Source organism: Aythya ferina, assembly GCF_964211825.1.
Source record: "Aythya ferina genome assembly, chromosome: 1".
Lineage (NCBI taxonomy): Eukaryota > Metazoa > Chordata > Aves > Anseriformes > Anatidae > Aythya > Aythya ferina.
The window spans coordinates 24,163,620-25,136,681 of record NC_140296.1 but is presented as its reverse complement, the minus strand read 5'-3'; the positions used below and the strand labels follow the sequence as shown (position 1 = coordinate 25,136,681).

Below are 973,062 nucleotides of genomic sequence, written 5' to 3'. Positions count from 1 at the left end.
TAAACTGGGTACTGGTGCATGGGGTAGGGAAGTGGCCAGCACAAACCTCACCATGTGCTCCAACAAGAGCTGCTTCCCTAATCCCAGGGATGGTAGAAATGGGGAAACTGCTGAGAACAGCAAGGAATAGACATGGCCCAAGCTTGAGAGTGAGGGAGGGAGCATTTGGAGGAGCAAAATGAACTGGGAAAAGTTTCCTGCAAGCAAAAACCCATGGAGTTGGCTGAAGCCGAGGCTGAAAGAAGGGGTCTATCTTGCAAGAGCACAGTGACCTGGGGGAAGTGTGTTAATAAATACATTTTATTTCTATTATCTTTGGATAACCATGATGAGTTTAAAACAAATTGGCTGGCTGAGCTTATGTTCAAACACAGCCTGTCTGGGTGGTTTGATGGCTCTTTTGGGGGCTGTCTCAGGGCCATCACAATGTTCACTGCAACAAGCAAATGAAAAAAAAGAAGAAATCTTATGGTGCATTTTGTGACCTGAACAGGCATCCATTTCTTCCTGTTTCAGTGAAGCAGACTTGTTTCAGCAAATACAGTGCCAGCAGGAGGGGAAATACCAGCCAATCTGAGACCAGAAGGTGGTGCCCCTGAAGCCTTGGCCATGGGGACAAACTAATGCTTCCATGGTCATTTGGAGGCACACAAGGCCAGGATAGCACAGACACAGATTTAGGCACCTGTTAATGGGCTGCACTGAGACAGTTACACGGAGGGAGACCTCACTCCTCTTGAAAAGTTTGTTTGTTTTCAAGGCCTGGTGCCCTTTTCCCTCTCCTCCACTCCAGAGACTGGCTGCTGCTGCTGACTTGAGGGAGAGGAGGAGAAGAGCACTGCTTTGCTCTTTTGTTTCTGAAATATGAAGGAAATCAGACAAATGCAAAGTTTTAAAGGTCCATTCAACCTGAATACTTTTGGATAGAGTCAGCCTCATGCATGCAGGCTCCTATGCCAAGAGCAGAAATTTGAAGCACTTTTCCAGAAAGCATTAGCTTTCCAGAAAGCATTTTCTCCAGATAGCCAGGATAGCTAATGAGGTAAAAGGTAACAGAGACAAATAATACAGGGAAAAAGTGAAAGAAAATAAGAACAGGGAGACAAACCAGCCACCAATTTCAATGTGAAGGCACAAAGGTGACAAGTTCCGGGCTCCCTGCTGTGCTGCGCTCCCTTACCTCGCTGCTTTGCCAGGACACCAGGGCTGTGCACACATCTCCCCAGTGGCCAGGAGTTACACAGAGCTTGTGGAAACCTGGACTAAGTCACACAAATGAATGGGATATCCAGTATCCTGGTTGCTACTTCAATATAATTTAGCGGGAGCAAAAAGACACCTCTCCCAAGGCTTCCATTTCTTGCAGAGGTCAGGGGCTCCTGGTGAGAATTGAACTGACTTTCCCCTCCACAAGCCCAAAACAATGGCATTTAAACAGAAATCAAACCTCAGACTTACTTTGTTATGTCACTGAAGTCAAAACGTGTAAGAAAAATCACCCAAAGGACTTCCATTCAGTCTCGTGTGTGCTGCCTTTCATGTGCGTCTTAAATTACACTCAAATGAGGCTCCTGTGCCCACAGAGCTGTCAACATACCACTGCTTGACTGCATCTGTTGGGAAAAATCCATTAGTTTGGGTGCCAGAATGCCATTAGTTAAAATCTTATCTCTCTTTCTCTCTCTTTGTCCCACTGTCATCAGCTCACTCTTCACCCACTCCTCCCTTAACTTCTGAATCTGTTGGCTGGTTTCAACCAATTTGGAGAGAAGTGGCAGAATTCTCAAAAATAATTCAGTACCTACAAGCGTTATGACAATCAGCAGCTCAGTAGCTGAAAGAAGCACAAATTAGCTGAGCTCATGCCAGAGAAAGGTCAATGGGAGCCATTTCCTGCCCAAATGAGAAGCCTGGTGGTCACATCTGGCCACCTTTCTGGAAGCAGTGCTGGCCTGGGGTGGGTGAAGACACAGGTGGAAAACTGGCTTGATGCTGATTTGGGCAGCAATGAGCAGTACACTGTACTTTCAGGAGGCAGAACTTGCAGCATCTTTGCTATCACATTTTCACACCTGCAGATGGAGGACTTGATTTCAATGTCCTGAAATATAGCTGAATGGCAAGAAAGCCCTGAGAGGACAGAATAGCTCCTTCATCTTCTTCCTCCTTTCCTTCTACTTCTGCTTCATTCCTTATTTTGAAGGGATGCTTTTTATACAAGAGAGAAGTGGCCTTTTGCCTTCCTTTTTTTTTTTTTTCTTTCTTTCTTTTTTTTTTTTTTTTTTTCCCCATGCATTGAATTTAAAGATGAAAATGGCTGCTTCTAGTCTTCCCATCCTAGGTTTAGTTGTATTATTGCGATCTTTCAAAAAGTGCTGTTCTGAAGTTCAGTGACAGGGATTGTAGCTTTCACTGCTACCTCTTCAATACTGAAGTCCTGTGAATATTTTTGGAAAAAACAAAACAAAACAAAACACAATCCCATCCCACTCCCTCCCCCCCCACCCCCCCCACCGCCCCAATATATGTATATATATATATTTTTATATATATTTTTTTTCTTGTTTAATAATTCTAACTTTCTTCTCAGAATAAAAAATAATTTTCCAGCTAGCTAATGACTTTCCTTAGAAGTCATTATTAGGCCTGTACCAAGAAAAGAAAAAGATGATGGAAAAAATAACCAATGACTGAATATTTTGCACATCTTTAGCATTATTCTTTTTAAAAAATTTACACAGGCTATCTATGCAAGTGACATTGCTTTGTGAGCCTATGTGAACAGTTCCTTGGCTAATGCTCATCAATCTGAGGAGTGAAACCAGGCAACACACAGTGAAACACTGCCCCTGTGCTTGTCCCCATGCCATATGGCAGCAGAAGCTGGCATTATCCTTTGGTGCTTGGACCAGGAATCTCTTTTGCCCCAGCCCACTGCTGTTATAGATATAACACTTCACTCTTGACCAGTAATGATGTGCATGTGTCAGATAATAATGCTGTAACCTGCAGTAACCTTGTAGACCTGGAACACAGCACAAACACTGCAAAGACAGAGACATTGCAACATCTGAATAAAAAAAAAAAAAAATTAAGTTTGATGTGGTCTAATTTACTGGAAACAAATAAAAGGAATTCCTTTCTGTTTTTTATAGGAGAAATTTGGCTGGAAAGTATCACAATTCTGCCTAGTCTGAGCCCCTTGCTGGCTTTTTCAGGGTGAATCCACCCCATATAGAAATGTTATAAGTCTCCTGATGATCATCAGTTCCAGTGTTAAATTATTTGATAACTGTTTCTTGAACTATTTCCTTTGGAAGCCTGATCTTTAACCCAATAACCTTCTGAGTTGGATTATTTTTTTCCCATCATCCAGTTTGAAACTTTTTCCTTAAATTCAAGTTCATAACTGTTTCCCTTGTCTCTTTGCTTTTCCTGCTGAGCCCTCAGGTTTATTATAGGCTGAGTCATTTCTACTTGAAGTTTCTTTCCATTCTTTACTTTGTTTTGCTAACTTAATCAGCATGTTTCTTTTTTTGCTCAGGTACAAGAATAACCCTTCTATCTTCATCATTCTTTTGCCCACTTCATCATCTATCTAACTTGCCCTGTGATGCAATTCTTTTCTGGTGGCCTCAGTTAGTTTTATATGGAAATACAAAAGCATGTTCTTGAATATTAATGACTGTGGCTTTTTTTTTTTTTTATATTGTTTTGTAATGTATAGTTTTTATCTCCAGGATGACATGATGCCAATATCTACGTCTCCAATATTTTTCCTGCCAGTAGGTTACCATCCATGCCAATTTGACATTAGTTAATGCTACTTTGATGACTTTTAGTTTGAAAGGGGCTTTTTGTTTGTTAGTTAGTTTGTATCGCATTGCGTTATACTGAAATTATGTGGAGTTTTTCCTTCTGTTCCTCTCCTTTCTTTGTTTTTGGTTACCCTTTTGATCAGCTGGTGAAAAATTATATAACAATTGTTCCCCTAACTAAGCACATTCTCTGTTTTGAAGGCTGATCCAACAGGTACAGAACACAGACTGGGGACCATTTGACTCTGCTTAGAGCTGCATAATTTGCCGTGTCTTTTACATCTGTGTCCCTTTATTTTTACCTTCTCTGAAATGTGAATTGGTCTGCATGCCTTATCTGAAGCAGTGAAAAAAATCTATTTTGGTCCTTAATCCACTCTAAGCAAAGGATTTCTTTCCCACAGTAATGTTCTTTAACACAAATAGACCTGCAATCCCTGTCTTGTGATCTCCTGGTCTGCAAAAGGGCAGAGCACACCCTTCAACCTCATAATTAAATGACAATGTCAACAAAATACAGTTTTATTACAAATGGAACAAAAAAGACTAACGTAGTCCAACCTTTCTGCGTAAAATTAAACAAATAGCCAGTAGACCCAATTCTTCCTACCATTAAATCCATGAGCACATATAAAGGTCAGAATATGGAGATTCATGTCCCGGTTTTCATTTTTCTTTCTCAGATCCATGTGCAGCATGTTCCTCATCTTTCCCTGCAGAGGGTTAGGATCAGTCACCCCAAATCCATTGCTGCCACACTGTGATTGATTGCTGTCTTGTTTGGGTGCAGTCAAAAGATGAGTAATGAATTATACACTGCCAGAGTGTATAATAAGCTTGCATGATTAAATACAAAATGATGGAGAACAGAGGGTTCAATGAAAAATGTGTTCCTCGCTCAGCCAAACCAACAAGGTGTCAAAGGGAGGGGGCAAGAGGTTCAGACCTCATTTAGTCTTTACCAACCAGTTAAGAACAGCAGACTCCTATTGCAATGGTCCTTACAATATTAGTAAACAATTAATAAAAATACTGATATGCTATAATTGATCCAATATATTATGAGTAAAAAAGAGTAGCAAACTATTATGTTGCTGTGGTTGGGAAGCAACCTTTATTTTGTTTGTCTCCTACTGATACTATCTCCTACTTCAGGCAGAAAAAGATTTAGAGGTGAAAGATGAAGCCAGTCTTTACCCTTCAATAGGTTCAAAGGAACTGTTGACTATAAAAACGGAGCTATCCATTCAAAAATGAGGCATGGGTAAAGGCAGAAATTCTATCATCTCATCTGGAGGTAAACAGCAAATCCACTGAATAAGGGGATGAGGGAACTTTATCGTGTTACCTTAGTATAAACAGATTAAGCATATTTTTGCTTTAATTTTTCTGCTTACACCTACTACAAGCATTTGTGACTGTGTTGGCTCTTTTGAATATTATGAATAAATGCATGATTAAGTGTTTGCTTAGCCTGATCCATGCAATGTGCTGCTGGCTCACCCCAGGGCTGCAGGCCACCAGCTAGCAGCCAGGCTCTCCTCTCCGAGCCAAGACACAGAGCAGCAACAAACCCAGGCCCTGAGCACACGATTCATCCTTCTTGCATGTTCTCCACTGCCTCCAAAGCATCCAGCAGGTCAGGACCATTTGAATTGCATGAGCCATGTGGGGAGCAAACAATGGGGTCAGGAAAGGCAGAGAAATTTCCCAGTTCACTGTCACTGCAGTGGAAAAAATTGTTTATCCATTGTAACAGCAAACTTATAAAATGGCTCAAAGCACGACCATGCTTTGCCGTTGGATGTGTCAGACGCTCAGAAAGCCATCAGTATCCTGGGCTGCATCAAAAGCAGTGTGGCCAGCAGGTCAAGAGAGGTGATAATCCCCCTCTGCTCTGCTCTCATAAGACCCCACCTGGAGCACTGTGTTCAGCACTGGGGCCCCAGCACAAGGACAGGGACTTGTTGGAGTGAATCCAGAGGAGGGCCATGATGATGATCAGAGGGTTGGAGCACCTCTCCTGTGGAGACAGGCTGATGGAGTTGGTATTGTTCAGCCTGGAGAAGAGAAGGCCCCAGGGAGGCCTTATAGTGGCCTTCCACGACCTGAAGGGGGCCTATGGGGAAAAAGTGAAGGGACTTTTTGTCAGGGAGTATGTCTCATTAAGGGGGACTTATCAGAGTCCAGCTGTTTCAGATCCCCGCTAAGGGTTTTCACTGAGACAGTCTCAGAAAGTTGAAAGCATTTGCAGTCCAACATTTGCCTGTTTCAGAGTCCTGCCAAGGATTTTCACTGAGACAGATTCACAAAGTTGAATGTATTTAATGAGACGACAGATATAACAGATTCAGGATTGCCACTGATAAGTACACTTACTGCCATAGCACTAACATATGATAATAGTGCTAGCAAAATGCTGTCGCAGATATTCCTCACCAAAGGGTGAAGGCACAGAGCTTACCAAGAAGGCTTCCCTACCCTGGAGGAGAAAAGGGCACAGCCTCTTCTAGGTTTCAGTTTCTTCTTTCTGCCACCAACTCTTCTTTTTTCCTCATTCTAGCTTCATCTTCTTCACTTTTTTTTCTTTCTTATTCTCCAATAAGTTTACACTAACTCCTAACACAACACTCTTTTAATCTGTTCCCTCCCTGGGGTGATATTTATCATGATTTGGGTGAAGTGTGGCGTACTATAGTTATATATGTTTAGTGTTCTTTAAGTGATTAGTGTTCTTTAAGTTCTTTAAGTGATCTTTAAGATCATTATCATACTCAGGAGTATGAACTTGAATATTCATTTTACAGATAATGAAGCAAAAGGTTTCTCTCAGGCATCATGGCCCTCAAGATTCTGTTCTGCCACCAAAACAGTGCCGTCCCACCAACACAAGACTCCCTCCTTCAGCAGCCTCTCATCCCAGGTTTGCTGACCTTCATCACACAAGGTTTGTATAAGAGATAAACAAGAATAAGCTACTTGATTCCCATTTGCCCTAGGCTGATGCTTATCCAAACAAGTCTGACAGTTCTCCACAGAGTGTAGTGGTAGAACACAGGGTAACAGCTTTAGACTAAAAGAGGGTAGGTTTAGATTAGATATAAGGAAGAAATACTTCACTCAGAGGGTGCTGAGGCCCTGGCACAGGTTTCCCAGAGAGGATTTGGATGCCCCATCCCTGGAAGTGTTCAAGGCCAGGCTAGATGAGGCTTTGAGCAACCTGGTCTGGCAGGAGGTGTCCCTGCCCATGGTAGGGAGTTGGGATGAGGTGATCTTCCAACCCAAACCATTCTGTGATTCTATGTGTAGGATGCCTGGCCAAGGGAGGAAAAAAGACCCACAGGAGGCAGGGAATGAGGAATAAATGCATTGTCAAAGTCAAACAAAGCACCACCTATAAGACCCATTCAGATGCAGACATCTGTAAGGATAACATTAATGGGGAATAGCCCCTTCCTATTTTTCTGCTTTGGTCCTGCTATACCATTTATCTCCTGAACACCACCATGTTACCCTTAGGCTTTCCCAGTGGCAGGATTCCTCCACATTTCTTGCTGTCAAGAGCTGAGGACTCAGTACACTGTCAGATGGAGCCTCTTCAAGCTGCCAATAACTAAAAGCTTTATTTCACGATTACAGTATTTTTGCAGCTTCAGATGTGATATGTTGTACGTACGAGTAACTAGCATCATTCAGTGATTGACACTGATTATTTATAAACTGAGATATTAACAAAGATGTCCTAAGCACTCAGTCAGAGAGTATTTTGAAAACATGGTGTTAGAAATTCATGTATCTCAACCAAAGGTCTCCAGAAAAAATGACATTTTCCAAAGACGTTGATACTCATTTGCTCAGATACTTGAACTGTGTCTCCAATCTCAGTTTTCCCTGTGATGGGGCATTTTAAGAGACCTACATAAATGATGAAATGAAAACCAAAAGCCTAGCGAATGTGCCTCAATTCTGCAATTTCATTTGAGAGCTCCAGCAAGTAGGGGAGCACTGCAGGGACCTGCTGGCTGTCTCAGCCCAGGATGCATGTTGCAATGAAATGAGGCAAGGAACTAATTGTGGGCACCCAAGTATATCTGGTCCCTTAAATAAAATCAAACAGGGTCCTTCCAGGAAACAAAGAAACAAACAAGCAAGCAAGCAAGCAAACTAAAAAAACACTTTAAGGCTATAGGAACAGACATGGTGCACATTGTAGAGGAGTGCAATGGATGGGGAATGGGAAAAAAAAAGCAGATGGGACAATTCCTTTTCCAGCTGTCCCTGAAACAAGGCACGAAAAACAAAAGAAGAAGCAAAAGAGCTGTTTTGCGATCAGGGGGCAATACAATATCCGGAAGATGATCAAGACAATGAGAAAAACATGCAGCAATGCCATGACCCTGCTGCTCACAGGTGTGACAGGCATAGGCACATTCTGGTTACAAAGGGCAAAGGAGGTCTTGGATCTGGTCCTGAACCCTTCCTGCCAGCAATTCTCTCTGGGCAAAGGTAGGAACCAAAATCTGTACTCTGAATGGAAATGTGTGCTGAATAAGCATTCTGTAATTTAATGCAATAACTTCACGCCTGTGAATTGCCTAACAACATTTTTGGCTTCTTAATCACATTGATTGAATTAATAAAGATCGAGTCTTTCCCATACAAATACTGCAGTTTTTCTGCCTCTCACAGCAGTGTTACTGAAATGTGGAATTCTTTCCTATATCTTTACTGCCATTTCAAGTATTTTTTAATCTCTCTTTTTTTTTTTTTTTTTTTTTTTTTTTTTTTTGGGGTGTACGTATTTGTGTGTTCTGTTTCTAACATTTTAGATCCTGGCCTTACGGAGACAAATAATACTAGGTCCTCTTCTTCCAGTCCATTACTTGGCATTTTTTCCCCCCATAAAAACAGGGAAAGAAACCTTCACTTTAATAGAGAGCACTTCAAAGGGCTTTAGTCCATCTTACCTAAGGTATACTTCTGTGTGGATAATATATTTTCTTGCCACAGGCATTCAAGGGACAACAAAATGGGTATTTTACTGCTCACGTCTTGAACTGAGCCGAATGCCTGTTTGTGGAGGTCGCTGTGTTCTCAGCTCCTGCCTGGAAATGGCTTTTTCAGAAACTTCCTGTTTAGCTTCCTATTAAAAACTTTTCACTTGAAAACTCTTGTGCAGCAAACTTTAGGGAGAAATGGAGGAAATAACTTTAAGCCACTGCCTTAAACAACTTCTATGGTGCTTCGTCCTTTGCTATGTTGTATATTAAACTGTAATTGCAGAGACTGGCTGGATCCAGAAATGGTAATTATGGCTTTGGTAAGCAGTAATTAGGACCTTTAAGGATTGTTTTTGGGTAGGGAATGCCTCATCTATGTAGATGCACCTAAGTCACTAGTGTTTGTTGGGGCTGTTTGCAGAAGCAGCCAGGTTATTGAGTACTGTGAAGAGCTTATTTACCTTACAAGTTGATGTTGATGGCAAATTGTGGCCAGTCATCAGTTAGCCAAAGATGCTTTGTCAGATCTTTCTGCTAGTAAGTGCCTCTGAGAGATCAAAAAAACTTTCAAATACTGATGCACCAGGCTTTGTTCATATCTGGACTAGGGTAAGTTCAAGTAATGAAACTCCAACTGATTGGGTCAGGCAAACAGAAATAGCAATTCTGTGCAGATAAATCCCCCTTTTCCCTGGGCTCCTTTCTTCAGGACTCATTTTTAGTCATCCCAGGGACTTTCTTTTCCTGTGGTGGAGTTGTGAACAAGAATGGGAAAGTCCCATTGACTGTCTGCCATACCAGGTAGCAGCATCTTTGCAATGTAACTGTAACTCATTACAGAAAGGTAAACAAAATGTATTTTCTGGTTATCTGTTTCAAACTTATTTTTGATAATATCTACTGAGCATTGACAGTAGAGCAGACACTCTCATTTAGGTCTGACACAAATGAGATGTCTAAACTGAAGAGGGTTAGTACTTTCTGAAGAGGTGAATACTTTCAGGGAAAGGAAATTCCTCTGGACCTAAAGAATATAAAACTGGTAGGGGAGCATTCATTTTAGCTGTTGTATAGACTTGTGACAATAATTGGATTATGGACTGATCTAAATGCTAAAGCTGAGCTAGAAAATTACTTTTTTCAGTTACTGAAATAATAGTTTTAAACTTCAGTTGTGTATTTCCTCATGACTGAGACACAAGCTGAAATACACCTGGTTTAGTGCAAGGCTGAGGTTTCACATGAAGTTCTTCAGGTGATTTTTTTTTCTTTCTCGTAAAGTTTTTTTTTTTTTTTTTTTTTTTTTTTTTTCAGAATGGGTTTCCATTGTTTCTCTGAACAAAATGGGGAATTTTTTATAGTTCTTAAGATTCATAGAGATTTGGGAAAATGTAGATAATTTTTCTTAGGTTTGGATTTCTTAACCTTTATTCCTTAAAATCTAAAACAAAATACAAACAAACAAAAAAACCAACAACAAACACAACAAAAACAAAGCAAAACAAAACAAGATAAAACAAATTCCATAAGAAAAAGTAAGTTTCAGCAGTTTCTGGTGAACATAGGCTGACTTTTGTGAGTCAGCCATGGCTGATTATTGTTTCGTGTGGAAATTGGGCAAAACTCTGTTTTTCATGATGTCATGCTTCACACCTAGATTAACCACAACAGTTTTAGCTGCATTTAATTTAGTTTCTGGTTTGTTCAGTTCTGAAGCACTATAAAAACAAAACACTATAAGGGGCATGACCCCTGAAGAAAGAAAAACACAACAGGGCCTTGCACTAATAGCTGTAAAATACTACTGCTGAGTTCAATGTTGCTCTAACAAATTCCCTAAACTTTTCCAGTCCTTATCGATTAGAAAGTAGAGGAAAACTCTACTTTCTATATTGCACCTGCTACTACTGCTCTGCATGCTGCATATATATATATATGTATACATATACACGTGTGTGCATATTTATGCTGTGTGTATGTATTATATATATGTATAATGTGTTTGTCTTTTTACCTGAATAAATTGAGAAATTTCTTTGAATTTCTTAAAGCTTACTGATTAGCTTTAAAAATTCTTGTTAGTGGCCAGGAGAGGTACCCAATCAATGCAACACAGATTTTGGGAGCACAGTCATCTGCTTACCCTTTCCAGCCACTATCTGGGCGACTTAGGGACCAGTGATACATACAAACACAGAAAAAAAAGAGCTGAGTAACATGTTCCAGCTTTTCAAGCTCTCTGATGGCTTCCTCTAAGCCACATGTCATTTTGTCATGATTCTGTGTTGGCTGACTTTTTCTGTAAACCTGCTCCCTTGGCACTAGCTGAATTCATTCACAGAGGAGATTTTCAGTGGATACATACCAAAAAAAAAAAAAAAAAAAAAAAAGTCTGTAGTTTTACCCAGCATATATTAAAATGTAAATTAAATAGTGACATTTTCTGCTGATGATATACATGTGTCCTCCACTAAGACCGTGAAGGCTACTAGAAGGTAGAACTGAACAGAGAGTAGAATCATACAATAAAATATGATGTTCCAAATGTGGGCTACATTAACTAAAAAAATAATGCTGGTGGGGTGGGCTTCCTTCTCCCAGCTATTTCACAGGCTCCAAACCTGAGGAATCCTCCCAAATTAATCTGAAATGGGAAGCTTTTCTAGTACTGTAAAGTAGTGCACAGAAGCACCAGCCACAAATCAGGAAATCACTGCAGTAAATGTTATGAAAGAGAATAAAAAGCTCATGACTGAGTTCTGAAAAAGCCAGAGGTAACTGTAAAATGAACATTTTACTGTAGATTTATTAGAAGCCTTGGAGCAGGAGGTAGTAGTTATGAAGGAGAGACTTCAACCTATCATGCGACAATTTGCTCATTATTTCTTTTTCTCAAATACAGCTACTGCCATACCATTCCTTTCCTGTGCCATCCTCCTGCTATATTTGTCAAGATAGGATTCTAGGTTTAAAAGATCTGAATTTATATCTCTTAGTAGTTTTATTTTTGTCCCATATTGCTGATAGAGTGCTTTTAATGTGCAATGAGAAAATTTAACTTATATTAATAATTGATTTCATATATATGCTGAGAAATGAAATAAGGCTGAAAATGAGAGAAAAGCAGAAAGTCTCACTACATCAGTGTACAAGGGGTGGAAAGTTATAGCAGTTCCTACTTGCACGCAGAGGAGATAGAAATCAGTAGGTTGCTGGAAAATAAAAAAGGTCATTTATAAGTAAGGGCTGGGAAAATGGTTTGGGAAAGGAAAAAATTAGCAACAGTGTGTTTGCATATGTACATGCCAAGGCTCTGTATGTATCTTGTTTTGATGAGTGGATGAAACTCTAATTTTGCAACTTGTTTTTATTTCCAAATTTTCTGAAGACGTCCTCTTTTGATAATAATGGAGGTTGCATCATTAGTTGTGTTACAGTATTTGATTTTCCTTATTTTTGCTACTTGCTTTTGCAAGCTTAGTGAAATTATTTTAATACAGCTTTTCCTTAGTTTTATCTATGTTTAAATCTTTATAAAGCCACAATAAACACATGGTGTTATGGTACCCAGTACATCTCTGTTTTCCATTTCAGTTAGTAAGTTAAACATCAGTTCCTGTCTCTTCTATCTAATATCAGAAGAGGCAATAATGTTGTAGGAAACTTGGAGATCAGATGAAGAATTCCCTTTTGCCAAAACACCTGGCTTTGATGGATTCCCAGCAGGCTTATGTAAAGATTTTTCACAGTTGCTTTTCCATCTGATAGGGAATAAGTTCAGTAACTCTAGAGAACGTGGCTGTTTGCCATGCAAGAATTTAGCATTTGAGCTAAATCTAATAAATGCCCAGAATGTGATGCTTACTTCCTGATTTCACTGAGTAATGTAGATGTAAAGATTTTTATCAACTATACTGGCCACTAGTCTTCAAGACACTATCAGAAAATCAATTCACCAAGACGAGACTGGTTATGTTCACCCCAGACATGTGTTCTGTAATGTCAGACACTTAATTAATATACCCCAGGTCTCCTGTAGATTTAATCTTCTCTCCGTCTGTGCCTCATCTCCACTGATGCTGAAGAAATATTTGACAGTGAATTTCTATTTATAACTTTATCCTCCTTTTCAGTTCCAGAGCCACATTTTGATACCTGCAGGGTTTGTAATCTTCTGAGTCTGTAAGCAGAAATCAAGAGAATGTATCCAAGACAGGTCTGGCTGTAGAAAATTGCATTACATAATCTGTTACATAATCTCTCCCCTGTTCTTTTCCTGTAAAATTTGTCTCAACTATTAAAACAACTAACACTAAAATGAGGGTTGTAGCTTCTTCACGTACTTAAAAATGCATATATATATATATATAAATGTTATCTGTTGCTTGTCCCAAAAGGCTGAGAAAGACATACTTTTTAAAAAGTTAATTACTTCTCAGACAGTAGAGGGTGGAGAAGCTGACTCACCCCACAGATCATTTTTTCTATGTTTAAAATGTCATAAAGTCATTTATGCACAGCCCCCAAGAGTATCTAGGCTTTAAATGAAGTTTTAATTAGTCATACACCTTCCTGAATTCTCAATTAACTCAGGATAGACACCTGGGTACTATTATGGGAGCCTAATTATGACTTCTACCCAATGAGCAAAAACAATAAAGAAAATAACCTCAGCCATATTTTAGAAAAGGGATGATAATAATTCTGGAGATATTATAAAGCAATCTACATAAATCAGTATTTATTTCAGAACAGAAGTAGCAGTATATAATATATTTAGTTCAGGTTATCTCAACAGGAAGGGGTTTAGCCATGCAGGTATTTAGAGAAATGCAAATGATTAATTCTTACGCTGAGCATCTTACTATGTATTAGAAGAGAGAGAAAAAAGTTATCATAAAAATCTACTAAGCAATAACTGATAAACATAAAGTGTACAGGCTAAATGATTTTTTATGCATTCTCAGAATACAGAAAAAAAAGGTAGTGTGCAAGGAAATTGAAAGGCAACATATTTCAAAAAGACATAACAAAGTATTTCTTCTTACTATACAATCTGCAGCTATTCTACAAGGCAACAAATACCTGGAAAACCTGCAAAAACTTTGTAGCCATAAGCATTTCTAAAATAGAGTAGGAAGCTTGTAAAGAAATATCTGAAATTTTCTAGGGAGATTTTATATCCAGGGAGTAATTTTAGTAAGATTTTGAAGGTACATATTCCTGCATATTTCAAAGCATAAACCAGTTTTAAATGGTGGCTGGCAGAAATAAATGTCACCAGAACACCAGTAAGCTAGGCCATGACTGGTCAGCAGTTAACTTCCTGCATCTTTCTTGACTAGTATGACCCACCAGGGATGCAATCCATAGAATAATCTCCTTAAAATCTTCTAAGCACTATCTGTCTTGAAAAAACAATGGAAACTTGGTGACTCAAGTCACCAAGTAAAATGGGGGTCACACATTACTGTGTTGTAGATTTTACTAGGATTCATCAAGAAGCAATGATATAAAATACAAATGCTGCACTTACTGAAGAAGGATTTACTATAAAGAATGTTCGAAACTGTAGAACAGGCATCCTACAAGTATTAGCTGGTGTTATCAAGAGCATGTTCATTATATATTATCTTTGTGCATTTCCGTATTTCCAGACCTCACAAAAGTACCCTGAGATTGATTTTTTGCCTGTTGTCTCCAGATGTTGATGACAGTTCAGCGTTACCTAGCTTTGCATTATTTTGTTCAGAGGATGCCCTCCTACCTCTTCTGCACTGTTTATTCAATCCTACTTTCATGTAGCTAAAAAGGAAAGATTGCAAACTGATTAAGCCACTTGGCACATCATAATTAGAGAACAGGATTCACTGCTGTTGGATCTGCTGTAGCTGCAGAACAGAAGTACAGAATACAGCTGCCTATTAATTGCAAATCTTTACAGGACGTGCTCTACACCTGTTCTCTGTAGTGTTCACTAGCTTCCAAACTGTTTATAATAGTAGTATAAGGAATTGTATTTGATGCTGTAAACCCCTTGGAAACCAACAATTCTGGTTGTTCTGGGGATTGCTTTTTCTACCTGTCTGATTTCAGTATAGTTGCAACTCATTTTGCATGGGAAATGACTGTTGGTGCATAAGAGTTTCTTAGGAGGATTCTTTGATCTCAGACTTTTATGCCATCTTTTAATCTCATTGTGTCTTAGTTTGTTTTCTTTGTTGACTTGACAGCAGAATTTGCATGCTTCTCCATATTTTTTTTCCCAAGTCAGTGAGGTTAAAATAATGTTACTAATTCTGGTTGAACAAGCAGCACCCATACATGACATTCAAACCCAAACTATTGTCTTAGCCAAATACATTCCTTTGTGAGATGCTTACTAAACTGTCAGTTGTAGTGATGCATAATTAGTGCATCACCTTGTTGGCCTTTGCAGAATGGCAGATTGGAGCATTTTACTGAGAGTATAAGTAACTGATTATTTGATAACTCATTTTGGAGACTGTGAAAAAGGAAGACATTCATCATGTAATTGCAGGAGTTAATTGAGGTGAGGAATGTAGAAGGCTAGACTTGCTGCTAATCAATTGAAATTCTTTCAGGGAAACATGATGGTTGTGGACATAAAGGAAAATAAGAACATAAAGGGAAAAAAAGAAACACATATGGCATGTTCATATATATGTATATATATACACACATCGTTTTTATGAAGAATAAAAATATTTTCAAGACAAGAAACTTGCAAGTACCTGTTAGTGTTTAGAGAGCTACATGAGTGACTCCACACTATTAGGCAATGAGGAGTCAACTGGGAAGGAGACTTAGCTAAGAGTGAAGTCAAACAAATTTCCTGCATCTGTGTTTTCCATGGAAGGTGCTATTCAGAGGGCATTTCCTATGGGAAATCAGACGGCCTTAAGAGAGAATGCAGTCTCTCAGGAGGAAGTTATGAAGCAACTTGAGAAAGACAAATGCAGTGAATTAGCAGGAGCAGATGGTATTAATCTGTGGAGTCTGAAAGAAATAAATTGTGAAATAGCAAAGAAATAGCAGGACTGATGAGGTCCTTCCACGTACAGTGATTGTTACTGGGGGCTTCAAAACCATCTGATTCAATCCCTTTGATATTTTTTTTTTATTATTATTATTATTATTTTTCCAGCAAAGGAGGGTTTAAGCTGGGATTTACACTCTGGGTGGGGTTCCTCATGGTCTCTGGATTGGGAGGATCATCAGGGTTCATAAATGATGAACCCCATAAAGGATGTGAAGAAGGTTAATTCAGTTCTCTTAGACCAGTGTGGTTGATCAGGGGAAAACCTTTAGTGCTTAAACTGTCTGTAGACAGACAAAGGAAATGGGGAAAACCTGATTCCCAAATTAAGTCATGGGAAAAGATTTGCAGTGAACGGCTGCTTGTTAGTGTCAAGATGTCAGTAGTGAACAGGGAGTTGAATAAAACTGCAGAAGATATGCAATTGTGGGAACTAAAAATTAGAAAGAAATGGGAAATACTCTAAATTGATTTGCATATGTATATTTGGGCCGAGAAACAAGATATCAGATAAGGTAAAATCAAATAAATAAGGGGTAAGTAGTAGATCCAGTATAAATAATATTTCTCCTTATACAGTTGGTGCATTCATAATAAGCTTTGTGGAGGAAAAATGGAAAATGCCAGAAGAAGTTGAACAATATATCTGTAGATAAGAAACTTAAATTTAGCAAATATTTGTGTGGAAAACATAATCTCAACATCACACAGTACTATGCAGCAATGAGAGTGAGAATTAGAAAGGTGAAGGTTGTATTCTTACGGCTATTCATATAGACATTTTCTGCGAGCAGGAAAGCCAAAAGCGTGAGAAGTTTCAAAAATTGTTTTCACTGGATCATAACCGTGGTGACATAGTGATAAACAGTGTATTTATAAGTTAAATCTATGTGAGTGTTTCCTCTAAATGTTCAGTTGTGATATTAAAAGGAATGTTCCTTGTATAACTGCCATTTTACAGTGTGTTACCTCAGATTATACATTTTTCATGGGATGGAATACTGAAAATAGGAAATGGGATTAGGTATCTGAAAGACTCTAGGAAATTGTGAGATTTTGTTTTCAGCTTTAAAAACAGGAATTAAGAAGAGAAAGTGATGTGGCTACTGAGACAAAAAAGCAGCAGATCTGGGGGTGAGAGGAGAAAAATTCATGAGGTCTATGTTCTTGTGAAGGTGGTTTCCTAATACGTATTTGATTGGTGTTCCAGTAGTAGATGGAGGAGGTGCTAGAGCAATGTGCTTAACGGAGGGTCTACAGACATACCAAGTCATCTCCCAAAGAAGAAGTTTTGGAAGTCAGCCTGCTAGCTAAGAAGAATTGTATGTGGCAAAACATGGTTAAAGGGAGAAGACAGTTTGACTCTACTGATGTGGACTAGAATTAATGCATAGGTTTAATGTGCTGAAGAATGACAGGAAAAGCAAAAAGAATATAGGTGATAAAGGGAGAAGGGAAAGTGGCCACAGCAGAAAAAAAAATAAAATAAAATAAAATAATGTACATCCACTGAGGCACTGAGGTTGGAGTATAAAGAAGAAAAGAGAAAAATTGTGGCACAGAGAGATGATAAGACAGAATAATCCGTGGACAGACAGAAAACCATTAGAGACGAACATGAAATTTGCTTGAACACAAAGAATAGAAGTTTTTATGAACCAAATGATAACTTATTAATGTGAGATGCTAGGCCTGTACTAAATAGATGCAGTGAATGAAAAGCTGTGCTTTGGACACGCCGAAGCCTGAAAAGGATTCTGGAAGAAAATCTACTTGTAAACCTTCAAATGAGGACAAATGTCAATTCCAAATTCTCACTGAAATACAGGAAAAATAATTACCAGGGTTGACAAATATACTCAAAGAAATGGAAACTCCATTGATTCTAAGAATCCTCCTGTTCCATAGAGGGTGAAAGTCTAACAAAACTATGAAGGCGATAACCAGCTTTGAATTTTTAGAGAAGTATTGTGGTATTGACTACAGTCATAAATGGAATAGATTTTGCATTTCTGTGGACTACTCTTAAACAACTGGATTTCAGCCCTTTGGGACTTCGGTTAACATGACTAGCAAAGTGATCTTTAACCTCAGAAAACAGAAAGGAAACTCAGCAGACACTTTTATAGTCTCCATGCTTAGGTTCAATATATACAAATATGACAATACAGCAAATTGAAAAAAAATATAGGGAAGTCCTGCCCTCACAGGTGCAAGCAGATTATAGAGGGATAAGAGAAACATGTTAGAATAGCTACATAGCCTAGGTCAGCTGTTGAAGAGTGCATACAGTTCAAAGAGACAGATGTAAAAGTAAAGTTAGAAGGGTAGATTGTATATGATGATATAGTAAATTATGAGAATATAAGAAATGATAGTATGAGCAAAGTTTGAGTCAAAGTCATGCAAGTCAAAAATACCATCAAAAATGAGTATTTGTTGGTGTACCACTAAGACTCCTCCACTCATTCTGCACATCTGGTTCCAAAATCTTCAATGTTTTTGTTTAAAGCTGACAAAAATGGTGTATGAGCTTTCTGATTTCCTTGGCTTGTCTTCCCATTTCCCCTTTCTCCTAGAATCCTTTTCCCCTGGTTTTACCAGGAATTTTCTTGATAGTTCTTCTTTTGACACCGTTGTGTCAAAATGTGTGTGCTTCTGGACATAATGGTCTTGGTCTCTCAGCGTAGTTCCTCGGTTGTATGCTTGCAAGGACCGTTTATTATGTTACTTGATTTCTGAGCTTTTCAGAGCAATCTTAGTACATCACCCAGCACAGCAGGATCCCACCTCATTACATTTAGGTATGAGGATTTCTGAGTTGTTCAGAAATTTTTGTAACCTATATAAGGTCATATATGAAATCCTAAACTAGGAATTTTTGGTCTCCTTTCTTGTGTGCAGTCCAACAATATACCACCAACCTGAGAGGAAAAGTCAAATAAAATGATGATAGGTAATTCCTTGTGGCTTCAGAGATGATGTGCAACCAACAATGTGAACAGCTTAATTATGAGAGTTCCAGAAACCTCTATCCTTTGTCCCAAAGCTAGAGATGGTGAAACGTTTGAAATGCTGCATCCTGTTCCTTTTAATAAGACTTTCTAAATCATTTTGGGTCATGTCCATGCTATAAAAGAGGCTTTCCTTCTTGAAATTCTACAACTGTTCACATACTTGGTCTGACTGATTTATCTACTTTGTTCTAGTATAGCTTAATTTTCCAAATAAAAAACTATAAACCTGCATTTGTGTGATGTCAGCATCTTCTGCAATAGATTAGTAAAATGCATCTGATTGGGTTTTGCTATAAATTTTTGCTTGATTAGTGGATTTAAAGCATCCTTTGACCCAACAGCTGTGAGGGCAGAGAAAGGAGGAAATAGAGCCATACTTCTGCTGTTCCAAGGGGACCGCAGAGATAGCTTGCTGAGTCAACCAGCAGGATGCTCAGTACTTTAGCTAATCCAACCTGCTTATGGTCCCATCCTCAAAATGCACTAGTTTCTCCAGATACATGCTGTATCTACAGGAAGAGGGAGGCCTAGCCATCTATATGAGAAATCTGCAATCAGGGAATTTATTCTGCTGTGAAAGCCCAGCTGCTCTTGCTTTCTGTGCTTGCTCTCTATCTGTCAGGGAGTGCCAGCTCAACAGGGCATGGATCATCTCTTACCACCTTGCATTGCAGTGATGCTTGGTTAACTACAAACTATTTCCAGTTTATTCAAGTAAATTTGTGAGTGCATTTTGTGGCAAGTGGCTGAAATTGCTTTGGAGTGGTAAGATTTTAATCTGACCTATAGCATCTGAAACATGTAGATTTTTAGGTTAATTTGCGTGTCTGGCTACCTTAGCCAGACATTTTAATCAACTTCTAACACAGACGCTAGGCTGAGCTGTCCTTTGCCTGGTTATCGTCAAGACGTTAACATAAAATGCAGGGGTCTGTTAGGGATGTGAAATGCATCTCCTTCTGCAGTGAATGGCAGCGTTTCCAGAAGGGACATTTTTTATGTGGAAGTTAAGACTGCCTCGCCTACACCCAGCTCAGACAGAAATAATCAGTTTAATGTGAGTATATACTGTCATGTGGTCAAGCTTTAGGTGAGAGCAGATTTACACAGAGAAATCAAAAGGAAATGGCAGGAGTCGTCGCTTGCTGGATTCTGTGACAATAAGTGGTGACACAATGGAGAGCTGCCGGCTCTAATCTCTGTTTTTCTCTCCATTCTCAGAAAATGTTCTTTCATGTTAGACAATACTTGTTTCCAAGGTACCCTTCTGCATCAGTTAAATACTGAGATATATTTATTTCATTTTTAACAGCGGACATATGTAAACAAAAGATCCATTCTTAATGAGTTCATTGGAAAAATAGAGTTATAGTTAGAATTATAGAATTTTAACTAATTTCTTGGAAAATCTTAGTTAATATCAAGATTCAGAAAGCCACATCTTATACACTGGTTGTAAGAAAACAAAGTGTTTGGGTGGTGAAAGTGGACAGACATCTCAGATCTACAAATACTTTGAGATATGTATGGAGAATACTTTGAGATATGTATGAAGAATGGGGAAGTGCGCTTTGGATATATCAAAAGAAACCTTAAGAGGAAAAGAACAGAGCAGAAAACTGTGGTTGCTGAGAAAATTTTTGACAGGGTATTTGGCTGAGAAACAATCTCCCAGGGGAAAGGTCCTCTGAACAAACAAAACCAGGCCAGACAAAGGGCTATAAAAAGTTCAGAATTATGTGCTGAGATATAATGGCTGTAATTGCGCTGGTTTTCTTGTTTGTTTTTCTTTCTTGCTGCTCTTGGAGAGGGTTTTCCTGGGGAGTGTGAGCTGATTCTGGTAGGGGCAAGGACCCAACATTGTCATCTGCATGTCAGTAGCAGTGCTGCTCACTCAGCAGCACAGAAGGCAGTGAGAGGATGGGTGTCCCGTGGGAGGACGGCAGCGTTTTTTTCCCGCAGCCTGACTGGGCTCAGCAGTCCTGGCTGTGAGCAAAGAAGCCAGAGGGGAAAAAAGATCATCAAGGAGGGAGCTGTGGGAGTGTAGATATTCACAGGACCCTACGCTAGCAGCAGAGATATGTCCTGGGATCCCACAGTCAGCTTTTTTAATGCTTCTCGGCTGGCTTTTTTTTTTTTAGTGTCTGTCAAGCAGCATCTGGGATGCCTCCATCCTGATTCTGCAGCACCCGGGGGTGTTCTGGCAGCCACAGCAGTGACTGCAGCAAAGGCAGGCTGCTCAGGAGCCCTGCTTTCCTGGGATGGTGCTTGGCTGTCAAACCCTATCACAGTGCGCCACTGTCCCCGCACAGGATAGCTGGCATCCACTCCTCAATGGGCATCTTGGTCCTTGCTCATCTCAAACAGCTCTTTCAAACAGGAAAATAGTATTGCAATATGATGGGTTTGTTTTGTTTTGTTTTTAAATTACTGGAGAATAATTGTGTGTGTGTGCAGACCTATGAGACATGTCTTTCTGCAGAGGGGTCTGTGCATGGGGCTAATGCAGACAAGGGGCCGTCATCTGCTGCAATACGTTGTGCACAGTAGGAATGGCAATAGGTCATGTCTTCTGCAAATAACTGTAGAGAAGGAGATCTAATTTATGCACTCGGGTACTCCCATATGATACTGCTCAGAGTGGTATCTGAGCAAGTTTCAGATGTCTTCAGCTTCTGGAACTGAGACATTTGCAAATAAAGCAAGACAAGTGGAACTTGGGGTGGGTTTGCTAGGGTAGACTTTCCAAAATTAGATTCTTCCCCCTGCCTCACATTTCACCCCACCCCCATGCATTTTTGTAGGGTTTTCACTCTGAATCCAAACGTGCACCAGAGAAAAGAAGCAGTGAGATCTGGGGTCAAAGGGTGAACTCTGTTGCAACATCTGTTCTTGCTTACGCAGGGAAGTTACTTGGGTGTAAGGAAGAAAAATCAAAAGAAGTACTTAGAAAATGAACGTGAAATGCTGGAGAAAATCATTTCTTGTTCCTGTCAGCTTTCCCCTCCCCCATGGTCCTGCCATTTTGGCAATCCTCAGTTACATTTTTGACTGAAGAGTAAGAAGTGGATCTGAAGAGACTGTGACCAAATGGAAATTGGCAAATGAAGGATAAAAGGGTTTTAGCAAAAGAAGATGAGTTCCCATTTTTAATAGGAAAAGCCAACCTTCCCTTTTCAGAGGATTTTGCTTGCCCATCCAGCTGAAGACACGGCATATGGTTTTTATAACGAACTGCAGCTTTATTAATACAGAGAGCAAAATAAATGGGGCAGATTCATTTTTGCAGTTCCAGGTGGAATTAGGCCCAGTGTCCTGCTCTTTGATTTTCATGGCCAGCTCTGTGCCTGGCTGCCCAGCCCTCTGCCCAGGCACAAGATGGTCACAGTGCCATTGATCCCAGCACAGCTGGTTTGCCCACTGACTACTGAATTTCAGAGTCTGTTTTAGCCCCAAACATTGCATTCTGGAGCAAAGGCAGAGCCGGTCAAAACAAACAAACAAAGAAACCAAAATAAACAAACAGAAAACCATGACCTTGTATCTGGGAAAGCTAAGATTAATGAAGAGAGCAAGTCAGCACAGTAGCCAGTGATTAGATGGCAAAACAGAGAGTTATCTGAAATGCAGCTGCCAGGGAAACATCCAGCAAATAACTGTCTGACATGGCAGTCATTGTCAGGTGTTTTGACATCAAACACTTGCCTGTCAAAGGGACAGTTAAAGGGCAGGACGTAGCTTCTCGGTCCTTGCTACTAGGAAGAGATAAAAAATAAGATGGATTTACCATGCTTTCAGATATCAAAAACCTGTGATCTCCTCCCAGAATTGGATGGTTTTACCTCCCAAAATTCATGGTGCATCTGCACTTTCCATCAGAGATTCATGTTTTGCCATTGACTTCATCAGGACAAGGCCAGTCTGTTTAAGGAATGGTTTTCCTTACCAAGCTTTTATTTTACCTTTCAAGTGCAAGATCTTCACATGTGTACATGCAAGGGCTTTATCCCAAGTACTTGGTGTTTTAATTCAGACTGCCTGGCTCAGCTTAGTCTATGAGCTATGCCAGAATGAGCAGAAAATTTCTCTTTTGCTAAATCAACCACTGTCTGCACTAATCCTGTGATTGTTATTATCATCTTTTTTTTTTTTTTTTTTTTTTTTTTTTTTACAACTGAAGGTTTTATTTCATTAAAAAAAATTCCAATGAGTCTGACTTATGTTACCCCAAACACAGTTTTATAGGAAAGGAGGACTTAGGATAAGTCCCTTGTAGATGATTTGTTAACTGTTTGACGGCATTATACTCTTTGAGCCAGTTTGTAGGATCAGAGCCAGTCCACAGTGTCTGGGTTGTCTATCCTTGGATTTTGCTTTGTTTCTCTCTTGAGCCTGTAGCAGTAGTGCTGAGGTGTTGCCCTTGCTTGGTGCTTAACCTGTAGTTTAATGTGTCTTTCAGACTGGAAAGGGCTTTTGTCTCCTTATGCCCACTTGTTTTCTTCAAGGTTTTGAACTGGTCTAGTGAAAGTTATTACATGTCTCCCCAACAGTACATGATAACGTACAAGTGACTTAATGACATCCTTTAGTTGTCTCTGCACAGCAGAGTGCCACACATGATGTACACATTTATATAGCAGCTCCTTTCTGTCTTTCCCCACATCCTTAAGAGAAGTGAAACCATGTCTTTTAGAAAAACGTTCCATTAGGCTGGGAACCAAAGGATTGTAGGCTGATGTTGCCTACCAGTTGCCACAATTAATTATCTGCTGTTCATAGCATTTATTTTGCTCTAGTGTCTCTGTTCCCCCACTTGCAAGCATCTTTTACCCATTTTGCAAGATAATTTATGCACAGGTTTTTTAAAATAATGTCTGGCAAAGGTGGGAATAAAAAATCTAGGTTTTAGCATGGCCGTATCCACTGTTCAGGCATTTACTACAGTATTCCCCAGCCAACTTGCTGCCTGCCCTGTCTGAACACTGGCTGTGCCAGTCTTTGCAATCTTAGGACTTGGTTTTTCCGTATGCAAACATTATGCTAAAAACATCCGGCCAGCAAAGCCAGAAACAGCAGTGGGCTGATTTCCTCGGTTCTGCCTCACAAAAATCTGCATAGTCCATTAACAACATACGTGCCATGTTTCCATTTAGTAAGTTCCAAATAACATCTGCTCCGTTAGCTGCTCAGGAAGAGATCAGTAGCATGAGCTTAATTCAAATAACACCAATGATGTGTGGGGAGAAATGGAAAGAGCACCAGTTATGCATATCGTCACATAACTGAAAACTGCCCTTGTAAAACAGAAACAAATCCCCTCTCATATGGCATTTTCTGTGAAGTTTCATGGCCGCATGGCTCTGCTGAGCAGCTGCCTGGGAAGCTGGAGCCTATGAGGTTTGGAGGGAGGTGGCCTGAGTCACTTGTACTGAGAGGCCCAGGTTATAACCGGGGATGTTTCCATACAAAGAGATGCAGACTTAGGTGGGTTCGCAGGCTGGGATTCAGTGCTACGATACCATGGGCTAAGCGTTTCACAAATACAATTGCTTTCTCGTCCAGATGCCCTTGAGTGAAAGCAAGGTTGGATATGAAAATCTCTTCACCATAGGGTTGTTCTTACATCTACAAAAGACCAGACTAAAGCTCGTGGGTGTAATTTCCCTGTTGCAATATATTTTTAATAATTATGACCCAATAGACATGACTAAAAGTTACCTAGACATACACATATGTGTAAATGCACATTAATGCAGACAAAAAACACTTCCCTAATGCTGGATTGTCATAACAAGAACAGGAACTGACACTAGGGAATCCTGTCTGTTTTTAAGGCTGTAGGTGAGAAGGTGGCTTGTACTGCTGCCCTCATGATGCTGTCTGCAAGCACACATCTCAGCCACCGACTTGTGGTTTTAGATGCTAAAATGCATAAGCCATAAACACACAGCTTTGTGTGTGCTAAGGTGGGGAACTCAATGTTTTAAAGATCCTCTTCCTTCCACCTCCTGGATGTCTTAATCACAGGTTTCAGGGAGGGGTGTAGAACATTCTGCATTGGGCCGTTGTCTCAGTGACCATTATAACTGTTTTTTCCTTTTATGATTATATATATATTTTTGTGTGTGCGTATCTTGAGGAACTGTCTTTCTCTGGATCACTGTTCTGGTTTAATCTCCTTGTGCCTGCACTTCAAGGTCAGTTCCATTCCATAGTGGATCACCATAAACCTGGTATTTTTAATGTATTGGAAAAAGTAGGAAAGAAAAGCATTAGAGAGGCATTAGAGAGATTTAGTGATTTCTTTTTTCCTTTGGGATAAGAGTAGGGTGGCAGGGAAGAACAGGCAATGATCCTGCTCTTTGCTGATCTGTTCATCTCTGTGTCTATTGCTTTTTTTCAATCTCTTGTGTGAAGAAAATTTGTGGTTTGAGGGGAGTGAATTAATATATCCATGGTTCACTGCTGTTCTTCAAATGATTTCTGTAAATTAGATTAAGTGATGCTGCTATTCTTTCCTAGTAACTCTCCCTTTTCAAGTCCCCTGATACATGTGTTTATCCAGCTTGCACGAAGGCAGAAGTATATGACAAGGAAAAATGTATAATTGTCAGTGTTTTATTCAACTAACACAGGCTTACAAAAGGGAGAGATGGATATTTGGAATAAGGGGCTGATATCTGAAATCTTTTCACTTACAAGGCTTCTTTAATGTAAAACAGAGACACTAAGCTTAAGTTTCACTCTAGTAACTTAACTGTTTATATCTCTGTTTATAAAACCAGCCCCAAAGTATATTAACTTTACATTGTGATAAAGCTAACTATTTCTAGCTGGAATATTTATCTTCTTGTAATGACATGGTGGCAATCTTCTAATACCTTTTTTCTTTTCTTTTTTTTTTTTTTTTTTTTTTAATCTTGTTTTTGCTCATTTTGAAGTGAATATTATCCTGGCTTCATACTAATGTGTTTTTTATTTCTCAGTTCACAAAAAAATCTTGGGATCAGATTGTAAAATGGGAAGACCAATGAAACTTCAACGTGCTTTTCTGTAAAAGTGGCTAAATATTAATTTTGCTACTGGTGTGTGCATTCGGTTGTTTAACATGGCTGTTCAATGGTAAGTATGTGTGGACACACCAGTTGAGGGATGTGAATTTCTTGGGTCTTAAGGTTTTTTTTTTTCCTAAGAAAAGGTACTGAAAAAGTGTCCCACTTTGGTGCTAAATACAGCTTCTTGCTGAGGGAGCTTTTTAAAAAAAAAGGTTTCAAGTGCTATAAATAACAGCTTCAAACAGATGAACACTGGTTTGCTTTTAGTAAAGTCTTTGTTCAGCACAGTAATATTTCCTATGCAGAAAGTTTCCCAGCCACTTTTAATACAGTGATGCCCCCATGTCGTGTGACCTTTCATTGTGACCAACCATCAAAAGTAAACTGATAACGTGAAATGAAAGCATAAGATAGTTGGCAGGTGTTTGAACCTGAGACAAGGGCCAGAACAGGGTGTGATAGGTAAAACTGTGACTTTTGTATAGAAGCAGGAGAAAAATGAGTAATCCATGCATCACACCTTGCAGTAGCCACACAGTGAGATAAATGCACAGCCTGTGCTGTGACTGGCTGCCTCCAAGCTGGTGCTGGAGCTGGCCTGAGGCTGAAGGCTGGCGCTGCTGCGTTGACGGCTGAGTGAGCTCCAGTTCAACATCAAGTGACAACTTCACGGATAACAGCACTGAGAAATGCACAGAGAAGACTATTTTAATGCAGTTCTCATGGGCACAGTCAGGCCTAAAGTACTGCTGCCACAAGAAATAACAGCTGGGTGGCTCCCCGAAGCAGCTGTGGGTGCTGCAGGTAGAAGCCAAGAACCTCTTCAGGTGCAGTCTGAGCCCCATGAGAACCACACAAGGACAGGTACTGACACGGGACTTGCATATTCATTCATAAGCATGTGCCTGAAGTTCATGTGACCTGTCACTTGCTCAAGCTGTAGTTCTGACATCATTTCCCTTAATCCCCTTTGTCATACTCACTGAGTTTCCCAGTGGGTCTCCTGGGCACAGATTTTGCTAAAGTACATTTCTTTTGTCTTTACAGTGCTGTTGCTGTAAGTCAGCATTTTATTCATTTTATTTCTGTAAAAACAATTTAGTTCCATTTTCTTCTGTGTGTAAGAAAACAGTTCCCACTCCCCTCTAAAATTAAAGTTAGTTCCAGGAATTTTAGTTTACTTTAGTGCTCAGTGGCTGCTACTAACTTTAGTTCTTTTTATTATTAAAAAAATAACTCAAGATATTTTGTAAAGCTTCTAATCGAATGTTAATGTTTTTAAAATCCTAGAAACCAGGATCTGAAAGGAAGTCAAGGAACCAAGCTCTCTGGAGCTGTCTCACAGGGTCAAATATAATGAACCTCTATATGTCTCCAGTTTCAAGGCTCAAGCAGCATCTGGGTGCTCAAGGATTTGTTCCTTTTGCTGGGGTGGCCACCAGAAGTTTTCTTTCTTTCTTTCTTTCTTTCTTTCTTTCTTTCTTTCTTTCTTTCTTTCTTTCTTTCTTTCCTTCCTTCCTTCCTTCCTTCCTTCCTTCCTTCCTTCCTTCCTTCCTTCCTTCCTTCCTTCCTTCCTTCCTTCCTTCCTTCCTTCCTTCCTTCCTTCCTTCCTTCTTTTCTTTTTTTTTTTTTTTAATGATTTTTATTATTATTTTATCTATAGACAGTTCCTTGAAACACGAATTGTTCCAACTCAGACCCAAGGGATAGGCACCTGCTGACATCCCCTTGCAGTAGTTGCTAGCAGATGCTGGTCATGGTTATAATGTTGGCTGACTTACTGGGTATAATTTATTCTAATTCTGCCAAAGTCTTGCTGATGTTGTGTGCTACGGCTCTCACAGTATTTTTGGACCCTGTGATTTGAACTCTTGAATTTCAAATACTACTGATTATTAAGTCTAGGGGGACTGATGCCATGCATCCCAGGGTCCTGAGGGAACTGGCTGATGTAATTCTCAAGCCCCTCTCCATAATATTTGAAAAGTCCTGGCAGTCAGGTGGAGTCACCAGTGACTGAAAAAAGGGAAACACCACTCCAATTTTTAAAAAGGGTAGAAAGGAGGACCCAGGGAACTACAGATCAGTAACCCCCACCTCTTCACATGGAAAGTCATGGAACAGATCTTCCTGGAAACAGTGTCAAGGCACATGCAAGATAAGGAGGTGATCTGCAACACCCAGCATAGCTTCACCAGGGGCAAATCATTCTTGACCAGTCTGGTGGCCTTCTGTGGTGGAGTGACTGCATCAGTTGGCAAGAGAAGAGTGATTGATGTCATTTACCTGGACTTCTGTAAGGTCTTTGACACGGTTCCACATGACTTCCTGATGTCCAAATTGGAGAGAGATGGATTTGAAGGGTGGGCCATTCAGTGGATAAGGAATTGTTAAGAAATAGTTTTTATTCCTATCAACTATCCTTGCTTGTGCAGGGTAGCACATCACTGGAACCACCTCAATAGTATATAATGAACAATTTTGTCCTCTGAATGTTAGGTCTTTGACAGCTTACAGGTAAAGAGGAGGACTTTGTTCTGGAGTGATGCTCTTCCCACAGTGAGAGGCGTAGTTTGGCTCTTCATCTCATCACAGGAAAGAGAGATATATGCGAGGTAGGAAGGAGAAGAAGATGCACTAACTGTGCCTGATTAGTTTAGCACCAGAGATAGATGTGGTCCTTCAGGAGGAAGGAGATGAACTTTAAATTCCTCTTGTTCCTTGCTGATTTTTGATTTAGTGAGTGGAAGTCCAGGAGTTGGGTTCGATGTTCCTTGTGGGTCCCTTCCAACTCAGTATATTCTCTGACTGTATAATTCCACTATGTTGTTTTTTTCATGCCAATCCATTTGCACTATGGCAATATCCCTACCCTTGCCCGGTTCAGTCTGTGCTATGATCCCACCTTCTGAGAAAGCTGACTGTCAGGAACATGCACTGATTCTGCTTTGGTAAAACAGGCTGGATGGTATTCCTCTTGCGTAACTTCTGATGTCTGCAATACAGACTTCATTTTTCTCTACTGACAAAATGGATGCTAAAATGCTTAAATTCAGGTGAATCCCACATGGCCAGTCTTGTTTGCATAATAAGTGTGCTGGGATAGGGATCTTCTAGATGTATATGGGCTGTTATAACATGTGGAGAGAGAGACACTGGATGTTTCATGTTGCATTCAAATATACCAGGGAATTTCCTGATTAACAAATATCAGCAAGTCCCAGAATATGGTAAAGATTAAAAGCTTTTGTACAAACACAGTTCTTCAATGGTGTATATGCATAATGATGGTCTGAAGATCAGTCCTTCAGACACATAACTCTCTACCTGGGAAGAGCTACATTTTCTTAAAGTTAAAGCTAACATCTCAGTGGGAGACAGTGATTTATACAAATCTGATTACTTGTAGATTTAACACAAACCACCTGTTCTAAATATGTTTTATTCTTGAAGACTAACAAATAATAAAGTCAAAACAGAATTCCAGGTTATGCTTACTGTTGCTAGAAAGGAAGAAATGTCCTTTAGGAAAGCACAATTCTGGTTTGATACTGTGCTTGAATATTTCATGGGATGCTGGGTCACAACATAGGGAAAATGGTGATAAAGAGTCCTGATATTTAGATGAAATCTAGAAAATGTGCTAGGCTGAAATTTAGTGTATCGATGTAACACAGCATGTTCCTGAAAGATGGTGCATGGAGAATCAATGAACCAGTACTTGTAGCTCACTACTTTATCTAGTCTAGAAGAGCTCTTGGAAAACCACTATGAAAAAGAACAAACAGAGCTGCCAGAATCATTGCTTCCGGTGGTCCTGGTAAAGCTGCTCTCTGGTAGAGCTCCAAACTGGAAACTAGAAGTCTGTGCAAAATAACACCAAAGCTTGACTGAAAACACTGATTGTTCACTTGATAACACACACATTTGTAACGAACAGGGATATTTATAAGGCAAACTTTCTTCTCTCTCTCTCTCTTTTTTTTTTTTTTTTTTTTTTTTTCCTCCTTGTCTAGTGTTCTCTTTTGGAGTTTGTAAGCTCACAGAGTGGATCTCCCATGGAGTCAATAAGAGGCTTCCACAGCATTCCTGTTGCAAAATGTAGCTACCTCTCACTCTTGAAGTAGAAGTGAAGTAGAAACTTCACTTTTGCAGATCAGAAGCTGTGAAATATTTGCATTGAGAACTGTGCCACTGATCATCTAACTAGGCATTGTGATGATCTGAGGGTGTGAAGCCCCAAATGATAAAGCAGTAACACTGAAAACATCCTGTACTTCTGCTATAGGTAATGGGAAGGATCCCCATTTGCTTATTCAACAAGTTTCTCAGTGCAGAAGAAAATATTTTAGCAGTACTTTAACTGTATGTGTTGGAAATGGTTCACATATATCACTTCTGTCATGTAGTGATTAGATCTGTGGTTAGGTCTATGACTAAATATTAAGATATAATGAACAACGTTATATGGAAACTATGTTTGACCCATTAAATAAAACCAAGATCTAGATCTCGCAGTGTAAGTCCACTCTCTGTGTTTGCCTTGAGCAAACAGGCAGGAAAGGGAAAACATTTATGTGGAATATGGATGAATATAATTCAGGAAAGTTTACTGTAAATACTGTAGAAAAGTGTTGGTGAAAACAGATTAAATTCCTATTAGAGACAAGTCCAAAATGCTGTATCACTAAAACATAAAATACAGAGAAGGAAAAAAAAATAGATTGGTTTAATAGTCTTGTGTATACGTTAAAGAAGTGTGTCTTTCTTTTGTTATAGTATCTTCAAAAATTTCCAGAGCAGATAGAGAAGCTGTTTTCACAGTCTTCTTTCAGGGATTTTCTTTGTAAATTAACCTACACAGCTCCTTTCCAACAGCAGAGTACGTAAGTTATTTTTTAAGATGAGACAGACATCTGTTTTTTATTTTTGTTTTTGTTTTTGTTTTTCAGGTTCCACCATGCCATTGTGCTGGATTGTTTATACATTTCATTTTATGTATACATATTTTTATGTATATATTGTATTTCCTATTAGCAAGGAGAAAAAATCCAATTATAAGAAAATTATACTTTTTTATTATTTACCATTTAACAAAAAAAAGTATAAAATCCCTTTTGCCTACACAATTGCCTTTGATTTTCAGTTTCGTGGAAACAATTTAATTCATTGCAGTACCTTAATTATTTCACGTACACAATGGAATAGGCTTAATATGTGCTTTGGTAGGGAAACGATAGAATTAAGTAGAATTGCTAGGTTCTTTATTTGAAGACTTACAGATGCTGCTTGCTTCATGGGATTGGAGATATTTTAAATTCTTAAAAGAAATAAAATGTTTTTGACTGGAGTACCTTCTTACAGAAGCATTGTAGATGCATTTTGGTAGTGATTCAATTTTGGTGCATCTACTCCATCTTTGATTGCCATCAAGCCACGCAAATCTATCCAGCTGATGCAATAGCATGAGATACAGGATAGGATACTTCCTGAGAACACAGTGCTGGTTAGTGAGATGTGTGCTTTGTATCTCGGGCCATTGGTGGGAGTCAGCCAGCCACAGCTGAGCACAGCATTTGCTACATGAAAGCAAAATGTGGTTGCATCAAATCTTGTTTGTAATGCTATTTTCTTAATCTTGAATACAATACTCTCTCCTCTACATACTTCTTTTTCTTCTTTGCTTCCTCTCTCTGTGTTTCTCTACATGTAATTTTAAAGTGAAAACATATGACTTACAGCCTAACTCTATCCATTTACTCAGCTGCACCTATTTATTCAATTTAAATTGGAAGGAGAGTTTACCAACTTTCAAAAATAAATCCAGGGCCAGTACGCAGTATTGTATAAACAAAGGTCTAATTTCATTTCTGCTTCTTGAAAAAAAAAAAAAAAAAAAAAAAATGAAGTGTGTGTGGGGAAATTTTACGAATGACCTTTCTACATGAAAAAAAAGAAAAAAAAGAAAGAAAAAAAAAAAAAAAAAAAAAAAAGAAAAGAATAGGGAACATGCTGGTTCTTTACTTGGATTCTTCCTCTTCTAAGGCCACAACAAAATTAACAAGCCCTGAAACAAAACTGAGAGTTTAAATTAATGGCTTCTGGCAAACTGTCAACTGATATTAACTTTATCATTCAGCACAATGTCAGTTTTAAGAGCTTCAGGATAGGACATTTGAATGTTAGAATCCTGATTATCAGATTAAATGAATTCCACTTTATCTTTCAGCCCAGTACTGTGGACCAGGACACCTGACTTACTAATCTTCTCTGACTTTTGAGTAAGTATCACTGACTGCAGCTTGGACTCAGATTGTCATACAGCAGATGAAGACAGCATGGCAGATAGCTTAGCTGCTGTTTTCTAGCAACTATTTTGTTATTTTGGCTGGCCATTTTAGATCTCATTAATGCTAATACTGGAATAGGCTCATGACACACAATCTTAATCTATGTTTCATGTGGCCTGAATTTTCTTGGAAGCAGAGGTTGTTAAATATTTATGTTATGTTAGCACTTAGTGTCACTGAGCTCCATGGGCCCGTCTTGCTAAGTTCTGTAAAAATATTTAGTTCATACAATCCTTCTCCTTCATCAGTGGCAGAAAGCTGTAGGATCTCTCACTCATGCCCATGACTTGGTCATTAGTATATGCTTATTCCCATTATAAAATCTACAAATTTAAAAAAATTGTCTGCAAATACAAGCAAGTTTTGTTTATGCTCTTGTTAAGCAGTCATTGTTTCATAGGTAACATTGTAATGAGTTTTACACTTCTCCCAGGGAATTATTTTTGTTTAAACAAAAATAGCCATTTTCAAATTTGAGATCTTTTAGGATTTCAGATGTGCCAAGAATTCAGATGTATAGTTAAATATGAGACTTTCATTCTGGCATATGAATTACAGAGTGTACAAAAGCAAAAGACCATTTTCACAGTCAATTTTAGTTTGTGCTTGGAACAGGAACGTTGCTAATGTTAGAAATAATAACACATGGAAACGGTTAAAACTATTCAGAGGTCCAAACACCTTTGTTTGCAAAACACCATTCTCAAATTTCCTTTCTTTCTGTAGACAGGAAGGTTCCCAACAGCTTCATTTCTGTAAGGAATTATTGTATCACTGAGGCAGGTATCATATTTTGGCAGGATGATTTGGAGAGGAAATTCATCTTGAGATGATTCTTGGGATGGGCTTCCTCATGCCAGCTTATTATGTCTCAATTTGAACTAGTCATCCTGAACTCTAGAGACAAAAGAGAGAAACAAGCATTTTAAAACAGGAGAACTCCATTTTAAGTGTTTATTTTAGCATGAGGGGAATTCTACTCTGGAAACTCCTATTTATCTTATTTGTTGGTAAAGAGAACCAAGGACAACTACCACAGCTGTGGATGCCCACAGCACATACCATTTGTGTGAACAGTCGCACCTGAACAGCATGTTTTATTTCTTGTCCCCTTGCTTGTTCCCAAGGACAGATAGGTCCTAGTCTATTCTTCCCATTCATCTCTTCCTCCTTGATTGATTTATTGCTGAGAGCAACAGAAGCTTGAAGTTCAGTAGATATTTCCCACTATTCAGATTTTTCTCACATGCCCAGTAGATGGTATCTCTATTTTCATATGTGAAAAATTTCTTGTTTTGCTATTTGCTATAGAGCTTCACTTTCAGGAATGTGTCCCTGAAATGCTGTTCCTTTCTAAGTTTGTTTTTTTCCCTCCTTTTCCAGAGAGGGCAGTATGTGCTGGTGAGGCCGTGACAGCTGATTAACTTCTGTTATCAGGATGCTTTCTTTATTCCTGGTAAGTCTCTTGCAGACATGAGGTTCCAGCTTATCACATCACTTTGAAGGGAGTCACATTGTGCTCTTTTGACCTTTTGACCATTCTTCATTAGAAATTCATTGTTATGCTTCCCTCAAGAAATGTATAGATCTCCTAAAGCATGTTTCAACACTGTAAAACACTAAAATATATTTTAAACCCTTTTTGCTCCTTCAGAAAATATCGCAAGACTGTGATTTTGCAGTGTCTCCCACCTAAGGATGTGAGAGCCCTTCCAGACATGAATACACAGGGGAAAAGCAAATGTCATACTCACAAGATGAGCAATGATAGAAATTTTTCAGGAATTGCCAAAGCTCAAATAGCAGTACCATGGTGGTATACAGTACCTTCTTCATGATACTCTTTTTGATATCTACTCTTCACCTTAACCACAGCAGCTCATAGGAGCACATTTCTCTCTCCTTTCTGAGAATTGATTTATCACCATAAAGATGGTTTATTATACACCCTCATGCTGTAAATCTTTTCTGCTCTAATGGCTGATAGAAGTCTGGCACCGCGGTGAGTTCCTGCTCATTTACTCCCTGGATATCAGGTATGCTGCTGATGTGAGAATGAGCTTCCTGGGAAGTCTCTCTTACCATAGAAATGTGAGAATCAAAGAATTCGATTCTGCTGGGATTTTTCCCATTAATCAGGGTTCTGAATGTTTTCACAACCCTTTGTTTCCTGCATCTTAATTTTTACTGAACCAAGTATTGCAGGGAAGCATTTTTTAAATCAAAAATCAGAAAACAAAGGACCAAGCAATTACTGTGAACTACTGCCACAGCGAGACTCACTGTTCAACACAGTAATGCAAAGTTGGTGTACTTTAAAAATGTGTGCAGCTTCAGTTTTATTAATTACAATCTGTCTCAATGAAGGTAGTAATCAGCACTACATATATCTGTGAGAGAAGGAGGAGGGCTGGGAACGCAAGGGATCCCACGTGTCCTTTGAAATGATTTCTATAGGCTCATGAATTTATTTAGGGCTTTGAAAGGGGAATTTCAATCACTACAGGAATTGCTTGCCAGTACAAGCAAGGCTAAATTCATAAGCAGTTGGGTGTTGTAGAGTGCTTTACAGTCCTTACACTGAAGGTGCCCCTGTTGTGCAGAGTATTGCCAGCACAGAGAAGTAGCATAGTAATGTGAAGGATGACTCTTGGAGGCAATGTCTAAATGGCAGTCATAAATGTAACCATGCCTATGCTAGCTGCAGGTAGGCTGCTTTGGGTGAGGCTCGTCCCATGCCCACCACAGTCTGAGAAGCTGAGTGAGCACAAATAATACTTGATTACCTCAACTTGATAAAGATCCAACACATCTAATTACAGGATGTTGCCAGCAGAGTAACGAGTTAATGTGAACGTGCCACCCTGGGGTCAGTTTTCTCTTCTCTCTCCTTAACAAACAAACAAACAAACAAACAATTTAAAAAAATGAAAAAAAAAATCCATGATTCAAAATATTTATCTTGTGTTTAGAAACATCTTTAGGAAAAAACCCTATTACCTGCATTTCTCCCACAGCAGCTGCATTCACTGGGAACAAGGAAACTGGCAATGAACTCAGAAGGTGCACGGGAGGCAACCCAATTCCCACCACAGCTGCAAAGGGACTTTGGAAAAATTCCTGCAAGACACATTGCAATGGACTTAATCATTCAGAAGGAAGATGTACATCTCCTGAACCACAAGCAGAGTTGCTGCTCTCCTGGAGGTCTGCATAACTTGGTAAGGGTTATGGTGGGAAGAGTGGATTGTCATTTTGCTGCTATAGTAGAGTTGGCCCCTCTGACACACCTTCAATTCACAAGGGGAAGAAGGCATTTCCCTTCCTCTGAGAGATGTTTTACATGTGCTGGGTCTCCAAGAGGGGATCTTTTTTTCTGAACTCTTATCTCAAATAGCCTTCTATTCCCTGTTTCATCTGAGCTCAGTGTGGTATCCACTTTGCTCCAGCCTCAGCCCGGAAGTCGTGAACATCTTGATCACATTATGTTGCCCTGTAAAATAAGGGAACGAAAAGGGTTGGGGGATAGCAGCCCTGGATTGCAAAGTGGTTAGAAGGAAAATATGAAGGACACAGGCTCTCAAGTGGAAAACTGCAGTCTTGGTAAAGGTCCAAGTGCTTCTGGGGCAGTGGGGTTTGTGGCTAATTTTCTCAAAATTAAGTCTGCAAGAGAAACTGGTGAAACCTTTTGTGGAAATCCCAGATCTTCACACGGCGTCTGTTCTCTGTGACCTCTCTGCACACACCATTTGTTTCTGGATGTCAGTTTGAAAAATGTGAGTAGCTATGTTTGGATGTCTCTCTAGAGCTCTTTAGTCAGGTATATACACCTTGTGGGTAGGATATAGGCAGTCTGAGACTCCTCTTCTCCTTCCTCTAATGCTCCCCTTCCCTTTTGTGTCTGGCATAGCTATCTGGTATGCTTCCCAGCCTCAGACCCTGCTGTCAAATATTAGCCTCCAATTTTAGGTTGGAGGAAACCTGTAAAATTTTAGTTAGGAACATCCCTTCAGGGTCATGTTGTAGTTGAAGCTTCAGTATTCACTGAAGATGCTTTGAAACAGCTGTTTTCCTTTAGACAGCACAGCAGGCAACAGAGAGGTAGGGGAAGCAGGGATTCATCTACCTCTCTGCTCCTGACTGTTTACCGAGGCTTTGGTCCATTTCCATTCAGGATTACTGATCTGGTCTAGTTATTTCATTGCAGGTAGCTCCAGTGGAAAGCTCCCTTCTGAGTCCAGGAGCTGTTTATTAAGCCCCTTCAATTTTGACAGGTTTCTCAGGAACCCCTTTGCTATGGAATCAAGTCACCTAAGGTTGAGAAGGGGTTTCAGTTTCTCTACATTAACCATTGTTTTTAAAGTGTTTTATCAGCATCTCCAGCTCTTTCTTCCCCCTTCTTTGATTTTCATGCACTAAGAAACGAAACTTCTGAGTCATTTGAGTTGAGTCTAATAACCTAGAAGGCAACTGCATCATGGAGTATCCACTCTGTGATTGCTAAAAACCTTCTGATTCCCAATCTAATTTATATTTACATAATGTTTGTCTTTTTTTCCCCTCTTGGAATAACTCATTATTTAAAAGAAATCTTTTGTTTTTGCCCTCCCGTTCTACTTAGCCTATGAGACCTGGTGACTGTTTTCTGCACCTGCCACAGTTTTAATTCATTTCTCCTAGTAATGGTTGACCAGAAATCTGTACCATACTTCTGACAAAATCTCATTGCACTACCTTTTCTAATGGCAGTAAAAGTGCCTCAGTCTCTTGAAACCAACTCATATAGGTGCATTCAAGAGTGTATTTGCCTCTTTTACTGGTTGCCCTGGTTCTGGCTGAGATAAGGTTAATTTTCTTCAGACTGGTATGGTGCCTTGTTTTGGATTTAGGAGAAAAATGATGTTTGCTTGGGTTTCACAACAAGGACACACACTGCTTATGAACAATGACATGATGTGGGTAGAGTAGATATATAGCACTGGTGTCCTGCATTAGGCTGAGATTTAATTTTCTTCCTGGTAGATGGTCTTATGCTGTGTTTTAGATTGAGGATTATAATAATGCAGATAACACTGATGTTTTAGTTGTTGCAGAGCAATGCTTACACTAAGTCAAGGATGTAGACTCTTGTGTTGCCCTGACAATGAGGAGTCTGAGTATGTACAAGGATCTGGGAGGGGACACAGCCAGGACAGGAGACCTGGACTGGCCAGAGGGTTATTCCATAACTTGCAGCATTGTGTTGAACAATAAAACTTGGGAGATGGGCAGCAGGGTTGCTGCTGCTTGGGGATAGGCTTATCATTGGCCAGAAGGTGGTGAGCAATTGCATTGTGCATCACTTGTTTTGTATGTTCTTTTATTATTATTATTATTATTATTATCATTATCATTATTATCCCTTCATTTTCTATCCTATTAAACCATCTTTATCTCAACCCTCAGGTTTTACCTTTTTCCAATTCTGTCCACCACCCCAATGGGGAAAAGAGAGCAAGCAGCTGTGTGGTGCTTAGCTGCTTGTGGGGTTAAACCACAACAGGGTTACCTCACATCGCATGATAACAGAAGATGATGACAGCTGGGACTTGTCAGCAGCAGAAGGCAGTGTGCCTTGGATGTCTTACCTGAAATGCCCCATCCTGTACATGTACGCTGAACAGGCATGCAAGACAAGGCAGCACATCAAGCTACAGCTGGATGTTTAGGGCATTCAGCTTGTTTTACATCCTTCTCACTTCCTCTGTCCCAGCTGTCAGGTAGTCCCACCTGTCCCAATATCAGGATAACAGATTCAGAAAAAAGGGTTGGCACAGCCCCCCAGAATTGGGTGATCAAGGCACTCTCCTACACACTGGTAGATACAGAATAAAATTCCTTCAGGCAGAGAGGAAAAACTCAAAATCCTTATTTCCTACCTTTGGGTAAGTTGTCTAACCCAGTTGACCAAAGTTCTGTGGTCTTATATGATGATGTCCTGAGAGTGAGAGGTGGGTGAAAGAGTGCATGTGAATTTGCCTGATCCACTGCTCCTCACTACTGAGATAGACTTTTTTCCTGTCTGGTTTGAGCATCAAATAGGATTTAAAATTGAAATAAGTGTTAAGAAGCTCAGCAGTGCTTGGACAAAGACTCTTCGAGCACTTCAGCAGTGGAAACCTGGATACTAAAAGAGCTCTGATATCTACAGGTTTGAGAAAGGCAGTGGTAAGGGTGCATGACGGTAAATACTTACAGCTTGCCTGAAGTATAACAGAAGCACTGAAGAGTGGATTCACAGTCTAGTCAAATTGCTTTTGTGTGTCTTTGAAGTATGGCTTACCACATAATACCTTTCAGCAGACCTCTCTGACATGAAAGCCTGCTTCTTCCTGCTGGAGTCAGTGGAGCTCCAGTGCCTGCAGGAAGAACAGCAGTGTGCTGTATCTACCCAGTTGTGAGCAACAGCTTTAGTGTTCTACATAACTGTCAACATAATATATAAATATATATATATCTTAAGAAAGCAAAAGATGTTTACATATTTAAGGTTTTTCAAGCATATGAAATAACAACTTTCAGAAATCTAAAGCTCACTAACTTTTAGAGAACTGATGTTACTCACAATTTAAAAAAAAATAAATGTAAATTATGTTCAAATTTTAAATGTAGTTTGCTACTGGACACACCATGGATTACTAATTTCCCCTGAAGTTAATTTTTATTTCAGGAACCTTAGGGTAAGAACATGAAAGCATGAACAGCCACAATAGAGATAATTTTCTGAAGAAAGCAGTGTGACTCTCGTGAAGTTATGGACATTCATTTGCAGGAGCCTTATTACCTGATGTAAGCCATTGTTATCCTACTTCCTTCAAAGGTGCATTAGTAGCTTACTTCATTTTCACCATCAGCTCAGAAATGCTCGTTGTTCACCACCACTGCTGGAAATACACACACTTCCCAATGTCCAGACTTTTTATGTACAAAGGTACGTATGTAATGAAAACTAGAAGTTTAAAGAACAATTATCAACAAGAGAAATTACAAATTTGGCTATTTTGAGTGTTCTATCCAAATGCTTATTCAACAATGTTTTTGTTCTTCCCCTCAAGTCTCCCTCCCCTTACACATGTATGTTGTGTGTGCCCTGCCCAATAGCATTGAAAACTGCAAACTCTTGACAGTTTGAGGGCTGACAGAGGGGGCATCTGTTGTATGTCGCAGCTTTTTTTTGATGCCTGGTGATAATGTTGATACAGATACTTTGATCTTTAAGCAGTTTGACTTCATGGAAGGGATTCTGACTGTGTGGATGTCTAAATAAGTTCCCTCAGCTCATAAATCTAAATAATTCTCAAACTCTCCTACTGGTTTTATGATCTCCTAAATTATACAGTCTCAAGTATTTTTCAACTGTTCCACATTTCTAGCCAAGTCTTTGGAGATGGTGAAAACTGAGCCTTTAGTGTCCTGTTTCTATTGCAGGAAGGGCACAAGCAGCTTTTGTAGGTCTGGGCAGATGAAGATGGTTTCCACCTGCTTTGTTCTTGGGCAGATGTTTGTCAGGTTTAGAATCCATTCTTCTTTTATGCTTTTATTAAAAACCTCTCCTCCACACAGGTAGAAGGGAAGGTAGGAAAATGAAGCCTACTTGTGCTCTTGTTGATATCTTTTCAAGGTTGATTTGAATAAGGGACAGACTTTGTTGTTGTTGTTATCACTGGAATGCAATAAAAAAAAATCATTCTGAACACTTTTTATGAAGGGTGAACTCTTTCCATGCATATGCATGCATAGGAATATGTGAGCAGTTCTGTTCTGGGAGTCAGACCCTGCTTGGTCTTCCTCAACATGGTCTTGACATTTAAAAATCATTTTGAATACAGGCTCCCTCACATCCTAGATCAACACCTTGCAGACACAATTCTGGGCAGCCTTTCTCTGGAGAAATTTCAGGTTGAAAAGACATTTCTCCCAGACATCTCAGAATAAATTCTACTTTACAAGTAGTTTTCTGATCAAGCAGAGGAGGACCTTAACATTCAACTCTCCTCCTCTTCTGAACTCCCCTGAGTACTGAGTCCTTCTGGTCATTTTCAGATCAAATATGGGTTTTAAGTGATTTTTCTCTGTAGAGTGGTTCCAAGTAGGGCTATTTTATTCTATTGTATATCAGCAGGTTAAAATTGCCTAGGCATCTGTCAAAGCACAGTAGCTATCACCATTTTCCTCTTATCTAAGTCCTGCGTGGCCTGCAATGGCACTTTGCAGCCAGAGGGAAACAAAGGCCCATTGCTTTCAGCATGCACTCCTGATCAGGATATATATTGATAGTTTGTGCTAGGAAGAAGGGTTTATGAGTGCCTCTGGCAACTGGTGGTGTGAACTGTGCACATATAAATTCTAAGTTGGCAATATGAAACAAAAAATATTCCCTGGCTGTAGCCTGAGGTAACAGGGAGTGGGAAAAGCCAAGCTGCACTACTAATCCATAACCACAGAAATGACCTCCATTCCAAAGCAAACACTACATAAAATTTTAAAAGCTGGCCGGCCCAATATACGTAATAAAATGTCAGTAGTATAATTCAAACCAACCTTAGAGATTGTGATATATTGCATTTGGTCAGTTTATGTATTCTGTGTCTGCATTAGCTAAGAAGATCATCAAGCATTCAGGAATTCAGCACTGCTTTATTGATAATGTTTGCTAATTACCAGGTAACGCTAACATAGTAACACAAATATACTAATTTTACAGGACCTAATTTCATTTAAAACAACACAAAAATGTGAATTTCAATATAGTTATTGTGAATTTTACAGTGTAATAGCTGAGAGAAGAATCTGACTTTAGAGATTTGGCAGCAGTTACATTTGAGTAGTGATAAACCTATTATATGCTCAGTAGATATCCCCCCATCTGTTGACAAAATAAAATTATAGAAAATGTTGGACTGAAATCAGATGTTTTAATAACCAGGTTTTGTTTCCCTACCCAACAATAAAATAAATTCAGTATAGCAAATAAAATATAAAATGCACAACAGTTTACACAAGACAATTTTTACCGTGTCATGGGAGATTTTAAAATTTTCTGTATGGAGTTTCTCCAGGTATTTCAGGCAGGTGTCTGTACTATTTGTAAGGCCCTCTCTCTACAATGAATTTCATTTTGTGGGAACCTACTTAACTCACTCTGCTTAGTTAAATTATTTAACAAATTAATTCTGCTTTGTCTCTAACTGCTTTCTGCATCTGTGCTACATAGCTAAGAAACAGAAAATGGGATACTGTTGGAGGTATATGTTTCATTAGCCAATTGAGTTTAAAAAGCAGATACAGAATATAGAAAAAAAAATCTTATTTTCTAACCCTGCATTATGCCATGATATTGCAGAGTTTATTTTTATTGGTCAATATGTTTCCTGTCTTCAAAGCAAAGACCTATTGCTGTGGATGAAAATGTATGCCCCAGTCTGTTAATAAAGACATACTATTAAGTAAAAGTTTGGAAATGTCACCAATTACACAGTCTACGGACATATCTCTGGGTCTAAGCACGCTCCTCAAACACTGCTAAACACCTGGGATTTTTTTGAGGCTGTTAGTAGTATCTGGAAGACATTTCCTCACCTGATCCCCTGATTTTGCATCTTTTATGGGACTGTGCCTTGCTTTTCTTTTGTTAACTTCAAGCAGGGTTTTGGTGCATTTTGGCACTTATTCCTCTAGCCACCAAATTGTAGTTTAGATTTCCTGTATGCTGCGTGAGGGATTCCTTGTTGCAAGTAGGTAACATGAACTCACACTTAATTCAAATCAGGAGGCAATAAAATGCAAATCCATTTACTCATTTACAACATACTAACAGAAATCACGGTTGCAGGTGCTTGGAAAGAAACAGTGGAGAAAGAAAACCATGCTCAAACTACTGCTATAATGATCCAGCCAGAAAAGCCCCTCTCCTTGCACTTGGCTGACTTATAGTAGATGTTTTTCTGACCTATTTTGTTGTACACAGCCTGCCCTCAGATTGCCAGGGGTGACCTGTTCTCAGCACAGCATGTCAGGTTTTATAGCTCATCACCTGCCTCGGGTCCTTTGTCTTCCTCCTCTCTTCCATCTCTCACCTCTCTACACATTACCTACCACTACTTTTTTCCAGGAATACCTACAACATGGTGCAAAGGGGGTGGGGTGGGATAGGGTGGTGGGCAGACAGTGCAACTAAGCTTTAATTCATCCAGAAAACTGATCCAGCCAAAAATGAAGTCAGTGGGGAACATACAGGGGAAGAAGGTATCTCTCTGATCCTGATCTGCCTCCTGACCCATTTTCCTGGCAGATGGGAGAAGAAGCCATTGCAGTGTGGTGGGGAGGGAGAACAGGGGACTAGACCAAATGGCAAAGAGGGCTCAGCACTGGTTTGAAATGCCTTAACCACAGCCAGTTTTGTATAGATGTGAGGTTTTTAAATCTGAGCCAATCACCCCAGTGTCTGTTCCCAGTAGAGAGGAATAAGTAGGTATTACTTATTTCTCTTTCATTGTTTTCTTTCATTAGGTATCTTAGATAACCTAAGACAAATACCTAAATAGTTCAAATTACTTGCTCTCTACAAATGCCATATATATGTTTGTATGTTTATATGTTTCTACCGACAAAGAACAGGTATCCTGGAGTGACTGGTACATATTTGGATATCTGATCTTAGACAGCTGAAGTGCTGGGTGAAATAAATCCTGGGTTTAGCGAGTGCATTTCTGTGCTAGGCATTTCTGTCCGCCCACTGGACTTGAAACCCATCTGGATGTTGATAAATACCTAAATGACACAAAAGTACAGGCTCCTTATGGTGACTAGCCTCAGTGGGAATCAGTTTATTTGGGGACACACTAGATTAGCATTAGTAAACTTTGAGTCTCAGGTTTTCAGGAAATGTTTTTACAGAATGTTGCCCTTTAAATGTTAATAAATAAAATGTTTTAATTCAGGGGTCACACCAAGCTTTTGTAACAATTTCAGACTACAGCCTATCTCTGTTCTTCCATGGAAGAAAGAGAGAAAACTATGATAAATTAAGAGTCAAGTGTGATATACAAATAAATGTTGCCAAGAAGTGTGTTTCTCTGCATGTAACCAGACCTGTAAGCGAGTGTATCACTTTGACCCAGATTTAGAAGATTTAGAAGAGGTAAAGTCAATTCAAAATGTAAAAATGTATTCCTTCTGTACCTAAATACCTGTCAGTCTTTTTTTTTTTTTTTTTTTTTTTTTTTTTTGACGAGACGTTATAATTTTTGATATGTTTGAAACAACTCTATAATTTCAAAAAAAAAAATTCTTACGATAAACTTGTAGACAAATGTAGTTTTCAATTGTAAATATCACTGAGCATAAGTGTCTTGTGCAATAAGTGTCTTGAGTTCCTTTAGCCTCTGCATTCTCCATTACACATTGATTGTTAGTGGACTGGATAGATAAGGAAAAGCAAACTTGTTAGCAAAATCAAGAAACACATCTAGTCTTTCCTTAATTCGGGCATGGACTTTCTGAGAAGCATTTAGCCTAACAATACCAAGTGTCACTTGCTACTTATCAGCTGGAACTGGTGCGAAGGTGGGCTTTCCAACTCTGCTTCACGGTTACAGTGGCTGGTTTCTGAAGATAGAGAGTTCACTCAGGTGATTCACTCAGGGTGTTATGACAGCTGTATTCCTATTTTCTTCCCTGATTTCACAGCAGTCTCCCTAGATAAGGCTTTGAAAGACAGAGCTAATAGGGTGCTTGTCAGCAGCATAGCTTTCCTTGTTAAGAAGCTGGGGGCACTCGTGTTACTCAGACGATGATGGTGTTGCTCCCTATTTCTTTTATCCAGATATCCCTACTTCAGGGAACAACATGTTGAACAACAATGTTTTGTATGATTTCTGCTGGGCAGCTGGGTTCCACTTCTTTGAAAAGAGAATGATATAGTGCTTTTAGCAAAACATTGGAAAGCTGTTCCAGGGTGTGAGTTGTTCCTTTGTAGGAAAATGGGGTTTCTTTTAAAAAGTTCAAAACTTTGATAGATAGTACCAATCTTCCCCCCTCCCCCCCCCCTTTTTTTTTCTTTTCTTTTCTTTTTTTTTTTTTTTTTTCTTTTTTTTCTGTCTGTTATGAACTAGTGGTGTTCAGCCCAGGTCCTTCCTGTTAGCGTAACCCATTTTGGAAAACAGAACTTTGTAATATATCTGCCTGCTGCCTGACTAGCGTGTTGATAAATCACCATCAAATATTAATTAAAAAAACTGTACAAAAAGGTGCATGCAAATTTTGCAGTATTTGATCTCACCTGCACTTCCATGATATGACAAGTAAGATTGCATAGGTTTTTCTCCAGGCAACTGCCAATCATGATGCTAGATAGACTATGTAATTTTATAACATTTGGGTGATCTTGCCTCAAAAAGATGTCATATGATTGTACCATTTAAACAGATATATCATAACAAATTTTATACTAGATGCACCTCAGCAGCTGTAGCTGTGTGATTATTAAAAACAGAGGTGATCTGAAGTAGTTTAGGTATTATATGTGGGTTGCCATGTATAGACTTTTTTTCTTTTTTCAAATATAACAATGTTTTAGTTGTTTTTACATTTGTTTTCAAAGTTTGGGTTATGCGTCATAGATACAATTAGTTATAATCTCTCCAGTAATAACTATTTTAACCAGTAATAATAATACCGTATACCATAACTTCTTTGTTTCTTGCTGCATTATATAATATGTAAATAAGATTGCACAAAAATACGTAAATAGAAAGAAAGGTAAAATTTAAAAAGAACTTGAGATTAAAAATTGCTTTCCTGAAAACGTGGTTTTGAGCTAAAATCAGCTATTGGATTTGCTAGAACCCTGCTGGGAAATAAAGAAAAGCAAGGAACCCAGGTTTGACATACTTTACACGTTTAGTTGGAGTTTACACATACAGAATTAAACCTACGAGGTAGAAGAATTTTAGATAAAAGAATTCTAGACAGCATAAAAATGGGCATATGTAAAAAAAATATTGGTTCTAATGAACTCTCTATTTCTGCTGCTGTCAATCGAATCCTTATTTACCTGTTGTCTGTACCCAAGGGGTGGATATTTCTATGAAATCACTGTTAGGTTCATGGAGTCTACTCCGAAGTGGCTTTACATATAAAAATATTATTTTACATTGAAAAATATTTTTTCATGCTTAGAAAAGATCCACTTTTTACAGAAGATAATGTTTACCACATTTATTGCCACATCGTGTTTATTTCATTATTTAACAGATTGTATTAGATGTATTTCAAACTCTACCTTTTATATAAGGTCTGTTCCCTGAAAACTTAAAAAGACATTTACACCAATACCAGAGTGAAAACAAGCAGTTTTTCTTCGGAATGCATGGGGATTGTATCCATTTGCTTATTAGTAACTGCTGACAATCTTGTTTTAATCTGGACAATCCCAGCACATATACAGATCTCCAGCTAGTACATAACACTGCTTGCACTTAGTACATTCATTAAACTGGAAGGTACCTTCAACTTTGGAGTAACAAGTCAACTCTCAAAAAAGTTGCTGCACATTTACTTGCTGGAGCATTTAGGAGAGTGCCTTATATAAATTCATTGTTCTTTCTCCAGTCATTTATTTTCTGGTCGACCCCTAAATATGTTCCAATAAGTCCCTTATTATATGACCCAGCTAGCCCTTAAACCCATAAAAACTGCTTTGTATTATTTATTGTCATGCATGGCTGAAAGGCCAGATGCCTTCCCCAGGCCTGCACTGGGAAGTGCATAGTGCTATAGTCCAACAAGAAAGCAGGCCAGTTCCAAATGAAGAACTAGGTGTACTCTAAGTGTTGTTCCATGCCTGCCCTGGCAGCCCCAGAAGTGTGCAATGCACACAGAACCTGCTTTTTCATAGGAAATTTCTGTGTTATATGCTCAAAATAGCTGTGCTCTTCCTACCGTGAGTGGGCACATGGCTCCCTCAGGGTGGGGTTTGAAGCTCCCTTTCTTCTATTCTCTCATGATGTTGGCTTGAAACAGCTATGGGATTAACAACCAGATGGAAATGAAGGAGCAGAGGCTGTCAATAAAATACTTTGATTTAGCTTGGGTGCTCAGGCTCCAAATCTTCATGCTGGTGCTGCACCTTGGTGGGGACCAGCTGGTGCCTCTCACGCCTCATCAACATAATCGCATAATAAGCCTGGGCAGCGCCATCCGCCCAGCCCCGCTGCTGCACAGGGATTACGCCCCTATCACCGCCAGCCTAATCCGCGGCCCAGGGCAGTGCAGGTGTCACAGAGCATTTGGCCCTGCAGCACTGCCCTTGCTGGCCCATTGGAAGATGCTTCAGTCCGAGGCAGAGTCTGAGAGTGAGTCAGGAGGAAGGGGGGGGAGTTCCTCATGTTGGCCCAGACGCTGAGCATGTTTGTAACACAAACCTGAAATCAGTCCTTCTCATATGTTCATCAATGTTTTCTGCTCTCCCAGACTATATGATATAAAATTTCTGTCTCCCGTCCTCCAATATTTGGATACTCTTGATTTTAGTTTAATCAAAAAGCTTTTTGCTCTACAAGTAATCCCTTCCTCATATTTACAGACTGGGAGATGAATAGATTGAGAGTAGCCCTGGGGAGAAGGACTTGGGGTACAGGTGGATGAAAAATTGGACTCGAGCCAGCATTGTGAGCTAGAAACCCAGAAAGCCAACAAATATGAAGAAAGCATATTGGTGTGGACACTACACGTAGTGACCAGTCTTTCAGTGAAAATCTCAAATTAAATAATAGAGGCTACTTAATCATAGAATCACAGACTGGCTTGGGTTGGAAAAGACCTTCAAGATTGTCTAGTTCCAACCCTGAACCCTGAACAGCCCCACCTTTCCCAGTCTTTATTCATAGGAGAGGTGCTACAGCCCTCTAATCTACTCTGTAGACCACCTCTGGACTCATTCTAACAGCTCCACATCATTCTTGTGGTGGGGGCCCCAGACCTGGATGCAGCACTCCAGGTGGGGCCTCACAAGGGCAGAGCAGAGGAGCAAAATCCCCTCCCTCCACCTGCTGGCCACTCCCCTGTTGATACAGCCCAGGATACGGTCAGCCTTCTGGGCTGCAAGCACACACTGCTGGCTCATATCAGATTTTTGTCCTCCAGAACCCCCATGTCGTTCTCTGCAGGGCTGCTATCAGTGAGTTCTCCTGACTCATGTCTTGGATTGCTCAGGCCTAGAAGCAGCACCTTGTACTTGGACTTGAACTTCATTAGGTTCATGTGGGCCCATTTCTCCAGATTGTCCCAGTCTCTTTGGGTGACATCCCTTCCTTCTGTTGTATCATCTGCACCATTCAGCTTGGTGTCATCTTTAAACTCACTGAGGATGCACTTGATCCCATTGTTTATGTTTTTGATAAAGATATTATAAACAGTACTGATTCCAAGAGAGACTCTTGAGGGACATCGCTTGTTACCAGCCTCCACCTGGACATAGAGCCACTGACCACAACCCTCTGGGTGCAGCCTTTGAGCCAATTCCTTATCCACTGAATGGTTCACCCTTCAATCCCATGTCTCTCCAATGTGGAGATCAGAGAACTCTATCAAAGGCCATGTCATAATTTCTATATGCTTGACGTAAAAAGTTCTGCTAACATAAGATGCCCCGATACATTTTCTGTAACTTACCTCCAAGACTTTAGAAGGTCTGGATGAGGTGTCTTTTGTATTATTGATTGATTTTTGATTATTGATTGATTTGTTTGTTTGTTTGTTTGGGGGAAAGGTGGAGGGAGAAGGAGGAAATGGGATAGAGAACAGATGAAAATGCAAAAAGCTTTGCCAATATATTAAAAGGAAAAATGAACTATAATAAAATAATAGAATATAATAAATAAGGAATTTACAAATGAATGAAAATACTGAGCTTATTTTCTATTCACAATAATTTGTGAAAATAGGCAGACTTGACATGCTTTTGATGAGCTTACAAATGTGCTGAAAGGAATATTTATTTTTATTTTTTTTTGTGAAAGGCCTATGAAAAATATTGCAGAATATTTTGATCAAGAAATTACGATCATATTCATATCATAGTATCTAAAAATGGATACATTTCCAGCATCCAAAATGTAACTATTTCTTCTGGTATCTTAATGAAACTGGAAAGGTTCCTATGCACATCCCTAGTCTATTCAAGGATGGTTAGTGGAAACCCCATATTCTTTCTGTGTTTTCATCTTATGAAAAATGAACTTGGGCTTGGATTTCCAGTTTCTACCTACAACCAAGTCCTGTCATATCCCCAGACTTAAATATCCACTGTTCCCTTTTTCTTCCTTGGTACAACCTAACATTATGATGTAATGGTTTCTTTCTTTTATGTGTTTTTGTTTGTTTGTTTGTTTGTTTGTTTTCTGGTAAGTTCCCTAAGTATCAAAAAGGCTGATCTAAAATTGAGCTGCCCTGCACACACGTATGAAGGCACTCATGTGCTGTGAGTGCACCTGGAAGGTGCAGAGGCTTCTTCCTTCCGTAAGGCACACACATGGTGGGTGACAAAGGGGATCACAGAAATCCTGAAAACAGGGAGGGATTTGGGAGAGAGGGATTAAGCATTAGATTGAAAAGTCTCTGTAGGCAGATCATCTTGAGGAATGAAGACAAGCAAACTTTTTTTTTTTTCTTTCTTTCAAGTTTTTGTCCTTATGTACATTTGTAACCTGTACTTTCACCCTTCCTTCAATTAACGGATTGCACTTTGCAGGAAAACATAACCCTTGGGCTCTGTAGTGGTGTATGTGTTGCCTCATCACATCTGACAGACGTGGAAATCAGACTGACATGGAAATCAGAAGGTATTCCTGACTAGTGTATTGGCCAGATCATCCATCAAAGGAGAAAGATCAGCACCCCTTGTGATGCTAATCTCAGCCTGAATGGAATGATGTGTACGTGAGTACACTATCTGTAGCCAGCTCCTGCACAGGATCCATGTTCAGCCTTGCACGCACTCAGAACCACATGCATACCCTCTCAGTGTGACTTAGCACTGCTAGGCAGGGCCTCGCAGAGGCTTGTGCCCTAACTTTGTAAGTCTCTCAGTGGTAAGAAGTTATCTTGTAGGAGATAAGCCTGCTAGCCAGACACCTACTATAGCACTTATGAATGCCAGGTGGGAAGGATTCAGCTGGGATTTAAAACTCCAGACATAAAAAAATTGGATTGATGTTTATTACTCTTGATAGTATGCCTAGAGATATGTCCCTATGACCTAATCAACAACTTGTATTCTTATATCTTTTTCCTGAAAGGGGTAGCAATAGGCCAAAAATCTTTCAAAACAAGACCAAAAAAACAAACAAACAAACAACAACAACCAGCAAAAACAACAAAAAACACCAAAGCCAAGCCAAATCAAAGCAACAAGAAAAACGACAACACCCTCCATCCCCACCCTCCAAAACAAACAAACAAAAACCTTTGGAGCTATTAGATTGCAAAAAATAATAATAATAATAAAAAAAATAAAAATAAAAATGAAGGAAACACCACTTATTAATGTGTTTATGGTTGGATGTGTGTTATCAGTCCTCTCATGGTAGTGATCTGAGCAAGTCATGGAAGTTAATGTCTTTCAAGTTAAGAGATATGAAATAATGTTTGTATCGAATCAAAAGGATTATGGCTGTTCACAGCTCCAAGCCTCAAAATCCAAACAAGTTTGCTTTCATCCTGAATACATCTGTTTTACTTTCTGATCCACTTCCTCCTGAGTATAGCTGGGATCATATCTGCTTACCAAGTCTGATAAACTCCTGCCTGAGCAGATGCTTTGACAGGGATTCCTACAGAGAAATACAAAAGGGAAATCAGTTTGTATCAGACATTCAATGGTCATGGCAAGTGCTGGTAAAAACTCGCTTGTCTGAGGGGCTGACTGCCACACAGGTAGGAGTCATGACAGGGATTCTCCAAAGAATCACAAAGGTGATGAGATGTAGAGCAGCAGCAAAGCTGTCTTCCGTACTTTCAAGGCCTCTGCCTAGATGCTAGAACACGAGGTGCCAGTTCAACTATAGGTAAATGCAGATGCTTCTGGTGTCCGAAATAAGTAGGAACAAAGAATATTGTTGAGGGAAATTCAAATATTGATGAAGAAGGTATGACTAGAATAAAGGTTTGTGCCAAACCTGTTAAGGAGTCCAACCTGGTGTACACAGTGGTCTGCATCCCAAGAAGTTACTGATCCCCAAATCCCACCTGTCACAATGTGTGGTATGGCTGATAAGCTGATGAGCTTGGAGCCCGAGGGAAAATTTTAGTAACAACTGTGCTAACAACTTGATCAATGAGAGTTGTAGGTTTGGGTACTGCATGGTACTTATCTGCATGGTGTAACTGACATGCATTTAACCTATCACTCTCTAAACAACACCCTGCAGTGTGCATGGGGTAGGATGGGTTAAAGGCTGCTCCCAGGGAGTCTGGTGGCATGTCTAAAGCCTATGTCATGCCACTTGCCTTCAGGTCAGAGAAGGGCCCTGACCTGTGTTATTTGCTAGGAGAATAATGCTCCCACATGACCTTTGGTTCTGCTTGAACAGGCAGTTGAAAAATAGGAGGTATAGTGAATCCCTTTTCATTTCAGGTTTTTACTACCTGCAACTCACACTGGGACAGCAAGGAACTTGGAAAATAGATTTGTATGAGCTTTCTGGAGCCTCACAAGTGTACTTTATGCTGAGTCTGCTTCTCCCTGGAAGTTAGGGATAATGAGGGAGTGTGATAGGTACCAGTGAGGTTCTTCCATGGTTGCAGGAGACAGAAAACCCAATCTACAGACAAGGTATCTTCATGGCAAGTTCCATAAAGGGGGACAGAAGAGTTACTGGAGGAAAAGAAGCAGGAATGGACATTGCAAGAGAGAAGCTGGGGACAATCTGTCCAGGCCAGCCTCTTTGGGAGAAACAACCCTGGTATTTTGTGACTGAAGAGGAAAGCTATCCCTCCCTCTCTGACTTTCCTCCAAACCCCTGGCCCCTGCCTGGAGTCCTGCTGTCTTCCTCCTGAAACAGTGTCTTTTTGCTGAAACAGGTTCTTTTTGTATTAGTGCTATTAATTGAAAAGATGTGCATGCAGGGACACTGGCTACCAGTCACTATTTTATTTCCTGTTAGCTCTGCACAAAGTAATGTATCTGAACAGCCATGGGCACTGGATTTATACGCATAGCTGTACAGCTGGATTGAAAGACCACTTTCAATTGTTCCGCTGCCTTTTCCAGGAATTGCTAGTTCTGCTATGCAGTGAGGGAGACTATGTGCATCATTCTTAATGGCTTAAATTTGCACAAATATGACACCAGGATTAGGTTTGCCAAAGGGCTTGTTCATTGCAGCATTCTGCCAGGACTGAATCTCTTCAAAGCATAAGCAGACATGAAACTTTAAAGTCAAATCCAATGGTGCTGCTAGCTTTTAGCTGTTTGTAGTCTTCTGGCACCAGAGAAGATTTTCTTTCCTGTCTAGTTTTGTATATAAAGGCTTATTCTCTCCTTCATGTTAGGAACCATAGGCTGAAGATATCTTGGTATTGTGGCATTCTTAAGACACACAGAGCCCTTATGCCAGGCTTTTAACGAACAACAACAACAAAAATTTACTCCAGGCTCTGAATTTTATGCATAGGTACCCGTGTTAGTTATCTAAGTCCTTATTTGAGCTAGTGGGGTGGAACAGAGAGAGGATGTACTTCTGGCTAACGATGCAGAGCCGCTGTGCTGGTTAGGCCTGATGTCATCACAGAGAGATCCAGATACCAAGTCAGCTGTCTGGCAGATTTTCATCTAAGTAAATCCCTCTGTAAACTAATTATATGACCACAGCTTATAAAGTTTACAAGAAAGCTATCTCCAGACTTGTTTTCTTGTCAGTTGCAGATCTTGAAACTTAACTGTGGTTGTTGAAAAACTAATCATGAGGGATAGAAAATCTATAAACTGTACTGTACTGCGTAGATGTAATAAATTTACAATCCTTTTTTCCTTATGTAAATAAAACATTCTCTTTTAATGTGCTCATTTTTAGTGTTTGTAAGTAACAGGACGGAAAAAAAAAAAAAAAAAGAGTCCACAATTAAACCGCTGCAAAATATGAGCATAAGCTCCTGCTAGACATCTCCAAATAAAATATTTATAGGTACTAGATGTCTTGTATCAGGAGGTGGTTCTCTTGCTGTTATCAGAAGTCAGCCCTTCGCTCCCTGTGTCTGCTCCAAATGCTTTTATCCCTGGCAGCACGAGGCTTGCTTCAAACACCCTGCTTGCTTGTCAGCAGGGTTGATACACTATATTATAACAAGCATTCACCACATCAGTTGTTCCCAGGCAGTGTTTTTAGCTTTACAAGCACAGCCTGTGAGATTCTCTATCAACATAATCATTATTTATCTGAAGCTCTTCCAGTAAATTGAGCCTAAGTAGTCTTTCCTTGGGGTAAAATTAAGCAGCCTTTCTTTTATCATTGCTCATGTAGAGAAAACAGTACTCTCCTCAACAGTGGTAAAATCTGGACAAGGAAAAAGCCTTACAGCTGCTGTATCATGCTCCTGGTACAACACTGGCTTATAGTCCCATTCTTAGCCTACGACAGACTGGCAGAAGCACAGCCAATAATTGTACGTTATTTACAGTGCAGATATATTTTAGTTACACAACTGTATGTTTAATAACGTGTCTGCATTAGCTGAAAGATTGGCCCCATTTTGCCATTTTCATCAGAGCTGCTTCATGTTCCACAGAGTCTCTCAGAGACTCCCTGGAATCAGTAACTCCCATTTCTATACAGGAAAAAGATGAGTCACTCTAGCTTTACTATGTGAATGAGATGGGACAGTTGATAACTTTGGAAAAGTCTTGCGACATAAATTGGAGATCTGCACATAATAGGGACCTTGAGCCTGCATTAAGGGGCCTCGAGTTCTGGTTTTAGCTGGAATAGAGTTAATTTCCTTCATAGGGGCTGGTATGTGCTGTGGTTTGGATTTAGGATGAGAATAATGCTGATAACACACCAGTGTTTATAGTTATTGCAGAGCAGGGCTCACACAGAGTCAATGACTGATTTGCTTCTTGCGCTGCCCTGCAGAGGGCACAGGACAGGGTTGGTCAATGGGCAGAGGCCAATGGGATGGAGTTCAACATGACTAAGTGCCGGATCCTGCACTTTGGCCACAACACCACCATGAAATGCTACAGGCTTGGGGGAGAGCGGCTTGAAAGATGTGCAGAGGAAAAGATCTGGGGGTGTTCGTCGATGCTCGCCTGAACATGAGCTGACAGTGTGCCCAGGTGGCCAAGAAGGCCAACGGCATCCTGGCTTGTGTCAGGAATAGTGTAGCCAGCAGGAGGGGGAGGTAATTGTCCCCTGTACTCATAATTGGTGAGGCTGCACCTTGAGTGCTATGTTCAGCTTTGGGCTCCTCAATACAAGAAGGACATCAAGGCCCTGGATCATGTCCAGAGAAAGGCCACAAAGCTGGTGAAGGGCCTGGAACACAAGAGGAGAAGCTGAGGGCACTGGGGTTGTCTAGTCTGGAGAAGAGGAGGCTCAGGGGAGACCTTATTGCTCTCTGCAACTACCTGAAAGGAAGGTGTGGGGACCTGGGGGTTGGCCCCTTCTCAGAGGTAACCAGTGATAGGACTAGAGGGAATGGCCTCAAGTTGGGCCAGGGAAGGTTCAGGTTGGAAATTAGGAGACATTTCTTCTCAAAAAGATCAGTCAGGCATTGGAACGGGTTGCCCAGGAAGGTGATGGAGTCACTGTCCCTGGGGGTGTTTAAGGAAAGGTTGAACCTGGTGCTTAGGGACATGGTTTAGTGGAGTGATATTAGTAGTAGGGTTATGGTTGGACTGGATGATCTCGATGGTCTCTTCCAACCTTAATAATTCTATGATTTGACATTATATAGCTATCTATCTACAGTTACTTACTATAACTTTGTAGGGACCTCAGCATTTTAAGAAGGTGATTTGTCCCACCTGTTTTGTTCTGCTGTGCAGGAGTGTAGATACCTAATTTTCAATGCCTAAAACAAGAAGAAATTAGTTCTGTCTTATCAGATATTGAGAGATACCCAAAATGGCTATCAACAGATTTTTGCTTTCTGTGAGGTGTATTATAAAAGTTTGTTGCCTGTTCACAAGGATTCTTCTGCTGATCAAAGTATCTTCAGTAGTTTCTCTTCATGTACTGGCAATCAAATGAGTTGCAAAACACACTCTGTAACCTCTCTTTTATTTCTTGACACCCCAGGAAATACAACCACCCAGCATACATAATTTTTGGCATATACATTGTCTGTAAGAGAGGATTTCTTAAAATAATTGCTTGCTCCTAATGATAATGTGAACTATTTGATGAAAAATTCATTGAAATGAAAAACTATCACTGAATTCTTTGCATATTTTATTTTTCTTTTTGATTTCCAACTCACACACATCTGGCATATTTTACATCTTTGCAATAAAACATGGTTACAATAGCTTAAGGAATTTATATATCCAAAATATTTCACCATGATCTCAAGATGAAATGAACTTGTCTTCCAGATGTTCAATAGTCTCCCAATTCTAAGCTACGAACTCAAGATATTGCTTACAGACTGGTGATGAATAACTTAATCATTACACTGATCCCCATGATTTCCGAATCTTATAAATACAAACAACAATGAAGAGGGAAATTCAGTGCTAAACTTACTAATACAAGGTGGAGAACAAATAAGTAATCACATCAATAAATAATGATATGTTTCTGGTGCAAAGTGCCAATACAAAGAATCCATTATCTTTTTAAATAAATGACTGCAAATGAGTGTAAATTCTGAGAAAATTACATTCCTGTTACATGCCTCATAGCCCTACCGACACAATATGTACATCTATGACAATACAGTCACCAAATATACAAAGAAGAAACATGAATTAAAGTGTATATACCCCTGGGTGTGTAATTTGATCAGTACAATGTGCAGAAAATTATTCCGATAATTATCATTACAGTATTGTAAAACATGAAGTGCCTTAGTCTGAGTGGCTTCAGGTGAGATTTTCAGAAGAACCCAAAAGAATAACTTCAGTCACCTCCACAATGAAGCTAAGGCTGTTGAATAAACCAAGCTGCTCAGAGGAAAAATAAGGGAAAAAAATTATTCGAGGCTCTCTGGCCCAATGGTTTGTATGCCAAATGCTAATAATCCAGAAGTATAGCACTTTGTCTGTATTGGGAATAATTAAGCATTACAAAGCATTAAACTGAACTTACACTCTTTGCTCCCTTTCTATCTAGTCTTTGAATTTTAAAGGGAGGAATTTAATTTCTATTGTATAAAGTATAAATATGGCAAATGATGGCTTTTTATCCAAATGCTTTATGAGCAGAACTCCACTTAAAAGGGGTAAAGTTAGATTCAAAAAGTGAAAAACATGTGTTGGTGAAAATGTCAAAATTACTGTTTGCACCCAAATTCAACCCTTTAACACAAGCTGTACCCTTAGGCAGATTTCCAGTTTGATTTGTGTGAATGCACCTGTTCCTTCAAGACATCAGGTTTAAAGTACATGCAAGTTGTAACTCCACAATAAAATTAAGAAACAGTTTTGTTCTTTATACAAGGTTTTACTTTTACAAAAGTATCCCTTTAAAGTTAAGATGTGCATCTGATGTACAAAGTATCAAACGTATTTTTTTTTTTTTTTTAATCTCAGCTTGAAAAGAGGCTGGAAATGGGATGCATGTTAGGTTCATAGCCTAAACATTGAAACAACTGGACACAAGGTTCCTCAGAATTTGCAAAAGTCTCTTGTGGCGCATCCTACTACCTTTTCTCAATAAACAAAGATATATGAAATAATTACCAAAACATCTCCTAATTCATATAATTTACATGATACAAGCTTGCTTTTCAGCAGCTGGTGTTCAGTTGTGAAAAAACACACAAAGTAAAATGGTTGCTGACTACAATGTACAGCTATTGCTGGGTGTAATGGAATGTACAACGGAGGTCAATGCAGACGTGGTTTTCCACCAGAGACTACACCTTTCATTGCAGCACTTGTGCTCTCAGCTTTACCTGGGCTTTCAGTTCTTCATTCTGCTTCAGTATCTGTTCTGATGTTCATAATGCCACCGGTTAAAATCTATATTAAAAGCTACGATGCTGCCAGAAGCCATGCCAGTAATCAGAGTTCTGAAAAAGATAGGAAAGACGTTTGTGTTAATCCTCTTTTACCTAATCATGGCTTGCATAAACAGTAAAAAAGCGACAAGAACAAGTCTCTTTTGCAATACTGTATGAAAGTTAAACTCATGGGTGTGCTCAGTTTGCCATAGAGACACTAAATTTAAATACCTATATATGAAACCAATTCCCGTATTCTCATTATGGTCAACCATAATGAACACAGCTCCTTCCATTCACCTTTGCAGAGATAAAAGTACAGGACCATTTGATATGTTCTTTGTCTTGCATTGTCTCTAGCTGCCTCCCTTGGAAGGGTGTGGGTTGGTCTTCACTAGGTCATATATGCCACCCCTTATGTGTACCTCAGACCTCCGAAGTATCTCAAACAGAAAGTACTAAGTGGCTATGGGGAGGCTACCGAATTAGGGCCCTAATCAATACCCTCAAAATAGCCTGAGACCTACTCTCCACAGGTCACTGAGCATGTACTAAGGTGTACTAAGTTGTCCTTTTGACTTCACAGTCTGTAGTGAGTAAATCTCCTCTGGTTATTATGGGAGCTTATTATCATTGCTTTCTGTAAGCTGATCACACCCTGGTACTCCTAAAAAGCTTCATATGGAAATTTACCCCTATATTTATGTTCTGGTGGCAATGGTTGAGGTGATTTTCCAGTTATCATCAACACTCCAATTCTGGTAGCTGAATTCTAAAATTGGATTAGATATCTATCTCCACTTCTATCACACCATACAAAATCCATTCTCTGCTTAATTAAGCGACCAAAGCTAAGCAGGTACTTAAGGCACTTCACACAGCTGGGGCTTCCCAACCTAATATTACAATCAGGGATAGAGAAAATGGGCTACCAGAAAATTTTCACAGTGTAAATAAATATCTTAGAACACAGCACAGTACTGTATGAAAACTGGCAAATACTGCATAAACTGGCAAAGCTCCAGAAGCAAATAGGCCTTTTCCAGTAATTTAGTTTTGATTAAACTGTTTGAGACAAAAATATTTTTTCTCATTATTTACTCAGATATGAATAAATTAGGTGCATATTTAATTTATAGGTGCTTTTATTGCTTTAAAAAATGGATACACAGATAGGAATGCTGAAAAGTGTAAGAAAAAACTTTAGCGAATGTTGTAAGATTTTTCTAACATCCCGTGAGTTCTTTGCAGCATTTTGTATATTAATAAGAAATACAAGACTCATGCTTGATGTAAACAGTGAATGCACTCATAGTCCTGCATAAATGCAACATATAGGTTTATATAATAATCACATTACAATAGTAGTCCAAGTGTTGGGGTCACATATATTTACATTTACACTGTGCATTCTAGTGCCACAGCAATCACTGTACATATCTAGGTCTGTACCCTGCATCTCCATTGCTCAGAGAAAGTCAAAAGGAAAGGACTGTACCCATTCTGGTGGATAGATCCACTGATAATACTGCACGTTATAGTTTAGGTACAAACCCCAAGAGGCTCTCAAGCTCTACATTGCTGAAAATCAGAAGTAAGACATAAATTTTGTATCTTTTTTTTTTTTTTTTTTAAAAAAAAAAAAAGTATTTATTAATAGGTACTACTGCAGTCTGATCCAGTCTGGCTGCTTGCATGCTCTTAAGTTAATGTAATTTTACTAGTACTTTTGGTAGCTGATTCTCTGGCTTACTAACTTTAGTGATATAAGACCTCACCTTAAAGTTAAGCACCTGCATTGTGAGACTCAAGGATCAGACATCATGCTGATTAAAACAAATCAACCAGATCATGACCTAGGTAGTGGTTCTTTTTTGCTATTTACATACAAATATTAATGACAAACTCACCTCTGATCATGAGACAGATCCATCGCTCTTATACCAGCATCACAGCCAGGGTAGATATAGAGCTGCTTGAAGTCACAGGCCTGCCATACTTCTACCACACCATTGTCTCCTCCTGTCACCAGGTTCTGCCCATCACTGCTCAGGAGAATGGCCTTCAGAAGAATAAGACAAAACCCATGTATGCAGTCAGCTTTTATGGAAAACGATCAATGCCATTAATATATTATCAACTTATGGGAATTTTTTGTCCTCTGTTCACTTTAAAGTTGAAGAGAAAGACTTCCACTCTTCTTTCTCTCAAATAAAAGCAATAAACCTACAAGTTTTGGATCACTAAATTTTAAATAAAAAACTATGTGGTTTTAAATATGATATATAACCACAAAACTCTTCGAGTGTATACACCAAGACTTAAATTGAGGACATAACATTTCTCTGTCCTACAAAACTCAGTGCCATCACTAACACCTAAAGCACAGCAGCAATCTGCAATCCTAATGCTGCTTCAAGTGCTCTTGACAGAGCAGAGCCCTGAAGGCATGAATTCCTGTCTTGGCTAATAAACGAAGAATGGACTAATTCCAGAGTATTTTGTTTTAAAGGTATATTTCCCACTGAAATTTGATTTCAAACAAAAGTTCCATGTATTGTGTGGGACCATAAACAATTTGTTCTTATTTATCTGAAAAAGCTCAAGTGCAATTTTGCATTTGGAGATGGAGATGAGAGGATTTGTGTTTGAATATAACTTAACTAGGAGGTGGCAACTTAACATGTATGATTTCCTTTAAAATACACTGCAGATAAATTCAATTTGTTTTAATAAATAAAGGCAAGGCACAACAAATACTTGTTTGCATTTAGATTTACCCTGGTTGAATCATTGATCTCCATCTGAGCTAAGAGTTTGCCATTAATGCTGAAATTGCTGAACCGTCCTCGTTCATAGTAGATGATGCAGTGACCTTCACTGGATACTGAAATTAAGCGAGGATACAAGCAGTTTTCTGTTCCTTCCAGGGCTCTCAGCAAATCTCCAGTAATTGTGTGTACCAGACAAGGACCTTCTGCATATGAAAACATAATATATCATGCTTTTGCTGTTTATACAAACTACATACTCTGTGCACAGAGGCAACACATAATACACATTTATATTAGTCCTGCATAGATATGAGAAGATGCAATTCTAGCCTAAATAATTTAAAATAGACAACAGAAAAGACAATGCAAGAGCTAGCGGATGAAAAAATAGATAAAAAATGCCTAATAGTGTTCATTATTTCCTTAAACTGGTAGTAGTTATCATTGATCTACCTCTAAAATATATTTTCCTTTTTCCAAGCATTCAGAGGCCTTGCTCTTAGTGCTTTCCTCCAAGAACGTGAACTCTCCTTAGCCTGCCCATTCACATTAAACAGATGGGGCCCTATCAGTGACTAGGAGCAACTCCCAGAGGGCATGTAATCATATCACTGCAAATTTCTCCTATAGTCAATGGCAGTTCCTATAGGTCCTCTCCCCCAGTGAATGTATTACATGCATAGATTTCAGTCCTGAATTGCTTTAACAATGAGTGTCATCTGACAGCCAACAGAGTAACTATGATATTGGGACTGTAAGACCATGCTATAACTGCATTTACTCCAGAGAGATTTTAATATGAGATTTTAATGTCTGATTATTATTACTATTATTATTACTGATGAAGGAAAAACACAGCTATGAGATCTATGAGGTATGTTTTAAGATGCAACACTATGATATCTCCATTTCAAGATCTATGGGAATGTTGTTTTGAAAATGAGATCTGTAATCCTACTGAGAAAAATAGTCTGTTCTGTGGTAAATGTAATAAGTCATGGTAAATACTAAATATTTTCTTTTACGAATCACAAGATACTCCTGGACAGCATAATGATCTCTTCCTTGTACAATTGGTTTATGACCCTGAAAATAAATTCATACTGGCAGACTCAGCCACCTCATGTTAAGCCATTGTAACTTCTCTGAAGATCACACTGCAGCTGGGTTTGGCCAGGTAGAACAAATCACAGCATCACTGAACTTGTCTATGAGCTCTCCAGTGCACATTCTTATTTGTATTTTCAACAAGCTTTATTTAGAGAGACTCCAAGTCTGACTGGGTTTTCAGGATAAAAATGCAATGGAATTGATTTATTTTATCATAGCATTGAAAATACTGAAATGCCAGTGATGCCTCTACTTTTAAAATAATTACCATGTTAGAGTTTCAAAAATAAAAAAGTAATAACTTCATGTTTAAGTGCACTGACAAAGCTGCCACTACCTTGGCTCAGCTGATTGGTCATAGGCACTAAAAGGCACTAAAAGGCATCTTCAGATTTAGGATTCTGGGATAAAGACGGAATCTATTGAGCGACCACTCTTTTTATTGGGTAAGAACATGCAAACTTTGACCTGAGTCACAGGATTTTCTGAGAGGAGTTCCATTTGTGTGGTCTCCCTGCCTCAGTGCAGGTTGTCTGGAGAGCTGTAGGTGTGATGGAGGTGCAACAGGGAGGGAAAAAAGGCTTTATGTATATGTATAGGCTTTTTTATATATATGTAAAGGATTTTATGTATATGGGATAGAGTTTGTAAAGGAGGGACATGAGAAGAGTAACTCAGGGGACAGGATCTGACAGGGTAGGTCTCCATCTCCTTGGATCCATTACAAATACATTCTGGATTTGACATAAAAATCTTTGGTCCCCTTGCAGCCTTTACCTTTAAAATATGTTACTTAATGAAGCAGAAGATAACTGAGTACACATCCAGCTATTTTGATAAGAGGAAATTTACAAGATAGTTGAAAAGGGTACTTTGGCAGTAAAATCATATAAGGCTGCCTAAGAAGATAAAGAAATAGCAGTGCTGCAAAATGAAACTCAGTTCATATTCACCATGCATTTTATTTATGTGTCCTGACTTTGCCTACCACTGCTATGTAGTAAGTCATTATCAAAGTTAATGACCCATTTGCATTTCCTGTTAAAAATGTCTTTACTAAAAGTTTTATACTCAGCTTTGAAAATAAAAGGGGAGTTCTGAGTCAGTATAAAAGATGATAACCTAGGAGCTTAGCTGTGAGCAAAAGGGGGCAGGACAAATATCATGTCCTTCTTACTCTCAGAAGCAGCAACCTTTCTAAAAAGGAATGCAAGGACATTCAAAGGGATTTATGGAGCTTCTCTCCTATGAAGAGAGTCTGAGAGAATTGGGGTTGTTCAGCCTGGAGAAGAGAAAGCACCGGGGAGACCTTAGAGCAGCCTTCCAGTACCTAAGGAAGGCCTACAGGAAAGCTGGTGAGGAACTCTTTGTCAGGGGGAGTAGTGATAGAACAAGTGGGAGTAGCTTTAAAATAAAAGAGGGTAGGTTTGGATTAGACATTAGGAAGAAATTTTTAAAAAAGAGGGTGGTGAGGCCCTGGAACAGGTTACCCACAGAAGCTGTGGATGCCCAATCCCTGGAGGTGTTCAAGGCCAGGCTGGATGGGGCTTTAGGCAAGCTGGTCTGGTGGGACATGTCCCTGCCCATGACAGGGAACTAGATGATCTTTAAGGTCCTTCCAACCTAAATTTTTCTATGATTCTATGATTCTATAAATAAAATATAAAATAGATATCACTGTCAACTGAGAAAGCAAATGGCTGGATAAGGATATAGGAGTGGAGTGGAAATGAAGTAGGAGGAGATACAAGGAAGACAACTTTAAGGAATGGTAAGGTTAGTGTTAAAAAAAAAAGGGGGGAAATAAGAAAGGAGAAGAGATAACAGCTCAAAGGACAGTAAGAACTATACGCTAGAGAAGAGGGAGCCAAAGAAGAAAGAATAACAGCAAAAGACATGAAGTTTGCCAAATTAAGAAAATAACCTAAACGAGAAAGAGAAGTGGGGGAAGAAAAGTGAATGTGGAATTAAAGGGAAAAGAAGAAGTTGGGCAGAACAAGTGAGAAATAGAATAAGGAAAGATTAAGAAAACACTCATTTATGTGAGTGCTTTATTTACATGGATGATCAGAGTTCTAGAGAAGACTGCTGCAGGTTTGTAAAGGTAATTTGAAAATTTATATTAGTAACTATTGGATACTCTGGATTCTATAAATAAATAACGAGCAGCATGTGAACAGATGGCTCAAAAATTTTAATGGATGTAGTGTAATAACAAACCTGTAAACTCCTGATTATTTGGAAACCTATCCACTAAAAAAAATATGCTGTGTGAAATGCTGGTCTATGGATTCCAAAACAAGGAAATCGTCTCTGCTTCCCTTGCCAAGGAGACTCAAGTCAGTCACACAAACTGCCTTTTAATTAAAGATCAGGTTGGAGAATTTGGAGGTGGCCCTACCCTAAATCCAGGTCTCTATCACGAATTTTCTTCAAAATAAGATAGTTAGTTACCAATTATTATATAATTCTTCCAAATCTGTGGATAGTAGTAGTGGTGCTTGGAAAGAGCAATCAACTTAATTTGTGTCTAAGCATTTGAAGTCCAGATAGATAGTAATAATGCTCAGAAGAAGCAGCTGCAGATTCCCCCAGAATTACAGAACATCTTGGTAGAAGAGACTTCGGAAAATTAAAGTATATCTTGCTTGAAGGAAGACCAAAAAGTACCATTAAGAAAGGCTCTAAAAATATTATGTCTTAAATCATAAAAGTATTTCTGACCTTTAGCACCACTGATGACAAGTCCCAGCTCTGCACAGACTGACACACAGACAACTTCATGATCATGACCAGTCAGAACAGCCCGAGGAGCTGGATAATCACCTGTTAAAAAAAATAAAATAAAATAAAAAGGAAACAAATACCAGACTTTTTTTTTTTTTTTTTTTTTTGGACAACAAAAGAACTGAGAACTGTGCTCTGATTTGCATTAAATCAGTAAGCATCAAAGGAAAGTACAGTCTGTTTAAATATCTCATACCTAGGTTTTTGAACAAAATACTTTCAGACATTGTAAAGTTTCACATATGCAGCTTCTCAATCCATTAAGTTATACACTAACATAAAGCAAACTCCTTTGTTTAGAAATGATGGACTCCATGATGTTTGCAATACATGAGTGATAAAAATACATGGCTGTTTTATGATCTAAAAATATTGAAAATTTAAATTTCACATAAGGAAAACAACCAGTGGTGGTGTTAAACACATCTGTAATGTAAATATCTGATATTGAACATATATGTCTGTAGCCTTCTTCTAGGAACCTAAAGAGTAGGATAAGTTGAGGATTTTCTTATGTTAATGTTTGTAATTTCTTTCATGAAGCTGTAGGGGGGAAGAGAGGAGGAGCAGCACTGTACTAGAAAGATACAGCTGTTGCATAGACATTATTGATTCAGAATCACATTGAATGATTATAGATAAAAAAAATATAATTAAAGATGGTTATAGATATACATCATTTCATACATATCACTGTAGGTGTGTATGCCATTTTTATCAAATTTAATTTTACTAAAGAGTAGAGTAGACTATTCTCAAAACATTTATTTTATATATACAGGAGAAAAAAATATTTTGTTGTGGCTAACAGGTAGCCATTTATGGAGCATTTCTGTTTGTTTGTTTTTTTCCAATAATAACAGATGCTGACATCTTAACAGTGAAACTCCTGTATGCAGTAAGGAAGTCCTCAGTATTTGATATCACTTTGCCAGGCAAAGAAAAGCTATGTAGTAACAGAAAATTTGTGACCTGCTAGACAACAGAGATTTCATATGGTTATATTTTCTTTGTACACAGGAAATACAGAAAATTGGAAAATACCAAAAGACTGGCACTCTGCCAGTATAGTTCAGAAATGATCTGAGAAACTACAGATGAATTACCATAACATTAACCCTCCAAATAATAATAATAATAATAATAATAATAATAATAGTCTAGAGTTTAGTCAACAAAGAATTGAACACCAAAATCTCATTAATGCCAGTCTCCATGCTGTACTGCAATGGGAGTCTTGTCAAGCAAGCTTCTTATCTGCTTTGGACAGGACGACAGGTATAGTTGATAAAGACGGCTATTTTAGAATGGCTTCCATGCATTTTTTTCCTAAGACATTTGACTTAGTAGTACAAGATTTTGATTTAAACTTGTTTTATATGGAACTGCCTGATGACAGCAGGGATGTTACAGCAGTGAGTTCACTGACAGATCTGAGTATTTTTTGTCCATAAGAGGGTACCCACTAGGAGCTAGGTATTAGGATACTGGATATTGAGGTATTGCCCTGGGGAGCAGGAATTAATTCTTGGCCAAATACTAGGCCGTAACTTTATCCACAGAATAATATAAAATCTTTTCTGGTAAGACATAATAACATACAGCTGATACAAAGATTCATGGGCAACTGCATAATGAAAAGAGAAAGCTATTATTATAGCATTTTCTGCATTGTCTTGTTAAATAATAACATGGCCAAATGCATTTTAATTATTTTATTTATTTTGAATGCAGTTAGGTGGAAGGTTGCCACTGCTGACAAACACAAGCTCTGCTCACTTGAGACATTATTTTGGTTTGGAAAGCACTGAGACAGAGACGGATTTATGAAGTCAGAACGCAGAACTGCCTCAACATTAGCTTTCAATGCAATGCCCTAAAATAGCTAATATGAATCAGGAATTATCTTACTACTTTAGACTGGAAAGAAAATTGTACCCACATTTTCAGAAATGAGCTCCAATAAAGGTCACACAACTGATATAGAGAGTAGGATAGGAGGTTGCACAGAGTTTAAAGTGTTTTCTCTCTTCACTGCACAGGCAGCAGAGCAGTGACTTGGCTGCTATAGCCAGGGAGTTAAAGGCGTAAAAGATGTCCAATAGCTCAGAAATTTATCTTACAGTTAATAGCACAACAGGGTCCAGTGGGTGAATGGCTGCACATATTTCAACCCTGCTATAAAATGCAGTTTCCTACCTGCAAAAACAGTTAAACACTAAAACAAATTAACAAGGGAGCTACTGGAGTATCTAAACGATAGTGCAAGGGTTTCTGAAAGATATACTTTAGGAATGGGTCTTGAGTAGAATTTTGTGGGTCAAAGAATTTAGTCTTTTTTATTGCAGATACTCACACTATATAAACCTGTTAATAAATTAATGAAACAGCTAGCTGGCTATGTGACTTGGAAGGATATTCCAGAACTTTCCTACTGTGAAGGACAGAAATATTCCGATTGTCAGTGTGAATCTATTCTTGCATACCTTATATCTCTTTGTTCTTATGTCAGCACTGTCCTTTAGCTTCAGGTCTTCCCTCTCGCTTATGTTTTCTCCACTCATTCTTATAGAAGAAACCAGCCCTCCTAGCCCTTCCTTTTGACTTTATTAAAAAAAAAAACAAACTCTTATAAACTTCTTTGAAGTGACAGGCTTGTTTCTTTTTAGTCTTTGCAGTTACCCACTTATGCTCCTGTAGCACTCTGAGTTTTTTCTTAACATGTGGGTAGCCAGAATTGTATATAATAGTTCTTGAAATTTTACAATGAATCTACAGTATTTCTTGACTAAGAAATAGTCAACACTAAACACTTCTGTTATCAAAATTTGAATTAATAGTCCTATGTGTTTTACAACCGCTTTCTGAAGCAATTGAGAACTACCAAACATAGATTTACAGACTTCATTTTTGTATCCAATAATACAGGATAGGTCAATCTACTTGGTCTTATCATTGCTTTGTACAGACACATCAACAATTTTCCTATCTCTAATGAAAATAGGTACCTTGGTAAATCCTAGTTTCTCAATCTTCAATTTACCTCAAAAGAAAAAAATCTTTCTGATCTGGAAATTGAAGATGTAAATTGATCAAAACTTTACTGGTATTGAAGGATGGATTTTGGAAGAAACAGAGAAAGACATTAGGTATATATGATCAAAGACAGCTATATTTTGAGGCTTAGATTCCTACAATTTCTGAATCAGTGCTGCTATTCAGAATCCTCTGTCTCCTTCTAAGGTATTCTTTTCTCCAATGGCCTAATAGAAAAGTGTATATATATATATATACATGTATACATATACACATACATATGCACACATACACACACACACATATATATGTCTAAAGCTATCTTTAGAATTTTCCCATTCTCTTCTTTTTTCTTCTGTATGTCTTCCAGGAAACGAAAGGAATTATGCTCAAGTTTTCCTTGGCCTTATTTCTGATTACAGAAATGCACACATCGGTCTGCCAGTAAGAGTGAATGAAATTAGTTGATTGTTAGAGACTTTTAAGCAGAAAAGGAAATACTACTTTCAGAGGAACATTTTCCTCACCCTTTCCTCAGAAAATACTATAAAATCATGGAATTGTAGAATGGCAGAATCTGAAAAATTAGCATGTTAATAGACATTTTACCTTACAAACAGAAATACTTACAAGAAAAAACTGCCCTTATCTAAAGTTGTGGTTTTCAGTAAGTACAAATTAATAATAGCGTAAAATCATTATTTTTTAATAGTCAGACACTAATTGAAAATAGGATTTTTTCCTTTAGAACTCAAAGAAAAAGATATTCAATGATGCTTTCTATAGGAAAAGCTGTGGTGTGGGGGATAGAACCTCAATCACATTGCATTTTATTGCTAAGGACAGAAGATGTGAACTCCAGGAATCATTCAAAATCTAGCAAAATATTCTGTCACTGTCACATCATATCTGATAGATGCAGCCAGAGGTCAGAGGATGTAGCTCTGAGGGAACTGCAGGTGAAAACATCCTACCTATGAACTGAAATACCATCACTGTAAATCCCCTGTAATTTCCCCAAAGGAGCAGCTCTGAACCAAATTACTAGATGGCAGAAGGAAAAAACATATCTGTGATGTATTTCTAAACAAGAAAATTCTTCTACAAAGTCCAAAATAAAATACTTTTAAGTCTTTCCTTCTCTCTGAAAAACATGTTTAATACCATTGTAAAGTATTACAATGTAACAGCCCTTTCACGAGGTAAGGAAAGGAAAAGGGAAAAGGGAAAAGGGAAAAGGGAAAAGGGAAAAGGAAAAGCAATGGACAGTGTCATCATTTTTTTATCATATTATACATTTCCAGGAATTATGTACTGTTTGCAATGGGAACACATAAGAGCGGCTTCTACTTAAAGAAATATGAGACCACAACGTAAATTCCAGCTTCCATTTGATCTCTGATTTCATGGAAGAAAGTACAAGGTTATAACTGAATTATTTGCTGAAAATAAAATCCTTATGATACAAGGAGGGTATACTCTTCAGAAAACACAATCTTAGAAAATACTATGACTTTCATGGAAGTGTGTAATAATCTAGTACTTGAATTTTTACTGTCATAAAAAACAGGCACGGGATTTGGTGAAAAGAAAGCTACATCCAATAAATAAGACTTCAAAATAGGAAATAGTCAACAAAAATGTCCACAAAGCAAGGGAGTGATGTTTTTAAAGAAAGTTTGCTGAGAGAAAAATATTCATATATTCAAAATATTCTTACCTCCGGCAGCGTTGGTTTATTTGCTGAGGAATGTCAGTAGCATTTTATATATTTACAAACAATTGACCAAGGTGAGTGGACTTTTAAGTATCTTGCAGCTATCCTGACCCCAAATGGGGAGTGGTACAGTGGATGAGAGAAGAGTAAGGTTTTGCAAGTTCCCAATTTCTTCCACTAAATTGGTTCAAGATTTTTGGCAAGTCACTGATCTGCCCTGTGCTATACTGCTCCCATGGGGTATGTAGCAAAACATGGGCACAGACACCTGTTGATAAAATGCTAACTATAACTGCATTACTTCAGATGTATTATTGGCTTATTTGCCTTTGCGTAGCAGTCTTAGGAGAGATGTCTTTGGCTAGCAGAGTAGAGACAGTGCCAGTAAAAATTATGCACTACTTTTCAAAGAGCTTCTACTCTGGCAAAATCGTGCCAAGATACTGTATTTTTAAAATTCACACGTAAATTGCACAGACAAGCGTTGTAATAACTCTTTAAACACGTAAAGCAGATTGTATGTGTGCTAATATGCTTGAGCAGGACCTTTAGACAGCTATCCAGCCCACTTGGTACAAAAGACCAATGGCTATTGATGCCTATTGATGGCTATTTTTAAACTGCTGCCCTGTCAAGGTTAAACTAGTCGATGCTACAGGGTATATATGTGGAGGGATATAAAATAATACATTGAATATTCAGAGTTTGAAATAAATACTCTTTCAAGATACAAGATCACAAAATCTTCAGCATCCACAATTTTAAATTGTTATAACTGTATTATGTCTAAAATGAACAAAAAACAGTATTCTTTGTGATAGATTAAAAAACAAAAACAAAAACAAAAACAAACCACACAAGCTAACTTGACAAAGATCCTTAATTGGAACACTTACCCTCCCTTGCAGATATACACAAATACATTTCCTGGGAGAGGATGGATAGTTAGCACCTCTGAGGACTATGTTATAATTCTGTGCAAACCAAGCTTTGGGTTGAGAGTATTTTACTATGGTTAGCACAGCTCCAGATAGAAAAAGGAGGGTTAACTCTCACACCTCTTGCGACCATCTTCTTAGAAGCTACAATAGGTAATGAGAAATGTCAAGTCCCAAGATCAATAAAATTTCAGGCTCTAGGGACACAACAGGAATAGCATTGATCCTTTTAAAGAACACCAGTCAGAGGGTGAATGTAATATATTGCACAGAGAGGCTCAAGAGGATAAGCGGCCAAGTCCAACATACTTACCTGACAAAAAATTCAATCAACTTTTAGCACAAGCTGCCTACCCTCCTTCTTTTCTTTCATGCAGAAGTCTGATTCCAATTAAAGTGTGCAAATTAATTTTTATCACTTCCAAATTAGTTTCTGAATTTGTGTCTGTTTCAGATGAAAGCATCTGTCCCTCACTTTTCTGCAATTCTGTCATCTACTTTGGTATCTGTTCAAAGACTCTGAGATAATTCTCATTTTTAATGTCACTTGTTTCAAAGAGACATTCAATAAAGCAATCATAAAGTATAAAAATAAAACAACTATAACGATACATGTTGAACTCCAGGGCATATCATGTATTCTCTTTGCTCCTTTTTATGATGACTAATACAGTCGCTATGTGAGAAGAAATTTGTATACAAATTAGCATTCAGCGAAAACAAATCCCTACATATCACAAGAGAAAAAAAAAATCAAAACACAAATCATCAAACTACATACCAATAATTTTTCTATTCAATCTCTTAGAACTGCAAAGATTTACATTTGCCAGATCACTTAAAAGAATTAAAATAAGTAAACGATGTCCTTTGTATGTGCCGTGTCTTCCTAAGAGAAAGCAGATTCCTTTCACTCTTCTCTCAACTGCAGCAGATGTATATTATCAACAACTTAATAAGGTGCAGATTCAGATTACCTATTTCAGATGGCCAGTTTTGGCTTAGAGAGTTGTTATCTGACCCTGGCAGGATGACTAAGCTTCATTCAATTCAGTGTTTGTCCTGGTGGTGGTACTTACCTAAGCAACACTGAAGAAGTAAGAGGAGGCTTAAACATATGTAAAAACATAAAAAACTGCATTCAGCTCCCCCTCATTCTAAGGGAATTCATGCCATATCTTTCTGGGAGCATCTCCAGGCACCAGCCTCTAGTCTATGATAGAAAATGACATTTTCTATCACTGCTATTGGTGCTTAGCTATTATATAGCCATGAAGCCAATTTTGGTTGGACCAGAGAAAGGACAAGGAAGATTCACCCTACACAGTTATTGAAGGTATGCAGTTTTGGTTCATGATTTCTTGATTTATCTATATTTTCATCCAAATTTTATGTCATAGAACATCCATAAACATAAGTAGATTAAAAAAATTTGCTTTATATCAAAGCTGAAGGTTCACTGGGGCCCCCTCCCACATTAATTTATAGCCTGATAGTCAGCATATGCTTGTGAATATGGGAATGTGGTTTGAATTCCCCCAGTCTCTGGAGGCTAAGAACTTAGTCTCTCACTTCCTGGACAAACATTCTAACCATAAGGTTATTATGCAGACTATTTTTGAAAGCTAATTCATGGAAAACATTGTATTTAAAATCTGCCAAAATTTCACCCTTCTCACAGTCTGTAAAATAAGTGTGACAAGTGTAAACTGAACCAGAAACTCCTTTCTGATATATAGTGTAGGAGAATAAAAGTGATAACTTAATAAAAGCATTGATTAGAAAAAAAAAATCTATTAAAATTATAAGGAAGCCCACCATGCTCTCATAGGCAAGTTTCCAACAACTGAGCTGGAGCAGCCACTTGCAAGGGTCTCATCCAAACAATAGTTTTTCTCTATTCTCCTCTTTAAATCATAGCTGGTTCTGTATTCCCCACAGGCACAGCTTGGGTCACCCTCTGAACACAAGCCAGCACAGGTTGTTCCCCAGAGAGCTCTATGTGAGTCCAGCAGGTTGGGTTCTTGACGTATGTGTTGTTTAGTACAGAATGAATCAAACTCATGGATTATGGAGTATGGAATTTTAGCAGAATTGTCAAGGAGTTTATTCTGACTATTTTTTGCCCCAGGGTGTTCCACAATAAATGATTGTGATAGCTATATTTTCTACTGAACTAGTACATATATTTTCCATACGAATGTTAAACTATATAAACCACTTAGGACTGGGGGATTGCTTCTCCCCCACCAATCCCCCAGCATTTTCTGAAACAACTAAAGTTCCTTTTAGTAATTGGATGCATTGGAACTGAAATCGATAATTAACTGTCTTTCAGCTTAAAAGATCATTATAGAGTCAAGCACCTAACCCAGATAATTACTATACCTGACATTTTTCTTTGAATTCTCCACCTTCTACAGCCTGTGACATAAAATACCTTATCTGTGTCTCCAGATGTCAGCTTTTATGAAACTAATCCTTCCTTCCCCCCTCCCCCCCCCCCCCGAAAATATCATCTACATCTTTCTGGAAATTCATCCTAAAGATGTAAACTAATTGGATTTGACCTACAGTGAACATCTTACTTTCATTTTTCCTACAAGATAAGTCCTAATCTTCTACCAGTAAATACTGAAGAAGAATAGATTAGGAAATGTTTCTTTATAAAACTACTGCTGTGGCTTGACCTATGAAAAACTTTGAACCTGTCTTTGAAAGGATTGTTGAGAATGCTTCACTCCTAAAAATTAATATAATAGAATCATATAATGGTTTGGGTTGGAAGGGACTTTTAAAGGTCATCTAGGCCTCACCCCCTGCCATGGGTAGGAATATCTTTCACTAGGTGAGGCTTTATATGGGTAATCAGTCATACAACAAGCTGTCGTTTCTGCTCATGGTATGGAAGAGAGCTTGGTAGTCTTCAGCAGAAAGATTTAGCAACTGTAAAAGTTTTAAAAGGCAGAAGGCCCTTCATGCATATAATCACTACTGTGATCTTACTAATGTATGCTCATGAAAAGTCAAAATGTCTATTGATAAGGAAATGTTTACAACACATGAAGTTCTGGTTATACTACAGTACTAGTACATATCCATGTTAATTTTAATCCTATGAGTGTAGATAGCAATAACAGTGTTGAAAACCCTATTCTTCAGCATGAGTCTAACATGTTTTCAACACTAGTAGTAAGTAATCTAATTGATATATTTGGAAGTTATCACAACAAACTTGGCTGTTAAATATTCATGAGTGCTGATACCTGCGCTTGTGAGATTACATTTCCCTGGACATGACTACCTGCAGCGTAGGCTCCCATGAATCTGGGTATAAGTCCTTTTCTTCAGAAAAAGTATATTACCCATAGAGACATAGTGATAGGGAGCAAAACATACAGTTGGCTTTGTTTTCACTAACTTCTGTCAGCTGACTGATTATTCTTTCTTCTCATAAAATTACAAGTACTCTAAATCACTTCCAAAGCTACTCCGTTAAGACATTAAACTTGAGATTCCAGAATGTACCACCTTCTCATATTCAGGTATGTTCACCATGACAAAAAGGTATCTGAAATAAAATAATATGCAAAAAAAAAAAAGTGGAGAGATTTGTATCATCTAGTAGGGAGATGCTAATGGCAAGGCTGTCTCAGCCCCACATAAAGGAGGCAAAGAAGAAGTCTTGTATATTTTCTTCAATGAGAGGAGAAAGCTTTTTTTTTTTTCTTCTGACTCTTACTACAGAAATTACTAATACTTGATATGATTCACACAGGCATTCAAATAAGCAAAATGACATCAAGCTAAACAGAATGCATTGAAATGAAATTCCTTTTCAGACTGAATTTCTCTCTGTCTGAGAATTAAATGCTAAATAAGCCATGGAACGAGCATATGTTAAATAAATTTTTTATGGCAACAAAAATTTTTGTATTTTTTGCCTCCATTTTCTTGCTGTTATAAAAGCAAAAAAAAGTCAAGTGAGAAAGCAAGGCTTTTATTTGTCTCTCTTTTGTTCTGGTTACAGATAAATGGGAGAAAATGAAAAGATAAGAAATAAAAATGATGCCGCCAAATTAACAAAATAATTATTTTATCACAAATAAATAAAAACTTTCCATGAAATATTCAGGTGAAGAAAGACTTTCCCTTAGATGTCTGTAACTGACAGGTCTAAAACTGCCTCTAGTCAGTACTTGAACCAGAGATCAAAAATGATGGTGATGGATTCTTCTATGCTTATCAAAGAGGCAATATCATTGTGCTGAAAATAATCTTTAGAATTCAGAAACTCTGATTTAAATGAAAATTGTGGATGAATTTGGTGTTGTACATAACAGGACAACAGGTGCTTTTGTCTTTAACTGTGGTTACATTTCTGGCTTGGATGAAGGCTCTGTGTAAATTAGTAGTGCACTTCTATAAGTGGCCTTCTAAATATGCATCTCTAAGTATCCTGTATGACTTAATATCATTATTATTGTGTTCCATTCATTCTGCAAAGCACTATTAGTCCCCTGAAAATGAAATGCAAACTCTTTCCAACATTTAATTGCTTTTCTATTTTTATTCAATCACATTGCTTCTTCAAAGGTTTGCTTACTATAGAAATACCTTTCTCAAAAAGCCTCATTTAATTCCAAGGTATGTGAGACATTCCTTTTTTGAAAAGGCAAACAGCTGATATAGCATGCTGTAGTACAAAAGGAATGCATTAAAATGCCAAAGAAGTATTTCTGGGGAAAGAAAAATCAAAATATAGTGATATACTTTCTGTCACTTAAAGGCCATAACCATCTTGTTCTAGTTCATGATGAAATGATGCTATAAGTGATGAGCAATTATGAATTTAACAATTACTCTTATATTATTATCTGTCACCACACACAAACTGTTTAAACATTTGTTTTGGCTAGTACTCTATGAATTGCTTAGCATGTGGCACTCTTATTCCAATTTTCAACCTGTAAGTGAAGTAGTTGATTTGTTTGGTTGTATCTTTTGAACTTAACAGAAGGAATTCTAAAAATGAATAGGCATGGCAGAGGAGCTCTCAAGAAGGAGTTTTTTGCAGGATATACTTACTGCTATTTGGATTGTCACCTATAATATGATGTCGGCCACTCCAGTACCAAAGCAGCAAGGTAGCATCACGAGACCCAGACACGATGTAGCAATCACCACCAATATAGGACTCTGATCTGGCAAGGCAAGTAACGACATCCCAGTGGCCGAACACAATCTGAGTTAATTTTCCTGGTGAGAATGCAAAGTGATAAAAATTCAGGTTTTCTAAACATTTGCATTTTTGCACAACTCATTTATTAATAAAAATTCAGTTCAAATTTAATTTTTGCCTCATATCTCTTAGAGTTCACTACATGTTACAACAAGATTAAAAAATCAAAAAAAATATTTTTAAAACAAGAAAACTTTTTTTTTTTTTTTCTCTTTTTCAATTCTTTTTGAGGTCTGTGCCCTGTGTCAATCCACTATCTAAGCATTATCTCTGAAAATCAAGTCAGTGCTGCAGTCACTGAATATTAAGTGGAGTTACTGCTCCATCAGTATTTAAGCAATTGCATTAGCATATTATTGTAAGCTTCATGAATCAATAAGACAGTATATGAACTTTTCCGTCATTATCTCTTTCTTTCCAATATTGAAACCAGTTTTTAGCAATATATTGAATATTAGGCTAGGCTATCAGACAACAAAACAAAATATCAGCTCCCAGTGAAGGCTATGCAAATTCCTTTCTTAGGGAATAAAATAAATAGAGATAAAGCCAATGCAGCCAAATATTGTAACTAAAGTTTCAGTTGATCCTTTTGATATAATCAGTGCATTTGAATATAACCAGGGTTTGAAAAGTTTCTACTAAGAAAACTGCATGCCTCTCTGTTCCCTATTAAATCTTTTCTCTTAAAAGGAACAATAGCATCCTAAAGCTATTATGTTCAGATAATAATGAAGGATTAACAAACTGCCCTTCATCATTTATTGAGGAGTAAGAACAGGTATTAGATATGGTAGTATTTTGACAACCCTCCACTTTGTGACCTAAGAAGAAACAGGTGGTTGTATTTAGGGTCACCTGTTTCTGTAGAATAAACTCGAAAACTCTTGTCCCAGAAACCACAGATAAGAATGTAGCGATTATCTGCTGTGACCACGAAGCAATGTGCATTGATCTGGATGCTCTGATCCACCAGGTCTGTGATCTGCCGTTTGTTCACACCAGAGTTATTGGCTGTAACGAAATGCAAAACACATTTTACAAGCAAGCCATTTGAACACCTTCCTGTCATCCACTTACAGGAGAAAATGAATACATTTAACTTTCAATGAACTGTGAATTTGTTGTGGAGTAAGCATTTTGAATATGAACATTTAGAGCTGTCTATATGGATGTCAGAAATACAAAATTACTGTGAGATTCTTGGTTTCCTTTTGAATAAGACAAAGAATTTTACAGGTGATGACAATTTCTTATAAACTGCCTGATTCACTGCATAATATGTGGCAATATTTTAAGTGCTCTGATGAAGAACCCTTCAAAAACAAATTGAACTACAGGAAAGTGATGAAAGTCCATTTAAATTACCAAGTCAATGCAAAAAATACAGCAGATTCAATTCTTGTCAGTTGGTACCTTGTCTACAGAAAATACCCCAGCTTGTGTTGTGTGATACTTACATCCCCTATATCTGCAGACACTTAACCAGATCAAAGACAAAGATAAGGATTCAGCCAATGAAGCTGTTTAAATACAATGTGCGTTTTTATCAGTCTTCTTGTCTACTCATCAAACAGGGAGCCAGGCCATGGACAGTAGTGTTAAAATAGGTAATGCCACTTGGAAATTAACACAGACAAAGGGAAAATGAATGGTTCCTACAGAATCCAACCACCCTGTATGTCAAGTGGATCTGTTAGGAGTGACTGGGAGTAATCGGCTAAAGTACTCTTTGCTTTTCATGATACTTTTACTGTATTTCCAATTCCTGCCTGTAGTATGTTCCTTCTCACTGGATCTTAGCTTTATAAAACTTCGGTATATAATCTAAGTTAATTACCTACAGTCCTTCTATACTCACTGTAGAGAGAGAGAGAATTTCACATGTCAAGTCATTTAATGCTGTAATAGCTGTCCCAGTACTAGACAACTCCAGAGGAAAGTTTCTCTTCCTACAGTAACTATGGAGGGGAATCTTGACAACCAACTTCAGTTAATTGAAGTTAGCTGAGATAAAACTCACTCTGAGAGACATGTTTTCTCCTACCATAGGAACATGGTACTTCATGCATATAATACTCTGAAATTTCTTTTATCCTTGCTTTTTGGTTATGATACATAAATTGCTCACAATTGCATGAAATAACAGACTCAACAGCCAAACAGACAACCCCCAACCTCCCCCCCCCCCCCCCCCAGCTATTTTAAATTTGCTTATAGAAGTTACTGACATATTTATGTACATTCGAAGAGCACAAATGTAAATTAACAGACCCTCTGTGGCCATCCACTGAAAGATAACAAATTACTCAGATTTCCAGAACAGGTAGGTGCAATGGTTGTTCCCTAGCTTTTGAGAGGAAAATCTGAAGAGAAAACCATTGTCATTATATATGAGCAAATGAAGCATACAGAAGGAGAAATTTAAATCTCCTGAGCTACTTGTTTGTATATAAATCTTTCAACCCCAGATACTGACAGGTGGAAAAAGGAACTTTTCATCTGGAGATGTTTAAATATATATTTTTCTTTCTCACTGATGCTTCAGAATTGGCTCTAAGAGCCTTCTCTATCCACAATTTCTGTCTCAAAAGATATGCCTATTAAAAAAAAAAAAAAAAAAAAGACAAAGCAAACAGTTGCAATTAAAGAGAAATATTGCCAGTTATAAGGCCAGTAATTTCTCTTAATAGCACTCTAATAATTTTGGCTGTTTCTTATTTCTAAAAGTATTTAATTTTCTCAAATATTTTTAGATTTAACAAATACAATCATACAAAAATTTAAAATCTGATCTTTTTCTTTATTAATTTAGTAATCACTATTAAAAAAAAAAAATCCCAATAATGAATGGAAATAAATAAGTCTACATCTGCACTGATATATGTAGTTGTTGTAAAAATGACAATCTGTGAACTCCACCAGACCCTCATATTTTATTTTATTAATGTGACCTGATAAGAGAACAGAATTATAAATATGGGCTGAAAATGTATTTGACTTAATTGGTAGTTTCATAAATACCAATTGCTGGTGATGTTAATAATAAATAGCACTCATGTAATTCATTCAGCATCAATAGTTCATGCTTTTAGTTTTCTGAGACTGACAAGAATAAATATTTTCCTATCTTCTGTGTTAAATGAAGCATAATATACAAATATAGCTTAATCAATAATTCTTGAAAATACCATTTTTGAATATATTGCTACATTTTCGTCTTGACATACCGATCAATGGATCCATTTCAATTGGAAGATGGTGGGCTTGATCCAAAGAATATCCTGGGGCTCCCCGAAGGCCTAAACATGAAAGGAAGATAAAGCACATAGGAATCTTGTTGCCTGATTTTTTTTTTGGTATGATTTTTCTAGGTTTAAAACTGCATTGTGGGATTATATGTCCAAATAAGTATGTAGCTTCTTGCTATTTCTTGTTCTACGAATCTTTTAAGTTCCCTTCCTCTATGCTACAGAAATATGGATTTGTTTTTGGTGATGTAATAGAAATTTTAGGTTTATGGATGCTAATTTCATTGTCGTTTCTTCAGACACTAATATTCATGAAATAACTAATTTAAAATAGTCCAAGATCATTTTGTTACATTGGAACACTGGGTAAGATCTAATAATAGCACAGAAAAGAAAAATAGCCAGTTTAAATTGTTATGAGTTTCTTACATAGCGAAATCTATGTGACAAAAACTTGGACTTTTTCATAGGTTTATCTTTTTTTTTTTTTTTTCTGGGAAATTGTAAACAGTACAATTTGCTGTAATTATTCTTACTAGTTCTATCCTGAGCAGTCCTCAAGCTTTTCATAAATGCATCAGGGGCTACATATTTAGCATTATGTGCTCTCAAGAAAAGAGGGCATTGATCTGGCTCTTCTGAAGACTTTCGCCATTGTATGAGTCACAAAGGTCAAATATTTTTGTCAAGAACTGCCATGTTGCACAAGAATATCCTTCATAAGTAGAGATGCAGAGTTCTGGAGAATATATTCCAAGTACAAACTGATGATTGAAATTGTAATGTTCTTGGTCCTAGTGCTGTTTAGTTCATATTTCTAGCTCTACTGCTTTCAGTAGATCAAAGACAATGATCTCTGATGAGTTTGAAGATGAGGTGAAATGCTGTCTCTCTGGATTCCCATTTAGAAAGAATTGCAGCGTGAGGGCACTTAAGTGGATAAACCCTAATATAGGTTTGAAAAATATATGGTTTCCTGATTCTGGGTGAACAAAGGTGTCCATGAGCAAAACTTTTACTAGTTGCAAAATGTGTTATATTACATATCAGGAACTCTCCACCAACAACATCTGTATTCAGTAATAATTTTTATTTTCTACTATTGCAATAGATCACTGAAGAAGGCAGGAAAAATTGCCAGATCTGAAAAATACCACTTCTCGAACTCCCTCTTCTCCTTCCCTCATTTCTCTCTTCCTTTAAAACCTAACCAGCCTGGAACAGATCTTTACTGGTATTTGCTTAGACTCATCAAATTCTACTGCGGCATGGGCCTGTAAATGCCTTTGTTTGTAGACAAACTCTTAAGAATAAAACTCTACATAATACATCTTACTGTAACAGTGGCTTGTGTATAGATTTCTGTAGGTTAACCTTTATGCTAGTTGTGACTTATTAAAATAATATTATGGTAATACTAGAAAACTGATACCCTATCCTGGAACAGTCTCTTGCAAAATAAAAGATTTTGCCAAGTGAGATGTAAAGTTAAGAACATCACAAGAATGAATTTTGATTTTCCAAACAACTTTGCTTTCCTGTCTCTTCTTATTACAATATATTCAGAAAGTATTCCTCTCTTTTAAATTTATACCAGAATTTTTCATTTTTTCAGTGTGAAATTTAGTTCATGACATGAATTCTGCATTTTTTCAATATGATTTATGTTTTCCAAATTATATCTGAAAAACTGAAACCCAAGTCACATGCATTGCAAAGGCCAATACAACTTCTACTAAAGTAGATGACTTCCCTAAATAACGGTTGCTAAGAAAACTCTTGAAAGTCAGAGTACTACAGTATCAGTGACCTTGACTCCCTCACAGTAAAGTATGGGTAGGAATTTATGCATTCCCTCACACAATAGTCTGAGAAAGTGGATTGGAAAGCATTAAATGAGCCTCCTCAAATGGAGGAGATGTTAGTGATGGTGCATACAGCATACTTTGGCAGCGTCCCTGAAAAAAAAGGGGGGAACTAATTAACGATTAAACAAACAATGTTAGTCAAAAGAGTATTAAAATGCTAGTGGACAGCTTCTGTACCTCTGAAACAGTTTTGACTTTGAGATCTGTTGAGGACAGCTATGTTAAAATTTGTTCTTTTTTTTTTTTATTTTTATTTTTTTATTTTTTTTTTTAAAGAAATGGGTAAAACGTGAAGTTGCACCTGGTGGAGTTATCAAAAATTCATGGATTTATGAAAGGCAATCAGATTCTGTTCTGTTTCTGTTGTATTCTCTAAACCCCCATGCAAACTTTGTTGGAAAAAAATAGAAACATTCTGAATACATTTTATTTTAATTAAAATTTTAATATTCATGCTAAAAATATGTAAAAAGTCAGAATAAAATTCATGTTAAAAGTTATATTACTACTCAAGAATTTAGAGTGTTAGTAACTTGCTTGGATAGTTCCCCTAATGCATCCCTGTAAAGAATTCCCATTCATTCCTCTAATTATGACTTGTAATATCACCAGTCCTTGCCCAGTATTGTACAAAAAAAAGTGGGATCTATTTCACCTGGCTTCAATTATTTACTGAGATGCTTACATTTAAGGCAGTGATATCCCTAGATAATGTCACAATCATTTATTTCTACTGGAAATAGATAAATCTTACAATTTCCTCTCCATGGTGACTTCTGTCCAGGGGTTCTGCTGTGCTGGAAGAGAGGCAGATTTTTTTTTTTCTCTATCCTGACAAAGCTCCTGAAGCAGCTCCTGAGACACATTCTTATATATGAGGCAGCTTCTTGTTTTTCTCAGGCGGTAAGAAGCATTCAAAAGTATCCATGTGCTGCAGCATAAGGGCCATCAGAGCAGAAAGCTACCTTAGAAAATGAAACTGGTTCGTTCCTGTGTAGGCAGCAGCTCATGGCCCTACCCTAGCAATGCCTGGGACAACCTCAGCACTTGCATCTCTAGATGAGGAGACAGGACAGTCCTATGGGCAAATGGAGGGCTGAGCAGAGGGACTGGAAAGGAAATTTGGGATAACCCCAGTGAACAGACTTTTGAGAGGGAAAGAAGAAACTTCTCTTCAGAATAGTTTGGTGTCTGACCACTTAGGCTTGCTTTGGGTTCCACATTACCTAACAGTGACCCAGGGAAAGCCCTGAAATGTATTTCCAGCAACAGACAGTGATGTACACTCTGTAGCATGCCAGTATGGATTCCTGAAACCTGGGACATATTAATATAGACTGTGTCAAGAACAGCACCACTCTCCTGAAAAACATTATATCAAAGGCTGATCCTGATGTAACCACAAATTGATTAGCTGCCATGGTGATGTGCTGCTGTTAGGGAGAGTGTTTCTAGGAATGACACCAGAGAAAACAGAAGCTTTGATTATTTGACAGAAACCAGAATAAACAGTAAGTTTTCTATGTATTTGTGAACAGGCAAGTGAGTGAGATTAACCCACATCTAGCTGACCTCCACTCAAAATTAAAAGCTGCAGCAGTAAGATCTTTCATTTTGAATGAAAGGCACCTGTGAGAACCTACCTACTGTGTTGTGCCACCGGTTGACTGCAAACAGCCTGCTGCAGGTGACAGTCACCACGGCAGGAATGGTCAGGTGGGGCAGTGTGTTGGCTGCCACATGTGTGACGGGGGAATTTGATGGAAACTTCAGCACCATTATGACATCCTGCTGCATCTGATCTTTAAACATGAGGGGGCTCTGTGGAAGGAAACACTGTTGAGTAGAAAGGAGAAGAGAGCAGAAGAAAACAGAAGGGATAACACAATTAGTGAGGAGGTCTGAGGGAAAACAAGGTTAAAAAAATGAGTAGGCAAGCATGTGCACATACAGGGAAAACAACGCTACCTGCGCATCTACACTAGTGATGGAGGAGAGCAAGATCAGAAGCTAATATTGGATCATTACATGAGGACAAGTAAAGAATAGGGATGGTAAGGGTCCACCAGGTTATCATTACAGGACACAAAATGACTGTTAGCATTAATTAATGTACAATCGAATATAAAATGAAACAACAGTTAGTATCCATATAACAGAGATATGAGTCAAATAAAAGAGTCAGTTCATCTATTGGTAAATCATAAGTGTAAATGCTATAAACTACAGTGGTTGAAAAAAAGAAATTTTAAGAGGGACTCAAATTTTCAGATTTAGATTTTTTTTTCAGATATTTAACTTTTTCTTAATGAATTCTCAATATGAAATACACCATTTCCAAACATAAGCAGACACTTTAATTCTGTGAAAAGCATAGGGAGTCTTTAAGCAATTATAAATCAATTTGATGATTCTACAGAAGACGTGTTCTTTTCACAGACAGTAGCACTGTTATCATAAGTGAGATTATACAAAGTATTGTTTTTAATGTTAGTGTTTTTCAACCATTGTTATAACAAATAGAATTATTTTTATAAGTTCAAATAGTACTTTCTTTTTGTTTGTCACTTTAAATTGTTATTCAATATAATGCACTTTTAACATCTACATATTGTAATAATATAGCTAACATTTCCAGATCAATTCCCACTATGATAGTCTGCAAACAGAGAGAGTGATTTCCCTGTAGATTGATGAAACAATTGAAATTACTGTATGTATTACTCTTCATTTACAAAGCTTAAAATAAAATATCTAGCTTTAAGCATTTAATCAAAGGCACTGAGGGGCAAAGATATGTCTCTTTCAGTCTGGCTATTTTGTATAGTTATTCACATGAAGCACATGCGAATGTGTTGGGAATTAATTTTGAAGTTCAAATTGAAATTAGAAATATACATTGTATTCTTCCAAGGGCAGGAGGATTCCAGCACAATCTGAACTCCATTACTTCATTTCTGTCGAGCAAGTATTGTTCATAAGTCACTCCCTAACAATATCTCCTTTAAAACAAAACAAAACAAAACATGCTCACTGTAAGAAAAGCCTGCAGTCATTCCCATTACTTATAGAAATAAGAATGTAAATATGTATTTATGAAATGTATGTTTATGAAGATAGGGCCTTTTAACACTGTATTAAACAGGAAAGTCAGTACTAAAGGAAGCTAAAGCTCCTCAAATTCTACCTTGCTCTGCAAGAGCATTGTGAGCTATTTCCGCCACAAGAAGCAAGTACAGCTGTATGGGCAATGGAGGGCATTAAAGTGTTGCTTAAACAGGTATTTGAAGACCTATAAAGAATCCTTGCGTTCAAAGTGAATGAATTCCCAGCTAGCAGCTATGTCTCACCAGGTGCATGGCAGAGCTCCGAGGTGGATGGGGCTCAATGAGCAACTGCGATGGCGTCTGTCCAAAGTTCTGGATCTGCGCCTCCATGGCCTGCAGGGAAGGGAGAGGGACTGTCATGAGCAATATGCATCAAGGAGAGAGGTCAACTCACTCTGTGACAGTGCAGGCATATCCCAAGTCAGCCATGAAAAAAGTCCAGAAAATTCACCCGGTGCTCTCCTCCCAGGCTGCAGACTCAGCCAAGTGTTAGTATTTTGTAGACAAGCTCTGCTTCTGCTTTCAAGCATGCTTCAGTTACCCAACTAACCAGTCTCATTTCCAGTAACTGGCATTATATGTGAAAATGTTAACCTGTGAGGACATGCAGTTCAGGTCTTGAGAGCGCTTTTTTTTTTTTTTTTTTTTTTTCACTAAAAAGAACACATATACCTTAATAAAGTCCTTTGTAAGGAGGAAAGTATGAGGATCTCTAATAAAATAAGCCTCTGGAATCTTAAATGGGGGGAAAAAAAAGCAAACTGAGAAGAAAAATTCATGTGTAAAATACAATAATAGCAAAATAATCACTATTTCAATAACAACATTAGCAAGTTAAAACAACAACAACAACAAAAATACCAGAAACAAATCTTGCCTGGCACATTGAGGCTACTGTAAAAATCTTTCCAAGTTGCATTCATTCATCAAGTATTTATTTTGTGCTTAATTTTGTTGTAACTTTTTTATGGGCTTTCAGGCTTCACAGTTTTGAAGTGAAAACAGTAATTCCAATTTATTCTTTGAGGCTTCAAGCTACTTTCAGAATAAATATAGAGTAACTCATTAAGGAGTAGAGTACAGTCCAACTGTGAGGTTTCCACTACAGAAACAGTTCATTCAAACACAGATATATTTGAGATACATTCTTAAAAACTCTGGCAAAAGATTGCTGCTTGTAAAAGCAATACTGCTTAAGAACACTTACTTTTCAAACAGGTACTATTTCATTTGATTTTGTGAATTCAAGAATAAAACATTCATAGAAAACAAAACTGGTGGATTTTGAAGTACACTATGCATTATGTACCTACATATACACTGTGCCCTGCACATCGACCCTTAAGATTTTTCTAGTGAGCTTTATGAATTTTTCATTTGCTACGGTACAGGAAATATGAAAAAAAAATAATAATAAAAACACGACTTAGTAAATTATGTTATTTCTTTCAGACATGAAATGGTAAGAAACACAATAAATACTTCATTATGCTGGAGAATCCTTTCAATCTACTTATTTTGTAATTCCTACAAACCAAATTGTGCTTTCCTGCACTCCACAGCATAGAAGCCAGAACAGATGTTAGGGAGAGATTTCCTGACAGGTCACTAGTGTTTACCATTTCTGATGACCTAGATTGACAGGTATAATGGAATACAGTTAAGAAATGTTTGACAAAAAAAGAAACTTATTTCAAAGTCCAGTAGGGAAGGACTTCCATGGTTTGTAGCCTAGCACATTTGATGATGTAACTATCCTGGTATTGAACATTTTTTGCTTGTTGACTAATTCAGGGCAGGCTTTAGTCTATAAGGCACAGAGGAACTGGTGAGCATTTCAGTTTTTCATTAACATCATTTACTGATGAATTTAAATCACAGTGATTTCATACAAAATCAATGTATTTGTGTGGGCATATGTGTGTATGTTTGTACACACCTATACTGCAGCAGCATATGAACAGTCCCTGTTTACATGCTATGTAGAAACCTTCACTCATGCTGACACTTTTTTTACAGGAAAAAAAAATGCAGCTCAAATTACAGTAGTATTTTCTATTACGTTCAGTACTCTGTAACTGATTTTCTTAGTCATAAGTTTTCTTATAAGTGAATTATAGTTGCTTGTGAATTTCAATTTCAAAATGATGATGACTAATATCAACAATATTAGGCATTGCTTAATACATGTCTACACACAGATCTGCCAATAGTATTTTGAGAAAAGTATTTTTTTTTTTTCCCCAAATAATTATCAAGGTTATTCCTTTAATTTTTAAAAGAATTCTGTGTTGAAATAAGAGTGTGAATTATATTTGGCAGCAATACCAAACAAAACCCAGATCTTCCCCTATCACCCTTTAAATGATCCCATAAATGATACTTCTGTCCTCTTACAGGCACACTGAAATGAATTATTAATTTTATTCTTTTTTTTTTTTTTTTTTTTTTTAAATGCAGCCTAATTCTAATTTACACATTTACTTTCATGTTGTCCAGTCTTGGCAAATTCTAATTGTTAGGCTATAAATTCTGCACACGTTAACTTCTCTGGCTTTGCCTTCCATTCCAGGTAGATTTATGATAGTAACAAGGGAAGAGAAAGATGAGCAGAATACAATAATAAACTGGCATGAATTTTTCAGGTGGACACTTCAAACATAGCTGTCAAAAACAACTGTTATTTTACAGCTGAAGATGTCCTGGCACATATTCACGTATGTACTTTACATGCCTACTCTTTAAAACATTTAAGTTAATTCCAACTCCTGTAGTCAGAACAAATGAAGAATTAAGACCTTGATATTCAGGGAATATTGAATTATTTTGCTGGCTTGCACTTATGAGGACAACCCCCTCTCTCTTACCCTATGATCAGTAAAGTTATCTTTTTCTTGCAAAAATACCATTTGTAAAACTGACAACTCTTGGAAGTTTTAAAGAAAGTGAACAATGTTTCTTTAAAAATATCCGTAATGTTCAACTACTACACTGAGAGTACAGACTGCATAAGCCCACAGCTGCACACAGCTACAACTGTTATTGCTCTCTAGATTTCAAAACACTTAAAAAGGACAGAAAAACCTTGTCAAAACTTACAAAGAAGATAAACATAAGCATACAGAGATAAAGTGACTGGCCCAAGGGTATTTCTAATGCTCTGTCCTATCAGATCACTTGACATGAAATGAAAAGCAGGTACAGAACAGATCTGTGAATAATAATGTAATGCATTGATTTGTTTACAAGAGGACTCTAGCTGTATGTGAAATTAATCTTAAAACCGGTAAGTGTACACCACAGTTTTTCTTGAACTGTAAATCATCAAACTACAGATTTATTTGTCTTAAACATTTTAGCCTAATTAATCAATTTCTTCTCTCCCATTTTCTCTTGAGTATCATGTGCAAAGTGCTACACCACTCCCTGAAACACACATTCTAGTCAATTTAATGCACATTTTAATAAAATGAAGTTTATTCTCATTTCACCTTCAAATGTCCTTCATGTACAAACATAATAAGCTTGGAATTCAGTGGCTGCCAGATTTAACACTTTTGGAACAGCAAAATGGCAATTATATTAGTTTTCACTTTCTTAATAAGGTGTTTCAGGAAAGCTATTTAGTGAGCTGATTTGAGATTCCCTACTGTTTTTAATACACGTAAAATGAGATTTGTACTCCAGACACTTCAGGGAGTATCTGTTTGGATATGATCATGTATTGCAGAAAGATAAAATGGGCCTCAGACTATTACTTAATAATCATAGTCCAAACAAGGAAAGAAAAACATCTGCAAACTAGATGGGAATTCAAAGTTTAAAGTGAGTACATCTCATACATCCTAATTTATGCAATCAAGGAAAATACATTTCATAGGATTTACTATTGGACATGTAATATGTAGAGACTCATATTCTATGTTTACATACAATTTTGAACTAGACATCAATTCAAAAAAAATAAAATAAAATCCAGTTTTATGAATGATACTACTCATACTAATCTTAGTTTCAATGAATAATATCGTAAATGTGTTTGCCTCAAAGTAAATTATTGTGTTCCATTTTTTTATGTTTAAAGGCAGATTGCACATTCACAAATATACTGGAATGCTCCTCTGTAGCCTGGAGGATCAGTCCCTAGTGTCAGTTTCCCAAGGAATTAAGAGATAGATATGTCTTCTTTGTTTATAAAGTCTACTGAATTGTGGTGCTTTTATTTGTTTATTTAATTATTTAAATTTTTTCCTTCTATTTAATAATGCAGGTTGAAAGAAACACAAATCAAGTGTGCCATTAAATAATGCAAACAATAAATTTCTTTAGGTTTAAGAGAATTATTTCTTAGTGGTCAAAGGCAATGTCTCCAACAACAAGCAGCACAAAAACTCAGTAGTAAGAATCCTATACTGAAACCATGCCCACTGCAGGGTTTTCCCACCAGGCTGGTTCCAGTGGGGGCTGTGGACCCCCAGTGGTGACTGAGTTTGGTCAGTGGGAGCCCTGGAGCACACCGCCCCTTTAGCCTAGAAACCAGTTCACATACTCTAAATGAAAATGTGAGAATGTGAGTTTGTTTTTAACATATTTCTTCCTAAAGGTTATTTAGAAATGCCAGTAAAACAACAAAGGACCGTATTAATGGTTCATCTTATTTATGAACTCTGCTTTGCTATGAGAGGTTCATGGTGACCGCACAAGGACCATAAAAAAAGGAGCACTTTGATTTATTTAAGAACAGATGAGAAGAAAGAAACTCCAACAAGCAGACTGCACTGCAGATAGTAAGACAATGCTTTTATTCCTATGTGAGCGGGCTTTGTTTTGTTCATCTTCATTGATTAGTACCATAAGTCAAACTTTAAAAAATATATACTGTTTCTCTATATTTTTATTCCCTTTTTACATATTAATTCTTTTATTGTTTATTTCCATAACCCTGGTATGTTTCACTCCTCAAACATACAACAGTCAGGTTTTTCTGCAAATCATTTTCACCTGTGCATGGAGACTGAGCCCAACAAAGAACCAAAATCTATATTCCTTCATTTGAGATATGCACCACAGCCATATTCGTCCAAATATGTCTTTCCTGAAAGTTTGTTTCATTTCTGCATCCAAGCAAACACAAGCTTTCCTGACAGCCTCTTCTGCCCATGGAGCCAGTGCACTCAGCAGCCCCAAGCATTGTCTTCTTCCCAACAAACATGATTGACAGCTCTTTGGTGGGTAGCATAAGCACCTAGCAAATGTTATTGTTTTATACTAGCAGTGTTAGATACTGCTTATTTATTTGCATTTACAGCTGTTAAATGACATCAATATCTTCAGGACTTTGGGTAAGTTAGGTTAAGAGTATTGATTTCCATTTTATTACGGTATGCTTGAAGGAAAGAAGTGCTGTAGTTTAAAGACAAGCAGTGACTCAACTAGTCTGGAGGCTTTGATACAGTTAGTTATTTAATCAGGATACTCAAGGGACTGAAAGATGGCCACAGAAATGGATTTTCTCTGCAGGTCACTACTTTATTAATTTAACAATGGAGAGGAGCAACCTTAAGCTCCTTCCCCACACAGGAGGTATCTCACTGGATCCTGTGTACAATTAAATGGCTTCCCATCAGAAGACCAGTAACTTGGAGCTGACTTTAATCCCTTCCCAGAGTCAGCACAACCCCTATCTTTTTTTCTCATTCCTCTGCGAAGAGGATGCAGTAATACGAAAAGAAGGAAAATGTTAAAGTTAAGATCTCCCATCCTCTTAATAGGCATGAGTCCCATCTGTGACTTTATTTGTTTCTGGGAGCACTGACTTTTCATACCTACCTTATTAAACTACTGACTGTGATACTTCTTCCCTCTTTTACTTTCACAGTTCTCCAGTTCTTGTCCCCGGCAGTCTGCTATGCCTTACATGATACAAAAACCTTTCAACACTCTGCCAGCATAAGCAGGCATTTAGTTAAAGACATTGGAAACAGGAAAACAAAAATCACTAAACCTCACAAACGGAAACAAAGAAGGTAAAGTAAAAATAGCATAAAGATGGCTATGTCACAGCCATGGCAGGTTTAGGTGAGAGTGTCCCTTATTCTTTCAGGCATGCTCTCCTGTGCAAGCCAGTGTTTCTGAGGCTCTTTCATATCTGAATGCAAAACCTCCCTTTCCTCTACAGCAGTTGCCCATTCCCTTAAAAGCCATGGAAAACTTCCTTACACTGAAAAGTCCTAGCTATAGAAGAAGGAAAAAGCAACTTTCTGTAGTTTTTCACTCTCCCCTGTATCTTGTATCCTTCTAACTCTGCCTGGAACAATGGAGTTTACCACTGCTATAATGAAATTCTCTCATTAAATTACACTAAAAACTACAGCAAACTCTATTATGCTCTGAAGCCAACAGCTTTAACTCCCAATTCCTCTGACAAGGTCTATGTTCTTATAGGGGCTCCTCAGGCCACACTGCTCACTTTCTTTTTATGGTTGCAATAATTTTTCAAACTGCGGGTTTTGCTCCCAGCTGATGGCAATTTTGCTGCCTTTTCTTCCCTGCTGTTTGACTGCACACAAGACAGACAGGGAGATCCCTTTGGCTCTGCTGTGCAAAACTCTGATCATCAGCTGCAAATGAAAAAAGTCATACATTTTTTATAATTTTGTTTACAATTTAATTCAAAACTATTTTAATTTCTTTCTCTTTTAAATAATGATTTTTCTTATTATTCTAATTCTATATCATTATTTCTAATATTCTATATTCTATATTCTAATTCTATGTCATTATTTTCTTCAGTTGAGCTATTGTATTTCTTATGGCCATGTTAGTAATCATTCCTGTCCCATTCAGACTGGTAACATTTACTGAAACTCTTGTGTGTTCATTGATGTCATGCCAAATGAAATCATTGCTCTGTCATCATTCTCCCGAGTCTGTATTAAGTTTATAAAAGAGAATGTTGCTTTCTTTGATCATTAAGTTGCTGAGTACAATGCATTAGAAAAGATTTTACTGCTAAGTTACTTTTGCGAGAGACGTAACACCATGATAAAATAATTCATTAAACATGTAATCATGTCAAAAACAGTTAGTTTTGAAACCTGGTCAGTCAGGATTTTTTATTTTTATATGACTGATAATTGTCCTGAAATTGTCCTATTATTACCTAATGTTTAACTTCAGAAACAAGCACTCCTCTTGATCTGACAAACAATGTTATCTTTTCTGAAGACATTCCCTCATTTCATTTAAAACAAGAATATTTGTAGGTTTTGGATGATAAATATTTAAGGGGACTGAAATAATTTCTTATCACTCAAACTGTACCTATGTGATGAAACGCTTCCATATCTTCTTTTTGTTATTCAAGCATCAACACTTATGGTTACATTCAAAAGGCTGCATGGACAAAAGCTCTATGTGATTTGTTGGGTGAGAGGCCAATCTAGATGATGTTTCCCATCTGGTGTTTAAGTCTATGGAACCAGCTCCTCTTTGACATCTTGATTCTGCAATGCAAATTACTAAAATGTACACCTGCAACATAGAATTTCCCTGTTGATATTACTCCTTTGTATTACTCATTTATGTGATGGTAATCAAAGCATCACAACACACAGAATTGCAGATGTGTCCTATCTAGCAAAACAAACCAAACCAGTTCTGTTGCTCAATGTGCCTCCTGTTGTATAAATCCTGTTACTAATAGAGAGCCTGCACTCAGTTCTTTGCAAGGTCTTATTTAGAACATCATCTTTTATTATGGCCAAAGTGTTTCTTTCTTTCTGAGTTTGATTCAAATTCCAAGAAATTGTTACTTCCAAAGCCCCTCTTGAAGCTATCCTTGTCTTCTTCTCCCTTATGACATCCTTTAACTAATTTCTTTTTCATATGAAATACAACTGAGGATACTAAAATTTTAATTTATGTTTTTAGATCTTTGGGATGGAAACATTTTTTTATTTCTTTTTTTTAGACAGAGTAAACTTATGACATCAACAGTCTTTTCTGAAAAGGCTCCTAGAAACCCAAACACATTGCCTCCACTAATGAAACGTTACTTCAAGGCTTGTATAACATGGAAATAAATAGTTTACATTTCTTTGAGTAAGAAAGAAAAAATCATCTGAATTTTTAAATGTAGCTTTTTTTTTTTTTTTTTTTTTTTTTTTTTTCTTTGTCTGGAAGCACTACAAATTTTCAAAGTCTAAAAAAGAGGAAGGAAAGGAATAAAATAATTATATGAAAACTGTCATTAGCATCCCATAGTTGGCAGTCACTAAAATTTACAGGCATCCTAAAAAAAATTACTGCTGCTGTCTGGGATGCTAAAATTGTTTCCACATGTGAAAAACAATGAGTAACAGCCAGAAAGCCTGAAGTTTCAGTTATGATAGGCTAAAAATTGTCAGTAGTATTTTTCAAAACACCATCCACTGAATTTAGAAATCTGCTCAACTTTACAAGACTTAAATTATACAAGTACTTAATATAAAACCCTCTTTTTGTTGTTTAGAAATGCCTAACTATATAATATAATATCCCAGTGAATTCACTGTTGAAAATAAGAAGTTACAAATGTCAGGACTAAAAAAATCTCATAAATCTCATAAATGCTGCAAACATCATTTCTCTGCATTAACAACCATATGATGAGTTCTGCTTCTATAAGGCTCCCAATATCACCTACCTAGCCTTTTCCCTTCCTCCTTCCCCATGCCAACAGCTCAAAATGTCCTGACTGTCCCATTCCTCTCTTTTGTTCACACATTCCCACTGTCTTGGTCTTTCTCAGCGTCTTTCTCTTCCTCTCCATAAGAAGACAGGGTTGTGTAATGCCCATCGTCTCAAGCAATTCCATTTCTTTCATTTGTATTTCTTTTAGTTCTACAGACATGAAAAGAAGCTGCTCACCCTGTCTTGGTCAGTTAAATGCTAGAGCACACACACAGCTTTATTCTGAGGGGAAAGAAAATAAAGATTTTTTTTTGTTTTCTTTTTATATAGGATCAATTAAAAAAAATCAGACTCAAGCATCACTGAAAAATCACCAATTATATTAATCAGAATCCTTATTCTGCAGCCCTGTCTGGGAAGTAGAAGTGGTCTACCTGACCTCCACTCACAGCTCTCAACAGGCCAATGCATCAAGTGAAAAAAGCAGTGGTATTTCTGAGGAAACTGGGAGAGTGAATATATCTGAAGGACCTTTGACTTTCAAGTGGCTCTTGACTTCAGCTAGCCAGGAAAGGTCAGAGGAGCAGAAAGAGCCTGGATTTGCTGGCACCTGTGCAGCTGCTGAAATGAAAGAAAGAATTAGCTGGGACAAGAATAAAACCCCAAGTACCGTAGACTATTTAAGTGCTTTAGGGAGTAATTGGGAGTGGAGCCAAGGAAGTAGCATTGGGCTACTTCCCGTGGTTTTCAGGGAGACTGATGTCATCTGAACAGTGCTCTGCCTCTTATGTATTTGCAAAATTTTACTGTATGCCATTAGAAGGGAGAATTTGTTTGGGACCACATCAGGTTTAATACTATTTATTAGCTGTCCTTGCCTTTGGCTTTGTTTAAGACACACTATATGTTTTTAATTGTCATTTTAGGAGCACAGAGGCCCTTAAGCATAGGTATCCTATCCATAAAAATGCAACAGTAATATCAGCAGGAGGTTTCATTAAAACTTTGAAATTTCATCCACTCTTTTCTCATTACTTTTTTTTCTTGGTGGCTAGGAGCTTTAACAGTGCATGCTTACAGCTGGTTTTAACTACACTTTTTATTTTAAAAGCTGAACTGTGAGCTTTAAAAAATCACAGTTAAAATCTTTAAAATCAACAATAAATGTGTATAAAGTTTCTGCATAACAAGTTTATTTGGAGAGGGAGTGATTTTTTAAAAAACAAATATTCTTAAATTTCTCTACCTCTTACTTTATTTTTCTGTCTATTAACTGAATTTATATCTGCTTTATGACAAATGTCTCAGGTTATTTGCTGAATCTTCTTCCACTTCAGTTACATTTCCCTCCTTATTGTGGTCCTCTTTGTACCTTAGGAAAGGCTCACACATTTGTTCAATTTTTGTAAAACTACTACATGCTTTTTTTATGTGTGTGAAATGCTGACAAAATTGGAAATGTAAGAGAGAAGAAAAAATAAAAAAGGAATGTGAATATTTAGGCCAAGAATTAATTTTTGGGACTTGGTCTAAATTACATGCAACTAGCTTTGGTTGTAGAAAGTGCAGTAAGCTATGGCTCTGGGTAGTAATCTATAAATGGAAGCTACTTAGCACATCTACTGAACACATTTGTTCACTGAATGACTTTAGTCTATGAAAGTCAGCAGAGACCAAATATCCAATATTCCAGAACAATGAAGAGCATCAAACAGCTAAACTGTGTGACTTGAAAAATGTATCCATTATTAAAATGAATTCCTATATAAACAATTACTTGTCAAAAATTGAAAACTGAATTAAAACAAACAACACAAAAAGATGAAATGACTTGAGCTGGAAGTTAATGCAATCATAAGAGGTGCAGACTGATGCAGAATTACTAACAAAGGACTTGGGTTCTTGTTATGCTCATGCAGAACACAACAAATCAAAATCTTCAGTAGCAGAACACAACAAATCAAAATACACAGATGGAAAAGTTTCAGTTATTCTATATGACATTCTTCCTAACAAAGATTTGACAACTGCTTGCCCATTCTTGTTTGAAATAACTCAAGGAGGCCTCAATGAGGCTTCTACAATTGCTCTTATGAGATTTGTACAGAACTATAGCCTACAGACTTTAGAAAACTTCTCTGCCATTAAGCTTAACTTTTTCTTTATGAACTTGGTCATGTAACATTAACTTGGTCATGTTAATTGATATCAGACCAAGTAATGTCCCTATCTGAGCTAGCACGAGCAACCTTCCGTGTTCCTGCCTTTCTGCTACATTTCTCCTTTCACTCCATTATTTCCTGCCAAGCCCTGGAAACACTGATCATAAATCACTCTTCTCTGTCCTCTCATCACTAGAATGCTCTTCTCTGAACTCTTTCAAATCCTTCTGGTAAGCTGGCATATAGAATAACACACCATATTCAAGAAGAAGTTCAACCAAGACCAAGGGGGTCTATTAGTGACCGTTCATATCCCACGGCAATGTGGCTAGTAGTTGACAAGAATTCAGATAATCATAAGTAGGTAATCTTTTGAACTACTGAGACATCAAAGTCTTTTGATGTAGAAGTAAATAAATGAAGGTACAGGATCAAGTCTGGAGAATATGGTTGTAGTGGAAAATAAATGCTATTAATAGCTAAACTAATGAGTAATCTCTACCACCAGAAAAAAAATACAAAAAAATAAAAAACAATTTACACACGTTCCAGAAAACCATTACACAGAACACACACAACATATTTATTTCTACTTATTAACAATTAAAATCATCCCCTGTATAAAAACACAAAATAAAAACAGGAAAACAGAGAAGCAAACAACAGAACAGGCCTCCTGAAAACTTGCAGTAATAAAACAGGAAAGGGTACTTAATCATTAAGGAATGCATTTTAGTATTTGTTTTTTCCTTCTCATTTGTTATTTTTATAAAACATGATCACTGAAGACTTTTGTAATGGTTGGAAGTAAGGCAAAGTACCTCATATATATATTTTATTCATGTTTCATAAATGTAAAACTATACAAAAAAAAAAAAGCAAAACTCATACGTACAATATTTACTTGTTAATGAATTAAAATGCATCAGATTAAGAATGTGGTAATTCAACATTAGTGTTTTTATTTATTTTATCTCAGATTTATGAAAAAAACTTCAATGAAGATAATATTTTTTACCTTATGAATTATTACTGTAGGTATGGAACTGAAAAAAGCTAGCTTCTCTCTCTGTTTTCAGCTTCACCTTTCACAAATCTTCTGCCTAGTTCCCACCCTAGGAAGGTGCTTTGAGATTTGAAAAGCACATACCCTTTACCAAAAATGTGGTGGTTTTGATATCTCCAAACATCTGCCAGCCATCAGTTTATCCACTGCAGGACACAAGAACTATCTCAGAGAACAGGTAAACCTTCAAAACTAAAAGCTGAAATGGGACTGATGGAGAAGATGGTAAAAGTACAAACTGAAAGTTCTCATGTACTGTATTCATGAAGCGTCAGTGTGTATTAGAATTTCAGTTTTGGAAGTAGCTTTTACTGTTACATTTAAAATAAATGTTCTCAGTTATTTTCAGGGTTTAGCTTATAAAGAAATAATTCTGTTTGGAGTATTTCCAAGCACACATTCTTCAAAACTTCACTTTGTTCTTGACATAAATTGAAAACAATAATAAAGATATACTGTACCCAGACTTGAAAATGGCATTAAAGAGACACATTATCAATATGTTTAAAACATTTAGGAAGCTCAGCTTTGCATGTTTTTAGTGAATGACTAGATACTTAGACTGAGTATTATCTGTTCCAATAAACTGATGTGTGTGAAATGCTTTGAATAATAGTAAATTTATGCTGAGGTAATGACACCGTACTATAACTGAAATCTGTGCTAATAGGCAAAAAGAAGCCCCTTCCAGCTATTTCTGTTACAATCATCAGCAGCAATTCTCTTGTTCCATCTCTCTTGCTCTCTGCCTGTCTCACATAAAATATTACTTTAAGTGTATGTTAAAATGATTGTTGCTAATTTTAAAAATCAGTACTTGGTACCTGTCATCCATATGGAGAAAAACAAAAGAACCAGACAATAAAGAAGAAATTTTCATATACAAGAGCTGCATTTTTCATATTTCTGCAATAAAATAGAGTGGTTATGGCTAATATATGGTTTTTATATGGGCAAAACACTAAACTCAGTCTAGGTAAGACTACAGAATGTTCTGACAAAAATGTATAGAAATATATAATGTATATGAGAACTGGTCAGCTACTCAAAGTAGATTGAGACATCTTCTGATAGCTACAAGCTATTAAGTCACCCTGATACTTTTTTTGATTAATTAATGATCTGTTATTTATTAAACTGGTTGGATGAAGTCTTGTCAGCTACATAAGTTATCTGCAGTTCTTCAGTTTGAATGCTTGCTATATGACTACTAATATATGTTATGTGGAGATGCTTAGCTCTGGATGCTGAGCTTTTTAATCACCAGTACAGTGACCAGTAGACAAATCTCATACCTTATTACAAGCCACTGTGGACCAGAAAACACCTGTACACCATAATTTGTTTTACTTCTAGAGACTGTGCAATTTCTTGACTATTAAAAGATTCTGAATTACTCTAAATATATAACAGCACGGTCCAGAAATAGTAATGAACTCAGATAGAACAGATTCACTAAAATAAACTACAGCTATCATGATCTGTTAATTATTTTTAACTGTTGTGGAAGGACACTTTTCATCTGGAATTCTATGGATCACATTCTGATTTCTGACTCCTTATTACTAACAGTTGTGTTACTTGGGATAGGTGCACCCCAAAAGTTTTTCCGTAGCAAAACTGGATGTATAATTAGAATCTTTCATCTATTCTGCAGCATACAACTGCTGAATGCCCTTTCCCTTGAATGAAAAACAAGTAAACAAAGCACACATTAATTTCAAAATAAAAGCCTACACATCAGGCAGTGACTATGTGGTAAGTGATCCGATGCAATTTACACTTACTGAGTATTCTGATTTAAGGTGTCTCTTGCTGCATTCAGAACCTTCTACAGGAATTTTACCTATAGAAATAAATATCTTACCCTCAAAACATTCCAGTATTTCTTGATCTACAGACAGTGAGCAGAACAAAGTAACAGCAAGTAAAGACTTCTCCTTTTGCATTTACAAAAGAGGATACTGAGTGCTGAAACTCACTGGGAAGACATAAAAATGTCTATAAGCAGACACTCCAGAGTGAAATGTAAAAACATATTTAGTTTTCTGTTGACGGTCTCTTCACTCATACAGAACAGACTCACAGGCAAACAAAAATATTATCAGCTAATGAAAGTGCTTTTTTATACCCCAAAACTGGGTATAAATTCAGGAAAAAAAAAATGTTTTGTGTCCCTGGAAAAGGCAATATTTGTGAGTGCAGGTATGCAAATATGCATTTCTCAGTGAAGAATGGAGCTCCTCACATACAAGAAAATAATTTTCACTTTGATAAGGGTTTTTTACTTGAATGAGTGGTTCTGCTGTACAGATTCCTTCAATTCACTTAGAAAGAAGTGGATATTGATACTGCTTGCAGTTTCCTACTTATTTCACAGCTATCCATATTCATGTCTAACCAGTGCTGCTCCTAGAGAGGAAGCTAAGACCATTCCTTGTATGGAGGCAATTAAGCACAACTGAACATGTAAGTGGCCGGTGCTGTGGGTACAATTCAATCAAGCAGATCCATAGGGGTGGTTTTGATATTCCTGTCACATCAAAGAAACAGTACTAGGCAGAGAAAGATCTAACAAGTTACAAATGAAATAAGAATAAATAAGAATAAGTCTGAGTGAAAGCAAAAATAAGCACATGGTCAAAAGGCCTGGTGTTACCTTGGAAGTGTTATATAGTGCTATTAGAGTGGCGTGTTAATTTTTTCCTCATAAATTTCCCAGGTTCAGCCACCAGGGAAAGGCTAACATTCCCCCTCCCTTTGTTAAAGATATATCTATCTTGCTGAGTCTTGACAGCCCTATCATGTCAGCCCTCTGTAGTAGCAAAGAGTGTTTCAGCAAGGAAGAGGAAAAAAGGAAGGAAAAAAAAAAAAAAAAAAGAAGTGAAAACTGATGTGATCTATTCTGCTTCCTGTGGGCATATTTCACTATAGCAGATCCAGAGGGATGCTTTGTTATTCCTGTCAGATCAAAGAAAGAGATAACAGAAGAAAATATAATACGAAAAATAAAACCCAGAAATGAGGGTACTGAAAAGCACCGCAAGACTAACACATCATTATGACTTTTCAATTTATTTAAATATGCTAAATATCAAGTCACCACCAAAGAAATAAATATTGCATAGGCCATATGCTCTGTTAGCTGGCAGCAAAACTGTCCTCCTAGGATTAGTTTACAGGCTCAGCAACTGGCTGTCAAACTCTAGCAATTTTAATAATTTTTCAATTTGCTGTGTGAGTTGCAAGCACGCTCAGGTATTTTGACAGGTGGCTGTTCAGAACAAATATCTGAGCCCAGTCACTTCTCACTGCCTTCCTTTCCTACATGCTTACAATCCCTGTTGGACTAGGGGAATGTAAACTTCTGCTGAAGGTGCAGCATGCTTGCAGGATAGTTACCATGCTGTACAGCTTAGCTGTATTTGCAGCTCACATTGAACATAAGGAAGACAAGAAGTTAGCCTAAAGCATAGAGCAAACCAATAGCTGTGTAATATAATGTTTCACTTGACTTTTTGGAACATTTCTAATCCCAAACAAGATGAATGTCTTAAAAATAAATAAATAAATAAACAAACAAAAGAAAAGAAAACAAAACAAACAAAAAAACCTGAAATATTACTTTTGCATGAGGCAATACTTAAGATTCTATGATTCTGTATACTTTTGGTATTATATAGGCTTAATCCAATATACCCTATCTGAACATTCCCAATACGTTACTTTAAGTTTGTTTTATAAGGTGTGTTAAAAATAATTTTAGCTCTTCTGTTGCAATTCCTAATGACCAGTATGACTATACTGTTTGTTTTCAGCCACAGCACTTTGTGTCATGCAGATACAAATTCCTAACTTGAAAAAAAAAAAAAAAAAGACAACTTTTGATTTTATATTGTTCAGATTTCCAGGCATTCAGATGCTTGGTTTATGCAAAAATATTGCATAAACATTGTTCTAGGCATTTCAACTTAGATAAACAGAAATTGGGAAAAAATGAGGCTCCTGAAATCTGTAGAAATTCTGGAGAAAAACAGAAGAGGAATTATATTTTCCTAAAGAAATAAATCAATAATGCGATCAATATTATTATTAAATAATAATAATCAATAAATTGCAGATATTATTCTTTATGCATTAACATTCTGAAGTCAGCATCAACACTCTGAAGTCAGCAGAATCTGTTCGGTGCAATGGACTTGGATTATGATGTAAACTAACACTAAAGACAATTCCAAATAACATCTAACGTCCAATATAACTACTGTTTACATATTAAAAAGAGATACAGGCTTTGTACCAGGGATGTTCTGTCATGTTTCTCCACAGGAGTAGACTGTCATGGTAAAGTTCATTATCAATTACTGCTTTACAAGTACAAGATGAGTTAAGCTGTCATAATTTTCTCAGCCAGAGATCCTGTGCTGTCAAAGAATGTCAATTTTTAATCTGACAAAAGGAAGAAAATTATCTGTTATTCTGACCTCTAATTTCTTGACATTTTAATGCTGTAATTGCTGTGGTTAGTGCTGCAACCATGATTTCACCTGTCAACTAAGAATGAATCAATATCCTTAAGCTGTTCTTCAAGTTTTAGCTTTCACCTCACTGCTTTTACGTTAATAAATAAATAAATAAATAAATAAACAAACAGTTGCAATTAAAAAAAAATAAAAAGAAATAATAATAATAATAAAAAAAATCAATTTTGGGCCTAAGGAATACTTATTTTGCTACACATTTTTTCTCTTCTTTATTACAATATGAAAACAATTTTGCATTATGTAGATTAAGAGAGGCTACTAGAACTGACAGACCCAGAGAATTTCCCAATTTCTAATCATTAAAGATCTAAACAACAAAATTCAGGTTTATATGTTCTGTGGAGCATTTAAATTAAGGCTTTAATTTTGCTGTTGTTTTACCATTTTACTGTTTCTTTTTTTGTTGTTGTTTTTGTTTTGTGCTACCAGAAAATGACAAAGGTTTTTGAAAAATCAAAATCAGTGTGTTAAATGAAATCAGTTTATTTTACCCATCAAGTGCATATCTTAAGTTCCCAAAGAGTTATTACAGGGACAGATGTATGGGATTTCATAGACTTCTGTAATCTAAAATTAAACGCAATCCCACCGTTCTTGTTTCATCCATTCTGAATTTGCAAAATAGAAAACAAAGACAGCAAGCCAGAGACTCTCTTAAACTATATAGGTCAAAAGGTAAAACAGCACAGGATGGGCATTTGTGCAGTGTTAAAAATTAGAGTTCTTTCAAGGCTCCTGCACATGAGGGATAAAGATGTGGGTAATGGAAGAGATGAGCTGTATCATCATTAAATATATTTTCACTCCAGTCAGATGGCTACTGAAATTACACCTTTATCATTCTTAACAGAAAGCTAAGAGCAATAACCACTAAGCACCTCAGTGGCTCAGTGAGGTGCTCAAGAAAAGGGTCAAGCAAAAAGGCCAAGGTATAGCATGAATAGGTCACCAGGTTCTACCTTTTAAAATGATGTCCTTCAATCAGCTAAAAACCTGGATTTCAGGTTTTATTTGGAGCCTCATTTCACTGAACAGGTTCTGCTGGGACTCAGTTGCATATAAAATTAGTTATGGCCCCAGATTGAAGAGGATACTGCCATATCTGTGGCCATAGGCAGCTACCAATAAACATGTATTTATTTGCTTATTTCAGTGTAATTTATTGAGAACATTCACCATCTTCAGGGTAACAAAACAAGGAAGTGTTCCAGTTTATTTAGAAAATAAATATCAAGAGAACTTGAAGGCTGAGATATGATTTTTCCTGGATAACTGCAAAACTCAATTTTTAAGTTAATGCTTCCAAGACACCAGACAGCACCACCTACCACCATAAAATATTAAACATTTTTTTTCATTAGTTGTATAGAATCTAGTGTTTCTATCTTTACATTTCTGTGTTTCTAAGTGGTCTTCATAAGCTTTAAAAGATCCTTTTTGCTTTTAATTTATTTTCTGGAATATCTACTAGAAGCAAGAATAAGAAAAAACGTGTCAATGAAAAAATATACCAGACGATATACACTTGATCTACTAGATCATCTAGAAGTCAAATGCTTTATTACTGGATGGAGAATTTTTTTTTTTTACTTTCATAAACAGAGCCCAAAGAAACAGAAAAAGGCTCTAAATCTGTCTGTATTTACATGTGTGTTATAACTTCTAATTAAAAACAAATAAAAACACTTAACCTGTTTCCACCAAACCACAAACCCCCACTGTCAGAGCTCTGTTGTAAGAGAAAATAGAGAAAATATACTATTTTTACATATGTGCATAAAACTTTATATATATGCATAAAACTAAAATTCAGAGAATTCAATTTTTTTTCTAGATATTTTATCTTCTCATTCCTAGCAATGCATTTTATTTACTAATCTTACTTGTGTCAAAGATAAAGTTGTGCTTTCAGAAGTTTACTTGGCATAAATAAAGCCTAAGAAGAGGTTTATATGCTAGTGACTGACAGGGCATGGGTTAGATGTACAAGTGAGTGCACAAAAACACATCCTCCATGAATTTCTTGAAATTTCTGATGACAAGTTATGCATGTAAGTAGAGCCACAGGAGAGCTGAAGAGTTTCATCATGTCATAAGATGTTAAATAAGGTGCACAGGCAGACAGATAGACCTCAATCCTACAAGCTGCCCTGTGGGAGCAGACCTTTAAAGTCAAGACATAGGAGTCTGCCCATGCAAATCAAAACCTTAAGCCATGCAAATCCCTTGTATTCATGCTGCTTGACACCTGTTTTATACTTAAAAAAAAAAAAAAAAAAACATTGCTCCTTTGTATCTATAGTTTTGGACCTTTTTGACTCTTCTCATGATCAGATTTAAATGCAGAAAAAAAATTGTAGATGTTAACACTAAATATTTGAGGCAGCAGGATTAATACATTTGTAAAACTGAGCAAATACTGTTTATAAAATATAAACTTTGCAGTGCATGGGATGAAAATACAGCTATAGCAGCCTAGGGGTCTGAATGAGTTTTTTAGTTCTACTCTTCTAAAAGCATCACAGGTAGAAAGAAAGCGACATGACAAAACCCAATATGAAGTCGAATGTAAATGCTTCCTAGAATGTATTTCTTTCAGAAATCCATAGATTTCTGTCTCCAAGATGTAAAAACAAACAAACAAACAAGCAAACAATAATGCTTTGCCTGGCAATGTATAAATTATTACTGTTTTACATACAGCAGATGGTAGCTATCTGGGGGAATGGAAGATTGTGTGTACAGCTTCATCACAGCAGTACTCATCTAGCAGCTGTTGCTTCTTCACACTTTCCACCTCATTTCAATTGTTTTATCCACGAATGGATGATATTTGAGAAATAATCATTCAAATTAATAGTCTTACTAAAAAAAATACAGTCACTGGAGGGAAACCTATATCAAGGTAACTAGAAAAATTTTCTTAAGATTTTAAGATAAATTTGAAACGCACACTCTATTTACGCACGTGCATATATTACACACATATAAACAAACATAAATGTTTGTATGTACAACAAATAGCAAACACTTTCTATTTTGCCAACATTTTGATTATGCTTTACATGATTAACAGAAGAGTAATCTGAATCATTTCCATCGCCCATCTAGCAAACATTTTCTTATTCACATATAAACTCTCTCCTATATTATCTGACTGAAAAGGTGAGATTTTTTCCTATGACTGTGATGTAGTTTTTCTGTTTAGTTTCTTGGCTCTATTAAGTGAGCTTAATAAAAATAAATTATAAAATGTAGCAGAATATAAATTACGGAAAATATATTACATTATAATTTTCCATATCATAACTGACCATAAAATATATTAGTAATTCCAAGCAAACAAAATACTTTGGGACATCTGTTTTATTGCTAGCTTATTAATACTTGCTTCAGAAGTCACCTAGGCCCCAAGTTCTGAATCACACACCACAATTTTCTGCAGCAGTGAAAGACGGAAAAAGTACCATTTCTTGTTAGATGACAGCAGTTTTTAGAATGAAATGGCATAAGAACCTACCTCCCTGAGGACAGGATCAGTGATACTGTCCAGGTTCACAGAGCCTTCATATGTTAGGTAGTGGAAAACATTGAGTGCACGCACTGCTTCTGGTCCTCGTTGCTTGTAGCCAAATATAAGGTCAATCCACTGATGAAGTTGACATGACACAAACTCACTTTCCAGAGCCTGTAAGTGAAATTTAGAGTTAGGAGGTAAATTCCATCCTGCAATTTCATGCTTAAGTTATGCCTTACCATCTCTTGTTAACTGAAGAAACATAATAGGTATCATTACGTTTCCTGTTCAGGCTTATTTGGTATATTTGAAATCCTTCAAATATTAAAAACCAGAATTATATCATGAGAGAAAAGCTAAAAAGATATTCTTCTTTCATTCAGCTTTATATCAAGCTAATTTTCTTCCCAGCTACTGGCTTTCTCCTAGCTGCAAGGGTTTTAATTATTAATTTTTGGGCTTGTCAAATAAGTTAGCTAATTTGTCAAGAGAAACTGATGAAAGTGGGAAAACAATTTCATAAACGCAATCTTCCAATCTTCTCATTTTCCAACTAGTTCTAATTATCTTTATATCTAAAATGGAAATTTGGGGATTAAAAAGCTGTATCGGCAAAATGAGATTCTGAACTCTGTGTGTGAATTATGACTAATTTCTCAAAGGAGAGGAGAATTTTTCACACTCATTTCTGATATGAAGTTGTCTCACTGGGGAAAAGACAGGCCACAACTAACTAGTTTAAAAATGGCTTCAAGGATTGCCACTCTGTTGCTCAGCATATGGAAAGAGACTAATATTAGACAGAGGAAACTGATGACAGCCTTACTGTTGAGTCTGATCCAATCAATATACCTTTATCAGACATTATTGGAATCGTTTACAGATACCACTGCCTGAACTGGAACTTTCAAGTCTGAATGCATTATGCAGTTTCTCCTTACACCTCTACCAGACTAGCTGACTGAGAATTTATTTAATATGCCCTGCTGGTACACTCATTCCTTCATTCCCAACACTACCTTCAGAGAAGGTAACAACTGGTAGTAAATAACAACTGGTAGTAAAAAGATTTTTTCTCCATTAAAAAAGTTTTTTATATGTGTTTTTGTCCAAAATACATCACAGTCCTGCCTTTGTACTCTATTGTTCCCTTTGATCAGAGCAGGTGAGGTTCGGTTCCTAGCTCTGGAAACTAACTTTAATTATACAGTTAGAAGAAAATGAAGTACAGAATCACAGACTGGTAGAGGTTGGCAGGCTCCTCTGGAGGCCCCTGGTGGAGGCCGCTAGAGGACCCAGCACAGCAGTGCTGCCTGGTGCTCAGAGGGAGCCTCCTGGGTGCCCGGCTTTCCCCATTGCCTCCTGTCCTGGCACTGGGCACCACTGAAGAGGGTCTATCTCTGATTTAAAAATAAACAAATAAATAAATACTAGCTTTAATACAATGTGTTACGTAAACATACATATCAAGCTTACTGTTAATCAATACATGACAGGTAGAGCTGGCAGCAACCCTCTATGTTACATTATCTGATACTTCTAATTCTCAGATTGTGACTTTTGGTGTTTTTTTTTTTTTTTTTTTTTTTTAGTTGTTGTTGTTTTTTGCTTTGTCTTGAGTTGTTCCTAGCACAGTGCCATTACTCAGTGGAAACACTTTCCAGCTAGGACAAATTCTCATGTCTGCCCCAGGAAAGTTTAAATTTCATAGAGAGATAAGCTTTGTAAAAATGTATTTTCATTGTACTAATTTACATTAAAAGGAAGCAACTTTAATAAGTAATAATCACCAGACACTAGAGTACCATGTCACACACTGCCCACCAGCAGCAGCCCCCTGCCCACCACTCCACAGGCAGGAACAGCGGCCAGCAGAGAAAACCAGCCATGTCTGCCTCCTCAGATCACCATGCAATCATTCCTCAGACATTTCCTCTAATGTTCCACGTGGAAGAAGAACTCTCTATGGTGTGGTGGAAATCTGGACTCTTTTCTGTCAAAATCAGTGAATGTTATTTCTGAGGAAAATCGATGGGAAGGCTGGGGCTTAATAGCTGACATGGAACTCAGTTTTCAAGGGCTGACGTTCAGGATTGTATAAGAAGCTACAAACAAATGTTGCAGAGAAATGTATAAAATGTGTTGTTCCCTTTTCAAAATCAGAGGCTATCACATGCAAATTGTGACTCATATTATTTAAGTAGTGTTAATGCTATTTAACACTAAATATTATTAGACTAATAGTATTTAGTTTCAAAGTGTGTCACCCCATAAATAATTAGAAATGTCAGATCCATGATTATATTTTATTGCATGCATGCAACATGATATAGTTAGTTACTGCACGATCTCATATAATATTTTTCATAGGACTTTTACCTCATTTAGTATGCAGGATGATAGCATGCAACATATAAAATTACATATGCAATGGCAATCATAAATAAAGCATTTCCTAACTTTTAAATGCTCAATTTTTAATGTTACTTTGTACGTAAGAAAATTTAAAACAAAATTTAAAGCCTGCTGTATCCATCCATTCCAGCATCCATTTCTGACCAACTTACAATAAGCAGCTCAACTGTTCTCTTTCTCCTCCAAACTTTGCATATTTATAATGTTCGTTTCCAGCAATATCTATTATTTATTTATTAAAAAGAACTTCATGGAAAGGAAATGTTAGGTGTTTGCTTTGGTCAAAAATAACATCTTTATTTCTAGAGTATGCAGAACATTTTAGGAAACTGGCAAAACTTTCAGATAAAAGTAGACTATTTAAAGGTTGGACAGTAAATTTGAAAAAAAAAAATGCTTGGGTCAAATCAGCATATTTCACCCATTATATTTTCTAACATCCTCTCCCACATAGTAGGTAGGAGAATGGAATGCCTAAGTTATGTTTCCCGGAGGCAGTTTCAGATTGCATGACCAGCCCCTACTTAGCAGCTTGTCATTGCCAAGAAGGTCTCAGTGACCCTGGCAGGTCTGAAGAACTTCTATTTCACATGGATGAACTACTCTTTAATAACTTACTACATAAATGAGGTACTTTTCCATTGCAGCGTGTCCTGTCTTCTGATTTAAGCAGATTTATTGTACTATGTTTAGAGGTCTAATGCTTTAAGGGTTTGTATGCTGAAATGCAACACAGGATTTGGGGAAATTTGTAAGGGGTGAAGCCCAAAGGGGAGGCTGTGAGGATGTTTGGTCTGGCAAGGGGAATACTTGCCAGGCCCCGTGGTGGAGGACTACTGTAATGGGGATTTTGGCAGAGACGGGCTGCTGCCCCTCCACATAGGTCCCTCCTGAAAATTTATGAGTGTGTCACTGTCAACAGTATATGGTTTGGTTTCTCATGAATATTCAGTGCTCAGTGGGGAATAGGGTGAGAGAATTTTTGTGTAAATATAATTTGTAGGTACAATAGCAACAACATGCAGAAAAAAAAATCTTTAAGATAAGCTGTTGATGGCCCTACAGAAGATGGTATTCAAGAAGATTGTGGCTTTAACATATACTGGGGATATTAATTTTGTGAGCATATTTTCAATCTGAAATATGACTAAACAAACAATCAAAAAAAAATATTACTTATATAATTATATATGTCCTGGTGAATATGAGTCATCACTGTGCCCTTGCTGCTGAGAAGGCTAATGATATTCTTGGCTACATTAGGAAAAGTATAACCAGTAAGTCAAGATGGATCCTTCCCCTCCGCTCTGTGTTGGTAAGGCTGCACCTGTAGTGCTTTGTCTAGCTCTGGGCTCCCACATGCAAAAGAGACCTAAACACACTGGAATGAGTCCAACCCCTGAAGGGAAGGTGCAGAAAGGCCGGAGCCAGGCTCTGCTCAGTGGTGCCCAGTGCCAGGACAGGAGGCCATGGGCACAGCCGGGCACCCAGGAGGCTCCCTCTGAGCACCAGGCAGCACTGCTGTGCTGGGCGGGTGACGGAGCCCTGGCTCAGGCTGCCCAGAGAGGCTGTGGGGTCTCCTCCTTGGGGATATTCATAAGCTGCCTGGACGTGTCCTGGGCAGCCTGCTCTGGGTGTCCCTGCTTGGGCAGGGGTGGCACCAGGGGCCTTCAGAGGAGCCTTCCAATCTCAGCTACGCTGTGATGATTTTAGTTAGTCCTGTGTGGAGCCAGGAGTTGTGCTTGATGGTCCTCATATAGCCCTTCCAACTCAGGATATTATATGATTCTGTGATTCAATGTGATTCTATATAGTACAGAATAGTATTTTCTATGATATATATGTATATTAATGATATCACATATATTAATAATGATATAGTATTATTTATGTCCTTTAAAAAGATTCTCACTGAATCTCATAGAAATAAGCTGATATCCAGTTTTTTGTTTTCTGTTATAATTAACAATAGAAAAATGTAGAGAGATAAATATTTTGAAATAAAGGTACTGTGTTTCTTATGTGTTTGCATGCAAGTGTATGCACACATGTTCCACAAGCTGAAAATCTGACCTGTAACTGTTGTAAAATATAAATATAAATTAGTGAGTTGATGCTTATGTATAAGCTAAAAAAAAAAAACAAATATTAGCCAAGTTACTGCTTAGTGAGATCAGGTTCTATAACTATTTTCAATTTCAATTCTGGGCAAATTTCATAAATCACTCCTCAGTAACATTAAACCAGGAACATCTGAACATCTACACTTTCCACTAGATGTCTGGCTTAAAAAACCTAGGCAATTGTACTTACACTAAATTACTCTCCCTTAAATTCGGAGCTTTGTGCAGTAAGAAGGTAGCACAGTTTCCCCTTCTATCATCCTAATTTGGAGTTATAGTGACGTTTTATAGAGATTCCAGTAGGAGGCACTGTTTTTTATTTTTATGCAAACCATGTGTTGTGTAAAGTATCTGGAGTTCTACATTTATTATATATAAATTTATATTTATAGAATATACTATTCCAACACCTTTCTATCACATGGGCGTTTTGCATTTAGCCAGGTATTTTTTTGTCCTGAGAAAAGCATTGAATGTACAGGTTCTCTCAGCCTAGTATTTCTTTACTCATGTAGCATTTCTTGTACTGATTATAAGAGTAAACCCTTTCTCAACTGATCATAAGAGTAAAAAGGAAATACTGATATCTGGAATTAGTTCTTTTTGTTTAAGCAAAGTACTCTTTTAATAAAAGTGAGACGGAAGAGCATTGTATATATTTGGGTTATTAAGGGATGTTTGCACAGAAACCGATCCTTTACATGTGCAGCTTTGACATTTAAATAAATTCTTCAGTGATATAGAAAGTTTCAAAAAAAAAAAAAAAAAAAATCCCAATGATTTCCCAGTTTGGTTGAAACCCCTGTGAGCTGAATGAGTTTAATTGTATTAAGGACAAACCTTGGCTATACACACAAAAAAATCAAACAAGCTACTAGTGATGAAATAATACAAAATCTTATCTACTGCTTATCTGCTAAGAAAGGAATGTCAGCTGCTGCTGAATGGTGAGCAGAAAAGATAAATCTTCCAGATCCTCACAGAACAGAGATTTCATAATAGAGGTATCTAATGACTATTCAAGAAGCTTTTTAATTATGAAATACTATGCATGCTTCTGAATAGCCAGGGAACTGTACAAAAATGTAATTGGCAGCAGAAGAGTGTAAATAAATCATTTCAAAGACAGAAAGAAAATTCAATCATAGTAACAGTTATGTAATAGGAACAAAATATGTATAACAAAAACAGGACACCATTTAGGCTTTCAAAAAAATAATTTATGTGAATGCATTTTACTCAACACTGTAATTTGTAATTTAATATGTGCCTAAGCCATAATGAAAATATCATTATAATTAACTTTGAATTACACAATATTGCATCTTTTGTTTCCAAACTAAAGAACGGTTATTATAAAAGCTCTGCTTCAGTGTTTCACAGTGGTGTTCCCCGCCTTGATTTAACATGCTTGACTTACTGACTGAATATGCTCTATTTCTGGCTCTCAGGACTGCTCCAAGTCTGTGGGGACTGAGAAGCTGAGCAGGACTACAGATGCACATCTGTGGAAGGTTTTATGTGTGCTTTTTTTTTTTTTTCCTTTTTTTTTTTTTTTTTTTCCTGGTAAACTGGGAGATTATGATTGATGAGCCCAGCATTAGGGTAATGTTATCAGGGACACTTTCTGCCTCTGTCCTTTGTGCCATCACTGAGGTCAGACCATAATCATGTTAGCATTGAACATAGTGCTTTATTAATGTTTCATGAGTAAGTCTGTAGTAATCAGTCTAGCGTTGTATGGATAAATAAAACTGCTACAACAATCTCTGATGTATACACTGAGTGCTTTAGGATCTGCTGCATTAGGTCTTAAACATAATGGGACTGACTGTCTTTTCCAGTGTTTATAACAAGTCTAATTTTCCAAAGCTTAAAGTCATCTCCTTTGATGGAAATCAATTTCCACTTCAATTTCTGTGTTTAGTTAGAAATGTATAACACCTGACTGAAAAATTGAATAAAACACCCCAAATCTACCTTCCATATATTAATCTGAACAGAATTTTAGTAAAGCTTGTTAATCAATTTGTTAATGTATGCCCTTTCACGTCACTGTCTCTGTGGTGTTTGCTAGGCTGTTCTCTGCTTGCTTTGGTATGCCTTAAGATGAAATGCTGAAATTATCACTGTTACTAAAAGAAAATGAGCAAGTAGGCCTTATAAAAAGATTTGTATTTATTCCCACATAAAATTACACTTTATATACACTGTCAGCAAGCAAAAATATGTATGAACAGATTAAAATATTGTCAGCTAAGGAGAAAGGAGTTCCCACTCTATGTGACACAGTACTACATAGGATCCTTTCCAGTGAAATGAAACGACTACTACTGACTTCATTGGACAAGGGATCAGGGTAACACTTACTTAAAATATTCTTCAATTTTCTGTGGCTTTCCTGTAAACCTCCACTCTACTCACTTTGCAAAGCTGCTGTAGAAATTCCAGACTTGCACAAGCTTGCTGTGTTTTACACGTCAGCACCACACCCGGGCTAGCTTTTTTTTTTTTTGAGATAGATTCTTGTGTAACAGCCAGAGCTTGGCCTGAGGATGACCTAACTGAATAATACATCTGCTGACCAGCTCAAAACAAGGACTCTGATGTTACGTAGGGAATGTCAAAATTTCCATTTTTTATATATTTGTTCCCTACTTTGACCTGTCTGGTTTTAGTGACCAAGATATGGTCTGTTTGCCCTATGCATTAAAACCCTATGTGAGGAAGTGTTTTTTTTTTTTTTTTTTTTTTTTTTTCTGAAAAATTATTACATGTTTTTCAAAATGTTATTGTGTGTCTTCTTTCTACACATATTTTCTGCATTTTCCATGAAGGGGATTATCCTACTTTATCTGCTTGCTACTTTGTAATAAGCTTTACAAAGAACTATGCATATATAAGGCTATTTTAACATCCTGAAGTTATTCACATCGTTTCTATCCTCTGAACTGCTTCCAAATGCAAATACTTCTTTTGTCATCTAGTCACCCAGAAGTGAATCCAATATTCCAGGTGCAGTCTCAGAAGGCCCATAGGCAGGTACAACTGTATACATCTGCTGTGATGCAACAATTCTCTGTAGATGGCATACAAATACATTGGATCCTACCTGGTGTTGTATAGAATTACAGTGATATCTAACCTAATTGCTGTTCATTAACACCCTTCCCTTGCTGCTGCTCTCTTTTGGTACTATTTTTGTTTCCAGACTTCTGCTTTTTATTGAATATCTTTAATTCTTTCCTCCCAAGGTGATTTCCCATGTATTTTCTGCATCTAATTCAAATAAATCCATGCCTCTTTCTCGTGTTCTCTAAGCAATTTCCAACTTTATTGTCATTTGTAAACTTCATCAAGCTGTTCACTTCAAGACAGTATGTATCTGTGTAGAACTGAACTTCAACTACTGATCACGCTCTTGGTAAAGTAGATGCTGGGATGAAGAAAGGCCACACAGAAAATGCCTCCAGGTGAAACTGTGTAATAATGGCATGATACTCACATCTGTGGGGACAGGGGTGGAAGGTTGTGGTACATAAATGAGATCATTTCTGATTTTAGAAATTGGAAAATTACTCAATTAGTTGAAGCCTGTAATTTAAATGCTACAATCTTAACACCAGCTCATCTGACTCATGGCAGTCTGAGTGTACTTATACACATATGTAATCAGTTATTAGTTCTATTACAGCTTAATATTTAAGAAGTATTTCCAGCTTTTAACTACCAGCCCTTATTGAAGTTATAGTCACGAAGGGGCATAAATACTGTACTTTAAATTCACACAAGCATCTGTTTTCTTCAGCAACCATAAATATCCCAGAACAAAAGTTTTCTATAGAGAACTCCTATGTTATTTTGTAAAAAGTAGAAATTGCACAACAGAAATCAAACATACTAAAACTAAAGATTTTCTTCAAGTGATCTCTTATCACATAGCACCTTTTATCCTTCCACCTCTGTGGGAAGATGGAGAAGCACAATCTAGGATATGAAAAGGAACATTCTTTATAAAATTTCCCCAGCGGAATTAATCAGTATGCATCTCTCATTTTATTTCCCCAAAGATGGCAGTTTGTTTATCCTCTGCCACTATGGTATCAAGCTTCTGTTCTTACAGACGTCAAAACTAAACCTCTGGTCAACTTCAGCGTAATTACTCCTGGGTCCGGCTCAGGTTTCACCACAACCACAACCCAGAAAAAGGGCTCTGTGAAGTGAAATGGGCACCCTGTAGGTGCTCACCTGTAACTGCGTGTACAACACGAGAACGGAAATAAAGGGTAGTGATCCTTTTAGTCCACACTATTTTTTTTTTTTTTTCTTTTCTGGTAAAACTGCACTTGAATTTATTACCACTAGATGTGACAATTACTTGCTTTTGAAAACTTGTTACAATATATGCATCTATAAGAGAAAGCAGCCAAGAAAAAAAAGGAAAATGTTGTTCAGCTTCTTCCTTCCAACGATGGACTACTCCCTGGAACACATTTCTCGTGCTTTGTTTAGTGCTTTTCATAAGCCTGAAGTGACGAGGTTGCCATCACTTCCTTAGGAGACTGCTGTACATATGTCAGATCATTTACTGTTCAAAACAGACACTTCTAAATCACACACATCTAGGAATAAGTTTGTTTTTATAACATTCCTCTATTCTTTTGAACTTTAGATGTCTATTTTTCCACCAACCCCTAAAGAACAATTTTCTTTAAATACACATTTCTTGAAATTAAATTGCCAAAGTGATCATAAGAAAAACAACATTGCTAGACATCCAGTGTTACCACAAAAGCACTGTAGGGAATAATGCACAAGCTGAATGGCTCTGCAACTGTATGGAAACCCATAGCTTCAAAGACTGTTAAAGTAGCATAAATAAGACACATTTTAAGGAAGATCCATTTCAAAAATACAATCATAAATTGAACTATTACTGGCCTAGGCATTAGAATATACCTTGCTTTTCCTAAAAATGACTATAAACATACTTACATATTAATTCTATCATTAATGGATATCATTATCTGTAAAGCAAAGGCAAAAAACCAAAACCATCCAACCAAACAAAACACACACACACACACACACACAAAACCCAACTACCAATACAGATAAATGTTTTTTCACGCTAAAGTTCTTCAGACATCGTAATGATTTACATCAGAGCATTTCTTTTGCAAAATTTCTTCAGAGACTGCAGTTGTCGGCTAATGTTTATATCTCTACACTTCCAGTTCATCTCTGATGAATGGGAAGTACATAGCTTCCAATGAGAAAGAAACATAATATTTCTTGCAATGCATCATCATTTATAACAACTTTAGAAGGCAGTGAAGAGAAACAGACTTAAATTTTTTCAGGCTGTCCCGCAGCATCCAACTCACACCCACCTGATGTCTTCTCATGAGAGAGTAAAAACACAATTTTATTGTAAAATAAAGGGTTCTGTCAAGTAAGATAGACTGTAAATTTTCCTTCACTTTCTATTTTATTTATTTACACCTAGCTCTAAAGATATGAAAAAGCAGCTTGTTAAAACACACAAGTCCTAACTCAGGCTAAATTAAAGTGCTGCTTACCATCCTGTTGATGCGTACAAAGTCTTCAGGCTTCTTGGCCCAAGGGGGGAGCTCAACATCATTCACAACAACTTCATCTTCTCTGATTCCTAGATTATAGCCATTGCTGTTGACAAACATCTCTGGCAAGTAGTAAAACTCTGGAATTAACTCCTAGGAAGGAGAACACAAAATGAGACCTTACATTTGTAGAGAGATTTTTAGAGGGCAGCACCCTAATGGTGCTGCTGGAATCATGTTCTATAGTAGTATTCATGAAAGCACTCCTATTTTGCATATGTTTCTGTGCATATATTTAAGAATTTTTACAATCTGTTTTCTTGTACTTCATAAATTTTTCATAAAGAAATATTATTTGTTTTTCCCATACCTGTTGTCATAAAAAGCAAAAGTTTGGCAAAGCAAAGCAAATCAGTGAAGGAGACCTCTTCAGAATAATACATTCAAGAAAATGTATGGTGATCCTATACAGTACTATAAATGAATGGGATGTTTTAATCAGCATTTAACTATACTATTTATAAAGGGGGAAAAGGTTGCTGATATAACACTATATCGATTTTATTTATATACTTTAATGCTTAAGAAGAGGTGGCAATTGATTACCTATATAAGGTAATTAATTCAGGGTAAATGAACATTTTTACTGTAATAAAGATTCAAAAATACATGGAGAGAAAAATATCACTACAGTGGATGTTCTTAAAGCATAAATACATGACATTAAAACTGTGAAAATTCAATGACTGAGTAGCTTAAATAATCTGTGGTGTATTAATGTACTATAGATAAGTTAGAGTGGGATGTTTTTCCCAATTTCCAGATAGCTAAATAGAAATGCATTTTGACATAATAAACATCTCCATATGTTGCTATTATTTTAGCAGAAAGCATTGAACTGAAAAAAAAAAAAAAAAAAAAAAAGCTTTGAACTCCACTATCTCTTTTCTAATATCCAGGCATGGATTAAGTTCTCTAAATTCCATTGTTAAAAGCACTATAGCATTCAGATGTGTAACATGATCAAAACTGATGACACAGCACCAGAAAACTGAACCTCTTTGTGATCCTTTCAAGGCTGCAGACATCCAGAGTGTAAAAAAAATCACTGCAGACACTAATTTATCTAATTAAATCTGATCTGCAGCTCCATAGAGAATAGGAGAGTTGAAGCATAGATGGTACTTTCAAGTTTATTCATTAAAACCATATATTTATATGAATATTTATGTTATAATTTAAGTATTTGGGGGGAGTCAATTTACTTGTCTTCTTCACATCATTTTAATATACTACAAATAGTCTGAATTCAGATTAGACTAAAATGCATTGCCAATCAATATCTAACCCCTAGCCAAATGCAACAAGTTTGAGTTTGAATGGCTCATTACAAAATACAATTTCAAAAAACCATAAATGTTTAAAAATATTTGATGTGGTAAACTAAAAGAGCAACCAGAGCAAAGCAAAACAGAAAACAATCCTGAATATCCTATAAGGTTAAAAGAAAATAGATGATTTTACTGACAATCTTAATTTTGATTGTATACCTCTAATGGTTTTCAGGGTTCTAAAAGCAAACTTTTCCCCTAAGCATGATTCACTAACTCTCAGGTTCCCTGAGAGCTCAAAGAAGAAGGAATAGTCCTCAAAGTTGGAGAACACTAGACACAAATCTTTCTAGAGCTTTCTACTACGAATTTTGGACTAAGAGCTGGCCACAAAGCAACATGAGCTACAAATCACTAAATGACAGCCTCAAAGACAGGTCAAATTCCAGAATGCTGAAATATTACTTATTCAAAGCTATATTAAAATTATTATTCAAATGAAACAGAATTAAGTGGTGAAAAAAAGTATAACTTTAAAATAAAGCGCATTTCTGTTTTGGATATAAGGCTTGAAACACCACTGTTTTTTAACTTTTTTTTTTTTTTTTTTTTTTTTAAATACAGTATGGTGATGTGCTAGCTAACCCATAATCTCAAACAGCAAGTATGTTTATGATTCCTTCAAAGATATGTAAACTCAACTTTTCTTTTTCAGTTTTACAGATCCTAGGATCTAACTGAATTTTTACATCTAACGTACCCAAAAGATTTACTCAGAGTGACCCAGAGACACATCTAGTGTTTAACTGAATTCTCCTAACCTTCTGACTTCAGTGGTATCTTGAAACAAAGAGATCTAAGTCACTGAATATTTTTTATGGTATTTCCATTTAGAAATTTTATCTTTGTTGCTATTTGCTTTCAGTGTAATTTAATGTTCCCTTGTCTGGTATAGCAGCAAACATAAATAGAAACAGAATAAATAGAAAGCATGTGATTAACTTTCTTCATAAGATTTATTGCATTGTATATGTTTAGCCTGACCTGTCTTATTCCTGTGTTCTGGAAACTAACCAGTGCCAGACTTCTAAACCCTCCTGAAATAGCACTCTCTAGAACCCTAATCACTTCGGTTACACATCTCCTGCTTTTTTTTTTTTTTATTTTTTTTATTTTTATTTTTATTAGAGTAACTAATCTAAATATAGCATTGCAAAAAAAATTAAATAAAGCCACTGTTATAGCCTCAGCATTCTCTTCAATGTTATTTTTAGTGCAGCCTACAATTATGTTTGCTTATTTGAACACTACTTAGCATTAATTGAACCTTTACTGCAGATGCAAACAATGTCGCATGTGACCTTTCCCAGTTACATATTTCCCATATTTTGCATTAACCACTCAGTTTTCTTTGATATCGTCTGGTATGCCTCTTAAATTTTGTTGTCTTCACTACTGACTACATAACCACACCACTTAAAAATATTTCAGCTAAATCCATCCCCTTCTCATTTCCAGATACTGAGTACTATATACTATTTACTATTTACTATATATACTTTATACTATATACTATTAATACTATATACTATTTATACTATAAAAAGGGCCCACTGGAAAAAAAAAAAAAAAAAAAAAAGGCATTCCATAACCTGACAATCTTTGCAAAATAGCTTCAAAATATGTCTTCAGCTACTTGGAAGCACAGAAAATACAGCTAACCTAGAGAAGTGTGATATAAAGATCATTTGCTTTCATGCATCTATTCTGCGTGTTTTGAAACTTTATTAATTTCAAAAATGAAAAAAAAAAATCTCTTCTACCTGCTGCTGACAGCAGGGGATGAGTGAGGATGGAAAGGCAAATATTCCCTTTCTCAGAGCCCCTGAGCATGCTTAGCTGGGGGAGCACAGACTGGGGACAGCAGAGAGAGGAAGGGTAAGCAAGGACAGAGCTGGGAGGCTGCTGGGAAAGGCAGGGAGCAGACAGGAGGGAACCTCTGTGGAGACAGAAAGATGACAACCAGGGCCCAGGGAGAATTGTGTTAACCAAAAAGCCACTGAAAGCTGGAAGAATGAAGGAAAGGATAACACCAGCAAAGGCAAGGCTTTTTTGCAAAACCTATTTACATTTTTCTCATCCAGAGCCTGAGTTTTCTTTGTTTCACAAGTGGGGTTGTTTCAGTTCATATTTTAATAATGCACATGGGTAGATACAGGCAGCTCTTTGGGTGTTTTTCCTGTTCAGGACAGGGAGGAAATATCTCAAATACGGTTAATGTTGAAATGTGACCTACTCCATTCCTCACATTAAACAGATATTTGTCCACCCTATTGTTCCAGAATCTGACTGACAGCAAGCCCATAGTCCTTCCTTTAGTTGACTCTATCATTCTCCATTTGAGCAAGTTTTACCTAATGCCTGGCCTGAATCTTTCTTTACATGATCTAAGCTTATTTTCCCTTGTCCTAGACACCAATCCGTAGTGAATACAGAGAATCAATTACTCTTTCCTCTTTACACAGCTTATTACATTTGGAAAGCATTTTCATGTCACCTTTACACATTTTCAGTTTCTAAAAATCAAAATAAGTGACAATGATTTTACCTTCTGTATTGTTACATGGTTTAAGATTTTGTTACAGGTCTGTAAGATATTCTTTGCTTCTCCCCAAACTAGTCATTAGAAGTCATTATCAAATTACTCCTAAACAGTGCATAACATCATTTATTCCTCTATATACTTTGGCCTTATTATATTTTGTCAAGTGCTCATCAAATAGAAGTCAATCTCAGTGGCCTTTAGATTAAGATGGCATACTTCCTTGACAAGATCTGCTATTTTTTTAATTCCTTTTTATACAGAGCAGAATTTACCATATAATATATTTTCTTACACCATTTCCATCCATTAGAAGGGTCATTTTTAAACTCACCCTTAAGGTGTGTTTTGGGAGACTCAGAAATTAGCAAGGGAAAATGCATCTCAGTGATAGTAGGTACACAAGAGGATGGGACACAGAGGACTTTCTGTCTCCCATCCTGCTCTCCACTTGACTCGGCTTGTTTGATAAATGGATCTTTAAAACTCTAATTTCACCTGGAGTGGTAAAAGGTCAGTGTAAACCCAGGCCTGTGCAAAGGCATGTTTGTTTGAAACTACTATGATTTTGAGAAAGTTGTGTTTTTTTTTTTTTCTTCTGTAAAGTTTCTACATCAAGCTACAAATTTTCATAAAAGACAAATCTCAAAATACTGTCTTCCTAAACTGCAAACATTGAGTGAGTCAGCCAGTGTAAAATAAAACATGAAAGAAAACATCAAGAATAAAATGTAAAAAAACTTCCCCAGAAGTTACCTCAGTTTGTGGGCATAAAATGAGGGAATGAACGGAACTAAGACACAGGATCAATATTGGGAAAAAAATATATTTTAAAAACATTCATAGACCAATTGAGCAATTTACATGCATGCTGTTATTGTGTGCCATTCAGCTGATATACAATTTTGCGTTAACCGATACAGTTCAGTAAATTTCTTTACTTTATTTATTTATTATTTTTTTTAATTGTCAAAACATATCAAAGGATCTAAATAAATCTTTCAGACTACATGACCTGTCATGGGTAATTTCTTACCACAATAAATATCTAGAGTTCAAAGAGTTAATAAAAATAGGGATTCTAGTGATCTAAATCCATTTGCAGTAATTTCTGTCTAGTTGTCCTTGACATTTCACAAGCTGGTAACCTCCTCTGCTCCCCTTTCATTCACACTTCTAATAAGACAGGTTAGCTTTCTATCATTTAATAGTCACCACCTTTCAAGCTGCCTGAGATGCTTGGCTCTTCTCAGATGAAGAACAATGCAGTAAAGCTACCGAGGGGTGTAAAAAAAGGTAAAATGAATATTATAACAGACATTTCTTGTCTGTAAATGCGATCTCTAGTTTATTTTAATAGCTATACTAAAACCCCAAGGTATAGTTAACAGTATTATATGCCTTGTGTCTTCATATAAGAAAACATCCCCAAATGCATGTTCTAATTTACAAGCTTGTGACAAATCCAGGCTGCTGAGAAATTAAACTTTAAAAATATGTCTTGGAGTGATAGAGGACCACTATTAACACTATCATAATTGTATACCATTTGAATCACATCTGACGTTTCTGTTTAATATGTTTTGCTAAGGGTATACCATTTTATGGCCTCCCAATGAAATCAAATCCAACCCAGACGTTTTCACTTTTCTAATATAATTCACTTCAAGGTTTTAAAGCTGCCATTTCTTTTTCTTTCTTTCTTTTCTTCCCAAAAGGTTGATCCCCTGGCATCCATTAATTCCGCAAGAGCCCAGTACTGGGTCAATGAGTCAGTCATGAGTACCTCCATTAACTGCATTAATTTACACTAAGGCACCTTAATGACATTTTGTCAGAGCTACCTTCTAAACACACTATTCAAAAAGTAATATAACAAGTTTGAGAGGAATTAGGAAAGATTAGTGCCTGAACTGGGAGTTCTGTGGAAATCAGTGTTACCAAAAACTGAAGAGGTAGGGGGGAAAAGGAAAAAATGTGAAAGCTGACTGGCCAAGTTATGGTCATTTCTGGGTGACTTGTTTCCTCAAAGGTCACTCCACTAACATTCATTCCTAGTCCAGCTTGTGCTGATTATCTGGAGAGAAGGTCGATGTTGATAAAGGGAGACAATAAAATAAACTGTTATCCAGGTTGTCCCCTGGGTGTTACCACTCTCACGTAGCACACACTGTATTAATTCTGTTCACTATAGGTGAACAGGTCTCTTTGAAAATGAACCAAACCAGCCCAAATGTAGCTAACAAAATTGCCTAAGTAGATCTTAAATCATCCACTGATCAATAACATATCACATGCTACATTTTTCAAAGGTGGCATACCTTTTGTCACAATTCAAGATGTATCAGTAAGTGCAAATTATGGGTTGTTTTTAGACTGATCAAACTACTGCCACAGCCCTGTTTTTCTTATCTCAATGTAAAATAATTTTGTTCCACAGGAGACTCCACATATGCAAAGGGAGAGAAAGAAGTAGGGAGGAGGGAAAGAGAGAGAGAATATGAGAGGACACATGCATATGGAAAAAGGGGACTGACCCACACAACTGCAGCTTCCCAAACAGTTATACATTCATTTGCAAATGTCAAGTATTTATTTTTTAAAATTTAATGCAGCATTCTTTAAGTGTGCTTTGGAAGTTTTCTTTAAAATATCCTGATTTTGCAGAAGAACACTGCTGTGGGAAGTGTCTGCAATGCTTAAAACCTCAATTTACTAGTTAAAATTGACCCACTTCAGAAGTGACTTCAGCACTTCTTAGTCCTCTTTCTTAAATAATAACCCACAGGGAAAAAAATAAACAAATAAATAACACAGATTTCACTTTTCTTAAAAAAAAAATAATTTTAAAACATTTTTAATAGACATGCTAATAAAGAATTAAGGCTAGTCATTGAATATGGCACTTGAAAGTAAAAACAGGCCATTTTACAACATGGCTTTGAAAAATGTCAGATTAATTCATTACACACACTGTTTTAAATTATTTCATAACCTGTGCCACAGTAATTAATGAGATTAGCAAGATCAGAGATTAAATGTGCTTAAAGCAGCTCAGATGAATTTAAAATATACGACAAGGAATACATGAATAATGAACATTTGCTGTTCTTAACACTTTTGAAAGTTTGCTACTTTGATGCACTGTCCATATTCCACATGCCTCATATATGTAAAGCCTAACAAAATCTCTAGGGTGGGAAAACCATTTCCAGCATGTATATCACATGGGATCCACCTCATGTGCCACTGCCAAAGATCTACACATACAGTTTTGTGTGCAGCCAGTAAGAAGCTACACAAATATGAGGAACACTTGGACAGATAGCATGCTTTAAGATTTTATACTCACATGTAAGCTCTACACATCTTTTCTTTAGCACAGCATTGACTTGCAGGACTACTATATAAATATTAGATGCTATCAGTCAGCTGAAAATGAATGTTTGGTTGCTTCATGCTTACAGAGCTGAAGTTCTTTAATTGTGCAAGACAGAGGTTGCTGTGCTTAGAAGAGAGCAAAAATGGGTAGGAATTTTGAGGGGGTTTCTTGGTGGCTCCTCAAACCTTTTCCTGTGTCTGAAAACCGATAAAAATGCATAAGAAGCCTGACAGGCATTTCAAGTAGGAGTACAACTGATCTGAAAAAAATGGGGTATTTGTAATATTAATAATAGTTCAGTTTCCTGTCCTTTTTCAGAATGAACTCTGAGGCCTCAGGGAAAAGTTGGCCCTGATGTCATGGCATTGAGAAACGCAGTTCATTAAGATCTTAAGCAACAAACAACAGCAACAATTAGCTGCTATACTCATTCTTGATTTATAGCTAAGAAACACAGGCTCTACAAATGGAAAGGGCCTACAGGGTCAACTAGCGCATCCTCTTGCCAATTCATGATTGTCCCTGATGTTTTTCCACTGTTTTACCAGTCTACACTTCTAAGAATCTTGAGAAATAAGGATTTTATCACTTTGCTTTGTGAGGATATTCAAATTTCAAGAATACTCTCTTTCTCTTTAACTTTTCATGCTCTGTTGGTAAAGTAAACATTTTTCGGGTTTCCTTTAAGGTTTACCTCTTTGTTCCCTGGCAAACAATTTTCTCCCTTTCATACAGTCCCATGTTTCATAGCATTTATGTTACCATGACTTCACTCTTAGACATTAATTGTCCCACACATACGGGCTTTTTTTCCTGTATCCAACTCCTTAAATATATTTGTACTGCTCTTATGGCTCCCTCCGGTTTCAGTATATACTTTCACTAGCTGTTCTCCAGCAGAGCAAGAACTCAGGATTTGCTTTATACAGCACGCATACATATTAAAAATCAAACAAGGAAAAAAGAAAAACTTGTGTTCTCCAAGAACATGAGAGCTATGAAACAAATGAAAGACTAAGCAAACTCCTTCAGCTGGAATTTAGATGCCATGATATATTTCAGTTGCCATAATGCTAAGCATGTAGCTTTGGTCTCATTGTAAGCTTTCCACTGCCCTGCTGATTTTCAAGGTTCCTTCTTAAAACTGAACACAAAACAGAAATGAATTTATATATACTACTTAGGCTACTGAAGTGTACTAAAGACTTATTCCAGTAGTGAATTTGTATCAATACATAATAAATTAATTTGATGATGTGATGTATTGAATGCTGTTACTAAATACACCTACAAATCTCTTTTCCTTTCTACCTTTATTTATTTATTTATTTTATTCAAACAGCTTATGAACTTTTTCTATTTGCTTTAGCAGCCCTTAAATTATTTAGTTTATTTTCAAATCTGCTTTTGTCTATTTTTATCTTAAGCTAAACCAACTCATAATAAATAAACTCAAGGTTAATTTCTAAACTCTACTGCCCTGTATCTTCATTAATTAACAAAACCATATTTTAAACAGCATCTTTAATCCCTGAAGTATCCCTGAACAGACAGGCCAGGGATTATCTGGAGAAAACATTTATTAGCTAACATACCTCATCTGTGCCTCCCATATTAGATTTTCTGTAATGACTTAGTTCCAAGTAGTATTTCTTTTTCTAATGGCATAACAGAAATGTATATATATAACTAAATCTGACTCTGGGGCTCAACAGAAGAATCCCAAATGTATGCTAGAATAAATTATTTTACAATCTTGTCCCCGATGAGACTCTGACCCTTAATTGTTACTAATTTATCCAAGCTTTCCACAGCTCCACTCTTTATGTTTAATGACATCAAAGTACATAGCTATACCATATCTTCACTTTTTTTGCCATCCTTTTCTGAAGGCAAGTACCTGTGTTTGAGTACTTTTAAATATTGTTTTATCTGAATAACTTTTTTTTTTCTTCTAATAAAAATACATTTTTTTTTTTAACTACAACAAAATTCCTCCATAATTCCTGCATCTTTGCAATATCTGGCAGCAGTAGTTTAAATTACCCCACGTGGTTCACAAGGCTCCTGGTGTTTTCATAAAACATTTCAGTTCCTTGTTTTACTGATAACTCATTTGGTTGCTAGTTTAGGAACAATCATTTCACTAATTATACACCCTACTTGAATATAAACTCTCCGTCTGTCCATAGATATTCCTTTATCTTTTGCTATGCCTTCATGTATTTAACTGCCCTCCTCCTGTGTACTAAAACCAGGAAAGAAGATTACAGTCACTTCCAACTGTCTTCCCTTATTCCTCAGTTTAAGGCTCTTATCTGTTATTTCAACCCCACTTCTAGGAGGCCATTCCAGTGGAGTACTAAGAAAACCAGGTTTTATTGTAAATGAAAAATAAGAATGTCATAAATGTGAATTCAAAGAAATTGCTGCATGTCAAATTAGTAGATAGTAATTTGAACTCCTTCCAACAAGTTTTGAAAATATATTTTTTTCATTCTTCCTTTTTTTTTTAAAAAAAAAAAAAACACACACACACACAAAAAAAAAAAACAAAAAAACAAAAAAAACTATTTGTCAAAAAGGTAATACCAGTAATAATACTTAAAATATTATTGACTTTAAGAGGAGCATAAATAAGTATGAAATGGGTTTTAAGAGAGCTAGGTTAATTTCTTTTCTTTAAAAAGCATTTTCTACCATCTATTAAGACAACAGTATAATTTACAATTCATTGTTCTAACTAGAAACTGAACAAGAATAACATGGTTTGTCCACATACACTTCTGAGACTGCTAAAATATTTATGCAAACATCTCTGGATCAAAACTAAATCAACAAACTTACTTCTTCTTTTGTCAAGTTAAATAAAAAATATAATGGTAATATGACCCTGCATTTCATTATGCATTTCCTAGTATGAGTGGCAGTACTGAAATAGAAGAGATATTTTTATTTTATTTATTTTATTTATTTTATTTTATTTTACTACTTTTTTTTAAGGTAATATATAAGTTAGAGAAAGCAATTATGGGTATACTTCAGTTTTTGCCCACCTTATTATGAGAAAATGAGAATCAAAAATGGATAACAAAATTCAAAATATTATAAGATTTTGGTTTCTTTCTGATAAGGTTCCATGTACACAAACAATAGCCCTCTGTATTTAACAATAGGTAAGGAATAACAACAGTAAAATCACCCTGCTCTCCGGCTGTTTCTGTATATCATGTAGAAGTTGTTTTAATCTAATGTGTATTGTTGCATAATACCCCCAGGCACAGTCAAGTAAAAGCTAAAGCTGTACAGAAAAGCCAACATTTTAAATGGGTCTTGTCATTAATGCTTTATTAATTGCCCCAGGCAATGCAAACCCAGAGCTAGGCAAGCTATAACAATATGACACTTTAAGGTCAAATCCAATTCCTGCTGTGTTTTATGGAGTGGGCCAAATATCGAGTTAACAGCAGGAAAGAACAATTTATTGGGCTTTTCTCCATCTCCTGATTATGTGATCTAAATTAGATCAGTTCAGTTGTTTTTCTATAAAAACAAAACACCTTTTGTCCACTCAACTTCAAAGAATCTTTGATTGTTTCTATTAGAACAATAATCTTTGGTAACATCTACTTTTTATTTAAACTAAATCTAGTATACTGAACGTAAAGATATGACATACAAAATATTCTTTGTGTCTACAAGAAACAAAATACCATAAATGAAAATACATATTAGTTCATTTAATGTGTATGTTACCTTCACATCTGAGGTATCTCTTTGGCTGTTTCTCCAAGACCTGGCTACTGAAGAGAAGGTTCGATCTGGGTGGTCAAATTTGCCATCATTTGCATTTAGAAAGAATGTTGTAAAGGGCTCCTGTAGTCAATGAAATGAAGACAGATTAAGAAAACAGCAGAAGGAATCATGACACAGGTTTCTAATGAAATCCAAATGACTTTTTCAGATCAAAATAATTCGTAAAGGAAGAATTAAAGAAAAATATGGCACTTCGTATTTATATCTATGCATGATAATCTGTACTGAATATCTTAGTACATTTATTGGTGCTAACATATTTTGCACACATAGATCCTGAGCTCTAGTAGGAAAGGCTATTTTATATATTCACTCTGCCATAAATTTAATTATCTATCAGTGGTAGACCTATGGATTTAAGTTCTAGTTCATGCTGGTTGCCTACTTCACTGCAACCATTGTGAACACTCTATGTGTTACTTATGTTTTGTTTACCTTTTGTAAGACAGTATGTCAAAATAAAATCTTAAAAAATCCCCTGCTTGGATTTTCCTTTTGTTTTCATTTAATTTAAAAGACCTCAGAAAGTTCAATTTTTCCTCCTGGTGGGCAGAATGGCTGTACTTAACATTTTGAGGCAGTTACAACTTTATCATTATTTAAGGGCAGCCAAATGTCAGCTACGATGTTTTCCCTGCTCAAAATATTCTTCATCTATGTGCCAGGTTTTAAGAAAAGTATACAGAGTATATACAGTGCCTACAGAGGCACTCAGAGCTGAACTATTTAGAATTTTTATTTTTGCTAATTCTATCTGAAACCACACTCCCAATACTTACTAATGGAAGCAGCTATTAAGTTTTGGGTAGGAAGAGCTCAAGTCTTTGACAGTCTGGAGAAGCCATTTTTATGTCACTGCTTTCCCCATAAGGGAAGGGTTTGACAGTGGACCAAATCCTTAATTTGACCTGATTACTGAGATTATTGCCAACAACCTGGTTTTCCAGAACCACACCACTAGCTCTCTGATTCAATTAATATTTGGCAATATGTCCACATGGATGGAAACCATTTCTTCCTTTTCTCCAAAGTACTGTGGTGAGTGTTTGAAAAAGTTTTATTCCTTCCTTTAAATTCATGCCCAAATTTATTTCCGTGTATGTCTGCTTATTTGGAAACTTCATTAATCTTCAAAGCAGTTCCTAATCACCAGATCATAATTCATATTATAGCATTACATAGCTACTATTTGAGTTTTATTACATTTTTTGTTTCTGAAACTTTTGAATATGGCAGGGGATTCTTGAAGAATTTTTGAGGAAATTATGTCACATTATACACATTGTATTTAAATTATCCAGGATTATAGAGGACTAAAGTAGTTCAGTTTCACTAGCATTTAACAGCTAAGAGATACATAAGGAAAGCATGGATGCAAAGGTATTGAAAGAATTCCAAATGAGGAGGAAGATGGAAGGTGAGGGAATTCCGATTTCCAGAGATCATTTTTTTCTCAAATTTTTCATCCTTATGTCTTCCCAACTACTCTTTTCTATCATATGCAACAGTCAACACAAGCTACTTCCTTTCAAAAAGAAATATTCCAAATTTCCCTCTCTAAAGGAGAAGGAATTAGATGTCTCTGTTATTGTTATCACAGTATGTTGGTACTTTAGAAGTAGCTTAAAGCAATTGTTTATATTTGAACAAAGATTTTTTTTTTCAAGGACCAGTATCTTAACTTTCAGAGTACATGCAATCATTTTCATTATAACAATGCCAGTCACTCTATTACTTTCTAATTGATTTCTGATTTTTTTCATATTTATTTTTTTTTCTATTAAAACATTGGGAATTTATTTTTAAAAGATAATTTCAAAACAATAGTCATAAATCTTAGAAATTTATTTTTGATACTACATTAATTCCAACCAGAGAATGCCATTCTGTGCTAATTAATTAATTAAAAATAAATAAATTACATGAAAAACATCACAATATCATTTATTGTTAGAGTACCCTAACTCGCATTGCACAACAGCTTTGTTTGCATTTATTATTATTGAAATGGGGAGTGCACAGCAAATGACAAAGAGGCTTATAAATTGAACAAAATATTAGAAGTTATCAGTAGCTCAACATGGAGAGGAGCATAAAAGTATCACAATGAACAGAAATACTGAAAGAATATAAATTGTTTTATATTATATATATTTATATATGAACAGTTGGAGCTGATCAAATTCAAGAAGAGAAGGCCCCAGGGTGACCTCATTGTGACCTTTCAGTACTTAAAGGGGACTTACAAAAAAAAGATGGAGAGCGACTCTTTTATCAATCAGATAATGAAAGAACAAGGGGGAATGGTTTTAAACTTAAAGAGGAGAGATTTAGATTAGAGATTAGGAGGAAATTCTTCACTCAGAGGGTGGGTGGTGAGGCACAGGAACAAGTTGCCCAGAGAGGTTGTGGATGCCCCATTCCTGGAGGTGACCAGGTTAGATGAGGCCCTGAGCAACTATGGGTTGCACATAGGTAGGGTGGCATCCCTACCTATGGCGGGGTGGTTGGATCTAGATGATCTTTAACGTCCCTTCTAACCTGAGCCATTCTATGATTCTGTGATATTTTACAGTGCTTCCAACAGGGAACTCCATGTAAAATACAAATGAAAAAAGGGTATTATTTAGATTCAGAGATAGCAAACTGAAAAAATATACACAGAGTTATAATTATATCTAATTCACCCTAAAATTCTGCTATTATTATAATCTTAACATTATATTTACATTAAATTCTGTTAACAATAGAATTATTTTCATCTTAATTACATTCGCCTCCCTTCCCCATGACAATTTCTGTGTATATTCACAATAGCAATCTTTGCAAATTATGCCATTTTTTCTAGCTTATTGATACAGAAAAAATGTATAAGTTCTTTATCTGAGCGCAAACAATTCTGTTTCCTACCAGCCCCTGCTTACCACTTTTATTCTTTGTAAAATGTATAAGTTGTTGTGAATGCTATTGTGGTACTGTCTGTGGGTCACTGCTGAGGTTCTGAAATCAGAAGCAGCTGATGGATTAAAAAAAGCAGAAACCAGAAAAATGATGTAATTACAATAAATTATGTAAAAATATTAATCCAAAATTCCATGGCAACATTATTTTAAGTATCTGAGACAAATATACAAAAGCAATAAAATTCATAATCAAGGATTAAACCTTTAATAGTTGAGCACTACAGGGTGCCCTATTATGCTATCCTACTATGACCTGTTGTGCCTATCTTTTTGGATGTTTAATCCTTTGCAGAAATTCACAGCTTTCACTTGCTTTATCTCAGACCTCTCACATAATTTGAAAGTATTTTTTTCTCTAGGAAGTCAAGTGCTTATATCATATAAATATATTTAATATCTCATTCAATAGACTCATTTAAGTAGTGTTATTCTATGATACCGATTACTGTCATTTAATGTAAAGGTTTTGTTGCTATGAAAACTATAAAGCTGCACAATGTTTTCATTATAACCCCATCTCACTCATTCCTCATATTCTGAATAAAATTCACGCCTTCTTCACTGCCAACGAGAAGAGAAATTCGTGGGATACTTGATTACAATGAATACAAGCTTGAGCTGTGGGAACGAGTAATTTTTCCATTCAACAGCACTTCTCTTCCTCCATCTACCCTCTCACAACACATAGTCCCATTGGAATCACTTATGGTGGGAGGAGGGGAGAGGAAAGGAAGGGATGTGTCATTCTGAGACATCTTATGTTAAACAAAAATGCCTTTTCAACCCTTTGTCAGAGTAAAAAAAAAGAGGTTATTTGTTTTTTTTTTCAGAGTAATGTACACTTTTTATCTGATATATCTATGACTGTCCTGCTCAGGCTTACAGAATAGATTCATGTTTACTACAATCTATTTAAAAGAGGACCTAAAATCCTCCCCACCTTTGCTTAGGGCTTAATCATACATGTCTCACAACAAATCCAGGACCTCTTCTAACTTATACAGGTACTTAGTCATTCTAACAGAAACCAGAAGTCCTCTACAAACTTCCTGATCACCCCATCCAAAAAGATGTAACTAATTCATACAAACACAGTTTCTTCAATAGCAACCACCCAATTGCACCATAACTCTAGCCTATTTCACTTCAAAAAACTTCAAAACAATACCAATACTCAATTCCCATGTGACTCAAGACAGAATTCCTTTTTCTGTCTACTTTTCTGTTTTGTTCTGTCTGCTTTTCAGGTAGAAAGCTACAAGGGTATATGGCATTCTGTTGTAAAATTCTTTGTTTTAACTATTCTGCCTTCTTGCAACTTAAATACTCACTGGTCCAGATGGAAAATAAATGGAAAAAAAAAAAAAAAAAAAAAAAACACCAACAAAAAACACTCTCAAATCAGGTGGTAAGGTAACTTAACCATGAATATGGTTATGAATAGTTCGATATAATAAGATATATATATATAAAAGAAATATACATAGAAATAATAGAACTTCATTTGTACAAAATATAACAGTACCTACAGAACAGAGCATCCCTTTCCAGATTACTTTTCATTCTGTTTGCTGGAGAAAACCTGTGGATGATGTTGGCTCAGATTTCCCAATGAATAAGTAGAACCTTTTGGTTTATTTGACTCAGCTTCTTGGATTTATATCTAAACGTGTTATGTGCAAAAGACTTTGATTTCAGTAACACCTCAAAGGATGGGAAAGCAATATTCTATAAATCAATGTTCTGTGTTAGTTTTTATCACCTTTATTAACCTGACGGAACAATGCCGTAGACAGTAGACTTTCACATTCAATATCTCTTTCTGTAAAGTAGGCATCTAGCTAATAATCTACTAATCAATTTAGAAGGAACGCTAACCACTCTTTAGAAGCAGTTGATTTTAGATACAAACCTATTGTTTGGAGATCATTTGGGATTCATTTGTAATACTAGCATCAAATATTTCTAGGCAGTGACTCAGTTTTTATGAAGCTAGCTAGAGGGTTGTTTCATGACTTTTCAAAATTCTGTAATGATGTAGTGTTCTTAAATGCACAAACCGTTAGTTCAAATCAACACGTACAGGTTAATGATAAATTATAATTTTTGTTCACATATGAATGTGCGCATATGTACAGAAGAAGAGTGCATGCATAGTCTTGCTTCAGGAGAATTTCAGGCTCAGCTGTAAAACCCTCAAGAGGGATTGTAACCAATCTGGAAAGGCCCAGTGGGGCTGAGACATTTACGGTCCTAAAACTGCCTTCATTTTTCTCTTAGAGCTGTTGCAGAAGAGAATAGAGCACATCTAGACTGGTACAAATGGGTCACAGAAAATACAAACAGAAGCTTTGCAGATGCAATAGCATCTCAGTATCTCATAACTACTTCAGTTAAGGATTACAGCCTATTCTATCATATATAATGAAAAGTGGAAGAAGAACACATTAGTAACAAATTGATTATGTTTGCTGTAATTATAAGTAGTCTCAACATATTATGAGCTGAGCCAATGGGATATTTTTGAAAATGTAATGAAATAGGTCAATTCTAAAGATGGACATTTTATGGACAATCTTAGTACACAAACTAATTCAATTTTCAGTGAAAATTCTACTTGACGTGAAAAACAGATTAATGACAAATGGCAGGCAGAGATTGATGATATCAGAATAATAACACAGAACAGAACTGACGCTAAGGTATAAAGTGCCTTTTATAAAAGTAGGCTGGTATATTAGATAAAGGAAAGAAACAGAGGGACATATACAGAGGGACAGTAGGTCCCAGATTATCACAGAATCGACTCAGAAATATGATATGTTTTGAAGCAATGTTTTGAAAAGAACTGACAGGAACCAGATTACATCTGTCAAAGGCAAAAAAGCAAGATTCAAATATTTTATTTTTTAAATTTTGTGGCAACTCTCTCTATATTCAGATACTTCTATATTCATATACTTCAGAGAGGCTGAAACTACCTTTCTTACTGCTACAATTACCTCTTCCAATATAAAGGTCTAAGCATATAGTTTCTCCCCCTTAGATCTCCATTACTCTATACTTCTTTGTTCTACTTCTGTCTAGACTCATTCTCAGTGTATTTTTTTTTTTAATGTATAGCTTTTTTGTTTGTTTTCTTTCATTTTCTTTCATTTTCTCTCTTTCTCTCTATCTTTCATTTTCTTTCTCTCTTTCTTTCCTTTTATTCCTTGGGTTACTCAGTCTTCTCCCAACATTTTACTTCCCACTCTTGTCTTTCACTCTCATTTTGTTGTCCCTTTCTGGCAAAAGCTCTCTTGTAACACATTTCTTCCCACAAATCTTTTCCAACATCCTAAAATACTGAAAGTAATTTTCTGTCTGGATCTCTGCATCTCTCATTGGCACCTTCCTTTTCCTGGACTAGATTATAATTTATTTAATAATAATAATAATAATAATAAAGTCTTATATGGTCATCTTCACTAACTCATAGCAAAACATGACTGAAAAAATGTCATGAGCAAGAAATCCTTCTTAAACTTCCAGAAATCTGACTTAGCTTTATCTATCAACTTCACTTGCATAACCTTCTCCCTTAGGGTTTTTTTTATCTTCTATTTTGTAGCCAAAAATCTTCTATAAGGATCATGATGATTTCATAATCTCCATATCTATGATCTTTCACTGTCTCCTTAGAGACTTATTTTCAAATCTTTATTTTGTTTTTCCGCATGCAGTCCTCTCCAGTCTTCTCAAGCATTTCCTTTACACCTTTTTATGAGCTTCAAAGTTTTCCCACCCTTTCACTTCTGTTGTCTCCTCCCAGTAGGGATTGCTTTTCTTTGATGGTCACTTGTATTTAATTAAACCTCAAATATCTATCTAGATGTGCTCTTGTGTATTTTATGTATGCTCCTTAGATGTTTTCACCTTCTTGGCACTATCCCACTTCCCTGGAAAGCACTATTTTTGCTTTTGTTTTCTGCTTTATGCTCTCACAATATACTGTTTGCTCCAACAAACATAATTTGTCAGATCTATACTGCGAGGGCATCAAGGCAGAGACCTTATTCTCTCACTCCTTTAGTGCAGGAAAGAAAGACAGTTAGAACACCTACAGTACTACATAAACAACAGCAGTAAAAATGACACAGCATTAGCCTAATACAGGAAATGAATACTCCTTGGTGTGCTATAAGTTCAGCCAGCAAGCAGACTTTTAGACCTAAGAATTTGGTGGTTAGCAAGAGGGGATCTTTTGTTGAATACCAGCCAAAATTAATAGATAAACATGCAAATAAAACCACTATTTTTAATACACTTTAAGGGAACAAAGAAGCACATGTGAACCATAAAATGTACTCACAGTACATGAATAATTTAGCAGTCTTTAAAAGGAGTACAGTGATCACCCTGTATAGGAGTGTAATCAACATTTAGTTTCCCACGGGTTTAAGAACTATATCCTGAACTCATAGACACATGAATTCTTCCTTTCCCTTCTTACCAGGACATGTCTAGGGAAGCTGAGATGAGTGATAATGCAGATCTCTAGTTTTATGCAGCTCTGTTTTGGTTGGTTGTGTGTGAAAGGTGCTTACAATGCACCTTATATGACAGATTTTTATTGACAGAGTGGAGTTCAAGTTCAGTAATTACACAGTGACTCAATTCTTCTTGAATTCAGGGTTCTTTATGAAACCTTAAGTCTCTCATCAACACTCCCTTTTCTGTAATTCATTGTGTTAACACATCAAACAAATCCAGATTCATTCTATCTTTTTTCCTCCTTCTCTAGGACTAATTCTGAGAGTAGGATTTAAGCACGAGATTTCTGTAACTGAAACAGCAGTTTGAAATTAGAATCTATATTTTTACAGTTCTGAAAATTTTAAGCTATTAATTCATTATGAATCATAGTTCATTTGCATAAAATATTACAGCATACAATTTTAATATAAAGCTGTTACTATAATTTCCCTCTCAACCTGACACAATTTAATGTGTTTTTTATGAAAGATTTTTCCTTAATCTTGTCTCTAGCTGAAAATAATAAATTAATATATGAATAATATCAATTTTGCATATTGTCTAGAGATTTTTTAGATGGATTTAATTTTGGATGGATTCCTTCATCACATGGTTTACATGTCCTTACACCACCACAATTAAATATATTTCAGACTGTGTAGGTAAGAAGGACTTCCTGATCACTGCAAATGAGTATACACAGTATACACAGAGAATTTGTGAGATCTTTAAGTTAATGAAGAACACAGAGATTTTGATAGGAAGGTACTTTCATTAATAAAATCAAAATAGTGGTAAATGACGGAAGAGATGCTGTAGGTAAAGATGCTAATGAAAAGCAGGATCTAGAAATACTTACAATACGAACAAGCCAAGCCAATGTAGAAGTAGATGTAGAATAGTGGGTGTTGTAATGGTAAGGTGGAGTCTGATCATCTTCCCATGTCTCATAACGTTCTGCATAGAAGACCGCTCTCTTTGGATTCAAAGCACCAATAGGCTGCAAAGGGATGAGAGGTCAAATATCAGCTGAAGGGCTGCATGCCATAGGTTAATTCTAAATTAAGATTCACTAAATATGAGATTCTGCAACCAAACTCGTTCCATGTTGGAGTAATCCTTTCAGACTGCTGTAACTTTAGAATTTTATTTCAAAAGCTTTTTGTACTAAAAGTCTTATGACTTCCCTTATTTTAATTGACAAATATAAGTGATCCACATCTGCAAACTTTCAAGACCTTCTTAAAGTATGAGTAGTTTCCCAATTAATTCAGTAACATTGTTCTGAAAATAAACGTCTAAAACTGCATTTAAAATGCATTGAGGCCAAACTAATATTTCTGTTGCTGTCATTCACTGTAATCACACAGCTAATGAAAACTGACTTTTGCTCACACAGGATACTTTGTAATGCACAGTTCATGATGAAAAGATTTCACGCGGAACTGCTGATGGTGTCTGGTGATCCTAAGCAGAAATACTTAAAAACTATGCATAACCCTGAAAGACTGGATCTACTTTCTGACTGAACAAAACCAGGTTTTACTAAGAGAAACAAACAAGCTTTTTCTAAAAACAATACCATTTGGAAATTATTCACAAATTCTAAGACCATTTGAAGAATACTTAAGAGGAAATCTATATAAATAAGAAATATGAAAAATAAGAAAAATGAAAAGAAATAAAGTTAGACATTAATAGTAACTGTTGGTTTTGAAATGTGTACTTAGGTGATTATGCTTTTCTATGATTTTTTAACTCACTTTATCTCATTTTTTTTTTATAATCTATTTGTTACTGTGTGATACAAAACGCATTGGAATATGGAAAATAAAATATGAAGTAAACAAAATGATGAAAGATATACATGCAAAGTGATCTTAAAACTGTTTTGCCGGATGAGATAGTAGTAGTGTGTTTCTCTATTACTTATCTACAAAGAATCTTTAGAGTTTAGTTTTTGTAGCAAAATCAACCAAACACAAAAAGGAGAATACATTTCCAGACCAAAGAATTTACTACAATTTTAAATGATTACTTGATTTGAATTTCTCAAAAATTCAGAGTAAGATTTTTTTTTTATTTTTTTTTTTTACTATAAATTAATATTATTAATGGAATTACAACTTGAAAATAAACATACACTCAAGATCTTTGACCCCTTTCCAAACACTGACAGGTAATCTTGCATTTCATTCCAGAGTACAATTTTTCTACTGAGTAGAAATCCAAGAAATTAAATACCAAAATAAGGTTAAATCTGTGTGTTTCACTGCACTATGTATGTAACTGAACACTTCCAAAGCTACAGATATTTTATTCCTTCCATGCTGTTACATTTTTTGAGATGTCTGTTAAAAAGGCTGACATAGAACTTGTTGTTTTCCAATTTCCGATATTATAGCTTGTTTTTACGTAGCAGTGTTTGATGAAGTGTTACATTTATAAACACTATGATTTCATTATTTTTCACATGAAACACTCTGGATGCTTAATACTTTGCTGTGTTGTGGAGATGTTAATAGCTTTCGCATACGTGTAAAATGTATGAGTAATCCCTATGGATCAGTGTTATCTGATGTAGATTGCACTGCAAGACCTCACAAAACATTCTTGAAAGGGAAGTAGGAGCCATTCCCTAACACTTTCCAGGCTTGTTTCCCAACTACTGGAAAAAAAAAAGAATAAAATAAATATTTGCATTTTTGTTAGTTTCATTACACATCCTGTCACTTTGAGGAAACATGTAGGCATTATTACAGCATGTAAGTTGCCAATACATAAAAATCATTGCTCAACTACTTTCTTGAAAGAGTAACTTAGCAAAAGACATTATTCTCCTATTCCACTGACAAACTGTGCAGATACATCTGCACTTCACTAAATTATGCCAGGGTTCTGTGTTGCTCTGTGGACTGTATGGGACCTGCCAATACCACCCTCATCAAGACAGTCTGTATCCATGTCTCTAACAGAACAAATTCCAGTCCCCAGCTGAACATTTCCAAAGCTAAGGCAGTAATTCACACTATAGTGTGTTTACAGGAAATGTTCACCCCCTCTGAGAAGGATATACAAATTGGCAACTGAGTCAGTGAGATAGTACTTTGTAATGGAAAAACACCCTGAGAATATATCTTCCCTCTACTGTGAAGGTGCATCTTACCCCATGCTACAGTGAATTCTGAGGCTATGAGATACAGAGGAATGATCTGTCATAATGTTATTGTACATATGTGCTTGAAAGCAGAGTAAAGAATGATATGGTGATTACAGCAAGATTGAAAATCAAAAATGCAGGCATTTCAGTATATATTTGAAGCCAATCAGATGCCTTTCATCAAATAAGTTACATGGTTTTGTTCTTCACTGTAAAATTACAATGGTGAGAATGGTTGTGAAATATAACTAATCCTCAATATCAGTTACAAGACGTTTTGTATACCAGCAAAATACTGTTTTTAATGGTGATTTAACCCATAGGTTTAAACAACATTATTAAATGTGCATATATCGATGGATAGCTGTATTCAAGGAAAAGGTACTTTCTTTCAAAAGCTTGACAATTATTTCCTAAAGTCATAAAATAGTTATAATGAAATGGTTATGTAAAGACACCATCATATTTTCAAGGTTCTTCAGAGAGAAGTGTTATTTCAATTTAGAAGATAAAAGATATGTCATACATTGCCAATTTTATATAAAAGATGCATGCACAAGTAGCCAAAATAATCTACTTTTGGAAGACATATGTTCATTTTATTAAATGATAAACCTAAACAGCTGTATTCTGAAGATTACCTTCATCCTCATCAAAATTCTTTTCAGAGTCAGAATACTTTTTTTTCTTTCAATTATTTTAGGATTCATTTGAAGGAAAATGATGAAATGCACAAAATATCTGCTATTTACATGAAACATCATGTGAGTCATCTGTCTTCTTGCATAGTGTGAAAATTTTCATGTGAAAAGTTTTAGGGATAATATTTTCTGGGAATTATCATTCCCTGGCCCAGAGAGAAAAGAATGAAAGAACAAAAGAATGAACAAACGAACGAAAGAAAGAAGGAAAGAAAGAAGCAGGGAAGGTGGATCCTGTCTCCAGCTACAAAGTCCCACCTTGACTTCTCTGTAGAGATACTTGGTTGGATGAAGTAGTGATCTGGATAGTAACCTGGGATTCAAGAGATACAGCTTCATTTCTGACATTCCACAAATATTTCCAGTGTTCCTGGGTAAACTGCTTAGGTATGACTACAGTTTGTAATACAAAGGTGTGCTAAAAGTCCCTGAGCTCGCTCTAGAATGGTTGGCATAGAAGCTTATGCACAGGTGACAAATGTCAGTAGTGCAGCTGTAGTACTGCCTAGGGAGCAGAGCTGGGAGTTGCACCGTGCTCATGCAACTTTCCAGCTTCTAGTTCAGAATTACACCAGTTCTCTTTGGCCTGCTGCAAATAAATACACGAAACATCTGATCTTCCTCTTCTCCTTTTCTTGCAGGTGTAGATTTCCTCTATAAGGCACTTAACACATTAATAGAATCAACTTAATCTCTCCTGGTGTATGAAATCATACACATTGAAAAAGCTAACTGAAAATGCTTAGGTAACTTATTTTCTTTTGTTGCATAATTAAAAATCTTGCTGATTAACCTCAATTTGTGTGCACCAAATGAACAGACATTTACTGCAAGAGGAAAAGTAAATAAATAAAATATCAAGTATGGGGTAAATGCAAAGAAGTCTGCCACTAGTTTCCTTAGTGGTTTTTCTTTTTCCCTAACATCCATGTAGCAAAATATTTTTGCCCAAAGCAACTGGTAACAGTTCATTCTTCAGCAAAAGACTAACTAACAAACTAAAAAACTAACCCATTTTTACTCTGATAAATCACGTGTGATGCTAGATTATAAATTCTACAATAAAGGTAGTCTCTCACATTTTCTTTTTGTATGGATGAGACATTTCTGATTTTACTTTTTTTAAAAGGGTGTGGGGAGTTTTGGTCACTTTTCCATAGATGTATAGTGCCATTCTCAGCCCAGAAAGTCAACTAATACAGTTTTAACCTGATACTATAGTTATAAAATACAGATAAATTCTAGATATGGAACTATACATGCATCTTCATGTAATGGATGCAAATACTTTTATTTAAATTTCATTAAGGTCTCTTGCTGTGCAAACTAGATAAAATCTCTTGCACAAAAAATACAAAGGCAAAGGTGAATCCATGTATTGTTTCTCAGTCCTGTACCTTAACCATAAGACTAATATGGAAATTGAATTTGAGTCAAACAAATTGTTTTGACCCTTAAATAAAAAGTTATTTCTATAAAATTTTATAAAAAGCTTTTGCCAAATACATCATTTGCTTTTTTATTTAAAACAAAACAAAGCAAAAGTGTTTAAGGACTCTTACCAAATAATATAACTTTTCATAACAAGCTTTCATAATATATTCTTTGCTCCAATCATGCAAAACATCTCCCTCTATGACAATTTCTATTCAGCCACTTTACGTCTGGTGTACTAAAAGCTGCTGTTTGAGTTTATTTTATGCTTCTTTTTCCATTTAAAAATAAAGTAAGTATTTACTTTAACATTAAAAACACACTGCTATTCATGTCACTCTTTTTTATCTGGCTAATCTCTTCAGACATCTGGCCTTTGAACCAGTGTATTGTCAATACATCTAGTGTTTATATCCAGTGGACATGTTATGCTAGCTCATGTAATATTTACTGTTTTGCCAGCTATCTTCATAGAACTACATTTTCTCATGAGAGCAGAACTGAATGCAGCATCCTATTTATCTGGCCACTGAAATATGTTGCTTATCTTGACTCTAATTCAGGCAGCAGCTACCTTATCTGTTTATCTCTTTTTCTAATGCACTGCACAAAATTGTAGCTGGATACAAAAGGAATCTTGAGCATGCATTTATTTGTCTTTGGCTGAACACAGACAGCTTTTCTTGACTACTTGCTTTTTTTAAAAAACAAAAACAACAACAGCAAACAGCAACCTTTAAGTAGGGCATCTCAGCATGGTACTTTAAAATGTAAGTTAAATTCTAAATTTATCCACATTTTTAAACAGCTTTTCTTTGGCATATCAACCTCAAAATTATTAATTGGCATGAGGGTTCTGGTAGATTCAAAGTATGAGTTTCACTCAGTAAATAAACTTTTTATTTAATAAAATAATATGCTTAATTGTGTGGCTTGCTTAAACTAAATGAGAAACAAACTAATTTTCCTTCTGATAGTAGAGTTGCATGCGATAAAGAGAGAAGTTTCAGTTGCAGTTTTCATTTTTCCAGTGAGAGTGGTTCTTGATACTCATAAACTCCATTCCATGGTATATGCATTTTTGGAAGTATTAAGTGTGGTTTGCCTTGAAATATTCACACCTCGATGCATTCATTTGCATTATTACATTTAGAAGCCTTCGGGCTTTATCACTTCCTTTTCTTGAAATGGCACAGTAATAAGGAAAAGTGGTTATGCTTATCACCACACGTCAGTCAAACACCTTCTATATTAACAAAATATAATTTTTTCCACTCAATGAATGGGTGTGTGATGTCTCATACACATGTCAATATTAGTATTATTTTGCCTGGTGAAGAAATAATTTTATTTAATCAGATGTATGACTAGAAGTGAATGAGGAAAACGTCCCATTTACACTTTAATGAGCAGGAACAATGCAGCATGTCAAACCCATGCATTCACTATAATTTAGGAGTAAAAGTCATACAATTTTGCACAAACTATAACACATCTTAAGTGCTTTGCCTGAAAGCAATACCCCCAAAACCTCTGGGTACAGGAGGGACTGCATACACATTTTGTGTACTAATGTTTACTACCATAGGCATTTTTCCAAAGGAAATTTCAATAAAGAAGAAAATAAGCAGATCACTTGGTGGTTTGATAGTGAAAAGATAATCTATGTATCTATGACAGCCTCTTTCATTAGCTTTTCATCCTGTCAAACAATAAATATAACCTTTAACCTTGTATAAGGAATGAATAAAACTTGAGCCTACACTGTCTAACCAAATAAAAGGTCCAATATATCCTACAGCTACATCATCTTCAAAGCCTGGTCCAATATATCCTACAGCTACATCACCTTCAAATCCCATGTGCCCTGTTTTTAAATCTCAAATTATATGTAAAAAGGAAAACAAAACAAAACACTTGAAACACTTGGAAATTTCCAAACACTTCAAAGAAAAAGGTGTGTAAGTATTTTTAGACTAATATTTTTAGACTAATATTTTTAGACTAATTGTTTGGAGAGAACAAGAAACATTTGGATGCAAAGGTATCACCATAATGAGTGCTAAATAAAACTAGAATAAAATGGAATACTTGGAGAGGACAAGTTACATGTTCAAGACTGCTTTGCAGAAATGTAAATATTTAAGTATGAGTTAAATGCAAAAGGCATATGTTTTACTGTCACTGACATTGTCAACAAACTAAACACATCTAATTTCATTTCCACAAAACATATGAATTACATTTATAAAGTATATTAACTTAGCAGCTGTGAAAATGCATAGGTGATGTATAATATTTTATACAGAAAGCCTAGGAATCAAAGATTAAAAAATTTCAAAAGAAGTGTAGTCAGTTATCATAAATGACACCGAAGCTTTGTGGGAACTTTGTGTGATAATACACGGATGATTTCAAAAGAAGATAGATATAGTACTTATATTTATAACTGTAAAAGATGTTTTAAACCAACAAAACAACATATGATAGGTGGCATCACTTTTAATTTCAATTTCACTGTTTCTGTGGACTTTTACAACCCATATAGTTGTAAAAAATACCGTTAGAATTCTAAATGTCTTCAAAAGGTCGTTTGAGGCATATTGATTGCTAAATATTAAGGACAGAGGCTTTTTGAAACCCAAGAAGGGCAAACTTACAGGACGACAGAAGGTCAGGAACTGACAAAGGAGATTTTATCTATCAGCAGCTTAGCTTGAGGTTCTGAGTTGCCATCAAATCTGCAGAAATGCATTCCAGGGTAAACTATGACAGAAGAAAGTAGCTCCTCATGGAAAAGATACTGTGTGCACCTGACCCAGAGGTCTGACTGAAGCCTGGTGGTACACCTAGCTTCAATAACGTGAATAATAAATCACCAGTTATTAAGCAGTAGGCTGCTCAGAATTCACCTCCCAAACAAGGAAAGAAGGGGCTTAATTACAGGTTCTGGACAAGAATGAAAATGGAAACAGAATTGCCAAGGAAATATTTCAGGTAAGGTCTGATTTTGAAGATTGTAACCTACTAATAATGCATAAACTGAAACAGGATATAAGTAACGCATAACAGCCGAAGTGCACAGAAGTATGGTATTTCATACTAACTGGCCACTGCATTTTACAGAAAATCATTAATCTAAATTTCCTTTTAAAACCATTGTGAAATGAAACCTAAGGAGCTGCTATCAGACCTTATTGTAATAAACACTTGAAAAATTTGACAACTACACCCCTTTTATCTTGAAGGATCCCCAAAAACTTCACAGATTGCACATGTGCTTTCTCACACATACATGGAATAAATGCAGCCCAGATCTTGGCTGAAAGGGGAGACTATTCTGTTTAACTACTTCTGTGTAGTTTTTTTTCAGAGTAGCCAAAACCTAGCTTTTCCAGAGGAAACCACTGGTAATTTTCTAATAAGAGGATATAGTTATCAAATTGGGTAAGAAAAAGTCCTTGGGCAAAATACTGCTGTGCATGGATTCTTGAAGAAACAAATAACCAAGGGCTTGATTTTACATTTGTTTTCAAAGGAGAGCACTTCTAGGATTGTGGTGATACTTAATAAACCGTACAAGCACTAATTCCATAATGAGTCTTTACTGACTCGTGAGGAAAACCTATCTACTCAGCTATCACACTACTTCCTGTTGCAATTATATACTTTAATAGGCTGCCATAAAAATTTGGATTCAACCAAAACTAAGTAGCTAATGAAAGACTCATGAGACACAGTCTAATCTTGTAGCACTTCACCACACACGCTGCTATTCATGCTAGAAAGAAGTGAATTTGAGATATTTTGAAAAGTGTAAGGGTCTCAATGAAAGCTTTATCCATAAACAATTTAAAAAGCTTATTATAATGTTCACTAGTGAACAAGCCAGTGCAAGTCTATTACTGATCTTTATTTAACCCACATTAGTGGATTTTCTTTTATTGTTTCTGGTACAGTTTATGGTGATGTTATATAAGTAAGAAACACATTTGTGAAGCAAACATATAATACTGTGAAAGGTCAGTAGTTCTGCACAATACAAGTAGTGTCTCTACCAATTTTTCTACAATTGAGGCCTATAGTTAATGTAGTTTGATTTCTGTTTCTTTAAAAAAATCTTTATTTACCTAAGAAAAAAAAGGGGGGGGGGGGGGAACTTAGGTGTCTATCTGCTATTATTCAATCAAGTACTATTCAAATTATTTTGGAAGTCTCACAAAAGCAGGCTTCCAGGAACAGTTACAGGTACAGGGTCAATAGGTACTGCATGTAGAGGTCTTGCAAGTACAGCCATTCCAACAGGGATTCAAGACACTGAGATGCCGAGGGTGGGCTCTCTCTGCCCAAGATGTTAATTTGCAGGAAAAGGAGGAAAGAAAAGCATACGTAAAAGCAGAAGCACCAGGAACCCTCATCCCTAACAGCAGCAGGTAAACCAGGGGCTCCAGCATAGGCCTTGAGAGTCATTTTATTCTCTCCAGCCTCATTCATAAAGCCAACAAGTGACAGCCTTATGGAGTTTTGAGCTTCACTCAAAATGCATGAGCATTTTGAAAAGGAAGACTCTTCCCACAACTCAGATTCAAACCATTTCTTGTCTTTCTTCCAGATGACCAAAACTAGAACCCCCTAGATGCTTCTGCCACCCTTGGCTAGGACACATTTTTTCTTCAATATATTGGCACAAAGATCTGGGTAGACTACAGTCTGGTGATATTAGAGAAACAAAAAACAGGAAATGTATTATTATTATAAAAAACTAACTGTCCAAGTTTGATTGGAGGACCACATAATAATAGGAACCAGATACTCCATATTCTAAAATAAAAAAATACTTCTTTACTTAACAATTGTTAAACCAACAAGCACTGCTACTGCAGTCTAGGCCTTGCAAAAGAAGTGAAAAATTAGCCTGAATTTTTAATTTCTAAAGGATCAGCTTTCATGAAGTAAGGGAGACAGTAAGATCAAGTGGTCTCATTATGAAAGGGAAGCCAAAAGGCACCGAACAGTTGCAAGTTTGGAACTAGTTCTGTCAGCATCATATAAATACGTAATGTAGAGATTTGTTATAAAATTATTATAAAATAGAAGTCTAATTCATACTTTTCTGACTTTAAGATAAAGATTTACTTATTAACCAGACTGTAAGTTATAAAGCAAAAATTCTTGCTAAAAAGGCTGGCTATGTGTCTGTAACAGTATTGAACAATACCTTTGAAAGATCCCTGAAGTTGCCTGGAAGGGTCAGGTCTAACTCTTCAGATTCATAGTTTGTTAACACCCATGGAAATACAGGGTATTGGTTCAAATCATTGTACGTTCGTCCTATTAAGAAAGAAAATGTTTTAAGAATTAGGAAATAGTGTCAATTTCTCCGGCTGAAAAGCAATCTAGGAGTTACATTTATTGTATTACATGCTCCTAATTCATCCCACTAGACAGAATCAGATATAAATATTCCAGAGCTTAGCAGTTGTTTAGGTGCACTTATTTTGAAACGGAAGTCAACACAGAAATCAGTGTACTATCAGCACAGTGTATTTCAAAATCGATATAAAACACCTTATGCCATTAAGCACTTTCCTTTTTATTTCCATGGAGCTGTTTTCTAGCACAAATGCTGAAATCTAAAACTCCAATATAACTCCAATGAGTGTTATTTTTCTATAAGCTATATGCAATGTGATTGGCTGCAAATGACAGTCCAACAGCAAGGGTGTCTATTTGAGGTTTGAAAATGGAGATCTGACCTGAAGCATATTAATCCATTATTCCCCACAACACTTCTCCACTGAAGAAAGGGTGAGATCTCAGAATTAGAGGTGGAAGAAGACATGCTTACTGTAACAGTATTTCCTAGCCACTTTGAAAATTAAAAAACATTGTACCACTCATAAAAGATGACTGCCCCAGCCTACTCTCTAGAAATGTAATGAAAGAAACATTGCTATGATCCCAGCAGTAGTTCAAATATGCAAAAGCCATCTTTAGATACTGTTTCAAAAGAACAATTTGAGACTGAAGTGAACTGAAAATTATGAGTTCATCACCAGGAAAAGTGAGTTTTGGAAAGGCTGTTACTTTGGTGTCAACTGGTATTTAGTGGTGTCTAACATTTCAGTGATAAGACAAATGAAGTTGCTTATATGGAACAGAATATGGAACAGAAGCATCCACCATATTGATTTACTGGCAACCACACAATATGCAACATGAGTCTTAAAAAACAAAATCACATAATAAATATATGTGTGTGTATTTATATAATATAATTAGCAGACTGAAATAACCCAGGTTAACAATTCCCAGTCCTGCAGCAGATTTACGGCCCTGTCTTGCTAACTGCTTCCTTCCAGATTCTGGACAGATTCCTGGGGTACAAAACCTGGCACAGAAAAACACAGGCTTCCTTGTTCTGAGCAGCATTTGCAATTCTCCACAAAAATCAGCTCCGCTTTAATGAAATATGAAACTTTCACTGCTCTACAAGCACCTTATTTTTCAATGGAAGTTGATGAACAAGAAGTATGTTTTTATTTTGTGTATAGTCTCACTGAAAAAGGGAAAGGTGCACATTGTTATTATTATGTGCTTTTTGTTTGTTTGTTTTTTAACTTTTGGAACCCTGCAACTTTGTTAAATATATATATATGTATAAACAGCACTGTGTACACCATACAAATAAACATGGATAGGAACAAAGGCAATTCTTTAATCTTAACAGTGAATGAATGCAAAACCATTCTTGGACTCAATGAGTAGTTATCAGACAATTAGATCAAGAAATAAAGCAAAATTTATCAGCATGAGAGAGGAAAAGTACTCTCTGGCAGAATATTAATGATTTTGTTTAAATTTTGGTGGACTCCTAAATCTTTAAGGAAGGTAAGTCTGTCACGTTTTATGTCTCTCATATCAGAATATTGTTTGCTGCTTTAGCAAGGGATTAACTACATATGATTTCTAAATTTTCTTCAGGTTGTCAAATTTAATGTTTTTTAAAATGTGACCTTAATACAAGTATTCCTTTATATAATAAATGACTTTCTCACCATCACAATCATCAACTAATAGTTTGTAAAAATCTCCACAACAGAAAATATACCAAAAAAGATAGAAGTGAAATTTCAGAGGCAGAAATTTTCCTTTTGATTTCTCCCAAACTCTTCTGTTCCTGTTCTATAAATGAGATTAATGTATTCTTCTCCTCTTCTAAAATTTCATCCAAAAAGAAGAAAGAAATAACTTACATAATATTTTAGAAGTCAGAAAATAATTTTAACTACTGCAAAAATTTCTTTCTAATATATCTCAGTGACACGTTTACCTCATATATTTGTATTATTGTTATACGTTTGCTGTTTATGTAGACTGCAGGCCAAAGTAACTTTGAGATTCAGGAAAAGAATGACTGAGGTGAGCAGAGTCTAATACAAAATCTAAGCAAATGTTATGATTCTTCAGAATCAAAATATTTTATGGAAAGGGTACCTAAAAATATATTTAGAAAACACTTTGTGAAACATTTGTAAAAGTAAGAACATCCTTCTTCAAAATTCTCAAAAGGAAATTTAGATTTATCCAAAATTACTTTTAATTTCAAAACTGAGACTTTACATATTCAGATTTTATTTCATTTCAATATTTATTTCATTATTTTGTTTTCAATTTCAGTATTCTATCAATGAGATTTTGACTTTTTGTTCCAATTCCACATGTGAAAATCACAAATACGTAAACAGCACAAGAAAAAAAGCAATCCCAAGCCTAGCTGCTGTACGTGAGTTCTTTGCTGTGTGCTTTTGAAAGTTTACTTATATTATGGACAATTGAAAAAATTATCGTGTGGAATTAGCTCTGTGTTATCAGTAACACTTCTTTTTTTTTTTTTTTTTTTTTTTTTTTTAACTCCACAATGAGAAATAATTTGAAGCAGATGATCTCACAGTTTAGACAGAATAAGCTACATACTATGGAGCCCTTGTGATTATGTATTTGATAAATATAACCATAGTCTTATGCCTAAATAAACAAAATATTTACTACTGTCCTACTTCAATATTTATAAAACATATTTTCTTATGAAGAGATTAACTATTAATAATAACCATTAAGTTGTTTAGTAAAAATTTCATTATTTATTTTTCTTAATTAAACATTTTTCTTTTTAATATCAACAAATAAAAATGACTCAGAAAGATGAACACTAGTTTAAATTGTAAAAGGAGAGCAAACACTCATGATGAAATTGGACCACACATCTATGCTTATCTGAGCAGAAGACAGTGATCTAGGGCTGTAATGGGATTACAAATCCCTAATTCTAAACATGCATAAATATTAGTGGTTTAACTTTATTAGGAATGTTTTCTTCATCAGTTCTGACTTTATAATGGCTATTTTCAGAGTAAAAAGTCAGCAGACTAATATATTTAGCCATCTCTTCAATTGTCTGGTGCTTCCAGAAAAAATCATTTGTTTCTTTCTTTAGCTAAATAAATAAATAAATTTAAAACACAAACCTGTACTGCTATCAGCAGTCACTATACCTTTTCAGAAGCTTCAGATTTTTTTCCCAAGTAGGCTTATAGGGATTAATATTAAAGGCTGAATATTAAATATTGCAAGCCTCTGACACTAATCTACTTGAACAATAAAACTGAGGCATAGTAAATGAGATCTCAGAAATAGTGGATATGTTCTTCATTAAAAAAAAAAAAAAAAACTTTTTAATTAAACCATCCAATTTAATGTTTTTATATGGCACTTTAGTTTTGAAGGTAAAGTGAGCTAGAGACAGCTGACAAAGAAATTATAACTGCAATTCCTTGGTGAAAATGTTAATGACAGCAAAATATTGTTTAATTAGATGATTGCAGCATCTGGATTAACACTCTTTAAGAGCAATGTTCCTGTGCTTGTCTGCTTCTTCACACTTTACAGACATTTTGTCATCTCTAGGTCATTAGGAAAGAATTTTTAATGATTTTTCTAGAAGCAAGTAGTTCGAGTTACATCTAATTAGATGACAATAATAAGCCCAACACATGCAGTAGCTAAATATATACATAATTAACCAGCTAGGGCTTGTACATCACAGAGTAAAAAAGTGGAAAATGCTAAACAGGCAAAAATAAAAAAAGAGGGAGGGGGAAGAAGTTCATCTGAATTTATTACCTGACTCAAGATGTCATTTTGTTTTTCCACAAACCTTTAAAAATAATCCCTTTCCACTAGAAGAAATTACTTACAAATACTATGGATATAATTATTCTCCAGTTCTATTAAGAGCTGTGGCAGGTAGGATTTAAAAGAACTAAAATACCAATATACAAATGTAAACACATATTAAATATACTACAATTTGAAAAGAAAAAAAAAATAGCAGAAGTCAGTTACATACACTACTTGTCTCCACTCTTATTGATTTCGTTTGCTACAGTGGTATTATTTTTAAGGACTTATCAATAATTTTGAAAGTGAGAATAATAAAAATTACTGGGGCCTTATATCACCCAAAGCATTCAGCTGACACACATTGTTCACATGTAATATGGCATTTTTCTATGTGCCTGAAGAAAGAGCAATTAGTATAATCATAGCTGCTCCCAGCCCTTCAAAACTAAAGAATCCCTGGGAAGGGAATAGGTAGGAGGGGGAAGGTGGCCAGGAAGGCCTATGTCTACACAGCCAGGATAAAAAACAGGGGCACAGAGAGCATAACACTGAGAATGATGGATAAATAGCAGAGTGCAGTGTTTACTTTTTTGAGGGGAGGGAAAAAAACAGAGTTGTAAACATGATGAAATACGCTCAAGTCAGTAAAGAGGGCAAGAAAGAAGTGAAGACAGAAGTGAAAGAAGTGAAACATAATAGGGAGTTGAGAAAATAGGTGGCTAGAGGGCCAGTGAAACAGGTTGAAAGAAGACAATAGTTTTGAAAACATGGAATCATAGAATCATTTAGGATGGAAAAGTCCTCTAAGATCATCTACTCCAACCTATAATAATCACGATTGACTTTTGATTGTTTTAAAAACAGTTAGAGGCTAATGAAGTACCATCGTAAGAAGAAAGGAAAATACAAGAAATTAGCAAAAAGTGTACTAAATACCTTTGTTAGTGAACCTCTACTTATATGGAAGAGAAGAAAAATGATAAAGGGACCTATTTGTCACTTAGCAGCAAATAATCCACATTTCTCAAGTGGCAAACATCCACTTTCCTTAAGTGACTAGGTTATGGTTCAGATATGCTGAATATACCAAAAGAAACCTAAATGATAACATGATTAAGAAAAATTGGTACACATATTTCTCAATAGCTAAAATCAATGATATTGTTAAACATGAATATTTTGTTTAAACAAAGAGTCCAAAACTAGGCCATCACTGTCTACACAATTATCAGTAAAGAAGTTGTAACTTTTCACAGAATCACAGAATTTCTAGGTTGGAAGAGACCTCAAGATAATCGAGTCCAGCCTCTGACCTAAAAGACCTAAAAGATTTTGAAGAAATCTTTAGTATGGGATCTCACTACAAATGAGTATAATTAAAAGTGTACTTGGAAATTGGATTTCCAAAACAAGAAAGAAACAATACATTATCTCTTTTCTTGGAAAAGGATGTCATATTCAATATCTCATGTTTGTGTATGAAATATAAAATATTGTATTTTCTTCTGGTTGCCAAAGGTGGTGTCTAGTTCACACACAGAAATTTGCTTCTGTGTAACACAGATGTATCTGGACAGTTAACAGTTCCAATGTTTCTAATACAAGGATAATTAAAATGACTTTTGATTTTCTTTTTTCCTTTTTGCTTTTGTCAGAACTTCAAAAATTGTAGGTTGTATTCCAAACTGGAATAAGAAGTTTACTGACATGTGTAGAATTGCAGACAGAATTAATTCTCTTATGTTGTTTTCAGAAAGTTTTTGTCTGCGTGTGTGTAGCTGGCAGGAGGGCCAGCTACCAACGGTAAGTTTTGTTCTGACTTTCAAACAAAACCTCAGGAGATTCTATGCATCAGATGTTATAATGCTAGCAACTGATAACTATTTTTCTATGTTCATAGTCTCAAACCTTGAAAAAAAAAAAAAAAAAAAAAAAAAGAAAAAGCTGAAATTAAAAGCACATAATATATCATTGCAATTACGCTTTCTTTCAAGCTCTTTGCATTGAAGACCACTCTAACATACACACTAGTCATAGCTGATATTAGCATATTAGTCATAGCTGATGTTATTGATTGCTATTTAACAAATTTTGTCCACTTCTAAAAATTTTTAAATCAGCATATTAACTCTCTTTTAGAATGCACAAAGTTAATCCATGTGAGCTCAAAATGTCATCAAAAAGAACAATTTTGCAAAATAAGTCAGTCAATTAAAAATGGGGTTAAAGATCTGGGACGACTTTCTTCTAGAGATTCTTTTACCTCTTTCAGAAAATACAGTCTTCACCAAAATTTAAAATTGAGTTTGATCTTGTCTTGCTGAAAGACTTGATAGAGATGGTAAATAATGTTGTTGAAATGAGCAAGTGAGTTTATACAAAGAACAATGAGATTACATGACCAAAAAAGATTTACAATAATAGAATGATACCAAAAAATCTGCCACAAAGTAGAGAGACATCGTGAGACACTACTAAGATACTGATAAAGCTGCTGTAAGCTTTTCCAAATACAATACAAATTCAAAGACAAAAAGAGGAAAATGAGTTGGTAATCCTCCAAACCTTGGGAACCTGGAATGCAAATGGAAGGCTATCCTTTTGTAAAGCAGGTGAATTTAAGTGAACACTAGATGACATTAAGAGAAACTTGCCTATGTTAGCATCTAGGTGTTTGGCTATAAAGCCTGTCTAGCAGCTCTATATCAAGGAACAGGTCAAAAAAATATTTTTCTTGAGACTTCTGGGATACTCTGATGGGATTGATACTTTGGTGCAAAGTTTCACTGCAATTCGTAATTGAATTTAGACATAAGGATGCCTTCCAGGTTTGGATATATTAGTGATATACCTAAAAATAAATGACCTTCAAGTTTTTAAACTGATTAAAAATGAAAACTAATTTATCAAAAATTGGCTCAGCTCTTGTCTACTCTCATTAAAGAGTTTAGACATACTGCTTACAGAAGAAATTAATACATAAAAAGGAAATTACAAGTGAAGGACATTTTGTCAATAATGTATTGGAAAAGGGCTGAGAGGACTTAGACTAACTACCCAGCTCTTCAGTAAGCCCTCCAAATTTAGGCAGGGAAGCCTGTGAGGCTCTGCCTGAATTTCCTCATAACCAGAAGGGCAGCGGATGCGTGAGAGACATGGAGCAGCTGGATGCAGGCCAGTGTCCAGAAGCAGAATAGCAGCATTCTTGTGGCCCTGTGCCAGAGGTAATAAACGCTCAGCAGGACTCCTTCCTTAGGCAGAGATCTGCGTGACTGTAGCTATAATGCTCGGAAGCCAAGCTGGTGTGCCTGCATGCTACTGCACCATACATACTTTCCAGCCCAGGTCTCTGGTAGCTTCAGGGACTGGACTCTTGCTTTGTGCTCCACTGCCCAATGTAAACATGCCCTCAGATTTCTACCCATTCAGTGGCAGCACTTCTGTATCCCACTGAGATAATCTGATGACACATTTATTAATATCTGTGAGACTGGATGCAGGGAAGATGACTACCACACAAGCACAGAGGCAAAAGTGTGAAGGTTCATAGAAAGCATCTTTGACAGATTCAGCTACTGAATTCTGCCACTGCCCTGCTGGGAAGAGTGCAGTGACTCACACTGGTCAGACTAATGGTCATTTTGGTGCTACATCTGGGTTTTGCACTTGCATTTGTCTTATATCTGGCCTGAAGATAACCTCAAGCACAAAAGTCAGGGCCAAGTAAAGATACAAAGTTTTTGGTTTTGGAGTACAAAGTGGTGTCTGGTGGAATTTAATTTGGGTTTTAAATCAAAGCTCACTAGAGTGAAATGTCTGGCGAAGCCTCTCTGTAGGCAGGTTCACAAGCAGTATACATGCTAGAGACAGGAATCATGATAGTAGACAACATCCTAGAAATCTTAGTATATAGCATAGAAAATTTCTGCTTTTTACAATTAAAATTACCGCAGGAGTTAATACATAGAAAAGGGAAAGGTGAAAAGGAAAATCCATTGTAAATATTTAATTAATTACAATTGCCAGGAAAACTCTTCTTTTGCGAATAGTGAATGGATGTCTGTGGCAGTTATTTCTCATTTTAAATACCTAATCTGATATTATATTTCAGTTCAAAGAACTAAATGAGAAAAGATGCTGTAATCTAATCATACCACAATCCAGGTGACATCTGTACTAGGCAGAATACTGTTGTTATTCTGCTGTCTAGTTGCTGTTGCTGAGAATGATGAAGTAGCAAAATTACATTTTCCCATTATTATTTCCAGACACTCTCTGGCAATGGTTTGTTGACTCTAATAAAGCTTCAGACAAAGCTGTCAGCAAAGGAAATGGCAGAAGGAGAGCAAGGAACAGCCTCCACAGCAATACATGAATCTAAAGTCTCAGTGATAGGTTGTGCATTTTCTGATAAAATTTAATGCGTGTGTTTCAGAATCTATCATAAAGCTGCAGCTGAATTCCAGAGGGATAAATGTATTCTATCAAGTCACAGTGCTTAAGACTTTGACAAACATAAACATATTATGAAGGATTAAAGAGTCAGAAGCCTTACCTGCTATAGTATTGAGGAACATCAAATATTCAAAGTTAGAGATCTCTCGTCTCTGCCAGCGCTGAGTCATGTTGGATGATTTATAAAGCTGTCGGGGAGTGGCCAGTGAGATTCTCCTAGGAAATATATTTAAAGAATGATTATTTTAAGAGCCTCATTAAATGTTAAGACGTAGGGCAACATTATTAGTGTGATTAATTTCAGATTCTCTCAGAGTTTTTTTTTTTTTTTTATCTCATTTAATGAAGTCAAGAAGATACTATTAACCGTGTTTGAGAAATTACTAAAATTAAGATCTCTATTTTATTTTACCAGTCCTACAGCATTGTAATAATTCAGAAGAATATATTTTGTGTTTTATTTTGTTCTGAATCTGGTTAAAAGACTGGAAATAAAAGGAACTGCAGACCTCCTGGTGCCTGTGTTGTCCAGCAGGAATAAAAGAGGAGTACCATTTCCCTGTTTCAAAAGGACATGTTTAGATAAGTTCATTAAGATGAGTGATAGGTATTAAAGTGCCATATATTTCCAGTGCAAGGGTTGAAGATACTTACTCCACGTGGTATTCCTCCTCCATGGCCAGCTACCCATGATCCACTCCTATACCCCAGTAATCTACAAGATTTCTATTTATAGCCTGATTTCTGAAAGAAACCAGTTTTATTCAGTTATCTGCTCACATGTCCATCTGCTTATCTCTCCAGAATAACTGATAATTTCTCCAGAATTGTATTTAATTTAAATTTGGAAAGGGAATACAAGTTTAAGATATTTCCACAAATTTTCTAAAAATTACATGATTGTACAAGGGAGAAAGAATATAACTACTGTGCCAAGGAATAGAAAAGCAGAAAACTGCAGCTCTTCCAGATATAATTTGACAACAGTGTTATAACCAAATACCATGCACGACATTACCCATTATATATGCTGTCCCTCGTTAGTAAAATACAGGAAACTGGATTCAGTCACTAATGCACTAAAGAAAGAAATCTGCAACAAGCAGAAATAGCCTAACTGCTCACAACTTGTTTCTAAAGAAAATTGTATTTGTTGAAAAGAGACAATGAAAATATTTGGAAAGAGGAAAAACTCATCTCCTCAGATACCTTTTTTTTTTTACAGAAACATACAATTTTAAACTGATCAAAATAGAAAAATGTTTATACTTGTTAAAAAAAAAGATTTCTGAAGTTTAGCCTATTCATTAATTTTATCTATCTATATTATATATATATACACACACACCATATATATATACACATATATACATATACATACATATATATATGCGTGTGTATATATATATATATATATATATCTTACCATGAGTAACTGGGTACACCTAATGCTTTCACCCCATGCTGGTGATACCAGCTTTCAGATGCCCACTAGACATACTAAGCATACTATTTCAAGACTGAATGCTGAGTATTTTCCTAAAAAAAAAGTCATATACAAGGTGTCAAACCAGGCATTGATTACAAAAACGTGGACCACCTACTTATATATATGCATACATGCATTATACCCTACTTCCAGATAAAAGTTATTGGAACGACTAGTTATCACAATCATATGTCTGAATTGTCAATGTCAATGTCAGTGACTGCTATGCTTACTCTTACAAATTGGGCATACAAAAATGACCATGTGAGTCTATCTACACTTCTTTTTTTTTTTTTTTTCTTCTTTATATTTACCCTAAACTGCAGTGCATAAGGTCTTGCCACCTATTTTACAGCAGATTTTAAGATGTCAGCAGTACATAAACTTTACTAGTACACAGGAGACAGTAATTTTTAAAAAACAAAACAAAACAAAACATTGTTTCTATTATGCTTCTTGTGAACAATTTCTGTTAACAAATATCTGAATGCAGGCATACATTATATTGCATTTTATAGAATTACGATTAGTTTTACAGTGGAAGCCTCAAAGTTGTATTTTTCCCAGTAAACTATGACTAATGCTACACACATATTAATAAATGCAGAAAATAAAAATACTAAAGAGATAATTAAATTTATAAAGCATTTCTGTCATAGACTTTTTGTTCCTCTCATAACAAAACAAACGTACACATCAGTACAACTTAGTAGATGCTTTTAGACTTCACCCAAGAGACTGAAAAAAATCTATGAACTGTCAAATGACTTTGCATTTGAAAGCCTGATTTAATTGAATTCTACATAAAATCAAAATATACTAAAAAGGTTCCTCATTTGTTTTTTACCTAAGGTATTTGAAAAACTTGAAACTATTTCAGAAGAGACTAGAAAAAAATATGCACAATAAATTGGTTCCACAACCTGCTTGTTTCAGTTGACAAAGGCAGACCCACTGTTTTATGTTTTGCTAAATCCACCCAACTTTGATAGAACCATTTCTCTGTTTCAATATGCCCTCAGAAATATGAAGATGCACAAATGTGTGTGCTTCCTTTGCTTCTTGGGAACTGTGAAGTACTTACTCTAAATGGAAACTGCAGAATTTTCCAAGTTTTATATGCCTTAAATATTTTTACTAAATGCTTAATGAAATTTTGAGGGAAGGCTTGTTCTACACATGGAGCATGACCCACCCCCTTTCACAATCACTTTTAACTTATCTACAACTTCATACAAAGAATCTTATCAAAAATATAGCATCTGCATGATGTTTTGTGTTATGTTGCTCCTATACTGAAAAAATAAAAGGCTTGGGAAAAATCACAGGCTTCTGGTAAGACATTCGTCTGTATTTGCGTTCAATCAAAACTCTGGAAGGGGTTTTATGTTTTAGTGACAGTGATGAAATGATGTCAATAGCTACAACATCAGCCAAATTACATGTTTTCCTTCATCATTTGTATTTCTCAGCTTTAATAACTAAAGCTATTGTTTACCTAACACATTAACAGCCCACCAAAATTCAGACTCAGGTGCTAGCGCTTGTTTAATGGTGAAGTATGATAATGTAACTGTATCTTTTACCAATTATTTGATCCCTGTATGCTTCCAAAATCACAAGCAGCTCACACTTGTTTTCTAGGCTGTGACATTACCCTCTATAAAATTGCGTCAGTAAATTACACCTGAGTCATTAAAACCCTACAAAGTGGTCTGATAATAGTGTTGTAAAACTGAAGATATTACTTTACCTAAAGAAATAAATAAAAGTCAAATAAATACTGTCTGCCCAATTGATATGACAACATCAAAAACTACAATCAATGCAACATATTTAGGAACAATGAAATTGAATATATGGAGGATAGATAAATTTGATCACCAAACAAGACCAAACACTTCAACATGTGACTGATTTTAAGGATATAATTACTTTATAACTCTAAGTATAGTCTTGAATGCTTTGTTGAATAAAAGCATTAGAGAGACAAAAATAGGGAAAGCCAGCAGATGCAAACTGGAGAATTACTCAAAACAGCTGCTCTCTAACAGTCTTGAGAAGATACCAGTTTGCCTACTTTCATTCCTCTGTATTAAAAGATTTCTCTTGTATTCCCCTATATTAGAAGATCACAAATATTTTTTTCCTTCCATCTTTGTTAATCACACGATTTCTCCATAAAAATAGAAATGCACTTAAAGTCCATGTACTTAATTAAAACCCTTTAACTCTTTCAGATTATTTCCATCTTGAATTGCATTTCTTTATGACAATGTAATTAAATTTGGATAAAAATATTATCAAATTAAAACTAAGGAATTAACCAAAACTACTAGAAAGATTTGTTTTAGATAAAATATTTTAAAGTTAAAATTTTTCAAGTTAATCTAAAAAATTGGGCATAACATATGATAACAATTTACTCAGTGTAGCAGCTCCCTGTGTAGATGCTGGCTACTCAGCATCATATCTGTTTATGATACAAATAAACATAACTTTAAAAAAATCTTGCTAACATTCTGGAGCCAACTTATTCATGGGAAGGGAAACTATATTCTAACATCAACAAAATATTAACTACAGAGCAGTTATTGAGCCACATTTTTCCTCAATTACTCCACTGCAATACTACTGAAGGGTATGTAGACAGAAATAAAAGAAAAACCATGATTAAAGGGTCTTTATGGTGCATAAATCACAGAGCAATTACACAAAAACAAGAAAGTAGAACAGCTTCACTACCATATGCCAGATTTATTCTGAAGGCTAACAAGCCCGTTTTTGATTCTAATTGAACCTTAATCAAAAAATATGGAAATAATTGCATATAATATTGAAGATGAAACTTTTCTCAATAATTATATATCAACAAACTTTTTCAGACAATTATTCAGTGAATAATGCACAAAGCATATGAATTTCAAAAGTTAAAAAATGTCACTATAAATATGAAATTCTGATTGAGAAATTTGCATATTGTTTGTTCTGGAACATGTGGCTTTTATTTATTTTTATTTATTTCAGAAAAGAATGCTATTATTTCCCATTTACAGACAACAATTCCTGTAATCTGAGTTTTTGGAAGAGCAATGCGAATATTAACAAGATGCACCTTCCAAAGAGATGCCTTAACTTCCTTGATCTCAGCGAAAACTTAAGAACCTTGGCAGTTTGCCTAAAGATTTCAGCACATTCAGGAGATCAAGCCTTAGGCATCATGAGTCTCTTAAGCTCATGACAAGGAATGATGTTCAGCTGGGAAAGAAATAGTTCTCCAATCCTACAGACGCTTTGACATTACAGAGTATTTCCACATTCTGCACTGGGAGACAATATGAATTTTTAGTTTGTAGAAAATGACTTAAAGAAAGAGAAAGACACATCCCAGACAACACACTGATGATTAAGTCATCGGCTTCTGGCCAAATCAAGCCAAACAGAGATCTGAACCCAAGGCACCATATTATGTGAATTTCTTGTCTGTCCTCTCTCTTATATTTATTTTTCTTTGATTTTGAATAGAAATTCAAACTGAATCTAAAAAAAAAAAAAAAAATGGAAACATCACTTCTGGTGATTCACTCTCAAGAACAGTTTTACTGTCTAAACAGACATTACTAAACAAATAAATAAAAATAAGGCAGCAGGAAATTTCACCCCACCTCAGTCAAGTACACATAAATACCATTTTCTCCATCAGTGAAATACGAATACTTTTATAGCACAGGATCTGACAATTACCAGCCTCATCTCTGACCATAGGTTGATTTGATATTGATGAGAGAATAAATAATGACTGTAGTTGTCCATAGTATGTGAAAACCTCTAGAACTGAATCTTGGTTGGTCTTTCTAAAAATATAGATCATCCATAATTTTGGAAACAGAGGAATAATCATTCTAATGAATGGAAGTAATTTGGAAAGTGCAAAGTAGGTTTTGATGAGCATTACTGATAAGCAATGAAGTAAAATGCATATACATTCATATAAATGGCCAGTGAGAAGTTATGTAAACAAAAATATTTTTTATTTAGTAAACACAAAGCCTGGTCAAGTTTACTTCCATATCTTGCATTCCAGCCACAGCAAGGATGATCATTATTGCATACAGTTATAAAACCTGACTGAAAACTAGACTTTGAAGGTTTGGTCCACTTGGAAGGTGCTTATTTCCTTTAAAGATCACAAAATATAATTTAGAATATTTTTACTTCTATTCTACAATAACAGGCCATACATTAAGTAAAGGGTATTATTTCTCAAACTACCCTAACAAAATGGAAAACCTAGAGTTTCTTGACAGGAATAATGTTTTAGTATTGACCCATATAATAATATAATGTATATAGTATAATAATCATAGAATTTACAAGTTATTTTAATAAAATTACCTGGCTTGTGGCAAACCATAGCTGGTTCCTACTCCAACACGTGGTAAGCTGTACACGACTTTTTTCACTGTTGCTTGGTCAGGAAAATTAAACATAACAGAAGCTAGATGAAAAAGAGAGAATACAGAGTAGTAAACCATCTTCAGAATTCTTTATCGTCACCACCAGGTATTAAAACACTTTTTGGATTTTATTTGGGAAGAGAAGTCAGTCCCACTTTTATCCTCTTGGGTGTTCAAGTTAGAACAGATACTCCAGGCATACACCATACCTATAGCATTAGCTGGTTAACATCTTTTACTAATTCTCCATGGTTTGCATAAGGCCTGATTGAGGTATACCTCAGAGGAACTATAGCTTATCTATAACTTAGCCCATATAATCTCTTATCAGGCTGGGAAGCCATTCAATAGTTTGCATAGTATTTGGTGCATTAAAACACATAGAACCAGAAATAGTTTAATTCCCTCTCCAGTTGATGTAAAAGCTTACATCAAAGTTCTTCAGGGCAAAAGACTACTGACTCACCTCACCAACCACTCAACTCTAATTTTAAGTAGCATATTTTCATACACAAAACTGAGTGGATACATTTACTGATCTGGTCCTTTTTATTTTAATTCAGTTTTAATTAGAAAAGGAAATTTCGTTCCCAGGACACTAGCAGAACATTGTAATTTGGATATTTTTTTTTCTTTTACTCAATGGCATCTGTTAGAAAACATTATAATATACTAGCTGTACTAAATTTCAACAAAGAAAGCCATTACATGTGTAAATTCTAATGGACATATCTGGGAGACTCCACTTATAGGAAAAAATGAATTAATGCCACTTATCACCAGCTGTGAACCAAGAGCTGAGAAAGTGAGATCTCTGGTGGGCAAGAAACACTACATTTCATGTAAACTGGCATAAATGAAGAACAAACCTGTAATGAACCTATGTAACATCCACATAGGTATGTATGATTAAGAAAGCCTCACTAACACCAGGAAATCCCATGTGGCAACAAAACCACAAAAGAGTAGTGCCAATTCATGAGCTCATGGACTATACCTTCAGGTAAGCATACAGGACAGTTATGGTATTTATCTCCTATACATGGGAAACTATCCCCTTTATTTCTATCCATCTTCTGTAAGCTGCCCAGCTGACACCTATTTCTCCTCTCTGACAATTTAAGAGACCTTATAGTCCTAACTTGGTTTCTCTGAGTTGTGCCTAAGATGAAAGTCTGGAGGAGGTACTGTAAATACCCTTCACAGTAGTCTGGGCTCTGAGTAAGGAACTCATATCATTTGAAATATATGCATTTATGTAAGCTACATTTTTTTTAATGGATTTTTATGCTAATTAATAATAGTGGAAATTTAAAATTGAATATCAAAATTTAATTCCTAATTTAAAAAACATAATTGCTAATTAAATAAGCAGTTAAAAATTAACCATTTACTCAAATGCGTTTTTTTGTTGTTGGTGGTGGTTTTTTTGTTTGTTTGTTTTTTTTTTTTGAAAAACTTCTGTGCTTGTAGATGTTACACTAAAACATTTATTAAAAAAATTAGGAAAGGGGGCAGATAGGAAAAGCAAAGGAAAATGTTTAATATCCTATTAAACATTTGAAGAATTTATCCATCACAATGATCTGCCTTTATAAATACATCTTACTGCTGCACAGAAAACAGTGAGATTGATTTATGTGATTGATTATAACATGATATACACAATTGAACAAAAACATAATAACCACTTTACCAAAGGATGTACAGAGTTTAAATTCTGAGATTAATGCTATGCAAAATACCAACTGGAACTTTCTTATGCAACAAAATAAAGACATACTTCTGTTTGCCATAAACACTTCCAAAGCTGTGTTTTGGAGAAGATAACGTCTTGAAAAAACAGCCCGAATCTCGCTGAACATCCATTTTCCATGAAGGCCTTCTGTATAGGCAAGGACCTTTAAAGAAATTAAAGGGTGACAGTTATTGGCAGAAGTTTTTCATGACAATAAACACAGTTAAGTTGTGCCCATCAGCAAAGTACAAGTAAGTTAACTGTATTTCTTTATAACTTAAAAACCATAAGGTAAAATATGAACTTGAAAGGTCTTAAAAATGCAATGAGGCATAGCTGTTAGAAAAATATCAGGAAGAGCAATAACCTGATACTCCTAAGATGTATTCCTCCTGAGTCACATTAACTTTTTTCCTCAAAAAAACACCAAACTTTACTAGCAAGCACAGGATAATGGACACAGTTGCAATTATGCTTAGCTGTCTTTTCTTCTAACAGTGCACATGATAGAGTTGTCAGTTATATACTGGGTAACAAACTTACTTCTAAGGTTAGCTTGTGCTAAGTACAACCAAAACAATATATCCTGCTACTGATATCCATTCCAGACTCATAAGTTAGAACTCTCTATATTCCATTAATAAATACAGAAAATAGCTAGAACAATATGTCAAAGAAGTAATGTTTCTAAAACTAAGTACATTTGATATCCCAAGCCATGAAGAAAACTAAACAATTTTGTATTTTTGCATTTTAACTAAATGTGAAAGTATTTTAAAACAAAATAATTAAAAATCAGCATTGCTTTTGCAGTTTGTCAGTTTCTTAACTGAATGTACTGATCCAGTATTAGATATTAAAACATTCAAATTATTTTTCACTCCTTCTTCGCTGTTCTGGATGTCCAGGAAAACAGACAAAAATACACAATTTAATTAGGTATCACCTTTATTAACCTCATCTATGACTCATCATTACAGCAGCAGTATCTGGTGTAAAACAAATCTTCCCCCATCATCTAGAAGGCTGCATTTAGCCCTCCACTTCTGCTCAGGTGGGCTTTGCAGACACCTGAGATCCTGACACACTTCTTCCTATGAGTACTAATTTTTGGAGGGGGGCCCCCCCAGCACTCCACCCAATTGCATTTCCCAGGTTCTGTAGACTGTGCATTCCCCTAGGTTGCAGTTAAGAGTAAAATTCCTGGTAAAATAAAGAAATACAGTGGACACTGTCACTAAAGGGAAAGGCAACAGGAAGGTTTGACTGGATTTAATTTCTCTGTTCTCCATTATGTGTACAGAAACTTTTAGCATACCAGCTTGCAGTGCTTTAGTCATTCATTTGAGGCCTTTACTTTCTGTAACCATGACCTCCCCCCAGCTTCTGAACAGGGAGATGTTAGGGAGACCATATGTTGCTGCAGTCACTTATCTTTCGTGCTTTCATGAGGCCATAGAATTTGTATTCCATCAGTTTTTCACTGATGTATCTTCAAGTTGGTAACATCTTCATAAATGAAAAAGCTAATTTAAGTTTGTACATATTACATTAAAAGAGATCCATGGATATTTATCAAAATTTTGTCCTCCACAGCTTTTTTCTCAAAACCATGATGAGTCTATTTCAGAGATGATAGTAACAATGGCAACAAACCAAATGTGCTTTGGCACACTGAAAAGTATTCAAATGTTTGTTCTGTCTTAGACAGAAGCTAGTGAGAGGAACATGGTGAGCCCCCTGTACTGTCTACATAAGAAGACTTGGAGCTATATTGTGTGAGCTCTTCCATTCACCTCAGCTCTCCAAACTAACTAAACAAAGCCTTGAAAGGAAGGAGCTTGATTTCTTTGGAGGTCCTGAGATGCATGTAAGAGACTATATGCTCCCTCCATGCAGTCATGGGCTAGCTGTTGTATTACTACATCATATGCTAAATTCTTGCAATGGGAAATTAACCTTCATGTTAAAACTCTGAACATCATTTTCACTTTAAACTTTATTGAGTTCAGCTTCTAGCCACTGGATTTCATGACACCTTTGTCTATGAGATTAGAGAGAACCCTAAAATTATATATCTTTTCCTTGTGTAGGTGATTACAGACTGATCTCTAGTTACTGTTTAGCTTTCTCTTTGACAAGCTAAATAAACCAAAATTTCTTTCAGTCTTTCACTGAGATCAGATATGGGATACAGCTGCAACTGTGTATGTGAAATTCAGATGATTAAGTACAAGTATAAAGAGAGTACATCCTTCTTCGTATGTATTCTGCTGATGATACATAATTTTTGTTAGTACAATCTCTCTTAAGATACTAATAGGAAATAGGGAGGAAAACACTTAAGTTTCAAAAGACTAAGTGATGAGAACAGTCTCTCATAGAGGAGTCTGAAATGTACATAACTGTAACCAGATCTATAGCAGCAGCAGATTTGCCAAAGAATTATCTCCTTGACAAGACAACCTGTTTGAGGAATACACTTTTTATTTCAAAATTGTTCCTAGTTATCCTACTATTTTCTAAGGAAAAAAACAAACAAACAAACAAACAAACAAACAAAAAAAAACATTTAATACTGACTACTTCCTTTATATTAACATTCTACACCATTCACAATAATACATTTACAATGTCTTGATATGAACCAGAGCTAAGTTATTATAGATCAACACTATCAACATGTTATATGCTGATCATACACTGATTGCCTTTCTGTTCTTTCTCTTCTGTACAAGTATAAAACAACCATAACTTCATAGATGTACATTTACACACACACACAACCCATCCCTGCCCCCATCCCCTCAAATGAATGACTTAAGATAGCATTCCAGTTGAGCCTAAAGCAGTAGAAAGGGTAGGAAATCAGAGGAAAGGAGGGAGGCTATAATTCAATTATTGTCCTCAATTACACTCTTCTTAACTGTCTCTTAGTCCTACAAATATAAGATTATCATATTGATAACAAATCATTTACTTTATTTCAGTAATTTTGTTGTATTTTCCTGTCAAAGATACACTACCATTTTTGTCATCTTCCAAAACATTAATCTAACCCTGCATTCACATGATGCATTAATCCTTCTGTTATTAGGTATTAGGACCTAAAGTTTTTTGAAACTGTCTGCAGGATTCTTTCCTGTTATTATAAAAACAAAGATTTCTTCACTCAGAGGGTGGGGAGGCACTGGAACAGGTTGCCCAGAGAGATTGTAGATGCCTGGAGGTGTTTATGACCAGGCTGGATGAGGCCCTTAGCAACCTGATCTAGTGGGTAGTGGGTGGCATCCCTGCCTATGGCAGGAGCTTGATGATCTTTGAGGTCCCTTCCAACTTAGGCCATTCTATGATTCTGTGATAAAGTTATTACCCTCTTTTGAATTTGAATCCTTTAAAGGGAATTGTACTCTCTCTCTCTTTTTTTTTTTTCTTTTTTTTTTTTTTTTTTTTCAGGATTATTTAGGACATAATTTTGCTTTCTCATATCATACATATGAGGGCCTGGCTATTTTATATTTCTTACAAACCACATATACTGTGTATTTCATTATTGAGAAAGAAATTGAAATATCCACTTTGTTTACCAAAGGCATAGAAATTATTACCCAGCTATCTGAAGCCACAATTTTTGTGTGCTCTATCCAATATTTCGATGTTGTTTATATTTGAAGGCAGTGCTCTTTGTTTTGATAGTTTTATGATTTTGTCTCCTAAAAAACAGATGTGAAGATTTTTTGTCCTATCATGCATTAATGTCTCAAACTTTATGATTAAGCACAGAATTGTAGATAGGTACCTCTTCTTAATGAAATGAAAAACAACCAACCACATCTACACTGGAATTGAGCAAATTTTCATTTATAATATAAGATGTAATTACTTGGTTTAAAGCTTATTTCTCCTTTTAAAAACCTCTAATTTACGCAGAAATATTAGTATATTTTAAAGATAATAAAAAGTCCACTGGCCAGACAATAGATTGAGAATAAAATATTGCTAGGATGCACTCCAGTTAAAATAAAACTGTGACTCTAACAGCACAAGTTAACACTGTTAACTAACAGCTGAATTTTGAAGTATTACACTAACCAGAACATGAGAAATACCAGTTTCCATTCTGCTAGTATCAGCTGATAGATCATTCCCACAGGAAAACACTTTCATATTGAGGTGTATTAGGTGTATTTTTGCAGCTTTATGCTGTATTTGGTATCTCACAGCACCAGTCACAGCAACACAGTTCTGGCCCTTTTCTTTTGATTACCATTTTTGGAGTTGAAATAATCACAAAATCATGTATTCAAAGTTGCTTACTTCATAGTAAGAAAGTTCACTTCCCTGGCCTTTTGTAAAGAATTGTTGCTTATTGCTCAATATTTCTTTCCTTTTTTTTTTTTTTTAAATAGCCCTATTGGGTGTTGGGTGATTCATTAATGCCTCTGCCTGTTAATTTAAGTTACTGTTTTCAATGGGAATTGATCATTTATCTTTTAGAGCCAAGTTTCTGGTTCAGGGTATTTTAATTATAACCCAATTCCTCAATGAAAGTGCACATTGTCCTCAGCTGATACTTGTAACATTTGCCAACCTTTGCATTGACGAAAGAGCTCTGGCATGCCCTTAGTTTAGATATCAAAATCAGATCTATCTGTTACCTGGCAACACTGGGTATTGTCTTTGCCATGTGGTATTTATTTCATTTTCTTTTTCCTCTGGAGATGCAAAAAAAAAATAAAAAATAAAGAATTTACCCTTTTCCCTCCTTGTAAGTTTACCCCTCCTATTTCTTCAACTTTAATCTTTAAATTTCAACAAATATTAGCTCTGCATTTGCAAAGATTTTCCTTGACTGAGCAAGGGATGCTAAGTGGGATACTGTTGCATCCTGGTAGCCCAACCCAATGCAACCTTTCATGTTTTTATTTGATTCAAAGGCCTGCGGACATATGCTTTAAAGCACTTCATTCACAATCTGCCCCCTGATAAGTCCAGTAACCCAATAATTTATTCATTTCTCTCTCTTTTCCAGTATATAAATGTTTTAAGTTAGGTGTTCAGAGCTGTAGTTTTCAGCTAACTCAGCACATCTTCCTCAACACTGGCAATTATAGCTACAACTAATTCATTTATGCAGACTATGCTGTACCTCGTTTGTTTGTTTGTTAACAAAGCTTGAGAAGTTGGTTTTCTTCCAATACAAAATAAGCTCTTGTCATCCCCATATGTACTGGATTTATAGTTTGAAAAGAGTTTTTGTTAGTATTTCATTCTTCACTCATCATCAACAACTCTTGGAAGAGAGATTACCTGCAGAAGCCAACTATGACTATCTATCTCATGTGTCCCAAACTTGAGCAGAAACCAAAAAGAAATCCTAGTTCATTTCAATTGCACATCATTCCCCACACCTATGCTATCAAAAAGACCTAAAGCAAAGCATCCCATTTTTTCCCTTAAAAAAAAGACTGAGGAAAAGGAAATGGGGATGGGGATGGAAGAATGGAAGGGCTGAGATTGTTTGGAAGAAGGGAGAAAGGAATATACTTAATTTTTCTGCCTTGGTTTTCCAGGATGAGGGAAAAACAAATTATTGCAAAAAATTCAGGGAAAACAAACAAACAAACAAACAAACAAAAACACTTTCATGGTTCCCCTATTATAGTTCTGTACAAAAGTGTAGGGACAATCACATTTTCATCTTCTCTTGATTTCTGGAAAAAGGAAAAACTGTCTTTCATACTATCTTACCATCAATTTTGAAGAGGAAGAGAAATAAAGTCCACTGGCTTTTTCATTATATATATATGCTAAGACTACACTAGATGGAAACAGACTCTTTTCAGTGGTGCCCAGTGACAGAACTAGAGGCAACTGGCACAGACTGAAGCACAGGAAGTTCCATTTGAATATGAGAGGGCACTTTACTGTGAGGGTGACAGAGCACTGGGACAGGTTGCCCAGAGTGGTTGTGTAGTCTCTTCTGGAGATATTCAAAACCCACTTGGATGCCATCCTGCACAATGTGCTCTAGGTGTTCCTGCTTGGCAAGGGGTTGGACCAGATGATCTCCAAAGGCCTTTCCAACCTCAGTGATTCTGTGATAAGGGTATCTTACTGTGTTAGCAAGAAGCCCATATACTTACTTTACTATAATATGGTCTCCCAGGTCTTTCTCACTGCCTTCCCCATTCCTGTCCCTAGGCTTCCAGGTAATGAGCTTGGATATGGTTTCTCATGACAGACTTTCTGTGAATTCAGTTACCATGAAGGGAAGAGGTAGCTCTCTGTAATCTGCCTTGTCAAATGAATATTTAATTTTCCCTAAAGTTGAGAAAGTGTTTTTGTTTGTCTGTTTTTACAATGAAATTCTATTGTTAACTAAAAAAAAAAAAAAAAAAAGTTTTTTTTTTTTAGTCTGACACTACCCTACCCTACCGTAAGAACAACAAAATATAGTTGTAATAGCCATGAACTGTCAAAAAGGTTTCTGATTATGTCTTTTTCCTCCCTATCATCTGGTGGAAACTATATTTTCTACTTTCTGTATAAAGTGAGCTATCAGGTCTTTAGTACTTAAGAAAAAATGCTAAAATACAAATTTATATATGGATAGGCAGGAAAGAAGAAAAAAGATGCAAAAGAAAGGAAGAAAAAACAACTATAATTGTAGGAGAATCTGCTACCCTTCATTCTATTTATTTTTCAGGCATAAAGCAGTTAAGTTCATAATAACCATATCATAACAGCCTGATAATCATAAACTTAATGGATCTTATCTAGCACATTCCCCAAATCCATGTGTTACTGGATGTGTCCCATTTTACAACCTCAGCACTTAAAAAGTAGATATGTGCCAGTAAAATGTGGAGTAATTCACAAAACAAACCACAGTGAATAGATATTTCATCATAGACCTGTCTAGAGCTACCTGCAAAAACACGCTTATGCACCTGATTCAGTTACATGAGGCATTCATAAAACAGGTTAGCATTATTGTGTGCTTCTAGAAGTTACAAACAAAAGAAAACAATTACTGAAAATCATACTCTCCTCTACTGTTAGGCATTTGGATTGCCCTCTTTCAAGTGCTTGCTGCTTCAAAGAAACTGCAAAATTCTGAATGGCAGACTGCACGATTGCTTGTTGTATTCTAAACACAGACTGAAATGAGAGACACTAATGGCATGGAACCAGTCTCATAGAGTTTATGAAATACTATACTGAGTAAGCAGCATACCATTTAAAAATACTTAGTGAAGTACTGAATAAGATCAAACTTAAGATTTTGCAGGAAAGATATGCATACAGTGTAACAAGGGGTATGACCTGTCCAGACGTGTAAATGTATAAAGAAAAAAAATACATCTATTAAGCAATTTGAAAAACAGGTAAGTTCAAATGATGATGCAGCATGCAGTTGTTTTTGTGAAATGGGAAACTGAAAATGTAAATAAATGGAAAATGAATTTAATACCCTGATGTATTTAATATCCTAATGTTTCACTGACTTTTAAATGTTTTTTCATATACCCTTGTAGCCTCTGTAAGATCATCCTGTCTAGTCACATTAGAGTAAACACTTCTGCACCAATGTGCCATACTTCCATTTTTTCTTAGCATGCTCCTTAGCCTAGTAATACTTTCTCAATTTCTCCTTATATTTATCTCTCTACCCCCCCTTCTAATGGCATACTTATGTGCAAAATATTTCTTTATTTGTAACCCTTGAAAGCTTTACTCCAAACAGTTCTTGTGATACTATGTTCTGCAGGATGAGCTGAGCACTTATGTGCCATTATAATTTCTCAGTCCACATCAATTTTAAAAATCTTTTTCAGACTTTTTTTTTTTAAATAAATATTGGCACTCTTGCTTCATTTTTCTCTTCCTCTTCAGGGATCTAAAAAATGCAGATATTATTTTTGTGGTTTTGGGCTTTACTTCCTTGCCAATTTTTCTCGGATTATACTTCTACTTCCAATGTTTTTCTAAGCTTTCAAGAGGCCCCTTTTCTTGAAAGATGAGGTTCTGTTCACCCCAACTTTTTATATATTTGATTTCTATGGTCAGCATACTGCTTTAGTATCCATTAAAACAATGTCCACTCAGCTGACAGTAACTGATGCTCTTATTCCCACATTCATTTTCAATCATCTGAAAAATTATTTGAAGTTAGCCCATTTTCAAGCCATTTTCCTCTTTTCAGTGGTAAGATTTTTTTACATGTTTTTATTTTGTGTTCTAGGAAACTAATGGAAAAGATATGGGGATTGCTTGAGAAGCAGCAGCAGTAAGGTCAATGGAGTAAAAAATCCCCTGCCCTTAGGTATGGAAATACTGTTGCTAAATGTTAACATTCTGATCGAAATAATCCAAAGAGAATATTTTAAGTATTCTAAATGCATTATTTCTAACTGTTCTGCTTCTGCGAAACACAAATGCATGGTTTTAAATATAAGAGTAATTGCTACTGACATGGGAAGATATTACCTTTGTCAACACAGCATTCTGAAATAAAAATTTTTATCATTCATTTTATGGGCATTACATGTCTGTGTACTTTTGCATGGTTTCCTTTCTTCACTATGTAGACTGTCAATTTAGAAAACTCCTGGGATGCTGGCTATGGACTGCAATTCTTCAGAAGAATATCATCAAGAAGATATAGCAGATTTAGACTTTACTACCTTAGAAAAGGTAGATGGAGGCATTTGTAAGCTCTATTTTCAAACTAAATTCCAACAATTACTGTTTTTAGCAGAAGTTGCAGTTGATTTAAGAATTCTAAAAGCAGGAATAAAACCAACCATGCTAGCTGGGCCAACAACATACATGAAGAAGCAGAGGATAAATATATTCTCATGGAATAGAAAGACGTATTGGAGCACAGCCCAACTCAAAAGACAAAGGTTGTGGAAAAAAATATAGGGGCAAAATACAAAGTAGAGAAGCACAATTAATTCTCATTATTAATGGGACTGAAGCAGATTGTGCCTCTCACCTCACAAGCTTTAAAATGATTTTGTGTTGACTTTGGCAACAATGGGAAATTAGACTTAACTCTAGTGAGAAAACTTAAGAGAACTGCTGTTTCCATTTGGAGTCTATATACAGTGCTTTGAGATTAATCCACACAGGCTGGTGGTGATCTCAGTATTTACACTTAAACTGCTCTGAGCAGTTCTGCCTCAGCATCATATACTCTGAAATACTTTTTTTTTTTTTTTTTTTTCCAAGTAGAACTGTGCAAATTACATTTTTGGTTGAGTGGACAAGCCAAAAAATAACACATAAAATTGATATGATCTGAGCAAAAACACCGAACTTTTTTTCAAGATTATAAATGAAAAGCTTGTTTTTCTGTCAAATGGTTCATTTTGGACCTCCTTAGCAAAAGTAAACAATAGAAAGAAAGCACTTGTCCTTTTCACAGATCCAGGGAGAAAGCAATGTTGATAAAATGCCTATAACTGGTAACAGAAGTTGTACATTTATTCACTGAAAAGTCACTTGACAGAAAAATTCAGATTTATTTAACTTGAAATATTGGTGGATTTGACAGCATTTTTCACAGTATCAGCTGAAGAAATTTGCAGGACTAGATTTAAACACCAGTGTGAAAACAAAAAAGTCCTCTGTTGCTTAAAGTGAAAAGTTGGGATAGGTGTTCAAATTCAGCTTCCTTCTATCTTAAAGGCATTTGAACCCAAATCACACCCTTCCTGAACAGTGCTGCCTGCTCGAGCTCACTGCTGTGCTGGATATGAGCATCTCACAGCTGGAAGAGTGGTCCAGGATGATCATCATACAAGTGAGCAGGGAGGAAGTCAGCTGCCTCAGCTGTTACTGCTCCAAGGAAAGGCAGCAGCAAGCAGCTCCTGGCAAGCTCCTACACACATATCACTGATCAGAGAAGCTCCCTGATTCCTGCCACATTCCTGCAGGGACTGCGATGCAAGCATTGCTTGTTGGTCATAACTTGCCAACATACTAGCAACCTGCTCCAGAGTGCCTGCAGAAGCTATTCAGCAGCTACTTCTTGCCTTTGTGCAAGGCATTGGTGGTCCTGGTGTACTATTTTTAGGCTGTAAGATGCTCCACTGTGACCAGACTGGCTTTTGGCTGCCACTGGCACTTGTAGGCACTGTGGAGTAGATAGTGCTGCTCTGAGTTTGGCAAAATCCATCCAAGAAGCAGTCATTGACTACTTGGGGCAGCAACAGCTTCTGCTGCCCACTGAGTTCTCAAAGAAATTGGAACTGCTGCCTCATGGAAGAAAATTTGTACCTTTCCTCTGTACAGGCAAACTCATGCAGTGGTCAGCATATTCCCATCGACACAGTACAGCACTGTCTCATACCACCAATCACTCAGATGATGCTAATTTCATCTGCATTATCCAACAGATTTCTGTCATTTCCCTACCGTGCTAGCTTGAACTTGGCTTCTTCCAGGGCCTACCTAGAAGCAGTAGGAGTTGGCAGGGAGAAAACATTTTTGGATGGTTGGAGGAGGCACTGAAACAGTTTGAGGCATGCTAGCATGAGACAGGAGTCCTTATTTATTGATGTGGGACTACAGACTAGAAAAAGTGTTGAGAAGGTAAAATGATCACCCCATATTCAGTTATTTTAGTATATATTCATTCACTGTGGAATGCTCCTTTATGACTTACACTCCCCTTCCCCAAAATCAAATGGGCAAATACACAAAACTGAACCACAAAATCAGCCAAGCTCTTTTGTAGCTGTGTTTCAAGTGAAAAATATTTTCTTTTCCCCATAAAGGCCAGACTGGATGGGGCCTTGGCATCCCTGCCTATTGCAGGGGGGTTGGAGTTAGGTGATCGTTAAGGTCCCTTCCAACCCAAGCTGTTCTATGGTATGATTAAGGAAAAAAAAACAACAGTCAGTGATGCCCAGGCCACCAACCTGGGAGCCTACATTCAGACAGTTTAACCAGACAGCCTGAAGTCTATTCCCACCAACTGGCCTGGGGCTATGTGAGTTGCCTCATGGGAAACACTAGATACAGGTCATGATGTTGAGGTGGTTTGAATCCAGGACTCATTCTCTGTAGTTGATGTTCGACTTTCTAAGTAACAATTAGAGAAGTGAATAAAAATGCAAAGAGAAAACTCCATTCCCTTCAAAAATAGACAAGAAATGAAACAAGTCTCCCCAGTTTCTGTGTGAGTTGAGTTATTGGTAAGAACCTCACATTCTTTAACATTCTAAAATTGTTCCTTCTGGTGCTAACTCCATCCTTGTGTATTAGTTTTTTGCCTTGCACTGAAGGTGAGTCAATCATTTAAGATTCAGAAAAACAAGCAAACAAAACAAAACAAACAAACAAAAACAACAGGAATAGTTTGAGGAATAAAGAACGCATGGTATCCAAAAACATGTAATATGTTCTTTCCCAAGAATAAAGACATCATAAAATCCTCAGGGTCTTTTTTCACAGAACTTGCATACCGATATATTTATTCTAATAATAAAGTCTAAAGACAACAATGTATCATGATGCAATTACTTAATATTACAAATACTGAAGGCGCAAAAAGAAAAAGGTCTTAAGAAAATTGTAAAAAATGAGTTTTGTGAAACGTTACCCATTTATTACAAAATGATAGGTAGAAATAAAAATGAATGTCACTCTTTTTACAGATATAATCTCAATCTCATAGAGAAGATACAAGCATCTTGGACTTCAACAGTTTAACATTTGATTTATTCAATGCAGAACCTGTAAGAGCTAAAAACTATAAAGGTAATTAGAAGGTAGCATATTTTTCTACTATGGAGCTTATTAAAGTTTTTGTTCCTAATATCATAGAATCATAGCATATCCCAAGTTGGAAGAGACCCACAATATCTCTCCTTATATAAAATCATAAACCATATAATACTTTATTGTGAACTTCATATACAAAACTTGATTGGTTACTCCTGACATTTGGGGATAAAATTGGATTAATTTCTACTTCTAAAATTTTAGCTATCTCAAAAAAAAAAATGATTTTTATAAGCAAAAAGTAGTATATGGATTTATAAAATAACATACATCTACAACATCCTTATCACCCCCAAACTTTCAGTATTATAGTTTGTATCAGATTGACATAATCCTCAAGAAATTCAAAATTCAGTAGCTATTAACAGCTAGCTATATAGATAGATATAGATATATCTATATATCTATACCTATGTCTATATCTATCTATCTATAGATATCTAGATAGCTCTTCACAGCCATCAGCTGTGATCCAGGCTCCAAACCTGCCTTGCCCTCTCCTATCAGCCACTAGACTGGTGGAAGTCAGTTTGCTTGATGTCTTTAGGGTTGCTCTACACTGTCAGCCTCCAATGGCCCCGAAGAACTATTACACTTTAGGTAAACTATGATGAATGCATATCAAAATATCTTCATCTTCCTAATATATTGCCATTCCAACTGGTTTACCCATTTAAGATGAATATAAGATGAGTTTCTTTTGCATTGCTGGAGAAGGCAAGGAATTATAACATTGGAAAAAAATATTGATCCACTACTCCTATAGCAATCAAAATTCTAATATACTTTTTGTAATTATATACAGAACATTATCTTATGTTACTAAGTCTGTGCAAGGAAAGTGGAGCAATACTTCTTTTGTGTATATTAACTTGGAGTGCTGGTAAACAGCCTGCTGTAGCTAAATAATCATTGAATTAGTTTGTATTTACAGTTATTTTGCTTTAATATTAAAGAAAAAGTACATAGGCATTCTATACTTGCTTAAAGGAACAATCTTTGTATCAAATACAGTAATTACGCACTGAAAAATAAATCAGCACAAAGTATAAAAACTGCAGAAATTAACATGTATCAAATGTAAACTGCATATGGAAACCCCATGAATAATTTTTATATTAATTTCAGTAACTGGAGCCACATTTATACAATATTTTCTATATATACATTCTTTCATATTGTTATCAATCATCTTGTTTAATTTGAATCTTGTAAAAGTCAAAATGATAGATATGTACAACTTTTTTGGGGTGTTTAATCCTGTACAAACCCAAACCAAACCAAACAAACAAACAAAAAAAAAAAACAAAAAAAAAAAACTAGGAGAAATATTAAGAGTCTATTTATCAATCTAGCAAAGATGAACTATGGGGCACACAGTCTTCTGATGTCTGTAATAGCAAAAGGAAGAAGTGTTATAGCAGATTTAATATACAGTTCCTTCCTCTTTGGATTTCTAGCCAACTGGAATGCAAACCCGTGTGTCATAAATTTAGGCATACTAACAGGCTTTCCTGTGGTGAACTCTAGGTTCCCAGTATGAGATTACTGCAACACCTGTCAGCATGTAGAGATACTTTGTGCAAATGCTCCTATGTTTTTGTCCACTATAAGCTGCACCACCACAGTAGACATTTGGATTTTATGGATATAGTATACAGCTATGAAAAATTGTGCCAATCCTAGCCTAGGAGGCTTCCCTCATAGTGCCTCAGTAAATGTATTCTTACTTTTACTTTAATAAGAAAATTATTAATAATATGGAATTTATCTCAAGGCTTATGAAGAGATTTGATATTTCCACATTTTTAATACATTACAATAGTCCACTATTCAAATTCTTGTACTAATCTAGATCCTTTATTATTTTTTATTTTTTTTTTTTAATGTGGGTAACAGGCTAATTGCTTTAGTAGACAATAAACCCTATTAACTTGTACAGACAGATTACTGACTGTACCATGATCGGTTACATTTCTACTGCCATTAAGTCCAGATTTGATGCATACCACGTTCCTTCTAAAGAATACAAGCATCCTGTGTAATAGTCTGATAGACTCAATTTTATGAGATGCATTTTTTCTTTGCAGCTGAGAATCCTAACTCCTAGTCTCCAGCAGAAGCTGAGCATACAACAGGCAAGCTCAGCAGCTTGCAAATTTGCTTTTCTTTCACTGAAATCCAAGAAAGTGAAATCCAAAAGGAAATAAAAAGGGTAAATTAAAAGCAAGAATAATTAACCTTGGCTCTCTTACATATAATGATGTCCTATGTATGCTAAAGTACTGGTAAACATACAGTGATCCTCAGTTTTGCATTATTATTACAAAGTTCTTTCAGTTTAGGAGTTTATTCTACATAAACATGTATTTGTAACAGTGAAAGAACATGTTACAAAAGGATAATATAGTTTAATTACATGAGGCAATCAGAGATTTGAACTCAACAGTTCGAGTTTACAGTCACCTTCTGATTTCATCACTGAAAAAAAAATAGATGACTGCTAATTGTTATTGTAATTGTTATATGTCTTTTTGGTTCTTATGCTCAAAAGCAACAATAACAAAAAAAAACAAAAACAAAAACAGGGGGCACATAGCTATTGAAAGAGCATAGTTTTACTAGTAAAAGAGTTTACCATGAAATACATGCTTTTCTACATTTATATTAAAAGGAATTCATGATGAAACCAAACTAAAATAAGTCCCCACTCAACTTTTAGCACAAGGATGGGTTACTTTTGGAGCAGTCTTTGAGAGAAAATCCAACATATGCCATTTGACTATTGCAAACTAATCCTCACTCTGCTTCTATTTCTTTCCATGAACTGCAATGCAAGGTCCAATAGACAGCCTCAGATGAGTCTCAGGTCCAGTACATGCTTTTCAAAGTTAATCAAGGGAATATAAAAATGTGTATAAAAAGATGAAAGTGTCTTTGCTTTATACGTATTGCAGAAAAAGAAGCAAAAAGCTGGAAGAAAAAAAAAAAAAAAGTAAGATGTTTCATAGGGGAAGGTTAAGTCTGATGCTAATGCTTATTTAAAATGGTGACAGTCTGGAGTAGTGAAGCCTTGCTGGGCTGCTTTAATTTCTCCCTGGAATAGCTCTCTCCCAACCTTCGGCAGCACATCAAAGTCTCTGGAGCTCAATTAAAATTGGATTATATTGAAATGCTTTATCTATGAAACTGTGTGCTCACTAACACTTTTCTCTCCGTAATACTCCAGATGACAGTTGCCCATCCCAATTTAAACAGTTGTCATAGAGACCATGAACTAAAGCAGCAGTAACTAACAATACAAAGGAAAGGTAAGTGGTAGGATTTCTGTGAATGAAGGGCTTGGTTTTCAGCTGCAATGCTCACCCTGGAAGCAGCTATATGCAGACAACTTTAAAAGCTGTAATGGTCACTGCAGTTCTAAGCAGAGGGGCACAGGAAGCAAAATAGTATATTGTTGCCAAATAGCAATATTTTATTTATTTATTTATTTATTTATTTCCTCCAGTAACTAGAGAAATGCTTGACACACCATCATGTTTTAGCTACCTAAAATATCTGGACTCAAGTGAGAAAAATAACAGATAGAACTGTGGAGTCAAACTACAGTCACCAGTCTGAAAACTATAGCAGTCAATAGGTTCTTACTAAATGGAATAGTAAAAAATAACGTATTAAGTTTTTGTTTGTTTGTTTCTACTCAAAAATCTTTTATAAGAGATTCTTTAATCACAGATGACATGAAAAATGTTTTTCATGTTTTGTCTTTATGATAAAAATCTAAAGTGAATGTCTCACACAAATCTGTAAGAAATACAGTGTTTGAATCTATTTAGTTCACATTGTACCACTCAATATGCCTCGTGCTTTCAAATTGCTTTCTTACTAGTTTAAGCTGTTTTAAAATCTATAATCACATACATTTTTGATATACTGCATCAAAGTCGGACAATACCACCAGAAAACTCTGGCAGCTTCCAAAAACACAAAATAATATAAACAGCTTAAATTTCTGGCACCACCAGACAGCAATGTATTTAACAGTGTAGATTGCTGGTAATGATACTATTTTCTCATGTAGATGGCATGTTTCTGGCGCTATAAAACTCTTAACCTTTCTTGTAATTGGCTTATTGAGAGTCCCAAGGTTGTTTTTTGTGCCATTGGGCTGATCACCATGGAAATGAACACTTATTGCTGTTTTACTGTAGTGTTCTCTTTTTCCTGCAAGCCCTCAGTAAGCATGCTCCCAGCTCTCCTGGGAAGCTGGTGTTAGGATTTTGAAGCAGCAACAAGGCAGAGTGCAAGGAGTGCAGGCCAAAGGGGAAGAAAACAAAAACGTGTCAGAAAATCTAAAAACCGCACAGATCAGAATTTGTCAAAACAAGGCCTTGGTTTAAACCAACAAGCAGGGCCCCTACAGCTTGGGCCTTGACAAAGTGTGGCCTTCTTTACTTTATTATTATTGTTATTTTTTTATTTTTAGCCCAGCTGTAGAAAACACCATCTAATGAACCTGTCTGGGGCTGCTGTCCCCATCCTGTCAGGCACGTCAGGAAATGACAAGCACTGGGGACAGGCCGCCGCCAGTCGCAGACAGGCCTGCCAGCTGGAGAGTTCAGCCCCAATCTAATCACACCACCAGAAAATAACTTTCACGCTTTCAGCCTGACAGGATGGGCTCAAGGAAAAAAAAATAGGATGGAAACAATGCTTGTTGTTTAGAATTTATACCTTTTGGAAAAATAAAAGAAAAACATTTTTAAAAGCTACTATCACTTCTTGCTGGTTTCCATTAATGTGCAGCGTTTCCTTTGACAAAAAGAAGCACCAATAATCCCATTCATGCCAGGAATTACAGAAGAAGTGAAAAAAAAAAAAAAAAAGCCAGTATTTCTTATATTTGATATGCTTTTAATGCATATATTGCTATGTATACACACTCTTTATTTATATATAGATAGATATTAAAATATTTGTACCCATTGGCAGAGATAAACTTACAAAAATGTATGACTCATGCTGTCTCTTTTTCATCATTTCAAAGAAGCTAGGCTCATTGAGTATTATGTCTCTTCATACCCATCGCTCTCGGGCTTGTATTATCATTTGGTCAAAGACTGCCAGAGTGACAATGGTGGGGCTGTTCATGCTGCTTAAATAAAACAAAATATTCATACCTAAGAATAACCGTGTGTGCAAAAAAAATGCAAAAAAAAAAAAAAAAAAAAAAATTAAAAAATAAAAAATAAAAAGAATAACCGTGTGTGCAAAAAAATGCAAAAAAAAAAAAAAAAAAAAAAAAAAAAAACTATTGATGCCCTTGTCCTCAACATAGGTGTTTTTTTTTTTATTTATTTATTTAAATGCAAACAATAAACAAATATTAACGAAAACTTTCAACATATATCTTCAAAGGTACCACACAGAAAAACAATTGTTACCAGTAGACACCCTGTCTTTCTTATTCAAAAACTGCCAACACAAATCCCCACTCGATAAATATAATAATCAAAAATTGCTAACATACATCTCTGTTCCAGAAATCTAATAATCAGTAAATCCACAGAAAGAGAGGCTTAAAATTATTATATATAAAAAAAATAGTTCCCCCCAAAAATATTAAACCATATTACTAGGTCTAGAAACAAACAAAATTACTTAAAAATACATGTTCAGTTAAAAGAAAAATGTACAATTTTAATTAAGTGTATCCTATCTACTCCTAAATGTAAATCAAATTATATTTAGCATCTAGCGTATGTATTTTAATATGTACATCTTAGTAAATATTTTGCATTATTCGAAAGCTAACTGCATGGAAAATGACTGGTTCATGAAGAACTTAGATTACTATTTTAGGAAGAAATTATGAATGAGTGTAGGTCCTTCTAATCCCTATAAAATAATAAAAAAATGAGGATTTGTTATTGCATCCTGCCATTCATTCACTCTCTGCTGACATTCTAGATGTCAGAAAGTCTGTTTAAAAGCTTGCTATCTCTATTCATCTTTGTTTCTGGCATGAAATAGAGACTATAATAATCTTGTCAAGCCCACATTTAGACACTAATTCATGACCCTCTGCTGCAATTTAGAGAAAATTCATACATAACTCTTTTAAAACAAACTATGACCCCAGCCGGAAGGGTAACATCTAGATACAGCTGCCAAATATAGGCTGACTAAAGCCACAGCCACCCTGATGTTTCTGTATGGATGAGATGGTCCAAACAAGTAAAACACTTTTTTTTTTTTTTAACCTGACGAATAAATAGATGTTTTTTTTTCTACTTTGAGGTATTAGGCATTTGATTAAGTATTGTCTTACTTTCCTGGGAATAGAGAAGGATTTTTTTCTCTCACAATTTATATGTCACAGCTGGAATTGTGAAAAGAAGGGAAGGGAAGGGAAGGGAAGGGAAGGGAAGGGAAGGGAAGGGAAGGGAAGGGAAGGGAAGGGAAGGGAAGGGAAGGGAAGGGAAGGGAAGGGAAGGGAAGGGAAGGGAAGGGAAGGGAAGGGAAGGGAAGGGAAGGGAAGGGAAGGGAAGGGAAGGGAAGGGAAGGGAAGGGAAGGGAAGGGAAGGGAAGGGAAGGGAAGGGAAGGGAAGGGAAGGGAAGGGAAGGGAAGGGAAGGGAAGACTGGATGAAGCACCCACTGCCAATGCCAGTGAGAACTGTTGACCCTTAAGCTTCCAGCCAAGTCTATAACACATGCTGAGGGACCCAACCTGTAAAGCTCTTGCAGGAGGATACACAGTGAAGCTTACCATTGCTCAAAAACTATGCAGACTTGAGAGGACAAACTGTAATACAGATGGATTTCTGTGCACATACAATTGGAAACATCTTCTATGAGTGCTCTACATACAGTTGCATTTCTGAGAGGAACATAGACACAAACATACATATAATTCAACCTAACACCTTTGAAATCTAAAAGACGGGATGATGGAAGCAAGCGTTGCCACAAAACCTGATAGCATTTTGATACATAAGCTATCTACATTGCAAAAGTCCTTTAGAGGACAGAAAATAAAATACTAGAAGCCCTCATTTTTGTCCTTTTTTAAAATGAATTTTATTTTCATTAATTTGAAAAAGAGAACAAAGAAAGTTGCTTATTATTAGAGGAATTATAGGATTTCCTCTATATTATATAGGAACAGCCACACATAGACCAAGGAAATACAGACAGCTTCTGTTGATTTGAGATGGTGAAATATCATTTAACATCACAAAACAGTTAGGTCATGAAGTAGTATGGAACAGCACAACTATCTGAAATGTCAGGAATTTCTAGTAGACAGAATGTGACTATTAAAACTGCAATTTTTCTGAGCATCAGAATTAGTACCTTTGTTAATAATTAAAGGCACCGTGAAAATTTAAGTGCTTTCAACCGAAGAGAAAGTTGTTCTATTCAAAAACAAGGGTAATATGAAATAAAAACCAACCAATCAGCAAACAAATGAACAACAACAAAAGAAAACCACTGTTCTGAAACAGCATTTCTGTAAAGAATTTTTCTCTTGGATGGTATCTTTTTCAAAGCCATCATGTACTATTTTATCATTAGCTTATGCACTGCTGCTTTATGGTAGTATTATTTAATTTATTTCATTCATGTAGAAGCAGAGAGCTCTGGCCTCTTGACCCCAATTTTCACTTAAAGAAACAAATTTCTTTTTTGCAAACTAACTCAATTTTTCTCCTGTCAACCTTTAGCCTCACTTTAAAATATTAACCTTTTTCCTATCATGATCAGCACCCAACTTTCTTCTATCCAAATTTAATGTTAATCACCATAGATGATAATGTTATATTCACTTTTAGTTACCTCTGTTGAATACATAAAAGTAATTTATATCTATGCATCTTCTTGGAATATACAAACACTTGAGCATTTTGTACATGTGGAAAGCACAATATCTCCTTTAAATACCTGTATTTCTTTTCTATGAGATTTTTTTTTTTTTTTGCATTTTTTCAGTTTTGTACTCTAAAATGTTAACTGAAAGATGTGTTTCTCCTTTGAAAGAAGAACAGGCAAACCGAGACAAGGATGAGGATACACTTCCAAAACAGACAGAATTACCACAATCACTTACTTGCCTTTTCTGCCAAAAAGCATTAACCAAAATGAAGTTATAGCAGAATTAGGGAGAGGAAGACTGAACTGGAGGGAATTATTTCCTACATTTATTTTGATGTTCTCCCACTAAATTCAGTGAATGAACTATATCAGTATTGTTGACAGATGAATCCATTTTCTATAAATTACTATAAATAATTTAAAACTTTAACAGCACAGAAAACAAATAAGAATTTTTCATATCATCAGTCTTGACATAGCATCTAGATAAGCTACATTAGCTGTAATAAATATTAATACTGATTTTGGACTTGTTTGCAAAAATGTTGAGTGCTCACAGCAGCTGTTACATTAAGAAGTCTGAAGGAGAAGCTGGAAGTGCTTCAGAAAGCCCAAATACCCAATATCAGGAACCTACAGAGAGACCTTACTTACTTGGCCCGTGGAAGAGTGTGTTGGTCTTGTTTAAGGAACTGTTGAGAATAGGTGTTTACCTATTTGCTTCTGGGGATGACTAGATATGCACATTTCTCCTCCCTAGTGTTGACCGTTTATCCTTAAGAGTCAGTAGTATCATACATTTAAGAGACTGCAAAGCATAAACAGAATTATGGTGTAATTATGTGATAAATACCTCCATGAATGAAAACAGAGACATACTCTGTGGATGCAGCAGTCATCCAGTGCAACTGTACAATATCAAAATAAGTCTTCTGTATGATTACATTGTTGTATGTTTATCACAAAAAATAGGATAGTCAAAACTGTATTTTTTAAGAAACCTAGTGAGAGCATTGTTCTTGGAGGAGTTTTTTCAAAAAAAAAACAATTGGTTGCTGTTGGAACTTCTTTCTCTACCAGCAGGAAAATTTTAGGTATTTTTAATGTTTATGAAAAAATAGAATTTTTTAATGATGGAAAATGTCAACTAGTTCTATGAAAATCTGAAAACTTAAAATACTTTTTTCCATTTTGTAGTGGAATATATCAACAAATTTTTCAAAGTTATTATTACAACCTTAGAATACAGGAAGTTTCAGTCTGGTCCTACTAGGATCTGTGTTTAGGAGACTGAGAAAAATACCCATTTATTATCATATTTTACAAGCTTACATGAAATAACATAAGAGAGCAACATTTTCCTATGTCAGTACAGAAAAATTAAATAGATCCCAACTGAAGAGTAAAGAACTCAAGATACCATTTACAGGAAAACAACACTTCCAATGAAGAAACCAAGCTTATGGGTAATTTCTATCTGAGATGTGTTGGGTTCTGATGAAAACAAGCTCCATTGTCCACTAGAGGGCATGAAGGTGGGAAGTGAAAATATTGAATTAAAACATCCCATACTTCAACAAATACTTCCAGAAAAAAATATCATAATATGAACACCAATAAGTTAACTATTACCTGCATTCATCAGCAGTCTGAATTTCTCTCTGAGATAAATGACCCTGCTGAGATGAGCAAATCTGAGGATTTTCATGGACATTAAATTGCAAACGTTCAACGAGACTTGCATATCTCTTTGATTTTAGTAAGACTGGTCCTTACCCAAAACCCACTGAAATCATTCTAGGTCTTTCTATTGATTTCAGTACTTTTCGATCAAAAGGAAATTGGCGAAACATCAGTGCTTGTCATTAAAAAGTGTGGTGTGCAGCACTAGGCACAATGAAAGAGAGACACAAAGAAAGGTGAACATATCACCCTACTCAAACAAGTAGATTGTAAAACAAAGAGGGGAGGAGCATTGGGCAGACAAAATATAACTATAATTTCCCGATCTTTTGGTATATCATTGCATTTTGTAACTACACGCTGAAAGTTGTCAAAGCCATACAATAAAGGCATTACTATGTCTTGTCAGGATGTCCCTCAAGTTTCCTGGGCAAAAATTACTCTTAATTTTAGTATGAATACACATCAGACTAGATATGTCTCCAAAACTTGCTATAAAGCTAGTTGTGAACAGTCAGTGTTTTCCACCCTGTCTAGTTCAGGTAATGTCTGAACAATTTGGGTGTAAAAGAATTAGATTTATTTTATAACTATGAGTCATGCGAACTCAGATGAGAATCTCATTGTCAAGCTGGATTCTTTCCTGTTTGCACATAATAACCAGTGTAGCCCCCTCCCATCTCTTGACCCAGCTCTTGACCCACTTCTGTCCTTTAGTACTCTTTCTTCTGTTTGTCTTGCTATTAGATGTGAGGCAGCAGAAAACACCCCTCTCCCCCAGTGTCAAAGTTTCAGACTCTGCCAGTGAGCAATCTTGTGCCACCAAACTTAGGAATTCCTTCTGAAATCCTGCATATGCCCTTTACTCTATTTGTGCAACTCAGTTTAAAGAAAACACAACTTAATCAATTAGAAAAGAGTTTTCAATAATAAAAGAAAGAAATCAAGGCACATTACACTTTTTCTTTTTTCTTATCAAACTGCAGGTTTTCATTTGTCTCCCTTAAAGCTCCTAAACAAATAAAAAAACCAAACAAATAAACAAAAAAACACTCATTTTCCCTACACAGGGCAGCTGAGAAATTAATTTATTTTCCTTTCTTTTGGTGTCAAAACTTTGAAATAGTTTTTATTGGTTAAAAGAAAAATGACAAAAAAAAAAACCTCCTCCCTCCCCCAATACTTCACCAAAACCACCCCTTATATAAATAAACATAGCAAAGAAAATCAAGAAATCTGACTACTTTTTTAAAAGCTATGAAGGCTTAACATCTAGAATCCATCCTCTGAATATAAATAGTTACATGTTAATTATCATGATTCCTGACTTTCCTTTTGATATTAAAATGCATACAGATTAGAACATCTTTATCAGCTGAAAACATTTTACATGTATTAAATAATTATTAATTAAATATTAATTAAATATTAAATAAATATTAAGTATATATACATATTATATACTAAGCTTTTTTTTTTTATATACTAAGCTTTTTTAAAGTATGTGAAATATTTTTAAAACCTATTTCTGCAGTAAAATCAGCTGCTTCTTGGAGAAAGTACAGAAAATGAGACTGGTAATTGAAATTATTGACCCAGTGATAGATCTCTGAGCAAAATTTGACTTCAGCTGGAATTATTCTGGAGTTAAAACTGCAGGATTGGCCAATTACCAAATCATTTCCTGTTTTTTCATCTTGTATATTAAACAGCAGTAAAATCTTATACCTTGACATAATTTTATGGTGTCACTAATGTTACAGGACACTCCAGTTTGCCTTTGTGTTTGAAGGAAGCACTTCTACTGACATCCATTATGTACAGTCTGCTTACATTTGCAACTGTGCAATGCAAACAATGCATGTAGAATGACCTGTTCACTTCCACATCATCGGCAGATAAAGCTGCCTAGTTTGGAAGCACAATTAAAAGCAGTAGCTGCAACAAAAAAAGAACATCCTACCAGTTTACTCTTATGACCACGGGAAGACTAAAGGAGTAATAGCCATTGTGTGTTTATGGAAACGGGGAGGTGACAAAAAAGTGCCCTGTCAGTTTTCTGTTCTGTCTTGCCAGCTGCATTAAAATGCAGCCCTGAGCAATTTTTTTTTTTTTTTTTTTTTTTTGTCTGGAATTTCAGGAGCAGAGAGTACAAAAGAGCTGATGAGCAATGAATGCTTCACCCTTCCTCAATTAATCTTGTCTCTCTACCTTTGCTTTTGCTTTCCCTCTACATGAAGGTAATAATGACACCCTCATCCATTATCCTTTTATCCCTGTTATTCTCGTGAAATTGCTTAATAATATGTTACAGATTCGTCTTCACTCACATAATTCTTCCTGTCATTTGCAGTATATCATCCTGCAAACATACAGCCCACTTTCACTGGCCGTTCTTTGAAGATTATTGTCAGTGACATCTTCAGGATGCGTTTGGAATCTGGAGCATCATTTCCGTTGCGATGGGGAATTACACTGACTTATCTGTCATTGCCAAAAGCACAACAAGCAATTCAGTGTTAATGCAAAGGTAACACAGGTTTTTATCATGCCGCCAGAACAAGAGCTCTTGTAAATTTATGCTAATATGGCCCTTTTATAGTTTAATAACCTCCTCCCTGGCTGGAAAAAGGGGCACATGCACACTCACAAGCTCACACATGCACACACCCACACTCGCACACCCTGGTAGTTTAATAATCTGTGTCACAGTGTGGTAGGTAATTTGTAGCTGATCCTCTTGTAATTATTTATTTTAAATCTTTTTATGAATGCTAATCTTATATAGTACAGCGGATCTCCAGTGTTAGATACCTAGAAATTGTAAGAAGCAACAGAATTGCTTCTATTTCTAATGGTACAACCATTAGAAATAACAACCACAACCAGTTCCCAGGACATGAATTCCCTATTTCTCAACAAAATAATTACTTTTTTTTTTTTTTTTTTTTTTTTTTTTTTCATTTCTGGATGGCTATGGCTGCTGATTCAGTTTGCTTTCCTCATCAGGAGATCAGCAGCTCTACAAACGAGCCATTTTCCCTGATCCAGGGTGGCATTCCAGAGGGACCTTGGCGATCCGGCATGCATGCCAAATCTGACAACACATGACAAGCCGGTCGGCGTGCAGTAATTTGACTAATTATACCGGATTAGAGCATATTAATGCAAGCTGTTTTCTCCAGAGTTAATGACCTGCTGACTGGGTTCTGTAAGGCCCCACTAGGTCTACAGACAGCTAAAAAACAAAACCCTGCTTTCTAAGCCCTCGTCATTTCACATCAGCAAATGAGTATATCAAACTACTGAGCAGCAAAATTCAAGCGACATTTTCTGTGCTACAAACCCATGCAGCTTTCCCTAACTTTCCACCTCAAGGGTTTCTTTGATATAAAATTAAAATCCACTTTTTTTTTTTTTTTTTAATTTTCTTCCTACAAAGCACAGAATCCAAAAAAGGGAAGAGATTTCTTTCTAGATTTTTCCCTGGACTTTTATTAATGAGCACAGGGGAGAAAAAAAAATAATAATTTACAGTCACTCTAATGCTGCCATGTGAATCCATCATTGTGTTAAGAGTCTCTATTCTACCTTAGATAAATCAGTATTATCAACAACTTTATAAAGTGATGCTTTCAAATTGAATGTAGTGTTTTCTTTTGAGGAGATTGTACCACTTGTGATAATTTATTTTTTTTTTTGCCTTTTTTTTTTTTTTTTCCCTACCCTTTTTCCAATTGCATAACTTTTTCATAAACGGATTGGTTATTGTTTTGAAATATTTTAAGTGAATAAAAAATAGTCAGACTTGACTATTGGATTTTTAAAAATTTCATTTAAAATTTTGTCTTGTTTAAAACGTACGTGGTTAAGAACACAATCATTTTGACAAATATAAAACTATTGGGTTGAAATTAATACTTTTTCCCCCAAGAACTATGCATAACCTTTAGCAATGGGATGAAGGCTTTGCATGTAGCTGTATATATATACAATGTAGTTTCTCATATTCTGAAATATAAAACCAGGTTTTTCCTTTAATGATTTTAATGCATACGTTACTGAATTATCTTACTATTTTAGCACTTAAATTGTCCATTAAGATTCATAAAATAAATTCACATGTGGAACTTTCCACATGCACAGACTTATGTCTTCTTATTTAGAGCCTAGAATATTGCAATATGCCACTGAACAGCAAAACTATTCCCATTTAGCATAGGAAAACAATTATTTTTTTCCTTCTTTTTCTAATGTCATTTATTTTAATGCATGTATGCACTACTTGCTGCAATAACTAGAAATATAAAATCAAATTCCTAGTACGTTCTTCTTGAAATATACGCAAAGGCAGGCAACTAAATCGCAGCTCAGATGCACTGAGCATATATTTACAATGTAAATGTATCTCTGATGCAAAATATAATCAATAAATTTATTGCAGGGAAAAGGTTAGAGTTTCTATTAGTACTATATCTATTTAATCCATTATAATTCCGCATGTAAATCTCATATCCCATAAAGGACTAATTACTACAGCCAGTATGTAAGTTCTACACAGAGAACCAAGCCCACATGTGTATCTAGTGTAACGCAAATGGAGTTTAAATTTGCTTTACCATAAATGAGATCAGAAACATACTCAACTAGCCCATAAGGTCTTGGAGGCAAATTAAACTTGGTGCAACCCACTATCAGATTAGTTATGCTTTGCATTTTGTAAGCCAGGAGAAAATTGGGCTATTTGTGACATGTGCTTGCAAAAATTATTCTTTGCTTTCTCTGAGTAAAAAAAGAGGGCTTGAGGAATGTTAGTATTGCTGTAAAAAGTCCTGGAAGACTACTTCACTCAGGAAATTGGTAATGGGCTAGAGAACTTGACTCTAATTTACTAGACTATATACAACAATTGAACCAAATCCTGGTCTTTCCTTAATTACCCTAAGACCTCTCCTTTGCCGTTACTCAGAAGAGACTGAAAATTATAACCCTCAGACTGCTGTTTGGTAATTGATGGAAAAGATGTCCAAGGAATGGTGAAATGTGGTTATCAAGTGTTCACAACAAAAAGGCATCACCACACTGGCATTCCTGTTGGCACTCTCAGCAGAGGACTGTAGGAGTGAATGGGTCTGAAGTCTACAAAGCTGTCACCCCTAAGGGGGATACTTCAGGTCATGGGTGAAACATATCAGGAGGGCAGTGTGGGAAAGCCAGAACTGTTGTTGCTCATGCATAAATAAAGGACTTTGGTCTTCAGGGCTGTCAATCCAGCATCTTTCAAGAGAACTAAATTCGTTATACAAAAAAAAGTGTAGATATCCTTCTAAAAGAAATAAAGCAGACACCTGATCCTCCTATAGATAACTATGTAATTGATTTTATACTACAGTTGCTTTGACAGTAAAATTAGGTTTTGTAAATGGTTTTGTACGTTAAAAATAAGAAAACAAAACACAAAAGAAATAAGATATACGGTAACATTGTTACAAAAAAAAAAAAAAAATCCAAATAACTTCGTCTTTGAATATAGATCAAACTTATGTTTTACACCAACACATACACAGAACAACATATACATTTTAAAATGAGGAAAACATCTATGTAGTGCTAAATATTAGCAAAATTTTACACACTGACATGGATGATCTCAAAGTTCAGATTAGTGGCCTTAGAAGTGTCACTACTTTTAAGAATTTGTGCAGTACAGATTTACTGTAATTGAGAAGAATTATTTATTTTCTGACATAATGTAAGTTCTGGATCTGTTTTATCTAAAATTCCGACCTTCGTAGCTGACAGAAATTTTGGGGTTTTACTTGAGCAGCCTGATTACCATTCACACCTTCAGATCTCTGTGACACCAGCACAAAATTGTGACTGGATGATCTCCCAGAAACTTACACAGATACATAAATCATGCTGTTGTCTCTTCTGCTATGGCTATATGAATCCTGGTAGAGAGGGCAGTATGTTTGTGACACTGCTCTGATAACTTCCACACAGCTCAAAGGTTGTATCTAATTTACATTAAAATGTCCATATGTATATTTACAAAAAGTCCTACTGAAATTCAGAAATTGAATATTTTTCCTATCAATGTATATCATAGATAAATATTAAATAAATGTTGGTAAAGGTCACCAAAAGCTTATTAGCAATAAAGCCACTTTTTCTTCAACCTGTAAATTATGGTACTGCAACTGTAAAATCCATTATTTTTTCTTGCAGACCACCTATACTCCACAGTCTATAAATTGAAAAAACCTTACAATAACCGGGACTTTTACTCTTGAAGGTATTCACCCTCTTCATTTTGAAGAAATAATAATGCACTTTTCAGTCCATCAATCACAAAACATCAGACTATAAACTATTTTGTTACAGTAGTTGTTTCATAACAAGTGCAGCTCTTCATTTCAGTTTGTTACAATTGTGTAAAGGGCATCTCTCTCCAAGCTGCAGGATCCTGAAGTTATCAAATGAAATGCCTTTCTTAAGGTAGCCAGGTTAAAAGAACATAAAGTGGTGTGTGTAGAATATATACACTTAACGTTCAGTCGGGATGACAGTATGTTACAAGTCAGTGATGGAAGTTTTCTTTAATATAAAAATGTCTGTTGAAGCTCTATTTTACTTGGGCATGGCAAACAGTATCAGAAATAATTACTTCTATAGTTAAGTTACTGGGTTCTCTTTGAACTAAAGAAATAGAGTAATAAAGAAACAAAATACGTGACATTCTGAATCTCATATAATTGTGATCCTCATGGATATGTAGAGCTCAGAACAGCCTGAACATGTTCAAACAGGCTTATATCATACAATTTACATTCACTTCACTCATTTGTGATACTAGTTTATGCAAAAGCCTTAAAATTGGGTTAACTAGGAAAAAACCACAGTCATACACAAAAGCAATATTTTTTTCCTATTATAACTCTGTTGTTTCAGTGTTGGCAGTAGTATTTTGGGGGAAAAAATGCTACAGGAGACATCCATTATGATAAAAATGGATAGTAAAGATTTTTATTTCACAAGTCACTGCATGCTGCAATCCAAATAGAAAATACATTCTTATTTTGATAAAGAAATTGACAGAACAAGTTTTAAATTATTTCTTGTTACTTCCATCAGACACTTCATATTAATATTTCACTGAGAGCTGAGCATTTTAAAAATGCAATTATTTATGGGTGTCCAAAGCCCTAAAGCCAGCTATTCCTGTCTAAATGTAAACAAAGATCTGATTGACTACAAACACAGACTACATTAAACTCAATCACCATTTATTATGCACAGTTTACTCTTGAAGCTATATTCCCATCAAATGAAATTCAAAAGACAGGTCAAAACTTTTTTTTTTTTTTTTTTTAAATTATGCTTAAAGTGGCATTTCCTAAAATTTAAATTCAATGAACATTAATATATGTGGACTTTTTGATCTGGCTTAAGTATTATCTAATAATGATGGTACTAAATAAAAATCACTAGAAAGCTATAGCATCTGCAAGACAACAAAAAAGGCTTACAGCAGAGACTCCATGCAACATTTAGCTGGTATTTTCCACACACACTGATCCAGTGAAAAAGGGTAAGCTGTAAAAATGTGCTTCTGAGAGTTTCAAACCATATTGTACAGAAGTCACATCAAATTAATACTGAGGACCATTTAGAGCTTTTATTCTGAAAAGCTTTTGAAAAGGGATTAAACTATGAAAACTCGCATGATACTAAAGTACCTATTAATGGGTTTAGGGGGGGAGGAACAATGAAAGTGTTATTTTTAGATAAATCGTTACTTTGTATGTAGCAGCACAAAGCATTTGCTAAGGAGACACTGCAACAGTTCTCTAGCAATATCTCACACATCTAAACACTGATTAGCAGAAGAATTTTTCATGTCATTAAGAACAATCTTACACAGAAAAGAGGGTCTTATGGTTTTCTCTTTAATTTTCAACAATTTCTATAAATAATTCATTAGAAAAAATGTGCTCATGGTCAAAAATTGCATAAATAAAACAGGAGCCATTTTTAGAAGACTGTTATTGTAGAAAATACTAGTGAATGTTTGTAGTCTTCCATAGACACATCAGATTTCCAAAAGCCTGCTAAACAAACTACTTGAATAAAAAAATTTCACACTGTACAACACACTTAACATGCAGAAAAAATATGTTTTCAAAAAATAACAGGAAACAGTATTGAGAGCAGTATTGAGAACAAGGAACTGGGGTAGTTGTCATCTCATCAAAAATAATGAATGCTCAAGAGATTTCTAACTTCATCTCTTCCCAGTCATTTGTCCAATAACAATAGGCTACCAGGAGAGAAAAGAGGAGGCATAGAGCACGGTCTTCTTGCTCAGCTATAGCTAGCACCTGTAACCTCCAAACAACTATGTACCAGCTGAAATCGACATGACGACAGCCCCAAAAGACAACTGGAAATGTTGTTCCTAGCCTGCTGTGCCTCCATTCAACTATGGGATGCACCACATGGTGGATGACAGCTTTGTGTCTGCCCCATCTTGCAGCCTCCCCTCCTCCCTCGACACACAGTCATGCACACACAAAACAGTCTTATGGCTAATGATGCAAACATGAAGTGTAAAGTCTCCTTAATTTGACCCTTGTTAAACTCCTAATTGGATTGAGGCGGTCTCAGAGTGGAAAGCAACCCTGGATTATTCAAGAAAGCTTTTACAAAATGAAGACCAAATTACAAAAGGCTTCCACTCTGACTGCAGGACACCACAAAGAACAGGCAATGAATTGCAGCTGTCACTTAAGTTAAAAATCTAATCAATTGCCTTTTTTTAAACAGGTAACTTTTCGAACAGTTTCTTCATTGTGATACTCTTCAGAGTGCGCTTGACCCAAATTTAATAAGCTGCTATTAAAGCAGAAGAGCAGCTGTAGAGCAAACACTGTAGAATGATACTGTGCATTCAGGGTCTTAATGATTTTAAAATGACTACAACCATCGCTTCATTCAAGAGGAACAAAGCTCAGGGCTCTTTGCTCAACAATGTCTTAACACAAACTGTCTGAACAGACAGCATTCATTTGTCCTTCATGAACCCAAAAGGTCAGCTGCATTGCTGAGAACATCTCAACAGTTTAATTGTGTTTCTCCTGTAGGAAGACTGAGAGGAGAAACTTGGGGATTCCTTGTGTATGAAAACTATCCTTTTTTTTTTTTTTTTTTTTTCTCCCAAGAAAATATACAGCTTAAGTACAGAGACAAGGGGTGCATGATATGCAGACAGGTGTAAAACATGAAGTAATTATAGAAGCTCAAATTAGTTCCTAGGCCTGAGGCAAAAAAGAGAACAGTGCCTTGACAAAAGGGAATAGCAAATAAGGATAGCAAACAAAAAATGGCTTGAATGTGTAAATTAGCAAGAAAAATGAGACAGAAAAGCAGCTTTACTCTACTATTATTCACCACATGAGAACAGAGCAGCTGAACATGATCAAGAGGGCTTTGGAGGAGAGAGGCAGGCATCAACACCGAAACGAAGCCAAAGAGTGGCAGCTCCGCACTTTCTAGTCAGTCACTCATTATGTGGTGAAGTGCTCTTGAGAAGTGCCTCTTATACTTGACCTATCATATTACTTCTTCTGTAAACACATAATCCCTGCTTGTTAGGTGGTGTCAACACTAGCATTCATTCACTGTGGTAGTCCTTTTGTGTATAGACACTTTAGAAGTGCTGCCAAAACCAAAGAATTGACACCATAATACAACAATTTGAATTTCAACCAGGTAAACAGATCCTATGCGTTCCTGTAAAATGTAGTGTGCAGAGCATTACATCCAGTTTTCCTTAAGTGAGACAAAGCTGCTTCTTTTATAACAAAACTATTTTATTGAGAGACTTTTTAGCCAGTATAGCGAGCATCTAACAATTAACATCAATAAATGAACAGGTTTAATAACAGGAATTATGTCCACTGCAATTTCTTTGCTTCATGGATATAGAGTTTACATGTTTTTTTACTACAAGCCAGCTAAGTAGAACAACATGAACAAAACAAATTGTGCTTGTGCAAAACTGCCTCCTAAGTGCAACATGTTATTGCTATGAAGATCATAAATAAGCCATAAAATTGGTCAGCTTTTATGCCAGAATTTCATCCAGTCCCACAGATATTTTATAATTCAGTCTTTGTGTTGACTCACACCTGATTGTTGTAATTAGATATGCACAGCTTCAATTCAATGATTATACTGTTTCTGTTAAAGACACAAATTCAATCTTAAAAACACGTTTGTTTTTTTTTTTCCTTTTTTTTTCCTTTTCCTTTTCCTTTTCCTTTTTAATCAGTTCAGAAGTATAAATAATTGATTCTTTGTTTTTAAGCTAACAGAGATATTCCAGGCAGAATATCATCTGAACATTTATGAAATGCTCTGCACACTTTTGCAGGCTATGACTGAAAAGATGAATCATTTTTCATCCAGCACTAGACAAATATGATGAGCTTTCTGATGTATCATGGAATCTGAATGAAAAATCAAAACTAGAATGGTAGCATTTGGTTAAAATGTCACATTTTACAAATGTGACCTCAAAGGTATCCAAAAAAAGACTCAGGTATGTAGCACCCCACCTCTCTATACCGACGAGCTATCTTAGCACTTAGCACTAAACGTCAAAAGGAGCTAGAGGTAACATTACAGGCCTAATATTGCAACAAGGTAGTGTGATGCATTAGTGCAGCCATACTTAAAAAATAACATATGATCGTGTTACACTGATGTCATCATCCTCTTGCTCCCCATTGCCAAGATTTTTTTTGGGCTTTCTTGGAAGGGAAATTGAGCCTACATTCTTATTCACAAGTGAATTTTGCAGATGATTTTTTTGTGTTCAAGCACTGAACTGTGCATTTCTGGGAAACCTTGACAACAACGCTACTGTTGGGTTCAGTTAGCCTACTTAGCAGGCAAAGACAAGCAGTTTGCCTACTATTTAGTCTTCAACTCATCCAATTGGGAGCAAGGATGGTGGAATGTTCTATTCTGTAGAACATTCTATCTGTACTAGCCATCGCATCTCATTCAAACACCTTTGATCAAATTCTCAGCAGCCTCACCCAGCCTGAACACACAAATGAAAATCTAATCCTCACACCTCTAACCTTTGCCTTTCAGCTGTTGCTTCTCTAACCCTTCAAATCAACTTATTTTATACGTTCCTAAAAATAAAATAAATAAATAAATAAATAAATAAATAAATAATATGTTGACAAGCTTCCTACATAATAGAACAGCACACATTTTTTATGACCATCTTTTTATCTTTTCCTCTATTCTATTTTTTTTTTTCATAATTTCTTGCTTTTCCCAAAATTAGACTGTAAAATGATGTCAGAATCACATAATTTTTATTTCTCTAAGGCAACATGGAAATGTATCTCACTGTATAAATATTAAACAAGATCAGTAACAAATAATGTAGGCTTGTGAATGAAGGCCTTGTAAGCCCCATGTTTGGTAACATTAACTTGAGAACACAGAGTACCATGCAATACAAGCAAATTCAGCAGTTTGTGCATCCAAAAAGACCTCATTTTGTCATTAGAAATTAATTTAGAAGGTAAGAAAATATTGGCCAAGGTGTCAATATAATTAACTATTCTTTTAAAGACTTGGCACAAACTTCATTATACTTGCTCCCTCTCAATTCCTGGATTCTCTCTGTTTTCTCACTATTCTCAAGCATATCCTGTTTCCCATCATAATAAAGCTTTCCCTTACTGTATAGATTGCATAAGCTTCTGGACAGGTTAACCTCTAGGTCAGTGAAGGATGCTGAAAAGGCTGGTTTTTTTTCACTGCCTGGGGCTCTGGAGAGCTGCTCTTGGAGAGCTACCTTATTTGCTTTCACAAAGCAATGACTTCTGCCCACAAAAGCAGCAGTTACAGTCAGGCTGGCTCAGTTCAAGTACAGTCAAGAGTAAGCCCGGAAAATGTTGACACTTGTAACCATGATTCACAACCTGAGTCATGACGTGGGACAACTGTGCTTAGATGCACTGGTAGAGATTCATGGAAGTGGGATTTCCTGTTTAGTACGGTATTTATCTTTATATGAAGTAAGCCCTACTTGCTTACACTTTAATTCAAATTTCTTTAAGCAAAGATCTTCCTGTCCTCTGGTTTTCTTCTTTGATTATATACATTGTTTTTTAATTCCCCTCCCTTCAATGAAATAAATTTTACCAGAAGTTTTCAATGTAATTATTCCTGGAAAATTCTAATGGTTTTCATTTCAAATTCATTCTCTTTGATATTTTTGCCCTAATCCCCATTCTATCCAGTGATTTATTTATTTTTTTTCTCACACAAACACAATGCGTTTTGGTTATCTTCTTGTTTATGCTATATTTCTCCTATTCCACAAAGCTATATAAAATCCAATTTTTATATCAATTTAAGTTTAATTGAATCAGTATCTTTTTGCCTTCACAACTGATCATCACGATACTACAGGGTCAGTATGAGGTTGGAGTTCAAATTCCTTATGCATTTGCTAAACCCAAACATACCAATTGTTGCTTCTTAAGCAGTCCAACGTGTCCACTCTATGACTGATTTGCACATATGGAATATGGCAAAAGGTCTTCAGTCAACACTTTTTTAGAACTTCTAGTAAACAGAGAGTCCAACTGGGCAGCCTGCCCCCTGAATCTGGTAGACCACCAGGAAAAATGGAAGGGCATGACAACAAAAAGGAAAGTCTACCAGTAACACCAGTGAGCTCAACAAAGAATTTATTGCCCGACAAGCAACTCAACTTCTTGGTTTCAATTTCTGCTAAAAGATTATCAGTGCAGTACTCTTGAGTGGCTGACTAAAATGAGAAATGAGTTCATGCAACTAAAGTTTGGTCAGCGCAAAAGAATGACATATAAGTTTCACTGATGTAATTAGCATCATCATTTTTAGATTGTGCTTGATTTGGACCATTAATCTTAAATATTTTATGAAATGTTTAAAAGTGATATATAACAGATGTACTCTGACTAACCATGAGCAGATTACCCACAAAACAACTACACCTGACAACTGCAATATTTTAACAGCACAAAAACACATTTCCAGCTAACCATTCTTTAAATGTGTAACAATCTTTCTTCAAAGAAAACAACTGTTCATTCTTAGGCATTTTTTATTTTAACAGCCATTGTAATTTGTCATGCTCCTTTAACACAGAACAAGCAAACCACCACCACCACGAACAAAACAGAAAACCTTACAAAATGTGCAAAATTCTGGGTTTCATCTGTGAAATTAATTCTATCTAGGGATTTCAATGATAAGTATGTCTCTTGTAACACAGCCTACTTTACTCCATGCAACTGTTATGGAAGGTATGTAAGTAGGTAATATATGTGTTAAAAGTTATCAAAAGTTAAAACTTATCACAACTGTATTGCCAGTGAACCTCAAACCAGGTCAGATTTCATACTGCCATAAATCATCACGTACAAATTGTCCTCAAAGCACACATTTATGGCAGGAATCAGGAACAAAGCATAAAGCTAAACATCCCCCTCACCACAGTTTGAGAACAAATTCTGTTTATTTAAAACAACTAAAGCATAACTGCTACATTATGATACAATTGTTCTCAGCCAAACAGTCAGTTTTCAAAGTGTATGTTTCTCTATACACATTGTGTACAAACAGCTTTTCTCCAATACTCTCACCCTCTGATAGTTATCATCTTGGGTTTATAGCACTGCCCTACAAGTTCCTTCTAGGAACTCTACAAGTTCCTTTGTGCTATGCACAAATTCAGGAGTAGGAATGAAGTCACCGGCAAACCTTCTGTCCACTTTTATCTTCATGAGACAAAAACTGAGTAGAATTTGTGTTTTGTTTTCATTTCTTTCCCAGTGAAAATACTGATTTTGAAAAATGGTATTGATCCTGCAAACTTTACTGTGGGGATAGGTTAGGCTAGAGGCAAACTTAAGGTCTGCTGGTGACCGCTTCCTCTGGCTTAACACACTAACTCAGGAATGACATCTTTTATGATTTACTTCTGTGAACTACAGATATCTTCTCACCCATCACGTTGTGATTGTTGTCCTGCACAAACCTCAGGTGGTTTTCACAAAAGCAGATGAAAACAAACTATTTTTCTACTCATGCAGCCAGTAAGAAGGATGTGAACTGTATTTTCTAAGCAGTTGTTTTCCATCCTTATACAATGCTTTTTATAAAATGTGTGCCAAACATCTTACTCCTCCCATTCAGAGGTATAATTTTGTTTGTTTGTTTGTTTGTTTGTTTGTTTGTTTTTCTTTCTTTTTTTTTTTTTTTTTTTTTTTCTACAAAGGTAAATTTTGTGTAAGCACTGAAAAAAAATGAAAAAGTCCTTCTAGTCTGGATGCAGTTAGAAGACAAAGATGAGAGAACCAGATGTAACTGAAGACAGATGTAATTGAAGACTATTATTACTGAACACCAATGTTGAGATAATTGTAAAAACAACAATTCTGCTTAGATATCTGTGATTCCAGCAGGTGAAGTGACAAACTGTGCAGCTCTAATGCACCCCACTGCCTCGTGACTTCAAGCTATGTTAGCATCTTGGAAAAAAAGATTTTAAAACCTGTCCTGGCAAACAAATGCATGAGCACTTCTTGAAGACAGGAAAAGTCCCACTAATGTCAGTGGATTTACTTGCCTGAGAGACTAACTCAAGAAAAATTACAGTGAGAATGTACATCTAATGTTAAATAAAGATTGATACTCAAGCTTCAGTACTGATTTTTTTTCATTGCTTTCTACCTGCAAAGTTACAAGGTATATTCGTCCCAACTTTTAAATCTATCTTCCCACAAAATATCACTTGCTATCAGAACTTAACTTGCAGAATTAAAATCTGCAAGCAATTTTTGCTGAAAGGTATAAAGGGAACCTAACCTTAACTGTTGAGGTTAGCAACAGAAAAGCAAATGTGAGCAAGCTGTACATCTAAGCAGCTTACTGCAAGGCTGGGAAGAGTTAATAACTAAACAAGGACCATACTAAAGTCAATATCCCTAAAGTTGCAGATCCAATTTTTAATTTCTATTCCTATGTTTTTAAACAGATGTACTCAGCTAATATCTTTGTAATTGGTCTGTGGTACACTGAATAGCAAATTATTTCAGTTTTCTCAGATTGACTCAATACCACATGCTCCCATACATGTCCAAAGTGGAATGCACAATATAACCATTTTACAGAAGTCTCAGGAATCAGACAGCAGCAGAATAAATCACTCTGTGAACAAGCTGTGTACCAGGCTTCATTAGTTATAATTACCCCCAAAATATGCTCAGCAGAATGCACCCATGTCATCTGGGAGTGACACACAATAGAGTGGGCAACTTATAAACTCCTCCAAGCACAGAAAGAGTCCATAAAACAACTGGCTTGTGCATTTGGATTCATGTGATAACACCTCCTATTGCATAAGCCACCAGATGACACAGATGGGGCAAATCCAAACAAGGAACATTTCTTTTGTATAGGCATTGGACTTCATTTGATGCCTATTCAACTAACAAGCTAGGAAACCTGACTATGAAACACTAGATCTTTGTCCTTTTTATTTCCCAGATTGTGCTACACTTGCTCGAAATAATGAAACATACAGTTTCAAATACTTCAAACATAATGTCCTAAGAAAAACAAAACAAAACAGGAATGTTAAATTTAACATACTTATGCATAGGCAGAAACAAATACTTATCCCCAAACTTTAAAGGAAACATTTCTAACTTATGTTAAACAGCATCTCCAGTTCATACATCATATTATGAAAAGAAGTAAATACTGACAGAAATTCTTTGAGAACACATATCAGTAATCAGATTTTTTTTTTCTGTAGAAAAGAATATTAATTAATCCTATATTCACATATTAGATCACCTTTCTTTTAATAATTATTACAGAACCAACCACATTACAGTTAATGCAACATAGATCTCAACTTCATTATTTATTTTTTTTTTCTGCCTCCTGTACTTTCTGCCAATCATAACAACTATTTTCTCTCTGGGACATTCCAGTCTCATACCAAATGCACCCCCTCCTATCCTTATTATTTACTTTCTTGTATCCATAATTCATTCAATTTCCGGTCTTCTTATTAAATGCTTTTTCACCTTATTTCTGTAATGTTTTATTATTGTCCACTGCTACAAAGATTTGATCATGTGAAAATCTTGAAGGTAAATACTTGTTTACTGAAACTAACTTATGCTTTACTCAGAGGGAAGGTGATATTCATATGCAGTTAACCATACAGACTGATTTAATAGCAAATATAACATGAACATGCAAGTTAAACTTGCTCATATATGTCAGTAAGTTAATACAAACATGGAAATTTGTGTGCTGTAGAGGTTAACATGTAAGCCAGTTCATACACACACACATTGACATGAATTCTCATATATTTATTTGCTTGTATATTCAAACAGGTAAGCACATACAAATATACCCACATAAAAATACAGATACACACTCAAAGAACTCCCTACACCTTTAGGTGGTGTACACAGAGTTAAAGCTCTGTTACTTTTCTACGTGCTATCAAGGAACCATGTAAGGTCCCCATGCCTGTTAGCTTCTTCCAAGACAGCCCAGAACATAAGTCCCAAACTCTGATTTAAATTAGTAACTTAACTACATGACACTGAGTGACATTGAGTTTTGTGAAACTGCTCATATCTATAAGGTAAATAATTGGTTATTTTTATACACTGGCCTCTAGCTGTGTCCACAGATTTAGAACATGAAATGTCACATATAGAACTGAGCATAGCCCTGATAGGTAAGTTCAATTAAGGTCTCTTATAAACAGCATCAGGTAACCTGTGATCAGTCACATCTGTGCATCAGAAACACTGCATGGATGCAAGCAAGGACAGAATTTGGCCCAGTTTGGCCCCATTTCCGTGTAGTGCTACCAAGAAGTCAGTTTTTAGTATTCACACAGTCAACACTGGCCAAGTCCATATAGTGTTCACAGGCAGAATGGCAGCAATTTCCTATTTTTAACATATCAGAGAACCACACACAATTGGTGAATTTGAGCTGCTAGGGTATTATTTGAAGTTACTGCCTTCTCCTCTTTTTTTTTTTTTTTTTTTTTTTTTTTTTTTTTAAGAAATAGATATTGAAACTATCCCAGCTAATAATTTCATTCTGACACTTGAGTTTAAAAGGTTAAGTTACTATCTGAAGAAAGGTAATCTGGCTGCCTTTCATAGCAGCCTGCAAGCTCTGCAATCTGCATAGAGAGGGGCATTTGTCATCATTAGCTGAGCAGTGACAGCTGGCACCTAGGGTGTCCCAGATTCAAGAAGTGGCAAAGGCGCTCTTTTACCTTAAGTTGTCATTAAGTATAGCATGCTTCATAAGGAGAAATATTTTCTTTTTGTTATACAGCATGAAATAACAGCAGTGAATGCATCTGTGTTTACTTCAGCATGGAGAATAAGCTGATATACAATTAGCAGGTGTCTTTAGACAAAAAGACACTAGGTTTATATTACAAACAAATATCCAATTTATGAAACTTGAAAATAATGGTGATTATCTCAATATTAGCACAGTATATTTTCTTCAAAGATATTGCAGACTGCTTGACTCATAAACTTTATGGACATGAAAAATTGTGATTAAAACACACTTTTTAACGAGAGGTATGGTACTGTCACTTCAAGCCAGGAAGGCCTAATTACTTAAAACAGACAGGTTATTAGCTACAGGGAAAGAAAAAAAAAAAAAAAAAAAAAAAAAAAAAAAAAAAAAAAGTACTACATTGGAATACAAGTTAATGCAGTACATTACCACTTTGAAAGAATACCTGAGGAGCACTATTTTAAAAGCAGCATTAGAAACTTAAAGCATATTCTTATTCTTATTCATTTAACAGTTTCCCACAATATTTTTTTCAAAACAGTTCCATGAGGTTTTACAAACGTATAAATATTTAAGAATGTATTTAATGAACGCAATGTGTAAAAGCCTATGAAAGAAGTTGGTTTCATACCAGCATCAATTATTCAATTTATGAAAGACAGAAGAAATGGTATATAAACATTAGAAAACCCTGATTTAGTTATTTTTATAGGAACAAAATACAAAGCTAAAAACTAATATGGCTTGACATTAAAAAAAAAAGAATTTAAAAAATAAGAAAAAAAATCTCACTTCTCCACAGTCTCTCAAATTTGGAAACATAATCCATAATGCTAGATTTTGCATTATTATGTAAACTAGTTTTTCACAAATAAAACTAATTTTTTTGTTAATGTAAAATCTATGCAAATACATGCAGTCATTTATCAGGAAAGCTGACAAGCATTCCATATTGGAGAGGGAAAATGAAACTGCCTCAAGAATAGAGGCAATTAATTATTTCTGTATTTTCTCTTCCTCTGTCTTGAGGCACAAAAGTTATCCATCCAGTTAAAACAGCAAATGAAATAAAGAGATTTTTTTTTATTTAAACACATATGGCTTTTGCCTGCAATACTGATCACCACAAGGTCTACAGATGCCCGTGGCTAAATTGTACACTGGCAGATGCACACAGGGGAAAACTGTGTTAATGCAGCGTGGTGAACAAAACAAATGAAGAACTGAATTTCGGGGGGGGGGGGGGGGGGGGAGAAGGGACTTCTTTCACCCCATAGAAATATGCAGTTTGCCTATCAAGAATGGATTAAGTTAGTAATAAATCTAACCTGGAAAGTTTTTTCCTCATTTACTACATTAGAAAAAAAAAAAAAAAAGCTAAATAGAATGTGTAGAAGAAATCATCAACAAAGGTCCACACAATTTTGTAAGGTACAGATTATAAATAATGGGTTTGCCATGATAAATGGTTATATTATTTTATCTTTACAATTAAGGACTGATAATACATAATGAATGTACTGACTGAATACGAATGAAAAAACTGTTGTCCAACATACTTGCCGTCATTTTTTTTTACTTCTTCAAGAACCAATCTGTTGAAGTATAGCTGAAAACTGCAAGCGTTATGGCGCAACCTAGCATATGCAACATACCCCTGTGTACCTCAGAGTGCTAGTAAGAGTTCTGCATATGCTAGCGGTTTCCTTTTATAAGCTTATTTTCAAAATTGAAGTTAAATGTAGCCATTTTGTACCCAGAAATACTTTGCAGAAGAAAACAATTAAAACAAAATAATGGAAATGGTAAAACATTCACTGAAATAAGACAGAATCATTTAGGTTGCAGTAACTTCTCTCTTAACAGGCCTGTACACGTGGCATAACTTTAAAATTACCACAGTAATGGCCAAACAAGAAGTAGGAAGGAAAATATTTACAATCTATTTTTGACAAAGACACATCATGCAACAGAAGTAAATTCACCTCATTAAAACCAGTACTTCCAGGAAAATAAATAAAAAAATAAATAAATAAATAAATAATAAAGTCCTGGAAGTTTCCTTTAGTATTATTAAATAATTATTCCAAATCACTTGAAACTGTAAATAAAGACGGTTTAAAAAAAATGTTAAATAATAAAGATATCTTCTTTACCTCCTCCAAAACTAAGGAGACTTCATTAACATTGTTAACATTATCACTACCCTACCAGATACACCACATTTTTTTTTCATCTTTTCAATGGTACTAGTGTATTATAAACTATAACGTCCTCAAATAGCAAAATCTATTTCTACTATTAAGAGAAATTGACAGAAATACTGCTGTAAGATAAACACAGATATTTACATAAGCAGCTAGTATTTCTCTATCAATAAATATATTGGAAATTTATGAAATTACAAGACTACATGTATGTGACACTTCTTTAGTTGTTCCCATTTCAATGATACTGTCATTGTGCCACAAAGCACCCACGTCTGTATACTTTATCCTAGAGCTATGCTGAAAAAATGATAGAGAAAAGTAGGAAGAACGGTAGGTGACCTAGGTTAAATTTTTATACCCACATAAGAGGATAACCAGAATAAGAGACATGAATCACCCTCAGACAAAAAGTTTACACTCTGGAATGACAATATTTCACCAGTTAAGAAAAAGTGTTTAGAGAGGTGGTGGGAACATCGACACATTTTAAAGGCCGGAAGATTTTAGGATCAAGCTTTTCCTGAAGAGATCTCTCCCTTTCTTCCTGAAATAATAAGTTGGTTGACATGTTTATATTACAGTTACAACTAACATATTTTAGGAACAATGAATAAGTGTTTTTTAGCAAGTGGGTTGCTTATATTTAAGACTGTTAAAAGATCCTGCACCTTTTGGGAGTTCTAGAAATAGTCCTGAATATATGAAAGTAAGTACATGAAAAGTACAGTTTTGAGATTTTGCAATCATAGTCTTTCACTCATTTCTATCAATAAACTTATCCTCCTTGTAAAAGCTTTAGAGCAGATTAGGCAAAGTATTTTTGTGAGAGCATCCTGTTAAATACAAAAAAACAAAACAGCACTGTCCTTTCTCAGGAAGTTAAATCAACACTATCATCACTAAAATACAATGAAATTAAGTGGGAAGTCCTGCTTGACAAGAGAGTAGATGCTCAGGCCCAAAATATATTTTCCTTATTATACTTACCAACATATGCATTTGATATTTTAAATATTGTGAAGGCACGCCATGTTTGTACTAGTAATAAATTATAACCTCCAAGCGTTATCCTGCTTCGGCCCCAATCCTGCAAATAACAGCTCGTGGACTTAACCAACTGTTAGCCTAAAGAAGCCACTGACCTCATCAGAACCAGCCAACTGTTTAGCTAACCATGTGTGTATTGGCAGGATCAGGGCCTTCATAAGGTTCAATGAAATGTATTAATCACTCATGACCAACTCACTCAACTCCTCCCTTCACCCTTATTTTGAAAGAAAATATCTGAAAGCTGTACACTACATTAAAAAATAGAAGTCTGCATTAAAATATGCAAGGCATGTCTTTTTATAGCTAAGTTGAGATAAAGTGAGTTACATAGGTGATTTACCATACCCATGCTATTGTTAGGGAAGAGAACACATTTAGTTTTGACTACGAGGGGCTAAATGTATATTATATGTAGTATGAAAACCAGCAATAAACACATAGCATGACAAAATGGATATGAAAAATGGTGCTTGGTAATTGCTGTATGTAGGTTAGCACTCAAAGATGTTAAGCAACATGTTTTCTGCTGATTTCAGCAGCTCTAGCAACTACCTACAAGAGTGCGTAGTTCAGTTTGCCGGTCGATATGAAACCAGCTTACATAAAAACACCAGTCGTAGAAGTATATCTGTTCAAGACATACCACCCCTACATTTCAGCTGGATTAATAAGATGTTGGGTTACTCAAAAACACACACAAACAAGCTGAGTGATGTCATAATTTATATAATGATACATTTCAAATACTACCACACTTTAGTTTCAACTTGCACGCGTTTTCTATGCTCTAGTCCTTCTTCAGACAATGTATTGCAGGGATAGAAGTTACCAAGGGGAAAGGTTAGCTTAGAGATGAAGACTTAGGAAGCTGATCATCCAATGCATACAGCTTTATTTTCAAGGTCAATGTTGAATATTTTCAGTCATTTAATCATATACAGCATGAAACAGTAATGAGAGTTCTGCAGTGTTGGATGACCCGCTACAGATGTAGTAGATTAAAAGGCGCTAATCCCCACTGATTCCATACTCCTCTCAGTTCAGCAGAAAAGAGCATTCTCAAAGCAAGAGATCTCTTTTTTTTTTTTTTTTAAAAAAAAAAAAGGCAATGTTGGACTCCCTAAATGAAATGCTGTACTTTAAGGAATGTCTGGCTTTGGAGAAGCTGATGTAGAAGTGAACCAAATGAATAATTCAATGCATTTCTTCCTGCCTGGATGTTTCTGTGGTTCTAGCTAAAATCGTAATTTGCAGTTGTGCAAGCTCTATGTTTACTTTTGAGATGTAACATTTTAAAGACAACAAATCAATTACTGGTTTTTCCTTTAACAGATTGCAGATTAAAAGAATTTAAAGCATTAACAGTTCAGCCGTGTGACCTAGAATGACAAAGTCCAAAACTAATGCAAACTCCTTTCGTCTTTTTATTTTTAATGGGAAGAGAATACATACACATGCTAAGTTTAACACTAACGAATGCTATTCGTGTACTGCAAAAAGGAGCTATATCACATTTTCTTAAAAAAAAAGTAAAAAACATCTGCAGAAAACTACAGATAACTGAAGGAAAATATTTGCGTGCATAATTCTACATAAATTTATATCCCAGAATCTAAGTCCTGAAGCATATAACATCATTTAAAAAAAAAAAAAAAAAAAAAGTGTTTGCAAACACGCTAGCAACTTACTTTTAAGCTTACCACTTCATTGTTCCTAAGTTTGAAAGTGTAGTCAAAAAGTAAAATGCAAATAGGAATGCAAACACTTGCAAGTACCGTCAACCTCTATCACAAAAAATGATGCTGCGTATTTTATATAAAGTGACATTTAAAGCAAACTCTCCACAAATATCTGTCTTTAGTTTTCCTACTTGAAAAAAAAAAAAAAAAAAAAAAAAAGTAAATTTATTGGTGCTGGCAGGATGATATGGATGAAATAACCAGAATGAATTGAGGGGGGGAAGGGGAGAACGAGGATCCAAGAAATCAGATACATTCAATGAGCCTTCAAACTCACTTCAGCAGTAGGGATAAATAATTTAATCAACTCAGCTTCATTTTTTCCTAGTTCCCTAGTGCAATAGACAGATATTAAAAAATAAAACTTTAAAATTCATGAGCACAGTTGTTTGTGGAAGAACTATCACTACATAATAAGAAATATAAAGTGATATCAATGTAAGCACTTCGGGTGCATATGCATCAGCATGTGCATTTTCACTCATACTTTTCACCATATGAAAACAAATTATTGGTGAAATTTATAAAAGCGACTATATATATATATATTTTTTGGTGGCATAGGTGAGTACCTGCAGTCATACATTTTCAACACTATTTGGCTTTCTGGCTAATAAGAACACTGCATGACAAGGCAATGTAGTTAGAAAGATTTGAAATAACAAGTAGAGTTCAAGAAATGTAGCTATAGTACTCTAATTAGGGGAAAATATCTAGAAAACAGTAATTTGGTAAAAGTCACCAATATCATACAGTACTATTATAATGACAAACTCTCAATCATCATTTTAATGAGGTGATTTTAATCTCAATTTACCAGAACAACTCAATCCATATAAAAATAAAACTCAGTGGTGAAAAGGTGTTCCTTCCTTTTATAATTTATTAAGAACACGTTAATAAACACAAAGAAAAACTAACTGTGCTAAGTGGTCAGAAGTCACGAAAATATTCATGTTTTATATTTCGTAAAGTCAGATATATCTTCATTTTCGGAATCCAAAGCAAACCGCCGACTTCGTGTCATTTGAAACGATCAGGTCACCTTAACAGTTACATTTCAGTAGTTGACTGGTGTCAGCCGTGCCTAAATCCACATATTTTCAAGCTATCAAATGTTTATTTTTCTGTGTGTGAAATTAAATGATGTAGTGAAATTGATCGTAACCTTTAGTGGTAAACATAACCCAGCCAAGGCTAAGTCTGATAGGCACAACAGTTCCCACAACCGTCGAGATACAATACATATAACCTGCGTTATTTGACATGGGGGGTTAATCCTAACGTTATATAGAGACGGCTGTGATTTGGCAGAGAAGACGTAAATTTAATTTCGATTAATTTTGCTACATTACGAAAATTCAGCTTCCTGACGGTTAAAAGGGGTGAGATATCTCCTCTTGCCTTTAGAAACTGCATTTCCTGAGCGAAAACCCACCGGGTGAAAACAAACAAAACCTTGCCCGAAATATTTCCATCGTCAACGTGCAGCTGAAGGCTCCACTCGCACTTCGGAGTTTGGGACTGCGTGTCATCCCACAGGAAACGGCTGCTCCCCTTGGCGGAGATAGGGGGAGCGAGCCAAACCCCTTTTGTCCGCCCGCCTCAACTTTCGTTTTTTACGCGGCGGCGGTACGCGACCTCGCAGGGAAAGGAGCTCAGCCTGATTTACACCGCCAAAAAGCCGCCCCCCCGGCCAGAAAGAGACGGAGGGTTCGCGCCGGGGGGTCCCCCTGCCCCAAAACCCTCCCGCTTTGCCCCTTCCCATTCCTCCTCCGCTCCCCTCCGTACCCCCTACACGGCCAGCCCCTCCGCGGGCAGGGCGCGCCCGGCACCGCCGCGGCCCCAGGGGGCGGGCAGGGAGAGGGGATCGGCCCCGGACCGACCCCAGTCCCAGCCCCGGGTGTAGTGGGGCGGGATCCTTCCCCTCCCCGCCCGCCGCCGGGGTGTCCCGGCCTCCCCTTGAAGCTGGAGGGGACCTCACGGGTGCCTGCGCGGCACGGGGGAGGAGCCGCCCCCCGGAGTCCCTAGGGAATGTATAGGGGGGTCTCGGACCCCGGGAAGGAGCCGGGGCCGTGGGGAGCCACTCGTGTCCCGCTCGGCAGCCGCCCCTACTCGCCGCGAAAGCTCCCCGCAAAAATCTGGGGGAAAACCTGCCCCTGTTAGCCCAAAACAGACGGGGAGCGGCCGCCCCGCCGCCGGCGGGCCGAGGAGAGGGAAGGCTTCTCCGGGACGAGCTGTCACCTGCAGATTTTCTGCTAGGAGCCCCGAGCCGGTCCTAGCCTTGTTTATACTAATGGGCAGAAAAATGATTCCCGCATCGGCTTCCTTCTAGGAAGCGGCAAGGGGATCGCCCACAGAAACGCCAAGAGCGAGGGAGGCGAGCGCAAAGTCAGAAATTCTTCGCTGTATGCAAGAAAGTTGGTCGCCTTAATGCGGTGAACAAATGTTGTAAGATATTCCTTGCATTATGACCTCTCCTTAGCAACACATACGTCTGTGACAGTCACTTTACGAATTAATAATTGGGCAGCAGCTTAAAGATTCCTTAAAGACAAGCGACGAAAAGCTTGGGTGTATTTTTTTTTCTTTATATATATATACATACATGTATATATATATATATATATATAATTTAGGGTTTTCTTAGAGTGAAGCTCGGTAAATGCTGGAAAGCAGAAGAGTTTGCCACGCGGGCTTATTTGCAAATAAAGGTTCCGGTTACTACCACTTAAGGTACCGAAGGAGAAATTTGCTAATTACGCATCACGCGCATGAAACCCAAGGTGTCAGATGAGCAGCATGCCAGCACGTTTGCAGTCGCTAGCATCCCTCCCGTGAGCGCATTTACTAAACGCAGCTTGCTAGCAGAGCCCGCTGTAACAATGAGCCGTCCAGGTTTGAAATTAATAGGTGCTCCTGGTGCCACCACGTCTCCAACAGCAGCCGCAACTCAGCCTTCGCCACACGTCGGAGCGCTACGCGGAGCACGGGAACGAAGCTAGGAGCTGGCGGAGGAGATTTACCCTTCGGATCTGCTACTTGGTTTCTGGAGGGAGCGTGAAAAAGACCTGACAGCCCCGTTTAGCGATCGATTCTCCCCTCCAGAAGGTAGGAAGACAAAAAGCAAGGCGAGACACAATGCACAAACGCCTGAAACCTCCACATCGCTTCGACCCCGCCAGAAGGTCCGCCGAAAACGCCCCCAAATCGCGAACTTTGGCGGCACACTTTTATTCCGAAGGGCACTACACTGCCGTGCATCTGCCGCCTTGCTCCCCGGCCGCTTCGGGAGAGCCAAAACTTCCCGCTGGCAGTCACGGACCGCTCTCGGGAGGCGAGGAGGGCGGCTCTAAATGAACTTACGGGCGGGCTCCGACCGGGACCGGGAGGCCCTGGCTCTCCGGCCGCCCCCCGGGGCGCAGCCACCCGCACCTGCGGGCGCGACGCCGCCGTCGGGGGACCCGCTGGGAACGGAGCCGCGCAGGGTCCTTTGGAAACGTCCCTGCCCTTGGGGTTACACCCGGAGAAGAGCGGTGTCCCTCGATTTCCCGGCGATTTTCTGCCGGGAACCGGCTACCTTTGTATATGTGCGTGTGCGTATACATATCTATCTCCTAGAGAGGGATTAATTAGCCGGGTTTGAGCTGAAAGAGGCTGCAGTGACGAGCCCAGTGGCGATTGGCCGCCCGCCTGCCTGGCCCTGCCTTTATAATTTCCACACGAGTGCATCTGGGCTCTTATACAAACCAACAGCCAGCTTCTTCTGACATATACACACACACACACGCGGCACTTTTTCCACCATCTGATTAACCGCCCTGCACACACACAGTGATTACTACGGGAAAACATAAATAAATACGAAGAGGTTTTATTATTTTGACTACTGGAAGCCTCGCTGTGTCTCAGTGCAACTTTTGTTTTTATTGCTGCCGGAGAAGGTGCAGCTCTCGATGCTTGCCTCTCACTCACGGACCCTTTAAAAAAAGGGGGAGGAAAAATATCGCCCCCTCCAGTCCCCCGCCCGCCCCCCCCGCCACACACACTTCGAGACGGCTGATCTAAAAAAGCAGGAAGAGAGCATCTGAGGAGCAGCAGCCACAGCGCATTTTGAAAAACATTTGTTACGTTTCAGAGTGCAGCAGCCTGTTTCTCCTCTGAAGTTGGCTCCAGCCTTAGCAGCCGCATTGGATCCCACAGCCTACTGCGAGACTCCGGTGTACAATCCGGATCTCTGCCCCAACATGATCGCGGCCCAGGCCAAGCTGGTGTACCATCTGAATAAATACTACAACGAGAAATGCCAAGCCAGGAAAGCTGCCATCGCCAAGACGATCCGCGAAGTCTGCAAAGTGGTGTCGGACGTGCTGAAGGAGGTGGAGGTGCAGGAGCCTCGCTTCATCAGCTCCCTGAATGAGATGGACAATCGCTACGAGGGCTTGGAAGTCATCTCCCCCACGGAGTTCGAAGTCGTGCTCTATCTGAACCAGATGGGGGTCTTCAACTTCGTGGACGACGGCTCCTTGCCGGGCTGCGCTGTGTTAAAGTTGAGCGACGGGCGCAAGAGGAGCATGTCCCTCTGGGTGGAGTTCATCACGGCGTCTGGCTACCTCTCCGCTCGCAAAATCCGCTCCAGATTTCAGACTCTGGTGGCTCAAGCCGTGGATAAGTGCAGTTACAGAGACGTGGTAAAGATGGTGGCGGACACCAGCGAGGTGAAGCTGCGGATCAGGGATAGGTACGTGGTGCAGATCACGCCGGCGTTCAAGTGCACGGGGATCTGGCCGCGGAGCGCTGCCCACTGGCCGCTTCCCCACATCCCCTGGCCGGGACCCAACCGGGTGGCGGAGGTCAAGGCCGAAGGGTTCAACCTCTTGTCCAAGGAGTGCCACTCGCTGGCCGGCAAGCAGAGCTCGGCCGAGAGCGATGCCTGGGTGCTGCAGTTCGCCGAAGCCGAGAACAGACTGCAGATGGGCGGCTGCAGGAAGAAATGCCTCTCCATCCTCAAAACCTTGCGGGACCGCCACCTGGAGCTGCCGGGCCAGCCCCTGAATAATTATCACATGAAGACTCTGGTTTCATACGAATGCGAAAAGCACCCCCGAGAGTCGGACTGGGACGAGTCGTGCTTGGGCGATCGGCTCAACGGGATTTTACTGCAGCTCATCTCCTGCCTCCAGTGCAGGCGGTGCCCGCATTACTTCTTGCCCAATTTAGACCTCTTTCAGGGCAAACCTCACTCAGCCCTGGAAAACGCGGCCAAACAGACGTGGCGACTGGCTAGGGAGATACTGACCAACCCGAAAAGTTTGGAGAAACTTTAGGGGGTAACTGTAGAGCGGGCCTGTCCGACAAAGCGTCTGAGATCCTGATGAAGTTTAAGCTTCCTGTTCGAAAAGTCAGATGTTTCCACTTGACAGTGCAACTCATATTCTCTTTTAAAAAGGAATATAGCTTAGGCTCTTCACCGAGAAACGCAAATAAAAACAGCAAGTATCATGCCTCTTATCTGCACCACAGTTTTGCAGTTTCCCGCGGGGGGGGAAAAAAATAGAAAAGAAAAAAAAAAAAAAAAGGGGGGAAAAAAAAGCGTCTTACCCGGAAAGCAAAATTGGCTGTAATTTAACTTGATTGTGACCACTCTGCCTAGGAATGGTACCAACGGATTATAACAAACCCCGTATTTTTCTGTAATCCCTCTGTGAGTAAAAGCTATTTGGATATGCCACCTGAACAAACCCCAATGTACCTTTTAATTTGTATCAAATATTGTGATCTCACATTGTCTTTGAAATTGTGGATGTTGGTGTTTTGTGATTTGGTGAACAGAAGTTAAATTGCCATTTTGGATACTTCAAGGACATTTTCTGCTAAAGAGAAGATACCATTTAAAAAGGTAGATTTTATCATGGTACTTTTGTTAATTGTCTTTTGAAGTGTCTGAACTTAACAAGTTTACATTTTTTCGTTTCATATATATTGCTTGTTCTATTTCTAACATTCCATAAATATACTTGAAATGTTATTTAAATATATTCAAAAGAAATTTGGATTCTGCTTATATAATAACGCTTGAATATTGGAATTATATATTTGAAAATGCACTTGAAATACACTGGATAATTACCTTTTGTGATTTAGATTTTAATTTCTGTTGCTGATTTATTTAATTACAAGCTAATAAATGAAGTAAAATGCCAATGGGTAAGCGTTTCAATACAGAATCAAGTTTTCTACTTGAACGATCAGAGATCAGCTGTGTTCTGTGCATTTTGACTTTCTGGTGATAGTTGCTAAAATCCTGGAAAACTTAAGGGCAGCAGCCGCCTGATTTTGCGTTTTGGCTAGTTTTGGAGGACGAGGAAATATCGGCGGTTTAAACACACTAGAATTTAGCTCCAGCTGACCGTCAGCAAACCGTCAGGCACCGATGTAGTTATTCACTCAGTAACACTGTTCCAGCCGCCCAAAAACAAATTATTTCCTAAAGGTTTCCTCTGCGGAGCCGATGCGTTTCTGCCCGGGGTCGAACAATGCTGAGGAAGCGCCGCCCGCCCCCGAAGCAGGCAGGGCACGGAGCGAGCAGCAAGCCTGGTAAATCCAGCGGCTCGGCTCAAGGAGGGACGCAGGAGGTAAAATGTCTAGGTGAAAGGGTCAAGCCAGCACCAATAAAGAGAACAACGTTATTGCTTCTGCCCCACGAGTCCGCTATGAATGTGATAAGATTGCTCACAGAAATGGAGCCCCTGCGTTCGCAGGGCATCCAGAGGGAAAAAACATGTGGGTTCCTCCAAACTGCGAGCGGTCAGGAATTGCCTCTTCCTACTCCTAAAGTCTGCGTTTCTTTAAAGCTGCTCTGAGACCAAAACGCAAAATCACAGCGAGCATTCTGCCGAGTACCCTAACAGTCAACAAGTGCTGAAAGAGGCCGAGCGCCTGTGTAACACCCATTGGCAGCTATTTGCAGCGGGTACCCTTTAAAGAACCCGTTATTCCCAGCGATTAGGGAAGAATCTTTTTTTTTTTTTTCCCCCCCCAGCACTGTGAAAAAAGTCCCGAGTTTCAGACATTATTCACCAAACAGAAATCACCTTACTACAAACCATACTTATGTCCAGACAAGTTCGCTAGCATTTTTTTATTGGAAATGACTTACGATATTTCTGGAGAAAGAAAAAGAAAAACAAAACCCAAAAACAAAACCAAAGGGTTTTTGTCAAAGCTCTCCCCTATTCTCTCTCCAGAGAAGCTTCTAACATTTTCCAGCTCGATAATGAGAAACAAAGCAACAACCGTAAGAGGGAACAGAGGTGCAGGAGAGGGGAGCAGCCGGTCACAGCCGTCCCTTGCCCGTGCCCCCTCCTGCCCCCGGCTCGGCTGCAGCCCGGCGGGAGCCACGCGAAGGTTTCCGCGGCTGGGCTGGGGAGGGGGCGCGGCGGGGGTGGAGGGGGGCACTGGGGAATTGGGAGTAGTAAGTGACTCGAGAAAAAAAACAAAACACAGCTTTCCCAGGAATCAAGTCTTGGGTACATGCCCATCCCCCTCCTCCCCCCCCCCCTTTTTTTTTTTTACTCCAGAAAATAAGCAGTAGCTTGCATTTCAGCGGGGAGCGTGTTTACTAAAATGCACCGTATTTTCTGACATGGTACCTAACATTCTTGAAATGAGGAGATTCTCTGATAGCCTCAGAAGGGGTAGAGCCCTTCGCTGTGTCTTAGGAAGGCTGCAGTCTGGGACTGCTCTTACCTCCAGGGATTTCAGAGCAATTGGCTTAGCTACTAAATCTGCCCACGTTCATACAAAGGCACTGAGCGAAGGCTGTTGAAAAACGCGCACGCCGCCGTAATAGAGGATTTACCATCATTAATACCCGGCGCAATTTTTTTTTTTTTTTTTTTTTTTTTTTTTTTTTTACTAAAACGCAGCGAGAGCCGGCAGCAGGGCGCCCACTCCGGAGGGAGGGGACGACCCCGGCCCACGCATGTCCGCGACCGGGGCCACCACCGCCCCCCGCAAAACTCACCTTGGGGTCGATCTTCTTGAAGGCCGGGTCGTCCTCGTCCACCTCGAAGTAAATCTCCGTGGTAGTGATGGAGAGAGTGCCCTTGGCCACCACCACGGGGGCGACGAGCTGTGCCGGCGTGCTGAGCACCACGGGGCCTGCAAGACAAGGGCAGCGCCGTCAGGTTGGGGGCCCCCGGCCGGCCCATCCCCGGTGGCCCGTCCCCTTCCCTCCGCCAGGCGATGCCCCCTCGTAAACCCCGCTTTGGAAACCGCCGCCGTTGCCCCTTTCCTGCCCGCGGCCAGCGTGCTTTGAACTTCGCGGTCAGGCCAGGAAAAAAAAAAAAAAAAAAAAAAAGGAAGAAAAAAAAATAAATAAGAGTTAGTGAGCTGCGGGGCGCGAGATAAATCAGTGAGCAGCGGCACGCAGAGGGGTCAGAGGGAGCGGGGGCTGCCTCCTCCGAGTAGGTCCCCCCTGTCTCTGTGCCCTTTTACTCCTCGTTAACACCCCCGCTGTTTATGGGCGACAGCAGCGGCCGTGTCGGAGCCGGGGGGGGCGGCACAGCCGGGCAGGCGGCGGGCGACCGAGCAGCGCTGGCCCCTCGCCCCCTCCGGGCCGAGCCCACGAAGGGTTCTCGGGAGCCCGGCGGCCACCGCACGCAGGGGACGGCTGCCCTCGTTAAGGGTATTTATGGGCAGAGAGTTTTGAGTTCAATTTGCTGCCGCTTGAGCCTTTCGAAAGGAGGGTAACGACGTTTCGCCCAAGGACGCTCCTTAACGAGGCGCTCGCACGGGCACTGGGAAGATGGATGAGGGGAACCTAATGCAGAAGGCAGCCTTCTCCATTCGCATTGTTAGGGTTTAGCTCAAGGAAGAACTTCTACTTTAATGCCAAAGACAGCAGAGGATCACTTTTTCTCCATCTTATCTTCGAGACGAACACAGCCTGATGCTAAAGCTGCCAGCGTCGGTGTTTAGGACGCTCGCTCTAATTAAAAGAAAAGATTAAACATAAAACACTCTTCCAGGTTAAACCGCTGAATGGCGTAGGGTAATCTGTGTACCCACGGCCAAACACACGCATCCACATGCTACGCGCCCCAGCACTGAGAAACTCAGCGCAGCATCCGAGCGCCGCACCTCCTGGGAACCGGCAAAGGCATCACCTCGCGAGGGACAGAAAGCTTGCGCTGGGTTCCTGCACTTCAAAAGAAGCTCACTACGGAAGACCTCAAGAGGATGGCAGCGAGAACCCGCGTGTGCCTGCGGCTGGGGTCCCCAGGTACCAGCACCCCCCGGCTGGCAGGCACGGATGCGACCTTTCCTCCTCCTCCTCCCCCGGCACCGCACAGGCACTTTGCTACCAGTTCTTGCAGGCGACACTTCAAATTACTCACTTAGCCCAAATTAGTCCTGTATCAGTGCATCTAACTGTCATGTTGTTAATGTTTTACTTTACTGTAACACCCAATTTGAGGCTGTATTGCACAATGTTTTGTCATTTTTTTCGCTGCAAAATAAATAAAGAGGAAGGCACGGATTAGTGTGTGTACAAGGGGAAGCTAAAACGCAGTTTCAGTGACAGCTTTCAGCAGCCCAGCGTGGCAGGCTGCATAATATTGATACAAACTCTATTTTCTTTCATTTTATTGTTTTCCATCTCCTAATAAACCACGGTAGCCTCTTGACCCTAGTCAGCTGATCTGAATCACATGCGCCGGGGCTGCTTTGCCGCTCTCCCCGTCTAGCCTCCATCTTCTCTCCCTCCCTTCGCCGTGAGAAACCAGCCCAGCCGAGCCGAGCCGAGCCGGGAAAACCCGGGCTGCTGGCTGCGAAGAAGGGCAGGGCGATCGATCCGAAACGCCGCTTTTAAAGGCTCATCAATCTTAATCTAGGTTGCTCGAGTAATTACGCCCGATTCCCTTGTACGATTACAAGTGGATTTGGGTTTCAATTCCCCAGGCCCCCTTTTCTTTGTGTTTACAGAAGGGGGGGGGGGGGGGGGGGGGGGAGGTAGAGGCCTCGCAGACCGCCACCGCCCGCCCGCAAGCAGCGCTCGTCCTCCTCCGTGGAGGCCCAGCCTTGCCCCGCACCCGTCTGCAGCCTCCACCCGGGCATCGAGGAGGCTTCCGAGGGTGCGTCCTGGAGGAAGGCCATCAATTTGATCCAATTAGCTCTTCCCCTCGGTGCTGCGTGGGTAAAATAAAAAGGAAGGCACCGCTATTCGATGGTCAAAAGGCTGGGCCCTGTAGTCTGACATCCAGGGGAGGACAATACGAGCACCCGGCACAGAGGAGAGGGGGAATTCGCTCTTTTGCCTGTTACTGCATGAAGGGGGAAAGCTGGGGTGTCTGGTTCCCCCTCCTCCTCCCGAGAGAAGGCTCTCTGCTCCCAGGCCGCTCCTTTGGCATCCGCCCTGCGCTCCGCTCAAATGCTCCCCCCAGATTTGTTGCGGTGTAAACACGTCGGAGGTATTAGGACGCGGCGAGGAATAAGGGTTATCTTACTTTCCAGATAAGAAAACGTTTGCTTGTGCCTGGGTTTCCTCTTTTCGGGAGGAAAAAAAAAAAAAAAAAAAAAAAAAGGAGGAGGGGGAGAGAAAGCCTTTTTTAAACAGTCAAATTATGGGATTCGGGGGGAGGGGAGAGTTCAAATTAAATTAAAAAAGTCTTTGCAGGTACACATATATATATATTCTCCTGGAAACACAACACGAACAAAATATTCGGTATTAGCAGCGTGTCATTTTTACACTTGTCCTTTGGAAATCTCCAATTACAACTTCCAATTCCATAGCATGTTTAAGGAGCAGCGAGTCTTTTTGTTGTAGCCTTCAGGGAGCAAACCAGCCACTGAGAGAATACGAAATTAATCCACTACAGCTATAGAGACGGAGGATTATGTTTTAATCCCCTTTGGGATAGTCTCTGGATTTTAAGGATCCGATATTAAAATGTTTACATAGAGCGTAATCAAAATACTGCAGCTTTTCCATATGGCACCGAGCTACGGGGGGAAGCTTCGGCTCCCTTCCCAAAACCCAATTGCTAATCTAATTGAAACAAAAGCCGGGCACACCTGAGCCGAGAGCCCGGGGCCGGGCTCGTTCCCACGCGGGGCTGGAAGGAGACGAGCCCCGGGCACCGGCGCGGCGCCGTCTCCGCCGCCGAGCCGCGGCCGTGCGGGGGCACCGGGGACTCGACCTAGCACTGCGGAGGGCAGCAGGAGGGATGAGGGGCGGTGGGGGCTCGGCCGGGGCCGTGCCGAACCGAGCCAAGCCGGGCTGGGCTGGGTCGGGCACGGCAGGCAGCCCCGGCCAGGGAAGGAGCCGCCGGCACCGCTGGGGACGCTTCGGCGCCGGAAAAAAAAAAAAAAAAGCGAAGGCGCGGCTTGTCCCCGTTCACCAGGAGGTTTGGGGGTTGTGGGAAGGACGCTTGGCTAAAGGGCTCGTCAGCTGTTTGGACTCCGACCAGGAGCATCTCTTTCTAGGAACTGCTTCGTTGCCTCTTCCCAATCGCTCCGGAACGGTCCGGGCAGCGGAGCGGCAGCGACCTGACAATGAAGTTGTGGCCTTGAAAGCAGAGCAGAAGTCACTCCGGATCCACGCGTCCTGTGATCTGCTCAAGTGTAGGATTTTCCACCCTGTCTGATCCCTGTGGTCGGCACATGTGATTTACATTTCTAAAATAAACGCTACTGCACGTATACATTTAAAAATAATATTTCCCTTCCGAAAGTAAATGACTGTGGGATTAGCAGGTCCCAGTGAATAAAAGCAGAATGTAACCTCTCCTCCCCTCCGTTATTTTTTGTTAAACGGAGACCTCAGTTCTTGAGTTTAACTGTTGCATTTTGCATTTCTGTTCTTGTATTTTTGAAGTTGGCACAGAAAGTCAACGCAAGTGAAAAGTTACATCAGGTGAGAGTTTGATACCTACTAAACCGACAGCAACACAATTCCACCTCTAAAAGAAAGCCCCCAAAGAGTCATATTATGAATTGTTAATTCAAACATTTTCGTTTTCATGAACTGTCATTTTTACCTATAAGAGCTAGAGACATGTTGCACTTAAGAGACTGAGAATTACACTGGAGATATATTTGCTAAGATGGTCGGGCATAATTATTCCTAAACAGGATAAAATATATGCTCTTATATGCAGATTTATGAAATCAAACATTTTTACCTGCCACAGACTTCATTAGTCTTGTCTAACTTTAAAAATAATATTTTGGTGATTATTAACAGATGAAAAAATACTAGGTGCGCTAAATACCTTGAAAGTATTTCCAACCATCTAGACCAGTTACATTTTACAATCTACTGATGATTATTCTGACAAAAAGTGGTGAATATTACCATAACTAATTTTGAGATGACTCTGTTTTGAAAGAAAAACATATCAATTTCTTTGCCATAAAGCATTTAAAATGGAAAATATAAAACAGACTAGTTAAAACTAATTAGTAGGCAAAATAGTTTGCATAAACTACAATTGATACATTCATAAGTAAACAAAAATTTAAATATCAAGAATAATTATTACAATCACTCACATTGTGCCTGAAATATGACAACTGAAATTCCCTCAGCGTGTCAACTCTAAAGCCAAGTGTATTTGGCAGTAGCCTGCTTTTAAAATGACTACAAATCCCTATACTTGAAACAATTTACATGTAACACAAAAGGTTCATGCACATAAAGAACTTCAGGCTTATGTTCATACATTACATAGTATACAAGCAGAAACAGGTATAGGCACTATAAGGCTTTGGGAAAAGCTCTGTAGTCAGAAAAGCAAAAAATATTTCAACAAATTAATATTATTAATATAATGCATGCACTGCTACATAAATAATCAATAAACAACTTAAGATTCCTAAACAATTCACAGAATCCAGCCTCTTTTTTTTCCTATTGTCATCAAAAATCTGATACAATGCACCCTTTAAAAAGACTTCTGCAGTAAATATATTGAACTTACATGACTGTCCCCAATTTGTTCTCCACTATAGCAGATACAGGGAGTAACTCCTTCATTCAAGCCAAGGCTTTTATAAGAATGCATTTATACATCTCCCTTTACATATCACTTTTAACGGTTTCAATAAAGAGAACAATTTGCACAACTTTTTTGATTGCAAAAAACAGAATCTAAGTCTAAATGTGACTGTTATAGTCTTGTTTTTCTCCTCCTGCATTGAATAACAACCCCAGTTCCTTTCCTGTTTTCAGAGTTCCCCAAGCTTACTTTGTTGCCTTTTTACTTTTCCACAATCATATGTTTCACATTGTGAGGGAGGGATTGATTTTTATTGTTTGTTTGAATGTCATTGCCAGTGTGCATAGGCCCTGATATCCAAATTTTTCCCCACTTTTCCCCCCCCTTTCCTCCATAAAGCATGTAACACTACTACTACTAACATCAAAGATCAACTTCAATCGTCTTCTTCAACAACAATAGCTAAACAATTACAACAACTCAGTTCTCTTAAGTGGTGCCATAACAGCAAACAAATGTGTTTGATTAAAAAGAAAATGTAAATTAATTTTTATGTAATACAACTGTGAATAAAACAGTAAGAAGCTATTGAAATATACAGTTTTGATGAGATTGTCCATATATTTAAAGATAGTGTTGCTTAAGAAAGAGAGAAGTAATTTTCTCTCAAGCATATAGACACTTTCTATTAAATTAAGTTACATATGTATCTCCATAGGTAAATTATTATTTGAATTCCATGCCTTCCTGCTTACACAACAAGAAAAATAAAAAAATGGTAATTCTTCCTGAGGAAAGTATGTTTCACTATTCCTCTTTATATAGTTCAAAATGTGATAGAAATCAACCACTTAACTGAATGGTTACAGTAGTTGCAGAGACGAACTCAATATTGTACCAAAGTTCATCTTTCTAGGTGTCTTCTCACTTAAGGTCCAATGCAAGAATTGCCTGTGTGTCTAAGAGCCTAAAGAAACTTAGTAAATCAAATTTTGCCTCCCTATGCAGGTAAAAGCTCGCTTGTTTTATGGCATCCATGAAAATCTCATAACTGTGCTAAAACTCAGAGTAGCTTACATGGGGTTAGTGTTGTTCCAGGATGTGTTCAAGTGCCAGCCTGCCAGATGATCAAGTATTAATAATAATCATGACTTCTCTTAATGATTTTACAGCTGGTCAGAAACTTGAACGTTTGAGATATGGACCTTACTACTGCATTGCATACTTCTGCCACTTCAAAATTAGATTCATACAGTGTTCTCTGCCTGAAGCTATACCTTGGAAGCACTGAGTAATTTAAGCTATTTTAGAAACTAAGATCTTGATTGTTTAGCAGTGCATCCAGATGTGAGTAAACTACACTAATGCAATATGACCTGTGACAGCTTCCTCATTTTCAGGTAAAACTTAAAGTACTTTTTTTCAGCCTAGAAAGCCTTGAGTTGTGCTGAACATGCCCATATAGATGACAGTTTTTCTCTGTGAGAGAGCCACTGTAGCTGACTATTTAATCAAAAAGTAACAGAAAAAAACCACACACCTCAGAAAAGTATATTTAATATTAGAAGAAGAAACATGAAAGCAGAGATAGCATCCTACTATCGCAATATACCACTGAAACAGGAACTCACTGTAATAAGTCAGGAACATGAAGGATCAAATCCCAGTCCCGAGTCTGAGCGAACCAGACTTGACAGGTATCTTATACAGTCCAGCCCATGTACCCTGCCATGCCAATAGAGCTCAATTGATTAGAAATGAAATGAAAGATGTGAGCCCTCAGCTCTCATTTCTTCCAGTCTCCATTCTCAAAAAGCTCTTCCGGATAAACTGAAAGACTTGTATTTCTTCAGACTTTAGTAGTGAAGGGAAGTATTACATTCAGATAGCTTTTGATATTTTGAAGTTCACTTATTTTGTTAGCTATTCAAATATGTGTGGGAAAAAAAAAAAACAAAACCAAAACCAAAAACAAAAGACTGTTGAATTAGCATCTAACTTGCTAGGTATATTTGGAAGAATCATCTAAGATGAAATAGCTCTGACTTCATGATTTTCAGAAAACACAAGTATATCTAAACAACACCAGAACTAGTAAAGAACGTTTTCAAGTGCAACTGTGTCTACTGGTTGATTGTATGTTTTGCTTTCCTACAGTTTGGTAATTTCTAAAGACTCTCCTGCAAAGATTCTCTGGTACCTAATAAAAGGTACCAGCCTTTTCTTAACAGCCTGATTTCACTGCAGATGATGATGACGATGATGATGATTTCTGAAATCCCCACTCCTGCATACAAATTTTGCTCAAAATGGCTGCCAGGTTCAGAAGTTACAAAGACAGGCTGACAAAGTATGGTCACATAAATACTGTTTCTTCAGAAAGCCACACTAAAAGGACTCGTGAACAGGCTACCTGAGTGGGCTGTTCAAATGCACTGGATAGGGTTGTCTCTTGTACAATTTTTTAGCACAAGCACAATATCTGCTTGACTGCTATTCTAGCTTGGTTCTGTAACACTAGTGCCAAAAACAAAATGGAAAATTCCCTGCCCATAGGTCAAAACTTTTAGTTTAACATAGGTACCATTAATGCCATTCTGGATACATTCCTAACACTAGCCTGTGTAAGCTGGTCCCTGTCGGGTCCTAGGAAGGTTTTGGAGAACAGGGATTTTCATGTAGAAATCAATTACATAGTGAAGATGAAACAAGATGCATAACAGTGGACTCTGTCTCCTTATGTCTAGGCCTGTATTTCTGCAGTTTCTCTCTTACACATCAGGTATATTAGCCTTCTATAAATACAGAACAACAGAGCTTGAATTAATTTTAAAGACTGTAAAGCAAGAAAGTCAGCTGCCATTTAAAAGTCAAGGATGCTGAGGCTTAGAATGGGTAATAGTAAGGTACAAAGGAAAGAGCTCTTCAAATGTGTCCTGAGGAGCATTATCATCTGTGACTGACAAGCACCTTATAAAATATTAAGCTATTTTGGATAGTAATGTGGAAAAAATGATTAGAATAAACACTGAGATGTCTAAAAATAGGATGTTTTAGAAACCGTGGGGCATTTTTTTATTTTTGTTTTCAATGTGAAGCCAACTACATATCAAAAGTATAACTGTTTTCAGTTTATGCCTGAATCTATACTCTAAATTAAACTCATACAAATATGTTTTTCTTTTATATACTTAGACTTGAGGATCAAAATCTGAATATATAATAAGCAGAAACTATGGAAATCTGGCTGAATGAAATTTCCATGTTTGGAAGTACAAGGGTTGTGTGGTTAAATATCTACCATAAAAAGGGAAAAGGAATCACTCTTCTCCCACATTTCTGTCCCTTCCCCAAGTCAGCAACCCCTCCAATGAGATTCCTATCTTGAATGCTAATTTGCAAGAAAAATGGACTTTGGGAAGAGAGAACTACTTAAGAGTGCACACTGAATTCTGTGAATAGTTTCCATTTAAAAGCTTGAAAAAATAGGAGAAATATTAAGACTTCTTTGGGGGGATATTTGAATGGAACTTTGACATTTTGTTATTTAAAATGCATTTGAGTGCACATATACAAAACATAAAAAAAGCAAAAACTCATTCAGGTACCTCAGCCACCTCCATACAAACAGGAAAAGAATAAGTGAGAGGAGGGAGGAAAAAAATGGGGGTGGAGGGTGGGGAGTGGAGAAAGAGAATAAATACTACCTCTGATTTTGGAAGCCCCAGAGGTGCAAGCTGTTGGAGGATAAGGGAGATTAGGAAGCATCACTACAGCCATGTTACAATCTTCCCTGAGCTTCCTCTGTGGTTGCTTATTTCTGCCCCCAGGGATCCTTGCAGACTGACAGCACTGTGTTGGTGTATGGATGATGACTGCTGTAGTAGAAGGACAGCACGTAATGGGTGGCAGGGCTCTCAGAACCTTGCTGGAGAGGACTCATAAGGGAGGCTGGAGAAGGACTGGAGAGGAAAGATGAGAGCACTCTTGGAACCACTCTCATGTTTTTGCCCTCCAGGAGCTCCAGGGATGAATCCTCTCCTTTTCTCCATGTGCTCCTGGGCTGTTTGTGCTTGCTGACGGAGACACTAATGGGCTTTTTGATTCTTTCTTTCCTATTACTCTCTATAAAGTTAAATTGAGAGCATAACCTATTACTCTGACAGCAGATGATGCAACAAAACTTCTTCTGGTCGGCGGCCCAAGCAAATGATACCTTTTTCCTGCAAAATCTAATATTTTCAATTTTTGCCTTCTCAGTAGAGACCCTAGTCATTGTTCTTTTATTTAATTAAGAAGGTCCACCATTCATCTAGCTACACTAATAAAACAGATACAAATGATCCTACATGCTTTAGAATCATTTTAAGATGGTAACAGAAGAAAAACAATGAAAATGTACCTCTATATCACTCCTTAAGAATTTACCAATTCTTATATTATGTAAAATGATACAAACTATTTTGTTTATTGGAGATAGTCTACAATGGTCAGCTGTCAGCTCCTGTAAAGAAAATTCAGCCTCTGATTTTGGACACAAGTAATTTTACTATAGCTAAATAAATATATGTATATTTAAAGATGAGTTATATATATATATATATATATATATATATATATATATATATATATATTGGTTTTCTATCCCAAATACTTATTTTGTGAGCCTTTTGTGGCCTTGGATACAGTTCCTTGGTGTATTAGTGTTTTTATTACTGCTTCTGACCATGTGCAAGTCTTCAAAATAATTTCAGAAATGTAAATGAGTCCTTTGTTAGAACCTGAAATAGAAAATTTCCCCAAGGGCTAGATGATAGTTTTTTTTTTTTTTTTTTTTTTAAGGTACTGCCATACAATTTTAACTGTAGCTTTATGTAGTAGAACTTTTGGGCATTATTCCAATTTCCTATAAAGACAGCGTCAAGTATTTTTTCAATTGGAAATTTTGCAAAATTGTGATGGTTTCTGTTAGTTTGTCTGAAATGAGACAAAAGGCTTATTTTGCATAGGCTACAAAACAGATGTTGATAATGTTTTGTTACCACCAGTCTTGTCTGGACTTCAAACAGATGACCTGGAAGTGAAAGGTCTTATATCTCATTAATAATAATACAAGCTGTCAAATCCTCATGACCCAGCACAGGGCAGTAAGTCAATACACTCGGCGCACTACTGAAAAGTATGGATAGAGAGCATACCATATTTAATCTTTAAGTTAATGTGGACTAGCCAGCTATGCTGACTTGGATGGAAGATCAGCTCTTTATGAGAAGTAGTAATGCTGCTTTCTAGAAATATTCCTACACTGGAATATATGATTGCTAAAAGTTAAGGCTGGGCTGCTGCTTCTCACAAGTGTTCCTGGCACATTCGCATTGTGGGGGAGTTCCCTCCATCTAGAGACCTCTGTCCAAGAAGAAAGGAAGATTCTGTATTGAAGGTTAAGGTACATTAAGACTAAGATGCATTAAAGACAGTTAGTGGCTTTCCTTGGGCTTTTTTTGGGTGAGTTGCTCAATCTCCTAGTACTAGAGACAATAGTAAGTATTTATTCTTGCAATGCTGTTATGAGACTGTAATTCACCATGGCTTATGAGGAAGTCAGATTCTGAGTTGATTGAGCCTATGTAAGTAACCAGACAGATGCTTGCCAAAGCCTTTTGTCTTCCTAAAATAGCCCAAAGCCTCACATACTTCTATCTTTATTTCCTTTCTTCTTTACTAGAAACTACTTTTTTGAGAGTTGCAAAAGAATTTATCAGGGATACTTTGCTCGGCTGGGCCTATTTGCTAGTACCACCAGTCATATGACAAAATAGATTAAGCTAAATTCTGTTCTCAGATGTGCACAGTTCTCAGCAAGCCAACTGCAACTCCGTGACAAAGAAAACATTTCTAAAATGTAAAATTCATAAAACCTAAATGATTCAATATTTATCTGCTATGATCTATCTTAGTGCCAGATCTGTGAGATCTGTGCACTTTTTTAAAATGAAATTTGGTGAAAGAATTTTAATTATCTATTAAAGCATATTTCCTTTTGAGAAAGCTAGCTTCTGATATTAGAACACATCCATATATTTTTTTAACTAAAAAAAAAATAATCTATTACGCAGAAGACAAACTGTTAGCAAATTTGCATTCTCAAGCTCTTATGACAAAAGGTAAGTATGTGAGAGCCCTACTGCAGTGTTAGAAAATTGAAGAGAAAAAGAGAAGGAGAAGAGTTAGTAATATCAAGTTACTACACTGAATTTGATTATATTACCCACAGATTCACAATATATTAGAAAAGTGTTAAAATAGACTATGCTATCTCAATCATTAGTTCTAACAGAGATGTGACTTGCCTCTTGAAGTGAACAGTCTGGGAAGTAAAGGAGCTAAAACTGAAACAGAAAAATGTAAAATGTTTTAATATGTATGTGCTAAAATGAGAACATCTTTTGATAACTTATACTGTAAGACAGATAAAATACTGCTTTAGTTAAAAATCTTGATGCAAACTTAGAATTCATAATTCTAAGAATGTAATAACATGGAATCTGATTTTTATATTTTATTAAAATGCTACTTAATATAATGAAATCTGACCGACTGCCATTGCAACATATGGAATACTAAGATTATATAATAAAAATATTCAGACTATAATTATCTAAAAAATTCACCATCCCATATGTAATTTATCAAAGTGAACTTTACATTGATTTGTGCCACATGGTTGATGAAAAACTATAAAGAGTCTCTGGAACAAAAGGTATGTACAGATAACTTTGTAAGAACAGTCTCAATCTGTTTCAGACGTTCCTTTTTTAGCCTTACTTCACATATCAAAATATTGTAATATTTATATTCTCCTCATTAAAAGTTTTCTAGAACCTTAAAAGCTGCCTTTTTAAAAGCTGCCTTAGTTTCATGGAATAAACAATGTTAAATTGTTTTAGTTAAATGTGGACAATCTTAAATCAATTTAAACCTGGTTTATAATGATTTTGTTTAATTCCTATGCCTTACTGAGGCATTCCAAATCACTGTAAACCAAGTTTAAATTGATTTAAGCTTTAAAGTTAAATTGAGAGCATAACTGAATATAGAAATTCCTATGTGTCATTCCAATCTGAACAGTAACTAGATATAAATGATGTTGTGATATACCATAACTTGATATGTCTCAAAGATTTCCAGATTACATACACCGAATCAACATAACTCTTCAGAATTAAGTAAGAGTGGACAGTATGGTTTTATTGGGCTCTCTTCAGAGCCATCAGATGTTATTCTAAATTTCTTAGGCATAAAATCCACCTTCCTTGCCTACTGATTTTCTTGATTTCAGTTCCTGGTCTCAAGTTTCAGAGTCACATTGTAAACAGTGAAAACCATAGAAAACATTGACATCATTCTATACAAAATCATGCAGCAATATAGACAGAAGGTATGGAGGGATTTAGTTTTTCTCACCGATTGGTTGGTAAAATTTACAGGAAACACATATGATACTGGGTTGGATCATTAACTTTCAGAATTATTTCCACTTCTAATATGAGCAAGAGTTGAGTAGCAAAGGTTGCAATTAATCTGATAGAAAAAATGAGGTTGTAGAAGGTGGGTTCTTTTTGAGACGTTCACAGGTTTTGGTACACATACAGCACCAATATCCTGTCACCTCACCAGACTTGGAAGCACCTTGTTTCTCTTCTTAGTGTTGATTGGAAACACAAACACTGACACTGTTAGGACAGACTGTCAATATTTGAAAAGTTGACTTGTTTCAAATTCTATCATTTCTGTTTTGCTAATACCTACATTACCCCACTGTTTGTACTGTAAAAGAAAAGGACTAGAATTACTGTTCTATGTTCTAAAGGAGCAGGGGATGTTTTCTACATAGGGATCTCTGGTAAGATATACACTTTTTTTTTTTTTTTTTTTTTTTTTTTTTTCCTTTAGATGGATGCAACTATAAGGATTATATCACATCAGTCTATTTGAATGAAATGGCAGTTTTGAGGCCTGACTGTGAGGTTTTCCAGACTGGGCAAGAATTTTTCCTGACCTCTTTGCAGTTCTAATACATACTGCAATGTAGTTGCTTGTTGCAGCCTTTAAGCTATAGCAACAGTATATATTTTTGGCTGGAAGCATTGCTCTTATATATGAGAACTTAGCCAAAACCATACTGAGTTTTCCCTTCTAAAAGAGAAAGGGATATTGATCAAATTACCCCCACTAATGGTCCTGTTTGCCTTACTGTTTTATTGACTTAAAACAAGTGTTTCAGCAATGGTTAGCTGCAGATTGAGAAAGCACATTGATGTATTAACTATGATAATATACTGAAGGTTGCTCCCAGATAAAAGTATCTATGTCTGCCCTCCACTCTAGTTTCAAAGCATGAGACTAAATTCCACTTAGTTTTTATTTTTTATTTTTTAATATCCATTTATGATCTTATCTTTGTTTCAGATTTCCACTAGGGCATCAGAAGAAAATGCAGGAGCAAAGATAGCTATTGTAGAAATTCAATTATACTGAAAAAAATCCTCAGACATCAAAAAACTTCCCCTTAATCGAGTAATTTAATAAAGGTATTCCTAAGTAAGTTAACCTAAAAAATCCATACTGCATTTCACAGTTCTCACATTTTTATCTCATGTGAGAGGAGATTGCATTTTCAACTTTCAGCATGCCTTTCTTTCCAGATTGCTTCCCCAGGAAACATAATATTTTTTCAAGACGGAGCTCTAACAGAACCTGCTGGAACATGGATAAAACTGAGACCTCACTGCAGACCTTCACACAGGGAGAAAGGACTAGAAAGGATCTCTCATGAATGTTTCTACAGGGGATTAATTCCCAACTCTAATTGTACCTAATGAAGTCCGTGCCTTGCTTACAGTTTCATTTGTTCTTAGTCCCTATTTACAGCAGGTAATATTCCCTTTCAGGGCTGATACCTCAGGTTCCCCTTCACACACCGATGAATGAGAGCACTGGGTGCCAGTAGGAGTGTAGAAGTTTCTCAACAAGTTGCGTGGCACTTGGGATCAGGTCATGAAAGATCACAGCCACACTGACTCACAAAACATTGAGTTTTAGAATTAACCCTCATTTCTATTTCAACCAAAAAAGAACTGCTCCACAGTGGTTTTATAGAATTTTCAATAACATGTCACGTGCAATCATAAGAGCACTTGAGGTACTGTTACTTTTCACACCTCTGGTGAAAGATTGTATAATGGGCACATACTCTGTAATCAGTTCCCCTAGTTCATGGACGCAGAACATCCATATTACATCTAGAAAATAAAGATGCTGTTCTCCGTGTAATTGCATACTTAGCCATCAATATTAAGACAATAACTGCAAAGGTTCAGAATTAACAAGTTAAAAACAGACTTTTATCTTAGTTGTAATGAAAAATCATAATTACCTGCAAGGTTGTCAATCTCTTTCTCCTGGAGCAGACTGACAGCATCATCGTCTCCTTCCAGCATAAGCTCTGTTTCTGCATTCTGATTTACCACAGCTTGACTTCGGAAAGTTTTCTTGGACTTCACTACATCTTCTTCAGTGCCTAAAAAAAAGTTATGTGTTGTAAACTTAGCTGAACAGTATTTTAGTGAAAATACTATAAATACTATAAATAGTGAAAAATACAGAATAAAACATCTGTATTGAAAAAGGTCTTTATCAAGGTCTACAAAATACACAGCCTTAGTCTGTCTTTCAAAATATATCTTGAGTAAAATACAAACTCTGTTTCACAAAGACCCTCCTGCTGTTAATAATTATTTTTTGCTCTATGTTCTATGTTTTTCCATTAGTTTTCAACATGCAAGAAATTCAGCAGGAGTGTCTCTTGGGTTCTTGGTATTCTGACTCTGACTGATGTCTCAGAGCTCAAACCACCTACTCTAAGTAAAGGAGATGGTTTTGGGAATTCAAAATCTGCCATGATTTTGGTTTGGGAGATAGGAGGGACAGAAAGGTGAAGTAGGAGACTGGTAATCTCAATAAAGAGTAAGAAGAAGGTAGGCACAGTGTTTCTTTGTTGGTAGAAAGTTTTATTCTCGTTTTGATTGTTTGCCATAATGCCTGAGCTTGATGAGTGCTACTATGGCAGATGTAAAGTGATGAGGTAAAGTGTATTAAAACTCATGGCCTCATATTCATACAGGACAATTAACTGGAATATAGTAAACAGGCTAGTGAAGATACATGCATGGAATTGAATTGATGTGTCAGGCAGTTCTGTTATTAAAAACAGTGGGGAAGGTGTTATGTTTTTATTTCCCACTCATATTTATATGAGTCTTTTAATTACTTCATGCACAGAAGAATCACAGCTTATAAATAAAAATTCTGGAGACATATTTTACCTTTAGTGTGTTTACTCTGTTTGAAGATAACTGTTAACATGCCACTTGATATCAGACTCTACCACAAACTGAGACCTCACATTTTAAAGTCTAAAAATAACCTTCTCTATATTATTGTTATTATCCAAATTGCTATTTCTGGTGCTACAGAACATGGTTAAGACAAACAAACAAAAAAAAAAAGCAGTTTTTCATTAAGCTCAAAATTAAGGACAGCATCTCTAGTCTTCCCAATTGTTGCTATCTCCATGAGGACAATGCTGTTACTGATAGTGATAAAGGCACTACTGATGTTGACATATATGCTGATATGCCAATATATTTGCTGTGTTCATTTACTAAGCTGTGATCTTTACCTCTCTTGCATAATGAGTGAAAATATAGTGCTAAATACTAACACTATTTAGTGCAACTAACTGTAACTATTCACTCAAATTAGTTATATTTTTTTTTCCCTAATTCACAAAAAAAAGAGTAAGAATTGTAGGAATTTTGGAAAACATAATGGAGTAATGTGCTGTAACAGACCTTTGGTTATATTACATCAGAACTGTCTTGAGTATTTAACTACTATTGGAATTTTGTTTGCTTGTGCTTACTACAAGGGAGTTCAGCATTTGACACAGGTAATAGCTCCTAGTGTGAAGCATTTGACAATGAAGGAGACCGGATCTGAGCTGAACTAACACAGTGGAGGAAGAAAGCAGGAAAATATGTTTGTCTTCCTTTTTGGTAGTTTTAGTGAGTGTTATGGAAGTTTCTGAGCTTTATAAGATGTAATAATATTCAAATAAATTACTTCAAAAGTACTAATCTGGAATAATAATAGTTTCAACCATTTATGTAGTAACTGATTAGATTAGTGACGATCCTTTCAAATTATTTATGCACAAAGAGATGCAATCACAAGAAAAAAGTTCACATTATTACTAAGATGCATCAGCAGAAGAACCTGAAATTTAGTGCATTTTAAATCCCTTGTGATGAGGGTTCCAGTTACCAGATTACAGAAATATTGCTATACACCAGTGTAAGAAATGTGGTAGAGGAGAAGGCACTAAATTAGTTTGGCAAATTTGGAGCTGAGCAACAAGACAAATGCTTCTAAAAGCCATTCTGGTTTATAATATTAAACATACATTTATCTAAAAGAAATATAGTAAATAGTGCTTCTTTCTTGTGATGGAAAAGGCTCTGGTTTGGCTGTTGTTTAAATTTATCACTTTGTTGAGTGCACCTCAGTTTTGCTGTACTGTACTAAACATTTATCTAAATGAAAGTGTACGAGACCCAGAGTTGCCCTTCAATCACTATATCCTTTATGAATTAGAGTTCCATTTATCAAAATTACAGCAAGAAGAGTAAGGTCTCACAGGGCTGTCTCATTACAAGGCTTGTAAACACTGTCCTTACAAAGAAATGGTTTAACACCTAACAAATCAAAAACTGATTGGGAATAGAATTTATTTGAGATCATCTATCTTCAGAAGACGTGCTGTACTGAGTGCACTTCTTGGCCTTTCTACCCATTCATCAAGAAATTAACAAGCGAATACCACAGACCACCAGATCTCCTTGGATCCTGAAATGTGAAATATGTTCAAAACAGATCTGTCACAGATGTTCTATTTTTAAATTTCAAGATGACTTCAAAAAGGTTATAAAATAAGAGGAGCTCTCAAAATAAGAGTAAAAAGAAAAACAACTTGTCTCTTTAAAAACAGACAACAAACTGAATAAAAAATTATATGACATAAAACTATGTCTAGTATTGTTAACAATGATATAAAAAGGAGTGATGAATAAATTAATATTTGATATTTCAGCATGTTTGTAAAAAATAAAAACTCAAATTATTTTTTAAAGTCATGGCAAAATTACTATGAAATGGAATTCATTTCCAGATACTTCATTTCAAACTGCTCTCAAGACACACCAAGTTTCTTTTTTAAAATATAATACAGAATTGTATTAATGTCAGTTCTTAAGTCTAATTAGAAAATGTTTCAAATGCTTTTAAATAAGAGAAAGAAAAAAGAAATTAAATATAATTTGACGAAAGAAACATTTTAACATCAGGGTGTTCAGAACTGGAACTGGCAGATGCTATCAGTGCTCAAAGAAGCAAGATCCTTATTAAAGGATGTTTTTCCAGACTGGAACTTAGAAAGAAACCATGAAATAAGAAGGTAAATATTTCTTAAAACAGCAGTTTGCAAAGAACTTAAAGGAATAAGCCAGCTCTCACTGAAGTCCCGCTGAAGTTAGTGCCCTAATGTCTTGAAACTTGAAGGTTCTGTCATAAATGTATTTCAAGAAAACGTATGTATAAGACTAAATAAGATTAAAAAATATATATATATTTTTTAATCCATCATTTGTTACACCTGTTATCATCTTGATCATTGCATGGTAAAAACTGGCTTTAGGATAACTGAAAAGAGCTAATCTTTAACAGAAAACAAAGAAAGCAACTAGCACTCATCTGCAAAACCCTGACTTCAATGAAGAGGTATGTATTTTATATGTGAGCTGCATGGTAAACCTGTATAGCATTGAGAAAAAATTACGAATTTCAGGTATTTAATTTTCCTTAAAAAGTAACAGAAACTATTAATCTGACCAAAAAAAAGCCCGCAAAGAACAAAAAAAACAACTAACAAACCCAATAACAACAATAAAGAAAATAAAAAATTAATAATTTTCCAAGAACAGGAGGATCTCAAGTTATTTAGTAGCTACAGCTTCTAGAATCATCTAATATATGCAATATTTAAATAAATATTTTGTTGTTTTTATTGTAATATTTGAATTTTTGTTTCTCAGTTTTCAATGAAATCAATAAATGCTGCAGGTCACAACAGGTTCTGAGGTCACAGTCTGAATTTCAAAGATACTGTTAGTGTCTAAACCCATAAACGGTATCCCTAAATATATTTAAAATAAGCAGTACAAAAATAGCGTATTGTTGATTACGCTTCTATTATGTAAGTTGATTTTGTTAGACTTTACACTGATTACCACGATTTTGTTGAATATTGAAAAGGAGTTTTTGCTTCCATCTTCACTGCTGTGCATTTATTATTCAAAAGTTTTTTTTTTTTTCTTTTTTTTTTTTTTTTCCTCTGTACTTAGCATACTTATAGTGAGGTAATAACATGGTTAATTTTAAGAAAAGTTTGCTTGGTAATACTGTAACCAACAAAAGAAGACTACTGCTTCTTATAAAGTTGTTTCCATAGTTTACTTCAACGAATTACCGATAAGGCAATTTATGCAGTGAGCGCTCTTTGATCTTTGAAGAGAGATGGCAGAATGGAAAGTTAACCTCATTTTAATGTTACCTAAATATACTGACAGGAAATTCTAATGTTTCCAAACATCTGGAAATCTGCTCCATGGGATGGTGTTCTTCTTTTCTGTAAGAAAGCTTTTTCATATATTGTCTTTTACAGTTTTATGTGGCTTCTAAAGGAGCATTTTGACATAAGTAAAGTCTGTTCTCTTTACAGTAAAATGCTGCATTTAATTAAAAACCCTCTTTTATAGAATCTAAAGTACAGTTTTTGTGAAGCTTAGCTTTCCTCAGAAACTTTCAAGGATAAAATTGCTTTTTCTTCTCTTACAGGTCACATATATGCACTGCTCTGTAGAATTATTATTATTATTTTTTCCTGAGTTATAATAACCTGAGGTATATTTTAACATGCTGTTGAATAAAGGAATTCAGAATTAGTTCCTCACAGGAAACTACCTCACAGGTGATGATGTAAATCATGAAATTATATCACAGGTAAAATTTATCAACAGACTTTGAATGTACTGTTTTGTTTATTATACAAACTCTAACTTTCACAGGAACAGTCAAGCTTAAATTAAAATGCAACACTATTAACTACCCCCTCTTTTCTTTTTTTTTCTTTTTTTCATTTGATATGATTAATACTTGAAAATACTTATAAAACATTTCAGGAGATAATCTTCCTGTTTTATATATTATAACAGTTTAAAATCCTGCTTTCATTGCTAATCTTTACTAACTTGATTAGGCACCGGGACCCTCACAGCGGTCACATTTATGGAGAGCAGCTGCTTGGCAGTCTGTAGACTGACCTCTACAAAACCCAGCAAGATTAAATAATCGACATGGTAACCACTCCCCCTGGCCCAATATCTTTCTGCATGGCTTCAGAGCCAGCCCTTCCAGGGCTCAGTTCACTCCATGGGAAGAGGGGACCAGGTATCTCTGTGTCTGCTCAAGAGCCTTGGAGGAGCAGAACATTGCTGGCATATTGTGATGAACTGTCCCCACCTGTGTCTGTTGGGGCTGTGATTTAAATTGCAATGTGTTTCTGAAACTGGCAGCTTTGACTGGCATATAATTTAGTTTCCCTGGAGAATCAGAGAAGTGACTCTTATTAAAGGAGGGCTGGTTTTAATAGATTTAATAAAAGCCAGAGGGACCTAAATCATATTTTCCTTATCAAAGATCATTGAAGAAATGAGGGGAAAAACTGGAAAAATTGTGTAGAAATTAAAAATTGCATGTATTTATTTTGGAAATTACTTTTTACCTAAAAGCAAAACCAAAACATATTTTTATTTTCTGTAATAGATAAATACTTAGATAATAAGTAATAATAAGAAGATCATAATAATAAGTAATAGATAAAAAGAAAATTAATCTGAGACTTTCCAAACATTTTCCTCTATGTCTAATTTTTATACCTGCTATCTGACCACATTTTCTCTAGGTGAGTCATTTATAAATACTTTATTGTTGTATACATTATACTCTCATAACTTCTCAGGTGTTTTGCATTGTAACAGTGAGACTGACAATGATGAGGAGACTGAGAATAAAAGCAAGGACAAAATTAATGTGTTTCTCAAGAGACTTTTTTTTTTTTTTTAAATAAATAGTTGTGGTTAAATTGTTGTGTATCAGTATAAAAGGTCCTATATAGAAAAAAGGATGAAATTACTATGCTGGACACTTTTATTTATTTATTTATTTATTTATTTTTTTCTCCCTTTAGTTTACAGATAGGAAAACTAAGATTCTGAGTGATATTAAATTATTTTTTAGAAGTCATAAGTATTATACTTATTTGAGATTTCAGATGTTCTGAGCTTGTGAGAAGGAACCTGCACTGATTCAGTACAGGTCATAACGAGCCAGAGGGTGACAGGATATGGCCAGTCTAGCAGATGTTATAAGGCATTTTCACACATCTGAAGGTCAGTCTTCAGTCTGACTGCAACTAGAAGTCCTTCTAACTGGAACTTAAACCAGCCAAATGTTTATATTTGGATTAAGATGTAGTTTGCCACTGTAACTTGTACACACAAGAATGGATTCATATTTCATGACTGATGACCTTTACAAATCCCTGTCAGTTTGAAATGTAGCCTCTCAGTGGATACTATAGTTTGATAAATTGCAGAAAGAAACTGAATTTCCTGATGTGCTGTGGATCACTTAAACAGGCAAAGATGATACACAAGAAAAATAATTAAGAGCAATAAAATATTCCTATTTCCTACCATTTTACTAAAGTACAGTAATAGCCAACACGAAAATAACTACATCACACCAACAGTTATTGTTCAGTGGAAAGGACATCAAGGACACTTGCAAGTAAGAGAATTGGATCAATATTAACGCGATTTTCATTTCATGCTTCCCCAACTCCAGTAAGCTGACAATATACTCTGATTATGTGAACTGCCTCTGAGTAACATAGAAAAGGTTATTAGAGCAAGAGGTGGAAATGGAATGCACTTTTTATATTGACAGGTCTGCTAATAGAGTGTACTGATTTTCAAAGCCATGCAATGCATTTTTACAATTTAGTTTTGACAGCAAAAAGGAATTTCATTTATCATTAATTCAAAATATTCACATGTAAGCAAAGGTTTCTTAAGACAGGCCACTGAAGAGGGTAATCAAACTGTTTCAATAGAAAAAATGTAATTAGTAAGGTAAGAAGCAAAAGGGGATTGAATTTAAATATGTATGAAATGATAACCAAAAAAAATGAATTCTGTTAAATGATATATTCAATGCTTTTAAAATAGAATCTGATAAAAACTTTTAAAAGATAACACATACATGAAAAACAAGGAATCTCTCAACATTCATGTCTGGATTTTGTCTTGAAAGTTTTTGATTAGTTTCAAGTTTGAAATACTTAAAACAAGCACACATTCTACAGGAAAAGCCATGTTCTGACTCTATCTGCTTGCAGAGCTCAAAGACAGGATCAAAGTTGTCAGGTTTCTACAAAGGCACACCCTGTACTGAGGAACCGTGCCTACATACGCTAGGCTTAATTTAGCTTCCAGCTCACAAATATTCTAATTGAGAAAGCTAACAATGAGAAAGCCTTGGGGAGAAATGAAACACTCTTTAGAAACACAGATGCTTGGTGCATGCTAGCAGCCCAATGGTAATGCACTGGCATGTGAGAAACCTGATCTTAGCTCCTGTACTGGGGTATTCTACACCAACCTTTCTAAACTTTACCTAATAATTAGAGCCTCCAATCCACGAGACAGGTTCAAACCTCAGGATTTTTAAAACAAAAGATTTATCTGTAGTTTTATGGACTGACTTCTAACTTTCGAATTCTTCCTCTCTGTGGCCAAATTGTGGTAAATCATATCTTTGCTAGAAGGCACTATTCTCCCTCACCACTTAAAGTTTTGCTACCAGATCCTGAGTGGATAGCTAAAAAAAATTAATTCTCTATAACAGAAAATGAAGGTGTAGTAAGTACATTTAAAATGATTTTATAGTAACTATACAAATTCCCATAGTAAAATAACTGTTTTAATTTCTATTGAGACTACTTATTTAGAGAAGAAAGACTCAAAAGCCTTGAGATACCTATTTGCCAAAATGTCTGAAATGATCTTTGTTTTCTGGAATGTTAATCATTTCAAATGAAATTCTGCTCTTTTGAGACATACAGAAGGAAGATCTTACGTAGTCTTTACACAGGCAAAATCTCCTATACATGACATGATGTCTTCTATAACTCTTTTGTAAAAGGATAGCCCCCATTTTACATAAATCATAAATTTGTAAATATAATAATCTTATCAGAATATCTAGATTTACTTTTAATTACACTGTCTTTTACTGTGCAATCCCAACTAGTTCAGTGTACTGCTCTGATTCTTTTTTTTCTGTGCAAATTTCATTTCATCCTCACATGGATCACCACATCTTTGGAACTGGCATGCATCATTTTCACTTCAGCAACAACAGTAACTGGTGGGAGGAACTGTTTCTATTTCTGTGTAGATCAATGCCTATAGCAACATCAGACAAAGGGCAGCACCCACAGGATATTCACATTTGTGAGACAGCAGTGTGGCCCTAACATTGGGATATTTGTGTTTAACTCTTAGCTCTGCTAAAGAGCTATAATCTAGTTGCAAAAGACAGTGATCCTATTTGTTGTGAAAACTTATGAAAAAATGAGCTTCTAGTTCCTGAACCTAAAATGCAAAATTAAAATCAAAATTTTTCTATTTGATTGATTGGGGGCAGAATTTTACACTTTTTTTTTTTTTTTTTTTTTTTTTTTTTTTTTTTTTTAATAGCTGCAGCTATAAAAGCTCTTTGTTTCATACTGTCTAGCAGATAAAAAGTGACATAGTAGCGATACAGAAGATAAAGCAGAGTCTGAGAGTCTATGACTACAACAGCTCAAAGAGACTTTCTACAAGATTTCCATTACTTTGTCTCTGAAATAGGTGAATGGTAATTACTGTCCCAGGTAGAAAGCTTGTGTGTATATTAAGGAAAGTTAACTCACAGAAATCTTAGCAGCAATAGTAAAGGAAAAAGGAGAACAGTATTTTATTTTATCTACCATTAAGCTTCAGTGTGGTGGTAGTGATGTCTTTCATTCTGCTTTGCAAAGGTTGCCAGAGAGCAAAAAAAATTCCATGCTACTTCAGGGATATTTGAAAAAATGCTATGCTTATGTTAAATTTACAAGCATTGGCAATATTTTCTATCCAGAGTGGAGCTGAGATGCTATTTGACAACATGATTCACTTTTTTGAAGACACGGGAGTGAGTGATTTGTGTTATATGGCAAAACAGATACAAATGAAACCCTCTTCGGGCATTATGCATAGTCCTTTCAGCTACAAAAGTTTGCGTATTGTAGATGATATTTATGTTCATACACAAAGATATAGGGAGATATACATTTAAGGCATACAAAGATAAGAAAAATCATGTCATGATGTAGCATACATGCTATGAAAAACAAAATTAATTATGTAACTGGAAACGTATAATATGCTGGCTGATGGAATTCTTAACAAGTTGGTTTTCTTGATATGATGTTTACTGGTATATCTGAGAACTTCTCACAATGTATTTGGCTTTTAATACAGTGCTTTCATTAGGTGTTTCTGCACCCCTGTCTGTACCTTGCACAGAGTTCTGTTAACTCTGTGAAAGACCAGGAATCACCTATACTGAAGAGATTCTCACAATCTACCTCTGTCATCTTAACACATCTTCACCTTGCGAGAGGCCTTTGCCTAAAAGCCTGTCATGTCTTCTACTGGCATGAGTAGAAGAGTGGGAGAGAAGGGGTTCTAACTGTGATCTTCTGACTCTAGGCTGCAATAGTTGCAGCACTGAGGAAATAATGGCCCCTGATTCCAGCCAAGTACTTGGCTTCCTTTCCTAGACACCTTTCTTCAGTGTTGTTAGAAAACACCTTCCTCAGTAGAAGCAATAGAATTTCATTTTGCATTTTTAGACACATTTGGTAAAGTTTGGGCTTCTTTACTCCAGTAAACAATGTTATTAAACACATTTTTCATTTAATAATTCTATATATTTCCACTTAGTCTCCACATAATGGAGAACAGACTCCTGCAGTCAAGAAGAGATGAAAGATAAGAAGAGTGGAGAAAATTTAAAAATGGAATGTGTTGTTGTGTTCAACTAAAGTTGAAGGAGTGCTGTTACTCCTTAATATGGAGTCTTCAAGCACAGAAGATTGGAGGTAAGAAAAGCACATGGTAAAATCTGAGTCTGAAGAGTTACATTCACCCAGCCATGAAAGATGTCCTGAAGGACAATTAGACATTTCATTGACAGAATGTTCTTCCAAAAAGTTTCTGTGAGATGCTCTGAATATACATGGGTCAGTAACTTCCATTTCTTTGTCAATTAGCAATAGAACTGAATCAAAAGAACAAATAAATTCTTTACAACGGTTTGAAAACATTTCACATCATAGTAATTTACTGGTTTTGGTAAGTAGATTACTTTCATTCTGCAAGAGCAGATTGCTAAAGTTTGTTCTTTTCACATGTAAATATAACATTGGAAAGGAAAAAAGTGCAGCTAGACTTCTAAAACTGGCAATGGTTGCAATTTGGTAGTCTTGGGAATGTTTTTGCCAGGCAATTTGATTACGTTAAGAATCAAATTTGAATCATAAGCTTTCAGAGGCAATCTGAAGTGAGAAAAATAAGTAGTTATGTTAACTGCTGGTAAAAAAACTTTGTTGTAAAATTAACTCAGACCTATAGTAGCAGTTAAAATCCAGGTCATGCCAGATAGACTGAAAACATCAGAGGAAGGCATTTGAAATCCAACACAGAGATTTGGAGGGAGGAAAGTTTTCACATCCTATTTGGATCTGCTAAAAGCTCAAAATAAAGAAAGATTCTGACATTAAAGATTTGAGGAAATTAGAAAAGAAAAAAAAAAAGTCTTTTATTTCATGAATCTGTACTTAAAACTTATTATCAAGCTGCTATGAAAATTCCTATGCTAGAGATGGCAGATAACAGAAAGCAGAAATACAGAGATTATGAATCTGTTAGGCAAGCAGTCACAGCTAATTTCCATTATCCAGTCAGACAGTAGAAGCCCAGACACAGAAAACCAATAGTGTTCAGTACTCTACCTAAGTAAATTCCACTAGTGATCACACCTTGAGGTAGATCACCATAATAGTAGATATATTTAATGAGAATATATTAATGTCCTTCGAGGGGACTAAGAAATACTAGAAAGACCACCAAGATAAATCTAGTATTTCAGATTTAGTTATTATCACAGTTAGTAATCTCTTATACTACTCTCTAATGAAAGTCCTTAATCCTGGCTTATTTAAACAAATTTTATTTTCATCTGTATCTGAAAACTACCATGTAAAACCTTAGCAAAATACATTTTTATTTTGTGTGTGTGTGTGTGTGTGTTTGTAATGTTTTCCCTAAAATCCAGTGAGGATGAAATAATTGGAAGTTTATTTGGTAAAGCAGTGTATGGCACTGTTGGGCTACAGTTATAAATCTGTAGTGGCAAATCTTAAATTATTATGCTTTCAATAAATACACAGGTTTTTGTGATTTCTTCAGGCACACAATTTGGATGTAAACTCATTTAGAATACATTAGAGATTTCACAATCAGATGTGGAAGTTAGTACATGTACTGAAAGGAAGTTGTGTTATAAGAATTTTATTTTAGGTGAAAGAAAATCAATAATATTTTTGATGTCAACATTCAATATATTTTTCTTTTATTAATATTAAATCATATATCTAACATTGGGCATCTCTTCTTATAAGGGGCACTTGGCTGGTAATTAGTCTAATGGAGACAAAGAGAGTCAAACAAAGAAAAGAGGAAGAAAATGGTGCTCCAAATGAAGTGGAATTGCTTACACATTTGTCTCATGTCTGCATGATTACTTTTAAAGAATCGAGGTGATTTACTTGATGACATGTAGAAGCATTGTTATGGATTAACTTAATGAATGCATACATATTCTTAAGATGTTTACTACTGAACATCATGTAACATATGTGTTTTCTGCCCATAAAGAAGAAACTTAAAACTACTCACAGTTACTTCTTAGCTTGTAAACTTACAGGCTAAAATTAAGCGGGCATGTAGTGGATGAATGAAGGTGGTTTATTTGAATGAAGGTGGTCTGTTTTCTTTATTTTTTGTTTAACATTCATACATATGACATTACTTAAATAAATAATAGTTTTGCAAGTTATCTGAGATAAGGGTCATCACCTGCATTTCCTCAGAACAATGTATTTTATGACATTGTGTGTGTGACTAATTTTCAGGAGGACAGTGCAGGATAGAGCACTAAAGAAGTCAAAAAAAAAACAACACAAAAACAACACAACAATAATACCCCTCCACCCCCTTAAACTCTCCTACCAAACTATCAAAAACATTTTAGTGGCTCAAGTGGCACAATAAACTCAGTTTCAGTAATAGTATACTGTCCATGAGAAAACTGATATTAGAAGTATTTTATGACCTGGATGATGGGGCAGAGGGCACCCTAAGGAAATTTGCATATGACAAACTAGGGGGAGTGGCTGACACACCAGAGAGTCATGCTGCCACCCAGAGGGACTTTGGCAGGCTGGAGAGGTGGGCTGACAGGAACCTTCCGCAGCTGAGCAAGGATAAGTGCAGAGTCCTGCATCTGAGAAGGAACACCTCCATTCACCAGTACTGCTGGATGGCACCCGGCTGGAAGGCAGTTTTGCAGAAAAGGACCCGAGAGTCCTGGTGAACAGGTGAAAGTAACTTGATATTGAGAATTACCTATTTTTGATGAAATGTTTCTGCTTTTTTTTTTTTTTTTTGAGTCTATGAGAAGTTGCATGAGATTAGTCCTGAACATTGAGATATAAGCTCTTGAGGCTGGAAGGCTTCTCTGAAGACTGTCTAGTCCAACTCCCTTTCTGAATCAGGGTCAGCCACAGAAGGCTGCCCAGGACCATTGTCAGTTGGGTTTTCAGTTTTTCCAACAATGGAGATTCCACAGCTTCTCTAGACAACCTGTTCCATTGTTTTACTACCATGAGGATAAATAAAATGTTTTTACTGAGTATCACTAAGAAGAATCTTCTTTACTCTCTCCCAACAGGTTATACACAACTACAAGACTTCCCCCATCCTGAGCCTTGTCTCTTCCAGATGAAGCAAAGAATATTTAAAGAATATCTGAATCAGATTAGGAATCAATGTAAATGTAAAAAACAAACAAACAAAAACTACAAAAAGATCTTCAATTTCAACTATGGCCCTTACAGTAAAGTTGTTCATATAGACATATTATGGAAAACAATATTAATAGACAAAACTGAAAGCATATTTTGGTGTTTCATATCTTACATAGTACACGTAGAATGCTTTCACTAGATATGCCTAGATAACATTTTTTATGCATCTAGTGGTCCTGCTAGCAAAATTCTGGTAGGTGATGATTCTGTATCAGCTATCTTCAAATTGCTTCCAGTTTTGCATTAGTTGTTGGAAAAATCCTGCTCTCTTTAAAATAGGACTGAAATCTGCATTTCTGAGACAGACCCTAAGGACTGTTCTGGAACTATGGTAGATATGGTATTTTGAATAAATACAGACCAGAGATGGGTCAAAGGTAATAAAGTTAGAGGGCCTTGTGAAGTTGAGAAAAAGTAAATACTCTTAGATATATATATATACTCTGCAACTTTGACTGGCACTCTTGAACTTATTGAAAAATGTGGTGGAGTTTTAATTAAGAAGTCCCAGAAAGAAAAACTAGTCTTCAAGTGGGCATTCAGACTTCCTAGAATTAAGCATTTGATTTCATAGCAAAGCTTCTGAACAGAGATGAAGAAATTGAGCACACACAGTTCATAGGACATTTTTATTTCTTAAAATGTCTTATCCCTTATCAAATGTCATGATAAGTTTGTTTATAAAACACTAACAGCTTTCTGGAACAATATCTGGTGCATGCTAAATGAAACCAACTTCTTACCAGTTTCTCTGGAATGTCTTCCCTCTATCTTGTTCTAACACTAACTGCAGAAATGATGAGCTCAGCAGTTCTGATGGACAGGAGGAGCTGCTCTGGACTTTTCAGCATTGAGAGGTCACTTTGGAGTTACAGTCCTTGGAAGTTCAGCTTGGTACATTTTTCTTTAATACTGAAGATCCTCACAAATTTAATACTGATATAGGGCCCAATGTGAGACAGCCAAAATCCCTGTTCTGAAGACAGACCCTGGTTTGAGCACGGGTTTACACGGATTTCAGACTCAGTTTCATAGTAGGGAATCCACACACCTTTTAAGGTTGCACTTGCTTGAAGCTAAACATTCTATGTATGTAAGTCCTTCAGCAGCCTGATGGAATCCTGCCTACAGTTCTTTGAAAGTCTATCAAACTCCAGGTTATTTTATGAAAGTAAATTTCAGATTTGAACATTTCAGACTTCAGAAATTGATGCTCTCTAACTCAGTTTATATAATCAAATCCTATTTCTAATGATAAGCATATACAATATTTGCTGAAACTTACAGCAGTGAAGACAACTCCCAGGAGTCAGATATAGTCTACTTCAGTTAAAACTGCTCTTAAAAGAAGGTTTTTAATTAGATGTCCATATATATAAAAAAGCATGAGAAACTTAAAATATGCAAGTTCAAATGCAATTGCCATATTGCACTTATAAGACAGATCTGTAACTTTGTTTTAAAACCTGAATGAATTACACATTAGATTACAAAGGTGTTTAGTTGTTTGTTTGTTTGTTTGTTTTGCATTCTAAGCATTCAGGATTTGTCATGATAATCAGATTAACAGGCCAAATATTGTTGAGCAAAGACATTAGAAATACTTGACCAGCTTACATACAAATGTTTAGAACATAACCACTGAGCTATTCAAGTCCATTACCTCCACTGCAGACTAGAAAATGTGGCTTTTCTTGGATCACGTCTACATGCAAATGGTTTGTGGAACACTATCTTTAAGTGCTGAAGGACCAAAGCTTAATAAATTCACTATTTTGCTAAGTTGACCTCTGTGGAGTAGTATTCTGTTTCACTGTACAGGGTGGTACAGTAGTGTCTCGTCTATACTAATCTCCAATGACTGTAAACTGTTAAGGTGATTAACTAGAAGAGACAGTTCTTTCACCACATGTGCAGAATCACTGTGAATTGGGTCATGGTTGTATATTTTCTGCATTTATAGGTAGCAAAATTTGGGGAAGAGAATAGAGTCTAAAATGTCTTGCACATTCTTTTGTTCCTCCCCTCTTTTTAATCTACAGTTTAATCAACCACATTGAAGCTCCATCTAAACTTAAAATAAGAACTGTTCTAAATCCATTGAAATGTCAATAAAATTAAAACTCTACATAAACTTTTCAGTAGTTCAAAATCCCAGTTTATGCCTTTCACCTTAATACTTAGTAAATAGGATCCCATTAGCTTCACAAAAGGGGAAAAATGAATCCATGGATCTATTGAAGTAAAAATTTAACTAAAACAAAAGGGTACAGCAGATAAAATTCTGAAATAATTAGGCTTGAATTTTACATACAGATATGAAATGGATGTAAAACCCAGTGTTAATGTCAAATAGCTAGAAATGGAAGAGAGTAATCCAAAGGGAAAAATTTTCCACTTCATCTCCTGTAAATGCTGCTATGACTCTGTTCTGACAGTCTCAAAGGACAACTAAGTGTATAGCTATAGGAATATGTTATAATTTTTCAATTTTGAAATCTTTTTACTTGCCATATACTTTGAACACACGTATATATCTATACATACACACATACATGCATATTTGTATTTTATCAAAAACAGACATCTGAGCATGCATACAATGGCTGAGTAACAGCCTGTAGTTAAAAAGTTTTACCCATTTGTCTTGTAGCAGAATTTTTGAGAGAATACTACTTACATATAGCAGATAACAGCTAATGCTTCCTATATTAAGATGGCCCTTATCAGACAAAATTAACACTTTATTTTTTTAGCCCTTCAAGGCATTTGTTTTTATTTCTTTATGTTATATTAACATCTGTTGTAATTTTTTTTTCTAAAACAAACATATAGATCACAGACATAGTTTTCATTTCCAAGAATTTTCCATTCCTTGATGACTGCAAGTATTACATAATTACAGTATCCAGACATCCAACATCATCTCTGATTTAGTACTAGAGTAGCTGTAGAGCACTTTTTTTATTTATCAAGGTCATCTTGATGGCTGTGCAAGCTTAGATAAATCAGGTGTTAAGCAGGCACATCTCCAAGGAATCTGGAAATTCTCTCATCTGCAATCCTCAGCACATCTTATTATTTACTGCCAAATAAAAGACTGATTAATTTTGTCATTTTTGCTTGGTGATTTTTGCTCATCTGAAACTGCCTGCCCTCCTCTGCAATGCCTGATCAGACCTATTTAAGCTGATGCCTTTGATCGTAGATACAGAGGAGCTTGCTGACTTAGGCTTTGACTAAACATTCCTCCACTGCAGTATTTATGCACAAAATCCTAAATGATAACTGACAGTCAACATAGATAACAAATATTTATATTTCCACTATTTTACTGATGCTCAGTATACAATTTCTTGTGCTAGAGGTATCAGTCAAGATGAAAAATTTATATTAATATAACAAAAGCCCAACAAATTTTGCTTTGATTAATAGCTTTTTTATTTCTCACAAAGTATCTGAGGTCAAGAAAAAATGTGTTACTGGAAAACTAAGCACAAATATATTTTTAAATTGTTTTAAATTCTTTCTGTACTATGATATCATGCTTAGTGTTGGAAGCTAGGAGCATTTTACTATCAAAGTGTTCCAAACAAAATTAACAAAACAAAGCTAATAAAAAAATACAATGAAAGTTAAGCCCTATGGAAAAAAAATAATAAAAAAAAAAATCTGCCTCCAGCTCTTTCTTAATCACATTCCAACACCAGAGGCTAAAGGTACATCAAACTGCACCAAATCCTTTTCACATGACAACCTCATAAATTATTCAACTCATTAGTAACACCAAGAGGCATAAAAATAACATCAGTGTTAAGGATGTTTTCTTACAGAGAAAGGTCAGCTAAAAGTTTCAATGTTAAAATCCAAAGGCTTAGCCTCTGAAAAGTAAGTACATGTAGCTAGAATCCATGAACTATAACATTAATGCATGCTGCTTAAAAATTCCATACATTAATTTTAGTAAATACATGAAAAAGTTATATTCAGAATTATTTAATTCTGCAAACAGGACAACTTTTTTTTTCTCTCTCTCTCTTTTTTTTTTTTTTTTTTTTTTTTTTTTTTTTTTTTTATGTAACCAGGATGCATACCACCTCTAAAAATACTTGAGAGTTAATTTTCCCGTATGTTGAATACACTAACAGGTGAGTACTATGAAACTATATAGAAACAACACAGTATGAAACTCTTACTACTTCAGCTTTTCTATTTCTTTTGGTTGTAGCTTTATCTTGCAGGCTAGCTCTGCTACCAGGCAGCTGTCACCTCCACTGATATACCAGACCATAAAAACTACACTAAGAGGTAATCTTTGCAACATTCTAAAATAAAACCATTTAAGTTCAACTTGTATTATAGTTCTTATAAAGCAAAACAAAACAAAAAAACATACTTCCACCATCTTCTGAGCTCAATCTTATCCCAAAGATAAAACATTCGTACTATAAAATGCAAGAAACAAGGACATCAAAATAAACGGAAAGCTGGATAGTATCAAAGCTTAAAACTTCATTCTAGTTTATAAATCAGATTTCTTCTTGTTTTAATGCTAGTTTAATATCTAAAATTAAGATTATTAATCAATTTTAAAAGTAAATATTTTAAAAGTTTTTATGCCTAAATAAAGCAGAAAGCCCTCAGTCTTAATGATTATTTTTCTTACAAAGGAAATATATTTCAAAGGAAATAGTTTTCTTACAAAGGCAACATAGCAATTAGCACAATTCTGCATCTGCCTCTGATAAGATCTCCGTTTTGATGTTTTGGAATACTGTGGTTGAAATAACCCTCTGTCAAATATATACTACTGGAGTGACGTCTTAACCCAACTGGTGAACAGTTAATGACCTGAAGTTCTGCACATGATAGCCTTTGCATTTAAATAAGTATTAAATTACACTACCTAGTATAATCAGATATGCAGACACTCATTTATATGTCTAACCTTGTTTGAATCCCAGCTATTTGCTTCAACAACCAGCAAAGCTGGTGAAATACATAGGTTACGCAGAGCTACCTTTATATCTGTCACATTCAGAACTCCTGGCAACATTAGCCCTTGACTACAAGGGCTACAATCAACTGAAACGTTTAACATGCATTGGACAAACTACTTCCATTTCCTCAGTTTTTAATAAGTGATGCAAAATTTCATTGATAAATGCTACAGAATCCCAGGATATTTTTTTTTTCCAGTACTGCAGATTTAAAAAACAAACAAAAAAAAAAAAAGGAAAGAAAAAATATTCTGGAGATTCTTTACAAATTCTTTACAAATCTCCATCTTTGATATGCTAGAGAGCTACACCAGTTTAAATGTGAGAAGTAAATTTGCTTTAGACATTTGGAGTACTCAGGTTCAGTCTGCTGTACAGAAGTCACTAAACACATGAAATTTTCAGATGATATAAGGGAATTTACAAGCATGTTCCTCCCTCCTCTTTTATACCTCAGCTACCTCTCCATGAAAATCAATCATCATCTAATCCTTAAATTCAAAGACTGAATCTCCTGTGTGGTCTATTCAATCCTAAGCATCCTCAAAATGCATTCTTTAAGCAAGTTGTTAGGTGTTTCATGGTTTGCAGAAAACAAAACAAAACAAAAATTTTGGCTAAGAATATGCTAAGATAAAAACATCTGATATGTTTTTTTAAAACAGTTAATATTTTATTCATTAGAGCTCTCCAATGGAACTATTATAACACATTAGTTTGGTGGCTTAACAGTTTTGTTCTGTCACTTGGGAGAGACAAGTTTGGTTACTTTTACCAGTGTCTCAAAATTAACATCTGGGAATGCCAGAGATGTAAATCCCCTGGTGATTAGAAAACATAACAGCCCCCAAGCTCACAACTGTTGGTTCATTAAAGTATAAGAACTGAAAGAATTCATTTTCTAAGAAAATGTTCTAGGAATTCTCAGCACTATCCTTAAAAAAAGGAGGGATGCTATTCTCAGGGATTCATGGACATGAAGAAAAATTCATAACATTTTTTTTAAGTAGGAGTTTGTACTGACCATATTCCACTGCAGCTTTCAGAAGAGCATCAGAATGAGTAGACCCAAAAGCATTGCGAACAAATCGCCTCCGCCGGCGCAAATCGTCTTCCCAGTAATCCAAACGCCAGAAGTCATGCAGTTGGCTATGAAATAAAGAACACACACATCAGCACCTACCACAGCCTGAACTGTATTTACATACATTATACTATAATTTCACTACTGCTTTTCTATTTCTGGAATACAATCTTGTAAAAACACATATTACTAAAACTTCCAATATTCTAACATTTCTTTACATGCATTTATACATTATAAACCTCAGCACTGCCTGTCTCAAAATGTTCTGCCTGCTGCTAAAAACATTAATCACACTGAGCCCATTAACAAATGCAGCATCAAATTACAAGTATTAATGGCACAGCTTGCTTTCTTTTACAGTGTTTTTAACAAGGCTTGTAAATCATAGAATGGACCTCAGTGCAAATAGTTTGCAATTTAATGACTATGGTCCCTTAGCAGACTGAACTTAGAAGTATAAAATATTGCCCACTTGAATTTTGTGGAACTATGATTAAACTAATGTGCTGAAATATTCATTGAAATAATTCCCTACTGCCCCTAGCAACCTGAGAAAATTGCAATTTTATTCATTATTAATAACACTGAATTAGAGCAGCAAAAAAAATCCACCATGTGGTAATTGTCTTGGTAAATTATTACTCCAGCACTAACAGAGTACTAGGATGATTTTATAGCTTCCAGCTAATACAAGTCATTAACAACCATGACCATCTTTGCATTACATTGCTTTTTTACATTCAAAAGCAATATTAAAGCACTGTAGAATGATATAAACCGATGTTAATCTATGTTCAACTCAAAACATATATATGTAATCATCTGGTATTTAACTTCACTTCTACAGAAATGACCAACTCCGTATCAGAAAACTTCTTGACATTATCAACACAAACATCTCCCATGTCAACATTATAAGTATGCAGTTCTGAAGGACACAGAACAAGGGGCATGGATGTAGCAGAATACCTCCTAGTCACATTTTCAGAAGTAGCACACATTTTTAGTTTATTATTTTTACTCAATGTATTTTTTGTACTCTGAACAACAGTTTCACTATATGCTTCTCGTGTCTGCTTGAAGGTCCTACTCTTGATGTTGCTTTGAGGATCAGGCATTATTTTATGTAGCTACAGTCACTGAGAAGGCATCTTCAGAAGTTCAACAGGAGCTGCTTACTCATTGAGAGCAATTCAGACTATCTTGCATAAAGGTGAGGCAGTAGTGACTCAGCTCCCACAGTGGGATGGTGCAATATTAATGGCCTGGCTTGCATGCGATGAGACATAAATACCTCGCTATCCTGAGTACCACATTTTTCTTGCTAAGTAATAGACTACGTTTTTTTTTTTTTTTTTTTTTTTTTTTTTTTTTTTTGTACTGATACAGTTTTTGCTCACAGATGTCTTGTTAGCCTGAAGTATCAGTCCATCATTTACCCTCCTACACTGAGTACTGAATAATTTTATTATGACTGCTAAGTACACTTGATCACTATGTGTTATAAATGCAAAAATGTGCAGACAGCTGACCCATGGCTTAAAGACAGAGTTTAAAATCTCCTGGTAGAGTTCAAGACTCTGTTTTAAACTCATGATATGAAAGATAAAAATAAAGGCTTTTTATCATAGTCATTGTTTTTAAAAGGTGAGAACTTTCCCTTTTTACATCCATCTAAGAGTAATCAATAATGAAACAGGAGTAAAGACATTAATGAAAGTTATTTTAAAAAAGCAAGAGTTCTGTGAATCTGTATTTTTCATCACTAAAATTAAGTTGATAAAATGACACAATTATGTAAGAGTTAAAAACCTTTTATTAAATTAAAAATATTCAAAGACTAAGAATATTAATTTTTTAATTTGTTCTGTGTTTAATCTGGTAATACATTTATTTCATTAATCAGCCTGAAGGATACTGTATATTCTCAGCTGCAAGTAAAAGGTTGGAGTAGATGATTTAAAGATTGGATTAGATGATCTTGGATGTCTTTTCCAACCTGATTCTGTGACTCTAAAACAGATTTTAAAGTCACTACTTCAATGAAGTCATAAGTAAATAAATGAAAAAATTGTCAGAGGAGAAAGTCTATTTTGGGGATCCCAAAAGGTTATAACTTAACCAGGGCTTGACATCTGAAATACTGAACTAATCTGAAATAATGGTGCAAAATAAAAATTCGGAGATAATAGTACACATAACGTATTCCTAATCACAAATGACATGGCTGTTTAAAACACAGCTGAAGTTTCTTCCTAGACTGTTCTACCCAAACATACCCCACAATGTTATTAACCTAAAACTGCAGCTTGCAGTCTCTGCCAGCTTGCAGCCAGATGCAGTGGGAGATAAATATACAGAGCAGCACCTCAGGGCATCAGGTAGTAGCAGGCCAGAAGCACATTTTTGTTAGTAGGCATAGTGTCAGACCTTTATGCAAAATTATGTATAATCGAACCAAGATTCTGACATAATTTCTTCTAAGAGTATTTCATTCTACAAATGAAAAAATGGAAAGCTTCTGCATGGGGAAGACTGTATGAAGATGATGCATGAGAAGAGTAACAAGATGAGAAAGTTGTCACAGTTTTGTTATTTATTAAGAGGCAGAGGTTTTGACAAGCTTCCATCTCCCTACTTGGTTGTCTTCTTTCAGGGAAACGATGCCTTTTGTTCTCTCTAGTTCAAAGTCCATGCATTTTGGAGTTTGTAGGATTTACTGATTTAATCAAGTTCGAAATCAGTTTTCAAATATAAAAGCTTAAGAGTGACGCTTGAGTACACAGAACATCTAGGAAAGAGAAGTTATATGAATGGCACGAAGTCAATGAACATAGCTGCTGCATATATGAACCAGCTCTAATCAGTAATAACAGAACCTGAGATACTTTAATCTGAATCCTTCTAAAGACTTTTCCTTTCTCAGAGAAAACACCCACAGGGAGTGGCAGAACTGTTGAAATTGTCTAGGGTAGACACAGGATTTGCCACCAGATGTTTTGCTGCAATAATCTTTCTGAACAATATAATGCAAGCCAACAAAGGTCTGCTCAACAGAGTTAGGTAAGCAGTGATGAAGGCACATATAGTATCTTAGGGGACTACTAAAAGCAGCAAAATAGTGGTTTTTTTTTGTTGTTGTTTGGTTGGTTGGTTGTTTTTCAACTTCTTTGAGAAAAACAACAACAACAAAACAACAGCAAAAAAGACTGGATAAATCCTGGAACAACAGCAGATTCTGAGTAACTCATATATACAGCTTGGAATTAAACACTACAAAGTTATCAGGCTGCCAAGTACTGCCATTAAGGCAGAGATGTCTTGGGCTCATGGAATAAAGCACTGGACTGAATTATAGTATTGCAGTATAAACTGTGTTGAAGACTATACCTGGACCCTAAACAAAAGGTTTCTGGATCTTAACCAGTTACTTTCAGATTTACTATTGACTTATTTATTGAGCAGCATATTTAATAAAGTGATTAAATTTTCTCCTTATGCTATTGCTATTGCTTGCAAGAAATCAGAGGCTTGAAAACTTTGAATGTTTGATTTTCATCACTTATATTATAGAAAGACTTACGTTGGGATTTTCTTAAAAATATATTGTTACATCTTTCCTTGGATTAGATTAAATATACTATGAAGGAGAAGACTGTGGCACAAATTTTAGCCTAAAGCTAAGAAAGCTGCCTGCTTTAAAAGCCCGGAGATAAGGACTGAATCAATTCAGTCCTCAATTCAGACTCAATCAAGTTGTCTAACTCCTTAATGACAGTACTTTACAAATACTTATATTCTAATCCTGTGTATATTATTCAGGCTTTACTTACTTACTTACTTAATTAATTAATTTCAGGAATCTAGATAAATGCTAGGCAGTTTTAAGTCCTGTCTGAAAATCAAGGTGAAATACACTTTCTAGGTACTAGATACAAGTCAATCAGAAAAGGGCATGTCTGCAAATTGTCCCCCATGCTACAACCTATTTTTCCTAGAATTGCTGTTATTACATCAAGTTAGTTTAGTAATTTATTTCTGCAACAAGTACAATACTTGAAGAAGCTTTTATTTTCTTAATGATGTGTAGCAAACACTATTTCCATAGCCAATCAGATTACGTTCAGTTTCTCGTTTGCTTGTATTTTACAGCATTGAAGTGACATTTTGAGTCAGGCTTGTTTTAATGAAAAAGTGTGTATTAGGCATATCATAATGATTTTTAAATTATTTTTATTTTATTTTATTTTATTTTATTTTATTTTATTTTATTTTATTTTATTTTATTTTATTTTATTTTATTTATTTTATTTTATTTTATTTTATTTTATTATTATTTTTAACCTGAGGTTCATAGCGTTATTTGTGAGCTACTTCTAAATACTTCCAACAACAAGTATACCTGTGTTCCTTTAACTGAAATTGCTTAAAATGTACTCTAAAACACATGACCCAAAGAGGTCTATTTCATGAGCTTAACTGTAAAGATACTTTCCTTACAAACTATAGTATAACCTAATATAAACCTTTATCATCCTTATCATCACTTTCATCACAAGAACTGGTATGAACCTACTGATATTACAATGTTACTAATAATGAAGTGGAGTGCACAGTGAAAACTTAATCCAAAATTTCAGATGTATGGTATTTTATACAATACATACACATTATAATGAAATAAACCCTGTGTCCTGGTTTCAGTTAGAACAGAATTAATTTTCTTCCTGGTAGCTGGTGGAATGCTGTGTTTTGGCTTAGGATGAGAAGAGTGCTGATAACACCCCGATGTTTTAATTGTTGCAGAGCAGTGCTTATACCAAGCCAAGGACACCTCAGCCTTTTGCTCTGTCCTGCCAACAGGCAGGCTGGGGGTGCAGTAAGAGCTGGGAGGGGACAGACCCAGGACAGGTGACCCAAACTAGCCAAAGGGGTATTCCATACCATCTGACGTCATGCTAAAAAATATATAGGGGTGGCTAGCCGAGGGAGGGGGCCGGACTGCTCGGGGTTAAGCTGGGCATCGGTCAGCGGGTGGTGAGCAATTGCATTGTGCATCACTTGTTTGTACATATTATTATTAGTAGTACTATTATCATCATTGTATTATTATTATTATTATTATTATTATTATTATTATTATTATTATTATTATTATTATTTTCCTGTCTTATTAAACTGTCTTTATCTCAACTCACGGGCTTCACTTTCCATTTCTCTCCCCCGTCCCAGAGAGGGAGGGGGAAGGGTGAGCGAATGGCTGCGTGGTGTTTAGCTGCCGGCCGGGTTACACCACGACACCCTGTTTTAACACAGTTATTGAAGGATTACAAATTCTTTTTCACTGCCACTATCATCATCTGTGCCTGCTTAGCAGCTCACTGTATATATTCTCCTCCTTTAAACAGCATTTGAACTTGTGAAAGGTCAGCATGAGATGGAAAGGCAAAGTAGTCTTCTGCTACACCAGATAGCAAACATGGATTTTAGTAAATAGGATCAAACAGCTTTAAAGTCTTCACAGAATCAAAGAATAATAGAATGGTTTAGGTTGGAAGGGACCTTAAAGACCACCTAGATCCAACCTCCTGCCATAGGCCTTAGGCAGGGACAACTCCCACTAGACCAGGTTGCCCAAAGCCCCATCCAACATGACCTTGAATGCTTCCAGAGATGAGGCATCCACAGCGTCTCAGGGCAACCTGTTCCTGTACCTCATCACCCTTAGAAGAAAGAATTTCTTCCAAATATCTAACCTAAATCTACCCTCTTTTACTTAAAAGCTATTACACCTTGTCCGATAACGACATTACCTGATAAAGAATCCCTCCCCAGGCTGCCTTTAGTTACCAGAAGGCTGCTATAACGTCTCCCCAGAGCCTTCTCAAGACAGAACAACCTCAACTCCCTCAGCCTGTCTTCCTAAGAGGGGTGCCCCAGCCCTCTGATCATTTCTGTGGCCCTCCTCTGGACTTGTTCTAGTACATTCATGTACTTCTTGTGCTGGGGGCCCCAGAGCTGAATGCAGTTCTCCAGGTAGGGTCTCACAAGAGCAGAGTAGAGGGGGACAATCACCTCCCTCAGCCTGCTGTCCATGCTGCTTTTGATGCAGCCCAGGGTACAGTCGGCTTTCTGGGCTGCAAGCACACATTGTCAGCTCATGTTGAGCTTCTCATCAGCAAGCAACACCAAGTCCTCTTCAGAGCTGCTCTCAATCCACTCATCGCTCAGCCCGTATTTATGCTTGGGATTGCCTTGACCCAACTGCAGGACCTTACACTTGTCCTTGTTGAACTTCATGAGGTTTGCGCATTCCTACCTGTCAAGCTTGTCAAGATACCTTTTGGTGGCATCTCTTCCCTCCAGTGTTTTGACCTATCCACACAGCTTGGTGCCACCTGTAAACTTACTAAGGTTGTACTCGATCCCACTATCCATGTCCCCAGCAAAGATGTTAAAAAGACCTGCACTTCTAAAAGCATGTTGCTCTAGAAGTCAGAATCACCCAGAATTCTGTATAATACACTGCTACAATAACACACACACCTTCCATATATTTTGGGACAAATATTATTAAGACAGACTAAAGTATTTCCGATAGCCCAACATGTATTCTTTTTAGAAATTGTGGAGCTCTCTGCCACAATTCAAAGAAGTACCAAGCTAGCCTACACAGCAAAGTCCTTCCTGTCTTTCCCAATGTCTTAGTAGCTCAGACTTGTTAAAGAAAACTTTTTCAAAGATTTTCTGTTAAATCCCTCGGCCACAGCTCTGAAGAAGTGTATAGGAAGGACATTTTTTTTTTTTTCTATTACTTACAAATCTTAGCTTTTCCAAACAGCAAATCTTTGGGCATCCAGCATCTGTGACTGCAGCTTCATGGCTATCCCTGCACGTGTTGCATGGGAGCCTTCACTTTCATACTGCATGCTACAGATGCATTTTTCTCTATGTCACCTACAGCTACAGCAACTAGAGGCAAACACAAACTGTGGATAGCAGCAGAACACATGTCCATAAAAGATCCTCAGACTGCAGCCCAAATGATGGGCTGCCAGATGGAAGAGATTAAGTTTGAATATGCTAATGAAGAGGAACAAGCCTGAAGGCATGGGGGAAGGGGAAAAAGTTGTTTGGAAAAAGAGGTGGGTCACAGAACTGGAGGGATGCCAGAGAATCCATAGTCTTTGTAATAGTGGGAAACTGCATATAAAAGAAGGAATTGATGATCTATTATTGTAAGAATTAGCTTTATTCTATTTTCTGTAATATATTTTAAAGAGAAAACCCCATTCTTTTCAGAGTCTGGAATTATGACTATGTTTTGACAAAAGAGGAAGAAATGTACATTGGAAACACATATAAAAAAATCCCTAATATTTAGTATGTAAAAAAAAATTGAAATACAAAAATAAAATAAAATAAAAACAACAAAACAAAACAAAAGCACCACCACCAAACAAACAAACAAACAATGAAAAAACAACAAATTATTACTTATGGAATATGTATTAGTTAAAAAGTATAAGCTAAAATATAAATCTGTCTGCCAGAAGATCTAAATCATAAAAGACTTCTGTAACAACAATAGAGGAAATACTGCGTATTAACAGATACAATAATTGTATTAGGGTGAAGTTTTTCTGACTGTGCTTGAAAACAGAAGCAGTGCCTGCTGGTTGTAGCAAGTGTGAGGCAGGTATTAAAAAATCCCATCCCATGAGTAAAAGAAAATTAAGCCTTGATGTACCTGATTGGAAACAAACATCAGAAGTTTTAATTAACATAACTCCTCTACACATGCAAAAAAGCCTTTTTTCTTGTTGTTGTTGTTAAAAAAAAAATCACAAAGTTTTAAAGTTTTATTACTTTTTTTTTTTTTTTTCAAATAACATACTAGACTCCCAGAAAAAAAAAAAAATGTTAAAAAAGGATAATACTAATAAGCCTAAAAACTGGAAATACCACCATGGGGAATAAAGATGCCTATAAACCTGAGAGACATCTAATGCAATGAAAATCGTAAGGACGGTAAAAATATTGTAAATAAACATTAAAAAAATCTTTAGGCATTTTAATAAACAACAACATTTGTTTTCCTAAGTACACATGAAAAAGGATTATCATTGTTACATATCAGGAGAACACTTCGCAGAGTTTCATAGCAGAAGGGAAAAATGTCTTTGAACAAGACGTTACCATCTAAATAGAAAAATGCTAAATATTCAGGGAAATGTGGCTAGTATTTAATCTTTTAGTAGTTTTTTTTTTATGGATATTAGGCTGAGTAACTCATTTTTTGTGTGAGAAGTTTCATACTGTAACTTTGTGAAAGAATTTGGTTGAATGTGTCCTAGGAAAGTCACATGGATGATACACATTGGAAGCAGGGCTTCAAGGCTTAGGATATGAGTCCAGTGTGATGAAGCTACATTCACAAACCAGTGAGGTGACATAGCAGCAGAAATATAGGGTATGAAGAACATATAGAGCAAGTGAAGAGCACTGGTAATAAATACTGAGGTATGGTGATGAAGATGAAGAGATGAAGGTGTGTCAGTGGGCAAATAAGGCATGCCTATAGGATTGCTTACAGATAGCATTTCTTGGGGGATAGCCACTGTCTTTTACTCTTTTTTTTTTTTTTTTTTTTTTTTTTTTTTTTTTTTTTTTTCCCTCAATCATTGCAGCAAACTAGCTGCAATGGAAGGAGGGAGGAAGTAACAGAGCTGGCTGCTAATTTGAAAGCAGGTGGTGTCCTAGTTACTGACAGATAGAGGAAGTAGTGTGGAGAGCCCAGGAGCCCAGCAGTCCAGCTAGATGACTTAAATCCCTGCAGCATGGCTAGAAGGCATGCCAGGGAAACCTTATGCAGAAGTGTCATGAGACATGAGAGTTGTACCTTGTCTGTAGGGCTGCCAAAAAGTGAAAAATGAAAACAAGAAGAGAGGTGAGACAGGAACAACTGCTGAAATGTGAGCAGAAATGTAGACAGTCAGAGTCAGAACACTACAAATAAGAAAGGAAATTGACTTGGTAGGAAAGTCTAGAATTAGGCAGCAAGGAATTTCAAAAAGAAAAGTAATAGGATCTAACCAATAGGTAATTTTCATTGAAGTAATCTTACTGGAGTAAAACAGCACAGGAACAGAACAGATGTAAAGGTTTCTTCCAGACTATTTTCTGTGATACCGTGAAATGGGAAACTATAAAGGCAACAGATAGGGAGACAAAGAAATTGAGAAGTGTAGATGAAAGGTTTGAAATGTAATTATTGATTGGTGAGGAAAAAACAACAAGTTGAAAAAAAATGGATGAGTAGTAAGAAATATAAGAAATAGAGAATATAAGGAATATAAGGAATATAAGGAATAGAGATGTGAGAAGAAAACCAATGACTATAGAAACTAGAAGAGAAATAACTGTGAAAGTGGATGAGATGAGAGAAGTACTTGCAAATAATAAAAACAACTACCATTTACAGGTGCAAGAAATGGAGTTAAAAAAAAAATCTGAAGGATTTTGATGTTAATACCAGTGGTTACCCAATCTTAAGAGTACATACTATTATAAAGATAACTTACAGTAAATTTTCCTTTCTTGCTGTCTGCCATTACACCCTGGTTGTTGCTTCTAACATTATTAACTGCTGAGCTACTCAGTTCCTTTTTAACAGTAAATCTTGCTATGCATTATCAAGGATGTTCGATGTGAAGAAGATTGTAAGGGCAATTGAGATTGTGAAAAATGAAAAAAAAATAATTATTTGAATTACTCTTCTACCACCTTGGCTGGGATTGCTGTAAGGGTGCTCTTCATCTGTAAATCCTGTATGCACGAAGATAGCGTCATAATGACTAGCATCACCAACTAATGGGCTACAGCTTTCCTAAATGTTAATGATAGATAAAATAGCTGTTTACTCTCTTGGATGGATTCATAATGAAGATATTAGACTACAAAGAACAAAACCTCTATTTCTTTATTTTCTTTCAGCCCTTTGAGAATATCAGTGTCTAAACTTTTCAAATTAATTATTGAAAGGTATATTTAGTTTGTCTAAAGTTAATTTCATCCGTTATCATTTCACTGATCCATGTAACTTTGTTGGGTCTCACCTAAATTTTTCTCAATATGCTTAATCTAAAACTGACTGGAGTCAACACAAACACCCTCATCAACATCAATAGGCTTCAAATCAATTGTTTTCAGATTCATTCATTTTAAAGAAGCTCTGTGATTTATAGATTTTGGTACATACTCTTTCTTCACCTCTTTATTAATTTCTAATAAGTACATTAAATAAATTGTATTGCAGCACCTCATCTGTTGAAAATGGCAACTCTGCTTTTCTTTATACAGACTTTAATAGCTAAAAACTTGAACATAAATGAAGTCAACAGAAAACCTTTAATTGATACTAGTGGTCCAGGATTTTTATGTTTTTGTTCTATTAACATTGAGCAATTACAAAAGAGAGTATCCCAGAAGTAAGTGAAAGGTAATTTAAGAAATTTTATTGAGTCCTACTTTTTCCCCCATCCCACCCTCCAAACCAAACAACAACCTAGTAAAACTACGAAACACAAATACCGATCTCTGTGAAAGTCTGCAGGTTATGAATTGCATTTGTCCTTCAGAACTGAACATCTTCAAAATTTCTTTCCTATCTGTTAAAAACTTCTACCATTCTCTAGTCTCCAAAGGGAAACCTGGGGGTCTGCTAGGATGTAATCGGCTGGTAAATTGTGCCGCATGTATTAACAGTTGTGTTAAAATTAATACTTTTTTCCCTTTTACTTTTAAATTTAAAGTTTGTAAAGTAATCTCAGAACTCCAAAGATCAACCCTAATCCCCCAGACTTAAACTTCACAGATTTCTGTAGTTCATTGGCTTTAATAAAAGTATCTCAAATTCACAAATTGCAAATTATTATAGATTATCTAACATATTATTGAAAACACAATATTTATCTAGAGACGTAAATTTTAGATGTAGATTTATCTAGAGATGTAAATTTTGATATATCTCATTTAGCACTTCAAAATAATGAGGCTTAATTTTTTAATCAAGTGTAAAAACAGAAACTATTTCTAACTACTGCTATTTCCTGACTTTTCTCCCCTCTCACTAAACAATAGTTTCTAATCCACTACTAAATCTGTTCATTAAATCTGTTAATTACAGTCATCTGAATTATTAATTTGAGGAAGTCTGTCAAAAGTCTTTTACAAATCAAAATACTTTTAAATCAGCTGTAGATTCCTCTCCAATATTATTTTGTTGACATACTTTGTAAATTCCCCTAAACTAGAAAGCCACATTTTTGTTACATAGACACAATGGTTTTCCTTACCATTTTGTAGTCATCTAGTATAATTTCAGAGCTACAATTTAAATTACTATTTAATTTACCAATATTGAAAAATGTCACACTGTTTTGAAGATCTGAAGATGCAGGTACCAACTCATTTCATAGCATGCCAGATGATTTTAGTGAGTCATTCCACTTTTTGTTAGCTTAACTTTCTTTGGAGCTCATAGAAAGCCATTTGGTTCTAACAATGTAGAACTCTAATTTAATTATCAAATTGGTCTTCTTCTTCTTCTTCTTCATATCTCTCCCTTTACAGAGATTCCCTCTTATTACCAGATTAATGTTTATTGATGGTGGGCAATTCCTAGCAAATACTGTAATAAATTGTTCCAAAGGAGTTCTGCAGAACTTTAGTAGTGCCAAAAACTCAATGCTCCATTTTCCCCAGTAAGAGCTAAGAGCTAAGGTTTGTTTCAGAAACCTTACATTTCTAACTTTCACATAATTTCTTGTTGATTGTTTAGTTTGGGGCACTGTTTCTTGTAATTAGTTTGTGTTTGCCAATATCTAAACTTGTATTTTACCTTCAGAAGTAAAGATCTAAAATTGTCTTTTAGCTTGCATATTCTGCTAATCAGATTACTAGTGTGTAGATGGAGAGATACATGCACATTCTGATGAGATTCTAGATAGTTACTATCTCATAGTTGAAACTGATTTTTCCTCCCTTCACATGTATCGGAACTTACTGTAATGTTTTCATACTTGTAAATCCTGAATAAATTCTTGCAGCATTATGCAAAAGCTATAGTTGACTTGAAAGAGTTTTTGGATCATATGGTAAAAAAACTACCTTGTTCTGTTTGATTCAATGGTCTTCCACCTTCTTCATTTATATCAGCCATAACTCCTGCTCCTGGTTTCAAATTACTAGTACAATATCATTATTAAATATTTAAAGTTATATATAACTTTGAAACAAGTGTGAAATAGAGCACAGACAAGCCAAAAGTGAGTAACAGAAAATACTGCAGGTAATCATCACAAAAGGATCAGAGGAGTCACCTTTGAAAAGCAAAATAAATTGCCATCACAGCTTCTCTCCTATGATCATGTTACTAATGTTCTTACATTAATAATGAAGGACAAAGCTGAGATGAACAGATAATTGGCTACTCATAAGAAAACTCTCCAACTCCTGCAACTTAATTTGGATGAAAAAAATAAGAACACTCAAGTTCAAAAGAAGAAAATTATAAAGGGGAAGCTGAAAATAAAAATCTCTCCAGATGTAAAAATCTTCAGTTAGAAATGAAGTCAGAAAGGAAAGTTGTGTAGGTAGGTGCAAAAGGGAAGATGTGGTAATAGAGATGTTTTTAGCTACAATAGTACCCAAAACACAAAGTTCTAAGGCAGTTAATTTCTAGAGGATATGTTATAGCCAGATAACTTGTCTCTGATCAACAGGAAAGTTTATATAAAATGCAGACAATTTGTAAAGGGCTCGGGAATATTGGCTATATTGCAAAGAGTCTGAATGATGGAAGGAACAAACTGATCATGAACATAGAATAAGAAGGGCTAAAAATTAGCTTGATTGTCTAGATTTGTTTATTTATTTTTTAATACCTTTTTTTTTTTTTTTTTTTTTTTTTTTAAATAACCTTTATTCCCCAGATTGAATTTTTCTTTCCGGAATGCCTGCTTTATTGTTGAGCAATATTAAATTTGTACCAAGAGGCAGTGATTTCAGGAAAAGAAGGTTAAACATAAAGCTATATAGAAAAAAAAAATAAAAAAGGAGACAAAAATATATGTGCCAAATATGGCTTAGAAAATTAGCAATGGAAATGACAATAACTTAAATGTCTATGAGGTAAAACTAAAGGTATTTTTTAAATTATTAAATAGGTTTAGCATGAATTATAAATTTAAAGGAATGCAAGGTAGCTTTGGCAAATCTATCAAAATCCTTATGCACATTAGTAGGACACTACATGTAGTAGAGCTAGATGAAAGAATTCAGTTTTCCTCAATTTCAGTTTTATGTTCAGTTACTTTTAAGTTAATCCATTGACACTGAATGAACAACTGAGGCAACTTAAAAAGAGGATACATAAATTCTCAGTGTTTGACTTGCCAGAATCACCATAGTGGGTTTGGTTTGTTTGTTTTTGGTTTTGTTTTTTTAATAACAAAAAATCATTTATAAAAGAATGCAATTGCACTGAATTCTAGGAATAATAAATTGTATCCCCTGAAACACTAAAATGCAAGAAACGTTAAGGTTACTGAAAATAATGCACATAATAACATTACTTTTTAAGAAAAAAAAATAGTTGGAACAACATTCTGTGGTTTAACTCAGATCTCTATTTCAGAATTTTTCTTCTATTTCAGACTGTCATCACTCCAAAGAACAAATAAAACGAAGTTTCAAATAAATGATAATTTGAGTCAAATTCACTTTTGGAAGATGTTTAGAAGCAATATAGAGTATTTTAGGACATTTTTATTTTAAGTGTACTTCTAGTGTCATGTCATCTCAGCGCAGTATCATACTTAGTAAGATTTCATAAATATCATAATGCCACTTTACAACTAGTTAATATGAATGTTGAAATGAGGTTGCCTTTCTCTTTCTTAAGTTATTGCAAAAATACAGACAGAATAGTTTAGACTTAGAAGCATAATTGGAGATGTCAAAGATAAAGTACAATGTATGTACCTACTAAGTTCACGTCAAGTGTATGGCTTTTCTTATTCATACGGTAGAAATATCTCAAAGATTTACTGACACAAAAATCAAACAAAAAGTATCTTTCAAATGAACTTCCAATTTAAATTATATATAAAAAAGCATCTATTTTATATTTTGGCTGTTATGTCTGTTATAATGTCACACTGAAAATATAATTATGCACTCCTAATGTGAAGAAATCAAACATGACAACAAAAATTAAATTTCAAAATGAAAAATTGTGAAGGTTTTTATTCATTTAAAAAAATAAAAGTAAAAATGGAAGATATTTTCATATTAATTTACTCCTTTTTTTTTTTTTTTTTTAACCAAAAGATTTAACTAAATTACTGTTTTCTGATTTAAAAAAGTTTCAAAACTAAATTTTTATTCAACTCATATTCTGTTTTGTACAAGTATACCACCTGCTGGCAGCAATATTATTTAGCTTCTGAAATATCTTGTATATAAAACAACAGACAAATAAAAGTGGCTGCCCTCTGAACACAGTAAATGAATCCTCAGAAATAGGAAAACTTGGTAAAATTGTCTTGAAAATACTTTGCTATTTTACTACTATAATTCCATAACAAACATCACGGGATATATCTTAATTTTAATAAAGTAAAAAGCTGATTCAATAAACTAAATAGAAAATGTTTGATGGCAACTACTGATTTTGCCATAAAGTTGCTGTTTTTGAACTATGTTAACTTTAATAAAGTTATGATACTACCTAAAATATAAAATTAAATTTTGCATTTTTTTTTTTTAATCAAGTATTTGATGCTGTTCATACTTTTGGCTTCAAACATTAAATATTCTTCCAGCATCAATTCTGCAGAGAGCATTTGTCTGATACTACACGTCATTACTTCTGTTCAGTTTTTCAGCCAAGAATATGAAAGTACATTTTCAGTCAGAAGCATGGTGACTCAATTCCATCTCATGAAGGCGAAGAGTTGGTTGCAGAAACACCACATAAACTGGTGTTATGACCAATGGAAAGTAAAGAACACTCTCTGGTAGTGTTCTACTCTACTTTGCCTCTAATGTAGTGTCTTATTCTCTGACTCCTTGCACAGAAATTCCTCCCTCCAAACAAATAAACAAAACAAAACAAAAAACACACAAACCAAACCAATAATAACTCCATAAAAAGCCAAACCTTGCTTGTCTAATTGTTTTTTAGTGGTGTTTGCTTTCAGGATTAGTACTGAAAAGGCAAGACAAAAGAAGAATCTCATAAAGACACCCTCCTTCTTTTGCACTCTGCATGAGTGCTGTCTTCTCTGTTTATGCAAGTGATAGGATATTTTGCTTCTGAGTGAAATTAACCCTACCAGACTCTTTATAGAGGTTTTTCCTAATTTTCCTTAAAGAAAATAAAAAATAAATCCATTCTCCTTTTGAATTCTGAATGGCAATAATATTTCATTACATTGTGTTAAAAAACCAAACAGGTAACATAAGCAAAGCTGGAGGTTATCACTGGGGTCCCTCCTTGATATAAAAGTACTATACTGTCCACATCAACACATCACAGATGTTCTGAGATTTTGCAAATGTTCTGATAAAACAGATACCTTTTACAAGAACATTTTTTTCTGCCGCTGCTGTATTTCTAGAGATTTTTACCTATCATATTAAAAATAATATATAATAAATTTTGAGTTTCTAAAAAAAAAAAAAAAAAAAAGCTAGATTTTTGTGACTTATGTTCAATTCTGGAAGAGTTAAACAGAGTTAAACACTAGATAAAAGTTGCTTCAGCTAAGGTTACTGTGATTGAACAACTGAAAAAATATTCCCAAGCTTTCAAAGTGGGCATCCTTTGGTGTCATTGGTTTATTTAAAGGTCAAACACTAAAGCCTCCAATTTATAAGTAGTGATAACTGACTGCAGATGAGGATGCTGCCCCAAGTGTCTACTCTATTCCAAATGTACACTGAGATACCTGAATTTCATGTGGAAGAAACACTGAAGAAGCTACTGAGTACAGTAGCTGATTACCTATAAGTTACAGCCCAGTTTCAAAAGCAAACAAGTAATGACTTGTTCAAAAATCTAGTTGAAAGCTGTGCTTTCAACATACACAGAAGGATTGGGGTAGACAGCTAGGACTGATTATCTCATCAGTCAGTCCTGTTCATGAATCACAGCTTAAAGTCAATAGCATCCAGGAACAGAAATTTTGTCCCTCAAAATCTTTAATCAGAAGGAAAAAAACCTGTTGTATCTAGATATTTGTAAAATGTTATTCTAAAACTAGGGCACACAGCTTTAAGTGTGGTTTTTTTTTTTTTCTTTTTTTTTTTTTTTAATTTTCTTATAAACACACTATTTCTTAAAAACCCATAATGAATTACTGTTTTAAACCTCTATAAATTACTCAAGCTGCAACTGTTTTAAAAATGCTAACTTATAAAAGTGGCAATGAGATGAAGTAATTAGCTTCCTTGAAACTTGTCAACCAACAGCAACAGTAATCAAAGCCTAATAAGTAAATAATGAAGTTTTACCTAAGCAATTTCTGTCATAAACAGCAGAGCTGTTTATTAAATTTTTACAAAATGCTGTTTCAAGCTTGGCAATCAGAAATCTTTGAAATCAAAATTTATAAAAGTCTGAAATTTTACCCTTCTGGTGAGTATTTTTTACTTTTATTTTTATTTTTATTTTTTCCTCCTAAGTATCATATGGAAGTACAGAATAAATTAAGACAAAGCACACAGATCTACCTTTAAATGTATTATTGTTCTTAATAATTGAAACAAAAACCTTGTTGGCCCAAATAGTGGAAAATCCTGACTGGTGCATAAAAAGTATTACTCTCCACACATGCAACTTGTGTTGATGAAGTAAACATTTGCCAAGTAGCATAGCTATAGAATTTTGACAGAGGCTATGTTTACTACATTATCAAATAAATGCTGAAGTAATCTTAATTTTAAATTTAATTTTATTCTTGTTGTTTGGAATATTTGTAAAAACTAAGAAACTAGCTTGGCAAGCAAATCAAAACTGTTCTATTTATACTTTATTTCTGATAATCAAAATGTTCTTTAGAAGTATAGAAATAGTCTTCTATAAAACATCCCAAAATATACCAACATGACCTAATAATTTATTTTTGGCTCTGCAAAACTCATGGGAGGAGAAGCAGACATGACATTAAAAAAAAAAAAAAAAAAAAAGACAGCATAGAAAGAAACCTTAATTCTCTTTCTCTTGAAAAAATCCCTATTTTTGTGGGTTTTGAGAAACAAGCACTGAAGATTTTAAGGAATCTTTGCATACAAAGCATTTGACTATGCATAGATATAACTTCTAATAGTTTTCTGAACCTAGATATAATTTTAAATAGTTTTCTTCCTTTTAACCACTTAATCTGTTAAGTAATTTTGGAACAGATGATTTAGAAATAAATGATTTTTCCCTTGGCTGTAATACAAATATGTAACTTATGGGCCATATGTATTATTCTGCAATTTCCATATATTTTCCATATATTTTCATTGTTCAGTTGATAATGTATGGTATGACTTCCTATGAGTATGCTTTAGAATTAAAATATAGAATATATATTTGGCTATATTTGGCTGTATGTTCTTAAATATATACTATAGTTAAAGAAGTGTCAGTAGCAGTATATATATATATCATAAATAATATGATTTATGAATAATACATGTAATAATACATATATAATAACTTTCTCATCAAAAGGAATTACAATCCTCAAATTTTCTAATTCAGCTGATTTTGTCCTGTACACGTTCACTGGGCAAGAGTTGATATATTTATTTAAGCTATTCTTGCCATAGTTTGCATAGAAGATCAGAAGTGAGAACAGCATGTCAAATCCATCTATTATACCAGAAGGGAAAGCTGACTGACTGGATCAGTATTGAGGCAGACACTTAATGGAGGAAGGAATCGTGCATCTGGAAACAAAAGGATGTGCTCTCCATTCAAAACATGGGTAGCCAAATTTCTGGATCCAAGAAACCAAAAAATCAAAACTCTTCACAACTGTGATATGCAAACAACAAGATGAGAAGAGACAAAATTATAGCAGTTCAAAAGTAGGAAGAAGAGAGACAAGAAAGAACTGGACTCAGTCTTTCAAGGCAACTTGGTGATGGCATTTTTTTGCTTACTTTCTCCAAGCTATGCATCTGCCTCACCCAGAATATTGTTTTCCAAACTTTGTGGGACATGAACCCTGGGAAGGAGCTACTCTTAAAGTGCTGAAAAGTCATAAATGGTTTAAGAGCATGTGTGCATGAAGGAGTTTTTTTACCCCATTTCTAATGACCAACTTGAGGCAATAAATGGTCTGTTCTCTTTCATTACTTTCATTCTTTCAGGACTTCTTGCTTCATTTAGCTGCTCCAGATTTCCTCTGTGTAGCTCAACAGAAATTATGTTTGAAGATGCTGTGAAGTTGACACCTTTGGAAACTTCTTTTCCTAAAGGGATCACAGTTTGGTCCTTTTAGGACCTACCTATGACCTGGTAGAATTTGTTTTCCTTCCTTGCAATCTGGGAGGCACAGTTCAAGAAGTTAATACTAGCAACTGACAGCTGCAATTTACTGGAAGATTAAGGTTGTCAAATTATGCCAATTGATTGCTGAGTTGAGTTTCTTTTATCTAACTTAAGATGTCAACATTATTGACATTTAACTAATCAACCCAGGCCCATTTCATAGGCAATGGAAAGAACTAGTTGCAACTTGGGATAAGCTGGGTGATAGGAATCCTGCTGCTCTTGTCTCAAATAACAAAGGTCTCAACATTAGAGAAAGTAAAATCCTGGGCTTCTCACAAAAGAATCTGGCATCTAAGACTTGTGTTGAATTGTCAAGGGAAGGATTGGGTCTGAAAATTCACATGACTGAGTGAAATCTAAGAGCAAGGATAGAGAATATGAGAATTATAGACTGTATGAATCCAGTTAAATGAGAGAATTGGAGAAAGTGGTCGATTGACTTGTCTTAATCTTGTATTCCTACAAGTTACTTGGAGGTGTCTTTTCATCACCTGATTGACATGCTACAGGGAATCCTGAAACATACAACAGACAAAAGCTCACAGAAGTCATCTCCTGTGTACAAATTAAAATAATTTTAAAGATCCTCTTTGAAGAACTCTTACAGAAAGGGGTTATGTTTTTATTCCTGTAAAATATCAGTGAAGAAGCAGAGGGTCAGTATTAAAAGTCCCCAAATTAGACTTTAATTGCCTTACTAGAGAATAAATTCTTTGAGTTGATAGAAAATAAGGAACACAAAATTATATAAATTCAAGAAATAAAAGCTGATAGTTTTTAAAAGTCAGACTATGTTAATAAAACAATTCAGAAAGCCTAAATACTTAAAAACAGTATTACGCATAATAATATGTTTAAAAATCAACATTATTTTGGACAGTCTGAATCTGTGATGGAATATATACATATTTTTAAAGAAAAAAAAAATCATTGAGGATTAATTCTAAAAAGGAGTTAAACAAATATAAACCTATGAGTGATTCCATTCAATTCAACAACATATTTAAAACTAGACATGATTCAGGACATATTTTAGGAGCTTAATTCCATTAAAATTTGAGAAAATGCCTTAATTTACGGGTGGAATATCAATGTATTTTCTACACTGCAGATTGAACACTGCTAGGCATATATATATAGAAATTGTTTTTTATTACATAAAAATAAGACTTCAGTTGATTTTTTAAAAATATTTTTCCTACTTTCTAAATCATTTTTTTTGTTTTGTTTTTAAGAAGCAAACAATGCAACCAAAAAGCCAAACTAATAAAAAAATTCTGGTATATCTACTGAGAAGTGAATTGAATTAACAAAAGTATGAAAAGCTAAAGCACTCAAATATTATTCAGTCTTTTATACAGAACTTGTTAGTGATGTGGGTCCAAACTGCACGTGCAAACAAAGGCACAATATAAAATGGAACTAACATTGTTTTAATGGCTATCTTCTCCCACAGATTAGAAATACTAATTTATGGGCCAAGAAGCAAGCTGCTGTTTAACACCTTTGCTGATATGTGTGAATATCTGTGCAGCCTTCAGCATTGCTAACACGGTACAAAAGAAACAGTAAAATCCTCTAAAAAGCAGTGGCCTTATCACATGCAATACATCTGTACGGTGTTCAGGCTAAATGTACAACTATGGCTGTAAAGCTCTGACTGGTACTTCTTCCAACTCTGAAAGGCCTTCATCATTCAAAGAAACACAAGGTTCAGTGTTACTCTCAGTAATATACCTTTCTGAGACACTAATTTGCTAGAGTTTTATCAATCTCCAGTTAATAGTCACAAATGCATACTCAGTCATTTCTTCCCTTAGGGCCTGCTCTGACATCATGAAAATGACTCATGGCACAGGACAGTCAGCTTTTAGACTAGAAACGTTCACAATAAAGACTGAAAATTCAGAGAGTAGAAGAAAAATACAGCGTATATTATGAAAAAGTGTTGGATGAAATGGTAATAGATTGCTTTTTAAATAATACTTGGTGTTTTCACTGCAAATGTTTATAAACACTCCTTAATGAATATCTCCAAAAATACTTTTTTTTTTTTTTTTTTTTTAACAGATCTTTGAATTTTAGCAAGAAGAATGCAGTAACGTTTGAGCATTGCCTGATATTAAATGTTTTTCTGGCTTAAGCGAGATTTAAGGTCTTGAAAAAAGTCTGTGTTCCACTTCTGTTCCATAGGAGAATGCTAGTAGAATGCTAGTAGTAGATCCAGCACCAGGACTATATGGAAATTTTAGAAAAATGAAGAGGAATACCTTATTGCAGTCTCTCCCAACACTCAGTTTTTGCCAAGAACCATTCACTGTTCAGGGTGTATGCACTAGTGGAAGAATCATGGTCACATTCACAAATTTTCAAGCTGTTAGATTTGGAAGCAAAATATTTTTTCTTTGTACATTTCATGTGAAAATAAATAAATAAATAAATAACATTATTCAGCACAGTAAAATATGCATTTAATTTAATTTAATCAAAATCCAAAGGCACCAGAATATGATTCACTACATAGAATTACGCCTGCAGTCTTCCTGAGACACATACCACGCTCTGAAAGCCTGCCACAGTAAATCAAAATGATTTTTTTTCAGGCTTTGACAAGGAAGTGTTCATTTCACAAATACACATACCAATAATAATTTGTGCTGAGACTTTTACAGCTGATTCTATCTGGAGTTAAATGCAATCATAGGAGAAAAGCTATGGCTAACACAATATGTTTCCTCCATGAATCAATGAAGTTTTGTGGAATAGAATGCTGTCAGCCTTTACTGATGACGTTTTCTCATTTTACACTAGTAAAACATTAACTGAAATGTGAAATGAAAAGTCTATATCTATATGGCACAGGCCCAGACTCATCTCTGACCACATTTCTCCGATTTATAATATAAGTGTTTACTATTTCTCCCCTTTTCAAAATACTGAGTCAGTGTAAATGCATGGATTTGGTTGAGGAATCTTTAGTCATTCCTGGTTAGCTTCCTAATGGCAATAAAGCTACAACCTGGCACACAGCAGATGGGTGAGAGTAGGTGAGGAGTGAGAGGGAAGCAGTACATGTGTATGTCATTCTCTTTCCGGCTATTAAGTAAAATAGCTCCAGCTGGATGGATTAACAAAGTCCTACTCCAGAATAAGCTACAGCCTGCTAGGGGAGCCTCCAGGAAGGTGGAGAAGTCCATTTTCCACCTCCCCAGCTAAAGAATTGAACCATAGCTCAGAGGGGTATGATAGTGATCATGTGCAATAGTGATCATGATAGCGATGATATAAGGAATGGTATCAAGATGGTGAATATGGACTCACTATTTCTCATAAGAAAGGACCTCAGGAGAATTTGAAGTTATCACACAACACGTACAAAATAAATGAAGTAGTATGAATAGTGTGAAGTAGTGAAATAGTCTGATATCAGAAGATATCAGAACATGAGTTCTCAAAGGGATTAGACATTTCCTTTCAGAGGGAAAACAAACAAACAAACAAACCACCAAAAGTTATTAAATGCATGGATATCACCTCTGGCTCAGGAAGTCCCTGAGCTACAAATTGCTGAAAGCTGAGAGGACATGCTGAGGGACTATCGTCATAATCTTACGTAGGGAAATACTTGTCTTCCCTAGGCCTCCACCACCGGCAACCGACTGGTATGAGAGCAGCAGACTTGTAATGTGATACTTCTTGTTTGCCCTAAAATTTTCCACTGTTATTTTGGGGCTAATTCCTTGGTGCCATCAAAATAGTCCCATGTCAATTAAGTTTCAGCCCAGTTGATGTTCTTCCTCAGGTTAACAGTGGTACTAGGCAATTCGTGCCCTCACTCAGCTCACTAATATAAGAAAGCATTTTCTCAGCAAGAGGACTTTGGCTCTTCAAAAGACATTCTTATATATACAACGAAATTAATTTCTCTTGAAATATAACCTAATTTCTAGTATATTAAAAAAAGAGTTTATAAGCTTTTATTTTTTAAAAATGTCATCTAGTACTTATATTCACTGCTATGTCAAAAATGATATTCTGAAACATTTGATACAGATGTTTGATTTATAAGGCCAACCTCCTTTCAGTGGTTTGTGGGGACAGGACAAGGGGCAATGGACAAAAAATGGAACACAGGAAGTTCTGCACCAACATGCAAAAGAACTTCTTCATGGTAAGGGTGACAGAGCACTGGGACAGGCTGCCCATGGAGGTTGTGGAGTCTCCTTCTCTGGAGATATTCAATGCCTGTCTGGATGCCTACCCCCAGGTAGGGCTCTAGGGAACCTGCACTAGGGAACCTGCTTTGGCAGGGGGGTTGGACCTGATGATCTCTTGAGGTTCCTTCCAACCCCTACAGTTCTTTGACATTTATTCTTTTGGAGTAGATTCAGTAAATATAACTGTAAACTCTTAAATAGGGAAAGATTAATATAAACAGGAAATAAATGAACTAAGCTTCCTCAATATTATGGTATTTTGCTACAACAGAAGAAAAATCACCCTAGTTACAAATCAACCAGTGAAATATAGACATTCCAGTTTCTTCTCTATGTTGTTTTTAATCAACAATACTTTTTGTTGCTGTTTTCCAGAATGGGAATATTTATAAAATCACAAAGCAGCTATATAAGACAGTTAACATTTTATAAAATATATAGTTTAAGACCACTTATTGAAGGAATATTTTTTACTGCTAAATTGCATAGCTGGATTGCTAGAAAAATGATATAAACAAAAACTCTCTTCAAAACTAAAAAAAAAAAAAAAAGTGAATTACTTTTTTAGTATGTAACTAAAAATTGTGAAACAAAAACAAATGTGAAGTTAAACAAAAGAAAAAAATCACTATTCTCAGGGCAGCAGTTGATCCATTTAAAAACCACCACTTTATCTGTTCTCTTTTCCTTTGCAAAATCCAATAAACTGCCATTATATTCCTTTTAAATGGTTCCATTACAAGGATTCTATAACAACAGACTAATCTCTTGATAATTATAATAAATGCCTGTAATCAAAGCAGGAACCGTTTAAAATAAGGAGAAAGGCTGTTTTCCATCAAACTCATTGTAGTTCTGTGACCTTTGGAGCATTAAGCTACATCATACACTGCCACCTATAACTGGAACAGAGCTTTCCTACCAATCTTGCTCAAATAAAAATAAAAAGGATGAGAGATCAATGGAAATGTGGATAGACACATGGTAAGAGTTCTTACTTTCCAGCTCTGAGCCTTGTAGAACATAAAAACCTCAGTTCACAAGATTCCAAAGGCTCAAAATGAGCAGAGTTCCACCAGCAGCTCTGACAGAGTTTGGTACCAAGTGCTTCCCTTTAGGAGGGAAGGAGGAATGAGCAGACTGGTATTTTAAGTAGTATTGTGATGGCTCTGTGAGCTGTATATCACTGCTAATGCTTAAGAAAGTATTACTTTTCGAAAAGACAGCACATTTTATCACAAAATTTGATATTGTATTCACATGAACAAACAATGATTTCCAGAGATCATTTAAGAAACTGAAGGCTGATAAAATTACGGGAAATGACTATATATGATCAGAATGACTTTCATCTGCATTTTGTTAGACCCAGCATTGATTTCACTTTTCAGCTGTGAACAGCAAGAGGCCAGCTGTGGCCAAGGGAGAGAGCAAGCAATGAACCAGGGTCACAATAGAGGCTGAGTTGTCAGAAAATTTAACACTTTTAATGACTAAATCTCAGCGAAAAATCTTCAAGTTACAACCATTTGAAAACTATATCCAGCGGGTCCCACAAACTGTCAGAGAATAGAAGATTTAATTTATGACAAAGTAAAACCTTTGAACTCTAGTTATGTGAATAAACAGTATTATAAGGGGAAAACAAACAAAGCAAGGAAAATATAAAATACACTGCCTTCAAGGCAGGAAAAACTACATTTTACTTTGTATTCCCAGATGTGTTAAAGGGAAATTTATGACAGCATACTGAAAAGCAAGATTCCCATTGTGAAACCCTTCACATTTATTTAACTAAGCACAATCATTGAAAATGACCTTTATCCAAACCCTTCACAGCTGTCTGAAAATGATCTAAAACTATTGCCAGATTTTCTTTAACTAACATTACTTAACAAAAAGTCATTACCCCAGGGCCATATTACCCTACTGGCAAGTAAACACAAATCCATTTTCAACAACATGCTACGAAGTTTTAATGAAATATTGATAACAAATTGAAAACTCCCCATTAAAAGGGTGCCAAATAATACAAATTATCATAGTTTTATGTTCTGGCAATAAATACATTACCTTATTTCTGATAACATGCTTGTCACCTATCAGAATGAGAACGTGAAAATGACTAATACTTGAAAAAGAATTCTTAAATTTAAAACTGCTATTAAATGAGATGCCACAATTATAATAAATGAAGCTGGTTTAGCAGCACATTGTGAAAAGATATCCTTATCTGTTCTCAAAAAACAGCACATCCAGAATGTACATGACTCTATAAAATTAAAGGGGTACTGACAATAAATTCATACAATAGTTTTCATTGCAGTCCTCTATCAATTTACTAGTGCATTAGTGATGTCTGATTCCAAGACTTAAAAAGTAGGGTGTCAAAACAACGAAGACCTTAATCTTTCCCATTTTCCTACATAAACATTAAACTAAAAGGTTGTCACAAGAGCTGGACCTCCAGCAGGTTTGGGTGAACTGAGGAGAATTAGGAAAAAATCATACTTGTGGATTCACAGCAGAAGAGTTCAGTTTTTAAAATACTAGTATAGAGTTATAATTAAGTTGGGCACATACTGTGGGGAGTGGGGAAAGGACTTTATTAAGGGGATGATTAGTTCAGTAAATCATGGCTTTCAGATAAAGATGATTATGGTAGTTCCTGGGTGCGAGAGAAAGAAGGGTACAGGAGGTTCATTTCACCACAAAGTAATTATGCTGACCCAGAGCGTTACCATTTATCATGGCTGAAAGATGACACTCACCGTTAGCCAAGGGAAACTGCTACTCAGATGCTTACATCTAGATCAATACACACCACATTTTTCTGCAGCCAAAAGTAATTATACAACAGCAAACTTCACAATCAATATCCACTCAAGCTAACTTATATTCTGCTGTACAGACATGAAGGTATGGCACTGTCAACTGTCATTGAAAACTACTGCATTTGACTCAGATTAAGGGTTTTCTCCTATTATTATAAAGGATTTTGTTATCTATTTTCTGAGTAACAGCAAATGTGTCCTCTTTTCTCTATTATTAAAAACGACGAAAAACCACTCAGGTTTTCAGCATACACTGTAAACTGCTTCTGAAACTGATGTACTTGCTATCATTTCATAAAATCTCAGTGCAACAAATGAACAAAAAAAAAGCAGTCAATTAAAGAAAAATCAATATTCCTAGCTACCGAAAGTTAAATAGCATCTTGAGCATTAATTTCTAAGAGCTGCATTTCAAGACCTGACCTTTTTGAACTCCAGAGATCAGAAAACAGAGAAACATACTTACCTGAAATGTTAAATCAACATAATTTTCAGTACTAAGCATATATTCATGTTTGTTTGCACAGAGGTGCACACATACGATTACCAGCAAGCCAGCTAGTAGATAAAATTAAGCTTCAATAGTTTATGTTTTGTTTCAAAATGCATCTAAATGTCACTTTTGACAACTGCTTTCAAAAAGGCAGAGCTTAGTCTTATAAACCAATCTAACACATCAAGAAAGGTTAGAGGGCATAAAAGAATCACTGCTTCAGTTAAAAAAAAAGAAAATTGACATCCAATTTTCAAGCTGATTTATCAGTGGAAAGCTAAAATTGATAGTTTGCCATTACTGGGTAGCAGGCTGTCTAAGAAAGCTGTTACAAAGCCTTTCATTTTGATTTAGCCACATGGATCAATACAAACCTATACTGTTTCAATTTTACAAATATTGATTTTCTGATATAACCTCTGTGGGAGAACATTAATCACCTGCCATACTAAAAAATATAGAAATTTATTTTGTAAACTTTGATTCTCAAGAAAATATAGTGTTCTACTGAGTGAAGTGAAATCTATTTTACCACAGAGCAGCTAATCACTGTTAAAATTATCTTTTGCGTAATATTTTTTTTTTTTGCCTTTTAATTTCAGAGTCAGAGATATAGTGTTAATCCTTTAAATGGTAGAAATAAACAACTTATTTTTTTGATTGTGCATCTTGTGATTCTTTTCATTGATTTTTTTTTTTTTTTTTTTTTTTTTAAGAACAGAAGGACAAACCAGAACTTCAAGTTAAAATACTAAGGAACAATTAATATTGAATTCTTACACTAAGTTACTCCCCAAATCTAGAATCATTTAATGCTTCAGGGATAACTGTTATTTCCTCCCGCCACCCTTCCCCCAGATAACAAAGGAAAAGCAAATTCTAACACTAGAAACATTTTGTTTTATGAAACAAAAATCTGTATCTTACATTTACATAGGCAACATTATATTGACACACTGGGGTTTATCCACCTTAGGCTTTTCTAAATTTTTTTTTTTTTTTTTCGATATCTAAGAGCTCCACTGATCCTCAGCAATAGAAACAGACATTTTATATGTTATTTTGCTCAAATGTAATTGTTGACTTTTATGACGGTCCCTTCAGAACAATAAAACTGAATTTTAAAAAAAAGTCCAATTTCATAAGATAATTTTCAATTTTACAGCTTTTCTTGTTCTAAATATTCTGAAAGCACCAATGTTGGTTGAAATTTAAAGGCAATTATTTTATCTCATCCTAGTATCTTTTTGCATTGAAAAATTCTTAAGAGTTACTTACAGGCTTGTTTCTATAACTCAGCTTTTTTTTTTTTTTTTTTTTTTTTTTTTAAATTTTCTTCCCTGTTTCACAAAAGCCCCTGTATGAGATGCTTAAACAGGACCACAAACATTTCTGAGTGCCACATTGGCCACATTGCTATCCAACATGGATATCAAAATACTGAACAGTTTTAGGAAGAAATACTCTTTGGATTAAAGTGTAAAAGAATAAATAAGAAAAACGATAATCCTATGTCCATAGGTCATTGTCCAGAGCTGTGAAAAAGCTGTTTTCATTTTCAATTTCAATTTAGTAAGTGTACTAAATTTTCAATTTAGTAAGTGCACATTCGAAACACTTCTGAGTCAGAGTGCCATCCTAATCAGCGATTACTAATCAGGACTGTGAAAACATCTTATATTAGACTAAGGTAGTCATTAAGTAAGCAAAATACCTGAAATAAAAGCAATATTATCAAAATTGAAAGGATATAATATTTATAATTTTAATTGTATTATCATGAAACCAAGGTAGACTCAGGACTCAATACGAAAAGTCTATTTACAGAATATGAAATTAGTTAGATACTAAATTCATCTTCCTATGTGTACTTGAGATCAAATAATACCAACATCAAAAAATCTGAATTTGAAAAAGACAAATTGTAAAATTCAGTAAAACAGTAAAATTCTGCAAGAGAAAAGACTGGGAGGTAGGAGGAAAAAAACACGGAAAAGAAATTAAACAAAAAAAATCTGAATATACAAATAAGGACTTGCCACTCTAATGAGGTGCAATTTCAATCTATTCCAAAATGGACTAAAACAGTTGTTATGTGCAATGGCAATGACAACATACAGACAGAATGGACTCTATATTAGCCACCACACAAATTCATACTGTTATTATTGAGATGTTGCTTGATTTTAACCATGAAAAGCATGAACACAATGAGTCTGAGGCATAGCAAAAACTCATTGAAAAGCTCCACTACTAAACCATGTTTAAAATTAAAACAAAACAGCACTAAATATTTAAAACCTTTCTCTTAAAAAATAATAATAAAAAAAAAAAAGTTAAGCACTATTTTTTTTGTCCTATCAACTGATCTCAGGTCACTCTGTTAGCAAAGTACTGTAAGTCATGTGTTACAGGTGGAAAAAAACAAAGAGAAAAAGGTAAAGACTGAAATGATATATTCAGTGTTGAGATGTCATCTCACTGGCAACGCTAAGATGATAACTTCCTTTTTTAGGGCATAAAGTGAGTGCCTTCATATCACAATAAAGAAGCCTGTTTTTCCATATGAATTGTAGTGCAAATTCTGGAGTACAGAGTGCATGGAACAATTGGTTTGCCTTGGCTGGAAATGCCATGAATTGCTACTATGGTTTGTTAATGGCACTTGTTAAATCCACTATTTCCATAAATCTGTATACTTTCAACAAAGATTAAAAAAAAAATAATAATAATAAAAAAAAAAATTGAAAACCTGTTATTCTGATTGTATATTATTCACTAAAACAAAACAAAACACACAACATTTTGAAAACATTATTACATAATAAATAATATACAGTGCAAAAGAACAGAAAATAATTTCTAAAAAAAAAATAATAATCCTCTACCCATTTTTTTTTAGTTCACTTTTGTTATAAAAAACATAGGTTTTTCATAGTCTCTCATTTGTATTCTTGGATTATTTTTGTTTAAGGAAGAAAGAAAAACCCAGAAGAAAAAAATCTTGTTGACACTTGGGCTGCCATCACATAATCACAGTTGCAAATAAATAAAAAAACAGCATTTTTAGCGAATATATTTAAAGACTCTTTCTTCTATTGAGGCTTTTCTACATTTAACTATATTCAGAACAAGAAGAGAATGACCTTCTAAAAAATAATGATGGTGATTATCCACATAATGGTTGTAACATGCAAATATACAGCAGTCATGTAAAGGAACAAAAATCAGACAGCAACTTCACAGTGCTTAAGGGCTTCATATTTTACAGCACCAGCATTAATGGAAAAGTTAATGTAGCATTGAATAACAGTGAGTTGCTCAGCTGCTGCTACTGCTGCAGAACATTTAGATCATGGAAATAACACATCATTTTTTCACTCCTATTGCTTTCTTGACCCTCCCCCCTCCAAAAAAAAATAATAAATAATAATCTCTCCCAGAATTATGTACATAATATTTCCACGTTGCTCATTTGCTTAAGAAGTATGCCCAAGCATATAACTTGTAAGACCAAACATTCAAAGGAAAAAAAAACAACAACAAAACAAAACAAAACAAAACCAAAAAACCACAAAATTCAAGGTAATTAAGTAACAGTGTTGAAGAATATCATGAACACTGTATTCTGTGACTTAGTTCATAATATGGTACAAATGCATGAGCACAACCATTTAACCGAGTACAAAAAAATGGCACAGCATTTTTTAGTACTTAATTCCTAATCTCAATACATGAAACATCCAAGTAATTTATGTATATTAAACTCCCTTATTTTACATTTACTCAATAGGAGAAACTATTTTTCAGCAACTGTACATGGCCACAACAGTGTAAGGAATATCTGAAATTGTGAAAAAGCAATCGTTCTGAATGAATGATTTAGTAAATATGAAGGTGATTGTTCTCATCTCTAGGGATTGTCCCTATCCCTAAATCATAGGTTATTAAATCTACTGGTAAAAGTATACATGATACTTCTTTCTGATACAGGTTAATTTTTTTCTTATGTTACATTTTTTTTTCTAAGTATTTCAAGATAAAAGGGAACTCAGCACAGAATGTCCTTTAGAAACTTTTCACTGACCAAAGTCTACAGGGAGTTTTAAGAAGGTGGGCAACACCTAGTTACTGTAATTGGAGTCACATAATTGTCTCTGAATTGAATTGAATTACACTTGTGCTTAGGAAGAAATCTGGGGAAAGGGAGATAGACCCCACAACTATAACTCCTGCAAACCAAGTTCTGCCTTTGTCAGTACTGGTTTGTTTAGGAAAGAAAAAGTAATTTATTATGTAAATATTTGGTAAATGCTGGAATACCAGTAATCTTTCCTTCCTTCATAAATTCAGGCAATGACCCTAAGAATTTTGCTCCTTTTTGATGCAAACTGTAAAATGTGAAGATACATGAGTTTAGAATTTCCGCTAAGGATAGTATTCCTTCCTGAAAGTCCTGAAAATTATTCCATCTTAAAACGGTCTTCAGACTTTTTCTGTACTAATGTTTGACTAGCAACAGTTTTTGAGTTTGCTGCTCATTGCCTTTTTGCCATTAGAGGCAGAATGAAGTTAAAAGTAGTGAGTGTGACTAAAAAAAAAAAAAAAAATTCACCCCCCTCTTTTCTATGCTAAAAATAGGTGCTACTAATTTGAAATCCAGGCAGTCCAAAAAGCAACACAAATGCATGGACTGATACATTATAGTTTTACTGTTGATGCCAGACACAAGAATAAAAACTGGGGAATAACGACTACTACTTCCAGATCTTTGCAGAAGGTTTTACCAAATTATTCTTCAGTCATTAAATCTACCATTATTTCTTAGTCAAATAGTATTTGACAGACAGTATGAAAATCTTCCTCCCCTTAATTCACCTGCTCTAGCTGTCCAAGTGACTGCAAATAACCAATCAGTTACTTGTATGACAATTAGGTCACTCACTGCCCCCTTTTCCTTCTCTAATGTCTGAACCATTAGCTATGAATCTCTAATAGGATTGAAAACATACCAGTAGAAGGTATGGATCTTGTCTTTACTAGTGGTAATACTGACTGGTGTGGGAGAAAAAGCAAACAAACAAAAAACTTCTGAGTATTAGAGCCAATGGTGAACTTAAGGAATAAGTAGCCAGAAAAAACAAACAATTATTGAAAGCTACCTAAAATCCTCATGGAGATTAATGCAGAACTAGGTTAAGAGCCCTCAAATTAATTAATATGCCTTTAAACACACAATAACACATTCTAGAGTTCTGCTTACTTGGAAACAGAATAACAAAGACCTAATACAGAATCTGTGATGAACATTACTCCTGTACAACTGCACTTTTACAGCTAAATTTTTAGGATCCCTCAGTATACTACTTGTGACTTAACATCTTATAAATGTTTTGGAAAACATGAATGACAAAAGGAATCTGAAGGTCTTCTCTAGTACAGGCATACCCATTGTAGTCTTTTCATTTCTACAGCATACATCTTTGCAGTTATCTTTCATAAGAAATGTATGTCTTTTAGAAAACCATAGCATTACAACTTTACCGTGGGTGTTGTGAAAAATCAAATTTAACAAAAGAAGGAGACAAAGAAATGTATTTTGTTAGTCCTAATACCGGAGGACAAGAATTTAGATTTTTATTTTTATTTTGGTATTATTGTACAAAAATTATTTTTTTTAATTACTTTTAAAGAAGTGGAATTCTCTAAATAAATACTGCATGAAAAGAGCCACTCTCATAATTTGTCACTGTGTTACTGAAATAAAGACGCTATTCTAGTACTTTTAGAATAGGACATTCCTAAGTAAAGGTCTCTGCCATATATTAATAAAAGTAAGGTAGTGTCCAGCAGAATCTTTTGAACTTCCTTGCACAGTAGCCAATAATGCCCTTTCATAGCTCAGCTACAGAACAATTCATCAAATGATTCAGATACTCAGGGAATGTATTAGAAAAGCAAACAAAAAACCAAACCAAAACAAACAAAAAAAAAAACATAAAACAAACAAACAAACAAAACAAAACAAACCAAAAAAAAAAAAAAAACACACACAAACCAAAACAACAAATGACCTGAAGCTTACGCAACACACACCTTAGAAAACTGATGTACCTGGACTTTCTGAATGCACCTGCATTCAGAAACATCTGCCTCTTTCCAGGGAAGTGGATATCTTCATCAGCAAACAAGAGTAACATAAATTGTATCATTAGTTCAAAAAACAAAAATGTGGAAAACTGAGGACGAGTATATCTGATATGCTATGAAGACAGATATCATATCTTGCTCCTGGCTATTCTTTTCTTACAGGTATCAGTCAATTCATGTGCCTAGATCCTTAGTTCGACAGTTCAGCATGAAACTCTACCACTGAAAATACTGTCCAAAGGTCACCAAATATATTTCCTCAATTATCAAGCTGTCATCAACTTTTAAAAAAAATATATTCCTGAAAATATGAAAGGGTGGGGTACTGTTAAATGTAAACGACTGCGTGTCTGAAAATAATGCATTCTTGGATAATGAAAACTGGAAGCTTAAATGTCTATACATTAAACAATTAAAAAAAATAAAACGAAAAAGTCTTTCAAAATACTAAAAAAAACAAACACTCACCATGAGGCATATATATCACACTTTACTTTCCCCCATGTTTTCACATAGCAGAAGGTACATTATGCATAAATATTAAGGCTCTCTTATGGCAAAGGATCCCAAAGGCTTTAGTAGTATTTCTAAACTGGGCCTAAGAGACATCACATTTAGCTTTCTCTTTATTTAAGGTTTTATTGCTTCCTACCATTAGTGCAAACATAACTTCTAGTAAATCATCAAAATAAATTTCTTACACATTAATCTTTCCTAGTTTCTGATTGTAACGAACAAAACCAAAAAGCATTCCCACCCAATAAATATAATTTGCTATCAGGAGTAAAGATAAAAGAAACAAAAGTAACCTGAAAAATAAGTATACTTATGTACACCAGAAAAAAAAAAAAAAAAAAAAAAAAAGTACTCAGTAACTGAGTTGGTACAGAAATTTAAAGAAATAACTTTGTTTTGATTTTAGTCTGCTAACACCGTATATATAGAATAGTTTTTAAAACAATGGTTAGCATTTTCAAATTGAAGAGCAGAATTGCATATCGCTTATGCATCTTTTTGTGGATTTTCCAATAATCTAGACAATTTGAAATTTTGCTACATTATTTTGTTTTAAAATGGTTCAGTGATATTGAATGTTTAAGAAAAAAATATGGCATAAGGCAGTATATTCCTGAAGCTGAAACAATCGTTAGACTCTGATGTTCATCTGTTTTATTGAACTACCCGCAGGGAGCTTTATGGGCATACTATCATGTCAAGGTCACAGGATTAAGTGAGCAGTGATGACAGTAAACAAGCCTTTTCTGTATATTCTAAAGGGTCTTACTGAGTTACTTAAAATGCCATAAACATAAATAGTCTCCTATCTCTACAGTACATCCATGACAAATGACTTCAAAATACAACACTCTTGAGCAAGGGACCTTTACAACCTAACCAACAGCCTATATTATTGACAAAAGATATCAATATACTGGGGACTACAAATATTGGAAAAACCATGCAATCTGTCATTGTCTAGTATTTTGCATCTGTAAGTGTATGAGAAATATTTCCATATAATTCAAATCTCTATGTGAACATATATTGCTACTGAAAGAATGGGCTTTTTGGGTTACTACACAGTATTTTCAATACAGTCTTGAATGATTTAATCACTCTGTAGAAGTATACAGTGCATTACTGTATCTATTTTATCAATAAGGAAAGCAGTATAATTAAGTACAACAATTACCTTCATGTCATGTAAAGTCTATGACAAATGTGGGGTTTCTGAATCAGTCAAAATAAACCTGTGTAAGTTTACAATCTTTACTTTTGTTTGAAACACACACACACACACACACAAAATAATAAAAATAAAAACAGGAAAACTGAAACCAAACAAAACAAAACACAGGAGTGGTCTCAGAATCACAGAATTGTCTAGGTTGGAAGAGACCTCACGATCATCGAGTCCAACCTCTGACCTAACACTAACAAGTCCTCCACTGAACCATATCGCTAAGTTCAACATCTAACTGTCTTTTAAAGACCTTCAGGGATGGTGACTCCACCACTTCCCTGAGCAGCGCATTCCAATGCCTCACAAGCCTCTCAGTAAAGAAATTCTTCCTAATATCCAACCTAAAACACCCCTGGTGCAACTTTAGCCCATTCCCCGTCATCCTGTCACCAGGTACATGGGAGAATAGACCAACCCCCACCTCGCTACAGCCTCCTTTAATGTACTTATAAAGAGCGATAAGGTCACCCTTGAGCCTCCTTTTCTCCAGGCTGAACAAACCCAGCTCCCTCAGCCGCTCCTCCTAAGACTTGTTCTCTAGACCCCTCACCAGCTTTGTCGCCCTTCTCTGGACTCGCTCAAGCACCTCAATGTTCTTCTTGTAGCGAGGGGCCCTCACATTTCTCTTGAAAGAGAAATGTCTGCTGAGAATATGCTTCAGAAAGCAGAAGAGTGAGTTGTGTAAAGATGATCTTCATAATTTAATACCTGTTAACATATAGGCTGTGCTGACAACATGCATACAGAAACACCAAATCCATAGAACTCTCCTGGTAAGCTATATCAAGGTAAAAAAGAAAGGAGAATTCTCTGTGTGCTGGCTTCTGTGTCCAACAACCCATGCTTTTCCTGTACAGAGACCCTCTGTCACATGAAAAAAGGGCCTCTTGTGAAGTACCTGCGAGCAGCTGTTGCTCACTCACTTGCCTCCTGTCTAGTCAGTAGTAATAGTGCAGGAAATGATGCCAAGCTCATTAAGACATAAATATAGACAGAGAAAGAAGAGATACAGTGACATAGGCACAAGTCATTAATCTTACAGGACAGAAGAAAGTTGCAGATGATGAAGACAGAACAGACACTGCTGAGGAGATCTTCGATTCCTCAAACACAGGACTATGATTCAAAACAAAACCTGCTAGGCAGAGACAAAACATGTTTTCTTTATCATCAGATAGCCTGTATGATATTGACACACCAGGTTAGGGAAATTACAAACTAGTTTGAAGGAGAATAATTTTGTACCACAAAGAAGCAAAAAAAGTTACTAAACCAAACCAACCAACCAACCAACACAAAAAATAAAACCACCCAACCAACAAACAAAACCACAAACACCTCAAAGTCTGTTTTTATTTTATTTATTTATTTCTTTTTCTGGAGGATGAGGGGCTGCTACAGGATAACTGAGGAGACAAGAGAAATGGATTATGTGTCTTAGCTGATTATAGCTTGCAATGATGAAAATGGGAATTACAGGAATGAAGAAGTGTCTTCTTGTCCACAACACAAAAGTTAGGCTGGCATTACAGAAACTTGTCAAAACAAATCAGGGTTCGTTTCCAAGGAAAAACAAGAAAAGTACTTTTTGTTTAGCACGTAATAATTTACTTCTTCTGAAGTTTAGAAACAGGCATGAAACAAACTCTTTGAAAGTCTGAATAGTGTTAAAAAGAAAAAAAAATAGTACTGAATGCTGAGAGAGAGAATATAAAGGAAAAATCTTTACCACCATCTCTGAAAGAGGGTAGAGATGAGAGATATTTGATTCTAATTTTCTTAATCAACTGAAAAAAGACATTAAACTTGTTGTCAGAGGACTCATTTATTAAAATGACAGGTCTTATAAAAAAAAATATAAAAATATTTTTATGCTAGAATGGGAAGTAGATAAATTAAGTAAGGTATTCTAAGTTTGATCCTGACTACCATTTTTTTTTTAAATAATAATGAATCTAATTTGCAGTAAAAAAATGTATCCTATAATACACATGCAAGTTCAACTGTAAGGCTAGAAAGAACCACATTTCCTAAGGTTCCTGCTGAATTCCACTTTCTTCCCCCCACCCCCCAAAAAATAGGGGATACAAAACATGTGATAGGGATGTTCTAAATTATGCCTGCCTCAGAGCTTCAAACTGATTTAATCTTGAGTTCCTCTACAGTGACTAACCTGAATGTCTCAAATTATTTTACAAGCATATGGTTGGACGTAAATACATTTCAAATATATATATATATATATATAAAAGTACAAGACAGTAAGATTTTGAGAGGAGAGCAACCAAAATAGCTCAACTAGGCTTTCTTTTGGTCAAACTTAGCATTTCTGATGATTCCAACAAAAACTGGAAATTTTCCAAAGATTCCAACAGTCCGTCAAAACACTGTAAATGCTTCTCTTAGAAAAACAAAACAAAAACAAACAAACAAAAAACAACAACAAAAATCAGTTCAGCATTTACCTTCTGTAATGTACTTGAAGCACCACATGGGAAAGAATCCTCACATGTAATGGTACTACAGCAGCTTACCACAACTTAAAAATAGAATGTTTCTCACCCATTTTACATCATAAAATAAAGAACCAGTCAAAGAATTTTCATTTCTGAAAAAAAAGCCTTCTTAGAAATGTAAAACTTATTTTTTCAGAATCTTCTAATCCATGGCCTTTGTTCTTTTTTATTCTTTGGTTTCAATTTTCAAATGAAATGGATGGGAGATTCTCTGCTATGTTGATCTGATTGGCATTGGAGAAAAAGTGAGAATCATGTGAGGGAAATGTTATCTGCCTAATGAGAAATTCTTCCCTCATGGTTTCTATTGAGTTTCAATCTCTGTCTAAATTGGAGGTGGGAAAAGAAGGAGCACAGATGCTAGAAATGCTGTCCAAAACCAGCAACTGTTAGTTCAGTCTTCTGATACTCACTGCAGAGGTTGCTTTCCCTGAAGGAACTGGGAGGAAAAATTGAAGAAAGGCAGTTGGACTTTGAAGTCCTACTGAGAAAAGGAAATTTCAAAATTGAGACTGACTGAAATTGAGATTCCTCAGGAAATCCCGAGTTGAAAGAGTCTGAGGGAGTATTAGACAGGCATATATGTCCATCATTAGATGGACATATCATTGACTGAAAACTGACTGGGTGGCCAGGCCCAAAGAATCTTTGTGAATGGAGTTAAATCCGGATGAATGACGGTTACCAGTGGTGTTCTCCAGGGCTCCAGTACTGGGGCCAGTTCACTTCAACATCTTTATCAATATCTTTATCTTTTTATCTTTATGTGGATGTGGAGATCAAGTGTACTGTTAGTAAGTTTGCAGATGACAGCAAATTAGGCATGAGTGTTGATCTGCTCAGGGGTAAGAGGGCTCTGAAGAGTGATCTGGATAGGCCGGACTCATGGGCTGAGGCCAGCTTTATGAAGTTCAACAAGGCCAAGTGCTGGGTCCCGCGCTTGGGGCACAACAACTCTATGCAATGCTACAGGCTGGGGGAAGAGTGTATGGAAAGCTGCCTGGCAGCTAGGGATGCAGGAGGTATTGGTTGATAGCTGGCTGAACATGAACCAGCAGTCTGCTCAGGTGGCCAGGAGGGCCAACACTACCCTGGCTTGTAAGAGAAACAGGGCGTCCAGCAGGACTACGGAAGTGATTGTCTCCCTTTACTTGGCTCTGGTGAGGTCTCACCTCAAGTATTGTGTTCAGTTTTGGGCCCCTCACTACAAGAAGGACATGGAGGTGCTGGAGTGTGTCCAGAGAAGGGCAATGAAGCTGTTGAAGGATCTAGAGAATAAGTCCAGAGGAGAGGCTGAGGGAACTGGGGCTGTTTAGTCTAGAGACAAGAAGACTCAGGGGAAACCTTATTTTACTTTACAATTACCTCAAATGAGGTTGTTGTGTGGTGGGGATTGGGCTCTTCTCCCAAGTACCAAGTGATGATGTGAGGGGAAATGGCCTCAATTTGCTCCAGAGGAGGTTTAGGTTCGATATTAGGAGAAATTTCTTGACTGGAATTGCATTGGAATAGGCTGTCCAGGGAAGTGGTTGAATCACTATCCCTGAAAGTCTTCAAGGAGCATGTAGATTTAGAACTTAGTAGCATGGTTTAATGGTGAACTTGTCAGTACTAGGTTAAAGGTTGGACTAGATGATCTTAGATGTCTTTTCCAACCTGAATGATTCTATGATCGTGTCTACTTCACCTATTCTTGCTCTTTCTTAAGCATTCACTTATAGATGAAGATAGGTTACTGAGCTAGATGGACCACTGGTCTGAACCCATTCTTGTGACCGGTATACTGGAAGCTGAACTGCTGTATGTGCATATTCTATCTCTATGGCTAGACCTAAGAAGAAGCACAAGGCCCTCTCAGACTCTTAAGGTTGGTCTCTCTTAACATACATACAATTTTAAATCCTCTTGTTACTGCTATAATAAAAACATACATAGTAAATTGACACTACGTCATGTGAATTTGTATTCTGATTGTTGTTCCAGTTAAAGACTATACTGAAATCTAAAGATCTGTTGTGTGTAAAGCTTGCAGAAAAATAACATGGACAAAACTTCCCTCTTTGTGTTTGCTGTGAAGCTAAAGGGGGGAAAAAATGTAGGCAGAAACCAACCAACCAAACAAACAAAAACTTCTCCTAAAATTGGAAAAACACAGAGTAAATAAGGAAAAAATAAATCTCTTCTTGCAAAAGTAATAAAGTTAAACGAATATCTTTGTACTTTAATATTAAGTACAATGTATTGTACTTACTAGAGATAAATAATTTTATACTGCTTCATAAATAAATTCACATTGGAAAAAATTATTTTCTTCAGAGGTTGCTCCCACCTGTGGGAGAAAATCTACAGCAAAAAGCACCACAGTTCAAAACAACTTAGTATCCTTGCACAAATTCAGAACTGAATAAATGTCACTTAAGCAAACTGAACTCACTTGTGTGACCCATCTCTGGCTATGCAATGCTTGTTTCTTGGCAAGTTGCAAATAGCATCCTACATCTAACTTATTCTTAGGAAGTGATACAGAATTTTTCTGTCCCTATTGTGCTCTTCAAAGGGTACAGATTATTAGCAAGAATTCCTTTGGACAGTCTCTGCCTTCCACCACAGTGGTAAGCAATCAGGGAGGGAGAAACTAGCAGGGTACACAAAGGGTAGTGGATGCAATATAATGGGTGCAGAGCAGCAGGAACAGCAGAAAGATAAGAAGAACATCAAAGTAGTAAAATACTACAAAAAAGTGTTCCGATTAGAAAAATAATCTCAATCACTTTTATGTCCAAATCCTGCTACAGAAGGGTGATTAATACTGGACCAAGGATGTAAATAATGAAGACACATCTGGTGATCTCAACGTACCTCAAAAGTAGTGCAGCTAAGTAAAAACAACAGAAGACAGAAAAGCATTTTCTTAATGTTTTATCATGATGAAACTGTTTTAGAACTGAATATTTGGAACTTGCAACCAAAATATCTAATGAATCAGCTGAAAAGTATGCAGATTCCATGAAATCAATCTGGAAGCAACGTTTTGTAAACAAAACCATGTTCCACCAATTCCAAAAACAAATTCTTAATTCTTACAGGCTATGTGGAAAAATGCATCACTTTAACAGACCCTCAAACAACAGGTATATTAAACACTCTGCTAGACTCAGTAGACTGGATCTGGTCCTACATCTTTGCCACTACTCTAAGGCTTCCTTTGTAATTTATGTCTAGCAGTTAAAATGAGCTAGCAATGAATGAATAGCTAAACCAGATGAAGATGATTTGCAGTGGGGGACAGGATGGGTTCTGTGTCTCTCTCAACTTCCTAAGGCAGCAGCTAGTATGATGACAGAGACAGAGCATGCCAAGGTTGGCTGTAAGGGAAACTCCTGCTTACTCAGTTCATGTGTTCTCATCCTTCTTGCTGTAAAATGGAAACATTTGGTTTAGAACCAGTGTCTTTCCAGAATCAACATGTTTAACTGCCAAGCCCTATAGGCTCAGAAAAGGGGAGTTCTCCTCTTTCAGTAATCTCCCTGCCCCACCCCTCCCCCCCACCCCCCACCCCCCGCAGAACCCAATCTCTGTAGAAGCACATGCTGTAGTGAGAGGCAAAACTAGCTGTCTGGCAAGAAACTTTATTTCCAGCCTGTCTCCCCAGACAAATTTGGTCTTCACCACAGAATGAATTTGACAGCTCTGCCCTCCACCATGAATGATTAATTTGTTATGGGTGTCTAGTTTAACCAAAGATGGATTTGAACAGAAAAAGCCCTTGTATACTTGCTATTTGGTAATGCTGCTTTAATGTAGGAACCTCCTTCATCAAATCACTGAAAGCAAGAGAACCAAGTCTCACTTTTAAATGTCATTTTTTCTCATTATAGTAATCCTCCCATGTATATCAAAACTGATAATGTGAAAATATCAATGACAAATATTTTGTATTTGATTTAGAACAGAACCTGGAGCTCAGACCTTTCCTGTATTGCCCTTGGTTGCCTTAGACTTATAGAAACTGTAAGTATAACTATATGTGAAGTATTCTTGAATAAAAATTTTTACAAAGTTGTGGTATCTGATTAAACCAAGCAGCTTAAATAACAGAACCCTCCAAACAAGCACAGTGACAGATTACAGCCCAAAAAATAGGCATACATGTGGCTGAGAAGCAATTTGATTCATGTTCCCAGACAGGTTTCAGTAAACTTTTTTTTTTTAAATATCATATACATATATATTAAAAGAAAGATGTGTATGGGGAGTGAAGCAGATGGGAAGGAAGAGAAGCACCATATGAAACTGATAGAGAAGACAGAAGGAAGCATATGTTGTGACATGAAGGCTATAACCCTGAAAAAATCTAAGGGTAAATGCTGGCTGAAAGTTGCTTTGAACGATAAGCTATGAAACACCCTGTTTGATTCTTCCCAAGATGAAGGAAATAGGATGGTGCATATTCACTGTGTGTAAGTGGCAATGCATCAAAGAAATAGCCAACTCATCAATTTCTCATCTGAATGGAAAAAACATGCAGATATACAAATTTGGTATAACGTTAAATATAAGAAAGAATAAAAGAAACTCTATGTTTAGTGTAAGTTATCTAATCTGATGATATCTAAACTGAAGATATCTAAAATGGTTGCCCAAATGAGAAAAACAGAATTAGTTTGGTTTAAGGGCACAAACAGGATTTATAACAAAATAAATGGACATATTATAAAAACCATTACTCTTTATCTGAGATATGTAGGAGAAAATAAGATGATTCAATAATTTCATTTAGGAAAATTAGGGGAGTTGATGCTAACACCTGCAAAAAATGGAGCAAAATATTTTTTTTTCTTCTTTAAGAAATGAAGAGAAAATATTTGTTAAAAAGATAACAAATTTGGAAAAAAGATTTTCTGAAAACAGTGTTATATTTTGTTATATTTGAAACAGTGTAATATTTTATATCATAAGAGTCTTTGCTAAAGGACTTAAAACTCTTCCTTACCTTAAAACACAACTCTTCCTTACCTTGAAACACACACACAAAGAAAAAAAAAACACATGTGTATATATGTGTATACATATATATATATATACACTATGTGGTGCAATTATCAGGATATCAGTGGCAGCAGATGGTGTACATCATAGAGAACTGAAGCTCTTAAAAATCACACTCATCCTCCAAAAGTAGATTCTAACCTATCTTACCCATTTTGGATATCAAAAGGCATTGTTATTCCTAAACATTTATCATGCAGAACTGGGTACCTATTTCTTCACCTTCCCCTCTAAGAAATCCTTATAAGGATTTCTTAGAATCAAGGAGTGTTTGGGTTGGAAGGGACCTTAAAGACCACGTAGTTCCAACCTCCTGCCATGGGTAGGGACAACTCCCACTAGACCAGGTTGCTCAAAGCCCCATCCAACCTGACCTTGAATGCTTCCAGAGATGAGGTATCCACAACATCTCAGGGCAACCTGTTCCAGTACCTCATCACCCTTAGAAGAAAGAATTTCTTCCAAATATCTAACCTAAATCTACCCTCTTTTACTTAAAAGCTATTACACCTTGTCCGATAACGACATTACCTGATAAAGAATCCCTCCCCAGGCTGCCTTTAGTTACCAGAAGGCTGCTATAACGTCTCCCCAGAGCCTTCTCAAGACAGAACAACCTCAACTCCCTCAGCCTGTCTTCCTAAGAGGGGTGCCCCAGCCCTCTGATCATTTCTGTGGCCCTCCTCTGGACTTGTTCTAGTACATTCATGTACTTCTTGAGCTGGTGGCCATATAGCTGAGGGCTGTAGAATGCAGTACTCCAGGTGGGGTCTCACGAGAGCAGCGTAGATGGGCCTTTGGCCTGCTGTCCATGCTGCTTTTGATGTAGCCCAGGATATGGTTGGCTTTCTGGGCTGCAAGCACACATTTCCAACTCACGTCAAGCTTCTCATCAAGCAACAACCCCAGGTCCTTCTCTTCAGAGCTGCTCTTAATCCACTCATCGCTCAGACTGTATTTGTGTTTGGGATTGCCTTGACCCATCTGCAGGACCTTACACCTGACCTTGTTGAACTTCATGAGGTTTGTGCATCCCCACCTCTCAAACCTGTCAAGGCTTGGATGCCATCCCTTACTCCAGTGTGTCATTTTTTTTTAGTTTGCAGTTTCCAATAATGTTCTCATATTCAAGAGCTGAACAGGGAATTGGTGATGCGCTTTCAAAACTCTACAAATTCTTCCTGACAGAAGTGATGTGGTCACTACAGAGGTCTAGATGTCTGGAATGCCAAACTATTTTTTTTTTTATTAGCTCTCTTCCAGTTAGACTGTATCTTCTGGGGCATAGGAAAGCATGAAGAGACTGCCAACACTGTAATTTTCCATCAAGAATAAAAATCATTACTTTAAATATGTTTTGTCAGCATGTTGACAGCCAAGACAACAGGAATGTAAAATTTTAGATTACATCTTAATTTCCATTATATAAAAAGTACTGGAGAAACCACTTAATTAACAACAGGTTTTGATTTCTGTGCCTAAATAGCTTCCCTAGCCTTCTCTTTTCTACACTTGAAGCCTTTTAAATCTGCTCACCGAGAACCAGTGACCTTGGTTCTTAACAAGGTGTAGATGCTTTCCAACTGGTCATCTTCCCATAACTGCTGGTGTCATAGGCCTCTCCCTTTACAGTCCATTAGGTCTCATAACAGAAAGTGTGCTTGTGTGATGGATCACCCAGTTGCCATGACATGTGTGGTAGGACCTAAAGTGCAAGAACGTGTTCTGTTCAGCTCTTGTGAATGGTGAACCCCACCTGGAGACCTTGTACTGTCAACTTGCTCACTTCTATAGGTTAAAAATTAGCCACAAGTAGCCTGTATCTAAAAACCAACTAGGCCAACAGCTGCATTATATGTGGCCAAAATGTGAAAGCAGCAGTGCAAGAAAATGAGAAGCAAGCACACAGGGGAAGTGGCATGATAGGAATAAAACAGGAGTTTATTTTTCTTGATATAAGAAATATGATAGGTTTGTCAAAGGTGTCTAGCTGCTTCATTGACTATCAAAAACTATCATGGACTAAAAAGCGAAAATAAGCTGCAGCAGTGGTCTGTTGACGCTTAGTATGCCTTCAACAATGCAAAAAAGGAAAGTTGTCTGACCCAGAGGAGATAGTTTCCTGTAAGAGTTAGTGACCAGTGGCATGGAGAGGAACTGACCAAAGCCTGCAAAGTGTCTGCAACCAAACTTGAAGCACAACTTTTTAAAAAATTCAAAGACATTAAAAGGACTGAAAATTGCACTTATTTTCATCAGGTTCAAATCTACAGATACACTGCTTTAAGTTTCAACTAGAGATAACATGGTTGTTGAATCTTAATGTCATTGTTTAAATTATTTTTTAACGTATTTAAATATTAATTAATTAATTGTCTGTGATGTTAGACTATAGAATTTCAAGGCTGAATTCCGCCTTAAAAAAATAAAAATAAAATACATCTCCTTGGTCATCCAGGAAATTGTGTTTTCGTTGGAAGATATGAGGATGATGAATATGAAAAACTACATTTTAATTTACACTGTAAACTTCAAGATCCAACTAAACAGCATGACAAAAAGAATGAACAGTACACATGGTATTTATAAAATGTTATTACTGATGTGTCAAGTCTATTATTCAACATCTTTTCTAATAAGCTGAATCTACATTCAGATAGTTTTTCCTGAAAGAAAAATATTTATGTATGGATGTTATTTATTTATTTATTTATTTATTTATTTAAATCAGCATATCAGTCTTAACTAGATTTTTACTGAAAAGGCTTCTCAGCTTAAATGGAACTTTTTGTTCTGCTCTGCCTAACTTAGAGCAGACAAACAGGATTTAAGAAGGAAATTAAACTATAAAAAATTATATTTGGGAGTAAAACTTCCTGAATCTCTACTGTTTGAGCTGTTCCAGTTTGAATAAATAATCGATTTATTAACTGGCTAGAATGCACAAACAAGAAAGAGACTTGCCAGTCTCTAGGTTTGCAGACAGGGCACTCACATGACAGACCCAGGTTCAAGACCTTGCTCTGCATGAAGGAAAAGAGCAATTTGAGCTCAGTTCTTCCACATGAAGGTCAGCACCTTAGCCACTGGCTATTTTTGTGATTCAGAAGAGCAAGGCTTTGTGTTTTTTTAGTATGACAAACTTTCATTTAATCTCTATGTCGAATAGAATAAATTTTTAAAAACAGTATTCAACACAGATCTGATTAAAATCTCAAATATTTTATCATTTACATATCATAAGAATTTTATATTTTGGATCATGTAGTGTTTGTTTGTTTTGTTTTATTTGTTTGGTTTTACAGGAGCACCTGCAAAATTGAGTGCACTTTGGTTGCATTCAGCTTTAGATGATAAATTCAAGCAGACATATGGGTTTTGCTTTAAGTGTATAGACTTTTTGCATGGCTGGTATTGACTACTGTTTTATAGTAGGGCAGTTTTACCACTGGACCTTCCTGCTTCATCAGTTGCACAAAAAAGCTATAAACAGAAGAAAGTATTAGACAGCAACCTGTGTGACTCAGTTCTGCTGGTTGTTCTAATACTGACTATAATGCTAGACATGTCATTTTGACTCTCTGATCTTTTGTTCAGGCTTCCTTTGTTGACATCTGTATGGCAAGCTCTCTTTCTCTTAGTATCTCATTCACTCAGAGCATTTCACTCAGAGAGGCTATGATACTGTTAGGAGCCTCAAAAGCTAATGATACACCAACAGCATCAGTATTATATCTGCTTTATGATTGACAAATACCCATTACAATTTATTTAAAATATGGCAAAATATTATGTTTGCAATCTATCAAGGAATTTTATCTTTGAATCTTTAGCAAAGAGGACTTCTCAAAAAACAGTTGAAGAAAAGACTAACAACAGAGAAAGAATATATTTAGGCAATTCTAACTCCTGCTACATTCATTTTTCAGTTATACAGTAACTGTTGCTCTTAGACTTTGAAATTAAAATTTAAACCACACTTTTTATGTTTGCAGCTTACCTGTGAGAAACAGCTCCCCAGGCACCATGCTTATTTGTTAGTATGTTGAGTATCTTCTGTTTTAGCTGATTGGCTGTAACGTGGTCTCGATGCTTAGCAGCACTGATAAGATGATCACACATCTTCTCCTCCTCTCTTCTGTCAGCAGCATATTGAGCACACTGTGACTAGGAATGAAAGTACATCTACTTGACAAAAGATAGGCTATTTAGGAGTCACCTTAAAATGGTTATGTACTAAAACTCTTTAAATATATCAAGAACCAACAAGCTCATTAAGATATGTTTAAGAGGAACAGGACACACCATTCAATTTAAATGGTTCTACTACTATATTTAATTCACAAGAAAGATGTCAGAACATTTAGAATTTAAAGGGCAATCAAGGGCAAAAACATCTGAATTACAACTAAAAACATACATACTCCATGTGTGTGTATGTGACCATGGGTATGCCTTAAGAGCTGGTTTTGCAAAATTTTCATGTATTCTCAAGCATAAAATACAGGTATAACATATGTATATACAGTATATTCTACTTCAAACCAGTCTTGCAGAAATATATGTATATATATACATGTATGCTGGGCTTGATTCTTAAACTTCAATAAAATCTACAATTCAAATTAAAGAAATAAAAAAAATAACTATTATTATGGGTGCTTAAGGGAAACTGACTATCAAATTAAGAAGTATATTTTCGGTCTTATATCATAAAATTAAAAAATTCTTAACATACATACAACTTTTAAAATAACTGAATGGATAAAAAAGTCACCATCTTTGCAACTAAGATCTAAAGTTTTTATAATGTTTCCTTTAACAGGTAATTAATTCTAAAATAAATGCTGTAATTATTCATGCAAATTTGTTTCTAAAATAGTCAAAACTGAGTAGTGCGTTTTAGTTTTGATAAATCCTTTCTTTACATATAATAAGAACAATGTAAATTTTCCATTTCTTTTCTCAAAACCATGTTAAGATTAAATCCAATTTCTCCTCCCAGTAAAGATTCTTTCAAAATGTCTAAATAAAGCAAATGTAGCTACGGTAATTAAAAGGAGTCAATTACATCATTTTCTAGGCGTAAATTACAAAAGCTGGTTTATTCTCAAAAAAGAGCTAATTTGAAAATTACCTATTTTAAAGACCTACATTTTTGCATGCACAGATTATTGTGCACCATTTTAGAATGTTCAACCAATACTCACTGTTGTAACACTTAGTGTTGAATAGACCACTATATTCTAATATTCTAAAAGGCAATTACAGTTTAGCATACCTCATGGTAGATTGTACTTATTCTTCATATTTCTGTACACTACCCTTTTGCTAGTGATTGCATTAGTATTTGGTAAGACTTTAACAGTGGTCTTTCCACTAGGCTATAGTCATTTTTTCAAGTAATCTATCTGGAAAAGAACAATCATTACACTAATTCATAAAGGGTTAATTCATTTTTCAATTTATCTTCTTGTACAGGGAAGCACCAATTAGTACAATGATCTGCCTTAGTAATGAGGTTAATATTTCACCAGCTCATTGGACAGTAAAATTAAATTTTCATTTTTCTTCCTGAACAATTACAAAGGTTAACAAAATGGAAGTTAACTGCAAAGCAACCATTCTAGGAGGATTTTCTCTTGCCCTGACTGCAGCTGTAGTCACAGAATAAAATTTACATGCTGGTCCAAGGCCTCCCCATTACGCAGGCAAAACTCAGTGCAGCTTGGGCCAAATAATTTCATCCATAATTATGCAATTAAAGTTTAAAAGGTAAAAATAAAATAGCCACTCACTTTCCTTGCTGAGAGCAATGATTAACATGTACTAAACCCCGGAATATATACCAATACAGCTTATTAAAACAAAATGACAGATTTACAATTATGCAAGAGAAAACTACCAGAAATCTCTTTGTCCTTACTACTTTCAAGTAGGATGAATAATAAAATGCTTGGTTATATACCTACCATTATTAAAGGTAATATATAAAACTTTCTTTCAGACTTTAACTGCCACTTTATTTAAGTACATCTGAGGTTCATATTTAACACAGACTACATATCATAATTTTCTTTTATGACTTTCAGATTTTATCTTATTCATCTGAAACATGTAGCTGAGGTTTTTCATGTGACAAATATAATGAAAAATTTCATATATGAAAAATGTGTTGGTTTCTTCACCAGACAATAAGACTGACTTAAGGCTATTCCTTAGGGAATTTAGTTAATATTCTAAATCCTATTTGCTAACAGAAGCTGGAAGTTAATTGAATATTCTCATTTTGTCTAGAGTTCTGACAGACCTTATACCTCTATGTATTCTTCAAAGAACAGATAACTCAATCTTCTATTGTCATCTTAGGTTACTGCGTGATGCTGTGATAAATATCAAATATTATTTATTGTTGAGGCAATATGAAACTTCACTCTGACACACACTTAATTGTAAATGTGATTTTATCTAAGTTTGAAATATTCAGTATATTCTTGGTAATAAAGTTGTTGCAATCCCATATGACAAGTGTCTGCTGTCTGCTCTGACAAAATGAAGTAAAGGTTATGTGTACTCGAAATGACAACAGATATCTCTGTCTCACACTTTTCAGCTAGGTCAAGGAGCACAAGAACTAGTACATCAAAGTGTACATTTAAAAGAGCTGTTTCAATGAGATAAAAACCTCATCAAAGCTAAGATTACTGGATTTCTATCCACCAGGTGCTTGTTGACATTTTCTGACAGATGAATAAATTGATACAGCTATTTCTTATCATTAATACTAAGTCAGTCTATCTCAATCTTAGGTCACTCGAGAATTAAAACACATGAAAAGTGTGCTTGTACATACATATTTATATACAAATGTATGCAAACACAGGCAAGTTTGGAAATAATAAAAACAAGTGATGTTGAAATGTTTATAAAGGCAGTTTAAAAATGCAAAATTATATTTGGTAAAGTCATGTCAAAAATATGAATTTTAACTGCATTTGACCACTTTTGCATGATTTTTTCTTTTTTTTTGGATAGGAACAAAATTAATCCCAAAGGAATCATCAAAAACATTTCACTGAACTTGAAAAAATGTTTTTGAAATAGCTTTTTTGTACATTTACATCATTTTCAAGTAATTTGCTTTTAATTACAACACTTATTGATGAAAAAAGCAATTAAAATTTGACTCCTTTTAAGGGGCAAAAATTATAGATTTATGGGATCCAGCTGCTATGTTACTTCTTCCAATACTTAAAAAGAACAGGCAATGTAAACATGTTGTCAGTAGTTAATGATTAATTAGTTAATGATCAGTTAATGACTAGTAGCTAACATATGTATTATCATGTTTCAATATATAATTTATAGAAAGTAAATTCTCTAAGGATATCCAAAAAGCAAAAGTATCCTAACAAAAATGTCATAAAATACAAATTCTAACAAAACATTTATTGTTCTTAATTTTTTGAAATGCCTTATATATATTAGCTATTTTTCTTTCTCACTGAACTTACTGTTGATAAAATCCAACAGAAATAATTAGTAATGTGACGCATTACTATTTGCAATAAATCAGAAAACTTCTTTGTGAAACTAAAGGGTCTGCCATACCAGTTTAGCAGACATTCTGATTAAGGGATTTCTTCAAGCTGTAAATGTTTTCATGAATTTCAGCGAGGAGATGAGAAATTAAACCAGTTCCTTGTGTTTGAGGCTTTTAAAGCTAAGGCTTTTAAAAACTAATTTTGAAATGTCTTCAATATAAATTTCTTTCTTGGAAGAAAATCTTTATTGCATGGAATTACAGTGTAGGTGACAACTGAGTGAAAACAGAAAAGCAAAAATGCATCAACTTTTAGGCTTACCTCAAACTCAGCATGCTTGTGGACATCTTCAGCTCTTTGTCGGTTCAAAATAAATTCTGCTTCATTTGCAACACGCACTATATGGTCTTTCATTGCATGACATAATAATCTAAAATAATAAGAATCAAAATCAACCTTTGCATTTGATGTGCTTATATAAGTTATTTAATACTTAAAATGAAAAAAGTCATGAAATTAGTGCAATGTAATTGCTAAAATGGTTGACATGAAAAAATTACCTTTATCCAAAATTTTGTTATTTGCACAAAGAAATTATGTCACATGGAAAAAGCTTGCTATTTCTTATGGAAGGGAAAATATGGAAGTATATTTCTAGTATGTTTTTAACAGAAGTCTTAATATGAATATTGCAGCATCATTTAAAAAACCTAGACAACTATTTAAACTCTCAGTGATACCATTATTTATTTATATATTACCATTTATACCATTTACTTTACGATTTATTTATATATTACCATAAATACCATTATTTATTTATTTATATAAATATATATTTATATTTATTTAATATAAATATTCCCTTTCCAAGTCTTGAAAAATCATGACATTGAGATTTAAGATTCTATTAAGATTGCTAAATAATATAAATATCTCCCATGTGTTTTTAAAACAATGAAGTAAAAAATGTGTCATGTTTCCAAGGTTTTTACAGCATTAGGAGTAGGCAAATTTTACTTAAAAAAAAGAAAAAAAAGAAAGAAAAAAAAAAGAGAGATTAAGATTAAATTGAGACTGATACATACCATTATACATATAGTAAAATTACAACATAAACAACACTGCATTATTAATAATGTTGATGTCTTACTGGACAGGAAGAATGGAACCAACTGGCTTCTTGTCCCTACTGTCCATACCTAAGATTGCTCACTCTATTCAACATTGCTTTGTTCTTCTTATGAGCAGGGAGGAAATATCTTTCAGGATGCAAAGATCTGACAGGACTGTCTGTTTAGGATCAGGAAGAACTGTTTCTCTTTGTGCCAAATGGGCATGTTGTCTAGGATTTTCCTTTCTGCAGCATCACAGAAGCACTCAAATTCAGATATTCCAATATTAAGAACATGAAGTTACCAGTCAATCCCACCATAAATTTGGGTGCTTGGGAGCACCACAAATCAGAGTCATAATTATTAGAAATGGAATCCATAATTACTGCATGTTATACCCTAAGGTGGAAGACTTGAACTCTATTTTTGCTTCCTTTGTTGTGATTTGCCATTTGTGAAGGAAGAAAATCACTTTCCTTGAATGTTTAATATGGACATGTGGCATGGCAAAACATGAATATTGGGACCTCTGTTTAGAGATAAGGACAAACAAACTTGGATCAAGATTTCACAACAGATGCTCATGCTTTTATTATTTTTTTTTTTTTTATATTTCTTGCTATTCTTCAAATTAAAAAGTTTTTGAGAAAGCATAGCCTGAAAGACTGAAGTTGCTTCCATTGTCCTCTTCAAAATTTAGCTATATTTTAAAATCTACCCTATTGAAAGATATGCTTTAGTATTTTATTAATATAAAGTATTCAGATAAATGTATTAGGTGTGAGTATTCATGACTTTAGCAAGATTCTCGGATATGAGAAAATACTAGAACTGAGTGTTTACCATCTCCAATCAAATTTTATATCACAATTCTTCTTGAACTTTTCCTTATGACCAGGGATCAGCTAGCTAGCATTTCAAAACTGAACACATAGATTTCAAGTGTCTACTAGCTACACATCCCTCCTGAAGGAATAAATCAGTCAGTTATTCAAGCACTGTGCAAATTCAGTATCTCTGAGTCAGTTTTGGTCCAGGCAGGATTTCCATTTCAGGGTGGCTTCAGGTGACATCAATAGGTTTCTCCCTTCTACCAGGAATTTTGTGAGAAAATATAGACACTAGCTCAGATCTACTGGGTTTATTATTTGGGACATCTGGACATGGCTTTTATGCCTCAAAAAATAATCTAAGATGCTTCTGTTCATGAACTGGTCTCCAAAAGGGCAATGATAAATATGTACTACCTTCATCTTAGTCGTCTTTATCTATCATAAGAAGTGTTCACACTCTTGGAGTGCCCATTTACACATTAAAACACCTACTGGGGGCTTCAAATAGACTTTCAGAGAATGTTCATTTCCACAAGTTATAAACCAATCTCTTGCCAATATTCATGGAAAAAATAGATATGTACAAACAAAAATCTGTCAACACTAGTATCTGTCCGCTTTACAGAAAAATTAAAACATTTATAGACGTGCAGAGATGATTCAAATCAGATGGCTGAAACTGCTGGTAACCCAAGTTCTATCTCCAACCCCTCTAATGGACCATTCTGCTCCACAATCTGAGAACTCTGATCCTTTAGGGAATAACTTTAGAGTTGCCGCAGCTTTTGGACACCACAAATTTACCCAGATTTCAGGTAAACTGGAAATGCTGCAAATCTTCAGGGTCCACAGTTCTAAAGTAAAGGAAATGAAAAATAAAAGGGAACCAATGAGTATGCCTGAGCACACAGGGTCCTGATTGCCTGCAGCATTCAAAGTACTAGCTTTCCCCCAACTCATTTTGGGCATGGTTCAAGGTACTGTGCACTGAGGATGCATAGATAAGAACAAATCAACTTCTTTCCAGGAAGGTTGTGCAGGTGTTTTCGTCCCATACCCCAGCACACATAGAACATACCATCATTCTAGAAGGTAGCCCTTATATTATTCAAAAAAAAAATCTTAACTAAATGAAGTGAAATGGGAACTATACAGGCTCCAGGGAAGACCTAGACTGAGTGGTCTGTAGGACAGATGCATGTAGTCTGCTCTCAGGTGCTAACCTTAAGTTGTATTAACATAGGCTAGTCCAGGCTATTTGGCTGTATTTAAAACTATAGACATACCTTCTCTCTTCCTTATTGTTTGTTGACAAAATTCTTATCTATGGAATCTCTCAGTATTATTTAAACTGTTTCTTGCCTGCTATTTCATGTACTCACATGCCTACTACTGAGGGCAATCTCTTCAAGTAAAAGAAAAAAAAATGTTTGTATGGTGGTCAGCACACTGTGATTATGGTAAAAGTGAGGCCATGGCCTATCAATACTGTACAAGCATTAAACAATATTGTACCGATCAGTGCTAATAAGAGACATATAGGGATTCACTTATATGCAGACATTGGAGATAGAACTTCAAAGACTAGGTAAATGATGCTTTTGCATCTGGAAGACTAATAAGAACTATAGTAGTCTTAAAAACCTTTACCAGAAAAACAGACTCAAAAAAGAGAAAAGTTAAAATCTAGGCCATTGACAATAAATTTTGCATGTCATGATGTTTTGATTTGTAAGTGCAAGAATGTAGGGCAGAAAACAGAAGCATAACGCATTAAGACATTTAAATATTTCATCTTACTTTTGAAAGGAAAGGCAGCTACTGTAAGGTCAGGGAAGTGATGCCTCACAGAGGCTTTTGCAAAGGAGCTTGCTTATTTGTTTGCTGTATTTGTTCAAGGAAACTTGTTACCATCTCAAATTGAAAAACACTACTTAAAAAACACTTTTTTTGCTACCGATTTTTACTTCTAACAGGAAGTTATTCTGTATTTTCAAGCTGCTTTTCACAGAATCATGGAATCACAGAATAGTTTAGGTATCCAGGGACCTCTGGAGGTCAACTGGTCCAACCCACTTGCTCAGGTAGGGATACATAGGTTGTTCAGGACCATGTCCAGGTGGTGTTTGAAGGTCTGCAAAGAGAGAGACTCCACAGCCTCTCTGGGCAACTTGTGCCAGAGCAATGTCACCTGCACAGCACAGAAGCACTTCCTGATATTCAGAGGGAACCTTCTGTGTGCTAGTTTGTGCCTATTGCCTCTTGTCCTGGCACTGGGTACCAGCAAAAAGAGGCTGGCTCCATCCTCTTTGCCTAAATCCCCTTCAGGGATTTATAGACATTGATAAGATCCTTCCTGAGTCCCCTCTTCTCCAGGCTGAACAGTCACAGCTCTCCCAGCCTCTCCTTACAGGAGAAGTGCTCCAGTGCCTTCATTATCTTGGTGGCCTTATACTGGACTCCCTCCAGGATGTCCAGGCCTCTCTTATACTGGGAGACCTAGAGAGGGACACAGCACTCTAATGTGACCTTATCAGTGCTGAGTAGAGTGGAAGGATTACCCCTCTCTACCTGCTGGCAATACTTTGCCTAATGTACCAAAAATACCATTAGGCTTCTTAGCAGCAAGGGCATATTTTTGGTTCGTGTTCAGCTTGGTGTCCACCAGGAATGCCAAGTCCTTTTCTGCAGAACTGCCTTCCAGCTGGGTGACACCCATACTGACACCTGGAGTTGTTTCTCCCCAGGGCCAGCACTTTGCACTTCTTCTCCTTGTTGAACTTCATGAAATTTTTGTCAGCCCACCTCTCCAGACTGTCAAGGTCACTCTGGATGGCTGACTGATGGCTCACTTCTAGTGAGTAAGCTTCTCCACTCATTTTTGTGTCATCCCTGCATTTCCTGAGGGTGAACTCTACTCCATCATCCAGATTGTTAACAAAGATATTAAACAGGATTGGACTCAGTATTGAGCCCTGGGGTACTTCTCTTGATATGGGCATCCAAGTAGAGTTCACACTACAGACCACTACCATTTTTGTCCAGCTATTCAGCCATTTTTTGATCTGCAAATCCAGCTCATACTTCAACAGCTTCTCTATAACAATCTTATGGGGTACACTGTCAAAGGCCTTACTGAAGTCCAGGAATACAATATCCACTGTTCTTGTCTCATCCATCAGGCTGTTCATTTTATTATAGAAGCTTATCGTTAGTCAAGCATGAATTCTCCTTAGTGAATCCACGCTGACTACTCCTGATGATCTTCTTCTCTTTCATGTGTCTGGAAATAGTTTCCAGAATTAGCTGCTAAATCACCTTCCCAGGGACTGCGGTGAGGCTGACCGACCTGTAGTTTCCCATGTCCTCTTTCTTGCCCTTCCTGAAGGAGTGATGTTTGCTTTCCTGTAATCTTCAGGTTCATCTCCTAGTTGTTTCCCAGTTGCCTGGGTAAATCCTATTAACTCAATCACATGCATGGCACAAGATTAAAATAAAAGAAATCTCAGACTTTTCTGGCATGAGAACAAGTGCTTATGACTATCTTGTGGATCATCATTTACAAAAAAAAAATAAAAAAATTCAGAAAGGATCCCAAACTAGGAAAAATCTCACACTTGATAGTATCAGAGACTGCTGATGAAACAAATATATATATATATATATATACATATATATATATAAATAAAAGAGAGGGACAAAGACCAGAAAATTTACTCCTTCACTACAAAATGCAGTTACATCATAAAAATTCCTTCATAAACTATCTTTATGAAATGTGTTTTCATGAAATCTAGCTCATAAATCTTTTATTTGTGAAAATGTGATCAAGGTTCTTGCTTCCAGCACAGCTTTGGAAACTCCTCTGAAGGTTAAAATTCTTTACTTTCCAGTCCAAACGTATTCTTCAGTAGTCTTTATTGTTCCATTTTTATGCAAATGTTTGCATTAGTTTTAATTCTTGTTCTTTCTTATGACCTTCTGATATTCCATCCGTCCCTACTTTACTAGGCTAAATAATGCAGCTCTCTTTAACTTTTCTTTTATGCCAGAATATTTACTAAAAGATTGTCTTTTGGGGTTTACTCATCCCAGAGACTGATTTCACCTTTCCTAACTGTGCATAGCCCAGACTGGCAGCATTACTATAGACAAATTCTCAGCATTATTTACATAGTAACAGTAATGTTGCAGTATCTCAATGGTAGTACCTTTTCTGATGCAAATCTAGAAGAGTATTTTCCTTTTGTTTATCCCTATATTCTACAATTTTCTACAAGAAAATTTCTGTGATAGACTGGTCTTTTACCTTCTCAGACATTTCCAAAAGATAAACCAATTCTCTAGCATATATGTCTCTAGCAAAAATGTCATGTTTCATACTGTTACATTATATAATATGTAAATACCTTATAATAATGCTGTTCTAAAATATCATTATTAATACAGGTCTGAATATTGATATTGATATATATCAATATATATCAATATTTCAGTCATCTGCCCAACTATGTTTCCCATTCACAGATTTTTATGGAGCACTCCTTTTTTTTTTTTTTATAATATAAAATTATATTCTCTGCATCTTTCCCAAACCATCCTTCTACACTGGAGTGACCAATCCACCTAATGAGGAGCTTGAGGCACAAAAAAATGCATATGTACTTGCTAAATAGAGAGGAAAATCTTAAATTTGAGAGCAATACCACTTTTATTCTTCTTTGGAAATAAAGCATATTCTTTAATGACACTTCCTTATCACTGATGATTGAACATTTCTTGTGACTGAATCATACCCACTGTTCTTGTTTACCCTTGTAAATCTTCATCCTATACAAGTTTTTTTGAGAGTGGCTAATAGATGGACATTAGTCCATGTTGATGTTGAGATAGAGATGAATTTGGCCCTTTAGTCTTGCTTATTAATGCCCATACAAGTTGTCCTCCCACAGGGCTAAGGAGTTGTCTGAGAAGTGTCACCACAGGCTTGCTGTACTTTTTCCTAGTCATTTGTGATTGACCAAACCAGAATTAGTCTAGAAAAGGTTTTGGCTTTATCCATTTATTCAGTTCTACCACTGAAACTCCTATCAGAATTGAAGCCAAATGTGTTGCCCTTTCCTTCCTCAGATGAGCTGATCTCACTTAGGAACTGATAATCAGCAAAACTTTTATCATTTGAGCAGCAATTCTTACAGGATAAGGTAAAGATGAAACAGTAACTTGGTAACTTATGGTTTCTTTATCAAGACAAACTTGATTTCTATTAATGCCAACAAATTTTTGAACCACAGTTAAAGCTGCCTTATTAGGAAATGGGTTTGATTTGTTTTTAGACTGAATCAAATGATTTCCAGTAAAAAATCCACCAACAAAGTAGTCTGAGGTCATTTATGACTTAAATCCTGGTACTCTTCTATAGGGAAGTGAGTTTTCTGTACAGATGGGAGTGAAATTTCTAGCTGAACATATGGAAAATGGAAATAAAAACTAGAATTTAGATATGCCAGTGCTGAAAAATAAGCATGATGGGGCTGCAGTATGTGTAAGAATGCAAGTACCGAGCAGGCTTTCCCTCACCTAACAATGGAAGAGTCTCAGATTTATGGCAGAGAGCACACCGAGTGAGGGAACATCTCAGGACATGTTGATTCATAAACATGAGTTTTTTGCAAATGTTGTTTAGGAATATGCAAGAAGGTATTTTAAATCCATGTAGTTTGCTCTCCGTGATTGTGTCCTCAGTAAGGTCACTTTAAAAGTCTAGAGCACTTAGCAAAGTGCAAACTTAGTTTAAAGCAAATTGCGAAAAAGTATGTATAAACAATTAGATGGCCAGTGTTTCAGACACTTTAAACACTTTTAAAAAGGCTGGACTGGGGAGTTCTACATTCTAAGTCACTCAGGTAAATAATAAGAGCCTGGGACAATATCTTTTGAATTTTTGGAAACAGAGACAATGCTAAGACTATACCCAACTGTCCAAACCGTCCCAAACTGTCTTGGAAACATGCAGGAACTGTAATGTGCTTGCAAACAGATTTAAATTTCAATTGGGATATGTTATGACAAACAGAGCTATTTTTACACCCATCAAAAATACAGGATGAAAACTTGTATTTCATTATTCTATGCTGACTCTTATCTTGCAGTCAGTTATTTCTAGTAATAATCTCACACACAGAGAAAGAGGGCTCTTAACTGTTATACTGCTAGATAAAACAATTGTGCTTATGTTATCCAATCTTTCTTTCATTTGAGATAAACTAAAAAAGCTGATCAGTCCCAAGCAGTAACTTTCAAAACAGATTACAAAATGAACATTTGTTATAATTTAGCTAAGGTCTTGCTTCCTCTACTCATTCCTGAAGTTCTGCCAACTCACATGTCCAGGGAAACAGATGTTTCTCTGACTTACTTTCATCAGATGCCCACAGCTTAATTTTTCCAAGAAGCAGCCTGGAAATATGCCACTTTTCACCAAACACAGTTGTTTTGACAATTATTACTCTTAATGGAATTCATAAGAAATGAAACCTATCATTGAACTTGGTACCTATAATAGGATTCATATACTAGCCTGACTTGAACAGTTTGAAGTTCTACAAGATGAGGTGCTGCTGTAAATACTTTGAAAGTAAATTCCCATAAACATTAGAAGGTAATGTCTGGCACAGAGGCCCGATTCTTGCAAAAGGGGAATGATGAAGAATTTACTAGAGAAAAATTTGAAAGTACAATATGCAAAGACCAGCTACTGCTCTACAACATGAACACAGTGGCAAGATAAACTTTATGGAGAGTAACCATTAATGTTTCAGGAATTCCACAGAACCAGTAAGAGTCATTGTCACTGAGTTAACTAAAAAGAATCTAATCTGCTCCTGTTAAAGATTTTCTATTTTGCGTAAGAATTTTTTAAATCAAGATGAAACTGTCTCTTTAAAATAGAGGTCATTTAGTAAACATCCCAAAACAACAGATACCACTGAAATGGCCAGCATCTCAGAATCAGCCTCAGCTTTGAGATATGACCTGACCAAGGAAGAATAGAAGGTTAGAAGTTGCTTCAAAAACTGAAAAAGGTCTAAGAACTCCACTGAACCTACTATACTGAACATCTGAGTGAATAAATGGTATTCATAACAGTGTATGTTTTGTCCAACACATACTGGCTACTAGTCTGGAGGCAGGGCAAGGACATCTGTAGTAAAGAATGTGAAATTATATAAAAAGTGAATCTAACAGGGAGCTCAAGCTCATGCCTCAGCTGGAGCAGAAATACAAACATTCAGGGCTTAATTTTATGTAAGTGTCTAAGACAGGAATCTTCTACTGATGGAAGAAAACATTTACGATGAATTTCCATAAAACAGCCGTTCAAAATTAGTAAAGGATTCCTCCAATCAGAAGTTACTTTTGGTGAGGCTAACAGTACAGCAACAGAATTTGGCTAAATCTGTCAAAGAGAAAATGATCAAACACCTTTTTTCATATTTACATAGCGTACCTCAGTGCTATTTTCTGCCTGGATTTGTATACATTCGATTTTGCATAACTTTGCAAACTGTTCTGTTAGCCCTCAGTTACATAGCACCCATGATGCCTGAAGACCATGTTATCTTGCATTTCTAGATGATTCAGATGAGCTCCCTGTTCTGACCTCAAGGTTTCCATGATTAAGACCACTGTCAAGACAGAAGCCAGGAACACCATCTTTTCTCCCTGTGTGCTTGGACTCAAATACTAAATGAGCTTTTCAAGGTGTATATAAGTAACCAGTTGCAAATGCAAGTCATAAGTCAAATGATTGATGTGGTGCAAATTGCACCACAGGTGTACCTTTGAACACTGGGCTTGAGCTTTTAAGAGTTGCAGACAGTGAGCTCAATTACCACAAACCAAACTTAACAGAACTGTCAAACTGCAATAAAAGATGTCCAAAAGAAAGTTTTCTGCAGTTGAGGTGTGACATGGAAAGAATGCAGCATAAGTCTTTGTTAGTCTTTTTTTTCAGGATTTAATCAGTAATTCATCTAAATTTAAATAAAACAAATTTCCAATCTTTTCAGATATTCTGCCACTCTTTCCAGGAAATTGGTGAAAACTCTTAATGCTACAGGGTTTAAAAGAAAAAGACTTCCTGTGAATTTTAAGTATGTCTTGAGGTCTAGGTAGGTCAGTATATAAAAGCGTGTATTTTCATGGAAACAGGCAGAAATCAGACTTAGGTAGAGATGAAATTACAGAAATAAAGCTTATAATTTTTAATCTGAGAAGAAATAGAGTCTCGTGTTTGCTCAAATTTCTGTTATGATTAGACAACTACTGCTATTAAAAAAGAGGAAATTCTGAGAAGAAAAAGAAAAAAAGGAAAGGAAATGATTTTAGATGAAAGCACAAGGTCATCCCTTAATAGATTAATGTTGTGAAAATATGTAAGTGAAGAAAATGTAAGTGGAATGAGGATAGAAATCCATATCTGGAAGACTAATTGGTAATGATCTGTAGCGTCTATCTCTGAGACAGGCTAGACCCCTGAGATACTCCATTTGCCAAAGGCATAAAGGTAATGTACAACCAATTAACCACAACCCTTGGAACCCAATCCCATAGCCAGTTTTCTACATTTTTAGTTGTCCACCCATACAGTCTGTAGCATTCTAACTCTGATACCTGAGTACTGTGGGAGACAGTATGGAAGCCTAGCTAATGACAAGATAAATGATGTCCACTGCTCTCTGCATGTTCACAGATCTAGTTGTTTTATCATAGAAGACAAACAGGTTGGTCAGGAATGGTTTAGGCTTGGTAAATCCAAGTTGACTTTTCTCAATCATTTTCTCCTTCATGTGGTCAGAAATGTTCCAAAAGGACATGCTTCATGATTTTCCGAGGGATAGAAGAGAATCTGACCAGCTTACAGTTCTCTGTCTTTTTTGGACTATTTTGAAGATGGTTGCAACATTCACATTTCTCGAGGCATCACTGATCTTCCCCAATTTCCTTGACCTTTCAGAGATAATAGGGAGATCCCTTGCAAGAATTCTCTTTACCATTGGACAACTTCTCTAAAGGAATCCTTGACTTAGTCCTCATGCACTACTTGTAGTTCTCCTTGAACCATTTCACTAAACACAGAGGCTTGGTGAAGATTAAGGCAAGTAAGGCATTGAGCACCTCAGCCTTATCTGTCACTAAATCATCCACTCCATTCAACAACAGACCATGTTTTCCTTGGTCAGCCTTTTACTACTAATGAAGTGGCAGAATCACTTACTGCCCTTAATACCTCTTAGATGTCTCATTTTCAGTTGAGCCTTGACCTTCCTGTCATCATTCCTTACATGTCCCAGAAATGTTTCTAAATTCCTCCTTTCAAGCCTGTCCCTACTTCCACTTCCTGAATAATTTTGACAGGTATGCTCTTTGCTGGATTAAAAACTGTCTGGATGGCTGGGCCCAGAGCATGGTGGTGAATGGAGTTAAATTCAGCTGTCGACTGGTCACAAGTGATGTTCCCCAGGGGTCAGTGTTGAGGCCCATCCTCTTTAATATCTTTATGGATGATTTGTATGAGGGAATTGAGTGCACCCTTGTTTGCAGACAAAGCCAGGTTGGGGGGTAGTTTCCATCTGCTGGAGGGTAGGAAGGCCCTGCAGAGGGACCTGGACAGGTTGGATCGATGGGCAGAGGCCAATGGGATGAGGTTCAACATGGCTAAGTGCTGGGTGCCACACTCTGGTCACAACAACCCTATGCAATGCTACAGACTTGGAGAAGAGTGGCTAGAAAGCTGTGCAGAAGAAAAGGATCTGAGGGTGTTGGACAATGCTCATCTGAACATGAGCCAGCAGCATTCCCCAGGTGGCCAAGAAGGCCAACTACATCCTGAATATCAGGAATAGTGTAACCAGCAGGACCAGGAAGGTGATCATCCCCTTGTACTCAGCACTGGTGAGGTCACACCTCAAATATTGTGTTCAGTTTTGGGCCCCTAACTACAAGAAAGACAATTTGACCCTGGACTACGTCCATAGAGGGGCTACAAAGCTGGTGAGGGGTATGGAACACAAGTCCTATGAGGAGTGGCTGAGGGAACTGGGACTGTTGAATCTGGAGAAGAGGAGGCTCAGGGGAGACCTTATTGCTCTCTATAACTACCTGAAAGCTGGGTGTCAGCCTCTTCTTGCAGGTAATTAATGATAGGGCAAGAGGGAATGGCCTCAAGTTGCACCAGGGGAGGTTCACGTTGGAAATTAGGGGAAATTTCCTCTCAGAAATAGTGGTTAGGTATTGGAACGGCTTGCTCAGGAAGGTGGTGGCATCACTGTCCCTGGGGTGTTTTTACTCTGCTACTCTCCATCCTCATTTTCCTCAGTGTTTCAAACTCTGCTATTTCACTGTCAATATAGCCCAAGCTGACATTAATTACATCCAAACACAATTCCTGGTTGTTAGTGAATAGCAGATCCAGCTGTGTGTCACTTTTAGTTGGTTCGTCTTGTATGAGGAAGTTATACCCAACATCCTCCAGAAATCTTCTTGACTCTGTGCATCCCACTTGTTATACTTTCAGCAGAACTATGTAAGCTTAAAGACCTACACAACAACTAGGGTTTGTGATTCAGGTACTTCCTGAATTATTTAAAGATGCTTCATCATTTCCCTTGTACTGAATGGGTGACCTGTAACAACCTCACACCATGATGTCACCTTTACTAGCCTCTTCTCTCATCCTGTCCTGCAAGTTATCGGTCGGACTGTCCTCTGTCCCACTGAAAAGCTCCATACATTTTACCTGACACTACACAGAAGGAAACACTCTTTCCTTGCTTTCTGTCTGTCCTTCCTGAGGAACCCATATCTGTCCATCACAGCACTTCTGTAATGTTATCCCAGGTTATCCCACCAAATCTCATTCATCCTAGTGATGCCATGGTTTTGTTATTGCATACTTTTTGTTATTGCATTACTCCATATTGCATATGGAGTAATTCCTCCTTCTTGTTTCCTAGGCTGTATGCATTTGTATACATATTTGAGGTGTTTCCTATTTTATCTCTTGTTCTTGTCCCCCTGTATCCTTTTTCTTTTGACCTTGTCCATTACCAGTCCACTTAAACATGGGTTATAATGTCCCTCCTATATCATTCCTCGTTAAACAAACTCTTTCTAAGTCCCCTAATACAGCTGACATTGCAGATTCATCTAGCTCATAATTTAAGAAACCTACTTTTGTGTATACCCTAATGTAAATCTAAAATCCTAATTAAACTGCTATCAGCGAAGCTCTTGACGTGTGATACCCTCCACATCACATATTCATAGCATGAGACTGATTAAAACGAAGCATAAAGTTAAAGATGATGTCTCTAAATCTTTCACTTATGTTACAGACTGTACTATTCTACACTCTGAAATTAAATATCTTTGCAGGTATTTTTTTTGAAAGCATTAATTTAAATCTATAGTCAGATACTTTTGCTATACTAACAACTGTTAACTTGACAGACAGTCAAGAACAAATTCAGAATTAATCTAGAAAGCTCTATCAGAGTGTTTATATTCTCAATTCTAAAAATATTTTTGCATTCAGACGTTCCCGGTAAAACATGATCTAAAACAAATAAAACCAGAAACGAACACAATAAATTTAAATTAAAAACACAAGTTATTAAAGTGGCAGGAAAATAGATGTTAATTTTTATTATTATTTTTACTATAGCTACATTGAAATATTATGTTTCAGAACATTTCTAATAAAGACAAAGACCAGAAAGGCATTTGAATGATTTACTGCACAAACTAAAGTTAGGTACTCAGAAAATCACCTTGTAATACCATGCATATATTTGAACAGATAGACATCTAACTGAGGATATTAAAAATTATGATCCCCTGCATTACACTTCTTTTTTTTTTTTTTTTTTTTTTTTTTTTTTTCCCCCCTTCACCCTCAAATGAAAAAGCTTGCTCAAAACTGTTGATTTATTACCCAGGTCTCTCAAAATCTAACCCAGAAAGTCCTTCAAAGTATTCTTAGTCTTGGTTTTGCTTTTAATAATTTAAAATTCAATCATTATTGCAAAGTAATTATATGCAATTTTACATCCCATTAACCCTGCTTTGTTTTAATTATAAAGATCCTTTGTTAGATTCTTTTAAATGATCCAGTTTATAATTTCAGGTTATCCTAGGGAGCACTTTAATTCAGCTGCACATTCATCAACTGTTTATATCCTGTTAATTGTTGACAACTGCACAATTGCATTCCCTAGCTATGATTGATGAATTGCATTCACAAGTTTAGCTATTAAGTAGAATAAATATTTATAACAATTTTCAGTTAAAAGACTGTTATCTTTATCCCCAAAAGGATAAATTAAAAATGGATGGGCTGATTGCAAAGAAGAGCGTTCTAGTAATGTGCACACACTTGTTCTAAGACATGTTTATGACAAAAGTATATAGAGGAGCATGTGTCTAAGGGCAGTTTGATTAGACATTCCTTTGACTGTATTTAAGTAGCAGTTCTTCAATATTATTTTATTTTGAAAAGGGTCCACTGATACCTTAATACCTAATTGCTAAAAATATGCAGATATGAGATTTGTTCAGAAGGAACATTTTATCAATAGTGAGCATGCAATAATGTTTGACCTCACTAGTCAGGCTGAGAAATAAAAAGGATCAAAATGGCATTCTACAATATTATCAAAAAAAAAAAAAAAAAAAAAAAAAAACACAAAAAACCATAAATTTAATATATTTGTTTGGTCTATTATGTATAATATTTACTGCATAAGGTGCAGTATGTAACTCACTCAGGTGAGCCCTTTACAGTGTAAACTCAAATAGCTGCTTCATAGCAATAAAAAATTTCCAATGAACAGAATATACTTCTAACTGTTATAATTGTACTGTAACTTCAGTATCTGCATGGAATCTAAGAAAATTTATACCAACCAAAAACTGGGTATAAAGGCACATGTTCCTGATTTCCAGATTGTAATGTTCCTATCTATTCTCTAATGCTTTCTACTTTTCCTCTGAAATGAATGCATGGCTTAGCCACTGAAATATCAGCTAGACAAAAAGTATCCTATAATACAGAGATTTGATACTTTACTACTGGCAATTATGCACTATCTTTGGGGAAAACATAAACAACAAAACACACGTAAATCTCTTCAACTGGCATATTGCTATATAATTTTTTTCAAATGCAGTTATCAAAACATCTAGATTTAAGTAGATTTAATTTACTGGCCAATAGAAATGACACACATTACACAAGTGGCTGCATTTGTCTTTGGCATGCCATTACCAGCTAGGCCATAGAGTCCCCATTTCCCCATTGGTGCCCAGCTGACTGACTGGAAGTATTGACAAACATCGCACAGTGTAGAAGATATAAACAGATACAGCATTAAAATTACTCGAGGATTGATAATAAACTATCTTAACAACTTGCAAAAGCAAGGCAGCTCTTCTAAACATGGTGTCTTATGTGCTTTCCAGGACTAAAATTGGACCCAAAATTTTAGATAAAATCCTTGTGAACTGACAGTATAAAGATGTGCATCTGTACAATAAATGCTGTGCTTCTAAAACAGATGGAGCAGCAGATGGGTTTACAGATCGGGCTTCCTGGACTGTCTGGGTAAAGCAACCTTGCTGCTCAGGAAAATGGTGGTTCAATTCTCAAACAAACCCAAACATCTATATGGGGTCTCTATTTCCTTCTGCCAATGGAAAAAGAAATAGAATTTATATATTTCTAAATTAAATATTTGCAATGTAAAGTATCTATACAATAAATCTGTTAATTATAATGGCCTTTTCACAATCTTTTTGGAACAGATGGTGAGGAAGTATTATCACCCAATGGAATAAATGCAAAATTACTACTTTTTCAAAAGCTTTAAAATTAATTACCTTCCTTCATTGATGAGCTCAATAAATGCAAGTCCTGCATTCTTCTGAATAGAATTTTGCCATTCCTAAGAAGATAAAATATAACATGATCAAAACCCAAGGACTTTAAACCACATTTCTGAAACTGACCCTGATGACTTCCTAAGAAGCTTGAATTTTGTAATTTTGTCTGAACTTCTTAATCTAATGCTGCTCTTATTTTTCTTTTTTCTTCTCTCTTTTTTTTTTTTTTTTTCCCTCCCTTACAAAGGATGACCTGATCATGTAAAACATGTAATTTATTCTAATTTTCAAATAAAGTTTAGCTGGTCATATTTTCTGTATTATGCTTAAGCAATATTTAGTTTCCCTGTCTTGAAAATACACACACATAAAATAAACAAATCTTTTTTCTTCCATTCATACAGTTGCCCAATGAACATATTAGATGCAACAAAGCATGGCAGCATCATCTTTTTCACTTTACTTCACTGTTACACCTTTTACATTTCATGTAATGCAGGGAATAATCTATATACCATCCACCCACCCTTGAGTTCAGTCTCTGCTTTTTTTCCCCCGTTATGTCTGTAAACAAGATAAGTAGGTAATAATAATCTGAAACTTAAATTTTATTTATTTATTTACTTTTAACATGGTTTCACAAGATAAACTTTTGAAACCAATTTAAACCATTTAATAGAATACTAAAGGATAATAATTTTTACCTCATATACCACTTGACTAAAGACAAAATTCTTAATGCAACATAAACAGATTTATGTCATAAAACACACTGCCTCTGTCCCCTCAACTGTCTGTCTTTTGGTTCTTGAACTAAAAATAAAATAAAATCAAGCTATCTCTTTATAAAGTAAAGATAACTTTCTTTTAGAATAATTCCTTAGAACTTTTATTTAAACATTTCCTTTTCATTATGTAGAAAAAAATATCAAAATACATCAGCTGGATTATAGTTCAGAGAGAAATCATCTAGTCTAAGACTTATTATAAACAGTAACAGGTAGAGAGAGTTAGAGTTGCAGAGCTATTCTGCTTTACATTCCCTTTTTCCAGGAATAAAAACATCAGGCAGAATTTCCCAAGTCTTGCCTCCTGACATGGGCAGGAAAAACAGTTTTGCACAGAATGAGGAAATTTTCTCAAATAACTGTTGGGAAAATGAGCCACTAATCATGCTTTTTACCATGAAAATTCATATATTTGACCAACTTAAGCATTTTAAAAACAAAACAAATCATAACAAACAATTCTTCTGCTCCTGATAGGTTCTGTAAGAAGAAAGTTGCTAAAATACCTGATGTATATACCCAAGTATATCCATTACTGAGCAAGTAAGTTTCAGTTAGGGAATACAGAGTATCAACATTCAAGCCACTAGTTTGTGGGCTGGAAAACCATTGTAAAAGATCCTTTGTTCAGTGGAGTTCATTTTGTTCTTTTCCAAAACCAGTGACTGAAGCAAGTCTAGTGATCTAGTTTTTGAAAGAAATTAAGTCCTTAGTATAGCACAAAGTCTATCTGAGAAACTAATAGGGAAAGGATTCAATTGCTTCAAAATACCTAGTGGTATTTTAAGTACTTTTGTTTATCCTGTCTACCTGTGTCCACAAAAAGTTAAGACATATTTGCAAGTCTTTTGTCAGATATTCCTGCTCAATGTCTTAACACTGCACAAAATTTAAGCTACCTAACTTGATCATTGGTGAGATATCTCAAGGTACTTAAAATGCCAGTAGATCTAGCAAACAAATCTCTCTGTATGTCTTCATAGATAGAAAATCTCATTGGTTCATGATGAAAGTGTATGAAGCCTACCCGCGTATTTATAAAAAAATAATGGAAATGTAACAATGCAGAAACACAAAGAAACAAGGATTTGTAGTTCATGCATTGCTTCACGGTAAATTTACTATATATTCCAAGCCTCCATTAATCCACCAATAACAAATAGCAAAAATAAAAGACATTTTAAGAAGTGAAATTAAGACTTAGAACTATTTGCTCAAAGAATGTGAAAAGGTTTTGTTGTATTATCTTAGTTTCCACAGAAAATCTTTCTCACCCTCGAGATGCAAGAAGCAGAAAGACATGCATACACCAAATATAATGAATGCAGTGACCACTGGACAATTTATGCTACAGGCAAATAGAAGCATAGCATTTGTTAATTTGTTAATAACCACTTGGTTATTAACAATGTAGTGCTTAAATAACTACATCTCAGGTGTAGTTCATATCACGAAACTTCTGGGCCTTCAAATGAGAGCTGGAAGACTTTTCTGTGCATCACAACTGCTGATACTAACAACATGATGAAGACTGCCAAAATGTTTTACCAGAGAATTTCTTCTATACAAGAAGAATGTGTTTCCCTTTCCATTGGAAAAAGGGTCTTGCTTCACAGGGCAGTGCAGATGACTGAAGCACCTCCCCTATGAAGAAAGGCTCAGACACCTGGGGTTGCTGAGCCTAAAGAAGAACTAGCTCTGGGGTGACCTCACTGTGGCTTTTCAGTACTTAAAGGGGACTTATAAAAAAAGATGGAGAGTGAATTTTTGCTCAATCAGATAATGACAGGACAAGGAGGAGTGGTTTTAAACTAGAATAAGTGAGATTTAAATTAGAGGTTAAGAGGTAATTCTTCACTCAGAGAGTGGTGAGACACTGCAACAGGTTGCCTAGAGAGGTTGTGGATGCCCTATCCCTGGAGGTGTTCAAGACCAGGCAGGATGAGGCCCTAAGCAACCTGCCAGGGTGGCATCCCTGCCTATGACAGGGGAGTTGAAACTAGATTTTTAAGGTCCCTTTCAACCCAAGCTATTCTATGACTAAAATACTGCCAGCACTGTACCACTACCCAAACAAGGTATTCCTCTTGATCATGGGCATTGTATAGAAGACTCAGGGATAGATGCATGTTTAGAGACTAATAGACTCAGTATTATAGAATGACAGCACTTCTTCATAATAAAAACAGAAAGAGGATATTGAATTTTTTTTCTTTTTTTAACATTATTGCTGTTGAAAAAAAAAAAATCAAAAATTGAAAAATTGTCTTCATTCACAATAACTAAACAATGTAACTTATGACATTCAATTAAATTACTGTCCAATCTCTCTGCATTCTAAATGTTTTATATTTATATTTTATATTTAGAAAACAAACAAGCAAAAAAAACCACCTGAGATGATGGTAAAAGGTGAAAATTTCTAGATAAGGAACCATATCACAGTATAGATACAACATGAAATTCAGGCCTTTTTTTTTTCTTTCAAAATAAGATGTATATTTTCTTATTTTCTGATATAGTTACTTTTTTTTTTCTGAGTACATTTTCCTCCAACCTGCTCCTTCTACAGATCTCTAGTACACAGTTCTACAATCTCCTACAATCTCTAGTACAACAAACAATAATAATAAAAAATATAAAAGGATAACAACAAGAAAATTGAATTTCTGAAATTTTTGTCCAATTAAAAATTGAAAAAAAAATATATTTTTTTTCAGTTTCTATTCTTCATTCTTTTATTCTTTATATTCTTTCCAAATCAGCCTCTGCTTACTTTTCTGATTTTTATTCATGACAAGTAGACAATTTATTTTACAAAAAACTCTTGTGATATTTAAAATTGATAAATTAAATAATCAAATAATTATTAATTACATTAATTATATATTACTATAAAATATGACATTTTTTCATAATATAACATACTTATAATACATTATTATATATATTAAATATATAAATATATTATAATATTATAATATCTATATTATAAATATATACATAAATTATAATTTATATATATTTATAATATATTATTTATAATACATCATTTAAATATTCATAATATACTATCTATACTATATTAATAATATATCATATGTTAAATTTCTATACATTATTTTATTAATTACGTATTAAGATTATGTATTAATTATGTATTAAAATTACACATCAATGATATTAATGCATATTACATATTAATAATATTAATGCATATTACATATGTAATATTAATGCTACATAACAATTAATTATATATTAATAAATTAAATAATAAATATGATGTACTCAACCTTGATAAAAAAGAATAGTGATTTTCAGAGTTTTCATAATCTATGTGACAATTCTGACCATTTCCAATTTCTCTAAGGAAGTGTAACATTCCTTCAGAATTGTCTCAACAAATTGCACTTACTGACTAGACAGATACCCTGTCTAATAATCATTCAACAACTCCTTACACTACAGGAGCCACAATCTCAATTTCAGTTTCTCTGAACTTCTCTCTTCTCTACGTACTGAATTAATCAGGAGTTGTTTGTTCCTTTTTTTTTTTTCCTTTTTTTTTTTTTCTTTTTTTTGTCATATTGAATATTTATTTAATTTTCTAGTCTAAGATATTAATAACCCACTTGATATCTCAGTTCTTCAATTACTGTATTTTAATCATTACTTCTTGACAGATGCAATTTTGTTATATCGGTTCTCTTTCTGGATGCTTTCATATGTCTGGACAAAAGTCTTGCATGGAGCTGTACAAGTGCTACCTTTTATAAGGATATGGAACTGAAAAGTTTATAAAAATGTGTTTGCAATTCACAACATGCATGTAATTTACCTTGGGTTTGAACTCCATGTTTTGATGTTTCCTACTAAAATCACTGATAACTTGCTTTACGTCATTTAAGTAGAAATATTCAAAGGAAACATTATAAGATTGAGGGAAAGGTTTATTTATTACAGAAAAACATGCCCATTAAAAGTAGGTATGAGAAAAAAATGGTTTAAAGATATAGCCGCATACATTTTTGAGCACATTGTGTAGTTTTTAAGATCATAGGATCCTTCCTTCCACTCCTAAAAGAATCGAGCTACAGAGATCAGAGGCCAAAATGTAAGAGGCCTTCCATTACTGTTTGGAATGAGAATCAGATCTAAGAATTTTATTGCTTTTATTCTTCTCCCATACTAACATATATACTGTTAATAGATTATAAATAAAATGTATTTTGGTCTACTCTTTCAAGTAAATTTGGAAATAATTTTAGAATTTTATGACAGGTCATCATTTTCAAAAGTGACTATTTCCCACAAAAAAAAGATGCTGCATAATGGCAGACAACATTCTTCTTGAAGGCAAATCTGAAAGTATTGGAATCCATTAGGCTTCTTGCCAAATCTCAGAAAAGAAAATGAATGTGAAGCTTTCACAACACAATTTATGTGAATATGACTTTAACAATGCAACAAAGGTAATAGAAAGTTTTAGATTTCACTTTCACAAGACTCTTTTTCCTTTTATATTCTTGACTGAGAATAATGTTAATCTATGTAAACCTTTTTTTTTTTTTTTTCCTTGGAAGCACACAGACCCATTGCCCTTCAGATCACCTGTGGTAATTGCCCAATTTATCTTGAAAATGAAGTCAAACATTCCCAGAGGAACATTTCATTGGTATCTTAGAAGAAAAGAGGAAAAAAAAAAAAGTCCCCAACTGTAAAAACAGTTACATTATCCAAACAGCACTAGAGAAATGGCCAAATTTATTCAGATGTTAAAGTAGTAATCTTAATTGCCTTGTAGAAATCATCACATACCTCTAAAACAGATAGAAGATATATACATGAAGATGCACACATCTCCAGAATTTCTAGAGTTTATTCCATGACTGGAAAAATATTTTTTTTGAGACATTTTAAAATTATTATTAGCAACTTGTGTTGCTATTGATAATCATGTTAAAAGCTAGTCCAGTTACTATTCTTTTATGCTGAAGGTAACTAATTTGAAGTTTTGCAAAACAGCAGTAAAGAGAAGACTTTCTAAAACTGCTTCTTACTTTCTCTCCATCATACTTAAAATGAAAGCCAACTATGTATCAATAATGATGGTCTCCAATAATGAGGTCTTGCAACCACTCTCAGTCCTTAAAGAAATACCAGATGGCTCTTTCTGACTCTCTAGGTGTTTTCTTCTATCTACCCAAGATCCTTCTCAATTGTAGATGAGTTAATAGAAAAGTCAGGGGAAGACACCTTAACATACAGGGATATGAGGAAAGTAATTCATACAGTTTTCTGATCCATCCTGTTTTGCCATGAATCTAGAAAAAGCTCAAATCAGCATCTTACTCATGTCTAATAAATGTATACTTCTTGCTTTTTTTTTTTTTTTTTCCCCTGACAAAAAATATTCTGATATGAACAGGAGAGAGAAATCACCAGAATTTTCATGATGAGTCAGGTGTAAATGAGATATGGAAGAGATCCTGCTTGTTACTGATGAAAAAACACTGAATTAGCTTTCTGAGTGTACAGGTACCTGGAAAGACACCTCACAGAATAATCAAGAAAATAAGATTTCCCCACTACTTGGGAAGAATACATTGATGATTTCCATTTGGAAGTTAGATTATCAGAAGCAGATGGCCAAGAGATGAAGACTGAGATTAGGTTGAAAGACATTCCCCACATGGACAAGGAATTAATGGGAGTAAATTCTCTGACACTCCTTTAGCTTACAAAGACAACACAAAAGGATAAACTTTTGGACAACTTCCAGAATTCTACAAAGCAAGTGAGAAACTCCAAGAGAAAAAAAAATAAATAAATCACTTAACTTGTGGAACTTGTGTATAGAGATATACATAGACATCCTTCCCTTCAGCAAATTTTAATTCAGACTTTTGCAATGATATGATATGCAGCATCTGTCTCCTAGTTGCATGGGTACAAATACAGAAACAATGAATATTCTAACAGGATGAATGAGTAAACATGGCCAGAGGTGGAACAGTCAATTTGTTTCATGGTTAGGAAAAAAAAAAGTTAGAAAAATATACCTCTGTAGGAATTCTCATAATCAGCCTTATTCAAATTGTGTTGCATATATCCTAAGTAAATTAAGTTCTAAGTTCATCATTCTTTAGATTTAAGAGAAGCAATCATTATTTAACTTCTCGTCAGCCTTCCTACTAATGCTGGTGTGAAAAACATGAATAGCAAACACTTGGGCTACTGTCAAAGGTACTCTTAAAGAGATATCAAAAATTAAGAAGCATGAGATATGTAGAGATACCTTAGAAAGGAACAAATGAGGAATAATAGGCATAAATAATCTACTATTGGCAAGAAGATTAAATAGATACAGAATTAAATAAATAAAATTATAATGAAAATTAAAATGTTTGTAATAATATATAAAGTGTAAAAAACAGACATTCGGACATTCAAATATTGTAGTACAGAAAGAAAGGTTAACTGTCTTGAGATGGACACATGATAAGATACCTGTTGGAGTGGTATTGATAAGAAGGAACTATACCTCAGAGCCGTAGAATTCCTACTTTTCTAGAAAGAGTTGAATAGAATATGTGTAGTATCAGGAAGCATGAGTTGTGCTTCTTTTAGATGAATCCCACACTTCAAGGCTTCTTCTGGTCAGCTATAGGGACCAGGAAAGGATTTCTGGTTTTGATCAACTTCTGAGTTTCTGTGTTGAGCAGCTGCCATTCTCTGAAGCCTAGGACATATACCATCCCTTGAGACAGGAGGCACGTTTGGATCTCCTAGGGCATTTAATACTAAATCTCTCTGGAAGCTGGTTTATAGATCTTGCCTTTTTTTTTTTTTTTTTTTTTTTTTTTTTTTTTTTTTTTTAAATGTATATAATAGTATAAAACCACCATGTTTTACATGTATCAAATCTCTGGAGACCATTTTATGGACTGTGCTACATGGGAGAAGATCCTTCACAGATTTTTTTTTTTTTTAAAGTATGTACTGACTGTCTTCCTGTGATATGGAGAGACAGACTGGAATCTATCCAAGCAGCTTCTGACTTTCCAGGTTAATAGACTAGACAATGTAGACAAACACAACTCATTTATGAGGCTCACACTGTTAAACAAAGTTTGAAAGGCTTAGCTGAAGCCCAGTTTATCCATCAATTATGTACCAGGGTTTGTGAAATTGATATACTCTTGATATAGTTTGCTTTCTTTAAGACACTTTCAGCTGTGTATTTTTTCATAAAAGCAAACTGTTTACAGAATTTACCTACAGCTTACCTACAGAAGAACCATGTGTTATCAATTATTTGAGAATCTCATAAAAGGTTTTAATTAAAAGCATTTATTGGTTATGTATATCTTTTCCCTCCCCACTCCCAGATTTTCTAGTAAAATCCAGTTTACAATGGATAGCATCTACAAGAAAAAAAAAATCCTCAACATAGGGATTTAGAAGCAGATTATTTCCATTCTGGCTTTGATATTTCCTTTGGAAGCTCCTGAGTTATTATCTTGATCAAATTTCTAACATAGGGGGAGGGGAAATCAATAGAATGAATGATGTTTTGAAAACTACTAAATCCTGAAATTAGTCAGATATTCTACACATATTCTAGATCTGCAAGTGACAGCATTTTTTCCTAGAGAACCATTTATACTATAACACTATGTTTTTAAAATGGTAAAGTTGAAAGGTGTCTTAAATACTAAGAATATTTTCTGTTTTAGAAGATGAATTTCCCCTATTAATAGATAAGATACAGAAAAATACAAGTGGCATGAGATAAGACTCCTTTGGGATAACACCATTCAGTTTCTGCAGAAGCTGCATCACCAAACAGAAATACTTCCAAGAGATCTGGAAGTAATTAGGATCTATTGTAGCATTTGGGATAAAATAAAATAAAATAAAAAATAAAATAAAATCAATGAAATCTAAATCTGATGCAACACAGAACTACACTGAAAAAAATAAAAAGAATATATATATTTAATTATATGGTTTATTGAAGAAATCTGCCACTCCAATAACAACACAGCAGTGACATACTCAACTAGGCTGAGGGAACAAAGGCTAGCTAATCAAGCACAGATCTTGTCAAACATACCACATCTTCATTCATTTTATTTTAAAATAGACAAAATTTTAATGAATATGCCTATTTTAATGAAAAGTGAAAATAACGACATGTTTATTATCAATCATTGCTGCTCCACCCAACCCCCCCCCCCCCCAACAATATTTCAAGTATTTGAATGTATGTGTTTGGATTATATAAGAAATAAAGAAAATGAAACCTTCAAAGTAACCTAAATTTTAGTATAGAAGTAGGTGACACTAGGAAAAAACAAAACAAAACAAATAAAAAAAAACAATATGGGTGCAGGGAAGCAAGCTATAGTAAGCACTTTTTATTCCTCACTAAACCCCAAAATAACGCACCATCCCTACAGGAGTTCCTTTAAAATTTAAAATGTATTTTTCACAGAAACTCTAAATTCCTTTGGGGGGAAAGACTTGATTGCATATCCCTCAGAGTCTAAAAGGCTGCCCATATGAACTGAATTATCCATGACATGTACCTTCAGACATTTGTAATGTGATATTTCATGTAAATTTAGACCATACCTTGGACGTGAGCCGCTGGCAATGTTGATTTTATTCAGGAGCTCAGATAAGAAAAAAAACTCTGACATCCTTGCTAATCTGTAGTCGTTAACATGGAATTTCCAACATAAAGAGCATAAAAGCATCTAATTTGCTGTAGCAAATGAAAGGAAAACAAACTTTGTATTTCCCTTTCCTTTTCCATGTCTAAAGTTACTCTGTTCTGTGCAAACAAAATTGCACTTTTCAAAGGTTTTTGATATTATCATCTATCTTTTGAATGACACATTTCAAACTTCTCCAAATAATCTGTTGAATGTTATTCAATTTGAATATGAAAGATTTACCTATGATAGGAAGAAAACTCTTAGTTACATTGGCAATATTTAAAAAAAAAAAAATACCAAAAAAAAACAGAACTTTATTCAATTTCTCATATGGAAAAGCTCAGGTAGCGCTACCTGTTTTTATATAGAGATGATTAGATGATTTAATCTCATTTTGTTGCGGACAACATTTCCTAGGTTCCTAATTCCAAATTCTGTTAGCTAGAGGCTGGATTACATTATATGTTTTATCTGCCATTCTCTTCTAGTCATGATCTTAATTATGTCCTATTAGTATTTTAAAATGTTTACCACGTGTTTTCTTTCAACAAATAATTTTAAATAAATTAAATACAAAATTCTACCAAAAAGTTTTCATGTAGATGAGCAGAACCACAGATTGTTTAGTACACGAATGAGATGCTCTATGCAGATACCACGTTCTGTGCAGATGCAATGCTTTAGGTGAGCCACTACACCACTACAGCCCCCTGTTGACAAATGCCTATAGAAACATTTAGCATCACTCCCAACAATCTTGGAGCATTGGAATAATTGTAATGAATAGGCATAGAAATAAGAAGAATAGGCACAAGAAATAAGCATAGGCATAGAAAATTGTCTTCATATACAAGACAAGGAAGCAACCCTAAAATATCAGCTAGGGTATGAGAATTAAAAGCTGTTATTTACCCAAGTAATCAGATAGAAAATAGCTCTCAATCAAACATAGAAAATCAATAAATATTCAAAATTACAAAATGATTAGACTCTTAATATTGTATAAGGTATACAATTAGGCTTATTTTTAACATAGTCAAATATTTTGAAATAATAAATAATTTGTATAATAGTCACAAAAACAACAAATTGATTTAGGTGCATTTGTTACATAGCTTTACAAAGATGTCTAAAAAAAAGCATTGCAGAAAGAGCTTAAATTTCTCTCTCTTCCTTTCAATCAATATTTGAGGCAAAGTTTCATCTCCAGGGCCCTTAATGGCAGGAATTCCTGGAGCCAGCAAATGAGTAATGTTAAACCTCTGATTAGATGATGAGGCCATCAAAGACACTAGACCCTAATGCTACATTCTACTTTATTATTGAGAACTGCAGTAAAACCAAATGCTAGGGAAGAAAGGATTGTAAGTTATTCCTTTCCTCAAGTAAAGGTTTCAAAAGCTGTTAAAAAGAAAAAAAAAAAAAAAAAAAAAAAAAGAGGTTGCACGACATGACATGAGGCTCAAAAGCTTTAATGGATCTTTTGGAATTTTCCTGGAAGTCAGGATTTCACCATTAGGTAACAAATTTTTCAAGTATAGTATCCTGCTGGAGAGGGTTTGAACTTCAAACCCTACTGAGGATTCCTGCCAGGGATGTATTTTTATTTCACTTTTTCCTAACAAATATCCATCCTGGCTAAGAGGAAAAAAAAAAATAAAGAAGAAGAAAGAAAAAAAAGGAAAACAAGATTTAATGATTTCCTTATGACACAAGCTTGAAGAAATGCAACCTATGGACTAGCAAACAGCAGGTAAGTTGCAACGCCTCCCCCCGAATCAGTTGTAAATGTTAATTATTTTCATCAAAAGAAGATCTTAATTTCAATTACTCCTAGAAACCTTTTTGGTTTTTGTACATTTTTGGTGCATGTTCTCAAAGTGCAGCTGTGAATGCTCAATGAAAACTACAAATAAATGTTTTTGTTTTGTTTTGTAATAATGTTAAAGGTTACCCTAGGCATTTTGCATAACAATTTGCAATGTGTTTAACTGGTATCTTAAATCTGTGGGGAATTTGATAAAAGGTACACTGTTAATAAGTCTTTAGAACTAAAAAAATTGTGAAGATATTGGGACCTGTATTTGCCTTGTCTTACACAAAATGAGAAGAATTCTAAAATGTTTGCTTATTACTGGCAGTTTAAAGTAAAAGGCTTTATATAAGAAATTAGCCAATAACACTCTGTAGAAAAAAATAAAATCAAAATTGAGAAGTAAACAATCCAAAAACCATGAGGAATTATTTTAGTTTTAAATATTTTACTTGTGAGAGCAATTCAAAATGTTAATTGATTCAGATTTCTGAGAAACCAGTTACTACGATGACAAAAAGAAATAATAATAACCACAGCATTTTTTTTTAAACAGAAACATTCTGCTTCTGGCAGGTCTAGAGGAATACTTCAGTCATGTTCCTCTGCTTTTTATGTACTGATAGCTATATAAAATATGCAGTATTTTATGCCACATATACCGAAAGCCACTGTGAAGTATGGTTTAATGAAATTACTAATTCAAGGACAGATTTTAACATAAAATTAGGAAAAAAGTATTATATTCATGTACTGTAAATAAGAACTGTCTTGAAAGAGAATTAATATGCAGGAAAAGTTCATAATATACATCCATACACTTTTAAAAGCCAAATACAAGTATACTTTGCAAACCCTTTGAATATAGAGACAGTATGCAAAATTTGTGTGTGTGTATATATATATATAAATCTACAAACTTTATGCTACCAGAAGAGATTAATTTTTATTTTCCTGTACTGAAATGGAAGAATGAAACAAGCAGCAATACAGAATTCCTGGGCTGGCAGTAATCCAGCACTGAGATAACTACTACAATTAAAACCAGAGAATGTCTTACCTGTGAACAAAGTAGCATAACAAGTTCAACCACTGAAGTACTCGACTTCATACAAACCAGACCTGCAATAGATAGTCAAAAGTGAATTTAAAATATTGCTGATATTTAGTAATTGTAGCTAAATATTTTTAGAAAATCCTTAAAATCTCTGTATTGTATTTTTTAAAATCACTTAAATCCACTGAAACATATTTCAGGCACAAACATCTGATAACTTCAGATTCAAACATATTTAAATGTTCAGAAACTATCAAAACATCACCTAGAAAAACATACACTTGAATCAGAATATATATATATATACATGTATATATATATATATATATAATTACTTCTTTTTGTCATTTAGCTCAGTTCATTATTTAGCAAAACAAATAAATAAAATCTACCTACCTACCTATATCATCCAAAACAATTCAATATATGATAAGTATAATAAAACAATCTTTAAAAATTAAATCTTGTGAGTGTTTAACCTGACCAGATATTAACTGGGAGATTATAAGGCCTCTGCACAGAAATTGTTTTAATTCTCATCTGGCAGCTGTTTTACCTGTAATTGAAAGTTTGAGGAGTAATGAAAGGTGCACACATGTGAAATCTAATTCTTATCATTTAGAATCCATACTTTGTAGTTTGTTTTTCTTGAAAATCCTGAATTATGCAGCGTAATTATTGTTCACAGTTTTGTACTTAATTTGAGTAATCATTATGTAATCACATTACCACTATTTGCAATACTTTTTTTTTTTTTTTTTTTTTTTTTTTTTTGCAACATTGGAATACTGATTAACTTTCAGAGAAAAGGATACCACGTCTAGGTATTTAAAAGATACATTGTGAAAAGATGAAGAGGAATTTACGCTTCTACTTTTAACTTTGGTAGCCTCTGGGTTCAAAAATCACGTGAGGAACATATTGATATAACGGTTTAGGGCACAGAAACACTTTGTTCTTCTCATAAAAATGATAAATACACAAGTAATAAGGTTTACAACTAAGGACCAAACAGGAAGCTGAAAAGCAAGCTGATGTGCTTTAAGTAGGTTTCAACAAACAGCGATTAGAGACAAAAGCACTCCTACACAATAGTGTGGATATTTATTGCGGGTAATGGATAAATACCCTTTTGTGCCCATTTTGCTAACAATCCCATCCTCATTGTACAGTAACGCAGAACACGCTGTAAGAAGCCACTAGGATTCCATTCTATCAGATATACGAGCAGACAGTTAACTAATGAAATAAGAGGCAGATGTGAAAAGCTCATTTAGGAAGACAATTGCTGTAATTGATCAGCTATTCTCATGCTCAAGTGCTAGAGGATCAGAAAGATTAATGGGATACTTATCACCTGCAGGCTACCTCCACTGTTTGAAAGCTGACAAAGAAAATCCAAACAGAAGAGCAAACTCCATAGTTAAGCCAATGCAGGTAGCACAGATACATTAAATGTTTTACCAGAGAATATTCACTGTTTTATTGTGAATCCATCTCATATTCTATAACACTAACAAACACCTTTCCTGTCACATAATTAACCTCATATGTATGAGAACACGATCTAGACAGAATAATGCTCTTCTTCCATGCTACGTAATTCCCATGCTACAGAATTCCCATGCTACAGTCTTCTAAATGTTTATCTATCTTTACCTTCTGATTTCATATCAAAAGAGCTTATGCTTATGACTCTAACATAAGCATGATACACACTTATGAAAAATAAACCAATCAAATTACATAATAAAGGTTATATAGCCACAGCAATTTTGTTGCATCTTGACCAGATCTCCTTAAATAAAAAATTCGATGTAAAACCTACACTTATAAATACATATAATGAATACTTCCTGGATTAATTAATTAAATTAGAAGTTTTTATCTTTCAAAGACAGTTGGTAATACTTGTACCACCAGGTTCAAACAAAATAAAATAAAATAATAATAATAAATTTTGGAGCATAGAACAAAACAAGTATGCCTAAAATGGTAGAAAAACAGGACAAATACTTGTTATTATCATCCAAATAACAATGATGATCTAGCATTTATGCTGTATAATTCATAAAACAGGACTCTCTGTTTGAAGGCAATGAGAATTGCTTTAACTCAAAGTCTTCTATTTAACACTAACAAGAATGTTAATACTAAACTTTTTAAAAAGCCTAATAATTATATGGGCTTGATAAATAAATAAAATAAATAAAGTGTTTGTCTGATCTTAAAATCAATGACTTTTCTCTGTTTGTCTGAACATCAGTTGATAATTTTTGTATACCAGAGCTAATCAATTGTGATCTTGGATGTAGTCTTCTAGCATCAGAGCAAGGACTGAATTGATTTTGGTAAAATTCAGAAGAGGAGGATACAGAACTGACATCTGGTTAGCACATCAGCAAATCCATTAGCTGTAACCAGCTCTGTATTTGCCTGCTGATGAAATAAACCACTGATAACAGACATTAACACCTCTCTTAACAATTTCATTTGAAATTAGATGTTTGTGTGAAGATTTTCAAGTAAAAAACAAACAAACAACTAACTTAGAAATTGTAGCACTTTTCACCTGTGAAAGTAGAGAAGGAAATAGGAAAGCCTTACAAAACAGGTTCATGGTGGATGGATGGTTCAAGATGGATGCCTTTACAGAGAGCTCTGCCTAAAGCAGAAGGAGCAGCTTGAAGTGTGCAATTCTCTAGTTAGAAATAAGGAAAGATAGGAAAAGTCGTAACAGAAAAGGTGGAATCTCAATGAGATTCCATCTCAATGAGTAGGAAAAAGGGTAGAAGCAGAATCCTTTTATTCATCTTTTTTCTCTAAGCTTTTATACTGTATATTACTTGAAGCAAAATAGATTGTGGAAATGTGAAAAAGAGCAGGGGCACCATTTCACATCATAAGTCTCTTTCTTATCAGCTTCCTACTCACACTTCAGTAGAGTAGATGTTCAAAACATCTACTCAATGTTCAAATAGCAGATATTCAAAATAGTCGATGTTTAATAGTAGATGTTCAAAACATCTACTCAAAACATACGAGGAAAACTGTGTGCCCTCCCTTGTATGCTCCACTTTCTCATTCCTAGCTGCCAAGGGCTCTATTTTGTGTCCTTGTGCTTCTTCCCATCTTTGATTATTACTGATTAAGCAGGAAAGGTTTGAAATACTTTTTACTTTTTTTTTTTTTTTTTTTTTTTTTCCTCCTCTGTTACACAAAGCACAATTAATGTTCACCTGTCAAAGGTGTTGTAGAGTCAGTAGTAGAGGATGATAAAAACAGGACAGATCCATTCATCACTATTTGGAAGAACTGACAATGCAATCTCTGGTTTATGAAAATCCCACATAATCGAAAGCGTAGGAGTAAGTTAAAGAGGAACTACCATACCTCTTCTATTGAACTAACACACATACATGGGACAAAAGGTCGTTTTAATAATCTTTTGTTTTTAAGTTTGTGCAATCCTCTGTTCTAGGAAGTCCGGCTTGTATTGAGTGCCTCACTGCTTTAGGCTTGGTAAAGACACTAAAATAATTTATTTCTTCAGACAGTAGATATTCTGACAGACAAAAAACAAAGGAGAATGAAAATGTTCTACTCTCATTGTGCAGGCAGAAAGGCAGAAACTGGTTGAGGTATCTTCACAGAATCAAAAATAGAATCATGAGAAACAAAAAATATGGCAAGCTTTGAAAAATAATGGCTTCTTTGATTGAGGAAAGCATACAAATCTATTTTCTGTTTTCTCCCCTAGTGTCCCCCATTTAACTCCAATGTGAAGTATTTGTAATTCAAACTAAAACTGTTGCCTGCATTCTTCAACTGCATATAAGTTCTTCCTATACCATCTGTATCAAATGCCATTAAGGAAGTTAATGTAATTACCAAAATACAAGTGGATATTTCCTGCATACAGCAAGGTTAAAAAGGTCATTGTTTAACTGAATGGAGTACTTGCTCTTTATATTTGCTGTTCTTAGTACTTTTCTTCATGGTCTATTCTCAGCCCATTAAATATAGCCATCAAAATTCAGCAATTTGATGGCAACAATGACCACATATATGGATGCAAAAATTGGGAGAATCAAGTGCATGACCTTAGCTAATCTGGAATAAATGATGTATGCCTGGCAATTATCTTGAAATGCTCTGGTTTACATGACTTCTTTTTCAGTGTTCTTCTGGTGCCCCAAAGATATGCTAATTATTTCTCTTCACTATGACTTATTAATGTCTAAAAAAGATTAATTTCAACATTACTATTTTAGTCATGCCTATGGCATTAATGAAATCATGGGTTCAAAACCTTGAAGTCACCATGCTGAACAAGTCAGTATGAATTTCTATTTTGAATAAATATAATGTAAGCTGATAAAATAATTTATTTAAAAAATCCTTATGAAATAAGATCACGTTTTTGAACTAATTTTTGTTATTATTAATACAATGTGTGTATGAGTCTAACTGAACACCACCACAATTTCATCTGGTCTTTATCAAAGTTTGCCTGCATTTTCTCTCAATGATTTTATTTTGCCAACTTAAACCCTTATTGGAACTGGATGCAATTGTAATATTAGGAAAAACAAAAAGTTAAATGTTTAAACTCTTCTATTGAACTTAGAAAAAAGATGCGATTAACCAAACTTTAGAGCCTGCAGAAGCTGCAGAAGTCTTTCACTCACTTATAGCTGTGACTTAACTGAAAAGTCTCAGGTATGGTTACAAAAAAGCCTGCAAAAGTTTACTCTGTTAAGCCTAGTTCACAGAGAAAAGTTGGCCTCACAGAGAAAACATTATACCATGTCATCAAAACTACAGGAGCTTGGTATAGAAAATAAAGCTTATGATAAAATAAAGACATTCTATTGTATGCATTATTTTATTAGCATATGAAGTGTGCATAAAATGAACTTAGAAATGAGCATACCGTCCTAAAATTAAACAAAAAGATTCAGTACCGGAATTATGAACCTGTATACAAGCATCCTGGCTTGTATAAGAAGCAGTGTGGCAAGCAGGTCTAGGGAAGTGATTGTCCCCCTGTACCCAGCTCTAGTGAGGCTGCACCTCAAGTACTGTGTTCAGTTTTGGGCCCCTCGCTACAAGAAGGACATCGAAGTGCTCGAGCGAGTCCAGAGAAGGGTGGCAAAGCTGGTGAGGGGTCTGGAGAACAAGTCCTACGAGGAGCGGCTGAAGGAGCTGGGTTTGTTCAGCCTGGAGAAAAGGAGGCTCAAGGGTGACCTTATCGCTCTTTATAAGTACATTTAAGGAGGCTGTAGCGAGGTGGGGGTTGGTCTATTCTCCCATGTGCCTGGTGACAGGATGACGGGGAATGGACTAAAGTTGCACCAGGGGTGTTTTAGGTTGGATATCAGGAAGAAGTTCTTGACTGAGAGGGTTGTGAGGCATTGGAATGGGCTGCTCAGGGAAGTGGTGGAGTCACCATCCCTGGAGGTCTTTAAAAGACGTTTAGATGTAGAGCTTAGCGATATGGTTTAGTGGAGGACTTGTTAGTGTTAGGTGAGAGGTTGGACTCTATGATCTTGAGGTCTCTTCCAACCTAGACAATTCTGTGATTCTATGGAATTCTATTTTTTACTTATATTTTCATAAGGTCAACTATTTCATACTTCCTACTGATAAAGTTTTTCATGTACCTTAAACAAAAATGTACATTGTTCATAGTGTTCATTAGTAATTAGTACTGGTAATTAGTACTGTATCTGTTCCCATAATCCTCACTGTTTTATGTGCCAAGACACAGAATAGGAATTTTCCCCAGTTAATTGATGAATTTACATGTCTTCATTTTTATAAGACTATTACCTTTTACTCCTTTCAAAATTTGTTAGCAATGGTGCAAAAAACTCTGATGACAGTTCATGCTGGTGACAGACAATAAAGCATATCTTGGCTTTGACAACACTGAGAAAAAAAGAGATTGATATTTTGGTTGTAAATCCAAGTTTGTTTTTGCAAGATCTCTTTATCCTGCCACCAAAATCTTTACAAATATTTTCTTGAAATATTTTGCTAAATCCAAACTGGAATCAGAGAAATAAGCTTAGTATTTCTTTTTTTGACCATTAATTAAAATTATTTGGATATTTTAAATCTCCATTATTCTTTCTCTGCCATACGTTGTCACTCAGATTCATGGTTTTAGTCAACTATCAAGTTGCTGGCAAGTGCATTAAAGATCTGAAAAGCATAGGGGGAAAAATATAAAGATAACTGAAAAGTTTGTGAGCTTGTGAAAATATTAACTGAAATGAAAGATTTTCTTCCTCCAAGCAAAGTGATTATTAGAAAATAGAGGTGCCAACCCTTGCCTAGGAAAAAATAGAGGCATCAAAACTGCACCAAACAGTGAGAGACATCCAATTTGCCAGAAGAAAAAGAACTAATTTAGTAGCTACAGGTGATGAATGGGCACAGTTTTTGTTTTGTTTTGTTTTTCAGTTTTAAATGACTTACAGTGCAAAGGACTGCAGAGTGGTCAAACTTTGATGGACTATTCTTCTCAAGGAAGGAGAAAACAAGAGTATGAATGTAGGAATACAGTAATTAGTCCTCCAAAGCAGAATATAATGTTTTGCAAGATTACACTCAAAATTGTTTTTTATATAATCATAGATATCATACTTTGTAGATGTTTAAATTACACTAATAATCTTAGCTTATGAAAATAAAAAGTTGGCAAATATTCAGGAATTGCAGAAAGTCTGCAGATGGAAATCACAGCCACGTTGCATAATAATTATAGCTCCACTTTTACTAAATAAAAGAAAATATTACTCCAAAGAAAATATACTCACTAAAGCAACAAAGTTAGGCTAATGGATTTAACTATTCCCTTCAGTAGCCTTGACTGGCAGAATACATTATCACCAACTTTAGGGACAACAAAGGATGACTGCAGTAGTACTCTGGCCTATCCTTTGTGTGGGTTGCCTTTACAGACCAAAAGATGACACAGAAAAACACGATGAATGTGCATTTGACTCGGTGCTTTTATAGTTGATCAAGAGTGTTATATTTCCTACATTTGTTTTTGTACATAGAACAATAAACATAGAACAATATGTGTAATATTCTTTTTATTTGTTACCCCAAAGTCTAGGAGAGGTATCATCCAAGTTATCAGATAAAATACTTTTGAAATACTATCAGAAGTCTCTGGAATTCATAGCTTAAGATAAATACCTCAAATTAATACTGATAGGTCAATCTAAACAATAGATTTTTATCTGTTGAAACCCAAATCAAAATTTTAGTCCTTTTAGTCAAATTTGTGAAATAAATCAGATTTAATGGTTGGATAAAATGTAAAATTTTAACAACGTTATATAATAGTTTCTGGAATTGTATTCCTGAAGGAAGAAAACCTACATTTCTTCATGACTGCAGTTACTAAAAGGAATCTAAATGGGGACTATAAAATATCCCGACAGAATCACAGAGTGGCAAAAACTCTTGAGAGCACATCTAAAGAAAGAGGATTTATTGCAATGCATATGATTGACATTTTAAAATTACACACTTTTGTACTCTGATCCCATATGATATTGACAAAACTGATTCTGGTGCCACATTACTCTGAAGACTCTAGCCTTATAATGATATACAGATTTTTTTTCAAATTTCCATTAGTGTTAATGGGATGTACAAATAAATTCTTATTCATCAAATGAGATCATTTAATCTATACAATAAAATCTACCACTACTATCCAGTTTAATATCTCAGTGAAAATTTTCAAAACTGATCAATTTTTTTTTCATTAAGAAACTGTGGTAATTTCTTTGTTGCCCAATGGTCCATTTAGAATGACTCGATACATGCATTTGTGTTTCTGTGTCCTCTTAAAAACAGTATCACTTTGAATGGGTCTCTTTTAAAGTATCTATTCTGATGTAGTGAACAAATACACTTTTTTAATTGCTATACTATAACTGATTTTAAATTTATATAAATCTCTAATGTATCAATTAAGAAATTGCTCTATTGAGCAAAATGACACAAAATTATTCTCTTAATATAAAAAAACAAACAAACAAACACAAATGTTAATTATAAGAAACCAATTCCCTGATAAATTTAAGTGCAACATTTTATTTTAATTTTGCATAATATGAAAATGACCATATACTAGAATATAATTTAGAAAACCAATATGTTTCATTGTCCAAAGTCCTATTCTAGACAGTGGGTCAAAACAGCAAAACCACTGATCACATTTCACTGCATCTGATCAAATTAAAACACCTCTAACCTTGGAAGTCTCTATAAAATTGAACTATTGCTTCTCTGTTGAAGCAATATTTCAGTTTCAGGTAAATACTTCAGTTTCAGGTAAATACTTCAGTTTCAGGTAAATGAGTAACATTTTTTTGTTGTTGTTGGAAGCCTGGAAGAACTTAAAAATAAACTGCATTCAGAAAGAGGTACTGGAAAATCCAAACCTCTTATTTATCTAGGAGGAACCTCAATGGAGACCATTCCAATTATTATTATTATTACTATTATTATTTTGAAGCATCTAACAGCCCCATAGGCAAATGAAAATATGATCCTGAAGGTCTTTTGATCCTCCTCTCTATCCAATGATTTTGTTGTTGACTGCACCTGTGGCTAAATTTCTGCCACAGCTGGATATTTAATTTCAATAGACGGAATAAGAAAAAAAGAATAGAAAATGTCATTTAAAAATTAATTAAAAACATAAAAAGTTAAAAAATTTTCCAAGTTCTGTCATGTGAAAGTCTCTCAAGACTTACTTGATCATGTTACTATTTTTAGGAATAAGTGTGAACAAAACCTACTAAATTAAAACAACTGATAGTGAAGAAGTTGCCATATTTTCAACACATCTGGGAAAAAACAAACCAACCAACCAAAAAAAAAAAAAAAAAAACCAACCAAAAAGCTATTCTATGTTGTACTTGTCTCTCACCATTTTCTTTTTTTTTTTAAATGAAGAAACTTCTACCCCTCTTTTCTCTCTCTCTCTCTCTCTCTCTTTTTTTTTTTTTCTTTTTTCTTTTCTTCATTCTGTCACCTCCTCTCAAATCCGAGTTACAGGAAACACATTTCAAAAACATTACCTCAACAGTGAATTACCTTCAAAGAAGTTTACAATCAGAAATCTGGACTTGAATTCCATTCACTAACATAATCAAATATGTATACATTATAGCTTCACTAGACCTGTGATGTTTTCTCTTCATCTCACGAACCTTTTTGAGTTCTTTCGGAAGCTGTCAAAAGTGACATCTTGAACAAGGTGTAACATAAGTATGATTCAAAATTACGGTTTCTAAAATACCATGCTTTCCTTGAAAACCCAACAAAAGAATATACTTCAAATGCATTGAATGTTATATTTTCCTTAGCTTAAAAGTTTTTTTTTTGTTGTTGTTGTTGTTTTTTTTTCCTTTGGAAATTTATCAGCTTTTTCCTTAGCTTCAGCCTGTAACTTATTCCTACTTATTGCTATATTTTCCCTACGAAATTGTTTTCTTGTTTCTTCTCTTTTATTAAAGACGGGAATTGCTTCCTTGCTCTGCCCCAACCCCCTTCTCCCCCTCCCTCCCAGTTCTTTACCCTCTATTTCTTTCTGTTACGTTACTTCCTATTAAAGGTAGAATATTGTCATCATGTCATCATAGCTTTGTACAACTGAAATGGGCTGCACAGCAGTAAAACTCTTTATTGGTCCTCCTTACTTCTTGTATTTCTTCTGTTTGGCAACCTTGTGGCCATACACAGGCCAGAAGAGCACATCAGCAAGTGAACCACTGCAACTACAGGAATTACAACATAAATGCCCAGAACTCATGCAGCTTCATAAATTTCTAAGGCCAAAAAGATTTTAATCTGGTCTGATCTCCTGAGTAGCATAAGGCACTGAATCCCAACAGATACATTTTATATCTTGCTGGGTGAGGCAGTATTTTGTTTAAATGGTCATTGCTACCCAAGAATTTGATAACGATGGGACATGGGTGGAGGGGCAGGGGAAAAAAAGCTTCATTTCCACAAAGGACTTTGCTGACCTTGGCTGGCAGCCATCAGATCTTGCTCCTATTCTGAAGCCCGACTGACAAATGGTAATCATTCTAAAACAGCGTCTCTCAAAACACAGAACCATACTGCAGCTACAGATGTCTTGAAATAACTTGCATTTCTTGTGTTTCAGTTTCCTTTATTTGCTTGACAGTAACATTGTTACAGGCTCTCCCTAGGCCTGCTTTGACATCACTTTGCCATCTTAATTTGACATATCATAACTGTCTCTACTGTCTGACAAGTTCTTTCAGCATGAGGGTCTCCCATTGCAAGAAAATCTCCACAGACAACCATCACTATTAGTATAAAAGGATTTGATCATAAAATTCCACACACCAACAGCCAACAGACAAAAAAAAGACATGATATAAGACAATGTATAAGTTCAGCAGTTTTTGGTTTTGTTTTTCTGTGGCAGTAAATGTTGACATAAAGCTAGACTGAACATAGTAAAGACATCTTCATTTTAACTCTCTTAGTCCTTGCAAAACATAATTCCATTTCTTTAGGGAGTTCGTTAACATCTAGATAAATAAAGCTGGATGATTAATTAATGCATATGCTATTGTAATGCCTTTTTCTATCAAAAAATGAATCTTGGAAGTATACCTACTTTTAAAGTTCTTCAAATGCAGGGGTTTCTCAAGTTAATTCAAGAGTTTTGGCAGAATATTATTTGTTTGTGCCTTGAAGGTACAGAAAGAAGCACATCCATATCCAATAGGATGAACCACAGAATCATCAGATCAAGTAAGGGAGTTTTGTTAAACTTGGTTACTGATAAAAATGTTTCAGTCTGGGTCATAAGAGCAGGTGATAAGTAGACAGAAAGTGAAGGAATATAGAATGAGAAACTGTGACCAGCCCTAACAAGATTAGATTGTAAAGAAACGGGATGTAGAGATCAGGCTACAGGGAAAACACTTATTAAACTGTACCTCATGAGAAATACATCTTTCAGGGCAAAATCGGATACAGAGATGTTATTTGCACCCTATAGTTTATCAGTTAGGTAGTTCTCTGGAAAATATTGCTGGGATAATAAAGTAGATTGATTCCATTTTTAAGCCTGTAGAGGACAAAGGGTGGGGCAAATACCAGCCTAACTGTTTCAAGTCCAAAATCAGTCAGAGTCCCCTGCTGAGTTCTGAATGATGAATTAAGTGGAATAAGAACCGGAGAACCTCTGCCTGTAGGGAGCTTCAGTCACAGCATGAACATCCTGTAGATACTGAATACCTTTTTGGCATACCACCTCGTTTTTCTTTGGACCTGGACAGTGGAGGAGAAAACAATAAGGAAAAAGAAGGTGGCTGTTCTTAAAAAAATTGTACTTAGTCCACTGTTACCATGCACTACTGTTGTATACCTGATATGATGAGTCCACCTACAGGTGATGTTACAGTAGTGCTTAAACATGTTAAGAACTTTCTCAAGAATCATTAAAATTAATTAAAAACTATTTATATGAAATAAAATTAAATAGATCTCTTGTAGATCTCTTGAGATATATATATATTTTTTTTTTTTTCCTAGTAGGAGACAAACTTTAAAAAAGAAAAAAAAAAGGAAAATTATATTCCATTAAAGTGGAAAGTTAGGACAAGAAGGAAGAAAAAGGGACATCTGACCTTGATTGTAGAAATATATATGAGGAATATGAAGTCTGAGGACCACAAACAGCTTCTAGTCTTAGGTTCCACTGGCACCATATATACAGGCTCCAGTATTCTGTGCTTTTCTTCATATGCTTTCAAAGAACAGCATTTGGTATGGTTGGTTTTCTAATCATGTTATTTTTATAGTAGCACTTTCAATAGTAATTTAATAATTTCCAACATCTAGTGGCTTCTGTGTTTACAAGGACAACTTTCTGAACTTTTCAGCAAATCTTAATTTACTTAACTACCAGCATTTGTTTTCCTGAGGGCATCTATTTAATTATTTATTTAGTTATAATTCTGTATTTTGTTTAATATATGTAGTTGATTCTAAAATCTAAAATTTTAAAATCTATTCTAATTCTAAAATCTAAATTTTACAATTACAGATTCACAGAATTGTCTAGGTTGGAAGAGACCTCAAGATCATAGAGTCCAACCTCTCACCTAACACTAACAAGTCCTCCACTAAACCATATCGCTAAGCTCTACATCTAAACGTCTTTTAAAGACCTCCAGGGATGGTGACTCCACCACTTCCCTGAGCAGCCCATTCCAATGCCTCACAACCCTCTCAGTCAAGAACTTCTTCCTGATATCCAACCTAAAACACCCCTGGTGCAACTTTAGTCCATTCCCCGTCATCCTGTCACCAGGCACATGGGAGAATAGACCAACCCCCACCTCGCTACAGCCTCCTTAAATGTACTTATAAAGAGCGATAAGGTCACCCTTGAGCCTCCTTTTCTCCAGGCTGAACAAACCCAGCTCCTTCAGCCGCTCCTCATAGGACTTGTTCTCCTGACCCCTCACCAGCTTTGCCACCCTTCTCTGGACTCGCTCGAGCACCTCGATGTCCTTCTTGTAGCGAGGGGGCGCAAAACTGAACACAGTACTTGAGGTGCAGCCTCACTAGAGCTGGGTACAGGAGGACAATCACTTCCTTAGACCTGCTTGCCACACTGCTTCTTATACAAGCCAGGATGCTGTTGGCCTTGGCCACCTGAGCACACTGCTGGCTCATATTCAGCCTACTATCCACCAATACTTCCAGGTCATTGTCTGTCTGGCGGCTGTTCAACCACTCTTCTCCCAGCCTGTAGCTCTGCTTGGGGTTATTGCGCCCCAGGTGCAGGACCCAGCACTTGGCCTTGTTGAACTTCATACAGTTGACCTCAGCCCATTGGTCCAGCCTATCCAGATCCTCCTGCAGAGCCTTCCTACCCTCGAGCAGATCAACACACATACCTAACTTGGTGTCATCTGCGAACTTACTGAGGGTGCACTCAGTCCCCTCATCCAGATCATCGATAAAGATATTAAAGAGGACTGGCTCCAGTTTCGAGCCCTGGCGAACACTACTAGTGACTGTGAATAATGTGATTAATAACATTTTTCTTTTTTTTTTTTTTTTTTTCTCCATTGATAAAGTAATATAACCTAGGGAAATTCTACCTAATGGAGTCTACACACATTTTGGATTTTAAAGATGCCCTGATCATTAATTAATGTAACAATGATAATATAATCAAGGGCATATAATCAAGGTGCCAACAACTATTTCTACCCTTAAGTTACACTGGTACCACACAAGCCAAAGACAAAGGAGAGGGCATAAGCAGTTAACCTCTGTTACATACATGTAGTCTAATACATCTTAGTAAGTGTCCAATTCATTAGACCGTGGCTCATATATGTAATTAATTATTGGCAGGTTTATGTTCAAGAAAGTGACAGATGCTATGCATTTTCTAGTTGCTATCTGGATCTCTCATCTATAATGTTTCCTGCCATGTTAAACATCTGTTCAGAGCACACTTCTGAACAGCACAGGAACTTCAGTAATTCAAGAGTTAAATCTCCAAATCAGATCAATGTGCATCCTCTTCACTTTCTGGTATTTATAATGATGTCCTTTTAAAAGCATCAAAAAGGAATATTATGTGAGAGAAAAATGTTCTGTAATTGGTGTGGGGGCCTTTACAGTTTGAAAATTTCACTGTGGATAAATAATGAAGACTTCTGCTGTGCTACTTGCTCTTTAATTTTTCCTCTGAAAACAAAATTGGGGAACTTACATTACAATACTAATGTATTCTGAAAAACAATGTGAAAGATGTAAAACTTTGAAACTTGACTCAGCTGGCATGCACATGAAAAATTAGGTAGATTTGAAAATCTACTCAACCTTTCATCATTTTGTTGTTCCTACCATAAAGACTTCTAGAAAACTGGTATTATTTTTTGTCTCCATGAATATTGGACTCAGCAATATTCTTTAGACAAAAACACCTTCAGGCCCAGAGCATTTGGACAAGTAAGAATAATATGTGGAACCTTCCAGTAAGACACTAAGATAGAGATAGAGAATCACAGATAGAGAATTTATTACAATAAATACATCAAATTCCAACAGCCTATAAATAGGAGTTTGAACTTCTTTATTATTTTCCTGTTTATGAAGAGATTACAACATGTACCGGTAGGATTTCAACCACCAGTAATAGTTTTAATCATATGCATTGGAGGATTTCAAGGGTTTTCAAGAGGGGGCTACTTTTCAGTTTTTCCATTTATTCCCTACACAATGATGGTATACCCCAAATGATACCACATAGCAGATATTGAAGTTGATGAAGAAATAGTAATGTAATTACTGTCTCAGCCAAGACATTGTAGGGTATCTTTTCTTTAACCAGACATCTATTTTCATGAAAATTGGAGATACCTTTTAAGCATCTTCTGTTAAACTGGTTGAAGCTGGCTAACACAATCAAAAATTATCAAAGGAATTAAAGGCTGATCCTTGAGTGGATCCAGTGAGATCATATAAGTCTTAGAACCACAAAAAACACATGGCTATGCATTCATACACTGAAATATGAGGACCAAACTATAGCTGTCACGAGCCTTATATGTGGGTTGTCTGACTAAACAGGCTTCTTCAGGCAGAGAAAGTAGAAATTGTCTCATAGACTATACTAAAATGAGCTTCAACGTGATAATTAAAGAATTTCACTGAAAAATAAAATTTAGTTATATATATATGTATATAAATCAGGAGAGAGTCTTATTTCATGGTGGCTTGACCATCTTCAATGCCTAAAAGGCATGATATATTCTCAACTGTATCTGGCCAACTGTGGAACAAGAAGAAAAACGCCTTTTCTTACAGATCGCTCAGATCGCTGCTGGTAGCTAGCTTACATTGAAGACTATCTATCTATGACCATGCAAACAAACACAGTGATGGCAACATTAGAGAAAATTAAGGTCAATACAGACTACCATTATGTGAAGGGTACAGCACAGAGGAAATGGGGATTCATGGGTTCTGAGGCAACAATAAAACACCAAAACCATTCAGCAGATACATCATATTTTTTGTCTTCAGAAGCTGCACTGAAGATTTATATTTAGAATGAAAATTTAAACCACTTAAAGACTATAAGTAACATTGATCTCAATACTTGATGATAAGTTCTAGTAAAGTTCTCCACCTTATTTACCCTCATTATGTGTTCTGTTAGTAGAAAGACTGAGATATCTGGTAGTATCTAACTTTTGCACACATGGCATGAGGATCTCTCTTATCTTTGGTACACTGGATAAATCCAGATGCTTATGTTGTAGTTCATTGAGTTTATCAATCACTCTTGTACCATGATCTTTTTTTCCCTCTGCAGTATGTGCATACCTTTCCTGAAATACTCACTACAGAAACGAATGGTAGCAGTTTTACTGAAGTTGTGCACAGAAATGAATCTACTCTTTCTAAGCTTTGCTGCCTCAGCATGAAGCTAAAAGAGCTCAGAGTATGCTAATTAATATAACAACACCTACTTTCTTTGTGTGGTTTCTTCCCTCACCTCCTAGATATATCTGTCTAGGTATAGCTTGCTCTTTGTTCCTAGCTATCCAACTTAGCATTTGGCTGTGTGGAAATATGCCTATTTCTTGAGTTGCAGTTATTCCACAAAATGATTCAACATTTCTCTTCAGCAAAATGCCTTTCTTCTGATTTTTTTTTATTTCATTGTCTAATCAGTTAGCTTTGCCAGAAATAGTTCCACGGTGTAGTTAAGACTATTATTAAAAGTATCAAAAAGTGGATCAAAAAGTGGCTCACAGAAATTTCAACATTATTAATAGTTTCAGTTTTACTTAGAAGCAGTTAATCCTATTTAAAGCAAATTTTAAAATCATAACACTATGTTTGTATTCTCTTTCTCACTTGTTAATATTTATCTATTTATTTATTTTCTTCAGAATGTCAGTTAGTTTCTTTGCTACAGACTGGGAAGCAAATACAAGAAGTCAGATTAGTTGAAAGAAAACACACATATAAACACAAACAAAAATATTTGGGATGTGGCAGAGTGAAATGAAAGAGTGAGAGAACAGAACAGAATGAACAGGAAAGGAAATTTGTGCAAGTGCATGCCATGACTCCACTTTCTAGCATCTGTGCTCTTGAGCACAACAATAATAAAAAGGTGCTGAAAAATTTTTGAAGAGAAAGCCAAGGGCCACATTAAGCACCAAATAGGACTTCTTATTTTTTTTTTTTTTTCCCTCCAGAAACTATAAAGGACTTCCAGATTACTACAGTATTTCAGGAAAATTATTATCCTGTTTCTCCTAATATAAAACTCAGTATTGTTCAAGGAAATCAGAAAGAAGTTGTGATAGTATTCTTAGATGCCACAGTGATGCAGCCCTTGTGGTCTTTGGGAGCTTTTAAAGTAGTGCCATTGAGCACTCAAGTTCTCTCTCTCTATCCAAAGGAATGTTTTGGGCAATTTTTCAATTGTTTCAAGAAGTCTCCTGTCAAATACCATACAAAGCTAGTATGGCATTACTATTATTATTACATACATCACCATTTCTATTGAATATTTTCATAGGGCCATGTGGTGAGTTAATGAGGAGAAACTCCTATTAGCATTTAAACGTTTTTTGTTTTATATGATTTGAATTGTGTATGTATCAAAAACATATCAAATGTATGTCAAAGAATTTGTAAGAGATCTTTTGGAGAAGGGGTATCTGGCTGGCATTCTACCTAAGTAATCCCACAGGAAAATGAAATAATAATAATAAAAAAAAAAAATAAAAAAAAATGGTAATGTTTGTTTGGTATCTCACCAAAGAGAAGAGAAAGGATCATTTGTGACTATGTTTCAATCTTATTCTTGTTGTTTAGGATACTCCAAGTACAGCTGCACTGAAAACGTTTCTACTTATTTGTACTCAACAGAGAGAGGATATAACTTTTCTTTCGAATATGTATCATATTACAGTTGCCTGTAACATTTTCACCTAAAAGCTAGAATGTTGTAATGCACTTTGCATGGAAGGTATTTGCAGACCATATGGAAACTAGAGTTAGTGAAAACATATCTGTGCAAGTGTTAAATGGAACTCCACAATGAGTATGGCTAAGTTTAAATATATGACCTACACATATTGCATGTTTGTTTCCAATTAGATTCTATACTGACAATTTTAACCTTTGCAACTTCTGTTCTCTGAGGCATTGAAGAACCTCAGGTGATGAAGCGCAGTAATACTGGGCCGTTTTTGGCATATTTTGTTTAAAGCTATTTGCAATCAACTGCAGTCATTTTTAACTTATCAGTAAGGACACCTTCCACTTACATAATATTCTGGAAAGTGGATGAAACATTTGAAGAACAGTGAAGTGTATGATGCCTTTGAAAAAAAGAACTGGTTTGGGGAGAAAGGGTTTGGGGAGATGAGACCTATTTCAGTAAGTAAATGGGTGAAGAGTTTTACCTATAGCAATGCAGTGTCAGATTACTACTTGATAGGGTTCCCCTTCTATCAGGGGGTCCTTTTGAAAAACAGCACCTTCAGATTTGATTAAATGAAGTTTATTTGTTCTTTTTTAATTCCTGTAAATAAAACCTTTACATACAAAGCAACAGATTAAACTATTTCATATAAAACTGTCAAGCTAATTGGTACTTGCCCATAAAAAATCAAGTTTAAATTATCTAAGCTCAAAATAAATTCTACTTACTCAAATATCTTGAATTACTCTACTAATAATCTCTGTTTTGCAGAGTCATTATACAGAGAGCACTTTCAGGGGATAAGACTTTACCAATAACTTTAGTTATTGGTAAACAATGACAGGAAATTTGCAAGTAATTCAGGTAAAGGATTAGGAGAGAATTTAGAATTCTCTTTTAAAGGGAACTCAGCTAGGTAATACCAGTTTAGTTGAAATCAAGTCTGCAATGAAGAAAACTAAGATGAGAAGTACACAGTGACTGTAAAAGTTACTCTGTGAGTTCCTTGTTAAGAAGAAAAAAGTCCTACTGCTTTAGAAAGAGTGAACAGAAATACGAGTCCTGAGGCATATAGTGCACGAATCTAACCTCTGATTGGATTTTTCTCTTTATAGATTGCTATTTCAACATTTTGGGAAGAAAGAACCTATTTATTTATTTATTTATTTATTAAAAATTAAAAATGAGAGCAATTGAAGAAAAAGGTAAATACAACACTAAGGAAAGAGTGATAGAAAAAAACAGTAATTTGGAACTCAGTGTTTGGTTCATAAACGGTTATTCCTGAGAATGAATTGTATGGCTGAATCATAGAAGAGACAAAATTTGGAAAGGCAGTCAAAGTGGATATTGGAATAATGCTACAGCCAACAAGACCAGATCTCTGTCTGGACAGAAATGACATAGACTCATACTGCCATGTACTGTGGGGTTCCTGTGGCCTGTAGCTTTTCAGTCTTGTCATATGCTGAAAAACGTTGGACCCCTGTCCACACTACAAATTGGACCAAAAGATGAAGTCAGAACAGCACTGGAGAAGAAACTTTTAATCTATAAAAGAGCTGAGGTGAAACTAAGACAATTGTATTTGTATTCTATAAAAACTATAATGCAATTAAAGAATTATCAAACAGAAAAAAATAATACTGCTGCAAATTTTAAAATCAACTTTACTGAAATGAAGACTTAATGAAACACATCAAATATTTTACAGTCATCTTGATGTTCTCACTGAATAGCTCAGCTTCAGGTGTCATTAAGTGAGAACAGCAACTTACACATAGCTATGAAATAAACAGTATTTAAAAAAAAAAAAAGTAAGTTTCTGAGAATTACTAAGCTACTTTGCCACTCCTTGTATTAAAAAAAATATATATATATATCAAAAAAGGAAAACGCTATTTAAAAGATTTGAGTCACAAGGTCAAATATTTCTAGAATTAAGAAGAAAAGAAGGCCAACATGGGGTATAATAACTAAGAGCATAGGAAAAGACTCTACCTCTACACAAGTATTTAGAGAAAATGTATATACAGCAGAAGGAAGAAAAACTGTTTTTCTTTCTTTTGTTTTTCCTGCAGACATCTTCATACAGTATGAGTTTTGCATTAATGACCCTTCTACCTCTCGGTAACCAATATTGACAGTTAATTGACAATAAGAAATGGAAGAAAAAATTTCCTTGACTGAATATGTTCCTCTGGATATATGAAATAAGAAAAGTGCATGCTCATGTCATTCCCCCATCACTATTTTAGCTGTGCTAGTAGTGATTCATTACTTTCTACATAACTTCAGGATTACTTAATGGCTCACTTAAGAGTTTTCATTACTTTCTCAAATTTTATAACTACTTAGTGGTAAAGACAATGCATAAAAAAATCATTGAAAATGTTCAAAGATACTTCTCTTAAAATAAATGCACACATACATACATAAATGCTTTTTATTCTCCTCTAGGGACAGCTCTTTATCTGCCCATGTGAATCCAATTGACCCACCTGAGGAAACAATTTCCCTACCAAATCTAGACACACATATCAATAATATTGGACCACATTCTTCACTTTATTTTCTTCCATAAGAATTGATTGTACTTTTTTCGACAGTTTCTCAAAGTCAGTATGAAAGACACATTATTATTCTGAGGAGCAAAAAGCAAATTACAGAGAGATTTTTGCATTCCAATGTGACAGGATATCTCAGGGTGACATTTTTAATTACTCTATATAAAGTTAAATGAGAGTAAGTGAAATCACAAGACATTAACAATTGATTCATTTATTTATCAAAAATAGTTGAAAAGAAACAGTATTCATATCAAACTACTAATAACTAAAATAATATAATCTTAGAAACAGTACCTTCAATCAACAGCTCTTGTCCATGACTGCCCAACAATGTACGAGATAGGAAAGGGGCAAAATCAACAAAAATTTCTCTCAGGAGAGGGGCCACCTTTTCTAAGGCTCTTTCAAGCTTTGCCGTGATACTGTGGAAAAACAGAGACCATGATTGGAAGAAGACTTAAAACTTGAAATTAAATGATGTCAAACCACACCTATTTTTAAAAGTTTCTGTAAGATTCTTTAGAGAAGAAAATGACCATAATTTAAATTATTTACATGTGTTTAAATGGTTTTATGTAAATGAAAATGCCATTCCAGATTCAGCAGTGTGGCAGCCTTTTAAATTCTACAGCATTGAGAGAGTTCCAAAACAAGCAAACTTTTTTTTTTCTTTTTCTCATTTTTAAACATGGAAGAAGAATGTCAGATATTTCACCTATCTCACCTTATATGTTATATATATTTGAAAACTTGAAGAGAGCAGTTTTTATTCACATAATGCAATCACAAATAACTTGATTTTTTCTTCAAGCTTTCACATAACAATATCTGTCATTGAAATGGTAGACTAAGAAATGTTCTAGACAAGGTAGACAAGGAAGTGCTCTAGAAAAGGAATCAAGAAAAATCAATGTTCTTTTCTTCAACTTTGGGGGAAAATGATCACAGGTAAATCACTTTGCTACTGTATTTCTACTTTTCTGCCTGCTGAGACTTTTTGAGGCATGGAGTATTCCTAAATTTCTACTTGTACAATGGGAAGGTGTGTTGTGACTGCTTCTGAAATAACATACCTTTTTCCAAGTATACAAAGCTAGCAATAGGACTGCTGAGGTTTGTGTACTATCTGAGGAACTCTATCTCCTTAGATTCCTTCTTTATTCTGTCCCTTTTAAAAGCTGTCAGAGCACAACACCTGTGCCCTTTGAAACTCTTGTGCCAAGATTAAACACTTTCCACATAACCTCAAAGAAATGATGTATTACTGAAAAACAAATTATATTACATACATATTCTGGTCTACCAATATATATACATATTTATTAAGTTTGTTTCTTTTTTTTTTTTTTTTTTTTTTTTTTCTTTCTGTCATTTCCTTTCTTTCTTTTACTTTTTTCTTTCTTTCATTCATTTTTCCCCGGACAGTTTGTAGCAGAACATTTTCTTTGTGCTGAAACTACAACAACAAAATATTATTGGCATTTAAAAGCACAGTATAGGAAGAAGTTACATTTATTGACAGAACCTTAGAGAATGAACACTAACAAATTTTCATAGGTATCTACTACATATAAATGTTAAATAAATGTGGACCTTTTGATTCAGGTCATATAAAGATTCCTACAATTAAAAACAAATATCACATTATAAACACATTGGAAGTTTTCCTTCAATAGGTTAAAGTGAATTCTTATAGCTTATTTTCTTTCAAGTTGCTGCTTCCCTATTTCAAATTAAGATATTGATTTTTTAATATTCTAAATCAGAGTTTCATTGTTTTAAATGATTAGACGGAGTGAATTTCATCGTGCTAGAGCTTCTATTGACTGTACTTGAAACACTGATGACTAGCTTTGAGTTTTTCATTTGCAATATAGAGCAAAGCAAGCTTTTGCTGCTAGAGAAAAAACTACTAGATATATCTAGACTAGACTTCTCTAAACCATGTTTTAAATTAGGCTTTCACCGTAAATTTACGTAAAGGTTCTAAGTTCACGTAACTGAAAACTTCATGTACAATTTAAAAAAAAAAAAAAAGGAAGTTAAAAAGTTTTAAAATGAAAACAAAAATTTTTCAAAAATTTTTATCCAAAATTTTATTTAAAGATCCAATCACATGGGAGGTATGGTTGTGCTGTTAATCAACACTTTGGATTAAACATTCTATGATTAATACCTCAAGGTATTTGAGCATCTTGCTATCAAATGGATAGTGATTGATCTTGTACATTATGGATCTATTCAGAGGGAATTTGGGATAGTATTCTGTAAAAGTTTAAGATCAAAGTTTAGCACTCTTTAAAAATTAATATTAAATGATGGAAATTAATATTTAAATAGAGAAAAAAATAGAAAAAAAAAATCTTTTGCCTTTTTATAAAACCAAGGTGCATTTATGTGTTGAAAACTGACTGAAGCTCTGCTCCTTCAGTTTCAAAAAGAAGAAACAGAATTAAGAAAAAAGCATAAACAGAGACCCCAAAAAGATTCAGGGAAGCAGGTGGCTCATCTACTGAATTTATGGTCCAACCACATGCACAGAGAGAAGCTAAAGAGGACAGACAGACTGATCTGATACTACAGCTGCTTCTCACATCTATTATACCTTATAATGCATCCTGCAATCATTAGGGAACTCCCTATGGAGATTCATGTAACTAGTTTTCATGACTGAGCTAAGAGTTTTTAAGGATATTTTGTGATCAATAAACAAAATATTTTTTCCTCTCCAGTTGTACATATTCTTAAATGCAAATACATTTTTAATAGCATCCAAATTCAAGACTATTTACTTTGAAAAAAAATATTAAGAAAATAAATAATATATATTATATATAATTATATATGATGTCCATATACACAAAGGTGATAAACTGGGACAGGGGAGACAGCAAGAGCACAAAGGTGATAAACTGGGACAAAGAATACTTAAGGAGCATAGTAGCAGCATCAGATTAAAAAAATACTTTTTAAACTGCAGAGGAAAAAAGCAAATAACCCGGTGAATAGTTCTTAGTAGTTCTTAGCTAGTGCTTGAGTTGCTCACAGAGAAGGAATGTAAGCAATTTACTTCAATCTAGTGAGAGAATTAGGTATGCAATTTGTTTACTTCAGCCTGTGAAAATAAAGGTTTACATAAAACCTACCAAGAATGACAAGAACAACTTTTATTAAATGTACTGTTATGTACAGTATCAATCGCAGGGAACCCAAGTTCCCTTTTTTTTTTTTTTTTTGATAGCTAAAGATTCTCATAAGATTTGAAATGAAACACAATAAAATATCATAGAATGTATGATATTAAAAATGTATCTTTTAGAGTAAAAAGAAACAGAAGGCAGAAGTGAAATACTTTAAATGACAATTGAAAATATTTAGAAAGAGTAAATACTTTGTATGTTCATGATAAAGTTTAGTTTGTACAATGTTTTGCAATTTCTGTAATATTATGTGATATCAAACAGAAAAAGCAACATGAGCCTTGTATATATATAATCACCACAGCAGAGATGTAACAAGATTCTGAGATAGGGGCACACACTGTCGCAGTCCCAAGTATGCTACCTTTGCAACCTCAGGCTGGACCAAACCTCCACCTACGAATCAAGACTATTAAATGCCTAAGAGTCCAAGATCATCCTCCTGCTCACTCTCTTCTGCTTGGTCTACAGCAATAAGGAGTTATTTTTTTCCTGTGCAGTTACTATAAGGGAAGGCTTAGACAAGTTAGCTGTCACTTCTTGCTTTCGGTCCCCACAAACAGCTCTGATTTTTACAAGCACAATAATTTTAAAATGAGAAAAACAAAAATGGTCTATTACCAAAATAAAGTTTTAGTAGAAAAGGAAAGTGAAGAAAGGAAAAAAAGCCCCAAAGACTCAGGCTGATTAATTTATCTACATTTTTGATGTAGTGCTCCATATACATTTTTTCATTGACTAATTACATATAGTACTTGGAGTACAACTACTTTTGAGTTCAAATTCAGAATTCAAAATATGAAGGCCTGATTTTGCAACTGAAGTTGTTCTTTGACTCCTGGACAAAAACTTTCAAAATGCTTTTGAAAAAATATACGAACGTTACATTAGTAAAATTGTTTAATAATAAATTTATTAAAGATTCAAGTTAATTTTAACATACTTCAATATCTGAATTTTATAAAAGACTTTGTCCTCAGAAATATACTGTCCTAACATATGAGACAAAAATAGTTTTATGCACTGGAGTGCACTAAGGAATTAAATTCTCCTATAGGACAAGACCTGGCAACTTTTAAGCTCATGAACAATTCATGGTTGCTGTTTTCATTCTAATCTTAAAACCACATCTTGAATTAGCTAGCCAACTAAGGGACAATTGTCAGCTCTTTACTATATCCAGTTGCAGCTTTTTAGGGCAAATAGGTGTGCACATTGAAAAAGTTGAAAATCTGTCTATGGCACAAATGAATACCTTTACTAAATAAATTATCATACAAAGATACGCAATAGGAATTTTAGAGGGTGATTTTAGGGGACTATTCCATAACATGTTCGTCTTATCTAGATCTAGTCCACCATTTAGTTAGCTGCACAAATGCATGTTCATTTTCACCCTCTCTAGTTTAAATAGGGCTTTTGTTTGCTCAGAAGAATTTATGTCTCTCCACTTACTAATGCCCTATTACCAAGTTGTGCTTGCATTATGATTTTTACTTTCATTACTGAGTGTTGTAAAAAGCTGGTAAACTAAAAAATAACTTTTAACAAAGTTTTAGTGACCAGCATAGTCCTAAGAAATTAGGCTTTTCAGTGAAGTGTTATTTTAGTTTCTACATTCTTAGTACTAAAGAAGTTTATAAATACATATTGAATTATACAACTAACTACAGCAAGGCGTAATGAAGAAGCTAAAATACATATTCCTTTTTATAGTGTTTTGTATGTATGAGGTTGTTATGGGAAAAGAAATGATAATTAATATTAAAAGATAGAAATTGTGTACCTCATATTTTCAGCTGAATCCTCTGGCATTGGAGCAACAGTTTGGACAGCTGGGAGATTTTTGCTGGTAGCACCATTCACAAAGCTGGATGACGAAGAGGAAGAAGAAGATCCTGAGTCTACTGCACCTGTCCCCCAAAAAATACAGGTCTTAATTCAATCTGAAAAAATATAACTTTTAGAAACTTTTAATATAGTCCTTGTCTTATTCATTTACTTTTAAGTAAGGAAATAATGTTACTTAATCTAAAACAATTAAAAACATTCAATTTGAATACCATATAAATTAATATCTTATTTTGCTGGTATAAAAATAACAAACTAAATAGCTACTGAAAGTCAGGCAAAATAAATCCTTACCTCATTTTCATTATTCTCAAATTATATTCCAAAGATGAAAACATTTTTACATCATCTTGTAAATCAAGAATTTTCTAAAATAGAGGTATATTTAAGATGAGCTTGAGAAGAATAGGAGTTAAACCGTGTGTTTTTTTTTTTCTATACATACATATGTCTTGGCTGCCCAGTTGCAACTACAGGCAAATAGATTTTATTTTTTTTAAATAGAAATTTAAAAAAGTGACTGAGAAAATATAAATTTTTTATTCCTTCAGCAAGTAATGGGAGAAACTAGTGTCTGAAGAATATTAATACTCTAACAAGACTCTAATTTTAGTTTTTCAGTTTCCTTCCTCAAGTCAAGGGGAATTTTAAGACCTGAAGAGTAAGGAGGGCAGTGGGGGTATCATTTCAATGGGTTGTGAACAGCTGCCCAGAGAAAAGATGCAAACAGAGTGTACATTTATATTTTATGTGATGTGGGTCAGAGCTAAGGGCTAAACTTAGACTATAAATGCCAATCTATCATGTTTGCTGAAACGGCACTGTGAGTTCAGACTCTCTGAAGCAAAACAGAAAAGGCATACAGTGGCTGTGAGCAGTAGTGAAAGCATCGTGATAAATGCTGTCAGTGTTCTGCTGCACGGTCACCATGTAACACATCACAGCAACAGAGGTATCAACTAACTGTTGTAGAGTTGGAGAGACTGCAATGTTACCAGAGATGAGGGTGTCAAGCAAAAGGTTTAGCCAAGTTAGCAACAACAGGTGGAAGACCCCAGAAAATGAAGTTAAGGGATCAACTACATTATTCTACCAATTTCATTTAAATCCTAACTAGTAACTTCCCATTGCTGGTCAGTGTTAGTAACTGATATATAGGCATATTAATATATATATATTTTAATTTCCTACAAATAACAAATAAAATATTTGCAGAGCCTGTATGATTTCTTAACTGCTTCAGCAGCCATCTGAAAATAAAGTAGAGATAAAAGGCTGGTACTGGGCAAATATTTTCTGGCAGCAGGTACAATTGTTATTATTATTATTATTATTGTTATTAGCCTTTAAGTATTTAGTGTGTTTTTTTTTTTTGTTGTTTTTTGTTTTTTTTTTGAAGTGAATTAAGGTAAAAATTGGATTTTTGACTGTCCCATTAAAACAAAAAAAAACAAAAAAACATTCAAAACAATACCAAAATGAAGTAGGTTTTGCTGGGCTACTATAGTGGTTGGTTCAGGATTTAGAGTAGGAGCTGATTTACGCTAATTACTACAATTTTAGTACAGTGTGAGTGAGATGTGGGTTATATATTCTTAGGTAACACACATTGCTTTTCCCCTTTTCCTTATGGCTTTTGTTTAAAAACATAGTTGCTAAGTTATTTAACCAGTGAGGATCCCAGAAGATAAGGTTAAACAGAGTAAGAACTACAGATTTAACACAGAGATGAGAATCAGGATAGGAATTACAGAAATCAACTCTAAAAACTACAGAAACAGACTCTTACAGTAATGAAGGAAGAAAACCTGTCTCCCAAAAGAAATATTCAAAGCACTAAAAGGGCATCAGTAACATACATTTCATTGCATTGTGACAGTGACATCGACTATGACAGTGATGGCAGATGAAATGTAAACACCGACTCCAATCTATGAATAACTTAAAGAAACAAATAAACAAACAAACAAACCCCCCACACCACCTTCTTCAGAATTCCAGCACTGAATATACCTCAAAGATAAAATTGCATTGGCACGCTGTGACATACTGTAAAAACAGCTGTAAATAGGTTTGGGGGGACATCTAGTGTTTCTAATAAAATTGTATACTGTTCTTTTCTTATCATAGTAAAAATCTCTGTAGTTTAGTGAAGTTTTCTTTACTTACCCTAAAATCATTAATAACAGATAATTTCACAAACTCTACAACCTGAAAGCATTGGGATACTTGACACATACACCTCAAAAACTGACATATACAATCACTGTTTTAACTACTGTAGGCATAGCTAAATTAAAAGTTGCAAAACAAGCATTTTAATTTAATATATATATGTTTTCAATGTTATGCTAATTCTTGCTGCCATTAATGCATTTACTGTTTCTAAAATGTTGATATTAAATTTGTTGGAAAGGAATCATTTTGAAAACTCTTTCTTGATAGAATTAATCAATAAAATTCATTCAGATGAATTCAGGCATAAAAGGCTTTACCAAGTAAGATCACAAGAAGCTCAGTACACATTTAGTTCTGACTAATTAAATCTGACACTTGAAGTTTCATATAATTAATACTTTCCATAAATCAAGCTAGGAGACAAATACAAAATGTAAAACATAACAAAACAAACAAACAAACAAACAAACACAACAAACAAACAAAACCCAGAAAAAGCTATAAAATCTACAAAAATGTGAACATACCATGGTACCCGCAATACTGTCCTCTACTAAGAGTGGTATAAGGGAGACGACTGATTTTTAAATGCTATTACTTACAAAGAAGAGCTACTACATTCCAGCCAAAATACGCCAGATCTTTAATCAGTGAGGAGTCTGAAAAGCTCACACTACTCAATATCATTTGGAAAACAAGGTTTCCAATGTAGGTTATTTTTTGCATGATACAAGAGTACCTAAAAGGAAATCCATTCAAGATTAACAGAATTGGCTACACAAAATAAAACCATTCATAGAAGCAAAAACATATTCAGAGCATTCTTCCCTCCCATCTGCCTCAGGATAATTAAGTTAGAGGGTTTTTTTTTTGTCTGTTTTGTTTTTTATCATTAGAAAAATCAAAGTTCTATTACCAGGTATTAAAGGTAATCTGCAAAAAGAAAGAAAAAAATAATGAGTGTGTCTTCATATTATTCCATGAAGTAGAAGGATGCCAAAAGCTTCCCCCTCCATTTTCTGCAACCCCAGGGAGATTTTAATTTTCTCAACCCTTGACTGCAGTTGTGATATCCTTGAAGAGAGCTCTTCTCTCAAGTGCTTTTGCTTAGTTTAGAAAGAAAACAGACCATAGCCAGACATTTCAAAGGAGTTTAAATAAACATTGGTTGCTCTCACAGTAAGGATTCATTTCTGATAGGAAACCACAGTCTCCATAATCAACAGATTCTTTCATGATAGACAATCCCACTTTTAATAGTTGAAAAAACTCTTATCCTCCTTCTATAGGTCACAATAAAGAACTACTGATAAGACTTGACTAGAGTTAAATTAGGTAAATTCTTACCAAAAAAACCTTCCAAAAACCATAAAATACTTGTATTGATAAATAATGATTAACAAAACTATTTACCTTCACAACCTATGATATATGCATAAATATCCTGTAGTCTTTATTTTTTTTGGTGTGCAGGGTGGTATTAATTGGTATATATCGTACAAACATCCTCTGCTACAGAGCACTGGAGAAGATAGCTCATTTTTATTCTGACCTATGACTATAAAACAATATTTATTCACTCATTTAAAGGTTGTGCAAGTCCAACATGTACTATCAAAGATTGTAAACATACACCAAGTGAGAATACTGTCTCTAACAAAGGACAAGATTTAGTCATTCCAGTTTTTTTTGAACAGTACAAAAACAGTAACCGAAAAGATGGTTCAAAACAAAACAAAACAAAACATCACTAAAAATAGCAAAACAAAACACCACTAAAAATAACAAAAACAAACAAAGAAAAAAAAAAAGGAAAAATGAGTGTCACAAAAATATTTAAGGACGATACCTGTTGTATTAATCATACTTTTTGGTGTAGCTCCTGTTGCAGCAAATATATTAGGTGTACTACCCGGTGGCAGCCCACTCCCCGCTGTGGCAGTTCCAACTGTGGTCACGGCCAGACTACCTGGTGGGGGCTTCTTCACTGGTACGACTACGCTCCTGTAGGAAAAGAAATGGCAGATTACTAAAACTGCAGCAGAGTTAGCAACAGTTTTTGCTTATTACAGGATTACACTCTGTTATAATGCTATTGATAAAGAACACATAATAAAGGCAATTTCCTTAATCTTTTTGAAATAGGTTGACTATGTGAACTATATATGAAACCATATATATATATTATATACGGTTTCATAGTTAACCTATAGTCAAACCATACATATATATACATGTATATATATAGGGTATATATATATATACCCTATAGTATATAGTTTCATATAAACCCTATAGTTTCACATATATGAAACCATACTCCTATTCTTTGTCAGTCTGAGAAACTCAATTTCTCTTTCAGTGCCCCTAAAACTGAAACATCACATCACTTCATTGATATGTTGTTGACACCACTATGTGTGCCTGTGTTCTAGATTTGCAAAGAAAATATCAAGCATTCAAAACTAAGCCAGTAAAGATTTACATGCACAATTTTGGTATTATGCCCTTTAAAAAATAATGTTTAAGTGTAGTCTTGAGAATTTGTAAATACATTGCACATGCTAAAATGGAAGAAGGAAAAGATTGTATAGACATTTAATTAACACTTTGTCAACACTGGACAGCTGTCATAGTGCAGACAGGTAAATTTAAACTTTTCTATTTATTTTTTTAATGTCTTTATTTTAAAAAACGATTCCAATAAAAGTCTATGCCAATAGTAAAACTGAGTGAAAAACCAACCTGAAACAAATGATATTTGTAAATGTTAAGACAATGTATTATCATCATCATACACATTTTCTACTTGAGCAGATACATTTTCCTTTATAACTAAAAATAATTATTGTAATGAAATAAAGTAGGGAGAAAATGCAACTATTTAGGGTAATAAGGCCACATTTTGCTCTAGAAGTTCCTTTGGTAATTATTTTGTTACACTTTCATGTAAACATGATGGCACGTAATGGATCAAAATGTGAAGAGTTTTGGTTTTGTCTCTTGTAAATGTAGTTAACATATGTCTAAGTCCTCAGTTTCTCTGGATTTTCATTCAAAGCCTGGTGATGGAAATTTTATTTGTGAAGCCTTTGTGAAAATAACATACAGCTTATTTTTTATGATCTTTTATCTGATGACAGTGTACTACAGGTTCCTCAAGCATAATAATAATAATAATAATAATAATAATAATTTACTCTTTTTAAAGGGGATCACAGTCCCAGTTAATATTTCTGCATTCTCAACAACGGCGTTACCACTACCCTAAAGCATGTATTTCAGAAAGGTAATTCTAGGCACATTGATGTTTTTCTGTCTCTTTCCATTCACATTAGGAGAAGATGAGTTTGCACAATGCAGTAACTATTGATTAAGATACACGACCCTAAAATAATTGCTCTCATTTGTAGTTAATAATATCTTTCAGTCCTTGGTGATATAAAGTGTTTACATAGCAGCTGCTACAGGTGAATAAAACTTGAGTCTACACCGGTAGATTAATCTGCACCATAAAAGTATGAAAATTCCTAAAATTAGCTCGTATCCACACAAAAGATCTCCAGCTCAATTAATGTTTCAATCAAATACTTGAGTTCTGGAATACTTGAGTTAAGGAATATTGAGTAGCTACTGACAAGAGCAGAGTCCTTACAATGTCATAAAAACACAAGAAGAAATCTTCTTTAGAAGACTGTTTTCTTAAGAGCGTAGTTTAAGTCTGAAAATTAATTCCATTTGGAAGAAAGGACAATCCTCCCCATATTCCACAAGTACTAATGCTCTACATCTGGTTGATGTTCTTTTTTAGGTGTGAATCAAGACATGAAGACAGGTAAGGTGTTATTAAATTAAAAATAGTCACAAGAAACATCTCTACTATAAGAGGATGCAAAATCATTGAGACATTATCATCCTAGCTTGAAAGAAAATGCCGTTTTCTGACATATCATCCATGGTAATCTTGTCAAAATGTCTCATTCTTCTGATAAAATAATATACAATAAGTGAATATAGAGAATGACATCCAGATGAAGAAGACTAAGAAACTCTATGAACAACACAATAGACTGGACAAAAATGTGCAAAACAAAGTAGTAGCAGAACAAGAAAAGTGTAAGACTGACAGCTTTAAAATTAAAAAATACACACACCATCTTTTAGCCAATCAAACCACTCCAATGGCACAAACAGTGAAAACAACAACCAAGCCAAACCAAAACAGATTTATGAAAGATGCATAGTTATCTACCTAAAGATAATATGAATGAAAGAAATAATTTAATGTGATAGATGCCTGATATGTGTCTCTGCCAAGCATTCAGATATTCTTTTCATGAAGTAACAAAAATCTACAATCTAGAAGAAAAGGTCATACATAATTCTGTCATTTCTTTTTAGGCCATGTTTTATACAACATATTTCAGGATTCCCAAATGTTCCAAACTGGTGCACATTTTCCTGAATCACATCATCATGGTCCCAAATGTTCCTCAGTGATTTAGTCAACAAAGGCTGTAGCAACTGATTCTAAGTTCATCAGGTATTTTACAATTCTAAACATAAATGTGACTACTAATCATTATTCTACTGCTCTGAGTGTCCTTTTTAAATTCTAAACCTAAGCCTGAAGTAATTGTAATTCACATTGTGTTTAGCATGCATGTTCTACCTGCATACCACTCACGCATTGCTGGTTCATTAAATAACCTCAGCAAAGGGCTACAGAATTCATCTGCAGTTTAGCAATTCACATTAGATTTTTAGATAGAAAATAACACCATTAATATGTTGAAATGCAAAAAGAGAAAACTGAAATTAAAAAAATACATTCTCAAGTTAGCTTTCCTTAAAATTTTAGCTACTCAATGCTGGTGACAGACAAGTCAATTTGTACAGTAGTATATTTTCTCTCTCAGTCTAATCCACATTTTAAATCTCTTCTCTTCCTTAAAATCCAAAGGCCCTAAAGCTTAATAATTCCGGTCAATCAAAAGGTTAGATATAAGCCTCCAGTACTGGATGTCTAGTACTGCCTATCTGAGTAGTAGCAACTAAATTAAAATCTCTGTACACTCTTCTGGGATACATGAAACTGAATAAGGCTGAATTAATATTTTTGCCCCTATTTTCCTTCCCCAGCAGTAGAAAGCAGAAGAATTTCTCTCAGGCTGAGAATTGGGATTGTCAGGTTGAGAAAGTTGAATTCAGCCAGAAGAGAAGTGGGCTTACAGGGTCCTACAAGAAAGATGGAAAGGGACTCCTTAAAGGGAGCATAGTAAGTGTAATGATGGTTTTAAACTAAAAAAGGATAGATTTAGATTAGACATTAGGAAGAATTTTTTTTTACTGTAAGGCTGATGAGGCACTGGAACAGGCCGCCCAGAGAAGATGTGGCTGCCCCATCCCTAGAAGTGTTCAAGGCCAGGTTGGATGGGGCTTTGAGCAACGTGGTCTGGTGAGAGGTGTCCCTGCTCATGGCAGCATGTTGGAACTACGTGGTCTTTAAGGTCTCTTGCAACCCAAACAATTCTATGATTCTGTGAATTTTCAAGAAGCACGTACCTCAGTAAATATTTTTCACAAGAGTATTCTGTGTCAAACATCAACTTCTGCCAGATGGTTCAGAAGAAATCGCAGTAGAAAATGGGGGACAATTTGCCTGCTATATTGCATCTTAACTTGTTTCTGTTGTTAGATTAACTCAGTTTTGAAAAGAAAGTTTAGCATTTCTTCTCTGAAAGTTTTGTGTATTCTCTATACCTATATATGTTTGATCCATTATGAAACATGCATATTTATTACTCACTATTCTTCCCAGATCATGGTTAAAATCTTTTAAAGTGTTTGTTAGCAAGTATTAATTTTTTGAATCCTATTTAAGACAGCCTTCTATTAGGTTTACTGCATTAAGATAAGATTCATCTGAAATCAAGGAGTAAAGATGTAACTCTGGAAGTCTCACAGAAATATATAATCTTTGAGGTTCATGCAAATGAAATGTTAGCACTGAATGTCCACTTATTGGTTCTTTAAGTCATTTGATAGCATATATTCATCAAAACATCAAAATTTTAAAGTATATAATGTGTTCCTAATCTACTAAACAATTCTGATTATGATTATTATTTCTAAATAAAGGAAGTGAATTGTCTTACGTATGGTTTTAGGACAAGGACATGAAGGTCTTTGATTTCACACTTAGATCAAGTGGGAGAGTGAGTTCCATTCTCCCACTGGAGAGGTTTTATTTCCAGTGCAATTTGCAGAATCTCCCTGGCATTCATGATGAATTAGCTGAAGCATCTAAAATGATCTAAAAATTGTCAAGAGACAAGAAAATACTGCAAGAGATAAAAAACTTACTATTAAGAAAGACAAATGGTCATGACTGAATAGAGAAATTGGAAATACCAGAAATCTAATGAGTTTGAAGAATTTGAATAGAATATAAGCTAAAATGTCATGTATTAAGTGCAAGAAACATCACTGAATAAAGAAAAATCATAAAGGAATGAATAGTATGAGATGTAGACTGGGAATGGAGAAGGAAACTAATCTATCTGTGATGTTAAAAAAAATAAAAATCAAAAGCTAAAAAGTAGCAGTTCTGTAAAAGTGAATAAAGCTTTAATATTTTTATTTTTTTTTTACAGAGGCTTATTGTGATGAAAAAAAATTAAGACAAAAACCCAATATAGTTTTCAGCTATCATCTGATGAATCATACTGAAGAGTAAAGAGATACTAGTTTCTCCTCATAAAACATATATTTCGTTTATAAGATATAACTATTTCAGTGCACTGAATATGAAAAGATGAACATCACATAGGTCGTAAGAGTTTTGAGAGAGCTGTGTATAGATTGCTAAATAACAAACAAGAGGAACATGATAACAGCTTGATGAAAAGAAAAAAGAAAAAAAAAAAGAGGTTAATATACCTAATTTTGGTTGACTTGACCTATCAATAAATTTAGTATAAATTTGTTCTAAATGAAGAGCTGAGGGGGAGATGCTCTTCCACATTTTCCTCTGTTTTGTTAGAAAATCAGTGACTAAGACACCATCCAGGAAGACAGGCAATGCAACTTCATCTCCCTCTTCTGTCTAATGGGATCTGAAACCATACATTTCATTCTTCGGAGCATATTTTAACTACTACATTAGGAAATATATTCTAGAGAGAGGAGCTCTCAAGTCTTTCCTTTTACTCCAATATCCACTGCATAAAAATCATGAAAACTACTGAGAGTGGACTAGAACCCCAGCTGAAGCCCTGAATCTTCACATTGCTTATTAGTTTTTCATTGTTTACAAAAAACTTGTGTGATACCCAAAGTAGTGTGGAACGCAATGTCTAAGGCAGCACCTGTCCCCACCTGATTCATAGGAAAGGCATTTTGATTTATCCAATTATTTTTCTTTATGAACTTTAAAAAGTAATCTTTTTTTTTTTTTTTTTTTTTTTTTTTTTTACTGGGAGAAGACTAAAACATATTTAGTCATAGCTCATTTTATTGTATTAAATTTTCAAGAAAACCAAATCTAGTTTTTGGCAAATCTGTTTTACATTTTTTGGAGACGTAGTGTAACAGGAATGTAGTGTACTGATTTAGATATTTTACGTAAAAGACTAAGGTAGACCAGTGTACAGCAGTGATCTCCCAAAGATGTGCAATAATACAACAGATACAAGTGAACTTCTCCATCTGAGCCTTCAGAGTATCTTTTCTCACAGTTCTTGTTCTTTTCCCTTCCTGTAATCAGTTTTATGTATACATATAATATATATATATATTCATTCTACTAAAACACATAGAGATAATGACAATTACTTTCAAACATAGTCCATGTATACAAAATATAGCTACGCATCTAAATGTATTTTAAAAATACCTCCTTTCTCCATACTGACAGGACACATACCATCCCTGACTGGATTCCACAAAATGTCCATCTTCTCTAGCATACAAATATCTTTAAGATTGGCCCCCAAGGACCTTCCATGGGAAAACAAAAACCAACCAATCAAACAACAACAAAAAAAAGCCTAAAATTCTTCAAAAGTATGTCTTCAAAATATTTTAACTTATGTTTGTAGAGACTTTGTTGAACTATGATAACCCATAATGTTCCAATTTATGAAATGATAATGCATTAAAAGTGAGTAACATATTTAACTTAGGAAAAATAATTGATCTAATTTCCAGGAACTCAAGATTTTCTGCTTATGAAAAAATGCCTCCTATTGAAATAATTCTGATACATGTAGAAAAAAAATAATTATATAAATATATAAAAATCTAATTTAGAAAAAAAAAAAATCAAACAAACATATACAAAACCAAGAGCGCTCTCAATTTCAAAAATAGCCTCACTCCAAAATCTCTCTACTAGAAAAACAGTAGAATGGAACAAATGTAAACCTTAGAGTGTAGTACTGGGTAGAAACACAAATAAATTCACAAATGTTAACTGTCTAGGTTGTCTAGAGGGACAAATGCAAACTGCCTAAAACCCAAGGAAAGCCTCAGACCCTAAAATCAATAACAGATACTGACTTTTGTCAGACAGAAGATGAGAATGCAAAAGAAATTGTTGGTGAGTTATGCTCCATTAGTTGCAAACCTAGGTGAAATAACCCTTTAGTGTTTGCTTCTAAAAATGTCATCCTGGATGCCATTTTCAAGGAATTTAGTCTGATGTTAAAAGACATGTCATAACTTTGAGAATCCAGACTCCTGTGTCCCAGAAATCTGTTTATATAGCTCATAATGTAATTACAGCTACCTTAAGACAGATGAGGCAGAAGGCAGCAATATATTGAAAACTAATTGAAAAATGCAGTTGTCCAGAAGCACTTGTGGGGAAGAGGTCTCTGAAAAGCTGCTCAAAGCTTCAGAGTTTGAAGTGAAATTTTTGATGTTGTCACTCTCAATCTATTGAATAGCTGACAGACAATCAAACCCGTCTGGCTGGCTGGCAGCTCATTTTGCTGGCAGGTGGCAAACAATTAGACACACCAATTTGTGCCTCCTGATGACATTAAAGCATGAAACTAAGTTGTATGCAGGGCCTAGTGATTTGTGTGAAAGCATTTCAAAAATAATACTCTTTGCCGTGGCAACTCATTTCAGACTGCCACCTCCCATTATGGCTTTGAGCAGTGAAGACGACAGACTTGAGTTACGTGTGGTGCAAGGCCGCTTCTGTTCAATCCGTCATCAGCGCCCCCCGAGACCTCAATCCCCTCCTTTCATCAATATCACCTCATCATTTACATTCGATAGTGCTTGAACCACTGCATACATTAACTGCACAGAAGTCCGGTTTGATAAAATATGTTGGGCACATTTTCTGCTTTTATATTTCATTTATAACTGCATGAATTCTAAGAATGCACTGCAGCATATTAGGCAACGACTTTTATGAACATATTAGCAATGTACAATTAAAAGAATGTGTGGAATAAACACATGATATTTAATGATAAATAGAATTCCTGACTTCAATTCTATTTATTGTAGTTTGCTTCATATGCCATTTACCTGCATATAAAATGAGAGATTATAGCTAATGAAATGACTGTAAAACAACAAAGATACTCTTATTTTTCTAGTAATTATTTATTAATATACCTTCTTTTATAACACACTCAGCCATCCAAATAGAAAAATAAAATTAAAAATAAAAACCACTATAGCCTCACAAGGACTAAAATTATCTTCTGATTGAAATGAAAAATACATTTCTCTAATCTTGATTTGCTTATAAATACAGAATCACTGTGTATATTTTATAAAAGTTAACAAAATATGAGCTGAAACAAATAAATCTAGCAAAAAAAATACACTCTGTTGTTTATGGTTTTCCCTAGACAGAATAAACATGACCAACAGCCACATTGTTTAGTGAAGTAACAAAAGCTGTATAAACTACAGCAACATAAGAACGTACAAAAATATGGTTCACTAGCATAGTGTTGGCTTCCAAAAAATATGTAATATATATTATTTGATTTTTAGTTTATATCATTAAACACAAGTATATTTGCATGAGTAAGCATTGACAGACAACCAAGCTGTAACTTTTTTTTCATTTTTCCAATGATAATTAGGATACTAGAGGCAACAGAAAAAGTTAATAAATCATCACAGGCTAAAATCCATGATTCTTCCTCAATTCACATTTTAATTAATTCTAAGTGATAGATTTCAATATACTATGTAAGTTGTTATTCCTCCCCCCTCCAAAAAAAAAAGTTTCATGGTAAGGATCTCAATCTGCACTTTGAAGAAGAAAAGCAATGAATCCATCCACCTTTTAACTCCAAAGAGTACCACAATGGTCAAGAAAATACTTTAAAAACATGAGTGGAATGCACAGATAAGTATCTGAACAATGGTAGTATTCAGTGATACAGTTAGGAGGTACAACCAGCCATTTGAGGTCCTTTGGGTGAAGAACACTAACGTACTTAGGACAATGCTAACTGTTCAATAACACCCATTTAATTGACAATAAGAATATAACACTTTCTGATCTGGTGGGACCTGCCTGAACTTGCCAATTTTCCCTTCACAGTTGTTGGTTATAATAAAAAGTGTGCTCTACCTCACAGAACAAAATCTGATAGCAGAATGATCTATCAAAGAGAAAAAATATCCTAATGAAGTAGATCCAATAGGTGTTCTTTTGCTTAAACACCAACCATTACCTCTATTTTTTGGAAAAAAAATAATACCAATTTGATATGGTACAGCATATACTACCAAGATACAAACATAGTTATACACTTTGCACATGGAAGAATGAAATCACAACTCGGTCAGCAGGGTAAGAGAGCAGATAAAATAAATAAACAAATAAACAAACAAATAAACAAACAAATAAATATAAAACCAAATAAGCAAATAAAGAAACCCCAAACACTCTAGGCCCTAAGTTAACCTATTAAGTATGGAATGCCTATAAAAAAAATGTAAACTCTAGGTGTGCAGCAGCTCTCAAATTATTCCATAATTCTATATTAACAGCTACCATTCAAAATGTATGAGCAGTCACCTTGTTTCAAGAAGAATCTAAGGTGGGTGCTCACACAAAATAGAAGTTGTGGTCAACCTAATGCAGCCCTGTAGTGTTTTTTTAATGCTTTTTTATAAAGACATACTTCAAAAATACATAATAAGACTCATCTCTCCAATCATTTTAATGTTAAGTTCACATTGAAATCAGTCTAAAATCAACCCACGCAGACAGATGAACCAAAAATATTCTCTTAATGAAGCACTTGCTAAAATAAGCTTTCTCTAAAATGGCTATAAGACCCAAAATAATATTAGGAAAGGGAAAATATTCTTAGAAATTAGAAAGGGAAATATTATTTGCTACTAAAGCACATTTCATTTTTCTTATCTCATTCCAATCTTCTCTTTTACAACAGATGCTGATTGTTTATTGAATTATTTCAGAAAAGCAGCCTTAGTACTAATCTATGCATACAGACAAAAGCCATCAGCTTTTCTATGCAATTCATGATGAAAAAGCACTTCATTTTTATTCTAAACTTTTCATCTATTTTCTTGCACTTTACTGATTACATTATATTGGAAACATTGATTGCACATTGTTTTTTCTTAAAACTTTAATTAAGACATTTCTGACATTTTTGGAGGTTTTCTGTAAATTCAGATTTTTTTTTTTCTTTCTTATAAATCATAATGTAGTTGTTTTCTTGTTTTATTTTTTACTTTCAGAATTTTAGTTCTTGTAGATGTAGATACAACTAAATTATGAACTATTTTTTTTTTTTTTTACAACTGCTTAAAGATTTGAAACAAAAGTTAGCATATCTTTGAGTTAAAACTCAATTCCTCACATTTACTATATATATATATATATATATGTATTTATCAGTTTCATGAATAAACTACAGGGATCTTGTCATACTGGAAAATTTAATCACATCCATACACATGAGAGTTAGCTCTTTACACATTGCAGGTTGGGCCTGCAATAAAACAGGTTTCCCTTCTCCCCAAAGGATGTTGACAGTTGCACATTTTATCACAATTTCTATGTTTAGTGTAACTAAGATAGGCTGGACATTTAATGGAAATTATTTTCATTAGAGGCTTGGAAACTATAGCCCAACAAGAGAAACAAAGGATTCCTTGGGTAAATCTTCAACAGTTCATTTTTAAACACTGACATTTAAGCATATTTGCTTTTTAAAGACCTAAAAGAAAACTGTTTTCCACTATAACTATACATTCCGCCTGCCATATTTGCAGCGTTTCAGTACTAGGAAACAAGTGCAGTGATGGATCCAATTAAAATTTAAGCCTTTGAAAGAATATTCAGCTGAATTTCTACACAGCCAATCTGTTCTGTATCAGCAGATTCTCCTCCCCCTCACTAAAATGTTGTTTTAAAGGACAAAAAAAAAAAAAAAAAAATGGCTGCAAATATATTTATTTAAAATAGGCTTGTTTCCCAAGTACATCACAGAGTTTTATTCACTACTGACGGAGCAAACCAAGGTGAATCACTTTTATATGTGTGGTCTGCTTCAGTAAAACAGTAAAGTAGAGCTAATGAAGCTGTTTTTTTTTTTTTTTTTAGGACAGCCTAATATATAACAATAGAAGAATAACAACACTAAAAAAAGATAATAATAATAATAATAATAATAATAATAATAACACTTTCAAACTTCTGAATTAAATCAATATAAAACAATGAATCCAGCCATATACCTGTCAAATGAGTGAAACTGCATGGGAAGAATAGCCTGAGCTTCTCTCTTCAGAGCAGGATCAGGGTAAGGGATTGGATCCGGACCACATTCTGCTATTTCAACAGGGGCTGCCACGAGACTTTTCAGTATTTCCTTGACATTGATGCCTTTACTTTGGCTGATACTGGATATTGATGATGAGGGTTTCAAGATTTCACTGGGGCTTTCGGTTAAGCTCTCCTGAGATTTCTTCACTTCCGAAGACAAAGTAGACAACAGCTCGCTCATAGCATCAGGGCCTGTGCTGGTCTCCAAGTCTGTCCCATTCAAAATATTGGGCATCTGTTCTTCTCCAATTCCTGAATCCGTATGAGGAATAGAGCTTTCCAGATGAATATCTTCAACTGGTGTTGGTGTTTCTTTATCTTTGATATTTTCTGGAAATACAGTTGGTGTCTCTGTAGTGAAATAGAGATTTGGAACAATATGATATATTTTGATTCTTTTTTTTCCACAAATATAATCAGTAGATTTTGTAAGACAGAAACACAAGTTTTAGAAAGACCACAAGTCTTAGTAGTTTACAGTAAAAACGCATTCTACATACAAAACATTTTGGTTACAATAGCTGTTTGGCATATATAAAGGCTTGTAAGAGGGAGCCCAAAGCTGAATTATGCAAGCTCAGTGACATTTAGAAATTACAGCCTGCTACTCACACAGTAATCAAATAGAAGAATAATGCCAGCAACAACATTAAAAATCATAATGTATATAGACTGCATATCAAGATAATCTGTAAGACTATTGGAAAATAAAAAAACAACCACTTATGCTTTAGGATTACTGTAAACTTAAGGATTTTTATTGCTGTCAGCAAATATTAAGTTTGCATTCAAAAGAAGTGCAACACCTTTTATTTTCTTCATCCTTTTGTTTAAAATGTACATTATACACATTTTACACACAATTATATTCAATTATATTGAATACAAATTTATTTATACACAAATAAAAAGGTGTTATTTATTCTTTAAATAATTCTTCATTCACAAAAGGTAAAATTCAGTAATTCTTTCTGGCAAACATTCAGAACAAAATAAACACAGCTTCATAGAGATGGGAAAGTGAAATCTGTTGAGTTTGGAGCATTTCCAGATTGAAACAGGCTCTACAACATATTGGAACCGAGGAAGTGTACCTCTATTAATTATTGCAGTGAACACACAACACTTTCTGTTAATAAGAATTCTGATAAGAACAATTTGGTATGTTTAGTTGAAAGTTAGCTAAAGTTGTGAATAAACTGCATCTTCATCTTCATCTTTTTGGTAACATTTTTAGAGCAATAGATTGTGGCTTGCACTCAAAATGATTTTTAGATTTATTTTCATACTACCTTAGTTACATTTGGTCATTTGCATTGCTATAGAATTTAGCCGTCCTGTGTATGAAATAGATAGCTTATAGAAAGCTTAATTCTATATCAGAACCATCCAAAAAAAATAAAAATAACGATAGCTTATAGAAAGCTATCTAAGTCTTGATTATTTTGGAAAAAATTTTAGAACATAGATAAAGCTTTGCCTATCTAGCTATTTCAAACAAAAATATCCTTCAACAATATGACGTGAATAACAAGTACATATACTTTATTACTAATTTTGTAATATAATCAGCTGTAAAATATCTATGTATTTACCACAGAGGCATAAGTGTGTGTATGCACATACACAGAAAAAAAATATCCATGTAAGATTTATTTGAAATATGCTAGTGTAAAGCTAATCATATATGCAAGCGTTGACAAACTTATAGATAGAACAGAAGAGGTTTTTAAAAATACAAAGCTGAATGACCCATTATACTGAATAGTATTTTCTTTTTTTTAACAGCCATAAATGTTGAAACCACTTCCTCCTTCTCTTTCTCTTAATTGCCTTAAACACTTCTTACCAAATGGACATGAGCCCTGTTTTGTGAAGCAGGAAGTAGAAACCAGATTTATGAGCTGCATACGATGCACTTAGCATCTGCTGGTTCAGGAAGTAAAAAAATCCGTATCTACTTAGTACTGCCTATATTTGGCGCAGAGGGACATCTGATCCACAGAATAAGCCTAATGAATTTTCTGCTTGTTTGTCTTTAACTTTATCCATCCAAAGACAACAGCAAATTAAAGAGCAGGACTGGACAAGCAGTCAAGCAGATTGCTGCCATGTTTAAACAGGATTTGCATTTCTGTGCTGAACACCTGGGGAGGCAGCAATATCAAATGTATAGAGGCTAGAACAGAAATTCACAGACAACAAATGTTCAGTGATAGTTGCAGGAACTATGACTAGAAGTTGTGACTACTTTATGATTATTCAAACTAAGATTTGAATAGCTTGAAGAGACAAGTGGTAATTTAAATCTTATTTGCTAATAAACTATGTAAAAATTACATCTTTAGGGAACTAAATATTGTGATCCTTGCTTCTTGAGAAAGACTCAAATTATAAAACCACAAAAGCAAATATTCTTTCAGTTATTACCATTGCAGTTATTTAAAACCTAAAAAACAACATGCAAGGAAGGAAAAAAGGAATAGCCATCAAAGAAAGCTGTATTATAAGTGCAGTAGTGGACAGCAAGTGAGAACTGCCGAAAGTAAAATGAAGGTGCTTATTGAAATCTATGCTAAATAAAGTAATATGAGGTTCCACTATGATACAAATGAGGAAGACAGTAGATTACATGGTGAAAGTAGGGTACACTTAGATTCAATTTTCATTAAGGTCAACAATGTTGAACACAAAGCTATAGGCAGTAAAACTAATGCAAATGTGGTTCTGGAAATTTCTTGTGATTTTGCAGGGACAGAGTTAATTTATTTTGTAGAGGCTCAGATGATGCTGTCTTTTGGATTTTTGATGAAAATAGTGGAGATAACACATTGATTTTTTTTGTTGCTGAGTAGTGCTCACACAGAGCCAAGGACTCTTTCTGCTCCTTCTGCTGACCTGCCAGTGGGAGGGGATACAAGCAAGACAGCTGACCCAGACTGACCTAAAAGGATTTTCCACACCATATGATGTCATGCTCTGAAATAAAAGTTTGTGTAAAGAAGGAAGAAGGGCAATATGTTCAGAGTGATGGCATTTGTCTTCCCAAGAAACCACTACGTGTGATGAACCCCGCTTTCCTGGATGCGGTCTGCCTGCTGATGGGAAATAGAAAATGAATTCCTTGTTTTGCTTTGCTTGCATGCATGGCTTTTGCTTTACCTAGTAAACTGTCCCTATCTCAACTTTTTACCTTTCCGATTCTCTCCCCTATCCCACCTGGGGAGAGTGAGCAAACAGCTGGGTGGCACTTATCTGCCTGCCAAGGCTAAACCACAACAAAATTCAAATGCTCTAACTAAACCAGAATGATTTAAGTGTATTGAAATGACTGGAATTGACCGACTCCAAGCCAATTTTGAAAGAAGCAATCTATGAAATTATTGGTCTAATAGAAAGTATTTTTCCCAGATGTAAGTGGAGACATATGACTGGAGAATATAAAATGTAGGTTTTTATTTTAAGAAAGGGAAAAAGAAAGATCTGGACAACAACAAGACTTCAACAGTAAGCAAGATTTCAGGATTTATTTTGGAGTAAAGAATAGTAATGGTGTGGAATGAGACAGATTATAAAATGGCTTTGCTGAAAGACTAAACTAAGAGCTTTCTTAAAATTTATTGGTCAAAGAAAATATGGCCCAAATGGTCAATTTTGGCAAACCTTAGGTGTCACAAGTGATTTTACTTTAGTGTAGAGAAACTGGAAATTAATAGAGGGTGAAAAAAGAAACTGGGTAAGAAGGAGCCATCAAGTAGTTTCAAAAGAAAAAGTATCAGAGGGAAACTACCATGGAAGTTATCTTGTTTAAAACCTTAATCACAATTTCAGGTATGCTCTAGTGCAACTTACTGATGACAAAGTTGTAAGGTAAAACTGATGAACAGAAGGATTTAAGGTAGAACTGCAAATTAAATTAAATAGTTCAAAGCTATGCATTCAGTGACTAACACAGAGGTTAGTTCCTGTAACAACTGGAATTCAGCAACTGGAAATGACCAAAAAGAAGGACCTGGACACGTCAATCCCTGGATAGCCAGTGACCAATACATTGATGTCATGGAAAAGGCAAACATGATTCCAAACTTTAATGAATAATAATAATAAAAATAATAATAATAAACAAAAACATCAACAACAAAAAAAGAAGTCCTGAAACAGTTCAGTATTAAAGTCATTAGAAAAGGCTTCGGTAGTTTCACTGTGGAATACTGTATTTGAGGTATTTGAGCTGTATTTGAGGGAGATGAAATGCCACCATATAGACACACTCTCACATAAAAAAGTGATGTATTTTTACAGAAAAGAAAAGAAAAGAAAAGAGAAGAGAAGAGAAGAGAAGAGAAGAGAAGAGAAGAGAAGAGAAGAGAAGAGAAGAGAAGAGAAGAGAAGAGAAGAGAAGAGAAGAGAAGAGAAGAGAAGAGAAGAGAAGAGAAGAGAAGAGAAGAGAAGAGAAGAGAAGAGAAGAGAAGAGAAGAGAAGAGAAGAGAAGAGAAGAGAAGAGAAGAGAAGAGAAGAGAAGAGAAGAGAAGAGAAGAGAAGAGAAGAGAAGAGAAGAGAAGAGAAGAGAAGAGAAAAAAGAAAAGAAAAGAAAAGAAAAGAAAAGAAAAGAAAAGAAAAGAAAAGAAAAGAAAAGAAAAGAAAAGAAAAGAAAAGAAAAGAAAAGAAAAGAAAAGAAAAGAAAAGAAAAGAAAAGAAAAGAAGAGAAAAGAAAAGGAGTTTGGATGATACAGTCTGGCCAAATTATTATTGAGAGGGTATACAACAGCTATTATACATATATATTTTAGGATACAAAATCCAGAAAAAGGATTTAAGTTAAATGGAAGAGTCGTCATGAGATAAACTGAATGCAAATCCACTATGAATAAATTTTGTTTGAGAAGTGACAGCCATCAATATGGAATTAAGGTTACAGAATATCCTTCCAGTCAGCGTAGCAACTTCAAAACACAGAACAAATTTCCGTATGTTATAAATAGGAGTGAACTTAATTACTCAGCAGGTTTCTTACTCTCATTTGGGAACAAAGGATTACAAAAGACCCAAGAGAATTGCACCATCTGAAGTCAAAAGTGGAAGGAAAATTAAATTTGTGGATATAGAATTTAGACATGACATTCCATACAATGCGTAACAGCTAATTAAAATGATTTAAGAACACAAATATCATGAGACGAGACATCTTCTACATGAAGATAAGTGTAATGATACTTTATTTCCACAGAAACCAGATTTGTATTTGCACTTTTCTTGTGTCTCCAGTGTGTATATTCACACTGCAGTGAATATTAATGTATATACTGCACTATGTATATAAAGCTTAGTCTGATGTATCACCACAAATGGTAATCCTCTAAAAACCGCTGATATCCAATGTATTAACTCTTATTTTTCAAAACATCAGGCAAGCCAAATGAACAAAAATCAAATTTATTTTTTGTAAATCAAACCAAAATAAATTCAGAACAGATAAACTGATTAGTAATTGTCCTTCAAATAAGAACACTAGTGAGTAAGTTTTTGTGAAATTCAGGAAAAAAAATGTCTGAAAAGACATATTATAAAAACCTTCTGCATCAGCATTATTATTGGTACTATTATAGGTAAATTCTAAGCTCCTGAGCCTGAGTTACAGAAACCAACCAATTTTAGTTGCAACACTGCATATCCACAAGTTTTCTTCTTCATTTGTTCTGTGTCAAAGCACTTCTGTAACCTACAAACTTCAGGAATAAAGAATCAGTACTGAACACTGCTTCACATTGTTATTCTGTAAAAATCTTAAACCTGTAACGTATGCTTTCATAAAAAATTCTAAATACTCAAACAACCTAGCAAAACAATAGTTTTAAACATGAACAGAAGCAAAAATATAGCTGATTACATCTGTCTATGTTATAACATTCTGACAGTAATCTTGTAAATTTTCAGCAAACCTCATCAGTTTTCCACAGCACTAGGCCATGTCAGTAGACAAAGCACAAACATTACTAGATCTAGTGATCTTAACCCTGTCAGAAACAGGCAGTTGGAAGCCAGATGCCTCTTCTTTACTGTTTTTCATTGTAACTAATGAGTTCATCTACGACATTATGGGAAAAATATGGGCTTAAGGTAACTAAATGACATGTATATCTGGTAACCTTACCCATCACACTCCATGCCTAAAATATCTTGTTTGCTTGTGATTTATGAAGTGTATTGTAATTGTTTTAACCTTTTGATTTACCTAAATAGTTCTTGTACTGTTTCCAAATATCTAAAAAAATACAACCCCCCACCATGTTTATTATGTAAATAATGAGACACTTCATGTTTATAACAAACAAGATTTTGCTGTTATAAAAAACTGGCATCACAAAATATTCTGTTTTTAATCTTGATTACTTTTTAAAAATTGAGTGAGAAATTGTGTATATATACCTATGGTCTTTTTTTTTTTTTTTTTTCATTTGATTAAAAAAACACACCTAGACAAAAATTAGCTGAAAATTTTCAAAAGAAAAAAAATGAAAATCATTATTTTTAACCACTTACAATGTGTCTGAATATATTAGTTTCCACCTCATGATGAAATCTATTTGAAAGGTGCATTAACCTAATCATTGTCATTTTTTTGCAATATAGCAAGATTTGGTAATGGAAGCTTCGGGATCAATATTGGTATAAGAGTTGCTGTCACTTTTCAGTCTTCACATGCACTAGAAAATGTATGTGTTGTTCTCTGTACAGATATTCTGAGATATCTGTATTCTAAGATATCTGTATCTAATTAAAACCTTATTAGCTGTATTTTACAGACCCCTCCATAGTATTCTACATTTTTAAAGAGAGCATACATCCCAGGCTGGAGAAGCTTTCAAGCCAACAAGTCAGTGATATTACAGTTTCCCCCACAGGTGGGAACTCTTCAATGGCTAAGCTCTAGGCTATAAAGAGATGGTGAACGAGTTCTTCCTAGCCATATTGATCTACTAGTTTTCACTTATGAAAAGCAGCACAGTTATATAAAAATTAAAAAAATAAATAAGAGGATGGAATTAAAGAGTAATAAGGGTCTGATTTAAAATTACACTGAATGGAATAACCAAAATGGAATTGCAATTGAAATGTACTCAGAGGCTGAGGCACAACAGTAAAGATCACACTAAAATAACATTAGCATGCCAAGCTGCTCAATATCTGCTCAGTAACTTTGGTCCTATTGGCATTTCTATTTCTATGTGGAAGTTATCACAGAATACAGAAAAAGTTTCCTGTCCTTCTGGTCCTGGCCTAACCACATAATGTGCACTCCTAGACAGTATTATATATATAATATATATAATATATAATGTATATAGCAGCATAGACAGTATTATTCTTCATGTAACAACTACACATTCATGGGCAAATTTGGCCATGTCCCACTAATGTACTTCATGGAATTCTGTTATTTCTGATGCAAGGTTATCTGATTAACAGCGACTTGTATTTTGCAGCATTCATTAGCAGAACAAAAAGGCTCTGAAATGGGAGAGAAATGGAGAAGTGACAGGGTGGGGGATTCAAGGTTGGTAAATGACGAGGAGCCTGTATGGCAGAGAACAGAGTTGTCATCAGCCAGCATCTCAAATGGACACTTGTAAGTCCATGTCTTCTCTTTTTGTTCACTGGAAACTAACTCTGTTTGCTTAAATTCCTCAGAAGCCTTTATTTCCACTCCACCCTCCACCCCCCCAGTCAATTCTGGACTCAGGCAGGCACATAGAGCAGCTCCTTCTACCTTGATCAAAGAAAGAGTATTAAAAGAGTCACTTAAGACTCATAACTCATGATCTGTTTAGGCAATGTCTTTAATCAAAGTCTTGATTCTGTCTTACTATCACTTTTCTTACTAAGCAAACCTCCTTCACTCAGTGCTCAATAAACACGTGTACATCAATCTGACCAATCACCTGGTTACCAAACAAAATTTAAATGATCCTAAAACTATTCAGGACAAAGTTAACTAAGGCAATTAGATAAAAAACTCATAAGAAAAAAATAACTAGAAAATTAAAAGCTGTAATAAAGACATATCCATTTTAGAATAAATAGTTTGCATTTGAAAGAAAAAAACAAATGTAAATCAGGAACAGTATGATAGTATATTTTAATTTTTGTAGGTGAATTTCCCTAGTTTTTGTCAGATTCTATTTTATTTTTGTCTTGTGTAAACTCAAAAAACACACAGATAACAAAAGACTATCTGCGAATAAATTATGGGAAAAAAGGATCACAGGAACAGAAACTAAGTGAAGAAGGCAGAATGGTGGACAGAAAGAATAAAGTTGTGATTCTCATTCTGTTGGACATTACAGGTTTCTACCCTCCCTTCTTACAATTTTAAAAGAAAAAACAGATGAGCCAGTAGTTATCTATGATAATATCTATATTTCTGACTCACCACGGGAAAGCTGATAATTTTGTTTTAGACATTTATTATAAAACTAATAACAACAACAAAAATTCTGTCACATAGGTTACAAAATCCAGTCACAAAAAAAGTGAAGAATAAAATATTCCATAGACATGATAAAACTTATACTAAAAGCATTAAATTAAGAAATATAGAAAAACTTAGGAAAAAAATAACTTTTAAAACATCTGTAAATTGTACAAACAAATCGAAGTGTCAATGTTATTTGACCAAAACAAAAATAAATTACAAATGCTTCATGGGTATATAATGATTGATTAATTAGTAATGAACTATATATCTTCTGATCCCTTAAGTAGTGGGTGAATGGTAATAAATATTTGATCAAGATGTATTTCTTATTATGCCAAGATCTTAAAATATACTTCCTCTCAGAGGCAGTGGTGGCATAGGTGGCATATATTTTATATAATCAGGAAAGCAATATAATAATCTGGAGCAGCATGCAGAAAATCAATTTTATCATTCACATGATTATCATTCTTTTCACTTATAAGATTTAACACAACTTCTTGAAAGTATATGGACAACTATATTCTGAGGAAGATGAAGCCACAGATTTTATCAGGGCTTTGTGGAGGCAAAGGGTATTTGGAAAGGCAATATAAATTAGTCCCTTAGCCCAGTTTGTGTAGTTAGACTGCTGTCCTTCTGCAAAAGAGGTATTTTAAAAATAGGCTGAAAATCTATGCTACTACACTAGGAATACAAATAATGGTATAGCAATGGACAATACTCAGAGATCAGAAAAATGATGCTTTACTTGCCTCAGAAGAAAAAGCAATTTCTGCAACTTCTTAATATATTTACTTCTATCAAGAAAAAAATCAATAGCTTTCAGTTCTTCTACAGCACATACCTTTAAAAATCTGTTCATTTACAGTGTTTGGGAAAAATATAGACAGCGATATCAAAGGAGATGAAAATACAATCCATTTTTGATAAAGTGCTGTGATAAGTTACACATCAATGTTCTCCACACAATATGATATAAGGCAATTTGAACTGTTGCAACACTTTCATTTCGAAAACGCTCCTGAATAATGCTAAGTAGTAATGTCATTCTTTTTGACTGAAAATATCTTTCCATTATTTGTGTAGTATTGATTGTGTGTTTAGGAATGTATAGGCTCCCAGTTAATGTGCAAAAAAAGATCATTCACACCTTTCCACTTCTGGAGATATGAGGTGGAGATGGAAGTACCGTTGAAACAATATAATAACCCCTCAGTGTAAGCAAGTATAGCTTTAATAATGACCAGAATTGAGAAAACTCACCCTGCTGTTCCTGGCCACCATAACCAAAACTACTACAAATTCATAGACATTCCTTTAAGAGGTTACTTGGTTTTATATAAGGCTGTTTAGCTGCTTTTAACAGAGGACACAATGCTCATCTACTATTTCATAGGCTTATTCCACCAATACGATATTTCTGCTCTCAAAATTTACACTGATTACCCTCTATCTGGTAAGAGAAAGGGCTACTCCCAGTGTTTCAGTCTTGACTTCCACACCTTCCAGACATAACAGAGATATTTTCATAACAAATGTGGGAAAAATCAGATAAACTAATCAAGAACAAAACAATGTCTTCTAAGATATTAAAGTTGCTACTATTCCAGAAATACAGATTTTAGCATTTTACACTAAATTCACTACATGTGAAAGAGCAGAATTTGGTAGCTCTTGCTGACTAAAGGGGCAGAGGTAAAGACTGCTAAGGATGTCTCAACCACTACAATGTTATCTTAAAATGGCTCCAGGAACTGGCAAGTTCCACTGTGCCATTAAGTCAGAAGTCAGAGTCTTGATAACACTCCTACAGAGACCTGAACCTCCTCTGACATTAAAGTTAATTTAGAGTACTTGCTTGTAAAGTAAAACAGAAGGAGCTTGTCTGCCTTCCACAGGAAGTAGCTTTGCATACTGGGACTACCTTCAACCTACTGAATTTGAAAGGAAACTTTTCAAGGAACTTGAAATCATTCCTCAGCAGTAGCAAGAGTAAAGATTAAGCTCTAACACTGTTTCTCGAGCAAATACAACACATGAAATTATCACCAAAGATGAAAGCCAAAAATTTTTGAAAGTGACTTTGTTACAGCATCGGACTTCAATGAATAGTCTCCTTCAAGGATCATAAGCACTTACCAGGCAAAAAAAGGAGACTGGAATACCTAAAAACAAATAAATGTTTTACCCCATTTAATGTGTATTTTATAGCTTTTGCAATAGTGCAGGTTTATAATAAAGTGAGCAGAGCAATTTCTTGAAACTTGGACAACCTGAGTAAATGCTTCTACAAGAAATGTAGCATGTTCAGCTTTCCCTAGTGGAGTAACTTTAGTAACAAATGCTGATCAACTGAGCAAAAGCACCAGTCAACTCTTTTAAGTCCTCCCATGCAAGAAACTTAATTAAAAAAAAAACAAAACAAAACAAAACAAAAAAACAGAGCTTCTGTACTTAATATACTACTCAAGTGCACAGGCACGAACAGATTCTTTTCAGATATAAATAAAGGGGTTACAGAATTCACTGGCTACACCACCCCAGTAGAGAAAATTTGTAAAACGTTATTGCAACAGTTAGATCACAGTTGCCTTGCTATATGTGGGATCTCAGTTATGTAACTGACCACCATCTTTGTGGTCTGCTGGCTAAGTGTGGCAGATTTCCATTAGCTATTTTTCCCCTCAAAACACCAATACATGAAGAAGCTTCACATGATAAAATAGGTACTATATTTGTTGTTCAACAGATGCAGTTTCTACAGTCAGACAAGGTCTCCCAGACTTTCAACCAGAGAAACAACCACAGAAAATTCACTTAGGACTGCTTGAGGGGAAACAAAAATAATAACAATGGAAAAAGAGAAACATTTTCCAGAAAGTACAAATTATAGGTACAATACCCACAGCCACTTGACATACTGAGAATGATAAAGTAAGTTTTCTTTCATCTTTGAATAGTCAGGTAAAATAACTTTCCCTTTCTGGCAAATATATTATAATGCTATATCGATTTATTTTTTTTTTCTAACTCCATATTTTAATTATGGAGCTTATCTTCATCCCAGTCAATTGAAGAAATCCCATGAACCAAAAAGTCTTTAGGCCAAGAAACATTTTAGGTCACTCTTGCATTTCAATAATTCTCAATCCAAAGACTCCATTTTGAAACCTTTACAATTTCAGAAAAACAGATCTATCTGACATTTCAAAAGCCTTTATTCTAATTCTTTGGTATTGTGAATAGAAAGAAGTCTGACAACATTTACTTTTGTTGGACTGTGTTGCTCAGACACTCTTCAGATGCAAAAGAATATTAATCTACTTTTTTTTTTTTTTTTTTTTTTTTTTTTTTTTATCTGTGACTGTGATAATTACTGTAGAATAGATGCTTGAATTGTACTCCACATTCAGGATTGTCTAACCAGATTCACCTGACTTCACAATATTGGAAGCTGGAAGCTGTAGAGCACAAAGGAAGAAAGGTTTGCCAATAAGTCAACTTCTGTCTTTCAGGAGACATTCTGTTGCCCAAGATTTGTCTTAACTGTTTCTGAACTTCAAGGAGTAGTAAACAAGCATTGTATCTTTGAAAAGATGAGCAAGACTAAGTTTTCTCCAGAGTATCCTTACAAGCATTTGTTTTTGACTGAAATTTTGCCAAACTGTCAGCATTTGAATCAGATGAGGTCTTCACTTATGTGATTGGCATCCAGCCATGAATAACATGAGGTATGAAGATGTTGCATAGAATAAATAAGCCAACAGTAGTGTATGTGTATATTGTATGTCTTTTTCTTTGTTGATGTACCCAAAGGAATTTCTCAGTATCTGACACTTGAAGCAGCAAGTGGAATAAGCCTTGATGTAGCAGACTTACAAGCTGGTTCATAAAACTTTCTGAGCTATGCCATGATATCTTTATGGAGATTAATACCACATGTTAAGGTGCTTTTTAAAGCTCTGGAGCTGAATTTAATTCTATTTAAGATTTTTGATATCATAGAAAACTATCATATTGTCTCCCCTTCTAAAACTCTGAAGTTATGAAGTTAAATAATACGATCTAAGGAGGGTTGCTTTCATGTCTTTATGCATACATGATCTGTATATGATCTAAATAGAAAAGAGTGAGATTTCTTTTGATTTTACAAGTTCTGCTTTGTCAGACTAAGCGCAAATTATTTTAGAAATACTGTAGAGAGTAAAAGAGTAAATCAGTAAATCTACAGATAGAGACACCTTTATCCTTCCCATGGTGAGCTTAGAAAGAAAGAAAACAAAACAAAACAAAACAAAACAAAACAAAAACCAGCAGAATAAATAAATACACATTGTTATTGCTAAATACCATTAAATACACCATTTAATACAAGGACACAATGGTATAATGGACACCATTGGTTTACCTTTTTCTTCCTCTTCCTTTGTGTGTTCTTTCTCCTTTAAACACCATAAGATAACATATAGCTTGTGAACAATACTTGGTTCACAGCAAAAAAGCAAACAAACAAACAAAAAAAAAACAACACCAAAACATTTAAACTTTATTTTAGTGACTACAAGCAATTATAAGTAAAGTTATAATATATTTTCCTGTGAAGCACATTTTAAACTATTTTATTTAAATACTAAATTTTATTAATATCATCAATAAATTGGGAAAAGGTCAACATATTTAAATGATGAGAACTGGAAAATTTCATATCAAGGTCAATGATGTTTAGAATTCCTAGAAACTGCACTTGACACCAACTGTAGTTACTCGTAAGAAGCATGCAACAATCACATACTGTAATACACCTGAGATAAGTAGGATCTTACACATCCTTAAATATATTGTAATAAAAGAGCATGCCATATACAAAGTAAAAAAATGAAGCATCACTAAGAAGAAATCTCCCACAGAGATCTGTTCCAAGGAACTCCTGTACCATTCCAACAATAGTGCAATGATGACACAATTTGCTGTATTGAATTGGACTGACAAATAACACACCCTTTACATCCAAATATAGAGGCTTTATTTCCATGTAACAAATGAATTTTTGTCCATTTTATAGTAAATAGGATTGTGCTTTAAAAATTTATATTGACTTTTAAATGTTAAATTTAATCATGCTATAATATGTTAAAATATCTTAAAATATAAAATATTATTAATGTGTTATATGTTTGCTGCCAAAATGTGGAAGCATGTCTAAATGAAACTGATTGGCTAAGTCACCGGAATGAAAAATTCCTGAAATGACAAAACAGGTTTTGACTTTAAGCCTCTCTGACAGTGTTGGCATTTTTTTTTTAGTTCCTGCTCATGTCCTTCAAAACTGAGGAACTGACTCCAGAATTTAAAAAGCAGAAATGCTCTTCTCTAATAATACGCAGATTAGAGATGTAGATGCAGTTAGGTATAAGAGAAAATATCAAGAAATAAATTTAAATAGTTACAGATAAAATTTCCTGTGTTGAATAATTTGTTTATAAAGCCAATTTCTTCATTACAGTTTCTTATGTATCTCACTTTACTATTTTTTTTTTTTTACTATTACTATTCCTGTAGCTCTACTGAACTATTAAAAGAACAAATCAAAATAAAACTATAATATACTTGAATTTGAGGTAAAGCAAATACTATGGACAATAGTATAAAGGACATATCTCTTAAGAAATATTTATCTGAAATATTTTGGTGATTTTATACAGCTGTCTCCATTTTTAAAAGACTTATTTTTAGTCTTTTTTTTTTTTCTGGTTTTGTTTTATTTTATTTTTTATTTATTTATTATTTTTATTTAGTATGGATAAGAAGAAAAAATATTTGTTTTTCCACTCCTTTTTACATCCATTATTTCAAATGTCAAGCAATATACAAATAGCAACATCATCTCACGTATTTTGCATAATTTCTTTTATTGTATTAAATTAAAAAATATTTTTAAATAAATGTAAGTTTTGAGGCAGTCTAACCATTTCCATTTTTTCAAGCAAAAGGTGTTGAGAAAGAAAATATCTGTGCCTGCTACACAAAAATGTGCTTTAAAGGCAAAAGGAGATGAGAAAGGAAGATCTAATTGTTCCAGGTTTTTATTGTCTATGTAACACTGTAGTACTCTTCTGAACTAAGAGTAAATGATCCTTCCCCCCACCCTGCTTTTCTTTTAAAATCAATGATAGACTGAACACAGCAGTGTAACAACAAAGAATATTATATCAGCAAATTCAATGATTGAAAATGTATTTTTAAATTTTATTTCTTTTCGTCATATGGCAGACAACAGACTTTTTAATTAAAATCATAAACCCTTGATTGTTAGTTGTTAGAATTTAAAACACTTTATAATATACTTACATGCACACATGGAAATTTAAGAAATGTAAGATAAACGGAGTGATTTTTTAAGTTAATCTAATAAAAATTTTAACATAATTTTCCCAGAACAGGATTTGATAAATATAACATAAGTTACATTATTAGCAAAGAAAGAAGTTAACTATTTATATTGTTTATATACAGAAAGCAGTTTTTAATCTCTTCATCTTTCTATAAATCAAACTTTTTACTCACTGAGATTTTGCAAAATTATACCAATAACATTTTCATTATGTTGTTTTTTAACCTATAATTCTATATTCACATTATAGTACATGCAAATAAATGGGGAAATGTACATGCAAATTTGGCTAAAATTACAACTGGGTAACCCTTTTTTTCAAATAATGGCATCTAAAAAACATTTTCTCTATATTATAATATAACTATTAAAACAAACAAACAAACAAACAAACAAAAGCAGGCCCAAAACATGTAATAGTTGCTCTGGTCACAAAAGTGTTCTCATTCAAGAAAAGCACAGCACAGCACATTAACTAACATGCATAAAATAATTAACAGTACAAACAATATCAAAGGTTTACATACCATCAAGAAAGCAAGAACAAAAAAAAAAAGCAAGAAAGGAAGGAAAAATAACAGGAAAATATACGGGGAAAGGGAACACTACAAAAATACTACATATGTTATGTGGTATGCAATATTTTTTTAAAAATAGGCCTGACTTTATGGGCCTAATATTGTAGTAGAATAACCACAAACCAAAAGCATTTAGAATTTTCTACATCCATTCCCTCCTCCTCACTAATCTTTTATAAAATTTATTTCATAGTAAGTAAAGTTAAGAAGTGATAGTAAAATTGGGAAAGAGATTTCCTAGAGAAATGTAGGCAGGAAGTTAAAGTTTTAAAGGTGTCATCAGGTCTGATCTCCATGTAACCTGAGGCGTATACTTATTTATCAACAATTACATCACAGTTAGTTCTTGTATTACATTACATTAAATAAGAACACCCAAACAGGTTAGGAGATGATGTTAATATTACCTTTGTAAAATGAGTGGGCAAAGCTCTGCTCAGGAATTAACTTGGCAAGGAATCCATGGTTCAAACTTGGGTGAGGGATAGATGGTATGACCACAACTGTGGAGAAAATCATGGAATCAAATGTGAGCCAGCTAATATTCATGTGTGGCCTGGTCCACTGTGGATCCATGACAGAAGTCCTATCTCATTGAAACATGCAAATATGGTATTATCAACATAAAGTGCATTTCTAAAGGAAGAAAACAAGTTCTGTATCAAGAGATAGGAAACAGCACACCTATTTGGGCACTTCAAGAGCAACAACCATGTGGGGAAAAAAGACACACATATATATATGCACACACATGTACACAGAAGATAATCATGAGTGAAATAGTTCACTGAAACTAGCAGCTTTTTAGTGCAGGACAATAACATATAACCAGAAAGGCACAAAAAATATGATTTCTCATAATTGACCATGTTCATGTATTATATTTGAAATGGGAAGCCCCTAAGCACATAAACTTCAGAAGTGATATATAAATGATAAATTAAAGCATAATGATGAATTAGAAGATAATGACTAAATGCAAATGTGACACAAATTGGAACATACATTCTATGAAGAATGAAAATCAGAAACTCCGTAAATGAAGTAATTAAAATTCAATACAAGACAAAAAACATACATGAAGAGCTTCATGGACAAGTTCAGTTACTGTTTTCAGCTCTTTTAACACAGAAGGTACAGTTGTAAACAATCCAGTGGGACTTGAAAAACCTACTGAATTGACAGTATAAAGAATTTGAAACAAAGTGGGGTAAAGTTTGGATTCTTAATTTCTGATGGGCTCTGACAGCTAACAGACTCCCTCCCTCTCAGGCTGAAGAACACATGCCAGTGAAAAATACTACTACTATTAAAAAAAAAATAAATCACAAGCAGTTCAAAGAAGGCAAGAGAAATGCTTCCTTTTTCTTATAATCTTTCCTTAGGCTTTCAAATGTAGGCACCAACACAGCAGGACTCCAAAAAGGAGTCCTCCACCACCACCTTTTCACAAACCTCCTAATTTAAACTAAAAGAGTTTACATGGGCGAAGAGCTGTGTTTGCTGTTTATGTTTCATTGTATAAAGATATCTGCTCTTACTAACAAATAATAGCCTAAGAAAGTTGTGGTGATCAACTGTCTTGTACTTTACAGCTTTAGCACCATCAGACACACTGTTTCTTTTCAATTATATTCAAATGAAATAAACAAAAGCATAAAAAGCAATACAAAAATGAAAATTAGTTATACCCTATAAGCAAATGCACAAAATAAGTGAAATCTGCCAATGTACATTAAAATTATTTTAGAGAAAGAAAGTACCATGTAATTTCCTATTAGCATTTTAAACTGCTCAAGTACTTTGAACTCAGATAATTACAGTTCTAACAAATCTACACATGAAAATGAAAAATAACATTTAAAGAAAACAAATGTACCTGTACTTGTTGGTGAATTTATTTCTTGTCTGATATTTCTACCTGCCTGGCTCCCAGATCTTGCAGTTTCTCGTTGTGGTTCTAGAATATCACGGTATTTGGAGACCATCAGAACTGAAATAAAGTAGACTACTGCCAAAGCTAAGAACTGAGCCTGTTTGCTGTCGTCCTGTGTTAAAGAGAAAGGAACAAACCTATATTACTGGACATTTCAATGGAATTTTCACTCAAGATCATCTCAAAGTTTTATAAATAATGCCCAACTGAAATGTTACATCTGTTAACATAGTAGCAAAGGGATTAACTAGAAGATTTAATGGATTTTCACTGAAGTAGTATGTACACAACATTTATTAAGTACCTAATCATAAAGGTAATTTGGAAACCACAAATCTCCAAGCCTGTGAAGTCAATGGCCATTTCAGAGTAGAGGCTTCAACTAGAGTTTCAACTTGTCTCAATTCCACAGGTACCCATTTTCTATCACAAATCCAGGGCTTGCTTTCCATATTTTTCTGTGTGTTTAATTTGGTTGCATGTCACTGCAACACTTAAAATAACTGTAAATCCTCTTACTAGTTCTTTCACAGAAATTTCAGAATCTGCTTCCACTACTCTCTTCTCTTATACGTAAGGAAAGAGTAGGTGAGAGAAGATCATCACCCAGTTTCAACCTTGGCCTTTAAAGATGATTAGATCAGAACACTCTAACAGATAAATGCTTTTGTTTCTCATTGTACTTTCTTCATTAAAACTATTCCTACATTCAGTTTTTACTTCAATCCACTCAAACCTGAGCTGCAGAAGTTTAAACTTAAAATATATATTTGCATATATATAATAATAATTCCTATTGCAGTGCTTTCAAAAATGATATTGTAGAATAGTTTTATTGTAAAACCAGTTGCAGAAATGTGAAAAACATATATATGTATTTACATATATATGACATATATTTAGAAGAAGTAAAAATTGACTTTTTTTTTTTCTAATCAATTTGCTGCAGCTCTGCAATAAATATAATAAGTCTTCCACCTACAATGGTTGGACAAGTAACTGACACTTTTATTAATACAGTTTTATTTCAGGACATAACTGATTTATTCTGGTTGTGAGTATTTGGCTAATATATGATCAAGTCTGACTGTAAAACAAAATTATGTACTGATCTCAAATGGTTTATCAATATGATCAAGCACAAATTCAGGCTGGATAAAGAATAGACTAAAAGCAGCCCTGAGGAAAAGGACCTGGGGGTGTTGGTTGTCGAAAAGCTCAACATGAGCTGGCAATGTGTGCTTGCAGCCCAGAAAGCCAACCATATCCTGGGCTGCATCTAAAGTAGTGTGGCCAGCATGGTGAGGGAGGTGGGTCTTCTCCTTTCTGCTCCAGTGATACCTCACCTGGAGCACTGCATTCAGCTCTGGGGTCCCCAGCACAAGAAGGACAGGGTCCTGTTAGAGTGAGTCCAGAGGAGGGCCATGAGGTTGATCAGAAGGCTGGAGCACCTCTCCTATAGAGACAGGTTGAGGGAGTTGGGGTTTTTCAACCTGGAGAAGAGAAGGCTCCAGGGAGACCTTACCACAGCCTTCCAGTACCTACAGGGGGGCCTACAAGAAAACTGGGGAGAGACTCTTTGTCAGGCGGTATAGGACAAGGGGGGAATGGCTTTAAATTAAAAGAGAGGAGGTTCATATTAGACATTATGAAGAAATTCTTTCTTCTGAGGGTGATGAGGCATTGGAACAGGTGGCCCAGGGAAGCTGTGAATGCCCCATCCCTGGAGGTGTTCAAGGCCAGGTTCAAGGCTCAGGGCTTTGAGCAACCTGGTGTAGTGGAAGGTGTTCCTACCTATGGCAGGAATTAGGTGATCTTTAAGGTCCCTTCAAGGTCCCTTCCAACCTAAAACATTCTATGATTCTGTGATTTTACAGTGCAGGAAGTGGCTGGCAGTTACAAAGCCATGAGCAGATGGTTTGCTGATAAGTGTGACACATGAAGGGTATTTTAAATTCTAGAACAACCAAAAATTCTTTGAAAATGGAAGTGATGATTTTGTAGAATTACAGCACATATTACTCACCACATCACGAAAAACAACTGCTCGTAGACGATTAATATCAACATCCTGAAGAAGCCGATCAGGGTCTTTTATAGGAGAGAGATTGCCAGGGACATTTTCAAGGGGAGTCTACAAATAAAACACTTATGAGAATTTTTTTCCCCCAAATATCTTGGGAAATTTAAAGCATTTGTGTTAGAACCTTAATTTGATACATTTTTAGATATCACTGTTAATCTTAGATGCTCTTCTACTAACAATGTACTTTCATTATACAATGTACTTTCATTATATTAACAATGTACTTTTCACTCAGACAAGGCTTCTACAAAAAACAGTCTGAATTATTGTCCTAAATATTTAGATATAAGTTGTTACATCATCCCACTACATCAGAACAACTGTATCTTTTTGCAGAGTTAAATAATTGTATGCACACAAAAGATGATTTCTGATTATAGTTGTTCCATAGCAGTACAATAAATTGTCTAATACGGTACATTTAAAAACCATGAGCAGAAATATTTTCAAAAATCATTTTCTTTTCATTTTACTGAGAATTATTACAGACTATTTACAGTATAATTCCTATTATTACAAATTATTACAAAGGCATAGAGTACTATGCTTTGTTTAAAAAATGACAATGTATTGCATATTATGCCTAAACACCTAAAAGCATTGTTATACTTATTTGCTTTGCACCGAATGTGATAAAGTGGAAAATATAATGCCTTTTGTGAGATTTAATAAAATAATAGTGTGAATGAAGCTGAGTTTGTAAATGCTATCTGGAAAAGGCATTAGAGAACAAAAAACACTAAAGTTCCTAATGAAAATATAGTATCAAAAAAACATGAATCTGTTATGTTAGCTAAAATGCTATATTTTAGTTATGTCACAGGCTACACTAAATTCTTCAGGATTTTAGTTTTTTAGACTCAAAGCTGTTATCAAGTTCAGAAAAGTAGGTTTCATTCAGTCAGAAAGAAAATACTGATCTCTATTGTACATGCAATGGTATATTGAAGTTACTGGGACTCAGATGTTCCACTGACAGATGTAATTACAGGACTTCATCCAAACTGAAGATGCCTTGAGAAATTAAAAAAGCTATGCAGGTATAAAACAAACAAACAAATAAACAAACAAACAAAACTATACAGATGTGAAGAAGGGAACTTCAAAACAAAGCAGGAGTCGTAAAGCTCTTTAAGACTGCTCCAGTGTACGTTAAGTTTTTGCATAAGCTTTTGCCAAATACTTGAGAAGGCAGATACAATTGCTTTCTGATCATAGAAGCAGTGGTACAGTCTTGTCAGTGCTGTTGGTAACTGAAGACTGGATTACCTTGGTTGCTGCTGCTGCAGTTACGCCCTGGAGAGCATCCTGAGCTTTACTGCTGATTAATGAAGTCTTGTTCACTCTCTCTCTCTGCCTTTGCCGACACTCTAAACAGTTTCTCACAGCCACACAACAAACTAAAAAAGTCATGAAAATTAAACAAGTTAGAGTTATTTTCTCATAATTATTTTTAGAGTATCAGTTAGCAGTCTGTATATATCAATAACCATGTCTAAATAATAACAGCAATAGTTATCGCATTAGACTCCATTAGTACTAGGAAAGCACTAATGGTGACTTATTTCTTTTAGCTGAACAACCTAATGTTTTCTATAACTATCTCACTATATTAAAATTTGAAGCTCTCATATGTTATTGATCAGTTATCAGCACTTTAAATCTGAGTGCAGTTATGCACAGCTGCAACAGAGGAAAATAGTAGGAGCTAATTGAGAATTCGATGAAAATTGATTAGTGATAATAAACCACAAGCATTATACCAGTAGCAGTATAATAATCAATGATCTAATGAGTGGTATGAATAATAACTGGACAAAAATCAGAGTCTAAAAATTATTCAGCATTTGAAAGATGTTGTGGGATACAACATTAAAGAAATGGCATCATGCTGGATGACAGATGTTCACCAGGACAAAGTCATATAGGTTGGAAAGAATAATTCAAACTATTCAGAAATTTTTAAATTGCCTAATCAATTGTAAGAAGATACAGGAAATGGTAAATAGTGAAGAAAGGCACTAGACTGTTGCAATATTTATATTAAGATCTGCAGTCTGTACACACATCCCAAGCTTTTAATCTTACATGGACTGAAAACAGTCTTTCAAATCTACAGAGACTTGGATAAGGAAACTTGCAGTAGGCATGCAGCAAAACAGCTTCTAGGAAAAACACTTTTCCTCTGTTCATTTACTTTTATTTAATATTTTTACTCAAAAATGTATACAACTTTTACAAAGGAATTAACAATTTCAGACATGCCATTTTATTATTTTTTGTGTTTTTATTGAATCAACCTTTAAACAGCATCAAATCAGCAATAGCATACTATTATTTCATCACATCACAGTCAGTACAAGGACCTTTCCTACATGTGTCACTATTTTATCTAGCTTGAGCTCACTGATCTGTAAGTAATTATTTAATACGTGCTGTCTGCAGACTTACCAAGCCTCAGGCACTGTCGCATTAGACCTCCAGAAGACATGTTTTTTTCAGCTTCAATCTCACTAAAATTTAGAGAACTGGCAAATACTAGTACATCAACCATTGCCATCAGACGGCTGAGAAAAGTTACTGCTGTCTCTGCTGACATTCCTTGTGTCACTTCAATATTTTCCAATTCAGTCTTTAAAAGGAGATAATTGAATTAAACAGCTTGAACACAACTGAAATATAATGACAGCAGCATATACACACACGAATCTAAATTGTTACACTTAATGATAAATACATTGAAAAGTTATTAAAAAAAATCTCATATTATTACCACTAATATAAATTGTGATCCAAATTCAAAGTAAGACAGCATGAAGAGTGAGAAAATTATTTATGTTCACATGTTCTAATAGATGATAAAAAGTCTAATATAAATGGGAAATCTATCAGCAACTACATAAAGACAAAGTGTGCTCAGATAGTAAAACAATGTAAAGTATGTAAGGGTAGAACATAATCTTACATTCTTCCATAGGCTAACAATATTGACAGGTAACGTATTAATTAAAGTCCGTATATCTTTTACATTCCTTTAGATAAACAAGTAAGAGTGGGAAAAACTGGACAGTATTGCCCTGCTTCCGTGAATTGATTCTCCCTGGGAATTCTTACTATTATATTGGTAGCACTGTACAAATTCTCCTGTAAATCAGAATAGAGTATGTTTACTCTCTCACTACAGCAACAAGGAGGAAGTAAAAATGTGACAAGTTATATGACATGCAACTTACATTTCTCAGAGAATGACCATTTCTTTTCTAATGTAGTGCTGTACTGTAATGTAGTGCTTAATGGGAATCTAAAGAAGAACGCTGAATGAGCTCGTTATTTCTGAAATCTAAAAATCTTTTCTCCAAGGTGTCTAGAATCATGTTTTCAAAAGCATTTGGGTGTCTAACAGTGCAGATGAGTGAGCAAACATTGTTTAATTAACAAAAAGTCTACCTAAACACCTAAACATTACTTCTACCTCTGGAACTAGGCAAAATTGAAAATTGGATTGAAATTTGATTGAAAATTGGCTTGACTGTCCACATTTATATGCTTAAACAATAAATTAAAAATTGTCTACAGGTGGCTGATTCTTATTGATCGTCAATAAGATTTCAGAGCACATGGCTTCTTAGAACACAGAGTTCAGTCACTTTTAATAAACATTACTTTTGCCACATGTGCTGCTTTTTATTCACTTGCTTAGGATTATCTATGAAAAATGTACAACATTTTTTGTACTGTTTTGGACATTTCTGAAACTAAAAAAAAAAAAAAAAAAAAAAAAATTAAAATCCTTTATTTCTGTATTTCTAAAAAAATGAGTATCCTTCCTGAAGAGTTACTTTTTAGAATAGCTTAGATTATAACATATGACGAATGCAAACTGTGCCAAACAGTATTATGCACAAAACTGTTTTTAAACATGTAGGATATAATGTGGCATGTGTCATCACAATGATAGATAACACTTCATTTAATTTTTCTTAAGGACTTAACATGTCAGTTACCGGAGTGATTTGGGAAGGGCTGTCATCTGTCTGATCTGTCCAATGAAATCAGACAAATGGTAAAATGATAACTGTTTCTGGCCTCTATTCTTTAGTCAGGTCTTCCCTTCTTAGTGTGTGCTGTGTTCCTACATTCTGGAAAATTAGTTTGTTTTTTGTAAGAGACTGGAACATCTTTTTTTTAAAAGCACTCACCCAATGAAAATAGATCTTAAAAAATCTATAGCCATAACAGTCTTCTAGAAAATATCATATGTGGTTACAGAAACTTGAACTTTGAACTCATGCTTCAAATAACATCAGGTTTGCTAGCAGCATACTGACTGCCTGCTGTTGATTTTTCTCAAACTTTAATAGTATTGCATCAATCATGGTCTTTAAACCTTCTCAGTATATCTCTTGCTTTATGCTGCAAGTTACGTAATTAATTCATTTTATAAAATATACATTTTAGTGTATTTTACCAAGATTTTTGAAAAATTTGAATTGAAAAAATCTTTTTAAAAAATCTCCCTAAAATATATAATTGTTTATATATATACATATATATATATACACACACCTACATACACATATATATATAAGTATGTAGGTGTGTGTATATATATATTTATATATATATAAAGGACTTAGTTTAAAACTAAACTAAAATTAAAGGACTGAGGTCTTACTTTATACAAAACTAAAGGACTGGAGGACTTTTTAAAGCAAAACGTGTTATCAGTATTCCTTATTAAAACAGCACATCAATATTCTAATAACATTTAAAATAAGTTCCACTTGATCAAGCTGTCTTCAATATTTTAGATTGGTGTAGCTTAAAAAGCCTTAAAAAAGGGAATTTATCACCACCTCATGTCTACTGTGCATACAATTACAAGTTCAGAGCCTAAAGATTTTTTTTTCTACGGAGAACCACATTTATAATTTAGCTCATGGACCTGCCTACATTTGTCTTCTAGCTAACAGTAAGCATCATATTTGACAATGCATTAAGTTACTGAAGGGAAACACGTTAGGAGAAGTTAATACAGCCACTGTATTCCTAATCTTATCCTACTATTTGATATAGGAAAATAATAATAAAAAAGTCAAAATACTAAATGATCAAAAACAAGAAATTTTTGAAAATGCAAAAACTGAAACTTACAGCAGCAATACTAACCTTAGAACCCTGGACATGCAACAGACAAAACAGACAACAGATCACAACAATAAAAGAAAAAGAAAATAATTTAAGTTAACTAAAAATACAATGTAAAATTTAAACAAATTAGTATCTTGGAATTATACATTTGTTTAATTTATAATTAGAACAGCATAGCATTTCAGCTCAGCATGAACATTTGAAAATGAAGATGTCTAGAGATAGCTACTTACAAGGAAAGAAGCACTGTAAATCTTGTATTATTACAGAGTTCATGTAAACACCGATTTTTCCAAACCAATGCACATATTTTATATAGTACATAGAGCAATTTTCTGAAGCAATGTAAACCAAAGTAATGTTTTCACTGATTATATAGAAATAAAATGAGCATTTTACAACAAACCATTCAACTGAAATGCAATAAAGTAGTTAATCTTTGTATGAGGAGGCAAGTAGGCTTAAAATGCTTTGACAAAATAAATATAAATCACAAAAAGTAAACTGTTTCTTCATGCATAATGCTCCTTCCTTTGAAGCAACACAAGATAGTCCATTATATACATTATATATTATATTATATATACATTTGGGTGTATTTGGGGATATATACATTTGGGTGTATTTTTCTTTAACTTAAACCAGTATCATGCTGTATATGCTTTTCAGCCACAGAAAAAAAATAAAGATTTACCAAGCTCCAGGGACAGAGTTAGTCTTCAAATTCCTATATGTACAATTAAGTTACTGCATTATTTTTTTTATGTTTCAGTTTGGGTTAGAAGCACTTTCTTATCAATATGGGCTAGGAAATCATCCTTTAATGTTCACTAGTTATATTTAAAAAAATAAGCTTTTTGTTTGTTTGTTTGTTTGTTTGTTTTGTTTTTAGGGAATTTTTTTTGTCATTAAGTAGTGGAAAAATCTAATCTGGCAGAAGGTAGAACAAGCTGAAACAAACTAATTTCTTTCCTCTTGGAACGGAAAATATCACACTCAACCTCTTAAATATACCTTCCTCTTCTGTAGCTGGATGCACCTCAAGAATTAACCTGTTGCTATTTTCTCTAGATTGCTTGATCACAATTTTTGGATCAATACACCAGTGTTGATTCTCAGAAATGTTACAGACCACACTGCAGTATGGTATACATGAGTCATGCACATCATAATGCTAACACTATACAGAGAACACACAGAAAAATATATAATCTCAGTTTTTAATCCACAGACCCAATAATGTTGTCTTTAAATATTTGAGTTTTGTAGACAGCTGTCCATATAACACCAGCAGTCCTTAGAACACAATTGAGAGCTGAAGTTTTAAATTAATTAAGAGTGCCTTAAAATTCTAGAGTTTGTAAAAGTGGAAAAGTAATTTCAAGGGGTCTGGAAATTTATCTCAATGGTCACAATCATTTCAACTCCTCAAACGCATTTCTTTTGCCTTACTTAATGTCCTTGAGTCCTTGTCACAGCTACTATCCCTGTGGTAAGCAATGATGACTTCAAATTCCTAGATTGTACACAAAATATTTTATCCTGCAATGAGCTGCTATTAAGAGAAAGCATCTTCTGCAAACCTTCTTTCTTATAGCTCCCAAATATGCATATACTTGCACACCATTTTAAGATGATTTCCCTATAGGTGTTATTAAAAATAAACCTCAAAGACCACCCTCACAAACAAGGAACAAAGAAACAGGAAATCAGTATTATATTCCATCATCTCTCTAAAATATTGGTGGTTTAACTCCCAATCTAATAGTCAAGAATCAACAGTGGAACACACTCCATTTTATACTTTAAAGCAATGGAATTGCTTTGGATTGTATATTTTATTAATATTTGCCTTCATTTCACTTTAGTTCACACATACAATTCCTGTCCCTTTAAAAACACCATCATTTGAAGCCAATCCTTGCACAGGGGTGGTGGTAATTGAAAGTAAGGGAAATACTGAAATGTGGGATTACATTACAGTGGGATTAGTTTACACGTGGGAATAGATTACAGTGAATTGCAACACACTTTCCATGCAAATGTATAAACTTCTCTCTTCTCGAGTCAGTCACAGATTTGCGTCTCTCTGTTTTCACATCTGCCTATATATATGAAAACTTTTTTTTTTCCTATTCATATTTAATGGTCCTTATTCATATCACTATTCAGATTATCCTCATCTGGACAGAAAAAAAAAAAAAAAAAGCAAGGCAAAAGATAGATTTTAATTTCAAGCATTCAACAATAAAGAAATCTCTGGATTAAGATTGCCTGTTCTACAGCAGACAAGGAATCATAAAGCAATCTTCCACCCAAGCTAGCAGCATTGCCATTTCAGTACAAATCCTAACTATGTAAAGAAAAAGTTTTCTGTAGTGGAAAATTCCACAAATAATCATTTTAAAGAAACTGTGACAGTACTCATTTTGCAGCAAGGGAAGGAACACAACACAGAAGCTGTTACACAAAGCCAAAATAAATAAATAATTAAATAAATCCTCCAATATCCTGACAGTAAACTTCTAAACTTAGCTCTTGGTTATTTTTTGTTTATAACCTTAATTAATTTAAGCATCCAATATACAGTGTCTATTCTACTGATATAAAGGTGAAATGCCTTAAAAATAATAAAGAGGCAGTGAGATATATGAAATAACAACTAACTCTATACCAGATTGTTGAGAAGAGAGGTGTTCAGTGCAGTTAAAAACTAAGCAGCCCAGTATAAGGCCTCAGTTGTGCTCAGATTGACATATGGAAGTCAAAGAACTTATATGGAGCTGAAATGGGAGTATTATTACATGTGATCTTGTAAAGGCACTATGCATTTCTGTCTGTCATTTTCTCTGTTAGAAAATAAGTAAGCTATCTCATAAAAAGAGGTGGGATTCAGCTCCAGGTTAACCTTCATCACAATCAGTGGAGCTTACAGAGATATGGTTGACTTCAGGGATAGCTGAATAATTTGCTTCTCTTGAGTAGATCCCCATTGGTTAGATATCTAGTTCACATGCAAATATTTCAAGCAGATACCTAAATTTACCCTAATCCCTTCTTGAATTTCATCATGTTTTATCATCCTCTCGTAAGGGCAAGGAAGAAAGACATGAAGTAAAATGAGCTCGTCCTTGTTGATAAACTGAATATAGGTATTCCACAGGATCTACAAATGGGAGAGTTTTTTTACAACCTAGTTCAAACAGGAAAGCTCCACAGAATTGAGATATGGAGGATGAGAGGCTTCCAAAGACAGACAGACTAAACAAGATGAAGGCTCTGTGGATTCAAACAGACACACCAGGATATATGACTCAAGCCTACAAAGTCATAAATGATACAGAGATGAATAAAGAAGTGATTAAGCACTCCTTTCATAGCAGAAATTGTAAAGCATATAGTGTCTTTATACTTTTTAAACAGGCTTAAAAAACAAAGACAAGAAGTGCTTCAAAGGTTATATAATTACTTTGTCAGATTTGATGCCATAGGATATTACAGAAGCTAAAAGAGTAAGTAGCTTCAAAACAGATTAGATAAACTCTAGAAGGATAAATTCCTCAGTTGTTATTAAATATGACAGTCTGGATACCCTCTCTTGCTGTTAAAATCCTAAATGCTGAAATAGAGTATTAGAGCAATCAATACACTTGCTCAGACTTTTGTAGTTTTTCTGTATGCTGCAGTCATTATTGGAGGCAGAATACTATACCAATCAGGCCCCTGGACTGCCCCATGTAGCATGAACCCTTTGTTTCATAATAGCACTGCGATACAGCTTGACTGGACTTCTAATAACATGCCCAGTTTAAATTACAGAATCACAGAACCACTGAGGTTGGAAGACGCCTCTGGAGATCATGTGGTCCAACCCCTGCTTAAGCAGGGACATCCAGAGCAGGTTGTTCAGGACTATGTCCAGGTGGCTTTTGAAGATCTCCAAGAAGCGAGACTCCACCACCTCTCCAAGCAACTTGTGCCAGTGCTTGGTCACCCACACAGTAAAGAAGTGCTTCACCCACACAGTAAAGAAGTTCAGACAGAACCTCTTATGCATCAGTTAGTTACTTCAATTATTGTTTGTTTGTTTTTCCTCACAAGATATACAGTCTGGATTTTGTCATGTAGCTCATGAATCAAATACATGTATTTTCCACAATGGTCTAAGATAATTTTGTTGCCTTACCATTAACGGTAATAATTTTTAAATATGCAAACATATAATGAGTAATTAAAAACTGACCTCCCAGATGTGTGAAGATATGTTTATTCTGAAGTGGTTTCTTTAATAATATAAAGTTTTGCTCAAGTAAAAATCTCAAGTCGCTTGCATGTGGCAAATCTTGGGATAGAGTCATGTAATGCACAAATATTCTCTATTATTTCAGCATCACAGTTCTTGCATATGGCCCAAGAACTGGGACTGTAAACGCCTGAATAGTAACATTTTGAGTCGTTTGCAGTTCTGGGCTCCTCCATAGAGGCATGGACATACAGCAGAGAACCCAATAAAGTGCCATGAAGATAATGAAGGCAATGGAGCATCACTCCTATAAGGAAAGGCTGAGAGAGTTGGGACTGTTCAGCTTGAAGAAAGACTCGGGGCTGATCTCATCAATGTCTACTGTAAGTACAGAGAGTGCAATGAGGACAGAGCCAGACTCTTCATTGGCACGCATTGCCAGGACAGGAGGCAAGAGGCACAAACTGACAGACAGGAAGTTCCCTCTGAACATCAGGAAGCACCTCTGTACTGTGCAAGTGAGGGAGCACAGGTTGCTCAGGGAGTATGTGGGGTCTTGGAGAAATTCAAAAGCATCTGTACAGGGTCCTGGACAATCTGCTTTAGGTGTCCCTGCTTGAGCAGATGACCTCCAGATGACCTCCAGAGTTCAACCTTTGACCAGAGGTCAGCTTCCAACCTCAGACATTTTGTCCTTTTTAGAATAGGTGAGGGAGAAAGAGGATAGGCTCGTTCATCTGTTGATGGTTACTCAGGCAGAAAGTGTCACTATTAAGCCTGTTGTAAGTATTTTTATTCTGTGGAGAGGTTATATAAATCTTCTAGTTTCATACTTCTCTCTTCCAATTAGCAGCTCATGGGAGGAGGAGAGTGAGGCAGAGTCTCAGTAAATGACTGTAAGCACTAAACTACCTTGCCCTTTCAGGTCTGAGAAGAAATACATTCCTAACTATCACATCAGCCACTTTCTCCACAGCAATTCTAGGATGCAAAAGTTTTAGAGGTCTGAGAAGCAGTATGAAACTTTAAATTCATCATATGATGGATATTCAGAACAGGTCCAACAGGGTATCCAATCCCTTTATAACTGTCATCCAGAACAATATTAAAGGAGAATATTTTCTCAAAGGAAGAGGAAGGATGTGCTGGCCTATTTGTGTCTCTTACGGTGATGAATAAATCCTCATCTCTCCTCTGTTCTGCTCTGCTCTCCTCAGAGTATGATTAATTCAGTTTAAAAACAGTTATTGATCTTTAAGTGAATGAGTATATTTCATAACTTAATTTTATCATCCTAAACAGATGGTATATTTGAGCACTTAAGTAATACACGGAGTCCCCATGTAGTCGAGAAATGTATATATAATAAATACATTTGAAAATGTAGTCTTCTGTAATAATGTATGAAAATCACTACTATTGCTGCAAGGTAGTATGAACACACAGTATTTTAACAAGTGGATATATAATTTATAAAAGTGTATCAAATATATATACACACACACAGACACATTATTCAGAATAAATAAAGGAAATAGTGAATTGAAAAATTGTTATCCTGTAGGAGGGAGGAGGGATTCACAGTGTCATAAACCAGGACAAAAAAAGCTAAAAACAAGAATACTGTTCAATGGAATGAAAGTTTCATTCACACTGTGCCTATTTTGTATTTTTTGTATAAAAGACAAAAAAAGAAAACATCTTCATTTTCAAATGATGCCTAAATGATGTCTTTCTAAAAATATCTCCCGAGGTCCTTTTATCTAAAGTACAACCTTCATCTCAAGATGGGTTCTTGCACACTCTCGTACATTCCTTAAAATGTAACAAGCAAAACCTTTTATTCAGCAATTTTAGTGTCATTCTTGTGACTACAAACTCAAATCTTTTCTGTGAGTCCTGTGTTTCTGCTAATAGCAAATAATTTCCTAGTTAACAGAGAAAATAGTGCAGAAATAGCATTAATTGTCTGTCTGAAAAACATATTTTAGCCCATTACCAGTCAATACTTTCATATCTTTCAAATAAAATAGTGCAAAACAGTCTTTTGTTAACTACCTAGAAGTAATAGGAGAGGCAAAGTAATTTCAGTTGGTAAATGGTAAGAAATTGAGCTTATATTGCAAAGTTACATTTGCAGTGCTTAGTACTTAATAACCACTTTAGAGGAACTTCTGTGCTTCATTTTCTCCCCTTTCAAAGACCAATACTAGCTACAAATGCTTACGGGATGTTCAAAATAAAATTTTTAGTTTGAAAGAGATAGTTACAGATATTACATGCACAAACAAGGCATTACATTAAAATACGGTATTACTTACTCTTGACAATAATGTAACATACACAAAGTATTTCTCCCTTCTTTCATGAAGCATTCTGTTAGGCTACTCAACATATCTGAGCTATTAGGCTAATCTACCTGCTTCTCACCTAAGAACTTACAACTTATTAAGAACATAAGAGTAGATAAAAATATCAATAAGAACAGATTAAAAAAATAAAGGAAAGGTAACAAGATCAGTACCTATTGAAGGAAGAAGTAAACAGAGTGTAGCGAGGGGATGACTTTATCATTTGGCATTCAAACAGATGGTGGCCAAGCAACACATGTTTATGAATATCAATGAGTGCCCATCGTAAGGCATGGAATTTTCTGATAGTAGCCATAATTCATAAACACGGTAATAATGGTCTTCTCTTTCAAATGAAACATTAAATACAGATGAAATATTACTATTCTTACTTCTACTTACTTACTACTTCATTAATAAATTTAACATTTAAAATGAAAATTACTATAAAAGAAATAAAGTCAGCTGCAAACAGTAGTTTGTATTATTAACAATTTTTAATATGACCACTAGGTGGAAATATTGTACTTACAGTTGGGGATGTGGCTGCTGACAGCAATGGTAAAATTCCTCCACAAGCAATAATAATGTTGTCTACCATCTGGGAAATGAGGTGTATTGTGTTGTGTACAAAAATAATATTTTCATTGCTATTGACAAAGTCCATCACAGACTTTGTGGAGTGACTGCAAGAACAGGAAAGAAAGGATGGATTAAAAACATACAGTTACAGTGAAAGTTTAGGTAAATTTATTCTTGTCAAACAGACATGAATGTCGCTGTGATATAAAGTAGATCCTTGTCTACATAACTTTGCATGTAAATTGTCTAAAAATATAAACAGACTAATCTGATGTACAAATTGACTGCTAATTTCACGCCAGAGAAAAATAGTTTCAGACCAGTTTCTGATATACAGTTGAGAACAATGGCTCAAAACCTGTTATTCCCATCACTCAGTCCTTCTCTTCAGAGGCAGTTCTACTGAAATATTGTTTCTTATTATTCAGGTGATTAACAGAGTCCACCATACAGTACCAGTGTCATGTGAGGTAGCCCTGATAAAACCTAATGAACTTAGGTGCATTTTGTCTTGATTTTTTTCAGTTGTCATTCCTGCAGGCTAATCTGTTAGAGTGGCATTCATCAAAGAAACCTTCTGATGGTGTTTTAAAGTAGAAACTTGATGATCTGGTGATACTTTGACCTAATATTAACTTTATTAACTAATATTAGCTTTAGCATTAGCCAAAGTTTTGGAGCTACATATACTAATAATGTTACCTGAAATCTCAGCAACTCCAAACTGGTAAGAAATTGTCCCATGTCACTCCCCCAAAATACAAAAAGCTATGTGAACATATTGAGGAATACTTGGCCTATTATTATGTTCCTTTTTCCAAAAAAACCTTGTTGCCAGCCAGCCAACAAAAATTAGTCTTCAACTGAAAATATGCAAGCCAAAATTTTAATTTCCAAGTGTCACATAAGCATAAAAGACAAAAGAAAATATTTCTCCAAAAAATATATATATATATATTTAAATTGCCTATTTCCTAGTGACTATCACATAAAAGTTTCCCAAACCGGAAACTAAATGTAATATAAATTAGTTATTTGATACAACTAAGGTAAAGTTTTCTGAAAATGAGTTATTGTGTACTAGAAATGAGATTAGACAGTGTCTATTATAAAGGTACTGATAACAAGGAGCTACTGAGTATCTCTGTTAGAGTGTAAAAAGCTAGGAGATCATATTGCTGTCATTAGAAGTAATCTAACCACCAAGATTAACTAAAACCAGAAGCTGGCATGCAAAATACAATCAGCAACTAGAAAAGGTGATTTCTTAGAAAAAATTATGACAGATTTTTTTGTTTGTTTGTTTGATTTTTTTTTTTTTTATATATATATATATATTATATCTACAGTTCACAGGTAGAGAAGCTCTCTTTTAATTAGAAAAATTGAAAAAAAAAAAGGCAATTAACAGAAGTCTTCCTCAAGTGTGAAACACGAGCACAGATTGTAACACTAAACATAAGCTGAGACAGCAGCTCAGTTTGGTCAGGTATGTATGAATTATACAATCTCTAGAAAAGACAGAAGGGGCGAAAAGAAAAGATACAAGATACGGTAGGGCACTTCAGCTTACACCAACTCTCTCTCTTCCCATTATCTCAGTAACAACACATCTAATATTTCCTTGTTGACAGAAATGTAAAACAAGATTTAAATAAGAAGTAATCATCTACCTTCTCCAAACATGTACATCTGTTTCTAGTGCAAAAAGCAAGTCTGTCAGGAGCCGCTGGTGCATGGGAGACCATTTAAACTCTGGAATACGAAACATAGTTGTGCGTGGACCTGGACTAAACTGTCGTCGCTGCTCTTCTGTCATTGGCATTCCTCGAAATCCCAAGTCAACACGTAAATCCCGATCTTGCTGGGTGACAGATCGACCCTGTACTGCCTACATTAACGAGAAGTTCAAAAATCATGTTAAGTTTCTACAATGTGTTTTTGAATGGTTCAAAGACTTTCAGAAAGGATGGGCCAGAGCCCATCTAGGATGGTCTCAAGCACAAAGGATAGAATGGACTCAAGCACAAACAACTGGAGATACAGATATTCCAGTGCAGGCACTATCATTCAATAAAGTTGATACTCCAAATCAATCAGCATGGAGGTACTATGGCTTGCCTTCCTTTCGCTGACATTTTACATTTGGGTTATTCACTTGAAATATTACAGAAAAGACTAAACGCAGCATGTACAAGGTCAGCAGTGACAAGATTTTGTTTATAGGAAACAACTATTCTTTTGCGTAGATAGCACAATTTTCTTTGACTAAATAAACTGACAAACTACACAGTGATGGCTTCAAGATATCAGTGTGCTTGCACTGTATAGTTCATCATCTTCTAAAACCAATTTATTAATTTGGTATTTTTAGCAGGATCATTAAAGGATCAAATCTACTCCCAAACCTAATGTTGTTACACTTTGTTAATTGGTTAACAGTTTTATGGATTCTTAAGATATTCCTTAGATTCTCCCATCAGGTAGAAGATGGGAATTTTATACCCTTTTAATATCTACATAGTCATGACTGTTTCCTCTTGGTGATTAATGACAAAAGCAAAAGATACACAAAGAGATTATGATGGAGAAAACTGTGAAGGAAAAAGTAGTAAAGAACAATCATTTAGACCAAATTAAAGGCCAATATTCATAACAATGACATTATTTATATTGTACAACATCTCTGAAAGGAAGAAATACAAAGTATTTAGACTACAAAAATAGAAAATGTACTTGTTTTGCTCACATACTCATTTCCTGATCTCTATAAACTGCTTTTAAATTTTGCTTAAAAGCAAAAAGACGTTTATGAAATATTTGTATTAACAACATAAAAACGGAAATGGCCCTGGAAATGGCACTGGAGTTAAATTGGAAAGCTTCTTAGATCTTTAGTCTGATTTTGATCTGATCTATACCCAGATTTCTGAGAGCAGAGCAGATTTCTTTCATTCAGTTTGACAATACTGTTGCTGTGGCTTCCAATTCCCATCTATTCCTCAGAATATTAATTTATTAATATTAATATAGACATTAATAAAGTTATATTTAAATAATAATTATTTTTCCCAGGAATTAATTGCGATTTCAACCTTTTAAATTATTTTTCTGCAGTGTGCTTTCAGTTCTATTTTTATTCTTTCGTAGTTAAGATCACAGAAAAAATAATATTTCCTTTGGTGTATTCTTTGGCATTTGCTTTTACTATTGACAAAGGCATTAAATCTTTGAAATATAGAGGAGATCCCATCTCTACTTTGTTGGGCATTTTGTTGCCTCCTTTCAGTCTGTTTGAGCTTACTCAAATAGTAGTAAGACATGCTTACTGCTTACTGTTAATGTAGAGAACTGATTGCAGATCTGTTTTTAGAAAAACATGTTATCATTTCCATTTGCATACCACTTGCTCCCTCTTTGGTACAACTATATGCTGTTGTCAAGTCACTTATGGTATCATAACTGCACCAGAACAGGATAGCTTATTATTTAGATAATAGTTCTGTAATTGCAACAATAGGCTTTGATGTGCATTGCACAAACCACCATGAAACCCAAATATCTACTTGGGTGGCCAATCTTCAAACCTAACATAATGTAACGTAATGTAACGTAACCCAACCTAACCTAACCAAAAATGTTTTCAGTGATCTCAAAGCTAGTGGAATCAAATCTAATGCGGCAGTGCCTACACATGCTGCAATCTAAACTCAAGCCCCCAGCCTCATTGTAAACATACTAATTATATTACTGCTTTTCACTCATGAAAATGACAATCCTTGGCGAGAATCACAGAATCATTTGAGTTGGAAGGGACCTTAGAGATTACTAGTTCCAACACAGTTCCAATATTTAATATACATTTCCATCTATTTTTATTACTGTTAACTTCATTTAAAAATAAATGATATAACTACGGAGACCTTACAGTTCACTGGGCATTTCCAAACACATAAAGAAGTGACAACAATTTTGGTGGTTACACAGTTTATAATTGTTTTCAAGAAAATAGTTTAAAAGAGACATTATGGCTACTAACTCATATTATTTTTTCAAGGATAATAGCGGGAAAGAACTGTAATTTAAGTAACATATGGAGAATCAAGGGAGATAAATACATACAACTTCTAGAGTTGGACTTTGGAAGAGTATACAGTTTGTAAATAATTTGCAGATCCAAACGATCTGCTAGGAACTTTCTGGGAAGCTAAGAGTAAAGCATTTGAAAACATTTTGGTTTTGTTATCCTGTAATGATTTAATAAAAGTTAATTAGGAATTAATGAAGAATTATTATGTTTATAAATCAACTACTGCACATAAAATTCATCAAGAAAAGAGGTTAAAGGACAGAAATGTCATAAAGTCACACCAACACTAGCAAGTATGAAGTCAGATTATTTTTTTTTTCATTAAAGGCATCTTACTAATTCATTGTGTTTATGTTTGCATATCTGTATATAGAAATCAAATATTTTCTCTTGCTTTTTACTCTTTAAACAAAACCCACATCCCACGTCTCAAAATAAATATCGTCGGCTCCTTTTTCTTGCTCTCCTGCATTCCGTCCCATTTGTCAGTTTGAATGGTAATAACAGTTTTAATTTTAAGACTTAAAATATGGTACTTCTGATCAAGAATCTCCAGGGCTCATTCTTTATTACATAGAATCCTTTCAAATATAATTATCCCTATACAACCGTTTATACTCTGTCCCTGATGTTATGAGGCCTTTCATAGTTTTGAAAAAATGCAACAGGAGAACCGCAAATTTTTCTTATAATACCTATCTAGGGAATGCAAAGTTTTGAGTTTCATCTGCTCTTCTATTCAAAAGAGAGGTTCTTGTCATAGAGACTGAGAAGAGAGAGATTTCAGTACCTTCTGGTATGAATAATCAGTGAGTAAGTTTTTGTGTAGCTCTAAAACTTTTTGACAATGTGGCACACATAACACAGCATCAAACAGAGCAACTCCTGTAAGCACTGGCTCTTCTTCCATAATCTCAGGTAGCCTACTTGACTTTAAAATCCTAGAAGATAAATACTGGTGTACATCCTGGACATTATAGTAAGATAGTAAAATCTTTAAGTTAGTCATTTTTTCCCCCAATAACATCCTCAAAAGCAATCTTTGATTACATGCTATTGGCCATGAACAATGCTAGTGAGTAAATTAATTCTATGCTCTAGAAGTTCAAAGTGATCCTATATTTCATTGTGCATACAGAGCATGCACAGGATACAAAAGCACAAATTCAGAGTAGACTTCTATCTTGAACTTCCCATTTTAAGAATGCTTCTTGGACTTCCCATTTTAAGAATGCTGTGGCTTTTACAAAAACACTAGTTAGAATTTTTCAGAGAGATACCTAGACAAGAAAGAATCCCTGAGAAGAATGTAGATACCTCATTTCAATAATGATCTCTGGTCTGGAAATCAAGTCACAGTTTTTCTTCTATTATCCCTAAACTATTCCTTTTCTTTCTAAACAACTTTTATGTGTATCTCATAGTAAAATAGAGATATTTCATTTCTAATCTTAGAAGACGTGCTAACAATAGGCTTAAAACAGAATTCTAAGAGCACTGCTTAACCTATCTACAGGAAATATGGGAAACGGATAAGAGATTCTCATAGCTAAGGTTTTTAAAATTAAAGCATAGAACCATAGAATGGCTTGGGTTGGAAGGGATCTTAAAGATCATCTAATTCCAATCACCTGCCCTTGCTAGGGACACCTTCCACTAGACCAGGTTGCTCAAAGCCCCATCCAACCTGACCTTTAACGCTTTCAGGGATGGGGCATCCAAATCTTCTCTGGGCAGCCTGTTCCAGTGCCTTACCACTCTCTAAGTAAAGAATTTATTCTTTATATCTAATCTAAATCTACTGTCTTACTTTAAAGTCATTATTCTTTGTCTACTATACTTTCTGATAAAGAGTCCCTCCCCAGCTTTCCTGTAGGCCCCCTTAAGGTACTGAAAGACTGCTATAAGGTCTCCCTGGAGCTTTCTCTTCTCCAGGTTGAGCATCCACAATTGCAAGAGATATTTTCTATGCAGACATAAAAGTTAAGTTAAGGAGTTCTCAAAGTAAGTAGGCTTGGAAGATGGAAACTTTTCACATTACTAAGGAAATATAGTTCAAAAATCACTCAGACCACAAACTATTAATGTATTCAGAAAAAAAGAACAGTGATTACATCAGACTAGTGATTACATCATATAGCTACAGCACTTGAAACTTACCTGGGTTGTGGTAGTTGTCTGGATCTTCCGTATCTCTTTTCCTGCTTCCTTACCATCATCAGATCTTTCCGTATCCGATATTATACTTCCTGCATCAACATTAGGTACAGTTTTGCTACCAGAAGACTCTGTCTCAAGAGTTGTGGCAGTCATTTCAGCATATTCTAATCCTTTAGATGATGAAGCCAACTCTCTCTCAGAAATGCTACTCATTCCATCTGAAGTTGTATGAATCTTAAACTCCTTGTCCTCTATTATACTTGAAGCGCATGTTATATCTACACTACCTGCCATATGTGCAAGCAATCCCAAATCATCATTTACGCCAAGATGCATCTGAGTGTCTTGCACATTTGGAATAGAAATATGGTTACTTGAAAGTTCAGGTAGAAGTTTTTCCTCTTGGCTGGGTATTTTATCAAAGAGAAATGAGGTACTGTTAGTAGAAGGTTCATCTTTCTCATCAGCCAGAGTTATTAATGGACCATTATCTTTTTCCTCATTCTTCTTAATAATACCTACACTTCCATGAACATTGTTTTGGAGCTTCTCAACAGCAGCACTGTATACATTATCTAGAAGAGATTCAACTTCTACAAGTGCACCATTTTCTCCAGTTACCAGTGTCTCCGGGGATAAATCCATATCATCAAGTTTTACTTCTGTAGCTTCTACCTTTTCAGCTTTTATATCAACTAAAAGGTCATGAACTTCCACATGTACTCCTCCTCCTGGTCTCTCGGCATTTCCAAGCACATCATCAGACACCTTTGTAGCCATGAGCAAGTCCCTTGTATCTGTACTGACAGGATAATCCGTTTCACTTTCCGGACTTTGGCTTTGTGAAAGGTCTTCTATCTCTCGGATTTCCATTCCACCTTTTGCTCCTGTTGTCTGAGATGAAAGACCTGAGATTGTGCTCACATTACCCTTTTTCCCCTTTTTTATGTTTTCTTCCTCTTGCCTTTGATACTCTTCATACATTTTAGCTAGGTACTCCTTGTGAGCCTCATATGTGACCTTAAAAAAAAAAAATTATGTCTGTGAATACATGAACCTGCACAAAATCTAATGAGAATCTTAACAGCTTATTACATACAACTCACAAACTGTTCCACGTAAGAGGACCTGCAATTTTTGACAAAAAATCCCACCTTGACGTGTATAGACACAGCCACCAGATGGCACTAAATCACTTTAAATATTATTTTACCATATTACTAGTCCCTTCGGGAGAGTTATCAGGATTTAAAAAACAAAACCAAAAACAACAACAGAATATTCACGGGTCATTTCTTACCTTGGAATGAGCTATAGAGAGAGTATCGACCCACACTCTCCAGCCTCCCCATTCATATTTTATTGCATGATACAAGAGAATACGGAAAATGTTGTAAACCATCTCTGTGATCTTCTGCTCTTCAGAGTTCTTAGGGTTAATGTATCCCAGAGAAAACATCCAGTCCTGCCACACTGAACACTGAAGTAAACATCTAAAGTGAAATAATTAGGTCAAAATATATCCAAAGCAAGCTTACTTATTTTAACATTACAAAAGTTAAAATAGGAGGAAAATAACATGGTGCATCTACTTTAAAATCAATCTAACTGTAGGAATAAACCTTAAAAGTACTTTAGGATCATAAAAGTTTGAAATATATTCTTAACAGAAGAACCAATTACTAGTTACTGAATTGAGAAAAGAAACCACAAACCTATTAAATTTATTTTTATACATTTAATTTAATCTACAATATAAAACTCTACACACAGTACAACAGATTGCTATTATCCACAAGTCAAGGATGAGAAAATACTATTTGTAGTGACATACCTTCTGTTTTCACGGCTATTACTAAAGAGTTTTATCATATCAGACAAGAACAAACGTCGAACTTCCATCAGCTCTGCACTTGGTGTGGAGTTTTTTAACAGCGTTGCCACCACCTTAAGAATCACTTTGAAAGAATAAATTAGTTACAATAACACATTTTAACAGCATTTGGTATAAAGTTGCTGACAGCAACCAATATGCTGACAGCAACCAAGTAACTGAAACTCAAGTGCACTTGAGATATGCTAATAAAACATTCTTGCCTTTTGAAAGAACCGTATTCTTTCAAAAACAAATAAAAATCTAAGCAATATATATATTGTACAAACATAATATATAGTACTTACTTGGATTTTGTATTTTCACTGTAGAATCTGGCTCTGGATGTGGTTTATGAACAACTTGAGTGCACACTTGTTCTGTCAAAATCTAAACCACAGAATATTAAGTTCCTGTTATGATTTTTAATTAAAAGGTACAGCATTTCTTTGTTCGTGTTTTAAATGTTACGAATACCATTTATCATGGCCACACTGTAACTTCATATAAAACATTTTGGTAAAATTTTATTCTTCAAGAATAGAATAAAGCAATTCCTCCATGTAAGGAGTAAGACTTTCATGGATGTACTGTGGTTGGCTAATGTTTTAGTTAGCTCAATAAACATGCAATGTTTTTAAGAGATGAGTCTATGTAAGCCATAAACTAGGAGAAACCTAGGTGTTAAGCTTGCTGTTTGCTTGATAAGGTATTGCTCACAGAAGCAATCTGATAACAATGGGAAGAGAATTACCAAAAATCCTATTCCCATGTTCATACTTATTTATCTTAATCTCTTTAAAGTTTCTGACTTCTCACATTGAAGAGTTTAACACCTAGTCACCAGAAATGAAAAGGGAATTATTTTGTTTGAAAAAATAGTGAATTCCTAATGAAGTAATTCCTGTCAGCAGAAAACCTACTGTCAGATAGTATTTACTGTTGTTTACACCATGGATATTTGTATATTACAGTAAGTAAAATCACCATGTTTGTCTCAGTTCAAAGATATAGCAGCTGTCTACAACATCTCCTAGGTCTATGAACTTCAAGACAAGTGTTGAATAAATATATCAGCTATATTTAAGAGAAGCACCAGTAAAATGCTTCAGTTTCTATATTAAACTCAATTATGGCTAAATATATAAAAACTAAACAACGATTCTGTAATTTTTCTAAACCAGCATTAAAAGTGAAATTCGTTGATTAAAATTTGCTATGAAACAGAAATAGCTTCCCTGTAAATTTCATCTGCAGAAACTGACCTAAGGCTATTTAACCACAAGGCTGGTGAAATCAGTAACTTATTCAGGTTTAAGATCCATTAAGGAATAATGGTGGGACATGTTAAAAAAGTAATACTGGAGTACTTCATTAAAAAATTGAGTTTAGGTTTATTGAGATATTGTGTATTTTGTATGCAAAAAAAAAAAAAACAAACAACAACCAACCAACCAAAGACACATATGATATAGTATAAACTCACTTTAGGATAGAATAAAGCTTGTGGTTTGATATTGTATAAACTTACTTTAGGATAGAATAGAACTTGTGATTAAAAGTTAGCAAGGACAAAGTAAACAACATCTTGTTATCTGTAGACCTTCTGTTACGTTTAAGCATTTTGTTATTTGAAAACACCCCATTATCCGTTAACACTCAGTCAGGCTAAGACTTGAGATAACTTGAGTCAACTGTCTGTTATGTCTTGTTAACTGAGACATCCTGTTATCCGCCGACCCCCCAGTTAAACCGAAAGACAACTCAGCATTTTTACAGCCTGGAAAACAACTGATTAAGAAAGTGCATTACGAGGAAGACCTACGGCCTTCCTCCCAAAGACCACTGCCCACATCCTGGAGACCCTGGCCCACAATTCTTGGAAGGCTTTGCGCAAGCGCAAGGACTGATAAGCTGATTAGCATACGAAGCGAGGGTAGGCGGGGTTAGGTAATGAATATGTATAGGTGCTGATTGAATATTCATTGTTTCGCTGTATAAATACGAGATAGTTTGTCACTTCAAACATGCACGATAGGCGGAAGGATCCCCCGTGCATCCAGCGCTGCAATAAAGAATATACCACTTAAGGAAATTCGGCTTTGATCTTTAAATCAATTTGGCGACCCAGATGGGACAACCTCTCTGCCGGTCCGCAGGACCCGCTGGGGACAGGACTTCCTAGGGTACCCCCGGGATTTCCCGGAGGGACTCCTCGACTCACCGGATCACTGCGGAGGCAGACAAGGACCCCATCATTGTAAGTGAGTATATTCTTTATTCTGGTTTGGTTTTCTGGTAGACCGGTCGTCTGGAACTGTCCAATAAGTCGGAAGGTGATCTTCTGCAGGACAGTGTTTGGTATATACTTTGTGGATAATACCACAAGTATATCTGGGGACCTTGATGTCCATCTGGATCTGGAACTGTCTGTAAGTCGGAAGGTGATCTTCTGCAAGGCAGTATTTGGTATATACTTTGTGGTAAGAACCATAAGTATATTTGGGGACCTTAAGGAAAGAGCTCGCTTTAAGGTCCATCTGGAATTGTGTTGCCTATTTTGGTTTTCTGACTCATGGATTGTGTTATTTAACTCTGGTTATTGTTACTGCGATTTTGGCTATTTTCTTGGTGATAATAAGTTTTGTGACGTTGTTATAAGAAAGATATCGTTACAGTGTTACATATTTCGGTTTTCTGACCTATGGCATGTGGAATTTGACTCTGATTATTGTTATTGTGACTTTGGCAATATCTCCTGGTAATAATAGTAGTTTTGTGACATTGCTATTGAAAGATACCTGCGTGCCCACATTTTTGTAAGTGATACATATATTCTGAAATTGTGAATTAGAAAATGGGGGGGCGAGAAAGCAGTGAAATTCCTAAGAAAAGTGCATTGGGCTGTATTTTAAGTCATTGGAAAGATATAGGAGGGGTCCCGGGTGGAGGTGAAAATAAGAAAACTCTGGTAAAATATTGTAATCAGTGGTGGCCTCTTTACAAATTAGAAGAAGGAGAAAAATGGCCCAGAAATGGGACTTTGAATTATAACACTCTATTGCAATTAATGTTATTTTTAAGGAGGGAAGGAAAGTGGGATGAAGTCTCATATGCGGATATGTTTTTTACTCTGAGAAACCACACAGAATGGCAGAAGGAGTGTGGCATTAATCTGGCTCCACAAGACCCTTTAATCTTATCAATTGAAAAGGATATGAGGAGGAATGGAGCGGGGAAGATAAGGAGGTGTTGTTCGGCATGTAGCATTGGGCAGAGATGTTTAAAATTAAATGAGCCAGAGGAAAGGATGGAAGATTATGTTTTGCCACCTATGACTGGTGATGTACATACTGGAATAGAAGTTGAAAAAGTAGAAAATGACATAGAATCTAAGGGGTTTACTCCGATAACTGCTCGTACACGGAGTAAATTAGGACCGATAATCCAAGCCCCTCTGCGGCAGGCTATGGGAGCTAACGGACCTGCTAGAATTAAAGTACCCTTCACAACTAATGAACTAGACTCTTGGAAAGAGGCAGTGACAGGGTATCGAGATGATCCAGAGGCGGTGGCTAAAAGGTTTGAATTGATTGTGAAAAACTTAGACCCGGATTGGAGGGATATAGAGATAATGTTGGCTGCATTATCAGAAACTGAAAAACAGTTAATAGTTAAAGCTGCTAGAACGCTGGTACAAAGCCAGGTAGCCTCAGGAATTCTGCCCGGCACAGTGGAAGTACATGTGCCTAGGGCGGATCCTAATTGGGATTATAATGATGAGAATGATTATAGGATGCTAAAACGATATCAAGAATGGATTAGGATTGCTTTAGAAAATGCGATACCAAAGTCTGTGAATTGGTCAAGACTATATACAATAAAACAGGGAATCTCAGAAACCCCGTCAGAATTTCTTGAAAGGCTGAGGGCGGCAATGCAGAAGTTTACCACTATAGACCCTTCCTCAGAGGAGGGTAGACTTCAGTTAGTATCTCTATTTTTAGGTCAATCAGCAGAAGATATTAGAAGAAAGCTTCAGAAAATGAAGGAACCAGATGTAAGGGATTTAGAAAGATTAATAGAAGAAGCCTGGAGGGTGTTTAGAAATCGCGAGGGGAATGAAAGACAAAAGTTAGGTGAAACAATTGCAGCTGCCACTGTGGCAGCCCTGCGAAAACAGGAAGAGCCTCTTCGAGGCAGGGGAAGGGGGGGAAGGATGATGCGATCCTCTTTGCGGGCTGAGCAGTGTGCCTATTGTAAAGGGGTAGGACATTGGAAAAATGAATGCCCGAAGCGGCAAGAGGGAAACAAGCTAGTAATGATTACGAATCAATGAGGGGGACCGGGGGACTCTACCCTAGCAGATCCACTGGTTAAACTTAAGCTAGGGAAATTGGAACAGGAGATGGAATTTTTAATAGACACGGGAGCTTCTTACTCAGTGCTGAACCAGAAACTAATACCAGAAGATAAAGACTTTGTGACTGTGATGGGAGCCACTGGCCAACAGGAAAAAGCCTTTTTCTTAAAACCATTGAAATATAAATTGGGAAAACAAATGGGAATACATAGATTTTTATACCTGCCTGGATCTCCAAAATCTCTATTAGGTCGAGATTTGTTAGAACAATTAGAAGCAGAAATTATCTTTGAAAAGGGGAAAATGGAATTAAGGATAGGAGAAGAACAACTAATAAATGTGTTAAGCTTGGCACTAATACAAACAGACCCTAAAAGTGAAATACCCTTGCAGATCATAAATCAAGTATATCCAGGAGTTTGGGCCACTGAAGTTCCTGGAAGAGCTAAAAATGTGACCCCAATAATTATTAAATTAAAGCCAGGAGAGAAACCTGTTAAGGTTAAGCAATATCCTTTAAGGATAGAAGATAGGAAAGGAATTAAAGAGATAATTGATAGATTTATACAGTATGGATTATTGATTGAATGCGAATCAGAATACAATACACCCATATTGCCAATTAAAAAGGCAGATGGAAAAAGATATAGGCTAGTTCAGGATCTGAGGGCCATAAATAAGATCACTGAGGATATACATCCAGTAGTGGCAAACCCTTATACTTTGCTGACTAAATTAAGGAATAGTCAAGTCTGGTTTACCGTACTGGATTTAAAAGATGCCTTCTTCTGCCTACCTTTAGCCACTGAAAGCCAAAACCTATTTGCCTTTGAATGGGAAAACCCTGACTCAGGCAGAAAGACACAGTTAACGTGGACAGTGCTACCACAAGGATTCAAGAATAGCCCCACTATTTTTGGAAACCAATTAGCAAAGGAACTTGAAACTTGGATACCTCCGGACACTGAAGGGGCTTTGTTACAATATGTAGATGATCTCTTAATAGCTACCGAGACTAAAGAGAGTTGTATTCAATGGACTATAAGTCTCCTTAATTTTCTGGGTTTAAATGGATATCGAGTCTCTCAACAGAAAGTCCAGCTGGTTCAACAACACGTGACCTACTTGGGATTTGGAATTTCGGGAGGTCAGCGAGAACTAGGAACTGAACGTAAGGAAGTCATTTGCCGGACTCCAGAACCCCAAACGGTAAAGGAGCTACGAACCTTTCTAGGAATGACAGGTTGGTGTCGCCTTTGGATTTATAATTATGGACTAATGGTAAAGCCTCTATATGAATTGATAAAGATTAACCAGTCAAAGTTAGTCTGGACTGGAGAAGCACGAAACGCCTTTAAACAACTTAAACGAGAATTGATGCAAGCTCCGGCTTTGGGATTACCGGATCTCTCGAAACCCTTTTGGTTGTTTTCTCATGAGAGACAAGGGATAGCTTTGGGAGTACTAGCACAAAGACTGGGTCCCTATAAACGAGCAGTAGCTTACTTCTCTAAACAATTAGATGAAGTAAGTAAAGGATGGCCCGGATGCCTTCGAGCTGTTGCAGCTGTTGTTATCAATATACAAGAAGCTCGGAAGTTTACAATGGGACAGAAAATGACAGTGTTAGTCTCCCATACGGTCTCAACAGTTTTGGAACAAAAAGGAAATCATTGGCTTTCACCACAAAGATTTTTAAAATATCAAGCAATATTAGTAGAACAAGATGATGTGGAAATTGTGGTCACTAACATCGTAAATCCAGCTTCTTTCCTTAGCGGAACTCTGGATGAACCTATAACTCATGATTGTATAGAAACAATGGAGACTGTGTATTCTAGTCGACCCGATCTTAAGGAAGAACCTTTAGAAGATGCTGATGAATCTTGGTATACTGATGGGAGCAGCTTTGTAAAACAAGGACAACGTAAGGCAGGATATGCTGTTACAACTGCTCAACAGGTAATCGAGTCTAAACCATTACCCCCTGGGACATCCGCCCAGAAAGCAGAGATAATTGCTCTTACACGAGCACTGGAACTGGCAGCAGGAAGGAAAATAAATATTTGGACAGACTCTAAATATGCATTCGGCGTGGTACATGCTCATGGAGCAATTTGGAAAGAACGTGGATTGTTGACTGCCCAGGGAAAACAGATAAAACATGCTGAAGAGATTTTAAGATTGTTAGAGGCAGTAAAACAACCAGAAAAGGTAGCTATCATGCATTGTCGGGGACACCAAAAGGGGAATGCTGATTTTGAAATTGGAAATCGATTGGCAGATCAGGAGGCTAAACGGGCAGCTGAAATAATTGAGGTGAAGGCATTGTCTTTGATACCAGACGGTAAAATCCAAACTATGTACAGGAACCAAAAACCAAATTATACAAAAGAAGACTTAAAATTAATTGAAGATTTGAAAGGTAAAAAGAAACCAGATGGATGGGTATATTTAAAAGATAACCGCGTGATAATACCCTCTAATTTGATATGGCCCATAGTTCTTACAGAACATAATAAAACACACTGGGGAGCTGACACATTGCATAAGAGCATGAGTCAGACATTAGTGGGACGAAATTTATACACAACAATAAAACAAGTAACTCAACAATGTAGCATCTGTTTACGTAACAACCCCAATACTAAGAATAGAATAAAATTTGGAATAATTGGTAAAGGAAATTATCCAGGACAACAGTGGCAAATTGATTTTTCAGAACTCCCTAGAAAAGGGGGGTATCGTTATTTACTGGTTTTGACTGACACGTTTTCTGGATGGCCTGAAGCTTTTCCCTGTCGAACAAATAAAGCAAGAGAAGTGGTTAAAGTCTTGTTAAATGAAATAATACCCCGCTACGGGATTCCAGTAGCAATGTCTTCTGATAGAGGTTCACATTTTTGTGCACAAGTGGTGCAACAGATAAGTAAGATCTTAAAGATAGATTGGCAACTGCATACTCCTTATAGACCACAGGCAAGTGGACAGGTAGAAAAAATGAACCATTTAATTAAACAACAAATAGCTAAAATTGGACAAGAGGCTAATTTGTCATGGCCTCAATCCCTCCCTTTAGCATTACTCAGAATTAGAGTCAAACCTAGAGTAAAAGAGAATTTGAGCCCCTTTGAAATTTTGTATGGAAGGCCATATCAATTTCTGTTTAGCGGAGAGGATCTAACGCAGCTGGGATCAGAATATTTATATACTTATATAACTGCACTTCAAAAACAATTAAATAAAGTACATAAATTTGTTTTAGGGACCAGGGCTAGAGGGTTGGATCAACCAATCCACCCCTTTAAGCCTGGGGACTATATATATATAAAGACTTTTTCAGGACAACCCCTAGAGGAAAAATGGAATGGACCGTATCAAGTGTTGCTGACAACTCACACTGCTATCAAGATTAGAGAACAAGCTGCTTGGATCCACTATTCCCGAGTGAAGAAGGCTCCAGGAGCTCCTTGGAAAGTAACACCAGGTGACGACGAACTGAAACTAAAGCTTACTCGAACAAAATGAGGACATTAAGGTTGGGAGTATTTGGTAATATGGTTGGCAGAAGATTTGTTCATAGAATTGTTTTGTTTTTATGGCTTATAATTGTAATTGTGATTCAAGAAGATGCCTCTGTGATAATAGAGAATGGTGGGTGGCCTTGGACTGAAGCCGTAACAACAGAGGATAAGAATCTTAATGGAAAGTTATCAGTCATGGTCGTCTGGCGAACAAATGGTAACTATTTATATAAACCATCAGAATGGCGAAAATTAGGGGAAGGGTGGACACACCAAAGAACCATAGGGGATGAAATTAAAATAGGGTGTCAAATGTTTAATGGAACGACTGACGAGAAAGCAACGGGGATTTTAGTTAAACCAATTTCCAAAAATGAACAACAGGAGGGTTGTATTCGCCCAGGTAAATTGGATTGCTGGTATAATTTTATATTAACAGAGGATGTAGAAATTAGCTGTTTTTGGAATAATAATAATGGCCGACAGTCCAAAGTCAATAATGATGAGGGCCTCATGTTAAATTTTATAATATATGCGACACTTCCTACCACAGTGAGACCCTCTACAACCCATGCCCCACCTCTAATCAAACTGGAACCCAAAATTTATGAAACAGGCCCGTATGTAGTAAGGAACACGGGCCAACAGCAATTGTTATTTAATCCAGAATGGTCACTCAAGCGTGTTGAATTGCTAATACAAATCAACATCTCAGCAGTTCAACCAGCCTGTTCTCCTTTCTTAAGGACATCATTTGAAGACTGGACAATATGGTCACAGAAGCAAGTACATTTCAGGGGCAGGACACGGAGAGACTTAACTGGAATGCTAGGAACAGGGTTAGGAATTTTAAATGGCATTGATTCAGAAATATTAATGAATAAGCTAGCCACAGCAACAAGTGATTTGACAAAATTAAAACAACCCTTACAATCATCCTTATTGGCATTGGGAACTAGCCAATGGCAAGTTTCAAAGGTGTTACCGAAATGGGAAAATGCAGAAGACCAAGATCACAAACTAATAATAGATGCACTTAGTGTGATTCAAGATAATGTATCCTTAGCTCTTAGTTGTATGCAAGCACAGTTATGGTTGCAGGCAACGGCTGCCTTGATTATTAGGGAAGGAAGTGAAGGCATTTTTCCAGCTGAAATCCGAAAAGCAGTTTGGGACAATGCCAATGATTTTGAGAAGAAGTTCCAGTCTTGGTGGACCCTGGTGAATTTTACTTATGATCCCGTTGTTAACATGGCTACTGCCTTCATGCTTACTATACGTAATGCTACAGTTCATGTTATTCACCCAATCCTTGCACTAGGATTAAACCATGAGAAGACAGTGCTTTATCCTTCAGAGCATAGAACATGGGCACGGATGGAGAATGGGAAATGGCAGTCTGTAAATCTAGAATCATGTGTTACACGGGAACAACAAGGATTTATTTGTGAAAGTAATACAATTGATGCTCAGGATGTATGTTTTGACACGGAGCAAGGTATCTGCCACTTTGAAATTCATCCAAATACTAGTCTAAAGACTGTGCTTGTATATGTTGGTCAAGGGTGCGTGTGTTTAAGAACTGCTTGTGATTTTGTAGAAATAGACAAGGAGAATATAACTCTCCATAACAGAAATCATTCTAATTTTTGTATTTGTAACTTTGTTAGAATCGTCGGGTGTGATTTTCTATATTTGGCACCAGTGGTATCCCACCAGCTGATCAAGTCTAACAACACAATGTATCATAAGTTACTACCTACACCTATTGGGATGAACCTCACACTAGTGAAGCAACTAGTTAGACACCAAGACCTGATTAGAATTTTAAAAGGTATTCAGGAAAGTGGAGAGAAGACTCTAATTACTGTCCATCATGATACAAAGGAAATAAGCAGAGTTTTGCAAAGGGTAAAACGGGACACAAGTCACAACTGGTGGGATACACTTTTTGGATGGTCGCCAACTGTAACTGGAATTTTGAACACATTGAGTCACCCAATTATTGTTTTATTGATATTAGTTGGTATAAGTTTAATATTGTCTTTTGTGTTACTTGTTTGGAATTGGAAATTGTTACGACGAATGTCCATGTTAACCTCCTTGACAAATGTGCATGGTAAGGTATTGAGGGGTACATATCATAAAGACTGGGAAGAAAATTTTCGTATTAAGTAAAAGAATTTACTAGATTTTCCAGAAAAGGGGGGAATGATATAGTATAAACTCACTTTAGGATAGAATAAAGCTTGTGGTTTGATATTGTATAAACTTACTTTAGGATAGAATAGAACTTGTGATTAAAAGTTAGCAAGGACAAAGTAAACAACATCTTGTTATCTGTAGACCTTCTGTTACGTTTAAGCATTTTGTTATTTGAAAACACCCCATTATCCGTTAACACTCAGTCAGGCTAAGACTTGAGATAACTTGAGTCAACTGTCTGTTATGTCTTGTTAACTGAGACATCCTGTTATCCGCCGACCCCCCAGTTAAACCGAAAGACAACTCAGCATTTTTACAGCCTGGAAAACAACTGATTAAGAAAGTGCATTACGAGGAAGACCTACGGCCTTCCTCCCAAAGACCACTGCCCACATCCTGGAGACCCTGGCCCACAATTCTTGGAAGGCTTTGCGCAAGCGCAAGGACTGATAAGCTGATTAGCATACGAAGCGAGGGTAGGCGGGGTTAGGTAATGAATATGTATAGGTGCTGATTGAATATTCATTGTTTCGCTGTATAAATACGAGATAGTTTGTCACTTCAAACATGCACGATAGGCGGAAGGATCCCCCGTGCATCCAGCGCTGCAATAAAGAATATACCACTTAAGGAAATTCGGCTTTGATCTTTAAATCACATAAGACAAGAACATTTTCCAAGAACTGAAATAAGAGCAGGTATATTGTCTCTGCTATACCAGTAACTGGTCTAACAGTTATCAGAAAAAGAGACTTAAGGAATATATGACTGTGAGGGGACTCTATGGGATGCGGTACAGCCGGGGGATGTCTGTATGTGGGTTGAGGAGACAAAAATCTCCCAAACTAAATACAGATACCCAGATACACATAAAAACACAAATAATGTAATGAGCCAAATGAAATATGTTCTTTAAAGGTGTATCTCCTCTTCAAATAGAACTAGAGCTGAGATATGTTTTCTAGAACCACGTATCTAGTTATTCCACTCAGTCTAGGATACTGTCATCAGATTCAATTGCTCTTTCTACCTGCTTGTGAATCATGGAATGATTTGGGTTAGAAGGGACTATAAATATCACTGAATTCCAATCCCTGCCTGCCACAGAAAGGACACATTCCACTAAACCAGGATGCTCAACACCCCATCCAACCTGGCCTTGAACACTTCCAAGGATGGGGCATCCACAGTTTCTCTGGGCAAAATATTCCAGTGCCTCACCACTCCCTGAGTAAAGAATTTCTTCTTAATGCCTAATCTAAATTTATCCTCTTTTAAGTTTAAAGACATTACCCCTTGTCCTATCACCACATTCACTGATAAAGTGTCTCCAGCTTTCCTGTAGACCCCCTTTTGGTACTGGAGGGCCACTGTAAGATCTCCCTGGAGGGAGAACTCCTTCTGCAGGCTAAACAACCCCAAATCTCAGCCTCTCTTTATAAGAGCCTTCTGTTGGGGGCCCCCGAGCTGAACACAGTGGGGTCTCATGAGAGCCGAGTAGAATGGGGAAAATTACCACGCTCGACCTGCTGGCCATGCCTTTTTTTGACACAGTCCCGGATATTAGGGTACTAGGTCTTCCAAGTGTAGATTGCCAGCTCATGTTGAGCTTCTCTTCAATCAACATCCCCAAGAACCAAGAACATCCTCAGGGATGTTCTCAATCCATTCTCCATCCACCCTCTATTTGTGCTCAGGATTGCCCCAACCCAGCTGCAGCACCTTGCACTTGGCCTTGCTGAACTTCATGAGGTTCACACAGTCCCACTTCTCAAGCCTGTACAGGTCCCTCAGAATGGCATCCTTTCCCTCCAGCTTATCAATCACACCACACAGCTTGGCGTCTTCAGCAAACTTGCTGAGGGTGCACTTGATCCCACTGTCCCTGCCACCAACAATGATGTTAAACAACACCTGTCCCAGCACTGACCCCTAAGGAACACCACTTGCCACTGATCTCCACCTGAATATCAAGCCAGTGACTGCAATGCTTTGAGTGCAACCACCCAGCCAATTCCTGACCCATCACATGGTCCATCTATCAAATCCATGTCTCTCCAATTTAGAGACAAGGATATCACGAGGGACAGTGTCAAATGCTTTGCACAAGTCCATGTAGATGATGTCAGTTGCTCTTTCCCTATCCACCAATGCTGTATCCCCATTGTAGAAGACCACCAGATTTGTCAGGCATGATTTGCTTTATAATGAAGCCATGTGGGCTGTCACCAAAAATGTCCTTATTTTTCATGTGGGTTTGGACCAACTTCATGTTTATAATATATAAACTAAATTGTGCATCATCAAAAATTACTTTTCTGCAAGAGGCTGCTAGACATTTAAATGTTTCTAGGTCACATTTAGTTTCCTCAAAGAGTATCTGTTACATCAAAGTGACTGTGTTAAGTTATCATCATATCAACATGGCTAGTTAAAAAAAGAAAAAACAGCACTTTTCTAAATTTTATTAACTTGAAAAGAATTTCACCAAAAGGGGGGAAAAAAAAAAAAGTAAAAATGGTAAAAATGCATCTCTTTAGTTCTAGCACTCTAGCACTCTCTAGTCCAAACAATTTAGGAGTATGGGCCTGCAGGCCTGCAGTAACCTTATTGTTATTATTATTTTTGAAAGTGATGAACAACTTAAATAGCAGGATCTTTTCCACCACCCATTGTGATGCTGTAAATAAAAAGTTTTATTAAGAATATACAAAAATATCCAAAGCATGGGAGTATAAATTCTGAGCCAGAGTCCTTCCTTAAAATAAAAAAAAAAAATTAAAAAATCTCAAAAGTCTTGCAAATCAGGATATTGCAAACCCCAGAGTGTACAAAAACGCTATGTATACAAAAATGTAATTAAGCCATACATTTTACAGTAGAGATTACAATCTGTATGTTTAATAATTTTTACCTCATAAAGCGTGTTATATGTTGTAACTGTCACTGTATTTGTATGCAGCATCAACCTTTCTCCAAGAAGAGTGAAAAGACTGTGAGTATGCATGATTTCAACCTTTCGCCTGAAAGAGAAAACAAAAGTTCTATGAAAATGCCAAGCATGCTGAAAATTTTCAAGTAAATGCAAAAACACTAAAGTCAAATATTTTGATGTTGTACTAAAAGTTCTAAAACCTGTTCTTCTGCATATATTATGAATTAAACATCATTTAAGGTATTTCCTGATTTGAATGTTATTGTAGTAGTATATGAAGATTCACAGTAAGCAATACTATATTTGGGATTTATTTTTTTATTTTAAATAAAATAAAATGGCACATAATTCTCTCATTCACTATGATCCTGAAAGCTATGAAATTCAAATTGATTGAGGGGAATTTTACAGTCAGGAACAAGAAATACTATAATCTTAAAAAGCAGAGAAGAAAGCAGCTCACATCAGTGAATTGTATATATCCTCAAACACTCTTCATTTTTAATTGGATATAGAATTAAAAATCGAGTACTTATTGTATATTGCATCATTACATTTATCTACTGCTGTAATAAATACAAAATAAAGCATAATATTCAGAATAATTAACAATCTATATGAAAGCAGCAGGACAATATGAAATAATACTTAGTAAAGTTTCCTAGTTAAGCTAAGAAGTACCCTTTTCATGATTGCTGATGATAACACAGGCTTAAATCACACAGATTCATTCTAGAATTTTTGAAATGAATACATTATATTTAAATCTTCAAATAACCGCAAAAGAGTGCAGCAACATGTTAAAACAGTGTCTAGTCTTTGTCACACTGAAAGGAGTTCATAACTTACGAGAAAAACTATGTGTATTCAACCTTGCAAGCTATGATGTGATGAATGGAAGGGAAAAATAATTGGAATACCTATGCTGGTTACACTTAAACCAAATTTTGCTTTGTAGTTACCTGATCTGACTTACATAATGTATGAATTCTTGTAAATAATAATAATAAAAAATCTTTATTGTAAAGACACTCCAAAACTGGTAAGACTAATTATTAAGGAAAAAAATGTTAAGAAACACCAAAAATAGCACATGTTAATGTATTTTGTAGCTCTATTTTGCTGTATTTGAGATTAGATATAATTACAAGTAGAAAATTATAAACATACAAGCCTATACAGTCCTGTTTTAAGAGGATTTAAATGTGCGGATAAAAAGTAAAAATCTGGCTGTAACTGCCTTGAAGCAGCAAGGACGTAGAAAATGAAATGAATATTATTCTGCCTACTGTTAAGGTTAGGCAAAGTGGTCTGTCATCACAGATCACAAACAAAAATTAAGTACAAAATTCAGAGTTTCATCTTGTCCAAGTAGCTAATCATCTCAACTCTTTGGTTAATCTGCAAAGAAAATCTACTGAATGGTAACTGTGTATTATTTTGATTCCTTTTTTTTTTTTTTTTTTTAATTTATTCATTGGTTATTAATATTGTATTGGTTCTGATTTCATAAATTATAACATCTCTTTATGCAATTCTACTTTAGTGCATTAAAGTAGAATGCCAAAAGAATGCCTGTTTGCTGTGATATAAAACAGAATTTTATAAGTTGTTTATAAAATGTACGTGGTTTACAATTTTGCAATTTCTTAGAATTTTCTGTATTTGACTACAATTTTATATAGCTATGCATATGCACACATATATGTGCACAAATAGGCACACCTCACAAGCATTAGTTATAAGATATGAAAATGGGAGACATTTTCAGTTGCTGAAATCTACCTAAAATGTGAACGTTCACAGATACCTAGGACTCTGCAGATTTTTATTTATTTATTTTTTTATTCAAAGTAATCTAATATTCAAAGATACCTTGAAAGATGCACAATATTCAAGTGGATTTGAATGACTTCAATTACGTGACAAAATAAGATTTTTTTTTTAATTGTCATGTTAAGTAAGCACTTTCACTGAAGAATGGAAACTCCACAGATACATACATAATTACAAAGAGATGCTCAGGATCAGGAACAGAAATCTCAGCTTCTGAAAAATCTCAGTTTTTCTTTTCTGTAATGTTCTGCTCAGTATTTGCTATTCAGTTTACTGCATATGCAATAAATGATTTGAACAAATGTACTTATTTGGACACAGGCCTCTGTGCAAGTTAAACCTTTATCTGGTGTGTCTTAATTCAACTCCTATGAATTTGAACCATTTTTAGTAAGCAATGTTTGAAAAGCCCTTTGAGATTCTTGAATGGACTATGAATTTGCTTTATCAATTCCCAGAATGCTCTTTGGTTTGCTGGATCCCATGAGAAAATCCCATTTGGGAGTATGTTCTCAGCTGCCTCTCAATTACACTGTCATACTTTATTGATCTTATGGAGAAAAGCATGTATAGCAATACTGCACTCTGTCTGGAGTCCTAGTTTCTTTACCTTCTGAGAAGGTTTTATGTGATGAAGTCTACAGTAAAGCACATTGCTAATTTCCATCCTGCATACTATCCCACTGGAATATCTGCATACAAGAGGAAAAGTGATCAGCAGCAGGTTACATAGCCCTGCATGATTTTCATTTTTTTCTTAACACCAAATAAGGGAAGATGAGACTAAGTACATCTATTTTGTGACACAGATCATTTTAAATATGAATATTTCTTACTTCCCTTGTTGTAGAGACATGATCTTACCTCATTTTTTTATGATCATTTACTTGCTGTTTACTTTTTATTCTGAATCATTTCCATGTGAATAACACATTATATTTAATTTTCCCCATCAGTTTGAAGGTATTTTTAAAAGTACAATCCTGACACACGTATTGCAATCACACTGAAAATTTGAGCAACAAATTTTTGATGACAACCATGTTTCCTACAACCCTTACCTGAATGTGTAAGAGAAATTTCTAAAATGTATTTTTGAAAAATGGTTTTAGATCATTTCAGTGTTTAATTTTCAACATATCGTATATTTGGTATATAAACACTATATCTTTTCAGATGTCATAATAGTAATGAGTTAACTAGAAGATCAATTTTATCCTAATGCATAAAGGTAACAGAATGTGCAAATGATTAAATGGGAAATGTAACAATTTTATTCTATGTCATTTCTGAAGACTGTCAAATTATGCAGAGTAATTATGACAAAAAGGCATAAAGAACTGTGAATTTACACTACTACAATAATTTTAAAACTACACTTACTTATGGCCCAAGTGTTTGAGAAAATATCCAAGAACCTTCAAAGCTTGCACCCATATACTCTCACTTTTGGAAGCCAATAATTTATAAATTACTCTAAAAAAAGAAAAACAAATTCACAAGGTTTTTCATTTTATTACCGAACATCACACATACAGATTGTATTTCACTAAACAGGAATATCTTATAGGGAACTTACAACACTAAAACCCAACAATCTACATAAAATGGAAGGGTATACTGAAATCACCAAGCACAGGATAAGAATTTGATTACAAGCTCTTTAGGTTAGAGGCATGGTGCGTTTTCATTCAGTTCAATGTTTCATAACAGAAAGAAAAAAACTTTCCTAATAGTCTTCCCTAACTAGAAGAAGAAAATAAAAGATAGCCTGAGAAGTTATAGCTTAAGACAAAAGGAAAAGATTGGAACACAAAGTTACACCAGGGTGGTTTCTTGAAGTACCTGGATAGTACAGAAAACAAAAATGTGGTTTGTTTGTTTGTTTTTGCTATTTTGCTATAGAACTATAGATAGAAAACTGATAGAAAATCCTAACTTTTCAACAGGTCTTCCCTATACTTTTGTTTCACCTAGCGTTGCCATTCAAATAGTTTTAAATACAAGTAGTATTATGAAGTTTTAAATATTTTATAGAACATACTGTTTGAATTTATCAGTGATAGGCATTTTTTCTTCTATTCCTCTTGTATTTTCCAAAGTACAATGCAAAATAAAAACCTATAGTAAATATTAAATTATTACCATTAAATTTATTAATCTTGGAAAAATCCTGTATTACCACGTCAGGCAAAAATCCAACCAACCAACCAAAAAAAAACACACCCTACTTTTCTGGCAATTATCAGATATTAAAAGTATGAACAAGCACATAAACATATAAGTTCCACAGACACCTTACTTTTTTTTTCAGAGAGAATTTGAGAGATTAGGACATGATTTCTCTCATTTTCCTCTTCCCCAAATTATGTAAAACATCAGAAGACAGAATATTCAATGATTCTGAGATAGATACTTGGCTTTTTGATGTATCTTGTTAATTACATATTCTATTTGAGATTGAGAAATAAGTACAGCAGTACATTTACCTTCAAATGTGATAGTGATAACCTCAAGGGGAAAATTTTAGTCTCAGAGCTATCCAAAACCAGTCTGTTTTTGAAAAAGTTATATACCAAATTAATAAAATTGTACTTTGAAAGATCAGCAGTTGTGATATTTGTGTGAAACAGAAGGCATTTGGAATACTGCAACTACTTTTAAAATATTTTCTCACTTCACTGTCTTACCGTATCCCGTTTCTCTGATCAAAAGCAGGGATCATGGATGCTGGATGTTCGGACATTAGTGCCACTAGCAGCTGCAGCACATCATGAATATTTTCATCCTGTATGACAAGACCAACGTTACTTGACAAACTAACCTCAACAGCAAGCTTCCCACAGATCTGATACAAGTGATTACAGTAAAAGACAGGTAATTACAGTAATGTACCTCATGCATTGTTAATAAGTAATTTAATATGCTCTGCAGTTCATCTTCTTTCACACCGCGATCCTAAAAAAAAAAAAAAAAAAAAAGAAAAAGAAAAAGAAAATATGAAATTTTTTTTTGAGAGAAAATTCGTTCTTTAAAGCATGGCCTAAGAAAACTTGGACTGAGTCAAATAATCCTACAAATTTACTATGTATACTTCAAAGAACTAAATTCTCATTTTCACTACATTCCTTTTCCGTACTACAGTGGAAATACAAAACAGCCTGAAGTCAGGCCTCTATTACTGCTAGAAATGATTCTCATAGTGTGGTGTTTCGATGGTATCAGCTATTACTGCCACTCTTCCAATTCCTGATGCTCAACCAAAAAAAAAAAAAAATAATAAAAAAAAATATATATATATAGCTTAGTTTGGTGAGGTTAATAAGAAATATTGTATGCATTTACTGCCTTTATGTCTGTCAGAATTATGTGCATCAATTAAAATTAACAACCAGAAACAGATATAACTCCTGATAGGTATCAATTATTTACTACTGTGAAAGAACCTATATAACAGATATTAATGGTTTCCATCTGTAATTGACTGTTTTACCTTAAGAATAAGTTGTTTCAGAAACAGAAGCATAAATGCCCTTAGTGATATGATCTCTTTCTGTGAGGGCCGAGGACCATCTGGAAGAAGCAAAACATACCACATTTAAATATAAGTTAACTCCTCTAATGAGTGCACCTTCTTCAGTTCCTACAACAGATCTCATATTATATTCATTATATAAAACTTTCAGAATAACATTTTACGACACAATGCACCTCGAATGATGTTTCATTTTTGAAGAAAAAAAAAAAATCCAGATATATTTTTCAAACAAAGACACAAGAACACAAGACACTGCCCTTCAGGGCAGTAATCAGATCTTGACTCACACAAGTGAATTAAGGTATAGGCTTTGTAGGATCATGTTCTCATACGATCCAGGAGATACAAATCTGAATATAGACAACCAGTCTCTTTATTGACTAATTCTACTCAACTGTCCCAAGGTCAGTGCACAATTCAGGATAAAAATCTAGTTCTATTGACTATATTGAATGAAATTCCACTGAAAACAGTGCAAGTAAGTAGTATAAATAAGCTTAGAAGGGTATGAATACAAAGCCAAATCTCACCTAAAATTTTTGATGATAACTTGGAATAACTAGCCCACTATGTTAATGCCATCAGAATGAAATCCAAAAAAAAACGAATTAATGAAATATTAGTGATGGCTATTACTTGCAACAGAAACAAACAATTTAATTGAAGAGAATTAAGGAGTCCAAAAAATAAAATCAATTTAAAACAGAAAAAAAAAAAAAAGTCAGCAATCCTTAATCCTTTAAAAACTTTGTTTGTAGAAACACATTATAAAACCAAATCTAAAGAAAATAGATTTTCTTTTAAGAAAAGCAAGAAGCAAAGACTTAGAATAAATATATTCATTTGAACTTTGCTATACTGTATATTCCATTCTCCCCTTTCATAAATGGCTAAGATTGAACTGGAAATTTCTTTGTTAAATTCCTACTTTTCAAACAATATGTGTCATACACAGTCATAAATTTTGCACAGTGAAAATCAGTGAATCCTGATTTACTTTTTCATTAACCATTTTATCTTTTGCTGATAAACAAATATCAAAACTTAATAACATATACATCTCAGTAGGATTTCAAATCCAGTTAAATCCAAAATTGTAATATATGCATTTATATATTAAATTTCGGGCTCCACTCCTCAAAGTGAAGTCACTGCTTTACATAGCTAATTCAGGAAAGTGCTTGTTGCAAACTTGAAGATGAGTTGTATTTGCTTAGCAAGGGAGAAGAAACAGACTAGTTAATCCTCTCAAGTTTTCTTCCCTGTTTCAGATGGAAGAGGAGTAGAGTTGAGTAAATTTCAGAAAGAAGCAAATAACTTTCAGCTTTCTCCCCATACCATCATATGTCACAACTGTAAGGGTATTGTTGTAAAAATCTCTTGCTTAGGCTTTGAAGCTATATGAACAGTTTTCTATGAATACATTCTAATGGCACCATGAAACACCCACTTCCTGTTGTAAAAACATAATTGAATGTTTTGGTACTAAATGCACTACATTAAAAACTGCATGTGCTTTTCTGGCAATGGTGTTGCTAGCCAACAGCTATTTTTTCCCTTAATTGAAATGCAAAATCTAACTCCTTTAACTGCATCACAGAAATCTGTGTCTTCACATTGCCTCTGCCTTCCTACACCTTACCAGGTTTCATAACAGAAAATATCTGAAAACCATGCCTAAAATCCGAGGTGTTTTGTCTTTCCTGAAAGACTGTAATTATGGAAACAGAAAATGGAACAATAAGGCAACAGAGAGCTCTACAAAGCCTTCTTGTAACAGAAATTTCAAAGGGTGGATTAAAAAGAGAATATCCCAAATTGGAACCTCTTCAAAGATACCTGAGTTTCATAGTTATTCACATACCCAATAGTTTCTCTGGAGATACAGAAGAACCCTTTTGAGTTCTTCAACATGCAAAAGACACAAAAGGAGTTCTTGCTTGCAGGTTATATGCCAAGCAGACTGAACAATGCTTTTTCTTTTTTTGCTTTTGTCCTCCGTTACTGTTTTTTCCTTGTATTTTAATTGTGTTTTGAAACTTCATTGCCTTAGAATCAGAAAAATAGGGAGAGTCTCTACTCAAAAGACTTCATTACTTTGAAAATTAAAAGAGGACTGGTAGAGAAAAATAACAGAGGCTAGAGAAATTGAACGCTATGTAAACCAGTTAGCTACAAGTACTGGAAGAATGGTCTGCACAGCATTTTGCTGTACTATTTTGCTGTACTTCCTAATTTCAGGATTATTTCACAGGTTTCCATTTAATGTGGTCTTCAAAAACAAGTCATTTTTTCCTGCCACCTATTTATAACTGGCAAATGAATCAAGAACAAATAATTAAACAAAACACAACAATAAAATAAGAAACTCAATTCCATAGTATTAAGTGGAAAACTTGCTTCCTTTATGTACATGTACATCTGAAATGTAAAACTATCAAGCAAAATTATATTAAAAAATGTATCAAGTATCATATATGTATCAAGTATCTATACATTTTGAAATAGTGTTTCTAATACTTGAGAAGGAAACAAAAAAACATAAATTTACCATAGTGAATTAAGAAAGAAATACTCATTTGAAATATGAAAGCAATAATGAAAAAGAAGATAGAAAACCAAATTTGAAACAAGCATTTGAGTTTTTAAGTAATTCAAAATGTTTGCATGTCCTGTTTTATAAGCTGAATTGCAGAAGAATCAGGAGGTGAACTTTCACTTTTTTTTGAGAAAAAATGTTAGTCAAATAAGAGGGTATACTAAACTCAGTCAGTACAGAAAACACACCCAACTTTGTGCTTTATTAAGACAGGAGAAAGCAATAAAACTTCAAAGCAGAAAAATGTCTGCAGGTAATAGTAAATCAAACTGCTAATATTAAAATGTGTTTCGATATTGCTGTGTAAAAAATTATAAATGTATACAAGAAGAAAGCATTACGCTATTAAAATGTCTGCATGAATAAGCTTACTTTTAATATGATAGCAAATTATCTGAAAACAGTATAACATGGTCAAATTTCTGATATTGGCATGATTTATATTAAAGTTTCTTTCAGATTTGAAAGGTCTTATTCCAAGTTAGCTTAAAGCTTCAGATGTCTCTGATAAGGAAATACTATATTTCATTCTGATGCGCTGGAAGGAAGGGATGCCGTCCTGGACAGGCTCAGGAGGTGGACCCATGTGAACAACATGCAGTTCAACAAAGCTACATTCACGGTCCTGCACTTGGTTCAGGCAATCCCAAACATGAATACAGGCTGGGTAGAGAATACATTGAGAGCAGCCTGAGAAGAACTTGAGGGTATTGGTGAATGAAAAACTCTCCATGAGCAGAAATGTGCGCTTGCAGCCCAAAAAGCCAATCTTATCCTGAGCTGCCTCAAAAGAAACATTGCCAGCAGGTTGAGGGAGGTGATTCTCCCTCTCTATACTGCTATATTTCAGGTGGTGTCCACCTGAAATACTGCATTCAGCTCTGGGGCTCCCAACATAAGAGAGACACAGACCTGTTAGAGTATGTCTGGAGGAGGGCCACAAGGATGATCAGAGGGCTGGAATATCTCTCCTATGCAGAGAGTCTGAGAGAGTTGGAGTTATTTAGCTTAGAGAAGAGAAGGCTCAGGGGAGACCTTATTCCTCTCTACAACTACCTTAAAGGAAGTGGTGGGGAGCTGGGGGTCAGCTTCTTCTCACAGATAACTAGTGACAGGACTAGAAGGAATGACCACAAGTTGCGCCAGGGGAGGTTCAGGTTGGAAATTAGGGGAAATTTCTTCTCAGAAAGAGCAATCAGGCATTGGAACAGGTTGCTCAGGGAATTGGTGGAGTCACCATTCCTGGGGGTGTTTAAGGAAAGGTTGGATGTGGTGCTTAGTGGGTAATATTGGTGGTAGGGGGATGGTTGGATCAGATGGTCCTAGAGGTCTTTTCCAACCTTAATGATTCTATGATTCTACAACCTTATAGTGGACTTCTAGGCCTTAAAACCTAAAGGAAAATTGGGGAGAGACACTTTTTCAGGGAGTGATGTGATATGACAAAGGGTAATGGCTTTAAACTAAAAGAGATTAGATTTGGATTAAATATTCAGAAGAAATTTTTAAATCAGAGGGTGGTGAGGCACAGTAACAGGTTGCTCAGAGAAGCTGTGGATGAACAATTCCTGAAAGCATTCAAGGCCAAGGTGGGTGGGGCTTTGATTCAGTGGTAAGCTTTCTAGTGGAAAGTGTCCACTAGACCACTATTCCAACCCCTTGGGTTGGAACTAGATGATCCTTAAGGTCCTTTCCATCCCAAACCATTCTGCAATTCTATGATTTTCTCATATTGTGATATTTTTCTGTTTCTCACAGTAAAACTACCACTCAGTAGGTCTCATTCTTTCATTCTGAAATATCAAATGACACTTTTGAGGCAGCAAGTCTAATGTTCACATCATTGTATTTTATAAGCCTAAATTTCTTGCTTCTACAAACTTCTCTTTACACACTGTGTTACTTTTTAATGAATGGTAAACTTGCAGACAATATGTGGCAGTAGTGGCTGCATGCTATTTAATAAAATCAACACAAAAACAACATCCTGGAACAGTTAACTTCTCTGATTTATTAGGACTGGTGAAGTTATGAATTGCTGAAAATGGAAGTGTAAAGAAAAAAACATAAGGCAGTATTATCTACAGCTTTTTCTATTTGTAGCATTCTAAGATCATGAGCCTGAATCAACCAGATTTCCACATCACATTGGCAGATTTCACTTAATGTTAAAAAAATGGATGTCTGGAGAAGAAAAGTAATGAAGTAATATAATATCCAGTCAATCAAACATTTTGAAAAGTTTTAGGGAATTTTATCAATCGATGAAAGTAATTAACGTGTGTTCAATAAAACAACATGAAATTAAGTTAATATGAAATGAAATTTAGCAACAATCATATCAGCAATTAATATGTTTCCACAGTCATTTGATTACAAGTTATCATAATTATTACCCTTGTGCTAGTTAGAAGCAGAAGCAACCTGTAACATAATAGCAAAAAAATCTTACTGTTGATTTGCTGATACAGTGCCATGTCACTGATCTTCTTCCCTGGCAAGCCAATATGTTCAACTCAATACAATGAAAGTCATTTTTAGATAGGAAATACTACACAATACAGCTGTATCAAATACATAGGACTTTCTGCAGTCTAAGCAACAGGGAGGAACAAGGAAGAAGTTGAAATTAGCCTTGAAGAAAGGTAAGTTTATCTGGAAATCTAGCTGACCAAAGGAGGAAATTCTGATCTATACATATTTTGAAAAGGTGCATGGACTCACCATATATAAAATGCCTTCCCAATTACACTGCACAGGCCTTAGTAATTGTGATTTTTGTTGTCGTACCACTACACCAAACAAACAGTAATCTGCACTATCCAATTACATTTTAGAGAGCTATCTAGTTGTATTCTTACAGAAACAAATGTGCCTAGTCTGGAATTGACACAAATGAGAAGAGAATGTACTACACCCTTAAAATACATAAGAATTAGAGAAAAGATAGGGAAGTAAAAGAGCCATACGTATGCTAATTCACAGTAACTGATTCATTTTTCATTCTTAATTTTGTGTCCTTGTGTACCCCATGCCTTCTGCTCAGATTTTGATGAATACATTATATATTTTTTGTAGCTACACAAGTGGCCTTACAGATATGAATACTCAAAAGATACAGCTCACTGCAGAGAGGCAGATCTGGGCAAGGAAAAAGCAAGCCATATCTCCCGCAGAAAGAAATGTCACACAATTTCCACAAAACAGCAAGCCTAGCCATAGGGAAGTCTGTAACATGCAATACATTTCCAAAGTGTTGTTAGGAACTAGTATCATGATGCAGAACTACAGGTACTCTTTAACTAAAATAAAAAAGAAACAAACAAACAAACAAAAAAGAATTAGAGCAAAAAGTAGACAATATAATCAAACTTGCAATCTCAAACTAATTGAGCAATTTTCCAGATCTCTATCTAGATGTAAATGTAGCTGACATCTGGAAACTTTACCTCCCAGTAGCTGGTCATTCAACAGTCACAAATAACAGTGTGTTTATAAACTCATCAGCTGGGCATCTAACTTCCTAATTCCTCTCTGAGCTCATTTCTGGTTAGCTTGCCTGGAGGTAAAACTGTGCCTAAGCAGCACTGCAGTGTAATCTTCATCAGGACGTCACAAGCACGAGGCTGGAGAGTCAGTCCTACGGCAGGATTCAGCTAACCCTACTTGTAGACATCTACAGTATACTTGGCTTCACATAAGACCTGCTTCTAACCTTCCACTGAAGTCAGTGGAGGGCTAGTCAATATAGCCAATAGAGACTAGAGAGCAAACACCTTACAAACCAAAGAGTCTGTATTGACTCAGGTCAGGATTCAGTTTCCTAAACGTACATTCCAGTGCAATTTGACACACCATAAGGTATCTAAGATATCTACACATTGCTAACAGTGAAACACAGGACACCTGCATCTTTCTGCAGCAGACCCTGAAAAGGAAGTAGGATGCCCCCCAGAGACTATAACAATGCTCGAAAGCCAAATGCAGGCAGCTGAATCCATCATATATTCCTTTGTTTATTATCGGCAGACATCTAGCTCAAATTGAAACACCTACTTTGTAGGTACTAAAGATGAATGTGGCTTAATTCCGTTTGGGCAGAGGGAATCCAGAGTCAGTATCAGTGGAAAATACTTTTTTATCATTCAAAAAAAATAAATAAATCCAAGCTAATTAAGGAACAGCTGCAGTTAATTTTCATAATCTGATATTACAAATTTTTCATTCAAATGAATAGAGAACAGAAGCGCAGTGTGCTTTTGTTAGGTATTTTTAAAGCAATTTTTAATTATTCTATGAAGAATATAGTTAGTCTGACATTATACTGTGAGATAACTTTGAATGAGGTCCCAGCTCTATTTTTTTTATTTTTTTTTGTTAATAATAAAAACGGTAGGAACAATTCTTATCCTAGATTAAGCATCCTCAGACAGCTATTCCTGTGGGCCTCAACAAGTTATAATTCCACTGCCTGTGAGTATATATAAGAATTGTTCCTTCAATTTTTATTTATTCACAAAATAATTACATAGAGCTATGAACATAGCTCCAATAATAGAAGAATTAGCCAATAACTTATCTGTATTCAGATTCTTAAATATTTGCATATTTGACAGCACTACTGCATCTCTCAGTTGTTCAATTTTTCAGCATGACAGTAATGTAGTAACAGAATAAAGATAATTAATAACATTCTAATATCAATTATTTTTTAAGAGACTTTCTGCCAAATCCTCCCTTCTTTACACAAGTAGTCTGCTAAATGTAATGACATTACAGCTGGAGTGTATAGGATTACAATGATTTGATGCTCTGGTTAATACACATCTGTTACATGCAGCATTTAGCCTTCATGTATTATCATATTTTGTTGTTGCTACTGTTTAATGTTTCCTGAGCTAGACGAAGCACCTGACTATAAACAAAGTTAAATCAATCTCTATTTTGTAAGGACAATATTATTGAACTGGAAATCTCAGTAGTAAGAACCAGAGGTTTCCACTCTGTTTTCAATGTCACTATTAACCCTACAAATCAATCATTATGATATTCAAACCCTACAAAACTTTGTTTGGTATATGAGATATACAACATTTCTTCTTTGGTACAGAAGAATCAGTGAGTTTTCTGTGTTTTTAAAGTAGCCCCACATAACACTGAAGACCAGAGTAAGAATCTGTTGGGAATACACAAATGTAAAGAATGGTGTGAGTAACTTGCTTGTCAGAGTTTTACTAAAAATACTTGTACAGTCATTGTATTGTTGAAGACTGGTACTGATTATTGTTGATTACTTACCTTGTCTATATTTTATTACTTTCCTTGTCTATAAATCCAAGGAGCTTTGACAAATTTACATCATAAACCTTGCTATACAGGAAGTGTTTATAATATATTTCTTATGCATGGTACTTACCTAACCCTTTAGGAGTAATGCCACTGCTATCAGCAGGATTAACCACCCAGTAGTAGTATTTCAGTGTGTGCATTAACTGCAGTACTGTTCCTACTCTGCGTATAGTGTTATAAATTGTAGCAGTTCCAATGAATTCAGCTGACAAGTAGGTATACAAGGACAGCTGCACCTAAGAAATGAAATAATTATTTGCATAGGTGCAAGTTAAATATTAACAGCTTTAATTTGAAGAGTTGTTAGGACTTACTTTGGATAGGATATAAAAAAATGTAAGAAAAAAAAAAAGCTTTACAGGCAGCAGAGACTGGATCTTCATCTGGAATAACCTCCAGAAACTCCTTCCAACCTAAATTGTCTATGATTATGATTAATGCAAAAATAATTGTGCTGGTTTGTATTATATTTTGTATTTTTATACTAAAAGTATATGTTTTTAGGTTTTAGGACCATGCCAGTTTTCACTTTTGTCCACATTTCTGAACTGTGATTTTTTAGGGAAATATTTTTTTTCACTATAATCAGAGATAAATGAGATTTATTTTTATATTTTTATGAAACCAAATACATAATTTAAATCAAAAGGGAAAATGTATGTGAATGTCTAATAAAAGATAGCTTACTTTTAGCTTACAAATAAAAATACATATGCTTATGCTTTATCACTAGGAAAACAACGCAACCACTTAAGAAGGGACTGGGTTTCCAGAAACAGTATTTTGATAGAATTAGCCAGAATCTTAGGCAAGGTTTTAACTACTTTTACAAATGCATAAGACTCACTGGAGATTATAGTTAAGCAGGGGATAGACTTCTTGATCTAAAAAGTTTTTGCTATTACCATGTTCATAAATTACAAATATATATATATATATGTGTATATACATATATATATATAAAAGTCCCATGGCATATAAGAACACTACTATTTCACTTCACTTTATAAGAGTCATAACATCTGTCAAGTGTACAATTACCTTTGCAGGGGTATGTATCCAGATAGCAGGATTAAAAAGGATGTGATCACATAATTGCTTCAGCAGAGGTGCTCCATGAGACAATCCATCCAAATATTTTGCAAATGATAAAAATTGTTCCAGAACTGCTCTGGTTATATGAACTCTAGATGACTGGGGAAAAATAATCATTAAAAAAAAAAGGATTTTTTTTTAACTTCTTAATTAAAATACAGCAGAAATATTAAACGATATTTTCACCAGGCTCATCTTTACTAAATATATGCAACCTCATATGTTTTTATTTCATTGGATATGAAAGGAATATACAAAAAGATACCAACAACTTATATTTCATAATAATATTTATGATCATTCTAAGGACTACATTTTATGAGTTCAAAATATTAATCAACTCAGTGTAAATCCTTTTTATTTTTTCCTTTTTTGGTTGTTTTAATACAAGCCAGTCAGCATGCTACATCATGCTACACAGTGCCTTGAGAACTTCCATCTGAAGTCCTTAGCTCTTCTTTAGTTAGTTTGTGTGTCTTACTGAAATCTGGTTTATCAACATGTAAATACATATTACTGCGAAACTTGCTTTGTTAAACATAAGTAATTAAGGATTTGGGTTCAAAGTTTCCTCAGATTTTAAGAGAGCTGTTCAACTTCATAGCATATGTTATGAAACCACTGCTAAGACCTGCTCCTAAGTAGCAACATGGCATGTGGTCTTTGACAAACTTCCTTATATACCAAGTAAACAAAAGGAACCAATAGGAAAAAAATCACTAAAAATCCTCCCATTTGCCTTCCCTACAAAATGTTCCAATTACATTTAATGCTATAAATACAGTCTGGGAACATGCAGATTTGTTATTTTTAGATGCGAAGTCCATTTGTCAGTAATACAAGTTCAGTCTGGATATTGAGTTTCCTTTGGCTTGTACATCACAAATCACAATAAACAGTCTGCAGCTAATAAGAACAAACAGGTTATTTTGATGTTCATGTCAGAAAATGAACAACAGATAATTTACAAATAATAAAATAGAGCCTGACTGGGAAACAAAAGGTTTTTTTTCCTGACGTGTGCCAACTGAACAGAAGCATATAATGAAAAAAATAAAATACATCTTTTTAAAAAACTTCAACCAAGGCAAATATAGCATTAAAAAACAAGCAAACAAACAAAAAACAAATGTACAATGTACATTTATTTGTACATATAAATGTACAATGTATTCAGTGTGTGTGAACCACAGTGCTCTATTCAAGAGCAAAGGACTCCATGTGGACTCACTGGCCTGCCTGCACATAACATACAGAACTGGAGCTAAGAGCTTTGTAAATTCATTCTGACTATATATCACAAGAAAACCTACCACAGCAAAATAAAACAAAAATGAAAATCTTACAATAATCCTTCAACAGTTTAAATCAAACTTATTTAGTATGGAAAACATAGATGCAAAGAGAATAATCTACTTTCATATAATACTTCAATGAAGGTAAACTCTTTCTCTGTAAGAATGTATTTTCCTAGGTGCAAATAACATAGGCATCAGTATAAGAGAAATTATTTATAACTCCTCTTTAAAATTCAATACATTTTTAAATGCATGATTATCATAATTTAATCATTGGAGAACACAAAACTATAAAGGTAACTCCTCAAATGATTGTTATTATACTGATCACATATAATATCAGCCACTCGAGAATGTCACAGCCATAAGATTCAACTGTAAGAGTATTACTATTTTAATAATATTAAAACAAACTACTGTCAGCTGTGCATAATTACAGTAACTGGATCTCATAAGGTTTTGGGGCCAGGGAGCAGATAACATCTGTCAGGTAAGCATCTGAACTGAAACTCAGCTTTGTGATAACTGCTCAACATGTCTAAAAACAAATAAGCAAAGGAAATGCCACTTGCAACTGTTTTTTTCATAAAGAAAATTATTTTATAGCTTTTTTCTTCAAAACCCAGATCAACTACATCAACAATTTCAGAAATAAGCCACAGAGGACTAACTTAATTTTTATTAACACACACAACAAAGAAATGTAAACCTAAATTATTGCATGTCTGTGATATGCTTGTACAAACTGGGAACGATACAGGTTGCCTAAAAGAGAGTTTAGGGGACAGAGAGTGTAGAAACACAAAAGAAAATACATTTAAAGTGATTCACAAACAGCTCTAAAGTAAAAGCATAAATTAGGTAAACAGGATCCAAAAAATTGCTTCTTTCAATATTGGAAGATAAGAGACAAATAAGATTAAAAACAAAACAAAACAAAACAAAACACACACACAAACAAAAAAACCAAACAACTCCTGTAGACAACTTAGAAGAATTACAAATAAAAATGTCTAAAACCACAGATATGTTTTATTCTACCAGCCTTTAGATTTCATCTAAATGATGAAATACAAGAATGGCAGTAGAATACTAAGAACAAAGAACAAAACAATCAAAAACATATACCTTTTCGAGGAGGTAGCCAATGACTAGAAATCCTTTTCCACCAAGCATTTGTTCTTGCATGGCTACTGAACTCTTAAGAAGCTCAACCAAGAAAGCCAATAGGGTAGCGCTGCATGTAAAGAACAAGCATTTTTCATGTTACAAATACAGAAGAATCAGTCTGTTGCATTCCCAATATTAACCAGCTATTAAATGAACAGAAACAGGCTTAAAGTGGTGAACAATTCCTTGAAAGAATCTAAATCTTACATTTCTTGTTCACAAATTTCTCCCATGGTTGTTCACATATTACAATGGTAGGAGTGGGAGTTATTATTATTATAGAAGTGGAAAAATATTTGTTTTAGCTTTCCTGATTTGATCGGAATTATCCCAAGTTTTTAAGTATCTAGTCCTGCAACTTGCAGTTCTAACCAAAGGTCTTGCAGTTGGCAGAGGCAGGAGATGAAGACTGGGATCCAGCTTATGATTCTAGAATGATGCAGGCCAAAGGCTGTGTCCAGCCATCAGACCATCCAGACTATGCTAAATAGCAAAATATGCAACCCCTAGGTATAAATCATCATTCCACACTTTCAGTTCCTATAGACACTACTACCATGGAAATGAGGACTCAAATGGCTGAACATGCATGTGGGCAGCGATGCCCAGCACAAACCACAGTGTAACAGCAAGGTGAAGAGCTTCCATCATACTTTCTCAGGACCAAACATTAAAATTGTATCTAGGCCTCACCAAATAAAGGCTGAGAATCACTTTTCATTCTTGTAGGAATGCACAAAAAGACTCAGAGCAGCAAGGAAGTCACCCAGCAGCCCATCCCAGTTTCCCAGATGTGCTCTGATGTGCTCAATATCCATGAGGTGTTAAGAAAGCACCAGATGAGAAGGTTGGAGGCAGGGGGGAGAAATTGAAAAAAGTGTTCAGTTTAGAAACTGGAGAGATATTAAAGACTTCAGGGGACAGACTCATCGTCTGGTGAAACTATGTTATGAAAACCAACAAACAGAGGGAATATATGGCAGATCAATTCACTGTCAGAGAAAGAAATCACGATTGGTTCTTGTGTAGTGAGAGGGAAACAAAAATATACTCATTTGTTGCTGAAAACCCGGAGGCAAAGGAGAAAAAAAAAAAAGTTATGACAGAAAGAAAATATTTTAAATTACTTTGAAATAGCTTAAAAAGATAGGTGATGGAATGCACTATGCTGACTTACAAATGTAAAAAAAAAAAAAAAAAAAAAAAAAGTAATTTTCCCTTTTCTAAGAATAAAATATTTATAACGATTCCTAACTCTTAAAAGAAGTATCTGCAATCATGAAGGTTCTCACACACAGGTACTGGCCAAAGGCAAGGGTGAAAACTGCAGCATTTCCAAGTATGAAAAAGTGAATTAAAGAAAATGACCAACCTACATTTTATAAATTTCAATTTTACATAGGGTATGTAGTTAGCAAGAAGTTCTATTTCTCTCCAAATACAATCTTTTACATTGAAATAAATGTTAAGATTGGTTAATCCGTGTCAGCACCAAAACACAATTAATGTGCTGAGGAGAACAAGATGTATTCTATTTGGTGAGAAAGGCTGGCACGTGAAAAGTACACAGTGTAGGCCAACTACATACTGTGAACATGAAACAATGCCTTGTCTTGTTTCATTGCTGACTGGTCACAATAATCGGTCTAAAAACACATATAGAATTCTCCACAAAGTGTCAGCAGTAAGAGAACACAGATAACATCCATTTACAACACTCAAAAGCATTTATCAAAACAGTCTGTCAAACTGTCACATCAGTTTCAAAACAGGTTATATACATCAATTTTTTCTTACCATGACAGAAAATTCCTATTGTATTTGTCATTTAAAATGAGACATTCATCACTTTTACTACATGACAAGACATAAGTAGCTCATGTAAAGCCTTGAAGATTTATACTTAGAAAATTTAGAAGTTGAACAGATCAAAGAAAACTCCAAGATCCAATAAAATTCCATACTATTCTATTTTATGAGTAACTTTTAGACTTAGAAGGACAAAAATGCATAAAATTAAGAAACAACATACGTTTGTGGGATTAAGACCAAAATTACAATAACAAATAATATTAATTTTATATTGAAAATCAAAAATTATTCTTAAAAAGGATTTTAAAGATTTTTATAGCATGTGAACACCACTAGACTTATGTTTGGAATGTAATTTCTGTGAGTGATGTTCCAGAAGCCTGTATTGCAATTTATTTGTCACTCCTATCAACTTAAATGTAAACTCATGGAGTGGAATTATACTTATCTCATACTAACACAATTTCTACACAATGGTTATAAAATCTGATAGGACAACACAAATTCTAAGACATCTTAACAAAATAGGTTTTCCATCTTTACTTCTTTTTAATTATGCAAAAAATACATCAGTTGACTGTGAAACAGTCAGTGGCCTGCTTTAACCATGCCACAGAAACAAAAAACCACAAGCTGGTTCTATACAAGGAATAGTCAATCAACATAGTTTTTAATTCAGATACAGATAGAGCCTAAATATCATTTTGAAGATTTTAGCCATTTTTATGTGGGATATGACTGAACTGATTAATCCTGCCTGTCCACATTAGCTCTGTACAGAGCTAACGTAGCTGTCACTGCAAAGTGATGCCAATGTTTCTACTTTCAGGGAAATGTATTAATTCAGACAATAACTTTGTGAATGTGCTACGCCTTTTTCTAAGGCCAAAATTGCTTTGAACACCTATGAGAAACCCGACATGCAAAGACACCACAAGCCCGCACTACAAGCAGTAACTCTACCTATATTCTTCATCATTCCACATTATCCAAGATCACCATCACAAATAATAGAATTGTAGTATATACTAACTCAAATCTTGGGATAGCACATGTGAATGCATTTTTACACCTTCAAGTGTATAGTAAGATCAAAATGGAAGGGCTTTTAAATTACAATTGCACACACAGTACCAAAGCTAGTACTACCTGAAGAATATGATCAAAGAGACAGGCAGAAAACAGATTACATGCTTAGTCTGATTTATTTTTTTTTTCCCCAGAAATATTGCTTATACTTGTTTTGGGTGAAACTTCTTTTTTTTTGGAGGAGGAAAGAGGGAGTTAAACTGTACTAAATAAAGGCTGCTGAATGAAACAATATTTTTTATGTTATGTTATCTATACTTTATACTAGAGAGCATTCAATCTGCCTGCAAAGACCCAACAGTTAATTCTCAATGCTTTCCCCGATGTCTTCAGAACTTCTCCTTCTCTACATACTCAGACTGACCTCATCCAAACACATAAGTATACGTATTTTATATATATATATATGTAGCAATAAATGCTTAATCACATAATGAATGTTTTCTCCTCAACATTGCATTCTAACAATTTAGTCTACCTGCCTAATTTAGAGGATTGTATCCAGAAGTTTTAACATATTTCTAAGGATAGTCAATTTATATCATCATCTTGGAAACTGAAAATAAATTAAGATTTTAAATATAAAAATCTTTATCAGCAGAACCAAGTTGTCAAAATTATGCCTTTTAAAAAGTTACTGTTGACACAGGGGAAATAGTATTGGTTAGAAGACTGTCTTCTAAGATGAAAAATTTTTCAAACAGAATTTAACAAACTTACCAGTAACTAAAATGCATCGGATTGGTGCAGGGCTCACATTAAACTTGCAAAATTCTGTGCATTGCCATACAAAATTTCTCTCCATTCTTGCCTATTTTCAACTCCCCTAGATACAAAGGCAAATATAAAGGATACTTCAGCCCATTCCTACATCTCCTCTATTCCATGCCCTGCCTAGAAGACATCAGTTCGTCTGCAGTGCAGCTAATATATAGACACACAATGAAAGTATGTACACACACCAACTAAATGAGGCAGAATTGTGATTTCTTCTACTATAGGAAAATTCAGGATATTTTTTTCCAGTTTTCCATTACAAAGTAAAAAAAAAAGTTTCAAACCAAAATAAAACTACAGTATTTCCAATGATTATGACACCGCTTATTCCGTAATTAGTGTGTTGTACAGACAGTAAATCACTGGGATAATGTTACATAAAAAAAAGAAAAAGAAAGAGAAGATTAATTACATTATTATAGTATAGTATGTTTCCCCTCTTCTTGTGAAGACAAAAGAGAAAATAAAATAATCAAAAAAGAACAAACCACAGAAGGACAAAATTGGTGTGCAGAGCATGCACTGTCTGACTGGAAGATGTTCTTAAGATTGCTTTCATGTTTATACACATTCATGATATTTGTCAATACCCTGCCTTACAGATCATTCTTATGTTCATTCTTAGTCATTCTTATGACACACACTGTGAGGTTACAAATACCACCTAGCTTCTTTAATTCACTCTAAACTATATATATAATAAAAATAACTATTATGTTTCAATAATTCACCATGAAGTTGACATTGAAATGTGTCAACATTACATCTGCAGTCAACAGCCATACAGTATTGCTCCTTAAATAACAAAATATATTATGGTAATTCACAAAAATAATTGATTCTGTAGGTAACAGTCCTCAAATTCCAGAATTTTGAGGTAAATAGAGTATTCTTCCTTCCTTCTTCATTAAAAATACGAATAATTAAAAACATAAATATATATTTTGTTTTCACTCTCCATTTATGTCCTTGGGAATTTTAAAGAGCTTGTGCAGATTACAAGTCACATGGTTTATGAAGTCTTTACTATGACAATAGACAAAGAATCTTCTTTGTCAACTTCTAAATTGGCTGGTGATTCCCAGAAAGAGAAAATTATTACTTTTTCATGGAGCTATTGAGCAATTTAGTTATTGAACGATTTAGCTAAACAATTCTTATGAAATAAATTTTCATGTTTTTTTTTGTTGTTGTTGTTGGTGGTGGTGGTTTTGTTTTTTCGTTTTTAATGAACAAAGCATCCTATTGGGAACATCAGCCATTGCATATATTCATAATAAGTCAGGTGGCAAATACTCTTGGAGAATAAGTGAAGTGAAATATGCTTTTTTTTTCTTTTTTTTTTTTTCTTTTTTTCTTTTTCCCCTTCAGTAAGACATTGAAGAGACCAGTTTCTCTTGTCTACTTTTCTATGAAAATTTTCTCTGAAAATTTTACCTATTTTTTAAATATCAACTTAGAGTGTGTGCTATAAAATTATTTGGATTTTGCATTACAAAAAGCAGATTTAAGTAAGCGTGTGGCTATAAATATCTAAGTATCTTAATAAATAATAGATGATTTAACTTGAAGATGCTATGTAAAAGAAGGGTGCAGGAATTTGTTGTCTGATTATCTTTCGGAAGGATCCTTCATAAACTAATTCCATCTTATTTCCAGCTTCTACAAAATAAGATAAAGAGATTATATGATTAACTCCATCATAGGCTGTTATGTGATAACTCTTGAAAACTAATCTTTGCATAAACAGAGTGTTTGGTATTAAGGAAAGTCATACACCTTTTTTTTTTATTATTATTACTATTTTTGCAGACACACAAAAATCATAAGGCACTTGCTCTGTAATTTCAACTGACATGAACATACAAAACTCAGTACTTGGCTATATTAGAGAGAAAATTATTATTACTTAAAAAGCTTTTCATCCACTGGCATCCCATGCCATCTGAATGTTAATTTTTTTCCAGAGAAAAAAGTTTTTCAGAAAAAAGTTAAGCAAGTTTGGCTGATTCATTAAGTGATACGTTACTTCATCAGAATATTTACTAGACAAGGAATGTTCCATACTATGAACTCAGAAATCCTCAGGGAGAAGCAGTATTAGTTTTTAGCAATATACTAGTAATATATTTTGATGAAAACACAAGATGATCTCCACTTCCTTACATTTTTTCCTTCAGGAAGAAAATGCAAACCACAAGGGGAAGGCATGGATTTCAGAAACTTTTTTGACTCCACTTTTAATATAAAAGGTGAAAAATTGTGTCATGTTATATTCATTGCTGTTGTGCATGTTTTAATGCAACTAATTGCTCTGTGAGATTACTGACCAAATTACATATTCTTTCATTCCTTTTTATTCAGTCACTGCTACTAAAGCCATAGTGATCACTAAAGCCATAGTGATGAACAAACAGGAGGAGTTATCCTAAAGAGATTGGAGGTAATATGAACTCAGAACAGAAGAGTTCTGACAGTTGACAGAAGAGTGCTGACAGTTGGTGGGGATGGAGAATAGATCCAGTGAGCTCACAGCTCACTCACAGCTAAACTTCTAAAGGGTTTCCTTAGATACCAGTTTAAGTACCTATTTGCTTTCTGTAAGGTTATTGGAGTGAAAGGGGAAACCACTTTCTCTTCTCTGTTCCTCTTCTTTTTCTCATATCAAATGATGAAGACAATAAGAGAAAACTGTTAATATATTTCACCCAAAGTGACACCATGAAACATGAGTCGCATGAATAGGTGAGATTTGGGAGAACCGAAGAGGATAGTCATTACACAACTTCATTTATGGACATAAAATTTTGGGATACAGACTCCAGTCATAAATCAGCCATCCTCAATAGCTTCTGGATCTTCTGAATATGTGGAGGTACCACAGTTTGGGAGTTTGTAGAGCATTTTTGACACATGGTACAATGACTGTTTTTTTGTCTGTTAGTTTATTTGCTTTCTTAATGAATGAAATAAATTAAATTCCAGCAGTCTGATTTGGGAAGTAACATTTCCTTCCATGACTTTTTGGGAAGAGTATAACTGATTTCTTTTGATCACAGCTAGATACAACAGATCTGAAATTTCAGTTGCAATATTTAGCCTTGTTCCCTTTGAAACATATAAGAAGTGGGTTATCAGAACCAAACTCTGCAAACTCCAAATTCTATATTGGAAGCAACAATGAACTGGGACCCTGATACTCCATTGGAGACATGGGTCATAAAAAGGATGACTTTCACAGGCACTCAGCCCAGCTGGGGCAAACAAGAAAATCCTTGAAACATACTTGAAGGAGAGGACAGGTTAGGCAGATAGGCTAGATAGTACCTGGCATTCCTATCTTCTGTTATGATTTTAAAGATAAATTCACTTAAACTAATGACATGATTAACTAAGAATTATTGGAAATTCAAAGATTTTCCATATTAGAATAAGAAAAAAATAACATATCATATTATATTTCCTGCCAAGCTGTGCTACATCCCAGCTATGTAAACAAGTAGGAAATTGTGCATATTTGCTACCCAAGAGACAGGATAGTTCTCTAAGTTACTCTAACAAAAAGCATATGCAGCAACACTACTAACTGAAGACAGGAACCTAAAAAATTGTCATCGGAATTAAAAAAAAAAAAAAAAAGTTAAAGAAGTTAAAGATATTGATTGATTAGAACAAATCACATAAAACATTTAAAGGAAAGGATAAGCAGGAGTTCAAATATTATTGTTGCCCCCTTCACTGATGTTTTCATTTAAAAAGAAATGAAATATTGTTCACCTACTAAGACTAAGTCTATATGCTAAGTCTAAGACTAAGTCTATAAGTCTATAATTTAGTCTATCTAAATTAAAGAGTCAAAATAATGTCTTAAAAAAATGACTGAAAAGATACTACATTTATTTTGCTACATATCTGGTGGGAGGGTGTTAACCTTTGAGAAAGTTAAGGTGGCCCTAGGCACTGCATTTATTTAGTAAGATAAACAATAAAAACCTTTTTAATTGCTCTAGTATAGTTTACGTGATCTAGCAAATCCAGTTAATAACTTCTATAATAAGTATATAAAAGAAATCTTTTGACCTTATCTTTTTAAGTAAACAGCTGTAGATCCTTCTATTTTCAAATATGGTCCCAATATGATACATTTCAAAGCAACAATATCAACTGAATTAACATTTGTGGTTTTTTTTCATTCTGTGTTGGAATTGGATCAGTACCAAAGCCATCAACACTTGATACCTTGTTGAAATCAGTCTCTATATCAGTGCTCAGCACACCCAAATGAATTCAAAACTGTACACAAGAGACCACAAGCAAACAAAGCAAATCCTCCCTATCATGTTACCAATGTAGTATAATCAAAGGTATCAAGAAAATATCCCTCAAATCCATTCTATATTGATTTTTATTAAATAAACAAGTTACTGTCTTAGACTGGTAATTTTTCTATTCTAACCAGAGTACTGAAAAACAAGATGAAAAGGGGCAAGCTTGGTATTCAAATTGATAGACCACTCTTCCAAGTAGCAGGTGCATCATTTAAAATAAGAAAACACACAAGATAAAAATAAGAAAACACAAGATATGAACTCAGTTTTGATCATTCTAATTTCAGAATGAGAGCATAAGAACCTCTAAAGTGCTTCAAAAGCAGAATTGTAGGATATTTCAATATTTGGTCTTACTGAAGATGTAGATAAGACATACAGGGATATGCGTATTGAGGAATAAAGAACATTCACAAATAATATTATCAAGCCACGAAGTTGCTGTATTCACATAGTCCTGCTATTGTCTTGCTAATGTCCACTGTCCATGTAGAATGTTATTTACAATGAATCTATTCATTTAGAAAAGATTAAAACTGTAAGTGAATCAAGGAGATTAAAGCAATGTAGTCCTTCCCAGTCCTGTTACCAAATTTCTTCTGTGAAAAATAAATAAATAAATAAATTAATTAATTAATTAAAAAGTAGAGAAACCTGTATTTCTTCCATATGTTAATAATGGACATGTAGTCCATTATTAAATGGACTGAAACATGAAGGAGAGTAGCAGGTGAGAAGGATTTAGAAAAGTAGTCTGGATTGCTCATACATTAGGGTATCAAGCTGTTGATTCTTCTCATCTCCCAGGAACACAATAAGGCAAAACCAGAGACAGCACAACTTTCCAAGGGGCAGCTTTTGAGTCCTTCCATTTGGCCACCAGAAAGAAAGAAATACTTCAACAGCTAGAGTAAGACTTTATAAACATAATGGTTTATAATAGTGTCAATAATGTCATCAAGTATCCTCTGGACTTTTTTTTTTTTTTCAAAGATGCACAATGGTTATCTACCTTTTGATGGTACCTTAGAAAAATAGATATATTGGAAGTGCTGAATGCCAACTACTTTTCAGAAAGAAGTGCTGCCTTGTAGACACTTTTCATTGGGTATAAACAAGTATCAGAACCAGTTCTGCAACTGAATTTTGGAAGTGAAAATACACCTGAAGAATGTAAATGACCAAATAGTCCAAACAACAATGGAAAAGAAGGAAAGGAAACAATGTGAACTTTCCTTAATCCACCCCACAAACTAATCTTAAACATAACCCTTTTAGGTCCCTTTCTTCTTTCCCCATAACCTCTCTCCTTTACCACAGAAATCCTTTATTCCTTCATTTGCCTACTTCCTTGTTCACCTAAACTATTATTTCTTCTCTATATCAGCATCCTGTTAAATTAAATATAAGAAAAAAATGTACATACACCAGAAAAAGCAGTAATTCAACATTTATGTCACATCTCATCAAACAGGCATTTGGTTAAAAATCTTTTGAATCTCTTTCTTGAGTTGGGATCACATTTTGTTGTGTTATGTATTTGTATAATCCGTAGAACAATGAATTACGGAGCTACGGAGCTCTTTAAAAAAAAAAAAAAACTAATTATGGAAGAAATGTTTTGATTTATTCAGAGAACTGTTTTTCCTACTTACAGTTCAACTAACTCCAGAAACAGTTCTGTATATTTTATATTGAACTTTATTAATGTTCTCACTCACTAGAAAGACCACACACTTAGGAAGAATTAGCCTTTCTCTCAATTTCTACAAGTTACATTAAATTAACACTCCATTTTTAAAGAGACTGAGTTACTGATTAATCATTTATTATAGACTCAGCTCATTAATGAATTTAATATATATTTTATTCATAAATATATGTGCACATACACACATGATTTTCCTCAAATTGGAAAAAAAAAAGTATTTTGCCTACTGTTGTGCCAGTAAAAAAAAAAAAAAAAAAAACAAAAAACAACATACAGGGAATTTTTTTCACACATTTTCAACTCCTCCTTTACCCCCACCCCCTACTTCACATCACTTCAATGAAAAGTATATAATGGAAAACAGATTAGTAAAAAATCAATATCCTACACCACCAGCTTTTCTGTCTTTTTTTTTTTTTTTCAATGAATGAAATTATTTTCATTACTGTGCTGCAGGGAATGCAGGGAAGTAGAACTACTTAATTTTAAGACTGTTGCATTAGTGTCACCATTGTACTAAAATATTCTCATGAAATATGTTTACTTTTTACACCGTATATATATATGAAAAAACATATACATAAATAAATAAAACCCAGCAGCCATCTAGCCATCTTAACTAGAAATATTTGAGTTACCAAGTGGAAAAACAAATTTGACAAAACTTCAACAAATTAATTTCTTAAATTAGACTGAGACAAGTGATCTTCCAGTAGTAATGATACCAATGTATCGCTTCCAGATAAATTTTTCAAAGTCATAGGTCATTATAGTATTATTTATTATTATTTTTCAGTTTAATAATTTATTATTGAACTATCTAATGCAATAGGAAATATCCAGAATAACTAACAGCAGAATGCATTCTGAGCAGGAAAATAAGCCACATACTTTGAATTATGTACTTATTTTCGTTATTTATTCAAATACAGGAGTCAGTTTATATTGTCCCTAAAACCTGTACAGAGAAATATGGTAACAGTTCTTAAGCAATACTTATGTCTGTTGGATGGACAGCATAGACAATTGAGGAGGTTCCTGGAATGCATTGATGATAACTTCGTTCTCCAAGTGAAAGAGAAGACAATGAGGAGAAGTACTGTGCTGGACCTCATTCTCTCTGACGAGGACAGGCTGGTGGAGATTGTAAAACTCAATGGCAGCCTTGGCTGCTGTGACCAGGAAATGGTGCAGTTTAGGATCTTGATGGCAATGAGGAGGGAGCACAGCAAGCTCGCTATCCTGGATTTTGGGAGAAGAGACTTTGGCCTCTTCAAGGGTCTGCTTGGTAGAGTACCATGAGACAAAGCCCTGGTGGGAAGAGGAGCCCAAGAAAGCTGGTTAATATTCAAGGGTCACTTCCTCCAAGCTCAGGATTGATGCCTCCCAACAAAGAGGAATTCAGGCAAAAACACCAGAAGGCCTGCATGGAGAAGAAAGAAGCTCCTGGTCAAGCTCAAGCAGAAAAAGGAAGCCTACAGAAAGTGGAAGCAAGGCTAGATAGCCTGGGAAGAATACAGAAAGATCATCTGAGCAGCTGGTGATCAGATTAGGAAAGCTAAAGCCCTATTAGAAATCAAGCTGGCCAGGGATGCCAAAGGCAACAAGAAAGGTTTCTAAAAGGTACATTAAAAAAAAAAAAAAAAAAAAAAAAGCCATCTCTGGAAGGAATTAGGAGACCTGGTTACTCAGGATATGGAGAAGGCTGAGGTACTCAATTACATTTTTTACCTCAGTCTTCACCAGCAAGAGCTCTAGTAGCCCTAGTCCCAGAAGCCCTAGTCCCAGAAGGCAATGTCATGAAGAATGAAGAACTGCCCACTGTAGGAGAAGATCAGGTTTGAGACCATCTGAGGAACCTGAAGCTACACAAGTCTGTGGGACTTGATGAGATGCACCCATGGGTCCTGAGGGAATTGGCGGATGTAGTCACTAAACCACGATCCATCGTATTTGAGAAGCTGTGGCAGTTCATTGAAGTTCCCACTGATTGGAAGAGGGGAAACATAACCTCCATTTTTAAAAAGGGAAAAAAGGAAGACCTGGGGAACTACAGGCCAGTCAGTCTCACCTGTGTGCCCAAGAAGATCTCAGAGAAGATCCTCCTGGAAACTATGCTGAGACACATGGAAAATAAGGATGTGATTGGTGACAGCCCACATGGCTTCATTACAAAGCAAATCATGCCTGACAAATCTGGTGGTCTTCTACAATGGGGATACAGCATTGGTGGATAGGGAAAGAGCAACTGACATCATCTACATGGACTTGTGCAAAGCATTTGACACTGTCCCTCGTGATATCCTTGTCTCTAAATTGGAGAGACATGGATTTGATAGATGGACCATGTGATGGGTCAGGAATTGGCTGGGTGGTTGCACTCAAAGCATTGCAGTCACTGGCTTGATATTCAGGTGGAGATCAGTGGCAAGTGGTGTTCCTTAGGGGTCAGTGCTGGGACAGGTGTTGTTTAACATCATTGTTGGTGGCAGGGACAGTGGGATCAAGTGCACCCTCAGCAAGTTTGCTGAAGACGCCAAGCTGTGTGGTGTGATTGATAAGCTGGACAGGAAGAGATGCTATTCAGAGTGACCTGTACAGGCTTGAGAGGTTGGCATGTGAAAAGATCATGAAGTTCAGCAAGGCCAAGTGCAAGGTGCTGCAGCTGGGTTGGGGCAACCCTGAGCACAAATAGAGGCTGGGAGGAGAATGGATTGAGAACATCCCTGAGAAGAAGGTTTTGGGGATGTTGGTTGATGAGAAGCTCAACATGAGCTGGCAATCTACACTTGCAGGCCAGAAAGTCAAAGCATGGCCAGTAGCTTGATGGAGGTAACCATCCCCCTCTATTCTGCCCCTGTGAGGCCCCAGTTGGAGTACTGTGTTCAGGTCTGGGGCCCCCAGCATAAGAAGGGCATAGTCATATTAAAGCAAGTCCAGAAGAGGTCCATGAGTATGTTCAGAGGTCTGGAGCACCTCTCCTACGAAGACAAGCTAAGAGAGTTGGGGTTGTTCTGCTAAACAACCCCAAGAAGAGAAAGCTCCAAGGAAACTTTTCAGTGGTCTTCCAGGGGGCCTACAAGAAGGCTGGAGAGGGACTCTTTATCAAGTACTGTGGTGATATGACAAGGGGATATTTTAGTCTTTAAACTAAAAGAGGGTAGTTTTAGATCAGTCATTAGGAAGTAATTATTTACTCAGAGGGTGGTGAGGCCCTGGAACAGGTTGCCCAGAAAAGCTGTGGATGCCCCATCCCTGGAGGTGTTCAAGGACAGGTTGGATGGGGCTTTGAGCAACGTGGTCTGCTGGGAGATGTCTCTGACCATGGCAGAGGTGGAATGGTGGAATTAGGTGACCTTTAAGGTCCCTTCCAACCCCTATCCTACCTCCAGAGAATTAGGCCACACACTTTGCTCTAACAATTCTAGACATTTTGTGTTGCATTAGAATAAGTTCACTGTCAGCATGAGATACAGCATGAGATCTTAAATGGTAAGCAAGATTCTTACAAAAATAACTACTTCTGAGCTAGCTTTACACAAGTCAGCAAGGGTACAGACAGATTTCTAAGCAGTACATTGCATGTTATGCACTGAAGCATTTACCCAACTTCCATGTGTGCTCAGTAACTGAGGGTTAGGTCTGAGTCAACAGAACAGAGGTTTAATATGCTTCTGTTTAAAAGTGTCTTTAAAGTCTCCTCCAGTTACTGTTGCAATTGTAATATGGCCAAAACATAGCTGAGCATAGATGTGTGACTTTCTGACAACATGTTAATATGGTGGAATCTTTCCCTTGCTTGGAATGTGATTAAGTATGGATTTAAATGTCACAGACTTTGAGAAGTAAACAACATTGCATTGTCAAGCAAAAGCACATTGATTTATTTCAGGAGTTGCAAAATTATCAAAAACTATCCTTAAAAAATCTAATGTGATTTAAATTCACTATTTAATCCAATCACTTATGTCCAATTTTGCCTGGAATTTCCTCAGGTTATTACAATTTGCACAACTGTACAGTAAATTATTTCTTCAAAAATAATACATATTTTTAAAGAAACAAAAGTAAAATACATCACGTAATTTACAAAAAGAAAAACAAACAAAAACTATTCCCACAGCAGAAACTGAAATATTCTTAGCTGAATTCAGTATTTATCTTGCTTGAAAGAAGCTTACCAAACTGTTGTTTCCACCTGACTGTCATGCAGCTGTCGATTGTCTAGTTGGGCAAAGAGAGGAAAAAGAACTTGAATTCCTCCAATGGAATGAATTGCACTGTGAATGGAGTGGGTTACGATAGCTTTCACATCCTAAATTAATAAAAAAATAAATAAATAAATAGAAGGAAAAAAAAATCCACTAATCTCAGTTTTAAAGGATAGTTACAAATATAACTTGGGAACACTTTACCATTGAATGGAGTACAAACTAAACGAGACATGTTTTTAACTTAATTTCATTACTCATGTTTTAGCTATACTTATTATACTTAAAGGCAAACAAATAGAAAAACTTTAGTATCATGCCAAATTCTGGCTTATGGTCTGAAGTATATATTTCTTAATGAAAAAAATAGCAAAGGACAGTTCACATGATAGGTGTTATTAAGAACTGAAATATAAAATTACAGTATCCTCATACAATAGCACAGAAATTATATTGTCATCCAAATGATGATGAGCTAACAGTTATCACAGAACATGAATTTAGTATATACATGAAGTATTCAACAGAGAAAATTCAAAGGATGCAAGTACTTTTGTTATGTTTTTCCTCTCCAGAAAACTAGCATTACGCTGGGAAAAACAGCCATAGTAGCATTGATATGGAGATGCATAGAACATAGAAAAAAAAAAAAAAGGCAAATACATGATTTAAAGGACAAAAACAATAATCTAAATGAAAGGAAAAGTTTTAATGTGTATCTAGTAGCTGTAAAATTTGCATTTGCTAATAACATTAATAATCAGAAACAACAATCGGTTAAATTATAGCTTTTGTATTCTCATTTGGTCAACTAAAAATTACAATGATTGAAAGTAAAATAAAATACACAAACCTGAAGCATAAGAGCATGTGGGGAGTGTACAAAAATTGAAGGATTTTCCTTTGGTGAGGATTCAAGGCATAGCTGGGCATCAGTAGCCTTTGCATTATAAGTAAATGCAATGCTACTTGCAAGTTTCCCATCATAGAGCACTTGTTTATGGTGCTCAGCCAGATGAATGTCACTCTCAGATTTAAATTTAAATGTGCTCTGAAAAAAAAAATACAAGAAACTTTATAAAGTAAATAGAATTTTGAATCCATTTTGCTTAAGGTAACAGTTATTTTTAAACAGCATAAATCTCAGGCTTCATTAACAATCCAGATTATATATAAACGAGATACTTAAATTAAAAATAAAACAAATTCTAAAACCCACTTTTCAAACTAAAGATTCTTAAGCTTAAAAAAGAATGAAAATCTCTGTTATCCTTAAACATACCATGAACCATATCTGATCTAAAACTATTTTTTCTGGCAACACTGACAAATCAATCAAGCACAAGAAGATAGATTTCTTCCTTTCTGCAAAGTGTTGTCAGATTTACTTGGCACACACCTACTTTTACATTTGACAGTGGCAAAGAGACAACTAGTAGTAACACACAGTACTTTGTTCATACAAGTAAATGCATTAGAAATTATCACTATTTCATAATTGTAATATGAAATTCAATTTATGTTTCTAAAATCTTTACTCATCTTAAAATGATTTATTGCTGAGGATAATTATGAATTATTTTACTTATTTTTACTGCATATAGCCATCTATATAGTTGTTTTCATCCATTTTGTCCTAACAAATTTCTCTCTTGCTCCTGCCCCCAACACAGTAAGAAAATACATCATGAAACTGTAAAAAAATGTAATCACTAGGGTTGTTGTTATCCAAGGTGGAAGAATTAAAATAGGCAATTTATAGGCTATCAGCTGCTCTTTCAAAAAATAGTACAGGTTTCTGCCAGTTATGTAAACCCATAAAACCCATGCAGCTTTTGCAGAGTTCTCGAGGCTGATGGAAATCCTGAATAAATTTTCTTGTTTATGGCCAAATGATGGGAAAGGGTGACTGCTCAAGTGACTGACAATATGAGCTCTTGTGACAAGCATCAATTTGTCATAAGAAAGATGTAGACTAAATAAACTGGGCATCTGACTGCAGCTGATTGAGAACCCTTGGAGCAGATCTGTCAGTCAGTATGTTTGGTAAGGAAACTCCCAGTGATCCTCACTTACTGCTTTGTGCATATTAAAAACCTGTTCAGCACCAAAGAGACTTCCATTTGGAAGAAACTGAACTAGAAATGTTGACTGACTGCTGACAGTCATTCAGTCCAAAGTATCAGACTTTAACCAATCTGGAGCAACAATTCCCCCCAACCCTGATACACACACTGTGGACATTCAGCCTTCAGCATCAAATGCTTTAATTTATAAACGGGTTCCCTTATCTTGCCATACTGCTCACTGAAGCAGAAATAGACAGACTAAATCTTACGCTTACAACTTGAGAGCTGGCTCTCAGTTCATACGGCTGTCTAAATCTCACTTATCAGGAAATCACTGCTACTGGTTAGAGACTTGTCCTGATGAAGGTGATGATGCATTTCTCCCCAGAGAGCATATTTAACTATACAGATATATCTTTGTACACTTATTGCAGAGACAGAAATAGTTCAGTCATTTCACTGATTTCAAAAGTTGTCTGAAAAAAGAATTACAGCCATCCAAGTTGAGTAAGAATGATCTTAAATTGGAAACGCTATTGTTCTATTCACATTATTACAGTATGATGGAAAAAGAAACTACTAATTAGACACAATACTCCTTTGTTATTAACATTAGCTTACACAAAAAAAGAATATAAATTTAGCATACTCATTCTGTACTGGGGACTTGGGAAAATGCATCCACAGGAGGACAGCAGAGGCTATCAAGTGTATAAGGTCAAGTAGAAAATGGTTAATTACTGGTCATGGAAGGAATGAAACTTTGAGATCTCATACAACCAGTGTGAGGGCATAAAGACCACAAAGAGCCTTAGTTTTAAGATGTTGAATGGCAAATACATATATTTATTCCTTTATACCTTATCATCATAAATTACCTTCTTTATCAATTATTCAATATAGGATTGATATATATATGATTTTATATGAGATCCTATGTGATACATACATGATTTACAAGAAACCCACATCTTTGATTTTCTCTGCCACAACCTCAAGTAAGCACCTTCTCTAAAACACTCACAGGAGCTCCTGAGATAATTTTTAGCCATTATTTTTTATCTGGTTATCAAAGTATAATAAACAATGTTCAGAAATACATAATACATGTGAATTTGTGTACATTTAATACCTACTTAGTGTAACCAGCGTTAGAGAATCAATATAAAGTGTTTTCCAAACTTCATAGGAAGGAGAGTGATATTTGTCTATTCTAGCTACAAACTGGATACATGGAGAACTTGTATGATGCCCTGTGATTACTATAATGAAAATAGTCTAAATTAGTTTTGACAACAAAGTATGAAGCTTTCAGTCAGAATATAATTATTTTTTTAACATGGAAAAAACTATGAATTTGGATTTTTTATATATCCCATATGTATATTTTCCACTTAGGAAGGCAAAAAATACCATGAAGAGTTGTAGGAGAGCTACTGCCATCTCATGCTGCAATTTTGTCACCTGGGACATAAAAGATGACTTTTAATCAACCTTTAAATGCCTACCCTTGAACTGAACTGATAAGCCTAAATTCATTCATTTAGCACAAACAATATCTTAGTGCATATATACTATATTCACACAGTATATTCATACAGTATACAGAATTCCATAGCAGATGCAAACAACCTACTTGCAGGAAGTTTTGGAATTTGTTGCACTTTTGCTTGCACATTCTACATAAGTGGTAGACATGGTGTCAGATTACAAGTGGTATCAGAATTTATTGCTAGACTACAAATAGTATAAGAATTTATTCAGAGATCATAAACATTTCTGCAAATTTTAAACCTACGATAACTAATAAAAATTGTCAAGATGGAAATCTAAGCTTTTGGGCAACCAGATAAGCAGCTGAAAATACCTATGTAAATAGAAGTATGGCATAAGGCTATTAAGACATAGGCTTGTACTAGAATCATAGCAGTTAAATTTAGCAATACAAAATTAAAAACTCACAATTACCATTTTTGTATTTATTAATATTAGAAAAGAAATTGCCTCAAATCACTGGAAAAAGTTAAGCATTGTTTTCTTTTGATGCAGGATTATCTTTACAATAACAGGAATTTTATTTCTGCAGCATAAATTTTAATGTCACTACACACATTCTACATCAAATTTTCCAATAAAAGCATAATAATAATAATAATCAGGAAACAACAAGAGAAGATCGTAGTCCAACTCATCTGCAGTATCCAACGCTGAATGCAACTGAAGCTAAAGCTAAAATGCTAAAGCACTTAAGGTTGTTCAGAAGTGAGAAGTAATTATAGTAGATGTTGTAACTGACTGCATGTGAACATCATAGACAAAATGAATGAATACTGCAATATTATATAGATTATATTGTAAAACAATAGCTAAACATTTTAACTAAAGTTAAAATCTCAGAGGCTTCTACAAATGAGAAATAGGCATTAATTAATGTTTAACCATTATTAGTAAAAGCTATTTTTTCAGATACTTAGAGAAAGAATGAAAACACTTTACAGAGGAAAGAGGCGTTAGCTGTGCTGGGAACACAGTCTAAACCTAAAATCATCATATACCAAGGAGAAATATCCCTGAAGTATTAAATTAATCTGATTGACATTTTACAAAAATCAGTAATAAGCTATAGGTGTGAAGAAATTTAGTTTAACAGAAGCCTAATAATCAATAAATGTAATAATGATCGTGCAGTAACTGCTAGAAATATCGTTTAGCATGAAAACACGTATGCCTTATGAAACCCTTCAACACTCAATATTATTAATAAATTCATAAAGATTTACTACATTTATTATTAAGCACTATAAGGTCACATTATTTTCTTTTGTATGACCAAAAAAAACACATTTGCAGAAATCTTTGTTTGAACAAAATACAGTATTAAGATTGAAATAAAGTACCCCTTGTTTGCACGTGTGATACACTTCTTGACTAACTGAACATTTTAGGTTTTACAGCAGGTTTTAACCATCAAACACATGCAACAGACTTCCTCTTCTCCAAGTACCTTTGACATATATTTGGCTATTCACACCACATATATACCACAAAAGATATTTTCAGTTGTCACTGTCATTTAGATGCTAGCTGTCATCAAATGACTTACAGCAAAGTCATTTTCAGCAAAGCAAATTAATAGAATATAGATTCTACATAGATAGATAATCTATATTAATAATCTATATTTATAATCTATATATAACCTATATTCTATATATAGATATATAATCTATATATAGAATATAGGTTATATATAGATTATAAATATTATTAATCTATAGATTAATAGAATCTAAATGTTGATCTGTATTTGCCCCTTTTTAAAAGTCTTTATTTTAAAAATATATGATATATACTAAGAATCTGCAAGTATTCCAGATGATACTGCAAATTTCAAAAATCAACAAAAAATTCCATACTCTTAAGCTAGGTTAGGGCCAATTTCAAGTCTTCTCTGACATTTTCAAGTCTTCTCTGCTGGGCAAACAGTTTCCACACACTTCTGCAAAACATTTACTTTGTTTTTCTTGATAAAGTAATACTATACACAGCCATTTCAAGAAATAACTAACATTGTTCATACATATCATTGATCAAAGTTTATGTGTGCACTATAAATTTGTCCATACTGTCCCCCCTAAATTTCTCTGGCAAAGCATATATGAAAAGCTCAACTTTTACTTCAGCAGAACTCTTTAAAACTGTGTATTTGAACAGAATTGGCTTATTATGCTTTGTTCAATGTTAATCTACTTTAACTCAGTTCTTAAACACAAAACAGGAGAGAGGAGGAAAGTTTTTCCCCAGCCATTTATTTAGTACTCAAACACAAAATTGCTCTAATTTGATTATGACTCAAATTTATAAAAAATCACATATAATCATGTTTCAGCTATTTTTTAAAGCAATTACTTGCATCTTTCAAAAAGCTGGTAGAAATTAAGAACAGTTAGGAAACTTGACAAAATCCTTATCTTCTGCTGAAAACAAATCACACAGCTCTATATGACCCCAAGAGAAATATCTACATTTACATATAGCTTCCAACTATATCTATCAAGTATTGTCCAGCAGTTATTTTCAGTTTTACAAAACAATGTTTTTTAAGATCCATTATTACCTTATAACCAGGTCCTAACTGATGTATTGCAAAAATCTGTGCTGGGTTGAGTGCTTCTGTGAATACATACACTGCTCCAAGCTGGCCACAGAACACTCGATTAGCATCAGCAGTCTCCGAAGAGCCAAGAAAACATTTGTCATAGCTCTATATCAGAAAGAGGCAATGATAATGAGCTTTAGTTACACAAACTATATAATGAAATACTATCATGTACAACTACTGGAGCTAAAAATAAATGGAGACCGTAATTAAAAATTTTTGTAGTGATAAATTTCATTTTGAGTATCTTAACATGTATTATTTTATGGGTTGGTATTACAGTGCTGTTATGACTGGCTATTAGAATTTCTTTTTTATTAATCATTTAACATACAACAGAGAAATTTAGAATGGCAAAATACACTATTCTTTCACTGTTGTGCTAAAATAGCTAAACACATGTGGCAGAAAAACAAATACATTTTTTTTTCTAGTTTGCAACTGGTGCACAGTTCTATGACCACATCTTACAGTGATGTGATTTGAACTTAAACTCCCCTTCTGACTTCTTCCACAATCAGAGAAGTCACTATTTTCTGTTCTTTCTTCTCACATCTACCCTTCTATATGCACAAAGACCTTCTGCAGTTCTCCATCTGTCCATTTTCTATTATTTCGTATTTGAAGTGTGGCTTTTTTTTTTTTTTTTCCTTCCCAAGTTAAATTTATTTTGCAAGAATTAGGTTAAGTTCTTCTGGTGCTTTGAAGAAAAAAGGCTTTTAGATCAAATGAAATTTAGAACTTAACCATCCAGAATAAAGATCTGAGAAATTAGGAAAAAAGATGCAGCACAAGAGGACTACATCGACAGCATAATGATCTTTGGCCAGGATCTCTTAGTTTCCTTGCCATGTGTACTTTATTTAATGAAAACAAGGAATGGGCCTCACTTTTTGAGACAAATTAAACTACTGTAATCTGCATTAGGAAGCCTGCTGGAGTTCCAGAAGCATTTGGACAGTGCTCTCAGATACATGGTTTGATTTTTGGGTGGTCCTGTGCGGAGCCAGCAGTTAGAGTCAAGGATCCCTAAAGGTCCCTTCCAACTCAGGATATTCTATGATTCTATGACATCATCAAATTTGTCTTCAATTTAGTATCTGAGCAAAAAATCTTCCACAAGACTTCATTAACCCCCTAATTCTACATCTTGAACAGCTTTATGCTTTCTCTGATGTCTTCCCATAACTGGGGGAAAATCCCTAATCTAAAATCCATAATAATCAACTCTTCCAATGTAACATTCATCTCTAAATGCTATTTGATCTCTTATAATCAACTGTTTAATGTACTGATCAGCTAGTAATTGTACACATTCAATTATTTGTGTTATGTGTTTTCATGCATTTAATTTAATCTTTTTTGTCATAATCTCTAACTATAAATAGTCCTTGGAATAAAAACATTGAGTTATGTGACACACAACTAACAATAAACTTTTTATAGCTTTTATATTTTATTAAATAGCATTAATGAAGATGGAGTTAACCGAGACATCTTCAATGTCTGCACATATGAAAACTGTAGACTGAAGTATTGGATACAAGAGGTAAATGTCACATAATGAAAAATGACACTAAAATATAAAAAAAAACTGTAATGTGAGCTCTATTGGAGGGGAATAAATCAGTTCGCAGTCTTTTCCAAGACAAAATCTATGCTTGAGAGAAAATGTAACTCAGTCAGTCCCTTAACTTTAAACTCAATAAGGCAAATCTATTAAATTAATCTGAAAAGTATATAATCCAAATGAGTTTTATCCAGTGGTAACTTTGACACAGTGAGCATCTGAAAAGTTTTATCTTTATTATATTTCGTGTTTTCTTCATCATTAGGTGTACAGTCTCATTCATTCCATCATAGAAGAAAGTGGACTCTTTTTTTTTTTTTTTAAAGCATAGATAGATTTAATTAAAATAATTTATAATCCAAAAATACTAAATCTGATACATTTCCTGTAAGAATGTACTGTTAACATAACTTGAACTCTGTTCAATTAACATTTAGTTGTATTTACAGGTATACATGCAATCTCTTCCAGGTAAAAATTACTCATTTCTGCCTGTGGTACAAGCAGACACAAGAACACTGTATTCACTTGTTCTACACAACTCTGCGTGTCTCAGTATCTTTTTATTGGTAGTCTCCATAGTCTCCCTATTGGTCATCCAAGCCAATAAAATTCAAAATACAAAATTGCAACTTTGTAGTACTTAATTTGTACTTGCTAACAACATTAATTAAATATTAAACCCTTAATAATTAAGGACATTAATTAATAATTAAGCACAGCATTTTTAATACTAGGCAACTGCCTATGAACTAATCCAAGTCAAACAATGAAAGAGGCAAAATATGCTTGCTACTGGGATATAGATGTACGAAATCAGACTTTGTTTAATGCCATAAATTTTCTTACGCTTCTCCGTGCTTCTGTTTTCCAGCTTTAACTTTTTTTTTCTCCTTAATCTCTGTTTGTCTCATTGCTTTAATATGGTAAATTCTTCATAGAAGAAATTATCTCTCACAATATTTATATATATATATGTATATATATATATGTATTGTGCTTAAATCAATGGGACTCTGACTATGGTCCAGACTATTAAGTTCTACTGCAATTAAAAAAAAGTATATACTTAAAATCTAATGTTCAATCAACAAAAATATCACAGAAATCTTGTAATCATTAACAGATGTGTCTTCTTGAATAAAACAGAATTTAACATAATACAAAAATTATTGGCAGATACAAAAATACTTTGCAGCATACATATTCATTAGGCTGAATGAATCAGTTTTTCTTAAGGGTTTTCCTTAATCTACACATCTCAAATCTGTAACTCCACCATAACTTTCTATGGAAAAAGTGAAATATGAATCCATTGTTATCACTGTCCTCTAACAATATTATATATTAAAAACATTAACTATAACTGTCTCTCTAACAAAATCTCCACAGATTTCCTTAAAACAGCTTTGCAAAATAGAGCCCCAAATCCATTATAATCTAAAGGAAAAGAAAAAAAATACACAAAGAAACCACAGCAATATTAAATTTTATGAAACACATAACTAAGGCTTTTAAAGCTTAAAAAAAAAAAAAAAAAAAAAAAAAAAAAAAAAGAAAGAAAATTTGCAAAGATCTAGAGAAAATACTGTAGTTTTCTTTCTTTTTTCATTTACTTTTCATTTACTTTTTCATTTACTTAGGTGAACAGTTTGATGTACTGTGAAGGTATAAGAAAGGAAAAAAATAAAATCTTACATCATTTGTGTTAACATGCCAGGCCATGTCACCATAGGATACCAGCTGACCATTCACGTAACATCGTATTTCACTGTTTCTCCAGCGATTATAGATGTGTACAATGCTTATCATGTACCACTGAAACGAGACGGAAAATCAGTATATAGTGGCAGTTTTTGTGCTATAATACATAAACTTAATGAAAATAAGTGAAAAAGCTCATGAAGTTATATGACCAGATGAATCCTTACAAACACATAAGATTAAAAGTCAAGTCAGTGGAACTTCCAAGTCCACTCAGTAGAACAGTGCTCAGACATAACAATGCACCTACCAACATCTTTTTATGGGATATGAGCAAAGAATGCAATAAAATTAAAACACAATAAAATTTAAAAGATTATTACATTCCCTTCCTGAAAGCGTAATCTAAAAACATATGTGCTGTACACAAAATACAACTCAGGTCTCATCAGAAATCCATTTCTATGTGCCTTAACAAATTAACATCACACATCTCTGTCTTTTAATCTATCAGAAATTATTAAATAAAAAGAAAGAAAAAAAATCACCACAGCAGATTTTACAGCCCAGTTTAGCACCTCACCTCAATTGCTTCCTATTTTATAATCAAGGGGAGAAAGCATCTGAGTAAAACACTTCCAAGTACAACTATGGTAGTCTTTCAAATAATTTGTTCAACTAGAATCATTATGTCCATGATGAATTTTAAATGTAAATTGTAAAGTTTAAGAAGAAAATCTTAATTTTCCTTTAGAACCCAACCTTCAGAATAACCTAATCCTAGGAACGGTAATTTAATATTTTGTGATCTGAAAATCAACTCATACTTAACTATAATGGGCATCTATTCTTTCAAAACACATAAAAAACAGAAGAAAATGGACATTCTGGAGAGAGTTCGACAAAGAGCCATAAACGTGATGAAGTGATCAAAGCCTCTGACACATGAAGAGAAGCTGAGATATGGGACAGTTTAACTTCAAAAAGAGAAGGCTCAGGGACATTTTATTCATGTGTATAAATACTTAATGGGCAGGAAGTAAAGAGGGAATCAGAGATTTCTCAGTAGTATCTAGTAACGGGGTAAGAGGCAACAGGAGCAAACTGAAATACTTGAAATTTCATTTAAACATAAGTAAGAAGGCTGGCAGTAAGGGTGGTTGTACAGTAGAGCAGTTTGTACAAACAGGCTGTGAAGCATCTCTTCCTTGGAGGTGCTCAAAACCTGACTGGAAACACCTAGAGCAGCCTAATCTAGTTGCCACTTCCCTGAACAGGGAAGGACTACACATAATGAACAATTACTCACTTGGTCAGAATTCAAGCCAATTTATGAGCATCTCAAAAGACTGATCATAGTGATTTTTTAAAATTTATTTTTTCAATTAACTGCTTAAACTGAATATATGGACTTTAACTTTCCCTTTTGAGTAAGGCTGCAGTTGTTTCAGTTGTAGTTATAGTAGCAGTCTTGTATATGTTATCATCTGGACTTACCAGGTACAAATGCTCATTTATTATGTTAATATATTATTATTTGAAATAGTCATTTACAATTTATTTGCTTTCTCTTTCTTGGCACATTTTAATTATTACTTTTTGACTGTTATGTTTAGCTTTTTTTTTTTTTTAAAAAAAAAAAAAAAAAACACACTTCTATGTCACTGGAGATTTATTTTAATAAGCTTGTTTTATGATTATGCCACTACTTTTCAGAATATTTAGTAAACACATCTTCATGAAAAAAGGTATATCCCTCCTCCTCCCATGGGATTCAGTCCAACTATGAAAGGGCTTCAAAAGTAGTGCTACAGTTTCAAAGCTAGAATAAAGCTGAACTAGTTATGCAGCAAAATACTCATATCTGTATGCGCTTTACTAACAAATTGCCACCCTTGGAAAATAGCACTTCAAATACTCTGAAGAGATGCAGCCCCACATGATTTACCACTTTGGCAAAAGGTTTAAGTTTAGTTTAAACCTCCATAAGCATTAATTTGTGTCATTTTGTGTGATTTTTATACTATTGTATGTAAAAAATTTCAATATCCAAAATGAACCGCATTTCTAGGCCTATGCTCCACATCCTCCTAAAAGAATACTTATGAGGCTGTCTCAGACAGCCTCATAAGTAAACAAACATAACAGAAGTCCCTAATACAGAAACTGCGTTACTTCGTTTGACTCTAGTTGCTTTCTTTTTCTAGTTGCTATGAGGTTCTCCGAAGTAGAGAACCTCATAAACAAAAGCCAAGCTAATAAACAAACTCAGATCATATTTACTGAATGATCCAATCATAAAAATCTGTGAAAACCAAAGTTCACTTAGATACCTACTATAAGACAGTCACCTACAATTCTTACATAAGGAGTGCATCAAGTTGAATACTTGTAGGCATTAAATACCATTCTCCAAGTCTTAGCTACACCTGCACAATAATTTGCTGCAGGTGCCTTTTTCTTGTTCAGCTGACTAGATTAGATGGCTAACCTTTTGGAAGAACTCACCTCCTAAGAGCTAATCAAAATAATCTAGGTAGCTTTTACAACACAATAAACACGAATAGAAAAAAATATTCCTTTCCTCCTTCACCTTCTGTTCTGCCTTGGTAAGAAAACATATTTGTTTGTTCTTCCATATGTTTGTTCTTCCATAAGAAACAAAGTAAAAGAGAGAATTTCATGTATGTAAAGTCTGAACTGTCTCACTAAATCACTGATGGTTTCAATCATTTAAATTTCCTTCCTTGTTGACTTGTTTTACAATATAAAACAGCTGTCAAGAAGTTAGAGAAGCTATCCTCTAAGTGGTTGAGGTGGTCTTTCTCTTCTACACCAACAATACTCTCATCTATAATATTGTGCCATACTATCATCATCTTTATAAAATACTGAATCAGTTATTTGTCATGAATTTTCAACTTGTTGAAAAAATACTTCACAGAATGCATTTAGTTTGGACATACAAATGTTGCGAGGACATTTGTTGTCGACGGAAGGAAGACACAGACGCTCAATATGAGTGATCAGTGAACTTCGATTTATTGGATAGCTCAGTCGTCTTTTATCTAATTCAATATAATTAGCTCATACATATTGCAAAAGCTAAGCTCATGATTGGTTAGTGCATTTCTCTATTTTATCAGCTAGTTTCTCACTCCCATCAACCGAAATAACACAGTTAGTACTTTCCCAAACCACCAACAGATATCATGTTCTTGTACCTGAAACCTCCCTGAAACCTCCCAGATTTTACGTACTTTCTCAGACTCATTTACGCACTTTCTCAGACTCATATGAGTGTCCTGGTTTCAGTTAGAACAGAATTAATTTTCTTCCTAGTAGCTGGTGGAATGCTATGTTTTGGCTTAGGATGAGAAGAGTGCTGATAACACCCCGATGTTTTAATTGTTGCAGAGCAGTGCTTATACCAAGCCAAGGACATCTCAGCCTTTTGCTCTGTCCTGCCAACAGGCAGGCTGGGGGTGCAGTAAGAGCTGGGAGGGGACAGACCCAGGACAGGTGACCCAAACTAGCCAAAGGGGTATTCCATACCATCTGACGTCATGCTAAACAATATATAGGGGTGGCTAGCCGGGGGGAGGGGGCCGGACTGCTCGGGGTTAAGCTGGGCATCGGTCAGCGGGTGGTGAGCAATCGCATTGTGCATCACTTGTTTGTACATATTATTATTACTTTCCTATTATCACCATTGTAACATTATTGTTATTATTGTTATTATTATTTTGTTATTATTATTTTCCTGTCTTATTAAACTGTCTTTATCTCAACTCACGGGCTTCACTTTCCATTTCTCTCCCCTGTCCCAGAGAGGGAGGGGGGAGGGTGAGCGAACGGCTGCGTGGTGTTTAGCTGCCAGCTGGGTTAAACCACGACAATGAGCTGCATTCGATACTTTGTTAGCTCGCGACCTCCTAGTTGCTCAACATTCACATGACCTACTTCACTTAACCATTCCTCCACATACAAATGAAGCATGTTAACGATATATTTGACAAATTTGTCTTCTGCCCTCTGATTTAATTAAGAAGTTATAATTTTCACCTGTTCTCCTAAGTACCCTGTAGTTATTTGGACAATTGAAAATATTGTAGGCAGATCCTTTATCTTTTTCTTTTCTTCCTAGTGAGAAACATGTCAAGAAACTTTTACCAATTTGTCTTGCAGACTCAAAATGAACTACTTCATATTTACTCTTGAGAAGTTAAGTGATACATTCTACTAAGCATGACTTAAAAATGCAGCCCTGATCAATTTCACTCATTAAGAATGGAACCATAGTATATGTAACATTATTTTACAAATATCAATAACCATTTTTCAACTTGAATCATTGAACTTCTTACAGCTTCTACCTTAAAAAAAAAAAAAAAAAAAAAAAAAAAAAAAAGGTAAAAACAGGTATAAAACATTTTGTATTACAACAAATTTATTGATCCTACATGCATATAAATAAATATTTTATATTCACTTCTCCATAGAAAATGTCCCCTTCACATGTACCATTCTTCTGCCTCTTTCAATTGGATACAACTCCCTGTAACTTGTAAAGTTAATGATTCTTAAACACATAGTTTAAATCACAAGCAAGTTCTTTTCAATAAAAGTAGCTATTAAACTTTTGAAGAAATAGGAGTGTTTAAACTTCATATTAGTTACACACTGAAAGCCTTACTTTCGCTTGCCACTTGAAGCATGTAAATGAGTAATTTGGAGTCAAACAGTTTTTTCTTGCATTTGTTGGAAACTGCAAAGGTAGCCCTGAAATAGACTGTGTTACAAAGATGGCAAGCAGTCTAGCACTTATATCCTTCATTACTTAAAAAACAAACAAACAAACAACTGAATACATATATGTTATATATTAAAAACTCCCTGTATAAATCCATAACTTCCTCAAAACAGTTCTCAAGACTCTCCGCTGTTAATGGATGATATTTTTGTATTAAGTATGAAGTAAAATGATGCAGATTTATTCTTTTTATTTATTTATTTATTTATTTTCTTAGGGAAATAAAGTACTTTTAGAAAATTAATATTATACTTCTTTGCAAAGATTTCTCTGTCCCTCATCAAATAACAACTAAGGACATACCCAACTAACTTGTATCCATATATTTTTTTTAATTTCTCAACACAATACCTTAGTACAGGTTTCTGATTCACTTGGTGACTCACTCTCTGAGGCAGGTTTAACAGATACAGATCTTACTAATATAAAAATTTCCCTCTCTGTATCAGAGGAAATAAAAGTAAAAACATTTTTGCTTGTTGCTTTTGAAATGAGAGAAGGCACATAATTAGAAATAAAAAAGCATGCAGCAAAATATATATTCTCAATAATCTTTGCAGTAGTCCTTAAACTGAGTTGCATTTTTTATATTTTTATTTTTATATGCATATTAGAATGCACATTTTTCCACATCTGTTTTCCAGGTCTTTAAAAATGTATTTTCACTTTTTCCACTTAAAAACTTACAGTTAACAGGAGGGTAAAAAAAATCCTACTCATTGTACAATAGTACATAAGATTATATCACTTCCTTCATGTCCAAGTAAACAGATTTATTGGGTCATACTAGATTAAGGACATACCACTGCAGCTTTGTCTTCTGAAGTCACGTGTGACCTGCCTAATTATTTTTTTCCAAGCAAAAATGAACAAAGTAATTTTTGTGGGCTGAAATTTTGTAGACCCCAGGGAGGAAAAATATTTTCCCTTTTGTAGGAAGACTATATTTCACAAAGGAACACCTCAATAAGTTCAGCAGAAAATTAATCACTGAGACCCCTGAAATTTAACTTGACTAAGCTAAGTGCAAACCATGCAACTACTTTTAGTCAGTGCTTTAGTCAATGCTTCTTTTCTGAATCTTCCACGTCACCTAACAAAAATATGTTAGATGAAAAATTCGTCCTCTTTCATTCAAAGTTTATTCAACAATAATCTCCACTTAGTGATGATGATGATTTTCCTGAGATGAGACATTCTTTGCAATGGCATTATTAAAAATTGTATATTTTATAGCTATTTACTTATATTTACAATTACTTCTGTAATAATCTGATAATGATAACCTCCAAGTTCTGTCCACATATATTCTATGATTTTTTTCCTTTTACAATGCTTTAAGAGCATTTCAGACAACATACCAGTCTGCAAGCTGGTGTGCAGCTTGTCCCGTTGTGTGTAGAATAAACTTAATAGATGATCCATTTGTTTGGAAACAAATAGCTCATTAATCTTCTGTTGCAACACTGTCCACAGATCCCATAACATGAGCAATACCATCTTTTGATAGCATTGGTGTGCATGTCAAGCTTTATTTAAAAAAAGCAAAAACCCACAGATTTTATCATTTTACTATTTTTTTTTATTTGCATGGTAACCAGCATTCCTTGCATATGCATTTTCTTTTAGTCGAAATCTCCTTCCTGTCATGCATTTTTTTTGAATCTTTAGCATAGCTACTGCTTCAGAGCACTATTTACATCTGTTGCTCCGATCTCCAAGGCAAGCTCTAAAAAACACATTGAATTTGTTTTTGCGTGTAGCGCCTCTGACAAATGAAGACGGAGAACTGGTAATGACAGATGGGGAAAAGGCAGAGGTACTTCTTTGCCTCGGTCTTCACTGGTGGTCAGGCTTCCCAGATCTCCTGTCCCCAAACCTCTAGGCAAGGGCTGGGGGAGCCCACTGTAAGTGAAGAGCAAGTTCAGGACCTCTTGATGCAACTTAACAAGTACGAGTTTATGGGCCTTGATGGCACGCATCCAAGGGTCCTGAGGGAACTGGGTGCTGCAGTCGCCAAGCCACACTCTATCATAATTGAAAAATCATGGCAGTCAGGCAAAGTCCCCAGTGACTGGAAAAAGGGAAGCATCACTCCCATTTTTAATAGGGTAGAAAGGAAGACCTGGAGAACTACAGACCAGTGAGCTCCACCTCTGTGCCTGTCAAGATCATGGAACGAATTCTCTTGGAGGCAATGTTAAAGCACATGCAGGACAAGGAGGTCATCCAGGACAGCCAGTGTGGCTTCACAGGTAAATCATACCTGACCAATCTGGTGGCCTTTTATGATGGAGTAACTGCATCAGTTGACAAGGGAAGACCAATTTATGTCATCTCCTTGGATTTCTGTAAGGCCTTTGACATGGTCCCATATGACATCCCAGTCTCTAAACTGGAAAGATACGGATTTGAAGGGTGGACCAGCTGGTGAAGAAAGTGGCTCAATGGCCATACACAGTGTCCAGGTGGAGGCTGGTGACAATCAGTGTTCCTTGGTCTGTCTTGGGACTGGTGCTTTTCAATATCTTCATCAATGACATAGATGATGGGATTGAGTGCAACCTCAGCAAGTTTGCAGATGACATCAAGCTGAGTGGTGCAGTTGATACCAAAGAAGTAAAAGATGCCATTCAAAGGGACTTGGACAAGCTAGAGAAGTGAACCTAATGAGGTTCAACAAGTCTAAGTGCTGAACCTGGGTTGGGCAAATGCCAGACATGAGCACAGACTAGGAGAACTCATTGACAGCAGTCCTGTGGAGAGGGACTTTGGAATTCTGGTGTACGAAAGGCTCAACAAGAGCCAGCAGTGCATGCTTGCAGCCCAGAAGGCCAACTGCATCCTGGGCTGCATCAACAGAGGTATGACCAGCAGCTGGTGGAGGGAGGGCATTGTCCCCATCTACTCTGTCCTCATGAGGCCCTTCCTGGAGTGCTGCATCCAGGTCTGGGGCTACCAGCACAAGAAGGAGGGGGAGCTGTTAGAGCAAGTCCAGAGGAGGGCCACAAAGATTTTCAGAGGGCTGGAACAACTCTCCTGTGAAGAAAGGCTGAGAGAGCTGGAGATGTTCAGCCTAAACAGATGGCTCTGGGGAGACCTCATCGTGGCTTTTCAATACTTAAAGGAGTCTAATAAAAAGGATGAAGAGGGACTCTTTATTCAGGTGGATAATTATAGGACAAGGGGGAATGGTCTTAAACTGAAGACAATACATTTAGACTAGACATTAGGAGGATATTCTTTGCTGTAAGGGTAGTGAGGTAGAGAAGCTGTGGATGCCTTGTCCCTGGAGGTGTTCTATGCCAGGCTGGATGGGGCCTCGGCCAACCTGATGTACTGTCATCCTTGTCTATGGCAGGGGGTTGGAGTTAGGTGATCTTTAATGTCCCTTCCAACCTGAGCCATTCTATAATTCTATGATTTTCTTTAGTTGCATACATGTATGCACACACAAGTGCCTGTACACACAATTTGTCCCAGCTCCACAACTAATCCCATAAAAAAAATTCTTTTGCCTCCTGCACTTGGATTAACTAAATTTACATCTTACATTATTATTTCTTTGTACCGAGTATTGTTCAAAAAATGGTTTACTCCTTTTGTCATATTTATCACTAGTACGAATCTAGATATAACAAGCTTTGAAAAGCTACATTACTCCTTATAGTTTGATTGATACTAGACGCAAATAGATGCTGAAATACCATCCCACAATAGATGATGACAAACTGAAAGTTAAATTCATATTGCATTCACATTGACAGGAAAATCAAGTTTTTTTGAGCTTCTTGCTCTCTCAATTTATATCCTTCTCATCCCTGTATTTTAACAAATATCAATTATCTTACCACATGACAATTTAATTTCTTTAAGGCCTTCAGAGGAGTAAAATGCTTTAAGTTCTTGGGCAATCCACATACTGGTGTATACGGTTATCAAATGGCTCACAAACCTGCTCTTATGCACAGTAAGAATCCTCCAACAGAACTTGGAGACAAAACATGTAGTGCAGTACTGTACTACTTTGTCCAAAATATGTTTATTTATTTATTTTCTAATAATTTCTTTCATTATTTTTTTCTAGCTTCTGCCTCATTTTGATAGTTTAGAAACCAGGCAGAAGTAACAAATATGTAATTCTAAGTAATGGACAAAGCCTTTTGTATCATTTTCCATCACCCACTGTTTGGCAAAATACATTACATACCATAATTAAAATTTTGGCAAATTTCATATTCAAGTTCCTATAGAACTTCACAGTGCCTACTGTATGGTCCTGACAACTAATTACTCTTTCTTATATTGATTTCTATACCTCTTCATCTGAAATTTCAATTTGAAACACTTCCTCTGACTCATTCCCATTGTCTTGTAGTAAACAATGATGCAATTAATTCATTTAGCCTTTTTGTTACAACATTGTTCTTCAAAGGCTCCTGTTATGCATTAGTCATATGACTGTCCTTATGGAGTAAAAAAAAATATATTCTTCTCATTTCACATATAATTTGCTATAACATACTTTTCTACGCATTCTTTACTTTGATGCAACTTACATCTTCTGAAAGATTTTCTTTTGTTTACAATAGTCTCTGCTTTGCTATTTATCTGTGTTCAGATACATTCTGATGAGCTTTTAAGCTTCCCATTGATTTTTTTTGGACTAAGTGTATATTTGTTCAGCCTTCTGTATATTTGTCTTTAAGAAATAGCTTCAACACTATCAAACTCTTCCATCTTTTAACTGCTTCCATCTTTTTAACTTCAAATTAGAAAAACTTTTTTCTAATGTTTTTATTTTTTTTTAAAAGCAGTGAAGTGTTTTTGTTTGTTTGTTTGTTTTGTAGTTCCTTTAAAATAAAAATATCCCACATATCTAAGTGCATTCTGCTTTTTTTTTTCTTTTTTTTTTTTTTTTTTTTGTGTGACCAAGTCAAGCGAGATGCAGCTCTTGAGTTTTCTAAAAGTTTCAAAAAGAAATAAATCCAAATGTTGCTGACATTTAGAAGTTTGAATTCTCATCTCAGTAATACGTCACCCAGTTCATATCAAAGTAAGATAAGCTTCTCTTTATGTTTCCTAGTCCATTACCTATGTTATAACCATCCTCATTATGTTATTAAATTTGAATAGCATGTTTTCTCTACTTAGTGATTTTCAGCATTCAGAAACTCATTTATTGTTACAGTGAATTTATTTACCTAAACTGGTATTATTATTAATGTCTTTAATACAGGACTTCACTCCTAACTGTAAGTGCAATTTTAAATGAGCATCCACTGACACTCGTTAAAGTTGGGGTTGGACTAGATGATCTTCAGAGGTCCCTTCCAATCTCACCCATTCTGTGATTCTTTGACTATCAAGTCAACAAATCTCATGTTTCTGTTATGTGAAAATCTTCCTTTAAGACAGCAATTACAGTTTCATTTATATATATACATGTATATTTTTAGATGTGCAGAAACGACTATATATGTATGTCTCATAGTTTCCTACTACCTGTCTCATTAACCTGGATGCTCTTTATAATGTCGTACCAATGGTTAGTTGATTTCTCATATATTCTGTATTTAAGGACATGGTTTTCAGGACTTTACTATGACACTATGATCCAAACAAACTTCTATACTCTTTCATATTTTTTTTCAAGCTTAAGCTGAAAAATTTGCCTACCTTTTTTATTGTTATTATTATTTTACATGTCAATAATACAATTTTCCTATAATTTCATCCTGAAATCTCATTCCCTATACCATTTTCTCAAAAATCCAGAAATACCATGCTTCTCTGCTGTAATAAGAAGAAGCTTCCTTAGGTAATACCCAAAGACACCTCTAGTTAGATAAGAGCCTGTCAATTTTTATACTGCTGAAATCTTTTAAGTTTAATCACCCACTTCTGAGAAAGTGATATTCTTACTTCATAGCACAGTACAATTGGAGAAAGGAGGAATTTCACACTAAGAATACAATCTTTCCAAAACGTAGAATGTAATTTTAATCTATACTACTACTAGGAAAGGTGTTCCGGATTAAAAACACCAGAAGAAAAAAAAAAAAAAAAAAAGCTGTTTGTTCTTGACTAAATTGCTTTTCTGTTCATACTTTTTCTGTCAAGAGGTCATTCTATTAATCTACACTCACATTTTATATTAGAGACATTATGACAAAGTTTCTCAAGTATTTTTTGTAAACACACAATTATAAAATGCTGTTAAAATACATTAATTAAAACCTAAAATAACTGCTTAATACCTGTCTTAAAAGATTTCATATTATACTGCCTAGGGTGTCACATGACAGTTAACAGTGGGAAGATCTCCACAATAACATAATATCTTTCTGACCTTTTGACCAGGTGGCTTGAACATAAATTCTACTGTGATTCAACAAAAATATATTTTTAAATTGATTATTCAGAAGCTTGATGAGGATGGTTTTGGCAAAAGCTATTGCTGAAATGTTTACATCTCTAAGCAGATGCTAGAAAAGAGTATGTCTTGTGACAAAATTAGCTCTTCCTGAGATACAATTTCGACAGTTCTCTGCTTTGTAAATATAAATGAATTTTTTTGAATGCATATCAACGCATTCAGTGCATATTTAGTGGAACCAAAGTAATAACTAAACAATATGAAGAAAATTAATGTACATGTTAAACAGGCTATGTTTTGACTTAGAGTATTTGACAGGTTTCCTTTCCTCCATTATTCTCTATGCACTTTCCCATACTCATAAACGCACAAGTTTTTAATAGAAAATAATATATGCTGTTGTATTGGGTTTACATGGCAAGGGTTTGGTAGTAGGGCGCTGCAGGGAACACCCCTATGAGCAGAGCCCAGCAGCTACTCAATCAACGTCACATCAGAGCCAGCTCCAGCTGGCTCCAAAAGGGACCTGCCGCTGGCCAGAGCTGAGCCAGTGTGCAATGTTGCTTGGGCCTCTGGAAGCAGATTTAAAATAGGGAACAAATCTGCTGTGCAATAGCAGCTGGGGAAGAGGAGTGCGAACCAGCCTTGCAGCCCCCAGGTGAGTGCAGCAGGAGGGCAGGAGGTGCTCCAGGCAGGCAGCAGCAGTTCCCCTGCGGCCTGTGGAGAGGTCCCTGGTGAAGCAGGCTGTCCCCCTGCAGCCCATGGGTCCCACATGGAGCAGATCTCCACGCTGCAGCCCCCCCATGGGTGGAGGAGCCCCCGGTGGAGCAGGTGGATGTGGCCTGGAGGAGGCTGCAGCCCATGGAGAGCCCCTGCAGGAGCAGGCCCTGGGCCGGAGCTGCAGCCCGTGGAGAGGAGCCCACGCAGAAGCAGGGGGCTGGGGGAGCTGCCGCCCACCCGTGGGGGACCCGTGCTGGAGCAGTTTGCTCCTGGGGGATGGACCCCGTGGGACGGAGCCATGTGGGAGCAGTTCCTGAAGAGCTGCAGCCTGTGGGCAACCCCCACAGGCTCAGTTCAGGAAGGACAGCATCCCATGGGAGTGACCGCACGTGGAGCAGGGGCAGAGAGGGACTGTGAAGGAGCGGTGGAGACAAAGCATCAGGGACTGACTGCAGCCCCCATTCCCTCGCTGTTCCCTGTGCCACTTGGAGGGAGGACATAGAAGAGGGTGAATGGGGGGAGGTGTTTTCAGTTTTCTTTTAGTTTCTCATTAGGTTTGTCTGCTAGTGGTAGTCAATAAATTATATTAATCTCCCTGGGCTGAGTCTGTTTTGCATGTGACATTAATTGGTGAGTGATCTCAACTCTTCAGCCCTTTCCATCATATTTTCTTCCCCTCTTCCTTTGAAGAGTGGGTGTGAAAGAGTGACTAGGATGGAGTTCAGCTGTCCAGAAGGGTAAAACCACCACAGGCACACAAAAATACTTGCAAATATAATGATTTATTCCAAATGCTTTCTAAAATTGGACATATGACCCAAAGTGTATGAAGCAAGATCTAGGAGAAATATAAAACTGTCATGAAAGATGTATTTGGATATACTTCAGCAGATCAGCTGATGATTTGACACTGATAATCATATAATGAGATAGACATTTACTAGTATTTCATAATTAACTATTTTAGGTAGAATAGCAAGAGTTATCATTTTCCAAGTTTGGCATGAAGGAAACTACAGTCCTTCATAGTAAAAAGAATATCTTGCTAAAATATAAAAGACTGTGCTGAAATTCAGTGTAGGAATCCTAAAGCCAAAATCAAATCAAATCAAATCAAATCAAATCTTCACAGCAAAATACATACAGGAATGTTATCAATGACAAACAAAAAATGATCGCTGTATGGGAAAGTTAATGCTGCAGCCAACTAACTGAAATCTTTGAAGCCAGCAGAATCACTGTTCTCTTAGGATTACCAGACACTACTAGACATACAGCAGAAAGAAACACTAATATGATCTAGAGAAATAATCAAGACTTACTATAAAAAATGAGAAATCCCAAAACATCACCAATATAGAAAAAGTTCAGATCCTTGTTTCTCCCAGCAACACAGATATGCAAAATTCTAACACTGACAGCAAAATTGTTCCAGGCATTGTCACCAATGTTACCAAGTACAGAATGTTCAGAAAAGGAATTACTTCTGTAACATACAGACCTTATAAAATGAAATACAACCATTTCACAAATACTTAAAATTCTTCAGCATCTGAAGCTAATTGAGCAGTATTTTTAAAAACAACTTTATAGAAAGGTAACTTCATAAATTATTATTATTTTTAAACTGATTGTAGCCTGTAACTGACATAACACTCTACATGACAGAGAAGCTAATTATAAATAAGAAATTACAAATTTTATCTACAGATGCCATATCACTAAAATGATTTTAGTACTTCTTTCCAAAAGCATTTTGTCACATTTTCAACGTTATTCTTTACTGTGAATACTATTTTGCTTACCTTGCGTGGCTGAAAGTCATACTTCACACAGTGTTGGAAACCTTTGCCTTTTGACTTCAGCGATGTAACTATTAAACAGTTGCCAACAAAATGAGCAGAATACCCAACACCTTTACTAGTGCGGAAACTGAAAAGAAAAGATTATTACAGAAATTAGAAAAATAGCATCTATCATATAATAAAAAAAGGTTCAAATACACTCTAAAGTGCCATGAGAAGAAAAGAAATTGGCTTTTGGAACAGTGAATTTAATTTCTTATTCATCCTCTCTCCCCGCCCTGTCTTGGTGGGGAGGAACAATCAGTGGTTTGCTACTAATCTTCACCATGAACTTGATTCCAGGCTATGTTCTAAAAATCAATATTTATTTATTTTTTCCTCAGTTTCCAGAAATGCAAGATGGCAAATCTCATATTTTCAGGTTTTGCCCTAATTTTTCTAATCCATCATAATTTCAAATATTATATCTGATTTAAGCTGTAAATGCAAATCCATCACAAAAACAAATGCTATGCTTAGATTTTGAAAGATGTCTTGCAGTTTCAAGGGGCTAGGAGAACAACACAATTGGTATGACATGTAAGTTTGGATTCAGGGTAATTACTATGCACAAGAATTATTTCTTTTTCAGGACTGATGATTTAGTTAGGACAATGATCTATGAAGTTGTAAACCTCTGAGTAGTAGATTTATTTTAATTAGATGATGGATTGCAATTTTTAAAAAGTAAGTTTAATAAAGGTTTTCAGCTTTCCTGGGGCAAACATCATAAAGATAGAAAAAGCTGAAAGCTAATACATTTCTTTATGTGTTTTTGAAATCAAAAATATTGTAAAGAGATATTCTGAACTTCTTAAAAGACATTTTGCAAATGTAGTTGGTGGAAATTAATGAATTAAATCAAACACGGGATTTTTAAAATGTTAATCCCACATTTACTGCTATGTCAGGTATGTTATTTATTCCCTTTTGTGTACAATAAAAAGAAGTGTATTATCATTAATACAGAGCACAATTTACAAAAATTTTAGTCTAAAAGTTACAAGTTAAGATACAAAACATAACCAATGGCTGAAATACATTGGTTCTAAATGGTGAAGTTCATCCATAAATTTGAAATGCAGTTTTTAAAGTATTAAAAAAAGAGTAATTACAAATATATGAACATTTGCATATACTCATATAGCCCAGTAATTAACACTTTCTCATTTCATTAATGCAGTCTGCTTTCAAAATAATTTCATATTATTACAATAATGATGTTTTAAATGGTTTTACTGTTGGAATATTTTCATTAAACACATTTACTTGTTTGTTTTTGTAGTGCCATTAGGAGGTGAGAATCACATGCAAAGAGTTCAAATTTCATCTTACTTAATAGCTGCTGAAACTCTACATCTTTAATCTATCCCACTATACTAATACCATCCTGATTTCAATATGCAAAAAAATGCATAATTATATACTTAATTCCATCTTCAGAAACATATAGTTAAATCTGTATATGTACATTAATGGAGAAAAAAATATTTTCCTCTTTCTTCACTGTCAAGAATATAGCTGATAAACCATAACCTGCTGAGAAAAAAAATAAGCTTTACAAGATAGGTGGTGTGACTAGATGCTGAGGTGGCCAGATCTTAGATGTTTTTTTCTGAAGTAATTTTTTTAAAGGGGTCAAAAAATGACTTTCAAATTCTCAAGTTCCAGAAAGCTGCTGTTTTATGTTAATAATTAGAAAACTTATACTAAATGGAAAAAACAGTGTTCGCTAAAGCGAACAGGAATATGAACATCTATAGACATACTCTTCTCCACACCAGCATGTCCTTGTGCAGAGGTCCTTATTTACAGTCTCGATTTAAGTCATCTTTTGAGTTGCAGCATACTATGCCTCATATCACATGCCTGGTGATCACCAGTGCAGATGAAGTCAGAGATCAGAGGCAGTCTGGGCTGCAGTGAGCAAACCCTGTTTTAGTCTATGATCTCGAGGAGCATGGGCCTGGCAAAGGGCAAAGTCAGGACCCTGAACTTCCAAAGACCAACCTTTGAGCTATTTAAAGACCTAGTGAACAAGATTCCCTGGAAGTTAGGGTCAAAAGGAGCTGTACAGATCTGGCAACTCTTTAAGGACGTTTTTCTTAGAGCACAAGAGCCCTCCATCCCCGTGTTTAGGAAATCAAACAGAGAAGGTAAGACACCAGCATGGCTGAGCAAGGACCTGCTGGTCAAACTGAGGTGTTGGAAGCAAATAGGCAGCGGCAGCAGGGATATGTGGCCTGTGAACAGTACATGGATGCCATCTAGATGTGCAGAGATGGGATCAGGAAAGCCAAGGCACAAATGAAACTGAGCTTGGCAAGGGATGCAAAGAATAACGAGAAGGGGTGCGATACTTACATTGGCTAGAAAAGAAAGGCCAAGATGAGTGTAATATTTCTGATGAGAAGGGAGAACTGGTAGCAACAGATATGGAGAAAGCAGAGGTACCTAACAAGTTCTTTGCTCAATCTTCACTGCCAGTTTGCCTTCCCACATTTCTTGAGTCCATGAACCTCTAGCTGGGGATTGGGTGAGCAAACACTGCCCCCTGCTATAAGTAAAGAGCACGTTCACAAACACCTGATGAAACAGAACAGGTACAAGTCTATGGGGCCTGATGCCATGCATCCCAGAGGAACTAAGGGAACTGGCTGATGGAATTCCCAAGCCTCTCTCCATCATATCTGAAAAGTCCTGGCAGTCAGGCGAAGTCCCCAGTGACTGGAAAAAAGGAAACATCACTCCCATTTTTAAAAAGGGTAGAAAGGAGGACCCAGGGAACTACATACCAGTGAGCCTTACCTCTCTGCCTGGGAAGATCATGGAACAGATCCTCCTGGAAGCAATGTCAAGGCATGTGCAAGATAAGGAGGTGATCCAGGACAGCCAGCATGACTTCACCAATGGCAAATCATGCCTGACCAATCTGGTGGCCTTCTATGATGGAGTAACTGTATCAGTAAACAAGGGAAGACTGACTGATGTCATCTACCTGTACTTTTGAAAGGCCTTTGACACGGTCCCACATGACATAGTGGTCTCCAAATTGTAGACTTGCATCCTGTGCTGCATCAACAGAGGCATGGCCAACAGGTCTAGGGAACTGATTGTCTCCCTCTACTCTGCCCTCGTCAGGCCCCATTTGGAGTAATGATTAAGAGAGGCTGAGGATCTGGCGATGTTCAGCCTGAAGAAGGAGGCCCGCAGGGAGACCTCATTGAGGACTTTTAATATTTAAAGGCAGCTTATAAAAAAATGCAGTGACTTTTTACTTGTGCAGATAATGATAGAAAAAGGGTGAATGTTTTTACGCTAAAAGAGGGGAGATGTAGATTAGAGGTTAAGAGAAAATTCTTCACTCTGAGGGTGGTGAGGCCCTGGAACAGGTTGCCCAGAGAACTTGTGGATGCCCCAATCCCGGTGGTGTTCAAGGTCAGGCTGGACGGGGGATAAGGCCCTTGACAACCTGATCTAGTGGGTGACTATGGCCAAGGGGTTGGAATTAGATGATCTTTAAGGTCCCTTCCAAACCAGGCCAGTCCATGATTCTGTGATATCTGGTCATCAGTGTGGTTCTGCTGGCCTGGAGCCTTGTTTTGGTTTGTTCTTTCCCTTTAGCAGAATATTAAGGTGCTACTGAAGCTTTATTTTCCCAAATTCAGACTGTGTTTTTTTGTTTTTTTTTTTTTCTTCATTCTTCTGTCTGCCTCTGCATGTGGTACAGAACTCTTGCTGCCCTCCAGCTGCCACTCTGGAAGGAGCACACTCCTCTGCCACAGTCCTTGTATAGGTTTTGACACAACCCTCCAAGCAAAAACAAGACACTATTTTAATAAGCCTAAATAAACCTAAGACATAATCTAAGAATGAACAGGAAAAAAAAAAAATGTGCTGCCCATCACAACCAACCTCAAAAGTGAAGACAATTTATAGCACTGCCATTCTCCTTTGTCTATTGAGAATTAGTTTCAACACAGATCTACTTCAAGGATTTAGCTTTCACAATGACCCCAGAGGCAGGCATATCCCACAACAAAAAGCATCAGTGAACAGTCTCAGGGGAGAATACTACCCATATATAGATATAACCTGCATTACCCATCTAAACAAATAACGTACAATACCACAGTACTAATTCTATACAATAAAATAAAGGTTAAACATGTAAAAATGCAGCCTTGACAATACAAACAATTGGATATGTTGTGGGCTAGTTTGAGATTTTGATTTACCTCCTTTGGGCTTCGTGGCATTCAAAGAACTTTTCACAGGATAGCTGCATCTCTCACAGTGCCAAATTTGTTTCTCAGCAACATATGTTATCTCTATAAGCTAAAATAGTTTTGGCTAACAGAATCAGATTTTCAAGGATAGTGAAAAAAAAATAATGCACAGATTCATTACATTCTGACATATGGTGTAGTATTATTTGATTAAAAATGTCAAATAAAATGTGTTGGTTTTTTTTAAGTTGCAAACAGCCAATAAGTGTAAATGCCATTATGTTTTTATCTGATAAAATGCCATCATTTTTTATCTCATAAAACATTATTAACATTTTGTAAAATGCATACTACAACTTTTAACAGAAACTAATAAATATTTTGTTACACATTGACAACACCCTGAAAAAAAAAAAAAAAAGAAAAAAAAAAGAAAAAGGCGTGGTGGGTTTTGAAGAAATGTCTACACCTCTTAACTTTTTCCCTTTTACCCCCCAGTTATTGGATTGATTTTGTCACCACTGTGGTCAAACTGGACTGTTCCTGAAATTTTAAATACTGAAATGTCCTTGGTTGTGTAACTTCCTGAAGCTCAGCATTTGAAGACAAGAAAGCACTGAAATAATGAAGTAATATCTCATTTCTGAGCAGGACAGCTCTCTCCATCTTGGAATAGAATGATTTTCTAAACATGAAGGCTTGCCAATACCAATCAAGATTTCACTCCCCCCTCCCCCCCATTAATTAGCATTCTCATATAACCATAGTTGAGAAACTGAGAACACAAATATGTTCTCTGTTTACCTCAATATTATAATATAAAGATTATGTTAATTTTCACATTTTCTTTCTTGCCAAAAGTAAAGTAGGGTAGGACTCTTCTCTAGGATAGTACACGTAAATTGCCTTACTACACATGTAGAACTTGCCACATACAAAAAGAAAATGCACAGAGGAGACAAGAACAATACTGTCAACCCCCACGTGGTTTAATGAGCATTACACTACTTCCCATAGCTGCTGGTATAAGATTTTACTACAGATAGTTCATAAAAACAGTTATCAGCTTCATTTCATCTCTTTTCTCAAAGCAGCTACTGGATGCTGTTACACTTCAATAGCAGGTAAGCAATCTTCCATCCACTGGTGAAACTGTTTAATGAGTCCAGTTTCTTTAGCTTATGATTTTATAAGCAATTTAAAATAGGAGCATTTAAGATAATATGTTCTCAGTCTCAGTATCCTAATTAATTCTTGCCTGAAGGAAAAAATGACTTCTTTTTCTACTAATTCTGGAGTTCCACTATATGCTTTTGCAACTGTTTAGCATTATCTCTATTATTATTAGCACCAGAGATGGAATGAAAAGTCTGGAAGGCTTTCTTTGATACTTATTGTCCCTATATCTTTAAAAACGGAATTTAGAAAATTGTTTCAGAAACTTTAGTCTTTCTTCCATTACATGGTTGTGAAAGCACTTGGATTTTTTTTAAGGACAAAACTCTAAATTTATGACAATCTAGCCTAAGTTTCACCCTCTAATTTCTTTACAGACCATAATACACAAATTGAAATAGAGCATCTCAAAATAGAATAAAAAGTGGAAAAAAAAAAAAATCTTAATATCTGTGTTGAGTCTGTCTAACTCCTGAAATTACTTGGATGCGATGTCGCCCTATCTCTGTTTTTAGCAGAAGTAAATATAGAGACTTAGAGTGTTGAGACTTCCCAACTGGGTGCTTGAAGATAGCCCTAAATTTTCACAGTTTATATCCCACTTTTAAGGGAACAATTCCAATGATTTATTGAATCCTGATTAATATTATACTGTGTATTATTATAATTGTAATAGTTATAGTGACCATAGGACTGCGTCTAGAAATTTGATTTTTTTTTTTACCCACCAGATCTCATATTTAACAATCCATAATCATGAGATTTTTGCTTACATTCTGAAAACAGAAGTCAAGATCATCCTTAATTACATTCCTCTTCCTCTCTTCCTCCTCCTCCCCCTATCCCTCCCCCCCCCCCCCCATTTTTTTTTCTTGGAAAGTTTCATTATCAAACGTGTATTCCAGAGCACAGTTCACTCCCAAGTGTTCTTTGAATTCTACCCAATTTTAACATGGTCTCCTAAAAGAAGCAGCAATTTTCAACTATAAATGGCATTCCAGCAATGCTTTTGCCAAGATTTCAGGAAGCAACCATATCACCTTCACTCTTTTCTCTGTTTGTTCCTTGAAAATATTACATTAGTTCTTACAGTCAGAACAGTGAAAAGGCAGTTTATGGTCAGTTGGTTACCTACAATAACTCCGAAGATCCTTCTGTAATTTCAACTTTCTAATACATAACAACTGATTCTGTAAGCATGGCACCCATTATTCACTGCTAGGTACATGTATATGACCTCGAATTGCTTGTATTAAAAATTCGTGCTATTGAATTCTGTTCACCTTACCATTTGAACCTGACTGCTCTTTAACGAAGTCTGTTTTTTTATTTCTATTTAGCACCCATACAAATGTCAAAGAATTTCCTTTCAGTATTGTTATCATTCATTTTGTAATTGGTAAGTTACAGTAACTGCTTTAATACACAAGTATTAAAACTCTCACTTAGCAGCTGCTCAACACCATTCTAGGAAACAACTACATGTATATGTATATAACAAATTGGCTCTCAGTTCTTGAAGCAGCATCTAGTGTTCATCTAATTACAAAACAATAGTTTTCCCTCACATCTGGGAAATGTGAAAGGACTCCTTTACCTCCCTTCTCCATTTCTAAGCATAAGGTTTCACATTATAGACAAGTTCATATAACAGCTCTCTCCCACCAGAAGGGTCTCTGGACAATTCTTTCTGTACTCACTTAGCACATGGATCATACCTAGGGTGACTTGAAGTAGTCAGCATGGATTTACAAATTGGAAACCATCCTTGAGCAAACAGATAACTTAATATGATGAGATGACTGGCTTGGTGGATGAAGCTGTGGATATTGTTTATCCTGATTTTTTGCAAAGATTTTTCAACATTCTATCATAGTGAATGTATCAGATGAAAAATGATCTGTGTAAGTAGACCGAGGCAGTCTGAAAAGTGGCTGAAATGCTGGGCTAAAAGTGATATTGTCAGTGGCATTGAGTCCAGTTGGAGGACAGTTACTATCAGAGTACCCCAGGGGTAAATGCTGGGTCCAATCTTGTTCATCTTCATTAACCTGAATGGTGGGGTAGAGTGCATCCTCACCAAGTGTAGAGATGATACAAAAATGGGAAGAGTGGTTGATATACCATGAAAGTGTACAGCCATTCAGAGGGACCTTGTCAGGCTCAAATAATGGGCTAAATATCTCATAAAGATCAACAAAGGAATGTCCAAAGTCCTATTCCCGGGGAGAAAACACCTCAAGCAGCAATAGATATTGGGGACCAAGCAGAAATTAGCTTTGTAGAAAGGGGCCTGGTGGTCCAGGTGGACTGTAAGCTGATCACAAGCCCATATGGCACCCTTGTGTAAAGAAGGCAAATGGCATGCCAGACCACATTAGGAAGAGCATGGACAACAGGTCAAGGAAGGTGGTCCTTCTCCTCTCCTCAACACTGCTGAGGCCACACCTGGAGTACTGTGTCCAGTTCTGTGCTCCCCAGTACAAGAAAGATGTGGACATACCAGAGAGTCCAGCAAAGGACCACCAAGATGACTGAATAATCAGTCTCTAACTTGAGGAGAGGATCAAAGGACTATTAAGTCTTGGAGAAATGACTATTAAACCTTGGAGAAGAGAATTCAAAGGGGGCAGGAGGATCTTATCCACAAGTAATACCCGAAGGGTGGAGACTAAAGATGACAGAGCTAGAGATGACTTCTTAATGGTATCCAGTGACAGTATGTGAGACAACAGGCACAAATTGAAATACAGGAAATTCCATTTAAATTAAAGTAAAAAAAAAAAAAAAATCTATTTTGAGGTCAAACACTGGAACGGGTTGCCTGGAGAGGTTATGATGTCTCCATTCACGAACAGACTCAAAATCTGACTGGACAAGGTCCTGAGGAACCTACTGTAGCTGACCCTGTGACCCTGTTTTCAGCACCTCTGTTTCAAAATCAGTCTTTAAAGTTTTTCATGCAAGTACATTACTGTTTTTGTTGTTGTTGTTTTGGTTTGTTTGTTTTTTTTTGTTTGTTTGTTTGTTTGCTTTTAAAAAGTCAAGATTCTTTAAAAGATGACTTTAAAGAAGAAACTATGAAGAGTTAATTTGTACGATACATGTTACACCTAGTTAAACAGAAGAAGATGTTACACGATCAAAAAGCATATTCAAAACAGAAGAAATCATTGCTTTAGTTTCTTGTTTTTATTGCCTCTCCATTACTCAACCTCTCATGGCAAAATGTAAAATCTACCTACAGAAGCTTAGATGGTAATTTAATTTGAATACTTTTCCTTTTCTTAATTATTAATTATGACTCAATTTAAGATACTATATGAAAACAACAAGTATTTGCATTGTTCCCTAATTTCCTCCTGAGGCTAGCAGATTCAGGTTCTCTTATTACATACAGTCATATTACATTCAGTCTCAGTTTTGGTATGTGATTTATGTAAGACTGATTCTTTTCAGTGTCTCATATGAAGCACTTGCAAAGTTTCAACTTGTTAGTCATAGAAGTTTCATGTCCTATGCTTGATAATCTCATTTTACGTATACCCCATAATAAGAGGTAACAAAAGAAAGTGAGACACCGAACTACAATTAGAGTGTGTGTGTGCATACACACATGTGACACAGAGATAACTCATTCATTTAGCACAGATATGCCCAAAGGTTATTTAAAAAGTGTGAACATGTAGCAAAATATGTATGTTTATTAAAGATGTTATCTTTTAAGTGCTACAATAAGAGAGTTCTCCACATATTGTGGCTATACTTTCTCCTCAAGCTTCCCAACTGCGATAAGAAAATATAGACTATATTGTGATATGTTATAGACTATATATAGACTATATTTTGATATGTTCTGGGTTATTTGACTCAAAACAAGAAAACCTACACATCACTCATGGGGAAAAATAAACTAAACTAAAATAAAAAAAGGTTTCCTTACCCTGTTAGACTTTTTATTCTAATAAATGTAATAAATAGAGATTATATTAAGTTACTTATCATAGTTGTCATACCACCTATAGACATTTTCAAAAGAAAACATTGGAAACCTTGTGGTTGTAGCTAATAAGAAGTATATTCATAAAAATACTATTTAGAGTGTAATTTTAAGGTGAAGCCAACCCAGAACACTCTTTGGAAGAAAGAAATTCAGATGTTCTTTGAGAACTCAAAGTGCAGCTTAGCAGGGTTCATTTACTGCTATGTTTAAAAAACAACACAAAACAAAACAAAACAAAAAACACAACACAAAACACTATAATCAAAGAAAAATGTTTATTAAAGAGGGATTTTGTGGCAATTAGAGTACGCGTGGCAATTATTCTAATATGACATATATTCATATATATGACAATATGACATATATTCTATATGTCACTTCTCAGCAGAAAAGTGAATACAGGCTACAGTTGTGGATAAGAAGTCTAAATCAATATATTTTAAAATGGAATGAGAACTAAGCCTCCTCTGACACAGAAAATATGAAGTATACAATCTGCAGATATTTTGGAGGGAAAAAAGCATGTAAGAAACTAAAGACAAATTTAAAAAATAAATGGTTATTACAAAGCCAAAAGAAGCTATAACTAAAAGGTTATAAGCTACTTACCAGTAGAGATAGGGTTTATCCTTATCCACGTTGATATTGTTTAGTGGGTCCATACGAAACCAGGTGTTAAGAGTAAACCCATTTTGATAAGGCCACTTAGCAATAGGAGGCAATGCAATTGCCTAAAAAAGAAAAAAAGGAAAAAGATTAAGGAAACAGTAAGTCAAAAAAATATTTTTGAAAAGTACTGTTAAAGATAATGTCTTTCTGGATTTCTACTATAAATCTGCAGATTTTCTCTAACACTCAAATACCAAAGATGATTTAAAAACTTTAAATAGTGTTTTTGAATAAATGCATTAGTTTCCATTCATTTTAAAATACTATAATTTTTAACTATTCAAATTTACTGATAGAGGACATGAAGTTACATTTGTGAATGGGCAATATTAAGAGGAAAAAAAGAGGAAAATGACATGCATAAATTAAAATATAAATTTGGCATTTGGTAAGTATTAATGTCATCTAGAAACCTAAACGGTAAGATCAACTTAATCTCAAAATGCAGTAAAACAGAGATTCACTTTTAAAACTATAATATAAAAAAAGGTTGTTCTCTGAAATCTTAGAGCACTATGACTTTTCTTTTCCTACAAACACTTAGAAAGAAACAAAATCTTACCTCCATAGTTAAATAAATTAATAATAAAGCATGACCTGGAAGAAGTTTTGTTGTTTTTTTTTGTTTTGTTTTGTTTTGTTTTGTTTTGTTTTTTTGTTTTTTTTTTTTTTTTTTCCAAGCTTTATTTCTCTGGGCTGAAGGACTGACAAAGAGATTTCCACAAACTTTTTTCTTTATACCTGAGCACTGCCCTGAAACATTTACCTTTGAAGGAAGACTTTCTTTAAGGAGGAAATTGGACAAGATGAACTTCTGAGGTCATTTAAAATATTTTTTCTATGATACCAGTAAAAGAAAAATATTTTTCACTGACTATGATAACTATACACAAAGTAAAGTCATATTCAATTTTTAAGTTAAGATACTCGGTTAGACCAGATGACCTGCAGAGGTCCAACCTCAACCATTCTGTGATTCTGTTCGATACTTTCTAGTCCTTCAATCACAGTTAGAAATACTTGTATATAATAATATATATAATACATAATATACATATATAATATATATTATAACATATAATAATATTTAGTATTATAATATATATATAATACAGGATCATTAGTATCTGTATCAGCACGGTATCTATGCTGATTCCATGCAAAATACTACTACCAGCAACAAATTCCTTTACTCTTTAAAATGAGAATGGGCACAAATCTATTGACAATAGAGACAAAAGATTCTAGGACTCACACTAAGATTCTACACTGTATTTTCTGTAGTAAAATACATCAGAAAAGTGCAAGACAATTGCTGAAGGAGTTTTAAGAACAGATAAATGGGTAATTAAGAATAGGGAACTCAAAGTAATTTTTTTAAATTTGATACAGCAATATTCTCAGCTTATGCTAGCATTTGACTAGATAAAATAAATAACATAAATTATGCTACTAGCCTGCTACTGCTTGCTCAATACAAAACATTTCAAGGAAATACTCTGGCGTAGAACTCCTGCCTCCTGTGAGAGAATTCCCTGCATGAAACAGAGGAAAAGGTGTTTGATGACAAACAGGAATAATACCTGGGAATGGTACCACCATCATAGGGTGTCCTCCTAATGGAGTGGCTAATGTTTTGCTACTGGAATAGACTGGTGATGTAACACGGTTCTGGGAGGAGACTTTCAGTTGTAATACTAAAACAGCTCTCACCAGCAGTTCATTATTGGTGCAGCAGACTTCTAAGCCCTTTCATATTACCACTGAAGTTTTGGTTACATGTGGAGAATGCACCCAACTTTAAAGATATTTATCACACCTGGTAAACATGATGCTATTTCTCTGTGTTGATACTGATGGCACCAATGCCCATCACAACTGAAAATCTCAATTCAATGCTTGTAAACTAAGTCCTTTTCTCTAACAAAATGTTTGTTGCTGGGATCATTTTATAAATCATTTCCTCCAGACCACTTCAGAGAATGACTCCTCTCTAGAATTTCATGGTATAATACAACACGGACTGCTCAAGAAACATAAATTTGAAACTTGTAATTCTTGATTTACAGGTGCAGTCAGTGATGAGCGGTATATGAAAAGAGATCCAGACCAAGAAAAGACGAATGACTACTATGCGTTTCAATCAAGAAACTTTACGCCACTGTACAATTGTCAGTACTGAAAACTGAATTTTCAATATGATTTCCAATAACTGATGAAAATTGCTGCACCTCCTTAGATGGGGATGAATATTTGAAATTCTTGCCCTGAAAAGATTTTTTTTTTATATACATACATCTAACAGAAAATGTAATTTAAGATAGACATTTAATCAGGATTTGCCACCGAAGCCCAGAAATGTCACAGCAGTGTATGTCATAATAGAAATTCATATTTTACAACAGCTTTACTTTTGGAGCAGGAGAGGTTAACCGTGGTTTTAACATTGCAGTACCAAATGAAATTCTCTCTTTCAGAACTCAGCTATTAATTCTTCACTCAATCCACCCTATGTAATTCTGTCTGAGCAGCTAAATATAAAACAAGATGAGGGAAGTAATATAGACAAAAAATACCCCAGGTGAAAAACAGCTATTTTCAGGCGGTTTATTTCCCCGATGAAATCTGCCATACCAACAGCTGTATTGACAGAGAAGAGATGGTGGTTTAAGCATGAAGAAAACTATCAGAGCTATTGCTAGATGTTGCACCTGGGTTGGGGCAATCCCAGACAGAAGTATAGACTGTGTGAACTCATTGAGAGCAGCCCTATGGAGAAGGACTTGGGGGTTCTGGTGGACAAAAAGATTGACATGAGGCAGCAGTGCACGCTTGCAGCCCAGGAGGCCAACTGTATCCTGGGCTGCATCAACAGAGGAGTGGGCAGCAGGTCAAGGGAGGGGATTGCGCCACTTTACTCTGCCCTTGTGAGGCCCAATCTGTAGTGCTGTGTCCAGATCTGGGGCCCCTAGCACAAAAAGGATGTTCATCTGTTATAGCGGGTCCAGAGGAGGGTTACGAAGTTGATCAGAGGCCTGGAGCACCTCTCCTATGAAGAAAGGCTGAGAGAGCTTGGGTTGTTCAGGGTGAAGAAGAGAAGGCTCTGGGGAGACCTCTTTGTAGCTTTTCAGTACTTTAAGGAGTCTTATGCAAAAGATGGGAGAACAACTTTTTGCTCAGTAAGATAATGACATGACAAGGGCAAATAGTTTTAAACTAAAAGAGGGGAGATGTAGATGGTTAGGAGGAAGGAGGAAATTCTTCACTCAGAGTGTGAGGCACTGGGATGGGTTGCCCAGAGAAGCTGTGGATGCCCCATCCCTGGAGGTGTTCAAGTCCAGGTTGCACAAGGCCCTGGGCAACCTGATCTAGTGGGTGGCATCCCTGACCATGGCAGGGGGGTTGGAACTAGATGATCTTTAATGTCCCTTCCAACCCAAGCTGTTCTATGATTCTATGAAACGTTTCCAAGTTCTACCATGAGCTTATACCATTCCATACCAAAACATACTCAAATTTGTATTTATCTCTTTTTTAACGTTTGTATTTACTGCCTTAATAAACATATTATTAGATCTGTACACAATATTTGGATTTATGTGCAGGTTTTCTGAAACTGGATTTATGTGCACATTTTCATGCACTAAAGAGAGAAAATCCATTAGATTTTCCTTTTTAAGAGTTTTGTTGTAATGATTTATCTCAAAAAGTAAAGCCAGAAGTAGACTACATTTAACTCACTGCCTTGAGGGAAAAGAATCAGCTGGAGGAGTTCAGACAAGTAGAGAAAAAAAAAAAAAAAAAGGCTTTCTGACTAAATTGTCACTTTAAAATGTCACTGTGATGATATGCATAAGCATATCACTACATTTTCTTCAAGCTTTATGTAATATATTATCAATTACATTATTCAAATCAAATAGGGTTATTCTTTGGAATTTTAAGTTTTCACTGTAATAGTAATTTCTGCAGTCAAAAACTTCTATTTGACATTCTTGTCCTCTCAAGTTTAACTTCTCAACACTACAACTACCTTGCAAACCTATGGAAGGCAAGGTCTGTGATACTCAGGACTGTAATTCCCCTTGTGTTTCCCTTGCAAGAATTTCCAAATTCAAACTAAAAGAAACGCAAATAAGGAGCAATCTATTTGTTCCTCAAATCGTACTATTTTAGTTGAAAACTTACTGCAGCACTACAGCCTGGGAAGTTGAAAAAGGTATCAGGCCCATGTCTCTGTGGCATCTGATTAAGGACTGATAATAGCTTAACCGCATGTCTTGGCTGTGAAAACAAGAAAATTGCAGAGAAGTCAATATTTTTGTACTCTCTAAGCTATAATGGTAACTGGACGGTTTTCAAACAACACAGCAAATTAACTCTATAGTAGTTAGCTAAACTACTTCATAAACATATGTTCAATCAACATAAAAAAAAAAATATTCAAGCTTATATGTCCCAGAAGACAATTTATGTTAACTTCAGGCTCTAATGGAATGACACTTAATGCTTTATCTGATCACAGCTTACCCAGATTCCATTTTCGCCTCGAAGCATGCTGAACAAAAGCTTCAACTCTTTGACAGTGATGCTGTAGCTGGCAAGAACCCCCAACATATCAACTAGAAGATCTTCAAAGGAAAATAAAGTTATTCTGAACTCTGAATTTCATTGTTTTGACAAAAAAAAAAAAAAAAAAAAAAAAAGAAAAGAAAAAAGCTGCAAGCATTAATACCTTTAAACATAAGTGTATTCACAAATTCTAAAAGTCAAACTTTGTGGCCTTAAATATTTTACAAAGGATTTCATATTCTCATTGTTTTAACAGTTTTAAAAATAAATGCACATTTGCAGTTTTAGATGTTATATCACACTTTGAACAAAGTATCTATTAAATTTATGAAGAATTAATTCTTTCTCTTTTATAATATTCATTATGAACTTATTGTTTGCTTCTTTCTCTTACATAATATGGGATAAGGATTTCTTCATTCCTCTGTAGATAGTATTTTTCAGACATTTCAGAACTAAAAGTTGCTTGACATCATTCTTTAACTTAAGTACTTTATACTGAGAACTTGCATGGTTCCCACGGCTTTGCTAGTGATACTTCCAACTTTTATCAAAAAAAACAAACAAAAAAACCCCACAACTAACCAAGCAAAACAATCTTAGTGAGAAAAAAAAAAAGACCACAGTATAAAGAATTCATCAAAAATTTTAAATTTTATGTAATACTGATTTCATTTAAACATTGCAAAATCCATATAATTTTAAAGTAATAGCATTATGTAGCTTGCCTATCAGAGAACATCGGGTTTAAAATTACTGCTAGATTTTATTATAAAATATAGAATTTCATTTTAAGAATCTGTTAGTTTAGGGGATGCTGGACCTTGCTTTACACTCTGCATTTTCTTCTGGAATAAACAGCACTACTAATGATTACTACTGCCTTTAGCAGAAGGAAAAACAAGCTGCACATCTTAGCAGATGTTGCATAAGAAATTTAATTCAGAGATCAAACTGCGGAGTACAGATTTTTCAAAACAAAAAAAACCACAACTTAACAGAATCAGCATTAACAATCATTTTGAATTTCTTCACCACTCAACAATCAGAAAATCCTCCCCATAAGCCTTTCAGAAGACATTATTAAGCTAGTATGTTCTTTGCAGGTCTTCATGTTCTCTTTGTTCACCAGTGAAAGGATGACTCTTGAAGGTGATGACAAAAAGTAGTGTTAAAAATATTCATCCTTTAGATATTTTGTTTTTAAGAAATTTTATCTGCAAATACCTACATATGCATTTTTGTGTAAAACCACCAATATCTATTTACTTGTGCCACTATGAAAGCAGCCTCTGGTCCTACTCAACAGGCATGTGTAAAGACTGAAATAACATATAATTTGCAGGAGACATACTAAGCTGTTCCATGTGTGAAACTGCATGTCAGGAAAAGCAAAATAAAACATTGTGACTTGCAGTCATTTTCACCAAAAGATCTAATTACGTCCCTAATGCTGATGTATAACCATATTTTTTCCTTTCTCTAAATAGTTTACTTGAGAGTTTAATAAATACTCCTTTTAAAATTAGTAGCAGATTGTATTTGTAACAGAATTTCTTACAGGAAAGCAAAATAAAGTGAATACAAAAACTCTTGTATATTATATGATGGTGAATTCTATGATCCAGCTCATCCTCTAGTACCTACAAACATTTGTCCCTTTCACTGTCCAGTCTCTAGCATGCAATGTGAAACTGGCAGTGATTACACCTATTGCACATGATCAGAAACTGAGAACAATAATACACTGAAAACTCAAAAAGAGAAATCAGCATGAATGAATACCAACCTTCAGCTGAGAATTTCCCGATTTTTATTTTGTAGCCTTAGGTTGTGTTTTAAATCAAGCTACTTCATGTAAACATGAAATACATGTCTATAAGCAATGAATAAAAAGTTGATAGAGAAAAAGAAATATAAATTCCCTATCATTGTATCCCTGGGTTAAACAAAGATCGCAAAGATTGAAGTCCAGTGGGGAACAAGCGAAGATAAAGAAAGGAACATCCTTGAAAGTCAATGTAATTATGCAACTTAAAAATACTACTTTTAACACATAAAAAACAAACAAACAAACAAACAAAAAATTATTTCTTGTTTCAATATAACAAGAAGAACAAAAAAAGTACTCTAATAATACATAGCTTTATTCGTATGTATTAGAATCTAATATAAGAGTCAGTCTACCGCTGGTTTATAATCATAATTGTCCACTCATCTATAAAGGAGCAAGGGCTGCAAACATATTATAACTGTTTGTTGTTGTTGTTTTTAATGTTTTCTTCATTTTCTGTAATATTAAATATGATCACATATATAACTGGTATCTATGATCTCATTTCAGAAATGAGAAAGGCCAGAAGGAGAAAGCAGGCACCGTTTCTCATTTTTAAAGCATTTCAGATATGTACTGAATGGAACAGATTTCTGTTAATGGCACTTTCTGAATACTTTCATGCTAAGCAGTTTATACATGCTCTATAAATTCACCAGAAAGCTTGAAGAAATGCTTAATTCAGTCGTTTCATATGAAAATACAATGGTAAAAGAGCCTGCCTGTCTCTCAAGTAAACTAAGCATATATCAAAGTGAATAGTATGGCATTAACTTTAGAAGACATATTAAACTGTTTTGGAAACACAACTTCAGAAAAACTACCTCATGCCTCCTTAAATGCCTCCTTAAACAGCCAGCCATGAAATTGTGAATTTTAACTCTGTTTGTGAAGTAGATCGATTTTTATGGGCTGGCAACAGAGAATGTGAGAATTTTGATGCTTTTATTATGGATCCAGTTGGAAGAGAAATGCTTGTTAACAGTCTGTTAATGGCAGAACAGTCCAAAAGAAACATTTTTGCTTAGAAATTAGGAACTGTTTCAATACTTAAGAATTTGATTCCAGAAATTTCAGAACAATTACCTACAGCACCACAACAAAAGTACAGCAAATAAAATGGGGCTCAAGGGAGACACATCCATTCAGTATAGGTTAGGGTTACGTTCACCATTCAGACTGCTCTGAAGTTACTAGAGATGTGTTATCTCAAGGAATCTCACTGAGCAGATCTGCATCACTACGCATCAAAGAGAAATAAATGAGGGATCTGTAAAAACTGAATCCCTCATGGAAAATCTTGTGCAGCTGTTAATAAAAACATTTGCCAATCACCTACGTGAATATTTCAGTAATCTTTTTGCCTTAACCATTGATAAATAGCCTGATCATCTCCTCTCTTAGTATAACAGATTATCACAGTGCCCAGATGACTTGTGGTGGATAACGCTTCTGGAAAACAAATTGGAATATATGTGGCAATAATTTCATTTGGATTTCAATCAAGAGTCAAGATGATTAAACTTTTATTCTTGACCACACAATCTGAAAAATCTCAAGAAGAGGGATATCTAAAGTGCTGAGACGCTTCATAATCTGATAGTTTTCATCTGAACAGACAGACAAGTTTTTCTCACTGAAAAAGATTGAGTACATTTTTGTTTGCTGTTCTCTTACTTTCATAAAACAGAGGAAATTAGCTTCGGGTTTAGACTGGTCCTAAAACACTGCTGTCATGACATAATAGAGGTTATACTTGTCTCTTCTGTTTAAACCTTATTTAGGTTTAATCACAACATTTCAGGAGGAAACAGGTGAGATGACCTGAAATCAAACAAACAATCCCTCAAAACATATAAAAAACCAAAATCAGGAAGCCTCTCTCTTTTGCAGATGATAAGTCAGTTGCAAACATTAGGATTTTTGGTATTAACCTCTTAGGAAGAAGCACTAACACAGCTCTTGTTCAAAACAGCCTCTCTGAACATTCAAAACCATTTTGCCACAAAATTTCTTATTTTATCCTTAGGTTTTGGAAAGTTCATTGAAACACTTGGGGCAAAACAGTTCTACAATCATCTACAGTTAGTCATGACTTCAGCATGTACATATCAGATTAAGAAACAAAGATAATGCAAAAATAGTTACTGATTTCTTCATCAAGTGCCTACTAGTTATTATTGACTAGTTATTGGATGACCATATCCATCTCTTCTCACAGAGGCCACCCCTGCGCCTCCCTGCTACCAAGTCCTTGACACATTAACCCAATTCATTAGGGTACCTCAAAATGAATAAATTTTAATTAGTATGATTCCTGGTTTTTATGAGTAAAATCCTGATAAACTTCAAAACAGTAATGTCTGTTTTCATCAACTAATGTCATATTTAACATGAAATAAACAATATCGTTCCCTTACTTTCCCTTATCTTACTATTCTGACATATTTACCAGTCCTGGAAACAAAATGTACTTGGTGAAAATCGTTAGTTTGTGAATCTATTGATCTGTTATACTCTAGTCTGAATCTCATGGTAGAATATTTAACATTACACTTCTGGTTTTAGCATTTGCACATACATTTTTAATGACTGAGTTGCTCACTAACACCTTGAAATATAGAATTTACAGCTTTTTCAAATACTTAACACTTAACACGATACTTAACACAAATACTTAATACTTAACACCTTTATACTGAAAAAAGCCAAAGATAAAAACATTCTTGAATAATTCATATTTCATGCTGCTGTTATCCTCTTCTTGTTTCTGGTCTGAAATCCTCACTGGTTTATTGTTCCACAAAGTCTATATATCTGCCAGGAATCAGATCATTACCTAAAGTCTTAAGAGTTAGAATTATGGAAGAAAAACCTCTTCAATCTTTCAAAAGCGCCTCACAATTTAAGTATATTAGAAGTCCCCAGCTATATAAAGATGAAGAATTACCTTCACACTTAGTTGAAAGAAAATGCTTAAGTTTATCCCCAGTAAAAATAAGGCGTAGATAAGTAAGCACATGTAGCTCTTGGCTGTCATATTTAAACTAGACAACCCAACCTGCTTTTCTAGCCAAATCATTCAGGATTACCCTATTACTGAGCAGATGTAGTATGGAATGACAAACTCCTTCAAAAGTAATGTGGAAACCTTAGCTATGCAAGAACTACATCAGATATTTTCAGTGAGCAAAGAATGCTACATTTTCTACTGTAAAAAATTTCAGGCCATTAAAATTCACAAGTACAAACAACAGAGACATTATAGGGAGCACAGCTATACATTATTAAATGATGTACAGAAATAAACTGTTTAATATAATCCATATATCCAGCATTCATATATATGAATAATTTCTGATATGCTATCAGATGTGGCTCACATTTAAAGCAGGTCATAACAATACTTCAAGCATCATAATACTAATTCAAAATGATAAATGCATTTCAAAACTAATATATTACCTTGAAAGGTAACAAGCCTAAACAGGTTGACAGTTAGTTTAGACAGTTATCTACATATATTCTAAAATAACAATGCCTTTTCTTTCCTTCATTTTTTCTAAAACTGATAAAAATTCTGACTTGATAGCAGTCAGAAAAAGCAAAATATTACTTTAAGTGAAAAACGAATTATCCCCAAACCCTCCATAATCAGAATAAGTTGACAGTTAAGCAATATAAGAATTATTTTATCAGTTGGTAATTTATACCTGCAATCATGTCGTCCACAGTACTCATCTTCAGCAGTACCTGTTCAATTAAGCCAACTTCCGTGCTAGTCTGTAAATTACGGACACTTTTACGTAGAATTGCTGTGAACATACTCCAGATTTCAGCTTGGCATGTTACATCACAGTGCTCCAAAAGCTCTGACATGCATGTAATGCTCTCTGCATCTTGGATTATAAAGTTCATCTCCAGATCAAATTCACCACCAACCAGCTACAAAAGAAAACAAGAACAACATTACAACATGAAATACATAGCTTAATGGCTTTCATACCTGCACTGTGATCAACACCTAATATTTTTTTATGGTGAGGGAGGTACTTTTGACAAAGAAACTCACAGTTATGATCAGCTGTGAGTTTGATCAGTTTGATGTCACAGCAGACTGATAATCATGCTATGCAAAACGTATCTTGTACAAAATATACCCACTACTAGCATAAAATATGACATTCAATGTTGTAACAGTGCTGAATACAACACTTTCACAAAATAAAATCAAAAGATATTTGAAATATTCCTTGCTGTAAAGTAACTGAAAGGGTAGCCTGGCCCAAAGTGAAGTAGTGGAGAATCTGCAGAAACTGAAAACCTAAAAAGTAACTGAAGCTTTCCCACATTTGTCGGAAGAGAAATTTACCTGCAAAAAGACACTGAAAATAACTTAGCTATATTACCTCTTGATATAACACAACGCTTGACCTTGCATGTTTTCAAGATTTTACTGCCCTTCCCTCTATACCACCCAAACCTCTGTGCAGTCATCTGCAGAATAAGAATCAGTGAACTGCACTGGACCAAACGAACCATGGAAAACGTGATAATTATACCACAGGACAATTCATCATGTGGCCATGTAAACCTGCTGCTGGTGTAGGGAGAAACAGCACTGGGAAAGGAACAAGCACTCAGATGAAGAGCGATTTAACAGCAGCACTGATAAAACTTCAGCCTGATTCCTATCTACCTGGCTAAGTGCCAAATGCTATCTAATGCCCTGAATTCCAATTAAGTGGCACAACTAGTGGGCACATTTTAGGAGGAAAAAAAAAAGGTGTAAGTAAAAATCTGAAAAAAAAAACAAGTCAAGACTAAGACTATCTTAAAGCAGCTGAACTCACCATGTCACCAATCCCAAACAAATAGCCACTTGTGTAATTTTAAGAACATAAACTCTGAAAATCTGACCGAACAGTATATAAAACTCAGCTTAAAAATAAGCTAAGCTTGCCCTTTAATGGCAAAAATACCTTTCAGTTTTGAAGGAAAAAAAATCCTAGTAGGATTGTTTAATTCTGAAAGTACCAATATTAAACTTCAATAACTAGAAATATATTACCTAATTCAGAAGACAAAAGCACAAAATAAATTAATTCTCGAATAAGTTTAAGACAATCTTTTCTGTTTGTTCCAGGTAGGTATATAATTAAAATTGCAGTAATATTTTTAATTAAAGACATTCAATGAACTCAAGTGCATAATTTCAGTGGTAATTTTTAAAACAAGGCTATTTCATAGTTCATTAAAAAGAAGGTTGTATATTGCTTTCAAATTAAACTCCAAATAAGAAGCAATATGAAATAATATGCAAACTTTTTTTTTTTTTTTTTATAGATAAACCTATCCAAATGCTCAGTCTTCCTTCAGTTCCAATCTATAGAAAATTAATATAACTAAGCAAGGATTAGCTTTGGCTTCTACCCTGAATGTATACCTATGCACCCTATGGAACTGTTGTTTTCTTTCCATTTCTTTCTATGCAGGTAATCTAGGATGAACAAATTTTATTTGGGAGATACTCTAAAGCCATCTGAACCCAGACCTTGTCAACCTGTGGCCCCATTTGAGCAGGGGGCATTGGACCAGGTGACCTCCATAGGTCTCTTCCAACCTCAACTATTCAACTATTATTCTATAATTATATTTAGATACACAACTTTCAGATACCTAACATAGGCAAGATGAATCCCACTCTTTGTTTTTGAGAACATAGATCTAAAAGCAACAAAAGAATAGCAGTATCTCTATCAGATTGCAGAGGTTCAGTATAGACTAATCTCATTTTCCTCATATGCTGTTTATCATAAATTAACACAGCATGGGCAAAACTGACTAAAATAATGCACAAGACTAAAATCCTATGCACAAACAAATGCTGGGTGGAGAATGTATTGAGAGCAGTCCTGAGGAGAATTACTTGCGGGTGTTGATGAGAAGCTTAACATGAGCCAGCACTGTGCGCTTGCAGCACAGAAAGCCACCCATGTCCTGAGCTGCATCAAAAGCAACGTGGCCGGCAGGGCGAGGGAGAGGATTGTCCCTCTCTACTCTGCTCTCGTTAGACCCCACATGGAGCCCTGCATTCTATTCTGGGACTGCTAACATAAGAAGGATATTGACCTATTAAGGCAGGTCCAGAGGAGGGCCACAATGATGATCAGAGGGCTGGAGTACCTCTCCTATGAAGATAGGCTGAGGGAGCTGGGGTTGTTCAACCTGCAGAGGAGAAGGCTCCAGGGAAACCTTTAAGCCTTCCAGTACCTAAAGAGGGCCTACAGGGAAGCTGGGGAGGTACTCTTTTTGAGTGGAGTGATAGAACAAGGAGTAACCACATTAAACTGAAAAAGGGTAGATTTAGATTAGACGTTAGGAAAAAATTCTTCACTCAGAGGGTGGTGAGGCCCTGGCACAGGTTGCCCAGTGAAGCTGTGCACGCCCCATCCTTGGAGGTGTTCCAAGGCCAGGTTAGATGGGGCTTTGGGCAACCTGGTGTGGTGGGAGGTGTCCCTGCCCAACCATGGGGGTTGGAATTAGGTCATCTTTAAGGTCCTTTCCAACTCAAACTATGTTATAAATCTATTAAAATTATTCAGAGTATTTTCTTGCTAATGTAAATTAATATACTGATTTCTAAACTTTAAAACACTTAAATAGAGCTCACTATCAATCTGAAGCGATGTATCAATTTGAAGTATGTTGTCAGTTCTATTAAAAATAAGATGTCTGTATATTTAAAACAGAGAATCTGTATCAATAATACAATGAATGGTAAAATTGGTTTCACTGAAGGTGTTGTACTGGACTACAGACTATCCAGTAAGTATTAAAATTGTTATACTTGTCCATCTGTCAGCAATAGATTCATAGTCTATCAGTGACTGTTTATTTCACTACAAAGAACATTAAAATATAATCATAGAATCATTGAGGTTGGAAAAGACCTCCAAGATCATCTGGTACAACCATCCCCCTACCACCAATATCACCCACTAAACCTGATTTGCCCCTAACAACGATATAAACAAATCTAGACCACTAACAATGATCACAATTATTAAAATCAACCTCTTCAATAACAGAAAAAAAATAATAAACTAATGGAAAAAAAAATAGGAAGGGTATAAAGTAGTTGCTTTTCTTAAGTAAAATATTAAGTTGTCATGAACCAAATTTTAAGATGACATGGAAAATCTAAACCAAAATGAATTCTCAAAAATGCATCTCAAAATGCATTCTCAAAAAAAAGAAAAAAAAAGTTTGTAAGTGCATTTCCCCAGCAAAGTAAGAAAACTCCCTAGGATAATAAGAAAAGAAGAGGAATAACCAATCATAACTAACCAGACTTTACTACACAGAGAAGTTATAAGTGGAGTACCACTGGAATAATAAGTTGGTAACAAGTGCTGATATTAATGAAATGGCAAAGTTTGCTGAAGAGCCAAAAATCATTAAACACAGTTTAAAACCATCAACTCTTAAGAGTTGAAAAGATTTCTTATGATACCAAGTGGCCAGGCAATAACATATAGTTCAAAGAGTTCAAAGTTAGTAAATACAAAGTAATACCACACTATGACAGTTTTACCTATATTTACAATATGACAAGCTCTCAAATTCACAATTATCATCCATAAAAGAAAGAGCCAGTATGGGCACAACTTTAAATAACTAGCTGTCACTAAAAGTTGTCTGTGGTTAACCGGGAAATGTCATAATGAACTTGCAACTTCATAATTTGGGTACAATTCTGACTGCAATACCATATACAGAAAGTTAAATTGCCCTGCCATAAAGTAATCATTTTTAATATAACATGCAACAGACTTCTGTACTAAGACAAATTTCATCTGAAGTACAATATGAACATAAGCAAATCCTTACAGTAGCTGGTATATCATACCATAAGCCAGTACTCCTTATACATCTTATAGATTAAATATAATATTTTTGTTATGTCATACATTCAGTCCTCCTTTGCATTCTTCAAGTGAACATTATACTCAGTAAAGACCATACTTCCACTGTGATTAAGTATCTTGAATTATTGCTTGTACTTTGTCAAGGTCACATATCACTTTTAAACTACTCTGCATCTTTCACAGCAAAGTTGTTATAAATGAAGAAGCAAACTAATTTTCACACCACTGTTCCAAGTTAGATGAAAACGGCCAAAAACATAGCTCCTCCTGAAGAAGTATTGAACTGTCAGCTATAAGCAAATTAGGCTTTCTTCTCTATCCTGAGGTTGTTTACAATGACAGGTTGAAACTCCTTGCAAATTGCTCCAAGAATCTTAACCTACATCACCATCCTCAAAGGCATTACTCAATCTCCATTCTCCTGAATACTGCATCCATTCCTCAGTAAGCCTCCCCCATTCACTATACTATGCAATAAAATTGTTTCTTCATGGGCTTCTGCATCTACGCAGAATTTAAGATGGTCTTTTACACCTTTTTGGCCTAGAACAAATGTTAAATATTCCCCCAAAATATAGAAGTTGACTACATGCATGTATATCTGACAGTTGAATTCTAGATATAGAGCAAAATATGTGCTCCTGAACATCTAGGATTACATTTACACAGTTTTAAAAATCACAGTTCTTCAGAATCAGATTCTTCTGAGGAATGTGCTGAAACAAAGAGATAGTAGATAGCAGCTAAAATAGAAAATTCCTCAAATGAATGAAAAAGAACAGGAAAGATGGCAGACAAACTCTGAAGAAACACAAAAATGGAACATCAGGATGACCTGATACTGAATGAAAATTCAAAGCACAGGTCAGAACTAATTCTAACATGATTTCATTAAAAAAAAACAAACAAACAAACAAAAACCCCTGAGGACACAAAGTTTTTCAACACAATTTCATCTGTGGTTAAAAGAAAAAAAAAAGGCAAATATAAGAACCCTAAGGATTTCATATGATGCAAGAAAATACTTTAGAAGCATTTGGTATTGTTTCAGTTAAATTCAGTTAAAAGTGCATGAGAGCATTGTGCTAAAGAGATTGACTCAGTGCAAACACATAATAACAATAAATTGTTAAAATTTGAACTACAGAGAGATCAAATAAAACATTTTTCTTTGCACTTATTTTCATGTTAACACATAAAATACTTTTTTTTTTTTTTTTTTTTTTTTTTTTTTTTTTCTCATAACCACCTAGTTTTCTATGTTTTGCACTCAAATTTTGGAAGAAGTTTCATGTCACTTAAAGTGAATATTTCTGTTACTTTTAACACTTTACACATGCTTCTCTCTATTCCTCCTTTTTTCAGTCTTATTAACTACTAACTTGCACAATTGAAACATACTTTTAGTTGTTAACACAATTTTCTGAACAGTTTTTGGTTTCCTCAAATGTCATATTAATTAAAAGGATGCATCCAAAAAGAAAAGGGTGTTATCTATAACCATCTAGGACCTCTCATCTTGTATTTAACTTGTAAATGCTTTTGGGCAGGCAAACATACTTTTTCATTTTCATGTTTATCCAGAACAAAGTGAAATTTGTTTGCAGTTATCAGCAATGAAACCGCTCCCTAGCCCTGCTGGCCATGCTGCTTTTGATGCAGCCCAGGATACAGTTCACTTCCCCGGCTGCAAGCACACATTGCTGACTGATGTTGAGCTTCTCATCTGTCTCCCCCAGGTCCTTCTCCTCAGATCTGCTCTCAATCCATTCTCCACTCAGCCTATATTTGTGTTTGGGATTGCCCTGGCCCAGGTGCAGGACCTTGCACTTGCCATTGTTGAACTTCATGAGGTTCACACAGGTCCACTTGTAAAAGCTGTCCAGATCCCTCTGGATGACATCCCTTCCTGCCAGCATGTCAACTGCACCACTCGGCTTGGTGTCGTTGGAAAACTTGCTAAGGGTGTAATAAATACTCTGCTCTCATGAGGTCTCACCAGACTGCTGTGTTTAGATCCTGGGCCCCCAACATAAGAAGGACGAGGACCTGTTAGAGTGGATCCAGAGAAGGACCATGATCAGATCAGATCAGATCAGATCAGAGGGCTGGAGTATCTCTCCTGTGAAGAAAGGCTGAGGGAGTTGGGCCTGCTCAGCCTGGAGAAGAGAAGGCTCTGGGGAGACCTTACAGAAGCTTTCTAGTACATAAAGGGGGCCCTACAAGAAAGCAGAAGAGGTACTCTTTGTCAATGAGTGATAGGACAAGGGGTAATGGCTTTAAACTAAGAGAGTAGATTTAAATTAGATATAAGGAAGAAATTATTTGCTTAGAGGATGGTGAGGCACTGGAAAAGGCTGCCCAGAGAAGCTGTGGATGCCCCATTCCTGGAGGGGTTCAAGGCCAGGCTGGATGGGGCTTTGGGCAACCTGGTCTGGTGGGAGGTGTCCCTGCCCATGGCAGGGGACTTGGAATCAGATGATCTTTAAGATCCCTTCCAGCCCAAACCATTCAGTGACTCTATGCAAGTTCTAAGTATTAAGCGTTTTTTTTTTCCCCACCCACATTAAGAGAATTATACTTTATATATTAGTCTAGATCAAAGAAAATATATTAGAATTATACAAACAGTCTTCAAATATTTAAATCTCTAAATTTGCTGATCTGTGCTGAAAGTAGTACATTTTCCTTGCTTCCTTCAAATTGGATTACTATCTGTGTTTATTTTAATAGAAATGAAGAATATAAATTCCAGAGTACTAGGCAGCCAGTGCCATTGAAAAACTGCATTAGCACAATTATATAATTACTACAATTCTAGTAACATCCAGGTCAAATTTGCACCAAGGCATTTGATTCTTCCCCCTCCTAATTAACTACTGTCACACTTGCTCTGCATTTTCTAAAGCCAAGAATAATAAGGACATATTACAGACAACATGACAACCATTCTCATTTATTTTGGACTAGTTTGTGAGAACCACTTTAGATTTAAATATATACACATTTGATTAGGATAATCAGCCTTGCCTTGTGAGTACAGGAGGTAATCAGTTTGGAAACAAACTGTGAAACAAATTTATTAATTCTTTTCCTCTCCCTGATCTTCATATATCTTTTAAGCTTTGCAAAGCAGCTGACTGCTTTTGGCATAGATTTCCATGGGGAAAAAGTCAGAAATAACCTGCTGGGATAGGAGTGATAATCTCTTAAAATCCTAAATTAGTTCACTGTTATAAGGAGAAAACTAATAAACCTTTTATCCTTGCTAATAAAGGCCATCACATAACATTCCAGAATAGTGCTCATTCAAACTGGAACATCTTTTCCTCAAAAAAAGCATTGCATTGACTTCATAATCACAAGTGAGAGTTCAAACTATGTGGAGTCAGGTAGCTACTGCTTCTTTTATTAAGACAGAGCTCCAGTTCAGGCATTCAGACACACTAGTCTGACAGAAGAGGTGGTGGGCCCAGGCGAGAAAAACAAACAAACAAACAAGCAAACACTATTATTTTAAGGTCATTAATTAAAACATTTAATTTCTAACCAATTAATTCAGAGTTTTTAGGAGGATTTTTTTCACCCACATAAATGTTTGTTTCTGCATGGAAAAGTGTTTAGAATTCTAAATTAAATAAGTGAAACTTTTCAGTGACCAATATATGTGTTGATCACCTGAATTTTTGTTAATCTAAACATATCAACATGACTACAGAGAAAACCACAAATAATAAACACTTAAAACTGATATTTTCCATTATTTTCCATAACTGGCATATATATATATATATATACATACATATATACATGTATATATACACACATACATATTTTAAATGCTTATGGAATGCAGTTCTTTAGAAATCTCAATTACAGATACTTGTATTCAGGGTAATTTTCAAAATTCTCTTTACTGTCAATGGAAGGTGCATCTAAAAAGTGCATCTGGACAGTGATTCATCTCACTGATTTTAGATACAACATTAGGTTCAAATAATTCTTACCCTGGGAATGTAGTATTTTTCACCAACTATAAAAGGAGAGCTAGTCCAGACAGACACATCTAATGTTATGTCAGATTAATCTCACACAGTGTGCTCACAGTATGGTTTATAACCAAATGACAGCACTAGAAAGATTGATTCTCATGTGAATCACGAAAACAGCATGTCTTTCTCCACATTACCATACCCTTTTTAAAGGGACCTTCATTCATTTTAGCTTAAAAAATATGTTTATCTTGAGTAATATATAGTATGTACACAATAGCGTGCCACTAAATGCATACTACCTAATAAGTTTGTTGACAATTTTACAATATCCTGAGAAAAAAATAAATATTTCAACATGTCCTTTATACCTACAGAGAAAGTATGAATGAAGTAACCCATTCAACATCCCTTTTGTCACTTCCAAGCTTGAGCATGTTATTATACAAACAGAAGGCATCTCCTGGGTCTGGCTGGGATGGAGTTAATATTCTTCATGGCAGCCCATATGGTGCTGATTTGGATTTGTGACTAAAACAGTGCTGATAATGCACTGATGTTTTAGGTATTGCCAAGATGTGCTTGCATGGAGTCAAGACCCTAACTGTTTAACTCTGTCCCTCCTTTAAGTAGGCTGGGGGTGAGCAAGATGCTGGGAGGGCACACAGACAGGATGACAGCTGACCCCAAATGACCAAAGGGACATTCCATACTATATCACGTCATGCCTAGAAATAAAACTGTGGGCTGTTCTGATTCTCTCACCCATCACTCTGGTGAAGGTGTGGGGTGGGGTGAGTGAGCAGCTAATTGATGGGGGTCAACCCACCACAGTTTTAAAACTTTTGGCCTCTGCTCTCAAACCCAGTACAATTATCCAGGAAAAATATTTTATCATTTCCTCTCCCTTCCTTTTCTATAAGTCAATATCAATAATTTTGACAATACCTACACTTTTTTTTTTTTTTTTTTTTCCCCAGAACAATTTTTTTCAATCATGAAGAGAAACAAAAACATATATTTGAAATGCTTGGAAGATAACATGAGTTGTAAAAGAACAAATATTCTCTAAGCAATGAAGATTAACTCTGTACTTATTAATGCCCTCCTGTTGTCACTGTTATCTGCCTCAGTACATTAGCTTTCTTGGGACATAAACCAGGAACGGAGAGTAAAAATTATTACAAGAACTGTCTTCTTTTCTTTAATTTCTGCCAGACAGCTGTAAATGATACCACTGGCACTGGCAGATTTTCTAGTATGAAAGCAAAAAGCCAACAGTCAAACTGAAACTGGCACACTGGTTTATTTAGCACTAGTGATACTTTATTAAAAATGGCTACAGTTATCTAAACAATGATACTGATGGTTTTGCCATACACTTGGCAAAACTGGCAAAATGCAGTTATATAAATGTAATACCACATAAAGGTGGTATTTGGTGATACTAAATAAAGGGCACCTTAAAGACCACCCAGTTCCAACCCCCTGCCATGGGCAGGGACACCTCCCACCACATCAGGTTGCCCAAAGCCCCAGCATCGAGCCTGGCCTTGAGCACCTCCAGGGATGGGGCATCCACAGCTTCTCTGGGCAGCCAATGCCAGTGCCTCATTGCCCTCTGAGGGAAGAATTTCTTCCTAATATCTAATCTAAATCTACCGTCTTTTAGTTTAAAGCTTGTTCTATCGCTACACCCACTGAAAAAAGAGCCCCTCCACAGCTTTCCTGTAGGCTGCCTTTAGGTACTGGAAGGCCGCAATGAGGTCTCCCCAGAGCCTTCTCTTCTCCAGACTGAGCAGGCCCAACTCCCTCAGCCTGTCTCCATAGGAGAGGTGCTCCAGCTCTCTGATCATCCTCGTGGCCTCCTCTGGACTCACTGTAACATGTCCTTGTCCTTCTTGTCCTGGGTTCCCAGATCTGAATGCAGGGCTCCAGGTGGGTTCTCACAAGAGCAGAGAAAAGAGGGACAATTACCTGCCTTGCCCTGCTGGCCATGCTGCTTTTGATGCAGCCCAGGATACAGTTGGCTTTTTGGGCTGCAAGTAAATCCTTTTTACTAATGTGGAGCTTTTTATCCACCAGTACCCCTAGGTCCTTTTCCAAAGGGCTGCTCTCTTTTTATAAGCCCTGCAAAATAGTGGTTGTCAATGCTTAACTAAGGATAACGATAATGCTTAAGTAATGGAAATGTTAACAATAAGTCAGTTCAGCAGCTTGTCCCAGACAGACACTCTTAAAGGAATTGTCCATAATGAACAAAGGTTTCTGTGTATTTAAACTGAGTTGCGTGTGCTGTGAGATATTATTCCAGACTCTCTTCATCCATTCTTAGCATCAAAGCTGCTTTGATACAAGAAAGTGAAAATATCAAAAATTGTTGTGCTGCTCAGAAAAGCTGCCCCATGTACTTCTGATTAGTATCTGTTTTTGTCATGATGAGTTGAAATTTTTTGGTTGAAACTTCACTAGAAAGAAGAAACCCTAATAGATTGAAATGACAGTCTATTATTTATTTTTAAAAGATCACAATGTTAAGGCATGGTTTAAACTATTTGTTATAGTAGGAATGCTGGAGCAATGTACTGTAGTACATTCAAACTGGCAAAATATATTGTGTCACAGTTATTTTTTCAGGTCATAAATACAAAATAGAAATTTAATAAATAAAATATAATGACATTGGCATAGAAAAAAAAGTCATTTTTGACTGGCTTTTCTGAAGGACACACAGATCTACAAGTCAAATAAGAGAAAAACATTGTAGAGAGGTATGTTGAGAACACTTTAAGATTAGAATTATGGGTACACTGCTATACCAGATTCTGTGTAATACAAGTGAGCAATCAACCAAAACATCCAAAACGATGGTAGGTCAACTGCAGTCAAGCACACACATGATTTACAGATATAAGCACCAATTATGCTCACATACATTGCAAGTCTACATAACTTACAGACAGGGTCAACAGTTTGGCTTACTCATTAGCTGAATGACAATTTCAACTCTTTCCCTTCCCTGCTTTTTGTCAACCCATACCTCACATAGCCAGATCTTTCCTAAGTACCACTGAGGCTTAAAGAGAAAAACAAAACAACCAAACCACCACCAACAACAACAAAAAAGAGGACAATGGTTCTCCAGCAGATCACAGAACTTTAAAGAATGCTTGACTTTAACATGGGGCAGAAATGAGTCTGATAAAGTTCAAATGTCTGGCCTCATAAAAGTTTCCCTAGCACAAAACTGCAACTCCTTGAATGTCCTATCTTAGAAGCAAGCAATGCAAAGTGAGAGAGTTTAAGGTCCTGTGACACATGACAAATTTTCCCCACTTAAAGACAGTTGGATCAGGAATCCATTGGATTGTGGCAGAAATGAGGACTGACCAAGATATTTTACATACAAATACCTAACCCAAAACTCCAAAAAACCTCAGTTTTTACCGAAGATATCCTCCTGGTTTAGTGTTCCTGTGTCAGCAGCAAAAGGCTCTTTTCCTGTTTATTTTACTAATCTGCAACAGATATTTTTGGGCTATATATATATGTTTATTGTTTTGAAGCACCTTTTACCACTACAGTACCAGCAAAACTGCATTTTTTTCCTTCCAGATCATGTCTCAGAGACATATTAATAATTGTTTTCTTCCATTGTACAATGAAGCAGTCAGCCTTTGGCTGGTGAACTCAAAAGGAAGAGCCTGCAGGCTCTCTTACAGTCTCCTCTTTTCCCATTAGGTAATCAGAGATGCAAAGCAGATGCTCTCTGTTGGCACTAGCTGCATTTTCCTCACTATTAAAGAGCCCTTTTGCATACCCTTTTCCCATTAGGAGCTCTTCTGCAAGTTCCTAGCTGGTTTCACCCATGGCCTCAGTTTTTGGCCCTACAGACCTTGCAAACTTATATAGTATAACCTTTATTTTCACTACAAAGCACATCTTTACCCAATATATTTTAAAAGGATTGACACAGCATTGATGTCCTGCATCCTTCCCCAAAACCCATGGAGCAAAATATTTTTCTAATTACCTGTTCTTTCATGCTAAGTGAAATTTGGTTACCTGAGATATTCAGCAAACAAAAAATAACCTATTTTTAGTCTAAAGGACATGAATATTTGAACATAAAGAAGTTTAGCCTAGGTAATTTTCATATTGCAATCAGTTTTCTATAAAAATAATCAACACATGCAATTCTTTTACCTTGCTAAATATCATCTCCTATTAACCCAGTTTCCTTTGTATATATACACTTGAACTGGCATTTGGTAAGAACTGGAATTATTTACATTCCTCTCATTAAGATTCTATTACCTATTCTAAAATTAAATCATCCATTATTAAATAGTGCTCTCTCGTGTCCATCTTTTTCTTAGATTTTGATTTATTTAGGATGTTTAATTGCCTTTATTTAGGACTGAAACATTTTCCTCCTGTCATAAGATGCTCTAAGACTCCAGAAAAACTGAAAACTATGTCACCGCTATACGATATTTAAAAGTAGAACATTTCTAATTAATTTAGTTGTAATAGTGCCATTAGTATACAAAGGTGTTGAAAGTATCCTGTTTACATGAATGGTTAATGATAGAGTGATAGCCCGCAAGAACCACCATTCTGGGGATACATGATCTAAAACAGTGAAGTGAGAAGTGCACAATACTGGTCTTACAGTCTATCTGAAAATATTGCTAAAATGTAAGAAGTTCATGAGAACAACAACAAAAATGTGCTTAATTCTCAACATCCTGCTGACTGCTTACAACAATAATTTTGAGATGTCTGACAACACTTTCCATGTCAGTATTTTGAAACTTTTCAATATTAACACTTACGATCAGTTTATGATGCTTCACATTTTATTTCAACATGTTCATTTTCAACAATTCTCCATTTTTAATTAAATGCAAAAGCATTAACCACTTTTTACAGTCTTTTGTTCCAGAAGTTAACCTGGGTATTGATACAGCATGAGAGAAAACAAACCAGTATTTAAGCACAATGAAAAACCCTACCTCATTTCCTTATAACTCTTTTTTGGACTACAAAACAAGTGTTGGACATGTGAAGTCATTCCAGTCAACAGTAAATAAGGAAATCCCTGTCAGTGTTCCTTCTACTAAAAAGATGGTATGTAGATTCCAGCAAATAATAATAAAAACTATAATATATAATTGAGTTTAAACTTAGTCATGGAGCTTGAACAAAGGATTCCTGTAGAACCTAGATAATTCTTGTTATGACTGAAATGCCTTTTGGCTATATTTTATAAATAATCATAAAATCAAATATGTAAACAAGCGTGGTTTTACCTCTAAGTTTACTTTGTTTCTTTGATAAGTGCATTTTGTCATAGTTCAATTTAATTTACAGCTAACAATACACTTCTAAATAAAATTAGTCAGTAAAAAAGCTTTAATAAGTTCTCTGCAAATGCAATCATTTATGCATTTATAACGCTGTTCAGTATGTGATAAAATACAGAGTGTTGCCATCAAAATAAACATGCAAATGTTTATAACATGAGGTGTCATTTTCCCATGGTTGGGAAAATTAACAGCAAGATTCAATATCGATGGCCATATAACTCCTGTGGCTTCTCAATTTTGTTAGCCTGAAACTTGTTCCATACAAATAACAACAATACTAAATAACAACAGTAATAAAAGAATCTAAATTTTCTAGAGTCCATGCTAATTTCTAGCCAGTCCATGCTATTCTATTTGTTGTATTTTAGCAAATCAAGAGAAGGTATATCATGTGTCACATTCTCCTTGTCCACGAAAGTGAGTGGGATACTGTTATAAGACAGGTATAGTGCTTTAAAAACTCTCTTAAGCCATCCTTATAGGAAACCTCCACTGGTTATAAGAGCAATCGCAAATTTGTAAGAAAGATTTTTTCAAAACAGATTTGTCTACACTGGACCCTTTCTCTTTCTCTAAATAACTCACAATGATAATTGTTTTGACTGGTCTTCCAAAGGATTTTAATTGTCATTAATATTTAAGACTTTTTTTCTGCAAGGGTAAAACCTAAAGCCACAACCACTTAAGGAGGCACAAAAGAGACTGTGATGACAATTGTTTCACAAAGGCAGAATTGAACCCTAATTGCTTTTTATTACTATTACTAGCATTAGTATTATTATTAATTTTATTCAATAGAATAAAATTTTCTTTAACTGGCAGAAGAAAAGGCCAAATTTTTGTTGAAAGGAAAGGCCAGAATTATGCAGCAAAATAGGAGAGGTCAATTATGCAACTCTAACCATGAAAGTTAATTTTAAGGATGAAATTAAAAGGAGATAAATAAGGATAAGAAACAACTTGTCAGTGGTCAGTGTGTTTCCCTTTCATGAGAATTTTGTAATTGTTCAGTTTTTCCAAGCTGAACACCATTTAATGTACAAGTGCCCATACTTTTCACCTTTTCACATGATCTAGATGAAATTAGGGTTAGGAACAATTATGCAACTAGAACCAAGTTGAGAGTGAAAAAAATGATGTATTCTAATACTAAATGTATGTGGCTTCCCTCCGTTTTGGTTATTTAAAACATTACCTTGCTACACAAGTGTCGCAGCACTTGAAAAAATAAATACACCTTTTTAAAGATGAAACCCATAAGGAAATGAAACCAAATTATTGCAGTAGGAAGTCCAAGTAAAGAGAACAAGGTTATCTCAATATTGCACTAGCTCGCTCGTTTGTATTTGCCTGGTGTTACTATTTGAACTACTGTTCAGGAAAATAAGACTAGTAAAAAGGTCTACTTAGCCTATTTAAGCAGCAAAACATTAAATATCTTCAAATGAGAAGAGGACAAGCATATACTGATTTTTCTCCATTATAGAGACCCAGATTCACACTACCTGTGAACTGGGAGTTTCCTGATCCAGAATTAAAAGTTTGTTTCAATAAGTCGATGGATTTCCTTCCATGATTTTCTCTGATTAATTTCTGAACTCTCATCTTTTTGGACCTTTAATATCCTGTAGCAATGAGTCCCACTGTTTCTTGATGTACTGTGTAATAAGATTGTTATACATCTACTGTATGTGTGCATATATATATATGCACATATATATATATATGTGCATTTATATATACATATATATGTATACATATGTGTATATATAAATGACTTCATTTCAGCCCTCTACTTCTTGCATTTTTGAATAATAAAGAACAAATGTTTTCTGTCACATTCTCCATTTAACTCACATTTATGCTAAATAAACTTGGTCATCTCTTTTCCATGCTGAAAATTCCTACTTTGTTAAAAATGCTCTTCATCTGAAATTCATATTTATTCATGCCTTCTTATCCTACTATTTTTTGCTACTTCAAATATATACTTTGGAAACTAGAAGTTACAAAGAATTTTATACAACACTGAATATATGGATATATCATGGGTTTATACAATGGCATAAAAATGTTTTGTTTTACTCTTTCTTGACAACACATTAGTGTTCCTCGGTTGGTTTATTTAATAATAATAATAATAAAAATAAAGTACACAGTAAAATTACTATTTGACAGGCAATGTATCTTTGAACTTCACATATCTTCCATGTTTTGATACTATACTTATTAATAATTTAATTAAGTAATACAGGCTGAAGCTTGGAGATAACAGCTAAGGATGCACTCTTATGATATTTCCAAGACTCAGACCCAGATTCTGAAAATAATATTCCTATGGTCTGAATTTCAAACACTCTATCTGAAAAAAACTAAATCAGCTCCACGTGTACTAAGCATTCTTTTTATGGCACCATCTTTACGAGCAAAGGAAAGATCACATACGATCTGATTTGATTATAAGACAACTATAACTGAACTGTCAATAATCACAAAGATAGGTGTTGTATAATGGAGGAAAGTCAAGTGTTCTTCATTACATTAAAACAAATTTCTTAGAAATATGTACAATTATTTCTTTTGCATTATGCTTAGCTGATATTGACATAACCAATATAGTTTCAAATCACATTATGGATCATGGTATTCCTCTTGATTAAAAACAAACAAAAAACAAAAACAAACAAACAAATAAAAAACATTTATCAAGTACAAAGCTGTGCTTTTTTCCATACTTAAATAACTTTTTACCTCTACTTTGGAAGAAATACATTCTTATTCGTAAGAACAGTTTTACTGACTCCAAAAATAAGGGGGGGGGGGGGGGGGGGGAGGGGGGAAAAGCTGTAAAAAAAGGTTTTTTTAAAATAGAATTAGAACCCATTTTAATTCTACTTCTATGTTGCCATCTCTTATTAATGAAACTTTGGCTCTAAAATAATCATACTTTTCATTTAAAGTGATTAGGTTTGGAGATGCCTAACTCACATTCCTCAGTCAAACTTTAGAAGAAATTAGATTTCACAGGAGTTTAATACCTCTTTATTAAAAAGACAAAAAAAAAATCTATTCACCTAACTGAAATGAGAAAATAAAACAACAGAATTAGAGATGATCCACAAAAGGTAGTACTTACACTTGATATTTTAAAGTTTTTGCATTATATTAAAAGCCTTTACACACCTTTTGTTTTGTAGGAAAAGTATACTAAGCAGTAAAAAAGCAAAGGGACTTTAAACAAAGCCTATTCAAAAGGTTGGATTCAGTTAGTTTTCTTCCCCTTTCCACTCACTCAATTTAGTAAGAGTAAAAAAATATAAAAAGGCACTGTAACTATAGTTAGCAGTACCTAACCTAAACACAGTATTAAATACAAAATATATCTAACATTGTAAAATAGACAACTATCAAAAGCACTTTTCAGAACTCATTGCATAAAGTATTTTAAATGTCTCAACTAGAGTTCTGAATATGTGAAATGCTAAAGAGCAATATTTAACAAGAAACAACCTAGAAGTATAGTTATTGTTATTTAGTGATTTTACCTTTTGAAATGCATTATTTGTTTTATATTAATTCATGAAGTTTCACAAACATTGTCAAGGACATTTGTTTTAGTTCATCATGATTAACACTGAGTATCTTTTTCCCCTTTTTGCCTGTGTAAAACTGTACTCTGTTTAGGCGAAAATGGTACTCTACAGGAAATGGAATAATTATATAAATGGAAAAAGAAGATACATATATAAAGAATAATAATCTGTAAAAGCTCCTTCAAAGTAAGGTCTTCAGTAACCATTCCCAACTGGCAAAAAATAAAATGTATTTGGTTTCTCTTTTAACAAATGGATAATAATGAGAAGCATGTATGCCAAGTTAAAAAATATTTCACCATATGTATAAACAGATGAGAACAACTTTGCAAGAACATACTCTTCAAAATAAGTGTGCAATCTTGATCAAAATGTAAAGTACATTCTCTTTCCAATACTACTCCAAATTTTATTACACAGCAAATCTTCTTGTATTCTTGACTTACTGAATACATGCAATAAGCGTGATTTTATTGTGCAAATAAACTATTTCACTAGTTAATGAAACATTTAATTATTCCATTAGTTCTACTTGGCTTATTTCAATTTAAATACATAGTCAGGGGCTTATCTCCTCAAAAAATTCACATATAAATCCTACCCATAGCAGAAGTTACAGAAATACATGAAGAGGAGGGAAGAAAAAAAAAATCCTTTTACAGCCATGTTGATAGCAATATCAGAATTATGAACTCCAGTAACCAGATTTTTTTATTACTATTTTCTTATTATTACTTATAAGCAGAGGATTGATTCATTCTGATTCTGAACATCTAAATTATAAACCAATTATTTTATGCTGCTTTATTTTCTGTACAATTCTTATATCTCTAGGCAGCAGGAAAATCCACAAAAGAATATGTACTTACTCATAACTAGCTAAACAGAATTAAAGCAGGAGAAGAAATGTTGCAAAATGAAATTCTAACTGCTCTTAGTGACAGGAAGAAAAATAATAGCTTGATCATAAGCAAGCATCACTCCCAAAGAAGATGACAGCATGCTCAGGGAAAGAATTCTGGTGTCAAACTTAACTCTAACTGCAAAGCAGCATACATCACTCTCCGCTCCCAAATGATACTTGAGGTTTATTATTATTATTATTATTATTATTTTTTCTGAATGCTTCTCTTATGAGAGGCACTATGCCTCTTATGCCTCTTCCGCGCAGCCTGCTCTAGTGGTTGGCAATCCTGCCTGGAGCAGGAGGGGTGAAACTAGATGATATTTAATCTCCTTTTCAACCCAGGCCATTCTATGATTCCACGATTCTATGAAGTTCTGTATTGAAAGAAAGATTCATTGAGCTCTGGTCACACTACTTTAGGCTGAAGGATCCCGAGGGGAAGATGTATGAGGAGCAGCTGAGGTCCCTTGGTTTGTTCAGCCCAGAGCAGAGCAGGCTGAGGGGAGGCCTGATGGCGGCCTGCAGCTCCCTCACGAGGGGTGTGTAGGGGGTAGGTGCTGAGCTCTGCTCTCTGGGGACAGCGACAGGACCCGAGGGAACGGCATGGAGCTGGGACAGGGGAGGGTCAGGCTGGGGGTTAGGGAAAGGTTCTGCACCCAGAGGGTGGTCAGACTCTGGGACAGACTCCCCAACAGTGGTAGAACACTCTAAGACACATGGTCCTGTGTGGACCCAGGAGTTGGACTTGGTGATCCTTGTGAGTCCCTTCCAACTCAGGATATTCTATGATTTTTGCAAACTTCTCCCAGAATCACAAAATGTCTGAGGTTGGCAGGGACCTCTGGGAGTCACCTAGTCCAACTCCTCTGCTCAAGCAGGGACACCTATAGCAGGCCATCCAGTACTGTGTCCAGATGACTTTAGATTTCCAAGGAGACCCCACAGCCTCTATAGGCAACCTGTTCCAGGGCTCCATCACCCGCCCAGCAGAGAAGTGGGCATTCAGAGTGTGTGCGCCAGTGTGTGCCCACTGGCTCTTCTCCTGTCATTGGGCATCACTGAAAAGAGCCTGGCTCTGTCCTCTTTCCACCCCTCCCTACAGAGATTTATAGTCATTTATGAGACCCCTTTTGAGCCTTCTCTTCTCCATTCCCAGCTGTCTGAACCTTACATCATAAGAGAGCTGCTCCAGTCCTTCGGTTATCCTGGTGGGCATTGTCGGGCTCCCTCCAGCTCATTTATGTCTCTCCTGTGCTGGGGAACCCAAAACTGGACTGCAGGTGTGGCCTTACCACTGCTGAGCAAAAACTACTTACTGTAGTCCAGGATACTGCTAGTCCTCTTTGCAGCAAGGGCACATTGCTGACTGATGTTCAGCTTGGTGTCTACAAGAACTCTCAGGTGCTTTTCTGCAGAGCTGCTTTACAGCTGGCCTCAACCAGCACGTACTGGTGAATGAGGGTGTTCCTCCCCAGGTGCAGGACTTCACATTTCCCCTTGTTGAACTTAATGAGATTCCTGTCAGCCCAATTCTCCAGCCTGTTGTAGTCCCTTTGGATGGTAGCATGACACTCTGGTGTCATGACACCTCCCACTTAGATAATCATTCTATTAGCTCACTCCAAGTTTGATTGACATAGGGGACTTTAACTTTGGGTTTCTAATATTGACAGTGACGGATCCTTTTATCAGCCTCCCTCTCAGCCTAACAATCAAAGCTAAGCAGTTACTACAACATAGGAGGAGCTTAACACATGCAGAATACCCCACTGAATTAGCAGGGGCTGTGCTGAAGGAGCCTAGGCAAGCAGGCAACCCATCTGCATAAAGGTGAACATGCTAGCATGGGAGTGCTATCGCTGGCTGGACCCATTTCATTCTATTTTAAGTGGTGTCAACCACTGTATGCTGGCACTACAAAAAAGAGGTTTAATTAATTCAGAATCAGTGAAAACAAAGGACAAAGACTAACTTAAGACTCATTTAATATTATATTGTCTTTTATTATTTTATTTTTTTTTAATATCAGATTGGAGCACCGTGGACTGAACGTTAGTAGACTGCTAGTAGATCAACTGTTGGAGGTCCAAACTGACTTGTACAGGAACAAATGGGCAAACAGTGTGTACTTGACAAAAATTCTATACTTAGGGCACAGGTACATTGAAAGCTGACTCCATACTGACAAATGCTCAAGATCCTTAATATGTGAAATGTTTTTATTAGTAATATTTATTCTTATTTTAGAATTTCAACACACTTACTTTGTTGTCAACCAAAAAAAAACCAAAACCTATGAATTGCATTTTTTTTATAGAAGTGATTTCAGAGCAAATCCAATTAAAATAAAAATTGTTACCAAAAAAGCAACCTTATAGTAGTAGTCTAAGTGTACAAGAAAGGCTAAGTTTACATACAAAAATGCCTCAAAGTTTTAGGAACATAATAAAAGCAAGACAGCATTACCTTTCATTATAGCTAACAGGTATATAAAAAGAAAAAACTATCCAAAGCATGTTTAACAATATAGGACAACACAAGTGTGCAAAAGCAGACAAAGTCATCAAAAAATACTCCATTATCAAAATCCCCGTAACTCCTACTCTCCCAGGTCAAGACATTTAAATTATCTTAGATGACTGAGTAGCAATTTTCACACAGCTCTCTCGTCTGGTTCATTTCTTGATATTCCAGACCAAATTATATTTATAATAATATTTTTAAAAGACACGATATAGGTCCTTTTATGTATCATTTTAGTTAATTTTCAAGTTACAACAATTTTTAGAACTGAACTTAAAAAGGCATCAAAACTTACTATAAAATATTTAGTAGTATCAGTCTTATTACAAGTAGCACTGCAAAAAAAAAAAAAAAAACACTTTTTTTGTCTAAATATTTATTTTTTTTGAACTACATGCTTTTCAGGTGTAATTTGATATTACAAGTAGTATTAAAAGTTTATTTCAGATCCCTTGTAAAATGGAATTAAGAAAATTCCTACAAAAAATGCGAGAAAGTTATTTTTTTTCCACCTTTGTTTTATTATTTTAGGATGCCCATCTCTTTAATACAACTACATTCATGTCTATTAAATATTACAACTGCATATATACACATATTTGTAATAAATTTTATGAGAAAATTCATCACTAATATTTATTATAACTACTAACAGGTATTTAACCAACAATGTAAAACTTACTTTTCTCAGATTAATAATCTGAATTTATCTAAAACCATAAGAGCTAGGGACATAGACACATGAAGATTTACTGTTAATGATGAATTAGTGAAATAAATATTTCTTATTTCAAAAAGTAGGTCACAAACTGTATTATGAGTACTTCATGCTTGATACATTTGTTAATACTGCATTAACACATTTTTTTCTCTACAAACTCTCCTAAAATTTACACTGATAGGGATCGACAAATGACACAGGTTGCAATCTAAATCAAGCTTATAGTTTCATGAATAAGAAAAAAGGGTGACATTACATATCCTTGTGCTTCATTGACTCTCATCAGCATCACAAGACATGGCCAAGTTTCATCAGAAAGACATTGCAGAACATTGTTGCATCACTCAGTTCTCACAAGATATAGATTCATACACAATTAGATATGGCTCCAGGGAGACTTTATTGTGGCCTTTCATTAAGGGGGCTTGTAGAATGAGGGAAAGACTTTTTACCAGGGCAAGAGTCACAGGACAAGAGGCAATGGTTTTAAACTGGAAAGAGGTAGATTTAGATTGGAGAAGTTTTTCCACAGTGAGACTGGTGAGGCTTAACACGTTGCTTAGAGACGTGGATGCCCCATCATTGGGGATATTCAAAGCTGGGTTGGACAGGGCTTTGAGCAACCTGTTCTATTGAAAGATATCCTTGTCTACAGCTGAGAGGTTAGACTGGATGATCTTCAAGTGTCCCTACCAAACCATTCTATGATTCTGTATTTCTTCTGGGACCTTGGGAGTTCTATGTTATTATCATTATCAAAACTCACCAACTACCCTCTCTATTCCTCTAAAGCACAAACCATACACTGCTCCCTCTGTACAGATATCTGTGATTTGTTTCTTTTTAAAATGGGATTGTTTTGTATCCATTATTCAACTTTTGGAGATTTCATATCATAAATTTGCACAAAGTTTCTCTCACATAAGGTGTAGAAATATGTAGTAATAAGAGACCTTATTAGTAAGAGACCTGCTTAAGTCTTTGATAGAGTGAGCACTTAAACATACATCTTATATCAGAGTAAATTTAGGGAAACCCTAAATTACCACAAGGAAAAATTTCTGTTCTGTATTTTAAATGTTATTTATTATTCTATGCAGTACAGAACTATTTACTTTCACATCAGCAACAGCAACCAGACCACAAACATCAACTCATTACCATGTTTATTAAAAAAAAAAAAAAAAAAAAAAGTTAAATGTTTCAAGTTGAAAGTTGCACTCTTTAAAAATAATGAAAAGAATGAAGTCTAGAAAAGGCATTTTGAGCTGTATGAGATCGTAGCCAAAGTAGACTTAACACTGAAAATATGTGAAAAGAAGGCACCATATAACAGAAGACATGACCAAAGGACTTATCTATGACATTTTATGACAAAAACCATTATGGTCAGATGCTTACTGTTTCACACACAAGATACATGACACCGAGGTGTCACAGATTACTTTCTTTCCAATGTTTAATTTGAAATTCTCGAATTTGGAAACAAAATAAAAAATGTAAGTATTCAAGGCATAAAGACACTAACAACACAGACAACTTTTTATACACCAAAGTAAGGCAAAATTACAGAAAATAGTATACATTAATAATGCTATTAAGATTCCCTTACAAAATCTAGCAGCATTGCAACTGGTTATGAATGATAGGATCAGATCAGATAAAATTTTGAAAGTACATGTTCAAAATTGAAAATACTGGCAAATCTTCTCCACAAGGCAGAGTGCAAACTTCTGACATCTTTATTAAAAAGAAGTAAATGTGATTTACAGCATGTAGAAATGAGTTTAACTGCACACTAAGTATGCTCCTCAAGTTCTTACCTCAAATAGATATTTTCAGAAGATGTCTGCAACTCCTCACTTTGAAAATGGGAATACAGACAACACTGTGTAACTAAGGACAGTATACAAATGCAAAACATACTACATAAGTTACTACATAAACATAAGTTCTGGTATAGGAAAGATATCAGGAAAGCCTCAGATAATGCTTCTTACATGATGAAAGATTGTCTGATACCCTCCTAAAAGACAGGTCTGTGAAGTGACTAGCGTACTATGCTTCCCCAGTTATAGTATGCAAGCTCTGCTTCTTGAAGTTCTGTTTGGGCTTTTTAAAAATGTTTTCCCTGCATAAACTGCATGTATTTAAATGTAGGTAAACCAAAAGGAAAAAACAATTTTTTATTAAACTTCCAATAGTATTGTGTTTTCAGAAAGAACAGAAAGCTGTCATTCATACTGCAGTTAGTCATGTGAACCTTCAAACAGTTAATTCTAGTTGGGGACCATATGAATAGACTAAAAGAAAGCTAGCATGGCACTGTCAAAAAGTAATCCTGAATCTAACTGATTATGAAAAAAATATTGTCACTCAATCTGGAGTATCAATAAACATTAGAAATTCAGTGTATGCAGGGTATCATTCAATAACACTTAGTACTTAATACTTTAAAAGAATCATAGAATGGTTTAGTTGGGAGGGACGTTAAGATCTTTTGGTTCCAATGCTCCTGACATAGGCAGGGACACCTCCCACTAGACCAGTTTGGCCAAAGCCCCATCCAGCCTGGCCTTGAACAATTCCAGGGATGGAGCATCCACAGCTTCTCTGTGCAACCTGTACCTGTGCCTCACCATCCTCTGAGTACTGAAATTCTTCCGTATATCTAATCTAAATCTACCCTCTTTTAGTTTAAAGCCATTACTTCTTGTCCTGTCATTATCTGATAGAGTACCTCTCCAGGTTTCTTGTAGGGTCCCCTTTATGTACTAGAAAGCTGCTATAAATTCTCCTCTGAGCCCTCTCCAGTATGAATAGCCCCAACTTTCTCTGCCTTTCTTCATATAAGAGGTGCTCCAGCCCTCTGATTATCCTCATGGCATTTCTCTATTTGCTTCAATGGGTCAATATCCTTCTTATGTTGGGGGACCACGAGCTGAACACATGGTTCTGGATGGAGCATCATGAGAGCAGAAAAGAGGGGGAGAATAACCTCCTTCATCCTGCTGGCCACACTGCTTTTGATGCAGCCCAGAATACTGCTGGCTTTCTGGGCTGCAAGCGCACATTGCTGACTGACGTTGAGCTTCTCAACTGTCTCCCCCAGGTACTTCTCCTCATGGCTGCTCTCAATCCATTCTCCATCCAGCCTGTATTTGTGCTTGAGATTGCCTTGACCCAGCTGCAGCACCTTGCACTTGGTCTAACTGAACCTCGTGAGGTTCACACAGGCCCACCTCTTAAGCTTCTCCAGGTCCCTTTGGATGACATTCACTCTCTCCAGTGTGTCAACTGCACCGCACAGCTTGTTGTCATTGGCAAATTTGCTGAGGGTGAAATAAATCCCACTGTCCAGATCACCAGCAAAGATGTTAAACAGTATCAGTCTCCGTACTGACCCCTGAGGAACACCACTCATTACTGATCTCTACCTGGACACTGAGCTGTTGATTGCAACTCTTTGAGTGCAGCCATCCAGCCAATTGCTTACCTGCTGAGTGGTCCATCCATCAAATTCATGTCTCTCCAATTTAGACACAAGGATATCATGCAGGACAGTGACAAATGCTTTTCATAAGTCCAGGCAAATGATGTCAGTTTCTCTCCCCCTATTTGCCAATGCTGTAATCTCTTCATATAAGGCCACCAGATGTGTCAGGCATGGTTTGTCCTTGGTGAAGCCATATTCACTGTCACTGATCACTTCCTTATTTTCCATATGCCTTGGCATAGTTTCCAAGAGGAACTTTATGTAGCATTAGTTAATTAACATATCACAATGCAGCAGCCTCATAAATATATTAAAAAACATCTACACCCAGGTTATTGTAACAGACAAGACATGCAAGTTTCTGCTTAGTGAACTGCAGAACATCTGTTTAAAGTTTTTAAACCTGTCTGCATGGAAAGACTAATCTTCCTTGCGGAAGCCTTTCTTTAAAGTACAATAGACAGACTAAACAGACATTTCAAAGCTGGTTGTAACCAGTTAACAGGACAAAAAAAGATAGCAACGATGAAAAAAAAAGTTAGTATTGCTCTAATTTAAATCTACTAGCACACAGGAGATGACACCAAGATGAACAACAAATAACTACGTAAGTACCCACAACCTCCTTAAAATGTTTTATGGGCAGATAAAGCCATTTGACTCATACTGGCTTACTCATCCAGTTCTTAGGGATATTCACTATTACATAAATTATGGTTGTAACTATCCTGTGCTCACTGTTGGCTAAAGTTCCTGCAACTACAGAAGTTTAACAGGGTCCAAAACAGCAGTTAAAGCCAGAGAGCCACTAGTTACACTAACCTGAAGTCAAGGGCTACAAGGGCTACACCAAACAAACATACAAAAAGAGAGGATGGCTGGATGAAGGTCAGGAGACCAGGTACTTTAGCTACTAGTCATGACGTAGAATAAGATAGGACTTGTTCTGTCTTACTCTGCTACAGAACATGAGTCTCAGAAAGGGTTTTCAAGTGCCACACCTGCAGAAGCCTCAGGTACCTCCCATAGCAGTCCTCACCAAACTGACTGGACACAAAGGAACACCAGATTGGCCAGATTAAATATTTTAGTGACACAGCTGGAAAAAATCAGCTACTACATACTGGCCAGGATATTCACTCTGTAAAATTTTTGAATTCCTTTTGAAAGCTAGTTAAACATCAACTGTGCATTGCTTTTATTCTTCAAGCTACAATGAAAGTATTTGGAAAAGGTAATTAATAGTTATAATGATTTTATTTTTTTCCCTCAGATTTCCTGACATTTCTAGTGTTTTACTACTATTCTATTTAAAAATCTGATTACATATTCCTATACAATACAGTAAGGCTACTGGTTAAAAGGGAAGCAAAACAAAAATTATTTTTTTAAACTTCTGATGCCCGCTGCTGTAATACAAACAACAAATTTTCCAAAATATAGATCAGAGTCTGGTAATAATGAGTAATGCCTGTGTTACAGCCTTTCTTTTCATTACAGAAGATTCACAGCAATCCTTGAGCCAGTGCTGGGTGAGAGGTGGGGGAAAGTTGAGGGGGAGATAGACAGCGAAAGGTAAGAAACTCTAATTCCTGAGGAAACAAGCCCCATGACAGAAGTATGTACCTTCCTGGTCATTAGTCATCACAGAACAATTATATTCCAAAGCTTTGAACTGACTGCCACAGCTGGAAACGTTATACTTGTAGTTTCAACAAACTCCTTCCTATACTGGAAAACAACTGCTAAGATCCTATCTTAAATCATCACCTGGTTCTGGATTTCAGTTTCATGTTCTAACATCCTGCAAGTTCAATGATGAGGAGATTTGAAGAGCTCAAAAATACTCTAAAGTATTTTTTACAGGAAAGTACTTTTTTTTTTTTTTTTTTTTTTTCTCCTTTCTTTTTTTCTTAATACCCATTTGGGAAATAAGCTTGCATGCTTTGAGACATCTGGAACAGCTATATCAAGCTATAAAAAGATTAGCTTGATCATCCCTAACTTAAAAAATAAAAATATACCAACATATATGCATACTCCAGTTCCACAGTCAGATGAAAACGAACCCTTTCAATGGGTGCAAAGTAGGCATAGCTCAAAATGAACAGAGAAACATAATGCCCCAAACTCAAGTATCCTGGGTGTTTCATGTTTCCTGTAGGTGAGAGCCCAGGGTTAAACAAATACAAGTGCAGTATTTGTACATAAAAAAAGTAAACAGTTGCTATGGTGGCTTGAAGGATTTGAGAGGTGGGAGTAGCAGGGGCACTGTTCACTAATTAAAACTCCATCAAAACAAATATTCTCCTAATTTTTTATTTTTTTTTTTTACTCAGATGATATTTTTCTGACAAATTACTTAATTGAAATCGCCTTGACCAGATCAAATGGAAAGTTCCCCATAGTAGCCCTTACATTATGTTCTTAATACCATCACATTGCTCCTGAGCTATTTTGGTGCTAGCTCCATGGAAACAAAGACATAATTGTTCATTCAAAAGGCTGCTAAAATTTCCATTACAAAATACGCTTATAAAAAGCTTTCACTTTGTCTTTTTATTATGAGAGGGAGAACAGAAACTAGGTTATTTTCTCTACTTTACTGCAAGCTTCGGAAACTGTAGTATGGATTTAACCAATAACATCTCTGTAACAATAAAAAAAAAAAAAAAGCAAAAAACAAACAAACAAACAAACAACAAAAACCTAATGAATATTAGCTAACTTGGTGTATTCAAGAAGCCCAGTATTTATGATCTGTACTCTCTTAAGTTTGAATTATTTGCTATGTCTATCATTATGTTGAGGAAACAATCAAAACAATAAAACATAGCTGCTTTTACATTTATTTGATCATAAATTTAGTAATTAAATTATTAAACCCTCAATTGGTTTTACAGAATTTGTAGGTATTAATACTTATGTATTATTTATGTAATGTTTAAAAGAAAGATATTAAGTCTTTTTTGCTGCCCAAACTTCATTTAAATATAACTGCTGACTCTCCATATCTTAAGCACTCATTTGAATGTCTTTTATTCCTCTCAAATCTTCCACCTTGCAAGATGAAGAATGTTCTTTTACCTATTCAATTTGATTTATGCCTTTTTTTTTTTCCCCAAGTAAGAGGTTTCTGACTAAAAGGACATTAAAGACTATCCATTGTAAAAATGGTTTCCTCTAGTTCCTGCATACAGAAAAGGTAATACAAGGGCTTTATCATACACAATTTTTCACCACAGTCATGACTTTATCAGATGGTAGAATACGAAGAAAAAAAAAACTTTATGCCACAATATGTTCCATAAATATCTCTAATCCAGGGAAATCTAAGGCCTCAGGAGCTGTTGTACAGGCTCCTGTACAACAAATACACTAACAAGAACATGGACAGTGAGCAAGTTTGCATCAGATACACAAACCTAATAAAAATAATCAGTGGAATGTGAGCTTTCTTTACATGCGAGAGTTTGATTACAGTCATGTTCAGGCCTCTACTTGGCTACCCTGTAACTTTTATAAATACCCTATTCCATGTGGGTTTTAGGTTAAACACCTGAAGCTGAAATTCAATTATTTTTTTCCACCAACTGGAATAATTCTGGGCTGAGTACCTTTGATAATATACAGCCAATAAAGCAATGGGAAACTTTTTTGCACCTATTAAAATTCTAGTCACTTCCTTGAAAAACCTCATTTACTCTTCTCTTAAGGTAGCTTAAAATGCAGCAGTTGTTGTCAGGATGCATTTTTGCTTTTGTAGTCAAATTTAAGCAAATTACAGTGCCTTTCCAAAGGAAACATGAGTTTGGCTGTGCTTAGATTAGCTAAAGACAATAGAAGTAGAAAGGCATTGATTTAAAAACATGTAGTAAGAAGAGATTGATACTCTACTTCTCCTGGGTGAATTCTTACAGTGGCTTTTCATTCTATTAAAAACGTGCATCTCCTTTTTAATTTGCTTGGTTACAGCTTCTAGCCACTTGTTCTGATTTTTTTTTTAATCACTAGATTAACAAGACTTTTATAACAGAAAATCTTATCACAAGGAAGTCCCTACACACTTCAAATCAAGTCACCTCTCATCTTCTTTGATAAGTTGATTTGACTGAGCTTTATGCCCTTTCCTGCAAGATGTTCTACTATAGACACAGAAAACAAATCCCTTTTGAAGGCTAGATGGAGGGGGCTGAAGGGGGGAGGCAGGGAGACTGGAGAAGCTCTAGGCTCAGTAGAGAAAGAAAAAAGGGGGAGAAAAATAATTGAAAAACGTATGATGTGTGTATTGTTACAGAGGAACTGACACATACGCACATTCTAAAAGAATGTATGCACAAATATTGGGCCACAGAGAGATGAGAAAGTGGAATAGAAAGAAGGTGCTGGAAGAAACTAAATAGTTATTTATTTTCAGAACCTTATATCTTTAAGAGCAAGTATAAACAAATCCATATTAGAAAACTTGTGCTCCTAAGCAGCATTCAAGCTACCTTTCAAGAAACCAAACAAGAATACAATATATGCCACCCCCTTAAATTAGACTTTTTACTTTTTTATTTATGATGAACAATTGCACCCCAGAGGTCTTCACTCATCTTCATTTAGCCTGAAAACACAAACGTTTAATTCCTTTTAATTTGGCAAAATTGCTAAATGATTCAGGTAGTTTTCTTCATGTAATCTTAACAAAGATAAAAAGGAAGCTCTCTCTCAATCCCTCCTCCCCTTGCTCCTATTTAAGAATGTCTATCTTCCTTCCTTATTTGCTGTTCTTTCTTCTTTCTATTATACACTCATTTTTCATTAGTTATGCAAGTTCTTTTTGTTCTGTCACTACAGCTAAATAACAGTATTCAAGGTCTGTTTATAAAACCAACTTTAATGTTTAAAGTTCTATTATGTTCTTAATGAATAGTAAAATAACTTTTTTTTTTTTTTTTTGTATTCACTTGTTGAGCTGGGAAGAATTTTTCTGGAGACGTACCAGAAGAAGAATCACTGAAATTACTGTAATTACTGAGCACATCTAATTTACATAACAGCAACGTATAAAATATGCATGAGAACACAAGTAAGTTTCTTATGTGAACTGTCTTACATATATTAATGCTCAGTTTTACCTGTATATTACTTTCTAACCACTCCTTTGTTATCTATTCCCTACTCATAAATATGGTTTCTATTCCACGTATATTGAGAATTCCTAAGGCTTTTCTCTGGCCAGTGTCAATGCCCACACAGGTACTAGTTTTGTGTCTTCTTCAAAACACAGAGGAAAATTTTAAATAATTCCACTATGGCCCTGTAGACCATTCTATTAGAAGATTAATTTTTATCAAGTATTTTCACAGAATCACAGAATTTCTAGGTTGGAAGAGACCTCAAGATCATTGAGTCCAACCTCTGACCTAACACTAACAGTCCCCACTAAACCATATCCCTAAGCTCTACATCTAAACGGCTTTTAAAGACTTCCAGGGATGGTGACTCCACCACTTCCCTGGGCAGCCCGTTCCAATGTCTAACAACCCTTTCGGTAAAGAAGTTCTTCCTAACATCCAACCTAAAACTCCCCTGGCGCAACTTAAGCCCATTCCCCCTCGTCCTGTCACCAGGCACGTGGGAGAACAGACCAACCCCCACCTCGCTACAGCCTCCCTTGAGGTATCTGTAGAGAGCAATAAGGTCACCCCTGAGCCTCCTTTTCTCCAGGCTGAACAAGCCCAGCTCCCTCAGCCGCTCGAATTCTATTAGAAGATTAATTTTTATCAAGTATTTTCTTTTATATAAACATACTATATAGATAAATATACATAAATTCAGAGTGGCCTACATCTTCTGGTTTACTCTTTTAAATAATGCAATTCCCAAGATTCACCACAGAGTAGATCATTAGAATTTTACTTGTCCTGAATGTAAGAGTGGTGTTCAGAGAAAAGATACATGCCTTTCTGCCTATCACTTAAACTTATTTAGCCCAGCAATTCGGGACCTAAAGGAAGTATTGATGTTTTACAGTAATCAGTTTTTCCTATACATTCACCACTGATTCTCTAAGCTATTTTTGTGATGTAAATGCACCACTGTGCATTTCCTATGTGATCATTTTCCTATGTAATCATGAGTCAAAAAAATACGCACTATATTCAGTAGATTTGTCACTGAGTTAAAAATAATTGCAAGACCTTCATGTTTTCAGTAGCTGTTCATGCTTTACCATTGGGAAATGTATACAGTATCATGCCCTGTAGAACTCTGATATTACTTGGAACATATAAAGAGGATTGTTATCTTGAAGAGTAATGTGAGTTTTGAGCAGACTTTCCCTTTAGAAAATAAAGAGATTGGCAAAAATTAAGAATGCTCCCAGATTCAATCGTGTTCAGCAATGTTAAGGTACCCTTCATTTAGGAAACTCAGGACTGACTTTTCCCTGTACAATTCAGATTGAAATATAATAGCATTGATAAATTGATCATGTTACAGTCTGAGTAATTCAATAAACACTTGATTAGGAAGATTAAAATTATGGTGTTTCCAAAGAATTTCTGGATTACATGCTTACCATACAAGCAAGAGTCCGGTGAAGCAATCTTTTTATAGTTCTTAGCTTTGAACATTAGAACACCCAGATTTTATGGCTGTAGCCTAAATTGCTACAAAACTAAACAGATGATAGACAAAATGGCTCAGACACACAAAATGCAATGAAGTAAAATAAACCTACATTATATGCTCAGATACATTACCAGTCCCAGGGATGCTACTAAGCCAGTGAACATTTCTTCTGCTATCTTGCTTTTCTTACACTACGTGCTCTGTAATATGGTCTGTTTTTTCTTATTTTACTTAAGTGATCCTTCAAGCAGGAAAATAGATAATTTTACCACCATTGCAATGCTAGAATCAGTATTAAACAATAGCACATTCTGAAACAAGAATATAGAGAAATCATGTTCAATAACACAGCAGAAAAAGCATACAACTACCAAAATTCAGAAGTACAAAGAACAACCCTCCTGCTCAGTTTGAAACAAAAATCCTCACTCTTTAATTCTTTATTCTTACCACATATCATCTCTGCAGGATTGGACCTCCTTCTGTTATGCCCTTTAGGATGACAGAAGTTGCAATGGCCAGAAAAGTCAAGTAGCTTAACCCAAAGAAGGGGTGTCTTACTGCAGTCCAAAGTGACCTCTAGGTATTTAACTCTTCCCAGAGTTAAGAAGAATTAAGAGTTAAGAAGAATTAAGGCAGTACCCAATACCTTTGATGTACCACCATCAGCATTGACTGTTACATGGGACAATGAGCACAGAAGACAAGTCATGTAGTGGATCCTGAAGAATAGCAGCTTTCAAAGAGGTCACAAGCTGAAACTATCAGTGTTATACTTGATTTCTCTAGATACAAGAAAACTGTGTTTTTGAAGCCAGGCAGGAAAAAAAAAAAAAAAAAAAAAAAAAAAAAAAAAAAAAGAGTGTATAAACCCAGATTCAAGGCAATGGACAAAATTCTCCAATTTCTGGTAGACACTCTATTTCAAAGCAAAATGTCACCTGAAAAGTTGCTGGAGCCACTCTCTGAAACTTCAGTGAATATACTTAGTGTTTCTACATGTATGGGCCTCAGGCTTCTCTATTTATTCTTACACTTCCTCCTCTCATCTCATCCATAACTTCTGAGAAGCACATCAGAGAAAAAACAGAAGCCGCCTCATGCGGCTGGGGAAAAGTACTGAGAATAAAAAGTTACTGCAGAAATTGCTCAGAAGCATTGGATGGAAACCATAATGTAGATAACCCCAAACACATGTGCTGCCACCAAGGGAGATGGGATGAACCCAGTACAGTGCAATGACCACTGTGGAAGCTGAGGCTGGCTGGAGGCAGCATACCAGGGATTCAGCTTGCTTTAAGCCATGAGAAGAACAGTATTTATGTGGTGTTTGATTATTTGGATCTTATTTTTCTCCTTAGTTAGTGCTGAAAGTTTGTGTTAACTGGCAATACATTAAGTAAAAAATTTCCCAAGCCAGGACCATTTAGCCTGTGATACGTTACACACCTTAGACAAGCAGAAAACAAACAAATCCCACACGAGGTAAGAATGCACAACATGCAACAGCACCTAAGGTATTTGACAGCATAACCACATTAATAACGGAGATAATATCCTTTTAAAAATCTAAACAGTCCATAACTTTCACTCATGCTAACTGTAAATCTATTCAATAACAGTTTTGAAGGAATGGTTGATCAATGGAATGATGACAGGAGACAATCCTTCTATGAAGGTTGGTTCACTTGACTTCAAGTACTGTTCTGCATTAGAGATGTAACACTTTGAGAAGGGAAATCACGTAATGGTTCAAACTGAGAATACTATCTAAAATTAATATACAAAATATGGAAAGTAGAAAAAAACAATATGGCAATTTACAGATACATATTCATGAGGGAAAAGACTGCATTTTGCCTACAATATCTTTCTGTAGAGAATTCCATAATCCTACCTAAAACTCTACATTTAATTACCATTGCATAGAATCATAGAATGGCTTGGGGTGGAAGGACTTAAAGATCACCTAACTCCAATCCCTCTGCCACGTACAAGGATGCCACCCACTACATCAGGTTGGCCAAGGCCCCATCCAGCCTGGCCTTGAACACCTCCAGGGGTGGGGCATCCTCAGCTTCTCTGGGCAACCTGTTCCAGTGCCTCACCACCCTTACAGTAGAGAATTTCCTCCTAATGTCTAGTCTAAATCTATCCTTTTTTAGTTTAAGACCATACCCTCTTGTCATATCATTTGCTTATCTGAGCAAAATGTTGCTTTCCATCTTTCTTATAAGCCCACTTTAAGTATTGAAAGTCCACCATGAGGTCTTCCTGGAGCCTTCTCTTCAGCCTTAACTTCCCCAGCTCTCTCAACCTTTGTTCATAGGAGAGGTGCTCTAGGCCTCTGATCAGCTTCATAGCCCTCCTCTGGACCCGCTCTAGCAGACCCACATCCTTCTTGTGCTGGGGGCCCCAGACTTGGACACAGTACTGAAAGCGGGGTTTCACAAAGGCAGAGCAGAGGGGGACAATTATTCTCCTCAACCTGCTGCTAGTCACCCCTCTGTTGATGCAGCAGCCCAGGATGAAGTTGGCCTTCTGGGCTGCAAGCACACACTGCTGGCTCATGTCAAGCTTTTCATCCACCAGAACCACCAAGTCCTTCTCCAGAGGGCTGCTCTCAAGTTCTTCTCCCAGTCTGTGCTCTTGTTTGGGATTGTCCCAACCCATTCTATCACAAAGCCATTCTCTTGTATGTAGACAAATATCATATTGACGTCAATGTTCAAATGTCACTGAAAGACACTTTAGACTGCTGATGGAGGAAACCTGGCAATATGTCTTAATTGTTGAGACATATTTCTTGTTTTTAAGTAACTCATAATTTGTTATTTAAAGGTAAAAAAATATTTTATACCATTAAAATAACAACAGCTTTATTTGTGAAGTAGGGTATTTGCCAGGAATTAATAAATTACAGTGAATAATTCAATTACAGTGAAGCTTTATGCTTTGCATACAGTTGTATATAACACTGTATATAACGATCTGAGATCCTAAGTGTCTTTAGTTGAATGGCATAAGGGTTAGTAGCTTTAGGTGTTTCTATATACTCACTAAAACAGATGTCCACTGAGTTTATTTATTTATTTTTAAATAGCAAAACACAAACTACAATTTTTGTGTTTTTAATTATTCATCATCTTTTACCACTGCAATTCTCAAATCCACGATCACTGCTTGTAATTACTTCCAGTATTTCCACCTGCTTCCACTGTCAGCTGCCCTTACATTACGCTTACTAAGCATTAACAAAAGAGCCTCTAGTATCCCACAGGCCGTTATGTCTCACTGGTCTGTGCTTGTTCCAAATGACTTTGCTGTAATGAAACCAGAGATACACAATGGTGCCTTTTGCCCAGGTCCAGCTGGCTTGCTTTTGACTCACTTCTCTGTGTGCATTCCTATCATCACGATGCTAAAAGAATGAACATTTTCATGTAAAAACTTCACAGATTTCCCATAGGTAAAAAAAAATAATTATTTACATAGCAACTGTCATGCATTAGTAAACATACAGATATTTCCTTTACAAACATTTAAAAAAAATCTCAAAAGAGAAATATTTTTCAAAGATGAAAGAATTTTTAATGCCAAACTATCAATCATTTTGATTCTATAATGAAAATCTATTGCTACAGTTTGTATTTGAAATTGTGTTTATTAAAGGCTTGCATTAAACAGATTTTGGAGTCCACTATATGCATTTCATTTAACTTCATTGCAGTTTCAATATTGAAAAAGAAACAGTAATATCTTTTTAGAGATCCCAAATAAAGAAAAAACTTTTGTTTAGCTGACACTGTCAGTGAGGAATGACTCCAAATGAGGAAGCAGGCATATATTCAAAGAAAGAAAAAAGATTCCCTCAAGGAAAAATGCACTGGTTCATAAAATACTTATGATTTTGTCATTTTGTCCTTTAGAAACTATCAGTCTGGCAACCATGAACATGGAAAAACTTTTGAATATGAAGTCTTACAGTAGCATCATAAGAAGTCCCTGCATCAATAAAATGATTGCTATTCTGCATAAACCATGGGACAGGACTTTCACCAATCAGGACTACTAAGTCTGAATGTTTTGAGAAGCCTACACAGCCATTGATAAATGCTTGACTTTTCAAACACAAGAGCTTTGATAAAGATATATGGAGATATTTCATTTTTAATATCATAAATGTTAACAATTGGAAAAGCCAAATTATTTCTGTACTTCAATAACAAACTTTTCATGAAACTCAAAGTGGGCAAGACTGTCCAGCCAAAGCACAGTAATGGGAATTGGTCCAGGCGTTGATAGCTTACCTAGCTAATATTCGAGTTCTACAATGCACAAGCAGCCCAGTATCACATTTCTGGCATACCAATGGCAAAGCAGTTTAGACCTAGAGCCCTTTGGCTAGTAGCTTGAAACTGCATAAGAAAATAAACACTAAAAAACAGTCATGTGTCCCCCTTTCTCCCTTCTTTTAACGCAGTCTTCCTTTCCTTTAGCAATTAAAGTTTAGTTAAATTCAACTATACATAATAGAACAAATATAAAAATAAAGATGTAAAAGATTTGGAAGCGATGAGGTTTACACCATTGTTTAAGTTAAGCAAGCGTGAAATCCCCTAGTGTTCTGATGCAATTCCCTGAAGATGTCTGTTCTCAGTTAATATTAAAAAATGCACACAGAGCAACTATCACATACTAAAAACAGAGACTTGAACTACAAAACACTAAACTTATATCAAATCTTTATAAAATACATTCATAATCTAAGACTGTGTTTCAAAATCAAAAGAATATTTAAAAGTAATAATAAGTGATTCACAGAAAATTTTACAGTCCTACTTTCTTGATATTACAAGACAGGTAAATTAAGTATTATCACCTAGAAATTCACTGGATAGTAAAAATAAATACATTAGAAAACCTACTGCATTGCAGGCGCTTACACACATTTTAAGACAGCACAATAGCAGGAACTACAGTCCCATAACAAAGAATTATAACCAAAAACAAGGTGCAGAGAAAGGCAAAACTGAAAATTAGAAACCACAGTACTATACCAATGGGACAAAGCTAAACAGAAGTTATAAAGTAACAATTAACATTCCTGAAAGCATTACAAAAATAAGTCCACATGTCCCACCTACCCCCTTTCCCCCTCAAATACATATATATGAGATTGTCTCTTGAATCTATTTTGAAAATGAGACTAAAAGACAAAAAGTCGAGTTATTAAAATTCATATTAGACCACTCTTTCAGATAGGTACTAGTAAAAATATGCAAGTTTCTACATCATCCTATAATGATTATATTAAGATTTCACCCAGAAACTAAGGGCTTTATTACATAACTTCCATGTAAGTCAAGCATATACTGAAGTCTTTTATTATTTTTTTTATTGTTATTTATCACGTAATTAAAAATATTTGTGTTTTCATTAAACATAGTTTAGACTAAAGGACATATCACAAAATGTCCTACTTGATGTTCTGCAAGCTAGAAGTGTTCAATGTGCTTTTAAAACATCAGCAATACTTAGAGAAGATTAGGAAGAAAACAGTACCCCAAAAAATAGACAGGACCAACAAGAAAAAAAGCCCAGTTGTACTAATACCATCACACCAGTCAGAGGAGTAAGGAGGATCATCATTGAATATGTCATTAAACTGAGGACAAGTTTACATTTAAAAAGGAAAATCAAACTAAGCTCACTAAAGAGACATAAAATGGTATAAAATAGGGCTAGACAAACTGAAAAACATTTGGACTAAATGTTAAGAGTTTGAATAACATACTTAAACACATCAGAGATGAGGTTACAGTGGTGTTTTGGCACTTTGGTGTTAAAGAATTTAAAAGAGAAAAGGAAAGAAATAAATAAGCATAAGCTGTCAAACAAGATAGGAGAACAAAGTACAGGGAGACAAGTTTTATCCTCTTGACTATGAAAAATATGTTCCAAAAGGAAAAAAATAGTTATGCGCAGCAAAAGTGAAAGGGAGATCTATGATTCACCATAAAGATAAAAGAAGCATCTGCTGGCAGAATTTGGAAGAGATAAACACAAATCCCTGAAACAAGTTCAAGCGCTCCAATGAGAGAAAAAACTTGAACATCAGAATCTTAAGTGAGGTCAACTGGAGACCTAAAATTCACTGTCTGAAGCTTTCTGGTAGAAAGAAGTGTGGGGTCCTGCATGAATGTCAGGTGGAACTTTAGAACAGTTTGAAGACACTGTTAATTTAACTATCTAGATATGAGATATGTAATTTTTGACAGTAAAGCTCTAGGCAATACAGTCAATGAAATCCAGAAAACTATTCAGCTAACTACGTGTAGGCCCGTATTTTATGAAAAAGCACATGGGTGTCCAATTTATGTAATTAGACCTTGAACCACTAATCACAACCCTCTGGGCCCAGCTGTTCAGCCAGTTTTCAATCCACCTCACTGCCTGCTCATCCAGCTAATGTTTCGACAGCTTCTTTCTGAGGATCTTATTGTAGACAGTGTCAAAAGCCTTCCTGAAGTCAAGGTAGACAATATCATCCACTGCTGTTCTACCATCTGTGAAGTTAGTCCTTTTGTCATAGAAGGTTATCAGGTTGGTCAAGCATGACTTCTGTGTGGTGAAGCCATGCTGACTACTCCTAATCACCTTCACTACCTGCAAATGCCTGGGAATGGTTTCCAGGATTAGCTGTTCTGTCACCTTCCCAGGGATCGTGGTGAAGCTGAGAGGTAGCTCCCTGAATCTCCGCCTTGCCCTTCTTGAAGATAGGAGTGACATTTGCTTTCCTCCAGTCTTTAGGCACTTTCCTAGTCACCATGATCAAAGATTCTAAAGAACAGCCTTGCAATGACATCAGCCAACTCCCTTAGCGAATGCATCCCATCAGGTCCTATGGATTTCTGTAAGCTCAGTTTGCTTAAGTATTCCCTGACCTGATCCTTTTCCCACAAGGGCAAATGTTCCTTCCTCTAGCCTTTCTCTCTGGTTTCTAGGGCCTGGGAATGCTGAAGGCTGATCTTGATAGCAAAAACTAAAGTGAAGAAGGCATTCAGCATCTCAGCTTCTCCCATGTCCTGTGATTCCAGGGCCCCTGCCCCACTGAGCTACAGGCCCTCATTTTCCCTGGTCTTCCTTCTGTCATTTATGCACTTACATAAGCTCTTCTTGTTCCCGTTGATATCCTTCATCAGATGTAGTTCCAGTTGACCTTTGACTTTCACCACAAGAGAGTGAGTCTCTGCATGCACAGGCAGAATCTCTGTATTCCTCCCAGATTATAAACAACAAAGAGGCAGATGAGGTATTATAGTTAGGACTCCTGAAACATAAAGCCCCATTACATTTTTCTGTATGCTTCTCCCTCAGAAAAAATCTTTTTATGTCCGAGGATGGCAGTTGTATTTGTTTGTCCGTTGTCTTTTCCCACATAGAATCTGAGTACAAGACTCCGAATTTGCAAATTAAAAGCAAAACTTCAGAACAAAACTTCAGAAAACTATGATGGTTGCAAAACAAGGAATAGCTATAAAGCCAATAATTTAAAACGGAAAAAAAAAAAAAAAAAAGTACTTTGTTGAAATGCAGTGGTTGCTGCTACACTGGATTTTGGTTTCCTTATGAAAAATGATTCTGTGGAATTTCTTGTTATAAGCTTGAGTAAATGTCTCCTAAACAATTATTTTTTCCTAAATAATTATTTTTTCAAAGTAAATCTTAAAAAGGGTGGCAGTTATGTTACTCACTGTTTTTAAAGTAGCATTTTTGCCTGTCTTTTACTACAGTGCAATATAAAGGAAACTCAGACGAGGCTTGTATAATTCTCTCTAAAGCTTTTCAGTCACATGAAATACTGAGACTATATTTTATTGCTATATATAAATAAAAGCAATGTCGACACAAACATTTTACTTAATATTGAATATTGTATTTCCAGTTGCTCAGCCCTTCCAAGTATGCCTACAGTAAACTTCTCTACCCAGCTGTTTAGTCAGTTTCCAGAACTTCTAACAGATCTTCTGAGATACTCTTCAGTTTCAAGATCACTGCTCTTCTAGACGTTGCACCCAATCATTTTACAAGTTTGTATTTTTCTATCTTATTCCTCAGCTTAACCCGAGTGATACGTATATTTCAATATAGCTGTTAGTGAAAGCAAACTTTTAAATGAAGTTCCTCTAAGAACAGCCATACTACAATGAAAACTTTGTAGAAGAACACTCACGAGTAAAGGCTGACAGAGGTAATATGATAGAGAGATGTTCACAATGATTCAAATGAAGTCTTTAACAATGACACCTTCATGACCAACTTGAGACAGTCCAAAAATGCATTGCCATTGGAACAAGCAGTCTTATCCTTTTCTCTCTGGCCATGAATTCCTTGTACTCTTACTTCGGATGAATGCCTCATCATGACTGCAAAAGTGTTAATGTTGACTGCAAGATCGAAGTCAAAAACATTTTTCAACAGCAGGAAAGCATCAGACTGACTTGAATTTTCAGTAAAATTTCATTATTCATCAACATATAAAGCTGAAAAATAGGTGAGAAAATTCTTAGCAAATCTTTTCAAACAATATTTGTTTTTGTTTTGGGTTTGCTTTTCATTATAAATGCAATCTTTAAGTGTATTAACGTCTCTGACCAGATTTAACTTCTCTGACCAGATTTATCTCATTTCTCAGTTTGGGTCAACTGACTGGAGTTCTGCTTTCTCTGCAATGACTACTCCAGCCTACACATACCATTTAGTTATGACAGGGGTCAGCAGATGGCACTATTACACATTTTTTAATACTATGCTTTTTTCTAGTAAATTTTTATTTTAACAGAAACCTTTCCTGATTTGCTGTGTACATGTGAAGTGTGCTTTCAAAAGAGAGGATCAATTTCAGAAGAGCAACTAAAGCACTGTACTGAAGTTCAGGCTGCAGTTTATGAAAAGATCTGCTTGCATAACTTCTAATAATTACCTCTACTTCAAGGTTACTGTGTGTGGAACACAAATTATGGCTAGCATACACCTAAACTCATACCATGCTTTCTCTCTAATAAGAAACAGACATGAAATCCCCAATAATTATCACTGTAATGAAGCAAGTCCTAAGCAAGTCATATACATCAAACTCCAGCATTCCACTGTAAAATGGAATATCTAGCAGACTCTTGAACTTTCATTAGAGAAAACAAAAGGAAAGCTAAAGGTTACCCACATTCACTTGCAATCATCCAATTCACCCTTTCTTCCCTATAAATTAACAGAGTAATTATTACATCGTTATTTACACCAACACGATTTCAGCTTTTCCCCTAGATTATATTCAGGAAAGTCACTCTGAGGAAAAAAAAAAATACTCTGAGAAAGGATTTTAGATTAAAAGTAAAGAAGAAAGAGGAGAGAAAAATACCTAACACTTTCACTTTTTTTTTTTTTTTTGAAGCGAGACACCAAGAACTTATACTGTCTTCCGCACATGCACCATAAACTTACCTAGTTAAAACATTACCTGTACATGTAATCCAAACAGTTTGACAGTATTTTTTTATTGAGCAATATTATTCATTCTTGTTTACTATACGCATTCTGACCTTGAAATTTCAGGCTACTCAACTACTGTGGATGAATTCAGCTCTTCCATACTGCTAGTTTACTAGCAAGATGCATGTAATTTCCACTTAAGAAACGGATGTTAAAGGTGTGCTCTAATTCAATATCTTGTAAAGAGATAGAAATGCATGTTCTTGCTATTTATGCAACACCTTTTCCTGCAACAAAGAAATAAATCAGAGGAGGTATTTGAACAAAATAGAACACTTTAAACCTCACCAGACCACAATTCCCTTCATCCTTGCTCTTACAGCCCTCCACTCCTCCAACTACTTTCATGCCCGTTCAGTCTTCTGTAATCCCCATGACATTACCTGCGGTAATCATCTCTCCTCCACTGCTAGATGATACACAAAGGGAATTCAGAGTTGCAAACTGGGGGTGGTTGGAACAATGATGCTTTGGTAGAGGACAACAGAGATGTCAGGATGATACTGACGTTAAAGCTGACGGTAACGGCTAGAACGACACCAGGATGAAGAGGTGTGATCACTGACCTGTGGAGACCATGGCAAATTGATGGGATGATGTGAAGCAACCTACTTCTCTGGGCTAACTGTGCTGCTCTCTGTTCCCTATCCTCTCAAGTACTCATTCATCCTATCCTCTCAGGTTTTCTTTCCTGCTCTAATTACTAAAGAAAAATTTGCAGAAGTGAGGAATTTGCAGAAGCGGCACAGGAACTCACTCAGGCGATGCATCTTGTCAGGTTTAGTCATACAGTCTCTCTTTTCTTCAGCTACTGTTTTGTCCTAGATTGAGGAAGTACCTGGAAGTAAATCAACAGAGGACCAAGTCCACAGCCAATGTTGTAATGACCTCACCAGTTAAACCTGCCTTGTCTGGCCAACAGAGTTATGGCAGACACTCAAATCATCAACTTACACTTCCATGCCTGCACGGAACTTATATTAACTGAGCAGACCACAGCTAGAGTAAGGTCTGTCAAGTCAGATGATATTTTGAATCCCATTGAATAATCTAATATATCTGGTAATGAATTAACTTCAAATAGAATTACCATTTTCATATAAATTAGGTTTCTCAGTTTTCACCTGAGGTAAAAGCTAGTATTCAGAACTGATAGTACTAAGATAGTAATCTCTGACTTCTAGGCCATTTTTAATGACCTCTTTTTGTCTGTACACTACTGTATACAATTGTTTTCCTTCAAAACCTCAATAAAGTTTACAAGACTTGCACAGATGCCTTGTGAAGTATTTCAGATGCTAGGAACTCAAAGCAAAATGATCAAACATATCATGTGGTTTTAAAACCAAAGCCATACTTTACAGAATGAATTTGAAGTAAATATAAATACAACCTATCTTTCAGTATAGTAAAATATTTTTTTATATAAAAGATATATCCATAAGTGATTTAAAAAGCAAACTTTCTAGTTCACATTTGAAATTCAAGCAGACATTTCAATCTCAAACATTTTCTTGAACACGGCATACTTTTCTGACTTCTATATTAGTATAATGTCTAAACATTTCTAATAGCTTAAAATTAAAAAAAAATATATATCCTCTAATGAAAATTCTGGGTCAGACTATGAGCAATTAAGCATTCATAACTTTTCTCCTCAGTCTTATTTCAGTTCACAAAAACTACAGGGACTGCGTTGGCCATTTCTTCTCTTAGTTGATTTTTTTTTTTTCTGATAGAATAAGGCCTTCCAAGAGTGATATAAATCTTTCATTAAGTATTTATTTCAATGTTGGAATAAACTAATTACATTCTCCTTTGATCACGATTTCTGCTTTCAATTCCAAATTCCTGAAAATTGCACTTACAAAACAGTCTGTACCTGTTATTTGAAGTGGACTTGCCTTTTTTCAATTTGGATGGGAAAAAAAAAGGATTAAAATTAAGTTATTAAAACATACAAGAGTTAACTGAATTTCAGAAGCAAAACAAAAGAAATAAATTTACTTATTTCTCTTAAAATCTTCTGCAGTTTCTCTTGGATTGATAAGTAATTTCATAGTCATTTGCTTTTCCTCATCTACCTAATCTAAGAACTTAAATTTATGTCTTTAATCAACTATGATAGCTGAACTATGCTAAGTTCAAATGAATGAACCAAAATGAAGCAGCAGCAGGGAGAAAGTAGTCTGCAACAAGTAGTCTCACTGTCAATTTTAACTGTCATGTCTACTCTGGTCAATGTGAGAAGATACTATGATTTCTGACTGCAATAAAATGCATCTAAAATCAATATTTCTCCATAGGCCTTTTATAAAATTTTGCATGTTCTTGAAGATTTTACGACTTGATGAAAACCATCATCTTTAGCTATCAAGTATAATTCTAACTAATAACACAATTGAAAGGTGAATTTAAGAAAATTCTCTGAAAGGAGAGAAAGAATACCATCTCAGAATGCAAGACAGGAGAAAAGTGTTCTGCCTATCACACGTGCATTTTTATTTTTTTTTCATCATGAAATTGGATTAAAAAATAGATTTTCATAGCTAGATGCAACATAAATTCTGAAGTGAGATGCTTATTTGGCATAAAACATGAAAGATAAGTCCATTTTATGACAGTCTAAAGAAACAAAAGTTCAAAACAACTTGAATGAAAGGATGATTCAATTATCGACCTAAAACACAAAGAATGATTTAAAATTACATTTTTATGTTTTGTCTCCTGTAACTTTAGTTCCAATTTTGTAATGTAGTACTTTAATTTCCTAAAAGGAGTTTCTCATGCTTTTATTCATTTTCTTAGTAAGCAAAGTTTGGCAGGTATAGGCCATATAACTCCCCAGGAAAATAACACAGCAGCATTTGCTCTATAAGCAAGTATTATTTCTCATTGCAGACCCATTTTAGGACAAGATATGGATATTTTTTTCCTATCCAGTGGCAACGGTCAGTGTTAGCACTTCTAAATGCAAAGTCACTAGAAAGGTTGTCCTTAACTTTACTTGGGTAAGCAGGAGACAGTGAAAAGAAGTGCACAGATTTCTAATTGACATAGAGTCAAGTGAATTTCTCTTTATTACTTAGGTACTAAATCAGATACTAAGGATATTAATATATATGAATATATGAAATATTAAAGCAGAGAAAATTGTTGAGTCATTTCTCTAAAAAAAAACCTACAAAAATACTACATCTAATGTACTGTGTATAGAAGGGATTAGCACAATTTACCTCCTCCTCCACAAGATGCAGAATTGTGATAGCTTAAAAATAAGTGAATTTATGGACTTGGCTCTCCTATTTCTGCTAAAAAATGGAATAAAAATACCTTTTTTAAAAAAAAACAAAACATTAAAGCTTCTGTCCTGCAAGTATTGCACAGAGCCTTAGTACCTTGCTAGGTCTTCCTTCTTTTTCCTCTCTCCCGGACACCTACTATTTGTCCTTTCAGTAAGAAAGAAGATAGAAGCAGCTTATGCTTGCCTGCGACAGCAACACAAGTCTGTTTCTGAGAAGACCTAAAAATGCTGTGCCCTGAAGCATCATTATCAAGACTTCCAGCAGAGTAAGATTCCCTCTGTATAAAGTAGCGCTGTAATTGCTCAAGTGACAGACAAAACCTACCACCATACACTGTAACAGAATCTTCTGTTGTTTTTTCCCTAGTATTTGTTGCAACAAAAGGATCCTTTCCATTGTTGCAAATTATCTGCTTGTGTTTATGTGATTAGTAAACATTTTGCTTTATTGCAGTAGTTCAAGGAGGAGTGCTCATGAACTCAGACCACCAAAACCGTGAACATGACAGAAAAATGACTCCTATTTTAAGAGAGCCTGACCTACATTTCAGCAAGAAGACTAGACAAGAATGTCATACTCAAGACTACAAGAGAACTTTTCTAAGTCATGTATCTAAGTCACTCAGTTCAATTCTTCGTATGTAGAACAGCTTAAATCTTCACAAAAAATATTCAAATGTTTTCTAAAGAAACAATTATTAAAACTAAACTTATTTAAAATTATATTTGAAATAATGACATAAGATTAGATCTTATGCAAATACACTGCAGCAATGCTATAATTAAGTAGTGCACCTGAAATTTTACAGATAAATGTAACAAAACAGACGAAAGTAATTGGTTAACTGCCACAGTATGTTGAAGCTAAGCCAACTCTTGACACAGGGTCTCTTTGGGGATTAAAAGAAATGCTTTGAGAAAATACCCAACTTCATTTATCGTTAAATTTATTACTATTTTGCTCTAGATCACTAGCTCATTTCAGAAGTTTGAAAGAGGTGATAAGAAAAAATAACTCCCTTTTCTCCCACCTCACTTTTTAATACATGACTATAAATGATTACATAGATCTGATAGTTCTAGTGTCATGAAAAACCAGGAAGTCAACTTAGTCACCAACCATCTGCACTATTTTAAGTCAGTTTTATATGCAAAGCTGATTTTGACGAACTCTAATCAGTACACTACGAATTAAAAATATTTACCAACATAATCAGTTCTAAAATAGTAGGCTTTGCTGCTCACAGACAGAAAGGCAGAATCAAATTCAAATATATGACTTCATTTGGAGGCAAATCAGAATATCTTAACAGCTACCAAGCATTGAACTTTCCTTTATGAAACGTAATTGAAAAAGGCACACAGTGGAGGAAGACGCACTGACTGTCTAAATACAATTAATATGATTCAGATGCTGAAAATACACACTTATTCCTCTAATAAATCATTTTGATTTAATATGAATTATGAACTAATTTCACGAAAAGTTCTTATCAGACTTAGAAAGGACTGGATATGTGCGGTCCATCCCCAAAGCCACACGCACACATAAAACAACTTTTTCAGCAAAGTATACCAAGTCACTAAATCATTATATTCAGCTTGGCTCTTATTTCCTAAGTCACACAGTTAAATAAGATTCTAGGCTTACTTTTCAAAGCCATCAACATCTGAAAAAAGGCATGGGACCATTAGAATTCCCCATTGCTTCTGTCTAGGGTTTTAGTTAGGCTTAGTTAAAAAAAAAAAAAAAAAAAAAAAAAAAAAAAAAAAAAAGCTCCAAATCTATTGTGAGAAAAGGAAGGAAACAAGTTAAAGCCCTAAAAATCAGGCCCAGAAACAACCATGGATTCTTAATGCAGGTCCTATAAAGAATCTCTTTACCAAAGCAGTATTGGAGAATTATGACCAACATCTTTGACTTGTATACAAAAGAAACAAAGTACTCATTTCTCCACAGATGCTATTAGCCTTATTTCTGCATTGAATAGTCTAAAAGGATAAAGACAAACAAGTCATTTAAGCAGGGAAATTACATTTTAAAATATTCGAAAACAAAAGCTATTCTTCTGTAAAACATAATGTCTGTTTGACAGCAGGCTTACCATGAGCCAGCAGTGTGCCCTGGCAGCCATGAGGGCAAATCATGTTTTGAGGTGCATTAAACACAGCATAGTTGGCTGGTCAAATAGTGATTCTCCTGATATATTTAGCATTGGCACAGCCTCACCTGGAATACTGTGTGCAGTTCTAGGCCCCACAATATAAAAAGGATGTTAAGGTACCTGAATGCCCCAAAAGAAGGGCAACAAAACTGGCAAATGGGCAGGAAGGCATGTCGTTTGAGAAGAGGCTGAGGACACTTGGGTTGTCCAGTCTAGAGGAAAGGAGGCCGAGAGGCGACCTCCCTGCTCTCTGCAATTCCCTGAGCAGGGGAAGCACAGAAAGAGGTGCTCCCTGGTCACTGATGGCAGGACTTATGGGAACAGCACAGAGCTGCACCAGGGGAGTGTCAGACTAGACAAGAGAAAAAATTTATTTGCAGTTAAGGTGGTCAGACACCGTGACCGGCTTCCTGGAGAGGTGGTTGGTGCCCCATGGCCATCAGCGTTCAAGAGGCATTTGGACAGTGCTCTTGTTAACATGCTTTAACTTTTGGTTAGACTTGAGGTCAGGCAATTGGACTGGATGATCTTTGACGGTCCCTTCCAACTGACCTATTCTATTCTAATTCTCATGCTTTGGAAAACTGCTATAATGACTGTTGAAACTACCATTTCATTTCACCTAGAAATATTTGTTGTTTAAATTGTATTAAATGAACATTACTATTACATTTTGTAGTAGACTGACATTAAAACTGACAAACCATGGACTTAGCATCATCGATCTATTGTGACAGGCCTCCTATCAGAACATATCAGACAAAACTGACCTTTCTCTGTGTGGAAAAGGGGTGTGATTGCATTCAACTGGGCATTCTTGGCTCTTCTTCTGGAAGACCTTCAGCTATCTTACAAGGGGGTTATTTCATATCTGTTTCAGCATGTTTCAACTCTATATCCTACTACTGCTCTGGAAATAGCCTGGATAACCAGCATAATAACCATTATGCTTTTGAGTTCTTTCTGGCAACATTTTTTTTTTCAGGTATGAGAGTGTGATTCACAAACTGAAGAGCATCCACATTGCTCTGTATAACTTTGTAGATCACTACAGACATCCTTTCTGTTGACTGCTTTCTGCGAAGTTCATAGAAAATAATCATACCCGTGGAAAATAACCTTTCAATCCACACATACATATTTCCAGAACAAATTCCAGAAGTACAACTAAGCCAAAGAAAAGAAGATGCAAATATTTGAGATAAAGGATTGGAACAGAGTTTTCAAGCATGATTGCCATCAACAAGCTTCCCGTTTTCTTTCCTCCATGAGTAAAGGACTTCATTTATGCAAATAGCATTATCAGTGAAGCAGACCATTCTCTTTGAGAGTTCTCAATAGAACATCCATGACAGAAGGAACGATATTCAAAGCAACCTTTGACATTTGTATTAGGAAGGATTTGATTAAGAAAATATGCATCATAGAATTCAAGAACTCCAGAATCACAAGGGTCTAGACATAATGCAAGACTAGTATTTTTGCTTTAATAATGAAACAGCTATGGAAAAGAGCTCTGCTGTAACCAGACAAATTTCATGGAAAATAAATCTGCTAATAAGTATGTACTAGTTTCGTACACAAAATAGGGATTAACCTATTTTCTCTATGCACCATCTGGATGCTCAGTAAATGAAAATGTCTCTTTTCACCTGCTACGGGATTTAGACGCTTAATCATATTGTGCTCAGATCTGCATTAGATATGTTGAAATGCGTAACCCAGTGCATTAAAACTCAGAGCTATTCTGCACTTGTCATATCCCAGCATACATTCCTGCTTTTCTCAAGAGCTGAACATTACAAGAATCAAAGCTTTATAAAAAAAAAAAAAAAAAAAAAAAATCATCACATAAATTGTAGAAACAAATACAGAAAGAAAAGGATCAAGAAATGGACTACGTAGCTAACAGTGTTTTTTGTTTGGTTAGCTATTTTGTTTATGTTCAGGTTTTAGCTAGCTCAAAACTTCATGAAGTAAATGGCCTGAATCGAGATGCACATTTCAAGAGACTGTGAAGTCTAACAACAGCTTTTAAGATAATCACCAAAGAACTCTGCTAGGTTTGCAGAATAATTTATGTTGATCTGTAAAGCACCAGCACAGAACTTAATAGTAGTCTATTTTAGCACAAGTACTGCCACAAAAACAAACAACAACAAACACTAAGAGTTTATTTGACTGTATTTCTTTGTCAACTCTCCTCCACATAGGAGGCACCAACCACTAACCTGCCTCTTTTTCAAAAGGAATAGTTATCGTAGATGAGCTTCACTGTTAGTAAAGAAGAGCTGACACCCACAACAGATATCACAGCACCTACCTCTGCTAAATTTTCTTGAGGTAGACTAAAAACTATGTTAGCAATTACATCTCTTGTGATGTATTTGGAATTCAAGAAGCATCCCACAAGGGTTTACGTTTCAATTACTGTCCACTCTATACAAGAAAAGGAAAAATGCACAGCAGGACAGAATCTTCTCTGCTGGCCGTGACTGTAAAGATTCTCTTTCAAACTCCCCTGAACTTTAAATACATTAGTCAGATAAGCATCTTGCACAATCTTGCCAGCATTTGTACAGAAATAATCTGTTACAGCCGAAAGCCTATCACAGTTGGCAAGTTTATGAAGCATAGAGTTGCTATCAGATAGAGACTCCCCACCAGATTAAAACTGTTCTAAGCTGTTGTGTTTACAAGACTGCTGTTGTGCTTACTACCTATGTTATTTCATAGGTAGAACCTAGATGTGTCTCCTGAGCAGTGTTCATTAAAAGAAATTATGCCCCATCTTCATACTTTTGGTAATCGCGGTGGCATAACAAGGTAGAAATGATTAAATCCTTTACCAAGCTATAACATATTCATCAAGGCACAGATAACTACCCAGCTATAATGAATCAGATGCACAATCAGGATGAAAGATATGTAAATACCCGTGTAGATCCTGCACAGTCCAAAATGTCACAAGCACCTGGCCAAAAGAGTAGTTTGAAGGACTTAACTGAAAAATAGCTTGACTGAGTACAACTTATCAGATAACTTTTCACAGAATCACAGAATTTCTAGGTTGGAAGAGACCTCAAGATCATTGAGTCCAACCTCTGACCTAACGCTAACAGTCCCCACTAAACCATATCCCTAAGCTCTACATCTAAACGTCTTTTAAAGACTTCCAGGGATGGTGACTCCACCACTTCCCTGGGCAGCCTGTTCCAATGTCTAACAACCCTTTCGGTAAAGAAGTTCTTCCTAACATCCAACCTAAAACTCCTCTGGCACAACTTAAGCCCATTCCCCCTCGTCCTGTCACCAGGTTTTGAGCCTCTGCAAGCAAGCACCCAGATGACAGAAAAGATAGACCTCCTTGACCAGAGCACTCTATGCTTCTGTAGGCAATGTACTTCAGAAAAAGGAGGCAGAGGCAAAACAGCTCACTCAATAAATGGTACAGCAAATAGCGTGTTAGAACACTTAGCCTCTCAAAATGGAAAACTATATTCAACCAGGAAAAGACTATTAGCTTTGGTGATATTGCAATGTGAGCTGTGTGCCGCCTCACTGCTCACCATACTACTCAGAACAGACACAGTTGGAGTGACTGTTCAGGTATACATAATTTGAAATGTGATCCCTGGGAGAGGGAGGGGGACCTCTATCAAAATATTGAGAGCTAATGCAATTTTTTTCATCAATGGCATTCTTACCTGAACACTATAAATAGAATGTATATTTAACTGTATTTTATTCACTCAGGATCATCAGTCCATTGTAAAAACATTTAAAGAAATTAGGATGCACACATACCCCATGTATGTATGACCCTATAAAATGATACAAAGGTAAAGTAACGCATTTCTTGAATAACTAGCTTTAGAATTTGATTTAAATTTTACTAAAAAAAAATACAAACAAACCGAAAAAGATGATAATGATCCACTCTACATCCATTTATGGTGAAAATTCCTAAGCTGACTTGACTGTAATAGATTACAAAAGTTCCAGCAGAAATGTACGAAATAAGACTTCAAGTATTTAGCAACACTGATATATTTCATCTAACAGAGGCCTAGATATTCCCAGAGAACAGCCAACTTTGTCATTTCTAAACTAAATGGTAGAACAAAACTTTAGAATGAAACACTAGACTTCTGTTAATATTAAATGCACGTTATTTTGGGTGTATTTGATAATATTTTCAAATATGAAGGTCCTAACTTGGCTTCCCTTAATGTGGTCTTATTTTAAAGTAGATGACAAACCAGATAAAGAAGTTATACAACTGCAAACAACAAATAACTATCATCCAAAATTCGATATAATAAAACGTTATCTTTTAATGACACGTCAGCTAAACATTAACTGAAACAAATTTCTGGCCTGTGCTTAGCAAGTCTATTTAATTTTAGCTTAGCATACTGATTGTCTAGACATGAGGTGTTAAGCTGCCTAAATCAGACTGCATGCAAACGATGTCAGATTATTTATTTATTCACTTATTAAACTAGCCAGATCTCTCAAGTACTCTACAATTGTAAAAATTCAATTCATAAAAAGCTCTAAACCATGCTATTTATAGTGGATATTTTATAGACCTATCCATCAATGAACAGATCACTATGCAGTACAGAGTCAGGACTGTCCCTGCAGGATTTCTCTGCTCTGGTGTGAGTTGCCCATGGGCTGCAGCCTCTCAGAGGCATTTCTGCTCTAGCTGGGTTACCCATGGGACACAATCTCCTCACAAGTGTACATAGTTGAGGACAAATAGTTATACATATACTTGAGGTAAAGTTTACTTCTGCAATTTTTAGCAAAACAGGAATGCTTGAGACAGATCTCAAAATGTATCAGACCCACTTTGGATTTAGACATGGTTACATAGGAAGAAAGATTTCAAAGATACATTCTCAACTGTATCTTAATAATTACATATTTTATGAAGCACATGCTTCAAGATTTGGTGAGAAAGAGCAAAAAGTCATCTTTACTCAGTTATAATGTAGTTGCAAATGTTTCAGTCAAAGAGTGAACACTAAGCTTGCAAAATGCTTTTAAGTAAAATTCTCCAAATATGATAATCATGACAATCAAGTCAAATCAGCTGCTTTCAGAAATGATCAGGAAGTACAAAGACATCCACTTCAAAGTAAAATCTGGAAAACAAACAAAAAACAAACAAACAAACAAAAAAAACATATAGATACATGAACTAGTGGAAATCTTCATTATATCTTTTAAATACCACTCTCTATTTATTTACTTATTTATTTATTTGTGTGTGTGCATGCACTTAAACTTTGCCTTGAAATTTAATTAATTTATTCAGGTACTGTAAAAGCCAGATATCCATGCTTTCAAAAAATCAAACTCCCCAATGCAAACATGGCTTCTATACAATGGGAAGTTCTTGCCTGCTCACTTGTAACATTTTGCAACAGAAGTGTTACTTTTTCATAAATAAAATGTCATTCAGATGGAGCCCAGGGAACTTTTTAATTAACTAGTCAAAACCTGCAAGTCACTGTAGACAAACAATTTACAAATAAAAGCAGATTTTCAAATAATTGCAGCATTTTTGCATTAAAAATTATCTCAAAAAATAGTCTACTTGCAAATTTCTTGTATTGGTTTTTGACAGGAGCCACAGTTAACATGGAAGCTTGTCCCAGAGAAAGAGAGGAGGATTTTGAGGAAGGGTTTCGGTCCATAGTAAAGTCTCAAATGGTTGAGAACAGCACATTCAGTCTGTACTTCAGCATTACTCCTAGCATAATTTTGTGACACTAAACTAATCCACTAGTAACTTATATCCAGATAATAAAGCAGATGAACCTGCTTTGGGCTTGCTAGATTCATGTTAGGGCACTGTTTTTAGTGCCTAAAAGACAAATGCCACAAGCACATCGGATATGACCTTCCACTTCCCATACTGCTTTCTTAGAGTGTTACAATGAAAATTAAAGATTTGGTCTTTATCTTAAGGATCTCAGGGTTTTTTCTTCAGTTGTTATCCATGTTCAAATCTGTTTAAAGTTGACAACTTATTTTGAAGAAAAAAGTTTTTTTTCCCTTGCTGTATTGCAAAGATTTCTAACAGGAGTTAGTTCAAGGCCAATGAATGTCATCAGAACCAAGGATCACCAATAATCTTCACAATTTTCACACCAAGGCATGCCTCTGACTTGATCTTATTTAACAGCTAAGCTGTTTCTTAGCAAGCCCAAAACAACCCTAACACTGCACACATTTGTCTCCTCGGAAAGCAAATGAGCCATAGCACAGAACAACTGTCTGGTTCAGGGATACAGTTAGAGTTCTTCTAGTACAGCTTCCCATTCAGGTCAATGTTTCATTAACCAGTTTGGATATCCTGCTCTACTTTGAAACCATACAGAGAAGAGGTGGAATAATATTTATGAATAATCTGACATACAAAATAAGATGGCTTTTAAGTAAAGCTTCAAACCTTATCTCTTGCTCTATAGCAAAATTGGAAGGAAATTTGTGTTTCTAGCTGATCATTGCGGCTTCCCTCCAATTTCTTACATCTGATACAAGCAAATGAAGAAGCAAAGAGCTGCTGTGCCATGATGATGGCACACTAGGAATGTGATGCACTAGAAGTGTAGTGATGTGGTAGGACTGGATGAGCATGTTAACGGGAAAGCAAACAGAATCATGTCAGATCTACGTACAGCCACATGACAAATAGAATATTGGAAGTAAATTCAGATCAGTGTCAGCAGGACTACAGGAGAACCATAAATTAACATGACCACCATGGCAAGAGAGAAACAGAAAATAGTATTTCTCCTTTCCCTCTCACCTCTCTTATTAGATGAATTTAATTAGAGTTTTAATTAGATCCTGAGGCCAGAATAAAGTTTTCCTACCGAAAAAGTTCATAAGTGCTGTACTAGGTCAGACAAAAAAATCCAGCAAAATATCTGGGCATAAACAATAGCTTTTAAAAGATATCATGCAACGAATGTAAAAGTAGGGTAAGCATAAACCTCACTTGCCCCAATTTTCCTCCTACAGCCTCCAGTACTTTGTTCAGATTTCTTCAGCTAGCAGGGATGTACTTGTATATAATAGCTTCTGCTACAAAAGCCCCTACAAAGTTGTTTCACAACTTAAGTACACATTATGTTGAAAGCATCTTAGTTTCAGCTGTCCTCTACTTGTTAAGTAGTAAGAGAACTCCTACTTAGAAGCAACAGCAAATCTGTCCAACTCTCCATATCATTATTTCAAGCACAACTGTACCCTATTAGTGTGCTGTTCTACTCTTTCTTCCAATTCAGTTCATAACGATTCCTAAAACCTCCCTTTCTGTAACTGAGGACTGAGCTAACATTTTCACTAACCTATTTCAATTACAAGGTTTCATTCTGTGAATAGTAACAATCAACTTAAGGACCATAGGTTTATATGTAACATAAGGATTATTCCCTCTCTCCACATACATAATTACATTGAACTGAACTGCCATTTTATCAGTGGGATTTTTTTTAATTATCCTGAATTACCCTGTAGTGTCTGCAAACCTTGACACCTCATTATTCATTCCTTTTCTAAATGATTTATGAATATATTAAGAGCACAGGCATCAGTTCAGATCCTTATGGGATTCCTTTGGTGACCCCCCTTCACTATGAAAAGGGAACACTTATTTTTGTCCTTTTCACTGTAGATTTTAACCAGTGTGTACGCATGTAAGAATCTCTCCTCTTATACCATGGCAGCTCAAGTTCTTTTAGGTGCCTGTCCTGGTTTCAGCTAGGATAGAGTTAATTTTCCTCCTAGTAGCTGGTAGGGTGCTATGTTTTGGATTTAGGATGAGAAGAATGTTGATATCACACTGTTGTTTAACTGCAGAGCAGTGCTTACACCAAGCCAAGGACTTTTCAGCTTCTTGCTCTATCCTGCCAGCAGGCAGGCTGGGAGTGCAGCAGGAGCTGGGAGGGGACAGACCCAGGACAGCTGACCCCAACTGGCCAAAGGGGTATTCTAACCCATATTTTCATGCTGAATAATATATAGAGGTGGCTATAGAGGGGCAGGGGGAGGCAGCTGCTCGGAGATAGGTCAGCAGGTGGTGAGCAACTGCATTGTGCATCACTTGTTTCGTACACATTATTAGTAGTAATAATAATAATGATAATAGTACTATTTTCTTTTCTGTCATAAACTGTCTCTATCTCAACCCACAGGCTTCATTTTCCTGATTTTCTCCACCACCCCAGAGAGGGAGAGGGGAGAGTGAGCGAACGGCTGTGTGATGCTTAGCTGCTGGCCGGGTTAAACCACAACAGAATTTTTCGTGAAAAATCTTGCCAAATACCCTGGATGTTATCACCTGTTCATATACCGGTTTCCTTCTGAAAATGCTGACAGCTTTGTGAGGCCTGATAATCCTTAAAAAGTTGAAATGTTCTCAGCATTTACCCACATGCTCACTATTTGTATTCTGAATTGTGATTTCTACCTGTACCAGTACACAGAGCAGATGTGCTGATTTATACTTTCCTGAGCTCTCTATTGTTGTGATTGTACCATACAATTCTACTTACTCGTACTTGAGTTCCTTACAAAGGATGGATGAAGCTCACCTGGGCTTGTTTGTTAGTTGCTGTTCCACAGGAGACAAAGATTTCCTGGTAGGGTCAGCAGAGTGGGATAAAGCAGCAAAAGAGCCAAATACAGAAGAAAGGTTACATGCTGCTGGACACACTGCTGAGTCACACAGCAAGGGATAGGCTCTGCCAGTCCCAGCAGATTCACACAGTCCCACTGCCGTCAGTAAGTTTACTCACTGCCGTGAGTAAAACGTACTCACTCTTAATGGAATCATCTTGACACTGCAGAAATGCTGCAGATATCTGATCTGGGAGCAACAAAGACCTCAAGATAATATTTAGGAGTGAAATAATTTATTTATTTATTTATTATTTTTAAGGTAACATTTAAAATGTGGGGTTCTACTCCAATTTTGTTATCCCCCCATGGGGAGAAAACACACATGACTTAAACTTATCACACTGCTCAGGAAATGCTGGAAGGCATGCACACACTCTGCACCAAACATGGCCCAGGAATGGAGTAGGGTTATGTAAGAAACAGCTCCCTCAAAAACTCAGACTATAGCCACATAATCAGAGATGGAATCAGGTCCATGATTTTTTACTTGCACATTTGTTTCCACAACAATTTAAATTCCTTTTATACTAAACCACATTGTGGGACATACCCTACTTTGTGTCTGTTCTTATATTGCTAAATACATTTCCCAAAATGAAACATGTTCTCTTCATAAAAACTAAATAAAGTATACTAGGTTAACATACAGGTCAATGTGGGTATAAAAAAAAAATAATAATAATAAAGATCTTTACATTCTCTCCTTCTCCCTTTCCTTAAGATACTCATTAAGTAACAGATGTTGCACTCATTTATCAGCAAGTGGAAACAGCAGACACTGGAGATTGTATCTGTCACTGGTTACCATACAGGAGGACATTATAGGCTTTGTTTGGAGTACTTCCAATCTGATTTTGTGACATCATGCTGCATCTAGCAGACTGCAGGCAACACTGAAACAGCAGATTGTTGTTGAAGAATTACCAAGTCCAAGTATCACCGTAGTTACATCTGTTCAGTTCATATGGCATTGCACAGCCTTTATTTTTCTGACCTATGACTCAAAAAAATCACCGTTAAAGCTCTTTAGAACAAGCATTTTAAGTTCATATCAACCCAGAAGGAAGTGCATTTCAACTTTTTAAAAAACCTTTACCTATTTTGATGCTAAAGTTATCAAATAATATCTGATACTTCTCAGGAATTTGAAACATCTCCAGGGATTTGAACATATCCTGGAGAGAAAGCTTCAGATCACGTAGCAAAAAACACGGTTAAGTAGGCATACTGAAATAAAAAGATGTTGTCTTCAGACACTTTTTAATAGCCACTGTATTGAGTACTCGAATACAGCTGGTTTACTATACGTAGCTTTTGTAACTTTTATACTCATAGGTATACACATAGCTTACATACACAATTATATATGCAACTTATAACTTTGATATAAGTTTATTAACTATAAATTGCAACACTCATGGTTATATAAATCATATACCTCCCTAACATGAATTATTTTAAGTTAATTTTTTTAAAAAACTACTAGCCCAATAAGATGATACCTACTTCTAACACCAATACCTATGATGGCCTTATGAATACCACGCTAAGTAGGTAAATTAAGTCTTAACAAGTCATTTTAGTTGCATCTTTATATAGACACATCTGACTTTCAGATTCATAATGTTACAATAAAAATACTAATAGTTCATCTCAGAGAAATGTTTAGAGGCAACTGTGATTACATTGTGAAGCGTACTGTAGTAATAAGAGGTAATAGACATAATTCCTCATCATCATCTTTTTAAATTCAAAGGGCTAAAGATAATCTGTCCTTTATGTTCATTATATTAAAACTACCACAGCAATGCAAAACTACTTTGGCCAATTCCTTGAGACTGCTTCATTTGTATTTCTAAATTTTACACTACTCATACCTGTTTTGTCATGTTTAAAAAACAAAAACAAAACAAAACCAAAAAAAAACACAAGCAAATCAAAAACAAACCCACACTCCCCCCCAAAAAAACATTTCATATTTACTCGGATTTTTATTGCCTCTTTTATTACTTAATTCATAAGAAATAAAGAAAATAAAACTAAAAATTAATGACTTCAAAAAGAAAGGCAAAGCCACAGATAAAGTGGTACTCTTTCTGAGGGAACTGAATACAAGTAAATAATCCACACAACCTCCAACTACAGGTTGATCACATTTCTAACAGGAAATCTTTAATAATATCTCAGTTAACTAAATCCTTGTTTAAACACCTTACTTCCAAGCAAATATAATCTCACATTTAATTTACCCTCATTCATGTCTGGTGAAGAAGCCAAATGTTTTTGTGTCTGCCTTATCTTTAGAACATAACTTCACAAATGAAGACATCTGTTTTTTAATCAATCTTTAGTTTAAAAACTGACACAAAGTCAGACTCTGGTCATTGTCACTATTTTCACTCGTTTTTCACTCATTTCACTATTTTTCACTCATTTTTCAATGGCATAGCAGTTCTTAACACATTCTAATGGTATCACCTACAAAAATAGTAACTTTCCCATGCAAAATAAATTAATATTTTAACTTGCAAGGTACACAACATTTTATCTAAGCTCCAGATACATTCAACATTCAGTCCAACTTCTTTTTCAGCAGTTGACAGATCTAGTTCTTCCTCATCTTAATAATTTCAAAATTTACCAAGTATGTGCATGTAAGATATAGCAATAGTTTTGTTTGTTTGTTTGTTTGTTTTTGTGTTTTTGTTGTTCTGTTTGTTGGCTAAATAAACAAAACCCGGGACCTCATTTGGCTACAGTGGCAAGAGCAGGGCATGCAGTGTGCTACAATGATATGTGGTTGTAGAAAGATGACTGATGCACTGGGAAAGAAAGATGGTGATACAACAAATAGAATGTGATCCAACACTGCAAGCCCCCAGTGCTCCACTGCTGTAAGTGTGGCTGGACTTGGATCCTGGGAGACTGATTCTTAAGAGAAGACAAAGGCAATGCTTCCACCTTTGCAAACTTAAGAGACTATATGCACCTTCCAGATCCCACCTAACCTTTTTCTTCCCCTGTACCAAAATAGCACAGAAATAATGAGAGAAAGCAATGCCAGCTCTGAAGGTAATGCAAACCAAGTGGCTTGAAAGAACTCAAGAAGCTTGAAAGAACCAAAAAGGCAAAGAAATTCTTCCTTCCCTCTAAACTCTGACAGAGAAGGTGCATTGACTCAATCACTGAGCATACTTCACAAGCAAGTTCCAGAAGTTAATATCACAAGCTTCTTTATCGTATCTAGGTGGGTATGTATAAAAAACACTTCAAGAAACACATCCTAGTTTCATCCTTCTTGAAAGTGGTTCTTAGACTCAAGTCAATAGGCAGAAATATTCTTTCATATGAGTCTTGAGAAATCTTTCAGAAATGGTCCAAAAGACATGTAAGTAAGTTTTTTTTTTCAATAAAATACCACGTCAATGACTTCTCAGCAACTAACTGAACCTGCATGAATTACACGGGAATGCAGTTCACATAGCTTTTAGCATTTACATTCAGCATGCCTAAAATGCCTAAAAAAAAACCCACAACAACAACAACAAAAAGCCTACAATTTGAAAGAAAAGCTGTTGTTTTTTTCACCACTTTGACGGAATTAATTCCCTGGAGAACACAGCTTACTTTTTAAGAACATTTGATTTGGAAAAATAAGTTAAGTTTGTTACTTTTACAAATTTAGCAGTCTTAGTTATGTTTCCAAAGTTTTTAAATGTATGCAACTCACTCTGTAAACAAAGTATATCATTTAAATGACTTATCTGTAAAACAACCATTCCGAAGTCTTGCTAGATAGGTAGAGTTAAGCTTGAGCCAATTTATTTGAAAAAAAAAAAAAAAAAAAAAAAAAGCCATTGTTTGCAGTTGTTGAATCAGGAAACTTTATTAAAAGAAAATGAAAAGAGGAGAAAAGCAAAAGATATACATTAAAGGCATCTTTTAAATCTATGTAAATCAGGTATAGTACAAAACCATTTTACAACTATTTTATTTCTCCAGCCAAGTCGCTGGATGCATAATTAAGTGGATAAGAGGCTATACATTCTGTCTCTCTCATGATCTCACTCTCTCAGTTCAACCTTAATAGGAGGGTGTTGATATTAAGATACATTACAGAATTTCTAACATTGAGTTAACTTCATCATTTCAGAATAGTTTTATTTTCTTCACTATCTCATTTTTTGAGGAGTCTTTTATGGTTTACTTTGTTTTAGTAAATAAAGTTATAAAGCACATAGGCTACAGAAATGTTGAAATAAGTCATGTAATGATCAGCACGTAAAAGTGTTATCTGTATCTTGCAGAAATATTTAGTTCCAATGCATTAAATATCTTACAACTATATTACTTACACTTTACAAGATATATTTTGAGCTATTTTACCATGTAATAATATACCATGTAGAAGATTAATACATATTAACTTTCAATTGCAACAAGTCATGTTTAAATATTGTATTTTCTTGACTTCACTTTTAGTCATGACAAGATGGACATGTGAACAGCTGAGCCAAACAGGCAAATGTTGTCAGACAGGCCATAAAGGGTAGGTAGCCCATGTAGGGCTTTGGGAAGAAAACACGACTCCAGAACCACAAAGAGCATTTTACACAGTGAACCTGAACAGGCAGACTAGAGCCTCATGGGCAGTGTTGCAAAACCAAAGACCAAATTGATATCGAAGACCAGGCTACTATGGAAGAACTCACATCATGATTCCAGTTTATATAACTCACTGATCTGAGGAAAGGAAATGCAAGTAACCTCAAAAACACTTCTAACAACTAATGACATTCAAGCCAGACTCCCCTGTCATTTATCAGAATCATATAATACAAACTGAAATTGCAAACTGAGGCTGTGAAAATTGAACGTTAAGACAAGTGCTTTAGACTGAAAACTGCCAGAAAACTGCTTAAGATAGTATTTTTTCAGTCAAAATCAAAGAACTACATTGTACAATTGCACCTTCCCATTCAACTGGGTCCTTCTTTCACCTTTTTTAAAAAACAAACAAACCTCTCCTCTTTCAAATATTTTGATTATCCTTATTCTGTGTTGCTATTGTGATTCTGACTACTTCTCAAACTTCTTCCATGTTGCCAAGAATATCACTCCTTTCTTTAGAAGGTTCTTTAGAAGGAATGTCTTTTGAATCTTCTGCATTCTGAATCCTTTCTTTAAACTGCCACTCAAATGTCACCTTATTTCTCTTTCCTTTCTCTTCCCCTCTTCCATCTATTTCTGCTAAAATAGCTAGCTTTTCTTAGCTATCGGTTGCCCGTTCATTAACTCACACCTCACACAATGCCTTTTTTCCCCAGCCTTTCAGTATCAGTCTTGAATCAATAGACACATCAGGGTCTTTTAAATATTTATCATAGTAGGAGAATTATGCACATCATTGCTGTTAGTCCTTAAATTTGCCCAAGGCAAATCTCTGACTTCTGATACTACAAAGCACTTTCAAAAGGCCAAGTCCAACAAGCATACACCTTATGCTGTCAACAGAGCTTTACTTCAAAAAGTTAATCCATCTCAGAACTGGATTGCTCATGGCATTCTCCTTTAACCACAGCAACTGAAGCTTTAGGTCAGACAGCTGTTTCAGCAGTCAGCTGGAGATCAAGTCCTTGTTACCTATCTCTTCCAGAAACAATTACACGATTGAAACTCATACGCACCTCTAAAAGAGCTCAAAAAAATGAATGCAGAACTCTCACCTATTCCTTTCCGATAACTACAAATAAATTGACGAGATGAGGCCATTAAATTCTCTTTCAGATCAAATCTGTGTGAAAACACTGAGCCACCCCATATAACTACAGGTAAAATAACAAAAACATAAGCTACCTATAAAAGATTATCATGGTTATCCTGAAGCAGGTCCATGAAGAAATAGCCTTAAAGATAAGAAATAAGAAAATACTATTTGACATCTTTGCAAAACATTTTAAAATCAAAATTAAAATTCTGTAATTAAAAAGCAAAGTCCCATATCAATAAGAGCAGGCAGAGAAAATTGTTGCAACACAAAATAAGCTAAGGTGGCAAGAAAAGTAGATAATGGATTATCCCATTTAATGAAAAGCAGAAGAATGTTTTCTTTATCTGAACTAGCTGCAAATAAGCACACAAAAGTTGTGGTCTTCGAGGAAAGAGATAGGTTATAAGAGAAGTACAGATTAAAAAAATATCTAGGAAATACAGAGCCAGATTTTCAGGTGTACTTGGATGCTTTGCAGGCATGTCTAAGCTGTTTCAGAATACCATACTCATTAATTTCAGTTTCTTGATCAATATGTTGATAAATACCAAAATGTTGAGCATGTAACTGTTAGATATATTTTCCCCTTGTACTCTGCTCTGGTGAGGCCGCACCTCGAGTACTGTGTTCAGTTTTGGGCCCCTCGCTACAAGAAGGACATTGAGGTGCTCGAGCAAGTCCAGAGAAGGGCGACGAAGCTGGTGAGGGGCCTGGAGAACAAGTCCTACAAGGAGCGGCTGAGGGAGCTGGGCTTGTTCAGCCTGGAGAAAAGGAGGCTCAGGGGCGACCTTATCGCTCTTTACAGATACCTTAAAGGAGGCTGTAGTGAGGTGGAGGTTGGTCTGTTCTCCCACGTGCCTGGTGACAGGATGAGGGGGAACGGGCTAAAGTTGCACCAGGGGAGTTTTAGGTTGGATATTAGGAAGAATTTCTTTACTGAGAGGGTTGTGAGGCATTAGAATGGGCTGCCCAGGGAAGTGGTTCACTCACCATCCCTGGAGGTCTTTAAAAGACGTTTAGATGTTGAACTTAGTGATATGGTTTAGTGGAGGACTTGTTAGTGTTAGGTCAGAGGTTGGACTCTGTGATCTTGAGGTCTCTTCCAACCTAGATGATTCTGTGATATTTTTAAAACTTCAGAAAAGAATCATGATTATCTTAAAAGCGGTGTTAAAATAGTGTTTAATATATTTGGATGAATCCCAGTTGCCATTGAAATCCAATTTAGCACAAGTATATGTCACCTCATACACCTCAAATATAATCATCCCCATGATATCCTTGTCTCTAAATTAGAGAGACATGGATTTGTTGGACAGACCACTCAGTAAGTAATGAATTACTTACTGGCCACACTCAAAAACATTGCAGTCAATGGCTCAACATCCATGTAGAGGATGGTGACGAGTGGTGTTCCTCAAGGGGTCAGTATTGGGACCAGCACTGTTTAACATCTTTGTAATGATATGGGCAGGGGGATCAGATGCACCCTCAGCAAGTTTGCTGAATACACCAAGCTGTGTGGTGCAGTTGACATGCTGGAGGGAAGGGATGTCATGCGGAGGGACCTGGACAGGCTTGAGAGGTAGGCCTGTGTGAACCTCATGAAGTTCAACAAGGCCAAGTGCAAGGTCCTACTTCTGGGTAGGGGCAATCCAAAGCACAACTACAGGCTGGGCAGAGAATATGTTGAGAGTAGCCCTGTAGAAAGGGACCTGGGGGTGCTGGTTGATGAGAAGCTCAACATGAACCAGCAATGTGTGCTTGATGCCCGGAAAGCCAACCATATGCTGGGAAGCATCAAAAGCAGTGTGGTCTGCAGGGCAAAGGAGGTGATTCTGCCCCTCTGCTCTGCTCTCATGACACCACACTTGGAGCCCTGCATTAATCTCTGGGGCCCTCAGCACAGGAAGGACATGGACTTGTTATAGCGAGTCCAGAGGAGGGCCACAAGGATGATCAGAGGGATGGAGCACCTCTCTTATGGAGACAGGCTGAGAGAGTTGGAGTTACTTAGCCTAGAGAAAAGAAGGCTCTGGGGGGACCTAATAGCAGCCTTCCAGTCTTTAAAGGCCTACAAGAAAGATAAGTTTTTCTTAAGGTCCATTCCAAACCAAACCATTCTACAATTCTATGACTTAATAAATATTTTTGTTTTGTGCATGGTGAAAATGCTTGTTGAATCAATGGTACAGAATCGTTAGCTTATAAAGAAAGCAAGAAAACTCTGATTACCAAGCTATGGCAAACAGATTTCATTAAAAGAAGGCACTTCTGGACTGGCACTGGGAACTCAAATATTTTCACTAAATCACTATGCTCCAAGAATGAGCAAAGGAAAGCAAAGGCCACATCAGCTGTCAGCTGTAACAGCCATAATCATTGTAACTTCTATGTGAAGAACCTTAAAACAGAGCAAGACAGAAAAGGTAGGAGGCATCGAGCACCAAATGCAAGCACACCTTTTCCAACATGGAGAGACTGACTGGCTCCAGCCAGCAGTGGAGGGCAACATTAGTGTTTAACACCATTTCTTTTAGGAATCACTCCTAATTAATATCTCAATCAGTCTCCTTAGACATGCTCAATTATAACATCACTGATGCAGAGAGAACAAAATACGAGCTTCAGGCTGGGTATTTGAGAACAGACGAGACAGATTTTAAACTCTGCTGTTGTTAAAAACATGCTTTTTTCATAAAACCGCTATCAGAATACACTGCTTATCCTTTTTTTTTTTTTTTTTTTTTGAGGGGGTGGTAATTTCTAAAAGCTTTAAAACTTAAGGTTTTAACATTACTTACTATATAAATCAATTTCTTCACATTAATGGATTTTGAGAATCTGAGTACTGATTCACATATACCAAACGTAAGTTTTCTAAAAGATGCGATAACATGATTTCTTACATTTTTATTTTTATTTTTTGTTTAACTATTAGAATTTCCATAGGTAATTTCACAAACAAAACTAAGTTCCAATTGATAAAGGCCTCTAGTCTGGAAGGAAGATTACCACTCATTGCAATTACTAATTCTGGGGTTGAAATCTTATAGAAATAAATGGATGAGACATTTATTTGCCAAAAGAAAAACACAATGAAACTTGCAATAAAAACTTTATTTATTTAAAAAAGAAATAGAACATAGAATCACATAAATGAATATGTCTGGGACACAAATACAGCAAGAATAAACAAACTGATTTTAACAAGGTAACTGTCCTGCAGCCAAGCAAAAGAACACCCATGAGATAGATGCACAATGCAAAAATGTGCAAAATGCCAAGAGGAAAAACAACAAACTTGACATTTCAGTAATTTTAGCCTGAATGTGGTCTAAAATCGTATGTATAAATTTATTCTGGAAAAGCTATGAAAAGATGTATTTTATATCAAGTATAATAAAATGTTCAGCAAAAACCTTTACATATACTGGTTTAGTAATTTGCATAGCCAACAGTAGACTATAATAGAAGAGTCTGGGTTAAAAAAAAATAAACTAACACGTTATAAAACTCTAAGAATAAATTATCAAATTTGAATTAGAAATCCCAGATTTGAATATATAAGTACCAATAACTGTACCACAAGAAGAAAGATGATATTGATTGTGCATTAATGGATCTCAAGTTAACTGAAAATTAATCACTCGGTGATTAGGAAAACATCCACAGCACCAAATTTGAGAGATCTAATTTGGTTCCTAAATAAAGGGCTAATCTCCTGAGAAAAAGATAAACAGAAAAAAAAAAAAAAAAAAAGGAAAAAGCTTTTCTAAGGTCAACTGAAAATAAAGATTCTAAATCAGGCATTTTTCTACCTCTGCATGAACTCTTCTCCATCTCTTCCACCTGTGAATGGTGATAAAGAACATCTACAGAGATGATAGCCTCAAACTTGGTACCTATTAGACACTGTAATCATCACCAGCTCTCCAATCTCATTTTACCCTCCCTTCATGACACATTCAGTCATCAGAGCTTAAAGACCTGTCAGAGAACCCATGATGTACTGCTGGATTCATTTCTAACTACACAATTTCACAATCTTATAACAGGTGTATGACTCAACTCTAGGAAAAGAAAAACTACTCCACAGTATCTTTAATTACCCATTCCACAGCCCTGCAGCAGAGCACTTTAGTCACAGAACCAGAGTTAACATCACCTTTTTCAGAGTTTTTTTTTTTTTTTTTTTTTTTTAAACTTTGTTTTGAAATATATTCTTTGAACTATAGAAAACTCCGGTATTCTGCCATTCTTTCACAGAGTATGTATCATCTACATATATCTTCATAATGCCTTTGGCCACATTCTTGTGAATATTGTGCAGGTAATACATATGTTAACACACTGCTCGACAGTAGTATTAGTGTCAAAAGGTATGAAGTAACACCCTGAATTTTGACACCAGTTCACAGAAGCAAGTTAAGGTTCTACAGATGACTAAAGCAAAAGGATTTAAATCAGCACCCCAAATTAGAAAAATTAAACTCAAGAAGAATTGCACAATAATTTGACCAGATCTATACATAACTAAATTTAAGGTACTGAAAAATGGGCACAATTTTGTCTATATTCAAACATGGACTACTAAAATAAGGCAACTTGTCACACCTGGACAAGTAAAGTCATCTCTTTGCTTCATCAGTGCAATTTATTTTGCAAATCAGAGACTAAATTAAGGGACCTGCCATGAAAAAAAAAAAAAAAAAAAAAAAAAAAAAAAAAGCCAGGCAACCTCCTTTTCAATTCTCCTGTCAGGAGCTAAGGAAATATGAAGAAAAGGCAGCACCCTGAGATGTTGTTTAAAAGGCCAGAAACACACTGCTACCTCTGTACTCCCAAGTGCCTGACATTTAAGATATTCTAATGCTTTATAAATAAAAAATAAGCACATTGTAAGGCACTAATTAAATGCACTTATCTAGATCCTCATGCTCTATATAAAGCATGAAACAGAATTTTCTCCCACTTTCTAATAGTGACAGGTATACAAACACCAGAAAAAAACACACTCAAATGAAAGCTTTTGATAAATTACAGAAGTTCAGTATATCATCTGGTAAAAAAATTTCATGGCATCAAATTTACAGGTAGCTGAATCCAGTCAAGAATCAAGGTAGTAGTATTACTACTACCTTCTGTGGATGTCTCTGTACCACCAATCTCAGCTACCTGTAAGCAGCAAATTGAATCCAGATCAGGCTAGTGTGAATACTCCAGTTACATTTTCATACAGGCCTTCACATATTCCCCAGTATCCTATTTGAAAAGGAAAAGCGAAAGGCCATAAACTTTAACTCTAGTAAAAACAGTTTCACCTCTGCATCTTTATTCCAATTACTTGTGACAGAAAGATCCAGCCAGTATGGAGGGCAGCAAGGCCAATACAAGATGAAACTGCAAGCAAAAAAAACCCAAACCAGTATGTTCTCAAAACTCGAGGATGTAAAGACTATGGAATTATGACTTTGATCTGTTCAAGCATGCTCACAAACAAGAAATCAAAAAAAAAAAAAAAAAAAAAAAAGAAACAGTAGTTAAGACTGAAAGGTAGAATTCCAGAAAGCACTTTTCACTTCAGTTAGGAACTCATGTGGGACTTTAAAATATTTTTCAATTCATCACTTTTACTTTTTTCTGTGTAGATGTGGAATGGTTTCCAAAAAAAAAAATATATATATATATATATATATATACACACACACACACAAGTAAACTATGATTCTTCAGCTTGAAAAAGGCATCTGAGGAAAAATACAAGAGAAAGTTTTGGGTGTAACAGACAAAAGTCAATAGCTCTTTGAATATAACAGCTAAGGGATATTACGTTAAAGTGTGAGAAGGTAGGCTTAAAAATAAATACTACATAATCAATTTTAATTCCTTAATTAATTTACAATAATATATGCTAAAACATTTTACATATGTTCAAAAGCAGCAGAAAATTGCATTGGAGTAGGGTGTCAGGGAAGAAATCCACTGATGGATGCTCCGTACAAAGGTGGCGCCTCTGGCTAAGAGGTCTCAGAGCCATGCTTTGCTAGTGGCTAAAACAGCATTCAGAAAAAAAAAAAAAAAAAAAAAAAAACTAAGTTATTTGCTTACCTTACTCTGCTCTTAAACTCTTCCCTAAACATCCACTCTTGAAAAAACAGAACACTGGTCTAGATATTTGGTATGACTCAGTATAAGTGGTATCATCTATATCAACATATTTTGATGAAAAAAATCAAATTCTTCTGTGAAAGAATATGCTTACAGTCCCAAAATAATAAAATAAGATCTCCAGTGTAAAAGGCACAAGGAAAAACAGAGGAATTAGCAGCTGCTCTGACACAGACTCAGACTACTTTCTTTCTCAGAGCACATACAAATTCCATTTGGTCAAGGCAGCACCAATTTCCCACCATTTATTTTCTTGCAGTGGGCCATAACAGACAGCTTTAAATACAAGAAAAAAAAGCAAAATCATACTTTAGACAGTTGTTTAACTCCATTAACAGTTAACTGAGGAAGAATGCAGAAGGCCATCCACAGGAAGTTACATATTAAAGGAAGTGAAGGAGTGAAGGCTGAAATGCATGGCTAGTGTGATTAAACAAAAATGTTCAGGTATTCCCTCTTAGTTTAAATACCAATGATTAAATATGATTAAGATCCCTGCAGAAGAGGACAGCGTAAACTTTGCATTTTCCCAACCAAACACAGTTGGAATACCTAGATTGGTCAAATGCAAAATTTTGCATAAGTAAATAGTTTAGCATTTTGCAGGGAAATTCATAATGGAAACACACAGATTAAAGAGAAAATTTTTTAGAACAACAACTAATTAAAGTGATAATCATTACATTTTCTCATTGGTTGAGAAACGAGGATTGGTAATTAATGCACCTAAATAGAAAATATATAAAAATAGATGAAAAGGGAAAATTTAGAGTGTCTCTACATTAGTATTGTAGTTCATTAGATCAGATGTGTGCTTCTCAGACAAATCTTCCAGATTTATCCATTATGAACTTCATTTGCCTCAGTTTGCATCACAACACTATCTTGGAGTACTCAAGTTATATTCATTTTGGGTGACTAAAATGAAAGATGCACTTCAGGAGTACACACATCCATAAACTCAGGGCAAGGCAGATCTTCAAAAATAGCAAAATGCATTTCAGTTGCTAACAAACATGCAGTCCAAAGGATCAGACAGTCTAGTCTGAAATAACTTCCCCTAAAATGCCTATCACATGGGAACTGGGTTCCCTGTGCCACCTGTGCTGCTCTGCAGAACACCTGGTACTAGCATGGATTGCTAATGTGGGCATTTCTCTTATAGTGACAGAGGTCATTTGAGGAATGACAAAATCATGTTCTAAAATTACAATCAGGTCTACAGCAGCTAAATATAAAGATTCATAGAAATCTGAATTTTCCAGCACTCTCCCACCACTGGGCTAGAGACAAGTCAATGTCATTAGTCAAAGGACTAAGCTGACTCTCTTTTTTTTTTTTACCAATCATCTCAGTCTTGGATCTCATGATGCTGGAGTTTTTCATAGAAGGAAAGAAAGTTCCTAAATTTGGCACCCCGAAGCTAACTGTAATCCCATATTCAGAAGCGTAACATATATATACACACACACACACACACACATATATATAATTTAAAACTCTAAGGCACAAACACATTGGGTTGATTCCAAAAGAAATTACAATCCTGGTATAGTACCTTGTGAAATCATGAGCTACTGGAACTAGCTTTCAGAATCAGCACAGAAAGTTATAGCAAAACTCTGACAGAAAAGTGTTGTACCTGCATATGCTGTGATTACACACTGTTCCATAGAAAAGAGAGAAGCTCCAAGTTATAGCCTTTTTATGTCCAGTAAGGAGATTTCTCCAAAAAAGACATGGATATTACAGCTTGAGCCGAATCTACCTTGACAGTTTTGTAAAAAGTCCTGACACACCAGAATACAACTTTGATATCTTCTAGACAAATATTTCTGCACCTTTAAAAACAACCTGCAACTTCAACACCTTGGCTTGTCATGGTAAGATAATTTCCCTGGATCCAGTATAAAGAGGAATGCCTCTATCTAAGACCTTAATGGAGCTCACAGCCTGAGAAGCATCATAATTTGGTGATCATCATCCAGGAAGAAGCTGAATCCAGTTCACTTAATAGAATCCATAGCCCTGACAAAATCAAGAACAGGTTTAGGAAAGAAAGATACTAGCATACAAAATTAATCTCACAAGGAATATGAGGTTCACCTAACAGATATCCCACTCCATCCTCTGACTAAGCAAGTCTTGCAAGAACACAACGGATTTGCAAATCCTAGCTAACAGACTTAACTGACTGAGATAACAGTGGAACGTAAGCTTTCCCATACAGTCACAAACAGGGTCACAAAAACTTCATCTCAGCCTTCCCCCTTATATACACATTTCGAGACTATATCAGAATCTCAGTCACCAAGGAATTAGAATAAATACAGCAGAAAACACAGACTAAGGTCCTGAGTTGATTGCCTAGCATACTGCATTTAAGACCTCAACGCAAAACTGATCTCAGGGTAAACAGATCCTCATGAATCCTCACATGAAGGACAGATTATAGCCCCTATTTATAACACCTAAGCAAAAGCAATGCACATCTCTCATTTGTGAGTGTTCATTACCTCCATAAAGGAAACTTCCAATAGGCAGTCTAAGATTTATGTGCCACTTATAAAGGCTGATCCATTCCATGACAGACCGATTCCTTCTTACAGAAGTAAAATAACAGAGTCGTGTTTTCATTCATCTGCACATCATAACCCCAACCACCAGACAAATGCCTGGCACCAACTCCTTACCAAAGCTGCCCTATGCTGGTAGCAATCTCCTTCTCTGTAGCATTGATAAGCCCATATTGCTCTGGCTGCATGAATGACCTTTTCCAAATCATCAGATAAATCACAACCAACTTGGATGGAAAGGCTTACTAATTCAGATGCTCTGATGGTCTTACCATCAATTTGTGGAAGAAGAACTGTCAGCAGAACTGTGCCAGCAACTTTCTGAAGGCATGTGGTCGTGAGCACATGTAAGGCTGAAGTTTATTTGGGCCCAGAGGGACCAGAAATGATGGCTGCTCTGAGGGGCCACTCATGCATGGGCTGCCATGTCTGACTGACCCAAGCTGAGCTCTGGGTAGTGAACCAAGACTAGCTATGAGATGCGGCTGTTCACAGCTAAGAATCAGTCTAAAGCAACCAGGCTCTGATTAGCTGCTGTGCAAAGCACATTCAAGGTAGCATGCTGTCACTGCACTGGTTGTAGAGCAGGTTTTGGTAGCTTCATAACAATACTTCAATTGTCTGGTGTGACCTGAAGTGAACACAAGATAAGCTTCACCAAAGTCCCTTTTAGCAGCTAAATTTCCTGCTAGGAGCATGATGAAGCCTGACCATTAACTTTTCTTTAGATGCATATGAAAGAATTTTGGGGGAAGAAGGGGAGGAATCATAACCTGAGGGACCTTAGTATGGGTTTAGGTAGCTTATAAAAGCATACTAAAAAAGGTTTCAGAAATCACACTAATACTGTAACCTGTGATAAGGTAATGTCACTAAAGCAGAGCTGGTAAGAGGAAATCAGGAAACTAGAATTCCACACACACAAAGCAGTGATATCTTGAGGACAACTCTTACAACAGATGGCTGGCTATATCAGGCACAAGCATTCTGCCTGTGTTTTAGGAAAAATGACGGTGTATTACAAAAAAGTAAGATCTGAAAAAGATACTTAGGTTTACCGTTTTTTTTTTTCCCCCAAGTTGTAGAAAGCAAGATTCTAGGCAAGAGAGGAAAAAAAAGTAATTTTAGCTTCCAGTTTCACACTTCTAAAACCTAGCCTTTTTTCCCACCCTTTTTTTAAATTAAAAAAAAAAAAAAAAAAAAGGAATTTCTTGATGTTTTCCTAGAAATGACTGAAGTTTTGTAGGATATCTTTCATAGCGATGTTAGAATTTAAATTTGGAATGATATCACATACTCAAAATTTATCTATCAGTAGATCCTCTTTCACCAAAACCTGATCCCAGCAACTGAACTTCTAAATGTTCTTCCCTTTTCTGTTTGAGGTCTAACGTGCAGTCACAAATTTTCATTCTTAAGGACAGCATTATGTACGGCCCATTTCAACATGCCTCTTAATAGCAATTATAATAGTTTCATCAACAGTACTCAATGTACCCTTGCTGTCAAATCAAAAAAACTAATGAAATAATCTCACATCAGCTCAGGAATTACTGACTCCTGAACTATATAGCTATTATCAAATTAAAAAAAAACTAGTAAAAACTTTTTAATCACAATAAAGACAAAGGGCACTTCTCTTTCTCCTCTTCCAACCACAAATCAAGGATCTAAGCAGAAATCTGATGGGCTTATGACTGGAACCACTATGCTTCAAAATTGGCCAAGAATATCAAACTGATATTTTCACTAAATAAATAGAATCATTCCTGTAATCAAACCTTTGTGTAATACAAGCATACTTTATTACAGCAAAAACATTTAACTCAGATAAGAGAAATACACCATGTAATTTTGGAACATGGATTTCTAAATCCTGAAACTGAAAAATTACTGAATGTTGATGGGTTATTTTCCCCCTCCATCTATCCTTTCCAAAAATATTGATGCAGAGTAATGGAGGAGCTTTCATAACTCTTTTAGTATTTATATATTATAACCCGTTAATGACTTTAACAGTTCCACAAAGTGTTTACTACCATACTTGAACATTTAAGACTAATTTGAAATTCAGTTTGTAATCTGAGTGAGCAAGATGCATGTTAACAGTACAACTTATCTATTAGTATTGCTTCTTTGGCTAAGGAAGTACTTAAAGGGGTTTAAATGCCATCTTTTATATCAATGGCCAAGATATTTGGATGAGATTTTTCAGAATTATGCAACTCTCCCTTTTCAAAGGGACTGTTTCCTAAACCTATCCTTCTCAATACAATTTAACTGGTGAAGAACTCAAGTTACCCATGGTGCATGAACCATCTCCACCACTGTACAAACTTAATTATTTGCTCCACCATTAACTTAATGGAAGACAATGGCTTATCTAACATAAGAGATTTCACAAATGTGAGGGGGGAAAATATCAAACTAACCTTATAAGGTAGAGAAAAGGCAACTAAAACTTCTGGGGGGAAAAAAAAGTTTTCCTTTAAAGATGAAAAACAGTTGTGTTTGCTTATATACTACTGTATTATGGAACAGACTTACTTGATGTGGAATAATTTTGAAGTAAAAACAATTTCCCACTGTATAGATGCTATATATAGACACAGTTAAAAAAAAAAAGTATACTGAAAGTGGTCCTTTAAGTAAAATGTACAACAGAAATCAAACCTCAGAGTGAAAGAGATTCTTTCATTAGAACTTGTTTGTATAGTTTCCCATATTCTCTTAAAACTCACATTTTTTTCCTTCAACAGTAGGTGGGCATCCACAGAAATACATTTTTTGATGTTCACAAATCATAAAAACTTATGAAGAGAAGTAGAAATTTAATCTACCATGACAAGGCAAAATGAATTAACTTTTAACTTTTATTGATGCTGCCTAAAACCCAGTATTCTGTCATAAGTGAAAACAATTTTAGCAATCTAATTCTAGCCCTTGATAAATTTGTCTATCACAAATCGATCTGGAAATAAAACTTTCACAGGCTATACCCAGAGCTGAGACTTCCTAACACCCTCTTAGCATCCCACTGTGCAAATAACCAGTGTTTTAACTTACAGTTAAAACAAAACAATTTAAACAAATTGGTATTCTAAGTTTAAAAAATAACAACTTCCAGTCAAGTGAGAATTTGATTTTTCCAGTTTGTCATTATTTGTATCATCAAAAAAATTACTTTTTTCCCCCCAAGACTTGCAAAACACAAAACCAAACACACAATTCTGAGACTGATTGTCTATTCTTCTTTATGAAAAGCAGTTTAATAAAATTAATGTAAGCACAAAGATTTTAATAGAAAGTCACAGTTTGCTGAAATACTCCAGCTGGAAAAATATTTTGTCCTTAAAATATCGTGAATGTTATTTGACAAGTATTTAAGGAATTCAAAGCTAGAAATACATGCCCATTTTTTTTTTTCTTTTTGAAATGTGCAAGAACACTAATTAGCCCCAAATCCTGTAAGAACAGGCATTTCTCTGATGTTCATAAAAAATTAAGTACAGGAAAATGCAATCTGTTTACTCAGGATAAAAGACTATGGTAGTCCCACATTCATTCAAAAAAAGTAACAATACTCATTTTGAAGAATTATTTAAACTAATAATTTAGAAAAAAAACAATTTCAATTACAAACTATAAACTAATGGAAAGTCACACAGCAAAGCTACAGAAAATAAAGGGGAAAAAATCTAATTGAATGTGCTTTTTTAGGCACATTTTAGGCACATTTAGTCTGAGAAGTTGCATCAGACGCCTAGTTTCAGTTGTCTTTGCTAGCAATACTTACACAGTTTTCCACAAATGCAGTCACTGAAATGCATCTGCAATACTTGTTCAACATGACAATTCAATTTTTCCTTCCTTTGAAAGTTAAGCCATAACCCCACTGTTTGACATCACTTATGACAAGGATTACAGTCATCTTTGTTATTGCAGATCTAAAGGAAACTTTAATAATGCAATTGTATTTAATTAGTAAAGATGGTAAGGTATTAAAAAAGTGAATCTTTAAGTACATGAATTCAAATTTCCATTCTGAAGAAAGCGAAATCCAGACCGTGGAACAATGACAGAAATCATTGTTTGGCCAGTAAATGTTTAGAACAACTATCAGTACCTCCTAAAACTGATATCTCATTTTATTCAGCTGTGTCTGTTCACTTAGAGCAGACATATAACTTTTAAAAATTACTTCTTATTGTACTCAGCTCTGCATAGCCCCTACATTGCAAAGGAACAAAGTTTATTCACCTGCAAATAATGATCTAAAAGAAGAGTCACTTCCTATTGAGGGCAAACGGACTGTACAGGCCCAGTAACGCCACATCTTTCAACAAGTAACCTTTCATATTTTTGAAAGGAAGGTAACAGGAATCTTTGTATGTATTTGTGAACAAAACAAACAAAACCACAGTATTTGGCAGGTATCGGGTTTCTCGTTCTGCACAGTTCTACTGGAACCATCATACCCTCCCCCAGAGCCTACACTTGAATGCACGCTTTCTCAGTTTTGACTACCACTAATACGAAGCCTTTCATTCTAAATTGTTCTATGAGTCACGATTTAACATTCTGTAACTAATCCAAGGCATTTTTTGGGGGGGGGTTTAACCAACCTTTATAGTTTAAGGCTTCAGAATCCTGTGATTCGAAGCTGGATAATACCATCTACATTAACACTTCATAGTGCAGAATGCTTCCAAATGCTTACATTTACAATTTACTGATACTTACTAGACAATCCATTTTTTTTTTTGCCATGATTTTTTAAACATAAAAAGATGATCCAACCGAACCATGCGTGTGCAGTTCAGTGGCAGTTTGCAATTAAATCCGCCAGACATCTGTGAAAGCCTTAACTAGCTCCATGCAAGAATAAAAGAGAAGGGTTCCAGAATTTTAAAAGCACACAAAATGAAACAATGTTAATCTCACCTACACAAAAGAAAAATAAAATCTTACACCATAAGTACCAAACACAGATAAAGGCAATCAAATGTTTCCAGGCAGAACACACACATAGTAGTCTCTGGCAGTCAAACCAGTAATACTATGAGATAATGATAAGCAGCAAGAAGTTTGAACGTTAGGATAAAAAATCCCACAATATCTGTGCTGTGACACTAGGATGCTTAACAAAAAGCTAGGTAGGTCCTGCATACGTTCAAAATGCACCAATCTAAACTTATGATGTTTTGTTCATTTGTTTGTTCCATTTAAATTCTAACTTAGCATTCAACCTTCATAACAAATAAATTACAGTTTTATCCTAAACAAGTGAGTTTTAAATAGCAGTAGCTGTCTGATAGACTAGAAAAAGAAAACATTTAATTACCTCTTTAATGTATTCTTAATTACAGTATTCCAAGCCAGGGTAAAACATCCCAACCACACTGAGCTCTCCACGAGAACATTTAGAGTCTTCCTTCTGTTCAGCCAATGACTCAAAAAGCACAGTGTAGCTATGAGATGATGCAAATCCTACAAGACAAGTTTTGAGCTTTCTGTGTGAAAGCTGGGTAAGCATTTTCAGCAGATATGACACACAGGCTTTTGTTCATAAATCTAGGCATTATTTCCTATTAACTAGTGCACAATGTCACACCCTACATACAGAGCATGAACCTTAAGCACTTCCATCCACACCGCATTGAAGTCGAACGTGGGATTATTGACACAAAAAGCTTCATTCAAGCTGTTTATTGGTAACACTCTCCTCCAAGAAGATTCTAAATAGCTTCATCTGTATGAAGGGAGATGTCAGGAATCTGCATGAGAGAACAAACCAATTACTCTCTGTCAAACGAGACCTTCCAAAGGAGGCAGTGGAGTTGCTGAAGAGCTACACGTCACTGCCAGTTCTTAAAACAAGTCACAATCCACTGGTATATCAGAAATGACAATGTGTCTAGGAAAGCCGGTACGCATAACTAAACCTTGCTCGTCACCTGAAAGGATCGATCACATTTTTTTCTAATTATACGTCACCACTGCAAATGTCAACCCAATCAAGACAGACTTCACAAGCTGCAAAACAGATGTGTTTTTTTGAAAAACAGAAATGACAAGTACCATACATCGATCAATCTGTGTAAATCTGTGTAAAACTGCTATTCTGTTTACAATTATGCATGAAAATATTTAATTTGCATGTTTTCTGTACCTTCTTAACATTTGCATTTCAAAATGTTTCCATCATTTAAACAAACTCAGTATCTCTGGGACCAGAACCGTATCCCAAGACCCCCAGCCCCAACACCTTTAAAACCTAAGCATTCCCTCGGACCCCATCCCCACAAAGCATCTTAAAACATTTTTTCTGTGACATTCTTCTCTTCAAGATCGCTGACATAACTTGAAGTATGCTTTTCTAGAGCTTATTTTGATGTTTACAACAAAAGACCTCAGGCCACTCCATTTTCAGTAACAGTACAAACCCATTGATCTAGAGTGGTTACCCTTAACTCCGCAAAAGTATGAAAACAACAAAGTGTTAAAAAATAATTAAAAATATTAACAGGCAAGCTTAACACAGATTAAGAATTTAGAAACTACTTACGATACAGCAGTACCAAAATGTATTAACAATTACTGGTAAATGCTGCTTTCATCAATAACTCTTGCCTGTATAAATTTTTAATAACTTTTCAGTATCCTTTCATTATAGCTTTTTAAAGATCTCATTCTGCTACACAAGGGCAGGCTATTTAGGTGGATTTCAATTTTCTAAATAAATAGAAATGCCAAGACGACTTTCTTCAGACATGCTATTAAACCACAAACATCACCTTCCTATCTCCCAGGAAATCTTCAGGACATCTTAAAGGAATTTTAAAGCAAAATTCACATTGGCTGCACCATCAGCTGTAGCTTGTACTGCATCCTGCTTGTGCTATGAAGTATACATTCATCTCAACAGCTTATGCTCTAGGAAACACTATACAAGAAAGGAAATTTAGAAGCTAAGCTTTTAAACTTCTGCAGCAAAAGCATGCATAGCCAGTTCAGATATGCTGCTTAAACAAAAAAAAGAAACCACCTTTCTCCCCCAAAACAACGCACACCCCTGAAAGCCCTAGTACCTATACAGGGGCAGGGTGCAAAACAACACTGAGACAATAATTTAGAAGGAGATAACTACAGATGGAGTTAAGAAAACCTTTTTGGCAGGCTGGTACCAGTTGAGTTCAAGTTACCTAGCCAGCTTCCTTACTGAGGAAGCCCTAAAACCTACTGCAACTTCATGAGGAGAACATAAGAGAGAGGCGTTTGAGATAATTTAAACAAGGTGCTCTGCAGATTCCTCTGACCTCCAGAAAGGATTTAGATTATATCAACACTTCAAGCTTCTTATGGCTTTCTTTCTGTACATCTGGATAATGTCAGTTCTTAGCACAAAACACATTCAGAATTGATCTGAGCTAGAAGAAAATATTTTGTATGTGTCACTGTCTTTTGAGGAGGGGAATAAGTAAGCTAAACCATAGCTCAGTTGAGCTAAAGTACGTTGAAAAGCCAGTTATGTCATAATTAGTGCAGGAGCAGAGCTCAATTACAAGCATTTGCGGCCATTCTAGCCTCAGATGACAGGCTAGGGCCACAAACCAAAGCTGTGACAAACAATTCAAGAGCTTAAATTTGATTGTAAAGAGCTTTATTTTAAAAGGTATTTGCTTTTACACTGAAATTTAATACCTGCTCTAAGTTTAGTTCTAAGAGATTGATTTCTTATTAAAAAAATAAAAATCAACACTTAAAGCATTTTGAAACCCACATGCAGGCTTAGACTCTGGTATTGACAGATGGTGGCAATTCTCTCAGACACCTCACAAGTAAAAAAAAATAAAAAATAAAAAAGGGAAAAACACATGCATGTTAAGGTCCCTGTAATCCCAGGTAGATGTTGCTTCACTGAGAGGAGATAGCTGCTTGTACTCAGGGTTTTCCACTCATAACATTTGATTTTTATTTTTTTCAAATGCAAAGCTGCCTTTCAGCAGTATCACTTCTTAATCACTCAACTTCAGCTAAGTGATTAGCTTACATTTTTTGTGCTGATATTTTTGAGAACAAACCCAAACGAGAAAGTATCATCCTTGACAGTCTAAAAGGTATCAGCACACACGGTTTAGCTCCTTCAGTTGAAACTTCAGCTTTCCCCTTTTGTATCCTTCGTTTTGATTGTTGCTTAGATTTACACCAAAGGCTCTTAATATGTGTTACATGCATTTGCACTGTGCTGAGATGCTGGCTTACTGAAAAATGTGATAGCTTTTCGAGTAAACTACTTTCAAGTGAGATTACAGACTTGAAAACTAATTTTTAACTGAACCAGGACATGCAACAAAGCAAGTAGGTCCGAATTTGTTCTTAAATAGGAATTAATACTTATATTTTACAAAATATAAGTATTCTACAAAATACATTTTAAGAAAAAGCTTTTGTTTATAAAAGATCATCTGTATTTATTATAATAATTTTTCATTGTTTTATGAATCCCTTAAACTTGCAAGTATTAAGGGAAACGATCATAACTGTGAGAACTGGGAACAACCTGCCTATGGGTTTTATGAAATAGCTGCAACTATTAACTTAAGTCACACCTGTTGAAGAGCAGTTTGTTTTAAAGACAGCACCAACTCCTATTCAATGAGCACTACCTTTAAAATGTCAAATACTGTACTGTATAAACTGTCAGTGACTGACTCCCTCTCAGTGATTATACCTACACACAGCTCCAGTCACAATGTGACTATTATCACACAAGTTATTCTGAACAGAATTATTTTATTTGTACAAAACAAGAATGATTAAAATATTATTAAGCAGTGATGACTGTGTAACACATTACCATTTCTACGTTACATATATTTATATACACATATACTACTATTGAATATTTTACCTGTAAAAATTAGACTTTATATAAAACCTTGACTATTTTCAACAAACTGGATTCATAACTTAAAGAGCGTTGGCTCTGTACCGAATATTAGTATTTTTTTCTACTGATATCAAGCATCTTTAACTTTGAAGACTATGCTAATAGCTCTTCAGGTCTAATTTCAGTTCATGCTAAGTATTCGAAAAGGTAGCGTTTAAAATATATGTTAAGAGCTGCAAAGTTTCATTAACTCAACATTAAGCCATTTATATAATTTTCATACATTTTTAGCAGAATATCAAATGTGGATGTCATATTTCTTAAATCCAAGAAATAAAGCCTTCCTAGAACCATAACCGCGGTTTGCAGAACTGGCAGACAGAGGTTTGTGTGTCTGAGCATGGCTATCTGTTAGCCAGCAGGCACAACAGATGAAAAGTAAACACCCACTGCTGCAGCTCACAGAGGTCTGTTTCCTTTCCCAGCTGCGTGTGGTGCAAATTGTCCTTTGCTGGGTCAGCCATAGCAATATTGACTGGATCGTTTGAGCAGATGTTGTAGCTCCTACTGTGAGAAGAGGAAAGGAGTTGCTATAATTAAAAGCCTTTTCAGACTCTACCTCTCATGTTTTGGAAAAGGGAGCACTATTTTCTGCCCAAGAAGAATAAGGACCTAAACATGCAAATGATTCAGGGGCTGGAACATCGGACATACAACGAAAGTCTGTAGAGATCTGAGAGACTGCCTATGGTCTCAACAGAAGAGAAGGTATGAAGAGATGTTATCAACTTGTATGCTTATTTTTGGTGCGACAGAACAGGGGAGAGGTCAGGAGTATAGACAATGGAGCCAGACTCCTCAGTAGCACCCCACGACAGGATGGCCGACAAAAGGCACAGCAAATTCCAATCACACCTGAGTAAAAACTTCGTTTGGGATCCTCCATCTTTAGAAATATTCAAAACCCAGCCAGACAAGGCCCTACACAGCTTGCTTTAGTTGACCCTGCTTTGAGCATGGACTTCTGTCCAGTGACCTCCAGAAGTCCCTGCCATCCTTGGCTGTTCTACAGTTCTAAGAAATTTCTGTGATTCTGCTAGCTTACAAAAGTGCCTGAACAATGAAGTTTCAGAAGGATGTTGTATTGTAAGTGCCAAAGAGAAGAATTTAGTGGCATGATTATTATTGTGATTTGGATGAGGGAAATAAACAAAAAAAAAGTTCCATGTGAGCCTAGGACAGCATGCTGAAGTTTCTTTTCATGGAGGAACATGTTCAGGCCAACCATCCTACTGCATGTGTAAAAAATGAGCTGGTAATGATAGCTTTCATTGGAGCTCTCAATATCAAAAGAAAATGCCAAAAGACATCAACCATGAATGTGTAAAATACTACATAGTAAAGTTCTTAATCTCCTTCCATTTTCTGTAACATACCCGCACTGTAGTTTCTAGAGGCTCCTTAGTATGCATCATTAAGATTAAAAAATTATTATTTGAAGAGGGATGCAGCTGCTTTCCTTCTTACAAAACCAGCTTTTTCTTCTTATTTCAGACAACAGCTCCTGCCCCATTCCCTCAACTTTCCTCCTGCAATTAGAAAGCTGCAGCTAATGTCCTCCTGCAAAGACACAAAAGCCCCAAGTCCATTCCCTAGATGAGTGGGAAGCTCATTCTCCCTACATAACGTTCTCAGTTTTTATTATTATTATTTAGTGCTTTAGTGTTTCCCAACCTTCAGGTACATTTGCTCACGTTATGGGTGTGGTACACAATTGGAGTTGACAGAACTCTGTAGTCACATTCTGATGCGTGTGTCCTATTGGAAGGCATAGATGACTTCCCCACTCTAGCTATAAAACATATATTCAACTTTAAGCCAGAAAGCTTCCCTGATTTCAAAGTGTGTTTTTTTTGTTTGTTTTGTTTTTAAAGGATGGTTCTTAACACTTAAAGTGACATAGGAAGATTTTCAGTTCACAACTAAATCAAAAAATATTTATTAATGCAGTGAGCTACAAAAAGCTTAAAAATAAGAGCAAACAGACTGGTCACGGATGAGCAGTCCAAGTCCAGGCTTGGCTTCAGTCACTTCATTACCAGTTTGGACATATACTTCATGGTTATTATTCCACAGGTAATAAAAGCATATCTCAGTTTTATGCAAATCTGTATTAGGAATGACTCTTTGTTTCAGTAGGTTTGTAAAGGCTCCTTCGTACTTCCATATCCACAATTATATTTACAAATATTCAAAACATTTTCTTTTTACATAAGAAATTGCAAAAAAAGTAGTGTTAAAGTGGTTCTTAAACAATCAATTCAAAGTAGGCAATCAAAAGTCAATAAAAGTAACATAAGATTTCCTTAGTATCTATCAAAGAATACTGAAAATTTAAAAGGCCAGGATGAGTGAGACCATGTAAAAACAGATTACAATGCCATATTGCTGGTACTGGAGTTAGTTTAGAAGGTTCCGGTCAGGAGATTGATTATTTCCATCATTCTCTCTACACTGTAAGAGCACTTCAAACGTCATCAGGTACAAAACAAACATGATTAAATGCAGTCAAATAAATAACAATTTCACTCGTAAGTGAAAATCTTGCCCTATGTCATTTTCAGCTAATTCAAAAAAAAAAAAAAAAAATCTAGCCTGCATAGTTAAGAAAGGCTTTCAACTATAAACAGCTAAAGAAATAAAGCATTTGTAAGCCATTGAACAGTATAAGCAGTATTCACATTTATGTAAACTTTCCAAGAATCTTTGTGCTGGAACAATTTCACTGATGCAACCCAATTTTGAAGTTAAAGCCGGGTAGGTACATTATAGGGTTGTATTAGTATAAGTGAATTGACATCATGGTACAAAGCTCAGTAAGACCAGAACGATACTGGCTTACTTAGTTACTGAAGACTATTATTGTCCATGTACTTCCAAAGCAGAACAAACTCTAAACCACATAAAATACCACAATACAAATTCTAGCAGAGTCAAGTCAGTAGATTGATAGAGAAGCACCACAACTTCTGATCAGAAAGAACCCAATCTGTCCCTTTGAGATTACTGTAATAACCAAACTTCTTAAATCAGAAGTTAAGAACCTATAGCTCAATTACTTAAAGTCAAACATAATCCTGTAGTTGAAACATGTATTTCTATCCTTATGGAAGTGGTATGTTGCTCCTCACAAATACATACATTTTAAAAAATTGTTTTTAATCATTACGCTGAGTATCATATATTGATAGGTGTGCACCCAAGTGCATCTAAACCTTTAGAAGACAAGAGTGGTAGGTAGACTACCAAATTCAAAATCGGTGTTTCAAAAGATCAACCACCTCTGATTATAAAAGCAAGTTCTAGATTTTGTTCAGATTTAAAGACAAATTGAAGGTTTTCTCTATGCAAAAATTACTAAAACAGCCACTAGGGTATTTCCAAAACCATGAGTAGTAATTAAAGATCTAATTCCATCAAAAAATAAATGAAACTTCATCAACATAAACAAACACTATTGCAGGGATCCTTTGGTCACCAGGCACATACAAGAAATCAACTAAGGAGGCAGCTGCAACAATGTGTTGTGTGTAAAGTGCTACAAAAAAACTACAGCAACCTGAAGCAACAAAGGTTAATTTAAGATGGTAGACTTCTCAAGACAATGGTACAAAAAGAAAAAAACTCAGTACCAAGTAATGAACAGATAAGATTATGAGACTGATTTAAAGCAACTCGGATAGCCTATTAAGTTAACACAGCCATTAAAAGCCACAGTATTTACCAGGATATAATAGTTGCTGTTTTGGTACTAACCCAATCACACATTTCATTCCACTTTGACTGAATTCAGTATGGCGAAAGGCAGAGGGAACAAACCCTTCAGAAGAAATTCAGAGATGACTAGATAATTTTTTGTCATTGCTGTTGTTCTTGTTTTTAAGTATGTAGTTATTCACAGCGTGTCATGTATTGGGTAAGTATGGGCAGAAGCACTGAAAAAAAACAAAACATTAAAATAGAAGAAAAACTGCACCGTAGCCTCCTAGACATCAGCCTCATTAATGTAACGAGCTATACCCCTTGACTTCTACCCCTCTGAATACTGTTCAGAAAGTGAAGGTGGGGGAGTGAGGAAAAATATGGAGGGCAAAGATTAGTGTATAACTGAGCACAGAGCTGAATACTTTGTCTTGTAAAACACACAGTGTAAATGTGGAATGAGGTCACAGTTTGGTAAAAATAGCATCTTGATAGAGAAAGGTGCTATCCCTTTGCTTGATGCAAAAGGATAAAACATAGCTAGGGTTGGAGTTGAGTCAATGATCCCTGCGGGTCCCTTTCCACTCAGGATGTTCTATGATTCTAAGGTACCAGGTAGGGGGAAAAAGACAAAGAATGGAGGAGCTTTATTGATACCAGTCTCAGAGCTTTATTACTTCAGTGTGACAAAAAGAAAAAAAAAAGCCTTAGTTGTTCACTTCCCTTACAAACCATGAACTGAATCCTGTAAAAACAAGTGAGATGTAAAGCTAAGAAGAAAATACCTATTCAAACTTAAGTGGTAAGAAATACTCAGAGGAATCACAGGATTCAGCACTGCAATCTCAAAAAATATATTTTTTTTTTTTTTTTAGAAATTTTAACTGAAACAAAGAAAGCTTTCTAAAATGAAATGAAAATGAAATGCACATGGTCTTATTTGATGAAAGCTGGCCGTAGAAGAGACAGCTAAAAACACACAATGAAGGAAAAAAGTCCCGAGACCATTAAAATACTAAGAAAATAGAGAATTAATGAAGTAAGTCAGTAAAAGTTAAAAATATATTGCCTATAGAAATGTATCTATCCGTTACACCAGAATCACAGAAGATTCCAAGCCAGCTTGCTGAGATATCACGAGGGCTTCATGACTAATACAAGGATCGAAAAGAATTTCCACCTAGGTATAAACACCTAGAAAGCTAAAAGCAAGTAGTTATTCTAGAAGAAAATAAGCAAACATCCAGTGAAAGATTTTCTGTAACCAGAACTGAGTTTTCCACAAAGGTACTAGATAGCAACAGTGACTAGAGTATGCTTGTGTAGCTGCCCATGTTTGGGCAGCTACATGGTTGCTATTACAACCTCTAGTATCAAATATTGCACTTTTCCCATAGGTCTGGTAGTTTCTACAGTCATTCCCAGGCAGCTTAGAATGAAGACAGGATGGGCAGGAGAGGGACCATGGGACAGACAGCAACCTGGACAAGAACTGACACCTCAATTTAAATATTACCTAAAACCAGAAACACAGATACGATAAAAAATAAAAATAAAAAAGCTTCAAAAGTTCCTGCAAACTTTGTTTTTTCTGAATAATACTGTCCATCAGCAGAGAATTATACTACAAAAAATGGAAAGGCTTCTGCCAAGAAAATGGAGTAAGATTCTTGAGCCTGCAGAGCCAGTTCTACAAGACAAACACAAGCCACATGATTGAGGCTAAAGCTCATGAGGTCTCCTTTCTCAGGGCACAAAAGCAATTCTCCTCACACAATAAGAGACCTCTGCCCCAGGAAGTTGCAGCAACCAAGATTGTAAGTGGATTAAAACAACTCAAATATCAAAACCCAACATTAGCTCAAGACAACACTCAACCAATGGTTAAAAACATATTTCTTATATATGCTTCCTTTCACATTTTTCCTCATGACCACTACTACCAAAAAGACCACAGGGCCAGAATCATCTCTCACATGATCCAAACCCATTGCTTTGAAGCAGCAAATGCTATTCCTGCAAGTACAACACGTGATGGAGCCCTAAAAAATGGCTTACCTCTTCTGAGGGGTGACTAACACCCAAGTGGGATGGAACAGTCAAGAAAATAAGAAGAGCTAGGCAGAAGCGTGGGCTGAAGTCAACAAGAACAGCAAGAGACTCTGAACTATGCCTGGTGTCTGACCTACTTCTTTCAAGCACTCTGTAGCCTGACCAAAAAAAAAAAAAAAGATACATAAAGAAACAAAGTTTTCCAGATTGCACAACACCGGTCAGTTACACCTGCATCAATTTGAAATCCGTTCAAATCTGCATCACATCATCTGTTCAACACGCACAGGCAAAACAAGCAGCATGTGTCAGCAGCAGTCACAATTTTTTAGTGTCAGCTGGCTTCCTGTTCACCTTTCGTATTTTGCACTGCCACGGAATCAGCACTACAGAACTCAAATTCTAAGAAATTCAAACTGGAACAAAGAAAGCTTTCTTAAACAAAAAGACGATGCAATTCACATGGGCTTATTTGATGAAAGTTGGCCATACAAGTGACAGTTAAAAGCACACAATGAAGAAAAAAATGTCCCCAAACCATTAAAACACTGAAAAAGTTGAGAATTAAGGAAGCAAGTCAGTAAAAATAATGAAAGGAAAAGCTATTGGTGATGGATTATAGACCAATTAATTAAGGCCATGTGTGAAATTTTTAACTAGGAAACAAGCAAAACAAAAATATCCTTGAAGTAAAGTAAAAATACAGATGGGCAGGCTGACCCAGTTCCACCCCTAATATTGTATTTGCTGGAGCACACTGTGCAGAGCTTCAATTTAACACCAGCCTAACATGTACCATAAGAATGAAAGGTATCAAGAAGCACAGGGACTATGGAGAACACCAACAAGCGCATCTATCATAGCTATACCAATGTCCTCGACAGTATTTTAAGAAAACTAATAGAGCTGTTCAAAGAGGAAAAGCCTGCTTCATCAATAGATGCATGGAACTGGGGTCAAAATACCCCCAAAGAGAAACCACAAAGAACAATGAAAGGATTACACAGTTTGGGAGGAAAGTATTTTTCAGTTTGCTACTTCATAGTACACAAAGGTCAATGTCAAAACAAAGTACATGTGAGATGGAGCACACTGAACCTGGGAATTCATATTAAACCCATAAAACAAACCTCAAAATAAGCATCATCATAAAAGAATGCATGAGGTATGATGGGAAGCTCCCTCCCATTTCCAGAAATGGGAAACAAATACTATATTCTAGAAAATCATGGTAGAAAAGCCTGCAGTTCATAGACTCTTAGCATCTTCTGACCTTCATACTATTAATGCTAGCACTTTTTTTTTTTTTTTTAAGGAGTTAACTTGTTAGCTAGGAGTTAACTGTAAGTAGTTCACTGGCATTTGCACGTGAAGGGCGGGTTCCTTTCTCCATTATGTTTTCCACTTAACGTTAAACCACGAAGAATAATATAAGCAATACTAACAACTCTACCAAGTGATGTTTCATTAAACAAATTCACTGGTATAACACGATTGTGAACACAGCAATTTCAGAGGACAAGAAGGGTCACTAAGGAAAAGATAAGTGTTTGTTGCTACAAACCCCATAAACAGTGTAGCCATGCACACAAACTAAACACTGTCTGAGTGGAAAGTCAACTATTAAAATTTAGCAACGGTGAAAATCCAACAACATTAAACATGGAAAAAGATTTTCAACACTGGATTAAAGCATATCATCAACTCGCAGACACGGTAAGTCACTGTATCCATCAACATCAGAATGTAGCACATGAAATAACTCTGAAATGCAGTATCAAACGACTTTGTGGGATCACCAAATCAAACATTTGAAAGTAACAACTGTCCTAGAGAAAGCTCAAGAAGAAAACTAACAGAAAAGAGAACTATCTCCTGGGCAAGGACAAGCCAAACAAAAGTTCTGTCTCAGGCATTTGCTGCTGCTTTCATAGCAGATGTAGGAAGAATCAAAAGACTTCTTTAAGCTTTACATAGAAGAAAGAAGAAATCTCAGAGAAAAAAAAGAAGAAAAAAAAAAAGGAAAAAGGAAAAAGAAAAAAGTATCTCAAACTTTAACCTCTGATTACCTGGTAATAACTAAATCATAGCAATGCAGCATTCTAATACTAAAATGCTATTAGCAAATGACTTACAAATACCCATTGTGTTAAACCATAGGTTATATTCCTTTCAGAAACAACACAGACTGAGATCAGCTCTAAACACTGGCTACTCATTATCACATTTGCATTAAAAGTCATTCAGAAACAGCATAGTAAAGATAAAGGCAAAGGAAAAAAAAAAATCAAGTTCTCTCCCTCCACTCACACAAGAATGCTTCTAAAATACAAATTTCATTTTATTTAAAGTTGCTATTAAAATCCTTAACAAAGAATCAGCTAAAATTTAGTGGTGTAGGGGTATGACATCAGCTTTACTTTGTATTTGCCCTATTCACTATGCTTGTTTTACACGTGAGTAAATTAAGCTTCAAATATAGAAGCAGAAGTTTGAGACATTTGCTGCACTGAGAAGAAAAAGATTAGCAGACAATATAACCTCTCTCTGCTGTGGGAATACTGACTATTGTATATTACAGTCCATCTGTTAAGTAATGACTGATCCAGAATGCATCGCTACTGCAGCAGACTCCCAAGCAGTTTCACATTCATATATGTCTCCTGGTGCTGAGAGAACTGTGAAACAGTTGCATTTATTTTTAAATATAAGCATAGTTTCCAGCAATAGCAACTAATTAAGAAGGTAGATCTTACAGCCAAGCACTGTACGTCCTCCAAATAAATACTAAAACACATTCTAACACCCCCAAAGTATAAGCCAATGTTAGTCCAGTTGCTGATGCATTAACAGCCAGAATTAAACTAAGCTTAAATATCAGTAAGTAGAATGAAAGAAGAAAGATAATCAGGAAAGGATTAAAAAAATTAGTATCTGTCATGATCCACACAAAGCCAGTTAATGAAATAAGTGTATGCCATTCCCTTCTTTTGAGTGCTACTTTTACAGCAATGGGTAAAAATCCAATAAAGTTATGATGACTTGTACTATAGTTATACAAAATATTTAAAAAACATGCTTCAGTTAAGTATCAAATGTCTTGTAGAGAGGAGTGGGAAATATATGAGATTACTGTTTTGACCCATTCAAAAAACTATTAAGGTTTTAACCCTGTGCATTTGTATAAGCCATAACATTAAAATGATCTGGCCAAATCACGTCTTTCTCTGCATGCTGCAGCTTTTCCATTCAGCCTGTGCTAGGTCAAATGCAAATAGGTACCAAAGAAACAGGGGAATACATCCTTTTAAAGTCTTTGAAAGAAAATATATTTTTACATGACTTTCTACAAAACGGGTATAGGTCAGAAGCAGTAAATTCATTTGGAACAAAGGCAGTTTCAATTAATAGCCATCCAGTTTGAAGCAGTCATTTTTCCATCCTGTTTTATATGCAAAAAATAGAGAATATTTCATTGACTGAACTGCTTCAAAAGCTTTGCTGCAGCAAATCTTGCATTCAGGAGCAGCACCAAATTGCACATAATTGAAAGTGATTCATTTTTAGATCCACTCGTTTGGCTTCTGTAGGTTCCTCAGGCTTTGGTGTAGGTAGCGCAAAAACATTAAGTCATACAGTCCTGCAGTAACTCTTTCACTCCATGAAGTGAGCAGATGACTAAGGAGCTACATCTTACCATCTCCTCATTTCAAGCTATTCGCCAACATAAAATAATAACATTTCGCAATGCACAGACCCTGAATTTGGGAACAGTACTTACTTTGCGGACAAGAATGTGTTTTGGAAAGCGTGACAGATTATTTAAACACTAGCAGCCCAACGCTGCAATACAACTAACTCTTTATTAGAGATATTAAAGCATGCTAAATCCTTGCACAAATCTCCTTCCTCCCCCTTCCCTACATAAAACGCTCAGCCAGCTCTGAGCTCACAGGGTTAAACCCTTCACATGCTTCAGCCACTAAGAAAAGCCAGCAGCTCAGGCTGCTTTTCTAACCTTTTTTTTTTTTTTTTCCCCAATTAAAAACAGCTACTACATCCACACCGCTCTTCTTCCAAAGAAGTCAGGTTACACGGCAGCACCCAGAACCCCAAGTTGCCCATTACTTCATCTCTGTATCATGCATTTAACGTGAAGCATCAGGCTGCGGGAGGCGGCGGGGAGGCGGTGGGCAGGGGACGAGCGGCCTGCCCGCACCTCGCAGGGTCCTGCCTGGAGTTCGGGCAGCGCTCAGGGGGGGGCTCTGCCGAGGGGGAAGAGCGGCTGGCGTTATTATCGGGAAAACAGGCACCAGACGAGCCGGGGAAGGCGAGGCGGTCCGCCCACGGCTGGAGAAGGGCCGTGGGTGTGCGGGGGGCTCGGGGCAGGGGCAGTGCGGGGGTCTGGAGGGCCGTAAGGGGCAGTCCCGGCAGGGGGTGGCCGGTGCCCGGTGAGCGGGGGACGACGACGACGACGGCGACCGGGGCCCGCCGGGGCGCTACGGGGCGGGGTGGCGGGGCCGCTTACCAGGTTCAGCACCGTCTCCACGATGTCCCGGTTGCTGACCTCGCCGACCTGGATGAGCCCGATGAGGACGGCGAATTTCATCCGGATGTTGCGGATCGGCACCGACGGGTTAATCATCCCCGCGGGGAGCACCACGGACCCGGCGCCCGGCGCCCTCAGCTCCCCCATCACCGCCACGCCGCCTCCTCCTCCTCCTCCTCCACCACCTCCTCCACCGCCGGCCCCGACGGAGATGAGCCCCGCGGGCTGCGGCTCCGGCCCCGACACCGGCTTCTCGCTCGCCATTTACCCCCCGCCGTTACCGGCACCTGCCGCCGCCGCCTCCTCCTCCCCGCCCGGCCGGGCCGAGCCGAGCATCCACCGCAGCCGCAGCCGGCGGGGCCGCAGGGAGCCGGCCCGAGGCGCAGGCACCGTCCCCGGAGCCGCTCCCCCGCTCCGCTATAATGAGGGATTATTATGGGCGCCGATGCCCCGTTAGCCCGAGGCTGCCCAGCCGGGGCCGCCTCCCCGCCGCGGGGCGGGAGGAGCGGGCGCCGCCGAGCTGGCGGGCAGGGCTCGGCTCGGCTCGGCTCGGCTGGGCGCGGAGGCGAAGCGGCGGGGCGAGCGCTCGCCGCTGCCGCTGTTGTTGTGGAGCCGAGCCCGCCGCCGCTCACTCCGCCATGTTGCCGCCCCCTGCCTGCGGTAGCCGCTAGGGCGCCTGCGCCGAGCCCGCTGGGGGGGAGTGGCCGGGCATGGGCCGGGGCCCCCCCTCCCGGCAGGGCGGCAGGTGAGCAGGTGCAGCGGGGGCCGCCCTGAGGGGAGCGGAGCAGAGCGGAGCCGCCGCCACCCGAAGCGCCGGGGTGGTGCCCGCCCGCCCGCCTCAACGCGGGGCCGCCCCCGGCAGAGGGCTTGGCCCCGGCCCCGCCGCCTCGCCGTGCGCCCCTTGAGGGAGAGGGGTGGCGGTCTTCGTGAGGGGAGGCGCCCCGTCACGAAGGGTGGCAGCGTCCCGTGTTTCCCAGTCGCGGTGGTCGCGCCGATCCCGGGCTGCGGGGTGTTAAAAGTGGCTGCACGAAGCGTTTGGTGCATCTTTTTAATCGATTTCCAATGGGGGGGTACGTTCGGGCTCCTGAGGTGTGACCTCGTGCGGTGTGGGGACAAAAGGGGGAAAGCCTGGGGTCTTCCAGCCGGAGAGCACCCTTGCTGCTTGTTCACGGCGATGGATATCATCACGGAGTTCTTACTCACATCTCCTACTTCAGGTTCTCAGTGCCGGTGTTATTTTTGGAGATGCCCAGTCAAGAGCATTTTTACTGAGCCCATTTGTTTCACTGATGCCAACGAGCATTTTTTTTTTCCAATCCTCTCTGGTATTGTATCAGAGAAACAGAAGCACCTTTGATATGTTTTGAAGAGGCTTAAATTATTCAAATAGTGGTTTGAATAAAACTATGTATTTGCTCTATGTGTGCTGGAGATAATCCATCCCCATTCACAAATGCACTCTATCTTGGCTTCATAGTGACTGTAACCACAAAGTTGAATTTTACAACAAATCTTGCCCCCAGGCCTCAATACCATTCGTCCTGTCTCCTTTAACCCCAAATTTGGGAATTTGGCAGGAGTGTCAGTCCTCCTGTAGACAACAAACTGCACAAACACAGTGAATCAGCAGGACCTGATCAGTACATCCTCCGGGATTACAACAGCTGCTCTAGCCTCTACCAAGAAAAGACCTCAGCTCTGTACCATCATTAGCTCTACATACTTGTAAATACAGTACATCACATTTACAGTTTTGCAAGCCCTGTAGGTGCTTGACAGTATGCATAGACCAGATGCATACATGTGGCTAAAACAGTGGCTACCTGGGAATCTCAGAACCAATATGATTTCAGAAAGCTACAAAAGATGACAAGAAAACCTGAAAGATTTGTTATGAGAGATAAGAAAGAACAAAGTTTTCTTAAAAGGAAATTCCATTGCAACTTGCCACCATCCTAGAATTGTAGAATCATAGAACCATAGAATGCTTTGGGTTGGAAGGGACCTTAAAGACCACCCAGTTCCAACCCCCTGCCATGGGCAGGGACACCTCCCACTAGACCAGGTTGCCCAAAGCCCCAACCAGCCTGGCCTTGAATTCTTCCAGGGAAGTACTCCTATAGCAACCTTGTATGACTCTGAGTGAAGGTACAGTCTGATCTCACATGCTCCTGGAGGGCCAGAGGTTCCATTCCCACCAGAGCCATAACACAACTAGCGAAACTGAATGCAAATGCAGTTTAAATACTTTAAAAAAAAAAACCCTGCTTAAATACCAAGACAGCCATCTTAGTTTAAACCCCCAAGGAGGTGTGTTCCCATGAGGTAACCAGACAGAATTTTGACTGTCGTATGTGAGCTCTTGTATATCATTTGTGGAATTATGGGGGCAAAAAAATCCAGCTAGTGTATAATGATGAGCTGATGGGGGAGTATGTTTTGAATTGTACTTGCTATCTCTATCATTGGCTGAAGTAAATCCTATTCCAAAAGATTTTAAAATTATTATCAAGAAAAAAATCCATAGGCAAAAATCCATAACTTGGAATTTTCAGAGAAAGATTCCATTGGTTGTTTTACTTTGCCCCATTTCCCATTTAAAACAAACAAACAAAACAAACAAACAACAACAGCAACAAAAACTGTGACAATTCAAAAGGTATAACTTTGTAGGAATGTTAAATTACTGTTCCTGTCTGCAAACTAACACATTATGCAGATGTTAGGCTGCCTCATAATCTTCATCTTGATCTGAGAAGGGGATATTTCATTTATGTATAGTTCCCATCTGGCAAGCAAGTATCCTCTTGGAGTTTGGAGGTCTTCAAGTTAGTGTAAACTTAAATTATTTAATTTTACACATATATATTTTTGAAAATTTAAGAATATATGCCTTTTTTGCAAAACTAAAACTTTAACCTAGAACTCTGACATTCAGTAAAAATTGTAATACTCTTAACAGCTAACACTCAACAGCTCTTCCCTTCACTATTCCCCTTGCCTATTTGGCAAGGCATGTTGCTACAAATAGTACAGTTGCAAGCTTCCTGTTGGCTGATGGGTTGAGCGGTTTTCTTGTTCTGATTGATCATGCTGCTGTCTGATAAATGGGTGAGGAGCTAAGTTATAATTGCTTTTCTAGTGGTAGGTATATTAATGTGTATCACTGTCCAATTTTTACAAATCCCAGAATAACTTCACAACTTTGAGATCCATTGTTGAATTTGCCTCATATTTTTCATTGGCTTGTTGCTTGTCTTTGTGATGGAATAGGTGGACAAATAGCACAACCACATAAGCTTCCTTTCTCTAGAAAACTGGGATAAAAAAATACGGCTCTGTAACTATTTTATTCATTCTCTACTTCACACTATTCGTGGAAGACTCCATAATTTATACATATACCCAAAGGATGGGGTACTTCTTGTCTACAACTTTTCCATATACAACTATTCATGCATTCCTCCACGTTGAATTTCTGATACAATTTTAATCATGAGTTTGTTTGGAAGTTCTATTTGCAAAATCCTTCATTATGTAATTTCCAGTTTAGGACTTGGACTAAAATAGAACTGGCTGACTGTCATTTCCTCTGCTGAAATCACATAATATGCCATGTGTAGTATAAGGAAAAAAAAAGATGTTATTAAAGGAAGGTGAATCTCCAACATTATGCTTAGTATTAGAGTCTTCTTTTAGTTCTTAAACTCATATTTGGTTTTACAAATAATTTTTTCCAGAGTCATATTCTCTTATTTTTCTAAGCTGGAACACAGTTTAGAAGTAGCTGTCTTCTCTAATCAACAGTGTTTGGTTTTGATAAGCAAACTTTCATTGAGGTGAGCCATTCATCAACTCATGTGGACATTATTGTAGCGCTGGCATACTGAAAGTACAACAAATCTGTAACACTAATCTCAGCTCTGTAGTAGCTTTGGTGTTTATTTGCTTCCATTTTAACACCTCATCAGACTGAAAATTAAAGTTAGATTACATACACTAGAAATGCTTCAGAAAATTATCAGTTTCTTTTCTTTAAATACGTCATTTGTCTCCTCTCCTTGATATTCACATATTCCATACAAAGACAGCATGAATTTGTCAGTGACAATCCCACTTATGAGGTGGCTAGCTGGGTCCCAGCCCAGCATGGTATTCTGCTTTAGCAAATCCCAATATTTACATAATTATAATATTTTCAGTTCAGCTTGTGAGTTCAGTCACTGAAACAGGTCCAGATAGGTGTGGCAGGAGGCAGTATGTGTGGAAAGATTCTGCACATTCCTTTATTGTTCACAAAGAAAATACCAGTGCAAGCATATGATCTCATCCCTTTCTGTACCTTTCCCAACACTTGCTCCCCTTTGAAATGGGAGAAAGCAATGTTTTTGGTCTCAGAGCATAGTGTTGCATCACCTGTAGTAGATGATGGGAGGTTTATTTCATGATATTCTTTAAATTTTCTCAGCATATACACCATGAATGCCAGAGGTGGCCTAGAGTACAATTTCAGAAAACAAAGAAAAAGACATATATTTTTATGTTTCTATGCTTGCAACAAACAAACAGATGCAGGCAAAAATAAAGCTAACAAGTGTTTAAAGTTTTAGCTCAATTTTTATTTGAGCTGTAAAATAAATTGTAGCAAGACTACAGAAGATACTCCTTTATTTGGGGAGTAACAATCTTATGTAGCCGTTCAACTGAGAAAGCATGAAGAGACATGCTTTAGAAGACAGGCTAGGGTACAAACAATTGTACTACTTAAATGTTTTGTACAGCCATATGTTTGATTTTTACTTATATATATATATATATATATATTTTCCCTCTCAAATATTTAGACAAGGTAGATGAGGACTAAGCCAAGTTTGAAGGAGTTAGAGAATTTTCATTTATCTGTCTGCCACACTGGCATCAAAATACTGCTTGCTTTACCATGTCCATATGAGGACTCCTGTTGTGTTTAATTAGACTATTCTCATGAGGAAGGATAATGTAATTTGTTCCTGTGCCAGGCTCAGGAAGTGCTATTAGCCCCTTGCTCCTGAAAACTAGGATTTCTTATAACTTTTAAGTTAAAAAAAAAAAAAGAAAAAAAAAAAAAGAAAAAAAATAGAAAATACAAACTGAAAGGCCATCTCAGCATCTGAACTTACCCTGCTGTGCATATGTATTGCACCAAATAGTTCACTTCACCATTCCATTCAGTTTTTAAACTTCCACACAACAGGGTGCATTAAAGAAGAAGTAAAAAACCTGAAGTTAGACTTTCCTTGCTACTCTAGCTGTAAATGATTTCTTTCTGCTTTTCTATAATTGCTTTTCTTCAGTCTTGAAAGAGAAAAACATGAAAAAAGTGTCTTCTACGTTTCCAGAGGCAAGTCTTGTTATACCCTGGGCCATTTCAGAAACATTGTAACAGGCCTTCCAAGCGAGATTATAAACATCTCAATCACAAGGATGTATTTGAAACCAGTATGACTTCTCTAAGTTACTTTGAATTTTATTGCAATACAGTATCCAAGTATTTCCTTTGTAATTTAAAAAATAGTCAATAACTATATGAAAATTGTATTATTCAAAATTAATTTTCTCTCTGCTTTTTATACTCTGTGCTATAAAAATAAAGTGGATATTATCTTTGGTCTCATGGTTGTAAATATTACTGGTAAGATTTCATTCAGCATAAGCTTTTAGAGTAAAGATGTAATAGTCTTAGAAGCACTTAAACAGTAACCAAAACCACTAAAACATGTCTTTCTCTTAAATGAAAATATGTATTCAACTTGTCATTTTTTGCTTAATTGCCTTCATTATGATATAATAAAATATGCATAGATGTAAATAAGAGGTTTCACAATATTTCAGATAATGGACAGTACAGTTTGTTATGGTAATGCATAGTTTTTATGTTCTTGGCTTTGAAAGGGTTTATTCTGTGATTCATCCACAAGTCTTACTGTAAAACCACAGGTCAGAGCTACTTAAAAAATTCAGCCTTTTTTTTATTTATTTATTTATTTGTACATACTTAATCATGAAAACCTTTTCAATACTGAAATGAATACAGTAGTTTTTAATATTGAGGTAACCTCTCTGTTGGTCCTTTCCATAACTTATTTTTCATTTTGTTTATATTGATATCTCATCTCCATGATCTGTATAATGTTACCTCTTGCACAATGGGAATTTGGTAACATGAGATTCCATGAAGATCTATATTCTATACAACAGTAAAGACTTTAAGAAACATCATGTTTCTCTTTCTTCTCCCTTTATCCTAATCTTTATGCACTCTGCCTTCCATGTGCCAGACTGCCAGCTAACTTTAAGAATTATCCTCGAATGCTCATATTTTTGAAGTTCCATCACAATGTGGACAAAGAAATCAGTCCACACTATCACTGTTAGTCCAGGACGATTTTTACAACTTTTTTCCATGTGCTGTATTTAGTGAATAACAATTTTCTTCTAAATTTCAAACAGTAATTAGAGGCTAAAAGCATGTAGCTCTTAGGGAATTCAGGCATCCTGAAAGGATATAAAATCACAGAATGGTTGGGGTTGCAAGGGACTTTGGAGATCATCTAGCCTAGCCCCCCCACCAAGCAGGGTCACCTAGAGCACGTTGCACAAAATCACATTCAGGTGGATTTTGAATATCTCCAGAGAAGGAGACTCCACAGCTTCTCTGAGCACCATGTTATAATGATCTGTCACCCTCACAGTAAAGGAAATACAAACTAGCATTGTTTTAAGCTCCATATGTATGACCTAAATTACTGCTACTTTGGATATTTTTGTCTTAATGTGTTTCTAAACAGTTGGACTTGATGATCCAACTATGGGTCCCTTCCAACTCAGTATATTCTGTAATTCTATGATTCTAGATAATAACTTACTGTGGAAATTAACTTTCTGTGGAAACATTCCCTGCAACAATATGGCAAACTAATCATTGCTATTATATGTGTTTATTAGTTGAAGAAAAGGATTTGATCCATTGGCAAATTATATTTGTTTCATATGCTTCTTCATGTTCATCCTTCAAGCACTTGGAACCTAATAAATGCTTACAGAGAAAGTATGCTGGTCACACATCTTTGTCTAGATACTACATTACGACCAATAACAGGTGACAAAAAGGATGACAAACTCTCATATCTGATTACAAGCCTTTTGCCAAACAGATAATGTCAAATTATAATTTTATCAGTTTTATTTATAATACACCAAGGAATAGAGATTGATGAAAGATTTAAAATTGGTAGTCTAGTTTAAGTCAGAGATGTATATATGTCTGAAGGCCTAATTTCATCATCTGGGAACAATCAACAATTTACCGAAATATTGATATCAGCAGGAACCTACAGTAACTGTAAGTGTTATTAGATGTTACCTTCATGAAATATACATTTAACTTTTATATCAGTTACATTATAAATAGTTAGAAAAATACCCAATAAACATAGTCCTCATTACAGTCACGCAAAACATTTGATTTCAGAAAAGTTTCATGAATGAAAGTAAGTGCAGGATTTGCCCAAAGGGATTTATTTAGTTGCCTGTTTCCATGCACTACAATGAAAAGAATGTGTTATTCAGGATAGTTCTTTTCTCCTCTGATGTTACTGTAAAAAAATAAAAAATAAAAAAAAATCCATCTATAAAGGAGCCACGATACACTTCAAGTTCCAAATATTATTTAATTTTCCTTGCTTTAAGATTACCCTTCATGATATTTTATTGATTTTGGCTTAATCATTTCAATCTATGACTGTAGTAGAAGGGGTGTGGCACACAGCAGAGAAAAAGATGTACTTCTGGATGTTTACAGGTGCCCCAGGAAAGTAAGTCAGACTTACCCTTTCATCAGAATTCCAATAGGGTTTATGTTTAAGGTCATGATCTTGAATTAATTGTTCTGTATTTTCCTGAAGTAGAGTTTAAAACTGGATTTGCTACTTCAATTGAGTTCTTACAGTACTGTGTAGAGCGGGAAGATTATTTCACATGTCTTGCAGACTACACCTTTTAAAGAAAAAAATGCCAGGGTTGTTTGCTTTTATTGCTGCAACCTGACATTGTTGACTCTTATTCAGCTTGTGATCCTCTCTTGCCCCTGGATCCTGTTCTGTAGAAGTACAAACAAGCTGGATGAGCCACATCCTGTATTTGTGCAAATTGGTATGCCTTCTAAAAGTAATGCCTCACAATTCTGTCTGTGTGACAGAAATATCTTTATTTATTTTTTTTCCTCAGACCATTCCTACAGTTTGTCAGGATCATCCCGAATTCTAATCTTGTCCTCCAGTGTACACACAGTTGCTTCTAGCCTTGTGTTGTTTGTAGATTTAATAAGCACACATAATCCAGATCATTAATGACATTTTTGTATAGTATCTAGCCTTTGTCATCCCTGTGGAAACATACAAGACAGTTTTTCATGTGGACAGTGAGACACTGATACCTATTCTTCATTGTAACAATACATTGTAATCTTATTATTTATATACAGACCATGTTTCAAAGTCTTGCTTTCAAAATATGTTCTAAGACATTCCTAAAAGCTGAGCTGACACTGAGGTGCATAATATAGAGTAATTTTGGCTGGGAGGGTCCTTGGGAGGTGAGCTGATTTAATTCTTCCTTCTCTGACCCTCCAACCTCCAACACTGTGAGGTCGTAAATAGGGTCAACTTTGAAGTTACATCTAACATTGAACTGAGGTTGCTGAGGAACCTTGTCCAGTCAAGTTTTGAATACCTCCAGGGTTGAAGATTTTACAGCCTCCCTGGGCATCTTCTTCCAATATTTGATTGCACTCATGGTGACATTTTTTTTCCTCTTTTAACTAATAGGAAATTCTCCTGCTACAAATTTTGTTCATTGCCTCTCATCTTTCTTCTGTACTTTTCTGAGAAGTCAGGCTCTGTCTTCTCTACTTCCACCAACTGGGTATCTGAAGACAGTGAATAGCTGTTTTTTAGCCTCCTTTTCTTCAAAATGAGCAAACCCAACTCTCTCAGCCTGTCCTTGTACGTCTTGTCTTCTGGTTCTCTAACCATATTGATGACCTCTGCTGGACTCACTCTGCTAGTTGGTCAATGTCGTTCTTATACTGGGGAGCCCCAAACTTGACACAGTTCTCCAAAGGCCTTCTCACTAGTGCCAGCTAGGGTAGAACAATAATTTTGACTGACTCACTTGTTATAATAGAATCATAGAATCATTAGGGTTGGACAAGACCTCCAAGACCATCTGGTCCAACCATCCCCCTACCACCAATGTCACCCTCTAAACCCTGTCCCCAAGCACCACGTCCAACCTCTCTTCGAACACCCCCAGGGATGGTGACTCCACCACCTCCCTGGGCAACCCATCCCAGTGCCTGACTGCTCTTTCTGAGCAGAAATGTCTCCTCATTTCCAACCTGAAGCTCCCCTGGTGCAATTTGAGGCCATTCCCTCTAGTCCTATCACTGGTTACCTGTGAGAAGAGGCCGACCCCCAGCTCCCCACAGCTTCCTTTCAGGTAGCTGTAGAGAGCAATAAGGTTTCCCCCGAGCCTCCTCTTCTCCAGACTAAATAACCTCAGTTCCCTCAGTTGCTCTTAACCTTGCATTGCTGAAAAAGTGCACTGCTTATTCATGCTTATCTTCTTGTCCTTTAGGTAACTCTTGGTCCTTTTCTACAGATCTGCTTTTTAGATAGTCAGACTGTGCCATAGTAATATTCTATCCTAGATGCAGGATTTTGCATTTGCTTTTGTTGAATTTCATGAGGCACTCTCAGGTTCCTGAGGACTAACTCCCTTCTAGTAATTTGGTTGTCTGAGTTAAGGAGTTCAGCTGTCTGAGTCCAAGGGCAGCTCCTTCAGTGGTAACAGCAGTTATGAAGCAAGACAAGTGAGGGCATGCCCCTCCGTTCCCTTGGGAACTGTTTTTTAACTGAGGCTGTACTGCTGGCTCCAGCCTGTGCTGTATCGCAGTTGTGTACCATCTATATCTGTACCCGATCTTGTACCTTCTTGATCATGACCTTGGCCCAGTCCCTCTGGTTTAGCTCACTGGCCTGGCATTGGACCCACCTTGTCATTGCAGACTTTTGGGGTGATCACTGGTCTGAGGCCTGACCTGTTCACTGTGTCTGGACCTGATCCAGACCCAGGCTTAAAGACTCAGCGTTCTGATCCTTGTTAGTGAGGTCTGCACCTGACTGCCTTGCAGCCACTTGTGGCTCCCTGTTCATTTTCCCTTGCAGGTTAGCCAGCCCCTGCTGCTCACTGACAAACCTTATCAGCCTGTTTCCCTCCCTGCTGAGGTCCCTTGAGATGGCAGCTTGGCTCTCCACCTTATCTGCCATTCCTCACAGTGGTGTTAGTCACAGTTCTGGGCATGCACTCCATGCTGTCATTCTGCCTTTTAATAAAGACAGCATTAAACAATATCAGCATGAGAGTCCTGAGAGTATCTTCCCTCCCAGATGTTTGCCTCTCTGGGCTTAAAGCCCACTTAGACACAGGGTAGCTGAGGTCTGATGTGCTTTCTTTGGTGGTCTTGGACCAGGTGCTCCCAGACAGCTCTGCAGGAAAGTCTCAGTGAAGTCTGATTTCTTTGTCTTGGGAGCTGCTTTAGGCTGCAGCAAACCTCTTTGGTCCCCAGCTGAGCTACAGCTCCCATTGTGTTGCAGACATTCCTGTGCCTCCTCACAAGCCCTGATGATCCAGACTTGGACCCCAACCTGTGGACTTATTTCCTGATGGGCTTGCCCTGCGATCATTGGACTGTGTCTGAGCTGGTTACCACCTGCCTTGCTTAACTCATTCTGGTATGGTGGTACTAGGCCCTTAGTTGCAAGGTCCCTGTCACTCTGACTGTATTTTCATACTCAGCTCCTGAGTTCTAGTGCTCCACCCCTCATGGAGCAGTAGGATTTCACTGCTGCCTTATAATCAGCCCTGGTATCAGAGAATCATAAAATCTTTTAGGTTGGAAAAGACCTTTGAGGTCATCAAGTACGACCATCAACTTGACATATTGGGTTCTCCACTAAACCACATCCCTTAGTGCCATGTTCACACACCTCTTAAATACCTCCAAGAATGGTTCCACAGTTTCCCTGAGCAGCCCTTTCCAATGCTTGACCATTCCCTTTGTGAGGAAATTCTTCCTAATGTGCAATCTAAACCTCACCTGGTGCAACTTGAGGCCATTTCCCTGCATCCTATTACTTGTCACCTGAGAAAAAAGACTGACGTCCACCTGTGAGGTAGCTGTAGAGAAAAATCAAGTCTCCCCACAACCACCTTTTCTCCAGACTAAACAACCACAGTTTGCTAAGTTGCTCCTAATAAAAGCATTGCTTTCTAGTCTCTTCATCAGCTTTCTTTCTTTACTGTGCACAAGTATCTTTCCTGTAGTGAGGGGCCCAAAACTGAACACAGTATTAAAGGTGTGGTCTCACCAGTGCCACCACATACAGGGGAACAATTACTTCCCTAGTCCTGCTGGCCACACTACTTCGGATGCAGGCCAAGATACTGTTGGCCTTCTTGGTTACCCAGGCACACTGCTGGCTTACATTCAGCTGGCTGTTGACCAGCATTGCCATGTCCTTTTCTGCTGGACAACTTCCCAGCCACTCTTCCCCAAGCCTATACCACTACATGGGGTTGTTATGACACAAATGCAGGACCCATCACTTACCCAAGTTGAATGTCATACAATTAGTCCATTGATCCAGCCTCTCCAGATCTCTCTGCAGAGCCTTCCTACCCTTAAGAAGATCAACAGCCCCACTGACTTGGTGTTATCTTTGAACTTACTGAGGGTGAACTTAATTCCCTCAGCCAGACCACTGATAAAAATGTTAAAACTAGTATGAATGTTAATCTCTGGGAAATGCCACTAGAGACAAGCCACCTGGATTGAACTTCATTCACTATGATTCTTTGATCCAGGCCATCCAGCCAGTTCATCACCAGGTGAACTGTACACCTGTCCAACCCACGAGAAGCCAGTTTCTCCAGGAGAATACTGTGTGAAATATGGCCAAATGCTTTACTAAAATCCATGTGGACAACTTGGTATCCACCCTTGATGATTGCCAGTAATAACGTGCTCTCAATTGGACTTTGTGTTGCTGACCACTGTGCTATAAACCTGGCTATCCATGCACTTTGTAGTCCACCCATGCAGTTCCTCTGTCTCCTATCTACAAAAATACTATGAAAGATTATGTCAAAAGCTTTGCTAAAGCCAAGGTAAACAGCATTCACTGTTCTCCCATTACCCACAGAACCAGCCAAATTATTAAAGAGGACAAATAGGTTCATCAAGTATATTTTGTTTTGATAAATCCATGTTGACTGTTTCAACTCATGTTCTCCTTCACATGCCAGAAAATGACTTCCAGGAGGACTTGCTGCACAATTTTCCTGGGGCTGGTGTGAGGCTGACTGACTTGTAGTTCCTACAATTCTCTTTCTCAACCTTCTTGAAGATGATTGTGACATCTGGGTTTTTCCAACCATCAGGAATTTCCCTTGTTCACTGTGACCTTTCAAAGATGCTAGCAAGTAGTCCTACAATGATATTGGCCAACTTCCTCTGCAGTATTGACTGTGGGTATATGTCCAGCTTATATAATTTATAACCAGCTCACAGGTAGCATTTTCCCAATTCCATCCCTGCACACTCCAGGCAGTGTCCTCAGAAGACTCCAGAAGACTTCTGGATTGCTTTCACCCCACCATGTTAGTTACCCTTCCAGCAGATATTGGATTGGTTAAAGACTCCCCAACCATGAGAACTTGACCTGCAATCATGAGGCTTCTTTGTGTTTAAAGAAAGCTTTGTCCTCCTATTCCTACTGAGGTAGTCTGTAGTAAATGGTCATCACAGCTTCCTCTTGTGGACTTCCACTATGATCCTGTTCCATGAGATTTGACTTACCTGCTACCTTTTCATATTAGAGCTCTGTGCATTCAAGCTTCTTCTTTGTGTAGTGGAGAGGCCCTCATCCTTGTCTCCCAGCCTGTGGTTCTCAAACAGTTTATGTACATCCACTGAAGTGCTCCAGCCATGTGAACTATCTCACTATGCCTCTGTGACCTCAGTGAGGTCATAGAACTGTGACCACATGTGGGTGGTTTCACCTTGCTAGGCAGCTGAACTCCACCACAACCGCTCTCTCACTCCCCCTCCTCAGAAGAGGAGGGGAAGAAGAAAAGAGAAGAAATAACTCACAGGTTAAGATAAATATAATTTAGTTAAAGGAAAAATAATTGTTAAGGGAAAATTATTATTAATTAAATAATTTAACTAAAGGGAAAAGGGAAAGGGATAATGGGGAATAACAAAAACAAAAACAGGCAAAGACCATGTGGAAGTGCAGAGGAAATAAATTACTCTCTACTTCCCACCAAGGAGCAATGCTTGACCACGTTCTTGAAGCAGGGCCTCAACGCACTTAGCTGTTGTTTGGGAGGACAGATGTTTTCACAATGAGAGCCCACCCCTCCCTTCTATTTTATTGCTGAGTATGACACCATATGGTATGGAATATCTCTTTGGTTGGTTTAGGTCAGCTGCCCTGGTGATGTGCCTTCCTCATCTCTTGCCCACCCCCAGCCTGCTGGCTCTTGGGGGACTAGAGGGAGTCTTGAAGCTGTGCCAGTATTGTGCAGCAATAGACGCAACACTGCTGTGATACCAGTACTGTTTTAGCTACACGTGCAGAGCACAGCACTTTATGGGCTGCTGCAGGGAAAGTGTTGTGGTTTAACCCGGCCAGCAGCTAAATACCACACAGCCATTTGCTCACACTCCACCCTCTCTCTCTGGGATGGGGGCGAGAAACAGGAAAGTGAAGCCTGTGAGTCAAGATAAAGACAGTTTATTAAGACAGGAAAATAATAATAACAATAATAATAATAACAATAATGATGATAGTAGTGCTACTAATAATAATGTGTACAAACAAGTGATGCACAATGCAATTGGTCACCACCCGCTGACTGATGCCCAGCCTAACACCGAGCAGTCCAACCCTCCTTCCCCCAGCTAGTTACCCCTATATATTGTTTAGCATGACATCAGATGGTATGGAATACCCTTTGACTAGTTTGGGTCAGCTGTTCTGGGTCTGTCCCCTCCCAGCTCTTGCTGCACCCCCAGCCTGCCTGTTGGCAGGACAGAGCGAGAAGATGAGATGTCCTTGGCTTGGTGTAAGCACTGCTCTGCAACAATTAAAACATCAACATGTTATCAGCACTCTTCTCATCCTAAGCCAAAACATAGCATTCTACCAGCAACTAGGAAGAAAATTAACTCTGTCCTAACTGAAACCAGGACAGAAAGTTAATTCCATCCCAGCCAGACCCAGTACACCACAGCTCTGTGACTCCATGGACTTCTAATTCTCCTTTTTGTTTCCAATGCTGTGTTGGAATTTTTCCCAGCATTCTGGATCTATAGCTGTTTTCTCAGGGGAAGAATATATTGTCCCCCAGGCCCCTCTTCACACTCTTCCTTTCTTTACCTTCTCCCCAGGCTTTGCAATTTAACCTCTGATAAGCATAGACTAAAGCTCTCCTCATGAGGCAAGCCTATTGAAAAAGATGCCCCATTTTGTCTTACAGATATCACCTCTCCATCATAAAAGCCCAAACCTTGCCTACCAAGCCAGCTGCACAGCCAAATGCTGATCCATAGTGTATTTCCATTCCTACCCTAGTCTATCTGGGCTCCTATGCTCTTTCACCTATCTCCCAGAGCCCTGTAGTCTCCCTTGACTGTGTTGGTGCTCATGAGGCTAGTAGAGATGATAACCTGAGGTCTGGGAAAGCCCTCAGTTCATGGATTTCATAACCTCTTTGCAACATATTAGATCCAAGTTCCTGGAAACAGACCTCCAAATATAGCAGGTCCAATCAGCAGCTGACTGTCTCTATTACCTGTAGAAAGTAGTCTCTAAGCACTGCAGCCTCTTAGTCTCTCCTGGTGTCACATTTACAACACATTTCCTGTTATAAAACCTGTTCTTCTTCCCCTGTTGTAAGGGTCCTCCAGTTGCACAACAGTAATAGCAAAAGCTTTCTTTTTGTTGGTGGAAATCCCACATGTTTCCAGCCCCCACCCATTCAAATGTAGCTTCTGGCTGACCCCTGAGAGGTCTCTATGGAGAACTTCTCTCCAATAGTCTGTTCACCATCTCCTTCAGTTCCTTCACTTGGTGACTCAATGACTTAAGCAGAGCACATCTCATACAGATGAGGGCACCATCACTTCTAGCTAAGTCTTGGAGAGAAGCAGCAGGAACTTTGCATAGCCTGAAAAATTAATGACCAAGTCATTTTTCAGGAGCTCTATCTGTGTCAAGATTTCTGATGTGCCAGGAATGGTCACTAGTTTCTGCTGGGGATCGTGTATTCTGGCATATCACCATCATCATTGTGCTGACTCCTGCAGTACTGTTCAGCCTCAGAAACATTCTTTAAGCTTACTTGTTTTTCCCTCCTGTGTGAACATATTTATTGACTGCAGAGTTGCTGTTTTCATACAAATTGCAGCATTTCTGGTCAGTGGCACTCCCTAGGTGTTAATTAAATGAGATCAGCACTACCCTGTTTCTCTCCCAGGTTACCTGCCTGGCCTTGATACACTCACCTTGTAAATGTTAAGACAACTTTTTGTAAATTGCCCCTACATGCAGGTGAAGAGGGAAACAAACAAACAAATAAATGAAACAAACCACAAGTTTTAGGTGTTTTGCATTTGTCAATAAAATAGGAATGTTAAAGGAAGAAGTTTTGAAAACTTCTTCAACATATACATCTCTAGCTGAAGTTCTTGACAGGATTTGATCTTCCTAGGACTGCAATAAAGAGGACAGTTACAGAGAGAAAGGGGATGGGAAATTTGGTAAAGTTGGTAAGCTTCACTGAAGCCATTTGCACACTTCTGAAATGTGGCAAATTTGCCTTGAATTTCACAGTTACATATCATTTTGTTGATAAAAACATATACATTTTCAGCAACCTATTTATAAATGTACAGGTCTTTTGTATGTCAAAGTCCATTCATAATATTTTTTTACCAAGATAACCAGTGAGGGAAAGTCTCCAGGAAAACTATACCTTCCAAAATGTGTTTCATAAGAGGTGTAGAACTTATTGCAAGACATTCCAATATATCATTTGAAAATTAGTAGGTGATCAAGCAATTTGGCTGTCATAATACATAACCACAAGGGAAGTTGCACAAGAAAACTTAAATTTGGGGTGTTTGGATTGTGGAATCATGCTTTCTACAGCTTTTATTATTTTTTTTTTTTTATTGAGTAGGTGGGAGGTAGCTTTAAAGAATACACTAATACAACTTATTTTAGATAGAACTTTTTTTTTTTTTTAATTCTTTTTATTGTTCTTACATTGAAATAACTTCAATCTATTTCTGTGTATACTAACATGATGTAGTGTAACATCAGGCTACAGGTTATACAGATCTGGCAAGTAGTAACAAAGTTACAATGTTAGAACAGTGCCAAAATTATATTTGATCAAAACAATCAGTCTCATCATGCCTGGTACACATTGCGTCTTAAAGAGTTGCATATTCAGGAGGGGAGATGGGAAGGACTCACCAATAATCACAGCTTTGACTCATTTTCTTGGTAACTATTGTGTTTTTGTATTAATCTCCACGGAGTTCAATTACTTGTGGTTTCAAATTTAGGTAGACATATCAATGTCATCCTTAATTTCTCTATAGGTAGCTGGCAAGGTATTTGAGTTTGGTGCGGGTATGAAGGAAACAATCTTTACCTCAGCTTGTAACTTCAGAATTGAGTATGGATAAATGTTACATAAGTAATTCTTCCTTTCACAAAGTTGTTCACTGAGTTTAATTGAAGAACCCAAAAGATCTTACTATAGTATCTTATTTCTACTTTTATTTCTTTTTTAAGCTTTGAAGATTCTCCATATTTTCCCTATCTATGACAGCTTTCTTTGCACATAACACTATCTGTGGGAGCTGTTATCACAACAACTGGTCTGTCTAACCTGTATCTTTATATTTTTGCAGCAGCAGGCAAAATTATACCTAAGATTGCCCTTCCACTCTTACATCATCCCTCCTTTTTATTTTATTTTTTTTTTGTACAGAATTTTTTTTTTTTTTTTAAAGATTCATTGGGAATTTAGGTAGTCTCTGCTCAGTACATGCTACAGAATATTGTACTTGCTTTTTATTCCGGGTAGGGTCATTTGGAGTTATTCTCAGCCTACTGAAATCAAGCTCTAGCAAGCTTAGACATAAAAGGCTTTCCTTTCAAACATAGCTGAGTTTGTGAATACTTTCCACTATTGATTGGACTTTCATTCTTGCATTTAAAAGCAAAAATAGAGTCATTATTTTTTGATCTTCTGGCTAAATGTTTCTTTAGCAAAACTGATTAAATCCCATTTTGGCTTGTTGATGATCCAGAACATTCTGATAAACATTTTATATTTATTGACAATTTGCTCTGCCTTATGCACTCAGACCAGTGCCCTTCCAGAATATATATATGTATATATTTATTATTATTATTTTTTGTTCAGCATCCATTTTCATTCTCAGAGTAAGCACTGCATGATGGGACAGATGTCTTTGTCTAATATTTTTTTTTTTTCCTGTGCATTCACAAAAATGGACCAATTGACCAGATCCAGTGACAGATTTTGAGATGTCCTCTGCTTGCTATTAAGTTGATATACTGCATCAGTATGGTTTGAATCATATGTGGGCTCTGTCTCTCTCTAGAGAAAAGAATTTTCCCAACAAAACCATCTTTTAGAAGATCTAAGTGAGGTACTTCTATTTCTCTGTTATATGAGGCAACTACCTCTCCATAATTACCTCCAGAGATGGTTTAGAGTTCTTGTATTACTGTGTAAATAACTGCCTAGAGATGACCAATATGAAATAATGACTAAGAGAGCATGCTTGAATAAGAACTTAAATCAAGGATATACCATATCTCCATTCACAATGAAGTTCTCTTCAGCAGCTGGAACACGGGACTCAGTCTTCTTTGGGAGCTTCCTTCTCTTTGAACTGAAAAGTCGAACCCTTTCCTTCCTTCCTTCCTTCCTTCCTTCCTTCCTTCCTTCCTTCCTTCCTTCCTTCCTTCCTTCCTTCCTTCCTTCCTTCCTTCCTTCCTTCCTTCTTTTTTTTTTTTTTCACATTTATTACTCTAACTATCACATAACATAAATGCTAACAAGGCTTGCACAAATGTCTAATGTTATACGTTTTTCACATACATTACAACGAAGTCTTATATTCTTTACTGACACTTGTTTTATTACTAATATTTATAATGTAAATATGATTCTGAACCACAGAAATTGTGCATGTGGCTTTATAAAGGTTTACTGTCAGTGTTATTGTTATTGCTAAATTCACCCTCTCCTCTTGTTTTCATTTTTTTTAGTACCTGACAGCAGTTTTTGTCTTTCTCATCGTTTTAGCATAGCCAGGAGAAATTGGTTTTCCCTTTTTTGTATAAAGTACATGTAATAGGAGCCTGACTCAAACTAAAGTTTCTTACTAATACTACTAAATAATAATATTTTAAAATACCTATTTTTATTCATATCATAAAATGAATGATGTACTGATTAATCAATGGAACAAGTAATTCCATATGAAAAATGAATTTTTCATCTCATTTTTGAAACCTGCTTTGGGAATGCCACCCTTAGGAATCTAGAAAAGAACAGAAGGAGGAAAGATAGAAACTTGCTTATGTGACTGAGAATTTTTGCTATATCATAACGGTTATTTCCTTATATTAAAATTGAAGGAATGGGGGGAAATTAAAATAGGTGAACATTTATGCTTGTATTTTATGTTGGTGAATGTATAATAAATGCATGTGTACAGCTTGGTCCTAAGGCTGAATGGGTGGTGATGTGCAACTTGTCACAAAAATAGTCTTAATTACCACTAATAGTGACATTATAATTATTTGCAATATAAGGAAATAACGTAAGTGTTACAAACCACAGTTTTCTTTCTCTGAATTTCTTGTAATCCATCTTGGAAAAGCAAGTCTGATAAAAATGACAAAAAGGCATACCTGTACCTGCATCCACACAGTTTTAATCTCTCTTACACTGAGAGCTAGATTTTTAATTCATATAAATCAACAATTCAATGGGACACCACTGAAATCAATGTCATAATATATATTGTTGTGGGTAAGAATGTAGTCCAAGAGTTTGCTGGATTAATCTGATAATACAAATAAAGTGTTAGAGAATCTTGATGTGTCTGCAGTGTAAACACTAAACATTGATCATCTGATGATTTAATTGATGAGCATAAGTATATTCTAAGACAATGCCTTGAACTTAGGTAGAACAGTGACATTAAAAAAGAAAAGTGGGATTGAAAAGTATTAACATTTCTCTGAGTGATGCTAGAGCGGAAATTTTAAGGCCAGATCATTTATAACAACAGGATGAAAACTCTTTCAGTAGCAACTATGGCACCAGGAACAGCACAACAGCCCCTTTTCACCTCTTTTTTTTTTTTTTTTCAAAGCACAGTAATATATAGTACTTCCTTCTTAATGTCAATGCAATTGTGATAATTTTTAGAAAAATGGAAAATCCATGGGTGACATTGGCTGCTTTCTTTTACTCTGGCACCGTACTAAATAATTAAAGAATGCATTTAATTATTGAATCATTAAGCTACTTCAGCATGTGTAGCTGAGTGTAAGAGTCTTTCAGAAAAAAAAATAAAAAAATAAAAAAAATTGAACTTTTACAGTAAGCTAGAAATTGCTTTTACTTAGAACTCAATGTACTCTAAACATTTATTTATTGACATGGATGTTTTTAACATTCTGTTTGTTACTTCTTCCACTGAGAACAAATATTAACTTCCTCTAAACTAAGCCTCCAAAAGATTAGATTTAGAATAAAATTTTCTGAAATTAATGATGAATTTTCCTAAAACTGAAAATAGCAAAACAAGGAAAATACTCAAACCAACATTCACATCCAAAAGATATCAATCTTCAAGTATTAGACCATAACTATTACATTAAACCTTGTACTTGGTGCATACCTGGCAATGCTCATGTCTTTGGTCCCAACTTCCTAGGTCGATATTTTAAAATAACTTACCATTAGCTGTAATAAGCCTTCCACAATTTTATTATGTATACATAAGGCAGGTACAAAGAGGAATAGCAAAAAAAAATGGTGGTACATATTTATTTATTTATTTTTATAAAAGACAGAACTTTGAATATTTCACACATACAAACTTCCAGGGTTACCTTGTGTACAGTGGAATCTGTCTAGACCAGCTTCAGATATCTAAAACTTTTTCAGGCAAGGATGCAGTCTGAGCAGCATTTCTTTAGCTGACAGTGCTGGCATAAACAGGTCCTAGCTTCACTGTGTGCTTTTTCCTCTGTACTGTCCTACAAGCCATCTCTTTGCAGGTCAGGTATGACTATTTTCATGCTGAAACTACTGTTGAAATCAGCAATAATCAAATAATGATTTGTCTCAGATGTAGTCATCCCATGCTGCTTCCATAGTCAAGAACATATAGAAGACTGTTGCCCCTGTTTTAGAACAATATGACTTTTTTTTTTTTTTTTTTTTTTTTTCAGATGTCTGTCTCCAAGGATTGTAAACATGGATAAGTGCTGGCATTCAGCTGAGTAGGTAGTTCTGTGACAGTTTAGTCTAAGTCAGAGGTGGCTGTTTCTGGCTTTTCTTTGCATCCCCAGCTGTATGTTCCTTCCTTTTACTTCTGCTTTTCTGATCTAGATAGTTTAAACTGAGCAACTTGCTCTGAATTCAGCATTGACCCTGTTTTGAGCAGAATGTTGGTCTTGAGACCTCCCAGGGTCACTTCCAGCCTTTGTCACAATGATGGTGACTATATTTCAGCTTAGGAATGTGATGCACACAAACAGTACCTTTCATCTGAGAAATTATGATTCTTTATACTATTGGATCCTACTTACACAGGAAAAAAAAAAAAAAAAGGAGAAAAAAAAAAAGGAAAAAAGGAAAAACTCAGAAGAAATTCAGAAGAAATTCAGAAGACTTGTATACAGTAATTTTGTGTTGGTTTGTATTTACAAAGCTTTAAGTAATGTCAGTTCACTGAGTGGTTTCCAATGAGTACTTTGGTTATATTCATACCTGAGGAAGAGAATACTGAGAAAATCAAAACGTCACATGGACTAACTTTTATATGTTGTTGTTTCTCTGCTCTTAAGCTATTTCAAGGCAGTTTGCAAAATTTCTACTTACAACTAAATTAGCTACAGGAATAACATTTACTAAGAATAAGGCAAAGGTGACAATTTTGAAGGATTATGTTACAATTATATGGTAATTTATGTTGACAATAATTATGCTATGGTTGCTGTGCTTACAATATTTAATTTTGTTTTTCTTCCACTGTGAATTTATTTCCAGAAAAGGAATTTAGCTCAGATCAGAACTGCTATTTATGGAATAATAAGTTTTATATTCTTCATGTTCAAGTTTGGACCAGTTTGCTGGACTGAAAATTAAATTTAAAAACTTGTAGGAAAAAATGCAGAAATCATCTTACGGGCTTGCCTATGTCCTTAAGTCCAAAATCCAGCTACTTAACAATCTATATTTAAGTAACTGTCAGTGAATGGAAATTATCAATCATTTCACCTAATTTTATATGTAGAAGCCAAACCTCTAATACTGGGCTATTCACCATCTTTTCTGTTCATAATCAAATGAGAGAAGCAAGCATTTGCTGAGGATGGAGTATGTAAGTTTTCTTCAAACTATCTCAGAATGTCTGAGGTTGGAAGGGACCTCTGGAGACCATCTGGTCCAACCCTCCTGTTCACACCTAGAGCTGGTTGCTCAGGATCATATCCAGGTTGCTTTTGAATATCTACAAGGAGGGAAATTCCACAACCACTCTGTGCAACATGTGCAGGACTTTCCTCAGGTGCAGGACTTTGCAATTCCCCTTGTTGAACTCCAGGAGGTTCCTGTCAGCCTTAACCTCTTGAGGTCCCTCTGTATGGCAGCATGACCCATTAATGTATCATAGAATCACTAAGGTTGGAAAAGACCTCTAAGATCATCTAGTCCAACCATTTTCCAACCACTAATATTACCCACTAAACCATGTCCGTAAGTACCACATCCTTAAACACCTCCAGAAACTGTGACTTCACCACCTCCCTGGGCAACCTGTTCCAATGCCTGAAATCAGCCATTCCTCACTGTTTTGCAGCATCAGAAAACTTGTTGAACATACACTCTGCCCCATCATCCAGATCATTAATGTCAAGGATCCTTAGATGTCTTGGATTGCATTGCTCACTGCAGATGCATGTTTCTGGCTATTATCTATGAAGATTATCTGTCCTTACTAAGTCTGACTTAGAGATCTAAATGATTTACTTTAGTTAACTTAAATGCTGAAGCTAGAACAGAATATTCTTACCTGTGGCAAACAGTTTTAGAGAGTCTGAGCATTCTGACCTCCCCATAGCTGCATATGTTCAATGGCTTTAAATAGTCAGGTTAGGAGATCTGTGCCTAAAAACATGAGGCTGTTCCCTACATTATCCGTTATGTGCCTCCCAGTACCATTTGCAATTACAATGAGACATGCATCACCTTTTTTAAAGAACTGTCCATGATTTATTTTTTCTTACTGTTCAATCATTTTCTTTTACACAGTTTTCTTGCTTCAACAAGTGAGAATGTTTTGGAACAACTTCAGCTACTCCCAGTGTTTACACTTTACTGTATTTTCCAAATGCTGTCACAGTCTCACTTCTTCTCTATTTGCATAAACACTCACCTTTCAACAGAATGTTACCATGCTGTCTTCCTAATAATTTGTTTTTCACTTCTGAAGTCTCTCAGTTTTATTAAAATCTCTGTATCATTAAGATTAGAATGAATTATTCTAGATGATGTCATAGCAATGCCAAATGAAAAGAAAGCTTATCTTTCTTTTTGAGTGTGATGTCTATATTCAGTGTCATGAGTCATTGATAATACAAAGTAAAGGTTTCCTGATTATGTCTTATGTCCTTCCAGAATATAGCAAAATCAAAAGCTCAGACACCAGACAAATAAAAGTTAAGACATAGGTAAGTGCAAATTTAATTTTTTCTTCTTCTATTTACCCTTGAAGACACCTTTTTTTGTTTATGATAGAGGTATTTAGGGTCACTATACACCATTGTGCATTTAGCATTCAAGCTACAAGATGGATGAGATGAACCCAAGTCTTAATGTGAAATCATATAGACAGGATCATACAAGAGCAAAAGGGTCAACAGTGTTAGCACATTTGGCATTGATTTTCTGAGAATAAAATTGAAAGATTCGTTTCACTTTTTTTTTTTTTTTTCCTTAAGAAATAAGATTCATTAAATGTGTTTTATATATCGTGTACATTTGATATACCACTGTGGAAATTTAAACACTTTAAAATATATTTATAGGCCCCATCTACAGAATCTCTATATGATTTCTTATAATGGAATAGAAATAAAATTAATGGTATAAAATATTTGGAAGGTAGACTTACTAAAAGGACATGGAGAGAAACTGCAGGTCATAATTCTCAAAATGTTAATAGTTAACTATTGTGTTGGTGAAACTAAAATTAAACATATGACAGATAATATTCCATTTACCCCTTCTACCATCTTTTGTAATATACTGCCTCCCTCCTCTACAATATTCAGTTAGTCTTTTTATCCAGTTAAAGCCCTGCCAAATATGCAGATGGTCTAACCTGACTCTTATTAACTCATTTGTATTTTCTGACACATTGGTCCTCAAGTAAATTGTTTAGTGATATTTGTTTTAGTCTTGTGTTTTCAAGGATTCAGAATTAAAAATATTACTTCTGTCACTGTATTTATCCCATTTATCAACCTCTTAGAGGGGTGGGAGCACAGACATTCAAAATGCAGGTTGAGCATTCATTTGATAGTGTCTTGGAAACCATTGCTCTGAGGAACATGTAGACCTTTGCAACCATACTAATATCCATATGAGAGAAAGAGGGGTTTAGAACTTGTAATCCAAGTTTACTCAGAGCACAAAAAAAAAGCTTAAACTCTGAGATCTTGACCTAAACCTAGAAGGTCCACGGGAATTCAATATATCATCATTCAGAAGAGCAGGGTATACCTACTTCTACCAGGTACCAATATATTCAGCCACAATCCACAGTATATGTTCTCTTCACTGACTGATTTGAATTCACCTTTTATCTTCTCTTAAGATGAAATTGACTGGGTCAGGTAGAATGCTTTAGAGGGATGTTACACCTTTCCTGAAGAGCACCTGCACATTCTCAGGAAGTAAATGGTGGAGACTGCTGAGTGTGACAAGGAGAAGAAAGAAAGAAGGGAGTCATTGGAAGAAGCTGGAAAACTGAAGTTTGAAGACAGATTGGCAAGAACAGCAGAACAATAATTCTGTTGCCTCCCAGCATCAGTAACACAGGTTGAAGGGTGATTACTTGAATCTCCAGCTTCCTGAGATAATTAGTGGTCTTCACTCTTTCTCAACTGCCTTGCTATTAAGTCCCATCTTTTTGACACGTTTCTTGAAAGAGCTGAAGAGCTGCAGACCTGCTCTTTTAAAGATATTTTCCATTTCACTTCTCTGAATTATGGTTGGAACATAGCTGAAGATAACACAGGTTTGTAGAATTTATCCACTTGTCATTTGGGAATTATAGTGTACTCTCATCTCATATACATCAAAAAAAAAAAAAAAGCTTGCCCACTCTTTATTTGCACTATGCTACTGCCACAGAGGATGTAGGTGCCCTAAATGACAGATCAGTTAGTCTTTCAATGTCTCAATGTCTCATTCCTGATAATCAGGCAAAACTGGTTTCTGTAGGAGTGGAATGATAAAACTGAAAAGAAAAAGGAAAAAAAAAAAAAAAAAAAAAAAAAAAGGAAAAAAGGAAAAAATAAAAAAAAATAAAAAAATAAAAAAAAAAGGTTCCATGTATCATAAATTGTGTCAAATGCATAAACCTGATGAACTGAAGCATGCAACGTATTGAGTTGTCTTTTTAGTGAGTCCCCCACCAAGGAATATCCCTGAAAAGCTCTGCATTCCCTGGTGACTTACAAAGGACAGAACATCTTCATTTACCATCATTCACTGAAGATCAAGAAGAAGTGAAGAGAATAGATTTAGTTAAAGCAGACCTCGTCAGCATGCTCAATATTTTATTTTATTTGTTTTGTTTTGTTTTATTTTGTTGTAAAAATAACAGAAACTGTTTGTTATGGTAAGGTGAATTCACTAATCTTATCTGAACAGATTGATCTAAAATATGCTAAATGTAATTGATTATGTTCAGTGAATTTGAAAATAGGAATAAATAGTACTGTTGCTTCATTTTGTATTTATTTGGTATTGAATTGGATAAACTCAGTATTGCTTTTATTTAGTACTGTGTAGACTAAATGTATTCTTGTTTAAAATGTTGCCAGAGACACCAATTAGAGATATATCCTGTCATAATAGACACTGTACACATATTACTTCCTAGAATGAATGTTTTTTATTTGCAACAAAAATTTCTAGTATCCTTTATAGCTGTAGAGTCTGGAACATAAATAGATAAGATGTTAGATACTCTGTGAGTTCTGTGTGATATCAGAACTGAATTTGGCTCTCACGAGGTGAGAGTGTAAAAAGAAACTTGGAAATATCTGTGCTTCCTTTGGTATATAACACCTTTTAAAATGTAAAACATAATTTTAAATATATATATATATATAAAAAAAAAAAGTTAATTTGTTCTTGCAGATCACCAGGTATAAAGAACATATTGTTTTTCTGCTTTACCCTTTCTCTTCAGATCTTCTTGCATGTAAAACATATTTAATTTGCTTACTTGCCACCAAGCCAATATGGCCAAAAAAATTGCTACTCATACAAAGTTATCTGTAATTCCTAAATATCCTCCATGTGTTGATATCACCAGCCATTCATATGACTGTTCATTTTGTGTGTGAACTTTTAGTGTTGAATATAACATCTCTGCCTTAAATTGGTCCTTGCAGTTTACTATTTATGTGATCAATTTTGTTTATATGCTCCACGAACTCCCTTACTGTCTTGTATTTTATATGAAAAAAAGTTTGTGAAATTTCTACTCATGAGAACTCATCCACAATCACAGAGACTGTAGTCAGGAGCTAGCCTGTGTACGAGTACATTACAGGAAATGTTACAAATTTCTTTACATTTATCAGTTAGGTGCCCCATGTATGACCTTGGATGATCATCCTTAAAAGGTAAAGTTAATTTCTCTAGAATACCTCTTTCCATCTTGTACTGTCTGACAGGAGTGCCAATGACTTCAGAACAAATTGACTTTTGTCCACTACTAAATAAACTGAAAGTACAAAACCATTTTCAGATTTGCTTGTATCAGGAACAGTGTGACCAGCAGGGCTAGGGAGGTGATCGTCCCCCTGTACTCAGCTCTGGTGAGGCCGCACCTCGAGTACTGTGTTCAGTTTTGGGCCCCTCGCTACAAGAAGGACATCGAGGTGCTTGAGCGGGTACAGAGAAGGGCAACGAAGCTGGTGAGGGGCCTGGAGAACAAGTCCTACGAGGAGCGGCTGAGGGAGCTGGGCTTGTTCAGCCTGGAGAAGAGGAGGCTCAGGGGCGACCTTATCGCTCTCTATGGGTACCTCAAGGGAGGCTGTAGCGAGGTGGGGGTTGGCCTGTTCTCCCACGTGCCTGGTGACAGGATGAGGGGGAATGGGCTAAAGTTGCGCCAGGGGAGTTTTAGGTTAGATGTTAGGAAGAACTTCTTCACTGAAAGGGTTGTGAGGCACTGGAACAGGCTGCCCAGGGAAGTGGTGGAGTCACCATCCCTGGAAGTCTTCAAAAGACATTTAGATGTAGAGCTTAGGGAAATGGTTTAGTGGGGACTGCTAGCGTTAGGTCAGAGGTTGGACTCGATGATCTTGAGGTCTCTTCCAACCTAGAAAATTCTGTGATTCTGTGATATGTAGCAGCCATTGTTTCCAAACAATGATAATGTAGATAATGACTGGTTCTCTTTTTTAGAATAGAATAGAATAGAATAGAATAGAACAGAACAGAACAGAACAGAACAGAACAGAACAGAACAGAACAGAATAACATACAATGCAATGCAATAGTTCAGTTGGAAGGGACCTTTATCTGATTATACTATTAATGACCATCTAGTACAGTACAAGTGCTTGATGATTTCAGGGCTAACTAAAAGTTAAAAATTATTATTGAATGCATTATCCAAACATCTCTTGAACACTGACAGGCATGGGACATCAACTACCTCACTAGGAAGCCTGTTCCAGTGTTCAGCTACCCTCAGATGAAATCAATTTTTCCTGATGTCCAGCTTGAACCCTGGTGCAGCTTTGTGTCATTCCCATGCATCCTGTCAACAGTTACCAGGGAGAAGAGACTTGCACATCCCTCTATGCTTTCCCTCCTCAGGAAGTAGTAGAGAGCAACGAGGTCACCTCTCAGTCTTCTTTCCACCAGACTGGACAACCCACGTGTCCTCTGCCTCTCCTCATAGGACATATCTTCCAGCCGTTTTACCAGCTTTCAGAAGACAAGGGTTGAACCAACAAACACTGAATGCCAGAAAATATTTTTATTTATTTTTAACTCCAGAAACTTATCTGAAGTGTGCTCTCATTTCTTTATGACTTTTCAAGAACAATGTCAGTAAATTAGTTAGACAATTCACTTCAGAATATTTTAGGTTAAATGTTATTTTTAACTTCTGCAGAAAACCTTAGATAACCCTTATGTTCCTTTGATAGGTTGTGACAGCTGTCTACATGTAAGAAAAGGAGAATCTGGCCTCTGTTAGCGCTTTTGGTACAAAACTATGCTGGTGAATATTGCCATTAAACATTCCAGTATGTTCTCTTACCTCTATTTTATCAACAGCTGTATTTAGAGAAGCTTCATTACTTTCTAATTATACTTACTTCCCTCCTTTTTTTCCCCTCATTAAAAACCTAGTAGTCAGCAGCTCAGCAATTATATCATCATCACTAATTTTCTTCCTCTTCGTTTATTAATTAGACTCTTTCGCTTTATTTTTTTTTTTCCTCTGCATAAAAAAGTAATTCTTATTCATTTTATTTCTTTTGACTAATAATGCTGTTTTTAATAATACGTTGTTTAATATTAATATTATGTTCAGAAATAAGACCTAATTCTTTTCTCTTCTTTACAAAGAGAAATCTGGAGAAAACATAGTCCAGTTAAAAGGGCAAAGTAGAATGACTTAAATCCAAACTTTCCACAAAGCAAGTCTGTTTTAATCCTGGATTCTGCTAGTACCTTGTCCTTCATGATCTCGTTGGTTTTCAGGACACGTTTGAGAAACAAAGTAATTCTAAAATACAAGTCAGGAAAGATACAAGATTCAGCTGATGGTGACAAGTTTACTAAAATTTGTGTCATGGCTATATGGGAGATAAAGAATTCTCTGCCTCTGTTATGATGCCCAGGAAGATAAGGAAGATATCCATCATCAGATTTGCTTTGTGTTACACATAGCTCTTGTGGCAGGGTGCACAGAGCACTGTATTTATGTTTTCCAGGTCCAAATGAGTTAAGTCTGTATGCATGTCTGAAATGATCTTATATGTGCAAACACAAATAATACATCCAAAGCTGTATTATTTCCACACTAGCTGTTGTACAGAAGTAATAAAATTACTGTCGCACAATATTGGTAGTACAACAAACTTCAGAGACCTCAGTCAAAATGAGGACCTCAAAGTAGCAGGTACTCTACAGAATAGAAGTCTTCAATACAATTCCTACTCCTGAAAAAGTCATATGCCTTCAGAAAAACACAAAGCCCCCAAATACTTTTTACATAACATTTTTATGTAACATTTTGATGTACGGTATGAAAATGTAATCCATGTGTCCCTTGACCTTTTTTCCTTCTACTTTTGCTTCCTTTCTGGCTTTTTTTTTTTTTTTTTTTTTTTTTTCCAGACCTTTCCACTGATCTCCTGTCACATTCTGCTAAATAGCTTTCCTGTTGATTACAATGCAGTTTCCTACTGTAGATCTATTTCTGCTCCTTTACCTTATCACTGTATCATCAATTCCCTTTTCAGACAAATATTACTCTGTATATATTTCTTTATTTTTTACAACTTTCTTTTAACTCCTCCCTCTGATTACAGCATGCGGTTATGTAGGGCTGTTCCTGCTCATTGAAATAAAATGATTCTCCATAGCACTGTGCTGCTCCCTTCAAAGATGCTATCTTCTGTGGTTACTGGCCTTGCAGAGCATGTATTTGTTCCCCTCCCATTCACAGTCATTAAACTGGACCCTCTTAGAAAATGAATATTCCCTCATCCGTTCTTAGTTTTCCCATGTGTCCCAATTGCCTTCTAAATGAGAAATGGATATGTGCTTTAAAGTTCATGCAAAGTTCAATTTTGGTATTAACAAAGCAAGCACGCTTTCGTATCCAAATTCTCCAACCAGCAGTCTTCTTCCCTTTCAGTCTTTTCTTGTGCTTTCTTATTTGGACCATCAAAGTGTTCATCACACCAACTTTTATTACTTATCTTTGCCAACATGTCTATCAGGACTGAAATTAAGTGTTTTGCTTGGACTTTTCTTTCTAATGACATGCATCTCCTTTTGTTGAACCCATAGCCCTTTCTTGCATCAACAACTAATCTTGAAAGCTAATCTACATTAGGTAAAAGGAGAAAAACTGCAATAAGAAACAGCATTTTCAGAGCTTAGATTTATTTTCTAATCTGCCATATGTATTTTGCATCCCTAGCAGATCTGCTGGAATGCTAGACATTCATCAGGACAGATGATATTACTCGGTAGTTCTTCCTTTACTTTAACATCCAGTTGTATGTTTTTCATCCAGTCATGTGATTTTTTTCCATTGTTTTTCACTGATCTTACACCCTGCATCTCTGAGGAAGTGCCACAGATATGAAGAGCAATGTTGGAGAAAGAGCAAGAACAATACTGTCTCCAATACCAGGGCTCTGACTTTCACCCCTGACATATAAGCAACCTAGAAAGCAACTTAGAAGCAAATAAACCACCCAACACCACACACTTACACATGCCAACACCCTGCAGTAGCTGCAGATGTCCTATTGCAATTCTTGCCACTTCATTACTGCTCAACCCTGCCTGATAAACTGAGCTCTTCCATAAACCAGTTGCTATCCTTCTGTCTTATACTCCTGTCTAGTGTAAGTAATCCAGCTCCCCTGGCACTTCCTACCCTTTATTCTTTCAATCTCCTGCATGATAAATGATTATCATTCTATATATATTTTCCTTAAAGGAAAGTTGAAAGTGTGAAGATCATAATTGCATTTATTTTTCTGGAATGCAGAGATTTGGTGGGCTTAAATCTCAATTCTTATTATTTGTCCTAGCTGTGAGAGTAGGTAATTAATAATCTTCATTTCTGAGAAAGAACAGAAACGGAACTGCAAAGCTCAGCAATTCTACACATCTTCCCTTTTTACGCATACTTTGTGATTTTTCTTCTTTCCCTCACTGTCTCCCATATTTCACCCCACAGATTCTAGTAATGTCTATTGTGGAAAGACTTACAACAATGACATTACTGCTTCTCTGCCTTTATTAGTTATGTGGAAGATGAGTCACTCTACAAACATTATAAGATTAGCATCCTGTCCTCTTGTGGCCTACACTGTGAAAGTCAATATGGTGGCCATTATCCAGACTGTGTGACTGGTGCCAGGAAAAAAAACAATCAGTCTCCTGCCAGCACACTGTGTGTTACAGGTTTATTACAATGATCCTTTCTCCTGAATGTCATAAATATGACGTGTTGCTTTAATATTTTTTTTCAGAGAAAGCACAAGATGAATAACACGATGCTATTGTACTCTACTGCTGCACCTGTGTTCTTCTGTTTATTTAAGCAAACATAAATAAATAATAAACAATCAGGAAATGTTAATCTTTAATTCAAACCGACAATACTGAGAAACTGTACACTGCATGTTTGTACACACATTCTGGTTATTTACCAAAGTGGATCTTTATTGACATCATTTCTCATGTCACCAAATCTGAAAACAAAACAAAACAACCAACCAAAAACAAAATAAACAAACAAACAAACAAAAGCACACCTTACCTGGAAAGAAGCAGTTCTTAGAAGGTTTCTTATCTTCTACAGTGAGAAAGGAGAGTTTGTTTTTTACCATTGTAACATATTTTTTTCTGCTATATTTTTGATAGATTTTGCTGTTAAAATCAGTCTGTCTGAATTTCTGGGGGTTTTGATTAATGAAATGCTGGCAAATTCTTCTCTGTTAGCATGGTTTTTTGTTTGTTTGTTTGCTTTTTAACAATTAAAAAAAATTCTCATACATTTGGAGGAAAGAATATTGTGTTTTAAGGATTGACAGACACTCTTACACAATCTTCCATTTCTAATTTTTTCCATATTATTTCCTCATGAAATTATAGATGTTTGATGCTCATCTCCATGTACATTTGTAAAGCTACACATTTCTTCCTTTTTTTTTTTTTTTTTTTTTTTTTTTTTTTTTTAAGAAAAGAATGAACAATTGCATCCAATTTCAAAATCCAATAAACCGAGTTACTTTTTTCTTATATTTGTGAAGCATAAGCACAGGGGTCACAGGGGAGTTAAAAAACAACCACTACTTGTATTTTTGGTAAAAAGAAATCCTATTGGTAAGACTGAAATTATCTGTAAGAGGTAATGTCGTTAGAAGCTGAAGTGTTTCAGCAATATGTGGAAATGGATGTTTAGGACATGTCGTGGTTTAACCCGGCCGGCAGCTAAACACCACGCAGCCGTTCGCTCACCCTCCCCCTCCCTCTCTGGGACGAGGGAGAGAAATGGAAAGTGAAGCCCGTGAGTTGAGATAAAGACAGTTTAATAAGACAGGAAAATAATAATAACAAAAGTAATAATAACAATAATAATAATAATAATACAATGGTGATAATAGGAAAATAATAATAATATGTATAAACAAGTGATGCACAATGCAATTGTTCACCACCCGCTGACCAATGCCCAGCCTAACCGAGCAGTCCGGCCCCCTCCCCCCGGCTAGCCACCCTTATATATTGTTTAGCATGACGTCAGATGGTATGGAATACCCCTTTGGCTAGTTTGGGTCACCTGTCCTGGGTCTGTCCCCTCCCAGCTCTTACTGCACCCCCAGCCTGCCTGTTGGCAGGACAGAGCAAAAGGCTGAGATGTCCTTGGCTTGGTATAAGCACTGCTCTGAAACAATTAAAACATCGGGGTGTTATCAGCACTCTTCTCATCCTAAGCCAAAACACAGCATTCCACCAGCTACTAGGAAGAAAATTAATTCTGTTCTAACTGAAACCAGGACAGACAATATACAAATCTTTGTCCAAATAGAACCCTTTTATATCTACTATTTTATCTCTCGGAACATCTGTTTACATGTATACAAATCATTCATACACCCTTTTGATAAGCAGAACCTAGTGCGCTCCTTCAGTCTACAATTAAAATTATTTTCTTAGCTCTGAATAATTTGAGTGATATTTCCTGTTCCTACTGTATTTTTCCCACACTCTTTGGGGTTTGAATGCAAGAATGTGATGTTCTAGTCCTGGAATGTCATATACTGAGGGAAAAGATCATCTCAAATACTCCCCTGTGTTTACACTGAAAAGAGATGTTAGGATATCATTCTGAGCTATCTGTCCACTGTCACTTGTTTATCTTTTCTGAGTTGTTTTCTAGTTTATAGTTCTCATTATGAAGCTCTCTCAAAAATGTTTTTCCTTACATGGATTCTGTCTTAAACGTCCTTAGTATGATTTCCACTATTGTTTGCCATTCCTAGTGGTAAATCCACTTGAAAATTATATCTTCAATATAATATGATTTATTCCTGCTCATTTTTAAAAGCACAAAATGGCACTTTATTTTTAGTACTGTTTGCTACAAAAGCACCTTCTGAGTTCTGTGGAACCTCAATTTCTCAGTTTAAAGAGCTCAACAGCAATGTTGGCTCAACACGTTTATGCTTCCTGCATGCCTAAATATTTGTTCCCTTCCTCCTGCAGGTGTATGATGCTCTCTTCATTGTGTCAGTTATATCAGCAAATTAGTACAGATCTGTGATTAAAATAGCAAAAAATTATTAAGCAGACTTTTCTGATACTATATTGTGGCTTGGTATTCTCAGCTTATTTCTACTTCATTTAACATAAGAATTTTTGTTATTTCATGCTTTTTTATTATGATCATTATTTGACCAAGATATTATGCAAATTTAAATTGCTTTCTAGTGGGCGTAGTACCACCACATAACCTATAGCCAAGGATATCAAATGGCAACCTTTTTGGCAAACTTCACAGAAGTACCAGAGAAATCCTTTATGCCTGCAAAGGCTTATTCTAGTTTGCGATGTATATTAACAAATTAGGATGTGTAAATTCTTATTTTCAGCCATATGAATATATTAAGGACTTTTGTCTTGAATATGATGCCTTCCATGAGTGCTAAAAATATTTATTTTCTTCACTATAAAGCACAGAAAAATGCCCATTTTGAAGGGTTCATGGGGAAAAGGAAAGACTAAATAACAAAATTATGCATTACTATGGTATTTCATGTTCCCTATAATGTGTTAATGGTTTCCTAGTAACAAAGATACAATATTACTAGGTATTTTAAGAAGGATAGAATAGTGCCTACTGTAATTAGCAACTATTCATTTTCTGAGAAAATTGAGACCATGAATGCCTACTTCATTTGTCTGTACTTGATTGCTGAAGTATATCACATAATTTAGAGTTGTCTTTTATTATGTTTGCATCTCAAATCTTAAATAACGTATATTCAAATAATCTGAAAAGCAAAGCTCCTACAGATAGCCTCACTAGATGGAATGGAAGTAGATTCTCTTAAACTATCATCAAATTTTAGGGTAAAATATATATAATGCATAATATACGGTTTAAGGTACTTTAACTTCGTTAAAATATCTTAAACGAAATGTTTCATGTAAGTGAGTTCTTCAGATTTTTCTTTCATCTCATTCTGGGCTTTTATATGTCAATTTGATCTATGACTTTAGTAAAGTTGTACTTTATTGGAACTAGATATTCTACTATTTCTTCTAGTAGAATGATGAGAATGTGAGAATATGAACATGCACTGCTTGACAGCATTTTAATACTTAAATTTCAGAAATAAATATTTCTAGATATGAAACAAAGACAGAAGTATAATTCTTTTTTTTTTGTAGTTTTAAGAGTAATATCCTTTTCTCCCACTGATTGAAAGATCTTAAAGACTGTCATCTCAACAAAATTTACTTCAAACTGCACCTGTATTTTCATTAATTTTACCTTTGTGTCTACAGCAAATAACACTACAGTTTCTTCATACTGTGGGTTCTCCATAATGTGTCCTGATATTTTAACAGGCTTATAGTTATAATGTCATAGACCATTAATTTATCCTCATCATTACCATTCTAATATCCATATTGTGCATATCTTTGACATATTAACTAAGAAAAAGAAATTCTCAGAATTCAAGACAATGTATTGTTATTTACTCCCTTGAACACACATTTAATTATTTTTTTTCCAAATACTGTTTATATATATTGTGTCATATATTCATTTATATTAAAAATACAAGGAATTGGTAGAAGCTTGTTATATGGAAGTCCCATAAATTCTCAACTCTGGCATTGTATGAACAGCTAGTCAGTTTGAAAATAAATAAAATAGAATAAAATGAAAATAAATTTTTATTCACGATAAAATAGAGGATCAGGGTAGATGATATAGACACACCAACATATGACTGATGAGGATATCTGAGACAGCAAAAAGCATTGTCAGATGATGTTTTGCTTTCACACTTTGTTTATACTCAAAGATCTATACAGTAGACTCAGACAGACTAATAAGAACCATATTTGAATGATAAAACTCTGTGACACTATAATTACATTTTTGTGATATCTATGAGAGGCAATGACATGCCATACAAGGAAAGTTTGGAATTGTGTTTTTTTTTAAGCCAACTTTTTCATATATTGCTGTGTGCCTGTCTAAAGAATGACAGATTGTATTACCATAATAAACCTTGTGTAATTGCAAAAGAAAAAGAGAACTATATTTCTTAATACACCAAGTTTTCAGTGAAATGTGAGACAAAATAATTATCTGTAGAAGAGTTCAGTTCAGTTAATAAAAAAAAATAATAATAATAAAAAAACGGCTTTTGCCCTGTACTTATTTGCTTATTTTTCAGATAGGTAACATTTTCACATTAAATAATTTGATTACTGCAGTTTTATTTTTGTTTGTTTGTTTCCTTGTTTTCTTCTTATGAATGCAGTGCTTTTGTTTATATTTGCAACACAGTCTGCTGTTTATCTCCATGTGGACTCACTTTCCTATTTAAAAAGTTCTCCATTCATTTTTCAATAGTGTAGCAAAACACTACCCACCTGTGGTGGACTGTTTCAGTGTAGTAGGATGCTCTCCATCTTTGTGGTGAACACCATTTTAATTTTAAGATTGCAGTGACTGAATGATTACATTTTGTCCTTTGTCTTGCTTTGACTCTCCAAATCAGCATGTATACAACAGGATGCTGAGCATTCTCAAGCATCAAATGATTTCAAAAGGTCATGTTATCATTAATTTAAAGGGTGTTGTATTCAAATGCTCACATCCTTTGACAAGATGTGCCTGAAGTTATGGAAGTATATTGTCTGCAGAGGGGAGGCTGGAACATTGCTGAAGAAGGATCTCAACTCACCTACAATGAACAGCAGATGAATGCTGCAGTATTATTGCAGTTGTGTCCACTGAATGTCAGATCAGAGAACTCTGCAGAATGCAGCGTAACTATGACATGGCTTCCATGTACCAATTATACAATATGCAGCTAAGGCATACCATGCTGTCAAACTCATCAGAATATCACTTGAACCTGAGAACTTCAGAAATGTCTTCAAGTCCTTCAGTCCTACCAACTGTCAGTTCTGGTAAGTTTAGAAAAGCGATCAAGCAATCCCATTTACTAAACAAAATCTGTGAATTGCTATAAGACTGTTACATCTCAATTTAGAAAGTGTAGGATAAGATTGGATTAGAAAATTTGGAAAGTCACTGCTGGATTCGTCTTCTTCTTACACCATAAGGGAGTCACAGATTAACAGAACCATCTAGGTTGGAAGAGACCTCCAAGATCATTGAGTCCAACCTCTGACCTGACACTAACAAGTCCTCCACTAAACCATATCTCTAAGTTCAACATCTAAACGTATTTTAAAGACCTCCAGGGATGGTGATTCAATCAGTTCCCTGGGCAGCCCATTCCAATGTCTAATCACAGAATCACAGAATCACAGAATTTCTAGGTTGGAAGAGACCTCAAGATCATCAAGTCCAACCTCTGACCTAACCCTAACAGTCCCCACTAAACCATATCCCTAAGCTCTACATCTAAACGGCTTTTAAAGACCTTCAGGGATGGTGAGTGAACCACTTCCCTGGGCAGCCTGTTCCAATGTCTAACAACCCTTTCGGTAAATAAGTTCTTCCTAACATCTAACCTAAAACTCCCCTGGCGCAACTTTAGCCCATTCCCCCTCATCCTGTCACCAGGCACGTGGGAGAACAGACCAACCTCCACCTCGCTACAGCCTCCTTTAAGGTATCTGTAAAGAGCAATAAGGTCACCCCTGAGCCTCCTTTTCTCCAGGCTGAACAAGCCCAGCTCCCTCAGCCGCTCCTCGTAGGACTTGTTCTCCAGGCCCCTCACCAGCTTCGTTGCCCTTCTCTGTACCCGCTCAAGCACCTCGATGTCCTTCTTGTAGCGAGGGGCCCAAAACTGAACACAGTACTCGAGGTGCAGCCTCACCAGAGCCGAGTACAGGAGGACGATCATCTCCCTAGCCCTGCTGGCCGCACTGTTTCTTATGCAAGCCAAGATGCTGTTGGCCTTCTTGGCCACCTGAGCACACTGCTGGCTCATATTCAGCCGACTATCAACCATCACTCCCAGGTCCTTCTCTGCCTGGCAGCTCTCCAACCACTCATCTCCCAGCCTGTAGAAACAACCCTTTCATTAAAGTTCTTCCTAATATCCAACCTAAACCTCCCCTAGAACAACTTTATCCCAATCCCCCTCATCCTGTCACCGGTGACTTGGGAGAATAGACCAATCCCCACCTGATTACAACCTCCTTTAAGGTACCTATAGAAAGCGATAAGGTCACCCTGGAGCCTCCTCTTCTCCAGGCTAAACAACCCCTGCTCCCTCAGCTGCTTCTTGTAAGACTTGTTCTCTGGACCCTTCACCAGCTCCACCAGGAATGAACATGATTCTTATAGAAAACAGAATAGACACAAAATGATGGATGTACATCTGCCTGAATTTAACCTTCTAAAACTCAGCTATCCCCTTGAAGATTACAAAGTGCACATCTACATTTATAGAAAGGTTTGAAAGAAAGACAACAATTGAGCTCATCCTAAGAAAAATGTCAAGGACAGGTAGAATTTACGTCCCAGAGGTGTTTATGTCCTTCCAGTAATACACAGGGAGTCCAGGTGACTAATTTAGTTGGCCAAATAAGGAGAGAACAATCTATTTAGGTTGATACTTGCATAACAGCATTGTCCCTGACCTTATCAGGGGCAATGGTGGGAAGCATTCCTATAGGTGGGAAAGATTTTAAACATTTGTATTCTTCCTTATGGACAAAACAAACAAACAAACAGACAACAACAGACAGAGTTACTGTTTGGAAATATTCAAATGCACAATGCTACATAATTTTCATACTGAAGCAGAAAAGTATCCGAGTTCAGCAGAGAATGCAAGCAAATTTCAGTGATTTTTGTGGGGTGGGTCATGATTTTGTAAGAATAAAGACTCACTGGATACAATTTACTAATAATTAATGTTAACTGAGTAATCTGCCAGTCAGAGTGCTGTAACATACTGCAGGAAAACAAACAAACAAACAGAACAAAAACCACTATTGTGTCTAAAAAAATCTTTGTTCTTTTTCTTTCATACTTTTATCTTGTTTGGTATAAAGGAATTTGCAAAATGCAAAAGCAAAGGTTTTATATTTGTGCCTAAATAGCAGAACATGAGTGATAACTGGTCCGAAAGCTGGAGTGAGATCCTTCTAAGAAGCAGAAACAAAGTGGAGGTGGAATTTACTGAGCTAGGGTAGATACTTATTTTGTCTAAAGTGTGGAAGAATTTTGGAGGAAATTTTCAAGCACTATATTTGTGACTGATGCTGAAAAAAAATGTAACAATAAAGAAAACAGGCATTCTGTGCTGCTTAGAAAAGTGAATTTCTTACCATATATTTTATATAGACTGAGTAAGAAAGGATTAGGACCTAATAAAGATTAAGTATGTAGCAAATGAGTTGATATTACAACAGTGAACTAATATATGCATGGGTTTTTGAAAATGGAAACAGTATAAATTCTAATTGATAGATATTGTTATTTATTTAGGTATTTTCAGTGCTTTAGTTTAATAGATATTTGTTTCTATTCCCTCAACTAGTTCATGGTTTGAAAGACGAATCATAGTTACAGGACCAGATAGCTCTTATTCAGTAATAAATAGAGAGACAGTGAAAGACTTAAATAGCATACCTATAGATTGATTCCATTTTTCAGAGTGCTTCATTGCAGAAACCTTTCTTCCTTTAGGAAATCTATAACTTGAAAATATGAGGGCATATCTCCTGAGTGTGTCAGTCCTCTAAAGTAATGAACAGTATCTATTAATTAAATGTTTTTGATTGACTACTCTGAATCATCAGTTCCTGAGGGTAAGGTTGATATGTTGAGATTAAACTTCTAGTGATTGTCTGAAGAGCAATAAGGAATATCTTGAGAAGATTTATTCTTTGTGCCTGAACAAAGTCTTAGAGTAACCTATTAAAGAAGCCACACTTCAAAGTCTATTTCAAGTTTTAGGTATGGTCTAAAGTATGAAACTAGTTGGAAATTACTCAATAGTAGTATGGATATTCACACTATATAAAGACGTTCATGTATATTGACAACTTAGTTATTTGATAGATAAAAAAAATGTTCTAACAGAGGTAGGTTCAAAACATTTTTCATAATCTGAAATGCTGGAAAAATTGTTCTTTTCATCATTCACAAGCTCATTCTACTTAAAAAATAAAAATTAAAAAAAAAAAAATAATCAGCTCAGATAAGGAAGATGAGCCTCTAAAGATTTCAAGTTATTTTGTTGCAAGAAGAAATAGAAAGTGTGGAGAGGGAGTTTCACTTTGAAATCAACATCAAAATATTTCTCGATCAAATTGATGGACTTTTTTTTTTCTTTTTTTGTATGACGTAATAATGAGAACTATCAGTACAAATATCCATTATATTTCCAAAAGCAGTACTCAATATTTGAAAAAGATACAGCATACAGAAACATGTATATCAGTTTTCACTTGAAGTCTCCAGACATCAGAAAGCCTTTTTTGCTAAATGTGTTGAAAGTTTGGCAAAGCTATCCTATGCATCTTCTCTTTTGCAGGAGTCCATTTTGAGTATTTTCTAAATCCATGCATTGAAGTTATTCTTCTTTCAACAATAATTCCTACTTCTTCCAAGAAGACAAAGCAATGTGCCACACTCTTCATGGTAGGAGTCAATTTCTGATTATTTCTCCCTTTCCAGTAAGCTTTTATAATTGCTCCTTAAACTAACTAGGCTTCACAGATGTGGTGCCTCTTCTCAATGGGTGGCCCTTTAATCCTTTTTTAGTCCTGGTGGGGAGCCTATGCAATCACAGCAAGTAAAACATAAAAATCTGCTTCTGAAAGTGTTAGCAATACGGGCAAACTGTATATAAACATGTATGCAATATTTTGGATTTCTGAATTAATATAATTTTAATTCCTTAAAGGAAATTCTAAAGCTTTATGTGACATTAATTCATATATAGTGAGGATGAGCAAAGATCCTAAAATCACAAAAAATGTTCTGAATGAGACATCAGGAGTCCATTTAAACGTGGCTTAGGCACACCAAAACTGTGTGTCATAGACATTTTTCAGACTTACAGATTGAAGAGTAACAATCATGAAAGTTTATGTAAAGATTACTTTTTTTTTTCTTTCTTTTTTTTTTTTTTTTCCCTGTAAGCAATCACATCTGAATTAGTAATTGAATCAGATTAGGATATTAATTTAAATTTATCTACATTCAGATTGATCTACGTAATGCATATATATAGTATATATTAATGCATATATATATATATTCTCATCCTTCTATATAATCTTAACTGTACTCTTTGTTGGCCAGAGAGGCTTCTACACACGCAAAATCCAAATAAATGTATCATATCAATGTATCCTCTTTGCCATCTGCCATCTTCAACGTAATTCTTAGCACCAAAATAGCTGGAGTCATCCGTTAGTGTAGCAGCTTCTAAATGTCTGGGAATGAAGTGCAAACAGCAAACTTTTTTTTTTTTTTTTTTTTTTTTTTTTACTGGTTGTATATTGAAGGTCTTTCTGTAAGAAATCCATCACTGATATCAGTATATAGATATGCTTGTACATACTACATATGTGTGTGCATAAAATTTGTTCCTCTAGTCATTGCTGGCTGCAGCTCTGAATTGTTTTACCAACAGAAAACTGCTACAGTCAACAATTTTATTGGCAGTAATAGCTCTTCTGACTAATAGAGTGGCAATTAATGAGTATTTCATATGTAGATACCTCTGTCCATTATTTAGAAAGCTGGTCTATAAAAGAAAGTATTCAAAAATTTTCATGTGAAGTATATATAGGTTTTATGGGACCTAAGAAAGACTGACTGTAAATAACATTAGATGCAGTATGCTGATAGTTACGAATCCATAAAATTTTTAGACCAAACTGTGCTTGTAAGTGAATATGATTTCTGAAACTAATAACTTATATTTTATAAAGGTTTTATTCTACATTATAGAATGTCCTTAATTTCATGGAAATAACTATACAGGTATTGTATTCTTGCTTATACAAGAATATCAGGTAAAACACTGTTTTCAGCAAAATAAAACCAAGTGACTGCACTAGAATCTGAGCTGGATATAATTTTCAATTTTATTTTAAATTCCTTTAAGCCATCTATGCCACTAGCTGCTGTAGAATGAGCATACCTTCACTACTGATGCATTCTAAACAGATGATCTGTGCAACAATCTACTTTCTTTCCATAGGACTCTATTTGTTTTTCTTGTTTGAACTGGCTGATACTCCCCTGGTTTTCCTTCTCATTTCCAGAGGGTCTCTGAGATGTGAACGAATATGCATGGGGTATGAAGTATAACAAAAATGTATTTTGTATTTTCCTCTAAAAGTGGCTGGTTCATCTTATGTAGTCATGACACTTGTGGAATCTGTCATAGGAAAGCTATAAGTAGGAGATGCATTCCTATGAATATCCCTTTTTTTTTCCCATCAGTGTAATAGTGGAATAAATATTTGAGTTGGGCTGACATCAAGACTAGATGTTAGACCTTGATTGTGTGTCCACTAGCTAGTGGACAAATAAAGTCTTGCCAGCCAGTCTTTATTAGGAGACAGGTTTCAGTAGCACACACCAGTAGCCACATCTATTTTAGATCTGATGGATGCATTCCTCACTATATTATGTTACAGTTGTAAAGCCAAATCCAGAGGACACAAAGCTATATACCTGATGTTGTTCACATGCTTTTCATGTTGGTATCTCTGCTCTGTATAAATACTCTTAGTATTTAAAATTCTTATGACAATGTCCCTTTATTACTTTAACATTCCTCATGCTACCTTCCAAATACCTATTTTCTTTACTCTTATTACATTTTTTTTTTCTGCTCTTTTTCCTCAAATATCAAGGGAAAATGTCATTGTAATGAAAGGAGAGAAATTGCCAAAAAAAATGGATATTATATCTTAAACATAGCACATTAAGACCCAATCTAAATTTCTCTGACAAGGATTCTATAACCCACAGCTTGAACTCGTGGAAGATCTGTATCTAGCTTCTAAGCTTGGATTTCCCTGTTGTTACTGTATGAATGGCACCTGCCATCTGGCTGCTATCTTTGAAGTCAACTAACAGTCTTTAAAAATGGAACCATTTTGCCTGTTTCTCTTTGCTGTGAGGGAAGAGGTAAATTTTATTCATGCCTTTATTCACCCTTTTCACTACTCAAGTATGTCATGCCTGAGCAAAAGCCTCAAAATTATTACTAAAAACATGGAGTACACAGATAATTGAAATAACAGAAAATAATATCTCAAAACCCAGATATTTTTGTCTTTAAATTGTGCAGGATTTATTCGTAGTCACCTATTACTTGGTTCCATTTGGATTTTTCTTAAATCTAATTTGTCAAATTCATAACTCCAGAAAAAGATTATTTCAATGAAGGGTAGAAAGTTTTACTAAATTCAGTAAAGCTACAGACATAGCTGTCATCTTTGGCATACTAGAAGACCCTTATATAGTGGACAGTTTTCTTAATTATACATTATGTCTTTGAGCAGTAGCAAGTACTCACATGTATTCATGTGCCTATCGTTGCAGACTGCATCTATACTAATGGTGAGCTTAACTGCTTTAATACAACTACTTCCTAGGGACAAATTTCTAGCATTAATCCAAATTTTAGCCTGTTGCAGATAATGACAATGTTTTCTGAAGACCCTGTGGACATCTAATGACATTCTTGGAGAAAAGATCAGATTCTTATTATTTCCTTTATCTGCTAAATTCTGTAAGACCTCTAGGGTCTACAAAAGACTAGAAAGTTTAATGAGTATAAATTCCCATTTGGCTACACAGACAGTCAGATTCTTATGGATAAATCATTTGTAATGTTCTTTAGCATGGCTTCTAAAACAGCTTTATCTTGTTGCCAGCAAAGTGTGACACAGGTTGCCAAAAACAATGGCAGAATCACAAAATATGCATTAATTTAATATGCCCTTACTCAGTGAAAGGTGATGGAGGGGAAGGCAGCTCACAGGTGCTGCATGCCACATCTGGAAGCACATTGTTGATGAATGACCATGATAGTTTATGCATTAACATATTGGAGGTACATTGTAGGTAGAAACTGAGGCAGGTAGCAACAATAATGCTACAGCACAGTATTGACTTTGACAAATCACTGTCTTTAGCCTTTGGGTGCTAGGACAGCATGCTGCACACCTGATTTTTCTTTGCATCCTTCCACTGCTGTCTCCTGATAGGTCTAGAGGATGGATGTGCTGTAATGACAGACAGTCACTACACTAGAACAGCCAGTTAATAGGTATTCAAATCCAAAGATGATTTGCTATGCACATCATCCTCTCTTAAATTTAATAAACTGAAAAAAATCTGGTGTTTTATTTCTCCCATGACTCTTGATATTTCTCATTCTTAATGTTCAATAAAATAATTATTTTTGCTTAGAGAGCAAAGGGATGATAAAGTGATGTTGTCCTGGCTAAGGGAGAACACTGAGAGTTTTATTTTGAGGCAAAAGACACATCATAATATAGTTACATTTTACTTTCTTTTAAATCACAGTCTCCGGTTGCTTATTCCATTTCTGCTGGTGATAGAGATAACATTACCAAAACAACTCCTTATCAGGACTGCCAGTAAACAGCAATTCATGGATCAAAACATTATTGCTGACTGGAATGACATAACTGTGAGAGGAAAAGCTATGAATTTAGAAGGAAAACCATTTGGTTTCCAAACACCAAACACATTTGTTTTAGAGGAATGAAAGTTGAAAGAATGTTTCAAAACTGATTACTTTTATGAATTTTATTAAAGAACAAAGTAATCTATAATTAAATGTATACATCACTGATTAAAGCAACTATTGCTGTGTGAGATTAATTGAAAATGGACTAATACAAGAATTAAATCAAGGTAATCATTGAAATTGAATCAATAAATCAATCGTATCAAATTATCAAGTCACCAAATTAATACAACTACTTAAATTTAATTATAAGGTTGGCAGAAGAAAGATTTTTTTTTTCTTTTCTTTATTTCTGCCCTAGTAGCTGAAGGAGATTTTTTTTTTCCTTTCACTTGAATCTAACTGGTGCTCCAGCTAGAAAAAGAGCACTGATCAGGTGATGACCTTTTAGGAAGGAAGATTAACCAAGACAGGCAGTAAAATTTTCTTTACCTGTTTTACAGAAATTCAGAGACTGAAGTGACTGTTTTACTGTTCACTGTTTCTAGTTAGAATTCATATCCACTAAAGTAGTCTTTTTATTTCTTCTAAGCTATTTTCTTCATACATAAAAGTAGAAAATTTAGGAAACTTAAAATTCAGTGGATGCTTCTGAATGGAAAAGCTATGTTGTCTGTTTTTTTTTATTATTATTATTTTTTCTATTTATTTCTAGAAGACAGACAATAATGATTTCACAGTTTGGGCTCTTTGGAGTCTATAGATATCCTTTTCTGTTCATACACTTATGCTTGCATGTAAAAAGCCCATCTACACTCAAAGAGAGCAGAATGACACCTCCCCCCAAATAAGAAAAGGAAATGTCATCTTCATTTTCCTGGCCTCTCTGCTTCATGTGATTATTTATTATGACCAATCTTTCATGCAGTGCTGGGCTAAATACAGCTAATGACTGTATCTTTCACTATGTCTTTTTTTTTTTTTTTTTTTTTTTGTTTGTTTGTTTGTTTGTTTGTTTGTTTTTTTGTTTTTTCACATCTCTACTTCCTTTGGGCATCTTGACAAGGTTAGAAAGGAGCTCCTCTCTACTACATGGTAATAGTAGAGAGCTTTAATAGAAATCACTTTCCACATCATCTGAGATACTTTCTGTGTGACTTTGGAACTAAGTAGAATTTTTGTGTGTTTAGATATGGTCTTGCCCAAGCCCCACACAGGGCACAATCTTTGCCTTTATGTCAATTTGTTAAATTCCATTAAAGAATTATCAATAACATATCAGATCCATTATCAGAACCTCGTAATAAGTGCTCTGCAAAAGCACAGATAAGATGTGTGACAACTGTACCAGAAAAACTGGTATCAATCTTCCACCTGATCTGTGAACCATGGTCCTATTCTTGGCTGCTTTACAAATTAATGATAATTTGTTAATGTCTTGTTAAATATGATTTAATAACCTAGTTACTTCTTTGTATCAGGCCATAAAATTATGGAAGTCATTTTGTAGCTTCATTCAAGACACAAATATACGGGTTGTTCCAACCAATTTTAGCCTAGTCTTGAATAGTTATGTTTGTATGCCTGTAAGGTGATCTTCCATTTACTGTAGAGCAAATGTACCTTTCCTGAGTAGTGTTCAAATACTGATTTCTCTACCTAACACAGTGATATAACTCTGTCAAGCTACTGCCGACATGCCAGTACCAAGGTGAACTATATAACAGAGCTTGCTGTTGTAAGGATGTAAATCAGTGGCAGATATGAACAAGCTATGAGTAAAACATAAAAATACAATGACAAAACTTTGTAGTAGCATGTAGTTTTCCTCAGTTCTCTACTGTCAGTTCAGGTCTCCGTGGCTTAATAGCTGGATAAACTTTGCAAACAAGAAAGCACCATTGATTTGAAAGAATTGAGGCATGCACTGAGGGGGTAGAATGTATCTCGGCTGGGTACTTGGTCTTTTTTTGTTGTGTCTGAATTGCCATGATGTGCACAGGCTAAGATTGGCCTCTCACAATACTCACCTCAACTGGCAAATTTCTCCAGATTTTCACAGTATGTAGTGGCATGATGCAGGGCATACAGATGGGGATGGGCAGCAGGCTGAGGAATGTTTTGCAGTTTCTCCGCTTATGTTTCCAGAAACTTGTGTCCTCTCCTGCTTGTATGCAATGGGCATGGCCCACTGCCCAAGACCATTTAATTGCATGGGCTAAAATATTAACTGCCAACTGCCACTTTTGGCACATGAAAACAGCAATTTTGAGCTTACTGCAAAAAAAAAAAATGAAATGGGGCATGGTCACTTTTATAGAAAATATAGAAAGCTTGGGTTAAAATATAGCTGGCATTCTCCACAAATGGTGCAAATATAGGACAAGATTTTCAAATATGTAATACTGGCAGCTACAGAAAAAATGTTCTAGGTGTGTCCTCCAGAACAAAGGGAAGTGCTGAGGAAAAAAAAAAAAAAAAAAAAGACCATATAAACATACAAGCATTTTCATCCTCACTGGAAACCATTATCATCATTACAGAATAAGTGATAGCATTTTTCCAGGAACACTTACAGAAATTTCTTCTGAGGGCTGTAAATAATACTGTTTAATGAATGGATTTACGGTGTAAGTATCTCATCCATGGATTCACTGATGCAGTGGCCACAGTGCTTGTGATGTGAATGATTCTAATTAAGCCTGGGAAACCACCGATGAATGAAAGAAAGGATTTATTCAAGAAGACTGAAGCATATACACACATATTCATAAATACAAATACAAATACAAATACAAATACAACAAACACTTTAATAAGTGAAAACATCAAATTTTTCATCATAGCTTGTTGCAATTAGAAAAATATATAGAACACCTAATATTTTAATTCGGGAAGGTCAAGCTCAAACCAGTTATTTAATTCTAAAATTGCTAAACTGTGTATTGCTGTCTTGAATTGCTATTTATTCATGGGATACCTTACATTTTATTGAATTATCTTTCTCTGAGAAATTACTTGAACAAATTTCAAATTTCTGGGTTCACTCATAGACTAGAAGTCAATAAATACTGACAAGTAAGAGTCCTACACAGAGCTGACTTATGCTGTTGAGATTTCAGACGCTGTTGACAAAATGGAAGCATGACCAAATAAACATCATGTATAACTTTTATGAAATGGTTGTATCTCATATGTAGTGTGGGTCTTCCTTCCTTAGTTACCCAAAACAGGAGATATTTTGAAGGGCATTGCAGCTTCTTCTCTCCCCATTCCCTTCCCTCCCATGCTGACAATATATTATTTATTTTTCTAAATTAATGAAGACTCTGAGTATTTTATCTCTTTGCATTAACATGCTGTAGTGAATTTTATTTTGAATATTAAATTAAATGTACTATAGTTGCCAAATTTCTAATGGTAGCTTTCCTTTCATGAGGAAGTGAAATATGTTTAAATCCTTCCATTGGTGTTCAGAGAGTATAGTGAATGTGACTAACAGTTCAAACCTGAACCACAAAACAGGCTATAATTCAATTTGAAAAAAATAATAATAATAATAATAAAAAAAACCCTTACTGCTCAATTTTTGGCTTGGGTATCAAATGCAGAATACATTTCCCTTCATACCAACAAAGCTGTAATGCTTTGTTTCCACTCAGGGTATAATGGTTTAATTCTCACTTGTATTTGCATTTGCTAAAAACAATTTTTAAAACAGCTTATCATATGGGCATTTTTTGTTTGTTTGTTTTTTTAAGTACCTCCAGTGAAGACATATTGTACAACAACAACAAACCTAGCCTTTATTGTCTACAATTATCTCATTTTTTTAAAAAGCAAAGTAAAAAATTTGAAATAAAGTTTGCAAACTAAACTTAATTCAAATTTATAAATGCAGATACAGCAAAGAGGAAAATATTACATTCTAGATTGAGTAGTAAGAAACCTAAGTGAAAAGAGATGCTGTAAATTACTTTCATCACTAAAAGACAGACTGAGAACAATTTCATGATTTCCAGGTACACTTTGGTTAATACACATCCAATTTTTTAGTGGGTTGGTGTTCTGTTCTGCACACGAAGGCATGCAGGCTTGTAAAAACCCTGCTGGAATTTTATAAGACTGTGCCTTCATTGCCAGAGGGCACTCAAGCCCAAACAGTTTCATATTAATTAATTATAAGTATTAATATTAAGAATAATGGGTTTATTAGTAGTAGCAACTTAATTATAAGCTAGCAGTAGGAGGCTATATAGCTGGCATTCTTAAAGGAAACCTTGCAGTGAGTATGTCAAGTGGAACAAATGATTTGGGTCCTCCCTTGACAGGACACCAAGCCTTTCCTAGGAACATTTTCATATGCCTAGTCACAAGGGCAGGTGGAGTTTGTAAACAGTCTGAATTAGGGCTGAGTTTAAGCTATTTGAAAGAACAATTTGGACACTTGATCCTAGGTTTTGAAGACAGTAGGAAGAAATCCAACATGGGAACTCTTGAGGTAAAATTCCTACCCATATTTCCTCCAGTGATACAGTAGAGGAACAGTCCAGTCAGGCTTCAAGAGGATTTGGATGCTGTCAAAATATCTAGTCCTGATATTAAATGGCATTTTTTGAGCTGTTTTATAGCTCTGTGTGCTCATCTTTCTGTTCAATTTCTATTTCTGTCAAAAATACATCTTTTGCTATTTTGAAGTTGTTGCCTTTGTCTACTTGTTTCTACAAACAACAGACTAAGCCTATGGGATAAACCCTGGGAAGAAGATATTCTCCCCTGTCTATAATGCAAATCCTTAAAATGTCACAAGCTGATCCTCCGCAGGTTGCATAAATGTATGCCCATCTATTGAATTACTATTGCTTTTTTTTTTGCTTTTTTTTTTTTTTTTTTTTTTTTTCCAGAAAATATCAGATAACTGAATCAAATTCTCAAAATTATTTACCTAAACAAAGTATGCCACTACTTGATGACTTTCGTTCATCAAATGATGAAATTCTGTACAAAATGTGTTTCTCACTTCATATTTTAAATTACAGTGGAGGTGATGAACACAGTTGTAAATTCCGTAAATTACTAAAAACAAACCCTGTGTTCTCAGGCTGCTGTTCCTGCTTGAAGGATCACATCATTAACAATTAGCAGTTTGAGCTGCATGCCTTGGCACATCCCTACTTGTTCATCAACACAATAATGAAGTTGTTTACAGTGAAGAAGAAAATAAAAATATTGCATGTAGGAAAATCAGTAGTGCAAACATGGGAGGTCTACACATTGTCTTCTTTCTTTATTAAGTCCGAGTAAAAGGAGTTCCAGTGACACTGTAAAAGAAGACACAGATTAAAGCAAAATAAGTGTGTCCCTAAAAGCAAAATTTAAAAGTTTTGTAGCATGCAATTACTGGGTACCTCAAAAAAATATATGCCTGCCTGTTATTTAGGGATTAAAAAAAAGAAGGGAAAAATGAAAACATTGAAGAGACTCACTGGTTGACTTGCTCTGTGTCTGGTGCATGTATTATCATCAGCAAGTATTGGAGGAATTCCTTTCTCTCTGATAAGAAGAGCAATACCAAATGATTCAGTTAGCGATTTCCAGGGTGGCACAGACATTTCTAACTCATTAGTTAACCCTAATAGAAGCATGTTCAATCCTACCATAGAATTTAAGCACTTTGCCTGTATATACTAAGGCAAAAGTCCACTTGGCTGATGCTGAAGATGCCGGCATTTTCAGACTGAATCTGCAGCAGAGTTGATGCATTTGTTTTGTTCCCTGTCAGTGCGAGTTAGAAGGATATTTTTTGGAAATGGTTCTCATAGACATGGATAAGATTATATACATGGAAGCATAATCATGCAAAGCAAAAGAGTGGATAATTTGTAAACTTCATGTAAAGATTATCTGTACAAAGAGAGGAAAAAAGCCAAATAGCTTTGCCTACTCTGCACTCGTTATCAGAGGTTTGAACTGTGAAATAAGAACATGCCTTGTACCCACTTACTCTCTCTGGCTAGAGTTAAAGGTAGATTTCATTGACAGGACACTGAAGAAATGTGTTATCTTACTGTTCGTGCTGTCTCCATTCAGGTGATGATGAAAAGAGTTCTGTCCCATCTGCCACTAGACCAGCTCTGTGCTGGTCCGGCCTCACCTCGAGTACTGTGTGCAGTTCTGGGCACCACAGTACAAGAAAGACACTAAACTGTTGGAGAGTTTTCAGAGGAGGGCGATGAAGATGGTGAAGGGCCTAGAGGGGAAGACGTATGAGGAGCAGCTGAGGGCACTGGGCCTGGTCAGGCTGGAGAAAAGGAGGCTGAGGGGGGACCTCATCATGGCCTACAACTTCCTCACGAGGGGGAGTGGAGAGGCAGGTGACCTATTCTCTGTAAACACCAGTGATAGGACTTGCGGGAATGGTGTTAAGCTGAGGCAGGTGAAGATTAGGCTGGACATTAGGAAGAGGTTCTTCACCGAGAGGGTGGTTGCACACTTGAACAGGCTCCCCAGGGACGGAGTCACTGCACCAAGCCTGTCTGAATTTAAAAAGCAATTGGACTGTGCACTTAGTCACATGGGCTAAACTTTTGGGCAGACCTGTGTAGTGCTAGAAGTTGGGCTTGATGATCCTTATGGGTCCCTTCCAACTTGGAATATTCTATGATTCTATGAATCTGGTTGAAATGAAGCCCACTATCAGATTGTCACGAGCAAAACAGTCTTAACTGAGGAAATTTCACTTGGTTTTATTTATTGCCAGTTAACGTAAGTTTTCAATTACTAACTCTGTTGGGAAACTGTCCTGGTTTCAGTTAGAATAGAGGTAATTTTCTCCCTAGTAGCTGGTAGAATGCTATGTTTTGGCTTAGGATGAGAAGAGTGCTGATAATACCCCGATGTTTTAATTGTTGCAGAGCAGTGCTTATACTAAGCCAAGGACATCTCAGCTTCTTGCTCTGTCCTGCCAACGGGCAGGCTGGGGGTGCAGCAAGAGCTGGGAGGGGACAGACCCAGGACAGGTGACCCAAACTAGCCAAAGGGGTATTCCATACCATCTGACGTCATGCTAAACAATATATAGGGGTGGCTAGCCAGGGGAGGGAGGCCGGACTGCTCAGGGTTAGGCTGGGCATTGGTCAGTGGGTAGTGAACAATTGCATTGTGCATCAGTTGTTTGTACACATTATTAGTAGTAGTACTATTATCACCATTGTATTATTATTATTATTGTTGTTGTTATTATTGTTGTTGTTATTATTATTATTATTATTACTATTATTATTATTATTATTTTCCTGTCTTATTAAACTGTCTTTATCTCAACTCATGGGCTTCACTTTTCATTTCTCTCCCCCGTCCCAGAGAGGGAGGGGGGAGGGTGAGCGAACGGCTGTGTGGTGTTTAGCTGCCGGCCGGGTTAAACCACAACAGAAACAAAAGAGACAAACATTAAATAAACACTTAGGAAAAGCACCTTTTGTCCCTCTTTGTATCCTCTGATAAGCCCTCACGTGTGTCCCCACATGTCTTCTCCTGTCTCTGGCTGCAGGAGATGAAATGTGCCTGAGCCACGGTGCCACAGACTCCTCTGACAGGATGGTGTTTCATCAAAGGGTGAGTCAGCACTGTTGATTTTGGAACCATTTGGAACCAGCAGTGACCAGCATGAGGCAGTTTGAGAGGTGAGAAATTCTTATTTTCATTCAGAGATTTTATTGTTTCCATGCTTTTATGTGTTTTTTGAAGATTCTAAAGCCTCCCAGTGTCTCTGCTCTTCCAGCCAACAGAGCACTGTTCATTACAGCAACCAGTAATTTTCTTTCTGTGTCTTTGGTGCCTGTGGAGCATCGAAGCCCAGCCAGCCATGGCCTGGGCATAGCCATAGCACAGAAGGGCAGTTCAACTGACAAAACACAAGGCATGATCCTCTAACAACTCAGAACTTTGATTTTACTGATATTAATAACATTACAGAAATGCTTTACTTCTTCTGTTTTCTTCAGTGTTGAGTTTCTTTATAAGTTCCCATACAATTGAGTTTATGTGGAATGCGTATATAAATTGGGTATATTGTGGCAACAGTAACACTTCTCTTTCTTTATCTTTTAGGGCTACTAATCATTAAGTGTCTGGAAGGACATGAGGAGCACTAGTAATCACCTGATCTCAAGGCACACAAAGAATAAATACTAGAATTTGGATAATCCTTTTCACACAAATTCACAATTTTGAATTCATTTTTTGAGTACAGTTTCTGGCTATAAGACTGTAACTAAATTACGTATAATTCTACAGAAAAGGACTTGTAACTATACTTTGCATCCTAAGCTCAAGCACTGGTATATCTATGAAAAGCTGTAATATACGCAATGAATGCAACACATAAACAAAACAACAACAACAAAAACAAACAAACAAGCAAAACATTCCCTGAACCTTTCCTTTAATTCAAGATGTCAACAATCATGGGATGCTCAGTCTGTTCTCTGTATTAATGAAACACAGTGAACTCTTCCTCCTTCATATCAGTTCTTGTACCTAAATTGGAGAATAAATTGAAAGGAAAGTATGTTTTCAACAACAAGGGGGATGAGTCACTGTTAGATTGTGCATCTGAAAATTAGGTCTAGGCACCTTAGGCTCCTTTTATTACCAGTGGAGAGAAAAAAAATAATTATGTTGTCTTGTGATCAGAGTCCAACAAAAGGATTATTAACCCTTCTTTTATGGTGTGTACTTTCATCTCTTTATCTTAAAGTATCTTACAGGTATTAGATCATTATTGACATCTCACTGTCAGATACCTTAAGCTAGACAATATGGCTCCCACTCAACAAGTCTTCTCCTACGTGCCTTTAGAAGCATACCTGGTGGAAAGAAAAAATGATTTTATGCTTCAACAACACTACTAGGTATCTCTAGTATACATATCCAATTTTACCCTTGTTGATGTTTTTGATGCCTTTCCTTCCTTATTTTTTTTAAATTGTATTGTAGATTCATATCAAGACCTTACATACTACTTATTTAGAACTCTACTGCAAAATTGTTTTCATTCCTTCTCTGTAAATATCAAACACAAATCAATGAAATACTAAAAGTATCTGTATGCTAAGACTTAACTCTTGGAAAAGTCATTAGAAGTACATATTATAAATCAATTTTATGTTACAAACACTTTATTTGAATTTCCCATTATCACTGTTAATGAGAACCTGAACATGTCCTTTTTCAAATTATTTATCTGGCTTGTGTGTTAGAGAAATATACTGTAATATTCTTCAGGTCAATTACGAAATACATCAAAGTTAGTAAAATTTCTAATATTTTGCTTACTATTCTGTACATCTATAACAAACTATGGGCACATGTCACCTATGTAGCTGTAGAAATAATACAGCATCAATCAATCTTGGAAATTGAGTTAAAGTTGGCAATTTTATTTTTCTGCGCAGTTGTTAAATATTTAATATTTCCTCTTGTCCTTCAGGGAATAAATTTAAGAAAAATGACTTCCTCTCTAAATGGTCTCACTTTTACCAAGTGCCCTGAGTAAGCCTTTCGTATGATAAATTATGCTTGGTTCCACACAGCTACTACCTGCTCTGTTTGAGGACCATAATCAAGCTCATCCAGATGCTTTTGCCTCCTTGCCTTCTAGATAAGGACTCATTGTGAGACTTTAAAATAGCCCACTTTCAGTCAAGGTTTTTTTCTGTGTATATAAATGCTGGAAGAATGGTATATTACTTAAAAGAAATATTTAAACTGGAGTATGTGCAGTTATTTCCTTAAATTGTTTTAGGTACAAGAAAAAGAATGGAATTGAAAATCAGTGAGGAAAAAAAAAGAAAAAAGAAAAAACACACAGAAAAACTCCTTTGCCATTATAGAGAGTTTTCCACATATCAGGATGCATAAGTATTTTACATTGTTTGTGTTTAATCTAGTGAACAGATAATGACTGTCCTTCAAAATATTCTTACTATGTGCATTTTGCAATTCATGTATAAGCTTGTTTTTTGAGTAAGAGTAATATATTTTTATTAGACCTTACTATTCTGAAACTGAGTGAATACTGAAAAAAATATTAAGTCACATTTCAAACACTTCTGTATATAATTTAATTTTTGATTATTATTATCTATTTTCATTAGCTTTTCTGTGACTGAAGGAGCAAATTCATGCTGTGTTCATGTGAAAGCCCACATGAAAAATCTGTTGTCAAGCTAAACTTAATTACAAATCAGAAAAGGTTTTGGAACAGTTTCTCAAGGTAAAGAATGGATCTTCCAATAACCTGAATGAAATATTACTGAGAAATATAAAGCTAGAATACTAAATAGTTAACAAGTCTCAGAGTTACAGTCACAGTCTCAATACATTCGATAAGACAAATTTCTTTTCATAAAAACTAAAATAGTTATAAATAGCAATGGCAATCCCTTTGGCTTGTGGAAAATTTTAGGTGTTTCAGAAAATGGTAGTCTGAGACAGTCACCTGTTCAAAGCACAGTCTGGAGAAACAGAGGATTGGTGCCTGAGAAAGTACTTACCACCAACTATCAAGACACAAATTGCATAGAAAAATTGGTCTCAGTAGAAAACCGACCTGAGGAGGCCTTCATCTGAATTAGGTGCCTATACCAAATGAAAATAAATAAATAAATAAATGAACAAAGAAATAAATAAGAGGGAAAATGTTCCTTTTAACACCTTTTTTTCCTAGTCCTGGCTCAGCTCCCTGGGGAAAGAATTAATACAGAGAGGTCCAGAAAGATCCTTCTCTCCCTTCTCTCTTTCCTGTGAAGGCCTTACTGCCAGGTTAAGAGCTGTAATGTGAGACCTAAGGCAACTTAGACATAGGGAATTTAGGGTCTATGGCATTAGAAAGCAACTGAGTGGAGGTTTCAAAGGGTTTGGGGGAGCCACAAGTATCAGATCCATGGATAATATGGACTGTAGTTTGCAGTCTCAACATAGGTATAGCTGCTACCCTTGCCAAAGTTACTATTGCAACATATTTATTCTACAGAGAGCACAGAAATCTTTGCAGACAACCCCCAGACAACAGGGTCAGAACCACTAATGCACTCACAAATAAAAAAAAAAAAAAAAAAAAAAAAAAAAAAAAAAGGAAGTAAAGAGTAAGTAAAGGCTTTTTTTTTTTTTTTTTTTTTTTTTTTTTTTTTTTTCACAGCACTCACTGCCTTTGAAATTTCCTCACTAAATATGTTCTTTCTAAAAGGTGTTTTTGTACCAAAATAGAATGCATTATCCAGTCAGTCTCCATGGTAACTTTGTTTCTTATTAAATGGAAACGGAAAGAAAAAAAAAAAAGCCTAATTAACTCATATGACCTTTTATTTGTTAAAGTGTTAAAGCTATACCTTTAGTGACTGTGTCTGCTGTATATTGAAAGATGACTTCTCCCTTTGGCTGTTTTTCTCTTTTAAGAATTACAGCTTCTTCACATTAAATTTAGATCATCATGTGCAAACAGTGAGTGGTATATTAAGGGGTAAAATGATGCCTCTGCCTCTTGAAGCTTCTCTTAACTTTCAGACATAAAGCTACTTTACCTTGGCTCTACAGGAATACCCATTATGTTCCTCATTCTCTTCACAAAATCCTAAGTGTTAGGCTTCCAACAATGATGTCTAATCTTAGTCGAGTGTGATTCCTTAGACAATTAGTTTAACCCCTTTATTCAAGGAAATACAGTAAAATACATTGCTTTATCCAAGCCTTTCAAAAGCATAGCAGAACAACAACAACGAAAAGGAAAGACACAATTATATAAGGAAATTTCTGAAAGAAAAAGGTCAAGAAAATCCATGGGCCTAATAATAATTTACACTGTGGCTTCTTCGCATTTTCCTGAAGTGTAATAGTCTTAAGAAAAATATTTACTGTATTTGTATAATAAAACAACACTGGGAACTAAATCAGACAAAGGATAATGAATTCTGTGTTAAAACAAAAACAACATCAACAAACATATTATTCAAAATTTTTCTATTTCTACAGAAGTACGTGTATAACTAAAAAACAAACAAACAAACAAACAAAAAATATTTGTTTGATAGTTGAAATTTGATTCTATAATTTTGAATTTTCCATTGATAGACTGAATGCTTATGAGTCTTTGCCCAGATCTTCCTGACATTTAAGGAAGAATTGCTTAAAAGTTTGACACTGACAAACAGCATCTGAGATGGGCAGTCCTGACACAGCTAAAAGGTTTTATATAAAGGCTTCATCAACAAAGCTGCTAGGTGGCCCTTGGTCATGCTTAGCCTAATCTTGACTGAGGAAAAAATCATTATGGGAAGGAAGGGAAGGAAGAGAAAGACCCCCAGAGTTTCAAACTTAGTACCCCGAGGGAATTACTGAAACTACAAACATATACATGTATGTGGATGTTTCCTCTCCCCACAGGCACCCAGGTATCTACTTGATATTTACTAGAGACCTATTACTAACACAGCAAGCAGCAGAATTATGTTGTTTATCCAGGGCATGATGCTAAACAACACTCTTTGGGGTTGCAAACCTGGCAGGTAGGTCCAGAAGGGCTATTGTGTATCAGATGGAGTAGGACCCCTTTGGGTCTTTGAGGTTCCTCTGTCCTCACCACAGAACCTCCTCTGTGCACCTGGGAGGCATTACCTCAGCACTGCCATGTTCTTGGACACAAGAAGAAATTTTTTTTCTCAGAGAATAGCATGCTCCTATTCCTTTTCTTTCTTTAAATAACCTGCTGTCATTGGTATTTAATCTGTGTATTTAGTCTGAAGGGTCATTGAGGGATTCCTGGCGACTCAAGTAAATAAAGGTATTTGAAATGTCACTGCTCTGTGACAGCACCTGGTCTAATTGAAGCTGGCTCAAATAAACAATGGGTCAAGGAAAAAAGTGTTTCAGAGCCACTGATTCTAAGTAACACAGAGTGTTCTCAGTGGAAATGTGAGCCTCTCCCTATGTATTACAAGATTTTTTCAGATTTGGCATTCTAGCTCTAGAAAACACCTATTCTTTATAAATATGTTCTCTGAACACTCATTTACCCTTCTAAACAATGTAGTGCTCTTAGATGTGGGCTGTTTTTTAGGGTTGCCTTTTTCATTGGCCTGTTACATTAGCAGACTTAAAGATTATCTGCAATAGAACAGAAAAAAAAAATAGTTATGTTTAATATGTGTTGGTTCCCTTGACACAACATCCTCTGGGATTAGTAGCACCCCAAGTACTGTATTTTATGCACAGTCCTTGGAATTATGGGCCAGTTACATAGGTTAAGGCACTACTGTGGTTTTCATTGAAAAGAGAGCACTCCAAAGTTTTACATTTAGAATGAAATAAGGTGAGAATATAGGATACAGTACTGGCACCTGGCCTCTTGGCAGAAAATCTGGGAAGGAGTGGAAAACAGTTGGAAAATTGTTAGAATGTATGTGTAGTTCAAGGTAGGCCTAGCTCCTGGGATTTGCAGAAGGAAGGAGAAGCTGCCTGTTTTACTTCATAATAGATTCTGATCAGCGTACAGAACAACATAAATAAATATCTTCTCAAATAACAAACCTTAGATGAGAAAGGGCTGAGAAATTTGCCATGGATTAGCTGTTTAATTCAGGCTGTTATGGTATTGTTATGGCAACAGAGAAATGATGGAACATGTAGAAAAAAGTAAGGGAAGGTCCTTTGAAGTCTGAAGAAGAGAGTTGGTAAGAACAGAATAGGCACCTTGAGGCTGGGCAAAGACTGGCTTGTCCAGGTATTTAAGGCTATAGTGGACTGTCAATGCAAATGATGTGTACATGGGCTAATACTAAAGCGTCTGTTTCAGAGTACGAAATTTTGCCTCTGATGTGGGGTGACTGCATTCACACAGGGCAAGTCCCCTTAGCATTAAACTGACATCTTCCACCCTGCAAATGTTGTTTTTTATCGAAAAGAATGTATTTCCTAAACAAAACAAAACAACAACAACAAAAAACACAATGCATAATGCAATTGCTCACCGACAATCAATCAATGCCCAGTCAGTCCCTGAGAACCCCCGTGGCCAACTCTCACCAGTTTCATTGTTCAGTGCGATGTCATCATATGGTAGGGAATATTCCTTTGGTCCATTTGGGTCAGCTGTCCTGGTTGTGTCCCCTCTCAGCTCTTTGTGCACCCCCAGACTCCTCTGTCAGGGCAGCACAAGAAGCAGAAAAGTCCTTGACTTAGTGCAAACAATGCTCAGAAACAACTAAAACATCAGTGTGTCATCAACATTATGTCCATCCTAAATTCATAACACTGCACCATATCATCTACCATGAGGAGAACTAGCTCCATAACAGCTGAAACCAGGACACATACATAACCAATTATGTCATGAAACTAAGGATGTGTGTTGCACACCTTAGAGCATAGCATGCCAACAGGAATACAGGTATGTGAAGTTTTTTGGAGGTACACAGAATGATAGGAGACAAATCTGGTGCATTCTTGTTATGACCACTTTTTGATAGCCATCTCAAATCATCTCTCAGCAGAACAATGAGAGGATTTTGCTTTACAGGAAACTAGTCCACCAGGCAAGAGAGCTCAAGAATAAACTAATGCTTGGCCAACTGGGGGACCGGGTCTGGGACCGATCTGCTGATGCATATACTCATGAGCTTTCTAGTCTCCCAGATACAACAAACAAACAAAAAAACAAACAAACAAATAAATACAAATCCTCTCAAATTCATTAAGAGCTGTTACTGTGAGAAAGCACAACCCAGAGCACAGCAATAAATGGTACCAACTTCAGGGTGATGTAGACTTCACTGATGGTTTTAAGTGTCTGTAAGAAGCATCTGACAGACACACAGAAAAAGAAAGGAAAGAGGCTGAGAATGAATATTCCCAGTGTGCTTGGGACTACCACAAACTGCATCACAAAGGTACATACAATTTCCAAAGGCTTTGTTGTGTACTCTCATGCCACGGATTCAGCATGTCTGATAAGTAGAGGGTGTAAGTTTGTCTCACAAAAGATCACACTTCTGGAAGTGATGCTCTCCTTCTGGACTCAGATAGGATCCTGGGAGCATTTGTGCTGCTCTCCAGAAAACAGTAAAGATCTATAAAGCAGATTTTTCATATCCTGAATTTAATTGTGTGCTTTTGATCATCCCATTCTGAAGAATTATAGTCTTGCCTGGGTATACAATGATGCAGTAGCACTGTGATGCTGCAGCATATTTGCTCTTTCTGTTACTGTTTCTCGGATTTGTGAGTCATAGCTTGTAGCAGTGTGCTGCAGAGCAGGAGCAGTGTGGATCACTGTGAGAGGCAGTTCCCTTAGAGAGGAAGGCAGAAATGGTTTTAAACTGAAAGAGGAGAGATTTAGCTTGGATTGTAGGATGAAGTTTTTCACTCAGAGGGTGGTGAGGCCCTGGAAAAGCCGTGGATGCCCCATCCCTGAAGGTGTTCAAGGCCAGGCTGGATGGGGCACTGGGCAACCTGATCTAGTGGGTGGCACCCCTGCCTATGGCAGGGGGGTTGGAACTGGGTGGTCTTCAGGGTCTCTTCCAACTAAAGCCATTCTATGATTCTATGATTAAAAACATATGAACTGAAGACAAACTAGAATGTGACCTGGGGTCTGGAATGGCCTTGCCAAAGATATCATAAGGACCTTCAAGACCTTCCCAAAGAATCCCCAAATAACTTGCAATGTGTGAAGATGACTGGGAAGGGCAGAAAGTACTTTATGGACCTGAAATAAGTGAAGAAGGCTTGGCCTTCCTTGCTGGCATATCCTTTGGGCCAGAAGGTAACATAGATATAGGATTGAAAAGCACTTTCTCATGGGACTCTGCTGTCTGTTATTCATTTTCCGGGCTGGGGACACACCTATCCCCAAAGTTAGCAGGACCAAGGAATTGACCTTACAGTTGTTGGCCTTATAGTACGTGTGAAATGTTGTAGTCATATGCAAGACAGTAGTTCAGAGAACTGTATGGAGAATCAATCATGAAATGCCTGGGATATGTGATATGATTTCTGAATATTGAGTATGCTTAGACCATCAGTATAGAGCAAAATGGTGAATAGAGTTTTAGTACTATAGGTTGCAGAGCAAGGCACCGAGCTTCTTCTTCTTTTTTTTTTTTTTTTTTTTTTTTTCAGAATAATTCTTCTGTCCTTTGCAGGGAATCTGGATGGGACATTACCCGCCCTTAACAACTGTCCTCAGAAAGCCCACAACATTGATTTGAAAAATCTGTAACTGTCGCTGCCACATTAACTGACCACTGACTGCTCCTCTAGCCCTGCCTGAGCTCCAGCTTTCTGATGGCACTGTGATTTAAAGAGTTTCCTCATTCTAAATGCCATGCAGAGAGGCATGAAGACAAACAAAATGTCACAGCAAACAGTGAAGAAATGAGCATAGCATGAGCAATATAGAACTCCGATTTTCTGTATCTCAGTGCAATTTCTGATACTGGTGACCCAGCAGAAATGTGGTCTTAAACAGAAGCATAAAGGGAAAAATAAACCATCTTCACTGGTGAGAACCATGCTGAGTTTCAGTGAGCCAAAGAAAAAACTGGAAGGTCAGCAAGGAGCTGAAGTAATAGATATCACAATTAAAAGTTATATGAAAGTTGCAAAACACAACTGATTTCTGTCATTGGGGAAAAACAAAACAAAACAAAACAAAACAAAACAGACAAACAACAACAAAAAAAAACATTAAGCTCTACTAATCTGGGAAACACTCTGAGTATTAGGGCATTCACTTCCTTCCACATTGTAATGTCTGACTCTGGGAGAAGCTAGACAACTCTGTTACCTTTTGCCCTTACCCATTCTGTATCCACATTAAATATTAAATACAGAATGTGAATCAGATCAGGTATGGCTCTAGTGAAGAGTGATGTTACAATAAACGTTCCTGTAATAGCATTTTATAATGTTACGATGATTTGTCTGTCATTGTTGTTTTCACAATAGAGATGTATATAAATTCTCTGTGCACAATAGTAAATAATTCCACCACCAATAATTGTTCAAGTATTTCAAAGCAAGTCTATGCAAAAGATACCTTAGGAGGGCAATCTTAGTCCAACAACCTCTTCCTAGGATATCTGAGGGTTTTTTTTGCTAGTCTTTTTTACCTCCTCTGTGCCACAACATTTTCAACAAGATGGGAGATGAATTGCTGAGACATCTCCAAACAACCTGTTCAGCACTTCATTGTGATATTTAGAAATAATCAGTAAATTCATCATGGTCCATTCATACCTATGCCAAAGCTGCTCTTTAGCATAAGCAGATCTGTATCATTCTTGTTCTTTCTCTGCTTGAGATATTTATAGACTACAATGACACCCCCTCACAGCATTCTTTCTGCTTGTCTAAGCAAGCCACACTTCTCAGTCTCAGCTATTAAAATGTGTTTTCCATTCTCTGGAACAGTCTAGTTAATCTTCCCTGAGTTTATCTTATCTGAATTCATCACCATGAACACAGGTAATCGGAACAGTATGATTTGCCTGATGGGACCTCCAGAGGACTATACTACTCATACTTCTCTTTCTCCCTGTAGTAAGGGATGCTTTCTAGATTTAAAGTTCTGTTTTTCATGATTTCATCAGTTTATCAGACATATTTCTTTAGTGACATTCTGTTCCCTGAAATTCATCTAAGTATAAACTCCATGTTTACAAATAAATTCTCAGAACTCTTTCTGTCTACATGGCAGTACACTTTGTGCTATTAACATTCTGTTCATTGATTATTCTTTAGTCTTCATGGCCATCCTCTTTTCCTGTATTATATTCTGATCATAGTCTATACAGCTAACTCCAAGCTTCATCCCACCACCAAATTAGCATATAGTGTCTTTTATTCTTGTTTTATTTATTTTTTAACATTGTATTCCTTTTCATCTTGTAAGTATTCCTGAATGCTAATAGTATTTTTCAGTCTTGGCCTTTTATTTTTATCCAGTGATGATCAGATTCCCTGTTACTTTTTCACAATAGGTGTCACTTCACTGTGTGAAGAATTCTTACTGATTTCATCTAAATAACTTACAGAGTAAGATAACACTTACCAAGAATGCATCTACATTTTACTTGGAATGCAAAAAGCACCACATACTTCTAGTTTACAGGCTAAGTAAGAATTTACCAAGTACTTACATTTTGAATCAGGATTATTATTCATTCAGCGGTGCACTTCTCTTTACGGAGCATGCCTTCATTAGAAAGAGTAGATTCTTCTCTATAAATGCACAGAAATACAGAAATAATAAAATAATGTGGCTGAGACTGCATTTCCCTGTAAACTGATGGTTACAAGAAGCACTATTGGAACAAGTTTCAAATGTTTTCTTAATTATTTTTTAATTATTTTTTTTTTAGGAAAAGAGGATTTATGATCTGTTTAACTGTTACAAGCTGATCTGAATCCATTTAACCTAAGGCTTCTAACAATAATACAGTTGAAATAGTTTTAATTATTATAATTCTTATTGTAGACAGTCAAATATTTTTTTCATTAAAATCTGTGGCTTGTTAAATGAACTAAGACTCATTTTAAAACAAAATGGTATTAAAAATGAATATGTCATCCATTTCATGTAGAGATAACAAAGATTATATTTAAGTGCTTTTTGTTTGTTTTGTTTTGTTTTGTTTTGTTTTTGAGATTGTGCAGTAAATCAGGGCCAAATCCTGATTTAAGTCATGACCATGTGTTTCATGATAGGCATAGTTTGCAAAGTGTCTTTTGGCTTGCTTAGGAGTAAGGCATGTAGCACCTTTTGATATCCTTGAAAATAGACTGTAGCCTCCATTATTAACAGTGCAGATAGTCTTTTGGTTACCTACACATGTACATGGCAAGGCTGCAGTGTAGCTGTGGCAGTGACTTGGGGAAAAAACCTCATCTTAAAATCGGCTCCTGCGCAAGGAGATGGATTCCTCACAGGGGTGTCTTAGCAGATTTTTTTTTTAGGGGATCCTTCACTGAGGCATTTAAGCAGTTTTCACCAACAGCTCTCTTCAAGGCCAAGCACCTCAACCATTACCTGCTGACCCTGAGCCCAGGCAGATAAATACCCAGGAGCACAGTGATGTGCTCAGGGGCCTGACAGTCAATATCACTGTATGCATGGTCTACATTGTTCAATGTGAAAAAGTGCCCCCAGATAGCAAATAAATCAGTAGTACACTTATGTGGTTCAATGAAATTAGTTGAATGTAATTGATGTCTATCATTGAGGTTAGGTAGATTAGTTGGCTCCTGACAAGGTATTCTCCTTTTTGTGGTGGGTCCAAAGAAGAAACAACCAATAGAAATATTACAAGTAAGAGAACTTTGGATGTTTACATCCCTTAATCTTTATTTTATTTCATTTTATTGAGAAATCTTTTCTTAGTTTTGCAATAATATATCTGAATGTTAACTTTGGTCTTCTTGTTCTAGGATTTTCATGAATATCTGATACTAACAAAGGAGGTAAAGGAAGACTGATGTGATAAATTGAAGAGAATTACTAAAACCACCACCATTTACCACAAAGAAAACAACAAGGAGGCCATGATACAAACGGAGAAGTACAGTTACATTTTCTCAAATTTCTGCTATGAGAGGAAGCTATTTATTAAACTGTGGTGAGCTGAGAAGGGGGGTAGAATTGCAAGCAAGTAAACTGCCTCTGGCTTTTTCATTCCTGCCGTGTTGAGAGAAAAAGGACTTTGTCTCCACTGTTTGTAAATAAAAAGGACAGCATCAAAGGTACCCGGTTCCACCCATTCATCCCCTGACAGAAATAAGCTGCAGAATCCTGAATGTTGCATAAATGCTGGAGTCAACAGAGGCAGCAATATTTATGCCTTCTGCCTTGGTATTTGCTTGCATTACTGGTAACTTTTTCTATGCACTGTACTTGAAAGAAATGTAAATGTTTTAAGTCAAAGAATGTTTGATCATCCAGCTTTCTCTGCCTCACTGCTGCTGATGTTTAGGCTTGGATTATTTTGTATGAGAAAAGCCAATTCTTTTACAACATTTCCTTAGTCTTGTTTAAATATTTGCATTCTCAAGAAGATGGAATGTCTTGGTGAGGACTCCTACCAAAAGCACAGGTATGGTTTCTGTAGAAACTGATCCCTTCCAAATATTCAGGAGGAAGAAACAGGGCTGCAGAAACATCTAAATGACAGAATCACAAATTAACAGATTAATGTGTAATTGGAACTGGTAAAACAAACAAACAAACAAACAAACAAACAATCTGTCAATATTTTCCTCACTACTAGCCAGATAAAGAGCAAAATTTTTTAAAAAAGAAATAAAATCATTCGTTGCAAGCATAAAATGGACAGACATAAAATCCCACGGGGAAGAAAAAACAAATAAACAAACAAACAAACAAACAAAAAAGTATATGGCAATTTATATTAAAAGCAGAAAGAGCCCTAGGAGAAATAAATCTTCAGATTATTCTTAGCAGATCGAGATTAATATTCTTGTTCACAACTATACCTATCTCCTAAGATATCCCTATTAATAGGGATGATACCATTAGTATAATAGTATTTAATGAATTAAATACTGTATGGAATATATTTGTTAAGAAACATATTTTGACCAAGCCCTATTGTCACTATTTCCTTTTTCTGGTATACATCTTCTTCCTGACTTTATGTATTTTGGGACTTCAGTAGATATTCTAAATAAGTTTCTAAATTTCCCTTATTATCTGTCTAGAGAGAAGTCTGGAGAGCATTTCTGTTCTTCATCTTTCCTTTCTTACTCTTCAGTTTAATTTTTGGGGTATGGATTGGCTAGCTGAATTTTAACAACTCCATTTTTGAATTACTAACTAGATGTAATCCAAACAAATAAAATATCAAGGATTATGCTGCCTCTCACTTACTGGCTGGTTAAATGAATGGCTTTGGTGAAATCTGTTATCATGTGGGTACTAGGATATATCCTGCTTTCTATGTATTTGGTAAGATGGCGTTCTTCACTTCCACTAGTTTTAATTTGAAGTACATTTATTGAGGCAAAAATACACTGTTACCTCACTCAAGCTTTAATTTGAAGTAATTGAAAAGTACTTGGTCCTTAAATACAAAAAGATTCCTCAGTTTCTGAAACATTGTTATTCTTGTATAGAGGAAGGAAAAAAACAAAACAAAACAAAAACAAAACAAAACAAAACAAAACAAAACAAAAAAACAACATAAGAAGTAACGTAAGATGTGCTTGTTCTATAATTGGGCTCTTTTTCTAGTATCTATTTCTCTGAGACACTTTTGTTTTCCTTGACTTCTTGTTCTGTTCTCAAAAGCATATGATAATCTCACTTTGCTCTCCTACTGCTACTGTTTTCAAGTGGCTGCAGTTATAAGTAGCTAACCTGCTGAGACATACTTTAATACCTGAAGCTATCTTAGGGACCAGACACCCGTACAGAATGCGAACAGTTGTGGATGGGCAAATGAATACAGGTGAAATAAACCCTAGCCGAACCTTCACGAGATGAAAAAAAAGTGTGGTTTTATTTGTTTGTATTTCAAGGTTATGGCAAGTAGTAACCACCAAAAGTGTTTCTAGGTTTTGTGTAAACCTGGGAAAATTTTTAAAAGATTCTTCTGATTGCTCAGTAGTTTTGTTGATTAGGTTCCTTCTAAAACAGAAGAGCACATGTAAGCACATCTTGGATATTTTTATTCTTTGTGAATAGGCTACCTGATGGCATAAGTAAAATGTAAATAAGTAAATAAGTAAAAAAAAACAAAAGCAAAACAAAACAACAACAACAACAACAAAAACAGGGAATAGACAGCCTTTACCTGAAATGTCTGATTTTACATTTTCTGTTTGCTGCCCATAACTGGGGATGTTTGAAATAAGTGCTTTAACTAAGAAGAGCAATGGGAAGAGCTCATGTTTTAGGTCCCTATCTGAGACAAAGAATATGGAATATGTCTATATAAAAAAGAAATGTCTGTATGTGAGGTCATGCAATCAAAGTGTGCATTTGTTAATAAGGTATTTTTTTTTACAGTACTTGATTCCTGTGAAAATTTTATACCATTGCATTACTGAGATCAGAATTGCCAATTTTAACATTTCAAGACCTGTAAATGAAGCTCCAATTATCATTAGTTCAATTTAAAAGTAATGATGCTTTAATTTTTATTTTACTTTTTTTTTTTTTGTTATCTGATTGCTAAACTGCCAAGATAAATTTTAACATGCATTCAAACTTTTCTCCATTTCTGTGAAGAATAGAGGCTTTCCATTTTTGAAATGAAACTCTGGATTCCAGAGTATTCAGATTAATTTAGGAGAAAAACATTACAAAGAAATACAGTCACAGACAGCATCAGACCTTGTTGATTCCACTTTTAGAGACTCCTTCTGATATAGCACAAGCTGAATAAAATAAAACACAAAAATGTCTTCTGTTTCTTACTGACAAAGTGAAGTACACAGAAGGAAAATTCATTAATATATTTATGCATATTTAATTTCAGAATTTCAACTCCATTAGACAAAACACATACAAACTTTATTTTTATCATGTTCTTAAAACCCACTGACTTCAGTAATTCTACTCAAGAACTTGAATTTACGCACATTTCATAGAAACATCAAGAAGAGAATAGAATCATAGAATCATAGAAACAGAAGGTTGGAAAGGACTTGCAAGATCATCTAGTCCAATATTTCAGCTTTTCTCTGAACTGGAAGCAATCTCCCAAGATTCAGGACACCTAACTTTAGGCATCTAACTATAGTCCTGCAATAAGACCATCTCTGTTGCTCTGTGGAGAGTCCTAACAGATGTTAGACATGTCATACAGTTATTTATGATAAATTGTTGCAGTTATATATGATAAATACAACCTACTGTCATATATTTATTATGGGGCAATTTGGAGATGTCAATCCAACAGCTTAACCACAAGAGTGTCTTTTTCTGCATTATTTCTAGACATTACTGGTTCATGGGGCTGAGGAGGCAGCAGCTTTTCTTGGTGCAGGGTATTGGTGGAGAGGGTCAATGGTGAAAGATGAAGTTGCTAAAGGGAACCTGAGGTATACAGCCTCAAGCAGTGCCTCCACAGAACCAAAGTCTTTAAAGGAGAAGGTACTAGAAGGTGATTTAATAGCCTCTTCCAATTTAAAAGAAATTCTTCATTCAGATTTTGAAATATGTAAATCAATATGGGACACTGACAGAGTACAGGAAATACGTGTTTCTTAATATCTAACCATACATTCACAAACTTCAACTTTGTATGATTGAATGATGACATTTTGTCAAAGAATAGTACTTTATTTCTATAGGTACAATAACTACCCTGAAAGAGAATCAGTGTAGGAATACATTGAGAATTTTGGGGTGTGTCTGCAAATGCTAAGAGCTGTTTAGGCTCCAAAGCTGCTATTTAGATCTCTCAGGTCTGAGTAGCTAGCAGTCTCAGAATGTCCAAAAACTCTCCACAGACACTCAATTACCATTTGCATATTTTACATTTCTCATGTACCACATGCAGTCATCTATCTTTAATAAAAATATCTTAAAAATGTTCTTAAAAGTGTTCAAAAAGAATATACTACCTCCTGAATTGTGTGCAGATGGTTGTGTTTCCAAGACTGACTGTATATACTTAATACAGGAAAACAGTTTTGAAGTGGAATACTATATAACCTGGTATTAACTTTCAAAATATTTGTATATTTTCATAGTCATGTATTTTCTGATTTCTTTTTAAATGGACTTTACAAGCACTTAAGACTGAGAATTTCAAGTATAAACATCTTATTACTTCAATTTGCTGTGGAGGGTACACAGTCCATACCTGTTTCAGATTAAAAAAAAATGCACCAAGTCAAAATGTGTTATCTTTACACCAGTAAGGAAAGTGTTCTATTTTTTTTTAAGACACAAAATAATTGCAAGTATAGTGAAGATTAATTAGGAACATGATAAGGATAACGGAATCATGGTAAAAAAGCAGACATGATTGGATTGGGTTTGTTAAAAGTTACATACTCTTCAGGAAAAAAGAGAAATAAAAATTAAGCTATTGTGTTAGCACTAGATAATGATGTGATAGATAGTTATGAATTGGGCTATTATTGTACAGACAAAACAGAATCTGATAAGTCAGAAATTGTTTAAGGAGGCATTTTAAAAAGCAGTCTAAGGATTAGAGGTGTTATATGGTACCCAAGAATTGGATGTGAACTGAAACAGAGATATCTGAAATATCACTAGAAAAAGATACCTTTGGGAATTGTGTGATGGTAGGAGATTTTAACTACCCACATAAAAGTGAAGAACAGATAGAATGAAAATGAAGGATATGGTAAAGGTATTTCTAGAAATGTTGGCTCAAACATTTATTCACATAAATCTTACATGAATAAGAAATGGTGCTATTTAAGTCTGAGTTTCTTAAAATGTAAGAGAATGTTATTCTAAGATATTTTAGAATATAATCTTGGACTCAGCAATAAAACATAGGCTTTGCTTCATGCAAATTTACTTATGAGAAAAACTAGCTTTTTGTCTAAGACAATCAATTTCAAAACAAAACAAAAACAGACAAACAAACAAAAGCCTGTAAGCTTTAAACTGTACAAAATAGGGTCTCTAAATTGTTGTTATGTTATTTCCTTAAATCAAAGATGTAAAAGGTCTTTAGATTTTGCATCTCAAGTAAAGTAAAGAAGAAATATGCAGGTGAGAGTTCTAGGCCTAACAGGCTGAACTACCATTTCTGAAAAGACACCAGGAGTAATCAGTAGTAGAAAACAAAGAGACAGAACAGGAAAGAAGACAACATAGATCAGGAAAGAGAAAGTTGAAACTTGCTATAGGTCAAATTAAGTTAGGTTTTACATCTGAAATTGAAATAGACAAAAAAATAATGAGTCTTTCAAGTTGCTTAAAGGTATTTCACAATACCAGGTCTTGAAAGGCAGATAGTATAAGGTAATCATCATCTAAATTTCCATGTTATTACTCTTACTGGAATGAAAACAGGTTATTCTTGGAAGGATGGTATTGTGGGCGGTGGACCTCTAGTCTGACCCAGTATATTTTTTCTATGCTTCTAAGCAGAGAAATAAGGAGGAAATTTATATACAGAAATTGTATTATTGAAGTTAAATAACACTTACTTTTTCACTTTTGGCATCCTCCACAGCATCTTTAGTTAAGTAACTACCATGTTATTGACTGAGAAAGTAAAGGCAGAGCAAATAAAAAAATTTATGCATGCTTTAAAAGAAAAATGAAATTACCTCAGAGTGGAAAACTCACTCAAGAAATGCAATATGCTCACTCAAGAAATGCAATACAATCAGAGAATCAACATCCAAGAATTTGTAAAGAACATTCATATGAAATCACAGCTCTCAACGTCAAGTTTTAAAATTAGTCTGTCAGTTCTGGGTGGTGCTTTATGACTAGAGAATTGCATATTTCAAAAAAGAAAAATATGGAGAAACATCAGCCACAAAAGATTTATCTCAGTAGCAAGCAAATCTCTAAAGTACATTTGGAAGAAATACTAATTAATACCATGGAAATAAATGATCCAAGGAAGACAAGAATGTAACGTGTTTTCACCATATTTTTATATGGTATAATGTTTTTATATATGGCTCTATGGTGCCATTTGAGACAGTAACTCTGAAGAAGAAAGGTTCAAAAATGTAAGGAAGCTAAGAAGGAGAAGAAAACTATTTGTATCATAGAAGGAAGCATTAAGTTATGGAATGATTAATGTTCCTAAAAGAAGATTTTTGATATTTTTTGGTCATTTATTAAAGATATAGGCAGAAATTATAGGAGCGCACCAGTTATCAGGATAACACAGTTTGGACATAAAAAACATATAAACATACATTTGTCATTACCACATTCAGTCTGGAAAGCAGAGAAAGTCTTGTAAAGACAGAGGGTATTAAGATTTGGTACAGCCTTTTAGGAGGAACAAGACTGATATTTAAGACAGAAATAGGTGAGTTTTCAAAGACAGATTACATAAAGTGATTGCCTGCAAACTATTGTCCTTGACGATTGTGGAGTTCCCTCTAAGCCTCATGTTTCTGGACTAAACGCTAAAAATCAATATCAGTCTCAGGAGATCCATTATAGTCAGACTCCCATTCAAGGGATCTTTCAAGCCAGCAAAAATTTCAGAATGGAGAAAATAACAACAGAAACCCTTTTCAAGATTGCTACTGCAATACTAATTCTTTGTAATTAATTGCAAGGAGCTGCCATCCCTTGTAGTGAAATTCCCCCGAGAGCCCCAGACTGCAGACAGCCGCCCTGCCTCCCACTCTAACACACAGACCTGAAGCTTAGCCAAAATAAATCACTATAAACTGTCCGTAACATTCATGTATTAACCAATGCATTGATGGCTTCTGTATTGTAGTAGCCAGCAATGTGGATGTAGATGCCTAATATGTAAAAACTTTTGTGAGGGTTGTGGTTCATACAGGGAAGTAAAACACAGGCATAACCTATTTGCTATTTAAATTTGCAGGTGTAGTTGCTTTCCTTTTTACTTCTATGCACTTAAGACTATTTTCATGGGTACTACATTTTGTAATTGAAATGTTCCAAGTAACTGTTTTAAAAAACTTTTTAAGCACTGCTGTCATCAGCTACACTTCACGCAAAACTATGTGTATCTCAAGTCATTGCAATTGATTCTTTAGCTTAAGCCAGCCATCTCAGATCCTTCTGTGTCTGGCAAAAGGAGATGTGTGCATTATCCTGAGAAAGGTGTCCAAGACAGGTGGGATAAATCACAGTCTGTAAATGCCTGTCCCTGTCTATCAGCTATTTAGAGAGTCTTGATGTTCAAGGTGCCTAACCCTCAGATTGAAAACACTAGGTGAATTGGAAAGCACAGTCTGAAGGTTATTTACTAGAATTTACTGTAGGTGAGAGAGAGTAAGCTTTCTGTGCTCTTACTGTAAGGGTCCTAACTTTAGTCCCATTTAGTTGTTCATTTTTAGTGATGTCCATCTGTGACTACTTGACAGTCATGACTGCATCCCACCCCATTTGCCATGAGCAGAGAGTAGCAGTTAAAGTCAATCCGTCATCTTTTTTTTTTTTTTTCTTTTCACAGTGCATTTGCTCTAACATATTTAACTTGGAAAACAGTGTTTTTCAGGGGCAGTAAGGGCAGGCTGCTTTGTAAGGGAAGGGGAGCTGCCAGCCAAGGCTTACAGTTAGGCAGGCAGGGCAGAGCCTCACCAGCTGAGATTCTGAGATTGTTCCACCAGGGCCATGAAGGACAGAGCCAGCCCATCAGGAACCTCCATGGGTATGGGGATGTTAGCCTGCATGTGGGGTCTGGATCCATGAGGTCTGTGGCCAAGCAGGGACATAACTGTGACACAGTGCTGCTCTGGTGGAGATGAAGGGCTTTATCTGTGAAGCAGCTCCTGGGTGATGGGGGTGGCCCTCTGGGTCTTTCAGCTCTTTCTCCAAGAGCTGCAATGTTGGTGGAGGAGTCCTGAAGACTTTTCATTATCAGAGTGCTGGCCTTGCTGAGGACTTAAATATGATCTCCAACTTCCCTCTTACAATGAATAGAATCTTACGTTCTCAAACATGAATTAGTAAATATCTAAAGGGATTTTTTTCATTTGGGGGTTGGGGGATAGGAAACACGGCAGATTGGAGCCTTTTGCACCCCTTGCATGGTTTTCAGCAGCATTGTTCCAGTACATTTTGACTCCCTCCTGCTCTTCAAGAAAGGGAGCTATATTTCTCCAGAGATAAATGTGGGATATCATTCAAGGTCTGATAACAGTGATGACGCTGAAGCTTTTACAAAATTATAAATGGTTATCATTATTTGCTGTGGGAATAGTATTCTTCTACTGTTCCTCTTCTCAGAAATAATTGGATTATTTATTCTTAAACTTTGAAAAAAAAAATAATTACCATAGAACAGTAAAGCTACCTGAAAAACCTGGTAGATGATAGCTCCTGAAAGTTGTTAATGACTGAAATTAGGCAGTTTGGATGGAAACTTGCACCGCAGTAACTAGAGTTTACAGTCCCACTTGTTCTGTAATTGCAATATTATTCTCCAGATGATTCAGCAGTGCACTTACATAAATCATGGGCATACACCTGTATTAGCATATTCTTTTTCTGCTTAATCAATTCACTGTTTTCCTGCTGTGTGCAATGCTTATCCCCTATTGGAAGAGTCAGGAGACAGTTCCCTTTCCCAAAACATGCTAAACGTTCTGTAGGATGAAATAAAGACAAACAAATTTTGCCTGGAAACTGTCCTAGTTTTGAGTAGATCCCAAATAGCCTGCTAAACTGCTTTCCATATGACAGCCAAGTATTTGTCCAAGTATAATTTACCCCTCTACCAACACTGCTCTTTGCATTTTTAATGACAAGAAATATTGCAGGCTTTCTGTATCTGTCATAAAGAAGTAGCAAATTCCCAGCATTAGATCCCCTTAGCAGATTTCCTTGGAGATTGCCACTGCACTAACTGCACTGAACCTCATAAACCACATTTTCCCACATGTGTTAGATTAACTGTAGATTGGGTTTACAGCACTCAGGGCTGAAGAACTATGTTTTGACTACTTTGTGGTAGACTGGGCCTTATGTTGTTCATGCATACATTAAGAAGCTGAGCTGTAGTTTAAATTTTCCTCACTCAGGAGGAGCCTCATGAAGTAATAGAACAGGTAGCAGTGTCAAAGCTAGAGCCATAAACTCCTGAGATTAAGCTGGGTTACCTTCTCAAAAATAGTAGAGTAGCTATAGCCAAATAATCTTGTTTGAAGGTTTTTATTCTTTTTCTACAAACTTCTTCATCTTTTAATTTTTGTGGTAGCTCTTCAGTAGGCAGAGACTTAGTCTCAGTTTTCTTTTTTTTTTTTCTTTCTGATAAAAGGAGATATCATAGCTAACTTAGAAATTTGATAAAGACATGGAGATTTCAGGTAAAAGGTATATTCCAAATATTCCAATTTTTTTATGTGATGTTACCTGTAAAAGCAAGAGAATATTTTCATATCCTATTTTGAGAGACAGAGGAAATTGAGCAGCTGATGAATAGAAATGCATTAGAAGACTAATGCTTTTTCTTTCTTAATATAGCTATTCAATTAACATGCTCCTCATTCATTTTAATTATGTTTGTTGTTGTTGTTGTTGTTGTTGTTGTTGTTTTTTATGAACTGCTATTTTATATGTGTGTGAGCTGTTACAATTTTTAAATTGGTTATATTAAATGAAACATACCTCTATTGTTACACTGATCTGCACTATTCTTTATTTTGCTTGCACAATTCTATGGACTTGGATTTTCCTCTTGACAAAGAACTGAGATTTGGAGCTAACGACACCTGGCAAGACTTCCTCATTGATTTAAAACACTAAATTAGATTTCTAGTTCTGGCTCACATTGAGGCTAATACTGTTTTGCAGTGGCTTGCAGGTACCTGGCATCACCACAGGGAGAAGAAAATGTTGATAATTCCAAAGCAGTAACTGGATTTCTGAGTCTGTCACCAGCTCTGAGACCTATGTGTCAGATAGAAAACAGGAGGACCAAAAAAATTCTCACAACCTTCTCCACAGCTGAGTCTCTGTTTGTCTCTTTCAATTCTATTTGTTGAAATTTTGTTCTAAATTAATCGTAGTGTCATAAATTTATGACGTTCTTACTCTTGTTAACTTGTCAAGGGTTCCAGACTCCCGTGGTTGAATAAAATAATGAAGAGTTTTTACATAGCTGGGCAAAGAAAGTGAAGTTAAAATTTAAAAGGAGTTTAAAAAATATGAAATCACTTGAGTTTGCAATAATTATAGACCCCTAATAGCTAGTTAGTGATGTGCAGCTAATGAACATGACAAGTACATAAATTGTGGCACTGTGGAACTGAGAAAACAAATCCAGATTCCTGACCAGAAATTGTTTCAAGCCTCACTGCTGTTCATTTCAACATGCAGCTCTATACTGGAACTAATCCAATAAAAACTCAGAGTTCACCTTCATCCTCCTTTTCCCTCAAGGATTTCTCTTTTGGCAGAATCTACTGTGTTCACACTCTGTTTTGCCACAGTTGTTCCCTTCTTTCAGATCCTTTGCTAAATTAGAAGGTGTTTCTCCTTCAGAACTGCAAAAATATTTGTAACTAAAATTCAACCCAGACCCTCTGTTTGAAGAAACAAACAAAATCCTGGTGTTTGCTATGCAGTCCCAAACCTTCAGTTTTTCACTTACATTAGGGACTACCCTAGGTTTATTCCACTTTCTGATCATATACACTTTGGAGAAACCCACTCTGCAAAAGACACCTGTGTCAGCAGTACCTGCAACTCTCTTCCTGTTTCACAAAAAAAAAAAAAAAAGTTCCTCTGCATGCTTGGCATAGGTCTACCTCAACATAATTAGAGATCTGAGTAACTTTCTCTTCTCCCTAGGATTATTCTGTATCGTTAGACTTTCACAGCCTAAAACTATATTAGCTTTTTCTATTTTTCTCCTGTTACATTACAGAAACCCACACTGAGAAAACCCCCTGGGCAGGTTATGAGGTACAGAACTGGGTCCTTCATGGAGGCAGAGATTTTTTTTCCACAGTGTCTTCAGAGACACCACTGAACAATCCTAACTCCTGACTAACAGCTCCTGCAATGTGGGGGAGAGAACTAGAGAATAAGAGATCCTCACTCTGGCATTTTCAGGACAGAAATTGGAGAAGTTTTTGAAGGATACATATATATATATCCTTCAAAATAGTAATAATAAATATATTATTATTTTAATTTAAAATGAAACAAGGTTGTTTTCACTTAAAGGTAAAAAAAAAAAAAAAAAAGTAGAAATTTAAACTAACATACTGGGAGGTGGGGAGATGGCAGATGCAGAAGGACAACACATACAAGGTGATGAGTTGTGTATCCTCAGGTAAAGAAGAGAAGAGAAACTGACAAAATGAAAATAGTTAATGATAAGGGACAATCTCAGTAAATGGATTCCCAGTTAGACAGTGGACTGAAAAACACAAATTTTGTATACAAATGCCAGAACCCTAAGAAATAAGAAAAACTAGTCTCTTGTTTAAAACTGGCATATTGATATGCAAGCATGCAAAAAATTCAATGGGAGGAAAATAATTAAAGGGACAAAGTAACAGAAAGGCGTAAACTATATGGGAAATAGACTCTAATGTAATTGTACTATATCTTAAGGGACTAACCACATCAAATAAATAGGCTTAGTGTCTCAGGTGACATTGAAACCCTGCTGGCTGCTTGAAATTTCCATTCTAATTAAGAAACATCTAGTAATATCCAACTAGGACAACAATGATTTCTGTGATCTGATCAGAGCAATCAACAAACCAAAAGGATGAGAAATGGAAGAATAACAGAGAAGGTTTGGTTACACTCCAGACAAAAGGATACACGTCACAACTGAGGATAATGCTGAGACTATATTCCTCAGCAAGAGGACTGGCCGGTCTTTGGAGCAACTAGTCAAGGAACAGGTAGAAAGAGATGCAATTAGTGGCTTGCTGAGCAACACCACAAAATTATTAATGTAAAGCTGTTTATAAAGTACTTTAAAAAGTACTTTTGTTTATAAAGTAAACAGCCATTTTACAGCCATAGTAAGTCCCGTGTATCGTTTGTCTCCCTCACCCCTCACATCCCCACCCTCTGGCCTCTAAGGCAATGTAATCATGAGGAAATATAGTTTCTTGAAAGAAAAAAAAAAAAAAAATAAAATAAAAATAATAAAAAAAACAAGGGGCAAACACATGGTAGAACATTTTTATATGACATGGAAAATGCATTAAGTAGTTAAAAAACATAGAGAACATTCAGAGAAAATGTATATTACTCATGAAGAGATGTTAGAAAGACCAAAGAAATGAGAACAAATCTTCAAAGACCTCTGTTAACAAAAAAGATCACATATTAGATGGATTTCCTTTGTGAAGTGCTCGCCAAGCGCTTTCAAGGAAATAGCTCACATGAATTAAGGAGGAAGTTTCTGACCTGGTTAAATAGAAGAAAAAGCTAATAAAAAATGACTAGTTTTCCCAGTACAGTGAGGTTCTCAGCTACTGTTCCCCATTAGAACTGGAGGTCCCCACTGCAACCATTCAGCATATTCACAGATGATCTGGAAACAAGAGAAGACAGTTGAGGTGGCTGGATTTATTAACAGTGCTAAGTTTTAAGGGGATATATAAAGAGGAGAACTGATGAAGAAAAGTTTTGAAACAGGCTGAAGACAGTGAATCACAATGTGATAAAATGATAAATAAAATCTAATATAAACAACTAAAATATATTTTTTCATAGCATCAACAACAACAAATACTAAATTAAGATGTCAGATGTTAACTTGACTAGCTACTGTTCAGGAAAGATAAGTCATAACTTGGAGATATGATAGCTGTATGAATGTGCCAACACAATGCTTAGCACTTTTCTAAAACAAATACAAAAATGTTATTAGGAAAATTGTAAAAAAATAATAGAGAATAAGAAACAAATCATACCCTGCTGTGTAGGCTTACTATATTCAGTATTTTCCATTCTCCTTGCAGTTCTGCTTCTCTCATCTAGAAAGGATTTGGTAGAACTGGAAAAGATGCAAGAGTGATTAAAGTTTCTCACAGGATGGATTGAGAAGACTTGGACTTAGCAGCCTTGAAAAGAATTGGTTAAGTCGAGCTCTGATGGAGGTCTATAAAAGATTGAATGGCATCGAAAAAGTCAATAGAATGTTCAATGTCACTTTTATTACAAGAACTTGGGTGCACCAAATGAAAATAGCCAGTGGCAGTTCAAACAAAATGAAAGGAGCTTCTTCTTGATACAACATGTGTTTAGGAAGCAGACCATTTTGCTACAGAATATTGTGGTTGGTGTAACTTTATTTGGATTTCAAAAGCAAGTTAGCATATTGCACTGAAGACAAGTTATCTATATAAAGGATAAAGATATCCTCAAGAAGTCTATGAGTGACACATCTGGTGAGTCTGGGAGAAGATTTCAGGAAGGTATCATCTATTGATCCACCGTTTTCCTATTCTGCAAGCATCTGCTCCTCTGAGATGCAGGGTATGAGACTAGATATGCCTTTTGTCTGACATGGTGGTTACATCTGTGGTACGAAATGAAGCATAGCCAAGGAGCATAGAATCATAGAATGGCTTAGGTTGCAAATGATCTTAAAGATATCTAACTCCAACCCTTCTGCCATAGGCAGGGATGCCACCCACTGGATCAGGTTGGCCAAGGTCCCTTCCAGCTTGGCCTTGAACACCTCCAGGGTTGGGGCATGCACAGTTTCTCTTGGCAACCTGTTCCAGGGTCTCACTACCTTATAGTGAAGAATTTCCTCCTAATGTCTAGTCTATATGTATCTTCTTTTAATTTAAGACCATTCTCCCTTGTTCTATCATTATCTACCCGAGTAAAGAGTCCTTCTCCATCTTTTTTATAAGACCCCTTTAAGGTCACAAAGAGGTCTCCCCAGAATCTTCCCTTCTCCAGGCTGAACAGCCCCAACTCTCTCAGCCTTTCTTCACAGGAGAGGTGCTTTGGACCTCTGATCATCTCTGTAATCCTCCTCTGGACTCATTCTAATAGGTTCACTTCCTTCCTTCCTTCCTTCCTTCCTTCCTTCCTTCCTTCCTTCCTTCCTTCCTTCCTTCCTTCCTTCCTTCCTTCCTTCCTTCCTTCCTTCCTTCCTTCCTTCCTTCCTTCCTTCCTTCCTTTCTCTCTCTCTCTCTCTCTCTCTCTCTCTCTCTGTCTCTCTCTGTCTCTCTCTCTCTTTCTCTCTTTCTTTCTCTCTCTCTCTCTCTCTTTCTCTCTTTCTCTCTTTCTCTCTTTCTCTCTTTCTCTCTTTCTCTCTTTCTCTCTTTCTCTCTTTCTCTCTTTTTTTCTGTGCTGGGGGAAAAAACAAGCAAACAAGCATAGACTTGCCAGGACATAGCAAAACTGGCCTATAGGTTTCTACATTATGTAACAGTTTTGGTCCTTGAGAACCAGGATGTTCCAGACAACATTCAGTTCAGAGGACAGGAAAGACTATCAAGGAATAAGAAATTTGAGCATACAGTTGCAAGCTCTTCTATACCAGTTTTGTTTCATTTTCTGGTACATATATGGCTTAGATTGTCTCTGGGACTTGTCTGCCTGAACTTGGCTTGCTCAATCTGATTTGGTGGTAATGAATATTTATAAGATCTGACACCAAATAACTTTTTTTTTTTTTTGATTTAATTTTCATTTTAGAGACATTAAAAATACTGTCTTACATTTACATTATTCAGATCTTTTCCTGGAGTTTTTTTATTGTTTTTATTGTTTTGTTTGCTTGGTGGTGGTGGTTGTTTGTTTGTTTGCTTGTTTTTTGGAAAGGGATGGCAGGGGGAAGGAAAGAGGGGACAAACATACTAAGGCTTCTGTCCATGTGGAAAACTGGGAGAGGAACTCTATGAACTGAAAACAAATGCTGTCACATAGACACAGTATTGTCATGCAGAAGAAAACAAAATCAGCTCAGCTGTCAGCATGTCCTTGTATGGCTAAGTTCCAGTCCTTGCAGCAGAAATTTGAGTAAGAAATTCAAGTTTTACCTATAAGTATTGAATATAATTAAATTCAAAAGTCAATATGGGTTCATCTACTATATTTAAGTTTTCAAGACACATGTTCAAAATATTAAAGCAATTTTCTTATTTTTTTACAATGTTTCTTAGTATCTCTGCTTAATATTTCAAAACTCTAAGAGAAACTCTGGTCTAATTATTATTTCTGACATTTGGGCAGGGTAGAGAGGTTGTTGTTTTTTTCTGATACCTTTGCCTAAATGTCTGGTGAATTCATGTTTTCTTTTTTATGTTCTACAGCTACGCCTTTAAAATTTAGATGTAACTCTAAGTCTATGCAAGCTCATCTTTTAGACAGTGTGTCATTATGTTCATACAACTGTCATTACATTCATACAACAAGTAAAATATCTTCTGTTTTCTGAAAATAAAATTCATAAAATTACTCTTCTGATATTTATAAATCACTATATTGGTTTAGTTGTAAACATTCAGTAATTGAGAGTTTATGCTGAAAATGGAAGCACAATGACTGCAAAAAGTAATACAGAAGAAATATACATCAGAGGTGTTCCTAGAGCAATTTTGTATTTTTTTTTCTGCATACTGATTTAAATATTTTTCTACAATAATTAAATAATTCAAAAAAATATATAATGAAGTCATTATAGTGAAGTCTACCACAGAAAGAATCAGAAGGTGAAGATGTATGGGGTGACCAATCTGCAAAAAGTGTAAAATATATTTCATCTCAGAAGCTGTTCCAGAAGCTGCACAGCAATTGCAAAAATAAATAAATAAATAAATAAATAAAATAGAAAAAGAAAGAGAACAAGAACAAGGAAAAGAACAAGGAAAAGAACAAGGAAAAGAACAAGAACAAGAGCAAGAACAAGAGCAAGAAAAAGAAAAAGAAAAAGAAAAAGAAAAAGAAAAAGAAAAAGAAAAAGAAAAAGAAAAAGAAAAAGAAAAAGAAAAAGAAAAAGAAAAAGAAAAAGAAAAAAAAAAGAAAAAAAAAGAAAAAGAAAAAGAAAAAGAAAAAGAAAAAGAAAAAGAAAAAGAAAAAGAAAAAGAAAAAGAAAAAGAAAAAGAAAAAGAAAAAGAAAAAGAAAAAGAAAAAGAAAAAGAAAAGGAACAGGAACAGGAACAGGAACAGGAACAGGAAAAGGAAAAGGAAAAGGAAAAGGAAAAGGAAAAGGAAAAGGAAAAGGAAAAGGAAAAGGAAAAGGAAAAGGAAAAGGAAAAGGAAAAGGAAAAGGAAAAGGAAAAGGAAAAGGAAAAGGAAAAAGAAAATCACTGCTATCTTGTGAATATATTAAAAACAGAAGGGTTACACAGATTATTCAGAGATGTATCAATGATGTTTTCTCCAAAGTCTTGTGAATGTACGTTAATATTTTTTTTCTAAGAAAAAGATATTTCATAGTAAATACACTTGACTTTTTACTGAGAAAATGATTTAATAAGGGATGTAATATAAGGATCCAATGTAAGAGGACAGTGACTTTGCTCCCATTCTTTATCTAAAACTATTCCATTGCTGGCCTAAATAGGCTAATGTAAATAAAACCACATGATTCCATTCAAAAACCTAAACCCTTCATACAATCTGGCAAGACGTCAATGTATCTGTAGCTGTGTAACTGGTACTAGACACTGGCTTGCAGAGTTCATGTTCTGTCTGCCCTTTCAGTTGAATGAACATGCACAAATGTCAAAAGAAATAAAAATGGGCTCATTTCTAACAGTGATTATGTTGTCTCATCTTTACTCTGCACACCATAAAGCAACTCTCATTATTTACCTTTCTCAGAAGAATTGTCTTTCATTTAAAATTTATATTTAAAGAGTACATGGACCTTTTAAACATTCCTCCATTTCCAGTGTGTCATGTCTGTCTTAAGTCTGTATATACCAGTTAATCCTGACTCCCACAACAAAAGGACAAGTAAAAAAAGAATCTGACAAGTAAAAGGTACAACCCTATAGCCCTATTCATACCTATGAGCCAAACCCCCAAACCCAGATAACAGCAATGATTCATGCTTCCAGACTCATATGTCTATGTCACCCTGCTGAGGCAGACAGGGGACTTAGAAGAGCAAGGTTTTAAATCTCGGCTGAAAATACCAAGCTCAAGTGTTTGGTTAGAGGCTTACATGCCTGTGATATCCTTTTGGCCAGCTCACATAGCACAATTCCTTTTATGAAAAGTCGGTCAGGTTTAATGCTGAGGGGAAAGCCCCTTTCCCAGGTATAAGTTTGTGGTAACAGCTCCCATCTATCTCCGGGTCAGTGAATTTTCATCCCGTCCCCAGAGTGTCCAACAATGCTGAACCTGAGAGCCATTGCTCAGTTCAGTTCCAAGAGGTTTTGTATTTCCATATGGAAAGACATGACTGAACCAGTAATATAAACATATAAATATATAGATATTCTGTAGATATACATATAGGGCCCACAACAGCAAAGGTGATGATTCAAAGTGTCATATGATGAAGGGATACTAATTTTGTGTCTGTGTGAATTATTTTAAGGTTGTTCCTTGTGTGATAAAATACTAGGCTGATTAATTTATATCATACTGAATGTTGTATTGTTAGAAGGTGTAATTAAATGGTATATATATGAGAATGACCACATCATGGCTTCTTCACAGAGAGCTCTATTAAACTTTAACACTCTGGATAGACTAATAGGCATACTATTTACTGTCACTGCTACTTAATGGGAGTTTTTGAGCGTTTTATCTGGAACTGAGGTCACTGGTTTATATTCTGTTGGCTTTTGGCTTATGCCAATAACTCTGTTTTAATGTGTGCATCTACTAATGGATACAGTTACTGGTCTATTTTCCACTGAAGTCATTAGGAATCTTTTCAGCAACTTCAGTAGGAGTTATATGAGAGGAAAAATGAAGACTAGTAGTAGACTAGTGCAATATTCCATTCTTGAATTAAATTCTTTGTGTGTGTGTGTGTGTGTGCTACTATTGTATTTATTTGCTTTCTAATATAGACTATTAACTTCTGTTACAAGATTTAGGCTCTGATAAATAGCTTAATAGATCTGTTGTTTTATAAACCATTCTGAGGTCATTTGAAGGTATTTTATGGGAAAACTTTGAAATGTAGTTTGAGCGTTTATTTTTCACTATTTATATGCTAATTCCTATGACAAAGCATCCTGGCATCTTTATATTTACAATTCCTTTCATAATTTTACATATATTCCAAAAATTAATGTACAGCTATTTAAAATAAGTGAGCTACTGCAATGCCTTATATTAAAGAAGAATGACTTAAAAATGAACAGTTTTTTGTCTTTGAAATTTAGCTCATCCCTTTAAGATGTTTACTGCAGAATAACATTAGTTTGCTTCTTGTTCTTAAGACATTTGACAATACTAAACTCGGCTCACTTGTGCTGTACAAAAGTCAACAAACTATTTCTGTGTAAGTATGTATGTCATCTGTGTTATTATCAAATGTCACAGTTTTATTATGATTGATGTTATTGCAATAAATACATAAACAACCCCTGCCTCTTTGTTTTAATGAATTACTGGAATTTTTGTGAATTAGCACTTCCTAATCTTGGTTCTAAATACTGTTTTCTGACTAGATCAATATCACATCCCTGTGGCAATTAATCATGTGCACAATGTTTTCCTTAAAGAAGAAATATAATCTTTTTATATCTACCAGAAAATACACTCTCTGGGACAGGATTTGGAGTCCAGCCAAGTTGCATGGTACAGAGGGAATTGTTTGTTATGGATGGTAAGACACTCTTAGAGCTTCTCAATACATAAATCTACTGCAAATTAAAAATGCCTGGATTTCTTAATGCAAATATCTGTTTATTCAGATGTTCATCTTAAGAAGATAATCACCTTGATTTTGAATATTTTTTCCTAAGCAATAAAAATATAAGTAACATTTTCTATTTTATTTGTTTTTGTTTGTTTGTTTGTTTTGTTTTTTACTTTGAAATATGCATACATATATGCTTAACCTTGAGTTTAACCTGCAGCTTTAAAAAATTTATTTTTATGTCAGCAACATACTGAGTTTGAAAATGTCCATAGGGTAATAGAAATGTATAGTGGTGATAAGCAGTAATTTCACAGTTAACTGATCATGATGTTACAAGATGCAATGCACCCTCCTAATCTTTTCTCACCCTTTCTCTCTCTTTCTCTCTTCTCTCACTCTTTCTCTCTTTTTTTTTTTTTTTTTTTTTTTTTTTTTTTTTTTTTTTTCTCCCAGTCTAATTTGTATTGCCTGGTAGTTTTACAGAAACTAATGAAATGAAGAAATAAAAAATGTGGCAGTGAAAATGCCTGGTCTGGATTTCTGTTTGTGGTCAGGTACGCAGTATACTCACAAGGAATAGAGGATGTACCCTTCTGAACTGAATCTAACTCATCTCCAACAACATACATGTTGGGTACATCACCTATCTTGAGATGCAGGGTGATAAACTTCCATGCTCTCAGGGAACTTCAAGGTAAAATGTTTTATTTCACATTTTAAATTTCCTAGGACTATGGACACTCTCAGTTGCCACAGCTCAGTTGCTGAGAAGCTACTTGTTATGCCACTGTAACATTAGCAGTTCCATTCATCTATACATATCTCAAGTCTCAGGAAGAGGTGAATCGAATTTTTATATGTCTGGATTCCTTGTCTTACTATAAATGAACAACAACAAAAACAACAACAAAAGGGTATTTTCATTTCTGAGAGCAAATTAGTTTGTGCTTGATGAAATTCTGAATTTGCTGGTTTCCTTTTGAACATCAGGCAAGCAAGATGGCGTCTTTTTTCAAAACAAGACTTGGAGAAGTATGTCTTAGGAAAAGTCAGGTAAAGATTGACTCCAGTTGACTGGAATGAGTAGAATTTCCTCAATTCAATTTAACAAATTTTAGATCATGGCCTAATTCAAAAAGCTGGGCAAATGTTATAAGACTTTTCGTATCATGAGGAAAAACATGTCCAAGAAAGTATAGAGCAGGTCAAAACCTATAGACCTTCCTTTCTAGTATCTGTATAGCTGAACATTCTCTAAATTGTCTATCAGTTCCTGAACTTTTTCAATTAGCTTTGCACAGAACTTATTATCTTGATTCTTTTTTTTTTTTTTTGTGAGACTTTTGATTAGTTTAGCTTAATTGTCTTAACTTCAAAAATATACCAGTTCTTTCACAGTTCTTTCAGTAGCTAGTTTCAGAACACAATTCTTTTATAAAGACATAATACCATTGTGACAAGCACCTTGAATTTTACACAAAAATGGCCTGAACTTAACTACACAGTCCTATTAGTATCTTCTCTGCTTTGATAATATGGTGAATTAAACTCTACTTGTTATGAAAGGTAACTATCTCAGACAACTCACTTGGGCATGTGTTGACCAATCAAGACAACTGAATGTATGTATCTTGTGATGTCTTAGATGCTGTGGTATAACCAAGTCCCCTTCTCTCTGAGGGAGATTCACTCTACTCTGAAACAGCAGGTAGAATACATACAGGATACTTCTGGGTGTCTCAGACGGTACTAGAGACCTATGTCTATGCTTTTATATCAATCCATAAAACCAAGTGAAATTAAAAATTACACTTAATTCCCACAGATGGGTGACTTTCAGTTATGCTTTCCATGAAAGCCCATGCACTCAGTTACTCGGAGCTGAGTCCATTACAATTTGTAAAGAATAAATGCTCATGCAAGCAACCCAGGTAAAAACACATTATAGTTATCTTTGGAAATCTACGGCTGCTAGGGAAATAAATAATAATTTCATATCAATTATGTACCAAAATTAGAGTACTCATATTTCTGGGTTTACTCAGACATCTACCCAGACTAGCATCAGATTATTGTTTGTTGCACTTTTCAGAAATGAGACACAAGACTTGTACCTTTCATGCCATTTTAAGGTGCAGTAATGGCAAACAAGCTACAGCTAATGTTGATGCAGAACTGTTGACCGTGCTCCTCACTAGACCACTGACTATTACATTCAAATTTGATCCTTATTAGATCTGGACTTGGAATATCAACTTTAATTTTTAAATTCATGCTTCAAAATTCATTCCCAATGTACAGTATTCATGTTAATTTAGGTATAAGGCAATATTTATTTTTTCTTACCATACTGTATTTTTTTGTGAGAAGTGTAATACAGAACTTAAAAAACAGGTCAACACATGGACTTTGCAAAAAAAAAAAAAATCAAACTTTTTCTATGCAGCTAGAAAACTGAGAAGGATGAGAAACAGTATAGTTTTTTTAGTTACTTAAGTTTTGAAGAGAGTCTAAAATGAGGTAAGAGACAAGACTGATAAGCAGATTCTGGAGGCTTGTTCAAAGTTATGAAGCTAATGTGGTGTCATGAGGAAGCAGCTTGGCTATATTTGGCTTAGGGAAGTTAACAGACATCATGAGTACGTCACCACTCAATCTCTCTTGTCCTCAAGTTGCTGTCTTTTGTGAAAGTACAGGAGAAATTGCTAAATTCATCTTACTGGCGTTTGTAAGAGAGGGAGATGGAGAATGCATCAGGATGGAGAAAGTGTTAGCATCCTTGATGCTGTTGAACCACTAAGAGGGAAAAATATATGAAGAATTCTTCTGAAGTTATGAACTTCTCAGACTAAAAATGTAATCTTGGAAGGTGATGTAATAACTTCAAGGGACTAGGAGTAATGAGAACTGCTTTTCAGTTACTTTTCTGAGAAATGTTGTTTTTTCTACTTTTACCTTTTCTTTTTGGTCATGGCTTCATGTTATTATTCCTGGATTTGATGGGGAATGTAAAACTTTTACTTCCTGGAAAACTGATCCTGACTATCATGAATCAATTTGCTTAAGAAAATGCTGTTATTTGGGGCCAACTAAAAACAGAGAGAGGCTCAATGGCCAGTAGCCTGAGTCTTCATATGTTGTGTATGTATCTGACTGAAATCAACACAAAGGTCATTAAATCAAAACAACATTTTACATTCCTGCTACATAGCTGTTAAAACAAACACAACATAGAGAATATCACCAATTAGCAAAAAGGAACAGAGAGTTGGGACAAAATATAGAAGAGGACTTAGACACACACAAGTTACATAGTACAAATCTTTATGTGGTGGGGCTTGCTCCTGGAACTTAGTCAGGTCCATACTAGATGTCTATTCTCTACATGGGGAGACTTCAATTCCTTGTGATGGGAAACCAAAATAACCTCTCACTGTGTATACTGACATGGAGCAACATCTTTGTGTCAAGAAACAGTCAGCTCACATGTGATATTTAGGAAGTGCCAGTAAACTATATTTTCCTAGGCAGCTTCATACTTATTGTACATACCCAGAGTATCTGTGATGCATGAGCTGTAAACCTAATGCTTCCAAAAAGTATTGGATCTATTGCATTGTGCGCTCTGACATTTTCAGCTCTTACACAGGTCCAGCACACCCCACTGAGCACATGTGCTATCATTGCTGGAGGGCTGTACTGTACTTGGAGGCCAGGAGCAGCACACTGCTGGACATCTAGAACAAACATCAGTTTCTTGAAGCACTCACAGATGAGATTTCTGCATTGTAAAGAAGCCATGTCTGGGAAAATATTCATATAAAATAACCTTGCTCCTAAAGTTAGTTAGGAATTAGTGGGCTACTAAGAATTTATTTAAAAGATATAAGGCTCAGCAAGAAAATGTAGAAGAAAACTCTTGATTCCTCAGCTAGTAATCAGAGCATTCGCCTAGGAAGGAAGTGCATGGGATGGGTACAAGCTGTTCCATGTCATTACAAGTAGAAATTTTTCTCTGCAAAAATAGGTTCACAGTTCCCAGGCAGATATCTGTCTATATTGGTTCTCTTTGTTTCTATTTATAGAAATCTAGACTTATTTTTTCCTCATACAAAGTTGTAACTTCAGCAGAAGGGGAGGAGAATTTCTGCATTCAGTCTTGGCTATAACAGTCGTCTTAGGGCAGCAGGGTTGAGAGGTGGACATCTAAACTCCTCAAGTTAACAAGTGAGCAGAAACAGGCTCCCACCACCTGTTGATCAACTGTTCAGCAGATGCTGGAGGGAATCAGTGGCCAAGTTGCTTAGGTGACAGTTAAACATACCTTAAATAAAGGGAGCATTTTTGGCTACACAATCAGAAAAGAGTATTGGGTAACAAGGTTGGTGAAGGGTCTAGAGAAGAATTCTTATGAGGACAGCTGAGAGAGCTGGGGTTGTTTAGCTTGAAGAAAAGAAGGCTTGGGGAACACCTTATTTTGCTTTACAATTACCATAAAGAAGGTTGTGGTGAGGTGTGGATAAGGCTCTTCCAAGTACCAAGTAATAAGATGAGGGAAAATGGCCTCAAGTTGCACCAGGGGAGGTTTAGGTTGGATATTAGGAAAAATTTCTTTACTGAAAAGGTTTTGTTACATTAGAACAGGCTGCCCAGGGAAGTGGTTGAGTCACCATTCCTGGAGGTCTTTAAGAAACATGTAAATTTAGAACTTATGTTTAGTGGTGGACTTGTTGGTGCTAGGTTAAAGGTTGGACTTGATGATCTTAGAGGTCTTTTCCAACCTAAATGATTCTACGATTCTATGATATTTTGAAGGAAGTCCAAAAGGCAGGTGTGCCATCCTCATTCTGAACCTCTCAATAAAAGGCCAGGAAAGTTAAAGAGCTAGTGGCCAGGCCAAAATATTCTGACAGAGTTGTCTTGTCTTCTTCTTCTGAGCCCTCTCTCACAATTCTTCCAAGTGTGATCTTACGGTCACTAATTTCACAGGGAATGTTTTTTTTTTTTTTTTTTTTTTTTTTTTTTCCCAATCCTAAGTGACACTGTGACACTGGAGACCCTACCTAACTATCTATGTTTGTCTCTAAAGCTGTCTCTCATTGATTCCTATCTATTTTATTGTTCCCTAGCTATTTATCTCAGAAATGCCTAATTTATGGCAGGCAGATCCTAGTTCAACCTTCTAGAGAGGACTTTGGCTTCTGAATATTACATGCATAATAACAACTTCTTACAACCTAACAGATAGCTGTGAAGAGAAATTCATACTATTTTGATTTAGAGCTCTCCTAGTGGTTAGATAAAGATGTCTCCTTACTGAATTTTTTGAAACTTCTTGTTAAGCTTCCACCTCTGAGTCTTTGATGCCAGGCTGGTTTCCAGATGTTTGAAACTTAGTCATTGCACAAGTGGTCAGGGAGTTTCATAGCATCTTTTCATAGGTATCTACTGGTAATGAATGATGCACTTGATGTTTCAGATAAAAGTAGTTCTGCAAAGGAGGCTGTCAGAAATCAATTAGGAAGTATGGCTACAGTTGAGTGGTGGTTTAAAGATCATAAAGTAAGATTATATCTGACCAAATCCTGATTAAGGTGCTTCAGCTCTGGTGTGGTTTAACCCACAGAGAAGGAGTTACCAGTCTTATGGGATACACCTACCAAGGATTAAGTGGTAATAATGTGAATGTTTATGGCTGCATATGAGATCCTTTTAGCATGTAACAGCTGGTTTATTTCCTATATAGGGCCATTCAGGTACTTTAAAACACTTATGTTCATTTGATTAAAAGTGAGTGGAGCTGGAAGCGAAAATTATCAGTGTTACTATACGAAAAAGCCTTTCAGATCTTTATATCTTATAGTTCAATAAAGCACCTAGCAAATCAACAAAAATCAACAATATGACCAACTTGTAATTGGTTTATCTTCAGGATAGTGGTATTTTTTTGCTCTACTCATTTGTTTTCTTTGAAATAAATGCATTTATCTCCTAGAAAAGGTTTAATTTCTCCAACTTGCATTCCAAATTATTCCCTAGACTTTTATCCTCAATGGAGAGACACAGATGCCCTGAAGGACGATTCATCCCTTCCTAAAATTAATTTTCCAAGATTTGTGTAATTTATAACTCTGTGGAGATTTCACTTTCTCTTCATGACAGTGGAAGAAATCTGGAAAATTAACACAGATTACATTCTAGCTTTTAGGTGACCAAATTTAAGTCATACTGTACTTGCCCTATGTCTTGTTCTCATCTCTCTTTTTTAATCCTTTCATTTTTCATTTCACTTCTAATACTCTTCCTGGGTCTATTCTGCCTTCATCTTAGTTTGCTTTATTCCATATGCTTTCAACCTAATTTGAAACCCTAAGAATTAAGGGCACTAAGCATCTTGCAAAGTTAGATTGAAATCAATGAAATCAACTATATGAGTTAATCTGAGCACAAACAACAATGCTTGTAAGAGAAGGTTCCTTAGTCCTTTGACCAGCTCTGAAAAGGAAGCAACTTCAGATTATCATCTTTTCAGAACTGAATCTTTGCTTCAAATTTGCCACATACATGTTTTATTTCTCTCACGAGGATGCCTTCTTGTAAAAGAGAGTTGTCTTTCACTGTTCCTTGAATATCGGATAAAAACACACAAACAAAATTAAAAATAAATAAATAAATAAAACCCAAAGGTTGCAGAGTTCAGACCAAGTGTTATCTAACAACTTCTATAGTTCTTATGCAAATCGATCTTTCTCTGCTTCTTCAGTAGAAAAGAAGAAAAAGTTAAAGGGCAGAACAGTTTCCTCTATTTAGTCTATTTGTATCTACACAAAAGGCCCTTTACTCCTTCTTCTGTTAGACAGATGTTGCTATGATGTTAGGTATGGGCATCTTAAAATTGACCCTTATGCTGTTGGTTAGGTAGAAGAGTCACTAGATTCCTCACTATGGTCATTTCAGTGTAGATATTAACAATATAGCTCCTTTCCTTACCTCTACTCACAGTGTATCACCCAGTAACTTAGGTAACATATGTGTCATTGCATCTGAGAAGCTATCATAGCAGGCCATCTTTTGTTGCAGCTGGTAAAGTTTCTTCTTGCTATATTATATCAAATACACATGGCTTGTCCCTTACCAGTGTGTTGTGTGAGGGGAAGCCTATTGATGCTAGCCTGGCCATTAAACACTCTTATAGAAAACTAACTGCAGTATCCTTGGATATCCTAGAGTGGCTGGCTAGCAAGGAGGTACTACAATCTCCTTAGTTTTACTGAGAAGATGCTGTCATTTTTCATGTTCACTCCAAACACTAATACTGTCAGTCCTCGAGGCCTGTATGATATCAGATGCTGAATGAAGAACACCTGTCTTGATGTAGTCAGGAAATGCTTATTTGTACTCAGCCTTTAAAGAGCCAGTTAGTACCTTTTCAACCTTCTCATTACCTTTAGAGTGCCAGCTATTCCAGTTATTCCACAGTCACTAAAATAGCTCTGGCTTGTTCCCTAGCATGGCTTTAATAGAGATGTATATGGCAAGAAGTAAATGAAAGAACATCTTTACTTTTTCCCTAGCCACAAAAAGAAGGGCCATAATCCATCCATTTGTGAGCAACTTAACCTCATTTTAAAAGTTCAGATTGATCAGAGATACTGAAGAAACTTCAGGTGGTGTTGAGGGGAATAGCTTCAACATGTTTCAAACATTTTGAGAAGAGCATTTCTTTGGTACTAGTTGCTAACACCAAAACAAGAATCACTGTTTTGCTTTTCAAAACCATTGAGAGGATCAGGCCACATAATCTCAGATGATGATTTTTTTCTTATTATGTTTTTCCCCATGGTCTTAAGGAGCATGCGAAAGCATGGGAAGAACCCTCCAAAAGAGATATATGAAAAAAAAAAATCCTAGATGACAAAAAAAGGTCTTTTAAATTTTGTAATAAATGGGCATGGTGTAAAATTTTCATAGATGCACAGCTATATTGAAAATTCTGTTAAACCTGCCATTTTTGCATCATGCCTTTCAATGAAAGGAAGAGTTTTATCAAAAGGAAAAATAAATCTCCTTTTTAGTAGTCATTCAAGCTACATTATATAGACCACAATAGAGTTTGGTCTTGCTTGTCAAAACAACCAAGGCAGACAGAGAAAAGCTTAATGTAAAATTGTGAAAACTGTAAAATTGTGCAAAAAGAGTCAAAAGAAAAGAGAAAAATAGAGACTTTGCCATAACAGCTGTCTAGGCGAAGCAGTGATTGATGTTTTTTGCTATGGAACACAAACCTCATACTAAGTAATAAGTACTCAGTCATCATCCCACTAATTACTCAAACTTCATTATAAAGAACACCGGGGCCACAATTAAATATTGTATATTAGCCCTTGTTCTAATTACATAGACTTTTAGTTGCATTGCAAAAGCAATACATTATTTAATTATTTCAATTTAATATATTTTAAAACAATATTTAAAACCTCATCCAACACACTAGGGATTTTAACAAATCATTAATACCACTACTCATGTGTACATTAGCAGTGCTGTAGCCACATAATGGTGGCATACATTACAAGTTACAAAAATCAAACTTGGAAACCCACTGGCTTAAAAGGTCCTGACTCTGGCTGCCAAAGCTTTAATGTGGTTTCACAGATGTAAGCCAGCCTTAATTATATCCCTAAAGTGTAAAAATATATCAGGAGCAAATCCTGGCCTCTTCTCTCAAGAGTTTTCAGCAAAAGCAGCATCCTTGGAGAGCTCCACTGGGACACCTGACAGATGCTATTGTGGTTGCTAAGACTTCCTCTGGGGAAGGCAGAGTGCAGAGGTCAAAAGGTCTTATTGCTACAGATATCCATGTAGGCTTAAGATTATTTTATTGTCTACTAAATGCAAAGGATGTTGATGGGATAGACAAGTGGAAGGGAGATACATCTGGTTTTGTTCTTTCTCATTCATCTAAAGTGCTCAGAAATACAATGGTTTCTGTGGTGCCTGAGTGCACATCACAGGATTCCCATGCTACTTATCCCACTGACTTGGGTGTTTTCATAAACAAGATGATAGAGTCAGAGATAAGCTATATAGTTTAAGGGGTTCAAGTGTCTAAGGCTGGAAGAGAAAAAATGTGATTATTCTTAAAATTCCTTTTAATTTCTGATGGAGCTGAGGGTTTAGGGAATGTTGCTAATATAAATGTGCCTTACCCGAGGGAGAAAGATACCAAAGGACTTAAATTCTAGAGAGTTTTCAGCAAATTTCACTGGAATTGCAACATTTATTTTTTTTCCAGCTATTCCAAACCCCGCCTCTTCAGATCCTGCAAGAAGACTATCTTTCTTGACATTCAATCATAGGAAGGATAGTCTGAAAGAAGCAGACAATGTATTTAGTCAAACTGAGGTTATTTAGTAGTGTCATCTTTTTTAGACTACTTATTTTCATCAGCTGTGACCATATGGAGCTCACAGATGGCAAATAAAAGAGTGATGTCCTGTTCAAATAAGAAGGGAGTAAGAAAAATAAACAAATTTCTGGCAAAATCAAAATGAATGATGCATGTGATATATACATGATATATGTCAGATAGGACTCAAAATATCATGTAAACCCATCATGCCACACTTGAGTTTGGAATGGATTTCTGTCAGAAGAACAGGCGCTATTAGACTGTCATGGGAGAATAACCTTAGAGATTAATCTTGGGGAAGGGAGAATGACCATTTAGAGCCTTGAAAATGCGAGAATGAAGGTTTCTTTCCACTCATTAAAAATATTTTCACTTTTGTCCTTCCATATTGGATTTCATCTTTTCTTCCTTCCTTGAAGATACTGTCACAGGGTCGTTTTCTCTTTCTTTGTACCTTTCTCTTTCACCTTTTGTAAGGAAGAATTTTTCTCTGCATTCAGTATTGCATCTAGCTGGACAAGGAGACAGTATGATATGTTGTTTCTCTCCAAAGCCAGAGGTATAATGAAGAACTGGCTCTATATTATCTGCTGAGCCAATTCTCTATGAATTAATCCAAGGGAGTAGGAGCTGAGAACCATGAAGCAAAAGTAACATTCTTGCTGCCTTGGATGGATATTTACCTTTCTGTCCAGTGTAACAAGTTTTAGTAAATCTTTCTTGTTAAGGTATATTACCTGGTAAATATGAAATTGCTGAATATAGTTGCTTTAATGTGATATACTTGCTGCTTCAGCACAGAACTTCTACAAGCTGAAAGGTATTTCTGCTGTTCTCCATCTCCTCATTGAGATTGCTAATTATCTTTCATTTTAATGCAAAGTCAAACAGGGGATCTTAAAGCATAATTATTTATAGGCACAGATGGTTCAAATTCACTTGTTTGATTTGTACAGAAAAGAATAAGCAACCCCACAGCACAGGAGCCAGTCACACTGGGGAGGTAACAAGCAATAGTACTTCCCCAGTTATCCAGATTCTACTGCCTTGCATCTAAAATATGTATGTGAATGTCCACACTAACTGACATCCGGAAGACTCACTACACCATGCCCTCAGCTTAACAAGCAATACAAACATCCTTTAAGTCTGGTAAACATCTAACAGCTTGATGGTGATGTTTTATAAAGAATAAGAGTACACACACGCCTTTTTTTATTTTATTTTATTTTTAAATATATATATGTTGAGGAACTGGTGCTGTCTAAGATCCCTGAGGAGACAGCAGATATTCTGAGAAGCTAATGGAGATGAAGTTATTTTTGCTCAAGCAGGTCAGTTGGATCTGTTTTCCTTTTTTAACTCAAAACTATCATCTCAGACTATCATGAAGCAAACTAGGTGAGTCTATAACAACAAATAAATATTGTTTATTCTTTTAAATTTTCACTGATGTTTGGATGGGCTCGTTGTGTTTTATATGCATATTTTTTCTGCATGTAGAAAGTTCTGGGGGAAAAAAAATGTTTCAAGAATGTTATTCATTGCAATCTTTCAATCGTATGAAAAGAGTGTTTGGTCATCATATGGATGTTTTTCACTAATCCTAGGGCAAGAATGGGGGATTGAAAATTTTAATTCCAAACAAGTAAAAATGCTGAGGCCTAGCACTTTAAAAGGTGTTCTTAGAAAAAGAGGCAAATTGTATTTTTTTTCTCTTTATATAGAATTATGCACACTAAAAATGTTGTGTTGACATGTCCAAAAGTACTATAATAATAAATGTAATAACAGTAATGATGCTTTCAACCTGAAACTGAAATTTTAACCATTTTCTAAGAAATAGTTAAAAGCAAACAGCTTAGCCAAAGGGATCAAAACTGTGAGATGCCAAGAATGTTTCTTCTCACCATAGCCCGCTAATTCTCTTGAAGCTGGCATTATGCAAGACTTTCTTGGCATTTTGTAATCTATTCTGTGTTCAAAGTAATTCTTCATTCAGAAGCATGAGCATGCAAAATGGTGTGATACATTAACAGTATGTCATTTGATGCTCACTCAGAAAACAACCATTATTCTTAGAATCATAGAACAGTTTGGGTTGTACCTTAAAGATCACCCAGTTCAAACCCCACTCCGCCACTGGCAGGGATGTCAGTCATGCACTAGATCAGGTTGCCCAGGGGCTCATCCAGCCTGGTCTGAACACCTCCAGGGACCGGACATCCACAACTTCTCTGGGCAACCTGTTCCAGTGCCTCACCACCTGCTGAATGAAGAATTTTCTCCTAATATCTAATATAAATTCCCTCTCATTTAATTTAAAACCATTCCTCATTTTCCTGTCATTATCTGAGCAAAGAAAAGGTTGCCTTCCATCTTTTTTATAGGCCCCTTGTAAGTATTGAAAAGCTGCAATAAGATCTTTCTTCATAGGAGAGATGCTCCAGCCCTCTGATCATCTTTGTGGCTCTCCTCCGGACTTGCTCTAACAGCCCCACATCCTTGTGCTGGCGGCCCCAGACCTGGCACAGCACTCCAGGTGGGGCCTCACAAAGGCAGTGCAGAAGGGACAATCACGTCCCTCCACCAATACAGGACATTCCTCTGTTGATGCGGCTCAGGATGCAGTTGCCCTTCTGGGTTGCAAGCACGCACTGCTGGCACATGTCAAGCTTTTCATCCACCAGAACCCCCAAGTCCTTCTCTGCTGTGCTGCTCTCAGTGAGGTCTCCACCCAGTCTGTACTCACATCTGGGATTGCCCAGGCCCAGGTGCAGTACCTTTCACTTGGACTTGTTGAACTTCATTAGGTTCACATGGATCCACTTCTGTAGCTTGTCCAGGTCCCTTTTGGATGGCATTACTTCCTCTGTTGTATCAACTGTACCACTCAGCTTAGTGTCATCTGCAAACTTGCTGAGGGTTCACTCAATCCCACCATCCATATTGTTGATAAAGATATTAAACAGTACCAGTCCCATAACAGACCCCTGAGGGATGCCACTCATCCCCGGCCTCCTCCTGGACATAGAGAAATTGACCACCACTCTCTGGATGTGACCTTCAAGCCAATTCCTTATCCACAGAATGGTCCACCCTTCAAATCCATCTCTCTCCAATCAGGATGTCATATGGGACTGTGTCAAAGGCCTTACAGATGTCCAGGTAGGGGACATCGGTCACTCTTCCCTTGTCTGCTGATGCAGTTACTCCATCACAGAAGGCCACCAAATTGGTCAGGCATGATTTGCCCTTAGTGAAGCCATGCTGGCTGTCTCAGATCAACTCCTTGTCTTGCATGTGCCTTAACATTGCTTCTAGGAGAATCTGTTCTATGATCTTCCATCGCTTTCCATGTGATGATGTCTTCTACCTAACCTCTTACAGTTATGTCAAAGCACAGGAAAGAATGTAGCATTCATGGAGGTAAAGAAAGCAAGTGACAGAGTGTAGCCCAATGATTAAAATATTTTGGCAGAAGCAGGGAGTCCTGGGTTCTAGGAAGTCATCAGCTGACAGTATACGAGATGATGACTTTCACAAACCATTGTGTTTACACTGAGTACAGTCAGCTGCAAGCCCCACATTGGTAGATTTCAGCCTTGTTCAGGCACACAATGGCTTTGTAGCAGAAACACAGGCTTCTGGCATTTTCAAAAGAAATAATGTAAGTGAGAAAAATCCAGCATGGCCATTTCAGAGTTAGGGCATCAAATTGTGTCAAATTCCTTACTGATTAGTAGATATTAACTCACTTAGTCTACAGAGAGCTGCTTTTGATAGTTTTCTAAGTCCCTTTGAGAAACTAAAACAGCTACTCACAAATACCAGGGAATTTAAGCATCCACAAATTCTTCCCTAAATGGTCTGAAATCCACCTGCACTTCTCAGATCAGTGTGGAATGAGGAGTTCTATCCCTTCCCTTCCCTTCCCTTCCCTTCCCTTCCCTTCCCTTCCCTTCCCTTCCCTTCCCTTCCCTTCCCTTCCCTTCCCTTCCCTTCCCTTCCCTTCCCTTCCCTTCCCTTCCCTTCCCTTCCCTTCCCTTCCCTTCCCTTCCCTTCCCTTCCCTTCCCTTCCCTTCCCTTCCCTTCCCTTCCCTTCCCTTCCCTTCCCTTCCCTTCCCCTTCTCTAATCTTTTCTTCCATATTGCTGGCAGTGCATTAATGATAGCCAAACCATTCATGGATAAGGATAATTGTTGTTTGTATGCCCAAATTTTCTCTTTGTATATAGCCAAATCAAACTATGAACATATCTGGGGACACAATATACCTGATACACCTGCTGGAGCAGGCAGTAATTTAAGACAGCCATACCTGAAGCTGCCATCTTCTGTCTGTTCTGACCTTTTTGGAAATACATATGGCTTTTCCTCTGGCTAGTTTGGGTCTTAAATGATACAATTTGGACTCTAACTGCTTTTAATCATTGAAAGACTTGCATCTTGTTGAAGGGTATGGATTTACAGCCTACATCCTTAAGTCACAAGAAGTCAATGAATTAAATCAAGAAACTATGAAGACTCAGCTCTGTTAGGTGGTTTGAGTTAGTCATTTTGAATGCAAGACCCAGACTCTTAAAATATTCCTTAAAATTGAATGACTTCAAGTATTTACTAGAGGAAATAATAGCTTGGGGAAAATTTAATGTGATAGTTCTCTAGTACTCTTCAACTCACCAACACTTGTGGAGAAAAAAAATATAAATAAATAAATCTTTTGTAATCCTTTAAAGTTCTGCTGCTGTTATTTATTAATCTACATTATGAATTTAAATGCATTCTCAAACAAAAATAAGGGCACACCTCCTGGTTATTCAATGGATTCTTATACGTACACCTGTAATTCGCAATTCAGTACACCAGCTTAAATAAATGGGTCTTATGCAGAAATTCTCAGAAGTAACTCCTGACTTTTCCTCTTTGCAAAAATTTTCTACTTCAGAAATCTCTGAAGCAACATCTTGTCTCAGGATCTTACTTCTCCTATTTCAACAAGTAATTTACCTCCAAAAAAAGAGTGAGCTGGGAACATTTTCAAATATGAAAGAGCATCCTCTCTGCAGGCCTAATCAACAATCATTGAAGTTGATGGAGAAAGCTCCCATTGATTTGAGAGGGAGTTGATCTGAAGCCTTTAATCGGTTATATATCTTAATCAGAACAAAAAGCCATCTTGTGGGGTCTCTTGATTGAGCAGATATTATTGTACTTAAATAAATAACCTTTGGCTAGTTTACTCCAATACTGCTTCTTTTCTCTCAATTAAGCACAACACAATGAAATAGAAATCAATCCTGATCAAGAAAGTTCACTGACATCTAGGTTTTAATGAGACTTTTTGTGTCAAAAGGCCACTGCGTCTTCACTAACAAGGTATAAAACCAGCTTAAAACAGTTCCCAGGAAAGACTTTTCATTCTGGGACTGGTTTTTGAAAGATTTACGCCTCTTACTTTTTCACTACTCCTAGATGACCAGTGCTGAAGTAGCAATCAGAAGTCTGGTTAATAAAGATAATAGGGTGGAATTCAGCTGCTACTTGAAAATGTTTGAAGTCACTATCAAGCATGATGCCTAATCAGAAATCAGAGAACTAAAGCAAGAACAGTAATTGCATAGAAACATTGAAGAAATAACAATAATATCCAACCTATGAAGTGAATCCATTACTGTAAACAAGAAGGTGGAAGCAAGAGATCATCTCAGGCTTCTTGAAGAAAAATACAGTGGTTTCAGCTACTGCATCCTTTATAGCCTGTAACATGGCCTTTGGTGCATAGATTTTACAACATGCCTGGAGAAAAAGCAGAAAGAGTTTGTTCATAAAAAAAGGTAACCATATTTTTTGTTAAACTTGGGATGATTTTCTGGTGCTCAGATGAAGCTCCAGAAGGATTTTCATTGATTATAATATAATATGAAAGGGTGACATTTTGTTTCTGAAATACTGTCTTTTATTGCTTATTCTCCCACCTCTGAAATAAAAAATAAAATACTAATACAGTATTCTGTTATTCCATTCTAGGTTCTCTGAAAAATCCAAGTGGGCATGTCATTTAAAAGGTTTTGTGAACAGTCATGCAGAGACACAGATGTGTCTCTTCAATCATAAAACCCTCCCTGAAAGTCTCCAGTTTTGTTGCAAAATGTTCTTTCAGGCTTGAACATTGCTAAAGATTCACATCCATACAAACACAGGGGTGCATTCAGCGTGACCTACCTGAAATATGTGATTAGATTTCAGGTTTATCAGTTTCCTGAATGGGAGTGCTGCAAGACAGCTTGTGTGCCAGTACCAACACAAAGGGGGAGGAGATGCTCTTTGTTGGTGGTTACGGCTTTTTTTCCATCAGCGAAAGGATGTGACTGACATGAGACATTAGTCTGACATCTGTCCATCACTGGCATGAGTGATCTAAACATTAGGACATTGTATAAGAAGAAGAGTATCAGTGACAGCACCATCTTTTTCTGCATGGGATATTTGTGTTTTCCTTTTTTTTGTCTTTTTTTATGAGCAAGCCACCAGCACTCAGAAGAAAAGGCAGGTTCATGAGCTAAGGACGACGTTTCTGGACTGTGAATCCCATGTGCCACATAAGTTGTATAAGTTCAATACTGTGAGAGACACAACAAGTTCCCACCCTGATGTGCCTTCCTCTCTCTGAGCTACAAGAAAACGTTTGAGTACAGGTCCTTCACGGTGGCTAAAAAAAGAAATAGAGAAGCATGCACAAGAAAGTAATATACTCACAAGTCTAATATTTATGTTCATCCTGATAGACATATTGACGGTAAGAATTTTCCTTTTCACCTCCCAAGACCCCACCCTGGTTGTAACAAAGAATCCTGCTCCCCATAATTTAACTAATAAAAAATCTTATCCCCAAAGGCTGCTCAGTTTTGCCTTTCTTGGGAGTAAACCTTCTTAGGGACTGCAAACTAAGCCCCTCATCAAATAATTGCACCAAAGAAGCCCATGAATCCCAAGAGACTTCTACCATCTTGTTTTCTTCTAGGCCTCCTTTTCCACCATATCCTGCCTTGCCAGCCTCATCAGGATGAAATATTTTAGTGTAAAGCTTCAGATATTAGTTCACATGTACAGGCAGTTGCACAATGGATGGAATCAGTATGTTTTTTTTTTTTTTTTTTTTTATTAGCTCTTTATAACAACTTTTCTGCCACTTTTTAGTCAGTTTTACTCTATGCTTTAATTTAGGTATTTGACTGTTTTCTCAGATTGTGTGAATGCATACATTGTATATAAATAATCCCTTGTGGGCTATTAATTGTGTAGATCTATTCCATGGATCAAATAATAAATTTAACACCTGAAATTCTATTTACCAAATGTTTTTGGTCTGGTGCTGGTTATACCCCAACACTTACCCACAGGCTCTGCTCAGAAAAAGTATCAGCTGTGGTGTATTGTATGTTGTTAAGCTTGCATTAAATATGCAGATGAGATTGCATGTGGGAGAGTCCATGCTTGTGCTAAAGCCATGGTACTCCATGCATCTCCAGAGTTGGGGGATCATGGTAAGTGTGCAACCATGTGAACACAGATGGCAGTTGCTGAGTTTGAAATAAAAAATAAATTTAATACTGTGGATGCATCCCACATTTCCCTGTAGAGTTTTTTGGGGTATGGGAATGAGGGTGATGGAGTATGTGTGGGTGTTTCACTCAGCTGGAGGACCCACGATCTCCTCAAGTTGGAGAGCTCCTGTAAGACACAGACATGTTTCTCACTTAAGGCCAGAAGCTGGTTTTGCCTGGGGCCATTGCATAGAGGTGGAAGGTACTATGGCATATGAGTTAATAGGGAAGAAAAAGAGGCAAATTAATAATGAAGTAGACTGAATTTTAACAGCACTTCTGCTCTGTTCCTCTCCCAGAGGATTAAAAAGGTAGTACTGAGATGGTTTGTTAAACAAATCTGTTCAGCTCCTGACCTTCACTGCTGCTGAACAATTTTCTTCTGGCATAACCATCTCTCTCATTTGGAGAGAGATAAATAAAAAATGCGTGCAATAGGATATAAAAAAAAGGGTGCATTGTTTGAAGGAGACACGTGCACTTTGTGACACTCACAGCTGACCTTGAAGAGTATAAAACAGGACAAATGTAGCTGCAGGCAAGCTTACAGCTAGTCCTGCCTTAGTCACTGTCAGCAAGAGTCATCTTGGAAAGCCTTCCAAGGCACTTGAGTGGCTTGAAATAGCTTCACATTTTAGAATTGCTTTGAATTTTCCTTTTTTCATTTTAGACTTTGGTTGATTTTCCAAAGTATAACACTATATTAAAAGGATTTTCTGCCTGCTGCCTTCCATGCTTTCTTCCTGCTCCCCTCTCCGCCAGCTATTCTCTTTTCCTCTTCCATTCCTGGCTCTGGTTTGTTGCAGTACTAGTATATACTCTTTAAAAAAGCTAGCAGCTTGCTCAGCCAAGCTCTGATCTTTTCCATTATTAGAATGTTTAAAGTTGCTATCAGCCATAACAGAATGGTAGGGGAGGAGGTTATCTTATGGTCCTTTTGTGCAGCCTGAGATAATAAATTCAAAACCTGTAGATAGCAGCTCCCATACAGGATTACACAAATAATAAAAAGGCTTGGGAATTCTAAATGAATAGTCAAACAGGTCAAAATGTGGATGTGAAGAAAAATATCTGATCAAACCCCAGCCTTTTGCCACATATCTTTTCCGTAGAAATAAGATGCTTTTTTTTCTGAATTAACTTTAAAACTGATTCACTATAAACATTGCTAGTAAATGCACAGATTTTCAGGAACCCCAAATCAGAATGCTTTTAGTATATTTTTGCAGTATTTTCCAAATCACAATGACCAGGAATTTATGTTCTATTGGAACTAAAAAGGATATATCTGTCCCTGCACCTCATTTAACACCAGTTGGTAGCCTGCATGCATGTATTCTCAGCCACAGGAGGCAAAAATAGACCAGTCCTCATCCTAGGAGGGCTGTGTCCTGTCCTCCAAGATCCCTTTATTATAAAAAGAACAAAACAAAACAAAACAAAACAAAACATGCACAATATTGTATCTTACTATCTCCCATCTTTCCCATAGCCTGTTTCCCTGTCCCTTTATTACTTGCCTGTGCATCATACTGGTTCCAGTCCTGCCAACTGCTGCTAGTATGATCAGCTTCACACCTGTACCTCATGTAGACCCGTCTACAAATGGGTAGTCTCAGATCATTATGGTTTTGGTACAGGGGCTTTCATGGACTTCTACCAAGTATTAGTGAGCACTGCAGAACAGCAGATAAAAGATCCCCAAGGCATATGTGTACAAAACAGCCCTCCTCTTTGCCACAGTGAGTTTTATTCACCTCACTTTGCCATTTCAAACTCATAAAAATTTCTGAAGGAGAAACTTTGTGCCATCAGATCTTTGACTGGATCAGGTATCTGTCTTCATGTAGATGACAAAAGACCGGTTAAACACTATATATTGTGTTCTGAGTAATCAAAAGGACATATAGTTCTGCCTCACCCATAAATATCAAACTTGCACAGTGAGCTGACCTAGTAGCAAGCTGATGTGTTATTAATGGGTAAGAAACCAAAGATGGAGTGACATTGTAAAAAAAAAAAAAAAAAAAAAAAAAAAAAAGTGGGGGGTGGTATTCTCAGATGTCTGGAGATGGAACCCAAAGCTGGGTGTTTTAGAAGGTGAGGTGAAGGCCTCTTCTCTTACCCTGAGTGTGGACTGGGTGCCTTACGCTGCTGAAATAAGCACTCCTGATTGAGTTTCTGGCCATTCCTCCAGTTGGCACTGAACCCGGCTCTGGAAGTGCTACAGTAGGATGGATAGCCCAGGCAGAGAAGAATTCTTACTAAGAACACAAAAGTGGGCTACAAGAAAGCCTTTTAGTCAATAAAGTAAAAAAGCAACAGATATAAAACTGTGAAGATGCTTTCACCATTAAAAATGGTAAAAACAAGGACTACAAGGAGAGTGCTACAATCCAGCTTTGTCAGTGGGCTTTGGAGAGCTAACTGTTTTAGTCTATACAAAAATATCATAATAAAGCTTTTCAAAGTCATAACTTGTACCAGTTCATCAGAAAACTTGAATTTGGCTTTCATTATACCTCAAAGCACTTTGCCAGCGACTACATCCTATATCAAACTGACTGTGATCTTCATTATCGAAATAAACTGGACATGTAATTAAATCCTGAAGTGTGACTTTGATGGCTCTTTCATCTGCTTGCAAAGATGTATGTTACTTGTCCCTGCTGTGGGGACAGTATCTGGAGGATGCCAGTGGGAGAGGATGTTGATATTGACCCAAATATGAACAGTTGTGTTGCTGGCTAGAAGCTGAATCCAAGCAGACTCAATGGGAATCAAATGTACCTGAATATCTCAGGTACATTTGAAATGCACATGAACTGATTCCTTGCAACATTAACATGTTTTAATCTACTAAAGGTACAGCTGATTGTATGTATACTATGCATATTATATATACATGTATATGGATACATATGTATATGCTGCCTGGTACTAATGACTTCAATGAAACAAAGTGTTCTATTGTATTATTTACTGACACACTCTTCTAGAGTTTTAACAGACATTTCTTTTGTAGTTAAATAACATCCTGGCTTATTAAGATTTTGCAGAGAGTATAGTTTATGTTAGGCAATTAATACTGTTGCTAGGGAGCTCCAAAAACAGTTTTGAAGTATAATTTGATTCAGTGTGTTTAAATGGCTTTGCAGCAGCCTTGGAACAGTTTGAATTACATTCATGATGTTTCAGGTACTGCTGTTTTAATAGACTTGCACTTTACTGATTTTTTTGAGCAAAATCCAAAAATGCCTTTCTTTTCTTTTCTTTTCTTTTCTTTTCTTTTCTTTTCTTTTCTTTTCTTTTCTTTTCTTTTCTTTTCTTTTCTTTTCTTTTCTTTTCTTTTCTTTTCTTTTCTTTTCTTTTCTTTTCTTTCCTTTCCTTTCCTTTCCTTTCCTTTCCTTTCCTTTCCTTTCCTTTCCTTTCCTTTCCTTTCCTTTCCTTTCCTTTCCTTTCCTTTCCTTTCCTTTCCTTTCCTTTCCTTTCCTTTCCTTTCCTTTCCTTTCCTTTCCTTTCCTTTCCTTTCCTTTCCTTTCCTTTCCTTTCCTTTCCTTTCCTTTCCTTTCCTTTCCTTTCCTTTCCTTTCCTTTCCTTTCCTTTCCTTTCCCTTTCCTTTCCCTTTCCTTTCCTTTCTCTTTCCTTTCCTTTTCCTTTCCTTTCCTTTCCTTTCCTTTCCTTTCCTTTCCTTTCCTTTCCTTTCCTTTCCTTTCCTTTCCTTTCCTTTCCTTTCCTTTCCTTTCCTTTCCTTTCCTTTCCTTTCCTTTCCTTTCCTTTCCTTTCCTTTCCTTCCCTTCCCTTCCCTTCCCTTCCCTTCCCTTCCCTTCCCTTCCCTTCCCTTCCCTTCCCTTCCCTTCCCTTCCCTTCCCTTCCCTTCCCTTCCCTTCCCTTCCCTTCCCTTCCCTTCCCTTCCCTTCCCTTCCCTTCCCTTCCCTTCCCTTCCCTTCCCTTCCCTTCCCTTCCCTTCCCTTCCCTTCCCTTCCCTTCCCTTCCCTTCCCTTCCCTTCCCTTCCCTTCCCTTCCCTTTCTTTCCCTTCCCTTCCCTTCCCTTCCTTTCCCTCTTGTAAAAATTAGAAACAGTGAGAGGCATGACATTGATGGTGACCTGTCACCATTTCTTTTTTCCTCTCTATTGTCTATGACTGTCTTTTCAAGAGTGAAACAGCATTATCTTCTCAATCTTTTCACTGCTTCTGCCCTCCCCTGACTGGTTTTACTTCCATATTTAAAGTCTTTCTCCTTTGACTTGAAAAAAAAAAAATATCAGAAAATTATAAGAAACCTTCTTCTAGAACATTTATCCACCTATCTGTCCAGATAGGTGGATATGGATTTTTTTAATGAAACAATAAAACGAAAATACCAGTGACCCACAGTCACAAGCTGTTATTTACTAGCATTAAATCCTACATAGAAAAAATACTATTTTTTTACTGAAGCAAGTTTGTTGATTTTTGTCAGTAGTGTACATTAAAGGTACGATATGAAAGTAGAAAGTCCATAATAACTAGCCTATTTCCAGACTTAATTTTGAAGTAAAGTCTCTGAAGCATTTTATGAGGATTCTAACTTCCTTTGTTAGATAATAGGCATAATTTTCCCTGGGTTGTGAAAAAACAGTGTTTGATTACCAAAGGTCAATATAAAAGTCACTGGGAAAACAATGTTTTTAACACTTATGTGCCGTATCTAAAATTCTTCTCCATGAGAAATGAAAAGTAATCTGAAGTTTTAAAAGTAACAAGCTCTTGTTCACAATACAAGTCTTTTATCTCAGAGTTATCTCTGAGAGTAGTTAAGAGGATGTTGGGATCAAGCAACTTGCTTCCTACAAGTCTTTCAATGTAAATAGATGATAAAATAAAATAAATAACATAAAATAAAATACTAGAGTGATTCAGTAAAAAACAGTCCTCAAATCTTTTTCAAGGATCTTGAAAAGATCTTGAAGAAAGATCTTCTCTTTAAAGAATCTAGAAGTCATTAGAGTGGAAAAAATAGCCTGACTGTGAAAAGATCCATTTTTTACTGAATTTACTTTGTTTCTGACAAACACAGTTCTGCAAGCAAAATGTTAAACACTTCATGATACCAGATGTGAGACATCTGGTATTCAGCCATCTTTATTCCCTGTAGTCTGAGGGGTAAAAGGTCCACTCTGTATTTTTATCTAGGGTAGAGACAGAATATTCCATGCTTAAGACACCTACAGAGCCGTTCCATATTTTGCATTACAACGCAAGTTAAATGAAATTGCCTTGTACTTTGTCTTAGAATTAATCCAGTTGTAGCATCTTAGGCTGAAAAAGAAGAACAATAAGTACCCCCTGATCTAAGATGTTCTTCTGTATTTAGAAGACCCTGGGTGAAATCTGTTTCTACCGAAGTCAGTTACTTCACTGACTGAGCATCAGGGCATATTTTTGTCTCCTCAAACTCTGTATAATAACAAGACTCAACCTACCTGCTAGTGAAGGAAGAAAGGTGAATCAAAACCAGACAAAACAAACAAGCTTGGTCATTTCTCTCCATCTGGTAATGCTTTTGTGCAATCTTCCCTTTTAATTGAAGGTAGGTTGTCGCTCCATAGCAGCTTCTTTACATTTATTGACATACATATGATCGTTTTTAGCATTTCTCACTTCACCCTCTATTTGTCTTTAACTTAGCAAACTCCGTCTTTGCACCATCTGTAAGCCGATAGGCTATTCCTCTTTCCTGTTGAGGCCTAGAAAAAGAACAGGCCTTTTCCTTCCACCATTAAGATACCTAGAACAATCTTTGTTGTCTTTACCCTGTGGACTAATTTCTGCAGTTAGGGGAAACAGGAAGGGGATTCTTTCCCATAGAGATTGTGCTTTATATTGGTCTGCTCTGCCAGAAGATTCCCACTGCAACCGGTTTGGATAGCTCAGAGTTTTTTAAGTAATCATATTTTTGTAATTACCAGTGCAAAAAAATCACACATCAGGCTCATGACTTTGCATGCTTTTGGGGAAAGAAGGAAAGAATAGAAAGAAGTTAGTTTTAATTGTATCTTTTATTACCATGCCATTCAAATAATGATAGTTCTTCCAAAACATGTTTCATCAGGCAAACATTGTGCTTCTGTAATCCAGACCTCTCAGTCCCACTCCACCCATCCCTCTGCTTCTTAATACACTGTTTCTCCTGGGCCTCTTTCCCATATTATTTTGATCCAATACTGGAAAAAGATACAGTAGGTGTCTGATAGGCAATAAAGTTGATAAGGCTGTTACTCCATTAAGGATTTATAACAGCAAGATGCAGAGTTCCACCATTTTAATGCAACTAGAGTATTTCACTTAGCTTGAGCTGTTGTAGACTTTTCACTGAGACCCAGAAGCCTAGCAGTTTTATTTTGAGAACTATTTACAGTCCCCAAAGTGCAAAATAGATTGTTTTATTGTATGTTTTGATATAATTTTCTTATTATGTCCTCCCTAAAATTACTTTTCTGTTATGACATACTGAAGAGTAATAAAAATGTAAGTATCATTTTTATATTGCATTTTTCTGATGGTCTTGGTGTAACTGTTTTTACTGAAATAAATACTAGGTTAATAATCGTAAGGATATGATGTTTAACAGTATTACAGTGCTCTGAATACAAAAAGACTTTATGCTGTCCCAATTCGAAGTAGTTCAGGCTCTCTGGTATCATGTGTATCATGTTTTTGTTTTTGTTTTTGTTTTTGTTATTGTTATTTTCCTTAAATCTCACTCACTCTTCTCTTTCAATTACCTTTGCCAGTTAGTGAAGTTTGAGCACTCTGTGACAAATGTCCAATATCCCATATGTCTTCTTGACATTCAGCAAGCCCTTCAACATGATGTCCATAGTTTGCTGGGAGTGCTGAAAGCAGGACAAAAAGCTTCCTTCTCAATTGCAGCTGCCATTGCAGCTGCCAGTGCACAGCTCATTTCCATGTCAAAGGGTAACTATTTCAGCTCTTTTTGCAGGTATCTTTGGTATTACTTAATGAAGCAGTTATGTGGGGAATCATGATTTATCTGATATGACTAGCAGCACAGGCAGAAGAGAAAATGTTGATTCTTTGAAGATGAAGATACCTGTTTTTAAATGATGGTGACAAATACTTCTAGTTTTCATGCCAGGTCTTACAAAGGGCAATAAAGATCCCTCACACTCTTCTGAATTCTATTTTCACTTGCCTGCACTTGTGACAATATGTAGCTGTTAAGGCTGACTTTCTTATACATAGTCTCTCATTCAGTTTTGAAATGGCAACATAGGTAGATTAACCGTTATAGAAAAAATAAAGTTGGCAAATAATGGCTAGAGATCTTAATTTAACTGTCTTATTTTTAAGCTGTTAGTTTCAGATGGTGTTGAGTGGATCTGTTTTTATAAGAAATAGTGAACAATGATTCCTTATTCATTGTTTTTGTATGATTTTTATATTATGTATTTAGTACTATTACTTTCTATTTACTTTCATGTTATGCTTGTTTAATATTTCGGTATTATCTCCTGCCTCAGTCTTCTCTTTTCCACTTTGGGTGCTCCTAGTCTATTATTTTGGCATCCATTTCAGTCATGTGAACATCCAAATTTCCTTTCTTTGAACTTTTTCTAGTTTTCATAGATTATAGTAGGCACTACCAGTTACAGACTTACCCATATCTGTTTCAATCAGAAATTCACAATGATTCCAACTCACTAAAGTCATTGGTGACAACTAGCAGCTGTCAGTATACAAAAGTCTACACGGAGTTACTTTTTTCCCCGTCTTTGTAACTTCTTTTTCCCTGTCTTTGTTACTTCGCACTAATGCCATCAAAGTCAGAAAAGCAGTGGGGTAGGCCAGTAGCTGTGAACCTGGGTAGCAACTATAGACTTTAACAGGTTTGGCTGTCTGAAACAGAGGTAAAGATGCAAGGAATGAAATATTAGGGGCACAGAAGGCCATGTCTCTTTCAGCACTTTTTCTGTCCCAAGGAAAAGTAACTTTTAGGAAAAAAAAAAAATATGTGTATATATACATATATATATAAAGTTTTTATATAAAATTAACCTTTATATGAAGATATGCCAAGGTAAGAACATCTTGTCATGGTTTTATCTGGGATAGTTAACTTTCTTCGTAGAGGCTTTCATAAAGCTGTGCTTTGGATTTTTTTGAAAATAATGTTGATAACACACTGATATTTTTCATTGCTGCAGAACAGTGCTTACACAGAGCCAAGGACTGTTCTTCTTGTGCTGCCCTGCCAGTGAGGAGGCTGGGGGTGCAGGAGGAGCTGGGAGGGGACACAGCCAGGACAGTTGACCAGGGTTGACCAAAGGGATGTCCCATACCATGTGGCATCATGATCAGCTATAACAGCTGGGGGAAAGAAGGATGAAGGAGGGGAATGTTCAAAGTGAAGAAATTGTCTTCCAAAGAAACTGCTACATGCAATGAGTCCTGCTTTCCTGGGAGTGGCCTGCCAATAGGAAGTTGTAAATGAATTCCTTGATTTGCTTTGCTTCCACACGTGATTTTACCTTTTACTTTTAGCAAACTGTCTTTGTCTCAACCGAGGAGTTCCTGTACTTTTACCTTTCCCATTCTCTCCCCCATCCCACCTGGGAGTCTGGGTTGCATTTGGCTGCCTGCTGGGGTTGAAGTAGAAAAAAAAAAAAAAAGAAAAAAAAGTCTTGACAGCTTGTGGCAGTGGCATGCATCTAGACTGTTATGGTCCCATCACAACATGCTTCTAAATTATGATTAGAGGTTTTGCTGGGTGGATGCATCCTGGCAATATCCCTGCAAAACATGAGATCCAGGTAGATTGTGTTTCAAGTTTCAGAGTATCAAAACAAAGTGAGAGTATTCTGGGATGCTGGTCAGGTAGACAGCTGAAAACGGTTGGTGTCTGTGAAATGTTTAGCTGCAAGGAGGAGGGGCTAAAGTTTTCAGTCAAGTGTCATACTTACCCTCCTTCTTTACTCTCCACACTTTCCATTCTTTGCTTCCACTGCATTTCATGGCTAGAAAAAAAAAAAAATACAGAAGGAATAACAATGTCCTGCACTGCTAGTACAAAACAATATACTTCACATGGGCAGCATGAAGATGGTAAATAAGCTGGAGGATGAAAGTGACGGGACTAGTATAAAGGTGCTATTAGGGTCTGTGGTGTGAACACAGCTGGGTTTGCTGACATTCAATGTATATGAATCCAACTGCGTAAAATCTCAGTGCTCACCTACAATAGCCATGGTAATGCACATATAATGACTTCAGTCTGGTGAAATTCCCACTGACTGGAATAGAGGAAACATAACCCCCATTTTTAAAAAGAAAAAAAAGGAAAACCAGGGGAACTACAGGCCAGTCAGTCTCACCTCTGTGCCTGGCAAGATTGTCGAGAAGATACTCCTAGAAAATATGCTAAGGCACATGGAAAGTAAGGAGGTGATTAGTGAAAGACAACATGGCTTCACTAAGTGCAAATTGTGGTTGACATATTTGGCGACCTTCTACAACGGGGTTACAGCATTGGTACATGTAGATAGGGGAAGAGCAACTGACGTCATCTACCTGGACTTGTACAAAGCATTTGGCAATGTCCTTCATAATATCTCAGAATCACAGAATGGCCGAGGTTGAAAGGGGCCTCTGAAGATCACCCGGTCCAACCTCCCTGTTGAGGAAGATCACCAGAGCATGTTGTGCAGGATGGCATCTAGGCAGGTTTTGAATATCTCCAGAGGAGACTACACAACCTCTCTGGAAAACCTGTCCCAGTGCTCTGTCACCCTCACAGTAAAGAACTGCCCCCTCATATTCAAGCAAGTCCTCCTGTGCTTAAGTTTGTGCCCATTGACTCTTGTCCTGATGCTGGGGACAACGGAAAAGAGACCGGCTCTATCCTCTCGGCACCATCCCCTCAGATATTTATACACATTGATGAGGTCTCCCCTCAGTATTCTCTTTTCCAGGGTAAACAGACTGAGTTTTCTCAGCCTGTCCTCGTACGACAGGTGCTTCAGTCCTCTAATCATCTTAGCAGCCCTCCTCTGAATTCGCTCCAGGAGTTCCATGTCCTTCTTGTACCTGGGAGCCCAGAACTGGACACAATACTCCAGGTGTGGCCTCACCAGGGCTGAGCAGAGGGGGAGGTCACCTTCCTTGACCTGCTGGCAGCACTCTTCCGAATGCAGCCCGGGATACCATTGGCTTTCTTGGCCACCACGGCACATTGCTGGCTCATGTCCTTGTCTATAAATTGGCAAAACATGGATTTGATGGATGGACCACTCAGTGGGTAAGGAATTGGCTGGATGGTCACACACCAAAGCAAGGGAGGAAATTCTCCTCTTCTACTCTCCTCTCATGAAACTCTACCGGCAGTGCTGCATTTGGCTGTGGGGCCTCCAGCACAAGAAAGACTTGGGCATATGATTCTATGACTCTGTGATTCTATGATCTGTTAGAGCAAGTCCAGAGGAGGGCCATGAGAATGATCAGAAGGCTGGAGCACCTCTCCTATGAAGACAGGCTGAGAGAGCTGGGACTGTTCAGCCTGGAGAAGTCTCCAGGGAGACCTTACACTGGGCTTTCCAGTACCTAAAGGGGGACTACAGGAAAGCTGAGGAGGGACTCTTTGTCAGGGAGTAGAGTGTTAGGACAAGGGGGAATGGCTTTAAACTAAAATAGGGTAGGTTTAGATTAGACATTAGAAAGAAATTATTTAGACAGGGGGTGGTGAGGCCCTCTGACTGGTTGCCCAGAGAAACTGTGGGTGCCCCATCCCTGGAGGTGTTCAAGGCCAGGTTGGATGGCGCTTTGGGCAACCTGATCTGGTGGGAGGTGTCCCTGCCCATGGCAGGGGGTTGGAACTTGGTGGTCTTTAAGGTCCCTTCCACCCCAAACCATTCTGTGATTCTATGATTCTATGACTTTAAAGGAAGCTGGATCAGACTCCTGTTTTGTGCAACAGTAAACTGAAACTTTTAAAAATAGTACTAGATAATGTCTGAGACCATAAACAAACAATAAAGTGCATCAGTTAGAAATATTTTCAGTATAAATGTAAGAGAACTAATTAAGACGTTTAGTTTTACTCCAAATGTGTTTTCTTATATGCACAAAATTGGTTGCACAAGCTGTTGCTGAAAGACTGGACACAGACACTTAAATCTACCCACATACTGTATTTTCAGGTGCAATTCAGTACAAATGAACTACTGCTCAGGATTTCATGGATTCCATTAGCCTGTCAGCGAGGGTTCAGGAATCATCTATGTAAACTGCCATAAGTCAGTGTCAGTGTCAGTCAGACCTCAAGAATATAACTGTGATTTAAATAATACCCGTGATAATAATGCCCATGGTTTTGTGTAGGCTGTCTGCAGGGGAATTGGAATCAAGTCTAACAAGAGATTGTTTTATCTTTGCCTGAACAACATAATCATTCTTCATGCCTCATGTTTTTTGAAATGCAGACCAAAATGAAGCACATAGTTAAAACCATGAAGTGTGGCTCACTGGAGTTAGAAGGCAAGAAAGACTTACTCTTCTTGAAACCCCCTGAAAAACAAAATGAAATCTAAGGACAACTCAAAGCATCATTAGACAATGACTGAGATAATGCTATGTAACATCCTATCGGCTCTTGCTTGTTGTGTGAGTCTGCTGTATGCTTCAGCCTGAAGGCAGAAGCAGCAGCTTTCATTCACCCCTCCTACACTGTGTGGGACTGTCAAATGGCAGCCCTTGAAAGTAATCATTATTATGACATGACAAAAGGTGTTTTTTTTTCCTTTTTTTTTTTTTTTTTTTTTTTTTAAGAACGGAAAGCAGCCATGAACAACTTGTTCAAGTTAATATTTGTGTTTTTTTCATTTGACTGTTGTCTCCTTTATAGCAAATATGAAAATCCTTGAATATAAAGAACACTTTAGCGTATATTTTACACTAAAAACAACATCTTTTTTGACTAAACTCTTTCTCTACTTGCTGGAAAACTGGAATCAGTTGCTGTAAATGTCTAGGATGAAAAAGCACAGCTTGTACCCATTCTACAATTCTGATTATCTAACACCCACATTTAATAAATATACCCTCTATTTAATGGCAGGCTTGATTTTGAAAAAAAAAAAAAAAGATGTGTTTAAGTACAGTTTGAATTCAGGCAATAGAAGCTGCTTTTTTTTTTTTTTTTTTTTCCTTAGAAGAAATTTTGCAAAAATTAGGTTTTGTTAAGGATGTAAAAGCTTTTAGTATTTTATTCTGCAAGGAATGACAGCTGTAGATCTAAGATCCTTTCTGAAGTGTACTTATTATCTTTTCAGATTCAAAATTTGCATCACACCTGAGGATTTTTGGTTTCCAAATATTTCCTGAAAAATATCCTGCTTTGGAATACATGTATATTAGTCCGTTTGGACCAATTTTTTATCCTCATTTAAGGTAGCCAGTAAACTTCAGTTAATAAAATGGAGTGCTACCTAACAAGAGAAAGAAGGTATGAATTTATAACCCAGTGGACATTCGTCCATGTATATCCCAGCTCAGAGCTGGGCTTTCCAAGCTATAACTAAAACCCCAGTTTCCCAATTTATATTCAGTAAAGGTTTGGACCATTCATCAACTTTTAAATGCTTGCTTAGCAGCTACTAATTCAAATTGAAACTAAATGTACATGTAAGATTTTTTTTTTTGGATAGGTTTGTACATAATCATGTGCTATTAAATTTTGCAAAACAAAGACACAGTAAGTGACATAAATTTTGCTTATACACTTCTCAGAAGTTTCTTCTGAGTTCAGATATTTTATCTGATTTTCAGTATATAGCCATATATAGTGATAATAAAGTAGAGTACAACCTATATTAAGAATGATGATATATTTTTTTGTGTTCTCAAATTCCCATAACACTGATGACACATTTCCCATTCAGATCTCTTTAAATCACCTGTCTTCCAGTCAAGGTTTCTATATTTCTACAAGAGTTCCTCTGAGCCAGGTGTAGGACTCCTTAGGTGACTTTTATCACACTCATCTCTGTCTAATGCAGTTCTGCAGGTCTGTTTTACACAAAGACTATTTCAAGGCAATGCTGACTGTCCCTGTAGAAGGAGATCAGTGTATCATACATGCTGTGTCCTCTATATCTGCCTAGCAGAGTGCATGGTGGCTGCACTGACCTCATTGGGCCCCTGTGAGCATCTAAGGAGCTATTCACAGCCTCTACTACCTAAAGAAGTCCTGCATCACCGCTGTTTCTGATTTAGTTCAATGGTGACAAAAGTAGCTAGTGCAAATTTATAAAATTAAGAGTTTCCTCAGAGTTTAACCTTTTTCTGTACCTCCTTGCTGTGTATGTCATGTTAAGCCAGAAATCTTCACAGCTTCTACCATTCATAGTGTTCTGGATGGTTTTCTGAGAAAAATCAGTCTGTAGGAAATCTAGCAACTGTTGTAATCCTGCTGTATTAACGTGATTTTTTAAACTAACATTCTTGTTTTTATATTTCACTGCTTCATAAAGGTTATCACAAGGGGCAGAATTCTGATTTGTGCATGGAGGATGTCACCTTTAAAAGCAAAAGTAGATTTAGATTCACTTTCCTCTCTATCTGCACCATAAGTACCGGATGAGTTTCTAAACATGCTTATCTTCCTCCTATTTTGCCATTAAGGTTTTTCAGTTTACCTACAGTTTTAGTGAAGAAAAAAATATTAAAATAAAATAAAATAAAATAAAATAAAATAAAATAAAATAAAATAAAATAAAATAAAATAAAGTAAAATAAAATAAAGTAAAATAAAATAAAATAAAAATCTCTTTATCAACAAGTGATTATTTAGCAAAATTTTTCACTCTGAACATTTTGTGGAGATTTCATTCTGGATGGGTTAAGAGGGGGTTGTGTTAATTTAATACTACATTTAATTACCTATTTTCTATAGGATCTCAAATTACTATGTTCTTTGCAAAGACCAAAAAGTGTATGTACTACGTTCTTCAAAAACATTATTGGTTAAGCTATGAGTGTCAGTGGTCATCTACTGTCCTGCCCAACAGATGATTAGAGATTGGGGTAGTTCTTTAATTTCCAGTCCTGGGAGAAGATTATTAGCAGGGAGCAGTTTTAAGTTTGCCAGGGATTAGAAACAAGGCAAGAACACTTGGCATTAAATCCAACACTCAAGATTTTGAAATTTTCCTGCCTAAGGTTTCTCTTAAATGTGTATTTATGTAATGTAGTGGATCTTTGCACAAGCAAGACATCTGTGTAACAGCATCTGTCCCCAGGAAACTCTTGTTTCCTGCCATGTATCACATTAATTGTATCTCTGTGTTTGACAAATACTTCTGCTGGTTTATTTATTCATTAATTCATTCTTTCCTCTGTTTGCTTTTAAGAGAGAATTCCTTTCCGTGTGGAAAATGGTGATATGTTGAGAGGCAAGAAGGCTGAATTCTTCCTTTTGCCTCTGTAAGAATCATGATGCAAGGAGCAAATGAGTTTTCTCTACTGAGCCCTCATGCTTCATGTCAGAGCTCTGAAATTAAGTGCTTCAGGTCAGAGGGCCTGTTTCCATGTAGGCACTTGTAATTCCAATGATTTTGTATAGTCAGCCATGCTTGCATTTTGGTTCTAAGAATACTAGTGCCAGCTCTCATTAGATGATGTGTGAATTAAGACATGGACAGCCATTGTCACAAAGCTGACTTGATATTACTCATTTTATGAAGGCAATTGAACTTGAATAGGGACTTCCAGGCATTTTGAGATAAGCTACATTTGAACTAGTGCGTAGGAAATCAAAAACAGCCTGGAAATAACTGCCAAGGACACTGCCTGCCAGGGAGAGGCAGGAACCTGCAGCTCTGCAGTAGAAGGGGAGCTGGGAGCCTGTCACCAGCCCAGGTTGTCCCACTATACCCAAGGAGAAGTGCAGAGCAGGCCCATTATGATAACCAGTACCAGACCAGCATTCACCAAGCTAATGCATGGTGATGAGGCAGATCCAAGCTGAAGGCAGAAAGTCAGTACAGACGTTCAGAGGAAGCATGGTACACTGCTTTCAACACACAACTTTCAACTCTTATTTCCTCCATGACAAATTCTGTGATTGCAAGAGCTTATAATAACAGGAATAGGCAAGGCTTGCTTTTTCTTTCTTTTTCTTTCTTTCTTTCTTTCTTTCTTTCTTTCTTTCTTTCTTTCTTTCTTTCTTTCTTTCTTTCTTTCTTTCTCTCTCTCTCTCTCTTTCTCTCTTTCTCCCTTTTTTCTCCCTTTCGTTCTCTCTTTCTCTCTTTTTCTTTTTCCTTTCTTTTTTTTTTTTTATTTCTCTTTTTTTTTTTTTCATAACTTTCATGAATTTTTTATTTGAAAAAAAAAAAAAGTTCTAGTGTTGGAAGAGTCACAATCATGTTATAAATTGGCAGTTTTGGTTAGAGTGAAAATTATAAAAATGCTAGAAAAGACAAAAGAGATCATTCTCACACTTTCTGAGATAAAAAGCTTCCAAAATCCCTTCAATTCAAACACTAAATAAAAGCAAAGATACAGTGGACTAGCTTTGCAGTGTTCTCATAGTAAAGAGGGAAGGAAGGAAGGAAGGAAGGAAGGAAGGAAGGAAGGAAGGAAGGAAGGGAGGGAGGGAGGGAGGGAGGGAGGGAGGGAGGGAGGGAGGGAGGGAGGGAGGGAGGGAGGGAGGGAGGGAGGAAAGGCAGGCAATTCTAGTACAAGACCTTCAACAGGAGGGATTTCTGGCACCTCAAAACAGAATACATTGAGCAGTCCAGTGTAAATTGTAAATTAAACAGGTCTGCTGACATCATGAATGAACTACTGAGAAAACTATTTCTTTCCCATCCGTCTTGTTTTGCTCTAGTCTCTGTCTCTTCTTTCTCTGTCATACACTTGAAAATGAATTATTCTACTCTAAATTTAATACTTTTGTTTTCCTTAGGTTTATTTTGCTGAGGAGATGGTTTTGGTTTGACAGTGAAATGGAAAATTTAATTATTTTGACAGACTTAATCCTCATGGATTGTATAGGTGGGATTGTGAATGAGCAAGGTACACAGAAGACAAAAAAATGAAGAATGTAAAATGTCCAGCATGTTTTACATATAATGTTCTTTTGTAAGCATAAATTGCCAGGCCAGTAGATGACATTTAGTTCAATTTAATAAAGTTGTTTTTCCTTGGATAATGAAATTCCCAGGTCAGAGGAAAGAAGAAAAATCTCAAAACACCAGGTCTGAAATAAGAGATTATAGAGGTAAACCAGTTTGCAGAATATACTCTGAAAAACCAGAAGGCCAGAAGGAGCCATTAAGATGCAATACACTGACCTTTTATGTAGCTCAGGCAAAATTGTCCTTTCTTTCATTATTGCTTATTTGAGTGAAAACACAAAAATGCCTCTTTTAGTGAAACTGACAGTGTAAGTTTAAACACTTGAAGTGTTTTGGAATTCAGGGCAGGCTTTAAGATTTAAAAATGTGTACCTTATCTGTGAGACAGAGGATTTCCTTGTTGGTGTTTTATTCCCCACATAGATTCTCACAAACTGATTTATCCATTCTTGAACATTCATTTTGAAAAGCAAATTAGAATGAGTTATAGGGCAGAGCTTCCAACCCTTCAGCCTTTGTCATGGCTCCTCCCTGAACTCTCATTTTTCAATAGTCTTCTGGACACCTAGAGCTGGAATTCTTGACACATGGAGGCATGCTCCCATCACACACAAAAAGATAATTTTCTATCCTCAAATTGAAAACTTCCTTTTTTAATGTATCCTAGAATTGTTTTAACCCTTTGGGCAATGTCAGCATAGGTTTTTATATTCAGATTTTCCACTGTGATCCTCAAATGCTTTTTAGACTGCAACTAGGTAAGGCTCTCCCCACCTGAATGTATAATCTGCATTTTGTAATCTTGGCTATAAGTTTATATTTATCCCTCTTGCTTCATGTTTTGTCTGTTTGAGCACTGCTTAACACCATTCTCTTCATCAGTGTCAGAGCCTGTTCACTCTTCCTAACTCCTCACTCTGTGATCTGTAAATCTTATCTGCAAAGATGTTATGTTTCCTTTCAGGTCACTGAGAATAATGCTACACACTACAGAATGAAACCCAGATACCTGGAGGTACTTATGAGAAGCACACACACTTGAAGACTATTAATTTACAGGTATTTTTCAGATCAATAACATGACTAATTTTTAATCCATTTATCACATGAATTTTTTCTGCTATTCTAGCTTCTTAATCAAAATGTATGACATCAAGTCAAATATTTTCTTCTCTGCCGAAGTTAGATCAATGCTGTTATCTTTATTGACCAGCCTTCCCTATTATAAAGAAATTCAAATTTAGCTGAACAAGCTCTAGTTTTTGTTAACTCAGTGGATAGACATTAATAAAATTAACTTCCTTACATGCATGGTAAGGACACTCCATAACAGAGGGAACATCTTAATATCTCTATTCATTTTCAGCCACCTGAAGAAGAAATTGATGTACCTGAACTTCTGTTATTAGGGAGAGAGGGCATGAACAAGAGCCTTACATCTCTGTCTGGAGGAGGGCAGAGGGCTGTCCCATGTCAGTGGAAGCAGGCACCCATACCTCTGAATCTCTTCTTTCCAGCAAGCAACAGACATCAAGATAGATGGATAATAGATTTACCAGCCCTGTCACAACTTCTGTGACTTATTCATGCCTTCACAGCCTCTAAAGCAGCCAGCAGAGTGGGAGCCTCCAAGATATAGGATAGAGACAAGACAGAGATACCAGCCCCATACATGAGCATCTCTGGTTCCTCCTTTTTGCTCTCACTCACCCACAGTATGTGGATACAACTACATCTGGTGATGGCAGCAAAATCGCTTGTTTGTTTGTGACACACACCATCAACCTAAAACCTTGTGGTATAGAGGATGCTTAATAAGCAAAGGAAAAGGATTAACCTATTATAAAGAGCCTGAATATAATCTGTAGAATTAATACGTCTGCTTTAGTAGATAGACCAAAGGACATTTTGCCTGTGTAGAGACTGTGGAATAAGGATAACTTAAATATGTAACCCAGGTGCCTTAAGCAGCATGAGTCACAAGCTGTGAATGAGCAAAACCTGCTTTGACCTTGAGGACTGCAGAATTCAGTTCTGGACTGTAAATCAATCTTTATTAAAGGCTCATTGTTGTAAGGTGCTGTGTATCCTGGCTTAAAGCCCAAATTGTTTAAGGACCAGTTTAAATATAAGCATATGAGCAGTGCCAGTGCTGTCAGGGGGACTGTATTTGTCATCCACACATGAGTGGTCTGCTGGAGCAGAGGGAAAATGTTCAGCTTCTTGTAAGATCAAATGCTACAACAGTGCGTGGCTCCACAGTGAATCGTTCTGCAAAATATTTCTCTTCTGGTACCAGTTTCAGGACAGCTATTGATTTCATATCTTTCAATAGCTTTTCCTACTGCAATTATGACTATACTTTCTTATTCATTTGAACATAACATGAAATAGATATCTGCCAGAACAAGCATAAGTAGATATAAGAGATCCTCATTACTTTGTCAATTAATTCCCTTGTATTATTATGTAGACACTGTATTCAGTTATAAATATCTTATAATGCAGTGATTTGTTAGTGTTTGATTAACTACATAATAATTTTTGTTTTAAAAAAATTGATTGTACATGCACACTGCACACTGTTACTTGCCTACAAATGATTGTTCCACAGCAAGTGAACACACTGTGCTCATTTTTTTTTTCTCAGTAATCTCTTCCTTTTGAGATCTCCTGCACTGTAATCCCTTACTTTCTACATTCTATGGATTAAGTCTTCTTTTCCAGCATGACAGACTTTAAATAACTTAATGACTAGGTGTCTGCAAATCCCTTGCCTATATTCTAAATAACAATACACAGTCCTCAGTGAATACTGAGAATGTAAATCAGCATTACTCTTGCTGTTTATAATATCACAAAAACCCACGATTGAATTATAGCCTTATGTTCAGCCATGGACCATGAAATTAGTGGGTAATAGCAATGTACTGAAACTCATACCCTATAAAAAGGATCAAGACTAAAAATGATCAAAAACATGTTTTTACAGAACTGCCCTTCACATGCAGCCTGAGTCACTGCTGCATCATGCAGTAGAGAAAAAGGTGAAAAGTCGAATTTACATTTGATGTCAGCTGGTTATTAGATAGTGTAAAGACTCTACAGTTGGTCTTTAAACAGTAAATAACAACTTAAAAGACCTACTGGGTAATCTTGTATTAAACTTTTTCATTTTGTATGTTGACTTTTCTGTGTATGTTATTGACTGTTACTGCTATGCCATTTTGATGGAAAGTACCTGCAGGTAGGGGTGAGGACTAAATCAGATTAGTTCAGTGGGTGTAAATCTCAGGTAACAAGTGACCTCAGTGGCAGTGCTCCAGACACACAAAGGTACAACCCCATGGAGAAATGCCCATCTCTGCAACTTGCACCACCTGCAAGGGTCAGCAGTGGCCATATTTCACTCCACAGTAGCCTTGCTGCTGAGATGGAGTTGTGAGGTGCCCACCAATGCAAAAGCACTAAGTCCAGAAAAGTGAAAAGCCAACATGAACCTCACCACTGCTGGGCAAAACTAGCTGGCAGCTGCATCAGAGGCACATGCAGCTGATGGGTTGGTGCTCACTCACGAAACTCTATGTGTACGTTATGTTTCACTCACATGAGTTAAAACAGAAGGTTATGAGATCCTGGTCTGGGAGGTGCAGGACTTTGGTTGCTCTCCTGTGGTCTGTGATTTTGACAGTGCAGCACCTTCATAACGGGGGAATCTTTCACTGATGATGATGAAGAGCACAAGCAGCTCTTTGCTGGGGCTAGACACCTACCTTTTAGTTAAAGCTTTTCTCAGGCCGAATGTTCAAGCTGATTGCATTCAGAAACTTTGGTTCCAGCCTTGTGTTACTTCTAGAAGTATTGTCCCTTAATGCTCTGTTAGTCATATGAATAAGATGAAACCAATTGGGATCTATGTGCAGATTACTTGTCTTTCATTAGCACATCCCACCAGAATGGTTTTTCTTACTCTCCCTCATCCTTTTGAACTTGGTTCATTTTCTTAATTTTGCATTGGCCTAATTTACAGTACCTGAGGCCATTGTCATCCTTTCTGTACACATAGTAGTCAGTATCTAATGAGTTGCTATGAAATCCCATCCTCTTTTTATCTTTGGAACTTCTGTTAGTAACTTTAAACAAGCAGTATTTATCCCTAGAGCAGATCTGTTCTCTGTGTTGCTAGTGGATTTTTTTTTTCTTTTGTAGATCACTGTTACTCCAAAGCTTAATTTTGTAGCTATTATTTTTTCATACAAAGTAATACCTAAAAAAAAAGTGTAACTTTAATCAGTGCTTTATTCTAACCTGCTTACATAAAGAAATAAAACAACATCAGTCCTATATATCAGTGGGAAGAAAATATTTAACTGTTTCTAAAAACTATCTCCAAAGTCTTCTCAGGGCATGAATTCACCAAACAGGGACCTGACATACACAGAAAATGTAAATGAAAGGATTAATGAGCAGGACTAAGTTTGATGAAAACCATAAAATTCAATGTGCATAAATCTAAGCCAAATTCCTGAATACATCTAGAGGAGATAGCATTAAAATTCTAAGGTTAAAAATAATACAATGTATTTGGCACTCTATCACTCTTTTTATCCAAGTCTCTAAATGCCCTTTCTGAATAATGATTCTTGATGTCTTGAAGCAGAATTTTTCCTCCTCCTCAGTGTACTGAGGCACCAAGAAGTGACTTGTCCAAGTTCAAACACAGACTGATAGCTAGCAAAAGAAGAGGTTGACAGGCGACCCTTTGAGCTGAAACCCTGTACTGGGTCTGTCTGGGATGGAAATAATTTGCTGCATAGCAGCCCACACAGTCCTTTGTTCCAGATTTTGACTAAAACGGTGTTGAGGGTATTTCAGCTACTGCTGAGCAATGCTTGCTCAGTGTCAGGGTCTTCCCTTTTTCCCACTCTGCACCACCTGCAAGTAGGCTGGGGATGGGCAAAAAACTAGGAGGAGGCATAGCCAGGACAGCTGACACAAGCAGACAAAAGGTGTGTTCCATGCAATATGATGTTGTCCTGAGCAATAAAAGCTCAGGGGAAGGAAGGGAGAAAGTCATAGTGATGGTGTTTGTCTTTCCAAGCAACCACTATGGGTGCTAAGGCCTTGCTTTCCAAGAGGTGGCAGGACTTCTGCCACCTGATGTAGTGAATAACATCCGTGTATTGTTTTGCTTGCACAGGCAGCTTTTGGTTTCCCTAATTTATAACAGTCTATGAGTTTTATAGCCTTCCTTTTATTTTCTCCTTGTCCTGCAGGAGGGGGGAGTGAGCAAGCAGATCTGGGGGTGTTTGGCTGTTTTTTGGAGACAATAACCCACCAAAAGCCTTCAGGACTGGTGTGTGTTTTCAGTGCTTGAATGAAGTCCTCTGCTCCAAGAGGTAAGCCACGCCAACCTCAAGTCAGCACCTGGGAACTCATATGTCAAAAATACCCCACATTTTCAAAGAATTTTAGGTGAAGAGAAAGCTGATGCTGTGCTATATAAACCATGAAATGCAGGTTCTTTTTCATCCGAGGTGAAATAAGATTATTGATAGCAACTATCTAAGTGGAATAATCAACCTATCAAACCACAACATGCTGTAATCAACAGTTTTCTGACCTTCTGTTAAGATCTCAGTAGAAGAACTTTAGCATAACAAAGTGTTCCCTAGATCAGCAATCAGACAACATCTTACAGGTATGATTCATGTGCTTGGAATAGAGTAGTATTTTTTATGTTCTTCCAAAGTACTTACAAATAACAAGTAAAATATATAACAATAAAATGTTTTACAGATCTAGTTTTTACTGATAAACTCACAGTAACTGTGAAGGAAAAGTGAAAAAAAAAAAAAAAAAAAAATGTCAGCCCTACTACTTCTTCAAGACAAGCCAGTATAAGCATGCTTGACATTAATTGCTTCCTTAAAATTTGTCTCATTCTTCTGAGCCATGAGAGAATGTGCATAATTCAATTTTACATTAGAATGTTAAAGGGACATTTCTAGCCTAATAAAAGCAAACAAACTAAAACAGTCCTCTCTGAAAGTATTCCAATTTTATCATTATCTTTGCTGTAATTGAAAGAGACTCAAAATGTTATTTTCAGCTTCTTTTCTTCATATTATTAAGAGCATTTTTGTTTTAATTATTTCCCTTGTCTGCATATATCTTTCAAAATGCACAGTAGAATTAAGAGGTGACAAAAGGAATATCAATCAAATCCCCTGTCCCCCTCAAATTTTATTACAACAATAAAATCCATAAATATGGCAGGAGGACTGTCAGGTGTAGGTAAAATTTCATTTTAACTATTTTTGATTCACTGTGTTTCAAGCTGACAGTGCTTGTACCTGGTTATTATTGTTTGACAGTTATAGTTCTCATTTTAAGATAACTTAAGTGAAAACAATTTCTATTTAAAATACTGCAGCACCATGTTGAACAAATGCACTCATTATAAAGCAGAACGTCATGTATTGGGTTAAGGTTTAATGTATAAAATGGCTAATAAATTACAAAGGTATACTTTAATAGCTGGTTCATTAAGTGACAGGAATACATCAAATCACACTGGCTTTTCACAATTTATAATACCTTTATTTTCTGTAATTCCTATACTATTTATAAAGAAAACATCAGAATGATCAACTGATATTTGGGGATTAGTTAGTTCTATACATACTTCTATACATACACATGTGGGTAGCTGAAGGAAATTTTACAAGGATAAAGGTAATATAAGCTAAACAAATGCTCCCTTCCTCTGTATGACCTTTGACCTAGTCAAACAGTTATTTTTTCCTCACATTTTCAGGAGGACCTTTGATACCCACTGCTTTTGTCATTCTGTTGTATGTGATACGCACACTATCTCACTGACCTGAAAATGGCTTGTGCAGTGGTTTCTGATGTCCTTTTTCTCCCATGTTTCTTTTTTTTTTTTTTTTTTTTTTATCCTTTTTATCCTATGATTTTTGTTCACAGCAAGGCAGAATGCTCTGATTCCTAGAACCATCCTTGAGGATCCAGAAAACTTTTCAAATCACAGTCACTATCTTGGCTGCATCCACAAACAACAACAAGATGGCAAATTCCAGATGCCAGATGCAGATTGCTACTCACATGTGAAGTTTGTCTTGCCTATGGTTGCTCGGGCAGCTGCTCCAGCTGGAAGCAAGTGAATCAACGTGTCCTGCTTCTTCTAACATATTGTCACGCTGCACACGTAAATTTTTTACGATCCCTTCCCAGGACAGTTGAAATGGAACTCATGGATCTGCAGAACTCATTGACCTACGTGAATACTCAGGCTGTATCCTCCTGTCCCTGGTCAGCCCAGTAAACTAAGCACTGCACAAGACAGACTCATGAACAGCTCTCCTATTGTTTGCTGCCAGCTCCACATTGGCACTTCTGCAGTAAAGCTGCAGCAGTGGTCAGTCACACTGCACTCAGCCATTCTGTCTTGGCTGTCAGAGCATCCCTGCGTAGTGCAAACCCTCCTGTTTTCTGCAGCAGTTCCTCTCAATGCTAATGCAAGAAACTGTTGATAAGCCTAGATCCAGAATAGTGCCTTTTGGCTCTTTGCCACGTATGTGAAGCTCTCACTGCTAAGTTAGTTGTCTAAGTTCTCCACACAGTACACAGTGATGAGTATATGCTAAATAGAGAAATTCACAAGAGTTAGCATAGGTGCGTAGGCGCACAACATAGGCACAAATTTTCTTTTACAGGCATCTGTAAATGAAAAAGAAAGGAGGGCTGCAGGCTAAACCCTTTTCTTGACACAGTTTAGATGCCTTATGGTGCAATTCTGGGAAGGTCTTCCCTCTGTGTGGTATCTACAGGCATGTAGTTACACAGAATCACAGAATTTTCTAGGTTGGAAGAGACCTCAAGGTCATCGAGTCCAACCTCCAACCTAACGCTAACAGCCCTCCACTAAACCATATCCCTAAGCTCTACATCTAAGCGTCTTTTGAAGACTTCCAGGGATGGTGACTCCACCACTTCCCTGGGCAGCCTGTTCCAATGCCTCACAACCCTTTCTGTAAAGAAGTTCTTCCTAACATCTAACCTAAAACTCCCCTGGCTCAACTTAAGCCCATTCCCCCTCGTCCTGTCACCAGGCATGTGGGAGAACAGGCCAACCCCCACCTCTCTACAGCCTCCTTTAAGGTATCTGTAAAGAGCAATAAGGTCACCCCTGAGCCTCCTCTTCTCCAGGCTGAACAAGCCCAGCTCCCTCAGCCGCTCCTCGTAGGACTTGTTCTCCAGGCCCCTCACCAGCTTCGTCGCCCTTCTCTGCACCCGCTCAAGCACCTCGATGTCCTTCTTGTAGCGAGGGGCCCAAAACTGAACACAGTACTCGAGGTGCGGCCTCACCAGAGCTGAGTACAGGGGGACGATCACCTCCCTAGCCCTGCTGGTCACGCTGTTCCTAATACAAGCCAGGATGCCGTTGGCCTTCTTGGCCACCTGAGCACACTGCTGGCTCATATTCAGCCGACTGTCCACCATCACTCCCAGGTCCTTCTCTGCCTGGCAGCTTTCCAACCATTCCTCTCCCAGCCTGTAGCTCTGCTTGGGGTTATTGCGCCCCAGGTGCAGGACCCAGCACTTGGCCTTGTTAAACTTCATGCAGTTGACCTCAGCCCATCGGTCCAGCCTATCCAGATCCTCCTGCAGAGCTTTCCTACCCTCAAGCAGATCGACACACGCACCTAACTTGGTGTCATCTGCGAACTTACTGAGGGTGCACTCGATGCCCTCGTCCAGATCATCGATGAAGATATTAAAGAGGACCGGCCCCAGCACCGAGCCCTGGGGGACGCCACTAGTGACTGGCCTCCAACTGGACTTGGCTCCATTCACCACGACTCTTTGGGCCCGGCTATCCAGCCAGTTTCTAACCCAACGAAGCGTGCGCCAGTCCAAGCCAAGAGCAGCCAGTTTCTTGAGGAGAATGCTGTGGGAGACGGTGTCAAAAGCCTTGCTGAAGTCAAGGTAGACCACATCCACAGCCTTTCCCTCATCCACCCAGCGCGTCACTCTGTCATAGAAGGAGATCAGGTTCGTCAGGCATGACCTGCCTTTCATAAAGCCATGCTGACTGGGCCTGATCGCCTGCTTCCCCTTCAAGTGCTGCATGATGACTCTCAGGAGGATCTGCTCCATGAGCTTTCCTGGCACTGAGGTCAAACTGACAGGCCTGTAGTTTCCTGGGTCTGCCCTCCGGCCCTTCTTGTAGATGGGCGTCACGTTTGCTAGCCGCCAGTCGATTGGGACCTCCCCCGATAGCCAGGACTGTTGATAAATGATGGACAGCGGCTTGGCCAGCTCCTCTGCCAGTTCCCTCAGTACCCTTGGGTGGGTAGTTGCATCACTTGATCTGATCCCTCCTGATGTAGAGATCCCGCCTGTGTAGAGAATCACTTGATCTGATCCCTCCTGTGTAGAGAATTTTAAGCATAGAGTTTTTAAAAATCTGAATTTTGAACTTGAGTACCTAAATCCTTTCATAACTGTATGTTAGGGAGGCCAACAGGTTTGGAGTGAGAAATACATTTGTCAAAACAATAAAAAGTATATTAAATATTAAAACCATACGACCATAATAAATATATCATACCAATAAATAATAAATATATCAAATATGTCATACTGCAAGTGGAGTGTAGGAGGTGTAACCACCCTTGGAAGAGCCAAGGAAGCACTTCTCTCTTCTGGTACAAGAATAACACCAGGGAATTTTTTTTGTGGTAATGTTATAATGAAAGAAATGACGATGGAGAAGCTGGAGCAACTTGTGTAGTATTCAGTGAACTTTTCTCAAGTGATTACATCATTTGTATACTTCGGACTTTGGGGACAAAGAGTAAGACAAGTCTGATTCTTTGCCCACTATTGCAAGTTGACAGTTAGTGAAACTCCAGTGACTTTGACTGAACCAAATGAAAGTTCATGGTCTGTGCTTTTAAGACTTAACAATCTAATTTTTGACTGGGGCAAAACAAACAAGCTAACAAACAAAAACTACAAAACCCAATTTGGGAGGAAAGGAATGCAAAGTCCCTTAGGTTATGCTCATGCCTTTGCTGGTTCTGCTACATGTCTCTAAATAGAAGCTCTAAATCACCACTTCATGAACATCATGAAGGGTAGGAAGAAGGATATTTCTCTTATTACATACTACTAGAGCACAAATACCTATTTTTTTGCATCAGTAACACAGCTAATTTTCTGCTCATGTGTGATGAAATCACTTACATGACATTATTGGAGACATCTGCAAAAGCATCTGTGACTGATGCTGTTTTGTTTTTACCAAAATTACAAACTTATTTCTGTATTAAGGTGATTGTGTACTGCCTTTTCTCAGAGCCCAGATCACTCCTGCAGACCTCACTGAAAGGCAGATGTGGGATTTCATATACCTCATGTTTTATCAGCTGCCACTCTGATGTTTATGTCACTAATTACACCATACCTCACTACTGCTTGTACCGCTCTACTGAACTGCATTTGGAAATGGATATTAAGGTAAAACCTTGTCATTAATATGTACCTTCCCTTTAATCCCACTTCATGTACTAGCTATGGTAAAATCTCATGCATTGCGCAGGCAACATAGAAATTGTAAGGAGAAAATGAATTCAGTTTCTGCCTTTTAGAGCTTATTCACTTGCTTGTAATCACAGATGAAAATTTTCCTTTTAAGATTCAATTCTCCCACTTTAGCTCAAAGCCTTTACAATTTCATACTTGGGTGTGATATTAAATTTTAATCCTTGAAGATGTTAAAATATATTTCAAGCAGAATGTTATGGGCATAATGCACAAAACAGATTCTGAAACAACAGAGAGCTGCTGGAGTTTTGTGATTTTGGTTTTGTTTGCCTTCAGTGTCAGTTGAGTAAGCTTTCTTTGCTTTGCTTTGCTTTGTTTTCTTCTGTTCTTCAATAGTAATGTTCCAACACTTTCAAGTCAATAGATTTCTTGCTCTAAACCTTTCTATATATCAGTTTCATCTCCTAGAATACCAGAAAGTAAGGGCCAAAGCTAATAATTATTGTGGCAGAAGGCCTTTCCTTTAATCCTGCGTATCATACTCATGATATTTTTTTTTCTTTCAGCTGAAACCATTATTGTACTTTATCCAGAGCTTTGCAAGCTCTACAATATTTCTGATAGTAATGAAAAAGGAATCTGCTGAACCAAAGAAAAAATTAAATCCTATCAAAAGGTTGGGGTTTCCCTTGCAGATTTCTCAGCCCACTGAATCCTGGTGCTCTGGCATATACACATTTAAAACTCGTTTCTATTTGCATCTGATTTTTTTTTTTTCTTCCCCACAGAACACATTTCACGGGATTCATTCATTCATTCTTTGTTTCTCTGAACTGGGGGCTTTAAATTGCTCCTACACCAGGGGAAGTTGGAGGGACAGGGAGGGAAAGGGGGTTAACGTTGGTTTGTGTTTAAATCTAAATTTATCTAAATTTTAGTATTTAAATGTACTTAGAAACAGAATATTCCCACTGTTCAATTATTTGTCTGTGAGATTAGGACAGTTCTGACTTTGTACTATGTACTTTCTGTGTTATGATGTTGCCAGCTTCCAGAGGTAGGACTTATTTATTTTTTATTCTAGGACACACAGTGGTTTCAGGCTGACCAGCAGACATAAATACCTGCAAAGAGTGGTTCTACATATGTTAGATCTGAATGGTTCTTTTGAGGTACCTGTCTATCCCTATGGACTACTGAGAGCGCTGGGGAGTATCTACTTCCTAATTGAAGCATCTCCATTAAGTCCTGAACCCCAGACATTTATTTATTTATTTATTTATTTATTTATTTATTTATTTATTTATTTTTGCATTGTACATAAATTCGGGAGCACTATAGTATCAGTCTAACATACAGGTTCATGGAACTGTTTCACACAGTGGATTTTGAAAACCAAACAAGCCGTGGATATTCCTACAGACAGAGAACTTCCATGTTCTGCAGTAGCTACAGAAGGCAAAGGAGATGACTAAACCTGGAGGATTGTTCGTAAAACATATTGCAGGGCTGTATTGCAGTGATAATAAATGTTCATTGTCCCTCACTCCTCAAATGTTTTGAATGACATATACAGTTAAGTGTCCCAGGGAAAACATTACAGATTGGAGAATGGAAATGGATTAATTAAATGTGCTAAGTTTTTTAGGAGTCTTAAGATGCATTTCTGCATATGAGATCAGCTATGGCTTGTCCACTGTCCTAAATACATAGATGTAGTGCTGTGAAATAGACTAGGAACCAGATCATCTCCAAAGGTTTTGCTTGTTATACATCTCTCCTGTGTCTGTATGGACAAATAAGCTTAGAAGACAAGATCCAGGTAATGCTTAAGTGCCTAAGATTAAATCTACATGAACACAAGACACTTTGATCCTGTAGAGTAATTCAAAAATACCTGCTTAGCCCCATTAGGCAGCTAATATATCAGCAGTACTGAGCAGTTTCATCAAACAGAAGGTGTTGAGCTATGCCTTTGTCATTAATGGGATTTATGAGTATTTTTGGAAAATGGTTGTTTTCATTCTTATCTACGTCTCTAAGATACGTGAGATGAATCAGATCTTAAAATGGCCTATGTCACTGCTCATAAACATGGTATATGGTATAGCCAAGATATATTCATTCATACTGGGGACATCCAAATAGCAAGGTTAGATAAATCCTGCCTCCTCTACCTAGAAACCAGTCTGGTGCATGCCTATCTTCCTAGAGCTATTGATCTAAGTGTACATATTCCACTGACACCAACTGTGAGGGGTCCACAAACTGGGCAGCCCTGTGCCAAAGTTTTCTAAAGAAGCCAATTCAGTCTACTGTCAGACCAAAACTTCCACCCAGACAGCTTCATTAATAGCATTGCCATTTGGCCCCTTCATTGGATGTTCAGCACCCAGCAGCTTCAAACCTATTAAAGCTTTCGAGCACTTCATTTAAATAAAGATCATTCAACAAAAAGCATTACTGTTATTTAAATAAAAATACTAAAATAAACTGCATACAATAGAATGAAGAAGTATTCAGAGACATTTAAATGTAACTAAAGCACTATTGTAGAGGGCTTAATTTCCATGTATTAAAATCCTCAAAGAAAAATAAGACCAAAGGAAAAAAGAAAGGGGGGGGGGGGGGGGGGGGGGAGAGAGAATGACAGCTGTTATTCTGATTTACACCATTCAAGGATTTGAGCTAATTAAAATTGACCTACTAGAGCTTTGGATGAACTGATGAGGTTTGAAATACTCCTGGGTTTCTAAAATGAAGTATCATCAGAAAATCGAAATAATGATATATTCCTCCCTATCTGGAAACGCTGAATGAGAGTACTTCACTGATGATAATCTGAAAGGGACTGAATCCTTCTGCTTCTGCTTCTTATTTTTAAAGCTACATATTAATTAATAAAATTAAATCCTGTTTCAAACAGACTAACTTCACTTTTCAAATTTCCCTTGAAAAGTACTGCTGTATTGGCTTCTGCATCTGTTTTTCAAAGAGAGCAGGGCATTTGTTTGGGTCTCAGAGACTCGAGGTGATCTGAAATAAGCAACAATATCTCAGAAGTATTTATTTCTGAAAGTAGCACATATATCATCTAGATTTCGCATACCATCTATACATTTCATAAAAGTCTAGTTACCTCCCTAGAAGAAGATTGAATTGTCTCATGTATAAAAGCAGATCAAAATTTCCAGCAAAGGCCCAGCGATGTATGAAAGCAGACATCAGTCTCATCATGCCTGGGCTATCTTTTGCTCCACAGTCTTTGAGACTGCACCTTTAGTTACCTGCAAGTCCAAGTCCAACAGGAAGTCCAGGCTCACCAACAGCACCCTGGTGTCATACCAGGGACACATCAACGGCTGCTGAATACAGCCATCACCTCATCACAGGCCAAGCTCTGATGTACATAAGGAGCTGTATGGGGTCAGGACTACAGTCCAGAAGTCTGGAAGATATCCACAGCTGTGTTTTTCCAGTCTCCATTTCCATCCTGTACCAGATACTTCCTTGGAGCAGTTTGAAGCTGAGGCTATGTCAGCAGCCCAGAATGTGTATCCATATTTTCTTTTCAAGAAGCCTGAATTCAGCCCAGTCTCATTTCTGCCTACAACACCCTCCTGCTCTGCAGCAACCCATGCCTGGAGCCTCCCAGAGAGAATGTGAGTCTTTCTTTTCTGCCCAACATATCTTTGGAGGTGGGCAGAAGAAGTTGCTGGAGATTATAGAGGGCTGGATGCAGTAAATTGGCTCAGGGTTAAACGTGAACCACAAAGCTCACATGAAATTGTCTCCAAAAGCCCAGGCTGGACAATGCCACAACCTGAGCTGAGGGGTGAGTGGTGTCGGTCATCAAATATGGCTTCAAGCACATGCTCCATGGGATGTGGAGATGAAAAGCATGGGGCAGGGTGTGCTTAATCCTACTCCAAAACAGTTTGTTACACTGCAAGAACAATTCATTCTGCTTCAGGGTAACTTGAAAATAGTGTACTGACATTTGTGAGGACTTGAAAACTGTTTCTAATCTGAGTGCTGTTACCTATCACAAGGTGAATACTGCCTCCACTGCAGTTCACCAAAGCCTCCTTGGTTTCAGTGAAGCTAAACATTAACCCTTTGCTGCCTTTGCAGGCTGCAAGACTAATGTGCTATTGAAAATGATTTCTGAATGCTATACTTACTAAATTTATGGAGTATAATAGAGAATGACCTGTTCTGCAGCTGCAGCAGTTAGTGCTTAGCACTTACTTCAATAAGATCAGGGCTTTGCAGGAGGGCAGATTTCTTTTCTAAATTGTCTCAAGTTGATTGCTCTGTCATGTCCAGATTGACCTGAACTTCTTCCTGTGACAGTTCCAAAATCTGAAGTACTGGGTAGTGGGGTGCAACTAATTTTCTAGTTTTCTGGTTGTGAGGCAGGTAGAGTCAGGGTGTGGTATTTGACTGGATAGATCAGTCTTCCCAAGAGATAAAGATTGTCACAGGCACAACACTGGGCTAACAATGGACTATGTGTAGCTGTATTGGAAGCATCTCCGGTAGCTCAGCATTCTCTGTCCTGTGCTTCATCACATGCTATAGGCTTGCTATAATACAACTGCAATTTGTAATAAATCCACAGCTTTCTGTTCTGTGATCAAAGCCTATAGTCCACTATTTTGATGTCTAGTTACATTATCTTTAGAGTTCAGAATTGAAAACCTGCCCTGCAGAGGGTAGTTGCAATCTTTTTGTTCAGCTTATTTTCTCGACAGTTAAAGCTCCTCTATTGTTATCCCTGTGCTACTGTCCACCTTCAGCGTGGAATCTTAATCAAGATGGAGGTCAGAAGACAGCAGGGGAGCGAAAACCAGTCCTGCAATCAAAATGGGGCTTTCAGAAGGATGTAGATACATTGAGAGTGTCCCTGGTTTCAAACAGTGTTCACAAGGTGTAGGTGGACACCCCCAGATACCTTCCTAGGAAGCTGCTGTGGCTCATTACAATAAAGTGATCGTGCATGTACTTTCTGGCTGGACATGCTGTGTGCTACCAGCCACAGTGTACAGCAGCTGGGAGAGTGTCTCACCCTTTTAAATCTGTGCTGGAATTTAGCACTCATTTAACCAGCTTTAGTTGTTTAGTTAAACAGGTGATAGCAGCCTATAAGCAGCTGAACGGATCCCTGTGTCTTCCTGTTTTTCTCATAAACATCTCTTCTATTTGTTGGTTTACTTGTCCTAATACCAGATATTCATCACAGTGATAACTTCCTACCCCATCTTCTCATTAAACGTGAAACTCCACAGCACCAGAGAGCTACATGCTGGACTGCAAATTGCTGCCCTCCTCTCTTTCGGCAATTATTGGCTCTTTTTCAAAAACATAAAAACTGGTCAGAACTGCTGTGGGGATTCCTAAATTGTTTGTAAAAGGCCATTACACTTCCATACCTCTAACCACCTCCAGCTCATGGGACAAGCAGCTCACGTCTCCGCATGTACATGCCTCAAGTTCTTGCTCTCTTTGTCAAAAATACTCCTAGGCTCGGAGCTGCTTTCTCAGAGTATGCTTTCTGTCAAATTCACGTACTGTTTACATCGACAAAAGCACTTGTGCTAGGTTTATTATGAAACGTAGTGTCTGCCAGGGGAAAAACACTGCCTTGCACCTGGACATGCAAGCTGTGTGTACACATACGCTGAGGTGTACCCATCCTTATCTGCAGTGTTAACACGCAAGGCCTGACCCAGCAGTCTCCATGTCTCCTGCTTGCCTTTGTATTGGCTGGCAGTGGACCGTGAGTTAATTCCTAAGTAAGGCCCTAAAGCATCTGTTGGAATGAGAGAAGGGACTGGCAGGCATTACACACTTATAGTACATATTACTTATAAGGGTAACAATGCTCCAGACAGCAAGATCTTGGGAAAACACAGAGGAAATCATGATTTCACTCCTAGGAACATGGTCTGGTTAGCACCAGACAATAAATTATGATATAGATGAAGCCAGGGCCTCAACAAGAAGTGGGAGGAGAGAAGAGCTCTGTGCAAGGGCATCAGCCAGAAGCAAATAAACTCTCCTACTGCCATAGACACTAGTCCAAAGGCTGTGAATGCACTTTTCCTTCTTTCCCAGTTGCTGTTACATCCTCCCATGGAGCAGGCACTGGTGTTCACAAGGAAAAGACTGGTGCATACAAATGGGTGTCAGGGGTGGAGGTTGCTGAGTTCATCATATATTACATCTCCAGCCTTGGCCATTCTACCCACCTGTATGTAACCAGTATCACCTGCATGTAACTGGTACTCCCACTACTTCTGAAACATTTATGCTCTACTAGTAACTTAGATTTTTTTTTTAACCATATTTGTTTTTGTATTTTCTTCTCCTTCTGTACCTATTTCCTCACACAGGCAGCTTTTGCTGCGGTACTATCTATATAGCAAACAGGCAAATCGAACTCTAGGGTCCTCCACATCAGCAACTGAAATGCTGGTATCTTTGCTTTATTAGTGAAACTGAACTGCGTTCCAAAGTCTTCACTTTCAAAGGCTTTTGTGTTTGTGTATCTTTTTTGTTTTGAAGTAGGCTGCCTCCCAGCAGAGTAGAGAGCAGTGCTTCAGAAAGCTCCTGGAGAAGTTTGCCTAAAAATTAGTTTTAGAAGGGTAACTTCAAAACTATCTCCAAGAAGGGAAGACCCTTCTCTTTCTTTCAGGAATTTTTAAATCAAAATAAATCATAGCTAGACTGCCTGGGTGGAGTCCAATAACAAGGCTCTTCTGCAAACTATTTCAATTCCCTAGTTATAGTTTTAGAAAGATTCATGATGTTTTTCTGTTTGTCTCTATAACAAAATACTTGATAAACAGAAAAGTTGTAAATCAGATTAAAGATGATCACAGAATCACAGAATGGATAGGGCTGGAAGGGACCTCTGAAGATCATCTAGTCCAACCCCCCAAGACCACCCAAAGCACATTGTTCAGGATGGCATCCAGGTGGGTTTTGAATATCTCCAGAGAAGGAGACTCCACAACCCGTCTTGGCAACCTGTTCAGTGCTCTGTCACCCTCACAGTAAAGAAGTGCCCCTCATATTCAGCCAGAACATCCTGGGCTTCAGTTTGTGCCCATTGCCTCTCATCCTGTTGCTGGGCACAACTGAAAAGAGACCAGCTCCATCCCTTTGACACCCTCCCCTCATAATATAAACCCACTGACTTTATAAATATTATAAACCTCTTGAATGTTATCACAGGGGAGTGGCTTGCTTGAATGTCACTTTCACACATATGAGATACACAGTTTTAACAGGATATGCCAACAACTTCTGTGACAATAAAATGAGCACTTATTTGTCTCAGCGACAAGGACCCCTGGCAGCCTGGTACACCAAGAATGTAAATTCAGACCTAGCAGTGCAGAACCTGAGTAGTGAATAGTAGTAGTAGAAGTAGTGAATAGAAGAATACTGAAGTAGTAGTAGAAGAGAGTGAATTGTGAAAGGTGACGTGGCTGAGTAGCAATGAGGGGAGCTGAGGGGTTCGTGTTATTTATGCAGCTCAACTTCATGTTATTGTTCTATGGTTTTGACTTAACTGGAATTCTGCTAACTTCTGTCTGAAACTCTCCAAGCTGTCTGCTTGAATTTTTCAGGCCATTTCAATTAAAGCTATAAAAAAAACAATCAGGCAACTGTATTGGAAACTCCATACTCTGAAGGCACAACTTGAAATATGTCCCCAGAGTTCGTTCTTGCCACCCTGAAGAAAATCTACATCCAGTTTATAATCTTTGTCATGGCTATGCTGGGAGGAGGGAGTAAGTTCTCTCTTCTGCTCCCAGTTTATCAGGTACTGGCTGCTGGGCTTGTAAATCTGGGGTTTCTTATGAACCTAAGGCAGAGCTAGGACCAGGGAATGGAAGGATGAAGAGAAGTATCCTATTAAAAAAAAAAAAAAATCATAAGAAATTTAAAACCATAACAAGTTGGAATTTTTCCATTTTCTTTTTCTTTAGAACACATAATTTCATAAACAAATTCCCTATTGCAAGTTGGTAGAGGCCTGGTTCTTCTTAACTCTTCCATTGCCTTCTCTGTCTTAAACGCATACAACATGGCAGCTACAGGCTTCAGATCAGTGTCAAAACATGCTTGCTGTGTTCATGTGGATCTGCTATTGTTCACTGCTGGAGACTGGATAGATCCTTGGCTGAGGTTGTTTAGCCCTCCTAGCACCATTATACTTTTAATTTTTTTAATATTGAAAACTTTTTGTTCATTTATTTTTAGTTGTAAAAGAAGATAATTAAAATGGATGATGGAAGCAACATTTAGGAAAAATAATACTGCTCTAACTACATGGGGACAGAGGAAAAACACATTGGTCAGGGTAGTACAGCAGTTGTATTTTTCTACCTGTAACACTAGTTAAAAGGCATGAGAACTATCATGTTTTGCATTATAATTGGAACTATAGCTCTTGAAAGCTCTGTTTCTATGCCATGTTTCTATAGTGCCAAAAACCTTGGTTAGCTGGAATGCTGGCAGCATCATTTCCTGCAGCAGTACTTTCTTTGTGGTATTATCTTTTAGGAAACAGGATTGCTTGCTTAATTTTACCTGTGTTAATAGATATGGATTAATTTTGAGAAAAACAGACCAAAGTAATGAATTAGGAAAATAAAAACTCACTTAATTTTGGAGACAGCCATGAACTTGACACAAATCATTATGTTAGCATAATTAGCTTTTTTCTAATCAACAGTTTTACCCAATCTCAGTCAAGTACTTGAAGACCAAGACCAAACTTCAGCTCTCGATTTTTCTTATGGACCTACATGTTCTCATGTTCTTACGCTCCTGGCTATAAGCCCAACTTAAACAGGAAGGAGGAGAGTTCCCAAAGTACTAATTACTTTTTTCTCCCAGGAAAAAACAACTCTGAATTCAGTCTTGTCTCCTTCACATGAAACAGGTCTAGAAGTGGTATGTTTAATTTCTTGAGCAAGTTTTCATTTTTTATTACTAAGATATAATATAGGGAAAATCTGAATAAGGTAAGGATAAGAGAGGGCTTTCATAACTCACACTGCATTTGGTGGCATGGGATAATGCTCATACTGTTGAAAGACAGTGAACGGGCAAGAGCCCAGGGACCTTTCTGTCAAATCTGTTCCTGCTTGTGCAGGAAGTGACCACGTACTTTTCCTCCTCTGATACACAGATAAAAAAGCTTCCATACAGGCAGTAGTGTACAACCACAAATGCCAGGATAAAATTCATCTGATGAAACACAGATGCCTACACTTGAGTTTCTCTATTTATTTATATATTTATTTTTAAAGATGGGGGAGAAAAAGGCACTAAGGCATGACTTATCTTTTCTTAGGGTAGCTTTCTAAAGGAAATTACATCAATTGTGCCTGAAATTTTGAGTTTTTATCTGCTCATTATAAAAAGGATGACAAGCCCAGATGTAGGCTTATAAAAGTAGATGGGATGAATCTAGGCTGGTGTCACAGAGGCACTGTGCTGCTGCCCTGAGAAAGGAATCATAATCAGTGGAGAAAAAAATACCGAAAAAAAATTTATATTCCTGGCATTTTCTACTGACTATTTGAGGTGCTCTAATCCTTGTGTATCCATAATATACTTTTTCCAATATTTGAAAGATATCATCCATTGGGTATGGATCATGAAGATAACCAACCTCATGAAAATGTTCCCAGTGATCTGCTTTGTGCAATCATAGACTGCAAAGTGTAAATTCTGGCATTCCCTGGGCCTTGACATTGTTTCCATGTGCAATGCAGTTGCTTCCAGATAACCCAGCTCATGACTTGGGAGTGTAGTGTAATTTCAGTGTTGTACATCTTTTAGTCTCATGATGCATTCGACATTTGATCTTCCTGAAGGGGACAATTCAGCAGGTATGTATCATGAGTGGCAATATAATTGATAACTTCTAATTGTACGGCCTCAAATAGGTAGATAAAATGCTAGATTTATAGATATTGTTGCTTTGTGCCCAGCATCTATAATTTCCATCTGGTGTGCATAAAGGAAATTTGTTTTCCCCTAAATATGTCAGTCTGTTAAATGTATGTTTCTTTTGATCTTGAACATAAAAGGAACATTTAACATCACTATGTACCACAACAATGTACCACCAATCCTTTTGTGTGAGAGCAATCTAACCAAAAGCTTTAGTTCCATTGAAATTGATCCAGAGAGAATTTAGCATCTAGTTTAGTTAGTTTACCCTGGTTTGCCTGGTATATTTGCAGTGTCATATTCAGTATGGCTAACACAGTGCCACGTATTAAGTGCTGTAAGATGTTAATTCTGAGAACCACTGCAGGTTATGTTTTAGAAATGAGTCCAGGGCACAAGAGTGGAATTCAAATCTAGTGGAAATTTTAAATCTTGACTCTCTTGAGGTCACTAAATGAAACTGGCTGGCTTTTGTAGTGCCGGAACTGTGGAACAGTGGTTTGCACTTGGTCCTTTATTGAGATAACACAGCTGGGAGCAGAAGCAGGATTATAAAGCACTACTCTGGGCTCCTGGGATGTTTCAAACATAAGGATTGGAAGGGGACTTCCTTTAGAAGCACTGCTACTGAATGAAGGACCAGTGCTTTTGAAGACTGTTTTGGCCATGTAAATCTCATATTTCATAGCAGTCAGGAAATATTAATACCAAACAAACAAAAACAACATAATGATCTCATACATGCCTGGCAGTTATATTCTTTCATTCACATCTTGCAGCTACAGAAAAGAGCAATTCTTAATGCTTAATGTTATATTTCATATTCATGGGGTTACAGCAGATCATCTCTGATACAGAAAAAAAATCAAGATCATGTGCTACAAGTAGGTACTAGCAAGTCACAGTAGAATAGGTAGAAAAAATACTGGATCACCCAAAACGTAAGGAGAAGAAGCAGGGAACACTCAGTTACATTTTTCTTTCTCAGGGTTGCTCAAAAGTCCTGGGGCTGTAGCAGAGGCAGCTCCTTTCTTCCTCACTCTGGGAAGCTGGGGTGAAAAGAAGGGAGGGCAAAGCTCTCCCCAAAAACAGACTGGGATCAGACAACCAGGTTGGTTGAACAACAAATGCATTTCATGGCACTTAGTTTGCTCTTCAGCAGCTCTTCAGCTGCACCTTGGGTCAGAGTTGTTCCTAGTTCAGCAAACACCTGACCCTCTGCTGTACCACAGGTACATGTTTGATAAAGCCTGCCTGGGATAGGTTTCATCCTTCTCTGGTCTCTTCATCATTGTGATGCAGCTGGAACTGCAGCCATGCCTTGTAGCTGGGCCTCCTGAGCTGGGGCATGCCATTACAAGGATATAGAGTACCTAGGGATTAAGGATAAAAAGCAGAAGCATGCCATCAAGACCTGATATTATCAATGCCAACAAAATAGTATCTCTGGCCTCCACAGAGATCTGTGGCTTTCCAGGCTTATTTCCCTACCTGAAACTGGCTGCTAAAGCTGCAGGTTGACTCCAGCAAGAAATGAGTGAAAATGCCATGTTTGCATTGAAAAAATAGGGAAAAAAAGATTGTGAGCAAAATCGACAGCCCTCTGTTGTCACAAACAATTCAGGTGCATCAGATGAATTCTTTCGGTGTTTGGGAGCCATGTGAAGTTGAATGCTTCCCATTCTTCCCTATTAGCCTTGCTGGAAGGCTCTTCCACAGCTTCACTGGAACAGCAAATAGATATTTTTTTTCCTAGTACCAATTTTAATTTATTCCTTTGGCAGTCTATGTCTGTGCTTGTAAGAGCATTTCCTTTACATTAAATAGTTTTACTTTCTCTCTAGTGTATTTATAAAGTACATTTGCATCACCTCTCTGTGACCTGTGTTTTGTTAAACTATCTGAACATTTAATTTTCACACAAAATATACTCTCTACTACTCTCATCATCATAATAGCTCTTCTGTGCACCTGCTTCAGTCTGAATTCATCTTTCTTGAACCTGTCTATGAGGATTTCAAGGGTTAGCTCTACAAAGGGACTTTAAGGTACTTTATTCTAGGAATAGAATTCACAATTCTGATTTTGACATAAAAACTCTTTTTCCGTTGGATGAGAAAGGCTGAATGCCTAAAGATGACTGCAAAGAAGAGTGAAGTATATAAGCTTAACAAGAGGAGGTGCCAAAAGAAAAGTAAATAAATGTATGTGTATATATGTACATAAATACATACACACAAGAGAAAAGAACTCTGATATCTCTAGCATTAGATTTAGATACCTACTTACAACCTTGAATAAGCATATTTATTCTATCCCCTTTTTGCTTTAGAAAGAATTTGTGTTAATCTTGCTCCAAAAGTACTTGAGGAGCAAGTTTGCTTTGTTTAACATCCCAGACCATTTATTGAAGGCTTTGAATAAATTGCATGTTGGTGAAGGATATTGCTGACTATAGGGGTTGTATGACACCTTTGAATGGCATCAGAGAAAAAAAAAAAAAAAAAAAAAAAAGGTACTTTTGTGACACAGTTGACACAGTTCTTCAATAGATGTTGAAAGTGTCTATTTACCTATTTACCTTTGTCAGCCACAGGACCTTGACATGGACATCTTCATTTCATCAGTGAGAATCTGCATGAGGTGAAACCTATTCAGTGCAGGTCTTTGGCTATAAGGTCCCTGCCAAGGAAGACACCAACTGCTGGTGGTAACTTCAGAAGAACCTTTGCTGCCTGATGCTTGCAAAAGTGTTTTGTTAATACTCCTGCTGTACAATTCACTGCTGTTTATGCTATTGACAACTGCATTTAATTCAGCTGTTCTTTACCACAATTTGATGACAGATGTAGTGCTAAAATATACACAGTAACAAGTGTTTAGATGTAGAGCTTAGGGATATGGTTTAGTGGGGACTGCTAGCGTTAGGTCAGAGGTTGGACTCGATGATCTTGAGGTCTCTTCCAACCTAGAAATTCTGTGATTCTGTGATTCTGTGAAGTGTAACAGTCCTTAAATAATAATAATAATAATAATAATTAAAAAAATACAACAGAATACTCTACTGACTGATTTAATGATGGGTTAATTTTTACTTCCAGGAAGATCTTAAAGACATTTTTTCTACATGTGCACTATAAGAAGGTCATGCTAGATGACTGGGAGACAAAACTCTTTGATCTTCTCCAGTTCTGTTTCTTAGGAAGTTTGACCTGAATGGTTGCTTGGTGTCCCCAGGATCTAAAAATCATTTTCTTTGGGGCATTTTCTGCTAGTCTGCAGAGAAGTCAATGCCTTCCCCCACTTCTTTCTCTAAGTATCCCAGCAACAAAAAGCAGTGGCACGTAATTTCAGATGTTCTTGAGGGTTTCACGGAAAAGAGAAAGCTCCCAAACTTTTTCTTTTGTACAGTCCTCACTGTTACTTGGCACTTTTACTCTGCTCTCTCAGGAATTATCCTTTTGTCTTCAGACCAGCTAGGTGAATGAAGGCTATCACAGAATGCTTGCTGTGGTCCCACAAAACCAGCTTGGCTCAGCCTGGACTCCAGTTCTCCAGCCAAGATGATGGCTGGAGAAGAGTACAGACATCATCTTTCATTTCAAAATTCTCAACATACAGTCAAATGGGGTCACTGTATGCATATATTCCTTTCACAATGATGGCACCAGACTTACACAAAGTATTCGGACATTTTAATAAAAGTAAATAAATAATAATTAAAAAAAAAAAAATAGAGAAAGCAGTGGGAGCTCATAATTCAATTTTATCATTTCTATTCCGAAATGTTTGTTATTTCATATTTTCACACATAATTAAAAGTTCTTTAGACTCAGCACAAACACGGATTCATGTTTTTGTGTATGGAATATTTTTGTACAGTCTATACCAGATGAGACCTCACCAGATCTTTTGCAATGGTATTAGTACTCCCCAGTAGATTGGTTTGTAGGCATGCTCAAAATCCATCTGAATTTATAGCTTTCATTTAAGTATAAAGGGCTACCCACAAAAAGCATCTTACAGAACCTGTTAGAGAAATAGTTTGTCTGCCTCTCTAAAATGCACAAAATGCTAGATGTTTCAAATATACAAAGTAAAAGGAACTGATAAATGTTTTCTCTCTTCTTTTTCCAAGATAGCAAGCCAAGTCATTACCTGGAGCAACACAATGGGTAGCATTATCAGCCAAGGCTGTCATGTTGGAACAGACTTTTCATTTTACTCATCTTCGAGCAACAAGAGCACGGATCTGCTGTGGGGAATCAAAAAACAAAATCTCTCATGTTTCTTCTCCAGCACAGCCTGCTCAGCGTATGGTTCCACATCCAACATAGATCAATATTCAACACTTTTGTCTTCTTCCCAGCAGCAAATGCATAAGCAGGATGTATGCAGACTGACTCTTTGAAGGCTTTCTCATACTTCCAGGAAAGGGAAGAACTGTCATGCTACAAAATCCAGGGATTTTTTGGTAATCCTCCTGTAACAGGGTAAGAAGCACAGTTTAACTAAAACCATTATAGCTATTCATCTCAGTTATGTTTTAAGGAGTGTGTCAAGGAATAGGAATTTTCTATTGAGGACAAAAATCTCAGTCCTTATGTTAGTCATAAAATCTGTCATAATATCAAGAGTTTTATTTATTTCTTTATTTATATTTTACAACTAGCAGCAACATGACTGAGATGTTCTGTTTCTTTTTCAGAGTGAGGCTGGCTGCATTTAACCATAACTTTTGCAAGCAGAGGACAGCTGGCTAGCACACTGCCACTGGGGACCACTGTTAGCAGAAATGCAGACCTAGAGAGTGATTGCTTTTAGAGAACAGAAAGGCCTATTATTCTACAAAACTGGCAAGTTCTCTTTCCTACATCAAGTTATTCTTTTTAATCCCAGGAGCCTATAGTTCACAAAAATCCTGGAGGAAGGAAAATAAGTTAGTTAAAAAAAAAAAAAAAAAAAAAAAAAAAAAAAAAAAAACAGTACCATCACCACAGAATGGTGAAAAGGGGTGTTAAAAATTGCCTAACAAAATAGTATATTTCAAGTATATTCATAGAACACATGAAACAAGAATATTCAGCAGACTCTTTGTTCTTAACAAGTATGTCCCCAGGGCTTTTCTGCTACACAGTATCATTTCTGTAACTGTGGCGTAGCTACAGAAAGTCCTAATTGCATATGGTGTTGTAAGTAACAGTTCCAAGAATTCTGACCTTAGAAGTATTTTAGGAGAGGGAAGTGGCCTCAGACCAGTGTTTATGACAGATTCATGAATTGCCCATTTTCCATAGTTTCAGAATAATTCCTTAATATTTCCTCCAATTAACTGCTGCAGTGCAGAGTAAATCACTTAACTCCTTTTGCAGTGATGGTATTCTCCAAGGGCAGAACGGAAGAAAAGGAAGAAAGATTTTAAGGAAAATAGAGGTGATATAAGACCAACTGACATGGAAAACTGGAAAACTCTATGCAAGGTTTTGGGGACCCAACATTTATTCAAGTTGAAAATCTGAAAGAATTTTGGCTTTTTATATTTTTTATTCCTAGTAAAAAGAAAGTAGATTCAAATAGATCCAAAATGAGAAAACACGTCTCACCGCATCTCATAACAGCACTATGTAGCAAATTCTGTTCATTATGTGCAAGAAGTTTGATTTGCTACTTACTGTTTTGATATGAGCATCTGTAAGCTAAAATTAATTAGCTTACTAAAAAATTGTTATTGGTTTGTTTTTCTTTCTCTGATGCAGTGTGGTTGGAAGACTATAACTTCAGGTTTTCCAGTGAAAGTTTATTTCTCCAGAACTGAACTGGAAACAAATAACTTATCTTCTTAACAAATTAACTTAACTTAACAAATAACTTCATACAGACAACCAAAACCTCTTGATTCAAAAAGAACCAGAAGGTATTTCAGAATGTTAACACACTCAGAATCACAGAATCACAGAATCACAGAATTTCTAGGTTGGAAGAGACCTCAAGATCATCGAGTCCAACCTCTGACCTAACGCTAGCAGTTCCCACTAAACCATATTCCTAAGCTCTACATCTAAACGTCTTTTGAAGGCTTCCAGGGATGAAATACACTCAATACTACTGCTTTCATTTGAGAATGTTACTTTTGTATAGATCATTCAGGGCAAATTAGAGCACTACATAGGCACAAATGGGGAAAGATAGGAAAAGTGCCAAAACAAGATAAACGTAATCAAAACTGGCATTAATGGTTGATTATTAATGTTATTGCTGGTTGACTTTCAAGGATCACTTCCTCCAAGCTCAAAAATCATCCACCCCCACATGCAGGAAGTCACATCCACCCCCACATGCAGGAAGCCAAGCAGAACTGTCAGGAGGCCTGAAGAGATACAAGAGGGACATAGAATTTCTAGAGAGAGACCAGTATAGAGCCACGAAGATGATTAAGGAATTGGAGCATCTGCCTTATGAGGAAAGACTAAGTGAGCTGGACCTGTTTAGCCTGGAGAAGAGGAGATTGACAGGGGATCTTATCAACCTCTACAAATACCTGAGGGGAAAATATAAAGTGTAAGGGGCCAAACTCTTTTCAGTGGTGGCCGGAGACAGGACAAGGAGTAATGGGTATAAACTGAACAACAGGAGGTTTCTTTGACATATGAGGAAGAACTTCTTTACATTTTGGGTGACAGAGCACTGGAACAGGCTGCCCAGAGAGGTTGTGGAGTTTCCTTCTTTGGAGTTATTATAAACCTATCTGGATATGATACTGTATAACATGCTCTAGGTGACCCTGCTTGAATACGGGGGGTTGGACAAGATGATCTCTGGTGGTCCCTTCCAACCTCAACCATTATGTGACTCTGTGACATATATGTGGTCAATAATTAAACACTCATACCTTTGGTATCTCAAAAGAATTTTCTTTAAAGTTTTCAGAAGACTTTGACACCCCTTTCATAAAAATAAGCTTTCAATTTATTCTGTTTTTAGTAAACAACAAAATAATAAGTACTGAAAATCAACTTTTCACAAAAACGGTTTAAATATTTTACGTTTGTAGTTCATGCTTTGTTTGCAGAAAGCCTAAGATATATTTTAACTATAATAAATGTGGTCAGCTTGTAAGGAACAGAGCTTAAAAAGAGTATATGACAGTCCCTGTTTCTTCCTACTCATTGCTGGGTGTGAATGGAATATTTTATTTTAGCTCTGATGTCTTTTTGAAGTTTCAGGTATTATCTCCACCTATGAATGAGGATTTTATTATGCTCCACTCTTCATATGCCACTTTGTGTCCCAGCTGCTGTAGATATTGTGCAGCAAAGAAACATTCTAATTAAGTATATAATGCTAGTTCTTCATATCATGAAACATTATGTAGACCTTGTTCAATCAAGAAGTTTTAGGCTTTGTATTTGAAATCTGAGGATACATGTTCCTTTGCAACCTCTGGAAATACCACTGTTGCAGACGCTGATATAGAAATCCATAAAACCATCTGACTTCTTGTTAATGAATTGAATAGTAACCTGACCTTCAGCAGGCTTGTTCGTGTGCTCCGGAGAAATGTGTTCACGGATACATTAAATCAAATCTTCCACTGGTGGCTGGATGGAACAGCTCTTTGAACCCAACATCTAGACCCCTACAGATGGGAATATTAACCGTGCAAAGTATCTCCAACTCCCTTTCCACCTCATCAAGAGTCACAACATACTGTCTACACAATGCTTCTGTCCCTTCCTGGTTCTTTGTTTGCTTCATGTTGCAATTATTTGCCCACTATCATGCTTTAATACCATTACCATTTTGCAGTATAATGGAGTTGCAGAATATTGATGGCATACTGAGTCAACCCAGCAATTACTGTGGAAAGACCCAGAAAGTCTACTGTACATTATAAAAGCATTAAAGTGTGAGCACTATGCGATAATGACAGAATTATCCTTATTCACTTCCTGCTGCTTTCCGAATGTCACACACAAATTGAATACTAGATAACCATATTCTTACCTGGTCATTTTCCACCTTTATACTCTGTATCATGTCAGAAACAGATGTATTCTTTTACTACAGCAGCTGCATGGGCTTGACTAACAAAAGCTTGCATAAAGAATTAAACATGTTAATATAGAGAAATACTTATTTTGTTTTCTTTCTTGTTCACTATTTGATGAACTGCATTTTTATTCAAGCTCATAGTGATCATTGTTAGACAAGACTTTTTTTTTTTTTTTCCTTTTTTTAAATCATTTGTAGTGAAGTAGTTGAAGTCAACAGAGTATGAATTGCCTAGCACATAACTGTATTCATGGCAGAGTGAAGATAATAACAGCAGAAGAGAATAAATGCCTGTCTGGGTTAGACCAGGGGTCTATCCAGCTCACTTTTCTGTCCCTCCATTGGCAGCAGCAGATGCTGTTTCAGGAAGACACACAGGCCCCAATATTTTGTGCTGTCCCTTTTCCTTGTACTTCCTACGTCCCCAGCTGTTGTCAGAAGTGTTAGAAAGTGCATTACTTTCTTGGCTTTTAGTATATTTTGTGGACCTATTGCACATGGGTTGTGTGATGCTTTTTTGAACTCATTGATATGATCTGCATCCACAAACTCTTTTGGCTATAAATTACGTAAGTTCACTAACCACTGGAAACAGGTACTTTCTTTTATGTATTTTAACTAAAGATTCTATCACTTTAAACGAGGTGTTTTTTTTGTTTGTTTGTTTGTTTGTTATTTAAAATGAATATCATTTTAAATGATATTCAAGGATTACACAATTTGGTGAATAACAGTTCTATATTTACCTTATCTACTGTTTTTAGAGCTTGGTAAATCTCAGTCATAGCTCATCCAGCTTATTGTCTCCAAAGAGTAAGGGGAGAACAAGAGTCTCTTCCTGGCCTTAGTGTCTTTTCATAGGACAGCTGTTCTATGGTCTTGATCTTTTGGTTGCTTCTGCTATGTTTTTCTTAAAGACTGGAAATACACATATTTTCATGTACTTCTCAAGATGTGGTTGTACCAAGGTTTTCATAGAAGCAAGGTGCTGTCCTTTGTTATGTTCTCAAATGTCTCATCTCATCCCTTCTTGATGAAGCTTATTACTTTTTTGTCTTTCTGGCTACTACTGCACACTGAGCAACAGTTTGCATGCAAGCTTATGTTCAGACCACATTGTAGACCTTTCAACTGAGACACATTCCTAGGAAAAAGAAACATGGTCCACTGTTCCTCTTCAGTGTCACACCACCTACCTCCAGTGCAGCTAGACCAGACTGACAATGTCATGTGTATCCACCATATGGTCCCATCAACATCTAGAGTTCCATCACCTGTCTGATATGTGTCATTCAGATGAAGTCTCTTACATAGATTCCACCACAGACTGCTGCAAAGGCAACCCAGATTAGTAAATTCTGTGTGATCAAGTGTCGTGGTTTAACCCGGCTGGCAGCTAAACACCACACAGCCGTTCGCTCACCCTCCCCCCTCCCTCTCTGGGACGGGGGAGAGAAATGGAAAGTGAAGTCTGTGAGTTGAGATAAAGACAGTTTAATAAGACAGGAAAATAACAATAACAATAACAATAATAATAATAATACAATGATGATAATAGTACTACTACTAATAATGTGTACAAACAAGTGATGCACGATGCAATTGGTCACCACCCGCTGACCGATGCCCAGCCTAACCCCGAGCAGTCTGGCCCCCTTCCCCGGCTAGCCACCCCTATATATTGTTTAGCATGACATCAGATGGTATGGAATACCCCTTTGGCTAGTTTGGGTCACCTGTCCTGGGTCTGTCCCCTCCCAGCTCTTGCTGCACCCCCAGCCTGTCCATTGGCAGGACAGAGCAAGAAGCTGAGATGTCCTTTGCTTAGTATAAGCACTGCTCTGCAACAATTAAAACATCGGGGTGTTATCAGCACTCTTCTCATCCTAAGCCAAAACATAGCATTCTACCAGCTACTAGGAAGAAAATAAACTCTGTTCTAACCGAAACCAGGACATCAAGCTTGCCTTGCACATGCTGGAGATGTGGATGGAAAGCTATATGTGTCATTTGAGGCATGGAGACAGCTTAGGGAGTATGCTTTCTGGTTCAGCTTCATAAGCCACAGAGTAGAGGTAGCCCTTCTCACAGTGTAGGGTTCTGTCAACTCTTGTACGAAGCTACAAAGATAAAAGTGACAGAGCTCTTTCCTTGAAAGCAGTGTATATGTTACTCCCTTCTCAGAGCAAAGATGAGTACAGCTCAGTGGAGGGAGTAGACTGACACAGAACAAGTCAGAGAGATATTGACCAGAGAACTATAAATCCCAAATTCCTCAAATTAGAAAATGTGTAGACCATCTCTTCATTTTGCACAAGTGTCATTGCAAAAACTTTTGAAACTAGCATAATCCCCTTCCCAATCTCTATCCTTCAGAGAGGAAAGCTGCTTGGTGAGTACATGCACTGGCTGTTATTACCTTGTACCACATGAGCTGAGCATCAATTGCTTCATTTGATGTGTTTATCAACTGGTAGTATTTACCTCCTTTGCTTATGTTTGAATAGGCTGGCTGAGTACTTTGGCACTAATTTATCTTTTCAGCCAGCTGCTTCTTTTGTATTGAGGTTTTTAGGGATGTTTTTCTCCCTGGCTACGATATTGTGAATTGGATACAGACCTGCCAAACTTGTACTATTCCCTCTAAGAGAAAAATAACTGATGTCTAGAGAGAGAAATGGTGGTAACTTCAATAGACTTCAAGCATATTATTATTTCTCCATTTTATGGCTGTTAGAGTTTCCTTTAGTATACTTGTTACTCCAGCTGCTAATGTTTGTTCTCCTTTTTTATTTGTAGAGCTCTGTCAACTTCCAGGGATAAGAGCAACAGTTCTTTATACTTTTTCCCTCTTTAATTATTAGTTAGTTCTCTGGGATTTCTTTACAGATCTACCTGATCTGTAAATAGGACAATATGAGTTCTTTGAACAACTTACTGGGATATGTACTTCTTGATTTGCACAGGTGAAATGGGTACATAGAGCTAGTTGTACACCTTATTCCTCTAGAATGGGTGGGATGGGATGGCCAAAGAGGTCATGATATACTGAAGAACAATATCATGTGACTTCCTATCAAAGAAGAAGAATAACAAATGATGAATGTTATTAGAATTAGCTGTTTTGTAGTTCACATTAGTTTTATAGTCTAGGTTGCTGTTGCTTTCCACTTACTGCTGGTGTGAAACCTACTCACTTGGTAGATCAAGCTGATGACAGCTAAACAAAGCAGAGCAAACTGAGGGCTAATGAGAAAAGGCTTGGCCTTGCCATCACTGTCTATATATGGGTTGGCAAATTCTGTCCTTCTTGTCTGGTAGAAACCTTTAGATTATAATTAATGCCAAGAACTATGTAGAAAGATGTTGTTAAAAAAAAAATGGACAAAGGTTTGCTCCTTGGATTCAGCAGTCATTTACAGCTGACATATCCTTTGTGACCTTGCATCAATTAGAAAGTGAAGAACGGATCTAAGTGACAGTTAGATGTAGGAAGTGGTCTTTTTGTAGTAACAGAGAAAGAAAAAACAAGCTAAATGTTAGCCCAGAATTCTACTAAAAGAATACCTTAATATACATATATATATTAGATCATTATAAAGTTACCTGAGGGCTCAGTATTGCATATCCAGCACTGTCAGGGTGAGGGATTTGAGGGTTTTCTGGGTTTCTTCCTAACTTATCTTCTATCATTTGGAAAAGTAAAAAAAAAATAATAAATAAATAAAAGAAAAAGTGTTTCTCTCTTTCACTTGAATGTTGATTAAATACAACTAAACTGAAATTCAATAAAACCTTCCTGCCTCAAATTGAATGTTCTCACTTTTCCAACAGAACCTAGCCTTTCCCGCCTAAAAGCTCAAAGATTCAAAGATTCAAGAAGCAACAAAGCATATAGATATGATCTGCTATTTCTCTGGAAGAAGTAAAGGTCATTTCAGAACTGCTGGAGTGTTTTATTGTTGTTGTTTTGGTTTGGTTTGTTTTTTGTTTGTTTTGTTTTCATGGAATTGTAAAAGACCTAAAGCTTTTCTATGTCAGTCTGAATTCTAAAGGCACAAGAAAAGTTTTTTTTTATACTTCAGAGATGACAGTATTTTTCAGGTGATTGTGCAGTTGGTTTTTGTAACACAAATCTCATAATGAGCCTGAAGGTACTAGTTCATTTGCAAACACTGCAAGCCAAACTGCAGTGTACAGTCTGCATACAAAGCCCTTTGGAATTTATATGATTTCTAAAGTCATTGTTCTGAAGAAATGAATCAAAAAAAGAGTATACAGAATTACACAAAACCAGACTGGATAAAGTCCATGGGAGTATAGTTATCTATACAATCTGTAATCTATATGCTCAGATGTGCAACACTTCCATATGCCCCGACCCATTTCTGCAGTCCCACATAACCAGGGTTCCAGGCAATGGTTCTAAGATTAGATGTGCCCCCAGTACTAAGAAATCCCATTGCCTTAAACTCATTTCATCTGTCATCATATGATATCAGGCCCTTTTATAAAAGAACCCAGAATTAATTTACCCACCAGAGAGCAACTATATGATGGGGCCACAAGGGCAGGTATTTGTTAGTCAGACCTGGTCTGCCCAGCCATTGAAAGGAACACATGAATCACATGGTAACATAGATGTACTTCATGTTCTGTAACTGTAAAATGATTTAGGGCTCAGGAGAATGGTTCTTGCCTCTATGTAGACTATAGATCTGTTAAGTATTGTATCTTCTTTATTACACAGTACTAGATGATGAATGGAAGGATCTGTTTTGTGCTATCAACTCTTTAATGGCTTCTAAGTCTATTATCATCAACTACAGCTGTCAAATCAGTCGTTCAAACTCTCACGGTGTCACAAGCATAATAAATATTAACCAGTTTTTCAGAGCAATTTTAATATGTTGTGCTATACAGCAAAAGAACCTTTCTTGATACAGTCATTAATGCATGGACATTACAGGTAGAAATGTTGTGGTACTTGATAAGGATTAATATGTTTGTTTATTATGTTGGAAATGATGCCTTCCTGAACACCTTTGCTGCTCTTGTCATGAAAAATCACTTTACAAGGCTCATCCATAACAATGTAAAAGTTAGATGTCTAAATCTGAGCATGCCACCCTAGATTCCCCTTATAGAAAAAAGGTAATTTAAAAAGGTGATTCTTAGGACATACCTTAAAGCCAGCTTTGCACCACCTCTATCATCAGACAAGGGAAAGAACCCTGAGCTAGGTGTTACTGACTATCTGAAGACCACATTGTTATCACTCTTTAATGATAAATGACCATATCCACATTTGGCCCAATCTTTTCTAGACCTTTTGTGGTGACTCCTAAAATAATGTTCTGTGGGGTAAGATTCAGTTCAAAGTGACCAAAATAATTCAGGGATTTATTTCATTGTGTGAAACGTACTGTATGTTTTGTGTGCAAAGGAGTATGGTGTGGGCATGCTTGGCCACGTAAGGGTGCAAGGTATTGTTATAGGACTACCACAGGTGCAGGATGCTATATTATCAACCTAGGGAGGACCACTTTGCCAAAAGCACCCAGTGCTCTCCTCTAGGAGAGATGTGTAGCCCTTGAAGGTAGGCATTAGTTCTGGACAATCTGAATTTCACTCTCAGTCAGGACTTGGGAATGGAATGAGAGCTGACAGTGTAAATACCAATCTTGGATTGAGTTGTGTCACCCCCAGAGGTGTCTATTTCTCCACTGACTGTAAAGACAGCGTAGGAAAACCACACAGATTTTGTGATTTCCTGAGCTAAAGCAAGTGAATTTCTCCACTGACATCAAAAACACTGTATGATCTGTGTCTCCTTAGGCTTATTGTGCAATACTAAATAGGAAAGGTCCAGTTTGAGGGCTTCATGGTGTGGAATGGCTTCTGTCCATGCTGCTGAGGACAAGCCATTTTACAGCATACCTCTCGTGGAAAGAGACAGACGAAGCAGTTCAAATCATGGACAAAGAATTAAACAGCGTGGCTGGTCAGTGTTTGAGCTTACTCCTTCATATAACCCTCTTTCATACAGCAATATAGGCCTTCCTATAACAACTTCATCCAGGCAGCATGCTTAAGCATGTAAGACCATGATTTTTACAAGACACAATGGTGGAATTTGTTGGGTTTTTTTTGGATATTCTTGGTAAGGTGATGCTTTTCTCCTAGGAGGGCCAGCTGGTTAGAGCACTGTCATGTACAACAAAGAATACTTCTGCATCTGAAGGGATTCAAATTCACATCTGCCAGGAGTGTACCCTAACATCAGCCTGTAGGCTGGTCACAGGGGACATTTATATGGAAGACTTTTCCACCTGCAGGCTAGATCTTTCCTGAGGCAAAATAGGCAAATGAACCCTGTCTCTCACACACAATAAAACAATTTTATAAACATGTTTTCTCTACCTTTGTCTGCCATTGGTAGATGTGCAATGTTGGCATTGTAATCTTCATGGTAGCTGTCTGGAAACTCCAGCACTAATCTTGCCTTGTAAAACAAAGCTGTAAGCTCAGTTTGGTAGCAAAGTCATAGCCATGTTTTTGGTCATGAAGGCATAGCCAAAACAAAAAATACTTTGTCCAGCAAGGTCTTAACACATATAAACCCACAACAAAGCTTTCCCATATCTCCAGGCCCAAAAGCTAAGCTACATTGGTTTTGACTCCCCTTGATAGAGTGGTCAGAGAAACATTTCAAACTGCTTTTACCTCCAGTCTGGATGTTTCACCTTGATTCACCCTCTGTTCAATGAATAATTTTATTTATTTTTTTTTTTGCAGGACCGTGCATATTGTTCCACCCTTCCAACTGAGTTAACACAATGTTGAATAGACAACTTGTCTATCAATCACAGCTGTCTCTGAGGACTGCTTCGAGTGGTGTTTCAGCGAAGCTGTTAGATGAGTATGCATACTGATCAGTCCTCCAGTGAGGCCTGCCCATTATCTTCTCTGGCTGAGCAGTGATCTATATTTCATTTTAGAACAAAGTAAGAACACAAATATCTGTTTGCAAGAGAGAATCCTGGGTTATTAAACCCCAGTGGATTAAACCACATTTTTCAGGGTGCTGAGTGAGATCCACCCTTTTCTCCCTTCCCTGTGAGCTTAATTAATTCAGAGGGATTGATTTGGGAAGTCCCGGTCAGAGTCACTAATTCCCTTCTGTCATCGTAAGAGGAATCCATTTACCTAAAGCAGGGTTTCAGATTTTATGGTGGAAACGAATTGCTTATAAGTTGGGTATTGCAGTGCTCCATATTGCAATACTAAAGTCCTTTCCTTTTACTCAGGGTTTGAGTCATATTTCCTAGCAATTTCATTCATAGGAAATTGTGACAAATTTTGGATCCACCAGAGTCTAACAATAGAATCTTTCTGTATAAACCATCTGAGCCATAACTGGTTATGAAATAACATTGCTAGCTATTACCTTATTACACATTGTACATTGGGACCCTGTCTCTCCTGCACCCGAATCATTTGCTTAGTTTGCTCCAGTTCATCTGCTACCCAGAGCAGTATGTGTGCTCCTGTGCATTTGTCTCATCTTGCTATGGAGGTGGAAGGGAGCAGGGATGAACATGCAGCTTGGGGAGCTTAGAAACACCTCTGGTGGTAGGAAGTGTGGCTGAGCTATCCATGCTCTGTTTTCTTTGAATATTTCAAGTGAACATATAAATACTGTAAATATAGCATCTCAGTGCTTTCTGTTCTTGAACATATTAACCCATGCAACATCTTTGTGAGTGAAGAATTTTTATACGTAATTGGAGAAAGAGGTTTTCTGAGCATTTAGTGATTTGCAAGCTTAGAAGTATAAAAATCTGTTATATCCTGACTTCAGAAATTTAAAAAGCATGTTATATAAAAATAGTAATAACACCAAAAAATAATTTGGGAAACAGTAAATGCAGTCAGCAGTACCTATTCCTTTCTAAGCACAACCTTCAAACAATGATACTGCCTTTTAATTTAGGGCTGGAACCCCTTGTATTGACAAATATGTTCCAACAGTGTACATAAAAATCTTCTTACATATTTCTAACTGTATTAAATCACCTTTCAAAATGTCATTTTAGACTCTGTTTTCATTTGGATTCCATAAGCAAGATTTGTATTCATCCAGATTTCAGATTCAGATTAACGTCTTTGTCAGTGACATGGGCAGTGGGATTGAGTGCACCCTCAGCAAGTTTGCTCGATACACTGAGCTCTGTGGTGCGGTTGATACACAGGGAGGAAGGGATGTCATCCAGAGGGACCTAGACAGGCTTCAGACGTGGGCTTTTGCAACTCCTTCATGAAGTTCAACAAGGCAAAGTGCAAGGCCTGCACCTGGGCTTGGGCAATCCCAAACATGAATGCAAGCTGGGCAATGAGTAGGTTGAGAACAGTCATGCAGAGGATTTGAGGATGTTGGTTGATAAGAACAATGAGACAATTCACCTGAAGCTGACAATGCACATGCAGCTGCCTTTCCCTACTTTACTCTTCCTTTTATTCTACTTCAGGAATGCCAAATTTATTGATTTAAATAACAATAGCTTTGCACAAATGTTGAAAGATATCCATTTCTTCACATATGGATTATTATTGGTGAATAGTGTGAGTGGTATTAAGTCCACTGTTTAGCTCTCCCCTCTGCCAGTATACAAGAGTTAAGTGACAGCAGAGAACCCAGGCAGCCTTTAAATGCAGCATCAATACATCCTGCCCTCAGCTACACATATTAAGCCATGTCCCAGTCTCATTTACACTGGTGTAATTTTGTGATTTTTTCTCTGAGATTTCTCCTTTGGCACTGTTGTGCTCCAGGTGAACAGCAATGATTCTGTAATGGCTAAATCTGGTCTCCCACATATTATTATTTTTTATTTTTTAATTTATTATTTAATTTATTATTTTTTAATTAATACCTCACCTACTTAACCATGTAAATGTTAATTTATGTAAATGTAAATGTAAACTTTGAAGAGTTTATATTTGCAATCAAGGACATACGATCCAAGAAAGAGGTAAGCAAACATCTCTGAAGTCAATTTTTGGCCAATACTTGTTTCCAGATATAATCTATACCAGGATACATCTACAGTTTCTCAGATGAAGAGAATTAAGCTAGCAACCTCTTGATAGTTGACATTTTAAAGCAAGCCTCACTGGTCTGTCACAAAAGTATTTATGAGAAGGACCAGAGTATTTTCAGCACAGAAGGTCCTGGTAAAATAGATTGCTCATCTTTTCCTTTAAAGAAAATGAATGCTTAATCTCTGTGAGATTTCTAAACAGTTTAACAAATCTGTGAACTCATAGATGTAAATATTGATACCGTATGAATCACAGCATTTTCCTTCTCTTTACTTCAAAATGGGCTCCACATTTAAGGAAGGGGAGTAAATGAAAGGATGTGTTCGCTCTAGGCTGGATATACTGGCTTCTCTACATCTGGTATACAGGATGCTCCTGCAGAAGGGAAAAAAAAAATAATCAGAAAAAGAGTAAGGGAAGAAAAGCAAAAGGTAAAAAAGATTTTTCATCCTGAGAAAGAAAAACGAATCTTGTAGGACTGTGGCTAAGTTAGCAGAAATTAAAACATCACTTAAGTTACATTCCAATTTACTGGAGCAATGGGAGGTTTTAAGACTCTTCTAGTACTAAGTCTTTGTAGAAAGACACAGAACAATCACAATCATCTCTGAAACGGTCAGAGCCAAGCTGTGCTCTGGCACACAAAAGCTCAAATCCTTTATACCTCCTTTCCCAAAGCTGCACTCCCAGTGAGGCTGTATCTGGTATCATTTTTCCCTAGGTAAATTAACTTATTTTTCTTCCAAGCGGGATGTTATTTTGCTATTTTCAGCCTTATTTCCTAATCTTAGTTTTCAGTATCTTATATCACTGTCCTCACTGGTATTAAGGTACAGTTGAAAGAACTCATTTGAACATGAGATTGGCTGTAAAGAGAAACACTGGATATCTTTATGGTCTTGTGTGATGTACAGGAACCATACAATGTGCACAAAGAGAAAAGGAAAAAAATTCCAGGAACATCTTCAGAATATGTTAAATATGTTACTTTGTTATTTCCTCCTTTCCTAGGTAATTTTTTTTTTCCTAACCTGCAGAGACTGTGATTCAGGAACATTTCTTAAGGTAGCTTACAGTCACAAAATGTGCTTTATTTCACTGTCTTGCCAAAGCCTTCAGATGGGGAACCAGAAATAGCATCTCAAATGTGAGTCTGTTAGGTGCTGTGGTTGAGGGCTGACTGCTACAAATGTAAAGAAGCAGAGCAGCAACAGCAGTGGGACCCCCATTACCTGGTGGTGCCAAGCCCTGGCCACTGCCCAGTGTCCAAGGAGGCTCAACAGCTCCTGGGCCACACACACCCATAAAAGTATTTGTGTATATGTGCATGTGGATCTACTGGAATACCCAGACAAAGCTGCAGCTACCTCATATCTCTTGGTCTACTGGATTTGGCAATCCTAACAAAATGCTGGTGCTCTCTTTAGATGAGTATGGTCTTGACCACCTCCATTAATACAGTAAACAAATTTTCCACACAAACCATATCCTGGCAACTTAACTATGTTCTGCTTTCACTCCTAGTAGTTTGAAAAATTGCATCTTACAAACTTACTAAGGCCATCAGCTTCAAATGGTCACAATAAAGCTAGACAGACCTCTGGACTGCTGGAGTATGATTACACAGGTATGTGGTGTTGGTTCCCCCCTGCAAAACACCACTCTGAACCAACATAATCACTATTGTAAATAGTTCCTGGATTTAGAGAGCAATAGAGATAAGCTGGTTTATGTTTTTTTTCTATAAAACACTAGAGCCGCAAATTCAGCTATATCCACGTTTGAAATCACAATGCTAAGACTCAAAACCAGGCTTGGTGGCATATGCCAGTGCTTTTGCTATCACAGAGAGACATGATAGAGAAACATTTCTGGATTTACCTGCCCATCCATTTGTCATTCAATGCTATTGTTGCCACAGAAACCAAGGGAAGTTTTGCCATCTAATTCATCTGCAACATTTGGAAACTGTCCAATAATGAACTATCTAGAAACCTCTTTCCTTACTAGGAAGGCATCATTTGTTCTTTGTTCCTTGTCTGAGAACTGCTTCTGTAACTCTCTTCTCAGAATGGATGGGACAGGGTGTCAGGTTTTGTGAGGGAGGAAATTATGCCTTTCTTTGAATAGCTCCTTCCAAGAGGTGTTTTATCTCTAGCAGGAGGAGGATCACATCTAATCCGAAGTGTTCCAGTGTCATCCTACAATTAAGAGTTGAAATGCTATTTCCTGTCTTAAGCTTCAGTTCTTTCAGTTTGTTCAGCATCACCTTTCTCAGCATCACCTCTTGGGTCTGTCCTCACAATAAGCATAGCAAGTAGAAGTGCTCCCTGAGTTCTGTGTTGGGATCCACTGTAATTAGTGAGTGGGAGGTGACCCTGTAACTACTGCCATGTCAATGGCTTGTTCAGGAAAGAAAGTTGAAAAGAGTAAGGTGTATAGTGACTGAAGTTTTATCATCTGTAATTCAGAAACATGGAAAGAAAACTATCTCTGTATTGAGAAGTGAAAGATAGAAAGTGAACTTGAGAGCTGAACCCATCAACAACCATACTGCTTAATCACCCTGGTCTTTGCTCTTTTTTGGACTGCTCAGATGAGCTCTCACTAATGCCAATACCACCAAGACAATGAGGACTATTTTTTCTTTCATCTGCATTGGTATAAATGAGATGTCATTTCATCATTGTGAAAGTACAGCAGATCCACTTAGGTATTTCTTTTTTCTTCAGCTATCCAGTTTCATGACATTTTGGTTTTCCTGTATTCTTATGCAGGATTAGAATAACTGAAATGAGACAACTACTTCAGAATTCTTGAGTAAAAATATCTTGATTTCTTTTGGATGGATCTCATCTCTAATTTAAGAAGGTTTGCCTTTAATTATTTTTTTTTCTTTTTATGTGATGAAGCAGACATATGCACACATTGAGTTGCTCCCCATTCTAGGTAGTATAGTTTCTTTGACATGTCAACTTGTGTAGCAGGAGGCTATCTGGTCTTAATTCCATGACTAATTCTCTTAGAAGAATACATTGTTCTCCTTAAAAGAATCTCTGATGTTTATAAATGGTGTTCTTTATAACCATCTATATTTATCTGCATCTGGAAAGATGAAACACAGAATGTTCTCTTAATTTAGTGGTGGGAATTTTGTTTGCCAAAATGTCCATCAGGAATACTTTCTAACATTCTAATGGAAAGATATCAGTCAGTAACAAAAAGATTGAATTGAAATATTTCTTGTAAATTCTGTGGCATTTTGATGGATTTTTAGGTCTGAAATGCCCTAATTATGTATATACTACAAGTTTTCAGATTGCATTTAGTTTGATTAACATAAGTCAGCAGTACAGAATAATAGAGCCTTGCCTCTATAAATACATGTATAGCAGCATTAATAATACTTCTTTCCTGTTATCTTTATTCAGCTACTTTATAATGATTAGAATTGCCTATAGTAATTTGGAGTTTTTCGTGTCCATTTAAGTGCCAAGAAACCTTTTCCAATATGTAAGGAAACTTAAGCCAGTGCAGCTTACTGAGGAGCAAGAGGAATCTGTAAGAACACATGGGATAAACACATGAATGTGTGCTGCCTTTGAGCAAGCACGGAATAGCTTAAGGTAATAAAAGTGGATTGAAGTCTTAGAGCAGGAGGACCTATACTGATGTAAAGAGGAAAATGTTCATGCTTTTCCCTACTACATATGGTTCCTTGCATTTAATATGACCAGAAGGTCTGAGATTCACATGACTGCCTGAGCTAGGTAAGCAGTCAATGGGGAGAATGGGAATGTTTATAGCATCATTCATTTGACCTTTTTCAGACATTCACATTGGGTTTGCAATGGCTGTTACTCCGTGTGTCAAAAATAAATAAATAAATAAATAAATAATCTCCCTGAACATAAAGGAGAATAGAGGAACAGGAGGAACAGTAACAAGCAGGGGAACCACAATAACCTAATCAGAGAAAATAAAACAATAAAACACCCTGACCTGGGTCATCACAGGACAGCCATCATCTTGATGGTACCAGTCAGTTAGTCAACAGAAGAGACTCTCTAGATAAGCTTACAGACTGAGGGGGCATACTGTCTACATGGGTGGGGAGCATAGGGGATGCAGGGCAAACACTACTTGGGATTATATATGACTTACTATGGGATGTTTAGGAAAGAACAAAGAGTGGGGAAAGGAGGGGATCAAAGTGATTTGGGGAGCAGCCAGAGTGGGAAGACAGAAGGAGTAAAGGAATAAAAAAGGGTCAGCTAGAGAGCTGACGCACAGAGAGCGGGGTGCATGCACATTTGTGGGTGTGCAAGTCAGTGTGTGCAGGCATAATGAATGTCATTATACCTGCACACACTTGGTTACATTTGGTCAGAGAAGTCCCTTTCTGGGTACTTCTATGGGTGAATAGGTAGCGCACAGTGCTGCGCATGTGTATGAGGTAGCGCCCTTTGTTACCTCTCACATAACTTAAAGGAGAAACTTCCTGAAGAATTTTAAAGTGACCCCACTGCGCAAATACACCTCTTCCAAAACTATTAGCCCACCTGCATTAGCAGAGAGAAGCCTGGGAGAGATCACTGCATCAGTAACCCACTGGCTGGCCACAGAGGTCATGTAACGTGCTGTTCTCAAGCTGATGAATGGTACTTTTGAATTTAAAGAAAAGTGAAGGCTTACAAAGGCTTCCAGGCTGAAGCACGGTTTCTAAATGCACAAACAATTCCCACCTAGCGAGATGTATGTGTGCTTTTATATGCAAAATGCCATGAAAAAAAATAACAAGGGCAGAGTATGTGCAGTCCCTGGGATTCCTTCCAGCATGTGTGCTCTATTATTTCCATAAGCCAAAAGGCATTACCTTTCTGATCTATGTCTTACTGATTTTAACTCTAGGCTGTTAACTCTCAAGTCTCCTGAATAACAGAAAATTCTGGTCATGATACCACACAAATGTAACCTGTTTACTTCTAAAAAACTGAGTCTGGGTGCTGAGCAACACCACAGTGAATTTATAATAATCCTCTGAAGCTACAGGAGTGAGTCCAGTTTAAATTAATATAAATGGAATTAGAAACTCTTGCATAGATTTCTGTTTACAGAATGCATTATCTTCACTTCAGTTTTCTATCCTCTCTCTTTTTTTTTTTTTTTTTTTTCTCCAAGCATATGATGAACCAATAATTGTAATATGGAATGACCACATAAAGATTACTGATTACCAGCTAATGACTCTGAGATGTTCCCATTACAGTCAGCAAGAAAAATTATTCTGCAGTGTAACTCACAAACAATGCCTCTGCTTGCAGTGGAAGGGAAAGTATATTCAAAAGGGAATTCTTTGGAGTTCTTGAGGAAATGCTCTATATTTCAAGCAAACAATTTGTTAAATAAATTTTCCTTCTTGAACACTAAGTATCTGTCATATAACGGAAACCCTTGTGGCAAAATTAACTTGTATCCTGACCTTTCACTTTTACTTTTTTCTCTTCAGCTTGACCTACTCACAGCCTTAGGATCACTGTATGAATATACACAATTCTAGAAATCCCTTGACATTACAAGTGTGTTCTCTAAATAATATATTTTTTGCATGAATAACTCATGACTATATACGCCTGTCTAGACCTTTACCTTACAGACCAAAATGACAATTAAAAACATACACTGTGAGAAAAAAAAAAAAAAATCACTGTAAAAAAAATAAAAAAAACATTTAAAATGGTGTCTAGTAGGTATGGGAAAATAGATAATAGGTATGGGAATATAATAATAGGTATGGGAAAAAAGATTTGTCTCTTTTAATATTTTGGCAACACTGGGCAGAAAAAGTTAGGTGACTAGAATGGGTGTAATATTATTGCACTCTGATGTATGAATTAGGAACAGTGCATATGCAGCAAGTATGTATGTTTAAAAACTGGTGGTGTCTTGGATCTTTTTATTCTGCCTGATCATCCACTTTAGTCCATGCAGAGCCATCTCTTTGTCTGTCTCAGAAAAACACCTCCTCTATGTTAGGCTGAAATAATTCAGGGCATCATGAAATTTTACATACATGAAGGAAAGCCTATGCTGAAAATCTTTATAGATTCCTGGAAATAATCAGCTAGCTTATCACGTCTGCTTATGTAGAAACTGTATCATTCTCTCTATCTTAATTCCTACCCTCCATCCTATTTTTTGTTTTACTTTCAAATAAAAAGCCCATGCCAAAAGGATTTTATTATTTATGGATATTCATTTTTTTTATCTGTTTTGTCATTGTTGCTTGTGGGGGACATGACTTTTTTTTTTTGGCATATGTGTTACAAATACTACGTTTCTCTCTGTTTCCTTTCTACAGTGTCTTTAAGGGAGCAGGAAATGAACCCCATTTTCTAGCTTTTCTGAATGACACTGTTTTTTCTGAGTGACTTTTCTGAGTTTTTTTCTCTGAGTGACACTGTGTGACCAATAACACAGGCAAGCAAAGAAACAGAAAGAAGTCCTACGATGTGAATATGCAGGTAGCTAATGATGCTGCAAATAAGAGATATTCTATATTGTCCAGATATTTTGACACATCAGAGTTCTACAACCTAACTTTTTTGGACATAAGCAAACAATTTCTGAAAGCTAAGTGGTACACAAATACACATTGCCCCAATGATTTCGTTAATCTTGTCACAAGTAAATTGAGATAGAAAATATCTGTTTAGGCAAATAGATTTCAATTTAGACCTTATTTGCTGATGCCTAAGGGAATTATGAAAGTGAAGGGCAACAAAGACATAATGAAATGCAGGAAGTAATTGGTATCATCAAAGAAAAACCTTCTGGAAACTTCAGACTGGTTTCAGATGCATGTCCAGGTCGGCAAGTGTCTTTTAACTCATTTTCAAGAGATAATGTTAAGTTTTTGGACTCACGGATAAATGACGACAGAACATAACCTCTGCTGACAAATTATTCTGCCCCTTCATTAAACAGAAACTCCTGAAAGTGGAGCAGAGTACAGGAATGGAGATAAATAGGAAATGAAGAAAGATGTCATATGAAGGAAAGGGAGAATCAAATTTCTTTATTTGTGTTTCAGATGCATTACACTGCATTTCTGATTAGTCATTGTTCAAACAGCTTATTCCCATTTTGTACTGATGGAAACATTTCCTTCAAATACCAAAATAAAAACTGGAAGAAAGCAAAAGTGTGCATATGATCAGTTGGGTAGATGACCTTATTTTCCTGACTCTTTTCTTTCCATACTCCTCTCTCTAGTTCATTAAAGTTCAAGGATTACAGGAATAAGAAGTCAGTCAGTAATTGTGGCACAGTTATTTCTTTTCCTGAGCAAGGTGTGACTGGGACTTAAGTTACAGACCTTCCTATTCCCATCTGCTCTGCAATTGGAGTCTGTTAGGAAGGAATAGAAAGCAAACAAGTGCTGTGTTAGAAACAGTTCAGATGGATATTGAAAGGATGTTTGTAGCCTGTTGTGGTGTCTCTTTATATAATATGCTGAATTAGGTGTCTGTCTACAACAAGTCTCTGAAGGAAAGAGTGCTTATTTTTCTACATGTGCAATACATCACAGCTCTTGAGACATATCTGTATCTCTGGAAGTGCAGGGAGATGCATGAGTGTGTTTGAACATACTGACAGTAAGACACAACCAGTAACCAGGAAAAAACTCTAAGAAATTAGGAAGATTGTTGATGAAGTCTATGTTTAGCTGTGAGGTTCTAATTTCCTGAGTCTCCTTCTGTAACTAAGGGAAAGGTTTCTTCCAGGAACATCTCGCAGCAGGAGCCTGACCGGAGAGCTCTGAGCAGCCTCCTGGAGTGGCCCCAGGCAGTCAGTGAGGATTAAGTCAGAGAAGAGCCACCTTCTGTGGATGGTTTTCCTTGTAGGACTCAGATCACCCAGGTGTGGTAAAGTTTCCATCCCTCTCCTGCAGTAAAAAGGACTATCAAAGAGCAGAAGTGCTGCATGTTATAATTTTCTCTGTCAGTAAGACTGTAATCTATTTATCATGTCTTCAAAAATAACTTAATTTGTTAACTTTAAACACAGCCTTTGAACATGATTACGTGTTAATTTTACTATATAAATTCACTAAGTTTGTATAATTAAATGCACTTTTAAACCTTCCTTTATGCCCTATTTTGAATGATTACTATGATTTAATTTTAATTCCTTTTCTAGGACTAATCCCCTCATGTTTTGAATTATCATTATCCACAAACCTTTTTTCCTACTTGCGTGAAGGCTAAGTTCAAAGTAATACAGTTCTTTCTCCTTTTCCATGAAAAACATGAAACTCTCAATTTCCCTTTATTAATTTTCCAACTGTTCAGGTTTCTTTATTTCCCCCACATTGTAATAAACAAGAAAGAAGACTGCATTCAACCAAGAATACAGACTGCTGTGATGGCAACAGTGACAGTGACAAATTATGAGCTGCATTTTGTTCACGTCTTAACTTGCCAAAGGTGTGCCTGCTGAACTGTGCTCCTGACAGCTGCCTTGGCCTGGAGAGGTGAGAAACCACCAACTCGCTAACACGGCACTTCAGGTTTGATTAGTTCTGCAGTATTGGTGCTTGATTATGCCCATTTCTGGCTGGCTGAGCTAAGGAAATTACAATTTCCCTTCACCTGCACTCAGACGTTTGTTGGTGGTTCCTGCTGTCAGGTACTATTTTTCTCAGAGCTGGTCTTGAAATCACTTCAGTCAAAATGTGGAGAGTTATCAAAGACCAACTATTTAAACTGCCCACCCCATTTGGACAGAAATGGTTCAAGAGAGGCCTCTTGTACACAGCTCACCACCAGATCTGAATTAGCAGCAGTATCCAGTGAAAAGGTGACAGAGAGGAGCAGAGCAGAGTTGGTGGTAATTTCTTCAGATAGCATGGCAAAGCATGGTTGTCTTCTGATTCTACTCCCATGTAGAAGTAAGTCCATGCAAGCACCTGCAAGAGCCCAAAGGGAAGGTCACATGTAAGAAAGAAATGGTGTTTTAGTTTCTGTATTGGTTGTGTTGCATCCCTGTCCAGAGGAAAGGTTTGGAGCTTCAAAGTATGTCTTCAGGTCTAGATCTAAACACAGTGTTTAGGCGCAAACAGCTTGAAAAGGCATGGGATCCAGCAGCTATGGGCAGTAGTACGGCATAAGGCTTTCTTGCAAGCTGGTTAGAAGTTATTAGGTGTATTCCTGTGATGCCATATTAGTGCTACAATTTGAATTAAGGTTTTTGTAAGTCTTCCTATAGAAGGATAAGCCAAATGGCTCTCTTTCCCCACAGAAATGTGGACAGATTTTCCAGGTTTCTGGCAAGTTGTACTCACACATCCTCTTCTTGTTTTTCTTGTCCTTAATTTATGGGGCAAAACTAATAGCACATGCACTGTACTTGAGCTTGTGGGTCAACTCACATCAGACATAGAAAAACAAGTAGAAAATGTCATTTTCTGATTAGCCACACTCCCTGACTGAAGAAATTCTAAAGCAACTACCTCCTCCTTCTCCCACCCACACCAAAACGTGTTTGAGTAATAGTCTGGAATTATAGTGTACTGAATTACTTCGTCATTTCCATTTGATGGAATATACCTGCTACGTGTTTTCTTGATTATTTCTACAAAGGATGAGCAAGCCAAAGCACATTGGAAGAAGGCCATTTCTAAGATAAAAGAGCAAAATTTTGCTTAACTCTTAGCTTTTCCTTTAGTACAATTTTGCTAAGCAAATTAAAAGACAGAGCAAGTTAAGGAGAACTGATACTGAATCAACTAGTAAAATTTTCACGCCTGAAATCATCATGTTCATAAAAAAACTATTGCAGTACTTGCAATCAAACTGAAAAAATGAATTGGTTGCATTGGCAGGTACATTTGTAATTAGCATGATCTTGGGAAAACATGAAGAAACAGCTTCTTTTCATTCTATCCATAGCGAATATGCTAGGTAGCACAATGAGGCAATAGCAACTAGATCTTCTGATAATCTCTACATAGAAATATAGCATTTGTAGGATGCTGAAATACTGCAGGGCAATCCACAGAGAAGCTGCCTAGTTCTAAAGCCTTTCTTGTTCTATGTAAAACATTTATTTTGTACATAAAGGGTCTCCTAGTTTTACATGTGAAAATATTTTCTCCAAAACTTCTATGTGTAGAGTGGATTAGAATTATAATGTCAGAGACCTGTGTAGTTATCTGAGGCAAAATTTTGGACAGGTGTGTTTGAAGTTGTGTTCAGCCTTTACCATACCTTTGCAGGCACCTTATGAAATTGATTGGTGCATGCTGGACCTGCAAACTCCAAAGCACCTCCTGCTCTGCTTCTGGCTGTGACTTGTTCCATGTAGACCTGGGACCCAGTGGGATCTAGAAACACAGCCAGGTAATGCCACTCCCCTTGAGAAACCAGGCACTGTGAGTGCTCCAGGGAGGTAAAGCACACACACAAATTGCAGAGGATATAGAGCTTTGTAGAACTTGCCTGTAGCTGGATATGACAGTAATCTCACAAAATAAGTAAGGTCAGGTTGTAAACTTGAACCTAGATCGCACGCTTTCTAGGAAACTGTACCAAACAGAAGGGTGTGATGCAAATGGCAAATACTATCAGCACAGACATATTGTCTTCTCTGGTTGCATTTTGGAAAGAAATGAGTGAGCCTGAGAAGAATTGTCATTCTAAGGTAGAGCTACATCAAGTTCTATAGCCAATTAATAAAATGAATCACTGAACACGCACTATGGAACTGACACTGGTAAAAATGTGTCAGTTTTGCTAAAAAAAATTAGGGGAGGAGGCTTAAGTAGTTTTTATGATTCATGTGAAGATCTATGATTGCAATAAGACAAGAAGCAATGTAATTTGGTTCTGTATCACATAAATCACAATGTTCATATCCTTTATCCACTTTGAAGGTCAAGGTTACAATCTCAACGTCAGACTTTCAAACTTAATTATCTACAAGGACTAATGCTGCCACGTAATGGGACAGGGGAGTTTTAGAGTTGATGCATAGCAAGAGGCAGACCAGTCAGACTAAATGATCTAATTATTTCTTTTTACCAAAAACAAAGTTGTGAAAATAAGTCTCCAGTTGTCACAACTGTGAAAAAACTCACCCATGACTCATTCAAACCAGACATGACTACATGAGATGGTTGAAACCAACAAGAGTATCTGTGATTTGATCTTCTCCATTCGTCTCAGCAAACTTTTACTCAGCTGCCTCTGGATCACTTAAATTTCAGTGTGAACAACTATTCTGTTCCTCAGGTTAAAAAAAGCAGAGGGTAATATAAATGCTCCAGTAGATACTGGAGGGCAGACACTGCTCCTTGCAGATGACAATGAGAGCTCATGGGAAGGATGCTAGTCATAGATGGGAAAAGTCAGAGTTAAATACTGTAGGCCCAAAAAGTTTATACAACTGTAACTTAAACAGTTTCCCAGCACACCAAGAGCTATATCCAATCGGACCTCCCTTCTCCTCCCAGAGGAATTTAATTTCTGTTTAGGTAGAAATACCCACCTGCAAAAAAAAAGGGTTAAGTTCAAAACTCAAGGAAGAATGCTGGTCTGCAACACTGTGTTAGTCATTTCAAATCACGCATTCCTCCCGCTAACAGTCACATTTTTCCTGGTCTTGCTGTGTGCCTTGGTCTTACACAGCAAAGGGCTCAGGATTGATTTTTAACCCTGCCATGGCCTTCCAGTGGCAGATCAGACAAAACACTTATTTTCTGTATGATTCAATTCCTTTTATGAAAAATTCCTGTTATGAAAAATGAAGATAATATTACTTCCATGATTTGCAAGCCATGTTGAGACCAAATGAAAGAGTGGTAGCACATACAGTAATAAAATATGAAGGAAATTGCTTAGTTTAAGGATACTGGGACTAATATCACTTTTTGATTATAGAAGAACTTACAGCAAAACTACATAAAGCAATTTTACTTCTACAAATTTATGAATTTCTTACTTTAAACAAGACTTAATGGATTTCTGTGAGATACGACATCACTGTGTTGGTTTCACCCTGATGGACAGCTAAACTCCATCACAACTGCTCTCCTCTCACTCCCCCTCCTCAGAGGAGGAGGCAAAGAAATTACTATGGAAAAGGCCTCAAGAGCTGAGATAAGGACAGGGAGATCACTCAGCGATTATCATAACAGGCAAAACAGATTAAATGTGGGGAGATTAATAAAATTTATTGCATATTACTAACAGACTAGAGCAGTGAGAAAATATAAAATAAAGACACCTTCCCTCCTTTCCACTCTCTTCCACCTCCACCCCTTGATGGGCAATGAGGGCTGCTGTCAGGTCAGTCCACAGTGCTTCGTCTCCACTGCTCCTTCTCAGTCCCTCTCTGCCCCTGCTCCCTGTGGGGTCCCTCCCACGGGATGCCGTCCCTCCTGAACTGAGCCTGCGGGGGCTGTCCACAGGCAGCAGCTCTTCAAGAACTGCTCCCACACAGCTCCATACCACGGGGTCCATCCCCCAGGAGCAAACTGCTCCAGCACAGTTCCCCCACGGGTGGGCGGCATCTCCCCCCAGCCCCCTGCTTCTGCGTGGGTTCCTCTCCACGGGCTGCAGCTCTGGCCCGGGGCCTGCTCCTGCGGGGGCTCTCCATGGGCCTCAGCCTCCTCCAGGCCACATCCACCTGCTCCACCGGGGGCTCCTCCATGGGCTTCAGTGTGGAGATCTGCTCCATGTGGGACCCATGGGCTGCAGGGGGACAGCCTGCTCCACCAGGGGCCTCTCCACGGGCTGCAGGGGAGCTGCTGCTGCCTGCCTGGAGCACCTCCTGCCCTCCTTCTGCATGGACCTTGGGGGCTGAAGGGTTGTTTCACTCACGTTTTCTCATTCCTGTGCCCAAGCTTCTGCTGCATATTTTTTTCCCCCTTTCTTCAATATGCTCTTCCAGAGGACCACCCAGTGTTGCTCATGGCCCATCTCTGGCCAGCAGTGGGTCCTGCTGGAGCTGGCTGGAGCTGGCTCTGATCTGACATGGGGCAGCTGCTGGGCTCTGCTCAAAGAGGACACCCCTGCAGCCACTTTAACCAAACCCTTGCCACATAAAGCCAGCACAGGCACTAATTCCAGCTAAATCTTTGCAATTGCTACCAATTGTATGCAAGCATTGAATATAAAACCTCAGCTGTATAAAATGCATTTCTCTCAAAAGCCATTATTTTGTGAGAAACATCTCAGATACGTATTTTGTTTCTAGCAGAAAAATGCATTACAAAAATCTCTTTTTGAGTGAACTGCATGCTTAGCATAATAAAATAGGAATAATACTGACATGTCACACACTTAGTGACAAAGAAAGCCTCCAGTACATCTCAATTTTAACTAGTCTGCCATTTTTTAACCACTTGGATTATTTTGGTTCTTTTTTTTTATTATTTGTTTGATAATAAACACACATTGTACAAACATATATAATGAATGCCTAAATGTATATTCTGCCCAGAATGTTTAGGCCATTCTAGGAATTGATTCAAGTGGCTATTAGTCAATAACCTTCTTTGAATTAAGTAAGCTCAAGAGACAAATTGTCCAGAACAATCAGGTTAGTGCACTAACAGATACATAGGCATGAAATACAAGATCATATCAGGTTTTCCGCTTATAAACATTATGTGTCTAACAGTGATAAGACATTTTATATTAAAATTTAGTAAAAAATTAATGCTGTAATTTCCTCACCAAAAGATTTGTCAAATCTCCACTAGTTGACATTAGCTTTATCTCTTCTCCTCTTTCAACTATGTAGTGCATATTTTTATACAAATATTTGTTTAGGAAGACAGTTGTATTGCTCTTCTAGTCCCTATTAATGTCTAATTTCTGTTTTCAATCTTACTAAATATCTAACACAGATATCCAGGATATTATCAATTAATTTCCTAGGTTAACAATAGAAGATATAAAACCCTTTTTTTTTTTGATCTTATGTAAATCTAACTCATACTTACCTTAAATTCAGTTAAATCTCAGTGTACTGCTAAGCTTCTTTGTCAGGTTTTATTTCTACCGAGTCCTCTCTCATCACTTTTCCAGGCTAAACAACTTGTTTATTGTGGTGTCGTTGTTTATAGGTCTTCAACATCCGTATTCCAGCTAGCACCTTATCTATGTATTTATTGAGGTCATTTGTTATCTGCTTTAGACATAACAGGTCATAACAGGTATTGTTGTCTTAGTCTTCTACGGGTTTTACTATAAATTAATACCCTATTTGCAGAAGAAAAAAAAAATATATATATATATATATACATATATATATCAGATCACAGAATTTGCTTGATATTTAGACAAATATTTAGATAAAATGTGTATTATTTGCTTTTAGCTTGGCAATTGGTTGACTAAATTTAGCATAACCTGGGGGCATGGGCTGAGACAAATTACAGCAAAGTTTTGTCCCTGTATCCAGGGATAAAAATTTAACTCCGAAGAAGCTTCATGCTATCTGTCTCCTGATAGTACTTTGCTTTCTGTTGGCCCACAATCTAGGGAGGAAAGCTTTGCTAAATGCATTTTTGCTTGTTTATTTGTTTGTTTGTTTTGTTTTGTTTTGTTTTGTTTTGTTTTGTTTGGGGGGGGGGGGGATTGTTTGTCTGTTTGCTTTTTTCTTGAAGTAATTTAGAGTAACTGAATTCAGTCACACTCCCCCCTGTAGGGCTTCTTTTGCAATCCCAGCATGTAGACGTCTGTGTTATGTATTTCATTGACAGAAAGCATTAACAGTTTCACTTCTGGATGTCATGTGGACTGACTGGATGGACATTCTTGTGTGTTCACCTAGGGAGGCAGTAGGACAAGGTTATATGGGAATGGAGGTGCTTCCCTTGCACATAGGTGCATGCACAGAAGCCCAGCACTGCTACCTGACACTTGTGTGACTCTCTCCTAATTCCAGAAGTATCACCATTACTCAGGTGCATTTATTTTTGGTTTGTAACTCCACCAACAACAATGCTATCATCTACCAATATCATATTGCCTGAGGTGGGATTAGTTGAAGAGGGTCCGAATCTCCTTGCCTGTGCAGACAACACTGGGTGCCTTTGTTAGTCTTCCCTGCAGACCAGAGCTCTGCTGCTCAGCACCACTTCCCCAACCTCTCACACAACACACACTGGAATGGCTCTATTAGTAAATAACCTTTTGCTAAGTGACGAGGAACAAAATCACAGAAGCAGAGACCAGAACACAGCATACCCCGTCTTAATGGGACAGTTTACCTGCTCAGATTCAGTGTTGTTCTCTGTCTCTCACTTGTTCACTGTCCTGTCCTTTATATGCCATGTTGTGTCCTTTTCTCACACTGCTCCCACATCTCTTTGTATTTGTTTCTCACATGCACACTCCCTCTATATACTTCTTTCTCACAGTATAATCATGTTTGGCACTCCTTGAACAATTTTGTTCTCTACATGCTCCAGCTAGCTGAGTCTGAATTTTTTATACAGTCATCTAAGGAGCAAAAGAACAATTTCCTCCCCTTTGGCTCATTTTTTTCATGCACGTGATTTATTTATTTATCTACCTATCTATCTATTTATTTATTTATTTTATATTCCAGCAGTGCATAGAGTCCTTAGGTATCTGGGCCTCATTGTATAAAACACAATATAATCAGAAAGCATCTAGGTATATTTATGCTAAGTTATCTAGGGATAAACTGTGTAAAAAAAAAAAAAAAAAAAAAAGGTAATTCCACTGGTTTCACTTTTCAAATAGAGAGTGAAGAAAATAATGGAAATATTCAGGTACCTTCAAATAGTCATCTTGAGGGACCATCAAAAGTGACTGACAAGAAATTTCAGGTAAAGGCTATAACCTATTATTAGTCTTCTGAATGCAACCTACTTCACTGCTTAAGGAATGATCCCATAACATCTCTTGAATTTCTCTTGCTCCACCTCCCTTGAAGTGCAGAAGTTATTTTTTTTCCTTCTAGACTCTGCTTCCAGGAACTGTCTATAATGCTAGCAAAGTCAGCTGTAAATATTAATGGGAATATGAATGCATCCTCTGGAATGCTAGCCTTATTCAAATTCAGTTATCTCCTATTTTTCTGTGTCAATGTGGATCAAGTAGATATTGTTCACAGAGGCTGTCAGCACAGGAAAGCCATAGCGTAACTTCAAGAGCATAAAAACTCCCCCATTCAAAACTCTCAGTTTTGTAAGAAATCCAAATGATAGTATTCACATTCTTTTTGGACATAAAACCAGAACTGAGGTATAATTTTCCTTAACTTGTTCACCAGAGGACCAAGCCTAAATATGGCCTCTAACTGCAAAGGACAACTATCAGCCAGTTAGCTAAACATGGGTGACAGGAAAATGTTTAAACAAATTCCTAAACCCACCAACCTGTAACCACTTGAAGGATAATAAGCTAAAAAAAAAAAAAAAAAAAAAAAAAAAAAAAAAAAAAACAGACAAAAAAATCAATATCTCAATATGGATTTTTCAAGAGAAATATCATTCTAGTTCCCTCTCTCATTGGGCTAACAAGTTCTAGTGGATAGGATAGAAAGAGTAAATATGGTATATCTTGACTTTAGAAAAGTTTGAGGCACAGTTCCTGCTACGTTTTCTTACGCAAATTTGGAAAATACTGTTGAAGTGGATTTAACAAGAATTTGCTTTCAAAATGGAAGGACCTGACAAATTGGGAGAACCTGCCAAAGTCTCTTCCCATTAATATTCAATATAAATATTATGAAACAGGATGATGAAGAAGGGGGTTAGACCCATAAAATTTCCATATGAGATGAAGTTGAGGAGTGTAACATGCACTGAACAGGAGCAGAATTAAGAACTCAGAAAATTAGAGGACTAGTCTGAAATCAATATAATGAAGTTCAATAAGGCCAAATGAAAAGTTCTCAGGGAAAGAAACAAAAATTAAATTCATAAATACAAAATGAGAAAAAGCATAGTAACTGGGCAGCTGGCAACACTGCAAGCAAGGCTTGGGGCGTGCAGGGGATACACACAAAATGAGTCAGTGCTTGAGATGTTGTCACAAGAGACAAGTCTCATTCTGAAATCTCATTACATACAAGACACTGCTAGTTAAATATTAACATGCAGGTAATTATTAATACTAGGTCATTATTGCACTCCCCAGAACAAGTGGGGACTCAATGACAATATTATGTCCCAGTTTGAAAACCATCATTAAATAATGTTACTGCTAAACTGGAGAGAATGTCCTAGAAATGGACAAAATTACATGATCTAAAAAACTTTACAGGGAAAGCTGAAGAAAATGTTCAGGCCAGAAAAGAGAAGACTGAGACAGGACATTATAATCATATTAAGATATTTGAGACTGCTAGAACAGTAATAAACTGTTCTCGTTGGCAGCGATCAACCAGATGAATAATTGGCCTAATTTAAAACAAGAGATATTTAGATGTTACATAAATAAATGAATAAATAAATAAAAAATCCTAGCTTTCAAAATATATTTTAGCACAGATTTAGTTATCTCTGAAGGTAACAGAAATCCTAGCACTTAAGAATTTGAAGAACAGCTCCAGTTAGAAAAATGTCTGTCCCAGATACTGTTTGACCCTGATTTGGGAATGAGATCAATTACCTTCTAAGGTCTCCTTATAGCTTTTTCTTTCAATGAAGTCTATGATTTCTTTCAGAGCTTAAAGAAACCTCAAGTACTGGATATGCATCTGTCACTTCATCAGTTAAACCAAATTTTATAAAAAGGTCAGATTCATCCTGGAAAAGTGTGTGGCATCCACTCACCAATATTTACAATCTGTGTTGTTGATGTCACTGTTTTTTGTTCTGGATCAGTTTGCAGCATTTTCCAATCGCACATGCTAATTGTCACAGTCTGACACACAGTCACCTGCATCTTTTAAGGACCACTGGTTCATTGATTTAAGCCAAATCCCATCTGTTCATGTTTAGCTGGTCATTGTCTTGAATTGTTTGTCCAGTCACAGTAGTACAATTTACTCAGATAACAATTTTAAATGGACATAGAAGCCATAACATATATTTTTGACTACGATACCCTACTATAACCATTTATCACTGATTGTCTCTCCCTAGTGGAAAGCAGACTTAATAACGTTTGAGCTCATGTTGAACTCCTGAACTCCCCATTTTCATGTGAGCGTGTACTTAGACAACTACTGAAGACTGAATAATACTTTGTCATTCACCCTTGACAGTTTTTGTATAGGTCAGAAGCATGTTTCTGGACATTTTGAATAATAATGGCAACGAGAATATTTCGTGAAGCTGCTTGCTTAAGTAGTGGTCAAGCTATGGCAGAAATGAAAACAGCTTTTCACAATCACTCATTTGGAAAAATTAAAAGAAAAAAAAAATGAAGAGGAAGAAATAACAGAAGAACAGGGAGATCATTGACTGCTTTCATTTGTAGAAAATAAACACTTGTTGATGCCAACTGAGCAATGAAACTATGTCCTTTGGGAACAGAGCATTAAGAAGAGCTCATCTTAGAACAAACAGAATAATCAAGGTAAAGTCTATTCAATTATGCAAATGCCTTGATCATTACGGAAATTTTAATAAATATGTACTATATCATAGACACAAGGTAATAATCATGAAGAATCGTAATAATAGAATTATTGATTCCATGATAATATCATAGAGGATTTACATTTGACAGATTGTTTCAGGGGACTAGGCTTATAGGCTATGGAAATATTATTATTTCCTTAAAAATACATTATTTTAAATAAATCTATTGTGCCCCTAAGCTCCTATCCCAGAACCCCTTAGAAGATGACTGAGATAAATGTGTATGAAATATGTATGATATATCAGAAGGGATATCTCCAAACCAATGTTGTTCAATATTTTTATTCCATGATCCACTTCAGTCACAAAATAACATTTTAATTACTCTATAGGGGATTGCACTTCATCCCAGGATGGAGCTCCCACAAATGTAGTGTTGCTCCTCTCATTTGTGTCATAGCTGCAAGGATGAGATATGTAACCTCAGGCAAACTAGGGCTGTTATTGTATACCCGTGTACTGTAGAGATATCTTCCTACTACACCTTTTTGTGTCTTCTCTGCAAGATATCATTTATACCATCTTACATAATGAGTTAACAACTCACTGATAAAAAGTTTGAAAAATTCTGCTCTAAAGAGAATGTATCTTAATTTGGCTTGGCTAACAGGAGCTGGACCAGCCTAATTAAAGATCTGTGTTGCTAGGCATCATATTGAATGGGGGCACAAATCTATAAATGATGGGCAGTGTGGTGAGTGATTTCCCTAAATCCACTCACAGCTGCTTAAATCCCAGTTTTCCAAACTGAAAAGATATAAAGGAATCTTGGCATAAGAAAGTTGGGCAAATGATTTTGCTATTGTGTAAGGACATTTTAGCAAATCTTGATAGCCTTTTTGCATTTTAAGAATGTTTAAAACAGAAAAAGATTTATTTTTAGGAGGCAAGTAATCATTACATAGTTCAGCACAGTATGTAAGAACAGGTTTAGCTTCTATTGAAAAGCAGATTATTTTCATTTGGAAAAGAGATGAGTGCACTTACCTAAGGACCTAATATTAGAAGACCATAAATACCCAACATGAGACTGTTTCTCATCACGTGTTTATGTATGGATAAATGCCTTTGGTTTTAGCTAGACAAGTTTCAAAATTTGGTGTGATTGAAAGTGAAAATGACTCTGTGCAAGTGTGAATGTGAAAATCTTACTGCTATAGAGAGACCATAATCATCAGTGCAATAAAAATGTAAAACAATGTCTATTAGAATTTATAAGTGAGTGAGGGCTAAGTTCTTTTGAACTTCTCTCCAAATGTCCCAGTGAGATAGTTTCAATATTTGGCTGCTTTGCAAACATGGGAAAAGAAGACAAATTCTTCAAAACCAATGTCACTAAGAGAAAAAAATATTGAAAACACCAAAGAAAATAACAAAAAGTCAAGTTAATTTTTTTCTTCATGAACAGTAGGACTGGTTATTCAAAGTGGAGTAATAAAGTGAGGTGAACAAAACTGACGACAGTAAGATATGTTGAAGGCAAACTAGAATTCTTTTCTGTTTAAATATCAGTGTCTGCTCAGGTTCACTGACAATAAGATGTTCTTTAGTCCAGTCATATTTGCAGAACTGCAGTTTAACAAAAGATTCTTCGAAATCTCTTATATCTAAACTGAGTCCTTTGATGTTGTTCATTGCTTATCTATAGCTCTCCTTTGGAGTTTCAAGATACCAGCTTTCAATAAAAACAGAACAAAATATGCAAAAACCCTTTACAACTGTAGAATAAACTAAATATCATAGAGGTAATACTGAGAGCTACAAGCCATCACCCTGTTTGCACATTACATGTAGTTCCATCTACCATATCTGTCTGTAATATCTAGCCATCTAGCCACGTACATGCCCTCCCTAGCAAATGCTGCCTGTCTCCTGTGCTCCCTGCTGTATACCTGTGCAGCTTCTCAACAAGACTCCATCTGATATCATCTGGAGCAACTGAGTGTAAAAAAGATGGAGACTATAACTAAACAAAGCATTTAAGTCAAGATTTGAGGGAGTTTATCTTGAGACTTGAGGTTACCATAACATAGGCAGCAGAAGTCCTTAGTGACTGGAAAAAGGGAAACATCACTCCCATTTTTAAAAAGGGTAGAAAGGAAGACCAGGGGAACTACAGACTGGTGAGTCTCACCTCTTACCTGGCAAGATCATGAATCCTCCTGGAGGCAATATTAAGGTACAGGCAGGACAAGGATGTGGTCCAAGACAGCCAACATGGCTTCACTGAGGTTAAATCATGCCTGACTAATCTGGTGACCTTCTATGATGCAGTTACTGCATCAATCGACAAGGGAAGACCAAGTGATGTTATCTACTTGGACTTCTGTAAGGCATTTGACACAGTCCCACACTAATTTATAAATTGGAAAGATACGGATTTGAAGGGTGGACCATCCAGCAGATAAGGAATGGCCACACCCAGAGAGTAGTGGTCAATGGTTCTACGTCCAGGTGGAGACCAGTGACAAACAGTGTCTTTCAGGGTTCTGTCTTGGGACTGGTGCTTTTCAATGTCTTCACATATCTTCAGGTAGATAATGACAGGGCAAGGGGGAATGGTCTTAAGCTAAAAGAGGACAGATTTTAGACTAGACATTAGGAGGAAATTCTTCACTGTAAGGGTACTGAGACATGAACAGGTTGCCCAGAGAAGCTGTGGATGTTCCATCCCTGGAGGTGTCCAAGGCCAGGCTGGATGGGGCCTCGGCCAACCTGATCTAGTGGGTGGCATCCCTGCATATGAAAAAGGGGTTGGAGTTAGATGATCTTTAAAGTCCCTTCCAACGTGAGCCATTCTATGATTCTATGGCATATAGCTGTTTCTTTCAGGGCAAACACTCTAAAAGCCAAAGAGATAAAGGAGCTTGGTTTTCTGAGACCCTAAGAGTTAAATTATGTTCTTACTTTCCTTATTTTCTTTTACAAGTCTTGAAGACTTGAAGCTACTCTGAAGATGAGAAGATGTAGTTACCTAAAGGCTAAACAGTAAAACCTAAGTTATTGATCCAGGAAAAGCTGTGGTGGCAGTGGCTGTGGTGGGAGTAGACGTTGTTCCTGACACAGCCCCTGAGAACACCCCTGTGACTGCAGCACTGTGTGAAAGTAAAACTCACAATCATGTCCTCCTTCAACTTTTGCCAAAGAAATGGGATCCAAGTGCATTTTTAGCGAGCATGGTCATGTCCAGGAGTACCTGCTGGGACCCAAGAGCCCTAAGGTGTGGGACGAGATAAACCCAGCTGGTTTCTGGGTCTCTGCTGGGGGCTAACAACCCCACTGGGAGGAGACTGTAGCTGTGTGTACATGCAGCCATAGGGATCCTGGAATCCAGCAAGCAGCATGTGGAGTTTCTGCACTGCCCAACTAGGGGGTCTTGGGTCTTCATTGTGAAATTCAGTGCATCAGATGGAAAGCTACAGCATTTTGGCATCCACAGCATTGCCCTTCTTTGGCACATGGCTGCTGATATTCTGCCTACATATGGTATTCCTAAATATTCCTAATCCAGGTTATCTGGCTTTTGTTCATAGAGTAAAACAACAGAGTGTAAAACTGGGATTCTTGGATTGGCAATTGAAAAGAAAAATAACCCTCATTCACATACAACAGAAAAAGAATCAAGGCCCAACTTCAAAAAGCATTAATAGTACCAAGTGCCCAATGTGATTGTCATGTAAATTGCACAGAAATCAGTCATAGTGAACTTTCCTTGGTGTTCAGTATGCATTGGATAAAATAAATCACATCATACCGGATTTCCTTATTCTATTTAACTGAAGCCATCACCTCAGCTAACTGGATTGTTTCTAGTTTCCAAGCCTGACTGTGGGGAAAAAAAAAAAAAAAAAAAAAAAAAAAAAAAAAGTGAAAATTGGTTAGGTTGGAAAAAAATGCGTGAAATAAATAATTGACAGAAATAAACTGAGTAAGATCAGTAACGGCTTAGAAACTTTCCCTGTTATGTAGAAAAATAAAAATTATAAGATTATTGGGTATCATTTCATAAAAGGAATTCTCATTACAACCAAATTTATTTATTTATTTATTTTTTCTGAAGAGCAGATGACATAATGGACACACTGCAAACTGGTACAAGAAGTTGTGAAATCCCTAAATAAAATAGATGCTGTTTTAGGAAAATCAGAGGTTCAATTCAAATATAATTAATTGTTGGCACTAAGTGCTTGCTCCTTTGTAATTTTAAATAATTTATTAAGACATATTTAATGATTTATTAATGATAATTAGTGATGATGTTTATTCCTATCCAAGCATAATATATTTCTTCCCTGCTGAAGAGGAAAGATGAATTCATTCTTTTGGATTTTATTTAAGTCATATTAAAATAAAATGATATGATTGATAAATTCAAATTAGAGCAGGTGTGTAGGAACAGAGGCACAGAACTACAAAGCTGTTGAGGAATCTAGATGCAGTTGAAATCAGATTAAGTGAGGGCTGCATATAAAATCGGAACCATGTAGGTCACTTTGGGGAAGTTAACAGAAAGTCTAAGTTATGTTAACAACCCAGCTGAAGTGCTAAAAAAATCAAGCAGTCAAATTTTAAAAAGACATAAAAACAGACAATAACTCATTCAAGTCCTGTCAGCTCCAACTCATTTAATTGGAAAACCTCCCAGACACTAACAGAAATTTTATCCATTCCTAACATAGGTGCTACAGCAAAATGACATTTGGTAGCTGCCAAACAAAAAAAAAATTGCTTCTCCTGTCATTGAAAAATGCATGAGACATTATGTATGCAACGGTTCCTGTTAACCAGTGGGAAACCAGGTAACTAAGTTATTGCTTAACTAAGTAGTTACTATTAGCAATCTTGTTCTAAAAAGAAAATAATTATGACATAAATATGACCTTCAATATAAATTACACTAAGAAAGCAAGGTCATTGTTTGACTAGTATTTGTAAAAAAAATGATTAATGTCTCCTAAAATGTTCCAGCTTAAAATCTGAAGTTATGGGACAGTAAGAATACATGGATGGCATCTCTCTATTTGTTTCCCGAAACTATTTTTCAGACTAGTTTCCTCTTTCGTTACTCTTGTGGAATGGATGCATCTCTTTCAAAAATTTTATTTACACAAGCAAAGCATTAATTTTCTTTACTCTTTTATGGAAGTATCACAACAATATATTTATATCACCAGCTGTAGGTACATTCTGCAGCTGTGATGTTTGCCTGTTTGCACAGGAACCCAAGACCTAGAGGCACACTGAGTGACAGTCACTATTCCTACAGCAGACAGAAGGATATCTGTCGGGAACATCAGTGTCCGTTTTGTAGGAAAAGCAAAAAGTGATGGATTAGCATCTGCAAAAGGCAATGGGAGTTCTGTCTTCACCTTCATGAGAGCAGCAGAGAGGCCAGAGCTGTCTCCATATGAAGATTATTATTAGCTTCTGTTTTGAAACCAATAAAAATTCCCATTAAGGACTTGCTCTAGTGAATTTATAATTACTGGCAAGAATTTGTTAATACCATGATGATAAGCCATGTCATATGGACAGTATAATTTACTAATGAAATACCACCTCTTTGCAACTTTATTAGCCTGTCCTAATAATTAATCATTGGAATAGGTTACAAAGTGACAGACTTTAATTTTAATGTAATATTTAGATGCTTATCATCCATGCTTAAGGACTGTGATAAGGTTATAGCTCAACTCCCTAATATTAATTTCCGCAAAATACAAGTTATCTCTTCATTGCACTTTAGCCACCATTTACTTTATGCCTTTTATTCTGTAGAAGCTATAGTTATCATATCATAGCAAATTTATCAAGATGGAGACATTTCCTGACCAATCACATTTAAAACCATTTCACTTCTTCACAGTTTAATATCCAAATGTTAGTTTGTATTTTCTATTAAAAAACAACTACAACAAAACAAAACAAAAAACACAGCTAACAGTATAATGAGGACTGAATTGGGTTAATGAAAAGAGCTCAGCTGTCACAGCTTCAGTGGTCTTTGTTGGAAAGATTGGTACAGTCTGTTGGGGAACAGGCACATTGTCACAACTCTTACAGAGCTTTTCTGAGAAATATTTCAGTGTCAACACTCTGGAGTGGAGTTTTCCACCTGTCTGCAAATCCTTAGGTCCCACAGGCTCCTCCATTGCAGACCATTGGGCTCAGATGGACCACTTGGTAATTTCCTCTTTCCCATCCCCAGCTAATCCATACCCTGTGCAACCTGGATGCAGACACATGGGAATCTAGTGGTATTTGTAGATCCCTGAAGTCTCTCAACCCTGAATGATTTGGACCCCTATCGGCACAGATTTCTCTCTATGTCCAGCTCTCTGGTTATCCTGGACGTCTTGGATACTCCAGGACCTCACAAATGTCAGTAGATGCATATGTGAATCTACTGAATTATGGTCCATGATCTACCAAGTGCCCTTTTAGAATATGCTCACCCCCTCTGGTCATCTTGCACTGAACCCCTCTGGGAAGATGATGGGGAGGGACACGGAACTGTGTACTGCTTTGATATCCAAACACATAACCTGAATGAGCAAATGGAAAATCCACATTTCAAGGAGAAAATCCAAAAAGAAGTCAGTCATTCTTGCAGGCCTTAGGACCTGTAAGCCCTGGACACTGGATATCTCCAACAACAGGTCAGGGTCTCAGGCCTTGGACTCTGCTGATGCCAATACTTCAGGACATTAATGGGAAAGCTTTCTCAGACATTCCATTGGTAATAGTCATCTTGAATAACTCCAGACACTGAGCAAAGCAGGTGATAGGCAAAGTGATAGGCAAAGAGCCCAAGAAGTGATGAATACACTGGTTTCCAGGCAGACCTGCACTTCCTGCAAACTCGTGTCAATATTTAGCCAGCAGAATCACAAGAGCTTGCTACTGATGGAAGCTAAATCCCTGAAGTAAATTCTACAACCACACACCTACCAACATAGACCTGCCTGGGGGCTGTCATGTGCTGGGTGTTCTTAGAGCTGGAGAAATACCAAAGTGTCACTGGGTGTAGTTCAAACTGAGGCTGATGTGGGAAGACGCCCACTGTTGGATCATACACATTGCCAGAAGGGTTTCCTGGAAGAAGTTCCCAGGGCTGGTGCTACCAGAACTATTCCTATTGTATCAATAACTACATTTTCATAATTCCCTCAAGAATATTCCTGCAGGGAGTCACAAGGTAATCTTGAGCAAATTAGAGCTTCTGAGTGTTGCACTCAGCACCTTGAAATGTGATTGAAAATACTTTGTCTTGCTTATTTTCATAGGGTTTTAGGGCCACAGGAAAAAATGAAGAAAAGGGAAGTTATTGTCACTCAGATGGTATAGTCCATGTGTTTGCTGCAAAACAGGAGACTTACCATCTCCAGTGAAAGTCCAGTACACACTCTGTGGTGATACAGAAAAAGTACAAAATATATTGGATAAGGTATATAGAGAAAACTGTCTTATTTGATACCACAGTGTTTCTACAAAATGAAAAGAAACAAATGCCTAAGTCTCGCAAAGTCTTTCTGCATTTTATTTTCATGACTTTAATGCCAAGTGCACGTAAATTCTTAGTAGAAAAGACCAGAACCAAGCCTTACCACAGCTGTCTAACCACTAGGTTAGCCAGCCCAGCTCTTGTGCCACTTCCCCACCCAGTGAAACTGTATTTTGAATTGTACTGCTGGAATGATAAAACATGCTTCAACCTGAATATGGAATTGAGTTTACTTCCTAGGTGAGAGCTCTACAAATCAGGCTACTATAGACTATTTGGGGAAGCAGGAAAGCAACGTCACTTTCTCTTGCCAACCTTTAGAAGCCTGTAAATGCTTTGGGGGAGTTTGATCTTCATGGAGTAGTAGGCAGAATTTGAAAAGCTGTCACAAGCTGTAGGAGAACTGGCTGTCAGAAACTGGTTCCATATTCACAACAGAGAGATGAGGACAGTTAGTTTTCAGGGAAAGAGTGACTAAAGAGAGGGCAAGGCAAGAGGTAAGAATCTGATGAAAAAGAGGTGGGGAATGTTCATGGGATTATGGATAAGTAGAATGAAAGGAAGAAAATAGAGGACTGAAAATAGACATGCAGAAAAGCTACTTTTAGGATGTGAAGCCCAGGCAACTGTATATATCTATATGAGACAGGCACAGAGACTGAGACTGGGACAGAGTACACACAAGATAGGGCAGCCTGCCTTCTGTTACTATGGAGCTGAGGGCTCCATTTTAGGACTAGTCCACTTCAATAGTTTCATAAGCAATTTGGATGAAGAACTTGAAGGTTTTTTGAGTAAGTTTGCAGACAATACCAAATTGGGTGGAGCTGTTGACTCTGTCAAGGGTGGTGAGGCCTTGCTGAGAGATCTGGACAAATTAGAGAGCTGAGCAATCACCAACAATATAAAGTTTAACAAGAGCAAGTGATGGATTTTGCACCTGGCTATATGTACAGAATGGGGGATGAGATGCTGGAGAGCAGCCCTGCAGAAAGGGATCTGGGGGTTCTGGTCACAGCCAGATGACATGAGCCAGCAGCATGTCCTGGCAGCCAAGAGGGCCAGCTGTACCAGGGGGTACATCAGGCCCAAAGGGGTACACCCAGGGGTGCATCAGGCCCAGCACTGCCAGCCAGACGAGGGATTGTCCCACTCTGCTCCACACTGGTGCAGCCTCACCTCAAGTACTGTGTGCAGTTTTGGGTGCCACAATATAAAAAGGGCATAAAATGGGCATAAAACTCAGAGAGTGTCCAAAGGAGGGCTACAAAGATGGTAAAGGGTCTGGAGGGCAAGACATATGAGTAGTGGCTGAGGTCCCTGGGTTTGTTCAGCCCCAAGCAGAGAAGGCTGAGGGGAGGCCTCATGGCGGCCTGCAGCTCCCTCACGAGGGGAGCGGAGGGGCAGGCGCTGAGCTCTGCTCTCTGGGGACAGCGACAGGACCCGAGGGAACGGCATGGAGCTGGGACAGGGGAGGGTCAGTCTGGGGGTTAGGGAAAGGTTCTGCACCCAGAGGGTGGTCGGGCACTGGGACAGGCTCCCCAGGGAAGTGGTCATGGCACTGAGCCTGCCAGAGTTCAAGAAGTGTTTGGACAATGTTCTCAGACACATGGTCTGTATATGTTTTTTTTGGGGGGTGGTCCTTTGAGGACCCAGGAGTTGATCTCGGTGATCCTTGCAGGTCCTTTTCAGCTCAGATATTCCATGATTGTATGATTCTTTTTCTTTATCTAAACAACAATGATCACCCGGGGGTAAGAAGGGCAGATATGATTGTGCACACTCCTCTCGAGAGCTGAGAGTGGATGCCAAGGCTCCCAGTGTTGGCCATTGCTAGATTGACACTCAGCGGAAACTACACCATCCTATATTCTGCTTTTCCCAGCAAAATGATCCCCTGCTTCTGCTGTCAGCTGTTCTATGAGTTTAAGTGGTGGAGCTCTCTGCAGTCATTCCTAAAGCTTTACCCTGTGGGTTGCTTGTTCTGAGCTTTGTGATTCTGAGCTTCATGATTAAAATCCAAGCAGCACTCATGCGGGTGCTGTGTGTTGAATACTGTGGATTTATTTATTTATTTGTGTGTGTATCTGTGAGTGTGTGTGCAATAAATATTGTATGGATGTAATTACTGTCTATGGAGTTATTAATTGGCTTGTATATCCAAGAAAGTCAATTTGCTCAAGAAAAGGTCAGGAGACAGACTGTAGTATTGCTTCTTCTGCTTTGTGACTCTGAGCAGAAAATGCTGTAAGATTTCAGTAAATCTCATTAAACTTCCAAATTCAAATCTACATTTTAAAAAGGTAGATTTTCACAGGCAAGGCTATGAACTTTCTGATTAACCTGCACACACATACATGCATAGAAGAGGATGGTAATATTTATCAAAATCAATGCAATTACAGACCAATTTGTGTTTCTATTATATTTTTTTTCATAATCCAGTCACAAATAAACCTCGGATTACCAATCCCAAATTGTGAATTCCAAACAAGGAAAAAGCTTGCTTTTTTTTTTTTTTATCTCTTTGTAGTTGCTGTTGGGATCCACCTGGCCAGAAGCAAAATGCCAAGGACAGGAAGAGAGAAAGGGAAGAACTTAGATGAGTAAAATAGTGGAGCCAGATGATAGGGGTCCTCTACTCAACCAAGAACCCATAACATCAGTCCATTTCATTTAAATCACCTGCTTAGATATCTCAAACCCCGGCAGCCAAACTGCATGTAGCACTTATCTGATGGTCATTGTGGTGAAATTGTTCTACTCCTTCTCTGACAACTAGGACTGTTACTGGATCTCCGTATGGAAGGTCAGCTAAGCTTGGAGGGTACCCTACTGGGCTAGGAAGGCAGGCAAAACAAGCAAAAGCAGGAACAGACATAACCAGAGCATGAAGGACCACATCTTGTCCCTCTTTCTCTCTTTCTCAAACCCCAGGGATGCCATTAGGTCAGTAGGACATGCTGAGGTCAACAATGGCAGGCTGGCCCTAGATGCATGACTGCTCAGCACAGTCTTTGCTTCACTGAAATGCACTGCTTGACATACAGAGCTCAGTCCCTGCTGCCACAGCCCCCAGGGACCACATCACTTTTCCCCTGTCAGCCAAAACAATGGGCAGAGCTTTGCCACCATTCCCTGCCCCCAGAGCACCCATGTTCCTAGCACATGCTGAGGAACTGGAAATACAAAGGGTCAAGACATTAAGGCTATAAAAAAATACAAAATAAAAAGAAAAGAAAAGAAAAGAAAAGAAAAGAAAAGAAAAGAAAAGAAAAGAAAAGAAAAGAAAAGAAAAGAAAAGAAAAGAAAAGAAAAGAAAAGAAAAAAGAAAAGAAAAGAAAAGAAAAGAAAAGAAAAGAAAAGAAAAGAAAAGAAAAGAAAAGAAAAGAAAAGAAAAGAAAAGAAAAGAAAAGAAAAGAAAAGAAAACTACTGAGATTTTCCTCTCTATATCAAATTCATACTTGCTTGATCACCTCACTTCTGAGAATCTTCTGGGCCTCAGCTTGACCTTGGTCTATGAGCAATTAGTCAGCAATGAAACAGCTTTGCCACTTTACAGACACTGAAGGGGGGAAACAGTCACCTTCAGGAAGAACAGAAGCTCAGCTGCAGATTTGGAAATGCCAGCATTAGCCTTAGGCACCTAAATATCTATGGGGATCTGATCCTAAATTGCAGTTCTTTCCTCATAATAATAAATACTGCTGGAGCTTTACCCTGTGGTCATATAGAATGGTTGTCACTGCACTGCACACACTCACAAGCTTTGAGAGCTGTGGGTTAGCAGTTACCTTTAAAAGGCATGAATAATAACCACACCTTAGTTTTTGAGATCCAAATTCAGAGGAAAAAAAAAATCAATTTCATGGTAATGTATGGCTGTTCATGAAGATACAGCTTTTCTCTTTGCTTTGATATCTTTTTCATAGAAGTCATAACATGCACTTTTCTTGCAATAATGGCATACCATGAAATTCAGTCTAGTTTCCTGAGGAGGATCAGGTTAAAGACTTACTATCGCTGGGATTTATGTTATATTATTATGTTGTTGTTAAATTTGATAACAAAGTAGATAAAACGCTAAATGGCAGAGCTTGCAATAGGAGAGAAAACAGGCTTAATTACATTGCAGTTCCTTAGAGTCAGAACAGCAAAGTAATAATACATTTGCATTTTAACCAAGGGAATTCACATTTCATGTTAAAACAGCATCTTTATCTCCTCTGGTTTGTCTTGGTTCTTCACAATTCACATTGCTAGTGAACTTTGTAGCTTTGGAGTGTCAATACATATTTTGAGTAAATTAGAGCTATGTATCAGTGAGGAAATGACTGTGGAATATTGTAGAGTACAATCAAAAGGCTGTATGTTTTTGTTGTTGTTGTTGTTTTTCTGGAAATGTAATGTGGCATGGAAATGTAACACACTTCAAAATATTCCAAGTGGCTTACATACTATGCAGGTTCATTTCTGCGTATCAACTGAGTATTGCTAAATTTAAATGGCCACTGATTTCTCTTTGATTGTTCATTCTTCACCAAGACCTAGTTGTAAAATCAGCTGTGTATTTATAATTTATCAGTGTACTGAACGAACTAGATTTCCCCATCCCAGGAAATGCAGAGTGCCTTCACTCCATTGTCTCAGTGGGAGTTGTGGAAGTTCAGTACATCAGTGTATCTTGTTCTTAATGCAATCCATGAGTTTTTTGTTGTTATTGTTGTTACTGTTGTTTGCTTTACAAGTACAAGATAAGGTTCCAAATCCTTGTTCAAACACAGAAGAATGATAATTTTTGCTAATATTCTCACTAATAAGGGTGCTGAAATAAGAGGAGCTAATGTGAAGTCAGCCATTCACACTTTCATAAATCATTCATGTAGTAAGCAGCTGGTGGTGCAAAAGTAATAGCACCCTCACTGCTACCCAGCTGATAAAACCCTTTTGTCTTCAATGCTGAATTTCACCCAGCTCTTCATATACTCGGATGAGATGCCTATTACCCACAGTGAAAAGGCAAAGAGAAATAAAACAACCCTGAAGTATATGGTTAAAAAGTCAATAATTAATCTATTCTTATTCCCTGCTATCTCTTATTGCAGCACAAAGCCTGAGTTGCTGCATTAGGTCAAAACACACAGTAGGAGATGAGGTGGGGGTGGAACAAGCCATGAGAGGTTCTTACAATCCATGTTGTTCATGCAAGCATGACAGCTCCCAGGTGGCAGGTACTTATTGACTGTTCTGCAGCTCTGGAGAGGCTGCACCAGCTTGGCTTTATGAGTTTTGCACAGCCAATACATATACACTCTCAGGATGAACTTATGACCCAGTAGACTCTAACATCAGCAGCAAGAATTTAAGCATAAATTTCCATGCTCTGTGCTGCTACAGAGCAAGAAAGACAAGTTCAGCACCTGTGCAGAATGGTGGCATTAGGAGGGGATGGTCCTCATATCTCCTTTCTTAGCTCACTTTCTGACAGCAAAGGCTTGGCAAAGGAGAGAGAGAATGGACCAGGAGATACAACAGCCAGAGGAAAAAAAAAAAAAAAAAGTAAAAAAAGAAAAATTAAAAAAAAAAAAAAAAAAGTGGATATGAGTATCAGAAAAGGAGAAACAGCAAAGTATTGCTAAATGGAACAAGACATCTTCGCATTTTGTATATCTCCAAAAAGGAGTAACGAGACACCATGACAATTCTTTCCTTTTTGTTTGTCTGAAGTTGTCCCTAATTTAGTTAAAAATAAATGTTTGCCATGTGAGTTCCAGATACAAGGATTTGCTAGCAATAACTGCATAAGCAAACTTCTGGGGGTTATTGAAGCAAATATTGCTGATTCAGATGTCTCTTACACTTCCTCTGGGATCTGACCCTTTTATGAAAATTAAAAGGTTCTTGTCAGTGTGGAAAGTGAATGAATAGGTGACCCAAAGCTTTAGTCACCATCCTTCTTAATCATGGCAATGTATCAAATGAAAGGAAAATGCACACACGCTTATAGTACTGTGGTCAACCAACCATCTCTGTAAACTACCAGGCAATGATAACAGCCACCCCTTCTCCCCTTCCTGGATGGGTTTCACTTTCAGAAACTGCTGATTAAGAAATTTCCCCAAAAAATCATGACCCAAAGCAAGAAGGAAAAGAACAGATTATATTTGTGATTAACAGTCTCAATCAATCTAACATAAATGATGAACTCAAGATCATTGGCAATAGAAATAGTTGACTTAACAGATGGCAGGCAGCTCCTGTCAGAGGAAACCATTTTGAACATGAGCTTAATTGAATGGTTTAGATCTGTATAAATTAACATGTTTTAAAACTGTATATTCTCAGGTGGATTCGCAGAATAAATTTTTACTGTTTTTTGGGCCCTTTCGGTGAAATATTTGTTCTCAGAAGTTGGTTCCCAATTTTTGAGTGGCTGTGTATAAGAAAAATGAATGTACTGTCACCTGTCTTCAGGAATGAGGCAAATGCTTGCTAATGCAAGCTGCACTCTGCTTCTGGTGCTTGTGTTATTAAGAGTACTTCTTACAGAAATGTCGTACAGAAATTCTGTTGTTTGAGCAGTTCCTAGGGGCAAACACCTGCCTATATGAAATTTTATTAGGTAAATAATTTGAGTATTCAGTAACTGATCCCCTTGAAGATATTACTGTAAATTAGAAAAAAAAAAAAACAACCATACAAAAACAAACAAACAAACAAACAACCCTTCTCCCCACCCAATTTAAATAATTAGGTTGCCCTCTGCTAACCGTTTTTCTTGTTTTTTATTTGTTTGTTTGTTTTTGTTTTTGTTTTTAGTCTGTTGTGGATTGCTATATGTATGTGACAGCACATTAGTTCAGCCACAGAAGCTGTCCTTTCTAAGAGAACTGTTATGGACACCCAAATAATTCTTAACACCAGTCTAAGTCTGTGCCTCAGCATAATTGTTCATGAGAGCGGTAAACAGATGCTGCACATTACACTGACATTTGCAACAGAAGCGTGAGCAGTGTGGGTTTCCATATATTATGGCGCAAATCATGTGCTGTTCCTGTGAGATAAAGTGAAAGGAATTCAATACAGGTAGAAGAGTATGAATGGGATTTATTTTTTAGAAAACCTGAAGTAGAGAGAGGTCCAGCTCTACTTAATTTATCAACTTTATAAAAACACAAGAGGATAGGGTGGTACAATGGTGAGCCCTATTCTCCAGTGCTTCACACCATGCACACACAATCTCAAGGCTGAAAAATTCCCCAGAAATGAATATTTAATGCAAAAGAAGACAAACTATCTGTCAAAATTCCCTACCTTCCATGAGTTTCATTTCAGTACATCAGTATCTCATTTCAGACCAAATAAATCCTCAAAATATGCCTTTATTAAGATGACATCCTGTCCTGGCCCTCTGCATGTCCATGAATCTTCTCATGAGCTAGTTTTCCAGCTGCTCTACTGTCTATTTCTGCCACTATTACATTCCAAATACCCAGTTTTCTTTTGTTTTTGCCAAGGTCAAAATGGCTTGAGCTAGGCATGATAGAGCAAGAAAACTGGCCTCCTGCCTGTAATTTGAAATCAACCAAAGAACCTTTCTGATTATGAAAAGACTCTCTTTATTTCAAGTTAATTAATATTAATCGCAGGTGATGGGCCAAATTCCCTAATGGCCTAAGGCATTCCAGTTCCACCAGCTCCAAGGCATTTGTATGCTCGTCTATCCGCTGTACATTTCTGAAGAAGTTATTGTGAGTTAAGTGAGAGTATTGATTTATAGCAAATGCTTTGCTCTGAAATAGCTGCCTAAGTAGCTTAACTCTTATTTCAGCAGTATTTTGTTTGCTTTCAGACATAACTTTGCATTTGTAACATATCTTAAGCCAAACAAATTGTAAACATCATGTAAAAACTCCAGGCCCTATACCCTTGGCAAAGGACTAAATACCTATTTATGAATGTCATTACTAAAACTGAATCAGGTTCTGTAGTCATTTATACTAGACAACCACTCATGCCAGTGTAGACAGCATGAGAGAAAAGTATATGGTTGTGACATGACTCCCTGTGAGCCAGAGGTGAAATTACCTTGCTTTTTCTTCAGAGCATGGACATTGCAAGACATCTGAAGACTGCAGTAATCAAAAGCAAGATTTATCAGAGTGTGAAAACAATAAATGAGAAAAAAATAACTCCTTTAACAACATAAGCTCAACATTGCTGGGTGAGATAGAATAAATTAAAAGACTGGAAAATAAATCTCCCTCCTCAACGTGCCCTTCCAAGGGGCATCTTCTCTTCCAGTTTTGCTTTCCAGTCCAGCAATTTTCAGCATCTTTCTGGGTTACTGTGACTCTTATACAGTATATCCTCTGGCTCCCCAGGAAAACTGAAGGCATTGCTTTTGGCCTGCTCTTGGGATCCCACAGGTTGTTCCACTGCCACAGTTCCCTGCTGAAGGGGTTGCTAGCTCCTCTTCTGCCCCATGTAGCCCTCTTGGAGCTGCTCCTTTATGAGTCTGCCCAGCTACTCATGGAAAAAGCTGTGCTGCTCTCCTCCTCTTTGTGGGACCAGCTACTGGACCCTCATTTCTGTAATCAAGGCAATGCAACTAGTCATCCTATCTTCCTGCCGCCTTGTTACACCTCCTAGCAAAATATAATATACAGAATATTTACAGTAAACTGTGCCCAAAAACAGTTCGGCCATCTGTCACAGCTGTGAATAATGAGTTCTTCATACTTCCATAGTTATACATTCAAAGATCTCCCTATAATTGCAGATATTAATAAATGTGGACACCTGGCATTCCTGTGACAGCTGTATTAATCCCAGTTAACAGATGGGGAAAATAGGGTGTGAAGATATCAAAGGCACATTCTACCTTACCTAACGACAGCTACCTAAACATAAGGCACCTTGTCTACTCCACTTAGCTAGGTACTGTCTTTAGCCTATAGAAAGAGACACGGGCACCTCCAAAGGGCAGTTTATCACACTTCTTCTGGACTCCAGCCTTTGGGATATACTGTCCTCTGGAACTGCTTGCCTGCATTCACTGACTGCATAAACAGGCTTGATGCAAAACCTCCAATCAGACAGCTCACTTTTAGATGTCTAAAATTAAGTGAGATGATTTCATACCTGAATTACCACTGGGGAGTCCTACAGAGTGCTGAACAGGGGAGCACTCCCCAGGTTCAAGGGACAAGTGGAATGGCCACAGCTCCTCTCCTGGAGAGCACCTGGAAATAGGGCAGGTCCCAACCACCACCTTGAGCAATGCACAGGGATGAAGCAATGTGTCTTGTAAGGGTTTTTCCTTTTACTAGTGCTGTTGACAGCTGATTGTGAAATGTACAGTCTTTGGAAACTGGTGTCTTCCAGGCAGGGGGAGGATATAAAACTGAAGGGAACGAATTAGAGAAATGGAGTTAAAAGGAAACAGAGAGGACTAATACAAGTACAGCAAAGGTTTCTGAGTGCACCAAGTAGACAATCATTGAAAGCTACTGAAAGCTTTCCTATCTCCATGTGCAAGTGGTTTTGTAGGGAGGACAGCTGGCAAATAGAGTTGGTCAGATTGATCTATACACCTGTGTGCTTGGAGAGAGGCATGATCCAGCTCAGCTGGCACTGGGCTACAAGTCAGAAGGTTCCCAGCTTCCCATTTGGTTCCCTGCTCAGTCAGTGAATTGAAACGCCATTTCCACAGACAGGTCCTTTTCACTTTTTATGCTTCATTTTTCCCGATTTACTGAGCAAATGTAGTTTTCCTCTAACCTTACTTTATAAAATATTTTCGAGTTGAGTAAAAGGAAAAACTCATCTGCTGAGATAAAGATTTTAAGTTACATCTCTAATACTTTCTGTTATAATCACTTGGGGAAAAAAAGTTGTTGTGTTTTACTTTTTGTTTTGAGATTTCTATTTTTAGAAATGGCAAAAATCTATAGATATAAGGAAAATGAATGACTAAATGCATATGCCTTTATATACAGACAGATAAGGGTAGATTTTAGTACCACCAGGAACTCTTGCTACTTGCTAAAACAGAATTCAGGTATTCTCCTGGTGAAGTAAATAGCAAATTCCCATTGATTTATCCTGTACCAAAATTGAGCCAACTGTGAGCTGTGTGGTTTGCTTCCAAGGGGGACCGCTGCCAAGGATAGCAATATTTTCTGCGTTGTGATTTTCAGTAGAATTAGAGGTATCTGGAGTATAGGTAGCACAACAAATTTATTGCATTTGGCCCTGACTTTTTCCCCCATTCTCCCTCCAGCAATGTGCAAACGTCCCTTGGCTGTTCTGTGCACAGATTTATCAATCAGAGATTGAATGATGGGAGCATAGCACTGAGGGGTTTCATTCATGTAGTGGGTGTGTTTGGGCAGTTGCTACAGCTCTTAATTTGTTTGCCAAGTACATTTTCCTCATCCTTCCAAGGAGTCTGTTTCAAAAGGAACTTACCAGGGGCAGCTTCACTGAGGCACGATGGTGTCTTAGAACATGACAACCTGAGACAAACTCCTTTCCCCACTGACAGCAGCAGGAGTTTTGCTGTCAGGGGAAAAGTCTTGGCCTTCTATCTTTGATCCTGATTTCATCTAGTTGTTTATCAGCATAAAGGATTTTTAGGCCTCTCCAAAAACCTGAGGACAAGGGAAAAAATTATTTTTTTGTTGAGTCCTGTGACAAGTCTTGAAATTGTACTATGATGTGATTTATCACTTGCCATAAGGCAGAGCAAAATACATATGAATGTCTGATTTGCATCTCGCAATTTTCAGGTTATTTTCCAGAAGATTGTATTGCTGGTTCTGCCTTTTTCTGGCTACAACACTGTATTAATAAGGAAATAAATAGGAGGCTTATATGGTTAGCCAGATACAAAGTTTAAAAATGCTTTACAATGCATCACAATGTCAAAGTGTCTTTTCATATATCGTAAGGACTGCGAAGAATGGAAAGCCATGTGTTCCAACAGGAGTCTAGAGTGAAAGCAGCAGGCTGTTATTAATGAGAAGTATAATTTTTTGCTATAACCTGCAATATTTTAAGTTGGTAAGGCATATATGATATACTTCAAAATTGTTATCATGCTACTTTAATTGAGAATAAATAGCAAAAACTTACAGCTTGTCAGATATTGAATGAAAAGACATTTTTGGAACCACCTTTTCTCAGCTCCCAGATGTGCTCCCACATCCATGTGTTTGCTTCCTGTGAATGTTTCAAAGAGTTAGGCTATGTAGTGCACAAACCCATTCATATGCACAAGAGCTACCAGCTTAACGCAGTTAGAATTTGAATTTTTAGGCATGCATGGCAATTTTCTCCGTTTCATCTCTTCCCAATGCCATTCATTTCAGTGAGGATGATCTGCAAATTTACAATTACATTTAAAAGGAATTATTAGGGGTATGAGTCAGTGGAATCTGAAAAGCTTTTCACCAAATGAAGGTGTTTACGTTACGGTGAGAAAAACAGTGGTTTCAATGGGCTACAGCGGGAGCTTATACACATAGCTCATAGCTCACAGTACCTTTTGCTTCAGCCTACCACATCCAAGATTCACACAGAGTTGGTGGCTTATGGCAGAGAACCTAGAGAAGATATGTGCCCTTCAGGAACTGCAGACAGAGCCATTTCAGAGAATACCAAATGGCTGTAGATGTCTGTGAATAGTAACTGAATCAGAACCTAAGTTTAAGAGCCTGGATCTAAATCCTTTTCTTAGTGGGTAGCATTTTTATGGGACATCACAGAACCACAACCTGAGCACCATAAAATTTTCAGAGCCAACATTTCTCCCTGGAATTTCAGGCATAATGCCAATACCTCCCTTATAAATTAAAACAAAAATACAAAATGCACAAACTATCACTGTAGTCTTAAAAGTTTCTGAAAATCTTCCAAGAACCCACCAGGAGATGGAGAAAGCTGGATCAAATTTCCATTAGATGCATATTCATTTCTAAGTTTATCTAAAAATAAACTTTTTCGCTTTGTCCTCATGCTTCAAAAACTGTTGAAACTAGTTTTTTTCATGTATTGTGTGTACCCCTCATTGTGATGGGGTGGGTAGTCATCTTGTTTGCTTGAGTGAAACAAATAGCTGACTTTATTGATATTAAGCAGTGTATAACTTGGTTTAATAAGGAGTCTTTGCAGTTTTTTAACCATAGGCAATTGAAACCATCAGTACAGAATATAAGATTAAGCTTCAGATACTAGTAATGTATTCAGAATCCTTAAAAAACATGGTGAAATTGCCTTTGAACACGTGGCATTCAGAGGTTGAAAACCTGGCCGTGATGAAGAACATCTTCTAAGATATTTAATATTAAATTGAAACTCAGAGTTGGTCTGAAACAGAATTAATTTGGTCAGAGTTACCATAAAGAGAACTGACTCCTGAGAACTATCCCATTGATTCCAGTGCAGAGGTGCCAGGAAAACGTGGTAAGATCCACTTTGACACTAACCTCCCTCTGTTCCTCTGCACCTGGCAGACAGTGCTCTGGAGATGGTGGGGAGATGAATGTAAAGAAAAAAAGAAAAAAAGAAAAAAAAAAAAAAAAGAAAAAAAAAACAAACAAACAAACAAAAAAAGAAACTAAAAAAAAAAAAGTGCATGGCAGTTTACCTGAAGTGCCTGAGTTTTTATCAGAGCTATCAAAAAAAATGAGGTTTTTAGCCACTTCCTCCTGCTTTCCAAAGGGTGGACCATGTAACCCACTTTTGATGTCTGGATGATCTAGAGCTTTGTAGAGATAGTGCCCCTGAAAACTGACACTGAACAGGATGCCACATAGGGGTAGCTAGAAAACCTACAGAGCTCGAAAATCCTTCCTACCCTCACTGAAATTTCACTTTCTGATCCAGGATCATAATATGTTGCCTTTCCACAACTGCTGAATGAAGCTGTACAGGTGAATTGAACTCTAACCCTTTGAAGGCTGCTTGTTGGCTGTGTTCATTCCATTTTTATAATAGACTACTGGTATAGAATAGACCACATTACGAATTATAATATAGATATATAAAATATAAAGACCACATTATAAAATAGACCACATTACAGACCCATCCTTTAGGGTTGTGGTGGGAGGAAAGGAAGACAGAGGGTGTTTGCCTGGCCATACCTCAGCCTGGAATGTTATACTCACATGATTAAAAGAAAAACAGGTGACAAGGAGTATAACTTCAACCCACTTGTTGAAAGATTTCTATTCAAACAACACACCTTGAGTTTCTGGTCCCTCACCTCTGGGTGATTGCTCCAACCGCAAAACTGTTGTGTAAAAGTTGTGCACTACACTAGTTTCTCTGAAGCCTCAAATTAACACGTACAGAGGCTAACTTCAGTGCCTGGCAAGCTTTCAGGTTGGCCACAAGGTGCCTATTGATTTTGAGCAGATGAGCATTATGCAATGCTGCACTGTTGTCAAGGCAGAGATGCTTAAATTGCTTTTAAACACAACTGTAGCCAGGACTTTTAAAGGTGTGGATTCAATTCTTTGCAATCAAAACTATGACATAGAAATTTTTTAACGCTACTGTTTACTTAAAAAAAATATTGCAGAACAGGCCTTTCAAGCTCTGCTGCAGGTAAACCAACAGAAACAAAGAGAGGCCCTACGGCTCATTGCCTCTGGAAGAGAGCACACTACAAACACTGCTAGCAAATATTGAATGAAGTGAATTACAAAGGAGCATATTAATGAAGTCAAAGCAACATCACCAAACACTAAACTCCCAGCATTAATTACTCCTATTGCAAAAAGATCAAACATTTAAAGAACTGTATATGCATCATGCAACAGGAATTTTATATATATATTAGATAAGGTGATGCAGATATTATCAGTTTCACATGGGTGTCACGGCCACACCAATCTACTGATGAGTACTGTGTAAAGAAAAGCTGAAGTCTGAGTTCAAAGAGTGTCTGTTATGACAATGGAAATCAGCCATGAAGTCTGTTTAAAATACGTGGTAAAGATGTCATAAACTTGGCAACAGGGGACTTCAGTTCTTGAAGAAAGCATCAGCAACCCCTGCAATGTACCCAGAGTGTGTATTAGATCCTTTAGAAAAAAAAAAAAAAAAAAAAAAAAAAAAGCTGTTCTGCAGTACATAGCAACTGCCTTCCTCCAATGTGGGGAAGTGTTATTACATTCATCATTGGCTCCATTTCTTTCTCTGTTGTTGGCAACAACTACATCTGTCTTAGCAACTCAGGATATTATTAGGTAAACTCTGAACACCCTCCAAGGCTCTCAGGGCATCAATATATCTGTCACATTTCAAAATCATCAATCGCATGTAAAGAACTGACTCTTCCCAGCATCACAGCAGGGACCGTGACAGCAGCTGCTCAGGGCTGGCAGCACTGTCCCCACTGCACAAGCCCCCCCAGGTCACCTTCCCAGCCTGGTAGGGCAGCTTGCTCACCTTTCCCAGCCACCACCACTGCTTGTGCAAGGGCTCTCCCTATATCTGGCTCCCTTGTAACCACGATACAAGGCAGAAATTGCCCCAAGGGCCTCATCTTTGCTCTGAGGAGCAAAGTATAATAGAGTATCTGGTGCCATACAAGTACAGGCAGGGCTGTAGGCAAGACTGGGGCTCCCATGGCTCAGGAGCTGCTGACTGGGGATGGGTACACTCATAGCTCAGACAGTTAAAGGATTAAATGTATGGTGTAAATGCCCAAGGACATTTTCCAACATGTCTTCAGCACCAAAAGCAACGAAACAGGCAGACTGCAGCCTTCTGATCCCCAGAAGGCTGCTCCAGGCAGTGCCCTACAGGCACCAAAAGCCCTCAATCTCCCGCCCCATCTTTCTGCTGTAGCCAATGCTGGCTCCCCACAGCACCCTGCAGATCTTCAACTCCATCCCCCAGGCCACAGCTCTCTCTCCTGGTGAAGACAATGCTTGGCCTCTTGGGCCTCAGGATGGAGGAGTCAGCAGCTCTCAGGCAGAATCACAGATCCACAGAATTTCTAGGTTGGAAGAGACTTCAAGATCATCGAGTCCAACCTCTGACCTAACACTAACAGTCCCCACTAAACCATATACCTAAGCTCTACATCTAAACGTCTTTTAAAGACTTCCAGGGCTAAGGCTTGGATTTGTAAGTGGTGACAATGTCCCGAACAAACTGTACTGCTATTGTCCTACTGTGACAGCCAAGCTCCCTTTCTTTTGAGAGTTTGTCATTGCAGATAGTGTTTCCTGAGAAGTACTTTGTCTGTGAAGGCTGACTTATCTGCTTATCAACTGAAAATGTTTGGGTCTCTGTGGAGGCAGATGCTTGTTGATAGTGGCAAACAGGGAATACATACACAAAAGCTTTCCCCTCTGCTCACTTGTGAAGATCATTGCAGCACTTAACATTCACAATGAGCCCAGACAATGACATAGTTAGGAATTTGAGATTTCAAAAGAAGTCTTGGGAATCTAAATGATTTCTGTAAACATCTATCATGTTATTGATGAAGGAAAGGAGCATACCATGTTTCCTGAAGCCAGAGAAGACTCAGAGTATCCATACACTTAATAAAAAATCTTTGTCTTCTTGTCAGTCAAACTGACTCCAAAACTCTTGCTGAATATTACAGTAGGAACATTATGGGAGAATAAGATACTACTTTAATGACTTGATTGGCTTTTTTATATATATAACATTTTTTCTCAAACACTATTCTGACTCCTTAGAAATGTTAGTAGGAGCAGTATTGCTGAAGTTATGACCTTTATTGCTGAATATGACAATATCAAATAAGCAATAAGGACAAAAAATGCATGTAGCAAAGAAAATGAAGGTCTGGCATTACTCCACTGATTCCTTTGTAGTTATAGGAAAACATGAATTTGCACTTGTATGCAAACACTGGTAATGAGGTGAAAGCTCCAATGGTTCTCTGTTGTACAGTAAAGAAGATATCATAGACGAGATTCTCTAAATGACTGGACTGTCTGTTATGATGGCTGCAAAACTGAAATTTAGTTCTATGCACTATTTCTTTTGTCACTGGACCTCATTCTGTTCTCAGGCACCCTGGTATGAACCAAGGCTACTTCAGAATAAAACTAGCATAAAAGAAAGATATTCTTGCTTGCAAAAAGTGCGTTCAATATGAACTGGACTTCAGGAGAACAATACACATAAAGAGATAAATTTGGAAGTCACTTACCTTGTTGAAAATTATAGACTACACTCAGAATAAAATGGTAAAATAAAAGTGCTTAAACCCAGCATATAAATCAAACACCTAAAAAGAAGTGGCATCCAAAGTCCAAAAGTTTGTCCTTTGTTTTCTGAACTGCACTGAGAACATAAGATATTTCAGCTTTCCATGACAATCGGGTCACAAAGCCCACATTAAAATTGCCTTACTACCTGACACCTGCTGCATAGTAAGACATTCATATTGTTGAAATACAAACAGCAGGCACACATTAATGAGTCTGTTGATAGTTATTAATACTGATAGAGTGGTTGCTGAGCTAGATTAGGGCATATTCTTATTAGCAGCTATTAGTCTAAAAGAAAGAAAGGAAGGAAGGAAGGAAGGAAGGAAGGAAGGAAGGAAGGAAGGAAGGGAGGGAGGGAGGGAGGGAGGGAGGGAGGGAGGGAGGGAGGGAGGGAAGAAAGAATAGGTATAAAATATAAACTGGAAACTAACATCTGATTTAATCCTGGATGGTATGCTTGAAAACAAAGACATCATTGAAATCTCTGTTTACTGAAGTGAACGTTGTGCAATATCCTACAAATTCATTCCTTGTGCTAATCCATAGTCCTGGAATTGAACCATATGTATTCTAACAAAATATTGTGGGTTTAAATAATTAATTATTCTTCAAATGAAAACATAATGTAGTTAATTTCTTGAAATTCAAGGAATCCCACAGAAGACAGATTGAATTTTATAGTTTCCACATTTGCCTTCCATTCTTCGGCATGCTCTTCCCTAGTTTTCTCCAAGAAATTAGTTCATGGGCTTCAGCAGAATACTATTCCAACAGTTGCACTGGGGAAGGTGAAGTAAAACTTCTGTTAGATCAGGGATGCCACAAAATTTTTATCTGGATTAGCAAAATATTCTCCCTGGATGGCCACATTCACACATTCCTTTAACTATACTCCCTCACAGCATTATGGGTTTTGTAATTTCATTTAGGTAGTAATAAGAAGTGCAGAGATTTCAGAGGAATAAAAGAATATTCTGCTCTGGGATCCCAGAGCCAGAGTTATGGATTATGCCAAAGGTGAGACGCCAGACTGAATTATTTCATATAAGCATATTCTCAAATTCAGAAGCTGATAGAAAAAGACAGCTCAAAATCTCTGCAGAATTGTCTTTTTGGATTTCCATGGCCAACTGTGTGCCAGACTGAAGTGTTGTGTGATCAGGCATGCTGCAAATTATATCCACCAGGGAATAAATCTAAGTAACATGGTCCTGAAGTTGACCTGGACAGAACTGTGTTCATAACTTTGGGAGGCCAATACTTGTGTCAAATCAAGTGAATTCTATGTAAATACAACCTTTCTCAATCTCTTGGACAAAAGTCAATTTTAAATGTTGCAATACCTTTAGAAAAATAAATGCTTTAACCACATCTGCATTTCTTATTAACTTTCTTGAGATGGCATCCCACCAGGAAGTATTATTCATAATCTCCCCATTTTCGATGACTGATTGCAAACACCATGAAAGAATGCAGGTATGATTGTGCATTCAGGAATGTGCAGCATCATAACATATAGAAACAACAGGTCTCAGCTTTTCCTTGTCTCAGCAGAAATGTCCAAATATGTTACTGTATGGAATTGCTTTATGTTTGACAGTAAGATCAGTTTGGCTAGATGGGCTGGTTAATTCAGTTAATGATGATCTGGAGTGTTCTCTGCTCTGTAGCAAAGCATCGTGGAGTACATTACTCTTTTGCACTTTACTATAATGACTTCCTTGCTGGCCTCAGCTCTTTTTTTATATGCTACCTAAACTCACTGACAATGTCTACACTGCTAAATAAAAGAGGGCTAGGAGCTGACTGAGCCCTCACCCTCCAATGTCTTGGCACTGAGTGTCTTGTACCAGTGATGTCTTGTACTCAGTATAAAGCTTCCCTAGGGTAAATATGTCTTGGGCAGCAAGAGTTGTTGCAAGTCATAACAGAGCTGGGGAGTGAGATAACAACTAAGCAGTGAATTGTTGGAGTGACCTTCTTTCATTTAGTCCAGATTTATGAACGGATGATATTTGGAGTCCTGCATGCGTGATTGTGCTGATTTTGTATTGATATCAATATACTATAGTTTGCAACCTACCTAACAAGGTTATAACGATGTCTAATCTGGGTGCTACATATCTTAATTTGCAGGATCTCTTATGCTGAGGATGGGTGAATATTAAAGTCATTCGTGCAGACATAGTAGAACATACCAGGACTGCTGCAAAATATAGCCATGCACAGTTACAAAGAATGAGGGAGACAACTGTATTCTTTTTCAATGACTGCTTTTCCTGTCTCTGTTTATGTGCTTGACACCTTTTGTTTGACTGCATGAATTTAAATCTTGATCATCTGTTAGGAGGAGTACTCATTTTAGTCAAATAGAAGTTATTGAACTCACTACAAGGATAAATGGGTGAAATTAAAGGGCCTCTGATATATATAAGATGAGAATAGCTTCTCTAATGGTCCCTTCTGGGCTTAAACTTTATGAATCTATGTTTCATTTCCTGCTTGCTCAGTGATAGAGATAAGATATCTCCAGGGGAAATACCAAGAGTCCTTCAGAGAACAATAGGTATGCTATTAATCTGAAAGTGCCTACCTGCCTGGTTCAGGCTCAGGTTAACAAGCTTATTGTCCCACTTCTATGGCTTGAGATCAAAGGACATCCATCTGCTAAAAAACCTTCCCAGAGAAGAAGAAAAGTGGAGAGCAAAGCTACTTGGGAAAGGGCAACGTGGACAGACAGTGAGGCAGTAACTGTAGGAGATACTGTCCATCTCAGTCCAAATATCATAGGTGTTCAAAACAAATATAATAAAACCTATAAAGCAAGCTGAGTTGTGGGTAAAACTCAGTGCTAGTTTAACTGCACTCCTCACATAGTTACATTTGCAGAAAACAGTTATAAACTGTTCTTTAGAAGGTTGTTTTGAATCACTGTTAGCAGCAGCTGCTGGCAACTTTGAAAGGATAATTGCCTCCAGAGACCAAGCCCACTTGGATCAGCCAGAAAACAGAAGCCAGTCCTAGTGAAAAGTGTTTGAAACACAGTCAGTCCAAAAGTGGTTGAACTGCAGCGTTTCTGTGGGGATCTATAGAGTCAGAGTGAACCAAAGCTTGTTAACCTGCAGTTAACATTCAAAGGCTGTAAAGAGTATACAGAAATGAGTTCTAGCAATGCCTTCCCAAGCCACAGCGAAAGGCTGACCAATGCATTCAGAGCCTTCCTAACCTATTCGCTGTCATCATTACTCACAACACCACGCAACACACTTGGTCCTGCTGCTTAGCCATGTACTATCTTCTTGGCCTAATTGTTGTGTCCATTTGAAATTACCAAGGTACCAGCTACCACAGCTAGGACATAAACATCTCAGGAGGTGAGGTTCTCCCTGGACCTCTGCTGGAAGATGGCATGCAATGTGGTATGATGTTATATACTGTATTCTGGATCCTCATACACAGAGAGAAAAATATTTGTAACACTCAAGTTAAATGTTCAAGACATATATCTTATCCAAGGTATATAGGCTAAGTACCCAGCCAGTGTACATACTGACAATACTTCAGTACACTAACATAGCTTTCAGCACAGATTATAAATCTTTCCCTGGACCCTGGATACTAGTAATTACTAATCAAGTCCACTGTTAGCAGGACATGGGTTTGTTAATTTACAGCTAACTCAAGTATGCCTAGATTAGCTGCCATAAGCTCTCCATTAAATCATAGGTATATTCTAACAGAAACCATCCTTACCCCTCCTTTGATTTCACATGTGGATCCCATAGTCACCTGAGGGATCTTTCTGATATCTGAGCGCAGGCAGGCTATATACTCTCTCTCAATTTGTCTTTGTTTTTTGAAAAAATTTTGCCCTTCCCCAAGGAAGCAATACACTGGTCCCATGTTGTCTTCTATAACGTTATCAGTGACCAGTCCTGCTATTAGTTTTGTTATGTATCTCACCATTTCTCTTTGTCTTTTACCTGGAGCCATTCCACATCTCCCTCTTCTCTTGTTCCTTAGGAAAGACCAATGACATATAGTCCCAAAAACAAAGCCTCAGTAGACTTACATGCTCACAATGTCTTATTTCCTCGTGGTATACATGAGCCCTCTTCCCTTAAAAGAGTGCAAGGTAGTTGAAATCTGTACTTTATAAGCAATAAAACTGTTTATAGCATTTGCAGGGATGCCTGCCAAGCAGGGTTATACTGATATGTCAGCAGCTCTGTTATGATAGCAGACTGTGGATATTTCAGTTCAAAGGTCACAATATCCTGAAAAAAAAAAAAAAAAAAAAAAAAAAAAAAAAGATAAACTTACATTATGTGTGGAGTGTGTTTGAACAATGTATCAGTAAAGAGAAACGATGCAGAGAGGACGCTAGGTAAGTACTATCAAATTATATGAACTTTTATTTAACCTTTGGCAGCATAGTGCAAGAGGCAGGGACTGCCTGTGAGGGTGTAACAGGGCAACTTGGATGTATCCTTGCTTCCATCCAATTTTGGATGGAAGTTGCTTCACAACTCCATCCATGGGGATACAGTTATGTCTAGAACATACTGATGGCATCAAGTAAGGAAGTGGGGAGTTTAGTTACACCATCACCAGGGCCAATATTAGATCTGTCAACCCTTCCAGGCCCAAAGTAACAAATTTTGATATTTTTTGCCAGTGCATCCAGCATTTCCACAGATGATTCATTTGTATGAGTAGTGTGAGCCAAAATTAAGTTCAAATTCTGCACTTATATCAATAGTGTAGGAGGCTGGGGATTTTTTAGGATCCTGCCTAAGCAATGTCTTATGTAGTTTGGAAAGGATGAATTTTTAAGTCTTTCATGTAGCTCTTATTTCTCTTAGCTACAACCTATCCCTAAAACACCACCCTCCTCTGAGGTATTCAGCACCACACTGGCTTCTTCAAGTCCAAATGCTGACAGTTATACTCATCCAGTGAGGGAAAAGAGACAGAACCATGTTACTTATATAACCAGTTGTCACTTAAAGATGTTGAAAATTGTCTTGCATACCTCTCAATAAACCCATAATCTCATATATATATACACTGATAAACTGGGATTCATTTTGGATAATTACAGTATGGAAGGAAATCTTCATGAGATTCCAAATAAGTAATCAGGAAATGGTTTATTTAATCCATTAGTGCAATTCACTTCCAATTGTCAGTTCAGTTCTAAATGTGGGTATCTTCCAAGCCACCAAGTGACTAAGAAAACAGTGCTGCTGGTGGAGGATTAGTCACTATGTTGTGATGTGTTTCTGTACATGCCTTATGGATAGATTTCTGTGGGTTGAGATAAACTGCATGTTGCTGACACACTCTCCAGCATGAATATGTGTGAAGTGAGAGAATATATTTGAGTCTTCTTGTGTCATTACCCATAGGGCTTGGGACTAATCTCTGAAACTGGTTTTGTCATGGTATAATGCCACTATCTACGCTGGAACGGCTTAACATTTGAGCCTAAATTTGCTTATGCCTGTTTTGGCCAACAGTCACAGGCTTTCAGATAATAGGAACCCTGGATTTGGGAAGCTGTCTCTGGGGATGCAGCTCTGGAGTTCAAAGTCCCAGTCCTGTCTTTGCCTTCACCCAGATTACCCAGTCTCACATCTCCTTGCATTAACTGAAGATTCCCAAAAAAAAAAATTCTAGAACTGTCTTCCTGCATGAATGGACCATGGTATAAGATTGGTCAGGTTATCCCTTTTCGTAGCAAAATATGTCAGAAGGCTTTTGTAGGCTTCTGTGTGACTCATTCTTTCAGATGAAAGAATAACCCTGTTTGTAGTGGCAAAAGGGGTCTACCCTGCACCAAAGGTGTCTACTACCTATAGCCCAGCCACAGACCCCTGCCTTGGTTCATGTGTAGGAATTATGTAGTGTGGCAAACTTCCAGACAAAATCCTTTCACTGCCAAGTCTGCCCACTCTCCTCTCAAATGCAGCACTGTTCCTACACCGTGGCTTTTGTACAATTCTCAGTGCATCATTCCAGCAGGAACTAGTGCTCAGCAAGAGTACCACTCAGATAGAGATAACTTTGAAAGTTGATTGCATCTTTGTTGTTTGGACACCAAGGCATTTAATAGTCTGTACAGAACTCAGCTCACCCACAGGTAGAGCAAAATTATAATGCAGGCTTACATTTAGACTCAACTCTAAATCTGTAACTGTAACTGTATTTTCTCAGTGATTCCCAACAAAAATGTGATAGATGAGAAGAATAGCTTTGTTCTTCCCAAATGCCACCCTTGAAAATGAGGAACCACTATGAATTTGACTCTTTCCATTTTATGCAGCAGAAAGTGCAGCAGAATCATAGAATATCCATAGAAGTTGGAAGAAAACCACAAGGTCATTGAGTCCATCTTCTTGGTCCCCAAAAGACCACCCAAAAAAACAGATCGTGTGTCTGAGAGCATTGTCCAAACACTTCCCAAACTCCAGTAGTCTTCATGCCATGACCACTGCCCTGGGGAGCCTGTCCCAGTGCCTTCTTGGCGAAGAAACTTCCTAGCACCCAGCCTGGCCCTCCCCTGTCCCAGCTCCATGCCGTTCCCTCAGGTCCTGTCACTGTCCCCAGAGAGCAGAGCTCAGCGCCTGCCCCTCTGCTCCCCTCGTGAGGAAGCTGTAGACCAGGATGAGGTCTCCTTTCAGTCTTCTCTTCTCTAGGCTGAACAAACCAAGGGATTTCAGTTGTTCCTCACATGCCATCCAGACCCTTCACCATCTTTGCAGCCCTCCTTCAGACACTGTCTTTGTTTTATGCCCTTCTTATACCGTGGCACCCAAAACTGCACACAGTACTCAAGGTGAGATCGCACAGCACAGAGCAGAGCGGGACAATCCCTTCCCTTGCCCAGCTGGCAGTGCTGGGCCTGATGCACCCCAGGGTATGGTTGGCCATTTTGATTGCCAAGGCATACTGCTAGCTCATATTCAGCTTGCTGTCAACCAAAACCCCCAGATCCTTTTCTGTAGAGCTGCTCTCCAATTGCTTGTCCCCTGTGCTGTACATATAGCCAGGGTTGCCTCTTGTCAGGTGCAGAATCCATCACTTGCTCTTGTTAAACTTCATATTGTTGGTGATTGTCCAGCTCTCTAATTTGTCCATCTCTCTCTACAAGGCCTCACCACCCTTGATGGAGTCAACAGCTCCACACAATTTGGTATCATCTGTGAACTTGCTCAAAAAAAAAAACATTCAAGTCCTTCATCCAAATCAATTGTGAAACCATTGAAGGGGACTGGTCCTAAAATTGAGCCCTGGAGAACCCCACTAGTGACAGGTTGCTATCCCAGTGTAACCCCATTTAAAGGAACCCTTTGGGCACAACCCATCAGGCAATTGTTCATTCATCGTATTATGCTTTTATCTAGCTATATTCATCTAAAATCACAGTTTGGTATTTTTACCATGTGCTGCCTCCACTAAGAGAATATGTCTGCTATTTATTATCAACAAAGGTGTCTGGACATCTCAGTTACATTTGAAATGCCAAACTGATGAGATGAAAGAATTCAGTTTGATCAGATTAATATGGGGCTCAAAGCTACATTGATATGATCAGCCTATTTTTGAAAAGTAAAAGATAACTTGAAAATAATAACTGCTAAATTACCATATTCTAGAATTTTATATCTACAAAGCAATGATCTTCATTTTTTCTGGTCCCAAAACAAAATATTGTGGTGGCTTTACCTGGTTGGGCAGCTTAACTCCACCACAACCACTCTCTCACTCCTCTTCCCCAGTGGAAGAGGTGAAGAAATTACAATGGAAAAAGCCTCAAGTGTTGAGATAAGGACAGGAAGATTACTCACCAGTTACCATCACAGGCAAAACAGACTCAACATAGAGAGATCAGACTAGAACAGTGAGAACCTAAAAGCAAATTAAAAACATATTCCCTCTGATCCACCCTCTTCTACCTCCTCCCTCGAGCAGCAGAGGGAAACAGGGAATGGGGGCTGTGGTCAGTCCTTAATGCTTTGTATCCACCACTCCTTCACGGTCACTATCTGCCCCTGCTCCACATGGGGTCCCTCCCAAACTGATCCTGCAGGGGCTGCCCACAGGCAGCAGCTCTTCAAGAACTGCTCCCACACAGCTCCGTACCATGGGGTCCATCCCCCAGGAGCAAACTGCTCCAGCACAGGTTGCCCCCAGTGGGTAGCAGCTCCCCCCAGACCCCTGCTCCTGCGTGGGCTCCTCTCCATGGGCTGCAGCTCCAGCCCGGGGCTTGCTCCTGGGGGGGCTCTCCATGGGCTGCAGCCTCCTCCAGGCCACATCCACCTGCTCCACCGGGGGCTCCTCCACCCATGGGGGGGCTGCAGCATGGAGATCTGCTCCATGTGGGACCCATGGGCTGCAGGGGGACAGCCTGCTCCACCAGGGGCCTCTCCATAGGCTGCAGGGGAAATGCTGCTGCCTGCCTGTGTATTGGGTCTGGCTGGGATGTTACCTTCCCTGCAGCAGTCCATACAGTGCTGTGCTCTGCACTTGTAGCTGGAACAGCAGTGTTATCACACCAGTGTTGTGTCTGCTGCTGAGCAGTGCTGGCACAGCATCAGGGCTCTCTCTAACCCTCCTAGGGTGTGGGCAAAAAAGTGAGAAAAGAAACATCACCAAGGCAGCTGACCTAAACCAACCAAAGGGATATTGCATACCATATGATGTCACACTCAGCAATAAAAGGTGGAAACGGGAAGAAGAGGGGGGAGGTGGGCTCTCGTTGTGAAAATGTCAGTCCTCCTCCTGAACACCAGCTACGTGCATTGAGGCCCTGCTTCAAGGACGTGGTCAAGCATCACTTATTTGTGGGAAGCAGAGAGTAATTTCTTTCCTTTGCACTTCCACACAGCCTTTATTTGTTGGTGGTTTTGTTTGTTTTTTTGTTTGTTTGTTTTTTCCCCTTTCCCATTCCCTTTTCCCCTTTCCTTTTTTTTCCTTCAGTTAAATTGTTTAGTTAATAATAATCTTTCCTTAATAAGTATTATTACCATTTTCCCTTTAATTAAATTACCCTTATCTCAACCTGTGAGTTGTTCCTTACTTTACTTCTTCCCCTCCTCATCTAAGGAGGGGGAGTGAGAGAGCGGTTGTGGTGTTTAGCTGCCTAGCACAGTAAAACCACCACAGCCTAGAGCACCTCTTGCCCTCCTGCTGCACTGACCTGGGGGGCTGCAGGGCTGCTTCTCACTCCTCTCTCCCAGCTGCAGTTGCACACTTTTTTTTCCCCTTTCTTACATCTGCTCTCCCAGAGGCCCAACCAACATCACTCATGGCCAATCTCTGTCCAGCGGCGGGTCCCTTTGGAGCCAGCTGAAACTGTCCCTTATCTAACATTGGGCAGCTGCTGGGCTGTGCTCACAGAAGCCACCCCTGCAATCGGTGTCCCCCCATTCAACTACCAAACCTTTGCCATGTAAACTCAATGCAAATATATGTTTTTTTCTTATCATCTTCAGTGAATTAAGAGTAATTTTTTTTTTTTTTAGGAAATCTCATGTCTAATGTTCATTGATTAAATAGATTTAATATGAAAACCCTGACACAAGTCATGGAATCAGCTTCAAAACTATTCTGATGGAAACACTATTGTTACATCCATCACAAGGCAGTTAAATGTGGTGTAGGAACTGGACACATTGATGTCTCAGGCTAAGCCACATAATTAAGCTGAGGGGATTTTATTATTTGTGCTGCGGTTGATAATTTAGCCTGAAGTTCTGAGTGAATCTGATGATCTTTACACAGTCCTGCAGGACTATAGTCCGTCATTATGTCAGTACAAAGTACTATCTTCAGTCCCTGTAGAGTCCAAAATGCCTGTTCTTCAGATAAGAGTTAGATCATACTACATTAGAATACAATGCAATGTTGTCACAAGTGTTATTTCAAAGCCCTGAGGGTGTTGTAACTTGATTTCTTTTCACTGGACCTGCTAATGCTTTTCAGGCACAAAATAAGTATTCTTTCTGCACTCTTTTAGTTTGGATACCATCAGCCTACCTCGAAGCAATTGGCAGTGAAATCCAGCATTCCTGCTGGGAGAAAAAATAGAGGCTTCTGCTATCAAAGGCAGTGCACAGCACTGACTTGGGACTAAGTATTTTATAATGTAGGTTTGCAAATGGAAGTCTGGAAGTCTTGCAACAAAGAGCTGGCTACGAAAACTTTTATAACGTGCAAAATAAAATACTTGTGTGTACACATATACTTTTGTTTCTATGAAACAAGTTTTTTGTTTGTTTGTTTGTTTGTTTTGTTTGTGTTTTTTTTTTTAGTGTGTCATTTTTGAAAATCTGTCCCTGCACCTTTGTGTCACAGATAGACTGCATAATGGTAGTCCAACTGTCACGTACATACTAGTAGTATATTTATGAGGCTTATAAAAATGTGAGTAAATATGTGGCAACTGTAGTTACAAGAGTAAAGATTTCTCTTCATTTTGGCACTGTTGTAAATTAAGATCTAATACATATTCTACCTTAAGGGTAACTAATTAAATAAAAGTTAGTTGTTTGCTAGTGCATCTATTACTTGTCCTGTGCAATATGTCTTACCCACCATACCTCCAGTTTTACCCTGGGTGTTATTCTCCAACACACTTCTGTTACAGACAGATTATTCTGAATCTTCACTTGCTATGAAAAGACATTCTTTGACACACCTAGTCTACCTTTTCAAGTAAATCACAATTGGCTTGAGTACTGAAGAAACAAGCAGGAAAGAAGCAGCAGACAGGCTGAAAATGCTGAAGGGGAAGAGAAAGGTCCTGAGAGAATGTGTTTAAAACAGTCTGTTAACCCAGATATTGCTTCCCTCAGACTCTCTAGTGGCTGGCTCACATATAATTTCATTTTCTATCATAGAAGATTAACTGAAAAGAACTTCTTAATAGAAAATGGAAGTATTACATTTGCAAGCTGCTTGAGAGGTGCACAATTAAAAATAACCTGACCCAGTCTAGATGAGAAAATGCCAAAAAATATCACCAAATGGGCTCAGAATTTTTATGAGAATGAAGACAACCTCAGCCTATCCAAAATGCTGCTATCTACTACCTTAAATCCTTGAGTGTTTGGCACATGTTTTTCTCTGCCCTTCTGCAGGTTTTGTTGGCATATTTTCCTTCTTCCACACCAGTAAATTATGCTCAAAATGGCAATCTTACCATCCCCAAAAACAAAACAGAATTTCACTGACAGAGCCAGCTGCAGTATAGGAAAGATTAATTGCATAAGTGCTGGGTTTACAGGCAATGTGGGCATATCATTCATGTCAGGAGTAAGGCAGATTTAGAGCTCCAACCAGGAATATGAGGTGTTTACTTTAGGTAAAGAGTTGCTCTCAACCTCCTTTATTAAATCAACAACAGTAGGCGAGGACATCAAAAGATGGCCCTGTGTCTCTGCTTGCAAACCTCCAAAGAGCCACATCTATGTTATTAAATGCATCTTTTCCAATGAACGATCTGTGACACCAAGGTCAAGCGATGGGGAGGGTGAAGAGGGCACCGTTCAGGGCAATCCTGACCTAGAGTAGGCTGGTCACGTTGATGTTGCTTAGCAGTAGTTCTTCAGATATCATTTAGATCATAGCATGTCAGAATGCAATGTTGTCATGAGTGTCATAGCAACTGGTCCAGGATCTAGAATGTAATTATTCCTGTATGTGTTTTTCTTTTTATCTCAAAGTTCAGAAATTATAAAAGTACCATGTTGCAGTCAATCAATAAGAAATCAAGGCTTGTGTTGCCTGTCCTGAGATGCAGGTGCATGGTGTTTATGAGAATGAAGAGCCTTCTGGGATCCCTGGGACTGTGCAGAATGGAAAGAGCCAGATCTGATACAGTCTCATCAACAATGGGTTTTAGGATTGTCCCTGGACTGAATAATATCCCTACTTGTACCTGACCATTGGCTTCGAGAGAGTTAGTTGGAGTCGTCCAAAACAAAAACTGGGAGCAAAATAGTGGTTCTAGGGTGTGGACAATCAGAAGTCTCTCTGCCAGGTCCCATCTTTATTTAGCAGTGTAGCTGTATCAACAAGACTCCTTTGTAGAACTGTACAAGGGTGTCTCATTACGTTGGCTTACATCCCCCAAGAAGTGAAAATATTTAAGAAAGTAGTGATAGGCATTAGGGTTTGGCTCATTCCCGGGTTTGGCTCATTCCCTCCCTTATTTTTATGTGAAAGTGTGAAATAATTTGATCAATTCCAACACTGGAATAGATGGCACGCTTGTACAAAATGACTCTCCAGAAGCAGAGCAGATCTGTAGCATCACAGGCTGATAAAGACAGAGAGGAAGAGAGCAACAGTTTGATAAACTTATTGGGAAATTGTCTGTAGAACTGGACTTACTGTGAATAAAAAAGATCACAGTGACTCATATTTCTGATTCTTCATCCAAAAACATTTTGAATGCCAGCTAACTGATGAGACTAAAATAGTCAATGATGAATGAGGTCTAAGACATTTTGTCCTCCAAAAGGCAGATGAGACAAACACGTGCCTTTTGATACAAGTGCATTTGATATGCTAACGAAGAAGGAAGATGCAGCAACTGAAGAAGCTAAAGGAAGGAGAAGATCAGGTTAACACAGCTTTTTCAGAAAATTGCACAGATCATGGATTTTTTTGTTTGTTTGTTTGTAAGAGGAGACTGTTAGGTCCAGTGAGGATGAGAGATCGTAACATGTAAGACATTTGCTGTGGTCCATAACTGTGTATAAGTGACAAGTCTTTATTTCTATTGTAGCCACTATTGCTTTAAACCATTGCTTTGTTTATTTTTTAATAAACAAACAGGGGGGGAGTGGGGTGGGAAATGAAAAACAAACAAACAAACAAACAAAAACCCTACATTTAAAACCTTTCTTAACTTCTACTGATTTTACCTTTCTCTTTGACAGTGGATGGCGTCATGGTGGCAAAATATCAGCCTTTCCTGAGCAATCCTTTTAACTGTTCTAAGAAATTCATTTACACAGGCTCTGCTCTGAGGACTATGGAAATTAGTTTTCTAATCTTTCAAAGAAAAGAAATAGAACACAGGAAAAGGCAATTCTTGTCACTGGAGTGGACTTCCAAAAGTGTATAAGATGACATTATTAGTTACTTGAACACCCAAAAAGCTTTTACCAATATCATGCCATCCTTACTGCAGCAGTTCTTAATGTCTCTTGCTATCTACGTGTAGTCACCAAGAACTTTATGAGCAGCTGCCACATGAAAACTTATTCTTATTATTACACAGTTGTATTTTGACTGTGACTGTCAAAACTGTCACCACTGGGAATTTGGCAACCACAGAAAAAATGTGTTTAAGAACTATAAGGGTAAGTCTAAATGAGTACATGCAGAGAGCTTTGAGATCATTTTGCCTGTGCTCAGAGCTGGTCCTTAAGTGTGGTGCTGTGCCTTAGTGAATACACTTGAATGAAGTGACAAGTTATGAAACCATGCTCTGTAAGCTGGACCTGGAACCATGCAAACATGCTTTCTGTAAAAATGGTGCTGCGACTGTGTGTTCACCAATGCAGCTGTGCCTATGGGTGCTGTGCCTGTAATTCCATCACACCAGGGAGCAGGTGATAGCTCTCACCAACAGGGAATTCCCCGTTCAGCTTTCTCACAGATTTTAGTATTCTCCTATGGACTTCCAGAATCTCAAAACTTTCCCTTTCCCCCACATTTTTATTACATTTCAGGTATTTGTATCTAAGATTACTTGTACTACTTTACATTCATTACAGTAATAACTGTCAAGTCAATCATTATTATTTCTATATGCTTTGGTACCTATGCATTCAGAGATTTGCTACCAGAAATTTAGTGTATCTACTGATCAGCAATATGCTAGTAATTAGCTGTTTATGAAATATATTTCATATAATTTATATATATAAATTAGCATGAAAGGAAATATAAGCACTTCATCCTGTAACCTCTTATGAATTCATCCAAGCTGTTTTCATTTTCCGTTTTCACAGTACACTTATTTAAAACCTTGGACATCTGCTGCCACACGAAGTAAAAGACATATAAAAAGGCGATGTGATTTTGCTCTATTATGTGCTACATTACAGACTGGGGATAGCTCATATGGGTGCCACTGAAGTTGTTGGTAGTGGACGCCCAAGGGGGTGAGTGGCAATTATCCATGGCCTCATAAATCCCTCTGCTATTGCCAAAGAAAGGCACACAGAAAAACTACTGTTCTTAGCAAGAGCGATCATCACAGTGTGCTTGCAAGCACATTGTAGTACAGAATAATCCTTCTGAATGTACATTACCTGAAGAACATTTTTAAAGCCACTTATCCTTGCCAGAGATGACTCTTGTTGTCATTCTCCTGTGTATTCTTCTTTCTTCTAAGTGATGCTGCCAGCAGAGAAATAGTCATGAAGCCTATGCTAAAGTACATGACAAAAAAGATTTGACGTTGTCATTGACATTATCTCTTCTGACAACAGTGAAATTACACTAGTGTGTATATATCAATAGCACTGAGCCTTTGGTACAATTGCTAAAACACAAGAAAGAAAGAATAAAAGACTGTAGGCTCAGACCAAAAGCATCATTGGCTGCTACAGTAACTCTCTACCTGAACAATAGGAGTTCTTTATATGTGCCAACAAATGATGCCATGCGATTAGCCCAGATAGCAGCAACCTGTCCTTCTGGATCCACAAGGAAAGCTCCCTACCCCAGGGTCATCTGTGTTGGGAAGAAGAGCTGTTACTAACAGCCATATGTACTTCATAGCCAATGTACTTCTGACACGGAGTCCTTGGACTCAGAAATTAAAACTCTTCCTCAGAGTCCTACTCCTTCCATCATAATGTCACATTTCTTCAGTTTTGTTCCCCACTGTGAATTAGTCAACCTGTGGCAGAAAATTGAAATTGGCACTGGATTTCAGTAAGGATTGAAAAACACACTTTCTGAAGACTTCATATCTGATTCTCTGATTCTTTTCTGATGCTGAATGAATCTGGAAAAAAAAAAAAAAAAAAGGCAAACAATTACAGAAAAGTAAAAAGAAAGTGTTATTGAAGAATAGACAATAGGCTAGGGTCACAGTATTCACCTGGGGGCAGGAAAGACCTCCTATCTAGGCTCATTTCTTAGAGAAATCTTGTTGATTAGGGGTTCCTGGCAGTGCTGGAAGTAGAAGTTTTTCTAAACCCCAATTCAACTGTCTGCGTGAATCACAGCATAGTCCCTAAGCAGGAAATGAGCAGCACATACAAAGTAATTTTATTGCATTCATGTTACATAGTTCCTCTTTTTCTTCATTAAATTTTAATTGCCCTGTTACTAAACCATTCTGCATTGACCAGCATTGTTCTCAGCCTTATGGGACACTTCACAGCCATCTCCTGCAAGGCTTGTTGTAGGACAAAGGCTCTTCATTCTTTGAGCTCCACCAAGCCATTGTTCTTCAATCTCTTGTTTCTTGAAGTCCCATCTCAGTCCCATTTCTAATCTAACCTTTTCGTTTATTTTGAAACCTTCTAGATTTTCACCTCTATGCAAATCCCACCCCCCTGTTCCTTCCCTTGTTCCCGAACTAATTCTTCACTTGCCAACAAAGTACCAACTGCAGTCCTGCACTGAATACAGTCACGTTTACACTTAACATCTTGCTATAGGCAGAAAGAAGTGCAGATTTTAAACAAAGCCAAAGATTTATTGCTAGTGTAATGAAGTTTTAACTATCTAATCAAGGAGTTATTATTAGCGTCAATCTAATTATTGGGGGGGGGGGGGGGAAAGAAAAAAAAAAAAGAGAGAGAGAGAGACAAACCACCAGAGGAAGTCATAGTATTATAAAAAAGACTTCATTAAGGATACAGTTAAAATTGTTTTACACCCACTTCTTAACACTTGCCCTTTTTTCCACTGCTGTGCTCCACCTTCCACTCTCCCTGAGTGTAAAGCTCCTTTGTTTCAGTGTTGCAGGTCATTGGTATGCCAGGTCCTTTGCCAAGAGGAGTATGATGCTGATGATGGGCATTTCTTTCTCTGTGCTCACCACAAGAAGCTCTCATTATATGTCTTCTATCACACTGTACACCTTGCTCTCAGTTTTCAGGATGGCATTTCTTTCACTATCGGTGGTTGACCACTCAAGAGCTGTTTACAGCCCTGCGGTCTCCAGTATCATGTCGTGCCCTTCTGTTATCTTCTCATTCCTGCACTCCTCTGTATTCCACGGTCTGTCATCCCTCATTGAGACCTCTGCTATGATACCATTCCTTTATGTTGCATCATTTTGCCAGGGTCAGAAGTACTTAGTTCCACACAAAATAACAGCTTGTTAATGTTATCTATTTAAAAATTATGGTTATACCAGATGATTATACAGAGCTAAGCAATAGTAAAACAAATTAAGCAATGGCCACCTGGTCATTAGGAAACTGCTGTTAACAACAGCTTGTTTAGCCAAACAAGCTAAAGCAGAGCTGCAGGCAGCCCAAGAAAAACCCAGTCAAAGCCTGACAAATCTAGAGGCTTAGTAGCGTTAGTGTGAAGACACCAGTCTGTAACTAGCAATGGCAAGCTGCATCTACTAGCTTACAGGGCTACTCTTAGCTGCTCAGGACACTGACTTTTGGTCTGGCAAGTCGTAAAACATTAACTGGGGTGGATTGGGACAGGTTTGAAACTTCCTATGGTGTTTGAGATTAGGAGTGACTTGTGATTAGCGACTTGCTCTCCTGCTGCCCCAGGTTCCCACCAGGTTCAATGGAGAGAGGTGGGTACCACACTTGGTCTGCCACAGCTGACCTCCACCACAGGAGAAGCCCTATCTCTCCCTGACAGCCCAGCGGTGAAACAGAGACAGCAAGTTTCATGGTTTGCTTCCGCTTAAGTGCACATTTTCTGATTGATACCTACTTACATTTTGCAGTCATTCTCATTGGGATCCTTTTTGGCTGCTCAGCAGCAGCATTAAGAGTGCTTACTAAGTAGCTGCCTAAACTTGGGACATTGCTCTGAGCTTGATTAAACTCAGCTGGCATCAGAGAATTTTATCCCAGAGGATTATTTGGCAAATGATAGCTGCTTCTTACTTCTGCAGCAATGCTTTCAAAAGCCCACAGGATCTGGATGCAAATTTCTAATGAGGACATTTTGTAGAGTAATCTCAGCGATACTGTTCAGTGTTAACACCAATTTGTGGCTTCTTTCTCTGACAACTGAGGATGGAAGAAAGATTAAATAGATTTTATTTCAAATAGTGTCCCAGTTGTCTAGTATATATGAAGACTGTATTTCTTTTTTGTTTCTATGTGCACACTTTTATCTTTTTTGCAGGAGTACCTGCAACTGGCATGTACTTTTTGCTATAGAAGTGAGATAGTTTTTATTTGTCTTATCTTCTTCAATGAGAAAACACAGAATCAAATTGAAACAGCAGGCAAAACAGTATATATGCAGAAAGCAACATGCAGTCATGCCTCCTCCAGGCTGGAGCTGTCGTCAGTTACAATAAAGCCAACAGACAGGCTGTGCAAAATAAGCCAATAATCTATCTCTCTGTTCAGTTCATATAGAGCTTCTCATGAGGTGTGATCCAAGGGAAGTACTGTTTTTGGGAGAGAGCCAATATCTGGGAATATTTTCCTCTCCATCTGATGTGAAAGAGCCTCAGTATGGTGCTGCAAACACTAAAGGCTCTGGCTGACAGCGAGTCCAGATGTCTGAGGTCACACGTACCACCATACCACCAACTGTATCTCAAAGAGAAACGTGGAGTCTGAAAGCTAGTGCTTCATACACATCAGAAGTCCTTAAGGCTGAAAAATATTCTCCGGGTGGCATGAGGTGATTTGGTGCCAAGTAGTTTAAAAGCCTTCTCAAACATATGTGTTTGCTTTGCTCTGAGGCACCAAGTCCATTTTGATCACTGCAGAAATCAGAGCTATAAAGGCAATCAGTTCAGGCGGATGGAAACAATTTTCCTTTTTTCATATGTCTTCAGAATGGTTATTTTGCCATCATGGAAGTTTGGAGGGTCACTGAGCAAAACTGGAGAAGAAGGACTTTAGAATAGGAAGATACTATAAGAAGCAGATTTAGTGGAGAAAATGGACAATAGCAGAGATACTGCTGTGGCCATTTCTTCCCATGTTGTCCCACTTACTTATACTGGTTGGTGCTGTTTCATGTGATTAGAGCTGTGTAAAAGAAAGTTCTTAATCTAAGGCAGTTTTTGCAAACAGAATGTGTTTTTCATAATGCATTTTCAAAATTTATATGGAAAAAAAAAGATAACATAGAAGGTATCAGTCCTGAGCTATATCAGCAGTTACAGATAAGGTGAATGCCTGCTAGCAGATTTCTGTTTACTTTGGTGAGATTCTGTTTTTACTGATACCAATGCAGATTTCTGTCTGTCAAAAGCATCACCTTTTGTAGTACCAGTAAGACCTCTCAAGCTCTTGTGTAATTTAGCAGTGATGCATTGTTGCCCTGTCAGTGAGACTCTGGGGGCACAAGGATGTAGGATTATCAATCACATTTTTGGGAGGCAGGATGAGGAGAAGCAACAAGTGTGAATGCTGCTCCAGGGGCAGGAGCAAGGTGATATTTGGTCCTGTTGTTCTATCATGGAGGAAGGTTTATGAGCCTGGACTGGAGGAGGAATGGGGAAGAAGTGGAGGAGTTGGCCACTGGGCCATGCAACACAATGCAGCCCCTCAACCACTACCAGGGACCTTGAGGACTGCCTTACAGGCTCTTTGGAAAATACACATTTTCAGCACCAGGCTTTAGTATGTGGGTCTGAGCTGTCATCAGCACCTCATGATTTCCCTTCAGAAACATCTCAACTCCACTGCATCACCATCATTCCCACCTCCAGCCTTCAGCAGGTCCCAGAACATCACCCAGCTCTCATCAGTACTGGGAACCAGCAGGGAACAGTACCATTAAGCTCCTGGCTGAGTCCCAGGCAGCAGGTTTGCTCCTTGTGGCATGAGTGGAGGTCCTTCTCTGATTACCCATTTTGATTCTGTAGAGAAACTCTTTAATGCATGAAGTTGCTCAGTGACTAAGCCTGTTCCCTGTGCCTCACCCATTCATTATACATTTGGTGTTGCGAGTTACACTGGTGCTAACCCTACTGAAGATCTGGATGAGCTGGACAGCTGTGACTGCTTACATAATGTATGGCATGCCTCCAGCAGTGCCTTTCTCCCTTGTTATCTTACAGCAATAGAAAGGATGTCAATTTTTATTTTTTTTCTCCTTTCCCTCCGTTCACCTAGTCTCATTAGCCTCTGTGGGGGTCACCATTACTAGCTATGACTCCTTTAAAGCATGCACACCCACACACATCATCCTTTGCTGTTTGTCTATACTGCAAGTGCTCAAGGCTATCCTGACAGTGTGTCTAATGAAATAGTATTTCATTCAAGGAAAAGAAAGGGAAGGAGAGGAGAGGAGAGGAGAGGAGAGGAGAGGAGAGGAGAGGAGAGGAGAGGAGAGGAGAGGAGAGGAGAGGAGAGGAGAGGAGAGGAGAGGAGAGGAGAGGAGAGGAGAGGAGAGGAGAGGAGAGGAGAGGAGAGGAGAGGAGAGGAGAGGAGAGGAGAGGAGAGGAGAGGAGAGGAGAGGAGAGGAGAGGAGAGGAGAGGAGAGGAGAGGAGAGGAGAGGAGAGGAGAGGAGAGGAGAGGAGAGGAGAGGAGAGGAGAGGAGAGGAGAGGAGAGGAGAGGAGAGGAGAGGAGAGGAGAGGAGAGAGAGAAAAAGGAAGGAAGGAAGGAAGGAAGGAAGGAAGGAAGGAAGGAAGGAAGGAAGGAAGGAAGGAAGGAAGGAAGGAAGGAAGGAAGGAAGGAAGGAAGGAAGGAAGGAAGGAAGGAAGGAAGGAAGGAAGGAAGGAAGGAAGAAAGAAAGAAAGAAAGAAAGAAAGAAAGAAAGAAAGAAAGAAAGAAAGAAAGAAAGAAAAGCCTTCTCTCTAATTCCTTTGTCCAGGAGTACCAAGACCTTTTTCTCTTTCTGCTCTTTTCATGTTAAATTGACCCATTTAAGAGTCTGGCTTTTAAACAAGAACTTTTATAAATAATGTTTAATGTTATATATATATAATTATTTTTTTTTCAACCAGTGTTACTATTGCTGCCTGTGGTCACCTCTGGGGCTCCCTCTTTCCAAGGCTGGGACATGAGACAGCATGCTGCTATAGAAGATGCAGCTATCTCTAGCTTTCAAAAAAGACTACTATTGCTGCTCTGTGGCACCAGCAGTGACAATTTTCTCTGTTGTTATGAGTGCTCAGAATTTTAAAAGTTATTTTTAGGACGATAACTTTTGAGATGAACCTTCCCACTGAATCTCACCATGTCTCCCAGCAACTTATATTACTGCTGGGAATAATCAGGTCTATGAAAGTTTAAAGTGACCCATCTTCAACTCTCAGCTTCATTTCTCAGCTTCATCTCTCTTCTACATATGTGTATACACATGAATGCATGTCTGTGCATACACTTCCATAGATGGGAAGGTTTGATGAGGCAAGAAATATGTCCTTGAACATCTGAAAGTCAAAGCTCTATTACTTTACTGCATTAAAGTAACCACATAAAAGCAGTTGCTTTAAGTTCTGTCAAGTTAAGGAAAATTATTGAAAGCAAATAAATTAAATGAGGAAATAAGAGCTAAAATGAGTTAACAACAAAACTCAAGCTGATCTCACACTGGGATAGCTCTGCTGGCTTCAGACATTCAAGTTTATATCACTATGAATTAAAAACACATGAAAAACAGAATTAAAATATTAATCAAAAATTATTCCATCTTGTGCCATTGGGAGATATTTTAAAACTTCCTTTGTTGTTCAAAGAGGCAGGCTCTGGTTCTCATTGGTAGAGCAGAAGACTTTTTTTGTGCTATCTAGCGCTTTATTTACATTTAAGAAGAGTGTAGCATTCCAAGGCATGCCCCTCACAATATTTTTTTGCAGCACAAATGGCTCTCTGAATGCTGGTGAAAGTTTGAAGGATTCAATAAACACTGTGCAAGTTCTGTGAGGTGACTTTATTCATCCAGTTTTTGAAAGAGCAACTGCAAATGTCAAGAATAAAATAATCTATTGTTGTTTTGTGTATTTTTATTGTCACAAATACCAATTTCTTTGTGTAGTAATTCCATGTAATTTCCTTTGATACCTAGAATTAAGCACAGTCTTGACCTCCAGCATCAGCAGATTTGTACAATATTTTAGATGAGGCATCCTTAAAAATTACCAGAATACCTGTCCTTTTTTAACTTTCACTCTTTTTTAGAATTGTATTCCCACCTTCATCATAATTTGTTCTCATAATGTGCAGCCAATGTAAAGTTTCATCCCTAGTATTGCTACCAACTTATATGTCAGTAAAGAAAATGTGAAAAAAAGGAAAAATAAATGAGCAAGTATAAATAAAATGGCATTCATCCTGCTCTGTCATAGTATATGTCATGGGTAATCTGCAAACATCTAGGCATTCGCATTTTTCATGAAAATATTTGTAAAATCAAAAAAAAAAAATCAGAAACTTAATATGGAACACTCTTGTAATTGTTGTATATTAGCTACATTCCTTTTTATAAGATTTTTTGTTCTATCTGAAAGCATAAATATTATTCAGTAAATCACTTAGCCCATAAGTCATCAGCAAGGTTGAAAGAAAAACAACCAAATCCAACATATCTTCAAGAAAATACATGTGGAAAATGTCTCTGTATTGTTCAGCAAGCATATGTTGATGATAAATTATTATGGAAAAAATTGTAGTTTCATAGTTTGAGACCATATTCTCATTCAAGGGGTTGTGCATTCCCAGGTTCTCCCTTTTATCCATGCTAGCAATCACATAGTTCAGCATATCAGAGGAGGAGGCAGGAAGGCAGGGAGGGAGGAAGGAAGGAAGGAAAACAACTTTGCTCTAATGCACTTATAAGCAACCATTTGGGCAGGCAGCTTGAGTGAATTCACAGTAGTATTGTGCTCTTTCATCTTTCTTCCCTAAGTCAGAAGTAAACCCACACCTTTTCTTATAGAGTTTACCACCATTGCCCATTATGTAGAGTTTACAAGGCTATCTCTTTCATGCAACTTTGCCCCTACATTATAGAAAACCTGGACGTGAGTCCATTTAGTACTGTGAATGCCTCAAAAAAACCCTTTCATCCTTCCTTTAAAACATTTTGTCTCATTAAGACATTCCACTTCAAGGATCATGCAGCTATTTTATCAAAATGCATTATTTGTCTGGGATGTTTTGTTGACAGGAAGTTTAAGCTTCACCATCTCCTTTTACAAAGATTTGCTAAGCTTTCAAATTGTTATTCAGTGAAGTGAAGTGGTAAATCTGTCCTCATCCATGGTGTGTTCAGACTACTGACTGGAACATTTTTGACTGACATTATTAAAAAGAAATATAACCCCAATCTCTTTTATTTTCAGTTTTCTTCATCTTCAGTGATGTATGAAATTTCTTTGAGGTTATTACAAATCTTCATCAATTTTTTTTTTTCACTTGTCATACTAACTTAGCATTGTATTTTGGTTTTCACTACTGAAAGAGCATGACTTGAAGTTCAGTCTTGCATAAATCTTTCCTTGGGTTTGAAAGCAACATATATTATGTGTAGTGGGACTTTACCCACTTGGTCACACCAAAGTTGATGGGGTAGATTACAGTGGGCATTTTGTCTCTGAGGTTTTTGAGAAAAAAAAAAAAAAAAAAAAAAAAAAAAGCCAACAACTATAGTCTGATTTCGATGGAGATAGGTTTGCTAGAAGCCTTTCACTGGTTTCTGAGCATGTAGTCTCTACTCTTGTTTATGATGGACCGGTTTTAAGTGGGACCATAGCCCAAGAAAAGTCCTAAAATATCTGTTCACAAATGGCGTAGAGGAACAACTTCCTTGTTCTAACTGCAAGGGAAGCCCTCTGATGAACAGAGAAAGTGATTTGAACAGAGAAAGTGATTTGTAACTACTTTGGGGTAAGGAAACAGATGCTTGGTATAAGCATTTTTGAGAAGCAGTGCTTTACGTGCATTTTGTCACCCAGTTTCTTTGTCACCCAGTCAGTTTTACCAGATTCCATGTAACTTACACTGGCCAATGGTTCATGTGCTTTTGAAAGTCTTGTCAAGTTTCTTTAAAGTTCAAACACTGCATTTGGCACTCGACACTTAAGTAGAGAGACACATCAGTAGTCTAGAAGATTACAGAGTGATTAAGCTGGTGTAAAAGGTAAGTGTGGGTCATTGCTTGAATCTAAGAAAAATACGAGGCAAAGGCTACTTTTCTTTCTTAGAGAATAATGTATGATTGAATACTGTTATCCATGATTAAATTATTTGAATACTCTTTGCTAGAGTATTTAAATAGTCATTTTTCTTTCTTTTTTATTTTCAGCAGATAAATGTGCATTTAATTGTGTACTGCTGAAGGTCATTTTACAGTTTAACCAGGTTCTTTTTCTCCTTCATTCACTCCATTATTTCATTCCTGTCAACATTTTTTACAAACTTACTTATTATTTCCGAAGTAATCACCCTACATACTAACTTAAATATTTAATGAGGACAAAATATATATGGCCAAATTAACATTTTGAATTAGAACTTTGCACACTAGGTTCAGCAGATGCTATGAAAAAAGACCATGATACTTGGCAGGGGGTCCAGGGTACTTAACACGATGGAAAGGAAAGGTATTGCAGCTGCATCTCCCAGAAGGAACACTGACAGTGAATGCAGTTGGGCTCTGAACTGAACAAAAGCAAAATCAAAAACAGAATCCCCAAAATGGTGTGAGACTAGTCTCATTAGACTCCCTTTGGCAAAGTTAGGTTACTTAAGTATGACTTTCTAATGACTTTTCAGACTTGACACTTTTGCAGACTTTACACTTTTGCAGACTTGACACTGGCTCAATGGGATGTCCATGTCCTTCCATTAGAACTAGAAGCTAGAAAGGATACTTTAGGGCAGAAAAAAATGGTAAAAATCAGTGACATTTAGGCAGTTGAATCCCACCATTTATACCATAGATGAAAAAAGTTGGCTTAATTGTAGACATGGAACTTGAGAAACCAGAGATGTCTTCAGGGACTTTGGTCTCCAGTTTCTGACCCTGAAGGCATATCTTTCCTCTAAGTCCAGTGTGAGATCTGCTTATACAGTCTAGATACCCTGGCTGTATTATGGCATTTCAAAATCCATCTATGTAAGGGCAGCCAAGACTAAAATCTGAGTATCGGAATCAGTTGCTTTAAAATTGATAATTAGGATTGTGTGAGGTCAACTGCATCTTACCATGAATAAGTGGAGACCAACTGGTTTTATTGTTAGGCTCTGGTTATGCAGAAGCAGTAAGGAAAGCATGTAAACTGTGGGGAAAGAGAAATTAATTAAATCCTCTTATGGTTTTGCCTGATTTTTATTTTTATTTTTAAATTTCATTCCTCTTCTGATATGTGACAGAGAAGGAAAAAGGGTGGCTTATCCTTCAGATTGTATTCAGAAATTTCTTTGATGAAGATAGGTTATGGATCAGACAAATAAAATGACAACAAAATAAATCTTGAATAGTAACTAATTAAAAAAAAAAAAAAAAAGGAGCAAGGAGGTGGAGCATAACTAAGGTTCAAAATTGTTCTATATTTATAGAACAAGTCATAAAACATAATTTAAGTCTTTTACATTTTGTGGATCTATTTCTTCCCTAACTAGATGTTTCTGATGATCACTGAGAACTTACAGCTGATTAAATTGGAAGCAAAATATCTCCAAGTGAAAATTCATAATGTACTTACCCTGGTGACAGTGCACAACACTCTGTCTGTACAGATTCAAATACAACTGCCAAATTAGAAGTCTAGAAGTCCTGAAGCTTATTCATCTTGCAACTTGTGCCTGGAAAACATCATCAGATACCTTTGATGTTTGGAGAACTGTCGTTATGACATACAGCCCATATGACAAATCAGCCCATTATGACCGCTGTTTAAATAATATACAAGGTGTAAAATACTGTAAGATCAAGTCTTTCATGACTATAGCTTTGGCATCTTCAAATTAACATAGAGACATTGCAGGGGGAAAAAAATGAAAAAGTGCATAGAATCTCGTATTTCATTATCCTAACTGCCAGGAGTATGCCCTAAAATATTCTATCTCCTGACTAATAAATGCCCTCAGGAAATATTATTTATTTATGTGGTTTTGCAAAGAAAAACATTCTGAAAGTTTATGTGGGATAATTCTGAATATAAGGAAATACATCAATAAACTTCTAATTAGGGCACTAACATTTTTCCCTTGGGGTGATAGAAATCTTTCCTCTAGTATTTCAAAACTTGAAATCGTGTTATTAGGACCTCATATACAATGGGAAAATGGGTAATTAAATGGATTAAAAAAAAAAAAAAAAAAAAAAAAAGCTAGAACAAATTTATTTTCTGCTGGTAAAATACCCTTTTGTATTGCAGCATTGTGCTCTGGAAATAAATAAATAAATAAATAATACCAAGCGGGGTGTGGGGAGGAAGCTGAGGGAGAGGCAGATCTGAGATTCAAGATTTTCTTCCTGTGCCTGGCCTATCAGCACATAAAAAATCACAACGATAAATTTCCACCTTTGTCTTTCCCTGAAAATAAACAGTCTACAATACATGGAGCAGGATAACCACATAACATAGAACAGGCAATGCAAGAATATAATGAGTATACCTTTAGAGAATATTCTCAACTTGCAATAAAGGTTATTTAGGCAAAAAGTATTTGGAGATTACCTATGACCTTAGCCAAGGTACATTTAAAAAGGTTCTTGAGGATGTCTCAAATTCGAAAAGTTTCTTGTTTCTGTTAAGCTACCACCCTGAAGTGGGAAGATGCATATGGTAGGAGACATATCCGTGATGTTTCAGAAGTGGAGTACCTGAGAAAGGATCATAAATGGGCTAAACAAATACAAAAGGATAAACAGAGGGTTTTAATAGTACACCCCTTAGCCTAAAGTAGATTGGACTGAAAAAATTTACATGTTAGAAATTATCATCCCCACCATCAATACTTGACATCCTACAAGAACCAGGAACTAAGCAAAAATGCTGCTAAACATTTTCCTGTTAATTAACATGTATGCATTCTGACATCAGGGTGAACACTTAGGGGGGATTTTACTGTACTTTATGATTATGATTTAGGTAGTGACCTTGCCATTTTTGAACTAAGTGTTGCTTTGTTCTCAGAATACTCATGAGATAAAAGAGAGGTCTCCAGGATTGCAGTGCAACCTTTAGCAGATGTCCTCTTTCTTTGGTCCATTTGGCTTCCTTCAGGTATCACAGGAGCATTCTCCTTACCTGCCATTTTTAAAAATAGACCTGTAGCTATGATTCATTACTTGAACTTTATTTTTCCATTCATTTTAAAGCCAATAAGCCCGAAGGCCCACATCACACTGTTCTTTGTCCCCCCAAAAGGCTTCTCAAGAATTAAAGATTAGCATGAATATTCATGACAGTTTAATAGTTTCTCATCCCTGCTTGAAGATATACAATATATCATGTCTTTCTCAAAGTGAAGTGGCATAGCTATGTATCGTTCCCTGTTTTCTCTTTCTGGAAGACGACAGTTATTACCTCTTTTGCTGACAGAAAAATTCCTCTGGAGTGTCTTATGACTTATTTGTGGCTGTGACTCCTTCAAGATAAAGACCTTTTGAGTCCTGACCATATTGTGTCTCAGTCAAGCAGCCTTTTGAAACAAATGCTTCTTTTCAGACACTCAATAGAGCCAGGATTTTTCCCTGTCTCTGAGTTTCATTACCCACCAACACTTTCTTGACAGTTTCTGTAGCCCTTGTTGTACTACTTTGAACATATCTGTGGTTCCCAAAGCTCAAAGCAATGCTTGTACCAATCATTTCTTACCTTCATGAGTCAGTAGAGCCTCAAGAGTTATTCAGCTGCCCAAATGTTAGTCAATGGTGTCAAGACTGCTAAATGTAGTAGCTAAATCTTCATTCACTGTAATGGAAACTTGGATAAATAGCTCACATTCTGACACACTTCACTGTATCTGGAGCTGAACACCAGTCACTGTATAATGCCTCTGAATTCATAAGCTAAAATCATGCAGGTCCATTTCTGTCATATTACGTATCAAGATAATATCTCATTTGCCATGTGAACAAGGGATGGGAAAGATCTGAGCTGGATGGGACGGAGTCACCTAAACACAGAGTTTCAGTATGTCTTTCAGTACTGAAGTGTATCCTGCCTGTCCTCTGGCTGCTAGGTGAGTATGGTGTAAGACCTCTATCAAGTGGATATCTTGGATATGCTAGAGTATCTCGCAGTAAGTACCTACTCATGTCCTTCTGCACACTCTACTCTTCTTATCTTTCTAAAGGTCCTGAAGAAGAGTAATGTACACCTTACCTAACTTCCAGTGTTGTAATTGGCATTCAGGGGTTGATTGAATTGTAACAAAGTAGAGGTGATTGGTGCTGTTTGAGATGTGGTAGGGTAAACATGAAATATCATGTTTCCATATCTACAGAATCTGTAAGCCAGGAGGGATGTGTGAAAACAGCTCAAATAGCTACAGTTCCCATGTTAGCGTGTCCACGGAAGTGTTGTCATGCTGGCGCACATGTCTCCAAGACCATCAGGGTCTGACTGAATTCACTCATTTAGTATAATGTATAACACATCGTTGGAACCCCTTTAATAAACAAATAATGATAAATCATTCTTAACTTTATTTTACCGCCATTGTTTTCCAGTTCTCTTCTCTCAGATTGAGAGATTCTCATTTTAGGCATTTTTACAAGTTTTTCCTGAAGTAGATCCTATGTTGCTATACTCTATTTTATTCTGAATTCTTCAAGAAATAATTTTTACATTCATACAAGTGTGCTGAAGTTCTCTTAAAGTATCATCTGTTAGTTTCATTAGTGCTGTTTATTTTCTCTTCGAGCTCTTACCTCACCAAATAATTAGCCCTCAAGATACTGTGCTTCGTAATGTTCCATTTTCAAATAGTGTTTAGTTAGCCTTCTTTCCACATGATAACACAATCACATGGATTGTGAGTCCTGAGAATGTGAATACATTTTAAAGAATAAAGTTTAATGAAATGCAGCAAGAAGTGTGCATGACTCAGATCCACATATCTACTGCTTTTCTCTACTTAGATTTTTTTTCACTTTATCCAAAAAAGCAAGTCTGCCTGGTAAATGTGCTTATAAACTCATGCTCCACAGTGTAGTATGCTTTGGGGGACTCATTCACCTCCATGTTAGTGCACGTTGGCCCGCTGAAGTAACATAATGAGAAATCAGGCCTGCTAGTCCTCATTTAGTTTCAGTAATTGGTTGGGCATTGTTTCTATTTCAAAATATCAATTTGCCATTTGGGAGAACGAGAATCCAGATTTCCTGCTGCAGGTAATAGTTCTGAAGACTTCAGATATCCTGCAATATCCTTGGCTGGTGTAAATTGGACTTGCCCCAGGAGAGCCTATAAAGCTAAAATGATTTGTTTCAGACAAAGTTTGGCCTATGAAATACATTTCTAGTCTGATAATGAACAGTCTTGGTACCCAAGAGCACATGACATTAGGCCTCTTTCTCCTGCAGATACATTGGGTATGCAATAGGCAGTTTCTAGGAAAAACACTTTGCTTGCCATTTATTGATTTACAATCCCTATCAACAGGATTATTGTCATGAAGACAGCAAACTGGATTTTTCCCTGTGGGTATCTACTGGTAATTCTGTCTTGAACATCCTTAGCTACCTTTATGACTGCTGCACATCAACTTTCTTTAGCTTTTCTGTTCCTAATTTTCTGCAAATGTTGCATGTGAGACGCTAAAATCAATTTTGTCTATGTTCTATTCAATATCTCTGGGTATTTTTGAGGTAGGACAGGAGATGTCATCAATACCATCAAGGGGGGAGACTTTTTAGCTGCTGGAAACCTTCAACTTTTTTCTCCATCTCCTCCAAAATGCAATTTAAAGTATCCATGTGATTTCAAAGTATTATTTCAATGAATTTTATTGTGACCTTCAATTCCTTACTCCGTATAATTGCTAAGCAGGCACATATGTAAATTCTCCTGTGGCTAAACAATTTTAACAGATGGGAAGCCTATTTGAAAATTAGGAGGCCAGAGGGCTGGCTGCAGTAGCAATATATGCCACAGGAAGGGGGGTATCTCTCTTCAACATCACAGCCCATACTTTAGGGTCAGGATGACACAATGCAATGGGTGTTAATTGGGAGGGGAGAGTGATACAGTACAACATCGGGCATCCACGCATGGATATGTCTTTACAGCATCACACACATTCACTAAATTCACAGTATTAAGCTTGCTGCCTCCTGCCTAATGGTCAAAAAGAAAAAAGAAAAAAAAAAAGAGAAAAAAAAAAAAAAGAGAGAAAAAAAGAAAGGACATCAATCAGATGTGAACTGTTATTCCTGTTATTCCTTAATACTTCTGGGTATTACAGTTTCTCTGGATGTTACAGTCCTGCCCTGATAATGGGAAGGAGAAATGTCACTGTTAAGGGTGTTTCTAGCAAGAACTGCTGGTGATCTTGCATAAAAACACAGAAGGATTTTTGATTATCCAGGGAACTGCGTAAAACAAGTGCAATGAGCACTGAGCTGGGCAAGTCAAAAGCAGAATTAGCCCAGAAGCATACCCAGCAGGCAGCCAGTGCCATGCACTTCCCTCTGTAAGAGGGATCAGTTGCCTGGCAAGCAGCAGCCTACAGCTCAGCTTGTAGCTTTGACAGCAGCTGGTGGTGCCCCAGGCCCATGTCCCCTGCACCAAGCAGCTCTGAATCTCACATTGTTCAAGCCTGTGGGTAAGCCCCCTGCCAGATCAACTCACAGTGGGCAATAAGAAGGTGTTTAGATGAAAGATTTTGCACTCAGAAAGGCCAAGGGCTCAATGACAGGTTGACTCAATCTCTTTGCACTGTGATTGTGGCCTCTTTTCTCCTTGGGTGGAATATGCTCCTGATCAGCACAAGCAACCTTGCCTTTTAACATTATGTTTAATAGTGCAGCTCTATTCTGAAAAGTGACAAAGTAAAAATGTCACCTTCTAACTCATCAGATTTGTCACTTTAATGTATTCAGAAGCAGATCTGTTCACTTTAATGACAAAAGTAAGTTTTTATCACTTTTTGCCTGTGTTAACTCTATAGAGCCAATATAGCTAGAGCATTGGACTAGTGTTTTTTTTTTTTTCCTTCTCAGCTGTGCGAGAACCATTTATTAACATTCAGTCATGAAGCCAATTGCAAATTATAATTTGCAAATTCTAATTACAATCTCAAATTCACAAAGCAACAGGAGGCAGCAGATGAACAAATTTCAGGGTAGGTTTTATTTACAGACAATGATGTTCTCAAAGAAGTCGTGATTTGAACTGTTTAAGTTATGAGGAAGTGGTAAAAAGGAGACTGACTTTCCAGAATTAGATTGGATTTACAAGGCTGATAAGTGCCATAATTTTTTATCAGTTGAACATTGAAAAGACCTTAAGATATAAAATTGAGCTGTATCATAATACTTCACATGTCTAGTGGTTTTCTTTTTGGAAAAACTGAAACTTACACTTGTATTTTGTGACACACTGAAGAGTACATGCAAATAAGGAATGTGAACCAGTGCTTTCCATGGGGGACCAGAGCTGAGAGGAAGTTCATATTTCAAAATCATATTGAGTCTTCCCTTCTCTGTGCAACATGACCTGTTTTTTTTCTCAAAGTCTTTCCTCCCCTCTCCTTTTTGGTGAGCTCACAAAGATACATAAATAATCATGGAGCAACTGGAAATCAGTCATATCTCTGATACTGCTTTTGTTCTTCTGCTCAATGTCTTAGCAACGTTCCTTTAATTAAGAAATTCTGAAGGGCTCAGAGTAGGTGAATGTTGAAGTGAGTTTGCAAGACGTAACTAGAGGGAAGAATTCCTTTAACGGGGCAGGAAGACTAAAAACTGCAAGGAGATTGCAAGGATTAATGGGTGATAGAGGGTTGGCTGAACACAATAAACCTCAGACTCACACAGCCCAATCTCCCTTAAAAGTCTGTGCCTTTTGCTTAGGACCAATGGGCTAGCTATGGACTTTAAGAGGCCCTTGGATTATGTAACAAAGCCCCAAAACCACAGTATTTGTAATACTTCTTTTCACTGCCTACAGACATTCATAATAAAAAGTACTATAAAAATTTCACTGTGTTGAGACTCTTCTGTCCTTTCCGGAAAGATATAAAAAATCCTCTTTGGGAAGAGCATGGTTGGGAGTAGTAAACAAATGTTTTAATTGACAACTTTGGGCCCACTAATACTCTCCTAATACTGGCATGGTTGTATTTTGTTGTAAAACAGAAGGCTGGGCAAAACTGTATTTACACTGGGGAGGGATCTTTCTTCTTACATGCAATATGGCTTTTCTTTCTCCATTCAGCATTTTTCCTGGCACTAAGATGTGATTACCCTTTGAATCATATCAGTAGATAAAGATATGAATATTGCAAAATAACTCACTGTTATAAAAAAGCATAGAGTCCAAGAGTCTCATTTATTTTCATCTTACATTTTTTATATCCAATATTATTTTAATGCCACTTATATTAAAATGTCAACCAAATGATGCTGCAATCAGGTGATTGTCAAGTCCTGTTTTACAATGCTTTCTGTACAAATGTGTGTCATTTTAACAATAAGAAAGCTATTCTCCGCAAAGAGTCATCATAGGGGAATGTCTTCACTTTGTAGAGGAAGTTATTTTCCCCCAGTGAGAAGGGGACTCTGTTCTGAGGTTTTGGAGCTCTAAGCAACCACATAGGTGCTACAATTACAATGATCTTCTGTACCTGTAGAATATAAAAGTGATTTGATTCATAATCCTTTTCCCTTTGATGCAACCACTGGGAAGTGCTGTTCAGTTCAAATCATAACTCAGGTAGTTAAAGGAAAAGCCAGAGAATGTGAGAGACTGGACTAACACAAAGAAAAGGAGAGATGACATAAAAGTCTCATACTGAATGAGATATGAGACAGAGCCCTTTGCTGAATTTGATTCTTGTCATGACTTGGGGTTAAGCATCTGCTTAGTCTTGTGATGGGATGGCTTGAACCACAGTCCAATAGACCATGGCTATATTTTCATTTAATTCTATGGGTGATGGATCACATTCTTATTGAGCACAGGGTATGATTTATTAGGGGCTACAGGATTTTTACAACCCCAGGTTTGTACATTCATTACTTGAACTACATTGGGCAATGAAAATAACTCTCCTCTGTTTACAGCTAATACAAGGTAGAAATGGGCAAACCTTGAAAAACTCTGTCATATCTCTTTCTTTGTCCATGTAAACCAAGCTTCTAGGTCTCTAGACAGAATTCTCCTTTCCATGTATTATAGTTGATTGGGACTGTTCTTACAAAAACTTCACAGGTCATACGAAGCAAACCGTTCATTACTAAACTGTTTTTTTTTTGTTGTTGTTGTTTTTTTTTTCTGTGTTTTTTGTTTGGTTGGTTTGTTGGTTTGGTTTGGTTGGTTGGTTGGGTTTTTTTTTTTTTTTTTTTTTTTTTTTTTTTTCCTAAATATGTGATTTAAAAGACAAATACTTTACAGTTGTTCACAGATGTTGAGAATGTCAGTAAGTGTGGAAGTCAGGGTCTTTCCTTTTGCTTTTTGGCCCAGAACTTTTGGACCTATAACTGCAAAATGGCCCAGCTTCACCAGAGAAGAGGGCTGTTGTCTCATGTCATGCTCTCCTGGAAACTGTGGATTTCCTTGAGGTACCTAACTTTCACAGGCTGTGTGAACTGTCTTGAGTACTTTTCTAGAACTCTCCCAAGTCTGTGACTTTGCAACACAAACATTCAGAACAGCCAAAAGGGACAACGAATAGAAATGGCAACAAAAAAATCTACAAACCTTTGTACTGTTTCTAATCCCTGTCTCCTTGGCAGCACAGCCATTTCATGGAGGATTTTTGACACTGCTATTAAGGACTGTGAGAATGTCTACAGAGACACAAGGGAGTCTATCCTCAAAAACTACTCAACAAAAGTACAATTAAATTTCTTGACAGCTGTTAAACCTGCTCAGAACAATTTTGAGTACACTTATTATTCATTAGGGAATCAACTAATACCATGATGAAGAAAATGCAACAATGCATTTGTTTTCTAAGTCGTGTTTTTAACAGCAAATGACAAAGCCAGGCAACAGTGTCCCTGTTGCATGAATTGATGAAAGTTAGGTGTTTATGGCAGGTGAAAAAGCAGAAAGAGTACAAGCTTCATTTCCCACAGACTTGGCTGGGCCTGCAAGGCTAAATATCAGATTGTTTTCATTCAATCAACATCCAGCAGCAGTCAGAAATTGAATTCCACAAAAGATTTCTTTGGGGTGTATAACCCTTAGGCACCGTCATGTGCCGCATTTACAAGGTAAACATGGGAAGAAAGTTTGACAAAAAGAAAGAGAAGGATAAGGCAAGTCATGTCCTTAGGCTGAAGATATTTGTATTTATTGGCTTAATTGGATACGTCCTTATTGCAGTAATGAATATAAAATCATTTGAATATAAAATCATTAAAAAGTTCTATCAATTCTATTGAAAGCTTACCAGGGGGGGTTGGGGGGGGGGGAACACATTTACATACTTAATATTGCGTATCCCCCTTTTGCTTTCTGTCCCTATTTTGGCTAAGCCTCCCTCTACTACCTCCTTTACTACCACCAGGTCATATGAACAATATTTATGACCATAACCAATAGACCATAGGGTGGTAACTAGATTGGTTAGGTGAATATTTCACTTTCATGGAGATAAGGTGACCAAAGGAGACATTTTTATTTGTATGATGGACCACATCCATGGAATGTTTGGTTGCATCATTCATTCTAATGCCCCAACAACTGCTCTATTTCACTGCACAGTTCATTTAGAAGATGGAGAAATCTATCATTATAACTTTCTCTGCCATAAGGCTCTTTCTTCCTTCTCACAACACCATCTGCCACTTTGAGTACCTGAGGCTGGGAGGCTGAGCAGGACTTCATCCAGGGACAGGGTATGCATAGACGTGGCTTCTCTTTCTATTCTTAATGCAGGCGGAAGGTACATCTCTGCCATTTTAGGTACAGAGTAGCTGACAAAACCTGAAATTAATCCAACAACCAGGCCACTACTCAATTAACATCTTCTGAAACACTTTCCTTATGTGAAACAGCAACCAGCTGATGGGGAGCTTCATGCATTAGTGGGACTCAGGTGGTGCTCAGGCTCTCACTTCTTGTGACTGCAACAAGGCAAGCTAAAGGGTGGGGGTACTGCTGTCTTCTCTGATTTTGTTTTGGAAAAGCTCTTGCGCATGAAAATACTTTGAGAATAACACTAGATGAAGCAGTTGTGATGCAATAAACTTTAGAAAGTTTAATTGGAAAGTAAACTTTATGCATCCTTTTTTTCTCTATGTAAAGTTTTGAAGAACAGTAAGATTAAAAGGGTTGGAAGCTGTATTTCTTTTGTCAGATTGTAAGTACAGTACCTATATGTGTATATAAAAACATAGATATAGGCCATGAGTATTTTCCAGTGATACCTTCATCTTATTCTTGCACCCCATTCCTGTCTCTGAAAAACTCCTTCAGGAGTCATGCACATTTGAATATTTGCGTCTCTATTGTGATTCTTATTAAAGATACAGATTATTGACAATAACATTTTTTCCCAGTATAGACACCTCACTAATAGAAATTGGACTGACACCAGCAGAAAGTAGTGATGATTTTTAACTGCTTTAGTGCTCAGTGCTATTCAAGTCAGGGACACAGAATGAAAGGCTCTGCTACCCCTTACCAGTCACCTAAAGCATACAGTCTCCTTGAATATATTTAATTCTTCAACACTGATTAAAATAGCTTCATTAAAAAATGTATTCAAGGGCCCTGGAGTTTTAGCCTCTGCTGCTTTTTATGTAGGCCAAAGAGTGCTTGTTCTACAGGATTGAAGGAGGATTAATCAGCAAATTGGCTGCAACTTCCTTCAGAAACAGAATGCTGATTTTTAACAACAGTATTTTAATGGTATCTCCAAGCCTGAGACCTGATTTTGTGGCATTCAGCATGTGACTCATGTTCTCTTATAACTTTGAATTATGCATTTTATCTTCTTATTTTAGTTTTTACCCACAAAGAGCTCAGTCACTCCTGAATAAAACCAACCAGTATGTTTCTAAGGCTTTTTTTTTGTTTGGTTTCATTTGTTATTGTACCTAAATGGGTATTTATTCAGTTATTCTTCAGGACTCAGAAACCCACATTTCAGCCCCAGACTAACTTGTTTTTGCCTGAGCACTTCCCATAGCCTTGCAAATTACTTTGCCAAGTCAACTGTTTTGGAGTCTGTCTGTTTCCCTCTCCAAGTTTTGCCTATTTTTGAGATTTCAGAGGCTTTACTTTCCTCCTGGAGTGCATTTTTTGAATGCTTATCCACCAGGTAACCTGTCTGCTGATCCACTATGCCGCCTCTTTATGCTGCCACAACTTGTGCACAGACCTTTCTGCATGTGAATCTCTGGCAGACAAGTTGCTCCAGCATTTTTATTTGATTAAATCTCATTTCAGTTGCCTGACTTATTCCCCCTTCTTGCTATTTATAGGGCTACAGGATAATACAGTTTGCAAGGGACATCATTTTTCAAGCACCTGCTCCTAGCACAGTCAGCTACAAACTCAGCAACCACTCACCAGACACCACTTTGATGACTCTGGCTCCATCTTCACTGTAGGTGCTGGGGGGGGGAGGTGTTGCTGTGACCTCCCAAATCTGTCTCTTCCCTAAGCTGAACAAGCCCAGCTCCCTTGAGTTCACCTCATGGGGCAAGCACTCCATCTCCCTACCATTATAGTAAACTCTGTTGAACTCCCCCCAGATTATCAGTGTTTTTCCTGAATTGGAGGGCGAAAACAGGATTCAGTATACCAGATGTGGTCTAAGAAGTCCTGAGCAGAGGGGGCAATGTCTTCCAGCCCTACTGCTGGTTCATCCCTACCTCCCCATCTTCCAGCTCCACAGGGCACCCACAGCAGAGCCACTCAGTCCTCAGTCTGTATTGCTGCCAGTGGTTCTTTCTGCGCAAGGACAAGGCTTTCAATTTTTCCTTATGGAATTTCAGGAGGTTGCTTTGGGCCCATTCCTCCAGGCTGCCCAGGTCCTTCTGGCATCCCTACCCTTGAGCACATTACACCCACACCCGTACATAGTCAGCAGCAAACTTTCCTCCACTTTCCCAAGCAGTCTCTTCTCTCTTTTCCCCTCCTCCCTCTTCTTAGATCCCATTTGTTTTTAGGTTACCTGCTTACTAAGCACAAGGTAAATTACACTCTGCTGCACTGTTAGAGCCGACAAGCAGAACTCTGCCTGTTTTAATCCAGATCACACTCCTTCTGACACAATCCTTTCTCATTCATAACATCCAACCACAGGGACCTGGAGAATGTAAATTTTCTCACTGCTGCAACAAGGCATTTTTCTAACAGCTATGTAAAACCTTAATTAAAGCTTACAGGAGCAGGGAATGCAACAGTGTACTTTTGTAATGCATCACTAAGACCAAATGCCAGCTCTTTCAGTGCCAGCTGATTAGTCTAATCTCAGGCAAACCAGCTAGTAAACTGTGCTATGAGAGTACTTCCAAACTGGATTTCTTTCTCTGATATGCAAATAGATCTTTAAAACTTCCAAAATGCTATTTTTATTTAAATTAGTAGATTTTTTGTAATGAGCAGGTTTTTATTGATGTTCATTACTTTGCATTTTAAGCATTGATAGTTCTCAGATCAGCATGGTACACAGGTGCTGACACTTTTAAAGGAAGAGCTGGTAATCCTATAGTTGCTTTAATTTATTGTTTTATTGTACAAATCAATGGATCATTAATTTTGAGCACTTTAATATATGTAAAGCTCCCTGAAAATGCAAAGACCAAAGCTCAATTAGTATTCTGCATTTTGCTGTTCCCCTAAAGGAAAAAAGGGAAAAAAAAAAAAAAAGTAGAGGTCACTTTGTTATAAAAATACATGCAGAGTATATTTTGCAGCTCAAATATGTGTCAGCAAGTATTTATGAATCAAAACAAGATAACACCAAATAGATGACACTAAAAATGTCAATGAAAACATTAGAATGGAAATACACCTCCTATTTGTTTGTCAGCCAAATACTAAACCAGGACTAATGTTTTTCCTTTGCCAACCTTGTGTGGCTTTTTCAAGCCTGTGATTAGCATTAAGGAGAAAATCATGTGTTTTATGTGCCTGTAAATATTCACATATCCCATTTCCCTCAGCTGCTCTTTTGTCCCCTGACTGAGATATATGGATGTTCACCTGAAAAGCAAATGCCTGGCTGTCATTACTCATGTCTGAATGCCAACTGCAGAGCAAGGAGAAGCCAAGGCTCTGGAAATAAGCAACACTCAGGGAAAGTTTCAGCAAGCACCCAGGTATTATACCTCCTCTGACAGCTGCCTTTTGGTGACAAGGCTGTTCCTTTCCTGAAGGCACCAGCTGAAGAGAGAGATCAAGATCAGGCTCAGGATCTATCTGTGTCTTTTCTCCAGACACCACGTAATAGTTGTCTTGGCAATGTTCAAAACAAAATTAAAGATAGAAGAATACCAACTAGAGGATAATAAGGACAGCACTGAAGGCGTAATATAGAAACATAATTCCTGTTTATTTGTCAGCCACATCCAGAACCATCTCTATTGTCCTCTTTTTCCAAGCATCACTCAATGTCATACATGTTTGGCAATCAGGTTGTTGGATGCTCTCTGCCTGTCCTCTCCAGGAGATAAGAAATTGCAGGCTGGCATCTTTTTAGTTGAGTACATTTTATTGGAGCGTATTTAGCTTCCCAAGACTTCATTCACAACCTCAAATAAGAATAATTAAGGATTATTGATCATAGGTGTCTGTTGGACACCCAGCCAGTTCCAGCAGCTAGAGGCAGGCTGGGAAAGAGGACAACAGCCTTTACCTTTCTTTTTGTACTTGGCTTTGGCCGTAGTTGGGCAGTGCTGCATGTTGGCCCTGCCACTTACTTAACAGATGTCTTTAATCTCAATAATCCTCCACATTTTTGTTTCTGTTTTTCCCCAGAAAAATAAGTAAATAAATAAATGAAAATCTTAAATTCAACAAAAATCTTTATTTCAATATGCAAGGGTCTGTCTCCTATGTTCATTGCTAAGGCACATATATAGAGTAGTAAAAATACAGTTCACACTGAAAGCAAAAACACCTAAATTAAGATGAAGGTCCTCAGATGCTATCCTAATTGGTATTACAATAGTATTGTACTGGATAAATGTAAATATTTAAGTAAGGCTTTGTATGGAAACAGCCATACAGAAAGACAGAAGGGATCCCAAGCTCCTAATAGCCCAGAACAGATATATTTCATGTGCTGCCTGGATTTCTCTTCCTGTGAGTGGTTGGTTCACTACAGAAAAGCAAAAAACATATGATTAGCATGACAAGTCTTACTTTGGATTGTGTAAGAATTACCTGTAAGAGCTGAGATGTTCTCATGCAAGTACAGGTAATGCACACAAGGACCTTATTTTTCAGGTCTCTGGGTTTTTCAGACTGAAAGTACACCACACTTATCAGATCCTTTTCCATTTACAGCACGAATTGCTCCCCTCAGCTTGTAGTCTTCTGCAGATCTTTATTTTTTATTTTTTAATCAATTCACTGCAAACTCTCCTTCTATTTCAAGAGAAAAGAAAGAAGACTGAGGGAAAAGAAGGACAGGCTGAGGATGCCACACTACTCTCTTCACTAGGACATTCTCTCACCCCTCCAGCTGGAACAAGCAATCTAACCAGTAATGGATTTTGTAATCAGGATGCCCCACATTGCATTGTAGTCTGGCCTCTGTCTAACAAAGTCATTTAATGCTTTGTGAGTTAGTTAACCCTTGTGTAAATTAAGCCCAAATGTATAGATTTTCCAGTACCTCACAGAAAAGATGTTAAGTGAAATTATATTTGCAAGGCTACTTAAGATATTTACAAGAACATACTCAACAAACAATTATCACAGACTTATCTGTCATGTTTTCAATGTAAAGTCATATGTGACGTGAAAAACACTTTATGTAACACTTAATGACTATTTTAAGGATCTTTTAATATCTCTTGTCTCCAGTACCAAGAAAACTGATCACCAAGAATATTTATTGAAGTTAACTGCAAAAAAATGATGCCACAAGGTAGAGAAGGTGTTTTATCCCAGTTTTATAAATGGGAGTCTGCCCTGCAGACAAACTAACATAAACCTTGCTGCAGCACACTGGAGATGAGAAGGCAGGGAACAAGAATTTAGGGTAGAAGTCATCTCAGCACTTCAGCAATCTAAACATTAAATATCCAGTCTAAAATCATCTTTAAGAGAGCAAGAGAGACATCTCCCAAGCAGAGTACATCACATACTAAAATAAGTGGCTAAGGCACACTGCCTTCTGAAGGTGCCTCTCCCCACTGATGGTGACATGAGCTGAGGCAGCCTTCTGACAGCTGAAGCCCAAAGTCCTACCTTCATCAGTGCTCCTGCTTCCTAGGTAACCACAGGGGTACCTAACCATTGGGCTGTCCTTGCTTGTGCAGCCTAGGTCATTTTCCCAGGCAGTTTATCCCCCTTTTCAATTCCTTCCCCCAGCCCCACCACCCCAAAAAATAAAAGTAAAATTAAAAATAAAATAAAAATACTAACAAAGTCACAGCTAGTCATTGTGTTTCATTTTTATGCCAAAAATATTTTGCTAATCAGGATACAATATACCATTGCACTGAAGAAGCAAATGTTTTTGAGCAAAATCAACATGAAATGGCTTGCCCTTGCAGGAAAGCTGGCAGATTAAATGATTCCAGTCTGTAGTCTCCTCTAGGGAGACCCATGACATTCATTCTTCTTTTTTTATTATTCTCTTATTATTATTTTAAGGGGGTAGACTATCCTAGCCACAAGAAGAGACCAGCACTTAAATTGTAAGCCATATAGATCACAGACCTCTGCTCCCACACAGAGGGAACTCTTAAGCAAAGTCAAAATATTGTTGGTTCAGTTGCATCAGCCTTTCACTTATGGCCTGAGTCCTGAAGGGAGACAAGGAGTCATGCTGTTCTGCTTGCTCATGCAGAGGAAAATAAAATCTGTTATGAAATAATAAATGTAGTTAGTAAATGCAGTATGAAAAACCTAATGCCAGTCTAATCACTTGCAAATCTTGGTGTTAAGTGGGAAAAATGCCTGTGCTGCTCAGTGACAAAAACCAAGACTGAAGCCAAGTGGGGAAGAGGAATAGAAATGCTTTAATATGGCTCTTTCTGCTTTTTTTTTTTTTCCCTTCCATACCAAAGTCTTGGTTCCAAAAACTGCTTCATGTCTGCATTGGTAAGAAGTGCGGTGCAATTGGAGTGAACCTGCAAACTTCACAGGCACGAAGGGTCTGGACACTTTGTTTTGTTTCAGGGTGCAGTACTTCAGGTAGCTCTACTCCCATCCCGTAGGCCAACTGGCTGGAACACTCTAAAGGTTTTCATGAAGTCCATTGTTTTGTTCAGTTCAACCAAGTGAACAAAAGTTCAGTTGCTCAGAGACTGCTCCATGACCCAGAGCAGGGTACACAGGGACAAATGGGAGGTTTGCTTCAAAGTGTATCCTCATCCTCAGTCTGTGCTAAAGAACTGATCTAGCTGCACCAGTCACCGTTTCCAAGGACTTCCTGGCCAAAAAATAAAATAAAATAATAAATAAATAAATAAATAAATAAAAATCTAGGCAGTTGACTCTCTATGGCTTAGTCTATAGTACTGAAATTAGATTGTCAAAACCACCTATCAAAGTTGCAGCTCATATCTGAAAAAGGACCTATTTTTCTGGCAGCATTACATCAGACTTCACATACACCAGCCTTTATATTGGCACTTTTTACCAGAATAAACTGTCTACAAATTGCATTTTGCGCAATCCTTGCTAATGGAGCTACTTCAGCAAGAATTTTTCATCTAGACATTTCATAAATTCTGTGAAGTCTACTCCATCTTGAACTAAGTAAACAAAATGTTCAGAAAGGGTTCGGAGTACCTAAACCTTCCCCTGGTGGACCAGAATACTTTTCCTAAGCACATTTGATTCCAGCAAAATAACTCTGTCCTCACACACTAAGTATCTGCTCCACGTCAGTCTTAGCTGCACTAATCGGATATTTGTGTGAGCTAGAATCTGCTTCAAGTAATGATTAAATAATCATGGAAAGAATGTGGCCCTACTGTGAGAAACCTTTAATCCTCCTCCTTCCTGCATCCTCCCCAAAATGCAGGTGCCCACAATAACATTGCGCAAAACTTTAAATACCTTTCCTGTGACCTTTTGTGCTCTTCAGCCTCCTTTGGTACACAAGTGATTCCCTGTGCCACATTACATAGAAATTCACTTCATGTTCCTCATAGTGTCAGGTTACCAGAGAAGAAGACAACAAATCTGTTTTGATATTTGAGGTCTTGATCCAGAAAAAAATGGATACATGAAAATAAAGTTCTGAAAGGCCTCTGCCAGGGCTTCTGGCTCTTGAGGTGAATCCCAGAGCTGAGATTTGACTTCAAAAGACAGTTATAAAAACGAAATGATGCCTTCAGTAGCAGGTGCCTAAGCCTTGCTATTAGGAAACACTAAGTATGGTGGAAGGTCTTAAAGCCTGTCTCTCAACAGTTTAACTAAGACAAGACTGTAAGAACATATCTTCTTGTGTATTTTCCATGTATACATGTATACACGGACACATACACACACATGCATATGTACACTCTGGATCCACAGCACAATGTCCTGCTCACTGAACAGTCTTTGCAAGGATGAAGTCAGAGACCTTTCTTCACAGTAAGCAGAATTGGAGGTACCAAAGTAAGGAAGTAGACAGTAGGAAATCAAGGTTTACCTCCTTCTTCAGGTTATGGTTGCAAATGACACATTCAAGTAGCTTCTTCTAAGTCAACAAGCAAGCAACCTAATCTGGATGTGTTTGGCACCCATGCTTCTTTTCTTGACTTGATCATACTGCATAGCAAAACTCTTCAGACTCTCTGGGCAAAATCACAGAGCATGTGCAGTTTGGAAAGTGTGATGGTCAGGGTCCCTACTTGGGAAATACTCTGACCATAATATCCAAGATGCTTTCTGGTGTTTTACCCAAGTGAATAAAGAGCCTGATAACAAGTACTGCATCTGCCCTGGAGATGCATATCTCCATAAGGTAACACAATTGCAGAGGAAGACCAATCCTTCTTCTTGTCCTTCTGGCTCACAAACCTTGCATTTCTGTCTCCACACATCCTGGCACAGCAGCCTTGCCCACCACAGCCACACAGAGCTGTGCTGAATTCAGGGATGTAGAGCCAAGCTTGCTGAATGGGAGTGCTGGTGGCCCTGGTCTCCTGAGAGATGCCTCAGGCATCACTGTGCAGAGGGAGACCTCCTTAGTCAGCTGTGTGCTTGAGGCTGAATTGCGAAGTTCTCGGAGAGAAATAAACAGATGGATGCTTAGCTCAAACTAAGTGATAACATTTCCAGCCTTGCACAGGAGCATAACTTTGTGCACTTGAGAATATTTTGTCACTAAACCTCAGATCTTTCAGCTGCTTAAGCAAGCTAAACACTATGGGGAGAGAAGAAGTGCTCTCTTGTAGCAAATTACATGTAAGCTGCATCTGAAGTTCTTAAATACTGTTTCATTCCCAGAGTCCTTGAAAGTGAAACTAGGCAGAGAGCAGCAGCATAAGACTTTTGCAATCAATTTCTCAACTGTGTCCTGATCCCATTTTACACATCAACATCCTGTTCCAGGCCAAGCCTAACTTCTGATGAGCAGAAAGGCCGGAAAAAAAATAAAAATAAATAAATAAATCCCAAGCAGTTATCATCAGCCTTCATCTTCTGGAATTAGCAGATGAAAGTCACACATGTTCCAGGTGTTTCTGATCTAGTGACACATGAGCACGTTGGGATATAGAGACATCAGTTCTCTAGTTGCTGCAAAAAATCTGGCTGGCCAGTTGTCTGCACAGAATAAAACTGTGAAGTTGGTAATACAATAAAATGCTTTGAAATCTGGAGCTGTGTGAAGCAAAGAATTTTGCTTCCCATCCAACCTTCACCACCCTTTTATTTTCTCCAGATGGCTCTAATTTTGGCCCTGAGTCTAGTTCCTCTTCTGGCTGCAACAGTTGAACTACACTCAGGAGGTCAGGCTGGACTGCCAGACTGTCTGGCACTGATGCTCCGTGGAGAACTGTATCTGGCACCTTTTTCCTTTGGAGAGCTCAGGATGCTCTACAAAATGCCGTACTGCTGCAATTTCATAGAGAAGGAATACCCACATGGCCTCTGAACAGTTCCACTTAACAATGCACCACGGGGCAACCCAATGACAGGTGTAATAAACTGCTGCAGGACCAAAAGTGCAGGAGCTTATTTGAAATCTTGCATCAATGCAGATGGCAAACATGTAGGCAGTTACCTAAATATATCAGCTCATTAATCTCAGAACTATATTTGAGTGTGGCAGAGATATGACCCCAGATGGCCTCTCTTAGGGTTTCTGCAGTAGGCTATTGTTTCATGAGCTTGGAGAACTGGGTTTCATATTTGGAATGGTTGAGGTCTGAACTGGCAGTACGCACGTGACTTTAGCTAATTGTTAGTGACTTTAGGTAATTGTTACTAGTTGGAGCTGATCAAATTTCTACCTGCTTTATGGGAGAAGAACACACCTTGTATTTTGTTCCTGTCCTTTCAAAAGTGAAGAAGCAAAAAGGGGGTGCTTCAGACCATGGCAATTTAATTTTTTGTTCTTTAAGTCCAAGAGGCTGGTTGAATCATCAGGAAATCACCACTCCTGCAGCAGGAGTGCATACATTCATTTGGGGGGCATCTGTGAGAATGAGGCAGCAGAGGGCACTCACACTTGAGTTTCCATATCCCTCCATAGGCAAAGATTAAAAAGATTAATATGAAGATATCCTTAAATAACTCTCTGATATGGTTGATGGGAGACAGTCCAGTCTGTGTGCCTCACATAGATACACAACACAATGTTAAAAAATGTAAATGAAATGCATTTAAGCAGGTAGCTGAAGAAACTGGTTTTAAAATATCTGTATTGTTTGTTCTACTAATTTTATATGCAAAATGAAATGATTTTAAATTAGTTTCTGATGAAAGCATAAACAAAGCTTAGAACCAAATGGTGAATTATAATGATCTACTGAATGGAGAAATCTGCTCAGTACATTTTAATAATCAAGCAGTCGGAGAAAAACAAAAACAGAAACAAAAACATTTACCTTGGGTCTTTGAAAGTAAGGTGGTCTCAACTAGAATATTAAAGTTCCTGATGTAGTTTGCACTGAGAATGCAAACAGACAGAACAGCATCAAGTAAATTCTCCTTTCTCTCTCCATTTCTCTTTTCCTGAGGAGGATACCAAGCCACCCAGATTTCTGTAAATGTGACTTTCATTACTAACATACCTAGAAACTTTTAACTGAAAATGACAATGCCGTTTTTTGTATGAATTTTCTCAGAAACATGCCTTTTTCATCATGAATAGAAAGCATCTGCATTATCAGAGGACGAGAACTACACTTTTCTAATACTCTTCTGAGTCTCTGAGAATGCAGTACAGCAAGAAGACTAATTGATCTCATCCAGCTTTGGATATCCATGTAATAGACACCAACGTCTGACCCAACAGAGAGCTCTTTTGGTAAGGAGGGAAATAGATACTTTTAAAGTGTGACTTGGCAGCTACTTTAAGACAAGATGAACAGCACCATAGAAGCTCTTGTTTCCTTCCATGAGCAAAAAGAAACTCTAAATGATAAACTCAGGCACAGATGTCCACACTAGATGTCTGCAGGTAGTCAATGAAGTCCACGCTAGGGGAATTGTGGCATGCATCCCTGGGTGAAGCATGGTGAAAATTACAAAATAAAAATTAAAATGCTACTCGTTACCCCATTATGAGCTCAGAAACAGATCAATTAGTTATTTTCTTCTGCTGCTTTTTCCTGCTTTGTACTTTAAGGCCAGTACCTTGTGAGCATTAGCACAGGTGGTAGGCTTTTATACTTTGAGTAATCCACAGATTTCAAAAACAAAAGTGCTTATATGTATATGTTTTAGTATGAGTAAAGCCTACACTGCAAGTAATTTTACTATTCCCATGACAGTCTAATTACAGAAAATGGCCACTGAATCTGCAGTTTCTGTTGAAAGGCTGAAATAAGGGTAAGGAAACAAGAAAGAATTTAGGTACTCTAAAGGACTTGTCTGTAGTCTCTATTTACCTTCTCCCATTTAATTTCTGTCATCTTTCTCAGTAAAGTTAGTCTAAATAGCTGTAAAACCAGATTAAACCTCTTACACAGACACTGTTATTCAGAAAGAAACACAATTTAATTTACTTTTCTTCTTAAGTCCAAAGGGAAGTAAATTATAGTAAATGAAAGTATCTTTCATTTTGCATAGTTGTTTCTACTGGCATGGGCAATTACTGTAACTTCAATAATCAATTTCAAAATCACTGTTTAATTCAGATCATTTTCCCTCAGCAACAAAATGTAGACAAGCTCAAAATGGGAGTTATTTGCTCTAGTGTATAAGCCCCTAAGAATAAGTTAAGAATATTCTTCAAGAAATAAGATTAATTGTCAAAAAAGAGTCAAATTCATTTGCCAGAGAACCACAAGATGAAATGCCATGGTTCTTAATTAGCCATTAACAACATCCAGTATTATTAGGTAAGCCATGGTTTTACCATCAGTCTGCTGACACAGCGCACTGTTGTGCAATAACAGAGTGGTATAAAACATCATTTTAAAGCAACGTGATTACACGGGATTTGGGTGACCTGATTCTCAAAAAGGCCAGTTTGCTGAGCTCTTCTCCAAACACATCCTGTCTTGTAGGTCACGGATTAGACTTTGATACAAGCTTAGGTTTTAGAACAGCTTTAGCATTCCAAAAATATTGTCGCAGGCATGGAATTGAACCGTTAATTTGGCAGGATATCGTTCTTTTCTCTAGCACTATGACATATGGGGGTGGAGGAGGAGGAGAGATGGGAGGGAAAGGTGGTTGTTTTGCATCCCTCCTCAGCTCTATCTCTTTTTAACACAGTCATCCATTGCAATCACTCATTGAATAAACTTGGCAGTCACAGGAGCCAGATGTCAAAACCTGGCTTTGAGTGTAACTCTCCAACACCGGCATTTGGCTGTGCCATTGCTTTATTCCTGGGAAGTCCTTTTTTTTATTTTTTTTTAATGGTAAAGCTGTTGAGTTGGTTTCATTGTCTCTTCATATTCAATTCAATTATTTGCAATATAGTCATTTTGTCATGGAAAATTCCAATAAGAGGCCAAGAATCTGTAACTTCATCCTTTTGTTTTGTTTTGTTTTGTTTTGCTTTGTTTTTCTGTACCAGTAGGGGTCAAATAATATATTGTTAATTAGCTGCTTCCTTAGTAATCTAAAGTCACTAATCCTGGTATTGAATCTAAACACCTCAGTCTGTAAGGAATCCAGAGTGATCACTCCAGTCTGCTTTTTGTTTGCAAAACTCTTATGGATGTCTATAAAAGGTAAAGAAATGTCACAGTAAGTTGTGTATTAATAGGGTCAGACTTAGAGATGGCTATATATGTGAAAGCTAATAATAATAAGAAAAAATATATACGTATGTTTGAGAATGTGAAAACATTCCTCTGAAGTACTGCTGTATTCAACAGCTGTAGCCATGTGCCAGAGCTTGCCACCTTCTGTGGGGAATCTCAGTTTTCTTATGCAAACTCTTCCACATGAACAGGGACAGATGAGCTGGGCCCATAATAAAAGGGTTTGAAGTCTGATTCCTTTTGTGGAAAGAGCAATCTGCTAACCAATAGATCTGAGATGTATCTATGGAGCTATATATTGCTGCCCAGTGATGGGGGAGGGATGTGGGAGATGTGTCATCATTCCAGCTCTTATAAAAGAAAAATGAAAGCTATTAGTTGGCGAAAGAAAATGCCATTATTAACAAGAATGAAGGCTGCAAGGGAAAAAAAAAAAAAAAAAAAAAAAAAAAAAAAAAAAAAAAGCAATTGAAAGCAAATGCTTTCTGGTATTGTTTTTAAATATTCATTTCTATGAACTGAAGATACTGTTCATTTTTATTGACTAAAGGTGCTTCACATTAATATTGGAAAACCCTATACTGACTCTACTACATTTTAATTATTTCTTGCTCTGCTTGGGATATGAATATTGTGATTACCCTTGAAAAAGTATTACTATTGGTGATTTATGCAAAACTCGGCCAGTTCTAAGACTCTATCAGTTTGAATTAAAAGAAACAATGGAGGAAGTATGCTGCTATCATGTAAGCTGTAGATCATCATTATTTTCAGTACTTGGTATGGTCAGTGTACTTAAAGCATTACTTCAGTCAGTGTTCTGGAACCTTTCCTTTCCTCAAGCAACAAATCACCAAGGGAGAAAAACCTTTGAGATTTGGCTCCATGGTCTTAGATTTAGGACTATAATAATCCCATGAAGTAATGTGTTTCATCTGCTGCGCTTTGTTTAGATTCAGCATTTCAGGCCAACGCTTTTATATTTTAACTGTTAATGGCTGAGCTGGCCAGAAAGTGTCTTTAATAGATACAATTTTCTGATTGTGTTAAGCTCTATATGATCCATCTCCTGACACTCTGTGCTGCTGGATTTAATCATAACATATCCGTACCCACTGAAACTGAGTTACTGCAAATGCTCAATAGGCTCGTTTATCTCAATGACTTAAGATATCTGGAGGTCAGAGGGTGTCACAGTGAATCCCAAGGATCCTGTTTCTCTAATTACTAATTTGGCTATGGTCATTTTAAATCTCATCTAGAGTTGGCAGCTCCTTCCGAAACCTATTCCAGAGCCTGTCAGAGCTTGCTTTCCTGGTCAGCACGGGGCTGTTCTGCTTTCCTGGACAACAAGAGGCCAGACCATGATGCCTGATATTACTGGAAGCTTTTCTTTAGTCTATCAAAAATATGAATTACCTCGCTGTCTTAAACTGGGATATATGAATCTATGCTCACATCTAACTAACATGCCAGGGAGCTTATGGCTACCATGCGGTATTTACCATTTGATCTCCAGAACTGGGAAATTTTTGAGATGGAGGCTGTGGCGGCAGCAGCTGGTAAAAAGTGATGCTTTCACATGACAGGGCTGTTGACAGGATTAAGCAGATGTTTTCCATTTGTAAAAAGAACATTTCTCTGTTCTCTTCCTGGCTGTGGTCAGTCTCACTGGAAGCCACATGGAAGTTGTAGTATAGAGACAACATAACAGTGGTGATGCCAAGGAACAAAGTGAAGAAGTTTATTCTGTTTTCTTTTCTATCCCAGTGTAAATGAAAAAGGGAGATCCTGAGATACCCTACAATAAATCTCACTATTTTTCCTCCACAGGAAATACAGTACAAAGAAGATAATATGAGGCCACATTTGTCATCAGTGATGGCCCATCCCCCAGATGTCCTTTCTCCTCAAGTCCTTTACTTTTCTCTCCACACTATAGCTACTGATACATCCCAGTGTGAAGGTGCTAATCACAAACCCAAGTTAAAGAGTCCAGGTTCCTGTATGGTATCTAGGAGAACTAACCAATTTTAAAAGAGAGTCACAGTAGCCAACATGCTGTGTGAAGAACACTTAGTCCAACCAAAGGAAACATAAAAAACATTGTTCCAGAAATCTTGTCCTTTTGTCTTTAAGGTACATACTTGCATTTTTAACTTACTTGGTTGAAAGTTGATCTTACAGTCTAAAATCACTGTAAAAACAGTGCTTTCTCTTAGAGGATAATGCCAGAAGACAATGAAGAATTATTCATGTCTTGCACAGAAAACAATGAAAGAGACACTGTTCAGGAAGTGAACGGCCTACGTTTCCTACACCCTGGAAGGGTTCAAACTCACTATCCCAGGTAAGAACCCAAACCCTGGGATAGCACCATGTGCTGAAGTCAAGGAAATAACAAGAAGGAATAGATTCATTTAGTCACTGTTCTGCAGCCTCTGGTAGAGCGAAGACCCTCCAATGTGCAATGATATATAGCAAAGTTCCCTTAAGGCAAAGAACAATTTGGACCCTAGTCTTTAACTCCATGGATGTGTTCCAGCACCTGTGCTGTTGTGTAAAAATAATTGGGTTGTACCTCTGTTATTCATTTGATTGAGTTTTGGTTCATCAGAAGAACACTTTCATTAATATATGCACAGGAATGTTTTGTAGCCAGAGCGAATAAAGATGCCTCCCTGCAACCCTCACTTCAATTTCAGGTGTCTGACAATAGACAGGAGTTTTGACTAACCCCTTCTTAATGTTTCTTGTCAGCTAGCTCTAGGCAGCATCCTGCTCAGTGTGAGTTTTTGAGTCCCTAGGTACCACAGGGTGCACTACATCAGCCTTTGTCCACTGCGGGACCAAAGCATTCACTCCATGTATCTTGTCTCCTAAACTTTCTCTTTTCATTAGAGAAAAAGTCAAGTGCTGTCTTGTATTACTTGTGGTTTACAAAAACACTTCTTCATTTCCTATACTGACAGGGAAATTAGATGAGATAACCTAGAAAAAACATTTGAAAACACAGTACAAAAAAAGGTAGGGCATGAAGAAATTTTCTAAACAGAACACACAGAGAGATATCAGTTTAACCATTATAATCACTATTTAATATGGTATGGGTTCAATGCTAAAGAAGCCATTACAGTTATCTGGAGTTACAATCACAGGGCCTTTCATGAAAACCCCATAAGTGTGTACAGCTGTATGTAAACTCAGGAACATATCTGCTGATGTCTACTGAAGGGAAGTTTTAGCTGTCTTTGAAAGCACATGAATATGCACTTGCTGTGTGTCATTCAAAAAAGCATATGAAGTCATTCAAAATACTCTGCATTTCTGCTTGGTCATCATGACAGTTTTTCTGATACAACCTCTTTGACTAAACCATAAGTTGTCATCCTCCTCTGCATACAACACTTGCTGTGGGCAGAAACCACAAGGAACAATTGTCACCTTGTCATTAGGCAGATTGCTAATATCCAGAGATCACTCTGTGGGCACTGCAACAAGACCCAAAGAGTGTACTCACACTGCCTGGGTATGCATAGGTTGGCACCCTCTCCTTATCACTGGAAAGAAACACCTTTTCTTTGGAAAAGAAAGATTTTTTTATTTTTTTTTTTCTGCTCTGTAGGTGATAGCACTCATCTTCTGCCGCCTGAGATCACACAGTCTTGTTCAGTACTTGCCATAACAAGTTGAATAATAGCTTCAGCATCAACTATTTCATGAAGAAATACATATACTTTTGAATGGCTGTCATCAAGATAGGTACTCTCAGTGTTGACCCTGAGAGCATCTCTAGTGCTGTCAGAATGACTGCACTTTGAATAACAGCTTCTAGAAAGTTATTTTTGGCAAAGCAAGACAGAGGCCTCTGGATCATTCTTCTCCAGCCTGACCCCACTGTGGGCAGTAGACCTGGGCCAGAAGATGAGGTTATTGTTGATAAAACTCCCTTGTGTACGTGTTTACCAGGGATCTCTGGACTTGAATCTCATTTTAGGTCCAGGGTTGGAAGAACACTGGAGGCAGATGCCATTGATGGCTCTGTGTCACAAAAAGCTTTTAACAGTGTACAGTTAAGGGGGGGAATGTGTAAGTGAAGAGGGAATACTATGTGTGGTGTGAGGACTGGAGGGAAATATGAAGCTTCAAGGGTACTTTTGGAGACCTTTGTATGGGCAGGGAGTACCCACCAGGATGAAGCCACATGCACACTTCAGATCTGCTCACATCAGTGACCAGTAAGTATGCTCCAGATGGCAACCTCCAAACATGCAACAACTTGCAAGAATATGAGAATTGGGAATGAAATCCAGTTGATCCACAATAGGGAGATATTCCTGTATCTTCAAAGACTTGTGCTTTAAATTTTAAGTTTTAAAAAGAAATAATTCTATATATTTTTCTATTAAAAAAAACAGAGAGGTAGAATTTAAAGTTTCTGCCATAGGAAAGTGAGTAAAAAAAGTCTTCTGGAGCCATAGGAAATTAAAAACTCTTCAAAGAAGTTTAAATATGAATGCATACTCACTAACATAAGCTTAACCTGTTGTCAAACTGAGTCCCGAAATGTCTTTTAAGTCCAATCATGTATAAAGGATATTGTGCATTTCTGTGTGTGTACATGCATACATATATATATATTTAAAATATTTTAAAATATGATACATGTTAATATATAATATATTAATTACGAGTAATTTATTTTCCCAAAGTTTCAGGCTATCACAATATTGCTTTAAAAAGTATGTATGACAACCTTTCAGATACAGGTCATCATTTTTTTCTTCATTTGAACGATATGCAAAAAAAAAAAAAAAAAAAAAAAAACCCTCTAAATTTAATTTTATCAGTCCAATTACATGGGATAAAACATACAGTCTTAGAGATGAGACACATCTTCAAATGTAATGGTATTACAGATGCGTGATGGGCAATCTGGTTCATCTGCAATATGAACACTAAAAATATGAATAGGAATATCAATAAAAATAGAGTAGTTGCTTTGTACTTAGTGGAGGAAAATTCAGTTGATGTCAATATGAGTTCAGATAAAGATCACCAGTTAAGAAAACTGAAATTGCACCTCAGGCTACATCTTTTCTTTTAAACTTGCACGGTAAAGAGAGAGTATTGTTCTCATTCTGAGTCTCTGCTTTCAACACTTTATAATAAGCATTTTAAAACATGTTGCACTTCATCCTTTTCTTAAGAAAAAAAAAAAAATTTAAGGCAGTTGATGGAATGAGTAACAATGGGATTCATTAACATTCCTAAGAGGTTCTTGAAGAAGCACAAGACAACCAATGCCTTCAATCTGTGTGCAGTACCTCTTTACATGATAGCTTACTACAATTATGTCAACATGTCAATGAGAAACATGAGGTTATTGCAGAACATTTGACTGAAGAATAACTCAAGAAGATGGAAATGATTCCAAGAAGCAAAGTCCCCCTGAGGAGCCTACTAAAACTCTGAACAAGCATGCTCTTCACAGAGGGTATGTTTTCCAAAAGGCCGTACAGAAGAAAGCCTTTAGGTCTAATCAGTTTCACCATTATGACGCTGAGACTTGAGCAGTAACAGAGCGTCTTTATAAAGCCTGTCAGAGAAGAGGCATCACCCAGTTCTTGCCATAAGGAATGTAATGCATCTATACACCTTCTCAAGATTACAGCTGTATAAATACTATTGCCATTCTTTTACTTGGGCATATGACTTACTCAGAAACTCTTGCTTGTGCAACCTCTAGCCTTCCAGGGCAAAAGTGCTTTACACACACTTTACACATTCCTTTCAATCTTGTCTAAGCATACTTCAGATCGATAGGGGAAACAGATAATTTCATGTGTTCCATGAGCCACTTAACAAGAAAACAGTCATGCAAACATGAAATAAACAGTAAGAAAGCAGGGATATTATCACAGTCCATAGATGTTTAAGAGACATTTTTGAACAAGACTAAGGTTGAATGAAGCTAATTATGCTTGCTATCTATAGACCATGATGACTAAGAACAAAATAGCCAGAAAAAAAAAAAAAAAAAAAAAGTGAATGGAATCCCTTGGCTGATTCAGCAAAGTCTTTCCTGTTGTTCTGCACATCCCACTGGTCTCTTCCCCAGTCAAAGATCACTTTTCTGGGATGTATACATCTTAGTCTATTCACATCACTGTTGGACCCTTCACATTTTATAGAGACTTAGCAGTCCAGTTAAATTGTTGAGACAAATTTGTGCTGGCAGGTGCATGCAAAAACAAGAAATCAAACAGAATTTATTTTGATCCACTGTTTCATCAGATAATGCTTTCCAAGGGCCAGTTAATTTCCATATTCATTTAGAATCCTTATTCAGCTCTCACCTTGGAAAACTACATGGTCTATTTTTCTAATTGGACTTCTTAGCCTGGATCCCTTAAGTACAGTGACCTTCTACACAATTATCTAAAACCACAAAAAAATCTAGGATATGCCTAACTTCAGCTGAATATGAGTAAAACATTGCCATTTGTATATATTTCCCCAATTTCCCTGGTTTCTCCACATTTTTTGTTAGGTCAATGTCTGTTAAGACTCTGTCTTCTAGGATCAGTCTCCCTCAGCAAACATCAAAAGGTCACATAAACCAAATGGAAGCCTAAACCCATTCACCAACTTGAATATAAGTAACCAACAGCAACATTAAGATGATAGCTAAAAGGCAGTTCACCCCACTGCAGAGGTGACAAGGCAATCTTGGAGAGATTCAAAGAATCTCTTTTCCAACTACTGAAATATAAAATCCCCCAAGCCCTCTGTCAGGGCACTCTACCATTTCTCAGAATTAGCAGCACTTTGACACTTCTGATGAACTTGCTAACTCAAAGATCGTTAACCTACTTCCTCTATTTTTCTGCAGGAAATTAATGGAAAGGTTTCTTCCAATATCTTCTTATATGTGTATGGCTTTTCAATGGCTTAAAAGGATTTCCCCTACAGCACCTACTAAAATAAGTCTTCACCCCTCAGCTGAGACTCTACTTGCCAGTTGATTACTCAGAATGACATTTTTTAATGGTGCAATATGTACACACTTTTGAAAACTATGAGTTTGGTGCCAACAATAGATGGACTTTTAATGAGAATAGCATTTACCAACGTCTCAGTAATTCACTTAACGCGTACTATCATTAATGTACCAGTGAATTTAAATTGCTGCTGCCTACAGAAGCTCTGCTTAGAGGGTCCTGTGAAGTCAGCATCTTTGCCTTTACATAGGCTGTAGCATCTTGCTTGGCTAGTGAATCTAATGTGTCATTTATTTTTACTGCCTCATTTGTACATTATTCCCATCTCTGTCATAGGCTATATTCTGCTTTCCATGAGCAAGCTATCCATCTTTATAAAGGGATAAGAGTCCTTTTAAAGAGGTTGAGTGCCAAATGCTGTACCTTATTGAGGCTGTACTCTGAAAAGAAAAAATAAAAATAAAAAAGAACAAATTGAAGAGCTGTACAATTTTAAAAGAGCTGTTCAGGAGATAAACCATCTCTCAGAATCAGAACTACTGGGATTATTAAAGGTAAATGCATATGGCTTCATTCCCTCACGCACAATTAGATACTCTTTTTCTGAACTGTGTAGAGAAGACAACATGCACAATCTCCTCAACGTCTCAGGACAGTACCTAGGTGCTATAATAATTAATCATAAACAGAAAGAGGAAAAATATCACCACATAGTTCATGAGTAAGACCAGGTAAATACAATTTCATTGTTTAAAGTAAGGAATTGTCGGGGGGGGGGGGGGGGGGGGGGAGTAAATTCTTATAAACAGACATAGAAAAATGTGTTTGCCAGGTTTTTCATCAGTCAGGAAAGAAGACGCATTTATTTAGAACTGAGGCTCAAAGACAAAGTCCTGGAAAGAGGAGAAAAATACAATATCAAGCAGTTCTCATTGATCTTTCTACACCTATTACTTACTTTTTTTTTTTTTCAAAAAAAAAGAAAAATATTTGTGAAGATTAACTTAATTAATTAATTATCAAAAATAGTAATACAGAGATGACCAGTCAGTCACAACAAGCAAATAATAAACAGTAAATTCTATAAGTGTGCCACTGATAATTTCTTGGAACCATTATAAAAAAATAAATCTACCTCTATGTCTTATTCCCAACAAGTAATAGTACAAAATTTAAATAATCACAATGTGGTTTTGATATCATATTTGCTCATAGATTAGTTGCATCCACAGCCTGGAAGCAAGCAGTAGGTAGACTTGAATTACCATTTAGTTTAGAATAGCCTTACTTGGCCTCAATCTACGTTTGGAGGGCAAAATCTGGAAGGGAAAGCACAACTATTACAGAGGAATTATAGTAATTTGCAAACAGAAAAGTGGGTCAAATCTGCTGCATAAATTATTCATAATGAATTGTTCTTTCAAATCTATATTGAATAGATTTGAGAACACACTGAAAATGAGATCAGAATTGCTATAAAGGTAAAACTACTTTAGCGTATTACCAAGACCAGCTGTATTATCTTACTTTATGAAATATCGAGTTGACATTTATTTATTCATTAGGGTTACCTGCATTACAAAACAATCCATCCATCCAGGAAACGCAAAGAACAAAATGCCACAAAGAGAACGTGCATTGCATTGATGGCTAGCATTTAAGGAGAGTGAACATTAGAGAAAACTTGACTAAAAATATCCAGTAGTACTAGAAAATCACACTAGAGGCTTGAGTATTCTGGGTAATAGGGTGCAGGGCAGTTTGGCAGGCTCATAAGCTGAATGTAAGATGCATCTGTCTATAGGCGTGATTCATCCTTTCTGCTGGCACAGTCTGTTTTCCCCTGCATGCGAACATTTAATCCAGCCTCCCGGGGATGTTTATGCTGATAAATAAAAAGAGCTCTGTTTCAGCCTTACTAACTAGCTGTTTCCCGTTCACATCCACTCTAAGCAGTATTAGCCATAGGCATGGTTGGGGCTATCAGGCACAGATACTGCTTTATTTAGAATTACAGGAGGTAGGGAGGTCTCTGCAGACTGCACCCTGGCACCAGCCTGCCCCCACACTGAGATGGAAGTCCATCAAGAGAAAGACCCAGGCCAAGCCTTTCAGGTAGCAGCAGCCTCTGCAGACCAGCCACTAGGGCAAAGAGCAGGTACAAAAGACCTGCAGACAACACCTTGCCATAGAAACTCACCCTCCACTGATGTCTTACTGGATCCCAGCAGGGAAACACCAATTTGGCTGAGATGTGGAGTTTTTCTGGGAGATCTGCTTTGTTTTCCCTAATTTATTTTTGGCAACTGCTTTGGTTCAACAGGCACATCGTGGGGAATTCTTCTCTCAAGAGAAATTTGTCCTTGACAGAACTTCACCGATTGGAACAGCTACATCAGGGATAAATTTGGCCAGTTATCTTTTCAAGTTGGATAAACTTCACTTAGCTTCTTTAGCATCACTTGCTCAGATAATCAATACATACAGCAGACACATGGTAATGAAGGCAAATGCACTGCAAAGCTCCAATGGATGCAGCTGAGAATATATGCTATAACACTTGGGCAAGATAACAGAAGTACTACAACTTGAAAGTACCCACTATGTCTCTCTTAGCAAAGGCCTGTTCCTGACTTTGGTCATGTATATGCCCAACAGAACACTTCCTAAATGCTCATGACTTCCACTCTTGTTTTTCAGTACAATTGGTACAAAAGAGAAGTACTTTGGTACTTAATAGTGTGCAGGATTACACAGCATTAGAAAGATGACCTTTTTATTCTTCTCCTCAAGTTACATAAAGTGCTTGTAAAACATGCTGAGCATTGCTCTCTGGGCTGCTGAGTGGCAGAGAAATTATAGCAGCTGAAAGGAAAAGGTACAGGTTAGATAACTATTTTAAGAGAACTTTTTTCCAGCCTTTTCTAGCAGCAGCCAGCATTTTATTTACTGTATGTTCAGAAAAAAAAAAAAAAAAAAAAAAAAAAAAAGGTACATCTAATCTTCTTCACTTATGGCATTAGTTGAGGGGAGACAAATTCTTCTTGAGGAACATGGTCTGTTTTATAAATGTTCAAATCTTGCATAACCCTTCTGCATATCCTTGCTCAGTATGTGATCTAGGATGAACTCCTTCAAAAATGCTACATACCCTTAAATCCACTAAATCCACTGACCATGCATGACTCAGGTCAAAGGTTCTGGCTTATGACATGGTCGCCCTCCCTGGCTTCAGATAATATGTGGGCCTCTCCTAAAGAAATGGCACCCCAGTGCCCAGCTGTCCCGGAATCAGTGCTGAGCACCTCCTACTCTCCCCTCTTCCTCTCACTGCAGTAACAAAGGTTATATCCCTCTATAATAAAAAATCAAAAATCAAAAATGAAAAATATATTTAAAAAAATCCACTCTATTAGAGCTGACCTGTGGGAATATATGAGGGTAGGTGCAAATTGTGCACTGATATGGCTGGAAGGTTGAAACCTGTGTAAATCTTAGCTAGATTGCAAACCTGTGTCTAAAAGGCTCGAAATCAAAAATGTCCTAGTTATGCTCCCTGTGAAAAACAGATTTTGCCTTCTAGCAGCTTCTAGGACCTCCTCATGAGGATGCAGTATTTCATGGGTGTTGAGGACTTCATCTGGACATGAGTGGCTTTGCTATTTGTCCCTTACCCCTTCAATTGAGTTTCAACCTAGAGAAAAGCAGCTTCTTGGCTGATTTGGAGAACCATTTCTGAAGTTATCACCAAGACCAAGTTGCTGGTGGTTAACCATGCTTGTTTGCTCAGTCATACACTTCTCTATGGAAAATTTAGTCCAGGGTGGAGGTTAAAAAAGAATCAGAGAAGTCACAGGGCAGACTTACGGGGAACTAAAAGGCCTTTCATTCATGGCAGCAATCAGGGAAACAGCATGTTGTTTGACGTGGATGTGGGCAGACATGCACGAAACAGTGACAGCTGGGTTACCCTGTCAGCAGAAAGGAAATAGCACTCTCAGCATCCTACCCTCCTCAGGTCCTCTCCCTGCAAAATGCTACTGGCCTCCTCCTGCTAAAGCTGCTCCAGCCATGTGGGCCCTCAGGGCATTTGGGTTGGCATTATGTCACTGAAGAGGATGCAAGAGTCACTGTTCTGGAGGAGCAGATGCTCAATCACTTGTGTTGGAGCCATGCCCTCCACAGGGCATACTGAGGCAGCTGCTAGGACTAAATGACTGTCCCGGTGGGGATGTGCATCGGGGAGATAGGAAAGCTGATTTACAATCCCCTCATTAAGGATTATTTTTGCAAAGCAGTATTGCACTGTCAATAAAGGCCTTTTCCTCTCCTCCCCACACAGTTCTGTTCTCTTGGGAAAACAATGTGACCTTGTACTGCTGCAAAGAAAGAACTGAACCTGGGTCTTCTGACACCTCACAGAGTGTTCCCATCCTTGTGGATAAGGGAATAGGTGTGAAGAGAAGAAGTAATACCTCCTCCTGGGAGTTTTCCCACCTCATCACCTCCCTTCCTGCTTCAAATCTCAACTCATGTTCCTAAATTGTCCCAAGATAAACGTGTTTCTCAAGGAATCTAGCCATTGAAAAAATCAGCTCCTCCTGTTAGAGGCATTCTGGACTGAAATAATGAGACTTATTTTTCTCAGAAAATGAAGATCCTTACACTCTGACCCTAAAGAGACCTTCAGAAATTCTCTCTTCTGCCTCTTCTCAATGCCTTTTCATTATTTGTTCCCATTTAGGAGTTTCTCCTTGTAGAGAGCTGCTTCTCCAGCACCCCAGAGAAGCCAGTGTACCAACAATTTTGACAGGAAAGGTGAAAGAGAAAGGGAATAGGGCTTAGCAGAGAGTCAGGGGTGACAATCTGCTGTTTAAAGTGGCCCATGCTATAATCTGAGCACTGCACCAGTTTGCGGAGAGCATCCTTTGATGCTACGTTAAGTGGGGCAGTAGGTCATGGGACCAGTGGCAGATACAGATTTCCACAATCCCTCCTACTCCAGTGTTAGCACTATAATCACACAGGATATGATCCTACACACTGTGTTTCATATTCTTATATTTAGAAAGGTTGTTCCAATTGTAAGCACTCTTACGACCCAGTGTCCCAATTACGATAGCTTTCAAAGTGTGTACTTCAGGGACCAGCAGTCCTTATTTAGGCCACCATTCAGAGCCTTCCTGTTACCACGAGAAAATGTTAGAAAACACAAACAGATATTTGTCCTTTGTTCATCTGCTATGCATTTGCTGCAGTACACTTGCATCACCACGGTGCAGAAGCAGCAGTCAGAGGAGCAGAGGAGTGGAAGGTGCTGTCTGTACCACCCCAGTCCAGCCCAAGACCTCATAAGGGAATGGTTTCTTAGTGCATCACCAAATAAGTTGAATAATATGGGGGAAAAAAAATCCCTGTTGGCTGTTCAGAGGCATCACAAAATTGACTAAAGATGCTATTTTATTTTTGTCAAATTTAGTTGGCACCATAATTTCATTTGCATTTGATTCACAGACACAATAAGGGGATGATATAAAACTAGACAGAGGTAAGTGTTATGTGACAGGAGTATTAATCTCATGAAACAATCACCTGCATCAAGTGATTGGGGCAAGAAAAACAGTCTCTTAGTAGCACTTTGGTGTGTCACATACTTACTACAAATTACATCACATCATTCTATAAAGAGCTGTTGAAATATTTATTTGAACTATAAATCATTTTTGCAAGATAAATACAATCTAAGTTAATGTCAAAGGTTATTTCCTAATGTTTCTCTTTCTGTATTGGATCCAGTATTCTTAACACAACATTTTCTGTCAAATGCAGTGTTTTATGTGTTGACAATTTTAATTATTAGCATAGAATGTGCATAAATTATCTATGAGCTGTGATGGAAACTCGGATATTGTTCTTGTACAGACTTCAATTTGCTGGTCACAAAATGTGTGCAAATGCAGTTTAATTTGATTTACTAACCAAGGAAGAAGCCACAATTTCATTAAGAAATAGCTGAGGAAGGGAAGCTTTCTTCATTAATTAAAAACAATTAACGAGTTGTCCAGCTGTGTTACAAAGCAGCCTGCAACTTCTACAGTGGCACGGTGGCAGACTACTAATCCAGTGCTAATGGGGTACACTAGGCTGGACACTCAGTTTTGGATTTTCCTTCATAGTGAGCTCCATTCAGAAACAGGCTTATTTCAAATGCTTACTTAAAAAGAAAATAAAAGCTTGATTCATTCTGAAGTGTTCGCCAGGCAAACCCTTGTGATATGGATGTTTTTGAGGAGTGTGAGGAAGGTGTGCCAAAGAAGAGTGCAGCCTTGGTGGGGCTGTGAGAAAAAGCAGGTGTCAACAGAGTTAGGGGGCTGTAATTTCTCCTCCTCCATCCTAGCCCTGCAAACAAATGGAGTGAGAGGACAAAAGCATTTCTCAGAGCAGGGAACAGTCAGTGGGGTTCAGGGATCTCATCCTTCAGGACCTAAACCACTTGTGGGATCTCTGCGGAAACAATAGGGCTTACTGATCTTTCACCTGGCACTGCTTTCCTTCCATCTTGATGGTGAGCTACTGTCGTGGTTTAACCCGACCGGCAGCTAAACACCACGCAGCCGTTCGCTCACCCTCCCCCCTCCCTCTCTGGGACGGGGGAGAGAAATGGAAAGTGAAGCCCGTGAGTTGAGATAAAGACAGTTTAATAAGACAGGAAAAAAAAAATAACAAAATAATAATAACAATAATAATAATGATGATACAATGGTGATAATACGAAAGTAATAATAGTATGTACAAACAAGTGATGCACAATGCAATTGCTCACCACCCGCTGACCGATGCCCAGCCTAACCCCGAGCAGTCCGGCCCCCTCCCCCCGGCTAGCCACCCCTATATATTGTTTAGCATGACGTCAGATGGTATGGAATACCCCTTTGGCTAGTTTGGGTCACCTGTCCTGGGTCTGTCCCCTCCCAGCTCTTACTGCACCCCCCAGCCTGCCCGTTGGCAGGACAGAGCAAAGGCTGAGATGTCCTTGGCTTGGTATAAGCACTGCTCTGCAACAATTAAAGCATCGGGGTGTTATCAGCACTCTTCTCATTCTAAGCCAAAACACAGCATTCCACCAGCTACTAGGAAGAAAATTAATTCTGTGCTAACTGAAACCAGGACAGCTACCTGTACACAGGAAAACAAGTGAAGTTGAAAAGTGAATTGAAGTTGAAAACTTCACAAAAGGGCTAAAAATACAAGCAAACAAACTCTCATTTACCAGTATTTACTGCTTCTTCTGTTTCCAGAGCAAGCTTCTCACCTTGAGAATAAATAAATAAATAAATAAATAGGGAAAAGAAAAAAAAAAAAAAAAGAGGGGAACCAAACTCACACATGCATGGAAACATTCATGAGATTGCTGAACTGATCCAGAGTCCCAGGTTATACACTTAGTCCTCTGGGTCATTAAGAGTTTCTGTGGCTCTCCAGACATGTATGTAGCATAACTTTCTCTTTGCATACTCAGACACTTCCTCTGCACAGACTATTTGTATTTGAGTTGACTTCTACTGCAAGGCAAACAGATTCCCAAGCAGCCTGTCTGCAAACACAGTGCCCTGACAGATTTGGTACCCTCTGCCCAATTCCAGCTACTTGCTCTGGTCCTCAGGGCATGCCCAACAGACACCAACAAAATCTGGGTCAACACAAAATGCTACCACTTAGCTTGAAAGTATTTTATCACTTAATTTGCAGCCATCTTAATTATTGTTTTGAGCCTAGCTTTCAGCTCTAAGTGATAAACTAAGCCTTTTATTCATCTTTGGGAAATAAAACCATGACAATTTGGATTCCCAGAAGTTCTTAGGTGGTTAATGGCATAGATGGTTTCTGGGGAGGTTAGCTGGGGGTGGAAATATATCCTTTCCTGACTTCCCACCTACCTTTACTTTACATACATCTCTCATTCTCTGATGCTACTGTCCCACCAGAAAAAAAAAATAAATCACAAAGTAAGTCAGGAAAAGAAGTGCAACAGGTCAGGCAGTTCTACCACAGAAGTGCAGGCATAATACAACTTACTCTAAGTCAATTAACTCAAACCAGGTTAAGAGAGCAAAAAGAAGCCATTATGGCAATTATGGAATAATTTCCCATTTCTGAATTGCAAATTATTGGCCATACGCTCCCAGACAGCACCCTTCCTTTCATGTGAGGGATTCTTTTTACTAGCAAATGGAAACCTGCCTGGGGAAAAACAAACAAAATTACCTCCTGGTTAGTGAAATCATATTTGCCAAGCCACACAACTGAGTAAACAACCTGAAGGAAAACCATTTGTCATAACCTAATGTATCACAATGTAAATATTATATAGAGAATGTAAATATCCCTTGAAGGTGCCCCATAAATAAAATTATAGCAAAATTATTTTATTTGTTCAGGTACTACATGTATAGTATGGTAGTCATCAATCTGTACAGGTAAAATTCAAGCAAAAAGCAATGTAATCGATCAAATCTGAAGCTTTCCTGCAAATACAGGGAAAATTGCCTTTTAGATGATATACAGTATAGCATGAATGCATGACCATTGACTTTGAATCAGCTGGGACACAGGCAAAACCTACCAATCATGAAGAATTTCCCTATTACTAGTGGGATTTTTTTTTAAGATTTATTATTTTGCATATGTCTGACCACAGTGTTTCAGTACACAGTTTCTTTTTGAGATATTTTTGCTTAATGGGTATAGCTTTACACAATCTGTCCATGCAGCTGTGTAACTGTGCTCCACATTTGTGAATTACTTCCAAGGTCACTCTTAACTAGCAAAAATATTTCATTCATTGTCTTTTTTTATAGAATAAAGTGTGTTATACTGCAGCTGGTAAAACATATAGACTAAAATGGAAACTCTGAAGGGCTATCTCTGACCTTCATAGATTTAGGTCAAACCTGGCTATGAAAGTTTGCAACTTCATCTCCAAGAAAAAAATTTAGGTCTATCAAAGTCTGAACTGAAGGTGTCAAGGCTTCATATTTCACACCCCTCATATGGCAAATTGGATTACAATTGCAGCAATACACCTTCAAACAGCAAGAAGAACTGACATGATCTGGCAGAGTGAAGAAGCCTTTATAATATAATTCCATTATAATACAGTTTTCTCAATGTAATTCCTCAGGCACAACCTGTGCATATAATGAAAGACAGTCAATTTCCTGTTTGTCCCTGTAATAGACGCCACATACCATTACGAAGCAGCCCAAACTGCCCTAATGGGTACGTGAGCAGTTGGCTCCTGCTGTAAAGGGGTGGTCACCTGCCTATGGGTGAGAGAAAGTTTTCCCTTCTCCCACACAAAGGACACTGAATAAGACATCTATATCAGGTTTACATGGCAAGGGTTTGCTAGCAGGGCAGTGCTGTCACAAAAATGGTGTGCAATTGCAGCTGAGAGAGAGGAGTGAGCACCAACCAGCACTGCAGCCCCCAGGTGAGTGCAGCAGGAGGGCAGAGGTGCTCCAGGCAGGCAGAAGCAGTTCCCCTGCGGCCTGTGGAGAGGCCCCTGGTGGAGCAGGCTGTCCCCCTGCAGCCCATGGGTCCCACATGGAGCAGATCTCCACGCTGCAGCCCCCCCATGAGTGGAGGAGCCCCCGGTGGAGCAGGTGGATGTGGCCTGGAGGAGGCTGAGGCCCATGGAGAGCCCCCGCAGGAGCAGACCCCAGGCTGGAGTTGCAGCCCGTGGAGAGGAGCCCACGCAGGAGCAGGGGTCTGGGGGGAGCTGCCACCCACTGGGGGCAACCTGTGCTGGAGCAGTTTGCTCCTGGGGGATGGATGGACCCCATGGTACGGAGCTGTGTGGGAGTAGTTCTTGAAGAGCTGCAGCCTGTGGGCAGCCCCCTCAGGAGAAGGATCAGGGGAGGAGAGCAAGGATGAAGGAGAGGCAGAGAAAGTTTTATGGACTGACCACAACCCCTGTTCTCCTGCACTGCTCAGATAGGGGAGGTACAAAAGGGTGGATGGGGAGAAGTTGTTTTTCGTTTGCTTTTAGTTTCTCACTGCTCTTGTCTGTTGTCAATAAGTAATCACATTAATCTCTCTTATGCTGAGTCTGTTTGGCCATGACAGTAATTGGTGAGTGATCTCCCTGTCCTTATCTCAACCCACAACCTCTTTTCATTGTATTTTTTCCCTCTGTCTTTTTGAGGAGGGAGAGTGAGAGAGCAATGTGGTAGTGCTGATCTGCCCATCAGTGTGAAACCACCACAGCACCAGGAAAAATGTGTCCTCTTCTCTTTGATCTCAGTTTCCATGTACAGGGTTATACATTCCTTGTCCCCCACAAGTGGCTGGCATTTGTCATTATCCACTACATAGACCAAATAATAGCATTTAATGGTCTCTTTTGTCTTCACTTGGCCATGCCAGGGCCAAGGAGAATGTGTCTGACTGTGCCAGGCAAAGCCTCTTGGAAGGGCTATTGTGGGCTGTGAAACTCCCCTTACAAGATAGCAGAGCCTCAGAGAAAGCCTTACCCTCACAGCCTGTGTCACATTACGCAGTCCCCTGCTGCCCATGGATAGAGGTCCACTCTCAATCAGTTGAACCTGCCGTTAGAACCAGAGACAAACCTGTCTGAACATCAAGCAGATGCATCAGTGCAGCTTGGGAAGCACCCCCTACCCCTACCCTCTGCCCTATGTCCACAGCTCAGTGGGCTCAGCACAGAGAAGAGGGCTGCAGGCCCCACACACTCTCATGGTGACAGCAGGTTGGGAGCTGGGTGAGGGGCCAGGTCACCTTCACCTGGAGCAACCTGCTATTAGCCACTGGTGGCTTCTCTCAGGACCAGAAGATCCTGGAAGTATAGCACACCACTGAAATGCTGTATTTTGTGCATTTTTCTCAATTAAGACTAGCTTTTACAGAAAGACTCGCTATTGCCTAGACTGGTGGAGTCTTAATCTCACCTAGCCCACCTTCAGTACTCTACTTCAGTTTAATTAATCTTTTTTCACCTCCTTATGTAAAACTTAGTGCCTTTGAAAATACAAGGAGCCTTAGAGAATGAAATTGTCTATCTGCTGTGGCGCAGTGGATTGAATAGAGCAGCTCTTACTCTTCTCTTTGCTGCCCTACCACTATGACTCAGAAAAAAAGCACAGCCTTGTTCACAGTGCCTTACTTTGTGTGTGTGCGACCCAAGATTAGGATAGCATAGCACAGCAAAACACACATAGCCTAGCATAGTGTAGCACAGCTACCATAGCACAGAACAGGACAGGAATCAGAAGGCAAAGGTGATAATCACTTTTCTGACATGCTGTGTAAACCAGGACATTCACAGACCTGTCCTTTCTATAAATACTAGCTATCACTTTTACTAGTACAGCTGATACCAGCCCAGGCTTGCATGCATACACACTCAGTACTGAGTCACACCACCAGAAATGAAAACACTAAGTCTCCCCACTTGAATACTTTGAGTAACCGAGTAACCTGGAGCTTGGCAGGCACAAGCAGCAATGCCTGATGAAGAAGAAGTATGGGGAAAGGCTGCAGAGACCCACAGCTGTGCACAGTTGGATGTCTTGGATGTCCCTCCACCCTCTCCAAGCAGGTATCCTCTGTCCCTGCTCTGCAGCAGGAGCAGCCAAGCGGTACCCATTTACAGCCAGCTTCTGGCTTCAGCATGCTCTGCAGCAGGAGGCAACCTGAAGAAATGAGCAAGGGCAGACCTGACACTTCATTTAAAGCAAGATTCAAGCTTGACCTCCTCAGCAGAACACCCAAGTGCTTTGTTACCATTAGAACAAAAATGGACATTTTGCAATTTCAGAGGAAGGTAGTTGAAAGTGATAAATAAAAAGGTGCTTATGGAAGAGAAGAAAAGGGGAAAGATGCACTGGTGTTAAGAACTAGCTAATCCCAATGCAGGCCTGCAAACTAGAAGGAATTCGGTGGAAAGGTAAAGACGGAGGTGCCACTGACTGCTGATTTAATTTTTTTATTTTTTTTTTTTTGTCCTAGCATAGCACTGTTGAGTCCAACACTGCACAAGTCTTTCTGTGGAGCATCTGGTACAAAATGAGGTCACTCTGAACCTCCTTAAGCCTTCTCTGAATAGCTGTCATCCCTACAAGAAGTAGATCAAGTCAAATCAGGTTCACAACCACTTGTAGCAATATTGTCTACTAGCACTATTCTTACTACTTTTAAAATAGACACTAAATAATCTACAATCTCCCTTCCTCAACCTCTCAAATTTTACCAAAAAAAAAAAAAAAAAAAAAAAGTCTTGCCTTTATGCAGCAGGTGGGAAAATACTGCAGCTCCCTGAAGGAAGAGACACAGATCATGGCCTGAGTGACTTCATATTTTTGTGAATATCTTCATTGGAAAAGTGCACAGCATTTATCTTACTTACCTCTGAGGTCTGTCTACCACATGCTGCTGGTTTTATCAGAGCCATGGCAGGATGCAATTGAGATTCAGTGCCCCCATGCTCACATCTTGACTTTCAAGGGGAAGGAGAAGAAACAGATAAGGAAGAACTCTTCATCTTCTAGAGAGTTCAAATTCAGATCTGCAAAAGAATGGAGTCCAGGAACACATGCTAGATAACAGGCAGAAGGTCTGACAGGTGCACAGCTTTTGAGATGGCAAACACAGGCAGTACAAACCTTATGGAGAAAAATATCAATTAATTTAGGAAATTGCACCAACTCATATCAAAGGTACACGGAAAACATATGCTTTTAAACATTCCCTCAGCTGAAGAACACCTCAGGCTTCCCACAGAGCCCTGGTTTGCTCAGCATAGGCACTCTTTTCTTTTCCTGTAAAATATTTGTCTTCTTGGCTTTATAGCTGTTGCATAGAATATCAGTTCCTTGTTTAGGCAAGTCCCTGTGTGATGGACCCTGCACAACTGCCCAGCTTTACTCTCTTCTGGACAGATGCTATTAGCTATTTCTGGATACAAGATGCTGGGCTACATTAACCTTTCACAAGTTGTCCTGACCTCAGGATGAATTTCAGCTCACTGCAACGCAGTGTAGCCATAAGATTTCCATGACGCCACATGGTCTCTATAGTCCTCCTCTCAACCTTTCTGTGGACGTACAGCCTCAGCTACACAAGGGACATCCACTGACACATGACTGATGCTGCTGCCAGGGCCAACCCATGACCCTGGGAGATGCTTTCAGCTGAGGTTCAGCCATGGGACCCGACTGAAGCTCTAACACTTGCCACCACACAGCCCTGCCTGTGCTGGCCATGGGGCCCTGTATCAGCATCTTTCCTTGTTCCTGTTAAGAGTTTTGCCGAAGCATGATCAAAGTAGCTAACTCATTGTTATTTATTGCCCTCTTTAACCCTTCCATATTAAGATGAAAGCAATGGTAGCCTAAGTATAAGCTACTGTCTCACATCACTTTAGCAAGGTACTAGTGCCTAGCCAAGGAGGGGAATTCCTTCCAGGCACCACACCACACTGCTATGATGTACGGTTGACAATCATGTCAAAAGCCCAACTGACCTTCTCTCACCTGTCAAGGAAAGAGTTCCCCAGAGGACAAAAAAATGTTTTTCTCTAAATTTCAGCCTTTATAAACATTTTCCTTCCTCTTTTGATAGCTGTTTGGAAAATATTGTTTTCCGTGTTTCTATTAGCAATAAACATCTAGCAAATATAGAGCCACAATGTAAGAACTTGTCCTTTTTGTTTCTTTCTTAAAAATATGAAGCGAATAGAGTCTCAAATGTTGTCCAAAAATTGTTGGAACGTAAAATGCTGAACACATTTGTCTCAGGGATAAGGTCTCATACGTGCTGTGTGATTCTCTGTTTCAAGGTTTGGTGTATCAGAAGTATTATACTGGCTGCATATAAACATATTTTTTGATCATATACTTTAGAGAGCATTAGGCATTCAGCTTATATTTGCTGCAACTGTTAATTAAGAATGAGCCACTGATGTGTTTTCGGATATGAATTTCTCTGAAATAGGAATGCTGAAATCTAATATGCAAGGTATGGCCTTCTATCGAACAGAAACATGCTCAGCCAAAATTGGTCTTGTTAAGAAAAAAAAAAAAAAAAGTCTAACACTCTAGATCCAAATCTGGCTTTATTGTTATTCATTATTATTCTGCAATTTCATTCTGTTAATTGTTAAGCCTGTACTTAGTAACAAGACTGCGCAATAGCATGCAAATTTTGTTCGTGCACTTTTGTCTTTTTCCTCTGTAAAAATAACTCATGCAGGAGTCACTACCTAGAAAGTAGTAATAGCCCATTTCTATGGGCTACTTACTGCCTGTTGTCTCTGTAATCCAGACCACAGATTTTTGAAACCCTGCTTGTATCTGGAGGTGTACAAGGTACTGGGTACAGGTTGTCTAAAAAATGAGTGATAGGTTCTATGTTTCCGGTGTCTGAGAAAGGCAATTTCTGTAAATGGAAGAAGCAGACAATCACATTTCTCCATCCTGCAGTTAGGCAGGTTTTTTGAAGGGGTAAAATTTAAACCACAGTTCAGTTCTCATTATTTCCAATTCATTTGGTGACCTGCAGCACTCAGTGATGGATGAAACAACTGAAAATTGTGTCACCAGTGAAACCTCGCCAGGCCCATTTCTGAACAGCAGTCCATGTTCCAATCATATCTTGCCTTCTCCTTCAAGGAATAATTAGTGGGAAAACACATATTTGAAAAACTGGAGGGAACTTTCCATTGATATCAACATGCCAAGGACTTCAGATGTGTTTTTCCTTGGGTTCCTGGGCAGTCTTGCCCCACAGAGCTCTCCTGGAAGGACTTGCTGGAATTAATGATTTACTAGCCAATAAATACTGTTTTATAGTTTGGTAGTTTGGACTGAATTGGAAATTGCATAAAATGCCACAAGAGTTAAAAAAATAAATAAATAAAAAATAAAAAAAAAAAAATAAAAATAAAAGGAAGAAGATTAAAGGAAGAAAAAAAGGGTAACATTCAAGGTAACATTCAAAAGAGAATGGTTTCTACTGACTTCAGTGGGATTTTGCTCAAATCCTGTTATTTTCATTTTTTTTTTCATCCTTGGGAAAAATAAATAAAAAGACCTCTATTTTTCAGAAACAGCTGAACAAACTCTGCTGTTGGTATGCCCCATTGAGATAATCATGGTGTCCTTTTCTTCCTTCATGCAATCCCTGGAGAAAACAATGACTTTCCAACCACTGATCCCAATATATTTACAATTTACTTTCTTTATATATGCATGAATTAGACCTTTGTGTAATACCTTGTATTTTCAGTTTACCTAACAATATTACTGTATCTATTTATGTCCTAAAGAATCCTTAATTAATCAAATTATCCATCTACTTTGATTACTAGTGGTAACTGACCCTAGAGATTGATTAATACATTCTCGAATTATTCAGGAAGGCTCTTGAAAGAGCCTACAAAATTTACCCTTTTTGAAACCACAAAGTGCCTTATGAGGCCCACAGCTGCCTGAGGGTTGAATATAATCAATAATCCATAAAGATAATTGTTCCCACATGATTGGTGAACAACCTCAAGCTGAGTGCATAAGGGCTAACACAGTAATTGACGTTTTTGTTGGGTTTCTACACTTAATGCAATTTGCCTTGAACAAGCCAACTCATCCCTTCTGTTGGACAGTAAATATAGATTTAAGCTTTCCTCCAGGGTATTACACATAAAGAGAAAACATACTTTATGCTCTGTTGTTAGTTAAAAGCCTGAGTTTAGCAAAATTTATATTTTAATTGCCCAAGTTATTGTAACTAATAACACTAATAATTTACAGGCATATAGTAACTTCCATCTCATATGTTCTTCCAAGTGATTAACTTGCCAGCATTGCTTTGAGGCAGTTAATTATATTTATCCCAATTTTACAGATGAGGAAATCATTATAACCAATGCCATGTGTTCAAAATCATTGAGTCAGGATGAAAAAAAAAAAAAAAAGAGAGAGAGAATTGTTTCAGAAATGCTAAGACACTCTTTTTTATTATTATTATTTTAGCTATTAGTGGGTTCACAAAACTTAACATTAATACTTTCTCCATAACTTTAAGAGGTAAAAGTGACAAGGGAACCTAATATCATGATTTCATACAGTTTGAAACTTCAAGGAAAAGAAAAATAGAACAGGGCTCATTGTGAAAATGGTGTCCCAAAATCATTCAAAGTCTAAGTTTGCTAAAGTAAACCAAAACTCAGATCTCTCAGCAACCATGTCTTTTTTTTTCTTTTTTTTTTAATTCTCAAACTTCTGCTCATTGCAGTACACGTGGATAATTTCTGAAGCTATTTCAATTTAGAGAGATGCTCAGAGACTCAGACACAGGGAGAGGGACAGTGAAACTAAGTGAGCAGTGGATGTTTCCTCTCTCTGGAAGGATGAGACTCATAATTGAGCACAGAAAATGCTATAAACACAAGATTCAATTATTACCAAATACACAGGAAATCTTACCAAACTATTATAAATGTACCAAAATCTTTAATTACATATATACATACATTCAAAATCTAAAAAGAATAAAATAACCTCACAAAAACCAGGAAATTACTGAACCTTGGTATTATCTTTTGGAAGAATACAAATCTGACGCTTACTCTTGTTCCTTTAACTTTTTTTTTTCAGCCTACGCTTTTGTCTCTTCATTTCTCTTTTTGAGATTTGCAGATGTTGCTGTTTTTGTTTTGTCCATACAATGTCTCATTATGCTTTGTAGAGGAGAAAAAAAGAGTTGTGCTTGACATTACCAGTCTCAGGTGACATAACAAACCCAAAGATTTTCAAGACTTTTTTTCAAACATTTTTTTTGCTCCCTCTTCTCCAAAAGTGTGTAAGACTTTCCTCTCAAAAGTACTTAATTTCTGTACCTCTTGTAAACTGCAGTGTTAGCTATGTAACAGCAGCACCCAGATGTTCCCTGCTTGTTCCATGTCTTTGCAGGTCTTTATGTCATCTTGTCAGAAGGAAGACAAAATATGTATGAACCTAATAGCCAATGCAATAATACTTCTTAACCAAAAATGCTCTGTATTAACCAGCAATGAAGGTATCTGCCAAAGAGCATAGCCTTCAAGAGCCATAGGGCTCTTGAAATACTGAAGTGTCATTAAAGAACAAATGTGAAGGATTACATTAGCCTCAGTCAGTAAGAGTAGAGCCGTACCCATCTTTGAACTGCAAAGCAGTGATCCAATATGGAAAAAAATCCTGTTTACCTCATTCTGTAGTTAAAGTCAAACAACAGGAGAAGATTGTAGCCCCTTTTGTCTAAGGTGCCACCTTGCTGTGCTGGGGTCACAAAGTGCTTTCCTATGATCACAATCTCTGAACTCATACACTCTTTTGTTACCATCTGAACTTCCCCTTATTAAGCTGTTCTGAAGAATTTTGTGTCTTTTATTTATTCCATAGTACACAAAGCAAACACTGGATGATGTAACTGAATAAACAGCAGAGGATGTTTTTTTAGTTTGTTGGTGCCTTTTGTGGCAAGAAGAAAAGAAAAATATTTGCTGAGATATTTTACCAGTGGTGGAAACTATTTTCCTAGGTTTGGGATTCTTGCTGCCCTCTATCCTTATACTATGTTACCATCTAGATACAGCAGAGATTTTAGATTCTGTAATTGTATGGAAATATATATATATATATATCCATAAAAGCAGATATAAGGTTTGAACTAATTAAGGCCAAAAATATGAGTTGCAAAATTCCCCAGTGCTGTCACCTTTCTGCTTTTCAGCACATAAGCCTATTTAATTGCATGTCAAATAATGGGGAAGCCTCCTGACTATTATATTCCAAATATCTACTGTAACCTCTGTAATAATTTAATCACAGATTCTTTTTTCATATGCTAGTAGCTCTGACAACCCAAACCAATGGAAATGCTTCAGAGTATGAAAAACACTTCTTTACCCATCATTTTTTTTTATTACTATCTTTAGGGAAAACCATAATAACACAAAGTTCATGGAGGTGAAAGGAATACATCATAAGTAAACATGAATGCTAAAAAGAAAAAAAAAATGTTTGGGAAAATGAGTACTTTCAAAGTAGGTTGAATATATTAATGTGGCCTAGGAATTCTCTATCATACTATGGACCAAATTTTAAATTATTTAATAGGTAGACCTACTGAAGTCATTAGACCTTCGGGTTACATTTCAATTTGTTTTTGTGGAAGAGAATTTAGTTTTGTTTTCATTTTTGTTTTTTTTTAAAAAACAAACAAACAAACAAACAAAAAGGCATAGTGTGCAATATTGAGCTATTTCCTTATCCCAGACTAAAAGATATTTGGAGGAATATAAATATAAAAGTCATGATCTCCGGAAATTCTGGCCCTTGTTTCTCACCTTGCTATACATATTCTAGGCAAAATAGTGATGTCTAGGTTGATCTTTATTGGTGTACCTTTGCAGAAAGAGAATAACATGAACTAAAGGTCTCTGTAATGCAAGGAAGGAAAGGAGAATGAGAAACTTCTTAGAAGACGAAGACAAGAAAATTCAGCCCCATAATTGACAAACTTCTGCAAATCCCAAATCAGTCCTATCTAATGCTATCCTTCACCTTTTTTCAATAATTCCCAGTGTTGGATGCGGTAGGTGCTTAGGAACTGCACACGAATTTCTCTTCCATGGGCTGATCCAGCTTGTTAGTCTGTGGCTTTAGCATCCACTGCAGCCACAGGTACTTTCTTCACATGTTGATTATCCACTGGGTGAAAAATTTCTTTTTGGTTGTGTTTAAACTCCTTTGTATAATCTCTGTTAAATTTCTCAATTACTTGTACTGGAAGAGGTGGTGGATATGTCAATATCCTGATGATCCATACCAGTCATGACGCTTTGGGTCTCTGTCTTATTCCCTTCTACCCAGGCCTCTTTCCCAGCCTAGATAGTTTTGCCTGTTGGTGCTCAAGTGGAAGTTATTCAGTACACTTAACCGTTTTTGTTGCCCTTCCCAGAATGTTATTTAGCTCAAACGTCTCCCTCTGAAGATGAGGGGATGAGTGCTTCATGCATGGTTTGTGGGCAAACCATGAATCTGTACAATGGCATTGTGACATTTTTTAGTTTGTTCTCCATTTTCTCCTAATAATTCCTAACACTTGCATTTACTTCTTTGACCACTACTGAGCACTGAGTCTAACATTTTCATGGAAATATTTATTATAATCTCAAAATTTTACTCTTGGGAGGTAATGGTCAGCTAAAAAAACATTATTTCATATGCAAAGTTTTGTTTTGTTTTTTTCTCTGTGGATCACTTTCATATTTTCATTTATTTACATTGAAATTCATCTGCCATTTTATTGTCCAGTCATTCAGTCTCAAAAGATCTTTCTGCCAGTCTTCACATTCAGCCCTTGTCCTTGTTGTTAGTCCTGCTATGAATAATTTTGCATCATCAGCAACCTCTGTCATGTCATTGTTTGTCCTCTTCTCCAGATTGTTTATGAATATGTTGAAAGCCCAGGTGCCCACTCAGACCTCAATACAAATCCACCTGTGACCTCTCTCCACCACCCTCATTCCCTCCAGCCATTTTTTTCTGACTTTTGGTTTCTCAGCTTTCAAACAATTAATCCACAATACAAAGACTGTCTTTTTTGTACCATATTTCCTAGTTCTCTTCACAGGTTTTATCTGTTTGTTTGTTGTTTTTGTGTTGTTTCTGTCTTGCTGAGAAAATCTGCTGAAAACCTTTCACGAGTCCAAATGGGATCTGTCAACCAGACATTTGCATTCTTCCTGTCTCCTCTGTAAAGAACTTCAGCAGATATCTACAAGTCAATACTTTTCTTTACCAAGGCCACACTGATGCTTCTGAAGTAGATGGGACTTATCCAAAATGTCTGCTAATTCTGTTCTTTACGTATTTTGCATTGATTTCCCCTGTGCGGAGGTTAGGCATCAGCCCCATTGCTCCTTGGCTCTTCCCTGGCACTCTTTTTAAAAGCTGGGGGTCAGTGACATAATCTTGGTTAAGTTACATATAAATGTGTGATTCTCCATTCCTCCTTCTTATTGATTTATAAATCTGTACATTAAATGCCAGATTTTGAAAACCCCCCAACCTTCTTTCCTACTATATAGAGATTAGAAATGACTAATCCTTAGGTCATTGCTATAGGACTATAGGACTATGGAGTTTGGAATGTATACATATATATCTTAAATATACTACTGCTGAATCCAAGAACATTTTTTGTGTGTGTGTCTTGAAAAACGATGAACATTGATACATCACCATTATCCAAGCCCAAAGGCTTTATTTTATTTTATTTTATTTTATTTTATTTTATTTTATTTTATTTTATTTTATTTTATTTTATTTTATTTTATTTTATTTTATATATTTTTAAAAAGACAGTTTCACTGTGGATATTTTAACAAAACTTCATTTTCTGCATAAAACTGTTCTATCACATGGTCAATATTTACTGGTAGATGTGACAAAAAAAAAAAATAATAATCTTTGGAACAGTTTTCACAACTTCTAAAAACAATAGCTAAGGGAGAACTGTAAGTGTACCAAGCAGATGTGTGTTTTAAATTGGTCTTAATTTAAGTAATCAACAAGGCATTTACTGTTATAGCATGCACCTGTGTTTGTATAGTTCTGTTTACCTATGCATACTTTATACTTAAAGATAAAACCACTAGTTAGTAGGAAACAGGCAAACAGATGCATGACTACTTCTAGCTATGAGCACCAGCTAGGACCACCACCTGAGAAGGGGGAAGTTTGATAATGAAATGTGAGCAAGAATTTATCATTTACAATAATGCTATCACTAAGACTTTTTAAAATTCTTCCTTAAAACTGAAGAATCATCAGAATCTCACAGAAAATTAAAGTTTCTGGAAAAAAAAATGGGAGCACCAAAAGGTTCTGAGATGCTCAAAAAGTTGCATTTCAATTGGGCTGCTCAATGTGTTTTTTTTACTTCAATATTTACATGAGTCAGAAAAGCATATACGAGATTATATAGAGATATACACATAATTTATGTTACATAATTATATTATTGCCACAGAAAGAATCAACAAAAATATTTAAAATAAAATATTTGCCCTTTTTCTATTTAAAGATTTGTAAATAAATAGCATGTTCCAATTAAACATTCTTACAACAGCAGAAATTTTTGTTTTTCTGTAGTAAAACCACTCCATTAAAAAGAGGGAGAGAGAGAAAGAGAAAGCAAGTGAGAAAGCAAGAAAGCAAGTGAGAAAGCAAGAAAGAAAAGGAAAACAAGAAAGCAAGAAAGAAAGGATTTATTACCTGGTCACTCAACTTGACTATACTCATTCAGTATCAGAGCACCTCACAAACATTTCTTTTCTGTGCTCTTTTTTTTCTTACCCATGACAAGCACTTTCCTTCCTATACTTTAATTTGCAGAGTCTTTCATGGGGAAGGATATATGTATTAGGGAATACTTGATTTCCCAGAAAGACAGATCATTAATTTACTTCACAAACCCAGTTGCAGAAAAAATTTGTCTAGAAATATCTGTCAAGAGGTGGGATTCAGCTAATCCCGGTTAGCTATTTAGAGTCATTCTTTGGTGATTGGAGAAAGACAGGAGCCAGCTCATGTCCCACATGGCAAGGCACCTTCGAGGTAGGAGTGTGGTGCCTGCCCATCTCCCCTCTTCAGAGAGAGGAGCCTATACATTATCCCAGGCGGTGTGCTGTGATGTTAAATACCAAAGGTCTGTAACAAGAGGGGGTGAATTTCATACAAAACCCCCTTAATTTACAGAAGAGCTTCAACTTTTAGCACAACTGAATATGGAACCTTGCGCTGTCCTTTGACTCCAGTAAAATTCCTGCATATCACTGGTGAAGATGGGCTCAGTAATGCCGTCACTCTTGAATGAGAAGGCAGCATGGAAAGTACTGAATCAAACCTAGGCTCACAAATTAACCTTTAGGAAAGGGAAGACTTGTGTTGTACAGAAGAAAAGCCCTCTGTGGAGCTGGAAGGAAAGCCTGAACTGTGAAACTCAAAATCTCCAACTAACATGGTGACCTTTGGGTTCTAATAATTTGAGGAGATTTTAATATGACATGTGGCATTTTTTAACCTTTGAGGTTTTGTACTAAAAAAATTCCTGCTGTATGTTAAAGGTGCAGGATTTTACAGGTTAAGTGACTTTGCTTGGAAATAACGTATTCCAGATTTAGTGTTCTTTGAGCTCCATGGTGTGGAATACAGAATTACTCTATAATGGCTCAAGCACAGAAATTGCTACATCTGGTTTATGTAATTTGCTTTTAAGGCTGGAGTTTATGATTACCACAGCATTCTTTACACCTTTAAAGTTAAAGCTCCATCAGTGGTTTTATAATGAATTGTGTTCTTGGAGGTATTATTTTTGTGGTATTTTTCAATATGCAACCAGGAAAATCAGTGACTAGAGGCTGTGTAGTGTGGATGTAAACTTCAGAAGAGTGGGTGACAGCCACCAGCATGGGCCCTAAGTCATCCCACTCAGGATGGCCTAGGAGCCATCCCAGGACTCTCCCTGCTGCCCCCAAAATTGTTTCCATGAGCCAGTTCTTATACTGTTGTTGAGTAATCTCTAACTCTTTGGAATTAAGGGAGCGATTTTTATACCAAAATCAGGAGAAGCAATTATCACACCACTGTGTTCTGCTGCTATGGAGGTATAGAGACAGGGAATGCTTCACCCTCTCCAGAACAAGCTGTTATGCAGGATGTCAGAGCCCTGGCTTTTCAAAATGTCACAGCCCCTTAAGGAAGCTATTAATTTCTTCAACACAATTGAAAGAGTTTCTACCTCTCTGCCAATAACATATTCACTGGAAACTAGGGGGGAGGGACTGTTCCTGGAAAGGCTTCCAAATTATGTAGCTTAATACATTTTCTTACAGCTGTCACTTAATAGCTTTCTTAACTGAAAGGGAGTTTTTCCTGTACAGCCGTACTAGGTATTCCTGAGAGAACACAGCACTGCTCTTCAGGAGACCTGAAATGACATTGTGAATAAATCCAGCCATAAGACAAGCCCTCTGTGTGTGTTAGTAATCCGTTAATGATGGCTCTCTTGGGAGTGACCAGGCACTGGGCACATGTTGCTAGAAAAGTCCTACAGCAAGGCAATTGAGAAAAATAGTAGCAGATGCCTTGGTCTGCTCAATGCTTGTCCTCTCTCTACTCCCCCACCCTCCCCAAGGAAAAGCTCGTAACTGGGAAAGCACAGAGCCTTGTTCATCTCGCTGTTGCATCTTCCCTGTCCTGGGGCAGGTCTGAGAGCACCTGGCAAAGATGCTAAATGATGCTGACTCCACTGATGCTGCTGGGGAAGACAGCCTGAAGCACAAGCAATAAAGCAGCCTCTGGAGAACCTTGTGAAGGGGTGAATGGTAGGAGCCTAGTCATTATACCCCCAAATAAAATATCATCTGAAGCCAATGTCCTAACACGTAGTCTTCTGTGTTTAATTAGAGAAATAATCAATTAGGTACCATACCTATGATTAGCTCTAGGATATTCTTGCACAGGAAGAAGTTTAGAAGTAAAATACTTGCATGCAATTACTACAATTTGTTCTGACCTAGCTGTCTGAACCAGTCAGTCACAGTGTATACAAGCTGCCAAGGAGCAGTGGAAAATAGAAACACCAATTGATCAACAGATGGGTTTAATAAGTGTTGAGAGTGAGATCCTCCAGCAAAAATATATTTGGGACTTTGCGCATCAGCTGGGCATCAAGTCTCATTCCAAATCCTCCCTTGCCTGTGTCTTGTAATCTGGCGGAGGGACAGCTTGCCAGACCCTGATGTCCCCTGTAGAAGGATACTGTTGAGAAAGGTGGTGATGGCAAAAGTGTTGCGCGTGTCTCATGGGTGCTGGCTGCTTCACAGGCATTAGAGCAATCCAGAGATGGACAGCATCAGGGTGGTGGTGGGGCTGGCAGTCTTCACAGCCCTTGGTAAACACTCCTGAGCCCTGGCAGTGAGGACAAAGCTTTTGTGCCTGCACCCCCACATGCCTGCACATGCCGGCACAGCCAGCAAATGCAGACACTGGTACCATAAATGTTGCTATACTGGAAACACACAAAGCAGAGGGTGAGCATGCTGTTAAGTCTGCTGTAGAGAGTTATATAAATACCCCTATAACAGCATTATAGATGCAACTAGTAAATATGCACTTAATGTTAACAGCCATTCTGTGACCTCCTCAAACTCAGTTATTTTAGGCAGTAAAAGCATTCTGGCTCCCTTAAAACCAAATATAATTTTTCTAGTGTTTTCAGCCTCATAGGTCCTTCCCCTACCCCATTTCTGAGTGCTTTCAGCTTTCATATTAACAGCAGATTGCCTTTATGCGTATAAGAGTTAGAATGGTTCAAAATATTAGGACATTCCATTCAGCCTCTGACTTCTCCTTCACAATGTGCCCAGATACCTTATATCACTCACCTCCCATGGGCCACCTCGTACTCCTGCTTGCTGGACATGCACTGATGTCTGCAACTGTCTCCCTAGCAGCCTGTTATCTGGAATTATTCCAGCCTTTGCCTGCTATAACCAGCACACCAGCACCAACAGCACTTTATAATAAATAAAGTGAAAATAACATGGGAGAATGAAATTCTTTATGGCTGAATGCCAATATAACTTATGTAGCAAAAAATAAAAATGATTTAAAAAAAATCCTCTACCCTGTTTTTCAGGTCTGAATTACTTGTACATTATGTTTATATTTAACAGATCTCTGATTACAGTATATGATGCATAATTCACTTACATATTCAAAGCCTCATTTTTGTTATCTCTATGTTTCCTCTTGATTGAAGGAAATCTTAAAAAATATTGAACAGAAAAAATGAGAACATTCAGTTGATTTACAGAACAGCATGTCATTTAGTAACTGTATACACCCTGCACCATCGCATCTGAAACTCTGAATAGCTGGGTGGCTTCATATTTGCAGAAAATACTTTTATTCACTTATATAATGCTGATACATGGATGATAGACAGGAATGTGAAAAGCAGGGACTGAAGATTTAGAAAGAATAAAGAGAAGATTAAACATCATATTGGGCTCCAATGAAAAGGAAAAAAAAAAAAAGTCAAAAGATAAAAAAGGAAAAAAAATAATATATGTTAAGGAGGGTGTCTGCTCCCCTGACTAACTGATGTGCACTCTTGAGGAGCAGGAAGATAAGATGGAAGGAAGAATCACAGCTACGTGAAAAGCAGAAGATTGGAAACGGCTGAATAGCATAAAGGGGCAAGTACCCTCTTCTGCTTGAAAAGAGGAAAATGTAACATTTTTTATACTGCTAATGATGGCATGTGGTATAAAAACAAAGCAGCAATAATGATCTGCATCTGCATTCAGCCATCATCATGCACGGAATGTGGGCGCTACCACCGTCACTTTGGGGCATAGGGTGTAACTCTGGAAGCCATTCAGGACACCAAGATGCCCTGCTTTGTCCACCCCACTGGCAGCTTGGACGACAGCTCAGATGCCAGTGAAAGATTTTGCACTGGTAAAAGGAGGAGGTAAAGACTCAGTGGAAACATCTGTATTTTAGAAAATGTGTGGGATCTACTAGAAATAAGAAGCTCAAAATTCAGCATTAAGGGAAGTGGCCTACTGGCACAAGCATCTAAATAATGCTGGAAATAGGAAAGTGATGATCCCAGGCCTGAAGTGACACAGTACCAGGGATGGGATGAAGGACACAGGAGTTTTCAGTCTTTTCCAAACTCAGTAAATAAATGATAAGCCAACCAAAGAGAGCTCTGCAGAGCCCTCCAGAAGGGAAGAAAGAAGTGGAGAAAAAGGAGCAGTGATAGGGGCTGTGGGGTTCTTTCTCCAGCACTTAGAGGCAACCCCTGTGGAAGTAGATTTTTGGGGGGCTGCCCAACTTTGTAAATAACAATAAAACCTTTCTACCAACAAAAAGTATATAGTTATGATATTTTTTTCAGCTGGCAGTACGGTATATAAAATACCTGAATATATGTTATAGAAGCTAATTAGCGTGACAGATTAATCAAGCACTTTGAATTCAGTTATTGGAACAACCAGCTGGACCTATCTATAATTTCAAATCCTGGAAGTCTTCCCTAAAACAATCACTGTTCTTTGTGTGTTTATGTTTGTTACTGCACAGAAACATGAGATTTTAAAATCCACTTTGTAAAGCTGATGAATACCTTGAAGAATCAGTAATGAAAGAACAGAAAGCTGTAAAGTAGTTTTATTTTATTACTGTCATTTGTAGGCCTCAGCTGAATTCAGATGCTATTAGACTAGTTACTACACCAAAGGGTAGGAAGCACTACTTCCCTCACAAAGAATTTACCATCTGAGATGATAAAGATAGACAAAAGATGGGATTGATCTCATGTAACTTTAGCCACATAGAAATGAGGATTGAGAGCTAAGACAGTTGTCAGGACAGCTCCAAAGCACAATGGAAAAACAGAAACTCTTCCAGAGATAAATACTTTATTTTACCCACTTCAGACACCTCTCAAAATAAAGCATATTATCCTGTGCAGCTCTCTATCTCTTCCATTCCTTCCTGTCTCTCTCCATTTCATTTTAGAGAGATCTCCCTCTCAGATTAGACACACAACTCACTGATGGTCAAATTAGGCAAGATCCAGAACAATGTGCCCATGTGTATGGAGTGGGCTAATAGCAGTAGGGAGACATTAATGCCCTCATCCCCTGCATGCAGGTAGGGAATCCTGAACACACAGCATGTGGTCAGGTCAAGCTTACACCAGAATGAGGAAAAGGTGAAGCTGAGAGCAGAATACAGGAGCCTTTGCAGGACCAAGTGGCTATGGTTACACAAGGTGCCAGTGGTTGGCAATGTCAGAGTCAAAGGCTGTAGCATCTTCATCTGAATTTATAAAGTTACTATGCTCCTGGGCAAAGGTATCCTGATATTTGTTCATATATTTTTCTGACACAGTTGAATTGTTATCTTTTGACTTGGATCCCTCAGTGCTCTCAGAGTAAATACCACAATATGCAATTATATTGCAAAGATGCAACACCTCTAACTACAAGTTGAAAAATGAAAAGAACCATCAAAAGATAAATATGTAGGACAAAATAATGATTTTTATTAAGTACATGAAAATTCAGAAAGTCTTCATCCCACCCAAAATATAATAATAATAAAAATCTATAAAACAGTTAGAAATCAAAGGACCTCAAACAAGCTGAAAATCTGGAAGAAGGTATGAGTTAGGTTCTCTACTACTTAAGAGTAAGCATCACCTGTGATTTGTCTGTCATCATGTCTGAGATCAAACCAATACTGACTGTTTTCCATCGACTCTTCCAGATCAGTCTGAAGAATAAAGAGTAGTAGAAAAAAAAAAAAAAAAAAAAAAAAGAGAGAGAGAGAGAAGCATATGGGTATAACTCAGGAATTTTTTTTTTTCATGATTATAATCATATATATTTTGTATTTTCTCATACACTACTATAGCGAGAAACAGGAAAAAATTACAGAATGTATACAAGAATTTTACTGGAAAAGCCAGACCAGGTCTGCTTGAAGTCCCAGATCTAGCAAGGAGAAGCATTTTGTTTCCATTCAAAGTTCTTGATAAGGAAGATCCTACTTAAAAAAAAATGGAATAGTCTGGAAAGCAAAGATGTTTTCTCTGAGCCTCACTTAGCATTAGTCTAAATACTTTCAAATAACTGCAAATTCTTGAAAGATTTCTGGTAATAAGCTGTATCCTTGGGAACAAGTTAGCAATTATAGCATTTTTTTCTTTTCGCTATGCTAATTTGCCTGTAAGAAACTTTGACTTGATCCTGCCTTCCCAGTTTAATACCACCATTTCATTGTGGTGCAAGATGGATGGGGCTTGTAAAATTGAAACAGCACTAAATAATTTAGAAAATCAATACAAAAATAGCAGAAATAACAAATCAAATGCTTAATGGCTACTTCCTTGCAGTTCCATTGTATACCATTTGGTACAACATTTCTCCATAACATCTTCTTGTGTTTTTTTTTTTTTAAGGCTTGACCTTGCAGTTTACAAACCACAAGTCTGTTGAGCTCTGTAGAAACGTTAATTTGCAAGCTCTTCAAGGTAGAGACTTTGTCTTTATTTCTGTGAGGTACACAGGATGCTCTTAGCACTATACAAATTTTAACTGAGATAATGTAATAACAACTCCTGCACAAAAGCTGCATTACAGTAGAGTTAGGGTTTTCCAAATGTCTTCCATTACAGCAGACAAACAAGTAAAGCATTAAGCAGCCAGCTCTCACCCCCACAGGACCAGCCTTAAGGGATTACCCAGTACCATCACATCTCTTACTGACACCAAACATTAACAACATCCCCAATACTTTCAACAATGTTATCATCAACCTCTGTGCACACATCAAATAGCTGAAAAGGACCTGCTGGTCATCAATACATAAATGTGCTTTGCAACATCAGCTGGGGTAATGGAGCGCCTAATTCTGGCACTGCTTCTAAGGTGATAAAAATCTAAGTAGTGGAAGAGATGTATTGAGTAAAATAAAGCTTGCGGTCAAGAAATGTCAAGGTGCTTTATGGAATTTGTTGAATTAAATTAATCCTATTGAACTACAAAAAGCAAGGAGCTCATCTAGTTCAGTCCATGCCTGAGGCCAAGTAGGAGAAACTCAAAGTGAGACCAAATCAATTTATTTCCAGTCAGGTCTAAATTTTTGAGAGACACCTGGGCCGCAGTTACTCTTTGGGGTGTACAGTTACTATCACTATAATGAGTGCTATCAATCCAAAGGCTTAGTGTAACATGGAATGGAAGGAAAATTCCCAAATGGAGGGAAAAATCCCAAAAAAACTCTCTCCCAAACAAAAAGTTACTTACAGGAGCAAGTGCTGTATTCTGCACATCGGAAGGGGCAGCACTGGGGTTACATCCACCCCTAATGAGGGACAAGAGTCTGGAGAGCAGCCACGCAGAAAGGGATCGGGGGTTCTGGTCACAGCAAGACGAATGTGAGCCAGCAGCATGCCCTGGCAGTCAGGAGGGCCAACTGTACCCTGGGGTGCATCAGGCCCAGCACTGCCAGCTGGGAGAGGGAAGGGATTGTCCTGCTCTGCTCTGCACTGGGCGGCCTCACCGCCAGCACTGTGTGCCGCTCTGGGTGCCACAATATAAAAAGGGCATAAAACTGTTAAAGAGCATCTGAAGGAGGGCTGCAAAGATGGTGAAGGGTCTAAAGGGGAAAACATATGAGGGGCAGATGCGGTCCCTTGGTTTGTCCAGCCCAGAGCAGAGCAGACTGAGGGGAGGCCTCATGGCGGCCTGCAGCTCCCTCACGAGGGGAGCGGAGGGGCAGGTGCTGAGCTCTGCTCTCTGGGGACAGCGACAGGACCCGAGGGAATGGCATGGAGCTGGGATAGGGGAGGGTCAGTCTGGGGGTTAGGGAAAAGTTCTGCACCCAGAGGGTGGTCGGGCACTGGGACAGTCTCCCCAGGGTAGTGGTCACAGCACTGAGCCTGACAGAGTTCAGGAAGTGTTTGGGCAGTGCTATCAGACACATGGTCTGATTTTGGGGTGGTCCTGCATGGAGTCAGGAGTTGGAGTCAACGATCCTTGTGGGTCTCTTCCAACTCATGATATTCTATGATTTTACGATTCTATGAAAAGACTCAAGTGCTTGTCTTTCACTCCCACTTAAATGCCTTTTATGCTGCCTTGATGTTGTAAAAAGAATGAAGGAAAATCAAAGCTTCACTACCTAAATTAGGCAAAGCCCAGGCAAGCAGAGAAGAGTGCCCCCTTCTTCTGTCTGGGGAGCAGACAGATATGGGTGCAGCAACACTCTCCCAATCTCCACAGCTGCTTAGAGCCAGAGCTGCAGGGAGACATCCACTTTCTTTTATTTATTTATTTATTATTTTTTTTCCCTGTGCTCTGCCCTGCTCTGTCTTGTAAATCTGGATTAACTCCATTACATCAGCAAAAGAGCAGCAGCATAAAACTAAGCATGAATGAGGTCAGACGGGTACAGCTTTCAGCTAATGTGTAAAATGCACACTTGGTTTCATATCATTGATTTGATCCACAGTTCTGCAATTACCAATCAAACATTTCTTTAAGAGCCTGACATCCAGACCCAATATTTCAAGTCAGGAAATAAAATACCATCCAATCACATTAAGGAAATGGAGAACATGAACTGAAACTTAATATCTAATTACATTATTAATATACGCAGTACATATTCAGATTATAAAAATCTTGAACAACTAAATACAGTTTGCAAGAAAAGGACTCTTGCTTCTTCTAACTTACAGGCTGGGGAACAAGGGCCTTCATGCAAAAAGAAGGGTGTCAAACAGTATTTGTACTCTGACAATGAACCTGGAACCTACACTGGAAAAATTTGGGATGGACACTGAACATCCTGTGTTCCAGATGGGATAAAATAAATGGTGCTAAAGGAAAAAAAGGGGAAACATTGGGCAAGATCCAGCCTATCGCATTTTGGTATACAAACTGTGGACTGGAATATTTCAACTGGGAATCTGACTGTCAACAAGGGAAGACAGATTACATCTCCCTTTGTAGGCAGTGGAGGGATGAAAACAGAACCAGAGAGCATCCCTCTGCATAAGCGCTGTCCTAGAGACAGTCCTTAGGAAGTAACAATGAGGGACTTGTAAAAAGTACCAACCTTTTTCAGGGTTTGGGGTCAATCAGACTGACACCAAACACCTCTAAGAGTACAAAGGTCCTGGCTAAGGTAAGGCACTCAAACACACAGCCCTCACTTGGTTTAAAAGACAAACACCAAAAGAGCAATGGAGAGACATTACCGCTTTGCATTATGACCCTGGTAGAGCATACATCTGCATGGAGGCTGAGATTGTGACCCCAAGCTCTTCTGCCTGGTGTGTCCTATATAAAGGAGTGCACAAATGTACCAGGATTTAGAGGTGTTTGGATGGAAAAAGAGAAATTCTTGCTGCATCCAGCAGTGGCTTTCTGGGCAACCAAAAAAAAAAAAAAAAAAAAGGCATTTGCAAGCCAGAAAGACCTAGAATGAAGAACTCTGGCCCCAGCCCTGAAGTTAGGTCACTCAGGTGGGAGAAGAGACTTCTGGTTTGGGGCTATGGTTTTTATCCAGTAAAAATCTAATGTAATATGCGTAAGCAGTCCAGGGACTTTTGTTGATCATTGCCTTAATTGACTAAAGTGCAAGGATACTGTTCTCAGTATTGATTTTCTAATCAAATTAGTGCCTGGTATTTACCGTCCATATGTTTATTCCTCTGTTGTACAAGGCCCTCTAATGGCCCACAGGGTTAGCATCTGATTCATAACTTTCTTTTCCTGCTTCTTCTCCAAATATGCACAGACCACATCAAGCTCTCATTGTCTGATAACCATTAATAACCAAATGAAGTAGAGAATGTAGTTGATCCCCTAACCTGCTGGTAAAAATTAGCCTTGCACTTAGGGGAATCAGTTACATTATTGTTTGCACTGCTTCAGTCCCTGACTGCCTGGAAATGGCTAAGTGTCTCTCTGCCTCAGATTGCCACTAAAATACTAAAAAACAGAGCGTGATGATGACATCAGAAGTTTTAGGCCAGAAACAGTAACAATGAGACCATCAATGTCTCAGTGAAGAGCAGGCAGCAACATCCTTCTGAGAAGCCAAGTTTTGGCGCCCTTGACTCTGAAAGCTTCTCCATCAGGTACTCCATCTACTTGACCTAAGAAGCGAGTCTGGGATTTGGTTCTAATGAACCAGGGGAAGAAAACATTATACACATTTCAGAAGTATCTCATAATGTGAAAGGGAAAAATCTTGTTACAGTACACTCCAAACAGCTCAGCCTATTCAAGGTAATCACATTTATATTTATTAAATGAGACAGCATTCATAAAATGTCAGCGTTTCAGCCAAGACATAAACAATGTTACCCAAGACATAGTCCAGAAGCAACAAAATGGTTTATGACACTTCCTGTTTTCAGAGTCCTCCTTTCTCATTCCTAATGATCTCTAATAAAAGTGTGTACCAACGTGCATGCACAGCCATCTCCAGGCTAGCTGCTTCAAATAAATGCCTTTTCCAATAAAGGGAACACCAACCAAGGTGGCAAAACAAAGATCAATGCCAAACTTCTTTCCTTATAAATTGGTGTACTGGGTCTGGCTGGAATGTTAACTTTCCCGGCAGCAGCCCATTCAGTGCCGTACTCTGTACTTGTAGCTGGAACAGCAGTGTTATCACACCAGTGTTGTGTCTACTGCTGAGCAGCAGTGGCACAGCATTGGGCCTTTCTCTAACCCTCCTAGGGGGTGGGCAAAAAAGTGAGGAGAGAAACATCACTAGGGCAGCTGACCTAAACCAATCAAAGGGATATTCCATACCATGTGGTGTCACACTCAGCAATAAAAGGTGGAAACAGGAAGAAGAGGGGAGGGGTGGGCTCTCGTTGAGAAGACGTCGGTCCTCCTCTCGAACACCGTCTGCGTGCGTTGAGGCCTTGCTTCAAGGACGTGGTCAATCATCGCTCATTTGTGGGAAGTAGAGAGTAATTTCTTTCCTCTGCACTTCCATATAGCTTTCATTTATTTTGTTTGTTTGTTTTCCTCCCTTTTTCCCCTTTCCCTTTTATTTCCCCTTAGTTAAATTGTTTAGTTCATGGTAGTCTTTATTTAATTATTATAATTATTTCCCTTTAATTAAATTATCCTTATCTCAACCCGTGAGTTGTTCTTTGCTTTACTTCTCCCCCTCCTTATCTAAAGGAGGGGGAGTGAGAGAGCGGTTGTGGGGTTTAGCTGCCCAGCACGGTAAAACCACCACAATTGGTTAATTATATTCTAACATAGCTTCTTCATCTCTAGTGGATTTTAAAATGACTACTTTTCTGATGAAAAATTATTTCATAAAATGGACAGTTTGACTTCCTTTACTTATCTAATGATTTATTTACTGAATCAATAGTAAAAGGAAGCAGGTATAATAAAGTGGCTCTGAGTAATTTAGAGGTTTTGAGGAAGCAGACTTCATGAAAATCATTTGTGTAGAAATGTAGAGATTCAAAAAAAAAAAAAAAAAAAAGAGAGAGAATTTAGATTATTTTAATTTGAAAAACAGCAAAATATGGCACCTGAAAATACACTCTTTGTTTCATAGTTACAACTCCTAATATTCCAAGATCACTAAACACAAGCACAGGTCACCATATGATTTTAAACATGAAGACATTTTAAATAGACATGTCTCTTTTCAGCAAAGTACTTAAGCCAGGGTTGTATGCTTTGTTAAATATGGATACAATTCTAAGCCTTGTACTGTAAGATACTTTGGGGCAAAGTTTTGAAAATGCATCTGAAAATGCCAATACACTGACATCATGCTTTAATGATTTCTAACACAAATAGGTGAAGAACAGTTGGTTCAGGATTTTCACACACATCACTTCTGAGGACATAAACTACTATATTTTAAGACAACGTGTTTAAAAGAAGGCTGCAGTGGCAAAATAAAATAAAATAAAATAAAATAAAATAAAATAAAATAAAATAAAATAAAATAAAATAAAATAAAATAAAATAAAATAAAATAAAATAAAATAAAATAAAATAAAATAAAATGTTATATCAGAAGCTGGAATTTATCCTGTGCTACCACACGTGTTCAGCAAAGCCCCTTATAATCAAAATTGAAACAACAAAGTCAGCATTGCCTTCATAAAGCAACAATGTCAGGTGAAGATGATCAGTGCATGAGAAGGCTGAAAGTCACTGAGGGAAGCAGAATGATGTCATTTGAATTCAATTTACAAACCTTTGATAAGTACACACACACACCCCAAAAACTGTACTCATAAGATCCTTAAAATGATACAGAAACATACAGAGTGGCATATTTTAGTCAACATGCCTACCTATTTTCTATAGTAGTTTACGTATCAAAACAGTTCCCCTTCTAGGCTTCAAGCACTAATTTGTCTCCTTTTATTTTGTTGTGGCTTCCAAGAAAGACAAGGCATTGTAGTCAGAGAGCAGTATCAGGTTCGTAATATGCTCTGATGGGCAAAGCATTTCTGCTGTCTTGGTCTCAGAGACAGTTATTAATGGATGGGCTGATAATGCCTATTATGTGCCTGAGATAACCTCAAAAGAGCCAGCAAATACAACTCGAGGTGAACAGTGCCTGGTCTTGTGAGGGTTTCTTAGCAATAAATTGGATTTTCAATGCAAAATATATCACTTTTTGGAAGAAAAAGCAATCAGAACTTGGAGAGTCTACTAGCTGTAGAAAGTGTTTGGAAAATAAGCAAAGGCACATGGCATGTCTTCAAAATCACTTAATTCATCAAAGGGCAAAGAAATCAGCATCTCATTGAAACGCAACCTTCTGGATCATTCAGTTCTGATTCACATAAAGAAGGAATACAAGTTCTCTGGTATTACACTCTCTGGTAAGCAGGATTAACAAAAATACTGTCACATCACTCAGACAATAAAGATGAGGTGATCCTCTTTTATTTCCCTCATTAGTATTTAACCATGTACTTCAAAAGAATGTCTGCAAGCACAGTTTTTCCTGGTACCATTACACCTTAAGATTCACAGCTCCAGCTCATGCTAGAGTGTGTTTATTTGTATCAGAATGCATGCTTTCAAATTAAATTAGTCCTTGAGGCTTACTCCTCTGCCAACTGCTATTTGTCCTGCAGGAAAACAACTCCCTGAAGAAATGCAAATCATTCATGGATCTTGCAGGCTTTGGGACAATTACTCTGCCATCTGAGTTCTCAAAATTGCAGTAAGTAGGTTATAGAGCCTTGGCATCATCATTCCATATGGCTGTATCTGAAATAAGATGCTTAGGTGGGTTGTAATGTGACATAGTTTGAATACATATAATTGTTTCTTAAGCTCAGCTACAAAGCCTAGGCCACCACCAGTTCAGTAAGGGATCAGACAGGGGTGAATTAAATTATGTGAACATTTTATTATCTGGAAGCTGAACGTCTTTAGTTCAAATTAGACAAATACTGATCTTCACAGATTATAATCACTGCATCGACATACTGTTTCCAAGTTAAGCAATGAAAATTGTCTCCCATAAGAGATAAAACTAAAAGGAAAATAGCATAAACATGTAATTTCAGTAGACACTAATAAGAAAGCATTGATTCTCTATCTTTTATACTTGGGAGCCATTATACAGGGCTACCTTTGTGAAAGCTACATGAGCAATTAAGTAAGAAGGAAACAAAGATAAAACCAGTGGTTTTCTAGACATTTTCATGTAAAATATTTTTGTGTTATCTGACTGCATTTTTTGCTGAGAAAGATTTTCCCCCCAAACTCCTGCTCAGCTCTTAATTGCCACTTTGTTTGAGATGACCAAAATGACAGAATTTATCTAAGACAAAAGAAATAGCTTTTCTTTCTGTTATTGCAGGTTTTTCTCTCTGTTATTGTTATTGTTACTGTTAGTGTTACTGTTACTGTCTTAAACCACACTGCCTATAAGAAATCTCACAACGCTATTTGTTAGAGGGCACAGCAGGGGCCAGCAGTTACATTAAGTTTCTGCTATTCTTCCCATCACCACATATCATCTTTTGAATACTCTGTGCTATCCCAGTGGGATGGACTGCAATGTGGAATGTAAAATTCAAGATCACAGAAAAATTGGGTGGTTGTTTTGTTGATGGCAGTGGGGGGTTTGGTTTTGGTTTTGGGTTGGTTGGGTGTTTTTTTTTTCTTTCCCACTGCTCCATCATTCCCTTCCTAATCATCTAATAATTCTTAAATTAATTTGTAATTTACTCTTATTTTAAAATATTCTTAATTTAATTATTCTTCTTATTACTGCAATTCTTATGATTTTTCTTTCCGCTTTTAAGTATTTTTAGAAAGGATTTCCAATGCAAAACAACGATGAAAATGCAAATTTTAACAACAAACTAATGCAAATGATGAATTAATATTCAAAATAGATTAGCTTATTCTTTATTAACAAAAGAGTGTCTTAGCTACTTCACAAAAATAATTCTTGGATTTGGAGCCAGTTCTGAGGTATGTGTAATTCAGTCTTGACTTAATACAGGATGCAATACTCTTAAACCATATTATTGCTCCCCCAAGCAACAGTAACTTGACTATGTAGCACCTGTAAAGAAACAGTGACAGTAGAGATTATACTGAGTATATAAACAGATCAACTTTATTAATAAATGCAATTCAGAACAAAAAATTAACTGCTTGTATTTTCTGGAGTGCATAGTATCTGGTATTTTGCAATGTGCTATCTTATCACTCTTAGAGCCTAGACAGATACTTCTTCCTAGTTTCCTAAGGCACAGTACTTTGTTTAATCTAAGCTACAAGCACGACCACACAGAATGACAGGCCTGATATGTAAGGGATTTCTAAAATGAAAATAATAATTTAAAAAGCAGCACTTTAAAAGATATACTTGTTTCAGTCATTAAGAACATCTAAGGGAAGAAAGCCCTTGAAAGTAGGTTAACATTTCTGTCAGGTCTGTCACTTCATATATTTCAGTCCAATGCTGCATTGGATTTTAAAAGTTTCTGTCTCATTTTTACTGTAAAGATACTGGGGAGAGTACATAGAGCACTGATAGTGGGGTTTATTGTTAAAGTGAAAAAAATAAGGTCTGAGATGGTTCAAACTCAAACCAAGGTTGGTCTACTATTTCAAGTTTGGAATTTCAAAGTTAGACATTCAGCTTCATGTTGGAGCATAAATACAGCATTACCTGGTTTCCAGTAGCACCAAACATGCCAAACTGCACAGGAACAGCATGTGTTCACACCAATGAAAACTGGACTTCATACCTTGTTGTGAGGCTAGAGACATACTTTGGAGTAACCACTTTGAGAGATTTTGCCTTAATGCATGGTAGGTCACAAAATCAATACAAAGTATCAAACGATCAAGTGGTTTTCTAAGCTCACATCTGGTTATTTGATTTCCCAAAAGTATTGCAGGTAATGGAAGTAAGATTATGAGATGGAAAAGATTTTGAGAAAAAGTAAATAAACAAACTGCTCATGATTTCTGATACCGTAATGCCTAGAAGTCAGATTCTTCTCTATGTCTATTTGCTGGATATCTGTGTGCACAAACAAACAAATATCTTCTGCCCAAATTATTTTGCAGTCTAAAATCCAACCAGCTGTTTTTGTTTAAGAGGAGAAATGTCAAGGTATAAAACAAAAGGTACAAGATGTATAGACTACAAGGTCTGCTTTATCTTCTCATTACACAAGAGACAAAGAATGTTCAATGAAACCAACAGGTACGCAGCTGAAAAATGTGGCAAGGATTTCACATTTTCTGGTGAAACATAATTGGATTTAGAATTCCTTGCTACAAGGTGTCACTGAGGGTTTCTACAACTGCTAAGTGAAAAGAGGACCAGGGAGTTCGCTTATTCGCTGGGCCTCTGGGCATTCCTATTGCTTAAGTGTTATCTCTTACTTTTTTACTGTCCCTTCTCAGCAGCACCAATTTGCTTTCTTGCAAAGCAGTTTTGGGACTAGTTCCCTTTGGGCAAAACACTCTTTGCGTATGGATGATAATGCACCAGTTTGTCTCCTTCTGCACTGTTCTGTCATCTGACGATATCCTCAAAGGACCAGATATTCCCAGATGCACTCCAGGCCATGAAAGATATGTCCTCAGTTTCACATTTTGAAAATGTCACTCTCATAGACTTTGACATATTGCTGACATTATTTCAGATACTTTGAGGGGAAAAAAAAAATAATAATTACTATGTCCTAGGACCAGCATTTGGGTCCTGAGGAAATACTAAGCCATGCTGTTGTATTGTAGACACACTCCACTGTGGAGTAGCAGTGTGAATGCAAGCCAGATGGTGCGATCAGTCCTGGGGATGGAGATCATTTCCTGGCCTTCTGAAATGTGAGATGTGCCACATCACTTACCCTCAGGCAGACAATGGCCCTGGATCTGTTTTATTTACTAGCACAGATGTAATCAGTGAGAGCAATAACTTAGGAGAAGCAAAAAGTATCTGCTGGTAGCCAAGAGAACATGAGAACCTGCACAATTAAATGCAAAATAAACATTATCTTAGCTACAAATCCTTATGTTTCAGGACATAAGTTAGTAAAATGACTGTGATTAGAAATAAACTACCATCCTAGACAAGTTAATTGTCTGTAATGGTTTCCCATCTTCTGTAGTACAACTCTTCACACGCTGCTGCGTAGATTCAGTCTGGCAACTTCTGTGCTACAAATATTGGCATCCAGTCACTGTTCAACTAATATACCCATTGACAGACAATGGTCAAATAATTCCTTCGCTAATACTACTTTGTAAAGTTTATGAATTTAAAACATTAACCTATTTCCATCATGAGGTGTTATATTAACACACTAAACTATGTAAATTGTTTACAAGAGCTTCCTACAGAGGCATGCCTTTGCTGATAATAACTACTTCCTGAATTAAATGAGTGTTCTTAACTCCCCTTAGTGAAAGTAGATGTTTAGCATTTCAGGATTAGGTTTGAGCTTCTCAATCCTTTGCCTGATTCCTGGCAAAATCTGTCGTTTGTCCTACATACCTCAAGTTCAGTTTGCCAGCCACCACATGATCCTCCTACAAGTAAGACTCGTTGGGAGCGATTTGTTGAATCAAAAGTAGACAGATAAGAGCATATGATCTAACATGACCTAATTGTCTACATTCCCTTAACGGCCCATGAAGGGAATAAGTTGTACACAGCAATTCACTTAAACCTAAAGCAGGCACTGGAAAGTGGCTAGAACTGACTTTCCATCAATTGTAAAGGGCATCTACAGAGATTTATCTCAGACATAAACAACCATGCTAGATGTCTAACATTAAGTAAGGTGAATCCTGCCACAGCATATGACCTTCAACAGCTGTATCAATTGGACTCAACTCATGTGGAGGTAGTTGCTGTATGGTTCTCACCATGCACAAAGCTTCTGTCTCCTGCTTCTGTTCCAGGTACACTTGTGCAAACAAAGTACACACATGCCATATTTTTCCAATCCTGCTAGATGTTCTAGTAAAAAGCAACAGTTCTGGAAACAAAACTCACTTTGTCATTGTTCTTAGACCACCACAGAACATCAAAACTACCATTAATCAACCATTTTGTCAGTCTCCAGTATTTCTTTATGTGGGAATTGGTCAGCAGCACAAAGGCCAAGCAACAGCATAAATGTGCTGAGAGTATTGTATTACAACTGGGATACATAACCAAGAAAGTGGGCCTTCCTCAGTCTACCCCCTAGATCAGGCTGGTTGTCTTAGTCTTTGACTTTGCTCTGTTAGCCAGTGCCCAGAGTTCAGTACCTGGAACAGATTTAACCTGATACCATATCAAAATTAGGTTCAGTTTCATATGTCCCCCACCCCAGCTGCTGGAGTCACTTCTTTCCTCTGCTCCTCTGTTCTTCTTCTCAGGTGGTTTTCTGAGCCATCAGGCTATACCTGTCTACAGCAGAGATGGGGAAGGGGAGACAGCACCTTGCAGGAACTCCTCTTTACTGCAGACATGAACAAGGCCAGAGAGCAAGCACAAGAAGAAACCTGGTCAAGTTTCCCTTGAAGGGAAGGAAAATAAAGGAAGGAAGAAGAAAAGATGGGACTCCAGTTCCTATTCCCCAGTTTTCAGACACAATGCACACAGAGATCTGGGGACACAATTTTTTCTCCTCATCCTTTGTTTTTGTTTGCTTGGGTGCTCTTCTAGGACACAGGAGATAAAGATGTTAAACTACTGAGACTGAAGAAGAAGGAATTAGATCTACTTCATAGGCACCTCCTTGCATTTAACCTAGCATGTTTATACACTAAGCCTTAGCTGTGTATTAAAGGAAAACAACAATTGCATTTTGTGAGGAATCTTTGCAGCATGCAGCATATGTTACTGGTCAATTGGAGACCTAAGGGCTTACAGGCAAAAGGATTCCTAGTTTCTAGGAAGTCATCAGGTTAGGGTATTGACCAGCTATAAACTCCCTGAAATGAAGAAAAAATTGGCATAAAGTGTATTTGGCATAAATACCCCGGAGTTTTGTGCAATTTGGCATAAATACCCCAGAGTTTTGTGGCATTTGGATAGGTGTTTTTAGATTGAAACTTTGGACTTCAGGGAATCTCAAGCCCCTAATTTTCCCTAGTGCCAAATCCCTTTATGCAGTTTTCATACTGTTTGAAATGGCAACTATCCTGCAATTGGAACAAGATAACATCTAAAATTAAAATAGGGAACAATGTGCTGGAAGGACATAGAAGCTGAATAAGGGTAGAGTGGGAGAAGAAAATGAACAAAAAGGGTGTAAGAAGAGAAAGGCAGAATTAGGATGGAGTGGGAGAAAATGAGAACAATCAGAATTAAAAATAAACCCCAGCCACTTTTCATGTTGAAAGCTTGCAGCTAGCAAGCTGACTGGCATCTTACAGCTCTGCCAGAATATTACTGAAAGAGCATTTGAAGTTACTGTTATGTGTTTTATATGTGTCATAATCACATTTGTTAATTGGAAGTTTCATGATTTCATATGTACTAAGGTCTAGCACTTTATCACTAGAGTCTAATTAGTAAATCTTGCACGGGAAGGAACTGAGGCTTACTCTTTGCTCAACAGCCTTGTATCTACATTGGAAAAATATCATCAGGATTAAATGCCAGATAAAAGTGGGGCTTTATTAATTTTCACTTGACTCTGACACGAATATATGAACCATGCAATTAATTTAAAATCTTAGTGGCATTAAAGTCTCCCCACCTCACACTTCTCCCTCAGCTCTCTTCCACTCAAGAGCAGCAAAGAACTTTCTCCTGCTAACCTGCAATAAACTCTGCTTGCAGATGCCTTCAGAAGGAGTTCTGCTGAAACTTAAATATAAATGAAACAAGACTAAGATTAATAATAATAAGCAAAGATAACTGTTCATTTTGTTATGACCCAAATTCGACCCATTAGGGAAGAGTATAAGATTCCCTTCTGGTTAAATTGACTGAAACATTCTGCAAGAATGGAGAATAATAAAGCACAATTAAAAGTGAAAGTGACCCGGGGCTTTAAATACCCAAGAACCACAGTAATGGAACAAGAAGGCCATTTAAAGGTCAGCAGCTTATAAACAAAGCAATTTCTAAAGAGGAAAATCATTTCAGATGGACCTACCATGTAGTTTATAAAAGAGAAGGCTTCTCCCATCCTGAAGGAAGCCAAGCAAAATTAAATGCTTCCTATGAGGCTCTGGCAGCCATTATTTCATGTTGCATGTTCAGGAGGAGCCGTTCTTATTCCAGTTGGCATTCAGTGGGGTTGTCTGGCAAGTTAAATCTAAGGATACCACACTTATTGAGTAATGCAATTTCCAAAAAAAATCATTTCTTTGCAGAGGACATCTGGGCTGCAGTCCATGAGCTCTGCTGCAGAGTCAGCAGTGAGCACCTGAGCACTTTCATCAAGAGTCAAGAGAAAATACTAAAGCTCAGAGTTCTCTCTGGACAACAGTTGGAGGCAGTGACTGTCTACCCCTTCTGTCCCTTACCTGGCTCTATTTCTCTAGTAGAGTTTCTGCACCTTCTCATGAGCATGCACCTCCCAGCACATCCTGGGAGGCCTACTGCCAGCCTGCAAGTGTCCTGGCACCTCTATGAGAGTCTTCAGTCCTTCCGTCCTGAGATCGCTTGTCCAGGATGCACTGCTCTATGACTTTGGAAAGTTGCAGCCATGACTGAAAGTATAGAAACCATTCTAAAAACCTAGTATTGTTCCTTGTGTTTACAGAGATGCTGCAACCTTAAAAAGAATACAATTTTCCACATAGAGGCCTTTATTTTCTTCTTTATTACTCTCTTTTTGGTGTTTTTGTTTGTTTGTTTGTTTGTTTGTTTGTTTTTGTTGGTGGTGGTTGGTTGGTTGGGTTTGTTTGTTTGTTTGTTTGCTTTTCCATTTTGACCTCTAAATGAAAATAGATATTTTATGGAAATACTTCCCTGACGAAGGATGAGGTATACTGTCTTCTCAGGTTTAAGGCTTGGCTCTGAAAATCTTGGTTAACAAGCAAAGATGTAGAAGTAGTGCTCCATTCAAGCAGGGTCTGTACAATAGTGCTAGAAATACAGATTATGGCCCCAAAATTTTGTATTTAATGGACTCAAGGAAAACAAGCCAGTTCATGTGAACATCCATCACAAATCTGTCCAACATGTATTACTACAAAATTCTATTTTATCCAGGCAGGCACAATGAATACAGTGGTCCAACAAAAACTGTATTGTGTACAGCAAAAACTGAGGAAGGATTTAAAAAATCCATCAAGTTATTCTGTGTTATTCAAAGTCGGGGAAAAAAAAAAAAAAAAAAAAAAAAAAAAAAAAAAAAAAAACACTGTACATATTTATTTAGCCCGTGTTATGCATCAGTCATCATGGAACACCTTGTAACCCAATGTCCAGAGTAAAAAAAAAAAAGACCAGGATAGTTGGCACAAGGTATTATCACATGTAAGGCATGTTTTATGTTTTATGCAGCTGCATCAAAGGCTGACAGAAACCAGTTGTTTCAAACTTCTTCTAATGACAGAGAAGAATTATAATCAGTCTTTCTGTGAATTCTTTGCAGATGTGTCTTAATTCAAGACTTAGACTAACCAAAATGCTGCCTTACACAACACAGGTTTCACTGGCTATTTATGAGCATTTAATATTTTATTAGTTCCCATTCTGGATGTCTTTCTTCTGCTGCGTTCATTCTGTACTTGTTTCTCCATCTGCTCTGTTTCTTCCTTTTGCACACCGCACGTTCATTGAATATTTTACTCCCTCTTCCTTTCATGCTCTCTTTTATTGTAGCAATGCATCAACCCATGACTAGAAGTTTGAACCCCACTCTGCTTAGGTTAGTCCAAACATTAGCCAAAATAATTCATCAATTTTGTTGTGACTGTGTGTTGCCTGCAAAGTGCCATGCACTTGGTTGGTTGTTTGGTTGGCTTTTTAATGTGACATTGCAAATTGTTATTGATATTTCAAGAAAAAGAGTCTCCTCTACATTTTCTGTTGGTACAGTTCATTTGTGGCAGGCTGACCATGCACTCACTGTGCAGACAGTGCATGCAGAGCCTCAGGAACTGCTGATCAAACACAACCAAGCTAAATCCAACTAGGTACATTTTCCATTGCCTATAAAAGAAATTTGTTTTTTATAGATTTTGTCTGCGTATTGCTTCTGAGCTATAGGTGTAAAAATAAGACAGGAAGCTGGACAGATTTTCTTGCCTCAAAATTCTAAAATCACTCAGTAAACCTCTTTCTATAATAAAACCCTTAAAACGATGGTTGAAAACTTGGCTCCAGTGGAGTCATTAGTAAAACTCCCTTTCACATCAGAGGTGACTGACTTCTGTGCTAATGAAAGCCCTTTAACTACACCAGGTATGCTACATAATGACTCAGTATAATAACTTGTCATAAACTGCATACTTTTCTCCAGATAGGATTTCACTTTTTTTTTTTTTTACTAATACCGCATTTTAAAAAACACTAATTTCTTCCAGCAATAAAAGAGAGGCAATATAACAATGCCCATTAATATGAAGCAGCAATGTAGAAAAGTACTCATGAAGAAGACAGTGTGGAAATGAAATTGCAGAGGGAACTTTCCGTAGGCAGAATGAAATGGTCAAGGCTGTTTTATGTCCCTGCTGGAAGCTGGTATCTCTAGGACCAAAGTAAATGCTAAAAGTATAGTCGGTCAAGATAGACTCATGCTGGCATTTCGCACATTCATACAAAATTATTAGGAATTTGGGTCTTTGTCTGTGCCTAATATTTTGGTTTGGATTGACTGGAGTATAGATAGTAAGCACTCAGGCAGAAAAATTAAAATAAAATAAAATAAAATAAAATAAAATAAAATAAAATAAAATAAAATAAAATAAAATAAAATAAAATAAAATATCCCAGCTTATTGCCAGCAAAAATGGATTTTGAAGAAAGTCATTCATTTTGTCAAATGTCTGTTCGCAGTGCGGATAAATCCCAGTGTGTAATTGCAGCATTAGTCACGCTGGCTGACAAAGCCACTACGGTGCAGATGGGGGGCCAACTGCAGACAGGTCATCATCTGTCCGAATCATGCAGAGAGGTCATCATCTCTCTGAGTCACGAGCTTTCCTCACCAGTAGCAGAGCAGTGAGTGTGATGGGGAGCCGGGCTGGAGTGCTGTGCTGGCTGCTGTCCTCTCTGTCCCCACTGCTGGCTTGCTCGGGGGTGGGCTGACATGCCTGCTTCCTTCATGGGTAGCTGCAGAAGGGCTAAGGTCCTTCTGCACCACTTGTCCAGCACAAAGGGGTCCTTCACATTGACGCTGTAGCTGTGTAACCACTCTTTCCCTTAGTTTGTGAGCGGGATGACAGAGGCACAAAGAGGATAAAGCTCCCATCTCAGACGGGCTGCATCTGAATCCAAGCTTTGGGTTAACAAATGCACATCTCTCTGGGTCTGAAATTGAAGCCCTTCTCCTCTCCCAGAAACCTCTTTTGAAGATATTGCCCTTCACATATATTTATTTATTTATCTATCAGTAAATCAGTAACCAAATCAGGGCTTGAATCCAGATCTATACTCTTCATGCAATGATTTTATCAATTTGCAAGTAAAACGGGGGAAGAATATTTCTGATAGTGACATCTCTTATATCAAGCAAGTATAAAGTAAGAGCAAAAGGCAAGGCAGTGTTTAGAAGCCAACACCAGACAAATTCAGACAAAACACAAGTTGTCAGTGTTTGCACTTATGGTTTATCAGAACTGTAAATACAGAACTATGGTAATAATCTATCGAGGAATGTCTGAGATTCTCCATCCCTTGAAATCATTAAATCAAGTGTGGATGTCTTTGAAAAATATATTCTAGCTCACTCACAAGAGTCTATGTCACCAGCCTGTATTGTATAGGTAGAAGATATGATGACAGCAGCTCTTGCAGGTATTAAAAGTTATGAATCTTTGAATCTGCTTTGCCAGACTGGTTCAGATTTCTTTTCATTCCAAGATTTGGAGTTATTTCATCACTCAGATTTGTTAGCTTGAAAAGAGATATCAAAAACAAAGGAACAAAACTCAGTCTTTCAAGATATAAATAGATTAACAATTCCTAGAGGGAAAGGTACCTGAAAGACCCTGGCTGAGTTCTGGGCCCTCCAGAAAGTTGCCATTAGACACAGTTTTCATAAAAGCCCACCGTTAGGGGCATTTGAGGTGGAAGCAGAACTTGGTCACAAGACAGGCTCTCAAAGAACACTTCTTCAGGGGGTAAAAAGTTCAGAAGTGTTTCTATAAGGAGTTAAAAGCATCTGAGAATGGCTTTTTAAAATACAGCCTAAAGGCAGGGGGGCTGAGGGGACTGCTTCATTCAGAGGTTGGAGAGTGCCGATGCTTATCAAGAGTGTTTCAGTGTTGCCAAGCTGAAGCACATGGCATTGCACGAAACAAACTTTCACCATTACTCCACTTTCTGCTTCTTCTTCCTCTATGCCAAGGAGTAGCCATGCCAATTTATCCATCTCACTTGTGAATTCCAGCCACTGGCTGGAAGCAAAGCGTTTTTTGCTTTTATCTAGTCATCCAGATCACAATATTATAAACAGCAACAAATTTACCAGAGCTGTGAATAAACCCTCTTTCTTAACACCTCCTGATCCTGCCCAGAGGTACACATCACAGGTTTCCCCATAGGCACACATCACAAAGGAATAAGGCCATAAGACAAAATGATCTTAATTTTGCCATGAAGTATGCAAGGGATTCATTCCGAATCCTGTGAAATGTACCACTCCCAAACTGGGACTTTTTTCCTTTTATACATAGTACAAAAATGCCCCTGGGACAGAGAAGCATTGCCGCAGCAGAATTCAATGCAGCAGAGTAAGTAAAAAAAAGATATTTGCATGCTTAATCAATAATGTTTTGTCCTGAATTGTTAAGCTTTTTGTCAGCTTTTTGGTTTTACCAACACATTAATTAATAGCCTTTCTCTCCATTCATCCCCAAACCATGCTGCAGGGTAATGGAGCTTCCCTTCCCCGGGTGCTGGGAGCAAGGTCATTGCTGAAATGGGTGACATACAAACTGCAATGTCAAATTTCAGAGTTATTTAATCATTTTAGATGCTTTTGTATTCTGAAGCCCCAGAAAGGACACAAAACTTGAAGTCAAAAAGGGAAAAAGGGACGAGAGCAGGACTGAAAAGAGGAGGAGAAAGGAGGGGCAGAGAAAAAGGAAGGAAAGAGAGGGGAAAAGAGGTTCAAAGAGTGTGAATTGAGGAGACTTTGTGGGGCCTCGTGTTTTGGGGCTGAGTAACAAAGACGCATGTAAAATGTAGGGGGACAGGAATCCAAGAGGAAAATAGCATCTAGGAAAGAAAGAGAAGGGGAAGCTCAGGGAAAGGAGGTGGAGAATAATAAGAAGGAAATGTTATTTTTTTCTGGCAACCAGTGAATCCTTCTTGTGCAATTAAAAAGGAAATGGCTTTTTTTTGGAGAACCTGGCATGTTCTTTGGAGGCTAATGGCCTTTCAGCAATTAGATGCCCTGTGTGCAAGAAATTTTGTGTACAAACAGACAATGGTTTAGTTTACATCGTTCTCTAATCTACTTTAAAAAAAAAATAATAAAAAAATGGACAGGGCTGGCTGTAATGAAACTCATCCCTGGCACACCCACCCTAATCTGAAAGAGGAGCCTCATGGTAATCTGCTGATGGTCTATATGGTGGTAAGCACCAGCAATTTGGGAGGAGACCTACTGACTTATAAAAGACCCAGGACGGCACTAGTCAGTGTTACTAATTTCCATACATACAGATACAACATTTGCCTGGGCTGTATTAGATACATAAATGCATAGGATTAAAGTTGCTCACCATCTATTTTGAGAGAATTCTGTGTTTGTCCACCTACTCACTGTAACCTTTGGACCCCTACCATTCCCCATCGTCATGACTAAAACATCTTGTTTCCTCCTCCAAAGAATACAGCAATATAATTAATAGTAAGCAAGAACTAAGCCACAACTGTATGCATTCTCTCATGTTCTCAGCCAAGCAAATCTTTCATTTTGTCGGGTAATTTCTTTTTAATGTGGTGGTTGCTATTATTTCTTGATAGTGATAAAACACCCGAAGCAAAAGTCTTTTTCAGAGAATTTGAGAGTAAAAAAAATCTTTGTTGGCTGAAAGGAGCGTATTTAATGCTTACAGAAGGTGTTAATTAAAATCCTTAAAGCTACCATTATAGCCCTAAAAATCAGGAATATTTTGAGTCTTAAATGTCTCAGTTATCATCACAGAACATGTCTGCCATGGCACCCATTTCTCTGCCCTGAGGCATTACTATAAAATTAAAAATGGGCATTTGGAGCTAGTAAGCTTTGATCTAATTGAATTTGTGGTAGGATCAAATCATAATATGCCCATGATTTGCTCATCCCATTCCTCCCTTCTGGCAAGAGTTCATAAAGTGATGGTAATGGAGGTTTAGAACTGACTAAGACATTTGCTACAAAGTAAGTTGTTTTTTTCAGTGTGTAATTCATTGTTTAACCAGAAAGAAAGAGGGGAAGAGGGGAAGAGGGGAAGAGGGGAAGAGGGGAAGAGGGGAAGAGGGGAAGGAAGGAAGGAAGGAAGGAAGGAAGGAAGGAAGGAAGGAAGGAAGGAAGGAAGGAAGGAAGGAAGGAAGGAAGGAAGGAAGGAAGGAAGGAAGGAAGGAAGGAAGGAAGGAAGGAAGGAAGGAAGGAATTTGCATACACAGTAAATGGCAGAGGAAGCTTCCAATCTGCTAAAATTTAGTAGGTATTACATTTACCTTTATGAGTTTTTCTTCAGCTGGCTTAGTGTACACCACACTGTGCAAAGTTGAAAATCAATTAATTTTGGAAACAATTTCTTTTTATGCGCTCTCTTCTATGGATCCAATTTCTCATCTGTTCAGAGAATTCTTTTGGCACGAGCACAGTTTGCAGAGGAAAAACTGATGAATATTAAATCTCCACAATCTAATGAAGAGTAGTGCCTACCTGAATATCACTGCAATACAGATGTGTGTATACTTATACCTAGATATATATATATACATATAAATATAAAGTCATGATCGATTAATAGGTTTTATTGATTTATAGATATAGATTCTAAATAATAATTAAAAAATAATAATAATTTAAAAAAAAAAAAAAAAAGTAATGCCTTTTTTCTCCTTTAACTTTAGAGCTAGGAAAAAAAAAAAAAAAAGACTTACAAATGAAAAGTGGCACCAGTCATCAGTGAAAGGAGTGTATGGAATCTGAAATAGCAAAGCAATTCAACATGAAAAGTTTGGCATAGAAAAGAAGGGTGAGTAATTTAAACCCACTCAAGAACAGGTGTGACTTGTTCATAAACCAGTTATGAAAAAAAATTGTTCAATTACTCCTCTCTGGTAAATAACAAATTACCATAGCAACTCCATCTTCAAACAACATATGCATATATTTTGTTTTAGAAAGACTTGAGTCAAAAACTGCATTTTCCTACTATGTCATTCCTTCTTGCCTAACTTTAAGATCCAAATTCTATGAACTTTCAGTTATTTATCTTGTCCATGATCTGAAACTACCAACTCAAGGCTGACTATATTGCTCAGTCCATGCTTTCATTTTTTTCTGCCTGATTGTTGAGACTGTTACATTGAGCCAATCCAGACAGTAGCTTTTCTGGTAGGGAGTATGAACAGCTGTCATTTTGGGGGTGGATTCCAAATGATTTGTTAAAATCAAATGTTTTTTGTCAGCAATTACAAATAATTTGAGGTGTGCGTATGTATGTATGCGTTTATTTAAATTTATATATGTTTGTGGTGGTGGTTAGGCATTTGCAAGCATTTCCATTTTCAGGAAGTAGGAGATGTTCAAGGGGCATCTGAATAATATTTGCATTTAAGCACTTATTGGAAGGCTGACGAATTTAATTGTGACCATGCAGAACCCAGACTCTTGTATAGAGCTACACAGCCCACATGGAGCAGAAGGAGTACCAAACCACACTGCTGCCCAGGCTTTGTGGTATTGTATCATATGTTCAGTCACTTCAATTCTTGCCCAGACTTCAGTGGATGCAAAATTTATCAGCAGCAGTTCATCTGAAACATGCAATTACATAATAATTTGATTAGACTTTCTTCAGAAGCAACTCAAACATAGCCCATGTCAGTGCCTCTAGACCTGGATATGTGTACAAATACGTAAGAGCTACAGAGGGTATCATCATTTTAATACCATTGGTCTTTAGAATACATATGATCCTGGCCTCACACCGTGAAGAGTGACTATTTTATCTCATTCACATACAGAAAGGTTTCTCACCTGGTCAAATCATGTTCAGGCTGAAAATAATCTCAAAGTGGTCTTCCAATGTGTAGAGGTAACCAGGATGTATTGTCATACATCTATCTTCGTTTCCATCTTGCAGTCAGCCGCAAATGGGAGTTTACTCAATGTTCCCATAACCATCTGTTGGCTCCACAATTGTAATTTTACTCTGGATCTTTTTATCCTATCCATGTTTACATGATTCAGACAGCCAAAAATCTGAACAGGCAGCAGCATAGTGAACACTGACTCCTTCAATTTGTGAAGTATTTCAAAACCATTTCTGATTTTAGAAGACTATGCCAGAAGGTTGGCCCAATAAAGATGAACCATGCATGCCATTGTAAGCTCTGGTACCCCATCCCCATTTTTCTGAATAATAAGGGAAGAAGATGAAGTAGAAAATATAGACAGTTATTTCTTAGATAGTCTCATCTCATAGTTCATTGGGTATCATTTTTGCTGAAAGAAATTCTCTGAAACAAACCACTCAGTCATCAATAGATGCAGTGAAACTAATCTCTTCTCAATCCATTGGAAATATGCAAACAGTAATGCATCTCTTGCCTGAAGAGGAATTCACTGTTCATACCACAGTAATTTGTCTCACAGAATTATCTTGCTTTATTTAGTCTTATTATCTTGCTTTTAGTTAGAAGCATGTAAAAGAAGAAAAAAAAAATCATCAACAGAGCAAATACAATTAGTTGATCAGGTTCACCTGTGCCTGGTGACTCAAGTCAATTGAATTGCAAATGTTTTTTTCAGGTCATGCTACATAGGCTACATCTATATAGTAGCATTTTAGTAGCATTCATAGTATCATTTTAGTCTGTGACTTCTGTTAAGTTTTGAAAGAAGTCTCCCAGTTACTCCCCACTTTCAGTGCCTTCATTGACATCATGAAGGGGACTCAGTATGCACCGAGTTCCTCCCAGTGGATTTAACATTTCAGAGATGCATTTCAGGGGAGGACCTGAAGTAGCACTCCAGCTACTCAATGGGTGTTCAGTCCAAGCAGGAAGGGTAGAGCTAGCTCAGAGTAAGACTCCTTGAAATGTAGATAGACACCAGGTCCACACACTAAACTGCTTTACTTTGCTGATCCATTCCACTTGGATTGCATTACCTAGTAATATAGATATAGGTTCTGCCACTGAGCTTTGCTTCAGAAGACTTTCTTGCATGCAGTGATCATTTCACAGGGATTTTATTGATATCTTTAGTTACATTACCTCCTGCCACCTTTTCATCTTTGTATTCAGGTAAGAAATGTAATTCTACACCTATATGAAGCTATCACTTCCTTGCTATATACTGGGTGACACAATAACTTGTCTTGTCAGATAGTTTCACAGTGTTATGAATCGGCTGGAAGGCTGAGAAAGAAGCAAATATTCAAAGTTTTTTTATACCTCCCCTCAAGCCATTAGGAGATGTAAATACTGATATGAAATGACACTATGGTTTGTTTGGGAAAATTTTGCAGAGTTGCTTTAGCACCAAGATGGCAGCTATTATGTAAGTAGCAGCAACTCCTTCTCTTTAATTCTTAATTTCCTCTTTTTTCATGCAGTCTGAACATACTCTGAGCTCAGTTAGATTTCCCTTTAGATAATGAGAACAGAACAAGTTGTTTAAACCGGCACGTGCAACTTTCTGAGTAAAAGACACAGGAGCTTGAATTAAAACAGGACTCCTCCTTCCACCCAACATTATACAGTATGCAAAGTAGAAGTATTCAAAGGTAGAATAAAAAGGTAGTACTAGCAGCTGGAGATGAGAGAAAGCTGAAGGTAAAAAAAAAAAAAAAAAAAAAAAACTTGCATCATATTTCTACAATTTTGAATTTTCAGCTTTGAAATTCTTTACCTTTTTGCAATGACCATCACACAGCCTCAGAACATTCCATCTTTCCAGAAGGATCATCCCCAAGGCCTTGACTTCCTACATCTCCCATGGTCTTAGGAGTAGTAATGCAGGACTACATCTTTCCTTGGCCTTGGGGGAAAATCTAGTCAGCATTGGTATCCCAACACTGCTATTATATAAAGCTTTCAAGAGTATCACTAACCATATTCAAGGGTAGGTCTTGCAGAGAGACCTTGACAAATTAGAGGGCTTGCAGATAGAGCTTGACAAAATAGAGGGCTGGGCAATCACCAACCCCATGAAACTGAACAAGGGTATGTGCTGTATTCTGCACCTGGGACAGGGAAACCCTGGCTGTCTATACGTACGGACTGGGGGGACAAGATGCTGGAAAGCAGCCCCACAAAAAGGTATCTGCGGGTTCTGGTCACAGCAAGATGAATGTGAGCCAGCAGTGTGCCCTGGCAGCCAGGAGGGCCAACCATACCCTGCCAGTCAGGTGAGGGAAGAGATTGTCATGCTCTACTCTGTGCAGCTTCACCTTGAGTGTTGTATGCAGTTTTGGGTACCACAGTATAAGAATGACATGAAACTATTTAAGAGTGTCCAGAGGAGGTCTATGAAGATGGTGAAGGGTCCAAAGGGGAAAACGTATGAGGGGCAGATGCGGTCCCTTGGTTTGTCCAGCCCAGAGCAGAGCAGGCTGAGGGGAGGCCTCATGGCGGCCTGCAGCTCCCTCACGAGGGGAGCGGAGGGGCAGGCGCTGAGCTCTGCTCTCTGGGGACAGCGACAGGACCCGAGGGAACGGCATGGAGCTGGGACAGGGGAGGGTCAGTCTGGGGGTTAGGGAAAGGTTCTGCACCCAGAGGGTGCTCAGGCACTGGGACAGGTTTCCCAAGGGCAGTGGTCACAGCACTGAGCCTGCTGGAGTTCAAGAAGTGTTTGGACAATGCACCCAGACACATGGTTTGGTGTTTGTGTGGTCCTGTGTGGAGCCAGGAGTTGAACTCAATGATCCTTGTGGGTCCCTTTCAGATCAGGATATTCTATGATGTTATGCTACTATGATTCTATGTTAGTCACAGCAAAAGACATATAGATCTAAGTGAGAAAAATAGCAGAGATTTTTGCTGTTCCTTACCTCAGTTTTCTGATCAATCTTGAATGCTCCTCAGTCCTTTCAAGCTTCAAAAATTCTTCTTAAAAACTGAAGAGTGAAACACACCAAGAAGTATTGTTTTAGATATTATTCCTCAACTATTTTTAAGGCAAGAGTCATTGAGTCTTTGTGAAACGTTATTTAGCAGAGTTTCACTAAACGGAAAAGTTGCTTGTTCTCTGTCCAAAGTCAGCTGTAGGGTTCATTTTCTTCCCATAACATCAAAGCACAGAGACCATCAGAATCCAAAGTAGCCACAGGAATATCTAACAAAATGTCAGAGGTGATGCAAGTCAACTAGCAGAAACTGCTTGTGTTAGAAAGACACCGAACCTTTCTGGGCATTGAAGGATCAGTAGACCACATTCACTACTGTGGCCCACAGAGCAGACACAGTCTTTCCTTCCCACCTACAGCTCTGAAGGTGAATCAAGAAGGGTATACACGTGGCATGGTCACTGAGTAAGTGTGTTGAGAAAATAATGGGTCGTCTTGTTTAAAATCTCTTGACATTTTGGAGTGACAATGATGGAACATTTGTGTCCCCAAATAGGGTATCTTGCAACTTCTGTCATTATGTGACAGATCAGGACACTGCTGACATTTCTTTGCTCCATAGCAGACCTGAACTCTGAGGCTATCTTACAAGGAAAACTGTGCAAGTATTATCACCTGAGAATTCAAAACTAGGCTGAACAATGCACCAGAGAATATGTGGTAAGAAATAATCAACCTCTGACAAGTGACCTAGACTAGCTAGAAGACCAAGTGGGACTTCTCCAGCTTTTACTTCTATTATGCCTTGCTATGTGATTATTTGGAAAGGCATAAAAGTTCCTAATAATTCATAGAGTGCCTTTTTATATGCAAAACTCATAGTGCAAATCTCAGCACAGTGGACTGCACTTTGCAAATAACATTTTCAAGAGCATTTCTGGAATTCCATTTCTGTCAGGCACCCGTACAAACATCCAGCCAACCTAAATAACAGCTATCTAGATTTCTTTTAAATTCTGACTTTGCTTCATCGATTCTATCTTGATACTATAATAAAATGGCACTATGTAATTTTATTCTTTTCTTCATTCATAATTGCCATTTTGATTTTGAAAATAATGCTTTTCACTAACTGCAATGTGAGCTGCATTCAGTTTGTTATGTTATCTAAATTTCAGCAAATATTATAAAGCTTGTGCAGTTCCACAGAGGGACAGAATGTTCTCATTTCTTCAATTACTCACATTTGAATATAATGTTCACAAAGACATTTGCACTTGTTCTTCTTTCTTATAATTGGAAACCTTAAGATTAACACTGTTGTTTAAAATAAGATACATTTGAGTCAACAAGCCTTTCTAAACTTAATTTTCAGCCCCACAGGTTACTCATTTTTTTCTGCTCTAACATTCATTCAGAAGCAAACATATTTATCATACAAATGTACATTTTTAAATGTTATTGCTAATTTAGGCTCAGTTTGTCACAGAGATCCTAGACTAATTATGCCTGCTCAAACACTGTGGCCATTGAAAACATCCTTCTAAGGGACCTGTCATTTACTAAACTCAGTAGAGGTCATCCCATTGCATGCTGTGTCATCAGACAGGGTTTCAAGCATACCACCTCTTAGCATAAACATCCAGCTTCTGAGGTTTCTGCTTGCAGCTTCAATCCCCTATATGTACCATGGCTGGTTATGCTAGAGCATTGTTTCATGGTGCAATGCTGTATGACAAAAATAAATAAATAAATAAATGCAGAGCTCTTGGAATATATCAGGGCCTTTTTCTCCTTAGTGGAAAAGAAAAGATTATCTCCTTCAAAAGGACAACAACAATTAGCATGTTTGCATGTAACTGAAAGGGACCCCCTGGGTCGTTGAATCTGGTCACCCAATATTACAAGCAATCATGTTGTATTAGCAGTCCAAGCAATGCAAGGAGCTGGATCGCTCTCTGTCTCACACTTCACGCAGTTATTCCAGCCTGTACTCACCATGTGAGGCCCTCGGCCCCATGGCATCTGCTTTCTGCTAATCTGTTGGTGGAAAGCAGCTGGCACCCTGGCTTAGTCAGGCTTATCATGTATCAGCACAAGAGGTCTCGCTGGACTGAGGATAGTGCAAACGGGGTCTAGCGCCAGCATGGGTGGGGTTCCAGATGCCAACGCCACTTCACCAGTGAATAACCCTCATATGTAAAAAAACAGTAAGGCTCAGATTTTGACCAATATCTTAAAGTTATCTTTTAGCCCTTGAATTTGCAAATTAGAAAACCTTGGTTTGGAATGGAAATGGTGAGGCTTCCCAGCCTCAGCAGGACCCAGTGCCATCCCCCCAGGTACCCAGCACTGTCCCCTCAGCTACACACTTCCCTCAAGGCAAAGAGCAAAGACACACCTTCTCCATGGATACTGCTTTAGACGAACCACAACTCCTCTCTTTGACTCTCTTTTTTCTATTCCCTCAGAACTGTGCTTGTGCTTTTATAATAGAGATTAATTACAGAAACATGACATTTTTGACAACAGAAGGTAACTGCTGTCTGGAAATAGCATGAATTGTTGAATACTTTCATGAGCACACAATATGAAGAAGGACACTGCCAAATTAATGGCTAGAAACAAAGAAATATAGATATTTTATTTAAGCAATGTAGTATTTAATGTCACAAAATGACAGGAAATCCAACCACAAAATAAATAAGACATAGCAAGTGGATTAAGGACATATGTTTATCCATATAGCACACACAAGTAGGAACAACATGTATCTATGTACATTTGAATCTGGATGTACACATCCAGATATTTTCTTTTTACTCTGGGCTATAGCTCAGGAATGCTCTTGATCAATCATTTAAAGTAAAATGGTCATAAGAATCATTGAATAATTAAGGTTGGAAAAGACCTCTGAGATCATCTGGTCCAACCATCCCCCAACCACCAATGTCACCCACTAAACCATGTCCCTAAGCACCATGTCCAACCTTGCCTTGAACACCCCTAGCGACAGTGACCCCACTGCCTCCCTGGGCAACCCATTCCACTGCATCATACCTGGGGTCCAACTTCAAGTAAAGAGTGTTTTTCTCATGACTTGAAATAATAGCGAGCAGCAATGCCTGGTCTGGACAAGGGCATCTGTGCCTTCCTGTTTAATGAGTTAGACTGCCCTGCTCTTTATGCATGGCAGTACAGCCAGTTTGAGATACCCTCATATAAAATCATCCTGGTAGTTATTTGCTTCAGATAAAAGAGAGGTCAGCCTTCAACTTCCTACTGGGGTTTGTGGCTGCATATCCCTTTTTAGTTCCCCAAAAGTTATGTTCTAATTAAAATGTCACCTTACAATAATTCTCTAATGCACTGGCTTCTGCCTTCATTAGCAGTTGAACCAAAGCTAGTAATGGAAAAACAGATTACCTTGAATTTACAGCGGGCTAATTCCACTGCTTTTAGCAATAATGATAAATCACCCTTTGTTTACAATTGAAACACCAGTGATTTTGAGCAGAACAAAGAATGGGTGAAAAAAATACAGTTTTAACTATTCGCACAGGTTGATATGAAGCCCAGAAGTGACAAGCTCTGGTAAAGTCCAGTGAACGATGTTTTCAAATTGCCTTTTTTTTTTTTTTTTTTTTTTAAGTTTAATATCCCACCATCTACCTGCCATACTAGGACTTCACTTGTGGAAAATTCCTTGCCACAGATACAATATTTTTAATGGGGAGGTGAAATCCATGACACTTGCAGAGAGACTTCATTTCTGGAAGCTCACCACCTATAACATTTTAGGATGTAATACTGAAGCATGGATAAAAGGAATATACTCTAACCAAGAAGCAGGAGCACCTACGAATTACTCTTGTGTTTCTCTGGCTCAGGGATCATCCAAAAGCTACAGATATTTGTAACTTTGTCTTGTGCTACCTCTTCAGGTGCCCCTTCAGAGCATGACTGCATCAGGACTCCTGGCGTCAACAATAATTAATCTGTATTGGAAAGGTCCTCTGGGAGATATTTCTCTGGTTGTTTCTCTGGCTACACAGAGTGGCTCAATGTTATTATACTGGAATGGGCCCAAATTTCTTTAATTCTTTAATGGAAATACATGAGGAAACAGAAACAAAATAGTAGAACAGAAAGAGAGAGAAGAAATCATGATGAAGTCAGTAGTACAAAAAAGGTACCAAATCTTATTCCCAGAGAAACATTCCACAGAGAATCTTTGTAGGAGACGGTAATTCACTTTTTTTTTTTTTTTTTTTTTTTTTTTTTTGTATAGTGCTCTTTGTGCTTTTTAATCCTGCTTCAAATGCACAGATAGAAAAAGGCAGTGAATAGGAATGTAGCACAGAGCCACTTACTGTTTCAGTATAGTGCGGGAAAAGGTCTCACCTTAGTAGGTATGGGAAGGGAATTATCATGTGTTGGAGATGATAGTGAATCCAAATTTATAACACTGAGCAGCTACATCATATATGGAAAAAATAAAAATCTGAGAAAAGATTTAGAAGCTTTTTCTAAAGGCTTTTTTATACCTGTCAAAATATACTGTAGTTCTGCAAAAGGATAAGTACGAAAATTTGTGTTAAAATGAGCAGAGTGTAACGTAACTGTGTTTCATTTCTTCTGCAAATTAGTTTCTATATGTCCACATATCTAATTATATATCTACACCTTCTCTTTTTATTTTCCAACAACAGTGATTTATCTGTTCTGTTTCAGCCAATACATGAATGTTTGGAATACCAAGTGGAAAAAAAAAAAAAAAAAAAAAAAAAGAGGGAGCATATTGTTGGTACAGGGGTTCCCTAAGTGATGAAATGAAATGAAATCTTTATTTTATCAGGCAAATACCATATTAGCCTCCAATAAAGGACAGTATTTTCACTTGATTTGTTCGAAGAAAACAAACCTCATAACTTGCTTATGTCCCTTTTTATTTCCAGTGAAGGAAGGTTGTAGTTAGGTTAGGGTAGCACATTTAACTGGTGAGGTAGGACAAGTTCTATTTATTTCGTCTGCTTCAAAAAAAAAAAAAAGTAACTAATGTTTTCATCTTCCCCTCAACCCATCTCTTTATCTCTCTCTTTGGCTTACAAAATGGACTTGTATATTCTTACAGAGGTTTTTGCCTGGTCTCAGACATCAGAAGAGTAAATGAATACACTGATAAAAGAGGTGTCTAATGCAAGCTACAATCTTATCTAGACCACCCACAGATATAGGTTGATTTAACAAAAATCTTGCAACCACCTTCCCTTCAACTTCAATAACATAAGAATCACATTCTTACTCTGCAGTGGATGGCCAATATATTCATACTTACTGCATTCAGAAAGGGACTCAATTTTGCCCGGAGAGCAGTGTTTATCAGAGCGAGAGATATTTGCTAAACTGAAATCTGCTGCAAACTCGCTTCCTCCAAACTGCAAAGCAACTGATTTTTGTGTTTTATTTTATAAGCCTCCACGGATGAGCGTGTCAGGAATATAGAGTCTGGATACTAAGAATATTCTCCTTTCTTCAACCATTTGGTTGTTTCACTTACTTAAACCAGAACACCTTCAGGACATTTTGCTCTTCAAATGTGCAATGAGATCTTTCATTTTACATAGTTTAAGGAGCTATCAATGTTGTCAGCTGACTCATTCATATTTGGTGTTTTTCCTAAAGTTCCTAAACTCTTTGGCTGAGGCAACTAAGAGTTGGAGGGAGACAAGATTTAAGCACTTGGGGTTAGAAGAATTCTGTAAAATTTGAACATTAAAGCAAATATAAAGAACCCAATGCTTTTGAAATAGTGAGATTTAAAATCCTTTCATGACTTCTTAGTACTCAGTGTTAAGAAAAATGCTGAAATAATGCACATAATGTATAATAATAAATGTTTGCTAAAAACAATCCTTCATTAGCAAGCAATCGAGCTTCTGATTCAACAATGAAATTTAATCAAAAACTAATAACCCATGTGCCCATGTGAGTACATCTTATTTCTGAGGATGGCATTTTCCTCACAGTATTATGGGAAAAAAAAAAAAAAAAAAAAAAAAAAAAAAAAAAAAAAAAAAAAAAACTTTGCTGCCTTTGCTGTCTTTTGCCTTGTCTTTATGCTGACAGTTGTGAAGGTCTATCTTTATAAATGATTACAACAGACCATTTCAATCAATATTTTAAGTTGACAATGCTGATTTAACCTAAGCACTAAATGTATGCTGAAGACATTTTCCCAGCCCCTCCCTCAATAAATTTGGAAGAAAAGCTTTCTATAGTTTTCTGACTCACAGGTCTAAATCAACATCTGCCTTTATGTTTGTTTCTCTCAGTGTGTTTCCACCCCTTCAAACTTTGGTATAGTAAAATCATTTTCATAAACCAGTTCTGAAGAGCGTAGGTGTCTATCCTGCCAAGCACAACACCTGATTGCAGTGGCTGTTTGGACTCTGAGTGTTGTATACCTGACTACTACTCAGGATGAACACAAAACTCCTTTCTTCAGGCCTCTCACAAGGGCTTTCCAAGAGATTTTGAAGCTTTAGTTTTTGGTAATCTGTAATAGCTCTACAGGGGTATTTAGGCCACCTACAAAGTATGGGGCAGGCCCCCAAGGCTGGAAAAAGTACACAGCTGATTTCTGATGGTTTACTTTCACTGGCATATCCTCTCCTTTCTCCCTTCTGGGGAAGCTTCAGCTGCTTGATTAGGACAACTTTAATCCAGGCTTGTGCTTGCCAAGCAGTGAGAATACACATCTGTCATTTGTCAGGCTCTAGCCCTGTAGCCCAAGCACCTTCTCCAGCGATAACAAAAAGATTTTTATGAAGAATTCAGCTTATGTTGCCTGAGTGTGTTGGAAATCTATATGTCAAACCTACTTCTTAACTAAAGCTTCCACTAAAGGATGTTGCATGAATTCCAAGAATTAAAAAATAAAAAAAGCAAATAATTTAAAATATCCCCAAAATAGTGAGTGATAAAATATACTTAATAGAAGCAGTCAAAAATAGGGACAGAAGCATTCATTGAGATCATAATAGGGAAAATTAGAATGAAGACTTTTTCATTCTAAATTTTTCAAAATAATTGACATTTCTGAATTCGGTATTTAATTAAAGTATTACTGACCCCTCTCCTAGGTTTATTTGTTACAACATCCTTACCTTGGCGTAAGGGACTCTGCAGAAATAGGATGCAAACATTTTGGAAGTATAAATCAGCTATTCAATGGATAACACTGAGAAGCAGATAGGTAGTACTGAAGCAGCTGCCAGGCTAAGCATAAGGGTGCTCAACACCCTTGATGAGGCACATGGAGAGCTTTTGTTGGCCAGGTAAGCATGAGTGAGGAAGGGAGGGCTGGCCTCTGTACTAACTTGAAGCAGGTACTCATTGTCCCACAGTTATCATTATCCTCTCTTATCTCTGACCCGATGGCTCACAACTAGCCTGACCAACCTCCCTGATATTTTTCCTGTAATGTTTTACACCTTTTCACATTGGTATTTTCCTTCTTGAATCCAGCCACTTCTGTTCTTGGCTGAACAACTCTAATTCTGCCTGTAATTTTACCTTTTTTATTTCTATACAGACTTTCTCACAGCTTTTTCTAAGCAGTCTGGGCTGAGGTTATACAGCTGTAGCACATCAGAGCTGTCTTGGTCAGAAACCCTGGATGGCAGGGGATGTCTTGCAGCCAGGGCTATGGAGACTGGCAGTGACAAACAAAGGTAATGAATTCCTAAGTGCATAAGTATAAATCTACTGTTTCTATCAGCATAATGTATCAATTAAAAATAATAATAATAATAATAATAAAAAAAAAAAGTGAGTTATAAATAGCTTACTCTTGAAACCTAACTAGTTACAAAGGATTTTATGTGTTAAGCAACCTATGTCTAGAACAAGCCCCCCAGTTTTTCACACTAATGTAGTATATCAAATTTTAGGCATCCCTAGGCACCCATAACTCCTAACCTACTGAGAGCTTTAGAGACACAACATCTGTAAGGCTGGACCCAAAGTGACAGAACAGTATTGAAGGTCACGCAGAATAATTTACCTCAGCTTTGGGTATTTGATAGATGAGAAGGCTTTTACTTGTTGAAAATTTTAGGAAGCATTACAAGAACAAGTGAGAAACAGAAATTTATAGTTCTATAAATTTTAATGCCAGAAGAGTCATCTAATCTGACCTGCATTGCACAGAGTGTGAAATTCCATACAGTAACTTTTGTACAAAGTTTCTTAATTTGGGCTAAAGTAGAGCTTATCTCCCCAGACTAGCAATTACCGGAGAGCATCAGGAAAATATTTTTAAAAGTGAGGCAGAAAAATAATAAAAAATAAAAAATTTACTATCGCAATTGTATCCATCCCTTTTTTCTATATGTTTGGTGAAAGTTTTCAGAAAGCTGTACTGCAGTAAGATTAGAAAGAATAAATGAGAAGTACCTATGCAGTTTGCACATGACATTGCACTTCTTGAATATCTTGCAGCCACAGAGAAGAGGATAATAAATTATCTTTATGCAGCAAGAGAGAAATGGGGAGTTAAAATAAACACGAAGAAAACTAAAGGTGACATAAAGCACTTACACACAAGAAAAAATATTCTTGGTAAATGGGAAGTCATAAAAAAGCTGAAGCATACATTTACCTTAGATAGCTTTTCACTTTAGAAAATGATGATCATGAGAAAGAAATTATAAAAAGAATCTAGGATAGATAGAGAGCATTTGAAAGGATGAACACAGTTCTCGAAAACAACAAAAGAATGTCCTTACAGAGAAGATTACTAACTGGGTGTGTAGTTACCTCTCTGTGACCTATACTGGAGCAGGGAAAGTAAACAACATAACAGGAAGAGTTGAGGATAACAAGGAAACAAGTTAATAAATGAACAGTAGAGCTAACAAAACCATGTTTCACATGGATTTGTCATATATGTCCCACACTAAACTACCCCCATCTGCCCATATATCTCTCTACTGTCTCTCTTAGGGAGCTGGCTGAGCAAGAGACAGCACAGGCAAGAAGAACAGAATTACAGATACACTGACTGTCCAGGTGGCTGCAGTTAACCACAATTAAGATCAAATCCTCTGTTCCTTTCATACAGAAGGAGCACCAACAGAGTCAGTCTCCTCTAGTTGGTCCCTGATTATCACAAAATTTTATAAGACTTAGTAACCTTTGAGGCCTCTGTCTAAATTGGTTAAAACCAGACAAGTAGGGAGAAGAGGAAGCGGAGGGCAGTGAGATAACACAATCTCATTAGCCGTATGTCTCATGAAATCAGAGAATAGAAAAGAAGAAAAAAAAAAAAAAAAAAAAAAGTCTAATTTATTCAGTAGGGAAAGAGAGTAAAAAAAAATAAAAAATATGTCATCTTCACAGAACTAAATCCTGATGTGCAGGCTTAATATTTTTGCAAACAAAAGCCACTTTTAACTGAGTCATCAGGATGTTAACTGCCTAATCAGAATAATTAGGGGATCTCGATATTATTCATTACTTTTTTTAAATTGTATGTGGGAGGTGGAAAATTGAGTCTAAACATTTTGGTCAGAAACAAGGCCTTTGTGGCTGTCTTGTGAAGGAGGAACACATTTCTAGATGTTTCATGAGGAGAATGATGTACAATTAACAGCATAAAAGATGACACAAAATGTATGCAACTGGCCAGTGAAAGAATATTCAAGGCAAGGCTTGAAATTAATAAATGAATAAATATATTAATTAAATAGATGTAATGGCAAAAGCAAATTTTATTAGAGATAAGTAATTAAGAGACAAATATGCATGACATTTTTATTTAAAGTTCCTTATTTCATTCAACTATAAATACTACAGAATCTCTTAGAATATAAAGTTACATGAATAACTCTTTAAGTAGATAACACTTCTATAAATATAACAAATGTTTCTATAAATGCAACTGCATCCTGATGAAGAATAATTATTTTTCTATTTTCTCGAGTCTCTCAGCAATAGACACTTGAATAAATGTGAGACAGCATCATTCTAATAAATGACTGTAGGAGAGACTGGGGAGATGGAAAGGAGATGGATCATGAATTATTTATCATTGTCACTGCTACAGCTTTTTGCACAAAAACTAATGCCTGAGTGCCACCTGGAACATAGGACTGAGCTGTCCCCTGAATTGGTGGAGTTTCATTCTCCTACTAGGTGGGTCAGAACCTATTTCAATGATGGTGATAAAGCATTGATGAGCTTGTCAGTGAACTCACATCATTTGGGTGCAAAAGGAGATCCAACCTTCCTGTGGTGCTGTTTTCAGGGCAGCATTTTGTACCTCAAGCTTTTCTTCTAGAACCATTTGCTGCTTTTTTTTTTTTTTTTTTCCCAAAAGAATGGTCAATAGGAAACTTTCCCTTGTCCTTTTCTCTCAGTTCTTCAGTACCCTGCCAGGAGTGAAAACTCCCACCCAGCTGCCTAATGTTTCACTCTTTAGCTGTCTTGCACTGGAGTTGGTCACAGCTTCCCCTACAGTCAAGGGAGTACTTCCAGTAGTTGATTGACCTATTTTGGCATCAACTTTTAAGTTTAAAACAATGTTTAAAATAAAGCATGCCTTTCATGGTTGATTTTTGGTTCTGTTTTTGTTTGAACAGGTAGGGGGTGTACTTTGTTGGGTACTTGATTCCTCTCACTTGGTTTAGGCATGAAGTTTAAAATCAGTCTTGCCCAGATAGTACCAACATGTTCTGAACTTAGGTATATAAACTTCTGATTATGCTCAGAAATGTCTGAAACAAAAGACACATTTGCATTGCATAGGTATATTTACTGCAGTCAGCTTCATGTGAAAGTTGTCCAGGTTCAGCCAGGAGGAAGAGGCACTCCAAGGACACCCGGCACACCGATGGCTGGAGGTGTGGAGGTGTGGTGTGCGTGATTCCAATTACACATGACAAAAAACTTGATGCCTTGATGAAATAATTACTGAACCTCACAGGAAGCTGCAAACATTCATACATATGCATCAGGAGCCCTACTGAAATATGGGAGAGCAGCAGCTGACTTCAAATCAGTATTTTGTTATGAGGGGGATGCTCCTTGTGTCCCTAAGGGGCAGTGGGGTCCATCTCCACTACAGCAGATGACATATATGACTGTAGAAAACACAAACAGTGTAGGTTATTCATTAGCAGGAAAATACTAACAAGAAATAATATTTAGTTTTATGTTGGAGAACAAAAAATAAGTGCTGTTTCATAAAGACCTTGCAACTTTTTCCTACTTGCCCCTTCTTGCACTCAACTCAAAATGCTACATTTCTGAGAAAAGCTGTCAGAACATGTAACAAGTTACAACACATAACAAATCTGATATATACATATGGAGCATATATGTATATTTTTTACGAATGTTTAAATGCATTAAAGAGTTCTCCTGAGGTGATGCACCTGCACAGCAGCTCTCAGCAGAGCTACCCTGAGCTCATGCAAAGCTTGTCGCAACTCAGGCAACGCGTGAAAAATGGTGCATAGGAGAAAATTACAATATCCTTCACAAATTAATGAGATTTTCCTCTTTCTTCCAATGTATAATGACTATTTTTTCTTGTCCTGTTAGTGTTATCTAAATAATGAATAACATATACTCTCCTTTTTCGTATACTACCCTCCTAAAGCCCTTTGCATTATACAGGTAGAGGCACACACACAAGTTTACCATTCAATTTTCTATCAAGATTGCCACCAGCTAAAAACCATTAGGGTTATTACTGATAGAGGGAAAGCAGGCTCTGATGGAGACAGAGGCAGACTGAAAGAGTTGGACAGCAGGTCTGGAAGTGATGTGAATCACCTTGAGAAGCAGCTCATCTGTGAGCTGAAGGGAACACAGCTGGAAGCCAAAACAGTGTGCAAGATAGCTGTAAAGTCCATTATTATTTCCCATCCCTGTACTTGCCCTAAATATAGTACCTGATTTTTTAGCTTTGCATTTCATTCAGATTTAACTCATGTTCCTGGGAGGTGGAAATTTGCCTGGTAGACCAGCAATGATAGGCGTGGCAGGGTGCAGGTGCTGCATTCCCTGGGATTGGAGTCCCAGTGCTCTCTCACAAGGGATCCCTTGGCCACTTTCCAGGAGTCCCAGCAAGGCACTCAGGCTCTTCTCCCCCTGGCAGCAAGGCCAGAGGGTTATTTGGCAAGGATGGGCAGTCATCCCATGGGCTGGGTGGCAGAGCTTCCCTCAGTCTTCTGGGACAGGACAGCCAGGGACAAGCTAGGGGCTGAAGGCATCACATTGACTTCCCTATCTCTGAGTGCAAGTCCCATGAAAGGAACAATATTCAGTTATGTAAACGACCTAGAATTTTATTGTTTTTAACAGAGAAAGACCAAAAGAGATAATGGAGTCTCCTTTCTTGGGGATCTCCAAATGTCACCTGGACATGGTCCTGGGCAGCATACTCTGTGTGTCCCTGCTTGGGCAGGGCTGGCACCAGGGGCCTCCAAGAGGCCCTGCCAGCCCCAGCCATCCTGTGATTCTGTGATTCTGTGATTCTGTGATTCTGTGATCCTGTTTCGTTAGCTGTTATGTATTTATGAAAGAAAAGATGGCCATGACTGGAAGATCTTAAATTATATTCTTATGCCAAGCAAAAATGGGAATTATGAGGTAAACAGGAATATGTTTCCCTGACTAAGCATTACTTGTTTGGGGCTTAGTGTCAGGAGCACGGTGTGGGTTACAGAGGGATGGATAATGTGGGTTTGCTGTTGGGGAGAACAAGCTCCTATCTGGTTGTAGTCTTCCAATTCCTTAGCGCTATTCACCAGCCTTGTCCCTCCCACCGACCTGTTTTTGTGTGTCCTTTATTTCTCTGTTTTACCACTAGATGGTAGTAGCAGGTAAAGACTTGCTTTTTTTTTTTTTTTCCTTTTTTTTTTCCCTTTTTTTTCTCCTTTTCCCCCTTTTTCCTTTTCTCTCACTCTCTTTTCTTTGTTTACTGTCTCTGAATAGTTTTAGGATACTGCATCCAGTAAAAGGTTTGTTTTCTCTGAATGATCAAATGATTATGCAGGTACTATATATTTAAAATTCCTTGCTTGCAAAATAACTGTTTCCTTCCTTTTCTAATCCTCACAGCACCTCTCTCCCCACTCCTCTGGATCTAGTGGAGAAACAGATCACATGCAAGCCTCGACCAGCAGCAACCATTACAGGCAAAACCAAACCTTAGTTGCCTAAGAAATCTCACAGATTTTCTCACGCACTGCAAATCAGACTCAGCATTTTCAGCAGTTGCTTCTTTATAGGTATTAAGGGTCTGGGGCAGCTGTTCCTAGGCCTCCAAGGAATCCCCTCACTCTCCTTTATTTGCCATGCCTTTCTTCAACCACTTGCTGGGTTTTGGGGCAGAGGGATGCCCACTGCTTGCTAGGGTGTGAGGGCAGCCAAATCTCCTGACATTGTTGGCCAAAGAAAATTTCCGTGGGAGAAGGAAAAGGGGAAAAGGCATTGTACATTCTCCATGATTATTTTTTTTGGATATTTCTCCTTGGAGAAAGGCAGACTCATGTGTTCGATTTTTAAATGGGACACACTTTTGATTTGTAGAAGCAGCCAGCAATTAATAAAACACTGCTTTAAATTAGTGAATGCTATTCCAAACCCTCTCTAACAGTTCATCAATATACACAGTATAAAAGCTATTTTGCACAACGATCATGCTTTAGAAAGGAGGGAAAATGCAGTCAAGAGCAGCTGTCTTTTAATAATATCAAATATTATTCTTTGCTACAGATAAAGTATCACAGAAACATCATTTAGCAAGTGCTTGATGACAAAAATATGGATATTAAGATGGCATTTTCTCCATAGATATTTACTATAAATGGACCAGAACAAATGAAGTACTGTACAGTAACAAGTACTGTATGCTCTCCTAGTCCCTTGGGTACATGCTTGTATTCATTTTACTTCATTTACATGACTCCAAGGAGGATGCATATGTTAAAGTGCAGGTCAATTTACTTGGAGCCTTATTTACATTTTACATGGATGGTACCAACGTACAATAATGATAACTGAAGGAAAAGTCATCCTTTCATTTAGTGGGAAATAAGCTTTTTTCAATTGGTCTATCTCACAGTCGTGTATTTCTACAAGGATAAAAATGCCTCTTTAACAAATGGTTCACAGCTAAATTATATTGGTATTTTCATCCTTTTTACATTATTACAAGAATGAACCAAAATAACACCCAAGTAAAATGGAAATGTGTATTCCTACAGCTACTAGTGGTAGTCTGCTTTAAAGCTTCTGTTTTGCCTAACTTTTGCTTAAGGCACTGAAGACATACTCCTTTCTTCTTTCATACTGACTTACTGTCATAGGAGAGGAATACTTAAAAAAAAAAAAAGTTAAAACTGAGGGGCCTATCCTGTTGAAAATCAATATTGCTCTAATGAACTCAATTTATGCAAAATTTTATTAGCTGTAAAAGAAGGCCTGCTGGATTTTAATTGCAGTTCAATATCTGACATACCTTTTGATAACAAAAGCAGAAGGCAGGCGGTTCTAAACAACCCCTTAATTTTCACTAAAGGAAGAAGTTTTAGAGAAACATTTCTTCAGACCAAATTTCTCCTTTCAATTCATAAGTACATACACTCTCAGTTCTGTAACTTGTGTATTTCATATTCATTTCCAGGTATCTGGTTCAATTATAAAATGTTCAGAGAAATGACTGCATTAATAAGTCAAACCTCTATCAAAGGAGAAATATGTTCTTATGGTTAAATCATTTGTGCCAGTTATCCAGGCATTTTGGACTGCCTGCTGCTCTTCCCCAGGCTTTCTGTGTGCTCTTGCACAGGTTACATACAAAATGGTTTGTCCAGCTTGCCCCTGGGCACTGAGTGAAAGCCCCATGTGCCAATTTGGTAGCCCTGAACTTCACTGTGCTCTGTGCCCACATGAGATGCCTGCTCCTTATCATGGAAAGCAGAGCTGGGCTCTGGCAACTACAGTTCAAAAAGACCCCTTTGGGTATGTACCTAAAATCAGGTATGACTACTGTGGATCTGAATTTCACAAATATTTTAAGCCAATAAAAACAGCAGTCTTACTCTTTCTCTGCCCTATGGCAATCCTTAGTTCCCACTCTTTCGCTTCTCATGCCCCTGCAATTGCATGTTGAACAGGAATGGCAGACAAATTTGGACCAAAAAAAAAAAAAAAAAATGCAGCAAAAAAAGGTTTGTCTTAGCCTAGATATGCAGGCCATTGTGGCCACCACATGGCCACACACAACTGAGTCACCATCTGGCAATGTCTATTCAAGCAAATAAAATGGGTTGTGCCCTGAAGGCAGAAGGTGAGCAAGGTCTCCATGTATGTGGACACTATAGATAGATTTTCTCCCCCCAAACAGGGGAAACTCGTCCATACAATGCTGTTTACTGGGACCGGTGCTGCCTCCCTAGCTGTGCCCAGACATGGTGTTACATAGTGCAGGCTGCAACCATGCTGGGGGTGTATATCTTGAGCCTGTTCAGTTTATTTGTGTAGACAGACGATCGAGAGAGGGAACAAAACACCTACCTCAAAATGGTGCATTGTGAATGTATCTGTGATAAAGAGGCAGGAACCCCTGATTTCCCATATATACAGTGTCTTGTCTAGTTAGGGTTATATAGCCTGTAATGCCAGCAGGGCGCTACCAGAGAAAGTCAAGCTGCCATCTAGCTGTTTTGAGTAGGAGTTACTTTCTCAAGGGGAAAAACATTACATTTTCTATGGGAAAAAAAAAAAAAAAAAAAAAAACTGTATGGCTTTTCTTTCAGCCAAAACATTTTGTTTTAACTCAATTCTGTTCAACAGCAACTGTATTGCATAATTGGGCTTGTCATTTTAGCCTTCTCTATCTCCTGTGGTTAAGTCCCTGATTAGACTTGATCTGCACAGGCAAAATGCCCTCGCCCCTCTCGCAGCCATCCCTACGGCTGTGATGTGGTGCTGGAAATGCAGCCTGGGCCTGAGGCCTTGCCCACCATGGGCAGGAGGACACAATAGGCGATTCAAACACCAAATCCCACTAGGCACTGCAACACTGTGAAAATATGCAGATTTTGTGCTCAGTTGGGAAAAGAAGAAATGTTCAATTGTTTCTGAACCCATGTTTCTCAGAACATTCTGTTCCATGGTGCATGTTGATATTTTGACTTCTTGTCCCAAAGTGGATGGAAATTCCAACTTTTGTTCAGCCTCACCCTCTAGCTACTGCTGTAATAAAAGTAAACCAATTACAATAAATGAGAAACAGCATTTAACAAATACTTATACGGTTTCAATGATGCCTTGTACAGCAGTCACAATTTCTTAAAATTAAGCTTTATTCTTAACAGAACACAAAAGATTACAAGTTATTCATAGTAGAAAATGGCTGGTTCCTGTTAGTTGTGTTACATTTTGTGTGTGCTATATATTTCTTCTTGTCCTGACTCATGACAGGACTTTCAATCTGAGAGATATAGTACATTCTGCTCTCAGTTACTCTGGTGCAACTGCACAATTGATTTTGGGGTCTATGCTGCACTTGAATGCCATTCCCACTACTGCACATTCATACGCTCTGCAGTCAGACAGGCTCTCTCTTGCAGTCCTGTGGGACACAATTTCAAGAATGAGTCAAGAAGCCTAAAAACTTTAGTTGTAATTGTTGTCCAATACAGTTTGTTCCTGATGATATTTATAATTAATCAGAGCTTTTCACCACTCTCATTGATACTGTGGTTGCTTCTGATTTTTTTTTTTTTTTTTTCCCAAGGAGTAAAACTGGGGAAAGCAAAGATCATTTTTAAAAATGATTCCAGGAAAGGTCATTATACCATGTTGTGTTATTGTTGGGAGTGCTCTAAAATTGGCAGCTAACATATGTTTTGGAATCAGATTTTAGTGCTCTTTGTTTGCAGAGAGGTAATCTTTTGCAAAGTAGAAGGCATTGCCTATGGGATAATGAAGACAATGAATGAATATGTTCTTAACAGCAAAACTCTTTTCTTCACATTGCATATGAGAAAGTGCTCCTCCTAGGATGTTAAGCTGGCTTTAGCTTTTTAATTCATAGAATTGCTCTGGATATGAACATCTGTATGCTGAATGGTATCACACTGCTATATTTTAAAAATCCAATCTTGATTTTTTTTTGCTGTTTTTGACATATAATTTAGTTAGCATACCATCATACCAGATCTCTAAAATCAGTTTGTCAGAAGCTGCATATTTTTTTATGCCTAGGACTTCAAGAATCCCATCCTCTGAGGCACACAAAGCAGGCACACAAAAAGCAGGAGAAATATTAAGATAGCACTAGAGTACCTCATAGTGTCTGAGGGCTCCATCCTATCATCAACAACAATGACAAGGAGAGAGGAATCTCTGCTAAGGAAAAGTCCTTCACGATTAAATGTTTTCCTTATCATTTTAGCAAAGTATTAGGAACTTTAAAGATGAGATCTGATTTGCACGTGCAATGACTTTGCTTTTTGATTTCACAGTTACTAGCCATCATATTGAAGGTAAATTTCTGATAAATAGATCAAGCTTCAAGCAGCTTGGTTTCTTATGTGTTCAGCTTTCTGTCAGCATTGCAAGCATCCTTTGCTCATTTAACCAAGTAGTAGAAAAATAGCAATATGCTAAAAACAACCACTGGTATCAACTTGGAATTTGTTTAGATATATCAGAGAGATCAAGATGTGAAGACATTTCAGAGAATTTTTCCAGCCATTTCTACAGGCTTAAGGCAGGGGCAGATTTAGAGAACATATCAAAGGCTTCATCTGCAGTGTGAGCACTCACATCCTGTTCAGATGAGCTCAGGCTCTGTCCTCAGTTGTGTACAAAGCCTTGCTGCAGATTCTCTGCATCTCAAATACCTATTTCTGCACTGATTCTCGCTGTATATTTGCTCGGTACTGACTTGTGGGTGCATGCTGCAGATTTCCCACAGACAGAAAGTAATATCCTTAAGAACCAACTTGTGGTTTCTCTGGGGCACCTTGCCTTTTCTTCACATGTCTAGTGCAGAGGTGATTAGAGTTCAATTCCCATCAGAAGTAGAAATTCACATCTTAGATGGAATGTCCTGTTTTCAAGATAAAAAGGGGAACAGATCCTCCGAACCCACATCATGGGTTTGCTAAACTGAAAGAACCACCATATGGCACACTCACAGAAGACTGGACATTTCAAGAATAATGCAATAGCCGTGCAATTCCACTGCATCCAGTGGTACATATCAGACATGAGAGCAAAGCTAGAGAATGGGATCATGTTATTTTAACTATCAGCAGTGGAAGTAGAGCCCTCCAGGTGAAGGAAAGTGCCAGAGGAACCTTGTCCTTGTTCCGAATAAAGGTGATTAAGCCATTGCACAAGAAGAGGGATGCGTACCTCTGGAATTGGATAAACCAGGCTAGACCAGGTCAGTACATAACCAGTTTGATACTGACCAGTCAACAGCTGCAGTGGAATCTTATCATGGTTTACAGCAAGTGGATGGCTGGATGGGATAAGGAATATATACCTTAACTATTTTTGCCATGGGTATGGGCAGAGTTTGCCCTGAAGAAGTAGGTTCCAAAAGTGTCAGAAGTAAAAGATACTCCTTGAATCTGCAAGGCTTGTTGTCTTAATGGCAAGTTTATTATGACGTGTGGAAAGCAGAGGCAAGATGTGTAATGGCAGGGTATTGAGGAAGTCCGGCATTTACAGGCTGGGACAAATAGGAATTCATTTTCCCCTTAACAGTGTTGTTATCAATGACGTGTTAGTGCCAACAATTATTCTGAAGGACTGACTGTGGCTTTATGGAAAAAGAAGTTTGTGTTAAATACAAAGCAGTTTCAGTAATATAGTGGAGAACACATTTAGTGGGTTAAATGGAGTATGCATTTACATAGCAGACTAAAAGACTATTTTGATACCACTGTGACAAATATCATCAGATTGTATCACTCCATACAACATCTGCAGGGGTAAACTGGAGCATTTTTGTGTAGAAATAATGCAGGGGACTCCTGGATTTTGGGCTGGCTCATCCACACACCCAGAGAACTATAGCCCTCAATACTGAACCAGGTTCAGAACTAGAACACGGGAGATCACATCTTCCTCCAATACCTTGAAAGTGTGATAATGGGTAGAACTGATCAGAAAGCATGCGATATGTCCTTGATTAAATGGAATGAGAGTCCTAATATAATCATTTAAAAACCAGCAAAAATTGTTCCCTTTATTCTGTTATATAACATCCTGTTGGGGGATTATGCTGTAAACACTTCATAAAGGTGCCTGTACTGCATGAATGACAAGAATTCACAAAAGAAGAGCTATTATTATCTCAGGATGGGTAGGGAGGGCTGCTGTTAGAATTTGAGGATTAAAATATGTTTTCTGAATTTCAAGTCTGTTGCCTTTTATCTTGGCTGTTAGACAGAGGGGACTGTCATAATCAATTTTATTTAACATCTGTCTGAGATTAGTGTGAGGCGTTCCATGTGCAGTCTAGGTGATCTATATGTTTTGCAACTTAGTAAAAATATTCTTATACTTTTCATCATGTGTATTTATTTGATGGTATCTCCAAAACCATTATGTAGGGAAACATACCTAATAGAGAATGGAAGAGCCCTATAGGTGAGGAAATATATGGATCTGTCTTATATCCACATGCCAGTAATGGCTACTGTATTCTATCCTATTTGTTACTGTTTATGAAAAATTAGATTGAAGACAAGAACTTTTTGCTTTAAAATATCCAGGTCAATCCATGAAGTTTGCACTGAGCATAGTTGCATGACTAGAGCTGTTGAAAAGGCAACATCTCAAGCTTTGCCTCATGTAATTAGGAGAAGAGAGAGAGAGAGAGAGAGAGAGAGACCAATCCTAAACTAATAATGGGGTAATTGATAGTTGCAGAATGTCTCATCCATACTCTACCCTTCTCCAGTGTCTATTGCTTTTCTGCTAGCATGAAGCTGGACCTCATTTTCTCTCTCAGTTCTTCACTGTTTAAGTCAGAGAATTTTAAGCTACTGAGGCGTAATATTAGCTGAGCAAGAAATACCAGTCCTCTGGACCCCTTCCCATGGAGCAGGCAAAATGAGGAGGATAGGCCACAGATACTGCCTGAATACCTTGGCATGTATTGCCTTTGCACATTTTACTGGCCAATATGCTCTTAAAACCTGGTTCTTACAGCAAAGACATAAAACCCAGCAATGACTAATGCAACCACTCATTGAAATCAGTTATATAGAAACCTTACTCAGGCTATGAAAGTAACTCTATAATCATGGTAAAAAATGCAAAGGCCTGTAAATGGAACGGAGAGAGATGTGTGTTTATTTTTTTCCCCTGTTTGCCTACCATTTTGAGCATATGAGACCAGCGGGGATGCATCTGGAAGGAGACATAAAAATGAATTATGAAATGTCACTTTAGTGACTTTTAGTCACTCTGCACTTAAATGAAACTGAGCATACTCCAGAAGTAAACTGTTTCCCATAGAAGTAAATCTATTGGCCAAAACCCAGGAAATTCCTCCCAAATAAATCTATATTTGTACTAGATGAACTTACAGGTTATAATAAATAGGATGGAGGGACTTAGTGGATAGTGATGTGACAAAGTTCATGCATTCCCCTGCCTGGGTCCTAGCATCATTCCTAGCATCATGTCCCTAGCCAAGCGTTCATTTTTTTCAAAGTCATCTACAATGTCAGCATTCCTGGTAAGTCATTGGAGTCTCATTTGTTTCCAGTTGATCTACATTAGCTCTGGGTAGAACTAGGGATTCCTCCTCGAGATCATTTTCTTGTTTGTATTAAACTACTCCTTTAAAAAGTGGAGCTTGGGGAGAAAAAGGTTGTGTGCTCTGGGTGCTGAGTAGGGCTTTACTTGTACTCCCTGGTGCAAAAACACAATCTGGGAATCTTTGTGAGATTACGCTATGGTATTTATACTCCATTTGCTTCATCTATATATGATGTTGAACTCTAACTCCTGTGTACTTTTCCAAGTGAATTATTTGCATGCTGGTAGGTTATCTTTAACCTGCTGTAGCAGGGATTGGCTGTATCTTATTTGTAGTTCAGATGGTGAATAGAGTTTTCTCAGAGACAGAAACCTTTCTGAAATCAGAGAACTGGTAGAAGCCAATGAATAGAATATATAATGCACAAAATATGAATTCAGAAATAACAGTGGTGTACTGTTTATACTCAAGTCTAGGAATATTCTAAAGCAAAAAAAATAAAAATAAAAAAATGGCTTGTCATCCTTTGTAATAACACATGACTAAGGTAGCTGATTGTGGCTATATCTAGTTGCAATTATGACTAGAAATAGGAAGGGTGGCAGTCTTTATAAACCTAAGCATGGAGACAGCCCATTTTGCTATCATCTGGAAACACTCGTCCAGAAACAATGTTCAATGGTTATAAAGCACTGCTAATGATGGGCCCAATCTTGCTTGCAAAAATATCCTTGCTAGCTCCAATTATGATTAAAGCTGACCTACTGAATTATCAGTGAACCTTCTTATTTCTTTCATTAAGTGAGTCAGAGAAAGTTTGATGACCATCAAGATGATTTTCAGTGCAAGAAAAATACAAATATTATCAGGTAAAAAAGATTAAAATTGAAAATATCAGGCAGAGGAATAAAACAGCAACTGTTGTGGTTAAGCTATAGAAAGTTTTCACCTTGTTTAGCTATCCCATTCTTGGGATGGGAAGGGAAGGGAAGGGAAGGGAAGGGAAGGGAAGGGAAGGGAAGGGAAGGGAAGGGAAGGGAAGGGAAGGGAAGGGAAGGGAAGGGAAGGGAAGGGAAGGGAAGGGAAGGGAAGGGAAGGGAAGGGAAGGGAAGGGAAGGGAAGGGAAGGGAAGGGAAGGGAAGGGAAGGGAAGGGAAGGGAAGGGAAGGGAAGGGAAGGGAAGGGAAGGGAAGGGAAGGGAAGGGAAGGGAAGGGAAGGGAAGGGAAGGGAAGGGAAGGGAAGGGAAGGGAACATGTATGCACAAACTGAAACATAAGAAGCTGAAAAATAGAGTGTTTCCAATTTAAGATGGCCATGGCAGCCAAGAAAGATATGAAGATAAAATGTTGTGATGTAGGAAGTGTCTGCAGCACATGATTGCAGAAGACTCTGTAAGATGAATATCAGTGGAGGGAAAAAAGGTGACAGCGGAAGGAATTCAGGCCCTTACATGGGAAAGCAGATAATAGATGGTAATTCAATATAATGGTTCTACACAACATTTGATAAACTGAGAAATGAAGAGAAGCAAGGTGAAAACTGTAAGGTCACAGATGGTTTCCAAAGATGCATGAGATCCTGGGGAATATCTGAGACCACCTTTTATTGTTTTCTGATATGGTTGGACCATGGATTATGATAGCATTAGGAAGGTGGCAGGTTGAAAACTGAGAATAGAAAGTCTTCATGAATTAAGTGTACCATGAAGGAAGCAGAGAGAATACACTTAAGAATACAGGCAAGGTATTAACTTCTCCACTAGCACCTCCTGACAGTGGTAGGTCTATGACACAAAGAGAGTTTTAAGCTGATAATGTTACAATGGAAATCTGTAGGCCTAAAACCGAGATCTGTTAATGCTAAGAGAAAGTCTGAACCACAAAACCATTCATCTTCTGCTATGTTCCACAGTTTCATCACCACAAACTACCATGAATAATTCAGGAAGCACTTTGACACTGGTCTCATTAATAAGACATATAATCAAGGAGATGTTTAAATAATGATGTAGAAAAGGCAGAACTCAATAAATATCTAATTTTGTAAGAAGGCAAAGAAGTACTTCCCAGTCCATCCCTGGTACAGAAGAAGGATGTTAAACTGACTGCCTCTGAGGTGTGGACATTAGAGAATAAATGTCTCGGCTTAATTTTTAATAAATCTCAGATTACTAAGGAAATTCAAGGAGACAAAAACAGTGCTAATGTTATGTCAATGTTCACAAAAGGTTAGCGGAATGGCTGATAGGCCTTTTAAGCATGGAGTCAGCCTGGGCCCTATAACCAAAAAAAAATATGCTAAAAGATGGGAATAGAATTTCAAGGTGTTAAGTCAGTCTAGTCAAACCAATCTCATTTTTTTTTACACTACAAATTTGTTTGATAAAGGATGTGCGGTGGAGGTTTGTGAGGTATTTGCCATAGTATCACATGACAAACTGATTAAACAAGAAGCTCTGAGAGCTAACAAAACCTAACTTTCTAGGGAATTGTCTCTCTCTTGGTTAATTGACTGTTCAACAGTATTACACTTAGATTTTCTGTTTACTCTGCATATATCAACACAAGGCTATTATTTCTTGCTGCAGGGTATTTCAAAATGACAAACATGCTGCCATTTTTAACTATAGAAAGTACCCAGTGGAATCAGAAATTATTGAGGCTGATATTTGAACTGTAGTAGTGTTTTCCTACAAGTATTATGAAATATAGTCATCTTTAAGATATTTATGTCTCCACAAATGTGCTTGAAAATAACAAAAAGGTTAAAAAGTTATTGGGGTAGGGAGGGCAAAAACAGGCACCTTGCTTCCACAAGAATGAGATCTCCATGAGTACGGTAAAATCCTAGGAAAGAACAGTTCTTAAATGGATTTCAAACTCTCTCTGACATCTCAGAAAGCAGTAATCAGTTTAAAAAAAAAAAAAAATCATAATCATCAGATTGCAGTGTTTATAAATTAAGCTCTCAGATAGTATTAGAAAATATTAGCAGATTTTTCTACATAGTGAAAAAAAAAAAATAATAGCAAGCATAGGGAAGCCAGGGAAGTCATTTATAAGAAGGGCCCTTAAAAACTGCTTTTTAAAGAAAATCATATTCAATGTCCAACAGCTTGGAACAAGGGAAGCAAGGTCTTCAACAAAACTGAGGTGTGTAGCCTAGAAAGGATGAATTACAGGGAGGGTTGAGAAACCACAGTGAGTAACTGACTCAGCATGGAATTATTGTGTGAAGGTGTGGGTAAGGGAGCTTGTTTTATCCAGGATGTAATACAAGAAGAAAAATATTTACATTATATAAATCAGGAAGGACCAACATGACCCTAAACCAGACATAGCTAAAAGCCTACACTGCATGGCTATGAGTAACTGTGTTTATACCTGGCTATCGAAATGTCTGTCTTTAGAAGGAGGAAACTTCAGAAGTCAGCAAAGATCTCTGAAATTCAAAATGTTAAAATTTCACTGTAATTTTGTGATGCCAGGGACTGTTCTGACTGGGAGGCAAACTGGCATACGTTAGTCATGGCCATACTACTAGGCTGCCTGCCTCTGAGGCCAGATAGCCATATCCAACCTTCCTCTTGGTAAAGGTCTTTGACCCAGGAGTTAGCTAACCCCTGAATGCCATAAATAGCATCAGGAATTGTTCCAGCAGTTTAATCATGTTGTTGATTTGAGGCCATGTCTCCATGTTGTGTAATTTGGAAATGTCAACGCAGTGACTCAGAAGTCGTCACAGTGCTGTACAGATTGCTCTGGGCATTAATTTGCCCCTCAAAATGTTGTACCCCCACTGCAAACATATGTCACAGAAGTTCTCCTGAACAAATAACAATTTGATAATGCATTTTGCAGTGTGCACTGCGCTGCACTTGACTGACTGTACCAAATGAAGCATTGCAGCACCTTCATCGCCCCTACCACTCCCATCGTTGTCCATGCCCATGCAGGTGTCTTTCTATAGTGAAAGCCAAACTGAGCCTTTTCATCTCAAAGCCTTGCAGAAGGACAGAGAAGGTGGAAGATTTAGCCCAGAGAAGCAACAATTATCTCAAATAATTCTAATTTCTGAGTGTTTTATTGTGAACTGAGGGATTTTTTGCTATTTTGGCTATCTATTTAGTCTAAAGATAAAGAAAAAAATCATCATGTGTTACTATTTCATAGTCAGAACACTCAGTGCAGCACACTACATGCTACATATTCATCACCTCAGCAGGAACTTTTGTAGATATTTCTATATCATATGAGAAGAAGAAGTATTTTCTGGGGCACAGACTTCATTCATACACACCCTTTCACAGATCTTATTTGCAATTCTTAAATAGGTATTAAATTCCATCCACCTCTTTGTGCTTGCATGTTCAGAGCTAATGGGATCCTGAGACATCATCTAATCAATATTCACTTATTTAATATATTCAAAGAAGTAGAGTGCCATAAAAAAATGGAAGACTTTTTGCTTTTATCCATTTAATATAATTTACTATCTGTGTATAAAGTATGCTATTAAAGCACTATAATCTTAAATCTGATTTTTCAGCAAATCAGTGAAAGGCATAGACATATTCTACGACTATGTCTCTAACAAATTTCAATTTTTCAGCAGTTTTCATTGCCATGTGGTATCTGTTCAGATGAACATTGAATAAAAGGGCTTTCTCATCTTCTTATGCAGTTATTTCAATCTAGAAAATAATTTAACAAGTTTTTCCTTAAAAATACTGTATCTGATCTGAGAATAAGTATAACAGATTTCAACTGAAAAAGTAAAACTTTGAAAAAAAATGCTTATAAACAACAGAACATCATCCTTTACAAGGCTAAATAAATGATTTTAGCATAGTATTTTACCAAAAGTTATCATATGTGTCACCTTTAATTTATCCAATTGGCATAACACCACTCATAATATCAGGTTATTTTATCATGCCCACGCAATTTTCAGCATATAATGCAGTGACAGTATAAGTTATGAGGCACCTGATAATATGAATTGATTTATGGGAATAACTGGCCAAATATAATGTTTGAATCAACTGTAACAGGTCAAATCTGCCTTTCAGAAGTGACACAACTTCTTTGAAATCAAAGAAATACATTTCTTTACCCCATTTTCTTTCATACCATTTACCCCAAATCTGCTATTATTATGCAGAGTACTATCATTGTGACTTTCCAAAATTGGCAAATGCCAAAATCACTAATATTCTATATCACTCAAGTTTATTGAGAACAAAATATAATTGTTACAAACATCAGATTTCCTCTTGTGATTGAAAATATGACAATAGAGTGTTGTACTATCTTATTAATTGATAGACAAGGTTTCTAAGTTGTCTGCCAGCCATTTCCTTTACTAACAGCATAATCACCTCTTGAATTAACAGAATTTGGAAAATGCATGTGCAACTCTGATTTCTTTCCTCATTACAAAGGTTTTTTGGTAAAGCTTAACATAAATACATTAACTGGAATACAGTGCCACATCAGTTCTTATAGGTTAAAAAAACTGCATTAAATGCTAACATGCAAAAATAGCATGATATATCCATGCATAACTGTAGTTTGTTAAATATGTCATTATTGTGTTATCATTGCATGAGCCATTAGACTCCATAGCTTAGCCTTTCCAGTTAGTTTATTTGATTCCTTTTAGCTTCTAGCACCATTTTTGACAAGTAGACTCTGTTGTACTATTGCTCATGCTTTGTACTGGAGTTGCCTACAGCAGAACCCATACATGCTAAATTCCTCTCCACATAAGGAATAGAAAATATCTCCACATTTGTAATAACATTTTATATATCATTCTAAGCAGAAAATCAGAAGTTAATGGGAGCTCCCTGACAGCCTGAAATGAGCTTTAAGTTCTGTTCTTAACCAATACAATGCACTTGAAACCACCCTTCCCAAATTCCAGATATCTTTCCATTCTTTTTCTAGTTAAAATAAGTAAGCAGACTAGTATAAAATCTCATGAACATATATTTTACACCTTTAAATTTTTTCAGTCACTGCTTCAAGATATAAATACACCATTTAAAAGTTTTTCCAACCAACCAAGTCATAAGCTTAATCTTTTTAATTGTGTTCCAGGTTAAAAATTTATTAATAATTTATTCTCTTAATATCCAATTTATGGTAAATTGGGTGCCCTGTAGAAGAAGGGCAGAAGTGCACAGCCAGAGGAAGTAAAGGATCAGCATAATCACTGGCTAGACAGTGTTTATAATGAAAGATGAAAGAGTGTGTGTCAGTGGAGAAATGACAGGTTCCTTTGCTTAATTTTATATTTTAATGCTGTAATACTTTCCCCTCCCAATACCTTTAAAGTCAAACAATGTACATATAGGAAAAGTAAAGTATTTGCAAGATATGTGATAACACATCTATAAAGATTATTTTTACCAAATTATGTTTTAGCAAATTGTTTTTATTTGTGAATTCCTAGGTTGGACAGCTGTGTAGAGCAGACTTCTGGTGACTTGGAGCCATGGTTCCACTGAATATAATGAGCTCTGCTCATGTACCCAGAGGATTTGCCCTCATGCTTTAAGTGGAGTTGGCATATAAATGAGCAGCCACTTCTTAAAGACCTTTGGAGACTCAACAAAACATAAATCCCAGATTTTGCAAATCTGTAAGCAAGCCACAGTACCAACAGAGAAGTTTATTCACTGGCAGGGAGTTGCAAAAAAAGCACAGTGGAAGGCAGCAGTGTAAGAATAAAAAACTCATCAGCTTTTAAGACACAGATTTAAGACTTAAAAGGACCAGGACAGATCCAGAAGGAGCTAACTCATGCTCTTACCTAACTTAGTTGGACCAGGCCACCTTTGGAGACTTTCAGAGGTGTGATTCACTAGAAAAAGAAGTTGGATGCTTGGAAGGACTAGATTGTTGCTCTGTGTCTATGTTAGTCACAGTGGATTGGTGATGACAAACACTGGCTGCCACTGACCTCTGCCAGGACCAAGAACAGCATCATTTTTTTATTCCTTACAAACATCAGTAAATTGGGAACAAACATCCAGTTCCACTGAAATTTGGCTTGTAAGCCTCCTCCTTTAATGCCTTCTCTTTCTGTGTAAACAAAACTGCTGCCAAAAGTAAACACCAATGACTCCTCAAAGAACAGAAATCAAAGAAAAAAGTTCAGGGTAAAACAAACAGAATAAGAGGGAAGGGAAGGGAAGGGAAGGGAAGGGAAGGGAAGGGAAGGGAAGGGAAGGGAAGGGAAGGGAAGGGAAGGGAAGGGAAGGGAAGGGAAGGGAAGGGAAGGGAAGGGAAGGGAAGGGAAGGGAAGGGAAGGGAAGGGAAGGGAAGGGAAGGGAAGGGAAGGGAAGGGAAGGGAAGGGAAGGGAAGGGAAGGGAAGGGAAGGGAAGGGAAGGGAAGGGAAACAGAAACCCTAGTTTGGATGAGTGAGGACTGCTCATCTAAGTAATGATTTCCAGAGTCAGACAGATCAGAACTCAGTTTTATCCCTAATTTCTTCAAATTTGGGTGGATAACCTGAACTTCCTAGATCTGAAAATCCTCACATGCATGTAGTTATGGTATTGGAATCTTACCTGTCACTCTCTTGTTTATTTGACATGATTTCAAATAATTAATTGAACAACTGCAGAAATGAAAATACTGTCTTTCTTGAGAATATGTATTTAGTTCCACAAGGAATACCAAGATTTTAACATCTCATACAAACAGTATATTTTTGGGACAGGTTTTGTTTGTTTGTTTGTTTTTCTTCAGACATTGTGTTTACTTGGCTTTTTCTTTCAGCTAGTTTTAAAGGCTTTTGATTCAGATAGGCTGCCTCAATAGACAGGCTATTTCCAGAATATTTCTTTATTGTTATTTCTTAAAAACATTTTTCTTCATGCATCATGTATTGGTATAACTCCGTGTACTTCTGTTGGCCTGCAAGTGCCTGAAAGCCCTAATAAAAAGAAGGCCCCACATTGCACCAAGTGCTGTACAAATATGAAACAAAATGATGGACTTAGCCTAGCAGATTTTACACATTAAGTAACAAGGAGACTTGCACATACCACTTTTCTTCCATGGAAACTGAAGCACCTCACAGAAGAAAAAAAAAAAAAAAGAAAAAAAAAAAAAGAAAAAAAAAAAAGAAAAAAGAAAAAAAAAAAGTTATCTCTATTTTGAAGGGAATGAAACCAATGTAGAAATTCAGTGATTCAGAGCAATTTCATACAGCAAGTCAATGGTGAAACTGTGATTAGGAGCCAGAGCAAGCTAACGTTGTATGCAGTTTCCCATTCATTTTAGCTCATAAAATGTGTCAGATCTGAGGGCTAAGCTTTTTGGGTTTTGTATGGCAGTATTTCCCACTCCCTTAGCTTATTTTCTTCACATCAATGACCTGCATCCCTCCTTTACATTGGTAAGAAAACACCAAAGGACTGATTTTTCTTCCTGTTTTGAAATATGCTATCAGAATTAGAGAAACTCTTTGCTATTGTATACTGAACCTAAGTAATTGTCCACAGTGATATTTATATGCATTCCCTGAGACTGGGTAGCATTGGTGAGGAATGGAAGGGTCCCTATATATGGTCACAGGTGGGCTTCTTACTTCAGGACTTTGCGCTGCTGCCTCCACCTAGGCCAGAGTGGAGGGCAGAAATCAGGTGTAGGTTGGGATAGAGGAAGTAGTGATATTGTCTTATTTTTTGATTCCCATTCAATAATGGAGGGATATGGAAAGGGATGGAGGTTTGGGTGTGTTTTTTGGTTGATTGGTTGGTTGTTTTTTTAGAGGGGTTTTGTTCTCCAGGTTTGGTTTCCAAAGGGAGTAAGTTGGTAATGCCCTGAGCCTCCCTGGGGCCTATGACCCATCTTTTGTAACCCACTGTAAATCAGGCTGCAAGACACATAAATAGGAGTTCAAAGTTTATTTCCTTGTGGTAAACCCTGCAGTGCAAATCTCACCTAGGGTGAAATGTGTCTCAGGAGGGCATGGCCACACACTGGGGAGTGAGGATCCATCAAGGAGGTGAGAGTACAGCCATTCACGTTGGGTTTGTCCTTCCTGTCCTTGGGTGAGGCTTTTGGGCTACCTCTGAAGCCTCCAGGTTGTCAGGCCATAGTCTAACGCACCCGTGCTGCAACATTGCTCCATTTCCTCAGACTTCTCCAAGGGCACAGGACACAGTTACATTTTTGACACTAGTCCTATGCCAAGCTGCATTCTCTGAATGGGATCTTAATGCTTGCCTTTTGCTGTCAGGGTGGCATAAGGGGCCTTTATGCAACTGCAGGAATCAGTATTTTGCCAATTGAAATAAGAACATCTCTCTGGCATATTCCATCCATCTGGTGAAGCTGCTTATTGTACAACTTTGATGGATGCTTCACTGTATGAAGGGAGGAACAAATCCCTGACCTCTAGGAGGGTAGAGCCCTGACCTAAATCATGATAAATGAGACATGGATTGGAGAGGTCTGAGTGAGTTGTGCATCTGCTTCCTTGAGTACCTTCACAGATGCTTCATCCTTCTTTAGAGAGGAGTTTTGCTGGGAAGCCTGTGTACTTGTAGATTCATGCACACACCTCTGCTCCTGAGTTTACTTCCTTCCTTTCCCAAACCCTCCCAAGCCCTCTGCTGCGTGATCTGGGGGCACAGACCTTCTGTACCACACACCACAATATGATCAGGAGTTTCCATAGCATGGTTGACAACAGGGAGTTTTATATTTGCCTTTGCATTTTCTTTCTTCCTGTAAACACACTTATTTTACTTTCTTGCATCCCTCTATTTGTATTCCCCACCAATTCTTCTTCCAGAAGGAAATGTGTTTAGAATATGAGCTGTCAGATGTCATTAAATATTATCAGGAAACTATGTTGCTATGTTTTAAGAAAATGCATATTTCAGGGCACACTGATCCATAATGTTTGCATATTTAATACATATTTGCATATATGAATCTCCATGCCATTTGGAGCATTGCCAGTCAGGGAACTGCCTGAGGAGAGAAAGTAGGCAGCAGAAAAGGAAATGATTCAGTGCCTGATCACCTAGCCTGTTCAGTACAATAAAGCTCATTGTTAGCTGGCTTTTCTAAAATGGTGATGTTAATGCAAGGAAAAGCAGAGCTGATCTTCCACTAGGTTTAAAATAGTTGATGTTCTCTACCTGTCAAGTGGTGTTTAGTTGAACTTAACAATGAAATAATAATAATAAGCACAGTGCCTTTATACAATGATATGAAGTTAACACCTATTGATTTTTGGTAAAGCAAAATTATTTGAATTTCACATTAAATAAAAAAGCATCACAAAGTATATTTAGAAGTAAGCAGTGTAAATTATGGAATGGGTCTTTACTGTTACTCCAAAGTGTAAAGAACAGTTAACAGTTTTGCTAAGAATTAAGTCTGGCTATGTATGAAGCTATATAACATTAGTTTGTGTTCGTTCTGCTTTTTAAATTTCTCTATTGCTCCTGTAATTTAGCAGAGTTATAAATTAATTATTTTGGTTTTGAAAACAAAATGTCATTTTTTTGCTGTTATACACGTTTCTTGTGAATCACAGATGTATCTGTATATATATATACACACTACACATGGAAGAAAGGTGTATATACAGAAGAAGGTAGCCTTGTAGTTAAGATACATTACCTCAGAGGTAGAATGTTTCTCTTTCTATCCTACTTTAGGTATTTTCTGTTTGATCTTAGGGTTAAAAGCTCATGGAGTAAATTTTTTTAATTATTTTTTTTATCCAAAAAATAGTGATCTAAGTTTATGTCTGTCTTGCAGAAACATTATTTAAAGCAATTTGCTTCCTCTGGCAGTAAACTGCAGTGTCACATACTGATTGATAGTTATTTCATGTATTAGCCCTTTGAGAACACTATCAATGTGAAATCCAGTCAGTTAAGAGTGTTCTTTCACAACAGGGATTAAATGACCTTGTTTTGCACTGTGTGTGATGCCTCTGAAATGGGTAGTTTCACTCCTATCAGGGCTTACACTGCTGGTTGCATGGCCAACCAGATCCAGAAACTGAAAATCCAACTGAAAACTAAACTGGCAAAAATAAAAAACAGAAAAAATTAATAAAATAAAATAAAATAAAATAAAATAAAATAAAATAAAATAAAATAAAATAAAATAAAATAAAATAAAATAAAATAATAAAATAAAATAAAATAAAATAAAATAAAATAAAATAAAATAAAATAAAATAAAATAAAATAAAATATGGCTTAAGCTACACGAGCCCAGCCTTTCTTTAATGCTGTCAGAAGAAAGTGGAAAAAAGGAAGGTAATAAAACTAATTATTTACAATAGTATGTGTTTTTAGGTTTTCTTAAGCTGACCAAAAAACTTTAGACAAGCAAACCTTAAGACAAGCATGTTATAGTATTTTATATACTGCAAATACCTACCTATCTGTTAAAGACACCCTGGTCAGTTTTCATGAGCTTGCAGTCACACTGCTTATTTTGTGCTGTCTCTTTTTACTCTCTCTGTTGGTATATAAAAGACTCAAGCAGGCACTGCTGGTGTAAATGAGTGCACAGAAGGTATGCCACAGAAATCATTTCTGAATGGGGCAATCTTCAGTGGAGCCAATTGTGTTCTGAAGTGTAAAATGCATATTGCATTTCAAGTTGGCTATGACTGAGTGGGAAAAAAAAAAAAAAAAAAAAAAGAAAGACTATTTTGCATTTCATGTCAACCTTAAATATGATGGTGACCATTTAAATACAATTTTAAATCATGATCTACATGTGGATTAAGAAAGCACCTCTTAGATTATTTAAGAAAAAAGATATTGCAGTAGCATGTCTGGCATATAAGAAACATGTTCATTTTGGTATTTATATTGTAGTCTTACAGAGGTGGGGTCCTGTGGGATATTTAACGAATATTTCAAAAGAGTTTACAGGCTCCTAAATGTGTAGCAAAGCAGTCCAGGCCTGGTGAAAATGTGTGCAAGATAGCAAGGATAGTTCGGTGTGCATGACTCCTATCTAGTCAACAACAGTGGAAAAAACACATGCATGCAATCAGTGCCTGCTTTCCAAAGGCACAGTGATTCAGCTTTGGTCACATCTGGAGAATTTCACAAGGCATATCAGCACCAGGTGGCCAGTGTGGAGGTTTTGATGGAGTTCAGCATGGCATCATGCCTGGGAGGGCTGTCTCATATGCCATCAAGGGCTGAGGCACTCAGCCTCATCTTACACAAATCCCCCATGTGCTTTGGAATCACTCCTCAGATGAAGGTGAAAGAGGGTGGGAAGCTGCCAACAGCTGCATGTTCTGGTATATTTTTTTTCTAATATCTTCAGGATTCTATGTTTCTTGCTTATTTAATTTGTATTTATATATTATGTATTACTGTAATAAAAATATATGAGAAGGTCCAGCCAGGCACTGTGTTTTGCATAATCTAATGTGTCTTTCCAACTCGCATGAAGTATCCCTCCTGAGCCACAGAAGTTGCTATTCGCAGGACAGGATCAAAACTGAGATGAAAAAATGGTGCTCATGTTATTCCTACCCCAGGTTCTGCGAGGCTTCTCCTGCTGATCTTTGTGGTATTGCTGTTTTCAAAGCCTGAACCCCAACAATTTCAAGAAATTGTTCCACACTGCTGAGAAGGTTGCTATGGAAATGAACATCACCAAGAACCCTGCTAAAGAGCACTATGTGAGGTGATGGGGGAATTTAAGAAAGTACAGAGTGTAGGATATTAACATATTTCTTTAAATTTGTGCACAGTTCCTGTGGGCTTCAGAATTTGGCCCACTGGGTAGAGACTGTTTTTGGTTTGGGTTGTGTTTTTTTTTATTATTATTATTTTAGTTTTGTTTTTTTTTTTCTTTTTTTTCAGTCCAGTCTACAGAAATTTCATGCAAATTGGATTAAACAAGATGCAAGCAAATGATTTTGAAATTGTTCTCCAGGAGTAAGCTTGAATAGACATAAACATCTGTATTGAATTATTTTTTGTTAATAATGTCTGGCAGAAAGAAGTGATTATAATGGAACTGAAGAGGTTATTGAAGCATAACACTTTACATGGTTTTTTGGGATAGTTACAGTTTGCCCAAAACCTGTAGCAACTGTGGTGTTCAGAACATTTGGATGGAAAAATATTGCTATGGCAACAAATTACTTTTATATTCACATAAAGCAAAAATAGATCTCTCTCTCCCTTTGTGGGAAGCACATATTTTAAAGTGCATGAAAGATTAAAGGTGATAGGCAGAAACAGCTGCATGAATATATTTTCATTTTTCTTCATTTGGTTTATACACATTTCTGTATAAATCTGAAATGCAGAAATAATTTACAGCTAGAAGCATTTTGCAGCTAGAAAATAGAAACAGCTTAGGAAAGGGGAAAATGTATAATATAGTCAGAACTTATTTTGATTATAGTGTAGCAACATCAGACTTCAATTGATTAAAACAAAATATTCTCAGTGTCATTCAAAAAGGAGAGAGAGATTCCTTTTCTTCTATGTGTATCTGGAAAGACTAAAATCATTTTCTTTCCATAGTTTAAGAAGAAGACAATGTTTTTCATTTTTGGTCAGTCAGACACTTTGTCAAGCTCAAGAAACAACCTTAGTGACCTTTATTTATTTCTTTATTTTATTTGTGTAGGTTTATCTTTATTTCTATTTTTATTTAGAAGGCATGCAGCTTTTGCTTTTGCAGGGTAAAGAGCTTCTGGTTCATCTGTATGCTGAGGCATGTGCCATCTGCAAAGGAGTTATAATACGTCTACATTGATATGTAAGGTCTATCCTGAGGTTCCCTCTCAATTACTCTGAACCACGTGAGCTGTCTTACACCATCTGTATCTCTCTTCATAAAGCACAGCAGAGCAGCCCACATTTTGTGCTTCTTAGCTGAAAAATAGAGGCCTCCTTGGGAGTGGAGTGTGGATGTCATGGCTCTTTTTCCAGCTGGTCTCCTCATATGGACAGCAAAGAGACGTGCTAAAGAACTGGGGGACAGAAGTAAGGAATATAAAGGCATTTGTGGGACAGCCACTTATTGACTTCCCATTCTCAGACCTTCAGCCTAAACTGAACCATCTGAAGAAAGAGGCAATCAAGGGGGTGAGCTTGGGTGAGCTGGAAGTGCAGTAGTTTTGGATTGGACAGCTTTGGGACAAATGTAGAGGTTTATGGCATAGATAATCTGCAGACTTAGATTTGAGGGAAACTTCAAAACTGACCTAAAGGCAGTTCAAAGGGCATCATTTCCCTTTTTAAAATATTTTGTGCACAAGAGAGCCTGTAAAGGATTTCAAGGTGCCACTAAACTGAAGTTATTATTGTCCATGCTATGAAAGTGGTTGCAGAGAAGAAATTTTAGGGCGGGGAAGGGAAGGCTCTAGATGTAATGGATGTAGAAAGGGGAATGAGATAATCATTAGATTATTATGCATCCCTGCAAAACCTCATAAGCTGTTTCCATACTGCTTAATGGGAGAGTGCTCCAGAGCAATAGCTGAACACAAGCCCATTTGGGGCAAGCTGGCTCACATCCTGATTACTCAGGGTGAGCTCTTCATTGAGCTGGCTGACTTCATCCAAGCTATATGACACCTGCACCTCTATTGGTACCTTTATAAATGCTTATTTTGTAGATCTTTTCAGGTTGAATTGTCTGATATATTGTGTTGCCTGCTGATGCAGCTCTCTGCATTCGTGCTTGTGCAGTGTGAAGCAAGTTTTGTGTCATGCCCTGAGATGTGGCAGGAGCATACACGGAAGAGTTTTAGGGTCCTAAGCCAAGATTGTTGTAAGCCACCCCCAGGTGCAATTATAACTCTACAGAATGCTGAAGACAGCCTCTGGAGCTCCCTAGCTGTCTCTGGGGGTCTTGGAGAGACTCACGCAAAGAAGCCCACAACATGCTCTAAGAGTTAAGCCATGTGTGTGAGCAGAGGTCAAGTCTTTTAGCTTGGTCTCTGGTTTGCTTCAACATCATGCTGGCACAATTTTGACCATGCTTGTACTCATAAACAAACTCTGGCCCCAAGTCAGGAGTAGACATGGGCCAGGAACTCTCACAAGGCAGTACAGGTGCATCCAGCCTGTATGGAGGGGGAAGAGTTTTTGACGTGTCTGTTCTGTCTCAGTTGGCTCTGGTATCCCAGTTGACCTCATGCCAGCACAGTCCCAAACATATTTAAATTACTGTTGTTGGCTGCATTATTAATACCAGTAGACGTGGTGTCACAGTGTTATGATCAGAATAACCCAAATAAAGAGTTGCATCTTGTTTATTTAAATCTCTGTGGCTAGTTTATCCTGTGTTTGGAAAGAAAATTAAGTTGAATGGTCTCTATAATGGGACTCAGTCTGGATAAAATTTCAGTAGTTTATATTTTCTGGCATCATTGTCAGAAAACATGTGTTGGACTCCATCCACAGCTACAGTACTTTGAGCACATGAACTAGATATTTAAAACTTGGGTATAACCACACAGTCCAGAATTATGCTTTTGAATGCTATGTTGACATATCCTCAATTACACTGATGCAAACACAATTGCATCAAAGGAACAGAAATGGGCTAGAGATATTTTTATACATGCAACCCAGAAAGGGAAGGGAGAGACAAGTCATGTGAACCTTCCTTAATGCAGTCCTCAGAACCACAAGACTCTTGGCTTCTGCAATCCACAACCCCCCCTCCCCCCAAATTTTTGTATATATATCTGCATTTTCGCCTCTTGTGCCATCAGTTTGGTTGTACTCACAGATGTCAAATACAAATTTAGCCATGTTACCAGTTTAGAATAAATGGTAACGACCTTGCTATGTCCTGTGTACTTCTTTTTTTTAGAGAAAATTGGGGTAGCACACATTTATTTTCTTTTTTTTGTGTTTTGTTTTGTTTTTTTTTTTTTTTTCTCTCTGAGAAGAAAAAAGATCAAGGAAAGCATGCAGCATGACAGAGTGCACACATATAACTTAAAACATGTCTGAAGTAATTCATCTCACTTCATAAAGAGAAGTGGGGCAGAATGAAGTGCACATCTCTCCCAATCTAATTTTAGTTACTTGGTCCTGTCCTCTCACTCTCCACCCTTACTATATGGTTGGTTTTTATTTTTATTTATTTTTATTTTATTTTTTGGAGTCTTTCAGGTTCTGTTTGGCACTGTTTTCACATTTTATTTATTTATTTATTTATTTATTAAGAATTAATAGAGTTTGATGTGGCTATTTTAACTGTTCTCTCCAAATGCATTCCAAATGACACTAGAGTATATTAGTTGTGGTTGGAACAGTGATTCACCAGTGATTCACCGGTAGTATATCCACCGATGAGAAGTCAAACACAGAAGGTATTCACAGGTAGTGATTTTTCATATTTTGTCAACCAAAATCTAGCGACAGTTTTATCATTGCAGCCATTGCTGTAGATTACCTCTAACATAAAGTTATTAATACACCTGTGCATGGTAAGTCTTGTTCCAACATAAATCAGTACCATGGAAAACAAGGAATTTTGGAGAGAGACTGCAATAGATTTTGACTAGTGTATTCATTTACTCATCTGTTGTTGCTGTAATCTAACAGAATTGCTGCACAAGTTTGTTTTTTTGTTGTTGTTTTATTTGTTTAAACAAGTTCTCGCAGAACAATGAACAAAGGGATTCAGGGATTTATACTTTCCATTATAAATACAGTGCCATTTCCATGACCCTGTTTAGAAGAGTAAAGCTTCTATTTGTCTCCCGCTGATTCTGTCAACATTCACATAGTAAGTTCAGTAGAAATCCCTCAGGTACTCCAGTGTCAGACCACAAAGTCATTTCTGCCTTTTAAAGAAAATACTGTGTTTCAAGGAACAGAGACTTTGGGGAATATTCTTGTGAAGTGGAGACCTGATGCAGCAATGCAGACATAAAGAACTGAAAGGCTGGGCACAGAACCGAGAAGCAAGCAAAATAAAAAGACAAAATGTATATTTATATACCTTCTGAGTTTAGTTACCTTGGTGAAAATATGCAGCAACTCCACAACATCTACAGAATTTCCTGGAATAGCTCAGATTAAAATATGTGCCTGCTTGCAGATAAAATGAGCTGCAATAAAAAAAGAATGGAGAAACACTAACCTGTGCTGGCAGAAAATATTTGAACAGGAAAAAATAAATGGGATCATGAGTTTTTCCTTTCTTCTTTTCACAAAAATTAGTCTTTCAGATTAATTCAGACCCACTTAGACAAAGTCAATTATTACAGAATCCAATTACTTATTTCATTTCCTGGTTTCCAAAGGATATACAACTCACGCAACCATGCTGTTCTGTGTGCTACTCACTCCTTCCCCCAGTAATGTTAGCTGATTTTAACCAAAATGACAGACAGGTGACAAGCTCAAAGGTACCGCGTTACATGTATGGGAAATTTGGTGTGTCTTTAGAGGAAAGAAGTACAAACCCACCAAGAACAGGTAGTTATAGGTTATCCTTGCACCATTTTGAAAGGCAGTGACAACTGGCTGTCCCACGTGTCTTTGCTCTCCAGGTCCATGGACCTAGATGAGCATGATGCAGTGGGACATGTGGAGCACCAAAATCGTGAGGTCCTTACAAAATACAAAGGAGGGAGGAAAGATGGTTGCTAAACACAGAGGTAATAGTTGAAGCATAAAAGAGGACACACTAGAACAAATCACAAAGGAGAGTCAAAAGAGGTGGTAGAGCAGTGGGATGAGTGACTTAAGTGTGGCGGAGTACCACCATGTCTGATACAGTGCAGGCAGAGCTTGCTGCTAGTTTAACTGATCTCAGAGCTTTGTAGGCATAATGGCACTGAGCTAGAAAGAGTCTGAAGGATGGAAATTGTGCCTCCCTAAAACATGGAGTTGAGTTTTATTCTGCAGCATAGAATCAGTGCTGAATTGCTGAAGCTACACAGGAGAGGATGATGATGGAGTAAGTTGCATATCCCTGCTGCATGGCAATAATAATTTTGCAGTATACTGTAGCCTGAAGACTGCCCTGTGGCTCTAAAGAGAAATTCTGTCAGGCTGGGGTTGGCAAAACACAGCACAGAACAGATGTGTTATTTCCACACTTTCATAGATGCCAGTTTCCCACTACAAGGGTTCTTGATATTTGTAAAGCAGCAGTAAAGATAATCTGCAACAAGCTGGACTATTTCTCAAATCAGGGTTTACATTTGGATTTGGTTGTGTAGGATAAATGATCATCATTGCCTAATGAGGACAGGGCTGGTATAAATTCTGTATAATTTTCATATTAACTGTGCCACTTGAAGTACCAACTCTAACAGCCTTGGATTTTCAGTGGTGTAACTGAGAACACAGGAATTTTCTCTTTCAAAATATAGATTTTTTTAAGATTTTCCAACCTTCAATCTTCCAAAAAATGTATATGTACTGAATATTTTTTTCTCTAATTGGTTTAACTTTTGGGAGCCAATATTAATTGAAATTTCACACCCTTTAGCAATTCTTTTTGTGGCTTTGCAAAGGGGCCTCACACTTTTAAAGCTCCATGTGAAGAAGCCAATGATACCATATCATCTGGAGACGCAGGCATTCAAAGTCCAGATTTCAAATCCCATTGCAGCAGAATATTTACTTGTCAGATCTTGTTTGTTGTCAATGTTGAAATGCATGTAATTTCCTGCAAGGAAGGGTTTTGGATTGTGAGGCCACAGCAGTGATGAAGGGAATTTGTACGGTGGTTGAACTGATAGTGTGAGTGTGAGAACTCTGCATTGTAAAGTCAACACAATGCCAGCATTAGCATTCAGATGAAATTTAGGCTTCCATGAAGAGGCTGTCATCCAGTCAATTTGTCAAGATAAAACCTCACTGTTCATACACCCTGCAAGTGGCTCTGCAGTATTTCAGAGGTAAAGTGCAAGCACTTTCTGCCACACTGGTGTGGCTCATCCTTGGCGTGGGGTCCCCTCTTTTCAAAAGGAGAGCATTTGGTTGTTGGTTCCTGTCTGCACAGACTCCTGCTTGTATATTCCACAGATAACTGAACATTGTTTCACGTATTTTTCATGCAGTCATATGACCTTAGGGTTTTTAATCCTGTTTTAATAAATAAATAAATAAATAAATGAGAAATGCCTTTGTAGAAAATCAGAGCTTAAAAGGGACAGTCCTCAGCCTGCCAGCAGCAGTAGTTGTAGCATGGTTACAGCAGCAATGTCAAGGTGCTTAGGGTCACGGACAGGGGCCCTGTTGTGCAAGGCACTGATAAGCCATGAACAAAAGACCTTACAATTCACTGCTGTAGGCTTTTTCTTGCAGATGTGAGTGGCCAAGCACCAGGAACTGGATTTTCCCTTGCATGGTGCAGTGTCCAGTAAGGGATAACAATACCAGTTCAGCTAATGTGGTTATTCCATTTTCAGTACAATTGTCCTACCATTGTATAACTGCATATGAAAGAATATTTTATAACCAACTTAAGCAAAGAGCAGTGTGCTCATGTCTACCATAAAGGTGTCCTGGACCAGGATTCAGGAGATAGAATAGTGTTGCTGACATGCAAGGCAGTAAAGGCAAGGGGAAGACAATTTTGAGCCAGCAACCATCTTGCTACAGTAACTTAAGCCTAAACCTGATTTTACTCAGGTTTCCCAGCTGGATCCCAAGGAACTTCTCATTTTGCCTCCATTGTGTGGAGATATTCCGCTAAATGGGGGGAGACAATGAAAAATAACAGTCCCTGGTCAAATGGTAAGCTTGCACTGATGTACACCCTCAGGTCCTCCTGTATGTCACCCAATTGGAATGCACAGCATATGCAATGGGCAAAGCAAAGCTTGCAAAGCCTTTGCTGAGACTCGAGGGAAATATGAAAACTGGAACACAGCAGCTACTAAAAAAATGTATTTCTCTAATTTATTAGTGTTCTTTGAAAGTGTCTTCAAGCTAGTACATACAGAACAATGAACAGGCATACTTTGGCCTTTTGGAAAGGTTTGATATAATTTTTTCATGGGATTAATTAGTAAACTTAGAAACCATAGAGTGATAGATGAAGTCTTGTCATGAATTAAAAACAGGCTATTACTTAGAACAAAATATGGGTGCAGTAATAAACCACCCATTCTAGACAGAGAGATGAGTTCATGGTACGTTGTTGCGGGGTTCATCCAGTGGGCTGGAAAAATAGTAAATGTATCAATAGATTAAATAGGCAGTAGGCAAAATATGCTAGTGACAGAGATATAGAAGTAAATCCAACTAATCAGATATGTAATTGGGTAATAAAGCAAATTAATAATTTCCATTAAAATTGTAATCTAATTTTTAAATGCAGAATTATCTATTCTTCAGGTTGTATTTGTACATAAGACAAATCCTCAAAAAAAAAAAAAATTACAGTCAAAGGGGCTGGTAGGTATTTTTTGCTGCTGCAAGTCAGTCGTTGTGTGCCTGGTCTTCCTATACTGTCTGAACAATGTGGTTTGTCTGGTTAATTTGTTTTGTAAGGGTCTGGATCTGACCAGACATAAGCAAACTGTTTTAACCTTCTTCAGAATCACACAAGTGTTTGTAATGGGAAATGGCAAACTGCAGGATGAGTACAGGACAGGAGACTGGAAGTGAGGAAAAAATATGTACCTGGAAAAGGGATAGACTTCTTTTTGTATTAATATTCTAAATTTAACAGCTGAACAATAACTTTTTCTTTGTAGTCATGACAAGGCTATTGCCTGGCCAACATTGATTAATTTAGAGGACAATTATTTTCCCATTGGCATCAATGAGATCAGACTAGAGCCCCAGATACTTCTGCATAGGATTGGTGTCACAGCAGATTTAATAAAACTGGCATTTATATTCCAGGGAAGAATAGAACAGCAAGATATAAAGAATGCAACACCATCAGAAGTCACACGGAACAGCTAGAAACAAGATAAAAACAGAAAGTATTTCATAAAATAGAACTGAAGTGGCCCACTTTTGTAGAAAGGTGGCAAATATTTTTGAAATAGAGGAACCATGTAGTGTGAAAAACACTGTAAAAGGCTCATTTAAAATTAGTAACATTCTTTTTAAATGACTAAAACTTTTTCTTTTTAATTTGAAAGCAAGTATAATATGTATATACTAATACATTACATGCGTCAGTAAGCATATCATTTGACATTTAACATGTGGATGCCTTCTATAGTTGTTAGTACTCTCATTTATACAGGGAGGAGAGGGAGAGAAAAACAGTACCAAATTTATTCTGATGATAGAGATGATCGCTCCTAGGAATTCTGGAGGAAGAAGAAGCTTTTCCTCTTCCTCCCATGGGGCACACAGCTGTCACAGTGTCACATACAGCAAGGTTTCTGGCATTCACTGCAAGAGCCAGACCTCCAGGCAGGAAGCACCTTTGGGCTCTGCCAATGCAGTACTTGCTTTGTTTCTGGGATTAAACCTGGCTCTGCAGAAATGTTTATGAGCCATTACTGACATAATGTGATCTAAATTAATCTTGTTTTATCTATTCCAGTTAATGATACTTTAAAAACTGGTATTCAGTAGAGAATAACTATGCCTATAAGAATTTTCAATTTTCCAAATGCATAACTTAGAGTTTGTAATTAAAAGAAAGGCACCTTTACTTTCTATGAAATAATTTTTTGGCCTCCCAAGATATGAATTATACAGAGAGATTGAATGTCTTATAATTAAATCTAGTTTGCACGCATGCTAGTGCTCTGTACTAGTGGAATCAGATCCATTCATCCTTGTGTTTCATAATCTTTACTGCTAAAAGATAATTGAAGTTTTTGTATAATATAGATAGAAGGGAGGGGTGAAAAAGCTAATTTTGCTCTATTTTTTGACTTACAGTCCTGCAAATTGGTTAGTCTCTGTCATCAGTTAATTGGCTTTACAGCTACTTTACTTAACGTTGACTGTGGTCCCACATACAACCATGGCCCCCAAAGTCATTCTTTCCATGGGAGCTCACTTATAGGGTGAGAGATAAAGACTTTGGTATGTTGTATTTGCCCAAGCCATGAGGGAAGTACCAAACTGCTTACAGGAGACCCTTATGCAAAAAGGCCAAGCTCTGTTCTCCCTAGAGTCCTTTAAACAGACACAAGAACCCTTTGGATGACTTACAGATCTGAAACATCTATTGTTGAAAAAAATAAAATTAAATAAATATAACATAACATAACATAACATAACATCATGTTTTGCTGTGGTTCACCAGGAGTTTCATCTCCTCAGTGGACTCTGAAAGTTTTATTGACTTATCAAGTTCTTATAGGTCATGATATCAAACATATCCATCTTTTATAGACATTTTCAATTGTCCTGGTTTCATCTGCTGTAGGAGACAGTTCTTCTGAAAAGCATGAATGACTGTTCTAATAGGGGACATATATTTCAGATTCCAGGAAGTTTTAATATCTATCTAAGCAGCAAAGGTTTTCCCTTCCCTTAAAAGCTTACATTGATGTCATCCTGGATGGAGCAGATACTTTGACATTGAACTTCTCTGATAATTTTGCCATATGAGGAGCTATGGGCCACTTTATTCACCAGCTGGTCATTATTCTATTGTCTTTTCTTACTCCAGTGAAGAGAAAAATGTAGAGAAGAATGATGAGAGATATTCTTTTGCCAAGTTTTCCTCTACTTTCAGCATATAATGTTACTGAATTTTTGGCACCCTATGTTCTTGCCCTACATCTCACTCCTTAGGACAAGGACACCAAATAGGACAGATTGAATAGATAGGAGAATTACTATTCTCTGTCATCAGTTATAGTCCTGTTGGGGACACTGAAATTTTCCTTTGTCTTAAGAAGAACCTTCTTTATTTTGACTTTTAAAACCATATTTATTCCAGAATGCACTTCCAACAGAACACTGAATAGTTTTGGATCTCTCTATATTGTTTTATATAAAGCAACAGAGCAATTGTTAGCAAGTTCACTCATAAGAAATAAATTACTCATAACTCCTACAATTTTTTTTTCGCTTTTCTGTTGTGAAGCTTGTTGTGTTTATTGATTTGTATATTGAAACTCTTCTAGAACTTTCATTTGTCTTTCAGACTTTATGCTCAGGATGCTACACTGCAGTATGACTTGTAACTTTTCATCTTCATACATCTACTTGCTTCAAATTTCTGCCAACAAGGATGAGACATATTGGTCCTTTTCGTAACGGTCTTTCACTATTAAGAAGGAGTTAGCACACAGGAATGAAGGTATCTTTATGTATCAGTGCACACACACATGAACACATGCAAAAACTGAATCTTCTGGAAGAGAAATGCTGTGCCATAGTCTTCTGGGAGAGGGTACCAGTTGTCCTACCCTGTTCCATTTCTCCTTCTGCTGAAGTTGCTTGGGACAGTGGAGATAAGTCATCCAGAGATGGCAGGTGTCAGATGAAAAAATAAGGTGTTAGAAGGAAAGTCGAATGTGAAATCAGATTACAGCATTATCTACATAGAAAGGGGGAGGTGAACAGGTGAAAGACAGGGAGAATGGTGCTGCTGCCATCCAAGTGAGGCCACCTTCAGAAAAGGCCTTGGCTGGCTGATTTGGACTGGGCAGAGAGTGAAGAATTAACAGATGATGACATGGAAGTTTCCCTGTCATTTTTTGGGGGGAAAGTGAGGAAAGTAAATGAGATGAAGACATTGAGCACTCTTCAGACAATAGCTAAAGTCTCTGACTCTGTCTGTGTTGCCTAGAGATTTTGTAAACCAACATACTATGGGGAGGCCAGGTCTTTTATGCAGCTTAGCTTTTAAAAATGCAAATGGGATTTTTTTCTTCCAAATGTGATGCAGAAAATAGAGCTCTAACTTTCCACAATTTCCTCTCCTGTTTTTCCTGTCTTTTGTCCTTCTTAATATCATATGCCACTTCTACTCTCTACTTCTCCACAACAGCCAGAGCCATGGCTACTTCACTGCTGAGAACAGATCTCTAAATTTTTTATATCTTCCAAATCTCTGGCACACCAAGGCTTTCATAGACTTTAATTCAATTAGCTTCTTGGCATGAGGGCACAGGACTCACCCTTATTAAAAGGGAAGGAACCACTGAGTCAGCCCAGGCTTCTGCTGCATGAAATGCTGAAAAATCCCATAAGCTTACTTAGAAAAACATGGTCTTTACCTTAGGATTGCCCCAGTCACGTGTGAGAGGACAGGATTCTGCTTGGATATTTGCAGTCCTAAGTCTGTGTCTACCTTGCAGTTCAACAGTTTTGCCCACTATTATTATGTTAGTTTTTATGACTTTGGGAAAGAGATGAGAACACTTTATAGGTCCATCTTATCATAAATAATACACACAATACAAGAAGATCATATGCACATCACATATCAGTCAGTAATTGGTACAAATTCACATCAGTTTAAGATTTGGCCCATAGCTTTTTGGCTAATATCTTTTGCTATATCCTGGAAACAACTACCATTCACTGAACACTTTTAAAACACTTGTAAAACAGGAGTGTAGCAACTGCACTGATGGCTTCAATAAAAATATGTTCGGTGCCAGATTATGAATTCATTAATGCTGGTATAAAGCCAGAGTAATTCTGCTGATATCATTGGCTTTGCTTTGGCATCACATTGTCATGACACAGATGAAACCATAGCTCACAAGTGGTTCCACAGTGCTTTGAAATTTTTATGGATTCCTTTTTGTTTTGTTCTCTTTATAACATGTTTGTTTGGTTTGGCTTAAGAAAATAACTTAGGATTTATCCACAGCCCTTCCAGCCCTTCCTTTTTTTTTTTTTTCTGTTCTAAACTCAGTTGTAGAGGGTTTTGCTTTGTTCTGAAGTCAAAGAAATAGAAAACAAAGTGAAATTCTTTGTACTTTATAAGCCAGCAGACAAGAGCTGTTATTCATTGGATTCCTGAAAGGTTTTTAAAGTTTTGTCTTTTTTACGCTGAAAGGTGTTGCAAAATAATGATCATCTGCTTTGTCTGTTCTCATCTCAGCAAGAAGAACCTTGGAGCTGTGCACACCACTGTAGACAGGTTAAATTCTAGAGGCCTACAGGACTGGAGTCTTGCAAGTCTTGTAGATGTCAAAAGTAATTCTGGTCAGAGACATTGTGGTTTTGCATTCGGCATAATTAAAGCAACCACTTGGAATTGTTTGTATATAAGGAACAAAACAATAGGCATTGAGACTTCATTATTGGAAGCAGCTGCAGCAGAGGAAGTCCTGCAGCCAGGGGTAGGTTGGTAAATTCTGCATGGGACATGTTAGTACTGTGATTCAAATTCTCATGATGTTTTATGTGAGGCTAGAATATATTGCACTTTCTTCTTTTCTGCCCCATTTTTCCCTCAAATATAAGTTGTATTAACCTTGTGGAATGATATTTAGAAATGTTGGAGGACCTACTCTGATCCCACGGCTATTTGTGAGAATAAAACTGGTTGCATATACCACCCTGCAAAATTGTTGAGATAAGCACTGTAAGATCAGCTTCGGGAGGCAATAGCTGGAATTCATTAAGAAAACTCTTGTCAATTTAGGTGGAGTTGGATTTAACTCTTTCAGTGGCCTTTAGTTATTTTTTATGAAATCCTACTTAGCAGGAACACAACTACACAAACTCCATTGCTTGCTTTGAGGTAAGGGAGAGCAAGGAAGAAGGAGGAACAGGTCAGTGTACTCAACAGACCTGCAAATTCCTTACAGTAGCAGTGTAGAAAAGTTAATTCCTCTAGAGATATTCATACGGACATACATGTTATTTATCTTCGATGCTTTCATGTTTCCACTAGTTGTACGGAGTATGTGGACTCTCACTGCTTAATATGCTTCTCCAACCACCAGCTCCATTCTGCTTAAACATGGTGTTTGACTGAGCTGAAAGGATGGAAAGTCAAAAGGAAGTATGATGTGTCTTCATCTCCCTGGGATCTATGGTGCAGAATTTTCTTTTGAGGAAACTTCAGGGCAATGTGAAGTGTCAGTTCCCAACGTCAGCAAAACAAAGCACTGCTCAGAGCACTGCCTCAAAGAGTTAATCATTACTTGGCCACTCTGCTCTAGAGAGTCTCCTAATGACAAGGTAATAGGATATCCTGGGGGGAAAAAAAATGTTCCTTTTGAAATTTTGGCTGTGTTTATACTGCTAAATAAAAGGTGAAGGAGCCACAAACCATGAGGGCAACACCAACTCTTTTGTATCCCTGCCATTAAGGGTCACCTCTTTATAGCAAGGGTGGCTTAGAAAAAAACTGAAACCCAGAGCCGGGGGTGTGAGCTAATACAGTGTGTGTGTACCTGAAGGTTATGTCATCAATTAATTGGGCATCACTTCCAATTACTTTAACCTTTAACGCAACAGTGATATTTCTGTGACTGATGATTATATTTATATGACTGATGATTATATTTATATGATTTTCTCTATTCAGTGTCCAAAGTAATGTGAAGTGTGTCCTGCATCCCACCAGAATGGTGTTTTTATAATATGATGAGGGGGCATATGAAACATGACATGGAGTATGACAAAAGGGCAGCTGGGTAGAGCAGAGGTTGCAAATCCTGCCACAACAGTGAATTAAAGGTGTGCTGAAAGGAAGGAAACTTGGTGGAGCCTTGTCTATGAAGTCGGTTGGGAATGGCTTCCAGAGTAGCAATCCCCCAAATCATGCTGTAACTTTCATCATGGAGAAAGCTAGTTGGAGATGCTTAGTGAATAGTCAGGGAGTGATCTAACAGGTAAGCAATATAAAATCTTGGGGACCAGGACTAAGGTAACTTTGTCCTTTACTCTTTTTTTTTTCCTACTGGTAGAGACATACCTCTTTTATTTGCTGGTTGATAGACAAGAATCATAGAGTAGATGATTCTTTCGCTTGTCAACAGACAAGTGAAACCTTTACTTTTGTCTAATGGTCAGGGTGCTCAGCCAGAGAGCAGCAGGGATGGGGTTCATGGCTCAGATTCCCTGGGTGTGTTTGCATTGTATATCAAAATTAGAAATGAAACCAGCCCTGGGACAAGGATTAGAAGCTCACATCCATCTTGTTTCTAGCTCAATTGATTGCCTACTCTCTGCTAGAGAGAATATCCTGACTCTTGCATTCCTGCAACACAGTAACTCAGATTCCACAAGAACTTTCTGCCTGAATACTTTCTTCCCTACATACTTGATGAGGAGAAAGTCTTCTGTATGCTTAATCACAGAGCCTGACCAGTGCTCTCACCATTGGAGTGTTGTACTAGAGGCAGGAAGCAGCAGAATTACAACAGGAGAAGCTGGCTGCAGCCTTGATCACACCTCCTGTTTCAGTAGGGGAATGCTTTCTGTTGAGGGATGGTTCTGAATGGTTCTACCACTGTTCAGAAGGATCTCAATAGGTTGGAGAAGTAGGCAAACAGGAATTTTATGAATGTCAACAAAGAGAAATGCAGACTCCTGCATCTTGGGAGGAATAACCATAGGTAACTCTACATGGTGGGGGCTGACCAGCTGGAAAGCAGCTTCACAGAAGAACAAGCAAATTCACCACAAGCCAACAATGTGCCCTCCAAGAAGGCCAACAGCATTCTGGGATGAATTAAGAAGAGCACTGCTAGCAGGTCAAGGCAGGTGATCATTCCCTCTACTCAGCACTGGTAGGGCCATACCTGGAGTACTGGGTCCACTTCTGGACTCCCCCATACAAGAGACATGTCCATGTGAAGACCATGAAGATGACAAAGGAACTGGAGCACCTCTCCTATGAGAAAAAGCTGAGAGTTGTGACTGTTCAGCATGGAGAAGAGAAGACTCAGAAGACTTGTGTTTATATAGAGATATCAGATGAATGTGATATCCATATCAGATTTATATACAGACATCAACATATATAAATATGTGAAGAGAGGGTGTAGAGAAGAAAGAGACAGGCTCTTAGTGGTGTCCAGTGACAGGACAAGAGGCAATGGGCATAAACTGAAATGCAAGAATTGCTGCTTAAACACAAGAAACATATTTTCTACTGTAAGGGTGATTGAACAGTGGAAGAATTTACCCACAGAGAGGCTGTACAGTCTTCATCTTTCATCTCATAAAGAAAACCTGACTAGCCACAGTCCTTGGCCACCTGCTATGGCTGACCCTGCTCTGACCAGTAGGGTGAACTAGACAATCTGCAGATCTGCCTTCCAATCTCAGCTATGCTGTGATTCTGTTACTGTTAATGACAGTGTCCATCATCACCTCAGGAGATAGTTCTAGGCATCCAAACCTAGGCATCAAGGCTCAGAATTTGGGGTACTTTCCAACTGAAGAGGGATTCTTCTCATGTGTGTTCAAAGCATTAAGCAGGGCAGGAAAGTAGGCAGGGTTCTGTTTTTGGGGACTTAGGTGGCTTTTATCTACCTCTTGTAATGTTAGGCCAGATTATATATACCACTGCACTTTGTGCTTAGTTGTATGTGGGATATTTTTTAAGATTATAGTACTAATATGAATTTGAGTAAAGATGGCAGAAATATATAAAGATGGGAGAGCTGCACAGCCTTCATTGTCACACTTGTGTCTTCTTCAGGATTTCTACAGCTTCAGAAATTTAGCACCAATTTTTTAGGGGGACCTAGTCTGTTGGAAAACTGTTTCTTCTATGTCCTTACACAGATTAGATTACCCATTTCCCTCCAAGCTTTATCTGTGGATATTGGTTTTGTATTTATGCATGCATTTTTCTTTTCTCTCACTTTCTCACATGCTGCTGGGTAGTCATTATACCATTTTGGCTTCCTTTTATGAACTAAATTCTCCATAGGTATTGTGTAAAGAGTGCTATAGTGCAGAAGAAACTAGGACAGGGTCAGATGCTTCTGGCATTTTCAAATGGCTCTTCTAAGCTGGGCTGCTGGGCCATTTCTAAATGGATAGGGTGTTTTAATGATAGTCCAAAGTAATGTAAAATCAGGTTATTGACTTCTCTTTCAGAACATGATGATGCTTCCATATCTGCTTTGATGTTTCATTTTCCCTGAGTTTTCTGCTCTTCAGTTTAAAGAAGGTAGAAATAGAGGTGGGGAAAGGGGAAGCTTGTTAAAATGATCTTGAATCAAGAGCTAAGAAATTAACTATTATAATGCCACACTGCAGCAGTCACTAAACAAAATTAAAAAAAAAAAATCCATTTGGCTAGAGCTGTGCAACTTAATCCATTTTATTATGCATGTCCCTTGTTTACAACACTGAAGTTTTAGTGAAGAGAAATTTCTTTTACTCCCATCTCTTTTGCTCTTTTGTCCTCATGAGAGAACAGGAGGCAAGGAGCTCCCATTTCCCCTCTGTGGCAAATGTCCCAGCAGCCAAGCTGGGCCAGGCACAGCTTAGCTGGCAGGACTCTACATAATCATCTAAGTATGAACCAGACTGGGTTTCTCTCCACTTATGTAAATCCACAGTATTTAAATCCGTAGTCCTTCAGCGTTGAATTACTGCCAGTGGTTTCCAAATACTAACTCCTTATTAAACAAACAGAATTAGATGGCATGTTAGAGTGCAGATGACCAGTGCCACAATAGATTGCTTCTATCTGAAAAACACACACTTGTAAGGGGGTGCTGGATCCATACAAGAAAGAATTACCAGGCACAGATGGCAGTGCTCATTTATAGCAGTAGAATAAGAATGTAATAGTATTAATGAAAGAACACTTATTTTGTACATGAGGAAAGCAAAACCCCTCACATGGAGATGCAGGAGAGAAAGTCAATGATATGAGCAAGTGCCTCATACATTGTCACTTACGTTAATGAAGATGCTTGAGCTACTCCCATGGGAACTGGCATTTTAACTCCAGTCTTTTAATGCTGCCTTGACCCCAAGTTGCACAGGAGAAAGAGGAATAAATAGAGTATAACATCATATCAGTGGAAAATCTCCCAAGTGCAGCTGCATTGTCTGCACTGTACTATCATCTTGTGTACCATCAACAAAGTTTTTTCTTTGCTACCCGTACCACTCATCCAGAGTACTGTTTCCTTTGCTACTAAGTAATAGGCAAAAGTACCAGACATTAAACTTCAGCAATTCTATGAATAGTAATAGTAATAGTAATAGTAATAGTAATAGCAATAGCAATAGCAATAGCAATAGCAATAGCAATAGCAATAGCAATAGCAATAATAAATCCCTTGGAAGATATACCCATGCTGGATTCTCTATTAGAAAATAAATAAATAAACAGATAAATAAATAAATGAGCAAGCTGATTTATACCTCTTCAGATACTTTCCTGAAATCCGTCTTAGAGTCTTTACTGTATAAAATCTGTGAAGATGGAAAAGGAGAGTGACAGTTTTCCATGTGCGCTAATCAAAATTGCAAAGTATGACAATTATGGTAGTACAAATACAAACATTTCTAAGCACACAAATGGCTTCTTTGAACAGGCCACCATACTTTTCAGACTTACTGCATGTAAGCAAACGATATGGAGTTGCTTGTCTCAAGATGTCATGCCAGGCACTCTGCTACAGAAAAATACCTGGTGCTTGGTTAATTCCAGTATGTTAATGGCTGTATGTTCAGATGGTCTCTTCTCTTTTGTTTGTTTACTACAAATCATAAAGTCTGGTCCTCATTTGAATTCAGGGAATTCTCCAAGTTTTTGCAAAAAGACGTGTAGCAACCACACTTTCCTCTGAAGATGCCATAGATTGAAAATCTTTAAGAAATTCTCATGGCAACAGTCATGAGCAGTGATCAACGTATGTGTTCTCTTGACTATATGATTATTTGCCTCTGTTCATAATTTGGTTTTGATTTTTCCTCTTTTATTGTTTTTCTTTTACACAGAAAGTTATATATTGAAAATTATCTCGCATGAGGTCTCTGTTCCCATCAGTCCCTGAACTGTAAAATGGTGTCATGTACTGTTTTGTTCAACTGACTAACTGCATCTACATCTATTAAATGATTCAGTCTGCAGTGGCCAGAGGCTCATCTTATTATTTTCTTCCACTTAAATAACTCTTTAAATAAAACACTGAATATGCAGTTCATTGGTTATTGGCTTTTTTCTTTTTCTTTTTTAATAAACTGTTATCGTTCTGAGTGTAGTTCATTTCTTCAAGAATGAAATTCTGTATGTAAATATTAGCACAATTAATGGAAATCGCATACATAAAATGCAAGGCTGGAAATGTTTCTCCTTTCTGTTCACAGGTACAGTCCAACTCAGGCTTGGGGAAGGGAGAAGAGGAAAGATTTCACTGTAACGCAGCTTACATAAATATATAATTTTTGAAGGTCCCTGGAGCAGGGAGGGGGAAGCACTAAATTTACAAGAACTCCAGTTTAATACTTTTAATTTTATATTTTCCATTTGTATAATCATGTCAATTTTATAACTGCATAAAGTAGCACTGAAACATTCAAACCAACATATATCCAATTATTATTTCCCTCTCTCAGGCATTCTTACATAGGAAAAAAATCACCACGTGTCATTATTTTATTGATTTGTACATACACTTGGTACTATAAGTAAATTATGTCATGATATTTTGCCTTTCCTTTCTCATGTAGCTGTTATGAAGGGGCTGTCTCAGTGCTGTGGAAAGAGATGATTGTTCTAAAAGGTTATTTCATAAACTACGAGAGGAGTGCACTTGTTACAAGCACATTTGTCAATGTCTCAAACAGCTGGAGCTTGACTTATTAGGGAGTGATGTACCAGCATGCAGAGTTTAATTTAGGCTCAAGGGGGTTTGTGTGATGAAGAATCTGATTCTTATCGGTGGTTTCACAAAGCGCTGCCAGCCAAGCTCCCAGCTCCTTCTGATGGAAGTGCATTTCGGGAACTGATTCAGCTGGACAGTGGTGTCTCACAGGCTCTGCGTAAGCTGCCTTTCCTCGATGCTTAAACATTGTCTGCCATGCTGCTATTAGGTAACATCAGAAACCAGTAAAATCTGTCAGAGCATACATGTTGATGCTCATTTCCTTTCTGTTAGTATATACCTACAGCAGCCTGGGCTGCAGCTCCAAAGAGTGGCACCATGTGTAAGACATGTCCCTACCCTTCCCCACATGGAGGATACATTGAATAGGCATTGACCTTCATTTGCAAGGTTGTTCTTCAGTGGGGACATTTTCATCTGCCCCCATTTACTGTGGTACCCCCGAGCAGCACCGATGCTCTCAGCAATGCACAGATGCGACTCCATGGGATGTTTCACTGCTTACATCCCCCTTCCAGTGACAGCTCTGTGTCAGAAAGAGCAAGCTATGATGATGCAAGCTTGGTTTATTCCTTGTAGCTGTTGCCAACCTGTGTTTGTAAAAATTCTCTTTGGATGTCAGATGAATTGGGCAGGACAGGAAATTTTTGTCACAACTGCAGCTGAGGAGAGTCAAGCATAATAGGCACAGCGACACAACTTCTGCAGGTGATGTATCCACCCTCACCAGTGATTTTTAAAAATAATGAAGTTTATTTTCTTTCCACATTAGGACTGGGGGAAAAGACTCTTGTTTTTTATTTAAGTTATCAAAATGTCTCTATTTCCTCCTTTGCTTTGTGAGACGGCTGTTGTTCCTTCCTTGAAAGGACCTTCCTTAGGCACTTGCAAGGGGTTCCTAGGAAAGATGTGTTGTAGTGCTACACCTCCAAAAAGCTGAGTTCATCAGACCACATAATTACAATCCGAGCTAGCAAGCAGGAATAGACCTTGCTGTCCATCTGTGAAGGCAATAAGCATAAGTAGAGAAGAATCTTATGACCAGTTATTTCTGAGTAGGTCAGTGTAACCCAACAACCATGGAAACAAAAAAATAAGTCCAGGAACATAGCATTGACAGTTGGAATCACAGAATCACAGGATGGTTTGGGTTAGAAGGGACCTTAAAGACCACCCAGTTCCAACCCCCTGCCATGGGCAGGGACACCTCCCACCACACCAGGTTGCCCAAAGCCCCATCCAGCCTGGCCTTGAGCACCTCCAGGGATGGGACATCCACAGCTTCTCTGGGCAACCTGTGCCAGGGCCTCACCACCCTCAGAGTAAAGAATTTCATCCTTACTCCTAATCTAAATCTACCCTCTTTTAGTTTAAAGTCATTAATCCTTGTTCTATCACTACACTCCCTGATAAAGTGTTCCTCTCCACTTAAGACAAAGAGGGTCAATAGTTATTTAATGCTCATGTATCCAGAGTCCCAACTTCCCTAAACAAGTTTTACTTCCATCATGGAAGTACAGGCAATATTGTTTTTTTATATCAGGACCAAAGTTCAAATCATGAAAGACATGAAGGGCCTCAGTGGGTAGCTCAGATATGCAAAATTTGGCTCCTTTTCTAGTTTAAGGGGATACAGAGCTTTCCAGTTGCATTAGAGCCTGCACGCTGGAACTGTGGATCTGTTCCCACTCTCCAGCTTCCTTCTAGGATACACCATCACCTCTTAAAAATATGCAGGCTTCTCTCCCTACCTATTTACTGGGAATTAATGATGCTACACTTCAGGGTTAATTTCCTGGACTTGATGAGCCTGTCTCTACATCTGGTTTTCCAAAAGCTCTGGCTTTTTCTGAGTGAGCACTGCCTTGGTCTCACAGATCCCATCCTTCTCTTCTAGGTTTTCCTTCCTGCTCCTGTTTTGAATATCACCACCTCCCCAGCAAAGTAAATGCAGAAAGGCACATACAGACCTAACGCTGCAGCTGCCCATGGCTTTAGGAAGGTGGAAAAGATGCATCTCCACTACAAGAGGATGAGGACTGGGCCAGTGGGATGTGCTGCAGGAACTGGGATTCTGCAGGAAGGTTTAGCCGTGCTATGGTAATGTTAATACAGCATTGCAATGAGTCCCCAAATGGATGATTAACTGTAAAATTGTGATGCTGTGCCAGTGCATGATGGTATCTGGGAAAAATGAAGCAAGGCAAACTAATTAAAGTACTAACCTGGAGTTTCTCTACATGTCTTTGTTTTTTATGCCCTCTTCTTTTTCTCATTTTTTTTTTCTCCTCCTTTTCATTTCCTTCCTCGCCCTTCATTTTACCTCCTTATTATTTATAAAATTCCCTTTTATCATTTTCTTCCCATATAACTTCTTTTATTTCTCCTTTATTTCCAGCCCCTCTGTGCCCCACGTTGCATTTCCTGTTCTGTTAATCAGTCCTTTGCCAGATCCTGACATCTCACGGGAGTTGTCATTCAGAGGCTTTAAGGCCACTTGCACAGTTTTTCCTCTGTTGTACTTTTTTATCTTCTTCTTGGGTGTAGGGACTGTTAATTTGACTGGCAGAATGCTCCTGTTGTGCCTGGTGCTGGCAGAAGAAGAAAATACTTGCTGAAGCCCCTTTTAGGGAATGTGCTGGCTGGAAATGGGAGGACAGGACCCTGGTGTTTTTCTTCTCAAATCACAACTATCTCATAAGAACATTACACAGATCATTTGTTGGTAACGTTCGTGTATAAGGTGAGAATGATGGTGGTGAAGGTGACACAGACAGGGAGAAGAATTAAGCAGGTTTTCAGAAAGTATCATCATGAAAACATTCAATTAACTGAAGGGAGGAAATGTACTATTAGAAATAGTTTGTTCCTGGAGTTGTTGTTTTGGATTTTCAGCTATTACAGACCAGCTTTTTTGTCATTTGCTGACAGTAATTACTGCCATGCTTGTTTCTGAAGAAGTCCAGTTCAGCCTAACAGCTCCATTTTTCTCTCTCCAGCTGGCAGCAGGAAGTAGGGCCTGTTACTGAGCCAGCTCCATTTCTCCCTGTGCTCCCACAAGCTCTTCCATCATGTGGCCTATGTGCACTGGGAAGACTGCATGGCTGGAGGAGCTGAAGCGGTTCACAGCCCTCGATAGAGTTTTTCTGGCCTCACTTGGTCAAGATTGCCTAATAGCTGTTGCACAGACCTTGGTGACACAGTCCTGTGACTCACTGACTGCACAGCTACCAGCACTCAATTATGGTTCATACACCCTGCAAGTGGCCCTGCAGTGATGACTTCCTTCTGGAAGACTTTCACAGAGTCACGGAAGGGTTGAGGCTGGAAGGGCCCCTTGGAGGCCCCTGGTGCCCCCCTGCCCAAGAAGGGACACCCAGAGCAGGCTGCCCAGGCCCACGTCCAGGCGGCTTTTGGAGATCCCCAAGGAGGAGACCCCACAGCCTCTCTGGGTAGCCTGTGCCAGGGCTGTGTCACCCGCCCAGCACAGCAGTGCTGCCTGGTGCTCAGAGGGAGCCTCCTGGGTGCCCAGCTGTGCCCATGGCCTCCTGTCCTGGCACTGGGCACAACTGAGCAGAGCCTGGCTCCGGCCTCTCTGCACCCTCCCTTCAGGGATTTAGGGACATGGAAGAGGAGGCTCCCCCTGAGCCTCCTCTTCTCCAGGCTGAGCAGCCCCAGCTCCCCCAGCCTATGCTCACAGCAGAGATGCTCCAGTCCCTTCACCACCTTGGTGGCCCTCTGTTGGACTCTCTTCAGTGTGCCCAGGTCTCTCCTGTATTGCAGGGCCCAGAACAGGATCCAGCAATCAAGGTGCGGCTTCACCAGTGCTGAGTAAAGGGGAAGGATCACCTACCTCAACCTGCTGGCAATACTTTGCCTAATGCAGCTCAGGATACCATGAGCCTTCTTTGCCCTCCAGGCACATTGCTACCTCATGTACTTTGGACTCTCCGTGTCAAAAATGTCTGTCCTAGTAGGTTATACCACAGAACAGCTGAGTTATATCATTGGATATTACCAGAAACATGGGATTATTTAAGATTTTTTTCCCCTCACAACCATTTTTTTTTTTAATTTGCAGATAAGTTATAGGAATTCATAACACAGCAGAAGCCACCACACCAGGAGGGTGACATTGTGCTCTGGATGTGCAAGCCAGAGCCCCCTCTACCAGGTCTTACTGCTCTGTGCCTTTCTGCTTTGCTTTCCTGCCAGCTCCTGATGAATAGATTTTTTTATATTATTTATTTTTTTGCATAAAGGTAGGGGTGAGTGTGCTCAAAAGAAAATACCGGCATTCCCCAATTGCCTTGGTTATGCAAGTTAAACAATACCAGTGTAAAATGCCACTGTGTGACATTTGCAGCACAGAGTACCCAATTCTGTGCTGGGCAGAAAATGTTTTTTCTTCCTGATGCACAGCTGAACTTCTGCATTCTTTTCTGGCTTTCTCTGTGACTACAGAAAGGTTGCTGGGGATGATAGAGAAGCTGGAAAGTCTCTGAGGTGCAGACAAGCATGCATAAATCATATCTTTGAACCAAAATCAATCCCTAAGAAACGATTTTCCCCCAGGCCGAATTGGTAAGCATCCCTGTTTGCTTTTTGATTTTGTTTGCTTCTTGCTTCTGTAATGTGGGTTATAACCAGCTTCCTAGGATTGTCAGCATGTTTTTACTTAGCCAACTTAGTAAGCTGCGCTCTCATACATCACCCTGCTCTCCTCCTCTGGTGCACTGTATTTTATGTTTTTCAGTCTATTGTGCTAAAAGTATTAAATGCAGTGTTGACAAGTATTTTGTGCTTTGGGGCTTGGTAAGCATAGAAGACGGGTGTCCGCTGGACTTTTTTAAGTAGAAATGTCCATAGCATAATTGCTTGTGGTTACTGGGCGGCAACGTGACTTCTCTTTCTCCAGCCTCCTCCTCACAGGGTTACTTTCTTACAAGAACATTATAGTGAACTCATTTTAAGAGTGCATAGCTGGATTTTTAAATTTCAGAGAGTCCAGACCATTGTCCTCACTCTTGCAGCTACCATTTTAAAACAAAGGATGTTAATGTCTTTCTTTTCTTCCTTCTAGGTGAGATTTAATCACAGCCTCATAGCCTTTGTTACATATCTCTCCTATTCCAGAGGAGAGACCATTTTTACACAGAATGCTTTTTTTTTTTTTTAGCATTTAAATATTTTTTGCTGTTGTTTTAAAGGGTGTCTTACTCTGTGCTCTTTCTTGCCTGGTGTTTTCATATGCATCTTCTTTCTTTTCCTTATTTATTTTAAGACACTTTTAAGACACTTATCAAGTGTCTTAAGCAGACAACAATTTCCAGGCTATCCCTCTGCCTAAGTGAACTACTCTGAGTGCAAGTTCTGTTCTCCCTGTTCTTGTGATCTTATAACAGTACACGAGTTATTATTTCCTCTTGTCAAATGAAGCAATACCAAAGCTTTGAAATGATGTTGCAGTTTTTCCAAAGAACAATTTATCTCTTCTCTCGCTTCCTTCTGTGTTTCCCTGTATACTTGATAGCACATCATCTTCTTCTTGAAATGATCCCCAGTAGAGCACTTCAGCTATTTCAACCAGGGTTTTCTTGAAAGTATTTTTTAAAAACTAGCTGCTACAGCAGAGTTTGGTTTTAATGAAGAACAATAAAAAAAAATCCTTCTGCCTTGGAAAGGCAGTGTTGTATAAACTAATGTGTGTTGTAAACTCTGTGCCTGGGATATCCCCACAGAATTCACATTTGGTGGCACTGTTTGCGCACACAAAGTGAAGCACCTGTGTAAGTGCTTGCAATGGCTTTAAATCTCACCAGAAGCTAAAGATATTTGTAGTGCAGCACAGGAAAGACTGAACAAAGACAACTCAGAATCATCGTCTTTTTTTTTTTTTTTTTATTATTACCTGTGTTTCTAAAGTGGCTGTTACACAGTAGCACGCGTAATGAACTGAACAGCAATGATCTTCCAAAGAATTTCCTCACCCCATTCCAATATTTGTCAGCACTTTGATATAGGCAGGGTATTCAGGAAACTTGCAGTCTGGGCCACTTCACAACTGTACTGAGCAAGTGTCTCATATGACAGAAGAAATCAAAGGCCACTAGTTTTAATCCTAGAACAGCCTTTCAGATCTGTAAATTACATAACCAGAATGCCTCTAGCATCAGTTTCTCACTGTTACTTACCGCAGGATTGAATTTGGGCTTAGTCTGCTCCAATGTTTTTCTTTGAAGTAATTGCCAAGAAAATCCACAAAGAACATATTTTGAGTCAAAAGGATTTTGACTTCTTATGAATATGAAAATAAGGACCAGACAAGGACTATATCAGCAGTCAGAGTAATGGCCAGCCTGGAGTGCAGACACCTTGGGTGATACTTTTAGCTCACAAGTTATTCTTCATCAAGTTCTTTACAGTGTGTGAGTGGCAGATGAGCAGCTTGTCTTGGTGGCCCAAATCCTCACATAACTCAATGGAAATTCTGAAACGGACAACATAAGTTAAATGAAGTTCACAGTTTCTACAGCTATATCAATTGCACTGGAATCCTTTTGCTTTACAGAACTTCATGGTGAACTGAGCAATGACTTAGCATACAATAGGCTATTCACAATATCAAGGGGTTTCCCCTCGGCATTGTTAATAACAGTGCAGCATGGCAATCCAGAACAGCTGCAGAAAAATGATTCTTTGAAAGCTTGAAAGATTTTTTTTGTCAACAGTAACACATGGTGTCAATGAGTTGTTCAATGAGAAGTCCATAAGCATGGATCTCATAGTGCGTTGAATGAAGCAGAGGAGACATCGCACCTCTGGGAGCTTTTGTTTCAGACTCTGAGCAGCCTTTGGTATTCATCATCATTTTCAGTTGCTCTTTTTTAAGATGTGTCTGTAAATAAGGGGCCTAGAAAGCTTCTTTTTCAAAGACAGATTGAAAAGGGGCAGAAGACTTCATGAAGCAAAAGTTAAGAGCTTCCAAAACACAACAATATAAGCAAGTTAATAAACACTGAGTAGTAAGCCATAAAATCCCATTCAGATTTATATCACACACAAAAAAAATACATTGTATAAAATCATAAAATAGATTACCTTTCTTCGTTTAAAAGTCTCAGCAATTTCTCATTAATGACAACATAGTATTAGGAGATACTGTTTCCTAAATAAACGATGTCATACTGCTTAAGTTATGGAAATGTATTTTGGCAACAAGTTTCAGTGCTTGTATTTCTCCCATCCCTTTCTCTAGGAGAGCTGCACTGACTTCAGTGACTTAGCCCAGCCATTTTGGTGATAGAGAAGGAGGAAAATCAAATCAAGAGGGACTGTATTCTTAAAGTATATGAAGAAATTGCTTCTTACTTCAACGATGCACACTACAAGGCATGGCCAAAGGTGTAGCAGTGCATTCACAACAGCAATGAGGCAGCCTGATTGCTGTAATTGTTGAGTGGGGCTGTCAGTCATATTGCTAATGGCAGTCTAAGGATGTCTTCACTTTCTATCAAACAATACTTGTGGCAGAAGAATTTGGACCCTGTGAATCAAATACATCAAAATGTCCAGACAGACTATCAAATTTGTCTCCTGCTTTGCTCCACAATTTATAGCTATATGAAGACAATTTGAGTTTTCCCAGTTCCCAGTAGAACTAAACTAAATCACAGTTGCAGCTAAACTTATTAAGATGTCATTAGTGGATGTAAATGTCTGTGTATTTTAATGATAATTCTGGAATTTAAAGTCTTGTTTAACATTTACAACATGTATTGTGTACAGCCAGTTTGAAGAGAGTATCATGACACTGTCCTGAGTGCTTTGGGGAACAACGTGCTCCAGTTTTTAATTCCCCAGAAGTTTAAGACTGCCTATATTATAAGAGAGAAGCCTGTGTACAAGCTTCAACAGCTGCACCACCCATGGATCTATGCTGGTTGTCCAGCTGAGACCTGGGCTTTAACTCATCATTTCTACATGTTTAGGCTGAGCTTCTAAATAGCTTTTTACTTCTTTTTGGACCTGTGATCTTTTTCCAGTAACACATATGTAGTCTTCCTTTTAATTTTTATCCTTCACTTTAGCAAGGCAATGTTGATGAAGGAGAAATATGAAGGCTGGGCTAATCGCAGTAATATTTTGGGTGTCATTCAAACTTCACCATATACTTTTCCCAGTTTATCAGTCAAAATGCTGTGCACTGCCAAATCTTGGCAGATTTTGCAGTGTTTTCAACTTGAACAAATAAATGCATACAATGAACCAACACATTTAATTTTTACTGATGTCATAGACTTTGGGCTTTGCTAACACTGTAATTTAATCTCAGGCTGGACTCTTGGGCTTTGACCTACGGGGACTGCAGGTACACTGTTGCTGTGCCCATGGTCAGAGACAGGTTATGTGTGAAACACAAATGCCAAGAGTGGTGCCACCCCTGCTGGAAAGGAGTCTACTTGCAGGGCTCTCCTCTGCCCTTCCATCCCTGAGAAGCAGGCAGTGGTGTTAGTTTAGAGGGAATGGGTCTCATACCTGCTGTTTGGTTCTTACAGGAGCCTTTCCCTCCTGAGGTGGAAAACAGAAAAAGACCTGGAGATCTCTTCCAGCGAGGGCTGCAGGGTGGTCCTCTTTCATCTTGTTCTCCTGAGAAAATTTTCTAATCTTAGCCAACTTCTGGTACCATTTCACAGCACCTTTTCTCAGCTGGTACTGCAGTCAGGCATTGAAAGGACTGAGATCTGTAACAATTTTCTGAATATTGGTGCTGGGAGATGGGATCAGTGGTTAATATTAGACAAGCATTTTGGAGCAAACTTCTATCTGCATCCCAGCAATGACTCATCTTCCTTTCAAAGAGCGTAACAGATCGATGGGGCTGAGACGCTGCTTCTGGGATGTAGGGACCCACACAGGGTTTCAGAAGAGATGTCATCGGATGGCTGCAACCTAAATATAGGGATTTAAACAGCTGGAAGTCTCCAAAATAACTATATATTAAAAAAAAAAAAAAAAAATAGAGATAAAATCTGGGCTCTGACCCAAGCTTAATGTCTGATGCAAGCATAGCCATAAACAGGATGTAAACTGTGAAGGTGCAGGGTATTATGTTAGCCTGATGTATTTACCTCCCTGATCTTAATCTGAACTACAATTTTTATGATGCTGGTGAAATAGCAAGGTTTTAAAACTGATATTATACTTTAAATTGCACTGACTTTATGTAGAAAGGTCCAGATAATTCTGCAAACAAATTATCAAACTTCCAATAAGATCCATTTTACTGCTGATATTAAAATTGCTCTTATCTAAACATGTCTGCCTTTATTTCAGCACAAGAAGTATTTCAATTTGGGAAGATGTAAATTTCTGTGTCGCAGGCTCCATTATGAAAAGGAAATTGTGTGGAGATACCAGAAAAAGAAACTTCCCTGTTGTCATGGTGACAGCAATTAGCAGCAGTTAAAACAGCAAACAATGGATTTAATGGTTTGGTCTAATAGTGACTTAATTACTTAGTGTCCTGGTTTGTCTATCAGTATTTCAATACACAGGAATAATTCAGTGCTGTGCTCCCACTACATGATGCTTTCACTTAGCATTTTGAGTGTATTACAGGCAGAATTGCAGTAGCATCATTACCATAAATATTTTTGATTCTGTATGTGGTGGGAAGGCCAAGGTAAATGCTCTCTAGCAATCCCACTTGAGCACCTCCTGTCACACAACACAGCCTGCTAGACAGAAAGAAGCAGTCTGTGCTCATTGCACTGTAATAGTAAAAAAAAAAAAAAAAAAAAAAAAAAATCTGAATTCCACTGCAATTGTATCTTTTCTAAAATGGGTGGAGAATTTCAAAATATTGAGGACAGTCAAGGGCTTAATACATCATAGCTTATGTCAGGAGTACATTTTCTTTTGCACAGACACAAAACATCCACCTTCCTTTCTCGTCCTAATTATTTTTTCAGGCTATGGAAATGGCAAATGCCTTCGTATCAGTTCTCAAGCCTGCAAACTGGGTTGTGACTGCTTCCTGCTGGTGGAATCAGCATGAAATGAAGGCCATGAAGTGATGGTAAACCATTTCTTTTGTCTGCCATAGCAAATCAAGTGCTTTCCTGTCCATCTCTCTGGTAAATTCTGCATACTGTCAGTATCTATAATTCAGACCTTTTAAAGGTTTTTAGGATGGTTTCTCAGTCTTTTCTAGGTTCTTTCATTCCCCCCCCCCCCCCCCCCCAGTGACCAATGTTTTGGGTTGTGTAGACCAGAGAAGTCCATACTAGCACAAGAAATTTATGCTATTGCAAACTGAAAAACTGCAAAATGGGTAGGATGGGTAGTCACACAGATACAAGCTGAGCTTCATTCTCATGAAAGCAAGACTAAACTACAATGTGCAAAACAGGAAAGAAAAACCTTATTTGTGCAGTATCACATAGCAGATATGTTAAATGTTGTCTCTGTCAGGAGAACAACATAATAAAATTTGCTTAAGAACACTCAGGAAATTTCTGGAGCACATCCTAAGTGCAGTATTAAATACTTCTGCACCTTTCAAAACAGAGGATTTTACTCCCATGTTCCATGGTCTGTCCACCAACAAAATCATTTTTTATGATTTTAAAACACAATTTTTTATTTCTTTTTATGAGGAGGGATAACCATGACACCCAGCAAAAAGTAAGGTTGTTTTTAGCCAAATCATTTCCCCTTTGCTTCACTGCTGAAAGATCTGATTCAGCAAAAGCACAAGAAAATGCTGAAAAAGAACAAGGAAACAACAAAGCAAGAATAAGTGCTTATTTCAGAGGCTTAAAATGTTCATCAAACAATGTCAGATTTTATTTCTTGTAAGATTTTTCCTTTTTGTTTAGTTGCCCCTTTCAACCCAACTTATTGATGGAGTAACCACTTGTCTTTACCACTTTTGAAGAAGACACTGAATGGTAGCTTTAGCCTTTGCTATTTTTCTCTTTTAAGTTTTGAGGTTTCTTTCTTGTTGGGAGTCTTGAAATTACTCAACCACTTTTCACAAGTTAGGTGTTAAGCTTATGCTGATTAAAAGTAGGACAATAGTGTATGTAAAACAAATTACAGTGCTCAGCAAACTTAATTTTCCTTTTCTCAGCTGAAGAAGTGTGAAGGTCTCTAAGCCTTCTTAAATCAAAGTGAAATGTTAATATCTCACATCTCTTGAAGCTAGTGAGTAGCACTACACAGCCTGTTCTCCATGTCTTGGGTGACCTTCCTTTAAGCCCTGGAGGACTTTACTTTTCAAGTCTAGGTTTATGTCATATAATTTGACATTTGATGGAATTTTGAGATTTCATTGTCATCTCTGGTACATCACTCCACAGGGCTGTGAACCACACTCAGCTCCATTGTCTGAAAATCTTCCGGTCATTTAGGCTACAGGTGGAACTATATCATTGTGGAGTCTAGCCCTTTCATTAAAATGGACTATGATATAGCTGCAAATTACAAAGTTATTTCCACTACGCACAGCCTCAACCATCCCAGACCATGCATGAACCATGATTCCTTATTGATCATGCATGATCGTGATTTCTTATTATTGCTGAAAAATAAGGCTCAGATGCATTATAAAGTTTCAAATAACATTTTGAATTATTATATCTATCCGTACAGATATACCTTTTATACATAACGGTATATATATATATGTATATATAGTTTGGATAAGCATGTGTTTCGTTAATCTTCAGGAGATTATCCAAGGAGGCAATAAATTTCTGTAGGGTTTCCAAAGTCAGGTCTGTGGTAGGAAATATTGGCAGAACAGCAGTGTCAAACCTAGCTTAATGATTTTTCCTTTTACTCAACACCTATTGCATATGGATATATAAAGAAGCAATTTTGCCAGTTCCACAAATGGAGTAGCCTATTTTGACAAGAAACAAATCAAGACACGATGAATCAGCAAAATTTTTAAATGGCCTGCTTTAAAATGCTTTACTTCTCGCTCAAGGAGACAAATTTGCTCTGTGAGTATGCAATTCTTTCTACAATGTTTTCACTGCCTTAAGAAATAAATCATTTTCTCAGTGTATTCATAGCATAATCTTATTCGAGATTTAATATCACCAAACAACAGAAATCGGCCACTTTGCCATTTACTGCTGGCTTTGTTAGTGTTAGCACAATGAAGCCATTCCTGTATTAATGAAGTAGGATTTCTGCCACTTAGTATAGCAGAAAGAGGACTGGCTTTCATGTTTCCCTTTGGCTAGGGAACTGCTCCAAATCATAATGCAGTACTGTTTTTTTAGCATAATTTTATCTTTGTCAAAGTGGCTTTCTCCTTTACGTGGAAAGCTCATGTTCTGTGTTAATAAAATATGGTATATGCTGGGTTTTAGTACTCTGATATGGACAAGGGATAAGAAGCATTTTTTTTATTATTATTAATTTAGGTAAGTAATTTATTTCTTCCAAAAGCAAAGGGGAAGATATCATGTTTTCATCTCTTACTAAGATTCAGATACTCAAGTCAGTAAAGTTATTTTATATCACTGAAACATCTGATCATACTCTTCATCCCAGTGGGGGGGAGGGGGGAGAAAAAGGTTTATAGAGAACAGAGCATCAAATGGCTCTCCTTGGTGTTAATACCAACATGTGAAAATTAACTTCACTTTAATCTGTGATCTTTTAGTCATGTGGTAATTTAACAGAGAAAGCAACAGGAACCTAAGGGAGGTAAACCTGTCTAGTCCTCTAATTTACACTGTCTGAGAATGTGGCCTGTGTAATTACAAAGAGTATAGTTCTTAAAATTTACAAGTTGTAAGAGTCTCTTGGGGAAAAAAAAGTCCAAATAAAAGGATCAGGAATGTTTCCTTACTATTTAAGTTCTGTCTTTGTGGTAAAAATCAATGAGACACTGAGCAAGAGGAAATCAAGTGTTACTATGAGAAGCAGGATCATATTAGTGTAGTTATATTGCACTCTGGGGCCAATTAATATGAGCACAGCATTGCACTGCCATGACTGCATTGTTTCCTGTGAAGAAACCTCATATTTCTGCATAACATTGGTTATTTATGCATAGCATTGAGTTCTGTTATACAGGCATGTCATTGCTACCCGCCAGCTCTCCAAAATTCTGTTTTTTCTGAGGAACAATTGGGAATACATTTGAGCAGTGGTTTTAACATTTTCCAACCAAAAGGCAATGTGAGCAGAAAGTGGTATTCCTCAATAAAAGCGATACTAAAGGCACGACAAACAATTTATCCCAGTGTAAAGGAGACTATAACGAGGTGTGCCATGACAGCATCAGGAACTCTTTAATGCCAGTGAAATTTGGAAAAAAAAATACAAAAAATATTACTATCAATAATTGATTTGGATGGTGCAAAGAACAAAAGAAGGGTGACTATAGCATAGTATGAATTACAACTTAGAAAAGGTTTTATACATGCATACAAAGCAAGAGGAGAACAAAAAGAGAAAACAAGCAAATAACATATGACAGAAGAGGCTGGTGATGCCAGTTCATTTTTCTTTGTTTTTTACAAAAAATTACTTGTGGTCATCAGCTATTTAGCTGAGTTTTAATCAGGGGACAGGAGTTTTGACTGTGAAAAGGAAATACCAGCTAAAAAAAAATTAAATAAATGAGGTTATACAAATTGTCCAGAAATCATGACTTTTATCTTAAGCTACTCAAAATGGTAGATTATCTTTAATATCTGCAGCAAGTGAGGAAAGGCAAACATAACACTTGTTTCCAAAAGAGAGTCAGGACATCAAGAGAAAGCCAACTTAATTTAGATTTATGCAGGGATACTAGAATAAATAATTTAAATAATCTAATTTAAATAGAATAAATAATTTAAACCTACAGAATGATAATATAATGGGAAACAGCCAACATGCATTTGTCAGGAACAAGCCGATCTGTTTTCCGTCCTTAACAGGGTAATCATCTCAATAGGCAGGGTGACAGGAGGAGGCATGATTTATCTTGACTCTCATGTTGTTGTAAGTAAAATAAGGAAATAGAATTCAGAATTTGGGAGCACATAAGACTGAAAGATCTTGTTCAGAATAGATCTGCTTTTCACTGCCCGATCAGAACACATTTCAGATGGGATCCTCTTAGGATCCATCCTACCTGTTTCTATGCAAAATTTTGATTAATAACTTTGATAGCAGGCTAGATGGCATACTGAAGAATTTGTGAGGTGTTCCTATGTAGGAACATTTAGAATTGCTTTGAAAGATGGGGTTTTACATGCAAATGATGGAGAAGTTGTCTGAAATCAACAAGAGATACAGAAACCATCAAGAAGGACGTAGCATGCATGGGAAGGAAACATTAAATGTGCAAAGTTAGAAACAATGGTCAAGGCAGATGGGCCACAGACCAGATAAATGTGAGTAGTATCATGCTGTTACAGAAACAGGCAAATACCATTCTGAAGCTTTATGGGAGGCAGAAGGATGAGCTACCTTCCTGCACTTGGTATTTTTGAGATCCAAGCTGGAATACAGTATCTGCTTCTGGGGACAGTGCTTTAAAACGTTTGGAGACATTTTCAGTAACTGAAATTTAGGAATTCTGAATTATTAGAGGAAGCTAAAGGCATTGAATTTGCTTAGACAAGAAAAGAAGAAGATAAATAAATAAATAAATAAATAAATAAATAGTCTGCAATTGAATTAGTGATTTTTTTACAGTTTTTGTTTGTTTGTTGTTTTTGTTGTTGGTTAGGTTTGGTTTGGTTTGGTTTATTTCTGTATAGGAAGGAAGGAAAAGAAATAATAATCTTAACCTGCAGCAAAGGTTGTTTACTTCAGACATTAGAAAGCTTTTAAGGGCAGCTTAGACTACTTCGGATCACATTTGGGCCAAGTATTTAATTATGCCTTGGAGCCAGGAGATGAACTACCTCTATTTTTTGGTATCTTCTTGAATGTAAAGACCACCTGGCCTTTTGGAGAAAAATCTATTGCCTCTCCTATATCCAGTTCCTGCCTAATGTTGAGGCAGCTCCTCTCCCAGTGGCTACCTCTCCTCCCTTCTGAAAGTCAGAGGTTCAAAACACTAATGAAGCCTGAATAACACGAGAGGACTCAGAGGCAGAGCAGAAACGCCACCCATAGTGGGATTTTCTGGTTTTGATGAGGCGACCCACAGAGCACCTTTCCTCCTTTTGAGACATCTGCCAGCCCTGATTTCGGCTTTGGTCTCATCACCGTTAGTGTTTCATTTAATGTGAATTGTACGGGTATTTCTAAGCCTGTAATGGCAATTTCTTACAGATGCAGAAAAGTGCCATAGAGCCTGTGGCTGATATTTGTGGGCTTATCTGTAATTCATGCAGCTTCTCTCACCGGGCTTGTCAGCTGACAGCATTGTGCATGACTGCAATTCTCACCAACAGCGAGGAGCTTGATTTTTATCTCACTTAATTAAATCAGAAGTTTTGTGTCCCTGCTACTGAAATGTTCATGCAAGTTATAATTGATTTATCAAAAATATCCCAAGCTTACTTCCACTGGATGATATATAGTTATGTCAGGATAGGGTCAGGTCAGAAAACTTGACCCTTCTATTTTTTCTTAGAAAAATGCACATTGCAACTAAACAAATTCTGCCTCTTATGGTTCATTCACTCTATTTCTCCAAGTTACTGCAGCACAGAACTGGTGCAAACTCCAAATCTAGCCTCATATTTTATTTAATTTTAACAGTAGTAGCCACGTGTGGCTGTTGTCTTCTGCTGTCAGCGTGCAGGTCAACACTGACATGGTTTTGGAAGGAGGGATGGTTCTCTGAGCTGAGCAGCTTCAGTGGGATTGATTTTGAAGGTCTGTCTGTGCCCAACCACAGGCTGCCGAGCACAGGGTTTTCTCTGTATAACACAAAGAAATTGTTTTCTTGATAAGACGTGAAGATCCAGAATAGTTGTGGAACAGTGCTCAGGCACCTGAGCCAGGTGCACTTGCATGGTGCCAAGTCCTCTGTTGGGGTTGCTATCGAACAGAGCATTGCTTAGCAGATATTTTTTTCAGATGTACCCAAATGAGATTTTTTTTCTTTTTCCAGTGCAACCTAGTCCCAGAGCTTTCCCTCAGAAAGAGAGACAGCTCAGTTATTTTCCTTCCTCATCCAGAGAGGTGCTAAACCCATATTTCCAATACACAGGTATGTGCCCCAGACCTTAAACACCCAGATGTGCTGGGTACAGAAAACCTCCACCATCCCATGCAACCTTCAGCCAAAAGCCCAAAGGAGGTGGAAGAGGAGCCTGATCCTGCAGACCCATGTACAGGAACACACACAGGAGGGATGAAAAAGCAGTATTATTTCCTCTCTTTAGAGGTTTATAAACCTCTCTTGCTGTTTTTAGCCACAGGTGTCCCAACTTCTTTGTTGCTGTGACAAGCATTTCGGCTTCCCAGAATTATCTTTAATACACACACAGACCTAATCCCACTGAAACCGGTGGAGCTACTCAGATGTTTAAAATTAAGCATATAATTATATTCTTGAATCAAGGCTTTAATAAGTTAATTAAATTTCATAATTATCATGATTTTTATAAAGGCAGCATCCTCATTTGCTAATGTTAACCATTAAATTAAAGAAGAAAGAAGTTTTGTAATCTACGTAATTAATGAGTTACATTTTTAATAGGAAAAAAAAAGTTTTTAATGGAAAAAATGTTTGAAGTTTACTCAGCAATTCTTTTTATTAATTCTTTATTATACAGCATTTTTCCTTCCCTTTTTATTTTTGATACCACCATAATAAGAACAAAGTCAAATTTAACTGAGAACCATGCCTTCTATATATGTTCCAATTGTTCCTGTTACTAGAACTGAAAGAGATGAAGTGATGTCTGAAGTGCACACACAGTATATACAAAAGAGCCTCTGAGATAAAGATTCTGTGATCCTTAAATACTTTCTAAATGTCTCTAAAGGGATTTAACTTTAGTGAAGAAATTTGACTGAGAAAAGCAATTTCTGATTACACAGATTTCTTTGCCATTTAACAGGGTTTGAATTGAATCACTGACCTAAAATATTAATTTTGAAAATGGCTTCTTAAAAAAAAAAAAATCAGACAAAGTTGTTGATGCTTCCAGTTTTGTTCTCTGAAGACAGATGAATGACATAAAAATGTATCTTACATTGTCTGCTTCTTCTAAATAATCCCTTTTAGTAGGATTAGTCACAGTATTAAATTAAGAGGAGGAGCAATTAATTATATTCTTATGAAATCAAGAAAAGAAGAATCTTTGAAATGTTCTCCCTCACACCTCACCCCCTCCATTTGAGATCTAAATTGCATTATGTATTTTTCAGCTATGGAAAATCTTCCAGTTTTCAGTTTAAACAGAAGTGGTGGGAATGAGGAATACACAGCACAATATTAACTTGGATTGCCTTTCAGGAACACTGGGGGAACGTATGGCCAAAAAGAAAAGGAAGACTTAATTTGTAATAAGTGCTGATTCACAGAGCCTTGCTACTGCAAAGAGCTGTCTTGGGGGTTTGGACAAGCACTTGGATGAGGTCTAACACACACATCCATAGCCAAGATGGCCAGCAGGTCCTGCTGGAACAGTTCTGCAGGCAGAAAGCCACACTGACAAGAAGCGCACACCACTTGAAGCACACCACTGAGAAGCTGAACATCACTGTACCGGTTGTCTCACAATGTATATTTTCTGTAAATCTCTCCCTGTAGAAGTGACATTTTTTACTACTTTCCATCTTCCTTTTTTTCCCCCTCATGGACACTTAATTCACCTGAAAACAAATCTTTCATGCCTTTTTTTTTTTTTCTTGTGACTTGTTCAGATGTTTAAAAGGTTGAATGTGGTCCTATTCATCCCATCATCCATGGCATGGTGTTGGTTACCATGACCATGACATAATGTCCATGAAACCTTTTTTTGGTAGTGAATTTAATCTTTTTTTCTCCTATCTTCACTGATAAGAGTATACAAGGTTTGCACAGGAGCTAAAAAGATCTGAATAGACTTCTGTGGAAAAAAAAACTGGAGCATAAACTTCTAGAAGAAACAATTGTGGGTAGGCAACTAAGAAGAGAGCAGTACAATAGTAAGAGTGTATTTTTTGTTTGTCTGTGACAAACTTGGTGAAAGTGGTCACAGAATATTTAAGAGAGTTTGCAAGGGCTGTGAGGGCAGAAAACACAATATTGGGAAACTGCAGTTATCCATATGTAGGCTGGGTAAATGACACACATGGGCATGAAGCCTCTTGGAAAGATTAATCTGAGAGCCCACAAAAGGGAAACAACTCTTATTAGTCTGAAACAGTCCATCAGGCCCACATCAATAAGTAATTGTACAAGAACCACATTCTCTCACTGACTGCAATGTGCCCATAATCAAGCCTCATGCAAGGAACAAAATTGTTTTAGAAAATCCACTGTATAAGTCTTTACTACCAAAAAAGGAAGAAACTGTTAACAGAATTGGAAAAGGAAAGCCAACAGGGTAAAATGCTAACAGACGAGTGTGGAAAGTGCTGAAAGACTCAGTGTTGAATGCTTAATATGTGTATGGCACTTCTTAAAAGGATGCTCTTTAATGCTGTTCAAATTCCTGTGTCATTTGTGACTACAAATGAAATGAATAGGCTAGTAATAAATTTGCTAATGGCATAGAGTTATGAAGGATTACTAACTGCAAAGAGACACGAAAAAAATCTTGTGTGAAACTATAACAAAACTACAGAAAAGTACTTGAAAAATGCTAAGTAACGTCCACAGGAAAAAATAAATAAATAAATAAAAATAAAGAACTAAGTATACAGCCACAGTGGTACCCTCTATTGCTGGTCAGGAAAGTTATTTTTTATTGAAGTTATTTTCAGTTATCTGAAAATATTAGCTCCATGTTCAAACCTAGTCATAATGAGTATTCAAGTACTAAGAACAAAAATGAAAACAATCCCAAAGAGGAATGACAAGATAAATATTTGGTGTGTCCATATCTTTAATACTGCTTGAAATTCGGGTTTTCTCTGTGTCTGGAAGGATATAAATGAACTGGTAAAGGTCCTTACAAATATCAGAGGTGTGAACTGTTTATGTATGAGGATAGGTTAATGGGCTCGTGCTCTTAACCTGAGAAGAAAAAAAAAAGAGTATCATCATAAATTATCATAACAGAAGTTACATACATTATACTGCTCCTGAGGGAGAGGAGATAGTATCCTGGAACCCACAAATTATATGAAATTAGTGAATAGAGAGTAAATTTATGTGGTTTCTTAAAACAGGAAAAGATGTGTGGAGTCATTTTTTTCTGATTTTTCATTTTTAATCATTGAATTGCAGATTCCATTGACATGGGAATTTATGTAATCAGATGTACAAGTGAAGACAAGAAAATGTACATGGAGGATGGATCCATCTCTGGCTATTAGATAATAGCCTGTGGAAGCTCTTAAGCTACTGACTTCATGAAGATGGGAGAGAAGATCACTATTTTTCCCTTGCTTCTTTCCCAAATAAGAGTTGCTAACTGCTGCCACAGCCCCACACTAGTGAGATAGTTAAACTGACCCAACATGAGTTTCCTCTTCCCTAGTATCATTTCCACGACCTGCAATCTTCTTTATTTATTGTGATTTAGAACAGAACTAATTTCATTTAAAGTACCATCCATTATGACAAATACTCCTTCAAGCATATGGACCCTTGTTTTATAATGCTGGGATGGTGGGAAACCATCTTAAAATATGTTGAACAGCTGGTGAAAAATTGTTCTAGGGGTGCAGTGCTGAAGTACCAGCCCCAGTGCCATCTACCTGTCAGTGCAAGCTGCAGGAGAAGCAGATCTGAACCATTTCAAGTAGGGGAAGGGATGAAGGCTCCTGGGCTGAAATTAGGGAGGACCACAGACACTTCTCCCTGAGTGTTTGTGCCTCCTGGGCAGCTCCATCTCTGAAACAGCACCTTTATCACACATTAGAGATGATTTGGTTTAAACATAGTTTCAACATACAAGAAATTTAATGTAACAGAAGAAAAATAAATGCTTTTTTATAAGCTGCCTTCTTTATTTGAATGCATCTGCATGGTGATCAGGGAGCCTGACGGGTTCGAAGTCACATGAAGTAATTAGTGTGATGATCTGTGATTTCTGTATAGCGCGATGGTGCCCCATGTAGATGTTCTGTTTCTGTGGGTTGTGCCTTTTAAATGTAATAAATCATCCATAGCTTTTAAAATGATCTGACAAATTTACCTTGACAACACCAAAATTTTGCTCAGTGTGAGATTTTATTAATAAACTGTAATTTCTTAAATGACACTTGATGTCTTTTTAATTAAAAAGGCCATAATGTTTCAATGTCAAAGTCTTGACTACTGCTACAAGACCTGAGCTTTTGGAATTGATTTCTGCTCATCTCATCTCAAACAAGTGAAACCTTCAGGCTGAGCAGTTGAATAACTAAATGTTAAAAGGCCCTATTCCTTTAGAGCTTACCTTTTGATCCTCACATTGCTGCCGAGGCTCTGAATGCATCATTCATTGCAGGCAGAGTGTTTTCCTATCTCAGCTGGATTTCACGCTGTTATTCTTTTAATTGTAAAGAGTCTCTTTTTCTGAGGCAAAATGGATCTGATGGTGAAAGGCCGCCCGACAGGCACCGATAGGCTGCATGTACAGAGCTTCTACTGGCATTTTTTATACTTACCTTTCTAGAAAGAGTTGAAAGCTTGTACCTTTTTCCCCCCTTGAAAGAACGGTTATTTTTCCGTGGAAGCCAACACTTCTACAGTTGAACAAAAAAAGCTAGTTTATTATCATAATCTGAAGTGGTTCAGGTAGAAATACCTGCCCAAACTGGTACAGGCACTTTCACTGAGGAAAATACAAGTTTGGATAAATATAACTAATTTTATTGCTTTTTGTTCTCAGCATCTTTAACCTTTGCCTTTTTCTTTCCAGGACTATTTCAGGATTGTTTTGTATTCTTATTTCTCATGGAACATCATTCATTTGACATAGCTGAGACTTTGCTGAAGTCCTTATTGTGCAGCAAGACCTGCTTAACCTCAACATCTGTTGTGAGCTGCTCCCCAGCTATGTAGTTTGAGAACAGGGAGCAACCTGCAGAGCTGCCCTTCAGCAAATTCCTGACAAATCCTAAGACCAAATGCCTTTTTAGGGACAAAATATTTTATCAAAATTAGTCAACTCTAAACTCAGTTCTTGTTCCAGCAATGTTGTCCTGCTTGGGTTTCACCGCTGTAACTACCGTGCGGTTTCCATGTCATTTGTGTCCTGTGTGCAGTTATCCAGCAAGAGTGGGGTTACTTAACTATTTGTTTGTGTGAAAAATGCTTGATAACGTCAGAAACACATGACTGTTAGTAGGCCAAGTGTCTTTCACCTGTATGTTCATGATTTAAATGTTTCCAAGACCGGTAGTGACCATTCATTTTTTCTGCTCTGCTTTTGATGGCTGTCAATAAAGGAGGAGCAGTGGGCAGGCAGTTTTAAGTCCTTTTTTAAAGGGTATTGTCAGCAGGATCACTCGCATGGCCATTGCAGAAACCATACATGACCTCAGTACATGGCATCCTGCTCCTTTCAGTCTACTTTCAGTGCTTCTTTCAGTCTACAAATGAGTATTAAAGGTAAGAAAGGGCTAGGTTGCTTTATTATTGAGGGGGTAGTGAATTTTATTGAGAAAATGTGTCTGTTGCCTTCTTTATTGCTGATCTGAAGGATCTGAAGGATGTTGTTTCTTTCCATGTGTCAAGATGAGTTTCTAAATTCTACCATGTTTTTAAAATACGTCAGTGTGCTACGAACTCTTGTCATGGATTAGAGACAGTACCATAGAAAATAAATGATGTACTCCCATGGTGCAAACCACCAGCTGCCAGTGTGCTAGAGCCAGTCCCTGGCCTCATACTTTGTATTCATTAGTGTCCTGGGGGATACTTACTCACCTTATCTTTCCTGTTCTAGTGATTCTCCATTTTTCAACTGAAGAGAACTGCACACAAGCAATAAAGGAGATGGCTTGCATCTTGAGAATAGAGGCCAGATAATGATGTATGTGTGGGCAGTGGAGCAAAAGCAGAGATTTGAAAAACAAGATGTCTTTGTTCTTTGGAGTCCTTCACCTCCATCCTGCTCCTGTGGTGATCCTTGTGCAAGATGAGTACAAAAGTCAGTTCTTCAGTTCTTCAGAAAGCTGGCTTCAAACCAGCCGTGCCTTAAGTTGGATGGGATTTTAGAATTACACAGGGAAGCAAGGAGAGAAGAAAAAATGCCATGCACAGCGAGAGAAAAGTTTCTGAGATGGTCTTGGTTCTCAGGATGACTTGACTCAGTATGGTTGATCAGTGGCACCAAAAAGAGATCATTAGATACTGCAATTATATGTTTCAGTTGAGTTTACCAAACAAGAATGAGAAAGTTAAAAAATCCTTTGTGTGGTGTTCTGAAACACATTTCCTACTTTTTTTTTCTACATTGCAAACAAAGTTCTGAAAATACAGCAGCTTTCGAAATGGTTGTTAAACCTGTGCTGCCCACATCATGTTGCTTCAAGGCTTTCAGAAGTTGCTATTCAGAATTAGGGCAAGCAACTATATGCCTCCCTGTGGCTGCAGATACTATTCATGATTGCAGCAGAGGGATGACCTGATTTCATATCAGAAAGAATTGCCTGACCTGATTTCATATCAGGAAGTATTAGCTGTCAGACAACAACTTAAAACAGATCATCACCCAAAACAAGGAGCTTACTGCAAACCTTAGGACAAAAGCAGGGTAGGCTGCTCACCGTACACAAAGGTCAATAAATGCACCCTGGCCACACAGAGCAGACAGCAGCAGCATCCTAATGGGGCCTGGCTAAGGTATTACCACATTTTTAAAGAAGGGAGTTTGGCTGAGCTGATAGAACATCACGATCCTGAGCTACATATTATTCATTCATACTTGGACCATGCAAATCTGTGTGTGATTGCAGAAAAGAATGAAGTGTGGAGGATCTAGGGAAATATCACTATTGAAATGCACAATGAACACTTCGGGGCTTTCTTCCTTTTGAAAGCTCAGCACCTTTGAAAATCCTTCCTAAAGCTTTTTATAGCCTTGGGTTTATTTTGGGGGAGAGGGGAAAGTATGAGGAGCAGACTGCTTTGAAACTCTCGGGTTCTGTAACTTTCTCTTCTTTGATTTTGTTCGTAAAATACATTTCTATTGAAAGGTTTCTTCTAGTGTTATTACTTCAGACTGAGCATGTTTTAGCACACAGATACCTTTTAATAAACAGCTGCCAGCTGTGTTTTGCTGATTTAAAACAGGTAAAATACAGTTGGAATTGGGTTGTTGGATTATACTTTATGTGTGCATTAAAAGCCTTTGTTACTCATTTATAACTATGTCATCATTCGTGTCAACTTGCTCTTTTAAAATTTATTGTACTCTGCCACTTGATATAACATAACATGGAAAGCAATTGAAAGATGCAGTTTTATTGCAGCTCGCTTTGTCACCCTGTATGAAACTTCTGGTTATACTAGACAGACAGTCTTTTACAAGAATTACTGGGTGTACAGGGCCCTCATGGCAGGGAAGTAAGTCTCAACACTGCCATAGTCTAGAGGTCTGTTTCATTGCCTTGTAACAGTCACAGACAACAAAGGGAACAGGCGTTTGCTTCCATATATGCCATACATGAAACCCCCCAAAAACGGTTTTAAAAGTGAGCTCAACATGAATATTTGAACCTGAATTGCTTTCTCCTTGCCAGCAAAATGAGGAAGAGTCAGAAGGTCTTAATAACTCATTCAAATGAATGAGCACAGAAATATGCACAGGAAACTGTCCCAATGACCATTAGTCTGCTGAGAAAACATTTATTAACATCAGTATGGAATAATCATGCTTTTATTTATAGGTCTGCCTTTTGCAAAGAAGATTGGATTCATTATCCAATTTTTATAGATAAAGAAACTGAGGTAATTAACTTTGCTTAAGGTCACAATGTAGAGCAACTATTTGAAAGAAAGTAAAAAAAAAAAAATCCAAGCAACATTGTTGCTTTGCTGACAATTATTTATTTTAGGGAGATCTGCCATAATTATGCTTCCTGCCTTTGTTTCTGTGGGTTTGTGAATTAGCAAATCAGAGATCAAACTTGTTTTCTGAGAAATATGCCCTTTCATACTCTCTATGTGTCTGCCAGTAGCAGATGCACGTCATGTTTTCAACAGTAGCATGGAATCACATAGTAATCTGAGTTTTTTTAATGCAGCTTTAATTCAATTTGGATATAATATCTGTAATCACATTTCCTTTACTTCCTCACATGGAGTTCATATCACCAGTATCATATATCTTGCATTTTCAGGTGGAGAGGCTGGAGGAGCTAATCAGCACCCTCCACCTGTAATATCTGCCTCTGCAGTGTTCCGTTTTTCCCCTAAATATTAGTATCTTTGTGCAAATGAAGAAAATACTTTTTCGGTCACAAAATGTTGCTGCCTTTCTGATCTGAGAAGGCTGTTCCCTTCGGTTCATACAGTTATTCCATAGCCAGGAGGACTCAATAGCATTTCCATTTTTTGCAGGTCTGAGCTTCTGCATCACATCTTTCCCTACTGTATAACAGGTTCCTGATGCACTGAAGTTATGCATTTGATTGTTTCTGCCAAGCCCTGCTATCAAGCACACCAATGTTTAGTTTTCCTGGAAACCAACACAGGTATTTTAACCTAGCCTGACTATCTATTCCTCTTTGAACGGTTTAGCTTGGCTCCAGCATTCACTGAACAAGTAATGCCCGTCATCTCCAGCCTGTAACACTACTAGATTTCTCCTAATTCTGATACCCATGGTCTGCTTGCTCCAGGCAGGTGCTCCTAAAAAAGAGCCATGAGACAGGGGCAGTACTAGCCTAACTAGAAGGAATCTTAATTTCTGAACAACTGTCAATGGCTCTAAAAGCAACCATCCCCTTCAATAAGGAATTAATGTTTGGTTAGAAGGATATGTATTAATACTTCCTCACATTTATGAGTGTTCACAAGTGTTATAAAGCCAGAAGGTCTACCTGAAATTCCCATTTTAATCAGCATGCCAATAGCAAAACCAGGACAGAGTTCATTCTTTCATTTTTACACCATGGCCTGCATTTGAAGTCCTCAGGGCAGGTGCTATCTTGAGCTAAAGGACACATCAGGGAAATGTTGACCTTTGGTTTAATGGAAACTCCTCCTGGACTGCTCTCCTGAGCAGTGTTTAGTCATCATTTGTTTTCCTCTTGCACTCTCTGCTTTTCTGAGATAGATTTTAGAAGAGACAGGTGCAATTTTTCTGGCCACATTTAGGCCTCTAGAATGTAGATGTGTTAGTCTTGCTCTGTACTTTGTATTGCCTGAAGAGTTAATAGCAAGAGAGAGCCCCTTTAGAGCATGAATCCTAGAATTCACCTTGAGCAAGTGTTGGGATTAGAGAGCTCGTGTTCTGCACCTTATCTTCTCTGTCCATTGCTTGTGGAAGGACCTTGGAGAGGAGCTCAGCCTCAGACACTGGTTCTTGGGTGTTTCATTTAGGAAAAATTTATCCTAAGTAGGAGTTAAGATCTAGGAATAGGAAAGAGGGACATGAACAACAGTAAATCCAAACAAATTCTTCCTCCAGCACCTTTTGGCCAAACATTGCTGCCTACATATCTCCATTTTGTAGGAAATATCAATATTAAACTGGAAAAGACAAGAAACAGCAGCCTAGCTCTCCTGGTTTTGACTGGGATAGAATTAATTTTCTTGCTAGTGGCTGGTATGGTGCTGTGTTTTTGATTTAAGATGAGAACAATGCTGATAACACACTGATGTTTTTGTTGCTGAGAAGTGCCTACACTAAGTCAAGGACTTTCAGCTCCTCGTGCTGCCCTGCTAGTGAGGAGGCTGGGGGTGCACAAGGAGCTGGGAGGGGACAGAACCAGGACAGCTGGCCCGAGGAATATTCCACAACACATGGCATCATGCTGAATACAGTAAAACTGGGGGAGTTGGGCAGGGGGCTGCTGCTGCTTGGGGATGGGATATGTATTGGTTGGTTGGTGGTGAGTAATTGCACTGTGCATCACTTGCTTGCTTTACTTCATTGTTGCAGTTTCTTTTTTTCCTTTCTTATTAAACAAGCCTTATCTCAGCCTGTGAGTTCTTGCATTTTTCTTCTCGATTCTCTCCCCCATGCCACTGTGGAGGAGGGAGTGAGCAAATGGCTGTGTGGTGTGCAGCTGCCTGCCAGGTTAAATCACAACACTAGCTCAGCTCTTCTTCACATTATCTGCCACTCTGAAGCTTATGGTCATTCAAGGTCTCAAAAAAAGCTTCCGAAGTCTAACACGATCTCTTATCTACCTATGATAACCACCTGTACAAATAATGATATTTATAAAGCCAAAGCCTTCTTGCTTTTTCTGATTTGCATGTCACTCTAAATTCCCCGGTGCAGGAGATTTCTCCATTTTCTCTACAAACAGTCTATCTGCTGTTCCTAATTTCTGTTGTGGACCCATTGAAAATCACCCACAGCCACCCCAGGATCCATGAGCATTGATTAGGGTTGCCTGTTCTGTGCTTGCACGTTAAGCACCACCACATTGAGCCTCACACAGACATTATGAAGTTGGCACAGTGGCTGCAGCCCGTAATACTCACATCCCTAGAGCTAAGAGACTGTGAACAAACACTGTTTATCTTCCTCTGGCATAAACAGGTTTGATGAGGACGAGTCTATCATAAAAGACTTTTGCCCACCGGGTAAATGTCTTTCTTCTAATTGTCTGCTAATTGGCAAAGAGCTAATCCCACTTATTATCGAAATTCTTTCTCCGGAGAAAACTGAGCTGAGAGTTTCATAAATCCTTTTCCCTCATCCTTTTCAATTTTAAAAATTATTCCAGTGTCATTTGGTAGCTATCACCTAAGGAGGTGTTCTGTTTGAGTTAATCAGCTCCTGCAAGGTTATCTGTGATCTATCCAAAACTGCCTAAGCCAGCATCTTGACTTCTGTCTTAATTAGTAATTACTGGCCCAAAATTGTCATTTACCATAGGCATTTGTACTGACCTCTCAAATTAAGATCATCCATGAAATTAAAAGTGGAAGAAACCTATTGGGTCACTTATTCTATCCACCAAAGCATATTATTCATGGTGTGTGGCAGGGAACCCAAGTGTAGGCTATGATTAAGAACACTGCAGTTAACTTGCCTTTGAAATGTAAATACAATTAATGAGTATACCTGTCCTCCCCCAGGATCTGTCCTTGTCTGCTTCATCCTTCTGACTTCTTTGTTTCTTCTCTTTGATTGGGCTCTGGATTTTCTTGCCTTCCTTCCTACTCAAGACTGAAAACATTTTACAGAACTCCCAGAGGCAAAAAGCACAGAGAATTTGTCATAGATTTCTCAAAATGTTTGCTTTATTTTAACATACCCTTAACGTCTCATTGTGACCAGGACGGTGCTAAGTGTCCCTTTCATAATTTAGCACAACAAATAATTTCGTGTGAACATAGCGTTGCAAGTTTAAAAGAAGAGCACCAGTTTGCCTGCAGTGAAAGCCCGTATCGGCAACATTTAGCTATGGTAAAGCTGTTTCCACTCACTGTCTGTCACAGACTTCCAAACAAGAGCAGCACATTTAATATAGCAAAGTAAATAGTCTTATTCAAAAAGAAGAAAATGTTCTTGAGGAAACACTGGGGCAGCCAGAAGAGGGAGGTGACAGTAGGTCTCCATCTCTCTGTTGTTAGTTGCCCTTGATCCAAACTCTCCTAACGGTGTAGTGTCATGAGAAGAGGCTAAAAACACCCAAGAAAGGTATTTTAAGAGTAAGTCACGACAGAATTGCCTTACAGCCCTTATGGGAACATGAACAGGAAACACACCTTCTACAATGTTTACTAGCTCAAGGAATGCTGCAACAGAGTGCACAAATTCTTCCAGAAGCTCAGTACCCATGCCGTACACAAATGTAGAAGAAAATCAGTTATAGGGATGTTTAATGGCTAATAGGCTTATTTTTCAGACAAGCAAAGCATCCAATGTTTAAAAAAAAGTAATAATAAGTGACTGGGGTAGGCCTGATTATCTCAATTAATTTGGACAGAAAATAATTCAAGTTTTGATGACAGAAGAATCTGAGTCCTTTTCTCAACATATTGAAGTTAATGGCAAACCCTTTAATCTTGATCACGTTGCAACGTGCAACTAATTCCTGACATGCAACTTGGATGACATACTATTGATTAGTCTGCAGGGCACATTCAACAGTAGAGTTGATTCCTTTTGATTTCTCTTGCATGCTTACATATTTGCTTTCCTTCCCTGCATATGAAAAATAAGGATAAAGAGAAGTATTTAGGCCTTCAAGAACTAGAAGCACATTTCACTGTCATTTTAAGACAACTTTTATTTAGCAGGCTACAACTCCGGATTTTGTTTCGGGTCATTGATTGAAATCCAATGCAATAAATCCATACAGCACTAATTGTTAGTGCAGGCACAAGACATTAAGCAAGAAGGATTAAAGACTGCTCAAGCATACCAGAGCTGTTTCCAACAAGACAAATTACAGCTATTATTTTATATCAATGAACTATAATAATCTTGAATTCCCTGCACTGGAAGGAAAATTTGTGATAATGAACTCTTCTCTTATCTACCTTACCTTCTAACCTGCAATAATCAGGCTACTTCTTCCATAAAGAAGGGGACGTGCCTCACGTCAGCTTTGCTAATATGAATTTATTTAATCAATTAAATTTTTAAAATCTGTCTTCCAAACATGACATTTTTATTATGATTAATGCTCAAATAGTGCTGTTTACCATGGAAACCTAAAAAAAAAAAAAAAAAAAAAAAAAAAACAACTATAATTTAAAAATATTTCTTACAGGAGTTAATGCTTAGAGTTTAGAAATAGGGAATAACGAAGCCTGAATGCACCACTCACCCTTTGCACAGCTGATCTTTGCAGAGCAGAGAGTTTTGACTAGCGTAGTTGCTGTCTGGTTTCTTGATATATATATATTTAATCAGATTCACCCCTAGCTTTCTATGCTACTGTGAAGCTGACTCCTCTGCAACATCTCAGACTTGTTCAGCATTTAAGTCCCACCTGGGTGGGAGCAGCCTGAAGTTCTCATTTTGAACTAGCAGGAGGTGATGCTGGATGAAAGCAGGGGTAATCCTCACAGCATGCAATTCAGAAGCATTTCTAAGCAGGTCTCAAAAGATGAAATCAGCTGAAGAAACAGATCATCTAGAGGTTGATCCTGTGCTATTCGGTGTTTAAAAGACTATCTGACTGCCTCTCCCACTTGATCTGTGAGGCAGGTGTGGTGTGCATTGCTCAGCGTAGGTCTGGCATGGCACCGTTGCTCAGCTGCACAAAATAAGAGCTGTGAAGGCAGCCATGCCCACCCCAACACCCTTGCTTACCAGGCTAATGTTCTGCTTTTGTGGTAAAAGACACATATGGTGCTTTACATGGTAACCTCATAAGGGGAAAAACAGCCAGTCTCCTTTTTGTTTATTAGCTACCTGGTTATACAGTCCCATCAGCTCCATTTGCTGATGGGCATCGTGAGGAATTGGGGGGCACTGGCCCCCTGCTTCCTGCAGCACAGCCCAGCAGCCCAGTTCTACACCACACAGCTTCTGTGTAAATGCTACAGCTACCCAAAAGAGGCTTAGTCTGTAAGGAGGTACTCTAAAAATTACACTGCTTACTGATTGTGGATACTAAGGCACTTCTTCCCTTAAAAGTTAGTTACCGTAGGAAGAGGGAACATGTACAGAGGCTTATGAGACATTGTGTTTGTTTATTAAGCAGGATCATCAGGAGGAACCACATGCTTTCCATAACAGTGATGGTCACTCTCCTCTATCTCTGATCATTACCCTATTTTTCCATCCTTGACTACTTATCTTGGGTGAAACAAGCACAAAAACGAAACCATTCAAAAGGAGGAGCAAGAGCAGCCACACCATTATGTTGGGGTTTCAGTCTCCTGGACAAAGAAGCTGAGGTCCTTTCAAGCAGCAATCCACTCCTCTATCTCCAGCTGACACAGGTACCACCCAGCTCCTCTTCATCCTCCACGTGGATTGTATTTCACAAGTCCCTACAACCATTCTTGTTCTCCTGCATCAGTTCTTACTGGGAGGTACAGTGACGTGGACCAAGCCTGCTTCACCAAATTTTGAACTCAGATGTTTCACTTATAATGGTTCACAGGACAGGATGCTAAACCACAGACAAGAAAATAAAACACAATACCAAGGTAGGTAAGTGCTGCTTACCTGAACAGAAAGCTGCTTTAACTTCTAGAAAGCAGGATGGGGCCAGGGAGGCGGTTGTCATGAAGCTTCAGGATGCCCTTCATACCCTTTCTGTGGCACCCTTTCCAGGGACAGCTGATTAAAAGAGGCAGTGGGCACTTTTAAACAGTGTCACTTACCATTGTCATCACATCCTGGAGTTAGAGTAGGCAAAAAGTAAATTTTATTTGACTTTTGAAAATAGGTACTGACTGGGCTGCTGAAACAGCAAGCAATCAGTACGTGCAGTAATTATGCCCCCTTCTCCTATTCTTGCGCTCTGTCTTGCAAGTTATTTAAGCATTCATTTCCACAATTATTGACTCTGCTAATGTAATTTATTTCAGAATTAACAAAATAATGATTTTCCAGGATCTCCATCAGTCAATCAAGACTCCTTGCTATCTTGACAAACTACCACTGCTGTAGCTTTGCGTGACAAGAGCAGATGGAAGAGAGAGCCCATCTTTTAGATTTCCTCAATTTCAAGACCAGTTGGGCACAAAGCAGGCCAGCAGTGTCTCGTGAGAATGAAGCGGAAGGTAAGCAGTGTGTTAACGACACACACAGGGATGGCCAAGTTCCCAGAGAACAGCAATGACACTTGCTCTTTGATGAAAAAAACTAGGGAGATTCTTTATCAATTACTGCAGAGAGGCCCTTAATTAAAATAAATAAATAAATAAAAATAAAAAGCCATTATATGTAACTAGTTATGACTCAAGAAGTCCTCAAAATCTAAATGCTTTCTGGCTTAATTAAGGGGACTAGGAAACAGTATTTAATACATTTATATGTATATTTAAAACTATCTAGTAATAGTCTAAATCAGCAAAATGACAGCTACAAATGGCAATTTAATCATTTTTAGGGTACCACAGTACATAGAAATAACATGTGAAAGACTTGCAGCGTAAATTGGTGTAACTTTTTTTATTTCAGTGTCTCCCTGAAGATGCATGTCCCACCTTTCTGAAAGATATTCTACATCAAAGTAAAGTCATAAAGCCGGAATGTACATTCATTTAAGGCTATCACATACACTAATTCTGCATTTAATTTGTTGTTCATATTCTCTTACAGTTTATTCTGCCATTAAAAAAAAAAAAAAAAAAAGCATTACGTATTCTTTCACATCTTAAAGTGATGTTTTTGTCAAAATTTGAAACTTGACCATCTATTAAACCAGAGTCAAAAGAACAGTCTTTATCTGAACAGTTATGTGTGTTAAAATAAACATGAAAGTGTCAGCCAGCAAGTGGCCTTACTTTATATGGATATATTCCTTCTAAACAAAAAAGTTCAGTGTTGTCAAACTGATATACAAGCAATGAAGATGCATTATTCACCCAATTTCAATACAACTGCTTACAAACGGGAGTCAGAAAACATTCAGTATCAACTCACAAGATAAGAAACACTGTGATTAAAAAACAAAACAGCCAAACAAGCAAGACATCTAAGTGACTAGGCAGAAAATATATATATATTCCTCAGACTGGAATTTACCACACCATGGATATATAAAATCTTTTGCTTACAGCCCAGGCCTTGAACAATCAAGAAGCCAACATGCAGCATCTCTTCTTAATGTAAGCTTACAAATACCGCACAGACTATGACCTTATACAGCTTCCGGGGCAACCTGTTGTCTTTTGGAAAGGACAATGTATGAATTTACCAATAGATTTGATGCTGTTAACAATCCATCTGGCTTCTAAAACTGAACACTCTTCTTCAGTTCATTGTAGTTTATATGAATAACAAAATAACTTTGAACAATATCCATGTGCCATCAAGCATGGACAAGCAGACCATGTTATTTATTTGCTATTTTACTGCCATCATGATACAAAGACTCTGTATGCAGCTCCAGGCATCAGAGTTAGAACATCATGTCATCTAGTCCATCCTCCATAAACTTCTTGTAAATTGCCATAAACTTTGCTACAAATGCTTCAAGATGATAAATGGCTTTGCTGCCCAGTTGCAAGCGGTGTTCGTAGAAGGCTGCCATTTGTGCAACTTCTCCTTTCAGTTGTCCATCACAGTTATTCAAAAGCTCTGACAGAAGACCCTAAAAGCAAGACAATATTCAAAAAAATTACTCTTTCTGTTAAAGAGAATAACCTCAATTTTCTGGAAATAGCTAAGCAAGTGACCGTCAGCTCAGTCAAGAATTTAACAGAAAAGATGTTCAAGAATCATTACACCACCTCTGTGACAGAACTAGATTGATGGAACTGTGTCTCTTCAGAATATTCTTCCGGGATAAATAATTCATGTCAAAACAGAAGTTAACTGTTATATTCTTAGACAAGAAAAATCTTATAAGGGAACTACTCATGCCTTAATGATGAAAATAAACTAACTTCAACTCCAAATGCTATAAACTCTACTTGCATGCATGCACACCACTATAAGGAGAATTTTACGAAGACACAGGTTTGTTAAAATTACTTATTTCCTATCTTGACATCACTGATCAAAAGGAGTAATATAAGGTGTTGTTAACAACAAGGAAATGGCTTAAAGGCTATATATACACATTTATGTAAAAATACAGACATACAAAATACTTTACAACTACTTCCACCATGACAAAAGAAAAAACACACTATTTTTGGTTAGGACAAAAAAAAAAAAAAAATCACTGCAAGTCCATTTCTATTAAAACCTGGGATTAAGTGAGAAGTATCTCTAGCACGTTTCAGGTTTGTGAATTAGGCAGAGGACACCTTTGACTTGAAGACAAGAGTCCTCAAACAGGGTAATACAGGAACTACTAACACACCATAGGCAAGAAAAGTTAAAGATAAGTCACTACTGCAACTGTCACAAAGAAGAAGTCAATGTGACAAAAAGATTTTGTCTATGGCAATATCCACCCAGGGTAAATTGCAAACATTATCTTTAACCTTCACCTTTTGTTCTGGTCTGGGTTTTATTTTGTTTGTTTGTTTTTTCCCCTCTCCTTCCAGCATCTTTTCACCCTGACTAAAATAAAAACACGTGCCCTATTCTTTTGTTTGTTTGTTTTATAATATAACAAGATTTCTGCAGAAACATGCTGCTCTACTTTCCTTCATGAACCTTTCCAACAGGACACAGCAAATACTGAACATATAACAGAATTTTCACAAAAGAGAACAAACTGAATCAAAACTAGCCCATAAAAATACACCTATGCTTCAGTACAGAAAATGACAAATGACCTGGTAAATCTTCAAGGGGACAAAGCATGCCCTCATTTGGTTTTACTCAGCTATAATGTTGCTGTCTATGATCACAAAGTAAAGTTCAGTATACCCATTCAACAGAGGTCTGCACAAGGAGTGTTGTGATAAAAATACACTAGTTACAGAACAGAATCTTCCTGCCTCAAGATCTACACTACTCATAACCATGTTCCAATATATATTTAGACATGAACATAACAGTCCAGTAGATACACTCAGGATCCTGTGAACTGAATGCTATGGAACAGCGTTTGCAGGAACAAGGTCTTTAGCTACTGATTTAAAAAGATGACGTGGACTATTCTGGTTACTTTAATAGGAAGAAACACCGAAAAGAAAAGCATCTTGAAGTTACTAACATTTATTTGGAAAGAACACAACCTTCCTTCTATATTTGGGTATTTTTGATTTTTTTTTTTCCCCATTTAAAAACAGATATTCAGTGTTTATATCTCTATCACATTAAGAGCGAGATAGCTGAAGTACCTTCATTATAATCTCAGGAGGAATACAGTGTGTTAGAAGTTCATAAAGCCGTCCACGAACCTCTAAAAGCCTGTTGGAAAGACGACAAAATATCAGACTTATACTCACAAAGCATGCAAATTTTCACTGTTTGTGAAATATGCCTTAGAGAAGAGAACAAAAAAGAAAAAGGTCAACCCATGCAAAGCATTTTTTTGTTTTTAAAACCAGAAGCATTGCATGTCAGGTAAGTTCCCATTCACGAGCTGCATATCCCCTTTTATTCGATATACTATATGTGAACATAGTTTATTTAATTTTAGTGTATCTACAACAGCTAATCTAAAAGCTACAAGGCTATTAGAATTTGTCTTAGGCTTATTTCTCTAATTCTTCTTCGTATCTAAGTTTTTATTATTTATGCTTAAGACTAGTGAGAAGGTACCACAAAACTGAGTAATCACAAGACTCATTTATACTGCTTTTCTGTGGTCATCATGTGAAGTGTGGGCAAGATGATCACGTGGTAGAAAATGATCCAATTATCAACATTGGATACTGAGAGGCTACAGACATTTGATTTCTATACAAGATTGTCAATGACATCAAGTAATACTCAGAGTGGCCTAAAAGAAGCAGGCTGCATGTATGAGACACAAGGTGGAATAATAAAGAGGGCATATCCCACCGTGCTTGAAAATGAAAGTATTTATTTCTCACTTCATCCTAAACTCTTTCACAAAGTCACATTATGCTAGAGGTGATGAAACAAAAGCTTTAAGTATGACAGTAAAAAGGACAGCATAGTACTCAACTAAGCTTATGCTCACTTTTGATAACAAATCTGCAACACATTATACAGAAAGGGCAGAGAAATGGATAGTTCACCATTAAAGTGAAGACCAAAAACCACCTAAAGATTTAACCAAAAAAATGAACATAAAAGATTTGAGTTGAAAGAGACCTAGAAAGGCCACAAACATTCAAGACACTACGTAATTCCTGAAACACATATGTCTAATTAAAAGTTTGATGCAACTTAACCTCACTTCCAAGCCTTCCCAAGATGAACATCATGAAAAATGTTACTGCTTTCTTCTTAAGTCTTTCCACATCTGCCCACTCTGTTTTAAGTCTCACTGCTTCCATACATGTCAAGTTCTCTAGATGTCTCTGATCATTTCTGGTCATCTCCAGACTTGAGAATTTGCCTAAAACCTTTCAGTGTGGTGCTTAAAAATAGTTAGACCATTTCAAAACAAGCCTCACTACTGCTACGTGAACAACAGAGACTTACTCCAGTGTCACGCAGGCTGTATTTCTAATCTTGAAATCCACTAAGCTACGAACTCCAGTAAAATATCATAAAATTACAAATAACTGAAGATGGCATGTTTTTAACTACGGCATTTCTTATAATCAAGAAAAAAAAATAATATACATACATAATTTATAAATGTAAGCATGTTTACCCATCTACCTTTGTGGTGTCTGTTGGCTGACAATAGCATTTGCAGTTTCTCTCAAATAAACTTCCCAGTCCATTTCAGGAATGTCTTGATCAGCAGTGAAAGGATACCTACATAATGATGATGATAAAGCAAACTGTCACCTACTCGGAACAAGGATACAGAAGTTGATTTCTATGTCTAAAAGCATAGTTTACATTAATATTTAGCAGTCACTTACTGTTGTACTCTGCAAGACTCGCACATAAGCAGTGCTTTCCGAAGATTCCTGCCAGACTTCTCTGCAAGCCTTTGAGCCAGTTCCTGAGGAAGAGTCAGGCCTTCCTTCTTACACACACTGGACAATACATTACAGATCTAGATGGGAAACAGCACAGAGTGCAACATTCAGCAAACAGTTCAGCACCAACAGGTTCTCCTACTTGAGAAATTTCTGAACCAGAGATGGACCACTCTTTCAAGTGATGTGCTTGACAAGTCACCCACCCAAACTAGGTCACCCAGTGAAAATACAACATTTCAGAAGCCCGCAACAAGAACTCATCTGGCAAGAAGTTTTAAAGGATTTATTTCGGCTTCTGTTTCAACGTACATCTTCAATGCTGGGAGCAGGCACTCGGATGGCCAGGCATCTGCTTTGGATAGGTGCTATGATTTTTGAGATGGAATTGCAGCACAGGATCAGCCTGCAGGTTGCCATGTACTTCTCCATTGTTCTTCTCAAAGCATGCTGGGCATCTTTAGTCAGTTTGTCGACTTCTGTTAACAGCACCACTGAAAAAGGGTAAAAAGAAGTGTACATTTTTTTTCCATATCAGATTGCCTTAATAAAATGAGTACTTTGACATATAAGTGATAATATTAAAATGAATTATGCAAGCAGCACGGTTCCACAGACAAGAAAATAAGGCAAGATTAAGACAATAAGCATGCCTTGTGTAGTCTGCCACTCCCTGATACTCTATACTTATGTACTAGAATGTCCATTTCTAGAGTAGGGCCTGCAACGCTTCAGTGCCAAGTAATTCAGGTAGATGTAGAAGCTTTCAACCTGATAATAAGTGTAATAACTTCTTACAGGAATTCTAAGTAAGAAATGCTAAACTAATTTATGGCATAAGGTTATATAAAAACCCACACATTTCTTGAAGACTGCCCTCAACGTATTTTATATTAAGAAGCTAACATCTTATCTTAGCAAAGGAGTGGCAGAAAGCTGCCTTTTTACAGCAGATGCAGGGCCTTTCCATGGTATTACAAAGAAAAAGATATATTTCAATAATGCTTTGGAACAATCAAGAGACACTCAATACAAAACAATTAATTTTTGTAGCTACTTTCTGCAGATTCAGTCACCTGAAATCTCAGAAAAAAAAGTTTCAGAAGTACTTTGTTTTTACACTGTTTTTACTCACCTTTGAAGTCACGCTGAGTACTTGTCTCAAGCTGTTGGGATTGTGCTACTGTCTTCAAGAGTTCCTGAATTACCACACGGTCATTATTTCCAGCATCACTGCATCAAGAGATTAAATAGAACTTGTTTTAAAACAACATCTTTACACTGCACAAAAAAATACATCCTCCTAAGCAGCCTTTTGGTCAACTGACTATCCAAGAATGACAGGAATTCAGAAGCTGTTGAGATTAGAATTAACCTCAACACACACATTTGGTTAGAAGTTACCTTCCCAAGTAATAAAAAAACCCAAACTTTGTGAAGGCACAGCTGGATTAGTCACACTGTATTTGGAAGTAGCAAAACCGTTGTCAAATGTTTTTATCAACTTACTAAAACAAAACCCATTTTTCTGGCATAAGAAATCAAAACTTTTGTCACCTGCAACTTGGACACATACACTTAGTGCGAACATTTTTGCCCACCATCATGGAAAGAAAAAGTGAGTCTAACCACACAGTAGGATGCCTGACTCAAAGGACTGATGTAAACACTTTATTTTTCCTTTAGAACTAGATGTCATGCTATGAACAAACCATATGCTTAATGCAAATTTGAATGGCAGACAGTGAAGTTATAAAAAGTTACTAATAAAAGATTAATACTGAGATACCATTAGAGCACAGCTGGCAGGCTTGTTTTTCTTAGAAGGCAGGAAAACAAGAGGAAATACATGCTGATCTCCTTCCTGTCTCTTCTCTGTACTACCCCCTCACTGGCAACTGCACAGCTTTCTTAGCCCTTAAGTTAGTAGCTCAGCTAGCTTGAGTCAGATTTGACAGCCACTGGGGTGACTGATTTGGCAGCTGTGTTACTGAAGCAGCAAAGAAGGGAAGGGAAGAAAAAAAAAAATCCTTTGCCTCTTCAGACTGTTGTCTTCATAGAGGAAGCAGCTCTGAAACATTTCACTGGCAACCAAATAAAAAGGACATTCGTCTGTCCTGCCTGAGTCACCACTCAACCCAACCTTCCCCTTCTTTGCCAAGGAGAAGGCAGCAGAATGGACAGAAGCATCACATTAACTCAACGTTCACAATCTGCTGAACAGGCTATGCTGACTGTGACTGAAGCACCTACTCAGTCCAAGAGACCTGTCCTTCAGCAAGGGAGCAGACTTATGATTACAAAAAAAAAAAAAACAAACAAAATAAAAAACTAGTTCTACTCAGTTACATCAACTTTTGGAAATGGAAAACAGTTTCCTAGTATTTAAAGTATTTTTTGTAGTAACAGAGAATCCAAGGTCATAATTTCATGGTGATGGATTATCCTTGATACTACACAACCACAGCAAATATTCCAGGAAAACAATGAGCAGAGGCAGAATTACCACACAAATGTGCTTTTTACCCTTCTTTATTCTTTCACTACTCACTTACTCAGGGTACCCCATTTTAGAACATCTACTTGAGCTATTCAAGTGACCAGGAGACAATGTTTTGGAATTCAGATGATAGAACCATTCTTTTTCCTCCAATCTAATAAAGTTCCATAATAAATTCAATGCCTGTAGAGTCCTATCCCTTCCCAGGAGTTAATTTCCTTTCCCTGATAGCCATTTATCACATTCCATGTTACCAACAATGAACCACATTATTTCACTATACTATTATTCTATCAAAATTCACAAATCATACTGATGAACATTAACCAGCACATGCAGGTTCACTGTCTGGTCAGACATAAACATGACAGTGACAATTATTCCATCGCTTAAAGCCTGTGAACCCACATACTAATAATAAAAAACCTACAATAGTGAAATTGCTGCATATTTAAAATAAAACACCTTTTTTTAAAAAACGTTTCAAACTGAAGCACTCTAGAGAGTAACAGAAGTATCAGTCACATTAGGTTGTCAGAGCAGAAGATTGAATATGAGACCTTTTAAATCACCAAGATGATATATTCACTATTACCGTTTATTCTTAATTATACAGTTTATTAGTAAGAAACCTCAGCTTTGTTTGAGGCCACACCAGAATACCAGCAGATATCCGCTGATCAATATATAGAGACTAACAGCAAAAGAAGCTTTTAAAGACCACGCTGTATGATAGAAACAGAGCAACATGTGAAGAGATTTACTGGTAAGCACAAAGCTACAAGTTACTTCAGGATACTTGCTGTCTTATAGTTTTAACTCAGACAGCAAAGCCACCATAACCAAAACCTACCAATGCACAAAGACATTTACTGTCTTGTGATTTAAAGTAACATTAAAGGGCTTCAGGTAAATACAAGTATTTACTTTGGGTCAGCAAACTATCATCAGCAATTTCACAACTGTCACAGGAGACATACAGCACACCCTTACAGCTTCTGCCACTTAAATCAACGTTTGACTTCCCTCATAACAAGACTCCCAGGATTTAGTGAGTGCTTTTTGTTGTTGTTCCTTTGTTTTTAAAACTCTATGCTTTACGCTATTTTAAACGAGTTATGATGTAAACCTTGCTTGCTTTCAAGTTACTTGGTTTTTGTATTTTTAAGAGAAGTAATAATTTTGGGTTGTTGGTTCCAATAAAGTTCTCAATTGCAACCCAAATGGCTAAACTTATGAATCCACAATTGTTCCTCAGTACCCAGTCCTCTACATCTGCATGCTGATCCAGCTGGTTAAGCAGAACATTACTGTTTTAATTATACAGCAATCCAAATGTTTGTTCATTTAGAGCTGTTCAATTAAAGATCCTCTCCCTACCCTCATGTGCTGCCCAAACCTACAAGCCAATATCTAATTTGTTCAGGCAATAAATTGGGCTATCAGGCCCTTATATCGCTCAAAACCACTTGCAATACGGCTAGCGCCTTATATTTAAAGTGGGAATTTCTTTTTTTTTTTTTTTTTTTTTTTAACTGGACACTTACCTTGGGTTAACTTCAAGGTGATAATTGCTTGCAATCGTGCTAATTTCTATTTTCTTTTTAGAAGGTGCCTGTGTAGAAAGTAACCATATTACATTTCAGAAAGAGTTCTGAAATCAGAAGGAAATATCAATCTTACAGATTATAACTAGCTAGGTCATAGGAAAACTGTTAAGTCCTACAAATAAAATAACCACTCGAACACTAGCCTTAATGCATCTCCTACCCCTCACTACCCACCCTTGAAGGAGAAAAGGAGTTCTGAGATATCAGCTACCCTGTTAAACAGAAACTGGGGCAGGTGGGTTGGAATTGGACAGTCTGTAAAGTCTCTTTCAACCCAAGCCATTCTGTGATTCAAATACTAATAGTGATTATAGTGTAATGGTGATTATTAAGGCATACTACATTTACTGAGTTTTGTATCAAGGAATCTTATTACTGGAATCAGTAATTCAAAATAAATTATATTTTGTCCACATAGAGAAACACTTTGGAGAAAAAGCTTTGGACAAGCCAGAAAAAGCTGCATAAATACAGCAATATTTATATAACCCATGAACTTGGGTCTGAACAGTGCATATACCCTATATTTATACCATCCAGTCTATATATAACCAGTAAATATACATTCTTAAGTTTAAATAAAGGCCTTATAAGAGAAAGATATCAGTATGCATGTATCCATGGTGCTTCACAGGGGACCTTTCTTTTTTTACCGTTATGCTCTGATGCTCAATCCTCAGTTTTTCCACGCCTGGACCATATAACTCCCGTAACAGACACATTATCCTTGTCTTCTTTCCAGCGCCTGACGGTCCATACACCAAGAGATGGGGGAAGTCACCACACTGAACCTGAACGCAAAGCAGCAAGATTTGTTAACCACAAGTTATTTTTCTTAGGTTAAAATTTATGATTTATATAACTTCTCACTGAAGTTTATATGAAATGACTTTTTGAGGTATTGATGTTACATACTAGTTAAATTATGAACTGATGAAGTTCATCAGAAGAAACTCCTTTCCTTCAGTAATATTTCATTTGGAAGATATTTGCCCCTCAAAACAATACATAACCCCATTTCACTAGAAACACCCCCCAAAAAGTAAGCATTTGCTTCCAGGGTGACAACTTAGGGCTGAAATACATATATATACACACAAACACTTCTGGTGCGTATGTACGTGTATATAAGTTCCTCCTTATACACTATACGCTCTAAAACCTTTAAATATGACCGGATTAATTAGCTAATTAGCTGTTTAACCGCTGTCTGCGCGAACGGGCGGGCCGGGTCTCGAACCCGCGGCGCAGGGTCCGCGCCCCCCCCCGCCCGGCCGCCCCCTCACCAGGCAGCGGAGCTGCGAGGCCTGCTGCCGGTGGAAGTCCAGGCGGCCCAGGCTGCCGGGCCGGTACTTGTCCACCCACAGGCTCATGGCGGCCGAAAAGACCGCGCACACCCGGCTCCCAACCGCCCTCTACGGCGGCTGCCCGGGGACAAGCGGCAGCGGAGGCGAGGAGGGAGGGCGCTGCTGCCCCTCCTCTTTCCCCTCCCCTCATTTTGGGGGCTATTTCACCGCCCTGAATGATAATTTTTTGCCGTCGTGCCCTTCTGGGGTTTGTGTGTAAAGGCATGGAGGCTGTGCTCCTGCTCGCCACAACTGCAGTCGTTAGTCATTTAGAATCACAGAATGGGGGTGGGAAGGGACCATAAATATGACCCAACTCCGAGCACGCCTCTTGCTGCCTGTGGCAGGCTCGTTTTGTTCACAAATCATACACAAACACTTGTTTCAGGGGGTGCTGTCCCCCCGCAGCAGGCTTAGCAGAAAGCATGTCTGAAGGGAGAGCTGTGATCCACAGCCAGCAGCGGGAGGTGAGGCAAGCTGGTGGTGAAGGAAGCAGCAAGGAGCAGGCAGAAAGCTGCCCAAAAAGCTTTCTCAGCTTGCCCTCCCTGCCCCTGACCCGGAGCAGACAGAAAAGAGCCCCAAAGGCTTCCTTAGCCTGCCCTCCCTGCCATTTCCCCAATCCATCTGGCCTCTTGACCCCTGCAGATGGCGGGCAACAAGAGGCCGGTGTCCTGCGCCGGGGGAACATACGCTCCTCCGCCGCTTTGCCTCGCTCTGTGCCGTCCCAGGCTTGCAGACTCATTACGGATCAGTGGGTTGCCCATAATCGATGTGCCACACTTCGAATTTACAAGCTAAGCGTGTGGCTTTATTAACAGAACGCCCGTCT

General features: G+C 36.8%; 3 protein-coding genes, 2 long non-coding RNA genes and 1 pseudogene across 15 annotated transcripts; 2 read left to right on the top strand and 4 right to left on the bottom strand.

Annotated features, from left to right (window-relative positions):
- Positions 1 to 54,602: 54,602 nt before the first annotated feature.
- On the bottom strand, positions 54,603 to 576,942 carry NBEA (neurobeachin). 10 transcript variants are annotated; one of them, XM_084537462.1, is made up of 60 exons: positions 576,299 to 576,940; positions 487,377 to 487,608; positions 481,788 to 481,888; positions 481,446 to 481,541; positions 477,198 to 477,319; positions 467,142 to 467,268; positions 453,419 to 453,538; positions 450,109 to 450,255; positions 444,776 to 444,973; positions 443,893 to 444,026; positions 429,953 to 430,061; positions 427,473 to 427,625; positions 426,499 to 426,667; positions 418,439 to 418,518; positions 417,841 to 417,903; positions 417,636 to 417,733; positions 416,329 to 416,421; positions 413,089 to 413,197; positions 400,391 to 400,472; positions 400,044 to 400,167; positions 399,510 to 399,702; positions 398,210 to 399,229; positions 393,633 to 393,850; positions 391,910 to 392,063; positions 384,787 to 384,810; positions 382,084 to 382,264; positions 380,902 to 381,032; positions 379,573 to 379,680; positions 377,490 to 377,658; positions 376,018 to 376,113; positions 360,075 to 360,513; positions 349,165 to 349,319; positions 345,073 to 345,199; positions 340,381 to 340,508; positions 320,461 to 320,522; positions 308,068 to 308,132; positions 292,500 to 292,608; positions 288,635 to 288,801; positions 242,953 to 243,077; positions 223,888 to 224,031; positions 220,802 to 220,840; positions 209,471 to 209,607; positions 157,688 to 157,805; positions 155,843 to 155,945; positions 150,059 to 150,174; positions 141,539 to 141,651; positions 131,885 to 132,025; positions 123,488 to 123,607; positions 112,417 to 112,569; positions 102,300 to 102,467; positions 83,007 to 83,069; positions 82,578 to 82,667; positions 80,871 to 81,063; positions 77,339 to 77,410; positions 74,967 to 75,122; positions 73,955 to 74,125; positions 63,113 to 63,214; positions 59,285 to 59,481; positions 58,415 to 58,566; positions 54,603 to 56,573 (listed from the first exon to the last, which is right to left on the bottom strand). In XM_084537462.1, exons 1-60 carry the CDS (start codon positions 576,581 to 576,583, stop codon positions 56,483 to 56,485), a joined length of 8,952 nt encoding a protein of 2,983 aa, XP_084393588.1. In that variant the 5' UTR covers positions 576,584 to 576,940; the 3' UTR covers positions 54,603 to 56,482. The 10 variants fall into 10 exon arrangements, with proteins under 10 accessions (XP_084393588.1, XP_084393591.1, XP_084393593.1 ...); XM_084537465.1 differs by lacking the exon at positions 83,007 to 83,069; XM_084537467.1 differs by lacking the exon at positions 83,007 to 83,069 and having other exon boundaries at positions 80,871 to 81,048.
- Positions 205,036 to 207,648, top strand: MAB21L1 (mab-21 like 1). The gene has a single exon (XM_084537371.1). The coding sequence runs from the start codon at positions 205,692 to 205,694 to the stop codon at positions 206,769 to 206,771; it is 1,080 nt and encodes a 359-aa protein (XP_084393497.1). The 5' UTR covers positions 205,036 to 205,691; the 3' UTR covers positions 206,772 to 207,648.
- Positions 576,943 to 736,621: 159,679 nt separating the features above from the next.
- LOC311429886 lies at positions 736,622 to 742,607 on the bottom strand. The gene is made up of 3 exons (XR_014688445.1): positions 742,454 to 742,607; positions 738,395 to 738,540; positions 736,622 to 737,517 (listed from the first exon to the last, which is right to left on the bottom strand). It is a non-coding gene; the product is annotated as an uncharacterized lncRNA (long non-coding RNA).
- A 132,080-nt stretch (positions 742,608 to 874,687) lies between these two features.
- Positions 874,688 to 875,967, bottom strand: LOC311430061. The gene is made up of 2 exons (XR_014688529.1): positions 875,364 to 875,967; positions 874,688 to 875,140 (listed from the first exon to the last, which is right to left on the bottom strand). It is a non-coding gene; the product is annotated as an uncharacterized lncRNA (long non-coding RNA).
- Positions 875,968 to 926,930: 50,963 nt separating this feature from the next.
- On the top strand, positions 926,931 to 954,194 carry LOC311430077 (annotated as a pseudogene). Its single transcript has 6 exons — positions 926,931 to 927,051; positions 940,904 to 941,030; positions 941,591 to 941,618; positions 947,116 to 947,236; positions 952,940 to 953,126; positions 953,738 to 954,194. The product of its transcript is annotated as an uncharacterized misc_RNA (transcript).
- An 8,310-nt stretch (positions 954,195 to 962,504) lies between these two features.
- On the bottom strand, positions 962,505 to 972,332 carry RFC3 (replication factor C subunit 3). The gene is made up of 9 exons (XM_084528905.1): positions 972,174 to 972,332; positions 971,541 to 971,678; positions 970,825 to 970,892; positions 967,913 to 968,010; positions 967,090 to 967,271; positions 966,718 to 966,854; positions 966,509 to 966,607; positions 965,050 to 965,119; positions 962,505 to 963,401 (listed from the first exon to the last, which is right to left on the bottom strand). Exons 1-9 carry the CDS (start codon positions 972,258 to 972,260, stop codon positions 963,210 to 963,212), a joined length of 1,071 nt encoding a protein of 356 aa, XP_084385031.1. The 5' UTR covers positions 972,261 to 972,332; the 3' UTR covers positions 962,505 to 963,209.
- Positions 972,333 to 973,062: the final 730 nt, after the last annotated feature.

What these genes read in the sequence shown, in the direction of transcription:
- MAB21L1 (XM_084537371.1), top strand. Translation starts at nt 205,692, where the DNA reads ATGATCGCGGCCCAGGCCAAGCTGGTGTACCATCTGAATAAATACTAC.
- NBEA (XM_084537462.1), bottom strand. Translation starts at nt 576,583, where the DNA reads ATGGCGAGCGAGAAGCCGGTGTCGGGGCCGGAGCCGCAGCCCGCGGGG. An exon ending in GAGGCGAAAATGGAATCTGG is followed by an intron (nt 481,542 to 481,787) that starts GTAAGCTGTGAT and finishes TTGTTTTCACAG; the next exon opens with CCAAGACATGCGGTTAAGCT. An exon ending in TGTCATCAGTGGTGCTAAAG is followed by an intron (nt 59,482 to 63,112) that starts GTCAGAAATACT and finishes TTTCATATGCAG; the next exon opens with AAGGTCCTTGTCTGGTACAC.
- RFC3 (XM_084528905.1), bottom strand. Translation starts at nt 972,260, where the DNA reads ATGAGCCTGTGGGTGGACAAGTACCGGCCCGGCAGCCTGGGCCGCCTG. An exon ending in CACCTTGAAGTTAACCCAAG is followed by an intron (nt 968,011 to 970,824) that starts GTAAGTGTCCAG and finishes CTCTTGATGCAG; the next exon opens with TGATGCTGGAAATAATGACC. An exon ending in AGCCAACAGACACCACAAAG is followed by an intron (nt 965,120 to 966,508) that starts GTAGATGGGTAA and finishes TCTTTCCAACAG; the next exon opens with GCTTTTAGAGGTTCGTGGAC.